Here is a 1,149,097-nt window from a genome sequence, read left to right on the forward strand (position 1 = left end):
AGCCTTAGGACAAGTGGAAGTGTGGACAAGCACCATTTTTTGCCTACAATTGGCACCTATGCGCCACAAAAAGACAATGGTGCAAAAATGGTCTCAGACCACTGAGAAGGCTGGAACTAGGAAAAGACAGTTTTCCTCCAACTCATAGGGACTAAGATTCTACAGCTAATTTGCATAAGCCCTGCTTATTGGAGCAAGCGGCAAAAGCAACGCCTCCAAGAAGATACCACCCTCCTTTGTTAGAACAGACTAAATGTCTAGCAGACCTTCAACAGCAGTAAGCTAAATGTCACCTGGAAAAGTCTCCAGCTTCTAGAAATCGGTAATAATTGCCTCTGGATGAAGGAAGCTTATTTTAATCTGTTACAATCATAGAAGCATAGAACTGTAAATTTTGAAGGGACCCCAAGGGTAATCTAGTTCAACCCCCTGAAATGCAGAAATCTCAGCTAAAATATCCATGATGACAGATGGTCATCCAATCGCTGCTTAAAAACCTCCAATGAAGCTGAGTCCACAAGCTCCCAAGGGAGCCTGTTTCACTGCTCTTACTGTCAGAAAGTTCTTCCTGATGTTTAGTTGGAATCGCCTTTCTTGTAACTTGAAGCCATTGGTTTGTGTCCTACCCTCCAGAGCAGGAGAAAACAAACTTGCTCCATCTTCCATGTGACAGCCCTTTAGATATTTGAAGATGGCTATCATATCTCTTCTAAGTCTTCTCTGTTCCAGGATAAACATACCCAGCTCCTTCAACTGTTCCTCATAAGGCTTGGCTTCCAGATCCTTGATCATCTTGGTCACCCTTCTCTGTTAAAATTTAAATTCTTAATACTTTCTCCATTAAAATGCATGGGGCTTTATTAAGTAGCATAAAAGGGGGGGGGGAGAGATTAGGTCCCTGACCCAGAGGCCATACGAACATCATGGCATGTGGCAAGTGTGACATTTTGTTTATTTATGATAACAATACCATTTATCATCCTTACTGACATCACCAGCAAAACTCCTAATTCTAATATATTGGATACATATTTTTATTTTATTTTTACCAAAGTAAGCATAATGGTTATAATTTAATTGTTTATTATTGCAGAGTTTTGTCCAACAGATTCAGACATTAGTGAAGGTGTCAGCTTCTCTCCTGAAATCATCCCTCTAAGTGACATCTGACACTATTGTAGTAGTTTTATTAGGTGTAGGTTTAACTGATCAAATTGACTGGGGGAAGAGGATTTTCAACTATGGAAGGGATTTCAGTTATGGTTCTTGGGTTGTGTCTATATGACATTGTGATGACATCTCGTGGTCATTTCAGGAATTTACTTCTGAGACAGTGGATATATAGTATTACCAAAAAGAAGACACCTAGTGCTTAGCTCCTGCCCTTTCCAGCCTTTTCTACTCATTTCTCCCATTTTGCACAGGAATGACCACACAAAATTCAACAGTTTATTACATAGAAAGGTTCAATGACCAGCCTACACAAACAAATGAATGGAGTATTCATGAAGGCTTATGTTAAAATCCAAAATATTTTAGAAGATAATACTGATCAGCCCACTACACATCAATGTAAGCAATTATACAAACACTTATTTGAACATTTTTCTTAGCGCAATCTAGTACCCAATCAATCTAGTACCCAATCATAATTGGTTCTGCATTTTTACCTTTGAAATTGCTATATCTTGTTCATTTTTCAAAAAAATCTACAAATCCATTTAACTTCTGGATTTCAGATCATGCATCCTCCTGTGAACTGTGCAATGTTTCCCAATTTTACCATTCTCAGCACATTTTTCTAGTTAACTGCTTATAAATAGATCAACCAAAATCCCATAACCATTGGGGTGGAGGTCTCCTATAGTACCTTTTTGTAGCATGTATGACCTCTGCTTATGGCATATTTAATGGGATTTCATGGGAGGTGGGCTCACCTCATAGCAGAAGTTTGACTTTAGTTGGCTTGAGAGGCAACTTCCTTTCCTTATAGAAAGTCCTATTTTCATTTTAAGGGCAGCTGGTTATGCATTTGGCCTTCATCCTGCGTATTTTGAGCTGAGAAGGACTGGGCAGCTGCTGGCTGCAGTAAGGTAGGCAGCACCACCACAAGATGGTTCACAGAAACTGCCAGCTCAGCCAGACTGCGGGCAAGAGCCTCTAGTTGAGAGCCCTGATGTTGAATGGCAGTAGAAAGGGAGCCTAGTTCCCCACGGAGACCTGTCATTGCATGGACCAAGTTTTCCAGGCCAGGTGGTGAACAGCAACAGCCTTGATCCTTTCCCCTTGAGTCTTGGCTAAAAGGCCAGTCCGAGGATGACTCGCTAACTGTAGCAGTGTGGGTGACAGATTCAGGCAAAGTGGTGTTTGGACCTGGTGCTTCAATCAAGACTGGTGCGGAGGTGGTACCTATGTATTCAGAGAGACAGAAAATAACCAATTACTGTATTGTGCCTTGACACCATCACCCCAGTAGCCAGTAAGGAGTAGACCCTAGGTGGTGTGTTTGCTCGTAAACTACAAAAACACAATGGCCATAGCTTGTGACTATGATCAATAAGCATAGCCAAAGGTATATAAAAGGAGGAAATTCTTCTGTGAAAACTCACTTTGTCCAGGATGAAATTCCATCCCTGACTACTGGACTTAAACATGGCCAGTGAGGTAAGTGAGACCCAATTCTGAACTTTTGACAGCTACAGAAGGTGGGGAAATTGTAAATGATGCTTTGCGGTTTGGGAAGAGGCCTTCCAAGTAAGACCCTTTTCCTAGCCTCAGCAGTGAAGCTTTGTCTCTGATACTTACCAGCTCCTCTTTCTGTGTTTCCTGAGCTCACCATACTATCTTCAAGCAGCTCATCCACAGAAACTGTATGTGACACTGTACTTTGGAGCAGAACAGTCGTATCGTGAACATCTGTTTCAGCCAAAGAGGTCAAGACAATGGGAGCAATGGTAGGCTCTGGTGCAAATGGAGAGGGAGAATGTGGTAACATTAAATGAGAGCAGCAGAGTTAAATACCCCCCCCCAAAAAAGAGAGAGAGCAGGGTATGCTTGATCTTAGGAGGGTAGCTGAGGCTATCTCAGGCCCTTTCTCCATCAACGTGCCTGCCAAAATGTCTGGCAATTGCATAGGTTTCTGAAGGAAATTATACAAGGCATTCTTCATTCACAGAGAGCTGGGGCTCACCTTTAACCCGCACCAACTGAGAGAGCTAAAGGGGAAGGTATGTTCCTGCCTAATAAGCAGTTCAGGCATAATATAAGTAGTTCGTGTGGTTGGGTGTCTACCAGCATCCATGCTCAGGCAGGAGCCCACCACAGGCAGCTAACAGAGTCTCTACAGTTGCTGTCACTGCAAGGAGGGGTGCAGAGGGAGAAATGCTACATAGCAGCAGCAGCCTGCTCACCTTTCCCCTCTTGGGAGGGGAGAAAATACAGAGTAAGTGAACAATTGACCATTGAGCAGAACTGACACATTTTCTGTTCCTCCTCCTCTTCCAGGCAATTCACCTGCCTTTTCTATTAGTTTGCATACACATCACACATTTAAAATATGCTATCATCTCCCCCCTCCTTTAGAATCCCGAGAATTGTAATTTACCCTTACAAAGCTACAGTTCCCAATATTCTTGGAGGAGAATGTGTGTGCATTAAATGTACTATGTGTACGCAGCCTTTGCCAGGCAAACAGGTTGATGGCAAAGGAGGGGAAAAAGATGAATCTGCTGCCAGCCACCCATCTGCCAACTGACATTCTTGTCAATCTCCTCTGAGATTTTGCTTCAGAGGGAAAAGACAGGCAGGTGAACCAGTTTACTTTCCTGCTCTCTCCCTCTGGTGGTGAGAATGATGAGGAACAACCACTGCCCACACTATTTGACGGGCCCGAATGCAGATACTTTACCTGAGGCCCCTCAAAATCCTGGAGCTGACACTGAGGCAGCTACTCACCTGTGGGCCCCATGGTATGGGAATATGTGTGTGATTCCTCTTGTTGCTTCTGATCTGTGTTCTCTTCAGAATGTGAAGATTTGTGGTTTATGGATTCCATGTGGTTTACAGATGGTGCATTCTGTGTGGCTGCCGACAATTCCATCTCTCTTGCAACCTTCAAGACATTTGAGAACAGGAACAGCTCCTTTACTACATTATCAATTACATTCACTCTTTCAGGTTCCTGAACTGAAGTGGAAGTGGTAGGCTGATCTGTAGCTGTGGGATTGGTAAGTTCTACCTTCTGTACTGAGGGCACTTTAAATGCAATGTCCCATTGCTTAGACTGCACTACCTCTGTTGCAAGTGTTAGGCCTGGTTCAACTATGGGCAGTCCTGTTCCTGTTCTTGTTGTCGCTGTTTCTTCCTCAGATTCCAGTTCCTGCATGGCTAAGGTTGGCTGAAACTCAGCTGTGGAGGGGGTGGAGGTTTGTCCCAATCCATGTGTTTGTGGCCTTGTATTGGGGGTGCTGGTTGACTCTGTCCCCTGAACGTGCTGCAGGATCTCTAGATTAAGTGTTGCTTTATCTATATTCCACAGGCTTATTGTCTCTGTTTCTCTTTCAGATACCAGATCCAGTGTGGCTGAGGTTGGCAGAGATTCAACTGAGGCATAAATGGTCTCTTGTCCCGTTTCCTGTGAGGATGGTTCTATCTTTGGAGTGCTGCTTGACTCCACCTCTTGGATGTGCTGCAGAGCTTCTGTATTAGTGGTTGTTTCAATTCTGTTGAAGGGGCTCGCTTGCTTTTGCTCCTTTTCCAGTTCGAGCTCCACAGTTTGTGTGGTTAGGATTGGTGCTTCAGGGAACTCTAGCTCCCAGCTGGCTGAAAACTCCTGAGTAGTTGGGCTGGTCTCAGCCACATTCAAGACGCTTTGCCCTGGATTAATGGTTGTAGCAGGTGCAGCTATCTTTGAATTGCTTGATGAGTTTGGCAATGACAGACTCTTCCACCTGCCTGAAAATACAGAAGGTGTTCCTACATCACAGACTAAAATTACTTTAACAGTTGTTTCTTCTTGGCGGGGAATTATAGCAGTGCAGGGAGAATTCTCAGCACCCTCACCTAAATAGATTCCCAAGATGGAAAGCCATAGCAATTAAGCTGCCATAAAACCAATATACTCCTGCCAACCTAGCAGTTCAAAAGCACATCAAAGTGCAAGTAGATAAATAGGTACCGCTCCAGAGGGAAGGTAAACGGCATTTCCGTGTGCTGCTCTGGTTCGCCAGAAGTGGCTTAGTCATGCTGCCCACATGACCCAAAAGCTGTACGCTGGCTCCCTTGGCCAATAAAGCGAGATGAGCACCGCAACCCCAAAGTCTGTCATGACTGGACCTAATGGTCAGGGGTCCCTTTACCTTTACCTAAAACCAATATAAGTCTTTAGTACTGTATATACATACCCAGAATAAGGTGCTTACTGGAGTCTCCAGAATGAAACTGGGTTTAGCCCATTTGAAATTGTTACTGCTTTCCCCCCAAGGACATTGAATTTTCTATTATTGGCTTATTCACAAGTTCAGGGTTCTCTCTCCTAAATATGGCATATCTCATAATGTTTTGGAACCAGGCAAATGGACTCACTGAACATGACTGGGAATCAGCTGGTAAATTGAGTTGTTCCCTACCTGTGCAGATGACTGAAGCATCTTCATGATGATTGCAGTTATGCGTCCCCCATGGCTGGGAGCGGCAGTTCTGTAGAGTGAACTCTGCCCCAGTGCAGTTGACATCATCCAACCAGATAGGTCCAGATCCTGGCCCATATCTTGCATTACCAGGGCTGAGAAGAGGGGCCCCACAGCCCAACTCGCGGCACACCACTGCCGCATCCACCAGATCCCAGCCATCATCGCATACCGTGCCCCAGTAATCTTGATACAGAACCTCTACCCGTCCAGCACAGGATCCAGGGCCTCCTTGCAGCCGCACCTGCCACTGGCCTGAGTTTAAAAGCATATGAAGAGGAAATGTTTATAGGATAAGAGGAGTTAAAAGTCCTTGCATCACAGATCTCTCACTTGTAAACCATGGTCCTTCCCTTTGAGGTTCTCAGTTCATTCTAGTGAATCCCAAAGGCCTCTATTTTTTATAATGATGATATCGCTTTTCTCACAAAAGTGACCCAAAGCAACTTACAGCCACAGTATAAACACTAAAACAAATTAAAGCACAAATAATAAAAATCTAAACACAGTATCATTGCAAGGAATCCAGATACCATGACTATGCAGCCCATGACCCCTGAAAGCAGTTCAAGACAAAACTAGATGCCATGTGGAAGATCCATGATTGGATCTCCCCAAATTTTGTCATTTACTCAAATGAAAGTGGAGTCGTACCTGTTTGCTTAGGTAGCAGCAGGTGGGGGAATGGAGGGGCCCTATGTTTTAACTTGACCTTCACTCATGTTTTCAAGGGGGCCATAAAACAAGTAAAACATGCTGTATAATGTGATAACTTCCTTGAGCACTGAGATGTCACAACTGAATTTTGTTTCATAATTCTTCATTTGAAGTTCAACCAGTGACTCAATCTCTGCTCCCTTTTTTAAGGGGTTTGTTGAAGCAAAGATGCAAAATCTGTTGTCATGTAATATCTTGTGTCACTTAGATTGTGTTTTCATAGTTGTTAATTATATTGGCACCCCCATTCCAAACAAGAAACAGCACCTGTGCAAATTGCCTGGGAGTCAATGATGGACATAAACACCTACCTCTCTCTGCTACTCACCATCTGGCACTGTTTCCTTTTGGCTCTTCTCTATTTGTAACGCTTCATTAGCTACAGTTGTTTCTTGGTTCCCTGTAGGCTGAGTAGGACGGGGAATTCTTTTAGGGGCTATATACCGGCGCCTCTGGGGTGCCAAGGTCCTTGTGAGCATGGCCACATGCTCTTCTACCATGGCCAGGGGCATCTCACCTGTGAGGAGATGATACACCATGTGACATAGACACAGCACATACAAAGGAAGCTTCAGTGCAACCATAGCCCCGCACAATAATTTAGAGCAAAATTAATACTGGTATAATCATTAGCTTCTCCCTTGGGTGCTGGATGTCTTTGAGTGGGTTGGGTTGCTCCTGTTGCTTGGGAAGGCAGAAAACCATTTGCTTCAGAGGAATTTCTCAACTCTGTCTTCCTGTTGAAGCCTCAGTATTCCTGATGAAGTCTGGAATTCCAATACTGCAAATCAAAACTGGCTGAAGACACATGACCAAGCCTGAGATTCCTAATCTCAGAATTATAAGAAGCAGCGCTCAGTCTATAGTGCAAGCATGACCTGAGTGTGGAAGAACACTCTGGGATCAACACATACCTGATCACCGGTGTTATAGGACTATAGTCTCTGACCACTTACTGACAGCCTGTGGTCAAGATAACAAAAAGTGTCCAAGAAGTATGAGCAGCTTGAGACAAGAATGTAATAGCCATGGCAGAAGACACTTAATTTCCCATCCAATGTATCATTAGCTTCAGTACACCCCACTGTGAGATATCCAGTACTTAAAGAAAAAGGTAGTATTGGTCTTACTGTGAAAGTTGTTGCACAGGTCACATCCTAATAGTGGTTATTTCACACTGTTTCTTATATTGCTAGCTAACTTGTAGTCCTGACATCCAGTATTACCAGAGCCCATACTCTTCTATAATCTTATACATACACGTGTGTGTGTGTGTGTGTGTGTGTGTGTGTGTGTGTGTGTGAGAGAGAGAGAGAGAGAGAGAGAGAGAGAGAGAGAGAATTTAGCTCAGCCATGGAACTGAGGCTTCAACAGGAAGAGAGAGCATACAACATGGTTTTCTGCCTTAACGAGCAACAGGAGAAACACATCTCACTTGGAGACATCCACACACCAAATGAGAAATAATTTTCACAGTAAGACCAATGCTACCTTTCCATGGCCAGAGTACAGTGGAACCCCGTGTTGTGTACCGTCCTCCTTGTGAACGCTTCGGGTTACGAGCTCCGCTAACCCGGAAGTAGATGCTTCCGGTTGTGAACTTTGCCCCGGGATGTGAGCGAAAGTTGTGCGCCGGGAGCGCAGCAGCAGTGGGAGGCGCCATTAGCGAAAGTGTGCCAAATGTTATGAGTGGTTTCGGCTTAAGAACGGACCTCTGGAATGAATTAAGTTTGTAACCAGAGGTACCACTGTATACCAATGATATATCTACACCAGCTTTATAACTCATATCTTTCACCAGCTTTATAACTCATGGCTTCATCCAACTGATCCTAGAAATTGCTGTTGGGATGGATGCTAAGGGATGGATGATTGAGATTCCTAGCCTCTGGAATCCTCACAAAACTAGAATTCTCAGAATTTCCTCAGAAGTCTGAATGATTAAGTGTAAATAATGCTACAATTCTCTCACCAGAACACACAGCCCCAGCATCTTCACTGTGTCGGCAGTTGGTTGTCCCCCAAAGGCTGGTATGGCACTCCGACAACATTGACTCGTCTCCATGGCACTGTACATCATCTAGCCAGATGACACTGCTCCCCTCACCAAAGAAGGCACCGCCTGGTGCTGCCAGCGCCTCCCCACAGTCCAGCTCCCGGCAGACCACAGCAACATCCAGAAGGTCCCACATGTCATCACATACTGTGCCCCATTCCCCTTCATGAAACACCTCCAGTCGGCCAGAACAGCGGCTTCTGCCACCCACGAGACGTAGAGCAGGGGTCCCTGGAGGGGGAAAGGGGGAGAGGAGATTAAGAGAAGCTATAGCACCTGGAGAGCCCAAAAGTGGGGCATGGGGTTCTCCCATCTTACAGCCTAACTGATTTTTCAAGGAAAATTAGTCCAAATTTCTGATTGGGCACTAAAGCAAATGCTGAACCCCACTAACCTTAAGGCAAGTGGAACTGAACTGTCTCCAGCCCAAGCCACGATCTGAATGCCACTGTTCATTTTATTTCTAGATGAAAGCCCACAACTATTGTGCAACTAAAGCAGGAAAGGGACACCTTGGGCCCCTAGAACTTTTCCTAGGCTATGACCTACCCTTCTCTGGTTCTGCTTTACACCCTTGATTGCTTTTCCCTAAGTATAATATCTTGAATTGACCTGGATGGAGATGTGAGTGGGGGGGCGGACTTTCTGAGTTTTCATGTCTGGAATGTACAATGCTAAGTGCCCAGTACAATGTTAAGCGCCCAGTTTTGCCCCTGACCCCACTCACTACTGGTATGTGGCCCCTGGAAGGTTTCCCATGAGCAAATGTGGTCCGTGGACTGAAAAAGGTTCTCCACCTCTGAGCTAAATAATGGCTTTTTATTCAGTATAGAAAGTGTCTTGTGAAACCAACAGACTTTTCCTTCTTCCGTACTACATTTTTTCTCTCCCTTTTCTCCATGATTACTTGGCACAATAATAGAATAAAAAAAAATGGTATGGTTGCCACTTTGCTCCTGTGCCCGAATCAAACAGCTCCTGTGCCTTAACAAATTCATAAAAATGTAGCAGAAGAAGCTCTCAGGCTAAGTTAAAGCTGGGCTAGAAAAAGGAAGCAAGCTTGATCTTCTTAGATCACTGGTTTTCAACTGGTGGGACTGGACCCACTAGTGGGTTGCAACCTGATCCAAGGTGCGTCACAACAGGAGCACTGCCACCATGCAAATATATGGCAAAAGATTTAATAAATGGGTCCCCAGAACCCATCCCCACAATCTCTTTTAACCCTACTTTAGAGATGGATATTGTTCAGCTAAACGATGAAAGTGGTGCACTTCAGGTATGCCTGCACACTCACCCTCAGCAGGTGCAGAAGATATGAGTGGTCTTGCTGTCGTTACTGCTTTCATGTTGCCCCATCTGAATGCCGGTTGAGGGGGGAAGGCAGTAAGAGGAGCAAAGCGCTGAGCTGCCAAGGGAGATGAGAGAAATGAACGTGCTGGTTGGTCCAGTATGCTACAAAACACTTAGGTCCCTTTTCCTCAGGGATAGAACAATAGTTATTAAACACCTAAACTTGCCTCCAGCTCTATGCTTGGACCCAATCGCAACAAGCAGCCTTAATTTTAAAGAGTTGGCTGGATACATTCCCCCATACTGTCAAAAGGTGAGACGGCAGAGCTTTCTGTTAAAGGGAGTTCGCAGGTAGGCCTTTTTAACTAAGCAGAGCAGTATGAATTATACAGAGGAAAGGCAGGGGCCATTTAATGAATTTGCAAGCCTCACCCCGACTCCCACAAGTTTAGCCAAATGTAACTTTATACAAACATGTCTTCCAATAATTCAAGTGCTGAATTTATCTTTAAACATCCTCTTGTTGGATGCTTTAAATCGGACTGTACAGAGATGTGTCTGTGCGACAACAACCAGTTTGCTTGAAGCAATCAACTCTGTGGGAAAGTCAGCTTTCATCAGAGTTCATCTGATGAAATTTCTGAATCACAAGAGTCCTACCTGAGCATATGGCACTGGCATCCTCCTCATGGGTGCAGACATGCTTGCGAAACCCAATATGGGGGCAGGAGTGCAGGTATTCCTCAGTGCCCATGCAGCGCACCTCATTCAGCCAGATGGGCCCAGGTCCTTCACCAAACCAGGCCCCATGGGGTGCTGAAAGGGCAGCCCCACAGTCTAGCTCTCGACATACCACAGCTGCGTCCTGCAAATCCCAACCGTCATCACACACTGTCCCCCATTCACCCTGGTGGAACAGTTCCACCCGTCCTGCACAGAGGCTTGGGCCTCCAGACAGACGCACTGGAAAGGAACCTGCCAGGAGGAGAAATAATCAAAGTCAAGGAGAGACCTGTCTTATCTCTTTCTCCCACTTAAGTAGGCAGTTCTGAAATTTGATATCCCACATCCCCATCCTGACATCTCCTCTCTTGATCTGATTATCAAATCAGTTTTCACCTTTCCTAAACAATGCCCTTGGCTCTTAAGGCCATCTCCCCGAAGGCCAGAACTATAGCAAGATCAAATAAATAGTGTTTGTAAACATGCTATTCTCATTTGCACACTAATGAAAAATAACAGAAGTTTTCCCCTTGGAAAATGATGGGGAGCACAGCATGTAATAAATTGTCAGCCTATTCTACATCTAATTATGCAGGACACAGGGGACCTGCAACAAAATGCTGCAGTGTGGAGTTCTCCTGTTCACAGTGCCAGTCAGTCAGCCATGCCCTCTACCTGCGTATTCCATTCAGTTCCCCTTCCCATGCAGTTTTCTAGGTTATTGTTTTCTAAGGGTTTTGAGGGTGTGTTTTTTTTTACTTCTGCAAGCCTTCTGAAATGTTCATCTAGTGCACGGATGGTGTTGTTTAGCCTGCACAGCACATGCACTCCGGCCTGAACATTGAAAATAGAAGGAATGATGATAGCATCTCAGGCTGTGGAGAAAGGCCGTAGCTCAGTGGTAGGAAATCTGTCTTGCATGCAGAAGGTCCCAGGATCAATCCCTGACATCTCCAAATAGTTCTGGGAGAGACTCCTCCTTGAAGCCCCGGAAAGCAGCTGCCAGTCAGTGTTAGGCAATACTAAGCTAGACTGAGCAATTATCTGACTCTGTGTAAGGCAGCTAAGCTTCCTATCTTCCCAACCTGGAGGTCACTGGAGGAAGCAAAGGGGAAAGAGACAGAGATTCCTTTCCGTTTTACCTGTGGCATGAAGTCTCAGGAAGGCAACTGCAAAAACAAGGCAAGAGGTTTCAAATGAGATTAAGCTCAAGTGGAAGGTTAGTTCTACCGGTGTAAACATTCTGGGCTGTGTTCTCAAGATCACAACAGGCTGCCAAGCCCTGGCAGAGATGGACCTAGGTAGACATTTTCATGCCCATGGGAGAGCCAAAGCCAGAAAATAATATTTGGAGGGTTAAACAAATAAAAAGGTGTGTATTAACCAGTACCACCTGGGACTTCTTCCTATAAAATAAGAGCAAACTCTGAACCTATCCACAACTGAAAAGTCTATTTCTGCATCTTCCATCCCTGTCCTCACCCTAATCTCACTAACTTTTCTTTCCTGAGTCTCCTAACCACTGCTGATACTATTCCACACTTTATTTAACTCCTGTTTTTCAAAAAAGACAAGATTGGCTCTCAATATTAGGGATGTGCTGAGGTGTTTATGGGTCCCAGTCCCAGGCTCCTTCCTTCCTCCAGAGGGAGCGGATAGAGGCAACTACTGGTGGCAAATAAATATGGTAGCCCAATGGCCTTCTCCAATGGACTCTGATTCCAACAGACTCCAACCGCCTTGGAATGCTCCTGTCAATCACAAGCAGCTGTTCACCAATACTCTTTAAAATACCTAGAGCATTACACCAGCTTCTTTAACTCCTACTACTCTTTTATCAGCCTTTTGTACTCTTAACTTACAAAGGCTATAGGGAAGGATTTTGGATGTTATTCACATGTTCAGAGCACAGTTATGGGTCAGCGGTGGGGAGTCTTTCTTCTGTCAAGGGGTGGGATAATCTGTTAGGGGCCACATGCCAGAATAAAGGCAGACCCCTATTGCCAGAGGTCTGAACTGCCTGCCTGTAGGAGGGATCATGAAGGTCATCTATTCCAACTCCCTGCAATGCAGGAATATTTTGCCCAATGTGGGACTTGAGGCCACTGCCATGAGATTAAGAGTCTCATGCTCAACTGACTGAGCTATAGCAGCCCCTTTTTTCCATTTTGGTATTCCCCTTGCCCAAAACAATGACCTAAATTAGAAACGCAGCAGTGATGAGGTGCTCAGTACTTATGTTATTACACCCCCACCAGAAGTTACAGCATGGAAGGGGGCTGAGGGAAGGGACAAATGTGTTGGTCTTCCACTAGATGAACCAGATCTGCCACAAGCCTACCACTTTGCCCTGGGAGACTTATGGGAGGACAGAATTCACAAAATATAAAATACCATTAACAACATCTATTCTAAATATGGTCAAGCTACCTCTCTGCTTTCTGGAACATGTCCCTGTCGTGTCTTTCAGGGAGATACAGTGGTACCTCGGGTTAAGTACTTAATTCGTTCCGGAGGTCTGTTCTTAACCTGAAACTGTTCTTAACCTGAAGCACCACTTTAGCTAATGGGGTCTCCTGCTGCCGCCGCGCCAATGGAGCATGATTTCTGTTCTCATCCTGAAGCAAAGTTCTTAACTTGAAGCACTATTTCTGGGTTAGCAGAGTCTGTAACCTGAAGCGTATGTAACCTGAAGCGTATGTAACCCGAGGTACCACTGTACTGGGAATGTCTTAAAAAAAAGTGTTCTGCAGATTTCAAACTTCGATTTTAGTAAATGGACACAACATATCAGTACACTGCTTCTCTTCCATCCCTCCACTCACAGTAAATGGGGACAATAAAAGTTTCAGAACAGGCTTGAGTTGCAGCTTTTCTATGCAAGTGTAACCAGATCCGTTATGAGAGTCATCGTTCTTCAGGTTTTTTAAAAAAGTAAACTAGTGCGGTCAGTTTACTAACAGTCCCTTGCTTCAGAAACCAATACAGATCAGGCTATTGCAGGGTAAATGAATGTACAACATGTATTTTAGATGGAGAAAAGATTTCCCAATGTGCAAGTAAGTGGTGGTGGGGGGGGGGCAAGCAGAGCTGCTTTGTGAAAGCAAAGATGCTATTTATGCTGCAGTGTTGCAGACACTATTGCACTGACCTGAGTAGGCTTCTTTTCAATGCTTCTCAAGTAGAAGTCATTCCCTGCTCAGACATCCTGGTCCCCAATAAACAAACCCCACAATTCTGATGTGGAAACTCTTAGCCCCCTGCTCCTTGGCAGGACCAGCTGTTCACAAGATAATTCAGAGTTGCATCCAGGAATTGGGGTTGGCTGTGCAGAGGGCAACACTCACCCAGAAGAAACAAGAGGCATTGTTGCATTGTCTTAGTGGCCGGCTCTGCGTCCTGGTCAGCTGCAAAGGAAACTCTGTAAATCAGAGGCGTTTTTTATTGCCGGCAGAGGACCCAGGCAGTGAGTCAGCCAGGCAGAAAAGAGTGGGAAACACCCCTGCTTGCTCTGGGTCATGCAGCCTCCAATCTGCAGCCTGGGAAGAGGAAAGAGCCAGAGTGGGGGAGACCGATAGGAGGCGTTTCAACAATCCTGGGAGAGCCACATTTGTGCAAGGATTTTCAAAGGAACAACATTGGTAGTAGCACTTCTGAAATGGTGTGTTCTGGCTACAAGAGGTATAAGCTCTCATTCATTCAATTTCATTCAATGCAGTATTTCTTTTGCATTTCCAGTCCACTTGTGTGCAGAGGTGGGGAGAAAGAGTGAAAACATTCTTCAGAGCCACACCTCATCGCTAGCCATCCCTTGCACATTTTCCTCAGTGCTATTTCATCTCCCATCCCTTACTTTGTGGCCCCCTGCACCTTTTGTAGAAGAGACAAGCACCTCTTCTGCACCTTTAGCAGTATCACTCAAGTGAATGTTTTTCCATGAGGCCCCCGTCCAAACTTCCACTGCTGGAACTTCTGTCATGTGCTGGAGAAAAGATAGTAAACTTACACAAATGCTTTTTCTACCCTTTCCCACTGTCCCTATTTATCTTAATTTTCTATCTCGACACATCTCCCACACCCTCTGGCATTGTTCCCACCTCCTTCAACTTCCTTTCTACCTGGCCTCACTGCCCCTTTCCTTTAATACACTGCTGAATTAAATCCAATCATTGCTTCCCACTGAGTTCCACAACTGTTTTTTTCAACGACACACACTTAAGCCCTCCCCTCAGCCATTTCCCTGACCAGTTCCCCCTTCTCAGAGGGCAAACAGCAGCTGGGGGGAGGAACAGAGCTCAGGTGAATATCCCTTCCCCCTCCGTTGCCCTTTTCAAATGAATTGGCGGATATGTTTCAAAGGAAGAAGTGCTGGAATATCACTTTGCAAAGCTGCTGTGTATTAGAGCTGGTTTTGGTGCAAGTACTCTGCCTCTGTTTGCTATCTATAAAATGGCATCTTACCCACCAAGATAACAGTGGTTGACTTGTTCATTCAGCGTGGGATAAACATGGAGAGACACCAAGTCAGCTGCCACAAGCTCCTTGGAAGAAGGGCAGAGTACAAATGAGAGAGCATGGAAACCATTCTGACAGGGTTCTGTGGTACTGTGGCCCCTGCTTGAGGCCCACAGATCTGTGAAAGTTCCTGTGCTTCATGATATTCCGAGCTTCCTTATCTTCACACCCACACAGGGATGAAATGTAGACTGACGCTGGTTGGAAGCACAGCAGCAGCAGCAACAGCAGCAAAGCAATAGCCAAATCTATCCACAGGGAAAGCATGTCACAGGAAATATGAGTCACACCCACCATCCCAGAGAAGCAGCTGGTCTTCTTGTATTTAGGAAAAGAGGAACAGAAACAGTCAAGATGAGGTTGTGTCTGGGGGAAATCACAATGGAGGTACCACCAGAAACATGAACCCAGGCCCTGCGGCTTTGAGCGAGCCTGGGGGACCCAATGGTGGCTATTCCTAGTTTATGGGATGCACCCATTGCTCCAACCAGAATTTCTGTTACTGGGTTTGTTCCATGGTTTCTAGCACAATAACTGGTAACCATAGCAACCCAGCACTGCACAGCTAAACATTCCAGACTAATTTAGAGCAGCGGCAGGCTACTTTGGGGAGGATGACCAGTAAAATATAGTTAAGTGCATAGTTGCTAGGATCTTTTGTTGGGGTAATTGGTGTGCACACAAACCACATTTGCAACAGTTTATTCAGCCTAGTCTGGTCCCTGGGACTTACGTTTTACAAAGTCAGGCTGCAGCTCTAGAACATGTGAAGCAATCAACTAGTGCTTTTGAGAATGTGTAGCAAACCTTTCCCAGCACTACTAAGTATTCACAGCTTATGTCCTACACAGTTTGAAATTTATGGCAGTAGATTCCTGATCAAAGACTGTCCCTTCCATCTAAGGGTGCTGGGCACCAAACTTATTTTTTCAAAGGGCTGCAAGGCGACACTAGTGTAACATGTCTGATGTGGAGCTGCCCTGGACTCTTCAGAAATTTCAGCCTGCATCAGATAAGCAGGAGTACAGCAAATTCCCATGCCATTCAGATTGTTTTAAAATGTGTATTTAATTAATTTCTAATCTTAACCTTCGTCTGCCAATGAGGTTTACACACAGAGTGTAACTGAACTGCCAAGTCATTAAAACTATTTAATTAAAACCATCTAAATATTTATTTATACACACATACAAAAAGTCATTCCTTTCCAGCGTTTTGAAACCCTCTCCAAATCACCACCCATTTGGATTCCTCCCTCTCCCTACGCAACATTCATTTCTTAAATGGAGGAACATCTACCCCCATTTTAAATTACATAAACCTGGGGAAGCCCGCTCCTGTACATATTCACACAAATATGCCATTTGACCTTTGGTGGAACAACTCTCTGTATCACAAGTTTTCCCCTCTGGATTCTCTACATATAAAGATCTAATATTTGCGGACATGTTTTATCACCCTCACACTTCAAGCCCATTTCCCAGTTTTCATCCACTTTGGGAAAATACATTTCCCCTAGACACACTAGGGTAGACAAGCTTTTTATTTGTGAGGGTGGGGTGGGGTGGGGTGGGGTGTAGTGGGAGATTTTTTCCCCCTCATCCAATGGCCCAACTTTTCCAAGGAAGGTGGTTTCCAGCTGAAATCCTCATCATCCTGTTAAAAAGGAATGAGCCATTGCTCCCTGTTCCTCCTTTAGGAATCGCTCCTGTGGGGAAAAGGAAATGGCTCATATTGAGAGCACTTATAATGAAAGCAAAATATCTCCTCTACGCCCAATACAGGTAACCCAGTCCCCACCAACAGGGATTCATTCCAGAGGGCTGCAGGGTGCATTTCTGTATTATGAACTACACCCCTGGGTCCAGCCACTTCTTCCCACTCATAATCACAGGCCGTTAGCATGACATATTTATCTACAGCGATATCACAGATTTCCCTGAATTGCCTTATCATAGAGTCTCCAGTCTGCTGTGTCCTCTTGGGGAGTGGGGTGCACACACAGAGATGCTGCAAGCCCAGGATGACTTAAGTTGGGAGCTGGGAGCTGGACATGTGATTCCCACCCACCTCACAGCCAATCCAGAGTTTTCTCAATTGCTTCAGCCTCTGGAGGAACTGGGATCCAGAAGCCACATGGAAGAGGTTCTCTCCCTTCAGACCCCAAGTCCCGGGACTCAGGAGGAAGCTGAAAGGCTCCATAGAGGCAAAGTCCCTGTCAGCTGCAATGATACCGTCAAAAAAACCCCATGTGCGTATAGAGACACAGTTGACAGGATCAGCCTTGACCTATAAAGCCCTGAATGGATCATCCTCGAATCTACCTAGTTTGATAGCTGTACAAATCCAACAGAGAACAAGGTGCCATTTGCCACCTTGTAAGTCAAACTGCATGTTGCATGGAAATGAGTGTAACAGAACCCCAGCAGCTCTTTTTTAAGGAAAAGCAGCTTGGGAGGGAGGGGGAGATTTGGAGCAAGCATAAAAGTTGTCCACACACACCTGTGCATATTCCTAAAATATGCACCACCACCCACCCACCCACAAAAAGCATTCCTCCCCATGAAGTTCCAAATGCACAAAAAGACAGTAGAATAGGGCAAGGCTATCCAGCCAGATGGATGAGGTATAAATAATAAAATTATCATTATTAAATAAAACATAGCAAATAAATAAATAAAGCTCCTTGGCATAGAGCCCTGCCCTCTCATGTTCTGTAAAATGCCATTCACGCCAACTGCACTGTATAGAAATCCAGGTTTGCTTGATATGCAGTATTTATGCAAGTCCTATAATTTGAGGTTTACCCTGGTCTAAGATTTGAATGTGTTTGGTGTAGAGTCTGACCAAAGGCAGGGCATGGTGTGGGGGACAACAACTAACTATTGGTTATTTCCACTCTTCAAAACTATGGACAGATAATCTGGGGTGGCTTTGGTAGAAAACTCTAAATGACAGGGAGCCTGAGTGATGTGGCAGACCGGGGAGAAGGCTCTTAATGGACAACCCTTTCCCCTGCTTAGCTCTGTGTCCATGGCTACAGTGTCTGATTTTCCAGGCAGAGAAAGCCACTTTTGTTGAGAGGAACTGCCCTGTTTGGGGGCTTAAGAGATGACTTGTTCCCTGCAGTCTTGCTTCTGGAGCTCGATGCTTTCCCCACATTTAGGGGGCGGGCAGGGAATCCTCAAGACTAGTGGCTAACTGGCAGGCAGACCAACTAGAGCTCCTTGCTGAATTCCTGCTGTATGGTGTAGCCCAGCCACCGCCGCCCACCACTCATGTTGTAGCCAGTGCTCTCAAAGAGCCCAATCGCTGCCTTGGTGACTACCGAGACCTGGGCCACTAAGAATTTGAAGCCCTGGGCGCGAGCGTGAGCCTCCAGGAAGCTGAGGAGGGAGCGGCCCACACCAGAGCGCCGGTACCACCGGTTCACAGCCAGGCGCTTGAGCTCCGCCGTGCGTGGTTCCCCGCCACAGGGCTCCAGAGCCACGCAGCCGCACACGTCGTCCTCGTCGTATACAGCCACCCACAGCCCGCGCTGCCCTGCGCTGTAGTAGGCATGCAGGTGCCTCAAGTCCGGCGAGCGCCACAGCAGAAGCTTCAGAGCCACCACGGTGAGCAGGACCGGCAGCACGAGAGCCACCACAAACGAGTTCAGGAAGAAACGCAGGCCGCTGCTCACCACCGCCATCAGCAGCAAAGCCAGAGGCCGCGTCAGCACATAGAGGATCAGGCGGTTCTCTGTATCCTTGAATCCATCCTGGTGGAAAATAGAAAGGGATATGAAGTAAAGGACCATATACAGCTATGAGGGACGAGGGATGTGTTGTGTGTCTCTAAACAAATGCTTATCCTTCACTTTACCTGAAAACGTACAAGGAGGGGAATTCTATGATGTCTGTAGCAACTTGCACAGAGCTAAGAAAAGGCTGGGGAGACAAGAGCCACACTGAAAGCAGAACTGTCCTGCAGATACGAAAGTTGTTCTACCCCAGCTTTTCTATAATGCAAGCCCTAGTGGGAAACAAGGAACCTCGACATAAGAGCATTGGAATTGAGATAGAGCCAGTGGATTGAACCAAGCTTTCTTTCCCTTAGGAAATTTTCTTCCCAGTCTTTAAGTGTGGAGGGAATTTTCTTTCTAGTGTTTAACTGTGGGATAAATAACACAGTAACACAATTGCTTATTGCCCAACCCTTAGAGGTAAGTATCATCAAATGCAGCTCCTCTTTTTGCTAAATTCCCTTTAATTTTTTTTTCATGCTGCAAACATCTCCTCACTTTTCTCTCTCTCTAGGTTTAATATGCTCAGTTAACCCCTCCCCCCAAAAAAATCAGAGTGGATGTGGCAGGAAGAGTGGGCTGCATTCACACAGCAGTTTATTCTGTTTCTCTAATTTCTGCATTATATTTGTGCTTTTACAATATGTAAAAGCTGCTTCTGGAAATCTAGCAGAATATGGTAAAGTTTAGTGCTCATTTCCATGTTAATTGCTTTCATAAAAAATCTGTTTGCAACCCCAATAAGCCAGAAAACTGTAGGTGTAAAGTGACAAAAATAGAGGCGGTATGCCAGCATAAAGATCTTTCCTACTGTTTTCATGGGTGAATCATGGGAGAACAGAAGCATGCATGTGCGGAAAGGGTGGTGGTGGAGTGGCAGTGTTCAGTAACCTTCGTTGTTGTGTCACACCACACTCACTGCTGTCAATGAAATTTAGAGTGAAATATCAGTTTAAAAAAAACCACCTTTGCAACAGGTACTGCAGTTTGAAAGGAATGCAAGAAAACAGAAGTGCCAGCATCACAATCAGGAAATAAAGTTGCATGCAGAACCAGTAATTCCAGTTCAGTGGTTTTCAAACATCCCTGCCCATTCCAAGTTGTCTGTTGAGGAGCTCTGCGCTTTGCAGAAGATGCTGTTCTAGAAGGCTTCCTACTTGGGACACTGATTAGGCTTCTTAGTTACCCCATCAGTGTTTCCCAAACTTTGCTCTCTGGCTGTTGTTGGACTACAACTCCCATGATCCCTAGCTAGCAGGACCAGTGGTCAGGGATGATGGGAACTGTAGTCCCAAAACAGCTGGTGGCCCAAGTTTGGGAAGTATGTGCCCTAAACGAACTGAAACAGCTTCCTAGAACACACACACACATAGTTCCCTTGCAATGTGCAACTGCTCTAAAATATGAAGTAGACCATGGGTAGGCAAACTGAGACCCAGGGGCCAGATCTGGCCCAATCGCCTTCTAAATCCGGCCTGTGGACGGTCTGGGAATCAGCGTCTTTTTACATGAGTAGAATGTGTCCTTTTATTTAAAATGCATCTCTGGGTTATTTGTGGGGCATAGGAATTCATTCATTCCCCCCCCCCCAAAAAAAATATAGTCCAGTCCCCCACAAGGTCTGAGGGACAGTGGACCAGCCCCCAGCTGAAAATGTTTGCTGACCCCGAAGTAGACAATGCAATGTCCTCCAGTTTGGTGGATTACAACTCTCACCAGCCCATAAGCATTGCCAGTGGTAAAGGATGAAGGGAGTTGTAGTCCACAACATCAGGAGAACACCAAACTGCCTTCCCACTTCTAGGGGAAGGTTCCTATTAAATGACACAATCCATAAGTCTCTAGAAAGGAAGGAAAGAGTGCGCTTATAAAGCCTGGGTTCTCTGCCACGTCTCTCAGAAGCCCATCTCACCTTCAGAAGCTCCAAGACAACTGGTGTCTCCTCCTCTCTCATTTCTCTGATGGTCAGTTGCTCAGGTTCCAGGGTAGGCATGCTGGCAGCCAGCAGATGGCACCTTCAAAGAGGGAAAGCCCAGTTATTGTCTGATTTGTCCTTGATGAGAGGTTGGGATGAACAAGGAAAGTGTCTCCAGCTAGCATGGGCCATTTGTCAGAGCCCAACCTTCCATTGTGGTTGGGGACACTCTTGAGTAAATAGGGAGCATTTTATGTTGAAGCAGCACAGAAACCAGAGGCAGTGTGGTGTAGTGGTTAGTGCTGGACCAGGACCTGACAGACCAAAGTTCAAGTCCCCACTCAGCTATGATGTTTGCTGGGTGCCTTTGGGCCGGTCACTGTCTCTCAGCTTACCCCACAGGGTTGTTGTGAATATTACATGAAAACTGGGTAGATAACCAGGCACACCACCTTGTGCTCTGTGTAGGAAAGGCGGGATACAAATACAGCAATAATAATAATCTCGGGGGATGGGGAGAAAGAATCCTACTCCAATCCCTTCCTAAAGGAGAAGAGGTACTTGGGGGGGGGGGGGGCAATCTAACAAACACAGAAGCAGCAACTTCCTACAATGCCAGCAAGAGTTGAAAACTATTTTGCTTGTGGCATGGCTCTTGTACATTTACATACACAAAGAAATCAGAACTCATCTCTTCTCAACAGACACGCTTTCCATTTTAAAGTGTTAAATGCCTGACAATCGTTCTCCAATTTAAATGCACAGCAGCCCTGGTAAGAAAAGAAGCTGGCAACCCTTAAAAAAGCAACTACAACCGGTATAGCTGGGAAGAACATATTCTTGTTCTGCAGCAGATTCACTGGCAGTCTTTTGGCCTTAGTTTCCCTTCTGTTTAAACAGGGACCACATGCCTCCTGGGGTCGTTTTGAAAAGGAACGAGACCTAGGCCGTGTATATTTTATTAATTAAATAATTTAATTAAAATACATTTAATTAAAGGTCGTGGGAGCCATTTTACCAGCAGCCTCTTGATTCCCAGCTAGCTCCCTGCGCCCCCTACTCTATTTGCAAGGTAGGCTCCCTTGCAATGGAGCACCACCGTTAATTTATGCCACATAACGGACAAAAATAACGCGACGCCCACATTTCTCCGGCCTGCCCTTTCTGTCCCTCCCGGGAGCAAAGGCAGATCCGCAATAAAACGCCAGCCCCGCCGTCGTAAACTGACCGGCCACGGCACTCTAGCCCTTGCGGCCACACCCCTCCGCAGAAATAGAAACGCCCGCAAAACTTCTCCACTCCCCCCCCCCTAGGCGCGGAATGGACTCACCCAGCCTGTAGGAAGCGGCTGCCTTTGCCCCTGCATAAAAGGACCGTGGAATTCTCTGAGGCCTCCTACATCTCTCTCTCTCCCCACCCCGCCCGCTTTTTCAGGAGGGGGGGGGGAAGGAGAGGGGAAAAGAGCTTCGCCCCAAGAGCCTCTTCTTAGTCAACCCTCCCCAGCTTCGCAGCTCCAGCGCCTTACTCCATGAGCGCATGCGTGGCGCTCCAGGCTTCTTCGGCGCCTTTCGCTCCTTACGCAGTTCTTGGCAACTGTTGCTAAGGGGGCGAAACGGGGCCTTCAAGCGCTGCGAGTCCCAAACCCGTTTTGCCTTTTATGGGAGAGAGCGGACAGCAGCGGGGGTGGGTTCAGTTTGAAAGGCTTAGGACTTAGGGAAATATCTGACTTTCTAATTTTCTTTTTCTTTTTCATGGTGAAGTGACAGGCGGGGATTCAACGGGTATAGCTGTAGTCAGCTAGTAGAGAGGGAAATCTGGAAAAGCCTTCCCCTATTGCTGCCAGTCTGCTATTGAACTGTTAAAAAACACACGACCTGCTGCCCATAATGTAAACAGCTGGTGGCTGTTAATGTATCATTTTCGTTATGTACCCATTTTATGCTGTTGACATGAAGTTGCAAGCCACCTGAAAGTGTATGTGTCTTTCCATAAGGGTTTTGTTTTTCAACTTTTTAAAGAGTTGCACAGACTGTTTGTTTGGCTTGAATTTGGAGCTCATGGTTAAGATAGCAAAAATAAAGGGATTTATTTCATTACATTGTAAGCACTGAATTCCCGAGAGTAACCTTTGACATGTTGCTTTCTCAATGTAAATATTAAGAAATTAAGCATCGTTGTTGGAGATAAGCAGGTGCACTAATTTGATTTGCAGCCATTCTGTTCTGCCTGTGAGCTTCCTTTTTGCAACCAGCTGGCTGCTGGCCGATGTCAAAAGGAAATGGATATTGGTCTGAAGAAGCATAACAGTTCTGAGTGGTTTAGAAGTTGGCATTTAAAAACAGTAACATTGGCACTGACCCAGTAAACCATTTTGTTCATCATTGCAAAATGGGGATGTTACTTTTTTAAAAACTCTTTAACGTCACCACAAGGTGGCTGTCAAATTCACATGGGGCATAGGTCCTTTTAACAGCTCCTTGCCTGTTAAACAAGCATTAAAACCAGCAGCTCACATTGGCAAAAAATGCAATGTGTGAAATGGCTAAGGCAGCATTACAATTATGTCTGTCTTCACCTTAAGCATATCTGTGAGCCATTCACCTCCTGCCATGCAGTACAGTGGTACCTTGGTTCTCAAATGCCTTGGCTCGCAAACACCAAAAACCAGGAAGTGTTCCAGTTTCCAAAAGTTTTTTGGAAGCTGAACATCCGATGCGGTTGTTGGCTGTTGTTTCTGGGGTGCCTGCACCAATCAGCTGTGCCTTGGTTTTGGAACATTTTGGAAGTCGAATGGACTTCTAGAACAAATTAAGTTTGTCGCTTTTGTTTTTGCTATTTATTTTGTGTTTTTGTTTTCGAGGCTTTTTTGGTTAATTTGTTTTTGTGACTGTATGGAACTCAGTTCAGCTACTGATTGATTGTGCGACTGCAGAAATGGATAAAAGCCCCCCATCCAAACAATGACTATCATCAGTGCAGGTAAGAAAAAAATGTAATTTTAATTTTTATCATCTACAATACTCTCTATTTTATACTACATTACATTGATTATTGCTTTCATTTTACGGATCAATGGTCTCATTAGATAGTAAAATTCATGTTAAATTGCTGTTTTAGGGGTTGTTTTTAAAAGTCTGGAGCGGATTAATCCATTTTGCCTTACTTTCTATGGGAAAGCATGCCTTGGTATTAGAACGCTTTGGTTTTGGAACGGACTTCTGCAGAACCAAGGTACGACTGTATTTAAGAACATGATTAACACAGTGGGGGGGGGGAATTCCCTGTGGAACAGGAGTGTTGTCCCACACTGACCCTGAGAGTTGGTTCTTCATCTTTTCAGTTTTTGGTCCTGTAAAAGTGCCTTCCCCATGTTCTCTGCTGGAGGTGGGGAACCAGTGGCTCTCCCAAGATGGTCAGTTCTCAAGTACTAAAATGCAATGCATCATATAATTTATAGAGTAAGATACTGAGAGGGAAGATTGCTAACAAACCATAAATAGAAAGAGCATGGCCAGGTTTCACTTGTTTAGCTTTTGTGGACAGCTTTTTCTGTACAGTGGTACCTCGGGTTAAGAACTTAATTCGTTCTGGAGGTCTGTTCTTAACCTGAGGTACCACTTTAGCTAATGGGGCCTCCTGCTGATGCTGCTGCGCCACCTTGCAATTTCTGTTCTCATCCTGAAGCAAAGCTCTTAACCAGAGGTACTATTTCTGGGTTAGTGGAGTCTGTAACCTGAAGCATCTGTAACCTGAGGTACCATTGTACAGGTTATTCAAGTGTAGAAGAAGAAGAGGTTGGATTTGATATCCCGCCTTTCACTCCTCTTCAGGAGTCTCAAAGTGGCTAACATTCTCCTTTCCCTTCCTCCCCCACACCAAACACTCTGTGAGGTGAGTGGGGCTGAGAGACTTCAAAGAAGTGTGACTAGCCCAAGGTCACCCAGCAGCTGCATGTGGAGGAGCGGAGATGAGAACCCGGTTCCCCAGATTACGAGACTACCGCTCTTAACCACTATTCCACACTGGCTCTCACTGTGTAGGGCTACAGTGTGCAGCACATAATTGGCTCAGCCACCTGAGCCATCAGTTTGGTGGATCTCAGTGTTCGCGGAGGAAGAAAAAAAAAATCCCCACAGGAAATCCCACAAGTCTCAACTCTGCCCACTTTGGTCTTTGGTTCTCAGCTCAACCACAATCATTCCTCAAACTGCAGAACCTCCTACCCCAAGAAATTCACCAAACATGTTGCATTTTCCAGAAATCTTGTACAGAGACCTCATTTGCATTGACTTCAACACTAAGCTGAAGTTCCCATTTAGGCTTGAGTCCCAGCACCTTTCAGTTTAAAATTCAATATCCAACATGTTGAAGCCGCTCGAGAAAAACATAAGCAGTTTCCTCTAAGCAGGAACCTTTTATCTTGCACCTCTCAAGCCTGTTAAAGCTGCAGGGCTGCAGCTCAGTTGTAGATCACATGCTTTGTATGGAGAGGAACACAGGTTCAAAGCCACAATATCTCAAGAGAGGGCTGAAAAAGATGTTTGCCTGAAATGCTAGAGAGCTGTTACCGTTCAATCTAGATCAGGGTTTCCCAAACTTGGGTCTCTAGCTGTTTTTGAGCTACAGCTAGGACTGATGGTCAGGGATGGTGGGAATTGTAGTCCAAAAACAGCTGGTGATCCAAGTTTGGGAAACCCTGATATATACATTACTGAGCTAGATGGACCAATGGTCTTACTCTGTATAAGGCAACTTCCTATGTTCTTAGTTGACTTCCTTTGGGGACTGGGCAATCTGCTACTGAAATGCCAATCAGACCTAAAAAGCACAAAAGAAGTATGACATGTATTGATGAACCCAGCCTCTGCACAGTACACAGAAAGGAGTAAAAATGCTTTGAAGCAGTCTTTTATTTTTCTTCTAGACCAAGAGTCTATGACCCTCTTGTCTGTTAGCACCAGGAACTGGGGTACACTTGGGAAGAAATGTGGTTCTGCACATGGTGAGGGGCTGGAATGGAGAATAGATAAGAGGGGCTTAACCGGAAAAAGATGCTGTTTATGACAGCTCATAAAGCAGCCTCCTGCAGCACCCAGTATCAAAGGAAGACCCAAAAACTCGAACTTTCCCCATTTTCTAATACATAAAAAGAGCTCACACTGCTCCACAGCACTTAGCTCCAAAATTGCAACACAGCAGGGAAATGGAGAGAGGCCAGCAGTCCAGTTGATATCTGCTAACTATATTTTCTGTCTAGTGTGGAGAGAAAACCAGGAATTCTGGCTGCACAGTCTTCCAACCATCAGACCTCACATACATTTGGTTCTTGTTGGAACAACGTATTTCAGACAGGATGGGGAAATGGGTAGGTTAGGGAATTGTATCAAGGACCGGACTGGCTATCCCTTTCTCACATGCAAAACAAGACAAAAGTGTTTGGGGGAAGGACATGGTAGTGGAGCCATTGTAACTGCAAGGACACGAGCAGCAACAACAATCCCCATGTGAGCAGGAAGTGAGGGAATCAAGGGTATGCTTTGGACCTGCAGGCATGGGCGTGAGCTAAGCTCTCTGCTGTCATTTCATGACACTGTCCTGAGGAACCTAAACTGAGCCACCTCCAGGAGTCTTGAAGTTGCCCAGGTCAATCCTGTCCAGCAACACAGTTAATTATAGCAGCCACTAGTGAGAGCACAACTGAGTCTCAGTTGGTACTCCAACGCAGGGATAGGGACAGCTGTCCTCAGAAAGTGTGGACAAGCTGCATGTTGGGTACCGTTTGCACAATCTGAATGGAGGGCAGGCCTTGCGAAGTTACTGGGCTCGGCAGAAGTTGCACCATTTGGGAGGTGCTGTTGCTGTCCCCAGTAGGTTGGGTGCTGTCTGGGCTGCTCACCTGCAGTGTTGGCACACTCTCCAGCACTTGGAGGGTCTGTTCCCCCTGGGCACTACGGATGATCAGGAGGTTCTGCCCAGTCCCGGCACTACCCTCGGGCCCTTGCAGCTGGAGGCCAGGCAGCTCTTGCACTGTCTGGATGTTGTCCACCTCCTGCACGCACAACCGGGTCTGCTCTCCTCCTGCACTTCTCAGCACCAACACATTCTGAACTCCCTCATCGGTCTGTAAAGTTTCAAAGTGCATGTCTTGCACCCCTTCCAGGCTCTCCACCTCCCCGCCTGGCCCCAGAAGCTCCTCCCCTGGAGAGTTCTGCACCACAATTAGGTCCTGGCTTTCCTCCTTCACACCAGGTCCCTGTTGGAGGTCCACCTCAGAGAGCTCATGGGAGCTGGACAGAGAAGTCCCCACCTCATTCATCTCCTGTGGTGGGCTCAAAGTCTGAAGCTGAACATTGGTCATCTCCTCTGAAGGTTGAAGCTGTTCCCCTTCCTGAGAAGAAACCAGCTCCTGGATCTGAATGGTGCCATCCAGCTGTTGGGAAGGCGAGAGGCTCTGGATTTCGACGCTGGTCAAAGGCTGATTGGAGGGGGACAGGCTGTGGATCTGCAGAGGGCTAGTTTGCTGCAGGGATGGCAAGGTCTGGATCTGAATGGGGCCCACTTGCTGGGAAGGCTGGAGAGTTTGGAGCTGAAGGGTCCCTACCTGCTCAGAGGATGGCACAGCTTGGAATTGTACAGTGTTCATCTTCTGGGAAGGTGGAAGAGTTTGAAACTGCACAGTGCCAGTCTGTGGACAACTAGACAGGCTCTGGATCTGCACGGTGCCTCCTGATTGGGAGGTGGGCAAACTTTGGATCTGGACTGTATTCTGGGGAAGGGGCAGGCTTTGAATCTGCACAATGCCAGTCTGTGGAGGATGTGGGAAGGCCTGGATCTGGATTGTGCCAGGTTGCTGTGAAGCAGGTACGGTCTGAATTTGCAAAGTGCCACCTGGCTGGGCAGTGGGAAAGCTCTGGAGGGGCTGGGGCAAGGTTTGAATCTGAATGGTGCCTGTTGGTGGAGAAGCTGGCACAGTTTGGATCTGCACCGTGCCCAGTTGCTGTTCTGGCAAGCTCTGGAGAACAATAACATTCTGTCCGCTAGTCTGTAGCCCTGGCGTCCTCTGGATTTGCACATTAGAGAGGGGCTGCATGCTGGCCCCGGTGGCACTGGGCATCAAAATGATATTCTGGTTGCCAGACACCGATGGTGGTGGGGGAGCCAACGGCGCAGGTTTCTTGGCCTTACCTTGACGGACCAGGGCAGATTTGCCTGGGGTGGTAGGAGCAGCTGGCAACAGGGTAATGCTGGTGGGAGCAGTGGATGTAGTGGGCACCTGGGGACTAGGCAGCAGGATAAGTTTGGGGGGTAAATTTTGGGGTGGGGGTGGCTGCGGCGGCTGCTGTATGCTGGGGATAAGTTGCAAGCCCTGTGATGTTTGCACAAGCAGGAAAGTCTGAGTGTTTGACGAGACAGGAGGGGCTGGGCTGCCACTTAACTCCACATTCAGAGTGGCCTGCAAGTTAGGCATGATTTGCACCTCTTGAGTGGTGGCAGGTGAGGTGGTGGCTGGGCGGCTGGGCGCCTCAGCACTGTTGTGGGTGCGGAAGTGGCGCTGCAAGTAAGAGGCCATGACAAAGGCCTTGGAGCAAACCGGGCACTGGAAGGGGCGCTCCCTCGAATGGGTACGTCTGTGCAGCGCCAGGTTGGAGGAGTGGGTGAAGGCCTTGCCACAGTCCCGGCAACAATAGGGCCTCTCGCCAGTGTGTACCCGCTGATGTTGCCGGAGGTTGGATGTTTGCGTGAAGGACTTTCCACAGGTCTGGCAGGCAAAGGGCCGCTCACCGGTGTGCAACTGCTGGTGCCGCCGGAGGCACGAGGTGTTCTTGAAGGCTTTGCCGCAATCTTGGCAAGCATAGGGGCGTTCGCCGGTGTGCTGCCGCAAATGGTACTGATAATGGGAAGCCCATTTGAATGCCATCCCGCAGGTGGAGCAAGTGAAGGCACGCAAGCCCGTGTGCACCCGCTGGTGGATACGCAGCAGCGAGGAGCGCTTGAAGGCTTTGCCACACTCGCCGCAAGCATAGGGGCGCTCGCCCGTGTGGTCACGGAGGTGGTAACGCAGCCCAGAGGAACCCTTGAATGACTTCCCGCACTCTCCACACACATAGGGGCGCTCAGGGGGTGGGGGTGGCGTCACTGTGGCCGCAGGCACTGGCTCTGCCTGTGCTGGGCATGTCACCTCTGCCTCCTCCAACCGTTGTTCAGCCGGGGGATGCGAACGCTGATGGCCCAACAGGCTGGCCAGTGCTGGGAAGGAGCGTTCACACACCATGCAGGTGTAGGTGCGATCGGATGAGTGCTGGCTCTGTTGGTGCCGTGCTAAACCCGCGGCACTCTTGAAAGTCTTACTGCACACAGAGCAAGCTAGGGAGGGTGTGGGGGATGCTACAGCCGCCACCTCCTCCTGCACTGGTAGTGGCAGTGGTGGTGGTGGCAGAGGCAGTGGCTCTGCTGGGGCCAAGTGTGCTTCCTGGTGGCTCAGCAGCTGCTCCTGCAAGGGGAAGGTGAGATGGCAGACACTACACCGAAACAGCATCTCCACAGTGGTGGTTGGCTCCTCCAAGAAGAGCTGTGCTGGAGGCGCAATGTCCCCATGAGACTCCAAGTGCCGCTGCAGATAGGTGTCCGATGCAAAGGCCTTGCCACAGATAACACAGGTGTGGGCGGGGCGGGCAGCGTGTGCCGATCGGCAGTGCAGCGCCAGATTGGAAGAGTGGGTGAAGGCCTTACCACAGTCTTGGCATCGGTAGGGCCTCTCGCCAGTATGCACCCGCTGATGCTGCCGCAGGTTGGTGGACTGCGTGAAGGCCTTGCTGCAGATGAGGCAGACATAGGGGCGCTCGCCTGTATGTGTATGGCGGTGGCGCCGCAGGCTGGAAGAGTTCTTGAAGGCCTTGTCACACGCCGGGCAAGGGTAGGGGCGTTCGCCAGTGTGCTGGCGCAAATGGTACTGGTAATGTGAGGACCACTTAAAAGCCAGGCCACACTGAGCACACTTGAAGGCACGCAGGCCAGTATGCACACTCTGGTGGATCTGAAGCAAGGACGACCGTTTGAATGCCTTGCCGCACTTGTCACACTTGTAAGGTCGCTCCCCCGTATGTCCACGCTGGTGGTACAGTAAGGCTGAGGACCCCTTGAAGGCCTTGGGGCACTCTGAGCACTTGTAAGGGCGTTCGCCTGTGTGAGTCCTCTGGTGGTGGATGAGCCGCGATGACCATTTGAATACCTTGCCACATTCCAGGCACTCATACTGGTGGTCGCCACTGCTGCCACTGGGGCCTCCCCCTGCTGGGGCCACCGCTGGCACTGCCGCTGCCTGCATTTCTAGCTGCTGAGCTCCCACCATTGCACCAGAGTTCACCTGCTAGAAAAACACATACAGAGAAAGAGAGAACACCATTATTGTAACTGACAGACCCAGCCTCATTTATAGAGGCTCTCCTATACTAAATCATACTATTGGTCCATCTAGCTTGATACTGTCCACACAGTTTTTCCATCACTAAACAGAAGATGCTTAAAGACTGAAGCTGAGAGAGTCAGCACGTAAAGCATGTGCTCTACCACTGAGCTGTGGCACCTCTCCATTTGTGCTTAAGGCAGTAAAATCTGCATAGGAACTTTACCGCTTCACTTTCAAATGGGGAACTAGCTGAGCAAACTAGCACTTACCTTACAAACACCAGGAATTACTGGGGTGTTTCTTACACATACCCCCTTAGTTGGAAATGAGAGAGTAAAAATCACCTGAAATGGACCTGCCACCTTTAAAAAGCAGTGGTCGTTCAGTGATGCTCACAGGCACAGGAAGTCATTTTGGTTTATGATTGAAAGTGAATGTTTGAACAGCCCTGACTAAAAGGATGCAACCTTTGAGGAGAGTAATTTTATTATTAATAATTGTATTATTAACATTGTTAAAATTTGCTAAGTACTTTACCAGTATTTTAAAAATGGCAGTCCTTTGTCCTATCCTCACAATCTAATAGACATGATACAAGAGGGAAAGGAATGGAGAGGGGAAAAATACAACTCACAATGGAACAGCTGCTCCTTCTCAGGATGATCTTTACCATGACATTATGTTCTTCCTAGGAGGCTGACTCTCCCCTCCCCCCTGCCCAAAACACACACATGGGTTAGGTCCCTACTTGTTGTTGAACTCATAAAAGTCCATTACATAGCAACCTCTGGAGCCAAGGAAGGTAAGTCAGTGGCCCTCCTAGAAGCCCAAGTCAGCATAGCCAATGGTCATGTATAACTGGGGTTGCAGTTCAACATCTGGAGAGTTACAGGTTCCAAATCCCTAGACCGCAGCCTGGAAAACAGGCACCTTCCCACCATCATTTCCCCCCCACCCCTGCTCCCCAGGGATCTTCCTTCTGCTAGCATGAAGAGTCAGCAGTTGCTGACTGTCCAGATGCCCAGGAGATGCCTCACTTGCCTGGGTCCAAAACATCTAGTGCTACCTGGCCCTGACTGCTTCAGTGTACACATTGTGTGTATGGGGGGCGGGCAGTATTTTCCTTGATGGTCACCATGGAAACTTTGAACAGCAGCAGTTGGACCAGCCACAACAGTGGCATTTAAATCTGGTTAGTGGTCATTTCCCACCATCAACCCTTGCCATTAATTTCTGTCAATTACCCAGGAGGTCTGGTGAGAAGACAAAGGTGAGACACAAATAATTTTAAACAAGCATGGATGCCTGAAGTCATGCTTGGACTAGGACCAGGAGAGCAAATGAGCTGTGAAAAGTTTGAGTAGCCTGTATGCCATGAAAATCTCTTAGCTTCAGTTCCTGATCTATACATGGAAATAACAGTGGCCAAGGTTATTATGCATGTCCAAGGGCCACACTGGCAATAACCCACACTCCAAGGACCGCATGGCAAAAAAGTTTTAATTTTTAACCTTTCAAATTAAACGCTGACTACATAGAAAACAGAGCGCACGCAATTTAGAACACAATTCAGTGTTGTTGTTTTTTCCAGAGGATTTAAGGCTGTCTTGTTTCACGCAATTCACCACGACTTGCATTGGGGACAATTTCCCGAAGCAGCCGCTAAAGAATTCCGCTCGTGTTCTTGTGTCGAAAGTTTAAGGATAGGGGACCAAACTATCCGAGCCCAACCTTTGGAGAGATTAACCCTGCATCACTTCCCCGACCTGCGCCAAAGAGTCAGATGGTTCTCCTGACCATGAGCAGAGTGCTTTAAGGCCTCCGCTTTATTGCCAACGTTACGTAGGCTGGGGGAGGGGATTTCTTCGGGCCAACCCCCCGCGCGTGTAACTAAAAAGCGCTCTCCCCACGTGCCTCCTCCACCCACCCGCCACTCAGAACAAGGCACTGTTCTGTCGGCAGACAAAAAACAGGAAACCTCTCCGTGGCACACTCCCCTTTAAATGCGGACCTGCCCCTTTAAGGAACCGAGCTTTGCCGCCCCTCCCCCTTCGTTGCCGTTCGGCCTCGCGACATCTTTTCTCCCTTCCTTTCTCTGCCTCCTGTTTTTTTTCCTCACCTGGCCGGTCTCTTTTTTTTCCTCCCTGCGCACTTCGTCTCAATAGGAGCTGGATAAGAGGGGTGCAGCGGGGCTGGGGGGGGGGAGGGGCTGTCGCTCCACCCTCCCAACGGCCAGCGCTGCGAGACACCCAACCTTTAACTCGCTCACACTAACCGCCCGCGAGGGCAGCCAGCCTCACCCCTTTGCGCCGCTGCCATTGGCCACGCAAAGCATCTCGGGAGTTGTAGGCTGTTGTGGAGGACGCTGCCGGTCGCCATGTTGTTCTCGCACCACGTGTTTTGGGAAGCGCTTGGGGAAGGGAAAGCTCTGTGTGTCGCCGGAAAGAAGGCAGTGGCGTTTATCGTGAGCGCGTTCGAGGCCTTACAATAAACTTCATGACCTCGCTGTTGTGAGCCCGATAACACCATTACCATTATATATATATATAAAATATGTATTATAGCGAGAATAGGAAGCTCAGGTAATTTAAATTGTTGACCAGCTCTTGCTTCCATGTGGCCTTAGTGAATACTGACATCACGGTTTATAATGACATCATCCTACCTTCGCTGGTATTAAATGAAATAATTGAAAATTAATGATATTTGTTTATCAACTTGCTTCTACCCAGAGTATCGGGGGGGGGCTAGCAATTGAGAAGTAAGTCCTATTGAATTGAATGGGGCTTGCTGACAGTCTGGGGAATCTGTGGGTGGAGGGTATAGAAAGGGGAATTTTATCAGGTGACGCCTTTTCACTGACAGCAGAGGAATGGGAGAAACAGCAACGTGAATAAATTTCTCTTTGAACTCTCAATAAGCAATTTGAACCCTCTTTATTGTAATATCTATCTATCTATATATGGCACACATATTTACAGCCTGCTCTTCAGCCCCAAAGAGTTCCCAGAAATATGATGCCAAATAAGACAAGAGTGTATCAAGTTCAAGTCCGGATCTGTTAAAAAAAATAAATTGCCTTGGTGAAGTTGTGTAGAACAAGTGTCATACCACTGTCATGCTGTTTCCATTCTCATCCTTTCTCCCCTTATTAAAAGACAGGTGTGTTATCTCTTATTTAAGAAAATCAATGACACAGCTATCCTTTATCCACCTGGGGGCAGCATTAAGTTGTATGCATTAAGTCTGCCACAACTAAAGGAGATCCTGCTCACTCCCTCTCTGGTTGAAAGGATGATTAGGAAAAGTGCAATTGCAGATTATTGGCTGCTTAGAGAGGGCTGTACCTGGTAGGAAATAGAGTCTGTTCATTTGGGAAGAAAGGACTAGTACAGTTATTTGTAATAACAGCCTGCATGGATCTCTGTAGGCTACGTTACATAAATTGAGCATCATTTCTGTTCTTCTTGTCAAAAGGCACCAGTTCATTTCATGAGCTTAGAATCATAGAATCATAGAGTTGGAAGAGACCACAAGGGCCATCGAGTCCAACCCCCTGCCAAGCAGGAAACAGGAAGCTTAGCTTGTTTCTTCCTAGAACTACTTTATTCAAAAAATGTTTTGCTTGTCCTGTTCCTTGGCTTGTTCCATGGTTCATTTATTACGTGCATAAGTTACCCTACATTTGCTTTCATGTCTCAAAAAGGCATTGAAAACAGCTCTTGGTAGTTTGCAAATATATTTTTTTATTCCCTCCATCAGAATCCGCAAAGTGTCTTGATAACCATGTAAAGCACTGGTTTAAAATACAGTATTTCTTTTATTTACATATCTTATATGCTTTTTCAAAACCATGTCAAAAGCTCCCATGTCAGGGAGTTACAAATGAAAATATAGTAATGACAAGTAAACCTCATCATTAAAATCATATGCAAATGAAAAATGCTTTAAAAAACCCAAAGATAATACAGCAGCATTAAAAGAAAACCATAACAGCCAGTTAACATAATCAAGTCACAATATAATAACTGATTTAAAAAACCACCCCAAATTTTCTAATCAAAGGTAGGCTGGGAATAAAGTTTTCTAAGGCCCATATCAAAGAAAATGGGGAGGGGGACAAATATCTCTTAAGTGAAAGGAGTTCCATAGACAATAGAAACCACAATATCAGAAAGAAAAAGAAAAAAACCCAGCAACCTGTAGCACCTAAGTTAGTCATCTCTCTTTCTCCACACAGCATATTCACCCTCTGTCAGTATAGTTATACCAGCAACAGTAGCAGCTAGGATTGTGTTGTTTCACGTTTTTTGCCCTGTAAATGCCCTTCTGCAACTTAGCTTGTTTCCTGCTGTGATATGGAATGCATAAATTGGCCCTCTTGATGTGGATGGGCAGAGATTGCTTTCTTACTATAGGGGGAATGAGGTTTAATGGCCCCTGGTCTCTTCTGATGCTTTGACTTTATATTCATTCACACCAACAGTCTCCCACTTCTAATTGGAGGAGGGAACCCTAACAAAGTGATCATAATGTCCTTTTGCCGCAGGCCAGGGCGAAGAGGACCTGGGTGACCTGCTGAGATGTCCCAGCAGCTGAATGGCATTTTGGGGGCCAGCTTGAACTGCTAGCCCGCTGGAGTAGGTCCAGCATACGAATCGAGGTGCGAGAGCAGATTCCAAGCACTGTTGGTGAAAGATTACACAAACACTTTCGCTGTTGCACAACAGCCCTTTGGCTGCTCTCCTGAACTGCCAGCTGGGAAGTCACAACATCAATCGTTGACAGCCTAGGCGAGTCAGGCATCCCTTTCTCTTTCCTAATAGAGAAAAAAACCAAGCTGTGCATTTTCTGATTAGATAGCTATCCTTTTGTTCATGCAACCTGGGTAGCTCAGATGTATAGTGTTTACAAGGAACAAACTTTTCTTGCTCTTTCTGTGTATGTTTAAGTACTAAGTAGGCATTCTAAACTTGTGTCAAGATGAGGGAGTGGTAAATATCCCAGATTATTATATTCAGAATAAAACAGTGTGATCATTCTTACTCTTGGCAAAGAGAAAGAATATTCACAGACCCTGTAGTAGTGGTAGCAGTGATAAGGAGTAGTTGTCTTTTTACATTTAGCAAAAAAATTATGTGAGTTTGCACCTTGATATATTTAATACTTCTTAATGCTCATACTATTATGCCTTACGGCTGAATTTTACAACTTGGTTCTATGCAAGTTTGGCATGACTATGAGCCCAATCTGCATAGGATTGGGTTGTATGTTTTTGTTCTCCCGCTCCAAAATTCCTAATCTAAGCATGTATTGCATAACAAGCTGTCAAATGATCTGCTAGTAGCGTTTGGTTGAAGTGATACAGTAGCTCTAGTTTAGTGAAGCAGTAAAGACCCAACTGTACTGACTACAAAATGTAGAGCTGCTATGTACCAAAATCTGTCATTCTTAATTTCTTTGCAGTGAACCAGAGGTTTTGCAAGAAGCTTGGGATCTACAAGGCTTATTTGAATTACTCAACAAAAGACCCTGAGTAGCCTTTAACAGTGTGTGCCAATCTAACAAACTCAGCAGCTAGGCAGTTTACCTGAATATCCACCAACAAACTCCAGAGAATTTGAAAACTTCTCAATGCCCTGTGCAGTGTCAAAGCTAGAGGACTTGTCCTAAAATTGGATAGCATCTCATCAAAGTGGGCTAGATGGAAGGTATGAAGCTTATATAAGTTCTGGCAGGGGAGAAGGGGTGGTGAAGGGCAGAAAGAGATTGAACAAGGTCTGACAAATCTAGGTTTCTGCGTATGATTTACTGCATGGTGTTCTAGTACTGCCAACTCCTGTCGCAGCTGCTCTGGACAAGACCAGGGATGTAAATCAGAGAGATAGGAAGAAGTGCCTGGACTGGTGACAGAAGCAGAATTAGAAGTGCTTTGTGGGCACTGGGTATAGTGAGTCAATCCACCACAGAGCTACAGGGGGAGGCAAGTGGGATTGTATTTAAATAGATAGCAGAGCAACCTAGGGAGATGGAAGAAACGGATAAATGTGAGAGATTGTGGGGGGAAAAGTCATGTGGAGGGCGAGAGATAAAGTGGGGTGTCACAGGAGGGATAGAGTGGAATGCTAGGCACACAGGGATACTTGTGTCAGATCCAGTAAAATAGATCTTCTTGAAACTGCATAATTATTTCAGTGTTCCCAACCTCACAAAGCACCATGAGATCGCCAATTACATCTGCATCCATTGACAGAACAATCTGCATCCAGCACTTTCCTTCCAGCATTGCAACAATGCAAAAACACCTAACTGAGGCATGGATCCTTATATATATATTACAATGGAGCTGGTTTGAATGTGTACTAAGCACTCTGGTAATTCCTCTACTACAGGGGTAGGCTGCAGTGCTTCTGGGTCTATTTTTCTGTTTAAGGTTCCCACAATGCCCTCTGATGTACTCTCACTCTGAGACATCATAGGAAATTTAAATGGAAGAATGCCACAGCAGCCCAACCCTGAGCCAAGCACCGGGGGGGGGGGGGGGAGTTAAATGTAGGGCCTGGGGTAAACTTTAGCAGAAGTCCTTGCTAGGGATCTGGGGCCATGGGAGCAGCCCAAGGATGCCCTTCCCTCAGCCCTCCTGCTTCATCTTTATTTACCCCTGATTGATGACCATTTCTTGAAAGGACAGCCAGTTTTCTGTAAATAAGGAAAGGGCTGGGTCCTTGTAAACTGGCTGAGAATAAACACATCACGATGTGGCAGAGGTGAGGCAACAACTTCGTTAAAAAATTCTGAGGGGGGCTTAAGCAGAACTGGAAGCTTAAGCAGCCTTGGTCCCTATGTCCCTATGAATGTGTTCTTTTTGAACATGCACAGAGGCACACTTTCCTTTGTTATGGAATCCTGTGTTGAAGGACTAAGCCCTGACATCCACAGCACATTCTGGGCATAAGCTGTGCCTCAAATTGAGACTAAGACTAATGGTTCTCTGTACAACATCCTGCAAATTCTAGAGAGGTATTGTTAGGAGACTCTCTTGGGCCTCTGACGCACTGGGATACTTGAGCTCAGGCTCCTACCGAGCCAAGAACAATCCTGTGTTGGAAAATTAGTGATAATGTGTGGAGGTTTTGGTGAGAGGGAATGGACGTCTTCACATCTAGCGTGTCCTCTGTAAAGCTGTGCATCAGCTGCTGAATTGGCTGGCGCAGTCTAATTGCTGCTAATACCGCAGGACACTCGAGTATTCAGAAAAGCCTTTGTAATTGATAATTGTAAACAGGCATGATAAGCCAATCATGTGCTCACACTTTGTGATGCCATCCATTTAGACGTGTGACTGCATTGTGATGTCACCATGGAGAGGCATTACTGGGAGGATGACATCAGCGTCATAGTGTTACAGCAAGCCAGCCAGCAACTGTCTTCAGCAGCATTAGCTGTTTTATCCAGTGTCTCTAGAAGTCGTCTTTGGATGACTCACTCTGCTTGCAGTTGAGCAATAAGAGTGTAACAGAACACATCTCCTATTCTTCACTCACCTGCCTTTTCCTCACTACCTGACCTCCCTCTGCTGTGGCACATTGCTATATCGAAACTGAAGGGCCTCCACTGACATTTGTTGTCCAAGGTAAGACCAACTAGCAAAACACTAATTTCAGTTTGTTGGGGTTTTGAATCCAGGGTTTCCTCAGCCCCCCACCCGCCACCACCAGCACCACTGTTCCTTCTTAGTACTGTATTGATATTTGACCAACCGTTGATGGTCAAAAGGCATACAATGGGCAGCATCAGTTCCACACAATAGTTTTGTCTGATTGCAGCAACACATTGCCATGTCATGTTAAGTACCAGGCTCAGAGTCCAGGAGAAGATGAAGTTTAGCAGAGGAGCTTCCATATTCTAAGTAACTTCAGCAATTAATCAAAATATTTTGTTTCCTTTTCGATCTTTCCCATCACCCTCTTCTCTGAGCTGTATTTAGTATTTGACCTGTCAGTTAAGACAACTGACCTGTCAGATGTTGGTGACATGCAATCAATCATCAAATATTGAAAGTTTCAGGTAGAACAGTAACAGAAGCTGAGAAGTGTAATAAATTTACAAAACATCATACCAAATCATGTGTCCTCTAGTTTCTACAACAAATACAGCGAATGATGAGACTGCTTCCTAGGCACCTGTGTAGGATTGCCAAATTTTGTTTATAAGCTAAATCTGGTACCTCAATATAAAAATTTATAGTTTATTGGTCACTGAAAGCTTAAAGATTCTACGAATCAGAATCTGTTTATTGAAGAAGTAGTTCCTTCTAGGAACAGGTGCCTGGAGTCCTGCAATTAAGATAATCACTCTTCCGATCTTCACACCTGAACTATCAGTTTTCAAGAGCCTTTTAAAGGCGCAGAGGATTAGAACTCCCCACGATCTGTCTAAAGGTCAGGAAGATTAACACACCAAAGCACATTCAGTACTCTCCAACAAAATTGTGATCTTTTGACTCCAAAACACAGACACTCCTTTACAAGGGTGCTAATGGAGTGGTCCCATGTATTTCACAGTGCAGGTCTCTCTCCCTGGCAAGCCATGATTTTCAGCTATTCAGTGCTGATAGTCTCAAGAGTTGTCCAAATTTCTAGGCATGATGGGGAGAGCTCCTGCGTCAGCAGCGTTGCTAAGTTGGTGGTGTTTGTGAATCTGGGTGTTAGCAATTATGGTTTGCTATACCATGAAGGTGATGTGCAAAGAAACAGACTTGCCAGTTCTCTGAAATTTTAAGGTTGATCTCACTCCTTAGGAATTTGCTTTCTTACAATTCACTTGCCATTATACAAAACAGCTGTATCTTGATGAAACTTTAGAAAATTTGTCAAGCTGTCATGGATGGTGTTTACTAGAGCAAATAAGCATTTTGCAAGAGAGCTCCTCTGCCTGTTAATGAAACCTTCCAAAACCTGGACTGTTAAAAGTGCTTTTTAAAAGGCACTGGTATTTGTAGAAGTGGCCTGGTATTTTCCTCTGCACTGTTTTGCATTTTAAATCATTGCTTCCACTGGAAGTATTTCAGAATTATTCAACATATCACAAAGCTGTTCACCAAATGAATTGCCATTCATGGGATATAGCAGCCTCGATTCCACAATAAACTTCTACCTGAAAGTAATCAAGTGTTCTCTCGTTAGATAATACTTACCCAGGTGTCCAATCTGATTTAACCCTTTTCATCCCGGTCTCCAGAAAGATTTTAAGTATAGCTTTATGTTCTGAATTATTTGTTTTATGCTGCTGCATAATAACTTACATAACTGTGGCTGTTTTTATTGATTTTCACATTTCATTTATTATTGTTTTATTTTCTTTCTCATCAGGTGCACTGAGGGCCCCTTGTGCATCCAAGAAGTGGTGTATTATCATAGTCTCATTGCTGAACAAAACTTAGTGGAGTGGGAGGCCAGCCACTCAGAATTGTCTCTGACACGTATTTGCCTGGGGGCAGAGTCATCATCCAAAGTAAGGTGCAGTCCTAGGGGCAGGCAAACAACAATCTATGTGGTGAGACGGTCCAGGGGTTAGGAAATCCGATGATCAGGGAGTCAAGGATCAAGACAAGCAAGAAGCAGCAAGGTAGGACCAGGAACTACAAGCATTGTTAACAGCTTCTGACTGCTGCTGGAAGCTCTGCTTAAGAAGGCTGAAGCCTGCTGGTTCTCATCAGCACCTTCTCCCCTGTGCCCTTGAAGGCTGATCAGCTGCAGGTGGAGTCCCTCTGCCTTCTCCCCCTTCAGGCTGCTTGTTCAGCAGGCAAAGCTGACTCCTCGCCCATAACACATATCAGTATGATATAAATAGAAATACGCAAATACAGTTGTTTAGATTTGGGTAATAGGTTGATAATAAGTTGTAAGAAAAAACGGAAATTTTCTTTTCTACACAGCACTTAACAGTTCAGGAGGCCTGTCTTCCTTAGCTATTTGCTCTGTCTTTCTCTTAAAAATAACAACCTTAAACAAACAAAATAGAAAATTGTGGTGATGCAAGTGTTTCAATCCAGCTTAGGTTGGGACACTTGTAAATCCTGCCCCACTAAGTGCTTATCCGCACTGACATTTCCTTCACTCTTTCTAGTCTCAGTCCATACTTTAAATCTCCCTGTCTGAGGGCCCCCTCCCTTTTTTGCACTGGAACTTTCCCCATGAAAACCTGCTTTTTAAAGCTCAGTTGGATCAAATAGCAATCTGCGGAAAGCCCAAATTGACATTTGCTCCAGTTGAGCACTAAAGAGCAGCTTTCAGCAGGGAAAGCTTGGGGGGGGGGGGGAAGGACAGACACATGGACTTGAGCTTTTAAGCATGGACCTTTGCCTGGAAAGAGTGGGGCAAAAAAAAGTGTAGATAAGTCCTAAATGAAGACCTATGATCCCACTGATCTGACACTTTCTCTAAAGCTGTACATTTTAAACTGAAGCTGAGTTTGGTGTGAGCCAAGGGCGGGGACACGTCCATCACCCTGGTTGCAGAACAAAAATTATCTGGGTACATTTAAAACCAGCCAGCGGCTTTACTCAGCTTTACTTAGTTTACTATGTTTTGAACATAACTCTCCCTGCCCTGCCAGTTCCAGTAATTCACTCCTGGGGCTAACAGTTTTATGACTCCCTCATGTCACTCTTCTCTCCAGTGTCTGCCAGCCCCAGTTTGCAAATAATATATTTTAGAGCAGCTGAAGGAGACACAGTGACACTGGCAATGGACGGCCCATGGGTATGGGGCAGAGAGAAAGTCATCACTTTCCCCACCCTGGGATATTTATTTGCACATCACTCAATTCATTTAAATATATGCTGATACAAAATCAGCTGTTGACTGCTGTTGCAGCCACATGTAGAGTGCATGTGTACAAGGGTGTGATAGGGTACCACCTGTATTTATGTGGATTAATCAAAATATTGGCCTGTTTTTACGAGTGTTTGATTAATTGCAAAAGTAGCCAGTTAAATTCAGCAAATGAATATATATATTTTACATGAACGTATACCTTTTTTAAAAAAAACCAGTTCTTGTGGGATGTTAGAATCCAAAATGTACCGTATTTTTCCGTGTATAACACCCCCCATATATAAGACTACTGCCAAAAGCCCACCTGCACACACAAAGCAACAACAGCCAATTGTGCGCACGCCTCGCCGCTGCCGCAAATAGCCTGCCCTGTTGCCGCAGCAGCAGCCAATCGTCAGCAGGCCTTGCCACAGCAACCAATCACACACCCAATCACTGCTGCCAATCTCCTGGCTGCTGGCACCAATTGCCCGTCCCCCCCACTGCTATCCATGCATAAGACGCCCACAATTTTTGCCTATTATTTCAAAGGAAAAAATAGTGTCTTATTCACAGAAAAATACACTTATTTGTAAAGTGAGGTCCCAACCAAAGAATGGCAACTTAAGTTGACAGAATATGTAGAGCTTGCAGACTTAACATATAGAATACGAGAACAAGAAGAACATATATTTAGAGAAGATTGGAAAACGTTTATTGAATATATGGGAAACAATTGTGTACAGCTGAAAACGCTGGCAGCATTAAGATAAATTCAGCAGTGTAAATAAGCTTTGTTGGATGCAATAATGGAATACTGAACGGGATAGGTTTTTTTGTAAAATATGCAGGGATTTATGATATGTAAAATGAACCACGGAAAGAGAAGGGAAGTCATTGATATCTTAAGGATGTAAAAATAAGTATCTTAAATTGTAAAACAGAAAATTTAACAAAAATTATATACAAAAAACCAAAATGTATTTGTAAAGGGTGATTGTTTGAAAGGGCTGTGTAATCTTCCTCAAAGCCTTGTGACCCCAAATGTGAGCTCTCTCTCCTTTAGAGAATCAACAAAGAGGAAGCATAGGGTGGGATGAGAGTATTTTTCTCCCACCCACCCGCTGTGTCTGTTGTCAGCTGTGGGTTATATTTAGCAGGTGCGTGAGAGGACGCCGGGGCCAAGCCAAATTGGCCGCTTGTTAATCGTTTCCGGTTACAGCTGCTTTTGGATGTTCATGTTTCGAAGCCTATGGAGCCTTATGCGACACACGGCTCAAGAAGCCAGGAAGCCTTTGGGGTGCAGAGCAAGAGCGCATCCCCCATAAGCCTGCTCTCAGAAGAGCAGCTATGTTGGCAAGGGCTCGTCCTGCCTGGCAATTGGCATTGGTGAGCATGGGTATCATTAAGACTGCCTTAGGAAATGTCTGTCCTGAAGCAATGCAGAAGCCAGTTGCCCAGGCTGGTGGGCACACCTATCAAGGGCGTGTATTGATTCAAATGTACCCATCATATCTTTGGCTGTCAGTTTCTAACTCTAATTCTGCACTCCCCACTTCCCAAGCAGTGGGAAGTCAGAGTCAACTATTACAGCAGCTTTTCCCAGCCTGGTGCCCATCAGGTGTTTTGGACTACAACCCCCATTAGCCCTAACTGGCTGAGACTCATGGAACTTGTAGTCCAAAGCAGCTGGAGGTCACCCTTGCAGGCTGCATTACAGGATGTGTTTCTTTGCAAAATGAGAGCACCGACTATATACAATGTTTTCATAATATAATCTCTTTATTTACAAATGTACAAGTTGAATGGGTATTACAGCAGCATATAAACAAGCATATAGGCAGGCAATACTACTACTCCTAATGCTCTTAATTATATGCCACCTATCTGACTGGGTTGCCCCAGCCGCTCTGGGCAGCTTTCCAGCAAAACATTGCTAGACCCACAGCAACATCAATTCTAGACCTCCAAATCATCTCCTTGGTGACTCTGCCAGTCAAAGATCAAATTGCTTCTTACATCTCTTCTGCCTCACTCTCTCTCTCCATTGGATATGACTTATCAAGAGACAGTCCATCCATGGTTCCATCCATGGTGGCTGGAAAGAGCACAAAGAGCAGCGTTAACTGCTCATCAATGTCCACTGTCACATCAGCAGACTTTGTGGTCACCATGATTGACAACCATACAGAAGTCTCGAAAATCTGACCATTGTTGTTGGCCCCTCATTCCCAATCCAGTCACACATAATTTTAGTCCACCCCCAGTTCGTCTAATTCAGGGTGAGTGACAGACACCAAGGTTTCATTGCCTTTTAGATGTAAGTCTATTTGGTTCCTTTCCATTCAATGGAGTGGCCAGTTATTGACCCAGGAGGGACTGAAATCAAGTCTTTTGAATCTCTGATCCAGAATCAGGACTGGAGAGCGACCCTCCTAAGATGAAAATCACATATGTGGGAGAGGAATGATTCCCTAAAGTTTTTCCTGCCCTGCCCTGCTGGCAGCTTGCTCTGTTTTCTGAGGATAACAGTCTTTTTTTCTGTTTCCCTAGCTTGACTGTGCTTTCTCTTTGCCCTCAGGAACAATGAGGTGTTTTGGTTTGGTGATGCGCATGGTGTCTTTGGTCCCTCAACAGCTAAGGCTAGGTTTGGGATTGGTGCCACCCCTCCCTGCTTCACACATATGGCCTAGATTATTAGCAGCGCCGGCTGGTGCCAAGAAGATCTCTGCTAGGCCGAACACAGCTCTGGGCCTCTGGGAGCAACCAAGGCACTTTGATATAATTCATCACCTCCTTGGCTGGGCTACGCTGAGCCGCATTGGGCATCAACAGTCCCCGCAGCATCTCCAATGCCTGGGGAGTAAAACGCCCCCAATGGGGTGGACATGGGGAAAAGCGGGGGCTGCGATGCCAGCAGACAAAGCTGCGGTAGTACCGGTCAGCGGGTACAGCTGTGAGCCAGGGGAAGTAGCCGGTTAGCACGCAGAAGAGCAGCACTCCCAGGGACCATGTGTCAAGGCTGGGCTGGGCCTCCAAACGAGCTTTGGGACCCAGCGTGCTCAACTCGGGGGCCGTGTATGGCAGGCTCTCTGGCAAAGCCTCAATGGCCCGGCCTCGCGGGCAACTCAGCCCAAAGTCGGTCAGCTTGATGCGGCGGCACTCAGGGTCACACAGCAGCACATTCTCTGGCTTGACGTCGCGGTGCACCAGCCCCTTCGTTTCCATGTATTCAAGGGCACTGGCAAGCTGCAGGGCGCAGCGCTTGACCCTCTGCTCAGGAACACCAACCTGGAGGAAGAAAGGGAGAGTTGAAAGTCACGTGTGCAGCCACACAAATTCCCTGAAGGTAGAGAGAAACATCTCCAGGCTCCATTCCTCCGTTCTCTGGTAGGGCTGGGCGCTAACTGGTTTTCAACATCATGATATATCACCAGCTAAATATTGTGATATACCAATATATCATAATGTCTGAAATAAGGATGAAACTATGTAGAGATAAAGAGTAGGGCTGAGGGATACCTGGTTTTCAACATTGTGATATATCACAGTGTCTGAAATGTATGTAGAGGCATTGGCTGGCATCATGGGTTTTCCCACATCGTGATTTTTGCATAGCACACAAACACATCATGTTTCACAATATATTTTCAGGTCAAAAATTATGGAACTAATATCACGATATGGATTCAAACCAGTTTTGGATGATATATTGCCCAACCCCATTCTCTAGTGTGTTCAAGCAGGGAGAGATTATATTGTGGGAAGTCTTAGGGCAGTTATATGCCCTGAGTGCTCACTGGAAGGACAGATCCTGAAGCTGAGGCTCCAATACTTTGGCCACCTCATGAGAAGAGAAGACTCCCTGGAAAAGACCCTGATGTTGGGAAAGATTGAAGGCACAAGAAGAAGGGGACGATAGAGGACGAGATGGTTGGACAGTGTTCTCGAAGCTACCAGCATGAGTTTGACCAAACTGTGGGAGGCAGTGGAAGACAGAAGTGCCTGGCGTGCTCTGGTCCATGGGGTCACGAAGAGTCGGACATGACTAAACGACTAAACAACAACAACAATGCTTGGGGTCTTCTTTCATGGTTCATGATTGATCCCCTTTGCATTAACAACTTCCATTCAGCTCAGTTGCCTAAGTCAAGATGAGTGGATGCACTCTATCTAGTCTTTTGAAGCACTCGCTCTCAGGCAGCTTTCCAGAAAGCAACTTGAAAAGGAGCCGATGAGGAAGAAAATAGTGCATATTCACTTGTAAGGCTGGCTGTATCCTGTGTTTCTGTGATCATGTGTTGTAAGTATTGCGTTTGGTATCACATAAAAAAAAAGCATGCAGGGAAGCTTTTAAAATATGTTTCTAATTTCTCAAGCATGAAGAGTAGTTAGAAAGCTCAACTGTACCTTTGACTAAAAAGCCAACTTGATTAAACAAGCAGAAGACTTTTTTAAAAATGCAAAAAATACAAGTGTTTATAAAAACTACATATGGTGAGTACCATATCCGAAGAAGCTTTGTCCCGTCTCATGCAGGAGGAATGCCTCTTATTAAAAGATGTTTTCTGCTGAAAACTAAAGACAGCATGCTTCTCGCTTCAGAGATATTGTTTTGACCTATATGCAGATTTAACCAACAGAATAATCAGCTGCAACTCATAGGCAATCTTATTACTACAGGTGGTCCTGGCAGTGAAAACCAGGTTGGTACTATTCCATGATTTGAAATGACTTGGGAGTAGCGGGGAAAGGAGCATACAAGCAAAGAAACTCCATTCTCTCACATCTTTCTCCCCCACCATAACTTTTTGAAAAGCATGGAATGGGGTGGGAAGCTGCCAACTACAGAAGGCATAAGTGGTCTGTGTCCATGCCTGGTGGGTTTGTTACCTGTGGCACCATGAGCGAGAAGAGGTCACGGGCCAAAGCCAACTCCTGTGCAAAGACGTAGTGTTTGGGGGTCTGGAAAGCAATCCCAAGGGCAGTGGCAATGCAGGGATGAGCCCCCAAAGTCAGCGCAATGCAGTATTCATTCACGAAATCTAGCAATTCTGTAGCCTTCTTGTGTACGAATTTCAGTGCCATGGGTGTTCCTGCAAGAGAGAAGATAAGGGGTTCCTCCCGATGACCAGTTTATTAAACATTCATCCTGATTTGCTGACACAAAGCTTACACGGAGGTTAGACTATGTCTGATCTTTACGTATTAAGCATTTGTGCTGATTTGTTTGCAGGGCTGTTATAGGACAATGAGCAATTATTCTGCATTCATCTTGATTTGCTTATGGAGTCCTTATCAGCCTTCCCATTAACTGTTCTTTTATTCTACACTCTCCAATGTTCTTCCCTGCCACTTTCATAGTGGGAAAAAGTCTGTTTCTTATTTAAAGTGGATTTATAGTGCTAGGGCAACAGAGTGCTTCAGTCCACCTAAATGTGCCAAACTAAATTTATGAAATGTGCTTGGATCCCTCCCACAAAACAATGGCAATCGGGAGGCAGCCAAGAGACCCTTGGCCCCTGAAAGAGGAGAAAATATAAAGGATTTGAGTGCCCCCCAAGGACATTCCACATCAAACAAGCTAGTCTCACATTTTGCTCTTGTGGGGCAAAAGCGAACACAATTCTTTTCAGCAAAACAATAATATGCTATCGATTTAAATGATGCTACTTTAGATCCAGTATAACGTATTTCAACCAGAGAATTCAATCATGACTTTATTTCCCATTGATTTTAGAAGGATCTACAGAGCAATCCTATATACAGTGGTATCTCGGGTTAAGTACTTAATTCTTTCCAGAGGTCCGTTCTTAACCTGAAACTGTTCTTAACCTGAAGCACCACTTTAGCTAATGGGGCCTCCTGCTGCTGCCGTGCCGCCAGAGCATGATTTCTGTTCTTATCCTGAAGCAAAGTTCTTAACTTGAAGCACTATTTCTGGGTTAGTGGAGTCTTTAACCTGAAGCGTATGTAACCCGAGGTACCACTGTATGTCTACTCAGTACCAGAAATAAATCCCAATGATGTAAGCAAGTACAGGAATAGAGTATAATTGCAACTATAGTTAGGGTCCATCCCAATACTTGAAAATCAAAGAGATATTGGTATTTGTTCTTTTTCAGGAGACAGACAGATCTACATTTCTTCAGAGTAGAATGCAAGCTTCCCAGAGCTAGGAACGGATGAGTTCTGTTCTCCTCAGAAAGGATCCTGTTAACTCTCTTTAGATGGAGTCTCCACTCTCACCCCAGAAATCTATTCAACTGACACTTTCTAACGGCCACTTCACCAACAATCTAGAAGAACCTTCTCAACCCCTTCAAGTAGAATAACAAGGACTAATTTACACACATATCTTACATCTCATAGGTTCAGTGATCTGTTTTGTAGCCTTCTCTGCCTCTCCATCCTCTTGGGTTCTGACCTACCTTGGCGTTGGTGGACTGCCATCAGCACATGCCCATAGGAGCCACTGCCAAGCTCTCGGAGGACAGTGTAACTCGTAGCCACCTCCACCTGGGGCAGGTTCTGAGAAGTCAACAACACCATCTCTTCAAGTCGTTTTGCGATGTCTCCAGAGACAAGCTTCATGGCTGTTCAGGAGGAGAGACAGAAAAGACTTGGAGTAAATGCAAAAAGGCCACTCACCAACTGCCAATGTACCCTTCTGCATGTACACTTTTTTGTGGGTGCCAGCTGACTAAAATGCATAGCAGGAACTGGGATGGGGTCACCCTTCTGCATTGAAGGCAAAAGGCCCAATAAGAAAGACATACTTGGAGAGGCAATGTTCCTGTGCCTTCCGAAATAAACAGTAGATCTAGGAATAGCCATTTCCATGAAACAGACTGTGCAAAACTCTCATGAAACTGGACCATACTGCATAACGCAGGGGGAAAAGCAACACTAGAAAGACTGCACAATTGCCCATTCACCTTGATAGGTTTAGACAGCGCAAGGCAACCGTAATTATGTTATCTCACTACTGCAGATGGTTCCTTCCTTCCTATGGAAAGTGGGGTCATTTGTTATCCAACATGATGTTTTCCCTCTCCGCACTTCCTTGCTCCTGCTACGCCTTGGTCATTCCGAAACAGCATGTATTGCCATGTGAGAGCAATGATTCCGTTTTTTGGCACAGAATCAGAAATGATGACACCAGAGTGTTTACATAACCAGACACCCCAGGTATTGGGCTTTGCATCATCTGCCTCTGAAGGACAGCCAGATGCTGCCCAACTCTGGTGGAACAAGTCACAAAATGAGACTCAGTGCAGAGTCCTGTGCCAGATGAGGGATGATTGCAAAAAGGTTTATGATGCTGGAGTTCTGACTTGGAGAGTGTAAAGAAAGGAGCACCTCTAACAGTGTGCAGAGTGCTTTTGTTCACAGAGCAACTACAACCAATGCTCACATATTTGGGATCTGGGGGAAACACTTAGGGGGCAGAGAGTTTGATTAACAGGCAGCTGTGTTTCAGTCTTAATACCTCTTATGTTAGACGAAACTGAGGACTGGGATGGCGGGGGTGGGGAATAACTTAAGGATGTTTTAGCTTCACACAACACAAAAGCATTCCTATAATCAGGGCTTTTTTTTCCTCTTCAGCTGGAACTCACCAGAATTCAGTTCCAACACCTTTCGAGAACAAGGGAAACATTCATGGTGAGTTCCAGCACCTCATTTTCTAGAAAAATAGCAGTGCCTATAAAAAAATACATTTTTCTGCAAGTGGCTCTATATGTCTTCCTCCCTTGGTGCAGGGTATAAAGCAAGAGAAAGATACTTAGGTTGCAATCTCATGCATAGGAGTAAGTCTTGAATTCAGTGGAACATGCTTCTGATTACACAGTCAAATGCACTTCCTAGCCTGTCAGTTTTGCACCTGAATTACAGTTACAGGAATTGCAAAGAGTACTCTAAACCTTACCTACCTGCCAGGCCTGTAAGACACACACTTACCTGCCACAATGGCGCTGGGACACTTGTGCTTCTTCCTTTCAGAGTGTTTTGTTGACTGACTTGCTGTCTGTCTGTCTGTTTGGGACCTGCCACGTGGAGATCCTCATGGAGCCTTTTATAGCAGCCACTTCCCATCTGGTTCAGTCCAGTTGCATAAATAGGGAAGGCGGCCAAGCCACCCCCTCTCATCTCTTCTCTGCCCCAAAAGGTCAGGGCTCTGGAGTCCAGGCAGTTCCATGGGGCAGGATTAGCAGCCACTTAACAAGGTTATTTTTACCTACGCTTGCCCAGCTGCTGCTACGCATATGTCTATGTGTCCCAGATGTTCCTGGAAAGAAGTGCTTCTCTCTTCTCGCTCTTCAAAGGCCCAGTGGTGGCTGAGCTTTGATGAGACAAAGTGTATCAGGCCAGAGAAGAAAGGCCACTGTGCCCTTAGAGACCCATCTTTTCATAACTTGCCAGGCAGCTGGTCGCTGCCCCAGCCTCAACCTACAACCCATTCCAGAGCACATCAAACCAAATAATAATTATTGGTGACAAGCACTAAGCCTGAGAGATAATATATAACTTACTAGGGGCTGTGCACCAGCTCACTCTGTTCACTAACTCCCATCATTCCTCCCACACCAAACCCCTAGAGCTTCCCTTGCTTTGCACTTGCCCAACCCCATTTCCAAAGCCACTTTTCAATTCTGCAGTCTTGCTTTGTATTATTATTATTATTATTATTATTATTATTATTATTATTATTATTATTTTATTAAAAACTCCTAGGTCTGAGACCAATAAAACTCAGGAGCCAGGAGGAGATAAAGAGTCCACTGATTTATTACTTTCCAAGCAATAGGTTACAGCCGGATCGTTCCGCAAAAGCTGCAACCGTGACTCCGTGGCCTGGGGGTGATATAAGTTTTTACAGAAAACATTTCAATTTTCTCCAATCATATGCATAGAAACATTTTCCAATTACCTCATTCTAGTTGTTGGATACATTTCATGTTAGTGCACTTGCGCAAGCTTAGCATAAGCACCAGCTGTTTTGCTCTCATATATATGGCCTCCATATAGAAACATTGTGTTACATTTTTATAGCAAAATCAATTGTGCTTTGTTGAACCTACGCGTATAGCTGCGTATGTTCTGTGATAAAAAATGTTAGCTTCTTCTCTTCCCATGGGAAAGGGTGCTTGCATAACAAAAGCTTTTTCTTGGCATTTTCTTAAAGCTACAGGCTTCTATGAGTTCCTTTTCCTTTTCCCAGTGAGATTGGGGCCCCTCCCACAACCTCACTGTACTTAAATAATGCAAAAGATTGAGAAAAGCAGGGATGGAGAGACACTGAGGCTTAAAAACTAAAACCAAAAAACTAACACAACAGAGTCTTTCACAACTCCCTTCTTGCTCAAACCTTGTTTTAAACTGCCATCTCTTTCCCTCAGTATCAGCCTTGCTTGCTCTACTCAAGCCTCTGCCATTTAGTATTGCCATTTCCCCCTCCATTTCTTCCTGCTTTATTCAAACTCCTGCTGTTTAAAGGTGCTCGGTGTTTCTCCACTCTCACTTTAGTCAAACCTCTGCCATTGTTTCAAACCACCATTTCCCCCCTCTCAGTTTCCATCCCTTCCTGCTCCCATGCCATGGCCATTAGTGTTGTACAACCTGCCTTCATTTTTGCTCCTCTATCCCTCCCTGGCTTTGTGCAAATCCAGGGGTGTCGTGTGACACTACAAATCATCCAATGGGGGCTTCAGAAATACATTCTTACATTTTTATAACATTGAGGCACAAGGAGGAAGAAAAATGGATTGCTATCACCAATTGTTTGTGAATCAGAAACATCTAAGGATCATCAAAAGAATCCTGATCTGCCCATTTCTGTTTCATATTATTGACACAAGGGTCCCACTTTCCAAGCACAATGCATTCCCAGGAAATTGTTCATTAGGCAAGTGGTTTGCTTAATGAGCTGACAATTTCCATTCTTTCCTATAGTAACATTTCTATTTTGTGATTTGTCCAATATCCCTCCTCACTCCCTCCATGGTTTCTTTCTGAAACAGCTGCAGTCAACCATCAAATGAGAGACAAAGGGAAAGCTGATTTGTCCGATCTCTTCCCACTTCCTCCCTGCCTGGTTTAAGCCTGAAAATGGCTGCCACTGACCAGCAAAGCACAAACAAGTAAGCGATTCAGCTGTTTGGATATCTGAATTGGTGGTGTGTATGGTAAGGTTTGGGTACTAATGCCTTGTGTTCGGATAAGTGAATTTTCGCATAGCAAGCATTCAGAAAGTGAGACCTACACATAATTTGATTTGGTGTTGGTTATTCTGTATTTTATGATTTTATTTACTACCTTGATATTTTTTCTGAGTTGGTGCTTTATGACTATTGTCATGTCATGTCATATCATATATCATATCATATCATATCATATCATATCATATTATATTTCAAATATTATATATTTGGTATATGAATATATACCAATATTATATACCAAAAAACATCACCCAATTTCTTCACATTTCTCACTTCCGCAAGGCATGGGAAGTTCTAAGGTAGCTTTGACAAGGATAGTTTCCACTAGAGGACAACATATTGCAATATCTATTTCTTCACAGGCTGAACATGCAAGCAAGATGTTCTAATGTTATTGTGCATTTTAATTATGTTTATAGTTGTAAACCACTTACGGGCATTTGGGCATATAAATGGTATATAAAATAAATAAGAAAGCAGTCACAAAGGCTGGCAATGCTAGCCCCAAAGAAGCACTGTTTTTGCCAGCCTAGTACTTTTTAGCAGTGCTGTTTTCCCCTGGCTAAATTCAAATTGCACAAAGTGTTCCTTTCCAGCTCCACACAAGTCATCTGGGTGTGACACATTCCATAAGATTGGAATAGCCATTGCCCATCAAATACCAGGCCATACAAAAACCTAGACAGTAAGGGCTACTTTGCGTAATGAAGAATAAGGCTGGTGATGTTATATGGCAACTATGCAGTTGCTTTTCACACAATATATCTGCACAAATATATCCCATCAAGGGCTACCTACTAGCGTGGATGGCAGGAGTGCCAACTTGAATAAAATATTGGGAGAGGGGTCAGGTAAGCCATGCCCAGCATAATTGATCACAAGACACAGTGCATACACACCATTTGAATGGCAATGCCCATCAACTCTGGGGGGCCCAGCCCCCTCAAATGTTTTATTAGGGAGGCCAAAGACCCCTTGGCCCCTGGGAGTTTGCTCCTGTGGTTAATGGGAAACATGGAGATAGTGTTCAACTGAAAACATTCATGTGTAGATGAACATGCACAAAAGCTCATGCAGAAAAATTGGATCCGTGTGACTGATGTGTACATCAACACTTTGATGCGTACACAGCCACTGTTAAGCAATTTTGAGGATGAACCCTGAAAGCTTAGAATTGAGTACCCCTTCTCACCAGATCTATTTACCTGATGTGCATCAACAGGAAGCCTTCTGCAAAAGGGCCTGCTGATATGTATATTTTCCCTGAACAGATTTTTGTCCTGACCTTTGCTTATTCCTTGGCAGCCTTTGCCTAGCGTGTGGCTTGCCCTTTGCCAGTGGTGGCTTACTGATGTACAAATGCAATAAACTCCCTCTGGGGAAGGGCTGGGGGGGGCTTACACAGGCAGGTGGGCAATGCGCTGTTTGTTTGGTCTGGGTTTCCATAGAGAGTCACTCGCTGAAATTCTTTAGTGCTCTTGGAGAGAAGGGGGCAAAGAGAGGAGCAGAGGAAAAGTTCTCCTGGTGTGCAGAGCTCAGCTTTTTCAGCAGGCACTACTGCCTGTCTGGGAGCATAATGCTAGAAAAAGGCAAGTACCAGTAATTTCTCCTCCTTAGTGGGGCTTGTCAGATGTGCTGTCAGGGCAGGATTTGGGGGCAGAAGTCCAGAGCCCTGCTCAGAAACAGCTCCCTCATATGCAGCAGGACAGGCTTACGAGCATTCAAAGAACATTATCTTACCGCTCACGAGGCAATTTGGAGTAACTGAAGTAAAACACATTGCCATCAACAGAGCATTCTCTCCCTCCCATCCATAATACCATTAAGTAATGGTGTTATGGAAACTAATGGAAGGAAAGTACAACAGTTGCTTCAGGGGGCAGATTCAAGAGGGAATTGGAAATTTTACCCCTCCAGTGCCAACTTCAGTATGTAAAATTACGCATGAAAGGGACATCATTCACATATCAAGGCTGTTGATGCTGCTGCTGTTTTTACAGTAAAAGCTTGGAGGAGAAATCCATTGAACCCGGGTAGGGATCCAATGGCCCTCTAAATCAGGCTTCCTCAACCTTGGCCCTCCAGATGTTTTTGGCCTACAACTCCCATGATCCCTAGCTAGCAGGACTGGTGGTCAGGGATGCTGGGAATTGTAGTCTCAAAACATCTGGAGGGCTGAGGTTGAGGAAGCCTGCTCTAAATGTTGTTGGGCTCCATGTCCCATCAGACCAAGCGATTATGGCCAGTGGTCAGGAGGGATGATGGGAGCCATAGTCCAACAAACACCCCGCAGACTGAGCACCAGCCATTTGTGCACTAAACCTTTCCCCCTCTTGCATCTTAGCACCTCAAAGTCAGTTGTTCCAGGTGTTTTCTCCCTTTCTTCAGTTAATGGAGGTGGGAAAGGGAGCAAAGTGCCTGAAACAACCAACAGTGGAAAGGTAATATGCAGGAAGAGAGAAATTTAGCTCCTCTCTCCCAGTGGGGGGCTTTTTTTCAGCTGGAGTTTGCTGGGATTCAGTTCTGGCACCTCTCAGATGGGTGCCATTGCCATTCTAAGAGAATGAGGGAGCTGTTAATGGTGAGTTTCAGCACCTCTTTTTCTAGAAAAGTAGGACTGAACCCCCTCCCCACCTGCACCACTTTACATGTGAACAAGCAAGACACCTAAAAAAAACCCCACAACGGTCTACCACATCACAATCCAGTGTGTATGTTTGGGTCTTGCCCAAAGTATGGGAAATAGGGTTCTTTTTTGTTATTTGACGAAGCGTCTTGGTGGGCAGTGTATAACATCTTCCTAACCGAACTGAAGACTTTCCTGAGCTCTGAGCTGCACCTTAGGGTATGAGCCTTGTCAGAAACCTCCCAGATTGATACCACCGTGCCTAATTAATCAGGAGGTTTATAACTCCATTTGATTAATATTGCCTCACCTCTTTCATCTTTGATGTGGGTTACTTAAACTCACCCAGGTTGGTCACCGACCTGTGAACTATCCAGGCCAGTCATCTCTGGGGCCTGCAGCCATGGCAACCCCCTCCCTATAAACACTTTTGCTCCTTTAGAGTCAAGATTGTTCCATTGCCATAGCCAAAGATGGCTCATGCAGCTTCCATCCGGGGGGGGGGGGGTCCAGGATGGGTCAGGAACTGGACCCATTATGATGCCCATTGTTCCATTCCATGACTGATCCTCCTTAACCGTCAGTCTTGCTGCCCTGGAGCCCATCCAGCTGGCGGGTGGCACATTCCTGCCTAATGAACCTCTAGGCAACAGCTGCAGACTTGGGCGCTGTTTACCTTGGCAAGGGTGCTTTCTGTTGGTCATTATCCTGGCACAGTAATGAGGGGATCAACACTCAGCTGGTATTTTGAGCTGGAGTTTTAGAGTCATATATAGACCAAGATAATGGCACGTTGTGAGTTGTTGTTGTTGTTGATGATGATGATGATTTTGCTAAAACCACCACTGTGTTCACAATGTGCTCTAGCCTCTGCTTCTAGCAATGGTTATTCAGAGCATGAGATCCCAGTTTGAATTTCAGGTCAATCAGAACTTGCTGTGTGGCCTCAGACAGGCCTCAGACTCTCAGGCCCCTCTCATCTGCACTGTTGGGATTAAAAATACTGGCTGACCTCACAGTATTGTATTACTGGAATCTGAGCGCTTGTAGCATTTCTAGGAAAACACTAAAGTATCCTTTGTGCTTGACCGTATTGAAAATGAAACCACTGTTTAGTGGTTACGTATACAAAAACACGGATAACATAAAGTGAAACAAGCTTCCAAAGGAGATCTGTCATTAGGAACACGGTTATAACATTAAAAGCTTATCTAGTCAGGCATCTGGTTATCACAGAGGCCTATGGGAAGCCTGCAAGAAGAACCTCATTGGCTGTTTTTGGAGGCTGAAGCTAGACTATATATGCATACATTAGCTATACAAACACACTGAGCCTACCAAAGCTGAAAAATTTAATTATTTCCTTACTGTGTAATAATTATATTTAATTTACTTTAGGATTCAGAATTAATGTTCTCTTTTTATTTTTCTACATTTTCATATCAACTTTCCCTCAAGTAATATTTCTAGAAAAAGGTTCTTAGGTGTATGTGGTCTCCCCCTTTCCCATTTTTATCCTCACAAGAAACCTGTGAGGTAAATTTATTATGCTGAAAAGTGGTGACCGGACATCACAACAATAAAGGAATTTGAACACAGATTTCTCCTAAGTCCTATTGCTATTGCCCACATCATACTTGCTTTCCAGTTTCTCTCTCCCTTCTTAGGTGCTTTCAAGATGGTCAAAAAGCAGGTTATAAATGTAAATCATAATGGGTTTGCTAAAATTATCCTGAATGCCGCCACAGCAACAGCAGCAGCAGCAGCAGCAACAACAACAACAATGGAAAGTGCTTCACACATTCTTGGCCAACTATGCAACAAGTCAGCTTTGATGTCTGAAGGGTCTGCAACTGCTGCACCACCTAAGAAACTGACTAGGCAGCTGCTGCAACTGTCAGATGCACCAAAAGGAAAAACAGAAAATTACTCTCACACATACAGTATAGAGTGCTATGTACCAGTTCTGTGGCTCCCCAAGCTGGCGATGCAGAGAACTACAGCCATTTCCTAAAGTGGGGTTTAAAGGAAAATTCACCTATAGCCTAGTCCTGCTCATATTTCCTCAGACGTCCCACTGAATTTAATTAATTTTACTTTCAAGTCAATGAGCACAGAATTGCAGCTTCCTGTTGCCTTTTTTCACAGGATACAGTACTTAAAATATCTTCTTCGGTGACCACTTGTAGCTGAGTAAGATTGTCTTCCATGAACACGGTCTTAACAGTGAGTTCGTAAGTGACTGTGGAGGCCAATTCTGAATCCACACGTCCTTCCACAGTTGGGACATAGGTTTCCAGGTGGGAGATGATCATGGTGAGGGTTTGCCAAGCGTGCCTTCCTTTTAGCTTGTTTCTCCCTTTCGTCCTGAGTTTGAGTGTCTTCAAAGCCAATGACACCTTTGGTAAAGGCTGTTCTCCAATTGGAGCGCTCACAGGCCAGTGTTTCCCAGTTGTCAGTGTTTATACTACATTTTTTAGATTTGCCTTGAGACAGTCTTTAAACCTCTTGTTGACCACCAGCATTACACTTTCCATTTTTAAGTTCAGAATACAGCAGTTTCTTTGGAAGACGATAATCAGGCATCCGCACAACATGACCAATCCAATGAAGTTGATGTTGCAGAATCATTGCTTCGACATTGGTGATCTTTGCTTCTTCCAGTACACTGGTATTACGGTAGTTTGCCTGTCTTCCCAAATGATGTGTAGAATTTTTTGGAGACACCATTGATGGAATCTTTCAAGTAGTTGGGAGATGGCATTTATAAGTGGTCCATGTTTCTGAAGCACAGTAAGGTTGGTAGTACAATAGCTTTGTAAACAAGCATTTTGGTTTCCCTGCGAATGTCCTGGTCCTCAAACACTCTGCACTTCAATCGGGAGAAACCTGCACTCACAGAGCTCAGGCAGATTTCGGCATCAGTGTCAGCCCTTGTGGAAAGATAACTGCCCAGGTAGGAGAAATGATCAACACGTTTCAATGTTACACCATTGAGTTGGATTTGCGACGCTGCAGAGGGGTTGTTTGTGCTTGTTGGTGCAGCACTTTGGGTTTTTTGGATGTTGGGTGATAGGCCAAGCTTTTCATAAGCTTCTGCAAAGCTATTTAGGATGGTTTGGAGGTCATCCACTGAGTGTGCACACACTACATTGTCATCAGCATACTGAAGCTCTATGATGGAAGTTAGGGTAACTTTACTCTTTGTCTTCAACCTACTCAGACTAAAGAGCTTTCCATCTGTTCAATATATGATTTCTACTCCAGTGGGACGTTTCCCTTCGACAAAGTGTAGGATCATGGCGATGAAAATAATATATAGAGTTGGGGCGATAACACAACCCTATTTAAACCTGATCCCACTGTGAATGATTCACTTTGAGAGCCATTGTTACCTGTGATTGTTGCTGTCAAATCACAACCTTAAGGGGATGAGGATCCTATATTTATGCATGTCCAGATGTCATTTTTTAATGTCAAGGAAGCATCCCAAGCACTGTTCCTCATTTAAAATGAGTTGTGATCCAAGGAGGAGAACCCTAATACAGCTTCTTCCTATAGTGAATATGGCATTTGGAAATCATTAATGTGTGGGGTTTCAAGGGCTGTCTCCAAATATGTACCCTCCCAACTCATTTCAGTGACAAGCCACATTTTAGAGCTATAAAATGGACTTTGCATATTCATTGTGGCAAGCGACACATTTCTGTGTAACAGTGTTGCCATCCCTATCTGCCAGAATTCATAGCAAAGAAGAACTGGCATGAGCAGGGCAGAAAACAGGTGTCACCCCTTCAGAGCCAAGGTAGAAAGTTAGTGTCTACCACGGTGTAACTTATATTGAAGTAGGGTGTGCTCTCATAATAATAAGGATTCTCAAACTTTCTACCTCCCTATCCCCCTGCCCCCTGAGGTGGCTGAAAATTAATGGACACAAAATGGTGTTATGGGGCAGCCTGTCGATGGAAGCAGAATTTGGCAAAAACTGGCTGGCAAGTACTGAAATCATTTCTAGTCCATTTTTAGAGATAGTTAAATTCTTTGCCACGTCACTTTCTTTGTGACAAATGCAGGCACTTGCACGGGTTGCCAATAAGCACAACTGAGTATGTGGGCAATACCTTCAGAGTTGGCATTCCTGTCTTGGTGCTGTGAGGTGGAAACACACACAGAGAGAAACACGAGAAATGCTTCCTTTATGGGTGGTTGGGTGTGAAGTTTTGCTTTTCTTTGCACACGCGTGCAAATAGGGATGAAGAGAGCCACCACAAAAGGAATCCTCATCATCAGGCAAATTGTACTTTAATAAAATCATAGCACAGAAATGCAGCAAGCTATTTTTGTGTGTTATCCCTAACAAAGATACTTAACTGTTCCCAGTATTTTCCCCGATGTATTGTTTAGATTTCACATAATCGCTAGGCAATTCAACCCTACCCCATTCTGTATTTCAGCTTGGCCTGCATCTTTCCCTCACATCAAACCCTAGAACAGTAAAGTGATATTCCCCTCTTCCTTTTCCAGCTGCTTCCAAAGCATTTTTATAGATAACTTTGCACACAGGTGGGTAGCCACTTCCTTGGACTTGCATGAGAACTGTTTCAGACCAAGGCATCAGCTCATCTGAAAGAGGGTACACATTCCCAGAACCAGCTCCTACTTCCACTAATAATTTTTAACAGGAATAGAAACCCCATCCTCTGGCCTGGAAGCTGGATCAGAGCAGATGCTGAGGGCAAGCAAAGGATGCCTATCATGGTCTGACTTGAATAACCTTCCTCTGAAACACTTGATCCCCCCCCCCCGTTCCAATCTAACGATATTTTGTCCTTATAGGATTTGCACTGTGGATCATTTCTGATCTTCACAATGCTCCATTGGAGCTTGCGTGTAAAAGGAATTTGCAAAAATGGAATGCCGGAGTTGCAATATGAGATCAAGGCAGTACTGGGGGGGGGCAGCAGGACCATCCCTTCCAGCATCTATGAAATGATGATCTGGTTGGCACAACCTATATTTGCATTGCATTTTGCAGTCATTGCACCAGTCTCCATGGAATCAATGGGAAGCCACAAGGCTAGAAAGTGGGGGGGGGCAGGTTTCTCATCATGGCTCCTAGCCTCCTAAGAGAAAGCTTGTAGCAATGCTTTCTTCAGTCTCCACTTCCTATCTCAACCAAATGGCCAAATTCCATTCTTGCCATGTTCCATATTCATCCACAAGTTTTATAGATGCAGCCACAACATGGAACGCTACCAGTGGACTGGATTTTCCAAGCATATCCTTATCTGAGGACCAAGACGGTCAACAAAAAGCATGGATGAGATCCATGGTTTCCTTTCAACAGTGCTTCCCTCTCCACCATCACAAAACAGGTTCCCTTCTAGTCTTGGAGATAAATATGAGGACAGGATGGAGGCTGAGAGAGAACAAGGAAGAATAGTGACAGAACATGTGTTTGGTACACCTGAAGGCTCCTATTCAACCTCCAGATTTAGAGCGTTCCTCAAGCATTGCAGTCAATGACAAAACCCAACAAGAGTTGAAATATAAGTACTTAGATCAGGGATAACTAACATGGTGCCTTCCAGCTCCCATCAGCCCCAGCCAACATGGCCAGGGATGAGTTGGTGTCCAGCATCTGGGGGGCACAACATTGGCTATCCCTGGCTTACACGGTCAAGTTCAGCAAGTGGCAGAGTTGTTCATTCTTCAGACCAGAGTGCTCTCTTGAAAATAACATGGTGCTTGAGAAGAGAAAAAGGCCTGTTGGTTGTGATTCCCCCTCCAAACTTGGCTTTTGACAGCACAAGAGAGTTCCAAGTATCTGTCTTTAAGAGGAAAGGCTCTCATTGAGAAAGACTGCAGAAAAGACACAATGCAGGTGCTGCAGTAATGGCACACACACGAAATAAATAAATAAATCTGGGGCTCCTCCAGATGACGTGTTTATTGAGTATTCATCATGATTTGCTTCCACAAGACTTACAGGGAGGTTAGACTATGCCCAATCCTTATTCAGCATTCATTTTGATTCGTTTGCAGGGTGGTTATACAACAATGAGCACTCATCCTGAATTCATCCTGATTTGCTTTCACAGCAGGTATACACCTTCCCATTCATCATTCGTTCATACTACTCTTTTCAGTGCATTTCCCCATCACCTTTCTAAATGCAAACAGTCTGTTGGGGTTTTTTTTGGCAGGGGATGCACAAAGAAGTAAATATTTAATACACACTTGAACCCCTCCTGCAAAATACTGACACCTTGGAGAAGACCTTAATTCTATTCTGACCTCTCCAACCTAAAACCTATGAAGATGGATCGAGAAAGCAAGCATGACCTGTTCTCGAGCTCTGACTCTGCCATGCCTCAATGGGAGACCTTGGACAAACCATTCTGTCTCAGGAAGAGTTTCTTATCTGGAAAACAGGAACCACAGCAATTTACATAACAAGTAAAGATCACAATTCTGTGAAGGTGCCATATCTCTGTTTTCTTCTTGTTTACTTCTGCTAAAAGTGTGATGAGAAAATAGGGAGGGAGGGGAATGTGAGCTGGTACAATGTAGTATATGCAGAGAGCCAGCCACCTTTTGGAGTGCCCCGATCCACTATTCCAGATCCAGTATGGACTCCCTCAATGAGGCTTTGTCTATTTCAGTGGGAATGATAATGACCCACCCGAGGGTTGTTGATTTAGACTGTAAGGCCCTTTGTTACATTCAAAGAAATACATAAATAAAATCAGAAGTTCCATCTAAGCTGGAGGAAAAGATTTGCCTGAAATCAACAACTGAGCAGCAATTGAGATGGTGTGGCAGTCCTCATAGTATTAAGAAGGCAAGGGGGGATGGTCGAGGGACAAAATGGTGCTAACAAAAGAAGATGCTCATCTTAGTACCAGAAAATCTATGCTGAAAGAGTTGACTCAGATCATTCAACCCCTTTGATCTCTATATTTCCAATTCTTTAAGGAGAAATCCATTCTCCCCAACACTAAAGTATCTTCATCATGCCTATAACATATTGTTGATTTCATCCAAATGTCTGCACAACACTGGAACACTGCAGAAGGTAGCTTCCGAATCCAACAGCTTCCATTTCCAGCATGCATGTGTGTCTTCATGCATGCCTGTCTTTTTAATTTTAATTTATTTTGTGTATGGGGGACACAATTCTACTGGAAGATCCTCTTTTAACAAGGCTTTATAAACTATTGCATCCGTTTCCTTGGGAGGAAGAGAGAGGCAGTAGATAAAGTAACAGGGGAAACTGGGATGCTGGAATTAAATGTCTTCCCTCATCTTTCTTTCTTTTTTCTTTTTTTTAAAAAAATCCAGTTTTATACTGTCAATTGCTTGGATATAAACCCAAAAGCAGGAAAGGCTTTGCTTTGCTTCATGTTAACAGATTATGAATTCACTATTGGATGAAGTCTCTGGTGCTTGACGAGCGTTTGTCTCTGCCGGAACCTCCTCCCACATTCGGTGCAACGGTACGGCTTCTCTCCCGTGTGGATTCTCTGGTGAATGATGAGGTCAGCCAGCCGAACGAACCTCCTCTCGCACTCGTCACAGGGATAAGGCTTCTCCCCTGTGTGGATTTTCTGGTGTCTGGTGAGAGATGAGAGCTGGTTGAATCTTTTCCCGCACTCCTCACAGCTGTGGGGCCTCTCACCTGAATGGGTCCGTCGGTGCCTGTGGAGATGAGAGAGCTGGTTGAACCTCCTGCCACACTCATCACAGGTGTGGGGCCTTTCTTCTGAGTGGGTCCTCTGGTGCCTGGTTAGAGCAGATGAGGCGATGAATCTTTTCCCACATTCAGGGCAGCCGTAAGGTCTTTGTCCCATGTGGATTCTCTTGTGTACTGTAAGAGCCGAGAGGTGGCTAAAACATTTTTGGCAATAGGTGCAGCGGTAGGGCCTCTCTCCCGTGTGGATTCTCTGGTGGCTGATAAGATGCGCTCGCTGGCTAAAGGTTTCGCCACACTCTGTACAGGCGTGGGGCTTCTCTCCTGTGTGAATTCTCTGGTGTCTTGTGAGATGCGAGAACTGGTTAAACCTTGCCCCGCACTCGGCACAACGGAAGGGTTTCTCACCCGTGTGGATGTGCTGGTGCTTGGCCAAGTCCGACGGGCAGTTGAAGCGCTTCCCACATGCGGCACAAGGGTGGGGTTTCTCCCCAGTATGGATTCTCTGGTGTCTGGTGAGGTGTGACATCTGAATGAAGCTTTTTGGGCACTGGGCACAGTGGTAAGGTTTCTCCCCTGAATGAGTTTTCAAATGTTTGGCTAGGCCCGATGGGCGGGTGAATCTTTTCCCACACTGAGCACAGGCATGAGGTCGGTCCTTCCTGTGGATACCGCCATGAGCTCGGAGTTCCTCCTCTCCCCTAAACCTTTTCCCACAGTCCGGACACTGGAAATACTGTCCAGCTCTTCCCAAAAACTTGGCACCTGTTGAGTGGGAAAGAAGAGCCAGATACAATGCTGTGACTAGGTAGACACAAACACACATACACACTCTGTGTTGAACCCTAACAAAAAATTATGTACTCCAAAGAATTCTGCACTGTACTCAAGATGCTACAATGCAAAATGTTGACAAATTATCAAACATCCACAAAATCTAACATTCAGAAATTCCTGCATGTAACTAGACTTAAATCAAGTTTAGATTGACAGACCACAACACAACTTGCACAGAGTGATTTCAGTTAGAGACTTCCCAGCTCACATTTTAGCTACAAGCATCAGTTCACCACATATGGGTCCAACTGTATTATGTTAAGCATGTGGTTTGCCCTTAAATGCAGGATTTTTCTTTCACAAAGACCCACTGAGCTTCCCCCACCTCTATGCCAATCCAGATGCATACTCTGGTGTGTTGGGTAGGTAAGTACCAACCCAGACCCTGTCATCATCACCTGAGGCCCTTTTTCGTATGCTTACTTCATGAGAGGTCTGTAGGGTGGCAAGATGAGAATGGGCCTTTTCTGTGGTGGCTCCCACCACAAAATGGGTCAAACATAATCTGTTTCCTGCAAGAACATCTGCAGATGAACTGTCATCATTCTTTCCATCACCTTGATAGCAGTTAATCAGCATGGGCCACATTCAGACCAACACACCCTTAACAAAATGAAGACTGGAGGGGAAATAATGTAGGGAATGGTGTGGTTCCTTACCGGGGGAGCTGGCATTCCCATTGTCCTGCTGCCTGACTTCCTTATAGGTTTGCCTTTGCCTGGTGTTTCCCAGAGGCCGATGAGCTTCAGAGCAATTTGCAGGCCCTTCTTGGGCTGTTCCCGATACCTGTAACAACAGCAACAATCACACTGGAAGTGAAGAAGGAATATTGGGCCTACACGGGCTGATATCCTCTGTGGTATCAAGAGAGAAACAAATAATGGGATGGTGGTGTTGAGTGTTTATCCATTGTGAGAAGCAATAAACTCACAAAAGTGAAGCCTGACACAACCATTTGAAGCTCATTCCAAGCCAGCCAGGCAGAAATCACTTTTCTGCCTTGTCCTGGCCACTGTCCAGATCAGAAGTGGGGAGCAACTCCCAGCATCCTTGACCCTTGATCCTTGCTGGCTACAGCTGATGAGAATTGGAGTCCAACAACATCTGCAGAGCTTACAGCTTTCCCTCCCTTAGCCAACTTCATAAACTTCTTCATGAAGTTCTGTTGAGACCCCTGCTGGATCTCTTTGCTGCTGCCCTCTCACAACAGAACAAAAGACTTTTGAAGGCTTGGGAGATAGCAGGTGAGTGGTTGCTGGGCAACTGTGGATGCACTTCCATAACTGTTGTAGACTTGCTAAGAAACTGCAAAGTTCTCTACAGCTTCAGGATTGTTCCATAAGACAGAAGTTCTCAAGTATCTTCTTCTCCCCACCCCCACTACTCAAAAATGGCAGTGTCTTGATGGACCACTTAATAAACCTTTGTCCTACAAATCAAACCCCCCACATATCATATATATGACAATAAGCACAGACTTGCTTTTTTGTGTGAACAAATTCTGTGATGTTAGGTGTAAAGTTTGGTCTGCTTTAAGCCTCAGGCTAGCTCCAGTATTTATCCTGCTTCTATGTTTGGACTTGATGGTGGCCTGGCAACAGAGAAGAGCCCTTTTAAACTGGTAAATTGTTGGGGGGAAGAATTATAGACTGCACCAGACTGAACTATGAAAATCATGGGCCCTAAATTAGGGTTTAATTAGGCTGTTTGATAATCCAGTCCAGGTGAAAATGGTCTTAATCACCATCATTAGAAAAAACATTAGTCAAATGCAGAGCTAAGTACATATACTGTTCTCTATTCCACAGAGTTTTTGCAGACTACTTGAATGCAGCTTGAATGCAGACCACAGTTTGAAAACTTGGCCATAAAAACAAGGAAGCAGCATTTCTCTCAGCTGCTGAAGCAGGAAAATGACCCCTCTAACCGAAGTATATTCTGTGATTAGATCAGCCATCTGTTGTCAGTGTTAGGGCTCAGCCTTATAATTTGCCTCCGAGTATGTACAGGGTGCATTTTACTCACTGCAAGGCAGCGTTAGAAACTCAGGACCAAATGGCTCCTTAAGCCAGAGTTACAAAATAGAATGCAAAATCAGAATGCCTGGTTGCCATTCTTGGGCCAGATGGCTTGAAAGTTGTATTTTTCAATATGACTTTTTGGTTTCTGAAATTCATTCTGGCTGTGCAGATAAAATGTAACAGATAGAATTCTACAGGATATGTCGCTAGTGTGTGAAAACAGTCACCATCCAAGGATCCGCAGGCAAACACCTTCAGATGGTGGAGGTGCCATCCTGGTGCCCAGGCACCTTCACTTGGTCACAAGTGGCTAATTTTGAACGCTGCTGCAAGGTAGCCACAGCAAGCTGTCAAGTTAGCAGACAGGCCTTCCAGGTGAGAGGTCATAACTCTCAGCCATAGGTCACAGTGCCCTCACTATCTCCCCTACTACCGCAGGCCAACTTTGACAGGAGATGAAACCACCCACCCACCAATCGTAAGACACCATAGTCGCATGATTGACACATGTCAAAGTTTTAAGGAAGCAGTGCTTCCTTAAAACTCAACAACCCGAAAAATTCCAATTCGGTCCTCCAACCCCCATCCCTTTAAGACCACCATGAATAAATGACCTCACCTGTTGTCCCCGCTTCCCCCCCTCCTGCTGCCTCAGAAGGAAACCCTCTGCCAGGGCCACCGCCTGGGCGCAGGTCTCCGGTCCGCGCTCTCGGACTCGAATCTGGATTTCCTTCGGCAGAATCGTCAAGAACTGCTCCAGGATCAGCAGCTCCAGGATCTGCTCCTTCGTCCGGCTCTCCGGCTCCAGCCAGCGATGGCACAGCTCCCGCAACCGGCTGCAGGCTTCCCGGGGCCCCTCGGTCTCCTGGTAGCGGAACTGGCGGAAGTGCTGGCGCTGGGCCTCCACGTTCACAAAGTCCTCCCGCAGGATGGCAACTTTTACCTTCCCATAGTCTCCTCTTTCTCGGGTTTCTAGGCTATTGAAGGCCTGCTGTGCTTCCCCGGCGAGATTCGGCACAAGTTTGGCCATGCCCTCTCCTCGTGGCCACTGACAAGTGTCAACCACCCGCTCAAATGTAGACAGGTCATCCCAAGGTGGCAACTCTGGCAGCTGGGAAGTTGCCCAACCTGAGTGAGAGGACTGTACCGTTTTGAGGATTTCTTGCCACTGGGCTTCTCCATGAGGGCGCATTCCCTCCTGTCTGTCAACCCTACCATGGTGCGGTGTGGCCCACCTCAGAAATTCACTGATTGCCCCAGCCTGGACAGCCCGAGGAGACTTGCCTACCCCTTCCCCCAGTTCAGGATGTCTTGGGTTTGGCTCCTCCATTCTTCCCTCTGGTTGCTCTCAAAGGCAGTTAGAGCTGTAGTGTTATTGCTTCCCTCCAACTGCAGCCATTTTGTCTCCTTGGCATTGGCCTTGACGCTGCTCTCAGCTCCTCAACTCCCATGCCCAAATTGGCAGGACTGTGCTCAACAGAACAGGGCTTATCATCAACAGTGCTACTCCCATCAAGAGCACAGCAAAATTCCCATCTAAGGTGCTAAGAACCTGTGAAGAGAGGGAAAGAGAACCCAGACATTTATACACATAGTGAGCTCACAGCTATCCACTGACTTCATGCCTCGCTCCTAGCCATTGGCTGAGCTGCTGTGATATCACAGAATAAGGGATAGGAACGGAATGTTGAAAAATCAGTGCCGTTGCTCTGAGGTAAATGGAAGGCAGTTGTGTCTGGAAGGGGCAAAAATGTCACACAGGGACTAGAAATAGGAGGGATTAAACACTGCAAGAGCCTGGGGAGATGGTCGAGGGAGAAATCAGAATGGTTGGTATAATCTTAGTGAGAAGATATAGATTACTGAGAGACCCTACATTTCAAACACTGATTTGAAATACAGTAAGCAGGATTCATAAAGAAATGCCGGTTTCTGGAACCAGTGCAATTTTATTTTATTTTTCGTTATTTATTTTTGCTTGTGCTATTCTGGTGTGAGCAGATGGGCAAAGAGCTATTTAAGGCACTCAGGCCTTAATCTTGATCACCTTTCATTCTGACTTCTGTGCATATTCTGCCATTGTTCACATACTTTCAGATCTATCTTCACAGCTGATCTTCAGGATGCTGGATCTGCATCTGGTACCCTAATCTCCACTTGAGCAATGGGGAAGCAGAACACACAGCTACAAAGACAACCAGTGATTACCTGCTTGTAACTCAGCAAAGTGTTCTGTTCTCCCACTGCTCATTGCAAGTGGACCATTCACACAAGCAATTGTTTGTGCAGACAAAGTACAAACCATCTCTCAGTCTCAAGGTGGGCTAACACACATGCATGAGCATCTCTTAGGGCAATCCTATAAACACTAACCTGGGATAAGTCTCACTGAACTCAGTGAGGCTTGCTTCTTGGTAGTCATGCATATGATGTTTTATTCTGTTTTTAATCTGTTGGGAGCCGCCCAGAGTTGCTGGGGAATAAATAATAGATGATGATGATTTGTTAATGACTTACAACCCAAAGGTGAAGTACTTGATACAAAATCTCTGTTTGCACTATTCTGATTAGGGAAGGCTATTTTATGCATTAGAAAGCACTGCTGGGCACTGCAGGGACTAAACACATCCTCGGTTATCCTCATCTGCAAAATGGGAACAAGTGTACTCTTATCTCACAAGGCTGTTGTGACAGAGAACAAGCTAAAGACTGCAAAGCACTTCATAAAATAGCTCCAGCAAGGTTTGTTGAAGGATTATCAGTACCAGCTAGTCCCTCGTGGATTTGCATCCCATGTTTTGAGCTGATGATCATCGCTCCACTGAAAGAATGACCCTGCCTTATAGCAGAAGCCACATCTTCCCTGTCAGTCAAATAAAGCAGACGCCCGCAACTTCCAGACATCTCGCAAACTGCAATTCTCCGCGAGCAGAATTCCCATCGACTCACCTCTGCTGCTTTGCCCAGCTTGGGGGCTTCTACTGTCTCGATCTGCTGCTTTTGCTGCTGCTGGGAAGAAGAGAAAAAAAACCCCCAAGAGCTGACTGTGAGAGAGAGGAAGCTCCGTACCTTATTCCTTCCCCCTGTCTCTAAAGATATAGAGGGGCTCTAGGACCCAGAAAGATCAACCTATTTAACCCTTCATAATCTGGTCTAGGAGAAACGCCTTGCTGCAGGCTCAGAGACACCAAGTTAAGAAGGCAGTGGATGTGCCCATTTTTTAGACCAGATCGCAATCCCTTTTGTCAACATTGTCTCTTTTCTCTTAGTGCTCAAAACAGTGTCTAATTGATGATGCAGGCTCCATAAACCGACCTCGAGAATACCACCAGGGACGCTTATAATGCAATCCTACGAGTATATATTCACCCTGACTTCAGTGGGGCTTACTCCTAAGTAAAATTGCACAGGCTTTCCCCCCATTGCCTTAATGGCTTTGCCTACGCGAATAAACCCCTGCCTGGCCTCTGTGCAAGTCCACTCTCAGATTCTATCTTCGATCTGTAAAATGGAATCAAATAACAGGCTGCCTACCTTAAAAGGTTGCGCTGAATAGTGAGCTACCTTGCAGGATGTGGTCATGTTTGGAATACTACATACGGTTCTAGTCACCCAACCTAAAAACAGGATATTGTAGAGCTGGCAAAAGGGAGGGTGGGGGGGGGGAGAATAATGTAGTAAAGGGCAACTTAAATGATTGCAGGGTGGGAATATCCTCCCAAGAAGATGAGGTTAAAGCTTGAAGGGTTTTTTTCTCCTTTAGCTGGAAACCAATGAAAATTCATTTTTAAAATAAAAATAAAAGGGGTGATGCGGAGGCATAATAGAGGTTTCTGAAATTCTATATGGTGAGAAAAGAAAATGGATTGAAAGACTGTTTTCTCCCCCTCTGATAATATCAGAACATTGGGTTCAGAGAGATGAATTTGGGTACATTCAGGTCACGCAAAAGTACTTCCTCACAAGTACACAAAATGAAGCCACAAGTATAGACACATTTATAAAAGGTTTGGACGAATCTGCAGAGGATTTGCCAGTTAGTGACTGTTAGGCATGATAGTTGAGTGGAATCTCTCATAGGCAGTTGGTCTCTCAACAGTCAACTGCTGGGGGGGCACAGGGCATTGGATATTTCTGGATGCATCTGGCTGGACCCTTTGGGAGACAGGATGCTAGACTAGAGCAACCTTAGCTGTGATCCACCAGCGCTCTTATCTTGTCAAGACCAACTCAACAGTCTGGATCCAAGCCAGGTTAGTTGCACTTCGGTCCTACTGAAATCAATGTGAAACGTTATCAAGTACAACTCACTTAATTTGAATCCCACTTGGTAAAAATGAGAGTGTTAAATATTAGGAGTAACAGACTTTAAAAAAGGCCAATTTATTGGTTTTTATAACTTTTTATTTTATCTTATTGAACTGTCACAAATAATGATTAACCACACGGAAACTAGTTCCTCCTCCTGCTGTCATTTTCAAAGACCCTCTTTCCCATTCACTCCCAACGCAATATTCCCCCTCCAATACCTGACCTAAAAAAGAAACAAAGGGGGGGGGGAAGAGAAATATTCTATTTCAAGACCAGTATTTAATTAAGATTCATTTGGGAGGTTTGCAAGGATGTTGCTGTTTTCCTTTTGTGTCTGACAGTGGAAGCCCAAGAAGTAAACTCCGAGTTCAATGGGACTTATGCTGCAGTCTAATTTGTGTGTTTAGGATTGCAACCTGAGCATAGCTAGTGTGCAACTGCACACGTTGAAGTTGCCTGTCATATGAAAGCAAAGTCTGCATCCCCCCCCCCCCGACTGATGTTCTGCAGATATGTCTACTGCTACATGATGGGTAGGCAGCCAACTTTTCCAATACTGAGCCTTTGGGCAAAGGTTGTTCCTTCCTTCCTTCCTTCCTTCCTTCCTTCCTTCCTTCCTTCCTTCCTTCCTTCCTTCCTTCCTTCCTGTTCTATTTGGATGGAGACCAGGACACCACCCTGGAAGATGTGGCAATACAATTTTCAATCTTGCATCTTTTCCTTAGGGCAAGGAACCTGTGACCTTCTTCCAAGGTAAGCAATGATAGAAGTTGCCATCTAACAACCTGCTCCCCTTTGCACGCTTTAGCTTCACATCACTTGATGGCTTGTCGCTCACGTGAGAACAGCCTCTGGCACGAATCTCGCGTCCCTGCGGAGTTTTGACGCGGGAGGCTGTTTCCTAGATCTGTAAGAGTTTGGACCCCGAGGGGTCATCTAGTCTAGCCCCCTGCAATTCAGGAATATGCAGCTGCAACCTTGGCGCTATCAGCACCAAGCGCTATCCAGCTGAGCTATTCTCGCGCCTGGCAAGGAAACGACTTCCGTTTTTTAAAAAATTATCATTCTCCTATCTCCTAGTCTCCTCTCTCTCCTGCTGCCGAGCCAGCCGAGGTCTGCGCAACGCCAAGGGTTAAGCCGAGCGTGCGCTCTCCGCCCTAGAGAGGCTCAGGAAACCCGGCCGGAGTAGAGGGGGGATGCATTAGCCGAGGGCACCTTCCTGCTCCTCCCCTTCCCAGGATCAAAAACTTGGGATTTGAATTTTAATAAGGGGGGGATTTGCCTCTGCAGGGCTGCAGATCTTCCGCAGCGGGGCTTTGTGCCGTGGGGCTGGGCGGAGGAGAAGCGCCGAGCGAGAGCGCTGGCTGGGGCGAGGAGCCTGCAGCCGTCCGAGCAGGGCGCAGGCAGATCCAGCTGCCGAGGAGGAAAGGAAGAAACATCTGGAGGAGCCTGCAAGGCAGGTGGGAAAGCAGAACGGGAGAGGGGGAAGGGAGCTTTTTGCAGGGTGTGCGCCTGTTCCCAAAAGGCCTTTGTAGGGTTGGCTCCGAGTGAAATCCGACTGGCTGGAGAGCCGCAGTCCAAATTTGCAATAATTTCTGTGCAAAGTATAGTGGACGAAACGATGGCACAGAAACCGTTATTTTATCCGAGGTAATGACTTTGTGCCAAGCCCTCCCTCCAAGGCACTCAGGACAGGAGAGGCAGCCTTAGGAATTCCCATGAGGTAGGTTTAAGACGTAGTGGCTGGCCCAAGGCTACCCTGTGAGTTTCCTGGCTAAGCAGGGATTTGAACCCAGATTCTCCTGCCCCCCCCTACATCTCTGAGTCCCCTCCTACATCCATTATCCTCATCTAAGTGAAGAAACAGTGCTCAGTTTTCTCCGAAGAGGAGAGAAAGTGCTGAAGAGGCAAGCCTGTGAATTGCCCTAGGGCACAAGGGGGGTTCCATGGCTGGATTTGAACCCAGAGCTCAGAAGTAATGTTGTTCCCTAACTTTCTGTCTCCCATTTTTTACTATTCACTATTTTACTTTTCACTATTCCTCTCCTTCTGAAAGCTTGTAGCTTTAAAAGATCAAGAGAGACTTGTGGGGAACCTTCACATCCTGCCTTAGGATTCTTTTTTTTGTGTGTGGTGGGGACTATGACTATTCTCTTTAGATTTCTTGCCCCTCAACATCCTTTAGCCTCCTTATTCTACCCATAATAGGAGTGCTTAAAGAGTGGCTTTCTGTACCACCCTTCCAATTCAGGCTTGTGTGTAAAGTGGGGATTCCCCGTGTACATTTGTATGGGAGCAAAGGAGTTTTAGCATTTAGTTCATATTAATTAAGAGAATGCAGTGGTGTGACTTAAGTGTGTGTGGCAACAGAGTGTCTGGGCAGAGGGGTGGAGGCACTGAGGCTGAGATTCTGGGTTTATACCCACGCTGAGAAAAACTAGAGGATTGGGAGGTGAGGTGGGGTGGGTTAGGGAATACTTGGAGCCAGGACTTCAGAGTTCCTTGTGAGAAGGGTGTGGTAGAATCAGGGGTGAAAGGACTGGAATGCTGCCATCCCTCCAGTGTGGGTTGATGAAGGTTTTGTAATCCAAGTTAATGATTGTGAGCATGGGATCAGGATGTGGTGTGGATTAATCAATGTGGATTTTGTCTATGCAGCATAATTAAGGAAGCTGTAGCTTTCCTAAAGGACTTGTGTTTGTGTGTGTCTATTCACCAATTTTCTACCCCTCCACTTGCTTTTAGTTCTTGAATACAGTTTCACCTCCACCTTCTTGTCAAGATGGAGAAGAGAAGCAGATGAGAGAGAGAGAGAGAGAATGAGGAAAAAAGAGAGACCCTGGAGAAAAATGCAGACTTTAGCAGGAGCTCTAGCTAGCCTTTCCATTCTGTTAGCATCTGAGGATTTAAGGGGTGGGGTGGGGGATTAAGAGACCCCCAGCGAATCAAGGCCTGTGGGGGAAGGGCAAGCAAGCGCTGTGGATGCTGATTCTCTGCAGAATGTGTTTAACTCCTGAGCCGATTAAGAGCTCGGCTTATCCCTCTCTGGACCCCGCACAACAACATCTCTGTTTTCTTTCCGAAGAGGCTCTCTTCTCCCTGCAGCAGCCAGCCATGTTCTGAGGCCGCAGTTTCAAAGAAAGCGTTAGTGGAAAAATACCCCTGACATATCCTGGGCCCTCCCCGCTGTATATTTCCCATGCCCATGTTTGTAGTGCAAGATGCTATACCATAATTCTTTTTCTGGAGGCTCCCACAAATGCAATCTTATATTTGCAATTAGGATTCTATTTTTTCAGAAGAGTTGGCCAATCTTTGCAGCGCTTTCCAGATACTTTAGATATTGATTCCAAGGCCCAAATATGGCTAACAAAGTTTTTAAAGAAAATAAACGAAAGAAAGCTTTCCCTATAGGAATTTCAACAACAACAAAAAGACTTGCTCTTAAAATCCCTCTCCCCACCCCCACCCCGGCAAAAATAGATCTGTATTGTGTTACTGAAGGGGAACACTTAATGTAAATTTGGTTTCTGAGGGATTGTGGGCAGGAGAGGTGTGAAGAATGGCTGGAAGTCGCGCAAACTCAGCAGTTTTCAAATGTTGCAAGGCATCTTCGGGATTCTTGAGAGCTTACTGGTTTCTGTCTGAGATCAGTGATGGCCGACAAGCTTTCTTGAAAGGCAGCTTTTCCTTGTGGAAAGCACAGAGCAGGGGAATAAGGGTTCTGCACATGGTTGTGAATTCACACTGAGCAACAATAAGCCCAATAGGCTTCGCCATAGCTGTGGGCAAGCAGACTAGTCCAACCAATAACATTCCCCAGAATCCTTGGCAGACAAATCCATGGGGAGTCTGTTGCCTCAAGATAAAACATTTGAAAAACACTGCCGTATATGCCCATCTAAACTCTGTTTCCAGTGTTTTAGTTGAAATTACCAGCAACCACTGTTGTGTTTTCATGACATTCTTTATGTTTCTTAATGTAATTGGAGCCAATTTAGTTTCGATAAGCTTGGCTGATTATAATTCAGTTGCTTACCAATGGGCTGGTATATTTGTTTTTCCATGCCCAAAATCTAGCTTTGGCTAATTTCCTTTGTCTTCCCTCAGGAACAACACAAAGCTGCTTGAATGGGAAACCTGTTGGCTGCAGGTTCAGCTGGTTTCTTTCAGTTAGCCATGACTGCTGTGCTGCATGAGAAAGCGTGTCTATCGAGTCCCCACAGTGGCAGATGTTAAGTGGCCGGAGGCATTATGTATGCCCAGGTGCTGATCTATCCTTTCACCTGGTCTGAGGTAAAAAACTTGGGGTTTTGAAGGGGATACCAGGCCCGAGCACTTGAACTGAGAGAGAACCAACCCTAGGAAGACAAGGGGGCAGGTGTGGAGATACTTATGAGGAGCTAAACTGTGGGCAACACCTTGTGGAAATGGAGGAACAAACCCGAGCAGGTGCCGAGGCAGGAGAAGGATCTGGGAGATCAGGAAGAGGCGCTTTTCCAGTCCAGTCTGGTACTCCCCGGGATTTGTCCCGATGGGGAACACCGCGCCAGGAAGGGATACCTCAGCGCTTGGAAGCCCAGTGGCAAGAGTACTTGAAAACAGTCCAGTATCCCTCTTCAGGGTGGGGAACGCCACAGCTGCCGGACTTGGCTTCGTGGGATGACTTGGCCACCTTTGACCGCGTGGTGGGTGCCTGCCAGTGGTCTAGAGAAGGGATGAGCCGCCTCATGCCGACTCTCAGCGCCGAAGCCCAGCAGGCCTTGAGCAGCCTGAATGCCAGAGACAGAGGGGACCACGGGAAGGTGAAAGCAGCTGCCTTGCGAGGCAGCTCCAGTGTTGCTGAGACGCAGCGCCAGCGCTTCCGCCAGTTCTGCTACCAGGAGGCGGAGGGGCCTCGCGAGGCCTGCAGTCGCTTACGGGAACTCTGCCATTGCTGGCTGGAACCGGAGAGCCGCACGAAGGAGCAGATCCTGGAGCTGCTGATCCTGGAGCAGTTTCTGACCGTCCTGCCAAAGGAAATCCAGAACCGGGTCCGAGAACGCGGACCCGAGACTTGTGCCCAGGCGGTGGCCCTGGCCGAAGGATTCCTTCTGAGGCAGCAGGAGAGTTTGCAGAATGAACCACAGGTGGGTTGAGTTGAATTGCAGGCCGGTCAAGTCAGGTATGCTGCTGCTCTGCAGAGCTTTCATCTTCTGGTTTTTGCCTTAACATTGCTTCATTTTGTTAACCATGATATTTTTTGGTGGGGGCAGGTAGGGTCTTCAGTGTCAACTTTCTTTGTTGTTTCAGGACTCTGGTTCGTTCCAGGAGACAGCCACGAATCTCTCTGAAGGTCAGAGGGCTGTGTCTGATGCCAGACAGAGGCATCTTGCTAAGGAGGCCCGACAGCAGGATAATGGGAAGACCAGCTTATTAGGTATGTCTTGCTCTTGTGCTGTTGCGAACACAGCACAGCTCTTCGGCGCAGGTTAAGGCTACAGCTTAACTTCCATGCCCAATTTGAGTGCCATAGTTCAGGGAGGAATTTAGATGAGTTGGAAAGTATTCAAAGGAGTGGTTTGAAATTCTAGAATTTAGTGGCGAACGCTACATTCTTGAAGGATCAGCTGTTTAAGCAAAAAAGATTAAAGACTCCAGAGCTGTTGTAAGCAGTCAGTCCTCCCTGGTCATTGGCTGGGACTGATGGTAGTTGGAGTCGGTTGACATTTGAAGGGCCGCATATTCCCACTCCTGTTCTGTGGCGATGCTGTAATTAACATGTGCAGTTTGAGCCTCACTCATCTGCTTAGTGGAAAGTAAGCACCAAGGCGGTTACAGCTGATGTTAGGAGTTCATGGGGTTGTCTCTGCTAACATTTCTCTAGAACAGGGGTCTGCAACCCGCGGCTCCGGAGCCGCATGTGGCTCTTTTACACCTTTGCCGCGGCTCCGGGGCGGACACTAGCGAGGGGAGGAGGCACATTGTGCGCCTCGACACTCCCCACTGTGGCGGGCGCTGTACTGGCTGGGATGTCGCATGGGGGCGGTGCGTGCGTTAGTCACGCACCGTCCTGACGTCACCTTCCCGGTTTTGCGGCTCCCAGTTTTTTTTTTCTTTGGAAACGGGTCCAAGTGGCTCTTTTTGTCTTAAAGGTTGCAGACCCCTGCTCTAGAATATGCAGTGAGTGGACTTGGCTTACTCTAAGGTTTTTTGGGGTACGACTTCTGCTTCAGCTTGTAGCCTGGCTTACTTACACAAATCATGTCAACCTATTTGTTCTGCAGGTTGATTTCCCCCCTCAGGTTTTATTTAGGTTTCTGTTGCAGGGAAGGGGAGAGAGATTTTATGGAGGGCTATGCTGTTTGGGTGGCTGTTGAGGTTTCTTCCAGTTCTATCATTCTGTTTACTCTGCAAGAGTGCTATAAGCTGAGCTGTTGGTATGGCACACTCAAAAAATTAAAATCTGTACCTTGCTAATTGCAAGCTTGTACCATGAATAGTGTATTGGTGTTGTATGTATAAATTATGTAAATTATCACAACATATTACAATAATTTATTCTGGTTTAGGGAGGGGGCAATGAACTGTGCAGGGAAGTGAAAGCCTTACTCTGCAGACACTGGACATCTTATTCAGCCACCTCTCTGGCTGCTTAAAACATACATTGGCCGTAAAAATGTGCTTTGTCCATCTACCTACAAGCATATTTTCACAGTCATAAGGAATAGAAACTTGCTTTAGAACAAAAGAAAGCTGAGTGTTGGGAAATTTGAATTATGTACATGCCTACAGCCACACTCTTCTGCATTTCTTCTGTACTCAGACAGAACTGCAGCATACACACAGCCTTGGCCAGAAGCAGAATAAGTTGTGCTGATGACATAGTTAATACACATGGTTTTTCATCTATAAATGTTAGTCACATTAGTGCATTGAGCAACTCACAGATGACTTCAGGATTTCTTTCCCCTCCCTCCCCAATCTTACAGGTGCCAAGAATGCAAACAGAGCTGGTGGTCCATTTCATCAAGGGGCCAAGGAAGAGGGAACACGTTCTACTTCCGGGCTGGTTCCTAGGAAGGAGAAATCCCACATCTGTATTGACTGTGGCAAATGCTTTGCACGTCCATCTGACCTGGCTAAGCACGAGAACATCCACACCGGTGCAAAGCCCTTTCGCTGCATGGAGTGCGGAACAAGATTCAGTCAGCTGTCTCACCTGACCCGACACCAGAGGATTCACACGGGAGAAAAGCCACACATCTGTACCGAGTGTGGAGCATCCTTTGCCCAGCGGGCCTCTCTGGTTAGCCACCAAAGAGTCCACTCCGGGGAGCAGCCCTACCGCTGCTCTCACTGCCAGCAGTGCTTCAGCCACCAGTCGGCACTCAAGGTCCACGAACGCATCCACACGGGGCAGAAGCCCTACATCTGCCTGGAATGCGGGAAGAGGTTTGTTTCCTCCTCCACGCTGAAGATACACAAGAGGATCCACACGGGAGAGAAGCCGTTTTCCTGCGCGGAATGCGGGAAGCGGTTCATCCAGCGCTCCAACCTCATCTCTCACCAGCGAACGCATTCCGGAGAGAAGCCCTTTTGCTGCGGTGTGTGTGGGAGACGGTTCAGCTACCCGTCGGACCTGACCAGGCACCAGAAAATCCACACAGGAGAGAAGCCCTTCCCCTGCGACGAGTGCGAGAGGCGGTTCACCAGGTTCTCTGATCTTCTAATACACCGCAGGATCCACACCGGGGAGCGGCCATACCGCTGCCTTGAGTGCGGGAGAAGGTTCCGGCAGAAGAGCGCTCTGGTGACGCATCAGAGGATCCACACAAAGGAGAAAGCGGCCGAGAAAAGCAAGCCTCTGGTATCCACAGAGTCGCAGGCAAAGAGCAAACTGAAAGCAAGCGAGACTGAAGAGAAGGTAGACGTTCCAGATAAAGAAAAGAAAGATGTGTCAAGAGCTTAGAAGCAGCCAGGCTCAGCGTGTTCTCCCAGCTCCTGACTCCTTTCAACCTTACGAAGGAAGGCAAATGCTAGAGGTTGTGCTGAGGTTTCTTCTGGGTTTGCTGATAGGTCTCATTCCTCTTCCATGCCTGGCCCCTCTCAAGGACATAGCTTGACTTTGTTTGGGGACAACCTAGCTCAGGACATAATAGAAGGTGCAAATAACCTGCTTTTTCCTTGTCCCCTGTGATTTGGCTCCTGGGACAGACTCACCATGGCATTCGGGAAAGATTGCTTCGCTCTGCAGTGACTGGAAATGTAATTCAAAGCCCAGTTCCTTGCTTTCTTCCGATTTTCAGCCAGTCAGATGGACTCTTGTCCAAAAGAAGTCGCTGGCTCTGCTTGCAAGGCTTGTTCAGAGGACATTGCTGACTATGCAGCTAAGGCGAATGGGAATTTGCTCCATGTACTGTACTGCTCTAACATTTCCCAGGATGGAGCTCAAGAAGGGAGGACTGGTGAAGTCCTCTTAAGGGCTGATCTGTGTCATCATGCTTCTCTGCTTTTTAAGCAAAATCTCTGTGAATATAGAGATTAAGGGCCTGCCCACAAAAGTTCTTCAGACTGGGTTTCTCACTGCATAGCTGGACCTGTAGGAAGGAGGGACCAAAGGCAGCAGGATATCTGCTTTTCCAGGTGCTGCAAATAATCAGTAGATGACTGTTGCCATCATGTTTCCCATGTGGGGTTTCCTCAGGGGATGTATTTGGCCATTGTCGAATGCAGAGCAGCATTTGCGAGAGGGGCAGGTGAACCTCTTCCCATTAATGTTACTTGTTCTTTTATTAGTTATATATAGTATTTTTAGTTCAAACTGATACGGCAGTTATTGTGTGTATGTATATATTTTATTTTGGGTGGAAAGATTATTCTGTCTGTTATATTTTTGATGAAGAATAGTCCCTAAACCTTAGAGTAGTCTTCTACATGTCTACTCGGCAGTGTATCCCATTGAGGTCCATGGGCCTTAGTCCTGGGTAAATGTGTCTAGGATTGCAGCCACAGGGTAGAAGTTAGCCTGAATGAGTATGTAGGAGCAGAGGGAACAACATGGAGGTTGCTGTTAATGGCCCAAAATCTCGGGGAATTGTCAAGTCTAGTATTTAAACTTGATGTGTCTTTTTACACAGAGATAGCCACAAATAAAAAGCATCATAAAAGGGGTCTCCTACCTTTTACCTGTATGAAATAAGTGAGTAGCATGAGGTCTGTTGGGGGACAGGAGCACCTAGATTCGTTTTCTTCAACCGTTGTTCAGCATTGTCAAAGGTAACCATTTTGTGTAGCTGTGCATTTGTGGGATAGGAACACTGCACAGCCCCATTGTACTGGATGTGGCTCCTTACTCTCCCCCACCACCCAAACACACTTCAGCAAATCCAAGGAGAGCCATACATAGCAATTTATTTGCATGCCTGAATCCCATTGCAGGACCAGGGTAAATCACACATATCCAGAGACCCATATGCCATGATCCATACATCCACCAACCAGCCATCGCTTAATGATAATGGCATCTTTCCCATGATGCCACAGAAACGAAGGTGTCAGAAACAACATCAGCAGTGATGTCTGGGAGATTCTGCTTAAAAGTCCTGCCATGTTCACATGGCTCATGCATCTGCACAGTGGGGCTCATTGAATTAGCAGCATTAGGTGTGATCTGGAGCTCTGGCCTGCATATTCTGAAATTGATTTGTCAGTACCCTTCCCCACATCTCTCTCTCTCTCTCTCTCTCTCTCTCTCTCTCTCTCTCTCTCTCTCACACACACACACACACACACACAAACATACTCTTCCCCTATGGATCTCACATGTACTTCTGCCCAAACTGAAGCACGTGCACACACATGTGATCAAATCTACAGGCATTTCTGTGTCCTATATGAGTTGTATGTCTTCCACAGTCTAGGGAATCACTGCTCTTCATTTCGGATACTAAGAACTAAGATTCTGTGAAGTACACATTGATTAATGTTAGGAGTTGTTTAAAGACTTCAAACTTTTTATAATCTTGACACACCCTGGATACCTTGGGATCCTCTGATTTAAATAAACCATTGGCATCTTTTAGATTTGCTTTGTAAATAATAATGAAATAGCAATAAATCAATGTTTAGTTATGCAGCTGGAGTCAGCCATGTTCTTTAAATGTGTTTTAAATGCATTGTGTGACTGTGTGCTAAACTAGGCATCCTATGCACACTTAAGCTGGGGACTAAGACCATGTGGGCAGATGTTCCTGGAGAGAACAGAAGACCATGAATTGCTCTAGGCAACCATTGCCAAGGAGACTGGAATGTTGTCAGTTAAAACTGGAGAGTGGCAGTTGGACTCGAGGGCAGGAAACTGGAGAGAAGGAAGAAGAGTTGTTGGATTCTTGAGAGTGAATTTGTAGAGATGGGAGCTGTGATCTTGACAGTGAAGGTAGGTAACAGAGTTTGAGCTAGAGACCGGGCAGTACACTCTGACCTCTGCCATTATCCAGGGGTCTATGTGCCGCTGGGGGGCTGCCTGCCACCCCATCATTCCAGGAAGAACCACACAGCAAGGGGGGACCAACCTGGCCACATCCATTGGTCAGAAAAGGAGCAGCTGCAGGGAACTTGCTTTGCCCCTCCTTGGCGGAAGGAACGCTTACAAGACCTTTGTAGCTAACATCTAGTCTTCAAGTTTACTTTTTTCCTTCTCTCAAAATCCTTGTTCCTTTTGTACCACACCTTTTACCAGGGACCATCTTATTCTTGATTATTACAAGCCGCTTTGGGAGCTCCTTTTGCCTGAAGAGTAGAATAAGAGTAGTTTAAATAAATACACTGCTTGTGTTGTGAGGGACAGAATGGCTGAGAGGAGCAGGCAAACCAGAAGCCTGAAGCACAGAGGATCGTTACCTTGTTGTGGTTCCCAGGCGATGCCACAGTACCAAGCAGCATCAACTACAGTGATCACATAATGAAGACGTCATTGGATTGTTGAAGTGTTTGTATTGGTTTCAAACTTCCGCCCCAGGTAATCTCTGCCTACTCTAACTTGCATTGTGTTTCTAGTGTACAGGATCTTTACTGTCAACGGTCACCTATTCATCCCCAGCCTCCATAATTTTAGACATCTGTTGATTCTATCAAAGACTGAGGTCAGATTGACAAAGACAGCATATAGATATTTCTTGAGGGCACCTGCATATTTCTGTCTCAAATAGTTTAACACAAAGCATTGTTCTATGGTTGACTTCCCCTGACAAAAGCATGCTTGTTGATCCCCAATGATATTGTTCTGCTCTGCTCAATTCTCAGACTTTTCCAGTAAGTAACAAACATAGAGTTTGGATATAATGTCCAATAAACTGGGTGATTATTGGCCAGGTAAGATTTTCTCTCCTTTCTTAAAGATCGGGACCACAATACTTTTCTCCCAGTCCCTATGAGGGTTGCCTGTAGAGTTGACATATGTAAAGAGTTTTGCTAGTTTTGGAACTCACTGATTCAAATTGTCCTGGAATTTGTCTCTGTTATTATTTATTTATTTTTCTCCTGGCTTGGTCCAGAATTAAAATACAACACTTGCTTCAAATGAGTGACTCACAATTTGGGCATAAAGTAAGCACCAATCCCATATTTTGTTTCATTAAGCTAACAGGTCACCGAGTGTCAAAATTTTGTGAAATCCCTACTGATTGCGGCCTGTTCAATAGCTGATTGCATTTCAATATAAAACACGGTTTGTTTATATTTTAGCAGTCTCCGATAAAAGTGATGCTTCTCAGTCCATTCCCTCACCTTCAGATTGTCCGTGCTTGCATAAGTGAGCCTACTTAACATACAAAGATTGTGTCTCACTTTATTTTAAGATTCAACATTGCTCTGCTTTTACCTCAGCCTGCATTTCCGCTGTTGTACATTGGAGATCTCATGCAGCATGTCCTTTGTGATACCCTGAAAGCACACTAGCTCCAAGCAGAGAGGCTGAAGGTCGCTTTCCAATTGCTCTCCCACTGTAAAGTTATTTACTCATGGTTGCACACAATGTAGTCTATAACACTCTCACTGTGTGTGTGTAAAAGTAAAGTTCCCTGCTGTCTTTTTCCACCTAGCGCTGTTGCAGAGAACCAGCCCGAGTTAGTAAATTAACTTAAAAAGACCTACAGTGGTACCTCGGGTTACAAACACCTCAGGTTACAGAGTCCGCTAACCTGGAAGTAGTACCTTGGGTTAAGAACTCTACCTCAGGATGAGAACAGAAATTGCGCGGCGGCAGCGGGAGGCCCCATTAGCTGAAGTGGTACCTCAGGTAAAGAACGGTTTCAGGTTAAGAACGGACCTCCGGAAGGAATTACGTTCGTAACCAGAGGTACCAGTGTACTGGCAAGGTTAATTGTCCATATATTTCATAGAAGGAAGATGTGAAATGTTCTCACATCTTGCTGTTGCTACTGAATACCCGCCACTGCAGCCCTTTGTGCTAGTCAGGCAAATAATTTGAAGGCAGGGTGAGTTGGTTTTGATGGACCCGGAGCAGCCAGTGGCCACCCCCAAAGTAAGGCCCCCTCTGCTCCCTTTCTTATGATCCTTCCTTGCAGGCACTGAGAGAATACTGAATCCCTGGGATAGTAGGAGGCGTCAATACTTCCTGTGCAGGATGCTGTGCCTTGGGACAGATAGAAAGGAGATGTGGTTGCTTAAAATAGCATTTCACCCCAGCACCCGTTTTATTTAAGGAGAATCTAGCACTGAAAATGATGGCTGCCACCTGCTGGTTGCTGCATGCTATTAGTGCTCTAGCATTTCAATAGTTTTTTAAAAGTTTTTAAAAAATGTAATCTTGATCATCTGAGAATAGGTAGAAAAAAATTATCCTGCCCTCCCAACCACCCATTCTTGTCTAATAATGTTTATGTGTGAAACAGTGATTTGGTCTGTTTAATTACTGTATTACGAAGTGCTTTTTCTGGGGGGTACGCAGGAGTACGCATACCCCTAAACATTTTGTGAATCTGTCTACTTTTGTACATTTACTGTATTTTTCCCAATCTGAAGTATAAAATGGTGATTTTCTTGAGTCAAAATGAGAGTACCCCTAAACATTTTTTAAGGGGAAAAAAGCACTGGTTTTATGATTACAGAATGAACTACCCTCAGCACCAATGATTCCAGAGAGAATTCTGTGTAGTTATTAAAAAGAAAGAAAGGTTGTGTTATATGGGAAGTCTCTGATTATGTATTAGCCTCACCCGTGTGCTACATCATATATGCAAGCTCTGCATCAGCTAATCCAGAATCACTCCCTGTTCTGTGCTAATATTCACCAACGTGGATTTGAACTCACTTGATTCATAAATATTCCTAGGAAGTATGGGGAGAGTAGCCACACTCAGCCTCCCTTGCACAACCCTACATTTGTTGCACTGCACCAGTTGCATTTCTGCCTCTTGTTGCCACTTCATGCCTCTGTCAAAAAAAGTTGGCTAGGTCAAGCAGCTCTTGGTGACCCTGCCCCACCCCGAGCAACTCCAAGGGTTAAAAAAAAAAAGGGAGAAGGAAAGGTGACCCCTAGAGAGGCACAGTAAACTGGGGAAAGGGGGAATTGCTGTTTACCCAGGCACTTTCCTGCTTCTGCTGCTTCTCCTCTAATCTACTTCCTTGGATTGAAATATAAATACATATATGGAGGCAATCTGAATTCCAGTAAGAAGGCTGAGGATTCTGTGTGGTGGCATCTGCAATGGGGAGAGACAGCAAGTTCAGCTGGAGAGAAAACAAGAAACACGCAAGCACCCCTCTGGTTTATGACAAGGTGTATTAAACCAGGAGTGGGGATGACAATGTAAACTGATTATGAATGAATAAGTGTGTCATATAGAGTTTGCAGGTTCTGAAATAAAAATATGTTCATCATGTTTTTTGTGCAAGAGTTGAAGCAGAATCTCTCCCCCCCCCCCATTTTTAAAGAAAGGTATTGGACAAACTTCAATGACTGGGCTATTTCTAGTACAGTGGTGCCCCGCAAGACGAATGCCTCGCAAGACGGAAAACTCGCTAGACGAAAGAGTTTTCCGTTTTGGAGGTGCTTCGCAAAACAAATTTCCTATGGGCTCGCTTCGCAAGACGACAATGTCTTGCTAGTTCCTGCTGGTTTTTTCCCCTCCCCCCTTTTTTTCTAAGCCGCTAAGCCACTTATCAGCTGATCCGATCAGCAGATAAGCCGCTAAAAGCCGCTAATAGCGCTAATCCGCTAATCCGTCAATGGGCTTGCTTCGCAACCGCTAGACAAAGAGAATCACAGAACGGATTCTTTTCGTCTTGCGAGGCACCACTGTAATGGGTTCCACTGGGGTTTGGTGCCAGCTTGGCAACCTTGTTGCATCATGTCCACATCCTGCTAAATTGGGTTCCTGGTTAGATGATCACTGCTGAAACAGTGTCTGAACACAGTCTACAGTGGTCAACATTAACTGCAATATAGGAGCACAATATAGTTCCTCCTCTTCTTGGTATAGCTGGAAGAATGATTGCTGTATGTTCAAAACCATCCTGGGTTCTTAGGAATTGGGATTGTCCCATTTTTGCTTTTCCCTGTTAAGGCTGCAGTCCTACTTGTGTTGATTGCAGTTTACTTCTGAGTAGGTGTGCTTAGGGTCATGCTACAAGACAAACTTTTAAGTCTAGTATCAATGTTTAATAAACAGGCAAATCCAAAAATTTAACTCATCTGGAACAGCACATGCAATTGAGCAATTTCCCTCATTGAACAACTGGCCAATTTACTATGGGTTAGATTTTAAAGCAAGGAAATTGAGGCTGTGGTGCCCCATAAAAACACAGAAGCTAAGCAGGGTTGGTTCCGGTTAGCACTTGGATGGTGGGAGGAAATGGCAATTAAGGCGTATGATCAACAAAGTGGTACAGTCCTCATGCAAGGACTGTATCACCTCACTTTTCATGTTGTAGAGACACTTGTCAGAATCTGACCCCTTTTCCAATAGGAAAATTGTACTGAAACAATTCCTGCAAATGCGTTAGAATAGCAGCAGGAGGCACAGTTCCTGGGTCTTACTATTTACTATGTGATCAGTATGTGCTATAATGGTTACCGCAAGGTTAATGACAAGAAAGGCAAAGTTTTGAAACAAACTTTCTACAACCTCACCACCCCCCAAGCTTTGACACCACTGATATTTCTAAGGTCTTCTAGTTTGTTGTCTTCTGTCCCTTCCTAATGTCCCTTACTCCCAGAAATTGGGATATCTGAATATTCCTAGGGATCCCAGCAAGTCTCTGAACATTTGTGGTGATGGCACAAGAGCTGGTGGGAAGGATATGTCCTTCTGCAAGGGGATGGCAGAAGGAAGAACCAATCTTCCCGAATGAAACTTATCTCTCACAAGCGTCTGAACCATTGCCTGCTCTTTGTCTCTCAGTTGGCGTCATCTGTGGCTGAGTCAGAAGTATTTTTCACCAGGTGGATGGTGTCACCATCAGAGTCACCTTCAGATGCAATTTGCTCTCTTCCCCTGGTATACATCTCTCGAATGCCATTGACCATATCCGATCCAACAGTGATGTTTTCCATAAATGCTTCTGCAACAAAACAAAAAAGTGAATTGATTGAGCTCCCAGACTAGTGATCTCAAGACTCCAAAATCCTATTATATTCCAGCAACAGATCCTTGCGCTCTCTTCTTATTGGAACCACAGGAACTACAGCCAGACATTTGGCTTCCGAAAATCGTTTGAAAACCAGAACACTCACTTCCGGGTTTCAGTTGTTCAGGAGCCAATTTGTTCGGGAGCCAAGGCATTTGGCTTCCAAGGTACAACTGTACTGAATTTAAATATATGTATATAATGCGGAATTCTTGTTCTTGTGTGTAGCATTTGGGATACACTCCAGGAACACTATTTTATAACTTGTGCACTGAAAGTGAAACGAAACCTGGAAGAGGTGAGTTATTCAGGGCAGGAGATGGTTATCAGGGGGGAACTGCACAGGTTACTTTCTGCAAAAACATCAGTGCAGACTAGCCCTGGGATTGGTAATCAGGTGAGCTAGACTGGAAAATTGGTTGGCACATTCTTACCTCCTCTTCCAGCTAAAGGGTTAACCCAAATTGATTTTCCTCTCCTTTTCCTCATGTAGAGCACAGCAGCAGCACCTATGAGCACAGCAGCAGCCAAGAGACTCAGGATCACTGCAGCTGCTGTAGAAGAGGCTGTGAAAGAAACAGAGAGTAAAAATTGTCAGATTTGCTCCCCTAAACCCCTTAAAGTGTTCCTTAAGAATAGGCTGGATCACAGAAGTACCTGCATGTCCCTTGCACACTGCCCCAGCGTAGGAGTTGCAGATGCACTTATGGGGGCCTGTGGGGGCGGCATAGCATTCGGTGACTGATGCTTCTTCTCCAGTACATTGCACTTCATTCAGAAAGGCTGGGCCAACACTGTTGCCATATTGGTTTCCCGTCGGTGCCGACAATGCTTCACCACAACCCAGTTGCCGACATATCACCTTGGCTTCTTTAAGACCCCATCCAGAGTCACCAACAGAGACCCAAGTGCCATTTTGATTCAGTTCCACTCGCCCTTCACAGGAATGGGGGCCATTAGCCAATCGCACTTGCATAGGACCTGCAGGAAGAAAGAGGAAGAAGTCACAGGTTGTTCCCTACTGAGGTGATGCACTTTGTGCAGCAGTCTGCCCAGAAAGGCTTCCTTGGTACCCACTTCAATGCCATTTCAGCACTTTGAAAATTTGTCTAAGTTACAGATAAATTTTTGAGTTTGCAAAACTCTTATGTTGGTCATATCTTCTTTTAAACACAATTTTAGAAAAAAATCGTTTAAACTTATTGATTATGCTTTAGGGAAGATCAGTCCAGTTAACAGAAAAAGTTGAATGTTAATTGGAGTTTGAATAATATTAGCCAAAATATGAGATATTATGTAAAGAAGCTTATAAATGTTGCATTGGTCACTACAGAATTTCCTCCTCCTGTTTTATATTTAATCGTTTGCACACCGCCCTGATATTTCATGCTATGGCAGTATGGAGATACTTTTATAAATAGTGCAACAAACTAAATGAGAGTATTTTTCTCACAGCTTTCTGAAGCTGTTTTTATTTTGTTTTTTAAAAGTTGGAGATTCATTCCAAGTTAAGGATTTATACGTGTGCTATATGCCCTGAAAGAGTTACCTGAACACACCACGCTAGCATCCTCTGAGTGATCACAGTCATGTTCTCCTACGGAACGTCCCCGGCAGTCTCTCAGGGATGTTTCCGTGCCTGTACAGTTCACATCATCCAGCCAGACGGGGCCAGGGCCTCGTCCAAAGTGTGCCCCGTGTAGGGCTTCCAAAGCAATGCCGCATCCCAGCTGCTTACACACAACGCTAGCATCCGGAAGGCCCCATCCATCATCACACACAGTTCCCCACTGCTGCTGGTGCATGACTTCAACTCTCCCAGAACAGGAGTTTGGGCCATCTTCTAGTCTGATGTTAATCACATTGATGGTGGATGACTCTATAGAGAACCCAATATGAACAAAAATCAGTGCAGGTGTAAAGATGTGATTGGAAGGTTTCCCATCCACATAAGGGATGGGGGACTGTGAGCATAAGAGTTTATCTGCAGCAACTGCCAAGCTCTGAAAATTAAAATACAGGAAATGCAGGCCCATCGCTTCAACTGGGAACACCAAGGATCTCATGACCAAGGAAAAAACAAGGAAAGCAAGAAGCTCAATGACAGCAATTTCAAAGCAGGAGGTGGAAAAACATGGCTGCTGTCCCAAGTCTGCTGTCTGACCTTAGGCAAGCTGAAATTGTGCACCTTTCACTCCACATCTTAGCACATGTCTTTTTGTGACATTCTCCCTGCAAGACCAGAAGTCTTCAAATCTTTCTGAGCCTCAGAATTATCCCCAGGCAACAGTGCCAGATTTATGCACAAACTAAATAAGTTATTATTTTGGGCCTCTGCTCATCCCTCCAAATATGAAGGGGTGTCTGTGTTGAATTTCACTTTTTACACAATTGGTTAAAAAATAAAACAGGCTCTGAAACAGACATTATACTGACATAACAAAAATATACTTAATGGCTACTCAGATATTTGTCATTTTCTATACTGTGTTTATAAATCCATGCTGTCCACAGGTTTAGGTGCTGCAAAGCAGTTGCAGCAACTATTAATTTACATGGAAATTTCATTAGGCCATCTGTCCATAAGTTGTCAAACAGCACCAGTGGCAGGTGACCTCTGGTTCAGGTCAAATGCAGACTACATCAGGCTTATTGCAAGATCTATGTTTTCGTTTGATTGCTAGTTTTTACCTGCATCCTCATCTATGTACCAGTATATGCAAATATAAAGCCTTATCGTTCATTTTGTTAAATTTATAAGCTGTGCTTCCTCCCAGAGAAGCCCCAAATAGAAAGAACTGTTTCCGTTGTCCCTTCTGTTAGACTAACACACATTTTTGATAATGCTATGCAGTCTCTTAAACTTGGCATATAGTAGGGCCGCAGGATGTCTTAATACAGCCCTACCAGGCAACACCCCTCACTGTTTTTGCCTGACTGCAGCATGTCTTTGAGTTCTTGCTTGCCTAGATAGAGGAAGAATAGTGAGGTGTGTGTAGAAACTAATCTATGCAGAAGGGGTTGTGCCTCTCAGGCTGAAAAATGTTCCCAAGCAATGTAGCGTCCTAATGTTGTGTGTCCTGGCATTGCATGTAGGGTCCTCTGAATATTGAGGGGGGCCACCCCCTAAAAAAAATGATGGGGGGAGGGCAAAGTACCTCAGCCCCCAGGAGCTGGTGTCCTTGAGAGACACTGACAAGAATTTTAAGAACTTCGATACAACACAAATGGGGGTGGGGAAGGAAGTCAAAATGCCTTGTGCTAATAGTCCCTCTGCTCTTCCATCACATCCAACAGAGAATTTTCCCCCATCACTTCACCCCATCCCTGGGCGTGTCATTCCCAACTTCCATTCTGGAAACAACAAGGTGGCCATAGCAGTTACCTGAACAAACAACTCCCGCATCTTGGTCATGATTACAGTTATTGTTCCCCTGGGTATTTGAGCTGCACTCTTGGATGGCATCTTCTGTGCCTTTACAGTTCACATTATCCAGCCAGATGGATCCTGATCCACGTCCGAAATGAGCTCCGCGGGGGGCTGCTGAAGCCTTTCCACAGCCCAGTTGCCTGCAGATGACTTCAGCATCTTGCAAATCCCACGTACGGTCACAAACAGTTCCCCACTGTTCACTGTGGGGCGGCCGGAATTCGATTCTCCCACTGCAGCGATTTGTGCCATTTACTAGTCTGAGATCATCTAAGAATAAAACGGGAGGGTCAAATGATTAACTCCACAGAGAACAACTCCAAGTGGCTCTTAAAAAACCCAATGTCAGGACTTGGATGAATTCTTTCCCTTTTCATCCTGGCTGTCCTAAACAGCTGGCAGAAATCGGCAGGATCTGATGATGGCTCCCCATCATGAACATGCAGTCAGCTTCAGATTGTAGGGGAAACAAATAACAGACTTGTCAGTTGATCCTGTTTCACTTTGTAGATGACAAACTGCATTACTCTGCTGCCACTATGAGCTCGGACCGGTTTTAGTACTTTGCTGCTGGTATGTGTAATTGAAACATGCAATCAAATACCTCTTGTTTGTGAAACAAAGGGTGGCATGCAAAAATTAAGTCCTGCTCATGGTAGATGAGTCATATAATCTCCCTGTCTCAAGCAAGGAGCCACCATCACCAGGAGGAGACTTTGTAAGGAAGGTGTAGGATAGACGTTTGGTGTTTTAAAAGAATGGCTCAAATCAGGGATTGCTGTGAAGATCAGGAATCCTTGAGAGGATTTATGGGGCTAGGAATGACCCGCTTGCCTTGTCATTGCCTCCTTTTTGTGTAAGATATTGCACCAGAGCATAGGGACACTGCCTAGGACTTGCCGATCAGAAGGTCGGCTGTTCGAATCCCCGCGACGGGGTGAGCTCCCGTTGCTCGGTCCCTGCTCCTGCCAACCTAGCAGTTCAAAAGCACGTCAAAAGTGCAAGTAGATAAATAGGAACCGCTCTGGTGGGAAGGTAAACGGCATTTCCGTGCGCTGCTCTGGTTCGCCAGAAGTGGCTTAGTCATGCTGGCCACATGACCCGGAAGCTGTATGCTGGCTCCCTTGGCCAATAAAGCGAGATGAGCACCACAACCCCAGAGTCGGCCACGACTGGACCTAATGGTCAGGGGTCCCTTTACCTTTATTGCACCAGAGCAGATTACCTGAACATACAACACCAGCATCTTCTGAGTGGTTACAGTCATTGGTTCCCAAAGGCTTGGCCTTGCAAGCAGTGAGAGAAGCTTCTGTCCCTGTACATTCGACATCATCCAACCAGATGGGATCAACTCCTCGCCCAAATTGAGCTCCACGGGGGGCAGCTATGGCTGATCCACAATCAAGGTACCTACACACAACGACTGCTTCATTTAGGTCCCAGCTGTCATCGCACACAGTTCCATATTGGTTGAGATGAAACACTTCCACCCTACCAGAACACCGATGGCTGCCATTGACCAGCCTTAGCTCCACCGGATCTGGAATGGTAAAAGTTATAACATGGAAACACAAAGCCACAGATATTTCAAGAAGACTCCCAAGAAAGATGATGTTTCATTTTTACTCATGCTAGTATTGCTTATACCTAATCTCATCTGGACTGAGGCCAGTGCTATCCATTACTCTGACAAATTAAGGTTTCGCCAAAACTGAGTTTGCCAATAAATACATTTAGTTCTTTTTATTTATTTGCAAATTTTCTATGCTGCCCACATTAGGGGGAAGGGAAACCATCAAGGTGGTAAACAGCATTAATGAAAGTAATATAAAAGTACATTTTAGATAAGTACAAAACACATTACCCATCAGTAGAGCAGAACTGATGCATCAACATGGCTGATCACACCTCAAGCAGAGCTTGGGTGAACAGATGGGTTTTAAGCAGATTCCTAAATGCCAAAACTATAGGAGCTTACCTGATGTTCACTGGAAGCACATTTCAAAGGACTGGTGCCTTCACACTAAAGACCCTGCTCTTAGTAGACATAAGATGAACCTTGAGAACTTATGACACTGCTATGAGTACCTCTTCTAAGGATTGAAGTATCTGGGATATACAAGGCAAGATGCTCCCAGAGGTAAGCTAATCCCAGTTGGTTCTGGGCTTTCTATACTAACAACAAGACCTTAAATGTGGCCTGGTGACATATTGGTGACCAGTGGAGTTATTTAAGCACAGATGTTGTTCACAGTATTCTCCTTTCCTGTCCCTGCTGATTATCTCCTGCAAAAGCCTTTCGGGGAATTTCTCAAACTTAAGAGGGAGATAGATCAGCAGTACATAGCACAATACCCAGCTTATGAGAGTCAGCAGACGGTCATAAAATAGGAAGCTGGCAGTGGATGGTGTAGCAGTTGAGCTGGAATTCGGCTGGGGAAATTTGGAATCACATCCCTGATTTCCCATATGACATGATGTCACCCCTATGTATAGTTACCTACAAATAGGCTCCCTTGAACTCAGTAATGCTCACTTCTAATTACATAGGTTCAACTTGTAAAATGAGTTCAGTTTTAACAACTTTTAGCTTTAAATTAGAAATGCAAAAAATCTTGCAAACCATTTAAACAGGCAGCATGAAGGACAAATTCCTTCAAAGCGAAAAAAGTACCCTTTGCTTATTTAACTCATTTTCAGTCTTCCTCTATGGAAATACAGTACAAACCATTGTAAAACTTGAAAGCTTAGTTATCATTCAGTCGCCAGATCAAAGAAAGTATTTCAGTTTCTCTGGTGCTCATTGCTCCTGCTCTAAAGTGCTGGAGCCATGTTCCCCTGCTATTCCTTCTCCACTATACATAGTCTAGGCAAAGAAGAAGACTTGGTCCTGCATCCCAGCCAACCCGAGATTGGAAGACAATGGCCTGCAGTGCAAGGTCTCCAAAGTTTCATGCAAGAGGGACGCAGGTTTATGTAATAGGAACATGTATGTTCCAAACCATTAAGCATGGAATATAATTTACCTGCACACTCAACACCAGCATCTTCTCCATGATTGCAGTTATTGATCCCCCAAGCGCTTGCTGGGCACTGACTGAGGGCTGTTTCTGTTCCTTGACAGTTCACATCATCCAACCAGATGGGCCCTGTTCCTCGTCCAAATGCAGCTTTTGTACGAGCTTTCAAAGCAACGCCACAGCCCAACTCTTTGCAGATGACCTCAGCCTGCTTAAGGCCCCAGCGATCATCACACACAGTGCCCCACTGATGATTGTGGAAGATCTCCACTCTTCCTGAGCAACGGCTTGAGCCATTCACCAGCCTGAGTTCTGATGGGAAATAAAACATTGAAGGATGCCACTCATTAAGCCAAGACATTATTGGCAAGGTTCTTGAACATCTTATGTCTAATAGCTAAGGAGGCTGCGCCTCATCTCACAAAGGGCATGAATACATCAAGTCATTTTTCTTCCCATGAGGAGAAGCTGTTCCCCATGCCATTTCCCTCAATGAATGCTGATGTTTGCCTCAGAAATGGCCATTTACATCCTCCCAAGGTGAATATCAAATTGAGAGTGGGGAGGGAATTTTCTCCCCCCCCCCAATTTTTAAAAATTAATTTTCCAGATTTAAAACAAACATATCAAACATAAAAAGAAAACATAAACAAACAAACAAACAAACAAACAAACATATATCCTAACTGTAGAAATGCCACTTTTGTTAACATTGTCAGATGACTTCCTCGACTCCCCCTGACTGAGTTTCCATATAAATCATTGTAGCAGTTTTCCAAAACTAATTTTACATAAAATTTACTTGGTCCAATTAACATCTTTCTTTCTTTTCATTTTAACTTTTATCCATAATATTCTACAACATCACATATTTAAATCCTAGGCCGATTTGATACTCATAAGCAATTCTATTTAAGTTATCTTAACATATTTAACTAAATAGTCTTTAAATTTCTTCCATTCCTCTTGATACTACTCCTCCTTCTGGTCGCGGACTCTTCCGGTCAGGTTGGTTAGCTCCGAAAAGTCCATCATCTTCATCTGCCATTCCTCCCCTGTTGGTACTTCTTGTAATTTCCAATTTTTGGCCAACAAAATTTTAGCAGCAGTTGTGGCATACAAAAACAATCTAACATCTTTTGGGGGCAATTCCAAACCTATTATTCCAAGAAGAAAGGCCTCTGGTTTCTTAATAAATGTATATTTCAACATTTTTTCCAATTCATTATAAATCTTTTCCCAGAAGTCTTTCACCTTGGGACAAGTCCACCACATATGATAAAAAGTACCTTCTTTTTCTTTACATTTCCAACATAGATTTTCACTCTTATGATAAATCTTTGTGAGTTTTACAGGGGTTAAGTACCATCTATGGGGAGGGAATTTTCGTAAGGAAAACACAATGGAGGAAAGAATTGAAACCCCCTCAGACAGCCCTAATCTGGACTGGCCTTCCACAGCTGGTTCTATTACTCCTCTCTTTTAAAGAAATATGACTGCATTTATTGCAGGGGTGGGGAACTTGTGGTTCTTGGCCTAATTTAACTCAGCCCATAGATATGGGGTGGCACAGAGGGAGAGAGAGAGAAGAGGGGAGAGAGGGGAGGGAGAGAAGGACAGTTATGCAGCCCTACAATGTTGTGAAACCCGGCTCATTTTGGTTCTACCCACTGCTGCATGCAGACCCTGGCAAGTTACTCCCATGGGAATATGGCCCTGAGAGAAAAAGGATTATCTATCCCTAATTTTAATGTATCATTTGGTTATGTCGCAGACAGAGTGCTCCTCTTCCTTGTTTGGAAACTTGTCAACTTCCTGTGTAGTTGTTGAATATAAAACAGGGAACAAAGAAGCATGAAGAAAAAGTTAGCTGGTTTCTGGAGTGCTGAAATAGCAAGCTTGTTTACTTATGTTGACACGGGACGCGGGTGGCGCTGTGGGTAAAAGCCTCAGCGCCTAGGGCTTGCCGATCGAAAGGTCGGCGGTTCGAATCCCCGCGGCGGGGTGCGCTCCCGCTGCTCGGTCCCAGCGCCTGCCAACCTAGCAGTTCGAAAGCACCCCTGGGTGCAAGTAGATAAATAGGTACCGCTTACCAGCGGGAAGGTAAACGGCGTTCCGTGTGCTGCGCTGGCTCGCCAGATGCAGCTTTGTCACGCTGGCCACGTGACCCGGAAGTGTCTCTGGACAGCGCTGGCCCACGGCCTATAGAGTGAGATGGGCGCACAAACCCCAGAGTCTGTCAAGACTGGCCCGTAACGGGCAGGGGTACCTTTACCTTTACCTTACTTATGTTGTGAACTTCTTCTGTGGAACATGTGCTCAGAAAACAAATTGTGTATGTATCCATAAAAATAAAAACAAACCGATGAAGTTTAAAGGGGTGGATGAAATTAGCAAGGTGTCCTGTTGAGCCTATCTAATGAGGGATGTGGAAAGGAAGGAAGGAAAGAAGAAAGAAGAAAGAAGAAAGAAGAAAGGGAGAAAGATCCATTGAAGCTTGTTCTTCTTCTATAAGTATTATCAGTAGTAGAGCTCTGGAGAAACCCACTGTTGACAAAACAGCTCGTTCAACTTTTAGCCACTTTCTAAGGCCATAGTATGGCACTCCCTAGTGGTCTCCCATTACCTGAGCACACAGCACCAGCATCTTCTCCATGATTGCAATTATGTTCTCCCCAGGCTTTGAGGCGGCAGTCTCTGAGGGCAGCTTCTGTCCCTTTACATTTGACATCATCCAGCCAGATGTTGCCTTCACCTCTTCCAAACTGAGCTCCTCGGGGAGCCCCCAAGGCTACTCCGCAGTCAAGTTCCTTGCACACGACTTGGGCACTGTTCAGATCCCAGCCATCATCGCACACTGTCCCCCACTGCTGGTTGTGGAGCACCTCAACTCTCCCAACACAGCGACTTGTACCATTCACCAGTCTGATCTCATGGGGGTCTGAAACAATCAAAGGAATGGTTATTTTTTTCCACTTTACAGTTCTCCAGCGTCCCTTGCCTTTGTTCCCATTTGTGGCAATGCATTCAGTAATACTGAGGTTACTCAAGTGTGTAACTGATCATTGTGAAAGCAATGCAGGTGCAGTACATGGGTCTGGTCATCTTGGTGACTGTGACCAAGAGGCTCCCTCCTTTACAACTGTGTCTTTGGCCTGGCAGGTTGGCTTCTGGAAATCTGATACCCTATTGCCTCTAAAAGGACAAATAGTGGTTCAAACAGCTGGTGTCTAGGCTCAACTGGAAAAGATTGGCTGATTTTCCTCAGACTTATGTGTAGTAGCTAAGTGGTAGCCTTAGGCAAGCTGTTATATCATCATCGTGACCCTTCTCCATGTGACTATGAAACATTCTGTTCACTGCAGATGCTCTGTCAGCTGTTAGCAAAAAGGACTTGTATCTGGTTGGTTTCCCAGCTCATTATCTCCCCCATCCACTGCAGTCTAAGTTTGACAGATGGGAAAATCACCAACAATCAGCTAATCGCTGGGACTTGCAGAGGGCTTTGCAAGGGTCTTTCCTTTGCAAGACCTGACAATCAGCTAATTGTTGGACTTTGTGAAGACCTTGGCAAAGCTGTTTGCAACATGCTCCACAAGACCTGAAAGTCTTGTGGAAGGCTTTCCTAGCACCATCATTATATATCTACGCTGGCTCCCAGTACGTTTCTGAGCACAATTCAAAGTGTTGGTGCTGACCTTTAAAGCCCTAAGTGGCTTTTGCCTTGTGTACCCAAAGGAGCATCTCCACCCACATCGTTCAGCCTGGACACTGATATTCAGCTCCGAGGGCTTTCTGGTAGTTTCCTCACTGCGATAAGTGAAATTACAGGGAATCAGGCAGAGGGCCTTCTTGGTAGTGGCGCCCACCATTTGTAGCACCCTCCATCAGATGTTAAGGAGATAAAGAACTACACAACATATAGAAGACATCTGAAGGCAGCCCTGCGTCAGGAAGCTTTTAATGTTTGATATTTTATTATGTTTTTATAGGTGTTGGAAGCTACCCAGAGTGAATGAGTAACCCAGCCAGATAGGCGGTGTATAAATAATCAAAATTGTTGTTGTTGTTTGTTGTCCTCATCATCACGGCCAAAATCTTTCCTCTATCTCTTGACCTTTGGCTTCAAACTTAGAAGTGGGTGGGATGTTTTAAATGTATTCCTCACCTTGGCTTTAATGAATGGGGGGTGGGGCCGGTGTTGTTTGGTTGTAAGTTGCTTTGAGTTGCCTTGGGCAAGAAAAAGTGACCAACAAATTTAATTGATAATAATAATTGTGACACCCCATGAAGAGCACTTTCTATAGGGCTCTGCAGCTGCCATCTGAAAACGCCATTTCAACTGAACCAGGTTGAACTGAACCTACCTGGCACCTGATGTCATATATGAAATCAGGTGTAGAACAGGTGACCATTTGGCCCAATTAAGCCCATAGGCTGAAGGTTCCCCACTCTTGACTTAAAGAGTGCTACATTTTAAGGCTTTCATTTTGCTAGTGGCTGGAAAGCAACTTCTGCAGTGGACACCGAAGACTAGAAGATGCAAGATGGTTTTTAATGGCTAATATGAGCTATTGTTCTGTCAGACACGTCTTCTAGGACAAAGACTAGGACAAACAATTATGGAAGTTTCAGTCTAGCTAGTCCTTGCCACTGGCTGGTAGGGAGGTGAAAAGAAGCTGAAGTTTGCAATTGCTTTTGGTGGAACTGGCACTATTTTAAATACTTGCATTGTCTTTCAGGGTGATTGCCAAACACTTCTGCCATCTTTTTAGGCGACAACCTACTTCCTTCAGAGCTTTCATCTAGATAATTTACCTTGGTAGAATACGTGACTGTAATGAAGAATGGATTTGAACTACATCACATAGTACAAAATTACCTGAGCACTCCACACTTGCATCCCTGCTGTGGTCACAGGTATGCTCTCCCCAGGGTCTTTTTTGGCATTCACTCAGAGCTGCTTCTTTTCCTGTGCAGTTGACTCTGTCTAGCCAGATAGTACCAGATCCTTGGCCAAACCGTGCGCTGCCTGCCACTGTTACAGGTTGTCCACAGTCCAGTTCCCTGCACACGACGTGGGCATCATTCAAATCCCAATCAGAACCACAAATTGTTCCCCACTGCTTGTTATGATACACCTCGACCCGCCCTGAGCAGCGACTTGTGCCGTCCACTAGGCGAAGCTCTGATGGGACAAAAAAAGAGTTTAAACACCAAAAAAGTAATCCTGCAGAGAATTCCTTGAGCAAGAATAGGTGGATAATATCACTGAAACACCTTGGGGCGGGGGGAAGTGGGCATAGGTTTGGATTAGCTGACTTACAAGAGACCCCTCCCCAATCTATGATTCCATTCTTTGAAGTACAGACTTGTTGGACTCTTATTGGCGAGGATTATCCACTAATACAAAATAGTTGAACAATAATATCCTCCCATGCTCTTTGCTTCATTTCTGATTGGGGGAAAGTGTGCCTTACCTGCGCATACAACACCGGCATCTTCTGTATGGGTGCAATCATGTACTCCCCAGTCTTTTGCTTGGCATTTGCTGATGGCAGTCTCTGCCCCTGTGCAGTTAACGCCATCCAGCCAAATGGGACCAGTTCCTGCTCCAAAACGAGAACCTCGTGGGGCTGATATAGGAGTTCCACAGCCAAGATAACTACACACGACTGCAGCGTCATCAAGGTCCCAATCGTCATCACATATGGTCCCCCAGAGTTTATCGTGCAGGATCTCAACTCTCCCAGAACAGTGATTAGGGCCATTTATTAATCTGAGCTCAGGGGGTTCTGAGAATGAGGAAAATTGAGAAATAATGGACAATTTTTTTTTGAGTTAGTTTCATGCATAACTGTTTCCACCAATTCTCTGTCCTCTGCTACACCACAATCTTATTTTGATTCTCTGGGATGCCTACAGATATGCACAGTGTTATGAGTCTGTGGGTGCCAGAGTTTGTAAGTGCTGTATTTCCCTAAATTCCTGGATCTAGTATATGTTGGCATTTAATCAATGCTTGGGGTGTTAATTAACTGTGTGAATTAAGTGATATACTAGAAACTAATTTCCTGGAATCAGCAAGTGTAAAAAGCTAATGAAGACAGACCAGCCACCCTTTGCCCTTCATTCTGGTACCCATTTAGATTTGAGGAGTATGCCTGTAATGAGTGTGGAATAACCAGCCTCATTTAACCAAATGCTTAAGTCTAATTAATGCACAAAGAAGTTAAAGCCAGCCTTAGCTATGTCACTTCCCCTCACCTTGGGATAAAATGGACAATTAAGTCTTTGTTTCCTTCAGTCTACCTTTTTGGTGTGTGAGGACATATGAGCTGATTGTTCCAGCTTAGCCGCATGGCTTTCACCAGCCTCTTTTGTTTCAGACCAGAATGGAGTCCAAAATTAGCATTTCCCTATGCCAATAGTTTAGGAGCTTTTACCATTTTGTAACCAAGCTACATTTTACTGCCTGTGCAACCCATCTGACTGCTGTATGGAAAAGCACATGAGTGTGACCTAAGGAAGGAAAAAAATTCCTTCCAGTAGCACCTTAAAGACCAACTAAGTTAGTTCTTGGTATGAGCTTTCGTGTGCATGCACACTTCTTCAGATACACAGGCTAAGGAAGGTTTGTAAGTAAACCAATTCATAGCTTTAAAAACATGTTTGTTTTTCTATGATAGGATTAGTAGGAAACTTTGGAAGAAGCTTTCAAGCAGGTCATCTTTGGAGCTTACTTGGAGGGGCACATTTTTAAAGGTTTTACAGCCTATATTTCCATGCTTTATTTTGTTACATGTTTTTCCATGTTACATCTCTGTTGGGGTTCTTTCACCAAAGAGTACTTGGCCCAAACTAAGCAATTCATAGCACAGAGGCCTCAAACATCTGAGTATTAAAGCCCATATTATGGTCTCACTCCAGTTTGGGTTCCTGATGCTGTTAAGATTATATGTCATTTGGCTGCTAGTTCTAGACTAGGCACTACTTTCCCATGGTTAAATGAGTAGCTGAAATATATATTCTCCAGGCTCGGGGACAGAGTATGTGATTATTATTTTAAATTTTCATAGTTCCTTAGTTGTACAAATCCATAGATTATTACCTTCACACTCCACACCAGCATCCTTGCTATGGGCACAGCTGTGTTCTGTCAACGTTTTTGGCGGACATTTCCTTAGACTGTCTTCATCCCCTGTGCAATTCACTTGATCCATCCAGATGGGGCCAGATCCCTGTCCAAATTTAGCTGCAAGAGTTGCTTTTAGAGCAGCTCCACAGCCCACTTCCCGGCACACAACATGGGCATCAGCTAAGTCCCATCCATTGTCACACACTGTTCCCCATCTTTGGTTATGGAGCAACTCGACCCTGCCAGTACATGGAGACGAACCACCTGCCAGTCTCACCTCTGTTTAGAGAGAAAAGGGAAAAACATAATAATTCACCTTCTCAGCAAAACCAATGATCCTTTCAGTATTTCACCCTTGTCAGTAGCCCATCAGATTCCTTGTGCATGTTGAACATGGGGTATTGATGGAATCCATTTTCTTTGGTGTGTTCCCAGAGTTCCCGGAGACAAAGCATCACTAGTGGACACTGTTGTTTGGTTTCTATCTGCCATTTTTGATCACCCTTGACTGACGTATCTCCTCCATGAAGTAACTCAAGGGTTATCAACCTTTCTAGGTCCATGGCAAATGTGTTATTGAATGAATGCTGTGAGTGCGACTCCCCCCTCACTTTTTTCCACCCTCCCCAGATCAGAGCCCTCGCATAAGAGTTAGAGAGAGAGAGAGGATGCATGCACACCTCACTGTCCAAGGGGTCTGGGTAAAAATAAGACTCATTAGAATTAATCTGAGCCTTGAAAAGCACATAGAGCAGAAAGAGGAAGTGAGAAAGTGTGTCACACCTTCGACTTCCTCCTCCAGCTCTATTTACATTTTGAAGGCAAAAAAGGTAACCATCCTCACCACCTTATGACTAAGGGGGTGGGGTGGAGTCAATGGCTTCATGTGTTGGGATGGATTTGGAAGGTAGGTTAGGATATATGATTTATTTATTATTCTTCCTCTTACTCGAGTAAGATTAGCATCTGGTTTAGCAGAGTTAAAAAATATATGCCACCCTTTGCAGCATTAACATGGAAACTTGGGACAAAGCTGTGCATCTTTCTAAAATTATCCAGGATGCCTTTGGGAGACTGGAGCTTCCCCTTTATTTATCCCTATATAAATAAAATAGCAACACGGAAGTCTGTAATGTAACAATATAAAACTATTGTTTACTTACATAAAGCTGCAGACTTGATTCAAGGCAAAATAGACGTCTAGATTACAAAATACATGGTTTAAATCAAAGATGGTGCCTGTGCTCAGGGGCATACAGACCATGCATCCTATCCATATGGCTGCATAATGAGAAAGGTCTCAGGCAGCTTTCATTTTAATCACACTCATTAACCGCATCTTGATTTTGTAACAATAAATGCAATTCTACTTTTTTTACCCAGATTGGACTCTGCATTTGATTGCTATCCTAAATTTCACTGCAACATCCCCATGATGTGCTGTGACTCTAGAACACAAATTTTGAAATTCACACCTCCATGGGCATGTAGGGATGCACATCTGATCAAGGACATGTGTTTACCTTGCTGAATAACCTACCTGAGCAAAGAACGCCAGCATCTTCTCCATGATGGCAGTCATTGTCTCCCCAAGCCCTTGCTGGGCATTGGCTGAGGCCTGATTCTGTCCCTGTGCATCTGAGTTCATCTAGCCAGATGCGACCAACTCCTCTTCCAAAATATGCTTCACGGTGGGCTGATATTGCAGCTGCACAGCCCAGTTGCCGACATACTACTCTGGCTTCCTCGATGCCCCAGCTGTCATCACAAACAGTGCCCCACTCTCCATTATGGAGCACCTCAACTCTCCCACTGCAGCGACTCGAACCATTCACCAACCTGATCTCAGCTTGGGCTGGTTCTTCAGGAGGTGAACTCCAAGCTCCACCACCTAGGTACACAAGTTTCAGAAAGTGGATTAGCCATTTTAATTAATTTTAAATTGACTTTAACTTTTACTTTAATTTTAATTTCCCAGTCAAATGATCCAGATTGTGCTCCAAAATACATTTTCCTTCAGTTAGTTACACCTTTCCCACTGCTGCAAAATAAATAAGGTGTCGTAGCTGTAGCAAGCAGTTGGCTGGAGTGTTACTACGCAATGAGATGAATAGCAATGATTTTATTTTATTTATTTTATTGTTTATATCTCTCTTTCTTTTTACATTTTGAAGCTGAGCTTCTCTGTCTGTCTGTCTCTCAGCATTCAGACCTGAGGTTATAATGCTAGTGTTTCTGTCCCATTCTACAACATTATTTTTACACTGCATTTCCTGTTGCATTGTGGAATGATGTCTTTTTGATCGCTATACCATGTTGCACTAAATTTCATTCTCACCAGTGGGTGGCGTGTGACACATGTGTGCTTCTGTTTCTCTGCAATTCACCCCTGAAAACGGTGGGAAAGAACTGTGTGCTCAGAATACGGCCCCAATTTTCATCCCATGATTTTTTGGGGGTGAACAGGCTTGCAATTTTTTTTTTTTTTCCTGGAAGCAATGAACATAGTGTCGGCATGCAGAGGGTCACAAGGCCAGCTGGCTAGCCCCAGCTGGGTCATCTCCTTCCAGCCGTCCCGCTGTGAAGACCCATTGGCTTCTGCTCCGAAGTAAACCAGTGACCCAGGCTTCAAAGCCAGGACACACTATATTAGCAGAGCAAACTGTGCACACAGAATAGGCGTGAGGCTTGTGGAAGCATACTACAACTACGTATTTATGAATCATAAATCAGGACAAAGAAACACGTCAACTCTCTCTTTGTCTTCTCGCGAGAGAGTCCAAAAGCAAAAGCAATAACACAGCGGAATAGAAATTTCCCAACACATAGAACTTCCGCTGGGTTTGCAGAAGCAGCTTTTATATCATGTGGAAGATTGCACATTACATGAAAATTATTAGGCAAGTAAACATCAGGAAAATGAAATGGTCTGAATGCAGCCCTGCCTCCCCCCTTAACTTAGCTGACTTTAGCTGACCTTCACCAACAAAGTGAAGTTTTTGCACAATTCATATATTGACAGCTTATGGACACAGACTTTCTTTGGATAAATACAATGACATTTAGATTGAGTTTGCACAGAATATACTGAGTTGTTGATAATTATACGTATATTAGGATAATAAGAACATACACATCTGTATATTAAAGGATGGCGGGTGGCGCTGTGGGTAAAAGACTCAGCGCCTAGGGCTTGCCGATCGAAAGGTCGGCGGTTCGAATCCCCGCGGCGGGGTGCGCTCCCGCTGCTCGGTCCCAGCGCCTGCCAACCTAGCAGTTCGAAAGCACCCCTGGGTGCAAGTAGATAAATAGGTACCGCTTACCAGCGGGAAGGTAAACGGCGTTCCGTGTGCTGCGCTGGCTCGCCAGATGCAGCTTTGTCACGCTGGCCACGTGACCCGGAAGTGTCTCCGGACAGCGCTGGCCCATGGCCTATAGAGTGAGATGGGCGCACAAACCCCAGAGTCTGTCAAGACTGGCCCGTAACGGGCAGGGGTACCTTTACCTTTACCTTTATTGTAACAATATTTTTTTATTCACTTGCTAATAATAATAATGATGATGATGATGATGATGATGTTTTGGCACCAGGGAGGAATAGCTTAATACTCAGGCTTCAGATATCCAACTCAGTTTTCTCTTTTTTTCACTTCCCGTGTCCCTCATCAACTGACCATTTCTTCCAATAGACAGTTAACTGTCCTGTGTTTCTCGCTCTGCCCCCACCCCCGTTGATAAACTGTCAACAAGCAGTTGCTGCTAAAGAGGCTTGCAACATATTAACATCACAAGGCTCCGAACTTTGACAGTTCCACTCTGACATCAGCAGAGGTCACAGTATTCGTTTCCAAAGCACAGAACATAAACATTTGGCATTTGTCCACACTATGCCATTATCTACTTTTCCAGTAGGGATAGGCAAATTGTCAATTTCAGTTACTCCCTCTTTCTCATTTTTCTAATCTTAAATTGACTCCTCCACTTTTCCACCTCACACTGATTTTTTTAAAAAAACAACAACAAAGTCGTGTAATTTCACCAGCATTTCAGTGCAAATTTCTCATAATACACAAACATTTTGTATGTGATTTTGCTTAAGAGGCTCCTCTGAACACGTGCAGCATGATTTTCCCTACCGCACTGTTTTTTCCACTACTCCATGCCTGATATCCTTTGTACACTACATTTCCTCCTCCTCCACCTCCTCCTCCTCCTCTCTCTCTCTCTCTCTCTCTCTCTCTCCCTCTTTTCCTCTCTCCCTTCCTCCCTTACTGGGTGATTCACAATTGGTATACCACTTCTTATTTCCCTACTTGGGACCCCACCCCGAAATTCCCATTTGGTACAGACCCACTAGCCCTTCCCACTGTGATTTTGTAACCTTGGTACACCCCACTTCCCCCCTGCTCCCTGCTATCATGAATCATTTGACCACATTGTGCCAGTCTAACATGGTACACTTTCCTTCCTGTATTCAAGGAATTCTGTCTTAGTACACTACTTCCCCTTAACTTTCTAGCTCTCTTACACACACACACACACACACACACACACACACACACACACACACACACACATCTCTTCCTCCTTCTCAGACAAACATGCATGCATACCCCCCTTGCCTTCTCTCCTTCACAAATACACACTGAACGTGTATTCCCCCACCCCAGGCACACATCCATACATTTGCCTCTCTCTCTCTCTCTCTCTCTCTCTCTCTCTCTCTCTCTCTCTCTCTCTCTCTCACACACACACACACACACACACACACACACGTATGCACACAGACAACCTATCTTCACTTATCTCTCTCTCTCACACACCTTTGCTTCTATTCTGAAGTCCAATTTGCACACACACAAACACAAGTGTATATAAAATATGATATATAACTGAAGTGTTATGGGGGTGGAACAGGTGAGGCCCATCTTGGGAAGCAGTTTCTGTGCAGCAGAGGTATTTTTATCCAAGAGAATTGCTGCCTGCCTAGCCCCCTTCCTGTTGTGGACACCAGCCATCCCCTTCAGCCTTTCTGACCCTACCTTCATCTTAGCTCCCAAGGCAGCAACAGCCACAGCAGGTTCCCCAGAGGCTGCCTCAGCTCACCCACCTGCTCACTTGCTCTCACCCCTCACAGGTGAATTTCTGTCTGCCTAGCCCCTTTCTATGTGTGGTGGTGGAACCACCTTCCCTCTTAAATTTCTGTCCTCTCCTCAGCTTGCCTCCCAGCAGTGGTTAGGGCAGGCTTCCCTCAGGCTGCCTTGGCTTGCAGTGGTACCTCGGTTTTTGGATGTTATCTGTTCTAGAAGACCGTTTGAGTTCCAAAACGGTCAAAAACCAAAGCATTTACTTCCAGAAGCATTTTTTAATGGAAAACTCAATATGGAAGACGTGTGGCACGTTCGACTTCTAAAAGTGCTCAAAAACTGAAGCATTTACTTCCGGGTTTATGGCATTCGAGTTCTGAAATGTTCGTCAATGGAGACATTCAAAAACTGAGGTACCACTGTATTGTAATGGGTTTTAGCCAATATGTGCCTCTGCCAATCACACACACACACACACACACACACACACACACACACACATATATATAGTCGAAACTGCAAAAAATCTGCAAAGTCATGGGGTGGTAGTCAACTGTGATTTACTCTTTGGTTGAGTTTTTTCCTTCAATTGTCTGTCTACTTCTTGATCTTTCAATCTCTCTTTAGCTTTAAAATATTGAAAGATGACAAATATAAGGATGTTATGGATAAATATTGGCAAAATACAGACATCTTGAAAAAAATGCAAATAAGGAAAATCAGCTCCCCCCCCCCAAAAAATTAAGTTGATCAATGGGCAGAGCAATCCAACTAGCTTCCTGGTTGGGGGAAAAATTACTACAGGACCACCACAACATCCAGAGTTGTAATGGCTCATACCAGCTAGGTCAGGTGGTGTGGCAGGAGGCAGCCTTTTCTGCTATTTTCCATCCATTCTCAAAAATTCCTCCCACTGATGACAATTGGAGGGATTTCACAACAATGGCTCTAGGTCTGGCATCTTTTCACAATTGGCCTGGGGCCAGTCTGGAGAAAGATCATGGCAGAATCATGGCCTCTTCTGTCCTGCTCCCATTTCTGGTTCTACATGCATAGAAAAGCACCAAGAGAGCTTTCCTCCACCACCCTGAGAAGGCCTCTGTCAAGGCAAATGGCAAGGCAGGTCCACAGTGTCCTATGGCCCCTCAGCTATGCCTCAACAGAACAAAGGACAGCTCTCTAAATGAGATAGCAACATGTGGATAGACATCAAATTAGAATAATGAACAATCAAATTAATTATTCCAAAGGCTTGGAAATAAACTGAGTTCCTTAGGAATCTCTCTGCACATTGAATTTCCTGATTTCCTTGTGGTAAGCAAGATTGGTTTATAAGCTTACTGACCAAAGTAGAAATAATTCTTACCAACTTGCATTTGTGTTCCTATGACTATTTAAAAAAAAAAAGACAAACAAATCCAGCAACATCTCAAAAAACTTTGCACTATCAGCATTGTTCTTTTTCAAACAAAATAGATGGTTCTCTGAAACATTGAGCAAGCCTCAGATTTCATAACCTCTGGACAAAGGACACTTTCTCATGCAGTGCAAAACTAGAAAAAGATGAGCATAGCTCACTGGCTGATTTGATCTATGAGAGACCTTGCTCTGAAACCCTGCTAACATTATTAGTACACTAGTAGCAAACCCAGAAAGCTTTAGTGCAATGGTGAGCTCCAACAAGTGTTGATTGCTCTTCTCTACACCAGCACTGTCCCCTGGAGCCTTCCACTCCCTTTTAGAAAGCAGCTACAGGTGTATAATTGTTTCTGGCCCTGAGAACCTCTTCCTCTGGAGGATCTGGATTTGTACCTTTAAGTTTGGCTTTCTCAACATAGTTCCTGGGTAGCCCTGTCCTCCAAATTGTTTTGTTTTTTAAAAAACCCTCCCTCTGGCAATTATCCCAGTCTTATCTGGGTCCTCCCTATATGACCGCCCTTGGGGGATGTCCTGACAGAGCAGTTAGGTTTCCCTCAGTTCCGCTCCCTGGAGATTTAAGGCACCTTGTGCCAGTCCTGACACCTGGTTCTCCTCGTTGGATCAACCAACCAACAATACTTTCCTAACAGCTTTGGCCTTGCTATGGCAATGCTAGTTGCTGTATTCAGGGCTGGGTTGGAATTCACCCATTAGACAAATTTGCACTGGTCTGAAGGGTTTTGCCTATCTCATAGCAATCATCACAACTTTGGTGGTTTAGGCATTGGGCGATCTTAGTCTTGGATGTAGGGGAGGTTGTAGCTTCTGCCTCCCCCACTTGAACAAGGCTACCCCGTTTAAAGGGATCTGGGAAGGAGTTGCTTTTGTCCATATGTCCAGATGGGGGCTTGGGCCACGGTTCTCCCCTGTGGGGATCCCACTATTTGATGTAAGTCATAGGAATCCCCACTGCTGAGTTGACCCTTGATGTCATTTCCAGCAGGCTGGCCAGAAGTAAATGGTTACCCATTGCCTATGCTAAGCCTTTTCATCTGTAGTCAATAAAGTTGTGGCCTGATCTGATTCCATTTTGATTGTCTGGTGTTCCTTTTTCTATCCCAGCAAGTGTCCCAGAAACCCAGTCTAAATGTCACTAGTGGCCAACAGATTTGTTATAGCCCATTACTGAAAGTCTTCTGATGCTTTACCATGTGAGACATAGTTCACCAATGTCTGGAACATCGCTTTGTCAGAATGCTTGACCAGACACAGATGGTTGGTCTGAGGAGAGGCTAAATCCATTTAAGACTTTGCATTTGTGGGGTAAGTGAGGTAGAAAATCTCACCCATTATATACTCCATTGGGCAAGGTTTTGCCCAGTATCTTCTCTGTGTGATGGGCTCATGGGAAAAAGCTGTCCCATGAGCCCTTGCTGAAGAGGGGAGGGGAAAGCATATATAAGGCTGCTTCCGCTGGAGCTCACAGCCATTTTGCTTTGAGAGCTTCCCATCTGCCCACCCTCAGGTTACAGCCTTCACTGAGCAATTCTGAGTCACTTGTTGACAGGGCTGGAAAGGAACTTTTCTCTCTCAAACTGATTGGCACTTGGTTGGGTCCCCCCCCACTTTTCCCTCAGTGAAATTATGGTTTTTCTTTGTTAGGTGGAAGAACGTTGTTTGTATGAGGGCAAAAATGGCATTGGTCAGGATCAACATTGTATGGGGACCCCCATAAGGGGCCTGAGGGGAGAATTGACCATGGCAAACCTAAGCATGGGTTCGGTATTGGAATCTACACCCTAGTCCCCCAGTGAGAATTTGCTTGCTGGACTTGCACTATGGCAAGGTTCAACACTGGACGACTCCCATTGTACAGGTTTGGAGCGATCCAAAACCAGCGGATCCATTCCATCAACATGGGGGTTGTGGAATGATGAACTGATCCTGGGACCCGATGCCACGCCAACCCTTGCCTTGACTGCTGCTGTCAATAAAGAATTAGCCTGATTTTATGCCATCACCGCTGTACAGTCTGGTTATTTTGCTGCTCTCATAATGTGCCTGGGGAAAAGACATGTAAGGACATATAGCCACCCTATGAACGACTTACATGGCTAGCGTATTTGGTCTACCTCTCCCTCTTCCCCCAGTTAAGAAAGAACACACAAGTTACTTTTCCTCATATTAATCTACAGTCTCCCTTTCTATAACAACTGGAGATAAAATGAACATGTCCTAGTTTTCACTTTCTAGCACCAGCACTTAATGAAGGCTCTATCTGAATCCTACAGGAGAGAAAGTTAATTAGTGATGAGAACACACTGCACATGCTCAGATACCCATCAGTTTGTTTTTCACTTATCCTGAAATAAGATCAAGACTAAACCTGGAGAGGGCTGACTTTAGTGGTTTTTTTATATACTGTGATGATTGAGCCTTTGCAGTCTACCAATGCATTGCAAAAAGCCAGATTATATACTCAGGATCTATTAATAGTAGGGTATAACTAAGCACTCCTAAATCCAGAGTATTGATTTGTGCTTAAGTACCAAAAAAAAGTTTCATTCATCAAGTCAAGCATTCTTTGCAAGAACCCCTATAACTATCAGACACCAGACCAGGCAAAAGTAGACCACAATCCAATTTCTCACCCTATCAGGTTTGCTGGATCAGACAAAAAGCTACCTACTTCATCTTTCTTTCCAAGAGCTCCAGCAACCAGCAGGCACCATATGGTCCACCAGAATTAGTCCAGTGGGTCATCATTCCCCTTGCAACCATTTTCTAGCCACTGCTGATCTAGTGGGATCTTTAACAGCCAAGCAGTGGGATTTTGTAGGCACTGATGGTGCAACAACAGCAGTGACAGAAAGAGTTGCAGGCACCCATTTGCTAATATGCAACTTAAAAGAGACGACAAGGCTCAACTCACCCCAAAGAGATACCAAGAGAATAAGGACCATCGCCACCTGTCCCAGCCATCTTCCTAGAGAGTTCCCCCAAAAGGGGAGAGTGCAGGCAGCCATAGGTCCTAGGGACTCAACTAGGTGAGAGGAGGTTTCTCACTTGAATGGAGTGCTCAGATCCTGAACATTTGGGCTGCAGCTTGTCCTGATGAGATACGCACACAGGTCAATGCCACGGGCAAAGGTTGGGAGGCAAAATGCTCGGAAGGGGCTGGTGGAAACTGAGAGGGAGGAGCATAATCCAGTGTAACTTGGCTGACAGCTGACACTGCTGTTTTTACCATTTTGACATTGTGAAACAACTTTCGGTTCCCTCAATTGGCTAGTTTCTCTCAAGGCTTCAGTATTTTCTCCAAGGGTCTTTATAGCTGAATCCTGAGTGTATCCTTGGGGCTTTGTTTGAGTCAAGTCTCAGCCCCGTTACTAGTGTCAGGGATCCTTTATGGAATATGTGAAGGAATAACACAAGTGCCTCTGAGCATCTGAAGGGTGCCTATCTCCCTCTAGGACATAACACGTGCCATACTTTGAGGAATGAGGGAAGCTTGCAGCTTTGAAGAAAGCTTAAACACTAGCATTGCCCAACATCAATATGTAGCAATATCCAGAGTATGAGGAGTTGTAATAGTCCTTATTCAGTTAGTATTGCACCATATTAAGACTACAGCTCAGAGGTGGAAGATCATTTGCTTTGTATGCAGAAGATCCAAGGATCAAGCTGTAGCATCTTCAGGTTAGGGTGGGAAAGGCCTGTGTCTGAAACCCTGGAGAACTTCTGCCAGTTACTGTAGTTAATACTGAGCTGGATGGACCAATGGACCAAGATGCTTCCTATGTTTCTTACCCACCCATTCATTCACTCAATAACTTTCAGTCATCTCCACTACAAGTTGTGCTGTCTTTGAAACTTAGGAGAACCAGTGGGGTTTTCTAGGGAAAGTGTGGGGAACCACCAACTAACTATATTTCCATGCGGGGCACTGAGAAAGTGAAGTCCATTTCTTGGCAACCTGCTCAGAAGCCAAGCGCTCCCTGTGCTGGTTGCTTAGGAAGAGAGAGGATGGAGAAAAGAGGTGAAATGGTGGCAGACAGACAGAGAGGGAAGGAGAGCAACAAAAGGGATCTCCCCACTGGCTTTTGGCTCTGGTCCTGCTGACTGCCAACTCCAGTAGGCCTTCTGACCATGGATAGAAGGATCTGTTATTTTCACCTCTCTGTTTCTTGTTTTTCCAACCTTAAATTCAGCTCTCCAAATTTCTGCAGCAACCTGTAATCTATTTTTATTGTTGTTAAAGCCTCATGAAAACTATTCAGCTTTTTGGTGTGAATTTCTCCCCATAAACACATATTTGTATACTGTTCTGATTGATGCACACATTTTTGTAAAGTAATTTCAACTCATATAATGCATTTTTAATGTTATTTTCACTTTCTATGCACACTTTCTCCTAAGAGTTGCATTTTTGTAAAAACTGATGGGAGAACTGCATCACAAAATTCAGATATAGGTGAATTTTGAAGGATGTTTGAGTTTTTGGTTCTCATGTTGTTCAGAAAGGGCAAATTTGATAGATCCAGCTTTGAATGAAAATTGAAATCAATTTCTCCCCATCCCTTATTACTTTCTTCTGGGGGAGCTAGGAAAAGAAAAGTGCAACCTGAACCATTTCTTGCAGGTTCACCAGCTGATTACATTTCATTTGTGTATCTGTTGTAAAACACTTGTGTGTATCTGGAAGAACAACATACTCCTTCTCCCACACAGATTAGGTTGATAGAGGATGTAATCTTCCTTTTCTTCTTTGGAGGGTGAGCACCACTTTTTAAATATTGGAAGTAGTGCAATGAAAAATGAAGGTAGATTGCTGTGATATTGAAACAAACTATTTGCTCGCATATTTTGAAGGAGAAAACGTCAGCCAAAGGAGGGGAGGACAGTACAGTCCTATGATTTCTAATATTCAGTTGTGTGATCTGCTTTTAAAACACTTGCTTTTCATTGCTTGTTTTTAACACTTTTTGGTTTTACTTGTTTGCTTTGTTTTTAGGGTATATTTTTATTTTTGCATGTACTGTGTTGATCTTGTGTAAGCTGCCTCCTGTACTTGTAGAAAGGCAGAGTATACATTTATCAACACTACCAGCACGTGTGATGATATATATCCACATCATGATATTTTAATAAAAAGATAAAATTAAAGAAAAGTAGATGCATAAGGAATGAAGGGGTAAATTGGTTCATCTGCTTGAGGGGGACCAAAACAAAAGCAGCTGTTAATTCATTCACTTACTTATTCATGCACACATTCATTGACCAGTGAGATCTTCCTTTGTATCTGTAGCTTACGGGATGATGAGAGAACTGTGTCAGCCAAAGTGCCTTAAACACGAACATGTTGACATTTTTTGAAGCGGTGTGATCAAGCAGGGAACTCCTGGCAATCGAGGCATTTGTTTGCAGAAGCAAGTCAAAAAACAACAACTCTAACTTTCAAACCATGCACAAACATGGCAGAGGGAATTGCCCAACAGGAGGAAGCTGATTCTCTCACCTATCACATGAATGGGACGTGTGCAAATGCTTTGGCAAAGACCAATCCTAGTCAACAGTTTCCCCTTCTTCTCTCACAGTATGAACTGGTGTGCTAAGGGCTCATGGAAACAGAACTTGAGCCCAGAACCTGTCTTGAGCACAAAGACTCAACTCTTGGTAGAATCAGCTTAACTTAAAATGGCAGACTAGGCAACTCCCAGAGTGCTAAAATCCTTGGGGGTACTTTCTTCAACTAGAATGGTCTTAGAGAGAAATCTACTGCTTGTACTTGTGGAGGCAATGCCCAAAGGTAGCTTGGCAACTCATTTCTACTGAAGAAGGAGGCTCACAGTATGGGTGTGCTGTTAGACTCACTTGAGTTGGTTGCTCAAGTGTTTTCTGTGCTTTGTAGCTGCTGCCCTTCCTTGAAATGTGTGAAGCAGCTACAGTTGTATAAACCCTGGTAACTATGCCACTGCAATGTAGGGCTAGAAGCTTCATTTGGTTAAGGACACAGCAACAAAACTGGTCATTGGTTCAAATTACAGAGGGCACATCTTCTTGGTACTTAAAGCAGGGGTAGGTAACCCACTGCCAGCGGGCCAAATATGGCCTGCCAAAAGGTTTTGAGTGGACTGCAGAGACCCTGAACCATTATGCGGCTTTCTAAAATTCTGGGTGATTTAACCTCTACATTTTTCTGAGGTTAATTACATTCGCTGGGCTTCTCAAGTGCCCTGGGGCATTTCTGGGGCTACTATTAAGCTCACACCCACAGATTTAAAGTACCCTTATTCCACTTTAGCAGTCATGAAGAATCCTGGGAAGTGTAGTTTGTTTGTTTTTGCAAAAAAAATGAGAGGCACAAATACAAGATGGGTGACACCTGGCTTGAGAGCAGTACATGTGAAAAGGATCTAGGAGTCTTGGTTGACCACAAACTTGACATGAGCCAACAGTGTGACACAGCAGCTAAAAAAAGCCAATGCAATTCTGGGCTGCATCAATAGGAGTATAGCATCTAGATCAAGGGAAGTAATAGTGCCACTGTATTCTGCTCTGGTCAGACCTCACCTGGAGTACTGTGTCCAGTTCTGGGCACCACAGTTCAAGAAGGACACTGACAAACTGGAACGTGTCCAGAGGAGGGCAACCAAAATGGTCAAAGGCCTGGAAACGATGCCTTATGAGGAACGGTTAAGGGAGCTGGGCATGTTTAGCCTGGAGAAGAGGAGGTTAAGGGGTGATATGATAGCCATGTTCAAATATATAAAAGGATGTCACATAGAGGAGGGAGAAAGGTTGTTTTCTGCTGCTCCAGAGAAGCGGACACGGAGCAATGGATCCAAACTACAAGAAAGAAGATTCCACCTAAACATTAGGAAGAACTTCCTGACAGTAAGAGCTGTTCGACAGTGGAATTTGCTGCCAAGGAGTGTGGTGGAGTCTCCTACTTTGGAGGTCTTTAAGCAGAGGCTTGACAACCATATGTCAGGAGTGCTCTGATGGTGTTTCCTGCTTGGCAGGGGGTTGGACTCGATGGCCCTTGTGGTCTATTCCAACTCTATGATTCTAAGGGTGTTGGCAACTGTAGGTCAGTGAGATCAGCACCCCAACCAACTATAGTTCCCAGGATTCTTGGGGGGGGGGGGAGCCATGACTGTTAAAGTGGTATAAAAAAAGGTAAAGGGACCCCTGAACATTAGGTCCAGTCGTGACTGACTCTGGAGTTGCGGCACTCATCTCGCTTTATTGGCCGAGGGAGCTGGCATACAGTTTCCGGGTCATGTGGCCAGCATGATTAAGCCGCTTCTGGCGAACCAGAATGCTTTAAATGTATTGTGTGAATGTGACCATATTTCAATTGGGGCTTCTAGGGAAATATGCAGGACATTTAATGGATTGATCTCTGTTGCTGCTTACCAGTGTTCTTAACAAAGCTGCTCATTAGTGGCCTATTTGCTGCTGGTTCCATTTTCCCCCATGCTTCCGGAGAAACAATAAATCTGGCAATGAAAATAATGCATTGGCCCAAATATATGGCACACCCACACCTTTAAAATTCAAGGGGGCAGGGAGAATACCCGAATATAAGCTGCTCCCTTAAAATTCCGCAGGCATTCCCACTCGTAAATGGCAAATGTAGAAGAAAATCCTATGGGTACTAGAGAGGACCCACAAGTGAAAGCGATGAATGACATAAGAATTAATTGCACAACAGTCTCAGACTCGCAAATCGGCAATAAAACATTTGGTTCCGTTTTACTGTATGTCTGTTTTAGCAGTGATATCGTAAAAGCCCATTTTTGTAAGGCCGCGAATTTAAGCTTTTCATGGTCAGAATTTGGGGGGAAATGTGTGACTTATATTCAGGCCAATATGGTGTGTGATGAAATCAGTGCCACCTTTTGTACGATTGGCAACCCTTTTTGAGCCCTAAGACACATTTCCTTCTGAGCAACCTTTTGGTTGCTGGAGGCAAAAGCCAGCAGATCAATGAATGTAAAAACAAAATTAAAAAATTCATTCCAGTAGAGCAACTAAGTTTGTTATTGGTATGAGCTTTCGTGCGCATGCACACTTCTTCAGATACACTGAAACAGAAGTCACCAGACCCTTATATATAGTGAGAGAGTGGGGAGGGGTATTACTCCGAAGGGTGGTGGGAATGGGTGATTGGCTGATAGGTGTGGTAAACCTGTTGACGACTGTTAATGACTGCAATTGGTCTTACAGGAAAAAGCAAGGGGTGAGATGGCTAAAAATAGCTTTATCATGTATTATGAGATAAGAATCCAATGTTTATATTCAGACCAGATCTCTCCATGGTTTTAAGTTTGGTAATAAGTTGCAATTCAGCAACTTCTCTTTCCAGTCTATTTCTGAAATTCTTTTGTAATAAGACAGCTACTTTGAGATCTTGTATAGAATGTCCTGGGAGATTGAAGTGTTCTCCTACTGGTTTCTCTGTCTTGTGATTCCTGGTGTCAGATTTATGTCCATTTATCCTTTGAATGTAAAATTCACCTTTATATAGGCTGTTTGTTTCTGCACCCCCCTCCTCTATCTTCCATCCAGGGAGGTAAGAATATTTATCAGAATTCAAGGACCCATTCCAGCCAGGCAATGACGCTCAAGGAGAAGATTCATGGGAGACATAGTCAAATGCTTTGCTGAAGTTACAGTATACTATTGTCCATGGCATTTCAGTTATCCACCTAACTTGCAACTCTATCAAAGATGTATACTTGGAAAATTCCAGTTCAATCTCTTACAGAATGAGAGAAACACATTCCTATTCACACCAACAGCACCAGGAAGCAGCCCTTCATTCCTGTACTGTTGAAATGCTAAAACTCCAGAAAAAAAGAATAAAGTAAAATCAGTAGGCACCAAACACCAAAACTCAGAAACCTCAGATAATGCCTGCTAGTAGATTACTTTCTGCAGTACATGTAGGATGAGGCTGTCAGCGCATCTCCATGTAATATGAAAAGCAATCAAAATTGTTTTAATTGCTTAAATTTTAATTGATGAGACTGACGTATATTTCACTGATATATATATTTGATAAACGTGCCTAACCAGTGACATGTATTTTTTTAAATGCACTAGATGTTCCTAAGTTTGCAATTATTGTTCCCTTCAGAGTGGATTATGATGAATCTGCAATTATGGAATAGAGTGCTTCCTCATCGTGACTTAAGTTTGGGTCAACCTAAGATCTGTATGGCATTTAGTAGTTATATACAAAACAGGAAATTAGCTAAGAGCAGACATATCCCGAGCTGTTCACAGAGCATTGTGCAAATTTCAGCTGAGAATGCTGCAATGTAGACAAGTATCTTTTTTTCACTGGAAAATAAAAGATTTGTATGGGGATGGGACAGGAAGCAAGAAATTTCCTAATTCTAAACAAATAATTGCTTTTTGTTTACCCTGGCAGAAAGACATGTAGACAGATTATTTCCCAAGATTTGAGGCTGAGTGGGATTTGTTAGCTTGTGTTTTTTAAAATGTTTTTCAGCCTGCTGAATCCAAATTTGTCCACATCTTAACATGCAACCCTAAATCAAGAGTTGCAGTCAACATAGCTGATACCGATTCTGTATCACCACATACATGCTCTGACGGCAACAGCGTTCAGGCAGTTTTGACAAAAGTTTGAAGGAAAGCTGGAGAGAACCACTGGGACAGGCTTATCTCTGGACACAAGCTCTACAGGGAGGGCAGGGAACGGTTTATTGCAGGTAATGTTGTTCTGCATGTCACAGAGGACAGAGTCCAACGAGCTAAAAATCCCGAAAGGGCAGATTCCTGCACAGAATTGTTGTGGTTGGTAGTGGTACTGGGCCCCAAGAGTAATTTAGTACCGGATATGTGTTATCATCTCCATGACCAAAATGCTCAGTTTGAAATGGAAATGGAAAAGGCAAAGGAAATAAATGAGGCATCCAAGAAAGCAAATGTTATAGTAATAGTAATAGTAATAGTAATAGTAATAGTAATAGTAATAGTAATAGTAATAGTAATTTATTTATACCCTGGCCATCTGGCTGGGTTTCCCCAGCCACTCTAGGCGGCTTCCAACAGAACACTAAAAACAGAATAAAGCTTCAAACATTAAAAACTTCCCTAAACAGGGCTGCCTTCAGATGTCTTCTAAAAGTCCAATAGTTGTTTATTTCTTTGACATCTGATGGGAGGGCATTCCACAGAATGACTGCAATTACTCTCACATAAACTGGCTACCCATGTGTTCCAGTCACAACAAAGACATACAGTTTCTAAATACCCTAAACAACTATGCCCTAGAACAGTTAAACTGAGCAGTGGTGACACTGGGCTTAGTTTTAAGTGATACCCAGGACCTGGTGCAAGATGTGTTGTTGAAGCAATTAGGAATGGAGACAAAAGTATTATCTAATTCAATATATAGGCAAATGGGTAATTCACTCCAGAAAAGGGAAATTCATCTCAAATAAGTGATTGGATTAAAGCAAATCAAGAGAACCAAGTCTCTCGAAAATTCTTGAGAATTCTTAATTATATGTATATTAGAAGCTCAACTAGAATGTACACCACACATCATGAAAAGTACCACCAGGGCCTTGAAGATGCCTGTGTGATTAACAAGTAGTTTCACCCACTGACCACCCATGGCAAGGCAAGTCCACAGTGTCCTAGGGCCCCTCAGCTATCCTCCAGGGGAACATAGGACAGCTCCGTAAATGAGATAGCAACATATGGATGGACATCAAATTAGAGTAATGAATAATCAAATTAACTACTCCAAAGGTTTAAAAATAAACTCAGTTTCTTATGAATCTCTCTGTATATTGAATTCCCTAACCTCTTCTGTGGTAAGCAAAACTGGTTTAAAAATCTACTGCCTTAAGCTGCATTTTAAGCTGCATTTTAAACTGTATTTTAACTTACATTTTAATCAACTTCTTTATTTTTGTTTTTACTGTATTTATATACAGTGTTAGCTGCCCTGAGCCCGGTCTTGGCCAGGGAGGGCAGGGTTTAAATAAATTATTATTATTATTATTATTATACAGTTAGAACTGGATATGGAACAACTGATTGGTTCAAAATTGGGAAAGGAGTACGGCAATGCTGTATATTGTCTCCCTGCTTATTTAACTTATATGCAGAATTTATCATGCAAAAGGCTGGGCTGGATGAATACCAAGCTGGAATTAAGCTTGCTGGAAGAAATATCAACACCCTCAGATATGCAGATGACACAACCTTGATGGCAGAAAGTGAGGAGGAATTAAAGAACCTTTTAATGAGGGTGAAAGAGAGCGCAAAATATGGTCTGAAGCTCAACATCAAAAAAACGAAGATCATGGCCACTGGTCCCATCACCTCCTGGCAAAAAGAAGGGGAAGAAATGGAGGCAGTGAGAGATTTTACTTTCTTGGGTTCCATGATCACTGCAGATGGTGACAGCAGTCATGAAATTAAAAGACGCCTGCTCCTTGGGAGAAAAGTAATGACAAACCTAGACAGCATCTTAAAAAGCAGAGACATCACCTTGCCAACAAAGGTCTGTATAGTTAAAGCTATGGTTTTCCCAGTAGTGATGTATGGAAGTGAGAGCTGGACCATGAAGAAGGTTGATCACCGAAGAATTGCTGCTTTTGAATTGTGGTGCTGGAGGAGACTCTTGAGAGTCCCATGGCCTGCAAGAAGATCAAACCTATCCATTCTAAAGGAAATCAACCCTGAGTGCTCACTGGAAGGACAGATCATGAAGCTAAGGCTCCAATACTTTGGCCACCTCATGAGAAGAGAAGACTCCCTGGAAAAGACCCTGGTGCTGGGAAAAATTGAGGGCACAAGGAGAAGGGGACGACAGAGGACGAAATGGTTGGACAATGTTCTTGAAGCTATCAGCATGAGTTTGACCAAACTGCGAGAGGCAGTAGAAGACAGGAGTGCCTGGCGTGCTCTGGTCCATGGGGTCACGAAGAGTTGGTTGGACACGACTAAATGATTAAACAACAACAATTATTATTATTACTGCCCTAAAGGGGTCCATACCATTTCAAAGCAGGAAGAATCCTTGCCTACTTGCCTACTTGCATTTGTGTTCCTTTGACTGTTTCTTAAGAAAGACAAAGAAACCCAGTAACATCTCAATAAAGGCAAATTCAATGACGAATGTCATGTTTCCTTCTCTTTTCATAAATGAAAGTTCCATCTTTCACAAGTCCTCAATTTACTTTGCACTATCAGCATTGTTTTTCCCCGAACGGAATGGACGGTTCTCTGAAACATTGAGCAAGCCTCAGCTTTCATAACTTCTGGAGAAAGGACACTTTCTCATGCAGCACAAAACTAGAAATCATGTGTACAATTGTTTCTGGCCTGAAAACCTCTTCCTCCAGAGGATCTGGGTTTGTACTTTTAAGTCTGGGTTCCCTAACGTAGTTCCTAGGTAGCCCTGCTCCTCTAGATTTTTTTGTTTTGTTTTTAAAAACCCTCTGTCTGGCACCGATCCCTGTCTTATCTGGGTCGTCCCTGTATAGCTGCCATTTCTTCCTGTATACATAAAAATGTATAGCTGTCATGAAACAGTCTGCCTTGGAGGATTTGTAGTGCTGAACCACAGTCCTGGATTTGCATGAGGTCAGGGGAGGCGAGTGGAGGGAATGAGAAGGCAGGTTTTAAACAAGAGCAGAGGGTGGAATAAGGCAGGATCTGGAGACACACAGAAGTGCTGTGCAGATATGAGGGAACTTGAAGGAGCTGTGAGGATATGGAAGTTTGTGTGAGGTGTAAAGGAAGGGGGTTGGGGCTGGCAATGGGGTGTGGGGGTTAGTTAGGCTTAGGTGGCATTGGAAAGCAGCAAGAGCACAGGCCCTAGTCCTCCCCCCCTTATATACCGGTATATAACATCACACAGAGAAAGTTATGTGTGTAATGTCATGTCCAGTTTGGCCCCAATGCATTTTGCTTGAGTGTCTTTCCTAATTTGGCAGCCTTGTTGTAGACAACGATCAAAGTCTGTTTCCCTTTACTTTTAGCCTCCATCTCCCTTTTAATTCTAGCAGTCCGGGAGTGTTCTAAGAACTTCATCTTGATGTTACAAGTGGCTGCCATATTTGTTATTTCCTGCTACTGGAAGTCTTCTTATGCTTTACTGTGTGAGGCATGGTTCAGCGAAACACTGCTCACCTTCTTGTGGGCGGCAGTTGTGGCACTGCACAATACACTGCTGGTGCCAGGCAGCAGCCACTGGGATGAATGTTCAGTAGACATCTGGAAGTGACTTATACCCATAATTCCTTCTCAGGCAGTGAGGGAAGCAAAGGAGTAGCAGCAGACACTCACATAATGGCAAGAGATACTAGCTATTGTTGCATTTGCTATACAGTGGTACCTTGGGTTACATACGCTTCAGGTTACATACGCTTCAGGTTACAGACTCTGCTAACCCAGAAATATTACCTCGGGTTAAGAACTTTGCTTCAGGATGAGAACAGAAATTGTGCTCCGGCGGCACGGCAGCAGCAGGAGGCCCCATTAGCTAAAGTGGTGCTTCAGGTTAAGAACAGTTTCAGATTAAGTACGGACCTCCAGAATGAATTAAGTACTTAACCTGAGGTACCACTGTAGTCACAAAGCTAACCAAGCCCTAGATGGGAGTGCCAGTCTTCTCCCCAGAACAGTCCCTTGTGTCTCATAAAAGCTACTCTGTACTTTTGGGGGATTCCTTCCAACTGCTTAGGATGTGTTAAAAAATTGGGCATGTCAACTTGTATGGGCTGTGCCTCATTCAGTTTCTACCAACTCTTATTACTACTGCATCTCACTGTGCCGCTTTCAAGGCATAGGGTGCTATAATGTGGAAGGGGACAGAAAAGCATCTTGCATATGCAGAGTGCAACTTTCACTACTCTAGATCCAAGTCTGGGTTCTGTCCTGTGCTCAGATCCTGCTTGTAGGCACTGGGTTTGCCACTGTGAGAACAATACTGTGAGGCACGTAGGTTGGGCCGAGAGGCTGTAATTGGCTCAAGGTGACCATGTGGGCTTTAAGGAGAAGCTGAGGTTTGAATCTGATATCTGAGTGTGTTAATCTGCGCATTGGGCAGGTGTACTTGTGGCAACGCAGAACTTACACAATGATCTGAATTGGAATGCTAAAAGCAGGATACCTCTTGAAATTTCCACGGAGCAAAAAGCACTACAACTTGATTATTCGGTGCTTCCTTCGGGGGGAGGGGGCTACAGAGTGATGTGTTTAGAAGCCTAGTTTTGTACCGTTTTCAGATAAAGCAAAATTTCATCACTAAACTGGCCAGGATGTTGAGGGGAAGGTTGCCATATTTCAAAAAGTAAAAACCAGGCCACTCTGAAAGTTCTTGAGCCTTTTTTAAAAAACAAAAATGCCAAAAAACCCTGCAATTTTTCAATTGGCTTGCCTAAGATCCAGGACAAAGTGCCACCTTTCATGAATTCCCTCTGAATGACAATTCCACCTTTGAAATCCTAGGAAAATATAGCAGCACTTAGGGAGGGTTTTAATTAGACCTTAATTTTAATACAAACTGCTGACTTCCTTTGATCACATGGTCACATGACCGAAGCTTAGATTGAAACAGGCAGTAAGGCAGCAGTCAGCAAGGATGAAGGTCAAAGGTATGCCAAATCAACGAGGGTACATTATGCAGAGTCTCCTATGTACTGCTTAGAGACAGTTGTAATTAAGTGGTATATAAATTGTCAATATAATAAATAGCAGCCACAGGAGCAGTCTGACAACTATACACAGATGTTCTTAAAATAAGTAGAGCTTTGCCAATAAAAGTATTTAAAGATCCACCCCCCAAAAAAACATTCATTAGGTGGGGAAATCAGTGCAGTCAGGTACCCATTTTTGAGCTCCTGTGAAGCTCTGTTTTCAGTGGACCCTTTGAAGATGACACATGTTATTGTTATGATGTCAGCTGATGGACATGTGGGTGGCCCCTGTCAAAGTTGGCCTGCGAGGGCGAATGTCTATTGCACTGGCTGGATTCAGTTTTCCACCATTACTGTACATTAAGCCTTCTGAACAGTTTGTGGAATCTCCCTGCCCAACCATGACAAGAAAATAGCAGAAATTTAGCTACCTTTAGGAACACAGGGAAGGTTGTGGTTGTTTTGGCCAACATTCCCCCCCTCCCTCCTGCAAGTATGTTAGACATAATGTCACCAAGTGTCTGGTTCCTCTGGGGAGGCTAATTACAGGTTTTGCCATTCTCAATTGCATACATTGTGATTGTCATTAAGGTCTCGGAGATGTGCCATGTTTTTCTCCTTTTGACCAGCCACCTCCTGGTTTCCAGAATCTGAATCATAACAACACACAAACAAAGGCCGAGCTATGTTTTCAAAAACCCTGCTTGGTGTTCAAAACTGGAGCTAAGGACGTAAGCTCCAGCATGCTCCAGTTCTATATAGCTTTCTGGTATATGTATATAGATAGAGGATACAGGCTCCAAATATTGCATCAGCAGAGGCTGCTGCTTTTCAAGACAGACTGCTGTACATACCTGTTGTTATGAAAGAAGGTGGAAAATCTGGCATCTGCACTGAGAGGGGAATGACCATAATTGGGACAGTGTTATTGGAGATGTTTCTAATGCTGTTGCAGATACCTCACAGTGAGTTCCAGGAACATGCTGCTAGATGTGCTGTCCATGGCCCCTTCTATACTCCTCATAAGTATTATAAGTCAGGCGATCTCATAATTGGTGGGGCTGTCTCTCAGATGATACTGTTTTTTGATTCATTTTCCTTCACTGAATACCCTACTCTTGATACTAGCTTTCCCATGTAAGGCTCTTTTGTTTTTCTGTATTATGCCAAAGGTTGTCACCTGAGGCTAAACTATCTGCAGCCTTAAAGGAATTGATAGCGCACATGTGAATGTTTATCAATAGACACTGGAGGGGCTGATGCACATAGTGTATTTCAGAGGACACTATTAATCATTTTTAAAATATCCATTCAACTACAAATGATTTGCTGAATCTCACATATAGTCTGATCATTCTAAAATGACTTTTAAACTGATGTCTTCTAATCCCAAAATGCCCAATATAATGCCTCAGGATTAGGGTGTAATAATGTATACAGACTATGACTTTCTATATATTGCAGTTCTATATGGTCCTGCAACTTTGCAATCCTCTCAGCAGTCTATCAACTAATTCATATACAGTGGTACCTTGGTTCTCAAACTTAATCCATTCTGGGATTCTGTTTGACTCCCAAAACCATTTGGAAACCGAGGCGCAGCTTCCGATTGGTTGCAGAAGCTGTGTTGGATGTTCTGCTTTGGAAAAAACATTCAGGAAAACCGGAACACTTCCTTCCAGGTTTGCAATGTTTGGCTGCCGATTTGTTCGACAATTAAGCCATCTGAGAACCAAGGTACGACTCTGTTATTGATGAAGCACAACAGTTACCAAGCCACTTTACTTTTTATTAAATTTCCTGGTGACATATCATCTAATTTTTTTTCCAGTGTTGTGACAAAGAATTACCGGCAGGTCCTGGCTTTGGAATTTGCTGTAAATGAGATTAATGAAAATCCCAAGATATTACCTAATGTTTCCTTGGGATTCCACATCATTGAGAGCTACTTCAGTCAGAAGCGGAACTACTATGTTGCAATGAAGTTGTTTTCTACACAGTACAGATTTGTCCCCAATTATACCTGTGATGTCCAGAACAACCTAATCGGAGTCATAGGAGGACTAGGTGCTAAAACATCCCACCATTTGGCTGCCATCTTGGACATCTACAAATTTCCACAGGTTTTTAGAACTGGGACAAATTATTTGTCTTTCCATTGCCTTTCTGGGAGGGTGTCGTGTGGTTGCTTGTGCAGATGTATATTCCATTAAAACAAATGTAGCACAAACATTGAAATCTTAGCCAGTATTCAAAGAATTCTGGAAAGTAAAGGTGGGCAGTTAGAAAAGTTTCATAAATCATTTTTAAGTAGTAATGTAACTGTAAATGGATAAAGTGTAAGTTTCTCAGGGCTGAAACCAGTACTGTTTTTCCAGAAAAAGAGGTGCCAGAACTCACCACGAATACTTCCCTTGCTCTCTATTAATGGCAATGGTGCCTACCTTAGAGGAGCCGGAACTGAGATCTGGCTGAGAAGAAGCCCTGATTTTACTTTTAAATTTTCGTGATGTGCATTTTATTCTTCCTTCTGTAAATCAATTTAATACTTATTTTGAGCAGCATAGAATATTATTAAATATAAATAAATAAATAAATAAAATATCCACGTCTCCTTAAATCCACTCCTTAAAGTACAGGGGAGCATTTTACATTGAATGAAGTCTCTGAGCAGTCTTCACAAGCAACTCACATCTTATATTAATTTTAAACAGAATGTTCAGTTTTCCATAAAATCACGCAAACACATCTATAGGTTTACAAATCAATTTGTAAAACAACTTCCTGAATGTTTCCCCATTTTAGTTCACCTACGGTGATTTTGTCCCCATGCTGAAGGATCACTTTCATTCACTGCCTTTGTATCGGATGGCAATAACTGAAACCCATCAGTACAAGGCAATTGTCCAGCTACTTCTTCATTTCAAATGGATTTGGGTGGGTCTAATGATGATGAATGATGAAACAGGAGAATTATTTTTGAGCTATCTACTACCAATACTTTCTCAGAACAACATCTGTGCTGCCTTCACTGAGAAAAATCCTATAAATGCCTTTTTTGGTGACTTCTTAAATTTGCAAGAAAAGTGGAACAAAATATTTGCAGATGTTACAAAAAGTAAAGCCAACACTATTGTTGTCTATGGAGAAACTTTGACCATGATAACATTGAGAGGACTGCTGCATGAAGGAGAAGCTGAGTATGGGAAATCATTTGGTAAAGTGTGGATTATGGTAGCCCAGATGGACCTTGTAGCCATATCCATGCACAAGGACTGGGATATAGAAGCCTTCCATGGTGCCTTAGCCTTCACAGCCCACTCACAGGAGGTTCCAGGATTCCAAAATTTTCTTCATAAATTAAACCCTCATTTGATGAAGGGAGATGGCTTCATCCGACCATTCTGGGGGCAAGCATTTGGCTGTTCATTTCCAAATTCCCATGTTAATGGAGATGATGTGGACACTTGTACTGGAGAAGAGAGGCTGCAGAATCTTCCTGGGCCCTTCTTTGAAATGAGCATGACTGGCCATAGCTATAGTATCTACAATGCTGTACAGGCTCTGGCAAATTCAGTACATGCCATGTACTCATCCATATTCAAATCTAAAGTCACGGTGGAAAGAAGGAAGCTACAGCTTAAAAATATGCAGCCATGGAAGGTAGTAATTTTCACAGCAATCTGCCTTCACCATGAGAGCACAAGATCTTAATGCAGCCTTCACCCATCTGATGTCTTCCAGATGTGTATACCATGACTCCCATCACTTTCAGTCTGCAGGGACAATGGTCAGAAATTATGGAAACTGTATTCTAAAACATTTGGAGGTCATCAGTTGGAGAAGGCTGTAAGTGTCAAGAGTATGTGATCTGTAGCCATTCCTCATGAAGTCTCAATGCTGTTGAATTTAATTGTGTAATTTGAAATTGACATTTGGACATCAGAAACCAATGGAATTTCTCTCATTTAAATTTCAACATATATGACCCTTTCCTGAATATTTCAAAACATCAAAATATGAACAACAACAAAGTAGTATGAGTGGAGCATCATTTCCCTACATAATAAAGATAAGAAAACATCATAAAAACATTTTAAAATGAAGAATTATAAAGTGCTGAAATCTTGGGAAGGCATGGTAGAAGAGAATTTTTTTCAACAAATGTCAAATGCATTAGAAGGGCTTGCTTTCCTTCTAAGGGAAGAGAATTCTGGGGAACTTTTGTCACAAATTTAAAAATGCATTTGTGATTCACAGGGTGTATTTAACCCTATGAACAAATATCCACACACAAATCTAAATGAATGGGGTGGGTAGAGGAAATATCTTGGATACTAATGCAATTCCAACACTGATGTATTTTTCCATTCCACCTAGCTCCATCCTATTCTGAGGAGCATCTCATTTAACAGCAGTGCAGGAGAAGCTGTGCACTTGAATGAGAATGGAGAATTGACAATGGGGTTTGATATTACAAATCTGATTACTTTCCCCAATAAGTCATTTGTTAGAATGAAAGTTGGAAGAATGAATCCTTGGGCTCCTCATGGCAAACATTTGAGCATTGATGAAGATGCCATTGTGTGGCCTAGAAGTTTTAACCAGGTGGGACATCACTATTGCCTTTAGCTGCCATAAAATAAAAGGAGGGAGGGAGAGGAGAAACAATTGTTTGTAGCATCCTTAATAGGATGTTTCTATAGTCTTTATCTCAGCATGTATATATTGGCAAAATGTGAAGCTTTTTCTCTTTTTTCTTTACTTGCAAAGAAGTCCCACTGTGATGAATGGAGTGTGTATAGGATATTCCAATTTTCCTGCTGAAAATATAAACATTTCTCTGTACATTTTTAAAAGATATTATATTATAACAATGATATGTGTTTTTAACTAATGCTGTGTTTATTTTATCAGTGACTTGTGACACAAAAAGACAAAGACAAGACATTTCATTTTTGTTTCCATTCTTCAAGTAGACTGCTTTTATTGGGAGCTTTTATTCAGAACCTGATACACCAGCTTTCATATTCAAGCCCATTCATACCTTGTTCTCTCTTCTTTTTGCAACTCACTTTATTTTATTTTTTTTAATAATAATTTTTACTAAGTTTTCTATTTAACAATCCAATCATATCACATTAATTATTCCAGATTATACCAATACATATCATAAAGTCCAAATATTTTGCCGAATTATAAATTTTTGTTGGGGGTTCCCATGCTTTGAGTTCAGTAGGGTCCAATCATTTCATATTTCTGCTGCTTTTAGTGTTCACCAGTCCCATCTTGCAATCTTCTTGTTCTTTTCCTTTTTCTTCTTAATAGCCTCTGAGCTGTTTCCACAGGTGAGTTAAAGTAAGCAATATTATGCTTCTGTGTGAACTTTGTAAGGCTCTCCCTTTTTTTAAAGCTGGTAAGACTTTTGTTTGCAATAAATCCTCACACGCTGATCCAAAAGTCCTCCTCGGGTGGCAGGGTGGCAGACGCCATCTTTCCCAGTTCCAATGAAATAAAATCTAGGTGTTTGCTCATTAATTTTCCCAGACAAGTTGCACCATAAATTAGTCTTTCCAGAGAAGAATTGCCAAGTCAAACTTAGAATACAAACATGATAACAGAGCAATGGCTTGCCTCCCCCTCTGACTGTTAATCTTGCAACATAGTCTGTCTCATAATGGCGGATCCCGATTAAAAACTGCATCACAAGAAAGCCTTTTATTTTATTTTCAGATATTTCAAAAAACCAAAGCTTTAGTTGATATTTTTTATTTCCACACAGTTTATTTTCCAATCTCACTTGCTATAGGTCGTATTGACGGTTCTTCTAGGGGAGGGGTTGTTAGGTAATATTGTAATAAAGAAAAGAAAAAGTCCCCCCCCCCTTTTCCGTTCCGTTTCAGCATACCGGCATAGATGTTATTCTTTGGTGTTATCTTCTTTCCAGTCCAATCCATCACTCTTAACTTCTCAGTGGCAGGCTTAATTAGCAGCTAACATACCCTTTTCTTCGCTCGAAGCATGTGCAAATCTTATATCCAATTTTTCATCTTAAGAAATGCAACTAGGGTCGCACTCGGAGACAGCGTCTAGGAGATCCGAGCTCGCTCGAGGGCTTTCCGTCCAGTGCCCTCACTCCCTCCTTCTTTCAAACTCGGGGGTGATTTATGGGCAACCACGAACAAGGCTGCATCTTCCCTTACACTGGGAAGAAAAACAGGAGGCTGATTTACTCCCATATCAGCCCCTTAATTACTCGTGTGAGCTGGAGAGGTGGTATTGTTGGCCATCTTCCAAGGTGCCCCTAGCGTAGCCCTTTTTTTGCAACTTACTTTAACCCCCAGTTTTCACATTAACTCCTTTTTTTCTCCACCCTCCACCTTTCTTTTCTCTATTCTCCCTTGCACACAAACCACCACACTTAGTTCCTCTAAGTTATCTTCATCCCTACTTTATTCCAACTTCCTTTTTATGGAATCTAGTCTGACTAGGTTAATGAAGACAGGGAATGCTACCAGCACAGAAGGTACAAAGACTGGCTATCCCAGATCAAGACACTGCTTAACACCTCATGAGCACCTGCACTAATATGACAGAATCCAAGGAGAATACTGTGAGGATAGTGATGTTATCATGCTATTTGATAAATATATATTCTCAATGCTAATTATTCACATTTCCTGAGTAGGTCATGCCCCTTTCACTCTGTAACGACATCTGTCAACCTGGTTACCAGAAGAAGAAAAAAGAGGGGGAGCCATTTTGCTGCTACGATTGTGCTCCATGTCCAAAAGGGAAGATGTCTCATGAGAAAGGTAGAATATGCAGCACCGAGAGTCGTCTAGCATTCTGCACCGTTGGACACATCTAGTCAAGAGTATGGTAGCAATGGCACAAAGGTCCTCTTAGTTCAAGTGGTTTGTAGGTGGAGATAGTAGTTATTACTGGCCGAGAAATTCTTTACCTAGTATTCCTGGAAACTATCCTGATATCAACCAACTCAAAATAGTAGTTATGGGCACTTTTCACCATGGAACCAAAGAAATGAAAGAAATGCATCAGTGCACAATACTAGGGACCTTTCTTAAAGGGAAATAGTTTTTGAATTCATGGTGATGCTCACCACCAAAAGTGCCCAAGTGCTGCATTTGACCAGATAAATGAGCAGTGTCTTTTTCTGCAGCCCTTTTCTTTTCCTAGGCAGTTCAAGCTGTGAGGATATCTTAGAGTAAGTTGGAGGTGCCAGGTTGTGATGATGATTGTGGGGGCAAATGTTGAGTGTATGATGTCAGGACATGGATGGGGGGGAGCTGGGTGCAGAGCTTACCTTGAAAGTTGTGCATCAACACAAGCACACACTTTTGTCTTAAAAGGAAGACATCATGATTTGATTTTTTTTAAAGGGAAATTTGAAAAATAGGAAATCCTATTTTAAAAATAGGAAATACTATTCCAAAATGCAAATCTTAGCTTCTTGGCTACAACTGCAAAAAGCAAGATCTGAAAATGTTTTTCATCTTTTTTTTCAGATGCAGAATTTTGTACAATGTGCCCAAAAGATCATTATCCAAACAAGGAAAAAGATCACTGCATTCCAAAGCTAATAACCTTCTTGTCTTATAAGGACCCTTTAGGGATGAGTTTAGCTATTTTTGCACTTTTCTTTTCCTTGATCACTGCTCTAGTGCTAGGAGCCTTTATAATGCACCGTGACACTCCTATTGTCAAAGCCAACAACCTGAACCTCACCTACACCCTCCTAATCTCCCTCCTGCTCTGCTTCCCTTGTGCTTTGCTGTTTATTGGCCGTCCTGTGAAGGTGATGTGTCTCCTCCGTCAAGTTGCATTTGGCATGGTCTTCTCAGTGGCTGTCTCTTCTGTGCTAGCAAAAACCATTACGGTGGTTCTGGCTTTCATGGCCACCAAGCCAGGAAGTAGCATGAGGAAATGGGTAGGGAAAAAGGTGGCCAACTCCATTGTTCTTCTCTGCTCTCTTGTTCAAGGAATTATTTGTACCGTATGGCTGGCAATTAATCCTCCATTTCCAGATATTGACATGAATTCAGTGACTGAAGAAATTGTACTTGAATGTAATGAGGGGTCTGTGACTATGTTCTACTGTGTCCTGGGTTACATGGGCTTCCTGGCTATTGTGAGCTTCACTGTAGCTTTCCAGGCTAGAAAATTACCTGACCGTTTCAACGAAGCCAAACTAATCACTTTTAGCATGCTTGTGTTTTGCAGTGTTTGGTTATCCTTTTTTCCCACCTATCTGAGCACCAAAGGGAAATACATGGTTGCTGTGGAGATCTTCTCCATCTTAGCCTCCAGTGCTGGGCTGCTGGGTTGCATCTTTCCCCCTAAATGTTACATTATTTTGCTGAGGCCAGAACTGAACAAAAGAGATCACATAATAAAGAGAAATGTTCACTGATGCTTGTGGACATTCTGCAACCTTTAGAGTGGACCAAAGTTGCAGAGTTACTTTCCAACATGACTTCCACTCTCAGGCTTTTATATATTTGCAGTAGGAGCTGACTAATGCATCTGCTTTGTAAATTAGCTGACATAGATTATTCTAGTTCCACAGGGTTCCAGAATTATTTCTGGAACAATTTGATGTCCTCTGCTTTCCCTTCATCTGTCCTTGAAGCCAATTTCTGTTTTGTATTCAAGACCAGCCTTTATTGCAGTGGGATGAAACTGAATTGGAAAAAATGCTTATTCTTTTTTCCCCTCTGTCTGTCATGGTTTGGAAAATGTTACCCATGTGTTGCTTTGGAATAGTGTATCTGATGAAATAAGTCAACTGGATCTGATAAGAGATAACATCCTAATTGACATGTGATGATTTCATAAATCACCATTCCAATTGCCATACACAGTACAACTAAAAACCAGTGTTCTTGCAAGATATGGTAGCTAACGCAGCTCTAATTTTTTAAAAAATTGTAGTTGGCACCGGGAAACAGGCCTAATGTCTACACTAGTTGGAAAGCATGTGTAAAGCTATAATTATTAAACAGAGGTGCTCTTGTCCCTGGGATTTGTCATTTCCATAGCACATTATAATGTTTGTCCTGCATATACAGGAGCTTCCCCCTCACCTTCTCTTAATAAACATGACTCAGGAGCACTAGTTGCTTCTGAAGGGAAGTGTTTAAGGGTAATGATGTGATCACTGCACAGCCAATAGGGAAGTATGGGTGGGGGACTTGGCTTTAGAAGCCTGCTCCTCCTCCAACTCTTCCGCCATGTGAATTTACAGTAGGCAGCCTCCGTCTCTCTTTAGATTTACTATGGTGTTGGCAAGTCATCTGCTGAAGGGGCTGATTAGAAATTTCTGAAAATTGGTACAGATTATCTGCTAGTGAGTGCATTATGCCCATTCCAATGATGGGGATGAAAATCCTTTGGGAGGGGAATTACTGCTATTCCAAGTATTGTAAAGGTGTGGCAGGCCTGACATGGTACCATAGGAAGTAAAAGCAAAATCATTAATTTCCCATAATCTCTGGTTGGCAAGTGATGGTCAGCCATAGTGAAGACTCTTTACAAAGCCACCTCCCAGTCCTTTGGCGGATAAGTCATTGGGTGGAGTCCTTGTTCAATTTTGGATGTGGTGGTAATTTGGAGCATCACCCTGACCCCATGCAGGCATGATATCACAGGGGTCTGGGTGAAAGTTTCTGTCCTGAAGCCAAGTGGAGGGCAGATGGGCTATAGAACATCTAATAGCAGCCTGGTGAGTAGGCAGCTTAGTTAACCTGTCTTGAGGTGGTCCTTAACCCAGGCACAACCTTAAGCAAATTTCCATCTTCAACCCAAAGGCTAATTCAGGATACATGCACAATTCCTGAACCAAAGCCTATCTACACCTGTAATCAAATAAAATTTTAATTCCATAAAATAGTTGTGTTAATTTGTTATCCTGTTAATACTTCAGTCTTTCCCCATGGGTCGTACACTGTGCGTAGGTCCACAATCCAGCCAAATATTTACTGAGTGCAGCAGAAAGTGGGGTTGGCATGGCAGTAAGGCAAGAATCCAATTTTCCATTGCACCTGCCCTTCCTGATGGAATGGCAGTGGTGTAGCGTGGGGGTGCAGGGGGGGGCCCGGCCGCACCGGGTGCAACATCTGGGGGTTAGGGTTAGGGGGCGCAAATCCACGGGTTAGGGGGCGCAAATCCATGGGTTAGGGGGCGCAAATTACTTGCCTTGCCCCGGGTGCTGACAACCCACACTACGCCACTGTGGAATGGTCCTCTATCAGAGTTGGGAATGGCCTAAATGCCCTCTCTGGGAATCACCCAGCATTGAGCCCTGGTGTGGTGTAGGTCAGGTGTCCAGGATCTGACTATGTGACAGCCCAGCCATGGCTAATCTATCCTGCAGGCACCCTTTTCTATGCTGATTCTGCCCAATGCTGGTTCCACCAATATACAGAGGTCCAGTCATCATTTAACAACAGTAAGCCTTAAGTCACAGAGGGAAATGTGAAAAAACACCAACCAAGGAACCTATTAAGGGGGGGGGGAGGGAATCGGTTCTGACCCTGTCAACCAGCAACTGAAATGTTCTAGTGAGGCTGTAACACTGAGGGTGGGTGTGAAGCTTGCTAGGGGCAATGTGAGCAAGACCTTTTAAGGCCTCACCTCCTCCCTCTTGCAACATGCCACAGTGTATTGTTGCCCCCAAGATCTCAGAGGATAGAAGGCTTCTGAGATCCCACTGTCAGGCTGCCAGAAAAGGGCTTCTGTCTGTGGTCCGATGCTGTAAGCAGAACCAGACACAGTGCTTGCAGTAATTAATTTTATTGCTCAGTAATCAAGGCACATCTACCAGATAAGCAAGTGAGTTGCAGAAACTAAAATTCCGCCCCTCCTTCCCCCTTATTTATACCTCCATCATTGCATTTTTTCACTGTGACTCAGCTTTTCTTAATTGTTTTAGGCTTTTCTCGACTCTTCGTCCCTGTGCAGAGAATGGGGGAGGGGAAGGAGCCTAATCAGGACTGTATTGCAGAGCAGGAGACACAGCCCCTGCTTCTTCTTTATCAGTGTCCATGGTTGGCTCAAGCCTTCACCCTCAGGCTGTCCCATCCATCTGAACCTGGTTCAAAGTTCCCTCCCCCCTCTGGTGCCTCCTTGACCGCTGGCTGCCACCACTCTTCCTTGTCCACCCAGTTCCTGACACCCACTTTCGAAGCCCTGAACCACCAGTGATGCCCAGAGCGAGATTTAGGCCAAATATGAATTACTTTTGTGTGAACTTAGCTGATTCTTGGCAAAGGCAATACAAACTGAGCAAAATCTCACTGGCAACTAATTATCTCTTAAGGAAGATAATAATAGCTGCAGAATCCAGGAAAATAACCATTAGCAATTTTGTCATGCTAGCTGCAACTTCAAACACACTGGAGAAATGATAACCATGCATATCATTATCAAAATTGCTGCTTTTCTCTGACGCAATGGACACCCAGAGCCAGTAAGCAAGGTCAAAAATAAACACCTGAGAAGAGCAATAAAACCCTTGTGCTTTTTAGAATTGGATCTAGGACTATGTAGGGCTCAGACATTACCATACCCTTTTATATGTTAGGTTATGCTTTCAACAACTGATTCCACCATGATTTTTAACCAGAAAAAGTGATCCTGTGAGAATATTTGTTCCTCATACTTCCTTTTCCTTGCTGACTTCCACCTCACAGACTTGGGCAAACCGACAGAGAATTCACATGGTTATAATTTTGCTTCTTTGCCCATCAAGGGAATGAGTTACCAAAAGAGATTCACGTGGTATTTTTCAAAGAAAGAAAACAGCAATAACTTTGTAATTCATACTCTCTCTCTCAGGATGAAAAAGCACTGTTTGAAACACTGATGAACAAGGAGCTATTATTAAGTAAACAAATAGGATACCAATTCACAGCTTACCTAACTAGTCATGCTGTAAATTTATGTAGCAACAAAATCATCCACCATTCAATCAAGACTGTAACAAAACTGATAACTCTTGAAATATGGGAATTTATCATTGGAGGGGAAGTTTTATGAACAGGATCGTGCTAGTGGTGGCCTTCCTTCTTGTCTTGCTGTGTCATACTGTATGCAACACACATTGTATTAATCTCAGCATGTTTGATGATCCACTCCCTACTCCTCATGGATTTTATCAGTCTGGAGACCTTCTCATTGGTGAGATAGTTTCTCAAGTCTTCTTCCACTATAATACCCTCTCGTTCATGGAACAGCCTTCACAGACGATGATTGATGAACCTTTGTAAGACATCTTTATCTCTCACTTGGTCATGATTGGAGCAAGTCATCGAGGAATGATGTGCTATAGTTGTAGGGTGACAAAAGTGTGACTGGAATTGTTATTTATCATTTTCTACAATATATTGTTGGACCCCCTAAACTTGTAAGATTCCTCCAGAAGCCAAGTAAAAATGAATGGCTTCTGTGCTTTTTCTATTTTACTCCTATAGAAAAGAAAACTTGGTGGATTAAACCTTTATTCAGTTTTACCACAAAACCCCACATCTTTTTAGTTTTCAATTTCTTAGTGCCATATTATAGGGATAACAACATGTTTCTTTTCCCCAGTGGCAGACCTCAGGGTCTCAAATTTCATCAGTGCCCTGTTTGAAATGGTTTGCTAGCCCAAAACTATAATCCGGAGCAATCAAAAACTTGGACGTTTGCAGTTGAGTGCTGAGGTTGGGTGCAAATATGCTTTTGCTGTGGTTTTTATTACAGCTTTATTAAAAAGCTTTAACTCTCATTACAGTTCAGTCCCAAAGAATTATCAGCACATCCTGGCCTTAGCATTTGCTGTCAAGGAGATCAATGAGAACCCCAACATTTTATCAAATATCTCTTTAGGGTTCCACATCCTCAATAGCTATTATGCTGCAAGGATGACTTATAAGGCGACAATGAACCTGCTTTCCACACAACATGGGTTTATCCCCAACTTCAAGTGTGACAAACAGAACAATTTGATAGCACTCATTGGAGGGTGTATCTCTGAAATCTCTGCCAGTGTGGCCATCCTTTCAGCAATCTACAAGACTCCACAAGTAAGCTGTGTGAATGAGATTTCACAACCGTGGTACAGGCAAGAACCAATAAACGTGTGACCAGTCAACACACATCCAACTGATGTGCAACTGTGTGCATAGCCACACCAGAAAATGGGGTGGAATGGGTGCATGGGCATAATGGGGAGTAGTGGGGCAGAGTGGGCTTATGGGTCAGAAACACAACCCCTGCACAAAATGGTTGTTGCCTGTACACTATCTGGGTTTCAACAAACTATTTGATTTAAGTTTCCATGTTATTTTGGTTATCAAATAGGTTACATGTAAATTAACCAATTAACAATCTGGTGGATTCTGACCACATCAAAAAACTGTACACAAAGAGTGTGCATTGATGGTTCCTCATCAACGTAGGGAGGGATTTAAACTGGGCTGCTTCAGGGCTCATCTTCAAAAAAATGTTTAATGAGCCAGACAAAGTTGATAATCCTTATAAATTTGTGGATGACTAAACCTGAGAGGGAAAGTTAGCACTTTGGATGGCTTGAATAAAATTCAAAATTATCTTGATGCAGTGTAAAACTAGGCTGAAACTAACATAAGGAAATCTAATAGAGACAAATGAGACATATTTCATTTAGGAAAATGAAGGAGAACCCCCAAGAATAACAGGTGATCAAAAGTGATATATGAGTAAGCATATCATGCTTGCAAAAAGATTTACTGCAATTTTAGACTGCATTCACAGAACCATAGATTGTATGTTATAAAATGCAATAATACCACTTTGCTCTGCACTAGTCAGCATCATGTGGAGTACTTTGCGCAGTTCTCTGTGGTGTAGCAAAAGAAGGCTACAGACATATTTGAGGAGATTGAGAGAAGGGCAACAGCGATGATCAAGAGTACACAAAATAAATTATAGAAGAAATATTTGAAGAAGCAGTGCATGTTTAGAACAGGAGGGTAACAAGAAACATTGTTACTCCAGATGCGCAATAATGGTGGCGCTCATTTGTACAGGTGGGGCATCTAAGAGCAAGCCAAATCAGGGGCAGGCAGAGCCAATGGGTCAAAGTAAGTCAAAGTAAGCAAAGCTATTGGTAGACAGAATTGTCACCAAACTCACAATTAGATTTTATATACTGTGATTCATTAAGGGCTGTAATGCTTGCTTGTTTTTCAATTAGATAGATAGAATGAACAGAGGGCTCTATCAACATAGCTGTTATTAAATCTCTGTGTGGCTGGTGCCTAGTTGGTGCTCACCGGCCTAGTCAGCTGTCCACATGGCACACCTAACATGGATGCTACAAGCTGCATTAACTCAGGAAGTCGCACCTTGTGGCAGGTCAAAATAAAAAAAATTCCTTCCAGTAGCACCTTATAGACCAACTAAGTTAGTTCTTGGTATGAGCTTTCGTGTGCATGCACACTTCTTCAGATACACACGAAAGCTCATACCAAGAACTAACTTAGTTGGTCTATAAGGTGCTACTGGAAGGAATTTTTTTATTTTGACTATGGCAGACCAACACGGCTACCTATCTGTAACTTGTGGCAGGTGTTTTTCCTGACAGTACAATTGGGGCTGAGGCAGAGCAGTGGCAGGAGAGCAGACATACACTGGTGGCAGCTCAGTGTGTTATCAAAACAAACCTCTCAATCTGGCATCTGAGCCAAGTGGCCCATTGCAATACATAATGGAATAAATTACTAAGGGGTGTGGGTTCTCAGTGAAGTTCTTCAACCAGAGGGTGGGCAGCGACTTGGGCAGATCATTGAACTCTGGATTTCCATGGGCTGTTGGAAGAGATTGCCTACAAGATTTCCTGCAACTCTAGGATTTAAAATTAACGTAAACATTTCCTCCCCCAGCTCACTTATGGATCATTTTTGCCATTACAAGGTGTTAATATGCTGTTACCATTTTTGTACCAGATGGTCCCAAATGAAGCTCACCAGCAAATGGGAGTTGTGAGGTTACTTCAACATTTTGGATGGACATGGATTGGGCTCGTGGCTGTGGACGATGACAGAGGGGACAGGTTTTTACAGACAATTGTGCCAATCCTTTCCCAGAATGGCATCTGCCATGCCTTCACTATAAGAATACCAAAATGGAATTATGTGGATGAGATGATAGACTATGTTTTCCAGAACTGGAAAAATTATATAGTTGTCTTTGAGAGAAACCCCAGTGTATTTTTTATTTATGGAGAACATCCATGCTTTCAGATATTAATAACATTGTTTTTTGTAGCACCCTTAAGTGACTTTCCACCTCTGGGTAAAGTGTGGATTGTCACATCCCACTGGGATTTTGCGGCACACGCACTACAAAAGAACTGGGATATGCAAACTTTTCATGGTTCCATATCCTTCACAGTTCACTCAAACCAGCCATTAGGATTCCAAAAGTTTGTTCAGATATTAAGACCTTCATGGGCCAAAGGAGATGGTTTCATCCAAGACTTCTGGGAACCGGCATTCAGCTGTTCATTAAACATTTCTCAAGGGAGGGAGGAGGAAGTTGAAATGAAAACCTGCACTGGAGAGGAGAAGCTGGAGACCCTTCCTGGAATTCTCTTTGAAATGCACATGACTGGCCATAGTTACAATGTCTACAATGCTGTCTATGCAGTGGCACATGCTTTGCAGGCCATATACAAATCGAACTCCATAAGGAGAAGAATAGCAGAAGGGGAGAGGCTGGTATTTCAAAATGTGCAACCATGGCAGGTAATTACAACCCAGTACTTTAAAAACACAAGAATAATAAAACCCAGATAACTTTAGATTAAGGGGAGAAAGGAGCTGTATACTTGAATAATTCATTACCACACAAAAATGTTTGCAGCTGTATTTTTATTTTATTTTGGATTATAGGCATTCATATAATAAAATAGTGGGTTTAAAAACAAACAAACAAACAAACAAACAAACAAACAAAAAACGGATTAGAATTGCAGGTAGATAAAGTCATACGTTTATTTAAAAGTGTGAGATAAGCCTTTTTGACACTCATTGAAATCATTTCAAGACTTTGTTGTCCCTTTGCTCATATGTTTTTCCAAACTAGATCCATCACTTTCTGAGTAATCTATTATTCAACAACAGTGCAGGGGACACTGTGCATTTTGATGGCAATGGAGAATTAGTTGCTGGTTTTGATGTTACAAACTGGGTGATGTTCTCTAATGGCTCCGTGGTAAGAGTAAAAATTGGAAGACTTGAACCCAAGGCTCCTCCTGGCAAAGAGTTAACCATTAATGAAGACGAAATTACATGGCACCCAACCTTCAATCAAGTGAGACATTTGGTTAAATGCATAGCTCCTTTCCTTCTTTATAACTATGCAATAAAAAGATCAAAGCTCAGAATGTCAAGTTCTTATTGTTTGCTACCAATGACCCTTGCAATAGAAATCTTAAAAAATAACAAGACACTCAAAGAGTAGGTTAAAATATATCAAGTGTTCAGACCTGCATATTATCCAACCTTAAGATTGTTTAAAACTGAACTCTGTTTGTTGTGATCAAGGAATAGGGCATTTGGAGAGGTTCTCTCTCTCTCAACTTGTTCCCCCAAATTTAGTCCCCCAAAATAATTCAGATTTTTAAAAATCCCGTTGGCACTTGACACTATTTTAGCTCAAAAAGTATTCTGTAGCTTTCCTGCTGCTTCTGCATATAAAGATATCCTATAGGTAAAGAATGTCTCTACATTTTATACTTTCCCCATTCCTGATTCTGTGAGCGAGAATGGGATGGATCATCCCTAGCCGAAAAAGACTTTGATGTGTTATGAGACATCTTTTTCATGTCTATATAAATATTGTTTTTGATAGTTTGTAGAGTTTGTCTCATCTTTGAGGCAGGCTATGACAAGCCCCTCAAGTTCCCTTCCAAATTCATCTCACCTCCCCTTTTAAAATCACGGTTGGACTCTCTAATGCCATCAATTTCAAAAGCTCACTATTTTCAGAACACAAGTCTTCAAGATACTTGGACCCTTTTCGGTTTTTTAATCCCATGAATGGAATCATTTGATGGGTGTAGTGGAAATAAGTCTATTGGCTGCAATCGTCCATTGTGCTCTCAATGGCTTTCTATGACATATTTTGGTGGCTTGGTGCAGCAGGGAGCCTTCTCTATTCATGTGTGCTTCTAAATCCATTGACATGGCTGATATAACTAGAAATGCATTAGAGAAGACTCCTAGCTGTATACATTAAGCCCCCCAACAAGATGGAGGTGGTGGAAATGGCTTGCAAGAGTGGGGCGGAGGGAGCTGGACCTACTCACATATTTGAAGCAGGTGGAAAGTGAAGAGCACTTAAACTCTTATTGCTTATCCCATAAAGGTGCTGCCTGTTTCTGTGTGCAATGACCACTGCTATCCTGGCTACAATAGGAAAAAGAGGGAAGGAGAGAAATTTTGCTGCTATGATTGTGCTCCATGTCCAGAAGGCATGATCTCTAGCCAGAAAGGTAGGATGCATGATACCAATAAATTTCCATAGCATACATATGTATTATATTTGCTTGGAGAATGTACTGGATATCCCCTGAGTATTTATGAGGTCAGCTCACAAAACAGAATTTTTCAGATCCTTGGGAGAAAGGGAGCCTATCAATGAAATAGTAAAGTAAGTAAGTAAGTAAGTAAGTAAGTAAGTAAATAGGACTAAGGGATTGTGGCATCTGGAATTCAACAGCTGAAGTGGTGCCTGTCTATATAAGAAGTGGCAAAGTGACCTCCTTTGCCAGAGAGTGCCATAAACACTGAGAAGGCCCTATCTGAAGCCATAGTACCTCTTCAACATATATCCTACATGGCTAGGTTAGAGGCTACCTTTCCTCTTTCCAACCAAACCAACCTGTATTTCAAATGCTATCTAGACAAAGTCCTCTTTCATTTATCTGCTACCTGATGGATAGGATACAATGTAAGACAGTCAACGACCACATTTACAGCCTTTTAAACTATTGTAAAGGTAAAGGTAAAGGGACCCCTGACCATTAGGTCCAGTCGTGGCCGACTCTGGGGTTGCGGTGCTCATCTCACTTTATTAGCCGAGGGAGCCGGCGTACAGCTTCTGGGTCATGTGGCCAGCATGACTAAGCCGCTTCTGGCGAACCAGAGCAGCACACGGAAACGCCGTTTACCTTCCCGCCAGAGTGGTTCCTATTTATCTACTTGCACTTTGACGTGCTTTTGAACTGCTAGGTTGGCAGGAGCAGGGACCGAGCAACAGGAGCTCACCCCGTCACAGGGATTCGAACCACCGACCTTCTGATCGGCAAGTCCTAGGCTCTGTGGTTTAACCCACAGCGCCACCCGCGTCCCATTTAAACTATTGTAGCTTCCACCAAAGGATTCTGGGACTGAAATTTAAGGGTGCAGAGATTTATTAGGAGACACCTATTCCCCTTCCAGAGCTACAATTCCCAGAGGGGTTTAACAACCAATCACTCGTTACGGGAATGTCTTATTTGCAATGTATCAACAGAACACAAGTGAATAAGTTTTAGTTGATGAAAAAGGAAACATAATCCACAAATAATATAAATGACAAGTCAAAAGCACATTATACATATGGTCACATGAGAAAATAATGTGAAATAAGCTGTATTGAAACAGTGGCTGTTACATGCAAGGATTATCCGTGTGCTCTGGTTTCCGTCACGGTGTTCCGTTGCTCCAGAAGCAGCTTAATCATGCTGGCCACATGACCCGGAAAGCTGTCTGTGGACAAACACCGGCTCCCTAGGCCTGAAAGCCGTCCAGGTGTCCTTTACCTTTTAACCTTTTATAATATGTAAGATTAAAAATAACTATAAAATTAAGACCCCCCTTTTATTTGTCTATGGTTAGAGGTCAGTAAAATGAGGTAAATCCAAACCGTGGATTCTGTGCATAGCGTCAGACCCCAGACCTCTAAACCCCCACAAAACATAGCCCTGTTGATTAGACTACTATCCTATTTCCCTCCCTTGCTTGAAAGATTCAGGCTCTTTGCTTGGGAAATGCCAATGTTTTAATTAAAGAAGTCGGCATTCAAAGGTGCATTGCCAGAAGCTATATGGCTAAGTGAAGCATGACTACTTTTAAATGGGGGGAGGGCAGGGTCCATCACTTGGGCTGGGCTGTGATATTGTGTAGTGTTTTTGTTATGTTGTGGGGGTTGTTGCTGTTGTTACTGTTATTTTTCTTTGTCTTTATTTTGGGAAATTATTCAATTTGCTTGTGTCCTTTTTTGTACTTTTCAGATATGGACGCCTGTGTCAAATGCCCAGAAAATAAGTATCCCAACAATTACCAAACTCAATGTATTCCCAAGGTTTTAAGTTACCTCTCTTACAAAGAAAATTTAGGGATCATATTAGTTGTCTTGGCCATTTTTTTCTCTTTGATCACAGTTTTAGTACTTGGAACATTTATGAAGCACAATAACACTCCCATAGTCAAAGCCAACAATCAGACTCTGACCTACATCCTCCTCATCTCTCTCCTCCTTTGTTTCCTCTGCTCTTTTCTCTTCATTGGACAGCCTGGAAAGATTATTTGCCTCCTCCGACAAATGACTTTTGGCATCATCTTCTCTGTAGCTCTGTCCTCTGTCTTGGCAAAGACCATCACCGTGGTTCTGGCATTCATGGCAACCAAACCAGGATCTAGCATGAGAAAATGGGTTGGGAAAGGCCTGGCAAATTCTATTGTCTTTTCCTGCTCCTTTATCCAAGCTGCAATTTGTATTTTTTGGTTAAGTACTTCCCCGCCATTCCCAGATAGGAACATGGACTCACTGAATGTGGAAATCATACTGGAATGTAAGGAGGGATCAGCTGCCATGTTTTATTGTGTCTTAGCCTATATGGGTTCCCTGGCCATTCTCAGTTTCATGGTGGCTTTTCTAGCCAGGAAGCTACCTGACAGTTTCAATGAAGCCAAGTTCATCACTTTCAGCATGTTGGTGTTTTGCAGTGTTTGGTTGTCCTTTGTTCCAACCTACTTGAGCACCAAAGGAAAATACATGGTGGCTGTGGAGATTTTCTCCATCTTGGCTTCCAGTGCTGGGTTACTGGGTTGCATCTTTTTCCCCAAATGTTATATTATTGTTTTGAGGCCTGAGCTGAACAACAGGGAGCAACTGATAATTAGAAATAGAGAAAGTAAGTAAGATCATATTGTTATTCATCTATTGTGTAAACAACCACCCTTAGATTTCTGTGACTAGAGTTGGGCTGGATGAATCTCACCCCAATTTTGCCATTAACGCCTATTATGTTCTTTTCCCACTGACTGAACATGCAGCCATTCTAAAGGAAGTTGTGTCTTTACCCTTCAGAGATCATGGGGCTTGTTGTGCAGCTCTTGCATCACCCCCTACACAAAATACACATCCAGATTTGCTATATTTCTTTATTTCATAAGATTTATACACCATTTGATTGTAAAAACAACCTCAAAGTGCTTAAGACAATAAAATTATCAATACCAAGAATTGATAACAATAATTTAAAACCTTTGGAAAGTTAAAATAACAATAAAATTCACATCAATCCTCTAAATATTTGTGTAGACTTGTGTGATAGTGCAATGGCACTTTCCCCCCGGTGCTGTTGGACCTGCCTCCACTTAAATATAGTGCACCCACTTCACAGAACACCAATTCCACAAATTCCTACAAACTACCCCAGATTATCTTGTGGGGGACTTGTGTGAGGGAAAACTTAATAATTTGGAGTTTCAGGCAGGATTTGATCAAATAATCAATAAGGAAGTTTATGACACAAAGTGGGTAAAACATAGGATACTTCAGATTATAATGCTATTTCACTTCAGTTCTTTCTCAGTTGTTTCACAGCTGTTGCTGCTTAATACTTTGGTTCTTAAACAAGGTGGTGCTTCCCCTCAGTTACACACCCCTTTGACAACCCTGCTCCTGAGGTACTCCAAGGGATCACCACACCCCTCTTAAGTAGTTTGGGGAGTCTTCTCTTTTCGTAGCAGAATCTCCCCCCTCCTGACTGGAATGAGACCAAAGTAGACTGTATCTTTCCAGTTTCTACTTCTGCTGCCACTGCCTCAGCCTCAGTCTCCCAGTTAACTCCTGGCTTAATACTCTCACAGGACACCACACACTGTCCTTCACTCTAAGCTCAGAGTCTCCTTTCTCTAGCTTTTGATCTATTTCTCAGAGTGGATGTTTCTACTCAGAACCAACTCTCTCTCTCTCCTCTCACTCCCTATCTCCCAACCTATCTCCCAACCAAAAAGACCTGCCTCTCAAAATCCTCTCCTTTTCAACCCTCTCTTCTGGAACCTTGGCCAATCAGAAGCTGCTGTTGGTTAACCATTTGTTGGCAGAGAAAAAAGAAAAAGAAAGCACTCAGTGAACCAACCTGCCCAGCAAAAACAAACTTTTCCGTCACAACTTGTCTAAAAAAAATATTCAGACACCAAAAGGAATACAATGAAGTTGCCTGCCACAGGGAATTCCAAAGTCTTGCCACACTCAAAGACCATGTTCATACACATGCAGAATAGGTATTATGTGGTACCTGTAACAGTAACAGTTTGACCAATCAAAGTGCTTGAATGGGCATATATATCTCATAGGTAAACTGGTCTCAAATTGTTAAGGGCTTTATATACTAATCATAATATCTTGAACTTGGTGTGGTAGCAAATTGGCAAGCGGTGCAGATCTATGAGCACAGAAATTGTATGCTGAGAAGACCTAACTGCAGTCAGCAATCGTGCTGCAGCATTCTGCAGTTACTTCAACCCCTTGATCAAGTGGAAAGGAAGAGTTCCACAGAGTTTATTGAGTAATCTAGTCTTGAAATAACAAAAGCATGAACTAGTGCGGCCAGGCTTTCCAGGTCCATGAATGACTGTAGTTGTCAAATCAATTGCAGTTGGTATAAAGCACTTCTAGTCACTGAGGCCACCTGAGCTTGCAATGACAGAGCTGGATCCAGAACCTGACTCTCAGGCAAGTGGGGTTAGGAATTCTGCCTAAGTAGTCTGACAACTGTATGCAGATGATCCTAAAATGAGTAGAGTTGTGCCTATAAAAACATTTAAAGACACACACACACCAGAATATTCATTAGTTGAGGGGATCAGTGCAGTCAAGGCTGCTTGTCAGCACTCATTTTTCAGCTCCTGTAAAGGTCTGTTTTCAGCAGAGGTGGAGCTAGCTGCTCTGGCTCCTGGAGCGGCACGCATGCTATGCACCCGGAGACGGGGCTTGCCACCTGTGGGGTGGGGCTAGGCACCCACGGGGGGTGGGGCGAGCATCTCAGGGGGTGCCGCCTGCAGAGAGCATCTCAGGGGAGGTGGTGGCGGCGATGTCACCTCACCTCAAGGATGACACCCGGGGTGGCTGGCACCTACCGCACCCCCTTCTCCATCAGTGGTGTTCAGCAGACCCTTTCAAGTTGCCAGATGGCATTGCTATGATGTCAGGAAAGTAGCAGAAATTCAGCTACCCTTAGGAACACAGAAAAGGTTGTGCTTGTTTTGGCCAACATGTTTTCCTTCTCCAGCAAGTATGTTAGACAGAATGTCACCAAGAGCCTAGTTCCTTGGGGGAGGCTAATTACAGTTTTTGCCATTCTCAATTGCATACATTGTGATTGTCATTAATGCCTCTGATATGTGCCATATTTTTCTCCTTTTGACTAAGCCACCTCCTGGTTTCCAGAATCTGAATCCTAACAAAACACCAACAAAGGCCAAGCTATGTTTTTAAAAACCTTGCTTGTTGTTCAGAACTGGAGCTAAGGACGTAAGCTCCAGCATACTCCAGTTCCATATAGTTTTCTGGTATATGTATGTAGATAGAGGATACAGGCTCCAAATATTGCATCAGCAGAGGCTGCTGCTTTTCAAGACAGACTGCTATACATACCTGTTGTTATGAAAGAAGGTGGAAAATCTGGCATCTGCACTGAGAGGGGAATGACCATAATTGGGACAGTGTTATTGGAGATGTTTCTAATGCTGTTGCAGATACCTCACAGTGAGTTCCAGGAGCATGCTGCAAGATGCATTGTTCATGACCCCATCTATACGCCTCATAAGTATTATAAGTCAGGCGATCTAATAATTGGTGGGGCTGCCTCTCTGATGCTACTGTTTTTGGATTCATTTTCCTTCACTGAATACCCTCCTTCTGCTGATACTAGCATTCCCATGTAAGGATCTTTTGTTTTTCTGTATTATGACAAAGGTTGTCAGCTGCATCCTTAATGGAATCAGTAGCACACATGTGAATGTTTATCAATAAACACTGGAGGGGCTTATCGGTATTCAGGTGCTATTAATCGTTTTTAAAAAATCCATGCAACTATACATGATTTGTTCAATCTCACATATAGTTTGATCATTCTTTTAAATCATTTGAAATCCTCTAATCCCACAATGCCAGATACATTGCCTCAGGATCACGGTGTAATAATATATACATACTATCACTTTCTACATGTTTCAGCTTTGTGTGGTTCTGCAAGTTTGCTATGCTCTCAGCAGTCTATCAACTAATTTACATGCTATTGATGAAGCAGGACAGCTACTAAACAACTTTATTTTTGTTACATTTCCTGGTGACTTATTATCTAACTTTCCCCCCCAGTGTTGTGACAAAGAATTACCAGCATGTCCTGGCCTTGATATTTGCTGTAAATGAGATTAATGGAAATCCCAAGATTTTACCTAATGCTTCCTTTGGATTCCACATCCATGAGAGCTACTTCAGCCAGAAGTGGAGCTACCACATTGCAATGGAGTTTTTCTCCACACAGTACAGATTTGTCCCTAATTATAACTGTGATGTCAAGAACAACCTCATAGGAGTCATAGGAGGACTGGGTTCTGAAACCTCTTACTATTTGGCTGCCATCTTGGACATCTATAAGTTTCCACAGGTATAACATACTCTTGAAACATTGAGTTCTCAAAACTATTTGTCTTTCTTGAGGAGGCAGGATCTAACTCCTCTTGGAAGGAGACATTAATCACCTTTCTGGCCCAGCCAGCTCCAGCTGTTCACTCCTTGCTAGCTTTTATCAGTTAAGAGGTTTGTGCTTTTAAATGTTCTTGGTGTGTATGAATGAACTTTATTACGGTCACAGACCAGGATAAAAACAACAACATATAAATAAAATAGCAGTTAGGATTTTTTTTAACTGATAAATGTTGGAGCAAATAAGGACAAAGAAACAAGCATAGGATAAAACATCTGAATAAAATACAAGATTAAACACGGATAATGGATGGATAAAAACTGATAATTAAAACAGATGAGAACTAAAAACAAATAAAAACATGCAGTTAAAACAACTGTAAGAGTGTAAGAACTAAAAGACTCACAGTTAAAACAACTATAAGAGGCTGCAGAGTAGAAGCCTCTGAAATAAAGGACACTCACAGCATTAGATACTGATGTGTAAATATGGTTAAAACAGACAATTAAAGCAATGTACAACAATAAATTTAGAAACAATGTGCAAACATTGTGGTGTGTATTTTATTCTTCCTTCTGTAAATTATTTTATATTTCTTTTGAGCAGTATAAAATATTGTGAATTTTAATTAAATATTCATGTCTCTCTATCTGCTACTTCAGTGTTTCCCAACCGGTGTTCCGCGGCACACTAGTGTGCCGCGAGACGTTGCCTGGTGTGCCGTGGGAGGGAGGCGGGCGAGGCGGGCGACGAGAGGTGGGGCGGCGGCGGCGAGGAGAGGCCGCCCAGCGCGGGGCTCTCGCCGTCTGCCTGCCTGGCTGCCTGCGTGGCGCTGACGTCACGGGGCTGTAACGTGCCCCACATAGGCACACGCGGGGCGGCGAGCGAGCGAGCTCCCACATCCCATCGCCGCTCCCTTCGGCCGGCCTACTGGGCTGTCGCAGGCGGAAGGCCTGCGCATGCGCGAGGTTTTCACGCCTTCGGGATTCCCTTCACGCCTTCCTCCTTCCGGGTCCTTGAGAGCGCGGGAAGCGGCAGCGCGAGACCGGCGTTGAGCCTGGTAGGTATTGCGCTTGCCAAGGCAGTCATTTCGGAAATGAAAACTTGCAAAGCAAGCAACCAGTTCAATCTGAAGTACGTGTATGCTTAATATCCTGTATCTGAAACCTGTTCTGCCCCCTCCCCCACACTTGGTGCCATTTTCATCTACACATGCAGCAGAGTAAGTTGACCCAGAATAGTACCAATTCAGATGGCAGATGGGAGAATGACAGTGCTGAATGCTTTCCCATGTAGAACAGTCCCTGCAAATAAAAACCTAGCATATTTGGAAGAGGGATGCTAGCCTAACCATTACCTTCTATGCTGTTACTATTTTTTTATTTTTTTTTACATAAGTAAAAAGTGACCTTTCCCCATCTGGCATGGTGGTGTGCCTCGAGATTTTTTTCATGAAACAAGTGTGCCTTTGCCCAAAAAAGGTTGGGAAACACTGTGCTACTTAAGGTGCAGAGGAGAATTTTATATTGGGTGAAGTTTCCGAGTACTCTTCACAAGCAACTCACATCATTTTAAACAAAATGTTCAGTATCTATAAATACACACATGCACACACACCACCAACCCAGCCCTACAGGTTTCCAAATCAATTTCTAAAACAACTTCCTGAATCCCCCCCCCTTTAGTTCACCTACGGTGATTTTGTCCCCATGCTGAAGGACCAGTCTCATTCACTGCCCTTGTATCGGATGGCTCCAAATGAAATCCACCAGTACAAGGGAATTGTCCAGCTACTTCTGCATTTCCAATGGATTTGGGTGGGTCTAATGACCATGAAGGAGGAAACTGGAGAAACATTTTTGAGCAATCTACTACCAGTACTTTCTCAGAACAGAATCTGTGCTGCCTTCACTGAGAAAATTCCCACAAAAGCCTTTTTTGGTGACTTCTTAAATTTGCAAGAAAAGTGGAACAAAATATTTGCAGATGTTACAAAAAGTAAAGCCAACACTATTGTTGTCTATGGAGAAACTTTGACCATGATAACATTGAGAGGACTGCTGCATGAAGGAGAATCTGAGTATGGGAAATCATTTGGTAAAGTGTGGATTATGGTAGCCCAGATGGACCTTGTAGCCATATCCATGCACAAGGACTGGGATATAGAAGACTTCCATGGTGCCTTAGCCTTCACAACCCACTCACAGGAGGTTCCAGGATTCCAAAATTTTCTTCAAAAGCTAAACCCTCATTTGATGAAGGGAGATGGCTTCATCCGACCATTCTGGGGGCAAGCATTTGGCTGTTCATTTCCAAATTCCCATTTTAATGGAGATGATGTGGACACTTGTACTGGAGAAGAGAGGCTGCAGAATCTTCCTGGGCCTTTTTTTGAAATGAGCATGACTGGCCACAGCTACAGTATCTACAATGCTGTACAGGCTCTGGCAAATTCGGTACATGCCATGTACTTATCCATTTTCAAATCTAAAGTTACGGTGGAAAGAAGGAAGCTACAGCTTAAAAACATGCAGGCATGGAAGGTAGTAGTTTTCACAGCATTCTGTCTTCACCATGAGAGCACAAGATCTTAATGCAGCCTTCACCCATCTGATGTCTTCTAGTCGTGTATACCATGACTCCCATCACTTTGAGTCTGGAAGGCTGATGGTGAGAAATTATGGGAATTGTATTCTAAAACAATTGGAGGTCATCAGCTGGTGAAGCCTGTGTGTGTCAAGATCATGTGCTCTGAAGGCCTTTCACAAAGATATTGAATTTAATTGTATAATTTGACATTTGGACATTTATGACCCTTTCCTGAATATTGCAATACAACATTTTTCGGTTTTACAGTTTTCTCTGTGGAAATGAAAGAGATATCTATAACATTTCCATAAATTGTTTACTCTGAAATTTACAAGGTAGCTCTTCGTCACAGAAATATTAGTGTGTTCAGAGCACCTGATTGCAAATATAACTACAAGTACCATCCTGTATTAATTGGCCTTTATAAGGATGGATATAATAATATTTGTATATAATGAGTAGCAGCTGTTAGTACCTGGACCTGGTATGGCCAAGGAGGTCATGAAGATGGAGTCAGTAAGGTCAAATGAGTGGGAACAAATAGGTCACATGGGCAAGGCCAAGTTGTTCTGTTTTTGTCACATCCTCCACTGCAAAGTTGTGGACATCAAAGCTTTGCTGTTATATAAGTACTTAGTGCCAACTAAACTGCAAAGTGTCTAATTTTGTTTTAGAAGGGATCCCTACTGTCACATTTTCTAGTGTGGATTGATGTCACAAAAACCATAAATTACTCAGAAGTCAGCATCACTAAATTTCATGGAGATGTTAACCAGATAGGACTGGCTCCTGTGAACTGTTTAGTGTCAAGGCTGTCATACAAAACTGTTAACAAGTTCCCTCCAAAACTTTCAGCCCTATGGAAAAAAGACACCCCCCCCCAACTTATTCACTTCTACAGCTTCTTTCCAGAATGTAGAGGGATATGAAATGGACTAGGGTATAGGAGTCTAAAATCGGCACTTTGGGTGATCTTTGACTATTCATGGACACCGTATGTCTCAGGGTTATGAAAATCAAATGTGGAAGAGGAGAATCATGGATGTCATTAAAGGAAACCAAACTCAGTTGTATTACTTGACTCAACACGAATAGCTGGTCATGGGAAGGTAGCAACATAAACAAGCCAATTCTATTGGGTCTGGTGGCTACCCTAGGCTGCATTTCTAATCATGCCTACTCTGAAATAGTAAAGGTAAAGGGACCCCTGACCATTAGGTCCAGTCGTGACTGACTCTGGAGTTGCGGTGCTCATCTCGCTTTATTGGCCGAGGGAGCCAGCATACAGCTTCCGGGTCATGTGGCCAGCATGACTACACTGCTTCTGACGAACCAGAGCAGCGCACGGAAACGCCGTTTACCTTCCCACCGGAGCAGTACCTATTTATCTACTTGCATTTTGACGTGCTTTCGAACTGCTAGGTTGGCAGGAGCAGGGACCGAGCAACGGGAGCTCACCCCGTCGCGGGGATTTGAACCGCTCACCTTCTGATCAGCAAATCCTAGGCTCTGTGGTTTAACCCACAGGTCCTATTAAATTCAGTGGGGCTTACAGATGGATAAGTGGGTTAATTTATTAACTGCAGTAAAATCACCTCCTGAAGCAGGCATTCTCTGGCTGTTTCCCAAACCAAAATGAAGCAAAACTATAATTTAAAAGCAGAACACAATTAATATGCAATTTAAAACATAATTAAAGGCTAACTTCAAGTTAATACTTTCCTAAGAATACAGACACTGCAAGTATATATAATAAGTTAAACACTTTGAAAGCAGTTTAAGAAGGGACAATATGAAAATAGCTTCAGGTATTATTTTTGCATAAGGGCAGGAAGTGAAGATGCTGTAGGGAGGAAAATCTGAGAAAGGAGAAGGGTTGGGCAGGGCATGTGTGGTTCACAGCATGCTTTAACATGGGGTGTATTTGACCCTATCAACAAATATTCCTCCACAAATCTAAGTAAACGGGATGGGATGCAAGTTTAGAGGAAATTTATTGGATACTAATACAATTCTAACACTGATTTATTTTTCCATTCCACCTAGCTGCATCATATTCTGAGGAGCATCTCGTTTAATAACAGTGCAGCAGAAACGGTGCACTTGAATGAGAATGGAGAATTGACAATGGGGTTTGATATTACAAATCTGATTACTTTCCCCAATAAGTCATTTGTTAGAATGAAAGTTGGAAGAATGAATCCTTGGGCTCCTCATCGTAAACATTTGAGCATTGATGAAGACACCATTGTGTGGCCTAGAAGTTTTAACCAGGTGGGACAACACTATAGCCATTAGCTGTCATAAAATAAAAGGAGGGAGGAAGAGGAGAAACAATTGTTTGTAGCATCCTTAATAGGATGTTTCTATAGTCTTTATCCCAGTTTTGTATTATTATTATTATACAGTGGTACCTCAGGTTAAGAACTTAATTCATTCTGGAGGTCCGTTCTTAACCTGAAACTGTTCTTAACCTGAGGTACCACTTTAGCTAATGGGTCCTTCGGCTGCTGCTGTGCTGCCGCTGTGCAATTTCTGTTCTCATCCTGAAGCAAAGTTCTTAACCCAAGGTACTATTTCTGGGTTAGCGGAGTCTGCAACCTGAAGCGTCTGTAACCTGAGGTACCACTGTATGTTAATGAAACTGAGAATGCTACCAACACAGAACGTATAGAGACCGACTGACCATCCCAACTGACACTGCTCAACACCTCATGAGCACCTGCACTAATATGACAGAATCCAAGGATTAATCTATGAGGATAGTGATGTTATCATGCTATTTGATAAATATATATTCTCATTGTGAATTATTCACATTTCCTGAATAGGTGATGCCCCTTTCACTCTGTAATGACAACTGTCAACCTGGTTACCAGAAGAAGAAAAAGGAGGGGGAGCCATTTTGCTGCTATGATTGTATTCAGTGTCCAGAAGGGAAGATTTCTCATGAAAAAGGTAGAATATGCAGCACCTAATCTAGCATTCTGCACCACTGTGTCAAGAGTATGGCAATGATGGCACAAGGGGCTTCTTAGTTAAAGCACCGTGTAGTTGGTGATAGTAGTCATTGCTGCCTCCGCTTCCTCCTGGCACCACAACTGGCCCTCCTTCCACTCACAGCAGGAGGAAGTGGAGAAGGGGTTGGCCATTGGAGCCATGCCATGCTTGGTTCCGTATTTCACCTCCACACTTATTGGACTTTGGGGGGAGCCCAGCCTGGGGCCAAAAAGGGCACAGTCCCCAGGAACTGATACCCCTTCCATCTACAGTGGGGAAATCTCAAGTAAAGCACCCATGACAGACGGCCATCCAGCCTCTGCCTAAAAACTTCCGAGGAAGGAGAGTCCATCATCTTCTGAGGGAGTCTGTTCCACTATCAAAAAGCTCTTACCACCAGAAAGTTCTTCCTGATGTTGAGTCAGAAAATCCTTTCTTGTAACTTGAAACTCTGTGGTTTGTGTCCCACCCTACAGAGCAGGAGAAAACAAGCTTGCCACATCTTCCATGTGACAGCCCTTTAGATATTTGAAGAAGGCTGTCGTATCTGCTCTCAGTCTCCCCTTCTCCAGGCTAAACAAACCCAACTTCCTCAACCATTCCTCATAAGGCTTGGTTTGCAGCCCATTGGTCACCTTTGTTGCCCTCATCTGCACACATCCCAGCTTGTCAATATGTTTCTTAAATTGTGGTGCCCAGAACTGGACACAGCACTCCACATCTGACCAAGGCAAGATAGAGTGGTACTATTACTTCCATTGAATCATGTGGCAGAGATATCTCATCCTGGAAGCTAGTGCAAATGTTTCAATCTCTCTCTGTTACCTGTTAAATTCAACCTAGCTGGAACATTAGTAAGTAGTAAGGGAAAGCTTGCCTTAGAATACAATTGTTGCCAAGTGATATGTTAGTAGTTTTATTCACTTATCTTGAAAGTTGTACATCAACATACACACACTTTTGTCTTCTTAAAGGGAAGACTACAGCATGATTTAATTTTTTAAAGGGGGGTGCTATTCCTAAACCTGATTATTTGTAGAAATAGAAGGAATAGCTTCAACTGCAAAAAGCAACTTCTGGAAAAGTTTTTCATCTTTTTTTTCAGATGCAGATTCTTGTACAATGTGCCCAAAAGATCATTATCCAAACAAAGAAAAAAATCAGTGCATTCCAAAGCTGATAACCTTCTTGTCTTATAAGGACCCTTTGGGGATGAGTTTAGCTATTTTTGCACTTTTCTTTTCCTTGATCACTGCTCTAGTGCTAGGAGCCTTTATAATGCACCACGACACTCCTATTGTCAAAGCCAACAACCGGAGCCTCACCTATGCTCTCCTAATGTCCCTCCTGCTTTGCTTCCCTTGTGCTTTGCTGTTTATTGGCCGTCCTGTGAAGGTGATGTGTCTCTTCCGTCAAGTTGCATTTGCCATGGTCTTCTCGGTGGCTGTCTCTTCTGTGCTAGCAAAAACCATTACGGTGGTTCTGGCTTTCATGGCCACCAAGCCAGGAAGTAGCATGAGGAAATGGGTAGGGAAAAAGGTGGCCAACTCCATTGTTCTTCTCTGCTCTCTTGTTCAAGGAATTATTTGTACCGTATGGCTGGCAATTAATCCTCCATTTCCAGATATTGACATGAATTCAGTGACTGAAGAAATTGTACTTGAATGTAATGAGGGGTCTGTGACTATGTTCTACTGTGTCCTGGGTTACATGGGCTTCCTGGCTATTGTGAGCTTCTCTGTAGCTTTCCAGGCTAGAAAGTTACCTGACAGTTTCAACGAAGCCAAACTAATCACTTTTAGCATGCTTGTGTTTTGCAGTGTTTGGTTATCCTTTTTTCCCACCTATCTGAGCACCAAAGGGAAATACATGGTTGCTGTGGAGATCTTCTCCATCTTATCCTCCAGTGCTGGATTGCTGGGCTGCATCTTCTTCCCTAAATGTTACATTATTGTGCTGAGGCCTGAACTGAACAAAAGAGATCACTTAATAAAGAGAAATGTTCGCTGATGCTTGTCGACATCCTGCAATCCTTAGAGTGGACCAAAGTTGCAGAGTCGCCTTCCAACACAACTTCCACTCTCAGGGTTTTATATATTTGCAGTAGGAGATGACGAATGCACCTGCTTTGTAAATTAGCTGCATAGATTATTCTAGTTCCAAAGGGTTCCAGAACTGTTTCTGGAACAATTTGACAACCTCTGTTTTCCCCCTTCTTCTGCTCTGGAATGCAAGGCTTGCAAATATGTGCACACAGGAGAGAGCAGGCTACAGAGGATTCACAGAGACCATTGTGCCAGCACAGCCCTCCCCACCTGAGCCATTCATCAAGGGGTGGCCATTAATCGAGGGGACCCGCTACATGGCCAGTGGGGAAGGCTGGGCTGGCTCTGTGAACTCTCTGTGCCCTGCCTGCACAGGGGAGGACGGGGATCGCTGCATGGGGGCTCCTGGTTTGCAGCCCTTCAAAATTGTGTGTCTGCTCTCTGGCTCCCTGCCTCCCCTCCACAATGCCCCTGCCCAGGAGTTCTTATTATATTTTTTCCTTTTTTAAATGGAGATCCTACTTCATTCTAACATCTCAAATTGTAATCCTTCTTTGCAATATTGTTTGCCTTTGTAATTAAAGTGTAAACAAGCATCCGTAAAAAGATTATTGCATCCAGCTAAGAGGACAATCCTATGACAAGATCTTCCAGGATGCACAGCTAAATCCTGACTCAGTCCACAGTCAGCCCTCCAACATAGGCTCAGAAGGTGTAACTTGGTCATCCTGGCTCAGCTGAGGCTGGGAACATATTGGAGGCTTCGCTGCATAAAATACTATGGGAAAAGAGCATACTGAGAACAAATCAAATCAAAATGAATCTTTAAGAACAATATTTGCATTATTCTTTCTTAGAACATTTGAAGAAATAAATAAAATGGAATGGAATCACAACTATGAAAAATCAACAAACTCATACAAATACATAGTTCTGGAAATTAGATGTAGGAATATCCCTGTTTTAATTGGTCTGTTTGGGTTCAAATCAAGGATATTTGTTTATCACAAATGTTTAGCACAGTTACAGACAATACTTTGTAAAAGATAAAACCCTTATTTAGCATATTTCTTTATTATCAAAATTTCTATAAGTGAGGGTATCAGGGTTGCTCAACATTAAAATACACAATGGAATAGATTGTAGGCATCCTCAAATCATTTTGGGGTACATTTGCAAACTCGAGAAATGTTGTAGGCACCCCACACAAATTGCAACCAAGCACACTCTGTATCCTCTTTTATTGCCCACAAATTTCCCCAAGCCTAATTTCAATGGGGAGCAGGGGAACAGAGAAGCAAACTGCATATTCCAGGGAAGGACTCTGCAGGAATATATGTGTCCATAGGCACCACAGTGGCAACCCCTGGGATAGAGTCAAATATCTAAGTATCCTAAAAGGCGTTAATATCTAAAGAGCAGAAAAACCAACCTGGTTAAATTAAAGATATGCCCTTAATTGATTCTATGACAGCCAAGGGTTGTTTTGTTTTGTTTTGTTTTTCATTTCCCCACCGGTATCTCCTTTTGTTTCAAATACAGTGGTACCTCAGAAGTCGAATGGAATCCATTACGGAAGTCCGTTAGACTTCCAAAACATTCGGAAACCAAGATGCGGGTTCCGACTGGCTGCAGGAAGCTCCTGCACATAAGCCACATTGGACGTTCAAGTTCCAAAGAATGTTTGTAAACCAGAACACTCACTTCTGGGTTTGCAGCATTCAGGAGCCAAAACGTTCAACTCGCAAGGTGTTGGGGATCCAAGGTACAACTGTACTGCAATTTTCAGCGGCTGTTCATCTTGCTTTGTGGTTATAGAGCCTGTAGAGGAGGGATAAAGCTTCCCATCACCAAGTCCTTTGTAAACGTTCAATTTCCTTTCACTGGGAACATCATAAAAGGACAAGACTTGATCATGCATATCTAGGAGTATTCCTCATTTTGTAAGCTTTCCTTTCACTTTCAGGTGGGTCAATGGCTCTGTTCGAGCCCAGTGATTTTCCCCATCATGGCATCCTATGACCCAGTAGCCATTCTCAGGAGACAGGGTGACCCTCCCTTTTCTCAAAATGTTTGCAGAGGCAACTCCCAAGTCCCAAGTTTTATTCTGACCAATTTCTACCTCCTAGTAATGTTTCCCTTATAAAAATCCATGTTTTGCCAGAATGAATGTGCGGGAGTCAAACCTGTTTTCCCAGTCAGCAACATTAGAAAAAAATCCTGTGTTCTGAACACTTTCCCCATCTTTAGTCATTTTCAGTTTGGGGTGAGCTGTCTTGGGATCCAAGATCACATCCACTGCAAAGCAACAAAAAGGGCTTAATTCAAAACGCACACACTTGAGGGTTGCTTTGTGTTACTTTTTAGGACACCATTGCCCCCTTGTGGATCACCCACACATTTGTAGTTACATGCTAGTGTCTTTTTCTTTGGCAATTTACATTAACAAAAGCAAAACCCTGTTCTAGTATTGAACATACGTTATGTTGCAAAGGACAAAAAGATTGGTTTTCTGCTGAATAATAAGTTCCTAAATAAAATCACTAAGAAATGATAGTTTGTAGTATGTTTAGCATGCAGAGAATGAGAGGTATGTATCAAGAAAATTGTGCTGAGGATTGTAACAGAATCCCATTGGCACAGGAATTGGATGAATTACTCTTTTGAAAATATATTTAACAAAAAGTATATCCCTCCTGACTGTATTTTTTTAAAACCCTCTAATGGGTTTACAAAAATATTTGCAGCAGTTTTTGAAACAAGCTTAGTTACTCCCTTTAGATAGAAATTTGTATGGTTCATCTAATTATAGATTACCCTCAGTGTCTGCCTGGTTTGCCTGTAATTTTGTTTTTTTTAATGTATATTGCCTCAGATGGGCTTAAAAAGATATTTTTAGAGAAAACACTTATCTAAGTTACAAACATATTCTTCAGGTTGCAAAAGTGTTACATTGGTCACATCTTTTAAAACAAAACAAAAAACATTACAACTAGCTTTCACATACTCCTTTATTCTTTTTGTAGCGAAGTTCAAGCCAGTTAATACACAAATAGTTGAGTGCTAAGTTCAATTATGTTCAATTCATATTTGCTACAACACAACCTATTATGTAAAGAGGTTGACAGATATTTACATTGGTCACAAGAAAAGTACACAGAAAATCCATTCTGTTTCTGTAATTACATAATGAATTTTCCCACCAAAAAATTCTAAATTTTATGTTAAAACAATTGCATCCTTTTGGTTAGAATTTTCCCCCATAGTTGTGATAATATAACCCTTTAAACAAGGATGCTTTTAGTCTAGGTTTTTTAAAACCACTTCTACTTCTCTCCTGCTGTTTTCATTAAACAGAAGATTTACACTAATACTGAGCCATCCCTGAGATGTTTGCTTTCTTCCCATCTTCCTCAACAATGTCATCTTCTTTAAGCCATGGGGAAATCTTCAGTGGCTGGCTGTCTAGCTCTGCAGCTACAGAGCCTGTAGAGAAGAAGGGATACAGCTTCCCAGAACAACAAATAGAAAATGTGTATAACTTCCTATTATTGTGGACATCATAAAAACATAGGCTTCCAGCTGGCATGTTTAGGAATATCCCTATTTTCATTGGCTTCCCACTCACTTTAAGATAGGTCCATTGTTCTGTCCGAGCCCAATAATTTTTTCTACCTTCGAGTCCTATAACCCAGTAGCCATTCTGAGGAGACAGCGTGATCTCCCCTTTTCTATGAGCAAATTCAGAGGCAACCCCTAAATCCCACTTTCTTTTCTCGCCAACTTCCACTTCCCAGTAATGTCTTCCTTTGGAAAAACATTATTTTGCCAGAACAAATGTATGGGAGTCAAACCTCTCCTCACAGTTAGGAACCTTAGATATGTTTCCTGTGTCCCAAAAACATTTTCCATCTGAAACGTTCAGTCTTGGGTGAGCTGTCTTGGGGTCCAAGACCACATTAGCTGCAAAGAAGAAAAAAGGGCTTAACACAAAGGCACATGCTTGTGCTATGTGTTACACTTTAAGGACAAATTAAAAAAAAATTCCTTCCAGTAGCACCTTAAAGACCAACTAAGTTAGTTCTTGGTATGAGCTTTCGTGTGCATGCACACTTCTTCAGATACACTGTATATCAGTGTATCTGAAGAAGTGTGCATGCACACGAAAGCTCATACCAAGAACTAACTTAGTTGGTCTTTAAGGTGCTACTGGAAGGAATTTTTTTATTTTGACTATGGCAGACCAACACGGCTACCTATCTGTAACTTTAAGGACAGTGACACCCCCTTGTAGATCACACTCAGGCCTGAAAATAGATAAATATAAATGGCACTTGTCTATATACATAGATAGATAGATAGATAGATAGATGATAGATAGATAGATAGATAGATAGATAGATAGATAGATAGATGGACACTCTGAATTTCTAAGTAAATGAAGTGTGCTTCAAAGAGTATCAAACCCATGCCCACCCCCATGCAATTCTATTTCAGTCCATAGTGCAGTGGAACCTCGGTTGTCAATTATAATCCATTCCGGAAGACTGTTTGACTTCTGAAACATTCACCAACCGAGGTGCAATTGCCAGTTGGAAAAATCCATTGAAAAAAACTGAGAAACACGCCTCAGAAGGCATTCAACTTCCAAGGCACATTTGAAAATGGAAGCATTCACTTCTGGGTTGTTAGTGTTTGAAAGCCAAAACGTTTTCAGGGCAGAATCAGTATGCTCAGAATCCCCTGACATGGAAGAGAGCGTTCAGTTAGGAATGGAGGAGGCAGAAGATGAGAGGGTAGGAGAGCCCAGCGGGGAAACGTCAGCTCCTGTAGACGCAGGGAATCAGGAAGAGGTGGAAAGGGAGCAGGCAGCCTCACAGGCACCACAAGGGTTAAGCTCTGAATCGGAAGGAGGAGGTAGATTTACAACAGCTGGAGCCAGACACATGGTCAAAAGACAGGTTCAAAGGAGAGTCGTAAAGTTCCGCACTTTAGATGCTGGAAATGGAGGAAGAGGTCACTGGAGGAATTTGATTCAACAGAGTCAGACTAATGGTGATTAGCTCATGATGACTTCTGTAAATACTTGTAAATAAAGACCATAAAAAGGTCAATGGTGTGAAGTGGCAATTACTGTGAAGAGAGAACCGTACCTCCCTGACAAATGTTCAACTTCTGAAGTGTTCGACAACCAAAGTTCCAGCATGTTCAATGGGTTGTCATTTGTTGTACATTATTTACAGCACAGGTGGACCTCTTTCTTTCAGGATGATTGGCACCTTCTTTGCATTTGGGGCAGCAGGCTTTGTGTTGATTTTTAAATAAATTATGCTAATCTGTAAACAAGTAATGGTGCACCCCTCTTAAACATGAATATGAAAAGCTGAGAAAAGGTCAGGAGGGATACAGATAAATATGAACACTCTAAAGGTGAAGGGTTTCTTACCTTTCATTGCTATCTAGTTTGAGGGGATTTGGCAAGGGAGCTGCCTTTGACCAAAGGCAGATTTGTTTCATTCAAGGCAAAGTTTGGAAGAAGCATCTCTTTGGACACTTCCATTTATCCCTGACCACTGACTGTGCTAGCTGGGAGCAGGGACATCCCTGAGTGATGCAAGGTCAGATGCAAATCACACATAGCATTTTTATACAGCTAAAAGCTGCATCTGGGGCTGAATCAGAAAGTAGAGGAACTGACAATCCCATATCTTGGCAAAAATAAATAAATCCAGAAGGGTCTGAAAATCCTTTTGATGAGAGATAGGGATTGAACTTGAAACGTTCTATGTACAAAACACACATTCTGACACTGTAAGTGCCACTTTAATTTACCCAGACCAGCACAAAAACCTTTATGACATTGGGGTTCCATTGTATCAGTTGTTTCTGGGAAACAGAGTATCAAGCACAGTCTGCTTGCTACACAGTGTTTTTTGGTTTTTTTTTACTGCAGTGTATGTTGAAAAGTTTCAATAAAATCTAGGATCTAGGATGGATGAGAGAGAGAGAAAGAAAGAGAGAGAGATGTGGGGTGTGGTTTGCAGGATGGTCTCCATAAGCCCTATGAAACAACTAGGGTTTTAATTATATTAATTAATATAATTAATTAATTAATTAATTAATTATAATAATTAAATACTGCAAACCCCAGTATTGATTTTAATTGGTTATCATTTTGCTAATTAGTATTTCCAAGCATTTGTTATTCTCACCTCTGTAGCGATGGACATTTGCAAATTCTGTGAACAAAGGAATGGACAAAGAAGTTTCATGGGCAATAGTGATACAGGCAGTGCTAGTCACACAACCACTGGGAATACTGGCACAAGAAGTCCACACAAATATTCAACCCGTGTCAGTTCTCTGCACATGGGCAATGCAGAGCATGTTAGGAGTTCTCTAATGAGAGGCTGCTTCCGCAATTGTGGAAACATGAATGGACCCATCCTCATTCTGGCACCAGTATCGTAAGGGAACAAAGCAAGGTAGTATTCGATAGAAGGGGCCCTCACATTCAATCCCCGCCACCGAAGTCGCATGTATCCAGAATTCTTCATGAGAAAGGATCCCTATACCCTGCTCCCAAACTGGTTCTCTCCCCTTTAACTGCAATCTATTAACAAAAGACCCAAAGGCATGAATAACATGACATCCAATTCAGGCCTGTGTTCCAGGCATGATTTTGTTTTCAACAAGGAATATGTTGGATTTCCTGGCAGTAAGGGAAAATAGCTAATTGCCAAGATACAATCATATTTTGAATATCAGCACCTAGGGGCAGCTGCCAGAAGGAAAGATAGCAACAGACACGGATCGGCTAATCTGTCTACTTTGGTTTCTTATTTTCCCAATCTTAAGGCTCAGTTCTCCACATTCCCAAATGAAAAGTCCCGGTGAAAATTCATTAGCATTGTTAGTGGATTTCTCTTGACACACACATTAATGCAATATTTCCTGATGTACACATTCCACAAGCAATCTTATATGTTATTTCCACACAAATATGCATATTCTATGCACACTTTACCATGGTATATCACATTTTGCTCATGTTACTTGACAGCCAGCTGGGTCCTGGCTGAGTTGGGATGGAGGGGGGGGGGAATGCCAGCATATATCCAGCTGAGCCAAGAATGGGGAGTTATGCCAGTATAGCCCAGTTGTGCCAGGAACCTATCAGGTCAGCCAGAGATCCACTGGATCCTAACCCTACTCATCCTAGTAGATCTTGATAAAGAATCACTCCCTCACCTAAGGAAGTTTGTGCTCTGTTATAACTACCTCTCTGTCCTCTTCTCTTCCATATTCTGTTTGATAACCTGTCATATACTATTTTTTCGAGAACATGCATTCCCCCCCCCCTGTTAGTGTGAAATGTTACATATGAATTACCTATTTCTGCCTTCAGTTGTTCTGAAAAAGAAAAGATATAATATAAAGATGACACATTAAAATGAAGTATTATTCACCTCCCCTTCCAAAATCAGAAATTTGGTGGTGGAACACTGAAAAACTTCCTTGTGTAAAGGAAGTGCTTTCTGTTAGCACAAAAACCTACTGGACACAATGGATTCAGAGGATAAGAAGTGTTGCAATATAGAATCAACTGATAGTTTAAGCTGGGTGGTGTTAGAATACTGACCTATTTCTGTCTTTAATTCATCTGCAAAGGAAAAAAGATATGGATTTTACATGTAGTAAGCATTTCAAAATAAAACTAGAATCAGTGTGTGGCTCAAATTCCTACTCTGACATTATTTAAAATCACCACTGCCCTCTCACTGTTTCATCCTGCTTGCTCTACTCAGACCTATGCTGTTGTTAGGAATAACCATTTTTCTGTCAGTGTCCCTCCATCCCTGCTTCCTCTACTCAAAGTTCTGCCATCCCCTGTTCTTCCATTCTTGCTGTACTCAAACTGCTCCCTCTCCCTTTTCTTAGCTGCCGTCTGTGAGACATGAAGGATGCAGAGCCCTCAAATATAATATAGTAATGCCACACAATGTATTTCCTTCCTGGTACTATGTGTTGTTTTCAACATGAAGTTCTAGTATGCGTTGTAATTTTAAGCAGGTATTTTATTAGCACATACCGATATATGTGCAACATACATCAGCTGAACTTAGTATTCTCAACTGGGGTATCATCAATGTTTACAGACCCAGGACCCACTTTTAATCCCAACATGCATATGGGAACAGATGCAGGTCAGCATGAAGAAGCAGGGCCAATTGTCAGTGAAGCTAACTTTTTATTCAAGGAAACGAACATACGCTTAACAACACTTCCCAGTGTAAATGTAATAATATAATAAATATAACCACAAGAAAACTAAAAGTTTGTGATGTATTTTCTAACAGAAAGTTGGGATCAAGTAGCTGCTTAAGTGGTGAAGTATTTTACTACAGTACCAACTTAGAATAAGTGAATTAATATTTTTTATTGGATGTATTCTTTTAAATCTTTCAGCTTTCTAAAAATTAGTTTTTATTAAAGATTTTCTTGTGTAACAAACAAAGAAACAAAGAAAAGTACATACAGTGCCTCTGCTTTTAATTCAGAGTCTTTCCCAACACTTACCATTTTCTGACTTTAAATCAGGAAACAATGAAAAATAGATTATACCTGCAAATGAAAAGTTTCAGATTAAAACAGTAAACAGCATGAAAATGAAACCAAGGATGATTCCTATTGTGAATCTCACCAGGCCCCGATTACAAGTCACAGAAATCACTCTGCTCACAAGTAGTCTGCTGACGGGGGTCTATTTGTGTGCAATATAGCATCAGAGAAGATTGCTGCAGCTTCTTCTAAAATACAGCTTGTGGGAAACCAGCAATCCCATTTTATGGAATAAATATTGTGTACTAACTTACCCTGCTATTTCACTACTCACTTCAGTAGGCCCTTTAATGTGAGGCATTCCATCCCAATATCATCATTTTTTCAAAGAGAAGGCAGAGTTCCCATAAGTCCAGGAAAACCCAGACATCTCCTTTTTGGGGGGGTCAACATGCCTGTCTGAGCAGATTTTTACATTTTAAAGGAAATGTCTGGGGTATTTGGGCTCAGGTGGCTTGGGCTGTCCTCTTATTTGTTCTTCAAGATACGACAACACTAAGAATGGATGGTGTGCATATATTTCCAGTTTTTCTACCTAACAGATCAGGTTTGGGGAACCTTTTCAAACCCAAGAGATGCAATACTTGGCAACTGAATCCTTGGCCAGTGGTAGCCAGGGCCAGAAGTGATAATAGGCACAGCAAGAGATTTTAATCTTACATTTGTGCAGCAAGCTACATCCCATCTACACAAAAACCAGAGGTTTCTAGTACACCCACAGGAGCCAACTCCTAGAAGCTGAGGGCCCCAATAAAATATTTGAGAGGGTCAAACCCCCCATCCCGGTTGATGGGCATTGCCATTCAAATGGTGTGTGTGTGGCATGTCATGTGATTGATTATGTGGGTCGGGGTTTACCTGTGCCCCCCATATATTATTCAAGTTGACACCCCAAGTATGCCCAACAGCCATATCTCTTTGCCCAGGCAAGCAAGAGCCTTTACTGCACTTCAAGCATACATTGAAGCCAGACTCAAAGAGAGTTAGATGAAAATGCTACACAATCATAAATTTAAAGTACCCACGAGTCTTTTCACTGTCCATCTCACAGAGTCACGAATGCATGAAAAAATGCCTGAAAAACAGAAGGGGTGTGTGAGAGAAAGGCCTGGGCTAAACTTCCACAGTTGTCCCCCCCCCCCATTTTTATCAAGCTTGCTTTTTAGGAGGCTTTCACATCTCAGACAAGCACTTTCCACCCCCATGCAGTTGTCCTGAAGCTATGGGAGGAGTTGGTGTAGCTTTGAAGACAACACCCTCTGTCTAGAATCACAGACCCTCCAAGTGTCCCTATTTTCCAGGAGTGTCCCTGATTTAGAGAAGCCGTCCCAGTTTCCAATTTGATCCCAGAATTTCCTACTTTTCCTTAGAATGCCCCTATTTTCATTGGAGAAATGCTGGAGGGTATGGAGTTACCCTGAGCCATCTGAAGGCAATTCTGTATAGGGAAGTGTGTTTTTTTCTAATGTTTAATGTTTTATTATGTATTAGAAGGAAGCAGCCCAGAGTGGCTGGGGCAGCCCAGTAAGATGTGTAGGGCAAAAAATAGTAAAATTATTATTATGGAATGGGATGTCCCTATTTTTATTGGAGAAATGTTGGAGGGTATGGAATCATTGATTTGTTTTAGATGTCCACACCAATATCACAATTTCTTCAAAGTGAGGATAGAATAGAATGGATGTTCAGTTTTTCCACCTAACAGATAACGGTTGTGGAGCCCTTTTCTAACTAAGGGATATATTCTTGGGCAGCCAGGGGTAGCCTTGGACATATGACCACTGTAGAGAAAATGCCCTCCCCCACAGACCCCCCTCACCTCCCCTTCCTTCCCCCCACTGTTGCATCTGTGCTGCCATTGGTCCTGCCACAACTGCACCCCTACTCGTGGCCGTGCATGCACTGCCAACCATGATGCAGCGGGGCAGCAGCAGGGGCACAGCAGTGGAGACAAGGGCACTGTGGTAGCAGTGGCAGTGGCCTGGGCAAAGCTGCAGCAGGGCTGGTGTCAGTGCAGCAGTGCGGGCAGGCAGGGGGCTGGATCTGCCACCCAAGGCAAATTGCTTCACTCTGCTTCATAGATGGACCATGCTAGTGCACAGCCTGGGGGGCTTTGTGCCAGCGGTGGCCCAGGCCAGAGATGGTAGTAAGAACTGCAAGAGATATTACTCATATTGTAAAAATGCAAGTTTCATTCCATTTATAAAAACCAGGGGTTTCTAGAACACTCATGCCCGTAGCTCTTAGTTTTGGCAAGCATGAGCCTTTATTGTAGTTCAAGCATACATTCCAGCCAGACGAAATCACTCAATGTTAAGTTGTGGGTGAACATATCAGACGACACAGCGATTCTTCAAACAGCTCTTGTTTATTCACAGGCCAGAACAGAACTGAACTGAAGGGTTCAGCCAGCCTGCTTATATAGAGCTCCACTACAACGCAACAATAACCATTTTCTGTAACTATCCAACTGAACATCACTTTCAATCCCTTATTTGCAAATGTGGATCTGAGTGAAAACTATCTACAGTATCCCCCTGCTGGCCCAGGGTGAAAACTTCAGTACATAACACTCAAGGAGGGTGCAGAGCAGGGGCATAACTTGGGAAGAACCCTGAAGGATGGTTAGAAAGGCCTGGAGAGCTGCATTCGGCCCCCAGGCTAGGGCCACTGCACTCCTGCAATAGATGATCTGTACTTTTAACATGTCAATCGTATACTTAAAGTACCTTTGGTTTTCAGAAGCTGTAGACATTCTGTTATCAACCTCACAAATTCACGAATATAGAAGGAAATGCCTGAAAAACAAAAAGGGGAAAGTTAAATAAGGCCTGGGCTACAGATGCGGGTGGAAGGGTGACATTGTCACAGTTGGCGCACCCCCGGGACACTTCCTGCCACCGGCACACCCCTGCAGGTGGCTAGCCCTGCCCCCGCAACTGGGGGCCGCTCCAGGTGCCGGAGCAGCTAGCTCTCCCTCTGCTAAGCTAGACCCCTATGGGGTTTTTTAATCAGTCTTGCTCTTTAGGAGGCTTTCACTTGTTACATAATAATCCCCCCCCCCCAATTATGTTATCCTGAAGCCATAGGAGGAGTTTGTGTAACTTCCAATGTGATTGCTGTTCCCTTGTGACTTTCTTGCTCTGCTGGATATTGTTTCGATAATGAAAGAGGAGGTGGCAAACAAGAAACATCACCCAAGTCCTTGGTGATGAAAATCTCTTTATCTAAACAAGAATAGGTTGAAAGCTCGCCTCTAATCTATGATAGTGCTTCCACCATCTCAGAGCAGGAGTGACTGCAAAATTCATTTGGGGGATAAATTCATTTGGGAAAATAATGCCAGCAGCGAAGATCATTTGGGAGGATATAATGTAAGAAAACAGTAGCAAATGTTTTATAGTGATACATAAGCACTGTTTATCTTTGTTTTATGAGGAAGACAAGTTTTGACTGTTTTTAAAGGAAGGTGATGGGACTCTAAGGCTAGAGAGATTTTTAACAAATGTCAAACACATTACAGGAGAAATAAAAAAAATTTCTTCCAGTAGCACCTTAAAGACCAACTAAGTTAGTTCTTGGTATGAGCTTTCGTGTGCATGCACACTTCTTCAGATAAGTATCTGAAGAAGTGTGCATGCACACGAAAGCTCATACCAAGAACTAACTTAGTTGGTCTTTAAGGTGCTACTGGAAGAAATTTTTTTTATTTTGACTATGGCAGACCAACACGGCTACCTATCTACTACATTACAGGAGAGCTGTTAGAAGGTGCATGTGTAGTTGAAGCATTCACTTTCATATTCCAGAATTGCTAGTCAGAGGACTATACAACTCGATCAATTACACAACACTTCTGAAACCAGAGGCCTTTCTCTTGGGCATTGTCGGCCAATTGGTGTCAAAGAAAGACAGAACTTTCTTTATGTATGCTACAACAGCAGCAAGAATACTTATCGCAAAGTATTGGAAGACACAAGATCAACCCACTCTGGAAGAATGGCAGATGAAAGTGATGGACTACATGACATTGGCCGAGATGACTGGCAGAATCCGTGACCAGGGAAAGGAGACGGCGGAAGAAGAATGGAAGAAATTTAAAATCTATCTTAAGGACTATTATAAACTTGACGAATGTTAGAATGTCGAGGTTTTGAGAAAGAAAGGGTTACAGTGACATAAGATTAGACTGAAGGAAAGATTAAGAGGACAGAGGCTTGAGAGAAATAACTAGAAGTTGCTAAAAATTTCGGACATTGGGATGCAGAAAGGGGAGGTATGGGGGAGTCTGAGAAACAAGGTCTTATGAAAAAAAGGTTATGAAACTATACGTGTTTGTATGTCTTTTTATATGTTTGTATTGTTTTTTAAAAAAGTTTGTAAAACCAATAAAAAATTTTATTTTAAAAAAAAAAATTACACAACACTTCTGATTCTTCAGTAATGCAATATTTGGAATTAGTGAAGCTGTCGTACCTTGGATGGATTCCTGCACTGCAGGCGGGTTGAACTAGATGACCCTCAGGGTCCCTCCCAAACTACAATTCTATGGCTACATGACTGGCTAGTGGCAATGATCATGTCAACTGTTCGCAAAATTGGTGTGCCACATATAGACAACCTGGAAGCCTAAATATGGGAAGGAACACATGTCTTCTAAGCCCTATTCCTCTCTATAGGATGCAGGTATCTGCAATCACTGATATTCTTTTTCCAAATAGGACTAAAATGTCTGTAGAAAAGTGTGAATGACACAGATATTTCATTATATTTACTATATATGTTAGCTGGTCTTTTAAAATGTCAACCTTATACTTAAAGTACCTATAAATTTGAAAGGTCACCTTCTGTTTTCAAAATCTCAGCTTTCTGCCTATGACCTCACAAAGCCAGGGTCTGGTGCACAAATAAATAAGGGAATGGTGCTTGAAAAACAGCAGAGGCAGTTTGTATGTCCTGGTGTCATGACAAATTACAGTTGACTGAAAGTGGAAGCAAAAGGTTTGGAATTCCTTCCAGCTTTATTCCTTCTGTTTTTCACACTTCCCTTCCCTTCTCCAATTCATCCAGGAGAAGGAGCTTGGAAGTTTCTGCTTTCAGTTAACTGCAGTTATAGATGTATACATAATTTCTTATTCTTCTGCAATACAATATTTGGAATTACTTAAGGTAACCTACCTTTAAATGTATTTTGCGCCTTTTTGTAGCATTTTCTCAGGAAACGTTCTGTCACAGAACAAGAGCAACATTTAAGACATACATGTGGATGAAATCAGCTTTAAAATCAGCATTGTAATTATGACTCTAGGACCAGGAGATGGCAATTGTCAGTCTTCCAGTTGGCAAAGTGGAAGTGCAACATATGTACAACCTGGAGCCTAAATATAAGAGAGGATGTAGAAAACCTATTGTGGATGATTCCCCCCCCCAAGGAGGTAGGTCAACTGGTTTGTACAATTATTCCTCCTTGTTGTTTGGCACATCCTAAAGGATCAAGCCCTTTAGGACTCCCAAGGGGTTTTGGTTGACATTATTGTCTTGATTTCTGTTTGTGCTTCAGGGATAAGTGCCAGCAGGAAGTGCAAGGGTGCTCTTGTGGGCCAGTTGAAGTTTGAGTGACTGCCAGAAGCAGTAGAGCTGCAGGATTAATCAACTATGCTTGGCCCTGCCTATTTGCCTACATCACCCGGCAGGTGATATAACATCCCTTGCACCATCCCAATAGCTTCTGGAATAGGTGTGAGGCATCTGGATATCAGGCCAGCCAGCATGTAACCACTAAGGGCCTAAGGTGTATAAATCTCCCTGATGGGGTCTGCCCTTGGAGCTTTGATATATGTAGACCCTGCTCAGAAGGGTTCGGTGCACTGCATCCTTTTTTGTTATTGTTTTCTGAAGCTGCTGATAACTGAATGGGTAAGTATTTTATCTTGCTTATGCCATGTTATTCTCTTTAAAGACCATTTTGACGTGCATATTATTCTGTATTCAAGCATTGAATTTTTCCTCACTAGTGTTATTGCTGCTGAATCTAAAATAACGCGTTTTTATTTATTTGTCAAAACAGAAGGTATATGTCCTCTAAGCCCAGTTCTTCCCTCTAGAATGCTTTCTCCCTTTCTGCCTCAGGTTAGGTATCATTGATTATGTTTAGAGCCAGGACCAAAATCATCAATTCTTTAAACTGATGGGGGGAAATGTTATGCATAAACATGAATTTCATAGTTAATGGGTTGCCTATACTTTTACTGTGTGAGTTATGTATATATTTAAAGTACCTATAGATTTGACAGGCCACATGTTGTGTGCATATTCTTGAAGACTTTTTGCTTTTGCTTTTATGAAGTCAGGAAACTGAAAAATATAGGCCGGAATGATGTCTGAAAAGCAGAAAAAACAAATGAATATAAAACCGGTTAAAGACAGGGGTGAAGTATTCATGGATAGACAGTTTGGGATGAGGGCGGTATTGCATTAAAAATAGGATGTAACTAAAGATATTGCAGTTCCATCCTGCTGGCTAAAAATGGAGACATTTATGGGAAGTACCTGTGCAATTAACTCCACTCACAGCATTCTGCTATTTCCTATATCACTTGTAATTGCTTTTATAATGAATCAGAACATGACAAGAAAATCCTTCCAGCTCTTATCAGGGGGAACAATTAAAATATAGAAGGATTTGTCATATACATGCATATCTACATGTAAAGGATGTTGGGGAGATGTCAGGAACAAGACAAATGCCAAAGCCACAGCAGGTACTTTATAAACAATGGGGAAGAGTCAAGCAGGGGGGAGACAGAGGAGATGGAAAGCTGGGAGTCTGTGTTATCAGCAGTTCTTGGCATCCGTCTGTCGCAAGAGACAATGGAGTGTGCCTTCAGGGATGAAGTCAAACTGCATTGTTTTTTGCTGTGTTAACAGCACTGAAGTGACCTCTTTGGGGCACAAGCCTGGGCAGTGTATATGGAGGTCCTGGGCTGCCCAAGTGACAAGACCAAACTCTCAACCTCACTTCTGTGGTCTAAAGGAAAGCACAGCAATACATTTGGCACCAGTTTGGCTGCAGGAGTTGCTGAAAGGAGGTGTACCAGATGCCATCCAACCATCTTACAAGCTCCTCTCCAGATTTGTGTAGGGTTTACTCCTTAGCGTTTTCTTCTCCTGAAGATGTCCCATAAGGCAGCAGAGGTTTGGGATCAGAGTTTTCATTCTCCTAGATGGACCACCCTCCCAGGTTGATGAGCCTTATCTGCTCTTCATTTCCCTCTACAGCACGTGCAGAAACTGCCTTATTGACTGTTGGAACCACTATTGGTCCACTCAATCTGCGGAAGCATGTCTTTGCATGCAAGTTAAGTCCCTAACTCACTAAGGGTTTGAGACCCATCAGCTACCCCCACCTGATTAAGCCAGCCAGTTGAATCCATTCTTGTGGTGTGACCACTGTCTCATGCTGACAGCTTCAATGAGCCACAGGTGAGAGCTGAGATGGGTGTAGGCTGGAGACCAAAGGCGGACAAACTATGGATCATTACAAGATTTGTTTACTGGGAAGAGGAAATGCTATGGAGCTAGAAGGCAGATTGATTTGCTTGATGACTGACCACAGTGAAATCTTTGACCTCTGGAATAAATCTGGGATAAGCCAAGACTCTCCAAAGTAAGGTTGGGTTTATCTAGGAGATATTTTGTTTTCTCAGGGGGTGCAAGGAAGCTAAATTGACACTGAGTAGCCTTATTAGAAAGGGAAATTTTCACAGTTTGTGGGTCAAAGACAGGAACTATCTTGAATGTGTAAGCTACATCTGCAACAAGTATTTTCATACATTTATGAAGTTCTCCATAATAATTGTCAAAAACAAGATAAATAAAAACATTGTAATTTTCAGACACGTTATTCAAAAGTATTTTATTTTAACTATATTTTCATTAAGATTTCAGTGTAATGAATTCAAAAGGTAGGCTGAACCATTGACCCAACAGTTTAATAACCCATAATTCAAATTATTAAAGCAATTCCAGAGGCAAACAATTATTCATACTACCTTATCGTCCCTCATAGTATGGAACATAATATTTACCTAGACTCATTCCTTCCCTTTTTTCAGTGCATTTCGGCTGGGAATCTTCCTGCTTCTCTGTGATAGGAAGAAAAAAAGTTTAATGCAAGCTTCAGGGTTAGATGGACTCTATAACTACATTAAATGATTAAAGCCACTCCAAAACCAAATCATTATTCATTGTTCCTCTCCATGGTTTGTACTACATTAACTTACCCATAAACATTTTTTTCCTATGCTTTTCTGTGAGGATATAGCTACTCAAATATTGCTTTTGGATGAATTGGACTTTAAAGTTTTTGGTATTATGACTATAAGTGAAGACTGCTGGCTGGGAGTGTTGAGAGTTGTATTTCAACAAGATCTGGAGGGCACTACATTGATATAGATATAGGGGACCAGAAAATGACATTTTCCACCACTGATTCTCACAGGCAACTTTATTATTGCAGCAGTTGTTCTACTGCATTTGTAGAAAACTCTACAAGGTTGTTTTTCTTCCTGAGCTGTGAGAAAGAATGATCTCCCTGCTCACTCAAAAAAGTATTCTGAGACACGATGAATGAGATTTTAAAAACAGGGGAAGTCCCAGAAACATGGAAAGAGGCATACATAACATTAATCCCAAAACAAGATTCAGACATAACTTTAGTTAAAAATTATAGGCCCATTTCATTATTAAATAATGATTACAGACTGTTTGCATATATTTTAGCCAACAGAATGAATTTTTTTGGGAAGAATATATACACCAGGATCAAGCAGGATTTCTCTCATGTAGGCAAAAGAAAGATAATATTAGGAATCTTTTAAACATAATAGAATACCTGGAAGTTTGAAATGAAAAGCAAGCTGCATTTATGTTTATAGATGCAGAAAAAGCATTTGATAATGTTTCTCGGGACTTTATGAAAAATGTTCTTGAAGAAATGGAATTTGGAGAAAAAATTAATATGGGAATCCAAGCCATATATTCAGAACAGATTGCAAAATTTTGTTTAAAAAACCCAGAAGCGTTTTTGTTAGGTATTTTAGGACAAGAGTTGCTGAAAGAGAAATGGACATTATTTATGTATGCTAACGCAGCAGCAAGAATTTTAATAACACAAAATTGGAATACCGGAGAAGTACAGTGGTACCTCGGGTTAAGAACTTAATTTGTTCCGGTCCGACCATAACGCCGTGAAGATGGAGATGAAACTCACAATAACCGGTCAATTTAGATGGAGAATGAATGACACCCTCTTTCGAGATAAGGAGATTCTCACGAAGGCCCAAAAGACCTTAAAAGACTATTTTGAAATAAATTTGAGGACTGACGTGGAGAAAAGAGTGATCTGGGACGCAAGTAAAGCTGTTATGAGAGGATTTTTGATTCAACAAAATTCAATAAAGAGGAAAAAACAAAATGAGAAAAAAGAGAAGATCTTGGAAATGATAAAGGAAGGAGAGAGGAAACTAAGAACAAAACCAAAGTCTCAGGACATTTTAAGAGAGATTAAGTTATATCAAACTCAATATATGGAATTGATGAACCAAGAGATTGAATGGAAGATAAAGCAAATGAAACAAAAGACTTTTGAATCAGCAAATAAATGCGGTAAACTTTTGGCATGGCAACTGAAGAAAAGGCAGAAACTAAATACAGTTACAAGCCTAGAGGTTGATGGAAAGAGTATATCTAAACCTAATGAAATTAGAAATTGCTTTCTAAGTTATTTCAAAAAACTTTACACCCAAGGCCCGCAAAATGAAGAAGATATAGACAAATTCCTTGGAAGATATGGATTACAAAATATCTCTCAGCAAAGTAAGATGGACTTGAACCAGAGAATCTCAGAACAAGAGGTAGAGGCTGCCATTCAGAATATGCAATTGGGCAAATCTCCGGGACCAGATGGACTGACTTCTAGATACTACAAATCGTTGAAGGAATGGTTGATTCAACCATTAAGAGAAGTTTGTAATGAGATCCTTGAAGGAAAAAGGGCACCTGAATCGTGGAAAGAGGCATATATCTCACTCATACCAAAGTCAGAGACTGAAAAGACCCAACTCAAGAACTACCGCCCGATATCACTCCTTAATGTGGATTACAAAATTTTTGCAGACATTTTGGCAAAAAGATTTAAAAGAGTTTTGATGGAGAAGATCCATAAAGACCAAGCAGGCTTTCTTCCTAAAAGACACCTAGCGGACAATGTAAGGAATGTAATAGACATTTTGGAAAAGCTGGAGGTGAATATAAACACTAAAGCAGTATTGATCTTTGTGGACGCGGAGAAAGCCTTTGATAATACCTCTTGGAGTTTTATGAGGAAGAATCTTCATGGGATGGGGGTAGGCCAGGGTTTTGAGAATGGTATGGCTGCAATATATTCCGAACAAAAAGCTAAGCTGATTGTAAATAATGTTGTGACTGAGGAACTTAAGATAGAAAAAGGAACTCGGCAGGGGTGCCCAATTTCCCCATTACTTTTCATTTCGGTTCTGGAGGTGTTGCTGAATATGATAAGAAATGACCAGCAGGTCAAAGGTGTGCAGGTCGGAGCTAAACACTACAAGTTAAGAGCGTATGCAGATGACCTAGTATTGACTTTGCAAGAGCCAAACACTAGTACGAAAAGGGTTTTAGAAATAATTCAACAATTTGGCCAGGTGGCTGGATTTAAGTTGAATAAGCAAAAAACTAAAGTCTTAGGGAAAAACCTAACAGATATGGAAAAGGAGAAGTTTCAGGAGGAAACAGGTTTGACAGTGGTTAAGAAAGTCAAATACCTAGGGGTTTATTTAACACCTAAGAATGTTAATTTGTATAAGGACAATTATGAAAAATGTTGGTCAGAGATTAAAAAAGATCTAGAAATATGGTCAAATCTGAAACTGTCAATGTTAGGCCGAATTGCAGTAATTAAAATGAATGTATTGCCTAGAATGTTATTTTTGTTTCAGACCTTGCAGATTCTTGATAAGATGGAATGTTTTAAGAGGTGGCACAAAGACATTTCGAAATTTGTCTGGCAGGGCAAAAAGCCCCGAATTAAATTCAAAATACTGACTGACGCTAAAGAAAGAGGGGGTTTTGCCCTGCCGGACCTAAAATTGTACTATGAGGCAGCAGCGTTTTGCTGGCTGAAAGAATGGATGCTCCTCGAGAATACAGACATCTTGGATCTGGAAGGCTTCAATAATGCTTTCGGTTGGCATGCATATCTTTGGTATGACAAGGTTAACAGTACCTTTAAAAATCACATTGTTAGAAAAGTATTATTTAATGTCTGGATAAGATACAAAGACTTATTGGAAAATAAAACCCCTAGATGGGTGTCACCAGTGGAGGCTAAAGCAGTGAAGAAACTCAATATGGAGGTCGGATGGCCGAAGTATTGGGAAATTTTAGAACAGGATGGAGACAAGGTTAAACTACAAAGTCAGGAGAAATTGAAGCACAAAGTAGAAAATTGGTTTCAATATCGCCAAATAATGGAAATTTTTAAACAGGATAGGAAAATCGGTTTCCAAGTGGAGAAATCAAAACTAGAGACCGAATTGCTAGAACCCAATACTAAGAATTTATCTAGAATGTATAACTTGCTGTTGAAATGGAACACACAGGATGAAACAGTTAAATCTGCTATGATTAAGTGGGCGCAGGATGTTGGACACAACATTATGTCAGATGACTGGGAATGGTTATGGAACACCGGTATCAAATTTACGGCATGTAATGCCTTAAAGGAAAACATTATGAAAATGGTATACAGGTGGTACATGACCCCAGTCAAGCTGGCAAAAATCTATCATTTGCCCGATAATAAATGTTGGAAATGTAAAGAGACTGAAGGTACTTTTTACCACCTTTGGTGGACATGCCCGAAGATAAAGGCCTTCTGGGAAATGATCTATAATGAAATGAAAAAGGTACTTAAATGTACATTTTCCAAAAAACCAGAGGCCTTTCTCTTGGGCATTGTCGGCCAATTGGTGACAAAGAAAGATAGAAATTTCTTTATGTATGCCACAACAGCAGCAAGAATACTCATCGCAAAGTATTGGAAGACACAAGATTTACCTACTCTGGAAGAATGGCAGATGAAAGTGATGGACTATATGACACTGGCTGAGATGACAGGCAGAATCCGTGACCAACGTAAAGAGATGGTGGAAGAAGAATGGAAAAAATTTAAGAGCTATCTTAAGGACTACTACAAACTTAACGAATGTTAAAATGTTGTGGTTGCTAGAAGTAACAGGGTACAGGGATACAAGGTTAGATAATAAAGGAGGACTAAGACGACAGAGATTAGAAAGTAACAACTGGGAGTTGCTAGTTCAAATATGGACACTGGGATGCAGAGAGGGGGGGTATGGGGAAGTCCAAGAAAAGAGGTTTATGAAAATATCTTTGAAAGTATTTTGTATGTTTGTTTTGTTTTGTGTTTGTTTGTTCTTTTAAAAAAATGCTGTAAAACCAATAAAAATTTATTAAAAAAAAAAAAGAACTTAATTTGTTCCGGAGGTCCATTCTTAACCTCAAACTATTCTTAACCTGAGGCACCACTTCAGCTAATGGGGCCTCCCTCTGCCGCTGCACCGCTGGCACGCAATTTCTGTTCTCATCCTGAAGTAAAGTTCTTAACCCGAGGTACAATTTCTGGGTTAGCGGAGTCTGTAACCTGAAGCATCTGTAACCTGAAGTATCTGTAACCTGAGGTACCACTGTACCAGCAAAACAACAATGGCAAGGAAAGTTGATGAACTATGCAGAGTAAGCAAAGTTAATGGACAAACTGCATGAAAAGGACAATTGTGACTTTGAAAAAGAATGGGAACCTTTTACAACTTATTTGCAGAAACAACAAAAAGAAATGGACTCGCTGGCAGGATTTAAATAAACATTTACAACTTTATTTACAGAGAAGAAGTACAGCAATTGGATAACATAGTATTACATACAAACAGCAGAATGTATCATTTGATGTAACAAACCAGAAATGGAAGTTGAGGGAAGTCAACAGGGAGGGGGGAATTGGAAAATGAATGTTTAGTAATGATATTGGATACTTGTTATGAGAAAATAAAAATAATAAAAATTATTTTAAAAAAAGAAAAAGAAAAACTTTTCTGAGAAAGTTTGACTTGGTTTTAATCTAAGTTACCTTTAGATTTTAAAGACTGCATCACACTTCCAAGGGGTAGCCATTTTCCCAATATCAGCTTCACAGTATCAGCAATCCAGAAAAGAAAGTATAACAATTTCATGCCTGAAAGGCAGAAATTAAAAAGAATGAGATAAGTCTGAGCTAATTCTCCATGGTTTTTGTTTGGTTTTTCTGCAACACAACTTGCTTTTAAATGGGTCTACCAACTTGTCACGAATTGTTTTCATGTTTAAAAATTAAAAAACCCTGAAAGGTTGTTAACTAATTTGAATGTAGGTAATTCATACTTCAAGGTGTAATTTCAAGCATTTTAGCTACAAATAATTTCAAAGGGAGAACTTTAAGCATTTACTCAACACTTCCATTGTAAACAATGTAGTTAATTTTGGCTGAGGTTTCCCTTTCCATGGTTTGAAAATGCACACTAAGAAAAATATTGAGTGCATTTTGTGAAGCAGAATCTTTGGCAGGCCAATCTAATACACTTTATATAAGCAGCTACTCTATGTATATCATGCTAATGGCATGCCCCAGGGATTTATAGAAACTACAGAGAGATGTGCAATTTGACAAATAATATGAAAAAAAATCACCAGTAATAGTGAATTTTACCTCAATGCATTTGTTTATTTACACCATTTTTATTACATTTTAGGCAAAGCCCAAAAAAGGTGTCTCACAACCAAAACCAGAAAAATCAACAAGTTAAAATAATAACAAAGGTCAAATCACCAAAATAAAAGTGAAAGGTATACAGTTTGTATTAAAGATTTGTATTAAAGTTCAGTCTACTGAACTGGCAATATGATTCAGAATTATGAAATGTTTACCCCACTTTTATGGCAGAAAAATACTTTTTATACATACCTTTTCCTGAAGCAACCACAATGGTGTTGAAAATAATCACTCCCTGACTGAAGGGAAAAGAATGATTTCAAGTGAGATTTGCAGTTTTGCAGGAAACAACAAATCACACAAGAGTATGAACTTTGACTGGAGGCGGGTGGGGAATGCCACATACTAACCACCCAGGGAAAGTCGACTGTCAGCTTATTTGTAGTGAGAGGGCAAATTCCATATCAGTGATATGAGAAAATGGTTTCTAAATGAAACTTGACAGGATTCTTCAGCCAGGTATTATGTTAAAAATAATAATCTGATTTTTAAAAACATCAACCCACAGGTGAATGGCAACCACAATAGGAAAGAATTCAAGGAATGTAAGATCACAGGTGATAGGAGAACCCTTCCAGTGGGGTGGCCAACTACTCATAAAATAACCCCCAAAACCTAGGGAACATGCAGCATCAGAGTGTATCTGGAAATCACGCTGAGTGGCCAGAATGTCCTGCCAATGAGATATGCCATTATCAAGGAATTTAAGCCATATGAGCAGATCAGCTTTTACTGCATTACCCAGGCGAACCCTGTGATGTGAAGACTGAAAGTTCTCTGTTAACTGCACCAGGTGTGCACAGAAAGCTCTGCTCATGGCAGTTACTCTGCACGCAAAGTTCAGGTGGCCGAGGAGCGACTGAATTTGGTGTAGCGTTACCTTTTTGAGTGAGTTGCTTAATAACCTCTTGAAGACCTTTTATCTCATCCTGTGGGGAGTGGTATGAATGAGGTTTGGCTTGGGCATGGGGCAATCAAAATACTTCCGGCCTGCCCACCAGAAGTGACACGTAGATTAATCCAGATGGGGGTTACTAAGACTTACATCAAATAAGGTGACCCCCCAAAGGGACCGCCATCTAAGGGAGTGCCATCGGACCTGGCTCCGCCTGGGCACACAGAAATTATCACTCCCCCCCAGATCCCTTTAACGGGATACCCCAGTGTTTAGAGGGGCAGGTGGAGACTGCCACCTTCCCTCCACCCAAGACAAAGGATTGTTCCAATGCCCCAACTGCCAATCAAGCAAAACACTCACCGCCAAACTACTCACATCTGCATCCAAAACCTGATATCTCCTACAATGTCTGCCAACCAAAAATCATTTCCTGGAAAGGTGCATGCCATCAGACCTGAACAGAGTCTCTTCCAAGAATGTAATGTTGGAGTGCTGAATCACACAGCCACCCTACTGCAATATGTGGCGCCTAACTGCACAGTTAGCCTTTTCCCAAGCACTGTTGATTCCCACTTGTGCCATTGTCATCGTTCAAGCATATCTGACCATACAAGGCATATGGTGGGGTACATGTTGTGCAGCGTCTGCAAGCCCTTAATTATAGCCCATATTAGGTCTCCTGAGAGTAGAGTTTCATCGATTTCTTGCATTCACATTTGGGGGTGCAACCAGACTAGCAGTTGCTTGGGCTGGACTGCAGCTGTTATTCCTATTGTTGGCACCACGTGCATACTCATTGCCTGCAGTAGGCCCCTGTCGGCTGGTCCCTGCTGCCTGCCCATGTGCTGCTGCTGTTAGTGGCTTGTGGGATGTGCCCTTCCTTGTACGCAGTGGGGATACGGGCTCAGGCTGATTAGCACGTGGCATATTTGCTGAGCAGAGATAAGATACCTAGTCCCCAAAGAAAGCTCCCACACTCTACCAATGCCTTCTATAGAAGGACTTTGAAACAATGAGGTAGGAAACACATTCACAATGGATTAACTATGCCTACTGAACACCCAGGTGGACCTAGACAATCAAGCAAAAATATCAATGTACAGAATCAATTAACTTGAATCAATGAACCTCAACCACCAGGATGAAATATAATATTAGCCAAATACAATGTTTAGACCCAATGAATTGATTACACCCCTGCCACCTATCTGGACAGGGCACTTATGTCATGATTCCCTTATTGAGGCCTTAGTGGAGCCTCTGCTGTCCCACAATGCAGCCATGCCAAAAGGGTGAGCAGACTTGCTCTACCCAGTTTCTCAGTGCAAACTGCTAGAATAGGGATTGAGGCCCTGTGGCATACACCTGGCCCATGAGGTCTCTCAATGCAGTCTTGATAGGCCATGGGGGTGGCCACGCTACATGGGGGTGGTTTGTGTGCATGGGAGTGTATATGGATGGGAGTGTATATGCATGGGAGTGTACATGCTTTAGCTCCATCTTGGGCATTAGCTGCTGGGGTGCAGCTCCACTCATTTTATCCTGAAAAATGTTTCCTATTTATATCCTTAGAAGGAATTCTCCAATACAATTAATCTCTGAATCTTCTCTCATGTGAACTAAGCTACTAATTTTCAGAGTGGTTTCTGAAAGAGGGTTAAATGGGATAACGGATGAAAAGCTGACCATCAAATATCTTTAAGCAAACGTGCCTGAGGGTCAGAGATACATTGAATAGTTCATCAGAAGGAATGGTGTAAAAATTATACATCCTTGACTTGTAGCTGCAGCCACATCTGAGGGTGAGCCCTGAGGGAGGGGACAGAAACATGCATGCTGCAAAAGTCCTGATCATTTCCATCTCGTCTGTGAGAGAAGTAGAAGGACCTGAGAGTCAGAAGAGTGGCAACGTCAGATTGACAAGCCAACTCCTCCACCCTGATGAATCTCTTCTGGATTCTCTGTAAGTTTGGGAAACTGGGAAGCGAATTCACGAATATGGTTATTAGAAACTACCAGGGATTGCTAGAAAACGCTTAAGCAAGTCCAAAAAAGTTGAAGTAAAAATAGTAGGTTAGGAGAATTCTTAAATCATTGCTTTGCCCTTGTTATTTCCTGTTAAAACATAGTGTTAATATATTGCATGAATGTCATTGCAGGTGCTTTCTTTGCAAATCACTGGTGTTTGGGTGATTACCAAGATTCAGAGCTTTGCACTTCAACAGGTGAGTTTGAGCCTGTGCACACCAGTAAGTATGTAAAGGACTTCAGGACTGTGTGTGTGTGTACTGCCACATTCCTAAAATCAATGTATAACTAATAAAGATGTTAAGATGTTATATATAAGAGCACAAAAAGGAGTGCTAGGAAAGAAAATAATGCCGATAAATCAATCTATGCACTTTCACAGAACTGCTTGAATATTCGTCCTCCATTGCAATTAAGTTTTCGCTTGCTCTCTGTATTCACTTATGCTTTTCTTTCTTTCTTTCTTTCTTTCTTTCTTTCTTTCTTTCTTTCTTTCTTTCTTTCTTTCTTTCTTTCTTTCTTTCTTTCTATTTTTTAGGTGAACCTCCTGGTCCTCTTTTCTTATTGAATGCAATTTTTGTTCCTGAAGTGAAAATTATCTTCGTACTATGTGTTTGTCCATTAGAGGTTGTGCTGACCAAATTTATTTTCTGTAAAGATGGGGCTCTTATATCATCCCAGGTAGCAATATCCCAAAATGCTGATACATAGTCTATGCATTGTCAAAGAATTCTGGCCAATATTCAGAGTTGAGGCATCCTAAAATACTCATCCTATTGGAAGCTTGACATAGGTTTGCCTCATAAGATATTTTTGCTCACCTAATTATTAATCTTCTATACAATCATCGAAAGGGATCGTTGCCTTAGGAAAGCAAGAAAAATTCTCAGGGATGACTCACACCCTGGCTATCACCTCTTTAATCCTCTACCCTCGGGCAGGAGATATAGAAGTATAATCGGCCCTACCAACAGGCTAAAAAATAGCTTCTATCCGTGGGCTGTTAGGCTGTTGAACGGAAAATAACATAGCGAAATTGACTTGTGAGGTGGTGTGCTGTTAGATAAGAGATTGAGTCTTGGGGGGGGAAGGCTTGTTTAAATTCATTGTACACAGGTTGTACAATGACAATAAATGTATTATTATTATTATTATTATTATTATTATTATTATTATTATTATTATATTTACATTTTCAAAAATTAAATTAAGAGTTTACAACCTTAAATTTCTAAATAAAAATTGAGGTGGCATTAAAATGCTTTAAATAAATAAAACAGAGTAGGACACTTGCATGCCACTTTCCACAAAAAGAAATAATTAAAGGCAACATACAACAAATAATTACTGGGGGGGGACAGTGCTAAAAAGCAATACAGTAAGACAAAAATAATGGTGTTAAAGCAATCTAATTCCACATAATTACTCAAATGTTCACCCTCTATTGCAACTACATTTTCACTTACTCTCTGTATTCATTTATGCTCTATTTATTTCTTCCATTTGTTCGTTCTCTAGGTGAACTTCCTGCTCCTGGTTTATTCTTGAATTCAACTTTGGTTTCTGAAGGGGAAATTATCGCAGTACTCTGTACGGCTCCATTAGAGGTTGTGGTGACCAGATTCTTTCTCTGTAAAGATGGGGCTCCTGTTTCATTCAAGAAAGCAACATCTCAATATGCTCGATACATAGTCTACGCATCACCGAAGAACGCTGGCCAATATTCCTGTGGTTACCAGCAGAAGGATGCAAAGAACCAAGAGAAGACCTCTGCCCTCAGTGTTGCTCGGAATCTGATTGTCCAGTCAGGTAAGGTTGTAGAAACGCTCAGACTAGGAAGGGACCTGCAAGAGAATGTTGCATGGTGGGATAGTCCTGTTCAGAGTTCCAACTACCCAGTCATGCTATATTCCAACGCAGTCCATTTAATTCCCTACCCATTTGGTTTCTATTCCCCTACCACAACAGTTAATCATAGTCATGGAGCATGTTCAGACTTCCCTGGAGCACATTCATATATTTATCTAAACAAAAATAGGTGGTGTTTTACACCTATGCAACAGATGTTGGAGGACCTGGCCAATAGCATACAGATGATGGCACTTCTCCAGGAACACTGGTCAATGGCCTATTAAAATAGATATTGCGTTGACAGGCAGAGTCACCCCAACCCCATGCAACCCCCGAGCGGAATAATGACTCAAGACAACGTGCTATGGGATTAAAATTGGCCCCAACTTTATTAAGTTTCAGATGTAGGGAGACCTTGGCTCAGACACTGGGCGTTTATCGTTCTTAGTCCCCAGCCGGGGATCTGGGAGACTTCAAGGTTATCCAGAATGTGTGGGGATTGGGCTGGCTCTGGGAAACATATGTTCAAACAGAGAGCCTGCTCCCCATTTCACTGCCGTTGAAGGGGAGAGCAATGACAATGCCTCCCTCAAGACCCCTTTAACGGGGAACCCTGGTATCACCGCCACAAGGGGGGGCATGGATCACCGCTTCACCCCCCCCCCAATTTAGGAAGATAAACTAAAGGATTCCGCCCAAGGCCTGAAACCACCAAAGTTGTGACGTTTTTCTACAGGAAAGGCAAAACCTGCCAATGCAGGAAAATTCCTTTCCGGCCCTTCAACAGTAACCCTGATGTAGCAGCGCCTGTGTACCTGTGGAAAAGAGGTTAACCTGCAAAAGAAGACTTAACTGAGGGAGGGCAGGGTGGGAGCCAACTGCCGCTTTGCAGGTAAGATTCACCCTGGCAACACCTCCCCAGGCGGGATTGGCACGGAACCTCCAGGTATCCAGCCTGGGGAGGATGAAGCCAGCCTGAACTACCAGGAGTTACATTGGGATCCGGGGAGCTGCACACAACCATGCGAAAGGCGCCCCCCATTTGATGTGGGGAGCAGCCATTGCTGTTAGGCAGCTTATCAGAGAGTGATGCTTTTGCAACCTGTTAAGAATATTCATAATTTATGTGTCTAGCCTCTAGCAATAGGGCTTAAATCATCTCAAGTCCATTTTGTTTCAATTCTTTTGGCACTTCATGTTTTTCTGAAGAATGCATGAAAGATTACATGTGTTCTTCCATCCAGCTAAATTATACTTTGAGTACGTCATAACCATTGATTATGTCATAACCATTGATTTTTACTTCAAATCAAACCCATTGTTATGATGCACATTAACATTTATAATCAGAGTGGAAAACTGTTATAGTACACTTGCACATTCTTCCAAAAAGCATCAAACCATAGGTAACTTGTTAATGTCTATCTGCTGATTTATCTACCTGTCTCTGGTCACATCTGAACAGACACCCAAACCTTTCTGATCTTTTGCTAGTCGATCCAGGTCAGACAATACCTCCCTATATTTGGATTCTCCGCTCCTCATTGGTGCTTCTTCTCCTGGTCTCAGCTCCAATCATCACCTATTTCATGGAGAAGTGTAATTGCTCCTTGTTCGGACCTAGAAACTAGGATTCCCACTGGAAGAAAGAAAAATGCCTCCAGACTGTTCTTTGTCTAACCTCCTTCTCTCATGCATCTATTCACTTACAATAATGTTTCCAGTATTCTACTAAGCCCAGGTCAAGAACTAGTTTTGACCTTTAAGGTTCCAATAAATGGCTTGGGTTCATGACATCTGGTTGGTTTGCCAAAAGCTTTTATAGCAGGTACTGAAAACAATACAGCAAAGGTGTTTGCATAGTATTAATGGACATCTTCAATGGATAGCATTTTGTCTACTGAGATTTAAATCATGTGCTGCTTATTTTAACATGCCTATGTTTTAAAATGTTATTTGTATTTCTGCCAAATAAATTGTTGAGCTATTGTGTTGCTCTGTATTGTGCTGTATTTCTATAATATGTTAGCCACCTGGTGTGTGCTATGTTTACAAAGACTATAGTCTATGTAAATGAGTAGAGAAATAGATATACAGATAGAAATACAATTATATGGGGACCCTCAGCTGGAAGACCATGGTGGGGAACCTTTGGAGTCCAACCCCATTAGCCAACTTTTATAGATGGATAGGGCAACCCACCTGTCCACCACATGATTAATTCTGTTAAAATCCCTTCATATATTTCCTAAACATGGTAACCACAAAGAAAGGGGGGGGTTGTCCACCCTATGTTTTGCAGGCCACTTCATGACATGCCTTTCAACCTCCAAAACTAAGGACTCAAAGGAATAGCACAACATGGCTTCAAAGAGCTACACTGGGAAGGAGAAGCTTCTCCCCTTTCCTTGAGCAAGGCATGCTTTGCTCCAGCAAAGGGACAACTGGGGGCCCATGTGAAGTTCCCAATTGTTCCATTGAAGGCCTGGCTTTAGTTATTTAGAAAAATATTTATATGCTGATATTCATATGAAAATACCAATGGTATATAACTACGATACATAAAACCATATAATAAAAACCATATTAAAAGGTTAAAATCAGAAACAAGCTGAGGATGTTGGGTGTAGGATGGGTGGAGAAGGCTCCCATAATTTGGTCAGCCAAAGGAGCAGACATGATGGGCCTTGGTGTGCCTATGGACTGGAGTTTCCCAACACCAGTTTAAAAGCAATCCAACTGGCAACTTCCCTCCTGGCTCCTAACTATTTTTCATCCACAAAGGAATTCTTATTACACACCTCATTGTGGGGATGATTAGGGAGGCAGGAGAGGATATATTATTTAATACACACTGATCAGAACATGGAGACCATGTGCTCTTCCATGCTAGTACAACAGACCACACCCTCTTCAAGTCACATGTCTACTGTAGAAATGTTGTACTTGACTTCAGTTTTACATCCCACACTCATTCCTCCCAAGACACAAATGTAGGAATGAGCAGGTGAAGATTTTAAAACTGGTGAAACACTGAAAGCACTTTTATGTTGCATGCAATTTTATGACCACGGATTCCAGGCAGGAGGGAGAGCAAATTGTCCAAACAAGATGTCTGAGGTGTAACTACCAAATCAGAAGCATTTTCAGTAGTAGATGGTATTGTGCTGGTATCTATCCAGCCATTTGAGGTTGTGCTGCTCAGAGGACGAGCGTCCTTCACTGTCAGAGTCAATGTTCATTAAAGTCCCTTAAAGGGAATTGGTCCCTCTCATAGAAGGCCAAACTAGCTACAGGGGAGTTCCCATGTAATGCTCATGACTGCTGAAACAACAGCTCTGCTTTAATAGAGTCCCCAAGCTGAACCCTGTAAGGAACTCTGTCCATAGTACTTTCCCTGTGATGCCTTGCTTTGCACCCCCTCATCTCTGTCCTGCTGAAGTAGTCAGTCCAAATGGAGAGAAATTTCGTAGGTTCTCCTCCCCAAAGGAACACCTTACAGATCATCACCCCAGCCTTCCCTTTCACTTGGGAGACTTGAAATCCTTCCTCCTGCCATGTACATTGCATGTGTACTGCCTATTTCCCAGGGAAAATGTGCAGGCTGGGAAGTGTCCCATGATTGTGGATTGACCCCAGATTCTGCATCAAGCTGTGGTCATCCAGTTGCTGCTGGTCTACAATTCCCATTTTCCTTTACCATAAGCCATGCTGGCTGAGGCAAATGGGAGATGGAGTCCACCAGCATTCAAGGGCCACAGCTTTCCCATGCTCACTCTATGCAGTATGTTGGCACATGGACAGGGCCACTTCAGATGCTTGCTAAACAGGATGATGAGGGCGGCTAGTTTGCATATCAGTGACAGGGAGGTGGGACTATGATACGATAATGTTTATTAAATGTTTTGATCACTTTCAGAATTTTTTTATTCTGTTGTTCTAGTGATGTTTGCTGACATGGACTCTCATAAGCAATGGTGTTGTTACAATTGTGAAAGGTGAACTTGAGTAATAAGCTAAAATATTAAAAGGGCATTAAAAGGAGAGAATGGAATAGGTAATGAAGCCCTGAAATAGCACTTAGATTTACTGTAGACTTTACCACACTAGTTCAGCCTAACATCTATTTTCATAAATACACTTCCTTCCTTTGAGGTTTTTATGAATGCATTTTTAAAAGTTTGGCTTAATGGTTATGTTTAATTTTTGCAGTTCTGTTTTTCAAAGTATGCTATTGCTTATTAGGAAGCAACCCTTTGCACAAAAAGCTACAGTAAAGCCAACCAAAGTTAAACCGGAATGAAGTTTAACCAGATCCGAGCCTCGTTTTAGAAGCAGAGCTGCTGCTCTACTTAAGCCTGCCAAATGGAAAACAACTCTTGAAAGGTGTGTTTATGCCAGATTGCCAGGTCACATGATCTAGATGAATGGGTTTAGAATCCAGCGTAAACTCTCCCTTCTTGGTCTTACCCATGTCATGCCACAGGGATTTATTTGGGGAAGTTACATCGGCCTTGTCTCGGCTTGTTTTGGCTCAGCAGGCTGAGCCCTGGTTGAACTGGGTTGAGCAAGTTACACCTTTGACTGAGTCAGGGTTGGGGACTTAATGCTGGCTGAACCCAGATGAGTCAGGAATCAGCTGCCTTAACCAAAGAGGCATTGCATCCCAAACTCCCGATCTCAGCAGATCTTGCCATAGTGCTTTGACCAAAAGGAAGAATCCACCCACTAGCTATTCAAGTTACCTGGGGACCCTGTCATATAAAGAGCCAAGTCCCCCCACAAAAAGTTCTTTTCTTTTCCTTATACTGAATTTCCATAAAGAAGAGCAACTGCAATGAACAGACAAGTTTGAAAAAAGAAATGAAACACAACACTGGAATAATAATTCGATATGAGTTAGTTTTGATGAGTTTCTCTCAGATTAATTCAGAAATTGTCACAGTTCTTTGGGGCACAGAAATAATCTTCCTAGGACTGTCTAAAGGCTCACTGAAATGACCACTTCCACATCTTCAAGGAAGCTGGAGCCCCTTTCCATGGGGATACTAATAGAATGGCTGAATCCTTCATAGCTGAGATAGAATGTAATAAGATGAAACCTGCAGCCAGACAGCAGGAAAGACCAGGTCACTTGGCTTACAAAACTGTTGCTCTTTCCACTTTAATATCAGAAACTGCTGGAGCAGGGATCAAGGTCCTGTGGCATTAAGCTGGCCCACAAGGTCTCACCATGCAACCCAGGCACTCGCCCTTCTTTATAGGCCAGTGGTGTCCAAAAATTTTTCAAAGTGGGCCAGATTTGATGAAGTGATCATGTGTGAGGGCCGGCCAAAGTTGTTCAGCTTTTTCAAAAAAAATTGCCCCAAAATTGTTGCCACAGAAATTGTTGGGTTTAACTTACATTTACACTTAGGTGTTGAAGAGACAGAAGAGAACAGTGACTGTGGTCAAACTTCAAAGAAAGAAGCTCTCCATTAGTATTAGCATCTCCTTACCTGGGCTCCTTCAACTTTTGAGACTCTACAGCATCCTTTGTCATGGAGACTACAACATGCAGCAGCAGCAACAACAACAGAGCTGAGGCCTGATTTGATGAAGTGAACATGCGCGAGGCCCGACCATTTTGCCTGACATTCTTAGAATCATTAAAATTAAATCACTCTGCCTTTCATATCTGAAGGCCAGATGAAAAATAAATACAGAAAGCTGAAATATATGTCAGGAACATAGTAAAGTACATTACACAGTAATAAAGGTTGTCTGTCAACTTTTAAGTTCACAACATATTAACAGGAACATAACACCAGGTATACTTGTGTCCAGACCAACTGATATTAACTGAGATTTTACAGTGTATTCATCTCAATCAAAAAAAACAACAAAAACATGCCTGAACTAATGCGAAGTGTGAAACTGATATATTCTGGACTGCAGCTGAGGGATCCCTGCCCCCTTCTGCTTGCACGCAAGTAGGAATGGGATTGGGGCTGCTCCAATGGAAAGGGAGGCACTGTACTGCCCAAGCCTCACCGCTGCCGCTCTCGGCCCTCCTCTGCCTTCCATGCCTGACCCGCCGCGCACCCCTTCACCACCACCACCACCGAAGAACCAACAACTCAGGGGCTGCCCAGGCTCATGGAGAAAGGAGACAGAAGCCTCTGAGGAAGGGGAAATGTGGTGGTTGAGGGCAGGTCATCGGCCTGGGCAGGCCGGGTCTTCCTGTTATATACCTGCTGGGATCGACAAGGCATATGACCCTCACCTGAATCTCATTTAACTCTTTGGGGGGGGATTGGCATCAGACGTCATGTGCATGGAAGTTGCCAAATCAATTAACCAACTAGGGTTTGTACGATTCTTTGCAAATGACGGAAAACAACTTTTTTCCTTGTATATGTTGATAATATGCTTTTGGTTAACTGAGAACAAACAAGAGTGTACAGAAACAAGATTGGGTGCAGGCCTGGCCAGGACATAGGCGTGACACACCTGTGACAAAGGTGACCTGTGTGCTTGCTTGCTTGATTAACAGCTGTTGGGAACTTGAAGGTCCCATAGAAGGTCCCTGCTCTCCCTTCTAATGGTCTTTATATTGGACCAGGAGACTCCAACAGAGAAGGAGGGCAAGTGGGCACCCTATCAAATGACAAGGCAGGAGCTACTCGGAGCAGGGCCTTTTCACTGGTAGTGCCCATTGTATGCCTCGCTATTCCCAGACCTGCTCTCTTTTGGCCTGTATTTTGGAGCTTTATAATTTAAGAAGACTTTGGAATAACAGGTTGACAAGTCTTATCAGTTGCTGACGTATGAGCAGATTTTATTTGCTGTTATTCTGGGTTCCTGGTGCGCCAGGGTTTACACCAGTGTAATAAAGTTGGCCAGTATGAAAGAAGAGATACAATTTATGAGCTTTCTCCATTGTCTGCACAGCAGGGGGTGTTCTGTCAACAGTGCAAAGGCTGAGCTGAAGCGTTTCCTGCTGGTTACCTGCTTTCAGCAATAGGGGTCACTGTTTGGTAGTACCCAGTTGGTTAGCTATCAGATTCTAGAGCTCCCTATTGGTGGCTCTTGGGTAGATACAGAGTCCGTTAATAAAACACAGTGTTCATTCATAAAACAGTAACATAAATCTCCATTGCTACATATTGGGTGTGTATTTCAGCGGTTGAACATACAGCTTTATGGCCATGCTGTAGTGTAGTGCTTATGCGACTGTGAATAAAAGGTGGCCGGGCTCATCGTCCCGGGATTGGGGGGGGGGAGGTGACAAAACTGATTTCCAATAAGTGCCCCCCTTTATTTCCATTACAAGTCCTTGAGTCTGTACTCTGAATAGTGACACTAGGGACCTAGAAGGTGCAGGACTTGTCAGTCCAACCCCTGCACAGTCTCATCAGGGCTGACCTTAAGGCATTTGGGGCAATTTGGCCAAATTGGGCCCCACGTGCTGCTCCTAAGGGGGCCCCCGCATCAGGGCAATCTAGATGGATTTCATTTATATCTATAAGATTTTGCAGACTTTGGCTGGGAACTGGGGCCCTACAAAAAAAAATTCAAGTTGTGCCCCACTGCTTCAAATTGGGCCCCACTGACTAGCCCTGTGTCTCATAGTTGCTGGGCCTGAGTTGCCCTGCCGTCGCATGAAGTCTTGGGTTTGCAATTTTGGGAGAAGGGAGACTGCCTGCTGGGGAGCGGGTGGGCTGACGAGCCCCCCTAGATTTAGAGGCACTAGGCTTCAGCCTACTTAGTCTATACATAAATCCAGCACTGGGTCAAGGCAGCAGCCGCCCCTCTGCCACCGCCATCGCTGCAGCATCATTGTCCCAAAAGTGTACTGTAGTATTTATTTATTTAGCCATGCCCGCCTCAGACGACCAGATTGGTTGACCCGAGGAGTGATGCAACCGGGGACTCCCTAATTGAGCAGGGGCTAGTAATGCCCCCCCCCACGCAGAGGGGAGAACGCATGACGAGCCCTCAAAAAGGAAATGGCTATAGTTGGCAGGTGCTCGGGGGCCGCAAAATATTGCTTTTTCAAAATTGCTTGGGGGTGTGTGTGTGTGTGTGTGTGTGTGTGTGTGTTTGAAATCAGTCCAGGAACCACAAGTAGCCCTCGGGCTGGACTTTGGACATGCCCATTATAGGGGTTGGTTTGTGTGCATGGGTGTGTACATGCGTTAGCTCCATTTCGGGCATGGGCTGCTGGTGTGCAGCCCCATCCACTTTATCCTAAGAGAATACTGTCCTGGGGGGAGGGGGGAGAGATTGTCTATTTCTTTCCCTAGAATGAATTTTTCACAGCATTTCATGTCTAAATCTTCTCTCTATCATGTGAAATAATCTGCTTATTCTCAGAGGGGTTTCTGGTGGGGAGTTAATAGGATAATGGATGAAAAGCTGCCTTTCTGACCATCAAATAATATATTTAAGTGAATGTGCCTGAGGGTCACAGATATGTTGAATAGTTCACCTGAAGGAAAGGTGTAAAATTATACATCCTTGAGTCGTAGCTGCAGCCACATGTGGGGCTGTTCCCCAGGGGAGGGGATAGAAACATGCATGCTGCAAAAGTCTTGATAATTTCCGTCTTGTCTGTGAGAGAAGTAGAAGGAGCTGTGCGTCAGAAGTGGGGAAGAACGGACAAACATCAGATTGGCAAGCCAACTCCTGCTCTGCCCTGATGAATATCTTCTGGGTTCTTTGTAAGTTAGGGAAACTGGGAAGGGAAACTCCATAATTTCCATCAGAGTTTTCCTAGGAGTGTGTGTGTGGTTGTCAAAATTAATGGAGTTAGCTGAGATGACAAAATTGACATGTTTTATCAGAGAAAAGTCATTATTAACATTTACTAAAGATTGGAAACCTCCCACAGACTTTTTGTGAGGAAAAGAAAATGAAATAACGACATTTGGATTTGAGGATTGAAGAAAATGGTTTATAGAAGGTGGAATTATTAGGTGTTACACTGGAGTGGATGTAGTGAGTGATGTTTATACGTAGCGGTCAGATGAAGAATCAGAAGTTCTTTAGCTTCCCAACTTTTCTCTCTTTTTCTCTTTTAATTCATTTATCATTTCCTTTTCTTTATCTCTTTCTCGTTGTTCCTTTATTTTCCCCCTCTGGATTAATGTTTTTGTTTGTATTTTAGAAACAGATACAGTGGTACCTCAGGTTAAGTACTTAATTCATTCCGGAGGTCCATACTTAACCTGAAACTGTTCTTAACCTGAAGCACCACTTTAGATAATGGGACCTCCTGCTGCCATCACGGCGCCGGAGCACGATTTCTGTTCTCATCCTGAAGCAAAGTTTTCAACCTGAAGCACTATTTCTGGGTTAGCGGAGTCTGTAACCTGAAGCGTATGTAACCTGAGGTACCACTGTATTGGACAATAATCTTTGTTATTCTCTTTATAAACTCTAAGAAAATTTATTTTTAAAAAATAGTTAATAGACAAATAGCAGGATTCTAGAAAAGGCCCATAAGTAATGAGAGTTATGTACAAATGGCCTCTTATACTTCTCCATACTACTAGTGGACAGAGAAACTAGTGAGAAAATTCCATGTAATTACTTGAAGTGGAGGAGAAATTCCCCAACATTCCAGAAGTAGCACAGCTTTTCATTTTCCATCTCCTTTTCTCTGATTATGTGTATTAATGGCATTGGGATTGCTTGACTCTAAAAATAAAAATGGGGAGAGGCAACTCTAATAGAGACAGCAGTATGTACTCATACTTAGGGTTGCCATACGTCCTGGACATTCCAGAGCGTGTGCCTCAACAACTTTGTCTGGGTTTTTAGTTTTGGGAATGTGACAAGCTGCATGACGATAGGTTTTGTGAAGTTTCCATTATAGATCATAAGTACTACGCAGAAGAAGATGGCATAAAGCATACTGTGACAAGTTAAGCTGGGTTGAAGCCAGATCCAACCCATTTTCAACAGAAGGGCTGCTGCTCTAAGTGAGGCAGGGGAAAAACAAGTCTAAAAAATACTGTTATGTGTGAGGTTGCCAGGACTCGAGACTGATTTGAATGAGCTCAGGTTCCAGTCTAAGTCACCTGCTCCTTGCCACATCCCTGCAACAGCCTTCTGGAGGACTTACAGTGTCCTCAGTTTAACTAGCTAAGCTATGATGAGCATATCTTTGTCTGAGCTGCATGGTGAGCCCAGCTGAGGGAGAGATCTGTTGCATCCTGAGGACTGCAGAAAACCCAAGCTGTTTCCAACAGACATTTTTAAAAATAAACCAAAATTAGGCCTTCCTCTTTAACTTGTGGAGGACATTTCATGAAAACATCCAACTTCTTCTTCTTCTTCTTCTTCTTCTTCTTCTTCTTCTTCTTCTTCTTCTTCTTCTTCATCTTCTAGTACTATCTGCAAGAGAATAAAGGATTTCAGTTTAAGAATGGCTGGCTTATACAACATAATGTAAATGTACACATTAAAGAAGTGTTGGGAGAAGGAACAGTGTGAAACACATGGGAAAGGGCAATTTTATTGGTTTCTCCTCAGCTCTGCATTCGCACATGCTTGTTTAATCTCTTTCAACCCCATGCACCCTTTTGCACCCAGAAAAAACCTGCAGCAGAATAGGAGGTGCTCTGACATAGAGGAAACTTGGCAATTATATGCCATTACATTGACTCTCATTTATATGTGTATTATTTTCATAATTGGAAACTACCAGGGTTTGCTAGAATACACTAAAGCCACTCCAAAGAGGCTGCAGCCAAAATAGCAGGTCTGGAGAATTATTAAAATACTGCTCTGCCCTTGTGTTTACTTGTTAAAATATATTATAAACATATTGCATGGATGTTATTGCAGGTGCTCTCCTAGCAAATCACTGGTGTTTGGGTGATGACAAAGATTCAGAGCTTTGCACTTCTACAGGTGAGTTTGAGACTGCAAGACTGTGTGCGCTGGTGTGTGTTGCAGAGAATGGTGTGTGTTTCTTCCTCTACTCAAACCACATGTCTAATGCTAAATGTTCCTTATCAAAGAAAGTCAGGGTTGTTTTGTTTCATCATCAAGCTTATAGAAAATATGAGATGTAGAGGCTGCCACCCACACTTTCTCAGCTCACCAATCCCACCAGCCCTCCACCCCCTCCACCTGGCTAACCCCTCCTCCATTTACACCTCACTCACCTCCTTTCCCACCTCCTCATATCTTGCCCAAACCTCCTCTTTAAGCTTGGCTGAACCCTCCTTCCCTCACATTCTGACCACTTACTAAAGCTACTGTGACCTTCTTTTACATCCTGCACTGACTGCTTTTAAATGAGGCCAGCAGGGGCTTTAGAGAGCAAAACCACTCTCTGAAGGGCCTCCCATCCTCATTTAAGCAGCTCATGTGGGCTGGAGCTAGAGAGTTGTTGTATCCTAAAATACTCAGCAGTGTTTCCGTGTGCTGCTCTGGTTCGCCAGAAGTGGCTTAGTCATGCTGGCCACATGACCCGGAAGCTGTACGCCGGCTCCCTCGGCCAATAAAGGAAGATGAGTGCCGCAACCGCAGAGTCAGCCACGACTGGACCTAATGGTCAGGTGTCCCTCTACCTTTACCTTTAAAATACTCAGCCTTTTGGAAATGTGACATAGGATTGCCTCATAAGATCTTTTTGCTTACCCATAGCTGTCAACCTTCCCTTTTTTTGCGGGAAATTCCCTTATTCCAGCGCCATTTCCCGCTGCTTCCTGCTGCTATCCCGGATTGTTAGATATCCCGTAGACTATCCCCAGGACAGGTGAGGCTGCTGATCCCTTATTTTCGAGGCTGCTGATTCCTTATTTTCAAATCTGAAAGTTGACAGCTATGTGCTTACCTAACTATTAATCTTCTATACCTTTTAGAAGATTGAGAGTTTACAATCCCAAATTTCTAAATAAAAATTTAGGTAGTATTAAAATGCTTTAAATAAATAAAACAGAGTAGAACACTTGCATGCCACTTACCCCAAAAAGAAAAAAATAAAAGCAGTTTACAACAAATAATTATGAAAAAGCTGTGCTGAAATGCTATGTTGTTGTTTAGAAGAAGAAGAAGAGTTTGGATTTGATATCCCGCCTTTCACTCCCTTTAAGGAGTCTCAAAGCGGCTAACATTCTCCTTTCCCTTCCTCCCCCACAACAAACACTCTGTGAGGTGAGTGGGGCTGAGAGACTTCAAAGAAGTGTGACTGGCCCAAGGTCACCCAGCAGCTGCATGTGGAGGAGCGGAGACGCGAACCCGGTTCCCCAGATTACGAGACTACCGCTCTTAACCACTACACCACACTGGCTTTAGTCGTTTAGTCGTGTCCAACTCTTCATGACCCAATGGACCAGAGCACGCCGGGCACTCCTGTCTTCCACTGACTCCTGCAGTTTGGTCAAACTCATGCTGGTAGCTTTGAGAACACTATCCAACCATCTCGTCCTCTGTCGTCCCCTTCTCCTTGGGCCCTCAATCTTTCCCAACATCAGGGTCTTTTCCAGGGAGTCTTCTCTTCTCATTAGGTGGCCAAAGCATTGGAGCCTCAGCTTCAGGATCTGTCCTTCCAGTGAGCACTCAGGGCTGATTTCCTTCAGAATGAATAGGTTTGATCTTCTTGCAGTCCATGGGACTCTCAAAAGTCTCCTCCAGCACCATAATTCAAAAGCATCAATTCTTCGGCAATCAGCCTTCTTTATGGTCCAACTCTCACTTCCATACATCACTACTGGGAAAACCATAGCTTTTACTATACGGACCTTTGTTGCCAAGATGATGTCTCTGCTTTTTAAGACAAAAATAATGGCGATAAAGAAATCTAATTCCACATGATTGCTGAAATGTTCACCCTTCATTGCAACTGCATTTTCACTAATTCTCTGCATTCATTTATGTTCTTTCTTTATTTCTTCCCTTCGTTTGTTCATTCTCTAGGTGAACTTCCTGCTCCTGATTTATTCTTGAACAAAACTTTGGTTCCTGAAGGGGAAACTATCACAGCACTATGTGCGGCTCCAGCAGAGGTTTTTCTGACTGGATTTTTTTTCTGTAAAGATGGGGCTCCTGTTTCATCCAAGAAAGCAGCATCTCAATATGTTCAATACATAGTCTATGCATCGCCGAAGAATGCTGGCAAATATTCCTGTGGTTACCAGCAGAAGGATGCAAAGAACCAAGTGAAGATATCTGCCCTCAGTGTTGCTCAGAATCTGATTGTCCAGCCACGTAAGATTGCATTTGATAGTCCCATTTAGAGTTCCAACCAGCCATTCATGCCATATTTCAGCACTGTCCATTTAATTCCCCACCCATTTGGTTTCTATTCCCTTATGACAAGAGTTAATCACAGCCACAGAGCATGTTCAGACTTCCCTGGAGCACATTCATATATTTATCTAAATGAAAATAGGTGCTGTTTTGCAACTAATGGAACAGATGTTGGAGGATCTGGCCAATAGCATGGAGATGACAACACTTCTCCAGGAACACTGTTTAATAGAGCATTAAAAATAGGTATTGCTTTTAGTCAGCTTATCAAAAAGATTCATTATTTATGTGTCTAGCCTCTAGGAATGGGGCTTAGGTCAACCTAAGTCCATCCTGTTTCATTTCTTATGGCACATCATGTTTTTCTAAAGGTTACATGTGTTCTTCCATCCAGCTCATTTATACTTTGAGTAGGGCCAATGAAATGAATGGTTTTGTCATAACCATTGATTTTTAGTTCAAATCATAACAATTGTAATAATGCACACACACACACACACACACACACACACACACACACATTAATGTATATATGCATTAATGTATGTATGCATTCCTCAAAATATGCATTTTATCATTGCTTTTCAATGCATTTCCAAATAAAATACACAGGTTATATTAAAATCTGTATTTCTATGGGCGCCTTTTGTGGCAAAACCACATTACAAAACCCAGAGAAGTGTGTGATCTAATCAGGAGTTGTGTTCTGATGCACAGTTCAGTTAGGCACCACTGCCTTGATAGAGCACAATTATGAGAGCCTTGTTGTTCTTGATGGGATGATGAGCCATGCTTTTCTGATATTGTCCATGTTTTTCCCCACCCAGGTTATTATGATTCCAATGGTAAGTAAGCAGCATTGGTGAGTAAAAATATTGATTTATCTTACTGTTTCAGTATACCATTTTAAATCTTGACACAAGAACAAAACAACGCAATTCATAATCAAACACAATCACAAAAACAAAACATTTTTTTCTCATTTCTCATCAGAGATCGTTAATACCCTAAGGGGCCCATAAGGGGCTTGAGGGAAGGATTGACCATGGCAAACTCAAGCGTGAGTTTGGTATCTGCCTGATTGAAAACTGCAGCCTGGTGCCCCAGTGAGACCTTGCTTGCTTGGCTTGCACCATGGCAAGGTTTAACTCTGGCTGACTCCTGTCGTACAGGTCTGGAGTGATCCAAACCCAGCAGATACATTCCTTCAACATGGGGCTTATGGAATGATGATCTGATCCTGGGACCCAATGCCATGCCAATCCTTGCCCTGCCTGCTGATGTCAACAAAGATTTGGCCTAATTTTATCCTATCACCATTGAGCAATCTGGTTATTTTGCTGCTCACATGGGTAACATAGTGCACTTGCCTGGGCAAAAAAATGATTAAAAGAAACCAGCCACAAATAGATCATTCACACCCACTGTAAAATTAACCTTCATCAATAATGAGAGTTTTAAACCTCAGATAATATATATATTATATAGAAGGTATTCAATAGTTCAATTATGACTGGAGATTATGTAAATGATAAGGTCTGCCTTTTCAGCTTGCTGTAGACATTTCAAGCAAACACCAAATTCTTCAACATTTTCCTCTCTTGTTCTTCCCTTCTCTAAAACACCCTCAAAGAGTGGATAGGATGGAAAGAACTATACAGGAAAGAACTATAGTTGAAAACTGAGAGGATTGTTCTTCTTTTACTATTTTATTATATGTTGCAAACTGCTACAGGAATTTCTTTTTCTTCTCTGTCGTCCATTGTAAAGGCCTTTGGCGATATACAATAAAAATGGATTGATTGATACTATTTGAGAGAATCAATAGGAGTATATAATCAGAGTAGGAAAAGTGTAATGATACACTTGTACATTCGTCCCACAAGCATCAAACCGTAGGGAACTTGTTAACGTCTATCTGCTGATTTATCTATCTGTATCTGGTCATATCTGAATAGACACAAAAACCTTTCTGATTTTTTTCTGTTCAATCCAGGTCAGACACTATCTCCCTATATTTGGATTCTCCGCTCCTCATTGGTGCTTCTTCTCCTGGTCTCAGCTCCAATCATCACCTATTTCATGGAGAAGTGTAATTGCTCCTTGGCTGGACCTAGAAACTAGGAAATCCCATTGGAAGAAAGAAAAATGCCTCCAGACTATTCTTTTGCTATCCTCCACACCTCATCCATCTATAAACTTACAATAAAATTTCCAGTATTTTACTAAGCTGGTTTTGAGCTTTAGGGTTCCAATAAATGGCTTGGGTTCATGACATCTGCTAGGCTATCCAGAAGTTTTTATAGCAATACAGCAAAGGTGTCTGCATAGTATTAATGGACATCTTCAATGGATAGCATTTTGTCTTCTGAGATTTAAATCATGTGCTGCTCATGTGCTGTATTTTTATAGTATGTTAGCCATCTGGTGTGTGCTATGTTTACAAAGACCAGATTCTATGTAAATGAGTAGAAAAATAGATATACAGATAGTAAAACAATTATATGGGGACCCTCAGCAGGTAGACCATGATGGGGAACCTTTGGAGTCCAACCCCATTAGCCAACTTTGATAGATGGACAGGGTAACCCACCTGTCCATCACACGACATAAATCGGTCAAAATCCCTTCATACATTTCTCAAACATGGGAACCACAAAGAAGGGGGAGGGGTTGTCCACCCTATGTTTTGCAAGCCACTTCATGACATGCCTTTCAACCTTCAAAACTAAAGACTTAAAGGAACAGCACAACATGGCTTCAAAGAGCTACACTGGGAAGGAGGAACTTCTCCCCTCTCCTTGCGCAAGGCATGCTTTGTCCAGCAAAGGGACAACTGGGGGCTCACATGAAGCTCCCAATTGTTCCATTGAAGGGCTGGCTTTATTTATTTAGAAAAAATATTTATATACTGATATTCATACGTATATATCAGAGTGGTTTACAACAATTGTACATAAAACCATATAATAAAAAGCATATTAAAAGGTTAAAATCAGAAACAAGCTGAGGATGTCAGGTGTAGGATGGGTGGACTGGGCTTCCATAATTTGGTCAGGCAAAGGAGGAGACGTGATGGGCCTTGGTGTGCCCATGCAATGGAGGCTCCCAACAGCAGTGTAGAACCAATCCAGCCCCTGGCAACCTTCCTCCTGGCTTATAAATCGTTCTCATCCACAAAGGAATTCTTATTATGCATCTCATTCCTCCCAAGACACAAAAAAGTGGGAATAAGCAGGTGAAGATTTTAAAATGGATGAAACAATGTGAAAGCACATTTATGCTGTATACAATCTTGTGACCAGGGATTCCAGGCGGGAGAGCTAATTGTCCAAACAAACTGTCCCAAATGTATATACCAAATCAGAAACACTTGCAGAAGTAGATTGCATAGTGCTGGTATCTATCCAACCAGTTGTGGTAGTGCTGCTCTCCTATGATGCTGAGGACTCCAGCTCAGAGGACCAGCCTCCTTCACTGTCAGAGTCAATGTCCACTAAAACCCCTTTAAGGGATCTTGTCCCTCTCATAGAAGGCCAAACTAGCTACAGGGGCGTTCCTGTTTAAGGCTCAGTTTGAGCATTAATGCTGAAAAAACAGCTCTGCTTTGATAGAGTCTGCAGGCTGACCCTTGCAAGAAACCTTGTCCATAGTACTTTCTCTGTGATGCCTTGTTTTGCATCCCTTCATCTCTGAGCTGCTGAGGTAGTCAGTCAAAAAGGAGAGCAATTTCGTATGTCTCCTCTCCAAAGGAACACCCTACAGACCATCTCCCTGGCCTCCCTTTCACCTGGAAGACTTGAAGTCGATGTACATTGCATGAGTACTGCCTATTTCCCTGGAAAGATGTGCAGGCTGGGATTGCCTAGGATTGCAGATTGACCTCCGATTCTGTATCAAGCTGTGGTCATCCAGATCCTGATGGACTACAACTCCCATTTTCCTTTACCATAAGCCATGCTGACTGAGACAGATGGGAGATAGAGTCCATCAGCATCTCAAGGGCCACAGCTTTCCCTGGCTAACTCTATGCATTTTGTTGGCATATATACAGGGCACTTCAGATACTTACTAAACAGGCAGATGGGGGCAGCTAGTTTGCATATCAGTGACAGGTGGGACCAAGACAATGTTTATTAAATGTTTTGATCACTTTCAGAATTTTTTATTCCATTGCTCTAGTTATGTTTGCTAACATGGACTCTCTCATGAGCAAGGCTATTGGTGTTACAGTTCCGAAAGGTGAATTTGAGGAATAAGCTAAAATATGAAAAAGGCATTAAAAGGAGAGAATGGTATAGGTACTGAAGCCCCCAAAATAGCACTTACATTTTCTGAAGACTAATATACATATACCACACTGGTTCAGCCTAGCATCTATTTTGATGAATATACTTCCTTCCTTTGAGGTTTTTATGAATGCATTTCTAATAGATTGGCGTAATGGCTAAGTTTAATTTTTGCAGTTGTTTTGCCATACACATCATTGCCTCTCATGAGGTTCCTGTATCTGTAGAGGTGGGTATCATAAAAAAGTATTAGGGAGCAACCCTTTGCACAAAAAGTTACAGTAAAGCAAAGCAAAGTTAAAGCGGCATGAAGTTTTACCAGATCTGAGCCTCATTTGAGAAGCAGAGCTGCTGCTCTACTTAAGCCTGCCAGATGGATAAAAATCCTTTAAATGCGGGTTTATGCCAGATTGCCAGGTCACATGATCTAGCTGAATGGGTTTAGGATCCAGCGTAAACTCTCCCTTCTTGGTCTTGCCCATGTCATGCCACCGGGATGCTCATTTTGGGTAAGTTACACCAGTCTTGTCTCACGTAGCTTTGGCTAGGTAGGCTGAGCCCTGGTTGAAAGGGATGAGCAAGTTACACCTTCGACGGAGCCAGGGTTGGGGACTTAATGCTGGCTGAACCCAGATGAGTCAGGAATCAGCTGGCTGAACCAAAGATCCATTGCATCCCAAACTACCCATCCCAACAGATCCTGCCATGGTGCTTTGACCAAAAGAAGCAATCCACCCACTAACTATTCGAGTAACCTAGCGACCCTGTTCTATAAAGAGCCAAGTCCCTTGCCCCCCCAAAAAATGTGTTCTTTTTCTGTCATGAGATTCCTTATACTCAATTTCCATAAAGAAGAGCAGCTGCCGGGAACAGGTAAACGTAAAGGATCCCCTGACCATTAGGTCCAGCCATGACCGACTCTGGGGTTGCGGAGCTCATCTCGCTTTATTGGCCGAGGGAGCCGGCGTACAGCTTCCAGGTCATGTGGCCAGTATGACTAAGAAGCTTCTGGAGAACCAGAGCAGCGCACGGAAACACCGTTTACCTTCCCGCTGGAGTGGTACCTATTTATCTATTTGCACTTTGACATGCTTTTGAACTGCTAGGTAGGCAGGAGCAGGGACTGAGCAACGGGAGCTCACCCCATCGCTCTGTGGTTTAACCCACAGCTGAAAAAGAAATGAACAATGGAACAATAATTTGCTATAAGTAAGCTTTGATGAATTTCTCTCAGATTAATTTGGAAATTGTTGCAGCTCTTGGGGGCAGAGAAATAATCTTCCTAAGCCAGTCTAAAGGCTCACAGAAATTACCACTTCCACATCTCCAAGGAAGCTGGAGCCTCTTTCCATGGGGATACTAATAGAATGGCTGAATCCTTCACACCAGAGATAGAATGTAATAAAATGAAAGTGGTAGCCAGACAGCAGGAAGGACCAGGTCACTTGCCTTTCCACTTTAACATCAGAAACTGCTGGACTAGGGATCAAGGCCCTGTGACATAAACGTGGACCACGAGGTCTCACAATGCAGCCCAGGCACTCTCCCCTTTTTATAGGCCAGGTTACCTAGGGGGTGGTTTGTGTGCATGGGTGTGTACATGCTTTAGCTCCATTTTGGGCATGGGCTGTTTGTATGCAGCCCCATCTACATTATCCTAAGGGAATACTGTCTGCCGGGGGGGTGGGATTTCTTATTTATTTCCCTAGAATGAATTTTTCACAGCAATTCATGTCTGAATCTTCTCTCTATCATGTGAACTAATCTACTCATTTTCTGAGGGGTTTCTGGTGGGGAGTAAATAGGATAACGGATGAAAACCTACTTTTATGACCATCAAATATTATCTCTAAGTGAATGTGCCTGAGGGTCATAGATACGTTGAATAGTCCACCTGAAGACAAGGTATAAAGTTAAACATCCTTGAGTGGTAGCTGCAGCCACATATGGGGGTGTTGCCCAGGGGAGGGGATAGAAGCTGCATTCTGCAAAAGTCGTGATGATTTCCGTCTCGTCTGTGAGAGAAATAGAAGGAGCTGAGAGTCAGAGGTTGGGAAGAGTAGACAAACATCGGATTGGGAAGCCAACTCCTGATCTACCCTGATGAATCTCTTCTGGGTTCTCTGTAAGTTTGGGAAACTGGGAAGGGAATTTGTAGATATGGTCAACCTCTTGAAAGATGGAAAGACTGATCATTACCAAGAATGGAGGAGTGGTTGTTAAAATTAATCGACTTAGCTGAGATCGTGAAACTGACATGTTTTATCTGCAACATTCTGGAGCATGTGCCTGTGTGAGAGGGGGATCAGTGCGTTTGGCAGTGGTGGATGGCAGGGTGAGGAGTGGGTGAAAGAAAAAACTCAACAACTTTGTCCAGATCTGTAGTTTTGGGAATGTGGAAAGCTGTATGATGATAGGTTCCTTGAAGCTTCCATTATAGATTCTAAGTCCTACGCAGAAGAAATTGTATAAAGCATACCGGCACAAGTTAAGCTGAGTTAAAGATACACCAGATCCAGCCCATTTTCAGAAGTGCTGCTGCTCTGCCTAAGCGAGGCAGTGGAAAAACAAGCCTTAAAAATACTCTTCTTTGTGAGGTTGCCAGGACTCAAAACTGATTTGAATGAGCTTAGGTTCAAGTTTAAGTCACCTGCTCCTTGCCACATCCCTGCAACAGCCTTCTGGGGAACTTACAGCATAGGTCGACAAACTAAAGCTCGCGGGCCGCATCAGGCCCAATTGCCTTCTAGCTCCGGCCCGCGGATGGTCGGGGAATTGCCACATGGATTGCCAACGCGTGGATTGCCAACACGCACGTTCTTTCCCTCTCTCTCCCTTCTTCTCCCTCACACGGCAGTGCTTTTCTCCTCAGGGATGGAGCAATCTTGTAACACACAGGGCGCCTGCCGCCTCAGCAGGGCGTTACTGTGAAGGGGGCATGTGACACCGGCTGCCAGCTGCTGCTCCATTTTCCTCCTCCTCCTCCCTCTCCCTCAGTTCACCCTTCCTTCCTCCTCTGCACCACTTCCGTGTGCGCTTTCTTCACTGCCACCTGCCTCCCTCCCTCCCTCCCTCCCTCCTTCATTCCTCCCATGGCATTCAGGCGGATCGTTGTGGTGGCCACAGCTAACGCTTGTGGATTGGCAGGCGACTCTGTCTTCTTCTCTGCGGTGCCTCTCGGGAAGCAGCAGCAGCAGGTGGTGGGTAAAAGCTCCAGTGATGCCCCGGTTCCCCTACCTCCATCCACGGCTTCTCCGCCAGGGCTGCTGCTTCTGTCTTTGCTGGCCAATGCAGCTTCCTACCTTGCCACGGCGCCTGGCTGGCTGGGGAAGCCCAACTGCAGCTATTGGAATGACAACTGGGACAGGTAAAGCGAAGCATCTTCAGGCCTCTTTGAAGGCAGGCAAAAATCGTTCTCTCCCCCCCCCTCTAAAATGTAGTCTGGCCCCCCACAAAGTCTGCGGGACAGTGGACCGGTCCCCTGCTGAAAAAGTTTGCTGACCCCTGACTTACAGTGTCCTCAGCTTAACTAGCTGAGCTGTGATGAGCATATCTTCATCTTAGCTTGAGAGACTTACTGCATGGTGAGCCCAGTTGAGGGAGAGATCTGCTGTATCCTAAACTGCCCATGTCTTTAGATCTTGTGATAGGATTATCCCCCAGCACTGCAGAAAAGCCAAGCTGTTTTCAATATACATTTTAAAAAATTAACTGAAATAAGGCCTTCCTCTTCAACTTGTGGAGGACATTTCATGAAAACATCTAACTTCAACAACAACTTCTTCTTCTTCTTCTTCTTCTTCTTCTTCTTCTTCTTCTTCTTCTTCTTCTTCTTCTTCTTCTTCCAGTACTATCCACAATAGAATAAAGGATTTCAATTTAAGAATGACTGGGTTATAAAACATAATGTAAATGTACACATTAAAGAAGTGTTGGGAGAAGGAACAGTGTGAAACACATGGGGGAATGGGGGAAAGGGCAATTTTATTGGTTTCTCCTCAGCTCTGCATTCGCACATGCTTGTTTAATCTCTTTCACACACCATGCACTCCTTTTGCACTCAGAAAAAAAAATTGCACCAGAACAGGGGGTGCTCTGGTATATAGGAATCTTGGCAATTAGATGCCTTTACATTAACTCTCATCTATATATGTATTGTTTGCATAATTGGAAACTACCAGCAGGGGCGTTCCAAGGGGGGGGCTTGCTTCGGGTGCCATTCCAAAGAGGGGGGTGACAAAAAGCTGACCCCCGATTGGCGGCAACCTCCAGGGCACGCACCATTTGCCGTGCCCCCCCGGGCGGTGCACCACACCCCTGAGACAAGCACCGCTCTGGGTACCAGAGCGGGTTGCTTCACATCTGATTACCAGGGATTGCTAGAAAACACTTAAGACAGTCCAAAAAGGCTGCAGCAAAAATAACAGGTTAGGAGAATTATTAAATCATTGCTCTGCCTTGTGTTTACTTGTTAAAACATATTATAAACATATTGCATGGATGTTATTCCAGGTGCTCTGCTTGCAAATCACTGGTGTTTGGGTGATGACAAAGATTCAGAGCTTTGCACTTCTACAGGTGAGTTTGAGACTGTGCAAGTCTGTGTGCTAGTGTGTGCAGGATTGAATAGAATGGTGTGGGGGGGGGGTGTTCCTCTACTCATTCCAAATGTTTAATGCTAAATGTTCATTATAAAAGAAGTTCAGGGGTGTTTTGTTTCATCATCAAGCTTATAGAAAATATGAGATGTACTAGAAGCTGCCACCCACACTTTCTTAGCTCACCAATCCCACCAGCCCACCTGGCTAATCCCCCCTCCATTTACCCCTCACTCACCCCCTTGCCTATTCCCTCATATCTTGCCCAAACCTCCCCTTTAAGCTTGGCTGAACCCTCCTTCCTTCTTCTATACATTTTTAAGAATTAAATTGAGAATTTGCAACCCCAAATTTCTAAATAAAAATTGAGGTGGCATTAAAATGTTTTAAATAAATAAAACAGAGTAGAACACTGGCATGCCACTTTCCCCAAAAAGAAATAATTAAAAACATGACTTCCGGAGGCGGCGCGAACGACAATGGCGGTCCTCTTTACTCTGTGAAGAGGAAGCTCCGCGGAAACGGGTCGTCCGCTACGGTGAAGCGGAGACCCACATCAGAAACCCACAGGCAGTGAAAGCCTGTGGTCGTGGGACTCGGCGGGCACCAGAAGCGCCCCCCGAAACGAAGAAGGGACCCCGTAAGGGGCTCCGGAACGTGGAAGGGGGTGCGGTGCTGTGAGTCGATCGCTCTTTCTGTGGAGTGAAGCCGCATAGCTGCTGTCGGTGAGCGCTGACCTTTTTTCCTGAGAACATCCGATTTGGAAAGTATCAACCCGTGAGTAAAAAAGACAGAAGGATTTGGAGGCTAAATTGACTTAAAATTCGGTAAAAAGCGGGAGACGTAACCAGGAAGTCCGTCTCTCGCCTCTGCTTAAGATCTAAAGCAAAGGACTTTGATGTCTGGAGCCTTTGAAGAGGAGTTAAAGGTATTTTAATCCGTGCATCCTACGGAACTGTCTTTATTGAGATTAAGGACTTGAACTCTCTTTTGCTTGTTGTTATGGACTGTGTCTTACCTCTCCCTGTGGAATTACAATTTTATTAAGAAACCCAGGCAGTCGGACTGCCGGAGTAATAGAGCTATCAGACTGCAGACTTTGATTCTTTGTTACTGTGATCTGTTGCAACTGAGTTATTGGAACTGCTTCATTTTGGAACATTGTTGCTGGCACTTTCTAGAGACATTGTGTTATTTTAAGACCAACTCTGCTAACTACATGAGAGCTGAAGGTTCTTTGGATATTGGTGGCTGTGTGGACATTGTTTTTTGAAGTTTTGAACTTTTGGATCAAACGGAATTATTTATTTAAAAATTCTGCCTCTACTCTCAAGTATATTTGAACTCCCCCTAGAGGAATTGGGAATTATAACTACATGTGACTCTGTTCTTGCTTTCTTTCCTTGTTATCTTGCTGTTTACTCTCTGGGCCTGTGGATTCCCATGGGATTTTACACAGCTTGACCTTGGCTAGCAGACAGAATTGGAATGAGTGGCACTGGGAAAACAAGAGCGGCCAAAGCGAAAGCTAAACAAACAACTTTGACCTCAACTTTGACACTAACTTCACAGCCACGTAGATCATCTGTTCCTGCTGTTCTGGCGGCTGAAGAAGAAGAAGAAATTGAGCAACCTTTGCTGGAAGGTATGGCTACAGGAGGATCTGATTCAATATTAGATAAAATCCTTCAAAAACTGGAAGTACTGGACAAAAAGGTGGATGATCAATCGGCTAAGATTGACCAAAGTACAGCCAGTGTTAACAAATTAACTGAGCAGGTTGCTTTAAACGTACAATCAATTGGGAAATTATTTGAAGCCTCTACAGAAAATCGCAAACTGGCTGAAGGAGCAAATCAAAAAGTTGAAGAATTAAAAGAGGAGGTGAAACCATTGCATAAATGAATGAATGAATGAATGAATGAATAGTTTATTACGGTCATAGACCAGAAGAAAAGAAAAAAACATAAAAGGCAGCAATAGTTTACAAGGGAATGATGGTGTCAATTAAAAGTTGTAAAATTATACATAAAAACAATACACATATACACACACATATACATACTCATATATGCACTACAGTATATGTATGGGCTTAAAAAAGGGGGGGCTTATCCAGGGGTCAGATCTTTTACTTTTTTACAGCTAATGCCCTCCGCTTGATCGCGGCCGCAGAAAACTTGGCCACTTTCAGTGTTACTTCTGGGTTTTTATCTCCTAGTAGGATTTTCAGCCGCTGAGATTCAGATCGACCTGGAAATTTCTGAACGATAGGGGAGATAAACAGTAACCTGATGTCCCCGTAAAGGTCGCAGTGTAACAGCACATGTAAAGCCGTTTCCACCTCCTTCAGACCACATGGGCAAACTCGTTCAGCATAGGGTGTGCCCTCGTATCTGCCCTTTAGTAAGGCAGATGGCAATACATCAAATCTGGTAAGGGTAAACGCCCGCCTATATTTTGCGATTTGTAGGTCCAGCAAATATGGGGTTAGATTAAACCCTTTTCCATAATCTTGGATAGCTGGATATTTATCTATCTTGCTCATATGGTCCTGAAGCTCTACATCTCCTATTCGCTGGCTCACCATCATTTTAGCCTTTTCAAAGCCTGAGGCTATGAGTTCTTGTGAGGAAAGCCCCAGGCCCCTCAATTTTTCATAAAGCGACAATCTCCATTTAGACTGGAACGGGTCTAGTAGAGTCAATGGAGCCACTCCCACTGGGAAAAATATGAGTTTTAGCCAGAAGTGAATCTTCAAGATCCATATCCTGGCATTAATAGGGAGTTGGCCAACCTCCAGCCTAATGGCAGTGTTAGAGACACAGGTAGGTAACCCTAGTAGGGAACGATAAAATTTAGTTTGTACAGATTCCAGGGACTTGAGTTTTTGACAATTAAATATCTGGGTGCCATACGTCAATTGTGGAAGTATTTTTGCAACAAAGACCTGGGAGGCAGCAGGGACATATTGACCTCCTTTTCTGTAAAAGAATCTTATAATAGCTCTGGAAGATCTTTGCGCATTTACAATGGAATTCTTGATCTGATGGCACCAGGATCCCTTCTCATCAAAAATTATTCCAAGATATCTAAAAGATGTTACTTGCTCAATAGGTTGGTTATTAATTTTCCATTTATGTCGGAGTTTTCTCTTGGAGAACACCATAATTTTTGATTTAGTGTAATTTACTATTAGGTGTTCAGCTTCGCAATACTCTGTAAGAGCTCGTAAAAGTTTTCTTAGACCCACACAAGAGAAGGAAATAAGTGCCGCATCATCCGCGTACAAAAGGACCGGGATTGGTGTATTATTTAGATTTGGGGAATGAGTGCTTGCTTCCTCCATCTTTCCGACTAAGGAGTTTATATAGAAGTTAAAAAGAATAGGAGCAAGAACACAGCCTTGCTTGACACCATGGGAGCTTTGGATTTCCTTTGATAGGTTCCCATAACGGTCGCATCTAACACGGATCCGAGTGTTTTCATGTAGTCTACGGATAAGAAGCAAAAGACGTCTATCGATGTTTGTGACATTTAGTTTTTCCCAAAGTCTGTGCCGGGGTATCGAGTCGAAGGCTGATTTAAAATCTATAAAGGCTACATAGAGAGAGCCTCCTTTCTTTGAGGTGTATTTCTCCACTAGATGTTGCAATACCAATCCTTGGTCTAGAGTTGATCTATGTGCCCTGAAACCAGCCTGGGCTTCCTTTAGGATGTGCTCCTGTTCCAGCCAGTCCGCAAGCTTTTCACGTAAGTGAGTTGCATAAAGTTTGCTGATGATGCTTAAGAGACTGATTGGTCTGTAATTGGCTGGATCAAGTTTGCAGCCTTTCTTGAATATGGGAACGATGATTGCCAATCCCCAGTCCTCTGGTATTATTGCTGTTTGATCTATGCTGGTGAAAAGGGTGGCAAGGACTGGGGCCCACCAGTCAATATTGGCTTTGAGAAGTTCAGGAGAGATGTTATCTGCTCCCGGGGCTTTTCTGTGTTTGAGTGCCTGAATAAGCCTCCTAATCTCCGCGACCGACACCGGAGGCCACTCATCACCTGCCACACACTGTATTAGTGGCTGAGTCAAAGGCAGAGCTGAATATGAAGATTGGAAAAATGCCTCCCAAGTCCCTGCAGGTATAGTGTACTCCACTTCTGAGGAAGTAGGTCGCACTCCATTTGCTACCAGTCTCCAGAAGGTGGCCGAATCTCTCTCTCTGGATGCATCTATTAGGCATTTCCATTCTCTTTTCTGTGCCAGGAGTTTTTTGTTTTTGATCAAAATTTTATAATTCCGTTTATCTTCAAACCAGCCCGTGGGGAGTTGGGGTAAATTGGCAGATCTATAATTCTTGTATTTTTTCAGTAAATTTAGCTTCATATCCTGACATTCTTGATCAAACCAGGGTTTGGAGTTTTTATATACTGAGGATTGCCTACTTGGCCTGTTCCTTTTTTCCTTCAGGGGATCTTGAAGGAGTAAAATTAACTCCTGAAATAAATTTATCTTTAATTCATGGCTTGAGGAAGTTATAAGGTTTTCTCTCTTAGTGAGGAATTCCTTTGAGCATAGCCTACTTGAAATTTCCTTATGCAGTTCATCTGTCCATCTGATGCGTGAATATCTGAGCTCCAAAGCTGTAGGGCTCGAATGCTCGATTTTTTCAGCGCGGGATAAATCCTTTCCCGCAACTACGAGTGCACTTAATGGCAGATGATCACTGTCTAAGCGCTCCTCCACTTTACATTCCAGAACTTTGTTTTGAAGATCATACGACACGATTATATAATCAATTGTGGAGGCGCCATTGTTAGATATAAATGTGAATTCTCCGACCTTCTCCCCCTCTGTACGGCCATTTAATATAACCAGGTCCAACTTATTGACCAAGTGTAGTAGGCATAAGCCGGCATAATTGCAGCCTTTATCCTTTGAGATTCTAGCCGGTATTGGGTGGGTTTCCTCTATAATGGGGACTGTTTCGTGGAAATGGGCACACAAAGCCTCATCAGATTGTCCAGTTCTGGCATTTAGATCGCCTGCCACCACTACAGAGGCATCAGGGAATTGATTTAGTAGTTTGTCAAGATACTGTTCTAACTGAACCCAAGTATTTCTTATCAATCTTTTCTCTCTTTGTGGGGGTAGGTATACATTAATCAGCAGCCAGCTGTGGGTTCTCCACTGTACTTGCACAGCTGTGGCCAGATGGTCTAGTGGGTCTAGTTTTTTAAATGTGGCCCTTAGCCTTGTTGAGATTAAAGTAACTAACCCACCTTTAACTCGCCCCCCTCTAGTACTTAAAAGACCTGGGAGGGAGAACGCAGAAAAACCATTTAACTCCACTTCACTTGTGCTCCAGGTCTCCTGAAGAAACACAATGTCATGTCTCTGGATATATTTAGCAAAGGATTGGTCAGAGACCCTCTTTTGCCAACCTGCAATATTCCAAGTTAGCAAGGCAAGGTTGCACGTTGTCTTGCCAAAAATTGATCTTAGTCAATTTGCCTTTGAAGGATTTTTTGGGCCTATCTTTTTATCTGTTGGTTGGATTTCATTCATTTTGGCAATGTCCATAGATGTATTATCGCCCAGGTACTCAATGGAATCAGTTGAAGGGTGCAGCGTGCTAACGTTAGTGATCAGTACTCCTTTTTTTGGCGAATCTACCTTGAGGTGTTCTATTTGACTGATACCAAGTTCATCCTCATCCAGGTATCTCATGCTGGTCCAAGAGCGCGTTGTGGTTGTCATAGGGATGGTTTCCTTCTTAGATGGTAGGTTGTTGCTATCCCTTACGCACTGTGTTAGATCTGTTGTTTTCAGGTTTATCTCTGCAGCTGCAGAGGTAATATAAGGGTAGTCTTTCGTGGTTGCCATAGGGATGGTTTCCTTCTTAGATGGTAGATTGTTGCTGTCCCTTACGCACTGTGTTAGATCTGTTGTTAACAGGTTTATCTCCGCAATTGTAGAGGTATTATAAAAGTAATCTTTCATGAGGTCTGTCTTGGCTTTTACAGAGAGGTTCTCTTTCTTGAATTGGTCCGTTGCCGGTTCTTTCTCTCTTACTTTTTCCTGAGCATTCATCTCTGTTAACTTATTTCTAAGGGTCTCCAATCTTCTCAAGATCTCAGATTGGGCAAAGAAAGGCAACAATCCAAACTGGTTTATTAATGCCTTTTCTTCTGGGTAGAAGTTATCCATCCCCTCATTAGGCAATCTCATCTCCTGTCTTGGTTTCAAAGGCCCTTGCTCAGTATGTTTCAGTTTGTCTTTTGAGTGTCCTCTCTCCTCCTTTGGTTTACAAGTAAATCTTATCTCAGCTGTCGTAAACTCATCAGGGAACAATTTCAAACATGTGCTGTTTTCGAAGAATCTTGTTACCGTTATCCTTTTCTTTGACAGCAGATGTCTTGATCTATATATATGTTTAGCCAAGTTTTGATCTTTGAAGGAGGCAATCACTCGCAGAGAATATCCATTGTAGAATATGAAATCTACTGAGGTAATGTCAGGTTGGTGACCAGCAGACCTATCTGTCTATGTTAGAATTACGCAGCCGGGAAAATAATTTGAGATTGAGGTCAATTTTGGAACTTGAACAAGGGAACTTAACAGAGTACCTGACAAAAGAATTTTCCAAGTCTTGGGCATTGGAAGAAGATAAAGATTTTAAAATTGTGACTGCTTTTCGACTTGGAAAAGTAGCAAGGAAGGACAGGCCCAGAGACTGCTTGATTACTTTAAGATCTAAGGAGGAAAGAGATAAAATACTAAGTTTACACTACGAAAAGTCACTTCAAATTGAGGACCGAAAAGCAGAAATTTTTAAAGACATCCCGAAACAACTCCTGGACCTCAGAGCTACCTACACAGAGCTAACAGGACTATTGAGGAGTAACTCAATTGTTTTCAGGTGGGAATTTCCCCAAGGATTATCCTTTACATTCAGAGGGAAGAAGGTGAAAATCAAGACAGCCGAAGACAAAGAAAATTTTTTAAGAGCATACGGAGAAGACCTTCAGAAAGGGATTGATAGACCACCAGGGTCTGGGCCATCACCTGTACCTACACCTTTGGGATCTGAAGATCAGGAGAAAAAGAAGCCACCCCCAGAGGAATAACAGATTTATCCAGGATGTCTCTGCAGCTTTTGAGCTGGAATATTAATGGTTGTAATTCCCCGGAGAAAAGGAGGAAAATATTTCATATATTGAAAAAAGAACAATTGGACATTATTTGCTTGCAAGAAACACACGTGACTAGGCTCCATAGAAAAGTACTAATAAATAAAAGACTAGGCCAAGAATTTATTTCATCGGACCGAGTTAAGAAAAGAGGTGTGGTGATCTATGCTAGGGAGAGCCTATCACCAAAATTTTTATTCAAAGATGACCAAGGAAGAATTTTGGCGATTGAGATACAAACTCAAGGTGAAAAGTTTTTGATATTAGGAATCTATGCACCAAATGAAGGGAAATCGGAATTTTACAATAAGCTGCATGAGATAATGCTGGATTATCTGGACTTTAACAACATCATTTTGATGGGAGATATGAATGGGGTGGTATCAACAAATATGGATAAGTCACATAGCCAGAATGTAACTAAAGACGGCAGACTACCTAAGACTTTTTTCGAGATAACTGACAATGTGGACTTGATTGACATTTGGAGGACAGAGAATCCCCTAGGAAGAGAAGGAACATTCTTTTCTGAAGCCCAGCTGACATGGACAAGAATCGACCAAATATGGATAACTAGAGGTCTGGCACCTAAGATAAGAAAAGTGGAAATCTGCCCAAAGACCTGCTCCGACCATAACGCAGTAAAGATGGATATGAGACTAACCCCAACCGGCTCCTTCAGATGGAAGATGAATGACAATTTGTTTAGGGATCAGGAGATTATTAAAAAGGCCCAAAAAGCTTTGAAGGACTATTTTGACATAAACTTGAACACGACGGTGGAAAAAAGAGTAATCTGGGATGCAAGTAAAGCAGTAATGAGGGGGTTTCTGATACAACAGAACACCATAAAGAAAAGAGCACAGAATGAGAAAAAAGATAAGATTTTGGGAAAAATCAAAGAATGTGAGAAGAAGTTAAGATCGAAACCGAAATCACAGGAGATTCTGAGAGAAATTAAACTTTATCAAGCACAATATTCCAAATTGATAAATCAGGAAGTGGAGTGGAAAATTAAGTTGATGAAACAAAGATCTTTTGAATTGGCAAACAAATGTGGAAAACTGCTAGCATGGCAGTTGAAAAAGAGACAAAAATTAAACACGGTTACCAATTTAGAGATTGAAGGAAAAAATGTTCAGAATCCTGTGGAAATTAGAAGTGCTTCCAGAGATACTTCAAACAATTATATACGCAAGGGCCACAAAGTGATACTGAGATAGATCAATTTTTGAGAAAAAATGGACTACAAAAACTGTCTCAAAAAAATAAGACAATCCTGAATTATAAAATAACAAAACAAGAGATTGAAGATGCCATTCAGAATATGCAATTGGGCAAATCTCCAGGACCAGATGGACTCACCTCCAAATACTATAAGACATTGAAAGACTATTTGATACAACCACTAATGGAGGTTTGCAATCAGATTATGGAGGGGAGGAGGGCACCGGAAACGTGGAAAGAAGCTTTCATCACATTGATTCCTAAATCAGAAACTGAAAAGACACAGCTTAAGAACTACCGTCCCATCTCCCTCCTAAATGTGGATTACAAAATTTTTGCAGACATTTTAGCAAATAGATGCTATAAATGCTGCTATAAAGATGAATGTATTGCCAAAAATGTTGTTTTTGTTTCAGACTTTACAGATTGTGGACAAAGTGGAGTGTTTCAGGAAGTGGCAGAGAGATATCTCTAAATTTGTCTAGCAGGGCAAAAAGCCCAGAATAAAGTTTAAAATTTTAACTGATGCTAAAGATAGAGGGGGGTTTGCCCTGCCAGACTTAAGGCTATACTACGAATCAGCAGCTTTCTGCTGGATGAAGGATTGGTTGCTTCTTGAGAACACTGATGTTCTGGATTTGGAAGGATTTAACAATGCTTATGGATGGCATGCATATTTGTGGTACGACAAGGTTAAAACCCATAAGGCTTTCAAGAACCATATTGTCAGAAAAGCGGTGTTCAATGTCTGGATGAAATATAAAGACTTATTAGAAAATAAGACCCCAAGGTGGTTGTCACCAATGGAAGCTAAGGCTCGGAAAAGACTCAATATGGAGGCCAACTGGCCGAAATATTGGGAAATACTTGAAAAGGATGGAGATAATTGGAGATTGCAGAGTTTGGAGAAACTAAAAGATAAAGTGCGAGATTGGTTACATTATGCTCAGATTAAAGAGGTTTTTAAATCGGACAAAAAGATAGGATTCCAGGTGGAAAAATCTAAACTAGAAACAGAATTGCTAGAACCTAAGACTAAGGTACTTTCAAAAATGTATAACTTGCTGTTAAAATGGAATACACAAGATGAAACGGTTAAATCAGCTATGATAAAATGGGCACAGGATATTGGGTACAATATTATGTTTGCTGACTGGGAAAAGTTATGGACCACCGGTATGAAGTTCACGGCATGTAATGCCTTAAAAGAGAATATTATGAAAATGATATACAGGTGGTACATGACCCCAGTCAAGCTTGCAAAAATATACCATATGCCTGATAATAAATGTTGGAAGTGTAAAGAAATTGAAGGAACGTTTTTTCACCTCTGGTGGACCTGCCCTAGGGTCAAGGCCTTCTGGGAAATGATTTACAATGAGTTGAAAAAGGTATTTAAGTATACCTTCCCTAAGAAACCAGAGGCCTTCCTATTGGGCATTGTTGGCCAGAGGGTGTTAAAAAGGGACCAAACATTCTTTATGTACGCAACAACAGCAGCAAGGATACTTATAGCAAAATATTGGAAGACCCAAGACTTGCCCACGCTGGAAGAATGGCAGATGCAACTGATAGACTACATGGAACTGGCAGAAATGACCGGCAGAATCCGAGACCTGGGAGAAGAAGCAATGGAAGAGGATTGGAAGAAATTTAAGGACTATTTACAAAAACATTGTAAAATGTATGAGTGCTAAGAAGGATGCAGGACTGAAAACAACATGGTACTAGCAAGCTAGCTGTAAGGAGTATGAGAATATGTGAAATTTGAGAAAAAGACAAACTTTGGGATTAATATTATGTCTAAATTAAGAATTTAAGTTCTTGATAAAAATATTTAAAGTTAGAGACATAATATTGGAAAACTACAAAAATAAGATCTGAAACAAGGTGTTAAATTGCTGTTTAAAATTTTATGATTGGGAACGCAGGAACGAGAGATGCGAGGAAGTCCAAAAAGTGAAGAAAATACGGTTATTAATCACTTGATTCTGTTGTTATATGTTCTTTTTTTCTATTATGTGTTAATCTTTCTCTTCTTTTATGTCTTTTTTTGTTTATTGTATTTTGGTGATGGTTTTTGTATGTGTTTGGTGATTACATGTTTAAAATCTTTAATAAATATTTTATTAAAAAAAAAACAGTATACAATAAACAATTATGGGGGGAGTTACAGATAGGTAGCCGTGTTGGTCTGCCATAGTCAAAACAAAAAAATTCCTTCCAGTAGCACCTTAAAGACCAACTAGTTTAGTTCTTGGTATGAGCTTTCGTGTGCATGCACACTTCTTCAGATACACTGAAACAGAAGTTGCCAGATCCTTATATAGAAGGATCTGGCAACTTCTGTTTCAGTGTATCTGAAGAAGTGTGCATGCACACGAAAGCTCATACCAAGAACTAAACTAGTTGGTCTTTAAGGTGCTACTGGAAGGAATTTTTTTGTTTTAATTATGGGGGGAAACAGTGCTAAAAAGCAATACAGTAAGACAAAAACAAAGGTGATAAAACAATCTAATTCCACATGATTCCTCAAATGCTCACCCTCCATTGCAACTACATTTTCACTTACTCTCCGCATTCACTTATGCTCTTTATTTATTTCTTCCGTTTGTTCTCTAGGTGAACTTCCTGCTCCTGATTTATTCTTGAACGCAACTTCGGTTCCTGAAGGGGAAATTATTGCAGTACTCTGTATGGCTCCATCAGAGGTCATGGTGACCAGATTTTTTTTCTGTAAAGATGGGGCTCCTATTTCATTCAAGAAAGCAACATCTCAAAATGCTCAATACATCGTAAATGCATTGCTGAAGAATACTGGCCAATATTCCTGTGGTTACCAGCAGAAGGATGCAAAGAACCAAGAGAAGACTTCTGCCCTCAGTGTTGCTCAGGATCTGATTCTCCAGTCAGGTAAGATTGTAGAAATGTTCAGACTAGGAACCTGCAAGAGAATGTTGCATGGTGGGACAGTCCTGTTTAGAGTTCCAGCTAGCCAGCCATGCCATATTTCAGCACAGTCCATTTCTATGCCCCCACCACAACAGTTAATCATAGCCACAGAGCATGTTCAGACTTCCTGGGAGCACATTCATATATTTATCTAAATGAAAATAGGTGCTGTTGGAGAATCTGGCCAATAGCATAGAGATGATAGCACTTCTCCAGGGACACTGTTTAATGGCCTATTAAAAAAAAGGTATTGCTATTAGGCAGCTTATCAAAAACATTTATGATTTATGTGTCTAGCCTCTAGGAATGGGGCTTAGATCAGCCTAAATCCATCCTGTTTCATTCCTTTTGGCACATCATGTTTTTCTAAAGAGTGCATGAAAGGTTACATATGTTCTTTTTTTTTTTATAAGATTTTTATTGGTTTTACGAAATTTTAAAGGACAAACAAACACTTAGAAAAACAAACATACACGTATAATTTCATAACATATTTTCATAAACCTCTTTTCTGGGACTTCCCCGTACCTCCCCTTTCTGCATCCCAATGTCCATAATTTTATAGCAACTCCCAATTGTTACTTTCCAACCTCAGCCATCTTAGTCATCTCTATATTCTAACCTTATGTCACTGTATCCCTTTGTTCCTAAGAACCAAAACACTCTAACATTCATTGAGTTTATAATAGTCCTTGAGGTAACTTTTAAATTTTCTCCATTCTTCTTCCACTGTCTCTTTTCCTTGGTCACGGATTCTGCCTGTCATCTCGGCCAATGTCATATAGTCCATCACTTTCATCTGCCATTCTTCCAGAGTGGGTAGATCTTGTGTCTTCCAATGCTTTGCGATGAGTATTCTTGCTGCTGTTGTAGCGTACATGAAAAAAGCTCTATCCTTCTTTGACACCAATTGGCCGACAATGCCCAAGAGAAAGGCCTCTGGTTTTTTAGAAAAAGTACATTTAAGTACCTTTTTCATTTCATTATAGATCATTTCCCAGAAAGCCTTAATCTTCGGGCATGTCCACCAAAGGTGGTAGAAGGTACCTTCAGTCTCTTTGCATTTCCAACATTTGTTATCGGGCAAATGATAAATTTTTGCCAGCTTGACTGGGGTCATGTACCACCTGTATACCATTTTCATAATGTTTTCCTTTAAGGCATTACATGCCGTAAATTTGATACCGGTGTTCCATAACCATTCCCAGTCATCTGACATGATGTTATGACCAACATCCTGTGCCCACTTAATCATAGCTGATTTGACTGTCTCCTCCTGTGTATTCCATTTCAGCAGCAAGTTATACATTCTAGATAAATTCTTAGTACTAGGTTCTAACAATTCAGTTTCTAATTTTGATTTTTCCATCTGGAAACCAATTTTCCTGTCCTGTTTGAAAAATTCCACTATTTGATGGTATTGAAACCAATTTTGTACCTTATGCTTCAGTTTCTCATAACTTTGCAATTTCAACTTATCTCCATCATGTTCCAAAATTTCCCAATACTTCGGCCATCCGACCTCCATATTGAGTTTCTTCACTGCCTTGGCCTCCACTGGTGAGACCCATCTAGGGGTTTTGTTTTCCAACAGATCTTTATATCTTATCCAAACGTTAAACAATGCTTTTCTAACAATGTGGTTCTTGACGGCACTATTAACTTTGTCATACCATAGATATGCATGCCAACCAAAAGCATTGTTAAAACCTTCCAGATCTAAGATGTCTGTGTTTTCGAGGAGCATCCATTCTTTCAGCCAGCAAAATGCTGCTGCCTCATAATACAATTTCAAGTCCGGCAGGGCAAAACCCCCTCTTTCTTTAGCATCTGTCAATATTTTAAATTTAATTCTGGGCTTTTTGCCCTGCCAGACAAATTTCGAAATATCTTTCTGCCACCTCTTAAAACATTCCATCTTGTCCAGGATCTGCAAGGTCTGGAACAAAAATAACATTCTAGGCAATACATTCATTTTGATCACAGCAATTCGGCCTAACATTGACAATTTCAAATTTGACCATATTTCTAGATCTTTTTTGATTTCCGACCAACATTTTTCGTAATTATCTTTATACAAATTCACATTTTTAGATGTCAAATAAACCCCTAGGTATTTCACCTTCTTGACCAGTGTCAACCCTGTCTCCTCTTGAAACTTCTCCTTTTCTGTCTCTGTTAAATTTTTTCCTAAGACTTTGGTTTTTTGTTTATTCAGCTTAAATCCAGCTACCTGGCCAAACTGTTGTATTATTTCTAAAACCTTTTTCGTACTAGTGTTTGGCTCTTGCAAAGTCAATACTAGGTCATCTGCAAACGCTCTTAGCTTGTAATGTTTAGCTCCGACCTGCACTCCCTTAACCTGCTGGTCTTCCCTTATCATATTCAGCAACACCTCCAGAACTGAGATAAAAAGTAATGGGGAAATTGGACACCCCTGTCGTGTTCCTTTTTCTATCTTAAGTTCCTCCGTCACTACATTATTTACAATCAATTTAGCTTTTTGTTCAGAGTATATTGCAGCCATACCATTCTCAAAACCTTGACCTACCCCCATCCCATGGAGATTCTTTATCATAAAGCTCCAAGAAATATTGTCAAAGGCTTTCTCCGCGTCCACAAAGATCAATACTGCTTTAGTGTTTATGTTCACCTCTAACTTTTCCAAAATATCTATCACATTCCTTACATTGTCTGCTAGGTGTCTTTTAGGGAGAAAGCCTGCTTGGTCCCCATGAATCTTCTCCATCAACACTCTTTTAAATCTTTTTAAAGGCTACGGATCGACATCGGGAGTGAGCGCGGTGCTGAGAGTCGCTACCCAGCCTGCGAAGTGAAGCCGCGTCGCCATAAGCGGAGAGCGCCGACTTCTTCCTGAAAAGAAATTCTGGACGGAATTCCCGTGAGTAGGATTTGAAAAACAATTGGGACCCTTTTAAATCTTGAAAATTGAGCTGAAAGCGGGGGATTAAATCAAGGAAGTCTGCCTCCCCCCGACTGCATGAAAGTGAAAGCAACGGAACTTTAAACTTGCATCCGATGAAACCCGCTTTTTAATTAACTTAACCGGGCACTGAGACTTTGGATCTCCCCTCTAGCTAGCAGGGCAGAGGGGAGGTGAATGGGACTTTAAAAACTGCATGATTTACCTGAAGTAAAATCCTCTGCTGTCTCTCTATTGAAAGCACGAAACGGTCTGCCTTCTCAGAACAATAGGTCACTGAACTGACTTTTGCCTGCAAAGTGATACTGTGATACAAAGTCCACACAGTGACTGGCTACAGTGTATTACAAGGAGAAACAGCATAGACTGGGAAACTGTGGCAATTTATAGCTACAAGCTTATAGTAATATTGACTTTGACTGTGTTAATCTCTCTTTTCTATACTTTTGGACATTCTCCTTTGTTCTTGTATTTGGACACTTTATTTTATGGCCATTTTGATTTGCTCCCCCTAGAGGGTAAAGTAAAGTTCGACACGGCCTAGGACAGTGGAATTTTCCAACAGGAAACAGCTCCCGTGGGAAGTGACCTTGACATGAGTGGCGCACAAGAAGAGATTGTCACAAGAGCCAAAATCAGGCAACAACAACAACAGCTGCAACAGCAACAGACAAAGAAAAGAGGCTCAATTTCAGCTGCAACTCCAGGACCAGCAGGAACAACAGAACAGGAAAAAGGAGCAGCTGCCTCTATGGAAGCTGTGACAGACGCTCTGCTTAAGATAAATCAAACTCTGGAGTCTTTGACAAAACAGACTTCAGAAAATACACAAAAATTAACAGAAATATCAGTAAGATTAAACCAGAACACAGAATCCATTAATAAATTGGTGGAGGAAAACGCTACTACACGCCAAATTGCCGAAGATGCCAAAGCTGTTGCTGGAGAGACGCAAGAGAAATTAGAGCCGATTGCCAAGAAGGTCTATGAGCATGATGCAACTCTGGCCTTGTGGGAGTTACAGAGAAAAGAGAGAAATTTGAAATTAAGATCGATCCCGGAGAACGAGAGAGACAACCTGGCGGAATACCTGACACGGGAGTTTGTGGACTGCTGGGATCTGGAGGAAGACGAATTTAAAATTACAACAGCTTTTAGACTGGGTAAAAAACAGGACAGAAAGACCCCGAGAGACTGCCTGATTACATTTAGATCCAAGGAGGAAAGAGACAAAATACTAGGACTACATTTTGAAAAGGCCCTGCAAATTGGCAACTCAGCTATACAGATTTTCAAAGATATCCCAAAATACATCTTGGACTTAAGAAACTTCTACAAGGACCTGGCTCTTCTGCTAAAGAAAAATTCCATCCGCTTTAGGTGGGAATTTCCACAAGGACTGTCATTTGATTACAAGGCAAAAAAGGTGAAAATAAAGACAATTCAAGATAAAGACAAATTTTTGGCAAGAAATCAGGAGGACTTACAGAAGGGGACTGTGGATGTACTGGCAGAACAGAGGAGAGCACTAGATATCCTGAATCTCTCGATTGGACAAAAACCACCACCATCAGAAGAAGAGCAACAACTTGGAGCTGTTGGAGGAGCCTTAAGAAAATAACAAGATGGCTCTGCAATTCCTTAGTTGGAATTGTAATGGACTGAATGGGCCTTTGAAGAGAAGACAAGTATTTCATATTTTGAACAGAGAACAATTGGACTTGATATGCCTACAAGAAACGCACATAACTAGAGCCCACAGGAGACTACTTACAAATAAAAGGCTAGGACAAGAATTTGTTTCATCAGACAAAGTTAAGAAAAGAGGAGTTGTAATATATGTGAAAGAAAAATGGGCTCCAAAAATGATATTTAAAGATGAACAAGGGAGATACTTGGCAGTGGAGATACAAGTACAAGGAGAAAAACTTTTAGTTGTTGGAATTTATGCACCAAATGAAGGCAAATCTGACTTCTTTAAGAGACTTCATGAAACCCTGACGGACTACTTGGATTACAATATGATAATTATGGGAGACATGAATGGCGTGGTCTCCACTAATATGGATAAGGCACAAAGACTAACAATCAGTAAGGAAGGGAGACTTCCTAAGACTTTCTTTGAAATGACTGAAAACATGGACTTGATAGATATATGGAGAACAAGGAACCCTCTGGAGAGAGAGGGAACCTTTTTCTCCCAAGCAATGTTGACCTGGACCAGAATTGATCAAATTTGGATTACTAGTGGCATGGCCCCAAAGATTAAGAAGGTAGAAATCTGCCCAAAAACTTGCTCCGACCATAACGCCGTCAAGATGGAAATGAAACTAACAACAACTGGTCAATTTAGATGGAGAATGAATGACGCCCTCTTTCGAGACAAGGAAATTGTTATGAAGGCCCAAAAAACCTTAAAAGACTATTTTGAAATAAATTTGAGGGCTGACGTTGAGAAAAGAGTGATCTGGGACGCAAGCAAAGCGGTGATGCGAGGCTTCTTGATTCAACAAAACTCAATAAAGAGGAAAAAACAAAATGAGAAAAAAGAAAAGATTCTGGAAAAGATAAAAGAAGGAGAGAAAAAATTAAGAGCAAAACCAAAGTCCCAGGAGATTTTAAGAGAGATCAAGTTATATCAATCACAATACATGGAATTGATGAACCTGGAGATTGAATGGAAGATAAAGCAGATGAAGCAAAAGACATTTGAATCAGCAAATAAATGCGGTAAACTTCTGGCTTGGCAACTGAAGAAAAGGCAGAAACTAAATACAGTCACAAGTTTAGAAGTGGATGGAAAGAATATCTCTAAACCTAATGAAATTAGAAATTGCTTCCTGAGTTATTTTAAAAAGCTTTATACTCAAGGCCCGCAAAATGAAGAAGATATAGATAAATTCCTTGATAAATTTGGACTACAAAAAATCTCTCATCAAAACAAGATGGATTTGAACCAGAGAATAACAGAACAAGAGATAGAGGCCGCCATTCAGAATATGCAACTGGGCAAATCTCCAGGACCAGATGGATTGACTTCAAGATACTACAAATCGCTGAAGGAATGGCTGATTCAACCACTAAAAGAAGTCTGTAATGAGATCCTTGAGGGAAAAAAGACACCTGAATCGTGGAAAGAAGCATATATTTCACTCATACCAAAGACAGAGACTGAAAAGACTCAACTGAAGAACTACCGCCCAATATCACTACTTAATGTGGATTACAAAATCTTTGCAGACATTTTGGCTGAAAGGTTACATATGTTCTTCCATCCAGCTCAGTTATACATTGAGTAGGTGTAATGAAATGAATGATTCTTAGTCATCACAATTGATTTTTAGTTCAAATCAAACCCATTGTTATGATGCACCTTAATATATACATTAATGCAGTGTTTTTCAACCTTTTTTGGGCAAAGGCACACTTGTTTCATGAAAAAAAATCACGAGGCACACCACCATTAGAAAATGTTTAAAAAATTAACTCTGTGCCTATATTGACTATATACCGTATTTTTCGCCCTATAAGACGCACTTTTCCCCCTCCAAAAATGAAGGGGAAATGTGGGTGCGTCTTATGGGGCGAATGCAGGCTTTCGCTGAAGCCTGGAGAGCGAGAGCGGTAGGTGCGCACCGACCCCTCTCGCTCTCCAGGCTTCGCGGACCTCTCCTCAAGCAGCGGGAACGTTCCCACTGCTTGGGGAGAGTTGCCGGCATCCCGAAGCCTGCAAGCGCTGATCCCAGCACGTGCAGGCTTCGCGGATCTCTCCCCAAGCAGCGGGAACGTTCCCACTGCTTGGGGAGAGTTGCCGGCATCCCGAAGCCTGCAAGCGCTGATCCCAGCACGCGCAGGCTTCGCGGATCTCTCCCCAAGCAGCGGGAACGTTCCCACTGCTTGGGGAGAGTTGCAGGCATCCCGAAGCCTGCGCGCGCTGATCCCAGCACGCGCAGGCTTCGCGGATCTCTCCCCAAGCAGCGGGAACGTTCCCACTGCTTGGGGAGAGTTGCAGGCATCCCGAAGCCTGCGCGCGCTGATCCCAGCACGCGCAGGCTTCACGGATCTCTCCCCAAGCAGCGGGAACGTTCCCACTGCTTGGGGAGAGTTGCAGGCATCCCGAAGCCTGCGCGCGCTGATCCCAGCACGCGCAGGCTTCGCGGATCTCTCCCCAAGCAGCGGGAACGTTCCCACTGCTTGGGGAGAGTTGCCGGCATCCCGAAGCCTGCAAGCGCTGATCCCAGCACGTGCAGGCTTCGCGGATCTCTCCCCAAGCAGCGGGAACGTTCCCACTGCTTGGGGAGAGTTGCAGGCATCCCGAAGCCTGCAAGCGCTGATCCCAGCACGTGCAGGCTTCGCGGATCTCTCCCCAAGCAGCGGGAACGTTCCCACTGCTTGGGGAGAGTTGCAGGCATCCCGAAGCCTGCGTGCGCTGATCCCAGCACGCGCAGGCTTCGCGGATCTCTCCCCAAGCAGCGGGAACGTTCCCACTGCTTGGGGAGAGTTGCAGGCATCCCGAAGCCTGCGCGCGCTGATCCCAGCACGCGCAGGCTTCGCGGATCTCTCCCCAAGCAGCGGGAACGTTCCCACTGCTTGGGGAGAGTTGCAGGCATCCCGAAGCCTGCGCGCGCTGATCCCAGCACGCGCAGGCTTCGCGGATCTCTCCCCAAGCAGCGGGAACGTTCCCACTGCTTGGGGAGAGTTGCAGGCATCCCGAAGCCTGCGCGCGCTGATCCCAGCACGCGCAGGCTTCGCGGATCTCTCCCCAAGCAGCGGGAACGTTCCCACTGCTTGGGGAGAGTTGCAGGCATCCCGAAGCCTGCAAGCGCTGATCCCAGCACGTGCAGGCTTCGCGGATCTCTCCTCAAGCAGCGGGAACCACCGCTGGGCTCCCACGGCTTGCAGAGAGCTGCCTGTTTGGGGGCTGGGGTCGGGGGAAGCTCGGGCTGCCCCAGCCCCGCGCCTGGGGGGAAAATAATTTTTTTCCTTTATTTTCCCCCAAAAAAACTAGGTGCGTCTTATGGGCCGGAGCGTCTTATGGGGCGCAAAATACGGTATAAAGTAATTCTCTTGAATAGGAATCAAATAAACACAAAGAAAGTATTTTATAATTACTTTATTATGAAATAGTAAGTAAACAGAAATGTGAAAAATTATAAAATACTTTATTTTAAAATCTTTTGAATTTTTCCATTTTTCCCACGGCACACCAGGCAACATCTCGCGGCACACTAGTGTGCCGCGGAACAGTGGTTGAAAAACACTGCATTAATGTACACATTTTGTATGCATTCCTCAAAATATGCATCTTATCAGTGCTTTTCAATGAATTTCCAAATAAAATACACATGTTATATTAAAATACATATAAAGTGGGTCCCTTTGTGGTAAAACCACTTTAAAAAATCCAGAGAAGTTTGTGATTCAATCTGGAGTTGTGTTCTGATCCACAGTTCGGTTTGGCACCTCTGCCTTGATAAGAGCACATTTATGAGAGCTTTGTGTTTCTTGATGTGTTGATGAGCCATGCTTTTCTGATATTGTCCCTGTTTTTTCCTGCCCAGGTAATTGTCCTTCCAATGGTAAGTAAGCAGCATCAATGAGTAATAATATTTATTTATCTTATTGTTTGTTTTAGTATGCCATTTTAAATCTTAACAGAAAGACAAAATAATGCAATCTATACTCAAACACAATCACGAAAAGAAAGAAAGAAAATTCTCATTTCCCATCAGAGATCATTAATACCCTAATGCCACATTTATAGAATCTTTTTGCCACTGTGGAAAGTTTGATAGCACTCTTGATGTCAATGTCTAAATTTCTCTCCTTTTTTGCAAAGACAAATGATTGCCATCAATCAAGAGCCAGTTGGCTATACAGAGAGTCAGGGAAATGCATCACTCTTTACTGGTTTTCCTGCTATTTGTGCATGCTTTTCACCATATCACTTTATGCCCCATTCCGTGCCCAATAAGCATGGGACGCCTTTGCCCAGCGGGACTGTGGACCATAGATTGCAGCAAAATACTGGGCAAGGTTTCGGTCAGTATCTTTTCTCTGTGTGATGGGCTCATGGGAAAAAGCTGCCCCATGAACCCTTGCTGAAGAGGGGGTGGGGAGGAAGCTTACATAAGTCTCCTTCCCCTGGAGCTCACAGTCATTTTTCTTTGAGAGTATAGAGGTGGGCCCCATAAGAGGACAGGACTGACCATGGCAACCCCAAGCATCGTTTCAGTATCTGCCTGGTTGGAATCTGCACCCTGGTCCCCCAGTGAGACCTTGCATGCTTGGCTTGCACCACTGCAAGATTCAACACCTGCCGACTCCTGTCGTATAGGTCAGGAGAGATCCAAACCCAGCGGATCCATTCCATCTACATGGGAATTGTGGAATGGTGAACTGATCCTGCGACCCAATGCCATGCAAACCCTTGCCCTGCCTGCTGCTGTCAAAAAAGATTTGGCCTGATTTTATCCCATCATCAATGTGCGGTCTGATTATTTTGCTGCTCTCATGGGTCACATAATGTGCCTGCCTGGGCAAAGAATGATTAAAAGAAACCAGCCACAAGATAGATCATAGAAATTGATTGATTGATATTATTTGAGAGAATCAATAGAAGTATATAATCACTAGAATAGGGATCGAGAACCTGTGGCATATACCTGGCCCATGAGGTCTCTCAATGCAGTCTTTATAGGCCTTGGGGGTGGTCAGGCTACATGGGGGCTGGTTTGTGTGCATGGGAGTGTACATGCTTTAGCTCCCTCTTAGGCATTAGCTGCTTGTTTGCAGCCCCACTCATTTTATGCTGGAAAAATGTTTCCTACTTATATCCTTATAAGGAATTTCCAACCATGATTAATGTCTGAATCTTCTCTCTATCATGTGAACTAAGCTACTAATTTTCAGAGGGGTTTCTGGTGGGTGTTAAATGGGATAACGGATGAAAAGCTGCCTTTCTGACAATCAAATATTCTCTAAGTAAATGTGCCTGAGGGTCAGAGATACATTGAATAGTTCATCAGAAGGAATGGTGTAAAAATTATACATTTTTGAGTCGTAGCTGCAGCCAAATTTGAGGGTGTGCCCTAGAGGAAGGGGATAGAAACATGCATTCTGCAAAAGTCCTTGACATAGGATTGCCCCATAGGATCTTTTTGCTCACCTAACTATTAATCTTCTATAACTTTTTAAGAATTAAATTGAGAGTCTATAAGCCCAAATTTCTAAATAAAAATTGAGGTGGCATTAAAATGCTTTAAATGGATAAAATAGAGTAGAACACTTGCTTAACACTTTCCCCAGAAAGAAATAATTAAAGGTAGTATACAACAAACAATTATGGAAAAAAACCAGTGCTAAAAAACAATACAATAAACAAAATAATGGTAATAAAGCAATCTAATGCCGATTGATTACTCAAATGTTCACGCTCCATTGCAACTGCATTTTCACCTAGTCCCTGCATTCATTTATGCTTTTTCTTTATTTCTTCCGTTTGTTCATTCTCTAGGTGAACTTCCTGCTCCTGATTTACTCTTGAACGCAACTTTGGTTCCTGAAGGGGAAACTATCACAGCACTATGTTTCGCTCCATCAGAGGTTGTGGTGACTGGATTTTTCTTCTGTAAAGATGGGGCTCTTGTTTCAGTCAAGAAAGCAATATGTCAAATTACTCAATACATAGTCTATGCATCGCTGAAGAATGCTGGACATTATTCTTGTGGTTACCAGCAGAAGGATTCAAAGAACCAAGTGAAGACATCTGCCCTCAGTGTTGCTCAGAATCTGATTGTCCAGTCAGGTAAGATTGTCAGGGACCTGCAAGGGAATGTTGCATGGTGGGATAGTCCTGTTTAGGGTTCCAGCAAGCCAGCCGTGCCATATTCTAGCATAGTCCATTTCATTCTCCATCCATTTGGTTTCTATCCCGCCACCACAATAATTTATCAGTATTTCATAGCCACAGAACATGTTCAGACCTCCCTGGTCTGCTTTTGAGATTACAGTGTTCAAACCTTACAGTTACAGATAGGTAGCCATGTTTGTCTACCATAGTCAAAACAAAAAAAATCCTTCCAGTAGCACCTTAAAGAGTCTCATTATACATGACAAAGCCATTTTTCACCTTCTCAACCCTTGCTTTTTCCTGTAAGACCTATTGCAGTTGTTAAGAGTCGTCAACAGGCTCATCACAGCTATCTGCCAATCACCCATTCCCACCACCCTTCTGAGTAATACCCCTCCCCACCTTCTCACTATATAGAAGGATCTGGCAACTTCTGTTTCAGTGTATCTGAAGAAGTGTGCATGCACACGAAAGCTCATACCAAGAACTAACTTAGTTGGTCTTTAAGGTGCTACTGGAAGGAATTTTTTTGTTCAAACCTTACAGTGTTTTTAGAAATGTTTTTCATTTGTTTACATACAACTAGCACATGCCTTGAGTGTGTAAGGTGCCATTTTGGTTGCTTAAGGTTTGACACTCAACTCTGAACAAATAGATCATGGAAAATGTATCGATGATTGTTTCTGTAGATCAAGGGGAGTGAGTTCCTCCTGAGTGCCTTGATGGCATCTGATGGCACAGAATTTATAAATGATCAGCATAGATGTAAGCAGTTTTCCCTATTCCAGGGAGGTAGGTAAATGATAGGTACATCATTATTCCATGAGCTGGGGTACTTTATTCACTCCTCTCAATTTTCCACTGTAGGCATGAAAATATTTTGAGCTGTGTGAATAGTTGCATTAATCCTTATGCCCTTTTAGTACTGCATAGCAAAACAGCTATGCCAACATTTTCCTTACCATGTCATCTCAACCCAGGTTTTTGCTAACAATAGGACCATCCTTGACTACAAATTAAGATTAAGTGGAAGAGGTTGAACCACAAAGCTAGGTTCAGGTGAATCTCTAAACCAAACTTTTGTTTAGCTGCTATGTCAGTCATTCTATGCTGCCAACATGTTCCTATTTGAGAGAATCAATAGGAGTATATAATCAGAGTAGGAAAAGTGTTATGATACACTTGTACATTCTTCCAACAAGCATCCAACCATAGGGAACTTGTTAACATCTATCTGCTGATTTATCTATCTGTATCTGGTCATATCTGAATAGACACAAAAACCTTTTTTTCCCCTATTCAATCCAGGTCAGACAATATCTCCCTATATTTGGATTCTCCGCTCCTCATTGGTGCTTCTTCTCCTGGTCTCAGCGCCAATCATGACCTATTTCATGGAAAAATGTAATTGCTCCTTGGTCGGACATAGAAACTAGGTAATCCCACTGGAAGAAAGAAAAATGCCTCCAGACTGTTCTTTGTCTATCCTCCTAACCTCATCCATCTATTCACTTACAATAATGTTTTCAGTATTTTGCTAAGCTGAGTTCAAGTACTGGTTTTGACCTTTAAGGTTCCAATAAATGGCATGGGTTCCATACGTTTTTATAGCAGGTACTGAAAATAATACAGCAAAGGTGTCTACATAGTATTAATTAATGGACATCAATGTATAGCCTTTTATCTGCTGGGATTTATATTATCTGCTGCTTATTTTAACATGCCTATGTTTTAAAATATTATTTGTATTTCTGCCAAATAAATTGTTTCGCTATTGTGTTGCTTTGAACTGTGCCGTATTTCTATAATATGTTAGCCAACCAGTGTGTGCTATGTTTAGAAAGAAGAAGAAGAAGAAGAGTTTGGATTTGATATCCCGCTTTATCACTACCCGAAGGAGTCTCAAAGCGGCTAACATTCTCCTTTCCCTTCCTCCCCCACAACAAACACTCTGTGAGGTGAGTGGGGCTGAGAGACTTCAAAGAAGTGTGACTAGCCCAAGGTCACCCAGCAGCTGCATGTGGAGAAGCGGAGACGTGAACCCGGTTCCCCAGATTACGAGTCCACCACTCTTAACCACTGCACCACACTGGCTCATGTAAAGGAGTAGAGAAAAAGATACACAGATAGAAATACAATTATATGGGGACCCTCAACTGGAAGACCATGGTGGGGAACCTTTTGGGGTCCAACCCCATTAGCCAACTTTGACAGATGGACCGGGTAACCCACCTGTCCATCACATGACATAATTCAGTTAAAATCCCTTCAGACGTTATCAAAACATGGGAACTACAAAGCAAGAAGGGGGGGGGGTTGGCAGCCCTGTGTTTTGCAAGCCACTTCATGACACTCTTTTTTATTTCCAAAACTAAGGACTCAAAGGAACATCACAACATGGCTTCAAAGAGCTACACTGGAAAGGAGAAGCTTCTCCCCTCTCCTTGAGCAAGGCATGCTTTGCTCCAGCAAAGGGACAACTGGGGGCCCACGTGAAGCTCCCAATTGTTCCATTGAAGGCCTGGCTTTAGTTATTTAGAAAATTATTTGTATACTGATATTCATACAAAAATATCAGAGTGGTTTACAACAATTGTACATAAAACCATATAATAAGAACCATATTAAAAGGTTAAAATCAGAAACAAGCTGAGGATGTCAGGTGTAGGATGGGTGGACTGGGCTTCCATAATTTGGTCAGCCAAAGGAGGAGACGTGATGGGCCTTGGTGTGCCTATGGACTGGAGGCTCCCCACACCAGTGTAAAACCAATCCAGCCTCTGGCAACTTCCCTCCCAGCTCCTCAATAGTTCTCATCCACAAAGGCATTCTTATTACACACCTCAGTCCTCCCAAGCCACAAATAAGTGGGAATGAGCAGCCAAAGATTTTAAAATGGGTGAAACACTGTGAAAGCACTGTTATGCTGTATACTATCTTATGACCAGGGATTCCAGGTGGGAGAGCAAATTGTCCAAACAAACTGTCCCAGATGTACATACCAAATCAGAAGCACTTGCAGAAGTAGATTGCATTGTGCTGGTATCTATCCAACCAGTTGAGGTTGTGCTGCTCTTCTAGGATGCTGAGGGGATCAGCCTCCTTCACTGTCAGAGTCAATGTTCATTAAAGTCCATTTAAGGGAACTGGTCCATCTCACAGAAGGCCAAAATAGCCACAGGGAAGTTTCCATTTAAGGCTCAGTCTTAACATGACTGCTGAAAAAACAGCTCTGCTTTAATAGAGTCCCCAAGCTGAATCCTGCAAGGAACCCTGTCCATAGTACTTTCTCTGTCATGCCTTGCTTTGCACCCCCTCATCTCTGTGCTGCTGAGGTAGTTAAGTCCAAACGAAAAGCAATTTCATAGGTCTCCTCCCCAAAGGAACACCATCCAGCCTCCGTTTACTTGGAAGACTTGAAGTCATTAATCCTGTCATGTACGTTGCATGAGCAGTGCCTGTTTCTGAGGAAAGAAGTGCAAGCTGGGAAGTGTCCCAGGATTGTGGATTGACCCCAGATTCTGTATCAAGCTGTGGTCATCCAGATGCTATTGGACTACAACTCCCATTTTCCTTTGCCATAAGACATGCTGGCTGAGGCAGAGGGGCGATAGAGTCCACCAGCATCTCAAAGGCCACAGCTTTCCCAGGCTCACTCTATGCAGTATGTTGGCACATGGACAGGGCCACTTCAGATGCTTGCTAAACAGGGTGATGGGCCCTCTAGTTTGCATATCAGTGACAGGGAGGTGGGACTTTGATACGATAATGTTTATTAAATGTTTTGATCACTTTCAGAATATTCTGTTGTTCTAGTGATGTTTGCTGACATGGACTCTCTCATGAGAAAGGCTGTTGTTGTTACAGCTGTGAAAGGTTAACTTGAAATATTAAGCTAAAATATTAAAAGAGCATTAAAAGGAGGAAAAGGAAAAGCAGTGAAGCCCCAAAATAGCACTTAGATTTATTGTAGACTCTTTTACTACACTGGTTCAGCCTAACATCTATTTTGATGAATACACTTCCTTCCTTTGAGGTTTTTATGAATGTATTTCTAATAGTTTGGCTTAATGGCTATGTTTAATTTTTGCAGTTCTGTTTTTCCAAGTACACCATTGCCTCTCATGAGGTTCCTGTATCTGTAGAAGTGGGTATCATATTAGGAAGCAAACCTTTGCACAAAAAGTTATAGTAAAGCAAACCAAAGTTAAAGCGGCATGAAGTTTTACCAGATTCAAGGCTCATTTTAGAAGCAGAGCTGCTGCTCTACTTAAGCCTGCCAGACGAAAACAACCCATTAAAAGCGTGCTTATGCCAGATTGACAGGTCACATGATCTAGCTGAATGGGTTTAGGATCCAGCCTAAGCTCTCCCTTCTTGGTCTTGCTCATGTCATGCCGCCGGGATGCTCATTTTAGGAAGTTACAGCAGCCTTGTCTCAGCTAGCTTTCGTTCAGCAGGCAGAGCCCTGGTTGAACTGGGTTGAGCAAGTTGCACCTTTGACTGAGCCAGGGTTGGGGACTTAATGCTGGCTGAGCCCAGATGAGTCGGGAATCAGCTGGCTTAACAAAAGAACCATTGCATCGAAAACTTCTGATCTAACAGATCTTGCCATAGTGCTTTGACCAAAAGAAACAATCCACCCACTAGATATTTGAGTTACCTGGAGACTCTGTCATATAAAGAGCCAATCCCCCCCCCTCAAAAAATATTGTATTCTTTTCCTGTCATGAGATTCTTTATACTGAATTTCCATAAAGAAAAGTCTGGGGGGGGGGGGGAGGAAACACAACAATGGAACAATAATTTGATATGAGTAAATTTTGATGAGCTTCTCTCAGATTAATTCGGAAATTGTTGCAGTTCTTCGAGGCAGAGAAATAATCTTCCTAAACCAGTCTAAAGGCTCACAGAAATTATCACTTCCACATCTCCAAGGAAGCTGGAGCCCCTTTCCATGGGGATACTAATAGAATGGCTGAATCCTTCACACCTGAGATATAACATAATAAGATGAAACTTGTAGCCAGACAGCAGGAAGGACCAGGATCAGTTGCCTCACAAAACGGTTGCTCGTTCCACTCCAACATCAGAAACTGCTGGACTAGGGATCAAGGCCCTGTGGCATAAAAGTGGCCCACCAGGTCTCACAATGCAGCCCAGGCACTCTCCCTTCTTTATAGGCCATGCTACCTTGGGGGTGGTTTGTGTGCATGGGTGTGTACATTCTTTAGCTTAGGCATGTCCAAAGTCTGTTTCGGGGCCCTAATCTGGCCCACCGGTTGGTTTAATCCAGCCCCTGTGGGGTAAAATCATTAAAAAAACCTCAACAACTTCAATCCTAAAAAAAGCCCAATAACTTCAATCCTAAAAAGGTCAACAACTATGGTTGGCCCTTTGGTTGGTCCTCACGGCCCTTCACTTCATCAAATCTGGCCCTTTTTGAAAAAAGTTTGGACACCACTGCTCTAGATCTATCTTGGGCATGGACTGCTGGTATGCAACCCCATTCACTTTATCTTGAGGGAATACTGTTCTCGAAGAGGGGGGGATTTCCTATTTATTTCCCAATAACAAAATTTTCACCACAATTAATGTCTGAATCTTCTCTCTATCATGTAAACTAATCTACTCATTTTCACAGCATCTTCTGATGAGGGAAAATAGGATAACAGATGAAAAGCTGCCTTTCTGACCATCAAATATTATCTTGAATGTGCCTGAGGATCACAGATATGTTGAATAGTTCACCAGAAGGAATGGTGTAAAATTATACATCCTTGAATCGTATCTGCAGCCACATGTGGGGGTGTTCCCCAGGGGAGGGGATAGAAGCATACATGCTGCAAAAGTCGTGATGATTTCCGTCTCATCTGTGAGAGAAGTAGAAGGAGCTGAGAGTCAGAGGTGGGAACAAACATCAGACTGGGAAGCCAACTCCTGCCCTGCCCTCATGAATCTCTTCTGGGTTCTCTGTAAGTTTGGGAAACTGGGAGGGCAACTTGATCTGGGGAAAGTAAACCCCATAATTCCCATCAGAGCTTTCCTAGGAATGTGTGTGTTTGTGTCAAAGATGGAATTACTCATCATTACCAAGAATGGAAGAGTGGTTGTTAAAATTAATGGACTTAGCTGAGATGGTGAAACTGGCATGTTTTATCAGGGAAATTCTGGAGCATGTGAGGGAACATGTCCCTGTGTGAGAGGGGGATCAGCGTGATTGGTGGTGGTGGACAGCAGGGCAGGAGTGGGTGATCGTAAAGTTTGACACCCCCCCCTTGAGGACTGCAGAAAAGCCAAGCTGTTTTCAACAGACATTTTAAAAAATAAACTGAAATAAGGCCTTCTTCTTCAGCTTGTGGAGGACATTTCATGAAAACATCCAACTTCTTCTTCTTCTTCTTCTTCTTCTTCTTCTTCTTCTTCTTCTTCTTCTTCTTCATCTTCTAGTACTATCTGCAAGAGAATAAAGGACTTTGGTTTAGGAATGACTGGGTTGCACAACACAATGTAAATGTACAAATTAAAGAAGTGCTAGTAGAGGGAACAGTGTGAAACACATGGGAAAGGGCGAATTTTATTGGTTTCTCCTCAGCTCTGCATTCGCACATGCTTGTTTAATCTCTTTCAACCCCATGCACCCTTTTGCACCCAGAAAAAAACCTGCAGCAGAATAGGAGGTGCTCTGACATAGAGGAAACTTGGCAATTATATGCCATTACATTGACTCTCATTTATATGTGTATTATTTTCATAATTGGAAACTACCAGGGTTTGCTAGAATACACTAAAGCCACTCCAAAGAGGCTGCAGCCAAAATAGCAGGTCTGGAGAATTATTAAAATACTGCTCTGCCCTTGTGTTTACTTGTTAAAATATATTATAAACATATTGCATGGATGTTATTGCAGGTGCTCTCCTAGCAAATCACTGGTGTTTGGGTGATGACAAAGATTCAGAGCTTTGCACTTCTACAGGTGAGTTTGGGACTGTGCAAGACTGTGTGTGCTAGTGTGTGCAGGATTGCAGAGAATGGTGTGTGTTTCTTCCTCTACTCGAACCACATGTTTAATGCTAAATGTTCCTTATCAAAGAAAGTCAGGGCTGTTTTGTTTCATCATCAAGCTTTTGGAAAATATGGGATGTACTAGAGGCTGCCACCCACACTTTCTCAGCTCACCAATCCCTCCAGCCCTCCATCCCCTCCACCTGGCTCAGCGGCGTAGCGTGAGTTGTCAGCACCCGGGGCAACGCAAGTAATTTGCGCCCCCTAACCCGGGGCAAGGCACGTAATTTGCGCCCCCCCTAACCCCTAACCTGCGAGTTGCCGCTGGCGCTGCTGCCCAAACGACGCCGCTTGCCCGGAGGAGGAGGGGGGCAGAGAGGCGAGGAAAATGCAACGGCCCAGCAGCTGCAGCAGCAGCGGCGGAGGCGGGGCTGTGAGGAGGGGCTGCCTGGCGCGTCCTCCGCGGCGAGTGCTGAGAGCCGCTGCCTGCCGGGCGCCTTTAGCCGGGCGCCGCGAGACACGCGGCTCTGCTACAGCCTGCGCCCGAGGCTCTCCGGCGACTCCGGAGGCAGCGAGCGCGCCCCCCCAGATGTTGCGCCCGGTGCGGCTTGCACCCCTTGCACCCCCCACGCTACGCCACTGACCTGGCTAACCCCTCCTCCATTTACCCCTCACTCACCCCCTTGCCTATCCCCTCATATCTTGCCCAAACCTCCCCCCCCCCCTTTCAGCTTGGCTGAACCCTCCTTCCCTCACATTCTGACCATTTACTAAAGCTATTCTGACTTTCTCTCACATCCTGCACTGCCTGCTTTTAAATGAGGCCAGGAGGGGCTTGAGAGAGCAAAACCACTCTCTGAAGGGCCTCCCATCCTCATTTAAGCAGCTCATGTGGGCTGGAGCTAGAGAGTTGTTTTATCCTTAAAAATATCATCCTATTGGAAACTTGACATAGGATTGCCTCATAAGATATATTTTGCTTACCTAAGTATTCATCTTCCATACCCTTTTAACAATTAATTTGAGAGTCTACAACCCCAGATTTCTAAATAAAAATTGAGGTGTGTTAAGATGCTTTAAATAAATAAATAAAATAAATAAATAAATAAATTTAAATAAATAAAACAGAGTAGAACACTTGTATGCCAGTTCCCCCCCAAGAAATAATTTAAAGCAATATACAATAAATAATTATGAAAAATTGTGCTAAAAAGCAGTACAGTAATACAAAACTAATGGTGATAAAACAATCTAATTCTACATGATTATTCAAATGTTCACCCTCCATAGCAATTACATTTTCACTTACTCTCTGGATTCATTTATGCTCTTGAATGAATGAATGAACGAATGAACTTTATTACGGCCACAGACCAGCATAAGAAAAACATATAATAAAATAGTGGTTAGGATTTAAACAGATAATTGTTAGAGCAAATAAGGACAAAGAAACAAGCATAGGATAAAACATGTGAATAAAATATTAGATTAAACACTGATAATGGATGAATAAAGACTGATAATTAAAACAGATAAAAGCTAAGAAAAAAAGAAATAAAAACATGCAGTTTAAACAACTGTAAGAAGCAAAACTTAAGGGAAGACAGGTCTTGCAATATGGGCCGTCAGTTTAGGACTGGTTTGTGACACAAACCATCCTTCGGTGAATATCCATCATGGCAGCGCAAAATCTAGCTACTGAGTATGTGACATCTGGGTTTTCATCCTGGAGTAGTAGGGAGATGTTAAGTTGTTCTGTACGTCCTGAGGATTTTTTCAGGATAGGCAGGATAAACCTGGCCCGTATGTCTATGTAATACAGTGGTACCTCTGGTTAAGAACGTAATTCGTTCTGGAGGTCCGTTCTTAACCTGAAACTGTTCTTAACCTGAGGTACCACTTCAGCTAATGGGGCCTCCTGCTGCTGCCGTGCCGCCGCCACTCAATTCCTGTTGTTACTGGGGCCTACTTTGGGAGGTTCGCTATGCTTTCGGGAATTTGGCCTTACCCATCAGCTCTATCCCTGTAGAGTTCCTGAAAACATGTCTCCCTAATCCTTGACGGGATATAGGATTCTGCCACTAATGGTTTGTTAGGTTGGGAGAGCCTTATGATGTTCCAGAAGAGAGCTGCATTAGGGTTCTGTAGGATGAGGTCTGCAACGTATCCTTCCAGCTCACTCCATTGGGTTCTGATATCAGATTTCTGGCACATTGGGGGCATGTAGGCATTTATAAATAGTAGAGCCTTCTCATTGAGGTGGAGCATAGTAGCCATGGCAAGTGTCTTAAGGGAGGGGAGGGGCCTTGGTGTAGAGCCAATGTTGGTAGAGATAAGGGTCCCCAACCCCCCTTTTGCTCTGCCAAGCCTCTTCCCTGGTTCAGCTCCGGTTGTAAAGGAATTATATCCATTTAATGATATGTCATCCCTGGCCCAGGTTTCCTGAATCAAGATGATGTGATGTTGTGATAGAAAATCAGTGAAGCAAGTACCCCTGATAGATGCAGCCCATCTGGCTACATTCCAGGTTTGGAGGGTGACCTTATGCTGGCCTGTTGGCTGTCAGTCCCTCTTTCCCTCATGGGATGGTTGGGGGGCTATTAGTTCCTTCTGTGCCTTTGGAAGTATTAGGGAGGCATGTGCTGCAAAGTGGGGATCTTTGACTAGCAAAGAGCCAACTTCCTGAGCAGGGACCTCATTTGTCCTGTTCTGCCAGAGAGGTAGTGGGGAAACTGGTCCTCCTGTTTAACGGTGAGTATCTGGGCACCAGTTGGATTGTGAGTTTTGGAGGCATTAGGCAAAAGTCCGTGTGTAGCCTGGGTACTATTGTATGGTTTCAACTGTCTGTCGGCGACATGGGGTTCCTTGAAGGTTATTAACATGGGAGTGTCAGGGTTGTCAGAGTCCCCCTCTTCATCTCTGTCACCTGGGAAGAGATCAGTCAGATGCACATATGGCCTTCTTCATGATGGGGAGCTATTGGTCATATTTAAATGTTGTGTTTACAGTTCCAGTGTCCTTACATCTAGAGTTGAAATTTCAGACTTTATGCTTACTAATCTCCTCTTCAGCTCTTGTAGATCTAAACTCAGGGTTTTATTCTCCCCCTTCGTGCAACTGGCATTTCTGTTATTTAATTTAGTTTCACTTTTCAACATTGGCTTTGATTCTCTGCCAGAGATCAGCTGTCTCACTGTTTCGACCTTGAAGACCCTTATCGGGAGTGAGTCTGCCGTAAGATGTTTTTCATCTAAATATGTCGGGATGAGGGCTGGTTTGCTAAAAGTCATGTATGGTATTTCTTATGCTGGGCAGAAAGTGGAATTTTTCCAGATCTACATTTTGATAGTGGCAGTTCAGAAGCTGGGATAGGGACGTCATGATTGACCTGCCATTCATTCATCTGTGCACATTGTGGTGAATCTCAAGCATTATTTGATTCTTTTGAAGGACTTGGCAAGATCTTGTTACATCCAGGACTCAGGTTGTTAGATCGATGATGCAGCTGTGCCTTGTCATCCTTTTAACCATTTGAGTGTTTGTGGAGGGAGAGAACGTGTCCAGATTTTGCTCTGTATTAAATAATTTGGTTTCAAATTTCAAAAATAATTTCAAAAATAATTTCAAAAATAATTATTTCAAAAATAATTGAATTTCACTCAGTCTTTGAAGAACTAAGACCATGGTTTCTGCAGACATTATGCAAATTTCGTGGTAGGGGTGTATGTTAGAAATCTGTTTAAAACAAGCTCCTCCACTGTCTTGTTCTAAAGAGATGGGTGGGCCAGCATTTGGGATAAGGGGAACCCCTCTTGTTCCTAACCTCTGCGTCAGATTATCTCATTGCCTCCCTGAAAGGGAGGGGGTTCCCATGACATTGTTACTTATTATTTGTTTGGTTTCCAATCTGGGGATGAAGGTGTCAATTTTCAGCTGCTTCTCTGCTTTAGAGGATTTGTGAGTCCCAATTATGCTGTTTGGGCTATTCCTGCCTTTTTTCCCTTCTGGCAGCCATTCCAGTAAAGTTAGCAGAGTTCTACCAAGCTGGAGTTGAGTCTTTGCAGCAATGTGTTAGTCCAAAATTTTAGCCAGTAGACAAAACTGCAGGTCAGTCACAGAGGCAGGCTTCATCGGGCGTCCATTGTTGGGGTAAGTCAGGTTGAGCAGTAAAACAATACAACAATAAACTAAAAACAAGGAGAGGCGATAAGGCAGCCATTAAGATGTTAAAAATGTGAGATTAGAATCAGGAAATGGCTAAAAACTACTTAAAAGCTTAACTGAAGACAGGAGCTCTGACTAGGCTGCTGTCTCAGTCGCTATCTTGGATATTTTTGCTCACCTAATTATTGATCTTCTATACCTTTTAAATAATTAAATTGAGAGTTTACAACCCCAAATTTCTAAATGAAAATTGAGGCGGCATTAAATACTTTAAATTAAAAAAACAGAATAGAGCACTGACATGCCACTTTCCCCATAAAGAAATAATTAGAGGCAGTATACAAGACACAATTATGAAAAAAGTGCTAAAAAGCAATACAGCAAGACAAAATAATGGTGATAAAGCAATCTGATTTGGTCCATTGCAACTACATTTTCACTTACTCTCCGCATTCACTTATGCTCTTTATTTATTTATTCCGTTTGTTCTCTAGGTGAACTTCCTGCTCCTGATTTATTCTTGAACGCAACTTCGGTTCCTGAAGGGGAAATTATTGCAGTACTCTGTACGGCTCCATTAGAGGTCATGGTGACCAGATTTTTTTTCTGTAAAGATGGGGCTCCTATTTCATTCAAGAAAGCAACATCTCAAAATGCTCGAATAATCGTAAATGCATTGCCGAAGAATACTGGCCAATATTCCTGTGGTTACCAGCAGAAGGATGCAAAGAACCAAGAGAAGACTTCTGCCCTCAGTGTTGCTCAGGATCTGATTCTCCAGTCAGGTAAGGTTGTAGAAATGATCAAACTAGGAACCTGCAAGGGACCTGCAAGAGAATGTTGCATGGTGGGACCAGTGGCGCAGCGTGGGGGGTGCAGGGGGGGCCGGGCGCACCGGGCGCAACATCTGGGGGTTAGGGTTAGGGGGCGCAAATCCACGGGTTAGGGGGCGCAAATTACTTGCCTTGCCCCGGGTGCTGACAACCCACGCTACGCCACTGGGTGGGACAGTTCTGTTTAGAGTTCCAGCTAGCCAGCCGTGCCATATTTCAGCACAGTCCATTTCTATGCCCCCACCACAACAGTTAATCATAGCCACAGAGCATGTTCAGACTTCCTGGGAACACATTCATATATTTATCTAAATGAAAATAGGTGCTGTTTTGCACCTATGCAACCAATGTTGGAGAATCTGGCCAATAGCATGAAGATGACAACACTTCTCCAGGAACACTGTTTAATGGCCTATTAAAAAATAGGTATTGCTATTAGACAGCTTATCAAAAACATTCATGATTTATGTGTCTAGCCTCTAGGGATGGGGCTTAGATCAGCCTAAATCCATCCCGTTTCATTCCTTTTGGCACATCATGTTTTTCTAAAGAGTGCATGAAAGGTTACATGTGTTCTTTCATCCAGCTAAGTCATACTTTGAGTAGGCCCAATGAAATGAATGGCTCTTAGTCATAACCAGTGAATTTTAGTTCAAATGAAACAATTTAGTTCAAATTGTAATGATGCACATTAATATATACATTATATTCCAATGGTACGTAAGCAGCATTACTGAGTAAAAATATTTACTTATTTATTTGTTTATTTGTTTGATTGTTTGTTTTAGTATGCCATTTTAAATCTTAACACAGAAACAAAATAATGCAATTTACTCAAGCACAATCATGAAAAGAATATATTTTTTATCATTTACTGTCAGAGATCATTAATACACTGAGACCACAATAATAGAATATTTTTGTCACTGTAGAAACTTTGATAGCACTCTTGATGTCAATGTCTGAATTTTTCTCCATTTTTGACAAAGACCAATGATTGCCATCAATCAAGCCGGTTGGCTATACAGTGGTACCTCAGGTTAAGTACTTAATTCGTTCCGGAGGTCCGTTTTTAACCTGAAACTGATCATAACCAGAAGCATCACTTTAGCTAATGGGCCTCCTGCTGCCGCCATGCTGCTGGAGCACGATTTCTGTTCTCATCCTGAACAAAGTTCTTAACCCGAGGTACTATTTCTGGGTTAGCGGAGTCTGTAACCTGAAGCATATGTAACCCAAGGTACCACTGTACAGAGGAAAATGGATAAATAGTTTATTTATTCAAAAACATGAGGGAAGAGTAATACCTGATTTAGGCTTGCCATATTTCAAAAAGTAAAATTCCTGACACCCTAGCCTTCCTCCAAAAAACACACGGGGGGAGGAAGATGAGGTCAGGATAACCAAGTCATATTTATTTTCCACCATCCTCCTACTCCTCAGTTGGTACTACTGCATGTGGGGAGTCAGGGGACACAAGCACCCTTTGGGTCTCCCACGTAATGGGGGACATTTCTTCTGCTGCTTGGGGGGGGGCAGACCCCCCCCAAAAAAACCCCTGGTTGCCACACATACAGAAAAATCCAGACATCGCTTAAAATTCAAAAAATCCCCCAGGATGCCTTTTTAGGCATCTGATTTCCTTGCATATCTGGAATTTTCAGGACATATGGCAATCCCAGCCTGATTTAGGTGGGGCCAATTTTGGCTTTGTGAGGGAAACCAAATAAAGACTCTTTTTTGCGTGACCAGGCCACAACAGCCCCAGCCCCCAAGGATCTTAGGAAAGGAACAAAGACTCTCACAATGTGTTATGGAATTAAAATTAGGCCACAACTTTATTGAACTTCCGAATGTAAGAAGACCTTGGCTTAGGCCTTGGGCGTGTATGCCTCCCAGCCCCCCCCCCCCCGCCAGGGGAACTGGGGCACATCAGGGTAAATGTGATATGGGGGTGCACTGCAAGATGTATGTGTACACAAGGAGCCCAGCCCATATCCCCGCATGTAGTTCACTGATTACCTTTCAGTGTATAGCCAGTGACACCCATTATATAACCCCTTTAAGAGGGAACCCTGGGATCACCCCCCAATAGGGAAAATAAGACTAAAGGATTCCACCCAAGGCCATAACCGCCAAAGTTGTGACGAATTGCTATAGGGAAGACAAAACCTGCCAATGCAGGAAAATTTATTCCCAATCCTTCAACAGCAACCAATCAAAGACCATAGCAGCACCCACTAAACAGTAAGAAAAAGTTAACCTGCAAACAAGAAAACATTAAACAAAGGGAGGGGAGGGTGGGAGAATCTCCTGAGCCAACTGCCTGCTACTTTCGGCTTCACCCCATATATATAAATGGGACTGGCCTCAACTCCCAGCAAGAAACTTGATTACTGAGGCTGGACATTAACCTCCAATTAATAATGCTGAGAGGCAGGCCAGCCCCTGTTTGCCAGTATGTTCCCTGGGAACTGTAGCACCGTGCGCGATCCCGCAAAGGGCACCCACAATGTAAAGTGTGAGGGCTCATTCTTCTTTGATCTAATTCAGGTTGCTCTTCTTTTTTGACAGGGTCAAATCAGAAAATTATATATGGAGTTGTGAGTGTTACTATTCTGGTGTTGGTACTTTTGATCTACCTTTTGGTCAAGAAAGGTGCGTACTGGTAACCTGAAGCAATGATAATCTACCACGAAAAGGGTTGATTTTTCAAGTAGGAACAACATTTGAACTGAAACTCAGCTTTCCTTCAAAACACACACTTGCAATGCAAGTCTCCAATCAAAAATGTCTTTACTTTCTATGTGTGTGCATATATGTGTGTGTGCACGCACATGCACAGGTATGGGAGAAATTGTGCACAAACATGTATATGTTAGCAAAAAGAAAGTACAAAACTGAATTCTGTTAGGGGAAATTGTATCCATTTAGAGGAGTGTGCATTTAGAGGAGTGGCTTCAACTGCCACTCCTCCTTCATGAAACTGCCCCCTCCTTCCAATTTTGTGATAGGGTTGCCATATTACAAAAAGTAAAAACCAAAAACCACCCCTGAAGTTTTCGAGCTTTTCTTTTCTTTTCTTTTCTTTACAAAAACGTCCCCCCACCAAACACCGCCTTTTGGAAATTACATCCAGATGACAATTCCGCCTTTGAAATACCTAATTTATGACAGCTTCTTTGCCTCTCTTCTTTTTTGGTTTTAGTGCTGTGTCGTCAGCTATCTTCAAGGCAGGACAGAGTCAACACTGAGCACATTCCTTTTGATTATGTGTAAGATTTTCATTTCTTCATTCGCTTTATTTGTATGCCGCTTTTCCACACACACAAAATTATGCTCAAAGCAGCATAGAAAGAAAGAAGGCAGGAATTTATTTCAAGCACTCCAAAAACAAGGTCATTGTTAACATAGCAAAACAATATTTTTTCATGCACTATGTTCTTTGTTCAGCCCTATTGTTGAGAATGTGTGGGGATTTTTGTTTCTTGTTTTTTACACTTTCTCCTAAGCTGTTTTCCGGCAAGGTCCCTGCATCTCCCCACTGCCACTGTTGGACAAATAGCAGAGGGATTTAGATCAGAGACATGGTACAGGGGAAGAAAATACATGAATGAACTAACAAGAGCCTTCTGCTGTTGCCTAAACATTTATACTGAAGCTTCTGCTCTTATCAGATTTAAAGCTTCATGTGACTAAACCAAGTTTTAAAATTCAGATCTCCTGCATTTTGTATCATTCATGGTTGTGTGAAGGAAGGCAGATCTCATCCTTCTCAGAAAAGGCTTTCTGCTACAGAACCAGTAAATATGTAGCACCACAAATGCATTTGTCTCTTGTTTTTCTTAGGGAAGAAACTGCAGTCAAGGACAATAGCAGAAACCTGGCCTCTGAAGAAGTTCAGTGTAAGATAATTCTTTTCTCCCTTTAGACCACAGTTGCATCACGAATCATGCCACAAGTCTAGCACACAATCAGAGGATCTGCAGAATGTTTAGCAGCTTTATCTTTTTTGGTCTAAATAGTTAAGTTTGCAGACTTTGTGACTGTGGGGAAATGCTCTAAAAACGAGTATATACATGTTTCTGCTAAAAAACTAGGAAGACAGTTATGCTCTTCAGCTAATCACGTGACTGTAAAATGTGTTTGAAATATCTAAAATGAAGGATTAAGAACTTTGAATTCAGGTGTTACTTTTTAGTATTGCTATACAATCCCTTGGAGGTTTCTGTGTGAAAGTCAGAATTTAGTTTTAGGATACAAATATTATGTTCTGGAACATGAAAACCACAAATTTAATTAAGTTTTTAAAAACCCTTTCACTCTCCAAACCTAATGGAAGGTACAGTGGTTTTATTTTGTTATGCAGCTGCATTCCAATGACCTCAGATGCAAACCCTTGTGTCTCCAGGAGAAACTAGATTTTTCTGCAGTTATTTCTAACTCAGTGAAGCTTCTGGTTCATGCTTACCTACAAAAATTGTAATACATTATTTGGTAGAATAGGCTTATAAATAGAAGTTGTGGGCTGTGGGAGAGAATGCTCTCACTGTGGTTCCTAACCCACATGACGCATTTAACAAACAATGACGCCCACATAGCCATTTTGGAAGGCTTCTCTCAATGTAGCTTTACCAGAACCGCTGAATTTGAATGTGTTACTCATTTCCAGAGAGCTATTTTTGAAGGCCTATAGTATACAACTGTTTCTGTTGCCCTCCCTGACCTCTTAGTCAGACGCATTCTCAGGATAGCACAACCACCCAGACAGTGATGGATTATAACTCTCATCAGACCCAGCCAACATGCCTTTCCACTCCTGACCCTTGCTGTTGAATGAAGAACTCAAACTTTCTGTTTCTGCCAAACCCATTAACGAATAGACCTGGGTGATACCCAGGCAAACAAGAGTAAAGGTACAGCAGATGAATTGTATGGCTTAGTGTGGGCTGAGACATTGATCCAAGAAGCTACACGTACCCTGCCTCTTCCTTTTGAAGAGTAGGACAGAAACAAGTCTTGACATAGCAAACAAGAGGTATTTCTGCTCTGGAAAAGCAAACTGAGAAAGCAAATTGGCACTTTGGTGAGTGAATGGGGCCTGTGAGGTATGTTTATGTCAGTGCTGACTGATTCTCAGACACCTTTTCCTGGAGAAGCTCAATACTAGCAGGACTGACAGGAGGTGTCAGTGATGGCAATGGTCCTTGAGGAGCTGCGTGGGCATTGCTGTATTTGAAGCAAATGATAGCTTCAAGAAAGAGCCTGGTGATCAGGGATGAACCACTCCTAAAAGGCTGATACATGTTACAATTGTACACAATACACATAAGTACACATACTTATACACATCCTTGAAGTTGTACTGTGTGACTAAACTAACTGTGAATTTGTCTTCAGATGCCACACTTACGGGACTCCATCAAACAGTGGTGAGTAAAATGTCTCAGCCAAATCTGGGGTTATCTGTCTTGGTACAGTAGACCATATTCAATTCTGACTTTGACTAGTTTATAAAGTGTAGCAGACAGCCTCCTACCCCTGAACCCAGGACTGTTCAGGGGTAGCAGGCTGTCCAGTACACTTGCCCCAGGACTCGGAGGGCTAAGCTGGCTGGGGGGGCGCCAGGGGCCTGCGGGACTTACACTGTTGTGCCAAGAACTTTATTCTAACAAAACTTCCTTGGTGAGCCTCAGACAAGCTCTGCATTGGCCTGATATTACCCAAGGAAGTGAACTATTGTAGCCTGCCCCACTCATACCCCCTCTGGGTCCACTTATGTACCAAGAACCCTGGAATACTATGTAAAACTACAAATATATTCCAGATAGGTGAGCAGTTTTTTCTTGCCATAACAACAATTGACCCCAAATTACTTCTGCCAAAAAGCCAATATCAGTAGGTAACTATTTTTTTTTCCAATTTCCAAGCGATCACCACCCCGAAATACAGAAACAACAACCTATGCATCTGTTACTCCATTGTACAAGCAACCTGCCTGTGAGACCTCCAACATTTCACATGCCGATGCAGCATCCTCACAATGCATGACAATTTATGGGAATTGATAATATGGAAGAAGTTTGAAAGTGCTAGAACTGGAGGAATTTGGAAGCTTTACAGCCCCCAGAAGATCTGAGAAGACTTTCATCCAATTTTCTGTTTATTATTTTATTTACTCTTTTCCTGCCTCTAACCATGCAAGGAACCTTTTTTTGGTTTCCCACTGTTATGCACACTTAACCTTCAAATTCTACCATATCCTCATGGTTGTGTCTGATTGCAATTTCATTGGTAATGTCAAATGTTAAATGATGTAACCACAGGTCGATGGAATGGCAAAAGTGATGTTCATTCTGTTGTGTTAATAATGGTACACTTGTCTGTTCAACACAATAGAAATACCTGGGAATTCTGCTTGCTGACATCCTAGGCCTATAAATATGGGTATCATAGAAAACATAGAAATCATGGCAAATGTATTTTGCCTATTGGTTTGTTATATAGGAAGATGAAGTAATCAATTTCTGCTTCACACATGAGAATGTTGGAGATTATCCTATATTCCAAATTAGCAGTGCAGTCGAAGCCCAGGATCCGTCCGGATAAGAGACTTTAGAGAGCCCTCAGCAATTGCGCCTGCCCTGTGCAACACCCTCCCATCAGATGTCAAGGAAATAAACAACTATCTGACTTTTAGAAGACATTTGAAGGCAACCCTATATAGGGATGTTTTAAATGTTTGATGTCCTATCATGTTTTAATTTGTTGGAAGCCACCCAGAGTGGCTGGGGTAACTCAGATGGGTGGCATATAAATATTATTATTATTATTATTATTATTATTATTATTATTATTATTATTACATTTTCCCAGCTGAGCCAGGGCAATGCTGGTTAAGTTCCCTGTGCTGGCTGAGCTGGAGATATGAGCATGAATTCCCACTGGTGAAACATAAGCCAGTGTAAGAGTAAAAAGGGGGTGGTAGGAACATGATGGGGGAAGGCAAGGCATACTCTTATTCCAAATGCAATCTAGCATGATCATGTGACTCAGGGCCTAACAATCAACTGCCAGTTCAGGAATAGGGGTAACTTATGCTTGCCAGTTTGGGCATGACTCAGTCTCATTGAACCTAGTGGAATTTCCTCCAGCATGAATATGAATGAAACTGGGCTTCCTATCTATACTTCATGTGCACATTGTACTGTAGAGACCTGAACACCAACCACAACAATAGGAATTGACTCATAACACAGTATGAGTTCAGAGTTGAGGAACAAGCAGTTTTTCTGGGGGAACTCCAGGGTTTGCAGTACCAGCACCTTCCCCCCCTTCAAATGTTAAAAGTGTGGCACTTACTGTAACAACTTCATGGTGAGCCCTTGCTTAACCCCAACTCCCCTCAAAGTGACTCTTCCCAAAGGACAGATTGCCTTTGGGGCCAACCCCTTTGGGGCAACACCACTGGGGGGGGCACCACTGCCTCTGTCAGCCAATGCCTTGATAATTCATCACGCCCCTGGTAGACTGAGTCCAGGTGGGCTCTCAATCAGTCAGAAGGGGGTGGGGTGGGATATGTTTCTCTCTGCCAGCCAAAGATAGGAAAAGGCTGGGTCCCTCCAGTGTTGGTTAATTTGGGTTTGGTTAAAGGAAGATAGGTATAAAAAGGAAATTTTTATAGATGCCTAGATCCAGTTTAGGGCAAATCCTTGTTGGCAAGAGAACTGCAACAGAGATTTAAAATCACAAAATATGCAGCAAAGTATGGAAATATAGGCTGTTAAACCTTTAAAATACTCCTTTCTAAGTTGCCTCCAAAGTTCCCCGCTTCCCTTAACATAGAAAGAGACCACATGTTTGGTAAGTCAAAAATGACTTACTTACAAACTTTATAAAGGTCAGAGTCATGTGTCATGGTCATTTATTATTATTTTTTTTAAAGCCTCTCATGGAGGTTTTCCACCTTCTCCTGTCCAGCATAGATTCCCCTTTCTATTTAATCCATGATGGATTTGATAATGTATAATTGAAATTCTGCTGCCAATTTTTTTTTATTTGACAAACAACATTAAAATTAAATAACATCACACCCTAATATACTACTGAACACAACTATATATTATCTGCATCACCAATCACTAATTTTATCAATAACTAATTTACAGAAGAGAAAGAAGAAAAGAAGAAAAAATAGAAAAGAGAAAATAAAAATGACTTCCGATTAAACCCATTGTACTGTCACTTATTTTGGTTATTTTACACACAGCATCATACTATTATTTTGTCTTCCTAATTCTTATCCAAAGTATTTGATTATTTGTCACCTTCATCTTACAAGAATCAATCAAGGTCTGCCAGGAGATTTTTATTGTTACAACAATTTTTCAAGTAATCTTTAAATATTTTCTATTCATTGTGTATCTTCCATGTCAGATATCCTCTGACTCTCCCTGTCATCATGGCCAACTGTAAATATTCTATCATTTGGACCTGCCATTCAGTTACTGTAGGAATCTTTTCACTTTTCCATTTCCTTGCCACCAGAATCTTGGCTGCGGTTGTTGTGTACATGAAGAGTGGTCTACCATTATTTTTTATTTCTGATGACATTATCCCTAAAAGGAAGGCCTCTGGGTTTTTTGAGAATGAGAACCTGTGTAGTTTTTTTAATTCATTATAAATGGAATCCCAGAATTCTCTAATTACCGTGCATTCCCACCACATATGCATATAAGAACCTGTACATTTTTTACACCTCCAGTGAAGTTCTGAACTGCTTTTATACATTTTAGCCAATTTGGCTAGGGTAAGGTGCCATCTATATTGCATTTTCATGATGTTTTCTCTGAGATTATAGCACGCCGTAAACTTAGTATCTTTCTTCCATAGTTTCTTCAACTGGTCCATGTAAATATTGTAGCCAAGGTCCTGGGCCCACCTTACTATTACCCCTTTCACTTCTTCCTCTTTTACCTCCCACTGGAGAAGAATATTGTACATACTTAATTATATTAATTCTTTTTCAAATTTAGATGTTGCATTCTCGAATACTTTCTTTCTAACCATACTTAATCTCTCATTTATTTGAAAATATGGTAACCAGTCCATCAGCTACATCCTTATTTATTAAAAAATAATGAGTTTATTATTGTTTTCTTCTAACAGCATTCTATATGTGGCCCATTCTGCTTTCATGTTTTTCTTTTTTACAGTCAGGGCTTCTGTCGGTGAGGTCCACAAGGGGATTTTGGGTTCTAATAGATCTTTATATTTGAACCATATTTTATAAAGTGATTTTCTTACTATATGGTTCAAAAAACCCTTGTGAGCCTTCACCTTCTCATACACCAAATATGCGTGCCAACCAAAGCGGTTATCAAAACCCTCTAAGTCCAGGACATCTGCATCTTTTAGAGTAACCCAGTCCTGAATCCAAACTAACCCGGCAGCCGCATGATATAATTCAAAATCAGGAAGGGTGAACCCTCCTCTCTCCCTCTGCTGCCAAAATTTCTTGATAAAACCATCTGGTTGTGTGAAGATCCTGAAATCCTGATAGCTCCTGAGAGTGACGCGTGAAGGCGTTGGCACCTTGAAACTTTGTGTAAACCAAGTTATTTGTAAGCATTACAATATTCATCAGGGCTAACATTATCAACACTAACTTTTAGTTGTTGTTTCTGGCACAAGTTTCTCTCTTTGCTCTTCAATGTTCCAAAAGGTGCCAGTTGCATTTCCTGGCGTGGAACTGACTGTTGAAGCTGCAAGAGGTAGTCCTTTGTTGATTGTTTTTGGATAACAAAACCATTCTGAGCTCAGAAAAAATGCACCTCTGTTACTCCCCTTTTCCTTTCAGGTGTGTGTTTGTGTTTCAGAGAGCAAAGGTCAGGAACTGAAAACCACAAAACAAACTGAAAGTGCCAGCAGTGTCAAAGCCACCCTTTCTTGGAAAAGGAGTGGTTGTGGGAAATCAGGTTTGTTTCTGTCCTGATGGATTAAAAGTGAAAGCCTCTTTTCTTATAAGGCGCACAATTCCAGGAAATCGGCTCTTGTGGAGACATGCTGAATAAATTCCTCTCTTGATATGTGAGCAACAGTTTTCTATCTAAGCCAAGAGTTTGTGGGCATGAAGGGACAGAATAAGACCACGTGTCCTTTTTCATTGATGCTATCTAAATTTCTGTTTTAGCACTTTGACCGCAAACTGAGGAAACTGCTGTGCAAATGACTTATTAGTGGTTTGTGTGTGAGTGTGTGCGTGTGAGAGAGAGACAGAGAGACAGAGAGAGAGAGACAGAGAAAGGACGCACATAGAGTGAGAGATGGGGGGAACAAATTGTTAATTTGCTTTTATTGTATTTTTACTGCCGGGGAGGCAGATTATCTGCCTCAGGTGCCAGATGTATAAGCAATGAAACAATGAACGCCAAGCACTCTTAATGGGCAATTCAACCTCATTTTCATGTGGATACCTATTTGGGCATCTAGAAGGCCTTTATTAACTAAAAAGCATTCTTGAGGGCTTCCCTGGCAGAACAGCTAATTGAACGTAACCATTTCCTTGGACTTATCCCACTGCTGCATCAAACCTCGAGACAGAAATATCATGGTGTGGGAGCCTAAGGTAACAAAACAGCTAGAATGCAAATACAAATAGTTTTAATGTGTTTTAAGTGAGGTCTAGTATATGTCATGTTTCCCCTGCCTTTGCACTCTATTCCACAAAACCGGCAGGTGGGAGGAAGTTTCCTTTTTATGATCAGTTGGAGAGAATTTTGCCTCCTAGGTTTTCCTTAAACTGCAAATGGGCTTGAACAGGGATAGGGAAGATGTGGCCCAACAGGGATGGGGAAGAGGGTGTTGTACTACAACTCCCATCTTCTCCAACCATTCACCATGCTGGCTCAAGCTGATGGAAGCCATCAATATCTGGAAGGCCACAGATTCCCCATCCCTGGGCAAGCTGCTTAATATCTTGAATCTGAAAGATTGGCTGGTAGGGGTGGGCTTTCTTTGGTAGCCACCTTCCTTTTGAAGGTGGTTTGGGCACAGCCTGTCCTTATTCTCCATCCAAGGACCACCTACACCTAAATGTAAGAACTCCTTATGAAGAGTTTGTATGAATTCTTAGACTTTAAGAAAATCAAGGCTGGATCTAGACACATCAAAAAACATTTCAGGAAAACGCGTTGTAAAGCTCACAATGCAAAATCACATTGCCGAAGGATCGAACTCTACAGCACTATCCAGTGTCACAGTGTTATAACACATTTAGAACACTGTATTTTGACTAATGTAGCTGAGTCCCAAGTCACGTCTACTTAGAATCTCCTCTCCTGTTTCAGATCTGAAATCAGAAACGAGGAACTTTTGGCCATCCAGACATTATCAGATACCAACTGCAACCAGACCTTGCAGGCATGGCCATGGTCAGCACTGATTGTAATTGTAGTCAGCAAAAACTGGAGGCCCACAGCTTAGCTAACCCTGTCTTAAAATTGTGCTGGAGTCACAACAGCACTGTAGCCTAGCTTTTTGTTTAAGTGGTCTGATCATCCCAGTCTCATTGCTGAATGCTTAGCGAGGGAGTTTTTCACCTACATATCAGCGCACAACTCATGCAATTCCCCTTCCCTTTCGCTGCTTCCCTTTCAGTGTATGATTAATCATTAACTGGAAAAATCTACAGCAAGAACAACAGCATATCACTTTTCATGCACTGGAAGCCGCATCATGAATATTATTCTACTTTTAGGTGGTAAGATTTTTTTATATCTCTCCAAAAGAAACCACAGCAAAATTACCCACAGAAAACCTCAAATATTGTGGGGATAAGTGGTGAAGGAAAATTGGAGAACTATAATCAAAAGGAGACTAAAGTTTAACTCACCTGGGAATAAGTCTCTTTCAATTCAATATGGCTTTCTTCTGAATGGAAATGTACAGGATCACAGCCTTAATAACTTGGTGACAGAACAGAACTCCCCTTGAATTCCACTCTCATTCCCTTTCCATGTGGGTTTTGCCTATACATTTTTTAATTATCCAAACTGATGTTCAAATGCTTCTTTGCTTTCATAGCTGTTCTCACCAACTCCAGGAACAGTGCCATTCACTTGCTGCCATTCCTGATTATGAGTTATTCAGCAACTGGTAAGTATTCTGAGTGGTGTGTTTTTAAAGAAAAGTAATTGCCTTGGCCAGTTCCCTGCTCTGTTTTTACTAGAAATGTCAGCTTTAATCAATTTAATTTGCAGTCACCAACTAAAGATTTAATTGGAAGGACTTTTATTTTTATTGGTAAAGAATACATTAAAGATGACCCTTCAATTTAACAATGAATCTAAAAGTGATACAAAGCTCCTTCAGTGTCTCAAGAAGACAACTAATTTGAGTTTCTGGTCATACGGTTAATCTGGTAAATAGTCAATTAATGCGTTGGAATTATAGAACTGTAAAGGACCTTGATGATCATCTAGTGCAAACCCCTGATTATCAATAAACGTGTTTTGCATTCAGTCTTGTCCACCTTTTCCTGTCTATGCGGTTTTGAACATGCATAGAAGTGATTGCCCTTTCCAGTAACTGCTGTTTCAATATCTGTTTCAATATCCATCAGACTGATCTTATAATTCTGTCCCCAAGCAAGCCTACCTTTTAAGAGCGCGGAAAGCCACAGTTACCAGAAAACGTGATCATTTCTGAGCACACTCAAAGCAATTCTTTTAATTGGGAATGACTAGAGAATGTTTTGCACATTCTTTGAAATAGAGTGGGTTTGAAATTGACAAGCGTTACCTCAGAGCCCAATGTTTTTTCCTGCTATGCAGTTCACATAGTGGATAACATCATGTTCTTCATATTAGAACTTTTTGATCTTTTCAAACCCAGTGACCACTATTAATTCTACCCTAAAACATAGGACTCACTTGTGATTTTCTACAACATGTTTGCTTCTCCAATTTATTTTATAAAAACTAAGTGGTGGTAGGATTGGGTTGGCATGCAAGTTTCAAGACCGCTAGTTGAATATCATTGCTTTATGTAACCCAGATTACAGAAATAAATACAAATTTTGCCCAAATATTTATTGGTGTTTATGCTTCACACTGAACTATCTTCCTATCTCTTTAGGTAACAGTACGAGCCCTTTGATTGTTCTTGACCAATATGAGGGTAGTGGGATCAGACTTGTCTGCAAATCTGAGAATGTGAGATCTCCTGAGCTTCTGCAGCTGTCATGGATGGATGGCAAAGGACAGGAACTTTCTGCTACTCCAACCACTCTGGGCAAAAGCAGCATTGAAAATTCTGTTCTTCTAGAATGGGGTTCTGGGAGTGCTGTCACCTGCAGAATCACCAGTAAATCTTCAAATACACCAATAGGATCAACATCCCTTGTAATTGCAGGTGAATGAGAAACGGTGCTGTATAGAAACTGGTGATGAATGTGTAGAATGAACACAATGTTAACAATGAATATTCACAGTGCTCCCTAACAATAGTATGAACCTTTGAGGGAACATTATTAAGTGAAATAAGTTGCCTATGCATATTGAGGATTAGGAGCAAAGAAACAATAAATCCAGTCTTCTGAGTAGGATTTACTTTAATGTTGCTTTCCTACATGGTCCATGGGACTAGGAAAAATTAATCCTAAAAAGATTTGAAATATAACATGAAACGTGAATTGTTGCTCAACTCGCATTATGGTTCCACATTGATCTGAACTAAAGAATTCCGTCAATGGATGCAGAATTTGCCAGGTGTCTTTTCTGCTATCTGTAGATATTTATATTTATTTATCATTATTATTTTGAAACTTGGTTTAATCTGTGCTTATTGTTTCCTATGGATGAATTAAAAAGAAAGAAAGAAAAAGCAGAGAAGATCTTCTAACTGTTGACTTTGTTCTATTCACAGATATCTTTTTCCCTTCCACCTCGCTCTGTATGGTTGGCTTCTTCGTCATTGCAGTACTTATCATCAATGTCATAATTTTCACCTATTTGAAACTAAACCGTAAGTTTTTCCATTGTTCCAGAACATGAACACGAAGACACACACACAGAGAGAGAGACACACACATTAAATGGGTGTGGGATATCTTTATCATCATGTTTCTGGATTTGGAGAGAGAGAGAGAGATGGATTGGATGTGCATTAGGGTATATAAATAACCACAAGCAGAACAAGAAAATTCAGAATATGAAGTTAATCTAAAACTAGGTTTACACCCACTTCCATACTTTCTATACGGGCTGGTTCACATGTCAGGTGTACAACAAAAATTTTACTATTATTGTTGTAGTAGTTATTATTACAATTGTATCCCATCTCTATTCCAAGAAGCTTATAGTGGCATACATGAATGAATCTTTATTTGTGTCAACCATAGGCCATAACAATAAAAAAAATGATATACAAAGAATAAAAATAAAAAGTCAATTATATAAAATACATTTTAGGGTTTTGAATCAATAGTCCAATAGTGGATCTTATTCTAACTGCCCCAGCTAAGAACCTTGCAGCCTTTGCTGTCACCTGCTCATCTTGATCAGGTGCCAAGAGAAAGGACACTGTGGCAGTGGCTGGGCAACCCGGAATGGACAATAAAAGTGGGGTGATAACCTCATTCCTCAAGTCTTTATAAATAGTGCAGGCCAGAAGGGCATGTGCCAATGATTATGGATGTGCCACCGCATACATACCACCCAGTGAGCTTCATGGGTGAGTCAGGATTTGAACTCTTGTCTCTGGAGACCTAATCTGACACCACCATACCCAGGGCCGCTGTGCCCATGAGGCAATGTAAGATGGCCACCTCAAGCAGCAGGAGCCACAGCAGTGGTGGAGCTGGCCTCCAATGAAGGCATTGCCCACTGCTGCCGCCGCATTGCTAGCAGCCTGGTGGTGGTGCTGGAGGAAAAGCAAGTAAAGACTTTGAGTGAAAAGGCAAACAGGAAGGAAGCGTTTGGGCTTTGCAGCTGTGCAGCAGCAGCCTGGAGACTTTGGAGAGGGCAGCCCTCCAGCCCCCTCTCCCCATAACCCACTTCATCACAGCACTTCAGACCTAAACTCAGGCAGGCCACCATAATGCTGGTGTACTTACAGGTGGTGGCAGTGAGCGGCCACAACACTGAGATGTGGTATGGTACATTTTGCCTCAGGCAAATCCTCTTGGCCCAGACCATTCCATACTGGCTCTGTCATAGAAGTGTGTACCTAAAACCTCAAGAATGGCATGTAAGGTTAAAAAAAAAAGTAAAGGACCCCTGGACGGTTAAGTCCAGTCAAAGGCAACTATGGGGTTGTGGCCCTTATGTTGCTTTTCAGGCTGAGGGAGCCAGCCTTTGTCCACAGGCAGATTTCAGGGTCATGTGGCCATAATGACTAAATCGTTTCAGGTGCAACGGAACACTGAGACGGAAACCAGAGTACACAGAAATGCCTTTTACCTTCCCGCTACAGTGGTACCTATTTATCTACTTGCATTGGCATGCTTTTGAACTGCTAGGTTGGCAAGAGCTGGGACAGAGGAACGCCAGCTCACCCTGTTGTGGGGATTCGAATTCTGATGAGCAAGCCCAAGAGGCTCAGTGGTTTAGACCATCACATCATAGAGCCAGGGTTGTCTATGGTCTCCTGTTAAGCATGCACCTGCTCAGAACCAAACATTTATTGTTACATAATGCTGAGAGTGGTTTCCCCCACAAACAAAGAACATGTGTATAAAAATAGAAAGTATATTAAAAATCTTGTTCTTTATTTTATTTCAGACGATCATTGGAAGATTGCTTTTTCAGGTAATCACTGTATAACTTTATGGAATGATTAATGGGATTGCGTTAACAGGGGGAATAAGGGGCTGAGCAAAGTCTGCTGGGTGGGGCAGAGTAAAGCCATTCAAGTCCTAACTAGGGCTGAAAGTTTATACATTGTTTATTTTAAGGTTTGAAGTAATAATAGTTTTATTATTTATTAACCACCCCCCCCCAAAAAAAGCTGGCTGGTTTTCCATACATTACATAACAGAGCATAGATATTAGTGTTTTTATTGCACACTCACCCGATAATTATATATTCTGTGATATGGATTTTAAATGTTTCATAAGTTGATCATCATTTTAAGATTTTGTAAGTGAAACGTTTTGTAAAGTGCACTGAACAAATGTTAATAATACTAATATATCCCTCCCCATGTGCAGAAAATGAAGCGTTAGCATTAGAGGAAGGTAAGCATGGATTTTCTACTTGTCCTTATTAAAATTGCATATGAATTACCCTGAATATGTTTACTTCTATGACTGGCACCATTGGGCATCCCCTGGCACTGGAAACCCATGGCATTGCTCCTGCTCTTCCTCATTTGCCTGTCCCCTCTGGTCTGGGACAAGAGTGTGGGGCTGGAGCTACACCCTCCGCTTGACTTGTCCTCTGCATCTGGGGCCACCACTGTTTATGGCATAGTCCTCTTGGCTAGTTTCCAACTGTGAGCTTTAGCATATTGTGCAGGGGAAGAATATAAGAGTACAGGCCAGTAGATAATATCTATGAACTGAAAGAGAAATGTTTACCTCCCGTTCAAAATGAAGCGTGCACACTTCCTGTGTATGTGTTTTGGATATCTATCTAGTATCAGTTGCTGGTTTTCTGGAATATAAAACCCAAACCAGAACTGGAAGATAAGATACTCCAGTGGGTCAGATCTTTAATTCCCCACTCCCCAAAGGCCAACTTTTGTAGTTGGATGTTACCACTGCTGCCCAACAGAATCCCCTTCTCCTTCGATATATTGCATGATCCGATAAATGCTAGTGGCTTTAAAGGTCTTGCTGATTTGAATGTGAAAGTTACATCTGAAATATGGCTTTAAAATCTGATTAAGGATATGCTTTTAGTTTATAGCTTTGAAAAGCCCACTAAAAACATAATGAAATTCAGAGTACAGCTCTCTTCCAAATCACAGTGCATTCATGTGCGTTCCCCCTCATTATCCACAGATGACAATAATATTTCTCTTCTCTCTCTCTCTTTAAGAAAAAGCAAAGCTTCAATGGGAACTAGGTAAGAGTCCCATTCAGTTTCTGCCTGTCATAATGGTACAATACATTGGGGTCATTCATTGTAGATTTCACACAGATATCATTCTGTGTTTATGTTCCCAGACACAGTTAGAAATGAAGTTTGCACAACTGCTATGGAGATCCATGTGCCACACTTAAAATTTCACTGTCAATATATTATCATCACCATCATCATTATTATATTTGTTTATATCCTGCCTCTTTCCCTAACAGGGACTTGTGGCAGCTTACAGATAAAACAGAAACATCAACTTGTACATTTCACTTGTTACACATTTTTAACAATTTAATAATACTTTGCTCATCATGCGACTAATTATCACTCTTTTATTATTCAGAGAAAGTAAAAGAAGAAACAGGAAAAGGTAATTCCATAGCACTAGCAGGGATGTCAACTAGTCAAATTCTTAATAATAATACCTGTAATAATAATAATTTATCTGTACCCCACCCATCTGACAGGGTTGCTGCAGCCACTCTTCCTTTTACAGCCTGATTCTCTCTCCAGCTGCAGCTGTCATAACTTGAACCTGGCAGCTAGGCAGATGAAGCCCACTGACATTTAATCATAAAATAGAGATTGTATTGAATGGTCTAGTAGATACTAAATATGAAGAGGAAATTCATTGCTGCACCTTCTAGCCAAGGAAATACAGTGGTATCTCTGGATGCGAACGGGATCCGTTCCAGAGCCCTGTTCGCATCCTGAGCAGAACGCAACCCACGTCTGTGTATGCGCAGGTCGCGATTCACCACTTCTGCACATGATGTCATTTTGAACATCTACGCATGCGCAAGCAGCAAAACCCAGAAGTAACCCGTTCTGTTACTTCCGGGTCACCGTGGAACACAGCCTGAAAATGCTCAGCCTGAAGCTACTTTAACCCGAGGTATGACTGTACTACTTTAGAAGTTGGTGTATTTATAATAATTTTTAAACTGCTTAATATTTAAAAAATCTCTAAGGTCCTAGTCCTCAGAATGTAGTGCAAAATGTTTTGATATCCGCAAATCAAATCTGATCTAATAACAGTATATATAATTAGATAATGATACCTGCCTTAAATTTTAGGATGGATGGATAGATAGTTCTGATTGTTTCTGGGTACTGTATAGAAAAACTAAACTAAAAAAAAACTAAGCTAATCTTAAACATTCTAAAAGGCAAATTGAAAAGCCCTACCTTGCTTGTATTCATAAAATATTGATCCTTTTCATTTTGTTCATTTGCAGAATTCAGGGAAGTGCAAGAAAAATTCGGTAAGGATGATTTTCAGTAATATTCAGTAACATGTGACTGAGTGGATGGACAGTGCAACACTCACATAGGTTTTGTGTTCACCCAGAAGCTGTTTTCACACATGAGGCTTAAATTGTCTTTGTTTCCTATTCCCCCCCACTGCACTCACAAATCATAGAATGCACCTGCCAGGGCAAACAACTAGTAGTGTCACTGACAAGAAAAGTGGGTATCTTGTTAAGGTACTTTTTGCCCTCAGATAGGCCCTGGAAGAAACATTATTTTCTCTGCCAAGTGAATCCAGGAAGCATATAGCTTGCTGCTTGACTAAGAGGTTATAAAGCATTCCAGAGTCAGGATGCAAGAGCCACCCTCAAAGTGTGCCCCCCTTTAATTTGCACTTTAGGTCTTTTTATTTATTGAAGTTATGCATTGATCTGAGGTCCACAGCTATACTTTAACTTATAAACTACACTTAAGACCTAAACTCAGGCTACATTCAGCTTCAGCTGAAGAAGAATTGAGCAAAAACCTTGCACTTCTTTATTTCTCCATGCTTAGTTCTAAAGCCATTCCATCTGATTGCTTGAAACACTCACATTATCTATGTTTTGTCAGAAGACATTTGTGAAACAGTTGCTGATTGAATATTATCTTCATTTACAGCAAAAGCCGAGCATGAACTAGGTAAGTTGGATCAAAACATGTTTTGATTCTTACATTCTTTAAATGTAAACTGTTGCACCATTGCAAATCTCACGATTACCTCTTGTTTTACATTGCAGAATTCAGGAGGGCATTGTCCTGTGCAGGTATGCTCATTTGTGAATATAGAACACCTTTAGCAGTTGTCAGTCTATATTCTCAAGGCCAAATGAGAGAATATAGTATATTAAAGGCTTCCTTGAATTTAGTGTGCCCATTTTAAAAAATACAAATAGTGGTGTTGGTAATGATAATTATGAGTATCTCAGAAGACTAATAAATTATTGCAGGCGGGTGGGGAGTTTAACTCTCTTCCCTTGATCTTGATTCCTGACAAAAATCACACCCCCAAAGCTGCTATCTGCATATTCGTTGCTGTGAATGTTGGCACCAACGAGACCCTTCTTCCCAATGCAAGCAGCATCAATGGAGGAGCAATCTTCATCTGTACCACAGCAAAATCAAAAAGGGTTAAACTTCCCTTATTCATCTGCTGTGATTCTGATAACTATAAACTCCCCACAACAATTGCAATCTATTGCAACAACTATTTTGGTCTTCACTCCAATCTAGAACTACATAAGAATCCCTTTATACAGTGCTTTTTTTCTTTAAAAATGTTTAGGGGTACTCTCATTTTGACTCAAGAAAATCACAATTGGGAAAAATAAATACAGTGAAAAGTACAAAAGTACAAAGATTAACAAAATGTTTAGGGGTATGTGTCCCCCCCCCCCCAGAAAAAGCACTTTCTTTATACTGTATATATAATTTTTATTAAATTTTCTGTTTTACAATTTAGAATACTCATTTAAGCATCCTTAAAATATCAATGACTTCCCTACTTCTCTTTCCATAGTTCATTTCACATATCATAAATCCCTGCATATTTTACATAAACTAAACCATTCAGTATTCCATTATTACATCCATCAAAACTTATTTACACTGTTGAATTTATTTTAATGTTGTCAACGTTTTCAAGTGTACACTAGAACTAAATAAGAATTCCATTTACATCAGTTGAGGGGGCAATGTGCCAAGTTAGAAAGTCCTTGTATTTAGGGACATTCCAGATGTCCTTTCCCCATATAGCGAATAGCTAGATTAGAGCATTGATTTCAAAAGCTGATGCTGGGTTCAACATTATCATTTTAAAAGTATGTTTCTGTCTATATTACACTGAAGTCAACAACCATAATCCTTGGTTGAAATATATATATTAAAAAAATGTTCAGCGCAGAACAGTTCAAAGTAAAAGCATTTTTTATGTTAGAAATATTTTTCCCCTCACAATCTTCATTCCAGTCTAGAAGTCATAAACACAGTGCTTTTTTTCTATTAAAAATATGTTTAGGGGTACTCTCATTTTCCTACTCATATTGAAATATTGCCCCTCAATGAGGCCAAACTTAGATTCACAAAATGTTTAGGGGTATGCGTACCCCTGCGTACCCCCCAGAAAAAATCACTGCATAAACACAAGATGGAGAGTGCATTAAATTAGACTCTATATGGTCATAATACCCAACGATGTGGTGGAATGTAATTGGACAGTGGTTTATGAGGTGGGTCAGAGATAGTTCACCATACCACTGCAAGGGGTCACAAGCAATAACCTCACACAAAAAAAGATCCCTGTGTTTAATATGGATAGTAACAATCTTCTTTTGTAAATGGCATTATTGTTTCTTCCTGCTCTCTAGTCGATGTCACTCTGGATCCGAAATGCACACATGCCAAACTCATCATCAAAGAGAAGAATAAAGTCAAATATAACCATTCTCTCTTAGAACAACTGAAAGATCCCAAAGGACCTCTGATTGCAGTGGCAAATGAGGGGTATAGTGAGGGGGAGATGTACTGGGAGGTGGAGGTTGGACACAAATGTGAGTGGGAGCTGGGAGTAATTACTATAACTGCAAGAAAAAGGCTAGAAGAGGAGAAGCTGGAAAAGCCACTGGAGGAGGGATATATTGGTATACGATGGTTCCAGGGTAAGTTTCATTGCACTGGAGGAAATAGCCTAACTGATGGCCAGAATGAAGAATGTGAAGTTGTAGGTGTTTTTCTGGACGTGAATGAGAAAGTGCTGTCTTTTTATAATGTCCAGAAGATGTGCCCTATTCGGTCAATCCCTTATGAATTCTCTGAGAAAATGTATCCATTCTTCAATCCTGGGAGTGATGATAGGTTCTTGGAAGTCCGATCAGTAAGCATCCCTAAATGTTTAATATCCCTGTGAAAGAAAGTACTTCCCATGTTTTCTACATGTCACCTGCTCCTTTAATTTTGATTTTTTTTTTTTTTACACCTAATGACTCGCAGTTAATGTAAATGCTCGTAAGTTTTGAACTGAGGTGTTCTCCCTGTGTTGCAAATCATCATTGTTAGATGTTGCTTCCATCAGATGATAATCATATATTATTGAACCAGCCTAAAGTGATTGATGGTGGGAGCGTTATCCTGGAAACAGAAACCAAAGGGCAGGTATCTGTTGCGGGTGTTACTAGATCTGGATCAGAAGAAGACAGGTTCATTCTAGAAGTAGAAAAAATGAGACATCCTTCATGCTCTTTCAGCTACAGAAAGAATCACAGACATTTGGACTAGCTTTTTTTGTATTGATTTTGACCCTGGAGAGCACATGCTACAAGTTACTAATGTGTCTTGTCTCTTCAGATATGCAACAGGTTTGGGTTGTTGTTTTTTCCAGATTGTTGGATTTTGTTTTGTTTTGCAGAATATGCAAAACATCCCACAGCCTCAAAAGCACAAGATAAACTATAAATTATAGATTGGTCAGCAATTCTGTATATATCAATAACTGGAGAAGTAGTATGGAATCTACTGTTGATAGCAATCATTAAAATAAAATATTTTGTATATTGTTATTTTTTAAAAATATATATATAATATGGATATGTGATTTTTCTTGGTATATTAATAATAGAAAAATAAATAAATTTGAAAGAAGATTTATGAAATATGAAATTATCACAGACTGTAATCATCAGTCTCATGGTCTTCAACTGTAAACAGCAGAGAAGGGCTACTTGTTTCACTTATGTCACTACTTTTTTCAACACAATATATGTACTAATATATTGGTTATATCTTTGTACCTTTCTCATCAGGTGTTGGAATTTTTATACAGTCAGTTACATAAGCAAAAATGAGACAATTGTCAGTGGGTTTAGAATCTGGAACTTATAAACTGCAGACATATGGTGTAACTTCTGGGATGGGCAACAATATTCCTCCTTGAAGAAGCCATTTGATAGTTTATTCTTATCACAACATTTTTATTTAGATCAGTAATCCTATTACTGGAAATTAAAGAACAATGACTAGGGACAGAACTACTAATTACTAAAAAGAATTGAGACTTTCACCAAACATAACACCCCTGTGTCAACTCATTCTCACGCTCTAGAATGTATAGCACAACTTATCCTATATCCTGTTGCCATTAGCTCTCTCCATGAGTCACAGGAGTCACAGGGTGAGGAATTGGATCTACCCAGTGTACTTACCTTTCCAACACCACCAGTCAAGTTTGACAAAGATTGTGGGGCCACCTACATGTCTATCATCTGACATCTTGTGACAGTTTTTCCTTTGCATACATGAATTGGAATAAATTTGCAAGCAGAGATGGTTACTTATGACTTCAGAGGTAGGGTAGATAGATGTGGCTTGGCCACGTGGACTTGCAGGCCCAATGGGAAGTCCTAAGCTCGTTGTTCACCACTGTTGCCTTACTTTTATGTAGAGGACAAGTGTAGTGAAAGCTGCAAGGTCATACATTTAGCTCAACCCTAGGAAAAATAACAGAGGTTATAAATCATGCAGAGAGCCTACACACATAGAGAAACTTCTAAGTGCAAAAGATATGCACAATGTGGTGATGGGTGGGTGGGAATGAGGAACAGCACAACCTTTGAAGCCAAATATTAAGGCAGTCAATGTAACAGGGAAGGAACATTTGTTGTTGTTGTTGTTGACAACATGCCTTTTTCCCTAATGGAATTAAAGGTGGCTTGCAGATAAAACAAGAATCACTAAAAGCATAAAAAAACAATAATTAAAAACAATTAAACATTGATAGAATTAAAATGATACATGTCCATAAAATCTGTTTAAAACACGCAAATAATTTCCATAAAAACATCACGACACCAGCCCTTTCATTAAAAGCAGTCAGTTTCCCAAAGCCTGTTGGAACAAGAAGGTCTTCAGCTGCTGGCAGAAGGACAAGGAGAGAGCCAGTCTAGCTCCTCCAGGGAGGGAGTTCTTGAGTCTGGGAGCAACCAAGAAGGCCCTCTCCGGCATGCCAGTGAGAGTGACAGGACCAAGGGTGCCCACTTTTATAAAATATTGGAGGGAGAGATAAGTCCCACTCAGCATAATTGATCACAAGACACAGCATGCATACACCATTTGGATGGCAATGCCCCTCAACGGGGGGGGGGGGGAAGGCCCACTCAAATATTTTAGGGGGAATGAAGGGATTTTGACCTCTAGGAGTTGGCTCCTATAGACAGGACCATAGGAGCTGCACCCCATCTCAATCAGGAGCTGCCCCCTCTCTCTTGGCTCTCAGCTTCCTCCCTTGGGGCTCACCATTTCCCCCCACCCTGCACCATCCCGCTGACATCTCCACTGTGGTCACCACACCTGCCACCGCTTTGAAACCTACAGCAACTCGACTTTCCAGCCAACATACTTCCAGATGCCAGCGCTGCATTTCCGGAAGCCAGTACCTCGTTCTGAAGGAGAAAGACAAGTGGTTCTGTCTTTTGGTCCCATGGTCTGGTGTGAACCAACTGACTCATGCCACGGTGTAGGAGCAAAACATGTGTGTCTTTTTGTCTTTTGTTCTGGTGTGGCCAGAGCACAGGAGCCAAAATGGGACACCCAGGATTGGGATTCAGAAGCCAAGGTGGCTCCTGTAAATGTCACACTTAAGACAGGACAGTTGCATGGTATGCACTCTGCTTAAGGATAGTGTGTTTAGAGTAAGGTTACCAGATGTTTTTCAATGAATCCGGAGACACTTTTCATCTTCAGTGGATTTTGTATGGGGACTGATTTGTAAATCTGGGGACTGTCCCCAGGAAACGGGGATGTCTGGTAACTTTAGTTTAGAGCCCTGTTGGTGAAAACAGGATCTGAGACTCTTGCCAATGAGGCCAAGAAGGTAGGAGAAGAATTTATTTATTGATCTGAACTATAAAGCAACCATATCTTTTAATTATAAAACTACCAGGGAAGAAAGGGTGTGTAACAGTTAATTATTGAAAGGGAGCAAAGGTTGGATAAGCAGGCAGTTGAGAATTATACTTCCTTGTTTGCTCTCCTCCTCTGAATTCTGTGGTGACACACCCATCTGAGGCACAGTCGTAACCATTTTATTCAGATTCAGTGAAGGGACGATTAGTTAGAAATCTAGTCTCTGTCGTATTTGTCATTGCCAACTCATCAGTTTCAGATATATTACTGTACCTTTTACCTTTTCACTTCATGTAGTACAAAGAAGATCTTGACAAAGACATGGAAAGTGACTTGTTGCTGATTGGCTCTTGTGGTAGAAAGAGGGCCAATCCTTTCTACTCCAGCCACCTATTCATATAGAGCTAAGCCCGCCATTATTCAAATTTGATGCTACTGGATACCACCTGATCAGTATTACAGGTTGTTGCTGTTTTAATCCAATGAATGAAAAAGTCTAAAGGTATGGTTTGGAAGAAGCCATATGGATATGGATCAGAGGAATGGATTGTTGGCTCATATTTCAATTCATTTGCAAAATATATTGTCCAGTTCTGAGAATTAACTGTAAGTAGGAGAGGTCTTCAGGTATGGCAAACTGGTTTTTTATGGTATTTTTTATTATGAAAGATGATCCTGGTCTGTCTCTACTTTTAGAGTTGTTCACTAATTACACTTGGCAAGGTGATTTTTAATGTTTTAATAAAGCTAGGGGCAAAGGTGTGTTTGTGTGAGGGAGGGAGGGAGGGAGGGAGGGAGGGAGGGAGGGAGGGAGAAGGAGACCCACAGCACGATTTGAAAAGCTGTGGATATCTTTATGAAGAAGAATTAAACCTTTACAAAGATGAATTAAACTACTGTCTCCTATATTGGCTATACAAATCTACTAATACGCTTGACAAAAACTTCTCTGCTCTTTTTAAAAGTAATTTGATACTGCTATTTATAAAGCACTCAAAACATCCTGAAAATATTTCTGAATATGACTGTAAGATCCAGTGAATATCCGTTTGAGTCATATTTTTAGTCATTTGGAATTGCACACCCTGTCAGAAATGTTAAATCTCTCAGAGTGCTTTTATCATGAAAAATTCCCAAATGATATGCAATTTTTATTATTATTATTATTATTATTATTATTATTATTATTATTATTATTATTATTATTATTATTATTATTATTAGATATCTGCTCCCTCTGCATGACTGCTGCTGGGTAGCTGTTGTTGCTGCTGCCTCATTGAAAGAAGCAGCCAGCTGAACAGACCCACCTCACTCACCCGTCATCTGACTCCAGCATCAGATGAGGGCCATATCCAATAATGAAAGATCAACTGTCTGTTGGCACTGGGCGAACATGGGGTCCAGTGTCCAGCTCTTTTCTTCTCTGCCCCCCCCCCCACACTACCTGGGGTTAATTCTTATCTTCCTGGCTTGGGACCTCTGTGGTCTCCATCACTCCCTTTTCTTTCCTGTTGGAGTCTGCTTATCTGACCCTGGCAGCCAGACTTCTCCACAGGGAGAAACACGAAGAAGGGCCTCAGATCATGATTGCGGGGTCCAGGTTGATTCCTATAGGGAGAGGCAGCCTTATGCATAGGATTGTGCAGTTAGCTGATGATGGAGATGCAGTTGATGCTGACGATAAACAGACACTTAACCTCCACCTGCAAGGGCAACTTGTGGGCTGCCCAGGGTGGGAAAAGAGGGAGCAAACACTCAAAACGAGATCGAGGTTAAGGATGAGGAAGGAGGCAACACAGCTTTTAATTGCGAAGGATTGTAAAAAAATTAAAATGCTAGTGAACCTGGAAATACCACATTTGTCACCCATTCTGTTGGGAAGTTTATCAGTTAACTGAAATCCAATTCTTAAAATTATTCTGTTGTCTTGAGTAGTCGGGAAACATTGCAAAGTCATGCATTGTTTAACAAACTCCCCCCCCCCTCTTTTATGCTGCCAGAGATCTGGATGGCTGCCAGGGACTTCTCACCACAATGGAGAGACTAGTGAAGCCGATCTTTGTGGTTGGTGTCGCTATGATCAGTTTTGTTGGAATATGGAGGAAGGGTAAGAAGCAATTTGCTCTCCCCAGAAACACTGCTTGATTTGTCATTATAATTCTTATATACAGCATTCCACAAAATTGTTTTCCCATAATAATGCAATTCTGACTTACCAGGACTTCGGGGGGGATGGGGGATGGGGACAACACCATTTTATTATGCTGGTATTGAGATCACATAGACCTCAAACTAATTCCATCAGTCAAAGTTGCTGTTTTTATTTCCTTATAGCTGTTTATATTAAAGGAACTGTCAGCCCTGAAATTGTCCAAGTTGGACAAGATGTGATATTGTGCTGCCAAATAGGAGGCTGCACATCCTCCAGGCTACAAGTCCACTTATATAAGTGGGAAGGCTCCAAAAATCAAACCTTGTATATCCACAATAGTACAGAGCAGCAGTACAGCGTTCAAGAAAGTGTTCAAGAGAACAACCCTCACAAAGGATACTATGAGAATGGATTCCTTGAAGTGACTCTCCTCCAGGTGCAGCTAGCAAACGGTGGGCAGTATGTGTGCTCCATGATGTGTGATGATGTCTATAAAGAAGATATTGTGGAGGTGACAGTAGAAGGTAACTACAAAGGCTTAGATGCTATCTCCCTAATCCATGACTTGTGGAGGCCTGGTTTATATTACTGAGACTAGGTAGACGTCTCAGAAGGGACTTGAGAGTTGGGGGGGGGAGTTCTAGAAAAATTCTCTCTTGGCCCAACACATGGGGCAAGCCACAATCTCTGGATCTGGTTTCCTGGACTGGGCAGGAAGAGGGATATATGGAAGTGGGAGATACGAACACAGTCGCTTGTCATGGCTGGATCACTTCTGGTCAAGATTTAGGTTTCCAGCACCCTTTTCCCCTTCTGCAGAGGCAGGGGACCTGTTACAAAGGTCCACCCTTGAAGACTGCTGGATCTAAATGGCTTGCAGATGGTTCTGAGGGATTTTGCAGCTGATATGACTGGCACCCCCTGGGTGATTTGCTAAATATGGGAATTGCTCGTGCCATTAATACAATCGCCTCTGACCACCCTCTTCTGCTTCACATTATTATTATTTTATGGCCCTTCACTCTAAGATCCCAGGGTGGGTTACACAATTATGGCACCATGTTACAAATAGTTTATAATAACTTACTATCCGAGAAATATGATGGGTTCTAAAAATATACATTTCAAGTGTCAAAAGAGGTACATCTTCAGCATTCACCAGAAGCTGTAAGATGCTAGATACATCTCTGTGGGGAGGGAACCCCACAACTTAGGGGCTCCCACAAATTATGCCATCTCCTGAAGGTCTGGTGGTGGTTAAACAACCAATGCTACTTTATACACCATTCGTAGCACCAGAGAGTGTCTGTAGGGAAGGAGGTGGCCTTTGAGACCTAAGTTAGGTAAGGTTTGAAACACTAAGGTGAATACCTTGAACTGGACCCAGAAACAAACAGCAAATTTTCCAAGTTAAATTTTAAAATTTTACCGAATGTTGTGTTTATGGGAAATGATAGCTTCAGCTTTATACATCTCTATTTTCCACTCATTTCCTAGTATAGCTGTGCTATCACAAGTATGAACTACTGTGTGAGTGTATGTAAAGTATGAGTTATTAACATAAATGAATGTTTTCCAGGTTTAATTAGTGTTGCTGTTGGGGATGTTGCCATTCTTCCATGCCAGATGATTGAGACCTATTATCCCTCTCATCTGGAACTGCAGTGGAGAAGAAGCAGCCCTGGGAAGAGCAGGACCATCTATTCTTACCAGCTTTATTGGGATACCTGCCCATCGGTTTGTTATGGAGACAAATTTAATGCTAGGTGCCCTTATTCAAATGGACCCAAGAGTCAAGTATGGCTTAGGAAGAAGTACAAACTAAATGCAGAGGTGTTGAAACACAATAATCTTGGGGTTGGAAATATTTCCCTGAAACTAAATAACATTCAGAAAGAAGATGCAGGGAGATACGAATGTTCTGTGAACTCTAACTTGCAGCGCAAAGTGGTAATCTACAAGCTTGATGTGAGAGGTAAATAATACCAATGTCAAAAAGAAAGAAAGAAGCAAGGAAAAGGGTTTGGTAATAACACCTTTTTTCCTGCTTTGCTTGCAGGAGAAGTAACAGGGATCACATGAAAAGTAACTGGGGTCTTTGCAGGCAATTTTAAAGCCTTGCTTTTAGTTATAGTCAAGATTAAATGGCAAACTAGCACTATTTTAAGAGTATTTACTGTGGGTTGTATGTTATAACTGATAATTCCAAAATTGTGCGTGCTTGTGAAAAATGATCACACCAGTGCGACTATGAACATCCTCCAGTTTTGCATCAATAGTCTACTGGTCAGTATTTGCATCTGCCATAAATGGTCCTATTCTTGAATTGTGCAATCCTGTATCAGTCTACTCAAAAGCAACGATTGACTTCAATGAGACTTAGTTCCAAGTAGATGTGGATAGGGTTACAGCTTGAACTTACAATCCTACAATGATTAATCCAATGTGTGTCCATTGATTTTAACTGAACTTGTTCTAGACTCAAGTGGCAATTTTACACACACCTGAGAATCAGTTCCATTTAAATCAAGAGACTTTGCTGGAAGTATGCATTTATTCAGTCATTTATTTGCTAAGAGGTGAGGGGTAAATGAAGTCCAATAATATTTCTTATTATCTTTTCAGCTTTTGTAGGTGTTTTAGTTGTCGGCAATGTAAATCCTAAAATTGGCAGAATTGGACAAGATGTGATATTCCATTGCCAAGTAAGAGGATGCAAATCTTCCAGAGTGCAAGTGCAATTATATAAGTGGGAAGGCTCAAAAAATCACACATTGTACACCCACAACAGCACAAACCAGCACAGGGCTGAAGAAAAAAGCACAGGAGAGAGTGATGAGAATGGCATGCACAAAGGACACTATAAGAATGGGCTCCTTGAAGTGACTCTTCTTAAAGTGCAACTAGCAGACAGTGGCCAGTATGTTTGTGCCACAACATGTGATGATGTCTACAAAGAAGATATTGTGGAGGTGACAATAGAAGGTAATTATGAAGGCTTAGATCGTTAGAACTTCCATAATTCTTCTCTTCTGCTCAGCACAAACTGTAACCCACTGATTTGCTAAAATGTGCATTTGATAAAGTTTCCCTCCTAAATGCATTTGGGGTTGCAATAAACACTTCTTCCTTTTTAGGACTGGGAGTTTTGTTTTGTTTTGTTTTTAAAAAAAAAAGTTTATTTATTTAAAAATTACATCCTGGTTTTCACTATCTGAGGTTTCCAAGCAGTTCACAGCAATAAAATGTACACTATAGAAAATTCAAAACCTAAATGAAACCTCCAAAATTTAAAACCTCAAGTATCTTAAATCGGCCTAAACGGCCTCGGTCCTGTATACCTGAAGGAGCGTCTCCACCCCCATCATTCAGCCCGGACACTGAGATCCAGCACCAAGGGCCTTCTGGTGGTTCCCTCATTGCGAGAAGTGAGGTTACAGGGAACCAGACAGAGGACCTCCTCTGTAGTCACACCTGTCCTGTGGAACACCCTTCAGACACCCTTCAGATGTCAAAGAGATAAACAACTACCTGACATTCAGAAGACATCTTAAGGCAGCCCTGTTCAGGGAAGTTTTTAATGTGTGACATTTTAGTGTATTTTTGGTCTCTGTGGAAGCCGCCCAGAGTGGCTGGGGAAACCCAGCCAGATGAGCAGGGCACAAATAAATTATTATTATTATTATTATTATTATTATTATTATTATTATTATTATAAGTTATCATTAACAACTTAAGTTTCCTTCCTCCTCTTTCTTTGCCTGTTAGTGGTGCTATTCCAGTTTTGTTGTTGGCTTTCTACTGCAATCATGTCCTGGTGTGGCCATGGGTCTGTAGAGGACCTCATATATTCTTTGAGGGCTTCAGGAGATGTTTCCAAAGGGGTAATGACAGAAAAAGAGGTTCCGGAACTCACCATGAACGCTTTCCTTGTTCTCTTATGATGGCAATGGAGCCCAACTGAGAGGTGCTGGAACCTTTCAATGCATGGCTTGACTTTAAAAAGTGGAAAACTGAAGGAAAAAAAATAACTTCTTCTCAGACCACCTTTTATGACCTCTGTGGCACCCAATGGAACATCTGCCCTGCTCCTGAATATGGACAGTGTTTTTGAATGTGGCCAAAGGGAAATGGAGGGGCCAAAGCTTCATGTAAGTTCTAGAAGGAAGAGACCTAAGACACATTCCAAGATAAACTCTGAGCTTCTATGAGCCTCTGAAAACCCTGCTTCTGGTGAGGCAATGGAGGGAAATTTAATTAAGCCTGCTTTTGTCTTTTAGAAGTGCCTGTCCAAAGTGCTGAAGTCTGGATGTTCTGTGGCTTTGCTTTCATAGGTAAGTTTCCTTACATGAATGGAGTAGGTATGAAATTCCTTAAAATGCAGTGTTATGCACTGTGACATATTTATTTATTAAGATATGTTTTGAGCCAGATAATTAAAAATAAGAGGTGATGCTTTCCTTTCATTGTGTCAGCCGGTCTTCAAATCTATTTATTGCATTAAGTAAGAAATAGGTTTTCCACCTTTCTATTTGGCAGAACAAGCCCACAGGGCTATGACTATCTCCCATCTTTGACCCTTTCTGTTACTGCTGTGAGGGATCAAAAGATAAGTGTAAGGATGGAGGAGGAATCCATTTTTAATGGATTTAAACACAGTATTTGGGGCTTCTGACCTCTTCAGGCTTTGCCCTTATTGGAAGGTCTCTTGCATCATGTGCCTGTTTATGCTGCTTGAGCATTGTCCTTTTTCAAAGCTAGACTAGTTATCAGGGCTGCATGCGTGCGTGTACACACACACACACACACACACACACACCCCAATCCAGGGCCTCTGGAAGTAGGTGAAATGCTGCTTCAGGGTAGGGCTTTGGGAATAAGAAGTAGTGGCCAGGCAGGATTGATGAGTAGGGAGTGAAAGCCTGCACCCCAAATCAAATGGCATCCACCATCACCGCCCCACCTTCTGCCTGGAAATTGGGAAGTTGCTTCTTGTCAGGTAGGTTCCCCCTACTGACTTTTCATTGCCTCCCTTTCCCACCCAATGCCTGTCTTTCCTTTCTGCCTGTTGGGTTACCCCCTGACATCCCTGGATCCCTCAGGGCCACCCAACCCCCAGACTTGAGCAACACTTGGATTCCACTGAAACTGACCCAATTCAGTTCCAAACATGGCTGATTGCAGTGCACAACCCTATTAATGCACAGTTTAAAATACATATCAAAGAGTCTAGCCCAGGGGTCAGCAAACATTTTCAGCAGGGGGCCGTTCCACTGTCCCTCAGACCTTGTGGGGGGCCGGGCTATATTTTGTGGAAAAAATGAACGAATTCCTATGCCCCACAAATAAGCCAGAGATGCATTTTATATAAAAGCATGCATTCTACTCATGTAAAAACACCAGTCAGGCCCCAGAAATAACCCAGAGATGCATTTTAAATAAAAGGGCACATTCTACTCATGTAAAAACACGCTGATTCCCGGAGTGTCCACGGGTTGGATTTAGAAGGTGATTGGGCCAGATCTGGCCCCCAGGCCTTAGTTTGCCTACCCATGGTTTAGCCACACACATGCTTTTATAATTATTAGTGCATAAATGTTTTTATACAGTTATATGAATTGTTGTATGCACCTGTTTCTGTGCTGGTCATTTTAGGAAACCTTAAGTGCATATGCATATGATAATGCCTATTGTCTGCTAGATTTTTTTTGCATTTTTATTAGTACTGTTAATGAAAACCCAAGAAACAGGGCAAAGATCCTTGTGAATAAGCTCAAAGTAATTCCATCCCTATTTAAGTGTTCTTTGTCTTGTAAATAGCACTTTTAAAAATAAAAAGAATAATCTTTTCATTTATTCTCAGCTTTCCTCTTCATAGTAAGTTGGCGTATTTTGAGAAAGCTAGGTGAGTTAATGTTCTCATTTGTTTAAGTGTCGGGGGGGGTTAACTTCTTAAACATACTTGCAGTGTTTTTGCCCTACCTTCAATTATGAACTAATATCAGAGACAAGGCACAGACCTAATCTTTTCTTAATAGTAGCCACTACAATTCTAGGACACAGAAAACTATGGAGTGATTTTCTTCCAAGTGGCAGGAGATGCATTTTGTAACAGTGAACAGTGCTTGAAACTGATATGGGAAGTTGCTTTCCTTCAGATATTTGAAAGCCAAGTTGTTTAGGGCTTTAAGCATTAGTCTTTCAACTGAGCTCAGAAATGAATAGTCAGCCAACAGAGTTATTTCAAGATTAAAGGAATGTGACTTCATATAGCTGAACCAATGTGAGGATAAGTTTATACTGGCAGCAAATTGGCATTAGCCACCTTCGTGTTGGTGTCATACTTGGTTTTTCGGTCAAAAGTGTATCAACTAGGTACAGGCCAATTTGGATTCAGCTGGTCAAACACAGAAAATGCGCAAGGAAAACAACAATAGCCCATTGAAATAGCACCTATACTTGAAGTAATCACCCCATGACCAGAGAGGAGGGTATTAGAAAGCTTGTATACTTGTAAAGACTCTTACAAGAAGGGATGTTTATTACGACACCTCTGGAAGTCGTGGCACATGGTACCACTCAGGATGGGAGCAGGGAAATGTGGTGAAGAAGAGGGAAGCACTGGGTTATAGTGGGTGGCCAATGATACAATTCAGTAGTTAACACTGAGACAGGCCCTCCTTGCGGATTTCAATTGCAATAGAAGATGTGTAAAAAGGAAAGACAAACATAATCCATGATTTAATGCAGCCATTTTATTTTTGAAAATAAACAAACTGTTTATTCCAATAAAATCACTGTATTTGTGTGCATGTGCTTTGCAGAAGCAATTGCTCCCAATCAAAGTAAAGTGTAACATTTGTTTCTATGTTTCTCTTGGTGAAATAAATACATAGCAAACTCAGTGGCTGGATCTGCATGTCACAGTAAGCTACAGTTAATGGTTTACTCGTTTAGCAAACAGATCACTCCTACTTTGCTCCTCCCACTACCATTAATGAGGGGGAACCATAGTCGATCTTGTCTTTGTGTTTTGCCCAAACCAGGCATCATGGTTTGATTCACTCAAACAAACCACAGTCAGAAAGCTTAGAATAAACCTTGACCTCCATCAGGAAATGGTATGGAGGAAAAACGATGGAATATTCCCTTCCCTGCTGTGATTGCTCACAGTTGCTGTGAAGTTTTGTAAGAAGTGAGATAACTGAATCATGGCTTCCCTCTGTTACTTCTTCTTGGGCTCTTATTGTGCTAGGATGTGTGGTTTATTATTTCAAAATATCTACCTCACATGAAACCTTTGATGTTTTTTGCAGAAGAATTAAAGAAAGGCAATGGTAAGTCTTGTAATAGATTCCACCTTTTAAACCATCAGTTGGTAGTGAAAGAAACATATCACAAATCTCATGCTGTTCTTGCTGATAAATTTTCATTTTAAAATTCATATGAAAAGCAAATATATCTTACCTTGCAGAACAGTTAAAGACAGAAAATGGTAAGTAGCAAAAACTTTTCAAACAAAATCTAAACAAAATATTGTTGCACGTCACCCCAACCTTGGAGCTGTGAGAGATTCCAGGGATTCCAGGCAGTTACCTAGAGTTTGGTTTCCTTGGAACGAGTGACTGCAGAGACTGTGGTGTCTTTATGATATATGGTATACAACCTGAGCCTATGATGGAGGGGCTCATAGCATTAACATCCCAGAATGTTTTGCTTCTCCCATAGTCACAGCTTTGGATTCAAACAGAAATCAACCATGGCTCTGACTCTCTGGCTTCTTCCTGCTTCTAGCCCAACTCTTTCACACACCTCAACTCCTGCTCTTGTCTGCTATTGTCCTTCTCACTACCAACCAGAGCAACTTCCTTTCTTATGCTATCAATCTATACTTATAGGCCATTATGGTCCTTGCCTGGCTAATTCAACAATGAGATCCTTCATTAGATTTTAACATTTGCTGGAACCAGGAATTAGAAGGGGCTCAAGCATCATACAGCCTAACCCCACCACCAACCTCACAACAATATTACTTGGGTATCCTAGAAGGATACCTCTCTCTCTCTCTCTCTCTCTCTCTCTCTCTCTCTCTCTCTGTGTGTGTGTGTGTGTGTGTGTGTAAGGAAATATGTACTGCAAATTAGATTTACAGATGCCATAACATGATTTTTAAATTTGTTGTTAAGATAAAACCATATATGTTCTCCTTTCTAGAAAAACTAAAGGGAGAAATGAAGGCAAAAACAGGTAAGTGAATCTCTCCTTTCTTAGTTTGGAACTTACTCTTCAAGGAAAACTAAGTTTTATTCAGAATAATTGCCTAGCATAGTTGTGATCATTCTTTTCAAAGTGTCTGCTCCGACGAAAATTTAGTTAAATACCTCCCATTATTTTTCCACTTCTAAAGAAGGTAACTTCTAAATCACATATTGCCAAAATAGCCTTGTCAGTAAGTATGTGCCAAATTAATGCTCCCCATGCTATATCCCTTTAAGAAATTACCCACCCCCAATCGGGGGGGGGGGGACTATTCAGAAAGGAAGCGTCCTCCTTGAACATTAATGAAAGCTTTCCTCCAGCAGCTTCAGTGTGGGGAGGATTATTGTCATTGGGGTGCAATATGGAGAGAAATGAGTTAAAGCTCTGCTTCATGCATCATAGTTCTGGTTCCTTCCATCATAACTACTATTTAAAGAACAGATCAGGCATATTCAATACTTACACACATTTCACATAGCATTTAAGACATATTCAGAAGTTTTCCTCTCACCTTAACTGGATTAATGATTTTACCAGCTCTGCCAGTGTGCCAGTTTACATATGTGTGTAAACACACCTGTTCCATGTATATTTACAGAGATGCATTTTGGGAGATCTTAAATCTAGAGATCATTGCATACCATGGTAGTTATTTCAATGTGCCAAAACACTTTTAATCACTTGGGGGAATTAGGAAAAAACAGCAGATTATCAGTGTAAATTCAAATATGTTTTAATTATTACAACCCAAAGGACAGACAGTCCATTAAAAGGCTTTGAGAGTAGAGATGCCATGCAATGCTACCAAAATTGCCAGTTAATGCAAAATAATACACAGGCTACACAAACCCTTATTGCCTAAACTAATAGCTTACCTATCTAGCTGTTTTGTATAATTGAGATCAAATCAGAGCCCCAAAATTCTAATGGTTCCTGTATAATATGTGGGAATGTAGTTCAACACATCTAGCAGGGCTGCACTAAAGACCTAGATGCACAAGGGGAAATTTGGATGCAAATGACGGTTTAGACAGCACAAGAATAGAAAGACTGAGATTCAGAAAATTTTGCCTCCCCTGCTCCATGTGACAAGGCAATGTGTGTTTCATGGGTACCATATCAAAGAACTCTTGTGACACTTGGTATGAAAAGTTGGACTGCCTTGCACCAGATGGCCCACCATTTTTGGTGGCATTATCTGAGCATAAATCTTTTTTCCCATTTCAAGATAACAGAATGATAAATCTCATTAAGTCTTTCAGCTTTCAACCAATGAATCAGTCAACTTACTATTTCACTTATTCTATGTTTCTCATTATGTCAAACAAACACATTTCAAACTCCTGATTTATTGGGAAGCATGTTTTTAGTTAGTTTTAAACTTGTACTTCATCTGAGAAATATATTTTTTTCCTTTGCAGAACAATATGAAGCAGGAAAGGAACAATTGGAGATGGTTAAAGGTGAGTCTTATGTAATGTTTTGCACATTTGTGGACAAAATACATTCTTTAGGAGGCATGGGGAATGAAAAGGTTATCCTTCTTATTTTTAAAAGTGCAATTTACAAGAACCATAGAAACTTAAATGTCCCACCCTCTTCCTCTTAATTGTTTCCTTTGCCATACTGCAATGCAGTGTCTGTGTAACCTTACCATGCCAACAATTATTATGTGGACATTTGCATCTTCACTGCTAGATCTTCTAAAAATTCAGCTATTGTTGTCATCCTTCCTCACATAATGTTTTTGTTCGTTTCTTTACATACAGAAATATTAGCTGCCCACTTACACAAAGGTAAGACTAACAAATACTTTTAAAAATTCACATGGTTCGATAAATGAAAAATAGGGTTGTTTTTTAAGCAACACAAAATAACAACCAATGCACTGGTGGTAATCTGCAATTCTAATTAGTTTCATAGAGGTTTTCCAGATGATTATTTAAAGGGAAGAGGGATAAGCGGTGATGAGAGAGGAGTAAAGTTTGGCATTGCAATGAAAGGGGAGTGAAGCTCAGCATGGGGAAAATATCTTCACTCTCCTCCTTGTGTCTGATGCTGATCTTCATTCCCCATTTCATTATCATGCTGATCTTCACTGCCTTCCAATTTTGATATTCCCCAAAGAGTTTATGTTGTCCTTCAGTTCTTCTGGAGGGTTGGGGACAGAGGTACACAATGCCTGGGCTGGCAAGTGTGCTGAGGATTCCAGCAGAATTACATTGGTGCATACATGGGTTGAATTGCTTTTTGAAACAAGCTTTGTTCTCTGGAATAGAAATTTGTATTTTCCATAATATGTCACAATGCCGTGTAGCAGCAGATGTGTGTGCAACCCACAAAGGGATGCTGGTGTCCTCAAAGAGTGACATAAAGCAACCCTTCAATCTGTGCATTTTGAGTTCAGCCCTTTCCTTTCCTTTGCAGCTGATGTGATCTTGGACCCCAGGACAGCTCACCCAAAGCTAAAAGTGTCTGAAGATGGCAAAAGTGTTTGGAACACAGGAAATGTTTCTAAGGTTTCTGACTGGGAGGAGCGGTTTGACTCCCGCACATTCATTCTGGCAAAACATGGATTTTCAGAAGGCAAACATTACTGGGAGGTGGAGATTGGTCAGAAGAAAACCTGGGACTTGGGAGTTGCCTCTGCAACCGCTTCTAGAAAGGGGGAGATCACCCTGTCTCCTGAGAATGGCTACTGGGTCATAGGATGTGATGATGGGAAAGATTATTGGGCTCGGACGGAGCAATGGACCCGCCTGAAAGTGAACGGAAAGCTTACAAAATTAGGAATATTCCTAGATAAATCAGCTGGAAGCTTATCTTTTTATGATGTCTGCAGACATAGGAAATTGCACACTTATAAAACACTTGGTGTTGGGGAGCTTTATCCCTTCTTCTATATAGGCTCTGTAACTAATCAGCCATTGAAAATTGTGTAATATTTGAAAGAAAATGAGATTGTGGAGAAAAAAATGAAAACAAATTCCACAGATAGCTGAGAATTAATTAGCACAGGTCTTTCGTTTAACCATGGTTTTTCTTTCTTTCTCATATTGGTGTCAGAGAATAAAAGACTCGGAATAGAAGTAATGTTACAAGTGACTGCACTGTGTAAAGTCCCCTTCCCCAATCAATTTTGTGGCTCTAATCCAGAGCCCCTAATTAAAGCAACCTTTCCTTAGCCAGCCCAGAAACCCATCCCAAATTAGTTTGGGAAGGGACTAATTTTTAATCAGGGTAAAAAAAAAATCCTAAATAAATACAGAGCTGGGAGGATGACAGGTGAAGGAGACATTACATCTGAGAACTGGGGATCAATTCTGCACCTTTATTAAGTGTCTTCTCTGACTGCAAAGCAGCATTGCTGCCTTCGCTCAAAAGTTGTCAAGCAAGGGGAGCAATCCTGCAGGACAAGTCTTCAGGAAAGAAGGACAGTTAGGTTACATAGGGCAAGAAAGAGATTCAGGTGGCATCTTCCTTTTTCTGGTATGGTGCAGACAGTGGGCAGATAGATCTTTGCCTTTTGTGGGGTTTCCTAAATGATGCCTGCTCGTCTTCCTGCTTGATGCCTTGCCCCCTGACAGCCCTGGATCACTCTGGGCCATCCAACCTGACCCACAGTGATTGGCAGCTGAGTTAACCCATGCTGTTCTTGCTGATAAAATTTTCTTTTTAAAATTAATATGAAAAGCAAATGTATCTTTTATGTCTTTGACACCTGAATTTTTCTAAACAGGCCTGATTTGTCTCAGGACTTGGTACACAGCCCCAACAAATGAGACAAATCGTGTATTGACTTTGTCTTTACCAAAGTGTTCAAGTCTCATCTATTTTCTCAGGCTTTTAACTCTTGATCTGGTTATTGTTGTTGATTAATTATTTCTAAGTCTGATAACCCGATTAAGGAGTTGGTTATACATATTCAAAATGAATAAATATATTGAATATTCAATACATGTTTTCATTGTTTTCTTTAGAATATTGTATAACTAATTTTGACATAAAGGTAAAGGTACCCCTGCCCGAACGGGCCAGTCTTGACAGACTCTGGGGTTTGTGCGCCCATCTCACTCTATAGGCCATGGGCCAGCGCTGTCCGGAGACACTTCCGGGTCACGTGGCCAGTGTGACGAAGCTACTCTGGCGAGCCAGAGCCGCACACGGAAAGGCCATTTACCTTCCCGCTGGTAAGCGGTCCCTATTTATCTACTTGCACCCGGGGGTGCTTTCGAACTGCTAGGTTGGCAGGCGCTGGGACCGAGCAGCGGGAGCGCACCCCGCCGCGGGGATTCGAACCGCCGACCTTTCGATCGGCAAGCCCTAGGCGCTGAGGCTTTTACCCACAGCGCCACCCGCGTCCCAATTTTGACATATATCAGTATTAAAAACTGTAGTATAAAAAAATCCTTATATGAACCCAATCAGAGCAATCCAAATAGGGATATTTCTAAATATGTTGTCCAGAAGTCTGTCTTTGCATGATGTCCACAGAGGTGAAATGGATGATGGCCAATAAACTGGGCTTGAATCCTGGGAAGCCAGAGGTTCTTTGTTTGGAACACTCCCATATTTAGGAACTTGGCAAGTTGCATGTTCTGGATGGCTTGCACTCCCTCTGTACTCCTGGATACACCTTTGTCACTAGAAGTCTAAGTGTTCTCTGTGACTAGGAGTGTCTTTTACCAGCTCTGTGTGGTTTACCAACTACAGCTGTTCCAGGGATAGCCTGATCACTAGAGTCCATGTGTTGGTAACTTCAAGGCTGGATTACTGTAATGCCTTCTATGTTGGGCTGCCCTTGAGTCTGATTTGGAAGCTCAAACTAGTGCAGAAAGCTGACTGGCTGATGACACATGACAACATTGTTAAAACAGCTGCACTAGATTTCTGCTTACTACCAAGCCAAGTTCAAGGTTCTTGTATTAATGTACAAAGCCTTGAACAATTTATGTCCAGGGTACCTGAGGAATGACCTGAACCCTTATATTCCAGCTTGTTCACTGAGATTGTCTGCAGAAGTGCTATTTGTCATTCCCAAGTTGATGGGGGTTCGTTTACAACAAGAAGAAAACAAGACTTTTTGTCATTGGCCCAAACATTAGTCTTTCCAGAGGAGGTTTGCCAAATCGAACTTGAAATACAGATATAATAACAAAGTAAGAGCTCGCCTCCCCCTATGACTATTAATCTCTGCAACTCAGTCTGTCTCATAATGGCGGATCCCAATTAAATAGTACATCATAGGAGAGTCTTTTATCTTCTTCCAAATATTTCAAAGAACAAAGGCTTTAGTTAATATTATTATTTCCACACAGTTTATATTTTCCTATCTCACTTGCTATAGATAATGTAGACGGTTCTTCTGGGGGGGGAGGGTTGTTAGGTAGTATCGTAGTAGGAAAAGATAAAGTTTTATCCCCCCTCCTTTCCCTTCCGTTTCAACATACGAGCTTAGATGTTATTCTTTGATGTTATCTTTCTTCCAGTCCGTCACTCTTGGCATCTCAGTGGCTGGCTTAATTAGCAGATTAAATACCCTTTCTTCGCTTGAAGCATGTCCATAATTCTTAAATCCAATCTCTTATCTAAACAAATGGAACTTGGAGCGCTCACAGAGACAGTGTCCAGGAGATCCGAGCTCCCTCGAGGGCTTTCCATCCAGTGTCCCCACCCCCTCCTTCTTTACGAACTCAGGGGTGGTTTGTAGACAGCATGAGACTGCATCTTCCCTTCCACCAGGAAGAATTTGGGAGGCTGATTACTCCCATCTCAGCCTCTAAATTACCTCGTGTGAGTTGGAGAGATGGTATTGTCGGCCATCTTCTGTGGCGCCCCTAGCGGAGCCCCCTCCTTATTCTCTTCCTGTTGGCCCAGTTAAGTGTGAGTGGCAGTGGAATGACAAATGCAAGAGAGGACCACTGGAAATTTGATAGTTTGGTCGGGAGTCAGATCAACAATTATTACAGGGTTAGCCTTACAGACACCAAGGAACTCTGCACCAGCCATCTCCAATAACTCTATCTCACCCAAATCTTGGTAAAGGGAAACACTGTTGATTTGCAGATCCTACAGTGGTTGTTGGAGAACCTAAGACACAGTAGCATCTGCAAATCCCAGCTTAAAAGCATTGGTCTGAACTGTCACTATCCCTAACTCTGGTGCAAACCATATATTGTATTTCCTCTCCTCTGTATTGCTGCTGACATCTATTAAATTATGATCAGATATCTAGAATTAGAATTAAATACAAAAATTGATAACATTTTGAGTTGTCAGGCCTGCAATTTTTAACCTTCTTGTTTTCACCACAGTAGAGCTTCTACAGTGCTTATTTAGTGTGCATATTTCCATTGAAATAAATAAATAAATAATTGTGTGCACATATTTGGACAAGGGAAGACCGTCCATGTAAGCAGGCCCAAGTATGATTTTCAGACAAGAGTGATTCCATATATAAAGCTTATCACAAGACTTTTTTAAAAAAACTGTGTATCCCTTGTCAACAAGCTAAGCACACCAATGTTTTAAAATGTGTGTGGAACACTTGCTTCCAGTTGCATGCAGTTCTCCTCTTTACCAAAATCAATTTAACTTTTCAATATCCAAAACACTTTCTCCCTTCTAGATTAAAAGAACAAAAGTATTTCAACCAATTAATGAAAAGCAATGGATTGTGGCATTAGTGCAGCTAGCATTGGTTTAATATAAAATATACCTCTCATGAAGTATGTGTGACCCTGGTACAAGCTCCTATCTAAGACATGACCTGGAAGGTGTAGCAAATATCCTGACCCCTAACAGTTGCAGTAAAGATCAGCATACAAATCCTTGTAGTTATCAGAAAGTTTAATTGTCACTTTCCTATATGCAGGAGCCAGACTTCAGACAGACATTGAAATTCTGTTTCAAAAGTGAATTTATGAATCACACGCTTTGCTTGACCACAAACCAAGCAATGGGTGAGAGACACTGTTGCCTTGAAGGGGAGAACTTTACTTTTTCAAAAGGCACAGATCTCAAATCCCTCACATTGTGTTCTGCTTGCTTCTGGATCAGGAATACCCCTCCCTTTTCATTTAGTGGGAGTCTGCAGCACACAACTACACCCAGTGTCTAGTTAGGGACTCTCTTTGCTCTTTAGGATTAAGGTGTCTGTACTTGCTGTACGATGGGACGCGGGTGGCGCTGTGGGTAAAAGCCTCAGCGCCTAGGGCTTGCCGATCGAAAGGTCGGCGGTTCGAATCCCCGCGGCGGGGTGCGCTCCCGCTGCTCGGTCCCAGTGCCTGCCAACCTAGCAGTTCGAAAGCACCCCTGGGTGCAAGTAGATAAATAGGTACCGCTTACCAGCGGGAAGGTAAACGGCGTTCCGTGTGCTGTGCTGGCTCGCCAGATGCAGCTTTGAAACGCTGGCCACGTGACCCAGAAGTGTCTCCGGACAGCGCTGGCCCACGGCCTATAGAGTGAGATGGGCGCACAAACCCCAGAGTCTGTCAAGACTGGCCCGTTCGGGCAGGGGTACCTTTACCTTTACCTTACTTGCTGTACGAAGCAGCATCAATCTGCATTGCCTCTTTTCATTTCCATGTAATAACCAATATTTCCCTATGCAGCGATCACACAGGGCCCCCGGATGTTTGACAGTCTATTGACCCTGTGCCACCACTGTGATTGCTTTCTTTGCTGCTACCACCCCATTTCTCTCGGGGACACATGGAGACCAGACAGTTGTTAACATTAACAAATGATCAAGTTTATTTTTAAATGCAGAACAAGCTTATGGTTTTAGTTAATTTTTCTTGTCAGTTTCTTAAACTTAGTTCCTTTGCTGTCCTATACGTGTCTAACAACTTCTAACTGATTATTCCAACTATCTATCTGACTCCACCTAACAATTCCTCTCACTCCCTCACAATACAACTCTACCAACCCACAGACCTATCCTCTCTCTTCCCTCTTCAACTCCCAAACCTCAACTGACTTTCAAAAACTCCCACTCTAACTTTTACTCCTCCCCTTGCATTCTCACTGGCCAATCACATCACAGTCATTTAACCCTTTCCTTATGACCCATTCTAGGAGGCAAACGCCACACCCTACTTCCTACTGTAACAAGTTCTTTTTGTTTTTGTTAAAATGAAAATGCTACTCACATATTGACTCCATACAAAAGGTACTACAGTGGTACCTCAAGTTGCGGCCGTAATCCGTTTCGGGGTATCATTCACACCCTGAAAAGTCAGCAACTAGAGTGCCTCTTCTGTGCATGTGTGCGGTGTGATCAAGCTCTTCCGCGCATGCATGAAGTGCGCAAATCGCTTCTGTGCATGCGACGAACCTGGAAGTAAACACTTCCGTGGGGGCAGCGTTCATAAGCTGAAAGTCCGTAACAAGAGCAGAATGCAACACGAGGTATGACTGTAATCCTCATGGACCTGTGCATTGAGTTGCTGTGTGTGGTGTACAAGCATGTTTGTTCAGTCATATACCTCATAACACTCTTTTTACCTTCTGCTCAGTTATGAAGACATCATCCCCTTCTTTTCTTCAGACAGTTGCATGCCCCTGCTTTAACCTTTAACCCAATTTCCATGTCTCCCATTCCCTCCTTTTTGCAACCCCTTCTGTTTCCCCATTTTCACATTCGCTCACTTTTCTGTTTCACCTTCTTTCTTACTTATCTCAACTGTTTCTTAAACACAGTTTGCCCCATTTTAATCTAGACTCTGCTGCCTGATTTGCACATGAACTCTACTATGTAAAGGCTTTCACTTGGGGGGGGGTGAGGACACCACTACTAGCATTCAACTCCCAACAAACACTGTTTTTAGTATTTTTTATTTACAAATATGACAAAGGCTCATACACAAAAATGAAGGAAAATGTACAGTATGGTGGTTGCGTTGGTGCAGTAAATGTATATCCATAGCAGTGGTTTTTAAAAACAAATAAAAGGAAAGGAAATGGCAAAAGCAAAGCAAAATATCCATCAGTTCAATTGTGCTAGTACTGTTTCCATTATTCTACCCTCCTTGTGAAGCCTGGGCATTTCATGCCAACAGTTCTTCCCTGAGAACTCTTCTTTTCTATAAGTGTTTCTTTACAAAGATTGAAACGCTTTTCTTTAACAACTTTGGACCACTGTTTTCTGAAGCACTGCCATAAGCTAAAAATGGGTACAATTTGTCAGTGGATTTAATGGGGATAGAATCTATAATGCCTATATAGATGTTATAAAATGAGATTTCCCATTTTTCTTGATCCAGTAACAAACCAATCACTGAATAAGACACATTTTGCTTCTTTTCAATCTCTTTCTCACATGGACTGGAAAAGAATTTTCCTTGGCTGCTTTTGAGAGCCCAGCAGCCTTCCTCAAAGGACTTAGCAACCTTTTTCTTTCGGAATTTGTCCCTTTCAGCCTGAGTCAGCACCCCCAGCTCCCAGTCCAAGCTCTCGCCTACCTCCACCTCCCAGTAGTGTTTCCCAGCAGCATAACCTTCTTTCCCCACAAAAATCCAAGTTCCCAGAGCAGTTTCTTCTTTCCCTGGGGTGAGAGGTTGAAGGCTGGCTTTTTCTTTATCCCATCTGATGCTGATTTCTGGATGTTTATAATATGAATCCAAAGTGACAGCAACTATAAGGGAAGCAATCACAGGGAGAAAGGAAACAATTTTTAGTTCCAGAGCAGTAGATTCCTCAATCTGCTTTAGCAAACACATTTTATCTCATAGTTGACCAATTATAGTTATTTCACAATTTGGATATAGAAACTTAACTGGTTTGTCTATATAGAAATGCCAACACATTTGTGTAGGAACTCAGTACAATAAGAAGACATGGCTATATAGGTGTCTTGATCACCCTTCCCCTGGTTCAGAATGTTTTTGTTTTGTTTCTAATTTTACATTGTGCATCTGTTTTCTGCCCTGGGCTCTTTTGAGATAAATAAATGATACACCTGAGAAAGAGCTCCAGTGCTGACTTCTTTATATAGACAGCCACATGCAAAGTACAGTCCTAAAGAAATCTGTTAGCTCAGTTCCTCTCTGGTCTGTGTGCATGTCAGCTCTGCACTTTCATACAACTAGAGCAAGGATAGGACAGGTTTAGCCACCCGGATGTTGAATTCTGATTGCCTCAGACTTAATTAAAACTATGAAAGCACAATTTGAATTAATCCATTGCTACTGTGATGTTTTCATATGCAAAAGGACCACAAGTGAAAAGTCACTGAGTGATGACATTTGAGTCATGTATGCACATCCATGCATTAAGCCTAATCATGACAGTTTCCTTACCTGCGTATTGCTGAGCTCTTCTAACCTCTACAAACAGAAGAGAAAATTGATCAGTCATAGAGAACAGGGAAACATCTATGAAACAAGTGAACAACCCAGAATTTTTCAGAATTGAATAAAATGATTTAGACCCAATTAACATACTAGAAAACAATACTTCAGTACAGAACAATCATTGCCTCTTCAAAAGCCATCTGCCTTACCCAGCTCATTGCAGAGTTGACCTGAAGTGAAAGAATATTCCAATTAGTGATATCATTGTCAAAATATATGGGGTTGTGCATCATGACAAACTTAGTCCACATCCTCAACTTATATTTATAGCATTATTATTCCATGACTACCCCTAAAGCATCCTAGGAACCACAGTTTGTTAAGGATGCTGAAAGCTGTTAAGAGACGCCTTATAGAGCTACAGTTCCCATCTGGCTGAATTTCCCCAGCCACTCTGGGCATCTCCCAATCAAGTGTTAAAAACAATAAAGCATTAAACATCTAAAACTTTCCTAAACAGGGCTGCCTTCTGATGTCTTTTAAAAATAGGATAGCTGCTTATTTCTTTGACATATGATGGGAGGGCATCCCACTACTGAGAAGGCCCTCTGTCTGGTTCCCTGTAACCTCACTTCTCGCAATGAGGGAACCGCCAGAAGACCCTTGGCGCTGGACCTCAGTGTCTGGGCTGAACAATGGGGGTGGAGACACTCCTTCAGGTATACAGGACCGAGACCGTTTAGGGCTTTAAAGGAATAGTGGTTGTGTGTGTTTCCTCACAACTCCCAGCACCCTTAACAAATAACAGTTCCAAGAAGCTTCGGGGAAAGCTACTACTGATAAAGTGGTATAATATTTTTTTAAAATTTATGGTGCAGATGTGACCTTGGTCACACTTAGGTCCTATTGAAATTAAAGTAAGAAATTAGTCGTGGTGACCTATTTGTCCCATTGATTTAAAGGTGGACTAAGTGCAAGTAACTTAATCTGGATCCAACCTAAGAAAAATATATTGCAGGGTAAACTCATAATACTATTATATATTTGGAATTCTATATAATACTAACTATACATGAAATAAATTCTGATCCAAATTGCAAAATACAGTATTTCCTCCTACCAAAATGCATGTCACTGTCCTACTCCTTCCTTATTAATTCAATCCCTAATCCCTGCCTCCAAATCCATACATCACATTTTGTCTCACCAAAATGGTGTTCCAATTCACGAACACCTATAAAAGAATGACTTGAATTAGAACAATGAAGAGTTAAGAAAATAAACGAGAAGAAGTGAATGACTAAGATGTGAACTGAAAATCCATATAGGTCCTATGTTACTTTCAGTGCATGCTAGATGCAAAGCCCACAGTGCTGCTCCCCGTGACCCCCCCATGACCCCTTGTTCCTTGCCACTGCCAGGCATCCAACCCTGGTGCTCACCACTGCTAACTGATTATCTCCTCCTTCCCCACTGCAGCCATGTTCCTCCTATGTATATCATGTAAACTTTTATTATTACATATAAACTTTTATGATAATGAGTTATTTCACTACCCCAAGAACAATGAATGATTCATCAGCACAACATCCAGTAAAGTTATTTATTTAGCAGTCAATAAGTGAGCCTGTTCCCCATGCTCTTTATTCTACTAGGAACATGGATTTGTTTATTTCATTTTCTATTTTTAAAATAATATTTATTATTTATTATTATTTATTTATAAATGTATTATTTTTATTTTCTATTTTGAAAATAATTTTTATTAATTTTAAATTTTTATTAAAGATTTTCTTGGATTATAAAAGTAGGTACATTGTCTCTATTTTCAGCTCGTAGATTCATTTTGAAATGTATATCCAACTCTTCCTCCCAAATGCCTATCTGGAGATCTGGAAGAGAGAGGAAACCCCAAGGACTCTCTCAGCGCCAACCCAAGTCTGCTGCTGGCCTTTGGTTGTGTATCAAGGAGCTGGTAAGAATGGCTCACATAAGTGCAGGAAAGAAGCTTGCAGTTTATCAAAGACTACAGGCACTTTGTGGCTACTTATTCGTTAAAAGGATACTCACTTGCTTGTCCTGTGCGTTTCTCAGTTTCTACAACAATAAATGAAAAAGAGTAAATCTTAGCACACATGTACCCAGCTTTTCATTCAGTTCCTGGGATACTTGGTTTAATTTGAGCAGAACACTAGCCTGAAGTAGCCCATCCTCCATTCATTGTAATTTTATAGCCTCTGTCCTCCTTTTACAATTGTGCAGATTACCTTCCTATGGATACCTGTATGATGTGTTCTATTTTTATAATAAAGTCTGCTCTCAAAACCACACAGGGAAGCAAATTCCTTTTAATTTAGCTTGTGCCCAGCACAAAAAGAACCCTATACAGTGGTACCTTGGGTTACATACGCTTCAGGTTACAGACTCCGCTAACCCAGAAGTATTACCTCGGGTTAAGAACTTTGCTTCAGGATGAGAACAGAAATTGTGCAGCGGCAGCAGGAGGCCCCATTAGCTAAGGTGGTGCTTCTGGTTAAGAACAGTTTCAGGTTAAGAACAGACCTCCAGAATGAATTAAGTTCTTAACCTGAGGTACCACTGTACTTATTTGTCCATAATTTCTTTCCCAGAAGTACTTCTCTCATATACACTGTTTTCATATATGACTGTAAAACAACAAGGCAATTTATGTGGCTTCTTGTTAGCTACCTCAAACAGAAAGCCAACCATGCCTGACAATTTCATCCAATTCTGCTGAAAACAAAGGTTAAAGACCAAAAGGGAAAATAAGTAAAGTAAAAGCTTTATACTGAGCACAGAGGACAAAAATCAAAATCAAAATCAAAACAAAATCTTGGGCCTCTTTGCTTGTCATTTGGCAGATGTTCTTCACTCTGGAAGCTCTAGCTGTGCTCCATTGGCTGTGCTCCAAAAGTCATGTTGTGGATCTGCCCAGAGACTCACATGGGAGAGAGAGAAAAGTGATGACCAGCTTATCAGCCAAGCTCAGGACAGCTGTAGCCATTGGCAGAGGAGAGAGGCAGTGTGGGAGGGGGGCGGGGATTGCGCTGCAATCCTTCTGGGGTGGAAACAGCTCTTCCTGACTTAGCTTCTGCATGAGAGACTTCTCCCTAACAGTGGATCTGAAAAAAGCAGGAGGCAGAAGATGGCTTTTGGCAGATCTGCCATGAAAATTACTGGAGCAAGTCAATGCTTCAGTTGTGACCATACATAGGCAGTGGCAGGGCTTGCCCACAATGTTTTACCGCTTGAATTCCTGGTACATTATAAGGCACACGTTAAAACCAGAACAATACATATATTATTCTCCCTCTTTTTATGCCCCCAACATATAAACATGATCACATATCTCCTTCTCCTTGGCTTTCTCTTCTCTAGCTAATAGACTAGTTTATCTTTTACTCTTTTTTTGATATATCTGGAAGGCCCTTAACAGGCCCTCCAAGTTGTCAGCATTATGGAATTTGAAATGCCTCTTGCAGTTGTCAGTTTGAACATGGTTCCAGGAGTAAAACTTCCAAGCAGTACGAAATGCCTAGACAGGAGATGAATCAATGAACCTATACTGCAGAAATATGATATGATACAATAATCTTTATTGTCATTGTCCCATACAGAACAACGAAATTGAAAAAATCAGCATCAGACATTCAAAAACCAACAAGCTTTCTATCCCAGTTGGGCTTTTGAAATCTTGGAAGGATAGAAGAAATCCTGCCAATATAAAAAAGGGAGCTTGAAAAAGGAAAACAATTTCATCTTACCTATTGCTTCAATTACATGATTTTGGTCTGAAAAGAGTGATAACAAAATGTTAGTCATACACACTCTATACATACATGTAAGTATGATTAATCAAGGATTTACTTATAGCTAAAGGGGTATCTTTGGTGGGGAGAGTCCCTACTCTGCCTGTTAGCTACTACTGCTAACACAACTACTATTAATAATACAAGTTATGGTATATAAAACATTAGCTCAGGGGCATAGGAAGGGGGGCGGAGGGGGCGGACCGCCCCGGATGCCACTCTGGGAGGGGTGACAAGATGGCCCCTGCCTCCCCCCAGCTGTAGAGCAGTCGAGGGTGTGTGCAGTCCATATGGGCGCCACTCGCGCGGCATCCATACAGGCTGCCACTCTTGCGTGCCGTCCATAAGGGATGCTGCTCACGTGGCAGCCTGTACAGACTGCGCATGTGCGGCATCCCGTACAGTCAGGGCACATACACAGTCCATACGGGCTGCGCTGCCCTGGGTGCTGGAGAGGGTTCCTCCGTCCCTGCATTAGCTTGGCAAGGTATCTTGAGGATGTGACACGATTATTCCTTCCTTGCTCAACACAACCTCTGCTTTGAATAGTTTTAGTCACCAGGGCTACTGTATGACCATCCAGTCATATAGCTATTCCAGCACATTAAGCTTTCCCAGGTAATAAGAGCATTTATTTAATAAAAAAAATTCTGGAGCTCACTCATTTATTGTGGTTAAAATTTTACTATTTTTCTCCTGCTCCTCTTTACTAGGCTTTTTAAAAAGTGTTACTGTTAATCAGCCTGAAAACAATACTGATAGGGGGAGGCATATGCTAAAAATATGAACAATTATGGAACAGTACTATAGAAGAGGTGAATCTCTCTTAGAGGCATTTACCTGCTTGTGCTTCATTCATCTGTTTTTCTGCAGAAAACAACATTGCATTGCAACATTATTCATTTATTTACTTAACATTATATGCCGCTCTGTATCTGTTTAGAAAGATTCGTAGACCATAATCATAAAGCTTTTAAAGTGATGCACACACTGAAACTATTGGTAAATAATAATAATAATAGTAAAACTCAGCTAAACTGAGTTAAAACCCACAAGACTGATTAAAAAGTATACAAACGATAAATATCACTGAAACAGAGCATAGATAACTATATATATATATATATATATATATATATATATATATCCGGGGAGACTTGCTGAAATAAAGAAGTTTGTAGCATCTGTAAAAGTGCAAGTTGTGCAGACTGAAACATTCAACTTGGCATGTAAAGTGATTCCAGATCGTTAATGGCTTTACATACTAATAGTAATACCTTCAACTTAGCTTAGTAACAAAGTTGCAGCCAGTGCAGCCAGTATTGCAGCATTCTGCACTGACTGCAGTTTCCAGATCAACCACAAGAGATGTCTTGTATAGAATTGGCATTTCCAATGACTGAACTCTTGTGGTCAAGCTATCACAGTTCAGGAATGATTCTAGCTGTGGCACCTGCCCAAGGTGACAAAAGGCACTCCTAGCCACCAAGGTGACCAGGGATTCCAGTGGAAATATTTAAGGTAGGTGTCATCTCCAGAAACAGAAAGTATGCATTTAATGCTCTCCAAAACAACCAGAAATTAATTGTAGCCATTGTGGATTCCCCCACTTCTTGGTTACATGTAACAAATCATAATCAAGTAGACTCACTATAATCAGTGATCTTATTTCAATTGATCCTACAGCTCTCAGCAGGAAGATGATGTCTGAGCATGGCTTCATCTACCAGACCCTCCAAGTGTCCCTGTTTTCCAGGGATGTCTCTGATTTAAAGGAGCCGTCCCAGTTTCTGATTTGATCTCAGAGTGTCCCACTTTTCCTTAGGTTGTCAATATTTTCATTGGAGAAATGTTAGAGGGTTCGGAGTTATTTGACTCCCAAGCTGTCTGAAGGCAATCATGTATAGTTGTTGTTTTTTAAATAGTTTAATTTTTTATTGTGTTTTTATATATGTTGGAAGCTGCCCAGAGTGGCTGGGGTAACCCAGTCAAATGTCTGGGGTATAAATAGTAAAATTATCATTATGGAATGGGACATCCCTATTTTCATCAAAGAAATGTTGGAGGGTATGATTTTAATTGTCCATCACTTAGAGACATCTTCGATACTCAAAATGTATCTTGACTGCCCGTCATCAGAAGATCAGATAGCAAAAGTGTGAATATAACTAATTTACAGAAAATATGACTATAATTTTAAATCAACAAATAATCATTTTAAAAGGCAAATGAAACCCTAGAAAAGCTAAATAACAGAATATTCCATGGTTAGCCATAGCTGAATAATAGGGCTTGATCCTCTGTAGAGGTGGAATTTGTTTTCATCCAAGGAAAGGAAAAAAGAAAAGAAAATAGTGCCAGGAAATTTGATTTTGATCCTTTATACCTCAGTAGTAAACTCCCTGTCCCTTACATAAATGATATGTATAAAATATGTCACTGTACTCACCATACTGAGATAACTTCTGATACTTCTCTGAAATAAATATAGCAAATGATAGAAATCAGACAATTTATTTATCTGACAGCCCTTATTTCTCCTAATACACATATTTTTGAAGGCTATTTTCACTAATACAGAGGTACCTCGGGTTACAAACGCTTCAGGTTACAAACACTTCAGGTTACAAGCTCCGTTAACCTGGAAGTAGTACCTCTGGTTGAGAACTTTGCCCCAGGATGAGAACGGAAATCGCACGGCAGCAGTGGGAGGCCCCATTAGCGAAAGTGCGTCTCAGGTTAAGAACGGTTTAGGGTTAAGAATGGACCTCTGGAACGAATTAAGTTCGTAACCCAAGGTACCACTGTATATGCATTTTTGTGTACACTTTCTCCTAATATATTTCAGGTTGGAAAAATGAATCACAAAATTCAATAAATTTGCATTTTGGTTCGCGTCCTGGTTTGCTGAGTCCAACATAAGTAGAACCACATTAAAATGTAAACTGCACTAAATTTGCCAACTACGGTATCTGTTGGGGAAGTGACTCATTGCCTGAAGCAGCTTTTAAACTATGCTCATTTTAAGGCAGTTTAAGGAGCAATTACTGGCTGTAGTAAATACGGATTGATTTAACTGGTATGTACCCTAATTATTCTCTTTATCTAAGAACACATCACTCATTTTAATAAACATGGGTACAAAAAACCAGAAAGTTTCTGTAACAGTTCATATCTACAGTTTAATGAGATTATGAAAATGACAGATTAAATACTTACGTCTGACTTTGTACCCAGCACCAACAAGAATGCAGATATACATCAATAGAATGATTAGGAAGGGTGCTAGCCAAGGGGAAGTGGCAGGATAAAGGGCATCTGAAACACACATTAAAATCTCAGTTACAGCAAAACTAACCCAACTGGTTTCAAGTTGCAAAACTAATTAACCAGTCTGACTTTGGCACTCACCTTCTTTTTCCCAAATTCTCCTGAACTTCCCATTTTGGGAGGGATTGAGCTGAAGTTGTGACAATAGGGGTGCTTCAGCTGTGACCTGCCTGCCTCTCTGGTGAACAGTGGATATGGGAACCGGAAGACACTTTAGCCATTACCCTAGATGATAACTGATGAAATGTTGCTGAGCAGAACTACAGTTGTAGATAATCTGGATCACTGGGCAACAATTTTTTACTTTTTGAATATTGTTAAGATTTCGACAACTGATTTAGGGTATTTTTGCACTGCTGAATCAGGAAATGGCATCTGTTTCTCTCCATCAGGTCAGGTTTACTGTAAACTGAATGGTGGGCATTGTTAAAGGTAAGTACACGTAAATTGCATGTTGCTTCACCATTTTTCAAACTTCAGGGCTTGAGCTTCCATTTCTTGGAACTCCTGGAATGCTCAGCGGCAGAGAGGTCTCTCTTCAGAGTCCAAAAGTAGTCAGCCATCATGACTGCGTCCCAGCGACCCTGATACCTGGTCTCCATCTCTTTCATGTCCTGATGGAATCTCTCCCCCTGCTCATCACTCATTGAACCCAGGTTCTCAGGAAACCGGTCCATATGTGAAAATAGGTAGTGCATCTTGACGCTCATGTTGCAGCCCAGGTTTCTGAAAGCAGTCAGCATGTTGTTGACAAGTTCTGCGTAGTTTCTGGCCTTATTGTTGCCAAGAAAGTTCTTCACTATCAGAACAAATGCCTTCCACACTTCCAGTTCCACTTCGTTCATTGAGTTTCCGAACTCTGGATCTCTGATGAGCTGACGGATCTGAGGACCGTCAAAGATGCCAACTTTCAACTTCTCCATGGTCAATCCTGGAAAAGCCTGGCACAAGTAAGTGAAGCAGTCACCATCCTTGTCCAGAGCCTTGGTGAACTGCTCGATTAAGCCAAGCTTGATGTGCAGCGGTGGGAAGAGTATTCTGTCTCTGTCCACCAGAGGGTTGTTGCTGACGTTCCTTTTTTTGCAAGGCACCAATTCCTCCCGCACAGGCCAGTCCTTCTTCGTGTAATGCTGAGCACAGTCCCTACTATCCCACATGCACAGAAAACATGGGTATTTGGTGAAGCCAGACGGTTGTCCCAACAAAAAGTTCACCATCTTCAGGTCAACACAAATAAACCACTTATGCTGATCATAACCAATTTTCTCCAGCACATACTTCACCGCTTCATAGTTCTCCTTCAGTGTAGTTGAGTGAGCCAGGGGTATAGAGGCAAACTGGTTGCCGTTATGTAGCAGAACACATTTCAGTGATCACTTGCTGCTGTCAATGAACAGTCTCCAATCTTTGGGTTCGTACTGTGGCACTCCAAGCTTGAGCAGAAGCTGCGCAATATCTGCACAATACACCAAGTCCTTCTCTTCTGAGAAAAAATGGAGGTACTCTTGATGCCTGTTGCGGAAGAAGCTGATGCGAGCACTGTCAGAGAGGAGGCTTTTCCCCTTCAATCTGGAAGCCAACAGTTTGGCAGAGTCCTTTGACAAGCTGAGGTCGCGAACTAGATCATTCAACTCCTTTTGGGAAAATGGATGTGGAGCATCATCTTCAAGAACCACTTCTTCTTCTTCATGTCCTTCAACACTGGAGGCATCTTCATCACTAATGTCAGGAAGTTCTCCAAAGATAGGCACTGGAATTTCATCACAATGAGCTACAGGACAATGTGCTGATTGAAGATCAGGATTAACTTAGTTTTGATCCCCCAACTTTATGCTTTGCCGCACCAATTTATGGAAGATTTCGAGGTTTTATGACTTCAAACTGATCCCTTTTCGACATAATCACCCAGAACTATCGGACCTGAATACTTCTTGTCAATAAAATAATAATTTCCAATCAAAACAATTATTCGACATGGCATTTTACCCCCACCAACTTCTTCTAAAATGCTCCACACAAGTGTACATGTGAACAAAAAAGTAAAAAAAGACGTGTGGCCGTAGCTCAAAAACTTGACCTGATTGAGCAAAACCAATGTGATTTTTGGATTCAGCGCATCAGATTCGTGCTAGATCAACTGAAAATATACAGACAACAAATTTGTTGTTAACCAGTGTAATCCATTCAAAGAGCCTGATGTACTTCAGAGGCATCAAAATGGAATAAATTTCCCAAACCTCTCTCTTCTTATAGTACTTGTACTGAAAACACAGTGAAAGCATTGAACCTCTTGGCACTTTTGTTTCACCCCTACTCACCAGAGATCAGAATTCTCGATTCACTCTCCATCTCTAGCAGTTCGTTGATGATTTTGCAAGAGACTTCATGGTCAACTCCTGATTCTGTTATAATGGAACTGGAAACACTGAAGTTCCCTGCCTTGGTCTCTGAGATTGTAGTGTCTGACTGTTTACTTCGGACTTTCCCTTCACTGTCCAGCCAGAAAGCCTTGGGCTTTGGGTACCAACCATTGGAGCTGCAGGCGAGGCCAATCCCCCAGCCTTTATAATCCACCAAGGCAATGGTGGGCTCTGTTCCTTTTGCTGCACAAGAAGAACACCACATATTAATTTTCCATTGCTCCAAGTATCATAGAACCTTTCTAGAGTTTCTGCACTCTGACCAAACACCAGGAATCATACTTTATTACAGTCAGTTCTTAAAGTACACATTTTGTGCCAAGCTTCCATTCAAAATTCCTTTTTTTGTATTGTATTGTATTGCTGAGCTACAGGACGATTGGTGCTGTCAGTAGTGCACATGGCTGCGAAGAGATGGAGAAGTCTGAATGAGTGAGTCACTGACCTACAGTTTTAGGTCTGACAACTTGTATTTCTGAAAATGTATGCTTAATATGGCTCACAGCACCTGGCGATGTCCCTGCCTCCTCAGACATGCTCAAGAAGAACATCCAGGAGTTAGGTGTAGGTGGTGGAGGCAGCAAGGCTTGGCTCCTGCTGCTATTCTTCATGTGCTCCTCTCTCTTCTGCAGCCATGCATCTTGTGCCAAGTGTCCATGCATACTCTTAACCCCATCCTCCTCTAGAACCCAGCCCACTTCCTTTTATTCCTCTGCTCTCCCTCCCACCACAGAGCCCTAGAGAAGGAGGTTAAGTGGCACATACACCCCACATATGCCCCCCCCAAAAAAAGGAATTGGCTTCTGCGGGCTTGAAGCCTGTAAGCTTGATGCAGAGTCTTCCAAAAACATGGTATTCCCCCATAGGTGCTCTTGCCTACCTGGAGATTCAAGTCCTCTTTCTGCACCCTGGAGTGGGGCAGGCAAACCTAGAGACTCCAGGTCAGCCCCAGAAGTTTGGCAACCCTAATAATAAGAATAATAAGAATAAACTCACCTGCCAAAACCAACTCAACCACCACCTCCTCATACCAGTCTCCAAGGAAGACTATACAGGTGTAGTTTCCTTGGTCAGACAGATGGGTTTTCTTCAGAATCAGAGACATGTTTCCTTTACTAAGATCAGTACGGGAAAGCTCAGCTCGACCTCGATATCTGTTATCCTGTGTTTCTGGCCTGTTTCGACCATAATAGGATTTCACGTCAATTTTTTCTGAGGATTTCTCCAAGATCCACTGGACCTGCATGCTGGTGCTTTCTGGTATGCTTGAAGTTGTTAATTGACATGGCAGGGTAACTTCTTTTCCAAGGAAACCAATTATAGGGTTTTCAGGTGGAATGATCACAAATCGACCTTTGGGGAATAAAAATAATAATCAAAAGTTCACCTTAAACTAACCACTACTGGCAGTGATTCCTCCATGGAATTCTTTTTTGGGGGTGGGAAGATATGGCACCCATGTAAGAAGTGTAAGACTCTGCACTCAGGCAGGAAAAACCAGCTTGCCAATAGTACATTTGAAAAGGATCTAGAGGTTTTAGTGGACCACAACCTGAACATGAGTCAACATTGTCATGCAGTAGCAAAAAAAGCTATTGCTATTCTAGGTTGCATCAACTGAAATATAGTCATATCTCAGGTTACAGACGCTTCAGGTTGCGTCTTTTCGGGTTGCACATTGCAACCCAGAAATACCGGAAAGGGTTACTTCCGGGTTTCGGCACTAGTGCATACGTAGAAGCGCCAAATCGCGACCCGTGCGTGCACAAACGCAGCGTTGCGGGTTGCGAACGCTGCAGGTTGCAAACTTGCCTCCCACACGGATTATGTTCGCAACCCAAGCTTCCACTGTATAATGTTCTGAGGAAGAGAAGCAATAGCCCCACTCTATTCTGCAGAATACTGATGAACTTCAGGATGGTAAGAGTTGTTCAACAGTGGAACAGATTCCCTTGGAAAGTGGTGAACTCTCCTTTATTGGAGGTTTCTAAGCAGAGGTTGGATGTCCATGTGTCACTGATGTTTTAGGAGAGGTTCCTACATTGCAAGAGGTTGTACTGGATGACCTTTGGAGTCCCTTCCAACTCTTGGATTCTATGAGTCTAAGAAGTTATGAGTCACCAGTTATCTTCAACATTTTTCAACCCAGAACCTACTTTTAACCCAAACATGCATTTGGAGATTCATTTCTTAGTCTTTTATCACAGATTTGCATGGTGGGAGTACCTATTAGTGGGTTCTGAGCCACTAGTTGAAGACCAATGCTTTACACACAAGCATTACCTCAGAGCTGAACTTATCACTGCAGTAAACCTTACAAAAGTAGCTTGCTTACCTGCAGTTAGCACATGGGAGATTTGCAGAAAGATCAAGATGCAAACAGTCATTGATGAGGAAGACATGGATCAAAGATCTGAAGAATAGGACTATACCTGTACAATTGTTGGAAGAAAGAAATAAAATACAAAATTGCAAGATCCACTGGCCACCATTTATTAATTACTGTCAACAGTTCTGTCTACTTTATTTAAATAAATATAGGCATATTTGTACATTAATTTTCATGTAATGTACTTTGGCTTTGTTAAAACTTTATTTATGCTATATATACCAAGAATGGTATATATTATGCAAATCTGTGTCTTCTTTTGCAAGTGGGTCACAGGGTCATATTCAAAACTGTTTTGTTTTGTTCTTCCTGGTAGCCAAGCTATTTTTGAAGTTTATTTTTCTATTATGCTTTTTTGTTATTCTAATTATCTTGTTTTGAACTTATTATATTTATATATTTATTGCATTTATTTCACACCACTTTTCAATCAATGCACTTGAGGTCGTTTACAATTTTAAAATAGTAGAACACAAATGTAGTGACAGAGACCTCTCAGGTTGACTGACAACTGATGGTATTTGCTCCTGGCCTCGGCTTCCTTGCCATCTCTCAGGGCAGATGAGACTTTAATAGCCCCAGAGAAGGTGAATGAGGGCTGTCCCAGTAGTTTTCTCAGTCCACCTATCAGGAGCTGATTTGCCATGCTTCCTAGCCTGGGCATCCCAGTTTCTGATTTTCCTCAAGGAAGACGGTAGCCCTAGGGACACTGGGGGAGGGGCTGCCTCAATGATTCTGTCAGGTCAATTGGATAGTTTTGTCAGAAATCAATGATATGGACTCTCTGGCCTGGGCTCACTTGCTTTTATGGGTTAATATGGATAGTGATTTTTTGGTCATGCATTTGATGTGTATTGCTTTGAGCACAAATAAAGTGACAATGGTACTGGTAAGTCCTTCTTCACTTTCCTCTAGAGTTGGAAGCAGCTTGAAAAGGAGATTGCTACTTAAATAGTACACATTCAATCCAGTGTCCCCTTTTGTCTTTTCTTCTACTCCTTCTCCACAAAAGAAATGTATTGCATATATACTGTAGTAAAAAAGATGAATTCAAAAGTCATCTACTCTGTCTCTATTGTAAGTGGATGATGTTTTTCCCCACATCTTGTCAGCATTTCAGGAAATCAGATGCCCTGCTCCAATATTGTTAAACCACAATACTAAATTTTAAAAGTCACAGGCAAATAGTGTTGTGCAGCACCATCTATGTATGTCACACAGTTACTACTCACTAATCCACTTTCCTCATGTAAATTTTGATACAGAGCTTTTCACAACACAACATATTGAGGTATAAGAAATATTCCCAAAATGGGAAACTGCATCCTCTGAAGTGAAAAACAGGTTTTGTAGAAAGGGTCTAGAATTGGCTGGTTATACATATGTACTAAAATGAATGACTATGTGGGAGATCCATATTTAACTAAAGAGTTTGAAAAGCAGGACAAACCCTTCAAGTTGAGAGATGGTCAATGACATCACAGACTCAGAAGACCAGGAACTTGGTGGGGAAAAGTCTGAGACGTCCCATGGCAGAGCTAACTCTGTGTGCCAAGGGATAAATATTACTAGCCAGTGTCAAATGGGAGTGGCAAAGAAGCAGCCATTTTATGTCCATTACAAATGAAAGAAGCAACCACCAGTATTCAGGCTTGTGTGGCTAGGAAGGATCTCTGCAGAAAGGAGAAAGTCACTTTCATTCTTCTTTCAAACACACATATTTATATTTGTAAACTTACATTTTGCAAAGAAGCCCCTGAAATTTACTATCACAAGTATATTTGCAAACGTGGCTTGAAAGTTTCTACACGAGGGCAAACTAATCCTATATATATATCCTGAATGGAAGCAAGGGGAAAGCCTCTCTCCTTTCACCTGACCACCAATTCATCATTAAACAAACACATTCCAATCACTAAAAGAATGAAATGTAATTCTGGAAATAATTTTTCTTACCTTCTTAGCAAACGGTGAGATTCGTTCATCAGTTCCTGTACCTTGCTCCCGCTTTTAGTGGACCTTTGTTAAGGTAATTATTTACTTTCATTTTCCTGCTCTGCATCGAGATAAGTAACTGCCAACAATCTGCTCTGCAGTTAATGGCCCTGTGACATTCAGCACCTGAATAGAGGAGTGTCCCATGCAAACACTAAGCTCCACTGATACTTGTAGAGTTAATGCAGTGATGACAGGGCTTCATTTGAAAGGACAGTCCTATATGAATGGCTCTCTGCCCCAAGTCTGGTTTAAAGATAACCTTAAGAAGGGAGAAAAGAGACCTTGAAGTACTGCAGCAACAATTAGCCTCAGGACAACAGCCCGAGCAGTCACACAAGTCTCCTGGTCACAGTCGTCCGTTCTATGATGAGCTGTGTTGAATTTCTATTTAAAATATAGCAATTATTTCTAAATTTGCATCCACATGTAATGTATAAATCAGAACATGCAAACTGATGCCGTCTTTTCCTGATTTGTTTATGCTACTAATGTTAAAGGAGGAGATTCAGCAGTGTATGCAGGCACACAGCTCATTCATTCTAAATCACGATAGACCAGGCAATCTGAATTAATGCAGTGAATGTGCAGCTTAGCCCTGTTTATTGCCTTGCTTGCTACAAATCTATTTCTACTCAGCTATAGTTTCTTTCTTCTCAATAATTTGATGTGATTAGCACCCACATGGAAGAGTGTGCTTTCAATAGTGAGGTCAACCTGTTGGAAAGTTACAGCGCCTGCTGTGGAAACTGATACCAGGGACACATGTTTTCCTACGGTTGTGCTGCTGTAGAGGCTCCATGGTGTTTATTCTCTCTGTGCTCCTCCTAGCAGTTATTCCTCCTCTGGTCACTGCTGTGGATGTACAACCTGACTGTCTGACTCTAGGCACTAAGGTCATCTGCAAGGGATTCTCATGTGACCAGGTTAATGTTGGCAGCCTTCATGTCACATCTACAGACATTTGATGTACACAACTCCATTTACTCTTAGATCCTGAGATTGAGAAATGGCATCTGTCAAGAGCACACAATGTCACATTCTCATGGGCTTTCTTCCTGGAGGTATGTCACATTGTGCCACCACCAAAGGGTTCTTTAGAGCAGGTACAATGGACATGTGGGCACAGCCCAAGGTGTACTAGCTGCTTACAAGGTAGAACAGCACCTGAGCCCTTGAAATGGTAAGTGGTGGCTCTGCAGGATGGCTCCACTTTCCCCAATGAGGTCCACTGATGGATACCTCTAACAGTAGTCTCCTGCTTGTGGATAAGCCTATTGGCTCTCTCCACTGGTTAGAATTCAGGGTCCAACATCTTCTGAAGGGTATCAGGTTTGAGAAGGTTGATTTAAATCCATGTGACGGATTTAACTGTGCCACTCTCTTATAGTTTACCAGTATATTTAAATCTCTGCTTCTAAACACACACTGTCTTTTGTTGTGGTGTAAGACTTTCTAGTAACTCCCCTTTCACTGTCCAGCTTTCGGATACATGGTTCTCAAAGTTTCCTTCAGAACTTTTATTTTCTTCACCTTTGCTCAATGGTAACATGACATGCAGTGCACCCAGTAACTAACAAGGCTTTCAGCTAAACAGCTGGTGAAATCCAGACATGTTATGTGCTAATGTAAGATTTACTATGGGCAGGTGTAATATATATGTGACCCGTGGACTTGTTGGATATTGTTTATGTGTGTGTGTATATAAATATTACTAGAACCACTTTATATGAGATTAAGAATGTACTCATTTCTTACTCGGCTTGTTAAAGTATTATCATTGTTGTTGTTTTGTATTTGAATTTCAAACTTCATGAGTCTACACATTTGAAAGTGAAACAGGGGCACCCACATTTAAGGTAGGGGCTTCAGTGCACTCTGGGACCTCCCAGGTATGCAGACGTGGATATATTTTGTATAAAACATGGAATGAGAACTGAGACTATTCATTGGCTTCCAGGGCCATGAGGCTGTCAGTGGGGAAGCAGAAATCAGCCTCTTGAGCCCCAAACACTATAAAGTATCCTTTAGGGTGAATTACAGTGGGATGACTACCAGAAACTGTTCACACATAAACACCAGTAAATCAGTTAGGCTGGGGGTGGGAGTGGGGAGGGGCTGTTGCTGTCTGTAACCCCTATCCCTGAACTGGCAAGTGAGTGTGGGCCCAAGTTTTGAGAATTAGGCCCTAAGTCGCATGATCATGCTAGATTGCAGTTGGAATAAGTGCATACCTCTCCTTGCCCCATCATGTCCCTACCACCCCCTTTTTACACTTACACTGACTTATGTTTCACCAGTGGGGATTTATGCTGATATATATCTCTAGCTCAGCCAGAACATGGATCTTAACCAGCATTGCCCTGGCTCAGCCCTGACTCAGCTGGGAAAATCTAACAACAACAACAACAACAACAACAACAACAACAACAACAACAACAACAACAACAATGTATTTATATGCCATCCATCTGACTGAGTTACCCCAGCCACTCTGGGTGGCTTCCAACAAATTAAAACACAACACGACATGAAATATTTAAAACATCCCTATACAGGGCTGCCTTCAAATGTCTTCTAAAAGTCAGATAGTTGTCTATTTCCTTGACATCTGATGGGAGGGTGTTGCACAGGGCAGGCGCAACTGCTGAGGGCTCTCTAAAGTCTCTTATTCGGACAGATCCTGGGCTTCGACCGCACTGCTATTTTAGAATATAGGATAATCTCCAACATTCTCATGTGAAAAGGAGAGATTGATATCGTCATCTTCCTATATAACAAACCAAAATGCAAAATACATTTGCCACTATTTCTATGCTTTCTATGATATCCATATTTATAGGCCTAGGATGTCAGCAAGCAGAATTCCCAGGTATTTTTATTGTGTTGAACAGACAAGTGTACCATTATTAACACAACAGAATGAACATCACTTTCATAATTCCATCTTACTGTATTGCTTTTGAAGCAGGTCCCCCCCCCAATTGTTTGTGGTATACTGCCTTCATTTATTTCTTTTTGTGGAAAGTATCGTGCAATGTTCTATTCTATTTTATTTATTGAAAGCATTTTAATGCCACCTCCATTTTTATTTAGAAATCTGGGGTTGTAAACTCTCAATTTAATCTTTTTAAAGTATAGAAGATTAATAGTTAGATGAGCAGAAAGATCTTATGAGCATAGGCGCCGACTCCATGGGGCTTGAGGGGGCTCGAGCCCCCTCAAAAAAATTTTGGGGGGGGCTCAGCCCCCCCAATAATCTCGGGCGGGCGCCCTTCCAGCAGAGCGCCGCCGCCGTCCCCCACCTCCTCCTCACCTGCTCCTTCGCCAGCCAGCCAGCCGCGCGCCCTAATCGGAGGCACTGCCGGAAATCCCGCGAGAACAGGGGAATCCCGACTGGCCACACCTCCCAGCCAGCCAATCGGCTGGCTGGGGGGCGTGGCTTGCCCTATTTAGGGCCGGAGCCACTTTATTTGCATATTCATGAGCTTATTTATTATTCATGAGCTTTCCCGGGGCCCCCCCCCAATATTTTTTCTAAGTCCGCGTCCCTGCTTATGAGGCAATCCTATGTCGTTTCCAATAGAATGAAAATCTGAGGATACAGCAACAGAATATTGGCCCGCATTCTTCAACAAGGAGTAGACTATTTATTGAGCATTTGGGGATATTGCTTTCTGGATGAAATAAGAGCCCCATCTTTACAAAAAAAAATCTGGTCAGCTCAACCTCTAATGGACAAACACAAAGTGTGAAGATAATTTTCACTTCAGGAGCCAAAGTTGCATTTAATAAGAAAACATGAGCAGGAAGTTCACCCAGAGAATGAAGAAAGAAAGAAAGAAAGGAAGGAAGGAAGGAAGGAAGGAAGGAAGGAAGGAAGGAAGGAAGGAAGGAAGGAAGTGCAGAGAGCAAGTGAAAACTTAATTGCAATGGAGGAGGAATATTCAAGCAGTTCTGTGAATTGCTCTATCGGCATGATTTTCTTTCTCATTGCTTTGCTTTCCTAGCACTTCTCTTTGTGCTCTTTTATACTGCATCTTAACATGTTTATTAGCTGTACGCACAATCCTGCCAGGGACGCGGACTTAGAAAAAATATTGGGGGGGCCCGGGAAAGCTCATGAATAATAAATAAGCTCATGAATATGCAAATAAAGTGGCTCCGGCCCTAAATAGGGCAAGCCACGCCCCCCAGCCAGCCGATTGGCTGGCTGGGAGGTGTGGCCAGTCGGGATTCCCCTGTTCTCGCGGGATTTCCGGCAGTGCCTCCGATTAGGGCGCGCGGCTGGCTGGCTGGCGAAGGAGCAGGTGAGGAGGAGGCGGGGGACGGCGGCGGCGCTCTGCTGGAAGGGCGCCCGCCCGAGATTATTGGGGGGGCTGAGCCCCCCCAAAAAATTTTTTTGAGGGGGCTCGAGCCCCCTCAAGCCCCATGGAGTCGGCGCCTATGAATCCTGCAGTTCTTTACATACTTACTGGTGTGTACAGGCTTCACAGGTCCAAACTCACCTGTCAAAGTGCAAAGCTCTGAATCTTGGTCATCACCCAAGCACCAGTGATTTGCAAACATAGCACCTGCAATGACATTCATGCAATATGTTAACACTATGTTTTAACAAGAAATAACAAGGGCAGAGCAACGATTTAAGAATTCTCCTAACCTACTGTTTTTACTTCAGTTTTTTTTGGAGTGGCTTAAGTGTTTTCTAACAATCCCTGGAAATTTTTAATAACCATATTCGTGAATTCCGTTCCCAGTTTCCCAAACTTACAGAGAATCCAAAAGAGATTCATCAGGGCAGAGCAGGAGTTGCCACTCTTGACTCTCAAATTCTTCTACTTCTCTCACAGACGAGATGGAAATGATCAAGACATTTGCAGCATGCATGTTTCTATCCCCTCCCCCAGGGCACACCCTCAGATGTGGCTGCAGCTACAAGTCAACGATGTATAATTTTTACACCATTCCTTCTGGTGAACTATTCAATGTACAGTGGTACATCGGGTTACAGATGCTTCATGTTACAGATACTTCAGGTTACAGACTCCGCTAACCCAGAAACAGTACCTCAGGTTAAGAACTTTGCTTCAGGATGAGAACAGAAATCGTGTGGCGGTGGCAGTGGCAGGCCCCATTAGCTAAAGTACCACAGTGTCTCTGACCCTCAGGCACATTCACTTAGAGAATAGTTGATGGTCAGAAAGGCAGCTTCTCATCTGTTATCCCATTTACCTCCCCACCAGAAACCCCTCTGAAAATGAGTAAATTAGTTCACATGATAGAGAGAAGATTCAGACATTAATCGTGGTTCATAATTCCTTCTAAGGATATAAATAGGAAGCATTTTTCCAGGATAAAATGAATGGGGCTGCACCCTAGCAGCTAATGCCCAAGATGCACACCCATGCACACAAACCACCCCCATGTAACATGGCCACCCCCATGCCACAGGGCCTCGGTCCATATTCTAGCAGTTTCTACTGTGAAACTGGGTAGAGCAAGTCCATTCACCCTTTTGGCATGGCAGCATTGTGGGACAGCAAAGGCTTCATTAAGGCCTCAACAAGGGAATTGTGACATCAGTGCCCCAGTGGCGGAGGCATAAGCTCTCACCACCTATCAAGAGTCGAACCCCAGCCTGTACCCCGGATAGGCAAATGATGATGCAGGCTCGGACATGGGCTGGGCCAGGGGGGCAGAACCAATGGAGCAGGCAGGCTTCCTTTGGTCATTCCCTCATCTTTTAAAGAACCTCACCTGGGGCCCTACCTGCTTTTCCTTCGTCGGGTTCTATCTGCCCATTTTCACCTCGTGACCATGCCTGCACCTTCCAACCCCCCCAACCCCCCACCGCCCAAGATCATTGCCACTTGTTTCGCCTCGCCTCGCCAGAGCATAGTCACACCTGAGCTGAAATCACTTTAAGCTGAACCAATTGTGAAGTCATTAGCTGTGAGGGTTTTGAGCTCCAGCCTGCCAGCTTCACAAACAGCAGAAAGATGTGCCAGAGGGATCATCTGTGGCGTGGAGAGTGGCAGCAGTGGCACGAGCACTTGGGCTGCAGGGTGGCATCGTCGTAATTATTTTGGCCTAGGAGCAGCAGTGGCTCGATCATCCTCAGCTAATGAAGTCTCCATTGTGCTATCTTTGAGTGTTCGGCCCATGGGCTCAGCTGGCAGGAGTGGCGCTACTTGCCTTATCAAAGCAGGTGATTGGAGGTAAACAAGAAACAAGAACAAAGCATCCTGCCATATTGTCAGTGCCATTTTAGATGTTTTAATTTTTTGTTAATGGCTTCTTAGAGTTTTATAGTATGGCTTTATGTTTGATTGCTATATGTTTGTTTTATATATTTTTAGTTATTTTAGTTATTTTATATATACAGTATATTTAGTCATATAGTGGTATACAAATATTTTTATAAATAAGTAAATAATAAAACAATACATTGCCATTTATTATTGTCATCTGAAGTTTTATCTCTCATTCTTTATGGGCTCTGTAAATTCAGAACTGGATAGTTAACTATTCCAATATGGTTTAACGACGAGGAGACTGGCAAAAGAGGTGGGGGGAAATTGTTGAAGAAGAAGGATGATTGTTCTCATATTGTTAACAGGATTCGACTGATTTCTATCTGTGGCACTACAAATAAGGTTTTTAAACACCAGTAATGGCTAAAAGTATGAGCAAATTAGCAATGGGAAACATTTGTTTTAATGTCGAAATGGATTTTAAAAACAGTTTTTCTTGCTAGAATGCCCAGCACTATTCCCACTACTTTGTCCAACATGGGAAGTGTATTGGCTTGTCATGGCAAGTATTATTCCTTCAGAAGACTGTATCAGAGGTTCTTCCAAAGGGCTTGAGAATCTAATACGGCTTCTGAAGGCTTGTCAAAACTACAATGTCATCTAAAGCAGCAGAAGTTCTATCCACATGTTGCTTCCGCATTCTGATCTGTACTGTAGGCCTGTATGATAAATTGGGTCCTCCCTTAAGGAGGGCACGTATTGCAGTGAGACCTGGAAAACCAATACTCTGTGTTGTGGGTGGGTACGATTAGTCAGCCACAACACCCGATTGGCAGGTCCCTCGAAGCTGGGTGCAATCTGGCCAATGGGATGCAGTCCAAACGGTTTGAGGGACCTATTTATGCCCATGCACATGACCCAGAGTTTCCTCTTTCAGCTCGTGCATTCGGAACACCTGCCCACCTCACCCTACTTTTAGGGCTTTGTGCTTGACCTTGTTATGTAATCGTGTGTCGTCTGTCATTGGGACAGGGGCACAGCAGGAATTTTCCCCACTTGGCTAATTGGCAGTTGCCATTTGGGTTTTGCTTGCCGTGTAGCAAATCGTCACACTTGGAAGGTTGCGGATAGGCTCTGGTTCAGGTGATAGGGATGGGAGAACGCTCTCGCCATCCCTGTGTGAAGGGTATTCCGTTAAAGGAATCGAGTCTGCCCATGGGTCCAAGGAAGGGCTTTTTCCGGAGCAGCCTGTAACTGTCTGCCTCCTTTACAGCAGGTGGGCCTGTGCCTTCCCAAAACTTGGCATTTTAAATTTAACAATTCTAAAATTATTATTATTATTATTATTATTATTATTATTATTATTATTCAAAATATAGTAATCAAATCAATAGTATTTACTATGAGTTTCCTTGTTGAACAATATACAACATTTATGCAGTCACTGAAATTTACTTTCCCTATTTATACATCCTTACAAGGAACAACAAGGCTTTGAATCATTTTTATGTTTTAAATTAGATTTTATTAAGTTTCAACATTTTTAACATATACAGTCAAAACACAGTTTCATATTTTATTTTTGTTGTCATGCCCCCCATTTTCCATGAAGTTGTTGTTTCTCTCTTTCTGCTGCACCCTATCTTCTACCTATCAAATCATAACCACAATATTATAATCAAATCTATTATATTTCTAATCTAATCTAACCATTTCAACCTTTGTCTCCCATTCTAATATTAATTTATACATTTTTGAAATCCGCTTTTCTTTTCCTTCAAGTAAAATCAGAACTTCATTCTATAAACGCCTTTTTAAATTATTCATTAATTTGATCATATTGAAACCAATCCATTACCCATTCTTGGATTTCTTCAAACTTTTTCAATTTGTATACGTTTGCAGAAAAACTCAGTATGTCTCTATATCTGCCCCAAATCTCCATCATATTAAGTTTCTTTTGTGTACTGGTTTCTACAGAGGGAAGCCATAAAGGTGTTTCCCTTTCAAGTAGATCTTGGAATCTTGTCCACATTCCATATGCTTTGAATCATTTCTACTTCTTAGATGTGGGAGCATGATGGAATTTATTGATGCCATTGTGTCTACTCTGTTTATTTCATTTTTTGGCACCTGGATTTATACCACTATCCTGGCTAAACGAAAGGGCTTCATTAATTCTGAGCTATTCCAGGGCTAGCTGGTATGTTTTCCCATTCTGTACCCACAATCAGTCTTCCAAATTCAGTGGAAGAATCCTTAGTGGAGAACTATCTTGCTCTGCAGTCACAGATCCTGTGGAGAAGAAGGGATAAAGCTCCCCAACACCAAGTGTTTTATAAGTGTGCAATTTCCTTTTGCTGCAGACATCATAAAAAGATAAGCTTCCAGCTGATTTATCTAGGAATATTCCTAATTTTGTAAGCTTTCCGTTCACTTTCAGGTGGGTCCAATGCTCTGTCCGAGCCCAGTAATCTTTCCCATCATCACATCCTATGACCCAGTAACCATTCTCAGGAGACAGGGTGATCTCCCCCTTTCTAGAAGCGGTTGCAGAGGCAACTCCCAAGTCCCAGGTTTTCTTCTGACCAATCCCCACCTCCCAGTAATGTCTGCCTTCCAAAAATCCACATTTTGCCAGAATGAATGTGCAGGAGTCAAACCGCTCCTCCCAGTCAGAAACCTTAGAAACAATTCCTGTGTTCCAAACACTTTTGCCATCTTCGGACACTTCTAGCTTTGGGTGAGCTGTCCTGGGGTCCAAGATCACATCAGCTGCAACAAAAAGAAAGGCCTTGATTCAAAGTCACAGACTAAGTGAAAGATGAAATTAACGTATAAATTACGTAAGGTGGTCTGTGGGCATCTCTCTTTTAAGTCACCCATCTGTGGACCACACTCTCAACTGTATGTCAGACAGCTGCATATTCCTGCATTGCAGGGAGTTGGACCAGCTGATTCTCAGGGTCCCTTGCAACTCTGCAATTCTAGAATTTCATGATATGCTGACTAATACAAATATCTATCCAATTTTTTTGCATTGCATGATTCACCCTCTCTCTCCAATGCTCCCTAAGCACATTCTGGTCACATTAATGATGGTCATCCTCACTTTTGCATGTGCTTACCTGTCAGTCCATTTTCACATTGATCTACCCTTCCTGTATACCTATTGAAACACATTTTATAAAATGTTTCCCCTCAAAATGTGCATTTAAATATGTCCATGCTTTTCTTAAGCCAAACAGTATTAGATAAGTAAACTAGTCCAGTAGGTTTGGATCTGGACTAAACTCCAGTCAGCCACAAACAGTATGACCAATAGCCAGGGATGTTGGGATTTGCAGTCTATCACCAAATGGCAGTACGCAGGTTGAGCTACCCATTATAGGATGATTTGAAGAAGCCCAATATCCATTCTGCACATGATTTTGCATCTTCCTCACCTCTGTAGCAACGGGCATCTGAGAATTCTGTGAATAAAATAATGAACAGAAAGTTTCATTGGCAAGAATGTGATGGGTACTTTTACCAGTGCTTTTTTTCTTAAAAATGTTTAGGGGTACTCTCATTTTGACTGAAGAAAATCACCATTTTATAGTTCAAATCGTGGTAAATAAATACAGTAAATGGACAAATGGACAAAGATTCACAAAATGTTTAGGGGTATGCGTAGTACTGTATCCCTAAGTCCCCCCAGAAAAAAGCACTGACTTTTACTCATTTTACAACCTACAAAACAGGCACAATTTTTTTTTTGCACAGTTAAAATATTTCTCCTCTACCCATCAAAACTACATCAACACCATGGGTTAACCATGCTTAGAACATACTGCTTGAAATCAGTTGGGTTTAACTTAGTTTCGACTCAGTTACATCTTTTTGATGTCAATAGGTCTTTGCTATGTATGACCCAAGCCTTCTTCCACTGTGGTAAAAGTGTGTGGTGGGTCAGGAGGTGCATGTGTAAGCCCCACACCCCCACATCCTTATGCTCATGGGCTCCTATCTGATTCCAAGAAAATCAGTTTGTAATCTAGAATTAGTAACAAATGCTTGTACCCAAAGAACCCCTTCCACAGATGGAAGTCTTCTTCTGTCAAATGCCTAATTTATGTTTTTAATTTTGCATATTGTATATTTTATTGTTGTAAGATGCTTTGATACCTCTATGGGATATGCATTTTATAATAAATAGGATACTTCTTCCATCAGAGGAAGGGAACCTTTGGTTCAGGTTGAATCAAAATGGAAGGGTTTGCAGGGAGGAGGGTAAATGGAGAAATGTTTTAGATTTCATGTGTAAGCCCCACCCCCCACATCCTTATGTACATGGGCGCCTAATTTAGTCATCCCTTTGCAGGTCTAAAGGGGGCTTTAATCTGCTTTCAACTGAACATAAGCTTAGTGTGCCGCTGAGAACTCCGCCTTGTTAGGGCAGCAAATTCAGATGGTGTTTAATTAAATGCTCAAAGAAGCTGTCTTCGAAACATTTTCACCCCATGCACTAAGGTCTGGAAGATCCTGTATGTAGATGGATATTGTGGGTGGGTGGGGTTTGTTTGTGTTTGTTTGTTCAATAAACCATCATTTATCAAAGGACCACCATCAATACAATTATAATAATACATGTTTCATTAAAAATATTTATTCTAAAAGCCTAAGTTAGTATCTACTCATCTGAGGCACAAATATAAAGCATAATATAATATATTTCTAAGATGAGGGAAATGCAGCACTGATAGCTTTTTCAAAACTCTGCACAGATATGATATGAAATGAAATTTAGCAGCTGCTGAAATTTCTTTATGTCCAAAACTGATGAAAATTTGATAATACAAAAGCTTGAAGTGTGTCTCTTCTTTGGAACACAGCCTTTTTTGTCAATTCCTGGACTAAGTGCAAAGAAAACGGGGGAATGAAGTGGTTGTGGCAAGTGTGGTATTTTTTATGATTCATGAATATTTATTTTCGCAACAAATATACAAAATGTTAGATTACTTACCTTTTTCAATCTTCAAGATTTCTGCAAAATAAAATTTGCATGGCTTAGAAATGAAGAGCCTCATTCAAATTAAAAAAGAAAAACAAATTGCAAGAAAATCAGTTTGTAATCTAGAATTAGTAACAAAGACTTGTACCCAAAGGACCTCTTCCACTGACAGAAGTCTTCTTCTGTCAAATGTTTAATTCATGTTTTAAAATTTGCATATTGTATATTTTATTGTTGTAAGATGCTTTGATACCTCTATAGGATATGCATTTTATAATAAATAAATATAATACCCCTTTTTCAGAGGAAGGGAACCTTTGGTTCAGGTTGAGTCAAAATGAAGGGGAGGAGGGTAAAGGGGGAAATATTTTAAGTGGGTGCATTACTTGCATTGGTGGTTTTTCTTAAGTCTTTGGTGTCAAAAGTGCCTCTTTTCTCTTTTCCGATTTATAGAGACAGAGAGCACTGCTAACTGCCATGTCAAGACCAAGTATGGCTGTTTGGCAATGACACAACATTCATTGCACAGATCAAAACCAAACTAGACACTTGATGCCCCTATTTTCATCAGAGAAATGTTGGAGGGTATGATATGGTTCTGGGGCAGACCCAAGCTGCTCAGCAAACATACATAGGATGGCAAAATGGAGGAAGCCACTTGGATTCTGCATGTTCAAAAACTGAAAGATTTTGCAAGACTTACCATTCTCTGCTATTAATTTATCTGCAAAAGAGGGCAGGGGGAGAAAGAAAAGAATGACTTACATATATATATATATATATATATATATATATATATATATATATGCTTTCGTAGATTTTCACGGGTACAGGAATGCAGGTTTTGGTGTTTTCGGGTATCTTCCCGTGTAAGAGTTGGGGTGTCTAGGCGACGTTTCGACGAGGTCTCACTCGTCATCTTCAGGCTGGTGCTTTCGGCTTCTTGTTACTAGAACAGAGCAGGATCTCAGTGTTTGAGTTCCTATAAATACTGTTGAGGGGGTGTGGTGTATAGCCTCCAACGTTCTGGGCAGAGAGGAAGTTCCCAGGTTATTGTGCCTTTTCTTCTTTTGTTCATTAATTACTTGAGGGATATCTTGAGTGATTTCTTGAGTGATATTCTGAGTACCACTTAGGAGGGTCATTAGGTGTGGATTAGTTGCTAAAGCTTTCGTGTCTTGACCTCTTGAGCTTGTGAAGAGTTTTTCTGAGTTTTTCTGAGAAGAGTTTTTCTGAGAAGATGGCTGTACTGCACTTAGTTGTGCTCTGGCTTGGCTTCGTGTATAGGGGCGAGCTGTGGTTTTGTGCCCTGTGCCTACATCCCGATGACCTACTTGTGAGCTTCGATGTTGTATCTCTCTTCACACAAGTGCCCATTAATGAAGCCTTGACAGCCATTCAAAACAAATACAATCCCCCCGAATACATCCTGGACCTGACCAACCACTGCCTAACCAACACGTACTTCATCCACAATGGACAAAGATACAAACAGATAGAAGGAGCACCTATGGGATCACCCCTCTCACCGGTCATCGCAAATCTGTACATGGAACACTTTGAAACCAATGCTTTAGACAAGTCAGAACACAAACCCAAACTTTGGCTCAGATATGTTGACGACACCTTTGTAATTTGGCCACACGGGAAGGAAAAACTAGATAGCTTCCTCACACATCTCAACAGCCTACACCCCAAAATACAATTCACTATGGAAATAGAAGCCAACAACCAACTTCCCTTCCTTGACGTCCTAATCTACAAAAAACCTGATGGCTCCCTAGGACACACTATCTACCGGAAAAAAACACACACCAACCGCTACTTACATGCACAATCACACCACCACCCTGCACAAATAAACTCCGTAGCCAAGACTCTCATCTCCAGAACCAAACGCCTGGCTGACGAAGACCACTTGACAACTGAGTTACAGAATCTCTCAAATGTGTTAATCGCCAACGGATACCAGCAAAACAGGGTTACGAAGCTAATCCAAAAAGAAACACCCCCCAAAAACCAAGACACAGAAGAAAACAATGGCATGGCCCTCCTTCCTTATATCAAGGGCACCACAGATAAAATTAGCAAAATCCTCCATAAACACAATATCAAAACAGCCTTTTGCACCAACCAAAAAATAGCCAATATCCTCAGAAACCCAAAAGATAAAATCCAGTTAGAAAACCAAGGGGTCTATGAAATACCCTGCAAAGTCTGCCCAGCCACGTACATTGGACAAACAAACAGACGAATAAATGCACGTATCGCAGAACACAAGAATGCCGTCAAAAAAGAAGAAAAAACTTCCTCTCTTTACCAACACATGAAAGAAACAGGACACGAAATTAATTTTGCAGATTCCAAATTGCTCTTTAACATGGAACATCACCACAAGAGAATAATCATGGAAGCCATCGAGATAGAGAAACACCCTCACAACATGAACAAGCGTGACGACACGTCCCGCCTGCCAGACATCTGGAAATTAGCCCTCCCCACAAAAACCGACACCAGAACCAGAGGCACACAGAACGCCATCTCCAATCAACCACACCAGACCCAAACCCAGACCCTCTCCACAGATAAATTACAGATACCATCCAGTAGCCAAACCATAGTGGCACCTCCGGATGCTGCACCCCCCTGCAATCCCTACACAGATCTGGCTGGCACAGGGCACAAAACCACAGCTCGCCCCTATACACGAAGCCAAGCCAGAGCACAACTAAGTGCAGTACAGCCATCTTCTCAGAAAAACTCTTCTCAGAAAAACTCAGAAAAACTCTTCACAAGCTCAAGAGGTCAAGACACGAAAGCTTTAGCAACTAATCCACACCTAATGACCCTCCTAAGTGGTACTCAGAATATCACTCAAGAAATCACTCAAGATATCCCTCAAGTAATTAATGAACAAAAGAAGAAAAGGCACAATAACCTGGGAACTTCCTCTCTGCCCAGAACGTTGGAGGCTATACACCACACCCCCTCAACAGTATTTATAGGAACTCAAACACTGAGATCCTGCTCTGTTCTAGTAACAAGAAGCCGAAAGCACCAGCCTGAAGATGACGAGTGAGACCTCGTCGAAACGTCGCCTAGACACCCCAACTCTTACACGGGAAGATACCCGAAAACACCAAAACCTGCATTCCTGTACCCGTGAAAATCTACGAAAGCAAATATCTCACCTCTACGGGGAGGAAACCTTCCAGCTGACAAGAACCTACGAGAAACTAGAAATCCGAAGAGCCACCATCTTATGTGATCTCTTGTTCCTACGCAACTGCCGAGACAACAACTTAATTCCCACATGCTTCCAACTTAAATTCCACTCTAAAACCCCAGCTACCGAAAGGATCCTGAAACGAACTGAACTATCCCTAATCAGAAACGAACTACATAAGAAAAGATACCTACTAAACCAAACCAACAAAGATCTGCTCACTCTTCACCTCAAACTCTGTAACAAAATCCACCCTGCACTCTGGGACAAATGCAAACAACTAGCCGTTTGGAGAGCTGAAACAGAGTCCTCACATAAGACAGACACACACACCAACAAACTCCACAAACTAGAGAAACGCCAGAAGCCCAGCCACCCTCCACAACAACCCATGAAACAAACAGTACATAACATATCAGACAGGATCCTCACCTCAACTGAAACCAAAGTACTCTCCAAAGGCTTCAACTTTGCAGTCGCCCCGAGACGCATCCCCACGGAAAACATCATATGCGGAGTCGAAGCTAGCCTAACCAAAATCAACCCAGATGAAGCCAATAAAATCAGACTCGAAGTCACCAACATCCTCTGCTCCAGCAAACCACCCAGAAGCAATTTACACAAAGAAGAACAGAAAGCACTCACCAACCTGAAGAAAGACAACAACATAATCATTCTCCCAGCAGACAAAGGTAATGCCACTGTTGTGATGAACACATCGGACTACCAAGCAAAACTATCAAATCTACTCCAAGACCCTACCTACCAACCTATAAAAACAGATCCCACCACCTATCTGGAAAAAACCACCAAATCCAAAATAAAAGCCTCTCCTATCAGTGAAGAAATCCAGCTAAGAATCATCCCCAGAGAAAAATCATCCAGATGCCCCAAACTCTACGGTCTCCCCAAGATACACAAAGAAGGAACACCACTCAGACCAATAGTCAGCTCCATAGGCTCACCTCTACAAAATCTCGCTAAATTTCTCGCTAAGCAACTTCAGCCCTATGCAGAATCTATCGCTTCACACGTTACAAACTCCTTCCAGTTCATAGAAACAATAAAGAAGCAAAACCTACATCCCGATGACCTACTTGTGAGCTTCGATGTTGTATCTCTCTTCACACAAGTGCCCATTAATGAAGCCTTGACAGCCATTCAAAACAAATACAATCCCCCCGAATACATCCTGGACCTGACCAACCACTGCCTAACCAACACGTACTTCATCCACAATGGACAAAGATACAAACAGATAGAAGGAGCACCTATGGGATCACCCCTCTCACCGGTCATCGCAAATCTGTACATGGAACACTTTGAAACCAATGCTTTAGACAAGTCAGAACACAAACCCAAACTTTGGCTCAGATATGTTGACGACACCTTTGTAATTTGGCCACACGGGAAGGAAAAACTAGATAGCTTCCTCACACATCTCAACAGCCTACACCCCAAAATACAATTCACTATGGAAATAGAAGCCAACAACCAACTTCCCTTCCTTGACGTCCTAATCTACAAAAAACCTGATGGCTCCCTAGGACACACTATCTACCGGAAAAAAACACACACCAACCGCTACTTACATGCACAATCACACCACCACCCTGCACAAATAAACTCCGTAGCCAAGACTCTCATCTCCAGAACCAAACGCCTGGCTGACGAAGACCACTTGACAACTGAGTTACAGAATCTCTCAAATGTGTTAATCGCCAACGGATACCAGCAAAACAGGGTTACGAAGCTAATCCAAAAAGAAACACCCCCCAAAAACCAAGACACAGAAGAAAACAATGGCATGGCCCTCCTTCCTTATATCAAGGGCACCACAGATAAAATTAGCAAAATCCTCCATAAACACAATATCAAAACAGCCTTTTGCACCAACCAAAAAATAGCCAATATCCTCAGAAACCCAAAAGATAAAATCCAGTTAGAAAACCAAGGGGTCTATGAAATACCCTGCAAAGTCTGCCCAGCCACGTACATTGGACAAACAAACAGACGAATAAATGCACGTATCGCAGAACACAAGAATGCCGTCAAAAAAGAAGAAAAAACTTCCTCTCTTTACCAACACATGAAAGAAACAGGACACGAAATTAATTTTGCAGATTCCAAATTGCTCTTTAACATGGAACATCACCACAAGAGAATAATCATGGAAGCCATCGAGATAGAGAAACACCCTCACAACATGAACAAGCGTGACGACACGTCCCGCCTGCCAGACATCTGGAAATTAGCCCTCCCCACAAAAACCGACACCAGAACCAGAGGCACACAGAACGCCATCTCCAATCAACCACACCAGACCCAAACCCAGACCCTCTCCACAGATAAATTACAGATACCATCCAGTAGCCAAACCATAGTGGCACCTCCGGATGCTGCACCCCCCTGCAATCCCTACACAGATCTGGCTGGCACAGGGCACAAAACCACAGCTCGCCCCTATACACGAAGCCAAGCCAGAGCACAACTAAGTGCAGTACAGCCATCTTCTCAGAAAAACTCTTCTCAGAAAAACTCAGAAAAACTCTTCACAAGCTCAAGAGGTCAAGACACGAAAGCTTTAGCAACTAATCCACACCTAATGACCCTCCTAAGTGGTACTCAGAATATCACTCAAGAAATCACTCAAGATATCCCTCAAGTAATTAATGAACAAAAGAAGAAAAGGCACAATAACCTGGGAACTTCCTCTCTGCCCAGAACGTTGGAGGCTATACACCACACCCCCTCAACAGTATTTATAGGAACTCAAACACTGAGATCCTGCTCTGTTCTAGTAACAAGAAGCCGAAAGCACCAGCCTGAAGATGACGAGTGAGACCTCGTCGAAACGTCGCCTAGACACCCCAACTCTTACACGGGAAGATACCCGAAAACACCAAAACCTGCATATATATATATATATATATATATGTAGGTTTTGGTGTCTTCGGGTGTCTTCCCGTGTAAGAGTTGGGGTGTCTAGGCGACGTTTCGACGAGGTCTCACTCGTCATCTTCAGGCTGGTGCTTTCGGCTTCTTGTTACTAGAACAGAGCAGGATCTCAGTGTTTGAGTTCCTATAAATACTGTTGAGGGGGTGTGGTGTATAGCCTCCAACGTTCTGGGCAGATAGGAAGTTCCTAGGTTAATGTGCCTTTTCTTCTTTTGTTCATTAATTACTTGAGGGATATCTTGAGTGATTACTTGAGTGATATTCTGAGTACCACTTAGGAGGGTCATTAGGTGTGGATTAGTTGCTAAAGCTTTCGTGTCTTGACCTCTTGACCTTGTGAAGAGTTTTTCTGAGAAGATGGCTGTACTGCACTTAGTTGTGCTCTGGCTTGGCTTCGTGTATAGGGCACAAAACCACAGCTCGCCCCTATACACGAAGCCAAGCCAGAGCACAACTAAGTGCAGTACAGCCATCTTCTCAGAAAAACTCTTCACAAGGTCAAGAGGTCAAGACACGAAAGCTTTAGCAACTAATCCACACCTAATGACCCTCCTAAGTGGTACTCAGAATATCACTCAAGTAATCACTCAAGATATCCCTCAAGTAATTAATGAACAAAAGAAGAAAAGGCACATTAACCTAGGAACTTCCTATCTGCCCAGAACGTTGGAGGCTATACACCACACCCCCTCAACAGTATTTATAGGAACTCAAACACTGAGATCCTGCTCTGTTCTAGTAACAAGAAGCCGAAAGCACCAGCCTGAAGATGACGAGTGAGACCTCGTCGAAACGTCGCCTAGACACCCCAACTCTTACACGGGAAGACACCCGAAGACACCAAAACCTACATTCCTGTACCCGTGAAAATCTACGAAAGCAAATATATATATATATATATACACACACATATACATACACACACACACACACACAATTTTAATTCATTTTTTAACATATCATTTCCAACAGTCATTTAACATAACTTCTTATCTTATACAATATTTTAGACTTCCGTAAACAACCTCTGAAAATTTTTCGTTCTTTATCACTTGTTCTGCATTTCTTAATTTCTCTATTACTTTTAATTATCATTAACTAATAATTCTCTTCATAGTCTTCCTTACAATATTTCACATAATCCTCCTTACAGAACTTCTTGCAGTCCTACTAGTGTAATCTGTTTATTACAATTGCTTTTCAAATAGTTCAGATATTTACTCCAGTCTTCGAAGAATCTCTGGTCCTGCAGGTTTCAAATCCTTCCTGTTAATTTATCTAATTCTGCACAGTCCATTAATTTCATTTGCCATTCTTCTTTCGTCAGTAATTCTTCTGGCTTCCATTTTTGTGCCAATAATATTCTTGCTGCCATTGCTGCATATAAAAACAACTTACAATTCTGTCTATTTATATCCTCCCCTACAATGCCACGTAAAAAGGCTTCTGGTTTTTTAGCAAATGTATATTTCAACATCTTTTTCATCTCATTGTATATCATCTCCCAGAAGTGTTTCACTTTCTTACATTCCCACCACATGTGGTTAAAAGTTCCTTCTTTTTCTGTACATTTCCAACATTTATTACTTATTTTATACATTTTTTTAAAAATCATTTTTATTAAGTTTCCCATTTTAACAATCCAATCAAATCACATTTAATGTTACAAATTATACAAATACATATCAAACAGTCCAAATATTCTGCCTAAATTATAATTTTTTTTGTTGGGACTTCCCATGCTTCAAGTTCGGGGGGGGGGGGGCTCTGATCATCTCATATCTCTACTGCCTTGAATAGTCTTTCCAATAGTTCCTTTAAATCTTCCTGTTGTTAACCTTCCTTTTTTCATGGCCTCTGAGTTGTTTCCACAAGCGAGTTGAAATAAGCAATGATATGTTTCTGTGCGGGTTTCATGTATGACGCTCTGTGATGTTGCAGAATCTCCTCACACGCTGGTGTTTATGCCGAATCAATCCAAAAGTCATTTCGCTGCTGGAAGACACCATCCTCTCTCAGTTCCGATGAAATCAAATCTAGGCATTTGCTCATTAATTTTCCCAGACTGGTTGCATCAAATATTAGCCTTTTCAGGGGAGATTTACCAAATCGGACTTGAAATACAGATATAATGCATATTGTTGTTAGCCGCCCTGAGCCTGGCTTCGGCTGGGGAGGGCAGGATATAAATAAAAAAAATTATTATTAAGAGCTCACCTCCCCCTATGACTATTTATAACTGTGCAGCTCGGTCTTATTTCGTAATGGGGGCTTCCCAATTACTAAGAACCCGTCCAAAGTTTTTTGAAGTCTCTCCGGTGGCTAACGAGATCCTGCTTCTTTCTAAAATCAGTATCTGGAGGGTCTTTTATCTTCTTCCAAGCAATTCAAAAAACAGAAGCTTTAATTAAATAATATTGTTATTGCCACACAGTTTATATTTTCATCTCATTTGCTATAAATAATGTAAATGGTTCTTTTTTGGGGGGTTGCCAAGTATTATAATAAATCAGAGTATAATAGTAAAAAAGGCTTTAACCACCCCCCCCTTTCCATTCCATTCCAACATACCAACTTAGATGTTATCCTTCTTCCACTCCGTCTCTTTTGGCATCTCAGTGGCTGGCTTAATTGGCAGATTAATTTCCCCCTCCTCACTTGAGGCATGTCCAAAACTTAAATCCAATTTTTCATCTTAAGTAATGGAACTTGGTGCGCTCGTGGGGACAGCATCCAGAAGATCCGAACTCCCTCGGGGGCTTTCCATCCAGTGCCCCCACCCCCTTCTTCTTTATGAACTTGGGGGTGGTTTACTGGGCAGATGAGACTGCATTTTCCCTTACACCGGGAAGAATTTGGGAGGCTGATTAGTCCCATCTCAGCCTCTAATTACCCCATGGGAACTGGAGCGATGGTATTGTCAGCCATCTTCTGCGGCGCCTCAAGTGGAAGTTCTATTTTATACATTTTAGCTAATTTCACAGGGGTGATATACCACCTATACATCATTTTCATCACATTTTCTTTCAAAGCATTGCATGCTGTAAATTTTAATCCTTCTTTCCACAGTTTTTCCAATCTTTTAATTGTATATTATACCCAAAATCTTTGGCCCAATGTATCATAACCGACTTTACCTCTGTATCTTTCAAATGCCATTTGAGCAGCAATTTATACATTTTAGACAAAATTTTATAATCATTATACAATATTTCTATTTCAAATTTTGATTTATTATCATCAAATCCTCTTTCCTTCAAATCCTATTTAATCATTTCATCGACTTGGCGATAGTGCAGCCAATCATTCACGTATCCTTTAACCTCTTCATAGGGTTTCAGTTTCCATTTACTTCCTTCCTTTTGTATTAATTTTTCATATGTGACCCAATTTTTACTCATATTTGTCTTTTTCACACTCATCGCTTCTAATGGGGAAACCCACCACGGTGTTTTACGTTGTAATAGGTTTTTATACCTATCCCATATTTCAAATAGAGATCTTCGGAATATATGGTTACCAAGAATAAGCAACCAACCAAAGCAACCAACCAAATCTATTATCATAACCCTCCAAATCTAACAGATCTGTATTTTCTAACATCCATTCCTTTAACCAATAGAGGCAGGACGCTTCATAATCCAATTTCAAGTCTGGCAGGGTGAAGCCTCCTCTTTCTTTAACATCTGTTTCCCCTGCCATCTTCTGCCATTCCTTAAAAATTGCTGCCCCCTTGATTATTGGAATTGCTTGATATAAAAATAACATCTTTGGTAGCACATTCATTTTAATGACAGAAATCGTTCCCCATACTTCAAGATCTCTTTTAATTCCATTCCACACCGGTGTATAATTATTCTGAAAAAGGTCTATATTCTTTATGTTATATATATGTTAACCATATTCCTAAATATTTAACTTTTTTGACAGTTTCTATACAGATCTGTTGCTGCAACATATCCACCAAGTCTTGTTTCATGTTTTTAACTACCATTTTAGTTTTCTTTTTGTTCAATTAAAAACCTGCTACATGCCCAAATTGTTCTATCTCTTCTAATACTTCTTTAGCACTGGTTAATGTTTCTTCTATTGTTAATACCAAGTCATCTGCAAAGGCTTTCACTTTATGTTACTTCCGACTGACTGAAATTCCTTTTATTTTTTCATTTCTCCTTACTGTCCTTAGAAAGACTTCCAGTACTGATTTGAATAATAATGGTGATAGTGGGCACCCTTGTCTTGTACCTTTCGTAATTTCAATATCTTCTGTTACTATATTGTTTACTATCAGTTTTGCTTTTTGTCCTCCCAAAGGACAGGTAGGCCTCCTATTCCTTCCCTCAGCCTTGCCCCAACCTGGCTCAAATTGAGGAGTGTGCAGCTGCACAGGTACAAGCCCTCAGTCAGCCTGGACTTAGGAATTCATAAAGCTGAAGAAAACAAACCGGCCTGTGGTTTGCTTGTCTTCAGTATGGAGCAGAAGCAAGAGAGGCAGTTCAGCTGGGAGGATAATATGTCCTGTGCTGTACACCATCCGATTCCCTCCACAAAAGTTCCTTTCATTGGCAAGGGGAAATTCCCTCATCACCACTAAAATGCCTGAGAGGACTTGGGTTCAGAAGGGGTACTGTGACGCACAACGTTGGTCTGGGGAGATTGAATCGGGTGCATCTGAATCATTGCCTGCTCACCCCCAGCCCCCTTCCTAACCACAACAATTCCTCTGCCTTTTTTTCAGGACTAATCCTCCTTTCCCTATAACACTTCCTTGTAATGGTACTTTCTTTTCAAATCTGAATGGAAGTTTGCATGCACAGCTTTGCTTTAGCTTTAATCACTGTACAGCAGTGCTGGTTTTCAGTGCTTTAAAGCATAAATGTACATGCATAAATATCCAGAAGCACATCATTCGATTAACTCAAGCAGGAACCTCACCTGGTATTATTCTTCTGCTTTCTTCACCATATCTACTTTGTGAATTCTTACATTTCTCTGGAAAAGGAACGCAGAAAGGCAATGCATGTTTATGGGTAAAATAGGCTCTATGGTTTCCATTACTAACACAGGATGAGAAGGTAGCTATTATTATGCTATATTTTTAAGAGTGTGTGCCACATCTGAGAATCCTGGTAGTCTAAATGCAGAAGAGCAAAGGGAGGCACATTTCTCCAAAAGTGGTAGAGAAAAGACAGGTTGGCCATCCTATTCCTCCCCTCAGCCTTCGCCCAACCTGCCTCAAAATAGCCAAGGATGAGGGTTGTGCAGATGCACAGGCACAAGCCTTGGAGTTTGTAAAGCTGAAGGGAACAAACAGGCCTGTCGTTTGGTTGTCTTCAGCAAGGAGCTGAACTGGGAGAGGCAATTCAGCCTGGGGGATATGTGGACTGTAGGTGTAAGGGAGGGGCAACAAGGCGAAGTGGGACTGAGCCACAAAGCTCCTTAAGGGAGAATCAGAAACAAATACCAAACAGGGAGATCAGATACTTATTTGTAAATGGAACTGAGTGGGAGCTTACAATATTTTGCAAAACTGGGTCCTTTGAAGTATGAGTCATTGATACATTTTAAAAATCATAGAAACAGTGGATGACACAAATACACCTAAAACAAAAGTGTTTCCTTATTCTCTTGAAATATTTCATATTCATTCATTTTGCTGCAGAGGTTCAGCCAAATTTGAGAAGCATTTTGACCAAGCTCGCAATGCAACATGAATGAAAGGGACAAGATATTTGCGAGGGGAGTCATTTTGGCAAACCAATAAGTGAACTGGAATAGGAATTCCTATCCCAGCCCCCAGCTTCAGAACACCTTTAAAAAAGAGAGAGGCAAGTTTTAAAAGAAGATGCAATTTCCTCATAGTGAATAACTCTGCATTCTCCCTCTGAAACATTTATGGCGTCATTTTGAGGGTTCATTAACAACTTCTGAAACTAAACTTAAAGACCTAACCATGATTTCCCACCTGTAAACAAAGGGGAAATTGAAGAAATCCCACTGCTTTTATCAAACATATATTTACCTTTAATGAAACAAATCAACATGGCAATGAGAGCAAGAATAGCTATGATGGCTACTGCAAGCAGTGCCCAGGAAACAGAGTTCCAAGCATAGCAATCTGAGGTAGAGTTTCCTGCAAAACAGAAATGTCAAAGAAGTTAATATAACATTTATTTATTTATTTATTTATTTATTTATTTATTTATTTATTTATTTATTAATTATACATACCCCACCCATCTGGCTGGGTTTCCCCAGCCACTCTGTGCAGCTCCTAACAGAATATTAAAAGCACAACAAAGAAGGTAGTAAATGAATCACATCTTTCTAGGCTGCATTGCCCCATATTTTCATTTTCAGTGTATCAGTTATATGGGACAGTTAACACAGTATAACAGCTTGGCCCAAGCAGAAGCAAATGTCTTTGCTGAGGACTTAGCATGCTCATCCCAATAGATTTTACCATGTCTCACATTTTGGGGCATTGCATGTTTAAATATGTGGACCGTGGCTAAGGACAGACTCACTTTCTCTTAGTTTCTCATTTCTCATTTCTCTAATCTCCCCTTTGGCCCATTTTCTCATCAGTTTGTTTTGGACAGCTGGAGATATATAGATAGATAATCAGCACACAAATTTGTGCAAATTCTTGTGCGTTTTTCCTAATATACATATTTTTCCTTATAAAAGCTGGCCTAGTATAATCTAATTTTGTACATTAATCTCCCTAATATAAATATTTTTGTATTTACTTTCCCTAAAATATGTTTTAATATGCAATTTGTCACTTACATGATTTATTTAATCACATCAAATACTATTTAATATAGTTTTACACATGCCATAAGCTGTGCCACCCCCCTCTCCCACACAGGACAGAGTAGTCCTCATTACCTGAAGCAGAGAGACTTAAGGTATTTAGAAATTGTGCTTCTTCATTATGTGATGCTCTTAAACGGGGGGCGGGTATAGTGAGTGAATTCTTCATAACCAATAGAAACCTTTAAAATCCTGCTACAACACCCTGTGGTAGAAAATGGGTTTTGCATGCACTCAGCTCCAGGTTCAATTCCTTTTCAAAGTATGGGAAGGCCCTATCAGAATGGGTGTCTTGTGGCCCATTGTGATATGTGGACTCCATATGAGTTGCAGAGCAGTCTTGTGAGGTATTGTGGGCCTATCTTATTGCAGTTGCTGCAATTGGCTTCAGTTGCTGTGGCCAGCAGTTGTAGACAGTTTTGTTTTATCTGTCTGTTGAGCTGAGCTCCAGATCCTTGCCCTCTTCACTAATTCTAACTTGCTGATGGTTGGCTGTAGGAAAAGTCTTGCCTTAGATATTTCTTTTCAGGCTGTGTTCTTCATATTTTTTTACCCCAAAAAAAGTTCAAAATGACTTTTTTAAAAAATTCTGTAAATAATGCAGCCATGTAAATAATCCAGAATGTGCTCTAGATCAAGGACTTCAAAACAGTTTATCCTTGAGTCTCCACCCCTCCCATTGGTGCTGTTTGTTCCTGAAGATGCTGCAAAAAACACCTTTAGGTCTGATTGGGAAGGAGTTGGCAAGTCCTGTTCCCTCCCCTCATAATCTAGATTGTGATGTGAAACACTGCAGCTGCTTTTTCTTCAGATGAAATGAGACCTGTATAAGCACAAGTTTTGGATATGTTTATGTGAATATTGCTATGAAGCAAGAGGAGCCTCAAGCACATATGAAGTTCTGGTTCATAGCCTGCATTTAAGTACTTTACCAAGTCTATGACAACACAGCACATTTCTGGTGTTTCTCTGAACCTTTTACCTAATAAAGACATTGCTGTTCCCAGGATTACAGCACAGAAGGAAGCAAAAATTGTACATTCCGTGAGAACCAAGTCTCTTGTTCCTCTTCACACTGTTCTGATCTGAAATAAAAGCAACAATGCCAGCAAAAATAAATATGTGCCAATAACATGCAAATGCAAAAACAGCCCACCTGATTCAAAATTAAGGACGAGCACATTTAACCTGTTTTGTATAACTGTAACTACCACGGCTATCTGCCTTTCTACCGGGCTGCTTCAGAGGGATCAAAAATTTCTGGGACTGACCTTTCACTGAGGATGAACTGCTATAAGAAAGGTGGGGAAAGCTTTTTTTATATAAAATCACCACCATAATCTCAGTCATCTCCATCTTTTAAGAAAATAGTACAGTGGTACCTCAGGTTAAGAACTTAATTTGTTCTGGAGGTCCGCTCTTAACCTGAAACTGTTCTTAACCTGAGGTACCACTTTAGCTAATGGGGCCTCCTGCTGCCGCCATGCCGCCGGAGCACAATTTCTGTTCTCATCCTGAAGCAAAGTTCTTAACTGGAGGTACTATTTCTGGGTTAGCAGAGTCTGTAACCTGAAGCGTATGTAACCTGAACCATATGTAACCTGAGGTATCACTGTATAAGCAAAAATATACAAACACAACCCATTTTACAAACAAGAGGTCACTGACACAACTAGTGCAACAAGGCTAGTGCACACTTCTGATTACCGTACTCTGCAGCCAGTGCACTCCCACAGATGGTGTGAAAAGCCGTGTACATGAAACATTAACCACATTATAGATCTACCCTGAACTTCCTCATGGAAAGCTGCATTTTGATGTTTTTTCCCCTCAGACCAGCTTCAAACGGAAATGAGAAAAAGAATGACATAGCTGCATTTTAAGGCAGTGATGCGTATACAACCAGAGTATGTAACCATAACCACATTTAACAATTTTCCCAGTAGAATTATAATACAGTCTATTACCTTGTCAAGTGCTAAAAATGTACCTTGCATTTTTTATGCAGGGTGTTCTTATTGATACCATGGTTTTTTGAGTCCCAGAAACTACCACGAGGGCAAAAGTTCAATCAGTGACACAATTTAATATCCAAGGGTGTGTGAACTAACTTGCATATAATGGGAGGGAGACAAAGAAACAGGTCATAATCCAAAAATATTTCATGAACTGCTCACTGCCCACCCCACTTTTAAACCATATATCACCCATTTTCATATTACTTGGAAAGAGAAAAGCAACAAAGGAAATGTACCTTTTCTTGATCATTAGAAGTAATCGCAAAGTTCAGTCCTCAGCTACTGAAATGAGAATTGCATTTGACACGCAGGTTGTTGTGGCACAAATGAAAGTGAGAGTAGAGAGATCATAATGTGCAACATGACTTGAACATTGACCAGGAAAACTTAAGGATTAGTTACATATTAATCATCCAGCTATTGTACAAATACCTTTGTTTGCAAGAACTCCCTCTGACACAGATGAAACTGGTTTGTAACTGAGAAAAGATGCTAGCAGAAACCACCTGTCATTATGATGGGTAGCTTGTGTTTGAACAGAGAGCTTTCTGGGCCAGTGTGCACATTTGCAAATTGTAGACACTGTGCTGTGGCACTCCACATGTTGCAGCAGTTCAACTTTCATCAGATCCAGCCAGTGTGGATGAGGATGACAAGATTTGTTCAGGATCAGTTAGAAGAACATAAGGTAGTTTACCTAAGGGGTCCTTTTTTCTAAGGATTGGATCTGACCCCTGCCCCAACTCTCCAGATATGTTGTCCACATGTCAGATTGTACTCAGTAGTTTATCAAGTACATTGGGACATTTTTGATAACTTGTTTTTTTAATTGATTAGGAGTAATATCATATGGAGAGCTGGAAAAAGAAATTTAACTTGCCATTTTCTCACTGCAACACTACAAATATAGAAGGCACTGTTACTCCAAGGCTCTCTTCAAACTTCCTCACCTGCCAGGAAAACACTGTCCCTGACTGACCATGCCTGAGGCAGGAATGCTTTCTTGTGCCCTCAGAGACTGCTTGGCTTGGGCAGCTGCAGCCAACCAGCCCAGGACAAGGAAACCCATAAAGTAGAAGCCAGGACAGCATCAAAGAACATTCTAATGTTATCTTCACTAATATATATGTATTTTTATTCACACTTTACCTCAGTGTTAGCGTTTTTGTACACATTATTTGTCTGGAGAACTGTATGGCAAAATTTGGAGCAGTGTGAATTTCAAAGGATGCCCGTGCTGTGGTTCTCACATTGTTTCAGAAAGCATGAATTTGGTAGGTTCCCCTTTAAATACAAACTGAATTGAATTCTTCCCCCATTCCTAGGCAGGAATCACTAGGCCAGGGGGCTCCATGGCTGGCCTCTTCCATGCACCTTCTGCTTTCCCCTCATTATGCTTCCCATTCTCTCCTCCCTACCCCTATCTCTCCCCAATTCTCCCCTCACTCCTTTATTTCTCACACATTTGTTCCCCCAGTCCTCCACTTCCTAATGTGCTGCTGAGGGGGGAAGTGTTTTATTTGCATTTTCTGGTGTTTACGTTGCTGGTTCCCCCTAAACAGCTCCCCTCCATTTAAAAAAAGATATGTTTCTTTAAAAGGAGGTTATCTCTTTGCTTGCTTCCTGCCCCACTCCCTGTGATAGAAAGGCAGAGATTAGTTGGACGGGAGCTTTGAGGGGGGCCACTTCTGTGCCACAATAGGAAAATGGAAGGTGGGAAATATAACTGGCCACCTTATGATAAAATGGGAGGTTGGGTCATTGTGCCTAAACTGCTACCTATCCTAAAACTTTTACCTCAGAGTGCCACTATACCCGAATGGGTGAGTTCTGCATTATACCAAACCCCAAAAGTGATTCCTGTAATTGTGGGGTGAGAATTGGGGGGGGAGCTTGTCAGTAAACAGTGCAAGCAAATGTGTGTCTACCCACACACTACCCACACTATTTTGGTCATCGCTGCTAGAGAGGTGTGTGTGGCAAAACTGTCATTGCCCTATTGTGATAGACAAAGCAGGAAACTATTGGACCGTTTGGTGGCTCATAGAGTGGTAGCGCTGAATGGTCGGGTTATCGAGCACCCCACCATTAAGTTCAGCAAGGTGTCCCTCTACCGTGAAGATGGCATGCAGTGCAGGAAATGATGTTTGGCTGGGTGATATAATTGATGGCATTAGGAATTTGTTGCAGGTGTGAGGGTATTGGCCTCGAGCCTTTTGGCTCGAGTTGCAGTTAGGCATTGGACTATTTCTGGAGGAGAGGAGAGGAGAGGTAGCGCCATCACCTGCCCTGCATATTGAAGGGTATTCCATTAAAGGATTCCGGGGCGGCGCGGCCCTGTCTGAAGCTTAGGGCCTAAGGAACGACCCCTATCAGTGACCCCCAGGGGAGCTCCTAGTTGATGTGCATCAGCAGGACTCCCCCTACTGGTGATTAACCCTTCCCAGACTCCCTGCAGACAGGCTGGAGTCAGATATAGTCAGTGCTTGGAGCATTTTAAAAACTGCAATTACCGTATATAATAGTCAGGATTATAATGAAAAAAGAGCCTCTCTTACAGAGTTGCTAAATTCCTTTGCCAAATCTGCATAAACTACAATATTTTGCCAGCATGCTGAAACATTCTGTAGCTCCTTCATATTTATTGTTTGTTTGTTTGTTTGTTTGTTTGTTTGTTTTATAAACTGTCTGTCATCCAAGGATCAGAGGGCAGTTTACAGTATAAAAACACAAAAATACATAACATAATAACAAACTAAACACACCCACCCACACCTTTTCTCATGGTTGTCAGTCATCCAAGGACTTGGATACAAAAAGAGGGGGTCACCAGGGGGCGCATTGGAAGATGGCCGACAATAACATCTCTCCGACCCACTCGACGTAATTAAGAGGCTGATATGGGAGTATGCAGCCTCCCTTGCCCCCCAAGGGAATGGGGGGCACTGCCTTGCCTGCTGTGTCCATAATTCACCCCCGTATTTGAAAGAAGGGGGTGAGGGCACTTGGCATGAAGCCCTCGGGTGAGGTAGGCTCTCCCGGACGCTGTCTCTAATCGCGCACTGGTTTGCATCAGCTCGAAATATATAATTGGAAAAAAGAAGCAAATGCACATACTTCAAGTGAAGATCGGGAGTAAAGACTGCTGATTAATGGGATCTCTGTGATGCGGAGCGACGGGCTGGATAATAAATCAAGTGAAGACTCATCATTAAAAGAGCGGTATGTTGGAGTGAGACGGGAAGGGGGGGAGGAAAAAACTTTTTTTTTTGGTCTTATGTGAGTACCCAATAACCCTCACCCCCAGAGAGAAAGAATCATTGCAAATTACTAATCACAAGCAGGAGATTAAGAACTGTGTGGAAATGAATTTCTGATAAAAGAGAGAACTGGTGGGAACATCAAGAATGGAAAGAAAGCTTTGTGACGCAGTTACAAATGGAGATTCGTCAAGACAGGCCTGCCCACAGGAGGACGAGGGGGAGGAGGACCATGGTCATTGGAATGTGAATGTATGGTTATCGGAATGTGAACTTGACCTGGCAGGGCCCCCTGAGATACAGATTGGCAGGTCTGTGGAAATCAACGGACAGACTGTGGGAATGTTTTCTACGGAGGTGTGGAAATGGCATCTGTCCTTTATGTGATATGGCTCTTGGAGAGTGTAAAATCCACACAGGATATGTTTGTTTTCAACCCGCTTGTGAAGATTATCAGAGATCACAAAGAAAGGAATATATGATAACAACAAGAAGATGAGGAAAATAACAAAGAGACTATCTGGACAGAACTGGATAGAACTGAGAAATTAAAGCAGCAGCAAGAGTGATGTTTGGATCCCTTTCGGAGCTCAAAGTATGGGTACCCCCAACAAAATTTTTAAAAAATTGGCTGTATAATTTGGAATTAATGTGATTTGGAATTAATGTGATTCGATTGGCCTGTTAATAAAAAATATTTTTTTAAAAAAGGACTTGGATACAAAAAGCAATTGCTGGAAAATTGTGAGTGGAGATTCTTGTTCAATCTCATTTTGTGTTTGCAAAGTGCCACTGTAGTGAGGTATTTGACAAAGAATGGGGAAAGTTTATAATTTATTTGAAAAGCTGTTGTAAACAACTACATACATTGGTAGGATTGACAGAAAATTTGTGGTAACAATTTGAACTATGGATTGACAAAGGATTTATAAAAATAGAGTTATGATAGAGTTGCAGAAGGGAAATCATTACATTAAGATCCACAATGGGGGGAGGGAAGTCAGAAGGGATTGTATGTTTATGTTTTTAATTCATTTGTTTATGTGAAATAGAAAATACAAAAATAAAAATTATTTTTAAAAGTGCTACTGTAGAAATGGGATTTTGACTCTCCTCTCTTTGATCAAACACTCCAGTGTCATATTCCAAACTCCCCCAAATGCTCCAATTAATTTTAGTGCATAGTAATGGGAAATAATATTGGGGAAATGAATGATATCACAGTATTTTTGCATCATATATTGAGTTGTGATTTCAGAGTAATGTAAGTCTTTATTTGAGGTGCAAATCTAAATATTCTCAAGGATTCATGCATCTGAACGACACTGCTGCCTTTCAAAGAGGTCAAAATCAGTATTTCCTTGCTACTAAAAGCATATTACAGTATGTTCACTTTTAAAGGTATTCATCTCACAAGGCAAGAGACTTGTCCCACCCCAGGTAAGTGTTGCTCTCATTGTGGGAGGTGTTGCCCTTTTTGCAAAAAAAAAAAAATTGCTTTTTCCACCTCACTGCTATTTCCACACCACCTCTTTGCCATTATTATCCTGTTAATATGGGTGTGGGAAATTTGGGAAATGGGTACTACCTCCTTAAAAGGGTAACATGTGACTTGGACCCTAGACAGACAGGAAAAACAGCTTTAGTTTTGTAAGGATTGTTTTTTTGGTTTGCAAATAGCACATCCAGTAGAAGTATATTTAGAAGGCCTTCCCTCTATGTAGATATTTAAAGACAGCTAAGAACCAAACTAGATGTACACATGTTTAACAGATTGGCACACTTCTAGTTTAGGCTAGAGGGGGTTGTTTATGAGCAGAATTATGTGCAGTGGTGTAGCATGGTGGGGCACATGGGTGGTTGCCCCAGGTACAAAATTGTTAAGGGCATAAAATTTCAACACCCGCTGCTGCTTCAACACAGCTGTGTGCTTCTATCACTAAGGTCCATTAAAAACGGCTTCTCCATGCAAACCAGAAGTGACCTCTGCTGAAAATGGAATGACTCTTCTTATCTCTGTGGCTGCGATCTCCTGGGTGATGTGGATGCCATTAGGCAGCTGAATGCACAGGTGTACTCCATCTATTTCCATCCCTCTATATGGCCCTGGGCACTGGCAACCCATGCAATGCCACTGACTATGTGAATCTCTAACAGAGTGGAATCTGAATATATTACCTATCTAGGTTTTTGTGAAGCACAGTCCAGTTCATCAAGCACATGCAGTACATACTGCTCTTGTCCTTCTGGCTTGCACTCTTTATAAAGATTTGAGGAGTATGGTTATCACTCCTCTATTATTGTCCATTCCTGGGGACCCAACCACTGTTACAGTGTCCTTTCTCTTGGCAGACCAAGATAAGCAGGTGACAGCAAAGGTTACAAGGTTTTTAGCTGGGGCAATTAGAATAAGATCTATTATTTGACTATTTACCTTTATCCTTCTGCTTTCCCCTTTATCCTCTGTATACCACATTTTGTTTGTTTTATTGTGATGGCTGGTGGCTGATGCAAATAAAGATTCATTCATTCATACTGCTGACGGCAGTGCAGGAGGTTATTAGAAACACGTGACTAGTTAGTATTGATTAATAAGAACTCTTGCACCATAGCTATATAGGTGAATGCCAATATATTATTAGAGGAGTGCTAGTAATATCAGTTGTGTCCTAATTCAAGGTACACAATCATACTCATGTTGCATGATTTTTTTAAAAAATACCTAAGGTATTGATCTCACAAAGCAACAGACTTGTCGCACCCCAGGTAAGTGTTGCTCCCATTGTGGAACACAGGGAGAAGGAGTTTACCCTTCTGCCCCATCATGGTCCCAATATCACTTAACAGCAGCTGCTATTTGCATTAGAAGCTAATTTCCATTTGGTACGAACGGGAACTTTCATCCTGATGCAAACAGCAGCTCCAGAGGAATGTTTGGGAAGATAACAATAAGAGGAACTGCTCACCACAGTACAAATCCTGACTGGAGTCCCCATTGATTGGAATTTTGCAATTTCAAAACAATATGCTATATTATGTTCAACAATAGACCGTCCTATAAACCTCGTATAGTTGTAGACGGCATTTCGGGTTTGATTAATACAGAACCATCCAGAGACCCTATAAACTCGTAAAGGAGCTGAATGGTTCCAATAAGGAGTTGGGCGGGATGGACTATATGTATATTGGATCTGAGAACGATTGAGGGGTATGGGGAGCATGGGCATTCCTCCTCCTCCATCTAAGGGTCCAAGGGTACAAACTAAACAAGCAGTTTTATTTGTTTCATGGGCTATTATTTCTGCCAATTGAAGCCACTTGTTATAGGGACTCTGAGCCCCCTGTTTTCTCATTTCCTGTGTGGGGAAAATGCTATTACGATTTAAGGCCTGGAAGCATTCGGCCTTGGGAATAGATTCTCCCATCATAAATAGGAGAAGGATCATCAAGGGGATGGAGGGGGATCGCTTCCTTCCATAAAACCTATGGCGCTCGTGCCAACAGAAATACGAGAGCATCCATATGACAAGGGCGGTATATATCACTCCTACCCACCAAACCCAATCCTTCCATGGTTCCTTCCACCAATACTCGGGGTTCATTTCTAGTTTTCTTTTACAGCTGAAGGGCCCACTGATACTCGCATTCAATTATTTGCCGGGCCTCAGGGGTGCCTCTCCACTTCTCTGCTGAGGCACCTACTATATGAAGCAATTTCCCTACAATCCCTTGTGGGTGGACTGGGCTCTCGTGTTGTCTCTTCAAGATATTATACCCAAAAGGGGCTCCTCCCTCTTCATATATCAGCGTGCACCCACAGGAATATGTCCACCCCTGCAATGGCCTGACACTTGGGGTGACTATATCAAGGGGTTCCGGGCCCAATACCAAAAGTCCGATTGGTGCCTCTGAATTTGCTGGAGAGCAAGTTTCTATGTTGGGGACGCTGCCCGCGGGCGCCCCTCCCATCCAATTCTTCAGCCGTGCGTGGAGATATCAGCCTCCGGAGTGATATCAGCAGGGCGGTTGTCTACCGGGCGTCTGGAGATGGTCAGCCGAAGGGAATTCTCTGGATCTGGTGTTACTGTCCAGTCTGAAATGGCTTTCTTCACTCGAGTATGGTGGACCCACGGGGTGATGCCGGCAACCTTCACAGCAGTAGGGGTAGAGAGTGGCACAGTGTAGGGTCCCCTCCAGCAGGGCTGTAGGGGGGCTCGCTGCCAGTCTTTCACCCACACTTCGTCACCTGGCTCGAACTGATGGAACGGTTCAGTTAACACACATGGGGTGCGAGCCTGGGTCCACCTGTTGAGATAAGAAAGAACTCGGGAGAGTGACTGTACATAATTATTCAATTGCACATCTTGGCTAACATATGGAGTTAACATTTTAACATATGGAACTGGTCTCCCAAACATAACTTCAAAAGGTGACAAATGGGTCCGTTTTGACGGGAGACTGCGGACCCTGAGTAATGCCAAGGGCAACATGGTCACCCAATTAGACCCGGTCTCCTGTGTCAGCTTGGATAGCTGATTCTTTAGAGTTCTGTTCATTCTCTCTACTTTTCCAGAACTCTGGGGTCTATAAGCAGTATGCAGCTTCCAGTTGATCTGGAGCGCTTTAGCCAGTCCCTGTAGGACCGCATGAACAAATGCTGGTCCATTGTCAGATCCTATGGACCTTGGTAGTCCATAGCGAGGGATGATTTCCCTAAGCAGGCACCTGGTTGCTTCAAGTGCCTTTTCAGTCTTTGTGGGCCATGCTTCAACCCATCCGGTGTAGGTGCACACTGCTACCAGCAGGTAGCGGTGCAGTCTACAACGGGGTAATTCAATAAAGTCCACGACAAGATCTTCCATAGGTGCAGTTCCACTGTGCTGAATCCCTGGGGGAGCCAGTGGTCCGGCTTTGGGATTATTCTTTTGATACAGCAGGCATTTCCTGGAAATCTGGGCTGCCAGTTGGTAAAGGTGGGCTATATAGAAGCATTTTTCCAGCTGCTTGGTTGTAGCATCTGGTCCTATGTGGGTTGAATCATGGTATCTCTGAGTAACCTGCCGAGAAAGGGACTCCGGAATCCATATCCTGTCATCAGGGGTAAGGTACCATCCTTCGTTGGACAACGTCAACCCCTGAGCGTCTGCAGTGTCCCTTTCCTGCTTCGTATAAGCTGGCTTGTCAGTAGTGCTTAAAATCTTTTCTGGGACCAGTGCTCCAATAACCGAGGCGGGGGCCAGTTCTCGGGCTGCTTCCTTGGCTACTCTGTCTGCCAATCGGTTTCCTCTGGCCACTTCCCCTGGTCCAGTCTTGTGTCCATAACAATGGATAACTGCCACTGCCTTGGGCTCCCATACAGCATCCAGAAGGTTCAATAAGGCTTGTGGGTGGGCCACCTGGCTTCCTCTGGAGGTAAGCAAACCTCTTTCTTTCCATAAGGCTCCATGGGCATGTAAAGTCAGGAATGCATACTTAGAATCTGTATAAATGTTTATCTTCTGTCCCTTTGCCAGGCTCAGGGCTCTGGTAAGCGCAGTTAGCTCTGCCAGCTGGGCCGATGTTCCAGGTGGGAGTAACTTTGCTTCGATCACCTGGTCTTCCAGGGCTACCACTGCATAGCCTGCCTTCCAGTGTCCAGCCTCAATGAAGCTGCTTCCATCCATAAACCATGATGGCCATTGGGGATCTGCTTCATCTTTAAGGTCAGGCCTGCTAAAATACACCTCATTCATTACTTCAATGCAGTCATGCGTGGGCTCCTCACCTTCTCCTACCGGTAATAGGGTAGCTGGGTTGAGGGCTGTGGTGACTTGGAATTTCTAACGCGGATGTAGTAGCATCTGACATTTCCTGGGAGAAGAAATAGGTGCCTTTCGGCAGATGGCACGCTGATTCTTTCCTAAGCGGCCTCGCCCTCCTCTTCTTCTCCTAACGGTGGACTTCCTGTCTTCAGGGCCATCAACTTCTTTGCCTGGTACTTCTTCTTTTTCTTCTGGGTCTCTTTTTCCTTCTAATTATAAATGGTCTGGGCTAATTCCAGCATCCATTCAAGGGTGTGGCCCATAAAAAAAACCTTCATTTTTTTTTCTTTGGTGGATATCGGGCGCCGCTTGGGCTACAAAGGCAGTTTTTATGATAGGGGCATTGGCAGCCTCATCTGGGTCCACAGGGATATACTGGCGGTAGGCTTCCTTCAGTCTCTTTAAGTAGGCTTCAGGGGCCTCCTCTGTCCCTTGCATTCTCATGTGTGCTCGGGCTTCAGCATGAATTCGCCTATCCTCCTCTGTAGCTAGCAGGGCATCCATCAAATATTGCATATCATAAGAAGTGGGGTTGTATGTTTTAAAAATTGGCAGGGTTTTCTTCAAATGAAGGGTTTTGGTTCTTCCAATTACAAACATCTGCACTAGAGAAGGGGACATGTTGAACTGTATGAGTTCTATTGGGCACAACCCCATCAGGTCCCGCGGGGGCCAGAGGGTTATACACTCTATGGAGAGGCATCACTCTGGCCGCGCCCTTCTCCTGTGCTTTATGTGCCCTATGGAGGGTCACTCTTATCGCTGCCTTTCCCCACTTTTTTGCCACTTTTTTTCTCTGTTCCCCTATACATCCCGCTGTTTTTAACATATGGGGACTGACGTCCACTTCTCATAAGGTTCCACATACTTTCTCAAACGTTCTGCCTGTTCCTCTGTTCATATCTTTCCATCACTTGTCAACTTAATCAATCTTCCTACAAATGCCTCATCCTCATCATCCTCTTCTCGTTCCTCCCTTTCTCCATCTTCGCCCAGGTCTAACAATGCATTGTCCACGGGATTGGGGGCTGGGCCATCTGTTCCCTGTGGCGGGGGTGGTGCCAGGGCTGTTGCCGGGGCATAAGGCGGTGGGGGCATTAAAACTTTATCTTCTTCCTTCTCTAAATCCTGGAGGACTGGGGGGTTGTCCTCCTGTCTTCCTGACTGAGCAGATACGGCTGCCTGAGACCTTTTGGCAGCATGACTTCAGCCAAGGGGGGGTTCTTTTCCACATTGGTCTTCCATGTGGAAATGTAGGGGATTTGATCAGAACGGTCATTCAAAATGTCCTGATATAATGGATTAATGAGTTGCAAATCAAGGGTCCTGATGGACGGCCAATTTATTCTTTTGGGGTGGGCCAATCTAATTTACACAATGTCCTCATCCTCCCCTCTCATCAGCTTGAATCTCCAAAAGCATTTCAAAGGGGTACTTTTACTTTGGCCAGAACCCATTTCTTCCAGATACTTCGCTCCTATTCACAATAAAAATTCTCTCACACTTCATACACTACAGTCCTACAATCGCTCGGCCAAAGGGGACACTAAGCCCTGGCCCACACTTGACAATTCAGTCACTAGAGTATCTGACATGCAACATACAACATACAAAACACATCAATATAATTTCAACGTGTAACACAAAACACACCAAAATAATTTCAGCATGCAATACACAAAACACACCAAAATAATTTTAGCATGCAATACACAAAACACACCAAAATAATTTCCCCTCTGTTCCCCTTTTTATCAAACCTTCCTGGTGGCACACCACTGCCACGCCTCTGTTCCCCTTTTTTACCAAACCTTCCTGGTGGCACACCACTGCCACGCCTCTGTTCCCCTTTTTTACCAAACCTTCCTGGTGGCACACCACTGCCACGCCTCTGTTCCCCTTTTTTACCAAACCTTCCTGGTGGCACACCACTGCCACGCCCTTTTTTTTCCCTTCCTGGCTGCACACTACTGCATAACCAGGTGAGGCTGATCAGGCCTCCCTCTTTTCCCTTGGGCCCACGCCCACGCCCTTTCCCTTGGGCTTACCGTTTTCTGTTGCGGATTCCTTTCCCTGGCCAGTCCTCTTTCCTCCCTCGACCTGGGTCCTTGCTCTGGAGCGGTGTGGCTGGTTCCCCCCACAAATTGGCAGGGTGCGCGCGTGGAGCCTGCAATCACCGATCTGAGCTGTCCACCAGGTCGAGCCTGGCTCTCTCCAGCCCTCTGAGGTGGGGCAGATTCCCGGTCAGGGAACCAAGATGTAGGCTGAGCCTAGTCCATGCCAGGGAATCGTTGGCCCGCGTCCTCAGATCCAGAGAGAGAGAGAGAGTAAAAGAAAACACCAGGAAAGATCCTTCTTTGGAGGAAAGCAGTTTTATTCTCTGTGCACAGAGGAGACAGCCAGCAGAATAATTTCTGGAAGACTGACTGCCCAGAAAATACGCCTCTGCAGACTTTCTTATACCTTGAGTGGGCTCTCTCCCTCCTCCCCACGCCCTCCAGAAACTTCCCCAATCAACTGGAAAGTTTTTAACTTATTTTTAGCATGTCTATAGCCCTCTAAACCAGTGTTTCCCAACCTTTTTTGGGCAAAGGCACACTTGTTTCATGAAAAAAATCTCGAGGCACACCACCATGCCAGATGGGGAAAGGTCACTTTTTACTTATGTAAAAAAAAATTAAAAAATAGTAACAGCATAGAAGGTAATGGTTAGGCTAGCATCCCTCTTCCAAATATGCTAGGTTTTTATTTGCAGGGACTGTTCTACATGGGAAGGGGAAAGGAAAGTTAATAGAAGGAAAGGCGGGTGGGAGAGAAAGAGAAAGAAAGAGGGAAGGAAGGGGGGAAGAGAAGTGGAAAGGAGGGAGACCGAGGCGGGGGAGAAGCGTCTGGAGAGTTGCTCCGAAGTTTGGGTGGCCGCACGTCCCAGGAGGCGGAGGCCAGCCCGGGCTGGGAGCCGCGCCGCGGCCCGGGGCGGAAGGCGGACCGTGGCTCCTAGGATGTGGAAAGGGGACGGCGGCGCAGGGGGAGGAGACCCGCATGGCTAGGGCAGCGCGCAGGGGGAGGGGAGCGGGCCGGAGGCGGGCGAGGGGGGCCGCGATCCCGCGCGCCTCGAACATGGCCTCCTTCCCCGCGGGCCCCGCCGAGCCCCCCGGCCGGGGAGGGCAGCGCGCCCCCGTCGCCGGAGGAGAGCAGAGGCAGGAGGAGGAGGACGAAGGCACTGCCGAGGAGGCGCGCCAACTTCTGCCAACTTCGGCGCCCGCCCCGTCGCCGCAGGCTCCTCCCGGCCGAGAGCCAGAGGACGGCGGCGGAGCAGGAGGAGGATCGGGTTTGGCGACGGCTGCTGCGTCCTCTCCAAGCGCGGGGCTCGCCTCCGCCGCGCCCGATCCTCCGCGCTTGCCGCGCTTCTCGGTGGAGCAGGTCTCGTGCGTGTGCGAGGCGCTGCTGCAGGTGGGCGACCCCGGCCGGCTGGGCCGCTTCCTGGGCTCGCTGCCGCCCGACGCCGAGGCACCGTGCCTGGAGGCGCAGGCGGGCGAGAGCCTGGCCAAGGCGCGCGCGCTGCTGGCCTTCCAGCGCGGCGACTTCGCCGAGCTCTACCGCCTGGTGCAGAGCCGGCGATGGGATGTGGGAGGGAGGGAGCTCGCCGCCCTGCGTGTGCCTATGTGGGGCACGTTACAGCCCTGTGACGTCAGCGCCACGCAGGCAGCCAGGCAGGCAGACGGCGAGAGCCCCGCACTGGGCGGCCTCTCCTCGCTGCTGCCGCCCCGCCTCTCGCCGCCCGACTCACCCGCCTCCCTCCCACGGCACACCAGGCAACGTCTGGCGGCACACTAGTGTGCCGCGGAACACCGGTTGGGAAACACTGCTCTAAACAGCCCTCCCTATTGTTCCCTATACAAGCGTCCTGCATCCCCTCCTCCCGTCTCCTCCGTATGTGTCTTTTTTTATCTTGCATTCCTAAAGTAAAAAAAGCGAGGGGCCTTTTTGCAGGTCTGGCTATTTCTGTCTGTCTTATCTTGCATTCCTTCGAGGGGCCTTCTTTTTGCAGGTCTGGTTATTTCTAGCTCAGAAATTGACTTAGAAGATCCTTCTTAGGTACAAGGTACAAGGTATAGAAAGCATATAGAAAGCAACCCTCCCCTCTCCCTTCATCATGAGTTGTCTGGACAACATATACACTGTCTTATTTGTATATTTTGTATATACAAATATACACTTATTTCCCATTGAAATCCATGTGAAATTCATTATTAGTCGCAGTAGTTTCAATGGGAAGTGCAACTAAATTACTCTTGATCCAATCCAAATGTTTACCCCATTTACTGAAAATTCAATAAGCCATAGAACAGACCCAATAAAACATAAGCAAGAACTTAAGCAGCACACAAATATACAATCAATAAACAGCAGAATCATAAGACTCTATCAAATACCTGGGGGAATAGTTCTATCCCAAAAACAAATGGGTGTTAATGATGGTGCCAGGTTAACTTCACTGATGATGGGAGCTTTCATCCAACATCTTCTGAAGGCTATCAGGTTAGGGAAGGCTGATTTATACCCATATGACAGATTTAGCTGTGCCACTCTCTTACAGTTTACCAGTATATTTAAATCTCTGCTTCTAAAAACACTCTTTCTTTTGTAGTGGTGTAAGACTTTCCAGCAACTTCCCCTTTTCACCATCCAACTTTCAGATACACGGTTCTCAAAGGTTCCTTCAGAACTTTTATTTTCTTCACCTTTGCTCTATGGTATCATGACATGCCAAAACTTGACATTTTAAATATAACAATTCTAAAATTATTATTATTATTATTATTATTATTCAAAATACAATAATTAAATCAATAGAATTTACTATGAGTTTCCTTGTTGAACAATCTACAACATTTATACATCACTGAAATTTACTTTTCCTATTTATACATGCTTACAAGGAACAACTAGGCTTTGAGTCATTTATATTTTTTAAATTGTATTTTATTAAGTTTCAACATTTTTAACATATACAGTCAAAACACAGTTTCCTATTTTAGTTTTGTCCCATCGCCCCCCCCCATCTTCCATGAAGTTGTTGTTTCTCTCCTTCTGCTGCACCCTATCTTCTACCTACCAAATCATAACCACAATATTATAATCTAATCTATTATATTTCTAATCTAATCTAACCATTTCATCTTTTGTCTCCCATTCTAATATCAATTTATTCATTTTTGAAATCTGTTTTTCTTTTCCTTCAAGAAAAATCTTTTCAGAATCAGAACTTCATTCTATAAACACATTTTTAAATAACTCATTAATTTCATAATATTGAAACCAATCCATTACCCATTATTGCATTTCTTCAAACTTTTTCAATTTGCATACATTTCCAGAAAAATACAGTATGCCTCTATATCTGCCCCAATTCTCCATCATATTAAGTTTCTTTTGTCTACTGGTTTCTACAGGGGATAGCCATAAAGGTATTTCCCTTTCAAGTAGATCTTGGAATCTTGTCCACATTCCATATGCTTTGAATCATTTCTACTTCTTAGATGTGGGAACATGATGGAATTCATTGATGTCATTGTGTCTACTCTGCTTCTCTCATTTTTTGACACCTGGATTTATACCACTATCCTGGCTAAATGAAAGGGCTTCACTAATTCTGAACTATTCCAGGGCTAGCTGGTGTGTTTTCCCACTCTGTACTCACAATCACTTCCTCAGTCCTTTGAAGAATCCTTAGTGGAGAACTATCTAGCTCTGCAGTCACAGATCCTGTGGAAAAGAAGGGATAAAGCTCCCCAACACCAAGTGTTTTATAAGTGTGCAATTTCCTTTTACTGCTGACATCATAAAAAGATAGGCTTCCAGCTGATTTATCTAGGAATATTCCTAATCTTTTAAGCTTTCCATTCACTTTCAGGTGGGTCCATGGCTCTGTCCGAGCCCAATAATCTTTCCCATCATCACATCCTATGACCCAGTAGCCATTCTCAGGAGACAGGGTGATCACCCCATTTCTAGAAGCGGTTGCAGAGGCAACTCCCAAGTCCCAGGTTTTCTTCTGACCAACCTCCACCTCCCAGTAATGTTTGCCTTCTGAAAATCCACATTTTGCCAGAATGAATGTGTGGGAGTCAAACCGCCCCTTCCAGTCAGAAACCTTAGAAACATTTCCTGTGTTCCAAACACTTTTGCCATCTTCAGACACTTTTAGCTTTGGGTGAGCTGTCCTGGGGTCCAAGATCACATCAACTGCAACAAAAAGAAAGGCCTTGATTCAAAGGCACAGACTTAAATGAAGCGTATAAATTAATGTATAAATTAAGTAAGGCGGTCTGTGGGCATCTCTCTTTTAAGTCACCCGTCTGTGGACCACACTCTCATCTGTCTGCTGGATAGCTGCATATTCCTACCTCGGAGACAGTTTGACTAGCTGCTCCTCAGGGTCCCTTGCAACTCTACAATTCTATGAATCTATGATATGATGACTAATAGCAATTTCTATCCAAGCTTTCTGCATTGCATGATACATCCTCTCTCTACAACAATTCTTCTATATTCCTCAACATATCTCCGTATGCTTTATCCATCTACAACATGTTTAATGTGCTAAGCACATTCTTGTCACACTAATGATGGTCATCCTCACTTTTGCATGTGCTTATCTGTCAGTCCATTTCCCCATTGATCTACCCTTCCCGTATGTCTATTGAAACACATTGTATAAAGTGTTTCCCCTCAAAATGTGCATTTAAAAATGTCCATGCTTTTCTTAAGCCAAATAGTATTAGATATGTACACTCGTCCAGTAGGTGTGGCTCTGGACTACAACTCCCATCAGCCCCAAACAGTATGACCAATAGCAAGGGATGATGGGAATTACAGTCTAGCACCATCTATCAGTACACAGCTTGAGCTACGCATTATAGGATGATTTGAAGAAGCCCAATATCCAATATACATTCTGCACATGATTTTGCATCCTCCTCACCTCTGTAGAAGCAGGCATCTGAGAATTCTGTGAATAAAAGAATGAACAGAAAGGTTTCATTGGTAAGAATGTGATGGATACTTTTACTAGTACTTTTTTTCTTAAAAAATGTTTGTGGTACTCTCATTTTGACTGAAGAAAATCACCATTTTATAGTTCAAATCAGGGTAAATAAATACAGTAAATGGACAAAAGTACAAAGATTCAAAGAATGTTTAAGGGTATGTGTAGTACCCCTGCGTCCCCCCAGAAAAAAAGCACTGACTTTTACTCATTCTACAACCTACAAAACAGGCACAATTAATTTTTTTGCTCAGTTAAAATATTTCTCCTCTACCCTTCCATGGATCCTAAGGCAGTATACAAAAGTGTGAATAAACCTATTTGCACATCACATCAATGCCATGGGTCAGATCCAGATTTAACCATGCTTAGAACATGCTGTTTGAAATCAGTTTAACTTAGATTCAACTCAATTACATCTTTCTGATTTCAATAGATCTTTGCTATGTATGACCCAAGCCTTCTTCCACTGTGGTAAAATTGTGTGGTGGGTCAGGAGGTGCATGTGTAAGCCGCACGCCCCCATTTCCTTATGTTCATGGGCTCCTATCTGATTCCAAGAAAATCAGAAAAGTTTGTAAACTAGAATTAGTAACAAATATTTGTACCTAAAGGACCCTTCCACAGATGGAAGTCTTCTTCTGTCAAATGTCTAATTTATGTTTTGAATTTTGTATATTGTATATTTTATTGTTGTAAGATGCTTTGATACCTCTATGGGATATACATTTTATAATAAATAGGATACTCCTTCCATCAGAGGAAGGGAACCTTTGGTTCAGGTTGAGTCAAAATGGAAGGGATTGCGGGGAGGAGGGTAAAGGGAGAAATATTTTAGGTGGGTACATTGCTTGCATCAGTGATTTTTTCTTGAGGCTTCGGTGTCAAAAGCATCTCTTCTCTGATTTATAGAGACGGAGAGCACTACTAGCTGCCATGTCAAGACCAAGTATGACTGTTTGGCAATGACACAACATTTATTGCACAGATCAAAACCAATCTAAACACTTTATGCCCCTATTTTCATCAGAGAAATGTTGGGGGGTATGATATAGTTCTGGGGCATGTTCAAAGTTCTAGCAGAGCCAAGCTGCTCAGTAACCCTCCCACCCCACCCACATCCATAGGATGGCAAAATGGAGGAAGTCACTTGGATTCTGCAAGTTCAAAAACTGAAAGATTTTGCAAGACTTACCTAGCCTTGCCTTTAATTCATCTGCAAAGGGAGGGGGTAGAAAAAAAGAAAGAATTACATTTCTTTTCCGATTTATAGAGACACAGAACACTCCTAGCTGCCATGTCAAGACCAAGTATGGCTGTTTGGCAATGACACAACATTCATTGCACAGATCAAAACCAAACTAGACACTTGATGCCCCTATTTTCATCAGAGAAATGTTGGAGGGTATTATATAGTTCTGGGGCATGTTCAAAGTTCTAGCAGACCCAAGCTGCTCAGTAAACATATATGGGATGGCAAAATGGAGGAAGTCACTTGAATTCTGCATGTTCAAGAACGGAAAGATTTTGCAAGACTTACTATTCTCTGCTACTAATTTATCTGTGAAAGAAGCGGGGGGAGAAAACAAAGAAAGAATTACTTTTCTTTTCTGATTTATAGAGACAGAGAGCACTACTAGCTGCCATTTCTCCTCAGCAGGTTATGACAATATCACTATGTCAAGGCCAAGAATGGCTGCTTGGCAATGACACAGCATTTGTTGCACAGAACAAAACCAAACTAGGCACGTAGTTCTGGGGCATGCACAAAGTTCCAGCATACCCAAGCTGAACCTCCCCCAACACACACACACCTCCCACCACATTGGATGGCAAAATGGAGAAAGTCATTTGGATTTACATGTTCAAACCAGAACAATTTTGCAAGACTTATCATTTATTGCCTTTAATTCATCTGGAAAAGGAGGGGGCAGGGAGAGAAAAGAAAAAAATTACATTTCCTCCACACAGGAATAAAAAGTGAAATGCACTAAAAGCAATACATTGTGAGTACTGGGAGCCATTCAAAATCAGGGTGCCTGTGAGATATCAGGATTTATGGAAAGACACTTTGGTGGAATCTACACGCATATAAAAACCGTTCCAAAAATGACTTTAGAAGCGTTTTAAAAAATACATTGAATTTTCCATAAGGCTCACCATTGCCATCTAGCGTCACATTGGATATTGCACTTAAAACACGCTTAAAATATTTTATTAGCAGCTTTTTATAAGAAACCAATATCCCTGGGCATGTCAGGTCTTGATGGTATTTCATTAAAAAAAAAATCATTTATTTTCATGCAAAACCCCACCACCACCTTAGCCTCTCATATATAACATGCAAAATCTTAGATAAGGTGATTGATTTATTGCTCAGATTGGCGTCCGGCCCGCTTCGGCTGTGCACCCCCTCGGCCAGGCCCCGGACTTCAAAGGCCACATTCCGATGTTCTGGCAAAACGCAGAGATCAGCAGCGGCAAGAGAAAGCTCCAAAAAACTCCAGTGCTTGCTTCAGTGTGCTCAAATAAAGTCCACTCAGGATCTTAGCAGCTAAAAGCAGTTTTATTTACAGCAAACTATCCATTGTCGTACAGCATCGTGAAAACACGTCCACTCTCCTCAAAAGCGAAAGTAGAGAGAACAAAGACTTGAGAGACTCGGAAATGACGTGGAGTCTCCCTCCTCCCAACAGTAGGCAGGGCGTACACTCTGAGCTGTTTAACCCTGTAAGCTCAGGTTCCCTTCACACCCCCTCTCGTCCTGCGCTACTGTGGGGAAAGTATGTACAGAACTTACCCCCAACTCCAAACCACCACAAAACTCCCCATGACGCTGGAAGCTTAAAGGTTTGGTAAAGCCATCGGCCAAGTTATTGTGACTGGCACAATACTTCAGCCGTATCAAACCTGACTGAACACTCTGACACACATTTTGGAAACGTATGTCCAGATGCTTGGTTCTGGCCTTAAATTGCGCAGATTCAGCCAATTTCAAACAAGGTTGATTGTCTTCCCAAACCGTGATGGGCAAGCTACAATCCCCAAAGATCTCTTGCACCAAGCATCTATAGAACTCTAGTTCCCGGCACAAATCTGACAGTGCACTGAATTCAGCCTCAGTAGAAGACAGCGCAATGAGACTTTGCTTCCGGGACTTCCACCCAATTAGTGACTTCCCAAACTTTACCACCAATCCAGACACAGACTTGCGGTCCTGCAAATTCGCCCAGTCACTGTCCGCATAGCATGTGAGCTTCGCCTCACCTTCAGCTGGCAGCTTAAGACAGAAGTCTTTGGTATGCTGCAGGTAGCGCAGTACCCGCTTGATACCGTGCCAAGCACTCACACTGGGCTTTGACGCTTCCCTACTTAGCAGGTTAGTAGCAAAGGCAATGTCTGGTCTGCTCCAATGGGATAGATACAACAGACTACCTAGAGCTGACTGAAAGAGATCAGCATTCTCGAACTCTGCACTTTCTGCTTGCTGGCTCTCTTTCACGAAGTTCGTCTCCATGGGTGTCCGAACTCCTGCACAATCGGACATTCTGAACTTCTCAAGCAACTGCTCAATCTTGCCTTTTTGACTGAGCAAGAAGCTACCATCCTCAGTTCTCGCTATCTGGACACCTAGGTAGATCTTTACTGCACCCAGGTCCTTGAGCTGAAACTGTTTCCCAAGCTCTTTGGCAAACTTCTGCACCTGTTTGTCTGCCTTTCCAATGTGGATGATGTCATCAACATAAAACAAAACCAGTTCCTGTGAGTCTCCTGATCCTCTAAGGAACAGGCAACTGTCAGCAAGACTCTTCCTGAAACCTAGCTTCTCCAAAGCTTCATTCAGGCACAAGTTCCAATTCCTGGCCGACTGCTTCAGGCCGTAAATTGACTTGTGAAGTTTCCACACAGTACCTTGCTCAATGCCCTCAAACCCTGGAGGAGGAAGCATGTACAGATCCTCCTGGAGGTCTGAGTTCAAGTAAGCAACATCCACATCAAAGTGATGCACCAGCAACCCTCTTTGTGCAGCGATGGCCAAGAGCAAACGTAGAGATTCACTCCTACAGGTGGGAGCATAAACTTCCGTATAATGCAACCCCTTGCGCTGCGTGAATCCTCTCGCCACTAATCTGGCCTTATACTGCGGTTCTCCTGTCGCTGTGGGCTTAAGACGGTAAACCCAGCGGCTACCCACGGCCTTTTTGCCCACCGGCAACTTCGTGAGAGAGAACACACCTAAAGACTCCATTGAGTTCATTTCCTTCTGCATCGCCTCATGCCATTTTCTGGCTTCTTCCTGAGGCAGTTTCTGAACATCCTCAAAACTCTCGGGTTCACACTGTGCCATTCCGACCCACACGCTAGTGACGGCAAACCTATCAGGAGGTTTCCCCTTGGTCGTCCAAGCTGACCGACGCAGCACTACTTCAGGAACCCCCTCTGACCCACTAGGGCCAGCCAGAACGTCCTTGGCATCAGAGAGCTCCCCCTCTGACTTACTGCGCCTTCTGGACTTCTCAGCCGAACCTGTGGGGGAAGATGGAGCACTGCGTTGCTCAATCTTCACAGCCTTGGGAGAAGTTCTCCCCTCTGCCTGCACTGGGTCTGAACTCTGAGCCACAGTAGCAGGTTCAACCTCTTCCTCTTCTTCATCAGCAGAGTCAAGCAGACTCTCTGACAGGATGTCAGGGTTCCCATGTATCCTTGCCCAGCCACTCTGCTCACAGAATTCAGCACTGTTGCTGAGCAGAATCCTGGACTGATTCCCTGACGGATACGCAAACCTCCACCCCTTGGTCCCTGGCTCATACCCACAAAAAATCATCTTTTGGGACTTGGGTTCACCTTTCTTGCGTTTGGCTTTTGGTATCAAAACCCACGCTTCACAACCAAAAACGCGAAAATAGTGAACTTTGGGTTGCTTTCCATGCAGCAAAAAGTACGGGGTGTCACCTACCACTGAATTGAACGACCTGTTCAAAACAAAGTTGGCCGTTCGCCAAGCCTCTCCCCAAAAACGCTGTGGGAGCCCGGCATCAAACAAAAGAGCTGCGGACATCTCCCCTAGAGTCCTGTTCCGTCTTTCCGCAATCCCATTCTGTTGGGGACTGTGCGGAAAAGTCAACCTGTGTTGAATCCCCTTTTTGCGGAAGAAACTTTGCAGTGCAGACCCGGTGAACTCCCCACCCCGATCGCTCTGAAAGTTTTGCACACGTGTGGAAAACTGCAGTTCCACAGCCGCAATCCAGTCTTTGATTAGCGGTGCAGCTTCACTTTTGTGTCCGATCGTGAAGGTCCAGGAGTTGCGCGTATGGTCATCAATCAGAACCAGCGCATATTTGGCTCCTCCCATACTGGTCACAGACATCGGCCCACACAAATCTGCATGAATTAACTGAAAAGCCCTAGTGGTCACCCTCTCAGACCTTGGGTATGTGCACGTTTTCACCTTTGCGGACTTGCACGCTCTGCAATCTAGAAACTTAGCACATGATTTCATTTTGCACCCTTGCGTACACTCTGGGATCTTTTTCACTGACCCCCAGGACACGTGTGCCATGCGTCTGTGCCAGAGGTGAGCACACGCATCATGAACTGGAACGTTGGCACACTGTGCTTGCGCCTCCTCCGTGTCACCTGGACCTGCAAAAGAAGCATTCAATACAAACAACCTGTCTTTACATTCAACACTGACTAGGTGCTGTCCATTCTTAGAAATAGAGCACTTATTGTCTTCAAAACACACTCTGTAGTTCTCAGCAAGAAGTGCGCTGACAGACAGCAATGCGCAAGACAGTCCTGGAACAACATAAGCCTGGATTGAGTCCTGTAAGAAAGAACAAAACAGTGAGCCAGTTTGTGTGAGTGGGTGTCTAGTCCCATCTGCTAGACAGACAGTCTTCCCAGAAGTTACAGAGGTGCAGTTCTCCAGAAATCCTGCAGATGGCACGAGATGATGGGAAGCTCCACTGTCTACGACAAAAGCCAGCACAGCATCCTGTTGACAACTCTTGACTGTAGCCATAGATGCAGCCAAATGTTTATGTTCAGTGTCTCTGCCAGCTGCCTTTGGCTTGCCTTTCCCACGCTTTGAAGAAGAGCCCTTTATCTGGTTGCTACGGGAGACGGCCTTCGGCTGTTCCTGTGCCTCCACTGGACATTCTCTCACCAGATGGGAGGGGGAGCCACAGCGATAACAGCGACGCGTAGCAAAAGCTCTCACAGCTCCCTCTTCAGCCATTCCTTTGTTCCCTGCACCCCCACCTTTGGGTGCACAGCCTGGGCCTGCACGCTCCCCAGCACTCTGGTTGCGGGCCTCAACATCACACGGCCCCTCGGAGACAAAGCAGCGACTCCCAGCTGTAACTTCAGGAACATGGCCAGCAGCCCCCTCTAGGCTCTCAGCTTCCTCCCTGCTCTCGGCTTTCTCCCGGCCCTGGGCTCCTGCTGAGCTATCACACAGACTCCTCAGCACCTGCCAGGCGGCCTGAGCCGACTCAACGCCCTCCAGGTGGGGCAACAGCATAGCGTCCACGCTGGCTCTCAACATGCAGAGCTCTCTTTGCATTCTCTGCTCTCTATCTTCCAGCAAAGCAGCCTCCAGGTCTGCTCCGCCATCTTCAGCAGCAACTGGCATGGGTGGGGCCGGCTCCGTCTGGGCTATACTCCAGAGCCCTGTGGCCAAAAACCACCCCCTTACTCTTCTAACCCAGATTTCCCAGGACTGGGCTGTGAGTTTTTCAAATGGGACATCATAAAAGTCCTGGAGCTCAGCCATCTCCTCCCCCAGTACTCCCATTGGGGCTTTTGAAGTACTCACGCGTACCAGCCAGCTTCAACGGAGAGGCGTCCCTTTGCAGCACACAGCTTGCAGCACACAGCATGCAGCCAGCGTCCCTGCTTTCTCCCAGGCAGAGCCTCAAAGCAGGACTTTTTCCTCCGGCAGCAAAAACAGCAGCTTCTCAACACACAGCACTTCAAAGCTTTCTCTAATTGCAGTAACTGACGTCCATAACCTCTTAGATAAGGTGATTGATTTATTGCTCAGATTGGCGTCCGGCCCGCTTCGGCTGTGCACCCCCTCGGCCAGGCCCCGGACTTCAAAGGCCACATTCCGATGTTCTGGCAAAACGCAGAGATCAGCAGCGGCAAGAGAAAGCTCCAAAAAACTCCAGTGCTTGCTTCAGTGTGCTCAAATAAAGTCCACTCAGGATCTTAGCAGCTAAAAGCAGTTTTATTTACAGCAAACTATCCATTGTCGTACAGCATCGTGAAAACACGTCCACTCTCCTCAAAAGCGAAAGTAGAGAGAACAAAGACTTGAGAGACTCGGAAATGACGTGGAGTCTCCCTCCTCCCAACAGTAGGCAGGGCGTACACTCTGAGCTGTTTAACCCTGTAAGCTCAGGTTCCCTTCACACAAAATTCCCCTGCAGAGAAGTACATCCTCAAAACCCAGTACTCTGAGAAGGTCTAGCTATATTGAATTCAGTGTGCCTGGAGGCAGGAGCCCCACACACTCTGTAGCCATACTTTTAAAAGGAAGAAAAGAAGAGGTGGAGGAGGACTATTTATTTCTGAAATATCATGAAGCACAATATTAGAGTAACTCAATCAGGAAATTCACCTTACATTTCTTACATTTCTCTGGAAAAACAAGAATACAAATACAGAAAGGTATTATTACTGTATTTTGTAAAGCAGGTGTTTTACATAGGAGCCTAAGTGCAGAAGAGGAAAGGGAGCAGCATTTCTCCCAAAGGACAGGTAGACCTCCTATTCTTTCCTTCAGCCTTGCCCCAGCCTGGCTCAAAATGAGGAGTGTGCAGCTGCACGGGTACAAGCCCTCAGTCAGCCTGGACTTGGGAACTCATAAAGCTGAAGAAAACAAACCGGCCTGTGGTTTGCTTGTCTTCAGTATGGAGCAGAAGCAAGAGAAGCAGTTCAGCAGGGAGGATAATATGTCCTGTGCTGTACACCATCCGATTCCCTCCACAAAAGTTCCTTTCATTGGCAAGGGGAAATTCCCTCATCAGCACTAAAATGCCTGAGAGGATTTGGATTCAGAAGGTGTACTGTGACACACAACGTTGGTCTGGGGAGATTGGATCAGGTGCATCTGAATCATTGCCTGCTCGCTCCCAGCCCCCTTCCTAACCACAAGTACTAATCCTCCTTTCCCTATAACACTTCCTTGTAATGGTACTTTCTTTTCAAATCTGAATGGAAGTTTGCATGCACAGCTTTGCTTTAGCTTTAATCACTGTACAGCAGTGCTGGTTTTCAGTACTTTAAAGCATAAATGTACATGCATAAATATCCAGAAGCACATCATTCAATCAACTCAAGCAGGAACCTGGTATTATTCTTCTGCTTTCTTCACCATATCTACTTTGTGAATTCTTACGTTTCTCTGGAAAAGGAACGCAGAAAGGCAATGCATGTTTATGGGTGAAATGGGCTCTATGTTTTCCATTACTAATACAGGATGAGAAGGTAGCTATTATTATACTATATTTTTAAGAGTGTGTGCCACATCTGAGAATCCTAGTAGTCTAAATGCAGAAGAGCAATGGGAGGCACATTTCTCCCAAAGTGGTAGAGAAAAGACAGGTTGGCCATCCTATTCCTCCCCTCAGCCTTCGCCCAACCTGCCCCAAAATGGCCAAGGATGAGGGTTGTGCAGATGCACAGCCACAAGCCTTGGAGTTTGTAAAGCTGAAGGGAACAAACAGGCCTGTAGTTTGGTTGTCTTCAGCATGGAGCTGAACTGGGAGAGGCAATTCAGCCTGGGGGATATGTGGACTGTAGGTGTAAGGGAGGGGCAACAAGGTGAAGTGGGACTGAGCCACAAAGCTCCTTGAGGGAGAATCAGAAACAAATACCAAACAGGGAGATCAGATACTTATTTGTAAATGAAACTGAGTGGGAGCTTACAATATTTTGCAAAACCGGGTCCTTCAAAGTATGAGTCACTGATACTTTTTAAAAATCATAGAAACAATGGATGGCACTGAAATATCCTGAAGCACAGCATTAGACTTTCTCAAGCAGTACAATGAAGAATTAGGAAAACATATGAGACGAAATGAGTGACTAAGATGTGAGGACAAGCTACACAACTGAAAATCCATATAGGTCCTATGTTGCTTTAAGTACATACTAGATGCAAAACCCACAGTGCTGCTCCCCTTGACACACACACACATGGACCCCTTGTTCCTTGTCACTGCCAGGCATCCACCCCCTGGTGCTCCCCTCTGCAGGGTGTTCATTTCCTCCTTCTCCACTGCAGCCATGTCCCTCCTATGTATATATTGCAAACTGTTATTATTACATATAAACTCTTATACTAAATTATTTCACTGCCCCAAGAACAATGAAGGATTCATCAGCACAACATCCAGCAAAGTTATTGCAGCAGGAGTTCATCAGAATGTATTGTGCTATTATTTGTTTAGCAGTCAATAGGTGGGCCTGTTCCCCATGCTCTTTATTCTACTAGGAACATGGATTTGTTTATTTCATTTTCTATTTTTAAAATAATTTTTATTAAAGATTTTCTTGGGTTATAAAAGTAGGTACATTGTCTCTATTTTCAGTTCGTAGACTCATTTTGAAAACTGTATATATCCACCCTTCCTCACAAATGCCTATCTGGAGATCTGGAAGAGAGAGGAAACCCCAAGGGCTCTCTCAGCGCCAACCCAAGTCTGCTGCTAGCCTTTTGTTGTGTATCAGGGAGCTGGTAGAAATGGCTCACATAAGTGCAGGAAAGAAGCTTGCAGTTTATCAAAGACTACAGGCACTTTGTGGCTAGTTATTCATTCAAAGGATACTCACTTGCTTTTCTTGTGCGTTTCTCAGTTTCTACAACAATAAATGAAAAAGAGTATATCTTAGCACAGATGTACCTAGCTTTTCATTCAGTTCCTGGGGTACTTGGTTTAATTTGAGCAGAACACTAGCCTGAAGCAGCCCATCCTCCATTCATTGTATTTTTAGAGCCTCTGTCCTCCTTTTACAATTCTGCAGATTACTTTCCTATGGATACCTGTATGATGTGTGCTATTCTCATAATAAAATCACTTCTATCAAAACTAGGGAAGTAAATTCATTCTAATTTAGTTTGTACCCAGCACAAAACAACCCTGCACCTATTTGTCCATAATTTGGAAGTTTTCTTTCCCAGAAGTACTTCTTTCATATATGCTGTTTTCATATATGACTGTAAAACAACAAGGCAATTTATATGACTTCTTGTTTGCTACTTCAAACAGAAAGCCTACTCTTGCAAAAACTTTACAGCAGATATTCTTTTTAATTTTGGAAGGATTTCATCCCCCCCTGAACTGGGGGCGGGGGGGGATAACATGCCTGACAATTTCATCCAATTCTGGCTAAAATAAAGATTAAAGACCAAAGGGAGAAATAAGCAAAGTAAAAGTTTTACACCGAGCATAGAGGACGAAAAACAAAAAACAAAAATCAGAAATGAACACCACTGATTATTCTTGCCAAGGACTCTTGCGTTTGAACCTGAGGAATACCAGCATGTGTCACTGTCAGATGGTAGGAAGATTCTTGATTAGTGAAGCCTGGTATAAGTCCCTGGAGTCTGGCCTTTACCAGGTCAGCAGCACCTTCAGCTGTTGTGCCTTAGTCTGTGGGTCATGCCCCTTAAAAACGACAAGCAAATTCTACTTTATTTCCATGACCTGCCAATAGCAATGGATAGATCTACAAATTTTAGGTTCTCTCCATTTTTCATTTTTAATCTTAAATTTAGTTTGCCATGATCCTGCATTTTTTCTTCATGAAAATTCATCAACATTTCAGTCCTTATTTCTCCTAATACACACATTTTTGAAGGCAATTTCCTTTAATATGATGCATTATTTTCACTAATACGTGTATTTTTGGGGTACACTTTCCTCTAATGTATTTCTGGTTGAAAAAAATGAATTACAAAATGCAATAAATTGGCATTTTGGTTTCCATCTTGATTTGTTAAGTCCAAAGCAGGTAGATCCACATTAAAATGTAAACCACATTGAATTTCCCATCTATTGGGGAAGTGACTCTGATTGCCTGAAGCAGCTTTTAAACTAAGCTCATTTTAGCAGTTTAAGGAGCAATTACTGGCTGTAGTAAATACGTATTGATTTAACTGGTATGCATTTCTTCTCTGTATCCAAAAACACACCACTCATTTTTATAAACATAGGTACAAAAAAGAAGGTTTCTGTAACAGTTCACATCTACAGTTAAATGACATTAAGAAAATAACAGATTTAAAATACTTACGTCTCCCTTTGTCCTTAACACAAAGAAGAAGGCAGATGGAAAGCAATATAATTATTAGGAAGGGTCCTAGCCAAGGGAAAGTGGTAGGATAAAGCGCATCTGAAACACACATTAAAATCTCAGTTACAGCCACATATTTCTCCTTAAGAAGATTTCAAGTTACAAAACTAACCTAACCAGAGTCTGCCTTTGCCACTCACCTTCATTGCCCCAAACTCTCCTGAACTTCCTATTTTGGGAGGGATTGATCTGATGTTGTGCGGGGGGGGGGGGGCTTCAGCTGTGACCTGCCTGCCTCTCTGCTGAATAGTGGATATGGGATAGAAGCCAGAAAACACTTCAGCCATTACCCCAGATGATAACTGATGAAATGCTGCTGAGCAGAACTACAGTGTTACTTCCAGTTACGAACTTGATCCATTCCGGAGGTCTGCTTTTAACCCAAAACTGCTCTTAACATGAGGCGCGCTTTCACTAATGTCACCTCCCACTGCTGCCACACCGCTGGCGTGTGACCTCCGCGCACATCCCGGGGCAAAGTTCGCAACAAGGGGATCTACTTTCGGGTTAGCAGAGCTCGTAACCCAAAGCATTCGTAAGGAGGGCGGTACGTAATACAAGGTTCCACTGTACTGGTGTAGATAATCTGGATAATCCATTAAAAGAGCCGGGTGTACTTCAGACGCATCAAAATCAAATAAATTTCCCAAACTTCTCTCTTCCTATAGTACTTGTACTGAAAACACATTGAAAGCCTTTAACCTCTTGGCTCTTTTGCTTCACCCCTACTCACCAGAGATCAGGATTTTCGATTCACTCTCCATCTCTAGCAGTTCATTGACGATATTGCAAGAGACTTCATGGTCAACTCTTAATTCTGTTGTAATGGAACTGGAAACACTGAAGTTCCCTGCCTTGGTCTCTGTGATTGTAGTGTCTGGCTGCTTACTTCAGACTTTCCCTTCACTGTCCAGGCAGAGAGCCTTGGGCTTTGGGTACCAACTGTTGGAGCTGATGGTGAGGCCAATCCCCCAGACTTTATAATCCACCAAGGCAATGGTGGGCTCTGTTCCTTTTGCTGTACAAGAAGAACACCACATATTAATTTTCCATTGCTCCAAGTATCATAGAACCTGTCTAGAGTTTCTGCACCAGGAATGATACTTTATTACAGTCAGTTCTTACAGTACACATTTTCCATTGCTCCAAATATCATAGAACCTGTCTAGAACACATGGATCAAAGATCTGAAGAATAGGACTATACCTTTACCTTTACCTTTACCTTTACCTTTATTTCACCACACCAGCAGAATGTATGTGTCAACTAAAGCTGTTTTCTATAGGCAAACTTATCTGAAAATGAGGCATGTGTAGGATTTTACTTTTGTTTTTATATACTGTAATACGTTTTATGTTCTTACACTATTTCAGTTTAGATCTGATAAAAGAAATGTATTGCATATATAGTTATATATATATTTTTTCAAAAGCTATCTGTCTCTATTGCAAGTAGACAGATTATGTTTCCCACACACACACACACATCTTGTCAGCATTTCAGATAATTGAATACACTGCTCCAATATTGTTAAACCACAATACTAAATTTTAAAAGTTGCAGGTAAATTGTGTTGTGCAGCACCATGTGTGCATGTCACACAGTTACTGCTCTTTCTGTCCTACACCACTCACTAATCCACTTTCCTCATGTAAATGTTGATACAGAGCTTTTCACAACACAACATATTGAGGTATAAGAAATATTCCCGTAATGGGAAACTGCATCCTCTAAAGTGAAAAACAGGTTTTGTAGAAAGGGTCTAGAATTGGCTGGTAATACATATGTACTGAAATGAATGACTATGTGGGAGATCCATATTTAACTAAAGAGCTTGAAAATCAGGACAAACCCTTCAAGTTGAGAGATGGTCAATGTCATCCCCAACTGAGAAGACCAGGAACATGAAGGAAAAAAGTCTGAGACGTCCCATGGCAGAGCTAACTCTGTGTGCCAAGGGATAAATATCACTTGCTAGTGTCAAATGGGAGTGGCAAAGGAGCAGCCATTTTATGTCCATTACAAATGAAAGAAGCAATGACAAGCATTCAGGATTGTGTGGCTAGGAAGGATCTCTGAATAAAGGAGCATGTTGCCGTCATTCTTCCTTCTCTCAAACACACACACACACACACACACAAACACAAACACAAATTTATATTTGTAAACTTACATTTTGCAAAGAAGCCCCTGAAATTCACTATCACAAGTATATTTGCAAATGTGGCTTGAAAGTTTCTACACGAAGGTAAACTAATTCTATATATATCCTGAATGGAAGCAAGCGAAAAGCCTTGCTCCTTTCACCTCACCACCAATTCATCATCAAACAAACACATTCCAATAACTAAAAGAATAAAATGCAATTTTTTCTTACCTTCTTAGCAAACTGAGATTTGTTCGTCAGTTACTGTACCTTCCTCCCGCTTCAGGTGGATCTGTGTTACGTTAATTATTTACTTTGATTTTCCTGCTCTGCACCAAGATAAGTAACAGCCAACAATTTGCTCTACGGTTAATGGCCCTGTGACAGTCAGCACCTGCCTCCAAAGGATAGAGGAGTGTCCCATGCAAACACTAAGCTCCACTGATACTTGTAAAGCTAATGCAGTGATGACAGTGCTTCATTTGAAAGGACAGTCCTATATGAATGGCTCTCTATCCCAAGTCTGGTTTAAAGATAACCTTAAGAAGGGAGAACAGAGACCTTGAAGTACTGCAGCAACAATTAGCCTCAGGACAACAGCCCAAGCAGTCACACAAGTCTCCTGGTCACGTCCCTCTTTTCCTGATTTGTTTATGCTACTAATGTTAAAGGAGGAGATTCAGCATCTTATGCAGGCACACAGCTCATTCATTCTAAATTACGATAGACCAGGCAATCTGAATTAATGCAGTGAATGTGCAGCTTAGCCCTGTTTATTGCCTTGCTTGCTACAAATCTATTTCTACTCAGCTATAGTTTCTTTCTTCTCAATAATTTGATGTGATTAGCACCCACATGGAAGAGTGTGCTTTCAATAGTGAGGTCAACCTGTTGGAAAGTTACAGCGCCTGCTGTGGAAACTGATACCAGGGACACATGTTTTCCTACGGTTGTGCTGCTGTAGAGGCTCCGTGGTGTTTATTCTCTCTGTGCTCCTCCTAGCAGTTATTCCTCCTCTGGTCACTGCTGTGGGTGTACAACCTGACTGTCTGACTCTAGGCACTGCGGTCATCTGCAAGGGATTCCCATGTGACCGGGTTAATGTTGGCAGCCTTCATGACACATCTACAGACATATGATGTACACAACTCCATTTACTCTTAGATCCTGAGATTGAGAAATGGCATCTGTCAAGAGCACACAATGTCAAGTTCTCATGGGCTTTCCTTCTGGAGGTATGTCTCATTGTGCCACCACCAAAGGGTTCTTTAGAGCAGGTACAATGGAAATGTTAGTGCAGCCCAAGGTGTACTTGCTGTTTACAAGGTAGAACAGCACCTGAGCCCTTGAACTGGTAAGTGGTGGCTTTGCAGGATGGCTCCACTGCCCCCAGTGAAATCCACTGATAGATACCTCTTACAGTAGTCTCCTGCTGGTGGAGAAGCCTATTGGCTCTCTCCACTGGTTAGAATTCAGAGTCCAACATCTTCTGAAGCGTATCAGGTTTGAGAAGGCTGATTTAAATCCATATGACAGATTTAGCTGTGCCACTCTCTTATAGTTTACCAGTATATTTAAATCTCTGCTTCTAAACACACACTGTCTTTTGTTGTGGTGCAAGACTTTCTAGTAACTCCCCTTTCACTGTCCAGCTTTCAGATACACTACATGGTTCTCAAAGTTTCCTTCAGAGCTTTTATTTTCTTCACCTTTGCTCAAAGGTAACATGACATGCAGCGCACCCAGTAACTAACTGGCAGGTGAGTGTGGGCCCAGGTTTTGAGAATTAGGCCCTAAGTCACATGATCATGCTAGATTGCATTTGGAATAAGAGTATGCCTTGCCTTGCCCCATCATGTTCCTACCACCCCCTTTTTACTCTTACACTGGCTTTTGTTTCACCAGTGGGGATTTATGCTGATATATATCTCCAGCTCAACCAGCACAGGGAACTTAACCAGCATTGCCCTGGCTCAGCTGGGAAAATCTAATAATAATAACAACAACAACAATAATAATATATTTATATGCCACCCATCTGAGTTACTCCAGCCACTCTGGGTGGCTTTCAACAAATTAAAACATGATACGACATCAAACATTTAAAACTTCCCAATATAGGGCTGCCTTCAAATGTCTTCTAAAAGTCAGATAGTTGTTTATTTCCTTCACATCTGATGGGAAGGTGTTGCACAGGGCAGCTGCACCTGCCTAGAAGGCTCTCTAAACTCTCTTATCTGGACAGATCCTGGGCTTGGACTGCACTGCTAATTTGGAATATAGGATAATCTCCAACATTCTCATGTGTGAAGCAGAAATTGATTACTTCATCTGCCTATATAACAAACCAATAGGCAAAATACATTTGCCATGATTTCTATGCTTTCTATGATATCCATATTTATAGGCCTAGGGTGTCAGCAAGCAGAATTCCCAGGGATTTTTATTGTGTTGAACAGACAAGTGTACCATTATTAACACAACAGAATGAACATCACTTTCATAATTCCATCTACCTGTGGTTACATCATTGAACATTTGACATTACCAATGAAACAGCAATCAGACACAACCAGGAGGACATATGGCAGGATTTGAAGGTTAAGTGTGCATAACAGTGAGAAACCAAAAAAAAGTTCCTTGCCTGGTTAGAGGCAGGAAAAGAGTAAATAAAACAATAAACAAAAAAATCTGATGGAAGTCTTCTCAGATCTTCTGGGATCTGAGATCTTCCAAATCCCTCCAGTTCTAGCACTTTCAAACTTCTTCCATATCATCAATTCCCATAAATTGCCATGCATTGTGAGGATGCTGCATCGGCATGTGAAATGTTGGAGGTGTCTCAGGCAGGTTGCATGTACAATGGAGTAATAGTTGCATAGGCTGTTGTTTCTGTATTTCCAGATGGTGATGGCTTGGAAATTTGAAAGAAAAAAATAATAGTTACTTACTGATATTGGCTTTTTGACAGAAGTAAGTTGGGGCCAATTGTTGTTATGGCAAGAAAAAACTGCTAACCTACCCAAAGAATTTCTGGAATATATTTGTAGTTTAATACAGTATTCCAGGGACCTTGGTACATAGAAGGGGGTGTGAGTGGGGCAAGCTACAACAGCCTACTGGTAATACCAGGATGTCAGGAAACTGACATCAGAGCAATAGGCAAAGGAGAGGCTCTCTGATTCTGCAGGGGAAGGAACAAGCACTAGGGGGAGACGCAGCTTGATGGAGGGGGAAGGAAATCAGCGTAACACCAAGGAGCCAGGAGAGCAAATGGGAGAAGAGGTGGAAGGGCTCCGGGATTCTTCCTTGGAAGTCAGTAAGGAGAGCCCTGGTCCTCCACTACCCACGCCCTCCTTGCGCAGGAGACTCCCGCGCAATGAGAGGCGGAGACGATTGGGAGTCAAACAACTCTTATGCTGGCAACGGTTTAAGAAACGCACACAGACAGACTCTGCGAGCGACTGAGGCAGCCACGCTGAGATGGGCTGTGCAGTCAGGACGGTTTAACCCAGGCAGCCAAGCTCCAAAAGGGGACAGTTTACGCACGAGTAACTCCAAACCACTACAGCAGTCTGTCTGTCACCGAAAGTTGCTCGTGCGCAAGAAGTAGGCGGCATCATGAGTAAGACTGGAGAAGTCAGAGCCACGGAGGGGGCTGCTGGAGGACAATCGCAGGATGCCCAGGGGAGGCCCACCTCCATAGCAAGGAAGGTACCGGGACTGGTGCATAAGTTTGGGGGGAGACCTCAGGATTATGGGGCGTTTAGAACAGAAATAGAATACGCCTTGAAACTGCAACAGAGCGATTTTGAAGATGACGCAGCGCGGGTTGCTTATATTGTGGGGCACCTGCAGGATGGGGCTAGAGAGTGGATCAGGCCCCTTATGGCGATGCAAAATGCTGCCATGCAGGACCTGGGGGAATTTTTCCAGGCGATGGACGCAATGTTTTCCAGTGATGTGCAACAAAGTGTGACAAAACGGGAACTGATGAACTGTAAGCAGGGAGACCAGTCAGTTAAAGACTACTGGTCACGTTTTGCAATGATAGTTCACCGTCTCAGGTGGCAGCTGGACTGTGAACCCATACAAATGTTGTTTGAGGAGGGGTTGTCACCAACGGTCAAGGATGAGCTTTCGCGCGCACCCCGCCCACAGTCCATGGACCAGCTGACCAAAGCAGCACTTGTGATTGGTGTACGGCAGGAGGTGCGGGCGCAGGAGAGGCGGGAAAGGAGAGAGCAGCGTTGCCATGACTACTGCATTCCTGAAATACCAAGGCAGAAAGGCCTGGCAAGGAATGGTGGGGGCCGTGGGAGGTGAGGAGGAAGAGCAACAGACACAGGAACAGGGAAACGGGAACGCTTGGCTGCCAATCAGCGGGCACAGCAGCCAGGCCAGCAACCAGTAAAAGTGCCCAAACCAGATTCCCCAAGGGCAGCGATAGCCATTGAGGTGGTGCTAGAACTCCCGAATGGGCACCCAGTCAAGGTTCAGGGGATGCTGGACTCAGGGAGCTCCTGCAATTTCTTCAGCAGGGACTTTGCATTAGAGCACCAGCTTCACTTGCTACCTTTGGATTTTCCCTTGCAATTAACCACCATTGATGGGAGGGAGCTTATTGGAGGGGAAGTGACCCACCAGACCCAATGAGAATGAGGGTGTCTAGGCACTCAGAGACGATCGCCTTTCACGTTGCCTCACTAGCGGGGCCCCCAATAATATTAGGAATGAGCTGGCTGGTACAACATGATCCCGTGGTGGCGTGGTATCAGCGGACAGTCAGCTTTGGGTCAGCCTACTGCCTGGAGCACTGCCTAGGATGGAGCACTGCCCAGGATGAGTGTCGCCCGAGTGGCAGGAATGGCAGTAGGACAGAAGGGGGAGGTGCCGCCACAATATGCTGATCTGAAGGAGGTCTTCAGTGAGAAGGAGGCAGATAGGCTACCACCCCACAGGCCCTTTGACTGCCAAATCAATTTGCTCCTGGGTGCGCAGCTGCCGGTGGGTAAGCTGTATGCCATGTCGGACAGGGAGATGAAGGAGTTACGGGAGTTCATTGACAAGAACCTAAAGAGAGGATTCATAAGAGAGTCGAAAGCAGTGGGGGGCAGTCCGGTGTTTTTTGTGGACAAAAAAGACACGGACAAACCCAGGCTTGTAGTGGACTTTAGGGCCGTAAATTCGGTGTCGGAACCAGTGACTTTCCCAATGCCCAGAAGTGACGACATTTTGACGAGGGTGAGGAAGGGAAAGATTTTTACCAAACTAGACCTCAGGGGGGCTTACAACCTGATCAGGATGAGGGAGGGGGATGAATGGAAGACCACCATGTTCACCCCCCTAGGGGCCTTTGAATATTTGGTTATGCCTTTTGGATTACAATCAGGCTCCGCCTGTTTTCAAGGTTTCATGCACCATGTGTTGGGGTCTCTGCTTTACAAGAACTGTGTGGCCATCCTGGACGACGTCTTGATTTATTCGGAAAGCAAGGAGCAACATGTACGAGATGTCAGGGAAGTGCTACAACGATTGCAGAAACACCAGTTGTGGGTCAAGCTAGAGAAATGTCAGTTTCATGCCAGAGAAGTGGAGTTTCTGGGGTACAAGTTGTCTGACAAGGGCTTAGCGATGGACCCAAGCAAGGTGCAGGCAGTGTTGGAATGGAAGCCCTCAAGGACACGGAAGGACGTACAAAGGTTCCTAGGTTTCAGCAACTTCTATAGGAAGTTCATAAAGAACTTTGCTCACTTGACCGCACCCGTCACGGACTGTCTCAGTAGCAAAAAGAAGTTTGTGTGGACGGAGGAAGCTCAGCAGTCCTTTGAAAGATTGAAGAAGGCGTTCGCGTTGGAAGAGCAACTATTACACGTAGACTTGGAGAAACCCCTGAGGCTAGAGACCGACGCGTCTGACAGAGCCATAGGGGCAGTCCTTTTGCAGCCCGGGCGGAGCAAACAGGGATGGAAACCGTGTGCCTTTTTCTCGAGGAAGCTGAGCAAGTCGGAGCAAAACTATACCGTGTATGACCGAGAACTGCTTGCGATCTACGCTGCCTTTCGTCGTTGGCGTCATCTACTGATAGGGGCACAGCACAAGATCCAGGTTTGTACAGATCACAAGAACTTGGAATACTGGAGGACTGCACGAGTGCTCAACCAGAGACCGATTCGCTGGGCGCAGGAATTCTCCAAGTTTTCTTTTGAAATCCAGTATGTGCCCGGAGAGGAAAACGTGAGAGCGGACGCTCTCTCGCGGAAGCCAGAGTACTTCGAAGGAGAGGGGCCACCGGAGACACGACACATCATACCTGAGGACCGATGGGTGTGTGGGGGAACTCTAGTGGGCAAAAGAGAACTGGCAGGGCTTACTAGGAATGATGAATTCGCACGAACTAAAATCAGGGAGCTCCGGGATGGGAGAGAGGCACCAGAAGGGTTTGAGGAAAAGGAAGGGGTGTTGTACTATAGAGGGGCCATGTATGTACCGGGGGGGAGCTCTAAGAGAAAGGGTACTCAAACAACTCCACGACAACCCCACAGCGGGGCACTTTGGATAGCACAAAACGATGATGTTGGTCACCAGACAGTTCTGGTGGCCACGGGTGAGGGAGGATGTACGGGAATATGTACGAGGGTGCAACCGCTGCCAAAGGGCTAAAGGGAGCGAACGGTAGCAGCAGGTTTACTGGAACCCTTACCCACACCGAGCAAACCCTGGGAGGTGGTGTCCATTGATTTTATGACTGATTTGCCCAAATCACGGGGGGAAACCGCGGTCATGGTAGTAGTCGACTTACTGACCAAAATGTGCCATTTTATAGCCTGCTCACATGCGGTGAGCATGCGGCCGAAGAGATGGCACAATTGTTCGTAGAGCACATTTTCAGGTTTCATGGTGCCCCCTTGAGGGTTATCTCCGACCGCGGAAAACAATTTACCTCCCGATTCTGGAGGAAGCTCATGAGCTTGCTGCAAGTAGAGGTGGGGTTCTCAACAGCAAGGCACCCAGAGACCAATGGGCAAGCGGAAAGGGCAAACAGTACACTTCAACAATACTTACGCTGCTACGTCAGCGAGAGGCAGAATGATTGGGTAGAGAAACTAGCGCTGGCAGAATTTGAGTACAATAACGCTGAACACGTGTCAATGGGAATGAGTCCGTTTATGGCCAATTATGGGTGCCATCCCAGAGCCTTCCTGGGGAGTGAGGAGCAAAGCTGGAGTGTACCCGCGGAGGCCCTACACCAGCAACTTAAGATGAAATTAGAGAGGGCTAAGGCGACTTACAAGAAGCAAGCAGACAAGCACCGCAGGGAAGGGGAAACCATACGGGTGGGGGACCGGGTGTGGCTGTCCACTCAAGGGTTACCTTTTAAGGGAGGGTGTAAGAAGTTGCAGCCCCGACGGCTGGGGCCATTTGAGGTAACACAACAGGTAAACCCCGTAGCATTCAAGCTCAAGTTGCCCGACAGTATGAAGATACACCCTGTGTTCCACAGGTCCTTGCTCTCACCACACAGGGAGGGGCGGGAATTCCTGGGGTGGGAGGTAGGAGTCATCCCACAACCGCAGGTAGAAGAAAGGGAACACCAGAGCTTGGCCATGGAAATAATTGATTCGAGGTGGCGAGGTCGTCAGGTGGAGTACTTGGTGGCTTGGGAAGGGGAGCCCAGGTCAGAAAACACGTGGGTCCCAGCGGAAGCCATCGATGACAGGTGGAAGTATTCCATCGCCGGTTCCCAGACAAGCCCAAACCCTTAGAGAGATTCTGGGAGGAACAATTTGGAACCACAGATGACAAAGAGAGTTTCGAGGGGTTTTCAGAATCCAAGGAAGAATCGGACTGGGAGGGTCACCCCGTGGGTGGGAACCAAAGCAGGTGGACAGAGGTTTTCGAATCCACTGAGGAGGGTGACGGTTCCTTCAGGGGTTTCCCCGTCTTGTCGGCCGAGGAAGAGAGAGAAATCGATTCCACAGGTCAGGTGGGGGTTGGGGGGTCCTGGAGGGGAGGTGGATGTCAGGAAACTGACATCAGAGCAACAGGCGAAGGAGAGGCTCTCTGATTCTGCAGGGGAAGGAACAAGCACTAGGGGGAGACGCAGCTTGATGGAGGGGGAAGGAAATCAGCGTAACACCAAGGAGCCAGGAGAGCAAATGCGAGAAGAGGTGGAAGGGCTCCGGGATTCTTCCTTGGAAGTCAGTGAGGAGAGCCCTGGTCCTCCACTACCCACGCCCTCCTTGCGCAGGAGACTCCCGCGCAATGAGAGGCGGAGACGATTGGGAGTCAAACAACTCTTATGCTGGCAACGGTTTAAGAAACGCCCACAGACAGACTCTGCGAGTGACTGAGGCAGCCACGCTGAGATGGGCTGTGCAGTCAGGACGGTTTAACCCAGGCAGCCAAGCTCCAAAAGGGGACAGTTTACGCACGAGTAACTCCAAACCACTACACAGGCCAACGCAGAGCTTGTCTGAGGACCAGGGAGGGAGTTTTGTTAGAATAAAGTTTTTGGCATGACAGTGTAAGTACAGCAGGTCCCTGGCAGGGTCCCCCAGCTAGCTCAGCCCTCTGAGTCCTGGGGCAAGTGTACTGGTCAACCCCCATACCCCTGGGTAATACACTATATAAACTAGTCAGAGTCAGAATTGAATATGCTCTACTGCACTAAGACAGATCACCCCAAATTTGGCTGAGACATTTTACTCACTGCTGTTTGGAGGAGTCCTGTAAGTTTGGCATCTGAAAACAAATTCAAAGTTATTCTAGTCACACAGTAAAATTTCAAGGATGTGTATAAGTACAGTGATACCTCGGGTTAAGTACTTAATTTGTTCCGGAGGTCCGTTCTTAACCTGAAACTGTTCTTAACCAGAAGCACCACTTTAGCTAATGGGGCCTCCTGCTGCCGCCGCACCACTGGAGCACGATTTCTCTTCTTATCCTGAAGCAAAGTTCTTAACCCGAGGTAATATTTCTGGGTTAGTGGAGTCTGTAACCTGAAGCGTATGTAACCTGAAGCATATGTAACCCGAGGTACCACTGTATGTGTACTTATGTGTATGTGTACAATCGTAACATGTATCAACCTTTTTTTTAGGAGTGGTTCATTCCTGATCATCAGGCTCCATCATTTGCTTCAAAGAGAACAATGCCCATGACACCTCCTGTCAGTCCTACTAGTAATGAGCTTCTTCTCCAGGGGAAGGTGCCTGAGAATCAGTCAGCACTGACACAAACACACCTCACAGGCCCCATTCACTCACCAAAGTGCCAATTTGCTTTTCCAGAGCAGAAACACCTCTCATTTGCTATGTCAAGACTTGGTTCTGTCCTACTCTTCAAAAGGAAGAGGCAGGGTGTGTGTAGCTCCTTGGATCAATGTCTCAGCTCACACTTAGCTATACAATTCACCTGCTTTACCTTTACTCTTGCTTTTCCTGGGTATCACCCAGGTCTATGCATTAAAGGGTTTGACAGAAACAGAAAGTTTGAGTTCTTCATCCAACAGTGAGGGTCAGGACAGGCATTTTGGCAGGGTCTGGTGAGAGATATAATCTGGATGGTTCTTTTTTAAAAATAAGGGAAATGTTTAAAGCATAATCGTCTGAGCTATAGGTTTTTACATTAGTTGAACTTTTAAAGTTCACTTGTAATAACATGAACATGTTTTTAAAAATGGATAGGTAAGAGTATAAGATTTTGTGGACTTGTATAAATAAGTATAAAATAATGAAACCAAGGTGGGGAATTGGAAGGAAGTCAATTAAGATCTATTATTTTGACTGTTGTATCAACAACAACAACAAAACAGTGTCTGGACAGTTGAGCTATCCTGAGAATGCATCTGACTAAGAGATCACGGAGGCAACAGAAACAGTTGTGTAATACAGGCCTGCAAAAATAGCTCTCTAGAAATGTGTGTCGCAATCAAATTCAACCATTCTGGTAAGGCTACATTGAGAGAAGCCTTCCAAAACAGCTATGTGGGCATCCGTGCTTGTTGAATGTGGGTGAGGAACCACAGCGAGAGCATTCTCTCCCACAGCCCACAACTTCTATAAATAAGCCCATTCTACCAAATAATGTATTACAATCGCTGTAGGCAGGCATGAACCAGAAGCTTCACTCAACTGAAGAAAAATCTAGTTTCTCCCAGAGACACAAGGGTTTACATCTGAGCTCATTGGAATGCAGCTGCATAACAAAATAAAACTATTGTACCTTCCATTAGGTTTGGAGAGTGAAAGGATTTTTTAAAACTTAATTAAATTTGTGGTTTTCATGTTCCAGAACATAATATTTGTATCCTAAAACTAAATTCTGCCTTTCACACAGAAACCTCCAAGGGATTGTATAGCAATACTAAAAAGTTACACCTGAATTCAAAGTTCTTAATCATTCATTTTAGATATTTCAAACACACATTACAGTCACATGATTAAGTGAAGTGCATATCTCTTTTCAGCAGAAACATGTATATACTCATTTTTAGAGCATTTTTCCACAGTCGCAAAGTCTGCAAACTTAACTATTCAGACCAAAAAAGATAAAGCAGCTAAACATTCTGCAGATCCTCTAATTGTGTTCTAGATTTTGTGGTTGTCATGACCTTCAGTCCAAAGGGAGAAAAAAATTATCTTACACTGAACTTCTTCAGAGGCCAGGTTTCTGCTGTTGTCCTTGACTGCAGTTTCTTCCCTAAGAAAAGCAAGAGGCAAATGCATTTGTGATGCTGCATATTTACTGGTTCTGTAGGCAGAAAGCCTTTTCTGAGAAGGATGAGATCTGCATTCCTTCACACAACCATGAATGATACAAAATGCAGGAGATCCGAACTTTTAAACTTGGTTTAGTCACATGAAGCTTTAAATCTGATGGGAGCAGCAGTAGAATTGTTTAGGCAACAGCAGAAGGCTCTTGTTAGTTCATTCATGTATTTTCTTCCCCTGTACCACTTTGATCAGGGGTGTCAAACTCAAATTCATCGGGGGCCGCACCAGCAGTTTGGTCACCCTCAAAGGGCCGGTTGTATCGGCCTAAAATATTTGAGCAGGCTGAGACCCCTGAAGTTGATGGGCTTTTACCGTATTTTTCGCTCTATTGGACTCACCAGACCACAGGACGCACCTAGTTTTTACAAGGGAAAATCAAGGAAAAAAATATTATCCCTCCCCCCCAGCCCCAAAGAGCAACGGACAGGCTGCGTGCAGCCTGTCTGCTTCTCCCAGAGCTTCTCAGGGCTGCGGGGGAAGCCCGGGTTCCCCCACCAGCCCCAAAGAGCAAAGAAGCCAAGACAGCGCACGGGATCCATAGCCGCGCAACCTCTCCAGCCAGGAGCTAAACCTCTCCAGCGCGGCTAAAGAAGATAAGGCAGTGAGCGCGATCCATCCCACTCACTGCCCTGGCTTCCTCTTTAGCCTTGCGCAGCATCTTTAGTCTTGCGCAACGGGGTGGATTGCGCCCGCTGTCCACCGGGGCTGGACTAGATGACTCCTGGGGTTCCCTTCCAACCCTGCAATTCTATGACCTCGGAAGGTGTTTGGGGTCTCCACCACTGGAGGCTTTTAAGCAGCGGTTGGGGGACCATCTGTCTGGCGTTCTTTAGCTGTGATTCCTACATTGTGAGGGGGGCTGGGCTAGATGACCCTCGGGTGGCCCTCCCAACTCTATACAGTCCTACAGTTCTGCAGCAGGAGATCCACAGCCACTTAGAATCATAGAATCATAGAGTTGGAATAGACCACAAGGGCCATCAAGTCCAACCCCCTGCCAAGTAGGAAACACCATCAGAGCACTTCACACAATGCCCACACCATCAGAGCACTTCACACAATGCCCACCATCAGACCACTTCACACAATGCCCACTCCCAATTTTCATCTGAGAGACATGTGGCTTCAGTGTCTAGGCAGGTACCCCCCTACCTGCCACACTTCCCCCACCCCACTTAAGCTAAGGGAATTCCTGCCCAGAGAAGCTCCCAGGTGAGGCAAGGGTTAAGATCTACCTCTGGTAGATCTCTTGCGGCTGGAGAGGCACGCAAGGCTAAAGAGGAAGCCAGGGCAGTGGGATGGATCGCGCTTGCTGCCCTGGCTTCCTCATTAGCCTTGCGAAGCTTCCCCCCCCCCCCCTGGAGAGGCGCGCAAGTCTAAAGAGGAAGCCAGAGCAGCGAACGGGATGGATCGCGTTCCCTGCCCTGGCTCCCTCTTTAGCCTTGCGAAGCCTCCTCCCCCCCTCCCCCCCGCTGGAGAGGCGCGCAAGTCTAAAGAGGAAGCCAGGGCAGCGAAAGGGATGGATCGCGTTCCCTGCCTTGGCTTCCTCTTTAGCCTTGCGAAGCCTCCTCCTTCCCCCCCCCCCAGGCGCGCAAGGCTAAAGAGGAAGCCAAGGCAGCGAACGGGATGGATCGCGCTCGCTGCCCTGGCTTCCTCTTTAGCCTTGCGAAGCCTCCCCCCCCCCCTGGAGAGGCGTGCAAGTCTAAAGAGGAAGCCAGAGCAGCGAACGGGATGGATCGCGCTCGCTGCCCTGGCTTCCTCTTTAGCCTTGCGAAGCCTCCCCCCCTGCCAGAGACGCGGCAGCCCGTGGGACGAGGCGGGCGGCCTGTGGGGTCGCGCCGGTGGGGGACCTCCGGAGGCGGCCTCTCTGCTCACCACCTCCTTCGTGCTGAAAGGCGACGCGGCGCACAACCAGGTGATGGTGCACTGGACAGGCAAGAACGGCGGCTACGCGGGCCACATGACGAGGTCTGGCGGGCCGGATTCGGCCCGCGGACCTTGTGTTTGACACCCGTGACTTTGATGATCTAAATCCCTCTGCTATTTGTCCAACAGTGGCAATGGGGAGATGTAGGGACCTTGCCGGAAAACAGCTTAGGGGAATGTGTAAAAAAACAAGAAACAAAAATCCTCACACATTCTCAACAACAGGGCTGAGCAAAGTGCATGAAAAAAGCATAGGCGCCGACTCCATGGGGCCTGAGGGGGCTCGAGCCCCCTCAAAAAAATTTTGGGGGGGCTCAGCCCCCCCAATAATCTCAGGCGCCCTTCCAGCAGAGGGCCGCCGCCGTCCCCCGCCTCCTCCCCACCTGCTCCCTCGCCAGCCAGCCACCCAGCCAGCCGCGCGCCCTAGTCGGAGAGCCCCGGCCGTCCCCCGCGAGATTAGGGAATCCCCGGGGGCGGGGGCTCCTGCCTCGCTGCTTCGCAGCACCACCGCCACTGCCAAGGCACTGCCGGGGGGAATTTCCTTCCTCCTGGCGGTTTCAGCCCCCGCGAGAACAGGGGAATCCCGACTGGCCACACCTCCCAGCCAGCCAATCGGCTGGCTGGGGGGCGTGGCTTGCCCTATTTAGGGCCGGAGCCACTTTATTTGCATATTCATGAGCTTATTTATTATTCATGAGCTTTCCCGGGGCCCCCCCCCAATATTTTTTATAAGTCCGCGTCCCTGGAAAAAAGTGTTGGGAAAAACACCAATGCAAAAGCCAGCTCCAGATGGCTGGAATGCAAAACAGGATGTTGTGGTTTGCAGATGTACTGTTGGGGAAAAGGTGGAGCCTATTCTCTGTACTGAGCACCGGATGTTAGCTCAGAGTGTCATGTGACCTGTGCTGGAAGTACAGGGGAGGAGTTTGTGTGGCTCTTCTGATGGAGTCTGAAGGGTGCAGTCACATTTCTATGTACTGTTGAGTGACAGGAATAAAACATGTAAAAAGGACTCCTGTCTGTCTCATTTCTCCTCCCTGGGAGAATGCAGGGAGGGAGAGAGAAGCAGAGAAGCAGAGGGTGTGTTCTATCTCACGTCTAATGAGAAGAATCACCGGGTTTGTTTACCTAGCCTGCCGGGGTCGCAGACGGACGGTAAACACAGTATCTCGCTCAGCTGCCTCGGGGGAGGCCAGGTACCTCTGCCTGTGAGCCAAGATACTAACATATGGCAGTCTTCGGATGGTTGCGATTCATCGGACATCTGCATGAGAGGCTGGTGGAATGTCCTCCTCTGCTCCAAGGGAGAAGGCAAGCGTCTGAAAGAAGCCAGAGGCTCAACAGACGGCTGGTGGAAAGAAGAGGTATTTTCCAAGGCAACGGAGATCAAGGTATGCTGCATTTTCGGGCTTAAAAGTGTGAACGCAGGTTGATTAATTCCCTGGTTCACGGGAGCTCTGTGTTTGAAAAACAAAAGCTCCGGAAGGAAAGGCCTGCAGCTCAGAGGCTGAAGCCTGCATTCCACAAATTCCTGTGGTAGATAAGATGTCCTGAATGCACTCTTGCTAAGTAACGATAGTGGAAAGTTATTGGCATAGAAGGCTGGATTGTGAGCCTGGGGAAAGCAAAACAAAACCATAGAGTGTTTTGGCTACAAAGTTTACGTGCTCTTGGAGAAGGGACTTTCCATAGCAGCCGGCGTGTAGCTGCCAGGTGCCAAGAGCATAAACAACATGCAGTTTGCCTGCTAGAGAAGGCAGGAAACGACTGTTGGATTTTACAGTTTGTTTGAGAGTGTGAGCTAGAGGCTTGGCTTCAAGATGGATGCCAAGAAGGGAGCGCTGCCTTACCCACCTCCCTTAACCAATGACAATTATTCATCTTGGTCTGTAAAGATGAAGGCCCTGCTGCAGAATCAGAGGCTTTTTGATGTAATTGAAAACCCCATCCCTGCAGCACCAACCGGAGGTTGGGAATCACGGAACGTGAGGGCCAGGACTGCTATAATTCTGTGTGTTTCAGATGAGCAGCTTGTGCATATCCAACATTTACAAAATGCGAAAGAGGTTTGGGATACGCTGCGTACAACGCATCAGAGAGATGCTGGTTCTTCAGCGTTGCTGTATTTTGAGAATTTAACCAATCTGAGACTTGCACCTGATGGAGATGTTCAAGCGCACCTGACAGAAATGAAGTTTCTGCGTCAACAGATGGTGGAACGCAATTTCCGTCTACAGGAGGAAGTGTTTTGCTTCATGATAATAAACAGCCTTAATCGCACCTACAAGGTTGTTGCCAGTCAGCTTGGTTCCCTTCCGGCTCAGGACCTGACCGCGGAAAGAGTGTGTGCCGTCGTCCTGAACGAACACGACAGACTTGCTGCACTGGAAGTGAAGGACAGGGGGAGGGAAGCACAGAGTTCAAATCTTCCCACTGCTGAATCTACTGGAGAGCATGGAGTAGCATTGAGTGCTGTCCGATGCTACAATTGTGGACAGACTGGGCATCTACAGCGGAACTGTAGGCAGCCGCGCCAGTCAAAAGGAGCAAAGAGCAGCTCTACGAAGCCTGAGGCGTCAGGCAAAAGCCGTACCAAGTGCCAGGTGAAACCTGCAAAGGCTATGATGGCAAAAGGAACCACGCCAGATGTTGGGAACGCCTTCGTAATCGACACGGGATGTACAAAACATTTATGCCCACACAGACAACTGTTTTCGACATTGAAGAAGCAAAGCTTCACTGTGAAACAGGCCAACGGTCAAGAGTTGGAAGCAACCAGAATTGGGACTGTGTATCTTGAGAGTCTGAACTTGACTATAAGCGATGTTTACCTGGTTCCAGAACTGAGATTTAATCTGCTGAGTGTGTCGCAGATTGCAAAGAAAGGACTGAAACTGTCCTATGATGCTAAAAGCTGCAAGATCTACAAAGATGGAGAACTGTTTCTTACTGCCAAAGAGAAAGATGGACTGTATTTGTTGACTTTTGATCAGAGTGATTACATGAAATGTAATTCTTCTGATTCTAACGTAATCTCTCTTGCAGGTGTGACCAAGAGCGCCCGGAAGGTGCCGAAGGTCGACAGAGCGTTTCAGCGGGTGTATGCTGATGTGATTGGTCCTCTAGAACCATCTAGGGGCAGTGCAAAATATTACCTTTTGTGTGTGGATTGTTTCACTAATTATTCTTGGGTTTATTTGATGGAGAAACCACAAGAAACTTTAGAAAAGTTTCAGGAGTTTTGTGACAAGGTTAAAAATATGCATGATGCTAACATTGATTGTCTTTTCACAGATGAGAAGCAAATCTTTCTGTTACAGAAGTTTCAGAAGTTCCTGGATGGAAAAGGGATAGACCACAAAGTTGCTGTTTTGACCGAAGCGTGGAACAGGGGGGTCTGTGTTAGGGTGAACAAAGAATTGCAAAAGGGGATGCATGCGCAATTGCTAAGTTCACATTTGCCACATGATTATTGGGCCGAATCTCTAGCGTCCTATCTTCACGTGTGGTTGAGAAAAGTCTCAACAGAGTTGGGATGTTCTCCTTTTGAGAAGCTGTTCCACAGAAAACCTTCTGTTGCCTATTTTAAGGTTTTCGGGTCTCATGTGAGAACAGAAGCTCCAGGTGGAGTAAAGAATGCTAGAGGCATTTTTGTGGGATATGAAAAGGGTCTCTACAGAGTAATTTTGTCTGAATCTGGTCAGGTGATTCTCACAAAGTTCCTAGAGAGTGCTCCTGAACAAGAGCGGGTTGTAGAACACACATTTCCCACAGGTGACGATTCAGATGATGATGTTTTTTTCTGATGTCACAGATTACAGTGGTACTGATGATGATGACACTGATAGCTCAGAGAGTTCAGTTGTAACAGTCATTGAGAGGAAGTCTCACACAATGGGTAGACCTTCACAAGTGAAGGAAGAACCACTGATTGCTACTGGTTCTCAACAAAGTCCAGAGGTTGAACCAGTGAGCAGAGAGGATCAGAACCTCATACGCAGGTCTGAGAGAGTTACAAAGGGTGTACCACCAAAGAGGTACTCAAAAGAGTTTGCTAACTTAGCTGTTGCATGTGTTGCTGTTGTTAACAACTCAAAGCAGGTTCAAGTAGTGTCTGAGTCAGAGACAAAGACACAACAGAGAGTAGCTAACCAAGGGAATGCAGAAGCACTCATTCCTTGGAAGCTAGACAACCAGAGAAGTACACTGGTGAAACCAGTGGTGGGGAGTTCCAAGGGTGGAACTGAAACAACAGGGGACTGTTATATGTATAACAACTGTTTGTTCTCTTCTCTGGATCATGTTTTGCCAATTGATGCTTTTGGGGGAGGATGTTGGGGAAAAGCACCAATGCAAAAGCCAGCTCCAGATGGCTGGAATGCAAAACAGGATGTTGTGGTTTGCAGATGTACTGTTGGGGAAAAGGTGGAGCCTATTCTCTGTACTGAGCACCGGATGTTAGCTCAGAGTGTCATGTGACCTGTGCTGGAAGTACAGGGGAGGAGTTTGTGTGGCTCTTCTGATGGAGTCTGAAGGGTGCAGTCACATTTCTATGTACTGTTGAGTGACAGGAATAAAACATGTAAAAAGGACTCCTGTCTGTCTCATTTCTCCTCCCTGGGAGAATGCAGGGAGGGAGAGAGAAGCAGAGAAGCAGAGGGTGTGTTCTATCTCACGTCTAATGAGAAGAATCACCGGGTTTGTTTACCTAGCCTGCCGGGGTCGCAGACGGACGGTAAACACAGTATCTCGCTCAACTGCCTCGGGGGAGGCCAGGTACCTCTGCCTGTGAGCCAAGATACTAACAAAAAGATCATTTTCTATGTTACTATGTACTTGTTTTAGGAGTGCTTGAAATATATTCCCATTTTCTTTGTTTCTAAGCTGCTCTGAGCATGATTTTTTGTGTGTGGAAAAGCAGCATACAAATAAAGTGAATGAAGAAATGAAAATCTTACACATAATCATAAGGAATGTGCTCAGTGTTGGCTGTGTCCTGCCTTGAAGATCTCTGAAGACACAGCACTAAAACAAAAACAAAAAAAAGAAAGGCAAAAAAGCTCTCATAAATTAGGGCTGACATATGTCTGGATTTTCCCAAACATTACCAGGATTTCAAAGGCAGAACTGACGTCCGGGTGGAATTTCTGAAAGGCGGTGCTTTGTCCTGGATCTTATTCAAGTCAATCAAAAAATTGCCTTGGGGGGGGTGTTTTTGTAAAGGCAGGGGGCAGTTCCATGAAGGACGAGTGTCAGTTGAAGCCACTCCTCTAAATGTACAGTCCTCCAAATGGATGTAAACTATTTTCCCTAACAGAATTCAGTTTTGTACTTTCTTTTTGCTAACATATGCATGTTTGTGCACAATTTCTCCCATACCGATGCACATACAAATCTATGCACACAGATACTACTCTCCAACATGTTTGGTTGGAGACTTGCATTGCAGGTGTGTGTTTTGAAGGAAAACTGAGTTTCAGTTCACATATTGTTCCTGTAAGTGTGAATTAGGTAAGGTCACTTCAAATGGGAACAGAATTTCTTCCTCACCCCTACACAGTTATCAGATTTGCTGATACTTAAAAAATCAACCCTTTTCGTGGTAGATTATCATTGCTTCAGGTTACCATCACTCACCTTTCTTGACCAAAAGGTAGATCAAAAGTACCAACACCAGAATGGCACCACCCACACCGCCACATATAATTCCCCAATTTGGCCCTGCCAAAAAAAGAAGAATAACCTGAATTAGATCAAAAAAGAAAAGGGAGTCTTCATTTAGTTTCCCTCACAAAGCCAAAATTAGCCCCACCTAAATCAGGCTAGGCTTGCCATACGTCTGGAAAATTCCAGATATGCAAGGAAATTGGATGCCTAAAATGGCCTCCTGGGGGAATTTTTTGAATTTTAAGAGATGTCCGGAATTTACTGTAAGTATGGCAACTTGCCCCCCTCCATTTTCCCCCATTGAGCAGTGGAAGGAATGACCCCCCTTATGTGGGAGACCCAAAGCGTGCTTGCGCCCCCACCTCCCCACATGCAGCATCCCCACCTGAGGAGTAGAGGAGCATGGAGGGCGGTGGGAAAAGGGCGAGAGTAGCCCCGAGCTCCTGCCAGCCTCCAGGGAGGAAAAAAATAGACAGTTATTCTGCTCCCGCCTTCCTCTCCCCTCGAGAGCAGCTTTGTTACCTTCTCAAAGCGTCCACAGCTGCTGCCTTAAGGACAATTGCTCCCTTTCCTGGACACAGAGCAGGAGGCAAGGAGCCCAGCTAAAAGGGAACAGGGTGCCTGTGGCTACTTGTTTAAATTTATTTATTTTTTGTTTGTTTGGGGGGGGAGGCTGGGGTGTCAGGAATTTTACCTTTAATGGCAAGACTAAATCAGGCAGTACTACTCCCTCATATCTTTTGAATAAATAAAATATTTAGCCATTTTTCTCTGTATACCGAACTGGCTCGATGAAACAGGATGGACTTAGGCTGATCTAAGCCCCATCCCTAGAGGCTAGACACATAAATCATGAATATTTTTAACAGGTTGCAAAAGCATCAAATAATAATAATAATAATGTATTATTTATACCCCGTCCATCTGGCTGGGCTTCCCCAGCCACTCTGTGCGGCTTCCAACAAAATATTAAAATACAATAGTGCGTCAAACATTAAAAGCTTCCCTAAACAAGGCTGCCTTCAGATAAGCAGTCTGACAGCAATACCTATTTTTAATATGCCATTAAGCAGTGTTCCTGGAGATGTGCTGTCATCTCCATGCTATTGGCCAGATCCTCCAACATCTGTTGCATAGATACAGAGCAGCACCTATTTTTGTTTAGATAAATTTATGAGTGTGCTTCAGGGAAGGCTGAACATGCTCTGTGGCTATGAGTAATTGTTGTGGTAGGGGAATAGAAACCAAATGGGTGGGGAATGAAATATGGTGCTGGAATATGGCATGGCCGGCTGGATGGAACTCTAAACAGGACTATCCCACTATGCAACATTCTCTTGCAGGTCCCTTCCTAGACTCATCATTTGTACAACCTTACCTGGCTGGACAATCACATTCTGAGCAACACTGAGGGCAGATGTCGTCTCTTGGTTCTTTGCATCCTTCTGCTGGTAACCACAAAAATATTGGCCAGCATTCTTTGGCGATGCAGAGACTGGGTATTGAGCACATTGAGATGTTGCTTTCTTGAATGAAACAGGAGCCCCATCTTTACATAAAAAAAATCTGGTCGGCACAACCTCTGATGGAGCCGCACATAGTGCTGAGATAATTCCCCCTTCATGAACCACAGTTGCATTCAAGAATAAATCAGGAGCAGGAAGTTCACCTAGAGAACCAACGAACGGAAGAAAGAAAGAAAGAACCAAAATGAATAGAGAGAGTAAGTGAAAATGTTTTTGCTATTCATGTGGAATTAGATTGCTTGATAACCTTTATTTTTGTCTTACTGTATTTCTTTTTTAAGCACTGTTTCCCCCCATAATTGTTTGTTGTATACTGCCTTTAATTATTTCTTTTGGGGGAAAGTGGCATGCCAGTGTTCTACTCTGTTTTATATATTTAAAGTATTTTAATGCCACCTCCATTTTAATTTAGAAATTTGGGATTGTAAATAGTTAGGTAAGAAAAAGTATCTTATGAGGCAATCATATATCAAGTTTCCAATAGGATGAGCATTTTAGGATACAGCAACTCTCTAGCTCCAGCCCATAAAGGTAAAGGGACCCCTGACCATTAGGTCCAGTCGTGACCAACTCTGGGGTTGCGGCGCTCATCTCACTTTATTGGCCAAGGGAGCCGGCGTACAGCTTCCAGGTCACTAAGCCGCTTCTGGCAAAACCAGAGCAGCACATGGAAACGCCGTTTACCTTCCCGCCGGAGTGGTACCTATTTATCTACTTGCACTTTGATGTGCTTTCAAACTGCTAGGTTGGCAGGAGCAGGGACCGAGCAACGGGAGCCCACCCCGTCGCAGGGATTCGAACCGCTGACCTTCTGATCAGCAAGTCCTAGGCTCTGTGGTTTTCGCGTCCCAAAATTTAGCATTAAACATTTGGTTCAAGTAAAATACTTATCCTATTGGAAACTTGATATATGATTGCCTCATAAGATACACCCACCATTCTCTGCAATCCTGCACACACTAGTGTATACAGTCTTGCACAGTCTCAAACTTACCTGTAGAAGTCCAAAGCTCTGAATCTTTGTCATCACCCAAACACCAGTGATTTGCAAGCAGAGCACCTGCAATAACATCCATGTGATAGGTTTATAATATGTTTTAACAAGTAAACACAAGGGCAAAGTAATAATTTAATAATTCTCCTGGCCTGCTATTTTTGCTGCAGCCTTTTTGAACTGGCTTAAGTGTTTTCTAGCAATCCCTGGTAGTTTCCAATTATGCAAATAATACACATATAAATAAGAGTCAATACCATATAATTGCCAGAGCACCTCCTATTCTGGTGCAGTTTTCTTTCTTTTTCTGGGTGCAAAAGAGTGCATGGTGTGTGAAAGAGATTAAACAAGCATGTGCAAATGCAGAGCTGTGGGGAAACCAATGAAATTGCTCTTTCCCCTGTGTTCATGCTGTTCCTTCTACCAACACTTCTTTAATTTCTACATTTACATTATGTTGTGTAACCCAATCATTGTTAAACTGAAATCCTTGGTTCTCTTAAAGATACAAGAAGAAGAAGAAGAAGAAGAAGAAGAAGAAGAAGAAGAAGAAGAAGAAGAAGAAGAAGAAGAAGTTAGATGTTTTCATGAAATGTCCTCCACAAGTTGAAGAGGAAGGCCTTGTTTCAGTTTATTTTTTAAAATGTATGTTGAAAACAGCTCGGCTTTTCTGTAGTCCTCAGGGGCAATCCTATCACAAGATCTAAAGACATGGGCAGCTTCGGATGCAGCAGATCCCTCCCTCAGTTGGTCTCACTATGCAGAAAGTCCCTCCAGATCAGATAAAGATATGCTCATCACAGCTCAGATAGCCAAACTGAGTCCCCCAGAAGGCTGTTGCAGGGATGTGGCAAGGAGCAGGTGACTTGAACTGGAACCAAAGCTCATTCAAATCAGTCTTGAGTCCTGGTAACCTCACACAGAACAGTATTATTAAGGCTTCTTTTTCCACTGCCTCACGTAGGCAGAGCAGGAGTCCTTCTGTTGAAAATGGTTTGGATCTGGTGTATCTACTATTTACCCTTTTCTTTCTTTTTAGGACAGCATTCATACATACACACACACACAATTTTTTTAAAAAAATACATTTTATTAGTGTTTATAAAGAGAAATACAAAGATTATTGTCAAATATCTATTTTTAAAATCCAAACTAAAACATTAATCCAAAGGGGGGGGGGAGGAAGAACGAGGAAGAGATAAAGAAAAAGAAATAATAAAGGAATTAAAAGAGGGAAAAGTTAAGAAGCTCAAGAACTTCTGATTCTTCATCTGACGCTACATAAAAACATCACTCATTTCATCCACTCCAGTGTAACACCAATAATGCCACCCTTTTTAAACCATTTTCTTCAATCCTCATATCCAAATGACATTATTTCATTTTCTTTTCCACACAAAAAGTATGGGAGAGGGTTCTAATCTTTAGTAAATGTTAAAAATGGCTTTTCTCTGATAAAACATGTCAATTTCACCATCTCAGCTAAGTCCATTAATTTTGACAACCACACATACGCACACACTCCTAGGAAAGCTCTGATGGGGATTATGGAGTTTCGTTTCCCCAGATCTTTCAAGAGGTTGACCATATCCATGAATTCCCTTTCCAGTTTCCCAAACTTACAGAGAACCCAGAAGAGATTCATCAGGGCAGAGCAGGAGTTGGCTTCCCAATCTGATGTTTGTCCCCACCTCTGACTCTCAGCTCCTTCTACTTCTCTCACAGACGAAAAGGAAATCATCAAGACTTTTGCAGCATGCATGCTTCTATCCCCTCCCCTGGGCAACACCCCCACATGTGGCTGCAGCTACCACTCAAGGATGTATAATTTTATACCTTTCCTTCTGGAAATTCAATGTATTTATAAATTCAATGTATTTATGACCCTCAGGCACATTCACTTAGAGATAATATTTGATGGTCAGAAAGGCAGCTTTTCATCTGTTATCCTCTTTCCCAGCACCAGAAACCCCTTTGAAAATGAGTAGATTATTTCACATGATAGAGAGAAGATTCAGACATGAATTGCTGTGAAAAATTCATTCTAGGGAAATAAATAGGAAATCACCCCCCTCCTCCCGAGGACAGTATTCCCTTAGGATAAAGTGGATGGGGCTGCACACCAGCATCTCACACCCAAGATGGAGCTAAAGCATGCACACACCCATGCACACAAACCACCCCCTAGATAACATGGCCTATAAAGAGGGGAGCGTACCTGGGCTGCATTGTGTGCGTGAACATTGGGTGTGTGAAGGTGAAGTAGTCACCCTACATGAGATAGCACCCCTGGGTTTCTCCGTCCTCCACCAGTCGCGGACTGGGGGGAGGGGAAGTGTTGTTAATCTGGGAGGATTGCTTTATCAGGGCTCTGCCATCACCATCAATCTCCAGCATCGAATGTGTTGGCCTAGTGTGGGGCATCAAGGAGAGCTTGGCTGTCTGGCTGGTGTACCGACCACCTAGTGCACCAGCAGCCACCCTGTCGGGCCTGTTGGATGTGGTGGTGGGCTGGGCCTTGGAGTTCCCTACCCTACTGGTTTGGGGGGAATTCAACGTCCATTCTGATGCCACCCCCTCCTCACAGGCTCTGGACCTGGTGTCTTCCATGGCAACATTAGGGCTCTCCCAGTTTGTTTTGGGTCCCACACACCAAGCAGGCCACACGCTGGATTTGATTTTTGGTGCAGGTATAGATGTGATCATGTCCTCACTTGTGGAAGTGCCATGGTCTGATCACTACACTCTGAAAGCCAGAATTGACTTCCCGCCCCTGCCCTGCTCAGGTGGCGAGCCTATTCGGGCTCACCCACGAAGGCTGATGGATCCTGATGGATTTCGTCAGGCCTTGTGGGACCCTGCTCCCCCTGGCAGCTCACTAGATGAAATAACCGGCTCTTGGTGGCCATCAATGAGATCGTACCTAAGCGCCCTCTGAGACCCTGCTTAAACCGGGCCCCCTGATTTACCGAGGAGCTCCAGAAAATGAAGCTGGACCTCAGACAGCTAGAGTGAGTATGGCGGCGTGTTCACGATGGAGCCTCAAAAACATCTTATAGGACACTTATGAAAGCCTATGAGATGGCAGTGAAAGCTGCAAAGTTTTACTTCTCAGCTTCCATTGCATCCGCTAGCTCTCGCCCAGTACAACTTTTTAGAACATCCCTAGAGGAACAGCCAAATTTAAATACGAATTTGACCCTTAGCTTTTGAGGCATTTGTGAGCTTTTTTGTGGAGAAAGTCTTACTGCTCCTCTGTGACCTCCCTGCCAATTTGGATACAGTAACAGAATTGGAGGCCCCTCGACTGTCCTCGGGTCCAGTATTGGACCACTTCGATCAGATACTCCCTGCTAATGTAGACAGATTCCTCCGAGCTGGAAGGCGCACCACTTGCCCCCTTGACCAGTGCCCGTCCTGGCTGATTAGAGTGTGCCCAGACGAGGTGAAGGCCCCCCTGGGTGAGATCATCAATCAGTCCCTTGGCACGAGGACTTTCCCAGGAGAGTTGAAGGAAGCAGTGGTGCGTCCTCTCTTAAAGAAAACATCTCTAGATCCTTTAGATCTATCCAATTCCCGCCCGGTTTCGAATCTTCCATACCTGGGTAAGGTAATTGAGAGAGTGGTTGCCGAACAGCTTGGTAGGTTTCTGGATGAAACATCGGCTCTGGATCCATTTCAGTCCGGCTTTCACCCTGGTTACAGGACCGAAACAGCTTTGGTCACCCTAACAAATGGTCTCCATAGACAGCTGGATCAAGGCATGTCGGGACTGCTGATTCTTTTAGATTTATCAGCAGCTGTGCTGGTCCCGGGGGGAGGTTACCATGGGGCGAGGTCCAGGACCTGAGTCGAGGGTCAGCAGACAGTTCTCCATGGGTGAAGCGGGGTCTGAAACGAGGAGCCGGGCAAGGACAGGAACTCTGGAGGAACAGGACTGGGTGCTGGCCGAAACAGCTACTCAACGACGTTGCTCCCGCAACCTGGGACCGGGCTGACTGGCCTTTATCTTCTCTGAGGCCAGGGGCGGCCCCGGCCCCCAGGAGACCCGCCTCTCCTGGCCTTAAGGCGAGCACTCCTCCTGTGAGAAACCAGTTCCCTCCGCCTCTCTGCCCTGAGCCTCTGCAGCTCAGAAGAGGCTGGGGGTTACTGGACCCAGGGGGAGACTCACCTTCCCCTGACAGGGCTGGGAGAGGCGCACCTGTAGGCATTGTGTCCTCAACCACCTCCGGAGCCAGAGTGGATTCACCTGGTGCCTGCTCCTGAGGATCCAGCACAGGTGCAGGCGCTTCAGAATCAAGGCCCTGCCTGTTACAATATTGAAGCAATGCAGCTGCGAGCTGCTAGCTTGAAAACAGCACATGATGGAATGTTAGGACTGTTCCGTGGGAAACAGAGCAATTCACAGGGCAATGCACCGGAATTAGCTCAGAGTGTAATATGAGCTCTTCCTTTTGCTCTTGTACAAGAAGTACAAGTTTTGTTTCACTCTCGACTGCAGGAGTATGAAGAGAGCAGTCATGTTTTCTGTAACGCTGCAAAGACAGAAATAAAGGCATGTAAATACGTTTCTGTCTATCTCTTTCCCCTGCCGGGGGGGCAGGAAAGAGGGATGTGTTCTTCTCATGCTGAGAAGGATTGCCTATCACGACCTCTGCCTGGAACTTGCCGGGAAAGCAGACAGGGAGGTCAACAGGAGACCAAGCCGGGTGCCTGGGAGAGTTGCCAGTTTCTCCTGATAAAGGCTTGATTTCCGACACTGCCCCAGTTCAGCCGGCCCTGGAGGCGGGGACTCCTGTGCAGGCTGGGATTCCTCCGGTTCAGCCTCTGAATCGGATTCCCAGACCATCACAGCCTTCGATATGGTCGATCACGAACTTTTGGACCACCGCCTTGCCAACGTGGGAATTCAGGGCACAGTCCAACAATGGCTGCACTCCTTTATCTCAGGTTGGGGACAGAGGATGGTGCTAGGGAGGGAGTTGTCACCATGGCAGTCCTTGCTGTGTAGAATCCTGCAGGGCGCAATCCTTTCCCTGATGCTTTTCAGTATCTTTTTGTGCCCCCTTGCCTAGATTGTCCGGAGTTTTGGGTGGGTTGTCATCAATATGCTGATGACACCCAGTTTTATCCGTTGATGGATAATCCGTTGATTTTATCCGGATGGCCGCCCTGACTCGGCCCCGGACACACTGACCAGATGCTTGGAAGCTGTGACTGGATGGCTGCGTGGGAGCAGGTTGAAGTTAAATCCTTTGAAGACAGAGGTCCTCTGGCTGGGTCGGGACAACATGGGGTTGGGGGGGCAACTTCCATCTCTTTCAGGGGCTCAATTAGTACCTGCGCCTTCTGTCAAGAGCTTGGGTGTAACCTTTGACGCCTCCCTTTCCATGGAGGTGCAGGTTGCAGCCACAGCAAAGGTGGCATTTTTCCATCTCCGCTGTATCAAGCAGTTGGTCCCTTACCTTTCTTGCCCTGCTCTGGCCACAGTGATCCATACAACGGTCACCTCCAGGCTTGATTATTGTAACTCGCTCTACGCAGGGCTGCCCTTGAAGCTGACCCAGAAACTCCAGTGGGTGCAGAATGCCACGGCGAGGCTTCTTATGGGGTCCTTGCCGTGGGATCACATTCATGCAGTGCTTTACTAGCTGCACTGGCTCCTGGTGGAGTACAGGGTCAGGTTTAAGGTGCTGGTTTTGACCTTTAAAGCCCTATGCGACATAGGTCTCTCGCACCTATGGGACCGCCTCTCCTCTTACGCCCCACAGAGGACCTTAAGGTCCACAAATAACAACACTTTGGAGGTCCCAAGCCGCAAGGTGGTTTGATTGGTCTCAACTAGGGCCAGGGCCTTTTCAGTACTGGCCCTGACTTGGTGGAACACTCTGTCACAAGAGACTAGGGCCCTGCAGGACTTGACATCTTTCCGCAGGGCCTGCAAGACAGAGCTTTCTGTCCAGCTTCTGGTTTGGACCCTTATGTTTCCCTCCCCTTATGGTTTTGATTTATGGGCTACTATTAAAATGAGGCTGCATTTTAAATTGTATTTTAACCCATATTTTAATAAACTGGTTCCCCCCCCCATTGTGTTTTAATGTAATTTTATTGGTGTTAGCTGCCCTGAGCCTGGCTCTGGCCAGGGAGGGCGGGGTATAAATAAAAAATTATTATTATTATTATTATTATTATTATTATTATTATTATTATTATTCCTGGTGGGTCACGTTTATGCCACAGGGCCTTGATCGCTAGTCCAACAGTTTCTGATGTTGGAGTGGAATGAGCAACAGTTTTGTAAGGCATCTGATCCTGGTCCTTCCTGCTGTCTGGCTACAAGTTTCATCTTATTACATTATATCTCAGCTGTGAAGGATTCAGCCCTTCTCTTCATATCCCCATTGAAAGGGTTCCAGTTTCCCTGGAGATGGGGAAGTGGTAATTTCTGTGAGCCTTTAGACTTGTTTGTGTCTTGGGAGGAATGAGGTGTGTAATAAGAACGCCTTTGTGGAAGAAGAAGAATTTGTGGATGAGAACTATTTAGGAGCCAGGAGGGAAGTTGCCAGAGGCTGGATTGGTTTTACACTGGGGTGGACAGACTGCAGTCCATGGGCACAACAAGCCCATCACGTCTCCTCCTTTGGCTGACCAAAATATGGAAGCCCTGTCCACCCATCCTACACCTGACATGCTCAGCTCGTTTCTGATTTTAACCTTTTAATATTCTTTTTATTATATATTTTTCTGTACAATTGTTGTAAACCACTCTGATATTTTCGTATGAATATCAGTATATAAATATTTTTTTCTAAATAACTAAAGCCAGGCCTTCAATGGAACAATTGGGAGCTTCATGTGGGCCCCCAGTTGTCCCTTTGCTGGAGCAAAGCATGCCTTGCTCAAGGAGAGGGGAGAAGCTTCTCCTTCCCAGTGTAGCTCTTTGAAGCCGTGTTGTGCTGTTCCTTTGAGTCCTTAGTTTTGGAGGTTGAAAGGAGTGTCATGAAGTGGCTTGCAAAACATAGGGCTGCCAACCCTGCTTGCTTTGTGGTTCCCATGGTTGGATAACGTCTGAAGGGATTTTAACAGAATTATGTCATGTGATGGACAGGTGGGTTGCCCGGTCCATTTATCAAAGTTGGCTAATGGGGTTGGACCCCAAAAGGTTCCCCACCATGATCTACCAGCTGAGGGTCCCTATATAATTGCTTTTCTATCTTTCTACCTATTTCTCTACTCATTTACATAGAATGTGGTCTTTGTAAACATAGCACACACCGGGTGGATAACGTATTATAGAAATACAGCACAATACAAAGCAACACAATAGTTCAATTTATTTGGCAGTAATACAAATAATATTTTAAAACATAGGCATGTTAAAATAAGCAGAAAATAATATAAATCCCAGTAGATAAAAAGCTATACACTGAAGATTTCCATCAATACTATGCAGAAACCTTTGCTGTATTGCTTTCAGTACTTGCTGTAAAAACTTCTGGGAAGCTAACCAGACATCATGAACCCAAGCCCTTTAAGGTTCCAATAAGGTCAAAACCAGTACTTGAACTGGGCTTAGTAGAATACTGGAAACATTATTGTAAGTGAATAAATGGATGAGAGAAGGAGAACAAACAAAGAACAGTCTGGAGGCATTTATTTTTTTCTTCCAATGGGATTTCCTAGTTTCTAGTTCCAGCCAAGGAGCAATTACACTTCTCCATCAAATACGTGATGATTGGTGCTGAGACCAGGAGAAGAAGCACCAATGAGGAGCGGAGAATCCAAATATAGGGAGATATTGTCTGACCTGGATCGAATAGAAAAAAGATGAGAAAGATTTGGGTAGCTATTCAGATATGACCAGAGGCAGGGGGATAAATCAACAAATAGACATTAACAAGTTCCCTATGGTTTGATTCTTGTTGTAAGAATGTACAAGTGTATCATAGCACTTTTCCTACTCTGATTATATACCCCTATTGATTCTCTCAAATACAATCAATCAATCAATCAATTTTTATTGTATATAGCCAAAGGCCTTTACAATGGACAACAGAGAATAAAAGGAAATTTTCATCTATAATCATACAGATAACCTGTAGCAGTTTGCGATATATAATAAAATAGTAAAAGAAAAACAATCTGCTCAGTTTTCAACTATAGTTCTTTCCATTCCATCCACCCTATGAAGCTGTTTTAGAGAGGGGGAGAACAAGAAAGGGAAAAAGTTGAAGAGTTTGGAGTTTGCTCGATATGTATTTTAATATATTGTGTATTTTATTAGGAAATGCATTGAAAAGTATTGTAAAAATACATATTTTGAGGAATGCATACCAATGGTGTCGTTTAATGTATAAATAAATGTACCTCATAACAGTGGATATGTTTCCAACTAAATCATAGGTAGGCCCACTGAAATCAATGGTGGCAACTAACTAGGAACTATTAATTCCATTGGGCCTACTCAAAGTATAACTTAGTTGGATAGAACAACACCTGTAACTTTTTATGCATTCTTTAGCAATGTATGCAGTGCCAGCAGAAATTAAACGGGATGGACTTGAGCTAATCTAAGTCCCATCCGTAAAGGCCAGACACATAAACCAGGCACATGAATATTTTTCACACGTTGTATGTAAACTGATGAAAAACACTGTAAGGTTGAATCTCAAAAGCAGACCAGGGAGGACTGAACATGCTCTGTAGCTTTGAAATACTGATTAATTGTTGTGATGGGGGAATAGAAACCAAATGGATGGAGAATGAAATTAACTATGCTGGAATATGTCACGGCTGGCTAGCTGGAACTCTAAACAGGACTATCCCACCATGCAACATTCTCTTGCAAGTCCCTTCCTAGTGTCATCATTTCTACAATCTTACCTGACTGGACAATCAGATTCTGAGCAACACTGAAGGCAGATGTCTTCCTTTGGTTCATTGCATCCTTCTGCTGGTAACCACAGGAATATTGGCCAGCATTCTTCAGTGATGCATAGACTATGTATCGAGCATTTTGAGATGTTGCTTTCTTGAATGAAACAGGAGCACCATCTTTACATAAAAAAAATCTGGTTGGAACAACCTCTGATGGAGCCATACAGAGTACTGTGATAATGTCCCCTTCAGGAACGAAAGTTGCGTTCAAGAATAAATCAGGAGCAGGAAGTTCACCTAGAGAATGAACAAATGGAAGAAATAAAGAAAGAGCATAAGGAATGCAGAGAGTAAGTGAAAATGTAGTTGCAATAGAGGGTGAACATTTGAGTAATCATGCAGAATTAAATTGCTTTATCACCTTTATTTTTGTCTTACTGTATTGCTTTTGGCACTGTGGGTAAAAGCCTCAGCGCCTAGGGCTTGCCGATCGAAAGGTCGGCGGTTCGAATCCCTGCGGCGGGGTGCGCTCCCATCGTTCGGTCCCAGCGCCTGCCAACCTAGCAGTTCGAAAGCACCTCCCGGTGCAAGTAGATAAATAGGGACCGCTTACCAGCGGGAAGGTAAACGGCGTTTCCGTGTGCGGTTCTGGTTCGCCAGAGCAGCGATGTCACGCTGGCCACGTGACCCGGAAGTGTCTTCGGACAGCGCTGGCCCACGGCCTCTTGAGTGAGATGGGCGCACAACCCTAGAGTCTGGCAAGACTGGCCCGTACGGGCAGGGGTACCTTTACCTTTACCTTTATTGCTTTTAAAGCAGTCCCCCCCCCCAATTGTTTGTGGTATACTGCCTTCAATTATTTCTTTTTGGGGAAAGTAGCATGCAATGTTCTATTCTGTTTTATTTATTTAAAGCATTTGAATGCCACCTCCATTTTTATTTAGAAATCTGGGGTTGTAAACTCTCAATTTAATTTTTTTAAAGTATGGAAGGTTAATAGTTAGATGAGCAAAAAGATCTTATGAGCCAATCCTATGTTGTTTCCAATAAGAATCTTAGGATACAGCAACTCTGAATATTGGCCAGCATTCTTCAACAATGAATAGACTATTTATTGAGCATTTTGGGATATTGCTTGCTGAATGAAATAAGAGCCCCATCTTTACAAAAAGCACAACCTCTAATGGACAAACACATAGTGCGAAGATAATTTTCACTTCAGGAGCCAAAGTTGCATGTAATAAGAAAACATGAGCAGGAAGTTCACCTAGAGAAGGAAGGAAGGAAGGAAGGAAGGAAGGAAGGAAGGAAGGAAGGAAGGAAGGAAGGAAGGAGAGAGAGAGAGAGAAGAAAGAAAGAAAGAAAGAAAGAAAGAAAGAAAGAAAGAAAGAAAGAAAGAAAGAAAGAAAGAAAGAAAGAAAGAAAGAAGTGCAGAGAGCAAATGAAAACTTAATTGCAATGGAGGACGAATATTCGAGCAGTTCTGTGGAAGTACGTAGATTGCTGTATCGGCATGATTTTCTTTCTCATTTCTTTGCTTTCCTAGCACTTCTCTTTGTGCTCTTTTATATTGCATTTTAACATGTTTATTAGTTGTACACACAATCCTGTAGTTCTTTACATACATACCATGTGTGCACAGGCTTCACAGGCTCAAACTCACCTGTCGAAGTGCAAAGCTCTGAATCTTTGCCATCACACAAACACCAGTGATTTGCAAAGAAAGCACCTGCAATGACATTCATACAATATGTTAACACTATGTTTTAACAAGAAATAACAAGGGAAGAGCAATTATTTAAGAATTCTCCTAACCTACTATTTTTACTTCAGCTTTTTTTGGAGTGGCTTAAGTGTTTTCTAACAATCCCTGGAAATTTTTAATAACCATATTCGTGAATTCCGTTCCCAGTTTCCCAAACTTACAGAGAATCCAGAAGAGATTCATCAGGGCAGAGCAGGAGTTGGCTTCCCAATCTGACGTTGCCACTCTTGACTCTCAAGTCCTTCTACTTCTCTCACAGACAAGATGGAAATGATCAAGACATTTGCAGCATGCATGTTTCTGTCCCCTCCCCCAGGGCACACCCTCAGATGTGGCTGCAGCTACAAGTCAATGATGTGTAATTTTTACACCATTCCTTCTGGTGAACTAATCAATGTACAGTGGTACCTCGGGTTACAGACGCTTCAGGTTACAGACTCTGCTAACCCAGAAATAGTACCTCAGGTTAAGAACTTTGCTTCAGGATGAGAGCAGAAATTGTGTGGCAGTGGCTGCGGGAGGCCCCATTAGCTAAAGTACCACAGTATCTCTGACCCTCAGGCACATTCACTTAGAGAATATTTGATGGTCAGAAAGGCAGCTTTTCATCCGTTATCCCATTTACCCCCCACCAGAAACCCCTCTGAAAATGGGTAAATTGGTTCACATGATAGAGAGACAATTCAGACATTACTCATGGTTGAAAATTCCTTCTAAGGATATAAATAGGAAACATTTTTCCAGGATAAAATGAACAGGGCTGCAGCCCAGCAGCTAATGCCCGAGATACACACCTATGCACACAAACCACCCCCATGTAGCATGGCCACCCCCATGCCACAGGGCCTCGGTCCCTATTCTAGCAGTTTCTGCTGTGAAACTGGGTAGAGCAAGTCCATTCACCCTTTTGGCGTGGCAGCATTGCAGGACAGCAGAGGCTTCACTAAGGCCTCAACAAGGGAATTGACATCAGTGCCCCCATCCAAATAGGTGGCGGAGGCATAAGCTCTCACCACCTATCAAGAGTCGAATCCTGGCCTGCACCCCGGGTAGGCAAACAGTGATGCAGACTCGGACATGGGCTGGGCCAGGGGGGCAGAACCGATGGAGCATGCAGGCTTCCCTTGGGTCCAGTCCCTGGTCATTTAAATAGCCCTCACCTGGGGCCCTACCTGCTTTTCCTTCATCGGGTTCTATCTGCCCTTTTTCACCTCGTGACCATGGCTGCACCTTCAAAAAAAAAAAAAAACACGAGATCATTGCCACTTGTTTTGCCTCGCCTGGCCAGAGCAAAATCACACCTGAGCTGAAATCACTTTAAGCTGAATCAATTGTGAAGTCATTAGCTGCGAGGGTTTTGAGCTCCAGCTCTGCCCGGCCTGCAGCACAAGCAGCAATTATTTTGGCCAAGGAGCAGCAGCGGCTCGATCATCCTCAGCTAGTGAAGTCTCCATTGTGCAGTCTTTGAGTGTTCGGCCCATGGGCTCAGCTGGCAGGAGTGGCGCTACTTGCCTTATCAAAGCAGGTGACTGGATGTAAACATGAAACAAGAACAAAGCGTCCTGCGATCGGTCAGTGCCATTTTAGATGTTTTGATTTTTTGTTAATGACTTCTTAAGAGTTTTATAGTATGGCTTTATGTTTGATTGCTGTATGTTTGATATATTTATGTTTAGTTATTTTAGTGATATATACAGTATATTTAGTCATATACAGTGGTACCTCGGGTTACATACACTTCAGGTTAAATATGCTTCAGGTTACAGACTCCGCTAACCCAGAAATATTACCTTGGGTAAGAACTTTGCTTCAGGATAAGAACAGAAATCATGCTCCTGCGGCGCGGCAGCAGCAGGAGGCCCCATTAGCTAAAGTGGTGCTTCAGGTTAAGAACAGTTTCAGGTTAAGAACGGACCTCTGGAACGAATTAAGTACTTAACCCGAGGTATCACAATACATTGCCATTTATTATTGTCATCTGAAGTTTTATCTCTCATTCTTTATGGGCTCTCTAACTTCAGAACTAGATAGTTAACTAGTGAATATTCCAATATGGTTTAACGAAGAGGAGACTGGCAAAAGAGGTGGGGGGGATTGTTGAAGAAGGATGTTGTTCTCATATTGGTAACAGGATTTGACTGATTTCTATCTATGGTTCTACAAATGAGGTTTTTAAACACCAGTAATGGCTAAAAGTACGAGCAAAGTAGCAGTGGGAAACATTTTTTAAAAAATGGATTTTAAAAATGCCTAAACAATTTTTCTTACTAGAATGCCCAGCACTATTCCCACTACTTTGCCCTCCATGGGAAGTGTCTTGGCTTGTCACTGCCAATTATCACTACATTGAGATACCTTCCAATAACTCTCTGAAACAAAGTACATAATTATGGAATTATGGAACTCAATGAGTTTGGGGGCGGGTAGAGATTACCAGTGGATATCACTTGTTATTCTTGCAAAGGATTATTGCATCTGAACCAGGAAGCTGCTTCCTGATTCTTTTTCATACATAAGAATAAAGGGGGGCCCTTCAGAATACCAGTGTGTGCTTCTCTATGAGTATGTGTTTTACCCATAGTGAATTGAGCAGAACAGAAGGTGAGAGGTAGCAGGGTGCCAAATTCTGGGTTCACAAGTCTGCCCATGGGTCCAAGGAAGGGCTTCTTCTGGAGCAGCCTGTGGTTGCCTGCCTCCTTTACAGCAGGTGGGCCTGTGCCTTCCCAAAACTTGACATTTTAAATTTAACAATTCTAAAATTATTATTATTATTATTATTATTATTATTATTATTATTATTATTCAAAATACAGTAATCAAATCAATAGTATTTACTATGAGTTTCCTTGTTGAAGAATCTACATCATTTATGCAGTCACTGAAATTTACTTTCCTTATTTAAACATGCTTACAAGGAACAACTAGGCTTTGAATCATTTTTATCTTTTAAATTATATTTTATTAAGTTTCAACATTTTTAACATATACAGTCAAAACACAGTTTCATATTTTATTTTTGTCCCATCGCCCCCCCCCATTTTCCATGAAGTTGTTGTTTCTCTCCTTCTGCTGCACCCTATCTTCTACCTATCAAATCATAACCACAATATTATAATCCAATATATTATATTTTTAATCTAACCATTTCATCTTTTGTCTCCCATTCTAATATCAATCAATATCAATATCCTTTTTTTTACAAATAATTTTTATTAATTTTCCAGTATAAATTTATACAAAATTAAACATCCAATTTATCACCAATATCCTCTTTTTGGACTTCCATCAGCATGTCATGGCACCCTCCCTGTGGAACGCCCTCCCACCAGATGTCAAAGAGAACAACTACCAGACTTTTAGAAGACATCTGAAGGCAGCCCTGTTTAGGGAAGCTTTTAATGTTTGATGCATCACAGTATTTTAATACTCTTTTGGAAGCCGCCCAGAGTGGCTGGGGAAACCCAGCCAGATGGGCAGGGTATAAATAATAAATTATTATTATTATTATTATTATTATTATTATTATTATTATTATTATTATTATTATTATTATTATTATTATTATTTCTGTTAATTCTCCATATTGCTCACTTTCTCCACATTTCTCAATTTAATATTGCACTACATTGTTATCTTGCCTTATCTTATTATTTAAACAATATTTCTACTATACATTCTCACAAAGCTTCCTGAAAACTTACAAATGTTATCTGATCATCACATATACTTTTCATATAGTCTGTAAATTTATTCCAGTCCTCAGTGAATCTCTGGTCCCATCAGTTCCGGATCCTCCCTGTTAATTTGTCCATTTCTGCATAGTCCATTAATTTCATTCTCCATTCTTCAATCGTAGGCACTTCTTGTTTCCACTTCTGGGCCAACAAAATTCTTGCTGCTGTTACTGCGTATAAAAATACTTTCCAATCCTTTTTATTGATTTCATATCCTATTATTCCTAATAGAAATGTTTCTGGTTTTTTGACAAATGTATATTTCAACTTTTTTTTAACTCATTATATATCATTTCCCAAAAACATTTCACTTTTTTAAACTTCCACCACATATGATAAAATGTTCCTTCTTTTTCTTTACACTTCCAACATTTATTGCTCACCTTATACGTTTTAGTTAACTTTACAGGTGTTACATACCATCTATATATCATTTTCATCACATTTTTCTTTATTGTAGTACACGCAGTAAATTTCATCCCTTCCTTCCACAGTTTTATCCAATCATCAAATTGTATGTTATATCCAAAGTCTTTGGCCCATTGAATCATAACCTCTTCATCCTTTGTATACCACTCTAATAATAGTTTATACAGTGGTGCCTCGCAAGACGAAATTAATTCGTTCCGCAAGTCTCTTCGTCTTGCGGTTTTTTCGTCTTGCGATGCACGGTTTCCCATAGGAATGCATTGAAAATCAATTAATGCGTTCCTAGGAAAACCGCCTTCAGACCAGGTCCGGGGACAGTCTGTCCCCGGACCTCTTCTGAAGGCTGGGGGGGGACAAGGGCTTTTCTTCCCACCCCCAGCATTTTAAAAAACCCTGGGACAGCGGAGGACTTCTCCGCTGTCCGGGGCGATCTTAAAATGCTGGCGGGCGGCATTTTAAAATCGCCCCGGACAGCGAAGGACTTCTCCGCTGTCCGGGGCGATTTAAAAGCCCCTGGGAAGGCAGGCAGGGGGGACAAAGACTTTCGCCCCCTGCCCGCCTTCAGAAGGTGTTCCCGCCCCCCGCCCCACTTCGGAACAGCTTTCCGAAGTGGGGCGGCTGGGGCAGGTGTCCCCGCCCCCCCGCCCCACTTCGGAACAGCTTTCCGAAGTGGGGCGGCTGGGGCAGGTGTCCCCGCCCCCCCTCCCCACTTCGGAACAGCTTTCCGAAGTGGGGCGGCTGGGGCAGGTGTCCCCGCCCCCCCCTTCGGAACAGCATTTTAAAATCTCCCCGTGTCCCGGGAAGATTTTAAAATGCTGGGGGTCGGGCTGCCGACCCCCAGCATTTTAAAACCTTCCCGGGACACGGGGAGATTTTAAAATGCTGGGGTTCGGCAGCACTTCGCTCCCGTCCCCCCAGCATTTTAAAACCTCCCCGGGACACGGGGAGATTTTAAAATGCTGGGGGTCGGCAGCGCTTCGCTCCCGACCCCCAGCATTTTAAAACCTTCCCGGGACACGGGGAGATTTTAAAATGCTGGGGTCGGCAGCACTTCTCTGCTGTCCCTTGGAGATTTTAAAATGCTGGGGGTCGGCAGCGAACGCTTCGCTCCCGCCCGCCAGCATTTTAAGATCGCCCGGGGCAGGCGGGGGGGAAGGCAGGACACGGGGAGATTTTAGAATGCTGGGGGTCGGCAGCGCTTCGCTCCCAACCCCCAGCATTTTAAAACCTCCCCGGGACACGGGGAGATTTTAAAATGCTGGGGGTCGGCAGCGCTTCGCTCCCGACCCCCAGCATTTTAAAACCTTCCCGGGACACGGGGAGATTTTAAAATGCTGGGGGTCGGCAGCGCTTCGCTCCCGACCCCCAGCATTTTAAAATCTCCCCGGGACAGGGGGAGATTTTAAAATGCTGGGGGTCGGCAACTAACGCTTCGCTCCCGACCCCCAGCATTTTAAAATCTCCCCGGGACAGAGACTTCTCTGCTGTCCCTTGGAGATTTTAAAATGCTGGGGGTCGGCAGCGAACGCTTCGCTCCCGCCTGCCAGCATTTTAAGATCGCCCAGGGCAGGCGGGGGGGAAGGCAGGCGGGGGGGAGCAAAGACTTTTGCCCCCCGCCGGCCTTCAGAAGAGGTCCTCTTCTGAAGGCCGGCTGTGGGCGAAAGTCTTTGCTCCCGACCGCCAGCATTTCCCTATGGGCTTTCGTCTTGCGATGCAAGCCCATAGGGAAATTCGTCTTGCGAAGCGCCTCCAAAACAGAAAACCCTTTCGTCTTGCGGGTTTTCCGTCTTGCGAGGCATTCGTCTTGCGGGGTACCACTGTACATTTTAGCATCATTATTTAATACAGTGGTGCCTCGCAAGACGAAATTAATTCGTTCCGCGAGTTTTGTCGTTTTGCGATTTTTTTCGTCTTGCAAAGCACAGTGTCGGGAAAGTTTTGGAAAAGCTTCAAAAATCACCAAAGTCTTTAAAAACCTCAAAAAAGGCTACCACACCGCATTCTATGAGTTGCTCCTCGAAGTCAAGTCGCAACTGTATTAGCGGTGTTAAGAAAAAGGAAACAAACTTGCAAGACGTTTCCGTCTTGCAAAGCAAGCCCATAGGGAAAATCGTCTTGCGAAGCAGCTCAAAAAACCCTTTCGTCTAGCGAGTTTTTTGTCTTGTGAGGCATTCGTCTTGCGAGGTACCACTGTATTTCCTGTTGAAACCTAGATTCTTTCTCAGAAAAACCTCTTTCTGATACTTCTTTTTTAAACATTTCATTAATCTGAAAATAATGCAGCCAATCATTTACATATTCTTTTACTTTCTCATATGGTTTCAATTTCCATTTACTCCCATCTTTGATTATTAAACTTCCATATGTTATCCACCTCCCCATCATATTGATCTTCTTCACACTCATCACTTCCAACAGAGATAACCAATGTGGAATTTTTGACTCCAGTAGGTTTTTATACCTACCCCATACTTCAATAAGAGATCTTCGAATGATGTGATTTTGAAAACCTTTATGCACTCATTTTTTATCATACCATAAATATGCGTGCCAACCGAATCTATTATCAAATCCTTCCAAATCCAACAATTCTCTATTTTCTAACTTCATCCATTCTTTCAACCAACAGAGGCATGATGCTTCATAATATAATTTCAAGTCTGGCAGAGCGAAGCCTCCTCTATCTTTTGCATCTGTTAATAACTTAAATTTTATTCTCGGCTTCTTACCCTTATCTTGAAACTGTTCTTTGCCACTCTTTAAATATTGCCGCCCCTTTGATTATTGGAATTGTTTGAAACAAAAAAAACATTTTCGGTAACACACTCATCTTTATCGTTGCAATTCTTCCCCAAAATGATAACTTCATTCTCCCCCACACCTCTAGATCTCGCTTAATTTTATTCCATGTTGGTACATAATTATTTTGAAATGGATCAATACTCTTAGGAGTTAACATAATCCCTAAATATTTAACTTTCTTAACCACCTCTATCTCTATCTGTTGCTGCATTCTTTCAGTTGTTTCTTGATCCATATTTTTCACAATTATTTTAGTTTTTTTCTTATTTAGTTTGAAACCCGCCACCTGACCAAACTGTTCTATTTTTTCTAACACATCTTTCTAGGCTGCATTGCCCCATATTTTCATTTTCAGTGTATCAGTTATATGGGACAGTTAACACAGTATAACGGCTCGGCCCAAGCAGAAGCAAATGTCGTTGCTGAGGACTTAGCATGCTCATCCCAATAGATTTTACCATGTCTCACATTTTGGGGCATTGCATGTTTAAATATGTGGACCGTGGCTAAGGACAGACTCACTTTCTCTTAGTTTCTCATTTCTCATTTCTCTAATCTTCCCTTTGGCCCATTTTCTCATCAGTTTGTTTTGGACAGCTGGAGATATATAGATAGATAATCAGCACAAGAATTTGTGCAGATTCTTGTGCATTTTTCCTAATTGGCTTCAGTTGCTGTGGCCAGCAGTTGTAGACAGTTTTGTTTTATCTGTCTGTTGAGCTGAGCTCCAGATCCTTGCCCTCTTCACTAATTCTAACTTGCTGGTGGTTGGCTGTAGGAAAAGTCTTGCCTTAGATATTTCTTTTCAGGCTGTGTTCTTCATATTTTTTTACCCTCCAAAAAAAGTTCAAAATGACTTCTTTTTTTTAATTCTGTAAATAATGCAGCCATGTAAATAATCCAGAATGTGCTCTAGATCAAGGACTTCAAAACAGTTTAACCTTGAGTCCCCACCCCTCCCATCAGTGCTGTTTGTTCCTGAAGATGCTGCAAAAAACACCTTCAGGTCTGGTTGGGAAGGAGTTGGCAAGTCCTGTTCCCTCCCCTCATAATCTAGATTGTGATGTGAAACACTGCCGCTGCTTTTTCTTCAGATGAAATGAGACCTGTATAAGCACAAGTTTTGGATATGCATATGTGAATAATGTAGTTTGTATTTTGTCTCTTAATGACTTCAACAGGAAGTCACAAATAAACACTTTTTTAAAAAATTTAAAGTTCCTGATGTGTTTTAATGAGATTTAAAGTTGATCCTGAACTACAAAAAGGTATAGATTTAGTTGCTTGGATTCCCTCAGCATCTGTAATAGGAGCATAGCCCCGAAAGCAGGCACACATTTCCTGATTCTGGTAACCTGATATATACATGTAAGGGTTCCTTGATGAGAATTATGGGAGGTGGGGGAAAGGCCCATTAATTTGTAGAAGTCCATCAGCTATGAAGCAAGAGGAGCCTCAAGCACATATGAAGTTCCGGTTCATAGCCTGCATTTAACTACTTTACCAAGTCTATGACAACACAGAACATTTCTGGTGTTTCTCTGAACCTTTTACCTAATAAAGACATTGGTGCTCCCACGATTACTGCACAGAAGGAAGCAAAAATTGTACATTCCGTGAGAGCCAAGTCTCTTGTTCCTCTTCAGGCTGTTCTGATCTGAAATAACAGCAACAATGCCAGCAAAAATAAATATGTGCCAATAACATGAAATAGCTTTCTGTAACATTCATGCAAATGCAAAAACAGCCCACCTGATTCAAAATTAAGGAAGAGCACATTTAACCATTTTGTATATCTGTAACTACCACAGCTTTCTGCCTTTCTACCAGGCTGTTTCAGAGGGATCAAAAATTTCTGGGACTGACCTTTCACTGAGGATGAACTGCTATAAGAAAGGTGGGGAAAGCTTTCTTTATATAAAATCACCACCATCCTCTCAATCATCTCCATCTTTTAAGAAAATAGTACAGTGGTACCTCTGGTTAAGAACTTAATTCATTCCAGAGGTCCGTTCTTCACCTGAAACTGTTCTTAACCTGAGGTACCACTTAAGCTAATGGGGCCTTCCACTGCCGCTGTGCAATTTCTGTTCTCATCCTGAAGCAAAGTTCTTAACCCGAGGTACTATTTCTGGGTTAGTGGAATCTGTAAATTGAAGCGTCTGTAACCCGAGGTACCACTGTATAAGCAAAAATAAGACCAACACAACCCATTTTACAAACAAGTGGTCACTGACACAACTAGTGCAACAAGGCTGGTGCACACTTCTGATTACTCTGCACCCAGTGGACTCCCACAGATGGTGTGAAAAGCCGTGTACATGAAACATTAACCACATTATAGATCTACCCTGAACTTCCTTATGAAAAGCTGCATTTTGATGTTTTTTTTCCCTCAGACCAGCTTCAAACTGAAATGAGAAAAAGAATGAGATAGCTGCATTTTAAGGCAGTGATGCGTATACAACCAGAGTATGTAACCATAACCACATTTAACCATTTTCCCAGTAGAATTATAATACAATCTATTACCTTGTCAAGTGCTAAAAATGTACCTTGCATTTTTTATGCAGGGTGTTCTTATTGATACCATGGTTTTCTGAGTCCCAGAAACTATCAGGAGGGTGAAAGTTCAGTCAGTGACACAATTTGATATATCACCCATTTTCATATTAAACCATATATCACCCATTTTCATATTAATCATAGAATCATAGAATCATAGAGTTGGAAGAGACCACAAGGGCCATCGAGTCCACGTAAAGCTGCCTGCAACCTTTGGCAAGATGGCAAACATTGCGCAGGAATCGCAGGCGACTGCAGCTGTTCCCTCCCCTTCCATCTTGAGATCGTGTCGTTGGGGGTGGCTACAGAGGTCCTCCATCATAAAAAGCTTGAAGAGAGGACAAATAACTTCCCCCACAAAAAAAAACCTAGGTCTCCCCCAACAAACGTTTGAAACTAGCTCCCCTAAATCTAAAAGATGGGTATAACTGCGCGCGCCGCTAGGCGCGTGCCGCTGCCCTGCAAACTCTGATAAGCTCCTCTCACAGCTAATCCCCTGCCTCAACAGAAACCCTGCCCCCTCTGACCTTTACACAGGGAAAACAGCTAATCAGCCACAAAGAAACACACACACACAAGAAAACCCTTTTTGCTCCTTCTTCAAATGCTGCCCTGCAAACTCTGATAAGCTCCTCCCACAGCTAATCCCCTGCCTCAACAGAAACCCTGCCCCCTCTGACCTTTACACAGGGAAAACAGCTAATCAGCCACAAAGAAACACACACACACAAGAAAACCCTTTTTGCTCCTTCTTCAAATGCTGCCCTGCAAACTCTGATAAGCTCCTCCCACAGCTAATCCCCTGCCTCAACAGAAACCCTGCCCCCTCTGACCTTTACACAGGGAAAACAGCTAATCAGCCACAAAGAAACACACACACACAAGAAAACCCTTTTTGCTCCTTCTTCAAATGCTGCCCTGCAAACTCTGATAAGCTCCTCCCACAGCTAATCCCCTGCCTCAACAGAAACCCTGCCCCCTCTGACCTTTACACAGGGAAAACAGCTAATCAGCCACAAAGAAACACACACACAAGAAAACCCTTTTTGCTGCTTCTTCAAATGCTGCCCTGCAAACTCTGATAAGCTCCTCCCACAGCTAATCCCCTGCCTCAACAGAAACCCTGCCCCCTCTGACCTTTACACAGGGAAAACAGCTAATCAGCCACAAAGAAACACACACACACAAGAAAACCCTTTTTGCTGCTTCTTCAAATGCTGCCCTGCAAACTCTGATAAGCTCCTCTCACAGCTAATCCCCTGCCTCAACAGAAACCCTGCCCCCTCTGACCTTTACACAGGGAAAACAGCTAATCAGCCACAAAGAAACACACACACACAAGAAAACCCTTTTTGCTCCTTCTTCAAATGCTGCCCTGCAAACTCTGATAAGCTCCTCCCACAGCTAATCCCCTGCCTCAACAGAAACCCTGCCCCCTCTGACCTTTACACAGGGAAAACAGCTAATCAGCCACAAAGAAACACACACACACAAGAAAACCCTTTTTGCTCCTTCTTCAAATGCTGCCCTGCAAACTCTGATAAGCTCCTCCCACAGCTAATCCCCTGCCTCAACAGAAACCCTGCCCCCTCTGACCTTTACACAGGGAAAACAGCTAATCAGCCACAAAGAAACACACACACACAAGAAAACCCTTTTTGCTCCTTCTTCAAATGCTGCCCTGCAAACTCTGATAAGCTCCTCCCACAGCTAATCCCCTGCCTCAACAGAAACCCTGCCCCCTCTGACCTTTACACAGGGAAAACAGCTAATCAGCCACAAAGAAACACACACACAAGAAAACCCTTTTTGCTGCTTCTTCAAATGCTGCCCTGCAAACTCTGATAAGCTCCTCCCACAGCTAATCCCCTGCCTCAACAGAAACCCTGCCCCCTCTGACCTTTACACAGGGAAAACAGCTAATCAGCCACAAAGAAACACACACACACAAGAAAACCCTTTTTGCTGCTTCTTCAAATGCTGCCCTGCAAACTCTGATAAGCTCCTCTCACAGCTAATCCCCTGCCTCAACAGAAACCCTGCCCCCTCTGACCTTTACACAGGGAAAACAGCTAATCAGCCACAAAGAAACACACACACACAAGAAAACCCTTTTTGCTCCTTCTTCAAATGCTGCCCTGCAAACTCTGATAAGCTCCTCCCACAGCTAATCCCCTGCCTCAACAGAAACCCTGCCCCCTCTGACCTTTACACAGGGAAAACAGCTAATCAGCCACAAAGAAACACACACACACAAGAAAACCCTTTTTGCTCCTTCTTCAAATGCTGCCCTGCAAACTCTGATAAGCTCCTCCCACAGCTAATCCCCTGCCTCAACAGAAACCCTGCCCCCTCTGACCTTTACACAGGGAAAACAGCTAATCAGCCACAAAGAAACACACACACACAAGAAAACCCTTTTTGCTCCTTCTTCAAATGCTGCCCTGCAAACTCTGATAAGCTCCTCCCACAGCTAATCCCCTGCCTCAACAGAAACCCTGCCCCCTCTGACCTTTACACAGGGAAAACAGCTAATCAGCCACAAAGAAACACACACACAAGAAAACCCTTTTTGCTGCTTCTTCAAATGCTGCCCTGCAAACTCTGATAAGCTCCTCCCACAGCTAATCCCCTGCCTCAACAGAAACCCTGCCCCCTCTGACCTTTACACAGGGAAAACAGCTAATCAGCCACAAAGAAACACACACACACAAGGAAACCCTTTTTGCTCCTTCTTCAAATGCTGCCCTGCAAACTCTGATAAGCTCCTCCCACAGCTAATCCCCTGCCTCAACAGAAACCCTGCCCCCTCTGACCTTTACACAGGGAAAACAGCTAATCAGCCACAAAGAAACACACACACACACAAGAAAACCCTTTTTGCTCCTTCTTCAACTGCTGCCCTGCAAACTCTGAAAGAGTTTACTTATTACTTGGAAAGAGAAAAGCAACAAAGGAAATGTACCTTTTCTTGAGCATAAGAAGTAATCCCAAAGTTCAGTCCCTGAAATGAGAATTGCATTTGACACGCAGGTTGTTGTGGCACAAATGAAAGTGAGAGTAGAGAGATCATAATGTGCAACATGACTTGAACATTGACCAGGAAAACTTAAGGACTGGTTACATATTAATCATCCAGCTATTGTACAAATACCTTTGTTTGCAAGAAGTCCCTCTGACACACATGAAACTGGTTTGTAACTGAGAAAATATGCTAGCAGAAACCACCTGTCATTATGATGGGTGACTTGGGTTTGAACAGAGAGCTTTCTGGGCCTGTGTGCACATTTGCAAATTGCAGACACTGTGCTGTGGCTCTCCACATGTTGCAGCAGTACAACTTTCATCAGTTCCAGCCAGTATGGATGATGAGAGTAGTTCAGGAACAGTTAGAAGAACACAGGTTAGTTACCTAAGGGGTCCCTTTTTCTAAGGAAAGGAACTGCCCACCCCCACTCCGCAACTCTCCAGATATGTTGTCCTCATGTCAAATTATACTCAGTAGTTTATCCAGCACATTGGGACATTTTTGATAACTTGTTTTTTTAATTGATTAGGAATAATATTATATGGAGGGCTGGAAAAATAAATTTAACTTGCCATTTTCTCACTGCAGCACTACAAATGTAGAAGGCACTGTTATGCCAAGGCTCTCTTAACACTTCCTCACCTGCCAGGAAAACACTGTCCCTGACTGACCATGCCTGAGGCATGAATGTGTTGTAATTGCAGAGTCTTGTACACAGCGGAATGATGAGCAGTACGTGCCACATGCTTAACTTTGCTTTATTTTCAGTTCAGTGTTGAGAGATTACAAACATGCATCTTGCCTCTGCGGGAGCAGAGAAGCAACCGTCCTTCTCCTCGGAATAAAGAACACCGAGAGAAAGGGTGAAAAACAGGAAACCAGTGTACGTCACATCCAGTCTCCCATTCCCGTGGGAAAACCCAACAGTACTCTGACTGTGGAATGTAAACATTGTCCCGTGACAAGCACTTCGCTGCACAGTGAAGAAAGCAGAAACCAACATCCTCCCCCTTTCTGTGAACATCACTGGGCAGCGTGTTCGTACAATATCAGTACAAACCCAACTTCTGTACATAGGTACAGTGTTGATCCCTTGATACAATCTTGGACAATACATCAGCAGGAATTTCATTACCTGGCATATAGGACACCGTTACGAGTCCCTTCTGAATATGTTCCCTAGCATGTTGCAACTTCAATTACAAGTGCTTCGTGCTTTGCTTACAACCTTCCGAATTCAGCAAAGCCAAACATGCTTTGTTGTCCTGGTAAACCTGGATTGGACATTTGACAGGAATTTTCATGTCTTTGCACAATTGTAACAACCATTCACAATCCTTAAGTGAATAAGACAGTGCATTCAGTTCACCTTCACAAGTACTTAAGTTAATTGTTGTTTGCTTCTTGCATGACCAATCAAATACACCCTGATTGTACATGTAGCAAACTCCAGACGTACTTTTCCTGTCTGTAGTGTCACTTCCAAAACTTGCATCTGCAAATATTTCAAGACCACCAGACTTCTGATTGTTAAATCTCAGTCTGTAATGCATAGTGCCTTTCAAATAGCGTGCTATGCGTTTTAGAGCTTTCCAATCCTTAACAGTGGGATTGTTAACTTGTCTGCTTAGCAAATTACAGCTAACAGCAATGTCAGGTCTTGAACATCTGGCAATGAAGTTTAGCTTGCCTAGCACTCTTCTGTACAGTGTAGTGTCAGAAAATGCTTCTTCAGTGTCTTCTACCTGATAACCTCTTGTCATCGGTGTGTCTACAGGGTTAGCATCCATCAGGTTTAGTTTGCTTAACACATCAGCAATTTTCCGTGACTGGTGTACTAGAATGTTACCACTTTGATCTCTTTCTATTTCCAGAGATAGGTAGTTTTTACCTCACCAAGATCTTTCATGTCAATGTGCTCTTTCAGTTGAGCTAGGGCGTTATTGTATATTGTGACATCTTTCCAAAAGAATAAAATATCATCAACATACAGTGGTACCTCGCAAGACGAATGCCTCGCAAGACAAAAAACTCACTAGACGAAAGGTTTTTCCGTTTTCGATTTGCCTCACAAGACAAATTTCCCTATGGGCTTGCTTCGCAAGACAAAAACGTCTTGCGACTTTGTTAAACCGTTAAAACCGTGCTTCGCAAGACGAAAAATTCGCTAGACGGCAAAACTTGCGGAACGAATTAATTTCGTCTTGCGAGGCACCACTGTAAAACAAACAATACAGCTTCTTTTGCCCCTCCTCTTTGACAAATACACATGGATCAGCTTTTCCTTGCTGAAAACCTAGAGAAAACAATGCTTCAGTGAGTTTTGTGTGCCAACACCGTGCACTTTGTTTGAGACCATAAAGGGACTTCTTTAGAGCACAAACAAATCCCTGTTTTACCTGTACGCCATCAGGTGGAAGCATATAAAGTGATTCACCTAGAGATCCGTACAAAAATGCTGTATTTACATCGTGGTGACTAATGTGTAGATTCTCCTCTGCAGCTAGCTTGAGCATAAGCCTAATGCTCTCATACCTCACAGTGGGTGAGTAGGTCTCGTGATAGTCTTCTCCTGGTACCTGTGCAAAACCTCTGGCTACCAATCTGGCTTTGTGTCTGACTATCTTGCCATTTTGATCAGTCTTCACTTTGAAGACCCATTTGCTTCCAAGCAGTTTCATTCCTGGAACTACTGGAACTAGCTCCCATGTTTTGTTCCTTTCTAAGGAATCAAGCTCAGCCTTCATGGCATTTAACCATGGCTCAGCCTCCTTTGAATCCAAATCCTGGATTTCTTGGAAACTTGAAGGTTCAAATACCTTCTTGGAGCTTTTAACAGCTGCTACTGCTGTCTTAGCAAATTCATCAGCAAATCTCTTTGGAGGTCTGCCTTTTGTGGCTCTTTGTGACCTGCGAATTAGCCGTAAGTCCTCAACACTTTCCTCTTCCTTCTTAGGAGAAAAGTGGCCTATTGTGAACAATGGTTCTTCCAATTCTTGATCAGAGCTTTCAGAGGGTCGCATAGAGGCTTTCGCACTCTTGAAATCCTCTGAATTATCCGATTCAGTTTCAGAATCAGAATCAGAACCTTCATCAGTGGGTGTGGGTTGTTGCGGCTGCTTTTGCTGTTGCTTATCCTCAGTTTCATCACTGTCATCAGGATAACATTGGAAAATTCCCACATTCTCCCCCCACTTGGCATTGTACTCAACACTTCTTGTGAGCTTAATTGTCTTAGATTCAGTCATCATTATTCTGTAAGAACCTTTCTGATAACCTAGAAAGATACCATGCAATCCACGCTTGCCTAACTTGGAGCTTTGTGGTGTGTGAACCCACATGTCAGAACCAAAAATTCTCATGTGTTTTATGTACGGTTTCTTGCCAAACATCTTCTCATACGGGGTACAACCAATCGCTGAAGATAACCTGCGATTGTAACTGTAAACAAAACACGAGAGAGATTCGGCCCAATAACTCTCTGGAAGATTGGCATCATGCAGCAAGGTTTTTAACCCTTGAAGCAAAGTCTGATTTGCCCTTTCGCAAAGTCCATTCTGCCATGGCGAGCGAGGACTGGACAAATCGTGTTGAATTCCTTTCTCAGTCAGAAAAGCTTCAAACTGCTGAGAAGTGAATTCTCCCCCGCGATCAGTGAAAAGAGTTTTTATCTTCTTACCATGCACATTTTCCAACCAAGCACAGAATTCCTTGAACCTTGGAAAAGCCACTGATTTCTGCTTGAGATTGTACACATAAATATACCTGGAAAATGCATCAATGAGAACCATGAAGTACCTATTTCCACCCAAAGAGGGCGATAGTGGACCAACTAAATCAGCATGAACAACCTGGTATGGTTCTGTAGCTTGCCTACTAGACACCTTACCTTTCGCAGCCATTTTCACCTTGTTTGCTGCGCATGCCTTGCACTTCATGTGGTACCTGCAGGGTTTAATAGTCATACCTTCAACCAAGGCAGGCATTTTAGATACTGCCTCAAAATGCAAATGACCAAATTTCCTGTGAAAATCGTGAATACATCCTGCATGCAAACTTTTGTTAGAACCTGCAATGCAACAAGTTTCATTCTGCACAACATCATCATAATACAAAACAAACAAACGATCAACACATTCAGCATGCAATACATAATCGTCTTTCTTTGTGATGGTGCATTTCTTGTTCTTGAAGGAAACGTCAATGTTCCGTTCATTCGGCTGCATAACACTGAGTAGATTGTGTGTGGCATCTGGTACGTAAAGCACATCTTGTATCGATAAGTCCAAACTGTGAAGAACAACAGTTCCGTAGCCTTGACTGGGGATCGTGTGGTCATCCGCCTGGTGAATCGCACCTTCCTGCGGTGTAAAAGACACGAACAGTCGCTTATCGTTGCACATGTGGTGGGTAGCTGCTGAATCAACAACGAAGAAGGATCTAGACGTTTTCTGGACCTTTGCGACGTTTGGAGTGAAGCGTGAGACCATTGCCTTGTGCTGCGTTGTCCTGGACACTGGACCTTTGCCTTTGCTTTGGCCTTTTCCACGCGATGAGCTTCCACTGCGCTGCTCTGTCTTGGCCCTGGGATTTCTGCATTCCCTCTTCATATGGCCTAGACGTCCACACGAGTAGCATTTCACTGCCTTCAAAGCTTTGGCGCCCTCTGGTGGTTCCACTGCACTCTGGGATGTCATCTGTGAAGACTCCCCCTTACCCATGCAGCTAGCACCCCGGCGATCTGCTTCATTCTGAATCACGGCAGTAACATAGGCTACTGTGAGCTGAGCAGTTGGCTGAACAGCAATCTGAGTGGCAACGGACTCCCAACTTGGACCCAAAGAATGTAGTATCATGAAGGAATACACAGCCTCTGGAAAGGTGAGTCCTCTCTGTTGCAGCTCATGTCTCAGATTCTGCATCTCCATCAGATGTGTACGCACATCCCCACCTTCAGCAAGAGCCATACCATGCAGCTTGGCATAATAGTACATTGAGGAACCAGCCTCTGTCCTCAAGTGAGCTTCTCTTAAAGTGTCCCAAATTTCTCTGGCTGTGGTCTTTCCACGCAACAGACAGAGCTCTTCTGGGGATACTATCAATGTAAGAGTTCCTATCGCTTTGGAATCTTTAGTTTTCCATTCATCTGTAATTGGAGCTGGGGGGTTGTCTGTAATAACCTTATACAGACCCTCTTTCTGCAGAATAGCCTCTGCATAGAGTACCCAGTCCGCGTAGTTTTTCTTATTGAGCTTAGGAATCCCAAAAGCATCAGCCAGCTTTGCGTTAGCCATCTCCGCTACTTCAAACAAGCTGTGTCTGTGTACAGCTGCTTCCAAAAGCACTTGTAAAGGTACTTTTGGTTTTCAAGCCTCCCAAGCCTATGAGCTTGTGCCTTAGAGCCTTTGCCTGTATCGCGGCAAAACGGCTTTAAAAGTTCAAAGTCCAGCCATAAAGCCATAAACTAGAAACTGGCAGGCTGCCCGGAGCATGAGCACATACCTCTCATCAATCAACTCGACGCGCAGAGCAGATAACGCCGATCCATTTCTCTGTTCCTCTGCCGGCATTCCGACTCGACTTCTGGAGTCCATCCTTCAGTTTGATTGCGTCTTTCTGGGCCCGGAACCAAAAATGTTGTAATTGCAGAGTCTTGTACACAGCGGAATGATGAGCAGTACGTGCCACATGCTTAACTTTGCTTTATTTTCAGTTCAATGTTGAGAGATTACAAACATGCATCTTGCCTCTGCGGGAGCAGAGAAGCAACCGTCCTTCTCCTCGGAACAAAGAACACCGAGAGAAAGGGTGAAAAACAGGAAACCAGTGTACGTCACATCCAGTCTCCCATTCCCGTGGGAAAACCCAACAGTACTTTGACTGTGGAATGTAAACATTGTCCCGTGACAAGCACTTCGCTGCACAGTGAAGAAAGCAGAAACCAACAGAATGCTTTCTTGTGCCCTCAGAGACTGCCTCGCTTGGGCAGATGCAGCCAACCAGCCCAGGACACGGAAACCCATGAAGTAGAAGCCAGGACAGCATCAAAGAACATTCTAATGTTATCTTCACTAATATATATGTATTTGTATTCACACTTTACCTCTGTGTACACATTATTTGTCTGGAGAATTGCATGGCAAAATTTGGAGCAGTGTGAATTTCAAAGGATGCCCGTGCTGTGGTTCTGACATTGTTTCAGAAAGCATGAATTTGGTAGGTTTGCCTTTAAATACAAATTGAATTGAATTCTTCCGCCATTCCTAGGCTGGAATCATTAGGCCAGGGGGCTCTATAGCTGGCCTCTTCCATGCACCTTCTGCTTTCCCCTCATTATGCTTCCCATTCTCTCCTCCTTACCCCTGACCTCTCCCCAATTCTCCCCTCACTCCTTTATTTCTCACACATTTGTTTCCCAAATCCTCCACTTCCTAATGTGCTGCTGCTTCTTCCCTCTGAGGCTCTGACTCCTCTGCCAGCAAAAAAACATCGAGGGGGGGGAGTGTTTTATTTGCATTTTCTGGTGTTTACGTTGCTGGTTTCCCCTAAACAGCTCCCCTCCATTTAAAAACAGTTGTTCCATATCCAGTTCTAACTGTAGCTTCTTGTCCCACATAGAGATTTCTCAGGAGACAGATGAGGTGATCAGGAACTCCCATTTCTTTAAGAACTTGCCATAGTTTGGTGTGGTCAACACAGTCAAAGGCTTTTGCATAGTCAATGAAGCAGAAGTAGATGTCTTTTTGGAACTCTCTAGCTTTCTCCATAATCCAGCGCATGTTTGCAATTTGCTCCCTGCTTCCTCTACCTCTTCTAAATCCAGCTTCCACTTCTGGGAGATCTCGGTCCACATACTGCTTGAGCCTTCCTTGTAGAATTTTAAGCATAACCTTGCTAGCGTGTGAAATGAGTGCAATTGTGCGGTAGTTGGAGCATTCTTTGGCACTGCCCTTCTTTGGGATTGGGATGTAGACTGATCTTCTCCAGTCCTCTGGTCACTGCTGAGTTTTCCAAACTTGCTGGCATATTGAGTGTAGCACCTTAACAGCATCATCTTTTAAAATTTTAAATAGTTCAGCTGGAATACCATCACTTCCACTGGCCTTGTTATTTGCAGTGCTTTCTAAGGCCCATTTGACTTCACTCTCCAGGATGTCTGGCTCAAGGTCAGCAACCACACTACCTGGGGTGTATGAGCCATCCATATCTTTCTGGTATAATTCTTCTGTGTATTCTTGCCACCTCTTCTTGATGTCTTCTGCTTCTGTTAGGTCCTTTCCACTTTTGTCCTTTACTATTAGAGGATAGTATATACTATTAGTGCTAGTAATATCAGTTGTGTCCTAATTCAAGTACACAATCGTACTCATGTTGCGTGATTTAAAAAAAAAAACAAACCTAAGGTATTCATCTCACAAAGCAACAGACTTGTCGCACCCCAGGTAAGTGTTGCTCCCATTGTGGAACACAGGGAAAAGGAGTTTACCCTTCTGCCCCATCATGATCCCAACATCACTTAACAGCAGCTGATTTCAGGATACGTGCAGGTAATTATGCTAATTATGCACTCTCCTATCAGACTGAGCCATGGCAACCCTAGCTCCTTATTAGAAGGAATGACTGTAACAAGTGGGAAACCACAGCGAAGTATCTAAGGTAAACCTTGCCGCTAACATTAGGCTTATAGTGCTGTTTAGGGCTTGTGAGTAGGAAAATGACACCTTTGTATTTCTCAACCCACAAAATGCTTAGGTTCAGGGGCAACAGCCCTTCCCCACTTCTGTTTATGTGGGAACAGTTTCTGCTAGTCATCCCACCATAATTCTCCCTACAGGATACTTTAAAGTGTTAGGGGCTCAAGAGGCTTTGACAGCCTCATGGTCCTGGAAGCCAATAAATAGTCTCAGTTCTCATTTCATGTTTTATAAAAAAATATACCCACAAAACAATGACAATGATAATACTTTAACAAGCCGAGTAGGAAATGAGTCCATTCTTAACCTCAAATAAAGTGGCTCTGGTAATACATATACCCTTCCAACAAGTCCACAGGTCACATACACGTTAGAGCTGCCCATTGTAAATCTTAAATAAACTTGATTTCACCAGCAACCTAAATTAGTCAGCAACTAATAATCTAAAGTAGCAGAAGTTCTATCCACACGTTACTTCCACATTCTGATCTGTACTGTAGGCCTGCATTGTAACTGCCAATTATCACTACATTGAGATACAGTGGTGCCCCGAAAGACAAATGCCTCGCAAGATGAAAAACTCGCTAGACCAAAGGGTTTTGCATTTTTTGAGCTGCTTCGCAAGACGAATTTCCCTATGGGCTTGCTTCGCAAGACAAAAACGTCTTGCAAGTTTGTTTCCTTTTTCTTAAAACCGTTACAGTAATACAGGGTGCATTGCTTGAAGAGGTGCAGTTGCGACGACTTTGAGGAGCAACTCATAGCACGCAGTGTGGTAGCCTTTTTTGAGGTTTTTGAATACTTTGGTGATTTTTGAAGCTTTTCCAAAACTTCTTTTGCAGCCATTTGGTAAGTTAAACTTTTAAAACTTTTTGGGGGGGGTTGGATTTTGGGTTGGGGAGTTTGGAATTCAAGGACTTGGTGTTGGGGAGGGGTTTGCAAGAATCTGAAAGCTTGTGTGTGTGTTTTCTGCATTTTTATGATTTTTTGTGACCATTGGGCCACTCTGCTGTTGTTTTAAAAAATTCTGGGTTTGAATTTCTGTGTGGTGGGTGGCTGGGGGAACAGTTGAGGAGGGGTATGCAAGAATCTGGAAGCTTGTGTGTTTTTTTTCTGAATTTTTCTGATTTTCTGTGACCATTGGGCCACTCTGCTGTTTTTTTAAAAAAATTCTGGATTTGAATTTCTGTGTGGTGGGTAGCTAGGGGAACAGTTGAGGAGGGGGCTCTTCAGCAAGAAGCAAAGAGTGGAAGAGGAACCTTCTTCGAGTTGTCCCCCAGAGTTCTTAGAAAATGTACTGTACACTCTGTTGATTTTTAAATGTTTTTCTGTCATGTTTAGAAACTTAATTTATTGTTCCTTCAATTTTTGAAATGCTCTTTACAGTATGTGTGACTTTAAAGAGCACTTAATAAACTCTTGTTGTACCAAATTTGGTTTTGTTTGGACTTTTTTTGACCATAGGAATGCATTAATTGAATTTCAATGCATTCCTATGGGATTTCGTGCTTCGCAAGACGAAAAATTCGCTAGACAAAAAACTCGCGGAATGAATTAATTTCATCTTGCGAGGCACCACTGTACCTTCCAATAACTCTCTGAAATAAAGTACAGTGAATAACGGAACTCAATGAGTTTCTTGGGGGTGGGTAGGGATTACCAGTGGATATCACTTGTTATTCTTGCAAAGGATTATTGCATCTGAAGCAGGAAGCTGCATCCTGATTCTTTTTCATACATAAGAAGAAAGGGGGGCCCTTCAGAATACCAGTGTGTGCTTCTCTATGAGTATGTGTTTTACCTGCAATGAATTGAGCAGAACAGAAGGTGTGAGGCAGCAGGGTGCCAAATTCTGGGTTCACACAGGGTGCTGCCAAAATTTGAAAGATCAAAGTCTGCCCATGGGTCCAAGGAAGGGCTTCTTCCAGAGCAGCCTGTAACTGCCTGCCTCCTTTACAGCTGGTGGGACTGTGCTTATTAAAACTTTTAAATTTAGCAATTCTAAAATTATTATTATTATTCAAAATACAGTATTCAAATCAATAGAATTTACTATGAGTTTCCTTGTTGAAGAATCTACAACATTTATGCAGTCACTGAAATTTACTTTCCCTATTTATACATGCTTACAAGGAACAACTAGGCTTTGAATCATTTATATTTTTTAAATTATATTTTATTAAGTTTCAACATTTTTAACATATACAGTCAAAACACAGTTTGATATTTTATTCTTGTTCCATGCCCCCCATTTTCCATGGAGTTGTTGTTTCTCTCCTTCTGCTGCACCCTATCTTCTACCTACCAAATCATAACCACAATATGATCTATTATATTTCTAATCTAATCTAACCATTTCATCTTTTGTCTCCCATTCTAATGTCAGTTTATACATTTTTGAAATCTGTTTTTCTTTTGCTTCAAGAAAAAATCTTTTCAAAATCAGAACTTCATTCTATAAACAGATTTTAAATAACTCATTATTTTCATAATATTGAAACCAATCCATTACCCATTCTCAGATTTCTTCAAACTTTTTCAATTTGCATACATTTCCAGAAAAATACAGTATCATAGGCGCCGACTCCATGGGGCTTGAGGGGGCCCGAGCCCCCTCAAAAATTCGTTTGGGGGGGCTCCGCCCCCCCCAATAATCTCCGGCGCCCCTCCAGCAGAGCGCCACCGCCGCCCCTCCCCCAGCCCAAAATGCACAGGGTCGGGCTGCATGCCTCCTGCCCTCCCTCCCAAGCAAAAGCTCCACCCAATTTCCTTCGGAGCTGATTAATAGGCGCAGCACGCTCTCCCCTATTCGCTCACGAGGAGGCGGCGCCAATTTATTTGCAAATTCATGAGCTTATTTATTATTCATGAGCTTTCCCGGGCCCCCCCAATATTTTTTATAAGTCCGCGTCCCTGTACAGTATGTCTCTATATCTGCCCAAAATCTTCATCATATTAAGTTTCTTTTTTGTACTAGTTTCTACAGGGGATAGCCATAAAGGTGTTTCCCTTTCAAGTAGATCTTGGAATCTTGTCCACATTCCATATGCTTTGAATCATTTCTACTTCTTAGATGCGGGAACATGATGGAATTCATTGACGTCATTGTGTCTCCTCTGTTTCTCTCATTTTTTGACACCTGGATTTATGCCACTATCCTGGCTAAACAAAAGGGCTTCACTAATTCTGAGCTATTCCAGGGCTAGCTGGTATGCTTTCCCATTCTGTACCTACAATCACTCTTCCAAATTCCATGGAAGAATCCTTAGTGGAGAACTATCTAGCTCTGCAGTCACAGATCCTGTGGAGAAGAAGGGATAAAGCTCCCCAACATCAAGTGTTTTATAAGAGTGAAATTTCCTTTTACTGCAGACATCATAAAAAGACAAGCTTCCAGCTGATTTATCTAGAAATATTCCTAATCTTTTAAGCTTTCCGTTCACTTTCAGGCGGGTCCACTGCTCTGTCCGAGCCCAGTAATCTTTCCCATCATCACATCCTATGACCCAGTAGCCATTCTCAGGAGTCAGGGTGATCTCCCCCTTTCTAGAAGCAGTTGCAGAGGCAACTCCCAAGTCCCAGGTTTTCTTCTGACCAATCTCCACCTCCCAGTAATGTTTGCCTTCTGAAAATACACATTCTGCCAGAATGAATGTACGGGAGTCAAACCGCTCCTCCCAGTCAGAAACCTTAGAAACATTTCCTGTGTTCCAAACACTTTTGCAATTTTCAGACACTTTTAGCTTTGGGTGAGCTGTCCTGGGGTCCAAGATTACATCAGCTGCAACAAAAAGAAAGACCTTGATTCAAAGGCTCCTACCTTGGAGAGAGCTCAACTAGCTGATCCTCGGGGTCCCTTGCAACTCTACAAATCTATGAATCTATGATATGATGACTAATACAAATTTCTATCCAAGCTTTCTGCATTGCATGATTCACCATCTCTCTACAACAATTCTTCTATATTCCTCAGCATATCTCCTTATGTTTTAGCCATCTGCAACATGTTTAATGTGCTAAGCACATTCTTGTCACATTAATGATGGTCATCCTCACTTTTGCATGTGCTTACCTGTCAGTCCATTTCCACATTGATCTACCCTTCCTGTATACCCATTGTATAAACACATGGTCTAAAGTATTTCCCCTCAAAATGTGCATTTACAAGTGTTTGTGCTTTTCTTGAGCCAAACAGTATTGGATAAGTAAATTAGTCCAGTAGGTATGGATCTGGATTACAATTCCCATCAGCCCCAAACAGTATGACCAAAGCAAGGGATGATGGGATTTGCAGTCACGCACCATCTGGCAGCACACAGATTGAGCTACCCATTACAGGATGACTGGAAGAAGCCCTAGTCAACAAACAGCAGTTTACAGAATTTGCTAGCTTCTCTCCAATATCCATTCTGTTTGCACATGATTTTGCATCCTCCTCACCTCTGTAGAAGCGGGCATCTGAGAATTCTGTGAATAAAGGAATGAACATAAAGGTTTCATTGCAAGAACGTGATGGATACTTCTACTCATTCTACAACCGAATCAATCAATGCCACAGGTTGGATCCAGATTTAACCATGCTTAGAACATACTGTTTGAAATCAATTGGGTTTAACTTAGTTTCGACTAAATTACATCTTTTTGATTTCAATAGGTCTTTGCTACGTATGACCCAAGCCTTCTTCCACTGTGGTAAAAGTGTGTGGTGGGTCAGGAGGTGCATGTGTAAGCCCCACGCCCCCACATCCTTACGTTCATGGGCCCCCATCTGATCTTGATGCAATGAGCATGTATGTCTAAAAGGGGCTTTAACCTGCTTTCAGCTGAACATACATAGAAGGTTTAGTGTGAGAACCCTGACGGATTCAGATCGTGTTTAATTAAATGCTCAAAGAAGCTCTTTTCATACCTTTTTCACTCTATGAACTAAGGTCTGGAAAATCCTATATGTAGATGGATATTGTGGGTGGGTGGGTGGATTTAATAAACCATCCTTTGTCAAAAGACCACAATCAAAACAACTATTATAATAAATATTTCATTAAAAATATATATTCTAAAAGCATAAGTTAGTATCTACTCATCTCAGGTACAACTAGAAAGCATAATATAATATATTTCTAAGATGAGGAAAATGCAACACTGACAGCTTTTTCAAAACTCTGCACAGATATGATATGAAATGAAATTTAGCAGCTGCTCAAAACTCCTTATGTCCAAAACTGATTAAAATTTGATAATACAAAAACTTGAAGTGTATCTCCTCTTTGGAACACACCTTTTTTGGTTAATTCCTGGACTAAGTGCAAAGAAACGGGGAAATGAAGTGGTTGTGGCACGTGTGGTATTTTTATGATTCAGGAATATATATTTTTGCAACACATATACAAAATGTTAGACTACTTGCCTTTTTCGATCTTCAAGGTTTCTGAAAAAAAAAATTTGCATGGCTTAGAAATGAAGAGCCTCATTCAAATTAAAAAAGAAAAACAAATTCCAAGAAAATCAGTTTGTAATCTAGAATTAGTAACAAAGACTTGTACCCAAAGGATCCCTTCCACAGATGGAAGTCTTCTGTTATATGTCTAATTTATGTTTTAAACTTTGCATATTGTATATTTTATTGTTGTAAGATGCTTTGATACCTCTATGGGATATGAATTTTATAATAAATAGGATACTCATTCCATCAGAGGAAGGGAACCTTTGGTTCAGATTGAGTCAAAATGGAAGGGATTGCGGGGGGTGGAGGGTAAAGGGAGAAATATTTTAGGTGGGTACATTGCTTGCATTGGTGCTTTTTTCTTGAGGCTTCGGTGTCAAAAGCGTCTCTTCTCTGATTTATAGAGACGGAGAGCACTCCTAGCTGCCATGTCAAGATCAAGTATGGCTGTTTGGCAATGACACAACATTCAAATAGTGGTGCCCCAGGGGCGGGCTGCTTAAATGGGCAAGGGGCGGATCCAAGGAAAGCTACCCGCTCCAACAGCTCCACCCCCTGGCACAGCCTGAGTCCCAGCCTGCCTCCCCATTTGCTGAAGCAGGGTCAGGCTAGGATCCGGTTACTGATAGGCGGGTGGGGGTTATGCCCCCACTGCTTGTCAGGAAGGGCACCACTGTTCCAACTCCTCCATTGGGGCCCCAGGGAAGCCTCTGCCATCCCACAATGCAGCCACACCGATCAAATGCAAACTATTTCTGGGGCAAGTTCACAGTTCTAGCAGACTCAAGCTGCTCAGTAACCCTCCCACCCCACCCACATACATAGGATGGCAAAATGGAGGAAGTCACTTGGATTCTGCATGTTAAAAAACTGAAAATTTTTCAAGACTTACCATTCTCTGCTTTTAATTCATCTGCAAAAGTGGCGGGGAGAGAGAAAAGAAAGAATTACATTTCTTTTCCAATTTATAGAGACACAGAACACTCCTATCTGCCATGTCAAGACCAAGCTGGCAATGACACAACATTAATTGCACAGATCAAAACCAAAACTAGACACTTGATGCCCCTATTTTCATCAGAGAAATGTTGGAGGGTATGATATAGTTCTGGGGCATGTTCAAAGTTCTAGCAGACCCAAGCTGCTCAGTAAACATATATGGGATGGCAAAATCTGAAAGATTTTGCAAGACTTACCATTCTCTTCTATTAGTTCATCTGCAAAAGAGGGCAGGGGAGCAAAAAAAAGAATAAATTACATTTCCATATATATATGGAAATATACACACACACACACACACTTTTATTAATTTTTAAACATATCATTTCCAACAGTCATTTAACATAACTTCTTATCTTATACAATATTTTAGACTTCCGTAAACAACCTCTGAAGATTTTCCGTTCTTTATCACTTGTTCTGCATGTCTTAGTTTCTCTATTACTTTTAATTATCATTAACTGATAATTCTCTTCATAGTCTTCCTTGCAATATTTCACATAATCCTCCTTACAGAACTTCTTGCAGTCCTACTAGTGTAATCTGTTTATTACAATTGCTTTTCAAATAGTTCAAATATTTACTCCAGTCTTCTAAGAATCTTTGGTCCCGCAGGTTTCGAATCCTTCCTATTAATTTATCTAATAATTCTGCATAGTCCATTAATTTCATTTGCCATTCTTCTTTCGTCGGTAATTCTTCTTGCTTCCAGTTTTGTGCCAAGAATATTCTTGCTGCCATTGTTGCATATAAAAACAACTTACAATTCTGTCTGTTAATATCCTCCCCTACAATGCCAAGTAAAAATGCTTTTTCCTTCAAATCCTGTTTAAACATTTCATCGACTTGGCGATAGTGCAGCCAATCATCCACATATCCTTTAACCTCTTCATAGGGTTTCAGTTTCCATTTACTTCCTTCCTTTTGTATTAATTTTTCATATGTGACCCAATTTTTACTCATATTTGTCTTTTTCACACTCATCGCTTCTAATGGGGAAATCCACCACAGTGTTTTACGTTCTAATAGGTTTTTTATACCTATCCCATATTTCAAATAGAGATCTTCGGAATATATGGTTACCAAATCCTTTTTGGACTTTTGTCTTGTTATAACATAAATATGCGTGCCAACCAAATCTATTATAATAACCCTCCAAATCCAACAAATCTGAGTTTTCTAACAACATCCATTCCTTTAACCAGTAGAGGCAAGATGCTTCATAATGCAATTTCAAGTCTGGCAGGGCGAAGCCCCCTCTTTCTTTAACATCTGTTAACAACTTATATTGAATTCTTGGTTTCTTCCCCTGCCAGATATATCTTGAAACCATCTTCTGCCATTCCTTGATTATTGGAATTGCTTGATATAAAAATAACATCTTTGGTAGCACATTCATTTTAATGACAGAAATCCTTACCCATACTTCAAGATCTCTTTTAATTCCATTCCACACCGGTGTATAATTATTCTGAAAAAGGTCTATATTCTTTGATGTTAATCATATTCCTAAATATTTACCTTTTTTGACAGCTTCTATACAGATCTGTTGCTGCAACATATCCACCAAGTCTTGTTTCATATTTTTAACTACCATTTTAGTTTTCTTTTTGTTCAATTTAAAACCTGCTACATGCCCGAATTGTTCTATCTCTTCTAATACTTCCTTAGCACTGGTTAACGTTTCTTCTATGGTTAATACCAAGTCATCTGCAAAGGCTTTCACTTTATGTTAATTCCGGCTGACTGAAATTCCAGCCTCTGGTTTGCTTGTCTTCAATATGCAACAGAAGCAAGAGAGGCAGTTCAGCCGGGAGGATAATATGTCCTGTGCTGTACACCATCCGATTCCCTCCACAAAAGTTCCTTTCATTGGCAAGGGGAAATTCCCTCATCACCACTAAAATGCCTGAGAGGACTTGGATTCAGAAGGTGTACTGTGACGTACAACATTGGTCTGGGGGGATTGGATCAGGTGCATCTGAATCATTGCCTGCTCGCCCCCAGCCCCCTTCCTAACCACAACAATTCCTCTGCCTTTTTTTCAGGACTAATCCTCCTTTCCCTATACACTTCCTTCTGATGGTACTTTCTTTTCAAATCTGAATGGAGGTTTGCATGCACAGCTTTGCTTTAGCCTTAATCACTGTACAGCAGTGCTGGTTTTCAGTGCTTTAAGGCATAAATGTACATACATAAATATCCAGAAGAACATCATTTGATTAACTCAAGCAGGAACCTCACCTGGTGTTCTTCTTCTGTTTTCTTCACCATATCTACTTTGTGAATTCTTACATTTCTCTGGAAAAGGAATGCAGAAAGGCAATGCATGTTTATGGGTGAAATGGGCTCTATGATTTCCATTACTAATAAAGGATGAGAAGGTAGCTATTATTATGCTATATTTTTAAGAGTGTGTGCCACATCTGAGAATCCTGGTAGTCTAAATGCAGAAGAGCAAAGGGAGGCACATTTCTCCAAAAAGCCACTCCCGACATAAGGGGGGGTTGCGGGCTCACAGCCACCAACATCTGTGTGGAGCTGGCTGCGGCTCCACACGACCTGAGGAATCCTCGGGCAGCGTCAGCCCCAGGGCCAGCCAATCGGCTGGCTGCAGGGGCGGGGCTTGGGTCACTTAAGATCGGCGCGGCTCGAGAGCGCCCCTTTCCTTCCTCACTCCAGCTGCGGTTTGTACCTGGTCTCCTGGTTCTTCGCTGTTTTCTTGGCTACTGTGGGTCATTTTCCTTTGCATTTTACAGGTTTCCTTCCTTGTTTCTGCTCCTTCGTCGAGAGGTCCAGCGCTGAGCATCGAGAGTCATTTGCCTCCAGAGGCGGTAAGGGTAACGCTGGGTGAGCTGCTCACGAGCTGGCCGGCTCTCTCTCTTGCGGCGCGCCGCTCTCGTTGCCACCACAGAGGCCGTGTTCCTTGCCAGGGGCTCTCTCCCTTGCCGCAGCAAGAGATTTCTGCATCTTCGCTACCTCCGTAGCCATCGTCGTGACTGGTTTCGCGCGGCATGGAGCTTCCGCTGCGACAACTCTATTTGGGTCGGGGGACATCCCAGAACCAACCCACACTTTCGCCTCCCAGGCATGGAGACTGCAGGGGCGGATCTTCGACCATGAGCCGCTGCAGCACTCACGGCAGGTTTGATCTTAGCACTCAGGGACCAAGCGTCTTGGAGTATTAGAGGGTGGCGTTTCGCCTTTTGCTTGCAATTTGCCTCCAATTTTAGCACGCTGGGTGGGCGACAATGGCTGGGGGGGGGCTCCTGCCTTTATGAAATAGCTGCCGGGTTTGCTCTTTAAGCTCCAGGAACCGTGTGGCCTCCCGGCTTAGTGCGAGGCGTCTTCATTCATGCCGGGCTTGGCTACGGCTGGCAAGCATTCTTTGTTAATCGTTTTCAGCCTGTTGTGATTACTCTCCGCGGCTCTGTGCAAGCTAGGCGTTAGTTGTTGCCGTGGTTACAGCCAACTCGGCCGCCATTTTGGTTTGACCACGTGGTCGCTCTGTAGCGACCATTTTAGGTGAGGCAACGCTCTGCCTACAGTTCATACATCCATATCCTTAAAGGCTACGTTGTGTTCTTGTTAGTGTTAATCTTGTGAGAACCACCGTGACATCGTATCCTCGCTAGGGTTACTTTGTTTGGATTGCTGCTAGCATTTTACCTTATAGCTTGTCGCTTATTGTGCCTTTCCTACCAGTGCTGATTATTGAACAGGACTATTCGGTACAGCTGTCCTGCAATAACTTTTGGCTTTGAGAGACAACCACTGCATTTAAACTGCTTCTGATGGGTTTTAATTGAGGCAGCACGTTAAGGGATAATCATAGGCGCTGCGCTCAGCAACTCTTCTGTTTTCCCCTGCTTCTTTTATAAGAGTGCCCTATTTATAAAGCTTAATTCATACTGCTCAAAATTTAAAGGGGCTTCATCTATAATTCATTGTGGCTTGCTTGAAGCACATTGCTTGTCACAATTTAGCTGTTCTGTCAGTGCAAGGGAGCTTCCTTGGTGGTGCAGCCTGATCTCCGCAATTGATAAGGCCCTGCAGCGCATACTCAAGTGCGTATTTAACCTGCAATCCATTTAGGGAGGGAAGTCATTTGAAGGTGCTTATCTCTTCAATTCTTAGTTAAAGTGCATCAGTTACAAGTTTAATTCATTTGGAGTATATCTTGCAAAGCTAAATTATCACAGTGAATAATTCATAAGACAATTTTATAAGCCAGTGGCTTGGGTGAATAATTTATAAGACAAATCCTCAGTGCATAGGCATTATTTGGACCTTTAACTCTTACAGCTTATTTCTGTTGCAATATCCTTGAGGTTTCATCCTGATATACTTACCTTTAAATTAGAGGGCTAGTTTCCTTTGGCTCTGTCGTGGGCTGGTTACGCTTCCTGTCCTGGTGGGCTGGGCAGCTGAGGTGTACTTTACTGCCTTCTACACTGCTTTGTTCACATTACTACCTGCTTTGCCTCTTAATCTTTATTTGCTTTTGATACCAAGTTTTTGATTACCAAGTTAGCATGGCTAACAGGGGCAATTCTCAAACACCAAACGCAGGGCAGGGTGGTTCTCACACTCCCGCCATGCCTTGCAACCCTCAGGCCATGGCTCAATTCTTTTCTGCCATAGAAACCTTTTATTTACAATGCAGGCCAGTGGCTGCCGGTAATTCCTCAGCAATGGTGGCCTCACAGGACTTTATCCCGGACACCCTTCCCAGTGAGCAGGTTCGTGCGGGCTCCTCAGGTTCAGCTTCCAGCATGGTGCAAGCTGCCGGCGGGTCAGGCAACCGGCCACAAACACGTTCTCAATCTTCGCGTGCACAGAAGTCAAAGTCCGGCACCGCAAAGGCCAGCGCTTCTGGGGCAGGCCCCAAATCATCAAGGCCGGGCTGTTCCAATTGTAACCAGCAGGTAACTGATATTCCTAGGGTATTTCAGGATTCACCATCTCAGCCTATTCCTTCCGAGGGTGCGTCAGGGTCCTCCTCGGAGGATGAAATACCTCCCCAGCAGTCAACACCGGCACCCAGTGACCCAGCCCCTGAGGGCAGCGGTTCCCAGGGAGGAAAAAGAAAGGCTAAGAGGTAACACGCCTCCAAGAAGAGTAAGAGAAGCGACCTGTCGGATTCAGAGGATGAAACAGGTACTTCTTCATCAGAGGGTGATAGCGATGCCCCCATGGAGAGCTACTGGGGGGAAGGAGAGGATTTAGCTGGGGTCCCTCTGTGGATTCACAAGAGAAGGGCCAATTCTCACCGAAAAACCTTTAACGGTACCCTGGAGTGGAAGGGTAGTGCACTCGTGGAAGATGTTAAAATCTCTACTAACTTGTCTACTTATTTCATCTTGGGTAACCACCTTTCAAAAAAGAAAAGGACTAAGATACTCGATGGTGACTTCATAGATATGTTTACATTGCTACCACCAGCCCAAATGACTGGGAAAGGGGAGAAAAAGCGATATTACGGGAAGAAAAGCCATAGGTCACCCCGAGCAGAGCGCACCTTTGAGAACTGGCTTAATGGGTTCCAGGTCTTCATGGGCGTGGTTGCGGGATGTTATCCCAAAAGCGGATTACATTTGGCAGCCTAGATGCTGCATGTCAATGAATTAGCGGGGGAGGCAGCTGCGCTAATGTATGATGAGGACTTTTGTAGAAATGCCTCTCTGTTGCCGACCACCTGCTGGGATCTGAGGGTGTGTGTTTCTTTGTGGCTGATTAGCTGCTCTCCCTGTGCAAAGGTCAGAGGGGGCAGGGTTTCTGTTGAGGCAGGTGATTAGCTGTGGGAGGAGCTTATCAGAGCTTGCAGGGCAGCAGTTGAAGAAGGAGCAAAAAGGGCTTTCGTGTGTGTGTGTGTGTGTGTGTGTGTGTGTGTGTGTGTTTGATCCATCTTTTAGATTTAGGGGAGCTAGTCTCAAACGTTTGTTGGGGGAGACCTAGGTTTTTTGTGGGGGGAGTTATTTGTCCTGTCTTCACGCTTTTTATGATGGAGGACCGCTGTAGCCACCCCCAATGACACGTTCTCAAGATGGAGGGGGAGGGAACAGCTGCAGTCGCCTGCGGTTCCTGCGCAATGTTTGCCATCTTGCCAAAGGTTGCAGGCAGCTTAACCTGCAGCAATTGCATGTTGATTGCCCTCTTAAAAGACAAAGTCCAGCAACTGGAGGAACGTGTAGCTACGCTCCAAAGAATTAGAGAGCTGGAGCTCTTCTTGGAAGCAACAGAGCACACCGTCTCCACCAAGGAGGAGACAGGTGACTGCCCTGAGAAGGAGGCTAGTTCACCAACACAGGAGCCAGATATATGGAGAAACGTGACTCAAAGAAGTAGGAGGCCCAGGGTTCACTCTGATTGTTTAGAAATACACAATCGCTTTGAGGTCCTCTCCCCTAGCATGGAAGACGAAGAGCAGACTCCATTTGAGGATCTCTCCCTCATTACAGTCGATCAGGTATATGTAGACGAGCAGCAAAGTCAGTCCTCAGGGAATGTGCAGGCGACCTTGGAACGGACAGCTCACGGAAGAACCCCGACCAAACCTAAGAGGAGGCGTGTAGTGGTGATAGGGGATTCCCTACTGAGGAGAACAGAAGCAGTAACTGTGGGCCTGACAAGATGTCTCGGGAAGTGTGCTGTCTCCCCGGGGCTAAGATCCAAGATGTAACTGAACGACTGCAAGGAATCATAAAACCCACAGACAAATACCCCTTCCTCTTGGTTCATGTGGGAACCAATGACACTGCAAGCAATAGCCTCCAGAAGATCAAAAGAGACTACGAGGCTCTAGGCAGGAAATTGAAGCAATTAAAGGCACAAATTGTCATCTCATCTGTCCTCCCAGTTGAACGACGTGGCCCAGGGAGAGAGGGAAAAATAGTGGAAGTGAACAGCTGGCTTCGCAAATGGTGTAAACAGGAACGGTTTGGATTCTTAGATCACGGACTGCAGTTTCTTGAAGATGGACTTCTGGCAAGCGATCGGCTGCACCTCACAATGGTTGGGAGAAATGTTTTTGCCAAAAATCTCAGAAACCTCATCAGGAGGGCTTTAAACTGACTAATGTGGGGGAGGGAGACAGTGCTCCTGAAGGTAGGAGTCTATCAATTGATGAAGATGATCATCCAAATGTCATAGACCAAATGGAGCAAACAGCACGCAGACCTAGTGGTGGGAGGAAAAAATCGTTAAATAAGAGACACGGGGGAATGATTAATGGACTTCAATGTCTGTACACTAATGCGCAAAGCATGGGAAATAAACAAGATGAGCTTGAGCTCTTGGTACAGCAAACTAAATATGACATAATAGGCATCACTTAAACCTGGTGGGATGAGTCCCACGATTGGAATGTAATAATGGGGGGATACAAGCTATTTCAGAGAAACAGACCAGACAAGAAAGGGGGAGGAGTGGTGTTATATGTCAGGGATGTGTATACCTGTGAAGAGATCCAAGATTTAGAACCTCAAAGCCAAAGTGAGAGCATATGGGTCAAAATTAAGGGAGAGAAGAATAACAGAGACCTCATTGTGGGAGTTTACTATAGATCCCCAAGCCAAACGGAGGACATAGATGATGCCTTCCTGGAACAGATGGCCAAGCATGCAAAAGGAAGGGAGATAGTAGTAATGGGGGACTTCAATTACCCGGATATTTGTTGGATGTCAAACTCAGCCAAGAGCATAAGGTCAAACAGATTCCTCACTGGCCTTGCAGACAACTTCATTGTCCAGAAAGTGGGAGAAGCAACAAGAGGAACAGCCATTTTAGATCTGGTCCTAACCAATGATGATGACCTGGTTAGTGGGGTAGAAGTGGAAGGATCATTAGGCGCGAGTGATCATGCTCTTCTGAAGTTTACTATACAGCGGAAAGGAGCAGCCAAGCATACTAGGACTCAATTTCTTGACTTTAAGAAAGCCGACTTCATAAAACTTAGGGAAGTGCTGGGTGGGATCCCATGGACAGTAATACTAAAAGGAAAGGGAGTTCATGATGGCTGGGAGTTTGTTAAGAGGGAGATAGTAAAAGCACAACGTCAGGCAATACCAATGAGACGGAAATATGGAAGGTGCCTAAAGAAGCCAGGGTGGCTTTCTAAAGAACTTTTAACTGAGTTAAGATTAAAAAAGGATGTGTACAAAAAATGGAAAAGGGGGGAAACCACCAAAGAGGAATTCAAACAAATAGCCAGCACGTGTAGACACAAAGTCAGAAAAGCTAAAGCACAGAATGAACTCAGGCTAGCTAGAGAGGTTAAAAGCAACAAAAAAGGCTTTTATGGGTATGTTCGTAGCAAAAGGAAGAACAAAGAAACAGTGGGGTCACTCAGAGGAGAAGATGGTGAAATGCAAACAGGGGACACAGAAAGGGCTGAACTCCTCAATGCCTTCTTTGCCTCAGTCTTCTCCGATAAAGAAAACAATGCCCGACCTGAAGAATTTGAAGCAAATGATTCAGCAGAGGAAACACAACCCAGAATAACTAAGGAGATAGTACAAGAATACTTGGCTAGTTTAGATGTATTCAAGTCTCCAGGGCCAGATGAACTGCATCCAAGAGTATTAAAAGAACTGGCAGATGTGATCTCAGAACCACTGGCAGTCATCTTTGAGAATTCCTGGAGAGCAGGCGAAGTCCCGGCAGACTGGAGGAGGGCAAATGTTGTCCCTATTTTCAAAAAGGGGAAAAGAGAGGACCCAAATAATTACCGCCCAGTCAGTCTGACATCAATACCAGGGAAGATTCTGGAGCAGATCATTAAGCAAACAGTCTGTGAGCACCTAGAAAGGAATGCTGTGATCACCAATAGTCAGCATGGATTTCTGAAAAATAAGTCATGTCAGACTAACCTGATCTCGTTTTTTGACAGAATTACAAGCCTGGTAGATGAAGGGAACGCAGTGGATGTAGCCTACCTTGATTTCAGCAAAGCATTTGACAAGGTGCCCCATGATATTCTTGTAAAGAAGCTGGTAAAATGCGGTCTTGACTATGCTACCACTCAGTGGATTTGTAACTGGCTGACTGACCGAACCCAAAGGGTGCTCATCAATGGTTCCTCTTCATCCTGGAGAAGAGTGACTAGTGGGGTGCCACAGGGTTCTGTCTTGGGCCCGGTCTTATTCAACATCTTTATCAACGACTTGGATGATGGACTCAAGGGCATCCTGATCAAATTTGCAGATGACACCAAACTGGGAGGGGTGGCTAACACCCCAGAGGACAGGATCACACTTCAAAATGACCTTGACAGATTAGAGAACTGGACAAAAACAAACAAATGTAAAGTATTGCACTTGGAGAAATGTAAAGTATTGCACTTGGGCAAAAAAAATGAGAGGCACAAATACAAGATGGGGGACACCTGGCTTGAGAGCAGTACATGTGAAAAGGATCTAGGAGTCTTGGTTGACCACAAACTTGACATGAGTCAACAGTGTGACGCGGCAGCTAAAAAAGCCAATGCAATTCTGGGCTGCATCAATAGGAGTATAGCATCTAGATCAAGGGAAGTAATAGTGCCACTGTATTCTGCTCTGGTCAGACCTCACCTGGAGTACTGTGTCCAGTTCTGGGCACCACAGTTCAAGAAGGACACTGACAAACTGGAACGTGTCCAGAGGAGGGCAACCAAAATGGTCAAAGCCCTGGAAACGATGCCTTATGAGGAACGGCTAAGGGAGCTGGACATGTTTAGCCTGGAGAAGAGGAGGTTAAGGGGTGATATGATAGCTATGTTCAAATATATAAAAGGATGTCACATAGAGGAGGGAGAAAGGTTGTTTTCTGCTGCTCCAGAGAAGCGGACACGGAGCAATGGATCCAAACTACAAAAAAGAAGATTCCACCTAAACATTAGGAAGAACTTCCTGACAGTAAGAGCTGTTTGACAGTGGAATTTGCTGCCAAGGAGTGTGGTGGAGTCTCCTACTTTGGAGGTCTTTAAGCAGAGGCTTGACAACCATATGTCAGGAGTGCTCTGATGGTGTTTCCTGCTTGGCAGGGGGTTGGACTCAATGGCCCTTGTGGTCTCTTCCAACTCTATGATTCTATGATTCTATGACCAGAACTACTGGATGGAGCATGTGGGTCCCTACATTGAAAAAAACAACACAGGACCCTGCTAAATCTAGTAAGGTGGATACAAAATGTCGTAAGCAATGTTGGGATTTTAACAGGGGAGCCTGCCAATGCCCGTCTTGTAAGTACCTGCACGAATGTGAAAAGTGTTTAGGTAGCCATCCAGCAACAGCGTGCTATAACAGTAAGCAGCAGCCCTTTCAGGGCGGCAGGGGTCACCTCCATCAGGGAAACCGAGGTGCCCCCGCAGGTACTCCTGGACCCTCCCAGAGCACAGCAGGCAACCGCTACTAATTTGTCCCTCGCGCTAGCTTACTCCCCCATCAAACTACAACCACTAAAAACTCTCCTAGACTTATATCCAAATAGGCAAGCCGCCCTTCTCCTATGGGAAGGGTTTTCCCATGGTTTCAGAATTCCGGTTTCATTCACACCCAATTCCAGAACCCCCCCCCATCAAAAGTCAGTAATGGATAGGCCCAACATTGCCATAAAAAAGATACAAAAGGAAATCTTGGTGGGAAGGGTAGCTTTTCAAATCTGAATGGAAGTTTGCATGCACAGCTTTGCTTTAGCTTTAATCACTGTACAGCAGTGCTGGTTTTCAGTGCTTTAAAGCATAAATGTATATACATAAATAACCAGAAGCACATCATTTGATTTACTCAAGCAGGAACCTCACCTGGTATTATTCTTCTGCTTTCTTCACCATATCTACTTTGTGAATTCTTACATTTATCTGGAAAAGGAACGCAGAAAGGCAATGCATGTTTATGGGTGAAATGGGCTCTGTGTTTTCCATTACTAATACAGGATGAGAAGGTAGCTATTATTATACTATATTTTTAAGAGTGTGTGCCACATCTGAGAATCCTGGTAGTCTAAACGCAGAAGAGCAAAGAGAGGCACATTTCTCCCAAAGTGGTAGAGAAAAGACAGGTTGGCCATCCTATTCCTCCCCTCAGCCTTCGCCCTACCTGCCTCAAAATAGCCAAGGATGAGGGTTGTGCAGATGCACAGCCACAAGCCTTGGAGTTTGTAAAGCTGAAGGGAACAAACAGGCCTGTAGTTTGGTTGTCTTCAGCATGGAGCTGAACTGGGAGAGGCAATTCAGCCTGGGGGATATGTGGACTGTAGGTGTAAGGGAGGGGCAACAAGGCGAAGTGGGGCTGAGCCACAAAGCTCCTTGAGGGAGAATCAGAAACAAATACCAAACAGGGAGTATCAGATACTTATTTGTAAATGGAACTGAGTGGGAGCTTACAATATTTTGCAAAACTGGGTCCTTTGAAGTATGAGTCATTGATACATTTTAAAAATCATAGAAACAGTGGATGACACAAATACACCTAAAACAAAAGTGTTTCCTTATTCTCTTGAAATATTTCATATTCATTCATTTTGCTGCAGAGGTTCAGCCAAATTTGAGAAGCATTTTGACCAAGCTCGCAATGCAACATGAATGAAAGGGACAAGATATTTGCGAGGGGAGTCATTTTGGCAAACCAATAAGTGAACTGGAATAGGAATTCCTATCCCAGCCCCCAGCTTCAGAACATCTTTTTTAAAAAAAAGAGGCAAATTTTAAAAGAAGATGCAATTTCTTCATGGTGAATACTTCTGCATTCTCCCTCTGAAACATTTATGGCGTCATTTTGAGGGTTCATTAACAACTTCTGAAACTAAACTTAAAGACCTAACCATGATTTCCCACCTGTAAACAAAGGGGAAATTGAAGAAATCCCACTGCTTTTATCAAACATATATTTACCTTTAATGAAACAAATCAATGTGGCAATGAGAGCAAGAATAGCTATGATGGCTACTGCAAGCAGTGCCCAGAAAACAGAGTTCCAAGCATAGCAATTTGAGGTAGAGTTTCCTGCAAAACAGAAATGTCAAAGAAGTTAATATAACTTTTATTTATTTATTTATTTATTTATTTATTTATTTATTTATTTATTTATACATTCCCCAGCCACTCTGTGCAGCTCCTAACAGAATACTAAAAACACAACAAAGAAGGTAGTAAATGAATCACATCTTTCTAGGCTGCATTGCCCCATATTTTCATTTTCAGTGTATCAGTTATACGGGACAGTTAACACAGTATAACAGCTCGGCCCAAGCAGAAGAAAATGTCTTTGCTGAGGACTTAGCATGCTCATCCCAATAGATTTTACCATGTCTCACATTTTGGGGCATTGCATGTTTAAATATGTGGACCATGGCTAAGGACAGACTCACTTTCTCTTAGTTTCTCATTTCTCATTTCTCTAATCACCCCTTTGGCCCATTTTCTCATCAGTTTGTTTTTGACAGCTGGAGATATATAGATGGATAATCAGCACACGAATTTGTGCAGATTCTTGTGTGTTTTTCCTAATATACATATTTTTCCTTATAAAAGCTGTCCTAGTATAATCTATTTTTGTACATTAATCTCCCTAATATAAATATTTTTGTATTTACTTTCCCTGATATATGTTTTAATATGCAATTTGTAATTTACATGATTTATTTAATCATATCAAATACTATTTAATATAATTTTACACATACCATAAGCTGTGCCATCCCCCTCTCCCACACAGGACAGAGTAGTCATCATTACCTGAAGCAGAGAGACTTAAGGTATTTAGAAATTGTGCTTCTTCATTATGTGATGCTCTTAAACGGGGGGCGGGTATAGTGAGTGAATTATTCAAAACCAATAGAAACCTTTAAAATCCTGCTATAACACCCTGTGGTAGAAAATGGGTTTTGAATGCAGTCAGCTCCAGGTTCAATTCCTTTTCAAAGTATGGGAAGGCCCTATCAAAATGGGTGTCTTGTGGCCCCTTGTGATATGTGGACTCCATATGAGTTGCAGAACAGTCTTGTGAGGTATTGTGGGCCTATCTTATTGCAGTTGTTGCAATTGGCTTCGGTTGCTGTGGCCAGCAGTTGTAGACAGTTTTGTTTTATCTGTCTGTTGGGCTGAGCTCCAGATCCTTGCCCTCTTCACTAATTCTAACTTGCTGGTGGTTGGATGTAGGAAAAGTCTTGCCTTAGATATTTCTTTTTAGGCTGTGTTCTTTTTTTTTTACCCCCAAAAAAGTTCAAAATGACTTTTTTTAAAAAAAATCTGTAAATAATGCAGCCATGTAAATAATCCAGAATGTGCTCTAGATCAAGGACTTCAAAACAGTTTAACCTTGAGTCCCCACCCCTCCCATTGGTGCTGTTTGTTCCTGAAGATGCTGCAAAAAACACCTTTGGGTCTGGTTGGGAAGGAGTTGGCAAGTCCTCTTCCCTCCCCTCATAATCTAGATTGTGATGTGAAACACTGCTTTTTCTTCAGATGAAATGAGACCTGTATAAGCACACGTTTTGGATATGTTTATGTGAATAATGTAGTTTGTATTTTGTCTCTTAATGACTTCAACAGGAAGTAACAAATAAACACTTCTTTAAAAAGTTTAAAGTTCCTGATGAGTTTTAATGAGATTTAAAGTTGATCCTGAACTACAAAAAGGTATAGAGTTAGTTGCTTGGATTCCCTCAGCATCTGTAATAGGAGCATAGCCCCGAAAGCAGGCACACGTTTCCTGATTCTGGTAACCTGATATATACAAGTAAGGGTTCCTTGATGAGAATTATGGGAGGTGGGGGAAAGGCCCATTAATTTGTAGAAGTCCATCAGCTATGAAGCAAGAGGAGCCTCAAGCACATATGAAGTTCTGGTTCATAGCCTGCATTTAAGTACTTTACCAAGTCTATGGCAACACAGCACATTTCTGGTGTTTCTCTGAACCTTTTACCTAATAAAGACATTGGTGTTCCCAGGATTACAGCACAGAAGGAAGCAAAAATTGTACATTCCGTGAGAGCCAAGTCTCTTGTTCCTCTTCAGGCTGTTCTGATCTGAAATAACAGCAACAATGCCAGCAAAAATAAATATGTGCCAATAACATGAAATGGCTTTCTGTAACATTCATGCACATGCAAAAACAGCCCACCTGATTCAAAATTAAGGAAGAGCACATTTAACCTGTTTTGTATAACTGTAACTACCACGGCTATCTGCCTTTCTACCGGGCTGTTTCAGAGGGATCAAGATTTTCTGGGACTGACCTTTCACTGAGGATGAACTGTTATAAGAAAGGTGGGGAAAGCTTTTTTTATATAAAATCACCACCATCATCTCAATCATCTCCATCTTTTAAGAAAATAGTACAGTGGTACCTCGGGTTAAGAACTTAATTTGTTCTGGAGGTCCATTCTTAACCTGAGACTGTTCTTAACCTGAGGTACCACTTTAGCGAATGGGACCTCCTGCTGCCGCCGTGCGATTTCTGTTCTCATCCTGAAGCAAAGTTCTTAACCCAAGGTACTATTTCTGCGTTAGCGGAATCTGTAACCTGAAGCATCTGTAACCTGAGCTACAACTGTATAAGCAAAAATAAGACAAACACAACCCATTTTACAAACAAGAGGCCACTGACAAAACTAGTGCAACAAGGCTGGTGCACACTTCTGATTACTCTGCACCCAGTGCACTCCCACAGATGGTGTGAAAAGCCGTGTACATGAAACATTAACCACATTATAGATCTACCCTGAACTTCCTCGTGAAAAGCTGCATTTTGATGTTTTTTCCCCTCAGACCAGCTTCAAACTGAAATGAGAAAAAGAATGACACAGCTGCATTTTAAGGCAGTGATGAGTATACAACCAGAGTATGTAACCATAACCACCATTTAATAATTTTCCCAGCAGAATTATAATACAATCTATTATCTTGTCAAGTGCTAAAAATGTACCTTGCATTTTTAATGCAGGGTGTTGTTATTGAAACCATGGTTTTTTTGAGTCCCATAAACCACCAGGAGGGCGAAAGTTCAATCAGTGACACAATTTGATATCCAAGGGTATGTGAACTAACTTGCATATAATGGGAGGGAGACAAAGAAACAGGTCATAATCCAAAAATATTTCATGAACTGCTCACCGCCCACCCCCCTTTTAAACCATATATCAGCCATTTTCATGTTATTTTGAGAGAGAGAAACAACAACAAAAATGTACCTTTTCCTGAGCATTAGAAGTAATTCCAAAGTTCAGTCCCCAGCTACTGAAATGAGAATTGCATTCGACACGCATGGTGCTGTGGCACAAATGAAAGTGAGAGTAGAGAAATCATAAAGCACAACATGACGTGAACATTGACCAGGAAAACTTAAGGATTAGTTACCTATTAACCATCCAGCTATTGTACACGGATCTTTGTTTGCAATAACACCCTCTTGACACACATGAAACTGGTTTGTAACTGAGAAAATATGCTAGCAAAAACCACCTGTCATTATGATGGGTACCTTGTGTTTGAACAGAGAGCTTTCTGGGCCTGTGTGCACATTTGCAAATTGCAGGCACTGTGCTGTGGCTCTCCACATGTTACAGCAGTTCACCTGCCAGGAAAACACTGTCCCTGACCATGCCTGAGGCATGAATGCTTTCTTGTGCCCTCAGAGACTGCCTGGCTTGGGCAGATGCAGCCAACCAGCCCAGGACAAGGAAACCCATAAAGTAGAAGCCAGGACAGCATCAAACAACATTCTAATGTTATCTTCACTAATATATATGTATTTTTATTCACACTTTACCTCAGTGTTAGCGTTTTTGTACACATTATTTGTCTTGAGAACTGCATGGAAAAATTTGGAGCAGTGTGAATTTCAAAGGATGGTTGTGCTGTGTTTTATTTATTTTATTTATTTATGGGGGGAGTGTTTTATTTGCATTTTCTGGTGTTTACGTTGCTGGTTCCCCCTAAACAGCTCCCCTCCATTTAAAAAAGGAAGTGTTTCTTTAAAAGGAGGTTTTCTCTTTGCTTGCTTCCTGCCCCACTCCCTGTGATAGAAAGGCAGAGATTAGTTGGACGGGGGCTTTGAGGGGGGCTGCTTCTGTGCCACAATAGGAAAATGGAAGGTGGGAAATTTAACTGGCCACCTTATGATAAAATGGGAGGTTGGGTCATTGTGCCTAAATTGCTACCTATCCTAAAACTTTTACCTCAGATGCCGGTATACCCAAATGGGTGAGTTCTGCATTATACCAAGCCCCAAAAGTGATTGTGTAATTGTGGGGTGAGAATGGGGGGGGGGGGGAGCTTGTCAGTAAACAGTGCAAGCAAATGTGTGTCTACCCACACACTACCCACACTATTTTGGTCATCGCTGCTGGAGAGGCGTGTGTGGCAAAACTGTCATTGCCCTATTGCAATAAACAAAGGCAGGAAACTATTGGATCGTTCGATGGCTCGTAGCATCCAACCATTAAGTTCAGCAAGTTGTCCCTCTACCGTGAAGATGGTGTGCATCTTTCCAATGCAGGAAATGATGTTTGGCTGGGTGATATAATTGATGGCATTAGGAATTTGTTGCAGGTGTGAGGGTATTGGCCGCAAGCCTTTTGGCTCGAGTGGCGGTTAAGCATTGGAATATTTCTGAAGAAGGGAAGAGGGGAGGTAGCGCCATCACCTGCCCCGCATATTGAAGGGTATTCCGTTAAAGGATTCTGGGGGGCGTGGCCCTGTCTGAAGCCTAGGGAGCTTAGGGCCTTAGGAACAACCCCTATCAGTGACCCCCGGGGGAGCTCCTAATTGATGTGCATCAGCAGGACTCCCCCTACTGGTGGTTAACCCTTGCTGGACTCCTTGCAGATGGGCTGGAGTCAGATATAGTCAGTTAGATCCAATGCCTAAACCAATATAGCTCATCATCTGTAACCAATAAAGTTGTTGCCTTTTTTAGCCCAGTAAATACTTAAATACTTGTATCTTTATTCATCTGTGGGGGGCGGGGTGGGACCTTGCCACACAATGAGGAGGAGGGGGAGCTTGTCAGCAAACAGTGCAAGCAACTATGTGTCCATCCACAAGTAAGCAGTACTGAATTCAATGGGGCTTACTCCCAGGAAAGTCAGGGATTCCCACGCAGTGACAGGTCAATGTTGCCATCCTTCATTCCATGTTTGCAGACATCTTTGTAATGTAGAGTTGGTCTGTCAATGGACCTGGTGCCTGAAGCCAGCTCGCCCCAGAGCACATCCTTAGAGATACAGTGGTACCTCGGGTTACATACACTTAAGGTTGCATACGCTTCAGGTAACAGACTCCGCTACCCCAGAAATAGTACCTCGGGTTAAGAACTTTGCTTCAGGATGAGAACAGAAATCATGCTTTGGCGGCTCAGCAGCAGTGGGAGACCCCATTAGCTAAAGTGGTGCTTCAGGTTAAGAACAGTTTCAGCTTAAGAACGGACCTCTGGAACGAATTAAGTACTTAACCTGTGGTACCACTGTACTGCCATTTCCATTTTGTGGACATGACCAAGCCAGCATGGATGTCACTATTTTATATGTGATTGGCAAAGGTACAGAGGCATATAAACTGCAGGTCCGTATTAAGTGTACTGCTTCTGTTTCAAACTTTCATGCAAATTAGGAATAGGGAATGGTGTGCTACGCACAAAGCATCTCATTCTGAAGCGTAGGAAATGCTGTGTGAGCAGCAGAAACCTCTGTCCGGTTTGCACAAAGAGGAACTGCTGCTATATTTGTAATGATACTTCTGCTGGGGCTCTGCCTTTGCTGTGAGTATATTAAGGATTAACAGGGAATCCATTTAAAGTGGAGTGATTTATAATATAATATAAAGAATCATGTTAGTTTATCTAGCCAATTGGTGCTTGGAGCATTTTGAAAACTGCAATTATATAATAGTCGGGATTATAATGAAAAAAGAACCACTCTTACAGAGTTGCTAAATTCCTTTCCCATTGTTGTCAGTCAGCCAAGGACTTGGATACAAAAAGCAATTGCTGGAAAATTGTGAGTGGAGATTCCAAAAGTGCTACTGTAGTGAGGAGGTATTTAACAAAGAATGGGGAAAGTTTATAATTTATTTGAAAAGCTATTGTAAACAACTACATACATTGGTAGGATTGACAGAAAACTTGTGGTAACAATTTGAACTATGGATTGACAAAGGATTTATAAAAATAGAGTTATGATAGAGTTGCAGAGGGGGGAATCATTACACTAAGATTCACAGTGCGGGGAGGGAAGTCAGAAGGGATTGTATGTTTATGTTTTTAATTCATTTGTTTATGTAAAATAGAAAATACAAAAATAAAAATTATTTTAAAAAGTGCTACTGTAGAAATGGGATTTTGACTCTCCTCTCTTTGATCAAACACTCCAGTGTCATATTCCAAACTACCCCAAATGTTCATATTAATTTTAGTGCATAGTAATGGGAAATAATAATGGGAAAATAAATGATATCACAGTATTTTTGCATCATATATTGAGTTGTGATTTCAGAGTAATGTAAGTCTTTATTTGAGGTGCAAATCTAAGTATTCTCAAGGATTCATGCATCTGAATGACACTGCTGCCTTTCAAAGAGGTCAAAATCAGTATTTCCTTGCTACTAAAAGCTTATTACAGTATGTTCACTTTTAAAGGTATTCATCTCACAAGGCAAGAGACTTGTCCCACCCCAGGTAAGTGTTGCTCTCATTGTGGGAGGTGTTGCCCTTTTTGCAAAAAAAAAAATCTTGCTTTTTCCACCTCACTGCTATTTCCACACCACTTCTTTGCCATTATTATCCTGTTAATATAGGTGTGGGAAGTTTGGGAAATGGGTGATACCTCCTTAAAAGGGTAACATGTGACTTGGACCCTAGACAGACAGGAAAAACAGCTTTAGTTTTGTAAGGATTGTTTTTTTGGTGTGCAAATAGCTCATCCAGTAGAAATATATTTAAAGGGCCTTCCCTCTGTGTAGATATTTAAAGGCAGCTAAGAACCAAACTAGATGTACACATGTTTAACAGACTGGCACACTTCTAGTTTAGGCTAGAGGGGCTTGTTTATGAGCAGAATTATGTGCAGTGGTGTAGCATGGTGGGGCACATGGGTGGTTGCCCCAGGCACAAAATTGTTAAGGGCATAAAATTCCAACACCTGGTGCTGCTTCAATACAGCTGTGTGCTTCTATCACTGGGCTCCATTGAAAACGGCTTCTCCATGCGAACCAGAAGTGACCTCTGCTGAAAATGGAATGACTCTTCTTATCTCTGTGGCTGCGATCTCCTGGGTGATGTGGATGCCATTAGGCGGATGAATGCACAGGTGTACTCCATCTATTTCCATCCCTCTACATGGCCCTGGGCACTGGCAACCCATGCTATGCCACTGACTATGTGAACCTCTAACAGAGTGGAATCTGAATATATTATCTATCTAGGTTTTTGTGGAGCACAGTCCAGTTCATCAAGCACATGCAGTACATACTGCTATTGTCCTTCTGGCTTGCACTCTTTATAAAGATTTGAGGAGTGTGGTTATCACTCCTCTATTATTGACCATTCCTGGTCACCCAACCACTGTTACAGTGTCCTTTCTCTTGGCAGACCAAGATAAGCAGGTAACAGCAAAGATTGCAAGGTTTTTAGCTGGGGCAATTAGAATAAGATCCATTATTTGACTATTTACTTTTATGCTCTGTATACCACATTTTGTTTGTTTTATTCTGATGGCTGGTAGCTGATGCAAATAAAGATTCATTCATTCATGCTGCTGATGGCAGTGCAGGAGGTTATTAGAAACATGTGACTAGTTAGTATTGATTAATAAGAACTCTTGCACCATAGCTATATAGATGAATGCCAATATACTATTAGAGGAGTGCTAGTAATATCAGTTGTGTCCTAATTCAATGTACACAATCATACTCATGTTGCATGATTTTTTTTAAAAAAAAACCTAACGTATTCATCTCACAAAGCAACAGACTTGTCGCACCCCAGGTAAGTGTTGCTCCCATTGTGGAACACAGGGAGAAGGAGTTTACCCTTCTGCCCCATCATGGTCCCAATATCACTTAGCAGCTGCTGCTATTTGCATTAGAAGCTAGTTTCCATTTTGTACAAACGGGAACTTTCTTCCTGATGCAAATAGCAGCTCCAGAGGTATGTTTGGGAAGAGAACAATGAGAGGAGCTGCTCACCACAGTACAAATCCTGACTGGAGTCCCCATTGATTGGAATTTTGCAATTTCAAAACAATATGCTATATTATGTTCAACAATATCATGAGTTGTCAGGACAAAATATACACTGTCTTTAATGGAATCCTGGCACAGGAAATGGACTGAAAATTATAAACTAGTCAAATGCTACACAAACTTTCATATTTGTATGCAATTAAGTGGGTTGTTTTCTCATTTCTACAGGTACTCTTACCAAACCAAACATATTTCTGGAAACCTCACCCAGTGATGAAGCAGATGAAGTTTTGGTTAAGTGTCAAATACCACCAGTCTCTCCTTTTACCAGAATTATTCTCTGTGAAGACGGGGTAGAAATCAAAAGTCAGAAGCAAAAGAATGCAATATTTTTATATAAATTTTCTTATAAAATATCAAGAGCAAGTACAAGACAGCTTTCTTGCATGTACCAGAACAAGGATAAAAACAACCAGGTGAATAATTCCTCTCCAAGTGATGCCAAGAACCTTTATGTTTCAGGTAAGAAAACTACAAATGAAATAGTTTTTATAGAAAACTGTAACTTTCTTGGTGAATCAAGAATGGAAATTTTCTATTGTGATACATTAATGCTACCCAAAATGCTTTATTTCCTTCAGGTTTCAACTACTTTGATTGCTGCTGATTCCTCCTCATTTTTTATTTATTTTTTTTAGAAAGGGGGACTTGGAGAACAGACTTCAATGAAGATGCAGGTAATTATGCTAATTAGGCACTCGGCAATCCTAGCTCCTTATTAGAAGGAATGATTGTAACAAGTGGGAAGCCACAGCAAAGTATCTAAGGTAAACCTCACCCCTAACATTAGGCTTATAATGCTGTTAAGGGCTTGTGAGTAGGGAAATTACACCTTTGTGTTTTTCATCCTTCAGAATGCTTAGGTTCAGGGGCAACAGCCCCTCCCCACTACCTGCAGCCCTGCTTTTACTGCTGTTTATGTGGGAATAGTTTCTGCTAGTCATCCCACCATAATTCTCCCTACAGGATACTTTAAAGTGTTAGGGGCTCAAGAGGCTTTGACAGCCTCATGGTCCTGGAAGCCAATAAATAGACTCAGTTCTCATTTCATGTTTTATAAAAAAATATACCCACTTCCGCATACCTGGGAAGTCCCAGAGTGCACTGAAGCCATTACTTTAAATGTGGATGACCCTGTTTCACTTTCAAAATGTGTAGAATCATGAAGTTTGAAGTTCAAATACAAAACAATGACAATGATAATACTTTAACAAGCCGAGTAGGAAATGAGTCCATTCTTAACCTCAAATAAAGTGGCTCTAGTAATAGATAAACACATATACCCTACAAACAATATCCAACAAGTCCACAGGTCACATACACGTTAGAGCTGCCTATTGTAAATCTTACATAAGCACATAAGATGGATTTCACCAGCTGTTTAGCTGAAAGCCTTGTTAGTTACTGGGTGTGTGGCATGTCGTGATACCGTTGAGCAAAGGTGAAGAAAATAAAAGTTCTGAAGGAACCTTTGAGAACCGTATATCTGAAAGATGGGTGGTGAAAAGGGGAAGTTACTGGAAAGTCTTACACCACTACAAAAGACAAAGTGTTTTTAGAAGCAGAGATTTAAATATACTGGTAAACTATAAGAGAGTGGCACAGCTAAATCTGTCATACGGGTATAAATTAGCCTTCCCTAACCTGATAGCCTTCAGAAGATGTTGGACGAAAGCTCCCATCATCAGTGAAATTAACCTGGCACCATCATTAACATCCATTTGTTTTGGGGATAGAACTATTCCCCCAGGTATTTGATAGAGTCTTATGATTTTGCTGTTTATTGATTGTATATGTGTGTGCTGCTTAAGTTCTTGCTTATGTTTTATTGGGTCTATGGCTTATTGAATTTTCAGTAAATGGGGTAAACATTTGGACTGGATCAAGAGTAATTTAGTTGCACATCCCATTGAAACTAGTGAGACTAATAATAACTGTCACAGGGATTTCAATGGGAAATAAGTGTGACTAATGCACAATCCTATTAATGTCTACTGAGACGTGTCATTAATTTATTGAGGTTTACTTCTAGGTAAGTAGGTATAGGAATGCAAACTAAATTAGTCGGCAACTAACCATTATGTTCAGTACCTCCTGAGCAGAAAGCACAAAGGGCATATCTTTCCTCCAGCTGCTCTAAATGATATTGTAATAAATGTGAATCATTTATAACACCTTGGCTGATCTTCAAATAGGCAGTAACTCCTATGTTGTTATACCTCTGCAAGCACCATAGAAATGGAGTGAATTCTCAGCTACAGCAGAAGTGGTAATAAATGCAATTACATCTTTCACATTTATCCAGTTATCCACTTTTATCCAATTCACAGGTGCCTCAAATAATGCAGATTCCTTAGGTAAGTGAGTTTTTACTCTAAAACCCAAATGCCACAGGACTCTTGCTGTAAGCTTTCTTTGGCTATTGGATGAATTGATGTTCCATCACTGGGTGAAGATGCAAAAGTCCCATGAATCACAGAGCCCAACAGGCACTGCTATCTATTCCAGGGCTCCTGAAAGCCACTGAGAAGTCCCTATGCCGAATCCCTTATGCAATGATACTCTAGCAGGAAGAATAGGAAGGGATGATTCTCATCTCAAAAGGAAATAAATTATATAGGTCATTTTGAAGCCATAGATTATACAGTCATACCTTGAGTTGAATGTGCTTCGGGTTGAGCGCGTTCGAGTTGCGCTCCGCGGCAACCCGGAAGTAATAGAGCGTGTTACTTCCAAGTTTTGCCGCTCGCGCATGCGCAGATGCTCAAAATTATGTCATGCGCATGCATGGAAGTGGCCAAACGCAACCCGTGCAAGTGCAGACGCGTCGTCGCATCTTGCGTTCCGTTTGGGATGTGAACGGGGCTCCAGAACGGATCCCGGTCGCATCCCGAGGTACCACTGTAAAACCTAAGTGATCAGAGACTGGAAGATTGGTTGGTTGACATACTGTTTCTTATAAATTTGTAAAAGGCAATACAAATTGAAAAGTAAAAAAAAGAGAGAATTTTTGTATAACCCATTTGCTTTCAATTCACAGGTTTTGAAATTTCCTTAGGTAAGTAGTTTTTAATCTATTCTAGGGTTGAATGTGGCCATATGCCCTTTGAGGCAACTTTTTGAGGGTCACATGCCATTGGTGGGTGAAACCAGAAGCAAAAGTGGGCAGAACAACCCTTTGGATTTTATCTTTCTATGTACACACACCTGACTCTACAACCAAGGCAGACAAGAATCACTCAAGAGGATGCAAAGCAAGGCTGGTGAGGGTTGTGGCCTGGGGACACCCCTAGGGCTAGACATTTAGCACTTGCACCTGAGGTTTCCCCAACCCAAAGCCTAGTACATCTATTACTTGTTACCAGACTCTTGCTTGCAAACCTCCTTGTTGATCCCATGAGTTGCTCTGTTGTAAGTTCCACAGCAGCAGACACACTGTATCATAAGCATGTTTCAGTGGGCATGTCTGAAATCACAATGATCAAACTGTGGGTACTCCATGCCACATTTCAGAAATCTGGGCAAATCAGCTTCTTGTGAACTGCCCTGAGGTCTTTCGATGAAGGGAAGTATATAAATCTAACAAATGAAAATAAAAACTGTTCTTTTTAGCAATTCAGACTTTCAGGATAAAAAAAATTCCTTCCAGTAGCACCTTAAAGACCAACTAAGTTAGTTCTTGGTATGAGCTTTCATGTGCATGCACACTTCTTCAGATACATATCTGAAGAAGTGTGCATGCGCACAAAAGCTCATACCAAGAACTAACTTAGTTGGTCTTTAAGGTGCTACTGGAAGGAATTTTTTTTATTTTGACTATGGCAGACCAACACGGCTACCTATCTACTACCAGACTTTCAGGGTTTACTATCATTGAATGTTGCTTGACATCTGAAGGCAGCCCTGTTTAGGGAAGCTTTTAATGTTTGATGTATCATTGTATTTTAATATTCTTTTGGAAGCCGCCCAGAGTGGCTAGGGAAACCCAGCCAGATGGGCGGGGTATAAATAAATTATTATTATTATTATTATTATTATTATTATTATTATTATTATTATTATTATTATTATTATGTATCCACCTTTACTATGCATGCACCATTGTATAACACATTTCCTTTTGCTGTCTTAGCTTTTCCATCCTTTTGAATAAAGTGGGTTGATGCATGCATTTCTTTTCCTGCCCTTAGCATTAGGATTTGGAATTACAACTGCTTCCATCTTTATCTGTGCTGCACTGTTTTATGTTCTGGAGAAACGAGGTAATGTTCAAGCAAAATATAGCAATCATAATTAAAACTAACTACTAAAATAAAATAGGGATGCGGGTGGCACTGTGGTCTAAAGCACAGAGCCTAGGGCTTGCCGATCAGAAGGTCGGCGTTCAAATTCCCATGACGGGGTGAGCTCCCATCGTTCAGTCCCAGCTCCTGCCAACCTAGCAGTTTGAAAGCATGTCAAAGTGCAAGTAGATAAATAGGTACAGCTCTAGCGGGAAGGTAAATGGTGTTTCCATGCACTGCTCTGGTTCGCCAGAAGCGGCTTAGTCATGCTGGCCGCATGACCTGGAAGCTGTACACCGGCTCCCTCAGCCAATAAAGCGAGATGAGTGCTGCAACCCCAGAGTTGGCCACGACTGGACCTAATGGTCAGGGATCCCTTTACCTTACTAAAATAAATTGTCTGCAATCCTGCCTTGCTAGGATTTATGTTACAACCAACTTACTTCAGTATAGTCTTATTGCACAGTCTGTTTCTCTGACAGTGGTGGATGTGCATGATGCCTCTGTCTTCACACTGTGCTCACATTCATCTTATCGGTTGATTGCTCCTGGATGGGCAACATATGCATAATAATTGCTGTCTGCATGTCCACTCCAGCAATCACACTGTAAGGTGTGTGCACATATAATGAACAAATGTCATGTTGAAGGAATGAGCGCTACTGTCCCTGATATTGGAGGAACAAGTGGGATGATGTCCCAGGGCGGGGCAAGTTTTGAATAGCTGTCCAGAACTTTCCCCATTTATGTCTGCCACCTTATGGTTCAATGTGTCTTATAATTGTGGTGTTATGTCATAGCAGCTATGAAGAGATTGATCTAAGATGATCCAATGTGCACTGTATCTCTCTCTCAGGTATAATCCAATGGAGAGCAACCAGGTAGGTGTGATGAGACTTTAATAATTATGCCTTCAATTCAGTAAAGTGTGATTCTATATGCAGGAAATATAGTAAAGCACCTTTGTTCTTCAGAACAGCATATTCTGGGCAACAATTTCTTTTCTGGATATCGGACATGCCTAAACTTGTTTCATATCGTAACTGGAACTAATGCTTTCATATCTTCTCCTGGGTTAAATAGAAATTACTCATTTGCAAGCAGAGACAACTTCTTCTATTCCTCACAGTAATAAAAATAAAAAAATTCCTTCCAGTAGCACCTTAAAGACCAACTAAGTTAGTTCTTGGTATGAGCTTTCGTGTGCATGCACACTTCTTCAGATCTTCTTCAGATCTTCAGTTTCTTTCTACTCTTTAATACTTGTTTTGTGAGTACAACACCCATAGGTAGATTTAGGGAAGTGTGGGAAGCTGATTCTCCATGCGAAGAGAGAGAATTTGGCTTTAAATGAAGTTGCCTGCTGGAATGTAATTGCAGACATATAATGTCTGTGTTTTTGTTGTAAACGACCCTGAGATCTGCAGATGAAGGACAGCATACAAACTTAATAAAAAATAGAACCCATGCTAATCTTTGACTTTAGTTTAATAGCTTGAGATGTATATTAATGTATTTCATAAAATTTATATACTGCCTGATTATAGAAAAACCTCAAAGCAGTTTACAAAAGAGATAAAACAATAAAATTTACAACAATAATTTAAAGTATACAAAAAGTTAAAACAGTAATACAGGTAAAGTGACCCCTGACCATTAGGCCAACTCTGGGGTTGCGACGCTCATCTTGCTTTATTGGCTGAGGGAGCCGGCGTACAGCTTCCAGGTCATGTGGCAAGCATGACAAAGCCGCTTCTGGCGAACCAGAGCAGCGCACGGAAATGCCGTTTACCTCCCCACTGGAGCGGTACCTATTTATCTACTAGCACTTTGATGTGCTTTCGAACTGCTAGGTTGGCAAGAGCAGGGACCAAGCAATGGGAGCTCACCCTGTTGCGGGGATTTGAACCACCAACCTTCTGATCGGCAAGCCCTAGGCTCTGTGGTTTAACCCATAGCGCCACCCGCATCCCTAAAACAGTAATAGATTGAAGCTAATTAAAACTCACAGCAACTCTCTAAACTTTCTATGTATGTCTACATACACATTTGAAACTAGAGAACTTTTCTCTGCCCTTCCAGCTTTATATATCTCACACATCTTTGCTTTCCACAGACATCCAGAAAGAGAAAACCAAACACGTAAGGATATGCTTTATCATCGCTCTCTTTCTCTTCCTGTATTGTCTAGATTGAAGCATGTAGTCAAGTGATGTGAGATCTGTGGCTTGCTCGCAAGCAAGCAAGCAAGCCAGCTGAATCTACTGTGCATTTCCCTTATGTCCTCATGTTGCAAAGGCAAGCATGAACGGGCAGAATTGTGTGGTAGGGAGCTGTGGCCCTCCAGATGTTGCTCTCTGATCATTGTCCATGCTGAACTGGATTGATGCAAGCTGGTGTTCAACCATGTCAGGAGAGCCAAAATTTGCCCTAATAAGCTTGTGAGCCCTCCTTCCCACTACCACTTCCCTCTCTCATAAGAAAAAGGAGTTAACATGCAATGGGAAAGAGCATGACTCCTATATTTGATATGCCCACCCCTTCCAGTGCGGCCAGTACATGCCAAATTGAAGAGGGCCTGCTCTTTAAAATCCAAACATGGGTTCTTGCATGGTAGAGCATCCTTCCTTGAATTAGTGTCCCATCACTGGTACTCCTGTATCCCTATTATCTCTGTTACAATCTAGGCTGAGGGGGAAATGAGATTAGAGACCACTGTTTGCCCACCTGTGATTTAAATTGGGCAGGGTCAAAGATTATGTTTTATAGTTTTCATCCTAACTATTACTGCTATCCCCAATATTGCTTTTCTCCCCAGGACAACCAGTTGGTTCATTGAATGATGAATCAGAGCAGAATCCCTTGCATGTTTACTCAGACATAAGCCTCAGTCCGGTCAGTGGGATTTACTGCCAGGTGAGTATGCATAATGTTGCAGTCTTGGTGAAATGCAGAGCAATTCTCATCAGACCGATCCCCCAAACCTATAACAGTATTTTTCAGACCATTTGATACATCGTGGGTACTTCCATATGTTTCCATCTCTTTTAGGTCCAAACTGGATTTGACTGAGCAGCTGCATTTGTTTATGACATACACATTCACATAGAAACGGTGGATGTTTAATTTTTACAACTCTTGTGAATTTAGGTTGTGATCCTGTGTGCACTTACCTGTTGTCCATCCCCACTTGGAACATGTATAGGATTGCATTCCAAATCTGCATGCTGGCATGCTCCTGTCTGCTGGTGGTGGTTTACCTCTCACTGGTTACTCCTCCTGTATGTCTCCCCCAACCCCAACTCACACACACCATTTGATGTGTTTCATGGTTTTCAAAGAGGAGAGCACCAATATAATCTGGCACTTTTTCCTCCCAAGGCAGAGGCACCCAAAGGAATTTTGCATCCAGCCTATAGCCATGTAAGCTTTAAGAAGAGACAGGAAACTCATCCTGCTCTGGGAAGGTTCTATGAGGTCAGTATATACTCAGAGCATTCATCTTGTATCTATATGTATGCATTTTTAACCCAATTTATTTTTGAATAACTGTGTGTTGATCTCGGAAAGATCTGTATGCAATGCTTTGCAGGTATTGCAGAGCCTGGCCTTTATCTGCCCCACACCTGATGTTATATATGATGTCAGGTGTAGGGCATATGGGGAGGACTTGGGGGCCTAATAGGCCCATGGACAAGAGATTTGCTAACCCTGTTATATCCTATTGTGAACATCTCTAATTGAGTCAGTGCAAAGTTGGTGTGTGGGAATCACATGCTGATGTTTTATCCACATGCCTGAGATTTCATTTATTCATATGAAATATGTATTACAGAGTTTCATTTTGTGTTTTTGTTTTCTGCTTTGCTTCCTAGGAAGAAGTATGATTTCCAGATGTGGGGCTTAAATAATACAAACTACTCCAAAACCTAAATCTCATCATCCTGAAAAGTATTCTCATTTCTACTGCATGGAAGATTCTGCATGTTGAACTTAGGCATGCAAAGATTACCAATTCTTTACAGCAGATTCTGTGAGGCTTCTCACAGTTTTTGAATTTTTCATGTTGTTCTTTATACAGAATCATTATGTTAACCAGAAACTTTATATGTTCCCAGGAAGGAGAGGCCCACAGACATAAACTACAGACATATGCTGTTAATTAAGAGTAAGGGGTTTGTCATAACCTTAAGTAATATGACTCTTCAATTAAAATTATTTTGATTTGGGCTTGTTGGTGTGTTTCTTCAAAAAAATTGAGTGCTCAAGCTCCACCTACCCCCCTCACCCTACCTCCACATAGAATAACCAGACAGGACAACATATCTGGGGGCAAATAAGGCCATGACTTTATTGATTACAGATGTAGAGGTTTGGTGTAGGCATTGAGTATAACTGTTGACTTCCAGCCCAGGAGGGGCTATGAGGTAGGTGAAAACCAAAAAACGGGAGACAATTGGCCTGGTAGGAGAATTCCTGCCCAACTTCAAAAACAGAAACCAACAATATCCAAGTACCAAACAAGCTTAATCATGGTGAGGAGGTAAATCTGGTGGTCCATCCCCCCCCCCCAGGAATGTCCTGCTTCCAAGCCTGCTTGCGATTGTCTGAATTTTCGGGCAGGCTTGGATTCCAACCAGTGGAGAGAGCCAATAGGCTTCTCCACAAGCAGGAGACTACTGTTAGAGGTATCCATCAGTCAATCTCATTGGGGGCAGCAGAGCCATCCTGCAAAGCCACCGCTTACCAGTTCAAGGGCTCGGGTGCTGTTCTACCTCATAATCAGCTAGTACAACTTTGGCTGTGCTCACATTTCCATTATACCTGCTCTAAAGAACCTTTTGGTGGTGGCACAATGAGACATATCTCAAGTAGGAAAGCCCATAAGAAGTTGACATTGTGTGCTCTTGACAGATGCCATTTCTCAATCTCAGGATCTAAGAGTAAATGTAGTTGTTTATGTGAAATGCTGAGGACGTTGGGACTCGGAGCAAGATGGCGGGGTGGGAGCAGGAATGAGAGTCCAGAAGCCAGGGGTCCGAGGGTCAGGAAGCAAGGAGTTACGAAGTCAGGGGTTGGAGGGTCGAGAAGCAAGGAGTCACAAAGTCAAAGGTCTGAGGATCAAGAAGCAGGGAGTCAGGAAGCTGGGGTCCGGGGATCAGGAAGCAAGAAGCCCAAGCCAGGAAACGTGTTGCTGTGGGAAAGAGCCGAAGGGAAATGCTGACCTTATATCCCTTCCTGGCTCTTGCCACCAGGTGCAGTGAGTTACCAAGCGGCCTCACCTGTGCGGCCGCACATTCCTCTCCAGAACAAACTTAGGAAGGCCCCAGTCCTGCAAAGTCCTACTGGTCACAGGGCCTGGCTTCTGTACGCACTCCTGACAATGTAACATGAACCCGACCACATAGGAATCCCTTGCAGATGACCGCAGGTCCTGGAGATAGACAGGTTGTGCATCCACAGCAATGACCAGAGGAGGAATAGCCACTAGGAGGAGCACAGAGAGAATAAACACCATGGAGCCTCTACAGCAGCACAACCGCAGGAAGTAGAAGTAGGGTAGAAGTAGATTTGTAGCAAGCAAGGCAATAAACATGGCTAAGCTGCACATTCACTGCATTAATTCAGATTGCCTGGTCTATCGTGATTTAGAATGAAGGAGTTGTGTGCATGCATATGCTGCTGAATCTCCTTTAACGCTAGTAGTATAAACAAATCAGGAAAAGAGGGCATCAATTTGCGTGTTCTGATTTATACATTACATGTAGTTGCAGATTTTGAAACAATTGCTATATTTTAAAGAGAAACTCAACACAGCTCATCATAGAATGGATTTCTGTGACCAGGAGACTTGTGTGACTGTCGGGCTGTTGTCCTGATGCTAATTGTTGCTGCAGTACTTCAAGGTCTCTGTTCTCCCTTCTTAAGGTTATCTTTAAACCAGACTTGGGGTAGAGAGCCGTTCATATAGGACTGTCCTTTCAAATGAAGCCCTGTCATCACTGCATTAGCTCTACAAGTATCAGTGGAGCATAGTGTTTGCATGGGACACTCCTCTATTCAGGTGCTGAATGTCACAGGGCCATTAACTGCAGAGCAGATTGTTGGCAGTTACTTATCTCGATGCAGAGCAGGAAAATGAAAGTAAATAACTCCCGTAACAAAGGTCCGCCAGAAGCGGGAGCAAGGTACAGGAACTGACGAACAAATCTCATTGTTTGCTAAAAGGTAAGAAAAAATATTTCCAGAATTATATTTAATTCTTTTAGTTATTGGAATGTGTTTCTTTAATGATGAATTGGTGGCCAGGTGAAAGGAGAGAGGCTTTTCCCTTGCTTCCATTCAGGATATATATAGGATTAGTTCTACCCTTGTGTAGAAACTTTCAAGCCACATTTGCAAATATACTTGTGATAGTAAATTTCCATGCAAAATGTAAGTTTACAAATAGAAATGTGTGTGTTTGAGAGAAAGAAGAATGAAAGCGACTTGCTCCTTTCTGCAGAGATCCTTCTTAGCCACACAAGCCTGAATACTGGTGGTTGCTTCTTTCATTTCATTCTTTCATTCTTTCATTTGTATGGGACATGAAATGGCTGCTTCTTTGCCACTCCCATTTTACTCTAGCAAGTGTTGTTTATCCCTTGGTGCACAGAGTCAGCTCTGCCATAGGACGTCTTAGACTTTTTTGTACCAAGTTCCTGGAACTCTGAGTAGAGAATGTCATTAACCATCTCTCAATTTGAAGGGCTTTTCCTGCTTTTCAAGCTCTTTAATTCAATATGGATCTCCCATATAGTCATTCATTTCACTGCATATGCATAACTAGCCAATTCTAGACCCTTTCCACAAAACCTGTTTTTCACTTTAGAGGATGCAGTTTCCCATTCTGGGAATGTTTCTTATACCTCAATATGTTGTGTTGTGAAAAGTGAGTGGTGTAGGACAGAAAGAGCAGTAAAACTGTGTGACATGCATAGATGGTGCTGCACAACACAATTTACCTGTGACTTTTTAGATTTAGTATTGTGGTTTAACAATATTGGAGCAGGGTGTTTGATTTCCTGAAATGCTGATGAGATTTGGGGGAAAACATGATCCATCCACTTACAATAGAGACAGAGTAGCTAGCTTTTGAATTATTATTTTTTACTATATATGCAACAGATTTCTTTTATCAGATCTAAACTAAAATAGGGTAAGAACATAAAATGTATTATATATAAACAATAAAATCCTATACATGCCTCATTTTCAGATAAGTGTGCCTATAGAATACAGCTTTAGTTGACACATACGTTTTGCTAGTGTGGTGAAATAAACAGCTATAATTCCCTTTGTTTTATTTTATATAATAATAAATTACAAATATACCTATTTGTGGAGAAGGAGAAGGAGAAGGAGAATACACAAAAGGGGACACTGGAGTGAATGTATACGATATAAGTAGCAATCTCCTTTTCAAGCTGCTTCCAACTCTAGGGGAAAGTGAAGAAAGACTTACCAGTATCATTGCCACTTTATTTGTGCACCATTTCCCCATATACTTTGTGCTCAAAGCAATACACATCAAATGCATGACCAAAAAATCACTCTCCATATTAACCCATAAAAGCAAGTGAGCCCAGTCCAGAGAGTCCATATCATTGATCTCTGATTTCTGCCAATTGACCTGACAGAATAATTGAGGCAGCCCCTCCCCCAGTGTCCCTAGGGCTACTGTCTTCCTTGAGGAAAATCAGAAACTGGTATTCCCAGGCTAGGGAGCATGGCAAATCAGCTCCTGATAGGTGGCCTGAGAAAACTACTGGGACAGCCCTCATTCACCTTCTCTGGGGCTATTAAAGTCCCATCTGCCCTGAGATATGGCAAGGAAGCCGAGGCCAGGAGCAAATGCCATCAGTTGTCAGTCAACCTGAGAGGTCTCAGTCACTACTTTTTTGTTCTGCTATTTTAAATTTGTAAACAACCTCAAGTGCATTAACTGAAAAGTGGTGTGTAACAAATGCAATAAATATATTAGTAAAATAAGTTCAAAACAAGATAATCAGAATAACAAAAACACATCATAATAGAATAATAAACTTCAAAAATAGCTTGGCTACCCAGAAGAACAAAACAAAACACTGTATTGAATACGGTCCTCTGACCTACTTGCGAAAGTGGATGCAGATTTGCATAATATGTTCCATTCCTGGTGTGTATATATAGCATAAATTAAGTTTTAACAAAGCCAAATTACATTAAGATTAATGTACAAAAATGCCTATATTTATTTAAATAAAGTAGACAGAACTGTTGGCAGTAATTAATAAATGGTGACCAGTGGATATTGCAATTTTATATTTTATTTCTTCCTTTCAACAATTGTACAGGTATAGTCTTATACTTCAGATCTTTGATCCATGTGTTCCTCATCAATGAATGTTTGCATCTTGATATTTCTTCAGATCTCCCATGTGCTAGTTGCAGGTAAGCAAGCTACTTTTGTAAGGTTTACTGCAGCGAGCAGTTCACCTCTGTGGTAATAGTTGTGTGCAAAACACAGAGTTGTTTAATGAAGGACAATCCACCACTTTCCGAGGGAATCCGTTCCACTGTTTAGCAACTCTTACAGTCTGAAAGTTCACCTGAACATTATACTTCAGTTGATACAGCCTAGAATAGCTTTTTTTGCTACTGCATGACAATGTTGACTCATGTTCAGATTGTGGTCCACTATAACCCCTAGATCCTTTTCACATGTGCTATTGGCAAGCCAGGTGTCCCCCTCTTATATTTGTGCAGCTGGTTCTTCCAGCCTAAGTGCAGAATCTTACATTTGTCCCTATTGAAATTCATTTTGTTAGTTTGGGCCTAGTTTTCAATCCATTATGGTCAACTTAAGTTTACCAGACATCCCCATTTTCCAGAGACAGTCCCCAGATTTGCAAATCAGTCCCCTGACAAAATCCATCTATTTAGTAGGTAGCTGAAAAGTATCCCCGGATTCATTGGAAAAAATCTGGTAACCTTAGGTCAACTTGAATCCCAATTCTGTCTTCGGTGGCATTATCTACCCCACCCAGTTTGGTGTCATCTGCAAATTGGACAAGCATCCTCTCAATTCCTTCATCCAAGTCATTTTTAAAGATATTAAACAACAACAGACCCAGGATTGAACCCTATGGCATCCTACTTGTCACTTTTTCCAGGACGATGAGGAATTATTAGAGAACACTCTTTGGGTTCAGTCCATCAACAACCCACCTAACAGTTACCTCATCCAGCCCACATTTTATCTGCTTCCTCACAAGATAACCATTGTTGAAGTCTTGGCTAAAATCAAGGTACACTACATCCACGGCATTCCCCTGATCCACCAAGCTTGTAACTCTATCAGAAAAAGAAATGAAACTTAGCATGACTTGTTTTTGAGAAACCCATGCTGGATCTTTTATTTCATCACCCTGTTTTTAGGATGTGAAGATAGAGAGCATTTCATATTTAGAGTAGGAGTTGCACAATCAGGGCAAGGGATTGGATATGCTTAGCAGTAGGGGCTACCATGGTCCTAGCTGTTGGTGATGGGTTCCATATCCTTCCAGCCCCCAAAAAGAATTCCATGGAGGAATCACTCTCAGTAGTGGTCACTTTAAGGTGAACTTTTGATTTATTTATTTTTATTCCTCAAAGGTCAATTTAAAATCATTCCACCCAAAAAACCTATAGTTGGTTTCCTTGGAAAAGAAGTGCTCCTGCCATGTCAACTAACTTCAAGGGTACCAGAAAGCACCAGCATGCAGGTCCAGTGGATCTTGGATAAATCCTCAGAAAAAATTGACGTGAAATCCTACTATGGTCCAAACAGGCAGGAGACACAGGATAACAGATACCGAGATCGAGCTGAGCTTTCCCGTACTGATCTTAATAAAGGAAACATGTCTCTGATTCTGAAGAAAACCCATCTCTCTGACCAAGGAAACTACACCTGTATGATATTTCTTGGAGACTGGTATAATGAAGTGGTGGTTGAATTAGTTTTGGCAGGTGAGTTTATTCTTATTATTCTTATTATTAGGGTTGCCAAACCTCTGGGGCTGACCTGGAGTCTCTAGGTTTGCCTGCCCCATTCCAGGGTGCAGAAAGAGGACTTGAATCTCCAGGTAGGCAAGAGCACCTTTGGGGGAATACCATGTTTTTAGAAGACACTGCATCCAGCTTGCAAGCTTCAACTCCGAAGAAGCCAATTGCTATATTTTGCGTATGGAGGGGGGTGTCTGCCAATTAACCTCCTTCTCCAGGGCTCTGTGATGGGAGAGAAAGCAGAGGAAGAAAAGGAAGTGTGCTGGGTTCTAGACGAGGATAGGGTTAAGAGTATGCATGGACACTTGGCACAAGATGCATGGCTGCAAAAGAGAGAGGAGCACATGAAGAAAAGCAGCAGCAGCAGCCAAGCCTTGCTGTCTCCACCACCTACACCTAACTCCTGGATGTTCTTCTTGAGCACCTCTGAGGACACAGGGACATCACCATGTGCTGTGGGCCATATTAAGCATACATTTTCAGAAATACAAGTTGTCAAACCTAAAACTGTAGAACCCAGGTCAGTAACTCATTCATTCAGACTTCTCCATCTCTTCGCAGCCATGAGCACTACTCACAGGACCAATCGTCCTGTAGCTCAACAATACAATACAATACAATACAAAAAAAGGAATTTTGAATGGTAGCTTGGCACAAAATGTGTACTGTAAGAACTGACTGTAATAAAGTATCATTCCTGGTGTTTGGTCAGAGTGCAGAAACTCTAGATAGGTTCTATTATATTTGGAATGATGGAAAATTAATATGTGGTGTTCTTTTTGTGCAGCAAAAGGAACAGAGCCCACCATTGCCTTGGTGGATTACAAAGGCTGGGGGATTGGCCTCACCTGCAGCTCCAACAGTTGGTACCCAAAGCCCACGGCTTTCTGGCTGGACAGTGAAGGGAAAGTCCGAAGTAAACAGTCAGACACTACAATCACAGAGACCAAGGCAGGGAACTTCAGTGTTTCCAGTTCCATTACCATAGAATCAGGAGTTGACCATGAAGTCTCTTGCAAAATCATCAACGAACTGCTAGGGATGGAGATTGAATCAAGAATCCTGATTTCTGGTGAGTAGGGGTGAAGCAAAAGTGCCAAGAGGTTAAATGCTTTCACTGTGTTTTCAGTACAAGTATTATATAGGAAGAGAGGGTTGGGAAATTAATTTAATTTTAATGCCTTGATGTACACAAGGCTCTTTGTTTGAACGGATTATCCAGAACTGTAGTTCTGCTCAGCAGCATTTCATCAGTTATCATCTGGGGTAATGGCTAAAGTGTCTTCTGGTTCCCATATCCACTATTCACCAGAGAGGCAGGCAGGTCACACCTGAAGCACACCTATTGCCACAACTTCAGCTCAATCCCTCCCAAAATGGGAAGTTCAGGAGAATTTGGGGCAATGAAGGTGAGTGGCAAAGTCAGACTCTGGTTAATTAGTTTTGCAACTTGAAACCGGTTGGGTTAGTTTTGCTGTAACTGAGATTTTAATGTGTGTTTCAGATGCCCTTTACCCTGCCACTTCCCCTTGGCTAGCACCCTTCCTAATCATTCTGTTGATTTTCATCTGCCTTCTTGTCGGTGCTGGGTACAAAGTTAGACGTAAGTATTTAATCTCATTTTCATAATCTCATTAAACTGTAGATGTGAACTGTTACAGAAATTTCTGTTGTTTTGTACCCATGTTTATAAAAATGAGTGGTGTGTTCTTAGATACAGAGAAGAAATACATACCAGTTAAATCAATATGTATTTACCACAGCCAGTAATTGCTCCTTAAACTGCCTTAAAATGAGCATAGTTTAAAAGCTGCTTCAGGCAATCGGAGTCACTTCCCCAAGATAGTTGGCAAATTTAGTGCAGTTTACATTTTACTGTGGTTCTACCTACTTTGGACTCAGCAAACCAGGATGCGAACCAAAATGCAAATTTATTGAATTTTGTGATTCATTTTTTCAACCTGAAATATATTAAGGGAATATGTACACAAAAAATGCATATACAGTGGTACCTTGGGTTATGAACTTATTTCGTTCCAGAGGTCCGTTCTTAACCCAAAACCGTTCTTAACCTGAGGTGCACTTTCGCTAATGGGGCCTCCTGCTGCCGCCGCACGATTTCCGTTCTCATTCTGGGGCAAAGTTCTCAACCCAAGGTACTACTTCCAGGTTAGCGGAGTTTGTAACCTGAAGTGTTTGTAACCTGAAGCATTTGTAACCCGGGGTACCACTGTATTAGTGAAAATAATGCATCATATTAAAAGAAATAGCCTTCAAAAATGTGTGTATTAGGAGAAATAAGGACTGTCAGATAAATAAATTGTCTGATTTCTATAATTTGCTATATTTATTTCAGAGAGTTATCAGAAGTTATCTCAATGTGGTGAGTAATTGACAATGTCATATTTTATACATATCATTTATGTAAGGGATGGGGAGTTCACTACAATGTTATTGGGAGAGGTCTAAAGAATCATAATCAAATTCCCTGGCACGTCTATTTTCCTTTCCTTGGATGAAAACTAATTCCACCTCTACAGAGCATCAAGCCCTATTATTCAACTATGGCTAACCATGGAATATTCTGTTATTTAGCTTTTCTGGGGTTTCATTTGCCTTTTTAAATGATTATTTGTTGATTTAAAATTCTATTCATATTTTCTGTTAATTAGTTATATTCACACTTTTGTATCTGATTTTCTGATGAAGGGCAGTCAAGATACATTTTGAGTATCAAAGATGTCTCTAAGTGATGGACAATTAAAATCATGCCCTCCAACATTTATCCGATGAAAATAGGGATGTCCCATACCATAATGATAATTTTACTATTTATACCCCAGACATTTGACTGGGTTTCCCCAGCCACTCTGAGCAGCTTCCAACATATATAAAAACACAATAAAAAATTAAACATTTTAAAAAAAACTATACAGGATTGCCTTCAGACAGCTTGGGGGTCAAATAACTCCAAACCCTCTAACATTTCTCCAATGAAAATAGGGACAACCTAAGGAAAAGTGGGTCACTCTGAGATCAAATCAGAAACTGGGACGGCTCCTCTAAATCAGGGACGTCCCTGGAAAACAGGGACGCTTGGAGGGACTGGTAGATGAAGTCGTGCTCAGACCTCATCTTCCTGCTGAGAGCTGTAGGATCAATTGAAATAAGATCACTGATTATAGTGAGTCTACTTTGATTATGATTTGTTAGATGTAACCAAGAAGTGGGGAAATCCACAATGGCTATAAGTAATTTCTGGTTGTTTTGGAGCAAGGCATTAAAAGCATGCTTACCATTTCTGGAGATGATACCTACCTTAAATATTTCCACTTGAATCCCTGGTGGCCTTGGTGGCTAGGAGTGCCTTTTGTCACCTTGGGCAGGTGCTCCAGCTATACTCATTCCTGAACTGTGATAGCTTGACCACAAGAGATCAGTCATTGGAAATGCCAAGACCCTAGTAAAAAAATTCCTTCCAGTAGCACCTTAAAGACCAACTAAGTTAGTTCTTGGTATGAGCTTTCGTGTGCAAGCACACTTCTTCAGATACACAGTGTATCTGAAGAAGTGTGCTTGCACACGAAAGCTCATACCAAGAACTAACTTAGTTGGTCTTTAAGGTGCTACTGGAAGGAATTTTTTTGTTTTGACTATGGCAGACCAACACGGCTACCTATCTGTAACAAGACCCTAGTAATTCATTCTATACAGGACTTCTCTTGTGGTTGATCTGGAAACTGCAGTCAGTGCAGAATGCTGCAATACTGGCTGCAACTTTGTTACTAAGCCAAGTTCAAGGTATTACTATTAGTATGTAAAGCCATTAACGATTTGTAACCACTTTTCATGCCAAGTTGAATGTTTCAGTCCGCAGAACTTGCACTTTTACAGGTGCCACAAACTTCTTTATTTCAGCAAGTCTCCCCAGATATATATTTACGTAGTTATCTATGCTCTGTTTCATTGATATTTATCTTCTGTATACTTTGTAATCAGTCTTGTGGGTTTTAATTGAGTTTAGCTGTGTTTTACCAATAGTTTCTGTATGTACATCACTTTAAAAGCTTTATGATTGTGGTCTACGAATCTTTCTAAACAGATACAGTGCAGCATATAATGTTCAGTAAATAAATGAATAATGTTGCAATGCATCTTGTTTTCTGCAGAAAAACAGAAGAATGAAGCACAAGCTGGTAAATGCCTCTAAGAGAGATGCACATCTTCTATAGTAGTGTTCCATAATTGTTTATATTTTTAGCATATGCCTCCCCCTATCAGTATTGTTTTCGGGCTGACTAACAGCAACATTTTTTAAAAAGCCCAGTAAAGAGGAGCAGGAGAGAAATAGCAAAATTTGAACCACAATAAATAAGTGAGCCCCAGACTTTTTTATTAAATAAATAAATGCTCTTATTACCTGGAAAAACTTAATGTGCTGGAATAGCTATATGACTGGATGGTCATACAGTAGGCCTGGTGACTGAAACTATTCAAAGCAGAGGTTGGGTTGGGTTGGGGAGTTGAGTTGAGTTGAGTTGAGTTGAGTTGAGTTGAGTTGAGTTGAGCAAGGAAGGAATAATCCCGTCACATCCTCAAGATACCTTGCCAAGCTAATGCAGTGGCGGAGGAATCCTCTCTGGCATTTGGGGTGGTGCAGCCCGTATGGGCTGCCACGCGAGCGGCATCCCATATGGATGGCGACCAAGAGTGGCAGCCCGTACGGATGCCGCACAAGCAGCACCCATACGGACTGTGCGCACCCTCAGCTGCTCTACAGCTGGGGGAAGGCAGGGGCCATCTTTCCACCCCTCCCAGAGTGGCACCCGGGGCGGCCCGCCCTCTCTGCCCCCCCCCTTCCTAGGCCCCTGATCTAATGCTTTATATACTATAACTTGTATTATTAATAGTAGTTGTGTTGGCAATAGTAGCTAACAGGCAGAGTAGTAGAAAGGACTCTCCCCACAAAAGATACCCCTTTAGCTATATTGGTGCAAGTAAAGCCTTGATTAATCATACTTACATGGATGTATAGAGTGTGTATGACTAACATTTTGCTATCACTCTTTTCAGACCGAAATCATGCAATTGAAGCAATAGGTAAGATGAAATTGTTTCCCTTTTTTCAAGCTCCCTTTTTTTATATTGGCGGGATTTCTTCTATCCTTGCAAGATTTCAAAAGCCCAACTGGGATAGCAAGCTTGTTGGTTTTTGAATGTCTGATGTAGATTTTTTCAATTTGTATGGGACAATTTGTATGGGACAATGACAATAAAGATTATTGTATCATATCATATCATATTTCTGCAGTATAGGTTCATCGATTCATCTCCTGTCTAGGCATTTCGTACTGCTATGAAGTTTTACTCCTGGAACCATGTTCAAATTGACAACTGCAAGAGGCATTTCAAATTCCATAATGCTGACAACTTGGAGTTGGGCTGTTAAGGGTCTTCCAGATATATCAAAAAAAGAGTAAAAGATAAACTTTATCCATTAGCTAGAGAAGAGAAAGCCAAGGAGAAGGAGATATGTGATCATGTTTATATGTTGGGGGGCATAAAAAGAGGGAGAATAATATATGTATTGTTCTGGTTTTAACATTTGCCTTATAATGTACCAGGAATTCAAGCGGTAAAACATTGTGGGCAAGCCCTGCCACTGCCTATGTATGGTCACAACTGAAGCATTGATTGGGTCCAGTAATTTTCACAGCAGATCTGCCAAAAGCCATCTTCTGCCTCCTGCTTTTTTCAGATCCACTGTTAGAGAGAAGTCTCTCATGCAGAAGCTAAGTCAGGAAGAGACATTTCCACCCCAGCAGGATTGCAGCCCAATCTCCCTCCCCCCTGCCTCTCCCCTCTGCCAATGGCTACAGCTCTCCTGAGCTTGGCTGATGAGCTGGTCATCACTTTCCTCTCTCTCCTATGTGAGTCTCTGGGCAGACCCACAACATGCCTTTTGGAGCACAGCCAATGGAGCACAGCCAGAGCTTCCAGAGGGAATAACATCTGCCAAATGACAAGCACAGAGGCCCAAGATTTTGTTTTGATTTTGATTTTTGTCCTCTGTGCTCGGTATAAAGCTTTCACTTTGCTTATTTTCCCTTTTTGTCTTTAATCTTTATTTTCAGCAGAATTGGATGAAATTGTCAGGCATGGTTGTTGTTTTTCCCATTCAGGAGGGATGAATCCTTCCAAAAGTAAAAAGAATATTGCTGTAGTGTTTCTGCAAGAGTAGGCTTTCCATTTGAGGTAGCTAACAAGAAGCCACATAAATTGCCTTGTTGTTTTACAGTCATATATGAAAACAGTGTATATGAGAGAAGTACTTCTGGGAAAGAAATCTTCCAAATTATGGACAAATAAGTACAGTGGTACCTCGGGTTAGGAATTTAATTCATTCTGGAGGTCTGTTCTTAACCTGAAACTGTTCTTAACCAGAAGCACCACTTTAGCTAATAGGGCCTCCTGCTGCCGCTGCGCCACTGCTGCACGATTTCTGTTCTCATCCTGAAGCAAAGTTCTTAACCTGAGGTAATATTTCTGGGTTAGCAGAGTCTGTAACCTGAAGCATATGTAACCCCAGGTACCACTGTATAGGGTTCTTTTTGTGCTGGGCACAAGCTAAATTAAAGGGAATTTGCTTCCCTGTGTGTTTTTGAGAGCAGATTTTATTATGAAAATAGAACACATCATACAGGTATCCATAGGAAGATCATCTGCACAATTGTAAAAGGAGGACAGAGGCTATAAAATTACAATGAATGGAGGATGGGCTGCTTCAGGCTAGTGTTCTGCTCAAATTAAACCAAGTATCCCAGGAAGTGAAGGAAAAGCTGGGTACATGTGTGCTAAGATTTACTCTTTTTCATTTATTGTTGTAGAAATTGAGAAAAGCACAGGACAAGCAAGTGAGTATCCTTTGAATGAATAACTAGCCACAAAGTGCCTGTAGTCTTTGATAAACTGCAAGCTTCTTTCCTGCACTTATGTGAGCCATTCTTACCAGCTCCTTGATACACAACCAAAGGCCAGCAGACTTGGGTTGGCATTGAGAGAGCCCTTGGGGTTTTCTCCCCCTTCCAGATCTCCAGATAGGCATTTGGGAGGAAGGGTTGGATATACATTTCAAAATGAGTCTACGAGCTGAAAATAGAGACAATGTACCTACTTTTATAACCCAAGAAAATCTTTAATAACAAATAAAAATTAATACAAATTATTTTCAAAGTAGAAAATAAAAATAATAAATTTAAGTAATAAAAGTAATTTTAAAAATAGAAAATGAAATTAACAAATCCATGTTCCTAGTAGAATAAAGAGCATGGGGAACAGGCCCACCTATTGATTGCTAAAGAAATAACTTTACTGGATGTTGTGCTGATGAATCATTCATTGTTCTTGGGGCAGTGAAATAACTCATTATCATAAAAGTTTATATGTGATAATAACAGTTTTCATGATATACATAGGAGGGACATGGCTGCAGTGGGGAAGGAGGAGATGAACAGCTAGCAGTGGTGAGGACCAGGGGGTGGATGCCTGGCAGTGGCAAGGAATAAGGGGTCCATGTGTTGGTGTGTCAAGGGGAGCAGCACTGTGGGTTTTGCATCTAGCATGCACTGAAAGCAACGTATGACCTATATGGATTTTCAGTTGTATCTCGACCTCACATCTTAGTCATTCGCTTCTTCTTGTTTATTTTCTTAACTCTTCGTTGTTCTAATTCAAGTCATTCTTTTATAGGTGTTTGTGAATTGGAACGCCGTGTTGGTGAGACAAAATTTGATGTATGGATTTGGAGTCAGGGATTGGGGATTGAATTAATAGGGAAGGAGTAGGACGGTGACATGCATTTTGGTAGGACAAAGTACTGTATTTTGCAATTTGGATCAGAATTATTTTTTGCTAACATTTCATGTATAGTTAATACCAAATATTTAATAGTATTATGAGTTTACCCTGCAATATATTTTTCTTAGGTTGGATCCAGATAAAGTTAGTTGCACTTAGTCCACCTTTAAATCAATGGGACAAATAGGTCACCATGACTAATTTCTTACTTTAATTTCAATAGGACCTAAGTGTGACCAAGGTCACATCTGCACCATACATTTAAAACAATATTATACCACTTTATCAGTAGTGGCTTTCCCTAAAGCATCTTGGAACTGTTATTTGTTAAGGGTGCTGGGAGTTGTGAGGAAACACACACAACCACTATTCCTTTAAAGCCCTAAACGGCCTCGGTCCTGTATACCTGAAGGAGCGTCTCCACCCCCATCGTTCAGCCCAGACACTGAGGTCCAGCGCCCAGGGCCTTCTGGCGGTTACCTCAATGCGAAAAGTGAGGTTACAGGGAACCAAACAGAGGGCCTTCTCAGTAGTGGGGCCCACCCTGTGGAATGCCCTCCCATCAGATGTCAAGGAAATAAGCAGCTATCCTATTTTTAAAAGACATCGGAAGGCAGCCCTGTTTAGGAAAGTTTTACATGTTTAATGCTTTATTGTTTTTAACACTTGATTGGGAGCCGTCCAGAGCGGCTGGGGAAATTCAGCCAGATGGGCAGGGTATAAATAAATTATTATTATTATTATTATTATTATTATTATTATTATTATTATTATTATTATTCCCCTCACAGAGCTGCACTTTCCAGAGGAATGTTGCTTAAACCACCGTGGGAATTGGAGCTCTATAAGGCGTCTCCTAACAGCTCTCAGCATCCTTAACAAACTGCAGTTCCTAGGATGCTTTAGGGGTAGTCATGTGTAATGGTTGTGAGGGGTTACTTGTGCGTAAATGGCCTGAGATGTAGTTAGCTTGCTTGCCCAACCATGCTTAGGGTCAGAGCTCGCCCTCCGTGACCTGTTAGTCACTTGCAGAATCCGTCAGTGGGCGTTTCTTGAACCTCTTCCAGCATAAAAGCTGTTTGACCGCGAGTCTCCTCCTATGTTCCCTGCGCGGAACGCGTCTGCGCAAGTAAGGGGAAGGCTGGGGCGTGCCAGCGCTCTCTCCACTAGTTTCGGGTGAAGGGTCTTGGAGCCCTGTCTCCAATTCCTCCATCTCCTTCTCTTCTCTATTGGTGTTACCTTGAATTCCTTCCCCCATGCTGGTCCCCTCTCCGGCATCGCTCGGGAGCCCTGCCTCCGCTTCTCGCTCTGATGTCAGTTTCCTGACATCCACCTCCCTCCCAGGACCCCCTCCACCCCCGGCCTGACCCTGTGACGGGACCTTGTCCCCTTCTTCAGCCGACGAAGCAGGGAACCCCCTAAAGGAGCTGCCGTCATCGTCCGAGGACTCAAACCCCGCTTCCCACCCGCTCCGATTTCTCGCGGGAGGAGCTTCCCAATCTGATTCCTCCTCTCCTGACGATTCTCCTCCTTCCTCCTGGGAAGCCGGAAAACCCACGAAATCCTCTTCCTCCTCATCGGTGGTGGCCAATTGCTCCTCCCAGAATCTCTCAAGGGGTTTGGGCTTCCTCGGATACCTGTTGTGGAACACTTCCACCAGATATTCATCATCTATTTCCCCCGCGGGAACCCACGTGTTTTCTGACTCGGGTTCCCCCTCCCAAGCCACTAGGTACTCCACCTGCCGTCCTCGCCAGCGCGAATCCAGGATCTCCATTATCTCGTGGTGGCGTTCCCTCTCTTCCAGTAACGGGTGTGTGAGCACTTCCCCTCCTACCTCCCGGACCCTCCGCTCCCCTCTGTACGGTGAGAGCAGTGACCTATGAAATACCGGGTGGATTTTCATGCTGTCTGGCAACTTGAGCCGGAACGCCACCGGGTTCACTTGGTGTGTCACCTCAAATGGTCCCAGCTGTTTTGGCCTCCGTTTCTTACACCCACCCTTGAAGGGTAAGCCTTGTGTGGATAACCACACCCGGTCCCCCACCCTAATGGTCTCCCCTTCCCGGCGACGTTTGTCTGCGTGTCTCTTGTACACCTCCTTGGCCCTGTCCAGATTCATCTTAAGTTGCTGGTGTAGGGCTTCCATTTCTTCCGCGAACTGCTCTGCTGCGGGCACGCTCCACCTTTCCTCCCCCCTCCCGGGAAAGGCCCTTGGGTGACACCCATAATTGGCCAAGAACGGGCTCATCCCCGTGGACACATGCTCCGCATTGTTATACGCAAACTCTGCCAGTGCTAGCCTTTCTACCCAATCGTTCTGCCTCTCGTTGACGTAACAGCGTAGATATTGCTGTAAAATGCTGTTCGCCCTCTCTGCTTGCCCGTTAGTCTCCGGGTGCCTCGCCGTCGAGAAACCCACCTCCACCTGCAATAAGTTCATAACCCTCAAAGGTGCCCCATGCAACCTAAAGATGTGATTCACGAACAACTGGGCGGTTTCCTCTGCTGTCACTGCGATAAAATGGCACATTTTGGTTAGCAGATCTACTACTACCATGACTGCTGTCTTACCTCTGGATTTGGGTAAATCAGTCATGAAGTCGATAGACACCACCTCCCAGGGTCTTCCCAGCGTGGGTAAGGGTTCTGGTAGCCCTGCCGGGGCCGCCCGTTCCCCCTTGGCCCTTTGGCAGCGGTCACACCCCCGTACATACTCTCGTACATCTTCCCTCACCCTTGGCCACCAAAACTCCCTAGTGACCAGTAACATAGTTTTGTGTTGCCCAAAGTGCCCCGCTGTTGGGCTGTCGTGAAGCTGTTTGAGCACCCTTTCCCGCAAAGCCTCCCCGGGCACATACATTGCTCCCTTGTAATATAGCAGTCCTTCCCTTTTTTCAAAGCCTCCCCGGTCTCCCCCAGTCTCCCTGAGTTCCCTGATTCGGGTTTGGGCGAATTCGTCCTGGCGAATCAGCTCGGTTAGTTCTCGTTTCTCAACTAACGCTCCCCCACAAACCCATCGTTCCTCTGGGAACACGTGTCGAGCTTCCAGCGGACTTTCTCCTTCCGTGTACTCCGGCTTCCGGGAAAGTGCGTCTGCCCTCACGTTCTCTTCTACCGGCACGTACTTGATCTCAAAGAAGAACTTGGAGAACTCTTGCGCCCATCGAATCTGTCTCTGGTTGAGAACTCGAGCTGTTCTCCAATATTCCAAGTTCTTGTGATCAGTGCAAACCTGAATCTTGTGCTGCGCCCCTATTAGGAGATGTCTCCACTGCCGAAATGCTGCATAAATAGCTAACAGTTCGCGATCATACACCGTGTAGTTCTGTTCCGATTTGTTCAGTTTCTGTGAGAAGAAGGCGCACGGCCTCCAGGTGTGTTGGCTCCGTCCCGGCTGCAGCAACACCGCTCCTATCGCTCTGTCTGATGCGTCGGTCTCCAGCCTCATCGGCTTCTGCAGATCCACGTGCAGGAGCTGTTCCTCCGAGGCAAACGCCTTCTTTAGCCTTTCGAAGGATTGTTGGGCACTTTCCGTCCAGACGAACTTCTTCTTGCTACTGAGGCAATCCGTGATGGGTGTGGTCAAGTCGGCGAAGTTCCTGATGAACTTCCGGTAGAAGTTGCTGAACCCGAGGAACCTCTGCACATCTTTCTGGGTTTTGGGGGCCTTCCATTCCAGCACCGCCTGCACCTTGCCGGGGTCCATGGCTAGGCCTCTGTCCGACAGCCTGTATCCCAGAAATTCCACTTCTCTGGCGTGAAACTGGCACTTTTCCAGCTTGACCCACAACTGGTGCTCTTGTAGTCGCTTCAGCACTTCCCTGACGTCCTGGACATGCTGTTTTTCATTGTCTGAATAGATCAGGACGTCGTCCAGAAATGCTACGCAGTTTTTGTACAGCAGGGGACCCAGCACATGGTGCATGAAGCTTTGAAAACAGGCCGAGCCTGACTGTAATCCATCATGGAATAATAATGCTATAAATACAAGTTGAGGATGTGGACTAAGTTTGTCATGATGTGCAACCCCATATATTTTGACAATGGTATCACTAATTGGAATATTCTTTCACTTCAGGTCAATTCTGCAATGAGCTGGGTAAGGCAGATGGCTTTTGATGAGGCAATCATTGTTCTGTACTGAAGTATTGTTTTCTAGTATGTTAATTGGGTCTAAATAACTTTATTCAATTCTGAAAAATTCTGGGATGTTCACTTGTTTCATAGATGTTTCTCTTCTGCTTGTAGAGGTTAGAAGAGCTCAGCAATACGCAGGTAAGGAAACTGTCATGATTAGGCTTAATGCATGGATGTGCGTACATGACTCAAATGTCATCACTCAGTGACTTTTCACTTGTCGTCCTTTTTCCTATGAAAACATCACAGTAGCAATGGATTAATTCAATTTGTGCTTTCATAGTTTTAATGAATTCTGAGGCAATCAGAATTCAACATCGGGGCGGCTAAAACTGTCCTATCCTTGCTCCAGTTGTATGAAAGTGCAGAGCTGACATGGACCAGAGAGGAATGGAGCTAACAGATTTCATTAGGATTGCACTTTGTATTTGGCTGTCTGTATAGAAAAGTCAGCACTGGAGCTCTTTCTCATGTGTATTATTATTAATTAATCTCAAAAGAGCCCCGGGCAGAAAACAGATACACGATGTAAAATTAAAAACAAAACAAAAACATTCTGAAACAGGGGAAGGTGTGATGACGACACCTCTACAGCCATGTCTTCTTAGTCTACTGAGTTCCTACACAAATGTGTTGGCATTTCTATATAGAAATGTATCCAAGTTGTGCAGTAACTATAATTGGTCAGCTATGAAATAAAATGTGTTTTCTAGAGCAGATTGCAGCATATACTGCTCCTGAACTAAAAATTGTTTCCTTTCTCCCTGTGATTGCTTCCCTTATAGTTGCTGTCACTTTGGATTCATATTATAAACATCCAGAAATCAGCATCAGTAAGGATAAAAAAAGAGCCAGCCTTCAAACTCTCCCCCCAGGGAAAGAAGAAACTGCTATGGGAACTCGGATTTTTCTGGGGAAAGGTTATGCTGCTGGGAAACACTACTGGGAGGTGGAAGTAGGAGAGAGGTTGGACTGGGAGCTGGGGGTGCTGACTAAGGCTGAAAGGGACAAATTCCGAAAGAAAAAGGTTGATAAACCCTTTCAGGAAGGCTGCTGGGCTCTCAAAAGCAGCCAAGGAAAATTCTTTTCCAGTCCATGTGAGAAAGAGATTGAAAAGAAGCAAAATGTGTTTTATTCAGTGATTGGTTTGTTACTGGATCAAGAAAAATGGGAAATCTCATTTTATAACTCCAGAGGTGCCTATTTCCTTATAGATTCTATCCCCATTAAATCCAGTGACAAATTGTACCCATTTTTAGCTTATGGCAGTGCTTCAGAAAACAGTGGTCCAAAGCCATCAGAGAAAAGCAATGCTTCAGAAAACAGTGGTCCAAAGCCATCAGAGAAAAGCAATGCTTCAGAAAACAGTGGTCCAAAGCCATCAGAGAAAAGCAATGCTTCAGAAAACAGTGGTCCAAAGCCATCAGAGAAAAGCAATGCTTCAGAAAACAGTGGTCCAAAGCCATCAGAGAAAAGCAATGCTTCAGAAAACAGTGGTCCAAAGCCATCAGAGAAAAGCAATGCTTCAGAAAACAGTGGTCCAAAGCCATCAGAGAAAAGCAATGCTTCAGAAAACAGTGGTCCAAAGTCATCAAAGAAAAGCAATGCTTCAGAAAACAGTGGTCCAAAGCCATCAAAGAAAAGCAATGCTTCAGAAAACAGTGGTCCAAAGCCATCAGAGAAAAAATAATGCTTCAGAAAACAGTGGTCCAAAGCCATCAGAGAAAAGCAATGCTTCAGAAAACAGTGGTTCAAAGCCATCAGAGAAAAGCAATGCTTCAGAAAACAGTGGTCCAAAGTCATTAAAGAAAAGCGTTTCAAACTTTGTAAAAAAACACTTATAGAAAAGAAGAGTTCTCAGGGAAGAACTGTTGGCATGAAATGCCCAGGCTTCACAAGGAGGGTAGAATAAGGGAAACAGTACTAGCATGATTGAACTGATGGATATTTTGCTTTCTTTTGCCATTTCTTTTTCTTTTATTTGTTTTTAAAAACCACTGCTATGGATGTATATTTACAGCACCAACTCAACCACCATACTGTATATTTTCCTTCATCTTTGTGTATGAGCCTTTGCCATATTTGTAATTAAAAAAAATTAAAATACTAAAAACAGAGTTTCTTGGGAGTTGAATGCTAATAGTGGGGTCCTCCCCCCCACACACACACACACAAGTGAAAGCCTTTACGTAGTAGAGTTCATGTGCAAAGCAGGCAGGAGAGTCGAGATTGAAATGGGGCAAACTGTGTTTAAGGAAGAGTTGAGATAAGTAAGAAAGAAGGTGAAAGGGATAAGAGAACGAATGTGAAAATGGGGAAACAAAAGGGGTTGCAAAAAAAGGAGAGAATGGGAGACATGGAAATTGGGTTAAAGATTAAAGCAGGGGTATGCAACTGTCTGAAGAAAATAAGGGGATGATGGCTTCATAACTGAGCAAAAGGTAAAAAGAGTGTTATGAGATATATGACTGAACAAACACGCTTGTACACCACACACATCAACTCAATGCCCAGGTCCAAGAGGATTAGTACCTTTTGTGTGGAGTCAATATGTGACTAGAATTATCATTTTAACAAAAACAAAAATAACTTGTGACACTAGGAAGTAGGGAAATATTGGTTTATTACATGGAAATGAAAAGAGGCAATGCAGATTGATGCTGCTTCGTACAGCAAGTACAGACACCTTTACCCTAAAGAACAGAGTCCCTAAGTAGACACTGAGTGCCGTTGTGTGCTACAGACTCCCATGAAAAAGAAAAGAAAACGGATGGGTATTCCTGATCCAGAAGCAAGCAGAACACAATGTGAGGGATTTGAGATCTGTGCCTTTTGAAAAAGTTAAGTTCTCCCCTTCAAGGCGACAGTGTCTCTCACTCATTCCTTGGTTTGTGGTCAAACAAAGCGTGTGATTCATAAATTCACTTTTGAAGCAGAATTTTATTGTCTGTCTGAAGTCTGGTTCCTGCATATAGGAAAGTGACCATTAAACTTTCTGGTAAATACAAGGATTTGTATGCTGATCTTTACTGCAACTGTTAGGGGTCAGGATATTTGCTATACCTTCCAGGTCATGTCTTAGATAGGAGCTTGTACCAGGGTCACAGATACTTCATGAGAGGTATACTTTATATTAAACTCATGCTAGCTGCACTAATGCCATAATCCATTGATTTTCAACCAGTGTACCATCTATTGGTTGGAATACTTTTGTTCCTTTAATCTAGAGGGGAGAAAGTGTTTTGGATATTGAAAAGTTAAATTGGTTTTAGTAGGGAGGAGAACTGCATGCAACTGCAAGCAAATGTTCCACACACATTTTAAAACACTGGTGTGTTTAGCTTGTTGACAAGGGATACACAAATTCAAAAAACTATGTCTTGTGGTAAGCTTTATATATGGAATGACTCTTGTCTGAAAATCATACTTGGGCCCACTTACATGGACAGTCTCCCCCTGTCCAAATATGTGCACAAAATGTTTGTTTGTTTGTTTGTTTGTTTGTTTGTTTGTTTGTTTGTTTGTTTCAATGGAACTATGCATACTAAATAAGCACTAGAAGCCCTACCGTTATGAAAAAAAAGAAGGTTAAAAATTGCAGGCCTGGCAACTTAAAATGTTATCAGTTGCCACTGATTGTAACTTTTTGTATTTTATTCTAATTCTAGGTATCTGGTTATAATTTAAATAGATGTCAGTAACAATGCAGAGGAGGGGAAGTACAATACACGGTTTCCACCAGAGTTAGGGATAGTGAGAGTTCTGAATGTCTGACCAACACTTTTAAGTTGGGCATTGTTGATAAGTGTCTTAGGTTCTCCAACAACCACTGTAGGAGCTGCAAATCAGCAGTGTTTCCCTTTACCAAGATTTGGGTGAGATGGAGTTAGTGGAGATGGCTGGTGCAGAGTTCACTCAGTGTCTAAATTGCTAACCCTGTAATAACTATTGATCTGACTCCCAACCAAACATTTCAAATTTCCAATGGTCTTCCCTTGCATTTGTCATTCCTCTGCCACACACACTTAGCTGGGCCAATAGGAAGAGGATAAGGAGATTTGAGATGTGACAAACATGTTTTCTTCAGTAGTGCTACAGTGAACCCATATCTGGGAAATTACTGGCTTCCTTTGTAATTATCAAAATGATTGTGATTAATGTTAATTTAATATATGTCGCCCTGAAGCTCCAGTGGTCACTAGCTCAGTTTGTGATTAAGACTGCATGATCATTTTTAAAATGTGCTGCATTCTGAATTGGACCTAGGGGCTAAGAAGGGCATCAATCAGATCTCAGTAATGTTACATTTTATAACTGAGGACTCAAGGAGCAGCTGTTCAAAACCTGGCTGAGATAATGTGACAACAAAGGCATTTCTGCCAAGGGGGCAAATTTGCCCTCAGCATGGTGATATTAGCAGTGTTGCTAGCAGCACTGCTTCCTCCTGCAGTGTGCCAGGTGCGTCCTCTTAAATGTGCCTTCAGTGAGCCCATCCCTATTCCTCACAAATATTATCAACCAGGTGATTTCATCATCGGAGGCATTGCTTCTCAAATGATCCTGCTTTCTGAAGAGAAAACTTTCAAAAAAGACCCCATTCAACAACAGAATCGAGAACCTGTGTAAGGATGCCCCCTTGTTGGTTATTTGCTTTTGTGTAAGGAAATATATATAAAAAAAACATTTTAGGAAATGTATTATCTGACATGTGGTGCTTACAACAAATTGTGCCAGCAATATGGAGGGCTCATGTTCAGAGTTCCAGCCTTCCAGCTATGTTGGTTAGAGCACAGTGCTGATAACGCCAAGATTGCAGGTTCAATCCCCGTATAGGACAGCTGCACATCACAGGGGGTTGGGCTAGATGATCCTCAGGGTCCCTTCCAACACTATGATTCAATGAAAAATGCTTCTGCACAATATTTTAGTTCATTCTCCCTCCCACTGCTCCTTCCCACTGGATTACAGCTGTTCTATAAGTACATTAGTTTAAGAGACTAGCAGCAGGAATAATTTGTACAGACAGGAACTGGAATGGTATTGCAAACTGTCTTGTTTCTCCCAAGAAAAATGAATTCCAAGCTACATCTGAGATATATCCACTCCATTGAAGTAGTAATAAAGAACAAAACAAACCCTACATTCTGGAAATGTGGAAGGAAATCATGGGGAACAAGCATTTCCTTTCCTTTAGCTAAGTAACTACACAGAGCATCAACCTCTTCAAAGAATGGCTACTTCCTTGTGTGCCTGCCTTGAAACACAACACATGGACTTAAACTTGTGGGGAGGGTGGAATTCCTTTTAATATTCTAATGTAGCCCATCCCCATCAAGACCACATCTCAACTTTCCTTTGGACATGGGTGTGCATGTTCATGAATGGCTCAGCAAGACCTAAGCATGCAATATAACCAATGCTATGCAGAAAAATGAAACAGCTCTTTCTGCATACTTCCTTGAAGTGTGCGTGTGTGCCCATTTTGTCCATCATATTATTGTCCAAGATGCTATTTTAAATAAATCTGATAAATGAATAATCTGCAGCAATGGGGCGGTATTGGTGTCCTACTCCAAAGCAGACGATCTTGGTGGCATGCAAAACAGCAGTAATTGTTTTATCAAGAGTGAAATGCCCTTTTGAGATAACTTGTCATTGTCATTGTAGCTTTCTGACTAAACATTACCAGCATGTCTTGGCCTTGGCCTTTGCAGTAAAGGAGATCAATGAAAATCGCCAGATCTTACCCAATGTCACCCTGGGCTTCCACATCTATGACAGCTATTTCAGTGCAATGTGGACCTGTCATGCAACCATCGAGTTTCTTTCCACACTGAACAGATTTAAGCCCAACTACAAATGTGACACTCAGAGTAATCTGGTCGCTGTCATTGGGGGACTTAGCTCTGAAACTTCTCTACACATTGCAAGCATCCTGCAGATCTACAAGATTTCACAGGTAAGAAGAGAAGAGGATGTTAACAAATTTCACCATTTGCTTGCCTTTTCCAATTTGGTTATGGGGGTTTGAAACAAGAGTGAATGAAATGAGCAGGATGAGAATGATGAAAAGTAGTCATCATAGTTCATTCCTACATGGGAAACTCTGTTCTTCTTATTTATTCATTGCCCCCCCCAAAAGGAAAAAAACAAAAGATGACACTGATTTGAATTAGTGCATGGGCCAATTTACATGTATAGATGTATAGATGTAAATTGAGACACAATTACTATCAAAGAAATAAAAAGATAACCGATAAGTCAGTGACCAGCTCCCCTGTGTAACTTGATAGACTGCAAGTCCCATGTTCTCCCTTCTGTTCCTCATAACATGAACAAGCCTAAGTGAACTTCAGGCTTGTACACAAACACACACCTCAATTCCTCCAGAACAGCTGATGAAAGTAGGAATCTGGATGCTATCATAGCCATTTTTGCTTAACCAAAACTGAACATATTATCCAAACCAATATTGAACAAAACATTCCAGATAACAACTCTATTATTAGTGGCACACACAGAATGAGATTTCATTTTGCATTCTTAATGTTTTTCTGACTCTCTCCACCACTTTTTCATTTTTCTCTCCTCCTCACTTTCATCATTAGCTTTCCTATGGCTCTACTTCAGCAATGAGTGAGAAAACCCAAGTTTTCCCCACTTTCCAGATGGCCCCCAAGGAAGCCCATCAATATATGGGGATTCTGCAGTTACTTCTGCATTTCAGGTGGATCTGGATTAGCATCCTTGCTGTGGATGATGACGATGGAGAAAGATTTTTGCAAATTGCACTCCCATTATTTTTACAGAAGGGCATTTGTTTTGACTTCATCGACAGACTCCCTAGGTTCACTTTTATCTCTGAAGCTTTGAATACAGCAGACTTGCTTCAGGGAATATATGAAGTTATTATGAAGAGAAAAGCGAATGTACTGGTGTTTTATGGAGAAATCCAGGCTATAATCCTTTGGAGAACATTCCTATACATCCCAGCAACAGTTAATCCTAAAGGTAAAGTGTGGATTATGTCAGCCCAAATTGATATTATAGCTTTTAACTTTCACACGCAATGGGATTTTGAAGTCTTTCAGGGTGCTATAGCCTTCGCAAGTCATTCAAATATACTCCCGAGATTTCAACAATTTCTTCTGGGAAGAAATGTTTTCAGGGCCAAAGAAGATGGTTTTATCAAGGAGTTCTGGCAAAATGCATTCAAATGTAAATTCCCAAATTCTATGGTGGGTGAAATGGAAGCAGAAATCTGCACCGGAGAGGAGAACCTGAGTGACCTTCCCGGTGGGTTTTTTGAAATGAGCTTGACTGGTCACAGTTACAATATCTACAATGCAGTCTATGCTATAGCACATGCTTTGCAAGCCATGCATTCTCTAAAATCAAAACACAAAGCAATGGTGGATAGAGGGAGCCTGACACTTCCAAATGAACAACTATGGCAGGTAAGAATATCATGAATAATCTAGTATTTACAGGTGGAAACAACACACTCTACTGTTTGTAGACTAGTGTCTCTTCATGGTTATTTCATTCACTCAAAATATCATACCCCCCAACATCCCATGGATCAAAATTGGAATGCTTGTTTTTTTGGTCCTGAGCTCTTGCAGGAGTCCAAACTGAGATGGCTTCTGTAATCTGGGATGTCCTGCTCAAATCAGGATGCTTAAGGGGTATTCAATATGAGCTTCCTTTCTCTTCCCAAAAGCAAGGTGGGATGGCCACAATAATTCACGTATTGAAGAGCATCTTTCCTGTCTTCTGTTTTTATTAGCCTATAGTTGTGGTGGGGATACTGTAATGCAGGAATCTTAGCTAAAGCATCCCTGACAGATGACTTTAAAAAACCTCCAATGTAGGGAGAGTCCATAACCTCCCAAAGGAGTCAGTTCCACTGTTGAACAGCTCTTACTGTCAGAAAGTTCTTCCTGGTGTTTAGTTGGAATCTCCTTTCTTGAAACTTGAAGCAATCAATTCGGGTCCAAGCCTCCAGAGCAAGAGAAAACAAGCTTGTTCCATTTTCCATGCAACAGCCCTTTAGATATTTGAAGATGGCTATGATAAGGATACATCTGCTGGATCAGACCAAAGGCCCATTTAGTCTAGCACTCTAGTCTCACAACAGTCAGGCAGGTGCTTATGAGAAGCCCACAAGGAGAACTTGAGGGCAACAGTGGTCTCTCCACTGGTAATTGCCAGCAACTGGTATTTATAGTTATAGCAGAAGTAGTACCTAACACAAAGGAAACTAGTGCTAATAAGCCTAGGAACCTCACCAAAATGCTGGAGATAGTGCACCTCCACAGGCACATGCCTCCACATGTGGTGGGAATGACCCAAAATCCAACTATTGTGGACAACAATCATACAAGAAATATGCAAAATAACTAAGCAAGTATTAGAAGTCACCCCAGAACTGGCCCTATTAAAAATCTTCCAAGATAATGCCCACTCACATCATAAAGAGCTCATAACCCACCTACTCTCAGCAGCCAGAAACATCATAGCCAGACACTGGAGAGATCTGTCATGAGTAAGGATGGACCAATGGTACAAAATAGTATGGGAAACAGCCTTATTAGAAAAACTAATCAATAAACTGAAACAGATACAAGGACAAATAGAAGAAGACGCCTTCACCCCGGTATGGTTCCCCTTTATCACAAACACAGCCCAACAAGACAATGAAAAGAATCCACTAACAGCATACGAATCAATATGGCTAACCTGATTCAAAAACACTCACCCACCCCACTCACACGTGAAAACAAAGTTCACCACAGCCAACTACAAACAAACAACCACACCCTAGGCCAACCCCAACCTCTCTCACCACCAAAGGAGTACAAGCGACTAGTAAAGAGAACCCGCACAAGGGACTCTGACACAAAACGCCACACATACATTAAGCAGAATAGAAGCATTGCCACCCAATCCCACCCCCACTCACTATTCCCCCACACACACCTCTTTCCCCCTTTTCCCACACACCTCTTTCTCCCTTTTCTTCCTAAGGTAACACTAATGTCTCAACAAATGAAACTGATCTGTAGAAAATGTAACTTGAAAAAAGAGACATTGCACATACTTTGTAAACCAAGAAATCTATAATTAAAAATATATTGTTGGTTTTTTTAAAAAAAAGTTATAGTGGAAGTAGCACAAAGCCATCTAATTGATAAGTGTGTGTGCTTTTATTTATTAACTACTGTATTTGAAATTATAATGATAAAATTCAAATAATAACAAGGAAAGGGTCTCCTTACATAGCAGCAAAGTGAAACAGCCACATTAAAAAGTGTTATATCTTGGCCGGGGGTGGGAGAGGGAGGTTAGGGATAAACTTACAAAAATGGCTCTAATGAAAGCACAGTGAACAGAGAGTTCAGCTCAGGAACCACAAAAAGGAGAGCAAGATCCCATCCCTTTGGGGTGCAGGCCATCATGAAGCAGGAGCAGAACATCTGTAACATTTTTCCAGGGTAAAAGCAAAAGTTTTGTGAACGATAAGGATGGAAGGAACTCCACTGCTCTCTTGATTAGTGTGATGTAATTAAATAGTTACTTGATATCTTCTGCAAGGGCAGTCATTAGCATTTCTCAGAGCCAAAGTTGCAGCCCTTTGCACTTTGGGAAAAAAATGGTTCTGTTTCTTTTCTTTTTTCCAACCAGCTGCATCATTTTCTCAGACGTGTCTCTTTTAACAATAGTGCTGGATATGAGGTTTCCTTTGACCACAATGGGGACTCGGTGGCTGGATTTGATGTCATAAACTGGGTCTTTTTCCCAAACCAATCCTTTCGCAAAGTTGAAGTTGGAAAGATGGATTCCCTGCTTCCTCCAGAGGAAGCATTCACCATTAGGGATGATGTCATCACTTGGCACACCTGGTTTAATCAGGTAGGGTCTCAGTATAAATTGTTTGGGCCAGATTGCGGGGTCAAAGTGGTGTTTAATTAGTCTTTACACCTAACATAAGTGGAGGTTTTTTTACCGCACGTTCTTCCCTTGTCTCACCATTCCTCTGCCTCCAACTTCAACCTGTCAAATCTATTTGGCATGCCAGCCCTGCACCCTCCTGCACCCCTCTTCAGCTTCTTGTGCTCTGGCACGACCCACAACATTGCCTACTATTTGTAAGATTCAGAGTTCTGGGCTGGGGGGGGGGGTTTATGTGTGTTTCTGTAATCTCCCTTTATTCCTGCTCTGTAAGTACCTGAATATCCCACCCTAACAGCTAAAAAAGAGGCATGTGGTGCAATACAATTATATAAAACAGAAATAATAAAAAGGGTTTATTTGCCAAGGGTTTGCTGCCAAGGAGTGTGGTGGAGTCTCCTACTTTGGAGGTCTTTAAGCAGAGGCTTGACAACCATATGTCAGGAGTGCTCTGATGGTGTTTCCTGCTTGGCAGGGGGTTGGACTCGATGGCCCTTGTGGTCTCTTCCAGCTCTATGATTCTATGATTCTATGGTTTTATGATCTCTTTGTGTACAAAAGCATATCATTTCAGTTTTGCTTTATCTAATTTGCTACTTTGTTATGCCTACAACAATGGCTAACACAATACTGAACCAACAATGCTACCATTTAACACAGGCTTGGGCAAACTGGGGCCCTCCAGATGTTTTGGAACTACAATTCCCATCATACCTAGCTAGCAGGACCAGTGGTCAGGGATGATGGGAATTGTAGTCTCAAAACATCTGGAGGGCCGAAGTTTGCCTATGCCTGATCTAACACATCCACCACCAACTATCATACCCACAACCATGTTAGTTTCTGTTTGCCACTGAGCAACTGCTTAGAGTCACAAGGCTCTGTTTACATTCCAGAGACAGTCCAGGCTATTGGAAGTCTCACGGGAGACTAGAGACGGATGTGACGTACTGGTTTCCTGTTTCCTTTGTTCCTTTGTTGTTCAGTTGCTCTCTGCTTTCATAGAGACAGGATGTATATTTCTTTGCTGTCTGTGTAGTAAGAAATAAAGCATAGCGATGTAGCCATAAATCTCATCACTTCCCTGTGCTGGATTCTCTGCTGAATGGGGGAACGTGCCTTGGAGCCTTACCAAACTCTCATCCAATCACCACTCACTACCTACATTCCAAGGACATTCTCACCAATCCCTCCCTAACATTAATTCCTCTAATATTCTTACACATATATTTGCCTTAATTACTCTACTTTTAAATAGACATACAATTTTATGTATATATGCACCAGAAAATCACAGACATCAATGTGCTATATTCATCACTTTGTGAGGCCTGGTTTATTCCCCTATGTCAACCTGTTGCTGAGTAAAATTATGGAAGTCTAACTTGAATTTCATGGAGCGATAGCTTCTCTGAACTGTTCAAAATAAAGACTTCACAATTTAAAGTAGAACAATGATTCACTACTGTAGTAAGTGAGGTTGCTTAAAGTTTTTTCCTGGATCCTGTGCACTTGCCCATCCTGAGTAAGAAACAGAAAACTCCCTTTTGAAAAACTCCCTAAAGTGGGAGGGTATGAATTATCACTTTTAAAGAAGGAAAATAAATGGCAGGGTTGGCTAAATAGTGGCCTTCCATATGTTACAGGACTCTGATTCTCTTCAGCCCAGCCAGCATGACAAATACAGTGGGAGCTGTAGTCTTACAGCACCTGGAAGACCAGAGGTTAACTACCCCTGATCTTGGAAACACATATAATTATTTTTATTTCATCTCAGTGGAGACAGAGTTAAGGTTCAAAAAAAATTGTTGCACCAGCAATTTAAAACCTGGTCAAAGCACTGCAATTCTATACAACTGATCAACCTTAGAAAAGCAGAGCCTGCCCCTGGCATCCTGTGTGCTTTCTGGAACTTCAAAGCTACCACTGTCACATGTTTAAGGTCATTTCCATACCAGTGAGACACAAATTCCCCAAGCACATTTCTTGATTGGAAAATAATTTCCTCTTCCATCGTTTAATAGGTGCTGCCCCTCTCTGTGTGTAATGACTATTGCCTTCCTGGTTACAGCAGGAAAAAGAAGGAGGGGGAACCATTTTGTTGCTACGACTGTGCCCCATGCCCAGAAGGGAAGGTTTCAGACCAGAATGGTAAGAAATGCTATGTGCAGAAGAGGTGAGGAGAGGAGAATTACTGAAATTGACCCAATCTGATAAAGAAATGCTTTTGACTGGCATCGTAATTCTAAACACACATCCATATTTGATAGGTAATTCTTGTAATATTCAAAATACCCTTTCAATAATTGGTTTGGGGGTGGAGAGAGAGAGAGAGAGAGAGAGAGAGAGAGAGAGAGAGAGAGAGAGAGAGAGAGAGAGAATGGAAAGCCTCTTCGAGAACCTCTGGTTCTTTTTTGTTTTGTTTTTAAAAAAAGAAAATGGGTATTTGGCAAAAGATAACCATTATTTTTTCTAAAATAGGGTATGGAATGAAGATTTGAAAAACCAAATCCACAACTTTTCTTTTGTTTCAGACATGGCTGACTGCATTAAATGCCCAGAAGACCACTATCCAGGCAAAAAACATGATTCATGCATTCCTAAGGATATAAGCTTTTTGTCATATGAAGAACCTTTGGGAATCAATTTAGCCATTTTTTCTCTTTCCTTTTCTTTAATCACAGTGCTGGTACTAGCAACATTTGTGAAGCACCAAGACACACCCATAGTCATAGCCAACAACCGAAACCTCACCTACACTCTCCTCGTCTCCCTCCTGCTCTGCTTCCTCTGTGCGTTGCTCTTCATTGGACAGCCTCATACGGTGACATGCCTCCTCCGACAAACAGCTTTTGGCATCATCTTCTCAGTGGCTGTTTCCTGTGTGCTGGCCAAAACCATCACTGTGGTTCTGGCTTTCATGGCCACCAAACCAGGATCCAGTATGAGAAAATGGGTAGGGAGAAGACTGGCCAACTCCATTGTTCTTTCTTGCTCCCTTATCCAAGCAGGCATCTGTACGGTGTGGCTGGCAACTTCCCCACCATTCCCAGATGTCGATATGCACTCTATGAGTGAAGAAATTGTACTTGAATGTAATGAAGGGGCACCTATTCTGTTTTATTGTGTGCTTGGGTATCTGGGTTTCCTGGCCATTGTCAGTTTGATGGTGGCTTTCCTAGCCAGGAAACTGCCTGGCAGTTTCAATGAAGCCAAATTCATCACTTTCAGCATGTTGGTCTTTTGCAGTGTTTGGCTGTCCTTTGTTCCCTCTTACTTGAGCACCAAAGGGAAATACATGGTGGCTGTGGAGATCTTCTCCATCTTAGCCTCCAGTGCTGGGTTGCTGGGCTGCATCTTCTTCCCCAAATGCTATATTATTGTCATGAAGCCAGAGATGAATAACAGGGAACAGCTAATGAAGAGACCAAGTAAAAGCACTTAAGTGTCTAGAACTCCTGCTTCAGGCTGTAGGCTGCAGGCTTGCAAATGCATCAATAAAAGTTTCAAAATCTATATGAGAGTTGATTCACAGAATAATTAAACCACGGGTTGGAACCTGCAGCCCATACGCTGAATCCATCACGCCAACCAGCTGTCAATGGCCCATCAGCCCTCAGAAAAATTGGGCACCTCTTTCTATCTTTGCAAAGGCTCTTCTTTCCCAGGCATAGCTAAGAGATATTGCATCTTACTATTAAAGAGAAACAACAATGAACATCCAAAATGTTATTGACGCTTGACTTTGCCATTTAGGAGCTCTTCTTCCTGAAATGCCCTTTAACACACAATGTAAAATCTATGCAATAACAATTGTAAAAATGAAAATGTAAACAAACAAACAAACAAACAAACCATGCATTATTGTTGTGGGTTGAATTGTAGATTTATTGTAAATCAAAAAAATAAATTAGACACAGAAAGTTATTGAAGTATCCCCTCTCCACTACATCTGTGTACTAAGCTTTTTTTTTTTTTTTTTTGGTTGTCTAAATATGTTTTGATGTCTAGCTACAGAACATTTCAAAATTTTGAGCTACACAGTCACTGAACTCTTAAATGGAACTGCAAAGACCGCAAAGAAGAATAAAGGGTTTTTTTAAAATAAAAAACTATTGAAATACTTTTACTTCCAGTGGGGAGCCCTCAAATCTTGCAAAGATTTTTGCACACACAGAGAGAGACACCTAATCCCCCCGCTGCCTGAATTCACTGCCTGATAATGAGCCTGTGAATTTGTGGGTAAGAATTTTCACTTAATCCAATTTCACACACAGTTTGAGGCAGGATTCATTGGCTTCTTTCTGGGCAACAATGGCATTCTTAGCCTCAACCTTAATCTGAGGTAGCTATTTTAAGTCATCTCTCTATATATGGAATCACAACAAACACATTTGCTTGTGGTTATTTATGCTATGTGTTTTTAAAATGGAGATGAATAGAGTCATATATAAATACCTTAGTCCTTGGAATACTCTCCTACCTGAGATAATTTAGAAAGTCCTTGTCTGAGAAACAGTGATCAAAATTGTGCATGGAGTTTTTGGGGTCCTTGCACTAGAATTTTTTCGTGTGTGTGTGTGTGTGTTTCTTATAAAAGGATTTTCTAAATTCTATACAAAAAAAGCTGGTAAGACATTAAGTTAAACTGGGATAAAGTACACTCATTTCCTTTTTCCTAAATTTCCTTCTACCATCATAAGAGTTGGGAGAGGAATTCAATACATGTTATATTTAAAGGTATTTTACAACCATCTGTCTCAAAAGACAATCGAAGGGTGTGCCTTCAGGGTTGAGGTCAAACCGCTGGAGAGTTACAGTATCTGCTGTGGCTGTAGAGACTGACACGGGAGAGATGTGTTTTGTTGCAGTTGGGGCAGATGAAGGCGTCCGGTTGTGCTTATTTTCAAGACAAATGTCGTCAAATTTGGAACTATACTTGATGATCTGATAACGTGGATATTCTTTCCTTGTACTTTGTTATTTTAACTCATGCGCAACTACTCATTCTACATGCCTATTTTATAGTTATGTTTCTTATTTGTTAGTTTTCTTCTCATTACCATTGTCTTCTCTTTTTTATATATTTTATAAAATGAAATAATAAAAAATTTCACCCCCAAAAATGAAAAGAGAAATCTATATGTTTTAACCTTATTACATTCTTTTAGGTTCTTAGCATTAAGAAAATGTGGTGAGATGTGTTTTACAAACAGTATTTCTTGTGACTAATGTAACACCACAATGACAAATATAACATTTGTTTATTTATTTATTTATTTAGTTAGTTAGTTAGTTAGTTGTTGTTGTTGTTATTTACCAGCCCTTCACCCTAAGGTCAGAGGATGGGTTACAAGTTTAAAAACAACAACATGAAAAACAGTTTAAAACCACTTACAACCACAAAAATGAGGCGGTTCCTAAAAATATACACCTCAAATGTCAAAGACCAGGATAAAGAAATGAGTATTCAGCATTTGCTTGAAGCTGTATAGTGGTACCTCAGGTTACAGACGCTTCAGGTTACAGACTCTGCTAACCCACAAATAGTACCTCGGGTTAAGAACTTTGCTTCAGGATGAGAACAGAAATCGCTTGGCGGCAGCGCAGCAGCAGCGGGAGGCCCCATTAGCTAAAGTGGTACCTCAGATTAAGAACAGTTTCAGGTTAAGAACGGACCTCCCGAACGAATTAAGTTCTTAACCTGAGATACCACTGTATAATGAAGGCGCCAGAAGCACCTTTGCTGTTCTTGGTAGCCTGAGGCTGCATTGAAGACGAGAGTCTGCCCTGTGTATGTCTTTTTAATTACTGTTCACATTATTCCATTCACTCCCCAAGTGTGCACCCTTTGCAGTGTAAAATAGAATTAGCTGGCTTTGAATGTTTCACTCAACAATAACACTCTTGAAAGAAATCAAAGGGAAATGTTAATATTGTAGTACACCCCTTTACCCTTGCATGTCCTCCACACAGCGGCTACTAGTTAGTTGGTTATCAGTGGACTGTGGTGTATTAATACAGAGTGACAAGTTGGGGGGGGGTTGTCAACAGAGACAACCATAAAATCATAGAACAATTTACAGGGGCATAAAGTCAAAATTCTTATAAACAATGATACTTTTCTGTTACTCGATGAGGGCAAAATATTGAGTGCGTTCTGCTAAGAGTTGTGAAGTTGCATGTGCTCAGAATGTCTTGTTTTTCCACCCAGGAGCTCAAGGTTTATGAATCATTCTCCCTTTTAACATTGCAACAGGCAGGCTTTCCTAAGTTTATATACGTACATACCCTCCAACATTTCTCCAATGAAAATAGGGATGTCCCGTTCCACAATTATAATTTTACTATTTATACCCCACACATCTTACTGGGTTGCCCCAGCTGCTTCCAACATATATAAAAACATAATCAAACATTAAACATTAAAAACTTCCCTATACGGGATTTCCTTCAGACAGCTCGGGGGTTGTATAACTCCATCCCCTCCAACATTTCTCTAATGAAAATAGGGACATTCTAAGGAAAAGCAGGACATTCCAGGATCAAATCAGAAACTGGGATGGCTTCTCTAAATAAGGGACATCCCTGGAAAATAGGGACTCTTGGATGATCTGTAAGTATATAGAAGTAGCTCCAAATCAAGTAAATCAATAAAAAATACTTAACTAACTCAGGTTCTGCCACCCCAAACCCCATGCTACACCCATCATGGCTACACCCATGCTGTGTGGCAGTGGTACTCAGCCCAGGAAATCCTGCTAGCATCCCTGGTTGAATGTCCCTTCTCGGTGAAACTTGACTAGCACCAGATCTTCTAACTCTTAGATCCCAGGTGAAAACACTGTTGTTCTCTCAAGCACATAATGGAAAGGGGGCATAATGATGGCAGCAACCATATTTTTCTCCCTGAAAGAGAAGGCAACTGTGGCCTTATTAAGAACACCCAGACTTTCAGCCTGCTTGGACCACCTGTTACAAGTCTGTGTGTATGCTGAGGTGAGGGAGAAAATATGAGGCATTAAAACACAGCTTGGATTTATCTTGTAAAACTAGGTTTCTAAAAGCATCTTTGGAAATTCTGCCGAGTCCACCTGAGAAAGCACCACTGAAGAAGTTGAGACTCTTCCATCCAATGCCACATGGAGTTTTCTTTCAACTTCATCATAATTGTTCAATTTATGTAGCTGTTAGCGTTCCTTTTTCAAGAACTGTTATATAGCCTTTAGGTCATGTACAGATACATAAGAAGAGCATTACTGGATCAAACCAAAGGCCTTTCTAGCCTAGCTTTCTCTTCTCACTGTGTCCAACCGCAAGATACATGTTTGAAGCCCACAAGCTGAAGCAGAGTGCAAGAGCAGATACCCTTTTCTGCAGACATAGTGACCACATTACAGGCAGAGATGAGTCTGGATAGTACGTGTTTGCACAAGCTATTAAAAAAATCATTAACCTAACAGGTTAAACACTACGTTAACAAAAACCTCAAAGGAAGAGAAAAAATGAGCGAATGTCCCAAAATAAATGTTATGCTGTAGCATTGTGGTCAGTTCTACAATCAGCCTAAAATACATTCTGAAGTTTGTTTGTTTTTTACTGTTCCCCTTCTGAGGATTTTGCCAACACAACTTTCATACTTTCTCCTAATCCATGTAATTAGTGAGATTTAGGTATTGTTATTATTACTATTAATTATTTATTCAATTTATATACCACCCTTTATCTAAAGATCCCAGGGTGGTGTACAACATTAAAACATTAAAAATACATTGCAGAACATCAATGATAAAAACATAGTAAACATAGTAAAAAGCACACTGACAGACAGCCTGAAATGAGAAACTACCTGACAGACAGATAAGCTTCCTATTCAAATCCGGCTGGGTGAGCTGCTCCCTCCATCCCAGTGAGACTCCTTCTGCAGGTCTTGCTGTTTAGGGATGTTCCTGTTACAGGTGGATAGAGGCACATAGTGTTGAAGTGGTTCATGATGGACCAGCAAGGCTTTGGCTCCAAGGTCATGCTTGATAGTTGCCCATTTGTACATAGGGCCCATGATGGCCCTCATGGCTTATTTGGCCAATAGGCCTATGGGACACATTTATCTTTTGGTTAATCAGGATTCCTCAGCACTGATGCAGTTTCAGTTTGGGGCAGTGTTGCCCCAGGCCCTATATCACCAGATGATGTGACTATTTGGAATGCATTTATTCCATATTGGAGCCAAGGTTGTGCCTCAATGGGCATCCCTACAGATCGTATCAAGGACATCAAGAGATGGTGTTCCAGTGTTTACAAGTTACATGTTAGGTACTCTGTTGTAACTCTTTCCTTTCTTTAGACAGATTTGGGCCAGTTGCCTAACACTGCCAGAGTTACACTATGAGAGCAATCTCTCTTGTTCTGTGTGCAATGGAGGGCTGCATCATTGGCTGTTGGTATGTAGTTACTGTACATCTTCCCACCCGTATTACTTTCCAGTATGTAACTGGGAGAAGAATGCTTTGAGGAGAGCTGCTGGCCACATTTTCTCACCTTGAGGTGGCTGGGTCCTTCCCCCACATCTTACACATCCATTTGGGTGAGAAGTATTTCATCCAATGGACAGGAACATTAACATCCTAGCGAGAGTTACGAAGGATCTTTGCTGGATCCATACTTTCTTTCCTTGGTTTGGTCTGAGTTCTTGGAGCCTTGTGTGTGGCAAGAGGCACATCTACCAATCAAGGACAATAGGTCCCGCAGGAAGGTGAATTGCCTGATTAAGGACTTTGTTTGGGGTACATTCCTCATGGCAGGATCCACGTTGATCTTCCCCACCATTTTTCAGGATGATGGGATCCACCTGTCCAAGGCAGGCTGTGACTTATTTCTTGAGGATCTGCAGAGGGCTGTTTTTGAATTTTGGTTTTATTTATAGAAGACATGAACTGGATGGAGTGATGGGGTGATCAAATGAGGTCATATTGGGTTAAAGACACTCTTGGCCAGCCTACACTTTTTAGGTATCATTGGTGGTACTCTTATTATTGGCTTGCATGCTGAGGTGAACATCAGCACAGCAGGGCCACAGGACACTGGGCATGTTCATATACACAAGGTGCTCGGAGCAAGGCTTCTTTGCAATGCCTTTCTCCTCTACGACCTCGGAGCAAGGCTTCCTTCCAATGATTTTCTCTTATAACAGCAGCGATGCCTGCAAACATGCCCCCATGAGTAGGGAAGATCTTGAACCTTCCAAATTATGGCTCTGCCCTGCCCAGACTGCATGTTTTTTGTCCATTTGCTTCTTTTGCAGAACTTCTCTGCAGCAGTTGTCATTTTCTTTCTCTAGTTAAAACATTGTACTTGCAAATAGCATTGTCAGGAGGTACCCCCACCTGTGTCTTTACTAGCAGGAATTTCATAGTGAACCGAAGTTTTAAGTGATCTTAGCAGTAAGCAAACCCTACCTCTACAATACACCATTTATCATATTGGCAAGTATTCTGCTCATGCAAACATTATGTTTTATTGCTGGGAGGTGGTTGCTCAACTGAAGCAGAAGAAATGTAGGGTAGCTACTTACACATCACCAGAAAAGAGGCAAAAGAGGGCACATATTTGCATAAAATCAGCATGTGCTAACTCTGCCTGCAAGAGAAATGCTCTGCCACTCAGTTTCAGCCCTTCCCCTAAATTAATCTGTAATTTTATCTGGGTTTTTTTGGCCAAGGTTCAGCAGCACTGAACCTGCTCTCACCCTGCCAAGAATAGAAGCGAAACAAACACCAACCGCAGTTTGGTTTCTGGTAGTCAAGGACAGAGTGTTTTAATCACGATCGTGATTTCTTCTAAATCCAGGAAAAGGTAACTTCTTCCTTGTATTTTTTTTAATTAATATTATTTTATTGTCAAAGGGTGTGACAGCATAGTTGCTTTTACGGATAATTCAAAGTGCATTATCACAGTCAGCAAGTGGGGTTTCTTCTCATGATCATCCCCTTGAGCTTTTTCACCATTCACACAATGTAAGGACACAATACAGTCAAAATTATTGACCTAACATAACCCCCACTGTTGTCAGCAGGAACATTAAGTGTATACTTGGATATTCTAACAAATCAAATCGGATTAAAAATGTGGTTAGATTATGTCCTAGTCTCAAATTACCTTTTCTGAATTTCTTAAGCAGTTTTATATATAATTTGCCTGTAGAAGAGAGAGAAGAAATGAAAGAGAGGATATGTGGAACAGATTTGAAGAACTTGAGTTACCTACAACTCTTTAGTGGGAGGAACTGAAACAGATACCATAGGGGAGGGCTGTATTCACACACCCCACTTCCTCTGCATCTAGTACACTACCCCTGTTGGTTGGGGAGGTGGTCTACACACAATGTTAGCCACTATCCATATCTATCTTGTATAAAATGCTGCATTTTAATGCATTGCTCTCTTTCTCTCTCGTTTCTCTCTTTCCCAAGCAAAATACATAGAAGTTACGTTTGAGAAAGCATCCAGGAAGTAGTTATTTTCCCAATGGATGAATGTGCAGTTCTCAGTACTGGTGTGAGGTATGTGTACTTTGCAGAGGTTTGTATTACAGTATGTTTTCTAACGGCCAACAAGAACCGGACCTTTTAGTGCTCGCTTTCCCCCTAATGTGTGCATTTTTTACACAGATTTTGGCTGGAGAACTGCATCACAAGAGTCAGTGTGAATTTTGAAGGATCACTGCCTTCCAGTTTGTGTGTCTTTTTAGCAAGTGCAGATTCAGTAGAGTCGCATTGAAATATGAACCAAACCAAATTTCTCTCCCATCCCTACCTAATACTATATAACAATAAAACAATCAGATTGAGGGAGGCAGCCAACTACAAACCTAATCCCTGTAGGTTTATTTGCTGCATGGTTTCAGGAAGACAGAAAATAAAAATGTATCCATTTCGCTTCAACTCTGGAAGCTGCCCTCCCTCTATAAACTGCAAAAAAAAAGCTTTACATCGCTGTTGCTCCAGAATGAATGGACTCCTAAACAGCAGCAACAGTCCTGTTAGAGGGCAGGAATGCTCTGCAAAAATTTGTTTAGGTCCCCATTTTTAATGTGGTAATGTCCCTTATTGTCACTGCAATACCTCAGAAAGGATTTCTTCTTCAAAACCCCTCACCATCCAAAACCTCCCTAGCTGCGGAATGCCAGCAGATATTATTGTCGTTGATTTTGATACTTTTGTAGTAATCATTATTTTACATTTCTCTTCACTCACCCCGCCCCGCCCCACTTGTACTTTACCCCTATGGTCTGAGGTCAGATTTCAACAATGTAAAAATGCATTATGAAAAGTCAGTTAAAACATTTTACAACCAGAAAAATAAGATCAGCCCCAAAAGCAAATATCTGAAGTGTCAAAGGCCAAGGTAAAGAGACGTATCTTGTTGTGCATATTAGCAAGAAGGACTTCTAAATCCCTGCTACATTAAATTTCCACATGGAAGTAGCTATTGACAAAAGGGAGTTTTTTTAACAAGCAAAAACAAAAACTTCACAGAATTAAAACATATTATTTTCCTTGACTTTGACACCTGGATTGGTATGATTTGTTGGGGTAGATGAGGATGTAACAGAGAGGGGCTTCGAAACACAAAGCATTTGCTCCTAATTATGTTTGTTGGTGCTGTTGCTCATATTTCAGATTGGAGCTGTCTAAAGAAGGATGGGGGTCCATAAACCTCAAGAAATTGTCCATCTCATTCTTGGTTCTTTCTACATTGTAGTCCTGGCACTGATCCCTTCATCAGGTAAAAAGTGTAGAGAAGCAGCAGCAGCAAAATGTTATGTTGCCATGGACTTAGCCAACACTTTTAAGCATGTTGTGAAACAGAAATCAATGTGCGCATGGGGTTCTCATTGGTGGATCTTTTCAATTTCTCCTTTCCTACTTGACAGTGGAGAAGCTGTAGCAGAATTTGGAAAGGTGTCTGCCTCCATCTTGATTGTGTTCTCACCTCCCTACATCTTACTCTCATTTCAAGTAGGAGTAAGCAATGAAATGTTCAAAGACAAGGTGGGGCAGTCACTGTTAAGCAGGAGGATGTCTCAGTAACAGATGAGGCTTTGGCATGAGAAGAGTTCAGTGAGCAAACTAGTTTTGTTTGATGGCAGCCTAACCTTATACAGTGGTACCTCGGGTTAAGAACTTAATTCGTTCTGGAGGTCTGTTCTTAACCTGAAACTGTTCTTAACCTGAAGCACCACTTTAGCTAATGGGGCCTCCTGCTACCACCGTGCCGCTGCTGCACGATTTCTGTTCTCAACCTGAAACAAAGTTCTTAACCCGAGGTAATATTTCTGGGTTAGCGGAGTCTGTAACCTGAAGCGTATGTAACCCAAGGTACCACTGTACTGAATTCAGACTACTGATCCATCTAGCTCAATACTGTTTGCAGTGACTGGCAGCAGCTCTCCAGAATTTCAGACAGGGTTCTCTCCCAGCTCTACCTGCCAATGCTGGGGATTGGATCTCAGCAGTGGCGTAGCGTGGGGGGTGCAGGGGGGGCCGGCCGCACCGGGCACAACATCTGGGGTTAGGGCAAATCCACGGGTTAGGGGGCGCAAATCCACGGGTTAGGGGGCGCAAATTACTTGCCTTGCCCCGGGTGCTGACAACCCACGCTACGCCACTGGATCTCAGACCTGCATTCTCCACTATTGAGCTACACACACTCACTTCCTTCATACAGATGACTTAAAGGCTTTTCCTGCTTCTATCATCTCAGCTATCTCTGCTGTTGAGGCTATGAACTTATTTAAGACCTTGGCTGACAGATTGCAAGACCACTTGAGAACTGAGATCAAGAGTAGTGGCTCACAAAGATTGTTGGGATCTTCCAGCTGGTTTGACAAAGAGTGCATACAGGCCAAAAGCCAGCTGAAGAGAGTCTACTGTAAATACAGGAACTCTAATAATAATAAAATGTTGTTGTTGTTGTTGTTGTTGTTATTTCCCTGCCCATCTGGCTGGGTTTCCTCAGCCACTCTGGGTGGGACCCAACAGAATATTTAAAACACGATAAAACATCAAACATTAAAAACTTCCCCAAACAGGCCTGCCTTCAGATGTCCTCTAAAAGTCAGATAGTTGTTTATTTCCTTGACATCTCACAGGAGGGTGTTCCACAGGGCGGGCGCCACTACCAAGAAGGCCCTCTGCCTTCAAAACGACCTTGACAGATTAGAGAACTGGGCAAAAACAAACAAGATGAATTTTAACAGGGAGAAATGTAAAGTATTGCACTTGGGCAAAAAAAAATGAGAGGCACAAATACAAGATGGGTGACACTGAGGCATCAGGCATAAGCCTGCATTTTATTAATGTTTGATCAGGACTTGTTTATTAATGTTTGATCAGGACTTGTATATTAAAGAGTGAGCTTAAAAGATTTTCAAACGATTCATGCCAGGCAAGAAGGCTAGCTGCTTAAGAAAACCTTGGCCATTCTCCTAAGACAAGGGGCCCCTTTTGATTTATAGCAGAAAACAATTCTCAAAGTCGTAAAAGCTGAAAATACAGACTAAGAGCAGGACATTGACCCTACATGTTACAGAAGATAACAAAGGCAGAGATAAATATAATTAGGAATGGGCAAATAGTAAAATGATACCATGGGCCTCTCTTAAACCTTGAGCTGTATTTTCTAAGGCCAGAGGCAAATGGGAGAAAAAACATCTAGCTGGCAGAAAGAGAGGCTTTTTGGGAAGTCTTTTTAAAGCATCTAGCTGGGAAGTCTTTTTAAAGCTGTTTCTTCCTTAAACAGATAATGGGAAAAGCAGCTTGCTGAAGGGGGGGGGGATGTAAACTGAAGAGCCTTCTTCTGAAACTGTTTTAAACTGAGTTCTTCTTTTTTTTCTCTTTCTCTCTCTACTTTAAAAAGGCCTTATTCCTTTTAAAAGGTTACCTATGATAATGTATGAAATATATTAGCTTAAATATATTGGCTTAAATGTAACTATGCAAAGGATTTAGAAAGTAACAGATTTAGATGTTAGATTCTTATTTCATAGAATCATAGAGTCCTAGAGTTGGAATAGACTACAGGGGCCATTGAGCTCAGCCTCTTGCCAGACAAGAAGACGCCATCAAATGCTGTCCAGATATATTAGCTGTCAGAGAAACCTTCAAATGAAGGATATCTTTCAATGTTGATGTGAAACTCAAGATCCTTGACATATGTTTAAGATAAAAATTTAAGATTAACCATTTGTTTTAAAAGGCAATAGGGCAGGGAGGGCAAGAGGTGAGCTGGTAATTAAGATTCCTTGTTGAGACACATGTAAGATATATTACTACTTATTTGTCATTTATAGATGTAACAATATATAGCTCTTTGTGTTCCTTATAAGGACAGGAGGATATGGGTGTATCTTTTAGGATTGGATATAGCAATCAGCCAATAGGAAATCCAACCAGGCTGATTGGACAGAGGCAGCCAAAGGAGGAGCAAAGGGGGCTGGATTAAGGGAATATAAGGGCTGGCCATAATGGCAGGAGCCAGGCCAGAGCTTGGTAACCATATACCACTGTGCCTCTCATTTATTTGTCTGACAAATAAATAATTATTTTAATTTCTCTATTGCTGCGTTGAATATTTCATTCCAGCTAAGCGTTAACCACAAGCAGGGTGCTACATTTTATGGTGCCTGCGACTCGGATAAGTGGTCTGCTGGAACGCAGCGCCTTCGCCTCACTGGACGGGGTACAAGAGAGAGGACAACTGTGCCTACCCAGCGCGCACTGGAAAAATTTTTTCCAGGGGAACGCAGCAGTCTCGTCTGTCTGATACCCTGCTCACTGGCGGCGACGGACCGGGGGGAAACGGAACCAACCAAGGGTAAGTGCACAAAGGGATTTTTGGCCCTCCAATTAACTGGGAGGAAGAGAAGTCTTGATCAAACTTCTGCGTCTCAGTAAGTGGGAACTGAGTACGCTAGGTGGTTGGATACATCAGATGGTGATCTGGTGGGGGAAAAGGGAAGAATGGGAGGTAGTGTGTGGTGAAGTATCTAACGCATTGTATGTGTGAGAAAGTACAGAGCAATCTGTAGCTGACCTGAGTGTGGAGTGGGTAGTACTTCGGTTCCCAGTGAGGCGACTCCATCTGGGCAAGGAAACCCACGAAGCGTGTGTGTGAGTGACTGAGTGGATACTTCACAGGGCCATACAATGGGAGTTGGGGGTTCAAAAGGGGAAAATACACCTCTTGAATGTATGTTAAATAATTTTAAGAAAGCCTTCTCAGGGGCGTATGGAGTCAAAATGACGCCAGAGCGCCTGAGAACGTTATGTGAATTAGAGTGGCCGAAGCAAAATACTGAATGGCCATCTCAAGGAACCTTTGATATAAATTTAGTAAGCAAACTTTGGTCTAACATCGCCAAAGAAATTGGAGGGTGCCCAGAACAATTTTCATATATAGATTCCTGGCTGAGCACATTAAATAAAAATCCTCCATGGATAAGGGAATGCAAAGTCCAACGATGCAAATTATTGGCTGTAAAAGCCGAAGCTAGGAAAGGAATCTTGCCAAATAAACTCAAACCCATTTTTGAGGGACCAGAGGAAGAGCTGCTTCCACCTCCACCTTATGCTCCACATCGAAGGGAGCCTAATCCAAACACTCCACCAGTTGTAACCCCAAGGCAAGAAAGTGGAATGAATAATGGGGCTGGAGTCACAGAACTTGATTCCTTGATAGATTATGATAAATATCTTCAGGAGGCATTGGAGGCCTATAATAAAGCCCAAGCAGAAGTGGTTATTCCATCTGTGAGTCCCAGTAGAACTCCATCTACAGTCTCTTTTAGTGAAACAACTGATTGCCTACCCCAAACCCCTGTACATCCAAGTCCTAGAGAATTATTACAGAAGTTACAGGGAGACCTTAATCGGTCAGCAAGCAATACAGCCAGGCGTATAAAGCTGCTAAAAGAACGCCTTGGGACAAATACCATCCCCTATGATTTGAGGCCCCTAGAGCAAGGCGAGAAAGATCACGTAGTAGCCCCTCTCAGAAGAGTATTTGATGCACTTGAGGAGCCTGTGCTGGTTAATGGGCAACCCGGACCACGGCCACCTCGAACTTCGACCCTCCAGTACATTCCATTCACAACTACGGATCTGATGAATTGGAAAACACACACCCCATCTTTTGCAGAAAAACCTCAGGCTATGATGGACTTGGTGACTTCAATAATAAATACTCATAGTCCTACTTGGACAGATTGCCGCCAGCTCCTGAATACTCTGTTTACCACTGAGGAAAGGAGAGACATAATTGAAAAGGCACAGATATATTTGCGTGAGCAGGCCAGAGTGGGAAATATTTATAATATTGACCGTCATCTCCAAGACAACTTTCCCTTGGAAGATCCTAATTGGGATCCAAACAATGTAATTCACCTGGCCAGACTTACCACCTACCGCCAGACGCTTGTGCAAGGTATCCGCAGGGCATGCCAGAAGCCCACTAATATGTCTAAAGTCTCAGAAGTAGAACAGAAACCAAATGAGAGTCCAGGAGACTTTTTAGAGAGGCTGCAAGAAGCCTATCGTATATGGACTCCTTTTGACCCTGAAGCCCCTGAAAACAGCAGAATGATTACTGCTACATTTGTGGCCCAGTGCGCTTCTGACATTCGTAAGAAAATTCAGAAATCCGAAGGATGGGAAGGGATGCTGATGAGCCAAATTATGGCCATTGCACGCCGAGTTTATCGGAATAGGGATGAGGCTGAGAAACAAGAGAAGAAGAAGTGGCAGAAGGAAAAGATGGTAATGCTAGCCACAGCAGTGAAGCAAGACTACCGCCCCTTAAATGGAGGAAGAGGGCGGGGAAGGAATCCACCACTGGGAAGGAATCAATGTGCAAATTGCAAGAAGGAGGGTCATTGGAAGCGGGAGTGTCCTGAACCCCTGAGGTTGGAAGAAGTACGCCCAGGCCCAGGCCCAGGCTCCGGCCCAAGAAACCAGGGACGGGGACGGGGAATGATCCGAGATGGAAGATATCAGAGACCTGGACAAGGACGGAGTAGGGACAATGTCATTGGACTGGCAGAGGAGGATTTTACCCAAGACTAGGAAAGACCGGACTCCATAAAGTTAGGCTTCCAGGAGCCCACGGTCACGATCCAATTAGGAAGCCATTTAATAGACTTTATGATTGATACTGGGGCTGAATACTCAGTACTCCCAGAACTATTGCAGAAAAAGGCATCCAAAAGTGTAGTCATTAAAAGTGCCACTGGTCAGTCAGCTAAGAGGTCTTTCCTCCAACCTTTGGAATGCCAGATTGGGGGACATCGTTTAACCCATCAGTTTTTGTATATACCTGAGTGTCCAATACCTCTCTTAGGTAGAGATATGCTGTCCAAATTGCAGGCCCAAATCACCTTCACTCCTCGAGGTCCAGAAATGAAATTGCCATCAAAGGCAGCAGGAATAATTTCCCTCTCAGTACCTAAGGAACAATCATGGCGCCTAATGTCAGCCCTGCAAGTCCAACCCACATTGGATACAGAGTTAAACAAGCTCCTCCGAACTCTACAGGTGCCACCAGGAGTATGGGCCGAAAACAGCCCACCAGGAATGGCCAAGAATATAGCTCCAATTGTAGTAACCTTAAAACCTATGGCTACCCCTGTATCTGTAAAGCAATATCCTTTACCCCGGCGAGCAGCAGAGGGCATCCAGAAACATTTGGACCGCCTATTAAAATATGGTCTGCTTAAGCCCTGCCAATCAGAATGGAACACACCCCTTTTGCCTGTTCGAAAACCTGGGACAGATGAATACAGGCCAGTGCAGGACTTGAGGCTCGTAAACCAGGCTATCGAGACCTTGCACCCAAATGTACCAAACCCATACACCCTGCTGAGTTTGATCCCACCAGAAGCAACATTTTTTACTGTATTGGACTTGAAAGATGCATTCTTCTGTTGCCGGCTGGCACCACAGAGCCAACCTATATTTGCCTTCCAGTGGGAAGACCCTTTGACAGGAACAAAAGGCCAGCTAACCTGGACGAGATTGCCCCAGGGATTCAAAAATTCCCCAACTTTATTTGGCACTGCCTTGGCGAAGGATCTAACAAGTTACCCCTCAATACCTGGAGAAAAGGTGGTTCTGCAATATGTAGATGACCTTATACTAGCAGCAAAGGATTTTGATACCTGTAAAGAAGGTACAGAGGAACTGCTCCACTTGCTCTGGGAAGCTGGCTACCGAGTTTCCCAGAAAAAGGCACAGTTATGTTTAGAAAAGGTCAAATATTTGGGCTTTGACATCTCACACCAACAACGAGCATTGAGGCCAGAGAGGAAAGAAGCTATTTGCCTTATCAAGGAACCTACCACAAGGAAACAACTCAGAGGATTCCTGGGAACAGCAGGGTTTTGTAGACTATGGATACCTGATTTCAGCAGTCTGGCCAAACCCTTACATGAAAGCACTCGAGGTGCAGAAAAGGACCCATTCGTATGGGGACCTGAGCAGCAACAAGCCTTTTTAGTTATCAAACAACGACTTATGGAGGCCCCAGCCCTTGGACTGCCTAATTCGGAAAAACCCTTTCAGCTGTATGTACATGAACAGAATGGGATTGCAGCGGCAGTCCTGACCCAGAGATTAGGAAGTTGGAACCGTCCAGTAGCTTATTTGTCAAAACAATTGGACTCAGTAGCAAAAGGATGGCCTCCATGCCTAAGGGCAGTAGCGGCCACTGCCAGCCTTGTCAAAGAAGCTGATAAATTTACCTTCGGCCAGACGATGTATGTGAATGTACCTCATGCTGTTCTGACACTCATGGAATATAAGGGTAGTTATTGGCTAACGAACCCAAGGATGGCTAGGTACCAAGGCCTATTGTGTGAAAATCCCAGGATTCATCTACGAGTAGTGAATATGCTCAATCCAGCGACTTTGCTGCCCCTACCAGAGGTAGATGATGAAGAATCACATGATTGTCTCCAAATAATGGATGAAGTTTATTCCAGTAGACCTGATCTGAAAGATGAACCATTGAAAAATCCAGATGTTGTATATTATACTGATGGTAGCAGTTACCTGCATGAAGGTGCCAGACGAGCAGGATATGCTGTGGTCACCAATGAGGAAGTTGTGGAAGCTGAAGCTTTGCCTGCTGGCACCTCGGCACAAAAAGCTGAACTTATAGGTTTAACTAGAGCTCTGCAATTGGCAGCCGGATGTAAGGCAAACATCTATACTGATTCTAAATATGCCTTCTTAACCCTGCATGCACATGGTGCTCTATGGAAAGAAAGAGGTCTAATAGGAGCCCACGGGAAAGCCTTGAAATATGGACCTGAAGTAGAAATCCTGTTAGAAGCAGTATGGGCTCCAGAACAGATTGCTGTAATGCACTGCAAAGGTCATGGACGAGGAAGGGATCCAATAACCAGAGGAAATCATGCTGCTGACAAAGCAGCTCGAGAGGCAGCCCAAAAGCCTGTGGGAGGATTTATAGCAGCCCTCATACCAGAGGTAGTTCCAGAAGAAGTTAAACCTCACTATACCCCAGAAGAGAGGAAGTGGGCTGAAAGGGAAGGAGCAGTTGTGAAGGACGGTTGGATGATCCTGCCAGACAATAGGATTTATGTACCTCATCATCTAGCAGGCACAATTGTAAGAAATTATCATGAATCTACTCACCTTGGCGGTACTGCAACCAGAGAGAGTCTCAGTCGGAAGTTGTATATTATTAACCTATCACAATTAGCAACTTGCATTTCACAGAAATGTGTTCTTTGTGCTAAAAACAATCCCAGGCAGGGACCGGTACAACCTCCTGGAATCCAACATGTGGGATATGTCCCCATGGAAAGCCTAATTGTGGACTTCACAGAGCTGGTCCCTTCTAAGGGATTCAAGTATCTCCTTGTGTTTGTAGATACTCTTACCGGATGGGTTGAAGCTTTTCCCACCCGAACTGAAAAGGCACGAGAGGTAACTAAGAGACTCCTCACTGAATTGATCCCGAGGTTTGGATTACCTAGATGCATTGGAAGTGACAATGGGCCAGCGTTCATTGATCAAGTAGTACAAGAAGTATGTCGAGTCCTACAAGTGAAATGGAGACTGCATGCAGCCTATAGGCCTCAGAGTTCAGGGAAAACTGAAAGAATGAATCGGACTCTGAAAACCCAATTGGCAAAATTAACCCAGGAAACGGGATTGGGATGGGTAGATGTGTTACCCATAACACTGTTTCGTGTTCGGTGCACACCCACAAAAAGACTTAAGTTGTCACCTTTTGAGCTCCTGTATGGGAGACCGCCCTCCTTTGTTCAGGATATTCCAACTGACCTCAAACAAATAGGAGACCATGCGATACAGGGACAAGTGCAATCTCTCTCCCGTGTTTTTGTCTCTCTCCCGTGTTTGTTTGTTTCTCTTAACAGGTGGGTCCTCGAGCGCACGTCGTGCAGCATTGCCGTGCCGATTCATCAGCTCCAGGCTGGCATAGCATATGGGTGAAAGAGTGGAAACGTGATCCACTTGCACCTAAGTGGCGTGGACCTTACACCGTCTTGCTCTCTACTCCAACAGCGGTGAAGGTAGCTGAGGTGACCCCCTGGATTCATCACTCCCGTTTGAAGAAGTCCGAAGGCAGTTGGACGTGCAAAGGTGACCCCTCTAATCCTCTTAAACTGACTCTCTCCAAAAACCCCTGTATCTAGCCCTACCGGGAACGGGCTAGGTCACGGGCAACATTAGACGACCGGCCTGCTGCAGCCACAACCTGGAAGCTGGCTGACCTGCGCACGCCTGAAGCTTGAGGAGCGTCTGAACCAGAGACTGTGAGCGGGAAGATTCTCTTATACAATTGATTGACTGCCCCCTTGTGGAACAATTATCAGGGATATTACACATTGGGGATCCTCGGGATATATGTTTTGGTCTTGGTGGTTCCCCATTCCTGTCACTGGGGGAATTATATTGGGACTAATATTTATTTGCTATCACTATAAGGTAATCTTTTGTGGAAGGAATGCATATGCTAGACATCAACATGATTCTATTATTAATCCTGATCCCTTGGGAAGGGGAAGGGTCCTTGAATCTGGCCAAATTGACTAAATATGGATTCCGCCATGACCACAATATGTGGGTAGGTTTAGCTGAAATGGTAGCCAATGTTGCAAATAGGACCAATTGCCTTGTTTGCTCTCTCGGGCCAGATGATTCAGAGGAAGGTATGCCCTTATTACCGATACCATTAGATGCCATTGGTATGGTAAGCGAAATACCACACCAAACAGAAGTACAGAATTTCCCCGGATGGAACTCAACTAAACCATTACGAGTTATACCTGTACAAGGGGAATTCTGTGTACATAAATCATCAGATGCAGCTGATTCTACCATGATAGGCTCTTCTCATTGTCACTATACTTGGGATAATATTAAGAATACCTGGGCACACGATACTACCTATCGAACTCGGGATGCCTTGCCCTGTGCACCTCCTTTTATTCATGCATGGAAAGTAGTATGGAACATAACTGTGACAGAAAAAGGCAATCTAACATACTGCACTGTGAACTCTCTACCTCTTTTGCTATTTCGCCTTCTGTACTCCACGTACCAAAGACCTCAGACACGATGGTTGTGGTGGATATGTGGAGAATGGGCATACAAGAAACTCCCCTCCAAATGGAGTGGGACTTGTTTCCTGGGATGGGTATTACCACCAATGTGGATTATGCCCACTAATTTGCCCAAGCGTACACGAAGAAACGCTGATATTTCTCATATAGCAGGAGGAAGTACCCAAAGTTGGAGCGGTACTGATGATTGGCCACCAGAGCGCATTATAGCCTATTATGATCCTGCCTCCTGGAATCCTGGTGAGCTCATACAAGGGGCACGGGATCCTATTTATAATCTAAACAGAATAATTCGATTGCAAGCAGTAGTGGAACTTGTAACCAATGCAACGGCCAAGAGTTTGAGACTTATTGCACAACAGTTGGATGAAAGTAGAGCCGCCATTTTGCAGCTGAAAATGGGAATGGATTATGTACTTGCCAAGCAGGGAGGCCTATGTGGAGTCTTGAACTTGACAGGGAATGCCTGTTGCTTTAACATTTCAGATAATGGTGAGGCAATCCGTGTGTTGGCCACAAAGATGGAGAATATAGCACATGTCCCAGTACAAACATGGGAAGGATGGGATATGGGATGGCTCACCAATTGGTTACCTAATGTCACAGGACTCAAAGGGATACTATTGTCTTGCTTGTTTTTCTTGACAGTAGTGGTAATGGTTTTATGTATGATGCCATGTATCATTTCATGTTTTAGAAGTACAATTAGCAAGATGGTTTCAAATGAAACTCTACCTCATATCATGGCCCTATACAGAGCTTTACCTCAGGAATATGATGAAGGTCAAGCTATCAAGGACACTTGGGATGAAGGTCCTTGAGCTTGAAAGGGGGGAATGAGGCATCAGGCATAAGCCTGCATTTTATTAATGTTTGATCAGGACTTGTTTATTAATGTTTGATCAGGACTTGTATATTAAAGAGTGAGCTTAAAAGATTTTCAAACGATTCATGCCAGGCAAGAAGGCTAGCTGCTTAAGAAAACCTTGGCCATTCTCCTAAGACAAGGGGCCCCTTTTGATTTATAGCAGAAAACAATTCTCAAAGTCGTAAAAGCTGAAAATACAGACTAAGAGCAGGACATTGACCCTACATGTTACAGAAGATAACAAAGGCAGAGATAAATATAATTAGGAATGGGCAAATAGTAAAATGATACCATGGGCCTCTCTTAAACCTTGAGCTGTATTTTCTAAGGCCAGAGGCAAATGGGAGAAAAAACATCTAGCTGGCAGAAAGAGAGGCTTTTTGGGAAGTCTTTTTAAAGCATCTAGCTGGGAAGTCTTTTTAAAGCTGTTTCTTCCTTAAACAGATAATGGGAAAAGCAGCTTGCTGAAGGGGGGGGGGATGTAAACTGAAGAGCCTTCTTCTGAAACTGTTTTAAACTGAGTTCTTCTTTTTTTTCTCTTTCTCTCTCTACTTTAAAAAGGCCTTATTCCTTTTAAAAGGTTACCTATGATAATGTATGAAATATATTAGCTTAAATATATTGGCTTAAATGTAACTATGCAAAGGATTTAGAAAGTAACAGATTTAGATGTTAGATTCTTATTTCATAGAATCATAGAGTCCTAGAGTTGGAATAGACTACAGGGGCCATTGAGCTCAGCCTCTTGCCAGACAAGAAGACGCCATCAAATGCTGTCCAGATATATTAGCTGTCAGAGAAACCTTCAAATGAAGGATATCTTTCAATGTTGATGTGAAACTCAAGATCCTTGACATATGTTTAAGATAAAAATTTAAGATTAACCATTTGTTTTAAAAGGCAATAGGGCAGGGAGGGCAAGAGGTGAGCTGGTAATTAAGATTCCTTGTTGAGACACATGTAAGATATATTACTACTTATTTGTCATTTATAGATGTAACAATATATAGCTCTTTGTGTTCCTTATAAGGACAGGAGGATATGGGTGTATCTTTTAGGATTGGATATAGCAATCAGCCAATAGGAAATCCAACCAGGCTGATTGGACAGAGGCAGCCAAAGGAGGAGCAAAGGGGGCTGGATTAAGGGAATATAAGGGCTGGCCATAATGGCAGGAGCCAGGCCAGAGCTTGGTAACCATATACCACTGTGCCTCTCATTTATTTGTCTGACAAATAAATAATTATTTTAATTTCTCTATTGCTGCGTTGAATATTTCATTCCAGCTAAGCGTTAACCACAAGCAGGGTGCTACAACACCTGGCTTGAGAGCAGTACATGTGAAAAGGATCTAGGAGTCTTGGTTGACCACAAACTTGACATGAGCCAACAGTGTGACGCGGCAGCTAAAAAAGCCAATGCAATTCTGGGCTGCATCAATAGGAGTATAGCATCTAGATCAAGGGAAGTAATCGTGCCACTGTATTCTGCTCTGGTCAGACCTCACCTGGAGTACTGTGTCCAGTTCTGGGCACCACAGTTCAAGGACACTGACAAACTGGAACGTGTCCAGAGGAGGGCAACCAAAATGGTCAAAGGCCTGGAAACGATGCCTTATGAGGAACGGCTAAGGGAGCTGGGCATGTTTAGCCTGGAGAAGAGGAGGTTAAGGGGTGATATGATAGCCATGTTCAAATATATAAAAGGATGTCACATAGAGGAGGGAGAAAGGTTGTTTTCTGCTGCTCCAGAGAAGCAGACACGGAGCAATGGATCCAAACTACAAGAAAGAAGATTCCACCTAAACATTAGGAAGAACTTCCTGACAGTGAGAGCTGTTCGACAGTGGAATTTGCTGCCAAGGAGTGTGGTGGAGTCTCCTACTTTGGAGGTCTTTAAGCAGAGGCTTGACAACCATATGTCAGGAGTGCTCTGATGGTGTTTCCTGCTTGGCAGGGGGTTGGACTCGATGGCCCTTGTGGTCTCTTCCAACTCTATGATTCTATGGTTTCCTGTAACTTCACTTCTCACAGTGAGGGAACCGCCAGAAGGCCCCGGAGCTGGACCTCAGTGTCCAGGATAAATGATGGGAGTGAAGACGCTCCTTCAGGTATACTGGGCCGAGACCGTTTAATTCATACCTTCCCAGATAGCGATAATCAGATAGTGTAGCCATCAGCAAATAACCTCAAAATGAACCTTAAAAATGGTATTCAGTGCAAGTGCACTAAACGTCTGTAGACAAGTCTGGCCCATACATCCAGTGAGATCCTTGTAAAGGCTGCCTGTTCCTCTCAATCAGAATATTCCCCAATCTCACCGCTCACCTCCTTGTACACAAAGTCATCTAGAGGGAAAATATTTGCCCCTTCTGTAGGGAATCCAAACCCCGAGATGTACCATTTGGGGAAACGTTTCAACCTCAGACTTGGTGGTGCTGTTGTTGCCTTTAATATTTGTGTTTCCCCCCCCCCCAGACCATTTTGAACTGAATTCTGCCCTATTTGTCATTGGGTATGTGGGGCAAGATGTCATCTTGCCATGCCAGAGCTCTTCTGGGGCTCTGCCACAAAACGTGGAAGTTCAGTGGAAAAAAACTGTAGATGACAACACGGAGAACATCTACCAGTTCACAGCTTTCACTGGCCAGGAAACATTTGGGCAAGGCTATGAGTCCAGGGCAGTGTTTGCCGCAGAGGGACTGGAGACTGGAAATGTTTCCTTGATGCTGAAAATGGCCCAAAAGTCTGATGAAGGAAGCTACAGCTGCATTGTCAAGACCAAAGACTGGGGTGCTCAGACCCAAACTGTTCTGGTTGTTGAATCTTCAAAAGGTATGAATCACAAAGTAGGACACGCACAGAGGAAATAGCTCAGGCCTAACTTTTGCATTTGTGGTGTAAAATTTAAAGCTACAGTAATCACCAGAGGTGACCTCTCCTTCACAAAGGACAGTCCTATTTGAAGGCACCCTTTCTTTGAAAAGCTTCCCAGTCCAAGACTGGTTGACAGATGAAGAGACATAAGAGGGAAAGCAGTGACCTTGAATCTGATCATTAACAGTTAGTGACAGCTCAGCAAACTGAGCAGGAACCTAGGTCATCTATTCACTAGGGTGAATTGGATACTATTTCTGATTAAATTCTAGCAGTTCCAAATTTGCATCTATGCTTATAAAGTGGCACAATGTATTTTATCTTTTTTCATTGGTTCATGTGGGCATGGGAGAGGGGTAACAAAGGAAAACAGGCCCCCTTACAACTATATTTCCCACTACTCTCTTTGCGACATCATAATCTAATCAGCAAAGAAAGGACCTTGCTGAACTTCTGAATAATGTGTTACCCTAGTCCTCTCCATTGTCCTCCATGAGTTCCTGCTGCCACAACTGATACTGAGTCCCTGGATAGATAGCAATGACTCCAAAAATCTCGGAACTCAAGTGGTTCCATTTAAAATGGTTAACATTTTAAAAATATCTGCTGCCTGATCAATTTTTAATCAATGGAAAGGTTTTCAGTTGATTAATCATACTGCCTGATTGTCTGACTATCATAGCATGTAAAAAGGCATCCCTTATTCTCTGCCATTTCTTTCTTTCAGGCAACAGTACCTCAGAGAATTATTGTTCCTGTACTGCCTTTTGGGTGATGTTTGTCTTTCTTCTTCTCGCTCTTCTCGCTCTTCTCGCTCTTGCAGTCACTGTTTGGACATTCATGCACAAAGGTACCGTATAAATCACTCTCTCTAATAGCGAATTCATGTGAGGAGTGGAGTGCAGACAGTGAGGCCAACTTGCATAAAATATTGGGGGGCCCAGGTAAACCCCTCTCCACATAATCGATCACAAGACACAGTGTACACACACCGTTTGCATGGCAATGCCCATCAATTCTTGGGGGGCAGCCCCCTCAAATATTTTATTGGGGGGCAAAGAGCCCTCAGCCCCCTAGGAGTTGGCTCCTATGAGCACAGATAAGATTGCAGCCAAAGCAGAGACCCAAGAGAGATTTATCTACATGCTCAGAGTAATTACAAGGCAATGGAGGACCTTGGCTTTTCACATTTCAGTGGTCTCCCGTGTGACACCCAAATCCGGCCTTCTGTAGGACTTCATAGTTGTGTCACCTGCTGAAGTGTCCAAGTGTGCCCAGTGTGGCCGAACCAGTCATGCTCCCCTAGATCTGCCTCTGCACAAGGTCTGCAGATGTACAAAAAAAATCCAACAGAGGGTACAATCCCCCTCAAATGGCTTATAGCACAGATGACTAATCTGTGATTTTAACAGTACTGTAGCTGGATTACAATTCCCATCATCCCTGGTGATGCTGGCTGAGGCTAGAGTCCAGCAATATCTGAACAGGCACAAGTAGATTACCCCAATCCACAGAATTTATCCACTCCTACATCCTTGCCTTGGGACTTTTACTGTAGAGTCCTATAGCTCTATATTCCATAGTTGGTTGCAAATACAAAAATCCATTAGGGTACTCTATTCTGGTGGTGCCCTTAGATGCCAAGCTAAATTGGACTTCCTTGTGATTCCCCCCAACCCCCGCCCCACACCTCAAGGTGCCAGAGAAAAGGAAACTCTCTCACGGAATGAAGAGCAGAGTGTTAAAGAAGAAAAAGGGGAAATAAAGGAAGAAGAAGAAGGTGTGTCTTGTAAAATCTGTCTGCTTGTAAACAACCATTTGATCAACTGAAAACACGGCCACATATTCAATTTTTGTATTTAAAAGGAGAAATATGAACCATCAAGATTACCCCTTTGCTAAACCAAGAGGCATTTTCTGCCAGCCTGAGCCCCACATTAAACCTGGGACATTATCTGGGGTGCAGGTAGGTGGTCCAAGCACCTTCCTGTAACTGATTTACGGGTTAGGGACTGAATAGAAACAATGCCCCATGCTGAATGGAGACTTGATCAGCTCTACCGATCAGAGGGAAGTGGTGTGAAACCATGTCTCCAGAATCACACCATCAACCCCCTCCACACTTAAAGCAGGATGGTGCTTGTGTACACCCAGCAACTATGCCACTCCTAATGGTATTTGTGGAAAGTCCCTCAGTCAGTCAAATTCCTGCTGTAGGCAGGCCACTCACCCTGAAAGACCTGGATCATTCCCTCTGTTAGGAGATTGGTGGGCCATATTGCTTAGAATGAAAACCATATGCATTTCTGTTTTTTAGGACTATTTCCAGAAAACAGAACATTGCAGGAAGAAAAAAGGTACGCCTTATAAAATGTTTCCGCTTTCAAACAACCATTTGATCTGATTAAAATATAACCCTATATTTCATATCTCTTTTGTTTGTGACAAAACACGTTGTGTTCTGCATGGTTGTACTTTGAAACACATGAAAACAAGGTAGACTTTCTTTCTTTTTAACCTTTATTAAGTTATTGCAGTGGTACAATAGGAGATTCCACAAAACAGAACACCAGAGAGAGAGAGAGAGAGAGAACCACTTGCCTGTTGAATAAAATAAATTGCCAATAAACATACTTTTAGTTATAATTAGCAGAATACAAGACAATGAGCTTGAGTGGTGGGAGGGAATCAGAAAGTTCTGCACACTTTGTATCATGCAGCATATTCAGATGGTCCTGTAAAGAACAGCCCAAATCTTCCTTTGTAATCATCCTTCAGTGAGAACACAGAAGCGAGTCTGCACTCTTCTTATTTGTAATTATATGTGTAATGCCAAAAGCACATCTGGGGGGTGAGATTTGAACATGGATATAACTCCATCTTCTCCTTTTATAAAATCTAGTTACGAGATTCTCACACTCTGGACTATTGAACTGGGGTGTTGTTTAGGAGGGTTTTGTTGCTGGGGAGGGACGTTTCGCTATTCATGGGGGGTTTTTTGTATCTTTGTTTTGTATCTTATGATTGTTGATCTTGTGATAGTTGATCTTATGAAGAATTGTTCGGTTTGGTTTTATACTCGTTGATGTTCTATTAATTGTTTATGAATACCTTAGTTATGTTAAGAAAGTGGTGTCTAGATTGAGAAATGTTACGTGAATGTCTTCCCTGGCCCATACTTTCCCCTGTGTTACTCCAGCCAGTAAATATCAGCATTATGAGCACGCACAAATAGCCCTTTCGGGGTTGCTTTTCTCTCTTTTGGGGGGGGTCATGCCTAGTATTCTGGAATTCTTATGTTGTAGAAGTATAGGAGATTCAAAGACAGACTAGATGTCTGCCTGTCCTGTGTCTGCAGCTAATGATTGCTGTCAGCAGGGGAAGCAACCCTCTCTGTCAGGTGTAGCAGGAACCCCCCCACCCCAATCATTCTGTTTGCACAAACTTCACACACACTCACACTCACACACTACATATGCCACATTTCTGTTATAAATTCATAGAAAATCAACCATACATCGGATTTGCACTGTTCCATTTTTTACTCCATGTGACAAAGACTATCAAAGGATCAAAGGGGGGTGCTTGATTTCTGGTCAGCCATAATCTCTTCAGCATACCAGCACATCCACAGGAACCCTGCCCAGTTGCTATGTCAACCCTGATAATCCCAGACAGAAGACAATCAAAAATCACAAAGAACAGTGGATTCACCACAGGCTGAAACAAAGGACAATGATCAGATCTTCCCTCTGGGGGCAGGAAACTGCAAACTCCCCTTTGTCTCCTGGAAGTGACTCATGGGGAGGGGGAAAGGAGGAACCAGCCGGGTGACAGGACACTCAGGTTACCACCACAACTCCTCCCTCAACCCCTCCTTTCTGTAATGTATGCATGATGTCAACCCTTTCTGTAACGTATGCATGATGTCAACCCCTCCTTTCTGAAATGTATGCATGATGTTTCTGGGGGTGGGCTTGACCTAGAGGAGGGGAATTTCAAAAGTTTTTATAAGGTCTTGCAGCCCATTGTTCTGGGTCTTTTCTCTCTCTTGCTAGTGAGGGAAACACCCTGTTGCAACAGATCAATAAAGGCCAAGCCTACAGGCTGCTGTTTTGCTCCAAGTTATCCTGGTTGGTGTCTTTACTTTTTGTCCAAGAGAGCCCTCAGATTTTTCCGTTAACAGTTGGCGACCACGAAGGGACACTTGGTTCTCCTGTAAAGGTGAGAGGGGAGATAGAAGGGATCGGGCGCCACTGGGCAACCTTAGCCCAGGGATCCTTCTTCCTCTCCCTGCCTCCTCTTTGCGGGCGGTAATCAATCGTCACCAAAAGCTCAACCAGGGGAGCAAAGGCGAGGTCAAGCCGGCTAAAAAAAGAAAAGGATCCTGGGATTTGTGGGGGACATCTTCGAACGTGAGTATGGTTTGAAGTAAATGCATTGGGAGGGGGGTGGAAAAGTAACGACCCCACGACAGCCAGACTTTCCTTCTTTCATTTCTGGCGTAGCCCCTCGGAGTCGGCCGGGTGCGCTCTAACTTTACCCTTTTCTAACCCGATTCTCCCCTTCGGAAAGTGGCCAGGGAGATCGCGGAACTTTACTGTGTGGCGCATACCTCTCGGAGTCGTCTGGGTACGCCAAAACCTTTCTCTTTCTCTCCCCTCAATTTCTTACACGGTGTGTTGCCGGGGAAATTGTGGTACCTTTTGCTGTTTTCCGATGTTCCCCCCCGGGGTCGTCCAGGAACATCTTAATCTCTCTATCTCTTTTCTCCCCCGTTTTCCGTCTTGGAATTGAGTCCGGGAAAGCGTGGCTCTTTTACTGTTTCTCTGACATCCCTCTCTCGGAGTCGTCCAAAGGAGTCTTTCAAGTATTCTCTTACTCTCCACCTACCCTAACTATGCAAATGAACCTTCCCCTCCTGCCTGGCGACCTTTGTTAGGGATGACCTGGGTATGCAAGAACGCAAGGTCGTTTGCTCCCCTTTCAAAACTCTGTTTTCTCGGACCCCAATCTGGCACTGCACAGCGCAGGCGTCCAGTAGGGAGCCCAAACTTAGTCTCAAAGGCTAGGCAGGAGGCTGTTGTGGAAGGTAGAGGGGAGGTTCACAATTGGGGCCCCACACTAGGATTAGTCTTGAAAACAGTACTGTGGTTTAGGTTTCCGGGCAGCGACCCGTGGTTTAGGTTTCCGGGCAGCGACCCGTGGTTTAGGTTTCCGGGCAGCGACCCGTGGTTTAGGTTTCCGGGCAGCGACCCGTGGTTTAGGTTTCCGGGCAGCGACCCGTGGTTTAGGTTTCCGGGCAGCGACCCGTGGTTTAGGTTTCCGGGCAGCGACCCGTGGTTTAGGTTTCCGTTCAGGCTTGAGGTTTTTAGCAAATAGCTCGTGGTTAAGAAACAAGTAGGGATTGCGCTAAGTCAAGGATATCCCAAATACTGAAAGAATCTTTCTTCTACCCCTTTCTTTCCCATTGCCCCTCCTCCCTTGTGTGTGTGTTTCCACTCTTTCTGTCTTTAGCGTACTTCGTTAACGAAAAAAAAACCCCCAATAATAACATATGAGAGAATGGGAGCTCACTAAACACCCTAGCTGGACTCCTCCTGGCAACAAAGCTTCCATGAAGCCTTTGCCCCAGAGAGGACTCTAATATGCCCCTCCAGCTTGTCATCTCCAATTAGAGAAAAAAAAAATAGAAATAAAATAAAGGGGCAAAATGGTCTTTCCAAGTACAAAGTACGAGACCGTTGTAAACTTTAGTGGGTGGCTTAGGCCCACCACCTAGAACCCAGGGCACAGTGGCCACCTCAGGGATCCTTCAACAAAATCAGGGTGTGAACTCTTAGGGAGAGCTGAACACATCAAATTTGTGTTGTTAAACTATAATCTAAAGCTAGAACATGAAACTGTAAACTTAATGGTGCTCAGAGGCAAAAAAAATAAATAAATAAAAAAAATGAATAAGAGATGTATTCAAAGATTTAGAAATATTTCAAGGGTTTGTATTTACATTGGCCTTGGCATCCACAGACTGTTCTTAAATGCACATAGTTTTAAATTGCAAGCTTGCTTCAAAATTTTAAATCTAAGGAAGCCATGTTGCGCCTATCGATCTTAAAACAAAACAAAATGGAGAATGGAGTGTGCAAATGTTTGTTATTTGAGAGAGGCTCTAAAAGAGAGTTTCCCTCCCAAGTGGTGAAATCCTGTATACGTGCTACTTGTGTTCTGAAAGGGGGATTACCCCACCTCTTTCTTCTAGTTTTAAGTGAGGAGGGTGATTCTAAGTCTAATGGCAAATGATGTTTGTTGTAACTTTTAAGTTTGTGAGAAGGAGAAGTTAACCTAATGTTTCTGCTGCAAAAGCCTAGTTGAGCACAACTGCTCTCTCAAGCTAAAATGCAGTGTATGTATTTCATTAAGCGTATGCCTATAAAAGTATGGTGTTCATTCTAAGAAAAAATATTTGAGTCCAGTTTTAACTTCGATTTGATTGGACAGAAGAGTTATTGTAAGGCTCCTGATATCAGTCTCTATAAGACTTCATGGCCTCTTTTGTTAGAAAATGCCCCCCCCTCCCCCTTGTTTTTTCACTCTGCCTCTTTCAGTTGTTTTCTCCCTTCTTACTTCTGTGCTAGGTAAATTTACTCCCGAGTAAGCTTCCTTTAAAGGAAACTGCAAAGGGGGGAGGGGGCAACACTTGTGTATTCCCTTTAAAAAAATCAAATCTAGGGCTGCTTTAACTGTGCTTTATAAGAGATCCTCTCAGGAGTATAGATGTTTCCTTTCCCAGCTGTAAATCTGTACTTAAATGTGTATGCCTCTTTGGTAGTACAAATCTTGCTGTGAAATCTTGCTGTGAACCCTATATTTTGGAGGGTTGGACTAGATGACCACAGGGTCCCCTTTCAACTCTCCCAATTTGTGGCTGTGTGGAAGACCATGTGTCTGCAAGCATTGGAGGGTAATTCTTAAATTCTGGTGTGGTAATGGAGTTGAAATTCAGCCTAGCTTTGCTCTTTAGTTTTAAAAGGTGAGAGGTGAAGCCCAACTGGTAATATCAAGCATTTGAGTGATTACAGTGTTTGCAAATGGTAAGGCTGAAATGGCTGAGAATGTTAAAAAAATAAAAAAATAAAAAAAAAACAACCTATGAATTCTAACTCTGGTCATTTTTACTCATAAATAAGAGAGCGGTTGATTGTTCCGCGAATGGCCAGAGGGATATTAGCCCTTTCCTGTACATAAAGGAAGCAGTCTCAGTTTGCTTGGGCTGAAATTGCTAGCTTTGGTGAATACTTAAATTGCTGAGTTTCTCTTTTTGGTTTAAAATCAAACCCTGTTTTCAAAATCTACTCCTTACCCTTCCCTTCCCTTATTCAAATAGTAATTTAGCCAAAGGATGCAACATTTTCAATAGTATAAAAGGTTTGCTGAGACATGAACTCTGCACATGCACAGAGGCTAGATCAGCTAAAGAAGAGAGAGAGAGGAAGGGGGGAACTGTAAGGGGGGAGAGGAGGTTTCTTCCAAATGTAAAAGAAAACTCGGAACCATTGAGGAACCATTGAGGGAAATCACCCTTAATCTGTTTTTGCTCCAGGGGCTACTTAAGACAAAAGGCTAAAAAAAACAAAACAAAACAAAACAAAGCAACAACTAGCCCATCAAAAGTCAAGAGCTTTCCAAGTTCCAAATCTTAACATGCCAAATTCTTTTCACAGGTAAATATCAAAGCATTCCCCCCTCAATGGGAATTTTAGGAACAGCATTTCCTGACAGGCCTCTCACATGAAATAATTTTCCCTTTTAACAGGATATGTGAACCCCGATAACAAAGTGTTTGTCCCTTTTTCCTCCCACAGCAACTTTCTTCCTGTTCTGTGAAACAAGTCTGAATCCCTGCTATATTAGTAACTTCCATCTCTTTATGGCTTTGACACTTTTTTTTTAAAGTTACAAATAATCTGTTTTCATTTATTTAATCTGTTTCTCCATGATGTCTATGAAGTTAATCGAAGCACAACCAAACATTGTTTGGTGAATGGTATTTGTTTACCCTTTTGCCTGAGCATTTCTTATTAATTCTGTCATTTTGGCTAGTGCAAGGTACCTGCACAACTTTAAATTGCCATTCATTTTTCTTGGTATTAACTCATTTCCCGTATTAACATTACAGTTGATGTTGTCACATCAAGAAACACTATTTTATTTTCATTTGGGATGTTAGAATGCCAAAACAGATTACTTCAGGTTACTTATTAATTGTGTGTTTTAGCATTTATTTATTTGGTTCCTCATAGGTCATTTTGTGTGTGTGTGTTTTACTTTGGGGACATGTTCATCACATGTTGAAAGTCAGTTTCATGAAGTTCTTTATCAAATAGCACATGGTGAATTTAAAGTTTTTTCCCCATGGTTTTCCCATTTTTTTCAGTCTAGTAGTAATCTGTGTGGTTTTGATAATATATATAATAATAATTCTTTTCTAAATCTGATGTCTTTGTGTCAAGTTTGTTTTCATCTGACTGGTAATCTAATTTTTTGCTTTCTTTTGCATTTCTTAACCTTTGTATTTTTTACAGTTCTCTTTCTCTCCAAAGTGAAGGAAAGCAAACGAACTTGGCAGATAATAACAGTAGTTATAGGAAAATGTGATAATAATATTGGAATGAATGAAACGCTTAATTCGCTAAGATTTTTATTATTTGCAGCTTCCCATGGAAACTGGAGGACATCCTTTTGCCTTTTGCCCCTTCCTTTTCTAACTGTCTTTAAGCCCCAAAACCCTGCCCCTTACAGGATATCACCTATACAGATGTGCAATGATGAAAAGCAGCAACAACCCCTCAACTCAGTTCTTCCGCCAACTCAGTTCTTCCGTCATCACAAGAAACCAGAGTTTTCAAGTGCCCACAGCTATCTCTTTCAAAGGATATAGACTGCCAGGGGAGTGGGCCTGACGAAGGGGGGTGGAGTTGACTTGCAAGGACATCTTTTCACTTGAACCTCAAGCCTCTGTGTTCCAGGATTCAAAAGATACATGCGTAAAAGATCACAATTGTGTCAAGATATGCAACTGATATTTAATTAGTTTGTTTTGTATTAAGTGTTATTATGTAGGAATGTTGAAATGTGTCTGACAGTGTGTTATTTCCACAAGGGGGGGTATTTTTGTGTGTAATTTTTATGTTTAATGTCTTATTGCTTGCATACCAATTCTCATGCATTTTATACTTTCTGATAGCTCACACTATTGTGTAGTCCAATGTTTAGATAACCACATTTCATTGTCCCACCTGGCACTCTGCCAACTTTCCCTATCCATTTTAAAATGTGCAAAAACTTGCTTTACCAAGGAGAAGCTTATAAGATACATGAAGGTGCACATGCTTTGGTTTAGCAGGAATGATCCCTTATAGAGTTAAATTGACTTATTTGGACAAAGTGCCCTTTTAAGAACGGTTTTTCCTTTACAGACTGGTTTGAAAGGTTGAGAACCATGGGCACATAAATTCAAATTGGACTCAGTTTGAATTGGGCAAGTGTATCCAGGCTGCAATTAGCTTTTTGGTCCTTAAAGTGCAAGTGATCAACTTCCAAGGACTGTGAGACCAGAGCCTGTAATAAATCCCATGGATTTTGGCCAAGGCAAAGACATTTCTCTCAGGACGTGTCCGAAACCTGTGCCAGCTGTGGTGGGTACCAGGCTACATGATAAATATGAAAGCCCTAAGTGGATTCACCAGGGATTACCACTACTGCGACACCATGCCGATGTGAGACCACAGAAGAGCTACCTTGACACCTGAGAACACACAAATGGCGGGGGGGAAGCAAACTGCACTTTTCAGTCATTAGTGGACCTTCCTGCCTAAATGTAAAGCATAGATCACTATTGAGAAAATATTTCTTCCAAGGTGCTAGAATACCACAAGTAACTGAGCAGTGCACTGTTACACCATTGGACACACACATCTGGGACGGAGAATACCAGGTTATTATTTACCACCTTAAATTGTGCGGAGAAAAGGATTGCAAAGTAGCCACCTTTGCAATCTTATCTCCGAAGGGGGGAACTGTAGCAGGAACCCCCCCACCCCAATCATTCTGTTTGCACAAACTTCACACACACTCACACTCACACACTACATATGCCACATTTCTGTTATAAATTCATAGAAAATCAACCATACATCGGATTTGCACTGTTCCATTTTTTACTCCATGTGACAAAGACTATCAAAGGATCAAAGGGGGGTGCTTGGTTTCTGGTCAGCCATAATCTCTTCAGCATACCAGCACATCCACAGGAACCCTGCCCAGTTGCTATGTCAACCCTGATAATCCCAGACAGAAGACAATCAAAAATCACAAAGAACAGTGGATTCACCACAGGCTGAAACAAAGGACAATGATCAGATCTTCCCTCTGGGGGCAGGAAACTGCAAACTCCCCTTTGTCTCCTGGAAGTGACTCATGGGGAGGGGGAAAGGAGGAACCAGCCGGGTGACAGGACACTCAGGTTACCACCACAACTCCTCCCTCAACCCCTCCTTTCTGTAATGTATGCATGATGTCAACCCTTTCTGTAACGTATGCATGATGTCAACCCCTCCTTTCTGAAATGTATGCATGATGTTTCTGGGGGTGGGCTTGACCTAGAGGAGGGGAATTTCAAAAGTTTTTATAAGGTCTTGCAGCCCATTGTTCTGGGTCTTTTCTCTCTCTTGCTAGTGAGGGAAACACCCTGTTGCAACAGATCAATAAAGGCCAAGCCTACAGGCTGCTGTTTTGCTCCAAGTTATCCTGGTTGGTGTCTTTACTTTTTGTCCAAGAGAGCCCTCAGATTTTTCCGTTAACACAGGCAAATCCCTAACCCTAAGGGACCTGGCTCATTCTCTCCATTAGGGGATTGCAGGCCATATTGCTTAGAATGAAAGCCATATGCTTTTCACTGTTTGCATTTCTCTTTTTAGTACAATTAAAAGAAAACAGAAAACTACAGAAGGAAAAAGGTATGTCTTATAAAATGTTTCTGTTTTTAAACAACCATTTGTTCCAATTAAAATATAACCACATATCCCAGTTCTCTTTCTTTGTGACAAAACACATGAAAGAAGAAGGTATTAGATTGGAGGGTTCACATTGGCAGGCATTCCATTAGTTAGGGGCCTTAGATTAAGCCACAATGATGACACCAACACAGATTTTTAAAGATCGCTGGGCCTGAAGGTTTTGTTCTTCCTTCAATCACCATCTGCCATTGCATAGATTTCCCTCAGTTTTGTAGCTAGCCTTTGTCATTTTTGTATTAAAAAATAAACCATCAAGATTATCCCTGTGCTATGAAGCATTTTCTGCCAGTCTGAGCCAAACATTAAACACAGGACATTATCTGGGGTGGAGCGTTCCAAGCACTTCCCTGTAACTGATTTGTGGGTTAGGGGCTGATGTCAGAAACCTGGTTCTCCAGGACCCAGAAAATGAGGCAGGAGACGGGGTAGGAGAGGAGAGTCAGCCGGCAGAAGAGACAGGAGGCTGGTCTTTTCAAAATGACACCCCGTTTCTAGACCTGGCACTCCCTTATCAAAGGGAGGGGGAGGGCTGGAAGACAGCTCAGACGAAGACAGTCTGCCAAGGGGTCGGGTGACTCCGGAACCACTCTCTAGTGACAGTGATGGAGAACCAATTAACACTCTCAGTCCGAAGTCCCAAAGTTGGGCACACCTATAGGAAGAACGTAAACACAGAGGCAGGCTTAAGAGGTTTTGGCACGGATCTTGTTGGAAACATAACCAGAAAGACTCAGATTCGAACATCTTTGATGTGTGGTGGAAGTGTGCGAGAGCAGCTCTGTGAATATGCTTGTAAATAAAGCTCAATTGAACTGATAACCGTGTTTGCTGGACTGTTCGCTGCTAACAATCATTATAGCTGAATGGAAACACTGTCCCCTGCTGAATATAGCCTTGATCAACTCCTCTGTGACTCTCTGTTGGTAGTGAGAGAATAAGCTAAGTCTGATTGAGTCCCCCACTCCATGCACAGTTTCCATGGTGTTCTGTCTTTACTTATTAAGGACCGACACCCCAGTATCTCCTGCATCTTCTTATTCAGATCTCTTAACTGCCATGTAACTACTTTACTTGGACTTCCTTGTCCACTGCTCTGGTCCACAGCTGAGGCGACAAAAGAAACCCTGCAGCTGTTGCCATTTCTTTTTGGCTTGGTCCTAATGAAAGTTTTGCCCGGTTGTAGATGTGGATGTTTCTTTTGATGCGCTAACAGAGTTACCTTTGTTTTTCACGTACCTTTTGGATTTTGAATTAAATGTTAGATGATGTAATTCCTGCATGTATTCATTCTATTTCTATGCTGCTTTTCACTCCCATGAGTCACAAAGTGGCTTACAAACAATAACGTAATAGAACATCACAATCACAACATAAATCACATAAAATTTACAACTCATCAGTAAAACAACCACTTTCTATAACTAACAAAGCAACAAAATAACTAACAAAACAGATTAAACAGCAAAACCACAAAGAAGTCATAATCTAAAATTCACAAAGCATGACAGCACTCATAATCCACAAAACAATATTAACAACATTAACAACAAAAGGAAACTAAGCACTGTTGAATTCATACACACACACACTGTCCCACACCCCTTGACTCACAGGCTGGATCTAGATGCATCAAAGAAGCTTCAAATTTTAGTTAAGGGCATTGTAAACTTTTTAATGAGAAATCAGCTTAGCAAAAACAGGACTCCACATCGCCATCTGGTGTCACAGTGTTATACTGCATATACTATGCATACAAATCGCTTTTACTTTACCAATCTAGCTGAGTCTATAGTCTTCCAGTCAGTTCATCAAAAGACATATACAAATAACGCCTATACCACTCTGAATGGTATTTGGTTCTTTGTAGAAATCCCCCTGTCATATCTATGCCACTCACCTCAAGGGACCTGAATCATCCCTTCTATTAGGGGATTGGCGGGTGATATTGCTTAGAATGAAAACCATATACATTTCTCTTTTTTAGGACTATAGTATTACAAGAAAACAGAAAATTGCAGGAAGAAAAAGGTATGCCTTATAAAATGTTTCTGCTTTCGAACAACTGATCCAATTAAAATATAGCCATATATTCCATTTCTCTTTGTTTGTGGCAAAACACATGAAAAAAGTAGGTATCAGTTTGGAGGGTTAAGGTGCTCAGTAGTGGGCATTCATTTAGTGAAGGGCCTTTGATTAAGCCACAGTGATGATACTGGCACAGAGTTTTAAAGATCACTTGGCCTGAGCATTTTGTTCTTCCCTTGATCACCACCTGCCACTACCTAGATTCCCCTCAGTTGTACAGCTTGCCTTCGTCATATTCAATATATATATATTATCATTACCTCTGTGGTGTGTGGAGAAGTGCTGTGGGCCAGCTCGCTGGATAGCTTGTGCCAACATTGCTGGTTGTTATGTGAAAAGAACTACCGTACTTACTAAGAATTACTTTTCTTCATTCCTTTATTCACAGAGTTCTGAGAGGCCTGTTCCTTCAGATGTGAGAACAACATACTTTTTTTCTTTCTTTTTTAAAACTTTATTGAGTATTTGCAGAGGTACATTGGGAGATACCACAAAACAGAACACCATAACAAAACAATACAAAAAATATGGGAAGAACCACTTGTCTGCTAAATAAAATAGTCAATAAACCAAACGCTCCAATTCCAGGGGGCTAAGGCTCTGTGAGTTCTCCCAAACTTTTTTTTTAGGGGGCTGCCCCCCCTTCCACTGTTGAGGCTGAATGTGGAGCCAGGCACGGAGCAAGCTTCATGTCAGGGCCCCCTCCGTGTTCTTTAGAAGATGACACTTCTGCAGTAGACATACTTGTAAATATAAGTAGCACAGTATACAAGCAAAGACAATGGGCTTTAGTGGTGGGAGGGAATCAGAAAGTTCTGCACACCTTGTGTTGTGCCGCTTATTCAGATGATCCTGTAAAGCACAACCCAAATCTTCCTTTGTAATCATCCTTCCAATCCCAAAAGGATGTAATAAAGATCCAGGAAATGCTTTTACTTGCCATCAAAAGCTGCAAGTGAATTTCTTTTTGTTTTGTTTTTTAAAACAATGACAATGGAGGAGATTCCTCTGTAGCACTGAAGAAAATGTCCAGATTCAAAAAAAACCCAACTATGTTAAATAGTGAAATAGTGAATTGCTGGATGCAGGTTGGTGCAATCTTACAGTGGTACCTCGGGTGATATGCACCGGTACGCTGTACTGCCACCTCTTTTCCCCCAGCCACCATCTTGCCAGCGCCATTTGCCCTCCCACCCACTTGCTTGCTCCCATACACACCTTGCCCCTTCCGCCACCCCTGCCCTGCAGGAACGGCCTCCCAGAGGAACTTTGATGCAATCCTTTTACAATCTCAAAAGCGCCTTCCTCTGCTCTAGCGCATCCTTTTTCCAGTCAGCAGACACCTTCCTGGAAGGCACTTTGGAGATCGTGAGGAAATATGTCCCATTGACCTCCATGGGATTTACTTCTGAGTGAAAATTCCTAGGAATGGGATGTTGAATTGAAATTTCTATTTATCACATGGTACAATGGCAGCTTGTTGAACGTGGCATCGTTGTCCAATTAATGAAATCCGTTTTCTTTACTTTACAGTTGACGTGGTCTTCGACCCAGAGTCAGCTCCCTCACAACCGGAAGTGTCCAGAGTTAGGAAAAGTGTTTCAGACACAGGAAATATTTCTAAGTTTTTTTACTACAGTGATATGTTAACCCTCCATACCTTCATTGTGGCAGCACACAGTTTTTCTGAAGACAAATATTACTGGGAAGTGGAAGTTGGACAAAAAGAAAATTGGGACTTAGGGGTTGCTTCTCATTCTGTTCATAGAAAAGGGAAGGCCAAACTGCGTCCTAAGAATGGCTACTGGGTCATGGGACTTGATGGTGGGAAAGATTACTGGGCTCAGACAAAGCCAAGGACCCATCTAGAAGTGACTGGAAATCTTACAAATATAGGAATGTTCCTAAATAAGGAGAAAAGTTCCAGAACCCTATCTTGTTATGACGTCAACACAAGAAGTAAATTGCACACTTTCTGTATCTCCTGTCCTGACAAGCTTTATCCTGTCTTGTCCATGGGCCCTGTAACTGCAGAGATAGATCACTGGAAAAATCAATATTCCATTGTTTGAAGATAAGCAGATTGTTCAGAAAGATGAGAGGAGGGAGTGCCACACCTTAGTTCCATCAGCATCATGGATGAATAATTTTGCATATACTTCTCACAGATAAGTTCTCAAACCCCAATAGCAAAGCAAGTCTTGACTTGCCTCGATGAACCATAACGTGTGAGATTATCCATAAAGAATGTGCATTTCTTGTGAATCCTAACAGTTATTCATGGACAATTTACTTGACAGATTCAATTTACTTGACAGAAAGACTTACCGGTATCCAACAAACATTGTAACTGGAGATTTTTATCCCAGGCTGTACAGTGGTACCTTGGTTCTCGAACTTAGTTCATTCCGGGAGTCCATTCGACTCCCAAAACCGTTCGAAAACCAAGCCGCACCTTCCGATTGGCTGCAGGAGCTTCCTGCACTCAAGCGGAAGCCGCGTTGGACGTTCCACTTCCGAAAAACATTTGCAACCAGAACACTTACATCCAGGTTTGCAGCATTCGGGAGCAGATTTGTTCAACAACAAAGCCGTTCGAGAACCAAGATACCGCTGTATATGTTTTGGGAATTAAATTGTGTGTTTTTTAATTAATAATTTTTTATTAATTTTCAATTACAGTCCAATAACAGCCTCATCATAACAATACCAATTTATAATGCAAGTATTAATACCAATCGTTCAAATACCAAATTATATAATTTAGATAAAGTCCGTCCCCCCACGTGCTAGATGTGATGGTTGCATGGTGTGTTTTTTACTTCTGCATTCAAAATCTTATTAATTCCAATTACATTCCAATCATAATAATAATTCTCATACAACAACTGCAATATTAATAACTTCTATTTGTGATGACACATTAAATGATCTATAAAACTACTAGTGAGGAACTCAAACTATATCCTATATCTTTTTCTGTGTGGCAATTATTCTGTCCATAGTGTTCTTTCCTGTCCTTGTAAGATGTTATGTCTTTCTTTCCCCCAGTTGTTGCTGTTATGCATCTTGTCTTGGGTGAAGCTGATATCCCACTGTTCCATAAATTTCTCATTTGCTCCTTCCCATGCTTCATTGTTTTGCAACTTTAACAACAGCTGCAAGGGTCATTCTGTCCCAGTAAATATTACCCAGTAAATATTACCATTTTTCCTCTCAGCTTGGGAAGGAGAGCAATCTGTCGAACTGCAAGGGACTCAGTAGAGAACCTTATCAGTTCTTTGGCAGTTTACAGACTCCTTTCATCCTTCCTCCCAACTGAAGATATATGAGCAATTATACTTCTAATTAAATTAAATTCCAAGTCCTCTAAGCGTTATTCAGTTCACTGAATAAAGGATGGGAAAGAGTCAGCTCTAAATTTCCATTGTATACCTTTTGCAAAATAGAGCTTCCCTCACTTTTTCCTTTTTTTTGTGGTGGAAAGATACATAAATAGAGCAATTATGGGGTAAATGTAACTTATTCTTTGCTTTCGTTGCTTATATTAAATTGATGTTTTATTCGCTGATTTGCTGTTTTTAAAATGACATTTTGCAAGCTAATTTCACGGCCCTCTTGCTCCAAAAGATACATATATTTCATTCAAGGAAGTACATAAAGAATCTGGGACACCCTGAAGAGCTATCGCCTATCAATATGGACAATACTAAACTACACACTCAAATAGTCTTGAGCTTCAATAAGACACTACCTAGGTGTATTTGGGCAGCTCCAAATTACAAACTAATTACAGTAGTACCTCAGGTTAAGTACTTAATTTGTTCCGGAGGTCCATTCTTAACCTGAAACTGTTCTTAACCTGAAGCACCACTTTAGCTAATGGGGCCTCCTGCTGCTGCCATGTCGCTGGAGCATGATTTCTGTTCTCATCCTGAAGCAAAGTTCTTAACCTGAAGCACTATTTCTGGGTTAGGAGAGTCTGTAACCTGAAACATATGTAACCTGAAGCATATGTAACCTGAGGTACCACTGTATGTGGTTTATAAAAATTCATTGACAGTAATGTACAAAAAAATCAACACCTTCTTAAATGGGAAAGAACACTCCTTTCAATAATGTCTCTGGCCCCATCTGACTCCTGTGTTCTGTGATGGTTTGAAGGAGGAGCACAAACGAAGTGAATTTCTGAACATGCATAGGTTCCTTGATAGGTTACAGAGTCCTTCAAGATCAGGATTTTCAAATGTAGAAAAGTCTACACACAAAACTATATGTGTGTAGATTCCTCAGTCCATATTCTCAGTCCATGTTTAATGTTTTATTGTGTTTTTAATATGTGTTGGAAGCCGCCCAGAATGGCTGAGGCAACCCAACCAGATAGGTGGAGTATAAACAATGAAATGATAATGATGTTCTTCTTGTATTCCTTGGTCTTCATTTGAGTATGTTAGCCTACCTAACTTCTGATTGGTGGTGCAGTGATATTAAAAGTGTGACAGTGTGACAGTTACCTAAAGTACCCCCCCCCACAGACACACACGACCAGAAAGGTCACCAAGATTATCAAATAAGAATTTGCTGAAATCATCCAGCAGCATCCCAAAAGCAGGCCTTCTCCATAGTGAGTCCAGGGTTTGGGAGTCCAGGGTCTAAAATTACCTAAACAGCAGCACTGAAATTGTGAGATCAAATTTTGGCCACGATGAAAAGGCACTCTGTGCATGCTTGTTGTGACATTTCACAGAAGGAGTCTGGGCCAAAGATAAAAGAAGTGATGCTAAGTGGCTGAGCAACAATGGAGCTACGTGACCAAGACCAGCTGTGGCTGCAAGAGATTTTTTTAAAAAATAATAATAATACACTGCTAATGAGACCATGAGAGTTTTTTGCACCTTTACTTTGGAAAACGTCTCTGATGTAACACAGTATTTTCCATCTGACTTCTTTCCCATTTAGCAAATACTTGACAGCCTGTCATTTTAAAACTTAAACACCAGAGGGAGCTAAACACATACAGCTTCTTGCAGAATTGATTTTTATTTTTTAACAAATCTGACTGTACTTCTCAGGAGGCAAGTACTGTCTATATGAAAACACATGTAACAGTCCAGAATTATTATTATTTTAAAGCGGGGAGTGGAATTTGGATCAAAGCCCAACAAAAGAGACTGTGTTTAATCCTTAACCTGCATGCATCCCCTCGCTACAATTTCAAATGTGAAATTGCAGCAACACGGCAATGGCCCCATCTCATCCTTCAATTTATAACTTATTCATTCACTTTTTAAAAAGAGCAAGATCCCTATGCCCTCACAGGTGGTTTAGCAATCATGTCACCTCTGCTCAGGAGATAATAAAATTATTATTAATAACAATACTACTAATAATAATAATTAGTAACGCGGGTGGCGCTGTGGTCTAAACCACAGAGCCTAGGGCTTGCCAATCAGAAGGTCGGCGGTTCGAACTCCCGTGACAGGGTGAGCTCCCGTTGCTCAGTCCCTGCTCCTGCCAACCTAGCAGTTCGAAAGCACGTCAAAGTGCAAGTAGATAAATAGGTACCGCTCTGGTGGAAAGGTAAACGTTGTTTCCGTGCACTGCTCTGGTTTGCCAAAGCGGCTAAGTCATGCTGGCCACATTGGCCCAGAAATGGAAACAAGAGGAAGTACCGACGATACAAGATTGGAGATCGAAATTAACGGACTATGCGGAACTGGACAGATTGACTGGGAAAATAAGATATATTCGAAACCAAAAGTTCATCGAAGATTGGGGAAAGTTTGTAGATTATCTGAAAAATGTATGTGATGTGCAAACAACGCTAGTGGGGTTTCAAGAAGCACTGTAAAAGTATGAGATGTATTGTCAAAAAGAAATAGAAAGGGGAGAGAAGACAAATGGCAATACAATGAAGGGAATGCGTATTGAAGAGTAAATATGGATGATTACCAGAGAAGCGGAAGGAAGTCAAAAAGTTTAATTTGTTAAAACATGGAGAAAAATGTACAATTGTGTTGGAAAATTAATAAAAATGATATATATATATATATAAAAGTCATGCTGGCCACATGACCTGGAAGCTGTCTGTGGACAAAACGCCAGCTCCCTTGGCCTATAGAGTGAGATGAGCGCGCAACCTCAGAGTCATCCGCAACTGGACTTAACAGTCAGGGGTCCCTTCACCATCACAGAGATTTGAAACTTTCTGGTTCCTTTAGTTAAATCTTTTTATTTTACTGTCCCAGGGAAGAAGCTCAGTTTTTCTTTTCCAACAGACATTCAACGTTCTGTGGTTACTACCCAGTCTTCATTGGGCTGTATGTGTTTGTTTCTCGGGGGGGGGGCTAAATAATAATAGTTTTCCATACCTTGGGGTTCCCTAGAGCAGTGTTCCCCGACCTTGGGCCTCCAGCTGTTTTTGGACTACAATTCCCATCATCCTTGACCACTGGTCTTGCTAGCGAGGGATGATGAGAGTTGTAGTCCAAAAACAGCTGGAGGCCCAAGGTTGGGGAACACTGCCCTAGAGCATATCAATACTTCTCTTTTGCTTCTTGGTGGCATCATTTTAGCTCCAACCCTGTTAGGACACACTACCTGAGTTTGATATTAGGAGTGATGAAGGAATCCAAGATTTTACTATAGTCATGATTGCTAAGCACCATGCCCACCCAGAAACAAAAGGTAACAGCAAAGACACAAGACTGTGCCTTTCTAACTTAGTTCTTACTTCATGCAAGATGGAAGGCTGTTACCAAGAAGGAACATAGCCCACTATTAATACTGCAAGCCAAACGTGGCGCTGAAGTTGGTTTTGATTTGTAGCCAGGAAACAAACAAACAACCATCAGATTTCCCGCCCAAATCCAGCCCTTAATTGCCTACAGAAACCTTGCGCTCCTTTAACTTAAATGCAGGCTTGCGGTCCTATTCAATGTTCAAAATCTAAACAATCAATTTGCCGTAAATACAAAAAGAGATGCGAGTTCATGTCTATGCTACTATCGTTTGATAGGGAGGGATGGACGTTTCTACCCAATCACAGCAAACATCCGAAAGATCTGTAGATTTTCCCCGAGCATCTAAACCAGGAAATGGACCCTGCGTGTCAGTCTACCCTTCCAAGTCTATGGCGATTTCATGTTCAGCCCCAAGGGCTTGTGGGAAGGCATCTCAGCCCCCACCCACCGAAGAAGTTAAAGAGCCTGCGCAGGTTTAAAGGCTCGCAGTAGCAGCAAGGCGCAAGCCACACAAACCGGCTTAAGCAGCTTGCTGAGCCAATAGGAGCAGCTGTGTGTGAAAGAGCACATTCACAAACCACGGGGAGAAGCAATTGGAAGCAGCCAGTTTTGTGAAGGCAGCGTAGCCCCAAGGCACACACTTAGAGCTTTGTTTTTTAGCAAGGAATGCTGCACCAATGTATGAGGATAAAATTCAAAAAAAAGTATTTGCACCACCTTTTCTGCACATAGTTTGCTGCACCCGGATAGCTTGCACACTTTGTCCTGCCTGGATTATTTACTCCTTTTCTGGGAAACTAACACAGATGACTGCCAAATTAAAGAAGTCCTAACTTTGTAATGTTATTTATTATGCTCACTCACTCTGCTGTCCTGCAGATGTTCCTTATCCTTTCCATTACTCCCATTCTACTCTGGGCATTCTTTTGTTTCTAATCTCTTGCACATATTCACCTATTCCTCAGTTCCAACTACAGTGGTACCTCTGGTTATGAATTTAATTCGTTCTGGAGGTCTGTTCTTAACCTGAAACTGTTCTTAACTAGAGGTGTGCTTTCGCTAATGGGGCCTCTTGCTGCCACTGCACCACCGGCACACAATTTCTGTTCTCATCCTGAGGCAAAGTTCTCAACTCGAGGTAACTTCCAGGTTAGCGGAGTTTGTAACCTGAAGCGTTTGTAACTCAAGATACCACTGTACCTGCTTTTCGTGTTTGTCCCCCATCACACATGCTGTGTAACCCCATCTACTTCCAAATCTCACAGAAATAAGTTTCCTCCATCCCGACCCCTTAAAGATGGACTCTTGCAAAGATAAAGTTGAACACATTTAATACAGTAATGACAACCAGCTGCCTCTAGGCATATTTGGCTTTAGAGCAAAGTACTTGTTGGCTGGTCTTGAGCAAGTAGCTATTGAAAGCCAGTATGCTGTAGGAACAGTGCTGCATTTCGGCCATGGAGACCTCAGTTCAAAGCTTCACCCTGCCATGAAGGTCTTTGCATGACTTTGGGCCAATCGGGATTCTACAGAGTTGCTGTGAAGATGAGGAGCGGCAGGGAAGTCCCATGCATGCCACCCAAAATATGGGCTAAAAATGCAACATATACATCAACGGCCAACGCTCTATTTTATCTCATGGTTGTTCTGAGGATAAAAATGGGATAATCCTGGAGGATGGTGCAATATACACATGATAAATAAATAAAACAAAGAAACAATTGAGTTTAAAAAAGGAAGAACTACGTCCCTAGAACTACTGGGAGGCAGTGCCAAACTCAGCTAGGACTTTTTTTTATCAGCCTCAGGTATGCTGTTTTGGCGAGTGCACCTGTATCAAATTACACTCTGCAACTAGCTCTGGGCCCTTTGTTCTGTGCCAGTCTCTCTACACTCACCAGCATGCATATAAATATTTAGGAAATGGTAATGCTTGACAGCTGTTTAGTAATAAGGAAACAGACACTGCCTGCAGAATTAACCACAATAACACTTAATGGGCAGGTGCCGGGCAGGGTGTATTTACAGCTTTTTTGGCAGGTGATTTTGAAGTATAGGAATGGTGCAGTAAAGATTGGTAAGAGCTGGACTGTGCTTGTAATGCATATTCCTGTGCCTCAACAAGTCAAAAAAGAAACTTGTGTATGGTCACAACTTGCATTGAACGGCGAATTGTGCTGGCAATATCGTGTGTATGTAAATAAAAGGAAATTTTATTAGATTTTATTTATTTCAGTTTTGCAAAACTTCTTAGGAATTGAACAGGAGCTGGAAGTGAGCAGTGAGGTCACCAGGTTTGCTAACAAAGTTATTTAAGGTGGTGAAAATGCAAGGCAAACATGAAAAGCTCCAAACACAGATCTCTCCAAGCTGAGTGAATGGACAATAAAGCCAGATAAATGGCAAATGATGTTCAGTGTAAGTGCTGTGTGATCACACTGGGGCAAAAAGCAAACAGAAAAGCCACCTCCCCCCCCCCCCCCCACAATCTTAGTTTCGCATATATTGAACTGGCAGCGACTGATCAGGAAAGAAATCTTGGGACTGTTGTGACAAACAACTTCATGGAAATGGCAGTGTAATGTACAGCAGCCATGAGGATGGTGGATTCCACACTAGGAATTAATAGGAAAGGAACGGCAAAGAACATTGCCAATATCATACCAATCTTTGATGAGGCCACACGTGGAACACTATGTACAGTGCTGGTTGCCTCATCTCAAGAAGGATATTGTAAAAACTTACAGGGGGGAGAAAAAGAGAACCTGCCCTACAAGGAAAGGCAAAAGCTGTGGAAGCTTGACTGGGGGTGGGGGAGTGACAGGGTTCTTGTTGTAGTAAAGGATGGGAAACATGTATTCTCAGAGAGAGAGACTTGGCCCCATCTTTGTCAGTGTTCAGTCACCAGCCCAAGACTTTTCTGTCACCCAGGCCTCTGGTTAATTCATTCTGCCTCATGTGGTGGTGCTCATCTTTTAGTGGGGTGGGTAGGACTTGACTCTTATTCATTTATTATTGGATGAGCATTTCATGTATATTGTTACTAGTGATTAAACCTTCTCTGGTTTTAAATTGTTTTTATATCCTGTATTTTACTGTTTTCAAGTCACTTTGAGACTTCATAGCAAAAAGGAAGTGTTAAATGAAATTAATGTTGATGATGCCCTGAACTACTTGGGAAACAGGGTAGAATATATCATTATTATTACTTTTACAGAGTCTCTGCTTGCAATTCATGGCGCAAAACTGGGATGGCAGGTGACAGCAGCACATTATGCTAGTGGAAAAACAAACAAGTGGGGTCGGCCTCCCAATTGGTCCCTAAATGTTTTATTTTTGAACATGCAAAGAGGACCTTTCTTGCACCCACTGAACAACCACAGTTCTGATCATTACATATTCTAAGACTTCCAGGTTTCCTAGTCAGACCAGAGTCCTGGCACCAGCAAACCAACTAATGGGCCTTGGCAGTTTTTGTGGCCTTTAACAATCCAACAGGTGATCCCGGCCTGCCCGCCACCAAAACACATCAAGGAGATAAAACTTTTATTTACTGCTAATGTCTGCACAGGAAGTCGCTATGAAAGACAGAGCTGCATAAGAGTCCATCCACTTGAAAAGTTGGGAATTCTACCTGACGCTGCTCCTTAAAAAAAAGGCGTGTGGGAAAACAATTCCACTTAAAAGTTAGCTCCCAAACGGTAGAATTTGCAGACTTTCTGAACTGAACTTGCACTGTATAACACTATTGGTGCACGGAAGTAGGACATTCATTTGTTAGGCAGCAAACTTACAAAGCAAGCACAAACAAGGAGGGTTGTTGTTTTTTTGAGCAACTGCTTTGAGGCTGCGATCCTATTCACATTTACTTGGAATAAGACCCAAGGAGCTTAGAGGAACTTCCAAGTCGATATGCGCAAAACCGGAGCGCAGTTTGTTCCATACTGGTAAAAAACAAAACAAAAAATCCAGCTGTAGCTTATCTGTTCTGTTTGGTTTTCTTTATCCATCAACACACACACATCGATTGTGTCCCCGTTACAACCACCCCAACTCACCCTGAAAAGCTCTTGCATTCCCCAGCTGTGCAGCGGGAAAAGGAAGCCCCTACTTCCAAAACAACCGAGGCGGCTCTAGGACCCAGAGAGCTCCGCTCGTTAACCCTTTCTCGTCTTACTTAGCAAAAATTTAAAGCTTCGTTTGAAACGGATCTGAGCGCCGAGTGCCTTTTTTTCCAACGCCGGGAAGCTCATCGCCGGGAACAAATGAAAGAGCGAGCGAGAGGAAAGTGCCTCTGAACACAGACAACGTGCTTTGCCAACGCCACTGCACAACCACGGCCAATTTCCCACACATCTGGGATCACCAGGGGGAAGGACTTCCCAGGTCAGAGGGATGTGGTTTCCGGGCAGCTCTGAGCCCCGGTACCTCTTTTTTTATTATTTGGAAATTAACCGCCGGCAGAAGCTCAAGCAGAACAGCCCGCAGCAGCAGCAGCAGCAGCCGCCCTGGCGAAAGTTGCATTTTCAGAACCACTAGACACAGATGAGCGTTGCACCCTTTAGCCACCCTGCCGTGATTTGTGTTTAGTGCATGCTGCCGGGCAGAACTTAATTTCAGCCAGGGCTCACCAAAGGTATAGTTGCCTCGTCCTGAGCTGCTGCAATGTTCTGGGTACCTGGTTGCACCTGATCCTCTGCCCCCGTTTGCTTTGTGCAGTCGTAGACAGTAGAAGTGAGCAGCGCATCAGCTGCCGGGCGAAGAGTTTTGCATAACCTGGAAACTTGCTGGATGGAGAAATGATTTCTCCGGGGAGCGGGAGGGGGGGTGGAAACCATCTGTCCCTTATTTACCGGTGTTACTACCTGCCGCTTTTAAAAAGTGCTCCCTTGCTTCTCTTTGACTAGATAGGATAGCGGGGTGGGGAGACAGAGAGAGTCTAGTCCAGACCACTTAAAATCTGGTTAGAATGAGATCTTGCGGGAAGGAACGTTAATTTATTTCGGCTGTCAAGGGAGGGTTTAGAAATGCTTCTTAATAGCCTGTTTTATGACCCTGCGGGAGCAATGGGAGGAGTTAAGGGCGCTCACCAGTAACGCTGGCAAGAAAGCGGCTCCAGTGAAGTCATTAAATAAATATGCCCGCAATCCTATGCACGCTTCTTTGGGACCAAGCCCTACTAAACTGGTCGCCTAGGTCTATGCAGCTTGATCCTGCGCCCGCTTGCTCGGAAGTAAATCAGATTCGGGTTCATTGAGACTTGCTCCCAGGCAGATATGTTTAGGCTACAGCCCTAATAAGGTGTGAAGACTAGGTAGCTACATCTATGTGTTCTGTAGAGTGAACACCATGCACTTTTTCTTTGGTTTAGCATTTTGATAAACTGAGGCTGCAATCCTATTCTTACTAGGGAGTAAGGTCCACTGAACACGGTGGGGCTTCCTGCTGAGTCAACGTGCATAGGATTGCTTGTGAGCTTTGGACTGGAAGTTTCTGCAGGGACAGGGTGTTCTGGTGCAATAGTACTGAAGGGGTTGGAAGAATTGCACCTGCCAAAATGTCCTTTTCTACAATTAATACATGTGCAGAGCTCACCTAAAGTGTGGAGAATTATTTATTGATTCACAGCATGGCAATCATTTACTGTATCTTCCCTTTTGAAATCTGGACTGGGCATTGTAAAGCAAGTCATGCTGTTTACTGGGGGGCGGCAGGTAGATGTAAGGAAATGAGGTAAGGAGAAAGGGGGTTGGAGATTTTGCACCCTGCCTTGTTATAAACTGCATGCAAAGTGTTTTAGAACTTCATGTTTCTTTTTGTGATATTAGCTAAAGCTGCAATCTGTGATTGATTGATTAACTGCAATTTAATCAGCTGCAAAGGTATCCCTGACAAATAGGGGTAAGATATTAAATGGTGGGCTTTCCCCCTTCACACCCACACAGAAGTTAATCCCTCTTCTAAAATGTCACATACAAACAAAGGAAGAATACTTTCCCCCTCCAAAACTACTGTTTTATTCATATGCAAATCAAACAATTAAAACTCATTCAGCCATAATGCAATGTAACTCAAATATTGTTCCTTTTTTCCAGAGGGAATATATGCTAACTAATGGCTCAATGTCTTATAAGAAGCTAAACCATGCTATATTTCAAACAGTTAAAGAAACATAGACTTGTAGAGTTGAAAGGGACCCCGAGGGTCATCTAGTCCAACCCCCTGCAATGCAGGGATCTCAACTAAAGGATCCATGACAGATGACCATCCAACCTCTGCTTCTAAACCTCCAAAACAGGAGTCCACCACCTTCAAATGGAGTCTGTTCCACAGCTGAACAGCTCTTACCATCAGAAAGTTTAAAATGTTACCTATTTGTAAATAAAGCCTCCCTCTTGATGCATCTGATTAACCCACCAGTCATAGTCACATTCAGAGCTTAAACCAGGCTTTAAATTTGGAACCTGGAAATCATTCTTATGCTATGCTGAGGTATTTTAGTACTTATTATTACTAGGGTGCCCCTGAACATGTGCAAAGTGCCTTTTCCTGAGCATTAGGGCAGCCACCACCTGGCATGCATTCTTTGTCTTTCAACAGCTGCATAAGGGGCAGAAACTTAGGAGAATAAACATTTCCCTATCTTCTCCTGGCTCTGAATTGCTGCACCTGTTCAATTGCTTCCTGTAATGTAGTTGTTAAGAGCACTGGAGCCCAGAGGGGGGGAAAGGCACAGCTGACTTCAACAAGTGGAGGGAAAGGTTTCTTGGAATCTTGAGAGCTCCAGCACTCCAGCAGCATACATCTTTGAGGAGCTCTCACAAGCCAATCCAGTGTGCAGCTTCTCAGGTGTTTTGCTGAACTCAATTAGGCTGTCGCTAGGGCCTGGGTCTCCTCAAGTGGCAGGATGAGCTGGTGGTAGAATCTAGAGATGGTGGGGTGGGTTACACCACTTCAGACCAAAGGTGGGGGCATTTTTGTTGGCTCTCCCACTGCCAAGCTTCCTGCAGATAAAAAAAAAAACTTAGCAATTTAAGGAGCCGATCTCAGACCATTTCCTATTGCGTCAACTTCCCGGGTGTCAGTGGGTTGTTGTTGTTTTGACCTTTTAAATTTCTTACTATTTGAGGTGCAAATGTTGCCTATTCCCACAATCACAAATGATACTGCCCTTTCTAGTGACCCACAATTCCCCCACCTCATTCTGCTGCATGTGGTGACCCCCATCTCCTTCCCAGGTGTATTTAGAATGAGCAGCTCTCCCCTATAAATCCCAAAATGGGTGGTTAAAGCCAGCCATTTCCCTCACCCTTTGAATAGGTGCTTATGTGCAAGGGGGGGGGGATTGTGTTTTTTTAAAATCTGTGTTAAACCTGTAGAACCAGAGGCTGGTATTAATACTCAGGTTTAATTATGTGAAGTAGAAGGATGTGATGTTGTGTATGTGGTAACAATACTCCCTCTTTTAAAAAGTGAATGTTTCAGGTATTTCACAGCTGCATGACCAACTGGTCAACTGGTAAAGCTTTTAGTCTCCCAATAGCAGGAAAGTGCTTCTAATGTTGTTGTTAAAAGGCACAGAATTTATCTTTTGCTGTAGTTAAGTGATAATGTTCTTAAGAATGTGCTAATCCCTGCACATAGATGGCTAAAAAAAAACACTTTAGGCCTGCCTAGAGGCTTAAACAACTTTTTTAGAAGTATAAACTCTGGTATGCATGTGGCCATAGAAACTAAGCACTGTGGGCAGATAACAATGCGCATGTATTTGTGAAGGTGATTATTGTGCATGGGTGGGGGCAGAATCCTGGAAAAGAAAGGAGCCTGCAGTCGGGCTAAGTTGATGGCCTTCTTTTGTGAAGCCAATGCTCTCTCCTGGGCTGGCCTTTTGTCTGCAATGCTCGGCCAATTGCATGCATTCTTAACAGTGCTCTACTGTTTGTGGGAAATACAAAGTGGTCTGTGACCACATGGGTGCAATGAGGCCTAGTCAGTTGCACAGCCCATTTGATCTGAGCATGCTCAGGGTGGGTGGGTGGGTAGGGGGAGGGCGGAGAGGAGTGGTGCCATCCGTTCCAGAAAGCAATGGGAATTGCAAAGGCAAGAAGTGGGGGTAAGGCATTGACCATCTGAGGCAGCTGTGGAGAACACTTGGGTGGACTTGGAAGTGTGCAAGCTGATGCTCACTGGACTTCTTGGTTGGCAAGAAGCACCATTGCACGTGAGAAATCAGACCAGTAAGAGCTACCCACTCCCCCCTCAAAAAACACCCTGTGTTTCATTTTTCTGTCCTTTCCTGACTTCCTGACTTCATCCTTCTTTGCTTCTCTTGTTTGATTTTATTGCAGTTGTTTTTGAACAGGGCATAGTAGGATTGCCATATATATACAGTATATGTTGGTCTAACAAGTGTATCAGTTAATACATTTGCAGGTACTGAGGTGAACAAATGTGTGTGGGCAGGGGGAAAGAAAGCAGCCCCAAGATCTGGCTCAGAATCGCACTACATGTTCCCAGATTTCTCTGGTGTAAAAAAAGTAATAGGTTTGCCTTCTCTTGATGGGGTTATACTCCCCATGAAGGTACGCAGCTTGGGGGTACTTCTGGATTAGGGTTACCAGATGTCCCCGGTTCCTGGGGACGGTCCAGATTTGTGGCAGCAGCAGTCCAGAGCCAACCTAGTAGCGCAGTTGGCTCTGGCTGACTTCAAGAGCTGCTTACTGCTCGCTGCCATGGCGCCTGCCATTTTTCCTTGCCGGAAGTCCCCATATGATGTGTTGCACACAGACACATCATATGGGGACTTCCAGGAGGCAAACTGGCAGGCGCCACAGAGGCAAACAGCTCCTGAAGCCAGCCAGAGCCAACTGCTCTATCAGGCTGGCTTCAGGCTGCTGACTGCCGCTGCAGCTGCCACTTCTGAAGGGGAGCCGGGATGTCCGGAGGTACAAATCTCCTGCCCCCTTCCCCCTTTGTTTTGACTGATCAGGGAAGGCTCGGGAGTTGCAGGCGGGTGGCCATTGCCCAGTTTTTTTAAAAAAAACTCTGTGCATTTATGTTTCACAGGGTGCAAAAGAAGAGCTTTGCATCTTTATACAATATGCATGTGTGCTTGGCCCCAGGATCTTTTTTTGCCTCACCATCCCCACTACTGGCTTCCTGTTGCTACTCAGCTTCAAAAAACATAAAAGAGCCCCCAGATTCATTGAAAAAAAATCTGGTAACCATATTCTGGATCCCTTGCTGTTGCTTGAGGCTCAAATGGCCTCAGTGGCACAGTGTGCCTTCCATCAGCTTCAGCTGGTGGCGCAGCTGCACACCTATCTGGACAAGGATAGCCTAACTAATGTTGTCTACACTCTGGCAACCTCTAGGATAGATTACTGCAATGTGCTATATGTAAGGCTGCCTCTGAAGACAGTTTTAAATGTAACCAAGCCAACTTTTTGATGCAGAAAGAACCAAAATGTGTGTGTGCTTATTTTACAAAACGTATACTGATTGACTGTAGTAAAACCTCTAAGAGGTTTGCAAGAAATGTGTTGCTTATTTTCAAATACCACTATTACACACCCTTTTTAGAAGACAGAATCAGATTGTTTTTGCTTGTTTGTTTTGACTGAACTTTCTGTGCCTTCATTCTAGCTAATATGGTATTTCAAGCATAAGAAATCTCTTTCACAAGACTAGCAAACTGGTAGATTTTTAGAGCCCTTGTTGACCTATGGATTGATTGAAGCCTGCTGCCTTGTTAATAATGTTGCTGAAATTACAATTTAAATGGTTCTAATTCTTACCATTTTGTGTGTGATTATCACCCCTTCAGGTTGGCATCAAGACAGCCATAGGAGTTTTCCGCAGCTGATAGGCTCTCCTGGTGGCAGATTGGGAGTTGGAAACCCTAGTGAAAGGCCACATAAACTCAGAAACCGATTCAAAAATGAGGAGGAAAATGGCAGCCAAGCGGAATATGGTAGCTCAGTATCTCCAGTGTCCGGCACCACTGGAGCAAAGAGTGCAGCCATCGGTGAAAATGGAGAAGGAGCCAGACCCAATGGGTTCTGACGCACTGGGGATATCAGAGGGTTCAGTAAAAACCTACCGTATTGTGCAGGTTGGGACAGCTGGAGGCGGCCTAAGGCTGATAACACCTCAGCAGACCAGGAGCGAACGGCTGGAAACACCCCAGCGGTGGGAGATTCAGGGGCAACAGGAATTGCCAACTCCAGATCTCACGCCAGTTCAGTCACCGGCGTGGAGGAACCTGCAAGTGCCAGAACTCACATTGACAGAAGACGTTGAGACCTACCTGGCTACCTTTGAGGACGTAGCTGAGGCCTGCAAGTGGCCGAAGGAACAGTGGGTGACGCGGCTCATGCCCGCCCTCAATGGAGCCGCGCTCCAGGCCTACAATAACTTGGATCCCAGAGAGAGCGGGGATTATGGGAAAGTGAAGGCCGCCATCTTGCGAGAGGATGCCGTCAGTCTGGAGAGGCAGCGCCAGAACTTCAGGCACTTCCGCTACCAGGAGGCCGAGGGCCCTCGCGAGGTCTGTGCCCGCCTGCGGGGGCTCTGCCACCGCTGGCTGGAGCCAGAAAGCCGCACCAAGGAGCAGATTGTGGAGCTGTTGGTCCTGGAGCAGTTCTTGACCATCCTGCCAGAGGAAATGCAGGACTGGGTTCAGGAATATCGCCCCAAGACCTGCGTTCAGGCCGTGACCCTGGCAGAGCATTTCCTGCTGAAGCAGCAGGAAGGCGAGAGGTGGGATCAGCAGGTGAGAACTTTTTGTTGTAGTAACTGGAAGTTTTAGGAAGCTGAGGAAGTTTTAGATCATGTTGCTGCGGTCTACCGCAAGATCGAAATGCTTGCACCGAACCCTGGGGAATATCAATTATATATTTATTAAAAAGCTTTTCTTTGCCATTTGTGCACAAGAATGCATATAAAACCCTAAGAGTAGTGGTTGCTATGTGGGTGTTGATGTGCCATGCTCTGAAGGCTAGAAATTCTGCCTTTTCTTTTGAGCTTATAATATTTCATCCAGTATTGGACAAATCTCGTAATGCTTACGAATGGTTTAGAAAAAAACCAAAAACACAACCGAAAACACTATAAGCTGATTCATGATTCTAAATTTTTCACTTGTTATGTACTGCATGCTCACAGTCCCAGAATACACACCAAGATAACAGAATGTACATAACTGAGGTGGTGCAGTCCTCACAGACAGAGGGACTATACCACTACAAGTTGCACATACAGAGAGATTTGTGTGATAGATGTGGAAATCATGTCCCATTTGGAAGCTATATTCACAGGAAGGGTATGTGGGGAAGGTTTGTTTCATTTTAACTTTTCTGTACACTGCGGTTAATAGTGGCTTGCAAACAAAATGGCTACCATCAACGTAGAAACTTCATTTTGTTAAATGTGAAGTCCTTTGCTAAACTGATTCGTTTCTCTGTTGTTAACAATGAGACAGCAGTGCATGTGAGGAAGCAACAGGAGCCATGCCTTAACTCCTGCACTGTTAATCCAAACCTCCCCCTTCATTGTGCACATTTGAATGTGCCCTGAATCAGGCCGTTGCCCACCTAGACCAGTATACATGCACATTCTCTCTCTCTCTCTTCCCCAACTGAATGCCGTTTTCCAGACAGAGCTCTTTCCTTGCTTGCCTTCCAATCTGTGCCCCTTTTAAAGTGATGGCTCTGGGGACTGAACCTGTAGCCTTTATCTTTTTTGAACTGACATGTCCAATTCTACAATGGTATGATCTTATGAACATACCCCTCTCTGGCTTGAATGGGGTCCTTGCTGCTTTTTCAGGTGCTGGGGCCTTTTGTACTCGAGGAGGCTGTGAGTTTCCCAGAAACTGAGCAAGTGCCCTTGGACACCAGGCAGACGATGCTTTGCAGAGATGCCAAGGAGGAGGTGAATGAAAATGCCACTTCATTGGGTAAGGATTTTGCAATAGCATTCTAGTACAGGTGAGAGTATTAACGGGTTGCTCTCCTATACTGTTTCTCTCTCTCTCTCTCTCTCTCTCTCTCTCTCTCTCTCTCTCTCTCCACCCCCACCCGCTTGGAATATTTTCTCCCTTTCTTTCTGGGTTCCCAGCTCTGGGATTATTAACACAAGGCAGCCAGTGTGTTGTGCAGTACCTTAGATCGGAGAAAAATAGGCTCACGTGACACCTCTGTTGTGCATTCATTCTGCGCTTCAAGGAAGTCACACTTATCCTCAGTTATTCATGTCTAAAATGGCATATTTTTGTGGAACGCATTTGAGAGAGGTCATGAGGCTAAGTCCTATTTTCAGTGCTAAGACTCATATTTGTAATGGGCTGCATCCAGACTAACTTAGTTTTACTCAGTTCCCATTAAAACCCAAGTGAAAAGTTAGTAAGTTAGACTTAGGTCCACTTGATTTCTGTGGGAACCAAGTGCAATTAGCTTGTAGTGCAAAACTATATGCATCTACTCAGAAGTAAGTCCCATTAAGTTCAATGGGGCTTACTCCCAAGTGATGTGGGTATAAGATTACAGCCCAAGTCTGGATCCAACCCAGTACCATTCATTGTTAGCATGATGTTAAGTGTTTCTCTCTACGCTTTGTGCAATTCAGAGTGTTGGTCCTAGCCTTTGAAGCCTCCACGGTTAAAGATTGAAATACCTTTACATTGCCTTCTTCCTGCATCAGTCTGCCTGTCCACTGAGATCATCATATATAAGGCATTTCTCAGGATTCCCCCATCAAGGCAACCAGAGAGAGCGCGTTTTCAGTGGTGGCTCCTAGCCTTGGCATGTCCTCCGTAGGCAGCCCCCTTGGTACTATAATTTAGAAACCAGGTAGAAACATTTCTGTTTTCCTAGACTGTTAAGAGCTGCTAATCTTAGCATGTTTAACACTGTACAATTTTGGGTGGTTCCTGTCTATTTGAATGGTTTGTTGTATGATTTATTATTTTTTAAAATATACTTTCCTTGCTACTTTGTTAACCACCCTGGCTGCATTAATTTATGTTGAAGGTACATGTCAGAGCTGCTTCCAGATCCTAGCTCACAGAGGATCACGCTAGCCAGCGATCATTAAGTAAAAGTCTTTATTGAGTTACAGTTTCCATTCTCAAGCTGCTGCGTGCAACTCTACGTCTAGTGGTTAGATCGGCGAAGCTCCGTCTGAGTCTCCGCCCCTTGTGCACCAACTTAATATCCTAGCCCTGCTCCACCTTTTCCGCCTGACTGTTCTCCTCTGGGTCCCTCTGCCCCCCGGGGTCTCTTCCTTCCGGGATTCTTCTGACGCCGACCCCCCGGAACCTCCTGTCTCCTTGCGCCGGGCTTTAGGACCTGGCTCCCTTTCCGGGCTGCCTACTGCGTCACTTTCCTGTGCATTTGAACTTGGCGCGCGCGCCCAACCTTCCACTTTCCGTCTGACCGTTTCTTCGCTCCCCGATGGAGGTGTGGCCACTCCTGACTCGTGCCCTCCCCCCTGTTGTGAGCTGCCAGCGCTTGATCCCTGGCGCCCTTCCTCTTCCCTGCTCTCTGGCTGTGACGCTGGTCCCGATCTCCAACTGCTCTCCTCTGAGTCCCCTCTGGCTCTATCTTCCTGGGGTGTCCCCCTAGGCTCCCCCCTTGCCCTGGCCACTGGTGCTCCTTTCTGTGAATCTTCTGATTCACTGGAAACACTCGGAGATCTCGGGTCGTCGTCATCACTCATCTTTTCTTCTGCCTCCTCCCCCTCGCTCTCTGTTTCCTCCCTTGCCCTTGCCTCTGCTCCTGAACCCCTGACATCCATCCCCCCCTCGAAGCCCCCTCTTCCCCCCTCCCCTCCTTCCGGTGCGGGAGCTGGGTGCTGCTGTGTCAGGGGGACGAATGTCGGATACAGTTCGCTTCCCGTGGCGGGCCTCCATCTGAAGTCTTCCGGTTCTTCCTCCCTGCTCTCGTCGACGACGGTCACCTCCGCTTCCATCTCTGTGCCGCCGTGCTCGAAACCCGGGTCGTCCCCGAAAACGTCCATGTCCGTCTCTCCCTCGCTTCCTTCCGGCGGCGTTGCTCGTCCTGGACCCTCCAGCCACTTTCTGTGCCACTGCTCCTCTGGTCTATCGTCCCACCAATACGAGGGTTCTGAGGCAGATCCTGAGGGTGACCCCTCCGGGGAACGGGCGTCTCGTGTCGGTTCCTCCTCCGAGTCGAACCCCCGGAACGTGCTGGCTGAAAGCGTGGGCGTGAAAAGCCAGTCGTCGAAAAAGTCTGCTGGCATTGGCCTATGTGGGAAGAGGGCATGAAACTCTTCTTTGAGCAGAGGTTCGTCTAAAGCGTAGCCCGGCACCCAGCTGTTGGCACTGGCCGGGGTGCCCTCCTTGGCGAGAAGGTATTCTACCCCCTCTTCCCCCCATCTGGAGTCCAAAATCTCCGTGACTTCGTTGATGCGCTCTTCCTGTGCCACTCCCGCGTGCCCGGTTCTTTCTCTGAGCGGACTCGGTGCCGTTCCTGGTTCCTGAAACCTGTGCGGTGCCTTGTAGGGAGTGAGCACCGATCTGTGGAACACCGGATGCATCCTGGAACCCTCCGGAAGCGCCAGCCTGAAAGCCACCGGGTTGACCTGCTCTACGACTTGGTAGGGCCCCAGTTGCTTATGCCCTAGTTTCTTCTTCGCCAACGACCTGGCCGGCACTGCGTGGGCTGCTAACCAGACCCAGTCTCCCACATGGATCTCTTCGCCAACCCTTCTGTGTTTGTCCGCTTGTACCTTGTATGCGTGTTTGGCCCGCTCCAGGTGCCGCCGCAGCTGATCGTGGACCTCCTGCAACTCCGACGCGAATGCATCTGCTGTCTGCGGCTCCCCCACCCCCATTCTTTCCAGTCCCGGGAAGGTTCTGGGGTGCCTCCCGTTGTTGGCGAAGAACGGCGTGACCCCCGTGGACACGTGCTTCGTGTTGTTGTAGGCAAACTCGGCGAGAGGCAGGTAATCCACCCACGTCGCAGGCTGTTGATTCGCATAACATCTCAGGTACTGCTGCATGATGGAATTGACCCGCTCCGATTGCCCGTTGGTCTGCGGGTGTCTAGCCGACGCCAGGTTGATCTTGACGTTCAGGAAGCCCATCAGCTTCTGCCAGAAATTCGAGATGAACTGTCGCCCTCGGTCGGACAGAATAGACCGCGGCAGACCGTGAACCTTGAACACGTGGTCTATGAACAGTTTGGCGGTTTGTTCCGCCGTGGCCACCTTAGCACACGGAATGAAATGTGCCATCTTGGAGAACAAGTCCACCACCACCAGCACGGCCGTCTTGCCCCTCGAGCTGGGCAGATCCGTGACAAAGTCCAGGGCCACTCTCTCCCATGGTTCGACCGGAGTTTGCAGCGGTTCCAACAGTCCGGCCGGCGGTCTGTGCACTGGTTTGGCCCTCTGGCAGGTGTCACACCTCGCTACGTAGTCCGCGACTTCCCCTCTCATTCCGGGCCACCAGAAGTCTCTGGCGACTAATTCCACCGTCTTCTCCTTGCCAAAGTGCCCGGCAGTGGGCGCGTCGTGCAGCTGCTGCAGTACCTTGGCGCGAAGTTCGTCTCCCGGCACGTAGATGGCCCCTTTACGGATGAGCAATCCATCTCGCAGCTGGAACTCGTCGGTCGCTGCCGTGCCCCTGTGCACCTCTGCCATCTTTGCTTGCGCGAAGGAGTCATCCTGCAACGCTCGTCGCACCGCCTCCAGGTCAACTGTTGCCGCAGCGCACGCCCACACTGTTGGTGCGAAGATGTGCATGGCGGCCGCTGGCGTTGCCTCCTCCAGATACTGCGGCTTACGGGAGAGAGCATCCGCCATGATGTTGGTGTCCCCCGGGACATACTCTATTCGGAAGTCGAAGTTCGCAAAGAACTCAGCCCAACGTATCTGCCTCTGGTTCAGGAACTGTGCCGTGCGCCAGTGCTCCAGATTCTTGTGGTCCGTGCAGACCTGCACTGTGTGCTTGGCGCCGATCAGGAAGTGCCTCCACGCTTTGAACGCTGCATGAATGGCCAGCAACTCCCTGTCCCAGATGGTGTAGTTCTGTTCGGACTTGCTGAGCTTCCTGGAGTAAAACGCTCCCGGCCTCCAAACCCCCTGCGGGTCTTTCTGCAGCAGGACTGCTCCCACGGCTCTGTCCGAAGCGTCTGTCTCCACCCTCATCGGCCTGCTGGGGTTGACATGAAGCAGCTGCTCTTCCGACGCGAAGAGACGCTTGAGTGCCTGGAAGGACTGCTCCGCCTGCTCTGTCCAGATGAACTTCTTCTTCTTGGAGCTGAGCGTGTCCGTGATGGCCGCTGACTGCATAGCGAAGCCTTTGATAAACTTGCGATAGAAGTTCGCAAAGCCGACAAACCGTTGGACCTCCTTTCGGTTGCGTGGGCTTTTCCAATCCAACACTGCTCGAACCTTGGCGCTGTCCATGGCGAGCCCCTTGTCAGACAACTTGTAGCCCAGGAAATCCACCTCCGTCACATCGAATTGGCACTTCTCCAGCTTGGCGTAAAGCCTATGCTGCTGTAGCCTGCTCAGCACTTCCTTGACGTGTCTGTCATGCTCCTGCTGCGATTCCGAAAAGATCAGGATGTCATCCAAGAAACAGATGCATGAACACGTGATGCATGAACGCTTGGAAAACGTGGGAGCCATTTTGCAATCCAAAAGGCATAACTCTATATTCGTAGGTGCCCAGGGGCGTGAACATGGCTGTCTTCCACTCATCTCCCTCCCGCATGCGAATGAGGTTGTACGCCCCTCGCAGGTCCAACTTGGTGAACACGCAGCCCTTCCGTACCTTTGCGAGGAGGTCGTCGATTCGGGGCATGGGGAAGTCCGATGGTTTGGTCACACTGTTTAAGATGCGATAGTCCACCACAAGCCTTTTTTGGGGCGTGTCCCGCTTCTTAACAAAGAATACAGGACTGCCCCCCGCTGCCTTGGACTCTCGGATGAAACCGCGCTCCAAATTATGATCTATGAACTCTTTGAGTTCCTGCAGTTCGTCCTCAGACATGGAATACAGCTTCCCTTTGGGCAGCGCCGCCCCCGGCAGCAGGTCAATTTTGCAGTCATATGGTCTGTGGGGGGGTAGCCTGTCTGCCTCCTTCTCGCAGAAAACCTCCAAAAATTCTGCGTACTTGTGGGGAACCGCTTGCAGCGTGCCTAGCTGCAGCTGTGACTCCTCTTCCTCTCCTTCCTGCCGGGGCACGATGCAGTGTTCAGCACAAAAGGAAGAGCCCGAAGGTCAGCTGCCTCTGGTACCAAGCCAGCGTTGGGCTGTGCTTGTCCAGCCAACTCATGCCCAATACAATGGGCGTGTCCGATAGTTGAGTGACGTTGAAGCTGATGATTTCCCTGTGATTCCCAAGTCGCATCACCATTGGTGGCGTCTGCTTCACCACTTGCCCCCCTAGCAGCTCCCTGCCATCCACCGTGACAACCTGCAGGGGCAGCGTGGCAGGCAGCAACTGTATAGCGTGCCGGTCGACAAAGTCCTGCCCTATAAAGTCCGCATTGCTTCCTGAGTCAATGGTGATTGGCACGTCCATGGTGATTCCATTGGGCAGCTGGAGCGATGCGGTGAGCCTCACTACTGGTTTGGGCGGGAGGGGGTCCATGGGCTGTAAAATCTCTGGGGACTGCTTCACTGACACGTCTGGCTGGGCCCCAGTGCCTCTTCCTCCAGCCAGACTCCGTCGTTTCCCTGCTGCGTTGCTGCAGTTACCATTGCTGAGGCTGCAGTGTGCTGGTGGAGCCTCCGGGGACACTCTTTCGCCATATGCTGCGGATCATCGCAGATGTAACACTTCCTGTTCCCTCTAGGAGGCTTCGCTTTCACTGCTGCCGGTGCTAGGGCTCTGGCTGCTGACTGAGCCCTTGCACTTCCAACCTCCATAGGTTCCGCCCCTCCTCCTGGCGGAGGCGTGGATTGCGCACGCGCTGCTTCTCTGGGAAGGAAGGAGGAGCCCCTGGCTGGTTCGCGCCCTCCACGCCCTTCGTCCCTGCTCCACGGACGTTCTTCCAGCCGCACCCCCACCGCCAGTGCCCTCTGAACGATCTCCTGCGTGGTCCGGGGTCTCTCCCCCCTCGCAATTTCATCTTTAACCGAGCCGTGCAATCCCTCCCAAAACAGGTCTCTTACCGGAGCCGAATCTCTGTCCCATTCCAGGGCACTGACCAAAGCGAAAAAGCGGGCATGGTACTGCCTTACGCTGGCCCTCCCTTGCTTCAGTCCATGTATCTGCTGCCGAGCAAGATCCACGTCAATGCTTGATAAAAAGCACCCATCCATCGCTTTAATAAAGGCATCCGCATTTTGGAGCGCCGGATCCTTATCCCTCCACAAATTGCGCAGCCATGCTTTAGCATCTCCATGCAAATGGGACATGATGAATCCCACTTTCTCTTGTTCATCTCTAAAGTCTTTGTTCAGCAGTTGCAGTGCACACATTACATCTGCTCTAAAGTTGGGGTACTGTTGCAGGTTCCCATCGAAGTGAGAGACCAGACCGCCTGTTCGTCTCCCCAACCCAATTCCCTCCTGTTTGGGTGTCAGTTGCCCTTGCTTCGTAAGCATGTCCAACCTGACCTGGAGATCCCTGTAGGCGGCAGCTGCCTCCTCCTCTCTCTTCCTGGATGCGAGAGCCTCGGCATTCAGTTGTGACACTGCTTCTCTGAGTTCCGCTATCTGCTGCTCAGCCGTCATGTTGTCTGCCATTCGTGAGCTCGCTAGTAGGCACCCGCTTGCTCTCCTCTCCTTGAGGCCGTAGATGCCCACAATTATGAGACGGAGCTTACTGTCAGAGCTGCTTCCAGATCCTAGCTCACAGAGGATCACGCTAGCCAGCGATCATTAAGTAAAAGTCTTTATTGAGTTACAGTTTCCATTCTCAAGCTGCTGCGTGCAACTCTACGTCTAGTGGTTAGATCGGCGAAGCTCCGTCTGAGTCTCCGCCCCTTGTGCACCAACTTAATATCCTAGCCCTGCTCCACCTTTTCCGCCTGACTGTTCTCCTCTGGGTCCCTCTGCCCCCCGGGGTCTCTTCCTTCCAGGATTCTTCTGACGCCGACCCCCCGGAACCTCCTGTCTCCTTGCGCCGGGCTTTAGGACCTGGCTCCCTTTCCGGGCTGCCTACTGCGTCACTTTCCTGTGCATTTGAACTTGGCGCGCGTGCCCAACCTTCCACTTTCCGTCTGACCGTTTCTTCGCTCCCCGATGGAGGTGTGGCCACTCCTGACTCGTGCCCTCCCCCCTGTTGTGAGCTGCCAGCGCTTGATCCCTGGCGCCCTTCCTCTTCCCTGCTCTCTGGCTGTGACGCTGGTCCCGATCTCCAACTGCTCTCCTCTGAGTCCCCTCTGGCTCTATCTTCCTGGGGTGTCCCCCTAGGCTCCCCCCTTGCCCTAGCCACTGGTGCTCCTTTCTGTGAATCTTCTGATTCACTGGAAAGACTCGGAGATCTCGGGTCGTCGTCATCACTCATCTTTTCTTCTGCCTCCTCCCCCTCGCTCTCTGTTTCCTCCCTTGCCCTTGCCTCTGCTCCTGAACCCCTGACAGTACAGGTTATAAATTATGTAAATAAGTAACTAACTGGAGGTGACAGCTCCAGGGCATGTGCAGAGTTGACAGCCAGTGTTCAGTAATGGTTATAGTATTGAAATAGGACTCAAATCCCTACTCGGCTGTGCAGTTCATTATGTCACTGTACAGCCACCAGCTGTCAGTCCGATCTACCTTACAGGATTATTTGTTTCACTTGCTGCGTTTATATAGCTGCTCCACAACAGGAGCAAACCACCACCAACATTTAAATTCAGGATAAAGCAAACAAATATGTAATAAGTATTTCCTTTTTTTAAAAAAATGGAGCACAGTTAAAATACTTAATTGAGAGGTTATAAAGGATAGAGAAGAACCATGTAGACCACCCTAAATAAACTTCTGCCTCCCTTGACAATGTAGAATCTTAACTAGTCCCCACATATTTAGGAAGGGAGGCGAAGCAATAGGTTATGGATCAGATTGCATGCCTTCTAGCAGCAACCGTTCAGCTTTTGGCACCTCTCTCTCACACACACCACCTACTTTCCAGCAGCAAAATTATCAAGCGTTTCTACTAGTCTGATAGATTGCTTAAAATGGGAATTTTTCTTTCCATCCAGCAGGTGAAGAGATCCAGACCAAAAACGAGGGGGGCTTTCTAATACATGAAAGCATAAAGAAGCAGAGAAGCCGGATGCTCCCCACCTTGCAGCCAGCCCAGTTTGCCTGCCAGAACGTCGACGGCCAGCAGCCTGCGAATAAGCAAGACGCGCTTTTCCCGTGCCCTGAATGCGGGAAGAACTTCTCTCGCAAATCCACCCTCACCAGGCACCGGAGGGTCCACACTGGGGTCAAGCCCCACCAGTGCACCGAATGCGGGAAAAGGTTCCTGCACAAATTCAACCTGGTGAACCACATGAGAACCCACCTGCGGGAGGAAGCGAGCCGCTGTTCACTTTGCGGGAAGAATGCAAAGTGGAATTCGGGCCAGGGGGGCCACGACAGGAAGGCCGGGTGTTGCGAATGCGCAGAAAGTTTCGGGCTGCAGTTCAGTGCAGAGCAGAGCATGCAGGAGAGAGAAGAGCCCTTCAGCTGACTTGAAGGCAAAGGCGGGAATTGTAGCTGACTTGAATGTAGAGAATTTTTTTTTAGGAAATACTCTAAACCTAGGGGATCTTTTTTATTTTAATTTTTGTCCTGGAACTCTTTAGAAGCAGGAACTGCCTTCTGATGATGAGGTGGTTACCTTTAACATAATCGAAGCAAAGAATGCCTTCAGCAGCTCAGATGGGTTGTATGTTTGTTTGTTTTCCTTTGGATGTTTGTCAGTTTATGGAGGGGAGTGGGGTGGAAGAAGGCAAAGAAGCCCCAACAGTGGGAAGAACTTGCTCCTCCTAATGCCGTTGTGAAAGAGAGTGAAAGATGGACAAGGATCCCTGTTGTGTCAGTTGCACAGGACCTCCATGCGGAACTAGTAAAAACTACACACAAACGCAATTGCATCTTATCCACACACGCTTTTCAATTGACAGCTGTCTGAATATTGAATATTGAAATCTGAGCAGTGAAAAGATAAGCTTCACCCTCAAAACTTATTATCATAAATAGGAATGCAAGCTAAAGTATCTGTATTGGATGACCTGGAAAGCCATGTGGATGGGTGCCAACCAATCATAGTTTGGTTACGAAATGACATAGTCAGAATTCTGTTAGTTTGGAGCAAACTCCTGGTAATGTGTCACCTCAAAGGCCTTCAAACCACTTCCTCCTTCATGGTGGTCTTTAACAAAACATACTTACTATTGCAATGTGGAGATCTGTTCTATGGACATTCAACTTTTCTTTGTGTTTCTTTTTTCATAGCCTCTCAATTTAGAAGTCGAGCAATTCATAAAAAAAAATTGTTGTCCATTCAAACTTCTCCTTTCACAGTTTGTGGCAGGAGATCTCCCTCTTCCATTAGTTTTCTCCCCACCCAATTAATTTACTTTTGCGTCTTTTTTTTTTTTTACTTTTAAGAATTAAGAGAGTCTCCATAGTTTCACATGCCCAAGGGGGACCTTGGACACGTGTTTTTCCCCTCAAATAACAGCTTTCCATACCACTAAAGCATTTCAGAAGTAGTTTGTGATAAGAAATGGGCGGTCTTGTATTCAAAAGGGGGGGGGGAGTTTTTAAAAATCCTATTGCGTATGGCTAACGTAGCTTTTGGAACTCTGCCTCTGTTTATTTGTACAAGCCTGTCAAAACATGTTTCAGTATTTCAAGCCTTTCTAACACTACCAGTTTTAACCCCTGTAACACTGTTGATACACCAAAATTGCATGTTTGGAAACCTGCAATGGTTATAGCTGCATATGTAAATTTTAGGGTTTTTTTTAAAAAAGAGAAAGAAAAAAAGGAATTGTTTTCGTAAAAATTTTTTATTAAAGCTTTATTTTTGTGTAGTTTGCACATTAAAAAAAGTTTAATGTTGTAATAGCAATGTTTAATTCTACATATCCTGCTTAATATGACTACAACCATCCTTCAGTTGTTATCTCTTAGTTTATAATCCATGGACAATGAATACAACCTGTGTTACATAATTGTCGTGGAAAGAGCTCACAAAGCAGAATTAAGACTCCCAATTCCGTATACACTTACCTTACCTAGAAATAAGTTCCACTCAACTTACTGGGCAGGAACTTCAGTCTGAGTTGACATGCATATAGAATTGCACTGTACTGGGCCCAGGTGCCGAAGTATTTTAAGAATAGAAATATTGAGATGATTACCAAATCCTCCTCCTCAAAAATGCTCTGTTTTATTTTAAAGTCTCCTGTCAGTGTTAGAGAAGGAATTGTTTTAACACAAACGCCTTTCGCAAAGGACTCTCCACGTTTGATGGCTGTGGTCCTGCCCATACATACACTCAGCCTCACACACCCCTATAACCCCTCTGCACAAATCCTACATTTCCCCCCATCAACCACAGCTCTCTTTTCTCCGGCACAAAAGGGGGCACCTTGTCTTTCTGCCCAGGCACCCAACCTTGCGCGGATTGAGCCCTGGCAGCCCATTCAGGAATCTCTCCACGCGCCCACCTTCCAGAGCTGCTCGCGTAGTAATGAAGCCAAGGCGAGCTGCGCCCCGGCCAGAGCAGCATTGCGCATCTTTCTCCCAAATACGCCCTCGCGAGTGGTCGAGATGCTTGTCAATCCGCTGGGGTGGGAGGTAGAAGGAGGCGAGGCTCATCCTTCGCTCCCTTTCGCTGGCTCTGGCGCGCTGTTTCTTCCATCGGCAGCTCCAGCTCCATTCATTTCGGCTGCAGTCCGGACTCTTCTCCCTGGCTTGTCAGGTGCGCCCCTGCACCTGTATTGCGTGCCGTGGGGTCCGAGCTGCCGTGCGGCAACGTGTCAAGACTACAGCGCTTCTGCACCAGGAGCAAAGTGAAGGCACTTCCTAAATGCACTAGGTGGCCACTTAACGATTCAGAAAGAAAGGAAACAGATGTGGATATACTGTACTCATTTATACTGGCGTACATTTAGAAATGGTTTCTGTAATCGAAATGAAATTCATCTCGAGGGAGGGACTTGAGTACCCGCTCAGTCGGCTGTCCCTGTGCTGATGAGAAATTTTTAAACTAGGCGAGGGCGAGGGAGCCTTTCAAACAAGAGGACCGCCCTCAGTAAAGTCGGGTCACACAATAAAACGCCCATGCCATCTTTTCTTTTGTGCTTTTTAGCGGCTGACCCTCAGGCGGAAGTTCAACAAGTGCAGCTTTTCTCCTAGTTTGTTTGTAGAGAAGACAGCTACAAAACTTGTTTCGCGCCTCGGTAATAAAGACGGCCTCGTGAGCACGTGCAAAGTAAGGGAACATCAGCCAGCCTTCCTTCAAAAATATTTCATTTAACTACATAACCTCCGGCAAGAAGCCCGTGTGTTACTATCGTGACATGTTGGCCCTGCTCTTCCTTCGAGGAGCGCAGGGGGGCGCAGCAGTTTCCCTCTTTATCTGAGGTCTGTAAGGCTGAAAGAGAAAGTCACTAGCCTAACTTGAACCCCCGCCGCTAAGTCGGGGTTTGAACCCGGCTTCCTCCGGTCATCACCTGGCGCGCCGGGACTGCCGAGCTACTGTGCCTTCCCAGCTCCAAGCCAAGTTCAGCTCCTAATCTCGGGTGCGCGACTTGGCGTTGGCGAGGTAAGCGATGGGAACGCACTCTGCACATGCTCAGAGGCACCTTCTTCCCGCGCCGTCCTCCCTCGTCAGCCCTCCTCGTGATCCTTTCCCTTCTGCTCCTCCAGCCACCTAGACTTTGCTCTTTCTTGGCAACGCCGTGCTGCTGTCCACGGAGCAGGCTGCGTTGCTGGAAGCTCCAGCAGGCGGAGCTCGCGGCTCGCCTCCGTCGCCCAGCCGGAATCAGCAAGCGGGAGACGGAGCGCCCGGGTTTGTTTCTCTGGGAGCGGGCCTGGCTCTCTGGCCGCATCCCGGACAGGCAGAGATCCAAGGTGGCTGGAGGGGGTAAGGAGACAGCCGGCCAGGTATGGGTCCGATCTGGGGTCCTTTGCCGGGCGGAGGGGGTGCGGAGAGTAACACGGGATTGGGACTCCCAGAGACAGCTGGGGGCGCTCTCTGAAGCTGGAAGGGTGGGAGTCGGAGCCCCAGAGCGCACAGCTCCGAATTGGCCGAGCTTATAAAATGCATGCATAAATACGTGCACTTTAATTTAAGCATATGTTCCCCTTCCTCATCATACAGACATATATATTTTTGCATTTACTGCTGTGTGGATTAAATGCACACATTTATGTCTCTTGCAGCATATGATGCATGTTTTTGTTGTGTCTGCATGCATGAATAAGTGTGTGTGTGTGAGTGAGTGAGTGAGTGAGTGAGTGTGCATGTATTAGTGGGTGGGTGGCTGGGCTCAGATTTGTGCAAACCATCATGTTTTATATGTGCCAGCCCAGGAATAAGTGTTTTCAGTTTCCTACTAACTGCAGTCCACTTGGGTGAGCCCAAGTGACAGGTGCCATTAACTTTTCCATTCTTGCACACCTACGCAGACATGCCATACTTCTTGTAGTACATTGTCACAACTTAGATCTGACAGCTGCAGTGCATCCCCTGCCCTGCCTCAGCTTTGCAATGGGCACCCCCAAAACTGCATCACATCTCTTGCTACTTACAGTCTTAATTCAGAGGCACCAACAACCTCCCATGGGCATGGTAAATACTAGTAGTTCAAAATATTCCCATATTTGGTACTTTTATAAATCTTCATATATATATTTTTTCTTCAGGTTACTTTTTCTCAAGAGTGGCAACAAGTCTTCATGGCTTGATTGCCAGTGGATACTGGATCTCTGTAAAGAAAAGACTTTAAGCATATTCACTTTGGCAGGTACTGTACTAGCTTCCTTAGTTGTGTACCAAATTTGCAGTCCAGTTCCTTTTATGACTAACTCCCAGAGAAGTGTGCATAGGATTGCAATTTCAACTACTTAACAAGAACATGTGTCCAGATTTGTGGAATCTAAATAGTGTTTTACATAATGTGTCTAAAACAAAATACAAAAGCCTGCATTTTAATATGGAGATATGCATCTTGTAGGAAAGGTTAGATTGCAGAAGGTGTCTTAAAAGACATGTGAAGTGGTTTTTTTTTGGGGGGGGGGAATTGCTGGCTACAAATTCCATCACTGGAACCGCCGATCTCACTGCCTCCTCCTTCTGCTTTCTCTTATGATTTGAATGACTGTGCTCCTCTGCTCACAGATGCCATGGGGGACCTCGGCCTGGGCCGGGAGTTTCACACCTGGCACCAGTTCAGCACGTTCTTTGACGACTGGTGCGAAAAGCACAAAGTGCTCTTCATCATTGCCAGCCTGAAGCCACTGATCTCACTGCGCCAGAACCCGCCGCACTATCAGCCCAGCCTCGCCGAGACACTCCGCTTCCGTTTTGTGCGTCTCATCTGCAAGCACAGCGGGACCTATGTGGGGCAGAGCACGGTGCAACGCAACCGCCTGTAAGTCCATCGCGTGTTTGATTATATAATGCCGTCTGTATGCATGTTGCTGCACAGGCCCCATGCTCCGAGATGTTTACAAGCGAAAATGCTCTCCGATTCCCATTCCCCCAGTATCATTGAGACCCTCAAAGAGACACTGATTGTTCCTCTATAGTTTAGCCTCCAGATGTTTTTGGGTTCCACCAGCCCAAGTCAGCATGGCCAGTGGGCAAAGATGATGGGAGCTGTAGTCCAGCAACCTCTGGTGGGGCACAGGCTGCTTATCCCTGCTCTATAGAAAGCAAAACCCTAGGATTTCTTCATAGGTCCTCACCAAACAAGATATTCCTTGTGCTGTAATTACTCCTGAATTCAAAATCCCAAGTGTATAGTGCAGAATTAAGGCATGCTTTTCTGAATAAAACCTACAGAATTGGTTGGCCCTCTTTGCCTTTTTTGACATAAGCACTGCTAATAATAGACATAGTAATAATAATAATAATAATAATAATAATAATAATAATAATAATAATAATAATACGCCACCCATCTGGCTGGGTTGCCGCAGCCACTCTGGGTGGCTAAACTACAATACAAACTACAATGGGGGGATGGGGACGGACCCCCAGACAGGGAGGGACTGGCAGTGACAGCAGTTCCTACCAGTATCCATTGAAGACCAGTGCCAATAATGCTATCGCTTCTTACTAAACCAACACCCTTCCCCCCCCATCTCCTCCTTTGTAGCAGTGAGAAGATCGACTGCCCAGCTTCTATCACTCTGCGCCTGGGCCCCAAGAAGGACCGCTTGGTGGTGATTGAGGCCAACCTGGAGCACAACCACCGCCTGTCGGAGCTGGAGTTTGCCCATCACTTCAAACGGCACCAGCTGAGGGCCAGCCTAGGGCTGCCCATCCGCATCACCAACAGCATCTCCAAGCGCTTTCTGGCACCTGACCTTATCTGGAACCTGGAGGACTACAGCAAAGCCAAAGACAAGGGCATGTGCAACCTCCTGGCTGTTCTGGACGCTCTCTTCAAGGCAGATCCAGGGGCCAAAGTCAAACTTGTCTTCCAGGAGGATGTGGCTGTCCTCAACAGCATCTTCCTGGCTACCTCACACATGCGCAAGCTTGTGCAACATTTCCCGGCTCGCCTCTTCCTGGAGCGTGCTGCCTGCCTTGATGCGGACTTTGAGCTCTACACCGTGCTTTGCCAAGATGCCAATGGCCGCGGGCGTGAGGTGGCCTACTGCCTGGCACGCCAGGGGCTGCCTGACCTCCTTATATTCATTGTTGCTTCGCTGGTGCAGAGTGCCCCGGACATCAAGTTGAGGGTGAAGGTAGTCACAGTAGGGGCTGGGGTCACAGGGCTGGACGCGGTGGAGGAGGTCCTGCCATGTGCCCGGGTGCAGATCTGCCGCCTGCAGGTCTTGGAGGCCCTCTACCGCAGAGCTTGCGAGCTGGCTGTGCCGAAGGAGGACCAGATCCGCAACCTGTTGCTCAACCTGGCGAATGCTGACTCGCCGCGGGTCTACAGCCAGTACCTGAGCGACCTGGAAGATGTCGCCCCACTCTCATTTTTGCAGTTCTTCCTGGAGCACTGGCACCCTCACAAGGGCATGTGGGTAGAGTGCTGGGCCTTTGAGAAGAACCGGGAATGCTCCTTCCTCGACCACCTTAGCACTCACCGCCGTAAGCTGCTGACAGTACTCACCCCTCCTATGGTGTTGGCCACCTGCGTTCAGGGCCTGATAAATCTCCAAGCCCTGCATGTGGAGACCTCGACGTTCAACGTGGCACCTGTGGCTGAGCTGTACCACACCGCCTGCCTGCCCAACAGCGCTGATCTGGTGGCCGAGGAACTGGACCTGGTGCCCCACGCGCACTATGAGCTCAAGGACACGCCTGAGGGCTACCTCTTGGAGGGAAGCACCTGCTCTTTCCTGGTGAGCCAGGACCTGGCCACTTGCAGCTGTTCCATCTACATGGCTCACCAGCTGCCCTGCCGGCACATCTTTGCCGCACGCCTTTGGGTCGGAGAGCCTCTCTTTGACCCCTGCCTGCTTCCCACCTCACCAGATAGGCATCAAGACTGCACAGGCCAGGAGGAATGCTAGCTATGTTGCCCAAGTGCTGGTCCATTAAAGTGGCAGAACACTGTCCCGGTGACCACTTATGTAATTGCCACTCTGGCATGAGGAAGATGCTGGCTGCCACACCTCTTTGGGTGGAAGTGATCCAGCCTGGGGCACTAGACAGATTACTGGCCAGCCGTTGCTGGACAGGCGTCTAGTACCCAGCCATATGCCCAAGGTTTGGTGGGTACTACAAAACATCACATTCTAGGACCAATAGTAATGGACCGATCGTCTTATTCAGTAGAAGGCAGCTTCCAGTGTTCCCAGGATGCTAGTTCATTATGCAAGTCAAAGCACAGCTAAAAAAGGCCAAGTTCTGACCATTTTCATTGAGCAGATCTGTGTACACACTGCCTTTAAAAAATATGTAAAGATTGTGCACCAAGGTAGCTAAATTCTGTATACATTACTTTATGCAATTTGCAGCACAATCCTGTGCAGAGTTCCGTGAACCCATCTACTGAAATCATTGGACCAAAGGTGTGCCTAGCTCGGCGTAGGATAGGGTGTTAAGCATATTCTAATTTTGTTAGTTATAAGAGGAGGCAGAGAGCGGTGGAAGTCGCCAAAAGGCTATCCTTCAACCAACAGCAGTCCTGCTCAGCTTTCCCCTAGGTTTCTTAATTACCCCGCCTCGAATATGTCCACTGACTCCAGAACCTGGATTTTATGCCTTGTACTAGTTCTCCTAGTAGCCAGATGCACAGAGCTCTAGGAATAAGCAATGTATCTAAATGGATGGATGTATACCATGCTATCTGACTATCTGATCTAATAAAGTCACTCATTTATTTATTCATTCAGAGATTTATATCTTGCCTTTCATAGTGTTGTGTTCTCAGAAGGAAATGTATGTAGTTTTTAAAAATAAAAATAACAATTAGAAAGGAAGCATTGATTTGCTTATAGGCAGCAACAACTAAAAAATTTCAGACCCACAATGGACTGAATTTTTTTCAAGCTTCTTAAAAACCAACAGACACTGAGAAGATCCTGTTTCTGATACCTGGCAATCTAAGCTCCTGCCAGCAGTCCGGAGAGCAGGAACTAGACATGTAATGCTCAAGCAATCTCATAACAGGAGCAAGCAATCCTTCCAATAACACAGTTGCAAACCATTAGTACTTTAAAGGCCAAAGCCAGCAAATAGAATTGCACATGGAAGCAAATAGGTAGCCAATGTAACCAGTACAGAACATGTGTAATATATCTGAGCTCCCACATTCTTGCTGCTGCATTCTGCACCAATTGCAGTTTCCAATGTAGCAGGAAACCCACCCCCCAAACATTCAGTTTGTACAAACTTCACACATACACTCACACACTACATACACTACACTTCTGTTATAAATTCATAGAAAATCAACCATACATCGGATTTGCACTGTTCCACTTTTATTTTACTCCATGAAGGAAGGACTACAAAATGGGGAAGGTTTGATACAGGGCACCCATAATCCCTTCAGCATACCAGCACATCCACAGGAGCCCTGCCCAGTTGCTATGCCAACCCTGATGGTCCTAGACAGAAGACCATCAAGATCACAAAGAACTTGCATATGGGAGTGGATTCAGCACAGACTGGAACAAAGAACAATAATCAGCTCTTCTCTCTGGGGGCAGGAAACTGCAAACTCCCCTCTGTCACCTGGAAAGTACTCATGGGGAGGGGGAAAGGGGGAACCAGCCAGGTGACAGGACACTCAGGTTACCACCACAACTACTCCCTCAACCCCTCCTTTCTGTGATGTATGCATGATGCTTCTGGGGGTGGTCTTGATCTACAGGATGGGAATTTCAAAACCATCTTTTCTGTATCCTTCCTCTCTCCTGCAAGTGAGGGGAGCACCCTGTTGCAACAGTTCAATAAAGGCCAAGCCTACAGGCTGCTGTTTTGCTCCAAGTTATCCTGGTTGGTGTCTTTGTTTTTGTCCAAGGGAGCCCTCGGATTTTTCCGTTAACACCAAGCACCATCAACTATTCTTCAGTGGAATGGATATTTTGTGGCTTCCACAACAGTTTTTTTTAGATTTTCAAAGATGCCCCCTGGCCCCAAAAGGTAAGGGTGGGCTGATCTAAGTTAAATGGCACCTTGCAAGGCAGGGCTATTTGCACATTAGTGGCTAGGCTAGAGTTTTGAACCATTTTGTATTTCTGTTTTCATATTGCTGGTAAATTGTCTGAAGAAAAATACACTGGGAATAAAGGTTTCCAGGATCAGATCTTAAGCCTTCTCAGTTTTAAGATTGAGCAGAAAAACAGTGGATTTGGTTTGGATCTAAAGTGTTAACGTGGTTACATGCCACTATTTTACATTAATACCGAATGTTCTAACACACCTTCAAATCAGTAGTGTCTGTTTTCTCCCAATAAGAGGAGCAGCTGCCACAGTCCTATAAAAAGAGTACTGAAAACTGGAATTAAATCATTTATTGGTGCCTTCACCAACTGCAGCAGCACTTGCCCAAACTCACAAAACATGGACTACATTTCCCAGCACGCACTTCGCTAAGCAGTTCGGAGTGCAGGACGTCAAAAAGTGGAATGCGATCTAAAAAAATAAATAAATCCATTTTCTAGGATGCCGCCGCCCGACTATGAGTAGTACAAAGCGCTTCGACTGGCTCAGATTGGACTTCATTTCCCAGCATGCCCACGGAATGAAGGATGGAAACGGGGGAAGAGTGATTTCCCCACCACCAGAAAACTACGTTTCCCAGCGTGCTGAGGGTTGCTGAGTGTGTGACGTCGCTCGCCTGTCAGAGTTAGATTTTCGCGCGAAAAAAATAGAAAGGTTTGCAAAGCGGCAGAGAGAGAGAGAGAGAGAGAGAGAGAGAGAGAGAGAGAGAGAGAGAGAGAGTGATACCGACGTTGCAGAGGCTCGTGCAGGTAACTGTCGCGTGCAGGCCGCTGAAGGAACCTTCACAACGAGGGGGGAGGGGCGGGGTAAAGTTTTGGCGGGAATTCACTGGGCAGCGCGAGGCAGAGTGGGCCCCCCTTTCGCGAGGGGGGGGGGAGAATGGCGGGAATGTGGCAACCCCTCCCCCCACCCCAGTTCTCCAAGGAGGCGCCCCCTCACCTGCCCCTTTTTTCTTCTTACTCTTCTTCCCAGGGACCCAAGAGGTCGTCGGGTATTATTCTCTTTGGCTCCCATCACACCCACCATCACCTCCGTTGGAGGTGGCTGCTGAGGGGGGCGGCCTATACCTTTCACCTCCTCTGCTCCTCTCAGCGGATGGGGTTCTTTAAACGAAAAACGGTTTATTCGTTCGTTGTTTGTCTCATTCGCCGTTATGAGGGCGGCGTTTTTCTATCTCTCCCCTCCCCCTCCCCCCGCACGCCTTTCTTCAACAGAAGGTGTGGCGACGTTTGTTCATACAAAATGAAGGGGCGCAGGCAGAGATACTATTGTGCCAACAAGGGCCAACCAGCCTGTTCTTGGTGAAAGAAACAAATCCTGTCACATCCAGAGTTCTGTTTCTTGGTCATTTAAAATGTGGCAGGACACGAGAAACTAGATAAAACTGTGGGGCACGTGAGCGTCACCATGGACGCCTGTTTGGGTGCTGAGGTTCCTGCACTTTCAAAAGTTAGGAAGGAGAGGAAAGCCTGCTGAAGCTTCTCATTTTCCACAACTTTTAAAGGCTCAGGGACCCTGTCCCTGCTTTCTATCAGGCAACATATGTAGCAGCTGCAAGGAATTTTGCCTACTGTGTTTTTTGTAAGTCGATTAATCTTAAGAGGTCTAGCACTTCTCTGCTATGCAGCTGAAGCACAAGGATGTTCCTGTGGACCCTGAAAAAGACATGGCACCAGATAATGTAGCTTCTCCACAGTCGCTTTTGCTTCACAGATCTTTCCTTTTTTTAGGTTGCATGCTCTTGGCTGTGTAGTGCCACAGGAAGCGTTTCAACATAATTTCTTTTTTTAAAAAGAAAGCCTTAATTTCACACACACATATTCAGCAGCTGCCATCCCCTTCTATGCTGTCTTGTGGCACATAGTACTATGAGGGATTTACAGAGGGACTGCGCACGCACACACACACAAAATTGTAGTTGAGGTGTTTTATGCACAGTTGAGTAAAACAGTTCTAATCCATGTTAGTGACGGGGGATATAAAATCATTAGCTAGTACAGTAGTCTTGATTAGTTCACTATATACATGTAAGATTATGTGTAGAAGGGTGCACAAGTTAGCCGCATTTTTTTCCACCACCCTTTCCTATTTAAATTCATTTTAGTCTCAAGGACAACTGGGGCCAAGTGACACTACAGTGCTCTCCTTTTTCCTAAGGTGCCTCTGTCAGTCCCTCGCCAACTCCATCCTCTTTTTTTGTACCTAGCAAAAGGGTTGTGGAGGCTCACAGCACTGTCTCTCAGCTGACTAGGAGGGAACTGTAACTGTGGAGACACTGTATTGTGAACCAGACAGCTGTGTCTCATAAGACTAGCTATTCATACTACGCTTTTGGGTTTCCTCCACAGTACAAGTATGTATGTGTGAATGTTTGAGGTGTCGTGTATACTCCGTAGCATGCTCCCACTGTCATGCCTTTAAATATATATATATATATTCATTTCTAATTGTCATATCACAATGACTTGGAATGGATATAAACACTTAAAGCAAGATCATGAAAAATATAAAGTACTGCATCTTGAGATGGATTCATATTTATACTTTATTTGCCTAGCTTTAAAATCAACCCAGATGAGGTCTTGCCATACTTCTGGGAGTAGTTCAGGCTTGAACTAATGCATGACTTGTTTGTTCATCTGCTTCCTCTTTTCATTTTTATCAGCTATAGCCCATGAGAGGATAGAATCTAACAACCTGTTCCATGAACCCCACTTGTGCTCTCTTTGCCTTGTGGAAGTGGCCAGTCGAGTTGTTATTCTGACAGCAGGTTCAGTACTACCCTTATGCAAAGCTGCACAATGCAAAGCACTATAAGGTAAGCATTACCTTGGAATGTGGGAATGAGGAGAACTCCCCCCCCCCAATGTTCAAACATAGAAATTGGCAACTTGGGGAAATGTTTCCTTGTCAAATACTTTTTGCTGGGCTGAACAGTGTGATCATTCTTTAGAGCAGGTATTGTCAGCCTTTTCAGACCCAGTACCCGCTTTTAACCCAGACATGCATTTGGGGACCCATTTCTTAATCTTTTACCATACATTTGCACGGTGGTAGTTTTCCTGTAGCAACCCACCTTGGATCAGGCCACAACCCACTAGTGGGTTCCAACCCACCAGTACTGTGTGCATGGTTCTCATTCTCCCTATTTTTATCCTCACAACAACCCTGTGCGGTAGGTCAGGCTAAGAGAGACTAGTTGGCCCAAGGTCACTTAGCAAGCTTCATGACTGCATGGGAGGACTTGAACCCTGCTCTCCTAGTTCCTAGTCTGCCACTCTAACCACTCCACCACCACTGACTTGCCATGTATCATCATGCGTACTATTTCTGCCTAAGATACCCATGTAATAATATGTGACTCTATTGGGTATTGGGGGGAGCTATTGGCTTTTCGAACAGCCAGAAGTACTGATAACCTCAGTCCTGTTGTTGAAAGAAGTGGGTGAACTCTGCTGCCAGGAGTAGAGGAAGATAACAGACATAACCATATTTATTTGTATCTGGGCAGATCATTCTTCCAGCCCCTGGCACAAACAAAGCCTGGAAAAGAAGCAGCAGAGACGAATCACCTGGAAGAGGAGCCTGCCCCCCAAAGGTAAGTCACATTGGGGTATGCACTGGTATATGGACAAAACTGTACACTACTCCCCCTTTTTAATGCAGTTTGAAACTCTCAGGATGCAAAATTTTCACAGAATACCAGATTCCACACATGCACAATAAAATCTGCTGAAGACCAGTGCTTTTAAGTAAGAGCCTTTTGGTTGTACTCTTACAATGCAGTGGTACTTTGGTTCTCAAACTTAATCCATTCCAGAAGTCTGTTCCAAAACCAAAGCATTCCAAAACCAAGGCGCGCTTTCCCATAGAAAGTAATACAAAACGGATCAATCCGTTCCAGACTTTTAAAAACAACCTCTAAAACAGCAATTTAACATGAATTTTACTATCTAACGAGACCATTGATCCATAAAATGAAAGCAATAATTAATATACTGTACTATAAAATAAATAAGACGGTATTGTAGATGATAAAAATAAAAATTAATTTTTTTCTTACCTGCACTGATGATAGTCATTGTTTGTTTTTTTTTTTTTTTATAAAATTTTTATTGGTTTTACAGAATTTTTAAGAAAAACAGACAAACATTAAGAATAACAAACATACACGTATAGTTTCAAACATATTTTCATAAACCTCCTTTCTAGGACTTCCCCATACCCCCCCTCTCTGCATCCCAATGTTCATAGTTCAACTAGCAACTCCCAGTTATTACTTTTCCAATCTCTATCCTCTTAGTCCTCTCTTACACTCTGACCTTATGTCCCTGTACCCCTTTGTTTCTGGAAACTACGACATTTTAACATTCATTAAGTTTATAGTAGTCCTTAAGATAGCTTTTAAATTTTTTCCATTCTTCTTCTACCGTCTCTTTTTGTTGGTCACGGATTCTGCCTGTCATCTCGGCGAATGTCATGTAGTCCATCACTTTCATCTGCCATTCTTCCAAAGTGGGTAGGTCTTGTGTCTTCCAATACTTTGCGATAAGTATTCTTGCTGCTGTTGTGGCATACATAAAAAAAGCTCTATCTTTCTTTGTCACCAATTGGCCGACAATGCCCAAGAGGAAGGCCTCTGGTTTTTTAGAAAAGGTACATTTAAGTACCTTTTTCATTTCATTATAGATCATTTCCCAGAAGGCCTTAATCTTCGGACATGTCCACCAAAGGTGATAGAAGGTACCTTCAGTCTCTTTACACTTCCAACATTTGTTATCGGGCAAATGATAAATTTTTGCCAGCTTAACTGGGGTCATGTACCACCTGTATACCATTTTCATAATGTTTTCCTTTAAGGCATTACATGCCGTAAATTTTATACCGGTGTTCCATAACCATTCCCAGTCAGCTGACATAATGTTATGTCCAACATCCTGAGCCCACTTAATCATAGCCGATTTAACTGTTTCATCCTGTGTGTTCCATTTCAACAACAAATTGTACATTCTAGATAAATTCTTAGTATTGGATTCTAACAATTCGGTTTCTAATTTTGATTTTTCCACCTGGAAACCGACTTTCCTGTCCTGTTTAAAAAATTCCATTATTTGTCGATATTGGAACCAATTTTCCACTTTATGCTTCAATTTCTCCTGACTTTGTAATTTGAACTTATCTCCATCCTGTTCTAAAATTTCCCAATACTTCGGCCATCCGACCTCCATATTGAGTTTTTTCACTGCATTGGCCTCCACTGGTGACACCCATCTAGGGGTTTTGTTTTCCAATAGATCTTTATATCTTATCCAAACATTAAACAATGCTTTTCTAACAATGTGGTTTTTGAAGGCACTGTTAACTTTATCATACCAAAGATATGCATGCCAACCAAAAGCATTATTGAAACCTTCCAGATCTAAGATGTCTGTATTCTCGAGGAGCATCCATTCTTTGAGCCAGCAAAAAGCTGCTGCCTCATAATACAATTTTAGGTCCGGCAGGGCAAAACCCCCTCTTTCTTTAGCATCTGTCAATATTTTAAATTTAATTCGGGGCTTTTTGCCCTGCCAGACAAATTTTGAGATATCTTTGTGCCACCTCTTAAAACATTCCATCTTATCAATAATCTGCAAGGTCTGAAACAAAAATAGCATTCTAGGCAATACATTCATTTTGATTACAGCAATTCGGCCTAACATTGACAGTTTCAAATTTGACCATATTTCTAAATCTTTTTTAATTTCTGACCAACATTTTTCATAATTGTCCTTATACAAATTCTGGTTCTTGGATGTTAGATAAACTCCTAGATATTTAACCTTCTTGACCACAGTCAAACCTGTTTCCTCTTGAAATTTCTCCTTTTCCATATCTGTTAAGTTTTTCCCTAAAACTTTGGTTTTTAGCTTGTTCAACTTAAATCCAGCTACCTGGCCAAACTGTTGTATTATTTCTAATACTTTTTTCGTACTAGTGTTTGGCTCTTGCAAAGTCAATACTAAGTCATCTGCGAACGCTCTTAACTTGTAATGTTTAGCTCCGACCTGCACACCCTTAACCTGCTGGTCATTTCTTATCGTATTCAGCAACACCTCCAGAACTGAAATAAAGAGTAATGGGGAAATCGGGCACCCCTGTCGTGTTCCTTTTTCTATCTTAAGCTCCTCAGTCACAACATTATTTACAATCAGTTTGGCTTTTTGTTCAGAATATATTGCAGCCATACCATTCTCAAAACCCCGGCCTACCCCCATCCTATGGAGATTCTTTTTCATAAAACTCCAAGAGATATTGTCAAAGGCTTTCTCCGCGTCCACAAAGATCAATACTGCTTTAGTGTTTATATTCACCTCTAGCTTTTCCAGAATGTCTATAACATTCCTTACATTGTCTGCCAGGTGTCTTTTAGGGAGAAAGCCTGCTTGGTCCTTATGAATCATCTCCATCAAAACTCTTTTGAGTCTTTTTGCCAAAATGTCGATGATAGTCATTGTTTGGATGGGGGGCTTTTATCCATTTCTGCAGTCACACAATCCATCAGTAGCTGAACTGGGTTCCACACAGTCACAAAAACAAGTGAACTGAAAAAGCCTCAAAAACAAAAAAGCAAAATAAATAGCAAAAACAAAAGTGCCAAACTTAATCTATTCCGGAAGTCCGTTTGACTTCTGAAATGTTCGAAAACTAAGGCACAGCTTCTGATTGGTGCAGGTGCCCTGGAAACAATATCCGATAGCCGGGTTTTTGGCATTTAAGAACCAAGGCGTTTGAGAACCAAGATACCACTGTATTTTCTGAAAATATTTAAAATGAATTTAATGATATTAGATACATACACATGAAGAAGTACAAATTAAGAACGGTGTTAATGTAAAACAATTTTATCCTTCCATCAGCATTTTTCAATTCTACCACGTTTCTCTCTCAGAAGCAAAGAAGCTTTAATTACTGTTATTACATCTATATCCCACCTTTTAGGATTACAGATTTCTTGTTGAAGCTAAAAATGAAATTTACAGGAAAACCAAAAATACTTTTCAGCAATCCAGTATGGTCATTATCTGTTTATATAAGAAATATATTTTTACTGGTTTGCTATTTTAACTTTGGTTATAATTAGGTATGTCATGGGTTGTGTGTTATTATCATAGAGTGGGAGCATTTATCATTCCAACACTGAAAAGAGCTGGCCCTCTTAAAATGTTGGTAAGGAACTGTATCATGTGATGGGAAAGAGCATTCCAAAGCAGTTAGGATCGGTTAGGAGAAAGCTGCAATCCAATAAACTCTTGCCCATCCATGGGGCTTAATTCTGAGTACACAAGTGTAGTCCAAGTTGCGTGAAACAAAACAGGAGAACATGGAAAGAGAGACTTCACAGGTGTTTTAGTGTCAGGATTTAATGTCACTATTAACATGGAACAAGTTTGTTTGATCTTTTACTTACTGTTTGCTTTTTCACTTTTTCTGTACAAGTTCCTTGTCATTGATATAAGAATCAGAGACCCAGGGTGTACATTTTGATTTAATTATGTTTCAGATATTAATGACATCTAATGTTTAGAAAGATAGAATGCATCACTGAATAGTTTTTATGTGTGGTTCCTGTGTGCCTATATTTTATAACCCCTATGCTCTCAAGGCCATAAACAAGAAAACCTATCTAACCTTGAAAGTGGCACAAATGGTTATGTTGTTCTAGTTAACATCAGAGTGTAAATCCAAACATCTCCTTCAAGCTTCCTGAAATGTCTCAGGGAGAAGGGAAGTGAGATAGGGACTGGAATGTAAACAACCCTTCTGAAAGCCTGGTTGTCAAGGAAATGGTGATAGAAATGCAACATTTGAGACCAAATAGCCAGGACACTCTTGGGATATCTCAAGGTGATTGCGGGGGTGAATATATAGAACCATATATGTTTTACTTGTCGTGTAACCTTTCTTGATGTATGTAGAAGCATGTCTATATTTTGAGAATGCTTAGGTGTTTTATGACTCTTTGTGTGCTGTGCCTATAAAACCCTTGTTTTAATTCTTCTCATGGCAGACCTTCTTAAGTGGTGGTTTGACTAGAATAGCCGCATTAAGTTGGTCCTTTTGCAATAGTATTTAATAAACTCCAAGTCCCTAACTGGATCTGCTGAATCTTGCTGTAATTCTCTTGGTTCCGTGTTTTATTTAAAAGCTGTCCCCTCACCTGGGTAACAAGTGGTGTAAAAGTAAGTTCTTTCCACACCATCAATTCTTTTTACCTCTTCACAATGTGCCTGAAGTGTAATTGCTATATAAACCTCTCTGCTAGAACATTTGCTCCTGCTCTTTGCTGATGGCACATAAACTAGAATGGATTTTGAAATGAATCCAGCTCAGAGAGTCCACATTAGGGATGGATGATGGGCTTGTGCATACATGGGAGAGCCTGTATGGTATAGAGGTTAGAGTTTTGGATTAGGACTGTAGAGATCCAAATTCAGATGCCCATTCAGCCATAAAGGTCACTTCATGAACTTGGGCCAGTAATTATCTCTCAGCCTAACCTACCTTATAGGGCTGTTGTTAGTATAAAATGATTGAGGAAGACTATGTTTGCCAACTTGAGGTCTTTGGAGGAAAGTTGGGGTTAATAATAATAATAAGTCCAGTTGTTCTGTTGCTAAGCATTCTGTCTCTTTTCAGGAAACTTGTAGATTCTGAACCACAGGTAAATGGTATAACACACCATGCAAATTCCTCAGTGAATACTGCAGCCCAAAAAACCACCTCCGTTATTAAAAGTGAAGTGGATTCTGGAAAACCAAAACAAAAGGATACAGAGGCAGATAATAACAAGCAGGTAGGCCCCCTTTCTGACATGCCCTGATCTTTGAATAACTATTCATGCAGAAATCAATCCATCTCTGAAATCTGTAGTTCAGGTCTTGCAGCCCTGGTCTTTTGGGTGTAATTTCAGTTTCCAGCAACTTAGTGTATTTAGGGTGTCCTGGTTCATCACTATGTATAAAGACTGCTACATCCCCCTTTTACCCTCAAAACTGCATCCTTTGTAGTGCCTCTTTCATTTCAGCATTAAATTGATTCTCAGGTAGTTTTTTTGTCCTGCCCAGCCCCAAGAATGCAACACCTTTATTTGGAGCTATTTCTTCTGCCGACACCTTTTTACTGTGCAGTTATGCCTTTTTAGGTTTCTGACTGTGTTCCTGAGCAAAAGATTCCTGTGCAGAGCACCTCACAAAGCACCAGCCCAGCTTCCTCTAATTCGCCCTCACCCACCTACATTCCACGGCGCAGAACAGGTAGGTACCCAGCCATTTGGTCATCAAGAGCATCCATAAAATCTTAGGTTTTTTCTTCTTCTGTACATGATACCCTGTTTCCCCGAAAATAAGACAGTGTCTTATATTAATTTTTGTTCCCAAAGATGCGCTAGGTCTTATTTTCAGGGGTTGTCTTATTTTTCCATGAAGAAGAATACGGTACACATTCATTGTTGAACAAAAAAAAAAAGGGGAAATTTATTACCTGTATACTGTACAGCGCCTTACGGTAGCTTCAGGGGCCTTATATTCCGGAGTGGCCTTATTATCGGGGAGGCCTTATATTACAGCGAGAGGCAAAACTGGAAGTAGGTCTTATTTTCGGGGGATGTCTTACTTTCGGGGAAACAGGGTAGTATAGTGGAATATTGGCCTGGCTCTTATCTTGCAACTTTCACCTCTCTGCTATAAGACTTCTTTAGTGGCATTTGTTTTGAAATTATTCTTTAAACACATAAGAATGTAAGTTTCTTTGAAGTTAGAGAGGTTTAGTTCTAAGTAAGCATGCACTGTTTAGAATATGGGCTTATTGATCAGTGCAACTTCTAGTTCTTTTAGCTACTTGGAAAGACTGTTACATACATGCACATCACATATTTAAATTCTCTGATTTCCCCTGTGTTACACATTTGAAAAAATAAGATGGCAAGGATGGATGGACCCACAACTTGCAATAAAATAGTTTTTCTAATGCAGCAGAGCAGGTTGAAATCACAAATGTGTTGAAAAGTTTTTTGCACACTTTAAAGTAATAGAATAGCTTTATCACCAGGCTGTTTCCTCTTAATTGGAGTGACTGGAGAAATTTGGCTCTGAACAGAAGGACAACTTGCAGTTTGAGATACACATAGGGGGTTCATTAGATTCCAGAGCCTGGGGAAGTAGTTTTCAATCATAGCAATCCTAGAAAAATGCAAAGAATTTTCAAATAGTGAATACAGGCAAAGGAAAACTGGAACTAAGGCTTCCAACATGGTGTTCTCTAAGGCTTCCCTTAAAATATTTCACTCCCCTTTCAGCAGCCTACCATCTTAACCCTTTTGGGAAAATTCCCTCAGGCTAACACATCAGTGTATTGTATTATGGCTAGACAAGTGCAGAGACAGAACCCATAGGACCTGAACATCATTAATGTCTGTGAATGTGACATTTCATTGTTGCACCCATAACCTAGGTTTAAGGTGACATTTAGCTCCTAGCTTTCATATCTCAGTTTGGCTGAGGGGCTAGTGAGAGGACAACTCTTACTTTTGTTTGTACCAACAAGAAATTATCTTAATTGTTAAGAAAATTGTAGTGCCAATTTGTCCATCAGCAAGACTTATCTCTGCCTTCAGCACGCAAGCAGCTCCCTAAACGTAAAGCAGAGGAAGAAGTCAGTAACCATGATAGCATCCAGCAGGAACATTGTACCAAAAGATGGAAAGGAGATGATGAGGATGGAGAGGGTGAGTACTTTCTGATGCCTTGTTGGAAGGCTGAAGAATGGTACAAGGTGATATCCAGATATCCAGACTGAACCTTCTTTGAATTCTGTTAGTCCTTGTCTTCTCCTTCTTGTGTAGGCACAAAAGGGGAGCCAGATGAGGAGTCCATCAAGACAGAAGAAATGAAAGATGATAATTCAGAAGTGGTACAGGTAAAAATTGAGGTAGATGCAGAGGAAGAGACAACACCAGCACCCCCTAAGCCATCCAGCAAGCCCATCTCTAATTTTTTTGGTGAGTATATGGTAGATGGAAATACTCATGCTCAAATGATAGTACTTCTATTAGATCCCCACTGAGAATGTTGTGTGGGAATGTATCCTTCTTGTATAGGCACAAAAGGGGAGCTTGATGAGGGGTCCATCAAGACAGAAGAAATGAAAGATGATAATTCAGAAGTGGTACAGGTAAAAATTGAGGTAGATGCAGAGGAAGAGACAACACCAGCACCCCCTAAGCCATCTAGCAAGCCCATCTCTAATTTTTTTGGTGAGTATATGGTAGATGGAAATACTCATGCTCAAATGATAGTACTTCTATTAGATCCCCACTGAGAATGTTGTGTGGGAATGTATCCGTGGCCCCATTTAGAAACCACTATATGATGAGAGTTTTGGATTCTTGAAAATAAAGGATTTTTTAAAAAAAATAGTCAGAATGGTTGTGAAAGGAAATTTGAAAGGGATTGGCAAAGAGCTTTGTGTGGAAGAAAGAATACCTTCTACACCAGTCCTGTACTGCATAACACGGAGATAACAGATGCCAGGAGGTTTGTGGGTCTCCCTCTGAAGACTGTTTGGAAACTTCAGCTGGTACAGAATTCAGTGGCCAGGTTGCTCACTGGGGCAAGATGGTTTGAGCGTATAACACCAATCCTGGTCTGACTACACTAGCTGCTATTAGCTTCTGAGCCTAATTCAAAATACTATTCAGGACCACAATACCTCAAGGTCCACCTCTCCCCATATGAACCAACCCAGACCCTGCACACTTCATCTGAGGCCCTTCTTCATGTGCCACCTCTGCAAGAAGTCCAGAGGTCAGCAACACAAAAATGGGCATTTTCTGCAGTGGCTCCTCATTTGTGGAATGCTCTATCCAGTGAGGCTCACCTGGCCCTATCATTATATATCTTTAGGTGCCAGGCAAAAACTTCCCTTTATAACCAGGCCTTTTTTACTTTTAACTATTTGTGGTCTTTTTAGAAGTGTGTGGGATGTTTTTAATGTATTCCTCTTTCATCTTGGTTTTAATGTATCTATGTGGGGTTTATTGTCTATTTGTTTGATTGGAAGTTGCTCTGGGCAAGATAAAGCAACTGACAAATTTAATAAAATAAAAAAGGAAAATGAAAAATAAGAAGTGATTCTGAAATCTCACTGTTGATAGCCCAAGAAGGGGCTGAGAGTCTGGCCTACTGTGGAATGTTTCCAAAGTCTTAGTCTTGGTTCCAGTACCTCCTAAGTTTGTGGTAATTCTCATATATTCATCAGTACTCCAAAATAGTTGTTCTACTTATGGAGGGAAACTGCCACATTTGTCTCATTTCTGCCTTATAGCCCCTCGGAAAGCCTCTGTGAAGACAGAGAAAAAAGAAGTGCCGGTGATAGGAGGAAACATGTCTGCACCAAAGAGCCTTAATGGCCATGAATCCAATAGCAAAGCTGACTGGCAAGTGATCAGTGCCATTTGAGGCACTATATTTCTTTTGTGTTACCACCAGGTTAGGACTCTAGAGTAGCATGCAGGAATTCACACAATTGCCAGCCACTCTGAATGGAAGCAAGCTAATTTTTGCTCACTTGGGAGAGTTGATTGGAGGGAAAACCAAAGGTAATGGTAGCAGCACAGTAAGAGAGACTGTAAAGTGTTTTGTCCACAGAAAAAAACCACCATAGATGACAATAAATTCAAATATTTCTGTTTTGGACTGTCTGGGAGCCCCACAATTGTACATGTTATGTTTGCTATTTCTAACAACAGTAATGATGGTGATAAGAAGTTAGGGCTGGCAGACAGTGCCTTGACAAACTTTGAACTTTCTGTTTCACTGTTTGTATAGAAGAATTGGTCTATGTTTCTGCTCATTCCCAAGTAAGGAATCCCACCACAATCACCCTTCATTCTTACCCATCTTCTCTCCTGCATAAACTAGGCATACTTTGAGAATCTCCTTGTCCAAGGAGACACTTGAATTGATGGTTGTGGTCAGTGCTTCCCCCCTAGAAAAATAGGTACTGGTACTCGCCATGAAGCTGTTAAAGTAAGTGTCACTTTTTAACAAAAAAAAGAGAGAGGTGCTGGTAATGTGTACCTTTGAGTACTCCCTGAAAAAAAAGCACTGGTTGTGGTCATTATTGGCCCCTTCATTCACTTGATGAGTTGCTAATTTAACTTAGTTGTCTTCTCTGTTCCTTCTCACATTTGTGAAGGCTATCCCCTAGAGCTTTGATTAGCTTAGTACTGATTATAAGAAAAAGCTAGTAACTCCAATCCCAGACTGGGTAAAGAATGCCTGGGGAAATAATATGTGTTGATCTAGGTCTTGGCTGGCTTTGTGGGAAGAGTTGGGGTTACTAATATTTCTCAGGGTGCCATTGAATTCCACACCCTCAAGTATCTAGTCACATGTGGGGTCTAAAATGGTTTTGACTATATTATTTTTATCTTTTTCTAACTAATGTGTATTTAGTAATGCTAGAAAGTTTCAGCTCTTGTCAGTGCTAGTTTGTCTAAATAAGATTACCAACTTTGAACCATTTTGGATCCTATCAGTCTGTCTTTAGGAGAGATCTATAAATAACCACTTGCTTGTGCTGAGCCAAAAATTAGCATCAGAAGATGGAGAATTATTGTAAACAAAGTAACAGTGGATTATGCATGTGCAGGTGAACTAATTTATTTTAAGAGAAAAAGGTTAATGGTTTGAAACCTTTGTGGACTTATTTGCAAAGTTGCCTGAACACATACATGACAGTCACAGTCAAACTGCATGCCTATTTCCTACTTTTTTAGTTCTGCCAAGCCATCTCTTACACTTGAGCCTACAAATTACAACCCAATGAAGGGAAACTATCATCCTGTAAACGATGCTTGTTGGGGCCCTGGCCAGAGGTAAGTGCGGCTGGGGTGGGGGCCTTTTTTGTGTGACAGAAGGCTGTTAGTCTCAACCCTTGTTTCCATAGTCTACCTTCATACACCCCTTATAATCCAAGAACTAGAGAGCATAGATAGCAAGTGGCTAACCTGTGACCCCCAGATGTTGTTGGACTCCCAACTCCCATCAACTCCAGGCAGCATGGCCTATAGTCAGGGAAGATGGCAGGCCAGCAACATCAGGAAGGCTAAAGATTAGCCATCCTGTTTGGATTGTCTGTTTTCATGTTAGCCACATTCATGCTTGACCATAGAATCATAGTGCTGAAAATTACTGCATTGATCATCTAATCCAATTCCTGCCCTGAGGTCAGATTCTAAACGGTCCAAAAAAGCACTCTTGTCATTGGTTTGTCACTCCATGTTGGGGTGCTTTGCTTTGGTTGGAGGGGGAAAGTGGCTTTCTTCTATGGTGTATCTTGGTTTACTTGTTTCAGTCAATGCAGAAGGTGGATGGACTTTTTGGTATGACTTAAGACTTTTTAATACTCACATTCTATGACCACAGCCCTTGCCAGGCAATGTAAAAGGTACAAGAAAGCAGCAACTGACTCTGTTGCCTGATCCTTATTTAGCTACGTGGCTCTGAACCAGTGTCATGTCCTCATTCCTCTGACAGGGTACCATACCTGGCAGTAGCTCGTACCTTTGAGAAGATTGAGGAGGAATCTGCCCGGTAAGGTCACTTTCTAGAATTCATGGAATAAATGGGGGTAGCATTTTATCTGACCACAAGCTGTTCTAACACGCTTCTGATCTATGTTGCCAGGTTGAAAATTATAGAGACCCTGAGCAATCTTTTCCGCTCTGTGATTGCTCTGTCTCCAGAGGACTTGCTGCCCTGTGTCTACCTCTGTCTCAACCGGTTAGGCCCAGCATATGAGGGCCTAGAGTTGGGCATTGGTAAAACCATCCTCATGAAAGCTTTGGCTCAGGCCACAGGTGAGTTTGCCCAGTTACAGTTACTGCTAATCTCCAGGCATTCAGCACCAATGTAATAATGGCTGCCTCTGTCCTTATCTAAATGATGAGACTGTCAGGAATTCATAAGAAATTGGCGATTGAGCTAGACCATGGTGTTCATGATAATTGTGGTCCTTCCTTCCTTCTGTAGGTCGTAATTTGGACCAGATCAAGGCAGAAGCAGCAGAAAAGGGAGACCTGGGTTTGGTTGCTGAGAGTAGCCGCACTACACAGGGTACCATGTTTGCCCCACCCAAGCTTGATGCTGCTTCTGTCTTTGGCAAACTTCAGGCCATTGGGCACATGACAGGAAGCTCTGTAAGTAATGGATGATTGGGCACGGATGGTCAGGGACAAGCGTCAAGAGAAAGCATTGGGTTATCTGGGGAAGGGGCAAGATTGAGGTCAGCACACGGACCTCCAGCACACGGGTCTAATTTGGCCTGCTAGCCCCTTTTTGTCAAGCCACACTCATCTGTGGAGCATGTAAAGACCTGGCTTAGCCAAAGGAGGTTTGCTATGGTTTGTGCAATAGGCTTTGCAAGACCTGACAACCAGTGAAACACTTTGAAAGGAGCTTTGCAACCAGTGCACTTGCCTGCACAGTTGGATTTGAAACTGCAGGCAACAAAGATCAGCTGATGTTATAACACCAGATGATTGACAGGTGGACCATCCTTCCCACCTACCAAATTTGTCTTACACAGTGGAGAGATATAGTAATTCTGGCCCACCATCCAAATCTAGTTCACCACCCCCAAAGCGTTTCTCCTTTAATGTGCATTTGGTACAACATATCTGATGTGATGTCTTCCAAGAAAGCACAGATAATGCTGTGCTAAAGGAGTATACATGTGTGGTATGAGGGCTCTCAAATAGTACAAGAATTCTAAAGCAGAGGGTTTTTCTCTGTACTTTTAGATTGGGCTGTTCTTTTACTACAAATCATACAAAGGATAGGCTACAGAGTCCCCAAGGGAACACAGCTATAAGCTAATATCTGGGAGGGGAGTTGTAAAAGCATTAACTTGAACACAATTTTTGTGAGCTTGCTATCTTCATTCATTCATTCATTTAAAAGCATTTCTAAGCTACTTAATATTAAAAAATCTGTAAGCAGTATACAAAAATAGCATAAAAACAATAAAAAGCAGTAAAACAGCATTATAAAAAGAGGAGCAGTTAAATACAGGTATTCAGAAACATCAGGGTCCATTCTTTCAGGTCAGTGAAAGCTGGGCAAAAACACATGTCTTCACATGATGTCTGAAGCAACCAAGATATATGCTTCATGTATGGCAGAGGAATGGGGATTCTACTGTATTTCATTATATAACACTAAAAAGAGTTCCTGAAGTATGTGCCAGGTTGCCCTTCCCTCCAGATGCATCTCAACATTAACTCCCATTTGTGCCCCTTTCAGTCAATGAACAAGAAGATTGACATTATCAAGACTTTGTTTGTTGCTTGCCGCTATTCAGAGGCTCGCTACGTTGCTCGGTGAGTGAGATATATCTTCCTCTAGTGTGCCTCCTCTCATATCCTCACTTTAGCACCTCCATACTGCACCCCTGTAACATTCTGTTCCCTAAAACTATACTGTAAGTTATTTCTCCCACTCCTATCTTACCTGTTGGTTTATTGTTGCCACACACCACCCTATTTCTCAGTCCCCACTCCTAATATCCCTGCTTCCAACAAACACAGACCCATTCACACAGAGTTCTCCTAGAGCCCTCAATTCCAGCCTTGTAATGTTACAATTGGTTTTTTTTTTCTTGTATCACAGGTCACTAGAAGGAAAACTGAGGATTGGGTTAGCAGAGCAGTCTGTCCTGTCTGCTCTGGCCCAGGCAGCATCACTCACTCCTCCAGGACAAAGTGAGTTCAGGATACAGTACAGCAGTGAGGGTTGGAGCTGTGTTGTGTTGCAGCTGGGAATAGTTAGTGTCCAATGTCAAGCATTTGGATGTTGCATGTAGGGAATTTGGTGCCATCCACAGGACAAGTGTATTGTGTATTTTGCAATTGGTCAGAATTAAATGCAAATAAATGGGTATCTTATGTCCAAAGATGAGATTTTGTAAGAATGTGGAATTTGAAGCTTTGAGACATGGAGGAGAAGGAATAGGAGAAAGACAAAAAGTTGGGCTGTGGTAACCATGAATGATACGGAACTTTGCAATATATTTAAGCACGCTCAGCTTCCCTTTGTTTCCTGATCTGTTTCCAGATACTGTCTATGTATAAAAGCTTCCTTGTTATCTTGCAAGCTTAAGGGTTAGGAATTAAAATTGAAAACTGTGTTTAACAGATTCTGTATTTTTCATAGTGAAATCAAACAAAAAGGCACATCCCAGCTACAGGGACCTTAGCAGTTTATATGTCAGCCACTGGGAATAGATATATTTCTTCCCTCTATAGAATTTCCCCCAGGAGTTTTGGATGCTTCAAAGGGCAAGTCTGCAGAAGTACGCAAAAACTGGTTGGACGAGAGAGCATTGATTGTTAAACAGGCCTTCTGGTGAGTAACTTTCTGCTTAATGTTCAGACCCAGTTGTTTTTCATCTGTCCCTAGTTCTCTGTCTTCAGAGGCTGAAATAGCTAAAGTTTCAACGAGCAATGGGACCTCAAGGAATATCAGATCTTTTTGCTCTCAGCCACGTGTATGTGGGCTTTTCCAGACTAAAATAAATAAGTGTATCCATTCTGGGATGATAAGAATAACCATGTGTGGTAAAATAGTAACCGTGGGCACTGTTAATCTGCTAGTTTACATTTTATGTGTGAACTCAGCCTACCCCACCCAATGCCTAAATGCACTCCTTGTTCTGGGGAGGGAAGGGGAGAGGGTTGCTCTTATTGTATTGTAATCAGATTGGAGTGCAAATTATCAAATTAGTAATAAAATGTGTGTTTTTCTCATGTTAGCCTTTCTTTCCTGCAACCTGGAGGCTGATAGAACTTTCTGCAAGAGCAAATAAATGCCAGAGAAGACATACATAGCCATAGGGAGTGCTGCATGAGTAGTGCTGGCTTCTGAATCAGCAGCCTAGCGCTGCAAGCAGTACTACTCTTTTGCAAGACCTTGGCTTGGAACCAAAGCCTTAGCAGAAATCTTAAGTCATTCTGGTTTACTTTGTTTTCAGTGAGCTGCCAAATTATGATACTATTGTGCCTGTCCTTCTGGAACATGGTGTGGAGAGTCTGCCTCATCACTGCAAGATCACACCAGGTACCTAGAACATTTGTCTTGTGTGTGGAAGGAAATTTAATGTATTGCCTTCAGCAGAGTGTTTACCTCTTTTCCAGAATTATTTATTCTCCTACAAGGAAGAGGGAATCTTCTGATGGGTTGGTCCTCCCTCTCACACCAATATGCAGGGCTATTCAAATTAGCTGCAATACAAGGGAGAAAGTCCCTCTCAGTTCTAGTCCTGCCTCTGATCAGGGTTCTGGCTAGCTCCACCTTTTTTGCTGATTCTGCCTAGAATTTTTTTGTCCTTCTCTCAGTTTTCTTCTGAAAACTGTTAACCAGTGCAAAACAAAAATTTCTAAAAAAAACATATGCTTTCATTTACAGAAACAAAATAAACCAGTTTCTAATCCTCTTGGTTGTGGGTGTGTATATTTTAAAACACAGATGTTGTCTATAACAACAGTAAGAAGTGATTCTGTCATGCATGACTTCATGTTTTGGAATCTCTTAAGTTGGGAACTCCATACTTAAATTGGGAAGAAGAAATAATAATAATAATAATAATAATAATAATAATAATAATAATAATAATAATAATAATTTATTACTTATACCACGCCCATCCAGTTGGGTGTCCCCAGCCACTCTGGGTGGCTCCCAACAGATTAAAAACAGAATAAAACATCAAACATTAAAAGCTTCCTAAATAGGGCTGCCAGCAGATGTCTTCTAAAAGTCAGATAATTGTTTATTTCCTTGACATCTGATGGGAGGGCGTTCCACAGGGTGGGTGCCATCACCAAGAAGGCCCTCTGCCTGGTTCCCTGTAACCTCACATCTTTCAGTGAGGGAACCACCAGAAGGCCCTCGGAGCTGGACCTCAGTGTCTGGGCAGAACAGTGAGGGTGGAGACGCTTCTTCGGGTATACTGGGCTGGGGCTATATTAATGGGGGGGGGGGGAATGTTGAGCTTCCCTTGCCCCTTTCTTCTCCATTACCATCATATGTTTCCTGAATCCTGTTCTTTTCCATACAGGGATCTCTGTCACTTTCCCTTCCAATGACTTGCTGATTAAACTGTTGTTGCAAATCTCAGCTTGTGTGCTTTCCCCACAGGGATTCCACTGAAGCCCATGCTGGCTCACCCAACAAGGGGAATTGGGGAGATATTAAAGCGATTTGAAGAGGCAGCTTTCACCTGTGAATACAAATACGATGGGGAGCGAGCACAGGTAAGGGTGCTAAGGATGCATGGTGTAAGGCCAAAAAAGGGAAATCCACCCCCATCCCTTTTCAATTTGTAGCTCAAGCTCAACTGTTTCCTTTTTCACAGATACATATCCTGGAGAATGGAGAAGTGCACGTCTATAGCCGGAACCAAGAGAACAACACAACAAAGTACCCCGACATTGTTAGCCGTATCCCCAAGGTGCATCAACATTTAGAAGTATGGGGTGAAGGGAGTGCATAACTAGGAGGGAACAGAATGTGGTGGAGGCTTGCTGACACAGGGTCATCTCTATAGCTACTGGGTCTCAAAAGGGTAGCTAAGCTAAATCCACTCCCTTGTTCAGGTAAAAAAGAGCACTGTGCAATCATGCATTTTGGATGCAGAAGCTGTGGCCTGGGATCCTGATTCCAAACAGATCCTGCCATTCCAGGTACTCACCACCCGCAAGCGCAAGGTAAGTGGCCTCTGATAGATTGTTTTACAAAAATATTAATCGGGTATGGTGCACACCATAGTTATAATGAGGTGGATTATGTTTGGATTGGGGAAGGAGGGTGTTGCATGTGGGAGCTGTGGCTTTGGGAATAAGAGTAGCTTCCATGAATAAATTGTGCGGCATATGGAAAGAAATTTCTCTTCTAGCATCTGTTAGTTGGGGTGTGCAAGAGACATGAGGAAAAATAAAACCAATAAGCAGAAACATTTCAAAGAAATTTTCCTGTGAAAATTTGTACTTCCCCTTTTATCTGACTGCACCTTTATTCTCCAGGATGTAGAGGCCACAGAGATCCGAGTGCAGGTTTGTGTGTATGCATTTGACATGCTCTTCCTTAATGGACAGGTAAGTGTATCCAGTATTACCTGGATCTTTGGTGCTTTCAGTCATTTGTTTTCCTGATGCCCTGCTTTAGGCCTTCCTCACCCCACTGGAGTCCCTGTTCTGTATCTGCCTTTCAAAATGTGCAATTGTGCATCTTTCCAGTCTCTAGTCCGGAAACCCCTATCTGAGCGCCGGGCTTTGCTTCATGATTCCTTCAATGAAGTTGAAGGCCAGTTCCTGTTTGCAACCTCCATGGATACTAGTAACACTGATGAGATAGCAGACTTCCTCGAATGCTCCATCAAAGGTATTGTGGGGATAGTGGTGGCTCACTGTTCTCCTTGCCACTGTATTATTTCACATAAGAAGCTCTAGACTCCTGGTGAGCCCCCACAATGAGAGCCAGTGTGCAGTCATGGGTAGGAGACCCAGGTTTAATTCTGTGCTTAACACGAAGCTCACTGAGTGACCTTGAGCATGTCCCTCTTTCAGCCTAACCTATTTTATAGTATTGTGAGGATAGTAGGGGGAACCATGTGGACAGCTTAAAGCTCTTTAACTAAAGGAGCAGGATAAATAAATGTGCCATAGAGGTTGGGATAATAAGGATGGTTTGTCTCCCTCAGATTCATGTGAGGGGCTAATGGTGAAAACGCTGGAAGTGGATGCCACATACGAAATTGCAAAGAGATCTCACAACTGGCTGAAGGTGAGAACAGAATCCCAGTCCAGCTTGTAGTGCCACCTGGCAAAAGAAAGTCTGCTTTAACTCGACTGACCTGAGGCAGGAGTGAAGATCCTGCCCCCTTCCTTCCCCAAATTGGCTGTGCTTTTCTTGGAGGGAGGAGGGCATCTTATTTATTTTCCTCCTTGCTTCTTCATTTGAATAAAATGTCCTTATGGAACGCTGACAATAATATTATAAGCAAAAATTCATAAAAGCAACGTTATATACCTCAAATTCAGAATCAAAATTTGCATCATTTGAAAGTTCCAGACAAAGATACAAGTTCAGCCCATATGCCTGAACAGACAAGTTGCTCCACTTAGTAACTCTGTTTTCCATACCAGCTTAAGAAAGATTATCTGGAGAGTGTTGGCGACACCTTGGACCTTGTGGTGATCGGTGCCTATCTGGGCAAGGGCAAACGCGCAGGCGTATATGGTTGTTTCCTCTTGGCTTGCTATGATGATGATAGCGAGGAGTTCCAGAGCATCTGCAAGGTAAGGCATTCCCAGGATCACCCAACTGTTAAGGACACTTGGCTTAGTGGTGCCCTGTAGCATCAAGTGCACCTGGCCCGACACTTTAAAAAGTACTTTTGTTTGTTGCCGTTTTATAAGTTAAAAGGCAGGAGGGTAGATGACAGTAGTCTGAGAAGTAAACTGAGTGGGTCTTGCACTTCCCACATCATGACCAGCGCATGGGTTTTCCAGCTCTGCAAGGCAACACTTCCCTAACAGCCATGTTTCCCTTCTACTCTCAGATCGGCTGTGGATTCACAGATTACGACCTAGAAGAATTCCACACCTCTCTCAAGGTAGGAGCTTTTTTCTGCTCTGACAAACTATCCTCCATGCTTGGATACAGAAGAAATTCTCATTCCCCCCACCCCCACCTTATCGCTTTACAAGGAATTTCTATTTATGTGGAGTTAGGAGTGGCAAAGAAGGGAGCCCATCCTCTTTGGATCTGGCCTTCTGCTCTAGTCAACTATTTCTTGATTTATAGGGGAGAAACGCCCATGTTCTGGGTCCTATGCCTAGAGAGTCTTAGTGGGCACCCAACCCTCAGCTATAAGTAGAGCCCAGAGGAAGATTGTGCAAACTCCTCTGGACTAGTCCATACAAATACTACTTATTCTAGTCTCTATATTGCAGGACTATGTGATTCCACAGCCACGATCCTACTACCGCTGGGGTGGAACAGCTGAGCCTGACCACTGGCTAGAGGCTCAGCATGTCTGGGAGGTGAGGTGTGCTGACTTATCCATTTCTCCAGTCCACAAAGCAGCAGCTGGTTTGGTGAGTGATTGATGGGCCATTGGTGAGAGATTGTATATATGATAATTCTACACTAAACCTCTCAAAACTATCCGTAGGACAGGCTTAGATGCATATACTTCACTTACCTGCTTTTTGTTCCTGAACTGTCCCACCCTGGAATAAATTTGTATGAAGGGCAGTACACACATACCTTGAGTTAGGAAACTATTTTTTGTTCACATTAATCATTCTGATTAGATACACAGTGGGTAATGAGCAGGATGTAACTATTCAGGAAATCTTTTAAATGCAAAGTTCTCTGAGAACATTAATTCAGCATGCTATATAAAGGCACTGTTTAGGTTTTGTCACTGGAGAATCAAAAGACAACTGGGTGTAAAGCATTGTGCCAAACTGAAAACGTGCTAGTGAAAAACCACAAAACTTTATTGTCCAAACACAATCAAATGCTAACTAATTTTGACCACATACTCTTTTTTTCAGAGATTATGTATTAAATAGGAATTCCTCATGGGATTTTGAAGCAATTGTTAATATGTAACACATTTTATTTGAAAAACATTCTAAATATATATATATGGTGCAGAATTTACTGTTAATTGCTACGTGTGTTTATAATCAAATGAACAACTAATGTGTTTCAACGGGTGCAGGTTAGAAAAAATAAATTTTGCAGAGAAGCTGGATTACACTTTGATCTGGCTGAAATCCATCACTTGGCTTTAATAATTTAAAGACAGGTAACGTTTCTTGGAAGATTACTTCATATTTAAGTGTGCTAACCTTGAAAGACCTTCAGCACCCTGTTTCTAGAAGCATCAATGCCAAAGTCACACATAAATTCTTATTTCTGGCACATGCTCGGTGAATGTCCTGACATCCATCATAGTTAAACTCCTCTGGGCTCTTCTGCTTACAACAGATAATTACTGTTGAACAATATTTTGCAGCTATTTACAAAGTTGTGCTATTTGTCCTATTGGTAACCATACTATGTAATTTGTGGCAAGTTATATTTTATCCATTCAAATCATTATGTGCTGCCAAAATTGTGGTATAGTTTGTATACTACTGCACAGTATTGTGGAGTGTGTAATGTTTTACATAGTTTTTCATGTTTTTAGAATTTTGTAAAACATGCAAGTTTATTATGGCCAGTGGCTTAACACTGGCAAACATTTTTTCAATGTTTCGTGAAATGTCTTGTCATTGGTGCTTCAGTATATCAGATCAGTCATAATGTTGACTTTTAGATAGACGTTGCAATTGGTCTGAGCAAATTTTTCAGTTCTGTATTATTGGTGTATTTCATGTGTGTTCCTCCTCAGGTTTTTTTTTTCTTCTGCAGTATATACATATGCATGCAGACATGGATAGAAAGAGCCCCGCATATGCAGAATGGCAGTGTCTAGATTGCTCCCAAGAGATCATGGCTTAGTTCTGGAGAAGGAAAGAGTAGTCTGTGCTTCAAGTAATCTAGGCACTAAAATTTGCCTCTTCAGAATTAAAATAAGTATCGCATCGCAAAAACTGTATTGCAGAAGAAGGGCATATCCTATACTGTTTCTCTTCCCTTGCTATCCAAATCACCAAGTTCTGAAATTGGCTGGAACTCCAGATAACATATTTTGGGGGAAACTGCCTTGTACAAATGAGGCACTGAAACATCCAACCCTAAACTTCTGACCAGCAAGTCCTTCCACTCCAGGTTGATGAAGAAAAGGGCATCTCCCTCCGCTTTCCCAGATTTGTACGCATCCGTGATGATAAGAAACCAGAGGAAGCCACTGCCAGTACTCAGGTACAGTGACGGGAGGATACATATGTATGGGATTGTAGTCTATGGGTCTAATAGTCATTGTTTGCAGACTCTGCAGAGCCATCTTTTCCTTTTACTACTCTAGTATTTAATTTCTATAGACCAGGTAAGAAGCGGGTGAGGAGGGAGAAAGGATCATCTTCAGGTTTTCTTGACAGATCTGTGACATGCAAGAGATTGGCCTCGTTTTTCTTTGGAAACATAAACAGTGGTACCTCGGGTTAAGAACTTAACCTGAAACTGTTCTTAACCTGAGGTACCACTTTAACTAATGGGGCCTCCCGCTGCCGCCACGCGATTTCTGTTTTCATCCTGAAGCAAAGTTCTTAACCCAAGGTACTATTTCTGGGTTAGCGGAGTCTGTAACCTGAAGCGTCTGTAACCCAAGGTACCACTGTATAATTTAGGACATTAAGGAACCATCTCCCTCCAGAGATCTAAAGGTTTAGGAACACTGGGCAATATCCTAACACATTCCTTCAGCACAAGGAATTCTGCTTGCACAATAGGACTTCCTCCCTCTCCTCCCCACTATGTGCCCCATGTCCTCCCCAGAGAATTAGGAGAACCCCCTAGAACTGAATTAGGGTTAATGTTCCATTGTTCAAACAGAAATCCTTGCGCTGACCGTATGTTCTCCATAGTGCTACATTAGATTCCACCCACTGAAACTGTAGATAAGGACTAGGTAGCAGTGTGCAGGGTTACTATGGTGAATGGCAATGGAAAATGGACATCTTTCCATAATATTTCTCTGGCTGCAGGTGGCTGAGTTGTACCGGAAGCAGCAGCAGATTCTGAATCAGCAATCAGTGGAAAAAGGAGATGATGATTTCTACTAATCCTATTCATCTGATTGTGAAAGGGTTTTTGCTGAACCCCTCTTGGAGTCAAGGTAGAACCTTGGTGCCCTCTTCAGACTTTATCTAATGAATGTACCCCACCCACTCTGTGGAGCTGTGGTAAAGATACAGTGAGGCATGTCCTGATAAGGCCCTGCTGTTTTCCCTGCGCTTGCCCAAATGCAGGCATATGTTGAGTTGATGATGGTCTGTTAATAAACCCTTGTATTTTTGGTAACTGCCTGTATCATTTGCTGTGCTATCTTGGACTTTCACTCACATGACTCATGGCAGGTGTTCAAAACAAGTGTTTATTGGTGCATAGTTGAAAAGGTGCAAGAAAGTAGTGCTATATAGTGTACATACGAAAAAGCCATCTCACAGCCTTGAGACTGTTGTCTGTTCCCTGATTTGGGGGACAAGTAAGGATGGGGAAGGAGAAAGAGAGAGAAAGAGAGGTACTATCCTGTCACAGCCCACCCCAAAAAACCTGAAACGATTTCCAAAACTAGCTTATCTTGGACCTTTACACATCAGCAATCCTCATTTTCTCCAAATGTAATCCATTCTCCCCCTGATTTGTGCAGAGTTCAGTAGCCCCACAACTCTGAATCTGTCTTGTATAGTTCGTCTACATGGCCCTAACCTCATGCAGGCTCCTAATTCCCAACACATCCCAAACTTTATTCCTACATGCTTGATCTGTTCTTGTCTACTTCTGGTATCCCCATGGTTTCTCCTTGAGGCTATTATTTGGGGAAGTGGAGAGAGAATTGATACACAGCCCCCTGCCTTTAGGGGGAGGTGCGCTGGCGCTGACTTCGTGCCTTATAGACTTCAATGAGAAGGTCTTTTACATACTGGATTTCTCTCTCAATGGATTCTGCTTTCTCGCGCAGCTCACGATTGCGTGCCTCCAGGGCCTGGCACTCATCCCCCAGTGCCTCATGTTCAGCCCGCTTGCGCTGACGGTACCGCAAGGCTGCTGTCTTGTTCTGGTCTCGCTTCTTCTGGCGCCGGTCCCCCTTGGGTGCTAGGGCAGATGACCGTTGTAATGGGGCATGGACATCACTGCCCTGCAGGGGGAGCTCAGTAGGCACTTCTCCGCCATAGATCTCCAGCAATTCTAAGCAGCTTGAATCCAAGGTCTGCAGGGGAGCAGGTGCAGGGTGGTGGTCGAGGGGTTGAAAACCATCACCAAAGGGGAAGTGGAAGTTCCCATCAGAGGGAGGGGTGCTGGGTGCTACCTGGTCTGGTGAGAGTGACTCCTCCAAGAAATAATCCTCCATCTGCTCCAACTCTTTCTTGAGCAGTGAGGCCATGGCCTCCAGGTCCGGAGCAGGAGGGGAGGGCAGTGAGAGTGGCGAGGGCTCCCCTGACACACTCAGGAGCGTGGCCAGGTCTGTGCGCTCCGTCATCCAGTCTGAGAAGCCATCGCCTACAAACAAGCAGGAAGAAAGTCAGCTGTAGACAGGCAAGTATGAATCTACAAGACTGCTAGAAAGCTGACCCCATCAACTTCTACACATGAAAGTGGACAAACTGGGAGCCAAGAGCTCTTGCACATTAGGCAGTTGGTACATATGGGATATTCTGGAGACAGCCACATGTCAGAATAAGCACAGGAAGGAGTGGATCAAAATATGGAGCAACCAGAAGCCACATGTGGGAAAGGGTAGGAGGAAAGTAAAAGAAATTAAAAGACTCTAATTGAAGCCTTCTCCAGTCCTTTTATTGGTTGTAAAACAGCTATTCACCTTTTGGCTTTCAAGCTGTCTAGTATATTTGTGAGTCTTGCGTCTTTTTAAAAAAATAATTGAATACTGTGTAAGGAATATCAAGAGGATAATATTCAAGGGGAATAATAGGTTATGAATCTTGGGGGGGGGGGGGGAATGCTAACCCTTGATGGAGTGGCATAGCCACCACTGCTTTCACAGTCCTGCTTAAGATGGGAAGGGAGTATGGAAGAATACATTTTCACAAGCTGGAGCAGCAAAGAGGCCTGGATCAGGTCTGTTGCTGTCGTACGATAGCAGGCTTTTCTGGCCTATACTCACCCCCTCCATGAAATGCCCCAGTGGTAGCTCCCACACAGCTGCTGTTGGGGCAAGGCCATTGAAGTACTCCTCACAAATGGGGCTGGAGCCATAGCTCAATGTTAGAGCATTGCTTTGCATGCCCCAGGTCCCAATTTCAATTTGTAGGCATCTCCAAGTAGGGTGAGATAATCTCATCTAAAACTCTGGAGAGCTGATGACAACCCCGAGCTACACAGCCAATGATCTGACTCAATATAAGGAAGCTTCCTGTGTTAATGGCAGAGACCATCCAGGCGGACACCTCCACCCATCAAAACCCTCTCCAGCACAGAGGATCATCAGATGGGATTGCTCTGTCCACTCTCAAATATATCTGATTTGCTGATACTTTGGTGTTTCCCAATGCTGTAGCAGTTTTATGAGCAATGCTTAGAAGAACTACAATCTATGTCAATGCTAGTTTCTCAATGACCTTCAGGGAAAAGATTCCCCTTTCCTGCTGTACCTGGAACAGTTCCCCACAGCCCTCAGACTCCAGCTTATGGTTCCTCCCCTGCTCAACCTACTCACCTGTCAGCAATGGGCGCTCCATGCTGAGGGCAAAGCCCTCATCCACAGGTCCGGCAAGCAGCTCGCAATGACCGGCGTGGGGCAGCCGGTGCTTGAGCAGCTCCGGCCTGCAAGACATGGTGCTAGCTGGGAGCATGGTCAGGTCCAGGTCCAGGGTCAGTGCCGCCAGCAGGGACATCGTAGAAATGGTAATTCAGGGTCGACACAGGATTGGGATGCAGCACGCAAGGAGTAGCTCGGCTCCTGCAGGCAGGGATAGTGGTGGTGGCAAAAAGGGACCTGGAGGAGGAGGAAAATACAGGTCAGAAATGCAAACAGTTCACCATTTGGGTAGAGGACTGGAGAAAAGGCCAGATCCCTTCCTACTCCATACCAGTCTTAGCTTACCCATCTCAAACTGGAACTTTAACTTTTTTGTTCTGCTAGAGGATTTAAATGATATCAGAGCAGACAACAGGACTTGCAATGCAGGCCTTCGTATGTTGTTAGGCGGTTAGCTGTGGCCTGGACCACTCCCCACCTCCAGTCCTACAACCTTCCTAGCTTCTCTCTCCCCTCCCCCCACATCAAGAGTATTATCCAGATGGACGCAGCATGTGTATGTTGCACAATTCCTGCCAGCATAGCCTTTGGGAGAAGTGTTTCATGATTCCGACCATGTGGCATCCACAGTACAAGCTCTGGACCATTCGACTGCTGGTTTCAGGTGTCATGAAAGGGCAACATATGGTAGATCCCATTGATTATCACTGTATTTTGACTGCCAGGGATAGAACAGGCATTTGTGGGACTTTCCGTCTTGCGTGCCAAAATAACCTGGCTGCAAAACAGCATAAAAAAAAAGCTTGGGCCAGCCCTATAGAAGCGCTACGCCCTTGGAACAGTGGAAAATCTCCCTAGAGGTTTAGCATGGGCAGGGATAGACAAGCCGCGCTCCCCCCCCCCCCATCTGCCTTATGCGCTGGGAGGGGAAGAGGGCGGGGACATGTCATCGCGCACCTGCTTCTCCCGGTGAGGTTTGGCATGACGCACCTGCTCCCTTCCCTAGAGAGCCCAGAAGAGCAACCCTCGAGCCCCGAGAACAGAGGGAGCAGATTTCTCTATGCGTTTTTTCTGTTGGGGGGGGGTCGTGCTGTTCTACAGCAATATGCTGTAGAACACTATGCGGGCGTTAGGAAAACCTCGAGGTCTAGCAACACGCCCCCACCCATTGCGTTTCGGTCTGTATCCTCAACGCCCCCCGGGATTGCAAAAAGAGATACAGGGAGGGAGGAAGGGCGAAAGGGACCCGGCCGCACCAAGAGGCAGCTCGATCCCCAACCCGCTTTTCCTAAAGATGGGTTCTGCCAGCGGAAGCCCCAAAAGATCTACTTACTCCATTATGCTTGTTTCGTTGCAGCGTGCAATACACGCTTGTTCGCTTCAAGATCCGCGCAGCTCTAGAAAGCCATGTCCTCGATCTCGCCCACGCGTCGCCGCTCTCCGTCTGAATCCTCTGTTGTATCTGTGTCGAGAAAGGAATGAGTCATAGCGGGGTGGAGTCTTCCTATATATCGCTCCAGCCGCCCTAGCCGCAGCGCCCGCTCGTCGCGTATCCATCCACCGGCCCTTTCCCTCGACATTGCGCATGCTCCTTTTGGAACGGGATTGTAATCTGTTTATCCTTCCTTAAAACATATTCTTTCTTCCACGCTAGAAAACGCGCGGTTAGTTCGTAGCTAATTCTTTTAAAATAAAAGTGTTTCGGTGAGGAACTTCCCGAGGAATGCAGAGCTGAGCTGCGGTTAGTTGAGCGAGATGCATGTACTCTGCACGTGCTCAAAGGCAGCCTTGTGATCTAAGGACACCTGTTCAGAGGTTGAGCCTTGAAAACGAGGTTGCTGGCTAATTCCTTCTCTACTCGAATTAAGTTATGGCATTACAGGTGCAGAGTGTCCTGGCTCAGTTTAGCCTGGTAGGACATGAGCAAGTAAATCATACTTGGCATATACTGTACCCAGCCATACTTTTGCTAATGCACAACAGCTCTCGGGTTGAACAGGTGTTTTCCATGGAGGAATAAAAAACAGAAAGGTGACCTACAACCCAGATCAATTTTCTCTTCTGGTTCTTTGAACTTTCTTTACTAGCAAGAAGATTTGAAGAAAAGGTGGGAGAGGAGGGAGGGATCATGGTGAAGACCCTCTGCTTCTAAGTCATTGATGGGACTTCACTGCTGCTTCTACTTCTGCATGCAGTTTTCAAGTGATTTCTGATCTTTGCCTGTTCCCAACAACTTTATGCCTTAGGTCCTTCATGCTCCTATTGTGTGATCTAAGAGGCTGAGATCACAAAGCATCATGTGATAGGATAATGAAACATGAAAAGGATCCAATCTAGATCAAATATTTGCTCTAAGTGGGTGGGTGAGTTATTTCCCACTGATATAGACTGCCACATGCTTCCATCACAATCACACAAATAATGTGTGCTCCTTGTTTCAAATGATAATATTTGAATATTGGGTCTTAGATGTGGCATCTTTCTCTGACAACACTAGCTGGTGTGAGCAGTGTGACTTGCACAGTTGAAAATAGTGGAGGTTGCCAAGCTTGGCTGTCTTCCACTGCAAACAAAACAGTAGACCAAGTGGGTCTTTCCCAACTCAACAAATGTCAGTCCCTCTCGTCCCTCTGATTCACAGGGAGAGCACCAAAAAGTCTCCACAGAGTAGTGTGCAAGATTTTAAGATGCACCTTCAATCACCCATCCCAAAGAATCCTGGGTAACATGAAAGCTTGCACATTTGCTTCTTGATTCTCAAAAAGCTGGCGTATAACTCTCATTGGAATATACTTCTTTTTAACCATCTAACGTAGATATTAAACCCCTGGCCCCTCTCTTTTCTATACAGTATTTAGCACTCAAGTGGTTAAAGAAGATTTTAAGATCCTCTCCTCTGCCCCCAAATTGAAAATGAGATCATCACAAGCCGGTCTTTGGGCTTGAATGTTTATGCCTGCCTACAATGTCCACATGTTAGTAAGAACTAGATGGTACGGTATTTCAGAACTATTTTACCAGTGCAGAGAGCAGAACACACACAGCAAAGGCAGCCGCGATACGGCACATTGCACTAGGGTTGCATCAGCTGTGGGTGTACCAGGATAAAGAAGGGGAATTCTCAGTTGCTTCTCATTGGCTACTGGACAGGCAAGTGCGGCATCAAGATTAGCTTCAGGAACTGTCCATCTAACAGGAGGCCAGCAACTCAGGCCCGCCTCCTGCAACGGCCTGCTGAGGTTGTCACAAATGCTTCCCACATATGTTGAAGTGGCTCCTTTTATTTAGCGTCCCTGAAAGTGAGGAAGCTTTTGCATTACATAGGTCTCCTATCAGGCAACAACTGTGAAGGCTGTTGTTACTATGTTGCTGCTAATCAGGATAAGAGCTACAAAGAATATAGGAATCGCAGAAGTATCACCATGGTTTTAGGGAGAGAATTTAAAGCTTATTCTAGCAGAGGAGGGAGTCACTGCTGGCCATGGCACTGCCATCTGCTTCTGAAATCAGTCCCACTCAGAAAGGTCCATCTGTATCGACCTGAGATGAGTAACAGAATGTAGATTTCTGAATGTAGAATCTGCATGTCAAGAGGGAAAATAAAAAAAATGAAACCCTTGCTATTTGTACTGTGAGGTTTTAAAATTCAGATTCTTCTGATTTATTTATTTTTTGTAGTGAATTTGGATGAAGGTTAGCCCTTGAAATCAGGTCTTTTTTCACTGCCATCATGCTGAATTTTTAAATGTGTGGGATTCATTATACTCTTACCTCTTTACTCCTGATCGAGTTAATAACATTGACATCTTCTTTCCATTTATTCTTGAATTCAGTTATTTCTTTCTTGTTACCCTTGCCTCTGTCTTCCCTTTGTCATCGTGGCAATAGAGTTTGGATAGAAATGCTGCTTCAGGCACTGAAGGAGAGAGTCGTTGTCAAAGGACTTGTAATTATTGAAGAACATTGAACAGAGATTTTATCTTATTGGCCAATGCTTCCCATAACATGGTAATAAAAACTGTCAGTTCCGAGACAATAATAATCTGGAAAGTCCCTATTATCCGCCTCCTCCTTTTCTCTCCCTGTTCTGACTAACGTCTCTTCCTGAACTGACTCCAACTGGCTCCATCTGCCTTGGAATGCTTCTGCCCATCATGAGCGACATTCCAAACGACTCAATCAGCAAAATTTGGATAGTAAGCTCCTTGGGGCAGGGAGCAGTCTTTTTTTGCTTAGATTATTATGTTAAGCTCTGTGGGATGGATGAAGGAAAAAATGCTGAGCTTGAATCCTGGCAAGAAATCCTGGCACTGTAAGCAGTTCCTGTGTCAGAGAAACTGGCCCATTGTCTGCCCTGGACAGATGGAGGAGGAGGAGCACATTTTGTTTGGGTGTGCACCCAGGAATTATTTGTGCATTTATTTATTCATTTATCATTTTGAGGAAAGGAGAAGGGAAAACGACAAGACAAGCAAATAAGGACAAGGAAGAGGCAAAAAGCTAACAAAACAACCACAAGAAGTGTGCTCACAAAGCCGAAACAGGAGATTTTTCCTGAAGAGGGGGGAAAACAAACTCATGCCAAAGTGACCAGAGGCAGGGCTGATTTGGAAGGCTGAGGGCACCAGACCCTCAAAGTGTCCCTATTTTCGAGGGATGTCCCTGATTTACAGAAGACATCCCAGTTTCTGAATTGATCCCAGAATGTCCCACTTTTCCTTAGGTTTTCCCTATTTTCATTGGAAAAATGTTGGAGGGTATGGTAAGATGTCCCTATTTTCAATGGAGAAATGCTGGAGGGTATGGAGTTATATGACTCCTGGGCTGTCTGAGGGCAATCCTGTATAGGGAAGTGGTTTTTTTTTAAGGTTTAATGTTTTATTATGTTTTATATATGCTGGAAGCTGCCCAGAGTGGCTGGGGCAATCCAGTCAGATGTGAGGGGTAGTAAAATTATCATTATGGAATGGGACGTCCCTATTTTCATCGGAGAAACGTTGGAGGGTATGAGGCAGGATGGCTCTTTCTCCACACTTGCAGGCCACAAAAGCAGCCCCTCACCCCCACAGATCTCTCTCCACAAAAGATGGCAGCCTATGGGGCTGGGAGAGCTTGGCCACAGTAGTCCAGGCATTGGTGAATCCAAGACTAGATTACTGCAATGTACTCTAGGTGTGGAGTTTCCCTTGCACTTGGTCTGGAAATGGCAGTTAGTGCAGAATGATTGTTAGCGTGGTCAGCATATAACACCCATGCTCAAAGATCCGCTAGTTTGTTGCCAGATTCTGGGGGTGGGCAGTAAGGTTTTGGAGGGGACACAGTTGTGTGTGCCCTACAGCCTGTGTTTCGTTGCCTTAGCTAGCTGGCTGACTTCAGTTGTGGCAAAGACAGCAGCCTTGTCACCAGTACCAAAGATTCAATTTACAGCTTAGTCAGCTTATGTGTGTGGAAGGTGAGTTGAGAGGCACCTTTGCTTCATGCAGCAAAACGTATTGAGCCAGCCCTGACTAAAGGCTTCTTGTACTGCTTTCAATAGAATTTAGCCACTTCCAGAAAAGCTCCTAGCAGCTGCTGTCAGATTGTCCAATCTCACACTGGGAAATGTCCCTTATGCAAGAGAATTGGGATCTCATGTTCACTGAAAGGCAATCCACACATGGAAATGCAGTTCTAGTGTTCTGGCTGGGCCAAGTTTTGAACCTCAGAAAACCCGTTAGCTTCATCTTAACAACTCTCATGTCAGATTTTTCAAACTGCATTTTCACTAGTGAGAAGCTCCTTTGGCCTGTGGAGTTTCTTACTTGTAAACACTCCTAAGGCAAAATAGGAAGCGGAAGATAATTCCCAGACCATCAGTTTATTGTATCGGATGCAGTTTTTAAAAATCACCTTTGAATTTCAGAACTTGTGATTTCACAGACCATTTGAGGATCTCTGGTGAAAAACTGAGTGAATCTCTGTGGTACTTTGAATTGTTTGCTCCACTGGCAACGGCAAGGCCTGGCCAAGAGGCCACCCTCTGCTGCCTTGACCCCTGGCCAGTTCTCTCTTGCTGTAGGGTGACCCTTGCCTTGCCAACTGCATTCCTGGAGGTCAATAGCCCAGAAGGGGCAGAGGTTGCCGTATGCAGCCAGCATGGCGGGGACAAGGCCTCTGTCTCCTGGATTACCCCTGTATGTTATTTTCTCTGCCCTTTTGCCGGCCATGAAGGCAGCACGTGGAGATTGCTAACTGTGGCTGGTTAATGAGGCCAGGAAATCTAGGACTTTTGGGTGCCTCTGTCCCTTGCATTAGTTCTATTATTGTTGTTATTTATATAGCTTTAGAGTAACAAAACCAAACAAAAAGCAGGTCCCTGCCCCAAAGCACTTACAGTTAGGGTTGGGCAAATCTAGCACTTTTGGTTTTCCCTCAGTTTTCCAGATTGAAATTCATTTCCACATAAGTTTGCATTTTTTAAAAAAGCTCCTCGTGAAAAATTAATTGCATTTTAGTAAGAACTCCCTCTAATAAGCAGATCTGAATGCAATTTTGATAGACAACATTTTCCAATAATACAATGCATTTGGTATGACATTTTCACTAATACATGCATATTTATGCACACTTGACCCCAGTGTATGCGTTTTTGTACGCAATGTCTCAGGAAGCACAATGCAACATTTGGAGATGTGCATATTTTGAAGGTTGCCTGTGTTTCAGTTCTCATTAGTTTTGGAAAGTTTAAATTAGGTAGATTTGCCTTTAAACACGAACATAATTTAATTTCTCTTGCGCCCCTACTTATGGTTCACAGTTTACTGTGAGGGAGGCAACAGAAGGGGGGGGGGGAGATGGAAACAAAGATCAAGTGGGAAAACCTAACCAGTCAGTGCAGCATCGGAAGCTTAGTTTCAGTACAGAATGAGGACCACGGGGTTGTGCCAAAGGTGTCATAGAAAAGGGACTTTTGCTGATTGCCACAAAGTTGGGTGGGAATGACTGGCCCCCAGGGTTGGCCCAGGACCTGCTGCCTGAAATGAAAGGCAAGATGTCCCTGCACTGGGGCGTAGCTAGCTGCTCTGGCACCTGGAGTGGCAGGGGTGGGCTGTGGCCGTCCTCCCAGGGGGGCACCACGGCGATCCACCCAGGGGGACGCCATGGCAAGCTGCCCATGGAGTCCGCCTGGCAGACGCAAGCCCCACACTCCTATTTTGGGCAGTGCAGGGCCCTGAGCCACCGCGTCACTCCCAGGAGAGACGCGTGGCTCAGGTGTGCTGCAGGCCAGGCCCCGCAGTAAGTGCCACCCCCTGCAGTGTACCATTTTGTCACCCCCTCAGGGATGACACCTAGGGGGACTGCACCCCCTGCACCCACACCCATTCCATGTACAGAAGCTGACAGATTTCCTCCTCTGCAAACTTTGCAAGACATTTGTAGCTATGCAAAACCTGAGGTGCTTCGGATAGCAGACCACGCTTCACAGGAAGAAAAAAAGACAAAACAGGCAGCTGATGCTTATACATAGATACACATTGTTATAAATGGGTAGCTCGGACTGTAATGTGCCAAAGGGAGAAGTGGATGGTCTTGCCTTCTGGCAGGGAATGGTTGGACTGTTGAATTTGTGGCAGAAAAGATACCTAGAATGAAGCCTGTCTGCAATCTATGCACATACACAGAGAGGGAGAGAGAGAGGAGACAAGTAGCCCTTGCAATATTTCCTAGGTGTGGAGATGCTGGCTGCAATTAGGAGGGAAATGCACTCTGTATATGCACATAAGCAACCATTTTCTAATACTAAAACTATTCCAAGGTTGATCCTAAGCCTTGGCTTGAAGCAAACTCTGCTGACCTTGAAAGCCTTTTCCACCTTTTGTGAGGCCCACTAAAAGTACTTGGGGTTTTTTTGTTTTGTTTTTGGCATGCTGAACAAAGTTCCCCATGGAGTATTGTGTAACTAAATGTTGGCTCCATCCTCATCACAACCTCCAAGTCTCCATGGTGACCATGGCTGGCTCCCCACCTCTCTTTGGTGAGTTGTCATGGAGATTCCTTTAAAAACTCAGGGGAACTGAAGTGTTCCAGCCAGTCCTTCCTTGAAGCTCAGGGCAGGGTGAAACATAAAATCCTGTGGGGAGTTACTGTCAGCTTTTCCACTGAGACTTTGTAGGAAAACATACTTGGGTTGTGGAAATGCAAGGCAGCCACTCTTCCCATTTACCTGAGGCAGTCCCTGTCTTCTGATAGTCAATTACTATCCCTTTCTGACGGAGATTTTATTTATTTAACTCAGGTATTCATTCATTCCACATTGCATTAACACCTCTACATCCAAAAAACACCCAAGTCATTTACTGAAAAAGAAAATAAATGGATGCTGGCGATACCGTCTTTTAATGTTGTTATGTGCACTAAAGAGGGTGTTCACCTGTCCTACTTTACAGAGGACAGTCCTCAGTTTGGAGTCCTGACCAGTTCAATGTTGTGTACACACCATACATTCAAGGTACTTTCCCCCCACAAAAAAAGAATCCTGGGAACTGTGGTTTGTTATGGGTGCTGGGGATTGTAGCTCTGGGGTGATAAACTATAGTTCCTATGAGACTTTAAACATATGCTAGGTATGCAGCCTCAACTTGGTTTAGAGAGAAAAAGCTATCAGAAAGCCTTCAAGTTGGTCATCAACAGTTGGCATCTAGACAGCAGACTGAAAATGAGGCACTTCTAGGGTGACCTAGTCATCCACCTACATCTACCTTTGCTCCAGTACCAAAGCATGAACCCACAGTTCTGCCCCCCCTGTCCTCCCTGGTGTAAGGTATTGCATTTTTATGAACGTTAAAGTGCATCTATTCATATGAATTAGTGTATGCACATTTTATTGAAATCATCTTTGGCCCTCTTTTTCAGGGGTGGAAGGGTAGGATATATACCGGTAGCTATAGCTGTTCTTGGATTGAGCTATCTGTGAAATGGTAACCTCGTGGTTGGATTACTGCAATGCACTCTGGGGGGGGGGGCTACTCTGGAAAAATAGAATTGTAAAGTTGGGAGGGACCCTGTGGATCATCTATTTAAACCCTCTGCAATGCAGGAATACGCAGCTGTCCCATATGGGGATCAAACCTGCAACCTTGTCACTATCAGCACCATGTTCTAACCAACTGAGCTATCCAGAAGAAGTTGTTCTGGAGGCTACAGCTGGTACAGAAAGCAGCAGCTAGGTTGCTTGTGGGTGGGTGGGTGGGACATTGGATAGAACACCTTTGCTATCCCAATCCCGCAATGGCTGTAGCTATATATCCTGCCTTTCCTCTGGAAGAAGCCCAGGGTGACAAGCACATCAACAATAAAGCATATATTTTTTAAAAAGCATTCTGAAAACAGTTACATTCTAAAAAGCTTAAAACATTCTCTGAACCAGTGATCTCAGGGTTGCCAGGAACAGTGTTTCATGCCAGGGAATTTTTGATTTCCTCCTGAAAGTCAATAATGTAAATAATGAGGGAGACAGATGCACCTCACCAGAGGAGGACATACCAAAAATAGGGAACAACAGGTCAATGCCAACCATGCAATCACCAGCAGCAGTGGCATCACCATGAAGCTTTATTTGGTTGGCACTTAGGTCCTAAGCCATTTAGGGCTCCATCTGCTACTACTACTACCTTTAATTGGGCCCAGTAGCTCACTGGCAGCTAGTGCAGTGCTTTCAGGACCGGTGACACCTGATCTCACTGGATCCCACCCTAGTTTCAGCCTATCTTCAAGGGCAGCCCCACAAACACACGGTCTTAGCTGGTATAAAAAAAAGCTTTCCTATGTTCCTGAATTTGGCCCATGACCAGCATGGTAATGCAAATCAATGCTATACGGCATTTTCTTATAGTGTGGACGGCTAAAATCTCTGTTATTATCAATTAAAAAACAACAACCAGAGTGACATTCTCAGTTTTAACCAGATCTATTACTGAGAGACTAGCTTCTCTTCCAAGGTTCGAAACATTCTTCTCCAGGGAACATTTACAGCCTTGTTGACATTGCTGAGGCAATGAACACAACTCAGGGACTGTGTTTACTACCTCCGGTTAGTGTACTTGGCATCTGAACAGCTCCAGCTTCTTCCATCTAAGGAAGGTGCTATCTGTGGCCCTATGGCCCTAAGCTACTAAAGGTAATGGGGCCCTTTATATGTCCAACTATCCTTTGCCAACAACAAATTGTCATGGTTTTTTTGTGTTGACTATATGCTATATGGTAATTTATGGACCTAATAGGTATCTAAAGCCATTTGCCACTGTTGCTGTATGTAGGTTTTATTTGATTTGTTTTTTCTCTTATATTTTGGAAATGTACATCCAGGTTTTTCCCCCCTTTACATTTTGGGGGAGGGCAAGAGAGTGGGGCCCTAAGCTATAGCTTGTTTAGCTTATACGTAAATCCGGCCCTGTCGGACTACAATGCTCTTCAGCCCTTGACCATGAGCCACGCTGGTTTCATGTAAAGGAAATTCCGAATAAACATCAGGAAGAGCTTTCTGACAATAAGAGCTGTTGGACAGTCTCCCTTAGGAAGTGCTGGCCTCCAGTGGCGTAGCGTGGGTTGTCAGCACCTGGGGCAAGGCAAGTAATTTGCGCCCCCTAACCTGTGGATTTGCGCCCCCTAACCCTAACCCCCAGATGTTGCGCCCGGTGCGGCCGGCCCCCCCTGCACCCCCCACGCTACGCCACTGCTGGCCTCTCCTTCCTTGGAGGTTTCCAAGCAGAGGCTGGATGGCCATCTGCCATGGATGCTTTAGCTGAGATTCCTGCATTGCTAGGGGGCTGGACTAGATGACTCTGGGGGTCCCTTCCAACTGTACAATTCTATGATGGAAGGGGGGAGAGGGAGTAGGTCAGCCCCCCCCCCTTAATTGATCAGAAGACGCAACACATAATTTGCACCACAATGCCCGCTAACGGGGGGGGGGTGCTCAAATATTTTACTGGGGCGGAGCTAAGGGCCCCTCGACGTTGGCTCCTAGGTAGCAAAGAAAGGGGCGACCAGTGGCGCGGGAGGAAGAGGGAAGAGAAGTTACTGGGTGCTTGATCCATTGCGGAATCCAATGCGGAGCGGGAGGGGGCAGCGAGACGGTGCATGCGCACTTGCGATGGAAAGCAAGCGGGGTGTGTATGTTGGGGGGGGCTGCTAAGACATGCACCAGCGTTGCTGCTGCAGCTGCCGCCGCCTGGAAGTGCTGCCGGGTCTGCAGAGAGGAAGAGGAGGGCGGCCCAAGTCTTGGTGCGATTGCGTGTCCGCCAGGAAGGGGTCGGGTTGGGGGAGCTCCGAAGCGGCGCCGGCGCGAAAGGGGCGGAGGAAGGAGGAGCGAGACAGAGGAGGCGGGCGGCTCCGCAGGGTGAGTCGCGGCAAGGCTCGCCGCCCCCCTCTCTCCCGAGTCCCGCAGGCAGGCAGGCGAGGAAGGGGTTCGCGCCACCCCACCCTAGGGCGCCCACAGAGGGAGGCGGTGCAGCCCCTCTCGGGCGCGGCTCCGTGAACCCAGATCCCCAAAGGCTGCCAGTGCTCCCGTGGCAACCCCTGAGCCATCCTCGAAGGGGAGGGTCAGAAGGGAGAGAACCTCCCCGCAGAGGTGGAAGGAGGGACGTGGGATCCTTGGCTCGCCCCATGGAGGAAGTGGGGAACCTGATTTTATTTTATTTTAGCAACGCCGAGGTGGTCCGTCTGCCCCCTCTGCCTTCCGCCCCCATTTTCCTTCTTAGCAGTGGATTCAGACGTGCTACACACAGTTTGTGAAACAGAATACGAGAATTCCAATCGCTTCCCTCAACTCAGCGGGATGTAATGCCATTTGATCTGCCATCCTCACTTCCTTACCTAAATAAAAGAAAAAAGGCAGGATAGAATTGGGATGGGAGGGGGTAACATTTTTTTTTAATAAACCAACATACCAACAAACAGAAGTAGCAAAATCAATCACCATATGCTGTAGGTTCTGTCTTGCGGTACTGTGCTCTCCACCTTGAACCTAGTAAACCTCCCAAATGTTATTTGAGATGTCACCTGCTGGGTTAATGTCAGCAGGTCTTGCTGAAATCCAGTACTGTAGTCCCAGGGGTATTTTGAATTTCTGTGCCTTCAAGGTAGGGCTGTTTTGTCTGCCAGTCATTCTCAAAGGTGAAGCCGCTTAGGGCATTTGCCCATAGTAGATTGATGGATATATATACTTTTTCTAAGATGACTGGAGCATGGGTTACATTCCATATATTGTGGTGAATTTCCTGTGGTTGGGTGGTGGGCAATGTCATCAGTAGACAACACCACATTGCATGTGTTTGTGTGGCCTCCAGAGTCATATCTTTTATTGTTTTCTCCTGTTTTTTTGTGTAGGGTCAAGGAGACCAGTTAACTCCCAGCATTGTTCTTTGTTGGATTAGTTATTGAAGAGATGGCCCATACTGCTGCCAACTGCCATTTTAAAAGGATGATAGTGACAGGATCCACACTCCCATTTCACTCGCCGATAGTCTTAATATGAAGACCTTCATTTAGGTAAGTATATGAAAATGTGGCAGATCACTTGACTCCTGAGGCTTCCGCCATTTTGGATGAAAGTAGCGACACTCCTTAATCCCAGGGGCATTGTTAGAAAGTGTCTGAGGCCCTGGGCCTGTTGTGGTGGGCCACAGATCCCATGTTCCTCCTCTCTCTTGTATAAAACTTTCCTTTTAAAAAAATAAATGCCTGTAGGTCAACTGGGCACCCTGCACATCTCAGTGCTGCTGAGACTCCAGCCATGTACCACCTTAATTTTCCAGACGCATTTATACATATAAGTTACCGGTAACATATTAACATTTTGTGCAAGTTTGTGTCATTGGACTGTGCCCCAAGTCCTTTAAATACCTAGTAGTGCCTCCCGTTAGGCCTTTACTGCTTTGCGGCAGCCAGGTTTCATGATACTTGGAGAATTTGGAAATGCACAAGAATATTCGTAGAAACAGAAGGCACCCTTTCCCATAACGCAATCGCTAGTAGTTGTGGTTGGAAACTTGATTTTTCCCTTGCAGAAACACACACACAAACACTTGGAATATTTTCGTATGCACCGCGTATGTACTTTGTTGGCATTGTAAAGTGTCTTGGGAAATCAAGCTGTATTTCACACCCAACAAAACAGTATATCGTTCCAAGTTATGGAGTATATAACATCTCACAGGCACGCATTGTAGATATTAGGATGGCTTAGAACACGGCACAAAATTTACACAGAAAAGGTTTCTGTGCAGAGAATATATCGTTGACACAGGATTATTGTACAATGGTATATTTTGCTCTGCTTGGCCTTGCATGCTTGTGTTTTTCTAGTGCATGCAGTTGTGTTTACACTGTTGAATTTATCTTAATGCTGCCAGCATTTTCAGCTGTACACAGTTATTTCACATATATTCAATAAATGTTTTCCAATCTTCTCTAAACGTATGTTCTTCTTGTTCTCTTATTCCATATGTTAAGTCTGCAAGCTGCACACATTCTGTCAACTTAAGCAGCCACTCTCCTTTGATTGGGACCTCACTTGTTTTCCATTTTTGGGCTAACAAAACACGGGCTGCAGTTGTGGCATACATAAATGACTATGATTTTGAGTTGTGTGTTCAACTTTTTACCGGGTGGTTTTGGGCGAGCCACCATCCCTGACCCGTAGACTTATCTTCAGTGATAACAACGCTGACCTACCAGACAGTGTGTGAAGTGCTTTGAATAGGAATAAAAAACACTAGGCAAATTACTTGTTTTTTGTCATTTCTTGTAGAGGAGTGGGCTCGTGAAGTTAGCAGCACCCACCATGGTGGACGTTCCCTCTTCTCCTGCCCATGAAGCGGATTTCTCACCATGTCGCATACCTGAGAACGGCTCTGAGGGATCTGAGCTGCCGGTATCCCTGGAGGACTGGAACGATGGTGAGAAGGAGCTGGACTTCGCCGGAAGCTCTGTAGGCCACTCTAAGAAAAAGCACTTTCTGTGTGTCTCATTGCAAGGCAAGGATGCCACCGCCGCCACCTCCAAGACTGAGGTGAGGGTGGCAGAACTGCAACACTCCTCCCTCTCCAGCCACAAGCCCCAGCAGTGTAGAAAACAAGGGTTTGTGGCCCAGGAGGTGGGCAGGCCTATAGGCAGCATGGAGGAAGCTGGGTCTTCCCATGGGAGGCATCTACGGTCTCAGGGTGCCTGCAAGAAGAAGGGAACTGCGGAGAATGGGCAGGAGGTGCGGGAGAATCTAGACGCCCAAGCTCCCTGCTCAGATGACGTGGTGCAGCTGATAAATGAAGATGGGGTGTATTCCTCAGCCAAGCTGGTGCCCACTACAAAGGTGGCGCTCTTGTCGTGCCTGCCACAGCGTTTGGAGCACTGCAGAGGGGAGGATTTTGAGATCCGGGAGGTGATCGTGGACGAGAAGCCATTCCAGTGTGCCATCTGTGCCAAGGCTTTCAAGCGGGCATGGGAGCTGTTCAGCCATGAAGTGGTGCACAATGAGGAACGCCCTTTCTGCTGCCAACTGTGCCAGGTGAGGCGGGTGAAAGCAGGCAGGAAGCTAGAAATGGGAATGAAAGGAAAAACACACAGAGAAGTAAACCATTGGGTTTCCAGGATTAGCCTTTGGAGCAAGGTAAAAATCCAACTCGTATTTTGAGGCAGAGCTGCTGCCCATTGTTAGAAGGAACCAAATGTATTGATTCATGCTTTATAATAATTTATAATAATTAATAATAATAATTTATTATTTATACCCCGCCCATCTGGCTGGGCCTCCCCAGCCACTCTGGGCGGCTTTCTGCTTTCCCGGACCTGTAAACACCATCTAGGGCAAAGAGTCTTTCCCTGCAGCATTTTCCTTGGGAGGAAATAGTAAGGGATGTATATGTGTGTGTTTGTGTTTTGTGCTCTTTATATTGCAATAACTAAGGGCCTCCATATGTTGCTGGACTGCAACTCCCACCAGCTCTGACCATGGTGGTTGGGGCTGATGGGAGTTGTAGTCCAGCAACACCATTGTAAAGTTGCAGTTCTCATATATAACAACCAGCTGGGATGGAAGCAGTTCAGGTATTCTGATGGAATGGCAGCAGCTCAGGAAAGCCAAAGGCATTCTTTTCATTTTGGCAAACTGCTGGTAGCCACCAGTCATTCAAAAGCAATCAGAGCGCCTTACATAAGGATGTTTCATGGTTAAAAAGGTAAAGATAGAGGTACCCCTGCCCATACAGGCCAGTCGTGACCGACTCTGGGGTTGCGTGCTCATCTCGCTTAAGAGGCCGGGAGCCAGTGCTGTCCGAAGACACTTCCGGGTCACGTGGCCAGCATGACTAAGCTGCTCTGGCGAGCCAGCACCAGCACAGCACACGGAAACGCCGTTTACCTTCCCGCTATAAAGCGGTACCTATTTATCTACTTGCACTTAGGGGTGCTTTCGAACTGCTAGGTGGGCAGGAGCTGGGACCGAACGACGGGAGCTCACCCCGCCGCGGGGATTCGAACCGCCGACCATACGATCGGCAAGTCCTAGGCACTGAGGTTTTACCCACAGCGCCACCCGCATTCCTGTAAAATGGTTTCATGGTTAAGCCATACAAAAATCCAAAGAGATGACCATCTTCTCTCCTCTTCTTTTTGTAAATAATTTTTTGTTAATTTTCCATTAATAACTTTCCAATTAATAACATACCAAATCATAACACAAATAATAAAGCCAATTATACATTCCAAATCAAATAGATGACCATCTTCTTTCTGTGTGGCTTAATCAATATGATAAATGACAAGAGGCAATTTGTGCAGAGGAGCAGGCACTGGAAATTATTCCTCTGTGTCCAGCAGGTGATCCCTGGGGGTTGCTGCGTGTGTGTCAGCCTGTTGCTTTCTGCCTCGCTTTCCCTCTCCCGCTCCAGGCCTCGTTCAAGCGCCATTCGGACTACAAGAGCCACGCCCTCGTGCACACGGAAGAGCGGCCCCATCGCTGCGAGCTCTGCGGGAAGCGTTTCAAGCGCGCCTCCAACCTCGCCGAGCACCGGCGCATCCACTCGGGGGAGCGCCCTCACTGCTGCACCGCCTGCACCAAGCGCTTCAAGACTCCCTACGAGCTGCAGAGGCACATGCTGACGCACTGCGCGGAGCGGCCCTTCGCCTGCACCGCCTGTGGGAAAGGCTTTGCCGCGGCAGGGGCCCTCCTCCTGCACCAGCGGCAGCACTGCGACGACAAGCCCCACGTCTGCGGCGTCTGCGGCAAGCGCTTCGCCTACGGACACAGCCTGCGCGTCCACGAGAGGGTGCACACCGGGGACCGCCCGTTTTCCTGCGTCCTCTGCGGCAAGGCCTTCAAGCAGTCCAACGCGCTGGCCTCGCACGAGCGGGTGCACACGGGGGAGCGGCCCTTTGCCTGTGCCACGTGCGGCAAGGCCTTCAAGCAGTCCTCGTACCTGGCCATCCATGCGCGGTCTCACACTGGCGAGCGCCCCTACGCCTGCGGGGTGTGCGGCAAGGCCTTTGCACGGCCCTCACTCCTCCTGCAGCACCAGCGCGTCCACAGCTCTGAGCGGCCTCACCGGTGCCGGCACTGCAGCAAACTCTTCAAAGACTTGGCCTACCTGGCCGTGCACGAGAAGGTGCACACCGGTGAGACCCCGTACAAGTGCTCCATGTGCCAGAAGGGCTTTGCACACCCGTCCAACCTCCTTCAGCACCAGCGAATCCACCGGGATGGATAGCAAGGGCGGACGCAAAGAATAATTTGTCATTCGATGTAACTTTACGTTCCCCGACTAACAGAAACACAGCAGTTTCTGTTCACCTGTGCGCTCCAACCTGCATCAGTGCCACACGTGCATGCTGCGGTGGACGGAGAGCATCACTTGCATGCCCTTTTGCACATTCCCCAAGCCATGCTCAAGTTTGCCTGGGCGTGCGTTGTTGTACACAAATGCACTATGATTCCCCGCCCCTGCAGCAGCACGAAAATAAATAGTAGCTGGAGTATGAGGAGCAGGGCAAAATGTATTTCACACAAAATTGCACTCTCTGAGAATCTGTGCTGTAGCTTGGTTTTTCATCCTGCAGGCATGTTTCTAGTCCATAAGATTATAGAAATAATGTTGAAAACCATGCATGGTGCAGTTTTGCAAATCGGAGCCATAGGGCTGAACAGGAAATCTACAGGAGCTGCAGTGCTCTGGGTAACCCTTTGTCCTTTTCCTTAGCTAGCAAAAACAGAAGGCAATTGTGTAATATACCGTAAGCAAATGTATGCACATTGGCTTAATTTGCATAATGTGCTCCATTGACTATTTTTTAAAAGCACAGCCATGGTTCTGAGTATTGTTGTCTTATACCCTGATGGGCAGTATTGCTGACTTACCGTGCCTTGCATATTTGCAGGCGCTTACAGAACTTCCGAAAAAAGTAATTTGTGGATTCTTTCTATAAAAATGTGGGTCAATGCCAAGTCTCTCACAGTGTTGCGAGAGTGTGTTTGTGTGTGTATTGTATTATGCAGGGCCAGCCTTCCCATTAGGTAGAGCAAAGCAGCTGTCTCAGGTAGCAGATGCTGGAGGTACCATGAGGCTTGCCATATGCCACCTAAGCTAGCCTGCTACCCTCAGGTGCAGTGCAGGATGCTGACCTGTCATCATTGTTGATGTAAGATTGACTTGCCAGGCCTGCCTGTATACAGAATGGGAGGGAGGAGGTCTTAACCTGTCTTCTCTATTGTAGCTTAGGCAGAATGGGCCTCCTTCCCTCTACCGCTGCCTTTGAGCAAGAGGTGGCGTTTGCAGTATTACAGAAATAAGCTAGGGAAAATGCCATCTATATGTTTAAATTGTGAACTGCCCTAAGAGCTACAGTTATAGGGTCGGAATACAAATAATAATAATAATTTCAATTAAAAAGCAATCCTCTTTTTATTTTCTTTATGTCTTGTGATTTCCACATGCATGTAGATTATTTGTGGGATGAAAAAATTCCTGTGCTCTATAGGGTAACCAAATTGAGAAGATCAGTGGATCTCATATCCATGAACTGGAGGTTGTCTGTTCACCATACTCTCACACATGAGATTCAGATGGTGTTAATTATGTGTGTGGTCTAAAACCACTGAGCCTCTTGGGCTTGCCGATCAGAAGGTCGGCGGTTCGAATCCCCACAACGGGGTGAGTTCCCTTGCTTTGTCCCAGCTCCTGCCAACTAGCAGTTTGAAAGCATGCCAGTGCAAGTAGATAAATAGGTACCACTGTGCGGGAAGGCAAACAACATTTCTGTGCGCTCTGGCTTACGTCACAGTGTTGCGTTATGCCAGAAGCTGTTTAGTCATGCTGGCCACATGACCTGGAATAATAATAATAATAATAATAATAATAATAATAATAATAATAAATAAATAAATAAATAATTTATTATTTGTACCCCGCCCATCTGGCTGGGTTTCCCCAGCCACTCTGGGCGGCTTCCATAGAAACCAAAAAACATTAAAAACTTCCCTGAAAGCTGGAAAGCTGTCTGTGGACAAATGCCGGCTCCGTCGGCCTGAAAGCCAGATGAGTGCTGCAACCCCATAGTCGCCTTTGACTGTACTTAACCGCCCAGGGGTCCTTTACCTTTACCTTAGTTTAACATATACTTAGAATTTAAATTAGCATCTCTCACTAGTTTGCATTCAGACACAATGACAATCCATCATGTGAGGGTGTGCTTTCCCTTCCCCTTTTGCACACAAGGGAAAAGAGATTAGGAGATTTTATTTTGCAACAGAACATAGTTTGGGTTCCGGATTTGAGGGCAATATGGTTTGCACAAATCAGTAGTTTGGTGCATTTAGAATCTAACTGAATCAGCAGACTAGAAGCAGAAGCTAATCTCAACACCCACAAGGGGATGATGAAGAGAAGGAACAGCACACATCTTTTTATGTCGAACTCTGAATCTAACCATTGCCTCTGTTATCCTTACATGCCAGAATTATCTCTATACTTGCAGACGCAGGGGCAGAGGCTGAAAGGGCGGTGGATTACCAGAGACAAGTGGGTTCATAACAGAGGCAGGGTTTAAACTCCTGCCTTGACCATTGGCCTCTACTTCTGTGTATGTGTATGTGTGTAAGCATGTAAAACTCCCTGTGGCTTTGGGGTGATTTTTAAGGGTAACCTTTTTGGTGTTTTAGAAACCCATCACCACCAGGCCTGGATTCTGATTAACAGACCTGGACACCAATCAGCGTAATGTGACCTGCCACAAAGTTTTCATTTGGTGGTTGTTGCTGACTGCCATCTTGAATCTTGACTAGAACCTCACTGGTCCATCTTTTACAGTGATTTGAATTCAAAACCTAGAAATCCATAAAGTCCAAACCTCTTGAACAGCCTAACAACAAGAATACTCTACCTGCCCATAACAATGTTAATTTAATAAGTTGCTGAGATGCCTTTTTTAAAGGTGATGTTATGAAAGCAATTCGGACCTCAGAGCCCAGAATGAGAGATATCAACAAGTTTGGTCTCAGTTTTATGACACTCTTAATGTGCCCTGGAGACACCTCATCAGTTGTGGAGAGAGAGAATTGACCAAGGCTTAAATACCTTCCTCTTGGATACATTTGAAATTACCTGTTAAAACCACATTTAAACCATACAATCAAAATAGGCCAGTCATTCTTGTGGAAACAAAATGATCTCTGACTTTGACTTTCCAAGCTATTCTTTAAGCTCTACAGATCACCACAGATCCTGCACATTCAGGGCTCTTCCACTAGAGGGCATGGAGGAGTAAGAGACTGGGCTCCCTTTGCCAAATTCAGATTTTACTCCCAACTAAAAAACGGGGTGGGAGTCCAGAGGTAACAGAGGACACCTGTGCAGAGAAGCAAGGAAGGGAAGGGTCCTGCCTTGGTGCAATCAGGTGTTATGGTTGCAAGTTACCTCAGAAAAGGTGGAGACTATCCATAATCTGGGAAACTATTGTGGATCTTTCCCCAATTATATACTTTTATGATTTTTGTGAGTAAGAAAAAAGTTGCAGGGTTGAGTGTTTCTGTTCAGGATACTCTATATTTCCCTCATTTTCCACAACCCCCCCTCACAACGGGGAACTTTTTTTGGCCACAGTGTACAAAGTCTTCATTGCACACCCCTCTTTTTTTGTTGATGGGGAGAAAGGTTTTGAAACTTTTCTGTACTTCTGCAAACCTTCTGCCATTAACTTGGGGTTGTCATATTTCAGAAAGTGAAAATCGGGACACAAAAGTTGCTTTTTTTGGCAATGTTGAGCTTTTTTCAGTTTTGCCCAAAGTTGTTGAGGTTTTTGTTCACACAAACACACAGAAAAACATTTCCCCCCCGGCTATTTTTAAGGGAAATTGGCAAAGACGACACTGCCAATGTGGATTGCCATATATCCGGATTTTATGCCCAGACACTGCTTTTGACTGCAGTATTCTGGGTATGTCTGGGAAATTCCGGACGTAGGTCAACCCTAGTTAACTTTTCTGAGTGTATAGTGCCCTTTTGACTACATAAGCAACAACACAGCCTGAACGTCAAAAGTATCTTATTCACACATACACACACGTACTGGCCTATGCTGACAAAATGGCTATTATCATGAGGCATAAAAATCAGAAACGGCACCCCTAGGCTAGCCCCCATTTATGTGACATGTAAAAGTGTTGTAAACGAAGGCCATCTCATGGAAGCTAGCTGGTACCACCTATTCTGGACACAGTCCTATAAAACCTGGCAATTCAGATATGTAAAGCATACTTTATATACGCCATCACAAAAATGCTTAGGTATATATATTACAAATTACCGTAACTCAGTTGGTAAAGCATGAGACTCAGTCTCAAGGTCAAGGGTTTGAGTCCCCCGTTGAGCAGAAAGTTTCCTGTAGTGCAGCAGGTTGGACTCGATCCTTGCGGTCCCTTCCAACTCTACAATTCTATGATGAAGTAACATCAACAATAAAAAAATAGTATCAAAACAATGTGCCAAAACATGACAAAATTGGACAGGGCGGGCAGGGGAGAGATATGATAAAGAGTCACAGAAACAATATACTGTACTGTAAAAATACTGTCTATTTATTCCAAACATTATACTTTTCAAATACTGTATAATGGTGTCTATCAAGGGCCTTAAGACTGCAATTCTGTAGTCACTCGCTGGGCAGGAAGTCCTATTGTGCATAACAAGTTTTACTTTCAAGTACTTGAACTGTAAGGCCATGTTCCTATACCCACCAACGTAAAATAAGGCCCATTGAATTCCATGGGACTTACATGTATTGGTCTAGGATTGTATTGCAAAGCGTGTCAACCATCCAGTTTATAAAACACAACATCTTTCCCTTGGGAAGTTGGCTCACTGACATTTCAAACCATTTTCTTCCTCATCAGGATCCCACTTTACACACAAACATGTAGCCTGTTAAGAGTTAATGGGTAAAAGAAAAAATTACATCATCAAGGGAAACCCCTTTAGAACATGTAACAACCTTTCTCTCTCTCTCTCTCTCTCTCTCTCTCTCTCTCTCTCTCTCTCTCTCTCTCTCTCTCTCCTCTGTAATTCACGCAGTAACTAACTCCCAAGGGCAAAGCATTTCACAGCCAAGCTGAAAATATCTACTTTCTTAAAATACATATTCTATCGGATGAGAACCTACTATCAAGGCTGCCTCTTGCATAATCACAGTCATTATTCAGTCTGGCAATTCATTACCAAAGTGGATATTTCAGCTTGGCTGAGGAAGAATAAGAATATGTATGTCATAAATACACTGAGAAAATAAGATATAAGGTTCTAACCTTCAGAGATGTAATGTATTATTCTGCACTCTGCACTTTCCTGAGGGTTGAGAAGTGCTGGGGTACTGCCACTGGGTCCCCCCTTTTTTTGAATGAAGCATTCCTTGGGGATTTAAGATGTCTGCAATATGCAACTTATTGATAAATGCAGAAGTACATGGAAGCAAAGAGGCATACCTGAAGCACAGAGGGGTCTGAAAAGAGGGTGCTGGTGAGCTCCCAAAGATACAGTTTCAGTTCCAGCTAGAAACTTGAAACTCTTGAACCCGTGGCCCTGAGTTGAAGAGTCCCATGCGCTACCAACTGAGCCATCCATGTATGTACATGCAGTCCCCAAGCAGTTGGATCTAGCCACTGTTTCTGGACCCAGAGAGAGTGATGCTACATCAGAGACATTGTGGTGAATTAAAATGTCGGCTGGAATTAACTGCTCAGAGCACCAGGCTGAATCTTTTTTTTAAAAAAGCAAGCAGGGCTCAGGGCAGGTGGGACTTGCAAGGATGTTGAGGCCTGGCTGCTGCCCAAGGATGCCAGGTTGAGCATGCATCTTCCAAACTGCCAACCGTGGTCTCTCCCCCTCGCCGCCCCCTCATGCCAGCTTTGCTTGTGGATAAAACATCCACAACCATAAAGATTAAGGGCTTTGGGGGGGGGGTCATATTTAAGCAGATTCTAAGCCAGTGGTGAGTGGTCAATTACAATGAATGGGGCACTGCTTCACCAAGCTCAGTGTGCCCTCAACCAACCACCAGCTTGCCTGTTATCTTGCAACCAGTCCGGGGGGTAGCATTGCCTATCAGCTTCCTGCTCCTTAGCCCCCTCCACCACCTGTGGGTCTGCCTGCCTTCTGCTCCAGCGGTCCCAATGGGCCTCGGCCACCAGTACTTTCATGCAAATAAGCATGCTTTGTGTTTCTTTCCAATTTTTCGCTCCATCGATGGAGATGGGCTAAGCTTACCCAGTGAATTAGCCACTTGGTTCATTGCAAAATCAGGGGGGGGGGGAATACTTTAGGACGATGCAAAAATCTTCATCTTTTGAATTCAAGTGGACAAGGAAAGGCTAAGGAGGGGGTGTCAGGTGATGGAGTTAACAACAACAAGCCGCAGCGAGTGGGACAAAGCAACGCTCACAGGAACAAGGCCTGCTTATGAATGAGACTCACAACATCTGATTCACATTATTTCCACCCATGCACATTTCTTTTTTGTTTAAAGCCAGGGTCAGCGAGGGCTGTATAGACTGTGCAGGACATTCTGTTAATGATTTGCCTTTGGGTCGCTGCTGCTGCTGCTGAGGCACATGAGAAGATTAATAAAGACCTTCTGAAGAAGAAGCAGGCAGGCTGAGCTTGGGGCAAGTGGGTGGGAGATTTAGCTGCCCGCTACTCTTCGGAAGTAGACGTTATCCCGCCCATCCCTGCAATTTTGCTGCGGTTTCCTGGAACTTCTCCTGCTCCCCGCACATCCAAGAAAGCCATATTATTGCACAGGTGAGTAAGCAGATTTAGAGGAAATTGTGTGTATGTGTGTTCCTGCAAATGCGACATCAAGCTTACTATCTCAAGAAGCTTGCTATGCTCCACTTCCTGCCGGGCATTGGCTGGTTCGCCTGTGGCCCTTACAGTTTCTACATGCCATGGGGCAAAGAGGGCTCATGTATCAGTACTTCACAGCACACAGAAACAGCATTAAAGCAGGGTCCACACAAGGAAATACCTACTATCGGGTCCCGTTCAGTACTCTGGTTACTGGTTCCATATAGGCCCTAGTTCACATTCCCAGATATGAGGGGCAAAGAGCCATCTGGCTCATTCAGGAATATTCCAGGCCTGCTTCCTGATTGTCACCTCTTATTAAAACAACAACAACCAGACCTTTTTTCTTTCTTCTTTTTTTTTACTTTTGGAGAGAGAAGGAACAGTGTGAGACAATATTGTTGTTGCTAACAGAAAACACCAACACCTGCAAAAATATAGAAAAAGAAGGAGGTGCATATTTTGAGTTGCTCCCCAAATCACGACGATCACTTCACTGGACCATCATTGTGCAGCAGCTAGGAATACTAATGCCTGGCTTTAGCTAGTGCACCAAAGGTAACCATGCCCTTGTAACCTCCAAGTTTGACTACTATGATCTGTCCTTCAAGTTGGTTCAGGAATTGAAACTAGTGCCACGGTCAGGATGCTTATGGGAGTGGCAGGTTGGGTATAAATCCCATTTTAAAGCAGCTTCCCTGGTTACAGTTGTTTTCTAGGCCCAATTCAAGGTGCTTACAGTTACAGTCCTGGACAGTGTGGGGCCCAAAGGTATAAGAGAATGTCTTCTTCGAATACGGATCTATGGATGAGGTTTGCTGTTGGCCCCACACAGGAAAGAAGTATGTAGTGCTGTGGCCTATGAAGAGCTTGTTCAATGGCATCTCCACATCTATGGAAAGCTCTCCTCACTGAGGTGCACCTAGCTTGGCTCAAGGGCTTTCATGACTGGCCACAGCTTAGTGGAGCAAGGAGACTTTTATGGCTGACCTCCCTGCAGTTCCCTCCATTGGTCAGAGCACAGTGATGACAAACCTCCATTCAAAACCATTGTGTGCTTGGATCCTGACACCTGAACGCACTCTACAGTAGACCCACCTTACTACATCAAGAAACCACAGTTTCACTGGTGCTTTGTCCCCATGTTGAACTCTCTTTTTTTGCTCCATAGGAGATGGCTGTCCAGTATGTCCATTATAAGGGGATAAAGTTCCCCCCAGGATATAACTCGGTGGAGAACCTTTGCTTTGCTGAGAATGAGTTTGAAGTGCGAGATGACGACATCTTCAATGTGACTTACCCCAAGTCTGGTAGGAGTGGGATTCCTGCTCAGGAATCGGGTGGGGAATGGGATTTCAAAACAGAATGACATTCTACATTTGTATAGAATCACAGAATGCAGAGCCCCGCCCATTATATTTGGACCTACTATGAATTCAGGCCAGCTTTGTCCTAAACAAATTATTAGAATGCCATCTTTTCTCGCGCACTTGCAAAAATGTAGCTGTTTTTATGTGCTTCTGTAACTTGCTTCCCACCCCTGGAAACATTTGTAGTTGTTTAGTTTTTAGGCGGGGGAATTAAAAGACAACATAACTGAATCCGGAAACTGGATAATTAAGACGATGGCCTTAACGTTCTTTAGAAAGACTTAAGGTTTTAAATTCTTTAATAGCAGCCTTAAACACTGAATTTCAAAAAATAAACATGGGATTGCTCAAAATCCAAAATCAAACTTGCTTGGTTCAGAACTGATTGAGATTCAAATGTTGCTTGAATTTGAATGTTTGGGAAATGTTATTAAGGATGTAATCCTCTATCCACTTTCCTGTCAGTAAACCCCATTGAACTCAAAGGGATGCACTTATGAGTTGGCATGTACAGGAAGGTTTGCACTGCATATTTTGAAATCAAAGCCTGGTTTTCCTCTTCACCACTCCCACTCCCAAATTTTGAACCAGATTTAGATGTAGGAATTGTGATGGATTGCTTTGCAAATGGTTTTGGGCCAGCCACTGTTAGAAAATGATGGTGTGCTTGGCTTAAAGCAAAATGAATTTGTGGGTACCAACAAAATAACAATCCTCGTTAAACCTGTGGATTTCTTTCTTTTTTCCTTCATCAAGGAACAGTGTGGATGATTGAGATCCTCAGCTTGATCCTCAATGGAGGTAATCCAAGCTGGAATCAATCTGTGCTTAATTCTTGTCGTGCCCCCTGGTTCACCACCCAGCTAGGCCTGGAGGCAGCGCATCTCCTCCCACCCCCACGGCTGCTCACCTGTCACCTCCCCATTCATATCTTCCCCAAAGCCTTCTTCAGCTCCAAAGCTAAGGTGAGTAAATGGTGAGGAACTGAATATGGAGTTGGCTGGGGTCCTGTCAAAGAGCCTAGGGGCACTGCCATGGTGATTGCTTGTGTGTGAAGGGAAGGACATCTTTGAAAGTGGAAAATAACATTTGTAGTATTGTAGGTCCAGCCCATTCAGCATGAAAAACTCCATGTTGGGTGTGCAGCTTATTTACAGGGATAGGGGAAAGTTTTGTCATTAAAGTTGTGGTTATAACTCCAGGCCCGACCAGTGGCGTAGCGTGGGGGATGCAGGGGGGGCCCCGGCCGCACCGGGCGCAACATCTGGGGGTTAGGGTTAGGGGGCGCAAATCCATGGGTTAGGGGGTGCAAATCCACGGGTTGGGGGGCGCAAATTACTTGCCTTGCCCCGGGTGCTGACAACCCACGCTACGCCACTGGGCCCGACTTCTTTTTTGCTTCAAGTACCTTAAGCTATTTTCATTGCAAGGACTTGAAAACCAAAATTATAACTACATAGTATAGTTAGTTAAAGTGATCAGTGTTGGTGTTGCCATATTCACCAATGAACCATATTCCAGGTCTCGTCTGTACCTGCCCTTAGCACCTCACTGTTACCACGCTGAATGGCAAAAGCCATTTTTCACCGCAGAGGTTCAGCCTTGGATCATGCAAAGTTCCAAATTTTACAATATAAAGCCCAGATGGTTTCCTTGTAGTCACCCTAAGACAGTGTTCACCCACTGATAATGCCCCACCTCCACCAATTAACAGAAGTTTTCTCCCTTAGGTGGTGTACACATTGCGGGACCCCAGGGATGTACTTGTTTCTTACTATCATTTCTCCAAGATGTGTGTCCCCTTTGAGAACCCCGAATCCTTCAACCACTTCCTGGAGAGTTTCCTGAGTGGGGATGGTGAGTTGAGGGTGGGTGGCCAGAGGAGGAGGAAGAAGAAGGGACATTTGGGTGTCCTTGGTGGGTGTCCTTGGGACATTTGGGTGTCCTTGGTGGAAATCCAGTTCACACACCCAGCAGTTCATTGCCACAAGATGCAATGAGGGCCCACTCGCTCAGGTGGCTTTCAAAATAACAGCTGAGACTAATTTATAGGGCATGGTTTATCTATAGGTTTTGAGCTGTGGCAGCCACAAGGGAAACTCCTTATGCCTATGGCCCTCCAGATATTGTTGGACACCCACACCATATATTTAAAGCACTTTTGCATTAACAGTCATGCCTTCCCCCAAGGAATCAAATCAAATCCTGTTGTGTGGTTTCTTACCTGCATAACTCTATCTGTACGTGCAGAGACGTGCCTTTTCGGACCCTTGGATGCATGTGTGGCAGTCAGGGTCAGGACCAGCAAGGTGCAGTGACATTGGGGCCAGGCCAGCAGGCTTGGTCCCATTCCCCCTTCTGTGCGTTGTCTTTACTCATGGAGAGAACATAGGAAGCTTCCTTATTCTGAGCCAGACCATTGGTCTACCTAGCCCGGTACTGGTCTACAATGACTGGCAGTGGCTCTCCAGGGATTCAGACAAGGGAAATTCCCAGTCCTACCTGAAGATGCCAGAGATTGAACCTGGCACCTTCTGCCTGCAAAGCAGATTCTCTACCAGTGAGCTACATCCCTTCCTTGTAAAAAAAAAAAGGGGGGGTTTCTGTAAAAAGTAATTCCACCACCCATCGCTGATGTCTCTATCTCCGTGTATTCCTTGGTGCAGTACCTTTTGGATCGTGGTTTGACCACATCACAGGTTGGATGAAGCTGAAAGGCAAAAGCAACCTCCTTTTCATCAGCTACGAGGAGCTGAAGCAGGTGAGAGCATGGGGCAGATCCCACCCTTTCCAAGGTTTCTGTAAAGCACCCTCCCCATTGGTAGAAAAATGAATGCAAACCTATTCCATGCGTTCTTCATTGGTAAGACAAATGAGACAATGTTTTAGCAACGTGAAAAACAGGGTTGAATTCAATGCTACACACATGTAGTTCTACCCGCACAGCAGGACTTCCTGTTCTTCTCCTTGTACCTCACCCCCAATCTGTTCCAGACGGTCCCCCAACTTAATGGAGCAGATTTTGAGGTTGCAGTGGGGAGCAGGGGGCTGCAAGAGAGAGGAGGGGGAGATTCCACTGTCCAAGTGGAAGTTTATAGACCAAGCAGAATGGTCGTGCTGGTAGGGTTGCCATTCAGACACAAAAGTAGTTTCTGAGCTATTTTTAAGGAAATGTGCCAAAATCTACACTTCCAACATGGGTTACAATGCATCTGGATTTTCTTGGACATTTCAGCAATTTGCGCCTGGACACTGTTTCCGACATCCAAATCCTGACTATGTCTGGCAAATTCCGGACGTATGGCAGCCCTAGGCATTGGATGCAACCCAGAATTCAAAAATGTCTGCTAGGTGATGGAGGGGAAAGACAATTTGCACAGGAACCTCCCATACACCAAGCCAGATCATCGCTCCACCTAGCTCAGTCTACTGCACTGCCCCACAGGTTTCAAACAAGAGTCTTTCCCAGCCCAACCTAGTGATGCCAGGGACCTTTTCTGAGCAAAGCATGTGCTCTTCCAGTTGCCCTATGTCGCCTCCCATTTTTATTTCATTCATCCCACGAGTCACAACCTGTATTCCTTTTCCATTGTTATCAGTTCTTAAACTGCATTCTAAACATCACTTAAGCTGCAGTCATGGACACACTTTCCTTGGAGCAGGTCCCCAGAGCAGACATGTACAGGATCGTGTTGTTCTTTATTTAAAGCGCTACCTCCTACTCATTTCCCCCGAGGTTGTTGCATTGGATATTGCGGTATCATAAACAGGCAGACACCATTATTAATATATGGTGAAACCTCTAGAAGCTGTCTCTAGTCTTTCGTCTTGGCTGTGATTATGTCTCAAGTTTTGTGCAAAAATTAGAACCCAGGGCATGATAACAGAGAGGTTTGGGGTTAACTGGGAAACTGATTCTCTGGCTGTGCTCAGGATAAATAGGGCTTTGTATGTTCTGCAGTTTTCTGACATGATGCAGGATGAGTGCACCATGAGCATCTCAGATTTCATTAAAACACACACTTCAGGATACAAAACCTTAAGACTGAAATTAGGTATCAAAGAACATAGGTCTTACTTTTTCCTGCTGCCTAGAACACTAGTCCCCTCTGTATCTGTTCAGGACCTGTTTGGTATTGTGGAACGCCTCTGCCATTTCCTAGGGAAAGAGCTCGATGAGGCAGCGATTACATCAGTGGTGGAGAACACTTCCTTCGAAGCCATGAGGAGGAATGACATGTGCAACTCAACAATGCTTCCCAAGGAATTTATGGACCAAGAGAAAGGGACCTTCCTGAGGAAGGGTGAGGCTTGCTCCAGTAGCATTTTCCATAGTTTCAGAGATGATGGGGAAGAAGGGGCATGGCAGACAGATCACGGATAAAGGAACAATCCAGCCACAGTGCCAACAGAGGTGAGAGAATTTGGGTGGCACCACCAGTGACCTTGCACAATTACCGGTAAATATGGCTGGGGCGAAGATGGAGTGAGGACAGGAGTGGGATGTGTGTGTGGTGACACAGCAGAATCCTCTCCATGTCAGCAAGACCAGAGACGCGCCACCTAAAAAACATTTATATTAATCAGTGCTGAGGCCCATACCCCTAAATTAAAAACCAGGTGATAATTAGCATGCATTAGTGCAACAGTAGAGCTGTTAGAGGTTGTTAATGTGGTGGGAGAGAGCAATGTAGTATCTTCACCATTGCCTAAGAGGCAGGCAGTGACAAAATAGAAGAGGAAAGTTAAGCAACTTGAGAAGATCTTGGCTGGCTGGCCATAACAGAGAGTCTAAATAAGTCTTCTGGCACACCAGCTCCATGGGAGACACACAGAGAGAGAGATCTGAAGGCTTCTACTTTGACCTCTGACCTCCTGACTCTGCCTTTGCACCGGTCACTTTTCCCTTTGCTGGAAGTGTCCTGCACAATTTCATTGGCAATTACAGGCACCCTTTGATCTAGTAGCACTGGCTTTTACAATGCTTATTTTCTCTGTCGGGCAGAGGAGCTGACTTGCAAAGTGCTGAGAAGCTCAGCTCCAGAGAAGTTTAATCAAAGGTAGTTTGAATTTATTTGTTGCCCGTGTCCTCATTTTCTAGGCATCTGTGGAGACTGGAAAACTCACTTCACGGTGGCACAGTCTGAATACTTTGACAAGGTTTACCAGGAGAAGATGGAGGGCCTGAAAGGAATATTCCCTTGGGAATACACTAGGCAAGAGAACCACTTGGGAAAAGGCCTTAATTTCTGAACTGAAAGATGCCGCAGCCTAAGCTTGTTTGTCTGTTACCAAGAAAGCCCTTCCTTAATCCTAAACCCTAAAGTAGAGGCACTTTTTGTAGGGGAAATGTATGTGCTCGGAGCACTTCATAACATTTTTTATAATTTCACATGCTTCAGGGTGCTGGATGTGAACACATGTTATGCTTCAGGGCGCAGAGTGGCACATGATGTATCATGTGAAGGCATCTACTGCAGTCATCTGGCTGAAGCTGGACTGCATTGGAATTAGCAGGGGGAAACTGACGGAGGCTGCCTTAAATTACACAGAAGAAAACGGGGATCTAATCATGTTTCTTTTTCAAAAGAAATATTATTAAGGCAAGCAACGAACAGCAACTGAATATAGTGATGCAACTCACTATTAATCTCAAGATGGTAAATAGCAAAAGAAAGGCAATTTTTAAAATAATAATAATCAGTGCTTTTTTCTAAAAAAATGTTTATGGGTACAGTGGTACCTCAGGTTACATACGCTTCATATTACATACGCTTCAGGTTACAGACTCTGCTAACCGAGAAATAGTGCTTCAGGTTAAGAACTTTGCTTCAAGATGAGAACAGAAATTGTGCTCCGGTGGCGCGGCGACAGCAGGAGGCCCCATTAGCTAAAGTGGTGCTTCAGGTTAAGAACAGTTTCAGGTTAAGAACGGACCTCTGGAACGAATTAAGTACTTAACCCGAGGTACCACTGTACTCTCATTTTGACTCAAGAAAACCACCATTTTATAGTTCAAATAGGGAAAAAATAAATACAGTAAATGGACAAAAGTACAAAGATTCACAAAATGTTTAGGAGTATGTGTCCCCCCAGCGTCCCCGCAAAAAAAAAAAGAACTGATAATAATAATTATAACAACAACCACCACCAGTTTTACAGACAACCACAACAGAGACCATATTTTAGAATCAACAGTGTGGATTTCAGAAAGTTATTATTCTAGAATGTTTGTGGGAAAGGGGTTCCGAACCCCATAAAATAAGCTTGAGGGAAGGATGGGTGGCAAAGGCAGAGAGGCCTGCAAAAGCATGTGTTTGGGGGGCAGCATTTTTATTTGAGCTAATCAGATGCCTTTCCTAACTAAACAGTTTTTAAAAATAAATAAATTAATTAAAAAACGGATTAAATTTATTTGTTCTTTTGGCTGCAAATCTGGAACCTGATCAAAGTGAAGTCACTTGACTCCCACTCCTTCTCTATTGCCAGCTTTTCTGGGTATAGGCATCTCCATCCTGCCTTGTCCTCCTTTGCTTTCAGGCTTATTAGCTCTGTTCAGTCGAAAAGCCTGGAAAGTGTGTGTGTTTAAAGTTTTTCCTGGAATTTAAACTTGTTCTGAAAGGGAAATCTAGAAGAAAGTAGCCCCTCCCCCTAGCTGGCATATGAAATACTGCCGATACAATGTCAGTCTGTTATGCGTGCGTTTGTGTGTGGCCCAGCTCCTATAAACTGGGGGGCGGAGGGGGGGATACAAAAACCCGCTTGGAACTCACATTCTTGGAATCTTGGAATGAGAGTTGGTTGCGGTTAATCACTGGCAAGGAAACCGTATGGTATACTCGTAAGTGGCATGGCTCAAAAGTATAAAATTGGTGCAGGAGACGAACCCCACCCCCTCCCTTGCACACAAACACACACACACAATTTCCAATCCATTCTAATAGGTGTTTTCACATTGCGGGATTCCTCCCAGTGCCACATGCTCCCAGTGCCACATCCTGCCATACTCAAGAGCTTTATAGCAGCATCTGGCTTGTTAATAGGTTTTAGTGGACTGTGCACGGTTTTAGTTAATAGGTTTTAGTGCACGGTTCTTTAGATGTTATTGGTGTGAGAGAGAATTTTGAATGTGGAACTAGTAGATAGTAGTTTTCTTGGATTAATTAATGTTATGTTGTTGGGTACTTAAGGACCTGTCCTTATGCCTGTAGGCCTCCATCAAAATGATTCTGTTTTCGTGGTTTGCAGCTCATAGCCCAAAGACAACGTCTCATTTCTGAACCGGAGAGGTGCTGGGGCTAAACTCTGCCTGGGAATTGCACCCCTGGAAGCCCCAAAGTGGCACTCTGCATGCGGTCAATAGCCATTCTCTTCTATATCAACCTGCTTGGACTCTGGCATTTCTATTGTCCCAAGGCAAGGGCATGCATCTCTTGGACTATAACCCGGGTCACTGGCCATGCCGGCTTGGGCTGGTGGGAATTGGACTCCAGCAACATCTGGAGGGCCACAGGTTCCCCGCCCTTGTTTATGGCCAAGCATCTGGTTTAAGTTAAGCCAAACAAGCAGTTCCTGAATTGGGGAGAGAGAGAGAGAGAGAGAAGGCTCTTAATGAAATCCATAAGGTCCATGTGACTTCTCCCAATTTTCCACAAATCATGATCCCGCCCAGCCTTCTAAAAACAGTAGCTACGTGGGGGACAACAGCACATAAACTAAGGACCCCTCTATCTCCGCTGTGGTCCAAGCACTACCCTGGGAGCTCGCATTTCTCAAACTGTCTCAGCATCATTTGCTTAAATCATTTTTCTCCATTTTTCTCCGGGGAGTGAGAGCCCTTTTACCGGGCAGCCTCGTGGTCTAATGAGCCTCCTCCTCCTCCTCCTCCTCCCCTGCGTTAGAACAAGCGCGCTCTGCACACGCTCAGAAGCAGCCTGGCCTCTTGATTCGCAGACGTTCCGACATCGCCGGCCGAGCCCCGCCGCTGCAAAAGCGGGCTGGAGGGACTGAGCTGCCTCGAGCTGCAAGTCGAGGCGCGATCATCCGGCTGGGGGAACTTGTGGCTCGGCTCTCAAGGGCACTCGTAGGCGGAGAGCGGAGGCGTCGGCCGAGCCTGGTCCCCCTCTGTCCCTCCCTCCTTTCCCTTCCCCTCCCCTCGCCTGCCTGCCTCCCCTCCGCTTCCCCTCCCCGCTCACTCGGCGCTGCCGCAGTCGCGCCTCCACGTGCCCTTGGCCGGGCTCCGGCGGGGACTGCAGCTGCAGGCAGCCGTGGCGTCGGGGGCCGGGATTTCTGCCAGGGGGTGGCTCCAGGCTGGGCTAGAGCCGGCCAAGGCAGGGGGCGGGGGCGCAGCGCGGAGTTCGGAGTTCGGAGGCGGCGGCGGCAGCGACAGAAGCAGCCGCCTCAGCAATAGATCAGGCAAGCCCGTCCCGTCGGTGAGCCCGCCTGCCTGCGCCATGGTGAGCCGCTGTGCGCTCTGCTGGGGGGCGGCGGGTGGGGGTCCGGGCTGGGCAGGTAACGTGGCCTCCGGGGGTAGGTGGGTGGGTTGCTAAGGCAGTGGGGAGGTGGGCTACGTCGGGAGAGGAAAACTAATCTGACCGCCCTCTCCCTTGAAGGAAGCGCACTAACAGCGGGAATGAGGTGCCGGGCATCAGAGAGGGCATTGCGATACTGGAGGGGGCGAGGGGATGGGGATCAGGGTGGCTCGCCGCTGGAGGGAGCCCACAGCACTGGGGGGGGGGGCAGGCGGGGGGCGGGGCAAGAGTTACTGTCAGGGGTGTAACTGGGGCTTGCAGCCGAATCGCAACCGTGTTTACTCGGGAGTAAGTACTACTGGCTAACCTCGCTGTGCGCACGCAGGACTTCTAAGTCTGCTCTTTAATTCCGAGTAGTTAAAAGAGATGGTGTGTCTCTTCCTTAACCGCGCCTCCCCCCCTGAATGCTTCATGCCTGCTGATGTGAGGGATCCCAGCCTAAGATTTGTGATTCTGGGTCGGGAACCCCGGTACTGTGGTGGTGGTTACTGATTTCTGGCCGTGCAGTACGAGAGTGTGGTTTTCAGCACCTGGCAGGAGTCTCTCTTTCCAAGGGATGCTGAAACAGAGAATTTCCTTTGACGTTTCCTGCATCTGTAATTCGAACTAGAATCTACACTAACCAGAACACTCCTTTTGGTTTAGAATTGTGTGTCTTCATTCTGCTTTCTAGTCTACTCTTCTATCCTGCCTCCCTCCCTCCCCCCCTCCCTCCCTCATTAACAACACTCTCAAATGTTTTTGGACAAAAAAGGCATTGATAGAGTATATTATTGGGTGTTGGGGGGGGGAAACCTTACATTTTGGAGCGGGGATTAAGAGCAGCATAGCTAGCTGAAAGTTGGCTCTGAAGGAGACACCTGATCTCATTGCGTGTGTGGACCGGGCATTTGTTCTAGCTGGGCTCAGGTTGGTTGCTCCAAGCTGGAGGTGGTGGCAAGATACCCTTTCTTCCGGATTTAAACAAAGTCCTACGATCTGTGTGGGAGGTCAGCAAAGGGGAACATATTTTAGTATCTTATTGCATGGCTGTCATTTATAGATCCAAAGAAACCCCAGAAAAGGTTGACCTGGTTCCTGGCTCCGTTGAAAAAGAACAATCTTTGGTGTGCACATCCATGCAAAGAATTGTGAGTGTAGTACTGCACACGATCTGTGAATACATGCTGCAAAACCACAGTAGGTGGTTCTTCAAAGGAAAAATGGCTAGATTGATACTTTTTAAGGCATTTGTTTGATGCCTTTTCCCCATTGCAACTCTATTCCCCCACCCCAAAACACAAACACATGCTAGTTGCTACTCTTCCTCTTCCTCCTCAGCTGCTAGGTATGGGTTTAAATAGGTGGAACACATTTGGAAACCTGTGGAGCAAGGAAGGAATAGGACTGTGGCTTGGGCAGAGGTAACTGCCACTGAAAAGTGCCAAATAACCCCTCCCCTCCTTATTATCTCCCTCCCAGAACTGCTTGTCTTTAGAAGCAGCAGCTTTTATTTCACAAGTTTATGTGTAATTTGACTTTGATGGGCCTTGCACTCTCTTTTTGCTTTTGCAAGTTGACAGTGTGGCAGAGGGCCTGTCCCATAACCCCCATAAGGGCTGTGTGGTCTAGGGGAGTACCAGTCAGGACACCGACTGGTGTGCTTCATGCGCCTCCTCTCAGTGCTCAGGGTTAAAAACAAAAGGCACCAGAGCTTTAATCCTGAAAGCGTAAACTGGAAGCCCCCTCTTTGTCAGGTGGGACCGTACAACACATGCTTCGCAAAGAAGAAACCCCAAGTTCAGTCTGTGGCGTCTTCAGATAAAAAGGACCAGGCAGCTGATAGGCCTATGCAAATTGTTTAACATTTTCTTGAGCAGATGGTCATTTTCATTATTGTTCTATACCACCTACAGTGTTGGTTTTTTTAAAAAAATGTTTTTATAATGTTGTACACCATCCTCCTGATCTCCTATGAGAGGGCAGTGTAGAAATACTTCTGTGAATAGGTGGGTAGCAGGTGATGGGAAGAATGTTTGCCACAAACCAGAGCATTTTTCTACCTGAGGCAGAACAGGAAACAGAGTCCCTCCCACAAGCCACGGTGCATAGGGCCCTTAGGAGTATGTAATAAATAAGCAAAATAAAATAAATCAGAGTTTTCTGCTCTTTCAGGCAAACGAGACCAGTTGCCTCCACCCTGACTCATGGTGGAGCCGGCCTTCTGCTGAAACTGCTCATTGCTACTCAAAGGAAACATCTCTGGGCTAGATGGGCAAATGAGCTAGCTTGGCATAAGGCAGACTCCTGTAATCCCAGGTGTGTGAAGGCTAGAATTGATTGTGAAGTCTTCTCCGAAAGGGAAAGGCACTGCACTTATTCAGCAGGGTGGCTCGTAGGTAATTTTTTCAGCTTCTTATTTTCTCCATGGAAACCATTCCCCTGGTACACAAATGTCTGCAGAAACACAATCATGGCAGTCAGTGGTGCCCAGCAGCGATTTCTGAGATCAAGGTGGCGTTTTCTAAATGATGTGATTTCCCCCCTCCCTCCACACATTCAAAAAGTGGGTATCAACTGTGTTTTTAAATAGAAAGTTATCAGTTCTTGATGTATTTCAATCTAAGACTCTCTTCACTGGGGAATACCAGTAAAAAGGTAAAGGTAAAGGGTCCCCTGACAATTAAGTCTAGTCACTAATGACTCTGGTGTTGTGGCATAACCACTAAACACAGGCATAGATCTGCAATGGTAATATTTACAAAAAAAATTAAAGAGAGAAGAAAGTCAGTATATAAAATCATATCATAAATATTGCTAATATTAACATCTGTCATAAAAGTGATTTTAAAAGAATAGGTGCACTAATGTGTGCCACATAAGTAGGGACAACGATGATAAGTAATGAGTTTAAACATTTTCCTACATTCTCTATTTTAAAAGCCATAGAAAAACTAGTCCTCAGCACTCCGGCTAGGAAGAAGCAGAATTTAACACTGGCATTTAATTTTCTTAATGCAGGGGGTGCCAACATGGAGCCTTCCAGAGATGATGCTGAACTGCAGTTCCCATCATCCTTGGCTGTTGGCCATGCTGGCTGAGCCTGATGGGAGCTGGAGCCCAACGAGATCTGAAGAGCATTATATTGGCTCCTGTGGACCTAAAGAGATAAAGAACAGCCTGTAACATCTTAGTCATACATGGAACCACTTCTTTAGACTTTCTATAACTTCCCTGATCATAAAAAACTGCTGCTGAATTATATATGGACTAAGTTCCTGGCTTACACAGTATATTGCTGGGCAGGCCATCCCAAGGCATTCTGCTACCTGAGGCGGAGCAGTCCCCCCAGGTGCTGAGTACCTAAAGCCAGCCAAGTTATTTTAGCACCCAAGGCAGAAAATTCCATGAGCACCTCTCTGCTGCTGTTCCTCACACTGTAATAATAGATTAGATAAGTAGCAATTTGCTGACCTTCCATGACACCCAAAATCAACTGCGTGAGGGGGCTGCCTCATTGCCTAATGGTAGGGCTGGCCGTACCTGATGCTAGGAAGAGAGAAGACTTGGTCACTTTTAGAAATGGAGGCAGTTCATACTCTGAGCAGTGAATCCCTTTGAGCAATCCTTGAAAGTTTACTTTGACCCATTGAAAACCACCGCTGTAGAATTAGATGAAAGACGGAGATCTGCCTCTGGTGTTTGATTGAGACGATGGCTTTTCCACCAACGCTAAGACATAATTTGTGCAATTACTGAGTGCTGTGTGCGTGTGTGCGTGCGTGCATGCATGTGTGAACTTGCTCCAAAACAGGGCATAATCTGACCAGGGTACAACCCCTGTGAAATGTTGCATGGTGTCCAAGAGACCATGTTGTGCACTAAGTGCTCCTCAGTTCCAGTCTGGAATTCTCTAGGTGATCTTAGGTAAGCTGCTCTCTCTTGGCCTCACCTGTAATATGGGGATAATAACTCACGGAGTTTTCCCTAAGGACTGGTGATGTTGAGTATGTGAAGCTTCTGGAGTCTGCTAAAAACACTATATGAATGCTAAATCTGATGATGACCTAGTGCAGAATGTATTTCCTTGCCGGAAGGGCTGTAGCATAGTGGCAGAACATCTGCTTTGCTTGGGAAAGGTTCCAGGTTCAATTCCTGGTATCTCTAGGTAGGGCTGGGAGAGAATGCTGTCTAAAATCCTGGAGGGCCACTGATGGTCAGTGTAGACAACCCTGAGATGGATGGACCAATCATCTGCGTTCAGGGTAAGGCGCCCTTTCCACTGAGTAATCTTAACTAGGTTGCTGTACACTGATTACATTAATCTTACACTTCCTCCCAGAAGCTTATACAGTGGTACCTCAAGTTACAGATGTTTCAGGTTACAGACTCCGCTAATCCAGAAATAGTACCTCGGGTTAAGAACTTTGTTTCAGGATGAGAACAGAAATCGTGTGGTGGCGGTGCGGCAGCAGCAGGAGGCCCCATTAGCTAAAGTGGTACCTCAGGTTAAGAACAGTTTCAGGTTGAGAATGGACCTCCAGAATGAATTAAGTTCTTAACCCGAGGTACCACTGTAGTGGGTTTATGTGGTCCCCCCCCCCATTTTATTCACAAAGCAAGCCTGTGAGGTATGTTAGGCTGAGATACTGTCACAGTGAGCTTCATGGCTAAGTTCAGATTTGAATATTTTTCTCTGATAGGGCCAGTCCTACCATTACAGAGAGTGAGCCGGGTTGCCTTAGGCGGCAATGTAGAATGACCTGGTTCAGGGTTCCAGCTAGCCAGCCAAATCCGTTCCATTCTCACCTCACGTTTTCCCCCTTCCCCACCCTGTCAGTCAGTATTTTGTGCCCACTGAGCATGCTCAGTGTTCAATGAGCGATTTTGGGATCTCCCATTTTAGGATTTTTTAAATAGAAGGTTTCCCCCTTTTTGTACTTCTGCAAACCTTGGGGTTCCCCCAAGTCTGCTGATAATTCTCCTTTGTGCATGGCTGGTGCTGTTTTCATTGCAGAAAGATCCACGCTTTGAGAAGGAGTTTGGGTTTGGTATTAGTACATAGGATGGAGATGCGGAGACTCCAATTTCCGTTTATGAGAAAGAGAGAGAGAGAATATATATATACTCCACCAGCAATATTTCTGGAGGAGGACGGCTTTCTGTTTTTTTGCCAGCCACTGTTCTCCCTGGAACCATCTGCCTTGCACACCCTCCAGGACGGCGAGCCAAGAAGGGGCCTCCCCACTCCTTCCTGCCTCCTGCCAGTGTCTGTGTGGGAAGGGGGGTTGCCTCTTCCTGTCGGGGATGTAGAACTTCTCCCTCAAGCTTGGCTGGCTCCAAGTCTCTACTTTCCTGCCTCTCTTCCAGAAAGTGGCAAAAAGCTCCTGGGGGGCGAAGGAGGAATGTAAAACAGACATACTTTCCACTATTCTACAAAGTACCGTGTGGCTAAAAACTTGAACTGAGGCCTGGTGAGGGCTAGTCCCTGAAAAGTAGCCAGGTTGCCAGTTTGAGCCTTCCTTGTGGGAAGAGGGCTGGGGCCGGCCCTATAATGAGACGCGCTGAGTCACTTGTCTCAGGTGTCAGATTGAAGGGGGGCAGTGGAATGAATGCCACACCCCACTGCCTTGCTAAGCCACCCCCACCCCCGGCTGCTAGAATGAGTTTGCCCCCTTGCCAGCCGCTGCTTGAGCTCTCGTTTCCGGCAGCTGCCTTGGCTAGACGTTTTGACACGGTGCTGTGAGACTTGGGACGCCTTCGCTGCTGTGCTTGCAGTAAGTAGCAGTTACCCGTCTTGTTGGGTGCAGCGACTGGGGATGAGGGGTGGTCCTGCCTTGCTTCAGGTGGCAAAACAGCTTGGGCTGGTCCTGGTTGTAGGGCACCGGCTCTGCATGTAAAACAAGGATGTAGTGCCTTGGCCTTGGGGATATGAGTGCCACCGCCTGGTTCTCTTTATCAAGCCCTTGGGACTCTTTGTCACTCGCCCTCTTCAGTGCTTTGGCCTGCTTGGAATGCGTCCTTGAGCAGTGATAACTGCTGCTTGCCAGAATGGAGGCTTGTATGTGCATTGGGTGTGTTTAGAAGGAAACCTCCTGACTTCTGTGTGGCTGGAATGCAACCTGCTGTACAAAGGTAAGAGTCACATGTATCTCTCTGCTTAAGTTTGCTTCTACCTCTCACATGTGCCTGGAAGGTTTGTTTGCTTGTTTATTTTATTTATATCCCACCTGCCTTCCAAAGAGCTCAAGGTAGCATTCCTGGCTCTTCCTCTCTCCTCACAACAACCCTGCAAGATAGGTTAGGCTGAGAGAGTGACAGGCCCAAGGCCACCAAGTGAGCTTCATGGCTGAGTGGGGATTTGCTCTCCCAGGCTATGGTCCAGCACTCTAACCACTACACAACTCTGCCCGTGAGCTTCCTCGCACCAGTGAAAAGATTCCAGGTTCAATCCCTGCTGTCCCCAGTTAAATGATATTGAATAGTAGGCAGGAAAATTTCTCCGTTGGGAAGCCGCCACCACACAAGGGCAATGAGTTTGCTGGGTGATTTGGGATGCTGGTTTCAGAGGCGGATTTAGGGAAGCATGGCTGGTTTGGTTGCACTGGGTGCGGAGCCTCGGGGGTGGCACAGATGTGATGTAGAATGGAAGGCAAGAGGCACCCAATTTTGGCATTGCCCAGGGCACCACTGGAGAGCCAGATGTTCCTCACCATTGTCCCAAAGGGTGAAGGCAGCAATAGTACGCAGGATCTGGAGTGGACAGAAATTGAATGGAAAGGGGTAGAGATGTTAATGGATATACAGCGGGATGTGTTTTACAAAAGAACAGAAGACAAATTCCTCACTACTTCCTCACTGCCAAAGAGGAAAAACGCATGGAGAATATCCTTTAAGCTCAGTGATTTCATAGATTGGCTAATTATACTCACTAGAGAAGACGCAAGGGCAGTTAAATGATACAATAACAAACCCACCTCTTCAAAGAGAAGGATGTGATTCAAAGTTAAGAGATCGATTCAAATTTATTATCACCAGGAAATTATTAGTTTTAAAAGCTTTCTTTGTTTTGACTCTTTGGGCACAGATGACTTGGCAAGTTACTTACGCAGCAGAGGTGAAACTGGGATCCCAAACAATCCAGGAAAGGAAAAGGCAGGCTACAGTGGGACTGAAGATCCTATGGAAGTGGAAGCTTGAAGGGTATAGTTGGCCAGGTAGACTGTTCCCCCAGCAACCAGGTAGCTGGCCCCAAAGCCCTGATGGTCATTATTGTGCGGTTGCAAAGAGAGAGCACAAAATTCCTCCCTGGAGATGCCTTTTGCTTATCTCCAACAAATTGAGCATACTGCACCTGAAGACATTCATGTTTTGCTTAAACTATTCCACCTGCTGATAACCACAAAGATGGGACTGCGTTATTATGATTACCTGTAGTTTATATACTCCTTTCTGAAGTAGTATGTGGCTTTTTTCCAGGGAGCCTCTGTTGGCCACCACATCTTTCTGGTTCTTGGGCATCATCCTGACACAATCCCTTCTCCTGACATGCACACCAGTGCATGTTACCTCCTGGCACATTCCTTACAGGCCCCAGAGGTGACCAGCGGTGCCTTCCTTGATGTGTCATGGAAGGAGAACTCCTGAAGTATCTCTTGGTAGAAGTGGTGGTGAAACGTGAGAGGATAAGGGTAGCCAGATGACACTTCTCTGACATCCAGTTTTGCAGGTGGAAGTTCCTCCAGCAGGCCTTGCCAACTACCTCAGCAGGGATCAGTTTGCTGTACTGATGACAGGTACTGGCACATGGCTGGAAGGATCTAGACTTGGTGCCCATTGAGTTTGGCTTAAAGCAGGAGTGGGGAAACTTTTAAAGCCCACAGGCCATGTACTTTTCCAGGCAACCTTCTGGGGGAGCCCAGTGGTGGGTGTAGGCAGAGGCAAAACATGAGTGAAACAACAGATGTTACTCTTGTCTTTGTGCAGTAGGCCACATTCAAGTCATGCAAAGCTCAGAGGTTTCTAAGGCAAGTAAGAGGCCTTATCACAGTTCAAGGACACAGTCCAGTCGGCCTAAAGCTCTCCAGGAGAGGGTGGAGCAGTGTCCGTGAGAGAGAGTCCCAAGGGGTGGACAGAAATGCTTAATGGCCCCCAGGCCTGAGGTTACTCACCCCTAAGCTAAAGCATAGAGGGTTACACATTGCCCCATCTTGTTTCCAAAGCATCCTGTCCATATATACCACTTTATATGGTGTATATGAGGCGGAAGAATTGCTGATGGTGTTGAGGAAAGCAGAGTATTCCATCAGTGGGACATTAGGTGCGTTTGAAGAGTTTGCCCTCCGGTGCCATTAAAGTTATCCTGCCAAGCAGGTAAGCAGGTGCAAGAATGTGGGGAGAGGTGGGAGAACAAAGAAGCACAAGAAAAATAATAGGGAGTGCTGGCAGAAGACGTGTGTTTCTGGGAGAGTCCTAGCTCCACAAGGGGGGCTCTTAAAGAAAGAGCAGGGTGGAGTGAAAAGGCAGGTAAGACTAACACTCTCAGCACACAGCCAGGGAGATGTATTCATACATCTCTTGCCTTGTGCTCAGCTGGACTATATACTTTAGCCTGGTCTCTCCCCCCGCCCTTAAATAAGATTCATTGTTTCTTCCTTTGCCTGGTGGAAGAGTCAGCAAGAGAGGGGAGAACAGTGAGCTGAGAGGAGATGCAGCAGGCAGCAGCTGTAATGGGGGGGACAAGGGAGAAAGGAGTGTGTCGGGGGGGGGGAGTAGGAAAGCTGAGGGTGGGGAGATGCAGATGCTGTCGCAGTGCTTCTTCTTCCCTGGGCCCCTCTCTGGCAGGTGACATCACCGTTCTGGCACCGAAAGAAGGAGAAAAAGCACCAAATCCTGTTTTCCCTACCATTGTGTAATCTTAGGCAGCCTCTTCTATATCTGGGATTAGGAGAATTGATTTTTTAGATACAGTAGCATACCTCTTCTTTTTAGAAATGTAAAATAAAGCCCTGTTTCTGCAAAACACATGAATATGTGCTCTTGCATTTGGTCCCGTCCCCCCCATAGAAAGCTACACCCAACAGATGGTTGCTTGCACAAAGGCAACCTAAAAGTGCAGCCCTGATTCACTGTTGTTGCAGATGTGCTCTGTATCCACGTAACGCTGCGATAGGTTTCAAGGCACTCCAACTTCTTCATCAGTTGTATGTGAGTACTGAGCTTTTCACTGTGAGGTTTTTATAAGCCGCCCTGCAGATCTGGCCCTACCGTTAGGGAGAATAAGGTTGCTGCAGCGGATGCTGAGGGCAATTCTCTGTGTGTGTCTTGCACAGCTCCCCATACTCCCTAAGGGAGCCTGATGTACTCGGGCACATTGTCCTTTTGCCACTGCAGAAAACAAGATTCATATGCCAGTCCAGTCAGTTTCTGTACAAGGAATTTTAGGAGGTGGGGGTCTGTATCTTGTCCTTCACCTCAGGCAGCAAAATGTTTTGGGCAGAAAACTGCGTGGTCTGTAAACCATTTTTGAAGAAACGCGGAAATAAAAAGAACAAAAAGTCTCAAAATCTTGTGGCATTTTAAAGACGACGGGCTGCATCCCAACCTAGTCCTATTTAGAGTAGGCTCATTGAAATGAATGAATTTGACTCAGATCATTAATTTCAATGGGTCTATTTGAGTATGACTAACACATTGGATACAACCCTAACAAATGTCTCATAACATTTTGGGTGTGCTACAAGACTCTTAAATTGTTTTTGCTGTGACAGAGTAACACTGTTACCCCTTTGGAAATAAATACAAGAGCTAGTGGTACAAATAAGTCAATTCTAAAGGGTTGTAATGGTCACCGTCTGCTACAGGCTTTTTGTTGCTTATTTAAGGTTCAATTCAGGGTGGATTTGATTTAAATCAAATCGATTTAAATCTCGATTTAAATCACTATTCAGTAAGACTTGATTTAACCCCCCCTTTTTTACAGAAAGGCATTCCTGCTGGTATAATCTTAATATTTACAATGAGATGAAGGTTTCATTTTTTGGAATAATAAATTTTCAGAGTAGTTTTTACAGCTATATCAAAAATTAATGATTTGGTTATACTATTAGAAATACATAGACAGATTATTATGAAATTATTATGAGGTTTAGTTAGTTAATTGTTTATATTTGGGCAACTTTTCTACTGTACTTTATTGGAAGGAGAAAAATAATCATTTCCTTAATAACAATTTAAACAATTTATTTAACTAAAACAATAACATTGTAGCATATGTATCCATGTTTGTTAACTGATGTGGTTAAACTTTTATATATATACTTAGACTGAGTTTTAACACACATGATAAACTTAAAACAAATCCTTATTTCCTGATGGCCTTTGGACTATAACGTAACTTAAATAGAAAACTATCTTTAGAAATACTTTTTCCTCCAAAAGCATTTTATTTTAAAAATCCAATTTAAATTTTAAAAAATCCATTTTTTTATTTTTAAAAATCATTGATTTTTATCCACCCTGGTTCAATTGATAGTATAGTTCCATGGACCCCTCCAGAATTTTCACATTTCAGTACCCAGCAGTGTGTTCCTATGTCAGTGGAGCTTGCCTCTAGGTACGAGGATTTGGATTGCAGAATACCTTCTTTTTTGGACATGTGTTTCATTCCACTTCCGAACAGACATGGAAGGAATTAAAAACCAAGAAAGAAACTTTTAGCACCTTAACAACTTACAAGTTTGTCCATGGCATAAGCTTTCATAGACTTCAAGAAAACTTGCGCCATAATAAATTAAGTCGCCTAGGTGCCAAAAGACTCTGTTGTTTTCTAACGCAGAAGACTAACACGACTACCCCTCTGTAAATGTACAGGACTACACAAAGGGGAAGGGTCGCAGTTAAGTGGTAAGAGCATCTGCTTTGCACACCAAAGGTCTCAGCTTCAGTCCCTGGCCTCTCTAGGTAATGCTGGGAGTCACCCTCTGTCAAAAACCCCCGGAGGGGCACTGCCAGTCAGTGCAGGTAATACTCAGCTAGATAGGCCAGTGCCTTGCTTGGTATAGGGTAGCTTCTAGCATGTGCCCTGTAAATCAAGCGTGCCACCACCTGATTCTGCAGTTTTTGGGATTTTTGAAAACAAAGCAAAATAAATAAATAAATAAATTGCAATAGGTTTGCTAAGTCGTTTGATCTGGATTCTGAAACCAATGCAGGAAAGCAATTTAAAAGAATTAAAAGGTTTGCATCTGATTCAATGTACTTGCAAGTGGTACGGAAAGGGTTCTTGCGACTCGTGATTAGGTGCATTTGGAAGGTCTGGCACAATGGCTGCCTCTTGCTGTTGGCCCCTTTCCCTCGCAGCCTCTCTCTCTCTCTCTCTCTCTCTCTCTCTCTCTCTCTCTCTCTCTCTCTCTCTCCCCCCACCCCCATTTCCTTTGCTGGGTGGAGCTGCGGAAGGAATGAGCTCACAGCTGCTAATGTATTCCAGATGGAACCTCGGCTGTTCTGTTCTCAGACTTTGGCACCTTCCCAGACTCTTTCTTCCCTGCTGCCCCCTTATGCCCCCTGTTCTTTTTACACGCTGCCAATCTCTGTGCGCTGCGCCGCCGCCGCCAGCTCCCTTGCTGCCCTGTCCCATTTGGCTCGCCGCTAGGGGGCAGTGGTCTGGCGTGAGGCTTCAGCCAATGCTTGCTGCAGGTAGCCACGACCGCTGCATCTCTTCTGTGAGTTTGCTAAGCAAGGCAAATAAAAATGTACTTTTAAAAAATAAATAAATGGACAAGATCAAGTACAAGGGACCCTTGGCAGCAGTGCAGCAAGTCCCGTGTCATGCAAAACAGCAAAGGACATTCTGTTTGTGCTGAGAAGGCACAGGCGCAACTGGTTGGATTTAGCAGTGGTGGAGTTCGTCCTGGAGTATTTAATGGTCTGGGAATTGGCATAGATTCCCTGGTGATTGCATGGGCATTAAAGAGCCAGGGAGTTGGCGAGGGGGCAGAAAGGGAAGGTGCAGGGGAGGCTGCTGTTGGATGCTGCTTCCCCCTCACTATGCTCTCTCTCTTTGCAGGAACCTGAGCCGGTTGAAGAATGCGTCCAGAGTACGCTGGCCGCCTTGTACCCCCCCTTCGAAGCCACTGCCCCCACCCTGCTGAGCCAGGTCTTCGAGGTGCTGGAGCGGACGTACCAGCACGACGCCCTGCGCTACACCCTCGACTTCCTTGTTCCTGCCAAGCACATCCTGGCTCGGATCCAGAGTGAAGCCTGTGTGAGCTGCTGCATCGGTTTGGCTCTGTTCCTCCGGAGTATACCTCTGAGTGGGAAATCTAGCTCAGCACAGGGGCAGTATAAAAGCAATCTGTTCTGACGCTGGAATCCCATTACAGACCTGTAGAACCACAGCTGGTGGGCTTCCCCTTCTGCGCTAGAGCTCGCTCCAAGAGTCAGGCCGAGTCTTATTAATGCCAGCATCCCCCTTGGTCCAGACAATAAGTTCCAAACACATCTACCTTGTACCCCCATTTGAGTGTTGGCAGATATGGGTGGGTGGCAGTTTAGAGAAGGAGTGTACATTTTCTTCAGCTTTAGGACTCTTTGAAATATTAAGCCGTGCACTGGGCTTCCCTCTCCCCTCCCCTCCCCATCAGTTGTGTGGATTCCATGATGGTGCCATGCAAAAACAGGAACTGTGTGCATCATGAAAATCTCAGCTTTAGTGCAGAAACCAAGTTTTTAGCCCGTAAGGTGCTGGAGGGATTCTTATAAATCCTTCGACTGGTGAAATGCCAGCTGCCAGAGGAGGGTGGGACAGGATTTCTCATGATCAGGGAGTGGCTCTTTGCCCCTCTGCGAGGTCGGCAGAAGCAAAATAGATGGTGCAAAATAAACAAATTTGCAGTGTATTCATTGTTACAGGACTTAGCATTTCTTGATGCACAATTTTCTTTTCTCCCAAGGCAGTGCTGCATATATAATTCTGTGCCTCTCTTTCCCACTGTTGCAGGCTCAGTATAGTGGCTTTGTGTTCTGCCACGAGGGTTGGCCACTGTGCCTCCGCGAGAAGGTCCTAGTGCAGCTGGGCTCGCTGCCCTGGCAGCACCTCTGCCCTGGCGATTTCTACCTGCAAGTGGTGCCTCACCGGGAGTGCTCTCCGCGTCTGGTGCTGAAATGTCTGTCCCCAGAGGGCCGTGGCGTCCAGGAGCTGCCTGTGTCCTCTGACTCCTACCCCTTCCTTTTCACTGTTGAGTGGCTCAATGGCATCAACAAGGAACGCCGAGCGGGGCGCCTGGAGCGTTGCCTCCTGGCTGCTGGAGAGAAGGTGCTGAGCCTGCCCTGGCCGGAACTGGTCTACCCCCAGTTTGTGCACAAGGACGGGTTCATTGTGGGCCAGCGGTGCCCTGCGGATTTGACTCCTGAGGTCCTGGGGGCCCGGAGCCCTGGAGACGGGCGTCATTCCGGCGGCGAGAACCGGGAGTCCGAGGGGGAATACGTTCACCTCCTGGAGGTCAGCCCCACCCTGCACCAAGCCCCCAGGATCCCACAGCCTTGCGGTACCCAAATCCAGACAATGCCTACTCGCAAGGGGCACAATAAGAGCAGGAGCCGGCGCCATCGGGCCTGGCTCCACCACAAGTCTGGGTGTGGGGAGAACTTTGCCTTGCGCCAGGCCTGTAAAACCCAGGAGGCGGAGAGGTGCAGCCGAGAAAGCAGCGCTCGGGGGGATAGGGTTGAGCAGCAGAGAGAAAATCCTACTCTAGTCCTGGGTCTAGCATCAGAAGCCTCTCAGGAAGTGGCGAGCTTGAGTCCTGGGCAACAAGAGCAAAACCAGAGCCCCTCTGGAACTGAGGCACGGGCGGCCATTTTTGATGTTGTTGTTGCTGCTGCTGCTGCCACTGAGGACACAGGACAAGGGAAAGCTGAGGTGCCAGGAACTGTCCACCATGATCCTGCTCATTCCAAGGAGGACAGCAATGAGAACCACTCTCCGGCTGCAGCCACACCAAAACGCACCTCCAAGGGAAACCGCAGGAAGAAAAAGGGGGCCGGGAGAGGAGGCGGCGGACGAATTAGACAGGGGGTTGATCTGGCTAGCAAAGAAGCAGCAGCTTCTACTGATATAAAAGAGCCCAGGAAAGAGGAAATTTCTGTTGGTACAAGGGAACAGGATTCGAGGAATGCAGAAGCTGTAATTATCACCCAAGAGCAAGCAGCTAGCATCGAGGACTACTGTGTCAGCATCGCAGTTTGCGGCAGCACCCAGGAGAGAAGTAGCGTCCCTGGGGATCGAAGCCTTGTCGCCGGAGAGGAGGTTGTCAGTGTCAGTGAGTTGACTGCTAGCACTGGAGAATGTACTGTTGACACCAGGGAGCCAGAGGGTGATGCAGAAAAGTGCTCTCTTTCTGTCGGCGATGGTGGCATTGGCACCAGCGGAAGGGGCATTGGCAGAGAAGGCCCGAGCCTTTATGCCGAAGATCCAGCTGCTTCTGCTGAGACTGACGGACCTGCAGTTGGCAGAGAGGAGCAGAGCATCAGCCCTCCAGGGCAAGGGGTGGATGGTACTGAAGGGCCTTGTATGGGAGAAAAGGGCCTCCCCATTAGCACCGAAGAAGCGACATTGATCCCATTGCCAAAGAAGAAGGAGCCAAGTGCTGATGGGAGAGAGGAAGACTTAAGTACTGCAGCTGATCAGGGCGCAGAGGAAACACAGAATTCCCCTCACCGTGCTGCAGTTCATCTCGGGCAGGCTGTAGACTGGGCGCTTCTGCTGTCGGGTGTCTTTGCTCTAACAGGTAAGTGACAAAGCAAGGCTGTCTTGGGTTCAGAGAGTCATTTTTTCAGGATTTGAAACTGCCTTGTTCTGTCCTTCTTGTAACCCTTAGGATGTGCAGAAAACTTTGTCCCCCTATGCTTCTGTATTCACAACAGTGTGGGAATACAGCGTTGGGATTATATTCATTTTATAAATGGGAAAACTGAGGTTTGGTTAGCTTATCCACTCACGCTACAATCAAAAGCTGGTTTTAAGCCAGTTGAGGCATCTCCCCAGGCAATGCTGCTTTTGCATGAGGAAGTCATAGCTGTTGCAAAGGATCCCACAAATTCACTGGGTAAGGGTAGACAAGCCATCAGCTTTCAGCTCTTGCCCACTCCCATCTGTCCTACAGGTAAAATAAAACTGCTTTGTCTTACAGGGCTGTTGCAAATATTATTGCAATTAAAGCACCATCTACATGTTAAATGTAATTATGGATTGCGAGGATCCACGTGTTGGATGATGCTTGTGACATCTCTGCAGCGAGTCACATAGATCCCTCCTGCTTCTACCTTTTCTGTTTTAAGAAATGGCTTGCCACTATGGATAGGCTTTTCCCTTTTGTTATCATTTTTCTCCTTTGGAGGCTGTGCACTCCCAAGTTGTTGGAGCGCATTTCTGTCCCTGGAATGTTTACTCCCTCTGTCTCTCCTCTGCCCTTCTCCACTACGCAGGGATGGGGAAGTAGTGCCAGAGATGCTGGGTGAGGCTAGTGCCAAGAGAAAACCATAAACAGGTACAAAATTGGTTCAGAGCTGCCCTTAACTCAGAGGTGCATTCAGGTGAGAGAAGGCCACCTGGGGATGTAGATTTTGGTTGCCATTGAAAATGGTAGAGTGGGAGGCAAGCAAGTCTGGCCCACAGGGCACAATCGACCAACTGGTCCTCCTAGCTAAAATTAGTAGGAGCTGTGCGAGAGCCCATTATGCAGCTTCTTTTAATTTCAGTGGGGCATGTGCAGAAGAATTCTCCAGTGGATTGTGCCCCATATTAATCAGAGTGCAGAACAGTGGAAGTGCCCTTTGGATTTTCCACCTTGGGAACTTGGGATGGGATTCCAACACCAAGTCTGGAATTCTGTGCACACTGCATGAGAGCAAATCCCATTAAATGCAGTACTGCTTAACTTCCAAGTAAATATTCATAGGCTTGGGAAGCATGGATTGGAATGGAGGTACTCTGATGAGTGGGAAACCTAAGGAGCCATTGCAAACTGCAGCCTGTGTCTGACTGTGCGTAAGATCTTTGCAAAACTAGTCTCCTTAGGCTTCCCAAACCGGCTGTCCTTTCGCCCACATTTTGCCATCTTCCTCAACATCACAAGGTCTGAGCAAAACAAACCTCCTCACATGCCACATCACAGCAGTTTGCAAAAACCACTCCCTAACCCAAAGCCACAAGACATGACCCAAAATAACACCAGAGCCTGATCACGTTAGCAGAGGCCTGTGGCTTGCAAAATGGGAGGCAGACCTCCCTGAGGGCAGTCACTAAAGGGAAGCGTAAACAAAGGCAGGACAGAAAGGAAGGGAAAAACTGGAATGTTACAGGGGAGGAGAAAGGGAGGAGCTGCTTCAAAAAGGCATAATATTAGTGGCACTCTTTAGGATCCCTCTATATTTAACAAACTGGTCATCAGAAGCAACAGTGCATCTGAACATGTGGTTAAGCGCCATTATTTTCTTTGAATTTGCCTCATCCCTTTCCCTCTTCCAATTTAGCTTTTTGGTATGCCAGTGAGATGATAAGAGGGGATCAGAGGACCCTCCACGCACAGAAAGAACATGGGGCAGGGGCCATGTGGGTCAGCTTCACACACTGTTTACCATGCCATCCATATATGTTTAGAGGACGTTGAAAGGAACTCTGTATGTGCACTGCTATACTTGCATAGAACTTCTCCAAGCAAAAGAGAACTCTATTTGAGGTACAGTGGTACCTCAGGTTACATACGCTTCAGGTTACATATGCTTCAGGTTACTGACTCCACTAACCCAGAAATAGTACCTCGGGTTAAGAACTTTGCTTCAGGATGAGAACAGAAATCGTGCTCCGGCAGCGTGGCGGCAGCAGGAGGCCCTACTAGCTAAAGTGGTGCTTCAGGTTAAGAACGATTTCAGGTTAAGAACAAATCTCCAGAACGAATTAAGTACTTAACCCGAGGTACCACTGTATTCCTAGGCCTCCTTCTGACACACTCTGAATGAGTTGGGGGCGGCGGGGCATAGCCACTTGGTACATCAGTGGAAATGGGCAGAGACCCCCCCACCATCTTTTTCCAGTGTGTGTGTGGGGGTATTTGAGCTGTCCGAAGAACTGCCCTATCAGAACAGTCCAGAGCAGCAATTAGTCATTCATCCCATGTTCAGCAGCAGCCAATCAGATGCCTTTGGGAGCTCAAAAGCAGGCTGTGCTAGGCAATATCTCTCCCCCCCCCCCAATCTGTTCTCAGCATCTGGTTTTCAGAGCTAAACTGCTCCACTAGCATGAAGGTTCCATTTCGCTTTCGTGGCTAATAACCTTTGATTGACCTGTTTCCCCCTGCGTTCATCTAATCCATTTTAAGAGCCATCTAAACTGAGGTTAGGGGGAAATGCTGTTTCCTTTCAACTGATGTGGTAGAGACCTTTGGGGCTGGATCCAAAGGTTTTCGCTTCCTCTGTTGGAAAGCTTTTTCCTTCGATAGAAGAACATCCATTGGCAGAAGACTCGGAGGAAGCAAAGGACGAGAACTTTGGGATCTGATTGCTGCCCTTTCCCACAGCACATGAGCTTAGTGATGGCAATGTGTTCCTCCGTGCAACACAACAGTGCTTTGAAAAAGACCTGTAGGGCGAACTTACATTTGTATAGGGCAGGGATGGAGAACCCTTGGCCCGCTAGGTGTTGCTGAACTGCAACTCCCATCAGTCCCAGCGAGCATGGCCAAAGATCAGGGATGATGGGAGTTGTAATCCAGCAACATCTGGAGGGTGGCATGTGTTCCCCATCTGTGGTGTAGGGCAATATATCCCAGCACACAGTACAGCAGCAGGGGAAATGGAAGAATTTCCATTACAATGACAGTGTGTCACCATCTGGGTGTGTGTTTATAAGAACAGGTAGCTTAAAGAAAAAGGTAACTCGCTTGGCAAGATTTTCCTAAAGGAAAACAATGAAAGGTGGGTGGGGAGTGTCTTTTAAACAGCCTTAATTTTGTCAGTTATGAATGATACAACTTCCATATCTGCAAAGCAATTGCAAGTTGCAAAAGTGGAGCACTTACACTATTTCTGAGCAAACATCAGACCTTCCAAGTGTCCCTATTTCCCAGGGACAGCCCCCAATTTACAAAAGCTGTCCCAGTTTCTGATTTGATCCCAGAATGTCCTGCTTTTCCTTAGGATGTTTCTATTTTCAGAAGAGAAATTTTGCAGGGTATGGAGTTATCTGACCCCTGAGTGGTCTGCAGGCAGCCCTGTACAGTGGTACCTCGGGTTACATACACTTCAGGTTACATACACTTCAGGTTATAGACTCCACTAATCCAGAAATATTACCTTGGGTTAAGAACTTTGCTTCAGGATGAGAACAGAAATTGTGTGGCAACAGCAGGAGGCCCCATTAGCTAAAGTGGTGCTTCAGGTTAAGAACAGTTTCAGGTTAAGAACGGACCTCCAGAACGAATTAAGTATTTAACCTGAGGTACCACTGTATAGGGAAGTTTTATGTTTTTATATATGTTGGAAGTTGCCCAGAGTGCCTGGAGCAACCCAGTCAGATGGGTGGGGTATAAATAGAAAATTATTATTATGGAATAGGGCGTCCCTATTTTCATTGGAGAAATGTTGCAGGGTATGGAACATTCAGGGTCTAGGTATCTGGAGATATCCCCCTCTACCCAAAAAGAACAATGCATACTATGGCTTTGAGGGATCCTTAGTTAACTTATGGAAGCTCATAGAAATAAAGTTTTCTGTCCCTTTCTCTTACCTGCAGCCACCTGCCAACCTCACAAAGGCTTCATTGAGGTCCTGTGTGTGTGTGCGCGCGTGTGTGCATGCTCCCTCTTGAGAAGGGAGGAAGGAATGGGAAAACTTTCTCTATGTGAACTTCTTTAAGTGAAATTATCTTAGGATTCAAGCTCTATTCTTTCATTGTTTGGGAGGGGGGTTGAGCTTCCATTTAGGCTTTTTGGAGGGTTTTATGTAGCTCTTCTGCGAAGGCAGGAATTAGAAACTTTCCTTCTGTGAACTCTCTTATTCTAACAACTTAGGATCTAGGCCTTTGTGCTGTGTGTTTGCTGTTATGGAGCAAATAAATTATAGGAACTGGTAGGAAATGGATTTTTTTCAATCAGTAGGAAATTACCGCTTTTTTCCCAACCCCAAAAGGCAACATAACCCTGGCAAGATGGAGCAGTAACTATTTTATGGAGCATGAGCTCAGGGGTTCTTCCTGTAATAGTCTATTTTTAAAAAACATTTTGTGTTGGTTTGGTAAATAGGCATGGCTTACATATGGCAATGGCTAAAATCTACCCTCTTTAATCTTGTATTATCTCTGCTTTAGCATGCAAGCATAGCAAACTTCTTCATTGATATAGTTGCATCTGGGCTTTTCCACACTCTTTAACATGCAGCAAAAACAAGGTTTGCAGCCATCTGTATACTTGGCAAAGTGCTGCAGCCAAGTTTGCTTCTCTGAGGGAAGCATGTGTTTTGTCTCATTCACAGGCTGCGTTTTGAGATGTATACTTAAACTTTAAGGTGTACACTTTAGAACTGCAATGTGTGAACAATTTAATTATATGGTGGGGATTTGAGTGGCATCTAAGCTCAGTGTGATTTCAGAGAAGGGAACAAGGATTAACTGTGAGTCAGGACTAAACTGGATCAGACCCCTTGGCTGTTCCACAGCCTTGTGGCAAGTAAGGGAAGCCAGTGGATCTGGCCCACAGATCCTTTCTAACCAGCCCTTAGAAAGAACATTTCACAAGCCTCATTCCCCCTTCCCAGCTCTTCTTCACTGTGATGCCTGCCATCATTTTGTTCAACTGGCCTCAAAAGGGTTCAGGAACCATCAGAATGTATGCTTCCCCATATCCTCAAATGCTTGCTAAGGTCTTCATTTAAAACTGTGCACTTTAGAGTAGTGGTTTTAAAGGCTTCTGTCCCTTGCTATTCCCAGTGAAAAAAGTGGCTGTTAAGAAGAAAGGCTCTGTCAGACCTCACTCCAAGTTCCTGCTTGCCTTGAAGCAGTGGACCCAAATGCTTTTTTTGCCCCTCATCTTTCTTGACAGGTTCTTGAAGCTGCAACCCTTTATTTTTTTACTGTTGTTTGCTGTTTCTCAGTAGCTGAGCAGCTGGGGTTGGGTGGCAACACAAGAAAAGGAAGTCTGGAGTCAATGAAATTTGGATTTTGAGTGGCTAACCTGCTCGTTTGTTTGAATCAGGACTGGGAGCTTTCCCAGGTTGCAGGACAAATGTACTTCATGTTTTTCTTCTGATGCTCCCTCCACAGGAGGAATGGACAGGTCAGGACGGCCCTTGCTGATTGTGGTGCCTCAGCCTCTTCGGGATGAGCTGCCACCAGGACAAACGGATCTAGTCAATACCATGAGATACCTGTACTCCCTTCTCAGGTAAACTTCTACCTCAAGACGCAGCTCCTCCCAAGGTGACCCGGCAGGAGATAAAGTGTGTCAGCTTGAGTAAACAGCTGTGCTAATAAATATGTAAATAGTCTTTGAGTGAGGCTGATTGTCAGGATTTCTTTCCAAAGAAAAATAAAATAAATTCATCAAGAAAGGTGGAAAATTCAGTAAATTCTCCTCAGCATCGTCATAAAATAGCAAGCCAACAGAAACCGCTTTGGAAAGCCATTAACAGTCAAATTGGCTTAAATTTGTAACTTACAGTTGTTTTGACACATGATGCTAAAAAGTGCCTTTGAGGCACTGTTTGCGCCAAGTGTGAGTGTTTTCATGAGCTAATGTGGCATCATGGTTAAAGGCATGAGCAGTGAGCTGGAAAAAACCCCCTCAGTTCATATCTTGCCATGAATTCATTTCATGGCTTTAAGCCAGGGATGGGGAACCTGTGGCCTTCCTGTTGCTCTTTGACTCTCTGACTCCCGTCAGCCCCAGCTTGCATTCAGAGGACCTCGGATTCCCCATCGCTGCTTTAAATAACCCACTAGATCCCACCGCCCTCTCCTCATCTGTGGAGATAATAATACAGGCCTACCTTATAAGGGCCAGTAAACTGTGCTGATATAATGTATGTGGAGCGCTTTGAACACCATGATGTTAATTAGTACCATTCAGTGCACAGTTGCTGTCAGTTCTCTACTTCTTAATTTGGAATTGTTAACAACAAAGAATTTCCTCCTGTGCCTTGGGTGTACTAATGATAGTACACAGAAATATATATATATACACAGAAATTTCTTCAGTTTTCTCATCTGTACAACTGTGGCCTATTGTGAGGATAATATAAGCCTTATGCCTCCATGAAGCCCTTCACAAGTGAAATATGCTGACCAGCTTTTGTACACTGACTTTGCTGCCCCTTTGATGACTTTGCAGCTCCATTTCTCCCTTTTCTCTCCACAATTGTCCCAGGCAAGAGCTGAAGGCCCGTGGGTTGACACTATTGTTGGACCTGAGCCAGGTGGATGACTGGGCCCTCCAGGCCCCTGTGCTGCTGCCGGCCATTAGGACATTCCAGGTATCTTCCTGACTCGACTGTAGGAGCTCTGTATCTGTGTCCTCGTGTTTTCTGCTCCTGTTCCTCAGTAGACAGGCTGTGGGTTTTACTGTTGCAGCAATAATTTATTATGGCAATATCTTCAGAATGTAAAGGGGGGGGGGGAGAAGGTGCTCACTGTCACAGCCTTCCATATTTAGGATAGGTATGTATAATGGCATAGTAACAGTAATGATCATGGCGATGATTATGATTACATAATGAAAAGTGATCACCAACTCTTCTGCCCTGGACATCAAAATGGTACTGGATTAAAACAACAACAAAGCTTTCCACCCTTTTGAGAATATATTAATTTATTAATTAAATTTCTATCCCACCCAGAGGAGGGATGGGGTAGCAATATGGTAAAGCTTTGGCTTTTCCATTTCGTTGTCTGAGAGCCACTACTAAGAAGCCCCTTCTGTGACCCCTTGTTGCCTCTTGCATACCACAGAACATTGCAGCTCTTGTGGCTATGCCCTATGTCCAAGGCCCCCTCCTCTTCCCTAATCCACAACTTTTTCTCCCTCTGCCTGTATCTCAGAACCACCTCCCATCTTTTCTTCCTCTTTTATGAAAACCTGATGCAAATACGCCTCCATAAAGCAAAATCCTTTATCTTTTTAGGAGAGTTCTCCAGCCCCCATCTGTCAGCTGCTGGTGATATTGCCAACTGATGACCGTTTTGTACCCCATGAAGAGGAGCTGGCTTTGGAACCTGCTGCGGTAAATTCTCCTATTTATTATTGTTTATATACCACTTTTTCCTCCAAGGTGCTCAAGGTAGTGTACATAGCCCCCTCTCTTCCCATTTTTCCATCACAACAACCCTGTAAGGTAGCTTATGCTGAGAGACTGTGACTGGCCCAAGGTCACCCAGTGAACTTCATGGCTACGGGGGGAAGGTCACTTATTGACTGCATTTCTGAATCACCTTTCGTCCCAAGGGATCCCAGTGCAATGCACAATAAAAAAGTACTTCCAATAAATAAAGCATAACAGATAGCCAAATATGATTTAAAAATATCAGAACCATTAAAACACAAAAAAACCTTACCTGTAGTTGTTAGGTATTGAAGCAACTTTACTGGTTTTGTAAAAGCCTAGCAGAAGCATCTTCAGCTAGTGCCTCAATGCTATAAAGGAAGGAGGAAAAATGTACCGCCAAATGGAGAGCATTCTAGTATTGGGGTGTCACCACAGAGAAGGCCCTGTTGCATGCCCCTGTACCAGGAATGCTCATGGGAACAATGAGTAGAGCCTCTCCTGCCCCACCCAAACCTTGTGATCTTGAAGAACAAGTTGGATGTTATTGGATTTGAATCCAGGCCTCCTAAGCCCCAGCCAGCACTCTGTATGCAAAATAAAAATAGTGGGATATAAACATGACAAAATACTGCAGAGAGAACACTGAAAGAGACAACTTAATTTGTACTTTGTCATACATAACTGTACTTCCAAGGTGTGTGTGTGTGTGTGTGTGTGTGTGTGTGTGTGTGTGTGTGTTAATTATAAATAGCTAAGGACTGCCCCTCTCTTCTCTAATGTTAATTTGGGCCTATCTTGGACCTAGGGTTCACAACTGGAGCAGAAGATGGGTGGTGAAGGGACTGGGGTTAGGCACTGATGCAAGGAGGCAGGATTGCCTCTGACCTAATAGACTCCTTTGCCCACAGGAGGTCAGAGTTCTCTCTCTTCCTGAACTGCCACATTATGTGGCTTTGGACCAGCTGACTCCGACACTAGGAGGGACCCTGAACTACTCAGCACGCAAATGGGTTGAGGAACACCAGGTAAGAGAGATTATCAAGGAAATGGATCTTGTGTGCTTCTGCACATGGTTCATCCATGGAACCAAGGCAGCCTTCCCGCAGCCCTGCACAGAATCCCCCTGCCTTTCCTTCTTAGTGGTATACGGTTAATGTCATAAGCGCTGGCTCCTTGGGTGCCACAGCACCCACAAAACTTCCCATGAAGAAGCTGGGCACCCACAAATGTTGGCGCCATGTCCACAGGTGGCCTTTTCCTTACTGGCTTTCAACATATCCTTGAACCTTCTCACCCCACTCCAGCTGCATCCAGACTCTGTGTTAACTTGGGCCTCGTGTCGGCCCACAGACCACTAACCACAAATGACAATGGGCCACTGTGACTCCTCCTTCTCTCACAAGGCATTTTCTCTGGGTGACCTTCATGTATATTCCAGCTCGGCACTTCTGTGGTACTTATCTTCCTCTGCCCCACCTCTTCTCTCTGCACAGGCTCTTGAGCAACTGCAGTCACTCTGCCGTAGTGTCCTAGAGGCTGTGTGCGAGGCCAGTGCCCACCTTGAAGCAGTGGGAACAGTGTCAAGTCAAGAGGTAAACTCATGTGGTGGTTCTCCAGAGACTATGAGGGTGCAGGAGCATAGCAAGTAATTGGTTTGTTTTTGTGATGTGTGATACTTCTGTTTATGGACTTGTACGTTTCTCTGGTTCACTTGTGGTTCTATAGTTGTTACGACTTACAGTCTTAAATAAGATATGGACATGTCTGCTCAGAAGTAAGCCCGATTGAGTACAGTGGGGCTTACTCCCAGGTAAGTGTGCATAGGAATGCAGCCTTACCTACTGTGAAAGCATCAGAATAACCATTCCGCTGGGGACACTAAGATGGGACTGAACTTTGGTTCAGTTGGCCTCAGGCCTGTATGTAATTCATGTATTCTGCATTAGTCCTAGAAAGAATCATATAGTGTGGAGAAACTCCAGCTTGGCATGCTAAAAAAGACTGGAATCTTTTTGCAGATACTCCCTTGTGTACTGCTACAGTAATAAGGGTGAAAAAATCAAGACAGTGACTAAATAAACCTACATCTCGGTTGTACCACTTCAGAGTGCAGGCTGCTTAGTTTTCTGTGGAGGGTTGGGGTAACTGACCAAGTTTTCTAGTGGTCAGGAAGTGAGGTTTCACCACTTTGTGTATCTCTTTGCTCTTCCCTTTGATGAGCAGCGGCTGTAAAAATTATTCAAAGCAAGGTGAATATCAACAAATTTGCTTGATTATTTGGCCATTCTAGAAACCAGGGTTTTTGCTGCAGTATTTGAGTTACTGAGGATCTGAATGCCCCCCCCCTTTTTAAAGCACAGAATGTGCATGACTTTAGTGATTTATTCCCTAGTACAGTCAAACCTCAGTTGTCGAACGCAATCCGTTCTGGAAGCCCTTTTGGCTTCCGAAATGTTTGACAACTGAGGCGTGGCTTCCGATTGGTTGCAGGAGCTTCCTGCACTTAGTGGAGCTGCGACGGATGTCCGGCTTCCGAAAAACGTTTGAAAACCAGAACATTTACTTCCAGGTTTTCTGCATTTGGAAGCCGAAACATTCCAAAATGGAGGTGTTCGGGATCCGAGGTTTGACTGTATCTCTAACTGCTCCGTAAACAAATCAGCATGAATGCTCAATAAAGACTGGATGCAATCTAACCTCTGTATTAGCTTGGTGCAAAATATCAGGATGAATTCTGAATAAACATGTTGTGTGGAGGAGTCAAGACTGGTTGTGTTGCTGTGCTGTTTTGTTCTATGCTAGTTATTATGATAGTCATGTCAGCGCTGGTATGCAGCATTACCACGTTGCCATAGTTTCTTTTCTGTCGTTGAAGTCAGAATTCCCATTCCACTATCCCCCAACCCATTCCTTTTGCCTTGTCCTAACTGCTAGGATCTCACCCCTGTAGGAACTGTCGGCCCAGATCACCTTGCACCAAGAGACCATGCAGAAGCTCCTCTCAGAGCCACGCCTGCTGGAACTCCAGCGCCGTGGGGGGGCCTTGCTGGCACGGCTGCCCCCCCTGGGGCCCTGCAGGTGAGGATCAGGGCTGCAGGGCATCATAGCAGAAAGTTCCCTTTGTCCCCTGTTCCCATTTGTTCTGTAGCAGAGTTATGTAAAACAACAACAGCACTTGTGGATGGCTTTTAAAGCTATTGTATAATATACTTCACTGCTGTTCAATTAACCTTCCTGCGTGTTGGAGTAATCCTGCAGTTATGTGCTTACGTATCTGGAGGGGATGCTTAATTGGTGTGTGAGTGGGTGGCAGGGAAGGTAGCTTAGCAGCTTGATTTCCATTGCATGTGTGTGTGTGCAATCAATATTGTGTGATCTGCACCACCAGGACCAGCAAGACATAGCTGATTCCCCATTGTAAGCATGAAGTTTTTGTTGTCGGCTGTCTCTCTAGCTTTATGTTATGCTGCGCAATGGCATCTGTTTTGCACTATGACACCCCACCTTCCATGGCAGCCATTTTGTGACTGGTGCCCCCCAGCACTCCCTTAACATTTGAAATGTGCCCATTGGGTCAAAAACAGCCCCTGATATATGTAGCGTGCAGCTTGTTCCTAAGATCTCTGAAACACAAGGTGGGGGTGGGAAGGCAGCAACATTTTAGCTGATCTGGAGCAGTAAAAAGACTTGCAGCAGTATGCAGCCATTGGCCTGTGAGGGCTAATTCCTGTCCCTCTCCGCCCAGGGAGAATGTCCCATGTAAAGAATTTTCAACAGATTTTTATCCAAACTTTCCTCGAGCCCTCTTTTTGTACACGTTGGCATCTCTCATTGAAGTAGAGAGACCCTTCTGTTAGATAAAGCAAAATAGTCGAGTGGGAGGGGATTGTTCCCCAGAATGGCCGTGAGTGGGTCACATTCAGTTCGGCCTTCACTGGCGTTAACCTGGCCCACGCCAGTTTCTTCCTTCCTTGCTTCATGCAGCAGCTTCATACCGCAAGGCTCAGAGTAACTGTGTGTGTCCTTTCCCCCTGTAGTACAGAGGCTGTGGCTGCCACCAGGCTCTACCAAGAGGTAGACGAGGCCCTACATGGCCTGGTCCAGCTCAGCAACCGGCGCCTGGAGGTGCTGCAACAGGAACGGGAAAATGCACAGGTAATTCCTAAAGTCCCTCATTATGTGTTTGTGGGGAAAGCTGCAGCCTTCGGGGCTTTGGCAGAGCTGGTACCAGCGAAGAGAAGTTTCCCTTCTTTTTTCTTAGTGTTTGGCAATTGAGCTGAAGGAGCCTTAAAGACTACAACTCCTGATACCCCTAACCATTGGCCAAGTTGTGCCTTACCTCTGAAACTCATTATTACTGTTCCTAGAACTGAATTATAAAAATAAAGGTGAAGAAATTCTGCAGATGACGTTAGGAAGAGATGCTAGGCCTAAAAACATTTTTTTAAAAAAAGGACAATGCACTTACAAACAGTCAAGTCTGAAGCATGAGTCTTGATCCTGCTGGGAATTGTTGAAAGGGGTGAGAGGAGCTTCACAGATCATTGCTTTATAGGGCTCTGTTTTCCTCAGGCAGGTGATGAAAGAAGGGGATAAATGTAGGAACCATGTCTGAAGGGGCTCTGAGGAGGCATTATGGCGAAAGAAATGCAGGGGTCGCAGAAACAGGATAGGTATACCAACTGTGGTAGTGGTAGAGGTGTGGTGAGACTATAGAGATGCTGTGATGATAAAATCTCATGTTCAGAATTTCACCTCTCCTTGTGCAGAAGCTAAAGACTTTGGGCCTTTAAAGTGGCAACCAGGGCCAGCTCTAGAGGGTGGCAGGATTGACCCACTGATAGTATTTCCACTTTGCACAGAGTATCCAAGAAGATCAGATGCAGCTGGAGAGATTTCTGAGTTTGCTTGCCTTGACATTTCCACATTTTGGGGGTGTGGAATGGGACTGCCATGCTCAGGAGCTCTCAGAGATCCTAAATTACAGTGGAATTTGTACACTGGCTATATAAGAAACAGTGAGGTCAGCAGAGAGCAGACTCCTGGGATTGGCCAAGCTTTTGCTACTTTTTTCTTTCTCTCCCGCTTTTACACAGGCTCAGGAGCAAACTCTGGAAAACAAGGCCCATCTTGAATCTACTGGCCACTGTGTAGAAGAGAAAAGGGAAGCAAAGAGGCCTGTCGTAGGGTTGGCTGAGGGGGCATCACTGGAGAGGACACTTCTGCAGAGCCCCAAGTCCCCAGGAAGGATGCAGCTCGTGCCAGAAGCTGGCTGTGCCCCACGGCCTCGGGCCTGCAGCATCAGTGCCTCCTCCTCACCCAAGCATGGCTGGGGCCTGGGGTCCAGATTTGGCTCCTCTTGCAGCCTGACCTCCCTCTTCCAGCCGCACCCCAGCCCCAAGGCCTCGCCTTGCTGTTCTCCCACTCGAAGCGGCGTCCTGGAGAGTGGCAAGAAGAGGCAGGGCCTTCCCAGCAGCCCCAAATCATCTCTGTCCCCCGTCTCCCAGCTGGCTTTGCGGGCCTTGAGTGACCCTGGCCGCCCCAGCGTGCACATCCGCGGCCTGGAGGTGAGCAGCCGCGAGCTGGCAGATAGGAGCTGTTCTCCCCGTGAGCATGTGCTGCTGAGCCGTAGCGGGACCCACGTTGCAGAAGCACCTTGGGGGGCCACGCCTCGCACGGAAAGAAGGCGCTGCCTTGGGTGAGTAGCGGAGGGTACATGCGGGAGGTTCTCCATCCACGGTCTTTGTGTTACCCCAGGGGTATGATTGGGGCTGAGAAGATAGTAGTCTGAACCTGTCAAACTTAGATTTGCAACCAGGCCCGGCTCAAGAAAATCTAAATGGCACCCTGACCCTCTTTTCCCGTAAATTAATGTTTAGTATGGTCAAGCTTTTCTTCGTAAATGTATTAAAATGCACAGAGAAGCTGCTTGTGCGCTAGGCCTCATGTGTCTGCCATTTGATCTGCCATCTTCTCCCCAGGAAGGCTAGCCTGGTGCTATCATTATATATCTTTAGGTGCCAGGCAAAAGCTTTTCTCATGAACCAGGCCTCTTTCTGTGGCCTCTTAGGAGTGGGTGGGGTGTTTTTAATGCATTTTAGTGTAGTATTTTAATGGGGTTTTTAAAAAGGTATCTATGTGGATGTTTGTTTGTTTGTTTTGGTTGTAAGTTGCTTTGAGATCCCTTTGGCAAAGAAAAAGCGACCAATAAATTTAATAAAATAACAACAACAACACTAGCCAATCTGCTAGCACTATATTATCAGCAGTATTGCACCACCAACACCCCACAAAACTGTTCACTTCACAGGACCCACCTACCCTATATTGTTCAGGGAGGGCCAAGTGGCTTGGAACTGGTATTGCGTTTTATTTTATGTGCATGTTTGTGTATATGTAGAAATATATGTGTGCATTTTTTATCATTTCTATGTAACGAGTGTTTGGTAAATAACTCTCTCTCTCTCGCACACACACACACACACATACATATATATATCTCACACACTGCTTATTTACCAAAGTAGCGGTGGATGTAAAAATGACAAAAAGCATACCAGGGAAAGGAGACGGCGGAAGAAGATTGGAAGAAATTTAAAATTTACCTTAAGGACTACTATAAACTTGTTGAATGTTAGAATGTCAAGGTTTTGAGTAAGAAAGGGTTACAGCGATACAAGATTAGATTGAAGGAAAGATTGAGAGGACAGAGGATTGACAGATGTATTTAGAGTTGCTAAAAACTTTTGGACATTGGGATGCAGAAAGGGGAGGTATGGGGAAGTCTGAGAAACACGGTGTATGAAAAAAGGTTATGAAATTATACGTGTTTGTATGTCTTTTTGTATGTTTGTATTGTCTTAAAAAATTTGTAAAACCAATAAAAAATTTTATAAAAAAAAACACAAAAAGCATACAATGGATAAGATCCATTTAACTCAATCCTAGTAGACATGAGCCTTGTATCAGAGCCGTGGGGAGGGGTGTGTGATTCTTTTCCAACCTCCCCCTTTCTCCTCAGGGTCCAACAGCAACTTCTGGCTGAGCTGCTGGAGTGTGAGCGGGAGTATTTGACCGCCCTTGCCCAGCCCCTCTCTCTGTCCCAAGAACCTGGGGGACAGGCCTGGCCGGCCGAACTGAGGTGCTTGGGCAGTTCTCTCCGGGCCCTGCGGGACCAGTTGCTGGCTTTCCATACCAGCTACTTCCTTGGCGAGTTGGAGGGGTGCATGAACCACCCGTCACGTGCTGGGGGCTGCTTCCTGCGACATGTGAGTGCCTCCCCACAACTAATATCATTTTGTTCTTGCACACTGGTGTTGTTCCCTTACAGAAAAATCCTTCCCTTTGTGCCTGCTGCAGAAGGTCTGCTTCTTTTGATGAATGAAAACAACCTTAAAAACCAAACTAGCTCTGCTCCTGTTTTTGTTTTTTTTTACCATTCTGGCACATAGGAATGTAGCAGCTGAATCCTTTCCTGGCACAGAGATAAAATGATGGGGAATTTAATTGCCCAATTAATGCCTATTGGACCGCTGTTGAAAGAAGCAACAACAGGGCCAGTGGAAAAGAAGGAGAGATAACAATTCTGTCCTTTGAGCTCGCCTCTGGGGCATATTTTCCCATTAAAGGAAATGGGGGTGGGTTGGGGAAGAGAAGGAATAATCCCCTCACATGAGCTAGATTTCACATTGTTTCATTGCAGCAGCCTTATGTCTGGCCTCCTGCTCAGTTGGATGAATGAGGGATTTCTCTCTTTCTTTCTTTCTTTCTTTCTCTCTCTTCTTCTGTAGGGAGATAAGCTTCAACTTTATGCCACGTATGCCAAAGAGCACCACAAGTTCCAGGCTGCCCTAGCTTTGCTTCGAACCACCAGCAAGGTAAGATCTGTGGCCGCAGGGGACCGAGTTTTAACTTTGACCTTTGTGTGGGTAGGTTGCTGATAGAATAGCTTTCTCTTATAATAGATTCTTACGACCCACTTATTGGAAATCCTTCCACGGCACTAATCTTTAGCGGGAGTTTGATGTTCAACTAGGCAGCCATCTGATTTGTGAGGAGCTTGGCCTCTGTATGTGGGTGTTTTGAAAACTTTGTGCACCTTTCAGTCTCTCTCTGACTCTGGGTGAGACAATTCTCAAGGCTGGAGTCAGATGCAGGTCAGAGCAAAGAGACAGAGTCAGCTGTCAGTGAAGTTAACTCTTTGTTCAAGGAAATTGCATACAACTCAGCAACACTTCCCCACAGGTCTTGCCCCTATAGAGCAGTTGCCAGGACTGAAGGTCCCAGTGTTCCACCCCCTCCTAGGGCTCCCAGATGCTTCCCAAGCAGTCTCAAAATGTGTCTGCGCACCTCTGGTCTCTGTTGTGCCCTCATCATTATCCTGCGAGTTTTTGGAGACCAGGGGGGAGGGAAGTTTGTTGCAGCCGGAGAGGGAGACTCCTGGGATGCTTCAGCCTTGGAGTCTGAACTGCTCCCTGTCACAGGTTCCTCCTGTTCACTAAACCCTGTTGCCCCTTCAGCATCCAGCCTCTCTTCCCAAGCTTCCCCCTCTGACCTCTCCTCAGTGTCCCACCAACAATCCCCAGGGTTTGAGCCTTCCTCTGGGATCTCCCCTGGGGGCTCGCTGCCTGGTGCCTCCCACCAACCCTCATCGTCCAGCCCAACAACAGGAGTCCAGGGTATTGTGGCAGATGGGTGAAGGAAGGGCAAGAGATTGAGTGCCTTGAGTTCCATCACTTCTGCAGAAGATCTTGTTGCCCTGCTCCCAGCTCAGCTGCCTTTTCTCTCCCCTTCCTCCATGCAGAAGAGCCCGGCAGAGCTGCGTGAGGATGGGCAAACGGCGCACACGTTGCGTGTGCCCCTGGAGCAGCTGGAGCGGTACCGGCGCTTCCTGGGTGAGCTGCTGCGCGAATGTGAGCTGGAGCGGGGGCCTGACCGCCAAGCCCTGCAGGAGGCCCAGCAGCTGCTGGAGGCCCAGGAGCAGCGAGGCAGGGACCTGCTGGCCGCAGAGCAGATCCGGGGCTGCGAGGTGAGCGCATGGGCGCTCCCCTGGCATGCAGCGCTGCATCCTCCCTGCTGCTTCCCTGTGCATGCGCTGCTCCCTCCCCTACTGCCTGTCCCTCACTCAAACCAGGTATCCCCGTCTTCTGGTGCTTGCCCATGGCCAGGTTTTGCCCTTGCTGCACTGTGGGATCTCTGTGCAGGACACTGAGTGGGAACACACACGAGGAAACTGGACAAGTGACACTTTTGACCACTTCTGCGATTGGGGTGGTTGGGGGGGTGGGAGACCTTAGCCAGATGACTCTGATCAGCCCTCCTGTTTCCTTGCAGATGAAACTATCGGAACAAGGGCCACTGCTGCAGCGTGGCGAGCTCACCGTGGTGTGTGGGCGACGTAAGTGCCAGCGGCATGTCTTCCTCTTTGAGCGGCTGCTGCTCTTCACCAAGTGCAAGGGACCCGAGGGCGGCTACGTCTGCAAACAGGCCTTGCAGGTGCGCAAGTGTGTCTACGATGGAGAGCTCCTTTCCTTGAGTCATGAGCTGCGTGGTTTGGGAAGGAGGGCACTGACACATAAGACAGGCTCCTGCGGCATAAACGGATGGAATAATGGTTACTTGGAATGGAACTGTTGGACCTGTTTGGTGGAGTATACATCCCCACCCCTGATTTGCATAGGGCACAAAGCGGGAAGGAACTGCCAGTGCAACACTGAATGGGATTAAAATTCAAGAAAGCTGAATTTAGCAAAGACAGGTGTTCGGCATTACATAATACACCAAGAACAAGCCTGGATTATTAACCATGGTTTGTCTGAAGCAAGACAAGCCAGAAGCTTGGGTTCAGACAACATGCTAATAAGCCTAACCATTGCTTAGCTTTCAGCAGTGCAGTGGGACTAGAGGAGGAGCACAGCAGTAGCTGTTTCCCTTCTGGAAAACCATACGCTGCTATTATTATTATTATTATTATTATTATTATTATTATTATTATTACTACTACTACTACTACTACTACTACTACTACTACTACTACTTCTACTTTATTTATATGCCACCCATCTGACTGGGTTGCCCCAGTCACTGTGGGCAGCTTCCAAAAAATTATAAAACCACAGCAAAACATCATTAAAAGCTTCCCTATACTGGGCTGCTTTTGGATGTCTTCTAAAAGTCAGGTAGTTGATTATTTCCTTGACATCTGACAGGAGGGCATTCCACAGGGCGGGCACAACCACTCTCTCTACTCAGAAAGTCACGGTTTGGCTCAGTTATGTCTGAACCAGGTCACTCTTGAACATAGATTTCCTACTTCTTGTTGCAGGTGGCCCTATCCTAACTTTTCATTATCCTCTCTCTTTCTTCCACAGACAGCATCCATGGGGCTGACAGAGAGTGTGGGGCCTAGTGGGCTACGCTTTGAGCTATGGTTTGGACGTGGACCAGGCCGACAGGCCTACACACTGCAGGCAGCCTCTGCTGAAGTGAAGCATCAATGGACAAATGTTATAGCCCAACTGCTATGGAGACAGGGTATGTGGCTACCTAAGAGATTGTCCCAGCAGAATGAGAATTGTATTAGGGCATTGTTTGTGCAGACAGTTACTTCACTTTAACAAGCTCTTAATCTTCTTCCTCATTTTCTTCCTCTCTCAGTGAAAATAGTTAAAAGGCCAAGAGTACAGACTGCTCTCCAAAGAGGAATGGTTATTTATTTTATTATGAAATGTTGTCTGCCTTCCTGTAGTTACAATGATCACAGTAGCTTACAATAAAAAAGGGATAAAACACACAGAGAATAATACATTCTCAACATCTAAATAAGCTAAAGGCAAGAAATGTAGCAATGCAGCACAAAATAAAACAGTCCAGCAAGAATTAAGAGCACTAGACATCTGGGGAAATCAAAAGGTCTCTGCGTGCTGCCAGAATGACACTGGCATGAGCAGCAGAAAAGCTTCTCTGGAGTGGGAATTTCAAAATCAAGGATGCCACCACTGAAAAAACTCTTTCCCTGACAGCCACTTGCTGTGCCTCAGATGGCAGGGGAGCCCTTAGAAGACTCTCTGGTGGAGATCTTGGTGTACAGATGGACACATGTAGACAGATGATCTCATGGGCACTTCAGTTAATATTCCTGAGCAAACTAGGGAGATGTAGAAAAAGGTCCTGCCCAGGTGTCAGAGTAGGGCCTGCCCCACTCCTCTGAGGTGCTTCTGTCATTTACTGTAATGAAGATCTGTTTTCTGTATGAAAGGATCTTTGATGGCTGGTGGATTGTGCCGCTAATTCCCTGGGCTGGTTATCAGGCGGCAGACAGGTGGGTGTGGGCAGGCTGAGATTCATGGGGCAGTGCCCCACTTGCGATAATGAGCCAGCCCGCGCTGGAAGAAAACTCAGGTATCAGCACAACCTCACTGAGCACTATCCTCTCTTTGTGGAGAAAAAATGGAAAATGAAATCATGTGCATAATATGTGTGCGAACAGGATGAAAGTAGGGCATAGCCCTTTGAATATTCCATGCTATACCTAATGCTTAGCATAGAGAAAGGCCAGAAAGATGTTTCTGTTTGGTGAGATGGGAGAATGCCGAGGGTACTGCTAGCACTTGGAGGAGTTTTTAAGAAGAATGCCTTGGATGTTTTTCTCTCCCTCTCTTCAGCTGCCCATCCGTCTGTCTCAATGAGCATATCCTCCTGCCCTGCCCAGCGCCTGGCCCCTCTCGGCCTTAGTCCTGGGGCCCCTCCCGGGCTGTCGTTACCCGGCCACTTTGAGGAAGAGGAATGGGACCTGGATGTCAAGCCCATCCCAAGGGGTGAGTGCACACTGCTGTTCTCCCTGCCTTCTCATAGAGCGTTGCTGCTCAAATTTGCACTCACCCCTACCTTTCTCTGCTGCTCCCCTTAGCCGAGACGTCTGAGTCCGATGGACCCTCCCCAAGCCACCAAGAGCTACCTAGGCAAGGAAGAGGATCGTTGCCCGGCAGCAGCACTGCTTTGGGGCACCCCCAGTCGGTGAGTGTACACAACACCCAATGGCTCTTTGGCGAGGGTGTCTGTTGTCATGAGTCCATTTATACAATTGAATCATGTGGTAAAGCCCTTCCTGGAGTGCACTCGTTCAGGCTGCCAGCAGGGAAAGAGCCGCATGTTCAAATGGTTCCCCTTATCCAGACGAAATGAGCGCACTCGGGAAAAGAGTTCAGCCCCATTTATGCTAACTTCCTATAGAAATAAGGTATCCACACCCTAGGCTCATTACTCCCCCCCCCCCACTTTTATCACTTGATTCTGCCGATTGTATAAATAGGCACTAAGTTTGGGAAGCATCTTATGTGAAAGAGCGCCAGTGGGGCTCTACCAAATCTCTCCTTGCTGTGAAAAGGGTCAGGGGCATGCTGTTCTGGGTTAGGTGCTAGTAACCCAGTGGCTGTGTGCGCCTGGGCAGAAGTCTTGTGTGCTTTTGTGTGTGTGATAGTGCAATCCTCCTGTCCCACCCTTGCCCCCCTCCCTTCCCCACCAGGATTCACCACGCCATCCCTGATGGCTTTCATATGTTTTCTTTATTTGCCAGAGCTCTGGCGTTGCCGACGAACCAGTGACCCCACTCTGAGGCCATGGCGGCCAGGTACAGAGCGCCTGCCAAACTTCTCTGCCTTTGTGCAACCCCCTCCCACCTCTTTACCTAACTACTGTCACCTTTTCCCCAAAGTGCAGCACATGGCACTCCCCCATATCTTTCTCTGAGCCTTTATTTCCAGGCACACTACTTGCTCAAGTTCACTCCATCCCTGTTACATGTATGACTGTACTGTCCAGGTTTATCTGTGTTTCACCATCCTGCAGCTTCTCTTTGTCTTGTGTGCTGTTCTCTCTGGCTATCCAGTTGTCTTAATGCTACTACAATTGTTTAAAATTAATCTAATCCCTACAGAGCTGGAATAATTTAATGGGTAACAGTGTGAACTGGCAAGTCACTGATTTAAACTTCACCTCAAGCATGGTGTTACTGGGTGACTGCCGTTTATCAGCCTCATCCCCCCACCTGTGCGAATTGGGGAAAATAATATTGACCTACCTTGTAGGGTTGTTGTAACAAACCTGGAGATAATCTAGGTGAAGTGCTCTAAATACTTAAAAAATCAAGCTACAAAATGCTAAGTTTTATTTTTACAGGGAAGTAGGACCTGTATGCTGTCCCTATCAGAGCTTATAATGCATTATATTTAACTAGACCAGGGTGGGTTGCAGAGAATCATGTATAAATTTGGCTCATGAGAACTAGAAACTTGTCGAGTATTGGATAGCCAGAAAAAACTAAGAGGCTTGGTGTCTTTCTTTGTATCTAGACACTCACCCATCTGTTTCTTTTGCAGCACTGGGTGTGGAGTCTACACCGGAAGCTGTTCTCCCCAGGCAGCCGTGGAAGGCAGGACTCAAACCCCAGGAACTCTGGGAACAGAACTGTCTGAGCCCCACCAAACCTTGGAGATGGGGCATGAATGGGCACTAATGTCAAGCAGTCCTATGACCTGCTCCTACCAAGGCTCCTGATGGCTGTCCCATTCACCCCCCTCTGCTACCATCCCACAGGAACACCCAGACATGGGCTGCAGTCTACCTAGGGATGGCTCTGTCCTATTCCTGGCAGTACCCATCCAGTGCCTTTTCCACCATTTTTTCGGGCTGCAAAATACTGGAGATTCTTGATGAAGCTGATGTGGTTGGTAGTGAAATGGTTGTGTATTTAGGCAAGGAAGGCCAAACCAATGAGCTCTGGGCTGACCCAAACTAAAGTGCAGACTAGGAGGAAACTGACCGAGTGGGGTGGTTTCCAGACAGCGTTGAACTACTCATTTGCCTGGTGCCCTGCCTCTGATCACAGCTTCAATCTCTTGCCCAATTGGTATTCTGATCATTTTGATGGGAGATGGAAGGAAGAATCTGGGCTGCAGTTGCTAAGCAACTACAGTATGCACTCCCCAAACCATGTCCAGGTTAGCCCAAGAGGAAAAGGAGAAGGTGGGTCTGGATTGCATGGTGAATCACTATAAGACACAAAACCACCTTCATCCAGAGAGGGAGTTCAGAGGCAGCACCAGCCGAAAGGAAAGGCATGATACAGCAATATTCATAATGTTATGGAGGTTCACATAATACAGCTCTCCTAGGACTGTACCACTTTAGATTGCAGATGGGTAGCGTGTTTGCATACCCCCACATAAAGAAAACTAGTATGCCGAGGAGAAGGGCTCTAACTTAAGTCATCTCCCTGGTGTGCTGTTTCCTTAAAATATGTAAAGAGTTTTGACAAGTAAGAATACTTGGTCAAGTTTACTTCCCCACACTCATGTGTTTGCAGTCTGAGGAGACAGAATCCAAGGAGGGCTGTATCATGATTCTGCTGTACCTGGGGAAGTTTTTCCCCTCCCTTGATTGCTTTTGTTTGTTTTTGAGATGATAAGTCTCTGCACACAGTAATGTTACCACATTGTTATGAATACAGTAAGCCTACAACTTATGTGGGGGTTACATTCCAGGGATCGCATTTAAAGCCAAAGTCACGTATAGTCAAAACACATTTGAGTGCAATGGTGGGTGGAATTGCCAAAGTCTTTTTTCCTAGATGCCTACCCTCTTTCCGCCTCCCTTTAATTTTTTTTAAAAAAAATTATTACCAAGCGTGTGAAGCTGAATGCGCACAAGTTAAATGTGGTTAAGTTGCAGGCTTACTGTACGAGGAAAAAGTCAAGTGAAAAAACCACAGGGGCTGTGAAAGAGTGTTTTGCCTCTTTTAGATTACTTGTTGGAGGTCTGCAAACACCCTTCTGCAATGTCTGTGACATTTTGGAATCTGAACTGTAGGAACTGATCTCTAACAATTGGTGCTATACTTTGTGTTAGGTGGCTGAATATGTGGTGTTTTTGTTCATTCAGACTCTTCTATTGGATACAAATGGCCTACCTTTGGTCTGATTTTGGTAACTTGAGTTGCTCAGCTAACTTGTTCTCTTTGGCAGGTCTTGTGCTGGATTTAAACCTGGGGCATTTCATATAGAAATCACACACACTCCTCCTGCCCACACAAAAAAGAGTTAGAAAACTCACTTGGGTGTATAGAGACTACGTTAGTGGCACTTAGTTCCCAATGAAATCAGCAGGAGTCGTAACCAACTTTTCACATTGATTTCAACAGTAACTAAGTGCAAAACCACCCTGTGAGCTTCAGATGAAGGGCAGTATAGAAATTTAATAAATAATAATTATGATACTAAGGTGGCCTCAATCCAACTAACTGTGTGTGGACTATACTGCTTCAAAAACAAACATTAATAGGGAACCAGAAAAAAATGCAAAAGATAAGCAGTAATAATGGAAGACATGTTTGTAATGTCAGAATGGTGCACAGGCCAGGCAGTTCTTGAGATTTGCAAGGAAACATAGGAATTCTTTCACACAGAACACTGAAAGTGGCTGCTAACTACAACCTCTTCTCCCAACCTTTTCAAATACTGGCCTACCAATCCTCATCAGCCCCATGTATGTCAAGAGCACTGATATATATGCCTCTGTCCAACTTGCCACTATAGGGCTGTGGCTTTACAACCCCCTCCCTCCAGTTGGATTGGAATGAATGTCTCTATTTACAACCACTTTTTGATGAGGCTGGTGCTAGCTTGTGCTTTGACCTAACCACTGAAGTAAAATATAATGCAGCAAAGCAGCTTCAAATATGCAAAGCAGGCACAAATAAGACTTAGTTCTTGAAAAAGAGTATGTACGGTAGCAAATCTGTGTCTGGGGTGTACCATTTGACCAACTAGACATGATGAATGGTTCATGTGTTTTAACATGGAACTGCTCTTGATATGTTTGAAAAGGTGTACATGTTGAGTTTAACCGCAAAAGTGGTCAATGGGTAAGAAGTGCAGAACCCTCCCCTGACTGTGGTTTATCTCCCTGAATGCTTGGTAGTCCTAACCCATTCACTCCTTTTGCTGTTGAAATCATGTGCTTCTCACATTACTGGGCAGCTTCATGTTTGTACACGGCACTGCCATCATCATATGTAGTGTCTGGATTACATGACTGCTATTCCACGATAACATTCCTTGCACACAGAAAACTTGACAGGAAGAAGGGTAGGCATTCTCAGAAACTAGTTCTCAAAGCACAGGGAATTGTATTTGGATGAACATTTAGTCACATGAGCACCTGCCTGCACCAGTCTGAAGCAGTACAATCCATACATAAGTTTAGCACACCTGCTGTATGTGAAGTCTAGCTACTGTAAACTGATGTGGGTTCAAAATTCAAGGTATCATGGTAGGGGACTGTTTTCACAATCAGAAGCATTTTCTGTGTGGGTTCAAAAACCAAACCTCCAGCCCTGAGTTTTGCAGCACCTGCAACTCTTTACCTGTGCTGGCCTCAAATTACCAACATTGTTTTTAGTGTTATGAAATGGAAAAGGTGAGGAAGGGGCAACAGTAAGTTGGAGTTGAGGTTGGTCCTGGGGAAGGTAGAAGCCCAAGGAAAGCAGAAAGTACGGGTACTGCAAGTGTTCCCATTGAAAGGGTTCTCCAAATGGCTGCTCTGCTGGCTGGGAAGATATGATGTTCTAGCTATGCTGGTTCAAAGAAGTAAAAATTGTGCAAGCTGCACAGGTGTTCATAGGAAAATTAAAATACGATGGGAACAAACTAATTTTTAACCCATTTGAAGAGTGATTTTTAGCTACTGCTTGCCCATGAACCTAAGCCATGTAAGGTACTAAGCAAACCCCTTGGGTCTCTGTAAATTAATGGTTACCTTTGCCAAACATGTAATCTTGTCAAAATAATCAGTCAGGTTTGTCTAATAAGACCTTATTTTATATAAAAAGCATGCTGAACTGTATTAGTCATTTCTGTTCTTCCGTTGCAGGGGCTACCCTATTAATTGCTTTCCCACTACTTTTAACTTGGGTTTTCTGTCAGCTTAAGGCAGAACATACTTATCTCTAGATTTCACTTGCCCTTGAGGGGCTTAATATTAGTTCAATATCTTACTCCCACTATTCTCTATTTTTTCCTTGATTTGGAGGAGGTTATTCCGGAGAAAAGGCTTTCTTCAACCAACTCCTTTAAAAGCAATGACTACTTGCTTAAGGTTGCAGATATACGCATGCGGGCATATAGCTCACTGAAGTTAATAGAACTGAGGAAGGAAGGTTAGCTTGTTTGTGTATTTACACCAGTGTGTGCTCAGTGAGGTCCTTCATTCATCCCCATGCTCCCTCCCCACAAGGGTCATTTTCACCATACTGCCATTTACCCTTTAGCCTGCCCTAGCTGGAGCCTCCCCCCACCCATACCCTGATAAGGGGAGGGAAACAATGCCAGGCTGAAACAGCCCCCTCCCCCAACTGCTTTCCTGTCCTTATAAGTATTTGGCTTGTGTGCTCCTGTTCCCACTCTCTCTGAGGCCTACACAGGAGGTGGATAAAAACCTGACCTGTAGTTGCTAGGCAACCAGAATGTTCCTGTTCCTACCCGCTTTCCCTGAACTGACCTGAGTGGCTAAACAGTGAGAGGCCCATCTAGCAGGCCTCATGCCTGAGACCAATATTCCAGGCGTGCCTATCTGCAAACGCAGCCTGACAGAGCCCGGCTCTTCCTCTCCTTGTCAGTGCCCATAGACCTTGCTTTTCCCTCTATGGTTTGGTGGTGGAGAGAGGCTAGCATTTTGCCCTTCCCTGTCTCTTGGCATCACCACAATCCAACAAAGCAGGCGATGCCACTGGGCACATGCCCTCGCCACAAAATGGTTCACAGTGCCAGGATCTCAACTCTTAACAGCTAGCTGTAAATCCGTAAAAGCTTCTAATCTAGACAGTACCCTCCTCTGCCATGGCACTGCTGTATAGATAGGGACAGGCTCTGCCAAGCTGGCCATGCCAACCCAGCATCCCCTTTCTATCATGGCATCACAGAACAAAGCTAGGCTGTGTCTAGCTAGTGCCAGGCCTGTGTGCTACTCCCCACCCACCCCTGCCAATGACACTCCATCAACCAAAAAGAGCAGACTGCGTCAGGCTTCCCGCCCACCCACCAGTGTACAGCAGAGCAGACAATACTTGTCTGTGCCAAGATGGTGCCCTGCTCTCCCCCCTCCCTGGCTCAGCAGAGCAGCATCCTGCCACCACAACACAGTGGCTCTTAATCTACTTCCATTACGGCCCCTGTGTGCTTGGCTCTGCCACAGGCAGCAAATTCTTGACTATCACTGAGCGGCCCCCACCCCCAAACATCGCCCACAGAGCAGGCTGTGTCCCTCCGCAGGCCACTAGGATGCACAGGCAACTTGGGTTGTGCCAGGGCAGTGCCACCCATCCTCGTGGCGCAATCTTCCTAGGGGCTTAATGGGGTAGGTTTAATCCCACACTGTTCCCTTCCCGCTGTCCCCCCCCCCCCCGCGTTGAGACAGTGCCCCTTCTTCCTACTTATTCCCTGCCACCATGGCAAGGAAGATCCAGATTGCCCTTCGCCGTGCCGGGGCAGCGCTTGCTTCCACTCCCGTGGCGATTTTCGTACCGTTTTGCAATCCACGGCCTAGCAGAGCGCAGAGAGGCAGCAGTGGCAACTCTGGCCCCAGCGTGCCTCTTTCCCCATATTCCTCTCACTCTCTCCCCCCATAGAGTGCCCCCCTCCCTCGGGGAAGGGCTGCCCCCTCCGCGCCCGGCCGAGCGAGAGCGCACAATGGAGCCGGGCAATCCCTCGCCGCGCAAGGCTCAGAAATGCAAATCGCCGCCGCTGCCTGCGGCTCCGTACAATGGAAGGGAGGGAGGAAGGGAGCGAGAGAGAGGGAGGGAGGAAGGAAGGGAGAGAGAGTGAGAGAGTGAGAGAGAGAGGGAAGGCGAAGAGGAGAGAAGAGGAGAGGGGGGAGCCCCACTGGCGGGGAGGCTGCTCGCCCCGGCCCAGCCCCGACGACGCGGCGGGTCCCCGGAGCGCCCCCCTCCTCCTCCGCGCCGCCTCGCCGTGCGCCTTGGTGAGTAGCTGCGCTGCGCCGCGCCGTCCGCCCGCCCACCGTGCGCCCCCCTCCCCAGAAAACCCGCCCGACCACTCGGCTCTCCTCTCTCTCCCCCACCCCCGGGGCTCCCAGAGCAGGTGCATGGCAGCAGGGGAAGCGAGGCCCGGGCTCCGATCTTCGTCGCGGGGTGGGGTGGGGGGCAAGTCACCCGGCCGCGGGGCTGCAACCGGGCCAAGCTGTGGGGTTGCGCACCGCCTGGGCGGCGCACGGAAACCGCCCGGCCTCGGCCTCAGGCTTCGTTATCCCCGAATGACCCGGTCGATTTCCTCCATGTCTTTCTCTAATAGATCCTTCTCTCCCCACCCCCAGCCCCACTATTCCTCGTCGTCTCTCCCCCCCCCCCCGCAACTCCCCAGCCACGTGACTGTGATTGCAACTTAGAAGGGGGGCTCTGCTTCAGAAATCGGAGTAGGGGGAAATGTGGCGCGGGGGGTGGGCCCGTTGGGGCCATTTGGGGTGAAGTCGCTTCTGCGGGAGGAAAGGAGGGGGGTTCCTATAGCAGGTGGCTCGGAGCCATGAGGGGTGGCGGGGTGGGGTGCGGTGGGGCGGGAGTGTGTAGCGGCTGGTGCTGCAGCGAGGAGGGCCAGAGGGCCATGCTCTCACTCCATCTCTAGGGCATCCCCCTCTCCCTCAACCCCCCCTCCCCGCCCCACATACTTTGTAAGGGTTGTTCCGAGCTGTCCCACAATCCCACATTTCTGTACCCTTTCAGTGGCACTAAATGGAATGCGCACGCGGGGGGGGGCTGTCCTCCGATGTAATGACCCAAGATTATTAAGTTATGACTCTCAGAAGCTTGAAACTTAAGTGGGGAGAGGGGTGTCTAAAGGGTGATGACTCGGTAGCCCTTAATCACTGGAACAGCCCCCTTTACTCATCCTAACCCCCCCCCCACTGGAATGTGCACTGGAGCATTTGCTAGGCAGCTGCTCCCTTTGTTCAGGGTGTGTGGGGCGGGAAGGGGGGGGTCAGCTCTGTGTCTTGCTGGGACAGTCACTCTCTTGTCTCTTCTCACACGCCAAAGCGGGGCTGTGGTGTGAGTGAGGGGACTGGCCTGCTCCCATGGATATATTTCCCCCTCTCCTCCCCCCATACTCCATCGTGGCCTCAAAGTTGGCGGGAGTTGGCTTGAGGCCTGGCAGCCGCCATCCCTATTCCTGGGACCCAGGGGAACCTTGAAAAGCTGCCCCGTTTTTCCTTAGGGTGCCTTCCCCTAAGAAGCAGCCATCTTGTTTGTTTCTGAATAAGACTAAATGGGCACCCAACACACACACACCACCCGTTAGGTACAGTTGCACTCTATTATCATGTACCCCTCCCTCCCCATAGTATGCACAAACAAGCAAGACAGGACTGTCTGCCTCCCTAATACTGAGTAGGCCCAAAAGACTTCATGGTGTGTGTGTGTGTGTGTGTTTAAAAAAAAGATTAGTCATTTGGGTACTGCTATAGGCCCAGCATGGCAAGGTGCCAAAATGAATCAGCTATCTTTTATGCAGGCTTATGAATACCACCAGCCTTGCATTGCTGCAAGAGAACAAGGCCTCCTGCTTGATTTTGGCAATACCTAGGGGAAGAACAGGCCCGTAATAATCTCTCTGCAAACTAGACCCACCATTATAAGCAACAGAATGTTCTATAATAAAGGTGTCAGGATAGTACCTGGTGTGCTGTTCCAAAATCACGGCTTAGTGTTAGAACCTGTTTTTATATGCCTCCGGGCACAATCATGTGTAAGAGACACTCTGCACATCGTCCAAGGCACTCTGTTATTAGTTCTTAATAACAAAGAAAAGAGTGCCTCAGAGGATGTGCAGAGTGTCTCTTACACTAGCCACAGCAAGCTACCCTCAGCTCTCCCTCCCTGCCACCACATGAGAATACAGGGCAGACCTGCCTTATCAGAGGCTGACTTACAAACAAGATTAAGGCCTGCCCATTGGGCAAGTGTCCCCTCTTTTGAAGAGCGTTTGCAAGGAAATAATTAGTCAGTATGGTAAACTGTAAGACTTTCTAGATGGCAAGCTTTCAGGTTGCACAGAACACTTGCAGACAATAATAAAAAGTTGGGCAAGGCAGAGTCTTTTTTTCCATCTGAGAAATGTTTCTATGCTTCTCATATGATTGCTGCCTTACTCAGCCTATATGAACCATTTTAGGGCTTGTTCATACAAGGTTATGTTATCCCGAGTTTGTTACTCTGAAATAATATTCTTTGTCTACACAAGCAAAGAATTCCAGGGAGTCTCTGCTCCCTCTTGCTTACTGTCTCAGTTCATTCAAAGATTGCTAAATTTGCTCTGAGGCACACTGAATTCCACCTAGCAGCTATCACAACCCTATCTTAGTTTACATGACCTGTTAGCCCGGGACGACATGGGAGTCAAAGAGTCTCTAATTTTGTCACAGGTTGTCAAATCTCATTTCAATTCCTTCAACCCCTGATTCACCCCTTGAACCCGTAACAGGCCAGTGTTTATGGAGAGTTGAAGGGTTGCTGTCCTTGAGTAATGAGGACATTTCTCCAGCACAGCCTTAAACTATTAAAAATAGTCATGCTATTCTCCACCTGTCCCAGAAACCCTGGGAACTGTAGTTCTGTTAGGAATGCTAGGGCTCTCTAACAGAAGTTTGTATTCTTGTTAGACTGCAATTCCCATGATTCCTGGAGTTCGAGAGCTTTGACAGCTAAACTGGTATAAAACAAATAGGAATTTGCAGTAGCGTAGAGGTCCCCTAAGAAGCTTTAAGGATACCATGGTTCCTTTGGGATAAGAATTGCCATCTGTGTTACAGAGAGTGTAAAAGCTGTGAAAGATACATACATACACAGTTGCCATCAGAAGTGAAGTGCATTCCCAGAGAAGTCTTAACTAAACCTGAGGGTAGAGCCTATGGCTTATTTTTATGTAAAATGTGTAGCCTTTAAAGGGATTCTAGAAATATTACTACTGTTATTAGTACTACAGTGGTGCCCTGCAAGACGAATGCCTCGCAAGACGAAAAACTCGCTAGACGAAAGGGTTTTGCGTTTTTTGAGCTGCTTCGCAAGACGAATTTCCCTATGGGCTTGCTTCGCAAGACGAAAACGTCTTGCAAGTTTGTTTCCTTTTTCTTAACACCGTTAATACAGTTGCAACTTGACTTCGAGGAGCAACTCATAGAACGCGGTGTGGTAGCCTTTTTTGAGGTTTTTGAAGACTTTGGTGATTTTTGAAGCTTTTCCAAAACTTTCCCGACACTGTGCTTCACAAGACGAAAAATTCGCTAGACGAAAAAACTCGCGGAATGAATTAATTTCGTCTTGCAAGGCACCACTGTACCTCTGCTACTAATGATGGTGATGGTTGCAGGATTAAGGAAGAAGTGCTGTTCACATGCATAATTTTATGATGCTGTATGAATGCTGTGGTTAAATTTTATTTGTTAAAGGTTATAATCTCCTTTTTTTCTACCAGGTGCTATGGCACATGTCTTTAGCTGTGAATTATTTCTATAAACAGCAGGTGTGTTGACAAAACTGCTCCTGGGCTCCACCGCTCCAGATTGTAGGTGGCAAGACTGAATGTCCATCCATAGGAAAATATTTCTTTCAGCAAGGGAACTAGATATGAAGAGCTCAAGCCGAACCTCCCTGATCTGCTGGCTTTTGTAGGTGCAGGAAGCATTCAACCACGTGCACAGGAAGCCAGTTCTGTGAAAAGTATTGCCTTTCCAGTGTGACTATCAACTCCAGACAGACGATTCTCATAGTTGCTCTCTTTTCTTCTGTGAGGTCTGTTGCCCTTCCGGAGGGGAGGGGGGTGTCACATGATAACTATGAATTCACAGCTCTGATTCACACATGCCAAACCTACAGCGAATGTCATCTAAGGTTTCTACCCCCCCTCCCCTTCACCAAAGCTGACTGTTTTGAATCTGCAGGCCTTGGACCACCTTGCTTCTTGTTATAGTCCTTTTTTTTTTTTTTGGCTGGCTTCTGCACAAATCAAAGCTGCTTCCTTTTCTAAGAAGGTGCTTGCAAGTTGTAAAATTGCATTTGGACATTTTCCTTAGAATGCGGGGGTTTTAAGGCACACAGACTTAAAGTGATGTACTTGGGACTTGCTACCTCTTTACACGATTTAACCAACCTATTGTTTCTGTAAATCAGTGTGATTAACGGGCTGGTTTTTCATTTTTATGGTTGAAGTGAAGATTCCAGTTCCTGCTTGTAATTGTGAGTACAGAACCAAGAGGTGGTTGTTCATTTCAGATTAATTAATGCAGGATCCTATCTTACGATTCTGCCTGTGTTTTGTTACCTAGATCTGGGAGGCTTAAGAGCCAGCTGGGATGCATCAATTGTGCTTAGTTCATCAGAGATCCTTGCAGCCTTGAGTGTTTGTACAGTGTTCTAGTAGTGATGTAACCTAAAGCAGAGGTGAGGAACCCCTTTTTAAGAGTGTGGGTCACAATATCAGTTTGGTGGGCCTGACCAGAGAACACAACACAAAGGCACTTTGGTTCACAGGCAAAGGATTGTTATTTATTATGCACAGAAAATGGACCTCTTCAAACACTCCCCCCCCCCAATCAAATGAGGGGAAGAGCAAGAGAGTGCTGCACCTTTTGTTGTGTCACCATGCCTACAGCCCTTCAGGTGTTGGGAGCTGAACCCTGCAATGGGGGAGGGGAGCCTGTTGAACATGTGTAGGCTCCCTTGTGTGATTGGGAGTCCTTGGAAGATCAGAAATCTGAATTCTGTGGGGAACCAACACAAATAGAACAGGCTCCCTGCTGCGGAAGTTCAGCCCCTCAACATGTGGAGGGCGGCAAGAGCAATGACATCATGGAGGGGGTTTGGCAAGGGAGCACCCTCTTTGTCCCATCCCTGCTCTTCTAAGGACAGTGGAGTCTGGTGAGCTGCTAACCCAATTTGCGCAGGGATTGTTTCACCACACCAGTCCTGCATCCCATTGAAGGCTACTGCTTTGGGGAAAGAGAAAGGTCATATCCCAAGCCAATCACTGTAATGAAGATCCCAGATCAAACCTACTATCAGCTCCAACCCCTTTATAATCAAATTAGCCCTGAAGCCCAGCTCTAATTCCAGATCAGACTGGATGGGTCAGATCCTGAAGACACTGTAGGATTTATGTCACTATAATAGTTAGGACTGCTCCTAAAAAATCTGCGAGTTGCGAGTTGGGTGAGGGTGCAAAAGATGCTTTTTGTTTTCTTTTTAAAGAGATCCCTCACCAAACTACAGGCTTTGGGGAGGAGGGAATGGGATAATTGCTGTGGTGTAGTGTTTAAAGAGTTAGGCTTGTGGAGACCTGGGTTCAGATCTTCATTCAGTTGTGAAACTTACTGCTTGGCTCTGGGCTATGTACCATTTCTCAGCCAATAGGACTTGTGTTCATAAAAAGGCAGGAAGAAATCCAGGTACTCTCTGCCTGTGAGCTTCTCTGAAGTTGAGGAGGAGGGCAACAAAAGTGCAATAAAAATAAAATAAAATGACTTGTTAATCCAACTGTTGCATAAATGCACTTGTAAGTCTCTCTCTCTCTCTCTCTCTCGCTCTCTCGCTCTCTCGCTCTCTCGCTCTCTCTCGGCTCCTCCTGAATTAGGGTTGTGGGATTTGTAGGAGCAGGGCATGCCTGAAAACTGTGTAGAGGGCCCATTGCAGAGCAAGGGAATAAGTAGTAGGAAGAGCCAGCCGCTCATCCTGTTTCCTGGATTCCTAACATGATATTTACAGTCATCACGTATTTGACTTGGCTCCCTGAATGCATCCATACATACTGAGCTTGGTAAAATATTTTAAATAGCTGGGCTCTGGCAGAGCCAATTTTTCAAGGATTTTGTCAGTCTTCTCTTTCCTTTTCCAGGGAGGAAACTATTGCAGGGAATGAGAGGAGAACACCCGCAAACCTCCCTCACCAGCTAGCCTTACCCCACTGCCACTGCCATCACTTGCTGCAATCTACAGGCAGGGGTGGGGAGCCGTAGCCCTCAGGGCCAAATGTGGCCCTCCAAGTGTCAGCCTGGCCCTTTGGGACTCTTCCCCCTGAACCACATCCCCTCCCCTCAGGCCACACCTGGCACCAGCTCTGCTTCACACCCTCCTTGAGTGGCTTTGTGTGACTGGAATGTGTCCTTGAACTCTGAGGTTGCAAAGAGGAGAATGTGAGCCTGAGGAAGGTCCCTACTCCTGAGACGAGGCCACATCCAGACCTGACACATAGGCCTTGCGTCAGGAGGCGGCATTGCTGGGCACTCACAAAGCCCGCACCCCAGCAGAGAGCCCACTGCCAGCCCCTAGAACCCCCTGGTTTAGCACTGATGCTCCTCCTAACCATTGCTGCCTGTTCAGCTTTTCGGCTGCTGTGTGGATTGAAGGAAGAAGGCAAGCGAAGGGGAGGTGAACCCACACAGGAAACAGGCCCAGTAAGGACACCTTGCGCAGTGACCATTCAAAGCCTGATGTAGGCCAGAGTACTTTTGGGAGGCAACCCTCTGAAAGTAACCATATTTTCTCTCCCCTTTTCTCCAGTTATTGTCTTCTGGTGGGGAGAGAAAGAGAGAAAGAGGATAGGAGGGCTGTGCTTGTTTGCATCTGCTTCAGGAGAAAGGAGGTCCCAAAGAATCCATATATTGTGGGGTGGTTTTTTTGCCATAAATTATAGCTTGAGTTCCACATGCATAGAATTGTAGAAGATGACAGCCTTGCCTCAGGCAGAGTGGGAGCGAGGTTTGGGTAAACATGTTGATCAGACCACACCTGCTTATGGTATTGGGGCATATCACATGTCTGTATCTTGGTGTGCAGTTAGTTCCCTGGCATTTGTCTTCTGCATCATCAGGATTTTAGACTTGAGGTAAAATAAAGCTATGGAGCTTCTTGTCATTAAAAAAAAAGGTGGCAACCAGCACTGTGTCAGTTCCTCTATCCCCACCCAGTTTTGCTTGATCTTTCTCCTCTACTTCTGGCATTGTCTTCTCACATCTCTGTCTCTTCTCCTCTCTCCCTTAGAGCTGTGCTTCCTAGCCCCCAGTTTCCTTTCCTTTAGCCACTCTGTCTTGTATTCCCCCACCCTGCAAGAGCTTTTCGCCCTACTGTCCTTTGCTCTGTGCAAAATGTTCCTCACAGCCAAATTTTAATTGCTCTCACAGAAGCAGACACCCCTGGACACTTGAATGTTTGTGAACATTCCCTGACATCACAGTAGGTCAACTAATGGTTGTCGGGAAAGGAGTAGGGTATAGAGCACTGCTGTTTTGTTTTTTCCCCTGTCTCTTACATGCATGATCCCAATTTATTCCTTTTGAGCTGGAATATCTTGAAATGGTGCTCGCAGAAGCCCGAAGAACACCCTATAGAGTTATGCATTTCAATTTCATGAACTGCAGAGCCAAGTGTTTCTGTTTTTATTAGCTTCTGTGGAAGCGTAGGTTTTCTGTTATTCGGAGCCGTGGGTGCATGTTCTGCTGAACTCTGCAAAAACAATGGGATGTTTTACGTGCAAGCACTTGTACCGTGAAGCATTGAGAGACATTTCATGGTATGGGAGTTGTTAACACACACTTTGCCTGTTTGTATCCCACTCCTTCCTCCAATGAGCTCTCCACAGTCAGCATAGAAGTTGAGGGTGTGGGGCCCAGAAGGAGAGGCTGCATGGGAGGTCTCAAAGGGATGCACCCAGCCTGTGAGCTAGAGACTCCACTGAGGCCATCCATTGAGCCAAACCAAGTGCCCCTACCTTTACCCCACAAATTTTCCTTTGGATGATTCATTGGGGTAAGATTTGATGGATTCGACAGGCAGTCAGATCAGGAAATAAATTTCCCCCAGGGATGTTTTGCCCTTCCCTGCATTCTTGTCAGACTTTGTACAAACTCTGCAGTGAAAGAAGATGCAGTTGAGGCTTTTCCCACACTTCTCCTGCCACTCACTCTCTCTTTTGGCTTGCAGGGTGGTGAAATAATTTCCTGCTGCAGAAGGTGGGAAAAGAGAGGTTGGGCAGGGCCAAGGGAGGGGCAGCAGTGAAGAGAAGCCATGGCTTACACCCTGTTTTTTACTTCAGAGGCACTAAGCTGCGTGACAGACAAAAATCTCCATTGCAACCTGGCAGTGTATTATCTGGCTTGGCTTCCTTCCTTCATCTTACTGCTGGACCAGTCCTGCTTTAGCATCCCCAGGAATGTTGGTCTGAGACACAACATGGGCAAAATACTTGCAAGGTTCCAAAGGCTCTGTCCCATAGAGATAGAATAAGGACCACTGTGCTGTCAGTTCAAGGTTTACAACTTTCTCACCTCACTCTCTGGTTCCTAAAACAGGTTAAATCCAACTTAAATCATGCACATTGCATGTGGAAATTAGGGTGGGTAGTGTTCTCAAAGCTACCAGCATGAGTTTGACTAAACTGCGGGAGGCAGTGGAAGACAGAAGTGCCTGGCGTGCTCTGGTCCATGGGGTCACGAAGAGTCGGACACGACTAAACGACTAAACAACAACAACAACATAATACTTAAACTCATGTCAACAAATCTCTCTGCACTTGAACCCCTTCCCCTGATGTTTGGGGTCTCTTATGTCAGGATTGGAGAGCATGATGGTGGTCTTGCCGACGCTGTGGGCTAAAACTCCCAACTGCCCATTGGTCATGCTGGCTGCGGTCAATGGGAGTTGGGAGTCCCAACTTGCAGAGTTCCCTTCCCTGCTCTTACGTATTCAGTGGTGAGCAAAATGCACCCTGGGCAAATCCAGGGGTACTTCAGTCCTACACTGTATAAGTTCCAGGGTTAAGCCTCGGCAGCAGAAATGTGCCAAGATAGCTCTCTGGATGTGGCACAGATTAAGTCCTTGTGAATGAAGAATTAATGGCATTCGTCAAATAGTGAGCACTGCAAAATGGCAACTGTGAGCAGAAGGCCTGAGCTTTTCTTGTTGAAATTCTTTTTTTAGTAGAAGCATGAAAAGCTGCCTGATATACCAAGTCCTATCTAGCTCAGAATTGGCTGGCAGCTGCTTTCCAGGGTTTCAGACAAGGGAGTGTTTCCTCTCCCTATCTGGATATGTTGAGGATTAAACCTGAGACCTCCTGCATGCAAATCAGATGTTTGACCTCTGAGCTAAAGCCCTTCCGTTTCTCCCCTTTCCTGCAGCTCATGCTCCCGCCTACCTGCCTATCAGGTGTGAGATGTCAGGTCACATCCTACGTGCTGCCCTTTCACCAATCAACGACTGAAGCATGTGATCAGGAGCATCATGGAGGTAAGCCAGAAGACTAGAGTTAGGTGTGGCTGCCTAGGAGAAGAAGAAGTGTGCATGCACACGAAAGCTTATACCAAGAACTAACTTAGTTGGTCTTTAAGGTGCTACAGGAAGGATTTTTTTTTTATTTTGAGTCTCAGCTAGAGATGGGTAAGCTCTCCCAGGCTTATCATGAATTAGTTTGGAAAGTAGGATCTTCTTTCTCCAATCTCTCCCCCCCCCCCTTCAAATGGGAAGATCTTGTATAATTTTTTCCAAGCTGAAAGTCAAAGCCTAGAAAAATTACTTCCATTCGCCCTCTAATGGATGTAATGGAATGACATGACTTAATTACTTTTAATAGGGGAGGCTACACACACACACACACACACACACACACACATTGTTGCACTGTTGCCTTTGATACAAATCCTTCCCAGGCAGGCTACATTCAAATCAAAATATAGCAATGAAATTATAGCCAAATAGTATCCTAGCTTAGCAGTTCATCAGGATCCTTCCCACAGGGCAGCTGGTGTCATTTGGTATGATTTCTTTGTTTGGGGTGAGGAAGGATGGTCCATCTGGGACAGGAGAAGCCTCCAATGCCTTTTTCATCTGCATTCTTACGGGCTTCCCATGGGCAACTATGAGAGGAGGTTCTTACACCTGCCTCGTAAGCTCTTGTTCCTTCCCACAGGGCAGTTGGTGTCAATTGGCATGGGGGTGGGATGCATTCCAGTTGGAGCAGGAACAGGAGAATGGGCAAAAACTGAAAGGAGGAGGAAGCTCATTTCCTGTCAAAGAGTCTTTTGGAATGTAATGAAGCACCATTTCCCCATCACATTCAAGAGGGAAAAACTGTTCCCTGCTGGGGCAGAGGAAGCCAGCAATTGGGGTAAAATCCAGAGAAAGATTCTGGGGTTGTAAAGGTCATTTCTCCTTTGGTGCCTATGGGCCATTCAAGGTTCTTTTACTAGCCTAGCTCTGGAGAATGTTTCCTTTATCTCTAGTCTCAGCAATGGGTCTTACTGCCCTTCCCCTTGTTGGGTTCCCAGCGAAGCTCCCTCAGCATGACGTCCCTTTGCAGCAAACCTATAGACTGATTGGCTTTCAGTTTTGCAACCTCCACTGTGGCAAAGGATTAGGCTTGGGCACCTAATCCCTGCTGGAAGAGACACTTGAGTCACCCCTTGCCCGTACAAGCGGAGCTTGGCCTTCATATGAGGGAATACCACGTGGCTTTGTTATCAGCTGCTAGTTTGCAAGCTGCTTTTGTAGCAACATAGATGGCCTTGTCTGCTTCCCCTAGGAGCTTGCATGGAGAAGCAGTAGCAGGGAAGGGTGTCTGCAGGCTGCCTGCCTGGCCAGCGCTGCTCTGCATAAAGATTTAGCTTCATTCGCTCCTTTCTCCAGCAGTGAGCTGTTTAGTTACACTGGAACAGCAGTGGTGTGAAAGAGGATTTTTTTTTGGCAGTGTGTGTGTGTGTGTGTGTGTCATTCCATGCTGAGGCTTCCACTGCCTTTCCGCTCCTTCTCGTTCCTGCAGGGTGCAGATTACCAGTTGCCTTCTGCCCACTCAGCCAGTGTGACCCTCTCTTCCCCATCCTCCTCCCCCTCTTCCTGTGATGGAGCGGACACCCTGGCTTTCAACGGGGAGCTGGATCTGCAACGCTACTCCAACGGGCCGGGGGGACCTGGGGGTGAGGCCCGCCCTTACCCGTGCCCCATCTGCGGCAAGCGGTTCCGCTTCAACAGCATCCTGGCCCTGCACACGCGCATCCACACCAGCTCCTCCCCTCTCACCTGCCCCTACTGCGGCCACCGGGCAGGGCAGCGTGCCAGCCTGCGCCTCCACTTGCGCTCCCACTGCCCCGAGGCCCGCGCCCGCCTCAGCCACCAGAGCCGCCTGCTGCTTGAGCTGGAGGAGCGGGCGCTTTTGCGGGGGCAAGAGGAGGAGGAGGATGAGAAGGAGGAGGAGGAGGAAGAGGAGGAGGAGGATGAAGAGGAAGAGGAAGAAGAACAAGCTGCCCCTGCTCCACCTCCACCCCTGCCCACCTTCCGCTGCCCTTTCTGCAAGGGCAAGTTCCGAACCGCCGGCGAGCGGGACCGCCACCTCCGCATCCTCCACCAGCCCTACAAGTGTGGACAGTGCTCCTTTGCCGCCGCCCAGGAGGTGGAACTCCAGTGGCACAACCAGCAAGCCCATGGGCTCCCGGCCGCCCGGCTGCCCACCCCTCCTGCCCCTGTCCCCGCCGCAGCCGCCCCGCCTGCCCCTCCGGCCTCTGCCCCTGCCGCTCCCTCAGCCGCTGCACCCACTGAGTTCCGCTGCCAGGTTTGCAGCCAGGCCTTCACCCAGTCCTGGTTTCTCAAGGGTCACATGCGGAAGCACAAAGACTCCTTTGACCACAAGTGCCAGGTGTGTGGGCGTGGCTTCAAGGAGCCGTGGTTCCTCAAGAACCACATGAAGGTTCATCTCAGCAAGCTAGGCCTCCAGAGTGAACAACGAGGGCCCGGCCCAGGCCGGTCCGCCCAAAGCTTACTTGTCGGCTGCGAGGCCCTCTACCCTTCCCTCCTCTCCCCTCGGCCCACGGATAAGGCCAGCACGGGCAATTTCTTGGGCTATGGCGATGCCAGCTGCGCCGAGCGGCTGCAGGCCACGGCTCGGGCGGTGGAGAGTGGCCAGCAGTGGAGGGAGCGCTCTTACGCAGGAGGTTCCAAGCTGGTGAGAGAGGACCCAGGAGGGAGCCACCGCTGCCCAGATTGCTCCCGGACCTTCGGCACATTCCAACAGATGGCCTTGCACCGACAGAGCCACCTGTCCCGAGAGAGGGAGTGGAGCAAGGGGCAGTCACTGGGCTCTCACCTTCTCGCAGGACACTGGCTCCCCACAAATGTCAGAGCCTCCACAGCAGCCAACACCAGTCCGTCTCTGCTGACCCAGGAGGAAAAGGGCAAGTATGGACAAGCAGAGCATAGCTGCTTTGGGATTTGGGGGTGGTTGTTTTTTTTGTGGGGGCTACCAAAGTGGGTCTCACATATCACAAAGCAACCTCAGATTCTAGACCAACCCGTGCTTTTGAGCTGCTTCCTCTAGCAAAATAAAAAATGAGGATGTGGGTGGGTTACATTCCATAGCTAGGCTGCTTTTAGCTGAAAACTGCATTTCCCCCTTTGTTTTATAAAAGGATATGTGTGAGGGGTGGAGGAAGAGATTAAGGGATATGTCCAGTTGATGGATATGAATAAAGGTCAGGAATAAACTGATAGAATTGTATCGGTAGGCCAAACCCAGCAAAGGAAGCAACATACTGGATGGAAAATGCTTAACAAAACCGTATTTTTAAAATAATGATGTTTAGCAGCGGCCTGTGTGGTGGGACATGGTTGCCACTATTGGGTAGCATCCAAGGCAGAAGCAGGGCAAGACCCATGTACTTACTGATGTCCACCTTTCCTCCAGCCCTCTAACAGAACTGCACAGGAGGCTGATGATGCCATTAGATATCAGAGCACATCCCACCAAATAGGATACTACTAAATTCTTTAAAACATTTAAGTAACTAGCCTAAAGGGATAGCCAACATGGAGTTGACCAGTTCCTTTTGGACACCAGTTCCCATCAGCCCCATCCAGCTTGGCCCAGTGGTCAGGGGTGATGGGAACTGTAGTCCTTAAATATCTACAGGACACCACTTTGGTCTAAACAACGGAGTGCATATAATATAAAATACAAAATAAACCAACTAACAAAAACCTTGTAAAGCTGCCATGTGTGGAATTCTGGGAAGGGCAACAAGCCTGGCATGCAGTTATCTACAAATTTTACCTCAGAATGAGCAAGAGTTCTGTGATACCCAAACAATAGCTCTCAGTATTCAAAATATTAGTTGGTGTAACTGAAACATTTCCCCACTGCTCTGCACAATTTTGCATGATTGTACGGTGTCTCGCCTCTGCCTCCCAGTTAAAACAAGTTTGGGCAAGGGGATGTTGGTGTCATGAGACCTTGTAGCTTTCTGCATAAGCACCCACATGCACCCACACCCAGATTCTGCATGAGGAAAATTCAAACTCTGTGTCTTGAAGGAAATAAACTGCATTGATGCAAATAAATACTTCCCCAAGTGGTTTCACAACATTCCTTCAAAGCACATATCCGCACAACAAATGCATATCTGTTTCACTGTTCTAGAAGCCATACTGTTTTGCTGTTCTCCCAGTAAACCTGGGGAACTGTGATAATTGTTCTGAGAACTTTTCGGGAATCTGTAACTCCTCCCTCCACAGAACAGCAGTTCCTACCAATTCCTGATTAGAGAAAAGGGCTATTAAGCCATTTTAAGCCTATGATGTAGAAATGTCCTAATTCTCAAGTCTGCCACACTGTTTAGCTCTTTAAAAAAAATGTAAGGCATGAATCACATGCTGTGTCACCGCCATGAGGTGATTTTTACCATGTCATTTTTGTATGGTGGATGTGTTGCTTAAATATGCCCTCAGGTGGCGAAAGCTGGGATTTACCACACTGGTTAGAATAATTGGAAACTAGGCTTTGAGGTTATTATGTTTAGTGTAGTAAATTCCATCTCTTTCCACCTGAGGGTGCATTAAAACATGTTCACCATTCCAAAAATATCATGGCCTCATTTTGTGCTTTGTATGCATTTGTGTGTGCATTTCTTCTTCCCCACAAGACCAGCATGAACCAACAGTCAGGCAGCTAACTTGGGCCTCAGTACTGACAAGTACCCAATACTTCCATCATTCTGACTTTCAGCTACCCACAAATATTACTTCTTCTGTCCTTTGGCAGAACCTTTTACAGGAAAGAGAAGGGAAGGAAGCATGGTGAGGTTGCCTAGCAACTTGGAGTGGAATAACTAGCAGTTGTGCTTTCCACCCCTCGCTTCTTCATGCAAAAGTTTGAGCTAAACCATAGTTTGGAGTGATGTGAATGAGCTGAAGTGAGCCTCAGGGTCTTGTGGCCGGGCTCTCCCTCTCCTGCTCTTCCATTAGGATGAGTTTGAAAGCTTTTGCCTAACCACAGCTTGTCATCTAAACTGACAAGTTGTGGTTAATGTTAATTATGGTTTGTTTGAAGCAAGCCAATGTGAAACCATGTTGCTGACTTGGTGTATGAGGGTGCAGTATCAATTTTTCCAGTATATATATATATATATATATATATATATATATATATATATATATGCGCCATATGACTAAAAAAAAATAAGTGGAAAAGATGACAACACGGTCAGATGTTAATATAACAAACAAAATATCTCTTTTTAAAAAATCAAACCAACCTATCAAAGTCAACTTCTGTTGTCACAAATGATTATTTTTCTATTTCCATCTCTAAAAACATAAAAAACGCCACCATTTTTTTGACACATCACTGCATGGTGTGTGTGATGTTTGTGAACAGTTGCAATTGTTTTTTTTTTACTATTATTCTAAAGCATTCCGTGTAATCTTTACCCAAGGCAGCCAATCTTCTGTCATTGGTGTTTATTTTCAATTCACAACCCACCCACCCCCGTTTAGAGCAGTCATCATTTTTTGCAGCTACTATGTTGGTCTACATTTTGAAACAAAGGTGACAAATTAGGTACAGATCCAGACCTTGCAATGTAGCTGTCATGGTTGTCTTCGAAGGCATGGTCTGTGTTGGGGTGAAAAAATGAGACACCTGTGGCACTTATGGATGTGTGTGGGGGGGTAAAAACTATGTTTCTGTAGCTCTATAAAAGAGCAAAGGGGGCAGAGAATCCATATGTAAAGCATATAGAGAAGGGTCAAGAAACCCTGCAGTCCCCTCATACTAAAAATCTTCCCTCCTTGCTGTGTTTTCCCCAGACATGCAAGGGCAGTCGCGCCTGGACGGCTCCCGGCGGGGCACTGGGAAAGACTGTCCCTTCTGTGGGAAGTCCTTCAGATCCTCCCACCATCTAAAGGTGCACCTCCGTGTCCACACAGGTAAGATCAAGATGCGGCAACAGTGGGGTAGGGTTTGCCTAAACTGGTGGAAATGTGCAATAAGGCTGGTACTTGCTAGGTCCCCCCCAGTGGCGTAGCGTGGGTTGTCAGCACCCGGGGCAAGGCAAGTAATTTGCGCCCCCTAACCCGTGGATTTGCGCCCCCTAACCCCCAGATGTTGCGCCCGGTGCGGCTGGCCCCCCCTGCACCCCCCACGCTATGCCACTGGTCCCCCCCCAGTTCTGTATCTTGCAGAGGCATTGCATACCACACGGGTGGAACCTGATACCATCAGAGGCAGCTCAGACCTCTGTACAGTTGTACCTTGGTTGACGAACGCCTTGTGAGTCAAACCTTTTGGCTCCCGAACGCCGCAAACCTGGAAGTGGGTGTTCCGGTTTGTGAATGTTCTTTGGAACCTGAACGGCCGACAGGGCTTCTGCAGCTTCCCATTGGCTGCAGGAGCTTCCTGCAGCCAATTGGAAGCCGTGCCTTGACTTCTGAACGTTTTAGAAGTCAAATGGACTTCCTGAAAGGATTCCGTTTCGACTTCCGAGGTACAACTGTACTGCCTGTTCCTTTGCTTTCACCAGACATGCAAAGCAGTGGCACAAGTGGAGACATGGAGCAGCATTCTCTGCCGATCTCAGTTTAGGCTGCCTATCCTTTCCGTATGGAAACTCAAAACTGGTTACAAAAAGCCAGCACAAACAAATATATATTATGTATAAAACTACCAATTAAAATGGTAAACTAGATTAGTAGGCTGATAAAATGTTTTTTGAGCTAACAACTTGGGGGGGCATTTATTTATTTATTATTACACTTTATATGCCACCTTTCCTTCAAGGAGCTCAAGGTAACTCACATACGGTAGTTGTTGTCTCCATTTTATTCTCCCAACAACCTTGCGGGGTAGGTTAGGCTAAGAGACAGTGGCTGGTCTGTGAGAGCTTCCTTGCAGGGGACTGAAAACATTCACCACACCAGACCGACTTATTTGCAAGGATGTTTCATATTTTGTCTGTTCATTCCTTGCGAGGCTCTCCACCTTAGAGAGGAAATGCAAAGTTGTGGTGCCACAACCCAAAGGCCCTGCTCTGCCTATTCATTGATTTAACCTCCTCAGCAGGTAGAACTTGAAGTGGGGCCTTTTCCATGTGTCTTAAACACTGGGTGAATAGTAAGATTCTGATCTGAAGATCACACAGTAGATGGTTGATGCTTTTTGCACAACTCTGCAAGGTTGCCTTTATTCCTGTTTTATAGTTTGGAGAAACTGAGAGAGAATGATTCACGTAAAGTCCCTCGGTTAGTTTGCCTCAGAGGTGGAGCTTGAACCAAGGGCTGCCAGGTCAAAGTCAACTGTCTAGGAAACTGCATTTGTTCGCTGCCTTTCCAACTTGCCTCTACCATTTCTCCTTGCAGGCGAGCGCCCGTACAAATGCCCTCACTGTGACTATGCTGGCACACAGTCTGGCTCTCTCAAGTACCACTTGCAGCGCCATCATCGGGAGCAGAAGAGTGCTGCGGCTGCAGCAGCTGCTGCGGCAGGAACGCTGGAACGGTGCCACATTCCCCTCGCTCCCACCGCAGTCCCTGCCTTTCCCGCCACGCAGCTCGCCAAGAGCCACGGGCCCTTCCTGTCTCTCGGGAGCTTGGGTGCAGCTCGGTCCCGCCCATCCCGCCGCAAGCCGCTGCTCAACGGGAAGACCGACTTCCAGCCCCTGGACCTGTCGCTGCGCCCGGCTTTGGCGGGAGGAGCCCTCCACCGCTGCCAGTTCTGCCCCTTCGCCACCTCGGCTCCGGAGCTCATGGAGTTACATCTCCAAGTCCACCACAGCCGGAAAGCCCGAACCCGCCGCTGCTCTCACACTGCCCCTAAACCCCGGGGGGTGGCGGAGGAGGAGCTGCCTGAACCCCAGAGCCCCCAGCTGAAAGCACCCGAGTCTCTAAGTCCAAAAGGGGAGATGACCAAACCTCAGAACCTCTGGCATTCGGAAGACCAGGGAGAGCTTCCCCGGCCTGAGTTGCCCCGCGGGAAGAGGACGCCCAATCGAGCAATAGTTGCCAGCCTCTCTCCTGGAGCCGCACCAGCTAACCAAGATTGGGAGAACCTGTCGCAAGACTCTGAAGAGCCAAGAGCAGAGGAGGAATTGCCTGCCCCCAAGGTCCAAAAGGGCCCACACCAGGAGACATCTAAGACAGGCCAAGGCCTCATGGAATTGCAGCTGGAGCCAGTGCAGGCCTGAGTACGTCTACTCTGCATATATAAACCAGTTTCGAACCTGTTTAACTGTCATGGCGGCTCTCAAGCAAGGGACCCTGGGAACTGTAGCTCCTTTCTATGAAGCAGCAATCTCTAATAAAGAATTCTCAAGCACCCTACGAATCTACGCTTCCCAGAGTTCACGGGGAGGGTCTTGGATAGCCCCTAGCTTAGTGGTAGAGCCCATGCTTTGCATGCATTAAGGTCCCAGGTTCAGTCCCTCGTATCTCTAGCCAAAAGAGGCAAGGCTTGGAAAGGCCGCTGCCAGAGACCTTGAGTGGACACAGCCAATTAAAGCAGAAAACATGGGGCTCGATGGATCAATAAATAGTCCTGCGCAATAAAAGGCAGCTTCACAAGACAGTTGAACCAATTTCAGACCTGTTTACATTTGTAGTATAGACGTGCAGAGACCAGAAGAGGCAGCTAGTAAGATGCCACTCCACAAATGACAGGGTCATGCACCCATCTGTTGAGAGGTATCAAAATAGAAGGTAGTAGGGTTGTCTTTTTGGAAACAGGTTTCTGTGTCTTTAACAGCAGCGAGGCAGGCGGAAATTCAAGAGGTGCAGATCTTCTCTGTCATGGAACTGTTAACGGTACAGAAGACCTGTCAGGAAAAGTGCCAACCTTGGGATGTAGAAGGGAGAAGCTGTGATAACGGCTGGGGTGTGGAATTGGTTAAGGGGCAGCGATGCTGTTAAAAGTCTTTTTTAGTCAAACAGGGTTTTGGGGTGAGGTGGCTGGAGTCCATTGGATTCCAATGCCTTGTTCTCGCCTCAGTTCTGGGCTTGATGCTGCTTCCTATCAGTGCCACTGTCTGAGAAATTGGGCCCTTTCAGGACCTCATTGTTGGCACAAACATAGGGTTGATAGGCCCCGTAGGGAACAAGACACCGGTGGTGTATGCCGTTTTTGTAAAAAGGGGAGCATTTCTGCGGGCACAGCTTTCCCTCTCCATGGTGCTGCTGCTATGGCGGGAGAAGCTGGCCCTTTCAAAATCCCCCCTTTAATAACACAGGAGCCCTGTCTCCATTAGCCTGTTTACCCTGCCGAGTGCCACAGAGGCAGGGCAGGCCGCACCAGCCACTCTAGGCCTAAGGGGACTTCAAGCACCTGTGTTGGGGCCTGGTCTCCATAGCAACCAGGTGCTACAGTCTCTTGTGTGCGTAGCAAGCAAGCAAACCCAGTGCCAGTATGTTATCTCCGTAGTGACCCAGGAACAGAGCCCTGTTTCTGTAGTGAACTGGCATGTCAGGGAGCTTGACAACTTCTAGAGTTTTCTATTTTTTTATTGTTTTTCTTGTAGAAAATTTGAAACTGGAAATAAAAATTAAAATGAGAAACAACTAACGCTTCATTCAGTGCTTGTGTGAGTTGTGATCAGTGTTCTCAATGCAATCCTTGTCAACAATTTTAAAAGCTGCTGCTTCACATACCTTTTTTTTTAAAAAAAACAACAACAGGAAAAAACCCTAGAACAACTGTAGTACTGCCGTAAGCTGACTGTCCTTTAAATGGTGCAAAAATAAGTTTTACCAGATTTTCTGTTTCTGAACATCTGAGAACTGGAAACTAATTCCTAAAATTGTCTGTTCCTGGGTTTGAGCTCAACTAAATCATATTAAAGAATCTCATGGCGCCTTGAAGACTTAACATTATTTTACTATAGCACAAACTTTATTGGGTGGCTTGATGCCTCTAAGTTTAGAGGAGGAACAGAGCCACCAAATAATACGGTAGTAGTTTCTACATCTTCAATATATTTCCAAGGTATGCAGAAGTATATTTGTATGCATTTAAAAAAAATAGCCTGACAAAAGATCTGTGGTCAATGATTTCCAGGACCTACAGAATTAAGGTGTCAGCTTAAAAACAACAACCACCAAATGCTGGAGGTGTCAGGATTTTTTTTATATAAAAAAAGAAAGAAGGTGGGAAGAGAATCTGCTTGAATAAATAAAAATGTACAGTATTCTGGAGCAAGGGATGAGGGTGGGGGATGCATGCAATGATTTTTTTAAAAAAGAAACTACACTGGGCTCCTTACGACCTGTTTATTGAGCATTAATTTGCTTGAGCAAAGCATATGAGGAGGTTATGGCGATGTCCGATCTTTATTTATTGAGCATCTGTTCTGATTTGTTTGCAGGGAAGTGCAAGAATAAGCATCCTCGTTTGTGCTCATTTACATGCCTTCCTGTCAGTCATTTGTCCCCATACTCACACTTTTTAGTGCACGTCACTGACAGTCTCCTAACCACATTTTGTGCCTCTCTCTCATGTATTATTATTATTGCATCAGAGCTACAGAGCACTGTAATCCATTGTAACTCTGAAAACCTAAATTTCTAGTGTGCAATTGAATCCCTTCTGCGAAAATACAATCTAGAAGTGACTGATGGCAAAGTTTTTCCTTCCCACCCTCTCCCAATGTGTTCCTTCTCTCCTAGCTAAATAGCACAATTTGGAAAGGTTGAAAAACTCCTCCTAAACCTCCCTTCTATATAGGCTGGGCTGGAGCTCTATATAGTAAGAGTCATTTTAGGAGTTCTACTCAAACCTTTTCTACGGCATTATATCTTGTATCTATCACAAAAACTTCTCTATGATAATTTTGTCATTTTTTTTATTCATCTTGGTCAATTTATTTGGTGTTAAATACCACCTGTACATCATTATAAGAGTTTTCTCTTAATGTATAACAAGCAGTAAATTCCATATGCTTTTTCCATAACTTCTCCCAAGAAGCCATTATCAATATTATGACCTAAATCCTTACCCCACTGTATCATTCTTGCCTTAGCTAATTAATCTTTAGTATCCCATTCTCATAACATTTTATAACCTCATTTTGAAATAAGATTTTTGTCATATAAAATCATATAACGGTGATACTGAAACCAACCTGATACCAGGCCTTTCCTGAATTTCTTTTTCTTCAAAAATAAAATAAAAAATAAAGTTTATACCCATTTTCAGTATAACTTAATATATCTCTATAAGTCCACAATTCACCTTCATAATTATTACATTTTTAGCACAAGTGTCTATGGGGGAGGGAATCAATTTGTCCAAAGATTTTATATCCTTATTCCTTTTCTGTTGAATTCCATTGGCACAGCAAATGGAGGCCACAAGTGGATCTATGAACTTGCCTTTAAGATCTTGCCCTCCATGAGTGCAGTGAGCAACTGTTCTGGCTTGTCCTCCAAAGCACATGAAAATGGTCAGCGGCCTTTCCTCCCCTTGAGGCCTGCTAACTATGATGAAGCGTGAGAGAAGATTCCTTTGAGATTTATGGAGTAAATGCCTCATAAAATAGATTATTTAAGCAGCATACAAAGCAAACAAACCATTAAGCACACATAAAAGCCAAATACAAAACTTCCTCAAATGGCCAAAGGCGATACAAGATACACAGTATGGGATTGTTGTTGTTTTTTGTTTTTGTTTTAGAATAATGGTGTGTCAGTATTATTTACAGCCTTGAGTAATTCAGAGGACCATGGGGATTTTCTTGGAATAATAATTGAAAGGTGTGCTCCAAAGTCCTAACAGCTTAGCCTTGACCTTACACATGCCTACCTCAAATCAGCTATGTGGGCCTGACTGAACAAGAAAAATAGAGGACACGAAACCAAACCTTTTACTGTATTGGGAATAACATGTTCAAAATGCAGAAAGTGACTGTGGACTCCATGTTTTGAGAAAAAGGAAAAGGCCATTTCCATGACTCTCTCCAATAATTTTTATTGGTTTTACAAAACAAATCACACATTTATCACATTTAAATTTTAAAATCAATCAAGATTCTTCCAAATCTTAGGACTTCCCTCCTCCCCTCTGTGGGTCCTTTATATAACTAAAAAACTGCATAATCTAGTTCATCTGCACTATAGTCCTCCAAAATAACCAAAGTCTTTGTAACATTGCAGAAGTTATTGAAAGCCTGCCAAAGAGCTCAAGTGATTACAGTACACTGTTCTTTTAAATACAGTCTGGGCAGGGACTAAGAGATGGGAGTTCTCAGTTCAAAATATCGACTCAGCCTTGGACTCACTCAGTAATCTTAGGAAAGTCATCATAATCCCTCTGTGCCTTAATTTCTCACGTGCAAATGGGGATAATAATGCTTGCCTACCTTACAGGGTTGCTGTAAGGAGCAGTGAACCGGCGAGTGCAAAGTACACCTTTCCCTTAAAAGTGCAACGGAAATGCTAAGAAATAGTGTTATAATAAAGGAAGAAATAAACTGCGGGCATGCACTGCTTGAATGCAAAAACGACAATGGAAACCCGGTGTTCAATTAATCCGCTCTCCTTCTCTGGGGGTCTGTGTTGCGGACCAGCATCCGGGACCCCCAGCGACCCGGCTTGGGGGAGGAGGGATGCCGCTTACGTCATGGGGATTCCTGGCGCGTCACGCCGGGGGCGTGACCGCAGGCCGTTTAAACTGCAGCGCGGCCCGGGAGCGGCCTCTTTTCGGCTAAGGCTAAAGAAGTGATTTAGAAGGGAGCCTCGGGCTTGATTCAAGCAGAGAGAAGGCGTGCGAGAGGAGGAGGTTGGGAAGCAGGATCTTGGTCCGCCGCTTCCTCTCCTTTTCCGGTTGAATTCAGGATCTTCCATGATGCACCCATTTGGACAGAACATGTGAGGAGTGTTTATAATATTCTCTTGGGGAAGCCCAGCCAGATGGGCGGATGATGATGATGGTGATGATGATTATAGATCAAGGTAGAGACGGGGACATGATCACCCCCTGGGGGGCTCTTTTTGGTTGGGATCTGATGATTTGCGTCAACTGGTAGCGTAGTTTTTTACTGGGGAAGGGGAGGCGACGCTTAGGGTTTTCTCTCTCTTTGAAGCTCTTACTTCCGTGGTGCACAAATGTATAGGGCTGCTAATATTTTTTCATTGGCACATTTTTTAAAGATCTGTTGGCGTGAGGGATAGCTGCGCCTCCCTGGCAGCCAGGAGGTTGGGTTAGGAGACCACTGGATCACACCCGTGATTCTTGGGACTGTCCATTATACACGTGTGTTTTATTCTAGAGCCATGCATGCAAGATCAATCCGCCTTAAATACTTTGTGTACTCCCATCGCCTTGATTAAAAATATAACAGAGTAGCTGAAGTTGTTTCAGAGGCAACCTTCCTTTCGTGCAGTGCATCTTTCTTAATGCCACGGTCGCTTTACTCTGCTTTTGTTGTTCTGAATATTGGACTAAGGGTCCATAAATCAGAGGAGATTACCACGCCTTCAGTTGCCTTCCTGTTCTTTTGTTTGGGCGGCATCAAGGAGGTTTTCCCTTCACAGTCTAGGGGCAAAGTGGAGATTATAACCTAAGGCAGATGGTGTTTAATTACAAACTCTGGGGTAATAAACATGAAGCAGGGATGTGTGATTGCCTGGAAGGCCCATCCTTCTCACCTTAGTGGCAGTGTCTAAATTTTCCTTCCTTCCTTGGAAAAGGTGTAATTAGGCTCATGGGCTTTTTGTGATGGATGTAATATTCATTGTGGCGATCACACAAAGAATCATTGTTGAAGGAAATGGTGGGGTTTTTTTGTCCTGCCTGCTCATGTTCTTCCACAGGAAGATTTCAGTTGTAGAGAACAAAGAGTTTTCACTGCGGGGACAGCCTTCTCTCAGCCAAGATGTAACTTGCAAAAATGCTGGGTCTTTTAAAGAGGGTTCGTTGTAGTTGTTATATTTTTACACCCTCTGAACAATGGTATCAACAGGCCACTCACCTCTTTCTCAACCTTTTATTAAAACAAGTGGCCTAGCAGGAAGTGGTAGCTTTGATCTAATAAACGATCTTTACCTGTTCGTATTTATATTGATTATATTGATGCGTCTGCATATTTTTATGCAAAAGAAAAGGAACTTCTATTGATGTTTTGAGAGTACATTCAAATTCAGGTGGCAATCTTACACATACATGGGAGTAAGACTGAATTTAATAATTCCGGGTAGACGTATGTAGGATTAGCAGTCAAAGCCTTGCCATATTGCACTGGCTAAGGCAGGTGGTGGGGGAACATTTTTCTTCTTCTTTTGCTATGCCAGTTCCAGGCTGACTTGGCCTAGCATCTGTGATAGGAATTTTGAGGTCTTAGATATATGGTAATGTTCATAAGTGTACCAACCAAGCATGTACATAGATCAGCACAGGAAGACCGACCTGAAACCATTTTGATTCCCAAACTGACCAAAAGTTTTCCCTGCAAGGAGGGAGGGGGGGGTCAGGGAGCCTTCCCATTGTCTCAAGAATTGAGTAATCAGCATTTTAATGGGTGACAGTCTATCAGGAAAGGCAAGCAGAAAATGGGTGACAATCAGGAAAGACAATCAGGAAAGGAAATCAGATAACCTGGCAAACAGGAAAAACAACATTCAAATTTCTGTTTTAGACTGCCTTTTCTGTGATGTAGGTATGATGTATCTGGGGGGTGGTCTTAGGTTACACCCCTTCTGTGATGTATGTATGATGTTTCTCGGGTGGTCTTGATCTACAGGGTGGCAATCTCAAAAGTCTTTATAAGGCCTTGTGCACCATTGTTCTGGGTTCCTCCTCTTTTCCTGCGTGTAAGGGGAGCACCCTGTTGCAACAGATCAATAAAGATCAAGTTTACTAGCTGAATGCGTCTCAATATTCTCTGGTTGGCCTCTGTTATTTTCTCCTACCAATAGGGAACCTACGTAAGGACTCTATATGGGCTCTTGGATACCCCATAAGGGAAAAGGGCAATTTTTGTTTACAACACTTCTTTGTGGAGGAACTGTGGGGCTTAATTAAGATGCATCATCAGTAAGGGGTGCCTCCTGCCCCCCAGAACTTTATTGGGCTACTGAAGCTGGGACTAACAGAGGGGACCCCAGCATCCTACCCCAAGCTATCAATATGGTACAGGCTTATTACAGGCTGACAAACCTAACTTTTAAGGTCCTTCAGCCACAGAACTTAACCTCCCATGCAGATCCTTGCACAAGGTTTGTGCTATCATTTTACTTCCATTACTGTATAATAATTTTTATTCTACTTTTCCGTTTTAAAAAAACTGAACATGACTTACAGGGCTTGGAGTATTACATTGAAATACTATCATAAAATGCAAAGGTAGAAACCATATTAAAACAGCAGAATAGATAGTGATATTTGCTTCCAGGTTAGCAGAATAGCAATGTAAGCAATTAAACATTTAAAATATTTATTACAGCAACCTTTTCAGGAGGACCCGGTTGTGTTTGGGTTGGGTATTTTATTGGAATTTTTTGGGGGGGTTAAAATGGCTGACATACAGTGGTATCTTGTGTTATGAACTGAATTCATTCTGGAGGTCCGTTCTTAACCTGAAACTGTTCTTAACCTGAGGCGTGCTTTCACTAATGGGGCCTCATGCTGCCAGCATGCAATTTCTGTTCTCATCCTGGGGCAAAATTTGCAACCCAGAGCAACTACCGTACTTCTGGGTTAGTGGAGTTCGTAACCCAAAGCGTTTGTAAACTGAAGCGTTTGTAACCCGAGGTACCACTGTATTGGCCAAGAATTGTTAACACAGTGACATTGTTAGAACCCCATTAAAGGTTATTATCAACTACCTTATTAACTTGGTCAACAACAAAATATATTTTATTTATTTTATTTTATTATTTATTTTATTTTATATTTTATTATATTTATTTATTATATTTATTTATTATATTTATTTATTTAACAAAATGTAATTTTATTGCGGGGCAAGGAAATTAACTTATATAATACTTTTCTAAAGTTCTTAATTTTTAACAATCTTTGGTAAGGTTTATGTAAGTGCAAATGATTCACTAAACAGCTCTTTTTATTTTTCTCATGGAATGCCATGCTAATCCTGAAGAGCTGTGTTTTCTTTTGAAAATGGAAGAGCTTCAACTAACTGACGAATAAAAAACTAAGCACAGTAGCTACAGAATTTTAAAGAATTCTTTAAAATAAATTTAAAAAGAAAGTGTTTGTTAAAAAAGTAATTTTGTGGTTCCTACAGTGACCTACAGGGGTCACCAGTGATGTTTGCCATTGCTGACTGCTTTCCCTCTTGTTTGGAAATGCCTGTACTTATGGCAGTTTACCAGTAGGATAATAATAATAATTTTTTGCCCCGTGCATCTGACTGGGTTACCCCAGCCACTTTAGGCATCATATATATACACACACACATAAACAAAACCTCAAACATTAAAAACGTCCCGATACAGGGCTGCCTTGAGATGTCTTTTAAAAGTTGTATAGTTATTTATCTCCTATACATCTGATGGGAGGGCATTCCACAGGGAGGGTGCTAATACTGAGAAGGCCCTTTGCCTGGTTCCCTGTAACCTCACTTCTCACAGTAAGGGAACTGCCAGAATGTCCTTGGAGCTGGACCCCTAAGTGTCCAGTCTGAATGATAGGTGTGGAGACACTCCTTCAGGTAGGGTGTACTTTTTAAAGCTAACATGCTAAATTTGCCCCCTGACTACTGAGTGGGACATGTTGTTGTTGTTGTTCCCTGTCCATCTGACTCGATTTCCAGCACATATAAAAACATAATGATATGACAAAGGGAGTAGACTTCCCTTCTGATCTTGCTAACTAATGACACCAAAATAAAAAAAATTAAAGGTAGGCTGCCAAGTACAAAGATATTCTTCTCTTCATAATAGTCAAATAGTAGACTTTCAGTTGGCAATACCTGGTGGCTGATCAGTAGACCAGCATGCTAACTTTAAATTACCCCCTTCTAACGCCCCCTGAAATCTCTTCAACAGACCTGAACCAGGCTTTCGAGGACCAGGAGCATAATCTGCCCCCAGTGGCCTGTCTACAGTGAGAAAAAGAGGTTGAACCAACAAAAGGTGAGTTTGTCCAGGGTGATTGTCTACCAGCTCCATTTGGTACGCTGGCTGAGACCCTTCCTGCCTGCACACTGTCTCATTGGAGTGGTACATGCACTGGTTATCTCCTGCTTGGACTACTGCAATGTGCTCTACATAGGGCTACCTTTGAAGGTGACTTTGAAACTATAACTAATCCAAAGAATGGGAAAGATTTATAATGTTTTGAAGAGACCACTGTAAACAAATGAAAACATTAGCAGGACTTTAATAACACTTGTAACGTAACAAATACTTTGGACAATAGAGAGAGACTTAAAATATGGATGATGAAATAATATGCAGTTGAAAATGTTGACAGTAGGACCCATGGAAGGGATGGAGGGAAGTCATGAGATTCAGAGGAATCTCTAAATTTGAGTATGTATTTGATATTGTTATAATTTTACATTTGTAAAATCAAATAAAAAATATTTATGCAACTACAATTAATCCAGAATGTGGCTGCCAGACTGGTGATTGGCAGCAGCCACTGGGACCATAAAACACCAGTCCTGAAAGACCTATATTGGCTTCCAATACGTTTCCAAGCAGAATTCAAAGTGTTGGCGCTGACCTTTCAAGTGTATACCTGAAGGAGCGTCTCCACACCCATCGTTCAGCCCTGACACTGATGTCTAGTTCCGAGGGCCTTCTGCCAGTTCCCTCACTGTGAGAAGTGAGGTTACAGGGAACGAGGCAGAGAGCCTTCTTGGTAGTGGTGCCTGCCCTGTGGAACGCCTCCCATCAGATGTCAAGGAGATAAAGAACTGTACAACTTTTAGAAGACATTTGAAGGCAGCCCTGTATAAGGAAGTTTATACAGGGTTTAATGTTTAATGTTTTATGCTTTTATATTTGTTGGAAGCCGCCCGGAGTGGCTGGGGCAACCCAGTCAGATGGATGGGGTACAAATAATGAAATTATTATTATTATTATTATTATTATTATTATTATTATTATTATTATTATTATTATTACAGGGGTAAAGACACTACGCAAGGCCAAAGCCAATTAGAAGCAAGCGGTCCAAATCTGTTAGTCCTCATTCCTCTGTATGCAGATTCAAAGTTTTGTGAAACTCAAAGCCAATCACTAATCAGAAGGACTATTCCAAGGCCTTGTGGGAAGGAGTTCTGATGGCCCTCTGACCTTGCCCGACACCTGCATTTTAGGAATACAGCAGCTAACAGTTCCCAGTTGGTGATGAATCAACACTCCCAGTCCAAGAAGTCCTTCAGCTGTGAGAATTGCGGGAAGAGCTTCCGGTGGCCTTCCGACTTTGCTAGACATAAACTCCCTTGCCATAGGAGAACATTAAGGACAAGCAAGAAGTCCTATGCCTGTGAGAAGTGTGGGAAAAACTTCCAGTCATCTACTGTCCTTGCCCATCATAAATGCTCTTGCTGTGGGGAAAAGGTAAAGACTGACCAGAACAGCCCCTCCAAGGCATCCCACATCTGTCGTCTGTGTGGGAGGAACTTCCGGTGGCCTTCAGACCTTGCTAGACATGAGCTTGTTTGCCATAGGAGAACATTAAGGATAAGCAAGAAGTCCTATTCCTGTGAGAAGTGTGGGGAAAACTTCCAGTCATCTACTGTCCTTGCCCATCATAAATGCTCTTGCTGTGGGGAAAAGGTAAAGACTGACCAGAACAGCCCCTCCAAGGCATCTCATATCTGTCGTCTATGTGGGAGGAACTTCCGGTGGCCTTCCGACCTTGCTAGACATGAGCTCGTTTGCCACAGGAGAATGTTACGGGCAAGCAAGAGCACCCAGTCCCAGAAGTCCTACGCTTGTGAGAAGTGTGGGAAGAACGTCCACTCAGTTACTAAACTTGCTCATCATAAATACTCTTGCTGTCACGGAAAGGTAAAGACTGGCCAGAACAGCCCCTCCAAGGCACCCCACATCTGTGGTCTATGTGGGAAGAACTTCCGGTGGCCTTCAGACCTTGCTAGACATGAACTCGCTTGCCACAGGAGAACATTAAGGACAGGCAAGAAGTCCTACGCCTGTGAGAAGTGTGGGGAAAACGTCCAGTCAATTACTAAACTTGCTCATCATAAACGCTCTTGCTGTGGAGAAAAGGTAAAGACTGGCCAGAACAGCCCCTCCAAGGCATCCCACATCTGTGGTCTATGTGGGAAGAATTTCCGGTGGCCTTCAGACCTTACTCGACATGCGAACACTCACTCTGGAAAGGCATTAACAGAGCAGAGCACAGCCTCCAAGAAGCTTGACATTTGTGATCACACTGGGGAAGGCTTTGACAGTCTTGCCCAACATAAACTCAGTCACCCTAGGGGGGAACAACAGGTTGAAGCACCCGGGCACAACAGCCAGACAACAGAACAGAGCATCAGTATCCATAAGCCCTTTCTTTGTGACCAGTGTGGGCAAGGCTTTCCGTGGCTTTCTGACCTCATTCAACATTTGATTGTTCATCCTGGAGAGCAACTTTATGGCTGTGACATTTCCCACTTGCAACCGATAAAGAACAATGAATCACATCAGGAAAACAATAAGGAGGAAGGCCAGAGTAATTGTGAGGAAGATGTCTCTGTGGAGAACATCTCTGGAGAGTATCTGCAACGCCTTTCCCACCTGTGTTCTGGGGAACCTTGCAAACCTTTAGCCTGTCAGAAAGCCTGTGAGTGTGGCAAATGCTATTTTAGAGCACACAGTGACCCTGAAGTGCTTCCACCAAACATTGTGTGGGAAATTGGGGTCGAGGGCTTGCCTCATCCCCTGTTCCAAAAGCAGCCTTCTGAGAGTGGGTACTGTGGGACTGATGGCGAGAACGTCAACCCACAGCCCACCGAGCTGTCTCCCTTCCATGTTGACATCAAACCCAGCACTGAGTTGACCCCCATTTTGAGTTCCCGTGAGGCAGTCTCTGTGGAGTGCACTGTCCCAGGCACCTCAAGGGGGCTACAGAGGAAGGCTTCGACTGAAAGCATCACCAGTTCTACTGGGCAACCACAAGCTGTGCCCAGTCAACACCCTAAGGTGCCCCAATTCCTGAGCACTCCAAGTCTGTTGATGGAGGGAGCTTCCTCACTAGTGGAAGGGGACAAGCCTTATGCTTGTCCCAAGTGCCCAAAGCAGTTCAGCTTGACTTCATACCTGTCAAAGCACCTGCTCACCCACCGGGCGGGGAAGCCATATAAATGTTCCACCTGCGGTAAGGTCTTTGCCCAGCGTTCGTATCTGACCAGGCACCAGGAGGTGCACACAGCGAGCTTGGAGCATGAATGCCTCGTTTGCGGAAGCTTCTTCACGCGGTCTTCATATCTCAAGAAGCACATGCGCAGGCACAGAAGGTCGGGCCAGCCCAAATCTTAGGTGGCAGGCGATCTTTAAAGGGCAGCTTTACAGCTGTGGCAGGCCCCCTTTTGTATGCACCAGAACATTTCAGGCCTCCTCTTCTCCTCCTTCTAAGTATATGCATTGTCTTTTTTGTGTGTGCAGTGTGCTAACACTCTCCCTTCGCTGTTGGTGCATTGTGATTGGCTGAGTGTGTCGAAAACACACATGTCCTGAGCTTGATTGGGTCAGCTGAGGGTCAATAGATATATCCTTGTTTTCATGGCCCTGAAGCTCCCCTGAGGGACATTAGAGAAACCTCAGACTCATGCCCAGTATGTTGGGGTCCTTTACTCTGCCTCCGTCAAACTAGGGATGAGATGGAGCAGAGGCAAGCAAGCAGCCACTTTGAGGACTGCTTAAGTTAATTGATTTCAGATTAATTGCATACCACAAAAAACCAAGGATGCCTTTGTGAGGATTCTGAAGGCAGGAGACAGCTTATTTATTTTAGGTGTGAGATAACGTGACAGTGTAAAGCAGGGGTCAGCAACCTTTTTCAGCCGTGGGCCGGTCCCTCAGACCATGTGGTAGACCAGACTATATTTTGAAGAAAAAAATGAACGAATTCCTGTGCCCCACAAATCACCCAGAGATGCATTTTAAATAAAAGCACACATTCTACTCATGTAAAAACATGCTGATGTAAAAACACTCAATGCGTGGGCCGGATTGAGAAGGTGATTGGGCCGCATCCAGCCCATGGGCCTTAGGTTGCTTACCCCAGTGTAAAGACTTATTACGGACTGTCAGAAGGAAAGACCAAGTTGATTAGCTCCCACTCCATTCCATTTTGGTATGGGGAATGTTCATCAATACAAAAGAAGAGTCATTATTTTAAAAAGTACCATCTCTGGTACTCTAGTTTCAGCAAGTTGTCTCCTTCTTCTCTTCATAACCTGGTCCTCAAAACTACAGGGTCAAGAAGATGATGTCACCACTGGCATCATCAACAAGTCATAATCGTCACCTTAAAATATATGCTTCAACCTTCTGGTTTGCTGGAACAGAGCAGCCCTTCCCCTCCCAGGCAATACATAAACAGAACCATACAGGGCCTCGACCATCTGCAAGCCCAGGTAAACCCAGCTTCTGGCTAGGGTTGGAGAGAAAAGGCTCAACTTTCTGGTTTCTATGTTCTATGGATGCAGGAATATTTTTTTCTTTTTTAAAATGAAGGCTGAAAATTCAGGGGAAAGACCTGAAAAATCCTCGTGGGGATTGGGCTCCAGTGCAATGGCTCTGAGGAAAGAGATGATCCCAAAGTTTAAAGGGACACTTTGGGATCAAGAGGTTTCTGGGTTTACCTTGCAGAAAGTGACGAACATACAAATGGATCTTGGAGACCCTAAGACTTATGCTGCTTAATCATCCTTTGTTATAGGGCAGTCTCCCCTACTTTGTCATAGGTATGAAGTACAGTAATACAAAGCGTTCTGGAGGAGAAACCAAATGGTGTTGCAGCTGAACTGAAACTGCAAGCTATTTGTAATGTGTCTGTTAACTATGAAATGACAGGTTGAGAAAATGCTGTTCTTAATAATGCTTTAAAATATGTTTATTATTGAGGTGTTTGCCATCTTGCCTCCTGAAGGGCAGTTTACAAATAATGCATTACAACAGATACACTTTGGCAGCAATCCTGTGCACACTTTCCTAGCCGTAAGCCCTTTGGACAAAGTAGGCATTCTACATAAACACATATAGGATTGCATTGTTCATATCTAGCAAGAGTCTAGAGTGATATTTCATTATTTCAAAATGCCTCCACACCCCCATGACCTCCAGAGAGGTAGCTGTGTTGGTCTATTGCAACAAAAACAAAGAGCCTTTGGTACCTTAAAATCATTTTATTATGTTATACACTTCTAGGTATAAACAGGAGTGCCAATCTGAACCTTTGACATGGTTTATTACTGCAGGTCATGGCCTTAGTACAGTTGGTATCATTCAATATGAAATATACCCCTAAATGATCTTTCCTGAGCTTGGTCTAGTTCTTAGTGCAAACACGTCCTGGAAGCCACTCATGAGGAGACTTCCTGAGCTCCTAAGTCTTTTATGTAAAGGTCAGCACAAGTAATACACTAGTTACCAGCAAAATTTAAGCAATGCTTCCTGTAAAATAATGGATTCCATAGATTATAACCATTTTAATCATGGCTTACTAGAATTATACTCTTTCAACTACCAATTTAGCAGAGTCCATGAAATAGGAATCGGGCAGGAACTTAATAGCAAATGGGTGATAGGAACAAAGAAATATAGGTATTCTAAGAAATTACTCATCTCAAAGACCCCTTCCCCTTTCTATTAGGATGCATTGGCTAAAATTAGTACAGAACATTAGATTTTTCAGTGGTTTGTTGATCAAGGAGCTCCACTTTACGCAGTGTCTTCAAGAAACGAGCACGTACTTTGCATCAAGATAGGTATGCCCTTCCCCTTCCCTTTCTAACTTTACTTTTAACTCACTTCCTCTAAATTTTTGGGAACAGGGATTATTTTACACTTTAGGTGTAAAGTTTGTGTTTGTGTGTTTGTGTTGTGAGATTTGCTGCCTTCTTATTTTGTAACTTTGCTGTCCAAAGCGGCACCCATTTATTCTGTTGTTTTCATTTTGCGTAATAAACCAATTCTTCCTCTGGCGTGAGAACCTCTTGTGGGTATAAGGTTAAGGTTAAACACCTTAACAACAAACACATGTTGTAATAGCAAAAGATCCCCAAAGTCTCTTGGCTTAATATTAAGTGTGCCCATAAGACAACATGGGTTCTGGACACAGATGCAGGTGTTAAATGCACCTCTTGTAGCACATGGACTTCAGTCCATTGAATACGTGCATTATGCTGAGCTAGAGTTAGATGCAAACAGTATTTTTTGGAGGGCTGGGGGAATTGCAAGCAGTGAGGTCAAAGTGAAATGGAATGAAGAAAAGTACAGACGGTGGCTTATATAATTGTTGTTGTTTAGTCGTTTAGTCATGTCCGACTCTTCATGACCCCATGGACCAGAGCACGCCAGGCACTCCTGTCTTCCACTGCCTCCCGCAGTTTGGTCAAACTCATGTTTGTAGCTTCGAGAACACTGTCCAACCATCTCGTCCTCTGTCGTCCCCTTCTCCTTGTGCCCTCCATCTTTCCCAACATCAGGGTCTTTTCCAGGGAGCCTTCTCTTTTCATGAGGTGGTCAAAGTATTGGAGCCTCAGCTTCAGGATCTGTCTTCCAGTGAGCACTCAGGGCTGATTTCCTTCAGAATGGATAGGTTTGATCTTCTTGCAGACCCTGGGACTCTCAAGAGTCTCCTCCAGCACCATAATTCAAAAGCATCAATTCTTCGGCGATCAGCCTTCTTTATGGTCCAGCTCTCACTCCCATACATCACTACTGGGAAAACCATTGCTTTAACTATATGAACCTTTATTGGCAAGGTGATGTCTCTGCTTTTTAAGATGCTGTCTAGGTTTGTCATTGCTTTTCTCCCAAGAAGCAGGCTTCTTTTAATTTCGTGACTGCTGTCATCATCTGCAGTGATCATGGAGCTCAAGAAAGTAAAATCTCTCACTGCCTCCATTTCTTCCCCTTCTATTTGCCAGGAGATGAGTTATTCAAGTTATTCTGAGTTATTCAAGCCCCTTCGCCATGGCAAGGCAGTGATCCATGAAGGGGACTTATATAATTAACTGTGGTCAATAAAACAAAGCAGTTGTGAATGTTTTGTGAATGACCACAGTTAATTGTGCAGTTATTACTGGACTTTTCCACATTTCATTTCATTTTATTTTGCTTACAGTTCCAACCCACTATCATGTGCATATATTCCTGGTGCATCTGATGAAGTAGACTTCAGTCATGAGACCAGAAGAAGCCCCTTGCTGGATCAGGCCAAAGGCCCAGTTAGTCCAGGACTTCATTCTCATAGTGACCAGCCAGATTCCCATGGGAAGCCTGCAAGCAGAACCAGTGGCGTAGCGTGGGTTGTCAGCACCCGGGGCAAGGCAAGTAATTTGCGCCCCCTAACCCGTGGATTTGCGCCCCCTAATCCTAACCCCCAGACGTTGCGCCCGGTGCGGCCGGCCCCCCATGCACCCCCCACGCTACGCCACTGAGCAGAACCAAGCCCCCCCCCCAATTTGAACTAGTGGTCAAATGCCTAATGCCACATGGAAGCTTATTCCATAATTGTTGGCATCTATCTTGGGAGACAATGGACGAGTGCACTTTTGGGGATTATGTCAAACCATTGGAGAGTTATAGCACCTTCTGTGGTTGCAGAGACCAATGCTGGAAAGACATGTTCAGTCCCTCCAAGTGTCCCTATTTTCCAGTGACATCCTTGATTTAGAGAAGCCCTGTCCCTGTTTCTGATTTGATCCTGGAATGTCCCACTTTGATGATGATGATGATGATTGGTGGCTTTACACAGAACATTAAAAACAGAACAAAACTTCAGACATTAAAGACATCCCTGAGCAGGGCTGCCTTCAGATGTCTTCTAAAAGTTGGATAGTTGTTTATTTCCTTGACATCTGATGGGAGAGCGTTCCAAAGGGCGGGTGCCACCACCGAGAAAGCCCTCTACCTGGTTGTCCCTATTTTCATTGGAGAAATGTTGGAGGGTATGGAGTTATCCAGCCCCCAAGCCTTCTGAAAGCAATCCTGTATAGGGGCGTTTTTGAGTGTTTTATTTTGTTTTTATATATGTTGGAAGCTGCTCAGAGTGGCTGGGGCAACCCAGTAAAATGTGTGGTGTATAAATAGTAAACTTACCATTATGAAATGGGATGCCCCTATTTTCATCAGAGAAATGTTGGAGGGGATGCATGATTTGTTGCAGCTGGGGGAGATTGAGGCGTCCAGTTCTGCTGCTGCAGGTGCCCCATGGCGTTTCTTCTCTCTGCGCTCCTCCACGTGGTTATTCCTCCTCTGGTCACTGCTATGAATACATGACCTGACTGTCTACATGCGTGAAAGCTGATGCCGTAATACATCTTTGTTGTAAATGTATGCAGGTGTGCTTAACTAAAACAGCCCTGCCAATAACTGCTCATACTCAACAGAGAGAGGCCAGATTTAAGCCTTATCTGGTATTCCTGTTCAAGCATCTTTCACAGATGTATTCAACTATCTGGATGAAAGGGGCTATCTCAGAAGATTGAGCAGACTTGCTCTCTGTTGCTGCAGAAGGCAGAGGGTGGACATCTTCTCAAGGTAGCCGATTCTAGCTGAGGATTAGAAGGAACTTCCTAATACCATGAGCTACTGAATAGTGACGCAGATGATGCAGAAGGTGGCAAGCTGTCCTTCAAGTAGAGACTGTGTGGCCATCTGTCAGGGAAGCTGTAGTTGTAAGATGTCTAATTGAATGTGGGACTGGAGTAGATGACTTCCAAGATACCTTCTGACTTTAAAATTTTGTGAACTCAGGTTTGGGAACACAGTTGGTTCAGGGAACTGGTCATCTCTAGTATCTGGCTGCATCATGAGATGCATTTTACTACATGCTCACAAGAAATGTGAGGGAGCCGGACTGTGATAACCTGCACTAGGTAGCCAGGTGCAACAGATTACCAGATACCATAAAATATTTCCACACCAAGTAACCTTTTGGGGAACAGGTGTATTTACCTATAAAGCTGTGCAGGTGTAACAAAGTGTGTCCCCTAGTTGTGAGACCATCTGGTAATATATTGAATCAGTTTGGGATTCCTAAACAGTCAATTCTGAGAATTCTGGGTCACTTCCATTTATTACCCGTGGCTCCCATTACCGTCATATAATACAAGGACCTCCAGTCCGATATTGAGAGGGTATAGTTCTTCCACCAGCAATATAGAGCCAGAAATAAGTGCAGACCTCTAAACACCCCACTGTCTTCAACCCCCTTCCTCTGCAGTTGTTGGAAACATGTCAGAGCTGGAAAAAACTTTCCGCAGATTTGCCGTGTACGGGGAAACGAGCAGCAGCGGCAATGAAATAACGGGCAAGAACTTCTCCAAGATGTTGAAGGAGTGTGATGTGATGGACGGGAAGTTTGTGACCAGCACTGACGTGGACATTGTCTTCAACAAAGTCAAGTGAGCCATGGGGTGGGAGAAGCAGTGTCTGGTGAGGAATGCTGCAACCACATGGCAAGGCCACTATCTTAAGTGGTCACTGCAAGGCTCTGGCCCAGAAATTGCACTTTCTCAGGTACCAAGCCTTTAAACTCTGCAAATAAAAAGTCAGTGTATTAAATCTTAGGACAGGAGTCCCCAAACTTTTTAAACAGTGGGTGAGTTCACTGTCCCTCAGACACTGTTGGGGGCCGGACTATAATTTGAAAAAAATCCTGAAAAATACGAACAAATTCCTATGCACACTGCACATATTTTATTTGCAGTGCACGAAAACAATGAGACCAATCCTTCCCTTTTATGTTGCCTGAAAAGCAGGAGTGTACCCAGGGGTTGGCCCCAGTAAAAGGCGCAGACCAATGGGAGTGCAAAAATTGCACCCCTCTATTCTGGCTCATCTCTGGCAAGGATGCAAGGGACCGATACAGCTCCTTGCCAAGGGCACAAGGGAGCCTAGGTATGCCTCTCCTGATAAGCCAGCTCTACCGGGTAGCATAGCAGCTGAACTCATTGCTCCTCTCTCACACCAGCTTTCTGCCTTGTCCCATACTTAACTGACTTGTACATGGTGACAGCACCACCCAACCCACCTGGGTAAAGTCCAAAAGTTCTCATGCGCTCTGGAGGAAAATCCTTTCCCCTTCGATTCCTCTTGTCAGATTTCCTCCTTGCCAGGAGACTTAAGAACATGGTGAGGCTTCTGCAGCTCCTCACACTGAGGTAAATCTGGCGCGCTGAGGTGTTTCTGTTGAAAAGAATATGCGTACACGAGCGTTCTTTTCAAGGAAACTCCTTGCCGTGCTGGGTTTACCTCAGTGCGCGGGCTCTGCTCAGTCAGCCCCATGTGCTGAGGGCCGGATTTATGAGCCCGGCAGGCCGGATCCGGCCCTTGGGCTGTAGTCTGGGGACCCCTGCCTTAGGAGGTTAAACTCGCCCCCCCCAACAACCCCAGCCCACTGAAGATTGAGCACACTCAGAGGCCACAAAATGCTCTTTCTCTTTGAAAAGACATCTGAAGGCAGCCCTGTTTAGGGAAGCTTTTAATGTTTGATGCATTACTGTATTTTAATATTTTGTTGGAAGCCTCCCAGAGTGGCTGGGGAAGCCCAGCCAGATGGGCGGGGTATAAATAATAAATTATTATTATTATTATTATTATTATTATTATTATTATTATTAGGCTGGAATTCCCTGTGTAGAGGAAATAATGGAATGGAATATCCTAGAAAAAGGTGGGCTAGCTTGCTGGAACCCTGAACAGGAGCACTCTTAATTGAATCCAAATCTTTATTTCAGACAGACCAGCATATAGGAACACTCTACATTTTGTTGTAGGGCCCACTTGTTCCTCCATAGTCTGATATAGTGGCAAAGAATGTGCAGTGTGGTTTGGGTAGTTATAATAATAATAATAATAATTTATTATTTATACCCCGCCCATCTGGCTGGGCCTCCCCAGCCACTCTGGGCAGCTTCCATAAAAACCAGAAATACAGTAAAATGTCACACGTTAAAAACTTCCCTGAACAGGGCTGCCTTAAGATGTCTCCTGAATGTCAGGTAGTTGTTTATCGCTTTGACATCTGCTGGAAGGGCGTTCCACAGGGCGGGCGCCACTACCGAGAAGGCCCTCTGCCTGGTTCCCTGTAGCTTTGCTTCTCGCAGTGAGGGAACCGCCAGAAGGCCCTCGGCGCTGGACCTCAGCGTCCGGGCAGACTGATGGGGGTGGAGACGCTCCTTCAGGTATACTGGACCGAGGCCGTTTAGGGCTTTAAAGGTCAGCACCAACACTTTGAATTGTGCTCGGAAACGTACTGGGAGCCAATGCAGGTCTTTCAAGACCGGTGTTATATGGTCTCGGCGGCCGCTCCCAGTCACCAGTCTAGCTGCCGCATTCTGGATTAGTTGTAGTTTCCGCGTCACCTTCAAAGGTAGCCCCACGTAGAGCGCATTGCAGTAGTCCAAGCGGGAGATAACCAGAGCATGCACCACTCTGGCGAGACAGTCCGCAGGCAGATAGGGTCTCAGCCTACGTACCAGATGGAGTTGGTAAACAGCTGCCCTGGACACAGATTTGACCTGTGCCTCCATGGACAGCTGTGAGTCCAAAATGACTCCCAGGCTGCGCACCTGGTCCTTCAGGGGCACAGTTACCCCATTCAGGACCAGGGAATCCTCCACACCTGCCCGCCTCCTGTCCCCCAAAAACAGTACTTCTGTCTTGTCAGGATTCAACCTCAATCTGTTAGCCGCCATCCATCCTCCAACCGCCTCCAGACACTCACACAGGACCTTCACCGCCTTCACTGGTTCTGATTTAAAAGAGAGGTAGAGCTGGGTGTCATCCGCATACTGATGAACACCCAGCCCAAACCTCCTGATGATCTCTCCCAGCGGCTTCATATAGATGTTAAAAAGCATGGGGGAGAGGACAGAACCCTGAGGCACCCCACAAGTGAGGGCCCAAGGGTCTGAACACTCATCCCCCACCACCACTTTCTGAACACGGCCCAGGAGGAAGGAGCGGAACCACTGTATAACAGTGCCCCCAGCTCCCAGCCCCTCAAGACGGTCCAGAAGGATGCTATGGTCGATGGTATCAAACGCCGCTGAGAGATCCAGCAGAACTAGGAAACAGCTCTCACCTTTGTCCCTAGCCCGCCGGAGATCATCAACCAGTGCGACCAAGGCAGTTTCAGTCCCATGATGAGGCCTGAATCCCGACTGGAAGGGATCCAAATGGTCCGCTTCTTCCAGGCGTGCCTGGAGTTGTTCAGCAACCACTCGCTCAATCACCTTGCCCAGGAATGGAAGATTTGAGACTGGGCGATAGTTGGCCATCGTGGCCGCATCTAAAGATGGTTTTTTAAGGAGCGGTTTAATAACCGCCTCTTTCAGCGGGTCTGGGAAGGCTCCCTCACGGAGGGAAGCATTCACCACCCCACGAAGCCCATCGCCCAGTCCTTCCCGGCTAGCTTTTATAAGCCAGGATGGGCAAGGATCCAGGAGACAGGTGGTTGGTTTCACTCGTCCAAGCAGCCTGTCCACATCCTCGGAGGTAACAGGTTGAAATTGATCCCACTCAACTTGACTAGACAGAACTCTAGCACTCTCCCGCCCCGGCCCTGCTCCCACGGTGGAGTCTACTTCTTCCCGAATCTGGGCGATTTTATCTGCAAAAAACTTTGCAAAATCATTGCAGGAGAACATGTGGCCCGTACTGGGCCCCGATGTTGCAGGTGGTTCCGCTAAATTGTGAACCACCTGAAAAAGTCTCCTGCTGCTGTTTTCTGCAGATGCAATAGAGGCGGTGAAGAAATTCTTCTTCGCCGTCGCTATCGCCACTTGGTAGGCTCGACGTTGAGCTCTAACCTGTGTCCGGTCAGATTCGGAATGAGTTATCCGCCACCGGCGCTCTAGCCGTCTCAACGATTGTTTCATTGCCCTCAGATCCGTGGAAAACCACGGGGCTGTCCGGGCTCCATGCAATCGGAGAGGGCGCTTCGGAGCCAAACAGTCAATAGCCCTGGTTAACTCCACATTCCAGCGGGCCACCAGGGAATCGGCTGAAAGGCCATCAACATGGGATAAAGCATCCCCTACCACTCTCTGGAAACCATTTGGATCCATTAAGTGGCGGGGGCGGACCATCCGAATTGGTCCCACCTCCCTGCAGAGGGGATGGGTCGCAGAGAAGTCCAGTTGCACCAGGAAGTGATCTGACCATGGCACTTCTTTCATTTCGCTTTTACTTAGTGTCAGATCACCAACATCCATAGAGGTAAACACCAGGTCCAAGGCATGTCCACGGCTATGGGTTGGGCCAGACTTATTCAGGGACAGCCCCATGGAGGCCATGCTTTCCACGAAGTCCCGAGCGGCCCCTTGTAAGGTCGTGTCGGCATGGATGTTAAAATCCCCTAGGACGACCAGGCTGGGTGTCTCCAGGAGAACATCCGCCACGACCTGAAGCAGCTCGGGCAGGGAATCCTTGGTGCAGCGGGGAGGTCGGTACACCAAAAGGAATCCTGTACTGCCCCTATTGCCCAACTTCCAGAACATGCACTCAGAAAACTGGGTCTTCCCAATAGGACGCCTGGTGCAAACTAATGACTTCCTAAAAATCACTGCAACCCCCCCTCCCCGCCCACGTGACCTGGGTTGCTGTGCGTAAGAGAAACCTGGTGGACAAGCAGCGGCAAGGACAGGCCCATCTGCTTCATCCAACCAAGTCTCTGTTACACATGCCAGGTCAAATCCTCCATCCATGATCAAGTCATGGATGGCAGTGGTCTTACGAATCATTGACCTGGCATTGCACAGCAGCACCTTCAGGTCACGTGGGTATCCCTTGCTGATTCTAGTATCCATCCGGACAGGACCAGACCCGGAGGCAGGGATAGTCCTCAGACAACGACTAAACCTGCCTCCTCTGTAATGACATGGTCTGGTCTTAGCGTAACTCCTCCTCCTACCCGTGATCACTGAGATCGGTTGTCCCAGTGCATCCCCCCCTGTGGAACATGCCCCAGCCATTTTGTGGGCTGGGGCCCACTCCCCGGCAGCCCTGAACCCTCCCCCTAAAAACAAAATAACACCTTAAACAAACAAACAAAACCAATAAAACAATACAAACAAAAAAATGTAAAAATTACAAAAACATCAAAATAAAAAAAATAATAATTCCCCAAGCCCAACCAAACATCCATCCCACCCCCACCCCCCACATACAAAAAATCCAAAGAAAATTTTTAAAAACATTTTAAAAACACTGTGCCTCTCCGGCAGTAACAACTGTCCTAGTGAGGCCTGTCAGGCCCCGCCCCGGGCCAGGTGGTAAGTGGCAGGGAGGAGCAGGGCCCTCAGGCACTCACTCAGGGGACTCCTCCTGGGCAGCAGGCAGCAAGCAGCACGCAGTCCTTGTGAGGCTTCAGGCCCCGCCCCAGGCCAGATGGTAAGTGGCAAAAGCAGGGCCCACAAGCACTCACTCAGGGAGTCTTCCTGGGCAGCAGGCAGCAAGCAGCACGCAGTCCTTGTGAGGCCCCAGGCCCCGCCCCAAGCCAGATGGTAAGTGGCAAAAGCAGGGCCCACAAGCACTCACTCAGGGAGTCTTCCTGGGCAGCAGGCAGCAAGCAGCACGCAGTCCTTGTGAGGCCCCAGGCCCCGCCCCAAGCCAGATGGTAAGTGGCAAAAGCAGGGCCCACAAGCACTCACTCAGGGAGTCTTCCTGGGCAGCAGGCCGCAAGCAGTTGCGGCCTGGGCAGTTGCGGCCTGGGCAGTTCTAGGTTAAAATCTCACCTCAGGCATAATCAAGTCACTCTGCTTTCAGCCTCATCCCTGCAATATAGGGATGAGAATAATGGGCTGTTGAGAGAATTACTGAGGTAATCTCCTGTGCAAAACACTTTACACACTTGAAATGTACTATATGAAATTATTAGGCCATTTCACACAGAACCCATTTATGGCAATATTTTCACCCTCCATTCTGATTTGTGGTACGAAGAAACTGTTTTGAGCAGAGCTGAGGCAGCCTTCTCAGCCACAAAGCATCTAAGGGTCTTTGACTCTTTAACTTGCCTCACAGGGTTGTTGTGAAGATGAAATGAGATAAGGAACTGCTCCAAGAGCCTTAGAGAAAGGGTGGGGCACAAATGTAGTTGAACAAATCAAATAGCCGCAGAGGCTAGGAGCTAACAGCTTTCTCCCTCTGCAACCTTAAGGACCAAAGGGGCCCGCAACATGAACTACATCGAGTTCCAGCAAGCCGTTAAGGAACTGAGCAGAAAGCGCTTCCAGGCAAAGTCCCCAGAGGAGGCTTTATTGGCCACATACCAGCTGATGGAGGGCAAAGAACCAACCAGCACGGGAACAGTGAGTGTGGCTTTCCTATGAAATGAGAGGCAACCACTTGTTAAAAAAATAAATAAATAATGCATTTAAATTAATTAAGTCAGGGAAACACACACACACACACACACACACACACACACACACACACACACTGCATTTCTGTGGGAGGGCAGGGGAAATGTACAGAATGTAGTACTGAGAATCCCAGCTTTATTTTTATTTTTTTAAGAAAAAAACAGTTTACAATCCTTATGGCTGGGAATATATGGCCCAAAACTGTAGGAACAATAACTCCTACAATCTCAGAAGGAGTTAAGATGGGGAACAAGGCTTCAGCACCCCGCATAAATCAAAGTAATTCATGTAAAATCGCAGGTCCGTAGCAGAAACCATGCAAAATGAGAGAATATTCAAATTCCACTTGATTTGCCTAATTTATAAAGGCTGCAGAATTCACCTCTTGGTGCAGAATTTGGATAGGAAGGAAGCTGCAGCATTGGCCTACAGACCAGCACGGGAACTTCTTTAAAAATGCCGCTGAAGAGGGGTTTATCCTGAAATGATTTGGGCATCACAAATTTGACGGTCTCCATTTTTTTTTGCTGCAGATTTTGAATAGCTTGTACCTGTGTTTATTTTTGCGCATCCATGCCATCCCGCTTTCGGTGCCTGACACAAATGCTAAAGGCTTAGAGTGTAGACATTATCTTTGAGGGATGAGGCAACGAACATATCCACGCATTCCCCCACCTCATTATTTTGCATTTTTAAGCATAAGCTCAGCGCTAACCCCTCCTGAGAGCCAGTGTGGTGTAGTGGTTAAGAGCGGTAGTCTCGTAATCTGGGAAACCGGGTTCGTGTCTCCGCTCCTCCACATGCAGCTGCTGGGTGACCTTGGGCCAGTCACACTTCTGTGAAGTCTCTCAGCCCCACTCACCTTACAGAGTGTTTGTTGTGGGGGAGGAAGGGAAAGGAGAATGTTAGCCGCTTTGAGACTCCTGAAGGGGAGTGAAAGGCGGGATATCAAATCCAAACTCTTCTCTTCTTCTTCTTCTTCCTTCCAAGCACCACCACCGCACCACTGACTATCCACTTGCTTGTCTTGCAGAAATCAACCGCGGCTAGTGTTGTGGAGAGGCTGACAGACACCAGCAAATACACAGGCTCCCACAAGGAACGGTTCGATGAAACTGGCAAGGGCAAAGGGCTGGCTGGACGTACGGACCCGGTTGAAAGCCACACTGGCTATGTCTCTGCCTACAAGGGGGCGGGAACCTACGACAAGTACCACTAGATGTGGGGCACAGCCTTCTGAAAACCCTGCCTGTTCCCACTGCCTTGGGAGGGGAAGGCAATAAACAGCTGCTCTGATATGATGCTCGCCCCTGGGTGTGTTTTTGGCTGTGTCCAGGCCTAATTTCATGCAGGTGGCAAGAAGTGAAAAAACTGGAATGGAGGAAGGGGTGTCAGAAAGAGAGTGGGGGGGGGGGAGGGGAAAGGCCTGCAAGGTAACGTCCCCCAAATTAGGAGTAGAGAACTTCTAGGGCGCTGGCCAATGTTGGCCACAATCAACGGGCCCAGATTAAAGCCACTTGGAGGCCCAGGGCTATGAGATCTCAGGAAGCCCAAAATTTAGTAGCATCTGCTCATGAGAAACAAAACCTCGTTCTCTTCTTTATCTACTCAATGAAATTAGAACACTGCCAAAATGTTAGCATTGATAAAAAGCTTGTTTCCTTAGATGCTTCCTGCTTTTTTCTGGAATTGTCTACGTTTGGGCTTTCAAAATTTCATCTTTAAGAAACTCCCATTTATCTTGGACTTCCTTCTCTCTGAGTATTTCTGACCATGGGATCTCACCCAGTAGCTCCTTCAGCTTTTTGAAATTGGCCTTCTTAAAGTCCAGAGTGCATGTCCGACTACACTCAGCTTTCCCTTGCCTCTGTATCCTGAAACCCAGGATAACATGATCACTGCCTCCCAAGTTTCTGAATACTTCCACTTCTTTGATCAGCTCCTCCCTGTTGGTGAGTACCAGGTCCAATATAGATGATCTGCTTGTTGCTTTTTCCATCTTCTGGGAAATGAAATTGTTAGCAAGGCAATGTAAATCCAGGACTGCCAATGTAAATCCAGCACTCCCTGTCAGGGGGCCAATTTGGCCAATGATGCCATTTTCCCCAAAACATTCCCACTGGTGTGCTGGCAAAGCAAGACCACCCACCTATCAATCTCCTGGTGTCATCACGATCTCAGATGATTAATATGTGGGTGGCTGTACCCAGTTATCAAATTTGGCCCACAGGGTGGGTGGATATTAAGATCTGTCCCACTAGGCCAAAAGGTTTACCATCCCATCATTTTCTCCTCTATAAACCCAACATGGTATATTGTTTGATTTCTTTTATATTGACCTACACTTCACATATTGCTTTGAGATTCCTTTCTACTGTATTTGATTTTTATGTCGTGCACACGGCAATCTCCATTTACGCAGGGGTTCTGTTTCCGGAAGACACGCACAAGGGATTCCCTTCTTCTGCTCCTGCCCTGTCCCCTTTCAATGCTGAAAAGGCACGCGTGTTGGCAGGAGAACGTGTGCTGATTGCACGCAATTGGAGAAGATGCCTGTGTTGATTTTGAGATCTTGTTTGAGATTTGGTCCCCGTTTTGCACATTGTTTTGACAGGCTTTTGTAAAGTACTGGACCTGCACATTGTATCATGTTTTGAAACTCTTACATATGATTTATATTTTCTGCACACCAATCTGAAATTATTTAGAATCTAAAATGATTAAGGAGTTTTCTAAATGGAATAAAATAACAACAAACAAACAAACAAACAAACAAATTGATAGCCGTTGCTCTAAAATGTACCCAAATTTCAAGAGTCTGTAAACCAGCTTGTGAATCTCTGTATAACCAGCAACTCTCTGGGTGCCATCTCAATTTCAAGTATGTACAAGAACAGCTATGTGAAATATCTTCCTTTCTGGTCACGCCTCTCTGTATTTCTTGCTCCAAAATACTGTGATGTTGGGCCAGAGTTGATAAGATGATCCGGAAGCTAGAAGGCTTTCATTTTACATGGAAAAACAACCACCACCCTGCCAATCTGCAATGCAGAGCAAACTATGATGTCACAGAGAACTTGACACACTCACAATGACCACCACAACTTGCACCATCAAGCCAGTGGTGCTTCTGGCTCAGAGCAGGCTATCCTTCCTAGGAGGAACAGGGCAGGAGCAGAACATCTAACTCAGGTAAGCACAAGCTCAAATTAGAGCAGGGGTGGTGAAAATGTGGACTTTTAGAAGCTATTGGTATACAACTCCCACCACCCTTCATTCATCATTGACTTTTCTGACTGGAACTGATGGGCGTTGGTGGCCAACAATATCCAGAGAGCCACAGGTTCTCCATCCTTGATCGGTATGCATGATTTTATTTGTTTTGTTTTGCTTTGGGTGCTACTTCAAGTTCCAGTTTTTGGGAGTAAGATTCAGGGCAAGAGCGAAAGGCCAACCCTTGTATACAAGTGGTACATTTCAACAGCATTTGTACCTCCTAATATACCTCAGAAAAATAGGTTCTTTTAAGGAATAACCAGGTGTGTGGTTTGATAGACCTATGTGTGCATGAGAGGGGGAGATTTCGCTCCAAAATGTTTACCCCTGGACCTTCTTACACAGCTGCCAAGGAAGCACAGCATAAAACAATGACACCATCACTACAACATTGCTCACCCTCTGCCTTTTTTAATAGCTCAAAGAGGGCTTTCGAGATAGTCTTGCTGGAGGGAACCAGAAACCCACGTCCCTTTTCATTCCCATTTCCCACTATTGCAGGAGGCATGGCATCTGAGCTGGAAAAGGCCTTCCACAGATATGCTGTGTATGGAGACACAACTGCCACTGGAACTGACATGACGGGCAAGAACTTCTCCAAGATGTTGAAGGAGTGTGGCGTGATGGATGGGAAGCTCGTAACCAGCACTGATGTGGATATCCTCTTCAACAAAGTCAAGTGAGCTGAGGGTGTGAGGGCTGGGTGGACAGGCGTTTTGGGCCAAGCCCATAGCTAAGGGCCACTGGAAGGTTGTCCTGGTCCAAGCCCTGTGTCCTCTCTACTGTGGAACGGCTCACCAATCCTGCAAGCAAAATCAGTTCAGCCTTTTCCATATGCTGTTATGGAGATCTTCAGTAAGATCATAAGAACCTGCTGAATCAGGCCAGTGACCCACCTAGTCCACCATCCTGTTCTCACAGTGGCTGATCAGATGCTTATGGGAACCCAAAATCAGGCCCTGAATTTGGCAGGAAACCCATAGGTTAACCCTACTCAGAGCTGACCTATTGAAATTAATGAATCTAAGTTAGCCAGGCCCAATAACTCTAATGAGTCTATTTTTAGTAGGACTAGCGTTGGATACATCCCATAAGCAATCCTACACAGGAAGCATAATGAGGTGGCAGAGTCCTTAGCTGGACAGATCTTTGAATGCTTCTGGGTTGTTGTTTTTTGGGTTTTTAAAATTCCTATGCAAGTAGAAAATGAGCACATAAGGAAAACTTCAAGCCTGGAACTTTCCTCATGGATTTACTGGTTTCTACATTCAGGGAGCTGGGTGGTTTCCCCCCCCCCCCCCGAACTTGGGATGCCGTTAAAAATGGTTTCTCCCACCTGCGATGTAAAGTGGTGCAAATCCACACCAAGATTCATGTCAGCTGTGGGTATGACACTGTGTGTGGATTTGTGAGCAATTGGGAGGGTCTGCTGTAGGTGGGGCTCAAAGATGATGCTGTTCTCTTGTCTCCAGGACCAAGGGTGCCCGCAACATCACGTTTCCAGAGTTCCAGGAAGCCCTGAAGGAGCTGAGCACAAAACGCTTCAAAGGAAAGTCACCTGAAGAAGCTTTGGCAGCTACACACCAGATGCTGGAAGGCAAAGAACCAGGCAATGTGGGGGTAACGGTGAGTGACAAGGAGCTTCCCTGTGAAGGAAGAGCACATCCAAACAGTCCTGCTTCTATCCCCTACCCCCAAATTATTGGGCTCTTTTGGGCAAAACCACCACACAAACTGCCAAGGGTGGACCCTAAGGACCTGTCTACAAAACCAAGTTGCCATGAGGCAGGACTGGGAACCTCAGCTCCAGGGGTCAAACGTGGCTGGAATGTGCCCTTGAACTTCGATAATGCCTCTTGCTTATAGGAATGGGGGACAGGCAACAGTGGGTGTAGAAACTAGTCAACTGCACTATCACAGAGCTCTCCCGATGGGGCATTTTGGGTGGTCCCACAGGACCCTGAGGTTCAGCTGACCTTTACCAGCAGCCAAACTCTTATTGTGGCAGGCCCTGCCCTGCAGAACACCTTGCCAACAGAAGTCTGGCAGGAGCCATCCCTGCTCATTTTTGGACTTCTTCTAAAAACTGTGTATCATTCAGACGGACCTTTCAGATTTGCCAGCCAGCTCCTCCTGATGTGCTTGACATTGTTCTTGTTTTTGCTGTAATGCTTTGTTTTTCATCCATATATTTTAGATGAAAGTGTGGTTCATGAATATTTAAAGAAATAATTACATTTGTTGTGGTGCCCACAATTTACCTCTGGTTTGGCCAGCCATTGGCATGTGGCCCTCAGAAAGTTTCCCAGATGGTAAAATGGCCCTCAGGCTGAATCCACCCTGCTTTACTATCTCCACATTGGCAGGTGTCAGCACACATGTTATCATCAGGCAGCTGCCAGGGTACCTACTGTTGTGTGTGTCCTAATTCACCTCCATTTCCCCCCTGGCCGTTCTTAAATTTTCCACAATGCTCCTCAGCAAGCATTATATGTGGCACAAAATGAAATTGAACAGATGGCTACTTCCAGCCCCTTGGTGCTGCTAGGGTCACTGCCACAACAGCCAGGCCAATTGGGCCTCACCAGACCTCTTCCCCATGATTAGACCTCTTGCCAATATAGAGCAGGAATGGACTCAGTGCAATCCTTAGAGCCCAACCACTTTAGGGATATAGTTCCATCCTACCCATGAGCCTTTGCTGTACAGTCAAGGGTTGTGCGAACCAGCAGCAGTTTGTGCACGTAGTTACCTGCCCCATCCCTAAACTTTCCATAGGCTGGATTTATCCCATGACTCAGGCCTGCCGGCTTGGTCCAGTGTTGTTGGGGCTGGAGCACCCAGCCCACCCAGCACCTATGCCATGACTAATCAGCACCCACCACAACCATCACCACTTAAGTGTTCTGCTTGCTTGTCTTGCAGAAAACCGTCGCGGCTGGTGCAGTGGACCGGCTGACAGACACCAGCAAATACACAGGCTCCCACAAGGAACGTTTTGACGAAAGCGGCAAGGGCAAGGGCATCGCAGGACGTGCTGACCTGGTCAGTAACAGCGGCTATGTGGGTAACTACAAGGGGGCTGGAACCTACGACAAGTCCCACTAGATGTGGGGCACAGCCTTCTGAAAACTCTGCCTGTTCCCACTGCCTTGGAAGGGTAGACAATAAACATCTGGCCTGATCTGTTGCTCTCCTGCGTCTTGTGTGTGCCTCTGGTGCCTGAAAGAGGAGAGTGTTAATACTCCCTTCTCCCAATCTTAAGAGCATAAGAACTTAAGGAGTGCCTGCTGGATGAGGCCAATGGCCCATGTGAGCCTGCATTCTGTTCTTACAATGGACAGCCAGATACTGGAGGGAAACCCAGCAAGCAGGAGTCAACCACAAGAGCGCTCTCGTCTTCTCCGATAAAGAAAACAATGCCCGACCTGAAGAATTTGGAGCAAATGATTCAGCAAAGGAAACACAGCCCAGAATAACTAAGGAGACAGTACAAGAATATTTGGCTAGTTTAGATGTATTCAAGTCTCCAGGGCCAGATGAACTGCATCCAAGAGTATTAAAAGAACTGGCAGATGTGATCTCAGAACCACTGGCAGTCATCTTCGAGAAATCCTGGAGAACAGGCGAAGTCCCGGCAGACTGGAGGAGGGCAAATGTTGTCCCTATTTTCAAAAAGGGGAAAAGAGAGGACCCAAATAATTACCGCCCAGTCAGTCTGACATCAATAGCAGGGAAGATTCTGGAGCAGATCATTAAGCAAACAGTCTGTGAGCACCTAGAAAGGAATGCTGTGATCACCAATAGTCAGCATGGATTTCTGAAAAATAAGTCATGTCAGACTAACCTGATCTCATTTTTTGACAGAATTACAAGCCTGGTAGATGAAGGGAACTCAGTGGATATAGCCTACCTTGATTTCAGTAAGGCATTTGACAAGGTGCCCCATGATATTCTTGTAAAGAAGCTGGTAAAATGCGGTCTTGACTCTGCTACCACTCAGTGGATTTGTAACTGGCTGACTGACCGAACCCAAAGGGTGCTCATCAATGGTTCCTCTTCATCCTGGAGAAGAGTGACTAGTGGGGTGCCACAGGGTTCTGTCTTGGGCCCGGTCTTATTTAACATCTTTATCAACGACTTGGATGATGGACTCAAGGGCATCCTGATCAAATTTGCAGATGACACCAAACTGGGAGGGGTGGCTAACACCCCAGAGGACAGGATCACACTTCAAAACGACCTTGACAGATTAGAGAACTGGGCAAAAACAAACAAAATGAATTTTAACAGGGAGAAATGTAAAGTATTGCACTTGGGCAAAAAAAATGAGAGGCACAAATACAAGATGGGTGACACCTGGCTTGAGAGCAGTACATGTGAAAAGGATCTAGGAGTCTTGGTTGACCACAAGCTTGACATGAGCCAACAGTGTGACGCGGCAGCTAAAAAAGCCAATGCAATTCTGGGCTGCATCAATAGGAGTATAGCATCTAGATCAAGGGAAGTAATAGTGCCACTGTATTCTGCTCTGGTCAGACCACACCTGGAGTACTGTGTCCAGTTCTGGGCACCACAATTCAAGAAGGACACTGACAAACTGGAACGTGTCCAGAGGAGGGCAACCAAAATGGTCAAAGGCCTGGAAACGATGCCTTATGAGGAACGGCTAAGGGAGCTGGGCATGTTTAGCCTGGAGAAGAGGAGGTTAAGGGGTGATATGATAGCCATGTTCAAATATATAAAAGGATGTCACATAGAGGAGGGAGAAAGGTTGTTTTCTGCTGCTCCAGAGAAGCGGACACGGAGCAATGGATCCAAACTACAAGAAAGAAGATTCCACCTAAACATTAGGAAGAACTTCCTGACAGTAAGAGCTGTTCGACAGTGGAATTTGCTGCCAAGGAGTGTGGTGGAGTCTCCTACTTTGGAGGTCTTTAAGCAGAGGCTTGACAACCATATGTCAGGAGTGCTCTGATGGTGTTTCCTGCTTGGCAGGGGGTTGGACTCGATGGCCCTTGTGGTCTCTTCCAACTCTATGATTCTATGATTCTATGATTCCGTGATTTCTGGTTGCTGGTATTCCAAAGCATCGCTGCCTCCCAATTGTGGTGAAAGAGCACAGTGATCACGGCTAGTAGCCATCAACAGCCATGAATTTACCAAACCCATCCTGTGGGAGCGAGTTCTGTAGTTTAACCATGCACTGGATGAAAAAGTACTTTCTGTCCTGATTCTTTCGACCTTTCCCAGTTGGGTGTCACCTGTGAATTTGATCAGCATCCCCTCAATTCCTTCTTCCAAGTCGTTTATAAAGACGTTGAACAACAAAGGGCCCAGGACAGAACCCTGCGGCACCACACTTGTCACTTTTTCCGAAGCTGTGTGCGGCAGACACCAGCAAATAAAACTTTCTGCATGTTATGCTGCAATTGTGGGGGTCCCTATGCCCCTTTTTGCTGTGCTGTTTCCATCATGGCCAGCAGAGAGCAGCAGCCTACCACCAATAACCCTAGGCAATAAGCGCTCAAGTCAAAAACATGCCAGTACTGGTCTCTCATCTCCATAGGGTGTGTCTGCAGCAGCTGTTTTCCATGGAACAGCTGGTCCAGTCTTTAGCTCCTCTTTGTTAGTGTCCCTAATTAGGGCTCAATTTCTTCTGTGGCTCATCATCCCCCGCCCCAATAATGTGATTAGCATTTTTAATAAGGAAATTGCTTTTTCCTGCACCAACAGAACATTTACCGTTCAAACAGATGTATAAGCGAGTGCCAGCATTGCTTCAAGAAAAGCTGGGAAAGGTCAAGAATAGATGGAAACTAGGGAATGAAGAGTAGAGGACTTTCTACAGGCGCTAGCACCATTACGGTTAAATGCTATGAGTTGTATCTAGTGTTAGACTCATTGGGATTAAGGGGCCTAAATTAGTAAAGTCTGTTAATTTCAGTGGGTATACTCAGTAGAATTGACATTGGATACAGTCAATGGTTGTCCATGAATACTCAGAAGTAAACACCACTAGACGTGCCAAGAGGCTTAGTCTCATGATGTAAGTGTGGCTAGACGTTTAGCCATAATTGGCTTCCTCATAGTTTAAATGGACTTGTTCATATTTTGAAGATAAAGCTATTCTGGGGTGTTTGCTAGATTCAATGAGAATGGGAGATACAGCTGTTTCTTCTAACCATGGAAGAAGATTATTTATTAAATTGTAGATGACATTTCCTTTCATATATGTATCTCAGAGGTATTGATACTGAAGTTTTGAGATACCTATTTTGAGATAGGAATAACAGTGGTTTTAGAAAATGGATGATGATCAATTAAAAATTATTTAATTAGTTAATAGCATAACTTCCACATGACATGCAAAGCATGTTGGAGCCCATGCAGGCTACCTACGTTTCTATGCGCTGCTCTGGTTCGCCAGAAGCGGCTTAGTCATGCTGGCCACGTGACCCGGCACTGTACGCTGGCTCCCTTGGCCAATAAAGCGAGATGAGCGCTGCAACCCCAGAGTCGGCCACGACTGGACCTAATGGTCAGGGGTCCCTTTACCTTAGGCTACCTATTTGGAGACAGAGCATGGAGGAGTGTGATATTTCTTTTCACTTTGTTGAGCTGATACTTTAGCTTGATTTGAGCACAGCTGCAGATGAGAGACAAATGCTGTAACATCAAGGCCACCATCCTATACAGTGTTAAGCATGTTTAAGCTCAGGGATTTCAATGGCTTCAAGCGCAAACCTCTTTGAATTGCAGTGGCTTGATCTCTGACAGAACATTACATTCCCACTTTCTCCTTCCTTCTGAAGTGTCAACCCTGCACTCCAGTCTGCTTTTTGGGAAGCTGAGGGACCCTTGTGAATTAGGCAGGAAGATGCAGAGAAGAAGGAAATTGGCAGAAATAATCTTCTCCCACTTACATTAATGGGGGGAGCAGCTAGGATCTGGAGCAAGCCAATGCATCTAAAAGAGAACGTAACTCTATGGCTGATTTCCCCTCAAATATACAGAAGCGCCACTTTTTGACTCAGATGGTGGGAGTCGGGGAAGCGTGGTGCCCAAGCCAACTCTAGTTGCACATAGTTAAATGGAAATAGTTGTGTGATAATATAATGCAGATAAGAGGACACCTGCATTCCTTTGTGCTTCCGCAGACCTGAATCAAGTGCACAGCAGCCCGATGCAGATCAATGCAGATTGTTTCCCTACCCCTCATTCCTTCCACTTGCAGATACCCAAATTATGGGTTTGCTAGTCACAAGGAAATTGTGCCTGACTGGAAATGGATTGAGCCTAAGAGTCAGGGGATAAGCTGAAAGAGGCTTGTTTTTCACCCATGGCCTAATTCAAAGGTCTCCAACAGGACTGCCTGCCCCCCCCCAAGGATACCATGGCTTCAGAGGACGTTGTTTGGCATTCCAATCTCAACTTTTTTTGCGCCGCTGCCTTTTTAAACAAAAGGCCTTCCAGCCTTCTTGCTGGAAGCGGAGATGGGGCCCAAATTCAGTTTTTAGTGAAAACATTGGACACAGTCACATGGCCTCGATCTGGGATGAAGGCCCAGGCCTTTGCGGAGACAGGTTCAAAACTTCCCCATTCCACAATGATGGATACTCCTTTTGTTCCTTGAAACTAACAACTAACAAAGGCTTTGACCCTCTCCCCCCCTCTCTCTTTTTGGAAGCAGTGGGGGAGAGGGAGCACTTGGCAGCATGAGTGGTGTTTTGGTCTTGGAGCTGCTTGCTGGAGCACAATGGCAGAGGGAAAAGATTTACACTTTTGGCTCTTGGTGAAAGGTTAGCCCTGCAAAGAGGAATGTCAGCTCCACTGGGAGGAAGGCTTGGATGGAAAACAGATCTGCAATGGGGAATTCTGCTGCAAGGGAGTCTCTAAAATCCCTTCCATGGGTGAGGGTTCTTTGAATGCTCACCTACATAATAAAAACATGCGTAGTAAATTATTAGCTCAGGTATCTGGGTCCAAATTTGCTATCTGCTGGGAGCGTTTTAGTAGGGGGGAGCATTAAACACCCCGTCAACCTGCATGGTACAGTCCAAGCAGGACAGTATCATATTGCTCTACAGGCGCATCCATTCTTTTGTTTCCCTGTGATTTCTAGTCACAGGTCCAAGAAGTTATTCTTTTGTCCTGCTGCTTTTCCTGGGAAAACTTGCTGTTTACTACTGAATCAGAATAAATGTCAACCAAGTTTTCTGGGGATTGCCGTTTGTTCTGATTTACAAGTAAACAGCGGGTTTCCCTGGGGAAAAACAAAAACCTCTAGAACCCGTGACTGGAAATCATGACACAAACAGGAGTGTGGATGAGCCTTACCTCTTCCAAGCCCAGATACAATAAAAGAGAGCATTGGGATCTCCTACAGGAATATCGGGAAAGTTTTTGTTTGCTTGTTATTAGACCCGTAAGAAATGATTTGAAGATCAGCAAGTTAAGTTCCCTAAACTTAACCACTCTCGTCAAATGAACTGGCTATTCAGATGATTCCCTCACCTGAAATCTGCACCTGTACATGTCTCTCCCCGCAATTCCGTTGCTTAAATAGCAGCTGTGGGGCTGAGGTGGTGGGGAAAAGATTTGGAGAAGGGCATGGTGTTAAAGGTTACATGCTGCCTTTCAGAGCACCAGATGCCAGTGCTGAAAGCAAAATAAAATGAATTAGCTAAGCATGACATGCAGATCATTGACTTGTGGTCTTCCTTGATGCATCACATCTGGCTTGGCCACCAATTCTATGTAGCATGTATACCAGGCACAGGGAGCCTTTTGCCCTCCAGATGTTGCTGGAACTACAAATCCCATCAGCCCCAGCTAGCAATACCAATGGTCAAAGATGATGGGAACTGTAGTCCAACAGCACCTGAAGGGCCATTGGTTCCTCACCCATGATGCAGACTGTGAAGATGAGCTTCAGTTTTGATGGGAAAACATAGGGGAGTGGATTTCCCCAGCCTTTCAAGGCAAAGTGGAGGTTCTAATCACCACTGAGGGTTGTGAGCAATGATCAGTTTTAGATTATATTGGTATTTCCTGCCCCCTCGCAGCATATGATCTCAAAGCCATAAGGAGAGCAGCAGAAACTTTTTGAGTTTTGTGGAAAGAAAAAAGGATCTGGGGTTTCTATAGAGTCATGGGTAATTGTGGGCAGGCAAGTCTTACCCTACACATCAGTTTTCTACATGGCCTTACCTCTCTGCCTCCCTCCCATAATATGGAGGTAATAATATAGAAGAACTACCTTAGAGACTGTTGTGAAGATAACTGAATGTGTACAAGCTAAGTCTCATAGGTGGCACCTGCAATGAAATGTTAGAGTGCGCATCCTTACCTCCCAGCCCAAGAGCTCCTGTTCAAAGTTCAGGTCAACTAAGTATTCCTTTAGGATATGGTAAACTGTAAGGGGCTCCATGCTTCCACCCAATTTCCCTTTTCCATTTGACATTCAATATTTCCGGGCTACCAAGCATCCTCAATCTTCAGTGGGCTGGGTTGCCTGCTAATGGGGTTTTGTTTATAGTGTACTTCTGCAAACCTCAGGAAGCATGCTTGTTTGGGACTACAAAGCAGTAGCACTTACCACCAGCTTCACTACTAGGAGATGTGAATTGCTTGTGCATTTCCCTGAGGCATCCGATTGGCCAGTGCAAGATGGCGGCATGGTGAGGCTGAGCCTCAGTCTCTGTCTCCGACCCACCCTACCTGGCAACTTTGGTGTTTCATTTTCATCACAGTGTGCTGGGAACTTCCCTGTTCTGCAGAAAATGGCCCTGGCTTGTTGCATGAATGGGCCACCTTGGCCATAAGAAAAGAAGCAAAAACTCATTCCTCTAGAGACTTTATTGTTAAGAGTCAGAATTCACCATCAATGGCTCTGGGGGAGAAAAAAAAACACAGAGCCCACACATTCTCAAATACAACAGGATCCCATTACATGATGGAGTTTAAATTCCAGCTGGAATCCATTTCAAACAATGCCCGTATATACAGGCAGCTGAACCGTTAACCCCCAGTGCCTATTCAGGTTTGCAGAATAGGTAAGGTGACTTTCTAACTGGACCATTGTCTTTTGGGTTCACAAACAACTCTTTATTCTGGGTTTCGACAAAGCGTTCTGTGCCACTCAGAAGTTTACATACTGGATACCCTCACCTACAGCTGATTCCAAGAAAATATTTTACCTTATTTGTTTTGGATTCCTTATTCTGTGAGATCAACATGGCAAACACTATTGATACATTTAGGTTTGTTGTTTTTTTAATACAGCTGATAACATTCAGAGAACTGATACAGTTGGAATCCCGTTACAGAGTTAAGCTGACGCAAAGTTTGCCCTCCACGGCACCACAAGAGCCCTGCTCAAAGCCAGCACCCAGAACCCACTACAGTCAGCCCTTGTTGCAAAAATAATAATTATAATAATAATAATCACAGCCGATAACAATTGGGAGTCTCCTCCACTCATCTCATTACACAAAGCCAGTATAACTGTAGCCTGTTGACATCTGTGCCTGGCACAGTCACAACAAAGCAATCTGGCTCAAGCCTCCAGCAAGTCTCCCCTCCCAGCATCCCCCCTGAAACATCCTGAAAAAGGAACAACCCCACCCTCCCCAACCCCTAATTTTAGCTTTGCCCAGCCTCCCAAAATGCCCCTAACTGCCCAAATCACTCGCTGTCGTAGCAGGAACCGTACATGCACATCACAACGCAGCTACCATCTACAAGGGGTTTCAGGTGGGAAAGAGAATGGCTAAGGTGAGGTGTCTGCATGGGACGGGCAAGGGGAAGATGAGAAACGAAAGCGAGAGAGATGACGGGCAAGGAGGAGCGGCTGAGGGCTCCGTTTCTATTTAAGTGAGAATGGGGAAGAAGAGAAGTTGTCTAGGCCCTGGAGAAGGAGCTCTAACCTCCCAAGACAGACGGAATGGACAGAAATCTCAGGAGATGAGGCGGGTAAGGAGGGCAGAGGGGTGATGGGGGTGGGGTGAAGCAACTGCCAAGCTGGGGGGCACTACGTCAGCATGACAGGAGCATGACAAGTCCTTCTAAGGGGGGCTTGTGCGTCTCTCTTGTGAGGTCCTGCTTTTTTTGCCTACGTACACTCCGGAGGGGACAAAGAGAGAGAGAGCTAGCAAGGCAATCTGTTGCCCATCCAGACTACTCCAAGAACGAATCACTCAGAAATCAGGGGGAGGAGGAACCATGGTTAGTTATGATCTAGACAGGAGAGAAAGAAAGAAAAAAAGAAACCCAACGCTAATCCAGACTTCCCTTATTAAGGAACCTAAGTGTGCAAAAGGAGGGAGGATTGAGGAGAAATTCAGAACAGGTGCAGGATGATCTAACAGTTTAGAAAATGTATAGTATTCCATCCATACCTCCCTAGGTGCCGAGGGGGGTCACTAAGGGAACCGGGGTGGGGGGCCGACACTAGTCTTGAGGTTACGGGAGAGAAGAGGGCAGGGTTGGCGAGGGAGGGTGTGTATGTGTTGGGTGAGAAGGAAGGGTCAAGGGGAGTTAATGTTTGTTTTAAAAAGAGTACAATTGCATCCCATCTGGGCCTCCCTGGACGTTTAGTACCGTTAGGGGAGATCGTCACATGGCCCAGTGGCCGGAGTGCATTGTGGGATAGCAGAAGAAGTCCTGTTTAGAGGTGGGAGGCGGCCTCGTCCCCTGGCCCGGCGCTCAGCAGGACACCTCCATGGTGGGGGCTGGCGGCTGAGGTGCCCCCGCCTCGCTGCTCTGGGACAGCGTGCGCGAGCGGGAGCGGTTCCCGTCCCCTGAGGCGGCACTGGACAGAGAGGCGGTGCGCGAGCGGGAGAGGCGCGTCATGCAGGACGAAGCCACTGTGGGGAGGAGAAAAGAGAAAGGGGCAGAGTCAGACAAAGCTCCTGCATGTAGCCAGACATAGGTCGCTCCTCCCAGGTCTTGCTCCTCCAAGGCAGGGTGAGCAATCAGTGCAAGGTCAGCATAGTCTTCACATGGCCACTGCAGCTTCTAAGACACATTTGGGACTGAGCACCTTTGGGTGTGAAATACGGATCTGGAACTACCAGGGAATTGTGCAACACTTGCTGGTTTTATATATGTGTACAAGCTCACCTTTCTTCAAATTCCCAGCACCTGTGTGCACTGAGACCCGCAGAGCAGGTTAAGGGCTGACCAGGGCAGTGGGAAGTGAGAAGCATAGGCACCATCTCTGGGGGACCCTGGGTTCTGGGGCACCCACAAAATTTCCACTGTGGTTGCCGGTTGGGCCTTTTGGGGCCTATCGCAGTCACAGGAGGGTCTGATGGGGCCCGTTGAGTCATGTGTGCCTCACACTGTGTGATGTCACGCACGTGACATCACGCACGCACACCAGGCACCCCCAATGTGAGGCAGAACCCAGTGCAACTGGGTGGGGTAAGGGAGAAAGACCTTAAGGCAGACTCCGCTGGGAAAGGCTCATGCAGCAGATTTCAGATCATGTGAATAACTGGCATAGTCCTCAACAAGGCCTGCGGTCCTGCTCCCTCCATCACTTATTGCCATTTTGCATTGTATCCTTTCTCCAAAACAAAGCCATGCGTCATCACCACTTTCTTTCCCCCACCCCCAAATATTTTGCACAGTCAAAGCCTAGATTGGGGTGCAAATTGATCGAATTTGTACATAATTAGGTCATTTGCATAACATGTTGATAATGCGAGCAGTTTTGTTTTGGAATGCAAACTTAGGGTTTGCATGGTGCAGAACTGCGGCAGTCCTTGTTATCCGATAGTGTCGTACAGCATACGACATTATACAAAGGCACATCACCAGCCTTATTGACTTAGGTGCACAACAGAAATCCAAATAAACCAAATTTTGCTTTCTCATTGTCACAGCAAACAGCTTGGTGTGTCCTAACTGGAGGTGGTGTAAGTGTGAGTTTTAGAGAACACGGGAGTGAGGAAGTCACAAGGGAGGGTGTGCAGGCAAGTTGGGGAGAGAGTGTGTCAAAGGGTTATGGGTGGTTGGGTGGAAATACCACAGAAGGTACCTGACCCCTGACTCAGTTTCTTGTCCAGTACATAAGGGACTGAGGAGAAACAGGAAAATATACCTCAGTCTACAAAGAAAAGACACGCCCCCCCGCCCGGGACAAGAATTCACCACTGGCCACTTTTCAAGGGTTTTGGTCAGAACCGGCTTCAGTTTCTGGACACCCCCAGTTCCCAGGCAACTTAATCTAAGAGGCCCCCAGGAATGTCACAAGAAGGCGAATGTCAGCTGGGGGAAGGATGGAGGGAACATGGTGCTTGGAAAGAGACAGATCCCTTCGTTACTGCAAGGGGCTATGGGGAGCGCTGTAACTGGGTGCAGGGCCCAGTCAAGGTGGAGACAGTGAACAGGGTCTTCAGATGCTCACAAAGGAAGGAAGAAGATGGATCTCTTAGTGGGTCTCAGCCCTGGCAATCACACAATTGGATCAGCCTCTGATGTTGGCCCTAGTAGTAGTCACAGGAAACCACACAGCTGAGGTATTGAGGGGACAGGTATTCTGAGAAATCTCTGCTCTGGCTCAAACATTCCCAGTAATGCATGCCCTCTGAGGGATGTATGGAGGACGGGGCAGAAGGTCTAAGATCCAGTACTCACTGTATCCCATGCCTTGTACGAAGTACTTGAAAGCCTCAGTCAGTTTACCAGGCTGAAGGACGGAAGAGAGGGAAGAGAGAGAGAGCCAAGGAAAACATCAGAGGTGTGCTAACGTCAAGGTGGAAACATAAACCAGCCAATCCCTTTTTGCATCGTATTCGTAATCTTGCCTCCCTCTTACAAGGTAAGTACTTAAAAAAAACACCCCACACCAATGCTTGGGGTTGGAGGCAGAAGAACCCACAATAAGTTGGAAAATGTCTGGCATGTTACCTCTCCAAGTCAATTTGGGTAAAAACAACAACACACAGTTAAAAAGCAACAATTGGACATAAGTTCAGTCACATTTTGGGAAGGGTTCTATGCCCAGTTTCAGGACAAAGACAATTTTTCTATGAATGTTGAGTTTTATTTTTTCTTATCCCAAAAAGTCTGATATTCTGGGGAAGCAGGTTTCTTGTACAAGATCTGCCAATCTATTGTAACTGATTGGTCCTACTAGAAAACAGCAACAGTCCAGAATAGCACCCACAGGTATATATTTGCAAGTTATTGGGACCTTGAAAACTTTTGTGAGATGCATTTGGAGCTGGAGAAACAGTAGCAGGGAAGGGGAAATTAAGCGCTTGCTCTCCGAACTCTAAACCACCCCTTCCCAAAGTGACTTTTCTATTTAAATTGAAGAAGTGTGCACAAACTTTTGAAGCATGTCCTAGCAGTAGGTACAATGCATTGAGGAACATTAGGGAGGGTTTAACTAAGTGCAGCAGAATAGACAGAATCCAGTCCTGCCTCCAACCAGTCATGCCAGCCTGTCTCACCTGGGTCAGCTGTGGTTGTCCTCCAGAATCTGCCATCTGAAAGAAACAAAGAGAAACCTAAATGAGGAGCAACTGTCTACAGGCTGGAGAATATGCAAGACTAAGGAGGAAGACCTGGCCATCTCTCTTAAGTGGCCGCCTCCCACTCTTAACGATTCTCTGCAAAGCACAGGTTGTTGTTCAGTGACAGCAGAGGATGAGGAAAATTTGAATTTGGTTAGTATGTGTGCGTGGGAACCTGAGCTGATTTCTGTATAAACATGAATAGACACACCAAAGCTTTGACACCAGTGGAACCTCAGTCACAATCTACCAAGAATACTCCTGTGCCCTACCGCCTAGCACAGAGAATATGTGTTCAGAAAAATCCTGCCCCTCTCCAAAAGGAAACCTTAAGAAAGCATTTATGCATTCATCCTTCAAAGATTTAAAGTTATATAAACAAAGAAGTAACTGTGGTGTGTGGTGTGTGGGAGGCAGCAAAAAAGATTTAGGCAGACTTTAGGAATCTCAAAAGTGATGTTATGGGGATGGTAGACAAGCCCTGAAAGACAGAGGTAGAGGAAGTGGGAGGTGTGGGGAGACAAAATGATGGTCATAGAAGAAACATGGAGCAACCAGGTTTTTAACACTGAATTTCACGGGTATTCTTAATAGGTTAAATTGCTTTATGTAAGGTGCTTAGAGATTTTTGTCGGTGATTGTATATAAGTCTAGCCTAATGAAATAACAAATGGGAGAAGTGATGATAGAATATTTGATTTCTGCACTTTTTGCCTGTCAAATCTATGAAGACGACCAAATCGGATTGGTGATTTGTATGATCTGAAAATTTCCAGGCAGGACTTCGTAATGGTAACTGGCCTACCTTTAGGCAGATTCAAACAAGTTATTAACAGAGATTGTGGCTAGCTTTCTCTCTCAGGAAATCTCTCCTGATCAAACCTATCCTGTATGGCTGCTGTTCTCATGCATTACAGTTTTTAATCTGGTTATGTTATTTATTTTGTTCGGCTCACATTTAAGTTCCACATTTTAAGGTATCATGTTGTAGATCTCATTTTAGACATTCCTGCTATTTTATATCATTTATGCATTGCAACCCACTGTAACGTATTTTGAATGTTATGCTATGTATCGCTGTTGGCTTAATTTTGTTGAGGTCTACAAAATAGCAAAGGTACAGCAGCAAAGTTAATGGAAGCCAAAAGCTAGACTGGCATCCCCTGCAGTGGCCTCGAGAGGCATTGCTTACCTTGAGGAAAGAGGTCTGGGTAGGGTCCAGTTTGGAATTGCACTCCACCTGGCGGGAGAGATAATGGCAGCGTGAGGATAAAGAGCAGAGCCAAAGTGAGACAATAGGTATCTTAGTTCCTGTCAAAACCAGAAAGTAGAGGATGGGCGGAAGGTCCAATGGCTCCATAGTTTTTTGGTGCTGTGGGATTTTTGAGAAGATAACTGGCACCATCACTCACCACTGCATCTTCATGAGGGGCCTGGTCTCCTACCACCAGCATCACAGGACACCTGGCAATGTGGAGAAGAACAATGTGTCAGAAAGTTAAAGCTGCTGTAAAGGTTGCAACTCAGCTTACTTGGGTCTTGCAAACAGGTGAACAGCTTTTGAGTTGGGGCATCAAGAGCCCTACTCTACATTTCATGAAAAGCTAGACAGCCATGGTGATTCGTAGAGGGGTTTGGACCCAAACCACAGTATGGTAGTACTTTTATTAGGACCAAGAAAATGTCAAAAAAAAATAGCAAGCAAGCTTTTGAGTTCTCCACCAGTCTTGAGCAAGCTAAGCAGGGTGGGGGAGCGAAGAAGAGAAGAAATGTTTGTAGGTTGAAACAGTCTGAAGATGGGATTCCAGCAGTCTGGGCCCTTGCAGACTCCTGCTATTTTCAGGTGGGATGCAGTCACAGAGTGGCAAATTCAGCTTGTGCAATCAAAGCCGATAGGGCACTTTTTTTGCACAACGAACTCTGGGACGGGAAAATAGACTTGAAGTATCAGATCACATTTGCTTCCTGCAACACCACACCCTATAATGTCCCCACAAACAAATAAAAACGGATGATCATTAAGCAGGCTGCCCGGAAGCGGCCTACAGGCTACAACAGCCTCCTGCAGCCTCTCCAGATGTCTTGGATGGCTGCGCTGGCTGGGGCTGATGGGAATTGTAGTCCAAAACATCTGAAGGGCTCCTGAGGTCTCCGGGTTGGGAAGGGCTGCGTTACACTGTCCACAGGAGAGCAGCTGCACTGCAGGAGAACACTGAAGACTCCCCTCTCCCATACAGGCAGAAAAAGGCAGAGGACAAAAACTGCAGTGAAGGAGTAGCTGTTGGCTGCCTTCCTCCCGCCCTTGCCCCAAGTGACTAATTTTTCCCAGGCACTCAGAGGAAGAGAAGTCGGGGAAGTTAGCTGCTAAGAAAAAAAATTAAATAAGAGGAGATAAACAACAGAGGGGGAGAAGCAGCCAATGATTCCTCCTCCACTCCAATTGATCTCTATCACCTCCCACTCTCTCTGACTCTCGGTGCAGGAGCCATTAGAAATCACAACAAACAGATCTCTCATGTGGTCAATGTAACATGTAGTTATGCTCTCAGGTACTGCTGGTGATATGTCAGGCCTCTCTGGGTGGTGGGGACAGCAGGAATCCTTGCCTCAGTGTCAATCCAGGGCATGTCTATCCTGGAAGTTTGTGGAAAAGGGGACGTGGCAATCAGCTACACACTCTTGCACACCCCATCAGCTCAGACGCAGCCATTTTGTTTGGGGTGCAGAGGTGCTTCCTAAGGTTGCTTAGCAACCACAGTACACTACTGATACCCTCCTGTCTCAGGGTCAGCTCAGCCCTAGAGGCCATACAGACCATTTTGGGTGGGTGGAGAGTGGCGTCAAACTTCGAGAGCCACACAGTTTTACTGTCAAAAACCCTCAAGGGAGGAGCACACTACCTGCCACACTGCGAACATTTGAGGAAGCAGGGCAGCCGCCATTTTCCCAGTAGCAGCTCCATCTGCTCCCTCCATCCAATTGTGAACCAGGGGTACAAGACTGCAATTGGGAAGACCCTTAAGGAAGGACCGTAATCTCCCTGCATATAAGGTGTCAATATTGGGAGCAGCAAAATTATAATTACTGGTTATTATTCGTTATTGTTGTACTACGTATTTTGGGTCTACAGACTGCAATAAGGCTGTGTGTGAATTTTTCTTTTGCCTTAAGAAGCAATATAGCTTGAGCCAGCCCAGGCCCCTCATGAAACCTGGCACAAGAACCAAGGCCTATATCCAAATTCTACAGAGATGGAAGTCCTCCTTCCCATTAACTTCCCATTCCAGCAGAGTTTTGCTGTTATAAAAGGGTGTGCAGCTGAATTTTGTGTCAATTCAGGGCGTTGGTTTCTTTTTGAAAATAAAATAGCTCAACCAAAAGAACAGCTCGTGGTTCCTCAAAGGAGCAAGTGTACAAGAATGGGAAACTCATGAAGATGAGCACACACAAAAAAATCAGGGTTATAAACAGCTTTTTCTGGGTCCCTCAGAAGAACATAGTCAGGGCCCCTCCTTTTTATTGTGAATTCATGATGTTGTTGGGGAAGTTACCGTATATGTGATTCCATTTTCAATACTGTTTGTGCCTGCAAGTTGCAAGGTGGACATACTGCTTCATTTCTAATTGGTGCATGCCCTGTGACTTCCTGCTGAAATCCTTTAACTTTTTATACACAGATTTTCCACTTTATCCCCCCCCCCCACACACTTCATTGCCCTATAGCACAAGAGTGACACTCCAAATGGGAATGCCATAACATCGGGGAACCACTGCAGAACAACTTATCAATGTGTGAACCTCTGGTACATATTCACCACTATTGCACTATTATTGTGCCAATGACATACAGAAATTTAGGAAGCTTGTACTGAGTCAGACCATTGACCCATCTAGCTCAATCCTGTCTACACTGACTGGCAGTGCCTGTCTAGGAGATGCCAGGGATTGAACTTAGGATTTTATGCATGCAAGACTTTACCACTGAGCTATAGCCCTTCCCAGTGGCAAAATGCACCTTGGGGAATCTGGAGGCGCCCCCCAGTGGCCCTTCTGTGTAGCCCCTGCTTGATGCCTGCAGAATTGGCTCCTTTTCCTCACTGGTGTGCCCAGAAAGCTGGCAAGTGAGCATGTGACAGTAGCGAGGATTTTTGGGGTGGCAGTTACTGGGGTCTTGACAGATGCCCATGGACGCTGACCCACTAAGTTGGGATCAGTGAAAACAACAAGGAGGAACAAAAACTGCAATGCAAGATTGCCTTCGTTCAGACACAACGTAAGAAATTGCTGTTTTTAGCATCTCTCTTTCCACATCCCTCTTGCCACCCCTGGGAGTTATTCACAAGGTCACACCTTTTATTTTCGATTAATTAATCATGCAAGCCAGTCCCTGAAGTTTCAGAGTGAAGAAAATAAAAGAATTGCTGGGAAAACAGAGCAAGCTTGTCACTAATTAATCTAAAATAAGATTAATGAGGATGAGAAGCAATGCAGGAATAGGTGGGAAGGCACTGAGGCATCTTAAAAAATTCTGCTCTTCCAGCTTTTCCTCCTAGAGATTCTAAAGTACTTATATATGTTTGAATGCAGAAGTGCTTTAAAAGTACAGTCATACCTTGTTGTGCAACCGGGATCCATTCCGGAGCCCCGGTCGCTAGCCGAAAAGGATGCAGGGCAAAGTGCCGCGTCTATGCACGTGTGTGGAGCAGTTTGGGCTTCTGCGCACGCGTGAAGCGCGATTTATCGCTTCTGTGCATGCATGAGCGGCAAACCCGGAAGTAACCCGTTCCGGTACTTCCAAGTTTGCAGCGGACATTCGCCGGAATGGACGCTAGACAAGGCGGATGTTCGCAGAGGTATTACTGTTCCTATGCCACTGTTCCTATGCCTTTAAGCAATGCTTAATCTGCAGGCTTTAGAAGGTAATAAATTTCACATCCAGTTTCATGAATAGCTGCACTGCTAGCACCCCAAGCCGCTGCTCAAAGACACAAGAGCAGGCCAGACCAGTTTTCCTGTTCAGCTGGCAACCCTCTTAAGGTGCATCTTTTTCAGTGCTGTGTTAGGATGAACTGTGCGTCAAGTGTCAACCCGAGCCTCTAATTTGTATTTAAAAAAACCAATTCCCTTTGCTGCTGACAGCATGTGAGCCCTACCAGAAGCAAAGGTGGCAATTTGAGGACACAAATGTGTGAAAGAAAATGCAGGGGCTGGCTGGCACTCACTTGAATGTGATATCTCCTCCGCGCTCCAAGCTCAGGTCTCTGCGGCTGTAAGGGGGGAAAGAAGGGAATTGTAAGCTTATTTCTATTCCAGCCTCCTAAACAAAGACCTCCTTATGCAACCCGCTCCCTGCCCCTGCATACCAATACCATCACTAGGCTCTCCATATGCTGGTCTCCCTTGTTATATAACTCTAGGTCTAAGAGTTGCCAACCCCTAACTCTTCAAAAAAGTGCTCCTCTGTCTTGATCACTGTGGCCCTTCCAAACATCTCCTCTCCATACAATTGTTGAAGGCACATAAATATCCCTCTAACCAAGAGGTTGGCAACCTTGCCAACTTTCAGGACTGAGCGTACTGGTCAAATACGAAGAAAACAAAGCAATCCCAGCACAATCAGTCTGAATTCTGCAGCCAATCTACATCCTACACCAAGCAGAGCATAATTCTCTAACCTGATGAAAATTTGCATCATCCTCTTATTTTGCATTGTTCAGTTGCAGCTGTTTTAAAAAGTTTGCATCACTGAGGATACGATCCTGATGTTTACTCCTGGGGAGCGAGGGGCAAGGGGAATCACAACTACTTGCCTTTTCCATATCCTTCTGCCAGTGGAGAGGAAAGCTGCTCTCAGTAGAAGCCCTGAGCTTTGCTCAACGGGTGGGAAGTTGCCACTGGGGCATTTTGGGGTGGCATGCTGAAGCCTTGACTCTCGTGTCACATCCGCATCATGCATTGAAAATACATTGAAAGTGAATGGCTTCCCCCCAAAGAATCCTGGGAACTGTAGTTCACATCTTGCAAAGATACAATTTCCAGCACCCTTAACCATCTATAGTTCCCACGATTCTTTAGTGGAAGCCATGTGTTTTAAAATAGGGTTGCCAAGTGTCCTCTTTTCCCAGGACACACCTTCTTTTTCAGGGGTAAGATTTGGGGCAAATTGCATTCATTTGCTTTGAATGTCTGTCATAGGATCCTCTATTTTGCTCTTCAAAATATGCCATCCCTAATATATGCTATATTGGACCCCTCAGCCGCATTCACCTGGAGCTAGCCCAAGGGAAAGAAAAAAAACATCATTCCCACCTTATATCCAGGCTTGCAGGGCTTTAGATGTGGGATTGCTTTGCCTTTCTGTTTTTACTAGTCATATGGCGAAGGAAAGAAGTATGCAAGCCATACTCTAATGTTGGGAAATCTTTTTCAGCCACTCATCCAGCACCTAAGATTTCTCAGACCTTCAAACATATTCTCGCAGCCATGAGGCCTGGAAACTTGCTTCTTCCTTTTTCTTTTTATACATAAAGTTAAGATTCTCTGAAGATTGAATTCTACCACCAATATAACATCCTGCATTCCCCCCCCCCCGAGCTGCTGCAGAATGCCAACACACACACACACACACACACTCTCCTCCCTGTGTCTCATCCCTTTCTCTGGGCCAACCAAATGGTGCAGTGACTAAACAACTGCAGTTATTATTTATCATTATCCCATCTTTTCACAACCACGCACAAGGCAGCTTACGTATGACTGAAATAATACTAAGGCTTCAGTCATCTGCCTTTTAACTTGAACAGTCCATCAGTTCATTGATTTACGTTTAAATAATACACACCAGCATATTGTCAAAACCTTTAAACAGAGCAGCCTTTCTGAGAAGCATGAGGTTAAATTTATGAGTGAGCAATAAAAAACACACAAAAAAACCAAGCAGCAAGTTCATTAGAATGGCAACTCCTTAAACTGTGTTCCATGAGAGGAAATGAGGATTGAAGGAAATTATTAAGGGCTTCCGTGAACCTAAACCATCTACCCAGGCCCAGGTTCAGAAGTCTCCTTTCAGCTCTGGTACACCAGCAGAACACAACTAACATTTAAATTAAAACATGTGAGTTCCCCCAAAGAACCCTGAGAACTATAGTTTTTTGAGGGTGCTGGGAACTGTAGTTCTGTGAGGGTAAATTACAATTTGCAGGATTCTTTGGGCAAAACCACATGCTTGATATATGCTGTTAAGTGTATGGTGTATACACAACATCACTGTGGGTGCCTGTTTTGGGCCCTCTTTAGACTAACACTCATATTGACATCAGACGGTGGCTGTGTTTTTTCCAAACTCTTTTTACAACAGTGCCCTGGAAGTTGAGTTATGGTGAAATAAAAGGCAGGGTCGTCATCCAGAACTACAAAATTAGCCACACAGAGGCCCTATCCGCAAGACTCTGTAGGAGTAGAACGGCACCAGATGGCACTTCTCCAAGGGCTCCCTCACCTTTGGAAACAGCCACCCCTTTCCAATCCATTTCAGCTGGAGACGGGCGATTCTACTGTGATTCTGCATTGAGTCTGAACGGATGTTTGGCTATTCCCCAAAGGAGAGATGCAGCAGAACCACCCATTTCATCCTTGCATGAGTCACACTGCCCTGGGCAGTCAGGAGACACCCTCAGAGCAGTGAGCCATGCGGTAACACACAGGGTGTGCTTCTCTAAAGGCAAGTAGTTCTTTCAATAGAAAAAGCAAGCAGTTAATACAGAACAGAAAACCCGTAGCTGTCAGAAGTCCGAGGAAAGCCTGTGTGGGAATTAAAGAGCGTTTCAGTCACAGGGGGCCTTGCCATTAGGCAGAATGAGGCAATTGCCTCAGGCGGTTAAGTGCTGGTGGGGGAAAATTATCATTCTGAGCACCCCCTGGTTGTACCCTTCTGTCACTTGCTATGCAGCCAGTGCTGTGCAGCCACAATGAGCCTGCTGTCCTCAGTCCTTAGCACTGTTAGAAGTGCTAAGCAAAATTGAACTGCCAGCCCAGTTAACCTCTGTATGTGGAATTGCGTGTGCATGCAAATGTCTTGTGCCAGTCCTGGTTCCAGTTATTTATTTAGACACCTTAATATTTATATCCCTGCCAACTACATAACGTTGCTAAATTCTAGTCTGCTGAAGAACTAGAGGCCACCAGGGCTTGAGAAGGGAATCTTCACCTATGTTATTGTTATGATTATCATCTACAGCTTTGTTGTTGTTGTTGTTATTCATTTCATTTCTATGCTACTTTATATTTTTAAGAAAAACACCACAAAGCGCTTTACAACCCAAACTAAAACATCGCATGAAACATTCCAAAATCAAGCATTGCATAAGAAGATAAAATATAGAATAGATGTTCAAAGCAACATAATTGACAAGAAAATAAAATGTCTCTTAAAATTCAAAAGAAGACATTACAGAGGGAACATATTCCTGCGCAGTAAAATCTTATTGGTGTCTGGACCAGCCCTGCCTACCCAGGCTGGCCACTGGATTTACCTAGGCAGGAAGAGGTCTAATAAAAGACTTCCTGCTTAGTCTGGATCTGTTTCTTGCACAACAACTATCTTTCTTGCTCTGGATTGCTGCTGCCAACACAACTGTGACATGCCCTCACGCTGGTCTTTGATGCTGTGTCCCCACCCAGGTAAGTCCTGCCCACACACCCACCTGTTGTAGCTGCTCCAGTAGAGCTGGATATTGGGCAAATTGGTTGCATGACTCAGGACATGCCGCTGTTGTTGCACCAACTCAGTGTTCTTGGACAGTTCCTCCTGTGGAAGAACATAAACGGGGCGTTAATGCAATATCCTAATCCCACTCAATTAAGACATGCCGTAATTAGTACATGGAAATGCTTATTTCTGTGCTATGAAAAGCTCTGCTATCTGATTTCCACAGATTGGAACAGGCACAAGAACAGACCAAGATATTTTCTTCAGGGAGTTTGGCAGCCCCAATCATTTCTCTCAAATGTAAATTACATTATTATTATTTTGCAAAAATGCAAAGGATGCCAAACATCCCCTCCCCCTAAAAAAAACACTGGCCTGTCATCAAATCTACACTATTTTTTATAAGATGCATAATTGGACACCAACTCCAGCCATCCCTTGTTTAGAGAAAGCAAAACCATCTTCATTCATTTTCATCAAATTTGCAAAACAGGCCGTGCTCTGGCCCTCGAGTTTAGATGGTGATTGTTGAGGTAACCGAAGCTGACATTGTGATGTGCCTCTCTTCTTCCCCTTGTTCTCCAGTCATGATTCTGAACACCCAAGGTTGCTAATCCGGCAAAACTGAGAAATGTGTGTGTCTCACTCACAGGGCTAGGCTTTGCTGAACCCCAGTTCAGTTGGCACTGCTGTGACATGGATAACACAGAGCCCCTCAGTTCTTCACTCAAACAAGGGAACTATGCTGGCATTTCCCCACATAGAGCCATTTCCCCACATAGTGGCTCAATATTATTATTCTCTATCATATTTATATCCTGCCCTCTTTCCCGAAGGAGCCTAGGGTGGCAAACAATAAGTGACAAAACAAGAAAAATGTCTTTAAAAGCATCTTAAGAAATCATGAGGTAAAGTGAAGTGGTAGCCAGATGGTGGCCTTTGGAGACAGAGACAGCTTCTCCACTGAGGAAGGGTCAAGTGGGAAGTTCTCCTGAGCAAGCCCTATTGAGAAGAGTGGGGGCTACCCGAGAGTGTCCACCCTTCATTTGAATGGATCTTTTTCAGAAGAACAGAGGACATTCCATATTTTCTATTCCTTCTGCCCACTTATGTACAGGCAGATGCTATTCCACCCATTATTCTCTTTCTACAGTTTTGTGTACCCTTTCCATCTTTCTTCCCTTTGTTGTTTTCTCCACTTTTTAGAAATTTAGATTTTACTTAGTTCCAGGTTTTTGGTCATAATGCTTTAAAAAAAAACCCGTTTGATAGCATTGATTCCCCATCCCCAACTGTAGTAATTATTACCAATATACCAGTCAACCTGAATACAAATGGAGTGGTGGTGGTGCCTAACATTTAAATGTTGGAACGAAATAAATATATGTTGGCCTTAGGTTCACTGAATAGGTCCAGCAAGGCTATTTTTTTTTTAAAAAATGGAGATTTCTTTTTTTTTATTACTCTGTAAAGTAACGTGCACAACAGTTATACATGCAATTACTTTTGTTATTAAAATAAACACACCCACATAAAACTCACAAATATTACAATCAGTGAGGGTAATTGGGGAAATGCAAGCACTATAGAAAAATTACATAGTTTGGAATAAGGTGCAGGGTAAAGCACAACCATATAATTTCCTGGTAATTTTGCAAAACAAGAGAGAAAATACTTGGAAAGATAATGTTGGAACATTGACGATGGAATGCCTTCTGTACTGATGTGTGACTGTTGCTGACATTATTAGCAGTGCCAGGTTGAAATTTTATTTACCCAGCCATTTTCACGGTTCACATTGATTAGTCTGCCTTATTGTTTTAGCTGCTTCTATACTGACTCCATGAAGATGTCTTGTTTTATTTATGTTATAAAGGTGGCCAATTTTAACCATGCTTATTATATACTGATAAAGAGCTGTCTATACAAATATGTGATAATGTACATATAGCAAAAAGTGGATTTAAAGTATGAAGTAAAGATACAAGAACAAGACAGTGGTTTTTAATCAATAATATCAATAATAATAATAATAATCCATCAAGTTCTAAATCCATGAATTTTAAAGAATGGTTTCAGCTTGGTCCCACACAAACCTTAACCATTCTGCTGCGCTCCAAAGCTTTTGGGCTATAGGTCCAATCCACTCCAGACAGCACGGCTGTGCTGACTGAGGCTGATAGGACTTGCAGTGCAAATAATCTGGAGGGTACCAGGTTGGCGAAGGATCTCACATCACTAGAGAGCGCCTTCTCAGACAGGGGGGCATCCCTGGTCCATTCTATCTCAGACACACCGCTCCATGCACCAACTACTGTCACCCTTCTCCCCTCCTGCACATGCTTACCTGGCTGAAGAGATGTTGCAGAATCATCTCAGAGTTGGAGGACGTGAGGCCAGTCAGCTGAAGAGAGAAACAGAATGAGATCAGAGGAGATGCAAAAGTAGACACTGGTTTGAATGGGCCAGATTGGCACCTGCATGAGAATTATGGGGAATGGCTTATTCCCCAGAGGGAAAGCAGAGATCTCTGAGAATCTATTGCCTTCCAGAGCTCAGCCAGTACTCAAAAGGTAAAATCTCCTTTCAGTACCATGTCTTCATCCTGGAACATGCAAAGCAATCAGAATTAAGTGCTTCTGAGAATATACAGAATGCATTTTATTCCACTGCTGAATTACTGTATCCCACCTCTAAAAGACATCAAGATAATGTGAGATGTGTTATGTATTCAGTGGCCTGTGTTCGCCTGAGCTTGAGTCTGGACTAAGGATTCTGAGCTCCTGTGTTCTGATTCGATATATGATGTTCAATCATAGAACATTTCAGGATTTGGGCCTCTGCCATTGGCCCTTGAACTCTGAGTCATGATTTGCAGCTTGGAAGTTTAGACAGCCAATCACGTTGGGAGTGGAAGTGGCCCAGGCTTTCAGGAATCTACATAAGCAGTTGCTTTGCCCCTGTCTCCCAGTTATGTAGTTCAATAAAGGTTCTTGCTGTTTTTGCTGTGTCTTGCCTCGTGGGAACCCACCTATACATCAAGAGGGATAGCTTTTATGTAAGTCGCAGCCCTTGAATTTTTTTCCTTCAGAAATTGGCCTTTACCCTTCCTATCTCCCAAGTTCCCAGAGCCAAAAATTGGGAAAGAGGAGGCTCACTAGAAAGCTTAGCCAGGTGGTGCTACCTGGCCAGAATTGTCTAAGCATCCTGCCCTTTAGGTTGTTTGGGGGAGGCGTAGGTTGCACACCTGAGTCTTCGATAAACTTGGGCCAAATGTGGAGCCATATAAATTCTTTTAAATTCTAGGAAACGTGGCAATTCATGTTTGTTTATATTCAAATAAAGTAACACAGAATATGGAGGAAAAGTCGGGGGGGGGGAGTAAAGTACTTGGTGAAAGAAGGCGAAGAAAGAGTTGAAGAGAAACCAGAGAAAAAGAAAGAGGGAGGGAGGGAGAAATGCAAGCAGATAAAACAGGGAAGCAGACAGAGGAAGAAGAGTATAAATGGAGGTTGCTTTCAAACAACCTGTTTATGGAGCACTCATCTTGGTTTGTTTGAACAAAGTTTGCAGGGAAGTGATTAGATGTCAAGCAACTGTTGAGCATTCATTTGTTTGTGGGGAGATTATACATCCCATATAGTAACTGTTATCCTCCACTTTCCAGTTGCATCTTCTCATCACTTTCTTTTTATTTTTTTTACCAAATTAATTTTCCAATATACCCCAATAGTAGCCAAATTATAACAATAACAATGAATTAAGCCTCTCATCACTTTCTTTAGCACAAAATTTATTTCCCCTCCTCCCCCCTGGAAATGGGCTTGTTGTGCAGAAGTGCCACTTTAATTGTATGACCTCAATTTGCTGGTATGTGGTTAAATCCCATCCGCAAAAGTGCAACAGTCTAGAAGTGCCTGCAGCTGAGAGGTTGATAGACTGAAAGGAATTTCTGCTGTCTAGATAGCGATGGGCAACTGGCACCAACACCAATGTTTATGGGCTTTTTTTGTTTATTTGTCATTATAAACAGTCAAAGAATAGGTTGTGTTAGCTGTTTAAATTTGTAGAAATAAGAACAACGATTCAAGTGCCCATTGGACCAGCTTGCCACAACTGTGAGCCTTCCGAATGTTTAGACTACAATTCCCATCATCTCAGCCAGCATGGCAATGGTCAGGAATGATGGGAGCTACAATCCAAAATATCTGGAGGACACCAGCTGAGCAAAGGCTGCACCAGACCCCTTCACTTCATCTGCAATTGATTACTAGGCACATTAGACAGTGGTAAGCCCCTTCCCTTTCCCAGTCTCACCTTGTGAGCAGCCCAGTCCATCCAGCCCTTGGCATTGGGGTCAATGTTGACCAGAACCAACCCCTCCACGGTGTCTGCATGAGAGAGCTGTGGAAAATCATAATAACACTCATGACTAGTGGATAAAATGTTCGCATGGTGCTCACCATACTGCTTATGTATGATTTCAGGGGCATAAAACAGAGGCTTCTCAGTGCCTCAGAGGCAGCTGGCTGGCCAGGGAAGGAAATAAGACGTGGCATTTGCAGAACCCTTGGCCTGATCCAACAGCTTATGCTAAACTTTTCCCCCCTTTTGGTTCTGGCTGAAGTGAGAGCTGAACCAGAGCATTGCTTGTCCTCTCCTCCTCTTTGTCACACTAGCTCTCATAAATAGCTTTTGACACATATTCGAGTTGCTTTGTGTACATCATTGCAGCAATCCCTACTGAAACCAGAGAGATAGGGTGGTGCGTTTGGAGCATCAAGCTAAGCCTGAGGTTCAAATCCCTGCTCAGCCATGAAGTTCACTGGGTGATTTTGGGACATGTACTCCCTCTCAGTCTAATCTACCTCACAGGTTGGTGTGAAGATAATAATATTATTTTTTTTAAAAAAGGGAGCGGGGAGCACATGTGCAGATCTGGCGTCTCTGAAGCAAATCAATCAATAACATCAGAATAAAGTTTCCCCATTCATCCTGTGGCAAAGTCTTGCCTCTAAGAGAGAGCTGCTTGTGTAATTTCACCACACGAGTTCATGCCTCCCCTGAGATTTGAAACAGGAATTTCCTGTCTCTCAACTAATTCTCTTAATTACTGCAGCACATCACACTTGCTGGAATCAAATGTTGGGCCCATCCTTCCTCTGTACTTCAGCTCAGGAAACAACCGAAACGCTGCTCTGTGGTGTTAATAGGAACACAGAAGTCAGCTACTCTGCAGCCCTGCTACTTTCGGAGAGGTTCAAACTGGACACGGAGAACATTTACTTAATCCGACCACCACTCATGGGTCCCCCACCCACTTACGCTGTAGCGTGCCAGGATGTAGGCGCCAGCTCCGACTCCAATTCCGATGATGCTGGTGAAGCTAAAGGAGGGAGAAAGAGGCCAGTTTCAAAATACACAAAGGAGCAGGAGCTGCCTGGCACTTTTCTGGCACTTGGAATCAGAAGTGGGCCCCAGCCATTTGCTTATCTTGTGCCTTTGGAAGTTTCTCTAAAGTGAACACTTCGAAATGGCACAAACTGTGTGCCTCATGTTTTCATGCCCCGCTGCCAGGCTCCAATTCCCTTCCCCCTCTCTTTCTCTTTCTCCCATGTATTAAGTGTGTGTTCAGCTACCTATCTATATTTATCTGTATATATTTATATTAAAATTTCTCTCTCTCTCTCTCTCTCTCTCTCTCTCTCTCTCTCTCTCTCTGTGTGTGTGTATCTATATCTATATATCTATATATCTGTCAAACCAAATATAACACTTCATGATGAAAAGGTGGGAAGCCTAGGCCACAATCACTCTGTTACATGTTTAAGATGCCAAAAGACGCTTGCATTTCCTGTAACAGACACATGTGGCTGGCTATCCCTCTGGAAGAATGATAATAATGGGAAATACCCAAGAAGGAATCTTACTTTGGTAGGCTACCTTGGGTCCCCAGATGTTGTTGGACTACAACTCCCATCATCCCTGAGCTCTGGCCTTGCTAGCTAGGGATGATGGGAGTTGTAGTTCAACAACATCTGGGGACCCAAGGTTGAGAAAGGCTGGCTTAGAAGAAGGGGCACAGTTTCCCATTTTTACCTCCAGGGTGTTAGGAATAGGCAGGAAACAGCTGGGGGACAGGTGACTTGTTTCCTTCCCCCCTGGATTGAGAGTATAAAGGAGAACTGAGAGGAGGGGATTTCCAGTGCTTATCCTTAGCTCCTCAGGGTTTCATGGAACTAGGAACTAGTGAAGAGTCTAGGAACAGTCTGGGTTTTAAGGATTAAAATGAGGAATACTTGGAGCCAGGGCTCCTGGACTGTGTTCCCAGGTTTTGGAGTGCTATGGGGTCTGGGGAATGGAGGGAAAAGGGGTGTGTGGAGCAAGTTTCGAGTTTAAATTGTTAAAATAACCCCTGGCTGCTGGTGGTGACTGGAATGGTGAGAGAAAAGTCTCTAAATTAATAAGCGGATGGGAAAATAAACCTATGGTTGCTAAATCTATGTTCTCAGGCTGCTGGTTGCATGAAACATATTTTACTATACTACGGGGTATATAAGCAAGCCAGAAACCAACAAATTAAGCCCTTATTGGTAAATTTACCTGGAAACTCCGATATCTTTTATCTCAAGTATTTCCTTGAAGATAAGAAAAATGATATAACCCTGGCTGTGGCAAAATTTCTTTCGGGGGTAGTAAGAATTAGAAATCAACATGTCTTGGATAAAACACAGCAACTGCCTAGTAATGCCTTTTCTGTATTTCTGCTGTACTTTGCTTTTGAAACTGTTTTTGCGGGTCTTTGGGCCGTAATAAAGAATGTGTGTGAGCCAAATTCCTGCCTGCCTAAAATCTGTGAAAGGCACTGAACCCCTTTCAAGGAATGAGGTAGCAACCGAACCAACAGGCTAGGAGGTAGTAGAATCTTCCGGGTTTTAACCCTGCCCCCAAGCTGTTTCTGTGCTTTGTTTTGTTTGATTGATGTGAATGCAAGGCTGTGCCTTTTCTGATTTTACACTCCAGTGCAAAGAACCCTTGTTTGAGAAAGCTGATGGGTGACCCCGTCGCAGGTTGTTGTCGCAACCCACCCACCCGTGTGATCTCGCCCCGACTCACTTCACATATTGCAAGATGCACGGGATCATGTCAGCCAGCTGGTCCAGCGAGGGATACTGATACCTAGGAAGAGAGCAGAGAGCAGGGGCTGTGTTAGACTGCTAGGCTGTTGTCCCCATCACACCCAACGATGCGGGTGGGGCAGGAATGGAGGCTGCAAGGCTCACCCCAGAGGGAAGGCCGGGGCCCCCTCCTCCATGCCAGGCGCGTCCACATGTATCACCACGAAGTTCTTTATGATCTCTTGCATGTCCTCAAAGTGGAAGAGGGTGTCGAAGCACGAAAGATCTGGGGTGGGGGTGGGGAGACAGAAGAAGTGGGTGTCAGGCTGCAGAAGGCCAAGCGGTAGTGCCGTCGAGACTGACGAGGTGCAAATCAAGACAGCGGCTGCCGTCTTGCTCCAGGAGTCTGTAAACAGGGCAGCAAACTGACTGTTGTTGCTTTTTTACACTGGAAGGTGCTGTTTGGATTCCTCGCCTTACCATGAAAGCCTATGCAAGTTTACAGTTGTACCTTGGTTGTTGAACACCTTGGTACTTGGACGTTTTGGCTCCTGAATGTCGCAAACCCGGAAGCGAGTGTTCCGGTTTCCGAACGTTTTTTGGAAGCCAAATGTCTGACGCAGCTTCCGATTCAGTGCAGGAAGCTCCTGCAGCCAATCAAAAGCCACGCCTTGATTTTCGAACCTTTCTAGGAGTTGAATGGACTCCCGGAACGGATTAAGTTCAACAGCCAAGGTACCACTGTACTCAGAAGTAAATCCCACTGTGTTCAGTGAGGCTTTTCCGCCAGGTAAGTATCCTAAGGGCTGCAGTCTAAGGGATCAAAATGTCTTCAGCTGGCCTGGCAAAAGAGCAAGAGATGGGGGCATTCAGACAAGCAAGCAACCTTGAATAGGAGAGAGCTCCTATGGTCTCCTTAACAAGGGTGAAAGCTTTTGCAGAGAAGGAGAGTCTTCTAGTCCAGACTTCTCCAACCTGGTGCCCTCCAGATGTTTTGGACTACAACTCCCATCAGCCCTAGCCAGCACAGCCATGGAAGCACATCCATGCTGGCTGGGGCTGATGGGAGTTGCAGGAAGGCACCATGATGGGAAAGGCTGGTCTAGATGCTTTCAAAACCAGGAGATGATTGGCCTCAAGGGATGGTGGGAAATTCTGGAACAGAGTGCAGATCACTTGGGAAACATTAACGATAAATAGGACAATGTTTAAAATGTCAAATCAAAGTTTTAGAATGGAATCTGCCGATTCTAACGTCAAGGTATGAATCCACTTTTTTTAAAAAAAGAAGAGTTAGGGAATAAAAAGCAGGCCTTTTGGGGGTATGAGAAAGTAGACCAGAGTGCACCAAAATGCAAAGCTGCATGACTGAAAGCTTTCCTCAAGTTTTCTTCTTCTTCTTAGCAGTGATAGTTTAAATGGTCCCTTGGCTGTGGAAAGAATGCAAGACAACCCATGTTTTGTTCACATTCACAACCCAGTGAGGAAGACCGCTATCATTCCTGTTTTCTAGGATGGGAACTAAGGAGTTGGCTAGACATTACACTCACCCTGAGAGAGCAGGCTCCGCCATTCCATGGGGAATTTTGGAGACTCCCTCGCAGACCAGCATAAATGGTTAGAGGGAATAAAAATGTCACACGTGCTGGAGGAGGCGCTGCTGGCTGCCTTTCTCTGCCCCTTGTTTATCTCCCCTACTTGGTGGCTATTTTTCTCTAGGAGTTGGAAGGGAGAGTAGTAGGGGAAATTAGCTGCTAAAGATAAGGTTGAGATAAACAACCAAGTAAGAACGAAAGCCAGCAGTTCCTCCTCCCCTGGATGAGTGTTTTCTGTCTCCTCCAGCTTTCAATGCCTGTTCCAGAAGGCAGAAGGCAGGCAGGCGGGTGGGTGGGAAACTTCAGAGACAGCAGCAGTCAGATGCCTGCAGACAGACTCTGAGGCAGAGCGACCGACTTGCTTGAGAATCGACCACCGAGCAAGCCCACAACGTAAACTCGAGCATCCTCAAAGGCCACAAAGATCTGGTATTCTAGAACAGGAGAGTGGAAACATGCTCACAGACGCCTCTCCCCACACCCCCGCCCTCAAGCAACCCAAAGGCATGATCAGAGTTCAGGGACATATTCCAGCCAGGCAACAACTCTCAAGGACAGTGGTGAGGGGAGTGGCCGAAGAGAGGTGTGGTCCAGGGAGAGTACTGAGGGGCTGTATTTGCCCCTCCCCCATTGGGCCTGAGTGTCCCCCTCCCTCCTCTACATTGTTAGGAAGTGTTGGTTCTTCGTCCTCAAGCAGCTATGGTAGGATTGATTGTGATGGGTGGGGTAGAGTGCATCCCCAGGGGGCGGGCAGATCAAGGCAAATTAGGATCCGCCAGTAGATCGCAGGATGATTTGCAATCAGAAAGCAAAGGCTTTTGATTCCCCATTGTTCAAGAATAGTGTCCACAAATGGCTCTCCTTCCCTACATTAATCTGTTAGAATTTCTGATCCACACAAACTTAGATGTAGGTTTGTGCTCGTACATGCAGGTCTTCCCAATGTTTTGTTCACGGGGGGCAGCAGGTACCTGTCTCCAGCCTCCAAATAGGCCTTGATATCTGTTTATAGTATTCTCCAAATAGGCCCTTGTATTTTGCACCTGATTGGTGGACCTTGGGGTCATAGCCTGAAATTTCCCCACACCAGTGGTATAGTATCAAGGAACCTCCACACAATAGGAGACCCAGTGAATGTGTGTGTTGCATAGGTGTAAATTTGTGTTGGGACCCCACGAAAACAAAAAGTTCTTGGGGTTCTTCCAGAATGGCAAGATCCTTGACGCAAAAGTTCTACAAGCTGGACTGTAGGGCAAATGGCCAAGTTCTCTCTTGGGGTCGCACCGTTTGGAAAGCCCCCAACCTCCCCTCCCTCCTGCCCCAACCAAGTGGGTGCTCCAGTCTTACGGTTTTGTCCCACATCATGGTAGGTGAGGATGGCTGGACGTTTGGGCTTGGGTGTCCCATGGATGGTGATTGTCACAACCCCATAAGGTGTCTCCACTGTGTGTTTCTGTGGAAGGGGGAAAAGAGAGAGAGATAGAAAGAAAGAAGGGTGAGCAAATGTGACATCACAGGGCTAGACCATAACCCAGTGCAGACAGCCATAACCAGACTTATGCTGAGTGTATGGAGGGAGAAGTCGGGTCATAAGTGGTGGTGGCCCCATCTCTGACTTCTGTGCTTAGATGGTTCCTTGTAACGCATAAACTGATTGTATATGTGTGGGCTTCCTCTGTGAAATCTGGGATCCAGCTAAATGCAGGGGTTGCACATCACATGTTCATAAAGATTTTGCACGCATAGATTCTATGTACAAGGCACAATCAACATGGGGGGTGGGGAGGGAGCTGGTTGCTGTGATCCTAGCCCCCCTCCTCTTCCAGGCTTCCAGTGCTGATCATAGCAGCTGTCTGCACAGAAAACATACAGTGCATGAGTAAAGACGTAGTTCAATCCTAGTTTGTTTGCACTTTTTAAATTAGGCTACCTCAAGGGACAGGACTGAGACTGGGTTCAGAGACAGCACAGAAATGGGCCGTCAAAAGACCACTCAGGGCCCAGTCAGTTGTTGCTTTCCCATACATCTAAGGCTGTGTGTGGTGTGTGGTTAAAAACAAGGAGTGGGAAATGAAAATTACATGTGCGCACACAAAACTGGATATTTTCACTTATTTTGCAGAGTTTATTCTACTTATGCTAGTTATGGGGTAGTGAAAACTACTATGCATGTACTATGGCCCACCCCGGCTGCTAGAACTTCTGCTCAGTTCTTGAGTCCCCAGCATTGCCAACAATGCACAGCAACATATACCGTATTTTTTGCTCTATAAGACGCACCAGACCACAAGACGCACCTAGTTTTTGGAGGAGGAAAACAAGAGAAAAAATATTCTGAATCTCAGAAGCCGGAACAGCAAGAGGGATCGCTACGCAGTGAAAGCAGCAATCCCTCTTGCTGTTCTGGCTTTTGGGATAGCTGTGCAGCCTGCATTCGCTCCATAAGACGCACACACACATTTCCCTTTACTTTTTAGGAGGGAAAAAGTGAGTCTTATAGAGCAAAAAATATGGTAATCACCAGGTGGACCTTATCACACTACGGAGATAAAATATTATCCCCCTTCTATTATCTGCACATCATGATACTGTTAAAGACCCAGTTACCAGTGTGATTAAAAATTGATAATATTCTTCTCTTCTATTCCACCACCCTCAGCTTCTGATTTTCTGACCCTTCTATTTTCATGCCTATCTTCACAGCCTTGAGGACTAGAACCTTGGTGTTTTGTTTCAAAGAAGACTCTGATTCATGGGATGCTCACTTTTGTTCCCCTGCCCAAGTACCCGCCAAGTCCATCAAGATCACTAGTTGCTTACTTTGTCCCTACAACTACTTCAAGACAACTCTATGCTTTTTTACCTGTAGATTAAAATCAGCATCCCTTCCAAGGCTCTCAGGATAAAACTGAGAATAGTAGCCAAACCATGGTTTAAAGATGAGTTAGGAATCAAACCCAGAACATGTTGTTTATATGGTAAAGTCCAGTCCAGGAATATGCCAAGTAAGATAGATTATTTGTAGCTTTGAGTATACAGGGTTTATTTTCTTCTCATCCCAATTTGGAATTTTATAAAAGGACATATATTATAATCCGCTTTCCTCTGTGCTTTTTCCTAATGTACAAATCATCTCCAAGCCATGTTGTAATCTTGAAATACATCTGAAGCGTGTGCAAGGTCAGGCGGTATGACTCATAAGTGAAGACTATGCTGGCACTCACTGCCTTAAAAACGAAACACTGCCTACAACATTCCAGAACAAGTGCAGAATTCAGTGTCAGAGGACTGATCGTCTCCACCTTATCATTCCCATGATACACTGGGAGAAACCTGGGCCAATATTCAAAACAATCACATTTCTTCTCTCTCTCTCTCTCTCTCTCTCTCTCTCTCTCTCTCTCTCTTTAAAGTTCCTTGTTTATTCTACAAGCCCTTCCTGCTAAGGCTTTCTCTTATAGCACACAAGGGAACTCAATGTATTCAAAAGCAATTGGACACTCGGAGAAAGGTTGAGTGATTTGGCACCAGCAGATACTCCTTTCCAGAAAGGCAATAACACAGGCGTGAAAAGGGTAAAAGGTGGAGATGAAAGAAACAGTTCAGAAGAGAGGCAAGCGACCGCGAGTCTAGATTTAAGACTTGCTGGCAAGACTGCCACAAGCCCAAAGCGGGAAACGTTGACTAATGGTTACAGATGATAGTCTGGGACAGCACCCACTGAGCCAAACAGAGGCCACCAGCCAGGCATTGTGGCTTGCCAGGAAGGTTGTTTGCTGAACCCTGAGTACTGTATTCAGGTCCTACACAACCCCTATTCAGGCGTTCTCCTTGTCCTGAGCCCACATGCACAGGGGAAGAAGAGTGCTAGTTCCCTCAACCCGTCCCACGGGGGTCAAGTGAGACAGAAGCAAAGAGTTAGTTGGAGGGCTAGCTTTTGAAGCAGGAAGTCTTCTCTGCTCATGCACCTTTCCTGGCATACAGCCCATGACATCAGGTTCTGGATCCCAAAGAAAAGCTATCCCTCCAACTCATGGAGAATGACAGTGATGGCAATGGGTGGGGTGGGGTGGAGGACCTGTCCTTGCCTTCCCCCCCTCACACAACGATTAAACACAACAGAAGAATGCCTGAATGAAGCCCCTGTTGGTGTACAAACTGTGGAAGGCAACTAACAGGCATGTCTAATGGGGTTACAGTGGTACCTCAGGTTACATACGCTTCAGGTTACATATGCTTCAGGTTACAGACTCCAATAACCCAGAAATAGTACCTCGGGTTAAGAACTTTGCTTCAGGATGAGAACAGAAATTGCGCGGCGGTGGTGGGAGGCCCCATTAGCCAAAGTGGTGCTTCAGGTTAAGAATGGTTTCAGGTTAAGAACGGACCTCTGGAACAAATTAAGTACGTAACCAGAGGTACCACTGTATATACAGCTCCCTGGTAGGACTCTTAATACAGTCCTGCAGCAGGGTTTCTACTAAGCCAGGGGTGAGGAACTTATTTTAGCCTGAGGCTCACATTCCCTTCTAGGAAACATCAGGTGGTTGTGGCAGTGCAGGCAAAAGTGGGCAGGATGACAAATGTTAGCTTACTCTCACACCCCTCTCCATCCTCCACCCAGGCATGGGAAAGAAGGATTATAAGAGTTTGGGGACATGTTCTAGCCAGGCAAAAACACTCCAGTAAAGGAGCCAGCGAAACATGGCCTGTGAGGAACAAGAGTCCCAAAAGTCAAACAGAAAGGCCTGGAGGCGGTTCCTGGACCTGAGGCTTCCCATTCCTGTCCTATGCCAAAGGAACATGGCAGAATGGAAGTCTGGCTTATACTTAAGGGTACAACATGTAGAGAATGGGCTGTGCCTAAACACAACATACTTGGCAGCTTCTGTAGTTTTGCAAACCCAGGCAGGAAGTCAAAAGAGGAAATCCCTTGTGGCCTCTGCTGCTGCTGCAGAAAAGTGTTGGGCTGTGTTTGGCTTGGTGGGTTTTCAGTCATGGTACAAAGGCAGACATTGCTCCCGTGTCTTTAACAGCTGTGTAGGGCTGGCAAATAATGCCAGTGCAGGAGTGCGCAGCATGGTACCAGCTGACAACACACAGAGGCCTCTTTCCTTTTTGCATCTGGTCACTCAACTAGCCATAAGCCCCTTGGGAGGTTTTTGTTTCATCCATGTCGGCACACCAGCTACTGTTGTTTATTGCAGCCTAATCTAATCTTACATTTTCTTATCTACTCTCCTGCATTCTGATTTGTTTTATGGGTTGTAGTTTTATTGCTTTTGTGTTGACTTTGGATGATTTGGCACCTGTGTGCATGTTTGTGTTCACAAAAACATTTCAATAGAAATATTGTGATTAATGCAGCAGTGTGGTGGAACAGGGAGGGGCAGGGATGTTGGCGTCATCTCGGGGAGGGGGGCATTACTTGTCAATTCGTTATGTGCCAAATAATTAAGCTTGACTCAAAGAGAAACCCACCAAATAAACTAAACAGAGGAAGAGGGAGGTAGCCTTAGCAAGCATAGCTAAGAGGCTAAAACCAGCACTTTTCTTTCTGAAAGAAATCCCAGATCCCTATATCATGACCAACCAAAATGCCACAAAATACTGACCAAGACTTTGAGCCCACCCAAACTGTTCAAAGTGGGGGATGGGTTGAAGGGAAAAAATGCTGTCAAAAGTTTTGCTTCTTCTTTTGTACAGGCTTAGGAGGGGCTTGGCTATCAGGCCTGTCATGAAGAGTACACGAACATCAGCATTTACCCACTACACCACTGAATGAATGATCAAAATAATAAATAAAGTGGAACTGCAACAAAATTTTGCAGTACATCCTCCCCCTGACAGCTTGGACTGGTGGTTTTTGGGGGGCTTTTTTGTCCATCTAGGTTGTCTTTTTCTCTCTCTTTTTGGTCCAACTGGGTTTTGTTTCATTCCTTTAAAATATATTTTTGGACTTGGGAAAACATCAGGGCTACCAATACTGCCTCTCCTGTTACTCAGCAACCTCATTTTGGCTCCATTTTTCTTGGCACACCCCACCTCCGTTTGCTCTTAGAGGGAGCAATAAATAAAGCTCAACCTTTCACCCACCAAGTGCAGCTTAGAATCCTAACAGCTGGTAAGGTCTGGAAGCCAAGCCTCCAGGAGTCTGCCTCTAGCTCTGGGATGAAATGCGAATATAGTTTAAGAATTTGACCTGTCCAGGGCTTGACCCTGTCATGCTGGGTGGTCTTGGACAGACCTAAGTTTCCTGATCTTTAGTTCCTCGTTTGGAAAATGGGCACAAGAATGACTTACCTTGCATGTGGGTGGACTGGTGCAATAAGATTTTTGCAATCAGGAAGAGCAGCTATTATTTGGCATTTCCATTATGTAAAGGGTTGCCTCTTTCCGTTTACACCTGCTGTGTCACCAAACCTCATAACAACCCTATAATTATATTTTCCTATTTTACCAAATGGGACTTTGCCTTGCCTAAGGCTGATCAATGAGGTCATGACTAAACAGAGAAGAGTTGCCACCTTTTTAGCCGGATAACAAGCAGGGATTTCAACAGGTGCAGCTTTCCTCAACATGGTGGTGGTGACAGAACTTGTCCCGGCTGCTCCTGCATTTTTGAAACCAGCTTGATTTACAGAAGTCAGCAGGAAAAGCTTTTCATAACATAAGGGATGAGCTTGGCTGGACTTGCTCGTTAAAGGCATAGAAGCAGGGATATTTCTAAGACCTGGCAACCCAAGTGATGGAATAAGCTGCAGATGTTGAAGTTCTGCACATCCCACAGCCATTTAAGGCCACAGAGTGGAAGCAAGGATGGTAGAAGCTTTAATTCAAGCCCATCATGGTCCTGGCACTGACCAAGGAACTGACTGGCAGATGGCAAGGAAGAATAGTGTTAGCCTGCTGGAGTTGGCAAAGGTGCCTCCTATATATCTTGAAGACAAGAAACAAGAAACAGGCTGGGCCAGAGCCAAGATTCCATGGGAGAGCTGTTGTGCCTTTAATGATTATATAATGGAGAAATTAAAGGTGGCTCATTGTGAGATCTTGTGCAAGAGGTCTTTTGAATCTCCAAGTAAGGCTAGGAAAGACCCCTGCCTGAAACCCTGCAGTATAGACAAGAGCATAGTCAGCAAGCATAGGCAATAAGAAAGCTAGATAGATCAGTGCTCTGACACACTCTACGGCAGTGCTCTGTTTCAGTTTAACAGAGGCATCTTTTCTCAGCATACAGAGAAAGGTGGCAACCCCAGAAGTGCCCTCAGCTCCTGCTCACAAGGCCTTAAGTTGGTTACACAGAAGTCATGACTCCATTATCTGCTTATGTTAGATGTGGGGAACCTTTGTCCCTCCAGATGTTGCGGAACTACAACTCCTGTCTTCTCTAGCCATTGGCTATGCTTGCTGGGGCTGATGGGAGTTGTAATTCTTCAACATCTGGAGGGCCAAAGGTTCCCAACACCTGGCTTACACTGACTTGCTAAATAAACCGTGGGGATGTGGACCCTCCAGAAGGACTCCAACTCCCACCAGCCCGGACCAGCATGGCCGTGGTCAGAGGTGATGGGAGTTGGGGGTCCAACAACAACTGGAAGGCCATAGTCTCTCCATCCTTGTGCTGTAAGCTCACTCTTCCTTCAAAGACTGGGGTTGCTGCTTCTCCCTCAAAAAGGACTCAGTGTCTCATCCCAGAGTAGCAAATCAACAGGAGTTGTTGGAAGGAATTCAACATGAGTAAAACCAGGGGCGCCAACAAAAATTTTGTTGTGGGTGCTCAGCACCCACACTGCAGAGCCCCCAGTGCAACTTCTGGTGCCTTGAAAGCACCAGAAGTCATGTCCAAGGTCTTGTGAGACCCCGGTGATGCTGTCTGAGGCTTTGCGAGACCTTGGTACCTGAATTCTGGTGGCACCAGAAGTCGGGTTCTGAGACCTCGCGAGTCCTTGGACAGCATCCCTGAGGCCTTGCCACCAGAAGTCAGGTTCCGAGGCCGGGGCACACATGATGACATGACGTCATGGGCACCCATAACTTTGGGCCCAAGTTGGCTCCCCTGGGTAGAACTCTGAAACTCCAGGCTGAGGGAAAGGTACACTTGCAAGATTTCTGCTCAATCAATCAGGCAGCAACTGCAATGCTTGGATGTACAGTATACCCAGAATGGATGGAACAAGGAGAGAAGGAACGATCACTGAGGGGTTAACACAGCTTCTTTCTGTTTGGCATTTTTGGTATCAGGGCGTTCTGAGGGTTTGGGGCACCAGTTCTGTCCCCGTGAACAAGAGGGGAAGGGGTGGTGATTACCTGGCCTTGTTCCTGCAGAAGTTTGGCTGCTATCAGTTCAGCATCCTAGAACACAGAGAGAGAGAAAGAGAAAGGAGGGGGAAAGACAGACAGACAGACGGAGAATGCAGGGTGGGAAGTAAGTGAGGAAAAAGAATCAGAGTTATGGGAATAGGGCAGGGGAGCGGAAATCAAGGGGGTGCAGAGACTTCCTGCTATAGATTGGGGCCCTTTTTACCGGCACGGGCAATGAGCAGACATTGAGCAAAACTGGACTCACCAGAAAGCTAACTGCTCTCTAGAGCTGCAATGCTAAGGGCTCAACCTGCTTCCTTACATGCTTTCTGCTAAATGATGCATTGTTTAGCTGAGGTCATACTGTGTCTTTGGGGAAAGGCAAAGGCCTGCTCCCTACCCATGCTTCCCCAAAGAAACTAGCCATTTAGACTGTATAGTTCACCAGAGCAGTCCCGGCAACCTGTGTCCAATGGTAAGGACACCTGGGCTAAAAGCACACCTGTGCCAGATGTTTTCCCTGCCACATATCCTAGGACTTCTATGATTAAGAATATGACTTCCTGGGAACATTTGCACACACTCACACCTTACTTAACCCAGGTGATTTCACAGTTTTGAGATCAGTTGCTGGGAAGTGATTAGCACCTGAGTAAAAAGGAATTAACTGGCTGCACCGTCCTTTGCAAGGGCTGAGCTGCTTTCGCATGGAACACAAGCTTTGGGGGGGGGAGAGATCCTTTGTTGACAGCACCCCTAAGTATTGAGTACGACAAAGCAGATAGCGCCAAGGCATTTAGATACAAAGCAACCTGTTGATCGTATAAATCAATGGTTTGATTTCTATCCAAATACACTCTGTGGCTTATTAAAACAGATATTGCATCACCTCTTCGGTCAGGTAAAACTCTGTTGCCTCCGAAAATTAAAATAAGTAGTCTAAGGGCTCCATTCACCTAACTTTTACTCAAAAGGAGACCCACTGAAGTTAATGTACCTATGTTATCCATTTTAATGTGTCTACTCTGAGTATGACTAAGACTGGTACAGTTCATAATGTCTGTGGATTTGCAGTGCAGCTCCAGAAACATAACAACAGGCTGGACAAGTCTGCACCAAAATCTCCCCCAGCAGCATGACCGCAAAGGATTGTAAGTGCAACATTTCTGCAAGTGTTTTTTGCTGTTTTATTTACTGCATTCATTCATATTCCAGCATTTATGTCTGGAAGCTCAAGGCTCTGCTGGGTATCCAAGAACAGGCCAGCTTTCGCAATCCTGATAATGCCCTGGACCTGGGATGTGATTCTCCGGTCAACCAGTTTATATAAATGTCTCACTTCATCATCAATGGAAGGCAAAAAAGCCCTCTGCATAGACCAAGGGAGGATAAGGGTTTATACCACTATTCAGAGAGTTAAAGCTCTCAAATAGCAACAACCAGGGAAGGGCTGCAGCGCAGTGGTAGAGCATGAGTTTCTGAATTTCCCCCTTTCCTCAATAGAGGAGATGGTCCAGCTGTTGCATCTCTGTCCTGCAGTGCTTTGAAAGAGACATGCTTCGTCTCTCAGTAGAGCTCTGTCACCTCTATGGATGTGGCCAGCAGAATTGGTGGATTGGCAGAGGTTGCAATTTTTAGGTATCTGGAGGGGCCATGGATTGGTGGTAGAGTCAGTGGCGGTGGGTGCCCATTGTGATTGGTAGGGTGGAAGGCAGGGAGGCCACCAGTAGGTGGAGCCAGAGCCAGCGCCAAAGCCAGGCGCAGCCAACTAATTCTGGTTTGTCCCCCTCCTGTTCCCTGCCGCATTCTACAAGGGCAACACTTGAGATTGAGGGGGGAAGAAATTGACACCCAGAGCTGCCCCCTGGACTGGATGTAAGGAAGAAGGCAGGCAGGTAAGGTTGGTGGGGCATTTGCGATAAGGGACCAGCCTCCAATGGGTAGAGCACATATTTTGCACAGACTTTGCACATGAAAGAGCCCAAGTTCATTTGCCAGCCTCTCCAGCTACAAGGATGTAGCAACAGTGTGATGGGGAAAAACAAAGCAAAACAAAACAAACAAAACTTCTGCCTGAAGCACTGAGCCCTTCCACCATTGGGCCAGATGGACTGACTACTGAGCTCAGCGTAAGGGAGATTTTTTATGTGTCTGCTTTGCCAATCTGCTTCAGACGGAAAGGAACAAGGAGAGAAACAGGCAAGACGGGACAGCTTTGGGTACACTGGTGAGAAGGAGAAAGAGGGATGGCAAGGAAGGGGAGAGTCAGGGGAATCCTGTCCTTTTGCTGACCTTGCCCGGATCAGGTGCTCCTGGAGCTCGCAGAAGCGGCTTCTCCTCAGTTATCTGCACTTCCTGAAGCTCCGTCATGGCTCCTGAAGCAAAATATAAGAGACACAGACATCAAGCAGTGTATTAGCTGGGGCACAGCCACATGCATCTGATAAGTCACGGGCTGAGGATGGGGCTCCTGTCAGGACTCTACTCATGGCAGAGCCAGAGTTAGGGCAGTACAAGCAGTTCCCGTGCACAGAATGCAGAGCCAAGGGGGCACAAAATGATGGTGAAAATAACCACCTATATTTATACGGATACCTACTGAGAAGATTGATTGAAAAAGCAATTGTACCAAAAGGAATTATTGTGAAAATAATAAATATTTAGGGTCTCTGTGTGTGCCAGATTTTGTCCTTGCTCAGGGCGCTGTATTACCAAAGTACACTGCTGCTCATGGTTTTCCTCAAAGCTTTCTGCTGTATCTTAGTGATGGCTCACACAGGAATAGTCCTCATCTGATGGCTATTCCATCAAGCAGGGATGGCAGATGTGAATCAGTCATCCTGGACCAAATGCCAGCCAATAGAATTCGCATATTACCCAGTGTGAACTCAACTGTTATGCTTTCCAATGTGGCATCACTTTACAGTGACACATTTATCTGCTGGCCATTAAGTGAAGAGGTCAAGAAATGTATCTGTGAACCAACCAAGAGTCTTGGCTTTACTTTAACAAAGAGATGAGCCTCATTGTCCATCAAAGAGTGTTTTTGAACACCACACATAAAACTGCCCATACTGTGGATCTCTGGCAGGTTGTATTGATTTTATCATATATCAGTTGATTGCATGTGTATTATTTCTGCTAGATGCTTTTGAGACTATTCCTCAGAAAGGCAGGATACAAATTTAAATAATAAATAATTGAAAACAAATGTGTGTCAAGTTGTGAGTGTGGGATTGAAAGTGGGACAGAGAACATATGAGGTAGGTGTCACTTTAAAATTAATGATGCAGGTGATGCAAAATAAATTTTAAAATCTCAAACACTCTGCATCATGATTACTTGTGAAAATAACTGAAGCCTATAAGGATGCTATTATTTTGGTTTAACTATCACGGAGGCAGCTGCAAAGACAAAGTGTAAGAACGGAGGACATAACACAAGTTGTAAAAATATCATACCTAAAATGGTGTTCTGTGTTTTGTTGTTGTGGTTGAAATAATATCTTTTAAAAGTCTGCGGGTATGTGTTTTGAGGCACCGTGCTGTTGTTTAATCTGTGGCATTTAAGTGACTGTGTTTTGACCAATGGCCCTATGCCTAATGCAATAAACCTCCCATTTTACAGGTTGGGGGACTGAGGGAGAGAGACTTGTCTAAAGGTACACAGGGGGTCCTGGACAGAGCTGAAGAAGTGAACCCAGCTGTCCTAGATCCAAATCCTCTGGTTATGTAATGGAGTGTAACTTTATATAAAGGACCATTCCTTGGCAGGGGCTCAGGGTCAGCCTGACATCAAAAACAACCCAAGTGGTATCGCTTTTCCAATTAAAAAACAGTGCTCTGAGAGTTGCACCCCAGAATCTTTTGCAATAGCCCAATGGGTGTCAGGATGCAATTCTGACGAACACCATTGCACCCCATCATTCTCGGCAAAGGAGCAAGAGATTGTGGGGAGGCACTTCTTGAACTGTGCCATGCCGTTGCTTCCTGTGGCAGTGGAGCCCCTTGGCTAAGCCCTGCAGCTGGCACAGCACCAGCCCTGATCATTCCTGCTGGGAGTGCAATACATGATCAAGTGCTACAGTAGTTAACGAGAGCCGCTGTGACATGTGGAGCAGAGCGGTACACCAGCAGAGACACTGCATCAAACCATAGGTGCACCCAGCTCAGTATTACCTGCACTGACTGGCAGAGGCTCCCCAGGGTGTCGGAAAAGCCCTACACAGAGATGCCAGGGATTGAACCTGTGGCCTTCTACATGCAAAGCAGATGTTACAAGCGTGCATACACTGAAGGTGTATGCTCCGTGGTGCTATCCTCCCCAATCCAAATTTTGCACTGAGGGAACCTAATCTCTATACACAGCAGAACTGTGATCTTTCCAATCATACAAAAAAGAAATCTATGCTTATATTTCACAATTTATTTTCTTTTTCGGTAACTACCTGGAGGGGCCAGAAGTAGAAAACTTAAAAGCCTAGCTGAAAGATTAGCTCTCCAGCCCCATGCATATCCGCACCCTAAATCCTGAGGTTTCCTCAAGCCCACGTTGTCCTTATCCCAATTCCTCCCTTCCCCCTTCTCTGGACAGGTATGTTCAGTGGCTAGACTATTCCCTGTTCAGTTGATGCGGAAAGCTACCCCCCTTCAGGATGCATAAAAATGAGTGTGATTGTTTTTAAAATTGACTTTTTAACAAAACATTTCAAAATACATCATGGGTCTCCCCCAACCCCCAAGTAACCCATCTAAAATAACACCTGAATGGAACAGGTTCCAGTTCATACTGCCAAACTCTTAAAACTGAATCACGGCCATCTATCAAACAGATTACTGTATAAATTAAAGTCTGGTCTGTTTATAAAAAGCTCTGGTGGGCAGAGGGCACTTGACTGCTGAGGTTAAGCATCATAACGATGCATTAAGTTTTGTGTATCCCGTTTATTGCCAAGGGCTTCCTAATGCACCTGGTGACTGTAAACACTAGGATACAGATGTGCTCTCCTACATACCACCAGGATCATCCATGGGAGACCATATTGGTCATCTTGGGCTCTTTTATAGTGTGCACCTTCCAACTACTGAAGCTCTTCAGTGTGTCTCAGTTCTCTAATTATGAATATTTGTGCATTGGCCTCCACAAATCCACTCGCCAGCTCACCTGGGATGAGCGCCCTCCGTCCTCTAGCAAACAGGACATTCAGCACGTGACAGAGGTTCAATTGCCAGTGCAGTTTCTGAGCAGGTAAGAAACAGCAGGAGTGCCTTCCAATCAGCATGAGACTTGAGCTGTTTCTTGTCCTCTCCATGCCAGGCACAGACAACAGATGATCCTGCATTGGACTAGATGAGCCTTGGGGTCCCTTCCAACTATACAATTCTATGATTCTGTGACCCTGCCTCTCCTAAAGCCCTCTGTGCATGCCAGAGGAGTCAAGGAAGGGAATAGTTGGCGACTGCATATCATAGTTGACTAGTAAGACACTTGTTTTTGAACCTGCTAAACAAACTACGTGGAGATTTATTTTCCATCTGGTGGGCAAACAATGTTTTGCCCAGCAATGACTAACCTATGTTTACAGAAAGCTCTGGACATTTACAGCTCAGTCCTATACTTGTTTACTGGAAGTATATCCCACTTTGTTCAACAGGACTTAGCTCCAAATAAATATGCACATGACTGCAACCTTAACTTCCAAGTAAGTGATCTTGCTTAGTATTCTCACATAGCACAGAGAGAGTCCAAAAGAAATTTATCTTCTAACAGATGTAGTTGTGCTGTGCATGTGAATACCATGACCACGCATTTTGGATCATGTTCCTAGCTGATATTAATACTTCATTTAGTTTCAAACCAGCAGGTTAGATCCAGACTTAAGTTGACTGAAGTTAGGCTGCAGCTCTATGCACATTTACTTGGGAGAAAGTCTCACTGAATTTAGCAGGGCTTACTTCTGGGAATATGCATTGCAGAGTTAGATGCCACTGAAATCAATGGGACAAGTTAGTTGTGACTTAAATTAAGCCTCACTGATTTCAGTGGGAATTAAGGGTGCCAAAGGCAACCTGTTTGAGCATTCCTCCTGTTTCATTTGCAGGAAAATTAGACAACGTGGGCCATTTAATAAGCATTCGTACATACTCATTTGTTTGCAGAGAAAGCTTTATCCCACACTTCCCAGTGCATTTTTAATTTTTTTTTGCAGAAAGTCCAACCATTGGGGGAGGAAGTGTGTTTGTTGCGCAAGCTCTCCCAATCAACTCTAATTGCACTACCCAAATTTGCCAGTACATGATTGAATTCCACTTGAGAATAGCAACAGCCTGGAAGTGCCCAGAGTGCAACTGACTTGAGCCTGGATGCAAGCCAATGTTTGAATTGTGCTACAGCAATCCGCCAGCTTGCTCATGCCTGTTCAGGAAATATGTGAATTTCAAAATGTAGAAGTTGATTTATTTAAGCCAATGATCTGCCTGTCTTCTTCTTTTCTTTATAATTTAAATCATCCTGGCCGTGCCTAGGAAAAAAATGCTGTATGGGAAATAGCCCTAAGCTACTACAAAGTTCACTGGGTGGTCTTGGGCAAATCTCTCTCCCAGGGCTGATTCACATATGCAGGTGTATCAGAATTTCTCTCTGTGCCTGCAACATGACATAATGCACGTTAGTCCCACTATGGGGCTAGTTCAGTAATACAGGGACAGCCAAAGTAGACTACAACTCCCATCATCCCTGATCTTTTGGCCATGGTGGCTGGGACTGAAAGGAGCTGGAAGTCCAACAACATTGGCCATCATGGTACACGTGTTGAGGACTGCAGCCTTTATTACTGTTCATGTGGTGACTGTCAATGGATTATGTGAACATACACACTACAGTGGTACCTCGGGTTACAAACACTTCGGGTTACAAACTCCGCTAACCCGGAAGTAGTACCTTGGGTTGAGAACTTTGCCCCAGGATGAGAACGGAAATCGTGCACCAGCAGCACGGCGGCAGCAGGAGGCCCCATTAGTGAATGTGCGCCTCAGGTTAAGAATGGTTTTGGGTTTAGAACGGACCTCCAGAACAAATTAAGTTCATAACCAGAGGTACCACTGTACTGAGGAAGACAATCCCTAAAGGAAGTTCTATCTGAGGGGAGTTAGAACCACAGCAGCTCATTCAAACATGCAAGTCATCCCTTGATGGTGCAGGCATCCCTTTGAGGAGTAGCCCATGGGGCTGTTGGAAGGATTACAAAGAAGAAAAAAGGCAGGAACTGTGAAACTCTTTGGACCATTCTGGAACATGCAGTAATGAACTGTGCTTGTAAGGGGTGTGTCTGCATATAGTCTGCCAACACTCACATATTTCGATGCATCTGAAAAATGGAACCGTCCTCCCTCCTGCCCCAGGGCACTCTGGAGAAGGGGAAAGTACGTGTGCGGGTGTCTGTGTGTGCATGCCCCCCCCACAGAGAGAGAGAGAGAGAGAGAGAGAGAGAGAGAGAGAGAGTCCAAGAGCACACCAAGCAACCACCACGAACACATAGACCCCCTAGAACCATGGAAGGGCGGGTCCCCATTATCTGGCAGCTAACCAAAGACACAGGAACCCGTGACCCAAACTAGAGGTTTTTATCCAAACTGGGGCAACATCTATCTCCTCTCTTCTCCCTGGTAGATACCTTCAAGTAAGCCTTACCATGCTATTGAGGGTTTGTTTGCTTTGTTTATTTTGCACTGGAGTTAAATTTTATGAACAGAAAAGAGAGAGGAGCAATGAGGGAGCAGGATGGCTAGGCATCCTCTTCCCTGGCCCTCTTTTGCTCTTTCAAACTAGGCTACTTTCCCCTTGCTGAGATGTGAACCTTCCTTACTTCCCTCCCTCCTTCCCTTTCTCCCACCACCAGGTGCCACTCCATTGCTGGCACAAGCAGAGGGGCTGCCAGGAGCCCCATAAAAGCAGGAGGTCCCCCCTTTTCCCAGGCTCCCTCTCCTCCTCCTCCTCCTCCTCCTCCTCTCTTTCCCTCTCTTCTTCTCCCTCCCAGGTGCTGTGGCTGGTTTCCACTCTGGCCTCCATCCAAGGATCCCCCTCCTGGGCCATAAATAGCTGTTTTGATCACCCTGGCACGGGCAGCGATCCAGTTCCCCCGGGGTGCTCCTTGTCACTCTGGGGCCCTTAACAGGGCCTGGAAGGAACAGGCATCCAGAAGAGAATTCTTCCAGCCAATCACTGAAGCAGCAGCTGCACACAGAGACCTTCCCAGGGCAACGGGCAGAGAAGGCCAGACCGAAGTGGGGGAAGCCAGGATCTCCCCGGTCCCTGGCTAGGAAGGTACAAAAGGGAGAATGAGGTTTGCAGAGAGAATGGCGGCCGATGCAATAAAGTACTTTTGGGGCTAGGTATTCTACTCCTGACATTTAAAGCACATATCCCCCTTCCCCCAAGAATCCTGGGAATTGTAGTTTGTTAAGGGTGCTGGGAACTGTAGCCCTGCAAGGGGTGAACTATCATTCCCAGGATTTGTGGGTGGGTAGGTGCTTTAGATGTATGCTGCATTCACAGATTGTGTCTCACTTGCTGTATAGTCCTTTCTACAGTCACTGGTTTTTGTTGTTGCTATTCTTCTTCACCTTGGTAGGGCTCCAGTGTTTTCAGGTGCTGAATGGTAAGCCAAAAAATCGGACAGGTGCAGTTTCCCTGGCACAGAGCTGCTCTGCTGGAAGGAAAGCCCCACCTGTTGAATATATGCCTGCTGCACAGCTGTTAAAGACACAGGGAGCCCTGCCAGGAAGAAGGTTCCCATTCACCAAGCCAATACTGCACAGAACCTCAGAAGCTGTGGTTAAAAGGCTGCTTAGCTGGGTGGGGGTATCCGCTCCCCCCCTTTTCTCTTTTTCTCTCTCCCACTCAACTCACACAGCCAATTTGATCCAGGGTTGAATAAGCCCGAGAATCTCCCTCTCTCCCCCTGCTTTCACAACCAGCCTTTCTGAAACGTAAAGAGTGCCTCTGAGCACGTGCAGTGATTTTTCTACCCCACTTCTCCCAAGGCAGATCTGAGCCCTGGCAACACCTATTTTAGAAAGGAAGTGCTACAAAGGGGTGGAGGTATACTCAGCCTTCTCATGTGCTTGTCAACCCCCTCCCCGTTTTGGAGGTCCCAAGACAGCAGCAAAACTAGGTTTACTGAGCCCATTGTGGGTTGTGTACTTTGTTTAGCGGCTCAGAGGCCTAGGCTATGCACATATCATCTCCAGACCTCAACAAACAGGTGCTCCAATTTTAAAACAACAACAATAGCTACTTGTGTATACCAGGACATGTGTGTTTGTGTGTGGAGAGTCTTAATGTCCATGCACGTGAGACGTTTCGACTAAAACCAGTCTGTTTTCCCTTCACTGCTTGCTCCAAATAAACCCAATTACTCCCAGACCTTCTGTTTGGAAAGTGGACAATGGGGGTTCCTAGATGTGCTCACATCTAGTACAGTCAAGAGGTTATGTGTGAGGAGGTGATACATGTGGGAAAGATCCCTGGTGTCTTCAGTAGTAGAACCCAAGCACATGGCAAGGGGGCGGGAGACTGTGCTGCTGCTGCTGCTCTGCTGAAGACTGTGGAAAGCTGAAAGTTAGCTCCAGGTAATGTAGGCTGCCACAGAGCTTCCAGGTGCCCACAGGTGCCAACACAGGGAGGGCCTACGTGCCAGGCGGCCTTGGCACTCACACCAGAGGATCTGGAAACACAGGCACACACCTGCAGCTGAGGCCACGTGAAGCCCCACCAGGCTTGGGGGCTGGGAACATGCAGCAAAAAAAGGAAAAAAGCCCAGACCCAGTCACCCTCCTTGCTCCGAAGGGAATGAACGGCTTCCCTATCTCTTTGGGCCCTGACCCCATGAGACCCGGCTCCCTTCCCAGAGCCAGGAATAAAAAATCCAGGCACCCCAGCCTTGGACTTCAAACCCTCTGACTCTTCTCTCAACAAGCCAGGAGCCTCGGCTGAACTCCCAGCACACAGCTTTGACAGCACGGTATGCCTCTGGAAGTCTTCTTCTGCACAGCCAGGGCAGAATCCGGATGATTGCCCCACTGCCTCCTCTCCCAGACAACCCTGGGTTTTATGGTCCTTAACATTGGATGCTAGAGAGCCCAAGGCGGCAACATCCACCTGCTCTCACCTGATCACACACCTCCCAGAGAACCCAGGAGTGCTGACTCCACCACCGACTGCTCTCCAACCTGCCAAGCCTTGCAAAGAGAGCCCCAGAGCTCCTTGCACTCTGCCTCCTGCCTCCCAGATCCATCCATCTTGCGACCCACTAGCATCCTGGCCCCCTCACCTGGAAGCTTGACCTCCTAGCCCCACCCCCTTGCTTCTACCCACTGGGGCTTACTGCTCACTCCCAGAAATAGGACCAAGCTGCCGGCGGATTTGGGACACGCACATACAGACCTCTCCTCGCTTCCAGCAGAGCTCAGGGACCCTGCAGCTTGCAAATCCTCCTCTGGTTGCAACCCACTTAATCCTCCCAGAGACCCCCCTTTCCTTCCCCCTCCAGCAGAAGGCAAAAATCCCTCAGCCACCCCCCCCCGTCTTTCCCAATTCCATCCTGACAGACCCCCCTCTCACATGGAGACCAGGGGGTCAACCCGCCTCCCCTTCTTCTCTCTTTACCCCCCTCCCCAATACGCATAAGCAATCTGGCCCTTCGAGGGCTTGGGGGGGGGAGGCAGGGGTGCCTCCCATCCGGAGTGTTTTTCCATTTGACATTTGAGTCTGTTGATCGTGTCAATCGCAAAGCGAATCGAGGAAGCGGGCAGGAAATCAAATCAAAGCAGCTCATGGCGCGGGCGAGGAGGAGGAGGAGGATGAGAAGGGAGGGGGCTCCTACACACACAAGACATTTCCCCGAAAATACTCACAGCAATAGCAACGAAAAGCAACAGAGGATTCTTCTTGTTTTGGTGGTGTTTTTTTTAAGAGGCGGGGGGCGGGAGGCGGCTTTTGTATAGTTAGCTCTAGGGAGGTTAGGCACCCGATTTAGGGGTGTGCGCGGGGGGAGGGAAGCGGGAGATTCTGCCTGCAGGGGCATTTAATCTCCTATAAAACTAGGCAACATCTGGCAACAGATTTCTCCTCCCTCCCTTTCGGGGTGCTCGCAAGGGATCGGGGGAGGTCAGAAGCGAAGAAGAAGAAGGAGCCGGGGATAGGAAAAAAGGACAGCCGCGCTTTGCAGACTGGCAGCCCCTCCCACCCACAAAATGTCACCCCCTGTTTTTCTGGTACCCACTGTCCGCGCGTCTGTCTGTCTGCCTGCCTCCCTCTCGTCCGCGGCGGCTGCGCTCGGTCGCTCCGTCTGTCTTTCCACCTTCACTTGCCTTTGACTCTCTGACTGCAAACACCACCTCCCCCCACCCCCAGGGAGAGACCCCTCCCCCCAGATCCCCTCCCCCCAGCTCCGCCTCTGCCAATCCAGATTGCCAACAAGGAAGGGAAAGGGGGTGGGGGGAGGAAATCAGGGGAGGGGAAGAAGGAGGGGGAAGAGAGACCGGCAACCATCTTTCCCCAGATCCTTGGTAACAAAGGGGGATCCCTACAAAGGCAGAGAAAGACCCCCCTCTCCTCTCGGGGTGACCCGAGCACCTCCCTCCCCGCTGACATCCAGATTCAGTTCGAGCGCAGTATACTTTTTTAAAAAAAATGTACGTGCAAATGCAAAATGGGGCGAAACAATGTGTGGGGAGCGGAGACCCTGCGCCCCCTACAGGGCAAAGGTCCTCGAATCCCCCCCCCCGCAACCTATGGCCAGCCCTAGGGGGCGTTCCCGAAAGCAGCGAACAGCCAAAACAAAACCTGTAGTAGTTAATCCGGAACTAATAATGAAATAAAATAATAATCGCTCAGTCGCACAACCGATCCCGTCTCCCCTTGCAGTAATCTCAGCGAGGATTACAGAGCTCCAGTTAAGCGCCAGGCGCAGCTCAGGGACAGAAGAAGCAGCTATTTTGGAGTGGGAGCCCCGGAAAACGTGGAAGAGGCGGCACCGCCGAGCATGTGCAAAATGCATTTCCGCTCAGCTGTTAGCAACCGGAGCCCATCTTCACAAATCTTGAGATTAGGTAGCAGGCAGCGCTTGATCTTTAAAATAGGTGATGCTTCAAAATCTATATTAAAGTAGCACCCCCTCCATTTGTCAGATATATGTTGTTTGCGGGGGGGTGGGACTGCCCAGGATTCCTCCATAGGTTTCAGGAAATACTCTGCACATGCTCTTACCTGCTCTCCAAGAAAAAGGGTTCCAGGAGAGAAGGTCTGATTTCCTAGCAGGTTTGGCGTCTTGGTATAACTCTTCTTCCTCCTCTTGCTTTTTTAAAGTTAACTACAGGGTACCAATTATCCCCCCTATGATGAACCTGGGTCAATATAAAAGATCCAGAGTCAGATTTCAACTTAACCATCAACTCGCTGAATGCTGCCGAGCATGTCTCTCTGGTCTGCAGCTTCAATCTGCCCATCAAAACTTGCGATCAGATGAGACAAGAAAAATCCCTCTTTGCAATGCATGTTTATTCAGAGGTAAGTTCCACTTCTGACTCCCAGTGAAGGATTTTGAAGCTTTAAAATCCACACGTGCCTTCAAACAAACAGCAATTTCATGGTAGTCGATTCCCAGCTCTAAAACACTCTTCCTCTTGGAAGTTCACCAAATGTGGAGCCTGAGCATTTTAGGATTCTGATGTTGGTGTCAGAGATGGATCTGAAATGAAATGTTCTGTTTCAACATTTGGCAAAAATACACCTGTGTTTAATTTTTCTTTTGAAGGAGGGGGGGGACAAATGCAACAGAGCTTGTTTTGCACATGTTGAAGTAGGTTGAAGTAATATACATTATGATCTTTAGAACTCTTCTCCATAAGACCATCAACACCCAGAGCCTAAAATTACTTAACTGCGTCTTAAAGCAACCATCTTGCCAAATTCAGTTGGTCTTTCCCCACCCTGCTGGGTTCATCCCCAAGCCATATATCCAACAGCATCCATAACCATGGACATAGCTGGGGGGTGGGCAATCAATCAAAATCAATGCAAATCTGAGGTTCTGCCCCCCTAACAAAAGCATATCCCCCCAAAAAAAATCCTCACTACGCCCATGTCTATAATTGGGAAGACTGAAAGCCATTCAAAGCAGGAGAGCATACATTTTAATTTTTGAAAGCCAATACAAGAATTTAGGAAGCTGCCTTTATCCGAGTTAAACCACTAGTGTAAGCTGTGCATTGTTTGCACGAAATAATCAAATTATTATTAATAATAAACCATGGTTTTGCTTACTGTTAGATGCAAAGGAGTTCTCAGGCAAACCTGGCTTTTCCATTTAGGGCTGGAAATGTCCCTGTCTGAAATCCTGGAGATCCCTTGCCAGTCAGTGCAGAAATTGTTCAACTTGATAGACCAATAATTTTACAGAGGGTCACCGTCTTTTTTTGAAGTGCCAAGGTTTTGTTAATTACATTCACTGGCCAGACTACTGGGAGATAGGAGCAGGTTTGTTTTATTTTTATTTTTAAAAATGAGCAGCTGTGTAGCAGGGTGCCTGTATCTTTCCCTTTATCTACCTTGGTTAGTTCTGTTGCAATAACTCTGAGGTTAAGCACGTTTCTGAGCCAGATTGACTAACTTTACCAGGGGGGAAAACCGTTCCCAGCATTTGGTTGCAAAAAGGCATGCTCAAAACACAGAACCTGGGACGCAGCCTTGATTTTTAATGTCTGGAGTCACCAAGGCATGGGGCAGGTTCAGTTGACATCTCAAAGGAGTCTCCAAAGGGTCTCCTTTATTTTGCACCACATAAATCTATGGGCTCCATTCAGCTCTGCGGGAAAAGACTGGCATTTTAGGGACAATGTTGCAGTGCAGGCAAAAGCTGCATCCCAGCAGTGGATGGATGACCCAGCTATCTGGAAGGATGAACACCCACCATCTATCACCCGGTGGTTTGAAGATCTCACCGCCCTTTCTTACAATCACCCCAGTTTCATTTAGGCACCTGTTTGGACTGCTTATATTAATGTATACGTTTAAATTGATGGGATATTCTTATTTTCCACATCATCTGGAAAAGGACTCCCTCTTTTTAAAATTATTAACATTAGCTTGTATTTTTCCTTCTTCTTTTCTGTTGCAAATTAGGGAAGGAGGCAGAGATTGAGGGAGAGAACTGAAAAACCAAGGCCCAGAATATCCTGGGCAGGGAAGCAGTTCTCTGTGGAGACCCATCCCTTTGGCTTTCCAAAGGAGGTTTGTTTGGACCCTTCTTTTCTTGATGCTTGGTGGGACTCTTTTTGAGGCTGTTCTATTTTATAAATTAGAGCCTCTGTTTTAGTGCTGTTTTATTATTGCTGTGGATTTGTTGCTGTTGCTTTTGAACTGTAGCTTTGTATGTGTTATATATACAAAACTAGTCTTGTATGTGTGTGTGTGTGTGTGTGTGTGTGTGTCTGTCTGTCTCTATCTATTTGTCTCTGCCTTGAGTATTCCTTGAGTGAGGGGTGTGCGTGTGTATACATACACACACACACAACTACCTTGAGTAGCAGGATGTAAATACCATAAATAAATATTATGAAGGAAATTCCTTGTTGTTTCACAAAGCTTACAGGTGGGCCTTGGGCCAGTCACTGTCTTTCAATTTAACCTTGCTCACAGGACTATTGTAAGGACAGAAGATGGGGGCAGGACTGCACATACTGCCTTGAGTGTCTGTTGGAAGGGTAGTATAACAAATAATAGCAAATGAAAACTATTATTTGGCCTTGTACTAACATTTTCCACAATCCTGCCTTAGGATAAAACACCCAACCCCATAGCCAGGGTCTCCCCAGTGATCCGTGTCACTGCTCTTAATAGAGCCCCACTTTATTGTCATCTATCAGGTGCTAGATGACATCCGCCCCAGTTTTTGCACTCCTGCAAATGCAGTGAAAACAATAGGATGCTGGAATCTTTTACTACCAAGGTAGGTTGCTGCCACTACAGCACGGCTGTGCACGGTTGTTACGATAAGAGAGGCGCTATGCCTCTCTCGTGCCCACGTAAAGCAGCACACAGAGCGAACTCTGTGTGATTGTGTCTCGAAGCATAACCTCCTCCCCGCAGCCCTGAGTCTCAGAGAGCTGCTTCTCTCCTAGCTTCCTAACTTTTCTCAGTTCACAGCTAGTGGCTGCGTCCTGTTCTTAACCCACCCACTTAAATGTTGCTTTTTCTGGCAGGGCTGGGTGGGACTGTTTTGCCTGGCACATTCTTTGGGCAAGTCTAGCTGGTCAAACCAGTTGGGCCCTGTACTGCTTGCATCCTGGACTAATCGTAGTGAAGGATCACAAAACACACACACACACTCACACACAGAGAGAGCGAGAGAGAGGGCTGCTATACATAGCTGCCTCTACTAACTTTCCGGCGTTGGTGCAACCCGACATCCAGCACCCCTTACAAACTTTTCTATTTCCCTGCTGAAATACTTTGCTTGGCAACCTAAGAATGCCAATGTTTGACTGTTGGTATTGAGCCCCTAACCCATACCACCCCAACTTGCTATCAATGTGGAGTTGAAATATGAATTGAGGTCCACACTGTAGCCACAGCAGACATTTAAAGCCCATGACTTTCCCCAAAGAATCTTGTGAACTGGGCTTTGTTAAGGGTGCCTGGATATTGTAGCTCTGTGAGGGGTAAACTACAGTTCTCAGGGTTTTTTTGGAGAAGCCATTTGCTTTAAATGTGTGGTATGGATGTGACTCCAGTGTGAAGTTAAATGCTTCAGGGCATCCAAAATGCAGGGTTCTCTCATATATGTCTGTCTATCATCTATCTATATCTATCTATCTATCTATCATCTATCTATCTATCTATCTATCTATCTATCTATCTATCTATCTATCATCTATCTATCTATCTATCTATCTATCTATCTATCTATCATCTATCTATCTATCTATCTATCTATATCATCTATCTATCTATCTATCTATCATCTATCATCTATCTATCTATCTATATCTATCTATATCTATCTATCTATCTATCTATCTATCTATCTATCTATCTATCATCTATCTATCATCTATCTATATCTATCTATCTATCTATCAATCATCTATCTATCTATCTATCTATCATCTATCTATCTATCTATCTATCTATCTATCTATCTATCTATCTATCTATCATCTATCATCTATCATCTATCATCTATCTATCTATCATCTATCTATCTATCTAGTCTATCATCTATCTATCTAGTGCAAATAACATCAACTGGAGAGCGACTCAGATTAATGGAATCGGAGCAGGCATGGTGGAGGGCCTTTAACCCTTTAACACCTTCAGAAGACAGAGGGTGCCAACCCCCCGTTCTCTCTCCCCTTCCTGCCAGTGTCCGAACCCAGTGGCTCCCCTGCTGTGGTCTAGAGCAACACCCCTATTCCAAAGTTGATACTTGCTTTGGGTCGCTTCCAGACAACCTCTTTAATGAGCCTTCATCCTGATTTGTTTTAGGAGAGATTAGGCAGCCTTGCATCATCAAGCAAAGTGTTGCATCAAACTTTCCAGGGCATTTTCCCTTCCGTTCTGCAAAAAAAGTCAGTTGTTTGGGAGAAATGAGTTTGTTTCACAAGAGCCCCAAATCAGCTAGAATTGGGCAGCTTGCTGCGATGTGATGGGATACCATTTGAAAATAGTGACTGGAAGCCCCTTTTGGTGGTATTAGTGGGGCAAATCCTCCAATTCATTGATATTTGCTTTGGGGCGCTTCCAGTTAGTCGCTGTTTTCGGCCAGGATTCCATCCTACACTGGCAAATTCAGGTTGTGCTATTACAGTTTATTTGGGACTCCTGCACAACCAAGTCACTTCCCCCATAGATCAGGCTTCTTTGCAATAAGGAAAATGACAAAAAAGGTGTGAGATCGCACTTGTTTTGACAGAATGTCACCCACTCTCTCCACATAAAGGATGAATAGCCAACATGTCATCTAATCTCCCTGCAAACATATCAGGGTGAATTCTCAATACACAGCTTGTCTCGAAGCACCCTTGGTGATCCTTCAGAGGATGGGTTTTCTTCAGGGTTGTGTTAGCAGGGAAGGAAAGTGTCAAATTTGCTTTCTTGTATGCCTGCTCTGATCCAGGTAATTCTCATGTGCACAGAGCTGATACAATTTGCCTTTTAAACAAACCTTAAAGGCATAATAATAATAATAATAATAATAATAATAATTTATTACAGTGGTACCTCGGGTTACAAACACCTCGGGTTACAAACACCTCGGGTTACAGACTCCGCTAACCTGGAAGTAGTACATCGAGTTAAGAATTTTACCTCAGAATGAGAACAGAAATCGCGCGGCGGCAGCGGGAGGCCCCATTAGCTAAAGTGGTACCTCAGGTAAAGAACGGTTTCAGGTTAAGAACGGACCTCTGGAACGAATTAAGTTCGTAACCAGAGGTACCACTGTATTTATACCCCACCCATCTGGTTGGGTTTCCCCAGCCACTCTGGGCAGCTTCCAACAAGAGATTAAAAATACATTAAAACATCAATCATTAAAAACTTCCCTAAACAGGGCTGCCTTCAGATGTCTTCTAAACGTAAGATAGTTGTTTATTTCTTTGACATCTGATGGGACGGTGTTCCACAGGGCGGGTGCCACTACCGAGAAGGCCCTCTGCCTGGTTCCCTGTAACTTGGCTTCTCGCAGTGAGGGAACCGGCAGAAGGCCCTCGGTGCTAGACCTCAGTGTCCAGGCTGAATGATGTGGGTGGAGATGCTCCTTCAAGTATACTGGGCCAAGGCCATTTAGGGCTTTAAAGGTCAGCACCAACACTTTGAATTGTGCTCAGAAATGTACTGGGAGCCAATGTACATCTTTCAAGATCTTGGTCTTGGTAGCTGCTCCCAGTCACCAGTCTGGCTGCCGCATTCTGGATTAGTTGTAGTTTCCGGATCACCTTCAAAGGTAGCCCCATGTAGAGCATGTTGCAGTAGTCCAAGCGGGAGATAACTGGAGCATGCACCACTCTGGCGAGACAGTCTGCGGGCAGGTAGGGTCTCAGCCTGTGTACCAGATGGAGCTGGTAGACAGCTGCCCTGGACCTGTGCCTCCATGGACAGCTGTGAGTCCAAAATGACTCCCAGGCTGCACACCTGCTCCTTCAGGGGCACAGTTGCTCCATTCAGGACCAGGGAGCTCCCCCAAAACAGTACTTCTGTCTTGTCAGGATTAAACTTCAATCCGTTATCCGCCATCTATCCTGCAGCCGCCTCCAGGCACTCAAACAGGACCTTCATCGCCTTCACTGGTTCTGATTTGAAAGAGAGGTAGAGCTGGGTATCATTTGCATACTGATGAACACCCAGCCCATACCCCCTGATGATCTCTCCCAGTGGCTTCATGTAGATGTTAAAAAGCGTGGGGGAGAGGACGGAACCCTGAGGCACCCCACAAGTGAGGGCCCAGGGGTCTGAACACTCATCCCCCAACACCACTTTCTGGACACGGCCCAGGAGAAAAGAGCGGAACCACTGTATAACAGTGTCCCCAGCTCCCAGCCCCTCAAGACAGTCCAGAAGGATGTTATGGTCGATGGTGTCAAAGGCCGCTGTTGCTAAGACACATTTAAAGTCCAGTGGAGTTTAGCCCCAAATCATGTCACATCTTGACTGTAGCATGGGATCAGGCCTGGCCTACATGATTTCATAGGTATATGTATTATCCCTGAGCACGCGAAAAATGCTTTCCCTTCACTAATGAGTAACTAGGACCAGCTCCCTCTTCACCCCTGCTGCCACATATCTGAGATTGCAGGCAGTAGGTTTTTGAGGGCAGCTGTGGAGCCTCAGCGTCAGTCGCATTGGGAACTTAGCACAAAGAGTGTATCGTCTGTAGCGAATTCTTTTTAAAGCGAGACAAAACAAACGTATACCTCATTTTTTCTTTTTCTTTTTATTTGCAAGGTTTATTACCACAAAAAAAGAGATCAAGACGACATGAACAAAAGTCCAATGAAGCGACCATATTAAAAGCCCATTTGAAGCATTCTGAGGATTGGTAGCAGTGGCGTCACGGTGCAAATTACGTATTTAAAAGTTTAGAATTCAAATGATTCAGCCTCATATTCCTTTCAGTCAGCATTCCAGGTTTATGGAACAATGCAGATCTCAGCCTCAGAGGACACCAGAGCTGGGACAAGACAGCCTGACTTTAGCAGCAGAGTTCTGGGTACCATAAAAGGGCAGGGAATTGTTAGTTATTTAGTTTAGATTTTTACCATCTTGGGGGCTTCCTGCTTCTGGCACCAAAGCATCTAGAAACACACAAATACGGATATCTGGCACTGGGCAAGTTCACATAAAGCTGTTTGAGGGATGCAGTATCTGGTATGAAAACACCTGGGATGTGGTCCCATTCTTTTTCTCTTGCCCATATCCCCACCAAACAGAAGGCCCCATCGCTGAAAGAAGTGAGGACTGGAACATCACAGTAGTGGCCTCATGGAATTCACTTCCTCCTGAGGTGAGCAAATACTCTTCACTGTTGTTCCTCAGAAAACAATGTAAGGCTTTATACCTTTCAGCAGGCTTTTTAGCAAGCCAGCAATTTCCTGAGAGCTGAGGAGAACACTTTTCAACCTGAATTGAAATAAGCACATTCCACTCTTGTACCTGAGAAAAGTTTGGTTTTTAAGAGGGAGAATGAACTACTCGTAGCGGAGAGCACCCCTGTGATTCTGTATCAGTCACTTTTCTGAGCAAGTTTTCTGATTGGAAGGCTCAGAGCACTGTGTTACACAGAGATACACCAGGCAGCTTCCTCTAATTTTGTTGCATCTGTCCACAAGGGAGTACACCTTCCGATGCAGAGGTGCAGCAGAATTTATTGTTCCAGCCCTGACTCCTTTCCATGAGAAGCTTGATTTAAAGAAGGCAAGGCCAGAGCAGTAAATCATACAGAGAGACAGTGGGCAGCCTCCCCTGTGAATGGGTGTTTCAGGCTCATAAAAAGTCCCTCGTTATTTAATAATTATCACTGTGGCAGTTGTTTCATGGCACGCAGTCTGTGAATTACTGCACTGAACCAGTAAGCCATGGTGGGTTGGAACTTGGTTGTTAAGCCAGGGAGTTTGTGCTTATTATCATTCTTCTGAAGTTTTATTTTGTGCTATAATTTTTAAGGAAGATTTTTCTTCACCGTAAGTCGCTATGAGCTGAAGTAGTCAATGTAAAAATTCCTCATTAATAAGCCTTCATCGTCTCTCCATTACAGAAAGAGGTTGCCTACACCAGACACTCTTTGAACCAAACACTTTTCAGTGTAGGCAGTTCACACAATCTGCGCTGTGCTGCTGAGTTGCCACGACTGGTTTCTCAGTGCTCACTCAGTAACAAAGTATAAATGCAGGTGACCCTCATGTCCATCACTGAATAATTCTGAGAGGTGTGAACGCACACAATATTTGGAATTTTTTTTCTGAAGGAAGTGGATGTTTATTTTTATTTATTTGAATATTTGTAAATGACACATTCATATAAAATGCCACAGGATGAGATGAGACGTAAGAAACAATATAAAACATGTCAAGCACTTAAACAAAAGCTGGTTTGCAAATGAGCACCCCTAGCAATGGGAGCAGGGCTGGAATTATTGGTGGTGGGGAAGCTGGACTTGATGAAATCCACCAGGCCCACCCTTTGATTTCCCTTTAATTTTATCTGAATCAAGCACTCCCACAGTTTTACAGAAGTGTCACTAAGGGGGCTACCACAAAAATACCTCTCCATCCCTTCTGTAATTTGAACGCTGGACTAGAGGCCATCTAGATATTTTGGCACTTGAGTTAGAAAACCCAAATGGCATCACCCAGCCAGCGGGGAATAAATCCTTGGCCATGTGTCTGATAAGCCTAGTAGTAGGGGCGGCCCTGCCTCTCATTGTCAGCATCCAATTTTGGAGTTGGAATCTGGACCTTCGTGTCTCTTCTCGGAAACACCAACCTAGACTTTGGAGAGAATTCCCCGCTCTTCTTTCTCTCTTCCTCGCACCCTTCCACCCCACTTTTTTCTCTTCTTCTTGGACTCGCTTCTGGGACATTTTGTTCCTGGCCTGCAATGCAACAGAAGCCCGCCTCAGCTGGATTCTGCTCTTTTCTCCCCCTCCTCCTCTTGCTCTTTAGCTCCAAAGGGGAGCACCCGAAGAAAAGAGAAGGCCTCTGGTTTCTACAGGACACACAACAATACATGGTTTGTGGTGGAACCTCCTCCCTGGCGGATTTGAAAGGAAGTGGGGCGTGCAAGCAGTCCTTAGTAAAGAGTGAGTGGCTTGGGCTACATTTGGAAAAGAGGGAGCAGCCAAGGGCTATCTGGGGAATGGGCTGTGTGTGCAGTAGATCCAGCCCTCGAGGTGGACCTCCTGGCAGTTGGCCAGTGTTGCAGGGACACGTGGAGGGTGGGATGCAGAGGCATGGAGACGGAGGGGGCAGCGTTAAGGTGGGTAATGCGGTTGGCACTGGCCTCTCCCACCCCCTTGGCTCAGGCTCAGAGAGGCTGGCAGGGGAAGCTGCAAAACAAGTCGAGGGGGGTCGGATCGGAGACAAGGAGCGTCTCTAAAAATAGGACACTTGGCAGAGCATGTGAGGCAAACAAGGATTGATTTAAAGAGACACCAGAGCAGGCGTGGGGCGTGGGAGACACCAGCCCTTTAAAATGGGGCCCCAAACACACATAACCCCCCACGCGGGGCAATGGGCAGAGCTTATCCCTCCTCTGGTCTACATGGGCCCATCTGTTCCCAAGGCACAAAAAGGGGCATTTTTTATTGGAGAAAGAGTGGGAGGCAGCGAGATGCTTGAAACTCCCCTGGGCACTTGGATGAAACAGGAGGAAGTGGGGTCAACAGAAGGAAAGATGAGAAATTCATCCCTTGAGTTCCCTGGGATGGGAGAGTGTGACCTAGTGGGTAGTGCAGGTGTTTTTGTGTGTATGTGTGTGTGTGGACTCCAGGGCTCTATTCCAAGCTTGGATTGGTAACGTTGGGTTTAGCTATGCATCATGGTGGGTGGTTTGGCAGACAAGGGGTACACAGTGTAACACCAAGATACTGGACATGGATTAGATTTCGGCTCCTCTTAATCACTTTGCTGTGGGTGTATTCTTCCCCTACCCTTCCAGTGTGTTCCTATAAAATGAGGGTCGTATATCCACAGGGGTGCGTGGTTTTAATATGGCAACAGGTGACAGTAAATTGTTCCAGATTAAATAAGGGGCTTATTATTTTAGCATCTGCAGGCTGGAAAGTATGAACCTATTGCAAGGGTGGGAAATCCTTCTATCAAGCCCCAGTGGGTTGTATTTCAGTGTGAGGCATAATCAGAAGAGACCCATTGAAATTAATGGGCATGTCTAACTAGGGTTGTCCATTTTTCTTGATTTTACTCTTTTATCTTTTGTAAACCACTTTGACTCTTTTTACAGCCAAGCGGTGTATAAATTTTATGAAATAAGTAAATAACTGAGGTCCATTAGCCTACAAGGTTAAGTGAAGAAAATGAAGGACAGCGATGGGCAAATCTGCCAATTTCGATTTCTCACAGTTTTTCATTTTTGCAATCTTTAAGTTCAGTGCTCCCACATTCCCACATCAGGTTGGTTGTTTTTTTTAATTCCTCATGAAAATTCACTAGCATTTTACTATGATTTTTTATCCGAATATAATCATTTCTTAATATACACAGAGTGGCTGGGGAAACCCAGCCATATGGGAGGGGTGTAAATAATAAAATTATTATTGTTGTTATTATGTTGGGATGCAATTTTGCCTATTATACACATTATTGCAGAGCAGTTTTCCCCAATCGAATGCATTTTCGATACGTTGTTTTCACCGATCTATTCATTTTCATGCATGCTTCGTCCTAGCTGGTCTATGCCTTTTTGGTATACATTACTAGCAGGCACTGCAAAACTTGGAGAAGTGTATGGCTGTTCTTGTGTTCATGCGTTCTTTGGGGAAGAGAGAGAATGAGGTACGAGGTCCTCCTTTAAATGTGAGCTAAGTTTAATTTCTCCCTATTCCCAGCGGAGGGTCGAGGTCTTTGACTTGGCACTCCTGAGCTCCATTTAAGCCTGGGTGAGTCCGACGCAAAGGAGAACAGTGCTCCTACGCTTTTAACAATCACAAAGGAAAGAGGAGCTTTTGCCAGGGGGTGGGAATAAGATGCAGCAGCCGATGTGCCCTGTTCTCAACAAGCATTTACAAGATGCCCATTAATTATTTGAAGAGTGAAACTGTCTGGGAGCCAGGACTCCGTGTCAAGTGATTTTAAGATCCCATCCCAATGAACCACTCCTGAATACCTTTTAAGCACTCTTTAATAGTGAAAGAGGGATAGAAGGCAGCTCTTTCAGACTTTGGCAATTAACTCCTACATAGGTGGATTCTAATCCTTATTAATAACTGGAAGCACAGACCTGGCAAGTGGTAGCTGTACTCTAACGCAGAGTACAGGAATGTGCTTATTTATACATAATTCTTGCTCTCTTGGTGTTCCGTCCACAACAGACATGCTTCCTTGAGTGAAAATATGTTGAAGAAGCAGAGTGCCCCAAGGGATATTCTAGATCTAAATATTTAACAGAGAGCACAATCACTTAGGGAGTCGCTGGATAATATCTTGCCTTATGCAGTGCAGGTAATGTGGAGGCCTTTCCCCTAACCCAGGCATAGGCAAACTCGGCCCTCCAGATGTTTTGGGACTACAACTCCCATCACCCTTAGCTAACAGGATCAGTGGCCAGGGATGATGGGAATTGTAGTCCCAAAACATCTGGAGGGCCGAGTTTGCCTATGCCTGCACCCTTATGAGATCCTCTGTTTTTGCTGGGCATGGGAAGGATCTCTTTGAGGAGTAATGCTGGGGGGGGGGGGTGAGGAGGCAAATCTCTCTATGCCTTGAACAGCCAAGCCCTTAAGAGGTAGCAATTCAACAGGTATTCTTGAGGAAAACTTCACCTGTTGAGCTTCTGCTTTCGAACCTCTCTCAACAGGCACAGCAAGGCAAGGGCCGGCTCTCAACGGAGGGAACAGTTAGCAGCTGCCCTTGCAAAGATCCTCCGTTCCCGACTTCCTCCCACCCGTGTGAGGCTTTGGCTGGTCACCGAGCCAGGGCTCTGGGTAAGGCGACTTTTCCCAGTGAAGAGAACAAAAGATCTGATGCCAAGCGCTATGAAGGGGTGTGTGTGCGCAGGAGAGCAAGCGAAAAGACTTCTCAATGCCCTATTGTGCGCCAGGGCTGGCCTGCCAAGGCGTGGGGCTGGCAGGCTCGACAAACAGCAGCCCCCTTATCCTATTCTTTTCGGCTTAGGTCTGGCCCTGGGGCATCCCAGCGACTTGACAAGGGGGTCCTCCGCTGAGGGAAGGCCTCTCATGCGGGGGTAGGGTGGGGGAGAGAGAACCTTTCGAAAGGGTGGATGAGGAAGGGAATCTGGATAGGCCTCGCTGTGGGGATGGTTTCCATGGCAATTTGGGGAAGGGGGTGGTGGTGTATGAGTCCAAAAGGAACTGGCTTTGAGCCTGGAAACGTGTTGGCACCAAGTGGCAAGCAGCCAGGAACAGCAGACCAGAGCCGGATCTATTCCACTCCTCTTGCACCCTCGGGCCGCCCCAGGATCAAAGCTGATGGGGGGGGGGAGCCCCTTGGAGTGCTCACCTTGCTCCGATTTGGGAACGGGCGGATGGCGTGGGGTGGGAAGGGTTGTGTGTGTGTGTGTGTATGTGCATGCATGCACACAGTGGTTGCTTAGTTCCTTCACCAGCTTCCTCCTGTGCCTGCCAGACGTTTAAGCCCAGGTGGGAGCGTTTGCCAGAGGTGGATGAAATCTTCCCTCACTTGAAACATCCGGTTTTGCACGAGGGAGGAATTAACTCCTGCTGCCTGCTGCAGCGGCCCAACTCGGGGTCATGGAGTCACTCACCACTAAGCCAGAGGGGCTTGCCAACTGTACCAATCTCATAAGCTGCCAGCCTCCTGCAAGATTCAGGTCGCACGGTTACAAATATTGTTGTGTATTTATTTGCTTATTATCAGTGTCAGAGTTAAATCGTTTTAAAAACAGGCAGCTGACCATATGGAACAACCTGTTTATACATAACAGGGGTTTGTCAGAGGAGCAGTCATACCAGCAGGGCCCTGCAACAAAACGTTGTGGCGTAACCCTGATGTGTGTATGTTACCACACCCGGAAGCTGAGGGATTTGAAAATTAATAGTATACTCGATAGAATTCCTGCTCTAACTTGGAGTCTTACTTGAGGTACCTTTTTTGGAAATACGCCCAGGTGCAATCAGTCTGTATGCAAGTCTATGGAGTCTCCATGTAACTGACTGCTGGGTTGCTGGGGAGGATATTTGAGGGTGCAATTGAAGTAAGCCCTCCTCTAGCCTAGAAAATCACATTGCAGGGCTTATAAAAGCTACTATATTTCGACATAGTCTTCTAACGTTCAGCAGGGTTATAGTAGTGAACTACACTGCAGGGGTGTTGTGTTTTTTTGTCTTTATTTGCTGTATTTCTTCCATCGAAGCAGCTTACATGTGGTTCTGAGGCATTGACCAGGCCCAGCTTCAGCTAGGTGGGAGCATTGTGTATATTCAGACCATATATTACTCTTCTCAGCCCAGTCTGTAATATGGGTGCTAAAAGCAATTAATTACAATGCAGAGGTAGGTGTTGGGTTGGAGTATTGTTTATGTTGTTTTGTTGACATGTGTTTTGTTTTTTGTTTATTGATATTAAATTTTTGCACCTTTATTTTAGAACTTATGATTTATGTGGAAATTGTTCAGTTTGGTTTTGCCCTTTTTGATATTTTGTCTATTGTTTTGTTACTTTTGTTACATTTGATATTATGTATTTTTTTATGCTGTAAGCCACCTTGAGCACGATTTTAATTATACAAATAAAAATGATGCGTGTATGCAAGTTGTTTTCCGTTCACCCAATTTACAAACATGGAGAATAAGGCTGAGAGTTTGGAACTTTCCAAAGGTCCTACACCAGATTCAGCAGTAGAGCTAGGCCTTGATTAGGCTCTTCCAGGCCAAACCAGATACTCACTTAGCGATATTGTTTGTGTGACCTTACCACATTCCCTAAGTGGCAAATGTGTTGTGTATCTTATCTGTGCCTGTGTAGTATGTAATTTATACCAATAACATGTGCTTGGAGAACCTCTGTCAGCTAAGCAGTACTCAAGCAGTATAGCTTAGCAAAAGATGCTTGGGGACCTTAGCTTTCAAATTCTAAAGCCTTGTTGCCCAATTCAAAGTTTTTGCAGACTCTCTGTGACATCACAGCAGGTAAGCTAATGGTATTAAGAGAGCGGGCAGAGAGAACATAGAGGTTGAGTCAGCCACTGACTATAAAAACACTGCTACTACAGGCTCCAAAGACTGTGTGAATGAGCCCAAATTCAAACGAATTTCATAGTCACTGGCTCTCAGCTAGGGAACTCACAGCCTATCTGTATTCTCACAAAACTATTGTCTGCAGAATTTTGGGGGGAGAGCAGAACTTTGATCGTTGAACAGCTTTAAACTGAAGTATATGGCTATGGTTTAATCATAGAATCACAGAATTGCAGAGTTGGAAGGGACCACGAGGGTCATCTAGTCCAACCCCCAGCAATGCAAAAATCCAGTTGCCCAACATTGCTCATTTAAGAATTGTAAGGCATGAGAAAACCAGAGCAAGAGAGAAAGCAAGTACAGGCTCCTCTTCCTAGCAATTAAACACGTCAGGATAGACAGTGAGAGAAAATCATTGCCCTAGTCTTGAGCAATAATTTGCTTTTGGCAAGGGGATTACTGCCTCTTTTCCTTTTGGTGGTTTCAATACCTGCCTGGCACTGAGAAGTTCAACAGATTTTGATTTTTCTTAGGAAAACAGCACTTGTTGAATTCCTCACCACCATACAGCTGGTAAATGCATAGAAATCTTCATCAGGAAATGCACTTCATATTACAAAAACAACAACTATGCAAAGCCAATATAGTTTCTGTCTGCCACAACTGTGTGGGCAAGGATAATGTAATAGATCTTGAGAAAAGCAAGCTGTTTACATCGTTCCACTTGATGTACTTAAGCGTCAACTAAAGGAACACGGTTTGGAAGGTGTTATAATGCAGCTCAGCTGGTTGGAAAGCCACACCCAAACAGGTAATGAATCAGTGTCTGGTTGGGAGGAGTTACCTGGTCCTGAGTTCAATGACCTTCAACATATACACTGATGGATGAGCTTCTGAAAGATTGGGAGGGATTTACTCACCCACTTGAACGTGACATAAAACCGTAAACATTTAGAAGACAGGATTAGAATTCAAACCAACCTCACTTATACCAGAGCTTTGGGCAGTAAATCATAAAGGGAAATTTATGGAAGTCAAAAGTGAAGTACACTACAATATGTGCTTTTTTTCAAAGCTAGAATGAAACTGACTAGAACCTGTGCCCTCCAGATGTTGTTTGACTTCTGTCCCCATCACCCCTGACCATTGGCAATGCTGGCAGGTACTGATGGGAGCTCTAGTCCAGGCATAGGCAAACTTGGCCCTCCAGATGTTTTGAGACTACAATTCCCATCATCCCTGACCACTGGTCCTGTTAGCTAGGGATGATGGGAGTTGTCCCAAAACATCTGGAGGGCTGAGTTTGCCCATGCCTGCTGTAGTCTAACATCATCAAGAGGGCCACAGGTCTAGACTAAAGACCCAGCCAATGGGATCTTCAGGTAATGCTAATAATAAAGAATTAGTGGTACAAGGCAGCAACATGTCACTGTTGCAAAAGGGACAGGTTACTGTCAACAACGCTGTGTGCAGGATATGGGATACAACTGAAATGACTCAGAAATTAAGCTCACTTTCCTTGCAGTACCTTAAGAACTAGCAAGTCTGTTATGGTATAAGCTTCAGGAGATTCAAGCCCACTTCATCGGATGAATGAACTGAATTCTTAAATGGCAACTCCATTCCTGTTAGTGTAGTTGCAAGGCCTTGATTTCTGGTGGGCATCAAGAAGTGGGGATGCTCTGGCACCACAGCAGTCCTGCCCCACTGGTATTCTGCATCTACCATCCTAATTCTGCTGAAGGCGAACTCGCCACCAGCTTTTGAGGAAGCACCATAGCCCAGCGGTGGAATATATGCTCTGCACACGAAAGGTCCCAGATTGAACCCCTGGCTTCTCAGGTAGATCTGGAGCCTGGGAAGCTGCTGCCAGTCAAGTGTCAACAGCTAGACGGAGTGGCAGTCTGACTTCAGATAAGGCATCTTCCTCCGCTGCACTCATGCCAGGCTGAAGCTCTTACTCTTGGCCAGTGGCTATGAAGGCTGGGCAACTAAAGGACGAAGGCAAGGTAGCACTAAGAAGTGGCCAGGCCAGAAAGAAAACATAAGCCTTTGGTAACTGTTTGCATACTTCCCTAAACAACTCGACTGCGTGCCTGTAATCATGCCTTTTCTACTGCTGTATTTTACTGGCATTGGCAAGGAGCCCAGGCATGTGATGATAATCTCAATGTGTCGAAGCCAAGTTTATGTGTACTGTGTAAATTAACCTTCCAAAGAAAAAAGTTTCAAAGGAGACTATTCTTCAGCAGGTCCCTACCTGCTACACCTCAGTATAGCTACACAGAAAACAAGAGCCAGGGAGGTGTGGTGGTTTGAGTGATGGACTGTGGCTCAGTGCTAGAGCATCTGCTCCAGGTTCAATCCCCAACATCTCCAGGACCAGCAGGCAGAGACCTATGCCTGCAACCCTGGAGAGCTGCTCTCAGTCAGAGCTAGATGGAGCAACAGTCTGGTTCGGCTTCCTGTGTTCCTATGACCCGCAGGTTCAAATCCTCACTCAACTACAAAGTTCACTGGGGGACCTTAAGCCAACAAGCACTATCTCTCATTGTAATCTATCTCACGGGGTCGCTCTGTAGATAAAATTGTGGGTGTGGGTAAGAACTCTGCATGCTCCTTGGAGGAAAGCCTGGCTATAAATGGAATAAGTAAATCTATATTTATTTGTGGGACACTGATGTTTTCAAAGGGGAAAACAGCAAAACAAGACCCCGTCCCCCTTCCAACTGACACAAACTTTCTGGCCCAGTTGCCTAATGGTAATTCCCACGTGACTAATGTGATAAGCCAAGCAGCCATATTGGAGGTAAAAGGCTTGGTGTACAGTGGTACCTCAGGTTAAGTACTTAATTCGTTCCGGAGGTCCGTTCTTAACCTGAAATTGTTCTTAACCTGAAGCACCACTTTAGCTAATGGGGCCTCCTGCTGCCGCGCCGCTGGAGCACGATTTCTGTTCTCATCCTGAAGCAAAGTTCTTAACCCGAGGTACTATTTCTGGGTTAGTGGAGTCTGTAACCTGAAGCGTATGGAACCCAAGGTACCACTGTATTTAAAAGCTGTTTGGCTGGTCAAAATGTGACTGGGTGGCAGCTTTCAGGATGGACTACTCTGCATTGTCAAGGCCTTAACTGGAACAAACTGGAATATGATGCCAAGTTTTGATTGCCACACTTAAAGGACAACACAGACAACGTGGAGGTCTAGAGTGTTTCCAAACAGGAGCCTTATATTACAAGAGCTAAGCTCCTAATAATTTATTTTTTCTGGGTATGTTACACTTGGTATGTTAGAGCACTTTCGGACTGTCAGCATTTTGGGGTGGGATTCAGTCACAGACCAGCAAACTGAGGCTGGCAGTTAAAGCTGGAACTCTTGCAAAAGAAACCTGCTTCCCTGAAAGATTGGGAAATGAGGAAAGTGACAGGAAAAATGCGCTGGAAAGTGTGGGATAACGCAATTGCTTGACGCATTGGCTAATCTATCCTCAAACAAATCAGGATGAGTGCTCATTAAATAGCTAACATTGTCTAATCTGTCTACAAACAAATCAGGATGAATGCTCATTCAAACAGGTCTGGAAGTAACCTTAGTTTCCACAAACACTTGATGTCCGCCCCCCCCCCCCGGTCGTGGATATTCCTTGCTATTCCATTGCTTGTCATCCACACCAGTGGCCAAACCATGACAGGATGTTACCTGGGTGGTATCATTTGTCCTTCTCATTCACTCATTTCCTGCCCTCTGCTACTTTTTCCCATGCTGAACTTGTTCACATGTATTTATGTACCTATGCTTGCACACACTATATATATATTTATCTATATATAGATATCACAGGAAGTGTACAAAAGCAGATGTTACCTACCCTAGTTATCAAAGTTCACAGTGGCCAAGAAGGAGGCTGGTGGTTTTAGTGGAGAACAATATCCATTTCCTTTTAAAAAAAATACTGAGGTTTGCACAAGAGCAATATTTACATGAATTATATAAGACTTGTCCAAGAGTGAGAGGTCTTGCATAAGACATCTGTATTATTATTTTTTTAAAAAAGACTGATCTTGTGTTCATACGATCACAGTCTCTGAGGTAATTCCTCACATGTGCTTGAGGTAACAGTTTCTACAATCTGAGTTGTTGAAATTTGGATGTGGCTTCAACATGCTGCAGTCAATGTAGATTGACACATGTATACCATTTGGGCCACTTGAAACAAAGTGTCTTGCGCTCAAAATCAAACCGAGGAGCAAACAGAAGTAAGGGTTTGAGAGACAAACTGCCCTCCCCCCAAGATATGTGTTAATGAGCTCCCACGCCAGTGGTATCGTTGGATGTATAACAGCTTATTTTTACTTATTGGATTTTCTGCATTAAAGGGAAAGAGATTAAATGCAAACAAAGTGCATGCTAGCAATTTGATGACATTGTGTGGTTGCTGTGAAAAACATTTGTGCATGAGCGGCACAGATTCCACAATAAATTCCTATATGGAAGCACCCCTGGTAAGGATGGAGCAGGGTTTGACACACACACAAAGTGGTTAAAAGGAACCAGGCATATTTAGCTTAAAGAGAAAAGAAAACGAAGCAGGGATAGGACGGCAGTTTTCAAGAATCTGAAAAGCAGGTTGTGTAGCTTTGCATGCCAAGAACGACTAAATCATGTGCCAAGGAAAACTAAGCTAGAAAGCGCATGCTGCATATTAAAGCTCAATTAAACAAAATGTAGGACATTTCCCCTCACCGATCATTCTTAGCACAGCCTTTGAAAAAAAAAAAAAGAGTCAACAAAAAGACGACTGTCATGAAGAGGGTATGTTTGCTACAGCACTGAATAGAGATAGAAAGTCCATTAAAGTGACAGGGGCATTGTGAAGCAGGTTGGGGGAGGGCTAGCAAGAGGTATTTTGAGCCGGGCCCTAGATTTTCTGCTGCTTTCCTTCTCTTCTTAAAACATTTAAAAAAACCAAAAACTTTGCTGGCAGGGGATCTGGGCTCAGAGTGCTGTTGAGACCCCAGCAATGTCTGTGATGACTGACCTCGTTGCCCCTCAAACAGAAGACAAAGTTCACCACCTGCATACCGTGGCCTGGCCAGGAGCCAAACAGATTCATGTGACTTGCAGGCCTGGTCTATGCACAGCTTTTATAAAAGTAGACAAACTTGTCTTTTTTTCTTTTTCTTTTTTGAGAGAGGGGAAAACCTGTTTTTGAAAACAGCAAATAAAGAGAGCAATGGCTTCTCAGGGTCACAGACAGAACAAGGATCAGCCGGTCCAACTGAGAAGAAAGTAGATCATTAGGCTGCAAGTTGGGTCACACTCACTTGGAAAGAGGCCCCATGGAACTGGGTGAGACTCTGAGGAAACATGCATAGGCGCAGGCCTTGAAAACTGGGATGGCTGAAGTCTGGGGAGGCCCATTATTGAATACATTTGGAGCAGATAACTCTTGAAAGTATAGATCCTTGGTATTTAAGACAAGAGGTGCCAGAGTCTTCCGAGCAATTCTCTGTGACATGCCATGTAACATCCCTCTGCAAAAAAAACTCCCCGGCCTCCTAGGAACTAGCAAAAGCAGTCACTTCATGTGAAGAGCTTTGGATAGGCCTTCAGCCTTCAACTGATTTGCTGAGATCTGCTACTGGGCTGCAGTCTGGTGGGGAGAGGCCGTAGCTCTATGGCAGACCATCTGCTTTGCCTGCCTGCAGAAGGTCTCAAATTCAATCTCCAGGGAGAACTGGGAGAATCCTGTCTGAAACCCAAGAGAGCCACCAGGAGTGTAGATATTACAGTACTGAGCTAGGCAGGCCAATGGTCTGACTCAGTGCAAGACAGCTTGCTGTGCTTCTCAGTACCAAAGTCATCAACATCACCATGGGGGGACGGGACCATACAATATGTATGTTGTGGTTAAAGCTGGACTGAAGACTGCTGAAGGAAGCCCACCAGAATGCAGAACTGAGGAAACCACTGGGCAGCTTAGGATTTTCACGAGGCATCCTCACTAATAAAATATTCCAGGCGTGTGCACTTGAAGGGTGTCCAACTCCTGTTTTGCACTGTGCCTTTCAGCCATGAGCCATAAATAAGGCTAAGGAAAATCACTCTGCCTGTGACACTGAGCAGCTCAGATGGTCCATGTAGGATAGCTATGTGGTCCTACTTAAAAAAAGGACCATCCTCTATTTGAAAGGGTGCCTGGTCCAAGTCTGGTATAAAGATACACAAACCATGTGGGGATCTTGAAGTTGCCAATCAACAATTAGCTCCTGAGTAGCAGAAACGAGGCCACCTGGTCAGTCATCTGTATTTCTATTTGAATTATAGTAATTATTTATAAATCTGCCTTCTCTATTTATATTTATGCAAATATTTTCCTTTTATTACTGACGCATTTTCACTTTTCTGGAGAGGTACAAGTGGCCACCCTAGTAGGTTGGCTGCATACAGCAGAGAACAGAATTCCCACACCTTAATAACCATTGTGCAGGAGAGGAGATTTAAGCAGAAGTCGCTGGCATGACAAAGTACATTTGCTGAAATTCCCTCTCCTACCCACTATAAAAGGAGCAGGAGGCCTGCCTTCTGCATTTAGCCACCTTAGGGTACAATTACATTAAGTGGGCTCACAAGTTACTGAAATTATCTTGTCCTCAGGGAAGGCATTTTATTTGATCTCCCACACTCAAATTCTTTGACCAGCTTAAGCGAGCTTTGGCAAAGTTTGCCTCCTATCAGCTGTGTGAAGGAACTGCCCGTGAAATTGCCCGTGGCACCCAATTGCAGTAGGAGTTTCAGGTAGGAATCCCATTCCGGTTGCCTTCACAGTTGTTTGATTAAGAAATCAGCCCTGAGTGCTCACTGGAAGGACAGATCCTGAAGCTGAGGCTCCAATACTTTGGCCACCTCATGAGAAGAGAAGACTCCCTGGAAAAGACCCTGATGTTGGGAAAGATGGAGGGCACAAGGAGAAGGGGACGACAGAGGATGAGATGGCTGGATAGTGTTCTCGAAGCTACCAGCATGAGTTTGACCAAACTGCGGGAGGCAGTGCAAGACAGAAGTGCCTGGCGTGCTCTGGCCCATGGGGTCACGAAGAGTTGGACACGACTAAATGACTAAACAACAACAACAATTGTGGAGGAACAGAAGAGGGAACACAAGGGGATATAGAATATATAGATCTTAAGGAACTTGGAGAAGGGTGGGAGGAATGGGGTGCAAGGAAAGCTAACACATAAACTTCCCATTCAACCTGCTGAGTACTGGACCACGCTGGCTGTATGCACAAATGGTTGGGCTTGTTTTTCTCTTAAGTTCTGGTATCTCAAGAGTTGGTTATGCAAAGTATTCCTGTTCATGCCCAGGACACTCTAACAGCTACATCTTTCTATCTTCATATACTTGTGATCCCCGTGTTCTCCAGGCACAGAGTGCCATCTGGTGGTCCAAGCAATGCTTGCCTGCTTGGCATACAATTTCTTCTAGCCCGATCAATTCAGCGGTCTCTGTGCGGAAAAAGTTTGCTTGACAAAAAAGCATAAGAGGAAGTTATACCTTTCAATATGACCCAGTTCCAGTCCTTGGTAAGAGTAAAACTAGAACAAAATACCATCACAGGTTGATGGCGAGACTTTGCTCTGTCTGAATCCATCTCAATTTACAGACAGGGTCATGCTACACCTACACCATCTATTACAAACCAGCCCCATTCTGCAAAACAGCTCTGCTCAGCTGAAAAGATACAAAGTATCTGCTTATCTGTAAATCACACTACAGGATTTGTCAATCGCTTGCAGATACTTTCAATCAGTCCCTTTTCCCTCAATGAAAGCTTTGTCTGTTGACAGCAGAGACTGAACATGGGAATACCTGCATCACTGGGCAATTACCCTTTCCCCAATTTGCAAACTTAAAATTGAAAGGTTACAAAATGCAGATCAAAAACTCAAAACTCAAAAGACTGTAACAGTACAAGAAAACATTATAGGTGTCAAAAAGACCATAATGCAAATGGTAGGCAAATCCCTCGGAGGACACTTCATAATCAGGGCATCACCGCTGAAAAGGCTCTCTCTGGCCATCACCTGTCTTGCCTCATTAGGTGGGGAAACCTGGAGAAAGGGTTCTCTGATGACCTTAAGGACTAGGCACATAGAGCTACAGAAGACAGTCCTTCAGGTAACCTGGCCCAAATCCATTTGGGGCTTTAAAGGTTAATGACAGCACTTTAATTGGGCTTGGAAACTGACTGAGCTGCTTCATATGTAACACTAAGTCGAACTATGGCTGGCCATGAGGATTTCTGGGGAGATGGCAGCTGCTGCTCTGTCCTGCTGCTGTGAGCTAAGTAATGGTTTGGGGCTCAGCAGGTCATTCAAACATGCTGCTGTGAATTAAGCCATGGTTTAGGTCAGTGGGTTGTTCAAATGTGGCCTCATGGTTTGTCTCGCCCCAGACCAACCACAAGCTGTTAATCTAAGGTTGATCTCAGTTTAGTAGCTCGTGGTTTGTTTGAAGAAGAGAGACTATGTGCTTGGGCTTGGACAACACACTAAGCCAAATCAGAACTCAGAACAGTGTAGCAGCAGCAGCAGGAGTGTAGCAGCCACAATTTCCTCTCCAGGAACTCTCACATTCCCACTTACATGTTGAAGAGAATTGTTGCTTCCACAATGAATGACTTTCAGCACCCACCTATACAACATTTATTCTCCTTTTTAAAAATTAATTTTTATTGAGTTTTCCATATTTATCATAATCACATTTTGTTACATACAACAATAACCTTAAACATTGCTCAAATGAGCACAGACTTCCTTCCCTCCCTCCTTCTGACTTCCGAACATCTTTACTAAATTCTTAGCATCTCTATAACCCCCTTTTTACTTTCTGACTTCCTATTAACATTTCACACAGCTTGGGATTGATGACACCCTAGTGGGAATACAGCTGGGTACACTTGGGGGGGGGGGAGAAGAGTGAAGCAGAAACTTCAGTTTTAAAAGGCACAGAGAGAAAATTGCAGAGAGAAACTCAGATTTCAAAAACGTCCGGGCTCACACCACTTCCAAGCATTGCATTGCCGGCCTTTACACACTCAGCCAGCTGAGGCCCTGCAGACAAACAAATAAGCAGTTAGCTAGGATTAATCAGTGCCACTTACCTCACTGCAGCCTGTGCACAAGTAGCTTTCAAACAGGCCTGTTCATTTCTCTCCATTCTATGCCCTCCCCATGATGGAAAAATGGGGACATATCCACCTCCGAGCTGGAGATGAAGAGTGTGTGCCATGCTAATGGTACCACTGCCTTCTGCATTAGCATTTGTTTGGTGAAAATCTCTATGGCGGGAGCTAGGGAGTAGCAAGCTATGCTGCCCAGACTGGAGCTCTAGTGGTGGGGCAAGATTTTTTCTTTTTAGTGTGGATGCTAAATTCACGAGAAAGAGGATCGGGCTGGACCCAAGTAGGGATCAAATAAAAGTTTAAATGAAGCATTGGTTGGACTGGGGAACAGAAGTGTTGTCTCATCTTCAAGCTTCAGCCTCTCCATCATTCTTCCTCACACCATCCTAAGCCCACCAGCATCCAGCTGTCCACAACTCACCTGTGGTTGCATGGAGCCAGCTGAGAGCTTTTGCTTCCAGTAACTCCCACTCATCCTTCTGCTCCATGGCATTGATGTGGAGCCATAGGATGGCCAGCACTGTCGCCCATGCGTTTGGGGCCACCTGGTAGCGAGAATCAGGAGTCAAAAGAGAGAAACATTGGACCCTGGTCACTCACTGGTCCTGCACATGCATGGCAATGCTTAAGCAAAATAAAACCATGGTTGAGTGTGACATGTTGGAACTATGGTTACAATTTAGCGACAACCCAGGTTATGAAGCCATGGTTTGAAGCAGGTTTGAAAACCATCGTTTACCTTACTGCTAAGGTAAGGTTATAGTTAAGGCAGTTTCTCCAACCTTTCTGCTTATAAGATGAGAAATAAGCCTCTCCTGCATCTCATTATACATGATCTCTATAGAGGGGCTTTTGCCTGGCAATCTAAACCCTATAGCTTCATATGTATTTATGTATGTATGTGTGGCAGAAAATTATGGTTAGTGCTACCACAGTGAAAGTGCCATGGTCTGATCACTACGCTTTAAAAGCCAAGATTGACTTCCCGCTCCTCCCCGGCTCGGGTGGCGAACCTATTTGGGCTCGTCCGCGAAAACTGATGGATCCTGATAGATTCCGACAAGCCTTGCGGAACCCTGCTCCTCCTGGCGACTCATTAGATGACCTTGTTGAGGACTGGAATAACCGGCTCTTGGCAGCCATTGATGAGATCGCGCCTAAGCGTCCTCTGCGACCCCGTCGAAACCGGGCCCCTTGGTTTACTGAGGAGCTCCGGAAAATGAAGCGGGATCTCAGACGGCTAGAGCGAGTATGGCGACGGACTCGTGACGGAGCCTCAAGAACATCTTATAGGACGCTTATGAAAGCCTATGAGATGGCTATGAAAGCTGCTAAGAAATCTTACTTTGCAGCTTCCATTGCATCCGCTAGCTCTCGCCCGGCACAACTTTTTAGAATAATTAGGTCAATAACGTCCTTAGGAGGACAACCAAATTTAAGCACAAATTCAACCCACAGCTGTGAGGCATTCGCGAGCTTTTTTGCGGAGAAAGTCCTGTTGCTCCGCCGTGACCTCCCTGCCAATTTAGACACAGTGACTGAACTGGAGGCCCCTCGACTGACTTCAGGTCCAGTGTTGGACCATTTCGATCGGATACTCCCTACTGATGTGGATAGATTCCTCCAAGTTGGTAGGCCCACCACCTGCCTCCTTGATCCGTGCCCGTCTTGGCTGATTAGGGAGTGTCCAGATGTTGCGCGGACCCCCCTGGTTGAAATTATCAATTTGTCCCTTGACACGGGGACATTCCCAGGGGAACTGAAGGAAGCAGTGGTGCGTCCACTCTTAAAGAAAACTTCATTAGATCCCTTAGACCTATCCAATTACCGCCCAGTTTCAAATCTTCCATACCTGGGTAAGGTAATTGAGAGAGCGGTTGCTGAACAGCTTGGTAGGTTTCTGGAGGAAACATCGGCATTAGATCCATTTCAGTCCGGTTTCCGTCCTGGTTTTGGGACGGAGACGGCTCTGGTTGCCCTAACAGATGATATTCGTAGACAACTGGATCGAGGCGGGTCAGGACTGCTGATCCTTTTAGATTTGTCAGCAGCCTTTGACATGGTCGATCATGATCTTCTGGACCATCGCCTTGCAGACGTGGGGATACAGGGCATAGCCCGTAACTGGTTGTGCTCTTTTATCTCTGGTCGGGGACAGAGGGTGGCACTAGGGAGGGAAATGTCGTCACGCCACTCCTTGGTGTGTGGAGTGCCGCAGGGCGCAATTCTCTCCCCAATGCTTTTTAACATCTTTATGCGCCCTCTTGCCCAGATTATCCGGAGCTTTGGGCTGGGCTGTCATCAATATGCTGATGACACTCAGCTCTATCTACTGATGGATGGCCACACCAACTCGGCCCCTTACACACTGACCAGATGCTTGGAAGCTGTGGCTGGATGGTTTCGTGGGAGCCGATTGAAACTAAATCCTTCAAAGACAGAGGTCCTATGGCTAGGTCGGGATAGCATGGGGATGAGGGACCAACTCCCTTCTCTTGCGGGGGCCCAATTAGTGCCATTGCCTTCCGTTAAGAGTTTGGGTGTAATCCTTGACGCCTCCCTTTCCATGGAGGTGCAAGTCACAGCAACAGCCAAGGCAACATTTTTCCACCTTCGCCGCATCAAGCAGTTGGTCCCTTACCTTTCCCGCCCCGACCTGGCCACAGTGATCCATGCAACAGTCATCTCCAGGCTTGACTACTGTAACTCGCTCTACGCGGGGCTGCCCTTGAAGCTGTCCCAGAAACTCCAGCGGGTACAGAATGCTGCAGCGAGGCTCCTCACAGGGTCTCTGCCATGGGAGCATATTCATCCAGTGCTTTTCAAGCTGCACTGGCTCCCGGTGGAGTACAGGGTCAGATTTAAGGTGCTGCTTTTGACCTTTAAAGCCCTTCACGGCCTAGGACCCTCGTACCTACGGGACCGCCTCGCCTGGTATGCCCCACGGAGAGCCTCAAGGTCCATAAATAACAACACCCTAGTGGTCCCAGGCCCTAAGGAAGTTAGATTGGCTTCAACCAGAGCCAGGGCCTTTTCAGCACTGGCCCCAACTTGGTGGAACGCTCTGTCTCATGAGACCAGGGCCCTGCAGGATCTGATCTCTTTCCGCAGGGCCTGTAAGACAGAGTTGTTCCGCCTGGCCTTTGGATTGGAGCCAATTTGATTCCCTCCGCCCCCTTTTTCTTTTTTCTTTTCCTTCTCCTGCAATGAGGCTCCATTTTAATATTTTAATGTTCCATTATTTTAATGTTGTATTTTATTTTTGTTTTTAAGTTATAATCACTCATCTTGTTTTTATTATTGCTTGTAAGCCGCTCTGAGCCCGGCCTTGGCTGGGGAGGGCGGGGTATAAATAAAAAATTATTATTATAAATTATTATCCCCTTGTTACACGCCCCAAAATCATGGGTGGCCATTTATATCCATGGACATCCAGTCAGACTGCTGTTGCCACTCTGCTCCCAGTAGATGTCACTGGTTCTGCCACAAAACCTACCTGGGCAGGTGATTTGCTTGAGATCTCAGCCTCACTCAGGCCTAGGATGCTGGCCAGGTCAGAATCAAGTGGCCAGGAGCCATCAGCATTCTGCAGAGATACCAGGTTCAAGAAAGGAGATTCCTCTTTCTTGGGGGTGGGCTCAACGTCCTCTGCAAAAGAGCCATTCAAAATATGATCAACTTTAAGGCAGCTAGTTTCAAAGTGAGTCAGCTGAATGCAATTTCCCTTGAACAGCTGACACTGAGGAATAAAGAACAAGGGAGCTCCATTGCACTCGGTACCCCGTTTGAAAGTTTTGTGAAACTCTCTGGCTGGAAGCAGAATGCTGGACCTTTCATCTGACACAGAAGTGTTACTAAGGGCTTGATGGGTTGACCACTTGGGCTTGCATGCTTGCTGGAACAAGTACAGTTGCAGTATACTATGTTCTCATTATGTCCAATTTCTATCAAAAGATGGGAGGAGGTATTCTGTACCAGCTGAAGCTTCTCAGCTCCTGTACAAAAGGCAGCCCCACAGTGTGTAGAGAAGGCTTCAATCTCAAGGTTGCTGAGAAAAGCATGGATGGTACTTCCTTCATTGCACTGGCAGGACAAGTGCATTCCTTTCCATCAGTATACATATGACAATAAATAGCTGAGCCAATGGGCATATTGTTTCTGAGAGCTCATCCACACCTTGTTCTTCTTGCTGCTTTCCTCTGGGAAAACCCATGGTTTAGTACTGAATCAGAACAAATGGAAACTGAGTTTTCCATGGATTGGTATTTGTTCTGATTTACCACTAGAGAGTGGGTTTTCCGGGGAAAAGTGGCAAAACTGTTGCCTTTGTAGGAAGCACAGGACAAGCAGAAAACTGCTCAGACTCATGTTTTCCAGGGACGGGGCAAGCAGGAGTGTGGATGAACACTGACTCTCCCTCCTAACTGGACACCTTATCACCACCTGGCAGAGAAGCCCTCGTCCTGCGTTTAAGGAAATTCATCAACATCGAGACTTCCGATATGTGTTGCCACATACAGTGGTGCCTCACAAGACGAAATTAATCTGTTCCGCGAGTCTCGTCTTGCGGTTTTTTCGTCTTGCGAAGCACGGCTATTAGCGGCTTAGCGGCTATTAGCGGCTATTAACGGCTTAGTGGCTTTAAGAAAAAGGAAACAAACTCGCAAGAACTCGCAAGATGTTTCGTCTTGCGAAGCAAGCCCATAGGGAAATTCGTCTTGCGGAACGACTCAAAAAACAGAAAACTCTTTCGTCTTGCACGTTTTTCGTCTTGCGCGTTTTTCGTCTTGCGAGATACCACTGTATCTGGATTTTCCCAACTTTCAAGCGATTCCCATCCAGACACTGCTTTAGACGGCTGAATCCGGGCACTGTTCAGGAAATTCCAGACGTATGGCAACCCTAACTTAGCTTGTCTATTACAGGGGTGGCCAACTCCCGAGGGACTGCAATCTGCTTTCAGAATTAAAACCTGACAGTGATCTGGTCAAAGTTGATCTGGTCAAAATGAGATAGCCCATTTTATTGGGCTTTTTTTGGGGGGGGCTTTTAAGGGATTAGTTGTTCTCCAAAACAACGCTATGAAAGCACTTTTCCATTATAGATATCAGGAGAAAATCCAGGCAGGGGAGAGGATGCGGGGCTGGGTGCTCTTAGGCAAAAGCAAAGGGAAATAAGCCCGCAATCAACAGTCATCGACTGCAACCTCCCGGGGATCGACCTGTTGGACATCCCTGGTCATTAGTTTGACAGATGTTTCCAGTTTCCACTGTTTCCAGTATCTGCCCTGCATCCATTCCATGAGGACTGACCGCAAAGAGACTCCGAACATAAGGTGTCTTCAACCTCATTCACGCAAACAGCAGAGCAAGCGAGGGGAGGACCTGGCATACTGCACATCATATACATAGGTGCTGCTCGTCTGCTGCTCATGCCAACTGATTGCAACACAGCAGGTCCACCAAGTGCTGAAAAGGGCAATAGATCTAGCAGGAAAAGAAAAGACATAGCTCATGTGATTTTTTTGGTTGCTACCTTTCAGGATATAGCAAGTTTATTTGTATCCTCCCAGTCTTCCAACAAGCTCAGGAGTGTCTAGACCTTGACAGCAACTGCAATGAAAGCCCACCTCTCTTACAATAAGTGTGCGGTGGGGACGCTGGAAAAAGTTCCAAAAGAATAGTTCAGACTTCACAACAAAAGATTTGTTGTCTATCTACTCCTATCTTTACACTGGCCTAGGAGCACACTCCTCCATCTCTTGAACATCTATATCTTACTATCTGCATTAAAATGTAAGGCTGTCACCATGCAGTCCCCATTAGAGGATTTGCAGTGCCTTGTCACAATCCTGGATTTGCATGGAGTCAGGGTGGGGTAGGGGAGCAAATGAGAAGACAGGATAAGCAACACCAGTGGCTATTGCACAGGGGCGAGAAGGCATGAATACTAACAGGGGGAAAGTGGTTCTAAATAACAGAGGTTTGAGTAAAGCAGGGATGGAGAATAACTGAAAGGAAAAATGTTATTTTAAACAATGGCAGAGGTTTGAGTAGCATGAAGGGGAGTAAGCTGCAGTTTAAAACAAGGTTTGAGTACAGTGAGAAGAAGGGAAAAGCTCTGTTCTGTATAGCACCCATCTGTTATTTCTTCTTGTTAAAACTTAAAAAAATAAAACCCTCAGTGCTCCTCCATCCCTGCTTTACTCAAACATCTAAGGGAGGTATGAAGGGTGGTGGCCTTTTCAATGGTGGCCCCCCTCATTTATTGAATGCTCTCCCCAGGGAGGCATAACTATCACTAGCTGTTTGTAGGTGCCAGAGAAAAACATTCTTATTCATTGAGGCCAACAGATCTTAATTTTAGTGAGGTGTGTGGTAGAGTTGGGTGTGAATTTTTAGCTGTATTGTTCTTTTTTAAAAGTTGCTTTGAGTTTCGTTTGGAGAAAAACAGCTGATAAATAATGATAATAACGATGATAATTTTATGTGCAAAATGCTAAACAACTGATGATTTGAAAGGGAACTGATTTGAAACTGATCACAGTACAGTGGTACCTCAGGTTAAGAACTTAATTCGTTCTGGAGGCCCGTTCTTAACCTGAAACTGTTCTTAACCTGAGGTACCACTTTAGCTAATGGGGCCTCCTGCTGCCGCCCTGCGATTTCTGTTCTCATCCTGAAGTACCTCTTAACCCGAGGTACTATTTCTAGGTTAGCAGAGTCTGTAACCTGAAGCGTCTGTAACCCGAGGTACCACTGTATTTGAAATGAACTCCCTGAAAGCACAATCAAATCAGCTCCTGGTCATCTGGACAGGTTCTGCTAGATGGCACTAAATAGATGTGATGGCATTCAACCAAACTCTCCCTTAGTGACCAGGGCTCTCCCACAATACATCTCCTTGAACTTACACGGATGGGGAACATCTCGGCGGGTGAGAGGCCCTTGAAGTGGCGTGCCCAGCTCTGTGTTAATTCCCACATAGGCGGTCTGTGAACACACCACCCCTGAACTCAGGCTCGTCTCCAGAGCCAGGCGCTGTTTTTCCTTTTCCTTCTCCCCGGCCCCCTCCAGTTCCTGCAGGAGGGCCTGAGCTGCCAGACGGTGAACAGGGAGCCTGCAGAGAGGGAAAACGGGGAGCATGGAGAGCAATGCTGGGACCATTTGGCAGGCTGTAAACCCCTTAATATATTCTATGATCCAGATTTGCCAATGGACAGGGAAGACTGGATTTGGATGACCAATTCGCTTGTGAATCAGAGGAGAGCATTCCACAAACTTGGGGGCCACGAAAGAAAAGGTCTGTTCTCGTGTTGCCACCTTCTGGATCTCTCATGAAGGAGGCACATAAAAAAAGGGTGTCAGAAGATAATCTCAGAGTCCAGGCCGGTTCATATGGAAAGGGGAGGTCCTTGAAGTATTGTGGTCCTGAGCTGTTTAAATCTTTATAGGTCAAAATCAGCACTTTGAATTGGGCCTGGGAAGTAAATTGGTAGCCAGTGCAATAAGACCAGAATCGGTGTAATAATAATAATAATAATAATAATAATAATAATAATAATAATAATAATAATAATTTATTATTTGTACCCCGCCCAACTGGCTGGGTTTCCCCAGCCACTCTGGGTGGCTTCCATAGAAACCAAAAATACACTAAAATATTACACATTAAAAACTTCTCTGAACAGGGCTGCCTTAAGATGTCTTCTGAATGTCAGGTAGTTGTTTATTGCTTTGACATCTGTTGGGAGGGCGTTCCACAGGGCGGGCGCCACTACTCAGAAGGCCCTGTGCCTGGTTCCCTGTAGCTTTGCTTCTCGCAATGAGGGAACCGCCAGAAGGCCCTCGGCGCTGGACCTCAGCGTCTGGGCAGAACTATGGGGGTGGAGATGCTCCTTTAGGTATACTGGGCCGAGGCCGTTTAGGGCTTTAAAGGTAAGCACCAGCACTTTGAATTGTGCTCAGAAACGTACTGGGAGCCAATGTAGGTCTTTCAAGACCGGTGTTATGTGGTCTCGGCAGCCGCCCCCAGTCACCAGTCTAGCTGCCGCATTCTGGATTAGTTGTAGTTTCCGAGTCACCTTCAAAGGTAGCCCCACGTAGAGCGCATTGCAGTAGTCCAAGCGGGAGATAACTAGAGCATGCACCACTCTGGCGAGACAGTCTGTGGGCAGGTAGGGTCTCAGCCTGCGTACCAGGTGGAGTTGGTAGACAGCTGCCCTGGATACAGAATTGACCTGCGCCTCCATGGACAGCTGTGAGTCCAAAATGACTCCCAGGCTGCACACCTGGTCCTTCAGGGGCACAGTTACCCCATTCAGGACCAGAGAGTCCTCCACACCAGCCCGCCCCCTGTCCCCCCAAAACAGTACTTCTGTCTTGTCAGGATTCAACCTCAATCCATTAGCCGCCATCCATCCTCCAACCGCCTCCAGGCACTCACACAGGACCTTCACCGCCTTCACTGGTTCTGATTTGAAAGAGAGGTAGAGCTGGTATCATCTGCATATTGATGGACACCCAGTCCAAACCCCCTGATGATCTCTCCCAGCGGCTTCATATAGATGTTAAAAAGCATGGGGGAGAGGACGGAACCCTGAGGCACCCCACAAGTGAGGGCCCAAGGGTCTGAACACTCATCCCCCACACCACTTTCTGAACACGGCCCAGGAGGAAGGAGCGAAACCACTGTATAACAGTGCTCCCAGCCCCTCTAGACTGTCCAGAAGGATGTTACGGTCGATTGTATCAAAGGCTGCTGAGAGATCCAGCAGAACTAGGAAACAACTCTCACCTTTATCCCTAGCTCGCCGGAGATCATCAACCAGTGCGACCAAGGCAGTTTCAGTCCCATGATGAGGCCTGAAGGGATCCAAATGGTCCGCATCATCCAGGCGTGCCTGGAGTTATTCAGCAACCACACGCTCAATCACCTTGCCCAAGAATGGAAGATTGAGACTGGGCGATAGTTGGCCATACTGGCCAGGTCTAAAGATGATTTTTTAAGAAGCGGTTTAATGATCGCCTCTTTCAGCGGATCTGGGAATGTTCCCTCACAGAGGGAAGCATTCACCACCCCGCAGAGCCCATCGCCTAGCCCTTCCCGGCTTGCTTTTATTAGCCAGGATGGGCAAGGATCAAGGAGACAGGTGGTTGGTTTCATGCGTCCAAGCAGCCTGTCCACATCCTTGGGGGTAATAGATTGAAATTGATTCCATGCAACTTGACCAGACAGGGCTCTAGCACTCTCCCGCCCCGGCCCTGCTCCCACGGTGGTGTCTAGCTCCTTCCGAATCTGAGTGATTTTATCTGCAAAAAAACTTTGCAAAATCGTTGCAGGAGATCTTGGGGTCTTTACAAGGCCCTGGTGGTAAAGGTCGTTCCATTAAATTGCGGACCACCTGAAAGAGTCTCCTGCTGCTATTTTCTGCAGATGCAATAGAGACGGTGAAGAAAGTCTTCTTCGCCATCGCTATCGCCACTTGGTAGGCTCAACGTTGAGTTCTAACCTGTGTCCGGTCAGATTCGGAGTGAGTTTTCTGCCACCGACGCTCTAACCGTCTCAACGATTGTTTCATCGCCCTCAGCTCCGAAGAAAACCACGGAGCTGTCCGGGCTCCATGCAATCGGAGAGGGCGCTTCGGAGCCAGACAGTCGATAGCCCTGGTTAACTCCGCATTCCAGCGGGCCACCAGGGAATCAGCTGAAAGGCCATCAACATGGGATAAAGCATCCCCTACCACTCTCTGGAAACCATTTGGATCCATTAAGTGGCGGGGGCGGACCATCCGAATTGGTCCCACCTCCCTGCCGAGGGGAAGGGTCACGGAGAAGTCCAGTTGCACCAGGAAGTGATCTGACCATGGCACTTCTTTTGTTTCACTATTACTTAGTGTCAGATCACCCACGTCACTAGAGGTGAACACCAGGTCTAAGGCATGTCCATGACTATGAGTTGGGCCAAACTTATTCAGAGACAGCCACATGGAGGCCATGCTTTCCATGAAGTCCCAAGCGGCCCCTTGTAAGGTCATGTCGGCATGGATGTTAAAATCCCCTAGGACAACCAAACTAGGTGTCTCCAGGAGAACATCCGCCACGACCTGAAGCAGCTCGGACAGGGAATCCTTGGTGCAGCAGGGAGGTCGGTACACCAAAAGGAATCCTGTACTGCCCCTATTGCCCAACTTCCAGAACATGCACTCAGAAAACTGGATCTTCCCAGTAGGACGCCTGATGCAAGCCAATGACTTCCTAAAAATCACTGCAACCCCCCCTCCCCGCCCACATGACCTGGGTTGCTGTGCGTAAGAGAAACCTGGTGGGCAAGCAGCGGCAAGGACAGGCCCATCTGCTTCCTCCAACCAGGTCTCTGTCACACATGCCAGGTCAAATCCTCCATCCACAATCAGGTCATGGACGGCAGTGGTTTTATTCATAATTGACCTGGCATTACACAGCAACACCTTCAGGTCATGTGGGTTTCCCCTGTTGATTCCAGTATCCATCCGGTCAAGGCCAGACCTGGAGGCAGGGATAGTCCTCAAACAACGACTAAACCTGCCTCCTCGGTAATGACATGGTCTGGTCTTAGCGTAACTCCTCCTCCTGCCCATGATCACTGAGATCGGATGTCCCAGTGCTTCCCCCCCTGTGGAACTTGTCCCAGCCATCGTGTGGTCAAACCGTCTTACCATGGTGAATTCTGCACTAGCTGATTTTTAAAAATGTGTCTGTTTTAAAGTAAGGCTGTGAATTTTTCTTGGTTTTCTTGTTTTATCTTTTGTAAACTGCTTGGAGGGTTGCTGTTGTTTTTGTTTTTTACAATCAAGTAGTGTATAAATTAAATTAAGCAAGCAAACAAATAGTAAGATGAGAGCTTTCCAAGTCAGCCTGTAATTACACAAAGCACATCATGTTTGTCAAAAGCTATAGAGTGGAGGGCAGAGGCAATATAATAGGAGAAGTCTTACCTGTCACTCTCCTGAGCCTGGAGTGAGAACTTCATTGTTTCTTTGAAAGTCTGGTCTTGGAACTGGTACTGAAGAACAACAGTCCCTTCATTGGAGCCTGAAGACTGGAGCAGAAGAGAAAGCATCAGAACTGGGAAAGGGCAAGAAGCCTTCGGAACAATACCTTCTGACATTAAAAACCACAAATAAAGTCAAGTTTTGGTATTCAGGATAGGAGAGAGGCATTATTCAGTAGTTAAGGTCCTGGTGGTCATTGCTTACCTGATGCTGCCCACGGATCTGGGCATAAATGAGGCAGCGCTGCCCCTGGAAGATGACCTGTGGGCCTGACCCCACAAGCTCAGCCTTCAGACCAGGAGGCAAGTCCCAGCTCAGAGAAATCCTGGTCACGGCTGGCTGCAGGGCCTTCTTCAAAGACTGCAGGGCCTATGGGAAAGCAAGAATTTTGCAATGACATTAAGAGAATATCAAAGTTCCTGTTCAACTATCGCTTAAAAATAAGTTTCTATGTGAGATTGTTTTGAAACTGTGTGAACAGTGCTTGCAAAGAAGTCAGGAGAGGGGCTGGTGAAGATGCCATCTTGGTTTCTCCAAAAGCCACTGAACATAGAATAGAAACCCACTGGACAGACTCTGAGCAATGCAATGACCGTGCCACATAGGGGACGCTAAAAAAGAATGGAATTGATAAGGAGACAAGAGATGCTATGAGAAACCAATTTCTTTATTCCAGCAGAAACTATGGCATTGAGATGGTATGATGGACAGGAATTGGGTCTACTTGTGACCCAACGACCAGTGTCAGTTGGGGGGTAGATCAGCCAATTGGGGGAGAGAAAGAATGGAATTTAAGTCTGAAACTGACAGTTACTCTCAGGACTGTCAGAAATTGCTCAGGCAGGGATTGCCTAAGGGTTAGATAGGGACCTGGGTTTAGAGATTAGGGTCTTTCTGTCTGGGTGGGCAGAAGGGGTTTCTGGCTCTCTGAGCAGGCTCACCATAGGGCTTATCTGTTAGAGAGAACAGATTGCTTTCAGTAGCTTTCAGTTATACTTAAGAGATTGAACCTTCTCTGCCCACAGACAATCTATGTGATGGGCAGGGTATAAATAACAAAATTATTATTGTTGTTACTATTATGGATAGGGGAAAACAATGGCCATTCTAGAAATGATTACTCTGTCCAGTGACAGATTGAAAGTGTTAAGGCAGGTATTAACCATCTTTGAAACAAAGTATTGTACCTTGCAAAGGAAACCACTAAGCTACAGCAACCCCTTTGCATAGAAACCACTAGGCCCTTCTACACTCGCCATTTTGTGGGTAGATTCAATAGCATACCGGCAGATTCAGGTCGCACAATTGTGGTTGATTTGTGTAACAAACTCACTTCCTCCCTAAATGATTGGATTTCTTGCAATAAGGAAAACAACAGGAAAATGCACTGGAAAGCGTGAAGTAGCAATGGCTTGATGCAACGGTCATCCAACCTCCCCATTAACAAAGCAGAAGGAAGGTTCAACCAAAAAGGAATCTGGAGGCAACCTATGTTGCTTTTTCACAATGTGTTTTCTAAATGTCCCATAAAGAAACTCCAGCTGTAACTCTAGCTGGGCACTGCTAGCTGCGTAAGGTTTCAACATGCAGTCTAGGAGGAGAGTAGAAGGCTGAGCAAATGATCAATCCAAGGGTGCAGCCCTTATGACAACGCCTTATGAATCTGGGCTTCATGGATGCTTTGCAGAAGTAAGAAAATGTGCTATTTTGGTGAGGAGGGAGCTGGGATTCCATGCTCTGATGGCAGGGAGGGATCTAGCAGTGTCCCTGCCTGGTAAGGACAGGCAGAAGAGGAATGTGGAGCTCCTGAGCCTCACCTTGGCCTGCATGCGCTCCTTGCCTGCGATGAATTCAGCACTGCCTCCGGCCGCACGGGCAATTCCTTTGATGAGGGCTGTGGAGGCCCCTTCGCCAATGCCAAAGGAGAAGCACCTGTCAGAGAAAGAGGAGGTGAACCTAGGCCAGGTGCAGAGAGCTGCGAAAAGCTGGTTTCCCTCTCCCTTGCCTTACCTGTGGGAGGTGCTGTGACGTCGAACTTCAGCAATGACCTCATCTGTATTAAACACCTCTCCATCCGTGAACACAAAGAGCTAGAGAGAGAGAGGGAGGGAGGGAGGACAGAAAGGTATCAGAACCTATCCTATTCCCCTTTTGAAGTCCATTTTCAGGGCCCGGCTGGATTCAAATCCTACATGTAAACAGGGAAAACCAGCCTCACTAACAGCGACCCCCTCCATAGTGCAGCTGACCCCAGTAGCGCACACCATCGGTGCCAATCAACTGCTTGCAATGAAACGATCAGGGGCTCCTGGTAGCTTCTATGTAGCTACATCTTATATGATGTCGGATATGGGGCAGTTGGGCATGATATTGGGGGTGAAATGGCCTTGGGAGCCAAATTATGGCAATGCTGGGTGGAATGAGATGCACCGGTTGAGGGTTCCTTCACCCCTGCCATAAAGGAAACTTCTGAGATCCGGCAAAAGAAATCTCATTTCAGTAACTCTATTCCCAGGCCAGCCCTGAATACAGGAGAACAATGCTAATAACTACAGGACTCAGTACCTGGCGAGGATACCCTTCTCGGCATGGCTGGCTGTAAATGGCCTGCAGCGGCTGCAGAATCTCTGTACCCCCCAGATCGGCTTGCAGCTCCTTCACCCGTTGGAGGGACTTGGACATGGTCTCCTGGGTGTATTCTACACTCTGCCTGTAGAGAGTTTCAGAGAGTCAAGGAGGCAAAGGACCTATTTTCCTCCCAAGCTCAGCCAGTTCCCCACCAGGCTTTTTTTTTAACCTCCCACAACACTCCACGTTTCCACCAAAACCAGCTGTTTAATTGCTCCCCTAAAACTCACCCACTCAGATGCATAACCTTCCTCTCATCAGTCAGTACTCAGACTGTGCTATGCCTCATAAAAGTTAGAGAAAATATATGTTTACTCTGCAGCTAGCACGGAGGAAGAGAAACAGCAGGACTTGGAAGGCACACATGGGGAAGAGGAAGATTTGAGGTAGCCAGAGAGGAGGACAGAATTTCTAGGGGTCCAGGATGTACTGCTTTGCAGATGAAGTTTAGAAGGCAGCTTGCGAAAACATCCCTTCTGGTTGGGAGAATTTTTTTCAATTCCTTGGTAAAATCTTTTGGGGTGCACATGTGCACACACATTGACATCAAAGGTCAAGTAATGTATCTAACACCCTGTTTTATTCTTTACCAGTGGCCAAACATATAAACAGGTGGAGAAGTCGGAAAGTAAAAGGTCTGTGACAGTACACTCACGGGTAGAACGAGTCATAGGTGGATCCAAAGCCATAGATGTTGAAGTAACATCCCAGAGGGAGACTCTTCAGCAGGAGAATCAGGGTCTCCTAAAATAAGGTAAAAGATGAAGCTACGGGGATATCCCAACCCACCCTTTGCAAAGGGCTGGACTAGATGACCCTCATGGTCCCTGCCAACTCTCCAATTCTATTTTTTTATATAATCTTTATTTATAGTTTTCAGTTATGTGAGTGTCTCCACAATTCATGAATTCCAAAACTTTAAACCTTAAATCCCAGGAGACACTGTCAAATGCCAACTTTATAATTCTATGATTACAGGCCTTCTCACAAGGATCCACCCACCTCCAGGCTTCCATTATCCTGCCTTTTCCAAAGCACAGCACCGTCCCTCCCTATGCATCCAAACACGTGGGTACCTTGGCGCTCTGAATGCGCATAGGTGAATCAGGTGAATCAGAGCTATACTCGGTGTTGCACTCCATGCTGCCAGAGCGATCGAGCAGGAAGAGGAATTCTCCAGTTGCTTTCTGGCTTGGCTTTGGGGCAGGGACGCTGGGGTACAGAGTAAGCAGGAGAGCTGGGTCCCCCATCAGCGAGGCTGTGTTTCATTGGAAAACAGTAGATCCAATAGGCATTTGGCAATATCCCCTCTTTCTTTCTTTTTTAATATAATTTTTATTTGCATTTTTAATAAAGAAACAAAAAAACCACACATCCCACATCTCCTTCCCTCCACCCACCAATTATACAACTTCCATAATAATCACAACATACAACTAAATACCTAGTGACTCCCCCTTCTACCCTTTTCCTGGTTTATTTACTGTTCTATTAAATCACATATTCCAAATTTTTAATCTTCAAATTTCTTCCTCTGTTAATTTCGATTAGCCCTTATTCTGCTCCGTCTCGCTGTTCTGGCTTGGGAACAGCCTTTCTAGCCTCTGCAGGGCAGCGGGGTGAAAGCACCCTGCTGCCCTGTAGAGGCTTTGCCCACAGCCATCCCCAAGCTAGAACAGTGAGACAGAGCGCTCTGCAGCGCTCCGTCTCCCTGTTCTGGCTTTGGGCTTAGCCACGCAGCCTGCATTCACTCTATAGGACGCATACTAATTTCCCCTTAATTTTTGGAGGGGAAAAAGTGTGTCCTATAGAGCGAAAAATACGGTACCTTATTTAATTAATTGTAAATTACTTCCCAGAATTCCCTGATTACTTTACAACATTTGCCTTTTTCTTTTTTAAACATTTTTGCTAGTTTGGCAGGTGTTTGGCAGGTGATCTATGGGTCATTTTTGTCGTATTTTCTTTTAATGCTTAACACGCCGTACAGTTCATATTTACTGTCCATAAATTCTCCCATAGAACATAATTAATATTATGACTCACATGCAGTCCTTTCACCTCTCAGCACCCTTTTGAGTTTCTGCCCCCATGTCCTCTGTTGCCTTAGGCTTTGCTCACCTGGGGCAGCCCCAGGCTTCCCAGCCTCTAGGAGGGTGCTGGGCTTGTGAACATCCTCGTAATATATCAGCAGCTCCACATCTCTGTCAAATTGGTGCCCTTCAGCCAAGGAGACCTTTGGGGTGGCAAAAAGAAGCAGAGCTTGAATGCTGGGCAGAGTTTAAATCACCCACCTCTAAAGAGCTCCCACATATATTTATTTGTGCAACACATTTTAAAACATTGTTATCAATTGAGATCTTTAATTCTAAAATAGTGTGTCATGAGAGATCACTGAGGTTACAATAATCTATTAAAGAACAGATGGTGGAATAAGTATTGGGTAGAGACAGCTGCCTGCTTTTACTCGTGCAGGGAAAGCTCTTCTTTCCTTTACTTTCAAATCTTCTTCTCAATGTTGGTTTCAAAGAGACCATTCAGTGACTCCCACTACAGACACAGAGTAAAAAAACCTTTTCCATCCTAAGGGGAATGCTGGGACGCGTGGTTTGTGGTGAGTTTGGCTCTTCATGTCGGCAGTGAAGGCCAGAACCTAGGCTAAAGAGGAAGACCAGCTTGTGAGGAAGTGGGGAATACAGAAGGATGTATTCCTTCAAGCTTGGGAGACAACATGGGAGTAGCAGACCAGGCAAAAGTGGCCAAGGCAGCCATTGTCAACTTCTCTTTGTACATTAGGAACCAAAGCTAGAGATCTCACAATATATATGCATGTATGTGTGCACAAAGATGTATCCATCACAAACCTAAGTAAGATTAAGTTTGTAAAGTAGAACTAGAAAAAAGTAATATATTAAGAATATTAAAGATGAAACACCAAAGACGCAATGTTAATAAGAACTCAAAGATTAAGGGATGATGAGTATTGGGGGAGGGAAGTCACATGGGCGTATTATTTGTTTTCTTTGTATCATTATTTTGTAATTTGCATTTTTGATTGGTCAGTGTACTGTATATCTTTGGAATTACACACACACACAAAGATGTATCCATCACAGTTCAAGAGCACAGTTCAGCCAGGCAAAAGCACACAAAATGGGCACCAAACTGCAGTTCCCAGTTCGCTTTCAAAGCTTGAAACATGGATTGCGGGGGAAGATGCCTGCAGCTTGTGTTCTTAAGCCACAGGAATGCACTCAAGGATCAGGCCTTCCCCCCCCCTTTTATTTGCACTGTAAGGCTTGTGTTCCATTATCACCCCACAACACAGTAAGGGTGGGTGGGAATTTCTGCTTAAATACAAGTGGCCAGACTTACTGAGCTAGCCTTGTCACATGACAACAAAAGAAAGGGCTACACTGATCCCACCATAGCATAGCCCACCTCATCCAGATCTCCTCATCCTGCCCTCAAGAGCACCATACCATGTTATGTATTTTCATGTTTTTATTCATTAAAATTCTATCCTACCCTTTCCCCCAAAAGGAACTGAGGGCATGAAATGAAGCAACAATGCAATATTAGAAAAATAAAGAACACTTAAAAGCATTAACAGCATCTAAAAACAGTTATATATCCCCGTAGCAAGGAACCCTAAATGTTAATCGCAAGGAAGACGTGATGCACCTCACCAGAGAGGAAATTCTATAAATGGGGAACCACCATCCAAAACACTTTGTCATGGGTCAGGGCCAACCAGGCAGTACTCAGTGATGACATCACCAACAGGGCCGACAGCAGCGTCTGAGGTAGTCCATATTGGGCAAGATGCTCTTTTAGGTACATGGGTCCTAAGCTGTGAAGAACTTTGTATGCTAATACTGACACTTTGAATTAGGCTTGGGGGCTCACTGGCAGTCAGTGACTCACACATTATTATTAAAAGGTGCACTTATAGTACATATATTCAGATTATAGGTTCATCATGAGCTCATTCAGGATTCAAGGCCGCACCAGACATGGCATTATAAACATTGTTTAAAAATAAAACCTGCCATGCAAGGCCAAAGAAAGAGCCAGTGGTGTTGAAGGAAAGCCATATTCAGACAAACAAAAACAATACTGTTTCCTGCCAAATGGTGGACTCAGTCAGAATTGCCCCCTGCCCACAGCTCCCACCTCACAAACTGCAAGGATGGGGAGCGAGATTCCAAACAGGGCTTGTAGTGGTGTGGCAAGGCCACCTGAATAAGGTATAACAGGTATACCATTGTGCCTCATATGCTACCATGTCCCTTAATAATGCTTAATGTGAATGCTAAGAGTGCCCAAATGCTAATAATCAATTGCTGTGTCTCTCTCTTGCTGCTGTGCCTGCAGAAAGCAGAAATATATTTAGCTGCGTTTGCAATCTGTAAAGAACATTCCTCGTGCTCATGCGATGGTCACCATGACCTGACAAAGCAGGATGTCCGAAGTTGGAAACTTTCCATTTTACGCAGATGACTGATAACAAAAGGGGGGATTTTGGCTTTGCCTGCCAAAAGGGAATTTTTTAGCTCGCTTGCTGATAATAAGGTAGAAGCAATTAGTAACATCCTGAGTACATATATGGAAAAAGCAGAATGATATTTAAATGGATCTTTAAAAGCAGTGATCTTTAAATGGACATAGGAGGATTTAGGAAGGGTTGTGTCCAAGCTCATTGGTTTGATTTTGCTGCAGTTTATGAATATGTAATGCTTAATGCTGTTTGGAAAAAGGTATATAAACCCAAAGCCCCAGAGCTCCACACCCAGTCTTTGGAAACCATTCTGCTGGGTCTTACTGCTGCCAGCAATAAAACTTTACTTTCTTTTTCTCCATTGCTGTGTCTGTGATTTTTGAGCACACCTTGAAGGTATCAGGTATTCATTTAACCCTTCGCAACAGTGGTTGCAAGAGTCAAACGCTCCCTTTCACAAGCCATGGCCCCAATCCACCTTACCCTTCCCTTCCCTTCTTTTTATTTACAAAAGAAAACCTGTCGTGCGAGGCTACGTATGTACAATGGCACATCTACGTCAGCCATTAGACCTAACCACAGATTTCTTGTACGGTTTCCAGTGGAGAATGAAAGGAAACAAATACACCCCTTTCAGAAGCTGTTCCATTCACTATCGTACCTGGGCAATCGTACGGTCTTCTGCCCTGTAGCGCAAGGGCTCAAGGGTGCATTTGGACTCCACACGGTTGATGCCATAAGGCGACTCCAGCGTAGCACTGAGGCCGAGGGTGTAAGGAAGCTGCCCCTTGGGCACTCGTGGTATGCTCTTGGTGACATTGGCCCCTCCTGAACCTGCAGACGAGAGAACGAGAGTGTCATGGGTTATGGAACACAGTGGGCAAGCTCTCATGAGGAAAATGTTCCAAAAACAACATTAGCTACCATTACATGATATGGTGCTATAGCACACAAGGGAGGAAGAATTAGGCTGCTGGAAGTGTCACCATGAAGTGGGAACACAGCTGGGATAAGAGTGACACTACACTTTGGCTTAGTCTACATATGCAGCAGAATGAAGATTCAGAATCCTGAGAGTGTACTGTACAACCTCAGGCAGCCAATCTGAATGTTCTTCCTCATTTATTTATTTATTTATTTATTCATTCATCCATTATAATTTTTAAGAGGCTTGTACATGAAAGAGAAAGGTTGACAGATGAAGCCCAGCTGGGGATGAAGTACAAATTTTACTATATGGTCAAAGACCTGGTAAAACAACTTAAATCACCGAAATCATGCAGCTTCTAAAACACAGAGTTAAAATATATGGTGACCTCTATAAACCAAGACACAAGTAATTGTAACAAAACACATTCATGGGTCTTTACAGCAGGAAAGAGGAATCTAGCACGCTTCTGTTATTATTTTGTTTGTGTCAGCCAATAAGGAGGTCAAACCCAATTCAAAGGTCTTTCCTCGGTAATTTGGTAGGATGGGAGTAAAAAATAACTCATCTCATCCTTATATAAGTTGCATACAAAGGAGCATATTAGTATTCCTAATGTTTCAAATCCACAGAGCTTAGGTATAACAAAACAGCATTGCAAGAGGCTTGTATGTGGGGCTAGTTAGTGTGTTTGGGGGTGCAGGAGCTTACCCTGAGGTGCATAGCGGGGGTTGAGGACAGCGGGCAGGACAAAGCGGATGGCCCCGTCGGGCTCCGGAGCCAAGGCCTGGACATAGGAGAGCTTCAGCGTGGCCTCCCCATCTGGAGGGAGGTTACCCAGGCTGCAGGTGAAAATGTCACTGGTGTTTTCTTCTCTTCCAAGCAGGAAAGCTTGCCGGCCTTCACTTAAGGCATCCTCATATTCCTGCTCTGCCTGCATTGGGTGGTGAAGAGAAGAGAAGAACATCAGGAGTGAGGAAGGCAAGGACACAGGCAGGTGTGGTCCCAAGAAAGGATTCCCATTTAAAAAGCTGTCGACCAATTGGTTACCTACCAGCGAAGCTTCCATGCTTTTGTAACTTTACCTTGTGAAAGTAAATTATAAGCACTGTAGTAGCTACACTGTAACTTTAGAATTCATACATTAGGTTAAAATTATACCAAGCTGCAGCAGAAGAGGCCAGGAAGCCAGGCTCCCCACTACAGCAACTGAATGTTGTTAGGCACTCTTTCTTTTAAGCACAACATGTGAGCTTCTTGACACAAAATCTGCTTGTAGGCACAGAGTCCTACAAGAGCCTCCGCCTCCCTTCTCAACTGGCCACCCAATGCCAAAGGCCCTGATTCTCCTCAGACCTTCCATACCTGTTTCTTCTCTCGGATCTGGGCCTCAATCCGCGTCCCACCAATCAGGCCCTCGAAGGCATATACGGCGGCTTCATCATCCAGAGGGAAGACAAACACCACCTCCACTGGAGACTTCTCCTCATTGTGGTAGCGAAGCTCAGACACTACGTCAGCCACAAAGCCACGGACCACCACATCCACAGAGATGCTCTTCAAGGGCACTGGGGCAAGGAGAGAACAAGGAAGGCTCAATGTCTGGCCCTGTGTATACTTTGGAGAAACCCTCTCCAGTCATCTTGGCTCCCACTGCCAGGCCAGCCAGTTATTTAGGATACCTGAACCTACATCATCACATATCCTAAACTAGAAAGCTGCATATTGGCAATTTAGACTTCTTACTGCTTTGCACCTGCTTAGCTGAATAACCAAATGCAGGTAACTTACCAGGTTCCTCAGACTTTGTGACAAGGCCACAGATAATCATGACTGATGACGATGATGATCTTTGTGAAAGAATTGGTTTCCCAACAATTCAGCGCAACTGTAGAAAACAAAGAATTTTTGGCTAAAGCGACGGAGAGGTCAAATGAGCGAAGCTGACCCTCTATCAGAAAATTGCTGGGTGTAATTAGGAAAAACGGATTAATAAGCAATGAAGATATGATAGAATACAGGTTGCCAAGTTTAAAGAGCGGGTGGGAGTTGAGTGTTTATCCCGAGGAACTAAAGACGGAAAGAGTTCAAGTGAGCGAAGTGGACCCTCTTATTATTTCAATATGGCCATTTTTATACTGTACCAGCAGAAAATACCTGGCATTGCTCAAAAATTGTACGGGAACTTAAAACATTATAATGCTGTTGGATGAAAGAGAATGCTGTATACAATTCTGGGGAAAAATGGTAAAAATGTTTAGCCTTTAGTGGTACACAAATAAGCAAAGGCTTTCGTTGTGAATTTATTACTTGGGAATAAGAACTCTTGTTGGTTCTTGCAAACACTATCTCATCATCTGTCCTAACACTAATCTTGTTTCTCAAGGTCCTTCCTTATGTAGCCAAAATGGGACCCCCTGTGCTCAAAAGGGAGGTGTCAACAGACGCAAGGGAAGCTCAAGGTTTGCAGAAGTTCAAAACACCAGTACAGAACCTACGACACACACTGAAGTGAAACCAACCTCCAACAGCACTCAGGAAGGAAGAGATAATACAGTACAGTGGTACCCCGCAAGACGAACGCCTCGCAAGACGGAAAACCCGCTAGACGAAAGGGTTTTCCGTTTTGGAGGCGCTTCGCAAAACGAATTTCCCTATGGGCTTGCTTCGCAAGACGAAAGCCCATAGGGAAATCTCCGGGGACCTCTTTTAAATGCTAGCGGTGGGGAGCAAAGCCTTTCCCCCCCCCCTCCGGCCTTCAGAAGAGGTCCAGGAAGGCTGGCGGGGGCCGAAAGGCTTTGCTCCCCAGCGCCAGCATTTTAAAAGCAGTCCGGGATAGCAGGGAAGCGTTTCCCGCTATCCCGGACGGCTTTTGAAGGCAGGAGAGATCCGCGAAGCCTGGGCGCGCTGATGTCAGCGCGCGCAGGCTTTGGCATGCCGGCAACTCTCCGCCAGCAGCGGCAGCGGAGAGGTCCGCGAAGCCTTGGCCGGACAGCTTTTGAAGGCAGGCGGGGGGGAGCAAAGACTTTCGCCCCCGCCAGCCTTCAGAAGAGGTCCAGGACCTCTTCTGAAGGCTGGCGGGGGGCAAAAGTCTTTGTCCCCCCTGCCTGCCTTCCCAGGATCTTTTAAATCGCCCCGGACAGCGGGTTTTAAATCGGCCCCGGACAGCCGCCCGCCAGCATTTTAAGATCGCCCCGGACAGCGGAGAAGCCCTCCGCTGTCCCGGGGTTTTTTAAAATGCTGGGGGTGGGAAGAAAAGCCCTTGTCCCCCCCCCCAGCCTTCAGAAGAGGTCGGGGGACAGACTGTCCCCGGATCTGGTCTGAAGTCGGTTTCCCTAGGAACGCATGAATTGATTTTCAATGCATTCCTATGGGAAACCGTGCATCGCAAGATGAAAAACTCGCAAGAAGAAAAAACTTGCGGAACGAATTAATTTCGTCTTGCGAGGCACCACTGTACAGACTTCTTTTCTCACGCTCTCTTAGACACTCACATGATGTATACAATCATAGTACCACTCACTGGAGCAGCTCGGATAGATAAAAATCCTAACAGCTTCCAGGCCATGTGGCCAGCATGACTAAGCCACTTCTGGCAAATCACAGCAGTGCACGGAAACGCCGGAGCGGTACCTATTTATCTACTTGCACTTTGACATGCTTTTGAACTGCTAGGTTGGCAGGAGCTGGGACCGAGCAACAGAAGCTCACCTCACTGTGGAGATTCGAACCGCCGACCTTCTGATCGGCAAGCCCTAGGCTCAGTGGTTTAGAGACAGCACCACCCACGTTCTCATTTACCTCTCTTTAAACACAGGACTCTGAGTCTAGGGAAGGTTAAAGGACCTCAAGGGGTTACAGTGAAATTCTGTGTTTATTGAGATTTCTTGCCTGCTCCCTGGAGGGGCCAATTGTTTCCCCTAGTAGCATTAGCACTGGATTACAGCGAGTGTTGGGAAATGCCTTCCAATTTCCACTGCACGAGGAAGGGTAGGGCTTGGGGTCAGCTACGGAACAGTGCAAATCACTACTCCAAATAACTACTCCATAATGCAAAACCACAGGCACGCCTCATGAATACTGAGTCACTCTTGACATCAATATGACAGAATTAACTGTTCCATAGAAGAGCTGGTCAAAAGTGTTTGGGTTCCTGGGTGGAGCTGCAACAAACACTCCCCACCCTTAGTCAAGATGTGCTATTGCCCAGGCAAGGTACTGTGGCACCCAAAGGAGAAAACCGCATAAGCAGAAATAGGTGCAGCTGCAGTCTCTCCCTGGCCATTTTTTTTAAAAAAAACTAACAACTTGCTGTCTTTCTATGGCACACAAATCCAGCTGCCTGAGGTGCCTGCCTCACTCTGCCTAATGGTAGGGCCACTCTGCAACTTTCCCCCCACCCACTGCAGGGCACAGGTGTCTAACCCTAGTTGTACCACAGGAAAAACACCCACAAGCCCAGGAGAGGAAGAAGAGGCCATGAATAACTTCTGAAGTTCTGAAGTCTCACCCGACTACATCACAGTCCCAAAACATCTCTTCAGAACAGCAGCAGCAGCAACAAAGAATGCACCTCTGAGCACATGCAGAGTGCCCGTTGGTGCAACCAGCTTTCTCAGGCTCCGGAATTAGGATGCAGAGTTTTAGGATGAGATTACCAGGCTTCTAGGCAGAGTTGTCCACACACGCTACATTTAGAAAATAAAACGGGAGGAGAGAGAGGAGGGAGGAGACCTACCAACCACTTTGGTACCTCCCTAGGAAGGGAGATTCCTAGTGGCAGAACGAAATCGCTCGCTGTAATAAGGCAAAATGGCCCAAGAAGCAATAAAGATATGATAGAATATTGATCGCCAGGGTTAAAGAGCGGGTGAGTGGTGTTTATTCAGAGGGAACAAAGATGCGGGAAGTTGGGACGCAAATGGGGATTTGAGTCCCAAACAGATCCAGACGCAAATACTTAAGGTAACGGGGATCCAGATAATCTAGTCGGGGCTGCATTTTTGTTTACAGGAAAGAGAGAGCGAGAGAGCGATGCTATGAGGATGCGGTAGAGACGAGCCCATTCAGAAATCAAACGCAGTAAATCATTTTCTTACCTCAAAGCGCCAGCAGACCTCGATGGACGTCCTTCCTCCTCGCCTTGCTCTGCAAACAGCGGAGCTAAACCGAAAGCAAACCTTTCTGAGCTGAATGCAGAGGGACTTCCCGTTACTCCCGCCCCCAGCCAGGGAGTGTCCACAAATTCCTTACTAGATACTGGTGCGAATTTTTCCATTCCATCTTTAGGCCATTGATCTTAAAGTCATGGTGTTCTCTTGTTTTTGTTGTAATCAAAAACCGCTACCTTTCCCTTATGGGGTACACATCAGCCCTGTCCTTTGTAGGTTCTCCTTCGGAAGGAGAAAATAAGAGAGGCCAACCAGAGAATATTGAGAAGCAAAGCAGCTAGTAAGCCTGATCTTTACTAAAGCTGTTGCAACAGGGTGCTCCTCTCATACGTCGGAGAGAGGAGGAGGACTTGCTATATTAGAACGTGGAGTCGCTAGAGGAAGCATCGATTTGAGCTCTGCGTCAGTTGTGTGGTTTTTATCAGTTTTATCAGCTTTTTATTAGCTTTGATCAATTCTAGAATTTTATCGCTCGGTATCTTTTTCTTAATTATTATAAACACAAGTTTAAGCTAAAAGTTTTAGAGAAAGCCCTGGAAAGTCTCGGAGAAAGCCTTAATTAGCTCCAGCTTGACTCAATCTACCAACTACTTATCAGCAGGAGAGGAGATCAAACGCCCTAACCTAATCGTGGAAGGACACTAGTAGCTGCTGCATCTCCGTGAAAATGTCTTAAGAAAAAGAAGTGATCAGCTTCATCTCCACAAGTGAGCCCACAGCAGAAGTGCAAGCAAAGCAAACTGGGTGATTTTGTCCAGAATCCAGAACCTACCACATCAAACAGAGTTCATTCCCATGTGGGGACGCTTAATGGGTGGAGACCACCCAGGGGAGAATGCTGAGATGAGCGCCCATGAACCATCTCATGAACTACTATCCGAGAGGGCACCACTCTATGTGGAAATACCCCCGGACCACTGCCTGCTGACTGCAAGAACAGTGGAGGAAATTAACACCAAACTAGAAAAGGTAACATCACTCCTGGCTGAGTTGGTGCTTTTGGCGGCCAGAAATAGCACCCTCAATACTAAAGAGACTGACCGTAGCGTTGCCCTCCAAGACCACTGTGCACAGGGGTGTAACTGGTCTGGATCTGACAACTGAGAGACTACTAATAGCCTTTCACTGCTGCATAGCCACCACATATGGTAGAAGTCGCCTTCTACCTCTCCACATTTCCAGCACCTTTTATTTTTCAGCCTGTACATCTTAGCCAGCTTCACTGGCGTGTGGTACCACCTGTAAATCATTTTCCACAGATTTTCCTTTAGTGCCGTACACGCCGTGAACTTCATATTGGTATTCCACAATTCCAGCCACCTCTCAAAGTTGATGTTATAGCCAATGTCTATCGCCCATTTGGTCATAGCCTCCTCCACCTCCTCATCTATTGTATGCCACTCCAGTAAAATATCATATATTCTAGACAGTATTTTGTTCTTACCTTCTATAATTTCCACGTTAAATTTGGATTTTTTATCTTCAAATCCTAATTTCTTTTTATCTTCTTTTAGCAAATCATTTACCTGGTGGTATTGCAGCCACCCTGTAAATGAGTTTTTTATCTCTTCATATGGTCTAAGTTTTATGCCTTGATCAGTTTTCCATGTAAGCTCTTCACAGGTGGCATTCTTCCCTTTCATGTTAATTTTTTTAACAGTTAATACCTCAATTGGTGAAATCCACCAAGGGGTCTTCCTTTCCAATAGATTTTTATTTCTTTCCCATGCTTGGAATAGTGGTCCTCTAAAAATATGGTTTAGAAAGCCTCTGTGTACTTTCACCTTTTCATACCACAGGTACGAGTGCCACCCGTACCTGTTATCAAAGCCCTCCAAGTCCAAGATATCCTTATTCTCCAATCTTATCCACTCTCTCAACCACAGTATACACGCCGCTTCATAATATAAACTTAAATCCGGTAGGGAAAAGCCCCCTCTTTCTTTTTTATCTACCAGTATTTTCATTTTTATTCGCGGTCTTTTTCCCTGCCAGATATACCTCGCCAAGGCTCTTTGCCATTCTTTACACTGCTTTAACCCTTTAAGTACAGGGATGGTTTGGAATAAGAATAGCATTCTGGGCAGGACATTCATTTTAATAACCGCAATCCTCCCCAAGAAGGATAGTCTCATTCTCTCCCAGATTTCTAAATCTTTTTTGATATCCTTCCAGGTAGTCTCATAGTTATCCTTGTATAAGTTGATATTTTTAGGTGTAATCCACACTCTGAGATACTTTACTTTCTTTGCTATCATAATTCCCATCTTTTGTTCTAAATCTATCATGTCTTCTTTAGTTAAATTTTTAGTTAGCATTTTGGTCATATTCTTATTGATTTTAAGGCCTGACACAGCACCGAACTCTTCAAATTTTTGTAAGGCTTCTTTTACGCTGTATTTTGGATCCTCTAGTGTTAATACAATATCATCCGCAAAAGCTTTGATTTTGTGTTCCTTAGTTCCTACCTTGACTCCTTTAACTTCTGCTGTTTCCCTCAGTTTCTTAGTAAATACTTCCAATACTGTTATAAACAACAAAGGAGACAAGGGACATCCTTGTCTAGTCCCTTTAGATATGTCAAGGAATTCTGATGTATTATTTATTACCAACTTTGCTTTTTGCTCATGAGATAGCTTCGATGCCTTTTCTGAATCTTTCTCTGAAATTGTTCTTAACCTGAAGCACCACTTTAGCTAATGGGGCCTCCTGCTGTTGTCGTGCCGCTGGAGCACGATTTCTGTTCTCATCCTGAAGCAAAGTTCTTAACCTGAAGCACTCTTTCTGGGTTAGTGGAGTCTGTAACCTGAAGCGTATGTAACCTGAAGCATATCTAACCTGAGGTACCACTGTAGTCAATTACTGAATCCAGGTCACAGGTCACAGGCTCACCCTATTCATATCTTAACTGTGCCCTTGAGACAGGATTTGTGAGTAGAGAAAATGAGGAGGCTTCCCATTTCCTTTGACCTTGCAGAGAAATATTTGAGGTCAATTTGGAAGAGACAAATGGTTTCACGACTTTTTCTGTGGGTCTCAGACATGTGGTTTATACATTTATGTATGTGCTTGCTTGGTACATTTATGAACATCTATTTTAAAAACCTTATAACATTTTTATTAACACTGTTGGAACACTTGATGACCCCACTGGCCATCTATTTTATGTGATTCCCAGGAAACCAAATTTAATATGGGTCTAGCAGAGAAATACTCAACTAGTGTTTTCCCAGTCCTACCATTCTTGAGATTATCATTTGAGCATGCAGGCAGTGTTGGTGGCCAAGCTATTTTGATTGCTAGGCAAGGCTACTTTTTAAAAGATGTGACTATAATATTTAAAATTAACTGACACACACACACACACACACACACACACACACACAAAACCTTCAATCAACTCTATAATCCATTTCATATATATATATTTATTCAAAATTGAACCAAGTGACACCCAAGAATTCTCTTAAAAGCAGTTTTATTTCTTGCTCCAGCAGAATATAGCAAGCAATCAGAGAAGGCAATCAGAGGCTGAACCCTGATCCCCAATTACACAGATATAAACCATAAAGCCGCAAAGATAGGTCAAACCTAGGTCAGACCAACCAGAAACCTGTTATGGTCTACCTGTCAGCCTGCCAGCAAGGCATACATTTCCTGTTTTGCACTTGTTTATAAAGGTCATGGCTAAAGACACTTTCAGTTTTTTCCTTTACTCCGTTTGTGATTTGTACCATCTCTGTCATGATGCTGAAATGCAAACTTAAGAGAGGAACAATGAGAATACGTGATCAAGTATTCCAAAAGGACTGGAGTAAATTTATATGATATATATATATGATATATATGAAATTTATATGATATGAAAGATTATTGTATGCAATTAACATCACTAGCAGGGGTGCCTGAAGACTTGTAATGAAAAATTTTCTACCTTTCTATATTTATTTAAATTTTGAGCTATTTTGTAATGAGTAATTAGAATTGGAAAACGTACAAAATGCAATGATACAAAGGTTAATTTTGAAAGCCATGAGGCAGGAGGGAAGAAAGTCAATAGAGTCTTAAGAGCCAGGGAGGTAAAGTGGATAATAATGCTGTGAATGTATATTATTAAATGAAAAATAAAAATTATATAAAATAATATAAAATACATGATTATGGTGTCAGCCATCTGCACAAACTTTTCTTCTTAGGATTGCTGCTCTGAAGGCAAAACAGTCCACTTTTTTCAAAGGTGTAGGGGGACCTGTCCCCTAAAAAATAGTTAATGGGATACTCAACAGATCTCTCAGCTGAGAGTTTTAAATCTTTGAACAAGACTGCTCTTAAGTCCTTGTAGATTGGACAAACCAGTAGGCAGTAGGGTAAATCCTCAGGCACATTGGCAAGCTCTCTCTTCATAAGGAATCTGGTGATAGCATCCTTCAGCTTTGGCAGAGTGCATAGACTAGAACTGCAGAGCTATAAAGGCTTTTATCCATCTGAGCTTTTAAAGGTCTGGAACACTGAAGAGAAATGTGGCTTTCCACTAAAAGACATATTCAGTACCCACCTGTCCAGTATTAACTCTCAAACTATTTGCTCCCCTTTTCTGCTGACATCATGCATTTGGGTGTAGGTAGATTATAAACTATTATTTTAATCTGCTGGAACAAACAGTATAGAGAACAGATTGTGTTCAAAATTTAGGTAGTGATTTGGGTTTCTGGTTAAAGCAGAAAAGTGGCTAAACCTGGTTTGTAATAAAATTTCATTTAAGTATTGAATGGTTGTTTATTTTGTAGTTTGTAATTCCTTTCAGTGTTGTTGGGTTGTTGTTTTTTGCTCCCTCACTAGCACAGAGTGCTGGCTTAAAGCACAGCAGACCAATATAAGGCATCTCCATATGAGAGGAAACTCCAGCACTTCTTGCAGTGAAGACATGGAGGAATCAGAAGGAACTGCTCAGCTCAGGGACTGACAAGAGCTTTATGAGATGGCAGCCAGCTATACTTTGGCAGGAGAAGAAAAGAAGAGTGCAGCAGAAACTCCTGTTTTAAAAAGCACAAGGCTACAGAGCCAAACTCAGATCCCAAAAGCCTCTGGGCTCACGCTGCTGCCCAGCATCTCATTGCCAGCCTTCACGCACTGAGCCAGCTGGGACCCTGCAGACAAACAAAGAGGCAGAGTTAGGATCTACCAGCACCAAATATCACTTTTCAGCCTGTGCCCAACTCTTTTTCCAGGGCCAATAACTGATCACTCCATCTATGTGCGATGGGGAGGAAGACAGAAGGCTGCTGTTCATTCCATCTTTTACTCATTTTTTAAAGCGAAGTCTGAGTGTGCTCCAACACATTTTTTTCCAAAAGCCTGGAAGGGGAAACCAATCGCAAATCATACAAAGGGGCAACATTTTGAAGTGCAATTAACTGAATGGCAGAAAGGCAATCAGAGACCACTGGATGGTGCAGAAATGATTTTTTTTTTGGGGGGGGGACACTGTTCTTATTTCAAAGCACAAATGTTCCTCATAGTGATTGCAAGCAGGAAGCGCTGCCTTCTGAATTGGACAGGCAAGATCCAAGCAGGTGTGCAAGTCATCCTCATTCTACGCTCTCCTAGTTGGAATGATAGAGGAATCACCATCTTCCCCAGCCAAAATCTGAAGAAATCTCTAATGCAGGACCTGGAGACAGTTGTGCCTCCTAGTTTAACAGACTGGAACCCCTGTGGTGAGCCAGGATTATTTTATTTTTTAATGTACACTGTAAATTGTTGGGAAAGTGGATTGGTCTGAGATCAAGTAGGGGTGGAAAAACCCCAGCACCTCAAATGAAATACAGCATAGTTTAGACTCCTGTTGGAGACTCATCTTCAAACTCCAGCCTCTGTCTAGACTCCTTCATTCTTCCTCAGCTTACTGGCATCCAGCTGCCTAAAACTTTCTGCCTCCAGGAGAGCTGGGAAGCAGAGTTCATTCTTATCAGCTTTTCCCAAAGCCCTGCTCCATCAGGCACGTTCAACCCCTAAGCAGTGCCAGCTGGTCATTATCAGAACAACAGTTTAGGAAATGGTGTCAGTTTGATTCCTCCCCTTTTCTCTCCCTGTCCCTTTCCCCCTTGTGTTGTTGTTGTTTTAAGATTGTAAGCCTGCAGGTAAGCACTGTCTCGCTTTACCTGACTGTATTTAAGTCGCACTGAAGAGTGACTTATATACAGTCACTCTTTACTGAAGAGTGGAGTAAAGGTAAAGGGACCCCTGACCGTTAGGTCCAGTCACAGACGACTCTGGGGTTGCGGCACTCATCTCGCTTTACTGGCCAAGGGAGCCAGCGTACATCTTCCGGGTCATGTGGCCAGCATGACTAAGCCGCTTCTGGTGAACCAGAGCAGTGCACGGAAATGCCGTTTACCTTCCCGCTGGAGCGGTACCTATTTATCTACTGCACTTTGACATGCTTTTGAACTGCTAGGTTGGCAGGAGCACGGACTAAGCAATGGGAGCTCACCCTGTCACGGGGATTCAAACTGCCGATCTTCTGATCGGCAAGCCCTAGGCTCTAAATAAATGCTCTAAATAAATAAAAGCACAATAAGCCTATTGTGCAATTCCCTTCCAAGAGAAGTTAGACTAGCTCCCTCTTTTGTTACCTTTATTCAGACAGGCCTTTGAAAACTAAGGCGCAGGTGATGTGGAATAATGGGCTGGTTAGGACAAGCTGAACTTCCATGATTGTTTCAAAGGCATTTTTAATGCATTTTCATTATTTTTGTTTTACTGCTCGGTGTTTTAAAGTGTTTTGAAATATAAGTCACCTTCTATCCCAGTCTGGGAGAAAAAAAGGGTATAAATACATTAAGCAAACAAACAAGTTTTTCACCTGCAGTCGCCTGGAGCCAGCTGAGAGCTTTAGTTTCCAGTAATTCCCATTCATCCCTCTGGTCTATGGCACTGGAGTGGAGCCAGAGAAGGGCCAGAACAGTCGCCCATGCATCTGGAGTCACCTGGCAATATGGAGCAGGAGTCAAAAGACAGATATGCACTGAGCCCTGCTCCCTCAATGGCTCTGTACAGAAATTACATTTGACAGTTCTTAAAGAAAAACAAAACAAAGGCTGAGTGTGACCTTTCAGTACCTGGTTACAATTTGGCCACAATCTGGGAAATAAACACATGAATCAGATGAACCATCTGCTTTTGCAGATCTACTTTCTCTCTCTCCCTCTCTCGTTGAAAGCATAAAACATGGCCATAGTGGGGGGGAAACCCACAGAAGGAACTCCGATACAGGAGAAGTTTTTAATTAATTGCTTCCAACAAAATCGCTTTAACAGAGCTTTTATTACAAAGGGCAATGCCACTGATCCTGCCACAGACCTTACCTGGGCAGGTGATTTGCTTGAGATCTCAGCCTCGCTCAGGTCTAGGATGGTGGCCAGACCAGAATCAAGTGGCCAAGAGCCATTAGCATTTTGCAGAGACACCAAGCTCAAGAGAGGCGATTCCTTCTCCCTGGGAGTGGGCTCTGCAAGGGGCAATAAAAAGAAGATAAATTAAGACAACTTGCAGCCTCCACACCACATTCAGAACTCTCCCATCTACACTACTAGCTAGATTTTCCAAAGCTCTCGCTAGACAGGCATGATGATACAAAGAGTGGTACTTCCTAATATGCTCCACCTTATGCTCTACCTTGATCACCGAGATCCTCTGAAGAGGCATTTCTGATGGCTCCCCATGCCCCCGAGGTTTGGTTGGACTTCTGTAGAGACTGGGCCTTCAGTGTTGCATGCTCTGCCCCACAGGACTCCCACCCAGTTTGGAAGGGACTATCCCAGCCTTCTTTTTAGTTATCTTCTGTTAACTGTACTGTTCAGACAAGTCTTCACGTATGAATCTCTTTGTTTAAACAAACCAGTATTGAAGGAAGTTTTATTGGTGTTTTTTGTTATGGTTTATGGATATTTTAAACACTGATTTTATTATATGTTAGTATAATATTTCATACTATTTTTTATATATATTTTAGCATGTTGTAAGCTGCCTTCATATATCTTATGACTGTGTGGATTATAATATTTTTTTAAAGAATAAAATTGCTGAACCAGAAAACCAGAAAGACTACAGCTCCCATCACCCCTGTCCTTTAGGCATGTTATCTGGACAGGGCTGATGGGGGTTGAAACCCAACATCTTCCATCAGGTCACAGAGTCTCCCTTCCTGTATTTTCATATTTTTGATTCTGAAATTCTGTCAGTTCCTGTAGTGAGTTCTTCCAAAGTATCCCCCCATTAGCTTAAAAACAACAATAAAGACCCAAATCTGTGTAGGAATTAGCTAGCTATATGCCATATTTTCCCGTGTATAACACGCCCCCATGTATAAGACACCCCCTATTTTGGGGAATAAAAATTTAAAAAATGGGGGAAGACTTGTTGAGTTTTTTTGGGGGAGGGGGATGCTGAAAAATCACTCACCCGCCTTAACCCTTCCTATCAGACACAACAGAGAAGACACCAAACGCCTGATTACTCGCTACCAGCCACCTGTCGCCCGCCCAACAGCGAATCCAATAGAAACCTTGCCACAGCCACCAATCACTTGCACAACCAACACTGACAATTTTCGGCTCACAGCATCAAACAATCACCCGCCCCCCCTGCACTACCCGTGCATAACCCCGATTTTAAAACATTAGTTTCACGTAAAAAATACTCGTCTTACATATGGAAAAGTACAGTGGTTGTGTCAGCTGAATGGAATCTGCCCTGAATAGCTGACACAAGGAAACAAAGGAAAAGGGAGAGTGATTGCAATTTAAACTCTGCTTGCCAGTTTTGCACACGGGAAAATGCTGGAACTTTGGTCTGACACAGAGGTGCAGTTCATATATTCTAAGGGCTTGATGGGTTAAATACTTGGGCCTGGTTTACTTGCAGAAACCAGTGCAGTTGCTGTACATTATGTTCTCGTTATGTCTAGTTTCCATCAGGAGATGGGATGCGGCACTCTGCATTAGCCGATGCTTCTCAGCCTTGCAGTGTGCCCATCAAACTTAAAGCTCAAGGTTACTGAGAAAAGTGCTTGTAGGACAAAGCTTATCCCTGTTGATTTACACAGGACAGTAATTAAGGCAATGGGCTTGTAGTTCACTTGGTCTCCCACTCCTGGCAGCAAAGCCTCCTTCATAAATTCACCACACATGGTGGGTGAGGTTGTACTGCACCGGAACAGACATTTACGCTGACTGAGCCTATGCATGAGTAGCTTCTTACAAGGAGACTTCCACATCATCAGGATGGGAGCCCAGGCAGGGCCGTCTCCAGCAGGGGGTGCAAGGGGCGCTCGGGCACCACACTCCTGAGGGCGCCGGGTTGGGGAGTCCGGGGCTGAGTTGGAGTCATCTGGGAATGGGAAGAGCTGTGAAATGTTGTAGGGGCAAGCATTTTTGTTGTTGTGAATTCTATTGATGTTAACAACTTTATCTGACCAGTAGTACCAAAATCTGTTAACTGGTATTTGAAGCATACAGTATGTGTTAATGAGATAAAAGCAAACTAACCGTGGCTCCAATTGAGAAAATGTTTGATATACATTGACTTTTAGTGGGTTGATTCGTTTTCCACATTGATCAACGTTTTATGACCAACAAGTTTGCTAGAGAGAGATTTTCCAAAAAAAAAAGTCAACAACTTTGGGGACGCTGGGCGGATCTTTGCACCCCGGCGCCACATATGCTTAAGATGGCCCTGAGCCCAGGCAGAAGCAGCAGCTTAAATATTGTGTTTATAGACGTCCATGCTAAAAAGCATTGGCATCTGAGGATGGGGTCAGCAACATAGTCCTGTTCCCTGGTTTTCATGTGAGCACCAGTACTGACATGGCACATTCAAGAGGTTTAAAGTTCTGTTTTGAAGTGCAAGCTTCTAGACCTCACAGGGTCCAAAAACCAATACCACACACACTGAAAGTTGAATTGCTGGTACCCGATTGGAAATACAGAAGGGGTTGAATAACACTACATAATTGGGGGAGGGACTTACCTAGGATCCATGCCCACTTTGGTCTCTACTATTTCCCCCTCAATCAACCTCCCTTTCTGCCTCCATCTCCCAGTCAGAAGAACTGACAAATGCAACTCAGATTGATTTCAAATTCTCCTTGTCATTTTTGCCAATTCAGTAGAGAATGGGATAAATAAGGTTATACTTAAAAGAACATTGTAATCATATGAAATCTTTGGCATGTTTTGAATAACTCCTGCAAAGTTATACAAATCATAGATATTTTGGGTAAACTGAAGTTAGGTAATAAGTAATACGCCGTTGATAAAGAAAACTTGGAACCTATGATGGAGAGATTGGAAATCATAATAGGTGGAAGGAATTTGTTATGTATAGAACTGTATTCTTTTATGTATGTTATTTGTTTTGTTTTACTGTTGACTGGTGATATATATATATATATATATATATATATATATATATATATATTTAAAAAAAGGCAAGTACAACTCAAGCCAAGCATGCAATTCAATATCCCATTCACATTATTTCAGTTGCAGACTTATTGCAAGTAAGACCTATGTACAAAATGAATGCATTCAGTGTTTTAACTCTTCTACGCAGAACACGAACAGATTCAAGATGGTGGCAGTGTTTTTATTACCTGAGGACTTAGCAGAGTAAGAATTTTGAATGGGAGGAGGAGGTGATGACAGCATCCGGGAGCCGGACATCATTTTCATAGCTCGTTTGTCCTTGAATAGATAGGCTAGATCAAGGGGGGAAAGAAACAGAAATCTATTGTGATTTTGAATAAGCTATAGGTCCCAGGATTCTTTGGTGGCAAATGTGCTTTAGATATGTGGTGTTTATGCAGCCATTGACTCCACAGCAAAGAGCTGCCGCCCTGCTGTCTTCTCCCTATTCTATGCCTCCCTATTCTTAACTCTTCTATGCAGAATAAAAAAGTTCCTTCCAGTAGCACCTTAAAGACCAACTAAGTTAGTTCTTGGTATGAGCTTTCGTGTGCATGCACACTTCTTCAGATACACACTGAAGAAGTGTGCATGCACACGAAAGCTCATACCAAGAACTAACTTAGTTGGTCTTTAAGGTGCTACTGGAAGGAACTTTTTTATTTTGACTATGGCAGACCAACACGGCTACCTATCTGTAACTCTTCTATGCAGAACATGAACAGAGCTGAGATGGTGGCAGTGTTTTTATTACCTGAGGACTTAGCCAAGCGAGGATGTTGCGTGGGAGGAGGAGAGCAGGAAACCATCGGGCTGCCACACGCCGTCGGCCTTGGTGAAAATGCAGATTGTCCATAGGACAATGCCATTCCACCACATGCTAGACCAAGGAGGGAAAAAACACACAAATCTAATGAGATTTTGAACAAGCTACATGTCCCAGGATTCTTTGGAGGGAAATGTGCTTTAGACAAATGGCGTGTATGTAGCCATTGACTTTACAGCAAAGAGCTGCCACCCTGCTGTCTTCTCCCTATTCTATGCCTGCCTAGGACTGCTGCTCTCAAAGCCTAGGCTGGACCTCCATGTTTTTTAAGGACCGTAGTCCTTTTAAGTGGCTTTCCCAATTGATTTGACTCCAACTTTCATCTGCCCCAGTCAGCAAGTTGTAGCCCAACAACATCTGGAGAGCCAGAGAGAGTGATTTAGAAGGGAAGAGGTTTTAAAGTAGTTTATAAAAGTTTAGAATTGTCTTCTAAATGGCTCCCTTTCACAGAGATTAAGGCCAAGCCACGTCTCAAATTAACCCAGATGATTAAAAGTTAAGGGAACATGTATTGCAGATAAGGCCTATGTACAAAATGAATGCATTCAGTGTTTTAACTCTTCTATGCAGAACATGAACAGAGTTGAGATGGTGGCAGTGTTTTTATTACCTGAGGACTTAGCCAAGCGAGGATGTTGCGTGGGAGGAGGAGAGCAGGAAACCATCGGGTTGCAACCCACCGTTGGCATTGGTGAAAATGACATGCCTAGAGATGCAGATTGTGCATAGCACAATGCCATTCCAGCTTGCACTAGACCAAGGAGGAAAACACACACAAATCTAATGAGATTTTGAACAAGCTACAGGTCCCAGGATTCTTTGGAGGGAAATGTTCTTTAGACAAATGGCGTGTATGCAGCCATTGACTCTACAGCAAAAGAACTGCCGCCTTCAGGGGTGCCAACTTGAATAAAATATATGGGGGGCCCAGGTAAGCACAACCCCGCATAATCAATCATATGTCATGGTGCACACAAACAATTTGAATGGCAATGCCCATCAACTTTGCAGGGGTCCAGACCCTTCAAATATTTTATTGGGGCAGGGTGAATCTCCCCAAAGCCCCTAGGAGTTGGCTCCTATGGCCGCCTTGCTATCTGCTCCCCATTCGGACTACAGCACCCGCAGCCAAGGCTGGACCTCCATTGTTTAAAAAATACTGTAGTCCTTTCTCAGCCAGGGAGCAAGTGGCTTTCCCAATTTGTTTGACTCCAGCATCCATCTGCCTCAGTCAGCAATCGTCACATTTTCAAGTTGTAGCCCAACAACATTCAGAGGGAGGGAGGGAGGGAGAGAGGGAGAAAGAGCGATTTAGAAGGGAAGAGACTTTTAAGTGGCTGATAAACACATCAGCAGGGCTGAAGGAAGTTCCTTTAAAAGTCTTCTCAATGGCTTCCTTCACATAGATTAGGGCCAAGCCATCTCAAGGAAGCACAAGCCACATTCTGGACCAAGATGATTACTCCCTCCTCCTCTTGCTCAAGATGCTAAACATTAAGGGCACAAATAATAGAAAACCCTTCCCCAAGCACCATCTTGGCTTTCTTGGGTTGTGACCATTGAAACTCATTGATATGAGGGAAATACATTGATATTGTGACCACATATCACTCTGCTCTAACACTTAAAGCATTATTTTACCTAGGTTAAACAAAACTTGTCAGTTCTTGCGGTCTTAACAGTTTGTTATTAAACTTTGCTTCATGAATGGATTGTTGCCTAAGACCTAGAAGATCTAGAAGACCTACTGAGACAGAATGAAAATGTGAGTTATATTCATTCTTGATATAGCTTGATATAGGTAACTTCTCACCTCAAGACCCCTGGTAGTTTCCAACACTGAACTCTTAGCTCAGTTTTTTCCTAAGTAACACCATTGCTAAGGAGTACTTATCAAAAACCTTTTCAAGTTACGTATTATTAGCAAAGCTCATGAGTTTAAAGTTATACGTAATTGTTTGAGCACAGCTGAGGAAAATATTTTAAGGAGACTTTTGATGCCTTAGGATTAAAGTTCAGCTCATCATATCATCACGGCTTCTTCTCTTCTCCATTGGAAGAACTCAGAAAGATACTCTATGGATGAATTATTTTTTAAATAAAAGGTGAGTTCTGCCTCCTTAGAATTCTTGATAACTGTTTGAAATGTTCTTGTGTTCATTCAACTTCCACTAGTCACTTCTGTATGTATATTATTTAAATATTGTTTGATATTTTGAAGCATATTAGCTTTTTCTAATGATTTTTTTTATGAAATATTTTGCCTTAAATATTTCTTTTCAGTGTAAAGCCTGCCAGAATCTACAATTAATCAGGCAGGTGTACTTCCCTAATGGAATAGCTAATATTGTTTCATTAGCTTGTATCTCTAATATTTAGAGAACACCAAGTGATGGAACTTTCCTAAAAGAGCCAAAAATATGTCAATTGGATCTGAAAGTTCAAGCTGGAATGTTGTAAAGGTAAGCTAAGATTTAGACAGAAACAGATTTGAAACACACACACACACACACACACACACACACACACACACTTAGAGTGGGATACCGGATATCTCCAAATTATCTTAATGACGGCTGAGTAAAACCAACTCCAAGTCACCCCAAAAGTCTTTTCTAGAAGGTACTGAGCAGATGCAGTGACACTGAATCCAACATGGAATCCATGGTCATTGCCAAACACATCTCCTTGCACTCACATGCATGGGGAATGTCTCGGCGGCTGAGGGGTCCTTGAAGTGCTGTGCCCAGCTCCATGTTCACTCCCACAAAGGCCGTCTGTGAGCACACCACCCCAGAGCTCAGGCTCGTCTCCAGTGCCAGGCGCTGCTTTTCTTCTCCCTTCTCCCCAGCCCCCTCCAGTTCCTTTAGGAGGGTCTGAGCCGCCAGACGGTGAACAGGAAGCCTGCAAAATGGGAAAAAAGGGGCAGCGGGGAGATAAATGCAGGGACCACTTGGCATGATGTAAACCCCTTAATATAGGCCATCCAAACCCAATCTTCCTTGACTATTGGCACATCTGGATTATAACTTGATGGCTTCCAAATGCTATCTGTAATTAAATAAATCGTATCACGTTTGTCCAAGGTTGGGAGGGGGGGAAGACTTACAAAATGTGACAGTATTACCTGTCACTCTCCTGAGCCTGGAGTGAGAACTTCATTGTTTCTTTGAAAGTCTGGTCTTGGAACTGGTACTGAAGAACAACAGTCCCTTCATTGGAGCCTGAAGACTGGAGCAGAAGAGAAAGCATCAGAACTGGGAAAGGGCAAGAAGCCTTCGGAACAATACCTTCTGGGATTATAAAACACCAAGACTGGCAGGTTTTGGTATTTAGGATAGGAGGGAGGGATTATTCATTGGTTAAGGTCCTGGTGGTGGTTACTTGCCTGGTCCTGCCCATGGATCTGGGCATAAATGAGGCAGCGCTGCCCCTGGAAGATGACCTGTGGGCCTGACCCCACAAGCTCAGCCTTCAGACCAGGAGGCAAGTCCCAGCTCAGAGAAATCCTGGTCACGGCTGGCTGCAGGGCCTTCTTCAAAGACTGCAGGGCCTATGGGAAAGCAAGAATTTTGCAATGACATTAAGAGAATATCAAAGTTCCTGTTCAACTATCACTTAAAAATAAGTTTCTATGTGAGATTGTTTTGAAACTGTGTGAACACTGCTTGCAAAGGAGTCAGGAGAGGGGCTGGTGAAGATGCCATCTTGGTTTCTCCAAAAGCCACTGAACATAGAACAGAAGCCTGCTGGACAGTCTCTGAGCAACACAATGACTAGGCCACATAGGTAAAGGGACCCCTGACCATTAGGTCCAGTCGTGACCGACTCTGGGGTTGCGGCGCTCATCTCGCTTTATTGGCCAAGGGAGCCGGCATACAGCTTCTGGGTCATGTGGCCAGCATGACTAAGCCGCTTCTGGCGAACCAGAGCAGTGCATGGAAATGCCGTTTACCTTCCCGCCGGAGCGGTACCTATTTATCTACTTGCACTTTTACATGCTTTCGAACTGCTAGGTTGGCAGGAGCAGGGACCGAGCAATGGGAGCTCACCCCATCGTGGGGATTCGAACCGCCGACCTTCTGATCAGCAAGCCCTAGGCTCTGTGGTTTAACCCACAGCACCACCCGCATCCCCGTGCCACATAGGGGGCACTAAAAAGATTTGAATTCATAAGCAGATGACGGGTGCTATGAGAAACTAAGGTGTGTTTTTTTTTTGTCAAGCAGAAACATGCAAATATAGGCACTTCCAGACTTGCTACTTCCCAGGTAGGATTCCACAGGACACTGGAAGATTCAGATTGTGCAACTGAAGCTTCCTCCCCAAAGGATAAGACTTTCTGCAGAATGGGAAGCAACAGGAAAATGCACCGGAAAGTGTGAAATAACCCTTGCTTGATGCAACGTCATCTAACCTCCCTATAAACTGAGGAGGAATCCTCAATAAACTAGGCAATCATGAAGGCAACCAATGTTTCTTTCCAGCGAAGTGGTTTAAAATGTCCCATAAAGAAGCTAGTAGCTAGTAGCTATTGGGCACTACTAGCAATGCAAGGTTTCCATATGCAGTTCAGGAGAAGTGTAGAAGGGTGAGCCAAATGATCATTCCGAGGGTGCAATCCTTATGTATTAAGGTTTCATGGATCTTTTCCAAAACTTAGTGGTTGTGCTGCGTGGGAGAGCTGGGATTCCATGCTCTGATGGATTGTCAGGGGGCTCCTGGCAGTTTACCCACAGCTCAGGAGAAACTGGTGGAGACCAGGAGAAGAGGAATGTGGAGCTCCTGAGCCTCACCTTGGCCTGCATGCGCTCCTTGCCTGTGATGAATTCAGCACTTCCTCCGGCCGCACGGGCAATTCCTTTGATGAGGGCTGTGGAGGCCCCTTCGCCAATGCCAAAGGAGAAGCACCTGTCAGAGAAAGAGGAGGTGAACCTAGGCCAGGTGCAGAAAGCTGTGAGATTAAGGTTTCCCTCTCCCATGCCTTACCTGTGGGAGCTGCTGTGATGTTGAACTTCAGCGATGACCTTATCTGTATTAGACACCTCTCCATCCGTGAACACAAAGAGCTAGAGAGAGAGAGGGAGGGAGAACAGAGAGGTATCAAAGCCTATCCTATTTCCCCTTTGAAGTCCATTTGCAGGCCCCAATTGCATTCAAACCCCACATATAAACGGGGGAAATGCCTATCCTAGTGGTGGTGCAATTGTATAAAGTGTGTGAGGGAGTGGAAGACTGACTCTTTAATTCCTCCATACTGTGCAAGCTAACTTAAATGGCAGGAGATTGACATGTGGGGGGCCTCTCTTCTTTGACATCCATTTGCAGGCAAAGATTGCATTCATTGTCCATCTGCAAACAGATGAAGTTGGCCCCAATAACTGTTCCCCTTCCCACTTCCAAAGGGAGGTCTCAACTCAAGTATCTTCCATGGGGTTGTACATTTTTCTATTTATTCAAAATAATTTTAGACTGCTCTGTATCCTCATGGACATCAGGGTGTTATGTAGAAAAAGCACAATGCACATAACTTAAAACCTTCACAAAAAACACCAACTTCATGTTTGTTCCACCACTCTTTGCAGGTCACTAAAAACCCTACTCTTGATACCTGGCGAGGATATCCTTCCCGGCATGGCTGGCTGTAAATGGCCTTCAGTGGCTGCAGAATCTCTGTACCCCCCAGATCAGCTTGCAGCTCCTTCACCCGTTGGAGGGACTTTGACATGGTCTCCTGGGTGTATTCTACACTCTGCCTGTAGAGAGTTTCGGAGAGTCAAGGAAGTAAAGCACCTATTTTCCTCCCAAGCTCAGCCAATTCCCCATCAGGCTATTTTGTAAACCTCCCACAACATTCCACGTTTCCACTAGGACCACCCTTTTATTATTTGTTACATGGTCTAATTGCTCCCCTAAAACTTATCCGGTCAGATTCAAACTTCTCCTCTTCTCATCATGCGCGAAGCCACATCAAGGATAGAAAAAGCCTATGTTTACTGTGCAGGTAACAAGGAGGAAAGGGTAATAGCAGAACAAATAGGGAAGAGGAGGTGAGAAATGTTTAGGGGTCCAGAATGTGCCTTGCAGGAGATGCTGGGAAGCTAGCTTGTGAAAATACCCCATCTAGCTTGGACAGATCTTCTAACTCCTTGGGTCAAATCTCTTGACACTTTTAAAAACCCTTCCATTTCATTGACCTATAAAAGCAAGGGTGAGGAACCTTTGGCCTTCCAGATGTTGATGAACTACAAGTCCCGACAGCCCTAGCAGGCAATGATCCAAGAGGCAGGGATTATGGAGCTGTAGTTCAGCAACATCTGAAGATAAAGAAGTGTGTTCAGATTCCTGTGTCAACCATTGCCAGTGATACAGCATAGGAGCAAATGGAGGAGCAGAGAAGTAATGAGTCTGACAACACTGGACACTCTTTTGACACTCACGGGTAGAATGAGTCATGGGTCGATCCAAATCCATAGATGTTGAAGTAACATCCCAGAGGGAGACTCTTCAGCAAGAAAATCAGGGTTTCCTGAAATGTGGGGTTGGGGAGGGGGGGAGAGAAAAGTAGGAATCACCCTAGGTGCCGCAGCCCAACCTCTAGCATTTATTTCAACATTACGGGCCCAGCCTCCTTCAAGGAACCATTCATCTGCAGTCTTCAATTACCCTCCCTTCCACCACTCCATCCTATTCTTCAAAACAGGTTTGCCCCTTGGGTACCTTGGCACTCTGAATCCGCGTTGGGGAATCAGGGTTCCGATCGGTCCAGGAACCCATGCTTCCAGAGCGGTCCAGCAGGAAGAGAAATTCTCCAGTTGCCTTCTGGCCTGGTTTGGGGGCAGGGACACTGGGGTACAGGGTGAGCAGGAGTGCTGGGTCCCCCATCAGAGAGCCTGTGCAATGCGGGAGGAAAGGAGATCCATTAGGCATTTTCACCCAAGGCAGCACCCTTTCACCTCCCATTACCCTTTGTGTTTCTGCCCCCATGTCCTCCATTGCCTTAGGCTTTGCTCACCTGGGGCAGCCCCAGGCTTCCCAGCCTCTAGGAGGGTGCTAGGCTTGTGAATGTCCTCGTAATATATCAGCAGCTCCACGTCTTGGTCGAACTGGTGCCCTTCGGCCAGGGAGACCTTTGGTGTTAGAAGGAAAAGCAGAGTTTGCATGCGGAGCTCTGTTCCTATTCCTCCCAAAGATGTTTATGTGTGTAACACTTTCGAAAACGTTGCTATGGAATTTGGCCATTTATTCCAAAACTGTGCAAAATGAGAGAATTCTAGGTTGTGCCATTTGATTCAATAACAGGCAGCAAAATAAATGATCAACTGCAGGACCTCCCCTGCCAAACGTAGAACCTGAGATACTGAGAGAAGCTCTCTTGGGTCCCAATAGCTCACAGTTAGTCGATATTATTAAAATGTGCCCTTAGAGTAAGCATATCCGCATTATTACTGATCAAAAGGAAAGGATTTGAGGCCAAAACCAAACCCTACTGTTTGGTTTTACATGACTGGTTTTATTTGTAAACCAATAGCCAAAGGTGACGAAGAGTCATATTCAAGCTGCAGGGTAGCAAGAGATTTTAAAAAACCTTCCCGCCCCCCATAGTTCATCTTTTAGTGGGGTAGCATCCACACTTTGGTACTCCCTATGTATTGACATCAGGCAGGCTCCTTCACCATATGCTTTAGGACACCTGCTGAAAACATTTCTGCATAGGCAAGCCTATCCATGAATGTAGAATACTGACATATGTTTTAATCAATTTTTAAATCCCTGGTTTTAACTATTCATGAATGTTTTAAATAGCTGTTTTTTAAACTTTGCTAGTGGTAATTTTATCGCTGCTTTCCCTTTTGCAAACCGCTTTGAGTGTGTGTGTTTATTTTAATTTTACAATCAAGTGGCATATAAATCCTGTGAAATATAAACAAACAAACAAACAGTGGTCTCAATAGAAATCCTGCCCCTAGGCTGCCTATTCGTAGTGGGAGGGCGGCTCCCACCTGCCCTTGTTACCAGTAATGCCCAGCATGGGAGTGGGATTCTGGTAGAGGCAACAGAGTTAAAACTCTCCTCTCCCACACCAAAGCCAAGATCCAGCTTGCCCCTTCACCTCATTTGTTCAACCAGCCAAGCAAGGCCAATATACCTCTGTGTACAGGGTGGTATATAAATTCAATAAATAATAAATATAATACCTGGTGGCTATTCACAGTGGAAGGACAGCTCCCCTCTCGCAAACTGCAAGCATGGGGAGGGAGATCCCAAACAGGGCTGTAGGGGTTGCAAGAGTCAAATGCTCCCCTTCCCAAGCCATGGCCCCAATCCATCTTACTCTTCCCTTTCCAGTTATTTGTTTACAAAAGAAAGCAAATAGCACGTCTATGTCGGCCATTAGACCTAAGCACAGATTTTGGGATGTGTGTGCAACTTCAAATGGAGAATGACAAATACACCCCTTTTCAGAAGCTGTTCCTTTCACTATTGTACCTGGGCAATCGTACGGTCTTCTGCCCTGTAGTGCAAAGGCTCAAGGGTGCATTTGGACTCCACACGGTTGATGCCATAAGGTGACTCCAGGGTGGCACTGAGGCCGAGAGTGTAGGGAAGCTGCCCCTTGGGCAGTCGTGGTATGCTCTTGGTGACATTGCCCTCTTCTGAACCTGTACATGAGAGAGCGAGAGAATCATAGAACCACAGAATTGTAAAATACCATGAGAATCATCTCATCCGACTCCCTGCAATGCAGGAATGCTCAGCTGTGCCATATGGGGATTGAAACTCCAACCTTGGCGTTATCAGCACCATGCTTTAACCAACTGAGCTACCCAGCACACCATGGTTATTGAACACAGTGGGCAAGCTCTCATGAGGAGGAAGACACTGTAACACAACCCCATGTGGGAGGAAGAATTAGGCTGTTGGAGGCGAAGGCACCATGAAACTGTAATGTACAACATGCCATTCCCAATCCCCAGGTGATTACCCAGGGTTCGAGTTTCCTGTTGGAAATGAGACACAGTGGGGACTGTCGTGTCTTTATAATATGTGGTTTTATTTACACATATATACAACCTGAGTCTCGACGGAGGACAATCCCAGCGCTCACATCCCAAGAGGGTCCTGCTCTTTCTATTGCTGCAGCCGCCAATTCAAAGAGAAATCAGCCCTGCTCTCGGGGTCCTTTCTTGAGGCTGCCTCACGTCAGCCCACATGGCTTCAGCCCCCCTCCATCTTACCAGAAACCCTTGCCAAAAAATGCAGCCAACCCTCCTTTCACTTACATCACCACTTCTAACAAACACACTTATGGCACTTCTCCAATTGAGTTAATGTAACAAAATACCTTCCTGGGCCTTTCCAGCAGAAAAGAGGAACCTAGCAACTGTTTCTTTTAGTATTTTATTTGTGTCAGCTGATAAGTCGGACAAACCCAATTCAAAGCTCCTTCCTGGGCAATTTGGTAGGATGGGAGTAAATACCGTATTTTTCGCTCTATAACACGCACCTGACCATAACACGCACATCGTTTTTAGAGGAGGAAAAAACATTCTGAATGAAACAGTGGATGTATCATTTTTGTGCTTCATGCTGTGGCCACAGACATGTGATCTGATGGTGAATTTGGGGTGACCCAATGCAAAAATCCTGAGAATCCCTGTGGATCCATCCTTTGTAACCACGTTTTTGCACCATTGCAGCCCCAGGCAACAGTGGGTGTGTGATTTTTTTGGTGCAGGCTGTAGCCATGGACATGCTATGTGATCTGATGGTGAATTTGGGGTGACCCAATGCAAAGATCCTGAGGATCCATATGGATCTATGCTTTGTAACCACATTTTAAGTGGGGAGCGAAGGAAAAACAAAGAAGGGACATGAGAGGGGTGTGCAGAGAAGCAGCTGGCTAAGAATGCAGGAGAGGGATTTAACGGGAGGGAGGAAAGAAAGGCAAAAGTTTCTCCCCACCCAAGCCAGCCATCTCTCTCTCTCTCTCTCTCTCTCTCTCTCTCTCTCTCCCTCTCCCCCAGGAGCACCGGAGCACAGAGAGGAACTCTGCTTTCCCCTCTGCTTGCCTGGAGGGGAGGGGCTTTCCCTGCTCTTTGTTCCGTTTCAGCAAACACAGCAACGAAACAGAGAGGGTGGGCAGTAAGACCCTGAGGCAGAATGCAGGAAAGCAGCCACTTCCTTTTTTCAGGTTCCCCTTCTCCGTGAAGCACGATTTGATTTTTGCCTGATTTTTCGGCTCCAGGGACCACACATTCACTCAATAACACGCACAGACATTTCCCCTTCCTTTTTAGGAGAAAAGATCTGCGTGTTATAGAGGGGAAAATACGATAATCTATTTTGCTCATCTCTGTAAAGGTTGTACATATGAAATGAGCATGCATTAATGCTTCTGTTGCTCCAAATCCACAGAGCTTAGGTATAACAAAACAGCATTGCAAGAGGCTTGTATGTGGGGCTAGTTAGTGTTTTTGGGGGTGCAGGAGCTTACCCTGAGGTGCATAGCGGGGGTTGAGGACAGCGGGCAGGACAAAGCGGATGGCCCCGTCGGGCTCCGGAGCCAAGGCCTGGACATAGGAGAGCTTCAGTGTGGCCTCCCCATCCGGAGGGAGGTTACCCAGGCTGCAGGTGAAAATGTCACTGGTGTTTTCTTCTCTTTCAAGCAGGAAAGCCTGCCGGCCTTCACTTAAGGCATCCTCATATTCCTGCTCTGCCTGCATTGGGTGGTGAAGAGAAGAGAAGAACATCAGGAGTGAGGAAGGCAAGGACACAAGCAGGTGTGGTCCCAAGAAAGGATTCCCGTTTTAAAAACAGCTGTCAACCAATTGGTTACCTACCAGCAAAGCTTCCATGCTTTTGTAACTTTACCTTGTGAAAGTAAATTATAAGCACTGTAGTAGCTACACTGTGACTTTAGAATTCATGCATTAGGTTAAAATTACACCAAGCTGCAGCAGAGGAGGCCAGGAAGCCAGGCTCCCCACTACAGCAACTGGGTGTTGTTAGGCACTCATGTGAGTTTCTTGACACAAAATCTGCTTGTAGGCACAGAGTCCTATCCAGGGAAGTCTCTGCCTCCCTTCTCAAACTGGTCACCCAATGCCAAAGGCCCTGATTCTCCTCAGACCTTCCATACCTGTTTCTTCTCTCGGATCTGGGCCTCAATCCGCGTCCCACCAATCAGGCCCTCGAAGGCATATACGGCGGCTTCATCATCCAGAGGGAAGACAAACACAACCTCCACTGGAGACTTCTCCTCATTGTGGTAGCGAAGCTCAGACACTACGTCAGCCACAAAGCCACGGACCACCACATCCACAGAGATGCTCTTCAAGGGCACTGGGGCAAGGAGAGAACAAGGAAGGCTCAATGTCTGGCCCTGTGTACACTTTGGAGAAACCATCTCCAGTCATCTTGGCTCCCCACTGCTAGGCCTGCCAGTTACTTAGGACCCCCCCAACCTACATGGTTACATACCATAAACAAGAAAGCTATATTTTGGAAATTTATAGCAGTATGTGGCTTATTGCCATTTTGCACTCACTTAGCTGAATAACCGTATGCAGGTAACTTACCAGGTTCCCGAGAGTTTGTGACAAGGCCACAGACAGTCATGGCCAACAGCAATAGTCTTTGCCGAGGAATTGGTTTCCCAGAGATTCACCCCAACTGCAGAAAACAGAGATTAATTTTTGGCTAGAGGGGAACCATACGTACAACAACTCTGTATTTTATTTTCCTTTGATTTAATGGAAATGGTAACCCCCACTTATTTGTATGAAATATTGTTCCCATTTTAAATAATACTGTTTACCCAACATTATTACACAGTTGCTCTTATAAGGATATTTGTTTGTCATTGTTTTCTGTTTCATCTCTGAATGCAGAAGAATGAGGGGATGCTAAAATGACAGATGGAAGGAAGGTGAGATTTGATGCCAGGTTTAACCAATCTTCTCTGAGCCCATGCCTCTCCCTATACTCCCCACCCCAATTTATGGCAGCCAATCTCACTTGACATGAAAAAGTTTGCTGATCCCTGCTTTAGGGCATGGGTAGGCAAACTAAGGCCTGGGGGCCAGATCCGGCTCAATCACCTTCTAATTTTGGCCTGCGGACAGTCTGAGAAACAGTGTGTTTTTACATGAGTAGAATGTGTGCTTTTATTTAAAATGCATCTCTGGGTTATTTGTGGGGCATAGGATTTTGTTCATTCTCCTCCCCTAAATATAGTCCGGCACCCCACAAGATCTGAGGGACAGTGGACCGGCCCCCTGCTGAAAAAGTTTGCTGACCCCTGTTCTACCCAGAGGGACCAAAGGTGAGGGGAGGAGGGAAGCAAAGGGGGATTTTGCTCCCCAACAGATCAGACGCAAATAGTTAAGGTAATGGGGATCTCTAGTTGGGGGTGAAGTTTTGTTTACGAGAGAGAGAGAGAGCGATGCTATGAGTGGGCTGTAGAGAGGAGCCCACTCATAAATCATTTGCTGTAGATCATTTTCTTACCTCAAAGCGCCCGCAAAACTCGACGTCCTTCCCCCCCTCTCCTTGCTCTGCAAACAGCGGAGCAAAAGCGAAAGTGAACCTTTTTGAGCAGAATGCAGAGGGACTTCCCGTTACTCCCGCCCCCAGCCAGGGAGTGTCCACAAATTCCTTACTGGACACTGGTGCCTCTATTTTCCCATTGCATCTTTGGGTACAGGTGGAATATGAACTGAAATATTACATAGATATTAACACACACACATGCCGTACCACTTTTAGCACTAACTGAGGGTTAGTAGTCCTATTTTAGACATAATAAAGGGCTTTAGCCACACTTTTCTTTTGCCCCACTCTTTCCAGACAGACACTCTATGTCAGAGGGGCTCCCCCCCCCCGGAAAACCGGCTCTTTCAACCTGAATCGGAGCAAATGAAAAGAGCACTGGGACAAAGAGCTTTAAATCGCAGATCATGCATGGAAAAATCAGAGGAAAGGTAAACGTGGATAAGCCCAAAGATGGTTCCTTTTATGAGTGCTAGGCTCCAGATTGTTACTGAACCCTTTTGGCCTATTTTTCTGCCTGTCTTGTCTTGCTGCTGTATGGAAAAACACATGAATCTTATCTGACCTTTGAAAAGTTTGTGAGTAAACATATTTTAACGTGTGTTCTCTTTCTATGCTACCTGTAAGGGAAAGTGGGAAACTTTGGAATAAAATTAGAAGTGGCTATTTTAAAGTTCTAAAAGCCTATATTTTCACACTTAACTTTGCTGCATGTTTTGTAATTTTAAATCTCTGCTGGGGCTCTCTCACCAAAGAGTATATGCCCCAATTGATCCCAGCATCCAGGGAATTATGTTTTAGTCTTTAAGCAAAGTAACAAAAATACCAACATTATAAGTCACTGTTTGTTTTATTGCACTGAATTTTATAATATGTTTTGAAATGTTGCTAGCCACCTGGAATCCCAATTTGGGAGAAATGTGGAATATAAATATATTAAATTAACAAATAAATAAGTCTCTCGTCTGCAGTTGCCTGGAGTCAGCTGAGAGCTTTAGCTTCCATAACTTCCACTCATCCCTCTGGCCTGTGGCCCTGGACTGGAGCCAGAGAAGGGCCAGAACTGTCGCCCACGCAGCTGGCAATTTGGAGCAGGAGTCAAAGAGAGAGAGACATGTATTAAGCCCTGCTCCCCCACTGGCTCTGTACACTTGGCAGTTCTTAAAGGAAAATAAAACAATGGTTGAATGCAACATTTCAATACCTGAACTGTGGTTACAATTTACCACAATCCGGGAAATAAAGCCATGGTTTGACGTGGGTCTGCAGACCCAGTGGCGTAGCGTGGGGGGTGCAGGGGGGGGCGGCCGCACCGGGCGCAACATCTGTGGGTTAGGGTTAGGGGCGCAAATCCACAGGTTAGGGGGCGCAAATCCACGGGTTAGGGGGCGCAAATTACTTGCCTTGCCCCGGGTGCTGACAACCCACGCTACGCCACTGTGCAGACCATTACTGCTCATTCCAGCATTATTTCCATAGAGGAAGTTATAGTGAGGACAGTTTCTCCAGCCTTCCTGCTTATAAAATGAGAAGCAGGCTTCTACTGCACCCTGGATGCTAGGTGCTAACTCCCTGGGGCCCTGGGTGCCTGAGCACCAACGAAATTCCCCACAAATTTCAGGGCTAGGGCCATGCATGCTGCATAGCACCCATGAAACCGGGCACCCACAGTCACAAGACAAAGCTGACACACTTGACTGCACATGTCCTGCACAGAGAGGACTTTGCCTGGCAGTTGAAACTCTGTGGTTTCATGAGAGTGTATAGAATCTTAAACTTGGCTTAAGGCACAAAATCATTGTTAGAACTATGCAGTAACACCCCACCCCACCCGTGTCCAGAGTAGGTGAAGAGAGACCAAAGACAGACATTTCCATCCACCGACACAGAATTAGAAATACAATGCCACTGATTGTGCCAGAAACCTTACCTGGGCAAGTGTTTTTTGCTTGATATCTCAGCCTCATTCAGGCCTAGGATGCTGGCCAGGAGGACAGAACCAAGTGGCCAAGAGCCATTATTAGCATTTTGCATAGACACCAGGCTCAAAAGTGGTGATTCCTGTTCTGCAAGGGTTAGTAAAAATAAAATGAATTAAGACAGCTCGCAGCCTCCACACTGCATTCAGAACCCATCCATCTAAATTATTAGCTAGCATTTTCTCTCTGGGCCTCCTTTTTTTTGTTCTTAGCACAGTATCCTATCTGCCATTCTCTTTCCCAGTCGACTATTTCTTGTTCAATCTTTTCAAAGCTCTCAATAGACAGGCATTGATCAGACTACAGCTCAGCAGTAGGCCCCACACCCTACCTGTCAGGCGATGACTGGTGCTCTGGGCCATTAAAGTTGGGAAGCAATAGTTACTAGTTAAGTTATGCAACTCATTACGGCATGGCATGGTGACCATTGCTTTTTAGAAAACACAAAATGAACTACAATTAATGTTAGCTAAAACGCTGCATAGCTTAATGCATAAAGACAAATTGCCATGTATATGCCCTTGTGTAACTTGGTTTTGCAATTCTGTCACTTGCTGCAGTGAGTTCTTCCAAAGTATTAATCCTCCCCTCAATAAAATAGCTTTGAAAAAGGAATCAACAGATCAAAAAGGAACTAGCTAGCTATTTAATTGTGTCAGCTGAATGGAATCTGCCCTGAATAGGTGACACAAGGAAACAAAGGAAAGGGGGGAGTGATTGTAATTTAAACTCTGCTTGCCAGCTTTGCAGAAGTGTCCCTGTTGGGGGAAAAATGCTGGGACTTGGGTCTGATTCAGATGTGCAGTTCGAAATGTTAGAGACTTCAGAATACAGACCAGAATGGAAAAATCCAGGCAGCAATATTTTAATTACAAAAGTTTTATTGACTTTGGTTTATTTGTCAGACAAGTAAAGCAAAGGGGTGCATTCAGCTGCCAAAATGAGAGAAAATGCCCCCGAACACCAGGGGCAAAACAGTTTTTATCCCCTTAGGCAAAACAATGGTTCAACCCTTGACCCAGCCCTCAAACATTCCCCTTTATGCATATTCATTGAAGCCCAACCAATTAATAAATTTGGTGTGTCCTTTCGGTTCCAAGTTGCCTATTCCACTAGGTGGCGCTACTGGCTTATAATCTACTTAACCTCTTTATTAGTTCCAGGAAGTGCCCCTGAACCCCCCCCGCTTCCAAGAAATGTCCTTGTGGTTTTAACAGGTTGCTCGGCTTAGAACCTTGTGGTGGGCTAGACATCCTGGGCAAACGAACAGTTTCTCAGAACAGCTCCAAAATCCCCTGACCGCATCCTCTTGCAAACTCGCTGTGTATTGTTTTTGCAAGCAGGGGCAAGCAGGGGAGAGAGAGAGAAATGTCTTTTTTAGCTTTTAGTTTGCTCTCTAAGATGGCTTTCAGCTTATCTCCAGCCTGGCTCTCCAAAGTGGACCCAGGTGGACCCCTGGTCCTCACTCCTTCATTCCCCCCTTTCCATCATGAAAATGCCGACCGATTATGGTTCTGCATTTTCATTTTGATGGACCTATAGATACCACATCATAGAGAGCCAGGATATGCGTACATGTAGCTGCATTGACCAATGCTCGGTTGTGAATGGCGGAACGGTTAAGTGGCAGTGGGAGGAGTGGTAGTCCACTCGTGGCATCTGTTGGGGTGACTTATTGGCAGAATGGGTTACCACTTCAGCCACTTGTAAACACCTAGTGTAGGGGTTATGGACGCCCCACTCAGTCATTAGACGGGAAAAGTTGGCAGGGGAGACCAGGGAACTCTTTCCCGCTTTGGCCAATGCCAGCAAAAATACAGGAGTATCCAAAGAAGTAGGGCAGTACATACCACGCCTACCCACCAACCCCAATATTTCCATAGTTCCTCCCACCAATACTCGGGGGCCATTCCTAATGTTCTTTTACTGCTGAAGGGCCCACTGATATTCGTATTCAATTATTCGCTGGGCCTCAGGGGTGACTCTCCACCTTTTTGCTGAGGCCCCCACTATATGGAGCAATTTCCCTATAATCCCTTGTGGGTGGACTGGGCCCTCGTGTTGTCTCCTCAAGAGATTATACCCAAAAGGGGCTTCCCCCTCTTCATATATCACCATGCACCCACAAGAATATATCCACCCCTGCAACGGCCTGACACACGGGGTGACTATATCAAGGGGTTCTGGTCCCAATACCAAAAGTCCTAGTGGTGCCTCTAAATTTGCTGGAGAGCAAGTTTCTACGTTGGGGACCCTGCCCGCGGGCACCCCTCCCATCCAATTCTTCCGGAACTAGGTGCCCTGTCTGTCTACTGGGCGGCAACTCTTATGCAGCCACAAGAATACCGTGCCACATTCAAGGGTATTAGGTGTGGAGTTACCAGGCCCAGTAGTTCAGGTAGTATTCTGGGATTTTGGGAGGCTTGAGCCACCACGACAACCACAGGTGGGGCTGCAGAAGTTACAGGCACCTGTTCAGTAATTTTAATGTGCACCTGATTATCAAATGGGGTTGGTACAGTGCTCTACCCTGCAACCAGCAGGCTATTCTCCCACAACCACAAGAGTGGTCTAGAACTCGATAGATTTCGACCAATCCTGCAGCTCCCCGGAGGAGCCACATCCAAGTGCGCTGGGCAATGCAGTGAATAAAGAGCCACAGTGGGAGAGTGGGATACTGTACTGCGGCCGCCCTATTGAACCCTCGTTCCCAAGAGCCTACGAGTATGCCGTCTCTTACCACCGGCAAGACAAACCAGTCATAGCAGAGGTCATAGCAATAGGGTTGGTATGGTTCGGTAGGGTCAGGGCAATAAGACATAGAGCAAGTCAATAAAGAAAATAAGAGAGAAAGAGAAAGTCTTTGTAACTGTCCTGGTGATGATTAGTCGCAGGATCTCGTTGCCCGTGGCCTAACGCTTTTTCCCTGGTAGCGTCAGACACAAGGTGATGATCAACTTCAGAGGGTCAGCAGGATTTCTCTTGCAAGTCCAGACACCCTTCTTCAGATGCGTGTGATGTACCCAGGGGATCACCTCGACTACTTTCACTGCAGTTGGGGATGAGGGGGTCGCCAGACACTGTCACCCAGAGGAACTGGTGAACCGGCTCAGCGAGACTGCCGCGGGACTGCAGGTGTACGCTCGAGGGAATACCTGGAAAGGAAGCAAACACACACAACAAACACAGGGATTGCACTTGTTCTTGGGTGATGTGATCTCCCATCTGCCCCAAACTGGCGGGGATGTCTCGGACGAAAGGGGTTGGCCTGCCATATAGAAGTTCAAAGGGTGATAGTCTCAGTCTCTTGGTTGGCGCACAGGGCACATTTTGGGATATAGCAGCAGTTAGTTATAGCAGCAGTTAGTTGAGATAGAATATTCTCCCAAGGTGTGCTTTAGCAGCTGGGCCTCCCAAATGGGTGGACTCGTGGTAATTCTTTACAATTGTGCTGGCCAGATGTTGGGGCACAAAAACACGGCTGTCTTGTCCTTCCTGGAGCGTGGTACTTCTTGGCTGGTCTACTGCTGTTCATCAAGGGTGTAACGTGGTTCCACATCGTCTGGAGTGAGTTCTGGGATTATTCTTTTGGCATAGCAGGCATTTCCTGGAAATCTGGGCTGCCAGTTGATAAAGGTTGGCTATATAGACATACTTCTCCAGCTGCTTGGTTGTGGCATCTGGCCTCATGTGGGTGGATACATAGTATCTGGTTTGTCAGCAGTGCTTAAGATCCCTTCTGGGACCACTGTTCCAATAACTGAGGCGGGGCCAGTTCCCGGGCTGCTTCCTTGGCCACTCTGTCTGCCAATCGATTTCCTCTGGCCACTTCTCCTGGTCCAGTCTTGTGTCCATAACCTCAATGCAATCGTGCGTCTGCTCCTCACCTTCTCCTACCGGCAACAGGGTAGCTGGGTTGAGGGCGGTGGTGACCACTGGTGGAGGTTTCAGAGCTGCCTCACAAGCTGCATTATCTGCTTTCCGGTTGCCTCTAATGACCATGTCCCAACCTCTATCATGGCCTTTGCAGTGCATTACAGCAATCTCTTTGGGGGCCCATACAGTTTCTAGTAACGTCTCAACTTCTGGAACGTATTTCAGAGCTTTCCCGTGGGCTCCACTCAAGCCCCGCTCTTTCCATAGGGCGCCATGCGCATGCAGGGTTAAGAAGGCATATTTAGAATCAATATAGATGTTAGCCTTGCATCCAGCTGCCAATTGCATGGCAATGCCTTTCGCTGTTGGACTTCACCTCAGAGGACAAATAACTCTTGGAGACTTTGGCCTCCTCAGAACTCTTGGAATGGCTTGCCTGGCCTGCACCCCCACTTTTGGGTGCTCCATCGCCTGAGGAACAGCTTGCAACTGCCTTTTCAGCCTTTCTCCAACACACAGTGCATCACACAGATGCGTTGAACCGTAGAAACAACTTCCCAAAGCAGCCTCAGCCCCCTCTGGGCTTGGTACTCACTGCAGCCTGACATGCCGTCTTCAATCCCTGCCACGCAACCCAGGTCTTCTCTAGAGCATCAGCCACGTCTCCTTCACAAGCCTCCACTGCGCCTGTAAACTTCTTAATGGGCTGGGCAAAGCCTGTTTCAGCCTGTGTACTTTCCCATAGTTGCTTTTCTGCCAGCCAGTAATACATGCGTTTTGACCAGGCTTCCCAATTGGCTCCATGTAGCCTTTCACAGGGGTAATTCTTATGGCCTTGCTGTTGCTGAACAGGCATCTTCCTCCCCCTTGGCCGCGGGTCTCTGAATGGCTACGGCGGACCCCTCGGGTCCCTGGCCTGTGAGCCATTCCTGTGCCTAACACTGCTGCCTTTTCTTTCCTCCACTGCTTTTTCTCCCTCTTCTCAGCCTCTCCTCTTTGTTCAAACACCTTCTGGGCGATGGCCATGATCTGAAATCTGGACATGCCCTGGAACCCAGGCTGTTTTTGGATTTTTGGTTCTAATGTCCTTTGCACATTGTCCTATGAGGGAGGCATTTACCATTAATTCATGTGCAGGGAGTTCAAAGTCAAAGGGGGTCCAAATTCTGTATGCCTCCATCAGGCGTTCCAAGAAATTCTAAAGCCTGTGTATTAATTCTCCTTAATTTTGAATTGATCAGTCTTATATTTCTTCAGCCAGGGGGGTGGGGGGGTTTCTCTATTATCACGTGAACCTCTAAAACTTCATCCATGTTCACAAACTCATGCAAGTTAAATGGAGAAAGTTCTTCTTCCTCTTTTAGTTTTATGCAGTTTTTTTGTGTTTTGTTTTTTTTTTTTTTCATCTGTTCCCTCATCCTTTTTCTGTGGCAACTAACTTGTCAACTGTGGTGGCCACAAAGATGCAGGTCTTCTCTTGAGGTTTCTCTGCCTGAGTCTCAAACCAGGGGTCTGCTGCAGTGTTCTCTGAGACACACCTGAGCACTGAGCCATCCAGCTGGTGCCTGGTTAAGGACACCAATTAAATTGTCCTCCCTGTCTCAGCTATAACTGCTATGGGTCTAAAACCATTTCGTATTTCCTAGCCATAGACCACCTCTCACTGGTCATCAGAGAACCTAGGGCACTACTGGTGGTTTCCCTGATGTGTTCCAAACTGCCGCTGGTCACATATATACCCAGCTCTTCCCTAACTAAGTTCTGGGATTTAGCTTGCCCTCCCTGGTCAAGCTGTACTTACTATAGGGATCAAAACTGTTGGAGGTCTGCAAGGCTCATGTACTTCCCAGTTCAGTGATGGGCTTTGGAGAAACTAGGAGGCTTGCCTTACTATCAAACTTACAGCTCAGCAGAGAACCCTCCAGCTCTGCCTGGCTGAACTCTTGCCTTCATTGAGGTCCAGAGATCTGAAAGCTTTGTATGCACTCTGGTTCTGTATACTAACTTGGATAACCTAAGGGATCTCTGGAGCGATCCCCTCCATCGCTCCCAAATCTGAATCTGAGTCTGAAACTCTTCTCTAAGTAACTACTCAGCCTCAAAAGATATTCCTTGTTGCCCTGTCCCAGCTAGGGCCCCTATGTTTCTTCCCAGTTCAATGCTGTGTCCAGTCCAGTTCACACAGAGTGTGTAAGTGTTCTGGCGTCATCACAACGCCATAGTCTCCGCTGAATCCTTTCTTGAAATTGTTCAACATGCACTTTAGGGGAGTTATTAGACCTTTTGAGCCACTCCCTCCCATATTTAATATGGCCCTTGTGCAGCGTCCCCAAACACCAAACACACACACATGCACTTCCCAATTTTCCTCGCCCATTCGAACTCACGCTGCTAGGAAGCGGAGTATTTATTGGTTCTACCCCCCCCCACACACACGCACTAAGTGCCTCTTTCACTGGACGCTGTACCACACACACTAGCCTCCCGGTTCCCCCCCCCTTTTCCTTTTTGCCTTCCTTTAAATCCTTAAGCGTGGGTGGGTATCAGGGGCCAATCCTTCCCTTACTGCCACCAAACACGCTTGGGCATGTGATCAGGATGCCCCTTCCCCTTTTTAATTACAAGGGGGTCTCTGTCTTCCTCTGTCCCCAGGGCCCTTTGTCATGTACTCACCAGCCGGCTGGACTCTGCCCTGTCCTGTCAACCTCGGTCCTTCAATCCATTGCCTTCTCTTCCAGGATCCAGCAGAAGGGTCAAATTGGCTTCGCCCTCCTCCGAAGAAAAGCCTCGGTGGCGCCAGGATAAGCGGCCTATTGGCCCTTCCCCTGTGTCCTGCCTAGAAAAGGACAAGGGAGCTGCCTTCTGGTCTTTTTGAGGACTTAAGGTCCCTATCCGAGTCACGCAAGCACCAGAAATGTTAGAGACTTCAGAATACAGACCAGAATGGAAAAATCCAGGCAGCAATATTTTAATTACAAAAGTTTTATTGACTTTGGTTTATTTGTCAGACAAGTAAAGCAAAGGGGTGCATTCAGCTGCCAAAATGAGAGAAAATGCCCCCGAACACCAGGGGCAAAACAGTTTTTATCCCCTTAGGCAAAACAATGGTTCAACCCTTGACCCAGCCCTCAAACATTCCCCTTTATGCATATTCATTGAAGCCCAACCAATTAATAAATTTGGTGTGTCCTTTCGGTTCCAAGTTGCCTATTCCACTAGGTGGCGCTACTGGCTTATAATCTACTTAACCTCTTTATTAGTTCCAGGAAGTGCCCCTGAACCCCCCCCGCTTCCAAGAAATGTCCTTGTGGTTTTAACAGGTTGCTCGGCTTAGAACCTTGTGGTGGGCTAGACATCCTGGGCAAACGAACAGTTTCTCAGAACAGCTCCAAAATCCCCTGACCGCATCCTCTTGCAAACTCGCTGTGTATTGTTTTTGCAAGCAGGGGCAAGCAGGGGAGAGAGAGAGAAATGTCTTTTTTAGCTTTTAGTTTGCTCTCTAAGATGGCTTTCAGCTTATCTCCAGCCTGGCTCTCCAAAGTGGACCCAGGTGGACCCCTGGTCCTCACTCCTTCAATAAGGGCTTGATGGGCTGGAGAACTTGCAGGAACCAGTGCAGTTGCAGTGTGTACTATTCTCATTATGTTTCTTTTCCACCAGAAGATAGGATGTGGCACTTTGCACCAGCAGAGGCTTCTCAGCCTCACAGTGTGCACAACAGACTTAAAGCTGGGTGGTGCTTTCCTCATTTCTCTGGCAGGACAAGCGTATCCCTATCCCTCAATTTGCACAGGACTATCATTCTCTGCATCTCTCTCCCTATTTGTCACCTTATTACCACCTGACAGATTAGCCCTCTTCATCATGTGATGGGATGCTCTTACATTGGGTGAGACTGTGCTGGACTGATGAAGCCTATATATTAATAGCTGCTTACCCATAGGCTTCCATGCAGTCAAGACTCCCAGCTGCAGAAGAGCTCCAGTTACATGGGAGACCACACATAAACAGCTGCTGGATGCATGGGGAGAAAGATTGACACTGGGATTTGCTGCCCCTGGTGGACCCTGCCAACTGAGGTGGTAGCCTCACCTTGCCTCATGGGCAAGCTGACCCTGCTGTAGGGCATCTTAAAGATTTTTTACAAAAAGAGACAAGTGACTGCCCTCTAGAAGCTTACAGTCTGAAAGACAAGTCAGACAAGGGGAGTGGAGAAATGTTCTTTTTTAAAGAGAAAGGTAATAAAATTATGAGTTAATATATTTAGGGATTAGTTTCCTATTTAGGTGGGGGGTTTGGATGGCAGCTGTGGAACAGTGCCAATCTTATTTATTAATTAATTTATTACATTTATTTTCCTCTAAGAAGCTCAGGGTGGTACACGTGGTTCTCTAACTCCCCATTTTATCCTCCCAACAACCCTGTGAGGTAGGTTAGGCCAAGAGACAGTAACTGCCCCACGGTCACCCAGTGAGCTTCAGGGCTGAGTGGGAATTTGAATCCTGGTCTTCCTGGGTTGCAGTCCAACACCCTAACTGACACACCACAGTGGCTCTGAACAAAAAGGAGAGAAAAAAAAGGAAATGTCAGAAGTGAGATTCAAAGGCACGCCTCCATATGGAGACCAGAACACCCAATCCATTCACAGAAAGGCTTGTTCACTGCCTTGAGTCTGGCGCTCAGCCATCCTGACACTGCATTAATGCAAAGTCACAAGCTTGTCTCATGACTGCTAAGTCACACTTCCTTGGGGAGAACAGTTCCTCAGTTCCTGTAGTGAGATCAGTATGAAAGTATTAATTCAGGGGTCAGCAAACTTACCGCGCCTTGGGCCGGTGTCTCCAGCACTGATCGTGCAGCAGGCCGGAGGGCGGGGGAGCGCGTGCCCATACGCGTGCGCACACCCTATTTCCGGCACACTTCTGGGTCGGAGGAGCACCGGAAATAGCTTGTGTGCATGTGCATGGGCTTCCTCCGACCTGGATGTGCACTGGAAATAACGCTTGTGCATGTGCACAAGCTATTTCTGGTGCTCCTCCGACCCGGAAGTGGGCAGCCGCAGAGCGCAGTGCTGGTAAGATTGGGCAGTGGCAGTGGGTGGCGGGGGTCGCCGTGGGCCAGATAAATGAGTCCCTCCGGCCTTATCTGGCCCACGGACCTTAGTTTGTGGACCCCTGCATTAACTGTTCCATATCAGGACAAGGCCATGGTGTATTGTTATCTGAGTGGAGCAGGGAAGAGTACTTCCCCTACAAAGTGGAGCAGTGAAGAGTACTTCCAGATTGCAGGAAGACAGATTCATCTTTAATGGTGGGAAAGGATTTTTTAATTCTTTAAAATTTCATTTATATCCCACCTATTTCTCCAAGGAGCTCAAGGTGCCGTGCACTGTTCTCTGTCTCCTCATTTAATCTCCACACACAACCCTTTGAGGTAGGTTAGACTTAGAGGCAGCGACAGGCCCAAGGTCACCCAGTGAGCTTCATGGCCAAGTGGGGAGTTGAACCCTGGCCTCCCAGTTCCTAGTCTCATGCTCTGACCACGATGCCACACTAATTTGGCCAAAAGGACCACAAAACAGTTAGGATAGGATAGAATACAGATTGCAATGGAGAAAAAATGGTGTATGTGGGGGGGGGGGCAGGACTGGGCTGTTTTATCCAGAAGGGCCAAAGTTGCAGGAAGAAAAGCAAAGACAGATTTTGTCCCAAATGGTCTGCATTTTTGTTTAAATGAATGGGCGAGAGAGAGAGAGAGAGAGAGTGTGTTTAGACAAGCCCACTCAGAAAGCAAATGCATGAAATCATTTCCTAACCTCAAAGCTTGATTTCCCTTCCTCCTCACCCCGCCCCTCTCTGTAGCTGCTGAGCATCATTGAAAGAAGGCTTTTCTAAATAGGAGCCATAAATAATTTCCTGCCAACCCCAGCACCCTCAGCCAGGGAACATCAACCAGACACTGTTCAACACTTAGGATAGTGCATGTAGAAAGGTGAGATAAATTGAAATCCTGCACAAGTGAGGTTCCCCATCCCTGCTGTAAAGCAACAGAGGGAAAAAGAGCGGGGGGGGGGGGGAAGGACCATTCCTTCTCTTATTAGGCTTTTTTGTCTTTGTTATTTAATGCAGAGGGATGTCTAGGTGGCAGAAAACAGATAGATGTTCTTCTTTCCTGTATTACTACGTTGTCACACCTACATACTTCTTCTTACTGCTGATTGTTATAACCCACCCTGGAGCCCTAGAACAAAGGATATATGTTTTAGAAATCAATAAATCAAATAGCTGTTCAGTTCACAGGCACCCCTCCCCCCTCCTCCCCCCATAGCCCATAGTCTTTGCGTGAGTGGATTAGATGGGAGACTAAACTTCTAATAAATATCATTAAAAAACAAACAAACAAATTCTTGTTACACTTCAGGTGTCTTCATGCTGTGTTTCTGACCTACATACCATCAGTGGCCACTAGTTGGGAGGAATGGATCACATCCAGTCTGACTGGATCCTGTGTTTGGTTTTGTTTCCTATGTTGAGCAGCCGTTTGTTTGAGCACTTCAAATTTAAGCACCAGGAGCTTCAAAGTTTCACATTAACCACCCATGGACTTGCCATGGTGCTGTAGGGTAGGAGAAAGAGGGGGAGGGCATAAAGGTGGAAGCTTGCCATGGCCTTACAAGCTGGTAGCAAATGTACTAGTTTTGTTAGTAAAAGACTAACGAAGTGTCAGAGTGCTTTTGCTGGCTGGTTCATTGCTGCAACGGACTAGCATGGCTGCTCCTTGTCATTGCGTAGGCTCAGAGATCCAGGCACAACTTGGGTACCACCACACATGGCTTGAAACATATTAATCTTGATTAAACCGGCTAATGATAGGTGTATGTCTAAACCAGGGGTAGGGAACCTCAGGCCCTGGGGATGAATGCAGGCCTCTCTATCTAGCTGCTGGGATTCCTCCCTGTCCTCAGGTTGTATCCTTCACCAGGCTTGCTCTACTGCTCCCTCCAGCAGTGGTTTTGTCTGGCTGAAATGTGCTCTTGAACTGCGGTAGTACCCGTTGCTTGCCTGCCTGGGAGAGAAGTGTACAGTGTATGGCTTTTACGTGGCAGGAATAAAAGCCAATGCACAAAGGTAAAATTAACAGTTAACGTTTTGTCTACTTTCCCCTCTAGCCCCCCACACCACGAATCTGTGGCCCACAGATGGCTGCCCATGAGGGGATGAGGCCCTTGAGTTGAGATGGATTCCTTGCCTCTGTTCTAAGCAATGCATTATATCTGGAGAAAGGTGCAGTTTTTATTGAGAATGGTGTTATAAGAATTCTAAGGTCTCAAAAATAGAACAAATATTCATATATGCACACATATCTAAATATATAAACCATGTGTCTGAAACAATACAGTGGTACCTCGGTTTTTGAGTGTCTTGGAAGCCAAACATTTTGGTTTTTGAGTGCTGAAAACTCGTAATTGCTTCCATTTTTGAACGTGCCTCAGTAGTTGAACGGCTTCCACTGTTTGTTTTTCAATTTTTCCAATTGAACTTGCAGCCAGCCCTTTGTGCCTCGGTTTTCGAACATTTCAGAAGTTGAATGGTCTTCCGGAATGGATTATGTTCGAGAACCTAGGTACCACTATTTAGGAGTGCAATTCTGAAGCCATTTTGACTCTCCCAATAACCTCAAAATATTTCTCTGCAGTAAGGGAGGCAAATGGGGAAAGCCTTCCCATTGTCTTTTTGTTTACAAATCCTGTCTTAATGGCATATTTGTGTATGAATAGAGTGAGCCTGTGACCTGGATTCAGGAACTAAAAGAATGGCCAGGCTGCCCAGGTAATGCAATCAGTGATTATTATGAGGTATCCTGGCAGACAGGATTTCTGCTGTAGACTATTTTATCTACAAAATAGTAGACAATATTGGTAGAAATATTAGTAGAAATATTGGATTTCGGCTCCGGTCTTCCGAGCTGATATGGCTCATCTTCCTTTGAGCCCAGCAGAGCATTAAAACAACAAAGTCCACAACGGAAGGATGAGATAGTATGGGCTACTCGCCATGCTTTGTTACTAAGCTATGCAGAGAGCAAAGAAATATACATGTTCTCTCTATGAGAAGCAGAGAGCAACTGAACAAAAGAAACGAACAGAACAAAGGAAACAGGAAACCAGTAACGTCACATCCCGTCTCCCTTTCCCGTGAGAATCCAACAGTATCTGGACTGTGGGATGTAAACAGTCCTGTGACTGCAAGCAGCTGCTCAGTGAGAAACCGAAACTAACATAGACTACCTCCTATGATGTATGTATGATGATTTTGGGGTGGTCTTTGGCTAAGGAGGTTGCACAATGTCAAAAGTCTTTAAAGGTTCCTGCACACTTTTGTTCTAGGTCTCTCTCTCCTTGGAAGGAAGGAAGGGATCTCTGTTGCAACAGAAGAATAAATATCTGCCTTGCTTTCCACTGGATCCTGCCTCCGTCCATTCTTCTCTGACCAATCATGGACTTAGCGGACTCAAGAGTCCCATGGAGAGTTGGGCAACAAAAGCCAAACCTCAATTTTTACATCAAAAGATTACATTACAACAAAACTGATTGTTTAATGCTCCTCTCTTAGACAATGGTCACGTTTTTGTGCAAATGTATGTCAAGTGTTTCCGGAAGCGTGCTGAGTGGTGACTCACATGCCTTACAGTGCGTGGCTGGCAGCAGGTATACAAACATCTCAGTTACACTGCTGTTTACCAGAGGAATTCCAGGGAAACCGGCTTTTCCAGTGACCGGGTTTTCTCTTGCTCCCGTGGGAGGAAAATGGGGGCTGGGGTGTGGACTATGAGCCCAGAGGAAGCTGAGTTTTCACTGTAGGACAAACTGCAATCTTAAGAAGAAGAAAAAAGAATTGTTGTGGAGCTAAAGAATCTAGCCATTTGATTTTGATGCACAGCGACTGTCCTTTTCTGGCCTAAACGAGAGGCAGACCAAGGCCTAGAACCTGTGACCCAGCAGCCAAGATTCAAATTCTAGAGCAGAGGGCAGAAAATAGATTTGGAACTACAGGTAGATATCTGGGTAGTATGCAGTAGATTAGCTATCATTTACTCATTCCATTCATTTCATCAGGTCTGCTCTGAGTAGGGCTGGGCAATAACTGGTTTTCAGTATCACGATATATCACCAGCTAAACATGGTGACATGTCAATATATCACAATATTCTTGTTTGCCTCACAAATTTTCTTTTGGATTCAGGTCAGGGCTTGTGGGGTCAGAGTCCGGTGATGCAGTCCCTCAGAGACTCCACCAGAGGGATGGAAAATCTCTCCCTGATTGCCTATAAAGTCAGCTAGCCACAGAGGTGGGGAGCAAGAGCGCTTTGGGAGAGAGTATAAAAGGAGCAGTTTCTAAGGGAGTTGGTTAGATATGGCTTGATTTAAGAGGAGAGATAGGGAGTAGGGTAGGATCTGACTGAGGGAGAACCGGTCCCGAGTTAAGCATCCATACTGAGAGGAGACTATCCTTAGCAAGAGGAAAGAGCTTCACAGCTTGGATAGGGAGACCGTGTTGAGGGTCTGTGAAAGATATATAGACAGGAGTGTTCTGGGAGGGCTGTGACTGAAGCAAGACAGGTAGAACCTGTGGGAATACAGGCTACCTCTTGTGAAGAAAGCTGTATGGTGTTAAAAGTATTTAACTGCCATAACTATGTAACAGAAACTGATTTTTAGCAACCCTTTGTTTAAGCCTGAGACATCTTATAGCTGGTTAAAGTAAATAAGTTAACTTCTACCTGAAAGGACACATTTTCTGACCCACTTTGTTTCACAAACTTCTTTTTGTTTAATACAACTTTGTTTGTTTGTTTGATCATTTTCTGCCTGAGACTCGAATCACAAAGTTTTCCCTCACACAAATGTGTAAAACTTTGTATCCCATTGGTGTACAGAGAATTGGTGCGCATTATATTTAATAGGGGGCAGTTAGTGGGGTGAGTCCGCCACATTATTAATTGTTGCTAAGCGGTTGGATCTGCTACAGGGCTATTCAACACAGTTTGCCGCATTATATTCAGCATTAAATTATCTTTCTAATGATGTATAATTTTATGTCATTATTCAAAAATAGATTGATGTTAAAAGCCATCAAACCTTAGAAATACAACTTTCCCTAAAAGTTTCTACAATTTTGGCCACTGCTGTAGGTTTACTTGATGTCTACAGGTAATTTTAAATTATTATTATTATTATTATTATTATTATTATTATTATTATTATTATTATTATTACAGTGGTACCTCGGGTTAAGAACTTAATTCGTTCCGGAGGTCCGTTCTTAACCTGAAACTGTTCTTAACCTGAGGTACCACTTTAGCTAATGGGGCCTCCTGCTGCCGCCATGCCGCCACCACACAATTTCTGTTCTCATCCTGAAGCAAAGTTCTTAACCCAAGGTACTATTTCTGGGTTAGCGGAGTCTGTAACCTGAAGCTTCTGTAACCTGAAGCATTTGTAACCCGAGGTACCACTGTATTATTATTATTATTATTATTATTAGTATACCACTCTTCACCCAAAGACCAACCACAACATAAAAATATAAAATAAGAACAAAAAGTACATAATAAAACAAAAATTATTTAGCCCCCCTTCACATTTAAAACGTCATAGAATATAAACTTAGGGGTTGCATAACTAGAATGGATTTTATCATATCAAAAGTTTTCACTTAACTATTGCAGCTGTTGTATAAGGGATTACTATTATGATGGGAATGTAATGGAAATCAATGAGATTTTGGAACACAGGAACAAAGTAAATAATCAAACCATCAATTCTAGCATATGGGGGGAGGGGGCACCTAAATTATATAATTTGGTGGTATTTGAATGATTTGTATTAGGAATTGTATTATAATGTGCCATTGTTATAATGAGGCTATTATTGTAATTGAAAACTAATAAAAAATATTAACCCAAAAAAGTAGTTTTCACATAAGCATGAATGTTTCTTTATAATGAACGATACTATTGTTTATTTTATTTTCCTGTAATCTTTGATATCAACTTGGAAAGAAATTAATAAAATGTGTTAAAATGACACAACATAACATAAGCTCCCTCAGGTACCCGGTTCCCAAGCCAGAGAAGGGCTTTTCAAGCTGAGTACTTAGAATTGTGCTTGGCAACAAATTAAGTCTGTGTATTTCTTGAAGGGGAAATTTCATGTGCAGATTTCTCTCTGTCTCTCTCTCACACACACCCTTAATGACAAACTGCACCAGTGGAAGTTTTCTGTCCCATGTGCAACTGTAAGCAGAACTGAATCCAGTTCTCCTTAGCTTCTTACAATCCTATACACACCCTTTTCAGATGTATCAAAATCCACCTGCCTCTTCTCCATTTCCAGAGAGATGGATATGGGGATTGCTGTGGTTAAGATAGCTTGTCTTCCTGCTGAGTAGGCAGCTGGGCTGGCCCTACTGAGTAGCTGTGGGTGGAGTGTGGAGGACAATACCTAACAGGTCAGGTTCACCTCTTTGGCAGCTTCCCTGGTACCTGGGATGCCAAGAGGCTGCTCCTTTTCTCCCTCCTCTGTACCAATCCTGTCAAAGGGGCACGTGGCCTCAGCATCCCAGCCCAGCACACTTTTTCCTGCTCTCCCTTCTCTGGTTGGTATCAGAACTAGATGACCCAGGGCAACTGCTCCTGGACCATGCGGAGTCTTTGCTGCTCCCAGCTTCTGCTGCTGCTTCTGCTGCTGAGAGGTGAGTGGTGGCCCGGGAGGGATGTGTTTGTACATGTCACAGGTGGGAAGACTCCTTGGTCTTTTGCCTGAAGAAGATTGCCTGCTTGCCTGGACCTTCAGTTCCTGCCTTTGGAAGGAAAAAGCCTGGGTTCTATGGGAGGGGAATGTGTGTGTGAGAGAGAGTCTAATGGGGAGGTGGAATGATTGGGGAGCAAGGATGTTTTAAGAGGACAATTGGTTACAAGAAGGGACCTAGGAGATTGGACTCCTGGGTTCTGTCTGAAGATGGGGTTAGGTGAGGATCCCCCCCCCCCAGTGGGCTAGACCAGGGCAGCCTGGGAGCTGAAAAGTCTAAATTATATTCTCGGTTCTAAGTATTATTATTGTTTTTGTTCCAGTAGTAGATAGGTAGCCGTGTTGGTCTGCCATAGTCAAAATAAAAAAATTCCTTCCAGTAGCACCTTAAAGACCAACTTCAGATAGGTATCTGAAGAAGTGTGCATGCACACGAAAGCTCATACCAAGAACAAACTTAGTTGGTCTTTAAGGTGCTACTGGAAGGAATTTTTTTATATTGTTTTTGTTGTTATCATTAATATTATTAATTCAATTTCTTCCTTGCCTTTCACTATACGAATCCAGGGAGGGTGGGGGCAATTTAAAATTCATTACGAAAAAACAGTTTAAAACACATTATCCTTTTGGGGCTACTGTGCCTTTTTATCTACTACACAGCTGGCAAAAGTTCAACAGGTGTAGCTTTTCTTCAGGTAAGGAAGCACCGTGACACAGAAGATTTCATCTGTATGATTTCTGTCTGCCATGTAGTTTTCAAACCAGGACCCCAACCAGAATACAGGGAGCAATCCTAAATCTGGGAGGTGTGTGTGTGTGCGCACACACAAATGGGTGTACCCTAGAGTTTGGAATCAGGAGGGATCTTGATTTTCTCCCTCATAGCCATTAAATGCACAACATTTTGGATTTTCCTTCTATCATATGATATTCTGGTAACAAACATTCAGCTGGACAGAAACAGTTTGTACCTCTCAGGTCCTGGGGGAGTTTTGGGTTACTTTTCTGCTCGCATTTCTGTAATGGAATGCTGTGGAGATTGAAGTTGCTGGTTATCGCACCTTAGAAACAGATCCATTGCAGTGCTGAACAAGAAATCTCATTTAGGCACTCCTCTGTAGCTTTTATTAGCCTGGACATGCTATGCTCCAGACACAGCAACAATTTCTCCACTGGCCAGGTTTGGCATTCCCATGTGCTCATTATAGAAATGTGCTTGGTGAGTCAACACAAAGCCTGACTGTTTGAGCACTCTGTCTTCTTAAGCCCATAGTCTCTGCTCTTCTGACTGCATATTTTCTTCTTTTTTTTACAGGTGCTGAAAACACTGCAGCTCAAAAAGGTGAGAAAACACACCTGGAAAATAATAGTCAGACCTAATAATAGGATGGTAACTGGCTTGGGTTGAGAGGGGATAGAAAAGTTAAGGGGCATGTAGCAAGTGATGTACAACTTAAAACTGTCACACAGTTTATCGCTATTGACCTTTGGCTCTAGTTCCTTTGCCTTCTTCTGTTTTCCCTCTGTTGAATTATATATTGTAAGCTCCTTGGGGCAAGGACTTGCCTTTCTGTAGTCTGTAAAACATCATTTGTACAGATCTCTTTATCTCCACACACAGACACACTTCATTTAAGGTGGTGGGGCAGGTTACATCAAGAGAAGAACAAATTATAAAAAAACCATAGCATATAAGCATATTTAATATAATGTTTTATTCAGTGCTTCCCCCCTAGAAAAATAGGTGCAGGTACTCACTATGAAGTTGTTACAGTAAGTGCCACACATTTTGACAAAAAAAAGAGAGGTGCCAGTACTGCGTCCCCTTGAATACCCCCTGGAAAAAAGCACTGGTTTTATTCTTCTTTTCCTCTCACCTCCTTCCCTGCTTTGTGTAATGACTCTCGCCTGATGAAGTGTTCTGGAAAACTTTATCTAGTATCAACAGGGATATTCGTAACTACCTGAGTCTCCTCCTTAATTCTCTCTCTCTCTACTTTTTAAAAGGGGAGATTATGGTGGGTACAGTCAATGACAACTAGCATACCAGCTCCACCAGTGAGCATAGTTTCATGTGCTTCATTCTACAGAACAATGGGAAGGAAACACATGCATAAGAAGACAGGTTGAAACTCTGCTCTGGGTTCCTCACCACCCACATACAATTGGTTTTCCTCCATGGAGCCCCCCCCCCTCTCTCTCTCTCACACACACACATTCCTCCCATAAACAGAAGAGGAATCAGGACGGGCTGTGTGTGGGAATCAGGAGGGGCTGTGTGTGGATGTTGTGTAGCTTATGGGTGCATTAAGTGAACATGTTTGAGAGCACATAATACCTATTGGGAAAAGTACGATATGTTTCCCCCATGAACTCCTCATCACCCGTATTTTCCTATGAAATCCCCTTATTTACATATCTGACACTGTGTGTGACCTAATATTTACCACACACCTACATCAAACGATTCCATCTACACCTATTCGCCCACATACCTTCTGCATCTCTCTCTCTCTTCCCACAACAGCCATGATTTTGTTTTGTGTTTTGCATAATTTGTTTTGCATTAATTACTTGCAGTCAGAAACCACCCTGCCCTTTAGACTTTGGACAGGTGCCAACATGTGTAAAAATTTAAGACATGAAAAACTTGTACCAAACCACCAGACAAAATTGTCTTATTAAAAACCTTCCGTATGATGCTTGGGCTCTGTTTACATTGAGTCCCCAGCGGAAGAGGATTCCAAACAATCAGACAAAATTACCTTATTAAAACAACTTCTGGAGGATGCTTGGGCTCTGGTTATGGTTATGGTGAGTCCCCAGCAGAAGAGAATTCCATAGCTATGGAACAGTGACTAAAAACATCTGTCTACATTACTATGTGGCTCCTACCTTGTGCAGAGAGGCAACGTTTAAAAATCTTTTCGTGTGCATCATTTATTCCGTCTCCAATCCATCCATCTGTCTATCACGCATACACATGGGATGCGGGTGGCACTGTGGTCTAAACCACTGAGCCTCTTGGGCTTGCCGATAAGAAGGTTAGTGGTTCGAATCCTTGCAATGGGGTGAGCTCCCATTGCTCTGTCCCAGCTCCTGCTAACCTAGCAGTTCAAAAGCATGCCAGTGCAAGTAGATAAATAGGTACCACTCTGGCAGGAAGATAAATGGCTTTTCTATGTGCTCTGATTTCCGTCACGGTCTTCTGTTGTGCCAGAAGCAGTTTAGTCATGTTGGCCACATGACCCGGAAAGCTGTCTGCGGACAAATGCTGGCTCCCTCGGCCTGAAGCAAGATAAGTGCCGCACCCCATAGTCGCCTTTGAATAGACTTAACCATCCTGGGGTCCTTTACCTTTACCTCATAGTCATACTTCTACATTTTCCATCTGTATATAAAATTCTTCCCGTTCATTAATTTCCCCATTCTTTCCCATGCACACACATTCATTTTCCTCTCTGTTTGTCTAGCTTTCTCCCTCCCTCTTCCTTGCACTCTTCCTCCAGCTGTTCCTCTTTCCGCTCATCCAATATCTATCTAATTACAGATATCACTACTCATATCTAATTGCAGATATTACTACTCATATCTGCCTAATCATTCTGCTATATACACATTATGATTGATTTGGCTTTGCCAACAGTGTTTCATTATCTGGAGTGAAAAAGAATTGGAGGTCTGCAAAGTTATACTGAATAAATTTTGGAAAAAATATATATGTGAAAAATGCATTCTATCTTATCATCCTCTCATCAATGGCACCGGTACAGTTAGCAGATTTTTAGACTGTGGACTTAAAGGTCTTGTGCGGGGGCCCCTCTTTAGATGGTAATGTGTATGACTTCGGTTACATCAAAAAGTGGCAAGCCAGCCCCACTGTGATCAGAGACCTCACCTGCTTTGGGGTGGGGTTGAGCGTCTGCTCCAAAGTCCAGGGGGTTAGTCTTGACATAGTGAAGTGGGACTGGGCTGCTTGCCCAGACGTTCTGCCCTGATGCCATCACTGATTGGGGATTAAGAATTCTGTGCCAATTGGCAATGCCCCCCTTTAATTTGGTTGGTTTGCAGTTGCCCGGAAACATCTGATCTTGTTGTGTGTATGTGTGAGCAGGGGTTTAATGCATCCAACAACAGAAGAAGCCTTGCTGCAGACCTACCCTTTAAAAATTAAAGGCACCAACAGGGAGCCCCATTTGCAAAGAAACAACCAGGAGCTCACTTAAAATTGCCAATTGCTCTTTGGTAGCAGCATCCTTTACCTGTCCCACACCCAAGGTAACGTCTGACAGCAGGTGTGGGGCAGGTGGGTGTTTGTGGGGGACCTGTGCTATTCCCATGTCCTGGAGGTTCCCCAACGCTGCTTGAAAGATGACAATAATATTTCAAGGCAACATTGTGTGGCTTGCATGTGATATGGAGTGGCAGTGAACACACTTACCTGGCGGGGTTCATTAACCATACCTCTGCTCTTCCATCTGCTTTTCTGCAGCCTGTGGCCGACCCATAGTACACTCCCCTCGGATCGTTGGGGGGCAGAAGGCTGAGGAAGGTGAATGGCCATGGCAGGTCAGCATACGAGAAAACAGGATACATGTGTGTGGTGGAAGCCTCATCTCACCCCAGTGGGTGGTGACAGCTGCTCATTGTTTTGAAGGGTGAGTAGAAAATGTCTTTTGTCTTCTACAAAGGGATGGGGGAGCAATTTGATTCAGCCTGCATTTAAAGTGACCCAAATGCAGTACTAGGTGGAGGGAGAGACAGAATCAGGGTCAGGGTCAGTGGCCCAACCGCATGTTGCCAAATACCAAAATGGCATAATAATTTGTAAACTGGGATTTTCAAACTGAAACCAGTAGAACTTACTTTCTTATGTCCCATTGATTTGAATGGCTTTACTCTAGGCAAGACCAAAGCTGGATCCAGTGGCGTAGCGTGGGTTGTCAGCACCCGGGGCAAGGCAAGTAATTTGCGCCCCCTAACCCGTGGATTTGCGTCCCCTAACCCGTGGATTTGCGCCCCCTAACCCCAAGATGTTGCGCCTGGTGTGGCCGGCCCCCCCTGCACCCCCACGCTACGCCACTGGCTGGATCCAACCTGCAATCTTTTGTAAACCAGAAATATGGTTTCTGATAAGAAACAGTTTCTGGGATTGGTTATGAGGATCTCTTTTAATCAGTGCTCAGTAAAAAAAGAACTAAGGTGCCAGTAGTCATATCTTGAAAAAAATGCTGGTTTCTATGGCCAGCAAAAAAGAGGTGGCAGTGCAGCACTGATGTTAATTACTGAGTCAGTAAACAGTATCAAGTGCAAATTGTTGTTATATAGTACGTCAACAAAGTTCAGAGTTATCTCTACCATGCTGCCAAACCGGATCAACTTTTCCTTGATTGTTTGGTGTTTAAATGGTTTTTAGGCTTATGCTTTATATGTTGTGGTGTAGTGGTTCAAGCAGCTGCTAAGCCAAGCAGTCCAAATATCAATTTAGCTAAGAACTTGAAGGTTTGTCTACCTTAAAGGGTTGCTTTAAGCATTACTGGGAGAATATATGTGAAGCGCTTTTATAAAACATTTTATAAATGCTAAGTATTCTTCAAATACTTCAAAAACGTGCACTCATTTAATACACCTTTGACTGCTGAATTACCATACTGATAAGGACCATAAATCATAAGGACCCACCTTATTTTTGTGATTGTAAGTGGTTCAAACTGTTTATAATATTGTGTTTTAATGTTGTGACCTACTCTGAGACCATAGGGTGCAGGGTGGGCGATATATAAACAAACAAATAAGCAATTGTTCCCTTGTCACATTTATTTGCAAATAAATCGCACTGAAATCACTGGGACTTAGTTCTGAGTCAACTTGACTGGGATCAAGCAGGCATAAATGTTTTCCAGCATATAAAGTGTTTTACTATTATTAATCCATCCTAGCCTCACAACCACATGTGAGATGGATTAGGACGAACAGTAGTGCCTTTCCAAAGGCTTAACTAAGTAACCTCTTAACTGAGGAAGGCATCAAGCTCAGGCCTTCTCCCTGCAGATGGCACTGATTTTTCTTGACTCCCACCACAGGTCGCTGAATCCATTTCGGTACCGAATTCACCTGGGAGAATATGAGCTCCCCAAACCAGCACACACCATGGTCCCTGCTCATGTCAGCCAGATCATAGTGCACCCGTATTATGCTGGAGATGGGCTCAGCGCTGACATTGCACTGGTACGGCTGGAGGAGCCGGTGAATTTCTCTCGGACCATTTTGCCCATCTGCCTGCCCAATGCTTCAGACCCTGATGCTTTCCCTGTGGGGATGTCATGCTGGGTCACTGGCTGGGGTGACCTCTACCCAGAAGGTAAGCATGAATCTGCTCATTCCGGGGTGTATTTATAGGAGATGGTGTTGCTTCAGGGGTTGGCTGGTGGTGGAGGATTATGGGATGGAACAGAGCAGGGAGTGCAGGATGTGTTAGGAGCTAGTTTTGAAATAGGAAACTGGATAAACAAAATGTAATAGTCTCAATTGTAAAATCATAACCAAGAAGGTGGAACTAGGGGCCAGGACACCTATTCCTTTTGGCCGTTGGATATTGACAAATGGCTTTTTGTAAGGGGGAGGGACGATTTCACATATAGGGAATCTCATGTACAGGTGACAAATGGTCACATATACACTCACAGTTTTTAATGTTAAGGAAGGGTTAAGGAATTGTTTTGATAACGTAGATGGACACATGACGTCCTACTTTTTACATTCATAATGCATTACAGTGGTACCTCAGGTTAAGTACTTAATTCGTTCCGGAGGTCTGTTCTTAACCTGAAACTGTTCTTAACCTGAAGCACCACTTTAGCTAATGGGGCCTCCCACTGCTGCCATGCCGCCGGAGCACAATTTCTGTTCTCATCCTGAAGCAAAGTTCTTAACCTGAAGCACTATTTCTGGGTTAGCGGAGTCTGTAACCTGAAGCGTATGTAACCTGAGGTACCATTGTATTGCCTCGTCTTTTTTATTGCTTACTCTTTAATCGTTTTATGCTGCTATATCAGAGGGTGGAGCAGAGCAACCAGCAGCAAGGAAAGAAACAGTGTTTTAGAAAATAGTGTGGACGGGTATTACTTGCATTTGACCCCCCAAAAAGGGAAGAAACATTTTAATTTACAAGGATGCCCTTGAACATTTTAATTTACAAGGATGCCCTTGAACATTTTAATTAACAAGGATGCCCTAGAACAACAAATCTAATATCGTTCTAATAGGGGGGAATAACATTAAACAGGCCAGTGTAGATCCAGCCCAGGTATCTCTGTCTGGCTCTCAGGACCCTCCCCAGCCACATGCCCTCTGGAGCCACAGCCTTCACCTGCCCTGCATTGCACCTTCCTTGAGTGTTATTGCCTGGCTGGAATATGTTCTCAGACTTTGTTAATGCTTCTTACTTGCCTGAGTGGAGGATAGAGAGGGATGGGTCATTTTGAAGAAGCTAGCCTGCTGTACAAAGGGAAAATTCAGCTTTGAACCCTCTGCCCACTTTTGCATGTGTTCCCACTCACCATCTTGGAGGTGGCCTCAGAGGGAATGTGGCCCTTGCGGGGAACAATATTCCCCACCTTGGGGTTCAGGGAGTCCTTCTGGTCAAACGCTTATATGTACTGAATCATTTAAGAACTCCTTGGAGAAGTGATGTCTCACTTGGATTGTATCCAAGGGTGATCAGCTGGACAGAGCTGTGCTCCAAATCAGGTAAGGAAGGACGTCAGCAACATAGCTAATCTGGATGTACTGTTGAGTATATGCCCAACATCTCACTTTTCTCCTACCAGCCCCCTTCCTCACTCGGATTCTGCAGGAGCTGGAGGTGCCAATCCTAGACGTTGACAAGTGTGACCAAATGTACCACAATGACTCCAGTTCTGATACTGACACTGTACCAAATGGCTACAAGCTGATCTATGATGACATGATCTGCGCTGGGTACCCAGAAGGAAAGAAGGACTCCTGCCAGGTAAGATTTGTGGAACAGGCAATGGATCAAGGGCAGAAGATCCCATATTTGTGTATTTTGATGGTGGGGTGGGTGGGTTTGTGTGTAAAAGAACGCTGTTAGTATGCGTTATGTTTGCTCTCAGATCACCCCTCATTAAACCAGTCCTTATTTATTTAAAGAATTGAGACCTCATCCTTTAGCCAAGTAGTAGGACAGTCCCCGCTCTCAGGATTAGAATCCAAAAGACATAACACACAAGGAAGAAGGGATGAGGAGGGTCGAGGGGAACTCTTATCAGATCTGGGAAGAGAGCAGGAAGACAATGTTAAGGTCAAGAGGACAGGGCTGCTCAGTTCTTCTTTCAGATAGGCAACTTGATGGCAGTTGGAATACTCTTATTTCTGGACAGGCTGACACTGCATTTCCCCCCCTTTTAAATCCCATTTATTACATGTGTAACCAATCCCTTCTACCAGAAAGTTAATGCAGGCCTTGCTCCCTTTGTCAGTTGCACAAGACACCTGTCAGTTCAGGGGAGGGAGGAGAGGGAGGCAACTTGCCCAGGGTCAGCCAGGTAGCTGCAATGCTGAGCAGATCTTTGAACTTGAGTTGCCCTAGATAAATTCCAGCACACTAGCTCCACTGCAACACATTGGCTTTTATGCTTCAAATGACACCATTATTAATAATTTCCACCCCTCCTTTTCATTTTTTAGGATTAGTGTGCACTCACCCATCTTTGTTGTGGTAGGTTTTCATTACTAAGCTGCAAGACAGGCTGGAGCTGCTCCCCTTACAGTAATTAAGAAGCAGTAGGTTTTCTGTGCTGCCCTTGCAGGCCCAAGCAATACAGTAAAGTAGGGAGGGGACAAGTAGCCAACAGCCAAAAGCCAGATGTTGAGATAAATGAATGCCACAACTTTTTATTGGTTACAGAGAAATAAGTTTGGCATAAACATGAGGTAAGGATCTGTTACCTGCACAGCTCAAGTGCTGGTCAATGTGCCATCCATTTGACAGTGAGGGGTTCCCTCAGGTGCTGTGGAGGATGATATCCTGTCACTAATGTTGAAGGAAGATTCTTTTTTTTTTTTAATTAAACCTTTATTTTATAACAACAGCTTAAAAACACATATACATCATTCAATAAAATGGAATCAACAAATAAAGAAAAAAGAAAAATTACATATAACCAAAATCCAATTTCAATATATAAATCTGTTACATTGTTGAAGGAAGATTCAACATGTTGAAGGAAGATTCAACTGCAAGTCCAGTTGGTTTCTGTAATGGAATGGGCACAAGCTGACGTCTTGTCCTTCACTTCAGGTTAAAAATGTAGTTAGAACTGTAGAGTCGGAAGAGACCTCAAGGGTCATCAAGTTCCACCTCCTGCAATGCAGAAGTCTCAACTGAAGCATCCATGACAGATGCCCATCCAATCTCTACTTAGAAACCTCCAAGGAAGGAGTCCACAACCTCCCAGAGGGAGACCGTTCCACTGTCAAACAGCTCTTACTGTCAGAAAGTTCTTTTCCTGCTGTCTAATAGGAATTTCCATTCTTGTAACTTGAAGCTATTGGTTTGAGTCCTATCCTCCAGAGCAGGAGAAAACAAGCTTGCTCCCTCTTCCATGTAGCAGCCCTTTAGATATTTGAAAATGGCTATCATATCTTCTCTCGGTCTCCTCTTCCCCAGGCTAAACATACTCAGCTCCTTCAACCGTTCCTCATAAGGCTCCTCATATGTGCAGCCCTGGCTTAACATATTTGAATGCTCGATTTTCTTCACTTGAGTGTCCCCATTTCCTAATGACTTTCTCCTTCCAGGGTGACTCTGGGGGGCCTCTGTCCTGCAAGCTGAATGACACTTGGTTCCTGGCTGGAGTGGTGAGCTTTGGGTTGGGTTGTTCGCAGCCCAACCGTCCTGGAGTCCATACCCGGGTAACCTCCTACATGGACTGGATTCAACGCACCATGGAAAAGAACACCCCCTCCAGTGGTGGTGCCCGTCTCTCAAGTGCCAACCCTGCTCTCCTCTTAACTCTCCTTCTCCTCGGCCCTTTTGCCCTGCTGAGGCACTGCTGTTCCGCTATCAGCTGGAGGTGCAATTAAAAATGGAGGTTCCACACGGCACTTAATATCATATTATATTCTCCCACTTAAACATTGCATTGCCTGGGCCCAAAGGCAAGCCCGTAAGGATGCTCACTCACCCCCATTCAGTACCTGTTCTTAAGAGGACACACTTAATATTGCAGCCTGGTATTGATTTAGCTAAATAATTAAAACCATCTGCCCTACTCCTTTCCCATGCAAAACCCGCTCTTTTAACGATAGATCAGAACAAATGGCAATTTGGGTTAAACATGAATTGCTGTTTGCTCCAATTAAGTACTAAAGAGTGGCTTTACCCAGGAGGAAACTGGGACAAAAGGAAGTGTTGATAAGCTCTGAGATGGGAAACATGTAAAAGCTACACAACACCTATTTTGGCATTATACTCAATGATATTTTTCTAGAAAAAGAGGTGCTGGAACTCACCATGAACACCTCCCTTGTTCTCTTATAATGGCGCCCACCTGAGAGGTGCCAAAACTGAGTTCTGTCTGGGGAAAAAAGAGCCCTGATTAAAACTGCCGGGAGAGTTCTACAGATCTAGACTGAAGGGCTGGATATAAATTTTATAATAAAACAAATCTACTCCATTTCCCCCTTGCCACTATAGTCATGAAAATAGGAAAAAAAGGGAAGGGATTGCACCCTAAAATAAGCTTTTGGGCAGCACAAATGAACACGAAGCTTTGGTGTCTGTTTGTATGGGAATACATTATGTATTATTATTATTATTAGTAGTAGTAGTCGTCGTCAATGATGATGATGATAGCAAGTGATACATTTCCACACAACAGACACCCCAGCATTGTGATTAATCCTATGCTGCTTCTCCAGCTCCTCCAGTGATGTCCCTTATGTCAATCCATGCAGGCATAGCTATGAATGAATAAGAAGCAGGGAGATTTGAGCCCTTAAATGAGCTTTGAGCCACTAAACAGGTTTGCAAATTTGTAAGAGGACTGGAAAATGCACTCGCCTACATGGGACCTGCAACGAAGCCAAAAAGGAATGAGGAGTGACGGAGCAGGGATGACTCTTCACTTCTTGTTACACAACAACAGCCGTGCCTGAGTCTATAAAAGGACTCCTGAAAGTGTCATCTTCCTTTTAGAAAAAAATGTATGTTTATTAATTGTTGAAAATACAAGTGTAAAAAGCCAATGAGATGTACAAATAAAAGCCAATGATGATGATAATAGCAACTGATATGTTTCCACACAACAGACACCCCAGCATTGTGGTTAACCCTATGCTTCTTCTCCAGTTCCCCCAATCGTCCCTTATGCCAATTCATTCATATTTATATGAATGAATAAGAAGCGGGGAGATTTGAGCCCTGTTTATCCAGAAGGACCTGAGATGCAATGGGGGAGAGTGTGCAAGGCAACATTCTGCCCCAGACAGGTTCAGGATGCAACAGAACAAGGCAAGTTAGACTGTCTATGACATTAGTGTCTCACATCAAATATAACTAATCTGCACAAAGGACTCTGTGAACAGAATGCAGAGGTGCTGTATGTACTTTTGGAACCCAAGGAAATCTTTAATAAAAACAATTAAACACAAAACAAGGCAGTTTAGGAATCTGGAGGGAATGAGGATACAGCCGGGTTCAATTTTTGCTCACATGAGAAATAAAGGTGGTAGGTTTGAGAATGCAAAAGAGAGGAACTCAGCCAGGACCTTATCTTATGAAAGGATGTCCTTACTTGCAAGATAAGCTCCTTTCTCTTCTCTACGCTGAGCCAAGCTGAACTAATCGGAACAGAGTCTACAGTCATTTTCATTAATTCGGAGGAGACTCAAGGAATTCCACAGTGCAGCCCAGTGCTCTCAGGAAGATCAGCTGATGATCCGAGAATGGCTTCTTAATCAGATAAACTGGTTTACAACGCCCCCTTGTGCTCAGAATGATTTTGGCACATTTTGAAAAGTTGTTACTCTAGGACTTGTCCACACTTGTGTTATTTCAGTATCTAAGAGGTTTTCCGCTTGTCCCATGCTTTAATTTCTCCCACCACTGAGTTAGAAAAAGTGTTAGGGCTTAGCCACACTTACCTTTTGCTCCACTCCGCAGATGGGGCCGCCTCTTCCCCTTCTGCGAGGCCCACTGAGGCGCTTTGGTGCATTCCTTTGAGATCACCAGGGTGCCTTCTTCTCAAAGGGACGCACCCCTTGGAGATCTGATGAGGGGCAATGGCTTTTGCTGGGTTGCAATATTAAAGCTTTCTGCCTCTACCCATTGTATGTGTAAATAAATCCACACCTTTATTGCTTTATTTAATTATTGCATCTACAGTCGTACCTTGGAAGTTGAACTGAATCCATTCCGGAAGTCTGTTTGACTTTCAAAATGTTCGGAAACCAAAGTGTGGCTTCTGACTGGCTGCAGGAAGCTCCTGCAGCCAATCAGAAGCTGCGGAAGCCCTGTTGGATGTTCAGCTTCCAAAAGAACGCTCAAAAACCGGAACACTCACTTCCGAGTTTCACTCGTTCGGGAGCCAATTTGTTTGGGAGCCAAGGCATTCAACTTCCAAGGTATATCTTATTTATACCTATTGGGGCAAGGCTGGGAAACCTGTTGCCCTGCAGATGCTGCTGTACTGAAACAGTAAAAGAAGAAAGCTATAACTGAGAAGCTAAGATGAGTGGAAAATGTTGTAAAATTGCATTTAAGAGCTTCCGCACACCTCCTGGGTGTGAAAACTCCAAAGATAATGAAGGGGTCATGACCAAAAAGATTATATAACAAATATCTGCCAGTTTTAGATAGACTGCAAGATATTCAGCTGATTTCTCAGCCAATCTCCATGCCTACTTTGAACTGCCATTTGCTGTTAAAGATCCTTTGGAGGGCAGCCTGCACCTCCCTGTTCCTCAGAGTGTAGATGAGAGGGTTGCAAAGGGGAATGATGACCGTGTAGAAAAGAGAGAGGAACTTGTCAATCTTCACAGAGTCAGGGGTCTTGGGGAGGAAGTACACAAGTGTTGCAGAGCCATAGAAGAGACAGACCACTGTTACGTGAGATGAACAGGTGGAAAAGGCCTTCTGGCGTCCTGTGGCTGATGGCATGCGCAGTATAGCCCTGGTGATGTACACATAGGAAGCCAGGATGACTACAAATGGTCCCACAACAAAGACCACATCCTCAATATAGCTCGTCAACTCATTGGCATAGAGATCTGCACATGCCAGACTGAGTACTGGTGGGATGTCGCAGAAGAAGTGGTCCATCTCATTGGAACCGCAGAAAGGCAGGGAAAAGATGAGTCCAATTTGCACCAGTTGCATTGGGAGACTGAGGGCAAATGAGCCAATCACCAGCCCCACCCGGACTTTATGGCTCATGATTGTCATGTAGCGGAGAGGCAGGCAAATGGCAAGATAGCGGTCATAGGCCATGGCCGCCAGTAGGAAGCACTCGGTCCCACCCAGAAAAAGCAGGAAAAACATCTGTGAGGCACAGGCTGGAATGGAAATGGAGCGCTGCCCAGTGGCCAGACTGGCCATCATCTTGGGAAGAGTGACAGAGGTGTAACACAACTCTAGCCCCGATAAGCTTCTCAGGAAAAAGTACATTGGAGTTTGAAGGGCAGGGTCCCATGTTGTCACTGCCATGATCAGACCGTTGCCTAGTAGGATAGTCAGATAGACAGTCAAGAAGGTGAAGAAGAGGAGGGCAGGGTACTTATGGTATCCCAGCAAGACAAACTCAGTCACAGCGCTCTGGTTCCCCCAGTGTCTGGCCAGGTCAACATCCATCTACAGAAGAACAGAGGCAAGAAATGTATGCTGGGAGGCTGCCGTATCCTGAAATGAGATGAAGATCTCACTCTGTCCAGGCTGTCTGTCATGCAAACACAAACACATATGCTTGCCTAGAGTATGCCACTAGCTGAATCTGACATGCCCTGGTGTCCTTCAGAGTCTCTCTTTACACTGATGTGTCAAATGCCAATATAAAATGGCTTTAGGATTGCCTGAGCCTTACCACTTGGATGCAAACCCTATCCTAAAATATACCAACAACTTATAGCTGCTACCACTTACTGAATTAATAGAGCAGTAGGATCTTAATATTTCTGATGTTACAGAAAGACCATGGTCAAGTACTGAGACCTCACTCTGCCCGATCTGTCTTTCCTTTTTGAGGTGGTAAGAATATAGGAGGTTCAACCTTCCATAAACTCCAGTGTCCACAATTTAATGGCCGGGTGAAACTTCTGGCTTCTGGATGTTTTCTAGTAGCAAGTGCTTGTATTTTAGAAAGAAGAAGAAAGGCACATCTACTCACACCTGTGCCCTTCTTTGCTGACAGCTCAATTTAAATGAAAGAATTATGTCAGGGATGGGATGGAAAGAAACCACTCTCACATGATTAATTACTTCAACTGATCTCAATTCCTCCCATTCCAAAGCACTTGGTTTTCTCCCATAAGAATGAACGATTCACAGGACAGTTGCATTTCTCACTGGCAAAGATGACCTCTAGATTCAGTGACCTGGATCTAGCTCTAGGTGTTCTTAATTTGGGATGACTGATGATGGATTGTGGGAAGAATCCTAAGATGGGGTGACTATAATTATAACAAGAAAGGGGGGTGAGTGATGCTCCATACTGAATGTTTCAGCTGGCAATGCAACACAACCAGCCCTTTAAAAAACTATCCTATTTTTTCTTTATTGAAATCAGGAATGGGAACCCTGTGGCTAGAGATGGGTAAAACTGTCAAATTTTGTTTCTCACAGTTTCATTTTCCCAATCTTAAGTTCAGTTCTTATCTATCTCATGAAAACTCATCAGCATTTTAAGGGAAATTTTCACCAAACATGCACATTTTGTATTCAATTTTGCCTGATATACACTTCTTCAAAGCTATCAGGTGTAATGGAATATAATTTTGTATGCTGGTTTCACTAATATATGGATTATTATGTACACTTTACCCCAGTATATAGATTTTTGTACATATTACTTTGGTAGAGGACCACCTTGCAAAATTTGGAAAAGTGTTAATTTTGAAGGATAACTGTTTTGGCTCATGTATTGTTTGAGAAAGTGAGAATCATGTAGGTTTGCCCATAAATACAAACTGAATTGAATTCTGTCTCCCACCTCCGCCACCCACATCCCTTCCTGTGGCCCTTCAGATTTTGTTGGGCATCACATCAGCCCCAGCCAGCATGGGCAATGGTCAGAAATGTTGAGAACTGGTGTCCAGCAAGATATGGAGAGCCACAGGTTCCCCATCCCTAGGTTAGATGCCACAAGACAGGACTTCTCTGATAACATACAGAGTTGGTTCACCCAGTGAAAGTGATTGACAGTAGGTTCGTAAAGATAAGAGACAGCTCTTCTTCACTCAAAATTAACAGATCTTGCTGGCAAAGTTTTAACTGATGAAATTGAGTGACAGGCTGAAGTTGCCAGAATGCCTTGAATCCCACCCACAAAACAGTGAAAGTGTCCTAAATTCCCAAACTCCCGAGAAGTAATCATTTCACCTTACCTCCTCACAATGCAAGGGTAATTCGGATCCTGAAGAGCTGAATACATTCAAAAGTCATCATATGTCAATGAGCAACATAAATTGTTTCAGGTAATGATTCGTCAGTGCTGCTTCACCTTTCCTGCAAAGCTCTCCTCCGCATTTCAACATGTAACTCAACTAAAATTCAGGTCCACTATCTACTATCCTAGGCTACATTTTCTATTTCCACATCCATTATTCTTACCAATCTGATTTGGGTTATCTTCCCTAGAGGTCTGTTCCCTAACTAACCCAACTGAATTGGCACAGGGAAGGAAGAACATTTACCTGCTTTGCAGCTGAGGTGCCGCTGTGCTAAGCACTGGGTTAATTTCTCCTGCAAGAACCAGGGCAGGAAGCCTCTACCTGTGTCCTTGCCTAGCAACCACACTTTCCCAAGGTATATATAGAGTTGCCATTCATGTGCAGGATGGAAGAGGAAGGTGGCTGTGGGGAGTCCCATAGGAGCAAATGTGCTAATCATGCTAAACATTGGAAATACAGTTTGTGTTGAGAACATGTAGGGATGTAAATATCCTAGGTGTTTGGTCCCATGGTCCACAGGCTCCTCTAGCAGAATCACTATTCTGTGCCAACTTAGCATGAATCATAGTGTGATCATAGGGCTGGCTCTGTTGTTATGGAGAGTGGATGTCCCACCCAGGCCTCAAACGTGATATTAAGATATTGGAAATGTGAATATCCCCAGAGGATTCCTGGCAGAATTGTTATAAGACAGGGTCACGTGTGCCCTGTACTGGTCCCAGGTATAGTGGAGGTAGGGATCAGGGAGAAATTCATTTGAATGTGCCCAGTTCACACTTCCTGAACCAATACATGAACTGCAGCACTGCTACCCTTCAAAATCCGCACTTCTCTGAATTTTGCAATGCAGTTCTCTAACAGCAACAAAATATTAAAAAGTGCTTTTTGGGGGAGTGTGTGCATATATAGTGCATATAATCTAGTGCATATAATTGTCAGCATTTCACTCATCTGTTGCTGGATATGTGATGGTTACAGCACATGTCTGTGTTTACTTTCCAGGCTTGGAAAGTGTGTGAACGGAAGTCAGTCCTATCTCTTCCGCTGTATTGTACTTGGAGAAGAAAGGAGAAAATTGCCATGATTGCTTTGTCCTGTATATATTGCTTAATAAATACTTAGAATGCACACACCAAAGCTCCACTTCGTTTCTGCTATACTCTGCTGAGTGAGCATGCACATAGTCTTCTGATATGTGTCACTGGTGCGTGCCAGGGCTGAAGATTTATGGATATCCCAGGCTGCACTGCATAATGAAGATGCCCGGAGAGGTCTGTCTCATTCCGGGGGCTGTGTGTACCCCCCGGGCGTGTTCTGACATTCATATGCATATATGGTGCATATAATGCACAAAAATGCACATTAGAGGAAATTGCTTGAAATATGTGTGAATTAGACAAAACCTCTTACAAAAATACATGTATCAGAAATAAGCTGAAATATGTGTATGAATTTTCGCTGGAATTTCTAAACAAAGAAATTGCCAACTGACGTTGAAATTGAAATTGATTGGAAAAAGAAGAAACTGAGAGAAACTGAAATTGACAGATTTATGCACCCACACTGTGTGTGAGCATTCTCAGCAAGCCCTTATTCTTCGCCTTTGATCTGGGACCCCACAACAGTTTTCTAAACATGTAGTAGGCCAGATAGTTGGGTTCACACACTTATATTGGGAAGGGAGTTTCCCAGTGCCCTCTACCTTTTCCAAAGCCCCATCCCCAAATGTGCTATAGCCATATAGGGTAGTTATATCAGCATGATGTAGGGAGGAACCTCTGAACATCCTAGTGCAAATCAAAAATTAGTTTAATCAAAAAATCATTTATTCAGGGGAGCAGAGCAGAAGACAAAAGGAGCCAGGCATGTAGGTAAATAAGAGCTCCCTGAAACTTTAGTTATACATTCTGGTTTTCTTCTTATAAAGAACAACACCCTTTTTGGTTGTAATAATTGTTAGTCCTCCTCAGAGGAGACATAATGAAATTGATGGAAATGACTTGGGTCTACTGATCTCAATGAGTCTACTCGTAGTAGGACTTAGTTGGATACACCCAGGGAGACTTACAGGATCCTCTAAAAGGCAATTTGAGTTTTGGGAGATAGGGATTATTTTAAAGGTTTAAGAAATGGATGACAGTTGATTACCCTGTGCCCACCTCAAAAGCTCTTTTCCTCCACAACAGTTTCGTGAGAGCAACCTTCACCTCCCTGTTCCTAAGAGTGTAGATAAGGGGATTGCAAAGGGGGATGATGACCGTGTAGAAAAGAGAGAGGAATTTGTCAACTTTCAGGGAGTCCTCTGTCTGTGGGTGCAAGTACACAAGCATCCCTGAGCCATAGAAGAGACTGACCACAATCAGGTGGGACGAGCAAGTGGAGAAGGCCTTCTGGCGTCCTGTGCCTGATGGCATGCGCAGGATGGTTTTGGTAATGTGGGCATAGGAACCCACTATGAGGGAAAAGGGGAGCACCACCATGAGGATGTTCTCTGCATACACAGCCAACTCGTTGGCATACAGGTCGGCACATGCCAGGCGAAATATGGGTGGGATGTCACAGAAGAAGTGGTCAATCTCATTGGGCCCACAAAAAGGCAAGGAGAAGACAAAGCCAATTTGCAGTAAGTGCACCACAAGGCTGATAGCAAAGGAACTGACCACCATACCCACCCGCACCTTATGGCTCATGATGGTCATGTAATGGAGAGGCTGGCAGATGGCAAGATAGCGGTCGTAGGCCATGGCCACTAGCAGCAGGCATTCTGTGGCACCCAGGAAGAGCATAAAGAACATTTGTGCGGCGCAGGCTATCAGTGAGATAGAGAGGTCCCCTAAGACAAGATTGGCCATCATTTTAGGAAGGGTGACTGAAGTGTAGCAGATCTCCAACCCTGAGAGGCTGCGCAAGAAGAAGTACATGGGGGTATGGAGAGCAGGGTCCAGCGTTGTCACCACCACAATAAGGCCATTGCCCAGTAATATGGCCAGGTAGATGGCCAGGAAGGCAGAAAAAAGGAGGACAGGGTGTCCTTGGTATCCCAGCAAGATGAATTCCTTCACTGTGCTTTGGTTCTTCCAGCATCTGGCCTGCTCAGCATCCATCTGCAGAGGCAAGTGAGGCATTTGTGAGTCTCAGGTCCAGTTTCTGGATCAGGATCAGGAGGAGAGTGGTGGGTGACAAAGGGTAAAAGTGCCTGTCTCCTCCCACTAGAGATCATCTGTCCTTTGCAGTGACAATTTATTGAGGAGAGGAGAAATAATCCAACAACCAAGGGCAAAACAATCCGTTTACCCAAGAGTAAATGGTAAAGTCGACCAGAGGCAGACTTTGGTCATCTTTCACAACATGGTGCCCTTTGCAAGGCCAAAATCTGGTCCCCCAAAATGGATCTTCTCAATTATGGATCTCAATTTTGAGCACTCTTAGTTCTGTGCCCTCTGTGTGTGAGTGTGTGTGGTGGTGGTGGGGAAACTGCCAAAATCACCCTAAATCTGACGCTGTAGGTGTGATTGGACCCAATGGAGCTTACTCCTGAGTAGACATGTACGATTGCACTGAGAGTATGCGGCAGGGAGAATAGAAGAAATACAAAAAAGGGGGAGAGAAGAACAAAGACAGAGAGGATAAGTGAAACAGAAAAAGAAGATGGATATATGTGATCGACGAAAGATTAAAAGTAGCTCATGCAATTGTTGCGGATTAGGGTTCAAGGTGATCCAGAGAAGGGTGGTCAGGTGCAAAAGAGGACAGGGCTTCTGCCTCTGCATGTTTGACACTTATTTATTAATTATTTCAAATTCTAACTCACCCTTCCTCCCCAAAGAGAGCCCAGGGTAACTCACAATAATTAAAATGTTGTGTAACAGAATTCAAAGCAGCACTATATTCTACGGTCAGCTTCATAAAATTATTAGTCACAAGCCTGGATAATTAAAAATTTTTTTTTTACATGTTTCCTGAATGTAGGTTAAAAGGGGGAATGTCTGAGTTCCTTGCATTCCCCCAGTGTCTGGCCAGGTCAACATCCATCTATAGAAGAACAGAGGCGAGAAATGTATGCTGGGAGGCTGCCGTATCCTTAAATGAGCTGAAGATCTCACTCTGTCCAGGCTGTCTGTCATGCAAACACAGACTAACACATATGCTTGCCTAGAGTATGCCACTAGCTGAATCTGACATGCCCTGGTGTCCTTCAGAGTCTCTCTTTACACTGTTGCGTCAAAAACCAATATAAAATGGCTTTAGTATTGCCTGAGCCTTACCACTTGGATGCAAACCCTATCCTAAAATATACCAACAACTTATAGCTGCTACCACTTACTGAATTAATAGAGGAGTTGGATCTTAATATTTTTGATGTTATAGGAAGACCATGGCCAAGTACTGAGACCTCACTCTGCCCAATTTTTATTTTACCACTCTTTTATTTTTGAGGTGGTAAGAATATAGGAGGTTCAACCTTCCATAAACTCCAGTGAAAAGAAACCACTCTCACATGATTAATTACTTCAACTGATCTCAATTCCTCCCATTCCAAAGCACTTGGTTTTCTCCCATAAGAATGAACGATTCACAGGACAGTTGCATTTCTCACTGGCAAAGATGACCTCTAGATTCAGTGACCTGGATCTAGCTCTAGGTGTTCTTAATTTGGGATGACTGATGATGGATTGTGGGAAGAATCCTAAGATGGGGTGACTATAATTCTAACAAGAAAGGGGGTGAGTGATGCTCCATACTGAATGTTTCAGCTGGCAATGCAACACAACCAGCCCTTTAAAAAACTATCCTATTTTTTCTTTATTGAAATCAGGAATGGGAATCCTGTGGCTAGAGATGGGTAAAACTGTCAAATTTTGTTTCTCACAGTTTCATTTTTCCAATCTTAAGTTCCGTTCTTATCTATCTATCATCTATCTATCTATCTATCTATCTATCTATCATCTATCTATCTATCATCTATCTATATCTATCTATCTATCTATCTATCTATCTATCTATCTATCATCTATCTATCTATCATCTATCTATCTATCTATCATCTATCTATCTATCATCTATCATCTATCATCTATCTATCTATCTATCTATCTATCTATCTATCTATCTATCTATCATCTATCTATCATCTATCTATCTCTATCTATCTATCATCTATCTATCTATCTATCTATCTATCTATCTATCTATCTATCTATCTATCATCTATCTATCTATCTATCTATCTATCTATCTATCTATTATCTATCTATCTATCTATCATCTATCTATCTATCATCTATCTATCATCTATCTATCTATCTATCTATCTATCTATCTATCTATCTATCATCTATCTATCTATCATCTATCTATCTATCTATCTATCTATCTATCTATCTATCTATCTATCATCTATCTATCTCTACCTATCATATATCTATCATCTATCTATCTATCTATCTATCTATCTATCTATCTATCTATCATCTATCTATCTATCTATCTATCTATCTATCTATCTATCTTCTTCATCATCATCATCTATCTATCTATCATCTCATGAAAACTCATCAGCATTTAATGGGAATTTTCACCAAACATGCACATTTTGTATTCAATTTTGCCTTATATACACTTCTTCAAAGCTATCAGGTGTAATGGAATATAATTTTGTATGCTGGTTTCACTAATATATGGATTATTATGTACACTTTACCCCAGTATATAGATTTTTGTGTGTATTACTTTGGTAGAGGACCACCTTGCAAAATTTGGAGAAGTGTGAATTTTGAAGGATAACTGTTTTGGCTCATGTATAGTTTGAGAAAGTGAGAATCATGTAGGTTTGCCCATAAATACAAACTGAATTGAATTCTGTCTCCCACCTCCGCCACCCACATCCCTTCCTGTGGCCCTTCAGATTTTGTTGGGCATCACATCAGCCCCAGCGAGCATGTCCAATGGTCAGAAATGTTGAGAACTGGTGTCCAACAAGATATGGAGAGCCACAGGTTCCCCATCCCTAGGTTAGATGCCACAAGACAGGACTTCTCTGATAACATACAGAGTTGGTTCACCCAGTGAAAGTGATTGACAGTAGGTTCGCAAAGATAAGAGGCAGCTTTTCTTCACTCAAAATTAACTGATCTTGCTGGCAAAGCTTTAACTGATGAAATTGAGTGACACGCTGAAGTTGCCAGAATGCCTTGAATCCCACCCACAAAACAGTGAAAGTGTCCTAAATTCCCAAACTCCCTAGAAGTAATCACTTCACCTTACCTCCTCACAATGCAAGGACAATTCGGATCCTGAAGAGCTGAATACTTTCAAAAGTGATCATATGTCAATGAGCAACATAAATTGTTTCAGGTAATGATTCGTCAGTGCTGTGACTGCTTCACCTTTCCTGCAAAGCTCTCCTCCGCATTTCAATTTGTAACTCAGCTAAAATTCAGGTCCACCATCTGATATCCTAGGCTACATTTTCTATTTCCACATCCATTATTCTACCAACCTGGTTTGGGTTATCGTCCCTAGAGGTCTGTTCCCTAACTAACGCAACTGAATTGGCACAGGGAAGGAAGAACATTTACCTGCTTTGCAGCTGAGGTGCTGCTGTGCTAAGCACTGGGTTAATTTCTCCTGCAAGAACCAGGGCAGGAAGCCTCTACCTGTGTCCTTGCCTAGCAACCACACTTTCCCAAGGTATATATAGAGTTGCCATTCATGTGCAGGATGGAAGAGGAAGGTGGCTGTGGGGAGTCCCATAGGAGCAAATGTGCTAATCATGCTAAACATTGGAAATACAGTTTGTGTTGAGAACATGTAGGGATAATAATAATATAATAATAATAATTTATTATTTGTACCCCGCCCATCTGGCTGGGTTTCCCCAGCCACTCTGGGCGGCTTCCACAGAAACCAAAAAACACTAAAATATCATACATTAAAAGCTTCCCTGAATAGGGCCGCCTTAAGATGTCTTCTGAATGTCAGGTAGTTGTCCATCACCTTGACATCCAATGGGAGGGCATTCCACAGGGCGGGCGCCACCACCGAAAAGGCCCTCTGCCTAGTTCCCTGTAGCTTCGCTTCTCATAATGAGGGAACCGCCAGAAGGCCCTCGGCGCTGGACCTCAGTGTCCGGGCAGAACGATGGGGGTGGAGATGCTCCTTCAGGTATACTGGGCCGAAGCCGTTTAGGGCTTTAAAGGTCAACACCAGCACTTTGAATTGTGCTCGGAAACGTACTGGGAGCCAATGTAGGTCTTTCAAGACCGGTGTTATGTGGTCTCGGCGGCCGCCCCCAGTCACCAGTCTAGCTGCCACATTCTGGATTAGCTGTAGTTTCCGAGTCACCTTCAAAGGTAGCCCCACGTAGAGCGCATTGCAGTAGTCCAAGCGGGAGATAATTAGAGCATGCACCACTCTGGCCAGACAGTCCGCGGGCAGGTAGGGTCTCAGCCTGCGTACCAGGTGGAGTTGGTAGACAGCTGCCCTGGATACAGAAAAATCCTAGGTGTTTGGTCCCATGGTCTACAGTCTCCTCTAGCAGAATCACTATTCTGCGCCAACTTAGCATGAATCATAGTGTGATCATACGGCTGGCTCTGTTGTTATGGAGAGTGGATGTCCCACCCAGGCCTCAAACGTGATGTTAAGATATTGGAAATGTGAATATCCCCAGAGGATTCCTGGCAGAATTGTTATAAGACAGGGTCACATGTGCCCTGTACTGGTCCCAGGTATAGTGGAGGTAGGGATCAGGGAGAAATTCATTTGAATGTGCCCAGTTCACACTTCCTGAACCAATACATGAACTGCAGCACTGCTACCCTTCAAAATTCACACTTCTCTGAATTATGCAATGCAGTTCTCTAACAGCAACAAAAGATTAAAAAGTGCATTTTAGGGGAGTGTGTGCATATATACTGCATATAATCTAGTGCATATAATTGTCAGCATTTCACTCCGCTGTTGCTGGATATGTGGTGGTTACATCACATGTCTGTGTTTACTTTCCAGGCTTGGAAAGTGTGAGAAAGGAAGTCAGTCTTATCTCTTCCACTCTATTGTATTTTTGTCTTCTCTCTATCTCTCAGAGAAGAAAGGAGAGAGTTGCCATGATTGCTTTGTCCTGTATATATTGCTTAATAAATACTTAGAATGCACACACCAAAGCTCCACTTTGTTTCTGCTATACTCTGCTGAGTGAGCATGCACATAGACTTCTGATATGTGTCACTGGTGCGTGCCAGGGCTGAAGATTTATGGATATCCCAGGCTGCACTGCATAATGAAGATGCCCGGAGAGGTCTGTCTCATTCCGGGGGCTGTGTGTACCCCCCGGGCGTGTTCTGACATTAATATGCATATATGGTGCATATAATGCACAAAAATGCACATTAGAGGAAATTGCTTGAAATATGTGTGAATTAGACAAAACCTCTTACAAAAATACATATATCAGAAATAAGTTGAAATATGTGTATGAATTTTCACTGGAATTTCTAAACAAAGAAATTGCCAACTGACGTTGAAATTGAAATTGATTGGAAAAAGAAGAAACTGAGAGAAACTGAAATTGACAGATTTATACATCCACACTGTGTGTGAGCATTCTCAGCAAGCCCTTATTCTTTGCCTTTGATCTGGGACCCCACAACAGTTTTCTAAACATGTAGTAGGCCAGATAGTTGGGTTCACACACTTATATTGGGAAGGGAGTTTCCCAGTGCCCTCTACCTTTTCCAAAGCCCCGTCCCCAAATGTGCTATAGCCATATAGGGTAGTTATATCAGCATGATGTAGGGAGGAACCTCTGAACATCCTAGTGCAAATCCAAAATTAGTTTGATAAAAAAACCATTTATTCAGGGGAGCAGAGCAGAAGACAAAAGGAGCTAGGCATGTAGGTAAGTAAGAGTTCCCTGAAAATTTAGTTATACGTTCTGGTTTTCTTTTTATAAAGAACAACACCCTTTTTGGTTGTAATAATCGTTAGTCCTTCTCAGAGGAGACCCAATGAAATTAATGGAAATGACTTGGGTCTACTGATCTCAGTGAGTCTACTCGTAGTAGGACTTAGTTGGATACACCCAGGGAGACTTACAGGATCCTCTAAAAGGCAATTTGAGTTTTGGGAGATAGGGATTATTTTAAAGGTTTAAGAAATGGATGAAAGTTGATTACCCTGTGCCCACCTCAAAAGCTCTTTTCCTACACAACAGTTTCGTGAGAGCAACCTTCACCTCCCTGTTCCTAAGAGTGTAGATAAGGGGATTGCAAAGGGGGATGATGACGGTGTAGAAAAGAGAGAGGAACTTGTCAACTTTCAGGGAGTCCTTTGTCTGTGGGTGCAAGTACACAAGCATCCCTGAGCCATAGAAGAGACTGACCACAATCAGGTGGGACGAGCAAGTGGAGAAGGCCTTCTGGCGTCCTGTGCCTGATGGCATGCGCAGGATGATGTGGGCATAGGAGGTCACTATGAGGAAAAAGGGGAGCACCACCACAAGGATGTTCTCTGCATACACAGCCAACTCGTTGGCATACAGGTCGGCACATGCCAGGCGAAGTATGGGTGGGATGTCGCAGAAGAAGTGGTCAATCTCATTGGGCCCACAAAAAGGCAAGGAGAAGACAAACCCAATTTGCAACAAGTGCACCACAAGGCTGATGGCAAAGGAACTGACCACCATCCCCAAACACACCTTATGGCTCATGATGGTCATGTAATGGAGAGGCTGGCAGATGGCAAGATAGCGGTCGTAGGCCATGGCCACTAGCAGGAGGCATTCTGTGACACCCAGGAAGAGCATAAAGAACATTTGTGCAGCGCAGGCTATCAGTGAGATAGAGAGGTCCCCTAAGATAAGATTGGCCATCATTTTAGGAAGGGTGACTGAAGTGTAGCAGATCTCCAACCCTGAGAGGCTGCGCAAGAAGAAGTACATGGGGGTATGGAGAGCAGGGTCCAGCGTTGTCACCACCACAATAAGGCCATTGCCCAGTAATATGGCCAGGTAGATGGCCAGGAAGGCAGAAAAAAGGAGGACAGGGTGTCCTTGGTATCCCAGCAAGATGAATTCCTTCACTGTGCTTTGGTTCTTCCAGCATCTGGCCTGCTCAGCATCCATCTGCAGAGGCAAGTGAGGCATTTGTGAGTCTCAGGTCCAGTTTCTGGATCAGGATCAGGAGGACAGTGGTGGGTGACAAAGGGTAAAAGTGCCTGTCTCCTCCCACTAGAGATCATCTGTCCTTTGCAGTGACAATTTATTGAGGAGAGGAGAAATAATCCAACAACCAAGGGCAAAACAATCCATTTACCCAAGAGTAAATGGTAAAGTCGACCAGAGGCAGACTTTGGTCATCTTTCACAACATGGTGCCCTTTGCAAGGCCAAAATCTGGTGCCCCCAAATGGATCTTCTCAATTATGGATCTTCTCAATTTTGAGCCCTCTTAGTTCTGTGCTGTGCTGTGTGTGTGTGTGTGTGTGTGTGTGTGTGTGTGTGTGGTGGGGAAACTGCCAAAATCACCCTAAATCTGACGCTGTAGGTGGGATTGAACCCAATGGAGCTTACTCATAAATAGACATGTACGATTGCACTGTGAGTGTGCGGCAGGGGGAATAGAAGAAATACAAAAAGGGGGGAGAGAAGAACAAAGACAGAGAGGATGAGTGAAACAGAAAAAGAAGATGGATATATGTGATTGAAGAAAGATTAAAAGTAGCTCATGCAATTGTTGCAGATTAGGGTTCAAGGTGATCCAGAGAAGGGTGGTCAGGTGCAAAAGAGGACAGGGCTTCTGCCTCTGCATGTTTGACATTTATTTATTAATTATTTCAAATTCTAACTCACCTTTCCTCCCCAAAGAGAGCCCAGCGTAACTCACAACAATAAAAATGTTGTGTAACAGAATTCAAAGCAGCACTATAATCTATGGTCAGCTTCATAAAATTATTAGTCACAAGCCTGGATAATTTAAATTTTTTTTTACATGTTTCCTGAATGTAGGTTAAAAGGGGGGATGTCTGATTTCCCTGAGTTCTTTCAGACGTCTTCTGAAAACTGTATTGTAGTGTATTCTTAGAAGACGGACTGGTTTGTTTGTTTTTAATCATGTTTAGCTGTGTGGACTCTGTAGCCTAAAATTCCCTGCTTTCTTTCCATTAATAGCAAATATTTTTGTATCTTACCTTTCATTCAAAATTCATGCACATGAAATATGCATTGATGCAATTATGTGAATTTTAGGCTCCTAATTAATAGCCCAGGCTTGTTGTGAGAATAAAATACAATAAAAATAAAATGAGAATGTCTGCAGAGGGAACTATGTACCTTAAAGCTTGCCTCCCCCAATAAATCATGAGTTCTATGATCAGTGGAGGGGGCCCTTTGATTACTTCAAAATTTATCCCACCTTACTTTGTTGGGGGGTGAGCAGCCCCTCCTCATTCTGTTGGGTGGCTTGGCAGAAAGGCAATACATAAATACAGCAAGTAAGTAAATTAATAAAATAAAATAAAGGTTGCCAACCAAGTCTTGCCCTGAAAGCAATACTGAGGATGTTTGCATTTTAGTAAAACAACAAACCTGTGAGGTAAACCCTACTTTGAGCAATAAGGACTGGTCCAAAGTCACCCAAGAAACTTTATGGATAGAAGGGAATTTCAACCCATGTCCCTTTGCTACCAACTCAACACTGTAGTCCTTATATTACACTGGCTTCATGAATCTGCCTTTCCCTCCTGCATGAACAAGGAAGTACTAGTTCTGTGGTATGAGGATTTCTATTGCTCCGCAAGCTTCTGTCAGGCACTCTGTGGTGCGCCCACATTAAAAACCCACATTGATTTTTCAATGTATTTTATTCTAATACTGTGTTTATCGGATTACAAAGAAAAGAGATAAAGCGAATAACAAAAGTACAATTAAAGATCACACAAAGCATCTAGCACAAAGCATCACAAATGCTATAAGGGGCAGGGGAAAAAAAAATTAAATGGCCCACCAAGACCCTCAGCAATTTTCAAGTGGTGCGTGGGGGGGGGGGGAGTTCGGGAACCACAGAAACAGGACAAGCAAGAACAATGAAAAGTAGCTGAATTTTTTGGTGACAAGAGGCTGAAAGATAGAGAGCAAACAGACAGAGTTACTATAGTTAAGTCAGATACCCAAGCGAACATTTCTACAACTGAATGATGTCCCTCCCCTAATTTATCGTTATGGAGAAATTATTATAGAATTATGGTACTCTTAAGCTATCTTAAGTGTTACCTTCTTTGCAGCTACGTTTCTGCTGTCCACAGCTCTTGCCAGGCTGCTGTCTTTCCCTTGCCGGGGTCAGAGTAGGGGACTCTTAACACCCTTTAGCTTTAGCATGGGAAGCAGTGCTCTCCCAAATGCCTATTGCTGATGTGGGGAGTGTCAGAGAGCAGTTGGCTGCTAACTAACTTTGCCACCAAAGGTCGTTGTTAGCCAACCCAAGATCAGCATCAACTGTAGCAGTGGTAGGATTCCAGTGGGAATAATATGCTCATTCCATTGGGTAAACAGCAGAGAAAGAAGTACATTTTAAATCAAGAGCATCAGAAGAGCCCCACTGGATCAGTCCTAAGTCCCATCCAGCCCAGTCCAATAGGATTTGAAGGCAATAATGGTTTCTCCCTCCAGCAACTGGTTCACAGTGACTAGGTAAAGATAAGGTAAAGGACCCCTGGACGATTAAGTCCAGTCAAGGGTGACTATAGGGTTGAGGTGCTCATCTCACTTTCAGGCTGAGGGAGCCAGCGTTTGTCCGCAGACAGCTTTCCAGGTCATGTGGCCAGCAGGACTAAACTGCTTCTGGTGCAACAGAACACCGAGATGGAAACAAGAGTGCATGGAAACAGCGTTTACCATCCCGCCACAGTGGTACCTATTTATCTACCTGCACTGGCATGCTTTTGAACTGCTAGGTTGGCAGGAGCTGGGACAGAGCAACAGGAGCTCACCCTGTCATAGGGATTCAAACCGCCAACCTTCTGATCGGCAAGCCCAGGAGGCTCAGTGGTTTAGACCAGGCACAGGCAAACTCGGCCCTCCAGATGTTTTGAGACTACAATTCCCATTATCCCTGACCACTGGTCCTGTTAGCTAGGGATAATGGGAGATGTAGTCCCAAAACATATGGAGGGCCGAGTTCGCCTATGCCTGGTTTAGTTCACAGCGTTACAGTGTTATATCCATATATTCAATAGCCACTTAAAATATTGCCATCCATGAACTGATATAACTGCTTGTTAAAGCCAGATAAGCTAATAGCCCCCTCAATATCATGTGGTAGGGAGTTCCATAGATACTCTATGCAATGTGTGAAGGAGTGCTTTCTTTTGTCTGCCTTGTACCTGCTATTTGAGACAATTTCATTCTCAAGCAATTTCATTGCTTTCCCTAACAATCCCTCACAAGCAATTTGCCATTCTCGTCTGTCACAAAACCCTGAATTGATGTTTCAAACCACCATGCCCTCTTTCTTGGTAAGTCACCACTAGTTCAGACCCCATTGCTGAATACGTGAAGTTGAATGATCTGCCTCAAATGTGCATTATTTTATACTTATTTTGCCATTTCATTGTGCATTTGTTCTGTTTGCAGGGATGGTTTTGGATAGGGCTATGTACCAGATTTGACTGCAACCCAAACCGAATCAAGCCAATTTGGGGGGTTCTGGACTTCAGCCATGTTAGGTTGAGATGACCATCACCCCTGTTGGCCATGCTTCCTGAGGCTGATGGAAAATAGAGTTCAGCAGCATCAGAGAGGGCCACAAATTAGGTACCCCTGGTTTCCAGGATCATCAATATTCATAAGCTTGGCAACAATCACCCCCCCCCACTAAGAGCAGGGCCCACTCTGAACCATGTCAGGCAGGTGCAGAGCTCAGGATACCCTAAAGCCCCTTCTGCTTCCTCCCCAGGGGTGGGGAGAGACCAACAGTACCTCCTATTCACTAATAGACCACTGTAGAGTCGGCGTGGAGGAGGGCTGTGGAGAAGGAGGCAGATCTACTCTCCAAAGAGCACAGCACAGCTGTTGTTGCCATGGTGGCTGCTGTGGCAGCAGCAGGCAATGCATTCCCTGGAGGCCAGTTCTGCTGCCCCTGTAGATCCTGCTGCTTGAGGCAGTCACCTTACCTTGCCTCATGGGTGAGCCGGCCCTGTGTGTGTGTTGCATTGTGCAACTGACATTTGTGATTGTTCCTAGCTTTCTCTTTTATGTGTGGGTGTTCTCTAGGTTTCCAGCAGTCTATATTTTTAGCCTTCCAAAGACCTGTTAACCCTTATGAGCAATAAAGTGACCAGTAACCCGCCTCCAAGTTTTACAGTTCTGAAGGCAAATTTATAATTTTTGCAATAAAAAATACACTGAATAATAAGGAAGCAGACATTACAAATTCGTATTTTTTAAATCATAGATTTCTTTATTTCAGTTTCCATTTCAGTAGCAGACAGGCAATTACAAATCTCTTTTCAGTTCACCGAGGTCAAGGCTTATTACACACCTGCATTGTTCATTTCTTAAAACCAATATAAAAAAAACCAAATGAAAGAAACCCCTTTTTAAATTAAATAAATATTTGTCCACGAATATATATCTAAAATTGTTCTGCTGAAAATTCACAATGCTACCTCATCTAAATCTCATAATCTGTAGTAATTTATTCAAATTAACTTGCTTACAAAAATACGAACTTTCAAAATACGAACAAAACAAAAAAAATGGGTTTATCAGGATAAATTCACACTAACATGCTGATGAATTTTCACAAGGATTCCTTATTTTTTTGGGGGGGGGGGCAAATTGCTGCAGAAATTTAAGATAGGAAAAATGAGAACCTGAGAGAACTGAAATCAACAGATGTATCAACCCCAATCTATGAATTTACCATTTGTCTGTCTCTCTCTCAGCTTCTACCCCTCCAACCCAATCTTTTATAAGGGGAATATAATACTTAATTCCTTTGTAGGGTTGTTGTAGACTAATGCATATGAAATCCTTTGAACAAGCAAGGAAATGCCAAATATTAGTATGGGTGAGATTTTGATGGTGGATTCAGTGGACGCCTGTGCCAACCTATTTCCTTCCTAATAGCTTCCTAATGGCTGCCTTCACTTCCCTGTTCCTCAGGGTGTAAATAAGAGGGTTGCAGAGGGGAATGATGACTGTGTAGAGCAGGGAAAGCAACTTGTCCACTTTCACAGAGTCGGGTGTCTTGGGCCTCAGGTATACGACAGTTGCAGAGCCATAAAAGAGAATGACCACAGTAAGGTGGGATGAGCAAGTGGAGAAAGCCTTCTGGCGTCCTGTGGCTGATGGCAAGTGCAGGATGGTTCTGGTGATGTGTATATAGGAGGCCAAAATGAGGAAAAAAGGGATTATAACAAAGAGAAAGTTATTGGTATACACAGTCAACTCGCTGGCATACAGGTCAGCACATGCCAGGCTGAGTATTGGTGGTATGTCGCAGAAGAAGTGGTCAATCTCATTGGGCCCACAAAAAGGCAAGGAGAAGATGAACCCAATTTGCAACATCTGCAGAGGGAGGCTGATGGCAAAGGAGCCGATCACCATCCCAACCCGCATCTTCTGGCTCATGATGGTCATGTAGCGGAGAGGCAGGCAGATGGCAAGATAGCGGTCGTAGGCCATGGCCGCTAGCAAGAAGCACTCAGTTGCGCCAAGGAAGAGCAGGAAGAACATCTGTGAGGCACAGGCTAGTAGAGAGATGGAGAGGTTCCCTGAGATTAGATTGGCCATCATTTTAGGAAGGGTGACTGAGGTGTAGCACATCTCTAGTCCTGAGAGACTGCGCAGGAAGAAGTACATGGGGGTACGTAAGGCAGGGTCCAGTGTTGTAACCATCACAATAAGACCGTTGCCCAGTAATATTGCCATGTATATGGCCAGGAAGGCAATAAAGAGAACAGCAGGATACTCTTGGTATCCCAACAAGATGAACTCATTCACTGTGCTCTGGTTCTCCCAGTGCTTGGCCTGTCCAGCATCCATCTGTGGAGAAACAGAGGTACAGGGATGAATCATGGAACTCTAGATACTGATTTGGCAGCCACAGGATAAGATGAATGTTTATTTCCTCCAAATGTTGGTCTCAATAATAAACTAAATGTAATGAAAACTTCCTGCCTCCACCTAATATCATGCACATAATTTATACATCTTTTCTAAATCAGGTTGTTAATATTTCCTTGATTTGGGACTTAAATTAAACAGCACTTTCTGCAAATGTGCTTTTTGTCAGCATGTCATTGCTTCATTGTATATGATGCATTTTATTATTATTATTTGTGCACTAATTTGAGTTGTGTTTTTTTAAATAAAGCAATATGAACACACACACACACACACACACACACACACACACACACACACACACACACACTGTATATGTAGTACTGTGAAGGAAAATTGCCATCCATAAAGTGTCTGACGTGCCTCTTAAGGGCCAACAATTGACGGAACACTATTCCTCATTGATTAACATGTGCATGCATGATTTTGAGCATGCCCACCTGGGTGAAACATGGCGCATCCCAAGATGGAGTTCAAAATCTGACTTGACCACTAGGACATTATATGGGAGAGATATAGCTAACCCCTAACTGGGGTGCTTGCAAATTTCTCCTTCGATTTAAGGTCACAGTAGTAACACTGTGGGTGAATAAGTTGCTATAATTTCATTTGCGCCTTTCTCCTCTTGCCCCTATTACCAACAGATATAATATTTTTAAAAAGCCATCTTGACCCGCTTACATGCTTGATAGTATCAAGAATCGTTTTGTACTGTTTTTGCATGCGTGCACTGATAAAACCCCTAACAAAGACCAAACCAAGATAATATTTTGTACTGGGCTTTAGTAATGTGCAGGGGCACATGTGTGTGTGTCAGCAGAACAGTGCACAAAGTAGCTCACAAAAAGAAAACAGAACATAAAAAATAACAATTCCCTAATGTGCAGTAAAAGAGCATACAGAAATAATCTTGATACAAGTTTTAAAAAAGAACCTTGATACATTCACATCAAGTTTGTTTGTTTTTGCTGTATTTTATCAATTGCTGCATGTACATTGAAAAAAGAGAGAGTTGCACATGAACTGAAGGAACTGAAATCAAACTGTACATGCTGTTAAGAATTGGCCGAAACCTGTTATACTAGCACACAAACTTCCCTTTGTATTGATGTTTGCCTTTCCCGGGAATTTTGATAATTTGCAAACACAGGATGATACTAGCCTGAAGAAATCTTTAGGTATCTGACTATATGGAACATACTGCTACAATAGGAACACATCTCCCATTAAGGCCAGCTTTAGAAATAATAATTCAGTATGAAGCTTTGGATCTACTTCCTCAGAACTCAAGAGGACAACAAATATGGACCCTTGGCTGCCCAAGAATGCCAGCTGCTGACTTGGGATGGGAGTGGAATTGGTTCCATTTGACATTTCAGTGCTAAAACTTCTTACTTTGGTGATGCCAAGGATCTTTTGTGTGTAAAACGTATTCTCTGCCAATCAAATATGATCTTTTTCCTAAATAAAAATCTTACTCATTCTTACTCAAAACCCCTGATGAATTCTATCCAGGTAGAGCTGAGCCATTTGTTATCCTTTTCCCTTCCTGTATACAGGTTAATTTAGGTTGCTGGGGAAATCAAGAGTCGTGTCCTGCCTTACAGGCAGACAATCAATTTATTGAGAAATGGAGCATTTTTATAATGTACTGGAATAAATATGTCGCTCATCTACATATCTTGCTGTGAGGTTCCATAAGGTAAAGGTAAAGGGACCCCTTACAATTAGGTCCAGTCGTGACCGACTCTGGGGTTGCGGCGCTCATCTAGCTTTATTGGCCGAGGGAGCGGGTATACAGCTTCTGGGTCATGTGGCCAGCATGACTAAGCCACTTCTAGCGAACCAGAGCAGCGCACAGAAACGCCGTTTACCTTCCCCCCAGAGCAGTACCTATTTATCTACTTGCACTTTGATGTGCTTTCGAACTGCTAGGTTGGCAGGAGCAGGGACTGAGCAACGGGAGCTCACCCCGTCGCGGGGATTTGAACTGCCGACCTTCTGATCGGCAAGTCCTAGACTCTGTGGTTTAACCCACAGCGCCACCCTGTGTCCCTGTGAGGTTCCATAGGAGAATACTAAATCTATAAAGCCCCTTAGCAGATACAGTGGTACCTCTATAGTTGCAGACTTAATCAGTTTCAGGGTGCCGTTCGTATCCCAAAAAGTCTGCAACTAGAGCGCCTCTTCAGCGCATGTGCGCAGCATGACTGAGCGCTTTTGTGCGTGCACAGATGGCGAACCTGGAAGTAAACACTTCCGGGCTTGCCGCATTCGTAGCTGAAAGTCCGTAAGAAGAGCACAAAGCAATACGAGATATGACTGTATAGCAATACTAAGCTGTTTTGATTTATTGTTGAAAATAGTATAATAGTGTTGATGGTACATGCATTCAGAGTTTCTGTGCCTTTAGGATGCTAATCTGAAATTTTAAAATTCAAACCCAAATAGAATGTGATTTCTCGCCTGCCAGATGGAGTCCCCTCCAAAGAAAACCAAACTAACATGGAGCTAAAGAGGGGGGAAAGCTGAATCAGCTCTGAATGGAGATTTGAACATGGCTTTCTTAGGTCCTAGTCCAACACTCTAACCACTACATTACCCTGGCTTTCTGAACCTGCAGATATGTACAGTTCTTGTTTTAAAAACAGCCCCCTAGCCTGGGCTCTGACTCACATTGTTCCTGAACATTGGCCATGCTGGCTGGGGCTGATGGGAGTTGGAGCCCAACATCATTTGGAAGAGGAGACCAGATTATGGAAGACTGCCCTAGCAGAATGCCATAGCAATGGAAGCCTTCTACCTTCTTTTCAGCTGAACTGCTCCTTATCACAACTCCATATGCGATGCGATGCTTCTGTGGCCAACGTTACAGTGGGAAATGCTACCATCTATCCCAGCAAGAGCTGTTTTCCAAGCCCTCAGTGTAATATTTACCATAATTTATCAGCATGGAGAAGACAGCTTTCTAACATCTCCAAAGGGCATTGTTAGCCAGCTCAACATTTCCCAGTCAGCACCAGTTTTGTTCCCAGTGGGGAAAATTCACTCACTGAATCTTTTTGGTTAATTAAGAAAGTTCAGGGAATTAGTTTTCAGGGGAGTAGTGGGGTGAGTTGTCAACTCTTTTGCATTCTCTGTTAACAGTTTGAATGCCATAGCACATGAAATCCAGTAAAAGTTACATATGAATTAATTGCTCACATGACTCAACACTCCTACATACACTAACCATTTTCCCACCCTCAGAGTGAGTTAGAGGTTGGAGGTTAGTGTTCTAGCCTGCTTTTCCACGCAGACACCTAGTTTTCCATGTGCAGGAAATATTTTATACCTGGTTTTCTTAAAAAGCAAAAGGGGAACAATACCGTACCATTTAACCACAGAAGGACTGAGCTCGCTGTGTAAAAGACTTCAGGGGTGCTGCAGTTCGTTTGTTTACTTGTGCAAATGGTACCACAATGGAAAGCATCTGATTCTCTCTTCAGCACATCAAAACACTTCCTGGGGAGTAGGGTTGAAAGGCAAGGTCCAAAGCTGAACAGTAGCTTCAGGGTTGGAGGTGGGGGGGGGGGTCCAGTAGACAATTCAACTTCAAGCAGAAACAATAACCACCGAATGGACATGGGCAGTATGGCGTGCCCACTCCCACTTTGCTAAGATATTTGGCCATCAAACTAAAGAAAAACACTGTTAACATGGGGGAGGGGGATGGTGGGCACATGCACTTGTGTGGTCAGTTAGGAGCAGTGGGGAAGCACCACAATGCCACTCTCAGCTCTCCCACCTCCTCCCACACCGCCAGTAACCCATGGATGGCGGCACTGGTGTTGGAAAGCTAGGACTGCAGCTCTGCAAACTGGCAAGCAGTTTGGGCTATGTGGTCAGGTGAATCTATATGATGCCTAGTTCACAAACAGTGTTTGGTGTCTAAAATGATATGTAGAAAGGCAGAATTGAAGCAGCTGGCCACAGCAGGAAACTGACTACAAACCCATGAACAACAAATTGTTATACAGTCAAACCTCTTCTTAAATCCGCCTCTGCTAGCATCCATTTCGCCCAACGTTCGTGGCAAACCCGGAAGTAACTGGTGGGTTTGCCACCGTTCGCGCATGCGCAGGAGTGGCAATTGCCGTTTGCACATGCGCAAAAGTAGGCAATCGTCGCCCGCACCCGCACACAACAGCGCCTCTCCCAGTGACCCATTTCGACTTCCGGATGGGTCTACGGAACGGATTGTGGTTGTGAGTAAAGGTTCCATTGATAATTATTGTGTTTTCACATGGAGGGAAAGGTCCTTGCTGGGTTTCTATCAGAGGTGTCAAAAAACCTTGGTCAGCCTTGGGTACTGTGCATCCTGACCTTGTGGGGGTGTGGGGGGGTATCATTTGCTGTTCTACCTCGAGCAACAAAACGTGTTGAGGTGGCCCTGACTACAGCACAAGTCAGTTTCACGCTCATATACTTTCTCAAATGCATGCAGTGTTTGTTCTTGATGGATTTTCTCACTTTAGGGGTGCCATATTTCCGGAATTTCCCAAACATATCCGAAATATGGCAGTCGGCAGCAGAGTGCGGTTGGAAACCAGGAAAATGTCTGGGGAAATTCGGACATATTGCAACCCATGTTGGCAGCACCGTTTTTCCATAAAAATAGCTCAAAACCAGCAATTTTGTAAGCGATTTCCCCCCAAAAGCTCAAAAACATTGCCAAAAAAGCTCAACAAGTTTTCACTGTTTGAAATACGGCAACCCTATCTGATAGTACTTCTTATCACTTCTTTGACCATGAAGGTTTTCCACAATGAACCACAGGAAATTGTTTCCCCAAACTATAAACAAATGGAGAAGAGAGGTGCATACATATTTGTTGATTATTTTCTTCTTATTAGCTGCTCTCTGTTGTTAAGCTCCGGCCTCAGCACAATGATGTAGCATTTTGGGGTAAAAATGCAACCCAGTAAACCAGCACTGGAGCATAAGATGGAGAAGATCTCCACAGCCACCATGTATTTTCCTTTGGTGCTCAGGTAGGTTGGAACAAAGGACAACCAAACACTGCAAAAAACCAACATGCTGAAAGTGATGAACTTAGCTTCATTGAAGCTGTCAGGTAACTTCCTGGCTAGAAAAGCCACAGTGAGGCTGACAACTGCAAGGAAGCCCATATAGCCCAGGACACAGTAAAACATGGAAGCTGATCCCTCATTACATTCTGCTAAGATTGTCCCACTCAGTGAATGCAGGTCTGTATCTGGAAATGGTGGAGAAGTACTTAACCAAATCATACAAATGCCAGCTTGAATAAAAGAGCCAGAAAAGACAACTGAGTTCGTCAGCCTTTTCCCTACCCATTTCCTCATCCTGGCTCCTGGTTTGGTTGCCATGAATGCCAGAACCACAGTGATGGTCTTTGCCAACACTGAGGAAAGGGCCACAGAAAAGATAATGCCAAAAACCATTTGCCGGAGAAGGCAGGTCACGTGTCCAGGCTGTCCAATGAAGAGCAAGGAGCAGAGGAAGCAAAGGAGGAGGGAGATAAGGAGGATGTAGGTGAGGGTTCGGTTGTTGGCTTTGACTATGGGAGTGTCCCTGTGCTTAATAAAAGTCCCAAGCACTAAAGATGTGACCAAAGACAAAGAAGCAGCCAAGATAGCTAAGATGATCCCTAATGTTTCTTTATAAGACAGGTAGCTTAGAACTTTGGGAATGCATTGATTTTGGTCAACATTTGGATGCTGATCTTCTGGACAATTTTCACAGACATCTACATCTGAAAACAGGAAGAGAAATATTTCAAGACTTTGTTTAACATCATCAAAATGAATAACTGAAGGAGCAGCTGCTATATGACGTATAACCAATACAAACTAGATGTAAATGTAAATTGTATGTCTTTAACAGAGCTGCTGCCTTCAAAATGTTGTGTTAATGTTGTTTTTTTAATAATAATATTTACAGAAAAAATACATTATAAAAATGAATGTTATAATTTGAAGCATCTTTCATTAGCATTCTGATTTATTTAGCATAGATGATCTGCCTGGCTCTTTACAGAGCCCTGAGAGAAAGAAGGGTTTCTGCATTGACAAGTTTCCAGTATAAAATTCAAGATGGGGGAGGGGAATGTAGATGGTGGAAAGGGTAGGCGTGAAAAAATGTATAGGCAGCTGATAACACACATTTGGGGTTACTTTCACATTTAGTGTCAAAGGCACCAGATCCTGAAATAGATCACTCTCAGGATCCCAGGTGTTTCATGTACCCTTATGTTCTAGATGCTGGTCCAGGACAAGGGTCTAAGTTTTCATTTTGATGCTATCAACATTATCCCATTATGCAGCTACGGTCTCCACAGTGAATTAGTGGATTTCACTTATTATTGGTTCTGCATCCACCTTGAGTGCAAATTTCAGGCATAAGAGTCTGATCCAGATCAGGAAAGCAGCAGGAAGCAAAAGGTTAAAGTCCCAACAACCCCACACCAGGGTTGCAATTTGTACTCCATCCCCAGACACACACCAGCAATTTGTGGAACAAAAAACTTGCACTCAAAGACAAGTTGTCTAATTAATAATAGCCTTGAGACCACTCTAACAACCAGAATATGAGGTTAGGCCATTTTTGTTTTTAGCCAGTGTGCATTATTTCTCCTACCCTTCTGGCCAGAAATCATCCCTTCTGGACATGGAGCACAATCATAGCAGCAAAATTTCTCTCCCTCCTTCTCTTTCCTTCTGTAACCAGGATAGCAGTTGTCATTGCACACAGAAAGTGGCAGTACCTGTCCATAAACAAAATGGTAATTAGCATCAAGAAAACAAAGGAGGTGTTTGTTTCATTGTGATCAACCTCACTGCTTTAATTAGTCCAATGCCAACATTATTGAGTTAACACATCTCACTTTTTTTACTTCTTTTACAAACAAGTGAAGGAGCTATGGTTTCACAACTCATACTCAGCAGAAATCAAGCCTCAAGAAGACGACGGAATTGGCCAAAACTGAACTTTCTGCAATTATTCGGTAGATTAAAAACATTTGCAGCTGTGTCTTACGTGATCAAAGTTCCTATGCCAGACAATCTGGTCATCATTAATGATTAGTTCTTTGCCTGCAGGAGCTTGAGGTTCCAGTTGTCCAACTTTTACTCTAACAAAAGAGCTATTTGGGAAAGTCACCCAGTTTGTAACATCAAAACCAGCAACTAATTCTCTATTTTCATCAAACTGTATAGTGTCTCCAGCACTGTTGTTGAACAAAATGCTTCTCAAAAAGTGATTAATCTAGGATGAACAAGAAAATAAAGGAAGAACTTGTTGAAATCTTTACAGTGAAGTTTATATAAAGTCTTGGCTTAGCTAAACCTACATTATTTTATTTTGCTAGAACACTGGCTTGAGATGAAAGTATGAACAATAGCACACACACACACACACACACACACACACACACACACACACATATATATATATATGCAAATCATCTTTATTGGTTTCTTTTAATTTACATTCATAGAATTACATTATAACATGTCAGTTCTCCTATGGCTAAACATGTATTTCTAAATAATAATAAAGAAAACAAAAACAAAAACTTGTGCTTAATTGCTTGATTCATTCATATTCCTTTTATACTTGACTTCCCTCCCCTTCTTACTTGGGTCCTCAGTTTTCCTTATTTGAATGCCTCTCTTAACACGTCTGTGAGTTTGTTTTCCTGTTTTTCCACTATATATTAGTTTTTTTCTTACAGAGGTTATTCTAAACCAGTCAAAATTTCGATTTCCCCATGATAGTCTTTCAAATATTGTTTGAATATGTTCCAATCTTTTTTAAATTTTTGTTTTGTTTGATCTCTTATCTGCCCAGTCAACTTGCCCATCTCCGCGTACTCCATTAATTTGACCAACAAATCTTTTTTGGTCGGTAAACATTCCCTTTTCCAGTTCTGTGCAATCACAACTCTTGCTGCAGTGGTGGTGTACATGAATACTTTCTTTAAATCTTTTGGAATCTCGTTTCCCACAATCCCCAATAGGAATGCTTCTGGGGTTTTTTTTTTGGGGGGATGAGATTTTAAACATCCTTTTTAATTCATTATAAATTACATCCCGAATCTCCCTCATCTTTCTGCATGTCCACCAAATGTGGTATGTTGTACCCACCAGTTAACTGCATTTCCAACATTTATCTGAGGTTTTTTTTTAACACATTAAGGCAAGTCTGCTTGGTGTTAGATACCATCTATAGAAAACCTTCATATAGTTTTCCTTAATTGTATTACAAGAACAACAGCAATTTGATCATTAAACTGACATTAGTTAAACACATTAACTTGGAAAATTTGTTAGCATGATTTTGGAGGATTTATTTTGTGCAGAGCTTGAGATCAGTGTTCCGTCCTTGTCTAGATAATATTCTACCCCACTTATTTTTAAAGTACAAATGTGTGTTCAGTTACCTCCCATGGCTGTACCTTCTGAAACATCAGCCTCTGTCCTTTTTTTAAGCTCCCGTTTTTGGATCTGGATACATATGTGGCATGCAATGCATGTGCCACAGCATAGACAGAATTGTAGACATTGTAGCTATGGCCAATCATGTTCATTTCAAACAAAACTGCAGGGATGCTCTCCAGCTTCTCTTCCTCAGTGCAGGCTTGACTGTACTCATCAGAATGTTTCAACCTACAGCCAAATGCTTGCTCCCAGAAATCATGGATGAACCCATCTTCTTTAGACCAGGAAGGTCTTACAATTTGAAGAAATGTTTGGAATCCTGGTGGCTCATTGGAGTGAACTGTGAAGGATAAAGCACCATGGAAGGGGGTTGTATCCCAAATCCTTTGAGCAGATAAAGAAGCAAATTCCCACTGAGATGTAACAACCCATACTTTACCCAGAGGTGGCAAGTCAGACATTTCTGCTGTAAACAACAGCATTCTCAAAACTTGTATAGCTGGAGGTTCTCCATATACGAGACAGACATTGACTTTCCTGTCCGTGAGGACTGGATATTGATCTAGCAGAGTTACCAATGACTCTAACATTTCTTGCAGGTAAGTTCGCTTTGGAGTTCTTAATATGAAAGCATAGCAGATGCCGTTCTGGGAAAGCATGGGCATCACTGTCTGCAAAAAGTTTTCTCCATTGTCATCATCCACAGCAATGAGTCCAATCCAGGTCCATGCAAAATGCTTAAGTAAGCGGGCAATCCCTCTGTACTGGTATGCTTCATTTGGGACCATCTGGTTCAAGAAAGGGAATAGTGTTTTGTCACCTTGGACTGGAGAAAATGATCCATAAGTTAGCTGAAAGAAATAGGTTAGAATCTTTCAGTTGTGTTCCAAGAACATGTTTCCTTATTCGTTTTCAATCATCTATGCTCTGCTCTGCTACATAAAAGATAAAAACTGGCTTCTTTTTTAAAATGAAGGCTTGTTTAGTTAAAGTACTGTCAGGGAAAAGTCCTCCCAACACATTTTATAAAAGATAAAACTGCAAAAATCCAGTTTGTATCAGGAGCAAACCAGCCGTAAATCACATGAAAGAAGTGAACTCTTTATTATGAGAAAAAACAGGATCTGCACAGCAGTGTCAGGCCTCATGAGCACAGCTACACTTCTTGGGTAGGTCTTGCCCCTGTGAGACCTTCAGTCATGGAGAATGAAGGTCCCTGCCTTCCCAAAACAGCTACCTTTGCTTTTTATGTGTCTTGAAGAATACAAAATTCAGCCATTCAGGTCAGAATCTACAACTACAGATTGATAATTTTCTACTCCTTGAAGATCAACCTTGCATTTTGAGGTTTACATTCCCTTTAACCACCAGCTAGGACCTCTGCTTTGGGAAGCCATTCCAGGGCTTTGATGCCATAAGAGAAAAGGAGCTTTGCCTCAGGTCCATCTGCTGCTCATCCTGCAACGAGGAGGCCTGAAACAGAGTCTCCAGTGTTGAATGCATTGTTCAAACAGTTTCATGGAAGAAGGTGGTCCTTAAGGCTTCATGTAAATTTGTAAAATCCCGGGAGACAAAACTGATCCTTGTAACACCCATAGGTCCATGGGTTTGGAAGAGTGGTTTCCCAGCACCACCTTCTGTGACTGCTGCACCAGAAAAAAACTGGGGATCATAAGGTCTCATTCCCCTCTGTTCTAATTCTGGTGTAGATCATCTACCAGAGTGACCAGGGTCATTTCAGTCACAATTCCAAGGAAATGAATAAACATCTTAATCATTGGATGACTGGATTATGTGCCACAGTTGAGAAATATCCATAGCTTTTGCATATGGCCTACCTGTGGAGTCTTGTAGGTGGTATAGATGGTGGCCATATTGGCAGTGGTTTCAGAAACAAGCCCTCCAATGGCAGCAATTAAATGGTTCTGAGTATCACACTTGAAGTTGGGAACAAACCTATGTGGTGTGGAAAGCAGGCTGAGGGTGGCTTTAAAAGTTGTCTTTGCAACGTAGTAGCTGTTGAGGACATGGAAGCCCAAAGTGACATTTGGTAAGAGGCTGGGATTCTCATTGATCTCTTTTATGGCAAATGCCAAGGCCAAGATGTGCTGGTATTTCTTTGGCACTGAACTGCAATGAAAATTACTAGAGGTTTAGCCAAACAATGTTTAAAAATGTACTTGAAGGCTTTCGCAGAACAGTAGAGTTGCGAACTTTTGATGTGCCTGCTTTAACTGTGTTTTTAATAGCTTTTTTGTCCTGTGGCAGCTGGCAGCTAACAATGCCATGGAAATAGTTACTTACTGTTTTCTATCTGTTTGAGGGCACTTAACTTACTACAATGGCATGCTACACATCCACACCCACCATGTAATTTCACAACTCCTTTTTTAATGTTCTGAAATTAATGAATAAATGGAGGAGACAGAGTTAGAGGAAGGAGTTGAGAGACCCTGGAAATAATTTAACTCAGCCTACTGCCCAGTGCACATAAGATATTTGATTACAGTATCAGACAGCCTTTATCGTTAGGAGGTTTCGACTAGTATTCAGCCAAAAGTTTACTTCTCTACAAATTTGAGCCTGCCCTTTGAGCTACAGGGAATGAAAGTCTTTCAGATACTTGAAGTCAGCTGTCATGCTTCCCTATAATCTTCTCTTCTTCTGGCCAGAGGTGCCAACTTCAATAAGATATGAGTGGGGTGGGGGGAGAGACAGGTAATTGATCACATTATGCAGTGCACACAAACCATTTGAATTTTTTCAATTATTTTTTTCAATTATTTTTTTCAATTTTTTTCAATTATATTTTGTTCCTATGCTTCAGGCTAAAAATACCCAGCTCTTTCAAGTGTTCCCAGCAAAACAGATGCTGGTTAGGAAAGGTCAGGGAGCCCTGTGTGGCTCAGAGTGGAGAGGAGGTGACGCAAGAGAGAGGGGTCCATGGGGGGGCAGTGTTCCAGGGAATGTGTGGAGAGGCAGGTCTCTAGTGGTGCAGTGTTTTGTTTTACTATAAGGCCTATGCAATAACCTCTGACCATCCTGTTTGCCCTCCTCCGGACACACTCCATTTCGTTAATGTTCTTAAAGCGCAAGAATGGTGCATCAAAGAGTAATTCAAGACAGGCTTTTCTGCATCAGCCCCTTAAAAATGCACAGGGTCTGTAAGATAAATTCTTCATAAAATGTGCCAGATGGTACAGGAAAAAAGCAGGACAGATAAAATAAAATGACAGAACAAACTAAATGTCCCCTGGAACACTACTTTTCACCCTGAAGGCTAGACCAAGTGTTTCTCAAGTACCATAGTGCTTAAATGATTTTCTGCTCTCAGATATCAAGAGTGGAACATTTTTACAGAAGGAAAATGAAGGGAGAAAGTATTTCCTTACACCGGTTTGCCAATCATAGTCTGTCTTGGCTGTTCCTTGAAAGAGAGAGTCTCATAAAAGAAGAAGATGTGAGCAGCAATGTCACCGATTACAAGGTCTCCTGAGTGATAAAATTCATGAGGAATAGGGATTGGGTCGGTGTATATGCTGCAATTAATAGAATGTGCATTGTATATACTATGGCACAGCAGAAAAAGCAGCAACATGAGTGGTAATGCCTTCTGGAAGGCAAAACATCCCTTCCTTATGTGAAGCCCCATGTTTCCATCTATGAAATATTATCTGTCCTGCATCAGTTTTGTCAGGTTATAGAAGGAAAGACTGGCCGGTTAAGAGTCTCTTCTGCCTGCTGTAGTGCCTTTGTTTCCATTTTGTTACCTCTTGTCAGTCAGTGCCTCAACACAGCAAATTCTCTTCACCTTTTCACATTTTCCACTCAGGATGACTGGATGTTTAGGCCCAGTGCAGGTGTCTTTTGAAACAATTCTCACTGATAGCTTTGTACCTACAGATGTAATCAAATGTGCTTGAGTCACTGGTATGTATATCTGTGTTATAGACCACGGGGGTATCAACTTGAAAAAATCAAGCCTAAAATATAAAGGGGAAAGGACCACACAAAATGCTGTCTACCCCTGGATTTGGCTCTAAACAACAGGCTTTTTTTTAATAGCATCCTTCAGGTGTGGATAATGTTGGCCTTGCGAATGATTTACTGACATCAGGTGGTCAACACGAGAACAGTAATTTTGACAATGATAGGGTACCTAATCAAATCTCCAGAGTTCTGGTCTTTGCGGTAGGATTCCTTCTCCACCTTCTGAAATTTTCTTCATTCTAATAGCATTTGGCTTGTCAGGTACAGGCTGCCACTGGTCAATTCAAGGGATAATATTGAGCAGAGGAAAACTGTACCTGACAGGCCAAATGCTATTTGGGCAGCCCAGGTTGACTGGGGGTGATGGGAATTGTATCCTCCTCCCTGGAGGGCCACAGGTAGGCGAGCCAACTTGGGCCCCAGGTTATGGGTGGCCAGTGGGTGTGACATCACATTACGACATGACGTCATGACGCCACGCCTGCCCCCTGGCCTTGGAACCTGACTTCTGGTGCCACTGGAAGTCGGGTTCTGAGACCTTGCAAGACCTTGGAAGTTGTGTGTGTGTGTGTGGGGGGGGGGTCCTGCAGTGTGGGTGCTGAGCATCCACAACAAAAATATTGTGGGTGAAGCCCCTATAATTGGCGCTCCTGGCCACAGGATCCCTCACCTCTGCTTTAGAGCAACACTGGGAAATATAAAATTGTCAATAGACACAAACAACTTGGTGCTCCTTAGAACATTGCTGCCTGGGCTGAGGGAAAATGACTAAAGCATCCCAAAGCAGTGGCAAGGTAAGGTGGTGGAAGAATGAGTGGGAAAGGTGGAGTCAGTGTCATTCCCCTTCCTTAGGTGCCCCCTTTGATAGATTTCCTCCATCCCCTGTTATACTCAAATGGGCCAGCAATTCTTTAATAAACAAGTGCATGCAGGCCCAGTTCCCTGGCACTGACACTTGTTCCGGTATCTGAGTTTGCAAGCCACCATTTCAATGTCACACAATGTTCCTGACACAGTGTCACTGCAGGTATTTGTGAGCACTTGGCTGACGGTCCCCTCAAAGCTGGAACTGGCCTTGTATGCACATCTTGTTTGATCCCCTCCATTTTCTCCACACCATTCAGCTCTGCCCTGATTGTTTCTATGGCTGCCGTCTGTTAGCAGCTGTGATGCTTGCCAGTGGATGTTATTAAACAAAAGTGTGTGAGAGGCAGCAGTTGTGCCCAAGGAACCAAAGAGTTGCTGGACTACCACTCTCTTCATTCCTGAACATGTTGGCTGGGGCTAATGCAAGTCATAGTCCATCAACATCTGGTCAGCCACAGTTTAGCTACTTCCACTGTAAGTTTCTAGGGGGGAAATTTAGATCCCTACCTTGCCCTCCAATCCCCCCCCCCAGGATAGAAATCAACAAAGGAAACAGAAGGAGGAGGAACGGGTAAGCATAATGGCTTAAGTGATAGTGGCAATCTGTCCATCTCAGTGACCGTTTTAAAATCACTACCCTCCATGCACCCCATAAGATGATGCGCTGATATGTTAACAGATTTGGAGGTGTTACCAGAGGCATGAGTGTGTGTGTGTGTGTGTGTGTGTGTGTGTGTGTGTGTATGTGTGTGTGTGTGTGTAAGAGAGAGAGAGAGAGCGCATTCAATACATGCAAACATAGCAATCCTGTGTTGTGTTGTGGGATAAGGTAGACCCCGGAAAATCAGTGTTAAAATCGCCACTCAAGAGAAATAACAAAGTCATGGACCCATAAATGACAAGAATAAATTTGTGATAAGGTACATGTAAAATGGAGGACTTAATATAAGGCAGGCAACCCCAACCTTTGGCCCTCCAGATGTTTTGGACTACAATTCCCATCATCCCTGACCACTGGTCCTGTTAGCTAGGGATCATGGGAGTTGTAGGCCGAAACATCTGGAGGGCCGCAGGTTGGGGATGCCTGATCTAATGCAGTACAACTATATATGCCAACCAATGCATGATTTGTTTGTTTTTAAAAGTTCACTGACTGAGAAAGAAAACATGCAGGCAATATTCTACATCAAAGTGTGACACAGCCTAAGGTGTTTAACTTGACCCAGTGGAGATATGATTAAGAATTACAAGTGTCAGAAATATATCCCATGAGCATGCACAGAGTGCACCTGCCTCCCCTATGTTTGTATTTAACAAGGTGATTCCACAACAGTAACTTCTGCCTGAAATGTAAACTTTTTATCGCCAGTGAACCACATGATACGTGGAAACACTGCAATTCTTATACCAAAATGCCAAGGGAGAAAACCTTTTAATTACTATTAAGGATACCACATTGCGTTCCCTTCGCTTCTACAAAAAATGGGGTACTTAGAGTGTCTGCAGTGCACCTAGATTGTGGCAGTCTTTGCCTATTAATGTTAAGCAGGCACCACCAGTAGTTTGTTTCAAAAGCCTATTTAAGACAATTCTGTTTATATAGCTCAACCACCAGTTATTGTGTATCAGTGTCAAGACGTTTACTAAGCATTCTGATGCTGGTTTATGGCTGTGATTCTTACCACCGAGATACTTTGTTTATTGTGCAGGATATAAGCCTATATAAATAAATAAATCAGCAGATTTTTGAATATTCCATTTCCAAATTGATTGTGCCCCAATAAGGTGGGAGTTCATGAGTTTATACACTACGTTTTATTCCAATGTGACATGTCATATAACTTACCCTCTTCTGACTAGTTTGCCAGGGTGTCTGGATGAAAGACTGACAATGTATTGTTTATCAGGTCCAACAGATCACCAAACAGGTGACTTAACCTTTCCTAACTGGCATGCCCATATGAAGCTGACTATCTTAGTTAAATTGGAGAAATTGCATATTTTGTATACAGCTATTTGCTTTATGTATTTTGACCTGAATTTTGACCTATTATGGTCTTATGACCATAATAAAGGTATTGATTGATGGACTGGCTAATTGAAAGAAATGATTCGCTGCCTCACTACTATTTTGCTTGCATTAACTTGGAGTAGGCCTCAGCCATGATGGTGCAAAGGAGCCATTTTAGGGAGCAGCATCAAGTACTTCTGAAAAAACGGACAAGCACATGGTCAGAGACCACTGAGATAATATACAATGTCCCCATGTCATGAGGAAGTGGCTTTATCAGCACACATGCTCTACCTATCTTGTAATCTTCCTAACGGCTCTAACTTGTGTCATATGAGCTGTACTGTGGCTTTATAGCACCATGAAGCTACATTTGGAAGGCAAAGAGGGAAGATCCTCATTTGTCACAATACTGTCTCTTCAGTTTGGGGCAGGATTTCCAGATAGGTGAAAGCCTCAAAGATATCCACTGCTTCAGTCAACTTACATTATCTGACACAGTTCTTGTACAACTGTGGACATACTGTGGAGCATCAGGATGGAGAACCCACAGCATGTTACATTTCTGCTAGTTGCTTTCATTGTGTCATCTGCTCAAGGGACTACCGAGGTAAGTCCTATGTCCTTCCCTGCTTTGTGTGGCTATTAATGAACAAAGAACGACTAATTAGAGGAGGTGCAGAGAACCTTTGGCCTCTCATATGTTGCTGAACTACAACTCCCATCATTCCTGGCTACAGGCCATATTTGGACTGATGGGAGTTGTAGTTCAGCAGCATCTGGAGGGCCAAAGATCCCCCACTCCTGAATTAGAGAAAGCTAGGCTTTCTCTAACCCAAGGGTTGCCCCAAGTTTGGAAGGAATCTATTGTGGTAAATCTTGGCAGTGCTAAGGAGATGGCTATGGGCACTTAGGCCTTGCAAGAAGGTCCATGGGTTCAGCAAAAGTTCCCTATACACATTGGATTAATATGTGATCAAATGATTGCTCTTGCAGAGTCTTATTCTGTTTTACTCACAACTGATTCTTAAAGATGGTGAAATTGAGAGACAAACAGAATTTAGAAAGAGAATGGAGTATGCAGTTGTGAGCTGTCTCAGGTTATATGTCCCACGCCTCTTTCTTTCTTTTTTGCATTATATGACTACTGACCAAACTAAGACAATAGCCTTTGTTTTGTTTTTTTGAAGCTGTCTGGGTGGTGTTGTTAGGAATGAGCAGGCTGTCTAACGGGACTTTTTTCCAAGTCAAATACTCACCACCCATGCTGCTGTCATGCCCCCACTTTTCTCAGAGAAGGGAGATATAGGAGTTGATAGTGGAGGGTGGATGAGAAGATGGGAAGTCTAACCTCAGCTGTACCTGGTGTGTCACACATCATTTCCTAATGGAATACACATCACAGTGCTGGATTACAAGCCCCTGATTCTTGTCAGGAAATTACATGCAGGGCACATAATTTGGAAAAACAGAGCAGCAGCAAGGTATCTTCTTGACTGCACATTATTTATTTGTTTAAAGCATTTGTATAGCTCCTTTAATATGAAGATGTCCGGGTGAAGTACACAACTTCAGTAAATTAATCAAATCACATCTATAAAACCCATGAAAATATATGGCCAAAGTATATCACAGGTGAACCTCAACAGCAATCACAAAAAAAATGCTCCAAGCTGGTGTTTAACGGAAGACAATGTAGACATCAGCTGGATTTCAAGGGGCAGGGAGTTCCAAAGCTGAGGCAACACCACAGAGACCCGTCAATGTGTCTCCAAATATAATCTACAGTTCCTAAACATGATATGCATGCAAGACCTCTCCTTGGCTGTGTGTGATGTGCATTATTACCTTCCAGGGATCATGGGGCTTTGAATAATGCTGCACCCCATTAAGTAATGATATACAGAGCATGTAAATTACAAACAAGGAGAGGCTCAGGCTCCTGCTCTCCTCTGCATATTACCCTTTCCAAAGCCCATTTTGGGTTGGACCAGTCTCCTGCTCCTGATTCAAATGAGGCCAGCCTGTTTGAACATTTTAAGCTCATCCATTCTCTGCTTGAGGTGAAGCCATGTGGTGGAGGTGATTCACCATTCAGCCAACAATGCATAGGATGCAGCCTCTTGTCTGCATAATGGATTGGGAGCCTTGTGTTGTGAACAGCAAACTGTCATACATGTTTTCTGAGAGGCCATATGACTCACATGATGCAATTATCAATTTGCTCCAGGCTGGCTCCAGTGAAATGTCAACAAATAGATCCCAACCGATATTGAACATGGCACATTACTCCCTCGATGACAAGTATGAAGGCTGCCTGGAGAGCATGCAGAGCATCCTGAAGTCTCTCATTCTAAGTGAGCTGAATATGTCTAAGGTCTATAAGGAAGCATGGGAGGAAGGACTGTTTAATTGGCAGGAGAACCAGTCCAAGTTATACCCCAAGAATATGGAAGAGCTCTCTGAAGTGGCTATCTGGGCATACACTGGAGCATACCCTTCACTCTACAGGGAGTTCAATGCTGCCACCCGCACAGCAGGAAAAGGGCCTGAGGAATATGAGGCCTACCCTTTCAAGTCCCTGCATTTCCTCTTAACCCAGGCAACCCTGTCATTCAAACGAAAGGACCACAAATGTGTTAAGGTCTATAGGGGCACTGGTGTGAAGTTTTCCATCAATGACCTCTTCAGGTTTGGGCAGTTCACTTCCACATCAGAGAACTCGATTGTGGCCGAAGTGTTTCAGACTGTAACCTTTTTCAAATTGTTCACCTGCGAGGGGATTGATATAAGTGAGATGTCACTTTTGAAAGAAGAGGAGGTGTTGGTCCCTCCCTATGAGATTTTCAAGGTCACGTCAGTTGAAGACACCCCAGATGGCCAGACTGTAGATGCCAAGTCAGTGGGGACTTGCAGCTACCACAACTGTGCTTTTGAGGGGAAAGGTAACCAAATGGAAGTTACTGGGCTTTTCATTTTGTGGGGCACCAGTTCTAATTCCCCATCCCTCCCTGTCTGGGTTGGGCTTGACGTAATTGGGTGGGTGGGCAGAAGTAAATTTCATGAAGAAACTGGATGTGTGAATTTTTTCTTAATCCAATACCATCCTAAATGGATGAGGGAAAAACATGTTTTCTTTTCTGTATAGGGTGTATAATCAGTTCTAAAATCCTCCTCCCACTATGAACTAGACCAGAGGTTCCCACTTTTTTGGCCTACTACCCACTTTTCAGAAATTGTTTTACTAGTGGCCTCTGGAAATCTACCTTCTTTAAGCATTTAAAAGCCCATGGGGTGGCGCTGGTGTCACAGACCACCTGCCATTGGCCCAATAGGCAGGCAAGCCGTGATCTACATCCTGGGCCTGGATAAGGCCAAAAAGGGTTCACCCAAACCTCTCACCTCCAGCACGGCCAGATTCAGGGGAGGTGTTGACCTGGTGGTTGGCATCAGGTAGGCAACAGATGAAACATGTATGAACAGTTTTTCAAAATTTGCTTATCTTCTTTCTTTATCCTTCCACAGCTCCCTTATTTTTATTCACCAACCTGAGGCTACTACCACCCCCACCGGATTGTTCTAGCACCCCTCAAGGGGCGGTATCACCCACTTTAGGAAACACTGAACTAGACAAATTGGAGAGACAAATATACAGAATCTTGCCCCTTCTAAGGTTCTCAGACTATAAGATGGGAATTGGGAGAATGGTTATTTAAAGGGGGGAAAATACTTCTTTCTCTCTATTCTATAGGTTGGGATAACAACCAAGCCTGTCCTGGACATCAAGGTATGTGACAGCCTGAGATGGAATTAAAACTTGGTGTTGGTGGTGGAGGGGATGACTAAAATGGATCTATATGGAGTGGTTTTTGGAATCCCTAGATTCCTTAGCACAGGAAAGGTTAGCCTGCAAAAGAAGATAGTTAAAGGTGGGGGCCTTGGGGCCACATTCCTCCTGGGAAACCTTCTAGAGGCCGCATGCCGGTGATGGGAGGGTTCAAGAACGTAAGTGGGCCGTGCTGCAATGGATGAGACTCTTACTTTTGTTCACTTGGCTCCATTCCAACCATGCAAAAAACCTGAGGTTTCTACACCCATAACCACACTTCTCGATCCTCCATCAGCCAAGCAAGAGGTACCAGCAGTACAGTTCAAGTACACGTTCCAGGAAGGCAAAAGCACTCATGAGCAGGGCTGGTGAGGAATGTGGCCCAGGGATGACTGGATAAAGAGATCCACAGAGTCACATTTGGCACGAGGGCCTCAGCTACAGTTCCTAGCATTCCCTGGGAAGAGAGATTAAACCTCTCTGGGAATTGTAGCTCTGGGCAGGGGATGGAAGTGTCCTGACAACTATCAGCACCCCTAACCAGCTATGCTTCACAAATTTCTTGGGGGAAGCCACAACTGTTCAAAATGGTATCACGGTGCTTAAGAATGTATGGTGTGAATGTGGCTTGTATCTCAACCCATGTTGTTCTTTTGTTAGAGGGATATGTCACGTTTCTCAAGAGCAGATTGCATTCTTCTTGTGTACTTGTGGAAATGCATCTCCACACTTTGCAATTCTAGAATCACAGAATTGTAGAGTTGGCTCCAAGGGTCATCTAGTCCAACTCCCTGCAATGCAGGAATCTCAACTAAAGCATCCATGGCAGATGACCATGCAACCTCTGCTTAGAAACCTCCAAGGAAGGAGGGCCTGCAAACTCCCAGCTTTTACTGTTCGACTCCTCTGAATCTTATGTTTATGACAAACACCACATTTCACAGTAGCTAGAGTTTTTTATTTGTTTTTCAAGGAAGGGTAAAGAATAACAGCAATAGTCTCCATTATCAAACTCACCATAAAAAACTCATGAAGCCATTGTTTCAGGCAGCAGTCTCCAATGTTCCTTCTCCCTGCAGACTCTCTGCCATCAGACAGAGCGGGAGGAGGAGAGAAATAGTTTACAATAGTCCACACTTCATTGCTGAAGTCACTTACAGGCAGGTTAACAGCATATTCCTGTGCATTTTGCCCATTGTTTCCCTCAGGGCATTCCTCCATCATCAGGTTTTCTAATAAGTGCAGCTTTATTTTCCACATTTGTTGCACACAATTCCCCCCTTTCTAAACATGTAGAATAGCTCTTGTCATGGAGCAAGAGCTACATTATTTTAGTTTGTAGGTGGACTAGCCACATTCTCTGCTAACCCTAAAGCTTTGCAATGTGAGGCTGAAACCACATCAGGGTGTGCCCTACTAACTTCTGAATGCACTTTCTGTCTTTTCCTCCACAGTGCTGTATTTGTGAGACCTCACCATCCCAGTGATGTCAGGTTGTGGCCTGCCAAGAATTACGCTTTGCAAGAATCTCTGTGGTTTTTCCACATTGTCTATGTCTATATTTGTAGATGCAGGGTCAAGAATCTGAAGGAATGCTGGCCCCAAATGTTCCACAGCAATTTTATTTTCCCTTTTACAGGTAGCAAAATGGAGGGGGGGGAAAAAAAAGAGATATTTCATCACTATCTGAGAACTGCAAAAAGAAGGGCAAAGGGAGTGGGGGATGTAGGCCTTATTTGTGGCAAGTGCTTTGTTTTTCTAGAAAAATAGGTGCCAGTACTCACCATGAAGTTGTTGCAGTAAGTGTTACACTTTTAAACAAAAACAAAAAAAGAGAGGTGGCGGTACTGCGTACACTAGAGTACCCCCTGAAAAATGCACTGCTTGTTGCAATGCCCCTCCGTATGGCTGGCAGCCATAATTTTTCCCTCTGCTCCCCCAACATTCTCTGGGAATGAAAATACATGACAATGACTTATGTTTTCCCCTTGGGCCATGTGGCAGGTGGTGGAAATGTCCTCTCTCCCTGACCCCAGTTTCAACCCAGATAATTTTTGGCTGAGCCTTAATCTAAAGACATGTGCATAAATATTGAAGACCACCTAAAGCAGATTAACAGCACAATCCTATATATACACATCCTCTATATATATAGTATATCTGTTCCCATTGCGTTAAATGGGGCTAAGCGGGTATAGAATTGTACACTGATTTTCTTCTTCTTTTCTTTTGCTTTGCATAATAATCTCCTGCACGCTTCGATTTGTAAAACCACTTAATCTGACGTGTATGAAATTATTTTCTGAATTATCTGTCAGGGTTTTGATATAACCACATAATAAAAAGCACTTTTAAAGACAACTTAAACTGGTGTGATTTTTGGTCTCTGCAGTTTGAAAATGCCTGTTGCTGCTATGCCTCTTAAAGGAGTAAAAAGTGTGAGGAGGGTTTTCCTTTGGAGGGTTTGGGGGGCATAATTCATAATCCCTACTGTTATCTCACTGGGATTTTCAGGAGGTAGATGTTTGCCTATGTTACGATTGTGAAAAAAAATACCCAGGCAACAAATAAAATAGAGCATTCGAAACCCTACAGTCAGAGGTATTTAACTCCATTTGGTGGTGGAGTAGAAAACAAGCCTTTTGCCAGTACTGAGGGAACAGACAGGTATACAGGGTAGGAAGGGAGAATTTTCCTCAATGAGATGTAGTAACTTGAGCTATCTCTCTGTTTGGAATTTTGCTTACTACCTGGGTATACACAACCTGTCCCCTCTGCTTTTTGGGGTTTTTGTTTTTTTTAACCACAAACAGTATCGAGAGGCTTCAGAAGAAAGAATATTAGATTGCATGTGGATGAAACAGGGCTTCTTTTGGAATTGTCCCGAGGTTATAGTTGGCCTTTCCAGGGGAAATGCAATGTAAGACCTTTATTTTTTTAAAAGTGTATTGTTACACTCAGTGCTATTTTCTGAGTGTTGAGAAATTCCAGGGGCATGATGCTTACATTTAGTTCCTTTAGCAAAGGAGTCATTGGAGGCTTATTTGCATTTTGTAATTCTTATGTTAATTTACAAATATAACAGCTGAGCAACTCCAACAGCCAAATTCTAATACTACCTCCCACGTCAGACAGCCCCCAATTTTGTTAGCTTAAAGGTAAAGGGACCCCTGACCATTAGGACCAGTCACGGATGACTCTGGGGTTGTGGCGCTCATCTCGCTTTATTGGCCGAGGGAGCCGGCATACAGCTTCCAGGTCATGCGGCCAGCATGGCTAAGCCGCTTCTGGTGAACCAGAGCAGCGCATGGAAACGCTGTTTACCTTCTCACCGGAGCGGTACCTATTTATCTACTTGCACTTTTACATGCTTTCGAACTGCTAGGTTGGCAGGAGCAGGGACTGAGCAAGGGGAGCTCACTCCATCGCTGGGATTCGAACCGCCGATATTCTGATCGACACGCCCTAGGCTCTGTGGTTTAACCCACAGCACCACCCATGTTAGCTTACAGTACCCTAATTCAGTTCTTCTTAGCCATTGTGTCAAAACTGCAGTCTCCCTTCACATAGACATCTCACCATTCTTAGGTATTTCAGGTATTTATTGGCCAGTCAAAAAAGAAAAAAAGGAAAAAAAGGAAAATGCTCCAACAATCCGTTCCTATGGAAACACAATGCCACACTTATAAGGAATAGATATTTTTATTGTGCCAGCCCTGCACCTGTATTTTGGAACCCCCTGCTTATTGACACTAGGCTTTTGCTGTATTCTTTTCAGCGCCTGCTTAAAACAGGTTTGTTTAGGCAAGCCTATCCACACATGTAGAAGTCACATGCAAACTGGAACACCTAAATAATTGTACACCAGTACAAATGACAAGTATATTGTAACTATGTGCAGTAAATGTAGAATGTTTATCAAGGCAAGCACATCTCTTTTGTCCGGGGCCTAACTGCCCTCACACAGAAGTAAAAAAAAGAAAGAAAGGGATAATTCTTATGTATTGAGCTCCATGGGTGAAGAAGGGTGGAACACTAATATATTAATATAATAAATAGATACATGGCGAGACTGAGTCAAGATATGATTAATAAACTATATGGTGAAAGAGGATTGCTGATGTATTATAGATGGGAGGGAAGTTTGGAGGCTGTGAGAATGAAGCAATATATTTATTTATTTAGAAAACTATTTAAATATCACCAGCTGATAAATACAGTGGTACCTCGGGTTAAGTACTTAATTCGTTCCAGAGGTCCGTTCTTAACCTGAAACTGTTCTTAATCTGAGGTACCACTTTAGCTAATGGGGCCTCCCGCTGCCGCCGTCATGTGATTTCTGATCTCATCCTGAAGCAAAGTTCTTAACCGGAGGTACTATTTCTGGGTTAGTGGAGTCTGTAATCTGAAGCGTCTGTAACCTGAAGCATCTGTAACCCGAGGTACCACTGTATATCATGGTAGTGGGCAACAAGATATACAGTGGTGCCCCGCAAGACGAATGCCTCGCAAGACGGAAAACCCGCTAGACGAAAGGGTTTTCCGTTTTTGAGCTGCTTCGCAAGACGATTTTCCCTATGGGCTTGCTTTGCAAGACGAAAACGTCTTGCGAGTGTTCCGATTTTCCCCCGCTTCCCCCCCTTTTTCTAAACCACTAATAGCCTTTTAGCCGCTAATCCGCTAAGCCTTTGATAGCCGCTAAGCCGCTAATAGGGTTGCTTCGCAAGACCAAAAAACCGCTAGACGAAGAGACTCGCGGAATGGATTAATTTCGTCTTGCGAGGCACCACTGTACAATAAAATGGGAAACATCATAAAATGGTAAAAAAGACCATTAAAATGAGTAGCTTTTATATATATATATATATATATATATGCTTTCGTAGATTTTCACGGGTACAGGAATGCAGGTTTTGGTGTCTTCGGGTGTCTTCCCGTGTAAGAGTTGGGGTGTCTAGGATGACGAGTGAGACCTCGTCGAAACGTCGCCTAGACACCCCAACTCTTACACGGGAAGACACCCGAAGACACCAAAACCTGCATATATATATATATATATATATATATATATATATATATATATATCACGTTAACAGTTACATAAACCTGTCTATATTAAAAGGTCTTGGAGAGATGCCTGAGAATGAAAAGCAAGGGTCAATGGTGGTTGCTGAATCTCCACAGCACAGGACTGGTGACATTCAATGCCCCACTTCTAGTGGAGATCTGTTCGGTCTCTGTAACGTGGGAACAGCAAGTGGCACTGAAAAGTAGGCTAGGTTGCGAGAAAGACAGAGAGGGAGCAAGAGAGCGCATATGATTTCATAGGAAATGTAGTATATTTGACAATTATGACCATAACTAGCTGTATGCAGTCTGCTGAGCTGTTGTATTAAGCAGAGGCGGGGGTGGGAAATCTTATGCTATACAGTGGTACCTCGGGTTAAGAACTTAATTCGTTCTGGAGGTCTGTTCTTAACCTGAAACTGTTCTTAACCTGAAGCACCACTTTAGCTAATGGGGCCTCCTGCTGCTGCTGTGCTGCTGCTGCACGATTTCTGTTCTCATCCTGAAGCAAAGTTCTTAACCTGGTAATATTTCTGGGTTAGCAGAAACTGTAACCTGAAGCGTATGTAACCCAAGGTACCACTGTAGTTCTAGACACAGTTCAATAGAGCTTACTCCCAGGTAAGTGTGTATAGGATGGCAGATTTAGTATAATGGTGATGCCAAATCTGTAGCAACCTTCACAGCAGCAACAGCTCATAGCAGGCGGGCAGCACTAGTGTCCTCTTTGTGGCAGCGGTGCTTTGCTCCTTAGGACCCAAAGGGATGTAGCAGTGGTGAGGCTGGGAGAGCTTCAGGTTGGTGGCAGCAGTCCCACAGAGCCCTGCCACCAACTTGGAGCCGCTGCACTGACCTTGCTGCCACCTCACCTCACCCCACCCCTATCCTGACAAGTATAGCACTACCACTCAGAGGATGCTACCGCTGCTATTTCACAGTGCAGTCCTCTAAATTCCAGCCGAGGTCAATCCTGGCCCTTGTACGCATTCAATTGGACATTTGCTAGCCCTCTAGCTATAGCACAGAGCTTTCCAGACTGTGTGTCATGACATGTTAGCGTGTCAGCTGCAGTGTGCAGGTGAGTCGCGAAACACTCCCTGCACTACTCCTGGAGCTGGAAAGGGGTTAATTAGACTCCGGTTTGCTAGTAAACCTGAATTACTGTGTTGTGAAATGATGCATGTGTAAAAAGTGTGTCACCAACATGAAAAGACTGGAAAGCTCTGCTATAGCAAGTCACAAGTGAGGGGTTTTATGTGTGTGTGGATTAGGCTTAAAGCACTTGCTGTTTCAACTGATTTGTAATGCCAAACAGGCCCAAACATTCATTCACACTATGAAGGCCTTTATTTAGTTTTGCTTTCTACAATTGCACCAGGTTAATGTCTAGCAATATTTTTTTGCCTGCGTTTCTGAGTACAGAGTATACCATGAGAAATCACACACACTAGAAAAAGTTTGAAACTCCCCCCCCCTCCTCTGCCCTGAACGCTTCTGTGTTTCCCTTCTGACACCAGCTGTGTCATTTGCTTGTTGGTATTATTAAACGGAGATGGCTGAGAGGCAGCAGCTGTGTCTAAGGGACTGGAGAGTTGCCGTACCTGATAATCAGCTATTTGGCAAAGTTCATTCCAAACTTAGTTTGTGCACCTGACAACACCTTTTAATTGAGCCTGTCGCCAGTGCTGCCTCTGACAATTAAGCCTAATTGCAGGATCTTGGCTTGGTTTCCGCTTTGGGGAGGAGCCCCTTTGGGAACCGACACTAAATGGCAAGAACGGCATTCAGGTAAACACAAGTTACAGTAAATGCCACTCACAAAGTTAGACCAGAGTTTGGGGCTGTTTCTCAATACAGATTAGAAAGTTTTAATCAAAGCGTTTGAGCTTGGGTGGTTTACTCATTTTACTTTATGTGAGGCCACTCACATAGTGAGGGCAATGGATACTTTGTGCTCTCTGACTCCATGTGTTAAAAGCAATCTGAATTCTGTGGGTTGAATAAAGAAGGCAAATTCACACATCACTGCTTCTGTCCCATCTAATCCCCTCTCCCCACAAATAACCATTTTGTTTGTCCCTTTTTCTACCTGACCATTATGAGCGTATGTGTGAAAGGGAAACAGTTTGATCATGGCAGTAAATATGATATGGCCACACATGGAGGTCACTGTAACTTGTTTTCTACATGCCAGCATTGACCACTGTAACCACATTCAAGCATTACTTTGTTAACTCCAACACGTGAGAGGGGGCAGTGGGGACCAAACACATTAGATTTGCCCCTCGCCATTGGTGTTTCTGTCACTTTTCAAGACATGGAAGGCAGCAATCTGAAGCTGTGAGACTTCAGAATCTGCATGGTGGGATTCTGTAGGAGAGAAGGAACTGCCAGAAATAGTCGAATTGGTTCTCTTTGTTAAATTAATTGCCTGAGCCAAGACTGTTAAGCATCTCCTTGCATTACTGAAAAAAGCTGGCCAAGCACAGGTGTGTTGTCATAGAAACTATGAGCTCAAGATGCTTCCCAAAGATGGGGGCAGGCCGCTGCCTAATCCCCGGCTGGAGGTGATGTCATCCTGAGTGGAAGGAGAACAGCAGGCCAGGGTCCAGTCTGGTCTTATCTGAGGCTGGGAAGACATGGAAGCTTGACTTGCTCTTTGTGCAAAGAGTCCAAGGCTTTGTGTTTGCCCCCTGCCTCAGAATCTAATGAGGGAGAGAGAGAGCTGTTTGGGTGTTAATGCTGCAAGCTCATCAAATGTATCCTCAGTCTGGAAAGCAGGCAGCCTTATTATTATTAAACTTTGTATACAGCCCTTCATCCCAAAATCACAACACAAAAATACAAAATGAGAACACAATGATCTATAATAAAACAAAAGCAAGAATAAAAACAAACCAATAATCCCACTCTCACAAACATATTTTAAAGGCCATAGAATGTCAATCAGCCAAATGCCTGGCTGAAGAGAAATGTCAATAATCTGCCTGCCTCAGCCTTAACTTTCATTTTCTTTTTTTAAAAAACAAAATCAACTATTCAAAACAATGTTTGGCTGTTCGGGATTAGAACTCGTTTTGAATGTTACACACCACTTCCAGACAGGAACTTTTTGTGGAATCAGTGCTTCTCACACAGGCAAGTTTCCCCCAGCACCCAGACAGCACTGTCAAGACAATGCCAGACAGTGCTAGCCTGCATTTTAATCTGGACTGCCCCTACACACACACACACGCGCGAAATAAAATGAAAATATTAGGAGGCATTTGCTCTAAAATGCTGGTGAATTTTATTCCACAAGCTGATGTGGAAATTTTGGGGACTGAGTTTCAGATTAGAACAATGGGAAACCTAGGAGACATAGAGCTGTACTTCCCACCCTTTTCAAATGCTGCAAATGCAGCTCAGTAATGCAAGTCCCCTTCCTTTCTCTGCCCATCCAAACCTTCCTCTGCTCAGGATGGGCTTTGTGGATTTTAGTTTTTGTGATGAGCTGCTGGTTTGCCAGGAGAGGGAGCAATTTTCCAGATGACATTGGAACATTGCCACAGTCATTACTCTGGAAAGCAGACTGTGACTGAACTATACGCGTGCATTTGGCAGGCATTCCCAGACGGGGGTGGGGATGATGGGACTGGCTGCAGTGCTGATGCTAATGGCGTCACAGGAAAAAAGGAAGCACTGTAGCATCAAAGAGCGTGCAACATCCCTGGATTCTGGTTGCAGGGAGAGCTTTGGAGCCTCAGGTGACTAGATCCTCTGCCTCACTGTGAGTATAATCATTCCCCTGCATGGAGTCCCTTTGAATTCTGAGTCCTTCCCATTAATGCTGCACTAAACAATCTTCATGGCAGTCTAGAGTCTAGACCATCTCATCCTCTGCATATGTAGCTCCACTGCCCCTTTCTCTTCATCATGCAAAGCTTCTTCTCTTGAGAAACTCAACCCCTGACCTAGACTTGGTCTCCAAAACTACTGCATTCTGAGTTTCTCTGGAAGGGCCTTAGAAATGTGCCTTGCCCTCCATTGCAGCAAGACCCTTCATCCTGTTACTGCTTTCTTGTTCCAATGCGGGAACCTGCCTTATAAACTGAGTGAGGCCACTGATCCATTTAGCTCTGTATTGTCTACACTGTCTGGCAGTAGCTCTCCAGAGTTTCTGGCTAGGCGTCTTCTCCAGCCCTACATACAGAACCTGGGGATTAAATCTGGGTCCTTCTGTGTACAAAGCAGATGCTCCACCACTGAGGCAAAGCCCTTCCCCAGCCATTATTATAGGACTTAATTCATTCCAGAGTTCTGTTCTTAACCTGAAACTGTTCTTAACCTGAGGTACCACTTTAGCTAATGGGGCCTCCCGCTGCCGCCGCGCCGCCGGAACACAATTTCTGTTCTCATCCTGAAGCAAAGTTCTTAATCCGAGGTACTATCTCTGGGTTAGCGGAGGCTGTAAACTGAAGTGTATGTAACCTGAAGCGTATGTAACCCGAGGTACCACTGTATTCTAAAAACAACCACTGTTAAAAACTACATAAATAACACCTAATGCACAGCATGCAGCTCCCTCTCCCTTTGTTTGTAGAGAAGAAGTATGGTAGGGTTGCCATATCTCGAAGAGCAAAAAAGAGGACAGCCCGAGATGCTGCCAGCCCGAGCTGGGGAAAGAGGCATGTGGGGATGCGGGGGTGCCTCTGCTGCACATGTGTGCCTCTTTCCCTAGCTCACGCTGGCAACAGCCATGGTGTGCAGAGCAGCCTGAGCTTTATGACTTTATGATAAGATTGAAGAAATCAGAAAGGCATCTGAGGTGAAATTAGCAGCAACTCCCCTCCAGACAAGTTTCTGGCTGCCACTGTGACCCCCACCCCATCTATTTCTCCTTGCCCTTGTCACATCTCTTTCCACCTTTTCACATCTCTTTCTTTTTCTTTCTGGTCTCTCAACATCTTCAGGCACAGGCACTGTATGAAGATCGGTTGGCCGTGCTCGAAGCATCTGTGTTTTTTGTGAGGGACCCCAAATCCAGAGACATTTTCAAATGCATGCTGGGTAATCTTCCACCAAGTGGAGAGGCCACACTGAAACTGTGCTATGTCCAGGCACTGGCTCCCGAGCCTGATGGGGCAGTCCGCTTTGTCCTGCCAGTTGTGCTGAATCCTCGCTATGCACTTCAGGGTAAGAAACAGTAGCTGCTAATCTTTGCCCCAACAAAAAGCCTGCCATCAAGATGATTGGCTGTGTCCCAATTGGCTGCCAGGTTAAGCAGCTGTGTGTCCCATGGCTACTCACACTTCTTCCCATCCATCTGTCTCGAAGGACAATGGAGTGCACCTCCAAGGGTGAAATCAAGCTGCTTTGTTAGCAGCACTGAAGTGACCTCCTCAGGGTGCAAGCCTGGGCTGTGTGTGGTTTTTTAAAAATTGTACAAGGGAAGCCCTGCTGTCCTCAGACTGCCTTGTAATTGGATTCTTAGGGTTGTGGATTCTAAAGTAGACTATTGGTCCAATCTGGGTCATGTTCTGCCTGGGTAACATCTGGTAAGTCTGCTTTTGAATCTGAGCCCCGCAAATCCCATGCCATGTGAACCTTCCTGGGGAGAGTATTCTATACCCTTTCCCTTTTAAACTTGGCATCTTTCCCCTCTGCAGGCTGGTCTGCAGAGTCAAAAGAAATGTCCATTTGCAGGTGTGGTTTGAATCCAAACCTGGTCTACAAATGGACAGCTTCACAGGGACTCATTTCCAGTATCCATCAGTGGATGGGCACTGACTGTGAGTCCCATTGCCTGCACTAAGAAGTTTAAACTGGTAGACCCCCTTGTACAGCTGATCCCAGTGAGACACACCATTGGTATGGATCAGATCATGGCACTGTCAGTGAGCCCTACTTGCCAATGAGCAGTAGAATGCTTTAAGCTCCTGATTGTTCCTTTGCAGCCTCATCTTTTCTTGCTCCGCATCTGTTGTCAGGTGTGGGATAGGTAGTGGGAGTGGGTCAAAATGGTCTCCTGTTGCAAGGATGCCAACTTGAATAAAACATTAGGGGGGAGGAGTAAGCTCCGCCATACATAATCGATCACAAGACGTGGCACATGCATATCATTTGAATGACAATGCTTATCAACTTGGGGAGCGCTGGCCCCTCAAATATTTCATGGGGGAGGGGACTGGAGGGACTTCAGCCCCTGGGAGTTGGCTCCTGTGCTGCTATGCCTGTTTTGACCCACAGGTCAGAAGTTCCCTAAGCCTCGTCAATGCTATTTGTATCTTCCCCAAAACTCCACCAATCCAGTTTCTCAGGCTAACATTTGCCTCTGTCATGGAACTACGAAGGGCAGGATTCTGCCTTCATGGACCTGAGGGAACATCTGGAAATTGGAGAAACTATTGTGGGCACCACAAAATATCTGTCCCACAGAAGAAAACCTGGCAGTCCTCAGAGTCTCCTTTCCCAAAGAGGCAGAAAACATAAAAAAATTCCTTCCAGTAGCACCTTAAAGACCAACTAAGTTAGTTTTTGGTATGAGCTTTCGTGTGCATGCACACTTCTTCAAATACCATCTTATCTTATCTTCTTATCTGAAGAATCTTGGTGGGCATCAAGGACACATTGGTTGAAATCCTGGATGTAGGACAATTTTTCAGAACTTAGTGTATACATCTGAGAAGGTCATTTTGCTCACGTTCTCTCATGGCATTGATTGTGTCCCTGTGCAGGGTCAGAAGAGAGCAGCTTCATACAGGACATACCACAAGTGCCTGAGAGGGAGCTCCCCTACAAGCTCAGCCTCAGTGCTACACTGCATTCTCCATATGGAATCTCTCATGTGAAGTCAAATTGCACCCTCACACCCCTGCAGTATGCAACAGAAGACCACACTACAGCCCAGGTAAAGGATGCTGAGGTGGGGTGGTATTCAGTGCTACTCAGAATAGATCTACAGAAGTTAATGAACATGACTAATTAGGGTTCATTAATGACACTGGGTTGACTCTGAGTAGGTCTGGGTTTATGTCAGCCCATAGTGAAGAGTTGGCATTAAGGGCTTTCAGGAAGAGCATGCTTTTCTTCCTGAAGGCCTGAATACAACTTGACCTTATAGGTTCCCTGTAAAGGGAAAACTGAGCTGCTACTGCTGCTGCAGTCTTTTGGAACTAGCATGATGTCATACCCAGGTTTCAACTCTTGCTTTTGCTTATCGTACCCCTGCCAAAGATTTCCCTCACTGAAGGATACTGCCTTAATCGAGATGTGGAGCTGCTGATATATTACAAGGAGGTGGTTCGTAAGCCCAGTCTCCTGCTAGAGGTTGGGAAGCCAGGAGCAGATCCAGGTGAGCAAGGGCTAGAGTTAAGGATGAGCAAATCTGTCAATTTCAGTTTCTTGTTTTCCTAAGTTCAGTTCACCACTTTTCTGTATTAGTTTACAATTATTTTTACTCACAGTAATTTTTTTAGTACAGTCATGCCCTGAGTTGAATGAGCTTCGGGTTGAGCGCATTCAAGTTGCGCTCCGCGGCAACCCGGAAGTAACGGAATGCATTACTTCCGGGTTTCGCCACTTGCGTATGTGCAGACGCTCAAAATGACATCACACGCATGTGTGGAAGCAGCAAAACATGACCTGCGCATGCGCTGACGCATCTTGCGTTCCGTTCGGGATGTGAATGGGGCTCCAGAACGGATCCCGTTCACATCCCGAGGTACCACTGTACATTTTCCTAATGCACACTTTATTTTGAAAGCATTTCTACCCATATAATACATTTTTCTATGCTGTTTTTACTAAAAAAATATGCATTTTTATGCACAATTGATCCAAATGTATGCATTCTGTACACTTTTTAAAATGGAGAACTGCATTGCATAATTAAGAGAAGTATGGATTTTGAAATATAGCTGCATTTTGGTTTGTTTATTGTATCACGAACTGCAAATAACTGAATTCTTCCCTATCCTGGTGGAAAGGGAGGTCTTGGAAGCAGAGCTTGGGCTGGGTACATGAAATGCAGCTTGTCCAGTACAATGACTAGGGAACAGCCTTGGGTGGAAATGTCTGCTTACTCCAATCTCTTTTTCCCTGTCTCATAATACAGGTTCACTGATGGGAGACCACGTACTTTTGCTTACCCTGTATCCCAGTCCTCCTGCCCCAAAGCCAGGCCTGAATGCAACAGGCGAATTCCTGTTCTTGATGGATTGCTCTAGCAGCATGAGCTACAGCACCAGAAGTAACTCTGAAGCCACAACCCGCATTCAGAGTGCCAAGGTGCCACCTGGCTAGATGAAAGGGATGTGATGGAAGAACCTATAGCCAAGGGAGGATGATATGTTGGGTTTACAGGAGAGGAGATTAAAGGGAGGTGGTTAAACTCACAGCCATAGACGACTAGATTGCATGCAGACTGAACTTCCAGTTTCAAGCTGAAATTTTCCATTACTCATTTATGGAAAAGACATGGGATGGGATATCCCTTTCTTCCTGCTTGACTATGATGGATGTTTTGTGTACCTCTTGCTTCAAGAATTAGAGTGGCAGCCAGTTTAATGTAATTCCAGACAGGCTGATAAAGACTATTTAGGGATCTGACTCTCATGGGTAGAATAGAATTCGGTCCTATAGGCAAGGTGAGATCAGATGGGCAGAGAGTGATGCATGGAAGTGTATGGGTCTAGGTTAGGACTGAGGGCTTTATTGCTGAGACAGTGTCAACAGTCTAGTTTGGGACAGCTAGGTGACCCAGGGTGACAATACCTTTTGCCTTAGGAGACCCTGATTTTCCTTTTGAAGAGTCTTCCTCTGGGATGTTACTTCAACATCTATGCATTTGGATCCTCCTATTACTCATTCTACCGGTAAGTGACCAAGTATTATTTATTTATTTTGTTCATCTTCCCAAAGGAAGCCCAGGATGACCAACAGCATAAAAAGATACTACGCATCATAAAACAACAATAGTACTACGTAATACCATCCACTTGTCCTCCCTTCTCCATCTCTTGCTTTCTGCAGCTTTGCTTCCCTTAACTGGTGTTCTTGGGTTCCCAGATGTTGTTGGGTTACAACTCTCAACGGCCAGGGATGATGGGAGTGGTAGTCCAACAATGTATGGGACCCAGGATGAAGAAGGCTGCCTTGAACACAGCCTCCAGTTTATCAATGTTTGTTCTTTTATTTTTTTACTCCTCTTCCTACTATTAGTTTGCTTTCTTATTTGCCTTTCATCATAAGATCCCAGGGTGGGTTGCAACCATGCAAACATACAATATTAAAATTGGTTAAAACAATTTAGTCAACTAATATACTGCTTACTGTATATAAAACATCTCAGTGTAGTTTGCAGTATAAGGAGCCAAAGATTCTAAAATATCAAAATCTCTAAAACATACATGGGGGTGTAGAGTAGACCCATTGAAATTAATGGACCCCAACTTAGTCATGTTTGTTAATTTCAGTAGGTGTACTCTGAGAAAGTTGACTACTAGCCACAAGGTGTAGGGTTTATCTCATTGCTCTCTGCTTTTAGCAATTTCATGGGGGGGGGCTGAACAAAGGGTCCTAGAGGGGCCTCCACCTCCTTTCCAAAGCTGGGAAAGAGCCCTCATGTCTCTTTCCCAAAGCCCAGCACCTCACTTGCAGGGCTTGGGGAAAGTAGCATAAGGGCTGGTGGGGGAGATCAAATGTTCCCGAGGACCACTAAAAAACGCCTCGAGGGCAGCATGCAGCCTTCAGGCCACCCAGTTCTATTTATTCAGAACTGTCCTTTAAGGCACCTTCTTTGATTGTTCATAGTATACTAATTAAGCAAATTTGATCCAGTGGTTTAAAAGTGGACAATTAATTAAAATACCTGTTGCCAGCATCTATTTAAGAGAGAAACTGGCAAACCTAAGTGGGTTGGCTTTTGATTTCATTAGGTTCTGGGGAGCCAAGCATCCACAAATTCATTTTTTTTTAAAGCACACTTTTTAATTATTATACTGATATTGGGCTTTGTTAAATAAAGTATGCAGCTCTGGGATTAATGGGTGTGTGGAAGTGGGAATATAGTACAGGAGAGCAGTCCTTTGCATTACTTTTACTCTCTGATGACCTCTGCAGGAAGAGTGTCAAGTACACACAACAGACCATGTTGGAGTCCCTGCGGGGGGTGTTGGACCTGCAGGCTAATTTGGGTGGCACAGAGATTCTGCAACCACTGAAGGCCATTTACAGCCAGCCATGTAAAGAAGGATATGGCCGTCAGGTAAATTCATCACACCTTCATGTATGTGAAATAAATTAATTGCAGTTCCATGCGGCTACATACCCATTGCCCTTAATTTATCTCCTCTCTTCATGGTATAATCTCAACCAATACAACAAGGGCAAAAAAAGTAGTCTCAGCTAGTTTCATCCCCGTTTGACAGGTAGGAGATGGAACCCCCACCGCCCAAATTATATCTGCTCAAATGATAACACCCTGGCTATTCACTTAAAACAAATGATTTCCTTTGTTTGATTTTAAAAAGAATTACAATCAGGTGGTATATACAGTGAATGAAATAAATTAAATAATATACTACTGTATTTTAGAGAGACAAGTTATGATCTCAAGAGGGATTTGGAATGTATCCAGTGGGCTGGAAAATTGATCCTAGTTGCTGTGAACTGCAAGCAAGTCTGAACCAGGGATTCAAAACATAAATACAACTTTGTTCCTCCCCAAGGGATAGAAGAAGTGTGTGTGTGTGTGTGCGCGCACAGACTTCCAAGTTAACTTTATACACCCCTATTTTTCTCCAGGTCTTTGTATTCACAGATGGAGAGGTATCTAACATAGATGAGGTCATTGCTGAAGTTCAGAGTCACAGTAAGTCCCACAGGTGAGAACAGGGTATGAGATTGTGGTAGGGTGACTGACATTTAATTTTAAGTAAACAAGCCCTGTGAAATGGGATTGGAGGAAGAGTCTGGTTGAGCATGGCTGGAAACTTGAGGAAGCAGGAAAGTATGGGATGGATCGTGCCAGCCTTTTCAGGTCCCAGTGGTGCTTACTTGAGAAACACTCAATTTTATCCACCAGGAGTGTCACGATACTATGGTTAGCAAGCCTTGATGGTGGATACTTCTTGAAACATGCACAATGGGATAGAGTAGAGCATTGACCTTTCCCCCACTGTCATACAGATGCTTCTCCTTTGGGATTGGTGAAGGGACTTCCTCATACTTCATAGGTGGCATTGCTGAAGCAAGTGGTGGCAGAGCTGAATTCATCAGGAGCAAGGAGCAAATGCAGGCCAAGGTGAGTGTCCTGGTGTTTTGTCTCCATCACCATGATCTGACAGACCCCATCCAACACTTGGGTGAAGAGCCAGGGCTCAGTGGTTGAGGGCATGCAGAATGCCTCAGGTTCAATCCCTGCCATCTCTAGGTAAGTCTAGGAAAGACTTCTGTCTTAGCTTCTGGAGAGCTACTGCCAATCAGAATGGACCAGGGATTAAGACCTTGTGGCTCTCCAGTAGTTTTTGGACTTCTACCTGGCAGGGTGGAAACAAGTTTTTAAAATGGTGTTTGAGTTACACCACCCTTTTTGCCAGCTTAAGTTACACCCGGTTGCCATGTCTCATTACTGAGCTGAGCAGGCCTGGGATACAGCCCTCTATGGTCTCACCCCCAAACACCCCCTTTTCAGGGCTCACACATAAGATCTGCTCAGCCAATTGGGTCCCACCCAAACCAGGAGAGGGAGATACGTGTGTATTTCTTGGCTGAGCCAAGGATGAGGGAGTTAAGCTGGTGTGGTACAGCTGTGTCAGGAACCTCATACATAGCTCAGCCAGATATCCACCAGATCCTATCACTGCCCATCCCAACAGATCTTGCTATAAGTTTTCTCCCCAAGCTATGTTTGATCTCTCGTCCCCCTTGATTGTGAGATCATTTGTGTTTCACAGGCACTGCGATCTCTGAAGTGTTCTCTGCAGCCGGAAGTGAAACACATTAAACTAGAGTGGCATTTGCCTCCTGGCCTCGAGGCTGTGCTTCTGGGGTCAAGCACTCAGGCCATCTTTGCAGGGGAACGCTGCCTCATGTACGCTCAGATCTGCGGGCAGCAACAGGCAAGTAGGCCCAATATAATGGTGTGATACATACCCGTAGTTGGTGGGCAAAATCAATGTGATGCATGATGTGTGATGAGGTGCACCAGAGTTGGGGGCAAAGGTGGTGGAGGAAAATGATATGATAATGTTGTGGAAAATAAACTTATCCAGGGATAACACAGGGAAATAGGTTGAGAGTGGATGGGGATGCTCTCTCTCTTCATTATGGGGAAGGCCATGTGTTGTTGTTTAGTCGTTTAGTCGTGTCCGACTCTTCGTGACCCCATGGACCAGAGCACGCCAGGCACTTCTGTCTTCCACTGCCTCCCACAGTTTGGTCAAAGAAGGCCATGTGTTAATTATAAAATTAACTAGAAATTGCTGCCCCAATGCATCTGTCTTCTAAGGTAACTGCATCAGTTTGCCAAACGGCAGGGCTGGCCCTGCACATGAACATTCATGCTCATTTCTCTAAATCTGCCAAAATAAGAAGGTAAAGTGCTAGTCTCTCTTTAGGCTTTGTCCCTGTGAGCTACTGGCCCTTTTACACCACCCAGGGTACCCACCATTGTCAAGCACTACTTCACCTGATGCTTTTATTTCTTTCCTGCAGACCTCTGACCTCCCAGAGGGTTCTGTTGTGCTCCAGTACAGCATGCAAGGCCAGACTTTCACAGAGAAGATGGACTTTCGACTTGAGGCAGAGGAGAATGACAGGTTGGACTCCCCACCCCGCTTTCCCCCTCCCCACTTTGCTCTTTACATGCAGCTGCATTGGAAAGTACTGTCTAACTTTCAAAAATGTATTTGTTCCTGAAAGCTAAAATTTGAGACCAGATATATTAAACAGACATTATAAAGAGAGGAGGAATGAAGAACCTTTGGCCCTCTGGTTGTTGTTGGACTCATTCTGCCACCAGCACCAGTCAGGATGGCCAATGGCCAGGGATGATAGGAGGCGCAGTTGACAGAGCAGACTCAGGCAGGAGCTTCATCCTGTCTAATGATTAGGAACATATTGTCCTGTGAGATGATGCCAAAGGCCCTTCTAATCCAGCACGGTGGCAATTCAGGTGCCTATAGGAAACATGCAGGCAGGATCTGAGTCCAACAGGATTCTTCTCACTTGTGATTCCCAAAATATCACCTCTGATACTGGAGGGTAGTACACAGTCATAAAGGCTAGTAGCCATTCATGGCTTTATCTTCAATGAAATTGACCTTTGAAGTTGGCAGCAGTCTATTATAATGCTGCCCACCCCCAGGGAATACCAGAAAGGGGTGGGCCATGAAGCCATCACCACCCACCACACCTTCCACTTCAAATTCTACCTTGCACTTTCCTCCCCACCCTTTGTCTCTCTACAGGCTTCCTGTTCACCGACTGGCAGCTCAGGCTGTTTTGAAAGAACTGGAGGAAACAAGATCGACAGCAAAGCAGCAGCTGGTGCTGGAGACCAGCCTGAGCTCTGGGGTGCTGTCTGCTCAGACTGCTTACGTGGTAGTGAATATGGAACGGGGCGAGCCGCTTCAAGCCCCTGTTGAATTCAGAGAGATTCCATATCCAAATAGTACGGAGCACTGAAGCGTTATAGGGGAGGGGAACAGTGAAAATCAACAAGTACTGGGACTTGGAGGAAACTAGCAGAGCAGTGTGATATGACAACAGTAGATAAACTTCAAGATAGGGGGCATGAGATTTATACTGAAACAAATAAAAGGGGCTTTGGTGATGGTATGAAAGCTGGAGAAGAACTAAGAATGACTATAGAGAATTTTTTGTGTTTGGTAGGATGGATGTAAAAGAAGCTGAAAGTATGTTGTACACTGGCTTCCTCACCAAGGCCTCTCCACTTAAGGTGGCTATTTGTCCCTTTATTTCAGAGAGAGGCAACCTAAGGCCCAGGGGCCAGATGCGGCCCAATCACCTTCTCAATCCGGCCTGCGGATGGTCCAGGAATCAGCATGTAGAATGTGTCCTTTTATTTGAAATGGTTTTTTTTGTGGGGCATAGGAATTCATTCATCCCCCCCCCAAATATATTCCACCCCCCCCAACAAGGTCTGACGGACAGTGGACCAGCCCATGGCTGAAAAAGGTTGCTGACCCCTGCTCTTTTTTCTTTGTCTTGTGCCTGGGATATGGTGGAAAACACCAACTTCAGTATTACTTGTGCTCTATCTCTTTTTAGGCTCTGTGTGGGCTGCTATACTCCAAAGTGATCACTGCTGTTATGAATATAAGTGCGAACCTTCCAGATGTGAGAGTATGTTGCGGAGAGCTTTAGAATTTTCCTCAAAGCTCTATTTCTCAGCATCCACCCTTTTTGCCAGCAGTACCAGAGGTTGGAGAAGTTATTCCACTACTGGAGAGTTCCTTAATGCTCAAAATGCAGTGTTTGACCATGCCAGTCTCCCAAGTAAGTGTAGGATTGCAACAGGATGTGAGTTTGCACTACATCCTTGTTTAGATTTATGTGCTAAGAAACCCCAGATCATGTTGGATTTCTTAGTCTTAACATTTATAGATTCTCCTCCTGCCTTTCCTTCTTATCAGTATCTTGGTCAAGAACTTGGAAGGATAATGTCTATTGCAGGGAGAAATCAGGTGCAGAGTGCCACCAATTAGAAGTCATTGCCAAGAGACTAGGATCTGTGGCAGGAGATTTCCCACCCTCTGACCACTTGCTGCCTCCAGAGATTAAGTCACAGAGATCTTCAGAATCACTATGTGGTGTACAAATGGTTGGGCATGCAAAATAAGCATGCTTGAGAGTTGAGACAATAACTTACTTCTATTTAGCAGCATGTATTGTTGATTAATAATAAGTTTTTGGAAAAAAGCAGAAGGTTTAAGTGTCCATGCATAATAAAATCCCACTCTTAAATCCAGATTCTGTCACACATCTTATCTCTTCAATATATGGAAAGAAGGAAAGGACTATGTAAGTGAAGGATGGGAACTTTGCAGGCGGGGATGACTCAGTTCATTATGATTCATGTGGAATTTATTCTGTTTGCATTTATCATTTATATAATTTATAATTAATTCAAAGCCCACCCAGGTGGCTCTCACAACATATTAATCTAGAAAGCTGCAATCTATTAAAAATACACTTGGACTAAAACATCAAGGTAGCCAATAATGAGAAATTGAAAGTTAAATACAGAGCACTAAAATATAGATTAAATGCAGCTTGGAACAGAAAGGTCTGCTTTTAAAGCTAACACTATAGGGCTCATATTTACTTATTTACTTACTTATTACTTTTACTTTTCAATTCCAGAGTGGGGAGCAAAGTAATGAAAATAATTAGAGAAAAACAGGATACAAAAATTATAAGCAGGTCCAATAAACAACAATTTATCAAGGTAAAAAAGCAAACCACAGTAAAAATTAATATTTCAAATTTAACCAAATACCTAGATAGAAACAGACTGAAACAGATTAAAGAATGAAAAGTCTTAGCAACAGGTCTCACCTCATTTCCCCACTTTGGCAGTCACACCCTCTCTGTCTGTCTCACAAAGAGGGCTCACTCTGTGCCAACAGACTCTCACCCTGAGGTTTTTGAGTAACTTAACATCTTTTACCCCTACTCTCCAAACTATCCAGGCTCTCACCCTGAGCAGTATAGTGAATGCCCCCTAGCATTCACCGTAATACACATCTCTCCCTTATCCACAGTAGCAACAGAGAAAACACACACACACATACACGGGGGGGGGGGGGGGTTAGCAATAAGCTACAGCTGGTGTTTCTCTCTCCTTCCCCATCCCAAGGAAGCTCACAGACATCAGGGTCAGTAGAGCTGTCAGCTAGAGACATGCATATGGATTTGATGGACTTCGCCATCTCTCTTCTCCTTCCTAGCTGGCACAGACAGCATTCAGAGTTTTGCCTGTACATGCTCAGAGAGGGAGACCGTAAGCTGGGGCCACCATTGAAAAGGTGCTATGTGTAGTGCCTGCTAATTTGACCCTACTTGACACCAGGTCAATGAGCCTTGGAGGCCAATCTTAAAGAATGGTTCAAATGGGTGCAGATACAGAAAGAAATGCGCTCCAATCCAAGGCATAATTTGGTGGGGAACCTCTGGCCCATGGGCCAAATATGACCTACTAGGCCTGTCCATTTGGTCTGAACCATGGTCATGTGCCCCATACCTGACGTCATATATTACCTGCTGGGCAGGTATCAGTGTGGCTTTAAAAAGTTTCCCACCCCTGGTTTAAGGCATAAAGTAGATCTGGGAAGCCTGAAAGCTCGGCTACCATGCCCAGACCTTGGGAGCTGGCAGTGGGGTAATAATTCTCTTTGCAATCATGTGGTACTGAATCCGTCTTCTTCTAAGCGCCCAGCATTCAAGGCTTCCCAAAGGCTCCCACAACATGTATCAAATGATTCCAGAATGGTGTTGTAAACAATCCTGTACACTTTCATACATTATTTCCTGAGTTCCACAGATTGTGACCTTTCTTTGTTTTCATGGATTTTCAAAACCCTTTGGAGAATAGAGGAAGAATAAAGGAAATGCTTGCAAGGTGTGCAATTTTTTCTTTATTTCCCCAACAGCAAATGAATCACTTCTCTTGAGGCTAGTCTCCCTGCAGAATGCTGATGGTTCCTGGTCCCTTGATGCCAACCTGCTCAGCATACTAGGTCTGGGTGAAGCAGAGATTCTGGGGAAAATGCCTACTCAGGTAGGACATTTGGAAAGCTCATGCGCTCTTCTGTGCCTTCACCTGGATGGGCCCTTGAAGATAGAAATCATTCTTGGATCCATCCAAGGTGGGGGTCCTCATGGGGGCAGGCATTGGAGGTGTCCCTGACAGGATGAGTGAGAATCACTTGCTGTTTTCCTCCCCTTCCCTGCACATAATCTCAGGTGCTCCAAACTGCATGGACAACAGTTCTTGTCGTTCTCTGGCTACATGTCCACTTTGCAGAAGGTAGTGATATCTGGCAGCTATTAGAGGCAAAAGCCGTGGGATGGCTCCATGAGAGCACAGGTGAGTGTGTGTGTGTGTGTGTGTGTGAGTGAGAGAGAGAGGCAAACAGCCTATAAGAATAAGGACAATAGTGATGGATATACAAAGGCAAAGCAGAGCAAGGAACGGTGGAGGAAGGAAATCAAAGTGTGCATTTTAATTTGTCATTTAGCTTGCAACATAAATTGTTTATTTGTTTATTTATTTTGTTCTTAGTGTGATTTTTACTGCCATTTTTACTGTGTTTGCTATGGATAGACAGCTTAGGGGTCTGTCAGGAAACTGCTTGCTGGTGCCACACTGAAATAACCATCTTGTATCCCTTTTTGTTGCAGGGCCTAAACTTGCTGAGTGTGTGAAGGCTGGGAATACCTTCTTGGGATGTGACGTCAGTGCTGAGGTCTTTGGGCTCTGAGCTTCCCCCTTTTGCCAGCATAATCCTTATATATTTCACTGGAGTTTTGGCACTTGCTTTTTCTTCCCTTCAAGAGTATCTCATTGTTCCATCTGCATGCCTATTGTACTTTCACGAGCCTTCTGTCTTTTGGACTTACTTCAGATGTGTCTCTTTTCCTCAATAGGGTATCAGTTCTTCAAAGATGCTTTAACTTACTGCAGTAATATCAGTGATGTTCCCTATGCACTCCATTCATAAACATGTACTGAGAGAGCGGAAAGAGAACTGTAATAGGCAACTGGATTGTGTGTGGGAAATGTTTTGGGAGAACATGTTCACAGTTTGAGTTAGGGGTTGGGTGAGTTTCAATAAAGAAAAAGGTGTGCTGGTATTTTATGCAAAGTGCAACAGTTACTTGCCTCAATGTTGTTTGGTCATATGAAGTGTAGGCAAAGGACTTATCAATTGATATGTCATGGTGAGCTACAAATCCCATGATGCTTTTTTTTTTTAAAAAAATAATAATATTTATTGAGTTTCCAAAAATTTAAACACTGCAAACAAAGAAGCAAAAAGAAAAAACAAACAAAAAACAACACAATACAATACAATACAAAAACACTACAAAACACTAACACATAAGACAAATAAAACAAAACAAAGACAATTTAAAACACATTAAACAATTTCAATGTCATATCTTTCGTTCGCTTATTTCCACGACTTCCTCACACCTTCCTTTTTGTATTCCACATCAATTAATTATTTCAGCAATTCCTTTCCATCTTCCTCTGTTTTCTATCCTATAATTATCTTAACACATTCTAACCTTATTTTGTTCCCTTTAATGCTCTATTGATCTATTTATACTTAATTCCTTATAACATTTCTGCTAAAGCCATATAACTTCATTCCAACTTTGTTCTAACATTCATTAATTTTGCAATATTTCTATAAATAGTTTTTAAACTTCCAGTCTTCTTCCACCAGCTCTTCTCCCTGGTCTCGGATTCTGCCGATTCTCTCAGCCAGCAAAAAGCAGATGATTCACAACAAAATTTAGGGGTCTGGCAGGGCAAGTCCACCTCCTTCTTTAGCATCCGTTAGTATCTTAAATTTTACTCGAGGCTTCCTGCCCTGCCAACCAAATCTAGAGACGTCCCTCTGCCACCTCCTGAGACAATCCCTCCCATCCAAAGCTTGCAATGTTTGAAACAAAAGCAACATCCCCGACATCACAGCAACCCTCATCCCCACCACAGCAACTCGGCCCAACGATAACAACTTCCAATTTAACCCTATTTCCAAATCCCCCTTCTCTTCAAGCCAACGTCCTTCACAGTTGCCCTTGAATAGATTCACATTTCTGGTGGTCATACTAACCCCCAAATACCTCTCTTTCTCAACCAATGTTAGTCCTATCTCCTCCTGAAACTCTATCAAGCTTTCCTTTTCCTCAGGTAGGGCTCTGATCCTCAATTTCATCTGTTTCTCTTTAAGTTCAGTCATAACAAGTGTCAGCTTGTATTCATCAAGTTGTCCTTGTATGGATGGGACTCTCTCTCCAGTTGAATTACTTTAACTTCAGCAGCAAGGGTTTCCTCCTTAACTTCATCCGCAGTTTGCCGTATCGGGATAGATTCCTGTATCAATTTCTGGGTGGTTTCTGTATTGGTATTCACCTTTTGTTCCAGGTTATTTAAACTTTCTACCATTAAGTCAATTTTAATATTTGCAGCATCCACTTTCATATTTATCACATCCGTTTTCTTGTGAAGCTGTTCCAGCGAGTCATTTATTTTCACTAATACAACCGCTAAGGCCTCTTCTGGCGACATTCCGTCTTTCCCATCTGCCATAACACTCAATAGATTCAAGGTCAGTCTCACAGTCTCACGGTTTTTATCTTACAGCTGGAAATTTCCCAGCCCAGATCTTATATAGCCACCAGTTTCAAGAACTTCCACTAGAGGGAAACAGTTTCTATTTGTATTGATACATAATATCCTCTTATAGGCACAGTTCAAACGACCCAAAACTAATTTCAATTTTCAGTTACTTTCACTGCTGGAGACAGTAGAAACAATGTGTCTTCTCTTATGCTAGCTGTCAATGAACGTCCCACCAAACGTCGGACCTACTAGCAGCCCGTTCCCAGGGTCCGAGCGGCGGTATTTTACCTCTCTTGGTCTCTTCCGCAGGCAAACTCAGTCCACAACTCCCCCCCCTTCTCCTGCCTCCAAGGGGGGGATTATATTCTTTACTTATGGAAATTTAGTCTTTTACAAAAGGCTTTCCAAGACTTCAGCTTGCAGCCTCAATTGCTTCAGTCTATTTACAAAAGGGGAAGGTGGACTTCCTGTATTGAACCTTCCCCGTTTCGATGCCAAATTAGACGTTTTAAAAATCCAATTTTCCCGATTAAGCTCTACTCACGGGTAGTTACTTTAGAATCAAATTGTCCACAGGAAAAAGTCAGCGCTCTCTGACAACAGCTATGTGGCTTCGCTCCGTGGAAGAAGCAGATGATTCGAAGCACCGCGCCGCTCACCCCACGTTGCTCCGGATCCCCGAAACCGGGTTTCCCCACGAGTGGGGGAGGTGCAAAAGGTGCCCGCCGAATCCCACGCTCACAGGCTTCTCCCGCCTGTGATTTTTAACGGGTCTCCGCCTTCACTGTGGCGGCCAGACCCAGATTTCCACGGAGCTGATTTCTCCCGGTCAGAGGAATCCAGCCATTGCCGGAGGCGCCTCCCCGGACGTCCTACACATCCCATGATGCTGAGTGGAAAAAAGACAATAGTGACACTATGCTGAACACTGTTTTTGCCTTACTAATAGTCAAAAATGAGCTGAAGCCAAAAGTGTGTGTGTGAGAGAAGGATCAAGATACAAGGACCCCTTGAGAATTTGAGCAGCAACATTTGCCTAGGCAAGCATTCATGCATAAATTCTCATAACACCCCTTCCCTCACTATTTTCAGGTAACACAGATAAAACCAGGTAATAGAATCATAGCATGGTAGAGTTGGAAGGGACTGTGAGGATCATCTAGTTCAGCCACCTGCAATGCAGGAATATGTAGCTTTCCATATGGGGAATGAACTTGCAACCTTGGTATCATAAGCACCATGCTCTAACCAACTGAGCTATCCAGTTGTATAAGCATTCTCATATTATTATTTTCTTCTTATTAGTATCTCCCTGTTGTTGAGCTCTGGCCTCAGTACAATGATGTAGCATTTAGGAAAAAATATGCAACCAAGCAATCCAGCACTGGAGGACAGGATGGAGAAGATTTCCACAGCCACCATGTATTTTCCTTTAGTGCTCAAGTAGGTTGGAAGAAAGGTTATCCAAACACTGCAAAACACCAACATGCTGAAAGTGATAAATTTGGCCTCATTGAAACTGTCTGGCAACCTCCGGGCTAGGAAAGCCACAACCAAACTGACAACGGCCAGGAAGCCTATGTAGCCCAAGACACAGTAGAACATGATTGCTGAACCTTCATTACATTCTAGTATTATCTTTCCATGCACTGTGTGCATGTCTCTATCAGGGAATGGAGGAGATGTAAATAACCAAAGAGCACAAATGGCTGCTTGAATAAAGGAGCAGGAAAGGACAATAGAATTTGCGAGTCCTTTCCCCACCCATTTCCTCATTCTAGATCCTGGTTTGGTTGCCATGAATGCCAGAACCACAGTGATGGTTTTTGCCAACACAGATGAAAGAGCCACAGAAAAGATGATGCCAAAAGTAATTTGTCGAAAAAGGCAGATGATCTTTCCAGGTTGTCCGATGAAGAGTAAGGAGCATAGGAAGCAAAGGAGGAGAGAGATGAGGAGGATGCAGGTAAGGGTCTCATTGTTGGCTTTGACTATGGGAGTGTCTTTGTGCTTCATAAAAATTCCAAGTACTAAACTTGTGATCAAGGAGAAAGAAATAGCCGTGATAGTTAAAATGCTCCCTAACGTTTCTTTATAAGAAAGGTGGACTAGAATCTTGGGAATGCATTCAATTTGGCTGTTGTTGGGGTATTGGTCTTCTGGACAACTGACACAGGCATCCATGTCTGAAAAAAGGAGGAATTGTTTAAGTATTTTAAAATGTTAACCAACACCTCCCTAATTTTTAAATGTTGCATTTCTTTGACCAACACTAGGAGAAAGGATTCCCATAATTTCAAAGAGAAAGTGAGAGTGCTTGGTGATCATGCAGATCTGGTAATGACTAAATGCTTTCTGTGACACAATTTTTGTATGATGCAGACCTCTTCTCAAGTCATGAACATAGAAGGTGACTCTTGGAAATGCTGTTCTTTGTTAGTCTTAATTCTCATGTATAATTTACAAGATTGTTAGCGATGTTATTGGGATAGTGTATGTGGAGCACTTTAAACATCCAAAAAGCACTATTCACCTGCCTAATTTTTATTATTACTATTGTATTTGAGTTTGGAGAGCCCTTTAATTCCAGAGCATGGCATGAAGGCACATTGCACAGCTAGCCTTCTGAAATTGTAATAGTTTGGGTCTGGTCAGTTCCTGGATGGTGGACCATCCATGATGCTTCTGAAGCACACTGACTTGATTCTGCTTGTGGAATGAATGCAAAGAATGGAATACATTGATTCATTTACAATGGATATGAACATTTAATCATGTATTTACTTAAGTGACATTTATCTCAGTGGAACACATGTGCAATAAGATCATGTCTCACAGATGAAGAAATTTTGCTGTCTCACCTTACTGGTGAGTTGATGGGATGCACTGCATATACTTGGGATGACCAAGCAGAGTAATGGGGAAGTGAGAAGAGGATTGCACCAAATTTGTCTAGCAGAAGAAGAAATTGTATGCCTGTCCCTCAGTGTTGGGCTTCAAATCCCCATTAGCAGTAATCCCCATTAGAGCATCTTCCTTCCTTCCTGTATAACCAGCCCAAAAAGATGTGGGTTTTTTGGCTGCTGCAGTAAGTGGCCATCAACTGCGTTGGCAACCTGTGCATTATTTTGTCTGTACCACTCGAATCATTCCAGAGCACTGAGTGGGGGAAATTGAGGCCACCACATGGTGCAGAATGTTTGGAGAAAATTTCACAAAGTGGTCTGCTTTTTGCAGGTGGGAGAGAGAAAGGGGGGAGAAAGGTCAGCTTTATATTCAAATGCAAATCTGCTTCTTAATAAAGAGATTCTAGAAATCCTAACAGTCTAATTCGGAATAAAAGCCTTTCTATTGCCATTTTTAAATAACTGAGTCAAAAATTCCCACTAACGTACTTAAAAATAATTTAGTGATTTACTGCTAAATCACCATCTACCTACTTCCCATTATTGAGGAAGCCACAAAAGTGAAGGCTTTAGGTGAAAGTCTTCTGTGAGGGATGCTATGAGTGAATAAACAAATCAAAATTAGTTTGGTATAATAACTAAAAAGATGTTATCCCCTTTCTGTGTCAATGATGGCATCAAGCCATACACACAGTTCTGAATATTATACATGAAAAAGGAAAACCCATGCAAGTTGGTTGTTCCCACTGTCTATGCAAATTGCACCAATCACCACATGCTTAGCTTGCTAAATCTTACTTATAATTTTGTAATAGTTTTGCTCTTTCACATGCAGGTGGACATTGTAGCCTTGGGTGTGGTATGTTTGTTCAGTTTGGGCTGATACACCAACTGTGCCCATTCCTAAAGAAGGTTTAACAGGCTATGACAATACCGGGAAGATTGTTCTTTCAGGGCTCTACCATCGCCATCGATCCCCGGCATTGAATGTGTTGGCCTAGTGTGGGGCTCCGAGGAGAGCTTGGCTGTCTGGCTGGTGTACCGGCCACCTAGCGCACCAGCAGCCACCCTGTCAGGCCTGCTGGAGGCGGTGGCCGGCTGGGCCTTGGAGTTCCCTAACCTATTGGTATTGGGAGACTTCAACTTCCACGCTGATGCCACTCCCTCCTCACAGGCTCTGGACCTGGTGTCTTCCATGGCGACACTAGGGCTCTCCCAGTTTGTTTCGGGCCCCACACATCAAGCAGGCCACACGCTGGATTTGATCTTTGGCGCCGGTATAGATGTGATCATGTCTCCTTCGATGAAGGTGCCATGGTCTGATCACTACGCTCTGAAAGCCAGGATTGACTTTCCACCCCCACCCTGCTTAGGTGGCGAGCCGATTTGGGCTCGCCCGCGGAGGCTGATGGACCCGGATAGATTCCGTCAAGCCTTGCGGGACCTTGCTCCCCCTGGCGACTCATTGACTGAGCTTGTTGAGGGCTGGAATACCCAGCTCCTGGCAGCCATCGATGAGATCGCACCTAAGCGCCCTCTGCGACCCCGCAGAAACCGGGCTCCCTGGTTTACCGAGGAGCTTCGGAAAATGAAGCGGGACCTCAGACGGCTAGAGCGAGTATGGCGGGGTGCCCGTGACGGAGCCTCAAGAACATCTTATAGGGTTTTTATGAAAACCTATGAGATGGCAGTGAAGGCTGCTAAGAAGTCTTACTTCTCGGCCTCCATTGCATCCGCTAGCTCTCGCCCGGCGCAATTATTTAGTATAATCCGGTCTTTAACGTCCCTTGAAGGACAGCCAAATTTAAATAACAATCTGACACACAGCTGTGAGGCATTTGCGAGCTTTTTTGCGGAGAAGGTCCTGTTGCTCCGCCATGACCTCCCTGCCAATTTGGATACAATAAAGGAACTGGAGGCCCCTCGACTGTCCTCGGGTCCAGTATTGGACCACTTTGACCGGATATCTCCAGCCGATGTGGACAGATTCCTCCAAGCTGGAAAGCCCACCACCTGTCCTCTTGACCCGTGCCCGTCATGGCTGATTAGAGCGTGTCCAGACGAGGTGCGGGGCCCCCTGGGGGATATCATCAATTTGTCCCTTGGCACCGGGATATTCCCAGGGGAACTGAAGGAGGCGGTGGTGCGTCCGCTCTTAAAGAAAACATCATTAGATCCCTCAGATCTATCCAATTACCGCCCGGTCTCGAATCTTCCATTCCTGGGTAAGGTGATTGAGAGAGCGGTTGCTGAACAGCTTGGTAGGTTTCTGGATGAAACATCTGCTCTGGACCCATTCCAGTCCGGCTTCCGCGCTGGTCATGGGACCGAGACGGCTCTGGTCGCCCTAACAGATGATCTCCGCAGGCAGCTGGATCGAGGCGGGTCAGGGCTGCTGATTCTTCTAGATCTGTCAGCAGCCTTTGACATGGTCGATCACGAACTCCTGGACCACCGCCTTGCCGACGTGGGGATCCAGGGCACAGTCCTTCAATGGCTGCGCTCGTTTCTCTCTGGTCGGGGACAGAGGGTGGCGCTTGGGGGGGAATTGTCATCACGCCACTCCTTGGTGTGTGGAGTGCCTCAGGGTGCAATTCTCTCCCCGATGCTTTTTAACATCTTTATGCGCCCCCTCGCCCAGCTTGTCCGGAGTTTTGGGCTGGGTTGCCATCAGTATGCTGATGACACCCAACTCTATCTGTTGATGGATGGCCATCCTGACTCGGCCCCAGACACACTGACCAGATGTCTGGAAGCTGTGGCTGGATGGTTACGTGGGAGCCGGTTGAAGTTAAATCCTTCGAAGACAGAGGTCCTCTGGCTGGGGCGGGACGATATGGGATCGAGGGGGCAACTCCCATCTCTTGCGGGGGTGCAATTAGTGCCAGCACCGGCCGTTAAGAGTTTGGGTGTAATCTTCGATACCTCCCTCTCTATGGAGTCGCAGATTACAGCTATAACAAAGGCGGCATTTTTTCATCTCCGCCAAGCTAAGCAGTTGGCCCCTTATCTCTCTCGTCCTGACCTAGCCACTGTGATCCATGCGACGGTCACCTCCAGACTGGATTATTGTAACTCGCTCTACGTGGGGCTGCCCTTGAGACTGACCCAGAAACTCCAGCGGGTGCAGAATGCCGCGGCGAGACTCCTTATGGGGTCTTCGCTGCGAGAGCACATTCATCCGGTATTATACCAGCTGCACTGGCTCCCGGTGGAGTACAGGATCAGGTTTAAGGTGCTGGTTTTAACCTTTAAAGCCCTATACGGCCTAGGACCCTCGTACCTACGGGACCGCCTCTCCTGGTATGCCCCACAGAGAAACCTACGGTCTGCAAATAATAACATCCTCAAGGTCCCAGGCCTCAGAGAGGTTAGGCTGGCCTCAACTAGAGCCAGGGCCTTCTCGGCTGCAGCTCCAAACTGGTGGAATGCTCTGTCAAAAGAGACTAGGGCCCTGCGGGACCTGACATCTTTCCGCAGGGCCTGCAAGACAGAGTTGTTCCGCCAGGCCTTTGGTCAGGGCGCAGCCTGACTCCCTCCTCTGGCAACCTGCACATAATTCTGCTTAATTGGTTGCCATCAATTTGATTTAATTAATTTTTATAATGAAATATTTTTAGATTGTGTGATTATTTGACTGATTATTTGATTGTTGTTAGCCGCCCTGAGCCCGGCTTTGGCTGGGGAGGGCGGGATATAAATAAAATTTATTATTATTATTATTATTATTATAATACATGTGTTCATTACATTGAGGATGCATTACTGCAATGCAGTCCACCTGGGGTTTCCTTTGAAGATTTTGAAATTCCACTTGTTCCAAAATGTGGCAGCTCATATCTTATTCAGAAGTAAATATTAGGAACATATTTCTCTCCTCTTGAAGCTTCTAGTTCATTTGCAGACCCATTTCAAAAACTGACTGATAATTTTTAAAGTCTTACATTTCTTAGGGACACACACACACACACACACACACACACACACACACACACACACGAAAGCTCCTATTTGAATTGATGAGTGCATTAAGATCTGCTTGGAGGATTGTGACTCTAGGTTATGTTGTTTTATGTTCTGTTCACTCTGTATTTTATAAAAAAAATGATAATTCCTCCTACCCTTTTGGTGAGAGATTTTTCCTTCCGGACACCGAGCACAATCATAGCAGCAAAATCTCTCTCCCTCCTTCTTTTTCCTGCTATAGCCAGGATAGCAGTTGTCATTGCATATAGAAACTGGCAGAGCCTGTAAAGAAACGTGAAGGATTTTTAGCAAGACCAGTCATCCATTCTACACAATGGGGTGTATGGCAAACAGAAATAACATGACCTGATATTGGTCTCCAAGCACATTGCCCCCATGCACCAAAATTGTCAGTCTTTACACCAGCCAGAATTAAAAAGATCAGTGAAAGGTGGAAAACTGCAGTTCCTGTATCTCTCTCATTCAATTAGCTCTGCATCGAGCCATGGACCTACAAAAGGTAGTTAGTCTCAAGTGCTGGATGATTGAGGGAGATTACAGTTTGCTTATAAGTCAGAGGTAGACAAAATGCTGCCCTCTAGACATAACTATAACTCCAATCAGTGGTCAGAAATGATGGGACTTGTGCATTGTAGAGGACTTCATATGGAGGTAAATGAAAAACTAATTCCTTACGTTTAATTAACTGATGGGTTTGAATAATAAGAACAATGGTTTAGTTTATCAGAAAGGTGTTGCTGCCCTCGTGAAATATCAATCAAGATGATGAACCCTCTTTGATATGAGGCCTTGTTCATGAAATAAAGAGATTCTGTGAGATTTTAGAAGAATTAAAGCTCGACTGTAATAATATGTTTTCAAAAGATGAGTCTCACCTGATTAAAGCTTTGGTGCCAGACAATTTGGTCATCATGAATTATTAACTCTTTGCCTGGAGGAGCTTGAGGTTCTAGCCTTCCAACTTTTACTCTCATCACTGAGCCATTGGGAAACATCATCCAATTGGTAACATCAAAACTGGCCACCATTTCTCCATTTCCATCAAAGTGCACAATTTCTCTAGCACTATTATTGAATATGACCCTACTTAGTAAGTGATGGACCTAATTTGGAAGAGTATATTGACAAAGGGATAAATAATGATTCTAGGCCTCCCAAATATTCCAGTGTCTAGCATTCTTAAAAGTCTGTCTGGGTCTTCTTCTATGTATGAGTTCACTTTCTATTGCTTACTGTCGTTCCACTCTATTAGGCAACAAATGCTTGGCCCATTATGGGAAAAAGGTCATTAGTAACATTACTTATCAAAATGAATACCCTCATACCCAAAGAGTCCCCTACTGCTGGAATTGTTTCATGCAGAGATAGAAGTGCCTTTATTTCTGGATCATAAGCTAATCTGTTCTGTAGCCATTGTATTTAATTGTCAGTACCTGCCAGGGTTGTATATTCTGAACAGCTAATTTCCTTCCTTCTTCCATTGTTCTGTATTTGAAGCTGTGCATGTACATGGCATGCAAAGCATGTGCCACAGCATAGACAGCATTGTAGACATTGTAGCTGTGGCCAGTCATGTCCATTTCAAACAGAACTCCAGGAATATTCTCCATTTTCTCCTTTCCAGTACAGATTTTATTTTCCCTTTCCTCCTCTTCATTAGACTTTAATGAGCAGCTGAATGCTTGTTCCCAGAAATCCTGGATAAAACCATCTCCTTTGGCCCAGGAAGGTCTTACTGCCTTAATGAACTTTTGAAATCCCAATGGCTGATTTGAATGAACGCTGAAGGATATGGAACCATGAAAGGCTTGTATATCCCAGATCTTTTGAATGGACAGTGATTCAAAATCCCAGTGGGATGTAACAATCCACACTTTGCCCAGAGGTGGCAGTGACAAGAAAGGTGCTAGAAATAGCAACATTCTCATAACCTGAAAGGATGGAGGTTCTCCATATACAAAGAACACACTGACCTTTCTCTCCATGAGAATCTCATAGTTTTTCCGCTGCTGTATAAGCAATTCTATCAATTTATCCACATAATTACATTTTGGTATTCTTACTATGAAGGCATAACATATGCCATTCTGGGAGAGCATTGGCACCATGGTCTGTAAAAACTGGTCCCCTTTGTCATCTGCCACAGCCAAGAGCCCAACCCATGTCCATCTGAAATGCTGAAGTAACCGCACAGCTCCCATGTATTGGTAGGCTTCATTGGGAACCATCTGATACAAAAATGGAAATAGCATTTTGCCATGTTGTACTGCCAGAAATGACCCATAAGTGAGCTGAAATAAAACATATAAGATTTTTTCACATAACAAAAAAGTATCCCAGAGCTGGAAATGGTCCTGTAGGCAATCAAGCGCAAAATCTGGCATGATGCAGGCAATCAAGCATTTGACCACCCGTGATTTATAGCTTTTCATCCCTCTGCTTGAAGAATTCCAGGAAGTACCCTTTGATAATTAGTTCTACATCTGAACTGGACTGACATATGCAGAGACTCTTTCAAGGTATCTGATTTTTTTCTTTGAAGCTTGTGAATCCTTACAGCAACAGGAAAAGGAAGGGGGAGGACAAGGTGCTTTGTGCTTTCTTATGGTTTGCAAATGGTCTCATTTTTTCTTGTCTTCTCTTGCATAATGAAAGAGATGAGTGTAGCCACTGCTATGTTTATTATGTTTGTTACTTTGCAAAGAGAGGGAAGACTTTTGATTTATGTTCAACAAGGAATTTAAGAAGGTTTTACTATAGCTCTCCCCTCAACCGAGGCTGAATGGACTTTATTTAAAATTATTCATGGACTGGAGTAGGAGTGTTGCTTCAGGAATGCAGTAGGGGGGAAATGAACTGCTGCTGAACAGATGTGGTAAAGAGGCTGAATCTGAGAAAAAAATCTTGCTTTTAGCTGTGTTCAGAGGAAGAACTCCAGAGCGGAATTTTAATGGCGGAGTTTGGATATGCACTCTGTGAATTATTTATGGCTGCAGCTCATACGCTAGTCTGTTAAAAGAGGAAGGAATGGAATTTGACTTTGTACCATCCAAATAAGTGAACAAAGAAAGATAGTAATTAACTCTCCCAGCATACCAGATCTGGAACAACAATGTCTATGAAGGACTACACATGTGAAATGGATTATTTATGTATAAGATGTAACGGAGGTGCTGTTTGTATGGTGAAAAACATGGCCAGCTGGACTCACGGTTTAATGGCAAGTGAAGGATGTCAACTGGACTCTATATAAAAAAATTATGCAGCTATGTGCGGGAATGATGATGATCATATGTTTGGAACAGGAGCAGGAAACCGGATTTTAAGAAATTGTATTAAATTTAATTTGGTTTGATTTGTAATAATTTGGCAAACGAATAAAAATAATTTTAAAAGAAAAGAGAAAACAAGAACGGTGAATACAGATAATATGTGCTTGCCTGATTTCCTTTCCTGACTGCGAATGAACATGTGAATTTCCATTTCCATGTGTGCTTGGAGTGGAATCCTCCAGCATCCCTGATCAAGATGGTGCGACACTTTTGTGGTATCTCTAGACCAAGAGCTTACCTGTGGAGTCTTGTGCATTGCTGAAATAATGGCCATATTGACAGAGATTTCAGAGATAGATCCACCAATGAAAGCTATCAGCTTGTTCTGGTCATCATCACAACAGAAGTTGGGGACAAACCGTTGTTGTTTGGAAAGCAGGCTTAGGGTGGCTTTATAGGTCATTCTTGCACTGAAGTAGCTATTGAGGATATAGAACCCCAGAGAGATGTTTGATAAGATGCTGGGATTCTCATTGATCTCTTTGACAGCAAATGCTAAAGCCAGAATGTGCTGGTAGTTCTTAGGCAGCGAACTGTAAAAAGAGGTACAACCTGTTTAATAAAACAATAGCCAATCAGCCACAGAAATACATTTGAACACTTCATCACCATTCAACAGCAAACTTCTGATATTGAGATGTAACTCAATACTACAGAAGTTCAAAAGGCCAAGGAGATAATAGAATGAAGTTAGCAGAAAGTAAGCTATATGAAAGATTTGAATGTTTTGGGGTCAGCAAAACATTATGGTGTAATCAGGGAGGATTTTATTCATGTTTGCTTGAATGTGAATAGAACCCCTCTCACAATCATGCACCATGTCACATTAATCAACAGGGGGACTGGGAAGGCATGATGTATGGAAGGACATTGGGAGTGGGAATTGAATGTGTGCCTCTCCCTTGTCTACCCATTGAGCCTTGAACATGCCTGAAAGCCTCTATAACAACCATTTCAATCAATGAAGAAATATATTATACAATCAAGTCAGTTAGGTGCAAGCAACAAATAACGGATCCTTTAATTCCTGAAAGGCAGGGACACATTAGTGTAACTTAAATGCATCTGCTATTTGCAAAGAGGAGACTATCAAACCTCCATAAACTAACTTGCATTTGAAAACCATACTTCAGTTATGTCAGGGTAGTGCAAAGTGCCTGAGAGACAATTAAGAAATTACTTTTCAGAAAACATAAACTCCCATGATTTTCCCTGTGCAGTTTTTAAAATATTAAGAACAAGTGGGGACAAGACTATTCCTGAAAACCTATTTATCATATGCATACTCTCATTTAGGAGTCAGATTTGATTGATGGCCCCAATCCATGGTGCTTTAATATCCAAACACAAAGCCTAGATTGTCCCAGTGTAAGGTAGTCTCGATGAGTTGCATCATGAAGGAGAAGAAATAATGTCTTAATGATATGCACTCAGATATTGAGATCTGAACTATTGTTGAATGAGAGAGAGATGGAGGTGTGTGTGGGAAGGTTGGGGAGGGGAGGGAAGGGAAGGAGAGAGAAGGAATGAAGAAAGGAAGGAAATCTTACATGGATTCCTCAATCAAGGCCTGTGCTGGCTGTTCCAAGAAGGAGAGGTTGTTATAAAGGAAGTAGACTTGAGAAACAATCCCACCAACGGCAAAATCTCCTGACTGGTAAAATTCATGAGGGATAGGATGAGGATCGTTATATATGGAGCAATTAATAGAATGAGTCTTGCATACTGTATGACATAGCATTGCAAGCAGCAAAGCTACCACCAATATGATTTTGTTGACAAAAAGTCCCCTCCAAATGTATGTTTCCATCTACAGCACATATGAGGATATTACCAGTTTTGCTACAGCCTTCTTAGAATCGTAGTTGATTCTGCTGCTACACTTGGTTACCACGTGGTCTTCTAGGGAATTTGGGTGCCAGTCTTATATTTAAAAGTAGCTCCTTATCAATCTGTGGCTTTCAACAACATATTCTTGTTATCTCTCTCTGTATTCCTGAAGGAAAATATTAAGAAGTATGCCTTTTCCTTTGCTTAAAAAATAGCCATGTGCTTCTTTTCTCCTACAGGTATCTATTATATTGTCTTAAAATGTAAGAAAAGAAGTGTAACCTTGAGGATTTTCAATCAGCTTGCCCAAAAGAATGTAAGGTTCATTAGGGTATGGCAGTGTGCAGGAATGAATGTGTAAATCAATAACTAATAAACGCGGGACTTTTTTACAGTAAGGAATTGAGAAGTTGAAGATGAATAGAGCAATAAGAATGAGAACTGGGATACATATAAAGTAGGGTTTTTTGGGAGCGGAGAAGGGGCTTAAAATCATTACAGAAAAAGGTGATAGATATACAGTAGGTTTTTTTTGTGGGTGGAAGGGACTTAAAATCATGACATGAAAAGTTGATGGATGCAAGGGAAACAAATATAGAACAAATGATCATAGAAAGAAAATTGGCACCATCTTACCTATGCTGAGATTGTGTTCTTAACAAAATGTGTGATTTATAGCTGTCCTCAGATGCTGATTGTTCATCTTGCTAATGGACTCTGGATGTCAATTGTATGAGAAGATGAAAAATGGTAATTATGATTATATCTTCCCCAGTGTGTTGTTGGTCTCTGCAGCTGCTTCATGCAGAGCTGCTAGGAGTTTTCCCCAAATTATAGAACAATTATTTTCTTCTTAGAAGGATAATAATTGTTGGTGGAAATTTGCCATGTGACTGCAAGTTAACATTGCCTGTGGCTACATTTAAATTTGCTGTCAGGTTTCTTTTTAGTATGTTTTTCTCCTGTTGTACAACTTTTTATCAATATAATTTTAATCAATATAAGTCATTGCCTGATTTAATCCCAATACTGGACACTTGAGTCTTCTTGCATGCCTGCCCCCTTCCCATGGCTCCACTGGAGCTGGGCCCACAAATGTTCTTCAGTCCTGGCATACTGACTTCTCCAGTTACTCTACTCTCTGTAGTCATGTGAGGAGGAAACAGAGTGAGCAAAAAGTGGAGGCAAGGGCAAGGAAATAGCAGAGAAAGGACTATTGGGAGTGAAATTAATGTATAACAATAGAATAATAGTAATAATAAATACTGCTTTGTGTATATATGAGGACAATGAAATTATGCAGATATTTCAGAGAAAAGCTGCTTTTTCAGGAGGGATTTTCAATCAAAGAAGAAATAGCAAGGTGAAACAAGAAGAAATAACAATGTGAGATACCAACTTTGGGATAAACAAGGAGCACAAGTTGAGTAACTGTTTAACTGGTTCTACAACAACTAATAACATTGCTGTCTACTCAGTGTGTATGTGTGGCAATTCCTTCTAGTTCCAACCTGGCTCCAACAGAGAAGCAGTTGGGACACAGATATGTAGCTAACGTAACATATAGATTGGCCATATGTCACTGCTCAGCAAAAAAGTACGACAAGGCTATATATTGTCTCCCTACTTATTTACCTTATATGCAGAATTCATCATGCGAAAGGCTGGGCTGAATGAATCCCAAACTGGAATTAAGATTGCCGGGAAAAATATCAACAACCTCAGATATGCAGATGACACAACCTTGATGGCAGGAAGTGAGGAGGAATTAAAGAACCTTTTAATGAGGGTGAAAGAGGAGAGTGCAAAATATGGTCTGAAGCTCAACATCAAAAAAACAAAGATCATGGCCACTGGGCCCATCACCTCCTGGCAAATAGAAGGGGAAGAAGTGGAGACAGTGAGAGATTTTACTTTCTTGGGCTCCATGATCACCGCAGATGGTGACAGCAGTCACGAAATTAAAAGGCGCCTGCTTCTTGGGAGAAGAGCAATGAGAAACCTAGACAGCATCTTAAAAAGCAGAGACATCACCTTGCCGACAAAGGTCCGTAACGTTAAACCTCTAAACTACTGGTTTTCCCAGTAGTGATGTATGGAAGTGAGAGCTGGACCATAAAGAAGGCTGATCGCCGAAGAATTGATGCTTTTGAATTATGGTGCTGGGAGACGCATGAGAGTCCCATGGACTGCAAGAAGATCAAACCTATCTATTCTTAAGGAAATGAGCCCTGAGTGCTCACTGGAAGGACAGAACGTGAAGCTGAGGCTCCAATACTTTGGCCACCTCATGAGAAGAGAAGACTCCCTGGAAAAGACCCTGATGTTGGGAAAGATTGAGGGCACAAGGAGAAGGGGACGACAGAGGACGAGATGGTTGGACAGTGTTCTCGAAGCTACTAACATGAGTTTGACCAAACTGCGGGAGACAGTGGAAGACAGGAGTGCCTGGCATGCTCTGGTCCATGGGGTCACGAAGAGTCAGACAAGACTAAACGACTAAACAACAAACACTGCTCAGCTCATAATTGACAGAGGTTTTGTTGTATGTTGAAGGAGAACATACAAGTCCAACTGACGTACATACAAGTCCAACTGACGGCATGTAGGAGCGGTTGGATGCAGAGATACTAAAGAAGTATTTCAAAAACAGCAGAATGGCCATTTCTAGTGCTTTATTAAGAAGGTGTAGACTTAGAGCAAAGCAGCCTGCCAATTCTCCTAGGCTTTGTGGACACAGGATGGACACGGCAGCACAGAGATGGCTTGTCCCTGCCCAAGCAAATATGCACATATTCTTTATACACAAAACAGCATACCAGGCCCATCCATTCTCTTTCCCCTGTCCCACAACACCCATGATCCCTGGAGGGAAAAAGACACCATTTCAGTATAAAGAGTCAGGGCTTTTTCGGCTGTGGCTCCGATCTGGTGGAACGCTCTGTCACAAGAGACTAGGGCCCTGCGGGACTTGACATCTTTCCGCAGGGCCTGCCACACAGAGCTGTTCCACCAGGCCTTTGGCCAGGGCACAGCCTCACCCCCTCCTTTGGCAATCCTCACAGAACTCTAGCCCAATGGATGCCATTAATCTGATTTGAATTGATTTTATAATAAAATGATTTTAGAATGTTGTATCATTTTAATGTTGTTAGCCACTCTGAGCCCGGCTTCAGCTGGGGAGGGCGGGATATAAATAAAATATTATTATTATTATTATTATTATTATTATTATTATTATTATTATTATTATTTGCAGAATCCTTTTCCGCTTACACACCAACATGGAAGAAGGAGGGGAATCTGGTGGCCTTTTCCTTTCTTAAAGGAGCCACAGTTGTTGCATGGTCCCCATGGTCTCATTTTTTCTTGTCTTCTCCTGCATAATGAAAGAGATGAGTGTAGCCACTGCTATGTTATTCTGTTTGTTACTTTGCAAAGAGAGGGAAGACTTTTGATTTATGTTCAACAAGGAATTTAAGAAGGTTTTACTATAGCTCTCCCGTCAACCGAGGCTGAATGGACTTTATTTAAAATTATTCATGGACTGGAGTAGGAGTGTTGCTTCAGGAATGCAGTAGGGGGGAATGAACTGCTGCTGAACAGATGTGGTAAAGAGGCTGAATCTGAGAAAAAAATCTTGTTTTTAACTGTGTTCAGAGGAAGAACTCTAGAGTGGAATTTTAATGGCGGAGACTAGCTCATACACTAGTCTGTTAACCAAGGAAGGAATGGAATGTGAACTTGTATTATCCAGATTAACACTGCAAATAACTGAACAATGGAAGATAGTAATTAACTCTCCCAGCACACCAGGTCCGGAACAACAATGTATATGAAGGACTACACATGTGAAATGGATTCTTTATTAATAAGATGTAACGGAGGTGCTGTTTGTATGGTGTAAAACGTGGCCAGCTGGACGAATGGTTTAATGGCAAGTGAAGGATGTCAACTGGACTCTAAATAAAAAATTATGCAGCTATGCGCGGGAATGATGATGATCATATGTTTGGAACAGGAACAGGAAACCGGATTTTTTAAAAAAGTATTAAATTAAATTTGGTTTGATTTGTAATAATTTGGAAAATGAATAAAAATAATTAAAAAAGAAAAAAGAAAATAAGAACTGTGAATACAGATAATATGTGCTTGCCTGATTTCCTTTCCTAAAAACGAATGAACATGTGAATTTCCATTTCCATGTGTGCTTGGAGTGGAATCCTCCAGCATCCCTGATCAAGATGGTGCATCACTTTTGTGGTATCTCTAGACCAAGAGCTTACCTGTGGAGTCTTGTGCATTGCTGAAATAATGGCCATATTGACAGAGATTTCAGAGATAGATCCACCAATGAAAGCTATCAGCTTGTTCTGGTCATCATCACAACAGAAGTTGGGGACAAACCATTGTTGTTTGGAAAGCAGGCTCAGGGTGGCTTTATAGGTCATTCTTGCACTGAAGTAGCTATTGAGGATATAGAACCCCAGAGAGATGTTTGATAAGATGCTAGGATTCTCATTGATCTCTTTGACAGCAAATGCTAAAGCCAGAATGTGCTGGTAGTTCTTAGGCAGCGAACTGTAAAAAGAGGTACAACCTGTTTAATAAAACAATAGCCAAAGAGCCACAGAAATACATTTGTACACTTCATCATCATTCAACAGCAAACTTCTGATATTGAGATGTAACTCAATACTACAGAAGTTGCAAAATCCAAGGAGATAATAGAATAAAGCTAGCAGAAAGTATGTGTCAGGAATGAGCCAGCTCCTAGTGGAACTTCACAGCCAGCTGCAGAACAGAAAGGTTAGAATTGACGCAGGTTGAGCAAAGAACAAAGCAGACAGGGTTGCCTCCTCGAGGCATTGGAATGCCAGTTGCCGAGGAAATGACTGAGAGCGGGCTGGAACACAGCCAAAGTTCTCAGGAAGCTCAATCAGCCACAAACAGGCACAGAGATAGTCTGTCAGAACAGGAAGAGGCTGGAGCTAATCCAATAAGTCTGAAGAGTTGGTGAATGGGAGGGCTGCTGGATAGGAAGCAAAACAAGAGACGCAAGGGGTAACATTTCAATATATTCTGTAGAAACTGGAAGGAGTCTTCAGAAGGGTCATCTTGAGTGATAATACCATCGGCTATGTTAGAGCCGTCCGGAGCTATCTGTTTGTTTTTGCAATAAATCCTGCTTTTTAATTACCTATGCTTACTGCGCTATCAAGCTAGGAACCTGGACTCCTGACAGTAACCTATACGAAACATATAGTTTTCTGATAAATATTTAAATTATCAGAATGTTTTGGGGTCATTTAAGGCCTTAGTATACTGTTCCTTGCATTGTTAGATTCACTTTCTTTACAAAAATAACGTTTTGTCAATGAAACACTACAACAGTAATGTAATGCAATGTAATAAAGGACGATTTTATTCATGTTTGCTAGAATGTGAATAAACCCCTCTCACAATCATGTACCATGCCATATTAATCAACAGAGGAACTGTATGCAAGGACATTGTGAGTGGGACTTGAATGTGTGCCCATCCCTTGTCCACCCATTGAGCATTGAACATGCCTAAAAACCTGAATTCCTGAAAGGCAGGGACATATTAATGTAAATTAAATGCATCTACCATTTATCATAGGCATCTTCTCATTTAGGAGTCAGATTCGATTGATGGCCCCAATCCATGGTGCTTTAATATCCAGGCACAAAGCCTATATTGCCCCAGTGTATAGTCTCAATGTGTTACAGCATGAAGGAGAAGAAATAATATCTTAATGATGTGTACTCTGATATTGAGAACCGAACTATTGTTGAATGAGCGAGAAATGGGAGTTTGTGTGGGAAGGGAGGGAAGGGAGAGAGAAGGAAGGAAGGAAGGAAGGAAATCTTACATGGATTCCTCAATCAAGGCCTGTGCTGGCTGTTCCAAGAAGGAGAGGTTGTTATAAAGGAAGTAGACTTGAGAAACAATCCCACCAATGGTAAAATCTCCTGACTGGTAAAATTCATGAGGGATAGGATGAGGATCATTATATATGGAACAATTAATAGAATGAGTCTTGCATACTGTATGACATAGCATTGCAAGCAGCAAAGCTACCACCAATATGATTTTGTTGACAAAAAGTCCCCTCCAAATGTATGTTTCCATCTACAGCACATATGAGGATATTACCAGTTTTGCTACAGCCTTCTTAGAATCGTAGTTGATTCTGCTGCTACACTTGGTTACCACGTGGTCTTCTAGGGAATTTGGGTGCCAGTCTTATATTTAAAAGTAGTTCCTTATCAATCTGTGACTTTCAACAGCATATTCTTGTTATCTCCTCTCTGTATTCCTGAAGGAAAATATTAAGAAGTATGCCTTTTCCTTTGCTTAAAAAATAGCCATGTGCTTTTTTTCACCTACAGGTATCTATTATATTGTCTTAAAATGTAAGAAAAGAAGTGTAACCTTGACGATTTTCAATCAGCTTGCCCAAAAGAATGTAAGGTTCATTAGGGTATGGCAGTGTGCAGGAATGAATGTGTAAATCAATAACTAATAAACGCGGGACTTTTTTACAGTAAGGAATTGAGAAGTTGAAGATGAATAGAGCAATAAGAATGAGAACTGGGATAGATATACAGTAGGTTTTTTTTGTGGGTGGAAGGGACTTAAAATCATGACATGAAAAGTTGATGGATGCAAGGGAAACAAATATAGAACAAATGATCATAGAAAGAAAATTGGCACCATCTTACCTATGCTGAGATTGTGTTCTTAACAAAATGTGTGATTTATAGCTGTCCTCAGATGCTGATTGTTCATCTTGCTAATGGATTCTGGATGTCAATTGTATGAGAAGATGAAAAACAGCAGTTATGATTATATCTTCCCCAGTGTGTTGTTGGTCTCTGCAGCTGCATCATGCAGAGCTGCTAGGAGTTTTCCCCAAATTATAGAACAATTATTTTCTTCTTAGAAGGATAATAACTAGTTGGTGGAAATTTGCTGGGTGACCGCAAGTTACCTTTGCCTGGGACTATATCTAAATATGCTGCCAGGTTTTTGTTTTTTTTAGTATGCATTTCTCATGATGTACAAATCTTTATGCAATTTTACTCAATATACACGTTTCTGCAATGCAGTGTTCCTTAATATAATGCATTTTTTTTTAAAAAAAATCTTTTCAATAATTTATGCATTTCTATGTACACTTTAGTCCGTCTAGTACACTTTAGTCTATGCATCATTGCACACATTATCTGGCTGCAGAACTGCATTGAAAAATTCAGAAACATGCACATTTTTAAGAATGCTTGTGTTTTGGCCACACATTGTTTCTGTAAATGTGAATTAAGTAGGCTGATATTTAAATGCAAACTAAATTGAATTTCTTCCTCATCCCTGGATAAGACTTACATCAAATGTTCAAGCCATGCTCTACTCTTGCCCTGCACACTACTGTGCCCCTGGAAGGTTGCTCATATGCGAATATGGCCCATGGACTGAAAATCCCTGTTCTCCATGGAATTGTGGCAGGGTGGCAGCTGTGGCATGGAGTGGCCATGGTGGAGAGGGCGGCTCCTTGCCCTAGCCTCAGCATGACAGGAGGGGTTGTTTCTTCCTCTTGCATCCTGCTAGGTGCCAGGAAATGCATACAGGATACTGTGAAGTGTGAAATAGACTTCCCTGCCTGGGAGGGGTGAGGCCAGTACCAGTTACATGTGCTTGCCTTGCTCTGTTCAAGCCCAGGATAAGGGAAGGAATGGAAGGTGCCTAAAGAAGCCAGGGTGGCTATCTCAAGAACTTTTAACTGAGTTAAGATTAAAAAAGGATGTGTACAAAAAATGGAAAAGGGGGGAAACCACCAAAGAGGAATTCAAACAAATAGCCAGCACGTGTAGACACAAAGTCAGAAAAGCTAAAGCACAGAATGAACTCAGGCTTGCTAGAGAGGTTAAAAGCAACAAAAAAGGCTTCTATGGGTATGTTCGTAGCAAAAGGAAGAACAAAGAAACAGTGGGGTCACTCAGAGGAGAAGATGGTGAAATGCAAACAGGGGACACAGAAAGGGCTGAACTTCTCAATGCCTTCTTTGCCTCAGTCTTCTCCGATAAGGAAAACAATGCCCGACCTGAAGAATTTGGAGCAAATGATTCAGCAAAGGAAACACAGCCCAGAATAACTAAGGAGATAGTACAAGAATACTTGGCCAGTTTAGATGTATTCAAGTCTCCAGGGCCAGATAAACTGCATCCAAGAGTATTAAAAGAACTGGCAGATGTGATCTCAGAACCACTGGCAGTCATCTTTGAGAATTCCTGGAGAACAGGCGAAGTCCCGGCAGACTGGAGGAGGGCAAATGTTGTCCCTATTTTCAAAAAGGGGAAAAGAGAGGACCCAAATAATTACCGCCCAGTCAGTCTGACATCAATACCAGGGAAGATTCTGGAGCAGATCATTAAGCAAACAGTCTGTGCGCACCTAGAAAGGAATGATGTGATCACCAATAGTCAGCATGGATTTCTGAAAAATAAGTCATGTCAGACTAACCTGATCTCGTTTTTTGACAGAATTACAAGCCTGGTAGATGAAGGGAATGCAGTGGATGTAGCCTACCTTGATTTCAGCAAGGCATTTGACAAGGTGCCCCATGATATTCTTGTAAAGAAACTGGTAAAATGCGGTCTTGACTATGCTACCACTCAGTGGATTTGTAACTGGCTGACTGACCGATCCCAAAGAGTGCTCATCAATGGTTCCTCTTCATCCTGGAGAAGAGTGACTAGTGGGGTGCCACAGGGTTCTGTCTTGGGCCCGGTCTTATTCAACATCTTTATCAACGACTTGGATGATGGACTCAAGGGCATCCTGATCAAATTTGCAGATGACACCAAACTGGGAGGGGTGGCTAACACCCCAGAGGACAGGATCACACTTCAAAACGACCTTGACAGATTAGAGAACTGGGCCAAAACAAACAAGATGAATTTTAACAGGGAGAAATGTAAAGTATTGCACTTGGGCAAAAAAAATGAGAGGCACAAATACAAGATGGGGGACACCTGGCTTGAGAGCAGTACATGTGAAAAGGATCTAGGAGTCTTGGTTGACCACAAACTTGACATGAGCCAACAGTGTGACGCGGCAGCTAAAAAAGCCAATGCAATTCTGGGCTGCATCAATAGGAGTATAGCATCTAGATCAAGGGAAGTAATAGTGCCACTGTATTCTGCTCTGGTCAGACCTCACCTGGAGTACTGTGTCCAGTTCTGGGCACCACAGTTCAAGAAGGACACTGACAAACTGGAACGTGTCCAGAGGAGGGCAACCAAAATGGTCAAAGGCCTGGAAACGATGCCTTATGAGGAACGGCTAAGGGAGCTGGGCATGTTTAGCCTGGAGAAGAGGAGGTTAAGGGGTGATATGATAGCCATGTTCAAATATATAAAAGGATGTCACATAGAGGAGGGAGAAAGGTTGTTTTCTGCTGCTCAAGAGAAGCGGACACGGAGCAATGGATCCAAACTACAAGAAAGAAGATTCCACCTAAACATTAGGAAGAACTTCCTGACAGTAAGAGCTGTTCGACAGTGGAATTTGCTGCCAAGGAGTGTGGTGGAGTCTCCTACTTTGGAGGTCTTTAAGCAGAGGCTTGACAACCATATGTCAGGAGTGCTCTGATGGTGTTTCCTGCTTGGCAGGGGGTTGGACTCGATGGCCCTTGTGGTCTCTTCCAACTCTATGATTCTATGATTCTATGAAGGGACTTGGGAGAGCTCTCTTGCCTGGTCTATCTGCCCCAGCCAGCCCCCCACTCGCAGTCTCCCTCTGATTAAATTGCAGCACGTACCACTATTGACCTGACCCTTGAGCTGGGGAAGGCTGTGCAGTTGGTTGCTGACTCTGGGCCTCCTGGCTCTGGAGTCCTGGAGTCTGTACTCTGAAAAGTGACACCATGGACCTAGAAGGTGCAGGGCTTGTCAGTCCAAACCCTGCACAGTCTCATCAGGGTTGGCCTTAAGGCAATTGGAGCAATTTGCCCAAATAGGGCCCTGTAAGGGGCCCCCAGCACCAGGGAAGCACTTCACGCACATTATACAGTGACCCCTGACAGTGATCAATCCCTACTATCCATCAACTGGGTTGGTCGATTTTACAATTCACACTCAATGCCTATGCCAAAACCAGCTTACATCTGTAATCAATATAAGTCATGGCCTGATTTGATCCCAATACTGGACATGTGAGTCTTCTTGCATGCCTGCCCCCTCCCCATGGCTCCAATGGAACTGGGCCCACAAATGTTCTTCAGTCCTGCTATATTAACTTTTCCAGTTACTCTATTCTCTGTAGTCATGCAAGGAGGAAACAGAGTGAACAAAAAGTGGAGGCAAGTGCAAGGAAACAGCAGAGAAAGGACTATTGGGAGTGAAATTAATCTATAACAATGGATTAATAATAATAAATACTGCTTTGTGTATATATGAGGACAGTGAAATTATGCAGATGTTTCAGAGAAAAGGTGCTTTTTCAGGACGGATTTTCAATCAAAGAAGAAATAGCAAGGTGAAACAAGAAGAAATAACAAGGTGAGACACCAACTTTGGGATAAAGGAGGAGCTCAAGTTGAGTAACTGTTTAACTGGTTGTACAACAACTAATAACATTGCTGTCTAATCAGTGTGTATGTTTGCAATTCCTTCTAGTTCCAACCTGGTTTCCAACAGAGAAGCAGATAGGACACAAATACAGTATGTAGCTAACGTAACATATAGATTGGCCTTATGTCACTGCTCAGCTCTTAATTGCAACAGGTTTTGTGGTATGTTGAGGGAGAATATCCATTCTGAACTATAGGCACAAGCGAGGGCACGTAGGAGTGGTTGGATGCAGAGATACTAAAGAAGGATGTCAAAAACAACAGAATGGCCATTTCTAGTGCTTTATTTAGAATGTGTAGACTTGGAGCAAAGCAGCCTGCCAATCTCCTAGGCTTTGCAGACATGGGACGGAGACCACAGCAAGGAGAGGGCTTGTCTCTGCCCAAGCAAATATGCACATATTCTTTATACACAAAGCAGCATACCAGGCCCATTCTCTTTCCCCTGTCCCACAACCACCAAGATCCCTGGAGGGGAAAAGACACCATTTCAGTATAATTGCAGAATCCTTTTCCGCTTACACACCAACATGGAAGAAGGAGGGGAATCTGGTGGACTTTTCCTTTCTTAAAGGAGCCACAGTTGTTGCATGGTCCCCTGTCTGGTAACCTCCAAGACACAGTAAAACATGGTATGCGAACCCTAATTACATTCTAATATAATTTCCTCATTCAATGAGTGAAAGTCCTTATCTGGAAATGGAGTTGTATTTTAAGTTCTTGAAAGTTGTGTAAGGCATTTAAAATCAAAGGGATCAAAGTTTTGGTTTGGCAGGATTCAAAATGTCTCTTGGTGCAACTGCCTTTCTTGCTCTAAGGCCTACCCACTCTGTGCACCTGTTCAGTGTCAGGGGGAACAATGGGGGCAAGTCTATCTTCAAACTGTCAAAACAACTTAAAATAAGAGCAATAATCTCTCCTTCCTCTATTTCCGGAATCCTGCATAATTTACACCCCACCTTTTCATCTCTATCTGATTAATCTGTGATATGTTCAATTGTCGTTTTGAGTGCTTGCAGCTCCATTTGGATATTTAAGTTGGTGTTAATAGCTTTGTTAAAAAACAATTAAACATTGGTAGAATTAAAACTATATATATAGAAATGATTGAAAACGTAAAACAGTTATAATTAAAAAAAGCACGGCACCCGCCCTTTCGTTACAAGCATTCAGTTTCCAAAAGCCTGTTGGAACAAGTGAGTCTTCACTTCCCCGTGGCAGGACAACAAGGTGGGAGCCAGTCTAACCTCTCTAGGAGCAAGTTCCCAAGGGCCTTCCCTGAATATCTCAGAAACTGGGAAGCTTCACATGAGGGAATACGGTCTTAAAATATACAGATGAACATACAGTCTTTCATTTTCTCCCTCTTATTAGCTGGTCCCTGTTGTTCAGTTCAGGCCTCAGCACAATGATATAGCATTTTGGGAAAAAGATGCAACCCAGTAATCCAGCACTAGAAGACAGGATGGAGAAGATCTCCACAGCCACCATGTATTTTCCTTTGGTGCTCAGGTAAGTTGGAACAAAGGATAACCAAACAGTGCAAAACACCAACATGCTGAAAGTGATGAATTTGGCTTCGTTGAAACTGTCAGGTAACTTCCTAGCCAGGAAAGCAACAATGAAGCTGACAATGGCCAGGAAGCCCATATAGCCCAAGACACAGTAAAACATGGTAGCCGAACCCTCATTACATTCCAGGATAATTTCCCCATCCAATGACTGCATGTCCACATCTGGGAATGGAGGAGAAACAAATAGCCAAACTGTGCAAATCCCAACTTGAATAGAGGAGCAGGAAAGGACAATTGAATTTGCTAGTCCTTTCCCAATCCATTTTCTCATCCTGGATCCTGGTTTGGTTGCCATGAATGCCAGAACTACAGTGATGGTTTTTGCTAAAACACTGGAAAGGGCCACAGAGAACACAATGCCAAAAATTGTCTGTCGAAGAAGGCAGGTCACCATTCCAGGCTGTCCAATGAAAAGCAAAGAACAAAGGAAGCAAAGGAGGAGGGAGATGAGGAGAGTGTAAGTGAGGGTCTGATTGTTGGCTTTGACAATGGGAGTCTCGTTGTGCTTCCTAAAAGTCCCCAGTATTAAAATTGTGATCAAAGAGAAAGAAATAATCAAGATAGCTAAGATGATCCCTAAAGATTCATTGTAAGTGAGATAGTTTGGGACCCTTGGAATGCACTCAGTTTGGTCCTTGTTGGGATACTGATCTTCAGGGCAGTTGACACAGGTGTCCATGTCTGGGGGAAAAGGAAGCAATGCTATAAGTATTTCAATATTTATCAAACATTTATCAAAAGGAATTAAGTTTTCCACAGAGTGAAATTACTTTTTTTCACATTTTGTAATTCCCTTAACTCTAAGGGAGTCCATTAATTGCAAAGTATGCATCATTTTGTTTAATCTTGGTTCCACAAAGATGATGGGAACTGTGGTGAAGTGGCACTTTACATAGCTAAGAGTCTCCTCCCCCCATGACCAGGTATTTCCTGATTACTATATCATTTTAAGCCATATTTTCAGAATGTAGCCTTTAACAAATGCCATTCTTTCTCAAATGCCTTTCTAATCTCATGTGGTCTAAACTGCATGGACAACAGTTCTTGCTGTTTTCTGGCTACATGTCCACTTTGCAGAACATAGTGATGTCTGGCAGCTATAAGAGGCAAAAGCCATGGGATGGCTCCATGAGAGCATAGGCAAGAGAGCAAGTGTTTGTATGAGAGGCAAAGAGCTTTTAAGGATAAGTACAATAGTGATGGATATACAAAGGTAAAGAAAGGCAAGGTCAGAGTGGAGGAAGGAAATCAAAGTGTGCATTTTAATTTTTTCATTTAGCTTGCAACATATACTTCTAATTTGTTTATTTTTTTGTTGTTAGTGTGATTTTTACTGCCATTTTTATTGTGTTTGCTATGTAGACAGCTTTTTTACTTTTTACTTTCTTGGGCTCCATGATCACTGCAGATGGTGACAGCAGTCACGAAATTAAAAGACGCCTGCTTCTTGGGAGAAAAGTGACAAATCTTGACTGCATCTTAAAAAGCAGACACATCCCCTTGCCGACAATGGTCTGTATAGTTAAAGCCATGGTTTTCCCAGTAGTGATGTATGGAAGTGAGAGCTGGACAAAGATCTGTATAGTTAAAGCTATGGTTATCCCAGTAGTGATGAATGGAAGTGAGAACTGGACCATAAAGAAGGCTGGTCACCGAAGAATTGATGCTTTTGAATTATGGTGTTGGAGGAGACTCTTGAGAGTCCCATGGACTGCAAGAAGATCAAACCTATCCATTCTGAAGGAAATCCACCCTGAGTGCTCACTGGAAGGACAGCTCCTGAAGCTGAGGCTCCAATACTTTGGCCACCTCATGAGAAGAGAAGACTCCCTGGAAAAGACCCTGATGTTGGGAAAGATTGAGGGCACAAAGAGAAGGGGACAACAGAAGATGAGATGGTTGGACAGTGTTATCGAAGCTACCAGCATGAGTTTGACCAAACTGCGGGAGGCAGTGGAAGACAGGAGCGCCTGGAGTGCTCAGGTCCATGGGGTCACGAAGAGCTGGACACGACTAAATGACTAAACAACAACAACAACATATAGACAGCTTAGACCTGTTAGGGAACTGCTTGCTGGTGCTACACTGAAATAACCATCTTGTATCCCTTTTTGTTGCAGGGCCTAAACTTGCTGAGTGTGTGAAGGCTGGCAATGCCTTCTTGGGATGTGACGTCAGTGTTGAGGTTTTTGGGCTCTGAATTTCCCCCTCTTGCCAGCATAAGTCTTATATATTTCACTGGAGTTCCTGCATTTGCTTTTTCTTCCCTTCAAGTACATTGTTCCATCTGTATGCTTAGTGTACTTTCATGAGCCTTCTGTCTTTTGGACTTACTTCAGTTGTGTCTCTTTTCCTCAATACGGTGGCTGCTCCTCAAAGATGCTTTAACTTATTGCAGCAATATCATTGGTGTCATCTATATCTATATCTATATCTATATCTATATCTATATACCTATATCTCTCTATATCATCTATATCTATATCTATATCTATATCTATATCTATATCTATATCTATATCTATATCTATATCTATATCTATATCTATATATCTATATCTATATCTATATCTATATCTATATCTATATCTATATCTATATCTATATCTATATCTATATCTATATCTATATCTATATCTATATCTATATCTATATCTATATCTATATCTATATCTATCTGCCAATTGAATTGATGAATGCATTAAGATCTGCTTGGAGGGTTGTGACTCTAGGTTATGTTGTTTTATGTTCTGTTCCCTGTGTATTTTATAAAATTTATTGATTACTTGTAATGGCTTGGCTCTCCCACAGAAGCGAGACTCCGTTAGTAATTATCTCAGGTTTATTGCTCAAACACATAAATCACTCCGGAGCTCCTTCACTCCATGTCTGACTCCAAGTTTGCAGCTGCTGAGTCTAAACTCCGCCCCTTCCTCTTCCTCCAATAGGGGAAAAAGCCCTTTCGCTTCTGCTCTTTCCCCCTCCTCTCACTGACCTTTTCGCGCCTTCGAGTTTTTGGGCTGGCTATTCCTGGCCTCCCTCCCTCTTTTTCTGAGCTCATACTGCTATTTTGTGTATCTCTGCTCTGACTATTTTGTGTATCTCTGCTCTGACTCCCCTTTCCTTGCTCAGGGATCAGGTTACCATTGCTATCTGCTGCCTGCTCTCTGTTCTCTGAAGCCATGCTGTTAGGCTGTCCCTCCTCCCTCTCACATTCCAGCTCACATTCCAGTGTCCTTATCTCTCTTTGTCTGCTCTCATTCCCAGCCTCTGTCAGCTCTGGAAGAAAGCTGACATTACTCCTCCTACCCTTCTGGTGTGAGATCTTTCCTTCCGGACACCGAGCACAATCATAGCAGCAAAATCTCTCTCCCTCCTTCTTCTTCCTGCTATAGCCAGGATAGCAGTTGTCATTGCATATAGAAACTGGTAGCGCCTGTATAGAAACATGAAGGATTTTTAGCAAGACCAGTCATCCATTCTACACAATGGGCTGTATGAGACAGAGCTGCTTTGGCAAACAAAAATAATGACCTGATATTGATCTCCAAGCACATTGTCCCCATGCACCAAAATTGTCAGTCTTTACACCAGCCAGAATTAAAAAGATCAGTGAAAGGGGGAAAACTGCACTTCTTTTATCTCTCTCATTCAATTAGCTCTGCATAAAGCCATGGATCTACAAAAGGTAGTTAGTCTCAAGTGCTGGGTGACTGAGGGAGATTACAGTTTGCTTATAAGTCAGAGGTAGCCAAAATGTTGCCCTCTAGACATAACTATAACTGCTATCAGTGGTCAAGAATGATGGGACTTGTGCATTGTTGTGGACTTCACATGGAAGTAAATGAAAAACTAATTCCTTATCTAATTTGTTCAGCTCCCATACATTTAATTGAATGGTTTGATTAATAAGAACAATACTTCAGTTCACCAGAAATGCATTGCTGACCTCATGAAATATCAATCAAGATGGTGAAGCATGTTTGAGATGAGGCCTTGTTCATGAAATAAAGAGATTCTGTGAGATTTTAGAATTAAAGCTTGACTGCAATAATATGTTTTCAAAAGATGAGTCTCACCTGATTAAAGCTTTGGTGCCAGACAATTTGGTCATCATGAATTATTAACTCTTTGCCTGGAGGAGCTTGAGGTTCTAGCCTTCCAACTTTTACTCTCATCACTGAGCCATTGGGAAACATCATCCAATTGGTAACATCAAAACTGGCCACCATTTCTCCATTTCCATCAAAGTGCACAATTTCTCTAGCACTATTATTGAATATGACCCTACTTAGTAAGTGATGGACCTAATTTGGAAGAGTATATTGACAAAGGGATAAATAATGATTCTAGGCCTCCCAAATATTCCAATGTTTAGCATTCTTAACAGTCTGTCTGGGCCTTCTTCTGTGTATGAGTTCACTTTCTATTGCTTACTGTCATTCCTCTCTATTAGGCTACAAATGCTTGGCCCATTATGGGGAAAAGGTCATTAGTAACATTACTTATCAAAATGTATACCCTCATCCCCAAACAGTCCCCTACTACTGGAATTGTTTCATGCAGAGATAGAATTGCCTTTATTTCTGGATCATAAGCTAATCTGTTCTGTAGCCATTGTATTTAATTGTCAGTACCTGCCAGGGTTGTATATTCTGAACGGCTAATTTCCTTCCCTCTTCCATTGTTCTGTATTTGAAGCTGTGCATGTACATGGCATGCAAAGCATGTGCCACAGCATAGACAGCATTGTAGACATTGTAGCTGTGGCCAGTCATGTCCATTTCAAACAGAACTCCAGGAATATTCTCCATTTTCTCCTTTCCAGTACAGATTTTATTTTCCCTTTCCTCCCCTTCATTAGACTTTAATGAGCAGCTGAATGCTTGTTCCCAGAAGTCCTGGATAAAACCATCTCCTTTGGCCCAGGAAGGTCTTACTCCCTTAATGAACTTTTGAAATCCCAGTGGCTGATTTGAATGAACGCTGAAGGATATGGAACCATGAAAGGTTTGTATATCCCAGATCTTTTGAACGGACAGTGATTCAAAATCCCAGTGGGATGTAACAATCCACACTTTGCCCAGAGGTGGCAGTGACAAGAAAGGTGCTAGAAATAGCAACATTCTCAAAACCTGAAACGATGGAGGTTCTCCATATACAAAGAACACACTGACTTTTCTGTCCGCAACAATCTCATAGTTTTTCCGCTGTTGTATGAGCAATTCTATCAATTCATCCACATAATTACATTTTGGTATTCTTAGTATGAAGGCATAACATATGCCATTCTGGGAGAGCATTGGCACCATGGTCTGTAAAAACTGGTCCCCTTTGTCATCTGCCACAGCCAAAAGCCCAACCCATGTCCATCTGAAATGCTGAAGTAACCGCACAGCTCCCATGTATTGGTAGGCTTCATTGGGAGCCATCTGATACAAAAATGGAAATAGCATTTTGCCATGTTGTACTGCCAGAAATGACCCATAAGTGAGCTGAAATAAAACATATAAGATTTTTTCACATAACAAAAATGTATCCCAGAGCTGGAAATGGTCCTGTAGGCAATCAAGTGCAAAATCTAGTATGATGCAGGCAATCAAGCATTTGACCACCCGTGATTTATAGCTTTTCATCCCTCTGCTTGAAGAATTCCAGGAAGTACCCTTTGATAATTAGTTCTACATCTGAACTGGACTGACATATGCAGACACTCTTTCAAGGTATCTGATTTTTTTCTTTGAAGCTTGTGAATCCTTACAGCAACAGGAAAAGGAAGGGGGAGGACAAGGTGCTTTGTGCTTTCTTATGGTTTGCAAATGGTCTCATTTTTTCTTGTCTTCTCTTGCATAATGAAAGAGATGAGTGTAGCCACTGCTATGTTTATTATGTTTGTTACTTTGCAAAGAGAGGGAAGACTTTTGATTTATGTTCAACAAGGAATTTAAGAAGGTTTTACTATAGCTCTCCCCTCAACCGAGGCTGAATGGACTTTATTTAAAATTATTCATGGACTGGAGTAGGAGTGTTGCTTCAGGAATGCAGTAGGGGGGAAATGAACTGCTGCTGAACAGATGTGGTAAAGAGGCTGAATCTGAGAAAAAAATCTTGCTTTTAGCTGTGTTCAGAGGAAGAACTCCAGAGCGGAATTTTAATGGCGGAGTTTGGATATGCACTCTGTGAATTATTTATGGCTGCAGCTCATACGCTAGTCTGTTAAAAGAGGAAGGAATGGAATTTGACTTTGTACCATCCAAATAAGTGAACAAAGAAAGATAGTAATTAACTCTCCCAGCATACCAGATCTGGAACAACAATGTCTATGAAGGACTACACATGTGAAATGGATTATTTATGTATAAGATGTAACGGAGGTGCTGTTTGTATGGTGAAAAACATGGCCAGCTGGACTCATGGTTTAATGGCAAGTGAAGGATGTCAACTGGACTCTATATAAAAAAATTATGCAGCTATGTGCGGGAATGATGATGATCATATGTTTGGAACAGGAGCAGGAAACCGGATTTTAAGAAATTGTATTAAATTTAATTTGGTTTGATTTGTAATAATTTGGCAAACGAATAAAAATAATTTTAAAAGAAAAGAGAAAACAAGAACGGTGAATACAGATAATATGTGCTTGCCTGATTTCCTTTCCTGACTGCGAATGAACATGTGAATTTCCATTTCCATGTGTGCTTGGAGTGGAATCCTCCAGCATCCCTGATCAAGATGGTGCGACACTTTTGTGGTATCTCTAGACCAAGAGCTTACCTGTGGAGTCTTGTGCATTGCTGAAATAATGGCCATATTGACAGAGATTTCAGAGATAGATCCACCAATGAAAGCTATCAGCTTGTTCTGGTCATCATCACAACAGAAGTTGGGGACAAACCGTTGTTGTTTGGAAAGCAGGCTTAGGGTGGCTTTATAGGTCATTCTTGCACTGAAGTAGCTATTGAGGATATAGAACCCCAGAGAGATGTTTGATAAGATGCTGGGATTCTCATTGATCTCTTTGACAGCAAATGCTAAAGCCAGAATGTGCTGGTAGTTCTTAGGCAGCGAACTGTAAAAAGAGGTACAACCTGTTTAATAAAACAATAGCCAATCAGCCACAGAAATACATTTGAACACTTCATCACCATTCAACAGCAAACTTCTGATATTGAGATGTAACTCAATACTACAGAAGTTCAAAAGGCCAAGGAGATAATAGAATGAAGTTAGCAGAAAGTAAGCTATATGAAAGATTTGAATGTTTTGGGGTCAGCAAAACATTATGGTGTAATCAGGGAGGATTTTATTCATGTTTGCTTGAATGTGAATAGAACCCCTCTCACAATCATGCACCATGTCACATTAATCAACAGGGGGACTGGGAAGGCATGATGTATGGAAGGACATTGGGAGTGGGAATTGAATGTGTGCCTCTCCCTTGTCTACCCATTGAGCCTTGAACATGCCTGAAAGCCTCTATAACAACCATTTCAATCAATGAAGAAATATATTATACAATCAAGTCAGTTAGGTGCAAGCAACAAATAACGGATCCTTTAATTCCTGAAAGGCAGGGACACATTAGTGTAACTTAAATGCATCTGCTATTTGCAAAGAGGAGACTATCAAACCTCCATAAACTAACTTGCATTTGAAAACCATACTTCAGTTATGTCAGGGTAGTGCAAAGTGCCTGAGAGACAATTAAGAAATTACTTTTCAGAAAACATAAACTCCCATGATTTTCCCTGTGCAGTTTTTAAAATATTAAGAACAAGTGGGGACAAGACTATTCCTGAAAACCTATTTATCATATGCATACTCTCATTTAGGAGTCAGATTTGATTGATGGCCCCAATCCATGGTGCTTTAATATCCAAACACAAAGCCTAGATTGTCCCAGTGTAAGGTAGTCTCGATGAGTTGCATCATGAAGGAGAAGAAATAATGTCTTAAGGATATGCACTCAGATATTGAGATCTGAACTATTGTTGAATGAGAGAGAGATGGAGGTGTGTGTGGGAAGGTTGGGGAGGGGAGGGAAGGGAAGGAGAGAGAAGGAATGAAGAAAGGAAGGAAATCTTACATGGATTCCTCAATCAAGGCCTGTGCTGGCTGTTCCAAGAAGGAGAGGTTGTTATAAAGGAAGTAGACTTGAGAAACAATCCCACCAACGGCAAAATCTCCTGACTGGTAAAATTCATGAGGGATAGGATGAGGATCGTTATATATGGAGCAATTAATAGAATGAGTCTTGCATACTGTATGACATAGCATTGCAAGCAGCAAAGCTACCACCAATATGATTTTGTTGACAAAAAGTCCCCTCCAAATGTATGTTTCCATCTACAGCACATATGAGGATATTACCAGTTTTGCTACAGCCTTCTTAGAATCGTAGTTGATTCTGCTGCTACACTTGGTTACCACGTGGTCTTCTAGGGAATTTGGGTGCCAGTCTTATATTTAAAAGTAGCTCCTTATCAATCTGTGGCTTTCAACAACATATTCTTGTTATCTCCTCTCTGTATTCCTGAAGGAAAATATTAAGAAGTATGCCTTTTCCTTTGCTTAAAAAATAGCCATGTGCTTCTTTTCTCCTACAGGTATCTATTATATTGTCTTAAAATGTAAGAAAAGAAGTGTAACCTTGAGGATTTTCAATCAGCTTGCCCAAAAGAATGTAAGGTTCATTAGGGTATGGCAGTGTGCAGGAATGAATGTGTAAATCAATAACTAATAAACGCGGGACTTTTTTACAGTAAGGAATTGAGAAGTTGAAGATGAATAGAGCAATAAGAATGAGAACTGGGATACATATAAAGTAGGGTTTTTTGGGAGCGGAGAAGGGGCTTAAAATCATTACAGAAAAAGGTGATAGATATACAGTAGTTTTTTTTTGTGGGTGGAAGGGACTTAAAATCATGACATGAAAAGTTGATGGATGCAAGGGAAACAAATATAGAACAAATGATCATAGAAAGAAAATTGGCACCATCTTACCTATGCTGAGATTGTGTTCTTAACAAAATGTGTGATTTATAGCTGTCCTCAGATGCTGATTGTTCATCTTGCTAATGGACTCTGGATGTCAATTGTATGAGAAGATGAAAAATGGTAATTATGATTATATCTTCCCCAGTGTGTTGTTGGTCTCTGCAGCTGCTTCATGCAGAGCTGCTAGGAGTTTTCCCCAAATTATAGAACAATTATTTTCTTCTTAGAAGGATAATAATTGTTGGTGGAAATTTGCCATGTGACTGCAAGTTAACATTGCCTGTGGCTACATTTAAATTTGCTGTCAGGTTTCTTTTTAGTATGTTTTTCTCCTGTTGTACAACTTTTTATCAATATAATTTTAATCAATATAAGTCATTGCCTGATTTAATCCCAATACTGGACACTTGAGTCTTCTTGCATGCCTGCCCCCTTCCCATGGCTCCACTGGAGCTGGGCCCACAAATGTTCTTCAGTCCTGGCATACTGACTTCTCCAGTTACTCTACTCTCTGTAGTCATGCGAGGAGGAAACAGAGTGAGCAAAAAGTGGAGGCAAGGGCAAGGAAATAGCAGAGAAAGGACTATTGGGAGTGAAATTAATGTATAACAATAGAATAATAGTAATAATAAATACTGCTTTGTGTATATATGAGGACAATGAAATTATGCAGATATTTCAGAGAAAAGCTGCTTTTTCAGGAGGGATTTTCAATCAAAGAAGAAATAGCAAGGTGAAACAAGAAGAAATAACAATGTGAGATACCAACTTTGGGATAAACAAGGAGCACAAGTTGAGTAACTGTTTAACTGGTTCTACAACAACTAATAACATTGCTGTCTACTCAGTGTGTATGTGTGGCAATTCCTTCTAGTTCCAACCTGGCTCCAACAGAGAAGCAGTTGGGACACAGATATGTAGCTAACGTAACATATAGATTGGCCATATGTCACTGCTCAGCAAAAAAGTACGACAAGGCTATATATTGTCTCCCTACTTATTTACCTTATATGCAGAATTCATCATGCGAAAGGCTGGGCTGAATGAATCCCAAACTGGAATTAAGATTGCCGGGAAAAATATCAACAACCTCAGATATGCAGATGACACAACCTTGATGGCAGGAAGTGAGGAGGAATTAAAGAACCTTTTAATGAGGGTGAAAGAGGAGAGTGCAAAATATGGTCTGAAGCTCAACATCAAAAAAACAAAGATCATGGCCACTGGGCCCATCACCTCCTGGCAAATAGAAGGGGAAGAAGTGGAGACAGTGAGAGATTTTACTTTCTTGGGCTCCATGATCACCGCAGATGGTGACAGCAGTCACGAAATTAAAAGGCGCCTGCTTCTTGGGAGAAGAGCAATGAGAAACCTAGACAGCATCTTAAAAAGCAGAGACATCACCTTGCCGACAAAGGTCCGTAACGTTAAACCTCTAAACTACTGGTTTTCCCAGTAGTGATGTATGGAAGTGAGAGCTGGACCATAAAGAAGGCTGATCGCCGAAGAATTGATGCTTTTGAATTATGGTGCTGGGAGACGCATGAGAGTCCCATGGACTGCAAGAAGATCAAACCTATCTATTCTTAAGGAAATGAGCCCTGAGTGCTCACTGGAAGGACAGAACGTGAAGCTGAGGCTCCAATACTTTGGCCACCTCATGAGAAGAGAAGACTCCCTGGAAAAGACCCTGATGTTGGGAAAGATTGAGGGCACAAGGAGAAGGGGACGACAGAGGACGAGATGGTTGGACAGTGTTCTCGAAGCTACTAACATGAGTTTGACCAAACTGCGGGAGACAGTGGAAGACAGGAGTGCCTGGCATGCTCTGGTCCATGGGGTCACGAAGAGTCAGACAAGACTAAACGACTAAACAACAAACACTGCTCAGCTCATAATTGACAGAGGTTTTGTTGTATGTTGAAGGAGAACATACAAGTCCAACTGACGTACATACAAGTCCAACTGACGGCATGTAGGAGTGGTTGGATGCAGAGATACTAAAGAAGTATTTCAAAAACAGCAGAATGGCCATTTCTAGTGCTTTATTAAGAAGGTGTAGACTTAGAGCAAAGCAGCCTGCCAATTCTCCTAGGCTTTGTGGACACAGGATGGACACGGCAGCACAGAGATGGCTTGTCCCTGCCCAAGCAAATATGCACATATTCTTTATACACAAAACAGCATTCCAGGCCCATCCATTCTCTTTCCCCTGTCCCACAACACCCATGATCCCTGGAGGGAAAAAGACACCATTTCAGTATAAAGAGTCAGGGCTTTTTCGGCTGTGGCTCCGATCTGGTGGAACGCTCTGTCACAAGAGTCTAGGGCCCTGCGGGACTTGACATCTTTCCATAGGGCCTGCCACACAGAGCTGTTCCACCAGGCCTTTGGCCAGGGCACAGCCTCACCCCCTCCTTTGGCAATCCTCACAGAACTCTAGCCCAATGGATGCCATTAATCTGATTTGAATTGATTTTATAATAAAATGATTTTAGAATGTTGTATCATTTTAATGTTGTTAGCCGCTCTGAGCCCGGCTTCGGCTGGGGAGGGCGGGATATAAATAAAATATTATTATTATTATTATTATTATTATTATTATTATTATTATTATTTGCAGAATCCTTTTCCGCTTACACACCAACATGGAAGAAGGAGGGGAATCTGGTGGCCTTTTCCTTTCTTAAAGGAGCCACAGTTGTTGCATGGTCCCCTGTCTGGTAACCACCAAGACACAGTAAAACATGGTATGCGAACCCTCATTACATTCTAATATAATTTCCTCATTCAGTGAGTGCATGTCCATATCTGGAAATGGAGTTGTATTTTAAGTTCTTGAAAGTTGTGTAAGGCATTTAAAATCAAAGGGATCAAAGTTTTGGTTTGGCAGCATTCAAAATATCTCTTGGTGCAACTGCCTTTCTTGCTCTAAGGCCTACCCACTCTGTGCACCTGTTCAGTGTCAGGGGGAACAATGGGGGCAGGTCTATCTTCAAACTGTCAAGACAACTTAAAATAAGAGCAATAATCTCTCCTTCCTCTATTTCTGGAATCCTGCATAGTTCCGCCCCCTTTTATCTCTATCTGATTAATCTGTGATATGTTCAATTGTCGTTTTGAGTGCTTGCAGCTCCATTTGGATATTTAAGCTGGTGTTAATCGCTTGGTTAAAAAACAATTAAACATTGGTAGAATTAAAACTATATATATAGAAATGATTGAAAACGTAAAACAGTTATAATAAAAGGAGCACGGCACCCGCCCTTTCATTACAAGCATTCAGTTTCCAAAAGCCTGTTGGAACAAGTGAGTCTTCACTTCCCCGTGGCAGGACAACAAGGTGGGAGCCAGTCTAACCTCTCTAGGAGCAGGTTCCCAAGGGCCTTCCCTGAATATCTCAGAAATACGGTCTTAAAATAAAAAGATGAACATACAGTCTTTTATTTTCTCCCTCTTATTAGCTGGTCCCTGTTGTTCAGTTCAGGCCTCAGCACAATGATATAGAATTTTGGGAAAAAGATGCAACCCAGTAATCCAGCACTAGAAGACAGGATGGAGAAGATCTCCACAGCCACCATGTATTTTCCTTTGGTGCTCAGGTAAGTTGGAACAAAGGATAACCAAACAGTGCAAAACACCAACATGCTGAAAGTGATGAATTTGGCTTCGTTGAAACTGTCAGGTAACTTCCTAGCCAGGAAAGCAACAATGAAGCTGACAATGGCCACGAAGCCCATATAGCCCAAGACACAGTAAAACATGGTAGCCGAACCCTCATTACATTCCAGGATGATTTCCCCATCCAATGACTGCATGTCCACATCTGGGAATGGAGGAGAAACAAATAGCCAAACTGTGCAAATCCCAACTTGAATAGAGGAGCAGGAAAGGACAATTGAATTTGCTAGTCCTTTCCCAATCCATTTTCTCATCCTGGATCCTGGTTTGGTTGCCATGAATGCCAGAACTACAGTGATGGTTTTTGCTAAAACGCTGGAAAGGGCCACAGAGAACACAATGCCAAAAATTGTCTGTCGAAGAAGGCAGGTCACCATTCCAGGCTGTCCAATGAAAAGCAAAGAACAAAGGAAGCAAAGGAGGAGGGAGATGAGGAGAGTGTAAGTGAGGGTCTGATTGTTGGCTTTGACAATGGGAGTCTCGTTGTGCTTCCTAAAAGTCCCCAGTATTAAAATTGTGATCAAAGAGAAAGAAATAATCAAGATAGCTAAGATGATCCCTAAAGATTCGTTGTAAGTGAGATAGTTTGGGACCCTTGGAATGCACTCAGTTTGGTCCTTGTTGGGATACTGATCTTCAGGGCAATTGACACAGGTGTCCATGTCTGAAAAAAAGGAAGCAATGTTTTAAGTATGTCAAGATTTTGACCAACATTTATAAAAAAATAACTTTTGCACATAGTGAAAAGACCTTTTCATCCCACTTTGTAAATATTTGACGAACTCTAAGAGTTCAAAAATTTCAAAGTATGCATCATTTTGTTTAATCTTGGTTCCACAATTGTCATGTGGATTATAGTGAAGTCACTGTACATAGCTAAGAGTCCCTGTCCCCCCATGTGCCAGGAATTTCCTGTTTACTATATCATTTTAAGGCATATCTTCATAAATCAGCCTTTCACAAATGCCATTCTTTCTCAGTCCTTAATGTATGTGTCACTATCACAGTCTGAATCCAAGTGACTGGAAAATTATTATGGGCATATGTAAGAATGAGAATCTACAGTTTTAGACTTAACAAAAAAAAAAAATCAGAGACTGGGTCTTTTGGATGCAAAATACATTTTTTTAAAGTATTTTTTTTAAAAAAATACTTTTTATCTCCAGCCATCTATTTAAAGGCTTGATGGATATAACTCAGGCTAATAGAAACTCTTCATTTTTCTAGATTCTTGAGGCCCACCAAATGTCTTAAGGAAACACCAACCAGAGGAAACAGTGGTTGAGAACACAATATGGCTCAGAGATGAAGGAAATGACTTATCAAGCATGATGAGCTATAAAAAGAACTAAGGAAAGCAAATGTATTTGGAAGAAATGCAATTTTGCTGTTATTTTAAAACAAACAAACAAACAAACAAACAAACAAACAAACAAGAGTCATATATCCCATGAGGCCATGGGTTGGGAAGGCTGCAGCAAGGAGAAAATAGCTCCTTGACACAACTTGGTCTAACTTCAGCTTAGAGAGGAATGTGAGGCATATACACAGTTACACAGTTCTCGATTCAGCCGAGAAGGAGAACCAATGAAAAGCAGGTGTGCCCACAGCCTACACAGGTTGCACAAACCATCCTTGGTTAAATTTTGCTAAATCGTATGTATAGCTTTTAATTAATTTTGCTCCTGTTGACTGCCAGAGTCAGGTGTGTTGTGTGCTTGCCCATGTTTTGGATGGAGTACCTGTTGCTTCAATCACCCCCCCCCCTTTCTCTCATGAATATGACCATAATGATGGATACATGTCCTGGTTATATTGAGATGGTATTCTTGCAATATACTCTTGTTGGGGCTGCCTTACACACATTCAAAAATATAGAAGCTAGTGCCTTGGCCAGAAATTGTTATTGGGAGAATATGTCTGTCCTCTTAAGACAGCTTCACTGTCGTTGGCCATTTCCAGGGCCAAATTCAAAAAACTGGGTGATGAATTTCAACGTCTTTAACACTGTAGGGACATATTATCAAAATGACTACATAATTCCACATGAATTGATCCATGCCTTAAATTCTGCCAGAGAGGATTTTGACTTTTCAGATATGATTGGGTTAGATCCATGCGAATGATCTTTTTTGACGGGTGTGAAAATCCCTTCCAAGGGAGGCCTGCCTTGCTGCCTCTTGGCACTTTTTAATGATCTTTTATGTCTTTTATAAAATTTTACTCCCACTCTTAAGTTGTACATTGATACTGCTTTGTGGTTTACTAACTTAAAAACTGTAGTTTAAACATACAGTATATGTTCAAGAGATACAAATAATCCAAAGAAACATCCAACAATCTCCAATGTTACTTTCTAGAAATTTGGCAATATCTTTGTTCTTTATGACACCTACCCTTCTGGTCAGAGATCATCCCTTCCGAGCATGGAGCGCAATCATAGCAGCAGAATAACTCTCCTTCCCTCTTTTTTCGGTTGTTGCCAGGATAGCAGTGATCGTTGCACACAGAAACAGGCAGCACCTACATGGAAATATGCAGGTTAGATAGTTAATAGGATGCAGGAGGAATCCACTGAAAATAAATTCGCCAGTAAATTTCCTTCTGCCACCCATTCAGCCCCACATGGGGTCACAGACTGTAAATATAAGCCTGACTCTAAGAGATTAGATCTTCTTTTCTTCCAAACAACAACAGCTGAAACATTTTTAAGTAAGCAGGGGTATTCTGATAAACAACAGACAAATAGAGTTCAAGGAAAATCACCTTTATTTCATAACTTAAGTTATGGTCCCCAGTCCAGGCGGACTGAGGCAAAATATGCAGCTCAGTCCAGGCTTATATAGCCTGTAGTCACTCTCCCTCCTCCCTCACAGAGAAGACATGGGAATTTCTTATTGGTCAAAAGACAAGCCATATATGATGTGGAAAGCCCCATTTGGTCAAAAATGAGCTGTCTATGATGTAGGAGAAATTAAAACAACTGTTCTGATATGATTTATGACACAAGATGCACATGCTATAAGTATACAATGCCAGTTTCTCGCATGGCTTCCATCACTCCTTTTTAGATCCTTTGCCAAGATTCTCGCCTGTTCAACTGGTCAGGTGGGCTTAGTTCACTCACAGTTCATTTCTCACATGTTTCTAGCCTGGGTCTGCATAACCTTTGCATGAACTTTTTACCTTAAAGTGAACTGTAAGCTACATCAGAGGGAATGTTCTTAGTTTTACATCCTTTTGTTTTACAGGCTTGGGGATCATTTGCACTCAAGTTGGTGGTTCAAAATAAATTCTGGTTGACACCTCCTACATTTTCACAAAATAAAAAGATGTTCTGTGGCATTTTATCAGAAATAAAGCTGGAAAGCAATAAGATATTTCAAAAAGGATAAAAAATTGGCTTATGTGATCAAACAACAATACAAGAAGTGTATTATTGTGGAGGCAGGGTTTCCTAGTTCCTTGTTTTAAATATGAATTTAGAGATGAATCTGCGAGGTAAAAGATCTACTGCATGCTTCATCAGGCCTATGCTTCAATACTAATATAGTAGACAAGTTTGACTTTGTAAAGCTGCAGTTTGAAAAACTATGGAGAAGGAATTATGATTTTTTTAAAAAAAGTTTTTAAAATGCTAATCACTATCATTCAGCAGCTGAAAATCATTGAGAAAGATGGGTTGCTAAAAATAAACTTACATAGTCAAACATATGCAGCTATGTCTCACCTGGTTAAAGCTCTGATGCCAGACAATTTGGTCATCATGAATGCATAACTTGTTGCCTGGAGGAGCCTGAGGATCCAGTTTTCCAACTTTAATTCTAGCCAATGAACCATTGGGAAAAATCACCCAGTTTGTAATATCAAAACCAGCAACTAATTCTCCATTGTCATTAAAGTGCACAGTATCTCCAACACTGTTGTTGAAGAAGATACTCCTTAGAAAGCGATGAACCTAGATTGAAAGGGAATATGAACAGAGGGTAATCTAAATCTTGAAATTATTTTGTGTTTCACAGTGTATAGTCACCATATGCGGTGTCTATAATTTTACATTTCCATCCGTTTGTTTTCATGGGCATTTGCAGAAATAAAGGAGAAAATGTTAAAATGTATTGAGCAGTAATTACCAGCCATGGTTGCATATTCTGAAATCCTTGTTCTTCTCCTTCAGACATTCTTATATGTTTAGAACTGAATTTGTATATTGCATGTAAAGCATGTGCCACAGCATAGACAGCATTGTAGACATTGTAGCTGTGGCCAGTCATTTTCATTTCAAACAAAATCCCTGAAATGCTGTCCAGCTTTTCTTCCCCAGTGCAGGTTTCATTCTCCTTTTCCTCCTGCCCCTTAGACATTTTTAATGAACAGCTGAATGCCTGTTCCCAGAAGTCCTGGATGAAACCATCTCCTTTGGCCCAGGCAGGTCTTATGATCTGAATGAACTTTTGGAATCCTAAAGGCTGTTTTGAATGAACTGTGAATGATATGGAACCATGGAAGGTTTGAATATCCCAGATCTTCTGAACAGAGAGAGATGCAAAATCCCAGTGGGATGTAATAATCCATACTTTCCCCAGAGGTGGCCATGCCAAGAAGGGTGCTAGAAACAGCAATATCCTCAGAACCTGGAAGGATGGTGGTTCTCCATATACAAAGATTACATTGGCTTTTTTCTCAATGACAGTTACATAAGTTTTCCATTGCTCTAAAATCAAGTTTATCAACTCTTCCACATAGCTCCATTTTGGCAGTCTTACTATGAAGGCATAACAGATGTCATTTTGGGAAAGAATTGGCACCATTGTCTGTAAAAACTGGTCCCCTTTGTCATCATCCACAGCAGCAACACCAACCCATGTCCATCCAAAATGTTGAAGTAATAGCACAACTCCAATGTGTTGGTGGGATTCATTTGGGACCATCTGATACAAAAATGGGAACAGCATTTTGGAAACTTGTAGTGGCAAGAATGACCCATAAGTAAGCTGAAATAAAATGTATAAGCATTTTTCAGAGAATTTAGAGGAAAATGCAAAATCTTAGAAACACTGGGTAGGTGGTGTGTGTGTGTCCTGTAACCATGAATTACAATTATTATTATTAAATTTTTATTTATTAAATTTGTATACAGCCCTTCATCTGTAGATCCCAGGGCAGTTCACAATAGAAAAATACAAGATAAAAATCACAAAATACATAATAAAAATAATAATAAAAACAAACCAAGTACAACATACATCATGATAAATAAAATCCCATCTTATTTTATTATTATTATGTATTTAATTCATTTTAAACAAGACGTCATTACATAAAATAGCACACTTAGAAGAAGAAATAACCAATAATCTGAAGACAATGAAATGACTGTTGTTTCTATTAAGCATTTATCCTGACTTACTTGAACAAGGCTACACAGTAGTTAGACTATGTCCATTATTTATTGACCATTTGTTCTGATTTGTTAGCAGGCAAGTTATACTAGAATGAGCATTCATTCCAATCTCATCCTGATTTGCTTAGGGGATGATTTACATGTCATCCATGTAAATGATTTATATGTTCATCCCATACTTTTCAATGACTTTCCCATCACTTTACTAACTGAAAATATCTGTTGTGGTAGTGCAATGGACTCCACTTTAATTGGCCAAATTTAGTCACCGAATGACTGCTGTGGCAGTGTGGCATAGCATAAGATGGGGCTATGGCACAATGGCTGCTACATTTAAAAAAGCATTAAAAGTGACAGAACTACAAAATGGTGCAGACACACAACGTTGGGTGATGTTAGAAGAACCAGCAGCACAATGACTCTTAGTACATTCCCCCTCCCCCTAAAACAGTCCCACATTTCATCTTAGGATACAGGTTTCAAGCTTTGGTTCATGGGATCTTGAAAGGACATGAGTCCTTCACCTCCAAGTTTCTTTTCTTTTTTGCAGACCATTTGCAATTCCCACAGACCCAGAATATTTCTATAAAGGTAAAGATAAAGGTAAAGATAAAGGACCCCTGGACAGTTAAGTCCAGCCAAAGGTGACTATGGGGTTGCAGCACTCATCTTGCTTTCAGGCTGAAGGAGCTGGTGTTTGTTCACAGACAGCTTTCCAGGTCATGTGGCCAGCATGACTAAACCACTTTTGGTACAATGGAACACTGAGACAGAAACCAAAGCGCATGGAAACACCATTTACATTTCTGCTACAGTGGTACCTATTTATCTACTTGCACTGCTGCACTTTCAACTGCTAGGTTGGCAGGAGCTGGGACAGAGTAACGGAAGCTCACTCCGTCACCGGGATTCGAACCGCCTACCTTCTGATCAGCAAGCCCAAGAGGTTCAGTGGTTTAGACCACAGCAACACCCATGTCCCTATAGATTTCTATACCCTTCCTCTTTCAGCCAATCAATGGGAAGCCACACGTGGACACAATGAAGCAAAAACAGTAGTAGGGTGGTACAAAAGCACTTGAGATATTAGGCAGTGTGGCGTTTGCCCACTCATTATGGAGATGTCATACTGGGGGAGAGAAAGAAAGGGTTAATAGGCTGACTAATAAGAAAGCCCAGGGGCGGAGCCTAACTGTGTTTAAGGCTCATTACAGGGGTTTTGGGCATTTAGTTCGGTTGGTTTCTTCTGGGTGGGAGGCATAGGAGTCAGAGTGAGTTAGAGACAGAGGGGAGACAGAGAGAGTGAATCAGATTACAGTGTTTAAAACCCATATGCCTTCACAATAAACTGAAATCTTTGTTAATACGTTACAACCTGACTGAGTCTGAATATATTACTGGGGAAACCTGGTTGGTGGCAGTGGAAGAGATAAGCTGTGGTGGTGCAGGGTCAATAGTCCGTGGAATGACCGGGGCCCCCTGTGTGAATGCCACAGGCAGGGAGTACAAAGTAGGTGGGAAGAAAAGTAAGCCGAACTTGCATGAAACAAGTTAAGGGTTGTTAGACTGTCTGTGCGATGACTTGTGGCTTATTTAACAAACTATTACTTAACTTTGGCTTAGTGTGATATATGAACTAGGTCACTGCTTGAATCGGCGGAGTACATTACACATCAAAAAAATCTATGTGTTTACTGTCATTTTGATCAGGGATAAAAAGTTTGGCTATTATAAAATCTTTGTTTAAAGCCACAACTCATTTGTTGAAGGTTGGGATATATGTTTTCAGGAAAATATAGGGAAGTATAAATTAAGTAAAAGTTGAAAAATCATGATAGCTGGATTATTTTATTCCCACAATGTATTATTTATGTATGACAATCACAGAATTATTATTTTTTGAGGGGGGATATTATTAAACTATACAGGACCAGGGACAGATTCCTGTGACACCCATTGTAAATCACATTCCAGGTTGATGAGGAGCCACTGATGAACACCCACTATAATTTCCCAATGACTTCTGAATCCACATGATGGCATTGGCATCTAGTCTTTATATAACCAGTTTGCTAGCCAAGATATCATTAAGAATGTCATCAAATACTTTGCTGAAATCTAAACTGTGTGCCACCATTGCAAAATCTCCATACCCACATGCACATGACTTACCTGTGGAGTCTTGCAAATTGCTGAAATGATGGCAATGTTGGCAGAGATTTCAGAGATGCACCCTCCAATGAGAGCTATCAGATTGTTCTGCTTATGACCCCTGAAGTTGGGGACAAACCTATGCTGGGTGGAATGCAGGCTCAGGGTAGCCTTATATGTCATCTTTGCAGTGTAGTAGCTATTGAGGATGCGGAATCCCAGAGAGATATTTGGCAAGATTTTGGGATTCTCATTGATTTCTTTGACAGCAAATGCTAAGGCCAAGATGTGCTGGTAGTTCTTTGGCACTGAACTGTAAAAAGAGTTACTGCTGTTTAAAGACGAAGAAGAAGAAGAAGAAGAAGAAGAAGAAGAAGAAGAAGAAGAGGAGGAGGAGGAGGAGGAGGAGAAGAAGACGACGACAACCACCAAACAGGAGCAGCAATAATGCATTTGTACTCATCATTATCATTCACCTCACCTGCCCACTTTTAAGATCAATATTTGGTTAAAACCATAGAATATAATAGAATGGAATAGAAGTTACTGAATTAGTCTTCACACTATATCACGTCAAAGCAAATTAAAAGAAAACAAAAAGTAATACAGAAAAAAAATGTTGAAATAAGTTTATACCCTCAAAATTCAGAATCCCCACAGTGGTTGATTGGAACATATTTTCCTGAGTCTGAAAACAAGTACAAAAAGACTGGCTAGCCTACAGATCAAGTCACATATTAATTAGTTCCTATTCATAGAAAGCTTAAGTTGTTTTTCACCTACCAAAACTTAATTTTGTTTCCTACTATCAAAATAAATCTACCATTCAAGAACATTGTGGGGAATATCTTTCAATGTCACTGCCCCCAAAATACTATATTTTCCCCAGTAACATTCATGCTGTTTCAATCAATACATTCCTATCACTGGGAACTCTGTACCAAGATTCAGTCAAATGAGATATATACAATACTATGCAAGCATTTCATGAACACATTTGGGCACCTGTATTTTGATGCATTTATTACTATAATTGGTTAAAGTTAAAGAAACTCATATGATTGCAGCACACACACACACACACATCCACATGCTATGTTATTAGTGCACATTTGCACATAAAATTATGGGCAAGGGGGACCAGATAGTGTTTGCAAATGTGTGACTCATACACATAACCTTCTTATGGTATAATATTTAGTTGTGAGACCCTTTCCAGTATGTTGTAAGTTTCAGCACCATCCCTGATGTTGTCTGTGTGTAATATGGAAATAGAGTGGGCAAACTGCAGGGGTGAAAACTCAAGGAAAAATAAAATATTTTTCTAAATCATTTCCTCCCAAAACAAATCAATGAAAATTAAATTAATTTTTTTAAAAACCAAGCTCAAATATTCCTGAATGTCACTTTTCTCATGCCAGAAACTAAAAACAACTTAAGCACAGTGCTGCATATTGATTGGGTTTCCCCCCAGTTTTACTGGACTGAGCATTTTACAGAACAAGAAAGAGTGAGAGAAAAGAAATAATGACTTACATGGGTTCATTAATTGCAACCTGTGTAGGCTGTTCTGTGAAAGAGAGATTATTATAGAGGAAGAAGGCTTGAGAAACAATCTCCCCAATGAGAAGGTCTCCTGGCTGGTAAAATTCATGAACAATAGGGAGAGGATCATCATATATGCTACAATTAATTGAATTTGTCTTGCATACAGTATGACACAGCAGTACAAGCAGCAACACAACCACCAGCACGATCCTGTTGAGAAAACCTTTCCTACACATGTAGAAGTTCCCCATGTTTCCAACTACAACATCATATGTAGCTATTACCAGTTTTACTCCAGCCTTCCTTAAATGGTGGACAGTTCTGTTGCTACACTGATTCACAGCTTGGCCTTGTAGGAAATCTGAATGCCAGTATCCTGGTCTTGTAGTTAATAATGGGTCCTTGTCCACCAGTGTCCATAAATAGTATTGCCTCACTTTAAGGAGGAGTGAGGACAGTAAGATTTTTCTGTTTAAAATCCTTGTACAAACTATATATATTTGAGTTCGAAGAGGGAAGATAATGTCATTTATCAAGAGAACCGGAAAACATTTTGTCCATATAAGCTATATTACAGTAAAGGAATATGTGCGGTAAGACTTAGGTAATTAATGCTTACTTAATGAGGTTTATTTTTCATATTCAAAAACTTTACAGTGGAAGATCAAATGAACAAGGACAAAGGATGATAATTGGCAGTACTCATGGTATATTATTTAGGCTAAAAACATGGGAAAATCAGCTGGCGGAATCATAGCCTAGCATATTATGGCAAAATGATTATGCAAAAGGATACAGAGCCCTGACTGTGCTTATGCCCAGCTCTGAACAATATGAGGATTTCATAACTCCCCTGCACCCCAATCGATGGTGATTGTTTGTCATGTTAATGGGCTCTTAATGTCCTTTGTGTAAGAGGCTGGAAACCAGTAATTTTGATAATGATAGGGATGATGATCACTTCCTGAGAGTGCCATTGCCCTTAAAAGTTGCATCATGTATTAGGAAGCTGCTAGGAATATTTTACACCTTTGAAACATACACCTTCTCTGAGCAATAATCACAATTCTAGCAGTACAAACCCTTCCGAGTCCCAAAGCAGACTATGCAGGGGTGGGACAGGGGCCCATGGCCCATGAGGAAACTTGTATGTGTGGAATAAGGCATATTATTATGTTTTATATATGCTGTAAGCCACCCAGAGTGGCAAGGTATAAACAACAACAACAACAACAACAACAACAACAACAACAACAACAACAACAACAACAACAACGGCATGTGTGCAGTCTCTTTTAATTGATCTTAGAAAAGACAACACCATTTCAATAAAAACCAGCAGCGTTTTGAGGGCCAAAGCCGCAAAGGAGATAGTATGGAAGCACATTTAGATGGACTTACACATTTCCATGTCAACATTCATTAACATTGCCATTGATCTGGCTGGAAGCAGATTTTGTTGCTGATCCCTTTTACAGGCCTTAGCTAGTTATGTGAGAAAATGTACAAAGAAGAAAAGCTACATTACATGCACAAAGGAAACAAATGAAATACATTTTCAACACGTCCTAAGCCAATTGGTATGTCTTATGAATAGTAGCCTCATTTTATTTGAACTCTTGAAGGTCCTGATTCCTTCTATTGCCTTCTATTCTTTCTTGATACCCCAAGATGCATTGCAAATAGTGCCAACAGACCTCTCCTATTTCCTTTGTAAAGGAACCAAGATGCTGTCAGCATAATGCTGATTCTTCCAGGGATCATCAGGATTGTAATTCAACTTTTACCATCCTTAGAAAAACAGACAGAGTTGAATGAAAACTCCCATGATTCCTTATTGAATAAGACACAATCACTATACTGGCAGAGTCTTCACTTTATATATAATATTGGAGGGAGATGGGGAGCCCTGCCCATTCTGATTGCTACATGAATGCCTATTTAGATGGGCATACACATTCCCCTAATAGTGTTTTTCTATGCTGCCATTGGACTTGTTGGAAGCATAATTTTATGCAGACACATATTGAGGACCTTAACTAGTCAGGTGTGACAAAAGGACAGGAGGGCGGGAAAGATATTTCATACAGTAAGGAAACACATTTCCAGCCAGCTCCAGGTCAATTTAAATGCTTTATTTTCCCAGTAGAAGTCTTCAAATATCTGTAAATAGAACAAAATGTTTTCTGCATTATGTCTATGCAGCCAGGAATGACAGAGATGAGTTGTACTGTCTAGCCCCCATGAACCCTGGATGAAAACAGCATGGCGTCACTATACTGGCAGCATGTTATTTACTTTACATATAGTCATGGAGGAAGGAGGAGAGATCTCATGGACATTTTCCATTCTCATTGGAGCTGCAGCTGTTGCATGCTATCCTATCCTGACCCTTAAGGTCATTTTCCCTCTTGGGGACTAAGCAAGATAACAAGCATCAGAGGTCAGGATGTGCATGAGCATAATTCAGGGGTCATAGTAACTGTATAAAACAATAAAATGCATCTTCATTAAAAGTTGAAGTTAGATTTTCTTCATACTTTTCTTTGCATTATACATTCTCTACTATTTAGCTCAGGCCTCAAGACAATTATGTAGCATTTAGGAAAAAAGATGCAAGCCAGTAATCCAACACTAGAGGACAGGATGGAAAAGATCTCCACAGCCACCATGTATTTTCCTTTGGTGCTTAGGTAGGTTGGTACAAATGATAACCACACACTACAAAACACCAACATGCTGAAAGTTATAAATTTGGCCTCATTGAAACTGTCAGGCAATTTCCTGGCTAGGAAAGCCACAATGAAGGTGACAATGGCCAGGAAGCCAAGATAACTAAGGACACAGTAAAACATGGTAGCCGAACCCTCATTACATTCCAGTATGATTTCCCACTTCAATGAGTGCATGTCCACATCTGGGAATGGAGGGTAAATACTTAACCAAATAGTACATATATTAGTTTGAATAAAGGTGCAGGAAAGAACAATCAAATTTGTCAGTCCTTTCCCCACCCATTTTCTTGTTTTAGATCCTGGTTTGGTTGCCATAAATGCCAGAACCACAGTGATAGTCTTTGCCAAAATGGTAGAAAGGGCCACAGTGAACACCATGCCAAAAATGATTTGTCGGAGAAAACAGGCCACCTTTCCAGGCTTGCCAATGAAGAGCAAAGAGCAAAGGAAACAGAGGAGGAGGGAGATGAGGAGGGTGTAAGTGAGAGTCCAGTTGTTGGCTTTGACTATGGGAGTGTCCTTGTGTTTCATAAAAGTTTGAAGTATTGTTATTGTGATGAAAGAGAAAGAAATGTTTAAGATAGCCAAGACAATCCCCAATTCATCTTTGTAAGACAGGTAGCTTAGAACTTTGGGAATGCATTGAGTTTGGTCCTTGTTGTGATACTGATCTTCTGGGCAATTGACACAGGCGTCCATGTCTGGGGAAAAAAAGGAAGAGTTTTAAGTGTTTGTTGTTGTTGTTGTTGTTGTTGTTAATTTTATTTTAAAAAAGCTCAGATAAATGTAATTCCATGCATTACAAGCTCCTGGAGAGTTTCTCATTGTGTTTGAGATATGATTGGGTGGGACAAAGGATTGCCATCTCAGTAGCCATATTTAAGCGGCAGAGGGAGGCCTGCTTCGCCCCATCTTCTCTTTTTATTTTTAAGAAGCATTTGGTCTGTGATGATGCTGACAGTTTTTATATTTCCTGTATCTTTTATGAATTGTCTCTTTTTGTTTAGTTGCTTGCTGCTTTTTAAAGTCAGTGAGCCCTAGATTATTCAAGAGATAAACATATGGGAGCCACCCTATATACACATGCAAAGGTTGCACATTCTTCAAATGAGTGCATGATAAGTATGTTGCATTGTGGATCGAGGGCCCGACCCCGCTATGTGAAATAAATACCCAAGGACACGCGATATAAGGTTAATGGGGGACTCCTAGCTGACTCACTGAGGTACGACGACGAATGAGGAGGAGGCGGAGCTGGCACCACAGCATTAAGCTGCTACACACGCCCCCCAGAGGCAGCTGGTTGGCCACCTCCGGTGGGCGTGGGCGCCAGCCAGGTAGGAGGGGAGGGGGCTAATGCCCCCTACCAGGGGCGGAGCTCGGTCTCCCGCCCACAACCACTCCCCTCTCTTCCAGGGAGGAGAGTCTTTATCAACATTCCTTGATATCACTATATGTTATGTCTCCTACCCTTCTGGCCTGAGACCATCCCTTCTGGACATAAAGCACAATCATAGCAGCAAAACTTTTGCCCCTCCTTCTTTTTCCTGATGTATCCAGGATAGCAGTAGTCATTGCAGACTGAAAGTGGCAGTACCTGCACGAAGGATGTATGAAGGATGATTAGTGTTTCTTGAAACCTCCATATAGTAGGCTGTTGACATTGACTGAGGGCAGAAGAGATGCCAATGAATTTTCCCCAAACTTCAAGCACTTATTTATACCTGCCTCAACCAGAATTCTCTTGCAGCTTGAAATGAAAGACAGATAAGAAATTCAGTTTCTCTGGCTGACATAAGTTTTGCAGGGGCAAAAAATAAGATCTCTCTTAGCCATCCAAGGTATTTTCCAGCCTGGGACAATCTCACCCAGTTGAGTTTTATCAAGTCATGGTAGAGCTCTGCAAAGCTGATCTGCTTGGGCTGCCAGAGATTTCATGATCTGAACGCATTTTAATAGCGTTAAAAGGGGAACACAACCAGGTGTTTTATTTTATTTTATCAACAACCTTATTTAACATAATTTGATCACAAAACAAGTGGCATTGTTGGGGAGAAAGCCTTCTTTAAAGAGAAGAAAAGAAAGGAATGAACACATGTGGTCAAAAATATATCATGAGCGCACTCAAGAAGTAGGATAATGCAGGTGAAATAAACAAGTTTGATCTATTCACATTTTTCATCTTTACCAAGAAAGGGGGGGTTTGTAATTTATTCATTTAAAAATTGCTACCCTGCACAATTCATCACATGAAAAGCAGGCTTTTATGTCTAACCTGGTTAAAGCTTTGATGCCAAACAATTTGGTCGTCATTAATTGTTAACGTTTTGTCTGGAGGAGCCTGAGGTTGTAGTCTTCCAACTTTCACTCTGGTTATTGAGCCATTGGGGAACACCACCCAGTTTGTAACATCAAAACCTACAACGAGCTCTCCATTTTCATCAAAACACACAGAATCTCCAGCACTGTTATTGAATGTGATGCTCCTTAGAAAGTGATGGACCTAGGTTAAAAAAAGAATATGAACGAAGAGACGGCTAAGTCTTGAATGTATTTCAATGGACATCCCATTGAAATATATTTTGAGAGGTGGCGACTTTACAATTCCAATTGATATTCATCTACATTTGCCTCCAAGTGAGTGGCTAAAGAAACACTTTGTATCAAATTGTATTGAAAAACAAAGAAGAAAAGAAGAAAACCACCAATGGATTCTTTAAAGGCTGACTTAAGATTTATCTTTACCTCTGAATAATAAACTAGCCCATTATTATTATTTTGCTTTTTTTTTAAGTGTTGAGATGAAATTACCAGCCATGGTTGTACATCTTGCACTGCCAGTCCGTCTCCTTTTATCATTCTTATGTGTTTGGAGCTATATTTGTAGATTGTGTGTAAAGCATGTGCCACAGCATAGACAGCATTGTAGACATTGTAGCTGTGGCCAGTCATCTTCATTTCAAACAAAATCCCCGAAATGCTGTCCAGCTTTTCCTCCCCAGTGCAGGTTTTGTTCTTCTTTTCCTCCTGCCCCTTAGACATTTTTAATGAACAGCTGAATGTCTGTTCCCAGAAGTCCTGGATGAAACCATCTCCTTTGGCCCAGGCAGGTCTTACCATCTGAATGAACCTTTGGAATCCTAATGGCTGATTTGAATGAACCGTCAATGATATGGAACCATGGAAGGTTTGAATATCCCAGATCTTCTGAACAGAGAGAGATGCAAAATCCCAGTGGGATGTAATAACCCACACTTTTCCCAGAGGTGGCCATGCCAAGAAGGGTGCTAGAAACAGCAATGTTCTCACAACCTGAAAGGATGGAGGTTCTCCATATACAAAAAACACATTGGCTTTTCTTTGAATGACCATTGCATAGCTTTGCCACTGCTGTATAAGCAACTCTATCAACTCATCCACATAATTCCATTTTGGTAGTCTTACTATGAAGTCATAACAGATGCCGTTCTGGGAAAGCATTGGTACAACTGTCTGCAAAAACCTATCCCCTCTGTCATCATCCACAGCCAAGAGCCCAATCCATGTCCATTTGAAATGCTGAAGTAACTTCACGACTCCCATTTGCTGGTGGACTTCATTTGGGACCATCTGGTACAAAAATGGGAATTGCATTTTGGATCCTTGTGGTGGTAAAAATGACCCATAAGTGAGCTGAAATAATAATTAAAAAATCAAATGAACCATAAGAAGATGGATTATTTTGGAATTCTAGAGATTCAAAGGCTTTTGTAGGTCATTTCACCCAGTGTTCCCAGATAATGCAGGAAATCCAGTTTTAGAGCATTCTGAGTACTCTTTGATGAGTACTCTTTGACTAACCTTTTTAAAAACAAGTTATTTACCACTTAATATTGTTTAGCTCATATTTAACCACTCTGTTAACCAAAATATCATGGAAAATTTTTTTAATTGCTAGGCAGAAATCAATATGGTATGCAAAAGTTCTGAAATCTGCATACACATAGCTTACCTGTGGAGTCTTTTGAATTGCTGAAACAATGGCCACATTAGCAGAGATTTCAGATATACTTCCTCCAATGAGAGCTATTAGATTCTTGTTGTTGTGACCTTTGAAATTGGGGACAAATCTATGTTGTGCAGAAAACAGGTTGAGGGTGGCCTTATAGGTCATCCTTGCAGTGTAGTAGCTATTGAGGATGTGGAATCCCAGAGAGATATTTGGCAAGATTTTGGGATTCTCATTGATCTCTTTGACAGCAAATGCTAAGGCCAGGATGTGCTGGTAGTTCTTTGGCACTGAGCTATAAAAAGCGTTGCAGCTGTTTAGTAATACAACAGCAACAGAAATAACAATCGCAAAATGATTTTAAACTCTTCATAATTCATCTAAGTCATAATTCATCTAAATGCTTTTAAGATAGCTTAATACAGTGAAGTGGAAAAAAGGTAAGACATCAAAAATAGGTATTTTCCCAATGAATTGTAAAGCAAAATGTCAGAATGTTTTAGGATTATTCTTAATCAGCTGTTACTTTTAGTTACTAGTGTCACTCCCTCTGCCTACAATCGGTCTGTGGGACCTATGTCTGTCATATCTTGCTCCCATCATCCCTGACATGTAACTAGGATGCTTGTAGTTGATGGGTGTTCAACAACATCCAAAAAGCCACAGGTTCCCCACTCCCCAGCGTCCTCTTCAGTGATGTTCATATTTTTTTCAATTAATACATTCCTACCATTCAGAATCCCTTTAACCACAGATCCAACAAAGGAAGAAATATACAGTAAGGTAAAATCAGTTACACCCTGAATTATACATGTTATTGCCTATTTCTGTGATTCCCACATAACTAAAGGAATCATGTTTGACTCAGGGTACCTCTGAAGTGCACTTCAAATTTCAGCACTTGTCCCTTTGTGAGATGGGAACAGGCTGAGAAACTGTAATGGTGAACATTACAGGAGAAATTAAACATGGCAATACTTATAAAATATAATATAAAAAGGAAGAAGATTGGGAATGCATGTGAGAGCTTGCAGATGAAAGGAAATAACGAAAGGAAACAAATTGTGGAAAGAACAGAAATGGTTGTCAAACTACCATAACTAAACAAGAACATAATCTTCCATATCCTATAGAAATGCAAAAGGTCCATTCATTTCAAGGGTGCTGGTGGTGGAAAACATACTAGTCATTTGTGCTTATCAGTATAATATAGAAGACATGTTTAGCTATATCTGTCTGACTGTCTTAGCTATCTTCATAGTTATATGGTTAATGTCTAGATGTATCTGCGACTGAATTTTTAGCACACTAAAAAGGAAGGCTGATTCTTAAGTCTGGTGTTTCATAACCATGTGTTCTCAGCTACTTATGTCTAAACATATTACAGAATGAGAAACAGAGAAACGACTTACATAGGTTCATTGATCAAGATTTGTGCAGGCTGTTCAGTGAAAAGGAGGTCATCATAGAGAAAGATAACTTGAGAAACAATCCCACCAATGATAAGGTCTCCTGGCTGGTAAAATTCATGAGGAATAGGGAGAGGATCATCATATATGCTGCAGTTAATAGAATGTGTCTTGCATACAGAATGACATAACAGTACGAGCAGCAACACAACCACTAGCATGATTCTGATGACAAAATGTCCTTTCCCAACATAGATTCCCATATTTCCCACTATAGCAGTATATGTGGGTATTCCCAACCTTGCTGCAGCCTTTCTTGAATGGCGGATGAGACTGTAGCTACTGTGGTTTTCAGCTTGGTGTGTAACAAAAACTGTGCACTTGTTCTTATTGTTAATAATAACACCTTGTCCATCAGTATCCCTAAACAGTGAATTACCTTTATCTTCTTGCTTTAAAGGTGAGTGAGAACAGTAAGCTTCCCACTCCCCTCTTTTGAAATCCGTATGTATATAGCTCTTCAGCTATAGGTAACAATGGTTTTGGTTTGTTTGCAAAGGAAACCCCCCACCCCAAATATTTTGAATCAATCTTTAAATTATGTAAATTAGAATTTTAAAAGCAGTTATGATAAAATAGACAAGATAGTGGCCAATAAGAATGCTATGAAGATGTCAAAGAGAACAACAACTACCAGGCTTTTAGAAGACATCTGAAGGCAGCCCTGTTTCGGGAAGCTTTTAATGTTTGATGTATAGAGTGGCTGGGGAAGCCCAGCCAGATGGGCGGGGTACAAATAATAAATTATTATTATTATTAAATTATTATTGTACATGGGTGTTCGTGAGTGAATTAAAACCACCTTAATGAGGTCCTAATTTTCATGGTAAGACACTGGAAAGTGCAATGTCAAGTGGAAAGCAGAAAGGATCAAGTAAAATGGATATTCATAGTATGATCTGAGGAATGAAAAAATATGATGGATTCAGGAGGTGGAAGCATATCCTAATATATAAACTGGGAATGTCCAAAGGAAAGAGTGACACAGCTCAGCCTACTCCTAGATTCATTTCGGATGAAGGTTTTATAACCATGCCCCCCCATACTGATTGTTGATCATGTTAATGGGCTCCAGATGTCCATAGTGAAAGAGGATGGAAAACTGTAATTTTGGCATAGTTGGGATAATTATCACTTCTCTACTTGTCCTTTGCAGTTGGATGATGCATGACAAAATTGCCAGGAGTTCCCTCACCTTTAAATCATACAACTATTATTTTTCTTTGGGAAATAAAATAGAAAGTGACACAAGGCTGAGTAAGTCCAGGCTGCTTCTGTCCAGACAAGAGTTAAATTCAACCACACCTCACCCATATTTGATACAGAAGAGAATTAGAGATAGTCTCTCAGGATTTCACTAAGAACAGGCACTGCTGTATACTAATGAAGCTTGGCTGTCACAGAGCCCAGAGTGGACTACACCCTTTAACTACAGTCAGTATCATCATCATCACCATCATCATCATCATCAACAACAACAACATCAAAACCAAGAAAGAGGTTCTTCTTCCTGTGCTACCCCTGGGAAGCAGATGGACCCTCTTACAATGATTAACAATGCACTGTCCAGAGTAACAATAAAAACACATTGTGGTTCGAGGACCCGACCCCTGCGATGCGAAATGAATACACAAGGACACATGATATAAGGTTAATGGGCATGGAAAGGCCACAACTTTATTGATTACAGCAGTGAAAAGGTATTGGCTTAGGCATTGGATCTCTAAAACAAGTGGGTTTATTCACCAGTAGGTGGAGCCTGTTGATGCTAATCCAACTATAGGCTCCCCCCTGATGTCACCGAGGGTCGTGCCATGGCCTCCCGCCAAGCAGGCATTGTGACGACGACGGCGAAGAATGAGGCCGGGGAGAGGCTGGTGCCGCAGTAAAAGGCTGCTGAACACGCCCCCTCCAAGGCACCTGGTTGGGTGCCTCCAGGGGGGCGTGGGCGCCAGCCAGGTGAGGTGGAGGCAGGGGGGCTATGCCCCCTGCTAGGGGCGGTGCTTGGGCTCCCACCCACAACCACTTCCCTCTCTTCTGGGAGGAGAGTCTTTACCGCACTATTGGGAATAAGATGAAAGCCCAGATTTAAATTCAGTCATAGCCTGGGGAAGTTGAAGCTTTATGGTAGGTGCATCTCTTTCTGCAGATCACGTCCCATTGTATAATTCAAAATACTTTGTTATTATAAATGAATTAATTTGATTTGCAGATGATATAATTGCAACATATGCTAACATGTTTATTTTCGCTTTTGTTGTGTTGTAGTTATGCATTTTTCATATTCTAAGTCGCCATGAGCATGGTTCGAACTGTGGAAAGGTGGCATACAAATATATATATATATATTTGTATGTAGGTATGTAACAAAATTACTCAAAAGGGAGGTGGATGGGGACCTAGATGCCATCCAAGGGGCCTCCTTAGCCTCCTAAGCACTGCCTACTTGACCTCCTGGTATCACTCAGTTCACCTCCTAGGTGCCCCACCAGGTCTAGGTTCCACCAGCCTCCACTAATACAAATCAGTTTCACATACGTTTCACAAATGGGGTCAGCCTCAGAGACATGTAGGTATCCATTTTCATTTTGAAAGTAACTCATCCAACTAATTGACTTCAATTAATAATTCAGCACATGTGTAGTAAATGACTTTACTGTGACTGTGACTTAATTGTTTGTAACTGATGTTTGTGAAACCAGGGATTTATGTATTTAGGATAAACTTAAATTTTTATGGTTTTATGGCTGGATGCATGGTTGGTTTAAGAAGAGGAAGCCTGTGTAACAGAATGCAGGTCTGGCCTCTGTCACTGCCCTCATGATTTGAGATACCTTTCATTCCCAACTTATTCCCATCATGAATTGAGCTATATAAGGATGAGGAAAAACATTACAAGAAGAATCAGCTGTGGGTCCTGTTTCAATCTCTCTGGAACTGCATATGTAGATAATTTGTGCACAGAATCAAGATGGGATCACTATAGGTAATCTGAGCTCAATGATTTGAGCAGGGATGTCTGCATAGGCAAGTATTCCTGCTCTAATATTTCTAAATTAAAAGGTTCTACATGCAGAATGAAAAGCAGTGCCAAGGGAAAGGGGACTGACACAGTGGACCTGTGCCATTTTGAGAGGAACTGATTGATTGAGGCAAGCCTGTTCTGGCTTGCATTTCTCACCTTCAGGATAGGGAAGCAGAAAATGACAGCAGAATCAAGAAGGGCAACCTATTAGAGTGGGCTGTGCCTGGTACAAGCCTACCAACAAGAACAGAGATTTTTGCCTCAGCAAGTACACATACTCAAATTCTCACAAGATCTGTAGCATCAGCATTTCCATATATGCACAATGAAGAGGTGGACGTATTCTTTCATTTTGCTTTTCTTATTAGCTGCTCCTTGTTGTTCAGCTCTGGCCTCAGCATAATGATGTAGCACTTAGGAGCAAAGATACAAACCAGTAAGCCAGCACTGGAACATAAGATGGAGAAGATCTCCACAGCCACCATGTATTTTCCTTTGGTACTTAGGTAAGTCGGAACAAATGATAACCAAACACTGCAAAAGACCAACATGCTGAAGGTGATGAACTTTGCTTCATTGAAACTATCTGGCAACCTCCTGGCTAGGAAAGCCACAAAGAAACTGACAATGGCCAGTGAGCTCATATAGCCCAAGACACAGTAAAACATGGTAACTGAACCCTCATTACATTCCCATACAATTTTGCCATTTATTGAGTGCATGTCCCTATCTGGGAACGGAGGGGAAGTACTTAACCAAAGAGTACAAATGCTTGTTTGAAAGGAGGAGCAAGAAAGGACAATAGAATTTGCCAGTCCTTTCCCCACCCATCTTCTCATCCTGGATCCTGGTTTTGTCGCCATGAATGCTAGAACCACTGTTATGGTTTTGGCCAAAATGCTGGAAAGGGCCACAGAGAAGATGATGCCAAAGGCTGATTGTCGGAGAAGACAGATGACCTTTCCAGGTTGTCCAATGAAGAGGAAGGAGCAGAGGAAGCAAAGCAGGAGGGAGATGAGGAGGGTGTAGGTGAGGGTCCGGTTGTTGGCTTTGACTATGGGAGTGTCCTTGTGCTTCACAAAAGTTCCAAATATTAAAGTAGTGATTAAAGAGAAAGAAATGGCAAAGATCGATAAAATGAACCCCAAAGTTTCTTTGTAAGAGAGGTAGCTTGGCACCCTAGGGAGGCACTGAGTTTGGTCCTTGTTTGCATACTTATCATCAGGACAATTCACACAAGCATCCATATCTGAAAAAGAGGAAGAACTATTTAAATATTTCAATATATTGACAAACATCCATCAAATGGAATCTGTAGTAGCAGCCAATGAAAGAGTCTCTTTTCCGCATTCTTGACGTTTTTTAACTTGAGCTGGTGGATTGCAGTGATCGAGTGATTTTCTGTAGACTAGGAAATCTCTCATTAAATAATAGTTTGTGCTTTCTACGTAGATAGTAATTTTATTATATGAAATGTGGTGAATATTATTATATTGCAAGCTGTTTCTGTTTGATTTTTGAAGAACTTTCGTTTGAATGTACATAAAGCAGCTCCAAGCATACTTGCATGACATGGATTATTTAGATAAATTACAGTCCTTGGTTCATGCCTGTCTTAAAACAGTTATTTTTGTTAAATAAAATAAATAAAAATAACACTGCCATCTTGTTGAAGCTGCAGAAGTCCATATTTCAATAGTTATTGGAATGTAGACCACTTGCAAGTCCCATTAGCCTTAAACACTCAAAAAGAAAACTCTGGACTCTTCTTGCCACATTCGCCTAGAGATACAGCTCTTGCCTAATGCAAAATTCTCTTTGCAAAATGGAAATCATTACACTGGCTTTAAACTTCAATGCATACAAACATTACATTTCATGTATATCAATCTTATGCCTTCAACATTATGTCCCCTACCCTTCTTGTCAGAGATCATCCCTTCTGGACACGGAGCACAATCATAGCAGCAAAATTTCTCTCCCTCCTTTTTTTTCCTGCTGAAGCCTGGATAGCAGTTGTCATTGCACACAGAAAGAGGCAGCACCTTCATGAAATCATAAAAGAGAGACTAGCCATGAGAAAATAAGAGCATGTTTTGACAAGAAAGATGCTGTGAAACTTCTCCTAAACCAAGGCAAGATCTGCCAGGAAGTGGAGCATAGGAAGAATCAGATCTTGGGCTCAAGTGGTGTTATGACCCCAATACCTGCTCAGTCACATATACAAGTAACTTTCTCAGCCAAGGTTCAGTGAGCTGCAGCTGACTGAGCCAATCCATATGTAAGTCCCTCCAAAGGAGCATTTTGGGAGGTGTAGTGGGGGGCAAGACTAGATAGGCAGAACTTAGGCTGGATCTTAAATTCATTCATTTTAGTCATATGACCTGGCAATCAGCACAGAACACTATTATAAAGTCTTCTTTCCCCTTTGCTGGGCTTAGAGCAGACCCTCCAAGTGTCCCTATTTTCCAGGACACCCCTGATTTAGAGAAGCCATCCCGGTTTCTGATTTGATCCTAGAATGTCCTGCTTTTCATTAGGATGTCCCTATTTTCATTGGAGAAATGTTGGAGGGTATGACCCCCAAGCCGTCTAAAGGCAATCCTGTATAGGGAAGTTTTCTTAATGTTTAATGTTTTCTTATTATTTTATATATGTTGAAAGCTGCTCAGAGTGGCTGGGGCAACCCAGTAAGATGTGTGGGGTATAAATAGTAAAATTATGGAATGGGACATCCCTATTTTCATTGGATAAATGTTGGAGGGTATGCACAGAGCAACAGCAGCAGCAGACCTGCTTTAAATCAGGACTTGAATCTGGGATATTTAAAATACAGTTTAAAATACACCAGTGTGCTTTATGCCAGCTTCTTTTATATGCAATTGCTCCCTAAGTTGATATGCGACCTTCAGGAATCTTTAAAGCTTGCCAGAAGGTTTTCTTTGTTTTACTTATATATTTCTGTATTTGCCAATCCCCACCAGCACTCTTGGCTGCTCTATTTTAGGCCACCTATAGTTTCCACACTGTCTTTAAATGTAGTCCTCCTGCAAATAATCCATTGCAGTGATACAAGTAGGATGTTACCAGAACATGAACAAGTGTTGCAAGGCTATCTCTGTCCAAACAGGGTTATAGTTAGTGTAATAAAAGATGGGCTGCGCCACTGTGTGCACCTATGCCTGAAGTGAAAAGGTGGGATCAAAGAACACCCCCAAATTATGAATGTGCTCTTCCAGGAGGCGTGCAACCCTGTCCCTCCTAACTGGGTAGACAAACTACATATAAATTGCATTCCATCTTCCCTGGTTGAAGTTCCATTTTATTAGTCCTCATTAATTTGATGGGTCTTCCATGAGGAGCATAGAATACATGACAAAACTGAGTTCAGGAGAACCCCTATAGGATTACTGCCATGGAACAATGCCCCTTTTGGCACCCACCCTTTGGAATATCTTTTGCCTATTTAAGATGTTCTTTTTTTCAACATGCCTTGTAAGTGGAAATATTTAGACCAGCCTATATATTTCTTTGTATTGAATTTGACATTAGTTTTACATACAAAACTGTTACTAATTGTTTGTACACATGAAAGTCTCTTTTTTTTATTTAGACATTTTTTTACAGTCTTTTTAATGTATGAAACTGTATAAACATTTTTTTTGCTGATGTTCATGTTATTCATGTTATTGCTTTGATTTAATCATTTTATTGCTTTGCTTTAACAAATAATTAAGGCAAGGATCCACAATGATATCCTACCTGATTAAATTCTTGATGCCAGACAATTTGGTCATCATTAATGGTTAACTGTTTGCCTGGAGGAGCCTGAGGTTCCAACCTTCCAATTTTGACTCTAACCACTGAGCCATTGGGGAACATTACCCAGTTTGTAATATCAAATCCTGTAACCAATTCTCCATTTTTATTGAAGCTTACAGTATCCCCAGCACTGTTATTGAATGAAATACCTTTAAGAAACTGATGGAACTAGATAGGAAGAAAATGCAAACAGACAGAAGACTCTGAATGAGATTCATGAAACCATGTCTTAACGAACCACTGGATTATTCTTTTTGAACAGTATATGTGGTAACTTCATATATCAAGATAAAATTTCCTTGTATTTCTCCACAAGGCACGTTGTGGGTCACCAATTATGTACAGCAGCAACAACAGTAATAATTATATTAAGATAAGATTTTGTAATGTGGCTGGAACTACTTATCCAAATTGATTTCCAAACTCCCAGAATGTAGTTGAATTAGTTTAGGAAGCTGTAGAGTTCTACTTTTGCATCATAAGCTAGTCTCTTATTTTCTTTTTTAAAAAATACGTTGCATTATAATTACCTGCCATGGTTGCACATTCTGAAATGTCAGTTTCTGCCCTTCCAATCTTCTATGCTTGGATCTGAATTTATTTATGGCATGCAAAGTATGTGCCACAACATAGACAGCATTGTAGACATTGTAGCTATGGCCAGTCATCTTCATTTCAAACAAAACCCCTGAAATGCTGTCCAGCTTCTCCTCCCCAGTGCAGGTTTTGTTTTCCTTTAATGAGCAGCCAAACGCCTGTTCCCAGAAGTCCTGAATAAAGCCATCTCCTTTGGCCCAGGCAGGTCTTACCATCTGAATGAACCTTTGGAATCCTAATGGCTGATTTGAATGAACTGTCAATGATATGGAGCCATGGAATGTCTGTATATCCCAAATCTTTTGAAAAGAAATAGATGCAAAATCCCAGTGGGATGTAATAACCCACACTTTACCCAGAGATGGAAAAGACAAGAAAGGTGCTAGAAACAGCAATGTTCTCAACATTTGAAAGGATGGAGGTTCTCCATATACAAAAAACACATTGGCTTTTCTCTGAATGACCATTTCATAGTTTTTCCACTGCTGTATAAGCAAATCTACTAGCTCATCCACATAATTCCATTTTGGTATTCTTACTATAAAGGCGTAACAGATGCCGTACTGGGAAAGGATTGGCACCATAGTCTGTAAAAACCTGTCCCCTTTGTCATCATCCACAGCAAAGAGTCCAATCCATGTCCATCTGAAATGCTGAAATAACTGCACAACACCTATGTTTTGTTGGGCTTCATTTGGGACCATCTGGTACAAAAAAGAGAATAGCAGTTTTTCATCTTGGACTGGCAAGAATGATCCATAAGTGAGCTAAAATAAAACATTCCAAGTTATAAGAGTGCTTTATCATCCATTCATAGAATTGCACTAGCTTCTACAACTCATTAAAATCCCTGTATTATGCAGAGTTTTCCACAATTAAACTATACCCAGGACCTGCCTGAATAATCTCTGCAACAGTCCTCTAGCAAGATGGAACCCACCTACCTCCAGTCAATTGGTTGACTGTCTTACTAGATATTTTTCCTCATGTTGAATCAAAATCTATATTTATCTTCTGCATTTGTAGAAAAAAAGTTTTTACCTCTTCTATGGCTTGGCAATTCAAGTATCTGAAGCTTGTTATATTGGCTCCCCTTAACTCTCTGCTCTTCAAGCCAAATATACCCAATTCCTTCAACATTTTTCAAAGAATGTTGTTCCATTTCCCTGATCATTTTCACAGTCCACTACTGAATCTGTTCCAATTTGTCTACATATCCCTCTTACAGTGTTGTACCAAGAATTGCAAATGTTCTGACTAGTAGAAATAAAGTAAAACCAACACTGCTTGTGATTTGGAAATTATAATTCTACTAAATTTTAATCTAGTAAGATAATTTTGAATTTCATTCCTGCCTCCTGAGGTATCAGCTACCCTTCCCAGTGTTCCATCATCTAAAAATTTGTTGTGTTCCCTTTCCCCTGCCATCTACATCACTGAGATTTTTAAGCTTATCAGGCTCACAACAGATCCCTGTGCCACTCTCCTTGAAACTTGTTTAATGTGGAACTCTTGGTAAGTACTTTTAGAGTACTGTTTTCCACTGAGATGTGAATTTATCAGATTATATTATATTTGAGCTCTGATTTAATCAGTTTGCTAACCCAAATGCAACAAGAGATGTGGTAATAAAATATAATAATAAAATAAAATAATAAAATAAAATAAAATAAAATGGTATGCCAACACTGTGAAATCTTCATATCCCTGTGCACATAGCCTACCTGTGGAATCTTCAGGCTTCCTGAAACAATGGCTATATTGGCAGAGATTTCAGAAATACATCCTCCAATGAGAGCTTTCAGATTATTCTGTTTATGACACTTGAAGTTGGGGGCAAAACTATGTTGTGAAGAAAGTAGGCTCAGAGTGGCCTTATAAGTCATTCTTGCAGTGTAGTAGCTATTGAGGATGTGGAATCCCAGAGAGACATTTGATAAAATTGTAGGAGTTTCATTGATCTCTTTGACAGCAAATGCTAAGGCCAGGATGTGCTGGTAGTTTTTAGGCACTGAGCTGCAGAAAGAGTTACAGTAGTTTCATCATGCAAAAACAAACACATTTGTGGTCTTCTTCTTTATCACTCATCAATGTTCTTTCAAGACCATAACAGAGTGAAATTGTTGCAGGGTCTACTGGGAGGGGCACATCATAAGCATCTTGCTTCAATTGTTATTGCAGCTAAACTTTACTCAGAGTATACCCATTGAAATTACTGGTCCTAAGTTAGTTGTGTCCATTGATTTAAATGGCTCCTTTCTGAGGATGACTAACATTGCATACAACACTTGGTTAGCATGAGAAACGGACACTTAATATATTGAGGATTGTTTGTTGCTCCAAAGGAAATGTCTTAATCTGAAAAAGTTCTCAGTGGGCTCCCTTCAATATGTCCTAAATCTCTTCACAAACATTCTACTCTACATTTGGATATATAGCTCCCTTCTCAGGAGGCTCCACTTCTGCCTTTTCCTGGTTAGGATTCAGCAGTGTAGGAGTCAAGCAGAAAACCACTCAGACCCCAAGGGCATCATCCAGCAAGTAGCTTTCTACGCAAACTCTATTGCAATACACAGAACCCCCTGTAAGGTGGGATTTACTAGTGGTTTCTATGCAACAAAATAAGGAGGATTAAAATAAAGATTAATCAAATGTTGCTGGGATGCCATCTTTTTCTCACCTCTCCCTAAAATAAAGAATTATGTAAGCCCCGTGTTGCATAGTTGTGTGTTGTCAGTTACTTTAGCCTGAAAATATGAAAGAGGGAGAGAGAGAGAAATAATGCCTCACATGGGTTCATTAATCAAGACCTGTCCAGGTTGTTCAGTGAAAGAGAGATTATTATAGAGATAAAGGACTTGAGAAACAATTCCACCGATGAGAAGGTCTCCTGGTTGATAAAAATTATGAGGTATAGGTTGGGGATCATCAAATATGCTGCAGTTAATATGTGTCTTGCACGCAGTATGACACAGCAGCACCAGCAGTATCACCAACAACAGCATGGTCCGGTTGACAAATTTCCTCCTCCATATATAAATCCCCATGTTTCACCTCAGCATTAGATGTGGCTATTATCTGTTTTGCTGACGGTAAATTATATCATTATACTTATTTGCAGCATGACAACTTGGGGAAGCTGTGTACCTGTGCCCTGATATTATATCTCATATTGCTCCTTGTCCATCAGCACCCCTGAACAACATATTCTTTTTATATTCTCAATTTATCCTCTAGAATTAAGTGAGAACTAGACATTTCCCCTTCATTTTTGAATCCTCATATATGCCTTTTCAGGAACAAGTATGAATAAATTTAATGTGGTGTGTGAAGAAAAGAAACATCAACAACTCTCGGTTAAGTAAATTGACATAATTTAGTACTGGAAAAAATAAAAAGCAGTGATGATGAAAAACAATACAGCAGTGGCCTCTATGGAAAGTGGTACAAAATATTTCTCCAAATGAATGAAATATAAATTATGGTAAGGAAACATGCAGGGTGTTAATTAAAACTTTGTTAATGAGATCCAATTGTTACAGGGGAAAAATGGGCAGTTGAAGATTAATTGGTGAAGGAGAAATGATGAGGAACAGAGATATTCATAATATTTGGCCTAAAAATCAGTGAAGAATCATCTGGTGGAAGCATGTCCTTTGGAGGGGATGACTGTTCAAAAGAGTGATAGAACCCTGCATATGCTTAGGTCCAGTTCTGAAAAACCTGAGTGTTTTGTAGCTTCTTAAAGATGCTGATTGTTGATCTTGCTAAGAGGATCTGAATGCCCATTGTGTCCAAATATGGAAACTTGTGATTCTGATAATGATAGGAATGATTATCATTTCCCCAGTGTGCTGTTTGCCTTTGAAACTGCATAATGTGTGGCAAAACTGCTAGCTTCTCCACTCCTCCATACCCCACCAGGATCTTAAAACTATTAACATCTTAAATCTATTTTTTTTTTGAGGGATAATTAGAAGTCCAGTATCCTCCTATGTCCAGTATGCTTATACCGAGACTTAAAGGTCAGCCACAAAACGCATACTTAACATAACTGGAAGGGCTGGGTTTAAATGTAGAGTCAAATGCCTGGAGGTATTTGAGGTTCATCTTCATGCTGATGAGTACACCTCCTTGAATCACTTCCAATTCTTGTTTGTCCTGTTTATATTTAACATTATTCTTACCGATTATTTAAGCAGTAAAAACCATATGCATGACATAAGAAATAAGCTTATATAGCTCAGTATAGTGACTGACAGCAGGGCTACTAAGTTTTCAGGCCAAGGCCCTTCTGCTTAATCCTTCTGACAGGGGCTGGAAGGGCCTCAATGGCTGGGGGCTACAATCCCTTTTCTGCAGTCTTTGGGAGTACAGGGAAAGGAGGAGACAGGAGAAAAAAACCAGAGGAGATTGAAATGAGTTTAAAATGCAACAATATATTGTTGTGGTTCGAGGACCCGGTCCCTGCTTTGTGGAATGAAGACACACAGACACAGAGTATAAGGTTAATGGGCAAGAAAAGGCCACAACTTTATTGATTACAGCAAGTGAGAAGGTATTGGCTTAGGCATTGGACCACAACAGATTAACTCCACCCACTCGGAGAGGGGTGAGCCCAAAGGGGGTTTATTCACCAGAAGGTAGAGCCTGTTGATGCTAATACAACTATAAGCTCTCCCCTGATGTCACCGAGGGTCGTGCCATGACACCCACCCCCACCACACAGGCATCTGACAGGATCCACGACTGCCGGATTCCTTTAACGGAATACCAAAATTTGAAGGGGTAGGCGATGGCCACACCTAGACCTTCCATACACCATCAACACATTCCAATGCCTAACCGCCACCTGAGCCCCAAGGCGGAAAATGAGGCGAAATGGCTGGTGCAGCAGTAAGTTAAACTGCAAACCATGCCCCCTCCAAGCTGCCCGGTTGGGCGCTTACCTGTGGGCGTAGTGCGCCAGCCAGGTGAGTGGGGCAGGGGGCGTAACACCCCCTGCGTGATGCAGAAATCGAGTCCCGCCCACAACACCTCCCCTCTTGAAGGAGGAGAGCCTTTTGTTAATGAGGAGTTTAGCCCATCTGCCCTTTGGAGTGTGTCCCAAGCAACTTGATTCTAAATCTCCATTTTGTCCAGTATTGAACTGTGAGAACTCTGGACTCTAGTGGAGGAAAGTTGTATTTTCTACTAGCTGACCATATTTTACATGGATCCATCAGAGTGATTCTTGCTCCATATATATATAAAATGTGAGAACTCAAGAACTTATTTAGAAACCCTGTACTATGTACTGAAGCATTGCCTACTCCTACCAGTAGATACATGTGCATTCATTAGTTTTCATTAAGACTAAGAAATAAAAGTATACTGGGGTACAGTGGGGCCAGCTTGTGAGGGCGATGGGGGGGGGCAACATCGTGCGCATGACATCAAGACATTGGCAGGAGGAAGGGGAGAAGGAACTGGCCACTGGAGCTGCGCTATGCACTTTGCCTCTATACTTTTTGGACACGGGGTGCTGGCCGCAACCCCAAAAATATAGGGGGCACAAAACTGCTCAGCCTTCAGGAGCTGACACCCCTGCTGAGTTACTTTATATTATACTGTGATTTATAGAGGTACTGCAGTGTAGAGGTTTTAAATGGTAAGACTGTTGGGCAAGGACTTGAGAGACCTGGACTCTTATTTTGTTGAATGATGTATGCTACGTGTAACAACAACAACAACAACAATGATGATGATGATCCTGCCCTTTCCCAAACTGTCCTTTCCTAAACTGGGACTCAAGGAGATTTACACAAATTAAAACAACACAAATAAGATACAGAAAGCTAAAAACATATAAAAGATGACCATTTTTAAAAGTGCTTAAAATTTAATATAATGAAACTAATGAAAAATAAATGTATTAAATCTATTAAAATATATGAAATATATTAAAATAAATCTATTAAAATACAGATAACAGCAAAGCACTATTAAAAGCTCTTTCCATACAAAAACAATCCTCTATCTACTTATACGAGATCCTCCTTTAACTGAATAGGGAAATAAGCCACAGAAGGGTTGGCTTAGTATTGCAACAAAATTACTCAAAAGGGAGGAGTCCCCTAAGCCCTGTCCACTTGACTTTCTGGTACCACTCACTTGACCTCCTAGGTGCCCCACCAGGTCTAGGTTCCACTGGCCTCCACTAATGCAAATCAGTTTCACATATGAGTTATACTAAAAGGGGTCAGCCTCAGGGACATGTAGGTATCCACTTTCATTTTGAAAGTAACTCATCCAGCTAAGTGACTTCAATTAATTGTAGAGTACATGTATAGTAAATGACTTTACTGTAACTGTGACTTTTTTGTTTGTAATTGATGTTTGTGAAACCAAAGATTTACATCTTTAGGATAAACTTGAAATGTTAATGGTTTTATGACAAGATGCATGGTTGGTTTGAGATCAGAAAGTTTGTGGAACAGAATGCAGTTCTGGCCTCTGTCACTGCCCTCAGGATCTGAGATGGATTTGAGATACCTTTCATTTCCAATTGATTCCTAACATGAATTGAGCGACACAGTCATACGTCGGCTCCTGAATGCCTTGGGAGTCGAATGTTCCGGTTCCCAAAAGACCGAAAACTGGAATTGAGTGTTCCAGTTTTTGAACATTCTTTTGGAAGGAAACATCCAACAGGGCTTCCGTGGCTTTTGATTGGCTGCAGGACCTTCCTGCAGCCAATCAGAACTGCACTTTAGTTTTCTATTGTTTCTAAAGTCGGATGGACTTCCGGAATGGATTCTGTTCGACTTCTGAGGCACGACAGTGTAAGGATGAGGAAAAACATTAATAAATGAATCAGCTATAGGTCTCATTTAAATCTCTCTGGAACCAGCCAAAATAGGAGCAGGAAGGGTGCTATTTGTGACACATTGACTGTTGTGCCTGCTTCAAGGCTACATGGGAGGGGGGCGGGAATGACTAATTACATTTGCCGAAGCATGCAGAAAGAAAAGATGGACACACACATATTTTATTTAGTTTTCCTTATTAGTTGTTTCCTGCTGTTTAGTTCAGGCCTCAGCACAATGATATAGCATTTAGGGAAAAAGATGCAACCCAGTAGTCCAGCACTAGAGGACAGGATGGAGAAAACCTCCACAGCTACCATGTATTTTCCTTTGGTGCTCATATAACTTGGTACAAAGGACAGCCAAACACTGCAAAACACCAGCATGCTGAAAGTGATGAACTTGGCTTCATTAAAACTGTCAGGTAACTTCCTGGCTAGGAAAGCCACAATGAAACTGAGAGTGGCTAAGGAACCCATGTAGCCCAGGACACAGTAAAACATGGTGGCTGAATTCTCGTTACATTGAAGTATGATTTTCCCATCCAATGAGTGCATGTCTGTATCTGGAAAGGGTGGGAAAGTACTTAACCACAGAATACAAACACCAGCTTGGATTAAGGTACAGGAAACTACAATGCAACTTGCTGGTTTTTTGCCAACCCATTTTCTCATCCTGGCTCCTGGTTTGGTTGCCATAAATACCAGAACCACAGTGACGGTCTTCACCAGTACAGACGAAAGGGCCAAAGAGAAGATGGTGCTGAAACCTGTCTGCCGCAGAAGGCAGGTTGCCTTTCCAGGAAGTCCAATGAAGAGCAAGGATGAAAGGAAGCAAAGGAGGAGGGAGATGAGGAGGATGTAGGTGAGGGTCCGGTTGTTTGCTTTCACTATGGGGGTGTCCTTGTGCTTCAAAAAAATTCCAAGGACTAAAGTTGTGGCAAAAAAGAAAGAAATAGCCAGGATAACTAAGATGATCCCTAAATACTCTTTGTAAGAAAGGTAGCTTATAGCTCTTGGAATACACTGGGTTTGGTCCCTGTTGGGATACTGGTCTTCTGGACATTTGTCACAGGCATCCATGTCTTAAGAAAAAGAAGAAGAGAAGTTTAAACATTTCCAAATGTAGAAGAACAATCTAAAGAAATCAGTTCTAAAAGCTAGTGAAACTGCATCCTTTGGAACTCTTGTAGGTTTTTTTTATCTGTCTGTTAAAAGTTACTTAGCCTGCCTTTTAAACGGATTAAAAAATTATCTGTGGATGTTCTTCAAAAAATATTTATTAGTTTGTAATATGAACCACCATTATATCCTTGATTATATATATATATTATCATTCTCAGAACAAACAAACAAACAGTATCAAGCAATATGGTAATTGTGTGCTATCTCTGTACATTATGCCTCCTACCGTTTTGGCAAGAGACCATCCCCTTTGGACACAGAGCACAATCATAGCAGCAGAATTTTTCTTTTTTTTTTTTAAAATATTTTTATTGGGTTTTCACATTTTATATAAACACAAACAAGACACCAAAACAAACATAAAAAACAACGAACATGAATAGTTCCCGAAAATCTTATTTTCTAACCCTAGTCCTTGACTTCCCCCCACCCCCTCCCCTGCATCCCTATTCCCAAACTTATGTCAGCAAGTTGGCATTTCTTCCATCTTAATATTAGTCCTTTTATAAAAAACAAAAATAAATTTTCCCTAAGTTGGACCCCAATTCTCTTCCCTCGATTTCTCATTTTTTCTTACATAATTTTCTTAATACTAAACCCCCTGGTCTTGAGTGTTGTTTAAATTTGATACTTCCCTCCCTCCCCTCCCCGCTTTGCGTCCTTTCCCGAGACATGTCCAAAATAACAGTTTTTAGCCTGGATTCCGGATATCCGAGGCTCTCAATTCTCTTTTAGTCCCTCTCCGCCGGTTTTGTTGGTAGTCCTTTTTGTCTATCATCGAGTCTCGAAAGATTTCCTTAACAATCAATCCAATCAGTCCATAGTCTCTTCCCATATTTAAAAGCAACTGCTGAGGAATTTCCACAAGGCCTAAGTCTTGCTGATAGTCAAAATCAAAGTCTATGTGGAGGCCCCAATTGTACTTCTTTATTTCGAGCTCCTGAATTCCATAAAGTCCCAGGGCCTCCACTTTCATCTTCTGTATCTTTCGTAGGCTTAGAGTGGATTTAATCCAATAGTCTCCTTGCTTGTATTCTCCAGATGTCGGCTTCTGGTTAGTACTTTCCCAGATAACTTGTTCTCTTTCTTGTTTTGTCTTCTCCTCTTCTTTGTTTATTGTTTCAAATTCAGCTGTGGGTTCTTTCTCACTCAGGCCCTCACTACTTTCAGCAGAACTACTTGTTTCCAAATCCAAGGTCGTCAATTGTTTACTCATAGCTGTAGTCTGCTCCTGTAGGGTTCCCACCAGTGAGAACATTCTTTCGATTTCTCTCAGTATCTTTCCACCCACAGCCATTGTAATTCCACAGAATTCCCCCTAGAGGGAATCTGGTTACTGAGTAACCTTTTCTCCAACAATCCTCTGTCCTATTATTGTTTCTTTGTTTCTCAAAATTTTAGTTCAATTGTAGCTCCTTTTAATCCGGAGAGGTCTTAAACAGCAATTTTTTCACTATTAATAGTCCATTTGACAGCTTTTGACAGCTGTCAAATTCTGCTCCTCTATACAGGCTCCAAAGCAGGTCGCTCCCGGGCCCGGGAGGGAGGGTTGTTTACCACAAAACAAAGACTCTTCCAACACTCCACTCTCCTGCTCAAATTTACCTTTCTAAATCTTGGAAGTTACTGTCTTTTTAAAACTCACCCTTTACAGGGTAGGCACTCCAGCTTAGTTCTTATTTCGTTGCTCTGGATCGTCTGCAAGGGGGGGTGTGGGGACTTCCTTTTAGCACACCCCCCGGTCGTCTCAAATTCAAAAGGTAAAAGTTTTAAAGTTCAGTTCCAAATTACTCACGGGTTCTTTTTTCAGTCCGAATTTCAAGGAAGGAAGTCAGCGCTCTCCAGTTATGGCTCGCGGCTTCGCTCAGCGGCGGTAGCGGTCGACTCTCAGTGCCACGCCGTCCCCTGTATCCCCTCCGTAGCCTTTAAAAAGGCTCATTGCGAATCAGGGGGGGCGCTTAAGGCACCCGCCGAGTCTTCAGTCCGCAGGCTTCCGCGCCTGCGGTTTTTAAGGGTCCCCGTGTCGCCGGCACGGCAAAGACCCATCCACCGCTGAGCCGATTCCCTCCGGAGCTCGGAGGGAATCCGCCATTTCCCGATCGCGCCAACCCGGAAGTCCGCAGCAGAATTTTTCTCCCTCTTTCTTTTTTCTGCTGTAGCCAGGATAGCAGTTGTCATTGCACACAGAAACTGGTAGCACCTGCACAGAAACATGAAGCATGATCAGAAATCAGGAAGGGGGGTTTGTTTTGAGGATGTTAGGCCTCCAAATAGTGAGCTGAGCATTAGATACATAAAAAATAAATTATTACATTTTTATACTGCCCTTCAAGAATACATACCACAATAACAACAACAACTACAAAAACAATAACCACACACAAACACTGTTTAAAAGGCCATAGATTGTTTATTAAGCTAAAGTTCTGGAGTAAGAGGAATGTTTTCCCTGGTTAGCCTAAGGATATGTAACGAAGGCACCAGGTAAGCCTCCTTAGAGGGAGCATTCCACAAATGGGGAGGCACCACAGAAAAGACCCATTCTCATGTTGCCACCCTCCAGACACCTCACAGAGTTGGCACAGGAAGATGGGGAAGAGTTGCTTCTTGAGTTATTGTGGTCCTGAGCCATTTAAGGCTTTATAGGACAAAACCAGAACTTGGAGTTGGGCCTGGGAAATAACTGGCAGCCAGTGCAGTCAGGCCAGGATTGGCGTTATATACTCTTGTCCCTCTGAGCAACCAAGTCACTGAATTCTGAACTAGTTTCTGAATCATCTTCGGAGGCAGCCCCATGTATAACATGTTGCAGTAATCTAACCTAGAAGTTACCGCACAACACATAGCATAATGTGATAATACTGCCCCTCCATGGATGATGTTGTTATTGGCTTGTGCTTCAAAAGGAAAACCATAAGTGGCGGCGTGTGATCCTAGGTTTGAGCTGATTTCCCACTCTGAAGAAAGGATTTACCAATGAAAGAAAAGATAGAAAATTTAAAAGTCTAAATCTTTACAGTGTGGCTCTCTCCATTAGAACCAAACTTGATTAATCAGTTTAACCAGATTGATTACAAAGAATAATACTCCAACCCTGAAGATGACAATTGAAAATGCACAGAAATAACTAGGAATATGGCAAAAGCCATTGCAGAAGAGACCTAGTTTAGGAAGAGATTTTGTGACTTAGATACTGCGACATCAGAAATTTGGCATTATGTAGGTGAAGTTAAAGTAGGTATCATTATTCATTATGGAAATCTTTAGAAAGGATATACTATAAAAAAAGCCAAAGAAGAATGTCACCAAGCATATTTCAATAAGTCTAAGAGCAGGCAGAATATACTTAATCATTTGTCTCTGTGCCTCACCTGATTAAAACTTTGGTGCCAGACAATTTGGTCATCATGAATGCTCAACACTTTGCCTGGAGGAGCCTGAGGCTCCAATCTTCCAACTTTCACTCTGACCACTGAGCCATTGAGGAACATCATCCAGTTTGTAATATCAAATCCTGAAACTAATTCTCCATTGTTATCAAAATGTATTGTTTCTCCAAGACTATTATTGAATATGATGCTGCTTAGAAAGTGATGGACCTAGATTGAAAGGGAATATCAAAAAAAAGGATACCTAGGACATAAAGCTATTTCAGTGACCTTCACAAAGGTGTGCTATTGGAAAGCAAATGCAGTGGCTCTATATTACTAGTTGTAATTTTCCTTCATTTATCCCAGTATCAAAATTCCCTGTTTTAAAATGACACTGACATTCATTATCCAAATGGATTCATATAAAACAACAGCAACAACAGTGACAAGTAACCCAATCAATGTTGATAGGATTGTTCTATGAACACCTAGAGTTCCTTTCACTGCTTGATCATATATTGAGTTTTAATTACCTGCCATGATTGCACATTCTGAAAAAAGAATCTCTCATCTCGCAACAACCTTCTATGCTTCAATCTCAACCTGTATAGGTGATGCAAAGCATGTGCCACGGCATAGACAGCATTGTAGACACTGTAACTATGGCCAGTCATCTTCATTTCAAACAAAATACCAGGAATGCTCTCCAGCTTCTCCTCCCCAGTGCATGTTTCCTTTTCATCTTCCTCCTGCTTCTTTAATGAACAGCTGAATGCCTGTTCCCAGAAATCCTGGATAAATCCATCTCCTTTCACCCCAAAAGGTGTTATCCCCTCAATAAACTTTTGGAACCCTGGTGGCTGATTTGAGTGAGCAGTGAAAGATATGGAACCATGGAAGGTTTGCATATCCCAAGTCCTTTGAAAGGACACCGAGGTGAAATCCCAGTGAGATGTAACAATCCACACTTTACCAAGAGGCGGCCATGATGCACAGAATGTTGCAAATAGAAATATCCTCACAATCTGAAAAGATGGAGGTTCTCCATATACAAAGAATACATTGGCTTTTGTGTCAGTGAGAATGACATAGTTTTCCAAGTTTTCCAAAAGCACGTCAACCATATTCTCCACATAGCTCCATTTTGGTAGTCTTATTATAAAAGCATAACATATGTCATTCTGGGAAAGCATTGGCACCATTGCTTGTAAAAATCTGTCCCCTTTGTCATCATCCACAGCAGCAACTCCGACCCATTTCCACCCAAAATGCTGAAGTAACCGCACAACTCCCGTTTGCTGGTGGGATTCAGTTGGGACCATTTGATATAAAAATGGGAATAGCATTTTGGAACTTTGTAGTGGCAAAAATGATCCGTAAGTGATCTGAAATAGTATGTGTAAAAACCTGTTTGTTGAATTATCTATCTTAGAATCATCTTAAAGTGGCATGTCTAAGTGGCAGCTTATAGTGTTGGATATGCACAGTTATTTTCCAAGGAGAACCATTACTTCCTTGAAACATTTGCAGATAAAGAATGTGTTGTGCCAAAGCATCAGTATGCAAAGACAGGAAATGGATTCTAAGAACTGTTTTTCAATGAACCTTACAATCAATAATAGGAAAGCATTACCCCCCCCCTCCGAATCATCTTAAAGTGTGGCAATGACACCAGGGACTGTAATCTGCACCATCAAAAGGAAGGGAGGCAAGCAATTTAGACAAACCAATCCTTAACTTCGTTAACTGAAGTGATGTAACTTTGCCACCAGCAATGGTATGTTTTCTACATTGAACGTGTTCTTAACTCCCTATATTATCTAGAATGTTATGACACTATGGTATGAGGTGAATAGTAAGGCCTTAGTACATGCTTACTTATCTCTGACACCACACTGGTTTGTGGACACAGGGATAAAGGATCCAGCACATCAGAAAATAGGAAGGAAGGGTGTTGGTCGACCAGTCCTGCAAGCCAGTTGAGATCACAGCAGCCATGAAGGGCATGGTGTAGGTGTGGCTTACTAGGCACCAGCTCAAACACATTTACAGAGGAATGACAAGACATCAATATCAACATGATGCATGAGAGTGGATTGGTGGGCATCTACTGTAACATCGATGAATTCCATCTCAGTCTGAACAAGAGGACTGCTGCTTTCCCCTCCATCTCCACGAGTGGTGGACCTTGGGACCTCACATTTCAGCAGTGCCCTGTGTGATGCCAAAATTCAGCATCCCCGCTCTCACCTTCCATTCTATATTATAGTTGTGGTGCTTCCTGAAGCGCCCCCTAAATCCCCCTCTGATCTCCACCACCCATGATCTTGAGAGCTGCAGAAGTGTTTCTGAGCATTTCCACCACAGTGTGAAGGGCAATATGCTGCTGTAGAAGAAGCAGGCAGAGTTAGGGCTCTTACAGCTCTGGCTGGTGTGTGATATGGGCACATTGTGGAATGCCACCTACCTTATGCTTGAGTGTATGGTGGAGCAAAAGATGTCCATGAACTCTCTATTTATGGAGAAATAATGGTGTAGGTCCCACTAGGAGGCAGAAGTGGGATGTCATTTCCTAGCTAGTGATGGTTCTCATCCCCTTCCTGGAAGCCACTGAGTCACTGAGCAGCAACAAGGATCTCCTCAGCCAGGTGATCTTCATGATCAGGCATCTCAAGAACTTTGTCAAATGTTATCCTAAAATCAAGATGCTATGTCACAATGGTGAAACCGCCATACCTTCATGCACACAGCTTACTTGTGGAGTCTTGTGAATTTCTGAAATGAAGGCCATATTGGCAGAGATCTCAGAGAAACATCCTCCAATGATGGCTATCAGATTGTTCTGGTCGTGACACCTGAAGTTGGGGGCAAACTTCTGTTGTGTGGAAAGCAGGCTTAGAGTAGCCTTATAAGTCATTCTTGCAGTCAAGTAGCTATTGAGGATGTGAAAACCCAAAGAGATATTTGGCAATATGTTGGGATTCTCATTGATCTCTTTGACAGCAAATGTTAAGGCCAGGATGTGCTGATAGTTCTTAGGCACTGAACTGTAATAAGAGTGACAGCTGTTTAATAAAATGAACATGACAATAATAAAAAAGCATTTGTACTCTTCATCATTTAACATCTGCTTGCTTTCATGAAAACTAAGTTGTCTAAATATTTTGGGATCATTCTAGAGCTTAATAAACTGTTCCCTTATTTTATTTTTATGAATACATTTCTTGAAATTTATACATTGTTTGATTGGAAAAAACAACAACCTCTCAAAGTGGTTTACAAAAAAGACAAATTGTTAACATTAACAACAGGTAAAATTGACAAAAATAATATAAGACATTTGAAAAGTTAAAATACTCAGAATAACAACCAGCCCAATGGATGAGTGTGTATGTATTTTAGGGTTGTATGCAATATTAGTCATTCTCAGAAAAAGACCAATTGTAATTAAGGGACATGGCTTAATTAGGCATATTAATTTCTATAAGTCTAATCTGAATTTAACTGTGGATGCAACTGATGATGTCTGTATATTTGGGGAATGCATCTAATTTTGATGAATCCTATATTGAAGGCCAAATCAACCTCATTAGGTGAGATTCAGGAGATATCCAATATGAATAAGGTAAAGGAACTCCTTACAGTTAAGTCCAGTCATGAACGACTCTGGGGTCGCGGTGCTCATCTTGCTTTATAGGCCGAGGGAGCTGGTGTTTGTCCGCTTCCGCAGACAGTTTTTCCAGGTTATGTGGCCAGCATGACTAAGCCGCTTCTGGCAAAGCCAAAGCAGCACACGGAAACACCATTTAACTTCCCGCCAGAGCGGTACTTATTTATCTACTTGCACTGCGTGCGTACGAACTGTTAGGTTGGCAGGAGCTGGGACTGAGACAATGGGAGCTCACCCCATCATGGGACCTCAAACTGGCGACCTTCTGATCGGCAAGTCCAAGCGGACAGTGGTTTAAACCACAGCGCCACCTGCATACCCATACAAATTAGGCTCCTCCTAAATCAAACATAGGTCCACCCAAACTCTTGTGTTCAATTTGAAGGTCAAGGGGTAGACAACAAAAGAAGAAAAACAAATATTTATTTCCATGCATCCCTTATAATGAAAACACAACTGTGGGACAGTGGGGGAAGGAGAGAATTGAGGTGTAATGTTATAACTTACAGTTCTAGTATCAATCCAGGGAATAATTTCAGCAGGGCTCTTCTTTTTGCATCCAAGCACAATAGTTTGGGAAGGATTTAGAAGAAACCTAGCAGAAGCTGATTCTTTGTTTTCACTGCATTTTGTTTGACTGTGTGATGGTTGTAGCACAGACAACAGGGCCGTGAAGACTGGTTGAGTGTGAGGAGTTTCATAATTAGACAAGGCACTAATCATATCATGTGTTTGTGTATCACGGCCGCACACCAAGAACCACAGTAAACAGTCAATAAAAGGGGGGAATCCTTTTTAAAAATACGCCAGAGCCTTAAAGGCTTTTATTCTACTATACCCTTTTTGCACAAGCTCTATAGTGTAAATTTTAATATATTTTCTCAATATATAATTCATCCACTCAAACTCGAATGAAACACTTGCAGTCGCTGTCAATTTCTTTGGTGAAGTAAAAACAAAAAAACCCTACCCCAGTAATACAAAATTCTAATTCATAGTGGCTGTTCAATTTCTCCAACCACTTTGCTGAAATCTTACAAGTTACTTAAAACTTATCCTAACAATCTTGTCCATTAAGCATCCATTCTGATATGCTGGTGACACCTTTCAATGCATTTCCCTGCAATTTTCCGAACTGCAAAATCTATTTCTTTTTAAAGTGAGTTTACTGTGCAGCTGAAATATTTTGCTAGAAGATACTAAAATCTCAAGTTTATTAGTCTATGTGTGTGTGTGTGTTTCTTTTTATTCTCTCCAAGTGACATTGCTATAATTTAATACATTTCATATAATGTATTTGTGGTCATTTTGTAAACTGTACAGTGATTGTTCTGATATTAAGCCATTTTCATATTTGAACAAATTAATAAATAAAACCTGAGAATAATCCACCACGTGCTTATTCAGTAGAAGCCCAATAGCAATGCAATAGAATGTTTTAAAGAATGAGAAAGAGAACAAAATTAATGCCTTACGTGGGTTCATTAATCAACATCTGTGTAGGTTGCTCTGTGAAATCAAAGGTATCATAGTTGAAGAAGACCTGGGAAACAATCTCTCCAATAATGAAGTCACCTGGCTGGTAAAATTCATGAGGAATATGGAGGGGATCATCATTTATACTGCAGTTAATGGAACGTGTCTTGCACACAGTGTGGCACAGCAGTAGAAGCAGCAGCAGCACCACCACCAGCATGACTCTGCTGAAGAAAACTCACCTCCACATGTAGATTTCCATGTTGCTGCCTACAGCACTATATATAGAGTAGATAATCATACATGAGAAATAGATCCAGTGCTCAACAACGCAAAAGTCTTTTCTCTTCTTTCAGTTTATCTTGCTGATGACATCCGTATATCCATTTTGTAAGAGGATGGAAGCTAGTAATTTTGACAATGATAGGTGTGATGATAATTTCCCCTGTGTGCTGATGCTCCTTGAAGTTGCATCATGTACACAAAAAGTACTAGGACATCCCTCCCTCCCAGACTCTAGCACTATTATTCTATTTTATGAGGAATAACAATCAGTAAGTTACTCTTAGCCAGGAAGTTGTAGACTTCTTTCCTCCTGTACAAATGTTAAGGTCACACAAACAGATCACTCCCATTTGGCATAATTTGCCTTAAAGGTTGTGAAATTTGTGGCTCGGTGATCATATCCTTTAACAGATCACTTCCAATTCCTGCTTGTCCTGACAGCAAAATATTCCAACACTTTCTTTATGCAATTCCCTTCTGGAACTTGGCTATATCTTCCCATGGCTGTAGTTTTCTTCGTGTTCATCAGCTGTGTTGCTTAGCTCAAGTATTGCAACTTGAATAATAGCCATAAAGGGCTGTCAAATGAAAGATGGCGCAAGCTTGTTTTTTTCAGGGTAGAACCTGAACAAATGGCTTCTAGTTACAAGAAAGGAGATTCTGACAAAACAACCAGAGGAACTTCCTGACAATAAGAGCTGTTTGACATTGAACAGATTCCCAAGAGAGGTAGTGGACTCTCTTCCCCTGAAGGTGTTTAAGTGAAGGTTGGATCTAAAAGGTAAAGGTAAAGGTACTCCTGCCCATCAGGGCCAGTCGTGACTGACTCTAGGGTTGCGCGCTCATCTCGCTCAAGAGGCCGGGAGCTGGCTCTGTCCGAAGACACTTCTGAGTCACGTGGCCAGCGTGACTAAGCTGCATCTGGCGAGCCAGCACCAGCGCCGCACACGGAAACACCGTTTACATTCCCGCTAGAAAGTGGTCCCTATTTATCTACTTGCACTTTAGGGGTGCTTTCGAACTGCTGGGTAGGCAGGAGCTGGGACCGAATGACGGAAGCTCACCCCGCGCGGGGATTCGAACCGCCGACCTTTCGATTGGCAGGTCCTAGGCTCTGTGGTTTAACCCACAGCGCCACCCGTGTCCCACAAGGTAAAGGTACCCCTGCCCATTAGGGCCAGTCGTGACTAACTCTAGGGTTGCGCGCTCATCTCGCTCATCTATGAATTAGTTGAAGTATGATTTAGCTGAGATTCCTGCATTGCAGGGGGTTAGACTATATGAGCCTTCCAGCTCTACAATTCTATAATTCTATGATTCACCTAAATATAGGAAGTAGGTGTCAGTGTTTTGGAGTGGAGGTTAATTATTGTGCTGAACCTACCACATTCCTTTTTCAATAAAGGAGTAGAAAAGACCAATTGACTCTCTTTTCTTCACCCATTTCCTCATTCTGAGCCTTCAGTTTACCATCTCACGGTTCACTCATCATCACTCAAACATTATAGTCCTAACTCTGAGCAGGAGCTGGACTTCTTACATGCTACTTTTGAGTACAGAATAGGTCAAAATCTCTATTCAGTCCCCAATTCCAAAGGAAAAGGCTCACATTTGAAGCTAAGGCAGGATAGTTGGTTGTAGCAAAAACTCTTCAAAGATAGAATAGGCTTGGTTGGCCTGCTTCCTTCTTCTACAACTGTTCTTGGAGTGAAGGATATGTAAAGTATAATGATGTTTCTGTCAGGTTCATGAAAAGAACCAAACAAAAAACAAGCAAACAAAATATGTGGGTGGGGAGAGACACCAGAAGAACTGTCCTGGCAGTGTCTTCCTTTTTACTAGCAACAGTAGAGCTTTCCTATATTACAAAGAGCTGATAGATGCAACCCTATATCTATCTTTGGTATAGGCGAGTACACAATACAGAAAAATGAAGGCATGAAACCTGTTTAAGGTGGGTTGTGCCTGGTTCAAGTCAACTGAGAAGATTTTTAGCAGATATGTTTCCTTGGATCCATTCCAGTCTCACTTGAGGCCTGGTCATGGCACAGAAACTGCCTTGGTCACCCTGGTTGATAACATTTATCAGGAGAGAGATACAGATAGTTCCATCCTGCTTGTTTTCTTTGAGCTCCTAATGCATTTTGATGCTGTAGAAACATCATTTGGTCCAAATTGCAGCAGCAAGATTGCTGGCTGGGAATTCCTTCAGATCTCATATGACCTCTGTTTTAAAACAGCTGAACTGGTTGCCAGTTTGTTTCTTCACCCAATTCAAGGTGCTCACATCAGCGTTTAAAGTCCTAAATTACCCAGGACCCATTCCCTACACTGTAGTGATCAGGTGGGATTGCTATGAAGAATTATAACAAATATAGAGTAAGCCATCCGTGTCAGCAATGAAAGCATTGCGTTGAATGGGTTTAAACTATTTTGATATGATTCTTGATCAATCCACACCTCTGCATCCCTGTTCCATTTCTCTTTCTTCACAAGTCACGTACCCACTTCGAAAGGCAGGCGTCCTGCGTCATCAAAGACAGTGGGCAGTTTCTTTGCTGTAGCTTTTCTGATATGTTAATCTTAGGATGTTAATCTTAGGGCCAGGAAACAGGTTTCACATAAAGGTGATAATGATCGCTGTCCTCCTGGCCATCCTTCTTATTATGTGTATTGATTGTTTATGACCTCCGGGGTTGCTGAATGCACTCCTTTGTAGTTTTCATTCATTTACCCCAAAATATGTATGCCTAACTAGTGTTTGTAGTTTAACTTTGTCCCCACGTGGGGTTTGTTGAAATGCTCAAAAGAAATCTGATTGGTTCTTACGAACACTCTGTAAAAAGTTCTTTTGTGAATAAAACGACCTGGGCTGAGGGGTAGAAGGAGAGAGATTATTATACGCACCCCTCCCAGAGTCTTGCTGGTTTTAGCCTCTGTGTGTATTCTTATTAATCAGAGTTCAATCCTTCCTTTACTTTGAGAACGCCTCTCTACATATCCTCTCTGGTACTGAGATCGGTATATTATTCACTCTTGTTATTTCCTCCAGCCTCGTATGTTTGGTGGCTGGCAGCCTGGGTGAGGGCATTCTGTATTTTTAAAATCTTTTTTAAGGGTAACTCTCTACTACTGCAGAGAGCCTGCTAGACAGATACAACATGAGCTGAAATTGGTAAGGCCATTCTCTGTAGCAGCCCCTAAGTTGTGGAACTCACTTTCCTCAGAGGGGTTTCTAGCACCGTCATTATACAGCTTTCAGTGAATGCTGGAGATGCACTCGTTCACGCTGGCATTTGATACTTCAGGTGTCTATTTTTAGGACCCACCTTATCTTTATAATTCTGTTGTTAAACTGTTTTTCATATTGCATACTGTCAGGGAACTGCCATCAGAGCATCAGGTGGTGGAGGGACTCAGGCAGGATGAAAGAGACTCAACTGCTGAAGCAGGGACCAGCAGGGGGAGGAGTGGGTCTCTGAGGGAATGCGAGCAGGAGGGAGGGCTCAGGGAGGCTTCCAGCGAGAACAGTGGGGAGGTATCGGAGTCTCCCATAGGGAGACCCATACCTCGCAGGAAACTGTCACGCCGTGAGTCCAGGAGACGCGTTTCCGTTAAGGAACTTCTTTGCTGGAAACGCTTCCGCAGGCAGCCACTGTCGGACTCTACTAGTGACTAGAGCAGACATGTCTGAGGAGCTCCGTCACACACGGAGGTTTGTGGGGGCGCACAAACTCTGAGGGAGCACGTTTTCACGCACAAGCAGCTAATCAAACCCTCACAGCAGTCCGACAGTCTTTGTACGCTGCCTGTGCAAGAGAAGGCATCATGAGCGAACCAACCGGAACCGGAGGAGCAGGGGCTGGAGCTGGTCCAAGCTTGGAAGATAGATACCGAGCGTTGGAGGTTCAACTGGCCCTGCAGACGGCGAGGCTGGAGGAGAGAAGGGCTCAGGATGCAGACAAGAAGGGGAGAGCCACTCAATTCCCCAGAAAGGTACCAGGATTGGTGCAGAAATTTGGGGGGGACCCCAAGGACTACCATGCTTTTAGGACAGAGATGCAATATGCCCTTAATGTGCAGTTCGATGAGTTCCCTGATGAGGAATCGCGAGTTGCTTTTGTAATTGGGCATCTTGAGAAAGGGGCTAGAGACTGGGTTCGACCCCTAATGGCAACGCACAATGACATACTAAAGGACACAATGAAGTTCTTTCGTGCAATGGATATCATGTTTTCCAGCGATATTGAGGAAGGGGTGGTGCGCAGACAGCTAATGGCTTGTAAGCAGGGGAGTCGATCTGTCCGTGAATATTGGACTGAGTTTACCATGCTGATTCACAGACTGAGTTGGGATTTATCGGCGGCACCCGTTCAAATGCTATTTGAAGAAGGTCTTTCTTCGGGGGTGAAAGACGAGCTGGCACGGAGCCCCAGGGCGGAGTCTATGGATCAGCTGACCAAATCTGCGCTGACCATAGGAGCGCGGCAGGAGGCAAGAGCCTTGGAGAGGCGGGAAGGGAGAGGGGAACGTTGGAAGGAGTTCCGCATTCCAGACATTCCTGAGCCAGCTTTCCCGCCGGCAGAGCCGATGGAAATCGGAACAGCGCGCGCGCGCGCATTTTCAAAAACCAGCGAGGGAGCTAAGAAGGAGGGAAAGGGCCCCCGGAAATGCTATCTCTGCCAACAGCCAGGCCACTTTGCCAGAGTCTGCCCCCAGAGGAAGGAATGGCAAGGGATGGTGGGAGCTGTTGAGGGGGGAGAAGAAGGGGGAGCGGAGCAGGTAAAAGCCAACGCCTGGTTGCCACAATTGGGGCACTGCAGCCAGGCCAAAGAGCAGTGAAAGTGCCCGTGCCAGAAGCTCCTCGACCTGCTCTAGTGATTGAAGTGTCGCTAGAGCTGCAGAATGGGCACCCCCTAAAAATAAAGGCGCTATTGGACTCAGGCAGCTCCTGCAATTTTATGAGCAAGGAGTTTGCTGCTGAACACCAGATACAGACCATCCCTTTAAGCAACCCCCTGCAGGTGACCACGATTGATGGCAGGGAGTTGTTGGGAGGAGGAGTCCGCTTGCAGACTGTCCCAATGATAATGAGGGTGGCAAGGCACACAGAACTGATAGCGTTTAATGTGGCCACCCTGGGAGGCGCTCCCATTATTTTGGGAATGAGCTGGCTAGCTCTACATGATCCGCTGGTTGGCTGGCATCAAAGAGTGGTGTCCTTTGGTTCAGCACATTGCCTAGAACACTGCAAAGGGGAGAAGGGTTCAGTAGGGGCCCAAGCCACCCTAGCAGGGACTGAAGTAATGGGGAAGGTGAAGGTACCACCACAGTATGCAGATCTCAGCGACGTGTTCAGTGAGAAGGAAGCTGACCAACTACCACCTCATAGACCCTTTGATTGTCAGATCAATTTACTCCCTGGAGCACAGCTTCCCGTGGGCAAGTTGTATGCCATGTCAGACAGGGAAATGCAGGAGTTGCGAGGGTTCATTGACAAGAACCTGAAGAGAGGCTTCATCAGAGAGTCCAAAGCAGCAGGGGGGAGCCCAGTGTTCTTTGTGGACAAAAAAAATGCGGACAAGCCGAGACTTGTATGTGATTTTAGGCGGCTGAATGCAGTGACTGAACCGGTGGCGTTCCCTATGCCCAGAATTGATGATATTTTGACCATGGTGAGGAAGGGAAAGATTTTCACAAAGCTGGATCTAAGGGGGGCGTACAACCTGATACGCATAAGGAAAGGGGATGAATGGAAAACCACCATGTTTACCCCTTTGGGGGCGTTTGAATACCTCGTTATGCCATTTGGATTACAAGCAGGCTCCGCGTGTTTTCAATCTTTTATGAACCACGTGCTGGGCCCTTTGCTCTACAAGAATTGCGTTGCCTTTCTAGATGATGTGTTGGTGTATTCTGAGAATGAGGAGCAACATGTGAGAGACGTCAGAGAAGTGTTGAGCAGACTGCAAGCCAACAGGCTGTGGGTCAAACTGGAGAAGTGTCGGTTCCATACCAAGGAGGTGGAATTCCTGGGGTACCGCCTGTCAGACAAGGGATTGGCCATGGATCCCGGCAAGGTACAGGCAGTGCTGGAATGGAAAACACCCAAAACCAAGAAGGATGTGCAGAGGTTCCTAGGGTTTGGAAACTTTTATCGTAAGTTCATCCGCAACTTCGCCCATCTGACGGCGCCCATCACTGACTGTCTCAGCAGTAAGAAGAAGTTTGTATGGACGGCGGAGGCGGAGCGAGCGTTTGAGGAACTGAAAAGGGCCTTCGCCTCTGAAGAACAACTTCTGCATGTGGATTTACGAAAGAAGCTAAGGGTTGAAACAGACGCATCTGACAGAGCCATAGGGGCGGTGCTTCTTCTGCAGCCGGGGAAGGAGGAGTCGGAGTGGCGTCCGTGTGCCTTCTTCTCGCGGAAGCTGAACAAATCCGAGAGGAACTACACGGTGTACGACCGAGAACTGCTTGCTATTCATGAGGCGTTCCGGAGATGGAGGCATCTGCTAGTTGGTGCACAACATAAAGTGCAAGTGTGCACGGACCATAAAAATCTAGAGTACTGGAGAACGGCGCGAGTGCTCAACCAAAGGCAGTTGAGATGGGCCCAAGAGTTCTCCAAATTTAACTTTGAGATTTGTTATGTGCCAGGCCCAGAGAATGTTAGGGCGGACGCTCTCTCACGCAAACCTGAATATTTGGAGGGGGAGGGAGCACCCGAAGAAACCCATATCATTCCAGAGGACCGCTGGGTGTGTGGGGCGACTTTGGTGGGGCAAAGGGAATTGGTAGAGGGTACGGTGCAGGATGCATACGCCCAGGGGAAACTCAGGGCTCTCAGAGGGGAGGAAGACAAACCCGGTGGTTTTGAGGAGAGAAATGGGGCATTGTATTATAAGGGAGCGTTATATATACCTGAAGGGGAATTGAGGGAGAAAGTACTCAAGCAGCTGCACGATAGCCCCACAGCAGGGCACTTTGGGCAACACAAAACCATGTGGCTGGTTACCAGGGAATTTTGGTGGCCCAAGGTCAGGGAAGATGTGCGGGAGTATGTGAGAGGGTGTGAACAATGCCAAAGAGCCAAGGGGGAGAGGCAGGCGCCGGCTGGTTTATTAGAACCACTGCCCACACCTGAGAGACCGTGGGAAGCAGTGGCAATAGATTTCATGACTGATCTGCCAAGGTCTAGAGGGAAAACAGCCATCATGGTTGTAGTAGACCTGTTAACTAAAATGGCCCACTTCATAGCCTGCTCACATGCGGTTACAGCAGAAGAAACCGCCAAATTGTTTGTAGAGAATGTGTTTAGGTTGCATGGCGCCCCCTTGAGGGTGGTTTCAGACCGAGGGAAACAATTTACTTCCAGGTTCTGGAGGAAGCTCATGAGCTTACTGCATGTAGAGGTTAATTTCTCGACGGCCCGTCATCCTGAAACCAACGGGCAGGCGGAAAGAGCAAATGGGGTTCTCCAACAATATTTGAGGTGTTATGTTAATGACAGAGAGAATGATTGGGTGGAGAAGCTGGCGTTGGCAGAATTTGCCTACAACAATGCAGAGAACGTGTCCACGGGGATGAGCCCCTTTTTGGCTAATCACGGGTGCCATCCCAGAGCCTTCCCAGGGGGGGAGGGGGAGAACTGGAGCGTTCCAGCTGCAGAACAGTTCGTGGAAGAAATGGAAGCGATCCATCGCCAGCTCCAACTCAACTTAAACAGGGCTAAGGAGGAATATAAGAGGCAAGCAGACAAAAACAGAAGGGAAGGTGAAAGCATCAGGGTGGGGGACCAGGTGTGGCTGTCAACCCAAGGGTTGCCATTCAAAGGAGGTTGTAAGAAATTAAGACCCAAAAGGCTGGGTCCGTTTGAAGTCATACAGCAGGTCAATCCAGTGGCTTTCAGGCTCCGGTTACCGAACCACATGAAGCTGCACCCAGTTTTTCACAGGTCGTTGCTGTCACCGTATAGAGGAGACAGTGAGGGGAGGGTCACTAGGGGACCAGCAATGGAGGAGAAGGAACACAGCTACCATGTAGCGGAGATCCTCGATTCCAGGTGGAAGGGAGATCAAGTAGAGTATTTGGTAATGTGGGAAGGGGAACCGGAGTCGGAAAACACCTGGGTTAGGGCAGAGGATGTCAATGACGAGGTTTTAATAGAGACTTTTCATCAGAGGTTCCCACGTAAACCTCAGCCTGTAGCGAGGTTCCGAAGGGAATACTTTGCCACCACCGACGAGGAAGAGGAGTTGGAGGGGTTCCCAGATTCTGAAGAGGAGGAGGATTCAGCTGGCCAGGACGACGATCGATGGAGAGAATTGTTCGAGACGTCAGAAGATGAGGAAGATTCGTTTCGGGGTTTTAGCCCTTCACCTCCCAGGGGGGAGGAATTGGGAGGGGGTGAGGGGGGCCCTGGAGGGGAAGTGGATGTCAGGGAACTGCCATCAGAGCATCAGGTGGTGGAGGGACTCAGGCAGGATGAAAGAGACTCAACTGCTGAAGCAGGGACCAGCAGGGGGAGGAGTGGGTCTCTGAGGGAATGCGAGCAGGAGGGAGGGCTCAGGGAGGCTTCCAGCGAGAACAGTGGGGAGGTATCGGAGTCTCCCATAGGGAGACCCATACCTCGCAGGAAACTGTCACGCCGTGAGTCCAGGAGACGCGTTTCCGTTAAGGAACTTCTTTGCTGGAAACGCTTCCGCAGGCAGCCACTGTCGGACTCTACTAGTGACTAGAGCAGACATGTCTGAGGAGCTCCGTCACACACGGAGGTTTGTGGGGGCGCACAAACTCTGAGGGAGCACGTTTTCACGCACAAGCAGCTAATCAAACCCTCACACATACAATTGTGTATTAATATTATCATTGTGTTTTAATCGTTGTAACCAAACCTGGGACCTTAGGGTGAATGGTGGGTAATGTAATAGTAGTAGCATTCTTATATCGCCACCCCCATTGTTCAGCCTTGACACTGAGGTCCTCCTCTGAGGGTCTTCTGCTGGTTCCTTCACTGTGAGAAGCAAACTTACAAGGAATCAGATAGAGGGACTTCTTGGCAGTGGCGCCCTCCCTGTGGAACGCCCTGTGTTAAGATGCCAAGGAGATAAAGAACTATACATCTGAAGGCAGCCCTGTATTGGGAAGGTTTTAATGTTTGATATTTCACTATGTTTTTATATATATGCTCTAAGCTTCACAGAGTGGCTGGAAAATTAAAAAAATATTAGTAGTAGTAGTAGTAATAGAAGAAGAAATAGAAATAATCAAGCACCCATGCTTGAATTCACATGAGATCCTTAGCAACAGCATTTCCAATGATAGTATTACAATAAAGAAATGGATATATGGTTTCATACGTTGCTCCCTAATGTTCAGATGAGGAGCAGAACTCAGATAAACTAATAATGGTGGACTTCCAATAAAATGCATCTAAGAGAAAAATAAAAAGATAAAAACAGACCTCTTTCATATTTTCCTTTGCATTATATGTTCTCTACTATTTAGGTCAGGCCTCAGCACAATGATGTAGCATTTAGGGAAAAAGATGCAACCCAGTAACCCAGCAGTGGAGCATAAGATGGAGAAGATCTCCACAGCCACCATGTATTTTCCTTTGGTGCTCAGATAGGTGGGAACAAAGGATAACCACACACTGCAAAACACCAACATGCTGAAAGTGATGAACTTGGCTTCATTGAAAGTGTCAGGTAACTTCCTGGCTAGAAAAGCCACAATGAAACTGATAATGGCTAGAGAGCCCATATAGCCCAAAACACAGTAAAACATGGTAGCTGAATTCTCATTACAAACTAGTATGATTTCCCCATAGAATGAGTGTGGGTCTGTATCTGGGAATGGAGGAGCGGTACTTAACCAAAGAGTACAAACACCAACTTGAATAAAAGTGGAGAGAAGGATAATAGAATTTGCTGTTCTTTTGCCAACCCATTTTCTCATTTTGGCACCTGGTTTGGTTGCCATGAAGGCCAGAACCACAGTGACGGTCTTTGCCAATACAGAAGAGAGAGCCAAAGAGAAGATGATGCCAAAGGCCGTTTGTCGGAGAGGGCAGGTTGCCTTTCCAGGCTGTCCGATGAAGAGCAGGGAACAGAGGAAACAAAGGAGGAGGGAAACAAGAAGGATGTAGGTGAGGTTTCGGTTGTTAGCTTTTACTATTGGACTCTCTTTGTTCTTCATAAAAATTCCAAGAACTGAAGCTGCGACAAAAGAGAGAGAAATAGCCATAATAAATAAGATGATCCCCAAATCTTCATTGTAAGTAAGGTAGCTTATAATCCTTGGAATGCACTCAGTTTGGTTTTCATTGGCATATTGGTCTTCTGGACAATTGATGCAGGCATCCATATCTTAAAAAATAAAAATTAAAGAACAGGAAGAGTGATTTTAATATTCCCAAATGCAGAACAACATCTGTCTAAGAAATCTTAAAACCTTATGAGAATATATCCCTTTGTTCTCTTGCAGTTCTTTTAAAATGATAAAAATGTACTGTGTTGTTTGAAAAATATTTATTTAAGATTTAAACCTCCTTTATATCCATGCAGTTTACAGTCTCCTAAGAAATAAACACTAGATATCTTTTGTCATGAAAATGGCTGGATATTTCTATATATGTTTATTTATTATTTTGACTAGTATTTTCTAAATTAGTTAATTTTATAATTTGTTTTTAAGGGGAGGATGGGAAGGCTGCTACGGGAGTAAGCCATGGTGAATAGAATGGCTGGGGCAGGTTTCAGTAGGGGAGTTGTATTGGGACATCTGATCACAGTGATCACAGGCAGGAGGAGTTGTCTGAGGGCCAGATCATGGCATTACCAAGGAAGTAGGTTTAGTCATTATCTGAAGAATATTCTTACATCTGGGTCTGACCAAAAGGATGCATGTATTAACAAGGGTGTCCCATATGACCTTAAAGTGGCACTGTGCTATCCAAGGTCAATGATTCACAAGACCACAACCATCCAGGGCTGGGCAATGGGCCCTTGCCAGAGTGGTACATACTCTAGTTATCACCCACTTGAATTACTGCAATGTGCTCTGTGTGGGGCTACCTTTGAAGGTGACTCAGAAACTACAACTAATCCAGAATGCAGCAGCTAGACTGGTGACTGGGATTGGCTGCTGGAAGCATATAACACCAGACCTAAAGAATCTACATTGAATCCCAGTACATTTTCAAGCAAAATTCAACGTCTAAATGGCCTCGGGGCTATATACCCAAAGGAGCATCTCCATCCTGGCTACTGAGGTTCAGTTTCACAGGCTTTCTGGTACGAAGTGAAGCAGCGGCGTAGCGTGGGTTATCAGCACCCGGGGCAAGGCAAGTAATTTGCGCCCCCAAACCCGGGGCAAGGCAAGTAATTTGCGCCCCCTAACCCCTAACCATGGTCATTAATACTGACGGCTCTATTCTGGGGCAAACGTCCTGGTGACTACTGCCCTCCGTGGTGTTGTTTTTGCAATTAAAGGACCCCTGCCTCAAATAAAGCATCTTGGGGATTGGGGACTGGGATTTGCCAAGGGAGCAGTTCAGTGGCGGGTCAGGGGGAGAGGGTCCCTTCCGCGTCTAGGTGCCGCTGGCCCCTTTGCGTCAAGACGCGCATCTTTGGGCGTCGCGGCACAGCCTTCTCAGTCTCCCTCCCCGGCCCGGCTAGTCCCGACGCGGCTTCTTTCTGGCGCGGGGAGGGGGCTTCTTTCTGGCGCGGGGAGGGGGCGGCTCTGGGGCCAGTGCGTCGGCCGGCCTCCGGCGCGGGTGAGGGGGGGGGGCCGTCGGGGCGGGTGGGCGGTCTTGGCGCGCAGGCACTAGAGCGCCGCCGATGGTGCGTTTGGCGGGCTGCGCGCGTCCAGACAGCGACCCGAGCCTGGGCGGCGTGGCGCTTAGTGCCGGAGCCTCCGCCCGCAGCGCCCTGTCGGGAGACCCGGCCGGAAGGAGCCTTGAGCCGGCTGTCAGATGCGGTTGAAGCAGCCAGGGCGGCATGGCAGGCGGCGTGCACCCCCTGCACCCCCACGCTACGCCACTGCTCTCTGCCCCACCGCCAGGCTTCGGAGCAGCCTTCTGAAGGCTGGCGGCGGGAGGAGGTCTCTCCGCCTGGACAGTGGGGTTCCTGCTTCCTCAAGGAGGGCCGGCCAAACGCGCCCCCCCAAATGTTGCGCCCGGTGCGGCTGGCACCCCTGGCACCCCCCACGCTACGCCACTGAAGTGAAGTTACAGGGAACCAGGCAGGGGGCCTTCCTGGTAGAGGCACTTCCCATGTGGAATGCCATCCCATCAGATGTTAAGGAAATTTTTGTCTTTTAGAAGACTCCTGCTACCCTGCATAGTGTGGTTTGTCATGTTTGATTTTTTTTGTATTTTTAATTTTTTGAAGGGAGCCACCCAGAGTGGCTGAGACAACCCAGTCAGATGGGTGGCATATAAATACTAACCTTATTGTTATGGTTATTGTTTTTGCTATTATTCTGTCTCCCACCTTTCTTATTAGAGATCATCCCTTCTGGACACGGCACACAATCATAGCAGCAAAATTTTGCTCCCTCCTTCTTTTTCCTGTTGTAGCCAGAATAGCAGTTGTCATTACACACAGAAACTGGTAGTACCTGCGCAGAAACATGATGGATGTTCAGAAATAATGTGAAGACGGGGAGTTGTTTGTTTTTTGGAAATAGTGAAAGAAGGGAGCTTTAGTTCATCCAATCTTATAGTTCTGTCCATCCACTGAAGCTATCGGTATAGGACTGAGCTTCAGGGGGAAACCATAAGTGAGGGTGGTATGTGATTCCATGTCTGAGCTATTTCTTTTCCTATATGAACATGATTTACCAATGAAATGAAATGACATTTATAAAGCCTAAACCTATTCAGAGCTGCTCTCCCCACACCCAGTTAAACATGATTAACTAGAATAATACTCTTGAGGATGACCCTTTAAACTTGCTGCTCTTATGCCCAGAACATAGACATAACTAGCAAGGTGAAAAAGGCCCCTTATTATTGAGAATGAGTTTAGGAAGTATGAAGAGATTTCAGTGATCTTTTCCAATAAGATGTAACAAAAACAATTGAATCTGCTTCACATGAAATAACCTGGTTATACAGGAGCAATTCTAATAGCAATTTGCAGGGGTGTGTGTCTCAAGATATCCTGTTTATTAAAAATCTGAAAAAATCCAATAAACCGGAAGATTTTCTGAAAAATGCAGGTAAAGATCAAAGAGATGTCACTAGTCTGTCTATACATCTTTAGAATGAAAGGGAGGATCTTTAGAGTACCCTGCATATTTTGGTACCTAAAGCGGAGTCAGAAGAATGAACTGGTATGATGAACGTTTTGTCTCTTACTGTATATACTCAATAGTTTTTCAGTATGTCTCACCTGATTAAAGCTTTGGTGCCAGACAATTTGGTCATCATGAATGGTTAACTCTTTGCCTCGAGGAGCCTGAGGATCTAGTATTCCAACTTTTACTCTAACCACTGATGCATTCAGAAACATCATCCAATTTGTAACATCAAAGCCTGTTACTAATTCTCCATTGTCATCAAAACGTATTGTTTCTCCAACACTGTTATTGAACATGATGACCTTTAGAAAGTGATGGATCTGTATTCAAAGAAAATCCAAAGAAAGGAAGAACTAGGTCTTTGAAATGATTTCATTGAGCTTTACAAAGGCCTATCATACTACATTTTATTTTTGGACAGTATTTGTTGTGATTCTATGTTTCTAGTTGTCTTCATTTGTCTCAATTTCAACCTTCACTATTTTATAATAAAACTATCATTAATTATCTATATGGATTCATAAATGAGAACAGCATAAAACAGAAAGAACACCTGTAATAGTTCTAGGGGTTGCTTGTGTGTAAATCAACGCCACTCTTGGCTGGTTGCCTGTATGAACCCTTTCTGTCTGGACAGCCACGCGCCCGTGACTGTCTCAATCGCTGGCAGTATCCGTTAGTGGGCGTTTCTTGAACTTCTTCCAGCAAAGAAGCTCTTTGATGCTTAGTCTCCTCCTAGCCTCCCTGCGCAGAAGCCTTCTGCGCAGGGAGGGTGTGGGCATCGGAGGACCCGGGCTCTCCCCACTGGTTCCCGGCGAAGAGCCTCGGAGCCACCTCGCCAATTCCCCCATCTGCCCCCCTTCTCCACTGGTGTTACGCTGATTTCCTTCCCCAGAAGATGTGCTGCTTCTCTCCCTCCTGGCACGCTCTCCGGAATTCCTCTGGAGCCCTCCCTCTCCCCCTGGCTCCGATGGCAGTTCCCTGACAACACCCAAATATTTTGAGTGAATAGTGAGAGAGAGAGAGAAAGAGAGAGAGAGAGAATGAATGAATGAGAGTTGTAATAACCTGCCATGGTTGCACCTTCTGAAATACTAATCTCCAATCTTCTAACAACCTTCTATGCTTCAATCTCAATCTGTATAGGTTGTGCAAAGCATGTGCCACAGCATAGACAGCATTGTAGACACTGTAACTATGGCCAGTCATCTTCATTTCAAATAAAATCCCAGGAATGCTCTCCAGCTTCTCTTCCCCAGTGCATGTTTCCTTATAGGCTTCCTCCTGCTTCTTTAATGAACAGCTGAATGCCTGTTCCCAGAAGTCCTGGATAAATCCATCTCCTTTCACCCCAAAAGGCGTTATCTCCTTAAGAAATTTTTGAAAGCTTGGTGGCTGATTTGAGTGAGCAGTGAAGGATATGGAACCATGGAAGGTTTGCATATCCCATGTCTTCTGAATGGACACTGATGTGAAATCCCAGTGGGATGTAATAATCCACACTTTACCAAGGGGAGGCCATTCCATATAGGTTGCTAGGAAAAGAAATATCCTCACAATCTGAAAGGATGGAGGTTCTCCATATACAAAAAATATATTGGCATTATTCTCAAAGATAACTTCATAATTTTTAAACTGCTTTAAAATCAAGTCTATCATCTCCTCCACATAATCCCATTTTGGCATTCTTACTATGAAGGCATAACAGATTCCATTTTGAGCAAGCATTGGCATCATTGTCTGTAAAAACCTGTCCCCTTTGTCATCATTCACAGCACCAACCCCAACCCATTTCCATCCAAAATGCTGAAATAATCTCACAACTCCCATTTGCTGGTAGGATTCAGTTGGGACCATTTGGTACAGAAAAGGGAATAGCATTTTGGAACCTTTAAATGGCAAGAATGATCCGTAAGGGAGCTGGAATAAAATGTATAAGAATTTTTGGAATTAATCTTATCCTTTAGAATTATAGGAGTGTACTGGATTGCATTTATCCAATTGTCATTCATGTATGTCAGCAAACATGGTCATTTGGGTTTTCAGACACAAGCAAAAGGAATTTTTGAAGTTTTGTATTTCTGGATCACAAGCCAGGCATTGGGCTGGAATTGAATAATCTCAGGGAGAGTTCAGGCTGATTCAGATAACTGAACTATTACTATCCAGAATAGGACTTGAGGGGCATGCCCAGCCCTAGCAGCTGACGAACAGTAATTGAGTAAATCTTTCAAAGTAACTGTGAGTCCACCTGCAGTTTTCATAATCAAGACTCAATTTAAACAATCTGCTTACCAAAATATCACTAGGAGTATGGTCAAAACTGCTTTCATAAGAGCAAGATACTATGCCATATGTGCATGCTTCATACCCTCATACACACAGCTTACCTGTGGAGTTTTGTGGGTGGCTGAAATGAAAGCCATATTGACAGAGATCTCAGAGAAACATCCGCCAATGATAGCTATCAATTGGTTCTGCTTGTCACAAGTGAAGTTGGGAACAAACATCTTTTGTGTGGAAAGCAGGCTCAGTGTGGCCTTATAAGTCATTCTTGCAGTCAAGTAACTATTGAGGATGCGGATACCCAGAGAGACGTTTGGCAAGATGTTGGGATTCTCATTGATCTCTTTGACAGCAAATGCTAAGGCCAGGATGTGCTGGTAGTTCTTAGGCACTGAACTGTAATAAAGATAGCAACAGTTTAATAAAATCACCACCACCACAACAAAATGCATTTGTACTCTTCAGCATCTTTTATCCAAATGTTTCTGAGATGGTGGCAAACTTTAGAACGATAGAAAATAATGGACTTATAAAGAATTGAGATTTAAAATACATTCTTTAGACTGAAAGGGAGAGAAAACAGAATTTGTCTTACACAGGTTCATCGACCCAGATCTGTGTAGGTTGTTCCTTGAAACTGAGGGTCTCATAGTTTAAGAAGACTTGGGAAACCATCTCCCCAATGATGAGGTCACCTGGTTGGTAAAATTCATGTGGAATAGGGAGAGGATCATCATATATGCTGCAGTTAATGGAATACTTCTTGCATACAGCATGAGACAGAAGAACAAGCAGCAACACCACCAGAAGCATGTTCCTGCTGAAAAAGTTTCACCTCCAAATGTACATTCTCATGTTTACATCTACAGCAGTATATGTAGCTATTTTCTTTTTACCTACAGACTGACGTGGATGTATCTAATGGTATCTGTAAACCATCTCTTGCTTTTATATTCAATAATGGTTTTCTTTAATGAATATTTCCAAACAGCATACTCTATTTATCTCCGCACTTTCCCCTCTGTATGAATTCAAACCTTCTTATGTTCCTGTTCAAGTAGAAATATCAAAGGTTTTCATTGGTGTACAAATAAAGGAAGTGTAATGCTGATGATTCTCCATGAGTTTGTCCAAAAGAATGTGAAATTCCTTATAGTGAGGTGGTGTTATGGTTCAGAATGTGTCCATGTGCTTTTATTCATACCTAACCAAAGAGGTGAAGATTTGCCCAGAAAATATTTGGGAACTGGATTATTCAGTTGGCAAGGAGAAAGGATGAGGACAGGAATATTCCCACTATACTTTTTGGCACTTAAAATTGTGACAGAATCAGTTGATGAGAAACATACTCTAACATGTGTAGGGGAAATAATCATAAAAGAAAATGACAGAGCCCTGCCTATGCCTATATTCAGTGCTCAAGAATACAAGGTATTTATATCTTCTTTTCCAGATTCTGATTGTTGATCTTGCTGAAGACATCTGTCCCTCCATTGTCTAAGAGGATGGATGCCAATAATTTTGACAATAATTGGTGTGATTAAAATCTCCCCTGTGTATTGATCTTCCTTGAAGTTGTGCCATGAATAACAAAAGTACTATGTGTATTTTTCTACCAGAACTCTACAGACATTATTTTCTTTTCTGAGGGCAACAAATGGCCAGTGGCACTTAGCCAGAAAGTTGTACACTCCTTTTGTCCCAGACTAGAGTTCAATTCACACAAACAGACTACTCACTTAAAGGCCAGCAAATCTAAAGCTCAATGTTTTCATGATGGGAATGTCTTTTTCTATTAGATTACTTCAAATTCTTCCTTGTCCCATTTATTGTTGTCATTACTACAATTTTTTAATTATTAACAGTATGTATTTATCCAATACTATATATGTTTGTTCATTTCTTTAATACATTTATATACCACCTTTATCTTCCAAGGACCTTAACGCGGTGTACATAGTTTTCCTTCCCCCCATTTCATCCTCACAACAATACTGTGAGGTAGGTTAGGCTATAAGATGGTAACTAGCCCAAGGTCCCCCAGTGAGCTTCATGGTTGAGTAGGGATTCAAACTCTGCTAGTTCCTAGTCCAACACTCTAACCTTTACACCACACGGTGTGCCCATTGCATAACGTCAGGAAGAAAGATTTTCAGTCCTAAATTTTGACTCTGTGTATGTTTCAACAAAGTTTCAATTCCTTGGGGTTTCACATAAATCATTCTATGCATTGACAAAATGAACACACATGGCTGCATGGCCCAATTCAAAGTGCTAATTCTGACCTATATAGCCTTAGGACCACAATACCTCAAGGACCACCTATGTCTTTCTGAACCTACCTGGATCCTGTGATTGTCATCTGAGGCCCTTCTTCTTGTGCCACCTCCACAAAAGCTCTGCAGTGGTTCCTCATTTGTGGAATGCTCTTCCCAGGGTGGTTTGACTGATGCTTTCATTATACACCTTTAGTGTGTGATGAAAACATTATTCATCAAGCAGGTCTTGGACTGATTAACATCCTATAGCCTTTTAAATGTGTTTGTTGGAGGGGGTGAGGGTGGTGAGAAAGGAGGTCGTGTATCCATTATTGTTTTTATTATATGTATTGTGTTTTTATCTTGCAATTTTATGTTGTCAACTGCCCTGAGATCTACGAATGAAGGGTGGTATATAAATTTAATAATTCCAAGGTCATGGGATTATGAAATTGTAGAGCTGGAAGGAATCTTGGGTGTCATCTGGTCCAACCTTCTGCAAAGCAGGTCAATTGACTGTGCAGACCATGGGGGAGTATTGCAAAGGCAGGTGAGTACATTGCATGGCATCAGTTATTTTTCTGTGACAGATTGTTTGTCCACATGTACAAAGGGATGGGGAAGGATTTAGTTTGCTCTTTGAGTACTGGAAAATTGCCAGAATCTTGGAAAGCAGCATATATTACGTTCATTCTGAAACTGCTAACTCTCCAAGCATCACCTCTTCCAATATGAAGCGACCCAGACATAAGGTTCTTTTTAATGTGCCCCTCCACTGGAGGGTGGCAACACAAGTATGGGCCTTTTCTGTGGTGGCTCCCCATTTGTGGATTGCTCTCCTTAGGGAGTCTCTCCTGGCACCATCATTATATATCTTTAGGTACTAGGCAGAGGCATAGGAAGGTCAGGTGGTACCTGGTGCAGATAATTTCTTGTCACCCTGCCCCCAACATTGTTTGTTTGGGGCGGGTTTTTTGGCTGAAAAAAATGATTTTACCTAAAACTCTGCAGAAGCCTGCACCAGAGAATTATAGATTTGGAAGGGACCTCTGAGGGTCATCTAGCCAAACCCCTGGGGCAATGCAGGAATCTCAATTAGACCACCCCTGACCGATGGCCATCTGTCTTCTGTTTTTCCCCTCCACCAGGACACACAACAACGGAGACTGGAGGTGGGGGGAAAAGATAAATTTTGACAATGGGTCAGATTTGTCAGGCGCCTGCAGGAACAGCTTGAAGACTTTACACAAAGAGGAACCCCACACTGGTTTCCCCGCATGTTACATTACAGGCAGGGAGCCAGCTCAGACAGAGAGAAAGACATGGGGGAGGACAAAAGAGTACCAAAGTCCACTTAAAAAAAAATAAAAAATAAAAGTCTTGGGTCTAGGAATATTTTTCTGCAAAAGCATCAGACTGGTTGTCAAAAGTGTGAACTTCATTAATAGATCCTATTTAAAGAAATTGGTCAGTTAGCCACAGAATTGCTTTGCTGATTTTTCTCATCTTCTTTGAATTACACAACTGTTTTTGGGGGTTCCTAGCTTCATGCAGGGGAGACTGATGGGGAATAGTGGAGGGAGGCGCATCCTACTGGTCTGTTTTCAGGCACAATTCAAAGTGCTGGTTGTTACCTACAAAGTTACATGAAAGATAATTCCTTTATATGACTCTTGATTTGTCTTCTATATCTCACAATGAACAACACTCCACACTAGAACTTTAAACTTTTTTATGTTGATACCTGGTCTCAAATCAATCTCCCACTACATTTTCTGGGCCTTTTTTTTGGGGGGGGGGGTCACTGCTGGACGATAACATGGGAGTGATTACTTATCAACTAATTCTGGTTTGAATGCATTGTGTTAGATTGGAACGTGTGATATTGAAAGTAACTTGACTGAGTGAGGTTGCAAACCTCTGCATTCTTATTTCAGCCTCATTAAGTAGAACTTTCTTCTAAGTACAGTAGGATTGAAATATTATTAATTAAAATTAGAACCACGTGTTCTTAGAGTTCTATTTATTAAACCTTCAAATGTCAACTTTCACCTAAATATAGGAGATAGGTGTCAGTGTTTTGGAGTGGAGGTTAATTACTGATGAAAAATTATATTCATCTTTGGTATGGGAGAATAGACAATACAGAAAATGAAGGCATGCAACCTGCCTAAGGTGGGATGTGCCTGGTTGATGGCTACTGAAAAGCTTTTTAGCAGATTTGTTTCCTTGGAACCATTCCAGTATCGTTTAAGGCCTGGTCATGGGACAGGAAAAATGCCTTGGTCACCCTGGTTGATAACATTTATCAGGAAAGAGATGCAGGAAGTTCCATCCTGCTTGTTCTCATTGATTTCCCAGTGCATTTTGATGCCATTGAAGCTTCAATTGTCCAAATTGCAGAAGCCAGATTGTTGGCTGGGAATTCCTTCAGACCTGATATGACCTCTGTTTTAAAACAGCTGAACTGGTTGCCATTTTGTTTCTTTGCCCAATTCAAGATGCTCACATCAGCGTTTAAAATCCTGAACTACACAGGACCCCATTACTCATTCCCTACATACAATCTCTGGTACTGAAATTGGCATATGATGCCCTCTTGTTAATTCCACCAACCTTGTAAGTTTGGTAGCTGACAGCCTGGATAAGGGCATTCTGTCTTTTCAAAATCTTTTTTTTAGGGTGCCTCTCCACTACTGCAGAAAGCCTGCTAGACAGATACAACAAGAGCTGAAACTGGTGAGGTTTCTAGCACCGGCATTATGCAGCTTTTGGCAAATGCTGGAGTTGTACCTGTTCACGCTGCTTTTGACACTGCATATGTCTATTTTTAGGATGCACCTTATCTTTATAATTCTGTTTTAAATGGTTTTTCATATTGCATATGATTGTGTTTTAATACTATTGTAGTGTTTTAATAGTTGTAACCAACCCTGGGACCTTAGGGTGAAGGGTGGGTTATGTAATAGTAGTAGTATTATCATTATATCTCCACCTCCATCATTCAGCCTGGGCATTGAGGTCCTCCTCTAAGGGTCTTCTGCTGGTTGCCTCACTGTGAGAAGCAAAGTTACAGGGAAGCAGGCAGAGAGACTTCTCGGTAGTGGTGCCCTACCTGTGGAATGCCCTACGTTAAGATGTCAAGGAGACAAAGAACTATACAATATAGGCAGCCCTGTATTGGGAAGGTTTTAATGTTTGATGTTTTACTATGTTTTTATATATATGCTGTAAGCTGCCCAGAGTGGCTAGGGAAACCCAGCCAGATGCGTAAGGTATATCACAAAATATTAGTAGTAGTAGTAGTAGTAGTAGTAGTAGTAGTAGTAATAGTAATAGTAATAGTAATAGAAGAAGAAATAGGAATAATCAAGCACCCATGCTTGAATCCACATGAGATCCTTAGCAACAGCATTTCCAATGATACATTTAAGTAGTATTGTAATAAAGAGATGGATATATGGTTTCATTTTGTTATTCCTATAACTCGCCCCCTACTGTTCAGATCAGGAGCAGAATTTAGAGAAACTAATAACGGTGGATTTCCAATAAACTGCATCTAAGAGAAAAATAAAAAGATAAAGACAGACCTCTTTCATATTTTCCTTTGCATTATATGTTCTTTACTATTTAGGTCAGGCCTCAGCACAATGATGTAGCATTTAGGGAAAAATATGCAACCCAGTAACCCAGCACTGGAGCATAAGATGGAGAAGATCTCCACAGCCACCATGTATTTTCCTTTGGTGCTCAGATAGGTGGGAACAAAAGATAACCACACACTGCAAAACAGCAACATGCTGAAAGTGATGAACTTGGCTTCATTGAAAGTGTCAGGTAACTTCCTGGCTAGAAAAGCCACAATGAAACTGATAATGGCTAGAGAGCCCATATAGCCCAAAACACAGTAAAACATGGTAGCTGAATTCTCATTACAAACTAGTATGATTTCCCCATAGAATGAATATGGGTCTGTATCTGGAAATGGAGGAGCGGTACTTAACCAAAGAGTACAAACACCAACTTGAATAAAAGTGGAGAGAAGGATAATAGAATTTGCTGTTCTTTTGCCAACCCATTTCCTCATTTTGGCACCTGGTTTGGTTGCCATGAAGGCCAGAACCACAGTGATAGTCTTTGCCAATACAGAAGAGAGGGCCAAAGAGAATATGATGCCAAAAGCCATTTGTCGGAGAGGGCAGGTTGCCTTTCCAGGCTGTCCGATGAAGAGCAGGGAACAGAGGAAACAAAGGAGTAGGGAAACAAGAAGGATGTAGGTGAGGTTCCGGTTGTTAGCTTTTACTATTGGACTCTCCTTATGCTTCATAAAAATTCCAAGAACTGAAGCTGCGACAACAGAGAGAGAAATAGCCATAATAAATAAGATGATCCCCAAATCTTCGTTGTAAGTAAGGTAGCTTATAATCCTTGGAATGCACTGAGTTTGGTTTTCATTGGCATACTGGTCTTCTGGACAATTGATGCAGCAATCCATGTCTTCAAAAATAAAAATTAAAGAAGAGGAAGAGTGATTTTAATATTCTCAAATGCAGAACAACATCTGTCTGAGGAAGTCTTAAAACCCGATGAGAGGTTTTGTTCTTTTACAATGATAAAAAGTTGTACTGTGTTGTTTTAAAAATATTTATTTAAAATTTAAAACACCATTATATTCGTGCAGTTTACATTCTCCTAAGAAATAAATACTAGATATCTTTTGTTATGAAAATGGCTTGATATTTCAATATATATTTTTTTATTTTGGGGCGGGTCTAGCATTTTCTAAATTAGTTAATTTTATAATTTGTTTTTAAGGGGAGGATGGGAAGGCTGCTATGGGAGTAAGCCCTGGTCAGCAGAATGGCTGGGGCAGGTTCCGGTAGGGGAGTTTTACTGGGACATCTGATAACAGTGTTCACAGGCAGGAGGAGTTGTCTGAGGGCCAGATCATGTCATTACCAAGGAGGTAGGTTTAGTCATTATCTGAAGAATATTCTTACCTCTGGGTCTGACCAGAAGGATGCATGTATTAATAAGGGTGTCCCATATGACCTTAAAGTGGCACTGTGCAATGCCAGGTCAATGATTCACAAGACCACTGCCATCCAGGGGTGGGCAATGGTCCCTTACCAGAGTGGTACATACTCTAGTTATCACCCACTTGAATTACTGGAATGTGCTCTGTGTGGGTCTACCTTTGAAGGTGACTCAGAAACTACAACTAATCCAGAATGCAGCAGCTAGACTGGTGACCGGGAGTGGAATCTACATTGAATCCCAATACATTTCCAAGCAAAATTCAACATCTATATGGCCTCGGGGCTATATACCCAAAGGACCGTCTCCATCCTGGCTACTGAGGTTCAGTTTCACAGGCTTTCTGGTACGAAGTGAAGTCACAGGGAACCAGGCAGGGGGCCTTCCTGGTAGAGGCACCTCCCATGTGGAATGCCATCCCATCAGATGTTATGGAAATATTTGACTTTTAGAAGACACCTGCAGCCCTGCATAGTGAGGTTTGTCATGTTTGATATTTTTTTGTATTTTTAATATTTTGAATGGAGCCACCCAGAGTGGCTGGGGCAACCCAGTCGGATGGGTGGCATATATGTATGTTATTGTTGTTGTTTTTGCTATTATTCTGTCTCTCACCTTTCTTATTAGAGATCATCCCTTCTGGACACGGCACACAATCATAGCAGCAAAATTTTGCTCCTTCCTTCTTTTTTCTATTGTAGCCAGGATAGCAGTTGTCATTACACACAGAAACTGGTAGTACCTGCACAGAAACATGATGGATGTTCAGAAATAATACGAAGAGGGGGAGTTGTTTGTTTTTTAAGAATGGTAGGTTTGCAAATAGGGAAAGAAGGGAGCTTTAGTTCAACCAGTCTTATAGTTCTGTCCATCCACTGAAGCTAGGACTGAGCTTCAGGAGGAAACCATAAGTGAGGGTGGTATGTGATTCCATGTCTGAGCTATTTCTTTTTCTATATGGACATGATTTACCAATGAAATGAAATGACATTTATAAAGCCTAAACCTATTCAGAGCTGCTCTCCCCACACCCAGTTAAACATGATTAACTAGAATAATACTCCTGAGGACAACCCTTTAAACTGTATCGCAGCTCTTATGCCCAGAACATAGACATAACTAGCAAGGTGAAAAAGGCCCCTTGTAATTGAGAATGAGTTTAGGAAGCATGAAGAAATTTCAGTGGTCTTTTTTCAGTAAGTTGTACCAAAAACAATTGAATCTGCTTCACATGACATAACCTGGTTATACAGGAGCAATTCCATCAGCAATTTGCAGGGGTGTGTGTCTCAAGATATCCTGTTTATTAAAAAACTGAAAAAATCCAGTAAACTGGAAGATTCTCTGAAAAATGCAGGTAAAGATCAAAGAGATATCACTAGTCTATATTTCTTTAGAAAGAAAGGAGGTATCTTTAGAGTACCAGACATATTTTAGTACCTAAAGAGGAGCCAGAAGAATGAACTGGTCTGATGAACGTATTGTCATTATGTCTTACCTGATTAAAGCTTTGGTGCCAGACAATTTGGTCATCATGAATGGTTAACTCTTTGCCTCGAGGAGCCTGAGGATCTAGTGTTCCAACTTTTATTCTAACCACTGACGCATTCAGAAACATCATCCAATTTGTAACATCAAAGCCTGTTACTAATTCTCCATTGTCATCAAAACGTATTGTTTCTCCAACACTGTTATTGAACATGATGAGCTTTAGAAAGTGATGGATCTGTATTGAAAGAGAATCCAAAGAAAGTAAGAACTAGGTTTTGAAATGATTTCAGTGATCTTCACAAAGGGCTATCATACTAAGTTTTAATTCTGGAAAGTATATGCTGTGATTCTATATTTGCATGGACAGGCGGAGTCCCCCCAACCCCTGGTGACCCCTGAGCAGAATACTGTCTCAAGACAACATCCTATGGGATTTGAATGGGCCACAACTTTATTAAATTTCAGAAGTAGGGAGACCTGGGCTCAGGCATGGAGCGTTTATTCTTCCTAGCCCCCAGCCGGGGATCTGGGAGACATCAGGGTTATCCAGAATGTGTGAGGATTGGGCTGGCTCTGGAGAACATATGTTCAAGCAGAGAGCCCGCCCCCCGCTTCGCCTCCATTGGAGGAGAGAGCAATGACAACCTCTTGGCGTATGGCCAATGCCTCCCCTCAAGACCCCTTTAACGGGGAACTCTGGTATCACCGCCGCGGTCTCCTAGTTGTGTTCATTTGTCCCAATTTCAGCCTTCACTATTTTATAATGAAGCTAGCAAATAGATTCATAATCAAGAACAGCATAAAACAGAGAGAACACCAAAATATTTTGAGTGAATGGTTTTTTAAATCTTGGTTCATTAATGAGCTTGCCTAAAAGGAAGAGAGAGAGAGAGAGAGAGAGAGAGAGAGAGAGAGAGAGAGAGAGAGAGAGAGAAGAAAGAAAGAAAGAAAGGAAGGAAGGAGAGTGTTGTAATAACCTGCCATGGCTGCACTTTCTGAAACACCAATCTCCAATCTTCTAACAACCTTCTATGCTTCAGTCTCAATCTGTATAGGTCGTGCAAAGCATGTGCCATGGCATAGACAGCATTGTAGACACTGTAACTATGGCCAGTCATCTTCATTTCAAATAAAATACCAGGAATGCTCTCCAGCTTCTCTTCCCCAGTGCATGTTTCCTTTTCATCTTCCTCCTGCTTCTTTAAAGAACAGGTGAATGCCTGTTCCCAGAAGTCCTGGATAAATCCATCTCCTTTCACCTCAAAAGGCGTTATCTCCTTAATAAATTTTTGGAAGCCTGGTGGCTGATTTGAGTGAGCAGTGAAAGATATGGAACCATGGAAGGTTTGCATATCCCATGTCTTCTGAATGGTCACTGATGTGAAATCCCAGTGGGATGTAATAATCCACACTTTACCAAGAGGAGGCCATTCCATATAGGTTGCTAGGAAAAGAAATATCCTCACAATCTGAAAGGATGGAGGTTCTCCATATACAAAAAATATACTAGCTTTTTTCTCAAACATAACTTCATAATTTTTAAACTGCTTTAACATCAAGTCTACCATCCCCTCCACATAATCCCATTTTGGCATTCTTACTATGAAGGCATAACAGATTCCATTTTGAGCAAGCATTGGCATCATTGTCTGTAAAAACCTGTCCCCTTTGTCATCATTCACAGCACCAACCCCAACCCATTTCCATCCAAAATGCTGAAGTAATCTCACAACTCCCATTTGCTGGTAGGATTCAGTTGGGACCATTTGGTACAGAAAAGGGAATAGCATTTTGGATCCTTTTAATGGCAAAAATGATCCATACGTGAGCTGAAATAAAATGTATAAGAAATTTAGGGATTAATCTTTTCCCTTATGGAGTTGTACTGGATTGCATTTATCCAATTGTCATTCATGTATGTCAGCAAAAATGGTCATTTGGGTTTACAAATGCAAGCAAAAGGAATTTCTGGAGTTTTGTATTTCTGGATCACAAGCCAGGCATTGGGCTGGAGTGGAATAAACTCAAGGAGAGTTCTGACTGATTCAGATAACTGAACTATTACTATCCAGAATAGAACTAGAGGGGCATGCCCAGCCCTAGCAGCTGACGAACAGTAATTGAGTAAAGCTTTCAAAGTAACTGTGAGTCCACCTGCAGTTTTCATAATCAACTCAATTTAAACAATCTGCTTACCAAAATATCACCAGGAGCATGGTTAAAATTGCTTTCTTAAGAGCAAGATAATATGCCATATATGCATGCCTCATACCCTCATACACACAGCTTACCTGTGGAGTTTTGTGGGTGGCTGAAATGAAAGCCATATTGACAGAGATCTCAGAGAAACATCCTCCAATGATAGCTATCAATTGGTTCTGCTTGTCACAACTGAAGTTGGGAACAAACATCTTTTGTGTGGAAAGCAGGCTCAGTGTGGCCTTATAAGTCATTCTTGCAGTCAAGTAACTATTGAGGATGCGGATACCCAGAGAGACGTTTGGCAATATGTTGGGATTCTCATTGATCTCTTTGACAGCAAATGCTAAGGCCAGGATGTGCTGGTAGTTCTTAGGCACTGAACTGTAATAAAGGTGGCAACAGTTTAATAAAATTACCACCACTATAAAAAAATGCATTTGTACTCTTCAGCATTTTTTATCCAAATGTTTCCAAGATGGTGGCAAACTTTAGAACCACTTTAGAAAATAATAGACTTAAAAATAATTGATATCTGAAATAAGTTTTGTATACTGAAAGGGAGAGAAAACAGAAATTGTCTTACACTGGTTCATCAATCAAGATCTGTGTAGGCTGTTCCTTGAAATTGAGGCTATTATAGTTTAAGAAGACTTGGGAAACCATCTCCCCAATGATGAGGTCACCCGGTTGGTAAAATTCATGAGGAATAGGGAGGGGATCATCATATATGCTGCAGTTAATGGAATATTTCTTGCATACAGCATGAGACAGAAGTACAAGCAGCAACACCACCAGAAGCATGTTCCTGTTGAAAAAGTTTCACCTCCAAATCAACATTCTCATGTTTACATCTACAGCGGTATATGTAGCTATTTTCGTTTTACCTACAGAATGTATCTGATGGTATCTGTAAACCATCTCCCGGTTTTATATTCTATAATGGTTCTCTTTAATCAGTGTTTCCGAACAGCAACTCTGTTCATCTCCTCACTTTTCCCCTGTGTTAATTAAAACCTTCATATGTTCCTGTTCAAGTAGAAATATCAAAGGTTTTCATTGGTGTACAAATAAAGTAAGTGTAACACTGAAGATTCTTCATGGGTTTGTCCAAAAGAATGTGAAATGCATTATTGTTAGGTAATGTTATGGTTCATAATGTGTTCATGTGCTTTTATTCATACCTAACCAAAGAGGTCAAGTTTTGCGCAGAAAATATTTGGGAACTTGATTATTCAGTTGGCAAGGAGAAAGGATGAGGACAGGAATATTCACACTATACTTTTTGGCGCTTAAAATTGTGACAGAAGCAGTTGATGAGAAACTTACTCTAACATGTATAGGGGAAATAATCATAAAAGAAAATGACAGAGCCCTGCCTATGCCTATATTCAGTGCTCAAGAATACAAGGTATTTATATCTTCTTTTCCAGATTCTGATTGTTGATCTTGCTGAAGACATCTGTCCCTCCATTGTTTAAGAGGATGGATGCCAGTAATTTTGACAATGATTGGTGTGATTAAAATCTCCCCTGTGTATTGGTGTTCCTTGAAGTTGTGCCATGAATAACAAAAGTACTACGTGTATTTTTCTACCTGAACTCTACAGCTATATTTTCTTTTCTGAGGGGTAACAAATGGCCAGTGGCACTTAGCCAGAAAGTTGTACACTCCTTTTGTCCAGGACTAGAGTTAACTTCACACAAACAGACCATTCACTTAAAGGCCAGGAAATCTAAGTTACAGGTAGGTAGCCGTGTTAGTCTGCCGTAGTCGAAACAAACAAACAAAAAAAATCCTTCCAGTAGGACCTTAGAGACCAACTAAGTTTGTTATTGGTATGAACTTTCATGTGCATGCACACTTCTTCAGATACGTATCTAAAGAAGTGTGCATGCACACGAAAGCTCATTCCATTTCCACCGTATCAAGCAGTTGGTCCCTTACCTTTCTTGCCCTGATCTGGCCACAGTGATCCATGCGATGGTCACCTCCAGTCTTGATTATTGTAACTTGCTCTATGCAGGGTGCCCTTGAAGGTGACCCAGAAACTCCAGCAGGTGCACAATGCCTCGGCGAGGCTCCTTACGGGGACCTTGCCATGGGATCACATTCATTCAGTGCTTTATCAGCTGTACTGGTTCCTGGTGGAGTACAGGGTCAGGTTCCAGGTGCTGGTTTTGACCTTTAAAGCCCTATGTGGCCTAGGACCCTCGTACTATGGGACCGCCTCTCCTGGTATGCCCTGCGGAGGACCTTAAGCTCCACAAAATAACAACACTTTGGAGGTCCTGAGCCGCAAGGTGGTCAGACTGGTTTCCACTAGGGCCAGGGTCTTTTCAGTACTTGCCCCGACTTGGTGGAATGCTCTGTCACAAGAGACCAGGGGCCTGCAGGATTTGACATCTTTCCGCAGGGCCTGCAAGACAAAGCTGGCCTTTGATTTGGACTCAGTCCAAATGTTTCCCTCCCCTTATGCTTTTGATTTATGGGCTACTACTAAAATGAGGCTGCATTTTAAATTATATTTTAATCTGTATTTTAACGCATATTTTAATTAACTTTTTTTTCTATTACGTTTTATTGAAATTTTATTGGTGTTAGCCTCCCTGAGTCCATTTCTGGCCTGGGAGGGCGGGGTATACATAAAATAAATACATTATTATTTTTTTTTATTATTACCAATAACAAAATTAGTTGGTCTCTAAAGTGCTACGGGAAGGAATTTTTTTTATCTTGTTTCGACTATGGCAGACCAACATGGCTACCTATCTGTAACTAGAACTATGGAAGGAACCACATTGAGCTGCATGAAATAGAAGTCCATCAACCTGGTATCTGAAGAAGTGTGCGTGCACACGAAAGCTCATACCAATAACAAACTTAGTTGGTCTCTAATGTCTCTAAGGTGCTACTGGAAGGATTTTTTTATTTTGTTATGAAATCTAAGGTTCAATGTTTTCATGATGGGAATATCTTTTTCTGTTCGATCACTTCAAATTCTTGCTTGTCCCATTTATTGTCATACTACAATTTCTAAATTATTAACAGTATTTATTTATGTATGTATGTTTGTTCATTTCTTCATCACATTTTATATACCACCTTTATCTTCCAAGGATCTCAACATAGTTTTCCTCCCCCCCCCCCCATTTAATCCTCAAAACAATCCTGTGAGGTAGGTTAGGCTATAAGATGGTGACTTCTCCAAGGTCCCCCAGTGAGCTTCATGGCTGTGTAGGGATTCAAACCCTGCTAGTTCCTAGTCCAACACTCTAACCTTTACACCACACGGTGTGCCCATTGCATAACGTCAGGAAGAAAGATTTTCAGTCCTAAATTTTGACTCAGTGTATGTTTCAACAAAGTTTCAATTCCTTGGGGTTTCACATAAATCATTCTATGCATTGACAAAATGAACACACATGGCTGCATGGGCCCAATTCAAAGTGCTAATTCTGACCTATATAGCCTTAGGACCACAATAACTCAAGGACCACCTATCTCTTTCTGAACCTACCTGGATCCTGTGATTGTCATCTGAGGCCCTTCTTCTTGTGCCACCTCCACAAAAGCTCTGCAGTGGGTCCTCATTTGTGGAATGCTCTTCCCAGGGTGGTTTGACTGACGCTTTCATTATACACCTTTAGTGTGTGATGAAAACATTATTCATCAAGCAGGTCTTGGACTGATTAACATCCTATAGCCTTTTAAATGTGTCTGTTGGAGGGGGTGAGGGTGGTGAGAAAGGAGGTTGTGTATCCATTATTGTTTTTATTATATGCATTGTGTTTTTATCTTGTCAACTGCCCCGAGATCTACGAATGAAGGGTGGTATATAAATTTAATAAATGAATAATAAGCACCATGAATCAGGGCACCATCAATCAGGCTAGCCCACCCACCACCAGTGCCACACTCACCCACATCTTTTGCTCTAGCAGAACAAGCATTGGGATGAGTTCTATACAGCTACAACTTTGTGTATAGAGATTCCCCATGAAAGAAGGATTCCTGTGTGGAGAACTTCTAGCTGTCTAAAACTTTATAGGCACAGAACTTCTTCCAAGGTCATAGAATCATGGAATTGTAGAGCTGGAAGGAATCTTGGGTGTCATCTGGTCCAATCTCCTGCAAAGCAGGTCCATTGACTGTGCAGACCATGGGGGAGTATTGCAAAGGCAGGTGAGTACATTGCATGCCATCAGTTATTTGTCTGTGACAGATTGTTTGTACACATGTACAAAGGGATGGGGAAGGATTTAGTTTTTTCTTTTTTTGAGTACTGGAAAATTGCCAGAATCTTAGAAAGGAGCATATATTACGTTCATTCTGAAGCAAGACACAGATTTACTTTTTGTTAAAAATTATAGGCCAATCTTGTTCTTAAATAATGATTACAAATTATTTTCCAATATAATGGCAATTTGTATGAAAAGGGTCTTAAAGGATTTAATTCACCAAGATTTAGCTGGCTTTCTACCTGGCTGCCAGATGAAAGAAAACATAAGAAACATAATTGATGTAATTGATGTAATTGAATATCTGGAGGTCAGGAATGAAAAGCAAGCAACATTGACATTTTTAAATGCAGAGATGGCCTTTGATAATGTATCATGGATCTTCATGAAGAAAAGAATAGAAATGATGAATTTCAGAGAGTCATTCCTTAGGGCAATTCACACAATTTATTCGGACGAGCAGGCTATGCTGATTGTGAACAATGTAATAACGGAAAGATGAAAAATAATGAAAGGGGCAAAACAGGAGTGTCCCCTGTTGCCACTACTGTTTATTTTAGCTTTAGAGACACTGGTGAGAAGCATAAGATCATTTGAAGGTATACAGTAAAAGGAATAAAAGTGGGGAGAAAAGCATATAAACTAAAAACATTTGCAGATGACCTTGTGATAACTGTGGAAGATCTGATGGTTAGAATAGAATAAAACTTTATTTGCGTCAGCCGTTGGCCATAGCAACAGAAGAACATTGTGATATACACAAAACAAAATAAAAAGTCAATTATATAAAACAAAGTTTAGCGTCAAACTATAAGATAACGGACCAGGAGGTGGAAGGGGCCATCATAGAATCATAGAGTTGGAAGAGACCACAAGGGCCATCAAGTCCAACCCCCTGCCAAGCAGGAAACACCATCAGAGCACTCCTGACAGAGCACTCCTATATCAGCAGTCCAATAGTGGACCTTATTCTGATTGCCCCAGCTAAAAACCTGCTCCTCTTGATCAGCCAGGAGAAAAGACACTGTGGCAGTGGTTGGGCGACCCGGAATGGACAATAAAAGAGGGGTGATAACCTCATTCCTCAGATCTTTATAGAGAGTGAAAGCCAGGAGGGCATGCACCACTGATTTGGTGCTGCCATCTCCACAAGGACATAAGCGTTTCTGATGTGTAATATGCTGGAATTGTCCCTCAAGTACAGCCGAGGGCAATACATTCAATCTTGCAAGGGTAAAAGTGTGTTTGTATTTTGGAATTGCTAGGTTATACAGGTAGGGAGCCAGAGAACTGAATAGAGAAGATGGAAAGTTGTTCTGATGCTCGCTATCATTTAGGCGTTGACAAATTAGACACTTTGCTTTACTAAAACCCACGGTGAGTAGGTGTTGTGGGGATGGTTAGTATACCAAGGGTCTTAGACAAGATTTCTGAACTGGGTCAAGTAGCAGGTTAAAGATCACTCCCAGTTGGCATCATTTGCCTTATAGGTTGTGAAATTTGAGACTTGGTGATCATATCCTTTAACAGATCACTTCCAATTCTTGCTTGTCCCGACAGCAAAATATTCCAACCTTTTCCTTATGCAATTCCCCTGTCTGTAACTTGACTATATCTTCCCCTGGCTGTAATTTGCCTTGTTTTCATCAGCTGTGGTGCTAAGCTCAAGTATTGCAACTTGAATAATAGCCATAAAGGGCTGTCACATGCAAGCTTCTTTTCTTCAGGGTAGGGCCTGAACCAATAGCTTCAAGTTAGAAGAAAGGAGATTCTGGCAAAACATCTGGAATAACTTTCTCTTAATAAGAGCTGTTGTCACGCTGGCCACGTGACCCGGAAGCTTGTCACGCTTGCCACGTGACCCGGAAGTGTCTGCGGACAGCGCTGCGGACAGCCTATAGAGTGAGATGAGCGCACAACCCTAGAGTCTGGCAAGACTGGCCCGTACGGGCAGGGGTACATTTACCTTTACCTTCTGCATTGCAGGAGGTTAGACTATATGAGTGTGCTGGTCCCGGGGGGAGGTTACCGTGGGGCGAGGTCCAGGACCTGAGTCGAGGGTCGGCAGACCACAGGCGAAGCGGGGTCCACAGCGAGGAGCCGGGCAAGGACAGGAACACTGGAGGAACAGGACTGGATGCTGGCCAAAACAGCTCTTCAACGACGTTGCTCCCACAACCTGGGACCAGGCTGACTGGCCTTTATCTTCTCTGAGGCCAGGGGCAGTCCCGGCCCCCAGGAGACCCGCCTCTCCTGGCCTTAAGGCGAGCACTCCTCCTGGGAGAAACCAGTTCCCTCCGCCTCTCTGCCCTGAGCCTCTGCAGTTCAGGAGAGGCTGAAGGGTTACTGGACCCAGGGGGAGACTCACCTGTAGGCACTGAGTCCTCAACCACCTCCGGAGCCAGAGTGGATTCACCTGGTGCCTGCTCCTGAGGAACTGGCACAGGTGCAGGTGCCTCAGAGTCAAGGCCCTACCCCAGCTCAGCCGGCCCTGGAGGCGGGGACTCCTGTGCAGGCTGGAGTTCCTCCGGTTCGGCCTCTGAATCGGATTCCCAGGCCATCACAATGAGCCTTCAAGCTCTACAATTCTATAAATATATGATTGCATGTAAAAGTATACAGCTTATAGGGCAAGGAGACAGCTATACAGAAACTTAAACTAGTTCCAGTGAAAGGTCATTGCTTTCTCTGCACACAAGGAATTTTGGGAATTTATGGTTTATCTGGCTATAAATCGGTTGGTCATTTCACTGTTAATTCATCACCCCATAAATGTTACACTGCTAACTCTCCAAGCATCACCTTTTCCATTATGAAGCCACCAAGACATCTAAGGTCCTTTTAAACGTGCCCCTCCACTGGAGGGTGGCAACACAAGTATGGGCCTTTTCTGTGGTGGCTCCCCATTTGTGGACTGCTCTCCTTAGGGAGTCTCTCCTGGCACCATCATTATATATCTTTAGGTACTAGGCAGAGGCGTAGGAAGGTCAGGTGGTACCCGGTGCAGAAAATTTCTTTTCACTCCCCCAACATTGTTTGTGGGGTTCCTCTCTGTGTAAAGTCTTCAAGCTGTTTTCTTATAACTCGCTCCCTACTGTTCAGATCAGGAGCAGAACTCAGAGAAACTAATAATGGTGAACTTCCAATAAAATGCATCTAAGAGAAGAAGAAAAAAATGAAGACAGAACTCTTTCATATTTTCCTTTGCATTATATGCTCTCTACTATTTAGGTCAGGCCTCAGCACAATGATGTAGCATTTAGGGAAAAATATGCAACCCAGTAACCCAGCACTGGAGCATAAGATGGAGAAGATCTCCACAGCCACCATGTATTTTCCTTTGGTGCTCAGATAGGTGGGAACAAAAGATAACCACACACTACAAAACAGCAACATGCTGAAAGTGATGAATTTGGCTTCATTGAAACTGTCAGGTAACTTCCTGGCTAGAAAAGCCACAATGAAACTGATAATGGCTAGAAAGCCCATGTAGCCCAAAACACAGTAAAACATGGTAGCTGAATTCTCATTACAAACTAGTATGATTTCCCCATAGAATGAGTGTGGGTCTGTATCTGGGAATGGAGGAGCGGTACTTAACCAAAGAGTACAAACACCAACTTGAATAAAAGTGGAGAGAAGGACAATAGAATTTGCTGTTCTTTTGCCAACCCATTTCCTCATTTTGGCACCTGGTTTGGTTGCCATGAAGGCCAGAACCACAGTGATGGTCTTTGCCAATACAGAAGAGAGGGCCAAAGAGAAGATGATGCCAAAAGCTGTTTGTCGGAGAGCGCAGGTTGCCTTTCCAGGCTGTCCGATGAAGAGCAGGGAACAGAGGAAACAAAGGAGGAGGGAAACAAGAAGGATGTAGGTGAGGTTCCGGTTGTTAGCTTTTACTATTGGACTCTCCTTTTGCTTCATAAAAATTCCAAGAACTAAAGCTGCGACAACAGAGAGAGAAATAGCCATAATAAATAAGATGATCCCCAAATCTTCATTGTAAGTAAGGTAGCTAATAATCCTTGGAATGCACTGAGTTTGGTTTTCATTGGCATACTGTTCTTCTGGACAATTTATGCAGGCATCCATATCTTCAAAAATAAAAAAATTAAAGAAGAGGAAGAGTGATTTTAATATTCCTAAATGCAGAACAACATCTATCTAAGAAGCCTCAAAACCTCATGAGATGTTTTGTTCTTTTACAATGATAAACAGTTGTACTGTATTGTTTGAAAAATATTTATTTAAAATTTAAACCACCATTATATTCATGCAGTTTACATTCTCCTAAGAAATAAATACTAGATACCTTTTGTTATGAAAATGGCTGGATATTTCTATATATGTTTATTTATTTTTTTGACTAGTATTTTCTAAATTAGTTAATTTTATAATTTGTTTTTAAGGGGAGGATGGGAAGGCTGCTATGGGAGTAAGCCGTGGTCAACAGAATGGCTGGGGCAGGTTTCAGTAGGGGAGTTTTATTGGGACATCTGATCACAGTGATCACAGGCAGGAGGAGTTGTCTGAGGGCCAGATCATGCCATTACCAAGCAGGTAGGTTTAGTCATTATCTGAAGAATATTCTTGCCTCTGGGTCTGATCCTGACCAGAAGGATGCATGTATAAACAAGGGTGTCCCATATGAAACCTAAAGTGGCACTGTGCAATGCCAGGTCAATGATTCACAAGGCCACTGCCATTCTGTCAAGCCCTATTCTGGAAGTTTTTAATGTTTGATGTATTTATATTGTTTTTAATATGTTATTGGGAGCCGCCCAGAGTGGCTGGGGAAACCTATCCAGATGGGCGCGGTGAAAATAATAAATTAAAACAACTGCAGCCCTGCATAGTGAGGTTTGCCATATTTGATATTTTATTGTATTTTTAATATTTTAAAGGGAGTTAACTAGAGTGGTTGGGGCAACCCAGTTGGATGGGTGGCATATAAATAATAACCTTATTGTTATTGTTATTGCTATTATTCTGTCTCCCACCTTTCTTATCAGAGATCATTCCTTCTGGACACGGCACACAATCATAACAACAAATTTTTGCTCCCTCCTTCTTTTTCCTGTTGTAGCCCGGATAGCAGTTGTCATTACACACAGAAACTGGTAGTACCTGCAGAGAAACATGATGGATGATGAGAAAAAATGGGTGGTGGTGGGGAGTTCAATAAGATGTAATAAAAACAAATGAATCTGCTTCATATGACATAACATGGTTATAGAGCAGCCATTTTGACAGCAATTTTTTTTTGGGGGGGGTCAGGGATTCTTGTTTTCTTTAAAAACTGAAATAATGCAATAAACTGGAAGATTCTCTGAAAAATCCATGTAAATTTCAAAGAGATATCACTACTCTGTTAATATGTCTTTAAAAAGAAAGGGAGGATCTTTAGTATCTAAAGAACTGGACTGATGAACATTTTGTCTCTTATATACTCACCTGATTAAAGCTTTGGTGCCAGACAATTTGGTCATCATGAATGGTTAATTCTTTGCCTTGAGGAGCCTGAGGATCTAGTGTTCCAACTTTTACTCTAACCACTGACGCATTCAGAAACATCATCCAATTTGTAACATCAAAACCTGTTACTAATTCTCCACTGTCATCAAAATGTATTGTTTCTCCAACACTGTTATTGAACATGATGAGCTTTAGAAAGTGATGGATCTGTATTCAAAGAGAATCCAAAGACAGGAAGGACTAGGTCTTTGAAATGATTTCATTGAGCTTTACAAAGGCCTATCATACTACATTTATATTTGTTGTGATTCTATATTTCTAGTAGCCTTCATTTGTCCCAATTTTTACTTTCACTGTTATCATAATGAAACTAGCATTAACTATCCAAATGGATTCATAAATAAGAGCAGCATAAAACAGAAAGAACACCAACATATTTTACTTGAATGGTTTTTGAAATTTTGGTTCATTTATGAGCTTGCATAAAAGAGAGAGAGAGAAAGAGAGAGAGAGAGAGAGAGAGAGAGAGAGAGAGAGAGAGAGAGAGAGAGAGAGAAAGAAAGAAAGAAAGAAAGAAAGAAAGAAAGAAAGAAAGAAAGAAAGTTGTAATAACCTGCCATGGTTGCAGCTTCTGCAACACCAATCTCCAATCTTCTAACAACCTTCTATGTTTCAATCTCAATCTGTATATGTCATGCAAAGCAAGTGCCACGGCATAGACAGCATTGTAGACACTGTAACTATGGCCAGTCATCTTCATTTCAAACAAAATACCCGGAATGCTCTCCAGCTTCTCCTCCCCAGTGCATGTTTCCTTTTCATCTTCCTCCTGCTTCTTTAATGAACAACTGAATGCCTGTTCCCAGAAGTCCTGGATAAATCCATCTCCATTCACCCCAAAAGGCGTTATCTCCTCAATAAACTTTTGAAAGCCTGGTGGCTGATTTGAGTGAGCAGTGAAAGATATGGAACCATGGAAGGTTTGCATATCCCACGTCTTCTGAATGGACACTGATGTGAAATCCCAGTGGGATGTAACAATCCACACTTTACCCAGAGGAGGCCATGACACATAGGATGTTGCAAATAGAAATATCCTTATACTCTGAAAAGATGGAGGTTCTCCATATACAAAGAATACATTGACTTTTGTGTCAATGAGAGCTTCATAGAGTTTCAAGTTTTCTAAAAGTATGTCAATCATATTCTCCACATAGCTCCATGTTGGCAGTCTTATTATGAAAGCATAACATATGCCATTCTGGGAAAGCATTGGCACCATTGTTTGTAAAAACTTGTCCCCTTTATCATCATTCACAGCACCAACCCCAACCCATTTCCATCCAAAATGCTGAAGTAATCTCACAATTCCCATTTGCTGGTAGGATTCAGTTGGGACCATTTGGTACAGAAAAGGGAATAGCATTTTGGATCCTTTTAATGGCAAGAATGATCCGTAAAGGAGCTGAAATAAAATATATAAGAATATTGGAATTAATCTTGTCCCGTAAAATTATAGAGTTTTACTGGGTAGCATTTATCCAAGTTCCATACATGTATGCAAACAAACAAACAAACAAACAAACATGTATGTCAACATTTGGGTTCACAAATGCAAGCAAAAGTAATTTATGGAGTTTTGTACTTCTGGATCACAAACCAGGCATTGGGCTGGAGTGGAATAAACTCAGGGAGCGTTCAGCCTGATTCTGATAACTGAACTATTACCGTCCAGAATAGGACTTGAGGGGCATGCCCAGCCCTAGCAGCTGATGAACAGTAATTGAGTAAAGCTTTCAAAGTAACTGTGAGTCCACCTGCAGTTTTCATAATCAAGACTCAATTTAAACAATCTGCTTACCAAAATATCACTAGGAGTATGGTCAAAACTGCTTTCATAAGAGCAAGATACTATGCCATATGTGCATGCTTCATACCCTCATACACACAGCTTACCTGTGGAGTTTTGTGGGTGGCTGAAATGAAAGCCATATTGACAGAGATCTCAGAGAAACATCCACCAATGATAGCTATCAATTGGTTCTGCCTGTCACAACTGAAGTTGGGAACAAACTTCTTTTGTGTGGAAAGCAGGCTCAGTGTGGCCTTATAAGTCATTCTTGCAGTCAAGTAACTATTGAGGATGCGGATACCCAGAGAGACGTTTGGCAAGATGTTGGGATTCTCATTGATCTCTTTGACAGCAAATGCTAAGGCCAGGATGTGCTGGTAGTTCTTAGGCACTGAACTGTAATAAAGATGGCAACAGTTTAATAAAATCACCACCACCACAAAAATGCATTTGTATTCTTCAGAATTTTTTATCCAAATGTTTGCAAGATGGTGGGAAACTTTAGAACCATAGAAAATAATAGACTTAAAAAGAATTGAGATTTAAAATACGTTTTGTAGACTGAAAGGGAGAGAAAACAGAAATTGTCTTACACAGGTTCATCAACCCAGATCTGTGTAGGTTGTGCCTTGAAACTCAGGGTACCATAGTTTAAGAAGACTTGGGAAACCATCTCCCCAATGATCAGGTCACCTGGTTGGTAAAATTCATGAGGAATAGGGAGAGGATCATCATATATGCTGCAGTTAATGGAATACTTCTTGCATACAGCATGAGACAGAAGTACAAGCAGCAACACCACCAGAAGCATGATCCTGTCAAAAACGTTTCACCTCCAAATGTACATTCTCATGTTTACATCTAAAGTGACAAAATCAGTTGATGGGAAACATGGTCCAACATGTATATGGAAAATAATCATAAAAGAAAATGACAGAGCCCTGCCTATGCCTATATTCAGTGATCAAGAGTACAAAGTATTTATATGGTTTTTTTCATATTGTGATTGTTGATCTTGCTGAAAATATCTGTCACTCCACTGTGTAGGAGGATGGATACCAGTAATTTTGACAATGATTGGTGTGATTAAAATCTCCCTTGTGTACTGATGTTCCTTGAAGTTTTGCCCTGAATAACAAAAGTACTATGTGTATTTTTCTACCTAAACTCTACTGCTATATTTTCTTTTCTGAGGGGTAACAAATGGCCAGTGGCATTTACCAGAAAGCTGTACACCCCTTTTGTCCTGGAATTGAGTTAAATTCACATAACAGACCACTCACTTAAAGGCCAGCAAATCTAAGGTTCATTGTTAATATGATGGAAATATTTTTTTTTATCAGAACTCGTCAAATTTTCTTTTCTTATTTATTGTTTTCATTCCTATAATTTTTAAATTATTAACAGTATTTATTTATGCAATACCATATATGTCCGTTCATTTCTTCATCACATTTTATATACCACCTTTATCTTCCAAGGATCTCAATGTGGTGCACATATTTTTTCTCCCCCCATTTCATCCTACCCTGTGAGGTAGGTTAGGGTAAGGGATGGTAACTGCTCTAAGGTCCCCCAGTGAGCTTTATGGCTGAGTAGGGATTCGAACCCTGCTCTTACAGTTCCTACTCCAACACTCTAACCATTACACCACACTGTGTGCACATTGAAAAACTTCAGGAAGAAATGAAGAAAAATCTTCAGCCCAACGAGTTTATATATTCTAAATTTTGACTGTGTGCATGTTTCAACAATTCCTAGGGGTTTCACATAAACCATTCTATGCATTGACAAATGCACACATACTGTATGGTTGCATGGACCCAATTCAAAGTTCTAGTTTTGTCCTATAAAGCCTTAAATGGCTCAGGACCACAATACCTCAAGGACCACCTTTCCCTATATGAACCTACCTGGATTCCGTGATAATCATATGAGGCCCTTCTTCTTGTGCCACCTCCACAAAAGCTCCAGAGGGTGGCAACATGGAAACGAGCCTTTTCTGCAGTAGTTCCTCATTTGTGGAATGCTCTTCCTAGGATGGTTTGACTGATGCCTTCATTATACACCTTTAGTGTGTGATGAAAACATTATTCATCAAGCAGGTCTTGGACTGATTAACATCCTATAGCCTTTTAAATGTGTTTGTTGGAGGGGGGAAGGGAGGTTGTGCTATTCATTATTGTTTTTATTATATGTATTGTGTTTTTATCTTGCAATTTTATGTCGTCAACTGCTCTGAGATCTACGGATGAAGGGTGGTATATAAATTTAATAAATGAATAATAAGCACCATTAATCAGGCTAGCCCACCCACCACCAGTGCCACACTCACCCACATCTTTTGCTCTAGCAGAGCAAGCATTGGGATGAGTTCTATACATCTACAACTGTTTGTGTGTAGAGATTCCCCATGAAAGAAGGATTCCTGTAGGGAGAACCTCTAGCTGTCTAAAACTTTATATGCTTCTTCCACGGTCATAAAATCATGGAATTGTAGAGTTGGAAGGAATCTTGGGTGTCATCTGGTCCAACCTCCTGCAAAACAGGTCCATTGACTGTGCAGACCATGGGGGAATATTGCAAAGGCAGTGGAGTACATTGCATGGCATCAGTGATTGGTAGTGACAGGTTGTTTGTCCCCATGATCCCACATGTACAAATGGATGGGGAAGGATTTAGGTTGCTCTTTACTGTAGAGCAGGAACGTGGGTGGCACTGTGGTCTAAACCACAGAGCCTAGGGTTGGCCGATCAGAAGGTCGGTGGTTTGAATCCCCGTGACGGGGTGAGCTCTGGTTGCTCAATCCCTGCTCCTGTCAACCTAGCAGTTTGAAAGCATGCCAAATTGCAAGTAGATAAATAGGTACTGCTCTGGTGGGAAGGTAAACGGCATTTCCGTGTGCTGTCTGTTTCGCCAGAAGCGGCTTAGTCATGAGGGCCACATGACCCGGAAGCTGTCTACAGACAAACGCCGGCTCCCTCGGGCTATAGAACAAGATGAGCGCTGCAACCCCAGAGTTGTCCACGACTGGACCTAACAGTCAGGGGTACCTTTACCCTCTACCTTTATTGTAGAGCAAACAAGCTGGATTTAAATATCTGGGCCCTCTGAGTGCACCAGAATGTAGATATGCAGAATGTATGAACCAATCTGCACACAGCTCTGACAAAACTGTCCCATCTTGAGAAATTCTACCCCCCCCCCAAAAAAAATGGTTTCCCTTACGTACTTGCTACCTTGTAAGCACAGTACTCTATTATTACTTTGATAAATGTATGGTATTTTAAAACTGATTTTCTTATTAAAAACAAACAAGCACATGCCTAAATGGAATTAAACAGAGCATGATTATGTGAATGTGAAATGTAAACTGGGCAAACATAAGTAGGTTTTTCAATCAAAATCCCTGTGTTCCTTCAATGTGTGTAGGAGTTCATATGAACTTCATAATTCCTTTGATTACGGAGCTTCTGCTTAATGATCACTGTGTGGGATTAGAAGAATATTATCTGAACCATGAGTAATGGACCAAGAACTATAACATCAACTCAGAGGATAAGCTTTTGGCTCCATCCTGTTTGAAATATGGCAAACCTAACAGAGGACACAATCTTGCTGCTCTTCTGCGACTGAGAGGAGAGGTCTCCTATGGAGCCATTTTCTTTCCAGCCAGCTGAAACAACTGGTGGCTGACTACAGTGAGGGCCCTTCAAAAATCATCCAGATCCCCTGAGGAAGTGGGACTTACTGCACTGCAATTAAGCCAACATCTGTAAGGCTTCACTTGGAGATAGGCCCTCAGAGTTAATGGCTCACAAAGCTACCATATCAGAGTCTTAGGTGGTCTTAGTGCCTTAAGCAGCTGACAGGACACTTTTGGGGCACCCAGTGAACTTCATAGCAAAAGGCAGTTAGTGTTCCTTTCATTTCTGGTTGGTTGTCCCCACCCACTTTTTGTTGTCACCTCAGTCTCTGTCCTCTCATCAAATCAAAAGCTCATCAAATGTCCCTTATGTCCCTCACAGCGGTGCCTAATAACCAAAAGGTACTCTGGTCATAAGCATTCCATGCAACACTTGTGTGTGGGGGGGGGGAGGGGAATTCTATGCCATTAGTATGTGGGCACAGGGTGGTATACAAATAAATAAAAAAATAAGAAATCTACAGTTTGCTGCCATAGCAACACACACACAATGGAGAGATGGAAATATATTATTTCATTTTCTTTTCCTTATCTGTTCCTCCCTACTGTTCAACTGAGGCCTCAGCACAAAGATGTAGCATGTAGGGTAAAGATGCAATCCAGTAATCCAGCATGTCTGAGGTGGGTTCAAGTCTATTCACAGGAATTAAATAGAGACGTCTGCACCCTTGCTTGAGTTTTGTTGGGATCTCTACCAACACATTATCCCTCTGCCTCCCAGCCTCAAAATAAATTAAAAACAAAGAGATGCACACATATATTTCATTTTATTTTCATCATGAGGTGTTCCCTGCTGTTCAGCTCAGGCCTCAGCAGAATAATGTAGCATTTGGGGGAAAAGATGCAACCCAGTAATCCGGCACTGGAACATAAAATGGAGAAGATCTCCAGAGCCACCATGTATTTTCCTTTGGTGCTTAGATAGGTTGGAACAAAGGACAGCCAAACACTGCAAAACACCAACATGCTGAAAGTGATGAACTTGGCTTCATTGAAACTGTCAGGCAACCTCCTGGCTAGAAAAGCCACAATGAAGCTGGTTATGGCTAGAAAACCCATGTAACCCAAGACACAATAAAACATGGTAACTGAACTTTCATTACATTCCAATATGATTTTTCCATGCAATGAGTGCATATCTGTATTTGGGAATGGAGGGGAAGTACTTAACCAAAGAGTACAAACCCCAGCTTGAAAAAAGGTGCAGGAAAGGACAATGGAATTTGCCAAACCTTTCCCTACCCATTTCCTAACTCTGGCACCTGGTTTAGTTGCCATAAATGCTAGAATTACAGTAACAGTCTTTGCCAACACTGAGGAAAGGGCCAAAGAGAAGATGACACCAAATGTAGTTTGTCGAAGAAGGCAGGTTACTGTTCCAGGTTGTCCAATGAAGAGCAAAGAACAGAGGAAGCAAAGAAGGAGGGAGGCCAGGAGGATGTAGGTGATGGTTCGGTTGTTGGCTTTGACTATGGGAGTGTCCCTGTGCTTCATAAAAATTCCAAGTACTGAAGTTGTGATGAAAGAGAAAGCAATAGCCAAGATAGTTAAGATGATCCCTAAATCTTCTTTGTAAGAGAGGTAGCTTAGAACTCTGGGAATGCATTGAGTTTGGTCCTTGTTAGGATACTGGTCTTCTGGACAATTGACACAGGAATCCATGTCTTTAAAAAAGGAAAAAAGGAAAAGTAAGAGTATTATTTCAAAATGTATAAGAAAATCAATTCTAAACATTAGTGAGAATACATCCTTTTGTGATCTTGCATTCATGCAATTCTTTTATCAGGCAGCCAAGGTATTGAAAGGTATTTGTTATGTGAATTAACACTACATCCATTCAGTGGGTGCACACCTTCTGACCAAAACATAATAGATAATATTTTACTTTATGGAAATTTATTGATATACCAGGAAATTATGTCTCTTACCTTTTTGGTGAGAGATCATCCCTTCTGGACATGGGGCACAATCATAGCAGCAAAATTTCTCCCCCTCCTTCTTTTTCCTGCTGTAGCCAGGATTGCAGTTGTCATTGCATACAGAAACTGGCAATATCTGTGCAGAAATATTATGGATGATTATAAATGAGAGAGGTTTTGTTTCTTTTTTAAAAAGAGTGGCAGTTCTGCAAATAGCGTGTCACTTCTGTGTAATAGATTACATAGTCTGATAGTACTGCTGTTATAGGCTTCAGCTTCAAAGGGAAAAAAACGTACATAAGTGGTGTTGAGTGTGCTCTCATATTTGAATCATTTTTCTTCTTGACTAAGATGAATCTCCCTGCCCCAAATAATAATAAATTTATTTTTATTTTATTTTTTTAATCATATTTTTATTTGCTTTTTTCCAGGTTCCAGATTCAAATACATCATTAATAGCACAACAAAAGCATTTTTACAGAAAGAAAAGAAAAGAATTAAAAAGAAAATATTCAACTTTCCAAAACATTTTTTCATGATCTACTGGACTTCCCCACATCTTCCGCACCCTGCATTCTTTACAATAAAAATAACAGCAAATTGTATCCTTGTTTCATGCGTTTTTTGTACTTTCATCTAATTTAAATTTTAGGTTTAGAGTACTTATTGTTAAATCACCTTTTATTTTTTCATCAATCCTAAAAAGGTTTTACTCTAAACTTTGGTCTTTTCATAGTTATAACTTAATTTCCACCATTTTCAAATTTTATTTGCTAAAACTAATTCTTCCAAAACTTAGCAAATTCTCAACATTCATATAACTTATAGTGTTTTTGTAGATAGTCCTTAAATTTTTTCCAGTCCTCTTCTATTGTTTCTTCTCCCAGATCTCGGATTCTGCCAGTCATTTCAGCCAACTCCATGTAGTCCATCAGTTGCGTATGCCACTCTTCCAGCGTGGGTAACTCCTGTGACTTCCAGTGTTTGGCAATAAGAATTCTTGCTGCTGTAGTTGCATATAAGAAAAAGGTTCTATCCTTCTTTATCACCCTCTGGCCGACTATGCCCAGGAGAAAGGCCTCTGGTTTCTTGTGGAAGGTATACTTAAATACCCTTTTTAACTCATTATAAATTGTTTCCCAAAAGGCCTTCACCCTCGGGCATGTCCACCAGAGGTGGAAGAACGTTCCTTCAGCCTCCTTACATTTCCAACATTTATTATCAGATAAATGATATATCTTTGCAAGCTTGACTGGGGTCATGTACCACCTGTATATCATCTTCATAATGTTTTCTTTCAAGGCATTACATGCTGTAAATTTTATACCGGTGGTCCATAACCTTTCCCAGTCTTCAAACATAATGTTGTACCCAATGTCTTGAGCCCATTTTATCATGGCTGATTTAACTGTCTCCCAAATAATAATAAATTTAAAGTCTAAATCTTTGCAGACCTGTTCTCTCCACACTGAGTTAGAATTAAACTTGATTAACCAGTTAGAATTAACTGTTAGAATTAAACTTGATTAACCAGTTTAAAGGCTTGATTACAAAGATTAATGCTTCAACCATGAAGATAGCTGTTCTTGTGCCCAGATCTTCGGAAAAATCAGCAAGATGATAAAAGTTGCTTGCAGTAAGAACTAGTTTTTGTTTTTTTTAAGAATGGCAGGCCTGTAAATAGTGTGCCAACTCTAGGGGGGCGAGGGATCTTCGCCCCCCTCAATATTTCTTTGAAGAGGACCCAGCAGAGATCCTGGTTTTCTTTCCCCCATAAGACATTTAGAGATGGATCATGAGGTCAGAGTAAACTGAGATTTCCAGAACTATGGAAAGAAAGGAATGAACTATATAGTTGTTGTTGTTGTTGAAAAATAATGTTCTCCAGCATAAATCAGTACCTGCACAGAAGGTGGAGTGATAAACTGGCCTAATGAACATTTTTTTGGCATATAATCTTAATTATTTCCCACTTTCTCTCACCTGATTAAAACATTGGTGCCAGACAATTTGGTCTTCATGAATCAATAACTCTTTGCCTGGAGGAGCCTGAGGATCCAATCTTCCAACGTTGACTCTGACGACTGAGCCATTGGGGAACATCATCCAGTTTGTAATATCAAAACTTGAAACTAATTCTCCATCGTCATCAAAGAGTATTGTTTCTCCAACACTATTATTGAATATGATATGCCTTAGAAAGTCATGAACCTACATTGAAAGACAATATAAAGAAAGAGATAATTAGGTCTTGGAGCGACTCCAATGAGTTTCACAAAGCCCTATGTATGTTTTGTTTTATTTCTGGACAATATATGTGATTACTCTTTATTTCTCGCTGGTAATATTCTTAACTTGTCACAATATCAAAAATCATGATTTTACACTGAAGCTGTCGTTTATTATCCAAACAGATTGATAGCTCCTAAAGTTTATTTACTTCTGGGTCATACATTAAATTGTAGTTACCTGCCATGGTTGCACATTTTGAAATACCAGTCTCTGATTTCCTGACAACCTTCTTTGCTTCAATCTCAACCTATATATGCCATGCAAAGCATGTGCCATGGCATAGAGAGCATTGTAGACACTGTAACTATGGCCAGTCATCTTCATTTCAAACAAAATACCAGGAATGCTCTCCAGCTTCTCCTCCCCAGTACATGTTTCCTTTTCATCTTCCTCCTGCTTCTTTAATGAACAGCTGAATGCCTGTTCCCAGAAGTCCTGGATAAATCCATCTCCTTTCACTCCAAAAGGTGTTAACCCCTCAATAAACTTTTGAAAGCCTGGTGGCTGATTTGAGTGAGCGGTGAAAGATAAGGAACCATGGAAGGTTTGCATATCCCATGTCTTTTGAAAGGACACCGAGGTGAAATCCCAGTGGGATGTAACAATCCACACTTTACCAAGAGGAGGCCATTCCATACTGAATGCTACAAAAAGAAATATCCTCACAACCTGAAAAGATGGAGGTTCACCATATATAAAGAATACATTGGATTTTGTCTCGGTTGCAATTTCATATGTATTTGAGTGCTCAAAAAACAAATCTGTCATCTCATCCACATAGTTCCATTTTGGTAGCCTTATAATGAAGGCATAACAGATGCCATTTTGGGAAAGCATAGGCACCATTGTCTGCAAAAACCTGTCCCCTTTGTCATCATTCACAGCAGCAACTCCAACCCATTTCCACCCAAAATGGTGTAATAACCGCACAACTCCCGTTTGCTGGTGGGATTCAGTTGGAACCATTTGGTACAGGAATGGGTATAGCATTTTGGAACCATGCAGTGGCAAGAATGATCCATAAGTTGCCTGAAAACAAAACCAGAAATGATGAATAAATGCTGTCTCTTGAAATCATAGCATTGCACTGGGTTAGGTAGTTCATCTAGTCGAGATCCCTGTGTGATGCCGCAAATCCAGAATTTGAGTGATCCCAACAGATGGCTACCTAGCTTCTATTTATGTAAGACCTTGAGTGACAGAGAGTGCACATATCTACTGCTGAACTGTACTGAATAGGTCGTCTAAAAATAAACCAACTTCAAGTGCTATCCTGAGGGTTAGAACAAGTTTTTGTGATCTTCTGTGTGCCAGCCGTTCTAGTATTTCTACAATGCTATTATGTGCACTCTTTACTTTCCATTCTTTTCAGAATGAAAATATTCCTTCAAACTTTCTACATAGAATCTATAACCCGGACATTCTGCTCAGCTATTAATTCATTCTTATGAATTTCCCATATGGGTGAATTCCTCTCTGTCTTAAATTATACTGTAGTTCTGTGATGGCAGGGTCTATAACCTGTACCATTAGAGGAAAGGGTGATAAGCAAACCCTGTTTCTTGTTAACTTCATCACTATCACCAAGCACTCTTTAATACAGAATTTCCCCTGTGTAGTTTTAACATTTGAATGCTTGCTCCTCTTGTGCAGATGGCTTCTAAAACCTACAGCAGTTATTTTTAAACTCAGGTCTTAAAGCCTAAAACTCAACAGATTGTAAAACAATGAATTTTGGAGCTGTTTTGCACAAACATGACTCTTCATAATCCTTTGCTTGAAAGAACAATGCATGGTTGCTTGCTGGTTAGATATTTTTCTTCTCAGGTTATCTTGTTTGCCACTAGTCCCAACTTATACCTCTGTTTATTTCATTCCATCTCTTTCTTTCAGTGTAATCCAACATATTTTTCACAACATCAGCACCAACAATTTTTGTCTCTGCGTCTTCTTAGTTATTAGGCAGGTGCTCTCTCTCTCTCTCTCTCTCTCTCTCTCTCTCTCTTTCTCTCTCTCTCACACACGGGCCTATTTTCATAGCCATAACTGTCATGTTGTGTGTGTGTGTGTGTGTGCAAGAGAGAGAGAGAGAGAGAGAGAGAGAGAGAGAGAGAGAGAGAGAGAGAGTGTGTCTTTCCAAAACGTTTCTTTCTACTGCAAATGCTTAGGCATATATCTATATCTATATCTATATCATCTATCTCTATCTCTATCTCTATCTCTATCTATCTCTATCTCTATCTCTATCTCTATCTCTATCTCTATCTCTATCTCTATATAAAGTCTGCCAATCCTTACCCTACCAGTAACCTACCCAACCTAACCAGCATTGTATATTTTCTGATTCTTTCCTCCCTTCCAGTCAAAGTGCTTATAGTAAAATAAATAAATATCTGTTTTTGTGTTTTAAGCAGTGTTTTGTCCTATTGTTCTTATTAGTTTCCCAGTCCTTCCTGAATCCATTATTATTTGTGTGAAGTGTTGTGTGAATGTAGATCCAGCACTGTACAGTCGTACCTTGGTTCTCGAAGAGAATGCATTCCGGGAGTCCATTCGACTCCCAGAACCATTCAAAAACCAAGTGTGACTTCCGATTTGCTGCAGGAGTTTCCTGCACTCAACTGGAAGCCATGGAAGCCACGCCAGACATCCGACTTCCGAAAATCATTCGAAAACTGGAACACTCACTTCTGGTTTTCAATCATTCAGGAGCAGAAATGTATGAGGCGTTCTGTGGCATTCGGCAACCAAGGTACAACTGTACACAGTCAGGGCAGCAGCACAGAAAGATGGGAACAGACAATAAAATAAGGCATTTGCATAGAAGTGGCCAAGAGCCAAGGTGACAGGTGGCAGCAGAAGCACCAGTGGCCAAACTGGTGTGCTCATAGGCTAGCTTTTCCTGCTCCAACTACCAGGAAGCCCTTTTCAAAGGATTCAGTAGGCACAGCCACAAGCAGGAGCCAGTAAAGAGCAAGCCCTTTGTTGGGAGAAAGGAAGAAAGTCCAACCCACTGCTGGACATCATTAACTTCCCAGCACTTTAAGCTTACCTGTGGAGTCTTTTGGATTGCTGAAATGGCAGCCATATTGACAGAGATCTCAGAGAAGCATCCTCCAATGATTGCAATCATATTGTTCTGGTCGTTACACCTGTAGTTGGGGGCAAACGTCTGTTGTGTGGAAAGCAGGCTCAGAGTGGCCTTATAGGTCATTCTTGCACTCAAGTAGCTGTTGAGTATGTGGAAACCTAGAGAGATATTTGGCAAGATTGTGGGATTTCCGTTGATCTCTTTGACAGCAAATGCTAAAGCCAGGATGTGCTGGTAGTTCTTAGGCACTGAACTGTAATAAGGATGACAACTGTTTAATAAAGCAACCACAATAACAAAAAAGCATTTGTACTTTTCATTCATGCGCTTCCAAGATATAGGCAAACCGTAGGACCACAGATTACAATAGACTGAAGAGGAACTGACACCTGAAAGAGATATTTCATCATCATCATCATCAAAACTTTTATTGGCATCACATACAAACATCCATAGCAAATCAATACAGAATTATCACCTTCCCCGTGACACAAAACGTTTGTCAAATGAAAGAGGCAGATGATGATGGTGATGATGATTATATTTCTTGCATGGAAAACCAAGTAGTCTAACTGTTTTGAGATCACTCTAGAGCTTAACAAATCACCACAACAAAAATGCTCGTTATCATCATACATTCAAATGCTTGCAAAGCTGAGGTGAACCTTTGGACCATAGAAAACAATACATTGAGAAAAATCTGAAATAAGTACATTCCTGCTGTGAAGTAGTAATAGTCACTTCCCTAGGAGGATTGGGAGCACCTTGTTGCCCCAGTACAGTTGTGCTGTGGACCATGGGTGCTGGAGGTGGGGTTTTCATCATTCACGCAGCCAGAGGGGGAATGTTGGAGCTTTTCTTCCTGTGGCACATTTTTGATGTGTTGAGGCCCATGATATGGGATGATTGCTTTAGGGGCAGAGAGGTCACCCTCCCATCCTATTGCTTTTTAGTCCTGCCCAAAGGTGGGTGGGCTGGAACATGCTAGTACCTTGCTATGGACAAGCCGGATGCAGTATTCTGGGCCAGGGAGGAGTTTCCCCTGCAGACTAATTGGCCTTTCTGAAAGTTTTTGCCTGCCTCATAGCAATTGTCACAACTCTGGTGGTTAAGGCATGGGGTCTTTATCTTTAATATCTGATTACCCTGCTAAAGGGGTCTGTCCAGAAACCCACATGGGAGCCAATAGGCCATAGAACCCATCCAAGAGGCAACCCTGGTAAGGGGCAATCACAGTTGATATATGTTCTTCACAAACCCATAGGGGAGGAAGCAAACTCACTTTTGAACAACTCCAGCATCAAATATAAGAACATCTAGCACAAAAAACATCCTCCCTGCACATATTCTCTGAAATTTAGCAGTGTTCTTACATAGAGGCATTTCTATGATATTTGCTATTTCATATAAACTGACATTAAAGCAATAGGGAAGATTTGTAATAAATAAATAACCAAAAGAGCAAAGGCTGGCCTTGCAGCTATCCTTCTTAAATGAATGTCCTTCGAAGAGCTAACATGTCTTCAGTCTGTGTTGATTCTGCTCATCTTAAACAATAATAGATTGTTGGTTGGTTGGTTGGTTTTTTAAAGGGAGGAAATGTTAAAGGTTCCCAGCACAACAATTCTGACACCTATTTTTCTCATTGTTTTATACTCCCCAAAGAAGCAAATTAGTTGGCTTCTGACTTCTGCTGCTTTGATGAGAATGACAGAGTGTCATAGTCGCCAGGACTTTTCAGTCATGGCAACAGAAATGCTATCTCATCCAGGAATAGTGGAAACAAGAGAAAATATTTGAACAAGGCACCTTAATAAAGCATTGTCTAAATTTTGCATCATTCAGGCCAAGCAATCTGTGAGTATTCCATCTTTCAGTACTAGAACTGCAGCATACTTTATCCACATCAAAGCTGCTGAAGATGGCAGAAGCTGAAATGTTTTGCTACGAAACATTTATATCTGCATTTTTTTATAAAGTAACTCTATTAAGTCAGTCTTTAAAATCTCTCCAGGTGATATTGTTATTATTTAATTTGATACACCAAAAATCTCTTTACCATGTCCAACATATTTGGTTCAAGCAACGGACAATGGAACATCTATATTGTCTGACATCCGAGATACATTAATGTAACTGCAGGACACCTACAACAAGGGGAGGTATGTGAGATTATGTTGGATGCATAAAGGGGAGCTTTACAAATTTCCAGAAACTCACCTACGTGTGAAAGAAATGTCCCATGTAGTGCATGTTTCTGAAGGACAATTCACAATCTACTTTCTAAAATCCACATGCCACTATAATTTTAGATTTGTGAACTTTTAGTATGAACACTAGTTGGAGACAAGAATCCTCTCCAGTGTGAAAGAAATAGGTAGAGTTAAACATTTTGGTATTTTTCAAATATAATAGTATCTAATGCATCATTAAAAAGACCAGAAGTCTGGAAATACATGAGAACAGGCAAAGAGAGAAAAACTAAAACGGCAAAGCCCTTTGTTTTCATTAATTTGTTAAATTTTGGCCCCTCTCCCCTTAAAGACTGTTCAAATATTATTAAACCATCTATGACATAAATAAATAAATAAATAAATAAATAAATAAATAAATAAATAAATGCACAGGCACAATCCACCATGTGATTATTCAGAAGAAGCTCAATAGAAATGTACAGGATCATTTATTCAATGAAGCTTGTGGAGGGAAACTTATTAGTGGTTTACGATCAACAATAACATGTAACGGTAAGACAAGGTGATTAACAAGCTGGAAGTGTGAAATTGACCAAGTTCCACTTTTGTTATATTTTTCTTTAGGATTGTTGTAGATAGACCATAAATTCAAATTGATGCACAGTCTTGAATTATGGTGTGTTTTCCATTTTAATGGTGTGAGTATTTTACAGAATGGGAAAGAAAGAGAAAGAGAACAAAATTAATTTCTTACATGGATTCATCAATCAGCATTGGTGTAGGCTGTTTCATGAAATTGAAGTCATCATAGTTTAAGAAGACCTGGGAAACAATCTCCCCGATGATGATATCAGCTGGCTGGTAAAATTCATGAGGAATAGGGAGGGGATCATCAAATATATGACAGTTAATGAAATGTGTCTTACACAGAGTGTGACACAGCAATACAAGCAACAACAAGACCACAAGCATGATTCTGTTGATAATATTTTGCGTGCAGATGTACATTCCCAGGTTAGTATCTACAGCTCTATGGCTATTATATGATTTCTTACAGTCTTCCTTGAATGCTGGCAGATAGTGGTGCTACACTCATTTACAGCTTGATATCTTAGGGTATATGTGCACCATTTTCCTCTTGATCTTATTTATAAAAATGGCTCTGTGTTCATCAGCACTCTCAACAGTGCACCTCTTCACTTCTTCCTCTATGTGTGAGTTAAAATATTCATATAGATCTGTTCAGCTACAGGTATGAATGATTTCCCCCCAAAAAATGGTGTGCAAAGAAAGTGTAACCCTGAAAATTATCCATGGATTCTCCATGAAATGTGAGTTTCATTAAAGTGAGGCAGTAAATATCTGTGAAGCAGATATAGACAAAGAGAGAGAATCAGGATAGGGATTCTTATGCAGCATCGTTTTTTGTCAGAGTCAGCTGGTAAGAAACATACCCTGACATGTATAGAGTAATCAGAGAAGAAAATGTCAGAGCCTTGCTTATGCAGAGATCCATTGCTCAATAGCACTGCAGGTTTATATATTTTTGTCAGATTCTGATCATTGGTCTGGTTAATGAAACCTGTATAACCCCTGTTAAATACAAGGCAAACAAATAATTCTGACAATGATAGGTGTGATTATAATTTCCCCAGTGTCTTGAAGTTCCTTGAAGCTGCATCATAATTGACAGAAGTATTATGAGACACACCCCTCCACCTCTGCATTATTATTTTCTTCTTTAAGGGATAATATATAGTCAGTGGCACTTAGCCAGGAGTTGTATAGTTCGCACAACCAGATCGCTCATACTTGGTATAACTTGAAGATCTCACACAAATTCATACTAACAGATGACTCACTTAAAGGCTGTGGAATTTAAGGCTCCATGTTGCATGTCAAAGTCCCAAGCCACCCCCATTAGAATAAAGACACAAGGACACAGAATTTTAAGTTAATGTTAATGGGCAAAATTTAGGCCACAACATTATTGGTTACAAAATGTGAGCGGTATTGGCTTAGGTATTGGGATCAACAGACTATATCTGACTCCTGCCCGCCTTGCAGGGAGTCTGGTAAGGGTAAACCACCAGTAGGGGGAGCTCCGCCAATGTGGATCAACTCGAGCATCCCCTAGGTTCCTGCTGGGGTCGTGGCATGGCCCTAGCCCATCCCTGGGCTTCGGACGAGATCCACACACCCCGATTCATTTAATGGAATACCCTTAAGCATGGAGGGGCAGGTGATGGCCGCTCCTCCTCTTCCCCACACATTGCTATTCCAATGCTTAACCGCCAAACCTTATAAAGTTATGACGATTGCTATGAGGTAGGCGAAAACCAAGTGCAAAACCTCTCTCTGTTTGATGAGGAGAAATTGTCAGGGTTGTGCAAATCACTCAGCTGAACCCTGAGGTATGAACCACATCAGGATACCTTAAGCTGATTCACACTGCACATGGGGTAGGTCTGGGTGCCTATAGATTTCTATGAATGGAGTGGTGCTTCCAGAGTTACCCTGGAGTTACATGGCAATATGGATTTAAAAATAAATAAATAAGAAAAGCCAGACTGTCTCTCAAATTGATATTGAAACAAACAAGAACAGACAGCAGACATCCTACAAGAAAAATGCCAGGCTGTTGACAGCGTGATGTATAGTAGGAGAGGAGCTGACCTTTCGTTTGGTTAACAGTCAATCATTCCCATCCCGACTTTATTTAATAATGATAATGATAATAATTTGTGTGTGTGTTGTGGGCTGTCTTCTTTTCTTAGTTGCTTGACACACACAATTTGGGGTACCACCTTTCTACATAGAGCTATTTGTTCTCATGTCATATTTTTTCACTATGCTGTAAGTTATAACTTGTAATGGGTGCTTTGTTGTTTTGCATAGCTAGGAGATTTTTTTAAAAAATCAATTCTTCCAGTTCTTGCCCTGCCAGCAATACATCCTATCCACCTTTACAAATGTTCCAATGCCTGTTGCTTCTCTACCTGTCCACCTCACTGCCTTTTATTTCATAACTGCATTAAGGAAACACCTCTTAGTGATTACCTGCCTTTCTTTGACTTAGTTGCCTGGAAAATAGAATTCCAAATGATTCATATTTTTAAAAAAATCTTCACGAAACAGGAAGATATTAACTGTAAAAAAAAAGAAAATGAAAAAGCTAAATTTAAAGACAGTTAGAATAAACAAAACAAAACCACCCCTTGAGATACCTGTCTTTGCCCAGAATCAGATTTTGTTGTTGTTGTTGGGGGCATTCACAGCCCTAGTGAAAGAGCAATACTTCAGTAAAGTTTCCAGTTAGGAATGATTAGCAATGATTTCATCTTCTAGTATTATTAAGCATGCATTTAACCACTTTGCCTAGCAAAACAGTATGAAGATTTTGGTCAAATGCTTTCTAAATTTTAAGATCTTATGCTATAGTTCTGAAATCTCCATTCCCTCATGCACCCAGCTTACCTGTGGAGTCTTCTGGATTGTTGGAATGGCAGCCATATTGACAGAGGTCTCAGAGAAATATCCTCCAATGATAGCAATCAGATTGTTCTGGTTGTGACACCTGAAGTTGGGGATATGTTTCTGTTGTGTTGAAAGGAGGCTCAGAGTGGCCTTATAAGTCATTCTTGCTGTCATGTAGCTATTGAGGATGTGGAAGCCCAGAGAGATATTTGGCAAGATTGTGGGGTTCTCATTTATTTCTTTGACAGAAAATACCAAGGCCAAGATGTGCTGGTAGTTCTTAGGCACTGAACTGTAATAAGAGTGACAGCTGTTTAATAAAATGAACATGACAATAAAAAAGGCATTTGTACTCTTCATTCATTCATTCATTCATTCATGTGCTTCCAAGATTGGGGCAAACCTTAGGACCATAAATTACAATAGACTGAAGAAGAACTGACATCTGAAAGAGATAATTCTTGCATGGAAAACTATGAAGTCTAACTGTTTTGAAATCACTCTAGAGCTTAATAAACTGTTCTCTTAACGTTTTTCCTCAATTCCCTAACATATTAAGAACAAGAATTAGCCGAAGTAGGTGTATATGTGTTTTTAGAGCTGTATTCCCTCCACAGTGTTCTATAACTACCACCTTGACCAGGTGTAGGCAACCTAAGGCCCGGGGGCTGGATGCAGCCCAATCGCCTTCTCAATCCAGCCGTGGACGGTCCAGGAATTAGCATGTTTTTACATGAGTAGAATGTGTGGTTTTATTTAAAATGCATCTCTGGGTTATTTGTGGGGCATAGGAATTCGTTCATCCCCCCCCCCAAAAAAAATATACCCACCACATGGCCCACCACATGGCCAGACCTTGACTGTACCCTTTTGTTTCACCTCAGAGTAGGTGTGGATGGCGGAAGCCAAAACATTTGCTATGAAATGTTCATATTTCTCTATTGTTGGGCACTCTAATATATTTGTGATTTTTTTTAAAAAAAATCTCTCCCAAGTGACATTTCTAATGTTCAACTCAATATACTGATTGCCTATTTAACAAGCCCGGCAGCTTTGATGAAAGAAGCAATATAAAATATCATTGTCACTTCAAGCAACTGATAAAGAATCGTTTATATTATCTAAAATCTGAAATACACTAATGTAAATGAAGGGCAGTTAGAATAAGGAGAGGAATTGGGAGATTATATTGCAACAAGAAAGTAAATCTTACAAATTTCCACAAATTCACAATACACCAAATATCTTACTGAAGTGCATGGCTCCTGAAGGTCAAGCCACAAGCTACTTTCTAAAATCCATATATCCCTATGATATTTTATTTGTGCAGCATAAATTTTAAAAATTTGAAACCAAAGTTTGATCACTCTTTAGTGTGCTGTCTGTTTGAACAATATGTTGGTATTTTTGCTAGGAAAACTGTAGGGGTGACATTAATAGGAAGAATGTATGTCTCAAATAGAGTAATAGAAAATAAATGGTTAAATAAATCTGAAGTATGGAAGTGCATGAGAGAAGGCAGTGCTGGAGAGAACTATGGGAACAAAGTGAGGGGAAAACAAAAGTGGCAAAAGCCTCTTTTTTCATTGCTAAAGATATTATCTTTTGAAAACCTCTTTTTTTATAAATATTAAATCATATATAAATATAAGACGTAAAAAGTAAGGAAAAGCATGAGCATAATCCACCATGTAGTTATTCAGCAAAAGTCCAATAGAAATGCACAGGATCCATTCATTCCTTAGGAGTTGTGAAAGAAAATAGTGATTTTTGAACAACATTTAAAAAAGGTAAGGCAAAGAATAATTACCAAGAAGGAAGTTTGATCAAATTCCATTGTTCTCATACCAGTATATAAATTCTTATTGATGCACATTACTATACTATGATATGCTTTCCATTTTAATGGTCCAAGCATTTTACAGAACGAAAGTGAGAGAGAGAGAGGGAGAGAGAGAGAGAGAGAGAGAGAGAACAAAACTAATGGCTTACAGAGGTTCATTGAACAGCATCTGGGCAGGCTGTTCTGTGAAATGGAGGTTATCGTAGTTGAAGATGACCTGGGAAACCATTTCCCCGATGATGAGGTCATCTGGCTGGTAAAATTTATGAGGAATAGGGAGGGGATCATCATATATGCTACACACAGTGTGTCTTGCACACAGTGTGACACAGCAATATGAGGAGCACCACCACTATAAGCATTATCCTGCTGAAGAAACATTGTATCCTGTCGATTCCCATGTTTACATCTATAGCACTATTATTGGTTTCCTTGAATTATGGCAGATATTTCCTAAGATGCAAACACCACTATTTCCTTAACTTATATTCCTCTGTGTTCATCAGTGTTCCTGAAGAGTGTATTTTATTTACTGCCTCACACTTGCCTCTGTGGGTGAGTAATTTCAAATCTCCATATATACTTGTTCAACTAAACATATCAATGCTATTTTTTAATGTAAAAAGGAAAAGGTGGAAACCTGAAAATTCCCAGTGTATTTGTCCACACGAATGTGAGTTTTATTACAGCGAGACAGTGCTTTGATACAGGAGCTGTTCATAGGAACGTATGTAATCCACACCAAATTCATGAGTTGTGACCAGTAAATATCTCAGAAGTGAATGACTCACAGTATACTTTTTTGTGGTTAAAATAATGTCAGAATAAGGTGGTTCATGTTATCAAAGTTGGAATGGGCAATACCTGAAGTTCTGAAATAATTGAATAATTTTGGCAAAGTGCCAGGCCTACACATCAATGAACCCATATCTGAACTTATGTATATTGGGGTCTTTGTTACCACAGTCTCAAGCTTTCAAGCAAAGCATTTCAAACAAAGCATTGTGGGTTTTTAAATCTGTCATCAAAAGATGAAATACAGTGGTACCTCTGCTTATGAACACTTCTGGTTATGAACGCCGCTAACCTGGAAGTAGCTGCTCCTTGTTGTTGTGAACTTTGTCCCAGGATGTGAACGGAAATTGTGTGCCAGAGGCGTGTGCAAAGCACCAGAGAAGAGGGTGATGGAACTGAACATTGTAACAAGGGGCTAACATGAAAAAAATAGTTTTGATTTTTTAAAGATCTACACTACTTGATATACAGTGCTTAATATGCTGCTATTCAACAGATAGGCAGTGACTGCAAACCAGCACATCTCTACCTGTAGGGCAGATGTGCATGACTTGGTCAAAGTGTCCTTATACTTCACAGCAGTATTCTCTTTCCTTCTAACTGCCTTTGCATATTCTGAATTGTCCTACATGTTTTGTTAGTGTTTCAAAAAAAGGAAAAATGTTTTGACTTCCTTTGCCTCCTTTGCCTGGTCCTCAGACCCTAGTTGGCACAAAGAGTCCTTGAGAAAGAGGACTTTGCAGAATGCTGCTTTTATTCTTTAAAAAAAAGTCTTCTCCAACTACGACTGACAGCTTTATACATATCAAAGGCAACCAGCTTTCTACCATCCAACCAACCTACCACACACACAATCAATGACCACTCTATAAATACAGGCATATGCAGGTGAAAGGTTACATGAGTCATGCAGGTTTTGCCGATTCATTGTAGGCTGCTGACTCATGCTGAGTCAGTTCCGTTTGTATTAAACAAGCAGCGGCTAATTTTAAGCCGTGACATGTTTATGGGAAGATATAAACTTTTTATGAGCCAATATAACACATTTAGTTTTAGAAGGTCGAGCTGCAAAAGTGAGCAATTAAATACCGTTTATATATATATATATATATTTAATTGTTCCAACTTTGTAGGCATAACTTGGAGCAAATACCTGGCACAATTTTAAATGAATATGCCCCCCTTATCAACCAAATAACTGCATTTCATGTCAGAGGTGGGTTCAAGTCTATTCACAGGAATTTAAGGAGAGATGCCTGCACCCTTGCTTGAATTCTGTTGGAATATCTACCAACACATTATTCCCGCCCCCAGCCTTAATATAAATAAATGAAAAACCAAAGAGATGCACTTATATATTTTATTTTATTTTCCTCATGAGGTGTTTCCTGCTGTTCAGCTCAGGCCTCAGCAGAATAATGTAACATTTTGGGGAAAAGATGCAACCCAGTAATCCGGCACTGGAACATAAGATGGAGAAGATCTCCACAGCCACCATGTATTTTCCTTTGGTGCTCAGATAGGTTGGAACAAAGGAAAGCCACACACTACAAAACACCAACATGCTGAAAGTGATAAACTTGGCCTCATTGAAGCTGTCAGGTAACTTCCTGGCAAGAAAAGCCACAACGAAGCTGATTATGGCCAGGGAACCCATATAGCCTAAAACACAGTAAAACATGGTAGCTGAACCTTCATTACATTGCAATATCATATTTCCATATGATGAGTGCATGTCTGTATCTGGGAACGGAGGGTAAGTACATAACCAAACAGTACAAATGCCAGCCTGAGCAAAGGAACAAAAAATAACAATAGAATTTGCTACTCCTTTCCCCACCCATTTCCTCATCTTGGCTCCTGGTTTGGTTGCCATGAATGCCAGAACCACAGTGATGGTCTTTGCCAGCACTGAAGAAAGGGCTAAAGAGAAGATGATGCCAAAAGCTGTTTGTCGGAGAATGCATGTCACCTCTCCAGGCTGTCCAATGAAGAGCAAGGAACAAAGGAAGCAAAGAAGAAGAGAGATGAGGAGCATGTAGGTGAGGGTTCGGTTGTTGGCTTTCACTATTGGGGTGTCCTTGTGTTTAATAAAAGTTATAAATACAAAAGCTGTGATCAAAGAGAAAGCAATAGCCAAGGTAGCTAAGATGATCCCTAAATTTTCTTTGTAAGAAAGGTAGCTTACAACTCTTGGAATGCATTTAGTTTGGTCCTTGTTGGGATACTGATCTTCCGGACATTCAACACAGGCATCCATATCTGAAAAATGAAAGAGACATTTATTTATATTAAAAAGCAGTAGTGGCTATATTTCCAGGTGTCAAAATGCTGATGATGCCTAAATCAAGCTTAAACAATGCACCTATGTGAAGAAGGGATAGGATTTGTTACTCCATATGGCTAGCAGTGCTGGTTGAGCTTTGTGAGTTCAGAATATTTAGGCTGTCATTTGGGATCCAAAAGAGCATCTACTCTGTGGTGAAGCTCACTCCTTTCACTTTGCTTAATTTTGGCTTAGCTTGAAGTTTCTCTCACACACGTGGACATGAGTGCACATGTACACTTGTTGCAAAACCTTTGGGGACCCATTTGCCTTTTGGGGGTTTAATACTTTGAACTTGTCCATTTGGAAATTGTTTGGATTTATACTTTTTCTACGCAAGTTCTTTGGGGTTGGTGCTTGGGCCTATAAACAATTTTGGATGTATTTTCTTTTTGATTTTGGCTTGTTTTCAGGTGAGTAATTGAGTCTGTCCTTTGACAGGTAGGTATCATATTATTTTCATTTTCCTTAATATTTTGCATACATTACTATATAGATGGAACATGCAAAGCTTTTAAGCAGTTTGCGCAGGTGGAAATTTTAGGTGATAAGTAGAAGTGAAGCTGTATAACAGTTTTAAAATATTATTTTTGCATGCCAGAATTATTGTGTTCTTCCATGTAATCATTATTTGCATATATGGCTCAATATTTCTGCCTTCCTTAGTTTTAATCCATGTTTATTACTCTTTGTTATTATTATGCTATTATTATTCATTGATCTTCCACTGATGTATTCAAAATATACATTTCAAAATGGATCTTAGCCTTTTGATTTCTGTGTCATCACCACCCTTTTCCCTATTTTCACTGCAATGAATAAATAAATATATTACTTTATGGAAATCGTTTGGTACATCTGTATATTATGGTTAGATCTACTTAGCTATAAAAACACTCTGAAAATGCTCTGTAAAAAGTGGCTGATATTGAAAATATCATTGAGTTGTGATTTCAGCTGCACTGCTGTCACAGTGTTATAACACATTTATAATGCTGTATTTTGACTAATGCAGCTGAGTCCACATGTCTCCTACCTATTTTGCTGGAGATCATTCCTTCTGGACATGTAGCACAATCATAGCAGCAAAATTTCTCTCCCTCCTTCTTCTTTCTGCTGTAGCCAGGATAACAATTGTCATTGCACACAGAAACTGGGAGCACCTGCACAGAACCATGAAGGATCAGCAGTAAAAATTTGGGTTTGGGCTATAGAATGATGGGCCTCCAAATAGTGAGGCGAGCTTTAGATAATTTATTTATATTTCATCTTTTATTTATTATATGTTTATACTGCCCTTCCTCCAAAGATCACAGAGTAGCTAACAATAAAAAAAAAACAGTTTGGAAGGAAATGCCAGAGACTTTTGAAAAACTCGTTAATGGGGGAGCTTCAGATCACATAGTCTGATAGAGCTGTTTTTCAAAGTGGAAAAAAGAGAGTAGACAAAACTCAAACCTGTGCAGAGCTGCTTTCTCCACACCTAACCAGAATTACATCTGAGTAACAAGTTTTATTACTAAGAGTAAAGCTCCAACTCTGAAGATGACCATTTAAAGTAATTGCTGCTCTGATGCCCAGGATATAGAAATAAGTTGGGAGGTGATAAAAGCACTTTGCGGATGAGACTTAATTAATTATGTAAGGATAGATCCTATGACTTTTTGAAGGATTATTGATGGTTTGGAATATGATTTTTCAAATTCCTTGATGTAACATAGCAGCAATTTTAAAGATGACTGTTGGGGAGGCATTTCCTGGGTTATTTGTATATTAAAGGAAATGCAATCATGAGCTTAGAAAAATAAATAAAGGACCTACTAGTTAATTTGGAAGTAGAAAAGTTTGATATCATAACACTTTGATTATACATTGAGAAAGAAGAGGATTATGATTATACATTCAGAAAGAAGAGGAATAAGGGGGGGGGGACCCTAAGAATAATTCTGTACCTGAAGAGATGGTAAAATGATGAATTGGCATTTTCCCTCTTATACTTGAAGGAGCGTCCCCACCCTCATCATTCAGCTCCAGACATTGAAGTCCAGCATCGATCAGATGTCAAGGAAATAAACAACTATCTGACTTTTAGAAGACATCTGAAGGCAGCCCTGTTTAGGGAAGTTTTTAATGTCTGATGTTGTATTGTATTTTTAATATTTTGTTGGAGGCCACCCAGAGTGGCTAGGGAAACCCAGCCAGATGGGCGGGATATGTATAAGTAAATAAATTATCATTATCATTATCATATATCCAAGCATTTGCCATGGGAGAAGTTTGCAGCTGAACAAAGTAACATAGAGAGAATGCAAGGAAAGATCAAGACAGAAGCAAGGAACATTGTGATTTTTAAAATCAGTGTGTGTGGAATCTTCCTTAAGTGTAGTTGAAGTCAGGTATGGGTTACTTGTACTAAGGTACAACATAATATGTGAATGCACCTTATGTCTTACCTGATTAAAGCCATGATGCCACATAATTTGGTCATAATTAATGGTCAGTTCACTGCCTGGAGGAGCCTGAGGTTCTAGCTTTCCAACTTTTACTCTGACCACTGAGCCATTGGGGAACATCATCCAGTTTGTAATATCATAGCCTGCAACTAATTCTCTATCTTCATTAAAGTGGATAGTGTCTCCAACACTGTTATTGAATAAGATGCTTCTAAGAAAATGATGAACCTCAAAATGAATATGAAGAATGGCATCACTGTGTTTTAAATGATTTCAATGAGATTCACAAAGTGCTTTTAAACAAACAAATATTGAGTTTTCATTCTTACCTAAGAATAGTTGCAAATCCTGGAATACCCACCTCCCACATTTAAAGCTGCGTTAATACACAACAAAAACATCCATGAAACAACTTTAGTAGACTCTTTTGTGTAACTGTTCCTTTTACCTCTGCATTAAAAGGTAGCTTACCTTCCTACCACCCTTTTAAAGAAGAGAACTATAATTACCTGCCACGGTTTCACGTTCTGTAATAGCAATCTGTTCCTTTTATCCAAACTTCTACGCTTTGAGGTGGATTTGTAAATGGCTTGCAAAGCATGTGCAACAGCATAGACAGCATTGTAGATACTGTAGCTGTGACCTGTCATTTTCATTTCAAATAATATTCCAGGAATGCTCTCCAGCTTTTCCTCTCCAGTACAGGCACTCTCCTCATCCTCCATGAGCATTTTTAATGAACAGTTGAAGGCCTGTTCCCAGAAGTCCTGGATAAAACCATCTTCTTTCGACCAGGAAGGATTTAATGTTTGAATGAATTTTTGGAATCCTAATGGCTGATCTGAGTGAACAGTGAAGGATAAGGATCCATGGAATGTTTGCATTTCCCAATTCTTTTGAAGGGACATCGATATGAAATCCCAGTGAGATGTAATAATCCATACTTTCTCCAGAGGAGGCCAGCTAGTGAAGGGCATTAGAAATAGCAATATTCTCAAAACTTGAAAAGATGGGTTTTCTCCATATATAAATAATACATTTGCTTTACCTTGAAAGATCATTGCATAGCTTTGCACATGGTCCAGAAACAACTCTATCAGTTGGTCCACAAAACTCCATTGTGGTAGTCTAATTACGAATGCGGAACAGATGGCATTCTCAGAAAGCAAAGGCAGCATTGTCTGCAAAAACCGGTCCCCTTTGTCATTGTCCACAGCCAAGAGCCCAACCCATGTCCATCCAAAATGCTGAAATAACCGGACAGCTCCCATGTACTGGTGGGCTTCATTTGGGACCATGCGGTACAATAAAGGGAAATACATTTTCTCATCCCCTGATGGTAAAAATGTTCCATAAGTGAGCTGAAAGAAAAATTAACACAATTTTTCAGACAAAGAGAATGTTATATCTTAGAATAATAGAGCATCCCTAGCAGATGTCGACCTAGCTTCCACTTGAAAACTTCTAATGCAGGAGAGCTTAAGTACTACATTGGTTTTCACATGTACTATTACATCCCTTCCTCAATTTCTATTTTTCATGCACAGAATCTCAAATGTAAGATGGGATCTGGTGTTTAAAAATCAGCTCCTGCCAGTGGCTTGGATAGAGACAGGCCAGATATCGCTCACCTCAGCTTGCCAGAGAGATCCCAGTCACATGGACCAACATCACATTGGGTCTTCTCAAGTGCTAAATTTCTGTGGGCATTCCTCCGCTCGTGAGCTGGGGTGAGTTGTATCAAAAATAACACCGATATTCAAAAAAGGGAAAGCCACAATGCCACACCAATCCAGCTTACAGGTTGTAATCAATAAAGATTTGACCCAGATTGACCTTTTGGTCATTCCTGTCCTGACATAATGGGCCTGACCCACAACTACAGCCAGGTTCTTCAGCCATGGATAGGAAGTCCCTACAGAGGGTAGTGAATGCAGCACATGATATCATGGGCTGTCCCCGGAGTTCGCTAGATGACATCGTGGGAGACCACTGCCTCAGGAGAGCGAGGAAAATTCTTAGGGACATCTCACAGCCTGGCCAGCACCTCTTTAATCTCCTAACTACGGGCAGGAGATACAGAAGTATAGTCAGCCGCACCAACAGGTTAAAGAACAGTTTTTATCTGTGGGCTGTTGGGTTGCTGAATGGAAAAAAATAGTGGTGTAATTGACTTCCAGCAAGCACACAGAACACAAACAAGGCTGAGTGTATGTGTGTGGGGGAAGGGGGCTCATTTAATTTCACTGCACACAGGTGGTGTAGTGACAATAAAGGTTTATTATTATTATTATTATTATTATTATTATTATTATTATTATTATTATTATTATGTTTGACCATGAGGCAAAGCTGTTGCAAGGCACTCATTACCACTTAGACCATCTGAGCCATAATTAACAACACTCGATCCAGGATGACCACCTAACTCTTCCCAGTGTTTCATAGGGAGAATAATCGATCTCTAGAGCAAGCTACATACCATTCAGGTAGACAGCAGAACCACCCACAGGCAGAACCCACTTCATGTTTGGATTAACCTACAACTTCTTGGTCCTCTTCCAGTTTCTTATTGCAACCAGTCAGCAATTTGGCATATCCACCACCTGGCCAGCAAATTTCAGTTTTACCCCTGCATTCTGAGGTGTTTATTTTTCTTCCCAGTTTTATGACATGGGGATCACTTCCACCTCTTCATCTAAGTCACTTAGAATTCTTGTTCTGTGTGGTTTTTTTTGGGGGGGGGGAGATGTTTTGAGTTCAGTACAGAACCCTGTACCACTCCATTCATTTGAAGAGGACTAATTGATAAATCATTTGAAGAGGACTAACAGAGTGAGTATCCTGTTCCACCCTCATGCACTAAACATACCTGAGGAGTCTTCTTGCCTGCTAAAATCACTGCAATGTTAGCAGAGATCTCAGAGAAACATCCTCCAATGAGTGATATCATATTGTTCTGGTTGTGACAGCTGAAGTTGGGAACAAACCTTTGTTGTGTGGAAAGGAGGCTCAGAGTGGCCTTGTAGGTCATCCTTGCATTGAAGTAACTATTGAGGATGCGGAAGCCAAGAGAGATATTTGACAAGATTGTGGGATTCTCATTGATCTCTTTGACCGCAAATGCTAAAGCCAGAATATGTTGGTAGTTCTTAGGCACTGATCTGTAATAAGCAATGACAACAAGGATCTGCAATTATCATCATCTGAATTCTTGCAAGGTTGAGGCAAATAATAGAACCATAGAAGACAATAATTTTTTTAAAAAAAAATTACATCTGAAGTAGATATTTCTCCCATGAAAAGCCACATTCTCTAAATCTGTTGGGATCATTCTGGAGGTTGATAAATTGTCCCCACATACTTATCCCCCACATTTCATTACATGCCCTCACTGGCAACCACAACAATCCAAAGTGTCTCTCTGTGTGTGCTTATATTCATGCTGATTTTATACAAGATTAATCATAGTAGGCCATTTGAAATTAATGGACATGACTAACTGGGGCTTAATGAGTTCAGTGAATCTAACTTAGTGTATGTGTATTAGGGGATATGTGTTGCATTTGAATGAAACCTGCATATGAGGCCAAATCATTAATAGCGATTCAAGAGATATCCAAGATAAATCAGGCTCCCTCCACATTGTTCCAAACCAAATCTAGGTCCTGCAAAGTATCCTGATAAATTTGGAGACAGAGGGTGATTGCCATTGCCTCTGAATGAATTACAACATTTTTTTCTGAATTTCCACACATATTGAGAACATGGGGGTCAGGACAGGGGAGAAGAACAGATGAGGGATAAAAAAAGAAATATAAAATACCATGAAGTTAGTTCAATCAACTGATAATGAATTATTTGTATGGTGCCTGCAGGCCACCTCACAAATTACTTTCTAAAACCACATATCTCTTTGATATGCCCCGTTCTGTGCCCAGTAAGCAAGGGGCATCTTTGCCCGGTGGTGCTATGGCTCATAGATAGCAGCAAAATACTGGGCAAGGTTTTGCCCAGTATCTTCTCTGTGTATTGGACTCATGGGGAAAAGCTGCCCAATGAACCCTTGCTGAAGAATGTAGGAGGAAGCCTATGTAAAGCTGCTTCCCATGGAACTCAAAGCTATTTTGCTTTAAGAGCTTTGTGTCCATCCTCCCTCTGCACAGAGTCTTCACTGAGCAATTTTGGGTCGTTGGTTGACAGGGTCGTTGGTTCTTTTGGGGCACTTGGTTGGTCCCCCCCCCCACCTTTCCCTCAGTTAAATTATGGCTTTTCTTTGTTAGGTGGAAGAAAATGTTTGTATGAGGACAGAAATGGCATTGGGCAGGATCAGCATAGTATAGTCCCCATAATGGGCCTGAGGAGAGGATTGACCATGACAAACCCAAGCGTGGGTTCAGTATCTGCCTTGTTGGAATCTGCACCCTGGTCTCCCAGTGAGACCTTGTTTGCTTGGCTTGCATCACAGCAAGATTCAACACTGCCCGACTCCCATCGTACAGGTTTGGAACAATCCAAACCCAGCACATCCAATCCATCAACATGGGGCTTGTGGAATGGTGAACTGATCCTGGGACCCAATGCCATGCCAACCCTTGTCCTGCCTGCTGCTGTCAATAAAGATTTGGCCTCATTTTATCCCATCACCATTGTACAGTCTTGTTATTTTGCTGCTCTTATGGGTCACATAATGTGCCTGCCTGGGCAAATTACTTGTGCAATTTTCATTCTCAAATTTAATAATAGGGAACAAATAGACCAGAGGTCTGGAACTGTATGAGAGCGGGAAGAGATTGAGGCAAAGGATGAGAACAAATTGAGAGGAAAACAAAAGTAGCAAAACCCTCTGTTTTTGTATATTGCATTTCTCATAATAGAGAACAAAAAGACCAGAAGTCCAGAACTGTATGAGAGAAGGAAGAGATTCAAGCAAAGGATAGGAACAAACTGAGAGGAAAACAAAAGTAGCTAAATCCTCTGCTTTTGTATATTGCACTTCTCATAGTTTTGTGGGCTTTTCTTTAATTGAACAGTTTTCATATTTGTCAAGGGCACCAACAAACAACAAACAAGTAAATCCTAGAGAGCTTTTTGTTATTAAGATGCATATAAATGTAGTTATTCATAAGTAGACAAATAGAAATAAACTGGGGGGAAAGGTATGGCACCCCACCCCCAATGATTAACAGTTGGAAGTTTGCAGGTTCCACTTTTCTCATGGTATATAGTAAACAAATTATTACAGCACAGCGTTGCTTTATTGATATGTTCTCAGTTAATGTGGCCTGAACATAGATTGAGAGAGAGTAAATAAATTATGACTTACATAGGTTCGTCAATCAATGTCTGCATAGGCTGTTCTGTGAAAGAGAGGTTATCGTAGTTTAAGAACACCTGGGAAACAATCTCCCCAATGATTATATCACCTGTCTTATAAAAGTTATGAGGAATAGGGAGAGGATCATCATATATGCTGCAGTTAATGGAATGTGTCTTGGATGCAGTTTGACACAACAGTGCAAGCAGCAACACGACCACTAGCATGATGCTGTTGAGAAAACTTTGCCAACCAACATAGGTTACCATGTTTCATATTTGACTATTTTCAGTATTGTTAACAGCTTCCCTTGAATGGTGGTAGATAGTCATACTGCACTGTTTTTCCGGCTTAGCATCTTAGTAAGTTTGTGCACTGTATCTTGGTCTTATATTTAATTATCGCTCTTTATTCATTAGTATCTCTGAGCAGTATATTCTTCTCACTTTTCGCTATAAGGCTGATTGAATTAAAACCTTCATAAATGCCTGTTTCAGATAGAGAAATTGTTGTGCAAGCAAAAATAAAAGAGTATCCCTGAAAAATCATAATGTCTGTATATATATATATAATTAAGATTCATTATTATGAGACAGCTTTATGATGCAAAAGGTCCAATTTTCCACTGTAAAGTGGAATATTAAGTGAGCAAGGAGGAAGGATAGTGACTAGGGAAACTCCCTGGGAATTATTTGGGGTTAAAAATCATGGCAGAATCAGCTGGTGGAAAACATAACTGAACATAAAAAGGGGAACGGATCATACAGAGAATGACACAGTCCTGCCTATGCCTGGATCCACTTCTCAAAAACATAAGTTTTTATATCTTCTTTTTTCAGATGCCGGATGCTCAGATTGCTAATTACTTCTCTCTGTCTGTTGTGTTAGAGGATTGAGACTAGTGAGTCTGAGGAAGATAGCTGTGATTAGAATTTCCCCAGAGGAGTGATTTCCTTCAAAGTTGAATCATGCTTGACAAAAAATTATTAGGATTTCCCCTCCAGCACTGTGTACAGCTCCACTACCCGATCTAGGACTGTGGATCAGTCCAGACATAACCTGGTTCTACCTGGTGGGGACACAACCCAAATCCAAGCCTGACTTAATCTGGGGGTGGGACTAATAGTTAGATCAAATTTTTTAAGACCACATAAAAACAAAGCTGGTGGGGCAGGGGGGAAGGCAACATTGCCTTTCCTCCTTTCATATCTTACCACACTGAGGACAGGGGGATTCTGTAAGCATCCTCCCTGAGCAGAAGTCATTTGCAAAGGAGCACACGGCAGCTCACAGGATTGATTCTTCTTTCCACCAGCTGGTGAGTGGAGGATTCAATCCTTCTGGGGTCTGGGCTGCCTGCTCTATTCTTGTTGTTTCATCTGCAGACAGCCTTGGATAATTCCAGGTGGCTTGATCTGATCAGGGGGGGTCTTTAACCAACTTGGATGGAGAACCTCGTGCAAAACCAGGAAGGTGGCAATAACATTTCTCTTGGACCAGAGTTAAGTTCACATATACAGCTCACACATACCGGTATTTGGCGTAACTTGAAGGTCTGTCCTTAAATCAGGGGTTGCCAAAGTGGTACCTGTGAGCTCATGAAAAGTTGTAATAAATATCTCCTAAGATAATCCACAATGCAAATATTATCTTAAAAGAAATCTACTGCTCAGTCCCTAGTTACACAGGTACGACCTCTTTTTCACTGATTAGGCACCTTTCAATATATTCACAGTCCATTGGATGCCAGGGCTGGACACCCACCATCCTATCTGTTCTGAGCAGAGGAGAGACGCAGGGTGCTATTCTCTGTAGGTATTGAAATGGTTCCCACCCACATTGATTGAGAGGAGGGGTATATGTGCACTATTTTGTGGTCTTCTTTCTCCTTCTTTCTTGTTCTTTCAGAGGAGGCAATTGATGATGACGATGTTGGTTATTATTATTATGTTATACGATTACATTAGCCATTAAAGAAAAAAATCTTACACTATGGCAGCCATTTCTTTTTAATTTCACACACATCAGCTATTTTGTAACTTGTAGGTTATTAGGCAATGCAGGTAAAGGTAAAGGGACCCCTGACCATTAGGTCCAGTCGTGGCCGACTCTGGGGTTGCGGCGCTCATTTCGCTTTATTGGCAGAGGGAGCCGGCATACAGCTTCTGGGTCATGTGGCCAGAATGACTAAGCCGCTTCTGGCGAACCAGAGTGGTGCATGGAAAAACTGTTTACCTTCCCGCTGAAGTGGTACCTATTTATCTACTTGCACTTTGATGTGCTTTCGAACTGCTAGGTTGGCAGGAGCAGGGACTGAGCAACGGCAATGCAGGTACTTCTAGCCAAAGAAGACTCTAATGACAAAAAATGTATCAAAGAGGTACCGACTTACACATTTAGAGGGAGTGCAACCTGTTCTGAATGGGCAACGAGCATATCTTTCAAAAATAGAAAGCACCATGCTCTAAAAATTTTAAAGATTCCTCCCAATGGCTCCAGGCAAATGATAAATAACACTGGAGGGGGGGGGTCCCCAAAGAACCCCAGCAAATAAGTACCAGGGACTTTCCTAGTATTATTCTGTGAAGTCAGCCATAAAGGAGCACAGCTACTGTAGTCTAGCATATCTGGTAGGCACCACATCGAGTTAAATCTAGGACAGGCTTCCTCGGACCTCCAGATGTTTTGAGACTACAATTACCAGCATCCACTGGTCCTGCTAGCTAGGGATGTTGTAGGCCAAAAACATCTGAAGGGCTGAGGGTGAGGAAGCCTGATCTAGGAATCATAGAATCATAGAATCATAGAATCATAGAGTTGGAAGAGACCACAAGGGCCATCGAGTCCAACCCCCTGCCAAGCAGGAAACACCATCAGAGCACTCCTGACATATGGTTGTCAAGCCTCTGCTTAAAGACCTCCAAAGTAGGAGACTCCACCACACTCCTTGGCAGCAAATTCCACTGTCGAACAGCTCTTACTGTCAGGAAGTTCTTCCTAATGTTTAGGTGGAATCTTCTTTCTTGTAGTTTGGATCCATTGCTCCGTGTCCGCTTCTCTGGAGCAGCAGAAAACAACCTTTCTCCCTCCTCTATGTGACATCCTTTTATATATTTGAACATGGCTATCATATCACCCCTTAACCTCCTCTTCTCCAGGCTAAACATGCCCAGCTCCCTTAGCCGTTCCTCATAAGGCATCGTTTCCAGACCTTTGACCATTTTGGTTGCCCTCCTCTGGACACGTTCCAGTTTGTCAGTGTCCTTCTTGAATTGTGGTGCCCAGAACTGGACACAGTACTACAGGTGTGGTCTGACCAGAGCAGAATACAGTGGCACTATTACTTCCCTTGATCTAGATGCTATACTCCTATTGATGCAGCCCAGTATTGCATTGGCTTTTTTAGCTGCCGCGTCACACTGTTGGCTCATGTCAAGTTTGTGGTCAACCAAGACTCCTAGATCCTTTTCACATGTACTGCTCTCAAGCCAGGTGTCACCCATCTTGTATTTGTGCCTCTCATTTTTTTTGCCCAAGTGCAATACTTTACATTTCTCCCTGTTAAAATTCATTTTGTTTGTTTTTGCCCAGTTCTCTAATCTGTCAAGGTCGTTTTGAAGTGTGATCCTGTCCTCTGGGGTGTTAGCCACCCCTCCCAGTTTGGTGTCATCTGCAAATTTGATCAGGATGCCCTTGAGTCCATCATCCAAGTCGTTGATAAAGATGTTGAATAAGACCGGGCCCAAGACAGAACCCTGTGGCACCCCACTAGTCACTCTTCTCCAGGATGAAGAGGAACCATTGATGAGCACCCTTTGGGTTCGGTCAGTCAGCCAGTTACAAATCCACTGAGTGGTAGCAGAGTCAAGACCGCATTTTACCAGCTTCTTTACAAGAATATCATGGGGCACCTTGTCAAATGCCTTGCTGAAATCAAGGTAGGCTACATCCACTGCGTTCCCTTCATCTACCAGGCTTGTAATTCTGTCAAAAAACGAGATCAGGTTAGTCTGACATGACTTATTTTTCAGAAATCCATGCTGACTATTGGTGATCACAGCATTCCTTTCTAGGTGCTCACAGACTGTTTGCTTAATGATCTGCACCAGAATCTTCCCTGGTATTGATGTCAGACTGACTGGGCGGTAATTATTTGGGTCCTCTCTTTTCCCCTTTTTGAAAATAGGGACAACATTTGCCCTCCTCCAGTCTGCCAGGACTTCGCCTGTTCTCCAGGAATTCTCAAAGATGACTGCCAGTGGTTCTGAGATCACATCTGCCAGTTCTTTTAATACTCTTGGATGCAGTTCATCTGGCCCTGGAGACTTGAATACATCTAAACTAGCCAAATATTCTTGTACTATCTCCTTAGTTATTCTGGGCTGTGTTTCCTTTGCTGAATCATTTGCTCCAAATTCTTCAGGTCGGGCATTGTTTTCTTTATCGGAGAAGACTGAGGCAAAGAAGGCATTGAGGAGTTCAGCCCTTTCTGTGTCCCCTATTTGCATTTCACCATCTTCTCCTCTGAGTGACCCCACTGTTTCTTTGTTCTTCCTTTTGCTACGGACATACCCATAAAAGCCTTTTTTGTTGCTTTTAACCTCTCTAGCAAGCCTGAGTTCATTCTGTGCTTTAGCTTTTCTGACTTTGTGTCTACATGTGCTGGCTATTTGTTTGAATTCCTCTTTGGTGGTTTCCCCCCTTTTCCATTTTTTGTACACATCCTTTTTTAATCTTAATTCAGTTAAAAGTTCTTTAGATAGCCACCCTGGCTTCTTAAGGCACCTTCCATGTTTCCGTCTCATTGGTATTGCCTGACGTTGTGCTTTTACTATCTCCCTCTTAACAAACTCCCAGCCATCATGAACTCCCTTTCCTTTTAGTATTGCTGTCCATGGGATCTCACCCAGCACTTCCCTAAGTTTTATGAAGTCGGCTTTCTTAAAGTCAAGAAATTGAGTTCTAGTATGCTTGGCTGCTCCTTTCCGCTGTATAGTAAACTTCAGAAGAGCATGATCACTCGCGCCTAATGATCCTTCCACTTCTACCCCACTAACCAAGTCATCAACATTGGTTAGGACCAGATCTAAAATGGCTGTTCCTCTTGTTGCTTCTCCCACTTTCTGGACAATGAAGTTGTCTGCAAGGCCAGTGAGGAATCTGTTTGACCTTATGCTCTTGGCTGAGTTTGACGTCCAACAAATATCCGGGTAATTGAAGTCCCCCATTACTACTATCTCCCTTCCTTTTGCATGCTTGGCCATCTGTTCCAGGAAGGCATCATCTATGTCCTCCGTTTGGCTTGGGGATCTATAGTAAACTCCCACAATGAGGTCTCTGTTATTCTTCTCTCCCTTAATTTTGACCCAAATGCTCTCACATTGGCTTTGAGGTTCTAAATCTTGGATCTCTTCACAGGTATACACATCCCTGACATATAACGCCACTCCTCCTCCTTTCTTGTCTGGTCTGTTTCTCTGAAATAGATTGTATCCCCCCATTATTACATTCCAGTCGTGGGACCTATCCCACCAGGTTTCAGTGATGCCTATTATGTCGTATTTAGTTTGCTGTACCAAGAGCTCAAGCTCATCTTGTTTATTTCCCATGCTTTGCGCATTAGTGTACAGACATTGAAGTCCATTAATCATTCCCCCATGTCTCTTATTTAAGGATTTTTTCCTCCCACCACTAGGTCCGCGTGCTGTTTGCTCCATTTGGTCTATGACATTTGGATGATCATCTTCATTAATTGATAGACTCCTACCTTCAGGAGCACTGTCTCCCTCCCCCACATTAGTCAGTTTAAAGCCCTCCTGATGAGGTTTCTGAGGTTTTTGGCAAAAACATTTCTCCCAACCGTTGTGAGGTGCAGCCCATCACTTGCCAGAAGTCCATCTTCAAGAAACTGCAGTCCGTGATCTAAGAATCCAAACCGTTCCTGTTTACACCATTTGCGAAGCCAGCTGTTCACTTCCACTATTTTTCCCTCTCTCCCTGGGCCACGTCGTTCAACTGGGAGGACAGACGAGATGACAATTTGTGCATTTAGTTGCTTCAATTTCCTGCCGAGAGCCTCGTAGTCTCTTTTGATCTTCTGGAGGCTATTGCTTGCAGTGTCATTGGTTCCCACATGAACCAAGAGGAAGGGGTATTTGTCAGTGGGTTTTATGATTCCTTGCAGTCGTTCAGTTACATCTTGGATCTTAGCCCCGGGGAGACAGCACACTTCCCGAGACATCTTGTCAGGCCCACAGATCACTGATTCTGTTCCCCTCAGTAGGGAATCCCCTATCACCACTACACGCCTCCTCATGGTTTTGGTCGGGGTTCTTCCGTGAGCTGTCCGTTCCAAGGTCGCCTGCACATTCCCTGAGGACTGACTTTGCTGCTCGCCTTCATAAACCTGATCGACTGTAATGAGGAAGAGATCCTCAAATGGAGTCTGCTCTTCGTCTTCCATGCTAGGGGAGAGGACCTCAAAGCGATTGTGTATTTCTAAACAATCAGAGTGAACCCTGGGCCTCCTTCTTCTTTGAGTCACATTTCTCCATATATCTGGCTCCTGTGTTGATGAACTAGCCTCCTTCTCAGGGGAGTCCCCTGTCTCCTCCTTGGTGGGGACGGTGTGCTCTGTTGCTTCCAAGAAGAGCTCCAGCTCTCTAATTCTTTGGAGCGTAGCTACACGTTCCTCCAGTTGCTGGACTTTGTCCTTTAAAAGGGCAATCAACATGCAATTGCTGCAGGTAAAGCTGCCTGCAACCTTTGGCAAGATGGCAAACATTGCGCAGGAATCGCAGGCGACTGCAGCTGTTCCCTCCCCTTCCATCTTGAGATCGTGTCGTTGGGGGTGGCTACAGAGGTCCTCCATCATAAAAAGCTTGAAGACAGGACAAATAACCCCCCCCCCCACAAAAAAACCTAGGTCTCCCCCAACAAACGTTTGAGACTAGCTCCCCTAAATCTAAAAGATGGGTATAACTGCGCGCGCCGCTAGGCGCGCGCCGCTGCCCTACAAACTCTGATAAGCTCCTCCCACAGCTAATCCCCTGCCTCAACAGAAACCCTGCCCCCTCTGACCTTTACACAGGGAAAACAGCTAATCAGCCACAAGAAACACACACACACAAGAAAACCCTTTTTGCTCCTTCTTCAACTGCTGCCCTACAAACTCTGATAAGCTCCTCCCACAGCTAATCCCCTGCCTCAACAGAAACCCTGCCCCCTCTGACCTTTACACAGGGAAAACAGCTAATCAGCCACAAAGAAACACACACACACAAGAAAACCCTTTTTGCTCCTTCTTCAACTGCTGCCCTACAAACTCTGATAAGCTCCTCCCACAGCTAATCCCCTGCCTCAACAGAAACCCTGCCCCCTCTGACCTTTACACAGGGAAAACAGCTAATCAGCCACAAAGAAACACACACACACAAGAAAACCCTTTTTCGCAGTCTAAGAGAAGATGGTAACTTATCAACCTTATACAACAATGGAACCACGAGACCCAATGTACATGTGCCTGTGAGGTTTCGAGGAATGGCTTTGTATGCTTTTTCGCCACAAAGCAACCATAACTCTCTTTGGAGTAAATAGCTGATATTACTACTCTGTTGGGACCAATTAAAGGCTTCAGTAAATAAGGAACTGATATGAAATTGCTCATCTGTGGCATTTGCTAAGCCAGGGATAGAAGAATTCAGACTCCAATTTGCATGGTAGGTTTCTTTCCTAGTTTTTAGCCATGCACTGGTATCGCTTCTAAAGCACTGAGATTGGTCACTGTATGTTCCTGTAAGAGAACAAGAGCTATTAAACATGAATTTCAATGTATATTGACAGTTTGGATATATGCCCCATGATTCTTTCCCCTCTTTAATTTGAAAACAAATGGGGGCAGGCTCATGGAGGGTCAATTGTACTGGAGGCCAAAAAGTTTGCTTAGGGGATATAATATTAGTAAATTGAAAAGATCCATTGACAGGCACGCCATGAAGCATTATGCCTGAATGACTGGCAAAGGGCGGCATGTGCATACATAACCAACATTTAGAAGCATGCAATAAACTGGTAAACTTAATCATATCTTGTACAAAAATATTATTCCTCCATATCTTATGATAATTTTCTCCCCTAACAGTCTTATTCAACAATGCTGTTCTTATAGTTCGAGAGTGGCTGAGCCGTGGATACTGCCAGCCAGAGTAGGATTCAGGCGACAGCTGCTTGCCAGCTGATAAGGTGAAATATGGTGGTTTCAACTGGACTGGGTCATCTGCTTCTCCTTGTATAACGGTGCAGCAAGGGATGGCAAGGCAAATGGTTAGGAAGGCGCATCCGCGGTTAAAGAGGCTCGCCATGGCCGCACACATTGAGCTGGAACCCACAAAGGCTTGTCCTCGACATCCACTGCCGCGTACCCTTGTCCCCACGTGATCAGCAGGACAGGTCCATGCCACGCAGGATCAGGCAAGCGTCGGCACACCACCAAGGGGCAGGGGAGTGCCTCCTCCTTCCTAAAATGCAATTAAGCGGGGTTATGGGTCCTAAGATATGGATATAAAGGGATGGTTAGGTACAAAAAGAACTTGGTGAACAGCCGAAGGGATGTCTGCCGTTGGTATGCTTCGGCCGCCAAGCTGTTTAAGCAATAGTGTTTTGAACGTCAGGTGTGCTCTTTCCACTATAGCTTGACCTGTGGAGTTAAAGGGTATGCCATGAGTTAATTTCACATTCCACAACATACAAAATTCCGAAAATGTTTTAGAAATATATGCTGGACCATTATCAGTTTTGATACGCGCAGGTTTACCCATGACTGAGAAACAGCGGATAGTGTGCTGAATGACATGCTATAGTATAGGATCAGAAAAGAGTGAAAAAGCAGAAATGTTCTTCAAGGCTGAATCTGCTCTGGCATTGCCCTCTGCTAAATACCCTGGGTGCGATGTGTGGGAGCGAAGGTGTGCAACATAATAAGGGAACTCTCTGTGCTGAAGTAAGGCCTGCAGGCCAAGAAACAAGGAAAACAAGTCAGAATCCAAGGAAGGAGTTATATAAGATATTGGTAAAATAGCAAAAAGGTGATATACATACTGAGTATCCACAATAAGATTGAAAGGTAGAGTAGGAAAGGATTGAAAGGCAAGAATCACAGCTGCTAGCTCTGCTCGCTGGGCAGAAGACTGTGGAGGGGTAAATAACATTTCCTTTTTCCTCCCTCCTCCCATGTCACCACCCCCCTACTTTTCGTTCCATCCGTGAAGAGGGTTAGTGCAGAGGGGAGAGGTGTGAGAGACAAGGGGGTAGCCAAACATAGGTGACCTGTGTCAGAAATGTCAAACCGTCATCCTTTGGAGGGTTAAAAATGATGACACCTATAAAATCAGCTAAAGCAATTTGCACGGCAGCATTTGTGATCAAAAAATGCTGCTGTTCAGTCTGTGAAAAAGGTAAATAAATTGAGGTAACATCATAACCGCTTAAAGTTATCCTTTGACAACAATGTCCGATGTGGATTCAATTATGGAATAAATGTTTTTTGATGGGGTATGAGGTAAATGTAGCCATTCTATAATGCAGATAGTCTTCTTCTTGTTCCGCCTGAGCATATAAATCCTGTTGGCAACGATGGTGTAGCAAACACTGCCAGATGCAGCTTGTGTGCAGCACCTCTTGGTGGTGCATGCGGAAAGGTTTCGATGTTTCATCCACAAAATGTTGACAAAGTGTAGGGGAGTTCCGCATGCCTTGAGCAGGATAATCCACTGATATCGCTGGTGGGCTGCGAATTGTGATATACTGGCAATATAAAAGCAAACTGTTCCCTGTCTGCTGGAGCCAGTGGGATGAAGATGGTTCAATGTGGCCAAAAGTCAATTGTTCAGAAATAAGCTGTTCAGAAACAGGATGGTGCCATTGCTGCGGATTTTCCTTTTGGTGGAGGCCACCGTTCTACCCACACTGAGGTATCGGTGATCCTGGTTTGCCACGCTGGAAACGTTGTATCGGTGGCTACAGGCTGGTTTTCATTGAGCGCTGCTGCTAGCAGATGAATCTTGTGGGTGGCTGTATCACCAGACTGACAAATGCGAAGCATGGCTGCTGTATCTGTGGCAGGATTGTGTATTATCGGTCTTAACGCAACCTTACAATCCTCACTGGCATATTCAAAGGCCAATTGTTTGATAATTATTTGTTTGGCTTCAGGATTTTCAATTTGTCTACTCACTGCTGTAAGCAGCCTGTCCATGAAGGAAGAATATGATTCTCTTGACTCTTGCCTGATTGAACTCCACCTTGATTGATTACTGGTGGGTTCTGGGATTTTTATCATTGCTTGTTTAGCAGCAAGAGCAGTATCCCTCAATAAGATCTGCAGCAGTGTGGCTTGTATTGAAGCCTGAGCAAAGGGATCACGCCCCATCAAGGCATCCATGACGTCTGCGAGGGTAATATTTGGATTATTTCCCCTGATTTGTTGTAACAAGGCTGGAGCATCTGCATAGCAAGCGGTTTCCCATTCGTTGTCAAACAAAACACCAGCTGATGGGGGTAAAACTGTACGTGCCAAAAGCTTGATGTCATCTGGAACCAAAGGCTGGGCTTGAGTTCCTGCTGGAGCACCAGCAGGGGGCACAATGACAGGGAATGCCATAGTATCCTGAATTAAGGAACAGGCAAGGACTGCACGTTGAAAGGAGGTAGCTGGTTCTGCTGCTGAAAGAGCAGGGTCATTTCCAGCCAGACCACAGTATTTTTGCAGGATTGGGTCCTCTAGTGAGGAACTGCAATCCGGAGGCTTGGGATCTGGAGCTTCTGCTGGCAGGGCAAGTATTGGAGCAAACTCTAACACAGCAGACTCTAACACAGCAGGCTGGATTAAAGAAGCTGAAGGTTGTGATGGCAATGCAGCCAGGGAGATATTTTTTGGTGATAAAGAACCCATAGCATATCGAACCTTGCACCATGCATTTAAAATCCGAGTACTGATGCTGGGGAGCTCATGAAAATGTTCACCAATCTTGTCCCAAAGTTTCAATTCCCAAGTCCCATTTGCAATTACACCCAAGTCCCAGGGAGAATGTTCATCAATGGCCAGAATGAGCTGTATCAAATCACCCTCTGGAACTTCCAATTTGTTGGAGGAGAGGAGAAATTTTAAGTCTTTTAAAAATTTCTGTTGGGGAGTAGTCAAAGAGCTGCCCATTTTTCAAAAATCAATATAATAGAAGAGAAGAGAAGGGATCGGACTCACCGGGATCTTTTTTAAAGATGTAAAGCGCTTTGCAATCCTTGCCGGACGTAGTGAGCCGATGATAACCACCGCTTGGATCGAAAATCCTCTTAGTCTGCCTCAGACTGTTTGCTTCAAGTTTGCCTCTTTTCTTTAAGTTGCCTCACACTTTTAAGTTTGCCTCAGAGAGGGCACCACTTGTGGGAACCAATTGACGGAAACCAGCCATGATTTTGGGGTGCAAGGCAAAGAAAAACACACACAAAGGCAAATATTTCCATGGACAGAGGGTAAAAAGCTCCTTCCTCTCTCTCCTCCGATTTTATTATCCTTTGTTCTCTCCAGCCGCATGGCTGCATTCCAATGTCTCACGTTACCTCATCCGGTCAAGCTTTAACCCACCCACAAACCATATAGGGTTACAGTGCCCAGGGGGGGGGGGACATAACTCCATATGAGGTCATGCATTCCAATACATTGTAAAGCTCAGAGTGCTGGTCACCGAGGTCAGCAAGGCACCAGGTGGCACTACAAGCCTTTTCCATGACTTCCTGGCTCTCACATGCCCTCATTCCCAGGATGTAAAAATAACCAGGAAGGGTTTTAAGCCCCTTTGAAGATAAGACCTGGTTAATGATGTAAAGTGATTCTATGAATTTTTTGAAGTCATGTTAATTTTTGAACAGTTTCCTGGTTTATTCATTTATTTAAAGATATGCAAGCATGAACTCAAAAAACCCCACATGAACTACTTTGAAAATATAGATTAATCCTCATAAAGAAGGAATTTAAAATAGCAGCAGCAGCAGCAAAAAAGAAAAAAGAAGAAAAAAAGAATGCTGTCAAACACAATTCAGTACCTTAAGAGATGACAGAATGCTGAATTGGCTTAAATGACATTTTCTTTCTTAAATATCCAAACATTCCCCACAAGAGAAACTTGCAGATGATCTTGGAGAGAATGCAAAGACATATCCAGGTGTAAGCAGAATACCCCTTTCTTAAGGGAAGAGATACATATGGTAATTTACAAGTTCACTATATGTAGTTTTTGTCTCACCAGCAACTGGACATAGCTACAGATTACTTTTACACAGTTTAAAATAATTACATAATTATTATTATATAATAATAGAAAGGGGTGTTATTGTTAGTTTTTTGTTTTATTATCAATTTTGTGTATTTATCTTGTATTATTCTGCAAACTGTCTTGAGTTCTATGGATGAGGGGAGCTATACAAATTTAATAAAAGATAAATGATAATAATATTATGTCTTACCTGATTAAAGCTTTGATGCCACACAATCTGGTCATAATTCATGGTCAATTCATCACCTGAAGGAGCCTGAGATTCTAGCCTTCCAACTTTTACTCTGACCACTGAGCCATTGGGGAACATCATCCAGTTTGTAATATCAAAGCCTGCAACTAATTCTCTATTTTCATTAAAGTGGATCGTGTCTCCAACACTGTTATTGAATATGATGTTTCTTAGTAAATGATGAACCTAGATTCAAAATGAATATGAAAAATAGGATAACTATGTTTTAAATTATTTCAATGACATTCACGGACTTCCGGGTTGGCACGATCGGGAAATGGCGGATTCCCTCCGAGCTCCGGAGGGAATCGGCTCAGCGGTGGATGGGTCTTTGCCGTGCCGGCGACACGGGGACCCTTAAAAACCGCAGGCGCGGAAGCCTGCGGACTGAAGACTCGGCGGGTGCCTTAAGCGCCCCCCCTGATTCGCAATGAGCCTTTTTAAAGGCTACGGAGGGGATACAGGGGACGGCGTGGCACTGAGAGTCGACCGCTACCGCCGCTGAGCGAAGCCGCGAGCCATAACCGGAGAGCGCTGACTTCCTTCCTTGAAATTCGGACTGAAAAAAGAACCCGTGAGTAATTTGGAACTGAACTTTAAAACTTTTACCTTTTGAATTTGAGACGACCGGGGGGTGTGCTAAAAGGAAGTCCCCACACCCCCCCTTGCAGACGATCCAGAGCAACGAAATAAGAACTAAGCTGGAGTGCCTACCCTGTAAAGGGTGAGTTTTAAAAAGACAGTAACTTCCAAGATTTAGAAAGGTAAATTTGAGCAGGAGAGTGGAGTGTTGGAAGAGTCTTTGTTTTGTGGTAAACAACCCTCCCTCCCGGGCCCGGGAGCGACCTGATTTGGAGCCTGTATAGAGGAGCAGAATTTGACAGCTGTCAAAAGCTGTCAAATGGACTATTAATAGTGAAAAAAAAAATTGCTGTTTAAGACCTCTCCGGATTAAAAGGAGTTACAATTGAACTAAAATCTTGAGAAACAAAGAAACAATAATAGGACAGAGGATTGTTGGAGAAAAGGTTACTCAGTAACCAGATTCCCTCTAGGGGGAATTCTGTGGAATTACAATGGCTGTGGGTGGAAAGATACTGAGAGAAATCGAAAGAATGTTCTCACTGGTGGGAACCCTACAGGAGCAGACTACAGCTATGAGTAAACAATTGACGACCTTGGATTTGGAAACAAGTAGTTCTGCTGAAAGTAATGAGGGCCTGAGTGAGAAAGAACCCACAGCTGAATTTGAAACTATAAACAAAGAAGAGGAGAAGACAAAACAAGAAAGAGAACAAGTTATCTGGGAAAGTACTAACCAGAAGCCGGCATCTGGAGAACACAAGCAAGGAGACTATTGGATTAAATCCACTCTAAGCCTACGAAAGATACAGAAGATGAAAGTGGAGGCCCTGGGACTTTATGGAATTCAGGAGCTCGAAATAAAGAAGTACAATTGGGGCCTCCACATAGACTTTGATTTTGACTATCAGCAAGACTTAGGCCTTGTGGAAATTCCTCAGCAGTTGCCTTTAAATATGGGAAGAGACTATGGACTGACTGGATTGACTGTTAAGGAAATCTTTCGAGACTCGATGATAGACAAAAAGGACTACCAACAAAACCGGCGGAGAGGGACTAAAAGAGAATTGAGAGCCTCGGATATCCGGAATCCAGGCTAAAAACTGTTAATTTGGACATGTCTTGGGAAAGGACGCAAAGCGGGGAGGGGAGGGAGGGAAGTATTAAATTTAAACAACACTCAAGACCAGGGGGTTTAGTATTAAGAAAATTATGTAAGAAAAAAGGAGAAATCGAGGGAAGAGAATTGGGGTCCAACTTAGGGAAAATTTATTTTTGTTTTTTATAAAAGGACTAATATTAAGATGGAAGAAATGCCAACTTGCTGACATAAGTTTGGGAATAGGGATGCAGGGGAGGGGGTGGGGGGAAGTCAAGGACTAGGGTTAGAAAATAAGATTTTCGGGAACTATTCATGTTTGTTGTTTTTTATGTTTGTTTTGGTGTGTTGTTTGTGTTTATATAAAATGTGAAAACCCAATAAAAATATTTAAAAAAAAAAAAATAAATTATTTCAATGACATTCACAAAGAGCTATCTTACAGCTACTATTTTTTACCGTAGGAAAGTAATTGAGAGATCTGCTTTTGCAATGGGACCATCTTCACTCAGCTGCACTTCCTAAATTTTCTCTGGAGGGTTGTGTCATGGTATTGATGGAGAATGAAGGGGAAGAGGAGAGACAGGCAGAGGAAGGGGGGCAGGAAGTGATGGTGGAGGAAAGAAGGGAAAGTGAGGAGGAACGACTCACAGATGTTGGAACAGAGCCTCAACACCGCACAAGAAGCTCTGGCATGGACAGTGAAGCAATGCCTGTTCCATCTGCCCAGGAAAGGAGAGTGTTAAAGAGGAGGGGACAGAGACATCACATGAGAATTTCACGCCTTTTCTACTGGAGAAGGGGTGGCCATAAGGCACTCCAAGAATCTGAGCTGGAGGATTCAGATGCATGATTATGTGTGCTGCTTGTACATATGTAAAATAAAGGATGTATATATGTATCTCTGAGTGAGCAGAGGCATTTCTTGCGGAGAGCGCTCACAAGCCATCACAGGTTGGAGGAGTCTGTCAAACAGGTTTACATAAAATGCAGAGAGAGAAGAGGGGGTAGGAGGGAGATGACCTTGTGCACACTCCAATTTAGCACTAGGTTGAATTCCTCTCTACATGTGGAGACCTATCCACCAAGCTGTCATTTCCTTTCATTTGCTTTTATGTGAGTTTCTTATTGCAAATAATTTTGAAATGGATTACATCATTATGAGAGCAACACTATTGATCAATACGGGTTCATAAAATACAACATAAGAATCTGAGTGAATTTTTGTTTAATGGAGACATATGGAGCTGTTAATCTCTGCTTGTTTGCCTGCTTTCTAATAAATAAATAAATAAGTAAATATTGGATTTTCATTCCTACCTAAAGACAGTTGCAAATCCAGAAATACCCACTTCCAAATAACGTTCTATAATTGGAGCTGGATTAACATATACAAGAACAATAACATGAAAACAACTTTAGTACACTGTTTCCTGAAACAGTTCCTTTTACCTCTGTATTAAAAGCTAGCTTACCTTTTAAAAAACAATCAAACACTGAATTATCATTACCTGCCATGGTTGCACATTCTGTAATAACAATCTGTTCCTTTTATCCAAACTTCTACGCCTTGAGGTGGATTTGTACATGGCTTGCAAAGCATGTGCAACAGCATAGACAGCATTGTAGATACTGTAGCTGTGACCTGTCATTTTCATTTCAAATAATATTCCAGGAATGCTCTCCAGCTTTTCCTCTCCAGTACAGGCACTCTCCTCATCCTCCATGAGCATTTTTAATGAACAGCTGAAGGCCTGTTCCCAGAAGTCCTGGATAAAACCATCTCTCTTTGACCAGGAAGGATTTAATGTTTGAATGAATTCTTGGAATCCTAATGGCTGATCTGAGTGAACACTGAAGGATAAGGAGCCATGGAAAGTTTGCATTTCCCAATTCTTTTGAAGAGACATTGATGTGAAATCCCAGTGAGATGTAATAATCCATACTTTCTCCAGAGGAGGCAACTCAGTGAAATGTGCTAGAAATAGCAATATTCTCAAAACTCGAAAGGATGGGTTTTCTCCATGTACAAAAAATGTGTTGGCTTTTTTTTGAATGATAATTGCATAACTGTTCCAGTGTTGTAGAAGCAACTGTATGAGCTCTTCTACGTAACTCCATCGTGGTAATCTTATAATAAAAGCATAGCAGATGTCATTCTCAGAAAGCAAAGGCAGCATTGTCTGTAGGAATCTGTCCCCTTTGTCATTGTCCACAGCTGAGAGCCCAACCCATGTCCATCCAAAATGCTGAAATAACCGGACAGCTCCCATGTACTGGTGGGCTTCGTTTGGGACCATATGGTACAAAAAAGGGGAAATTATTCTCTCATCCTGTGATGGCAAAAATGTGCCATAAGTGAGCTGAAATAAAAATTAAAGGGATTATTTTCAGGTGAGGAAAACAGCTACATTGTAGAATCATAGCACTGGCACTGGTCACCTGGTCTTATTGTAATGAAATACTCCTTCCTTAGGCATATAAGTGTGACTGGTCTACAACTGTAGTCAGGTGCTCTATAGCCATATGGGTTTTTATAGCTGGACCACTAACCAAAACTGTTGAATGGCACTCTTTAGTACCTATGCCACTGAGCCTTTAGTAATAACAATGGATTAATAAAATATTATTATTATTATTAATAATAATAATAATAATAATAATAATAATAATAATAATAATAATAATAATAATAAATTTCTGCCCCGCCCATCTGTCTGGGTTTCCCCAGCTACTTTGGGCGGCTTTCAACTGAACATTAAAAACAGAATAAAACTTCAAACAGGGTTGCCTTCAGATGTCTTCTAAAAGCCTGATAGTTGTTTATTTCCTTGACATCTGATGGAAGGGTGTTCCACAGGGAAGGCGCCACTACTGAGAAGTCCCTCTGTCTGGTTATGTGGTCATGTTATATGGGATCAATTTCAATCTGTTACCTCCAAGGATGTGGACAGGCTGCTTCGACGAGTGAAAGCAGCCACCTGTCTCCTTGATCCTTGTCCATCCTGGTTGATAAAAGCAAGCCAGGAAGGACTGGGTGATGGGCTCTGTGGGGTGGTGAATGCTTCCCTCTGCGAGGGAGCCTTCCCAGACCCGCTGAAAGAGGCAGTCATTAAACTGCTTCTTAAAAAAACATCTTTAGACCCGGCCAATATGGCCAACTATTGCCCAGTCTCAAATCTTCCATTCTTGGGCAAGGTGATTGAGCGGGTGGTTGCTGAACAACTCCAAGCATGCCTGGAGGATGCGGACCATTTGGATCCCTTCCAATCAGGATTCAGGGACAAAGGTTGAAGCTGTTTCCTATTTCTGCTGTATATCTCAACGGCTTTTGAGACCATTGATCATGACATCCTTTGGACCATCTAGAGGGGCTGGGAGCTCTGGGCACAGTTATACAGTGGTTCTGTTCCTTTCTCCTGGGCCGTGTCCAGTGGTGTTGGGGGATGAATGTTCAGACCCTAGGGCTCTCACTTGTGGGATGCCTCAGGGTTCCATCCTTTCCCCCATGCTTTTTAATATCTATATGAAGTTCAGGAGAAAGGAGCGGAAGCACTGTATAAACAGTGCCCCCAGCTCCCAGCTCCACAAGATGGTCCAGAAGGATGTCATGATCAGTGGTCTCAAAAGCCATTGAGATATACAGCAGAAATAGGAAACAGCTTCAACATTTGTCCCTAGCCCGCAAGAGATCATCAACCAGCGCAACCAAGGCAATTTCAGTCCCATGATGAGGCCTGAATCGTGATCAAGGATGAGCACCAAACGATGGGCCCACTCTTTCAGAGGCAGAGTTGTGTCTCTTTAAGAGTGGGCTGCATATCAATCAGCCATACAACATGCCCACCTAGTAGCAGAAACACTTTATTGTCTGAATTAATCTTTTCTTTTTTGGCCCTCATCCAGTCTATTATTGCAACCAGATAACAATTCAGCAAATCCAATACTTCACCAGCAGAATTTCAAATTTATTCTTGCCTACTGAGGTCTTAACCATTCTTCCCTAGTGGCTGACATTGGGATTCCTTCCATCTCTTCATGTAAGTATTTGAAGAAAATGCTGAACTCTTCTTGGTGCAAGACAGAACCCTGCACCACAGACCTCAAAACCTCACTTCATTTAAAGAGGAGAAATTGATAATCACTCCTTTAGAATCCTGTTGTATTGTACTATAAGTCCACCTATTGGTATCGCCATCAAGTATTTAACCAATTTTGTCAACAAATCATCAAAATAAACTTTATGTAATGTGTTCTTGAAATCAGGAGGGTATATCACAATTTCGAAATCTCCATGCCTTCATGCACTAAACATACCTGAGGAGTCTTCTTGCTTGCCAAAATCACTTCAATGTTAGCAGAGATCTCAGAGAAACATTCTCCAATGAGTGCTATCATATTGTTCTGGTTGTGACAGCTGAAGTTGGGGACAAATCTTTGTTGTGTGGAAAGGAGGCTCAGAGTGGCCTTGTAGGTCATCTTTGCATTGAAGTAACTATTGAGGATGTGGAAGCCAAGAGAGATGTTTGGCAAGATTGTGGGATTCTCATTGATCTCTTTGACAGCAAATGCTAGAGCCAGAATATGCTGGTAGTTCTTAGGCACTGAACTGTAAGAAGGATTATAGCTTTTTAATAAAATGACCACAGCAATGACAACAAGGATCTGCTATCTTCATCATCATCTTAATCCTTGCAAGGCTGAGGCAAAACATGGGATCATAGAAGACAATAGATATTTTTTTTTTAAAAAAATGACATCTGAAGTAGACATATTCCCCCTGAATAGCCATGTTCTTTAAATGCGTTGGGATCATTCTGAATGTTAATATATTGTTCCACAAACCTATTCTCCATATTCAACCACATGCCCTCATTGGCAACCACAACAATCCAAAGTGTCTCTCTATGTGTGCTTATCTTCATGCTGATTCCATACAAAATCAGCCATAGTAGGTCATTTGAAATTAATGGACATGACTAACTGGGGCTTAATGAGTTCAGGGAATCTAACTTAATGTATGTATATTTGAGGTATGTGCTGCATTTGAATGAAGCCTGGGTATGAGGCCAGATCATTAATATAGATTCAAGAGATATCCAAGATAAATCAGGCTCCCTCCACAATGTTCCAAACCTAGTTTGTGTAAAACATCCTGCTAAATTTGGGGACAAAGAGGGTGATTGCCACTGCCTCTGAAATATTTGCAACATTTCTTCCCAAGTGTTTATAATTGATTATTTGTATGGTGGCTATAGGCCAAATTCTCAAATTACTTTCTACCTCCCACCTCATCCCATGATTTACAGTTGGAAGTTCTCATGGAATAAAGTTAACAATTTCTTACAGCACAGCATTGCATTATAGATATGTTCTCAGTTAGTGTGACCTGAACATAGAATGAGAGAGAGTAAAGCAATTATGACTTACATAGGTTCATCAATCAATGTCTGCATAGGCTGTTCCAAGAAAGAGAGGTTATCGTAATTTAAGAACACCTGGGAAACAATCTCCCCAATGATTATATCACCTGGTTTATAAAAGTTATGAGGAATAGGGAGAGGATCATCATATATGCTGCAGTTAATGGAATGTGTTTTGGATGCAGTTTGACACAACAGTGCAAGCAGCAACACGACCGCCAGCATGATCCTGGTGAGAAAATTTTGACTTCCAAAATAGGTTACCATGTTTCAGAATCAGCTGGTGGAAAACATACCTGAACATAAAAAGGGGAACAGACTAATCAGAAACTGACACAGTCCTGCCTATGCCTGGATCCAATTCTCAAAAACACAAGGTTTTATATCCTTTTTTAGATTTTGGTTGTGGTGCTTGCTAATGGCATATCTCTTGTCTATTTTGTTAAGAGAATTGAGACCAGTGATTTTGAGAGAGATAGCTGTGATTAGACTTTCCCCAAAGGGATAGTGTCGTTTGAAGTTGAATCATGCTTGACAAAAACTACTAGGAGATTGGTAAGCATTGTATATAGCCCCACTACCCAATTTGAGGCTGTGGATCAGTACTGACATGACCTGGAACAACCTGGGGAACACACAACCCAAATACAACCCTGAATCAAATTTACTAGTAAATTTGAATTTTAAAGCCTACATAAAGCCACAGAGGAGTGGCAGGGGGAAAGGCAACATGACATTTCCTCCTCCCACATCCGTCCATACTGAAAATAGAAGGGTTCTGTGCTATCTGTAAGCATACTATCTGAGCGGATGTCATTTGCAAAGGAAGACCCAGCAGCTCACAGTATCGACTCTTTTTTTCCACCAGCTGGTGAGCAGCGAAGTCAATTGTTCTGGGGTGTGGGCAGCTTCCTCTATTCTTCCCACCTCACTCACATTTTGCATAAATTTAAGGTCTGACCTTAAATCAGGGGTTGCCAAAGTGGTACCTGTGAGTTCATGAAAAGTTGTAATAGCTCCTAAAATAATCCAGAATTCAAATATTCTCTAAAAAGAAATCTGCTGCTCAGTCCCTGTTTAAACAGGTACAACCTGTACTTCACTGATAATGCCACTTTTAATGTCCACATTTCAAAGGATGACAGAGCTGGACACCCACCGTCCCATCTGTTCTGAACAGAGGATAGACGCAGAGAGCTATTCTACGTAGGTATTGAAATGGTTCCTAAGCACATTGATTGAGAGGAGGGGTATATGTGCACTATTTTGTTGCCATCTCTCTCCATTTTTGATTTTTGAAGTTATGTTATACCCTCACTGCAGCAATTTTTTTTTAAAAGCCTCACACTATGGCAGCCATTTCTTTAATGCCACACACACCAACCATTTTGTAACTTCTAGCTTCTTAGGGAAAGCAGGTACTCCTAGCCAAAGAAAACTAATGACCAAAAAATGTATCAAAGAGCTACCTACTTACTACTTCAGAGGGAGTGTTTAAGTGGTCTGAAAGGGCAAAAAAAGTATCTTCCAAAAATAGAAAGCACAATACTCCAAAAATTTTAAAGATTGCTCCCAATGGCTCCAGATAAATGTCAAATGACACTGGGGGCAAAAGGGTTCCCCACAGAACCCCATCACATACCAGGGGGGTTGGATAACACTTTCCCAGTATTACTCAATGAAGTCAGCCACACAGGAAAACAGCCACTTATTTGGCAATGCAGGTACCTACTCAACAAGCCATTTTAAAGTCCAGATTTAAGTGTATTCAAATAATCAATGTAATTCAGAAACACATTAAGTTCTTCTCCCAGCACCCTCTCAATCACTGCCCCCCCAAAAAAGGAATAATGGGAAGTGGCAAGCAGATGTTAAACACCATTTGGTTCAGAGTGAGGATGAACAAGTTAATCACACCAGGCAGTGTAGAATGGAAGAGAACTTTGATCAGTATATTCTTTTTCATGATTGAAGTAGGCCTGAATGTCTGTTTTGGGGGAGATTCCCTTTGCCTAGATGGCTTATTATTTCTGCCTTCCACTATATTAATCCATGTTTAATATATTATTGATTATTATTTGTTATTATTATGCTGATATATTTCTTGAGCCGAAATGCATTTGCTGGTCTCCTGATGGTTTATTTAAAGGAAGTATTTTAAAAAGAATTTTAGTCTCTCTCTTTGGGCACTACCCTCTCACCCACTGGAGCAAGTGAAGAATCTCATTTTCACTGTGAATCTATCAATAATAAATATCTAAGCTTATTAATATCAATTGGTCTCTCAATACCCTTCTTGTCGGAGATCATCCCATCTGGACACAGAGCACAGTCATAGCAGCAAAATTTCTCTCCTTCCTTCTTTTTCCTGCTGGAGCCAGGATAGCAGCTGTCAGAGCACACAGAACGAGGCAGAACCTTTATAGAAACATGAAGAATGATCAGCAATAAGAGTGTTCTTTTCTTTACAGTGGTAGATTTGCAAAGAGTCTGTTGATCTGACCCAATCCAGCGAACGGCATGAGAGGACTGTCTCCCCATGGCGCCGTTGTTTAAATTCCCCACAGTCATGCCCTCTGTAGGCTCTGATTGGTTAGCGGGGCCCGGCCTCTGAGTGGGGCCTCACCCAGCTCCACTGGTCGGGCAAAGTGAGGAGGCGGTGAGGAGGGTGCAAGTCTCCATACCTGGTCAGATCACCTGCTGGGCCTATTTGCAATCCTTGTTTTGCTGATTTCATTTAATATTCAAATTTCCTGAGATTCTCAATTTGCAGTTTTCATCAGCTGTATGCCATGATCATCACAATTATAACAAATAAAGGCTTGACATATCTCACTTTGCATATCATGAGTCTGTCTCATATATTAGTTCCATCTTTTAATGAACTTTTCCACTATATTCTAATTTTCCGAGTTTCACCTGTATGTAGATTGTGTCTCACCAGCAACTGGACATAGGTACAGACTACTTTTACAAAGTTTCAAATTAACATCATAATTATATATTATATAATAATGGAGAGGGTTGTTATTGTTTTGTTTAGATTTTGGTTTTATTATCCATTTTGAGTATTTATCTTGTATTTTTATTCTGCAAACTGTCCTGATTTCTATTAATGAGGGGAGGTTTACAAATTTAACAAAAGATAAATGTTAATAATATTATGTCTTACCTGATTAAAGCTTTGATGCCACACAATCTGGTCATAATTCATGGTCAATTCATCACCTGAAGGAGCCTGAGGTTCTAGCCTTCCAACTTTTACTCTCATTACTGAGCCATTGGGGAACACCATCCAGTTTGTAATATCAAAGCCTGCAACTAATTCTCTATTTTCATTAAAGTGGATAGTGCCTCCAACACTGTTATTGAAGATGATGCTTCTTAGTAAATGATGATCGTAGATTCAAAATGAATATGAAGACAGGGGTAACTATGTTTTAAATGATTTCAATGAGATTCACAAAGTGCTATCTTACTACTATAATTTTTTACCAGAGGAAGGCAATTGAGATAGAGATCTGCTTTTACAATGGGACTCTCCCCCCTCTACTCTCAGCTGCACCTCCAAATCTTCTCTGGAGGGTTGGAGGAGTCCGTCTAATAGGTTTACTGAAAACACAGAGGGAGAAGAGGGGAAAGGGGGGAGATGACTTTGTGCAAACTCCAATTTAGCACTGGGTTGTATTCCTCTCTACCTGTGGGGACTTATCCACCAAGCTGTTATTTCCTTTCATTTGTTGTGATGTGAGTTTCTTATTGTGAATAATTTTGAAATGGACTACATCATAATGAGACCAATACTATTGATCAATATGGATTCATCAACTGCAACAACTGAATCTGGGTGAATTTTTATTTAATGGAGGCATATAGAGCCTTTAATCTCTGCTTGTTTGCCTGCTTTCTAATAAATAAATAGGTAAATATTGGATTTTCATTCCTACTTAAGGACAGTTGCAAATCCAGAAATACCCACTTCCGCATAACATTCTATAATTGGAGCTGGATTAACATATACAAGAACAATAACATGAAAACAACTTTAGTACACTGCTTCCTGTCAGTTCCTTTTACCTCTGTATTAAAAGCTAGCTTACTTAAAAAAACAAATAAACACCGAATTATCATTACATGCCACGGTTGCACATTCTGTAATAACAATCTGTTCCTTTTATCCAAACTTCTATGCTTTGAGGTGGATTTGTACATGGCTTGCAAAGCATGTGCAACAGCATAGACAGCATTGTAGATACTGTAGCTGTGACCTGTCATTTTCATTTCAAATAATATTCCAGGAATGCTCTCCAGCTTTTCCTCTCCAGTACAGGCACTCTCCTCATCCTCCATAAGCATTTTTAATGAACAGCTGAAGGCCTGTTCCCAGAAGTCCTGGATAAAACCATCTCCCTTCGACCAGGAAGGATTTAATGTTTGAATGAATTTTTGGAATCCTAATGGCTGATCTGAGTGAACAGTGAAGGATAAGCAGCCATGGAAAGTTTGCATTTCCCAATTCTTTTGAAAAGACATTGATGTAAAATCCCAGTGAGATGTAATAATCCATACTTTCTCGAGGGGAGGCAACTGAGTGAAGCGTGCTAGAAATAGCAATATTCTCAAAACCCGAAAAGATGGGTTTTCTCCATAAACAAATAATGCATTGGCTCTTCCTTGAATGATGGTTACATAGCTTTGCGCATGCTGCAGAAACAACTCTATCAGTTCGTCCACAAAACTCCATTGTGGTAGTCTAATTACGAATGCAGAACAGATTCCATTCTCAGAAAGCAGAGGCAGCATTGTCTGTAGGAATCTGTCCCCTTTGTCATTGTCCACAGACAAGAGCCCAACCCATGTCCATCCAAAATGCTGAAATAACCGAACAGCTCCCATGTACTGGTGGGCTTCATTTGGGACCATATGGTACAAAAAGGGGAAAATTATTCTCTCATCCCATGATGGCAAAAATGTTCCATAAGTGAGCTGAAATAATAATAAAAAAAGATTATTTTCAGAAGAGGAAAACAGCTGCATAGCAGTGGCACTGGTCACCTGGTCTTATTGTAATGAAACACTCCTTCCTTAGGCATATTAGTGTGCTTGGCCTACAACTGCAGCCAGGTTCTCCATAGCCATATGGGATTTTATAGCTGGACCACTAACCAAAGCTGTTGAATGGCACCTTCAGTACCTATGCCACTGAGCCTTTAGTAACAACAATGGAATAATAATAATAATAATAATAATAATAATAATAATAATAATAATAATTTATTTCTACCCCACCCATCTGGCTGAGTTTCCCCAGCTTCTTTGGGTGTCTTTCAATGGAACATTAAAAACAGAATAAAAACTTCAAAAAAATAGAATAAAACTTCAAACATTAAAAACACCCATAACAGGGCTGCCTTCAGATGTCTACCAAAAGCCTGATAGTTATTTCCTTGATGGGAGGGCATTCCACAGGGTGGGCACCACTACCGAGAACCCCCTTTGCCTGGTTCCCTGTAGCCTCCCTTCAAAGGTCAGCAACAATACTTTTAATTGTGCTTGGAAACGTACAGGGAGCAAATGTAGGTCTCGTTGGCCACTCCCAGTCACCAGTCTACCTGCCACATTCTGGATTAGTTGCAGCTGCCCTGGACAGAGAATTGACTTGTGCCTCCATGGACAGCTGTGAGTCCAAAATGACTCCCAGGCTTCAAACATGATCCTTCAGGGGCACAGTTACCCCATTCAGGACTAGGGAGTCCCCCCAGCTGCCCTCCTCCTGTCCCCCCAAAACAGTACTTCTGTCTTGTCAGGATTGAACCTCAATCTGTTAGCTGCCATCCATCCGCCAACCACCTACAGGCACTCACACAGGACCTTCTCCACCTTTACTGGTTCTGATTTAAAAGAGAGGTAGAGCTTGGTATCATCTGCATACTGATGAACACTCAGCCCAAACCCCCTGATGATCTCTCCCAGTGGCTTCATATAGATATTAAGTAGCATGGGGGAGAGGATGGAACCCTGAGGCACCCCACAAGTGAGAGCCCAGGGGTCTGAACACTCATCCCCCAACACCACTGTCTGGACACAGCCCAGGAGAAAGGAGCGGAACCACTGTATAAGAGTGCCCCCAGTTCCCAGCCCCTCCAGAAGGATGTTATGGTTGATGGTGTCAAAGGCCACTGAGAGATCCAGCAGAACTAGGAAACAGCTTCCATCTTTTCCCCTAGCTGCAGGAGATCATCGACCAGTGCAACCAGGGCAGTTTCAGTCCCATGGCAAGGCCTGAATCCTGATCAAGGATGAGACCAAACTATGGGCCCACTCTTTCAGAGGGAGAGTGGTGTCTCTTTAAGAGTGGCCTGCATATCAATTAGTCATACCACATGCCACCTAGTAGCAGAAACACAGTCTTGTCTGAATTAATCTTTTCTTTTTTGGCCCTTATCAAGTCTATTATTGCAACCAGATCACAATTCAGCACACCTCACCAGCAAAATTTCAATTGTTTTCTTGCCTTCTGAAGTCTTCACCATTCTAACCAAGTGGATGACATTGGGATTCCTTCCAGCTCATTATGTAAGTAATTGAAGAAAATATTGAAGTCTTTTTGGTGAAAGACAGAACCCTGCACCACACGAATCAATACCTCATTTCATTTAAGAGGAGAACTTGATAATTACTCCTTTAGTATCCTGTTATAATAAAGTGTTAATCCACTTGCTGGTATCACCATCAAGTATTTAACCAGTTTTCTCGCTAAATCATCAAAAAGAACTTTATGTAATGTGTTCCTGAAATCAGTGTGGTATATCATAATTGTGTAATCTCCATACTTTCATGCACTAAACATACCTGAGGAATCTTTTTGCTTGCCAAAATCACTGCAATGTTAGCAGAGATCTCAGAGAAACATTCTCCAATGAGTGATATCATATTGTTCTGGTTGTGACAGCTGAAGTTGGGGACAAATCTTTGTTGTATGGAAAGGAGGCTCAGAGTGGCCTTGTAGGTCATCCTTGCATTGAAGTAGCTATTGAGGATGTGGAAGCCAAGAGAGATGTTTGCCAAGATTGTGGGATTCTCATTGATCTCTTTGACAGCAAATGCTAGAGCCAGAATATGCTGGTAGTTCTTAGGCACTGAACTGTAATAAGGATTGCAGCTGTTCAACAAAATGACCGCAGCAATGATAACAAGGATCTGCTATCTTCATCATCATCTTAATCCTTACAAGGTTAGGGAAAACAAGAGGCCATAGAAGACAATAGATTTTTTTTAATTAAAAAAGACATCTGAAGTAGATATTTCTCCCATGAAAAGCCACATTCTGAAAAAAATGCAGGGATCATTCTGGATGTTGACAAATTGCTCCACAAACCTATTCTCCACTTTCCATTACATGCCCCCACTGGAAACCACAACAATCCAAAGTGTCTCTCTGTGTGTGCTTATATTCATGCTGATTTTATACAAGATTAATCATAGTAGGCCATTTGAAATTAATGGACCAGACTAACTGGGGCTTAATGAGTTCAGGAAATTTAACTTGGTGTATGTGTATTAGAGGTATGTGTTGCATTTGAATGAAGCCTGCATATGAGGCCAGATCATTACTAGAGATTTCAAGAGCTATCCGAGAGAAATCAGGCTCCCTCCACATTGTTCCAAACCAGATCTAGGTTCTGCAAAGAATCCTGCTAAATTTGGGGACAAAGAGGGTGATTGCCACTGCCTCTGATTAATTTGCAACATTTCTTCCCATGTGCTGATAACTGATTATTTGTATGGTGGCCTTAGGCCACATTCTCAAATTACTTTCTACCCCCCACCTCACCCATGATTTACAGTTGGAAGTTTGAAGGTTCCCCTTTTCTCATGGTATAAAGTTAACAAATTCTTACAGCACAGCGTTGCATTATGATAACTTCTCAGTTAGTGTGGCCTGGACATAGAATGAGAGAGAGTAAAGCAATTATGACTTACATAGGTTCATCAATCAATGTCTGCATAGGCTGTTCCATGAAAGAGAGGTTATTGTAGTTTAAGAACACCTGGGAGACAATCTCCCCAATGATTATATCACCTGGTTTAAAAAAGTTATGAGGAATAGGGAGAGGATCATCATATATGCTGCAGTTAATGGAATGTGTCTTGGATGCAGTTTGACACAACAGTGCAAGCAGCAACATGACCACTAGCATGATCCTGTTGAAAAAACTTTGTCTCCCAACATAGGCAACCATGTTTCAGAATCAGCTTGTGGAAAACATACCTGAACATAAAAAGGTGAACACATCCTAAAGAAAATGACACAGCCCTGCCTATGCTAAGATCCAGTTCTCAAAAACACAAGGTTTTATATCTGTTTTTCAGATGTTGGTTGTGGATCTTGCTAATTAGGTCTCTAAGTCTATTGTGTTTAGAGGATTGAGACCAGTGATATTGAGAAAGATAGCTGTGATTAGACTTTCCCCAGAGGGATGATGTTATTTGAAGTTGAATCATGCTTGACAAAAAAGGAGTTTTGTAAGTATTGTGTATAGCTCCACTACCCAAGCTTGTATACCCCAGGACCCATAGTCAATGGTAACAAATGCTAATGAGACATCAAAAAGCAGTACTAAGTTTGCACTTCCCCTGTCCTGCTCTCTGCAAAGGCTATCCATCAGAGTGACCAAGGCAACCATGGCCAGGCCTCAACCCAGATTGGAATGGATTTAAATAATCTGCATCCTCCAAAAATGCCTGTAGCTGCCCACACGGTTCTCACCACTACTCCCCTCTCTCAAGGGGGTTACTGGCAACTGGCTGATATCTTTTGCAATCCAAAGGGATTTGAATTCCAATGTGGTCCAAACTTCTTTGCAGTTGTCAACCATGATGGTAAAAAACTCACGTTGTTGGCCAAGAGGGAGTAGCCTGTAGTAGCACAGGCTCTTTTAAAGATAAAATATGCTTGCTTGGGCTCTCTTTCTGTTGGGTCTATACAGCAGGGAAACTCAGGCAAGTGGTTAAATTCACCACAGAAAACAACTATTTAGCAGAGTTGTCTTTACAAGACCAACATACACCACTATGTGTACACACACTATTTACAGATTGTCCAAATAATTTGCTCTCACTGAGGTCATTGATGATTCTATGCTTCAAAGTCTTTGCTGTGTTAAAGTCCACACCCAAGTCCAAAGTTCAAAGTCCTGCAATTGATAGAGCTTGCTGAAGGCAACCCTGTTTAGGGAACTTTTTAAGGTTTGATGTTTTATCGTGTTTTTAATATTCTGCTGGGATTTGCCCAGAGTGGCTGGGAAACCGAGCCAGATGGGCCGAGTATAAATAATAAATTATTATTATATTATTATTTCCAAACTTTTTCCTCATTTGAATCCACAGTTTCCACAGATAGCCATCAACAATTCATGTGACCACCTACCATGACACACACAGCATTCTTTAACTAAGTCATTTTATACACAAAATTGCTTTCCAAATCCTCATAGAAACATAGGTAAGAGAGTCACAATTTTTCTGCATGTGCATTGGGGGGAAAGAGTAATCTCTGCTGATTCATGGATAATTAACTCATTAACTGTATTCCTTAACACTTCATTTCCCTATGTTTCTAAAATAAAGGAGATACAAAGTATAATAAAGCTTGCCAACCTCTTCTGTCAGGGATGACAGGAAGTCAATGATACATGGTGAGGAAAGACTCCACTCTTCTAGTATTGCCTCCATGTTTCCTAACAGCCACAGAGGAAGGTAGGGAGGTGTATTGGACCTCTCTTATCTTGGAAGGAGCTGTTAGATTCAACCATATCCTGAGCTTACCTTCATGATAGCACACAATGCAGGCAGATGCAAGGTGAATCAAATAGCAAAACCACATAAGACTGTGCTAGGTTCCCCTCACAAAAATATTTTCCTTTGCTCTTGCACGCTCTCTCTAAATATAAATATAAAATAAAGACATGACTTTCACTTGGTTTTCCTTATAATGTGCTGTCTGCTGTTCAACTCTGGCCTCAGCACAATGATGTAACATTTAGGAAAAAAGATACCAACCAGTAATCCTGCACTGGATGATAAGATGGAGAAAATCTCCACAGCTACCATGTATTTTCCTTTGGTGCTCAGGTAGGTTGGGACAAAAGATAACCACACACTGCAAAACACCAACATGCTGAAAGTGATGAACTTGGCCTCATTGAAGCTGTCAGGTAACTTCCTGGCAAGAAAAGCTACAATGAAACTGATTATGGCCAGGGAACCCATATAGCCCAAGACACAGTAAAACATGGTAGCTGAATTCTCATTACACTGCAGTATGATTTTTCCATGCAATGAGTGCATGTCTGTATCAGGGAATGGAGGGAAAGTACTTAACCAAAGAGTGCAAATACCAGCCTGAGCGAAGGAACAACAAAGAACAATAGAATTTGCTACACCTTTCCCCACCCATTTCCTCATATTGGCCCCTGGTTTGGTTGCCATGAATGCCAGAACTACAGTGATTGTCTTTGCCAACACAGAGGAAAGAGCCACGGAGAAAACAATTCCAAAAGCAGTTTGTTGTAGAAGGCAGGTCACTCTTCCAGGATTCCCAATGAACAGAAAAGAGCAGAGGAAGCAAAGGAGGAGAGAGATGAGGAGGATGTAGGTGAGGGTCCGGTTGTTGGCCTTGACTATGGGGGTTTCCTTGTACTTAATAAAAATTAAGAGCACTGAAATTGTGATGAAAGAGAGAGAAATAGCCAAGCTAGTTAAGGCAATCCCTAAATCTTCTTTGTAAGAGAGGTAGCTTAGAAACTTGGAAATACACTCAGTTTGGTTCTTGTTGGGATACTGGTCTTCTGGACATTTGACACAGCTATCCATGTCTGAAAGAAGAGAATATTTCAATACACTATGGATGAGAAAAGAAACAAAAAGCTAGAGTAGTTGTAAGTATTTCCATTTATTTACCAACATATACATTGGAACCTTGGTTCCTGAACGGCTTAGTTGCCGAACAAATAGGCTCCCAAACGCTGCAACCCCAGAAGTAAGTGTTCTGGTTTGCGAATGTTTTTAGGAAGCTGAGCATCCGACATGGCTTCCGCTTGAATGCAGGAAACTCCTAGCCACTCCTTCATTTTTGAACAGTTTCAGGACTTGAATGGAATTCCGGAATGGATTAAGTTCAAGAACCAATGTACCACTGTATTTAAGAATTCACTTCTATAATCTAGTGAGAATACACCCTTTTGTGCTGTTACAGGTTTTTTTTGTTTTTTGTTTTTTGCCAACTGGCCTTTTTAATAATGTTTAGAAAATGTCTAATTCATTTTTTAAAATTATTTTTAAAAACTACTTTCATATACATTAACTGGAAACATATTCTCCAATTAAATAAATCTACATTTTTAGCAGGATGTTTTTTTTTTTGTTTTTTTGCTGTGTATTTTAAGATATCATAACCACATTTAACATAATGGTTCCTGAGATCAAGAAAATGGGTTTTGTCTCTGGTTGGATGCCATTTTGAAGTAAGACATTGGACTGAAACTATCAAAACTGCATTGATTTTTTGTTACTTGGAATTCCTGAGCAAAATCAGGTATGAGGCTTCTAGAAATAAATAATATTATCTTATGGAAATTATGTCTCTTACCCTTTTGGTTAGAGAACATCCCTTCTGGACACGGAACACAATCATAACAGCAAAATTTCGCTCCCTCCTTCTTTCTCCTATTGAAGCCAGGATAGCAGTTCTTATTACATATAGAAAGGGGTAGCACCTACATAGAAACATAACAGATGTTAGCAAAAAAAGAATGTTTTTTTTAATGGAATGGTAGAACTTCAAATAGTGGGTATTGACATTAAATTATGACATTAGAGATGATAGCAAATTTCTCCCAACTTCAGTTTGGAAGGAAATTTCATCTGAAAGATGAGGCAAGCTTTAGATTGCAGAAACTGATATAGTTTCTTTTCTACATAAATGATTTGATACAGAATAAAGTAAATTCATCTAGTCTAAACCTACACGAAGCTGTTCTCTCCCTAGAGAACCATAATTAAATTTCATTAAACACATTGGTTATGAAGAGAAGTGATCCACTGAAAAAGAATTGCTGCCCTCATACAGGAATAAAGATGGATTGCAATGCAATGTTTTAAATGTATAATTTAAAGGAATAAAGATGGGTTGCAATGCAATGTTTTAAAAAGTATAGCAATTAACTTGCAGCAGGTTTTGAAGCAGTAATTAAGTGTCATGACTTTGTGCCATTTCGTTAATTATCCCTTTATTAAAAGAGGAAAAAAATGAAATCAGAAATAAACTGTGAGGTCCCTCAGAACCACAGACTAATGCATATGAATGAGACAAATGCAGTATCACTATTGCTTCTTTAGAAAGATGGGAAAGAACTATAGGGTGTTTGTTTGATGGTTTGTCTGCTTGCTTTTTAAAAAAAGGTTGGCAAGGATACTACCAAGCATAATTCAGAATGCGATGATCAGGTGGAATGATAAGCAGAGCTAATGGACATTTTCTGTCATGGGCCAGGAGTCGGCTTTACCTGCTGAGCAGCAACCTGAAGAAGCAGACAGCAAAGTGACTCCACCTGCTGCTGATAAGCCTTCTTGCTCCTGATGAGAACCAGATGGCTCCAGCTTTCTTAAGCAGGGTTTCCAGCCTCAGTCAGTTGCTGGAAACAACATTCATTGTTCTTGACCAGATCTTGCTGCTTCTTGCTTATCGTGACTTTGAACCCTCAGCTTTCTTGACCCCCCGAATCGTCTGACTACATGAACTGGGATATTCCTGTCCTTAGGACTGGACTGGACCTTGTACAGTGGTACCTCAGGTTAAGTACTTAATTCGTTCCGGAGGTCCGTTCTTAACCTGAAACTGTTCTTAAACTGAAGCACCACTTTAGCTAATGGGGCCTCCTGCTGCCACCACACCATTGGATCACAATTTCTGTTCTCATCCTGAAGCAAAGTTCTTAACCCGAGGTAATATTTCTGGGTTAGCGGAGTCTGTAACCCGAAGCGTATGTAACCAGAGGTACCACTGTATATGGACTCTGCCTCCAGGCAAGTACCCCCCACGACTTGACTGGTTGGCTGGCTTCTCCCTCCACTGAGCTCTGCCGTGGCTGGCACCACAGGTCTACGGCATTTCCCCTCTGATATATTCAAATAATTGCCACTATGTCTCACCTGATTAAAGTGTTGATGCCATACAACTTGGTCATCATCAATGGTTAACTCTTTGCCCGGAGGAGCATGAGGTTCCAGTCTTCCAACTTTTGCTCTAACCACTGAGCCATTGTGGAACATTATCCAATTTGTAACATCTAAAACAGTATCTAGTTCCCCATTTTCATCAAAGCACACAGTTTCTCCAACACTGTTATTGAATATGGTGTGCCTTAAAAATTGATGGATCTAGAAACAAAGAGAATTTGAAGAAAAGGCCAACTAGGTCTTAAATTTATTTCAATGAGCTTCACAAACGATGCCCATACACATTTTTTTCCTTTGAAAGTATAGGTGGAGGCATCATCAGTCTAGATGTCATTTCTTTCCATTATTGTATATGTGGGTTTTACTGTTTTGTAATGAGTTTCATACTGCTTATCCACAATGTATGTATAAACGCCAATAACAACAACAAAAAGCAAAACAAAGCAATTTTGGTGTAGGACGCGGGTGGCGCTGTGGGTAAAAGCCTCAGCGCCTAGGGCTTGCCGATCGAAAGGTCGGCGGTTCGAATCCCTGCGGCGGGGTGCGCTCCCGCTGCTCGGTCCCAGCGCCTGCCAACCTAGCAGTTCGAAAGCACCCCTGGGTGCAAGTAGATAAATAGGTACCGCTTACCAGCGGGAAGGTAAACGGCGTTCCGTGTGCTGCGCTGGCTCGCCAGATGCAGCTTTGTCACGCTGGCCACGTGACCCGGAAGTGTCTCCGGACAGCGCTGGCCCACGGCCTATAGAGTAAGATGGGCGCACAAACCCCAGAGTCTGTCAAGACTGGCCCGTTTGGGCAGGGGTACCTTTACCTTTACCTTTAGTCTTATTTCATCAGCATTCATTTTATCTATGAATGAAAACCTAGCCTCATGTGGGTGGTGCTAGTGGGGATTACCTGCCATAGTTGCACATCCCGAAATACCATTCTCCTAGTGTCTACTTTTCTTCCGTGTTTGGAGATAGATTCAAACATGGCATTCAAAGCATGTGCCACAACATAGACAGCATTGTAGACACTATAGCTGTGGCCTGTCATGTTCATTTCAAACAAAATTCCAGTAATGTTCTCCAGTTTTTCTTCTCCAGTACAGATTTCCTCCTCTTCTGGCCCCTTATACATTCTTAATGTACAGCTGAATGCCTGCTCCCAGAAGTCCTGGATAAAACCATCTCCTTTTGCCCAGGAAGGTCCTATCTTCTGAATGAAATTTTGGAAACCTGGTGGCTGATTGGAGTGAGCAGTGAAGGATATGGAACCATGGAAAGTTTGCATGTCCCATGTCTTTTGAACTGACAGTGATGTGAAATCCCAGTGTGATGTAATAATCCATACTTTCCCCAGAGGAGGCGATTCCATAATTGGTCGTAGAAACAGCAATATTCTCAAAACTTGAAAGGATGGATTTTCTCCATATACAAATAATACATTGGTGTTTTCCTCAGTAATAATTCCATAAGTTTCCCAGCGCTGTACAAGCAACTGCATCAACTCATCTACATAATTCCATTTAGGCAATCTTATGATGAAGGCATAGCAGATGCCATTCTGAGAAAGCATGGGCACTATTGTCTGTAAGAATTGTTCCCCTTTGTCATTGTCCACAGCCAAGAGCCCAACCCATGTCCATCCAAAATGCTGAAATAACCAGACAGCTCCCATGTACTGGTGGGCTTCATTTGGGACCATATGGGACAAAAAAGGAGAAATTATTCTCTCATCCCATGATGGCAAAAGTGTTCCATAAGTGAGCTGAAAAAAAATTAAAGGGATTGTTTTCAGATGAGGAAAATAGCTATATTGTCGAATCATAACACTGGTCACCTGGGCTTATTGTAATGCAACACTCCTTCCTTAGGCATATTAGTGTGCCTGGCCTACAACAGCAGCCAGGTTCCCCATAGCCATATGGGGTTTTTTTTATAGCTGGACCACCAACCAAAGCTGTTCAAAGGCACCCTTCAGTACCTTGGCCACTGAGCCTTTAGTAACAACAATGGATCAAGGACAACCACCAAACTATGGACCCATTCTTTCAGAGGGAGTGTGGTCTCCCCCTAGAATGGGCGGCATATCAATCAGCCATACATCATAACCACCCAGGAGCAGAAACACTTTATTGTAAGCTGAAATAAAAATTAAAATGATTTTCCTGCTAAAGATAATGTTTTACCTTTTTAAACAAAAAAGCTATTTTTATTAAAGCTTGGAGAAAAAACAATATATAGAAATCAATATCAAACATTTTTTAAACATAAAAACTGAAAGAAAGAAGAAAAAAGACTTCCAATTCTCTGTCTGCCAGATTTAAAAACTAATGCAAAACCTTTACTCCTTAATAACATCCAACACCTCAACTTTCCATAAACCAACCTTTATTTAGATCCACTTTTTCAGAATGGGTATGATCTCATCTAGACCAGACAGTACACCACACAGCCAGACAGAATAACCACCGAGTAGCATCATCTCAGTCTTGTCTGGATTAAGCTTCAGTTTACTGGCCCTCATCTAGTCCATTACTGCAACAACCCAGTACATATACCACCTTTACATATAGATTTCAACTTTATTTCTGTCTTCTGATATGTTATTAATCTCTCTGTTTTATAACATCTGAAATCTGAATCTTCAAGTGTACTGGACCAAACACCCAGCCCTGCTACATACTATTCAACACCACCTTCCATTTGAAGGGAAATAATTGATGAGCACTCCTTGAGTACTGCTTTGTAATGAACTGTAAATCCCTCAATGGTATCATTATCAAGTTTGCATCTAACCAACTGGTTACCAAAATCAGGAGCAACTTTGCAAAGTGCTTTCCTGCATTCCACATCGTTTGTCACAATTGTGAAATCCCTGTACCCCCAGAAATATAGCTTACCTGTGGAGTCTTTCTGCTTGCTGAAATGACAGCTATATTAGTAGAGATTTCAGAGAAACATGCTCCAATGACAGCTATCAGATTGTTCTGGTTGTGACACCTGAAGTTGGGGACAAACTTACGTTGTGTAGAAAAGAGGCTAAGAGTGGCTTTGTAGGTCATCCTTGCAGTGAAGTAGCTATTGAGGATGTGGAACCCCAGAGATATATTTGATAAGATGTTGGGATTCTCATTTATCTCTTTGACAGCAAATGCTAAGGCCAGAATGTGCTGGTAGTTCTTAGGCACTGAACTGTAAGCAGAGTTACAGTCTGTTTAATAAAACAAACACAGCAGCAATAACAAAAATGTTTTAGTGCACTTCATTGACATTCATTGGAATATTTTCAAAATCAAGGTGTAGCTTTAAAACCCTAGAAGATAATAGGCTGAAGAAAAATTAGCACCTGAATAGATAGCCCTTTCATGAAAAATGGGGTGGGGAGTTTTCAGATTAATTCTGGAGCTTAAAAAACTGTTTTCTGGACTTAATTTTGTAAATTTCCCTATATACCAATGGAGAGCAACAACAGTCAGCCCAAACTGCAAATATTTGCTGGCTTGCAGTCAACATTAGTCATGCTCAGTGCAGACCCACTGAAATTAATTAGCATGACTAACTATAAATCATGAGTGCTATAAAAGGTTTTGTATTTTATCAGTCTCTGAATGATACATGTGGGACCTTTTCCTAATATTTTCAGTAGGGATGGTTGAAGAAGAGAAGAAGAGTTTGGATTTGATATCCCGCCTTTCACTCCCCTTCAGGAGTCTCAAAGCGGCTAACATTCTCCTTTCCCTTCCTCCCCCACAACAAACACTCTGTGAGGTGAGTGGGGCTGAGAGACTTCAGAGAAGTGTGACTGGCCCAAGGTCACCCAGCAGCTGCATGTGGAGGAGCGGAGACGCGAACCCGGTTCCCCAGATTGCAAGACTACCGCTCTTAACCACTACACCACACTGGCTCTCTGAATAAGCTTCTTATTTTTCCAATCTTAAATTCCATTCTCTACTTTTCCATAATTTGCAATTTTAATCTACAAACCGTCTCATGAAAATTGATCCTCATTTTTGTGCAAATTTATCATATGATAAGTATGCAATTTTGCTACGTGTTTGCAAATCAATGTTCCCTAATATAATGCATTTTTATGTTATTTTCTCTAATATATGCATTTTTATGCACTCTTTACCCCTTTATATGAACTTTTGTACATATTATTTCACTGGAGAACTGCACTGCAAAATTCAGGTAAATAGGAATTTTGAGGACTATCTATGTTTCAGTTCACAGATTGTTTTTAATTTGGAAAGTGCAAACTAGTTAGGTTCCTCTTTAAATGTGAACTGAATTAAATTTCTCTCCCATTCTTGCCCTACAATGACAGCCATAAGGATATGAAATGAGATATGATACAAGTGGGAAGTGCAAAGTAGAGACTAAGGATTGTCCCACAAACATAGCACAATGCATGGTGCCTGAAGGCCACTTCCCAAAATTCTTTTTAAAACCACATGATATTTAACTTCTGCACCTTTGAGTTTAAAAGCATGAAAACCAGTGCTATTTTTTCTAGAAAAAGAGGTGCCAGAACTCCTCTTATAATGGCAATGGCACCCACCAGAGAGATGCTGGAACTGAGTTCCAGTGAGCTCTGGCTGAAAAAGAGCCCTGGTGAAAACCAGTTGGGAACAATAGTGTTTGCAAATGCCCACAGCATACACACTCTCTAACTTTCACAATATGTGAAAGCTAGATTTGATTGAGGATCCCCCTTCAGTGAGCTTTAAGTTTCAACAAAAAATCAGAACTTGACTATACAAACTGCAGGTATAGGGGTGAGTGGGAAGAAGGAAAAACAGTGGAGTTTCTAAAGCATACTGAAAGCTTGAATTAAAATGCCAAAATTCTGAAAGTGCATGAGAAGGGACAGACATGGAGTCAAAAGATGAGAGCAAAGTGAGGGAAGAACAGAAGTGGCAAAAACTAACACACACACACACACACACACACACACACACACACACACAATCCACCATGTGGTTAATTAGCAGACACACAATGGAAATCTATTCATTTAGTGGAGCTTGTGGAGAAACCCTTCTAGTGGTTTCATAGAATCATAGAATCATAGAGTTGGAAGAGACCACAAGGGCCATCGAGTCCAACCCCCTGCCAAGCAGGAAATCATAGAACTGTAGAAGTGGAAGGGACCCCAGGGGTCATCTAGTTCAACTCCCTGCAATGAAGGAATCCCAGCTAAATCATCAATGACAGATGACCACCCAACCTCTGCTTAGAAACCCCCAAGGAAGGAGAGTCCACAACCTCCTGACTAAAGGTAAGGCAAAAAATGATTAAGGAAGGAACAGGAAAGTGGCTCAACTGCCACTTTTATCACACTAGAGATTAAATCAATTCTTAACGGAACACAGTGTAGCATTACGGCATATTCTGTTATTATGAGCTGAATGTATTACGCAAGGAGAGGAAGAAATAATGGCTTACATTGCTTCATCAATCAAGATCTGTTTTGGCTCTTCCTTAAAAGAGAGATTATTGTAGTTGAAGAAGACCTGGGAAACAATGCCCCCAATGATGAGGTCACCCGGTTGGTAAAAGTTATGAGGAATGGGGAGAGGATCATCAAAAATGCTGCAGTTAACAGAATGTGTTTTGCATACAATAGGAGACAGCAGCACCAGCTGCAGCAGCAGCACCACCAACATGATCTTATTGAAAAATATCAGCCATCCAGGATAGATTCCCATGTTTGAACCACAGCATTCTGTGTGGCTATTATCTGTTTTGGTACAGCGTCTGGTGACAGAATGTGATGTTACACATCTTAGGGAATATGTGCCCCATATTTCTGAACAGTGTAGTCTATTTATTTACTTATTTTTCCCCCTAAGGATGAGACAATTAAAATTTGTTCATCTACAAGTATCAGTAATACTTCCTTGGAGTGCAAAGAAAGCAAAAATATAACTCTGAAAATTATCTATGATTTTGTGCAAATGAATTTATTTATTCATTTAACAAAATTTACATACCCCTTGATTATATGAAAGCCTCTAAGTTGACAAGAAACATGTAAAATTATTATTTATTTATTTTAAAAAAGAATGTGTGGTTTGTTACAGTGAGGCAGAGTTATGGTGTAGAAGTGTGGATAGCTCTGTGTGTGTGTGTGTGTGTGTGTGTGTGTGTGTGTGTGCTAATTCATATCTAGACAAAGAGGTCTGCCCAGTAACTATCTGGGAAGAGCAAATTAAATGGGTATGCACATAGGATAAAGAAAAAGGGTGGTCACATTATAATTTTTGTGGTAAAATAATTGCAAAATCAACTGGTGGACGACATATTCTAAGATGGAAAGGAGAAATGATCATACAAGAAAAATGGCAGACCTCTGCCTACGCCTAGATTCAATTCTGAAAAACACCAGGGTTTTATGTCCTTTTTCAAATGCTAATTTTGCTGCCATTTGCATATCCATTGTGTAAGGGGATAGAAGCCAGCAGTTTTGACAAGTGTGCAATTATGATTTCCCAAGTGCGTTGATGTCCTTTGGAGTTGCATCATGAATGGCAAATCAACTAGGAGTGACAATATTTTCTTTAAGGGGTAATAAGTGATGCTTAGCCAGAAAGTTGTGGGCTGTTTTTGTCCTTGATCAGATTTAAGTTACACATGGATCACTCAGATTTAGATTATGCAATTGGAAGGCCTGACCTTAAAAGCTGGGAAATTTGAGACTCAGTTTTATAATGATGATGGGTATATATCCTTTAACAGCTAACTTCTAACTGCTACTTGTCCCATTTATTATTGTCATTATTATTTGTAATTAAAAGAATGCATTCATGCAATATAGTCTAAATATGCAGCTGTCCTGTATGAGGATTGAATCTGCGACCTTAGTGTTATCAGCACCACACTCTAACAAGCATATGCTATATGGCAGTTTAACATTTTTATCTTTATTTTTAAAAAGATAATTGTTTTATGCTCACAATGTATATTAGGAATTATAATTTTTGCTGGTCACCCCCATAATTGTTCATTTTTCCACAAACCTCACATTGCTAACTGTGTACAATGAGAGGAAGGAGGCTAACAAGCACACCTCAGCCACATCTACATTAAGGAAAGCATGACAAAAACTGACAAAAACGCTATGACTCACCTATGTGGGGATGGACAGACTCATTGAAGTCTGGTCCATTCCTGTATTACAGTGGGAATGGACTAAGTCCATCTCACCTGTTTCTGTGTGTATTTAAAAGGGGAAATCCTTAAAATTCAATGCAGAAGTACAATTTTAAAAACTTCATTTTTTAAAAGCAACTAGCAGGCAGTCAAAGCATGCAGCAGTGCCCCATGCCTCCCCCCCTTTTCATAATGTAGTGACGTGGGGTTTGTGATTTCAGCTCTCTTGACATAATATGCTGGAGACAGTTCTCTAGTAACTCTTCTTTATTAAGGCAAACAAGACTGAAGCCTGAGGAGGGGAAAGCTACATTTATAGGGACAGGGAACTAGCTAGAAAGGATACATTTTGGAGGGAACAATATCAGGCAATCACAGTCCTGCCTTTTGGAGGAAACCAATAAGACAGAGGATCCAAATACAGCAGCTTAAATGAACCAATAGTAGCTGTACCCTTTGAAACCAAAAGGCAGTTACCTTACCCTAATGCAAATGCAGACAATAATAATACAGATATAAAATCCTTTGACTCAATACACAACACCCCTCCCCCCCTAGTGAGCACAGCAGACGTAATCTCTCAGGTACTGTGGGGTCCTACAACTTCTACTAGATCTCCTGACAACAGGTGTTGCCGGTTCTGGATTGGGTGTTACCTGTGGTAGAGGGGCTGCTATAGGGGTTTCGTCAGGAACAGATGGAGTCCCAGACAACTCAGGGTCCCCTACCTGTACCTCGTCATCATGAGGACTAGCAGACCCTGGTTCATTTGCTGAAGCCCCTGGTGACTGCACCTCTGGGCCATTTTCACTCTGGTCTTGCAGCTCTGCGTCGTTAGCCAGGGATGAATTATCTGATTCCTCCCTGCTGAGCGCCCGGCGCCTCAGCTGATCTATATGTCTCTTCCAAACTTGCCCATTTTCCAAGGTCACATAATAGGACACAGGTCCACTAGCCCGGGTGACCACACCAGCCACCCACCGCGAACCTCGTGAATAGTTCCTCACCCAGACCAGATCTTCAGGGCCGAGATACCTTGTTGTGTCAGTCTCAGCCTGGGGGGGGGGGGGTTGCTCTTGAATTACAGTTTGGCATTTTATCCGGGTGGACATAATCCAGCACCATTACCAGTCTTCTACCCAAGAGCAGCTCAGCTGGCGACTTGCCCGTCGCAGTACACGGCGTCGCATGCTGCAAAAATAACATTCGCGTGATGCGAGCTGACCAGTTACCCTCCATTAAGCGTGCAATGGATTCTTTGGCTGTTCTTACCATGCGCTCAGCCTGCCCATTGGAGGATGGGTGAAAGGGCGCGGATGTGACCCCTCTTATGAAGTTATCAGCCAAGAATGCCCTGAATTCTTGGGATACAAAAGCTGCCCCATTATCTGATACAATGGTCTCAGGTAACCCGTGGGTTGCAAACAGCTGCCTCAACACCTTGATTACGGCAGCTGATGCCATGCTAGGGACCATCGCCACTTCTAACCATTTGGAATATGCATCGACGATAACCAAAAAGGCCTTCCCCTGGAATGGCCCAGCAAAATCCAAGTGCAGCCGGCTCCAGGGAGATCTGGACTGCTCCCACCAGTGGACTAGTGCTCTGGCCACTTCTGGCCGCACCTCTTGGCATGCCTTGCATGTTCGTACCCATTGTTCTATGTTCTGGTCCATTCCAGGCCACCACACATAACATCGGGCTAGCGACTTCATCCTGACCATTCCCGGGTGTCCCATGTGAAGCGGCTCAAGAACCCTGTTTCTCAGTGGTGCTGGGATGATCACCCTATCTCCCCATAGGAGACACCCCTTATGCATGGACAACTCGTGCTGCCTTGTCGCATAAGGCCTGAATTTGTCTTCATGCGGACCACCTGGCCACCCCCTCCCCACCCAAGTGAGCACACGGGAAATAACAGCATCTTTCCTCGTTTTCTCAGCTATATCAGTAGCCATTACAGGAGCACCCAGAAGTGTTTCCAGCATCATTATGTGCTCCGCTGGGGCGGGATCCTCATTGCTCCCACCAGGGAGGGGCAATCGACTCAGCGCATCAGCGTGGCACAACCGTTTCCCCGGCACATGGGTCAAGGTGTACTGGAACCCGTTCAGGAATATAGACCAACGCAACATTCTGGGGGAGAGAATTTGTGGCGTTTGTTTGTTCGGGTTGAACAACCCTAACAGTGGTTTGTGGTCCGTTTCAATGGAGAAATGGTGACCGTACACATAATCATGGAACTTTTTGATTCCTGCCACAATTGCAAGCGCCTCTTTGTCAATTTGAGCATAGTTGCGCTCCGTGGGCGACAACGTACGGGAATAGAAAGAGATGGGCTTTTCCGACCCATCCGGTTCCCTATGACTCAGCACCGCCCCCAGGCCGTATTGAGAGGCATCACATGCCAGGACCAACGGCTTTGACTCATCATAATGAGCAAGGACGCTCCTGCTACTCAGCATTCCTCGCAAGGAGTCAAAAGCCTTCTGCTGCCCCTGCCCCCATCACCACATATTCTTTTTCTGCAACAGTCTATGTAATGGTTCAGCTACCGAAGCTTTCTGGGGTAAGACCGAATGATAAAAGTTAATAAGTCCCAGGAATGACTGCAACTCCGTCTTGTTCTGTGGTCGTGGTGCCTCGATGATGGCCTTAATCTTAGCATCTGTGGGGTGGATGCCTGATGCATCAATTTTAAACCCCAAGAAATCCACAGCTGGCACCCCAAAACTGCATTTTTCCTTTTTCAGTTGCAACCCCACCTCCTTGAACTTGAGCAACACTGCACGGACGCGTGCAACCAGTTCCTGTGGGTCTTTTCCAGCAATCAAAATGTCATCAAAAAATGGCAAGACCCCCGGCAGACCTCTTAACAGGCGTTCCATGAGCCCTTGAAAAATCCCTGGGGCCACACAAACTCTAAATTGTAATCTGTTAACTCTGAACGCCCCTTTATGTGTGACAATAGTTTGTGCTTCCGCTGATTGTGGGGTTACTGGCAGCTGTTGGTAAGCTTGTGCCAGGTCAATTCTGGCGAACACCTTGCCCCCAGCCAGTTTAGCCATCAGATGTGATACGACTGGAATGGGGTATGAGTTTCCCCTGAGTGCCTTATTGATAGTACATTTGTAATCTGCACAGATCCTGACTTCCCCATTTGCTTTAAGGGGCGTGACGATTGGAGTCTCCCACTTAGCAGAGTCCATGGGTGAGAGAACTCCCTGCTTGACCAATTTATCCAGCTCTGCTTCGATCTTGGGTTGCAGTGCAAATGGCACTCGCCTTGGTTTGAGTCGGATTGGGGCCACCCCAGGGTCCAACTCGAAGTCAACAGGGGGCCCTTTATAACAACTGAACTCTCACGGCACACATTCCCATAACATGGATGCGGCCCGCTGAGTATGACTGCAAGGTTGCCAGAAAGGGCTCCAGAGGGGGCAACTTACCCCTGGGAAAGAATGTCCTCGCGGTCTGGTCCGACACAATAGTGAATCCAGATCCGGAGTCCACCTCCATGTCGCACTGCTGACCCTCAATCTTCACCTTGACATGTGCCTTGCCTTGCGCTGGGAACTGCACGACCCTCCCGTTGATCTCCGTTACGTAGTGGCAGTCCTTTAGAAAATGGTTTGCTGTGGCCGGTCTGCGATGCTCCAGTCTAGGTGCTCCTGTCGCTCCCAACGCCGCCAATCTACAGACCCTGGCGATGTGACCTGTCTTCCCGCACGTCCGGCACATAGCATCCCGGAAACGACAACTCTTCCGCTCATGGTTTCCGCCACAACCTGGACACCTGCCTCGGTGATCTTTGTGCACTGTGCAGGCCTGACGCACTGACTCGACCCCACGGACTGGGCTCTGGCTCGGAGTAGCCTCTAGCTCATCCATGGCATGCGCAACTTCTATCTGTGGCTTAGGGGCCTTGCGACTGGCATCAAGATCCTCTCTTTCATAATTCTCCATGGCGGTGGCCTCCTTCAAGGCTGAAGCAAGGGTAACCTCTTCTTTAGCCACGATGCGTCTTCTGGCTTTCTTGCTGCTCAGACCACCGATAAACCGATCCAGGAGAGTCTCTTCCAGATTTTGGAAGTCGCAGTGCTGAGCGAGCTTCCGCAGTTCAGCTAGAAATGCAGATACAGACTCCCCAGTACGCTGCTGCCTCTTATGAAACCCCATCCGCCGGGCCATCTTGGTCTCAGTAGGCGCCAAGTGGCTTGTTAGACAGGCGAGAATATCTTTGAGAGATGTCTCACTTAGCTTCGCTGGAGCAAGCAATGCCTTGGCCAGCTTGAAGGTCTCAGGCCCACAGTAGCTCAGGAATGTGGCCCTTCTTTTGCTGGCATCGGTGATCCCTTGAGCCACTGCGAAGAACTCGAAGCGTTCGACGTGGTCTTCCCACGTGTGGGGCTCTGATGGCTGGAATGGCTCCAATACCTTTGGACTCTCCATTGTCCTGTGGCAGGGTCGACTTCTCAGCTGGCCAGTGAGTCTTGTTCTTAGCTGCAATCTGGACTCTGAGGCAGGGCTGCGGTTAACTGCTCCTCAGCATTCCGGATCCCACCTTCGTTGCCAGTTGTAGTGACGTGGGGTTTGTGATTTCAGCTCTCTTGACATAATATGCTGGAGACAGTTCTCTAGTAACACTTCTTTATTAAGGCAAACAAGACTGAAGCCTGAGGAGGGGAAAGCTACATTTATAGGGACAGGGAACTAGCTAGAAAGGATACATTTTGGAGGGAACAATATCAGGCAATCACAGTCCTGCCTTTTGGAGGAAACCAATAAGACAGAGGATCCAAATACAGCAGCTTAAATGAACCAATAGTAGCTGTACCCTTTGAAACCAAAAGGCAGTTACCTTACCCTAATGCAAATACAGACAATAATAATACAGATATAAAATCCTTTGACTCAATACACAACACATAACAAACGAACAAAAAGCCGAGAAAGGTTATCTAGCTGCCTACAGGTTGGAGTGGCTATCACTTAGGAGTTCTCAATACTCAATATCCTTTATTCGACCGATAGTCAGAAATAAAACATAAAATTATAAGCTATAACATCATAGAGGTACATAAATAAGGTAGGGCCACAGTACTAAACCTCTCACAGATAACCCACATCAAGGCATTCAGTTATACGTTTCTGACACTTGAGTGCCAGGAAAAGAAATTTAGCCACTGACAAAGTTGTTTTCCCAGAACACTTATTTAGCAGATATGCTGTCTGCTTTCCTCTTTGTCGGGAACTGGGCTGGGGTAAATTTGGAGTTTGCTCTGTGGATTCTACCTCACCCAATGCACAGTGGCATAATCTCTGGTCATATGGGACTCCTCCATATCTTCCCTTCAGAAATGCCGAGTCAAGAGCATTCAGCCTAGCCTCAGTAAGCTTAGGAGTTCTTGCCTCTGCAGAGTTTGAATTGTAATAGAGCAAGTCTTGCAGGGAGTACTCTGTTCAGCAGTGTTGCTCTCTGTGAGAACTGTATGGCAACAAACCATGGCTTCCTTCAATATTTTCAAAAAGCACTGAAAGCTGTTTCTGAGCTTGACCATTTGTGAAGCTGAGCTCAGGTATAGGCGGGTGCATGCAGGATGTAGTGTGCAGCTAGGTACACTTGCCCCGGGCCTTGAGGGCTAATCGAGCAGGTGAGTCCCTTTGGGGGCCTGCCGGGCTTATGCTATCATGCCAAGAACAAGATTCCTACACTGGGCCTCAAAGAAGCTCTGTACAGGCCTGGGTATAACCACCATGTTTCAATTGTTTGTGTTAAATTATACAGTTCCTACAAAAAGGAAACAGCTGTAAAACAGTTTAAACTAATTTCAATGAAAGGTAATACTTTTCTGTGCCCACATCTGTCTTAGGAATTATAGGCTATTTAAAGTTCTAATTCTTTGTATCACCCCACTACTTATACATTGTTCCTTTTTTAAAAAAAGATATTTATTAAAAGTTTTTAAAATATAACAAGAAAAAAGAAAAATAAACATACAAAATAAAAAAACAGTTAAAAACACACATTAATTTTCAATAACATAACTTCCATACACTTATTTCCTCGGACCTCCTCATACCTCCCTTCTTTGTATTCCAGTTCGATTTGTTAGTTCAGCAAATCCTTACCATTAAACTTTTACCCATTTGTAAAACCTCTTTTTTCATATCTCTTAAAGCATTACAGCTGGAAACCACTTAGTTTCTATCCAACATCCTTCTAACATTCATTAATTTTACAATGTTTCTGTAAGTAGTCTTTGAATTTCTTCCAGTCTTCTTTCACCGACTCTTCTCCCTGGTCTCGGATTCTGCTAGTCATTTCTGCCAATTCCATGTAGTCTACTTATACATTGTTCCACAAACCTCACACTGCTAGCTCCGAGGAGGAGCTGGGCTCATTGAGTGCTCCATTTGCAAATGAAAGAGGCCCAAATCATGATGCAGTCTGTATCACCAAAGGAAAACTCTTACATTGGATATGGTAGCAAGTGGCAGCAACATATCCTTCAAAGGTAGAATAGGCTTACATTGATTCTTCTACAGTATTTCTCTCCAAACATTTTGTAAAATTGAAGGAAATATAATGTTTAATGAAGCTGGCAGGGACTCTTAAGATTCCTGATGGTACGGATCACGGATCCATGAAGAAATAAAGAAAATATTAAGACTATCATATAGTAAAGGCCAGAGGCATTCATTTTAGGAATATTAGAAGAGTTTGGATTTGATATCCCACCTTTCACTCCCTTTAAGGAGTCTCAAAGCGGCTAACATTCTCCTTTCCCTTCCTCCCCCACAACAAACACTCTGTGAGGTGAGTGGGGCTGAGAGACTTCAAAGAAGTGTGACTGGCCCAAGGTCACCCAGCAGCTGCATGTGGAGGAGCGGAGACGCGAACCCGGTTCCCCAGATTACAAGACTACCGCTCTTAACCACTACACCACACTGGCTCTCGACAATATCCCAAAAGATTAATTTTTTTCATATATGCAATGTTTGCAGCAAGAATTCTGGTGGCTAAGTATTGGAAAGGGAATCAGTTATCCACTAGGGGAGAATGGTTATGTAAGCTTTCAGAATACTTAGAGTTAGCCAAACTGACAGATATAATAAGACAAAAACCAAAAGTGTAGTGAAAAAGGAATGGGAGTGCCTAAACGAATGCCTTAAAAGACAAGGTTTGAGGACAGAAATCTGGCTGAGTCTGAAATAACCTTCTGAAGTGAAAGGATAAGAAAGAGGGTTATATATTTAGATGCTAGGATCGAGATGATAAGGAAAACAGGAATATACAATGAGAGGTAAAGGAGGTGCTGTGGGATTGGTGGAAGTCAACGTTTGTTTTCCTTTTTAGTGTTTATACTATTAATTTGTAAGATTTGGATTTGTTTTTCATATGTTTTTTGTGTTTTGTATTTTTTGGGTTTTTTTTGGTTGTTGTTGTGTGGAAAATACTAATAAAATTTACTCATTTTCTTTTTCCTAAAGATTCCTGGTGGTAAAAAACACAAACCCGACCATGTTAGTAGTGTCTACATTTTTATGAGTAAACACATAGGAAGGAAGTCAGGTGAAGTGAAATTCTCTCATTAGGAATGTACTAATAGATGGAACCTCATTCTGGACCCAGAAGGGCATTTGGAGAAGCAGACAATATGTGGGTGTTTAAGAAGATAGAAACAAGATAGACAACCCTCTTGAGATAGTATATTCCTGGTTCAAGTCCACTCATGGGAATGTGAAGAGAGATATTTTCCTAAGAAATTATGCTCAAATTCTCCTGAAATCCCTTCAACACCATAATTTCTATTAACAAAGCAACAGATTAATGAGATGGATATATTATTTCATTTCCTTTTTCTGACGAGTTGCTCTCTGCTGTTAAGCTCAGGCCTGAGTACAATGACATAACATTTAGGGGAAAAGATACAAGCCAATAATCCAGCACTGGATGACAAGATGGAGAACATCTCCACAGCCACCATGTACTTTCCTTTGCTGCTCAGGTAGGTTGGAATAAAGGATAACCATACACTGCAAAACACCAACATGCTGAAAGTGATAAATTTGGTTTCATTGAAACTGTCTGGCAACTTCCTGGCAAGAAAAGCCACAATGAAGCTGACAATGGCTAGGAAACCCATATAGCCCAGGACACAGTAAAACATGGAAACAGAACCCTCATTACATTCTAGTATGATTTCACCCTTCACTGAATGCATGTCTCTGCCTGGGAATGGAGGAGCAGAACTTAACCAAAGAGTACAAATGGCAGCCTGAATAAAAGAGCAGAAGAGAACAATAGAATTAGTAAGTCTTCTCCCCACCCATTTCCTCATCCTGGATCCTGGTTTTGTTCCCATAAATGCCACAACCACAGTGATGGTCTTTGCCAACACAGAAGAAAGGGCCACAGAGAAGACAATGCCAAAAGTGGTTTGACGTAGAAGGCAGGTTGCCTTTCCAGGTTGTCCAATGAAGAGCAAAGAACAGAGGAAGCAAAGGAGGAGGGAGATGAGGAGGATGTAGGTGAGCATTCGGTTGTTGGCTTTCACTATGGGAGTGTCCTTGTACTTCATAAAAATTCCAAGTACTACAATTGTGACAAAAGAGAAAATAATAGCCAAGCTAGTTAAGGCGATTGCTAAATCTTCTCTGTAAGAGAGGTAGCTTATAATTTTGGGAATGCACTGAGTTTGGTCTTTGTTGGGATACTGATCTTCAGGACAATTCACACAAGCATCCATGTCTGAAAAAAAGGAAGATCAGTTTAAGTATTTCTAAGGGTAGCCCAACATCTATACCTTTACACACACACACACACACACACACACACACACACACACACACACACTAAATGTTTGCATATGCTGACAATTGTTGTACACATGTATGTTGGGAAACTTCATGTGTGCACCTGCCACCATCATTCCCATTTACCGGCCTCCTAGACAGGAGGGGGATCTTTTGTGAGAGATGTCATGGAACAGTGTCTGATAAATGGTTGTATAACGTAGCTCCCAACTAGGCTAAATTAAAACATTCATTTGTTGTAAGAAAACAGAGAAATTACAGACATAAATCACAACACAGTTATTGGGTATGTGGTAGCATTATACCTTAGCATATTCTTACTTCTGAACTAAGGCGATACAATCCCCATTAACAAGGGGAGAATGAAAAGGAGTGAAATAACTCTTTTCTCCAAAGTAAATACTTATTCTGGGCTCAGGATTGGGCATGCAGTGGTTTGAATATTATGGGAAAGCTCTGACTAAAACAGGGATGCACAAAGAAAACCGATCTACCTTCCAGGCTAGTGGTCTGAAATCCAGCCCTAAATCCTTTGGAACCTAGATATACATTGGAGCTGATACCACCATTTTTTATCTTAAAACATGCAATTACCTCCACAGAAAATGGACATATGAGAAAAAAGGGGTAATATTAACCCACAGCCTTGTCCCTGAAATTTGTTTAAACAATTCTGAAGCTCTTCTACTAAGTTGATTTGTTCCGTGCTGCATCTTGGGCACATAAAATCATGTTGACTAATTGCTGCTCTTCTCCTATTGCTGAGTCTATGTTGCATTAAGAGAAGGGTGTGCAGAACAGGTTAGAAAGGGGAAGAGGGAATACTCCTTCACAGTTTGCCAAGACTTCTACCACAAATGAACCAGGTGCTAATCTGTCATAGACATGACCTCACACTAACTTCTGTTTAAAGGATTTATTTATAAAAAAATAGTAAGAATGGACCCTTTTGTTTCCTTGAACTTCTTTCATATATTATCCGATCAATTTCACTATCAATCTGTTACACACACACACGTTAAAATGATTTTTGAAGTTCTTAATGTGAACCAAAGTCATAGATATTCAATGGATACACATTCAATAATAATAGTAATCATCACCAGCACCATTACCACCTTTATGGAAATTCCTTGATATCTCTGTACATATGTCTCCTACCCTTCTGGTGAGAGATCATTCCTTCTGGGCATGGAGCACAATCATAGCAGCAAAATTTCTTCCCCTCTTTCTTTTTTCTGCTATAGCCTGGGTAACAGTTCTCATTGCAAACAGAAAGCGGCAGCACCTGTTCACCCCAGCCAGATGGGCGGGGTATAAATAATAAATTATTATTATTATTATTATTATTATTATTATTATTATTATTATTAGCATGAAATACTATTAGTGGTGATGTGTTTTGAGAACATCCTGAGGACAACATGTTTGGATCAGTCAGGAAACCACTTACAATGTAACCCATTGTTCCTCATGGCTTATAATTACTATCAGAGAAGGGACAGCCGGCTGGGCTAGGGAGGTAATTAAAGCCTCCTTCTGAGAGGCGATTGTTCCGTGTTAAGAAGCCCACCCTGAATTAGTTTGTTTTTTTTTTTTTTTAGTTTTGCACTGTGGCGTGAGTCAGTTGGCTCTTGTAACTAAGCACTTATAGATGTTTCTTACCTGGTTAAAGCCTTGATTCCACACAATTTGATCATCATTAATAGCTAATTGTTTGCCTTGAGGTGCCTGAGGTTCCAGACTTCCAACTTTCACTCGAACCACAGAGCCATTGGGGAACATCAGCCAGTTTGTAATATCAAAACTTGTAACTAATTCGCCATTTTCATCAAAAGACACAGTATCTCCTTCACTGTTGTTGAATGCAATCCTCCTTAGAATGTGATGGACCTAAAATGAAAAGAATGTGGACAAAGAGACAGCAAATTCTTGAAATCATTTCCAAAGACTTGTCAAACACATTTTTGAATAGTTTATTTGATGACATATTTCTATCTGTCTATCACAACCACGACCTTTCTCCTTTTTCCCTGACAGAGCTCCATAGACATGAGTCTATGAATTAAAACAATGAATAAATCACTGTTTCAAATGGGGTTGGAAGGAATTATCAAAATAGATTGACAAAAAGAAAAATGAAAAGAACTTACCTTTACTTCTGCATCATAATCTTAACTGTATTGTTCTTTAAGATGCAATTACCTGCCATGGTTGCACATCCTGAAGTTTCAGACACCCTCTGAAGCTTCGATGTTGAGAACTGATTTTATTTAAAGCATGTGCCACAGCATAGACAGCATTGTAGACATTGTAGCTGTGACCAGTCATCTTCCCTTCAAACAAAATTCCAGAAAGGCTCTCCAGTTTCTCTTCTCCAGTGCACGCTTTCTTTCTCTCTCCTAGTCCATTGTACACTTTTAATGAACAGCTGAATGCCTGTTCCCAGAAGTCCTGGACAAAACCATCTCCTTTAACCCAGGAAGGTCTAATCGTCTGAATAAACTTTTGGAATCCTTGGGGCTGTTTTGAGTGAACTGTGAATGATATGGCACCATGGAAGGTTTGTATATCCCATATCTTCTGAACAGACAGTGATGCAAAATCCCAGTGGGATGTAATAATCCATACTTTACACAGAGGTGGAAGTGACAAGAAAGGTGCTAGAAACAGTAATACTCTCAAAATCTGAAAAGATGGTGGTTCTCCATATACAAATAATGCATTCACTTTTTTGTCACTGATGATTACATAATTTTCCCGGCGCTTTATCATCAAGTCGATCAACTCATCAAAATATGCCCGTTTTGGTATTCTATCTATGAAGGCAGAACAGATGCCATTCTGAGAAAGCATTGGCACCATAGTCTGTAAAAACTGGTCCCCTTTGTCATCAGCCACAGCCAAGAGCCCAACCCATGTCCATCTGAAATGCTGAAGTAACAGAACAACTCCCATGTGCTGATGAGCTTCATTTGGAACCATCTGGTATAAAAATGGGAATTGCATTCTGATACTTTTTACAGGCAAAAATGATCCATAAGTGAGCTGAAATAAAATATATAATACCTTTTCAGGATAGATGTCAAAAGAATGGTAAATAATTGAATCAAAGTGTTTCATGTTGCTCTGCTTATAGTCCAATATCCTGTGTGATGCAGGAAATTTAGAATTAAAGCATCCACGGCACGTGGTTGTCCTACCTTTACCTGAAGACAAGAACTTTAATAATTGTCTCATTTTGGGGACTATATTTTGTGAGTTTTGCAATATGATAACAATACTAACCAACACCTAGCTGGAAGAAACCTCTGTTCCATCCAACACCCCTCTCCAAGCATGGGAAATTGGGGGTTTAAATTGCTCTGGCCACTATCACTCCCTGTTTTCTGTCATCTGCCTATTAGTACTTCCCTGTTTCATCTATGTTATTGGTGAGAATGTGCTAAATAATTGCTAAATAAAATATCACAAGAAGTTTTCTCATCTGTTTTACAGAAATCAATACAATGCGCACAGTTGTGGAATCTCCATACTCTCATACATACAACTTACCTGTGGAATTTTGTGGATTGCAGAAATAATGGCTACATTGGCAGAGATCTCAGAGATACATCCTCCAATCAGAGCTATCAGCTGGCTCTGGTGGTGGCACTTGAAGTTGGTGACAAACCTCTGTTGTGTGGAAAGCAGGTTCAGTGTGGCCTTATAAGTCATTCCTGCAGTGTAGTAGCTATTGAGGATGTGGAACCCCAGGGAAACATTTGATAAAATGTTGAGATTCTCATTTATTTCTTTTACAGCAAATGTGAAAGCCATGATATGCTGGTAGTTCTTAGGCACTGAACTGCAATTAGAGTTACAGGCTCTTTAATCAAATAACAACAACAATAATAATAATTTGTTGAATTTATAATAATCATTTATTGGCATCATTTCAAAAGTTAAATGTAGCAAAAAAAATGCTAATTCTGGTAGGAACCAGAATTAGTCAGAATAGACCATTGACTTAATGAGCAAAACTAACATAGGACTTTTTTTCATTTTAATGAGTCTGCTTTGAGTAGAACTCAGTAAATACTAACTACTCAGGAGAAGTGGAAGTCTACAGTATAATGAAATGAAGGGGGGCAAAAATTTGGGGACAATCTCATTGTTGATCAAACTGCCCCCTCCACTTATTTTTAGGAGCAGAATAGGAATATTTTTTGCCTTCTCCATACACATTTATTTCATTTCTTGCATTTATTATTGAAAATCTGTTTAGCAGCAGGTTAAATCAAACATTAAATATACATAATAATAAGTAAGCAACAGATCAAGCAACTGATCTGGATCATTTATGATATCAGGGGCCAGATATATTTTAATTCAGTTGCAGTGCATATACCCAAAGAAAGAAGAGAAGAAGAAGAGGAGTTTGGATTTGATATCCCGCCTTTCACTCCCTTTAAGGAGTCTCAAAGCAGCTAACATTCTCCTTTCCCGTCCTCCCCCACAACAAACACTCTGTGAGGTGAGTGGGGCTGAGAGACTTCAAAGAAGTGTGACAAGTCCAAGGTCACCCAGCAGCTGCATGTGGAGGAGTGGAGACATGAACCCGGTTCCCCAGATTACGAGACTACTGCTCTTAACCACTACACCACACTGGCTCTCAAGTGAAATGAGAAAGTGAAATGAGAAACGATCCTGCAGGTGAAAAGTACAAAGGAGAGCCTACAAGAATGAACTCACCTATATTTAAAATATCACCAATAACGACCCAGTTTCTTATGACTGAGGGCCAATTCCAAAATAATATTTTACAAACCATGTACCTATACAATAATTTGTGTGCACACTTTTAAATTCAAAAAGTATGTGCAAGACCATATTGTATTTCCAACCACAAATATCAAAAACATACTCTCAATAGAGATTCAGATCCTTCACTAATTCTGAGTTTATCATTGTACAAGACGAGAATAGACTGGGCAAGATACGCTCATACCAAAAACTAAATAATTTTACTTAAGCACAGTTTTACTTAATGATGCATTCTGAGTCACTATGGACTAAACATATTACAGGAAGAGAGAGAGAGAGAGAAAGGGAAAGAGAGGGAGAAGATGATGCTTTACATGGGTTCATTAATCAAGATCTTTGCAGGCTGTTCCATGAAAGAAAGGTTATTATAGAGGAATAAGACCTGAGATACAATCCCTCCAATGAGGAGGTCCCCTGGTTGATAAAATCCATGAGGAATCAGGAGACGATCATCAAACATGGTGCAATTAATCAGGTTTGTCATGCATACACTTTGGCACAGGAGTACAAGTAGCAACATCACCATCACCCAGATCCTGTTGAAAATGTTTTCCATCCCAGCATAGATCTCTGTGTTTCCAACTACTGGATTTCTATCAACACGATTTATTATGCAGCACAATGTGTTAGTATTGTAAATTTTGTTACAGCCTCCCTTGAATGGTAATGATTCTGTTGGTACACACAGTTTTATAGCTGAAATTCTTAGATTAGCTCTGCACGAGTAACCTGGTAGCAAAGTTAATAATTGCTCCCTTTTCACATGCCTAATTAAAGAGGTCCAGTTTTTCACGGGAAGAAATAGACAAGTGGAAAATCATCAGCCAACAAAAAAGGGATGAGAAGCAGAGATACTCTAGAATACATTTCTTGAATTTTATTCTAAAAAAGTATAGTTGAATCAGCTGCTGGGATTATAGGTTGACATATGAAGTGGAAACAGTCACACAAAAGATTAGCAAAGCTCTTCCTTTGCTAGGATTCAGTTGTGACCCATATGAAGATTATATAGCCTTTTAAGATGCTGATTGTTGATCTTGGCCTCTGAAAATCTATTCGGTCAGAGGATGCAAAACAGTAATTTGCACAATGATGGGATGATGATCACTTCCCCAGAGTGCTATTGGCATTTGAAGTTACACAATATACCACAAAACTGCAAGGAATAGCCTCCTCCTAATCCTACAACTATTTTTCCTTATATTTTAGGGAGATTTAGAAATGCATGGCACATGGCCTTATTGGTGCAGGTTGCTTCTGCCCAGAACTAAGTTCACACACTAGCCACTCAGATTTGGTATAAGTGTGTTTAATGCAGAGTTATTGCCTGGCAAATCTGAGGGTGAGTGTTTTCATTTAAAACAAAAAAAATTCCTTCCAGTAGCACCTTAAAGACCAACTAAGTTAGTTCTTGGTATGAGCTTTCGTGTGCATGCACACTTCTTCAGATACCAAAACAGTATATTATATATTGTTTTGTTTTGTTTATTAAATGTGTATATCACCCTTCATACATAGATCTCAAAGTGGTTCACAACATAAAATTTAAGATCAAAAACACAAAATAAATAATAAAAACAAGAAAAAGAACTAAAAAAATCAATAACCTCCTCCAGTTCCTTTAGCAGAACAATTGCATTTATTGTCTGTCAAATTTATTGATATTAATATTATTTTGTCATTGAAAAAAAGAATTCATTCATGCAGTAATAACAGTGTGCAAGATACAGCAGACAAAATCTCAGCCCCATGGAGCTTACAGCATATAAATTGACTGAGTATATGTATCTAGGAGCAAGGAACAGAGTAAGCAACTGGAGTTCTGGGCCCATTGCAAACTTGTTTTCATGGTCTGTGTAACTCCATGGTGTGAATGACAGTGGCCCTACTACGTTTTCAGGCAAAGTTCATTTCCCACCTTGTTAGTTATTAGATGCACCCCGTAATTCCCTTTAAGGAGCACTGAGAGGAGAAGTGCTGGGATCAGCCACATCAGCACCATTTTCATTCTCCATGATGCCATACCTTTCAAGATACCTCAGATGAAAATAGGGACATTTCTCACTCCCCCCAACTGATATTCTCCGAGCTCCATTTTTGTTTTCCCGCCACAGAGCATTCCTATCAGAAGAAGGGTGAGGGCCGCCACCACTGCATCAACAGGACACAGCACACATGCCCTCAACCATATCAATAACGGGGCAAGATTAGACGCAGGCACACAAAGCATTTTTTAAAAGCAAGATTCCTTGTGGCCCACTCTGCTCCCTCTTTCTTCCTGCCCAGGGTGGCCCTTCCCTCTGCCTGCCCTTCAGAGCCAGTGCATCATATGGGTTTGGGCCTTGGTGGTGGCAGCCTCTCCTCCTCCTCACCCACTCTCCAGCAACCACTACAAACTGCCCAAGGGAGGAAGCCAGCAGCTGCGGCCATGGAGAGGCCATGGAAAGGCTACAGGATGCTCCCTCACCTCCGCTGCCACTTGAGACAAGCACTGCCTCATCCTCCTTCCTGAGCTCAGCAGTGGCAGCACTGGTGGAGGAAATAGGGACATTCCAGGTTCAAATCAGAAGCCGGGGTGGCTTTCTTAATTCCAGGACTATGCCTGGAAAATCTGGACACTTGGAGGGTATGCAATGCCTCTTGGCTCTGATTTAGCACCACAGAGGGATACTTCACAGGGACAGAACCTAAAAATAATGTAGAAAATCATATAGTGCCCACAAGCCCTTACTTTTAAAATAAAAATAAAAAGATGCCAGCTGTGGTGGTTGAACTGGCTCTCATCTCCTTCCCCTGCAACAGTCCATAAGGCCCTTGTTTCCCATCAGAGTTTATGGCGCAGAATTTCACAGCTTATCAACACTAGTGGGAACCGTGCCCACCCCCCTAGTGCCGGTGTGCTGGTAATGTCTTCACATTACTAAGAATAGAAGAAGGCAGACAGAAGGAGTAGACCACCAACCCTTTATCATAATCAGGTATCTCTTATTCTCTGCCTGAATCAATATAGGGAGTACTTTGAGGTGGGCTGTGGCCAAGAATTTCTTCAGAAATTTTTGACTAAGGAAGCACTTGTACTGGAATTACAGATATCCCTAACATAAGCATTTCCAAAGGACTACATATATCAGCAGAAAGAAATGTATTTATTCTTCTTTTTATTTTCTTCTTATTATTAATTGATCCCGGTTGTTCATCTCAGGCCTGAGCAGAATGATGTAGCATTTAGGGAAGAAGATGCAGCCCAGTAACCCAGCACTCGAGGACAAGATGGAAAAGACCTCTACAGCCACCATATATTTCCCTTTGGTGCTTAGATAGGTTGGAACAAAGGATAACCAAACAGTGCAAAACACCAACATGCTGAAAGTGATGAACTTGGCTTCATTGAAACTGTCGGGCAACTTCCTAGCCAGGAAAGCCACAACAAAGCTGACAATGGCCAGTGAGCCCATGTAGCCCAAGACACAGTAAAACATGAAAGCAGAACCATCATTACATTCCACTATGATTTCCCTATCCAATGAGTACATGTCCATATCTGGGAAAGGAGGGGAGGTACTTAACCAAAGAGTACAAATGCCAACTTGAATCAAGGAGGAGGAAAGGACAATAGAATCTGCCATTCTTTTCCCCACCCATCTCCTCATTCCAGATCCTGGTTTGGTTGCCATGAAAGCCAGAACCACAGTGATGGTCTTTGCCAACACAGAAGAAAGGGCCACAGAGAATATGATACCAAAGGCTGTTTGTCGGAGAAGGCAGATGAGCTTTCCAGGATGTCCAATGAAGAGCAAGGAGCAGAGGAAGCAAAGGAGGAGGGAGATGAGGAGGATATAGGTGAGGGTTCGGTTGTTGGCTTTGACTATGGGAGTGTCCTTGTACTTCATAAAAATTCCAAGTACTAAACTTGTGATCAAGCAGAACGAAATTGCCAATATAGTTAAGATGATCCCTAAATCTTCTTTGTAAGAGAGGTAGTTCACATCCTTTGGAATGCATTTAGTTTGTTCCTTGTTAGGACACTGTTCTTCTGGACAATTGACACAGGCATCGGCATCTTTAAAAAAGGAAGATATAGTTAACAGCTGTGAGGCACTTTCTATTTCTACATTTATATGGCTGCTGAAAACTTGACTTATGCAGGCAAATAAAAATACATATTTCCACAATAGCTCTAGCTACTTCAGCTAGCCAACTAGCCAACAGGATGAGGTGGTAGCATAGCTGGAGACAGAGGGTAGGAAACAATCTTGCTGCCAGGAGCCAGACACCAGCTTTATAGGTGGGATCAGAGGGAATCCACCTCTTGACACACACCTAATGGAGCACACATTCAGCAGAACTGACAAAAAGGGATTTCCATGAGTGAGCTTGCTCTGTCTCATCTTTAAAAGCTCTGTACAAGGGGCATTTCAACTCTTGGAGGATCTTCATAGCTTCTGTTTGGTTATGAACAACTTTCCTTGCTCATGCATCTTAAAAACTTGACCTATTTACCCTTTGCAGGCTGCTGAACCTATTTGGTTGAATAAATATAGCTTTGTTAATTTCAAGTAAGAGTAGCTGTCATTGCATTTTGGGGCAGGGGTAATATAGGTTGGCAGTTGTTAACTGGGCATGTTCAAGATGGGCACATTTCCTTCTGCTTTCGATGATGGGATGGCTGGCAAACCAGCTAAAATCTTTTTTTATAATTTCAAGGAACATATAATCTAAACAAGTAAATAAAAAGATGATGCATCACATCACCTTGAATTTTCTGTTCATTATTTCTCCTACCCTTCTGGTGAGAGATCATCCCTTCTGGACATGGAGCACAATCATAGCAGCAAAATTTCTCCCCCTCTTTCTTTTTTCTGCTATAACCTGGGTAGCAGTTCTCATTGCAAATGGAAAGTGGCAGCACCTGTTTATATGCATTAAATACTATTAGTGATGTGTTTTGAGAACAGCAGGTCTGCAAAATATCTGAGGATTTGGACAACATGTTTGTATCAGTCAGGATAACCACTTGCACTGTGACCCGTTGCTCCTCATGGCTTATAAATACTAGCAGAGAAGGGACAGCTGGGTGGGCTAGGGAAGTAATTAATGCCTCCTTTTCAGAGGCAATGGTTCCACCTTATGAAGCCCTCCATGAATTAGGAAAAATCTAAGTAGTTACCAGCCAGTGGCCAATCTCCCCTTCTTGGGCAAGGTTCTTGAGTGGGTAGTTGTGGACCAGATCCAGGCAATCTGGGAGGAAACTGATTTTCTAGATCCATTTCATTTGGGCTTTAGGCCCAGTTTTGGCACAAAAACTGCTTACTGGGGCAACATGGTTTGGGCATATTACATTGATCCTGGTCTGCCTGCACTGCCTGCCAATTTGTTTCCAGGGCCAATTCAAAGTGCTAGTTTTGACCTTAAATGACTCAAGACCTCAAGGACAATATCTTCCTATATGAACTGACCCAGACCCTGCAATCATCATCTGATGCACTTCATTTGCTCCCTCCACAAGAGGTCCAGAGGGCAGCAACACAAGAATGAGCCTCTTTTGCTGTAGTTCCCCAGATCCCTCAATGTTCCAAGCTAACTGGGACAGCCATTGCTTCTGATTCCAATCCTGAATGCCCCAATTTTGCTCCCTGCACTGGCCGCACCAGAGCAAGGGACCAAAAGGCGAGTACTCTTTTGGTTCTGCACTGTGACGTGAGTCAGTTTTCTCTTACTTGTAACCAAGCACTTATAGATGTTTCTCACCTGGTTAAAGCTTTGATGCCACACAATTTGATCATCACTGATAGCTAACTGTTTGCCTTGAGGTGCCTGAGGTTCCAGCCTGCCAACTTTCACTCGAACCACAGAGCCATTGGGGAACATCAGCCAGTTTGTAATATCAAAACTTGTAACTAATTCACCATTTTCATCAAAAGACACAGTATCTCCTTCACTGTTGTTGAATGCAATCCTCCTTAGAATGTGATGAACCTAAAATGAAAAGAATGTGAACAAAGAGACAGCAAAGTCTTGATACCATTTCCAAGAAATAATATATAATGAATTGAAAAGGATGTTTAAAATAACATTTATAAAAAACTTAGAAGCTTTCCTTTTGGGAATTAAAGGGACAGAACTACCCAAATTGTACAGAAATGTATTCATGTATGCTACTACAGTGGCAAGAATGTTACTTGCTCCAAAACAGAAAGAAGTAGAAGTCCCAGCAAAGGAAGAATGAACAAAAACTTATGCAATATGCAGAAATGGCAAAATTTACTGGAAAAATAGGAAATCAAGATAACAAACTTTTTATAAAAGGATGGAAATGGTTTATTGAATATTTACAGACAAATTGTAAAAGAAAAGAACATTGGCAGGATTATCCTAATAACCTGCTGTTTCATAAGAATAGATATTTAAAGCAGAAGAATAAATGAACAAATTAAGTTAATTTGGATATGTAGAAGTTAATAAAAATAAATTTAAGGAACCACAGAAAGTGGGGGAAGGAAGTCAAGTCTGAAATGTTAAAATGACTGCAAAATTATTGAAATGTTTAAACCTGAAAATCATAAATAAAAATAATTTTAAAAAAACATTTCCAAGAACTACACAAAGAGTTGTCAAACTCTTTTTGGGATAATGTATTTGATGGCATATTTCTATCTACCATCATTATCATAATCTTTTTTTAAAAAAAATTATATTTATTACTTTTTCAACATTTCCAACACAACACTACAAACAAAAAAGAAAAGAGAAAAAACAATACAAATACAATCCAAAAATGCTACATGGACTAATAAAACAAAGCAAAAAAAAAAAACAATTTAAAAACACCTCAAACATTTTCAATATCTTATATTTCATTCACTTATTTCCAGCGACCTCCTCACACCTCCCTTTTTGTATTCCACTTCTATTAATTGTTTCAGCAATTCCTTTCCATCTTACTCTGTTTTCTATCCTATAATTATCTTAACACATTCTTGCCTTATTTTTCCTTTAATTTTCTATTAATCTATTTATACTTAATTCCTTATGACATTTCTACTAAAGCCATATAACTTCATTCCAACATTTTTCTAACATTCCTTAATTTTACAATATTTCTATAGATAGTCTTTAAACTTTTTCCAATCTTCTTCCACCGACTCTTCTCCCTGGTCTCGGATCTTGCCAGTCATTTCTGTCAATTCCATATAGTCCATCAACTTCGTCTGCCATTGTCGGAGCTCGGAGGGAATCCGCCATTAGCTGATCGCGCTAACCCGGAAGTCCGTCAATGAATGTTCTAAACACTGTCAATGGACGTTCCAAAAAACATTAATCCTGCTAGCAGCCCGTTTCCAGGGTCAGAGCGGCGGTATTTTAACTCTCTTAACTCTCTCCTACAGGCATATTCAGTCCACCACTTCCCCCCCTTCTCCCGTCTCCAAAAGGGTGGGGGGGTTAGTTCTTTACCGATGGAAATTTAGTCTTTTACAAAAGGCTTTCCAAGACTTTAGCTTGCAGCCTCCTTGCTTCAGTTTATCTACAAAACGGGGAGGCAGACTTCCTGTATTGAACCTCCCCGTTTCGATGCCAGATTAAATGTTTAAAAATCCAATTCTTCCCAATTCAGCTCTACTCACGGGTAATTACTTTAGAGTCAAATTGTCCACAGGAAAAAGTCAGTGCTCTCCGACAACAGCTATGCGGCTTCGCTCCGTGGAAGAAGCAGACGATTCGAAGCACCACACCACTCACCCCACATCGCTCCGGATCCCCAAAACCGGGTTTCCCCGCGAGTAGGGGAGGCGCAAAAGGTGCCCGCTGAATCCTACGTTCACAGGCTTCTCCCGCCTGTGATTTTTACGGGTCTCCGCCTTAGCCATGGCGGTACAGACCCAAATTCCCACGGGGCAAATTCCTCCCGATCAGAGGAACTCCGCCATTGCCAGAGGCATCAACCCGAAAGATCATTATCATAATCTTTCGCCTTTTCCCCTGACAGGGCTCCATACACATGAGTAGTGATGAATTAAAATAATGAATAGATCACTACTTCATATTGGGGTTAGAAGGAATTATCCAAATAGATTGACAAAAAGAAAAATGAGGAGAATTTACCTTTACTTCTGCATCATAATCTTAACTGTATTTTTCTTTAAGCTGCAATTACCTGCCATGGTTGCACATCCTGAAGTTTCAGACTCCCTCTGAAGATCCGATGTTGGGAACTGATTTTATTTAAAGCATGTGCCACAGCATAGACAGCATTGTAGACATTGTAGCTGTGACCAGTCATCTTCCCTTCAAACAAAATTCCAGAAAGGCTCTCCAGTTTCTCTTCTCCAGTGCACACTTTCTTTCTCTCTTCTAGTCCATTGTACACTTTTAATGAACAGCTGAATGCCTGTTCCCAGAAGTCCTGGACAAAACCATCTCCTTTAACCCAGGAAGGTCTAATCATCTGAATAAACTTTTGGAATCCTTGGGGCTGTTTTGAGTGAACTGTGAATGATATGGCACCATGGAAGGTTTGTATATCCCATATCTTCTGAACAGACAGTGATGCAAAATCCCAGTGGGATGTAATAATCCAAACTTTACACAGAGGTGGAAGTGACAAGAAAGGTGCTAGAAACAGTAGTACTCTCAAAATCTGAAAAGATGGTGGTTCTCCATATACAAATAATGCATTCACTTTTTTGTCACTGACGATTACATAACTTACCCAGTGCTTTATCATCAAGTCAATCAACTCATCAAAATATGCCCGTTTTGGTATTCTATCTATGAAGGCAGAACAGAGGCCATTCTGAGAAAGCATTGGTACCATGGTCTGTAAAAACTGGTCCCCTTTGTCATCAGCCACAGCCAAGAGCCCAACCCATGTCCATCTGAAATGCTGAAGTAACAGAACAACTCCCATGTGCTGATGAGCTTCATTTGGAACCATCTGGTATAAAAATGGGAATTGCATTCTGATATTTTTTACAGGCAAAAATGATCCATAAGTAAGCTGAAATAAAATATATCATCCATCTTTATTACAAAGCAATACATAATTCAGACAGCCTACCACCAGGTTAAACAAGCATTTTGTTCAGACTCAAAGATAGGGATGATTGGTTCTTGCAACTACCGATAAAAACTTCGCCACTGCTAATGTTCTAGTGTTTGTTGGGTCTTCCAATAGTAACTTGGCATAGTGAACCTCTGATTTTCCCAGGAAAGGTACCAGCAAGGGTAATATCAGTTCAGCCCTGGCTTGCTTGTATTTCGCACAGTGCAGCAAAATATGTTTTATAGAATTGATGTCTTGAGCACACAAGCAAAGTCTGTCCTGGTAGTGAACTCCTCTCAACCTGCCATCCAACACTGCAGAAGGAAAGATGTTTAGTATGGCTTTGGTGAATAACCTTCGCTAATTTGGTACTGCCAGGTTTTTAATGTAAGGTGTTAACTTTAAGACATGCCCATATTGTATTCCTACTGCCAACGGACTACAGACTCTGTGTGATCAGGATTTCAAGTCACTGTGTGTATTATCCCATAATCTTTGCTTTAACGTCTTTAGGGCACCTTCATAACCCAGGTAATAGAGTTGGGGGGGGGTGAAAGACCAATAGAGGTGGCTTTTTTAGCCATGGTTTTCTGCCAATTGCTGACAAACTCCTCATTGGTCAGGTTTGATACAGACCCTTCCCTAGATCAAACACTACAATCCTGAGCCAATGTTTTAGGGCAGCCCACCATGCTTTAGTTGAAATTGGGCATTCACCAGATTCTAACAGAAGTATGGAGTTGGAGACACAGTTGGGTACCTGCAACAGAGATCGTAGAAATTTTGCCTGAAAGCCGTCTAACTTAGGCAGGTTCCTATTATGCCAGACATTTGCAGCGTACAGGAGTTGGGAAATGGATTTTGCATTGAAAACCCTTAAGGTTGCTGGGACATACTTGCCGTCCTTTGTGAAAAAGAATCTGAGTACAGTGGTACTTCGGATACAGACGATTCCGCTAACCCAGAAATAGTACCTCGGGTTAAGAACTTTGCTTCAGGATGAGAACAGAAATCATGCAGCGGTGGTGCAGCGGCAGCAGGAGGCCCCATTAGCTAAAGTGGTGTTTCAGGTTAAGAACGGACCTCCAGAATACTGTTCGATAACTGTCCCTGCCGACCGCATAGGACCTGCAGTTTGGTTCCATTGTACAGGGCTTTTATAAGAGAGAGAAGTCGTTTGTCCTGCAAAATCAGACTCAATTTGGACCATAGCTGGGATCTGGGGATGGAGTCAAATGCTGATTTCAGATCCATAAAGGCCATGAAGAGTTTACCCTGTAGAGGTCTGGTATATTTCTCAGCTAGGAAGGACAGCATTAGACAGTGTGTTGTTGAATGGTTCTCATGAAAAGCTGCCTGGGCTTCAGATAGTATATTATGTTCATTTAGAAAAGTTGTAAGTTTGCTACTGAGGAAACGGGCATACAGCTTCCCAATTATTGAGAGCAGGCTAATAGGCCTATAATTAGAAGGTACATTTGGGTGGCCTCTCTTAAAGATTGGAACTACTATAGCATGTTTCCAGCTATATGGTACCTTACCCGAGTTATGTACTAGGGTAGATTTCAAAAGAATGGTAACTCATAGAATCAAAGTTTTTCATGTGGCTCTGCTTATAGTCTAATATCCTGTGTGCTGCAGGAAATTTAGAATTAAAGCATCCACGGCAGGTGGCTGTCCTACCTTTACCTTAAGACAAGAATTTTAATAATTGTCTCATTTTGGTTTTTATATTCTGTGAGTTTTGTAATATGATAACAATACTAACTTAAGACTGCTTTAGTTTTATCACACCTCCAAAATGTAGAACCTAGCTGGTATAAGATTTTCATGTAACAGTTATATAGAAATAAACTATAGATAAATTTGAGTTCATATGGTGTCAAATAACAGACACATTGTTTTATAGCCCCCTCCTCAGTTTGTTGCATCGAGGAATTTATTCACATGCAAACAACACCATATTTTCTTGTCTAACCAATACTAGCTGGAAGGAAACTTCTGTTCCATCCAACACCCCTCTCCCAGCATGGCAAATTGGGGATTTAAATTGCTCTGGTCACTATCACTCCCTGTTTTCTGTAATCTGCCTATTAGTGCTTCCCTGTTTCACCTCTGTTATTGGTGAGAATGTGCTAAATAATTGCTAAATAAAATATCACAAGAAGTTTTCTCATCTGTTTTACAGAAATCAAGACAATGCACACAGTTGTGGAATCTCCATACTCTCATGCATACAACTTACCTGTGGAATTTTGTGGATTGCAGAAATAATGGCTACGTTGGCAGAGATCTCAGAGATACATCCTCCAATCAGAGCTATCAGCTTGCTCTGGTGGTGGCACTTGAAGTTGGGGACAAACCTCTGTTGTGTGGAAAGCAGGTTCAGTGTGGCCTTATAAGTCATTCCTGCAGTATAGTAGCTATTGAGGATGTGAAACCCCAGGGAAACATTTGATAAAATGTTGAGATTCTCATTTATCTCTTTTACAGCAAATGTGAAAGCCATGATATGCTGGTAGTTCTTAGGCACTGAACTGCAATTAGAGTTACAGGCTCTTTAATCAAATAACAACAACAACAATAATAATAATTTGTTGAATTTATAATATTCATTTATCAACATCATTTCAAAAGTTAAATGTAGTATAAAACTGCCGAGGAGGAACCAAAATTAATCAGAATAGACCCATTGAAATAATGGGCACAACTCACATAGGACTTTTTTCATTTTAATGAGTCTACTTTGGGTAGAACTCAGTAAATACTAACTACTCAGGAGAAGTGGTAGTCTACAGTATAATGAAATGAAGGAGGGCAAAAATTTGGGAACAATCTCATTGTTGATCAAACTGCTCCCTCCACTTATTTTTAGGAGCAGAATAGGAGTATTTTTTGCCTTCTCCCTACAAATTTATTTCATTTAGTACATTTATTATTGAAAATCTGTTTAGCAGCAGGTTAAATCAAACATTAAATCTACATAATAATAAGTAAATCAAGCAACTTATTTGGATCATTTATGATATCAGGGATCAGATATATTTTAATTCAGTTGAAGTGCATATACTGAAAGGAAGTGAAATGAGAAAAGATATCGCAAGTGGAAAGTACAAAGGAGAGCCTACAAGCTTCCATGAATTCACCTATATTTAAAATATAATATATACAGACCCAGCATAGGGCCAATTCCAAAATAATATTTTATAAACCATGTACCTGTACAATAATTTGTGTGCACACTTTCAAATTCAAATAGTATGTGCAAGACCAGATTATATTTCCATACACAAATAACACAAACATATTCTCAATAGAGATCTAGATCATTCACTAATTATGAGCTTATCCTTGTGTAAAATGGGAATAGCCTTGGCAAGATACACTCACACTAAAAGCCAAATGATTTTACTTTAGCACAATATTTCTTAATGTTGCATTCTGAGTCACTATGGGCTCAGGAAGAGCCTATATTACAGGCAGAGAGATAAAGAAAGGGGCAGAGGATAGAAAGAGAGAGAGAGAAAAAAGATTATGCTTTACATGGGTTCATTATTCAAGATTTTTGCAGGTTGTTCCATGAAAGAAAGGTTATTATAGAGGAATAAGACCTGAGATACAATCCCTCCAATGAGGATGTCTCCTGGTTGATAAAATCCATGAGGAATCAGGAGACGATCATCAAACATGGTGCAATTAATCAAATTTGTCATGCATGCACTATGGCACAGGAGTACAAGTAGCAACATCACCATCACCCAGATCCTGCTGAAAATGTTTTCCATCCCAGCATAGATCTCTGTGTTTCCAACTACTGGATTTCTATCAACACGATTTATTGTGCAGCGCAACGTGTTGGTATTGTAAATTTTGTTACAGCCTCCCTTGAATAGTAGATGATTCTGTTGGTACGCACAGTTTTATAGCTGCAATTCTTAGATTATCTCTGCATGAGTAACCTGGTAGCAAAGTTAATAATTGCTCCCTTTTCACATGCCTAATTAACGAAGTCCAGTTTTTCCCAGGAAGAAATGGAAAAGTGAAAAATCATGTGCTGACGAAAAAGGGATGAGAAACAGAGATACTCTAGAATACATTTTTTGAATTTTATTCTAAAAAGTTATAGTTGAATCAGCTGCTGGGGTTATAGGTTGACATATGAAGTGGAAACAGTCACACAGAAGATTAGCAAAACTCTTCCTGTGCTAGGATTCAGTTGTGAACCATATGAAGATTATATAGCCTTTTAAGATGCTGATTGTTGATCTTGTTATTGGCCTCTGAAAATCTATTCGGTCAGAGGATGCAAAACAGTAATTTGAACAATGATGGGATGATGATCACTTCCCCAGAGTGCTACTGGCATTTGAAGTTGTGATTCAAAGATCTGCCACCTGCTTGGGGATAAGAAAGACACATGGACACAGTATATTAGGTTAATGGGCTAAAAAAGGCCACAACTTTGTTGATTACAGCATGTGAGAGTATTAGCTTAGGCATTGGATAAAACAACAGAGTGTGACTCCACCCTCTCGGGGGTGGGAGCAGCCTGTTGATGCAAATACAACTGAAAGCTCCTCCTGATGTCACCAGGGGTTGTGTCATGGCCCTAGCCACCAACAAGGGCATCGGACAGGTTCCACGGCCGCCAGATTCCTTTACCGGAATAGCCATAAAGTGGAGGGGGAGGCAATGGCCACACCCAGCCCTCCAATACACAAACATATTCCAATGCCTACCCGCCAATACCTAAAAGTTGTGACAATTTGCTACGAGGTAGGCAAAAAACCAAGTGGCTGGTGCCAATTTGCCAGACGGATAAAAATTCCTACCAGGCCCCTTGGGCAACCAAGGTGACCAACCACAGGTCCGTAGCAATGTCAGGAACCAAGCAATGAACTAAAGGGAGGGTGGGTGGGTGATCCGACAAAAACCAGCAGCAGAATGAAAAGGAAGTGCTGCTGCGGCCGCATTTGAGCAGCTAAACCCCACCCCCAAGCCTTCATCTGATTGCTTGGCTACCTGGGGGGTGTGGTGCAGGAGACAGGCCAGCTGGGGAGGGGCTGGAACGCCCCCTGCCAACGTGGGAAATGGCTCCTGCTCACAACTCCTCCACTCTGTAAGGAGGAGAGGCTTTACATCATATACCACAAAACTGCAAGGAAGTGCCTCCTCCCAATTCTACAACTATTTTTCTTTATCCTTTAGGGAGATTTAGAAATACATGGCACATGGCCTTATTGGTGCAGGATGCTTCTGCTTAGAATTGAGTTCACACAACAGCCATTCAGATTTGGTATAAGTGTGTTTCAATAGTGAGTTATAGCCTGGCAAATCTGAGAGTGAGTGTTTTCATGTAAAAAAGTATATTATATATTGTTTTGTTTATTAAATGTGTATATCACCCTTCATATGTAGATCTAAAGATGGTTCGCAACATAAAATTTAAGATCAAAAACACGAAATACATAATAAAAACAAGTAAAAGAACAAAACAAATCAATAACTTCCTCCAGTTCCTTTAGCAGAACAAATGCAATTATTGTCTGCCACAGTTATTGATATTAATATTATTTTGTCATTGTTAAAAAGAATTTATTAATGCAGTAATAAAATTGTGCAAGATACAGCAGATGAAATTGCAGCCCCATGGAGCTTACAGCATATAAATTGACTGAGTATATTTATCTAGGAGCAAGGAACAGAATAGGCAACTGGAGTTCTGGGCCCAGGAGGTCGGTGTAACTCCATGGTGTGAATGACAGTGGTCCTACTAAGGTTTTTTGGAAGGTTCATTTCCAGCTACAGTGGTAGCTGATGTGGGAGACCTACCAACCTTGCTAGTTATTAGAGGAATTACAAATACACCTAGCATAAGCATTTCCAAGGGAATACATATATGAACAAAAAGATATGTATTTCTTCTTCTTTTTATTTTCTTCTTATTAATTGATCCCGGTTGTTCATCTCAGGCCTGAGCAGAATGATGTAGCATTTAGGGAAGAAGATGCAGCCCAGTAACCCAGCACTCGAGGACAAGATGGAAAAGACCTCTACAGCCACCATATATTTCCCTTTGGTGCTTAGATAGGTTGGAACAAAGGATAACCAAACAGTGCAAAACACCAACATGCTGAAAGTGATGAACTTGGCTTCATTGAAACTGTAAGGCAACTTCCTAGCCAGGAAAGCCACAACAAAGCTGACAATGGCCAGTGAGCCCATGTAGCCCAAGACACAGTAAAACATGAAAGCAGAACCATCATTACATTCCACTATGATTTCCCTATCCAATGAGTTCATGTCCAAATCTGGGAAAGGAGGAGAGGTACTTAACCAAAGAGTACAAATGCCAACTTGAATCAAGGAAGAGGAAAGGACAATAGAATCTGCCATTCTTTTCCCCACCCATCTCCTCATTCCAGATCCTGGTTTGGTTGCCATGAAAGCCAGAACCACAGTGATGGTCTTTGCCAACACAGAAGAAAGGGCCACAGAGAATATGATACCAAAGGCTGTTTGTCGGAGAAGGCAGATGAGCTTTCCAGGATGTCCAATGAAGAGCAAGGAGCAGAGGAAGCAAAGGAGGAGGGAGATGAGGAAGATATAGGTGAGGGTTCGGTTGTTGGCTTTGACTATGGGAGTGTCCTTGTACTTCATAAAAATTCCAAGTACTAAACTTGTGATCAAGCAGAAAGAAATTGCCAATATAGTTAAGATGATCCCTAAATCTTCTTTGTAAGAGAGGTAGTTCACATCCTTTGGAATGCATTTAGTTTGTTCCTTGTTAGGACACTGTTCTTCTGGACAATTGACACAGGCATCGGCATCTTTAAAAAAGGAAGATATAGTTAACAGCTGTGAGGCACTTTCTATTTCTACATTTATATGGCTGCTGAAAACTTGACTTATGCAGGCAAATAAAAATGCATATTTCCACAATAGCTCTAGCTACTTCAGCTAGCCAACTAGCCAACAGGATGAGGTGGTAGCATAGTTGGAGACAGAGGGTAGGAAACAATCTTGCTGCCAGGAGCCAGACACCAGCTTTATAGGTGGGATCAGAGGGAATCCACCCCTTGACACACACCTAATGGAGCACACATTCAGCAGAACTGACAACAAGGGATTTCCATGAGTGAGCTTGCTCTGTCTCATCTTTAAAAGCTCTGTACAAGGGGCATTTCAACTCTTGGAGGATCTTCATAGCTTCTTTTTGGTTATGAACAACTTTCCTTGCTCATGCATCTTAAAAACTTGACCTATTTACCCTTTGCAGGCTGCTGAACCTATTTGGTTGAATAAATATAGCTTTGTTAATTTCAAGTAAGAGTAGCTGTCATTGCATTTTGGGGCAGGGGTAATATAGGTTGGCAGTTGTTAACTGGGCATGTTCAAGATGGGCACATTTCCTTCTGCTTTCGATGATGGGATGACTGGTAAACCAGCTAAAATCTTTTTTATAATTTCAAGGAACATATAATCTAAACAAGTAAATAAAAAGATGATGCATCACATCACCTTGATATTTCCGTTCATTATTTCTCCTACCCTTCTGGTGAGAGATCATCCCTTCTGGACATGGAGCACAATCATAGCAGCAAAATTTCTCTCCCTCCTTCTTTTTTTTGCTGTAGCCTGGGAAGCAGTTGTCATTGCACACAGAAACAGGCAGCACCTTTAAAGAAACATGAAGGATGATTTGCACTAAGAGAGTGGGTCTTGAAAATAGCTCATCTCTTGGCATGAAAGTATGACTGAGAGAAGACAGTGAATTTTGCCTTCACCAAGCTCAGATTGGAACATGAAACCTTGTCATAAAGATCTGGCAAAGTTTATCACCTCCATAATCATTTTCAAAATTATTGAACATGGCTTACGTGAAAGCATTTATTCACAAAACAGGAAGTGATGTTGTTGAGGAGGCAGGGTTCTTTACTATATAAAAAAAATCTACTGGGAGCTCACTTGGAGTGATGTGACATTTAAGGGATATGTGATTTATTTTATAATAATTTTAATCAGCATTGTTCAGAGCCTGAAAACCAGATAGAAATATGAACTGGCCAAAAAAAATAAAATTCTCATTTGATTATTTAAATATTTTTTGCTATGTCTCACCTGATTAAAACTTTTATGCCAGACAATTTGCTCATCATTAAGGGTTAATTCTTTGCCTGAAGGAGCCTGAGGTTGGAGTCTTCCAACTTTCACTCTAACCAGTGAGCCATTGGGGAATGTCACCCAGTTTGTAACATCAAAACCTGTAACTAATTCACCATTGTCATCAAAGCGCACAGTGTCTCCAGCACTGTTATTGAATATGATCCACCTTAGAAAGTGATGCACCTAGATTGAAAGAGAATATGAACGACTAGGTATTGAGATTATTAGACTGAGACCAAGGTTAGATTAAAAAACTTTTTGAGATTCTGCCCAACCATGTTACTTTGGATGTAAGAAAGGGACTGCTAAATTGGTCCAACTGTTTGGGCGAAGTTAACCCTGCAGATTCCTATTTGTTGGAAAAATGAATCTTTGCATAATCAAAGAGGTGGTCAAATATAGGTGTTAAGTTGCCACAAAAATAAATAGTTGGAGTTGATGTCATCAATGTGTTGCAGTCTTGAAATTGGACCTGACTTGGTATCTGTAAGAAAGGAAAAAACCCAAGGTACAAACATGCCCTGTGACTCCTGAAATATCTTACTTCTGACCGCATGTAACATTTATTCCATGAGCTTCAGAAAAGTCTGTTCTAACAAAGTTCTATTTCTAACAAAGAATTATCTAACAAAGAATTCATTCACCTCCACTTTTGGGACTTTATACTTTCACCTATCTCTCCTGTCCATTTAGCTTCATGTGCATGGCCCATTATAAATAATAAATCACTATTTCATAATCAGGGAGCTATTGCTTATGTAAATCAGTGTGGAAATTTGGTGAATTTTTTTAATGTAGAGATCCCTTTACCTCTGAATCATAAACTTTACTTCTTTTCTATTTTAAGTGTTGACTTGAAATTACCTGCCATGGCTGTACACTCTGAAATGCCAGTCTGTCTCTTTCCTCCAATCTTTTACGTTTAACATGGGATTTGTATATAGCATTCAAAGCATGTGCCATTGCATAGACAGCATTGTAGACATTGTAGCTGTGTCCAGTCATATTCATTTCAAACAGAACTCCAGAAAGGCTTTCCAGATTCTCTTCCCCAGTGCAGGTTTTCTTCCCGTCCTTCTCTTGCTGCTTAGACATCATTAGTGAACAGCTGAATGCTTGTTCCCAGAAGTCCTGGATGAAACCATCTCCTTTGGCCCAGGAAGGTTGTATCATGTCTGTGAACATTTGGAATCCTAATGGCTGATTTGAGTGAACTGTGAAAGATATGGTGCCATGGAATGCCTGTATATCCCATACCTTTTCTACAGAGTGTGATGCAAAATCCCAGTGGGAAGTTACAACCCAAACTTTTCCTAGAGGTGGCAATGCCAAGAAGGGTGCTAGAAACAACAACATTCTCAAAATCTGAAAGGATGGAGGTTCTCCATATACATACATTACATTGCATTTTCTCTCCATGAGAATTTCATAGTTTTTCTGCTGCTGTATAAGCAAGTCTATCATCTCATCCACATAATTCCATTTTGGTACTCTTATTATGAAGGCATAACAGTTGCCATTTTGGGAAAGAATTGGGACCATTGTTTGTAAAAACCTGTCCCCTTTGTCATCATCTACAGCTAACAGTCCAACCCAAGTCCATTTGAAATGCTGAAATAGCCGGATAGCTCCTATGTGCTGATGAGCCTCATTTGGGACCATCTGGTACAAAAATGGGAATAGCATTTTGTCATTCTGTAATGCTGAAAATGATCCATAAATGAGCTGAAATAAAAAAGTAAACATTTCTCATTTTAAATAAAAGAAAATATTGTATCTTAGAATTATGAGCCATTGAATCATTGAATCAAACTGGGGGGGGGGGGTAGCTAATGCCACAGAGGACAGAATCAGAATTCAAAATGACCTTAACAGATTGGAAAACAGGATGGAAGCTAACAAAATGAATTTCAATAGGGACAAATGTAAGGTTCTGCACTTAGGCAGGAAGAACCAGATGGGGGACACCTAGCTTATTAGCAGTACATGTGAAAAGAATTTAGGGGTCTTGGTGGATCACAACTTAAAATGAGTCAACAGTGTGATGCAGCAGCAAATAAAGCTAATGCAATTCTAGGCTGCATCAACAGAAGAATACAGTGGTGCCCCACAAGACGAATGCCTCGCAAGACGGAAAACTCGCTAGACGAAAGGGTTTTCCGTTTTGGAGGTGCTTCGCAAAATGAATCTCCTATGGGCTTGCTTCGCAAGACGAAAATGTCTTGCGAGTTCCTGCGGGGTTTTGTTCCTCCCCCCCTTTTTCTAAGCCGCTAAGCCGCTTATCAGCTGATCCGATAAGCTGATAAGCCGCTAAAAGCTGCTAATAGCGCTAATAGCGCTAATCCTCTAATCCGTCAATGGGCTTGCTTCGCAAGACAAAAAAACCGCTAGACGAAGAGAATCACAGAACGGATTCTTTTCGTCTTGCGAGGCACCACTGTAGTATCCAGATCATGGGAAGTACCAGTAATAGTACCAGTTAAGATGATCGTCCTAATTTTAAATGGAAATATAGTTTTCCCTTCTTTTTCTCTCCCCCCCCCCTTTGCTGCTGACAATTCTACAGTTTAAATGATACAGGAATTAACTTTGTATAACACAGTTGTGCTACAATAGTTAGTGTTCAGATTTTATTCTTCCACATTTGCCTCTGTGATGATAATTTGTACTATGTGTCTTTAAAAGGGGGGCTTTTATTCTTGTCTTTCAGTGTGCTGTGAGTCCTCTGGATTGTTTTGTCATTTAACTGTTATAACACCTTAATATCATTTATCAAAGGATTTGCTGAAATCATGATGGTGTGCCACAGTTGTGAATTTTCTGTACCCCCTTATTTACCTGTGGAGTCTTGTGAATTGCTGAGATGATGGCCACATTGGCAGAGATTTCAGAGAAGCATCCACCAATGATGGTGATCAGCTTGTTCTGATTGTGACATTTGAAGTTGGGGATAAACCTCTGTTGTGTGGAATGCAGGCTGAGGGCAGCCTTATAGGTCATCTTTGCAGTATAGTAACTATTGAGGATGTGAAACCCCAGCGAGGCATTTGACAAGATGTTGGGATTCTCATTGATCTCTTTGACAGCAAATGCTAAGGCCAGGATGTGCTGGTAGTTCTTGGGCACTGAACTGTAAAAAAGAGTTGCAGCTATTTAACAAAACATCAATAATGAAACCAGATTTATAGTCTTCATCAACACACTTTCAAGAATGAGCTGTAACTTAATACTCAAGAAGGTGAAATATTGAAGTAAAAATTAAGATACCTGATTGGTTCTGTTCCTTCCTGCAAGGTGACTGCCAGCAAGCAGTACAGGCAATTCCCAATTTACATGGGGGTTACATTCAAAGGCACTGTGTATTAAAGTGAGATTGTGTCTATTTGAAACACCATTGAAAAAGCCTGCAAACAACTTGTGACTGCTAGCCTTCCAATGGAGATGGGTTGTCAGTGAGCTACTAGACCAAATTCAATGTGTTCATATTATCATATGAAACCCTAAATAGCTTGAAACCCAAATACCTAAAAAGAGTTCCTTCAACCATCTCAGAGTCTATGGTGGCTTTGGTGGTGATGAAACTGAGTGCAATGCATTTGGAAGCGATCCTGACCAAGGGTTTTCCATGGCGGTTGCCCATCTGTGGAATGCCTTCCTAGTGAGGTCTATCTCTCTCTCCCCCATCACTGACTTCCATCAACAATTGAAAAACGTTCCTGTTTACCCAAGCATTTCATGACTTTACAAAAACTGATCCTGGAGATACTGAGGTCACTGGCTGAGAATGATTTTAATTGTTTTTAGAATGTTTTTAACAGTTTCTTTAAAGAATGTTTTAGAGCTGATTTTAGTTCTAGTTTAGAGGACAGGACCTAGAGGAGAGTGAAACTCTTATTTCCAGTGATATTCTTGTTATCTTATGCAATACAGCGAAGCAAGAAATATACAATAATATGGACCTTGTTGAAGCAACTGACAACAGTGCATTTTTACTATCTGTGATGCATAAATACAATAGAAGAGCATCTATCATAAACAGATGAAAACAGAGAAGATATTACAAGTGAAAAGTACAAAAGGGAGCTTTACAGGCTTCAAAAAACTACTGTATATTTGAAAGCAATTCACTATATATATCTCAGACTAACTAGTGTACGGTACTTGACAGCCAATTCACAAATAACTTTTTTAAAAAATGTAGACCCCTATAATGTTGTGCCTGTGTGTTTTTGAATTGAAAATTATGATAAATATTAACTATGTTCACAAATGCAGGTATTACATGCATACCTTTTTAGAGTCAGGTTGTGGTTCCCTGTCCAGCCTGCTTTACTTTTCAAATGAAAGTGTTAAAACAACAGGAAGAGTGAAACATGCTGTTATTTCTAAAATATAATAATCTGAAATAATTGATTTCAAAAACAGATGATTGGAAGGACATAAGAGAGTGCATCATTTGAGATTAAGGACAAGAGAGAACAAAATATGGAAAGAAGAGAAATGGGGCAGTAACTAAATAATAGATATAATATACAGTGTTGTTATCCTGCACAAACACTATATAAATGGATTGTAGGCATTCAACTGATTTTGCTGTCACTGTTGCTGGCTTCTGATCTGATTTCACTTTGATGGAAGCTCTTACTCATCAATCCCTTAATATTGAAGATGAATATGATGTAAGCAACCTCTGTACTTCACACAGTCACAGTTACGGTTATGGGGTTTTTAATAGTCTTTTGATTGATTTGTACATCTTATTGACTTTTTATAGCTATATTCTCAAAATCAATAAAGATATATTAAAAAAAGAAAAAAATACACAGTAGTCATTCATTTCAATGGTGATGGTGGAGAAAAACATACTAGTGATTTCTGCCCAACAATTTAATATAGAAAGCATGACAAAAACGCAGGATTGCACAATTATGTGTTCTCTACTATTATTCTCTTAATATATTACAGAAGCAAGAGAAAATAAATGCTGCCTTACACTGGTTCATCAATCAAGATCTGTGTTGGCGGTTCTGTGAAAGAGAGGTTATTGTAGAGGAAGAAGACCTGGGAAACAATTTCACCGATAACAAGTTCACCTGGCTGATAAAATGCATGAGGTATAGGTAAGGGATCATCATAGATGCTGCAATTAATAGAATGTGCCTGGCATACAGTAGGGCACAGCAGTACAAGTAGCAAAAGCATCACCATCATGAGCTTGTGAGCATAACATTCCTTCCAAACATAGGTTCTCATGTTTCCATTTACAACATTACAGTGGTACCTCGCAAGACGAATGCCTCGCAAGACAAAAAACTCGCTAGACGAAAGGTTTTTTTGTCCGTGATTTGCCTCGCAAGACGAATTTCCCTATGGGCTTGCTTCGCAAGACGAAAACGTCTTGCGACTTTGTTAAGCCGTTTAAACCGTGCTTCGCAAGACGGAAAATTCGCTAGACGGCAAAAATTGCGGAACGAATTAATTTCGTCTTGTGGGGCACCACTGTATATGTAGCTGTTATCTCTTTTGCTACAGCTTCCCTTGAATGATGGATGATTCTGTCTCTATGCTGATTAAGCAGAAGGACTTCTTTGAGAATCTGTGAAGCAGCACCCTGTACTCAGAACTAATAACGGTGCCTTGTCCATCAGTGTCCCTGATCAAGGTGTTCTCTTTATCTACTCAGTTTATCCTCCAAGACTCACTGAGAAGTATGTTTATTTCTACACCCTCATCTGTTCAGGTACGTATACCAATAAGTTTGCTTTGGTCTGCAAAGGGGGGGGGGAGTATACTCTTAAGGTTTTCCAATCCACTTATCCAAAGCAGCATAAGATATTAAATAAATAAGCTATATTATGATCCAACAACATCTTGTGTGGATGCCTACATATGTATATGTTTTTGTATCTAGCCAAAGAGGTTTGATTTTTCACAGTAAGAAACTTTGAAGTGGAAAGTTAATTAGACAAGGATACTCATGGAATTTATTTATTATTATTATTATTGTTATTTTTTTAAAAAAACTAGGGCTTAATCAGCTGCTGAAAAAATATCCTAGCATGTAAAGAGGAAATGAACAGCCAAAAGAATGACAGATCCCTGCCTATGTCTAATATCCAACTTTGTTGATGGTTTCTTATGCCTCTCTTCATATGCAGGTTGGGCTCTGGATGTCTGCTGTGTCAGAGGATAGATACCAGTAATTCTGAAAATGATAGGGATTATTATCATTTCCCTTGTGTGCTGCTGTCATTTCAAGTTGCCTTGTGCATTCTGAAACTGCTAGGAGTCCCGCTTCCCTGAATGTTACAACTATTATTTTCTCCTTTGACATATGATAAACAGTTAGTGGTGCACAAAATAATGAAATTGTAGAACTGTAGAGTTGGAAGGGATCACAAGGGTCATCTAGTCCAACCGCCTGTAATGCAGGAATCTCTTGGTGAATTTTAGCACCAATCGTTATGTTTCCTGGATGAAGGAAGTGGGACTAATATAAAATTATATTGGTATGATATTGGTATGATTAAAAGCTTGCAGTCATGGGTAATTGGGTTTCTCTGAATGAGGAAAGTCAGGTAGAACCAAATTATTGTTGAATCATAGAATTGTAGAAGAGACTCCAAGGGTCCAAGCCCCTTCAAGGCAGGAATCACAGTTAAATTAACCCTCACAGATGGCTATCCAATTTCTGTTTAAGAAGCTCCAATGAAGGAACGACCACCATTTTCCACAATAGTGGAACAAAGTATCAGACAGCTCTTACTGTCAGAAGGTTCTTTCTAATGTTGGGTCGAATTCTCCTTTCTTGTAATTCGAACCCAATGGTTCAGGTCCTGCCCTCTGGAGCAACAGGAAACAAGTTTGCTCCATCGTCCACGAGACAGCCTTTCAGATATTTAAAGGTGGCTATCATATCCCCCTCTCAGTCTTCTGTTCTCTAGGCTAAGCATACCAAACTCCCATTGTTCCTCATAAGGTTTGGTTTTCAGACACTTTATCATCTTTTTTTTAAAAAAAAAATTATTAAAAGTAATATTTATTAATATTAACAACAAAATATAACAATACGCCAAAACAAAAGAGAAACAATTCCAAATCTTACAGATTAAAACACGAAACAAAGAATGAAAGAAAAGAAAAAAGAAATGAAACAAAGAAAAAGGACAAAGAAAAAAGAAGAAAGACAGACATATTCCCAACACCGTATTCATCGTTACATAACCAAAGTTGATAAAACAAAGACTTCCACCGACCTCACAACACTTAATTTCATTCTCATTATATCTTTCTGTATTTCCTTATTATCTCAATCCTAATTTATTTAGGTATATATATGTCAATATTCCTTTCCCTTTCTATTCATGAGGTCGACACTTTATCATCTTGGTTCCTGTCCTCTGCACACCTTTCAACTTGACAACATCCTTCTTAAAATGTGGTGCCCAGAAGAAGAAGAAGAAGAAGAAGAAGAAGAAGAGTTTGGATTTGATACCCCGCCTTTCACTCCCCTTCAGGAGTCTCAAAGCGGCTAACATTCTCCTTTCCCTTCCTCCCCCACAACAAACACTCTGTGAAGTGAGTGGGGCTGAGAGACTTCAAAGAAGTGTGACTGGCCCAAGGTCACCCAGCAGCTGCATGTGGAGGAGCGGAGACGCGAACCCGGTTCCCCAGATTACGAGACTACCGCTCTTAACCACTACACCACACTGGCTCTCTGGTACTGCACTCAGTACTGCAGATGGGGCCTGACCAAGTGATAGAGTGATGTTATTACACTGGACACTATATTTCTGCTTTTGAATTTTATAATGTTGACTCATGTTAAGCTTATGGTCTAGTAAGGCTGCTAGATTCTCATAAAGCAGCAGATTCATTTATGTTAATTTCAAGAGAGAAGGCGGAAAGTTGAAACACAGCACAATTAATTAATATTTTAGCAGTTTGACCCAGAGTAGAAGGCAAGTTGTTTCCAGATTCATCATCAATATTTAATAATGGGAAACTTCCCTCACTAATAAGAATTAATTTATAATAGTGATTACTTTATATTTATATACAACTTCCAGCTTCCAAAGAACTCAAATCAATATAATACTCTTTGTTTTCTATTTTTTTCCAATAAGTGACCAAGGAGCTAGATTTGCAATTAATGACATGCCTATTCATTGTTATTAGAATTTGTGTAATATGCAAAACAGAATGAGTGTACCTAGTATTGGAAGAATATAAATTCAAGCACAACAAAAGATCAAGCTGAAAAATGATCAATCTGATTGCACTGAATTTCCTAGGAAGGGAAACTGTGATGAAGCCAGGGAATTCATATAGCCCAAGACAAGACAAAAGACAACAAAAGAAAAGATGTAGCACTGGAATCCTCATTACCTTAAATTATATTGCAGTACTTTTCCAATTCACTGTATGCATGTGGAAATGGACAGAAGCTTCTTAAGAACATGATATCTGGTAAAAATATAAACCACTGCCAGAATGCTTACATAAGCATCACTTTACAAATAGCCACAGGAAAATGAGAACAGGCAAAGCATTTTTTTCATCCATAGTTGGTAAATGCCACACAATTTCTCCTTAGGTATGGGGGTAGGAAGGAGTCAGTGGAGCACTGTATACTGTGTTAGAGCAAAACCATAGTAGGAGGTACAATAGAGGAACCAAATGTCAGCACAACTCTATTCATACGAATTTGAGAAGGGATGCTTAGTTAAGATCCCTGAGATCCCTAGCATCGGCATTCCTATGTATGTGTGTGTGTGTGTGTGTGTGTCTATATATATATATATATATATATATATATATATATATATATATATATAGGTTTTGGTGTCTTCGGGTGTCTTCCCGTGTAAGAGTTGGGGTGTCTAGGCGACGTTTCGACGAGGTCTCACTCGTCATCTTCAGGCTGGTGCTGACGAGTGAGATGACGAGTGAGACCTCGTCGAAACGTCGCCTAGACACCCCAACTCTTACACGGGAAGACACCCGAAGACACCAAAACCTACATTCCTGTACCCGTGAAAATCTACGAAAGCAAATATATATATATATATATATATATATATATATATATATATATATATATGAAGAATAAAGACACAGACTTATATTCTATCACCTTTTCTTATTATTAGTTGCTACTTGTTGTTCAGCTGAGGCCTCAGCAGAATAATGTAGCATTTTGGGGAAAAGATGCAACCCAGTAATCCAGCACCAGAAGACAAGATGGAGAAGATCTCCACGGCCACCATGTATTTTCCTTTGGTGCTCAGGTAGGTTGGAATAAAGGATAACCACACACTGCAAAACACCAGCATGCTAAAAGTGATAAATTTGGCTTCATTGAAACTGTCTGGCAACTTCCTGGCAAGAAAAGCTACAATGAAGCTGACAGTGGCTAGGAAACCCATATAGCCCAGAACACAGTAAAGCATGGAAACAGAACCCTCATTACATTCTAGTAAGATTTCACCCTTCATTGAATGCATGTCTTTATCAGGAAAGGGGGGAGATGTACTTAACCAAAGAGTACAAATTCCTGATTGAGTGAGGGAGCAGGTAAGGACAATAGAATTTGATAGTCCTTTCCCCACCCATTTCCTCATTCTAGATCCTGGTTTGGTTGCCATGAATGCCAGAACCACAGTGATAGTCTTTGCCAACACAGAGGAAAGGGCCACAGAGAAGACAATGCCAAAAGCTGTTTGTCGGAGAAGACAAGTCACCTTTCCAGGCTGTCCAATGAAGAGCAAAGCACAGAGGAAGCAAAGGAGAAGGGAGATGAGGAGGATGTAGGTGAGCATTCGGTTGTTGGCTTTGACTATGGGAGTGTCCTTGTACTTCATAAAAATTCCAAGTACTAAGCTTGTGATCAAACAGAAAGAAATCACCAATATAGTTAAGATGATCCCTAAATCTTCTTTGTAAGAGAGGTAGTTCACATCCTTTGGAATGCATTGACTTTGGTCCTTGTTGGGATACTGTTCTTTTGGACATTTGACACAGGCATCCATGTCTGAGGGGGGAAAGGGAAAAGCTGCTTAGATTTTGTTTGTTCAAACTTGTAAAATGGGGGGTGGGGAGAGAGAGCTGTAACTCAATGGTAGAGTATCTACTTTGTATGCAAAGGGACCCTGGAAAAGACTCCTCCTTGACATCCTGGAGAACCACTGCCAGTGAGCTTCCTGGTTTCATAGGCTCCAATCTGAAGTAATATAACATGAAAGTCGTTCCTTTTGCGTCCTTTCCTTTTATTTGCAGTTATTTGACCAACTCTAAGAGAGACGACTGGCATAATCACATAGAACAAGCAATAATTCATTATTATTACCTTTTGTGCTTCCAAAAGTTTTTGTGGTTTGTGCTGTGCTCTTGTCTTTACTGCTAGCCACGGCAGGTGCAGGAAGGGCCACAAGAATGGACACTGAGGCTGGTATTGGGTTGAATTAGCCCACAACTTTTATTGATGACAGGAAAGAGTAGGTTTGGCTAAGGCTGTGCCAAAGATGGCGGGGCCCCTGGACCCACTATGGCCGTGTAATGCAGCAAAGGCTGCCCACCCAGGGCCCCAGGTGAGCATATATTCTGTCTTAGTCTTCATTTGTAATGTGGTTATTATAATAACCTATATTACATTGATATAATAATAATAATAATAATAATAATTTATTATTTGTACCCCGCCCATCTGGCTGGGCCTCCCCAGCCACTCTGGGCGGCTTCCACAGAAACCAAAAAACACTAAAATATCATACATTAAAAGCTTCCCTGAATAGGGCCGCCTTAAGATATAGGAATACTATTCACATTTACCAGCATCCTCATCATCATTATGATTTGGAGCAGATTTGTCCTATTGACTATCTGATGCTGTTATACACACTTCAATTTTTTAAGGTGGATTCTGTTTTGAAATGCCATTGTGAAACCACTTCATATATACTCAAGGAATAATCATTCTCAAAGAATTATGAACATTTCTTCATATCTTTACATTATGTCTCCTACCCTTCTCATGAGAGATCATCCCTTCTGGACACAGAGCACAATCATAGCAGCAAAATTTCTCTCCTTCTTTCTTTTTCCTGCTGTAGCCAGGATTGCAATTTTCGTTGCACACAGACAAGGGCAGCACCTGCAAAGAATAATAAATTGGCAATAAAACATTAGCCTCTTCAGTAATTCACCTCCATGTGATTAGAATAGCTTGGCAGGAGACTCCTACTCAATCATTCTGTAGCGTTCACTTCTTACTACTCTCCACATGCTGAGGGCTGAATGTCTGCATTGGGGAGCCTTCTCTACCTGTATTGGATCCCCACATGATTCAGAATCCTGATGTATACCTGTAGTCAGCTCCCAGGATGTAGATGTAGAGGGTGATGAAGGATCAATGTGGCCATGATTAATGGGTTGGGATGAAAGGGCTTATCTCAGACCTGAGATTCTACCACTGCATGTAGTCATCATTTAACATACATTTAAAATACATTTAATCACACAATTTTTCCTAAAGAATCCTGGGGAGTTTGATTTGACCCTCACAGATTTACAATTCTCAGCACCCTTAGGTTGATCTCATAGACCTTTTGTCCCATATGTCAGCCTATGATGTGTCTTTAATGTTGTCCTCTAATCCCTTTCTCTGCTCAGTTGCAGTCCCTCAACATTTCCCTCACCAGTTCAGTACATTTTTTAAAAATCCTTTCTTATCCTGCCTGAGCCCTAACCATCAGGCTCAAGGTAAAATGAGTTAGATGTATAGTCACAGTTTGTACTAACACACTGTTGTTTTTGCATATTTGTTTGACAGAAACTGACCTCACTCTTTCAAAAAAAGAATGATTTCCATATATTCCCCCCCTTTAGGCAAATATTATATTATATTATATTATATTATATTATATTATATTATATTATATTATATTAATTACAATAATATAATATAATAATATGGATTTTTAGAAAGAAGGGAAGGAACTACATCTGCATATGCAGCCTCACCTGATTAAAGCTATGATGCCACACAATTTGTTCATCATGAATAGATAACTTTGTGCCCTGGGGAGCCTGAGGTTCCAGTCTTCCAATTTTTACTCTAACCACTGAGCCATTAGGGAACATTAGCCAGTTTGTAATATCAAAACCTGAAACTAGTTCTCCATTGTCATCAAAGTGCACAATGTCTCCAGCACTGTTGTTAAAGGAAACCCTCTTTAGAAGTTGATGGACCTAGATAAAAAGGGATTATAAACAAAGCTACAAAAACACACACCATTGAAATCATTTCAAGGAGCTTCACAAAGGAAGCCCTATTCATTTTGGGGTTAATACATTTGGCAACTTAATGTTTCTATTTGAATTTACAAAAAATAAAAGATAATGTTGAACAGCTTGGGTGGAGTTGTTTTATGTAGATTTAAAATCCTCTTTCATTTTGCAGGAAAAGCTGGACTTCTTTTTATAAGTGTTTATTTGCAATTACCTGCCATGGTTGCACATTCTGGAAAAAAAGCCTGTCTCTTTCTTCCAATCTTCTGTGTTTGGAATGGGATTTATATATAGCATGAAAAGTATGTGCCACAGCATAGACAGCATTGTAGACATTGTAGCTGTGGCCAGTCATCTTCATTTCAAACAGAATTCCAGAAAGGTTCTGTAGATTCTCCTCTCCAGTGCAGATTTTCTCCTTCTCTTCCCATTTAGACACGTTTAATGAACAGCTGAATGCCTGTTCCCAAAAGTCCTGAATAAAACCATCTCCTTTAAACCAGGAAGGTCTAACCATCTGAATGAACTTTTGGAATCCTTTGGGCTGATTTGAGTGAATTGTGAAGGAAATGGAACCATGAAAAGTTTGTATATCCCATATCTTTTGAACAGATAGTGATGCAAAATCCCACTGGGATGTAATAATCCACACTTTATTAATAGGAGGCATTGGCAAGAAGGGTGCTAGAAACAGCAATATTCTCAAAACTCGAAAGGATGGATATTCTCCATATATGAGCAATACATTGACATTTCTTTTGATGACAGTTACATAGCTTTCCCATTGCTTTATAAGCATAGCAATATACTCATCTACATAAGAGTATTTTGGTAGTCTTACAATGAAGGCATAACAGATACCATTCTGAGAAAGCATTGGCACCATGTTCTGTAAAAACTTGTCCCCTTTGTCATCATCCACAGCCACGAGCCCAATCCATGTCCATCTGAAATGCTGAAGTAACTTCACAACTCCTTTGTGCTGGTGAGCTTCATTTGGTACCATCTGGTACAGAAAAGGGAATAGTCTTTTGTCATCCTGTGTTGTCAAAAATGATCCATAAGTGAGCTGAAATAAATTTTTGTTTCAAATCATACAGTCATAATGTGTGAGGTTCTTTAATGCCACCCTGTGTGATGCAAGAACTATAGCCACTGTCTGAAGGCCTCCCTCTGCTAATTGATTCCATCAATTAGCTAATTTTACTATTAATAAATTTATCCCAGTATTCTATTTCAGTCCTTTGTGGTACTATGAATATTTGAAGAATGCTATAATGTTCTCCATTAGTCTAATTTTCTGCAGACTTCATATAGAATTTTTTTTTTTATTGAAGTACTTATTTCTGAGAGCAATGCCAACCTTTCCTGCACAGCTTCCAGTTTGTTTACATCCATTTTATAGTTCAGAACCAAGACCCAGAAACAGTAAGCCACACACCCCTAGAGAAAAGACTTGTGAGATACTGTGTGTAGTGGGGTAAAATCACAGCTGAAACAGCACCTGTTTTCTCCACCCTGCATTTGTCAGGGCAGATCCTTGAAATCCCACAGAGACCCCTTGAGACAGGCACAAATTCAAGGTACTTTCTATGAATTAGAAACTATGTTTCTGTTTACTGTACTTTAGTGCTGCTGGAGACTTTCTGCAGCTATAGTGACACTGCTGACTCAAATTTAGCTTGAAATAAATTTTAACCTGGAGATCCCTTTCACATTTACTGCTGCCAAAGCAGGTACAATAAAAGGTAAAGGTAAAGGACCCCTGAACATTTAAGTCAAGTCAAAGGCGACTATGGGGTGCAGCGCTCATCTCGCTTTCAGGCTGAGGGAGCTGCCGTTTGTCCACAAACAGTTTTCCGGGTCATGTGGCCAGCATGACTAAACTGCTACTGGCGCACGGAGGACTGTGATGAGTGCCAGAGTGCACGGAAACACCATTTGCCTTCTTGCTGCAGCAGTACCTATTTATCTACTTGCACTGGCGCGCTTTCAAACTGCTAGGTTGGCAGGAGCTGGGACAGAGCAATGGGGGACAATATTAATTTTTGGTCTGATCTGGGAGGACTCTTATAAAGTTATTCAGTTAACTGTTATCCAAAAAGCATTGAATTCACCTGATTGTACTACCTTCTAGTATGCATTCAATTAACTTGCTAAGCAAAATATCACAGGGAATGTTTGGCTGAAATCAAGATGATGTGTAACGAATATGAAAGCTTTATGCCCCATGCACACAGCTGACCTGTGGAGTCTTGTGAATGGCTGAAATTATGGCCACATTGGTAGAAATTTCAGAGATGCATCCTCCAATAAGAGCTATCAGATTGCTCTTCTTGTGACAATTGAAGTTGGGGGCAAACCTATGTTGTGACGAAAGCAGGCTCAGAGTGGCCTTGTAGGTCATCTTTGTAGAGTAGTAGCTATTGAGGATGTGAAATCCCAGGGAAATGTTTGATAAAATGTTGGGATTCTCATTGATCTCTTTGACAGCAAATGCTAAGGCCAGGATGTACTGAAAGTTCTTAGGCACAGATCTGTAATAATAATAATAATAATAATAATAATAATAATAATAATAATAATAATAATAAATTTATTTATTTATACCCTGCCCTCCCCGGGCTGGGCTCAGGGCGGCTAACACCAAATATAAAATAAGAGTTAGAGTAAAAAGAAAAACAACCATGAAACAACTATGACAATAACAAATGTATTGTACTCATCTACATGCTTTCAAGTATCAGCTTAAAACCATAAGGTATTATAGTTTGAAGAAATGTAACTTGGTGAAATTAAGAAAGTAAGACACTGTATCTGAAATAGCAAGAACTAAATTTTTGCAATATTTTGGAAGAGTAAAAGTGCTTTGGAAACTGCTCCCTGCGGCTATTGGAGTAATTTCCTTGGCACAGAAACAATATCATCAAGATAAACTAAAAAGTAGCACTTTAATAATGCACTTTTATATTTAAAACTATGAATAACAAATGGGGTCATGTTTGCAAATCCATTAGGAAGTCACTTTTGATTGCATGTTTCCCCTCCAGAGCGTTTTAAGTTGTAGAAACAAAGTCTTTTTGTAAAATGGGAATAGGCTGGAAACAATTGGAGGAATGAAACATGGCGGCATTTCTAAAATATAATATGAGATCCAATATTGAAAGAGTCAGAAGATTGGAAGTGCAGGGAAGAGGGTATATATAGTGGCAAAGGATGAGAGGAAACAAAATGTGGAAAGAGCAGGAGTAACATAATATAACAAGAGCACACTCTACTATGTTGTTATTCTGCAGAAATCCTACAGAAATGTACACGATCTATTTATTTCTGTGAAGTGGCTGGTGGAAAGGCTTTTAGTGATTAATTAACAGGAACATAACGCAGGGACATAATGCAGAAAGCAAAAATAAACAGTAGTCCAAATGCTGTGGGGATACCACTTTTTCCCACAAAGTAAAAATAGTTACTTAATCACAAAGCTGCATAATGGTGAATGTCACATGAACTTATTACAGAAGAAGAAAGAAATGTTTCCTTACATAGGTTCATCAATCAATACATGTATAGGCTGTTCCTCAAAAGACAGGCTATTATAGTGAAAGTAGACTTGAGAAACAATCTCACCGATGACAAGGTCTCCTGGCTGGTGAAATTTATGAGGTATAGGGAGGGGATCATCAAGTGTACTACAGTTAATAGAATGTGTATTGCCTACAGTATGACACACCAGTATGAGCAGCAACACCACCACCTGTATAATCCCATTGACAAAGGATGCCCTCCAAATATAGATTTTCATGCTTCCACCTACAGCGTTATATATGGCTTTTATCTGTTTTGCTACATAGTCACTTGAATGCTGGATGATTTTGTTGTTGTTAGGGAATCTCTGCATTAGTATCTTGGTCATTGACATAATGGCTCCTTTTTTTGTCAGTTTCCCTGATCAGAACATTCACTGATTTATACTCTAAGCACGAATGAGAAGTATGAGCTTTTACTACTCTTTTTCTCTTTTCAAAATCTTTGTTTTTATCCATTCAGCCGCAGGCATCAATAGCTTTGTGGTACTATGCAAGAGTTACCTTCAGAATTCTCAAATTCTGTAAATCAAAACTGTTGTAAAAAATAATTGATGATGGAGATACCTGATGAAGAGTGAACAAAACATTTGTCTAATAAGAGCATCAGGAGAAGGAATGAAGAACAGAGATACCCACAGTATAGATATTTTTGTTTAAAAAATAATGGTGGAGTCAGCTGGTGGAAACACGCTGAAACAACAATGCGATAGAGCTCTGTCAATGCCTAGATCCAGTTCTGAACAACACAAGTCTCTAATATCTCTTTTCAGATGTTCATTGTTGATCTCTGGATATCTTTTGCATAAGACAATGCAAACCAATAATTTTGATAATGATAGGGAAGAAGATTGTTTTCCCAGTGTCCTGCTGGCTTCTGAAGTTACATCATGCATGAACAAAATGCTACAACTCCCTCCCTCAATAGTCTACATCTCCCCTCCGCCCTGTTTGCATGATGGTCAATAGTTGATGGGACTCAGTTGACAGGACCAGGCTCCCTGTGTCCAGAACTTGAATTTTGTTCACTCACAGTTCATTCACATTTCACATAACTTGAAGGATGGTTACATCTCTTTTAAGAGACTGCGCCTAATTACTGAATATCCCTTTTATTGTTATTGCTATAATTTTTTGTTATTATTAAAATATTTGTGCAGTATTATTTATATGCATTACAAAATATTAGTATGGGAAACCTAAGTCTCAGGTCAAATGTAGCTTTCAGTTCCAGATGCTCTCCTCACACTTTAATGAATTTATCCAACCCTATGTACTTGTTCTTTATTTGTCCTTCTGTTACAATTGCACTTTTGAAATTGTTTGGACCTTCTCTGTTCTGTCTTAGGCATGTCTGCATTTATTGCAGGGGTGTGGGGCCTTCTTCAGCCAGATGGCCACACTCCCATCTGGGCAATATTTTGGGAGCCAGAGGCAAAAGAGAGCACAGCAATTAATGTAAATATTATTTTTGTACAACAGGCTGCTTTTTATATACATTCACACACCCCTCTTGACCCTCCATCAAGGTAAACAAGAGACATTATCAGGCTTCAGAGACACATTCAAGCCAGGCAAAAACAAAAAAAGAAGGACGTGTGAGGAGTGTGGCCTTAGAAGCAAGACTTAATACAGTCACCTCGGCATATCCTGAGGTTGGCAATTGCTGTCCTAGATCCTCTGACCTAGAACTGGGGACAGGGTGAGGGCATGGAATTGATTTTACAGCTCCAATGACACAGCATGGGGAATTAGATAAAAGTAATGGCTGATATTAAGATAGAATACATGTGCCGGTTTCTTCTGAAACTGATAGGCTGCCCAGAGAGACTTGTTTCACTATGATAGTAACATCTTAGTAACATCGATAGCCAGTATGGTGTAGTGGTTAAGAGCGGTAGTCTCATTATCTGGGGAACCGGGTTCGCGTCTCCGCTCCTCCACATGCAGCTGCTGGGTGACCTTGGGTCACTCACACTTCTCTGAAGTCTCTCAGCCCCACTCACCTCACAGAGTGTTTGTTGTGGGGGAGGAAGGGAAAGGAGAATGTTAGCCGCTTTGAGACTCCTTAAAGGGAGTGAAAGGCGGGATATCAAATCCAAACTCTTCTTCTTCTTCTTCTGCATCTTCACTTCATTAACAGTTGTAGGGGAAGGAGAAGAGGTACAATGTTCCTCTCCCATTTGGGAAAGATCTCCTCCATGCTACCCCATGCTGTTGTGGGCCCAGGCACAATGAAGCCAGTGGCAGAGGGGGTGCACATACAACACAAGATGAAATATGGCCACAACTTTGTTGATTACAGATGTCAGAAGGTTTGATGTAGGCATTGGAGGTATATCTTGAAATCAGTGAGCCAAATTGCTGGTTGTTGATTAGATGATGGGGTTCAGCAAGATTAATTGTTGCCCTTTGAATTGCACTGCATCTGGGTGACCTACCAAGATCACCATGAGGCGATACTAAGTCCTGTCAGCCCTTGAGCTGAGTATCTGCACATATAGCTAAAAAATCAAGTAGCAATCAGCTTGGGAGAAGGGGGCTTGTCTAGCAGAATGTAGGTGGGCAGACACACTGGGTGAAATGTGTGTGTCTCAGCTCTACTTGCAAGAATTCTCTGAGACGTGTTTACTTGAACATACACCTATGCAAAATTTCTCAATATATCTCTGCCATATCAACATAGGAGCAGAATGAAGTGGGCATAATAAATTCAGTCTCACAGTTCTTCAACTAGGACCAACACAATGATGTAGCATAAAGAGGGAATGGTGCAACCTGGAAAAACAGAATATGAGGATATAATAAAGATAACCTTTACCAAAAAATATAGGTGATAGAGATAGATAGCTGATAGACAGACAGACAGATAGAGGTGATTTATTGCTCAGATAAGCCTGGCGTCCAGCCCGCTCTCACTGCGCAGCCTCCTGCCAGGCCTCCGCATACCAAAGTCCACATTCCAATGCTCCAAGCAAAAACAGAGTCCCGCAGCGGTCAGAGAAAGCTGCTGCCTTCTGTGGTTAAACAGAGTCTCACACAGAGCTTACTAATAACTAAAAACAGCTTTATTACAGCAGAAACTATCCATTGTCTAATACAGCGCACGGCATCATGAAAAACGGGTCCGCTCTCTTCAAAACGAAAGTAGAGAGAACAAAGGGTTGAGACTCTCGGAAATGACGCAGAATCTCCCCCTACCCCACAGTAGGCAGGACGTACATTCTGAGCTGTTTAACCCTGTAAGCTCAGGTTCTCCTCACAGATAGATGGTAGATAGATAGATAGATAGATAGATAGATAGATAGATAGATAGATGATAGATAGATAGATGATAGATAGATAGATAGATAGATAGATAGATGATAGATAGATAGATAGATAGATAGATGATAGATAGATAGATAGATAGATAGATAGATAGATAGATAGATGACAGATAGATAGATAGATAGATGATAGAGCTATAGATAGATATAGATGATAGATAGATTTGGAGCAGAATGAAGTCTTAGATATATGCTTTCATTTTATTTTCCTTATTAATTGCTCCTTGTTGTTTAGCTCAGGTCTCAAAATAATGACATAACATTTAGGAGAAAAAATGCAACACAGTAACCCAGAACTGGAAAACAAGATGGAGAATATTTCCACAGCCACCATGTATTTTCCTTTGGTGCTCAAGTATGTTGGAACAAAAGTCAGCCAAACACTGCAAAACACCAACATGCTGAAAGTGATAAATTTGGTTTCATTGAAACTGTCAGGTAATTTCCTAGCCAGGAAAGCCACAATGAGGCTGACAATGGCCAGGAAACCCATATAGCCCAAGACACAATAAAACATGGTAGCTGAACCTTCATTACATTCTAGTATGATTTCTGCCTTTGCTGAGTGCATGTCTTTGTCTGGGAAAGGAGGGGAAGTACTTAACCAAAGAGTACATATGGCAACTTGAAGAAAGGAGCAGGAAAGGATGATAGAATTTGTCAATCTTTTCCCTATCCATTTTCTCATTTTTGAACCTGGCTTGGTTGCCATAAATGCCATAACCACGGTGATGGTTTTTGCCAAAATGCTGGAAAGAGCCACAGAGAATATGAAAGCAAACACTGTTTGTCTGAGAAGGCAGATCACATTTCCGGGCTTCCCAATAAAGAGTAAGGAGCTGAGGAAGCAAAGGAGGAGGGAGATGAGCAGGATGTAGGTGAGGGTCCGGTTGTTGGCTTTAACTATTGGGGTCTCTTTGTGCTTCATAAAAATTCCAAGAACTAAAACGGTGATCAAGGAAAAAGCAATAGTCAAGATTGCTAAGATGATCCCTAAATCTTCTTGGTAAGAGAGGAAACTTGGAACTTTAACAATGCATTTAGTCTGGCTCTTGTTTGGATGTTGGTCTTCTGGACATTTGATACAGGCATCCATATCTGAAAAAAGTGAAGAGTGTTGAAGAAGTTGACCAAATTCTTTCCGAAGCAGTCAGTTCTGAGAGCAAGTGATAGTTCTCCATTTGTGTTATTATAGTCATTTGAATCACTCTAGGAGAAGGGACTTCCATATTTCCACAGGATGGCAAGGTTGTCATAGGAGATAGTGGGATAAATCATCATTTTAAACACTCTTGCAGTACTTTGTAGTTTTAACAATATGCTTGCTAAAACTCCTATCTGTAGTTTTAACAAGCATATTTTTGTTGGTGGTATTCTGCCCCCATAAACAGTCTAGCCTCAACATTTTACAACACCTGTAGCATCTAATGAACTTCTGTTAGCCCCACATAGAGCACATTGGAATAGCTATTGAGGTTGCTAGTGCATAAATAATTCTGGTCATATTATTCCTATCCAAGAAAATTGATAATTAAAATATCAGCTGCAAATTTTCAAGCTACCAGAATTGGACCCAGGAGCACCCCTAAATGACAAACCTATTATTTCAGAGTGAGCCATCCAGAATACAGAATAGACCAATCTCCCATATATGGGAATCACCTACATACAGTGCTTTGTTCTTCCCAGGGTTCAATCTCACTTTATGGACTGTCATCACTTTGCCAAGGAAATAGTTCAGATCATATACAGCTTATTCTGAATTAGACTTTATGGAGAAATACAGCTGTGTGTCATTAGCATATTGATGACACTTTGCCCAAACTCCTAATAACCAGTCCTAGCAGCTTCATGGGCCTCAACACTGGGGACAAGGACACCATAGAACAAAGACCATGCTGTTATCGGGACATAAATCTTTAGGTAGGTTAGAGATACTCCTCCAACTGCCCCACCACACCTTCTTCACCATATTCCCAAGATGATAATATTCATGTCCAGAAAGTAGTCATTATAGGGTCTAAGGTGGGCTTCGACAGAAATGGATGCACCACCATAAGGTTAAGGTCAATTGGAACAATTCCATCACACAGAGACATGTTCACCCCACCTGAGATCCATCTAGTCCACCCTCTGTATAATTGTCCTTCATTAGCTAGGAAGGACACATACCAAGTGAGCAAGCTGCTCATCACATCACTGCAAGGGTTCACATCATCAGGCCACATACACTGAAATACTCATCCAATATATGATCCTATGGGTTGCGACAACAATGTATTTTTTAATGTATTATTACATTTATATACTCCCTTTCAACCTATAAAATTTGTATTGCAAATTTTAAAAGTATTCAGGGCATATGCATTCTCCAAATATAACCATTATGTTGTGTTATGAAAATGTTTTGGTATCACTATACATTGTGCTTCTTACCCTTCTTGACAGAGATCATCCCTTCTGGACACTGAACACAATCATAGCAACAAAATTTCTCTCCCTCTTTCTTTTTCCTGCTATAGCCAGGGCAACAGTTGTCATTGCACACAGAAACAGGCAGCACCTAAGGGGAATCATAGATGGAAGATGAGCAATAAGAGATTAGCTTTCCTCATTCATCAGTCAACTACCATCTGATCTGAATCATGTGATAGGGGAATGAGGACAAAGCATTTGGCACAGCTTTGTATCACTCTTCCCACTGCTTGGGAGATAAATGTGTGCAGTGAGGAGCCATCTGTATGAATGTCTACCTGCATCAGCCATGACTGCTCTGTGCATGTTCCAGAATTCAACATGAATAGAGAAGGCTGTCCACTACAGCAAATTAATCCCCTGGTGTTTTCTAGGAACTACAGTATAAACTCAAGTATTTGCTGGTAAATTTCACCTGATTAAAACTTGGATGCCATTCAATTTGATCATCATGAATGGTTAATTCCTTGCCAGAAGGAGCCTGAGGTTCCAGTCTTCCAACTTTTACTCTAACAACAGATCCATTGGAGAACATCAACCAGTTTGTAACATCAAAACCTGCAACTATTTCTCGATTACTGTCAAAGCGCACAATGTCTCCAGCACTGTTATTAAATAAGATGCTCTTAAGAAAATGATGGATCTATGTTAAAAGAGGAACAAAAGATGGAGTTAATTTTGAAATTATTTCAGGGAGCTTCGCAAAGGTATGTCATATTTGAACAGTAGATGTAATGATTTGCTCCCTCTGTCTGCCATGTCCATCCATTTGATTCCAGGGATGGCCATTGGTTTTAAAACACTAGAGTCTTACCTCTAACCAAAAAGAAATCTGCATGCATTTTAATGTAACTGATTTATGCAAACTTACACTTCCTTCTCCCTCTGGTTCCAAAGCTAGGCTACTTTTTAAACAAAAGTATTGATGTGTAATTACCTGCCACAGTTGCATGTTCCGAAATGTCCATCTCTCTCCCAATCTTCTGTGTTTGGAGTTCAATTTGTATATGGCCTGCAAAGCATGTGCCACAGCATAGACAGCATTGTAGAGACTGTAGCTGTGGCCAGTCATGTGCATTTCAAACAGAATGCCAGGAAGGCTCTCCAGTGTCTCCTCTCCAGTACAGGTTTTCTTCTCCTCTTCCTCCTGCTCCTTAGAGACTTTGAATGAACAAGTAAATGCCTGTTCCCAGAAGTCCTTTATAAAACCATCTTTTTTGGCCCAGAAAGGTTTTAACATCTGAATGAACTTTTGGAATCCTAATAGCTTATTTGCATGAACTGTAAAGGATATGGAACCATGGAAAGTCTGTATTTCCCAATTCTTCTGAACAGACAGTGATGCAAAATCCCAGTGGGATGTAATAATCCATACTTTACCCAGAGGTGGATATTCCATTAAGGGTAGCATTAATCTCAAAACCTGAAAGGATGGAGGCTCTCCATAAATAAAAAATACTCTGGGGTTTTGCTCAAAGACAATTGCATAATTTACTGAATGCTGTAAACCATAGTCCACCATCTCATCCACATAATTCCATTTTGGTATTCTTACTATGAATGCATAACAGATGCCATTCTGGGAAAGCATTGGCACAATTGCCTGTAAAAACCTATCTCCTTTGTCATCATCCACAGCCACGAGCCCAATCCATGTCCATCCAAAATGCTGAAGTAACCGTGCAACTCCTATATGCTGGTAGGTTTCATCTGGGACCATCTGGTACAAAAATGGAAATAGAAGTTTTGTACCATGTTGTGGCAAAAATGATCCATAGGTGAGCTGAAATCAAATGCATAAGCATTTTTTTAAAGGATGACAAGATCATTCTTAATTATTGAATCACAGAGGTGCAGGAGTTATTTGGGTCATGTGAGAAGGACCACACACTCTCCACTTAGCCTATTCTGGTGCACACTAAATCTACAAAGTTCTTTCAAACTTCCCTTAAATGGGTTATTATCCATTTTAGATTCATTACCCTTCTCTGAACCCATTTCCTGAAATAAAGATTCTGTACCAGAGAGGTGAAATCTCCATATCCCCATGCACACAGCTTACTTGTGGAGTCTTTCGGGTTGCTGAAATGATGGCAATATTGGCAGAGATTTCAGAGATGCATCCTCCAATGAGACCTATCAGATTGTTCTGATTGTCACAAATGAAGTTGGGGACAAACCTATGCTGTGTGGAGTGAAGGTTCAGGGTAGCTTTATACGTCATTCTTGCAGTGTAGTAACTATTGAGGATGTGGAATCCTAGAGATATATTTGATAAGATGTTGGGATTCTCATTGATCTCTTTGACAGCAAATGCTAAGGCCAGTATATGCTGGTAGTTCTTTGGCACAGATCTGTAATAAGAATAACAGCTGTTTAATAAATTTACAACTTTTTTTTTTTGTATTCTTCATCCTTGCTCATCTGCAGGCACCCAAGCCACTTTTGTGACACTAGAAAGTAAATAAAGAACAGCATTCATTAATAATAATGGTCTGCACATATTAAAAATTGGGTGAGAGATAAATAATATTGCCTTACATGGGTTCGTTAATCAAGATCTGTGTGGGCTGTTCCATGAAACTGAGATGGTTATAGAGGAAGACAACCTGAGAAACAATGACACCAATGATAAGGTTTCCTGGCTGGTAAAATTCATGAGGAATAGGGACTGGATCATTCAATATGCTGCAGTTAATAGAATGTGTCTTACATACGGAATGACACAGCAGTGCAAGCAGCAACACGATCACTAGCATGATCCTGGTGAGAAAACTTTGCCTCCAAACATAGATTCCCATGTTTCCAAATGCAGCATTGCATGTGACTGTTAGTAGTTTTGCTACATCGTTGAATGCTGAATGATATTGTTGCTAAACAGGTTTACCACATGTCTAGTTAGGGAATCAGTGCTCCGAGATCCTGGTTGTATGTTTAGAAATATCATCTTATCTGTCTGTGTCCCCAAACACTGCATTTCTTGTATATCCTCATTACATTCTGTAAAGAGGAGTGTTTGAAATCAACATACAGATATCTTTATGCATCATGAGCAAAGAAACCAAAACTGTAACTTTAACCCTCAATCTGTATTTCAAAGGAATGGAATGTACATGTTATTATTTCCAAAGCCCAGCCTATCCCTAGATCAAATTTAGAGTAACACAAGGGTTTTATAGTTCTCTTCAAATGCTGACTATTGATCTTGCTTACAGGCTCTGGAATCTCCAGTGGGCCAGAGGATAGAAAGCAGTAATTTTCTGAGTGATAAGAATAATTATTATTTCACCAATGTGCTGTTGGCCTTTGAGGTTGCATCATTCTTGACTAGGAATTTATTTATTTTTTCTAAATTTTGCTGCTATACTTCTTTGAGAGATTATGTGTAGCACATAGCTGAGTTAGTGCAGGACTACAATTCTGGGCTGCATCAATAGGAGTATAGCATCTAGATCAAGGGAAGTAATAGTGCCACTGTATTCTGCTCTGGTCAGACCACACCTGGAGTACTGTGTCCAGTTCTGGGCACCACAATTCAAGAAGGACACTGACAAACTGGAACGTGTCCAGAGGAGGGCAACCAAAATGGTCAAAGGCCTGGAAACGATGCCTTATGAGGAACGGCTAAGGGAGCTGGGCATGTTTAGCCTGGAGAAGAGGAGGTTAAGGGGTGATAAGATAGCCATGTTCAAATATATAAAAGGATGTCACATAGAGGAGGGAGAAAGGTTGTTTTCTGCTGCTCCAGAGAAGCGGACACGGAGCAATGGATCCAAACTACAAGAAAGAAGATTCCACCTAAACATTAGGAAGAACTTCCTGACAGTAAGAGCTGTTCGACAGTGGAATTTGCTGCCAAGGAGTGTGGTGGAGTCTCCTACTTTGGAGGTCTTTAAGCAGAGGCTTGACAACCATATGTCAGGAGTGCTCTGATGGTGTTTCCTGCTTGGCAGGGGGTTGGACTCGATGGCCCTTGTGGTCTCTTCCAACTCTAGGATTCTATGATTCTATGATTCTATGATTCTATGAATTCAGTTCCCTCGTGATTCCTATTTCACATAATGTGAATGGACTCTCCTTCCTTGGAGGTTTTTAAGCAGAGGTTGGATGGCCATCTACCATGGATGCTTTAGCTGAGATTCCTGCATTGCAGGGGGTTGGACTGGATGACCCTTGGGTCCCTTCCAACACTATGATTCTACGATTATGTGAATGCTCCAGTTTAAAATCACAGCCTGAGGAATTTTATCATGTTTATGGCTCCATGTTCTTTAACAAATCCCTTTCCAATTTTGTTTGTCCTACTTATTGTTAATATTATGACAATTATTAATTTGCCTTAGTAAAATATATTTGGCTATACAGTACTATCATGATTTGATTTTCTTGACTGGGCAGGGTGACCTGAAGGTGTGGATGGTTAAATTGATCTCCTTTTCGTGATCTTAGGGGTAACAGCAACCTTCCCACTTTGCAAGTTTGGTGGAGATGTTAAGTTTTCTCCTGACATATTCTAGAGGACTTAGGAGGGGGGTGTTAGGGAAAAATCTGGGTGCGGGGCTACTCAGCCACCCAGCTCGTCGGACTAGGTCCGCGGGTCCCTGCGGAAGAAAATGAGCTCAGCCGGAGACAGGAGCAAACTGTAGAAGACCCAAGTTTATTGCGCAACAGGTTCAAGATGAGATTGAACCCCGAGAAAGGGGTGACATGAGTTTTTGAAACTTCCCTCCATGTCCCAGAATACAGTGCAAAATACATCATAATTACACCATGAATACATTAGAGAGAGGTTGGGTTACACAGGTTACATCATGAATATTTTAAGGAGAGGTTGGGTTACACAGATTAACATATGGAGGAGGGAGGGGGGAATATGCAGAGCTGGAGATATGCGTGGATAAGCGCTTCTTGAGTACCAGTGATGAGAAGACAATAGTCCAATTATGTAAAGTCTGCCACCTGGCATTGCCTGGAGGAAAGGTTGGGCAGAGTGATTTGACCGGATTAGGGTATTCTTGAGTACGTGACTCCTCGCTCGAGGGATTATGGAGGCAGAGGAGGTGTCATGGAGTCCTGAAGAAACTGAGTCGATCAACACCAAAACCAAGGAAATCAGAGCTGTGGTTGATTTTATACGATTTTTAGAAGTTTTAGTCCGTTTCAGTCCATTCTTATATTAATAATTGAAGTCGGAAACAAAATAGATACATTGTTGCAAGATTTGACACTTTTATGGGTTCACGAGTTTCGATTCCATTGTTCTCCCAGCGGGGAGCCGTCAGCACCTTGTCAAGAGGTTAAATGAGGCGTGCAGGAGCTCGCTGAGCTAGCTCTGCAAAGCGAATGCATGGTTCTGATTGGGTAGAACGCGGCCATTGAAACGAATGGGGAATACAGTTTGATACGGTCAACTCACGATAAAGATGGAGCGAGAGAGAGAAAGAGGCTTGAGAGTTTGGGCTTATTTGCCCGTGTGGAAAAGGGAAAGGCAATTTAAACTTGGGGCTTGGGTAGGGTGTGGTGCTTGTGCAACGGTGTGGGGCTGAGGGGTGAATGTAGGGCTGGGTGCCCTTGAGGTCATCGCCTCGGACCCTCCAACGGAAGGGTGAAGGAAGGCACCCACCCCCCTTTCCGTATCAGGGGAGTTCTGTCCAACATACATTGCTCTTCTGTTGAAACCTTAACTGATGTGCAGAATGCAGTGCTGGCCCAGAAAATTGAGACAATTTATCATGAGTGCCCTCGCCCACTTAGCACAGCTTAAACATTTTGAGAGCATTCCCCAGAACTGAAAATGATGAAGTGAACTGAGAGACTGTTTATAGACTCTGACACACACCTAGAGTTTATATTATGTATGATTTTTTATTTATTTATTGGATTTATATGCCACCTTTCTGTTGAGGCACCCAAAGTGGTGTGCAATTTCAACATTAAAACAGGCACATTATATAAGCTGAAGATTGACATCGAGTCCTTGCATGCCAACTGGGAGCTGATGATATAGGTGCTTCTTGCTTCTGCCTTGCCTCATGGCACACAGTTCTTTAGCAGTCCCAGGGAAGTTGGGGTGGGACCTGCGTCAAAAGTTATGAAAAGTAAGGTGGTATGCTAGGGGGTTTATGGTGATAGGGCAGGAGATAAGCTAGCCACCCTATGTTTCCAATTGTTATAAATGGTCTGCGTGAATTTATTGAGGAGTTTAAACTTCAATCTAAATTTATGCTTCAATAATGGAAAAGCAGAAAATGGAACACCCTCATTTCTTTTAGATTCTAATCCCATCCGTCTGGAAAATTAGGAATAGTATGATGGAAGTGATTTGACAGATAATATGTTACTAAATTGGATAGGCCCCAGTCATCTTCTTCAGGAAAATACAAATTTGGCTTGTTTTTACGGGGTTTCTTTTTCTGAGCAAATCTAAAAGTTTTGTACAGCAATAGATTTTGCAATAGATTTTCTGACATCCAAAGTGGAATTGTTTGAAATAGATAGCTCAATCATTTTGGTGACGTTAATCTATCTACAGTGGTGCCCTGCAAGACGAATGCCTCGCAAGACGGAAAACTCGCTAGACGAAAGAGTTTTCCGTTTTGGAGGTGTTTCGCAAAACGAATTTCCTATGGGCTTGCTTCGCAAGACGACAATGTCTTGCGAGTTCCTGCTGGGTTTTTTTCCTTCCCCCCTTTTTCTAAGCCGCTAAGCCGCTTATCAGCTGATCCGATCAGCAGATAAGCTGCTAAAAGCTGCTAATAGCGCTAATCCGCTAATCCTTCAATGGGCTTGCTTCGCAAGATGAAAAAACCGCTAGACGAAGAGAATCACAGAATGGATTCTTTTCGTCTTGCGAGGCACCACTGTATGATAGAAAAACTCTCTTTTTTTCTGGCACTTAATGTCATTGAGTATCATCTGCCAAACTCGGCTGTATTTATCCTTTCTAGTAATTTGGATGTCAGGCTTGGGTCTCTTCCACACACACAAAATGACTCCGGCAGTTAATTATTTCAGATTTATTTGTCAATTAAGAAGCCTCAGTTGGAGCTCAGCTAATTTCAGTCCTCCTCTGATGAAACAGTTGCTGGAATTGAGGTTTGCCCCCTTTTCCCCCAACAGGAAAAACGCCACCTCCTCTTCCTGTTAGTTTCGTGCTTCTCATTTA

General features: G+C 43.5%; 48 protein-coding genes and 5 long non-coding RNA genes across 126 annotated transcripts; 25 read left to right on the top strand and 28 right to left on the bottom strand.

Annotated features, from left to right (window-relative positions):
* Positions 1 to 1,435: 1,435 nt before the first annotated feature.
* Positions 1,436 to 15,626, bottom strand: LOC308570456 (uncharacterized protein). Of its 7 annotated transcripts, XM_081165288.1 has the most exons (11): positions 15,286 to 15,626; positions 13,824 to 13,883; positions 11,619 to 11,645; positions 10,414 to 10,728; positions 9,758 to 9,868; positions 8,377 to 8,691; positions 6,733 to 6,921; positions 5,628 to 5,942; positions 3,955 to 4,953; positions 2,806 to 2,961; positions 1,436 to 2,409 (listed from the first exon to the last, which is right to left on the bottom strand). In XM_081165288.1, exons 2-11 carry the CDS (start codon positions 13,849 to 13,851, stop codon positions 2,006 to 2,008), a joined length of 2,859 nt encoding a protein of 952 aa, XP_081021414.1. In that variant the 5' UTR covers positions 13,852 to 13,883; positions 15,286 to 15,626; the 3' UTR covers positions 1,436 to 2,005. The 7 variants fall into 7 exon arrangements, with proteins under 7 accessions (XP_081021414.1, XP_081021415.1, XP_081021416.1 ...); XM_081165289.1 differs by lacking the exon at positions 15,286 to 15,626 and having other exon boundaries at positions 13,824 to 14,763; XM_081165290.1 differs by lacking the exons at positions 13,824 to 13,883; positions 15,286 to 15,626 and adding an exon at positions 13,268 to 13,610.
* A 414-nt stretch (positions 15,627 to 16,040) lies between these two features.
* ZNF628 (zinc finger protein 628) lies at positions 16,041 to 32,611 on the bottom strand. 4 transcript variants are annotated; one of them, XM_081165275.1, is made up of 6 exons: positions 30,731 to 31,014; positions 26,587 to 30,057; positions 20,688 to 20,790; positions 18,674 to 18,751; positions 16,343 to 17,213; positions 16,041 to 16,312 (listed from the first exon to the last, which is right to left on the bottom strand). In XM_081165275.1, the coding sequence occupies exons 1-3, from the start codon at positions 30,767 to 30,769 to the stop codon at positions 20,749 to 20,751; spliced, it is 3,552 nt and encodes a 1,183-aa protein (XP_081021401.1). In that variant the 5' UTR covers positions 30,770 to 31,014; the 3' UTR covers positions 16,041 to 16,312; positions 16,343 to 17,213; positions 18,674 to 18,751; positions 20,688 to 20,748. The 4 variants fall into 4 exon arrangements, with proteins under 4 accessions (XP_081021401.1, XP_081021402.1, XP_081021400.1 ...); XM_081165276.1 differs by lacking the exon at positions 30,731 to 31,014 and adding an exon at positions 32,216 to 32,611 and having other exon boundaries at positions 16,041 to 17,213; XM_081165274.1 differs by having other exon boundaries at positions 16,041 to 16,699.
* Positions 18,209 to 18,790, bottom strand: NAT14 (N-acetyltransferase 14 (putative); the record flags this gene model as incomplete). Its single annotated transcript, XM_081167411.1, has 1 exon — positions 18,209 to 18,790. One exon carries the CDS (start codon positions 18,788 to 18,790, stop codon positions 18,209 to 18,211), a length of 582 nt encoding a protein of 193 aa, XP_081023537.1.
* A 1,243-nt stretch (positions 32,612 to 33,854) lies between the features above and the next one.
* LOC308570600 lies at positions 33,855 to 60,242 on the top strand. Its single transcript, XR_014001203.1, has 6 exons — positions 33,855 to 35,807; positions 39,468 to 39,723; positions 47,039 to 47,239; positions 48,525 to 48,581; positions 50,939 to 51,058; positions 55,914 to 60,242. It is a non-coding gene; the product is annotated as an uncharacterized lncRNA (long non-coding RNA).
* Positions 42,677 to 49,087, bottom strand: LOC308570510 (serine/threonine-protein kinase SBK1-like). The gene is made up of 4 exons (XM_081165413.1): positions 48,879 to 49,087; positions 47,345 to 47,509; positions 45,807 to 46,009; positions 42,677 to 44,204 (listed from the first exon to the last, which is right to left on the bottom strand). The coding sequence occupies exons 2-4, from the start codon at positions 47,505 to 47,507 to the stop codon at positions 43,611 to 43,613; spliced, it is 960 nt and encodes a 319-aa protein (XP_081021539.1). The 5' UTR covers positions 47,508 to 47,509; positions 48,879 to 49,087; the 3' UTR covers positions 42,677 to 43,610.
* On the bottom strand, positions 49,691 to 54,545 carry LOC308570605. The gene is made up of 2 exons (XR_014001207.1): positions 54,076 to 54,545; positions 49,691 to 49,772 (listed from the first exon to the last, which is right to left on the bottom strand). It is a non-coding gene; the product is annotated as an uncharacterized lncRNA (long non-coding RNA).
* Positions 60,243 to 60,710: 468 nt separating the features above from the next.
* Positions 60,711 to 68,366, bottom strand: LOC308570468 (uncharacterized protein). Of its 7 annotated transcripts, none has more exons than XM_081165325.1 (7): positions 67,851 to 68,366; positions 67,266 to 67,322; positions 66,690 to 66,789; positions 66,364 to 66,501; positions 64,936 to 65,868; positions 62,955 to 63,081; positions 60,711 to 62,223 (listed from the first exon to the last, which is right to left on the bottom strand). In XM_081165325.1, exons 5-7 carry the CDS (start codon positions 65,644 to 65,646, stop codon positions 61,181 to 61,183), a joined length of 1,881 nt encoding a protein of 626 aa, XP_081021451.1. In that variant the 5' UTR covers positions 65,647 to 65,868; positions 66,364 to 66,501; positions 66,690 to 66,789; positions 67,266 to 67,322; positions 67,851 to 68,366; the 3' UTR covers positions 60,711 to 61,180. The 7 variants fall into 7 exon arrangements, with proteins under 7 accessions (XP_081021451.1, XP_081021452.1, XP_081021448.1 ...); XM_081165326.1 differs by having other exon boundaries at positions 67,266 to 67,325; XM_081165322.1 differs by lacking the exon at positions 66,690 to 66,789.
* A 68-nt stretch (positions 68,367 to 68,434) lies between these two features.
* On the top strand, positions 68,435 to 78,742 carry LOC308570471 (uncharacterized protein). Of its 4 annotated transcripts, XM_081165332.1 has the most exons (6): positions 68,448 to 68,569; positions 69,353 to 69,380; positions 69,918 to 70,087; positions 72,738 to 73,756; positions 73,920 to 74,046; positions 75,599 to 78,742. In XM_081165332.1, exons 4-6 carry the CDS (start codon positions 73,058 to 73,060, stop codon positions 76,576 to 76,578), a joined length of 1,806 nt encoding a protein of 601 aa, XP_081021458.1. In that variant the 5' UTR covers positions 68,448 to 68,569; positions 69,353 to 69,380; positions 69,918 to 70,087; positions 72,738 to 73,057; the 3' UTR covers positions 76,579 to 78,742. The 4 variants fall into 4 exon arrangements, with proteins under 4 accessions (XP_081021457.1, XP_081021459.1, XP_081021458.1 ...); XM_081165331.1 differs by lacking the exon at positions 69,353 to 69,380 and having other exon boundaries at positions 68,435 to 68,569; XM_081165334.1 differs by lacking the exon at positions 69,918 to 70,087.
* A 4,525-nt stretch (positions 78,743 to 83,267) lies between these two features.
* On the bottom strand, positions 83,268 to 107,497 carry LOC308570452 (scavenger receptor cysteine-rich domain-containing protein DMBT1-like). Of its 2 annotated transcripts, none has more exons than XM_081165271.1 (13): positions 107,284 to 107,497; positions 99,386 to 99,736; positions 97,819 to 98,124; positions 96,188 to 96,502; positions 95,590 to 95,895; positions 93,334 to 93,648; positions 90,714 to 91,019; positions 88,913 to 89,227; positions 87,643 to 87,957; positions 85,807 to 86,136; positions 84,915 to 85,238; positions 84,692 to 84,823; positions 83,268 to 84,191 (listed from the first exon to the last, which is right to left on the bottom strand). In XM_081165271.1, the coding sequence occupies exons 1-13, from the start codon at positions 107,375 to 107,377 to the stop codon at positions 84,028 to 84,030; spliced, it is 3,573 nt and encodes a 1,190-aa protein (XP_081021397.1). In that variant the 5' UTR covers positions 107,378 to 107,497; the 3' UTR covers positions 83,268 to 84,027. The 2 variants fall into 2 exon arrangements, with proteins under 2 accessions (XP_081021397.1, XP_081021398.1); XM_081165272.1 differs by lacking the exon at positions 107,284 to 107,497 and adding an exon at positions 100,979 to 100,994.
* An 11,498-nt stretch (positions 107,498 to 118,995) lies between these two features.
* LOC308571786 (vomeronasal type-2 receptor 26-like) lies at positions 118,996 to 139,285 on the top strand (the record flags this gene model as incomplete). Its single annotated transcript, XM_081167412.1, has 11 exons — positions 118,996 to 119,027; positions 120,882 to 121,173; positions 121,856 to 122,713; positions 123,431 to 123,658; positions 124,379 to 124,398; positions 131,190 to 131,336; positions 131,847 to 132,138; positions 133,978 to 134,841; positions 135,182 to 135,409; positions 136,466 to 136,592; positions 138,375 to 139,285. 11 exons carry the CDS (start codon positions 118,996 to 118,998, stop codon positions 139,283 to 139,285), a joined length of 3,999 nt encoding a protein of 1,332 aa, XP_081023538.1.
* Positions 139,286 to 141,645: 2,360 nt separating this feature from the next.
* LOC308571787 (vomeronasal type-2 receptor 26-like) lies at positions 141,646 to 150,680 on the top strand (the record flags this gene model as incomplete). The annotated part of the gene is made up of 6 exons (XM_081167413.1): positions 141,646 to 141,665; positions 142,751 to 143,042; positions 144,767 to 145,537; positions 147,717 to 147,944; positions 148,502 to 148,628; positions 149,776 to 150,680. The coding sequence occupies 6 exons, from the start codon at positions 141,646 to 141,648 to the stop codon at positions 150,678 to 150,680; spliced, it is 2,343 nt and encodes a 780-aa protein (XP_081023539.1).
* Positions 150,681 to 153,708: 3,028 nt separating this feature from the next.
* Positions 153,709 to 173,571, bottom strand: LOC308570592 (uncharacterized protein). 2 transcript variants are annotated; one of them, XM_081165515.1, is made up of 11 exons: positions 173,433 to 173,571; positions 172,563 to 172,667; positions 167,425 to 167,481; positions 165,616 to 165,717; positions 164,516 to 164,563; positions 162,067 to 162,135; positions 160,359 to 160,412; positions 159,296 to 159,340; positions 158,108 to 158,378; positions 156,928 to 156,954; positions 153,709 to 154,678 (listed from the first exon to the last, which is right to left on the bottom strand). In XM_081165515.1, exons 2-9 carry the CDS (start codon positions 172,663 to 172,665, stop codon positions 158,257 to 158,259), a joined length of 600 nt encoding a protein of 199 aa, XP_081021641.1. In that variant the 5' UTR covers positions 172,666 to 172,667; positions 173,433 to 173,571; the 3' UTR covers positions 153,709 to 154,678; positions 156,928 to 156,954; positions 158,108 to 158,256. The 2 variants fall into 2 exon arrangements, with proteins under 2 accessions (XP_081021641.1, XP_081021642.1); XM_081165516.1 differs by lacking the exons at positions 153,709 to 154,678; positions 156,928 to 156,954; positions 158,108 to 158,378 and having other exon boundaries at positions 160,363 to 160,412.
* A 2,460-nt stretch (positions 173,572 to 176,031) lies between these two features.
* Positions 176,032 to 241,096, top strand: LOC308570484 (uncharacterized protein). 5 transcript variants are annotated; one of them, XM_081165365.1, is made up of 12 exons: positions 176,032 to 176,101; positions 188,854 to 188,919; positions 190,933 to 191,241; positions 200,067 to 200,132; positions 211,187 to 211,477; positions 220,022 to 220,039; positions 221,977 to 222,267; positions 236,890 to 236,973; positions 237,524 to 237,590; positions 238,165 to 238,220; positions 239,716 to 239,747; positions 240,246 to 241,096. In XM_081165365.1, exons 1-12 carry the CDS (start codon positions 176,080 to 176,082, stop codon positions 240,381 to 240,383), a joined length of 1,440 nt encoding a protein of 479 aa, XP_081021491.1. In that variant the 5' UTR covers positions 176,032 to 176,079; the 3' UTR covers positions 240,384 to 241,096. The 5 variants fall into 5 exon arrangements, with proteins under 5 accessions (XP_081021491.1, XP_081021490.1, XP_081021492.1 ...); XM_081165364.1 differs by lacking the exon at positions 176,032 to 176,101 and adding an exon at positions 186,622 to 186,722; XM_081165366.1 differs by lacking the exons at positions 176,032 to 176,101; positions 220,022 to 220,039 and adding an exon at positions 186,622 to 186,722.
* A 2,508-nt stretch (positions 241,097 to 243,604) lies between these two features.
* On the top strand, positions 243,605 to 256,849 carry LOC308570490 (butyrophilin-like protein 9). 5 transcript variants are annotated; one of them, XM_081165387.1, is made up of 13 exons: positions 243,605 to 244,292; positions 245,974 to 246,073; positions 246,400 to 246,471; positions 247,453 to 247,728; positions 248,242 to 248,340; positions 250,098 to 250,124; positions 250,527 to 250,553; positions 251,359 to 251,385; positions 251,744 to 251,770; positions 252,639 to 252,665; positions 253,312 to 253,332; positions 253,431 to 253,457; positions 255,057 to 256,849. In XM_081165387.1, exons 2-13 carry the CDS (start codon positions 246,052 to 246,054, stop codon positions 255,593 to 255,595), a joined length of 1,191 nt encoding a protein of 396 aa, XP_081021513.1. In that variant the 5' UTR covers positions 243,605 to 244,292; positions 245,974 to 246,051; the 3' UTR covers positions 255,596 to 256,849. The 5 variants fall into 5 exon arrangements, with proteins under 5 accessions (XP_081021513.1, XP_081021514.1, XP_081021510.1 ...); XM_081165384.1 differs by having other exon boundaries at positions 243,608 to 244,292; positions 245,974 to 246,076; XM_081165385.1 differs by lacking the exon at positions 243,605 to 244,292 and adding an exon at positions 244,329 to 244,404 and having other exon boundaries at positions 245,974 to 246,076.
* Positions 256,850 to 258,769: 1,920 nt separating this feature from the next.
* On the top strand, positions 258,770 to 272,989 carry LOC308570466 (uncharacterized protein). Of its 2 annotated transcripts, none has more exons than XM_081165317.1 (13): positions 258,770 to 259,212; positions 260,589 to 260,695; positions 260,923 to 261,264; positions 262,320 to 262,715; positions 263,366 to 263,725; positions 265,021 to 265,074; positions 266,604 to 266,645; positions 268,057 to 268,077; positions 268,215 to 268,235; positions 268,955 to 268,987; positions 270,421 to 270,462; positions 270,769 to 270,795; positions 271,427 to 272,989. In XM_081165317.1, the coding sequence occupies exons 2-13, from the start codon at positions 260,623 to 260,625 to the stop codon at positions 271,939 to 271,941; spliced, it is 1,926 nt and encodes a 641-aa protein (XP_081021443.1). In that variant the 5' UTR covers positions 258,770 to 259,212; positions 260,589 to 260,622; the 3' UTR covers positions 271,942 to 272,989. The 2 variants fall into 2 exon arrangements, with proteins under 2 accessions (XP_081021443.1, XP_081021442.1); XM_081165316.1 differs by having other exon boundaries at positions 258,770 to 259,191.
* A 4,834-nt stretch (positions 272,990 to 277,823) lies between these two features.
* LOC308570480 (butyrophilin-like protein 9) lies at positions 277,824 to 293,358 on the bottom strand. Of its 3 annotated transcripts, XM_081165353.1 has the most exons (11): positions 293,220 to 293,335; positions 291,210 to 291,306; positions 289,871 to 290,227; positions 288,773 to 289,057; positions 286,344 to 286,442; positions 285,574 to 285,600; positions 283,965 to 283,991; positions 283,080 to 283,106; positions 281,365 to 281,391; positions 279,301 to 279,327; positions 277,824 to 278,636 (listed from the first exon to the last, which is right to left on the bottom strand). In XM_081165353.1, exons 2-11 carry the CDS (start codon positions 291,274 to 291,276, stop codon positions 278,086 to 278,088), a joined length of 1,494 nt encoding a protein of 497 aa, XP_081021479.1. In that variant the 5' UTR covers positions 291,277 to 291,306; positions 293,220 to 293,335; the 3' UTR covers positions 277,824 to 278,085. The 3 variants fall into 3 exon arrangements, with proteins under 3 accessions (XP_081021479.1, XP_081021480.1, XP_081021481.1); XM_081165354.1 differs by lacking the exon at positions 283,965 to 283,991; XM_081165355.1 differs by lacking the exons at positions 277,824 to 278,636; positions 279,301 to 279,327 and adding an exon at positions 279,928 to 280,528 and having other exon boundaries at positions 293,220 to 293,358.
* Positions 293,359 to 301,014: 7,656 nt separating this feature from the next.
* Positions 301,015 to 422,701, bottom strand: LOC308570564 (E3 ubiquitin-protein ligase TRIM39-like). Of its 9 annotated transcripts, XM_081165473.1 has the most exons (11): positions 422,547 to 422,700; positions 421,280 to 421,382; positions 419,248 to 419,358; positions 418,159 to 418,215; positions 409,620 to 409,676; positions 407,573 to 407,593; positions 407,269 to 407,289; positions 305,209 to 305,229; positions 304,518 to 304,538; positions 302,959 to 302,985; positions 301,015 to 302,287 (listed from the first exon to the last, which is right to left on the bottom strand). In XM_081165473.1, the coding sequence occupies exons 2-11, from the start codon at positions 421,290 to 421,292 to the stop codon at positions 301,743 to 301,745; spliced, it is 894 nt and encodes a 297-aa protein (XP_081021599.1). In that variant the 5' UTR covers positions 421,293 to 421,382; positions 422,547 to 422,700; the 3' UTR covers positions 301,015 to 301,742. The 9 variants fall into 9 exon arrangements, with proteins under 9 accessions (XP_081021599.1, XP_081021604.1, XP_081021606.1 ...); XM_081165472.1 differs by lacking the exons at positions 301,015 to 302,287; positions 302,959 to 302,985; positions 304,518 to 304,538; positions 305,209 to 305,229 and adding exons at positions 333,636 to 334,833; positions 405,374 to 405,400; positions 406,341 to 406,361 and having other exon boundaries at positions 422,547 to 422,701; XM_081165474.1 differs by lacking the exons at positions 301,015 to 302,287; positions 302,959 to 302,985; positions 304,518 to 304,538; positions 305,209 to 305,229 and adding exons at positions 403,855 to 404,714; positions 405,374 to 405,400; positions 406,341 to 406,361 and having other exon boundaries at positions 422,547 to 422,701.
* Positions 315,508 to 319,872, bottom strand: LOC308570597. The gene is made up of 4 exons (XR_014001200.1): positions 319,763 to 319,872; positions 318,491 to 318,593; positions 316,712 to 316,822; positions 315,508 to 315,681 (listed from the first exon to the last, which is right to left on the bottom strand). It is a non-coding gene; the product is annotated as an uncharacterized lncRNA (long non-coding RNA).
* LOC308570586 (uncharacterized protein) lies at positions 351,809 to 371,957 on the bottom strand. The gene is made up of 8 exons (XM_081165505.1): positions 371,663 to 371,957; positions 370,040 to 370,105; positions 368,898 to 369,188; positions 367,490 to 367,573; positions 366,811 to 366,877; positions 359,797 to 359,852; positions 357,862 to 357,893; positions 351,809 to 352,062 (listed from the first exon to the last, which is right to left on the bottom strand). Exons 1-8 carry the CDS (start codon positions 371,799 to 371,801, stop codon positions 351,991 to 351,993), a joined length of 807 nt encoding a protein of 268 aa, XP_081021631.1. The 5' UTR covers positions 371,802 to 371,957; the 3' UTR covers positions 351,809 to 351,990.
* On the top strand, positions 358,123 to 456,042 carry LOC308570493 (butyrophilin subfamily 2 member A2-like). The gene is made up of 6 exons (XM_081165393.1): positions 358,123 to 358,187; positions 448,531 to 448,855; positions 449,691 to 449,717; positions 453,880 to 453,900; positions 454,050 to 454,076; positions 454,724 to 456,042. Exons 2-6 carry the CDS (start codon positions 448,789 to 448,791, stop codon positions 455,626 to 455,628), a joined length of 1,047 nt encoding a protein of 348 aa, XP_081021519.1. The 5' UTR covers positions 358,123 to 358,187; positions 448,531 to 448,788; the 3' UTR covers positions 455,629 to 456,042.
* Positions 424,778 to 436,105, top strand: LOC308570584 (uncharacterized protein). Its single transcript, XM_081165503.1, has 12 exons — positions 424,778 to 425,113; positions 425,990 to 426,028; positions 427,762 to 428,055; positions 428,232 to 428,270; positions 429,924 to 429,950; positions 430,634 to 430,651; positions 431,784 to 431,855; positions 432,733 to 432,757; positions 433,993 to 434,018; positions 434,695 to 434,792; positions 435,258 to 435,353; positions 435,752 to 436,105. Exons 1-12 carry the CDS (start codon positions 425,083 to 425,085, stop codon positions 435,761 to 435,763), a joined length of 777 nt encoding a protein of 258 aa, XP_081021629.1. The 5' UTR covers positions 424,778 to 425,082; the 3' UTR covers positions 435,764 to 436,105.
* Positions 437,948 to 447,437, top strand: LOC308570500 (butyrophilin subfamily 3 member A2-like). The gene is made up of 8 exons (XM_081165401.1): positions 437,948 to 438,104; positions 440,252 to 440,348; positions 441,552 to 441,905; positions 442,729 to 443,013; positions 443,446 to 443,544; positions 444,298 to 444,324; positions 446,111 to 446,137; positions 447,015 to 447,437. Exons 2-8 carry the CDS (start codon positions 440,282 to 440,284, stop codon positions 447,155 to 447,157), a joined length of 1,002 nt encoding a protein of 333 aa, XP_081021527.1. The 5' UTR covers positions 437,948 to 438,104; positions 440,252 to 440,281; the 3' UTR covers positions 447,158 to 447,437.
* A 2,300-nt stretch (positions 456,043 to 458,342) lies between the features above and the next one.
* On the top strand, positions 458,343 to 467,746 carry LOC308570679 (vomeronasal type-2 receptor 26-like; the record flags this gene model as incomplete). The annotated part of the gene is made up of 5 exons (XM_081165593.1): positions 458,343 to 458,560; positions 459,606 to 459,897; positions 463,626 to 463,853; positions 465,917 to 466,043; positions 466,427 to 467,746. 5 exons carry the CDS (start codon positions 458,343 to 458,345, stop codon positions 467,335 to 467,337), a joined length of 1,776 nt encoding a protein of 591 aa, XP_081021719.1. The 3' UTR covers positions 467,338 to 467,746.
* A 5,899-nt stretch (positions 467,747 to 473,645) lies between these two features.
* LOC308570488 (uncharacterized protein) lies at positions 473,646 to 506,136 on the top strand. Of its 3 annotated transcripts, XM_081165381.1 has the most exons (11): positions 473,646 to 473,744; positions 474,361 to 474,450; positions 475,570 to 475,675; positions 488,904 to 489,260; positions 490,030 to 490,152; positions 490,999 to 491,082; positions 491,620 to 491,659; positions 500,279 to 500,317; positions 502,362 to 502,405; positions 502,851 to 502,877; positions 503,996 to 504,101. In XM_081165381.1, the coding sequence occupies exons 3-10, from the start codon at positions 475,591 to 475,593 to the stop codon at positions 502,856 to 502,858; spliced, it is 780 nt and encodes a 259-aa protein (XP_081021507.1). In that variant the 5' UTR covers positions 473,646 to 473,744; positions 474,361 to 474,450; positions 475,570 to 475,590; the 3' UTR covers positions 502,859 to 502,877; positions 503,996 to 504,101. The 3 variants fall into 3 exon arrangements, with proteins under 3 accessions (XP_081021507.1, XP_081021506.1, XP_081021508.1); XM_081165380.1 differs by lacking the exon at positions 502,851 to 502,877 and having other exon boundaries at positions 503,996 to 506,136; XM_081165382.1 differs by lacking the exon at positions 503,996 to 504,101 and having other exon boundaries at positions 502,851 to 502,903.
* A 7,265-nt stretch (positions 506,137 to 513,401) lies between these two features.
* On the top strand, positions 513,402 to 531,920 carry LOC308570483 (uncharacterized protein). 4 transcript variants are annotated; one of them, XM_081165361.1, is made up of 4 exons: positions 513,402 to 513,591; positions 519,032 to 519,979; positions 521,035 to 521,164; positions 529,375 to 531,920. In XM_081165361.1, the coding sequence occupies exons 2-4, from the start codon at positions 519,146 to 519,148 to the stop codon at positions 529,848 to 529,850; spliced, it is 1,440 nt and encodes a 479-aa protein (XP_081021487.1). In that variant the 5' UTR covers positions 513,402 to 513,591; positions 519,032 to 519,145; the 3' UTR covers positions 529,851 to 531,920. The 4 variants fall into 4 exon arrangements, with proteins under 4 accessions (XP_081021487.1, XP_081021486.1, XP_081021489.1 ...); XM_081165360.1 differs by lacking the exon at positions 513,402 to 513,591 and adding an exon at positions 513,609 to 513,841; XM_081165363.1 differs by lacking the exon at positions 513,402 to 513,591 and adding an exon at positions 513,609 to 513,841 and having other exon boundaries at positions 529,378 to 531,920.
* A 919-nt stretch (positions 531,921 to 532,839) lies between these two features.
* ZSWIM9 (zinc finger SWIM-type containing 9) lies at positions 532,840 to 537,692 on the top strand. 5 transcript variants are annotated; one of them, XM_081165311.1, is made up of 4 exons: positions 532,956 to 533,299; positions 534,060 to 534,144; positions 534,519 to 534,771; positions 535,501 to 537,692. In XM_081165311.1, exons 1-4 carry the CDS (start codon positions 532,967 to 532,969, stop codon positions 536,870 to 536,872), a joined length of 2,043 nt encoding a protein of 680 aa, XP_081021437.1. In that variant the 5' UTR covers positions 532,956 to 532,966; the 3' UTR covers positions 536,873 to 537,692. The 5 variants fall into 5 exon arrangements, with proteins under 5 accessions (XP_081021441.1, XP_081021437.1, XP_081021438.1 ...); XM_081165313.1 differs by having other exon boundaries at positions 533,162 to 533,281; positions 534,044 to 534,144; XM_081165315.1 differs by lacking the exons at positions 532,956 to 533,299; positions 534,060 to 534,144 and adding an exon at positions 532,840 to 532,940.
* A 1,940-nt stretch (positions 537,693 to 539,632) lies between these two features.
* Positions 539,633 to 564,112, top strand: LIG1 (DNA ligase 1). 9 transcript variants are annotated; one of them, XM_081165277.1, is made up of 28 exons: positions 539,633 to 539,782; positions 541,699 to 541,851; positions 542,545 to 542,631; positions 547,713 to 547,869; positions 548,218 to 548,329; positions 549,688 to 549,798; positions 549,916 to 550,071; positions 550,171 to 550,326; positions 551,397 to 551,508; positions 552,853 to 552,951; positions 553,613 to 553,669; positions 553,763 to 553,935; positions 554,108 to 554,274; positions 555,380 to 555,456; positions 555,746 to 555,837; positions 556,381 to 556,480; positions 557,106 to 557,191; positions 558,272 to 558,387; positions 558,489 to 558,584; positions 558,730 to 558,840; positions 559,156 to 559,227; positions 559,369 to 559,513; positions 559,833 to 559,915; positions 560,278 to 560,430; positions 560,694 to 560,747; positions 561,088 to 561,231; positions 562,922 to 563,014; positions 563,797 to 564,112. In XM_081165277.1, exons 2-28 carry the CDS (start codon positions 541,820 to 541,822, stop codon positions 563,872 to 563,874), a joined length of 2,919 nt encoding a protein of 972 aa, XP_081021403.1. In that variant the 5' UTR covers positions 539,633 to 539,782; positions 541,699 to 541,819; the 3' UTR covers positions 563,875 to 564,112. The 9 variants fall into 9 exon arrangements, with proteins under 9 accessions (XP_081021403.1, XP_081021409.1, XP_081021411.1 ...); XM_081165283.1 differs by lacking the exon at positions 563,797 to 564,112 and adding an exon at positions 561,867 to 561,953; XM_081165278.1 differs by lacking the exon at positions 539,633 to 539,782 and adding an exon at positions 539,909 to 540,024.
* A 55-nt stretch (positions 564,113 to 564,167) lies between these two features.
* On the bottom strand, positions 564,168 to 570,603 carry ATF5 (activating transcription factor 5). The gene is made up of 4 exons (XM_081165504.1): positions 570,300 to 570,603; positions 567,862 to 567,990; positions 566,487 to 566,765; positions 564,168 to 565,312 (listed from the first exon to the last, which is right to left on the bottom strand). Exons 3-4 carry the CDS (start codon positions 566,662 to 566,664, stop codon positions 564,669 to 564,671), a joined length of 822 nt encoding a protein of 273 aa, XP_081021630.1. The 5' UTR covers positions 566,665 to 566,765; positions 567,862 to 567,990; positions 570,300 to 570,603; the 3' UTR covers positions 564,168 to 564,668.
* A 7,096-nt stretch (positions 570,604 to 577,699) lies between these two features.
* Positions 577,700 to 584,465, top strand: LOC308570478 (uncharacterized protein). 4 transcript variants are annotated; one of them, XM_081165346.1, is made up of 4 exons: positions 577,700 to 577,905; positions 578,895 to 579,056; positions 580,318 to 581,070; positions 582,452 to 584,465. In XM_081165346.1, the coding sequence occupies exons 3-4, from the start codon at positions 580,351 to 580,353 to the stop codon at positions 583,265 to 583,267; spliced, it is 1,536 nt and encodes a 511-aa protein (XP_081021472.1). In that variant the 5' UTR covers positions 577,700 to 577,905; positions 578,895 to 579,056; positions 580,318 to 580,350; the 3' UTR covers positions 583,268 to 584,465. The 4 variants fall into 4 exon arrangements, with proteins under 4 accessions (XP_081021472.1, XP_081021474.1, XP_081021475.1 ...); XM_081165348.1 differs by lacking the exon at positions 577,700 to 577,905 and adding an exon at positions 577,939 to 578,345; XM_081165349.1 differs by lacking the exon at positions 577,700 to 577,905 and adding an exon at positions 578,358 to 578,647.
* Positions 584,466 to 585,061: 596 nt separating this feature from the next.
* SULT2A1 (sulfotransferase family 2A member 1) lies at positions 585,062 to 597,948 on the top strand. 3 transcript variants are annotated; one of them, XM_081165498.1, is made up of 7 exons: positions 585,062 to 589,843; positions 591,063 to 591,198; positions 592,015 to 592,223; positions 592,989 to 593,115; positions 593,925 to 594,019; positions 595,382 to 595,562; positions 596,360 to 597,948. In XM_081165498.1, the coding sequence occupies exons 2-7, from the start codon at positions 591,063 to 591,065 to the stop codon at positions 596,509 to 596,511; spliced, it is 900 nt and encodes a 299-aa protein (XP_081021624.1). In that variant the 5' UTR covers positions 585,062 to 589,843; the 3' UTR covers positions 596,512 to 597,948. The 3 variants fall into 3 exon arrangements, with proteins under 3 accessions (XP_081021624.1, XP_081021622.1, XP_081021623.1); XM_081165496.1 differs by having other exon boundaries at positions 585,063 to 589,843; positions 591,060 to 591,198; XM_081165497.1 differs by lacking the exon at positions 585,062 to 589,843 and having other exon boundaries at positions 590,925 to 591,198.
* Positions 597,949 to 599,474: 1,526 nt separating this feature from the next.
* Positions 599,475 to 638,975, top strand: ARHGEF40 (Rho guanine nucleotide exchange factor 40). Of its 3 annotated transcripts, XM_081165267.1 has the most exons (20): positions 599,475 to 599,714; positions 611,836 to 612,033; positions 612,769 to 614,554; positions 620,080 to 620,200; positions 621,182 to 621,287; positions 621,936 to 622,034; positions 622,985 to 623,101; positions 623,570 to 623,668; positions 625,027 to 625,154; positions 626,114 to 626,231; positions 627,173 to 627,774; positions 629,098 to 629,344; positions 629,867 to 629,953; positions 630,880 to 631,104; positions 631,410 to 631,571; positions 632,447 to 632,609; positions 633,740 to 633,892; positions 633,985 to 634,091; positions 634,651 to 634,704; positions 635,453 to 638,975. In XM_081165267.1, the coding sequence occupies exons 1-19, from the start codon at positions 599,712 to 599,714 to the stop codon at positions 634,687 to 634,689; spliced, it is 4,560 nt and encodes a 1,519-aa protein (XP_081021393.1). In that variant the 5' UTR covers positions 599,475 to 599,711; the 3' UTR covers positions 634,690 to 634,704; positions 635,453 to 638,975. The 3 variants fall into 3 exon arrangements, 2 of the variants coding, with proteins under 2 accessions (XP_081021393.1, XP_081021392.1); XM_081165266.1 differs by lacking the exon at positions 634,651 to 634,704; XR_014001196.1 differs by lacking the exons at positions 633,740 to 633,892; positions 633,985 to 634,091; positions 634,651 to 634,704; positions 635,453 to 638,975 and having other exon boundaries at positions 630,880 to 630,970; positions 632,447 to 632,584.
* Positions 638,976 to 640,521: 1,546 nt separating this feature from the next.
* ZNF219 (zinc finger protein 219) lies at positions 640,522 to 659,988 on the top strand. The gene is made up of 5 exons (XM_081165304.1): positions 640,522 to 641,105; positions 650,301 to 650,409; positions 651,938 to 653,342; positions 656,251 to 656,370; positions 657,799 to 659,988. Exons 2-5 carry the CDS (start codon positions 650,404 to 650,406, stop codon positions 658,620 to 658,622), a joined length of 2,355 nt encoding a protein of 784 aa, XP_081021430.1. The 5' UTR covers positions 640,522 to 641,105; positions 650,301 to 650,403; the 3' UTR covers positions 658,623 to 659,988.
* On the bottom strand, positions 642,563 to 646,045 carry LOC308570601. The gene is made up of 2 exons (XR_014001204.1): positions 644,480 to 646,045; positions 642,563 to 644,123 (listed from the first exon to the last, which is right to left on the bottom strand). It is a non-coding gene; the product is annotated as an uncharacterized lncRNA (long non-coding RNA).
* Positions 659,989 to 667,468: 7,480 nt separating the features above from the next.
* Positions 667,469 to 684,247, top strand: LOC308570590 (tubulin polymerization-promoting protein family member 2-like). 2 transcript variants are annotated; one of them, XM_081165512.1, is made up of 4 exons: positions 667,469 to 667,518; positions 676,802 to 676,982; positions 682,745 to 682,895; positions 683,983 to 684,247. In XM_081165512.1, the coding sequence occupies exons 2-4, from the start codon at positions 676,813 to 676,815 to the stop codon at positions 684,166 to 684,168; spliced, it is 507 nt and encodes a 168-aa protein (XP_081021638.1). In that variant the 5' UTR covers positions 667,469 to 667,518; positions 676,802 to 676,812; the 3' UTR covers positions 684,169 to 684,247. The 2 variants fall into 2 exon arrangements, with proteins under 2 accessions (XP_081021638.1, XP_081021637.1); XM_081165511.1 differs by lacking the exon at positions 667,469 to 667,518 and adding an exon at positions 671,819 to 671,984.
* Positions 684,248 to 686,017: 1,770 nt separating this feature from the next.
* On the top strand, positions 686,018 to 689,409 carry LOC308570594 (tubulin polymerization-promoting protein family member 2-like). Of its 2 annotated transcripts, none has more exons than XM_081165518.1 (4): positions 686,018 to 686,141; positions 686,727 to 686,904; positions 687,698 to 687,851; positions 689,151 to 689,409. In XM_081165518.1, exons 2-4 carry the CDS (start codon positions 686,732 to 686,734, stop codon positions 689,331 to 689,333), a joined length of 510 nt encoding a protein of 169 aa, XP_081021644.1. In that variant the 5' UTR covers positions 686,018 to 686,141; positions 686,727 to 686,731; the 3' UTR covers positions 689,334 to 689,409. The 2 variants fall into 2 exon arrangements, with proteins under 2 accessions (XP_081021644.1, XP_081021645.1); XM_081165519.1 differs by lacking the exon at positions 686,018 to 686,141 and adding an exon at positions 686,160 to 686,310.
* A 6,659-nt stretch (positions 689,410 to 696,068) lies between these two features.
* Positions 696,069 to 737,894, bottom strand: NDRG2 (NDRG family member 2). Of its 7 annotated transcripts, none has more exons than XM_081168364.1 (17): positions 737,762 to 737,894; positions 728,773 to 728,855; positions 726,487 to 726,531; positions 719,524 to 719,629; positions 716,747 to 716,867; positions 716,580 to 716,642; positions 714,789 to 714,849; positions 713,781 to 713,867; positions 711,811 to 711,867; positions 709,459 to 709,562; positions 705,979 to 706,023; positions 702,169 to 702,220; positions 701,949 to 701,996; positions 700,694 to 700,729; positions 699,873 to 699,924; positions 699,279 to 699,312; positions 696,069 to 698,095 (listed from the first exon to the last, which is right to left on the bottom strand). In XM_081168364.1, exons 2-17 carry the CDS (start codon positions 728,848 to 728,850, stop codon positions 697,897 to 697,899), a joined length of 1,188 nt encoding a protein of 395 aa, XP_081024490.1. In that variant the 5' UTR covers positions 728,851 to 728,855; positions 737,762 to 737,894; the 3' UTR covers positions 696,069 to 697,896. The 7 variants fall into 7 exon arrangements, with proteins under 7 accessions (XP_081024490.1, XP_081024492.1, XP_081024491.1 ...); XM_081168366.1 differs by having other exon boundaries at positions 699,274 to 699,312; XM_081168365.1 differs by having other exon boundaries at positions 737,758 to 737,877.
* Positions 737,895 to 737,949: 55 nt separating this feature from the next.
* On the top strand, positions 737,950 to 756,920 carry LOC308572387. Its single transcript, XR_014001751.1, has 6 exons — positions 737,950 to 738,620; positions 738,847 to 739,047; positions 740,662 to 740,769; positions 745,483 to 749,165; positions 750,568 to 753,856; positions 756,784 to 756,920. It is a non-coding gene; the product is annotated as an uncharacterized lncRNA (long non-coding RNA).
* Positions 756,921 to 761,643: 4,723 nt separating this feature from the next.
* LOC308570460 (von Willebrand factor A domain-containing protein 5A-like) lies at positions 761,644 to 786,444 on the bottom strand. 2 transcript variants are annotated; one of them, XM_081165303.1, is made up of 18 exons: positions 786,302 to 786,444; positions 782,994 to 783,090; positions 782,568 to 782,770; positions 781,914 to 782,136; positions 780,936 to 781,108; positions 777,895 to 778,009; positions 776,850 to 777,031; positions 776,429 to 776,517; positions 775,711 to 775,855; positions 775,156 to 775,235; positions 774,963 to 775,077; positions 773,350 to 773,514; positions 773,089 to 773,192; positions 769,027 to 769,232; positions 767,426 to 767,599; positions 765,610 to 765,761; positions 762,535 to 762,658; positions 761,644 to 762,042 (listed from the first exon to the last, which is right to left on the bottom strand). In XM_081165303.1, the coding sequence occupies exons 2-18, from the start codon at positions 783,031 to 783,033 to the stop codon at positions 761,963 to 761,965; spliced, it is 2,370 nt and encodes a 789-aa protein (XP_081021429.1). In that variant the 5' UTR covers positions 783,034 to 783,090; positions 786,302 to 786,444; the 3' UTR covers positions 761,644 to 761,962. The 2 variants fall into 2 exon arrangements, with proteins under 2 accessions (XP_081021429.1, XP_081021428.1); XM_081165302.1 differs by having other exon boundaries at positions 777,820 to 778,009.
* Positions 786,445 to 789,834: 3,390 nt separating this feature from the next.
* LOC308570459 (von Willebrand factor A domain-containing protein 5A-like) lies at positions 789,835 to 810,317 on the bottom strand. Of its 2 annotated transcripts, XM_081165300.1 has the most exons (20): positions 810,179 to 810,317; positions 809,248 to 809,341; positions 808,809 to 809,011; positions 808,164 to 808,386; positions 806,156 to 806,328; positions 804,681 to 804,795; positions 804,386 to 804,558; positions 804,106 to 804,194; positions 803,277 to 803,421; positions 802,655 to 802,734; positions 802,462 to 802,576; positions 801,054 to 801,218; positions 800,793 to 800,896; positions 800,364 to 800,569; positions 798,276 to 798,416; positions 797,594 to 797,719; positions 797,028 to 797,132; positions 793,741 to 793,883; positions 793,239 to 793,362; positions 789,835 to 791,520 (listed from the first exon to the last, which is right to left on the bottom strand). In XM_081165300.1, the coding sequence occupies exons 2-20, from the start codon at positions 809,285 to 809,287 to the stop codon at positions 791,441 to 791,443; spliced, it is 2,550 nt and encodes an 849-aa protein (XP_081021426.1). In that variant the 5' UTR covers positions 809,288 to 809,341; positions 810,179 to 810,317; the 3' UTR covers positions 789,835 to 791,440. The 2 variants fall into 2 exon arrangements, with proteins under 2 accessions (XP_081021426.1, XP_081021427.1); XM_081165301.1 differs by lacking the exon at positions 797,594 to 797,719.
* Positions 810,318 to 827,581: 17,264 nt separating this feature from the next.
* Positions 827,582 to 839,190, top strand: LOC308570497 (serine protease 27-like). Its single transcript, XM_081165398.1, has 6 exons — positions 827,582 to 827,828; positions 829,200 to 829,226; positions 832,377 to 832,542; positions 833,968 to 834,245; positions 835,714 to 835,895; positions 837,707 to 839,190. The coding sequence occupies exons 1-6, from the start codon at positions 827,750 to 827,752 to the stop codon at positions 837,989 to 837,991; spliced, it is 1,017 nt and encodes a 338-aa protein (XP_081021524.1). The 5' UTR covers positions 827,582 to 827,749; the 3' UTR covers positions 837,992 to 839,190.
* Positions 839,191 to 840,791: 1,601 nt separating this feature from the next.
* Positions 840,792 to 843,868, bottom strand: LOC308571788 (olfactory receptor 10AG1-like; the record flags this gene model as incomplete). Its single annotated transcript, XM_081167414.1, has 2 exons — positions 843,815 to 843,868; positions 840,792 to 841,757 (listed from the first exon to the last, which is right to left on the bottom strand). Exon 2 carries the CDS (start codon positions 841,755 to 841,757, stop codon positions 840,792 to 840,794), a length of 966 nt encoding a protein of 321 aa, XP_081023540.1. The 5' UTR covers positions 843,815 to 843,868.
* Positions 843,869 to 845,715: 1,847 nt separating this feature from the next.
* LOC308571789 (olfactory receptor 10AG1-like) lies at positions 845,716 to 846,675 on the bottom strand (the record flags this gene model as incomplete). Its single annotated transcript, XM_081167415.1, has 1 exon — positions 845,716 to 846,675. The coding sequence occupies one exon, from the start codon at positions 846,673 to 846,675 to the stop codon at positions 845,716 to 845,718; it is 960 nt and encodes a 319-aa protein (XP_081023541.1).
* A 6,068-nt stretch (positions 846,676 to 852,743) lies between these two features.
* On the bottom strand, positions 852,744 to 853,715 carry LOC308570680 (olfactory receptor 10AG1-like; the record flags this gene model as incomplete). The annotated part of the gene is made up of 1 exon (XM_081165594.1): positions 852,744 to 853,715. The coding sequence occupies one exon, from the start codon at positions 853,713 to 853,715 to the stop codon at positions 852,744 to 852,746; it is 972 nt and encodes a 323-aa protein (XP_081021720.1).
* Positions 853,716 to 858,676: 4,961 nt separating this feature from the next.
* LOC308570942 (olfactory receptor 10A7-like) lies at positions 858,677 to 859,612 on the bottom strand (the record flags this gene model as incomplete). Its single annotated transcript, XM_081165997.1, has 1 exon — positions 858,677 to 859,612. One exon carries the CDS (start codon positions 859,610 to 859,612, stop codon positions 858,677 to 858,679), a length of 936 nt encoding a protein of 311 aa, XP_081022123.1.
* Positions 859,613 to 875,400: 15,788 nt separating this feature from the next.
* LOC308572615 (erythroblast NAD(P)(+)--arginine ADP-ribosyltransferase-like) lies at positions 875,401 to 881,201 on the top strand. The gene is made up of 4 exons (XM_081168815.1): positions 875,401 to 875,633; positions 877,254 to 877,968; positions 878,775 to 878,810; positions 880,307 to 881,201. The coding sequence occupies exons 1-4, from the start codon at positions 875,562 to 875,564 to the stop codon at positions 880,318 to 880,320; spliced, it is 837 nt and encodes a 278-aa protein (XP_081024941.1). The 5' UTR covers positions 875,401 to 875,561; the 3' UTR covers positions 880,321 to 881,201.
* Positions 881,202 to 885,471: 4,270 nt separating this feature from the next.
* Positions 885,472 to 901,897, top strand: LOC308570681 (von Willebrand factor A domain-containing protein 5A-like; the record flags this gene model as incomplete). The annotated part of the gene is made up of 16 exons (XM_081165595.1): positions 885,472 to 885,516; positions 888,872 to 889,094; positions 890,636 to 890,808; positions 891,135 to 891,252; positions 892,015 to 892,187; positions 892,686 to 892,774; positions 894,021 to 894,165; positions 894,705 to 894,784; positions 895,089 to 895,203; positions 895,856 to 896,020; positions 896,616 to 896,719; positions 897,371 to 897,573; positions 898,194 to 898,421; positions 900,578 to 900,705; positions 900,891 to 901,014; positions 901,329 to 901,897. 16 exons carry the CDS (start codon positions 885,472 to 885,474, stop codon positions 901,406 to 901,408), a joined length of 2,193 nt encoding a protein of 730 aa, XP_081021721.1. The 3' UTR covers positions 901,409 to 901,897.
* A 1,765-nt stretch (positions 901,898 to 903,662) lies between these two features.
* On the bottom strand, positions 903,663 to 912,575 carry LOC308572565 (vomeronasal type-2 receptor 26-like). The gene is made up of 4 exons (XM_081168730.1): positions 911,609 to 912,575; positions 911,051 to 911,278; positions 910,310 to 910,436; positions 903,663 to 905,468 (listed from the first exon to the last, which is right to left on the bottom strand). Exons 1-4 carry the CDS (start codon positions 912,557 to 912,559, stop codon positions 904,570 to 904,572), a joined length of 2,205 nt encoding a protein of 734 aa, XP_081024856.1. The 5' UTR covers positions 912,560 to 912,575; the 3' UTR covers positions 903,663 to 904,569.
* A 27,430-nt stretch (positions 912,576 to 940,005) lies between these two features.
* LOC308570682 (vomeronasal type-2 receptor 26-like) lies at positions 940,006 to 949,597 on the bottom strand (the record flags this gene model as incomplete). The annotated part of the gene is made up of 6 exons (XM_081165596.1): positions 940,006 to 940,907; positions 942,640 to 942,766; positions 943,974 to 944,201; positions 944,377 to 945,237; positions 947,820 to 948,111; positions 949,335 to 949,597. 6 exons carry the CDS (start codon positions 949,595 to 949,597, stop codon positions 940,006 to 940,008), a joined length of 2,673 nt encoding a protein of 890 aa, XP_081021722.1.
* A 41,690-nt stretch (positions 949,598 to 991,287) lies between these two features.
* Positions 991,288 to 999,829, bottom strand: LOC308570683 (vomeronasal type-2 receptor 26-like; the record flags this gene model as incomplete). Its single annotated transcript, XM_081165597.1, has 6 exons — positions 991,288 to 992,189; positions 994,317 to 994,443; positions 995,220 to 995,447; positions 996,196 to 997,047; positions 997,518 to 997,809; positions 999,756 to 999,829. 6 exons carry the CDS (start codon positions 999,827 to 999,829, stop codon positions 991,288 to 991,290), a joined length of 2,475 nt encoding a protein of 824 aa, XP_081021723.1.
* Positions 999,830 to 1,003,266: 3,437 nt separating this feature from the next.
* On the bottom strand, positions 1,003,267 to 1,011,992 carry LOC308570684 (vomeronasal type-2 receptor 26-like; the record flags this gene model as incomplete). Its single annotated transcript, XM_081165598.1, has 6 exons — positions 1,003,267 to 1,004,168; positions 1,005,324 to 1,005,450; positions 1,006,207 to 1,006,434; positions 1,007,177 to 1,008,028; positions 1,008,491 to 1,008,782; positions 1,011,919 to 1,011,992. 6 exons carry the CDS (start codon positions 1,011,990 to 1,011,992, stop codon positions 1,003,267 to 1,003,269), a joined length of 2,475 nt encoding a protein of 824 aa, XP_081021724.1.
* Positions 1,011,993 to 1,015,831: 3,839 nt separating this feature from the next.
* LOC308570685 (vomeronasal type-2 receptor 26-like) lies at positions 1,015,832 to 1,021,953 on the bottom strand (the record flags this gene model as incomplete). Its single annotated transcript, XM_081165599.1, has 6 exons — positions 1,015,832 to 1,016,733; positions 1,017,640 to 1,017,766; positions 1,018,094 to 1,018,321; positions 1,018,728 to 1,019,579; positions 1,020,071 to 1,020,362; positions 1,021,880 to 1,021,953. 6 exons carry the CDS (start codon positions 1,021,951 to 1,021,953, stop codon positions 1,015,832 to 1,015,834), a joined length of 2,475 nt encoding a protein of 824 aa, XP_081021725.1.
* A 2,481-nt stretch (positions 1,021,954 to 1,024,434) lies between these two features.
* LOC308570686 (vomeronasal type-2 receptor 26-like) lies at positions 1,024,435 to 1,038,718 on the bottom strand (the record flags this gene model as incomplete). The annotated part of the gene is made up of 8 exons (XM_081165600.1): positions 1,024,435 to 1,025,336; positions 1,025,601 to 1,025,727; positions 1,027,575 to 1,027,802; positions 1,028,061 to 1,028,912; positions 1,030,936 to 1,031,245; positions 1,033,924 to 1,034,027; positions 1,036,647 to 1,036,938; positions 1,038,639 to 1,038,718. 8 exons carry the CDS (start codon positions 1,038,716 to 1,038,718, stop codon positions 1,024,435 to 1,024,437), a joined length of 2,895 nt encoding a protein of 964 aa, XP_081021726.1.
* A 90,693-nt stretch (positions 1,038,719 to 1,129,411) lies between these two features.
* LOC308570687 (vomeronasal type-2 receptor 26-like) lies at positions 1,129,412 to 1,133,942 on the bottom strand (the record flags this gene model as incomplete). The annotated part of the gene is made up of 5 exons (XM_081165601.1): positions 1,129,412 to 1,130,289; positions 1,131,282 to 1,131,408; positions 1,132,278 to 1,132,505; positions 1,132,759 to 1,133,613; positions 1,133,937 to 1,133,942. The coding sequence occupies 5 exons, from the start codon at positions 1,133,940 to 1,133,942 to the stop codon at positions 1,129,412 to 1,129,414; spliced, it is 2,094 nt and encodes a 697-aa protein (XP_081021727.1).
* Between the last annotated feature and the right edge of the window lie 15,155 nt (positions 1,133,943 to 1,149,097).

This window comes from Podarcis bocagei, assembly GCF_964188305.1.
Source record: "Podarcis bocagei genome assembly, chromosome: 13".
NCBI classification, from domain to species: domain Eukaryota; kingdom Metazoa; phylum Chordata; class Lepidosauria; order Squamata; family Lacertidae; genus Podarcis; species Podarcis bocagei.

Bases quoted from the DNA above. Each gene is read 5' to 3' on its own strand.
- LOC308570456 (XM_081165287.1), bottom strand. From the start codon at position 11,718: ATGTTTACACCGGTAGAACTAACCTTCCACTTGAGCTTAATCTCATTT. The intron at 4,954-5,627 runs GTAGGGAACAAC...CTGTATTTTCAG, and splicing joins TGCTTCAGTCATCTGCACAG to GCAGGTGGAAGAGTCTGTCA. The intron at 2,962-3,954 runs GTGAGTAGCTGC...CATTTGCACCAG, and splicing joins CCATACCATGGGGCCCACAG to AGCCTACCATTGCTCCCATT.
- ZNF628 (XM_081165274.1), bottom strand. From the start codon at position 30,769: ATGGTAAAGATCATCCTGAGAAGGAGCAGCTGTTCCATT. The intron at 30,058-30,730 runs GTGAGTTGTATT...GTGTTTTTCTAG, and splicing joins GAAGGAGCAGCTGTTCCATT to CAGGTGAACTCTGGTGCAAT. The intron at 20,791-26,586 runs GTGAGCAGCCCA...CCCTCTTTGAAG, and splicing joins AGAGTGTGCCAACACTGCAG to GTGCCATCTGCTGGCTGCCA.
- LOC308570510 (XM_081165413.1), bottom strand. From the start codon at position 47,507: ATGAAGCTTGTCTCTGGAGACATCGCAAAACGACTTGAAGAGATGGTG. The intron at 46,010-47,344 runs GTAGGTCAGAAC...TCTCTCTTGCAG, and splicing joins GGCAGTCCACCAACGCCAAG to GAACACCCATGGCACTGAAA. The intron at 44,205-45,806 runs GTAACAAACCCA...TTCTTCCTCCAG, and splicing joins TCTCGCTCATGGTGCCACAG to GTTGGTGTTCCTGAGCAGAG.
- LOC308570468 (XM_081165322.1), bottom strand. From the start codon at position 65,646: ATGGAGGAGCCAAACCCAAGACATCCTGAACTGGGGGAAGGGGTAGGC. The intron at 63,082-64,935 runs GTGAGGTCATTT...CTGTTGTTACAG, and splicing joins GGGGGAAGCGGGGACAACAG to GTATCGGGAACAGCCCAAGA. The intron at 62,224-62,954 runs GTAAGGAACCAC...CCCACTCAACAG, and splicing joins TGGGAATGCCAGCTCCCCCG to GTGCCAAGTTTTTGGGAAGA.
- LOC308570471 (XM_081165331.1), top strand. From the start codon at position 73,058: ATGGAGGAACAAACCCGAGCAGGTGCCGAGGCAGGAGAAGGATCTGGG. The intron at 73,757-73,919 runs GTGGGTTGAGTT...TTGTTGTTTCAG, and splicing joins GTTTGCAGAATGAACCACAG to GACTCTGGTTCGTTCCAGGA. The intron at 74,047-75,598 runs GTATGTCTTGCT...CCAATCTTACAG, and splicing joins TGGGAAGACCAGCTTATTAG to GTGCCAAGAATGCAAACAGA.
- LOC308570452 (XM_081165271.1), bottom strand. From the start codon at position 107,377: ATGGCTGCCTGCACTCTCCCCTTTTGGGGGAACTCTCTAGGAAGATGG. The intron at 98,125-99,385 runs GTAGGTTATTCA...CTCTCTAAACAG, and splicing joins TGCTGGCGTTCTTTGCTCAG to AGGTGAGACTGGCAGGTGGT. The intron at 87,958-88,912 runs GTAATCTGCTCT...TTTTATTCTTAG, and splicing joins TGCTGGTGTTGTATGTTCAG to ATGATCTCAGACTAGTAAAT.
- LOC308570592 (XM_081165515.1), bottom strand. From the start codon at position 172,665: ATGAAATTGTTATACTTTCTTTTCTGGATTGCTGATACTGTGAAGCTG. The intron at 165,718-167,424 runs GTAAATATTATG...TCTGCTTTTCAG, and splicing joins AAGGGAAGGAATGAGTCTAG to ACATCATTCCGGCCTATATT. The intron at 159,341-160,358 runs GTACTTTAAATT...TTTCATTTGCAG, and splicing joins GACAGTGAAAAGACTCGTGG to GTATAATCTATTTTTCATTG.
- LOC308570484 (XM_081165365.1), top strand. From the start codon at position 176,080: ATGAATCTCTTCTGGATTCTCT. The intron at 191,242-200,066 runs GTCCCATTTAGA...ATGTTATTCCAG, and splicing joins ACGTAAGATTGCATTTGATA to GTGCTCTGCTTGCAAATCAC. The intron at 200,133-211,186 runs GTGAGTTTGAGA...TTTGTTCTCTAG, and splicing joins AGAGCTTTGCACTTCTACAG to GTGAACTTCCTGCTCCTGAT.
- LOC308570490 (XM_081165384.1), top strand. From the start codon at position 246,052: ATGAATATTATTCTACTTTTAGGTG. The intron at 248,341-250,097 runs GTAAGTTTTTCC...ATTTTATTTCAG, and splicing joins CACCTATTTGAAACTAAACC to ACGATCATTGGAAGATTGCT. The intron at 253,458-255,056 runs GTATGCTCATTT...CCTGCTCTCTAG, and splicing joins GAGGGCATTGTCCTGTGCAG to TCGATGTCACTCTGGATCCG.
- LOC308570466 (XM_081165317.1), top strand. From the start codon at position 260,623: ATGGAGAGACTAGTGAAGCCGATCTTTGTGGTTGGTGTCGCTATGATC. The intron at 263,726-265,020 runs GTAATTATGAAG...TTTGTCTTTTAG, and splicing joins TGTGGAGGTGACAATAGAAG to AAGTGCCTGTCCAAAGTGCT. The intron at 268,236-268,954 runs GTAAGTAGCAAA...TCTCCTTTCTAG, and splicing joins ACAGTTAAAGACAGAAAATG to AAAAACTAAAGGGAGAAATG.
- LOC308570480 (XM_081165353.1), bottom strand. From the start codon at position 291,276: ATGTCTTCCTCATCAATGACTGTTTGCATCTTGATCTTTCTGCAAATC. The intron at 286,443-288,772 runs GTGAGTAGGGGT...TGTGTGTTTCAG, and splicing joins ATCGAGAATTCTGATCTCTG to ATGCCCTTTATCCTGCCACT. The intron at 283,992-285,573 runs GTGAGTACAGTG...TGTTTTCTGCAG, and splicing joins TCAGAAGTTATCTCAGTATG to AAAAACAGATGAATGAAGCA.
- LOC308570586 (XM_081165505.1), bottom strand. From the start codon at position 371,801: ATGCATGCTGCAAAAGTCTTGATGATTTCCTTTTCGTCTGTGAGAGAA. The intron at 369,189-370,039 runs GTAAGTTTGAGA...TTGGTTCTCTAG, and splicing joins AGAGCTTTGGACTTCTACAG to GTGAACTTCCTGCTCCTGAT. The intron at 366,878-367,489 runs GTGAGTGATGGT...TTTTTGTTTTAG, and splicing joins CTACCTTTTGGTCAAGAAAG to TGCTGTGTCTTCAGAGATCT.
- LOC308570564 (XM_081165472.1), bottom strand. The intron at 418,216-419,247 runs GTAAATATATGT...TTCCTTTTCCAG, and splicing joins ATTGATTTGTTTCATTAAAG to ATAAATGTAAGAATTCACAA. The intron at 405,401-406,340 runs GCAAGTAGTCTA...CTTTATTCACAG, and splicing joins AACCTTGAAGATCGAAAAAG to AATTCTCAGATGCCCGCTTC.
- LOC308570584 (XM_081165503.1), top strand. From the start codon at position 425,083: ATGATACTTCTGCTGGGGCTCTGCCTTTGCT. The intron at 434,019-434,694 runs GTAAGGATATGC...TTTTCTCCCCAG, and splicing joins AGAAAGAGAAAACCAAACAC to GACAACCAGTTGGTTCATTG. The intron at 434,793-435,257 runs GTGAGTATGCAT...TTTCCTCCCAAG, and splicing joins TCAGTGGGATTTACTGCCAG to GCAGAGGCACCCAAAGGAAT.
- LOC308570500 (XM_081165401.1), top strand. From the start codon at position 440,282: ATGTGTTCCTCATCAATGAATGTTTGCATCTTGATATTTCTTCAGATC. The intron at 443,014-443,445 runs GTGAGTAGGGGT...TGTGTGTTTCAG, and splicing joins ATCAAGAATCCTGATTTCTG to ATGCCCTTTACCCTGCCACT. The intron at 443,545-444,297 runs GTAAGTATTTAA...TATTTATTTCAG, and splicing joins TGCTGGGTACAAAGTTAGAC to AGAGTTATCAGAAGTTATCT.
- LOC308570493 (XM_081165393.1), top strand. From the start codon at position 448,789: ATGTGTGCTAAGATTTACTCTTTTTCATTTATTGTTGTAGAAATTGAG. The intron at 449,718-453,879 runs GTGAGACAAAAT...CTTTCACTTCAG, and splicing joins TGAATTGGAACGCCGTGTTG to GTCAATTCTGCAATGAGCTG. The intron at 454,077-454,723 runs GTAAGGAAACTG...CTTCCCTTATAG, and splicing joins AAGAGCTCAGCAATACGCAG to TTGCTGTCACTTTGGATTCA.
- LOC308570488 (XM_081165380.1), top strand. From the start codon at position 475,591: ATGGGGGTCCATAAACCTCAAGAAATTGTCCATCTCATTCTTGGTTCT. The intron at 489,261-490,029 runs GTATGAATCACA...TCTTTCTTTCAG, and splicing joins GGTTGTTGAATCTTCAAAAG to GCAACAGTACCTCAGAGAAT. The intron at 490,153-490,998 runs GTACCGTATAAA...CCACACCTCAAG, and splicing joins TTGGACATTCATGCACAAAG to GTGCCAGAGAAAAGGAAACT.
- LOC308570483 (XM_081165361.1), top strand. From the start codon at position 519,146: ATGAGGAGGAAAATGGCAGCCAAGCGGAATATGGTAGCTCAGTATCTC. The intron at 519,980-521,034 runs GTGAGAACTTTT...CTGCTTTTTCAG, and splicing joins GCGAGAGGTGGGATCAGCAG to GTGCTGGGGCCTTTTGTACT. The intron at 521,165-529,374 runs GTAAGGATTTTG...CTTTCCATCCAG, and splicing joins TGAAAATGCCACTTCATTGG to CAGGTGAAGAGATCCAGACC.
- ZSWIM9 (XM_081165311.1), top strand. From the start codon at position 532,967: ATGCTCAGAGGCACCTTCTTCCCGCGCCGTCCTCCCTCGTCAGCCCTC. The intron at 534,145-534,518 runs GTACTGTACTAG...CTCTGCTCACAG, and splicing joins AAGCATATTCACTTTGGCAG to ATGCCATGGGGGACCTCGGC. The intron at 534,772-535,500 runs GTAAGTCCATCG...CCTCCTTTGTAG, and splicing joins ACGGTGCAACGCAACCGCCT to CAGTGAGAAGATCGACTGCC.
- LIG1 (XM_081165277.1), top strand. From the start codon at position 541,820: ATGCAAAGCTGCACAATGCAAAGCACTATAAG. The intron at 548,330-549,687 runs GTAGGTACCCAG...CTCTGCCTTCAG, and splicing joins CATTCCACGGCGCAGAACAG to CACGCAAGCAGCTCCCTAAA. The intron at 560,748-561,087 runs GTAGGAGCTTTT...TCTATATTGCAG, and splicing joins AATTCCACACCTCTCTCAAG to GACTATGTGATTCCACAGCC.
- ATF5 (XM_081165504.1), bottom strand. From the start codon at position 566,664: ATGTCCCTGCTGGCGGCACTGACCCTGGACCTGGACCTGACCATGCTC. The intron at 565,313-566,486 runs GTGAGTAGGTTG...GCTTGTTTGTAG, and splicing joins GGAGCGCCCATTGCTGACAG to GCGATGGCTTCTCAGACTGG.
- LOC308570478 (XM_081165346.1), top strand. From the start codon at position 580,351: ATGGTGGACGTTCCCTCTTCTCCTGCCCATGAAGCGGATTTCTCACCA. The intron at 581,071-582,451 runs GTGAGGCGGGTG...CTCCCGCTCCAG, and splicing joins TCTGCTGCCAACTGTGCCAG to GCCTCGTTCAAGCGCCATTC.
- SULT2A1 (XM_081165498.1), top strand. From the start codon at position 591,063: ATGGCTGTCCAGTATGTCCATTATAAGGGGATAAAGTTCCCCCCAGGA. The intron at 591,199-592,014 runs GTAGGAGTGGGA...TCCTTCATCAAG, and splicing joins TGTGACTTACCCCAAGTCTG to GAACAGTGTGGATGATTGAG. The intron at 593,116-593,924 runs GTGAGTTGAGGG...TCCTTGGTGCAG, and splicing joins GAGTTTCCTGAGTGGGGATG to TACCTTTTGGATCGTGGTTT.
- ARHGEF40 (XM_081165266.1), top strand. The intron at 612,034-612,768 runs GTGAGCTGCTGC...CCACTGTTGCAG, and splicing joins GGATCCAGAGTGAAGCCTGT to GCTCAGTATAGTGGCTTTGT. The intron at 629,345-629,866 runs GTGAGTGCCTCC...CTTCTTCTGTAG, and splicing joins GGGGCTGCTTCCTGCGACAT to GGAGATAAGCTTCAACTTTA.
- ZNF219 (XM_081165304.1), top strand. The intron at 653,343-656,250 runs GCAAGTATGGAC...TGTTTTCCCCAG, and splicing joins GCTGACCCAGGAGGAAAAGG to ACATGCAAGGGCAGTCGCGC. The intron at 656,371-657,798 runs GTAAGATCAAGA...TTCTCCTTGCAG, and splicing joins GCACCTCCGTGTCCACACAG to GCGAGCGCCCGTACAAATGC.
- LOC308570590 (XM_081165511.1), top strand. From the start codon at position 671,834: ATGATGTCACCACTGGCATCATCAACAAGTCATAATCGTCACCTTAAA. The intron at 671,985-676,801 runs GTAAACCCAGCT...CTTCCTCTGCAG, and splicing joins TCGACCATCTGCAAGCCCAG to TTGTTGGAAACATGTCAGAG. The intron at 682,896-683,982 runs GTGAGTGTGGCT...CTTGTCTTGCAG, and splicing joins AACCAACCAGCACGGGAACA to AAATCAACCGCGGCTAGTGT.
- LOC308570594 (XM_081165518.1), top strand. From the start codon at position 686,732: ATGGCATCTGAGCTGGAAAAGGCCTTCCACAGATATGCTGTGTATGGA. The intron at 686,905-687,697 runs GTGAGCTGAGGG...TCTTGTCTCCAG, and splicing joins ATCCTCTTCAACAAAGTCAA to GACCAAGGGTGCCCGCAACA. The intron at 687,852-689,150 runs GTGAGTGACAAG...CTTGTCTTGCAG, and splicing joins CAGGCAATGTGGGGGTAACG to AAAACCGTCGCGGCTGGTGC.
- NDRG2 (XM_081168364.1), bottom strand. From the start codon at position 728,850: ATGACGGAGCTTCAGGAAGTGCAGATAACTGAGGAGAAGCCGCTTCTG. The intron at 716,868-719,523 runs GTAAGACTGGAG...CCCCCACCCCAG, and splicing joins CCATGATGTGGGACAAAACC to ATCTTTCGTGCTTCGACACC. The intron at 714,850-716,579 runs GTGAGTCGGGGC...TCCCTCCTTTAG, and splicing joins TGCATCTTGCAATATGTGAA to CTTCACCAGCATCATCGGAA.
- LOC308570460 (XM_081165302.1), bottom strand. From the start codon at position 783,033: ATGATTATCTGTGGCCTTGTCACAAAGTCTGAGGAACCTG. The intron at 778,010-780,935 runs GTACGATAGTGA...GCCACCCCAAAG, and splicing joins AAGACCGTACGATTGCCCAG to GTCTCCTTGGCTGAAGGGCA. The intron at 775,236-775,710 runs GTACTGAGTCCT...CTCTCTCTCTAG, and splicing joins GAGAAGGGTATCCTCGCCAG to CTCTTTGTGTTCACGGATGG.
- LOC308570459 (XM_081165300.1), bottom strand. From the start codon at position 809,287: ATGACTGTCTGTGGCCTTGTCACAAACTCTCGGGAACCTG. The intron at 808,387-808,808 runs GTATGGAAGGTC...CACCCAATGCAG, and splicing joins AGATCCGAGAGAAGAAACAG to GCAGAGCAGGAATATGAGGA. The intron at 791,521-793,238 runs GTGAAAAACTTG...GTTTGTCTGCAG, and splicing joins CTGGCTCCAGGCGACTGCAG to GGTCCCAGCTGGCTCAGTGC.
- LOC308570497 (XM_081165398.1), top strand. From the start codon at position 827,750: ATGACCCAGGGCAACTGCTCCTGGACCATGCGGAGTCTTTGCTGCTCC. The intron at 832,543-833,967 runs GTGAGTAGAAAA...CTCCCACCACAG, and splicing joins GCTGCTCATTGTTTTGAAGG to GTCGCTGAATCCATTTCGGT. The intron at 835,896-837,706 runs GTAAGATTTGTG...TTCTCCTTCCAG, and splicing joins GAAAGAAGGACTCCTGCCAG to GGTGACTCTGGGGGGCCTCT.
- LOC308572615 (XM_081168815.1), top strand. From the start codon at position 875,562: ATGGAGAACCCACAGCATGTTACATTTCTGCTAGTTGCTTTCATTGTG. The intron at 875,634-877,253 runs GTAAGTCCTATG...AATTTGCTCCAG, and splicing joins CTGCTCAAGGGACTACCGAG to GCTGGCTCCAGTGAAATGTC. The intron at 877,969-878,774 runs GTAACCAAATGG...TCTATTCTATAG, and splicing joins CTGTGCTTTTGAGGGGAAAG to GTTGGGATAACAACCAAGCC.
- LOC308572565 (XM_081168730.1), bottom strand. From the start codon at position 912,559: ATGCCAGATTTTGCGCTTGATTGCCTACAGGACCATTTCCAGCTCTGG. The intron at 911,279-911,608 runs GTACTGACAATT...CTTCCAAATTAG, and splicing joins AGAATATACAACCCTGGCAG to GTCCATCACTTACTAAGTAG. The intron at 905,469-910,309 runs GTAGGAGGAATT...TCCTTTTTTCAG, and splicing joins AAAAATCTCTCACCAAAAGG to ACATGGATGCCTGTGTCAGT.